The sequence below is a fragment of the Neovison vison genome, chromosome 7, assembly GCF_020171115.1.
Source record: "Neovison vison isolate M4711 chromosome 7, ASM_NN_V1, whole genome shotgun sequence".
In the NCBI taxonomy this organism is placed as follows: Eukaryota; Metazoa; Chordata; class Mammalia; order Carnivora; family Mustelidae; genus Neogale; species Neogale vison.
Genome location: NC_058097.1, coordinates 157,515,192 through 158,668,624, shown reverse-complemented (window position 1 = coordinate 158,668,624; position 1,153,433 = coordinate 157,515,192). Strand labels below are relative to the sequence as shown.

Here is a 1,153,433-nt window from a genome sequence, read left to right as displayed (position 1 = left end):
ATAGTAGCTAACTGATAATTTTTTTAAAAAGACTTCATAGATGATACTGTGTACTTTAGATCACTTCTCAACAAAAGTCACTTAATACCAGTATGTCCCATTACTAATGTGCTAACTTTGATCATTTCAATAAGATGCTAGACCTTTCTAAATGAACTCATAAAGATATGTTTTTCCCCCTTGCAATGAGTAGGCAATCTACACTGTGATATTTTGGCACCATGCAAATATTCTGACCCCAACCATCTTGTACCTATTAGTTCAAGCAGCCATTGGTAATTATTCCTGGAATCAGTTATTATATGTAGGGCCACAAGATGGTGACTTTCTAAATCTTCCTTCTGCATTTGTTAGCCAGCATTCTTTGATAAAGAAGAATTTCTCTCTCTCTCTCAATCTCTCTTACACACACACACACACACACACACACACACTTCCCTCCTCCTTATACTACTATGGACACATGACATTTTACTTATTTTGTGTGTTCAACATGTTATCAACTTTATAATTATTATCCCTCTATTCTTTCTGATGCTCAAATTGTCTCAAATTTGATGAGTAGGAGCCCCCCCCCAGTTGACCTTTGTGCCCTTTATTCCATTAGTATTGGAGCGATTTCTTTCTAACATAATAATAGCATGTCCCAGACTTACTTTGTACTTTCTCTGCCCCTGGTGGAATCAGCCATTTATTTCTCCAAGAAGCCCAGGTTCTTTGTAATGGAAAATGTTAAGTAGAAACCAAGATCTGAATTCAAGTAATTCTCATTACCGAAGGAGTTTTCATTGCTTCTCAGTATTTTTAGTGAATAGCTATCCATATATTTACACATACATACATATATCTAAAAATCATGAATTTCTATTGATATTTCCAACTTAAATTTAACAATTCAAATTTTTCTCAGTTTGTTTTACGCCTCCATCTTTTTTCTCTTACACAGAAGATCTTAGTTCCCAATAAATAACAGTAATATACTTTCTTGTCCTATAATAGTTTCAAAATTATAAAACAAATATTATTAGGAATAATGAACCTATTGAATGAAATTTGATATTTCTTTGCATTTCTTTCAGTCCCCAGAAAATAGCCCTCTAACAGTGTATTGTCAAAAAAACCATGTGCAAAAACAAAAACAAACACAAGCAAACAACTATGTGCAAATGTGACTAGAAAAATTCACAAATCTGTGTGGTTATATTATCATTTTCAAATAAATTGCTTCTGTTTGCTATCTTTGTGAGGGTCAGAGTTAACCTAACCCTTATCCAAACTCTACTCCTAAACTTACCCTATGTTTCTTTGTTTTTGTAACCTTTTTTTTTATAGCTATCTTATGAGGTCTGAGGATTAAAATAACCCTAAATCTGACCCTAACACCTTATCCTAATTGTCTTTTTTAATTGCTCTCTTTGTAAGCTTTGGGAGACCAGACTGAAGTGCCTTGACAGTTCGGCATGCACCATCTGCTTCATGCTGTTCCTCTGCCACAATGCCTATCTTCCTCCCCACTTAGCTAACTGCTACTCTACTCAATTTTCAAATGCCAGCCTCTTCAAGAAGCCTTCCCATACCCCTTATTCCTATCTTTCCTCTTGGAGTCCAACCACACTCTGTGTTTAATGTCAGAGTACTTGGCACATTTTAAAGAAATTATATTCATAGTTTGGAGGGGAAGGAGAGCTAGGTCCTAACACTTCTAGGTGTGCCCTCAACCCAGTAGGGATCACAGGATCAGACTGCTGTTGCTCCCTCACACTGTGGCTCTCTGGGCTACATTTAATAAACAGAGAGGCAAAGGAAACAAATTCTTAGATAGAGCCTATCTATCATGCCCATACATTATGCTAAGCCCCACACATTTATTATCTCATTAATCCTCAGTGAAATGACACAAATGTATCATTTATATTTCCCAGGAGAAATAACTGATCCTTAGCATGTATTTTGCTACGGTCATAGTCAATAAGGGAACCTGGAGTCATACTACTTCCGCATAGCTCCTTCCATGGTGATGTCTATACATCAACAACATACCAGGCCCAGGTTGGGTGTTCTGGGCATCAGTGTTTCTTAAAAGCTCCACAGATGATTCCAACGTGTAGCCAGAGTTCAAAATCACTCTTTCCTAGGAGATCTCTAAGATCTAAGTTTTAGGATTCCAGGTACTTCTAGATTCCTCTAGTTCTTTGCAATTGCAATAATCTCCTTTCTTGTTCCCGGACTGTACTCTCTCCCCACTGCATTTCATCCTCCCCATGCCTCCACTGATAATTACATTACTTCTCTGCTCCACAGCCCTTGGGTGACTTCTTATTTGAGAATATGATGTAAATTATGAAGCCTTTTACACATAAAAGTGAGCATGTATGAGAACTCCTATATATTAGTTGGCAGATTTGTGGACCCAGTTGAAAATTCCATCTCCTACAAAATACATTCCAAATGCTTTAACATGGCAATTATGAATCTCAAAACTCTGGCTCCAGCCTATCTTACCAGTCATCTCCTGCTTGCAGTCCTTCATGCTCCCAACCATACACACACCCTACTCTCCAACCACACTGTACTCCTTTGTCATTATTTGGTATGACTACATTTTCAAATTTCTGGATTCTTGCATCATGCTATTCCTTTGACTGGAATGTTCTACTCCCTCTTCCATACTAGAGGAGCTACTACTGTGTTCCAGTCATAGTGGTCTTTTATTCATCAAACACACTGAGTTCATTCAACTTTGGACTCTTGAACTTCCTGTTCTCTTTACTTGGAATGCTTTTGCCCTAGATCTTCAATGACTGACTACTTTTTAACATTTAGGTCTCAGCTTAAGTATCACCTCTCCACTTTCATCATCCTAGTCGAAGTATCCATCTCATATTCCCCACCCTTATTGGTTTAATCTTTATCTTATTTTAATTTCTTCTTAACATTTATCACCCTCTAAAATTCCTGACTTTTTTTTTTCTTTTTAGGAGAGATGAAGAGGGTCAGGGGATGGTGCAGAAGGAGAGGGAGAGAGAGAATCCAAGCAAGCTCCATGCCTGGCATGGAGCAATCTCAAAACTCTGAGATCATGACCTGAGCAGAAATCAAGAGTTAGACACTTAACTGAGCCACCTAGGCATCCTGGCTTTTTTTTTTAATATTTTATTTTATTTTATTTTATTTTATTTTGTTAATATATCCTTCCATTAGCATATAGGCCTCTTAAAAGTAAGGACTCTGTCTTCTTTGTACCATGACCTTAGCACTTAGAACAGTGTTTGGCACATAGTTGGGGCTCAACAAATATTTGTTGAACAAACATATTAACCCTCCATATCATCTCCTCTGTGAATCCCCAGTGATTTCCTCTCACCTTTATCAAAATACGTCTATCTTGGAAATTGAAACTATGAAAGTACTATGTCTCTGTACTTTCAGTTCCCAATGTGGTCTATTGTATCCAGTATATCTTTCCCCTGATATTAAAAATTTTCATTTTTTGAAGGAAAAACTTAGCATGTGCTCAAGAATAAAAAATGAAACTAAAAGTTCAAGGCAAAAGTCAAGGATGATATGTGTTTGAATACAGAGTTTTCAAAGTAAAAAAAAAATTATAAAATTCTGAATGTGTGCAGTCAAAATGTTTTATCAGTAGTATCCATGACCTTGATGGGTAATTTATTGTATTTTTCAAAAATGAATGGAATAACTTTTTCTTCTTAACTAACAGTCCAGCTGATGTTACCTACTGCCAGAAATAAGTAGGAATTTAAAATAGATGCAATCTCATACTATAATATGTTACATGGCTCTGTCATTTACCAGCTATGTGAATTTGGGCAAGTTATTCAGTTTCACTAAATTTCAGTCTCCTCCTATAAAATCATTAAATGAAGTGTCATGATCAACTCAGATATGAGGCTCAAAAAATGTTGTTTCCTCTCTATCACATTCAACAGATTGGAAAGCAAATCTATATCCCTCCTCTGCTCCCCTCCTTAAAACAATTTTTTATTTTGAAGAGTGCAGAGAAATCTGTTGTTGTTGTTTTTTTTTTTTTAAGATCTTTGTCCTGAAGTGTACATTGTCATGTGTGTATATTTGGTGTCCTCATTTACTCCTTCCATCCTGTTGCTTCTCCAGCCTTTCTTTATTCATTAATTATTGATTGAGCATGAACTCTGTGCTAGGCACAGAAGGCATACCATGATGACTAAGACAGGAGATCAGTCCAGTACAGAGCAGTGCAATGAGAACCAAGGGAAGTAGAAAGAGGTATATAAAAACATGCCTAGGGACACAATCTAGTCATCAAATCTGCCTAATAAAGAGACATTCAATCTGAGACTTGAAGGATAAGTAAGAGCTAAGTAAAGAAGGGGCAAAAAGACTTACAGGTAAAGAAAGCATCATGGTCAAAGCCTTGGATATGAAAGAAAGAGTATCAAAGAACAGAAAAAAAATCTGAGAAGGTAGGAAGAAAGACACACTGATCAGATAAGGCTAGCCATGTCAGCAGGGGACAGATCACAGGGGGCGTTATAGGTCATGCAATAGAGGCAGTCACTGAAGAATTTTAAGGAAGGAAATGATATGATTAGATCTGTATTTTTGTAAGATCATTCTGGCTGCACTGGAAGAAGATTAGAGAGGACTAAGACTAGAGGCAAGAATAAAAATTAGGAGACTGTTTTAATACTTACTTGTTACCTTATTTTTCCCTCCCCCAACAGATATTTGGATTAACTCATGCCTTCCAGAAATTATCACCACCAATGATCCCATATTCAATAGTGAAGAGGCGACATACACAACAGAAACCATCAGTGACAGTGCATACTCCGCTTCAGCTACTGATGTACCTTACTCTGTTACACCTACTCTTGCTCCTACTTCTGCTCGGGCTTCCACTTCTACTAAACGGAAAAGAAAATTGATTTGTGTAACAGAAGGTTTTGTGGAAACTAGCACCATAGCTACAGCAACAGAAACTGAGTCATATATCGAAAATAAAGCAGCATTCAAGAATGGGGCCACTGGGTTTGGAGGTAAAAGCTTTCTATGTTTGCATTGCATGTGTGTGTTTGTATGTTTATGTATAACAGACAGTACATAAAAACCATGTTGTCTCCAGAGTAGGCACTCAGGACCTGCCAGATACAAGTAAAACCTTAACGCAAACTCAATTTTCATAAAGTCGTAGAACTTGAGGGCTCTAAAAAACATTAATGATTAAACAAAAAATCATGAGTATAAAATAGCTTCACTTTTTTTTGTTCACATATAATGTATTATTTGCCCCAGGGGTACAGGTCTGTGAAACATCAGGCTTACACATTTCACACCACTCACCATAGCACATACCCTCCCCAGTGTCCATAACCCAGCCACCCTATCCCTAACCCCCCTAACCCCCACAGCAACCCTCAGTTTGCTTCCTGAGATTAAGAGTTTCTTATGGTTTGTCTCTCTCCTGATCCCTTCTTGTTCCACTTTTTCCTTCCCTACCCCCAACAACCCCCTCACCCTGCCTCTCTAATTCCTCATATCACAGAGATCATATGATAATTGTCTCTTTGATTGACTTATTTCACTCAGCATAATATCCTCTATCCTTAATATCCTTCCAACCACATCATTGCAAATGGCAAGATTTCATTTCTTTTGATGGCTGCATAGCATGAAATAGCTTCACTTTTAAAAACTCAAAGCCTTTTAAAAATAAATCACTCTCTATTAATACATCAAAGTTCTTTAAAAAATATATACCTTAAATGCCTATGATTTAAAGTTTGTCTTATTTAAAAGGAAGGGTTTACACTTAATTAGCTCCAACATATCATCTCAAGGTCACAGAGAGGAAATGGACTCCGCCATATTGCAATTTATAGGATATAGAGAGGATGAAAAGCAAGGCCAAGGATTTCTACAGGCAAGAAGCAAAGAAGCAGATGTGGGCCCAACATTCTAAGTAGCCCCTTTGTGGTCACAGAGAAGGATTTTCTCCTGCATTATCTGTTGTCTGGATCTGTATAAAGAATCATTAGAAGAGGGACGCCTGGGTGGCGCAGTTGGTTGGACGACTGCCTCCGGCTCAGGGCGTGATCCTGGAGTCCCGGGATCGAGTCCCACATCAGGCTCCCAGCTCCATGGGGAGTCGGCTTCGCTCTCTGACCTTCTCCTCGCTCATGCTCTCTCTCACTGTCTCTCTCTAATAAATAAAATAGAAAAAAAAAAAAAGAATCATTAGAAGAGCAACACAAAGAAATGGAAAAACATTCCATGCCCATGGACTGGAAGAACAGATATTGTGAAAATGTCTATGCTACCTAGAGCAATCTACACATTTAGAGCAATCCCTATCAAAATACCATCAACTTTATTCACAGAAATGGAACAAGTAATCCTAAAATTTGTATAGAACCAGAAAAGACCCCGAATAGCCAGAGGAATGTTGAAAAACAAAACCAAAGCTGGTGGCATCATAACCCTGGACTTCAAGCTCTATTACAAAGTGGTAATCATCAAGACAGTATGGTACTGGCACAAAAACAGACACATAGATCAATGAAACAGAACAGAAAGCCCAAAAATGGACCCTCAACCCTATGGTCAACCAATCTTGGACAAAGCAGGAAAGAATGTCCAATGGAAAAAAGACAGTCTCTTCAATAAATGGTATTGGGAAAATTGGACAACCACATGCAGAAGAATGAAACTGGATCATTTCCTTATACCACAAACAAAAATAGACTCAAAATGGATGAAAGACCTAAATGTGTGACAGGAATCCATCAAAATCCTCAAATCCTTGAGGAAGAGGCAGCAACCTCTTCGACCTCAGCCGCAGCAACATCTTCCTAGAAACATCACCAAAGGCAAGGGAAGCAAGGGCAAAAATGAACTATTGGAACTTCATCAAGATATAAATCTTTTTGCACAGCAAAAAAACCCAGAACAAAACCAAAAGACAACCGACAGAATGGGAGAAGATATTTGCAAATGACATAGCAGATAAAGGGCTAGTATCCAAAATCTATAAAGAACTTAACAAATTCAACATCCAAAGAACAAAAAATCCCATCAAAAAATGGGCAGAAGACATGAAAAGACACTTCTCCAAAGAAGACATCGAAATAGCCAACAGACGTATGTGAAAGTGCTCAATATCACTCAATATCAGGGAAATACAAATCAAAACCACAATGAGATACCACCTAACACCAGTCAGAATGGCTAAAATTATCTAGTCAGGAAACGACAGTTGTTGGCAAGGATGTGGAGAGAGGGGGACCCTCCTACACTGTTGGTGGGAATGCAAGCTGGTGCAGCCACTCTGGAAAACAGTGTAGAGGTTCCTAAAAAAGTTGAAAATAGAGCTACTCTATGACCCAGCAATTGCACTATTGGAGATACAAAGATACAAATGTAGGGATCCGAAGGGGCACATGCACCCGAATGTTTATAGCAGCAATGTCCACAATAGCCAAGCTTTGGAAAGAGCCTAGATGTCCATCAACAGATGAATGGATAAAGAAGATGTGGCATATATATACAATGAAATACTATGCAGCCATCAAAAAATTAAAATCTTGCCATTTGCAACAACATGAATGGAACTAGAGTGTATTATGCTAAGTGAAATAGGTCAATCTGAGAAAGACAATTATATGATCTCATTTTTATGTGGAATTTGAGAAGCAAGGCAGAGGATTATTGGGGAAAAGAGGGAAAAAATGAAACAAGATGAAAGCAGAGAGGGAGGCAAACCATAAGAGATCCTTAATCTCAGGAACAAACTGAGGGTTGCTGGAGGGGAAGGGTGGGGTGGCTGGATGATGGACATTGGGGAGGGTATGTGCTATGGTGAGCATTGTAAATTGTGTAAGACTGATAAATCACGGACCTGTACCCCTGAAACAAATGATATATTTTATGTAAATAAAAAATTTAAAAATTAAAAAAAAAGAAGAACAACAACACAAAACAATGCATAAGCGAAGGACCCAATAGGCCATGTGTCTGTTTCCTCCAGGTGTCCCCACGGCTCTGCTAGTGCTCGCACTCCTCTTCTTTGCAGCTGCAGCTGGTCTGGCAATTTGCTACGTCAAAAGGTGGGTTTATTGGCACCTTGTTGGCCTTATAATCTATGTCACATCCCTATCTTGTGTTTTTCTAAGGTTGTTGTTAGCATTTTCTTGGTCAAAACAGAAATGATAGTCTTCTTATATTGTAAATGTTCTCCCTCATCTCACCTTTCCTCCCACCGCCCAATCTTTCCTACTATTTCAGCTCACGCATGTCACCCAGCCTTTACAAACAGGTCAGTGCAACCCCTTTGAAAATCAAGAGATAAAAGGAACTGACTGACATCTAGAGGAAAAACATGGGTTTTGTTTTGATTCTCAATTCTTTGTTCTTGGTGGGAGGGTTATGAGGTCAGCCTCAAGTATGGCCTGCAAACTTACTGTCTCATGTAAATGAATCCACTAAAGTGGGGACGCATTAATGTATTTGAGTGTGCATGTGTTCGAATCTCTCTGAAATAAAGGTATCCAGTGTACTGTGCTAATACGGGCTATGACAGAGTGTTATCTATTGCCATATGTGTTACATATAAATCTCTCACTTTAATTTTATAATTATGCCTATAGGTATGTGAAGAACTTTCCTTTTACAAACAAGAATCAGCAGAAAGAAATGATTGAAACCAAAGTAGTAAAGGAGGAGAAGGCTGACGATAACAACTCTAATGAGGAATCAAAGAAAACTGATAAAAAGCCAGAAGAGCCCAAGAGTCTACCCAAAACTACAGTACGATGCCTGGAAGCTGAAGTTTAGAAGAGAAAGAAATGAGAGGACACACCAAGGCTGATTTCTTTCCTGATACATATCCTGGCCCCAGATGAGGAAACTTAAAGGGCTGTAGAACCAAACAAGAAAGTCCACCCTTGGTTCCTAAATGGAATCAACTCAGGGCTTACCTTTGGACTATGGAGTTCACCAAATGAAATTCCCTTTTTCTTACTGCAATCCTTTCTGGATCCTATCCTCCTACCTCCAAAGCTTCCGACAGCCTTTCTAGCCTGGCTATGTCCTAATAATATCTCTGTGGGAGAAAGGAGCTTCTCAAAGCACAGGGACCTAAAACAGCTAATCAGAACACATTTATAAAGAGGCTTCTTGGTTGGCTGAGAATAGGTGAGTTGAAAACCAAGAAACCACCTAGACCAAGGCTTTTTCTATTGATTCCACAGGCCAGATCCTTTCTTCACTCTGGAAACGTAATACACATCATCTGGCATGCCCTTCTGAGCCAGGCAAGAACAAAAGAAGGAAAGAAAAGTTCAGCAGCTAAAGGCCAGGGAGATTCCCATGACTTGAGACCTGATCTCTGTAAAGCCAAAATAAGTAGAGAAAAAAGAATGAGGCCAAGCATGTTGCCAGCGTATTGTCAGCAGGGACTATAACTACAGATAGGGTCAAAGTAGTCATCTTTAAATAATCTGAATTGGAATCACTTTTTAGAATACACACACACTTTTCTTTTCTTTTTCTTGCTGCTATTTCCTCTAGAAGCATACACTTTCATAAGGAACCAAAACAAATCTATTACAATTTTTTACTTTTATCGAGTTTTATCTGAGAAATTACTGAGGAAAATTACTGTGTTAAAAAGCAGTAAAATTTGACAAACATTTATTGAATATGTCAGGTGCTGGGTAAGGTATTACATTCTATAATTGAATGTTATTTATCAAAAACTTGTATACAGTAAAATGTATGAAGCTAATTTTTTCAGTTTTGATACCCCTAGCTTATCTTCTTGCAAAACTAATATTTTACTAAGACTAATCTATTCATTATTTTCTCTAACATGGCAGCCATTATAACCTTAATTTATTATTAACATACCTAAAAAGTACATTATTACCTCTATACACTGAAGCACATTTTTTAAATGTCATTAACAAATGTATCACCAACTCTCCTTTTTCAGCAAAAAAATCCCAAGAGATACGAGATATTTGTGTCAAAAAAATAAAAGTATTCAGAAAATTTCTTTGCTCTCTTATTTACATAGATACATTATACGTTTCACACAAAATTGAAGTAATCTATTTTTTGCAAAACAAAAGAGGGACAACGAACAAATGTTGAAAAACGAACATTTATAAACCACTTAGGACATATATCACCATATGGGGCTATTCTTGCTTATGATCTTATTTTAAGTCAGTCAAGTAACACACACATAAACAGTCCTTTACTTAGCATTTGGGTCCTACATTACAATCCATTTCAGCGTTCACAGGGAGCTGAGGATGCAGGATTGTTATTTGTCCTATTTCTCTAGCCTTCTCTTTCCCTCTCTCTGGTTTTCCCTTTTGGACCACTAACATCATCTTCCCCTCACCAGTGACACCACAGCTAGCTAGCCCCATGACCCTTTCAGCTCACAGGCCATGAACTGCTGGCATAGCCTTTCGCTGTTGGCCCACAGAGTATTATCTTAAATTTTGGCTTAGTTGCCAAGAATGAAAAATCAAAGGGTGCCTGCCTGGCTCAATCAATAGAGCATGTGACTCTTGATCTTGGGGTTGTGAGTTCAAGCCCCCCACTGGGTGTAGAGATTACTTAAAAATAAAATCTTTTTAAAAAGTCAAGAGTTTTCACATATTTATATTCCTGGTTCCCTTGAAAAAATGGGAAGATCTGGAGATAGAGAGCCCATATTCCCCCACAGCGATAATTATCTCAGACTACGCAGTGCTGTCCTCTTTAAAAGGGCTTTGCTTGCTTCAGTTTACCACAGTCTTCCATGCTCTATTGCATCTTCATGCCAAACCAAAGGTGCCCTGTGGATCTCAAATATATTCCCTTTTTCTTCACATCTAGCCCATTTCACTCATTCATAGTCTTCCTGGCACTGAGGTCTGTGAGTCTGAAATTCTGGTTTGTCATTCTTTAAGTTTTATCTAGTTCTTAGGGAGTGAAGAAAAAAAAGCAGAAAGAGCCTAAGTAATGGCTTTCCATCTATGTATGTTAGCTGAAAAATAATCAGATCTTCCACCCTAGATCTGCCATCTTGTGGACATCTACTATATGTCAGGATATTATCATCTACTATTAATTTAGACAGGTATATACCCTACTCAGGAGGAGGAAGAAGGAAGGAGAAAAACCTCACCTACCCACTAGATAGCCCAGGTGCCAATTGCAAACATACTGATGAAATGTAATTGTCATTATTATGGAAGAAAGGAAAGGAGGAAAGAAGGAGAGGAAGAGGGGCACCTGGGTGGCTCAGTGGGTTAAAGCCTCTGCCTTAGCCCCGCATCGGGCTCTCTGCTCAGCAGGGAGCCTGCTTCCCCTCTCTCTGTGCCTACTTGTGATCTCTGTCTGTCAAATAAAAAAATAAAATCTTCAAAAAAAAATGGGGGTGGGTGGAGAGGAAAAAAGAGAGGAAAAACGTTTACTGAGTACCTACTAAGTGGTAGTCATTTTCTTTTTTTTTTTTTTTTAAGATTTTATTTACTTATTTGACAGAGCAAGGGAGCACAAGCAGGGGGAACTGTAGAGGGGAAGGGAGAAACAGACTCCCCGTTGAGCAGGGAGACTGACGCAGCACTTGATCCCAGAACCCTGGGATCATGACCTGAGCCAAAGGCAGATGCCCAACCATCTGAGCCACCCAGACGCCCCATGATAGCCATTTTCACATATTGTCCTATTTAATCATTATGTTTCCCCTGAGAAGAATTATTACTGTCATTTTTTTTTATTAGTTAGAAATTGGACTTAGAGGAGTTAAATCACTTTTCTTTGGTCACAGGTCCATTTAAGCGCCAAAAGGTAGGATTTAATACCAAGTCAGAATGACCACAGAGCCCATACTCCTTTCCCTACACCACAACACTTCTCCTATAAATGACAATATAGAGATGTCAGCTATTCCAGTACATAAGCTTGAAATCAGTCACATGCCAAAAACAAATAAGAAAAATAACTCAGGACTCCCATCCCAACTTCAGGGAATTTTTCTTTTTCTTTTTTTTTTTTTTTTTAAAGATTTTATTTATTTATTTGTCAGAGACAGAGGGAGAGAAAGCGAGCGAGCACAGGCAGACAAAGAGGCAGGCAGAGGCAGAGGGAGAAGCAGGCTCCCTGCCGAGCAAGGAGCCCGATGTGGGACTCGATCCCAGGACCCTGGGATCATGACCTGAGCCGAAGGCAGCTGCTTAACCAACTGAGCCACCCAGGCGTCCCAGGGAATTTTTCTTAAATCCATTTGCAATAACAAGGAAAAAAGGAGAACCACTGAAAACCTTTAAGAACTGTTCACTCAGGGCACCTGGGTGGCTCAGTGGGTTAAAGCCTGCCTTCGGCTCAAGTCATGATCCTCAGGTCCTGGAATCAAGCCCCACACTGGGCTCTCTGCTCTGTGGGGAGCCTGCTTTCCCCTCTCTCTCTGCCTACCTCTCTGCCTACTTGTGATCTCTGTCTGTCAAATAAATAAATAAAAATCTTAAAAAAAAAAAAAAGAACTGTTCCCTCATTGATGTAGTCACCAACTTCAGCAAAGACTTACCTGGTCCAGCTCATATGGCCAGAAAATATGTGTCTCACAAGGGTCAAAGATAAGTTTCTCAAAATTCTTTACAAAGTTAAAAAAAAATGAAGCCAAATGTCATAGATAGCTAGAAGTACAGCCTGGTCTAAAAGGCTCTCCTTCTTCCTAATCAAATTCACTTTATTCTCCATTAAACAAAGAAAAATTGTTACTGGGCCCTCTCCCAGACACCAGGCAATAGCAGTCCCAGTAGTTTATAATTTCATAGACCATTGATTCTTTTTTAAAGTTAGGGGTCAAAATGGGCTTTTTAACTTCTTAATGTTTTCAGATAAAGACATTGAAAATTATACTTCCATTTCTATCATTTTACAAAAGATAGCAAAGAGCAAGGATATAAAAATCAGAATAAAGAAGTCACTAAGTAAGTCTAGTTTTTTAAAAAGCTGACTACATGGACCTTATTTTCCTCATTTTACCAGTGACGATTTACTCATTGAAAAATACCAATCAAAGGAGTGCCCTTTACCAATCAACTAGAGAAAATAATTCTCTGAGCTGTACTTAAGATAACCTTTTAGGATAAAGTAGACATGCTGAGAGCAAGTAAACAAGTCCTACAATTGGGATCTAAATCCTTCTACCCTCCCAATTGTCTCTCCTTCCACATTCCATCCCCCCTACCCCGGCCTTGCCCACTACATACTACATACCATTAAGCAAAGAAAGAGTTCCAAGTCTGGAAGGAAAGAGAGACAATTTGCAACTCACAGTACTTTGAACCTAACTATACTAAATGCCATAATTTAGGCCCAGATAACTAGTTATATATTATGGCTGCAGGCTAAGGTTTCATGGTAATAGGGAAGAGATGGGGGGAAAATGAAGCTGGGAAGATATGCGAGTGACCAGTACTGCAGTGTTTTCATTCCTAGGCTCCTGATGGGCAAAGGAAAATATCATGGCATTAAAGTCATCAGAGACATAATAAGATTTGGGGGATTCTGAAATGATTCTAGTAGTAGTGGTATAAAATATGGACTAAAGAAATTGTTTAGGCACACCTAGACCTAGCTGATCATCAAACAATGGAGATTTGTAAAAGCTCAAAATCATGGGCCCCAAACCCAGCCCAAAAGAATCAATGTTTTTTTGGGTTTGGTTTTTTTTTTTTTCATGTTTAGGACCTAGAGAGCTGTACTGAAGCAAACAAATAAAAGCTAAAAATCCCAGAGACTCTAATCTAGCTGGCCCCAGGATCAGTGAATGGGAATTGCTGAACTACAGAAAAGAGGGATTAGAGACAGTAAGACAAAGCATGCCAATGTGAAATGATAAGGGTTTGAACTATGGCAACACAAATAGGACAGAAAATGGATTCCAGAGATATTTCAGAGACTAGCCAGAAATACTGGCTCATTGATGATATACCAAAGTAACTCAAAAAGGACAGTGGAGTTTTCAACTTGGGCAACTACACGAATAGTTATTTCACTAGCCTAGTTAGGGTATGAGGAGAAAGAAAGTATATTTGAGATTGGAAGATAATAATCTTGGTTTGAGAATGTGTTGTTTCTGGTACAGAAACAGAATATCTGGGTGGAAGTATCTAGAAGACAGGTAAATTTTTAGATTTGGGGAAAGGCAGGACTAAAGATAAAGTTTTTTAAAGGCATTAACATGCAAGTGTTTTGGTAGGGAAAAAGGAGAAATTAGTTTGGAGGTTAAAAAAAATGATGAAAAATATCTAATAGTTGACAGTGAAAACTGTGGCAAGACAAACACTAACATGCAAACTTTACTTCTCCAATTGCCAGTCTAATTTTCCCTGCATCTCCCTCTCAAAAAAGGAAAGGCTTACTTTGCTGGAGAGAATCTAAGTTAACCTTAGGAATGAGAAAGAGGCAGGGATAAAAGGGAAATGAGGTAAAGAAAGAATCATAGGAGGGTAGATGTCAAGAGAGATTGGGGGGATTTATGGAAGGTAATGCCCCAGAGTCGTTGGGGGCGTGCTGGAAGTGGATAGTGTTGGAAGGAAATTATTACAAACTTTGCTGTGGCATATGTATGATCATAGTTTTTGAGAAACAGGAAAAACAGAATTATTTTAAAGTTAATTTTGGTTGTTGTGCTATATTTCTTTCACTTCAGCATCACTCCAAGCCTGAATCATGGAGACCTAAACTTAATAAAGGATAAAGAATTATTAAGTTTGATAATACAATAAGTAAGTATTATTCCTGGTGTACTATCATTACATTAAAAAAGAGAGAGAGAGACCCTAGAGTAGTATCACTCAGGGTACATGAATTAAGGGACAGAGTTTAAATGGTGGCATTAGATATTAACTGTATTGGAATGAATTCAATTTATTTTGTCTTACACATTCTTTGACCTCTCCTTGCTATTTCCCAAACCTGAGTTCAAGCTCTTGTCACTTTTCTTCTATACTCTTGCTCTGTTTCCAGTTTCAGCAAGCTCTCTGTCACACCTACCGTCCACCCTCTTATACTACATAAATGAATTTTCTCAGATGCAGAACTTATTATGCCATTCCTTAGACCTTTAGGGCTCCCCATTTTTTTCCAGAAGCAAATCCAAACACATTACTATACTAAGGAGATATGGTGAGTTGACATTCAGCATTCTTTTCAAGTGTGTGCCTTCCTAAACTGGAGAGGGTGAAAAACTGAAACTACTCTTCCCAGACTGTCTGTAGTTGGACTTCTGAAATCAAATAAGTTCTACCAAATATTGCATGACCACATGAGCAAGGAGACAGAAGAACCAACTTTATGCTACTTCAGCCATTGCTACAGGCAAGCATGATCATGGAGATACTGGGCTTTTCTGCAGCGAAGTTCCAGAATCGAGCCTCACAGAGTTGCAATCAAAATATTGGCCAGGGCTGTATTCATCTCAAGGATCTATTCAAAAGGAAACAATCCCAAGTTCACTCATATTATTGTTGGCAAGATTTAGTTCTTTTTTTACTGTTGGCCAGAGTTTGCCCTCAGTACTTTCCCATGTGGAACTCTCCATTGGGGCAGCTTAGGAAATGCCAATTTCCTTCATCAAAGCCAGCTAGAGAAAGAGCCAAAGATAGGGGGTAACAGCATGAGGGAAATCACATTTTAGACCTAATCTTGGATGTGACATCCCATTACTTTAGCAATTATTCTATTCATTACAAGCCGTACTACATCCAGACCACACTTAAGGGGAGGAGATTATGCAAGACCATAAATACCAGAAGACAGGGATCACTGGGAGCCAGTTTAGAAGGCTGCCTCCCACCACATTAATGAATCTTTCTCATTCCTTTTCTTTGCAATTTGTTTATATAATGCTACATTGTATTATTGTAAGTAATATACATATTTTATTTTTTCTTCTTATCTCTAGCACTTGTGTAGTACATGCTAAGCCAGCACTACTTAGTTGGCTCTCAGTGAAAGTTGCTAAATGAATGAATGCATATATTCTTTGGGATTTCATGAGTTCTGAGTCTTACTTTTATCCAGCTATCTATACTGAGTGTTAAGATCATTCACTATAGGGCCAACTGCTTCTGTCTACCTAAATATTTTTCATCTTGATGTTTTACCTTTAGTATAGAATGCAGCTGTGAACAAACCAGAAGAATACATAAAGGTGATTGTATTTGAACTTAACTCTTGAGGAGGCTACTGACTCACTGCTATGAGCAATCTCATTTAGTATTTAACAATTAAACTGCAATGTGTTTTGAACTGCGGTCAAGTCAAAGAAAGCTGAGGTGCCTCAGCAACCACAAAGCCAATAAGTATTGACAAAAAATTGGTTTCCTGATCTCTAGATTTTTATTTTAGTCTTTGAAATCTAGGATGTTTTCCTGAAGCCAATAAGTATTGACAAAAAATTGGTTTCCTGATCTCTAGATTTTTATTTTAGTCTTTGAAATCTAGGATGTTTTCCTGGCAATCTGGAGTTCTACATACTTAATACAATCATTTTCTAGGAGTTAGATCCCCTTTGGAATATTTCCACACTTTTATTTTTTACTACTCCAATTGTGTTCTTATTTTTTTGGATTTGGTCTTTAGCTAAGTTGAAGACATTCTGGTCAAATTTTTTTTATGATAAAAAAAGAAAAAATCAATTAAAAGTAAAAATCTCTATGAATATGAAAAGACCTAATAGAACACTCCATATACATATTCTTTTATCTATAAAGATCATCATTTCAGCAAAAGCCAACATCATAAATCATAATAATAATAGCAAAGACTTAGATATTACAAATTGCATAAAACTCCTGTGTCATAACAAAATATCTTAAAATCATATTATGTTAATCTCCATTAGTAGGTTTTTTAAAAGAATCTATTAAAAGGAAGCAAGATAAATATTTTAGAGAGAGAGTTGGGAGGGGCAAGGGAGAGGGAGAGAGAGAATCTTAAGCAGACTTGACGCCCAGTATGGAGCTCTACATGGGGCTTGATCTCACAGCCCTGAGATCATGACCTTAGCTAAAATCAAGAGTTAGATCCTTAACTACCTGAGCCACCCAGGCACCCCTAATTTGTGAATACTGAATCACCTTAAATCCCAGGAATAAATCCTACTTGATTGTGGTGAATGATTTTGTCAATGTATGGTTGGATTTGGTTTGCTAATATTTTGTCAAGGATTTTTGCATCTATATTTATCAGAGATATTGGCCTGCAGTTCTCTTTTTTGGTGATGTCTTTATTTGGTTTTTGTATCAGAGTAATGCAGACCTCATAGAATGATTTTGGAAGGTTTCCTTCCTCTTCTATTTTTTGGAATAGTTTGAGAAGAATTATTAACTCTTCTTTAAATGTGTTGTAAAATTTACCTGTGAAGCCGTTATGATTACTGATTCAGTTTCATTGCTGGTATTTGATCTGTTCAAATTTTCTATGTCTTCTTGCTTCAATTTTGGTAGGTTATATGTTTCTAGGAATTTATCCATTTCTTCTAGTTTGTCCAATTTTTTGGCATATAATTTTTCATAATATTCTCTTATAATTCTTTGTATTTCTGCGATGTTGATTATTTCTCCTCTTTTGTTTCTGATTTTGTTTATTTGGGTCCTCTCTCTCTCTTTTATGAGTCTGACTAGAGGTTTATTAGTTTTGTTGATCTTTTCAAAGAATCAATTTCTGGTTTCATTGATCTTTTATCTTTATTTATTTATTTATTTTAGTTTCTGTATAATTTATTTCTGCTCTAGTCTTTATCATTTCCTTTCTTCTGTTGTTTTTGGGTTTTGTTTATTTTTCTGATTCTAGATGTTTCAGGTGTAGAGTTAGTTAGATTGTTTATTTGAGATTTTTCTTTTTCTTTAAGTAGGCCTGTCTTGGTATAAACTTCCCTCTTAGAATGACTTTTGCTGTATGCCAAAGATTTTGGACTGCTGTGTTTTCATTTTCATTTGTCTGCATGTAATTTTTTTAAATTTCTTTTTTGGTTTCTTGGTTGACCAATTCATTGTTTAGTAAGTTGTATGTTATTTAACATGCATGTACTTGTGCTTCTTCCAGATTTTTTTCTTATGGTTGATATCTAGTTTCATGGTGTTGTGGTCAGAAAAGATGCATGGAATGACTTAATATTTTTTAATTTGTTGAAGTTTATTTTGTGGCCTAATATGTGATCTGTTCTGGAAAATGTTCCATTGATCTGCAAATATATACAGATATATATTTGCTATATATTTAACAAAGTACAACATACATTCATGATAAAAGCACTCAACAAAGCAGGTTTAGAGGAACTATACCTCAACATAATAAAGGTCTTATATGTAAACCCATAGCTAACATCTTATTCAACGGGGAAAAACTAAGAGCTTTTCCCATAAGTTCAGGAACAAGACAAGGACATCATTCTTATTCAACATAGTACTGGAATTCTAGCCACAGCAATCAGACAAGAAAAATAAATAAAATGCATCCAAATTAGTAATAAAGAGGTAAAACTTTCATTATTTACAGATGATATACTATATATAGAAAACCCTAAATACTCCACCAAAAGACTACTAAAACTGATAAGTGAATTCAGTGAAGTCACAGGATACAAAATCATTGTAGAGAAAACAGGTGCATTCTTATACACTAATAATGAAGCAGCAAAAAGTGCAATTAAAATAACAATCCCAGTTACAATTTCACCGAAACCAGTAAAATATCTAGGGATAAACTTAACTAAGGAGGTAAAAGCCCCGTACTCTGAAAACTGTAAAACTGATGATATTCGAGATGACACAAAGAAAGGGAAAGATATTCCATGCTCATGGGTTAGAAGAACAAATATTGTTAAGATATCTATATTACCCAAAGGAATCTACACATTTAATATAATCCCTATCAAAATACCAATAGCATTTTTCACAGATTTAGAACAAACAATCCTAAAATTTGTATGGAACCACAAAAGACCCTGAATAGCCAAAATAATCTTAGAAAAACAAAACCAGAGGTATCATAATTCCACTCTTCTTTAAATTATATTACAAAACTGTAATAATCAAGACAGTACAGTACTTGAATAAAAATAGACACATAGGGGTACCTGGGTGGCCCAGTGGATTAAAGCCTCTGCCTTTGGCTCAGGTCATGATCCCAGGGTCCTAGGATTGAGCCCCCATCGGGCTCTCTGTTCAGCAGGGAGACTGCTTCCTCCTCTATCTGCCTGCCTCTCTGCCTACTTGTGATCTCTGTCAAATAAATAAATAAAATCTTTTAAAAAAAGTAGACACATAGATCAATGGAGCAGAACAGAAAATTCAGAAATAATCCCACAGTTATATGGCCAATTAATCTTCAACAAAGGAGGAAAGAATATACAATGGGAAAAAGACAGTCTCTTCATCAAGTGGTATTGGGAAAACAGGAGAGCTACATGCAAAAGAGTGAAACTGGACCACTTTCTCACCATACACAAAAATAAGTGCAAAATGTATTAAAGACCTAAATGTGAGGGACGCCTAGGTGGCTCAGTCAGTTAAGTGTCTGCCTTCCACTCAGGTCATGATCCCAGGTTTCTGGGATCAAGTACCATGGGAATCCTCACCAGAAGCCTGTTTCTCCCTCTCCCTGCTTCTCCCTCTGCTTGTGCGCTCTCTCTCTCTCTTTTTTTTTTTCTCTTTGACAAACAAATAAGATCTTAAAAAAAAAAAAAAAAAAAAAGAAGACCTAAATGAGAACTGAAACCATAAAATCCTATGAGAGTACAGGCAGCACTTTCTCTAACATTGGCCATAGCAACAATTTTCTAGATATGTCTCCTGAGGCAAGGGGGGAAAAAAGCAAAAATAAATTATTGGGACTACATAAAAATAAAAAGTCTCTGTACAGAGAAGGAAGCAATCAATAAAACTAAAATGCAACCTACTAAATGGGAGAAGATATTTACAAATGACATATCAGTAAACAGTATTCAAAATACATAAAGAACTTACATAACTCAACACCAAAAAAAAACCCCCAAATAATCCAATTTAAAAATGGGCAGTGGGCGTCTGGGTGGCTCAGTGGGTTAAAGCCTCTAGCTTCAGCTCGGGTCATGATCTCAGGGTCCTGGGATTGATCCCACAGTGGGCTCTCTTCTCGGCAGGGAGCCTACTTCTTCTCCTCTCTCTGCCTGCCTCTCTGTCTACTTGTGATCTCTGTCTGTCAAATAAAGAAATAAAGTCTTTAATAAAATAAAATAAAAATGGGCAGAAGACACACACAGATATTTCTCTGAAAGAGACATACAGATGGCCAATAGACACATGAAAAGATGCTCAACAGCACTCATTATCAGGGAAATGTAAATCAAAACTACGATGAGGTATCACCTCACACCTGTCAGAATGGCTGAAATCAAAAACGCAAGAAATACAAGAATTGGCAAGGATGTGGATGAAAAGGAGCCCTTGGGCGCTGCTGGGTAGGGTCAAACATAATTACCCTTATTACAATGCCTATATTTCCTTTATTCTCTTTTACCAGAATGACAACTTGAGAAACACCAATGTAACCTGCATTTCTCTAGGTCTGTTAAAGCAGAATCCTGCTTCTTGAAAAAGAGTAACTCTCTGGGTTATTCCAGAAGTAGGACACTCAGATGTGCTCACAAGCAACTATGGTCACCTTTTACATGGCATTAAGTTTCTTCCCACTGCTCTTGGCCTAATTACACTCCAGTGAGTACTATCATATCTCCTACTAGATGCATTCACCACGTCTGCTTGTTACTTTCTTTCTGACCAAACATCATGACTTTCTCCTCTAGGTATCACCACAGCTACCAGATACCACTGCCTCTGCTAATCCCTGCTTCTATATCCTCTGGGAACTGCCACACTCACAAGGAACCACTGACTATGCCGAATTCTTCTGTTGTTTCCCTGGTTATATTCTAGTTCGCATCTACCAAGTAACAATGCTGCTTCACCAGATGATGACTTGTCTACTAGAGACTGCTGCCTTTCCCTTCAGTTACCACAAAAGCCTTCAGGCACTGCCATCTCTGCCAGGTATTACTGCAGTTACCATTGCCTAACACTAGTGCTGATGCACTGGAATCCCTGAGTTCCCAAAGTTAAGAAATGTGTCTAGATAGGTTTGTGGGATTTAGCAAAATAAATACCAGAAACATCCAATTAAGTCTGAATTTCAGTCAATAACAAATAATATTTAGTTGTAAGTATGTCCCATATACATGTGTGAAGTAGGCATACTTGAGGCATACTTACACTAAAAAATTATTTATTGCTTACCTGAAATTCAAATTTAACTGAATGTCATGTATTTTATCTACCAATCCTAGTGTATGACAAGATAAGAATTAGTACTTCTTGTTCCATTTGTACTTAACTCCATTAGAAATGGACACAGCAGGGGTGCCTGGGTGGCTCAGTTGGTTAAGTGGCTAATTCTTGGTTTTTGGCTCAGGTCATGACATCAGGGTCCTGGGATCCAGCCCTGCATTGGACTATAGCAGTACTTACCATAAGCTAATATACTGTCATTTTAGTGCAGACAGCTTTGCAGATTTTACGAGCATCCCTCGATAAATCTGTGACTTAGATTTAGTTTCACGGGAATTGGTTCATGGACAAAATTTAGTCAAAACTGCCTTGTTCCATCTAACTCAGCTAAGGATTTACTCCCCATCTAAGTCTTTATTACATGGTCATTCATAATGGCCTGACTTCTTTTTCCCTTCAGATGACCTCTCTTCCAAGGAGGAAAAAAGAAAAAAAAAAGAGAGCAATAGAGGGGGAAGTTATCCCTATGAGATATTAAAATGTATTATAAAATATCTATAATCAAAAACAAGTGCACTAGCACTAGTGCATGAAAAGACCAGTATACAGAATAGACATCTCACAAATAGACCTAAATTTGTATAAGAATTCAATAGATGGTTTTAATTTTATTTTTTAAAGATTTTATTTATTTGTCAGAGAAAGAGAGAGAGAGCACAAGCAGGGGGAGCGGTAGGCAGGGGGGAAAGTAGGCTCCCCGCTGAGCAAGGATCCTGACATGGGACTTGATCCCAGGACCCTGGGATCATGACCCGAGCCAAAGGAAGAAGACTAACCAACTGGGCCACCCAATATATGGTTTTTAAAAGGGGACAAATAAGATAGGAGGGGGAAAGATGGACTAAATTGTATTGGAACAAATGGAGAATTGCTTAGTAAAAAGGATAAAATCAGATCTACCTTTCACATAGTATGCCAGGATAAATCCCAGATGGGTCAAAGATTTAAATGTAATAAATGAGGGACACCTGGGGGGCTCAGTCAGTTAAGCTGCTGCCTTCAGCTTGGGTCATGGTCCTGGGGTCCTGGGATTGAGTCCCACATTGGGCTCCTTGCTCAGTGGGGAGTCTGCTTCTCTCTATGCCTCTCTCTGCCACTCTTCCTGCTTGTACTCTCTGTCTCTGTCTCTCTCTGACAAATAAATAAATAAATAAAATCTTTTAAAAAAATGTAATAAATGAAACCTTATAACTAGAAGAAAATATGGATGCGTTCCTTTATAATCTAGAAGAAAAGAAAATCTTCCTAACTATCATGCAAAATCCAGAAGCAATAAGGACATGATTGGTATCTTTATGAAGCCTAGACTATATATATATTTTGAAAAATCTGACCACATAAAAATAAAAAAGTTTGCATGGCCCCAAATCCCAAAGTCAAAAGACAAGTGATAAAGTGTGAAAAGGTACCTGTGATTTAAAACATAGTAAAGGGCTAATATATTTAATACATGAAGAGCTCTTAAACACACAAAAAAATTTAGCCCACTGTGGAAAATAGACAAAAGAATAGACAATTCACAATAAAAACGAAAATCGTTCTTAAATATAAGAAATCAGCTCACTATCACTCATAATAAGAGAAATGAAAATTAAAACTAATTCCTGCTATACCATTTTTACAGATTGGCACAAATTCAAAAATGTGACAGAATATTCTTCTGACCCAGGTACACAGAGCACTCTCATACATTGCTGCTGAGAATTCTTCCCCTAGAGAGAACTTTGATAATACCTGGCAAAAAAAAGTGAAATTACTTACATAAAAGATGATTCACTGTTCAACTCAATGGGTAAAATCAATCATGTCCATCAAAAGGGGTTTAGTCGAAGAAACTATGATAAATCCATATGTTGGAATTCTATGTAGTTGTCAAAAAATGAGGCAAATCTCTAAAATATCTATTCTTTAATTACTCTAATTACTAAGTGATCTTCAGGATATATCTCTAAGTTAAAAAAAAAAAGAAGTCACTGAACACTATACTTTCTGTAGGAATGGTGTGGAAAACACAAACATGTTTTTACTTCCATTTTTATTTGTGTGTGTATGCATTTGTTTATATTTGCAAAAATCTTGTAAAGAAAGACCAAAATGTTTAAATATAGGAAAATGAGGGACGCCTGGGTGGCGCAGTTGGTTGGATGACTGCCTTCGGCTCAGGGCGTGATCCTGGAGTCCCGGGATCGAGTCCCACATCGGGCTCCCAGCTCCATGGGGAGTCTGCTTCGCTCTCTGACCTTCTCCTCGCTCATGCTCTCTCTCACTGTCTCTCTCTCTCAAATAAATAAATAAAATCTTAAAAAAAAAAATAAATAAATATAGGAAAATGAGGTAACAGGGTAGAGGACTGGAAATAGGCATGATACTTCTCCAAATGTGCCTTATTATATAGTTATAACTTTGGAAACAGTGAAAACTTTAACATTTCAAAAGTGAAGTAAACTTAAGAAGCAATTTCTAAAAATAAAAAAACAAACTGCGGAACCACTAAAAAAAGAATTATTCCAAGGGTCTAGAACACAGCTATTTTGACTCTATATTTTAGCAATACATATTTTAAGGACAAATAGAGCAGTAAGTACATGTAAACTTTACTCAGTAACCAAATAGTCAGTAGTAATACTGTTATTTTTATTTTGAATCTATTTTCTACACCTTATAGTATAAATAATTACTTAATGTTATTAGGTAATAATATTTTCAATGTGAGATTAAAGAGATAAAACTATTTAAATTAGTGTTTTATTTAAAATCCTGTAATATTAAATTTAATTTAGGAATAATAGTATGAATTCTAAATTGTTATTTTCTTTTCAAACATATATATTCCCAAAAAACAAATAAAAAATATATATTCCCTATATTTTTATATATTTTTCCCTATATTTTTATATATATATAAAAAAATATATATTTCCCTATATTTTTTATATATATATATATTCCTGTCCTTTGAAAAGGACTAGAAGTAAGGACAATCTAATAACTATGAAATATATCTAGAAACCAGAGTGTAGTCTCTAAATATCATTCCTCATTGAAAGGATCCAGAACCTTGGAGGAATGGTTCATTCCAGGTCTAGAAGATAGAGGATAAGACAGGGAGGGACCAGAATGCAAGAAAGTTGTCTTGTCAAAAAGATACTATGATATGATTACAGTTGGCTAAAGATGGAACTATACAACAAAAGTAATACTAAATGCAATTGATCAAATATATAAAACCCACAAATTTGTAGTTATACTAAAACAAATTTAAATGCCACACATTGGACATGATTGCTAGTAATTAGGTACCAAGTCCTTAAAAGTAAAAAATTTGGCATTTTTCTTGACTTTCCTGTATGGACAGTATTTCAAGGTAACCAAATAGCCCTAGTTCATTGAAAAGTTGTGTTTTGGTTTTTTTTTACAGAAATGACACTGATAAATAATTAGAGAGTCACCATTTTGTAATTCCTAATAAAATGGATTCAGACTACCATCCTAATAGATACAATTATTAGATAAAATATTGATGAGAACCCCAATGATCAGTCTTAAAGTGGGACAAGCAGATATTGTGGGCTTCCTGATGTAACATGAAGCACACAGTAGCACCTATAAAGTATTCTTGCCAGAAGAGTCTGATGGAATCTGAATCTAATCAAACCTCTAAAGCCAAACTTCATTTCTAGAAAATGGGGTGGGGGGGAGACAAAGAAGATGGCACTACAAGGAAGAAAACACATAAATCCAGAATGTAGGAATAGTCTATACAACAACTGACCTAATGTGATAGTCTGTACATGTCAATGCGGCCAGACTTCAGTCCCTAGTTATTTCAAGCAAACACTAATCTAAGTGTTGCTGTAAGGGTATTTTGTCTATGCAATGAAGTCCATAGTCAAGTGACTTTAAGTAAGGGAGATTATCCTACATAATCTGGATGGGTCTGATTCATCAGTTGAAAGAATTTAAGAGCAGAACGGAGGCTGTTCAGAAAAATTCTGTGCATAGTGGTTTCAGCTCATGCCTACGAGTTCCATTTCTATCTTGTCTTACCAGCTCTCGAAACTGAGTAAGCCAATTCTTTGCAATAAATCTCTTAGTATGTATCTCCTACTTATTCTGTTTCTCTGGTGAACCCCAATACACCCAGTTTCTGCAATAAGGTATTAGTATGAAAAAAGGAGGGGGAGAAGGACTATTCTCAATTAAAAGAAATTTCAACTATAACAATCAAAAAGTAGTGAGAGTACAAATTATTTTTTTTAAGATTTTATTTATCTATTTGACAGACAGAAATCACAAGTAGGCAAGAGAGGCAGGCGGGGAGAGAGGAGGAGGAAGCAGGTTCTCCGAGAAGCAGAGAGCCCAATGTGGGACTCGATCCCAGGACAGAGGCAGCCGATTGATAGTATTACAACACTGATGTGACAGCTAGGGAAGAGAATGTTAACTTGTCTCCAAGCCAAAAATGGTTGTCAGAGAAGTAGATTCCTCTGATTTCAGTAAGGCAGAAAGTGTTCAAAGGAAAAGCAAGTAAGGACAGAGGAGTTGTAGGCAGGAGAATGGGAATTCCTGAGGTCAAACTGAGGTAGCTAAGGGAGAGAGGAAGCTAGTTTGGAGTAAGTGAAGATGAGGTATGCCAAAGCAGAGTGAACTATAAAGAGTTGCAGAGGTCAGTGACCGTAGGCCATAGCAATAAAGGATTGTGGGGGAGAGTGTTAGGAGGTGGTTTGAAATGACATGGTAATAATGGGAGTAGGCAGTATATAGAATGACTCTCCTCAAGATCCAGGTAGATCTTTGAGGCAATGAGATGGTAAAATCATCCATTTAAAATAAGTTCCCAAACACTGGGTTCCATTTTCTTGATATGCTCTGGCCTAATACTGAACACCAGCACCTTTATGGTATAGACTTAATAAAGACGATGTTTTAAGCTGCTTAGTTTGGCAGCAAGATACAAGATGGACCGAATAAATATGTTTCAGAATAAGTTGATTGGCTAAGATGTTGTTATATTAAGCTATCTGTCAGATACCAATGAACTTATATTGAGATGGTAATATGGAATGGGTTAAGCTCAATAGTAGAAATATAATGAAGTAAATAAAACTTGTGGTTCTGAAATCAGATAGTGGATTTGAATCCCTGCTCTACCATTTATGAGCTACATGCCTTTGGGCAATTTATTTAACCTTTGTAGGACTGTTTTCTATAAAATTGAGATGATATTGATATCTGTCTTTTAGGGCTATTGTGAGGCTTACGTGAGATAATACATATAGAATACTTTTGGTACCTGGTACACACTAAGAACTCAAAAAAAAAGGATAAAAAAATAAAACTAGAAGGCGCCTGGGTGGCTCGGTGGGTTAGGCCGCTGCCTTCGGCTCGGGTCGTGATCTCGGGGTCCTGGGATCGAGTCCCGCGTCGGGCTCTCTGCTCGGCGGGGAGCCTGCTTCCCTCTCTCTCTCTCTGCCTGCCTCTCTGCCTACTTGTGATTTCTCTCTGTCAAATAAATAAATAAAATCTTTAAAAAAAAAAAAAAAAAGAAATTTTAAAGAAAGTACAGAACAGCATGACAGAATGCTTTAGGAGACAGAAAGAAATCTCTTCATAAGTTTTAGCCTGGGAGACCAGAAGGTATACTGAAGCTCCTTTGATAAGGAGGTTGTTGAATTCAGGTGCCCATTACTGTAGTATATTTATTTCTCTGGGAGATACTCTATATAAATACAGAAATACAGGATTAGAACATGATGAAGGATAACAACAGACAATGTTGATTAGGAAATTATCTGAATACAGATGATTTGAGTTCCTCAAATTTTCAAAAATAAAAGCAGAAAACTGAGGACAGAGCTTGAGAAGAAACAACCAGAAAAGACATAAAAACCTTAAAAGGGGGTTACCTGGCTGGCTCAGTGGGTTAATCCTCTGCCTCCAACTCAGGTCATGATCTCAGGGTCCTGGGATAAAGCCCCGCATTGGGCTCTCTGCTCAGCAGGGAGACTGCTTCCCCCTGCCTCTCTGCCTGCCTCTCTGCTTACTTCTGATCGATCGATCTCTCTCTCTCTGTCAAATAAATAAGATCTTTAAAAAAATAATAAATTTTTTAAAAACCTCAAAATGCATCATCCTAGAATATGATGAAGCTCTAATCTTAATTATAGGTAGCCAGTTGTTCCTCTGTATTCTACACTAATATAATTAAAAGCAGTAATGTATTGAGGAAAAGCACTACACTGGTGGCCAGGAAATCTGGATTCTAATCCAGTTTAGTTATTTTGCTCTGTGCTCCTTAGGTGAATCACTTGTCATCTTTGGAGCTCAGTTTCCTCATCTACAAAGGAAGAATGCTGGACTAAATGATGTATTAGTTCTTTTAACTTCATGATTTTATGAATAAATATAGGAAGTTAAAAATGTTTATAATCCAGGGCGCCTGGGTGGCTCAGTGGGTTAAGCCACTGCCTTCGGCTCAGGTCATGATCTCAGGGTCCTGGGATCGAGGCCCGCATCGGGCTCTCTGCTCAGCAGGGAGCCTGCTTCCTCCTCTCTCTCTGCCTGCCTCTCTGCCTGCTTGTGATCTCTCTCTGTCAAATAAATAAATAAATAAAATCTTTAAAAAAAAATGTTTATAATCCAAAAATCACTCAGGGCCTTCCTCATATTTTCCCATGGTCCTGTCACAGATGTTTAATAACCTTACAAAAAGCAGGAAGCATTCAACATATTTTCCTAGAAAAAAAGTTTCAAAAGTCTCTCAGATTTTCCTGATCTTCACTACAGGGCTGTGTTTACTACAATTTTATTGAAGCCTCTATATATTTTTTAAAGGTTTTGTTTATTTATTTGACAGAGAAAGAGCACAAGCAGAGGGAGCAGCAGGCAGAGGAAGAGAGAGCAGCAGGCAGAGGAAGAGGGAGAAGCAGGCTTCCCACTGAGCAGAGAGCCTCATGCAGGACTCTATCCCAGAACCCTGGGATCATGATCTGAGCCGAAGGCAGCCACTTAGCAAACTGAACCAGCCAGGCGTGCTGAAGCCTCCGTATTTTAATGGGTAAATACCTGTGTAAAATATGAAAATCTGAATACATATTACAAATTATAATATTCATTGCAAAAGGATCCATTCCTCTTATAAAAGAATTAACTTAGTGGTTTCTTCTTCCATAACTCTTGCTATTTATATTTACAGTTCCCTACAAACACTTTCCTATACCTTTTTTATATGTAGGAAAAATAAAGGTTTCCTTAGCTTGCTACAAAATGACTTTGTAATTCCTATCTCAGAATTTCTAATCTCTTCTATTACAATGTGTAAGATAATCCTTATTACTGTCTTAAGGTTTTATTATTTTAGTTAAATCATTATGCTTTGGCAAATTCAGGGGAAAAAGCTCTTATGATGAGAAGAAATTATCTAGAGATGTTGATAATAATACTAATTTTAAAACATATTAATCTTGTAATCTCTCTTATAGTGCAATCTTCACTATACTCTCTATGAAATATAAAAAGGACTACTTGAATTTTAAAGCAATGCAAGGATATTCTGACTCCCAGGCTCAGATTAGGCTGTAATATAAAGCCTTTTAAAATTTAAATGGGTTGTTTTTCCCTCCCAAATTTATGAGGTATAATTTGCATATAATAAACTGCATATGATAAAAATATACAATTTGAGAAGTTCTGACATATGTATTCATCTGTGAAACCATCACTACAATCAAGAAAATTAACGTGTCCATCGTTACAAAATGTTTCCCCTTTGTGATTCCGCCCTCCCTCCCATCTCAACACCTCATTTTTCATCCCTCCCATCCCACTGGTCTCCTTTTATCACTATAAATTGGATTTTCTAGAATTTTAAATTAAAGGAATCACACAGTTTGTATTCTTCTTTGCCTGGCTTCTTTCACTCAGAAATCTATTCTGAGTCTATCATTTGTTCATTCCTTCTTATTGTCAAGTAGTATTCCATTGTATAGATATACCACAGTTTGTTTCCATTCACCAGTTGATGGGGATTTGGGTTGTTTCTAGTTTGGTCCTATCACAAATAATGCTGAAATGAGTATTTATAGTCTTTGTGGGTAAATACCTAGGAGTGGAATGGCTGTATCATATGGTAGGTGTTATGTTTATTTTAGCTTTTAAAGAAATGGCCAAATTTCCACTTTAAGAAATGGTCCGACTTTCCAAAATAGTTACATGATTTTATATTCTTAAAATGCAGTATATAAAAATTCCAATTGTTCCACATCCTTGTCAACAATTTGTATGATCAGCCTTTTTAATTTTAGCCATTCTGTGACCAGGGTGCATGGTGATACTTAATGGTACTTCTACTTTGCATTTCCCTGATGACTAATGATGCTAAGCATCTTCTCATGTGTTTGTCATCAATGTATCTTCATCAATGAGGTGTCTTTTTTTTTAAGATTTTATTTATCTATTTACAGACAGAAATCACAAATAGGCAGAGAGGCAGGCGGGGGGGGGGGAAAGAAGGCTCCTGGCCTAGCAGAGAGCCCAATGTGGGGTTCGATCCCAGGACCCCGAGACCACGACCCGAGCTGAAAGCAGAGGCTTTAACCCACTGAGTCATCCAGGTGCCCCAATGAAGTGTCTTGTTTTAAATTTGATGGCCAATTTTAAAAATTTGGTTCTTTGCTTACTGACTGGTAATTACAAGTTCTTTGTATATTCTGATAGAAGTCATCAAATATATGCCTTGCAAATACCTTCTCCCACTCTATGGCTTATCTTTTTACTTATGTTTTGAAAAGAAGTTTTAATTCTGATAAAGTAAAATTTGTTAATTTCTCCCTTCTACGATTTATGCTTTTTGTGTCATATTTAAGAAATCTTTGCCAAATCCAAAGTAACTGAGTTTTTTTTCTTATACTGTTGTCTATGAGTTTTAGAATTTGGAGAACTTAGATTTTCCTGTTTCTTCAACTGTAAAATGAAGGTATTAATAATACCTACCTCATAGGATTGCTATGAGGTTTAAACTAATACCTTTAAAGTACTTAGAATAGGTCTTGTTCTAATGATCAATAAATATTATCCATTATTAGAGGGCAGGATTAATTCTTCACAGGATAAATCTACAAATGACTGAAGGGCGGGTGCCCAAACATTAAGAATTATAAATAGTTTAAATTAGCTGCTAAGTAGCTTAATTTAGTTTAATCTACCATAAGTAGTTTAAATCTGAGTTTAAATCCTTGCTCTGCTGTTTACTGGCTATGTAACTTTGAGCAAACTACTTAAACAAGAGCATGCCTGGAAGGTGACCTAGTATATAGTGTGTGGCCCACAACACACTCTGTGTGTGTGTGTGTGTGTGTGTGTATACACACACATACTATACGTGTTTAACGGACTGCGACAGTATCACCAGCATGTGTTCATAACAATCGCTGCCACCTATGAGATGCCATCTGTGAGATGGGGACCCTGTGCTAATTACTTCCCATACAGTCTTCTACTGTATAAATTGGATTGTCTAAAATTTTAATTTTTTCTAGTCTTCTACGCTTCCTAACTGCAGCCAAGTGAGTATAATCGGCCCACTCCGGGTAAAGCAACAAACAAGATTACCTTTGTGTAGCTATGACCAGTGGGAGGTTGGAGGCCTAATAAGGCGGGGTTTGGACTCCAACCCCGGACCAAACCCGGGATTTACAGTGCGGCCTTTGTCAACAGCTGGGCCCTCGACAGCTGCTGGGGAGATGTCTCCAGGAGAGGCGGCAGCCGGCCAGGCTAGCGGCAAGTCCACCTCACAGGGCCGCGCCTCAAGGAGCCTGCCAGGCGAGGCTTCACCCGCCCCCTCCTGGGCCGCCACCCTCCCCACTCCGACGGCCTCAGGGAGCTCGGAGGTCGAAGGTTCTCAGACAAAGCGGCTCGAGAGAGCGGGAGCCAAGGACTGTCGGGAGAGGTTGGCCACCGTTTCCAGGCAACACGCTGGGGGGGGGGCGGGGGCAGAGCTGTGCGTCACTGAGGTGCGACCCGGTCGCAGGCCGAGGCGGTGTCGCCGCCGCCTGCGGGTCTGAGCGGCGGGCTGAGGCGGAGGTGCCACTGCCGGAAGCGCGATGCCTTGAACCTGGGGTGAGCTGCCCAGTGCCGTCCTTTCGCCATTTCCCTTCCTTGTTGCTCCAAGACCCTAGGGCTGGGAAGAGAGACACCCGCCGGTCCTCCGCTGCGGGGAGGCGCGTCACTGGGGAAACAGGCCTGGCCCCGCCACCCTTCGTAGGCCTCGGCTTAGGGCGCAGCGCTGGCTTGGGAGGCCCTTCCGTGGACGCTATGTCCCCAACCAGTTTCCAGTGACCGGGGCTGCAGATGTCTTGTCCGGTAGGAAGGGTGATTCGGGGGAACCAGGAGAGAGTGTGTCCTCCTCGAGCCGGGAACCGCTTTTGAATATTGCCGCCGGCGCAGTCAGTGGGCCAGCGGACGTAGCTGTTGGTTAAAAGTGCAGGTGCGCTCGAGGAGGGGCACAGGCGGCTAGGATGGCCAGAGGGTGGCGGGTGTACTTAGCAAACACACCGAGGCTGCAGAAACCTGTGTGCCCCTGCCGCACTCGACACCCCAGATTAGAAACCCTTGCCTCGGGCGATAGCTCAGAAATGGTCAGGTGGGTCTGTGTAGCCGGTCCCCGGTTGCTAAATTACCTTACACTGCCCGTCCTCCCAAAGGGCTTGCCTGATCGAACCGGCTGCCTTGGCCCGATCGGAGACAAAAAGTTATCTTGCTAATAATTGTAGTAACTATTCTTGGAAAGGAAGCCTTCTGTGTTAGCGTTTGCAGTGATTTATTCTTTTATGTGTATTGTGTTACCAAATGTGGATTTTCTGCTGTTATTCAAATTTATCCCTAGCCCTTTTATTAAATTACAGTCTACGTTCATATTCCAGCCCTGTCCTATTTCATGTTGCCAAATGATTTAGTTCTTTCCTCTGGTATATTTATAAAGCTACCTTAACACTTACTGTGGTTTGTAGGTCTTAGATCTTCTGCATAAAGTTATTTTTCTGCTCTTCTCTGTCCATTCAGAATTTCATCTGGGCTATGAGGTGCCATGGATCAACAATCCTAAATCAGTAACCTCTATACTGAAGTCACTTTTAAGAAATGATGCTTTCTGAATTGAAAACTCAAAAGTAGTATGGATTTTTGTCCTTCCCTTTTATTCTCCCTGACTGTGGTTTCTAAGTGGTTTCCTCCAGAATATGATCCTAGGTTTCAAAATGTGTTCTTTTTCATTTGGTGTAAGTGAACTGTGTAAACTGATCCTGATCCTTCTTACTTCATGTCTAAACACTTAACACACTTCTGTTCCCCTTCTTCCAAAAAGGCTGGGGAGGTCCAGAGAGAGTTCTTACAAGTCTAGTTAGTGTGTATTTCTAAATATGAAATGTATTTAGCAAGCACAGCAATGCTATCAAAAATCCATAGTCTTAATCTCAAGTACTCTCTTTTGGTAGTTTTTCTTTCTTTAATTTTTTTTTTTCTTCTTAAGATCTTTGAGGGGCACCTGGGTGGCTCAGTGGGTTAAGCCTCTGCCTTCGGCTTGGGTCATGATCTCGGGGTCCTGGGATGGAGCCCCGCATAGGGCTCTCTGCTCAGCCGGGGAGACTGTTTCCCCCTCTCTCTGCCTACTTGTGATCTCTCTCTCTCACACACACATAAATAAATAAAATCTTAAAAAAAAAAAACTTTGAGCCCAGAACAAGTATTCCAGCTCCTATAGTAACTGGTCTAATTGTTTCCTTATGAACCTGTTAATAGCTGCTATTAATTTCTTGTCTTGCAGACCAGCTGATATCTGGTTACAGATCTAGAATTTGATTAAGCAGTGAGTAGTAAAATAAATAGTACCCTTAAGGATCTAGTTTTTAGAACTTAGTTTTTACCACTGATGTTAAAGCTAACTTAACAATGAATGTAGTTGATGATTATTTCAATTATAAATATCATTTTTGTGAATAAAGAAGTAGATACAAAAATTCATGGAGAACAGGTTTCAGAGAGGTTTTCTAAATACTACAGTACTTGTCATCTAGTCATTTTTACTGTACTTTCAGGCTTCTTAGCTTTGCTTTAATCCTTTTATGAATGGATATGGTTTAAACATTCATGGAGCTTTTTGCTTTGTTTCATTTTTTTGTTTTGCCAGTTACCCATGATGTGATTTTTATATCTTTGTAATGAATATTTGAACTACAACAATTCATTTGTTAGAAAAAGAAATGATCAAGTGTATTTTACCACCCACTAGAGAATGTGGCATTTTTGGAATTTTTGATATTCTTATGAGTTTCAAAATAACATTTATTCTTTACTTGGAAAATCCTTCAATCCTGGTTTTTTGAAAGCACATTACAGGCATACCTTGGAGATATTGCAGGTTCAGTAACAGACCACCACACAAAAGCAAATATTGCAATAGAGCGAGTCAAATGAATTTTTTGGTTTCCCAGTGTGTATAAAAGTTACGTTTATGCTATACTGTAGTCTATTAAGTGCAACAGCATTATGTCTTTAAAAAAAAAAGTATATGCCTTAATTTAAAAAATACTTTATTGCTAAAAAACGCTAACCATCATCTGAGCTTCCAGCTAGTGATTTTTTTTTTTTTTTTTTTTTTTTTTTTTTGCTGGTGGAAGGTATTACATCAGTGTTGATGGCGGTTGATTGGTCAAGGTGATGGTTGAAGGTTGGAATGGCTATGGCAGTTTCTTAAAATAAGACAGTAATGGAGTTTGCTCATTGATTGACTCTTGTTTTCATGAATGATTTCTCTCTAGCTTGTAATGTTATCAAAATTGGAATCAGTTTTCAAATTGATTTCTCAAATCCTACCATTGCTTTACCAACTAAGTTTATGTAATATTCTAAATCCTTTGTTTTCATTTAAACAGTCTTCACAACATCTTCACCAGAAACAGATTCTATCTCAGGAAACCATTTTCTTTGCTCATTCATGAGAAGCAACTCCTCATCCATTGAAGTTTTGTCGTGAGATTGCAGCAATTCAGTCACATCTTCAGGCTCTACTTCTAATTCTTGTTCTCTTGCTCTTTTCACCACATCTGCATTATCTCCTCCACTAAAGGCTTGAACCCCTCAAAATCATCCATGACCTTTAGAATCAACTTCTTTTTTTTTTTTTTTTAATTTATTTATTTGACAGAGAGAGATCACAAGTTGGCAGAGAGGAGGAAGCAGGCTCCCTGCTGAGCAGAGAGCCCGATGCGGGACTTGATCCCAGGACCCTGAGATCATGACCTGAGCCGAAGGCAGTGGCTTAACCCACTGAGCCACCCAGGCGCCCCTAGAATCAACTTCTTGCAAACTGCTGTTCACATTGATTTTTTTTTTTTTTAAGATTTTATTTATTTATTTGAGAGAGAGAGACAGTGAGAGAGAGCATGAGTGAGGAGAAGGTCAGAGAGCGAAGCAGACTCCCCATGGAGCTGGGAGCCCGATGTGGGACTCGATCCCGGGACTCCAGGATCACGCCCTGAGCCGAAGGCAGTCGTCCAACCAACTGCGCCACCCAGGCGTCCCCACATTGATATTTTTATCTCTTCCTATATATCATGAATGTTCTTAATGGCATCTGGAATGGTGAATCGTTTCCAGAAGGTTTTCATTTGACTTTGCCCAGATCCATCAGAGGAATTGCTGTCTTGTGGTGGTTATAGCCTCACAAAATGTTAACAAATAAGACTTGAAATTACTAATTGATCCATGAGCTATAGAATGGATGTTGTGTCAGCAGGCATGAAAACAATATTAATCTCACTGTACATCTCCATCAGAGCTCTTGGGTGACCAGGTGCTTTGTTAGTGAGCAATAATTATTTGAAATGAATCTTTTTTTCTGAGCAGTACCTCTCTACAGTGGGCTTAAAATATTCAGTAAGCCATATTGTAAACAGATGTGCTGCCAACCAGACTTTATTGTTCCATTTTTAGAATATAGGCAGAGTAGATTGAGCATAATTCTTAAGGGCTGTAGGATGACTGAAATGGTAAATGAGCACTGGCTTCAATTTAAAGTCACCAACTACAGAGGCTCCTGGATGGCTCAGTTGGTTAACCATCTGCCTTCCACTCAGATCATGATACCAGGGTCCTGGGATTGACCTTCTCCCTCTCCCTCTGCCAGCTGCACCTGCTTGCACTCTTTCTCTCTCAAATAAATAAATAAAATCTTAAAAAAAAGTAAATAAAGTCACTAACTGCACTAGCCCCTAATAAGAGAGTCAGCCTGTCCTTTGAAGTTTTGAAGCCAGGCATGGACTTCTCTCTAGCTATGAAAGTCCTAGCTGACATCTTCTTCCAGGAGAAGGCTGTCTCATCTACACTGGACGTCTGTTGTTCAGTGCTGCCACCTTCATGACTTATCTGAGATCTTCTGGATAACTCCCTGTAGCTTCTGTATCAGCACTTGCTGCTTTATCTTGCACTTTAATGTTACAGAGATGACTTCTTTCCTTAAACCTCACAAACCAACTTCTGCTAACTTCAGACTTTTCTTCTGCAGCTTCCTCAGCACACACAGCCTTCTTCGTAGAATTGAAGGGGGTTAGGACTGTGCTCTGGATTAGGCTCTGGCTTAAGGGAATGGTGTGGCTGTTTCAATCCTCTGTCTAGACCACTTAAACTTTCTCTGTTTCAGCATTGAGGCTGTTTCACTTTCTTATCGTTTGTGTTTTCCCTGGAATAGCACTTTTAATTTCTTTCAAGAACATTTCTTTTGCATTCATAACTTGGTTAACTAGTACAAGAAGCCTAGCTTTTGGCCTATTTCAGCTTTTGGCATGCCTTCTTTGCTAAGCTTAATCAGTTCTAGCTTTTGACTTAAAATGAGACAAGTGACTCTTCTTTCACTTAAACACTTAGAGGCGGTTGTAGGGTTATTAACTGGCCTAATTTCAATATTGTGTCTCGGGGAATAGGGAGGCTAATATAGAAGGAAAGAGATGGGGGAACAGCTAGTCTGTGGAGCAGTCTGAATATACATAACATTTATCAATTAAGTTTGCTATCTTATATGGGTGCAGTTCATGGCACCCAAAAATAGTCACAATAGTAACTTCAAAGATCCCTGATCACAGATTATCATAACAAATATAATAATAATGAAAAAATTGGAAATATTACAAGAATTACTAAAATGTTACAAGAAATGAAGTGAGCAAATGCTTTTGCTCCAAATAGATTTGCCCAGTGCAGGGTTGCCACACACCTTCAACTTGAAGGTGGGGGGTAAGAGGCAATATTTATGAAACACAGTAAAGCCATGTGCAATAAAGCAAGGTGTGCTTTTATATCCTGCCAGAAAGTACAAAATTATAGGTGGCATAGTAGTATGAGACCTGCTAGTTCTTTGAATCTTTTTACTGGAGATTTATCTTTTGCTGAATTCTATGTCAGTAATTGGCAAATTATATTATCATGCTGTATAGCATGATCTACTGCATGATCTAGAGGTAATTATTTGATAATATCAAATAATGAATATTTCTCAACTTATATACATGTTAATTTAGTGATACATTTTTTCAATTTTATATTTTTCTTCTATTTTTAAAATTCCAACTTCTCTCCAACTGATTAATAGGTGAATGAACAAATTAGCAAGTCAAAAGAATACTAAGTGAACAATAATAAAAAACTGTCAACAATATTTATTGTATCTGTTCATAAACATTTATTGTATGTTTATGTATCTACCAGAAGAGCGAACACAGCTTCTGTCCTCAGGAAGCCCACAGAGAGGGATGGTCAAGTGACCTAACTGATGATATGTGCTGTTTTATAAAAGAATGTGCCGAGTCACCAAAGAGGGGCACTGAAAAACCTGTGGCGGGTGGCTAGAGGGTGGCCACAACAGACTGTTTTTGTGAACATGCCCCCTTGGTTTGTTATTATAATGCATATAGATCACAGAGCCATATTTTTATGCTAGTGATGTGTATTAAAATTAGTCATTATCATTATTCTATGATATTCAAAATGAATTGTAAATTCCAGATCCTGTCCACTGAAGCAGGTTAAGAACCACTGCCCAAAAAAAAAAAAGAACCACTGCCCAGGCTCTCTTAGTGTCTAAATAGTGTCACCTTTTAATCAAAGGAGTTAGTGATTAAGTTTCCAAGATACCAACGCAATTACAGATTAAAAAGTTAATATGCTGCCTCAGATTTTAAACCTTATTCAAAGTTAGACCATCAGATCAAAACAATGCAGAAACAAAGGGACCATTTTCTAACTCAATAAATAAGTGACCGTGGCTTCTTTTTAAATATCTGTCTGGTAGGCACATTGGTTAAATTATTACATGTTTTCTTAAATATTAAGATCATGTATTTCAAAAGTTTAATTTTTTTCTTTGTTAAGTGTGTAGGTGTAATTTAAAATTTTCAGTCTAGTTAGTTAGAATTTTTTACAGCATTTGGATTGGATTCGTACATGAAAGCTAGAGAGAATTTAAGTTTCACTTTGGGAATGAAATACTAGGTTAGAAGTCACCTACTCTATTTCTCACCCAAGCAAAAATCTTCTCTAAAACTTTCTTATTAGATGAACTTCTAATCTTTAAACACCTCCACACTTCCAATGAAAACAAACTGACATACAAGAGGGCCCTTAATACCTTTGGATAATTGTGGATGATAGGAACTTTTTATTTGACCTGAATTTGCCTAATTCACACTTGCCATTCTTTTCACTGTAACTATATAAAATAAATCTTTCTTCCTCTTCTACATGAAATATCTCCAAATGTTAGAACAAACCTGTTGGAGATGAACCATGAGAGACTATGGACTCTGAAAAACAATCTGAGGGGTTTGAAGTGGCGGGGGGGGTGGGAGGTTGGGGGTACCAGGTGGTGGGTATTATAGAGGGCACAGCTTGCATGGAGCACTGGGTGTGGTGAAAAAATAATGAATACTGTTTTTCTGAAAATAAATAAATTGGAAAAAAAAAAAAAAGAACAAACCTGTTGGTTGTTACTGAATTATTATCTAGAATAAGTCACTTTTTTTCCCCCTTTTCTAGATCCATAACATCTTGTATACTCTTCCAGTTATGTTAAAATGATTAATGTCCTTTAAAAATGTGACTGCCTGGGGTGCCTGGGGTGGCCCAGTCGGCCAACTCTTTATTTCAGCTCAGGTCATGATCTCAGGTTTGTGAGATCAAGCCCTGCATCAGGCTGTGGACTGGGCATGGAACCTGCTTAAGATTTCCCTCCTCTTCGGTCCCTCCCTCACCTGTCTCTGCCTTAAAAATAAAAATAAATAAATAAATAAATAAATAAGCTTTTAACTGCCTAGAGCTGATTACAGTACTTCACTGTAGTAGACCCATTACAGAGCACAATAGGACTAGGGTCTTGATCTGGACATCTGCTTCTAGCAAGAGTTTAGGGCTATTTTAACATCATCTTGTCCTTATTTTACTGCTGACTTACTTTAATTGAAACCTTCAGACTTTATATTTTAATTGCTTTTAAGCACATCTTATCTTGTGTGTTTTTGTGCAGTTGACTTTTCAAAACATTCAAGGTTTAACTTTTAGTCGTATAATACACAACTTATTCCATTTCAGAAAATCATTATCAGTTTCAATCTTGATCCTAGGACTCAGTGGACACTATTCATTCAGACCAATTTTAGCCGTCTACTTTGATGGGCAGGCTTGCAGGCTTGTTTCAGGTCTTCAGTAAAAAGGTAAACCATCTCTTGGTACCGGTCTCCCTCTCTCTCTGCTTTAGTCACTCTAGCCCTTTTTATTAACTCTCAGCCACCATGCTCCTTCATACATTAGACTTCTGCCTATAACCTCTGCCTAAAATGTCCTTTCCTCTCCATGCTTTAGCCCCTGTTTGGCTAATTGATCTCAAGTAAAAATGTTTGCCTAAGGATTTCCCTGACACAACACTAGGTCAGACCTCCCTTTTATAGGCTTTTGTAGCACCCTGTACTTGTTTGGCGTAGCTTTTTTCATCTTATAATGTATTTATTGGTGTGATTGTTGTCTCTTCCCTGCTTTATCATATGTTCCATGATGGCAAGAACCATGGTGTTTTTTTTTTCCCTCACTATTGTATCTCCATGGCCTTAAAAAGGCCATTTACCAACACCAGTTTACAACCCCAACTCCTAATGATGTTTTTACACATTTTATACATTTATATTTTATACATTTGAATTAGAACAAGAAAAATAAGGACAAAATGTACATGTATATGTGTGGTATATGTCAGTGTGAAGTTACTGCCTTCTTGGGAAAGACTTATTTTAACATTCTTCTACTTTCCAAATTATAAATAGTTCTTTTTAAGTTTTTTGTTAAGTTTTGGGGTATTTTGTCTATTTTTGGAAACTGTCTTTACTGAGAATAAAAATAAACGTGTAAACCATGGGACTTTGGTATTTTACTAGACTATGAAACCAGAAATTAATGTTGAATACCCTAGAGACCATCTCTAAACTAAGATCTTTCTCTTTGGATACAGTTGCTATGAATCCGTTTGGCTATATTTAAAATACATAATTTCGCCTTCAGAGATTTTTTTGGTGACATGGGTCTTCCTCAATGACTTCCTTTCATTTAACTCTGTAATGTAATATTTATTGTTGCCAAGTAGATTCAGATTCAAAACAGTAATTGTTGGGTTTTCTTTTTTAGGTATAATTTTATTTTTCCTTTATTTAATGTGACTGAAAGAATAAATCTCAAGAACAGTAACTTAAATTTTAATACCAAAAGCAAATTTACATACTTATGGTTACTGAAAACTCATATTGTAAATGGTTTTATATTTTAGAGTTTAAAACATTTCATAAATATGTATAAAAATATAAATAAATAAAATATATAAATAAATAAATTTTATTTACTTATTGTAACTAAATAAAATATAAATAAAAAATATATCAATAAAATATGAATAGGTATTAAAAAGAGTTAGACCTTTATTATTTTTTAATTAAATAATAACACAGATTTCCTGGTAAACTTTTCCTATAAAATTGTTACTATTTAACCAGCTTTATATGAGCATTAATATGTGTGCAATAAAAATGATAGTTTTTGGTGAGTAGATAAAATGGAATTTCTTGGGGAGGGGAATCAGATAATTTTAATTATAATTCTTTTTTCTTCTCTTTTTAAAAATATTTATTTATTTATTTTAGAGAGATAATGCACGTGCGAACATCGACCCTCACATGCAGGGGCGGGGGCAGAGGGAGAGAGAGTCTCAAGCAGAGTCCCCGCTGGGTAGCAGGGCTGATCTCACCACTCTGAGAAAATGACCCCAATTGAAATCCAGAGTCGCAGCTCAATCAACTGAGCCACCCAGGCACTCCTGCTTTTTCTTCTTCTGACTTTATATTACAAAAAAACCCTATCAGCTATGTGACTTTGTTATTTTAACCTCTCTGTGCTTGTTTCCTTAACTATCCTGTTTCTTCATCTATGAAATGGTAATTATGGGGATTTAAATGACTGTTCATGAATACATGTAAAGTGCTTAGAAGATTGTCTCTTTAGAAGATCCACAATGGGAGTGATCAAAAGTATTAGCTGCTTTTACTATTAGTAGTAGTATTTGTGATGAACAGGGATTTTCATATTAAGTTACAGAATAAGTCAGCATAAACAAAAATACTAAACTTCATTTTCTATTTTAACCATATTCTCAATACTTAATATTCTGATAGATCATTATTTACCAAAGGAAAAAACTTTGTGGAATAAACATATTCAGTTCTTCTCTAGCCACAATTCATAGACTTACATCTTTCAAGACTTCAGTTGTTCAATAAATGTTTTGTGACTACTTTTTTAAGTCAATTCAACAACTTATTGATCTATATTGATAGTAGATTATTAAAGTAGTAATCTAGCCTTTTAACTAGAATATCACCTTCATACTTAGAAAACAAATTTTATAAACTCGAAGTTTAAAGCACCTGGAAAAGTTGAAAAGCAAACATGCTGTCTTTTTTTCTATCCTAAGCAGAAAATGGGAGGTGGTTAAATTACCTAATATTTTAGGGGCACTAGGGTGGCTCAGTGGTTTAAGCCTCTGCCTTCGCCTCGGGTCATGATCTCAGGGCCATGGGATCGAGCCCCAAATCGGGCTCTCTGCTCGGTGGGGAGCCTGCTTCCCCCACTCTCTCTCTCTCTGCCTGCCTTTCTTCCTGCCTGTGAGCTCTGTCTGTCAAATAAATAAATAAAATCTTAAATAAATAAATTACCTAATATTTTAATTTTCTTAGGTTTTCAAACCAAAAACCTGTTTAATTTTATATATTTTAACAATCAAAAGTAAGCTGCACATTTACAAATAAAGTAATTCAACAATAAATGTTATCTGGCTGATGTAATTATATATGATTGTATATCTTCATATATCATAGTGGTCACGAATATGAACAGTATATCCTATGACCCAGCAATTGCACTACTGGGTATTTACCCCAAAGATACAAATGTAGTGATCTCAAAGGGCATGTGCACCCCAATATTTATAGCAGCATTGTCCACAATAGCCAAACTATGGAAAGAGCCTAGAGGTCGATCAACAGATTAATGGATAAAGAAGATGTGGTATATATACACAATGGAATACTATGCAGCCATCAAAAGAAACGAAATCTTGCCATTTGCAATGATGCGGATGAAACTAGAGGGTATTATGCTGAGCAAAATAAGTCAGTCAGAGAAAGACAGTTATGATCTCACAGATATGAGGAATTTGAGAAACAAGACAGAGGATCATAGATGAAGGGAGGGAGAAATGAAACAAGATGGGACCAGCAAGAGAGACAAATCATAAGAGGCTCTGACCCTCAGGAAACAAACTGAGGGTTGCTGGAGTGGAGGGGGGTGGGAAGGGTTGGGTGTCTGGGCGATGGACATTGGGGTGGGTATGTGCTGTGGTGAGGGCTGTGAAATGTGTAAGCCTGATGAATCACAGACCTGTACTTCTGAAACAAACAATACATTATATGTTAATTAAAATATATATATATGCATTTTAAAATACATATATATATAGTCATTTAGGGACACCTGGGTGGCTCAGTCCAATAAGCGTCTGCCTTCTGCTCAGGTCATAATCCCATGATCCTTGGATCAAGCCCCAGAGGAGGCCTGGGGCGAGGTGGGGGTGGAGGGGGTTTCTGGGGGTGATCTCTTTAAAACAACAATGGCTATGAGGTTAGACCTGGGGCACCTGCTTTCAGAGCTGCTTCTCCCTCTATCCCCAGGAGGCAGGAAGTCCCTGTGCCTGCAGGTATCTGAAGATACCTCCTTTATGCTTTTCTTGGAGTGGGGAAAAAGCCCCCCCCCACCCAAGCCAGTTCCCCTGCCAATGCAAGGTGCTCCCTAGTCTGGGTGGGAGTTCCTGCTGTGCCACTTCCTCTCTGCAGCTCTGGGTGGGTTTCCTACACTCTACACCCAGTTCTCCACATTTAGAGGGATAGCATCTACCTCTCAATGTGGCTGCGAGGGCTGCCTGGTACAAGGCAAGTGTTCAATAAACACTGGTTGTGGTCATTAGTGTTCAAGCCAAAAAAAAAAAAAAAGAGAGAGAAGCCTGCTTCTCCTTCTCCCCCTGCAGTTCCCCTGCTTGTGCTTGTACTCGCTCTCTCTCTTTCTCTGTCAAACAAGTAAATAAAATTTGTTTTAAAAATCATTAAAAAATAAAAATATAGTCATTTAAATAAATTCCACCTTAGACACATTTAAGTCTACTGAACTCTCACTTAAAGGTATTCCTAGTTTTTCTTATTTTCTTGAAGTGATGAGTATATTGCTGTTTTTATAGTGTATATAAAAGTAACTTTTGTATATATTTGACAGATAACTATGTGAAGCAACATTGTTTCTGGATTTCAAGACATCCTTTCATCATGGGACAGCAATTTTCAGATCAGACACAGTTGGTTCTTAACAAGTTACCAGAAAAAGTAGCAAAACATGTCATATTGGTTCGAGAAAGTGGCTCCTTAACTTATGAAGAATTTCTTGGGAGAGTAGCAGAACTTAATGATATGTAAGGCTTGCTCTTTTTCATTTTATTTTTTCTACCTGACATGCCCCACATGCTATGACTGTGTAAGAGGTAACCAGAAATATTGATTGGTAAGACTGAATGTTTTAGTAGCAACAGGCAATTATATATTGAGTACCTACTGTAAGACCTGCTATGTGGCTATTTTAAAACATATATAGGAACAATGAACCAAAAAAACTTCAAATTGAATTTTAAACACAGGCTTATAAATTGATTCTTATTTGAAAGCACTAAAGGTATGCAAAATAGAAGAGAATAAGCCAATTAGCCACTCTAGAAAAAGCTTCCAGGTATAGTCAAAGGGCTCTCAGGTTTCTATACATCAGCCAATTCATCTAGTTAATAAATAAATCTTCTGTGTTTGTTCACTGAGCATTATTTTTGCCAGAGAAACACATAAATAGTAATAATTCATTTGTCACCACCAAGGAATAAGGTGTTTTTAATTAATATTTTCTAATTAGCTATACCATCTTCAAATCTCTTTAACACTTAAATAGATTTCTAAGATGGAATTTAAATTTCTCTGCCTTCTAAAAGTACATATCTAATAGAACTGTGCCTTTTCTTTGTGAATTTCTCCTTTATTATATCGGCTTTTATACTGATCTCTATAGAAGCTATTAAAATAGAATCTACTGTTACTATCCAGTCATGAAGAATAAAGAATGTCTTAAAAGCTAGTTATCTTAGAAGATAGTTTCTTTTAGAAACATCAGATTTCCTCTGAAACTAATAATACATTAATGTTAATTAATTGAATTTAAATCTTTTTAAAAAGAATTTAAAAAATAAAAAGGAACAGTGGATATCATTCATTTAAAAAAAAAAAAAGGAGAAAGAAAGAAATCCTGTATGGATATATGGATGGATCCTGTATGAATATACATATAAATTCATAGAAAATGAACTGTTAAGTATACACACTAAGTTTCTGGGAAATTGGTGAAAAGGGAGGTAGGAAAGGGAGACTGTACATTTTACTGTGTATAATTATATATTGTCTGATCTTTTATAATAAAAATATAGTCATAAAACTCTGGCATTTTATTTATTTATTAAATTATCCAAATGGTAATATTTGAGGCATTACTTCTGGGACCATATTCTTAAGGAGTAAAAATGGATTAAGAGTTTAATAGTATTGTGATGGAATGCTTTTTTAATTTTATTGTTTTGATTCTGATGAAGAGTAGTCAATGACATTTGCCATCCCTTTAGAGTCTTGGAACTTATATACGTAAACCATCTGTTCTTTAAATTTTTGCCTTTTGGCTTTAAATGCCAGATAAGTATGTCATGTAAAAGGATACACAAGGTAAGCTTACTGTGTAGTACAAAAATGACAGTAAAGAATATCTTCCTTTTATTTATTTAGCGTAGGACCTTGACTGGATTTGGTTCTTAAAACTGATTTCCATGGGTCATATTTGGGCGTTTCACAAGGGCAGTGCTGCCTGAGAATTATAAAGCTAAATCTATACAGGAAAAGCATGGCTTGATAGCTAGAAATAGCTGGGTACTAGCGCAGATAAATTACTTCCCCTGGCAGACTTTGCTACCTAGGGCTAGTTGCTTCATTGTCAGTGGCCTCTAGTTAGCTGTACATCGTTTAATTCAAAGGTGATATCACCACTGGTGCTCAAAGAGAAATGTGACTAATGATAAAAGGGAGCCACAATACTTAAGTATATATTTGATCTAATTTAAATTGGCATTAATAAGAAGATACTGAATCATCTTCTAAAAGTTCTCTATTTTTATGCTAGAATCCTATGACTCTGTAAATTAAAATTACTCTGCTAGAGGAAAACAGCAAAGCTATATTTAAGGTGTCTCAAAATCATTTGCTTTGATCCAGTCCCAAATTGTAAAAAAAAATTTCAGAGTGGTGTGTGTTGTTTAAATTAGGACTCAACCAAGAGCAAGATTTTTTCACACTTTATACATCTAAGGCAATAGTCAAAATGTAGATAAGTGAAACTAGCTACATTTCTTCTTTAAGTACCTGATTCCTTGGACATGTTTTTTCTAGATGTCTTTGTTAAACATTTAAAAGCCGTTGAGAGAGATACCTGGGTGGCTCAGTTGGTTGAGCAACTGCCTATGGCTCAGGTTGTGATCCTGGAGTCCTGGGATCGAGTCCCACATTGGCCTCCTGCTCAATAGGGAGTCTGCTTCTCCCTCTGACCCTACCCGGTGTCATGCTGTCTTTCTCATTCTCTCTCTTTCAAATAAATAAAATCTTAAATAATAATAATTAATAATAAATAAAGTAAAAATCATTAAGAAAGGGCATAAAAAGATTTGTAAATATCCTGTCAGCTATGCTGTTGATGTTAAAAACTTAGTTGTATGTTTATAATCAAAACATTTCCATCCCAGTGTTTAAAAATCTACTAGGATCATTATTGTTACCTGTCTCTGTATTTTCTTCAAATTTTTTTTCTCTGGTTTCATAGCTCCATTGTTTTATAAGACTTTTCATAAAATTAGCGAATGTGTTTTCTCTTTGCAGAACTGCTAAAGTGGCTTCTGGCCAGGAAAAACATCTTCTCTTTGAGGTACAACCTGGGTCTGATTCCTCTGCCTTTTGGAAAGTCGTTGTACGTGTGGTCTGTACCAAGGTGAGAATGATAGAGACTTCCAACTCTGAACTTAAATTCTTTTGGTGATTAGAACCACATTTAATCGTGTAGTATAGTAGAAGTAAATGTTAATCATTTGCTAATGATTAACATTTATTTGTAAAACTCTATAAAACACAGTTTTGTTAGTGTTATTGCCTTCCCAGTTAACTGTTTGAATCTCATTGGTTATACAGTTGCCATGTAGCAGAGATTTTTATGATCAAAGGAGGTGGTAGTAACCTCTTTCCCTTCTACCTCTCTTTTCGGATTTTAGCTGGCTGTGGAATCCTAAGGTAATACCCTACTTAGCTCTAAGATGACTCCTTAAAAATTAAAGTTACCTTGGGAGATCATTTCTTTTAAGAAGAATAGCTTTATTCACTTAATAATTTAAAAATCCATTAGAAAGATTTGAGTATTTTAAGGTTTTGTGTTTTGTGATTTTTCATTTCTGTTTTTAGAAATATTTAAGTTACAGACTGGATTTTTCACCATCAGTGTACTGTCTTTTAGTTGGTTTTTAAATCTTAGGTGATTGAATATTGCTAAAAAACGTAATAGCAGCTGTCATAGAGTATGAGTAAGACTCATCCACCAATGGGTAGATTAGAGAGGTGGTAATTAATCTTTTTGAGGCCATAAACCTTTTGTTGAAAATGAAGCAATGCATTTTATTAAGCCTTCTCCTACCCCAACTCCTGCCCTAAAGCCAACAATAAAACCATCCATATGCATATAAATAATAAATTGAGCATTCATGAGTGCCCTGAATTCCATTCCTGAGTCTGTAAAGAACTACTGGGTAAGAACACTTTTTTTCTTTAGTGTCATGGACCCTGGAGGTTAACCAAATAATATGCCATGTTTTCCCAGTGGGTCGATTGCCAGTACTATGCTTTAAGTGTAGAAGGATTGATTATGGATATTTGATCAAATTAGATGTTCTAATCAACTTAAGTAGTAAAAGAACTTTAAAGAGTTTAGAGAAGCAAAGACAGAGAGATGTTAATTCCATACTTGGCTAAGTGCCTGAAGGTGAATGGCACTTGTTAAAGTTTACAGTTGATTTAGAGAGAATACACAACATAGTTTAATACCATTTAGCTCAGTCTATCCACACTAAACATTTACTTATGTTGATTATTTTTTTATAAACAAATAATGTATTATTAGCCCCAGGGGTACAGGTCTGTGAATCGCCAGGTTGACACACTTCACAGCACTCACCAAAGCACATACCCTCCCCAATGTCCATAACCCCCCCACCCTCTCCATACCTCCCTCCCCCCCCCGCAACCCTCAGTTTGTTTTGTGAGATTAAGAGTCTCCTGCAGTTTGTCTCCCTCCCAATCCCAGCTTTTTTCATTTATTCTTTTCCTATCCCCCAGACTCCACACATTGCATCTCTACTTCCTCATATCAGGGAGATCATATGATAGTTGTCTTTCTCTGATTGACTTATTTCGCTAACCTTAATACCCTCTAGTTCCATCCATGTCATCGCAAATGGCAAGATTTCATTTATTTTGATGGCTGCATAGTATTCCATTGTATATCTATACCACATCTTCTTTATCCTTTCATCTGTTGATGGATATCTAGGTTCTTTCCATAGTTTAGCTATTGTGGACATTCCTGCTATAAACATCCAGGTGCACGTGCCCCTTCGGATCACTACATTTGTATCTTTAGGGTAAATACCCAGTAGTGCAATTGCTGGGTTGTAGGGTAGCTCTGTTTTCAACTTTCTGAGGAACTGCCATGCTGTTTTCCTTATGTTGATTATTTTTAAAATCCAAATGTTAAAGAGCAATATGATAGCTGTCAGAGAACCATCATTAAAAATTTTTGTATTTATTACAGAGGTAGCTAATGTGGTACTAGTGTGGGCAGCAGTGTAACTTTATACAGTGTATAATATATTACAAATCATAGTAACAGAACTCACACTGAAATACCGACAACTTGATCCAACATCCTGTTTGCTATTTATACTTGGATTCCTGGACTCAAAACTAGTATACCAACCACATTTTATGTCCATTTTCTGGGGTTTTTTGCTTGTTTTTGTTATTGGGTTTATATTATATTTATGTTAAATTCATTAGGGTTTTTTCTTTTTACAGTGTTATTAATTCACATACTCTCTAAAGAACTCTGGGAATCCTCAGCTTTTGACTTTGCAAAGGAATAAAATAAAGAAGAAATGAAGAACTGAGCTAAAAACCTGTAAAATATATTCAGACAGGCTCAGTATCTTTCATACTCCCATCATCCCACAGCTGCAAATTTACATGGCACATAATGTTCAGGATTATATGAAAGTAAACTTCAAAGGACACAAGGGTGAATTTATAAGAACTCTAGCCGTAAAGGTTGTTTCTGAAAAACAAACACTCTGGCTCCTTTTCTTGCCTTATCCACAGTAATTAGGTCTCTGATCTGTCAATTTTCTCTCTACTAGGTTTCACTTTCAGATTATCCATAAGACAGATTCCATGCCCTGTAGGGGGCTGTAACTATAGTTAAGGCTTTTCTTCTCATCCAGATTACCTTAGATTCTGTGATTAATCACCAGACTTCCAGACTCTTCTCTTAATTCTAAGATAACCTTTCTAAAGCACAGCTCTCATCAGACCACTTTCCTGGCTAAAACTCAGCAACAGTTCTTCATTGGCAACAAAATAGTCCCAGCTTGTTGACCTGACGCACAAAGTCCTGAACAATCTACCAACCTATTTCTGTTTCAGGTACCACTATCACCTTTTGTACTCCAGTCTCACCAGGGTTAACTAATTGAAGGTTGTATAGCTGTTACTTTCCCACCCGGTGGGAAATGAGCCTCTGCCCATTGGTTCCTTCGGCTAGAAAGTCCATTCCTCTCTCATTTAAATTGCTATCAGTTACAAGTCAGAAAACTCCTGTTACACTAGTTTAAAGAAGAACACTATGTATTTTCTCACTTTTTAAGAAATCCTTATACAAAGTGGCTCCCAGATTGGTTAATTCAAAGACCTAGCAGATCCCTCTTCTCAGTTTATTGGATCACTATCAGCTCGTGTCCCCTTCTTACACATTGACCAAAGAGCTACGATTACCATGATTGGTTTAGGTTAGACTAACAAGGACTGACTTGAGTCATTTCAGGGAGTGAGAGACACAAAAACAAAATCAGGGCTCTGCTGGCAGTGAAAAGTGGGAATGGCTTGTGGGTAATCAGGTGATAGTTTCTCCCACATCTTTTTATTCCTGCATGGTTAGACTTAATGTCTCTAAAGGTCCGACTCAAATACCATCTCATCCATAAAGTCTTCCTTAATAGAAATTCTCTTGCCTCTTCCAAACTCCAATAGCATTTTATTTATACTTCATAAACTAAATTCTACATTAAGAATAAAATTATTTAGGTTCTAAGCTCCCCTAGTAAACAGTAAGTTCCCGAGGGCAGGAGCTCTGTCTAGATTTATCCTTTTATCTCTTATGGCCTGTACTGCTTTGCATCTGGTAGGAACTCAGTATATGTTGAGTGAACAAAAATCTGTAGAAGTAATCTCATTTTAAATGACTGGGATAGGCTAAAGTTTTCCTTATTGATTGATACAGTACAATACCTAAATTACATTCTCTCTCCATCTTTACCTCATAAAGTACTCAGTTCATGTTGAAGACGCAAGTATAAACTGTAGAGAACTGTGGGAATATGAATATCAGGCTTCCGAACCCTTGGTATTCTGTTACTCCGCTTTGGCAAACATAGAATTAATATTTAAGATGTTAATTTACTGTTAGTCAAATTCCGGTCACCCCAGTATCTCTAACCGTTACATCTGTATGCACTTAAACATCTTCCCTAATATTCTAAATAGAAAAGCACAAATATTAAAGACCTATACAGGGGTGCCTGGGTGCTCTGTCAGTTAAGCATCTGACTTTTGATTTAAGCTCAGGTTATGATCTCAGGGTCATGGGATCATGCCCGGCGTCAGGCTCCACGCTGACAGAGTCTACTTGAGGTTCTCTCTCCCTCAGAAGGCAGGCAGAGTTCTCATTTGTGTAATTTTTCTTGATTTTTAGATCTACTCCAAAGAAGTATTTTATTTGCATTCCCTAGGTTCTTAATGAAAGAATCTATGAGAAGTCAATGTTAACATTAGGAAAAAAATTGAAATCCTATAGGAAAACCTGATTGAGAGGAAATTTCTAATTTCTTAATCTTAAGCAACTAAACAATTGTACTATAACCTTCTGTATTTACAAAAAGACCTTTTCTTTACTGTCACTGGCTATCATTATCACCCTCAAACAATATTTAATTCATTATAAAAAATAATCTAAATGATGTTTGAATGAAGTATTTTGTGGGAATAATATTAGAAAAATTAATGGGTTAATTAAAATTATAGACTAAGATGGCTATTAAGAAATCATAAATTATACTATTTTCATCCATCTTGTTACTTAGACCAAAACCGTGGTGCCAGCCATCCTTGTCTTCTCTTTTTTTCTCCTATCCCACAGTCAATCAATAAATGAGTCCTGATGGGTTTCTCTTCAAAATATATTCAGAATCTGGCCAGTTGTCACTATCTCCACTACTATACCCTGTTCTTAGCGACCATCATCTCTCACAAGGCTTATGCTAATAACCCCCTAACTGGTCTCCCTGCTTCTGCCCTTGCCCCCATAATTCTGTCTAGTCTCAGCACAACAACCAGTCTGTTCCACGTATAATCTGAAATGAAATCAAATCACATTAGTCCTTGGCTCAGAACTTTCCAGTGACTTTCCATGCACTTATAATAAAAACCAAAGTTATTACTATGATTAGTGAAGTCCTATATGTTCTGTCTCACCTCATCCCCCCACCCTTATCTTCTACCACTCTCATTCCCTCTCTCATTCTAGTCCAGCCCCCCTGCCCTCCTGGCTGGACTCCTCGTGTTCCTCACCTAGTGCACTTCTGTGTCACAGCCTTCACACTTCGAAATATTCTTCCAACCTGGAATGATCTCTCCCCCGATACTCAAATGACTCATTCCTGCTCCTTTTCCAGTTCTTAAATATCACCTTCTCTGTGAGGCCTCCCCTACAACCCTTCAGTGTATCTTCTCCATTTAATTTCCTCCATAACACTTATTTCCATTTCATCTGATCTGTACTTTGTCTCTCCTGCCTATAGTGTAACCTCCGTTAGGGCAGGGATTTTGTTTATACACAGTAAGTCACCAGTGCCTAGAACAGTGCACACAGTACATAGTTATGTGCATAATATCCATATAATGGGTACTTAGTAAATATTCGTTGCATGAATCCTATGATTATAGTAGCTTAGTTTGATCAGTCTTGCTATTAAATACCAAGTTTATAGGAGTTATTCCCTTATTTCTTCCAAACTCTGCAGTTCCAAAGGAGGTCTCGTCTATTTTCCTCAGCTCTGAAAGTCAGTTGTAATGGCCTCTGTGATTTCCTGTCACCTTTGATTCTCTATTCTTGTCCTCTCTCTCACATATAATCTTTTATTACAAAGAATCATACATATTTGCATCTCCAGATAGATTTTACCTTCCCAAAATGTTATCAGTTTTAGAGATTGTTCCACTATCTTCACAGTACGGAATCTGACTCATAATTGATTCTTAGTTTTTTTCTCACTGCCTTCTCAAATAATAAACAGGTGATACATGTTAGTTACAACTATTATTATTTTCATTCCAAATTGAATTGTTGATATAATTTTTTTAAATGTAACCTATCTACTTCACCTTCCCATATGCCCAGTTCCATGAACACATTTCAAAACCTACTCTGCACAATTTTAAGGCCTTCTCTCCCTCTTCTTGCATTCATTTCTTTGTAAATTTTTTCTGATATTGTTTGTCCTGTTAACTTTGATATGTACTTAGTAGATTTCATTGCTTCTGTTCCTATAGTCTTCCTTACCATCCCCTGTGCTTAAAAAACAAAGTCTTTGCACCACACCCAGTATTCCATGCAATATGTGCCCTCTTAATACCCACCACCTGGAACAATGAATACTGTTAACGCTGCAAAGAAATTTAAAAAAAAAAGAAAGAAAGAAAGAAAAGAAAAGAAAGAAACACTTAAAAAAAATACAGAAAATATTTGAAGAAGAAATAACCAAAAATTTTCCAAATTTGACTAAATTTGGCATATAATAGGTGAAAGAACCCATAACCAGCTGACCCACATGCAAGAAATCTAAAAGGAGGTCCTTAAGGCAGAAGAAAAATCATGCTAGATGGAAATACATATCTACACAATGGACAATGAGTACTAGAAATGTTAGCTATGTCAAAAATTTAAGAATATTTTCTGTTATTAAAGTTTCTTTGATTTTTTTGGGGGGGTTTTTTAAGATTTTTTATTTAATAAAGTTTCTTTGAAAGATAATTGATTTTTAAACAAAAATAATATGAATGTAGTTCGGAGTTTATAACTTGCACAAAGGGAAAATGCATGCCAACAAATGCATAAAAGTAAAGGGGGGGAGAATGAAAGTGTACTGTTTAAGGTTATCATAGCTGAAGTGTCATACCATCACATCGATGTAAACTGATGAGATAAAGATGCATAGCTATAAAGCATAAAGCAATAAACATATAGCAGTTACTAAAATAACATAGTAGAGGATCATAAGTAGTGAGTTAACTAAGAAAATAAAATAACATGATGAATGGCTAAAATGAATAATAACAATAATAGATTAATAACAAAGTGTTGGTGAGAACATGAGGCAATACAAACTTTTAGACACTATTGCTGGGGGTATATTTTGTTACCACTTTCAAAAATACTTGAGAGTATCTAATAAAGCTGAACATATGCACACTGTATGATGAAATAATTTCACCCCTAATATTCCTATATGTATATAACTATACATATATATGAAATTGAATATTATGATGAGTAAAGTGAAGCATATTTACACAATGGAATATTGTAAAGCAAGGAGAATAAAGCATACTACATGTAATAATATAGATGAATTTTTAAAAAAAAAGTCTTTAACATCGCTAACCTGTCACTGATTACTTCAGGTTCTTCCAAGAACAGTACCCTTTCCACTCTATTTACTTTGATCACTTCAAAAGAAAATATATGACCCACTCTATGACTCCCGAAGTCTTATGAAAGCAATAGTTTCTCTCCTTACCTTGTACCTCACACTTGCCCCAAATATCTCCTCACATTAAGAATGTAAGCTCCAGGGATTTGTCTCGGTGGCTCAGTTGGTTAAGTGTCTGCTTTCGGTTCAGGTCATGATCCCAGGGGCCTGGGATTGAGTCCTGCATTGGGTTCCTTGCTCAGCGGGGAGCCTGCCTCTCCCTCTCCCTCTGCCATTCCCCCCAGTTTGTGCTCTCTGACTCTATCTCTCTGTCAAATAAAAACAATCTTTAAAAAAAAAAAAAGAATGTAAGCTCAAGTGAGGAGAGGTACAATCTGTAGGCCACTGGTTCCACTTCGTATTAAATGAATTTTTTGCCAAAACAAAGAGGGGTGCTTGCCAAAATGCAAAATATCCTCCTAGAAAGAATTCAACCACTTTTTGTTAACATTTACTTTAATGTAATTTTCTTGCTTTAGTTTGGAAATTCTGGCAAAAACTAGAACTTATGATATTCAAGAAAACTAGTAGTTGTTTCAAGTATAGTAGAATGGCATGTGAGTGTTGGATTCAAATAAATCTTTTAGTTAAATTCTTTAAGAAATAAAAAGAATTGTCAATACTGATCTCTAAAATTCATTTTTTAGGTCTGGGAGAGTTATTTGACCTCATCAACTCTAAACAGGGTGATGCCTAATCAACCCTACAGGGTTATTTTGAGTATCAAATGAGATAAATGTGTGCCAGTACTTTGAACTCCACTTCATTTGCTCAGACTCTTTCTCTTGTTAGGTAATTTGCAAACTTTGAAAACTTTTATTTCCTACGGTGTTTGACTAAATATTTGTTCCCCCTTTTTGGGAAAAATTGACCAGAGAAGAGGGATGGGTGAATTAGGTGGTGGAGATTAAGGAGGACACTTGCGATAAGCGCCAGGTGTTGCATGTAGTAAATTCTACACCGACACTAATATTTCACTGTATGCTCACTAACTGGAATTTAAAGAAAAACTTTTTTAAAATGGCCAGAGAAATTATGAACTTTTTTTCTTCTTTCCCTTTTTTTTTAAATTTTATTTTTAGATCAACAAAAGCACTGGCATTGTAGAAGCATCACGGATCATGAATTTGTACCAGTTTATTCAGCTTTATAAAGACATCACAAGTCAAGCATCAGGAGTATTGGCGCAAAGCTCCACTTCTGAAGACCAAGATGAAAACTCATCATCTGTAACATCTTGTCAGGCTAGTCTTTGGATGGGAAGGTATAGAATGCATAAGAACCATATTTCTCTTGTTTTCTAATACACAAGCTACTGAAATCGCAGTAATACGTTTGCTGGTCCCCTTGTGATTTCTGAATCACATTCCTTTTTATCTCAGTTGTACTGTATCCCAGATAAGCTTTTGGATTACTCTGTGCTTCAGGATGTTTTTAGAGTGCTAAATTAAAGAAAAATTAAAGTTACTCACACCAGCTAATGTTTCTTTCAACCCAGTTTCCATGAATGCACTCTCCACTCTACATGCTTGCATTTAATAACAGAGGATATTAATATCTCTCTTATAATAGGTATTTATGTTATTAGACAGTCAAAGCCCTTCAGGGAATTAGGTCTAAGAATCTGGCAAAATCATTCCAGTTTTCCTTTAAAATATCTGACTAATTGGAGCATTAAAAATTGTAAATATTGGCAGACCATTCAGGAATGAAAAAGTTGGTGTACGAACTGCATATACTGAATTACCAGAAGGAAATGAAATCAACTAGAGTTTTCTTTGATGGCACTTGTTTACTCAGGCCTAATGTATTATTGTTCTATCTAAACTTTCTTTTCCTTCTCTGTAATGCTCTTGGCATGTGAAAGCTTCCACCTGTTGCCATTTGACAACCATGACCATAATTTAAATTGTAAATGCCTCATTGGAAAAAGTCTTACGTGGGTCCAGACATGTTGACAGCCTGTCTTATTGTCATACTGAATGGACAGCAAAAATCTGTATTGACAGTATTTTTTACCTTAAAATTAAGAAGATGCTTAGCAAGAATTTCTCTTTTATTGCTTGATTTACAGTTGCATTTTCTGGTCCATTCTTAGCCAACTGGTTTCCAAAACTATATTGTGGTAAATCTGTATCTCCATTTGTCATTTTCTGTTTATCATTATAGGATTGTTTGGTTTTCTGGGTTTGGGCTGTACAAGTGGTACTGAAATGCCAAGTGAGTTTTAGAACATGATAGGCAGTGTTTAGGGTTTTCTTTTCTGTATTTTGTAAAGTTAATCTTTCACAGCCAGGTGTCTGATTTTCTGCTTTTCTTCCTCTCCCTGTTCAGAATGGCAGTTTTTGTTGTTGTTGTTGTTGTTGTTATTGTTTTGTTTTGTTTTAAGTATCTTGAAAGCTGAGAATAGGACTTACCAGGATATTTAAATTGTGTGGTAGCAAATGAAAGTAATACTTTTTTCTTGTTGTAGTCATCTCAATGAAAGAGGTAAGGGTGTTATCCCTGGAAATTCAGTGCCTCATTGGTAGATTGGGGCTGCTTCTTGCCTTTGTATGTTTTTTGGTTTTGAGTTCTACCCTGATACTCTAGTTCATAGAAAAACAGACTTTTCAAGTTGAAGGTGTTTTAAAGGATATTTATTTGGTTTAGTCTTCTATCTCATACATGTGTTTGTTAATGGTACATTTATTGAGTATTTACAGTGTATTGAGCGTTTTGATGAGTGCTTTACATATAAACTCATTAAATCCTGAAAACAACCCCATGGGGATACAATTACTGGCCCATTTCAGAGAATCTGAGGTTTAGACAAATAAATGACATGGCTAGAAATTAACCTAGCTGAGATTCACATTCAGATGAGGCTGGCAATACAACCATGCCCTTAACCTCTGCATTATTACTCTCTAATGAGTAAAGACTGTACCACAGAGCTTCTTAAACTTTGTAGTCAGTGGTTTCGAGGAGGAGCTGGAGAGTCCATCAAGCTCCCACATGGAGTCACTGCTGCTGATCCAGCAGTAAGACTTTGAGTAGTAGTCTTGTCACATTTTGTCCAGCTGTACTTGAACATCTGAAGGTATATGGGATTCAGTGCCACACAGACACAAGCCTTTTCTTACACAGTTGGCACTAATCACTGTGAAATGTTCCCTTTCACATTATATTCCTCAGGACAGCTAAAATCTGACTCTCTCGAGGCAGCATAGCACAGACTCTAGAACGAAATTGCCTGTGTTCAAATCCTGGCTCTACTCCTGTGTGACTTTGGACAAGTTATTAAACGATTTTTTCTCTTTTCCCTCATTTTTTTAAGAGAGGACGATAACAATAATACCTGCTTCATAGGATTCTTGAGAGAACTAAGTGAGTCAAGATATGTAAAATGCTTACAACAGGGCCTGGCATGTAATAATATGTAAGAGTTCACTGTTATTATTTTTTTCATTATTTTAAATTTACTACTATATTCTTATTTCAGTAGCAGTGCCCTCTGGATCCCACCAAACAAATCTGTTCTCTCTTCAGCCCTTCAAATATTTGAAAACATTAATCAAATTCTCACTGGTCCTCTGTTCTGTAGGATGAGCACCCCCACTTCTTTTGGCCTTTGTTCTCTGGGTTTCTTTCCTATCCCAGAAGCTTTCCTGGAAAATCCTTTATCTGTCAATATATCTTTCAGGGTAGAGGGCATAGAACTCAATATTCCATTCTACAAGCAGTGCAACTAGGACAACTAGAGCAAGACCCTTTCTCCTTCCTTCTTCTAGTTAGTGTACTGCTAGGAAGGTAGCAAGAAATCAAGTGAACATTGTACAGGTTCCGCTGGCTGCTTCTGTGTTTCCTGTGCTTTCTTTTACTTCTGTCCAGAGCAGTGCTCTTCTTCACAGCCTTCTAACCTTCAGAACTCTGTCCCTCTTTTTGGATTCAGTTAAGTCTCTGCTACTGACACATCCTTAGACAAATTGTAAGCGGCTCAAAAGCAGAGACCCCAGTTTATCTGGGCCTGGTCCAGAATGTAGCACCTAAGAGATGCGGAAACATTGAACTGAATATATCTAGAAGATGAGGTGCATGTCCATCTACATTTCATTCAGTTTCCCCACTTTGATTCAGGGGCTTCCTTCTTTTGCCTGGAAGTTTAACCTATTACCCACATCCTGACGATTTGTCTTTTGTAATGTCCCTTTACTGGTCCCGATCTCCCAAGTGAATTGCTGAAGTAAGGATCTGAATGATTTTCCTCCCTCTAGAATGTCCCATACTACATTCCCAATTAGTCTTCCTAAATACTATTTCAGTGGGGGTTCACTTTTCTTTTGATCAAACTCTGATTCTAGTTTGCCAATCAGAATAAGTTTAAACATATTTTGACATTCAGGGATCAGATTGTTATATATATACTCCAGAGGTATTTTTTTTCCTACCTCAACAACTTTATTTATTCACCCACAATGTCCTCTGACAAAGGTATGTCACTTTTCAACCTCATCTTTCCAACAGATTTGAAATACTTATTAATACTCATTTGTTCCTTCTTAGTTAGGACTTACTACTTGCATATTTGACATTTGCTTATATTCTTTCTTATGTTCAAATTGACAAATTTTAAAGTGGTATTTCGTGTGTGTGTGTGTGTATTCAGTTTGCCACTGTATAGTACGTCATTAGCTTTTGATGTAGTGTTAGTGATTTATCAGTTAAGTATAATACCCAGTGCTCATCATAGCACGTGCCCTCCTCAATACCCATCACCCTGTTATCCCCTCCCCCAACCCTCCTGTCCTCTGAAACTCTCAGATTGTTTCTCAGGATCAATAGTCTCTCATAGTTCATCTCCCTTTCTGATACCACCACCCCCCACCCCCGCTTTGGATTTCCCTCCCTTACCCTGTGGTCCTCTGTGCTATTGGTTATATTCCACATATGAGTGAAACCACACGATAATTGTCTTTCTCTGCTTGACTTACTTCACTTCACTTCACTTTGACATAATCCCATCCAGGTCCATCGATGTCGATGCAAATGGTGGATATTCATCCTTTCTGATGGCTGAATAATATTCCATTGTGTATATGGACTACCTCTTCTTTATCCATTCATCTGTTGAAGGGCATCTTGGCTCCTTCCACAGTTTGTCTATTGTGGACATTGCTGTATGAACATTGGGGTGCCTGTGCCCCTTCTTTAAACCACCTCTGTATCTTTGGGGTAAATACCTAGTAGTACAATTGCTGGGTCATAGAGTAGCTCCATTCTTAACATCTTGAGGAACCTCCATATTGTTTTCCAGAGTGGCTTTACCAGCATGCATTCCCACCAACTACAGTGGTATTTCAATGTCTTGTATATAGTAGTACAAGCACAGCAGGGAATAAAAACATGTCAGAGATACCTTCTGCCTTTAAGAAGTTTATAGTCTAGTGACTATACTTTGAAACATTTCATTTTTGCATAATAATGAAAGTGATACATGCTTGATAAAGAAAACCTGAAAACTGTAGAACAGCATGAAGGATAAAAGCAGATTAAAATCACTTTAAGAAACATTTATTGAGAACCTAAGACAAACTGTCTGTATTCAAAGAACTTTGAGTTTGTAGCTAGACCAATCAATTAGCAACCAATTAAAATGCAATATATTTTTTAATGCAACATTTTAAAGTCCTTTAATTTAGGCAAATATTGGTTTTGAGAGCGGAGAGAAGATATTCTGAGCTGAGTTCCTAGGGTTAGAGTTTACCAGACTTACAGGGATATTCGAGGAAAAGGAAATACCACATGCAAAGGCACTTTGCTGACTTGGGGGTGCCGTACACTGGGGCTGGAGTAGAAGGTTCAATATCTCTTCCCAAGATGAAAGAGCTCCGTAAGGACAGAGAAAGATAGGAAGCAAACCTCCTATCTTTTGTATTTCCTATAGCCCCAATTATTCAGACTAAGTTATTCTTTAATGTATATGCCCTTTATCAGCATCAGCATGGTAATGTCCAAGGGCAAGGTCCATATTTTAGAGAGCTTTGTATTCTGCATGGCAAATAAGTCTTCTGTCAGTTGAGTTCATTTATATAAATGTGATATGATTAAGATGGACTATATATTCAGAAAGACTTGAGTATTTCCAGTTTTCCTTTGTATATTCTTTTTGATCTTCACAGTATTTATCTATGACCCAGCCTTTCTTTATGAAATTTGTCCCTCTTAGTACTTCTTCCCTAAACATATTTGTTAACCCTAAAATTTAGTCTGATTTTGCATGAGTCATGTTTTGTTTTATATTGAGGGTTACGTTGGTTTTTGATAATGCTTTCTAAGGCAATGAAGACAAAGTTAAAGCATAATGACAACAGAGAAGATTTATGCTTTCACATTGCAGGGTGAAGCAGCTGACTGATGAGGAGGAGTGTTGTATCTGCATGGATGGTCGAGCTGACCTCATCCTGCCCTGTGCTCACAGCTTTTGTCAGAAATGCATTGATAAATGGTAAGTGATATATCTGCTGCTGTCATGGGATAGGCAAAGGTCAAACGAGAAAGTGTATATGAATAAGCTCCAAAAAACACAAAAATATTGTATTTAAGTATAAGAGATTTTGTTCTTTAGTACTTTGAATTGTATGACATGCTTCCTTCTCTGTTTAAAAATACTTTTATATTTAAAGTTTATAAAATGTGGCAATGTGTCTTAGCTTTGGCAGTTTACTATTGGTCTAAGATTTGTGCCTGACTTGAGTCTAGAATCACGAGTTTCCCTCTTTCTTCGTTTTTCTCTTCATTTCAGTATTTTTCCTCTATCTTTAATTAAAAGGAATAATATGAATCATTGAATACTGATTATTGGACCGGGAGGGAACTTTAGAAATCAGCTAGTCAAGTTCATTATTTTATAAATAAGAATGAAGCATTTAGATGACTTTATAATTGACATACCATAAACTACATACGTTTAAAGTACAATTTGATACGTTTTGACACATGTACACACCCCTAAAAAAAAATCACAATTATAAATGAACAAATTCATCACCCCAAAAGTGACGCTGTGCCTCACTGTAAAGTCTCCTTCCCAGCCCTTCCTTCCAGTCCCCAGATAAGGATTAATCTGCTTTCAGTCACTACAAAAATAATTTGGATTTTCTAGAATTTTTATAAATTAAATCATAAAGCATGTGCTCTTTTTTTTCATTCAGTGTAATTATTTTGAGATTTATCCACTTTGTAGCATGTTACCAGTCGTTTCCCCTTCTTTTAGGATTTTATTTATTTATTTTTGGAGAGAGATAAAGAGCATGAGTGGCAGGAGGGGCAGAGGGAGAGGGAAAATGAGAGAATCCCGATCTCATGATCCTGAGATCACAACCTGAGCCAAAATCAAAAGTTGGATGCTCAATGACTAAGCCACCCAGGTTCCCCACAGAAGCTCCCTTTTTTTGTTGCCGAGTAGTATTCATTGTATGATATACCACAGTTTATTTATCTAGTCACCTGTTAAGGACATTGGGTTGTTTCCGATTTTTGGCTATTACAAATGAAACTGCTATATACATTTGTAGGCAAGTCTTTTTACGGACATTTATTTTGGGGTTTTTGTTTTTGTTTTTTTGTTGTTGTTGTTGTTGTTAAATACTTAGTCTAGATCATGTGGTGTGTATATGTTTAACTTTTTAAGAAACTGCCAACTGTTTTCCAAAGTGGTTGTACCATTTTTGCACTCCCACCAGCAATGTCTGAGAGTTCTAATTGTTCTACAACTTTGCCTATACTTAATAGGGTCAATCTTTTTTTTTTCTTTCTTTTTATTTAATTTTAATTCCAGTATAGTTAACATCAGTGTTAGTTTCAGATGTGCAATATAGCAAATCAACAGTTTCATATACTACTCGGTACTCATCAACATAAGTGTGCTCTTAATCCCCTTCACCATTTCACCCATTCCCCACCCACACCTCTCTGGTAAGTATGGTCAGTCCTTTTAATTTTAGCCATTCTAATACATGTGTAGTGTTGTCTCATGATAGTTATAGTCTGTTTTTCCCTACTGACGGATGATGTTGAGCATCATCGTATATGCTAAATCTGTATGTCTTCTTTGGTGAAGTGTCCATTCACATCTTTTGCCCATTTCTTTATTGGATTGTTTTCATATTAAGTTTTAGAGGTCTTTCTGTATTGTGAATACATGTCCTTTATCGGATATTTGACTGGCAAATATATTCTCCCACTTTGTGGTTTGTCTTTTCATTCTCTTAAGAATAAAGTAAAGTATTTTAAAAAATAGAAATGAAAGGATTTAATTTGCTTGGTTCTTAGAAAAAAAAAGAATGAGTTATATCTTACATTCAGATAAAAGAAGGAATATATTAATAACATGATACATTTTTTGCAAGTCTTTTAAGTGCTTATTTGTAAAATTATCATTAGACTTTTTTTTGGTGAATTTTTTTTTTTTTAATTTTCTTTTAAAGATTTTATTTATTTATTTGACAGAGAGAGATCACAAGCAGGCAGAGAGGCAGGCAGAGAGAGAGAGGAGGAAGCAGGCTCCCTGCTGAGCAGAGAGCCCGATGTGGGCCTCGATCCCAGGACCCTGAGATCATGACCTGAGCCGAAGGCAGCGGCTTAACCCACTGAGCCACCCAGGCGCCCTTTTTTGGTGAATTTTAATGAACTTAAAATTTGTCAGTGATGGCCTGTCAGTAATTCAAATGCTTGTTTTTCTTACATACATAGTCATAATTTAAAATTATGTTTATATGGTAGTTTTCTTACTAAATAATTCATGTTTTTAAATGTAGAAATTTGGGTTCAATTTGGTCTTACTCTGGCTTTGCAATTCCATAATCATGCACTTCCTTTTGTCTGGGATTCTCCAGAACATTAGTTATTTCTGGTTTCCTTATTAACTGTGTGTCTTGATATAGGATAACAATTTTTAAGTCTAGATTTGAAGACAATGTGTGTTTACTCAAATATAAATCCACTTTTTGCCCTTTTCCAAGAACATTTTGTATTTGTCTGTATCAATATCACCCATACATACTTTGTGACTCATCTTGTGTATTTCTTTCACAGGTTAGTGGTCAGTGTATACTGTATCATGCCCACATGAGTTGTCATAATAGAAATAATTTCATCATCTAAAAAAAAAAAAAACTTTGAAAGAGTAAGAAAAAAAAACTTTTACTCTGAAAGAGTAAAAGTTTTTAATTTTGATGATGTCCAGTTTATCAGTTTGTGATTTATGCACAGTGATTTATCTAAGAAATCTGTCTAACCCGGGTCAATGGATTTTCTTCTGTTCTTGGGAAGTTTGATAGTTTTAGGTTTTACATTTAGGTCTATGATCCATTTTGAGTTACTTTTTTGTATATAGCTTTAGGTACCAATTAAATTTCTTTTTTTTTTTTTTTTTTGCCTATGGCTATCCAGTTGCTCTAGCACGTTTTGTTGGAAAGACTTTCTTTTCTTCCCTAAATTGCCCCTTCACCTTTATTGGAAGTCAGTTGTTGAAATACACATGGGTCTATTTCTGGACTCTGTTCTGTTCCATTGATCTGTTTATTTCATATCAATACCACACTACCTTGATTAATGTAGCTTTCTGGATCTAAGTCTTAAAATCAGGGACTGTGAGTTCTTCTTTAGTTTGTTCTTCTTTGTCATTTTATTCTGATTCTTTTGCATTCAGAATGAGTTTTAGAATCAATCTCAGTATCCACCAAAAAAACCTGTAAAGGTTTTGCATTAAGTAAATAGATCAGTTTGGAAAGTATTGACTTCTTAACAATATTGGGTCTTTCAGTCCGCAAACAGTATACATCTCCATTTATTTAGGTCTTCTTGCATTTCTCTTCATCAGTTTTTGTAGTTTTCAGTATTGCATATCTTTGACAGATTTATCCTTAATTATTTTGAATTTTATACTATTTTAAGTATATTTTTTATTTCAATTCCTGATCATTTGCTGCTAGTGTATAGAAATACATTAGACTTTTGTGTATCAATCTTGTATTCTACGTACTTTTACTAAATCCATTTACTAGTTCTGATAGCTTTTCTGTAGATTTCATAGGACTTTCTTGAATGTCTGAACATCCTTTTTCAAAGATATTTTTTTCTGGATGTAGAATTCTAGACTGATAATGTTTTTCTTTCAGTACTTTAATGATGTTGCTCCACCCTCATTTTTCTTGCCTTGTTTCCCATGAGAAATATGCTATCACACTAATCTTTTTTCCTCTGTAGGTAATGTTGTCTTTTTTTTTTTTTTTTAAGATTTTATTTATTTGGGAGAGAGAAATCATGGGGGGGCAGAGGGGAAGGAAGAGAGACAAGCAGGCTCCCTGCTGAGCACAGAGCCCAACGTAGGGCTCAATCCCAGGACCCTTAGATCATGACCTGAGCTGAAACTAAGAGTTGGAGGCTTAACTGACTGAGCCATCCTGGCACCCCTGTTAATATTGCCCTTTTTCCTGTGGCTGCTTTTAAAGGGTTTTTCTTTATCATTGATTTGAGCAGTTTAATTATGATATGCCTTTCAGTAGTTTTCTTCGTGTTCCTTGTGCATAGGGCTCATTGAGCTCCTTGGATTGGTGGGTTTACTGTAATACCAATTTTGAAAAATTTACAGCAATTATTTTCTTAAATATTTTTTTCTGTCCTCTCCCTTCTTCTTGGACTCCAGTTACACACATATATTAGACCATTTCTAGTTGTCCCACAGCTCACTCTTGCTATTTTCCTTTTTGAAGTCATTTTCTCTGTATTTCATTTTGAATAGTTACAATTGGTCTGTCTTTTCCAACTCACCAGTCTTTTTTTCTGCAGTGTCTAACTTGTCATTAGTTCCATTCAGTATATTTTTTACTTCAGACATAGTTTTCATGTCAAGAAGTTTGATTTGAGCTTTTAAAATATCTTCCATGTCTCTACTTCATATGTTGGGTCTTTCCTCCAGTGTTTTTAATACAGAGAATACAGTTATGATAACCATTAATTTTCTCGCCTGCTTGTTCTAACATCTGTGTCTGCTCTGGATTGGTTTTGATTGATTTTTTTCCTCTTTATTTGGGGTTGTATTTTTCTGTTTCTTTTTATGCCCGGTAGTTCTTCCCCATTGCCCCCACCCAATGCCTGGTAGTTCTTGACAGAGTGCCAGACATTGTGATTTTTACCTTTTTGGGTACTAGGTATTTTTGTATTCCTATAAATATCCTTGAGCTTTGTTCTGGAATATAGTAACTTGGAAACAGTTTGATCCTTTTGGATCTTGCTTTTGTGATTTATTAGGCAGGACCAGAATAGTGTTTAGTTGAGAGCTAATTATGTCCCACTAACGAGGCAAGACCCTTCAGAGTCACTGTGCTCAATGCTCCAGGAGTTAGGAGGCTTTCCAGTCTGTCTGGTGAGAGAAGGCAATAACCCAAACCCTATGTGAGTTTTGGGTACTCTTTCTTCAAGTCCTTTTGGATGATTCCTCAAGTAGTTTCCTTACATGCAAATATACTCTAGGGGGAACTTCAGTAGATTCCAGAATTCTCCCTTTGTTCAGCTTTCTGCACTTAAGTACTTCAGTACTCTGTCCTGTGAACTCTAGCTGCCTTGGCCTCCTGAGAGTCTTAGCTGTGTCTCTTCAACTCAGAGAGTCTGCGAGGCTTCATCTGGGCTTCTTCTGCTTGCTCCACAGCCTAAAAACTCTCAAGGCAATAAGCTAGTGATTGGGGCTCACCTTCTTGCTTCTCATCCTCAGGGATGTCTGTCCTGTGTTGTCGATGATGTCCAGTGTTGAAAGTCTTGTTTCATGTTTATTTCCAGTGTTTTAATTAAGTGGGAAGATAAATTTGGTTCCTTTTGGCCAGAAGCAGAAGTTAACAGAAGTTAACCATCAAAATTGTGACTTTTATGCACAGAGAAGAACATATAATTTATCTTAATAAAATATCTCTGAGGAACCAGAAATGAATCTGAATAATATATGCCAGCTCTAGCTTTCACATTTGGTTTTTGGAACAGATTTCTAAATTTTTGTACAAAAGCCAAAGCAATTGATATAATTTAATTACTTTGGTCTCAGATTTCACTGTGAAATGAGGAGAAAAACATTTTCCCTGCATGACATGTTTCTGGCTCAAATGTGGTATTTTTGAAATTTCCAAAATAATATTTGTCAAGACAAAAAGAAAATCCCTTCAGAAAACATAATCTCATTCAAGTGATCATGTATAAGTTCTTTCCCTATTGGAATAATTATTCTGCATTTAAGATTCATCTTCTATTTTAAACCTTGAATGCTTCCATTCCCTTATTTGTAGCTGCAAAAGATAGGGGAAAACTGAAATGTCCTCTGCAGGAGACTAATTAAATGAATTGTGGCTTGTCCATACAGTGTTATGTTTAAAAAGAACAGATAGCTCTAACATGTACTGCTACATAATGGCCTATAAGAGATATTGACAAGTTTAAAAAAAAAAAGCAGTTATATATATATATATGCTTAGTCTTTTCCTAGAAGAGTATGTAAGAAACTACTAACAGTAGTTGCGCCTGGGGATAAGAATTAAAGATCGGGGTGGAAAGAAGAGATTTATTTTTCACTGTATACTTTTATTGCTGTTCACTTTTTTTAAAACCACTTTTTTTTTAAACCATGTACATTGTACATGTATTACTTTTCAAACACACCGGTTTTTTTAAAAAGAAGAAAAAGAAAACAAACTGTTCTTTATTTGACTTCTCTGATAGGAGTGATCGACACAGGAATTGCCCTATTTGTCGCCTGCAGATGACTGGAGCCAATGAATCTTGGGTGGTATCAGATGCGCCCACTGAAGACGATATGGCTAACTATATTCTTAACATGGCCGATGAGGCAGGCCAGCCCCATAGGCCATGACCTTGGGGTGAAGGTCTTCTTTTGCTATTATGAGCTACAAATGTTTCGGTCATGGGAGAAGAATGCAGGGATATTGTGGTACAGACACAGAGAAATCAATTTTCCCTTCCCTCTTATTTTCGCTATTCTGACGATTTGTTCCATTTCTTTTGATAAACTTTCCATGTCTTCCATTTATAGTAAACTAAAATTTGCTACTGTTTTAGACCATATTTTTCTATTATTTATCTGTTCTAATATATATTAGAACTAATTGCTCTTGAATTCTTTGCTGAGGTAACAGCAACATTTCCAGAGACTTCTGAAACACTATTTTTCAGGGCAGGAGTATTCTGGAATCTATTTAGTTAGGTTTAAAATAAACCTTGAATGTCAAAAAGTTGTAGCCAACTGAGAGAAAATTTGAAGTGACTGAAAATGTAGACTACATCAAAGTGCATGTTACTACTTAAATTAGTCTTTCTGCTGGAATCTAAGGAGTGTGTGTGCCCCCTTGTGGTTAATTATTGCTCCTTTAATAATTTTTACTTGAAATGATCCACAGTTGTTTCATAACTTTAGCAGTGTGTTTGGAACTACATGTTTGTTAGTCAAATCTTTTTTGTTTGTTTGTTTTTCATGCTGTATAATTTGGGTGAGGCGTGATTTTGCCTTGTAAATGGATTTCTGCTGGGGAATCTTCTTGGCTATTCTGGAAATGCTTTCCCACAGCGGGGAAACTGTTCTAAGTAGCTTTTGATAATGCTCATGCACCTTGGAGTTTCAGAAGGAAATTTTTCTTCAGTTCAGATCCTGAATTTTGTATTTCCAAATTATGATAAATCATTCAATATTGGTTCATGGTGCTTTTATTTTCTTAACTTGAAGGCATCTTTCTGAGGTCTCCAAGTCTTCAAATTTCTAATATTATTAAGAGAGAAAATAGGGTGTAGGCTTTTAAACATATGTACCATAAACATGGAGAAAATGAGGAGATAAATTGGCTTTCTGCTGTTTCATGGTACTTTGAAATACTCAGAGAGAGTACAGTCATAATGGATTATGATTTTCAGTGACACTTCATTTTTTTTACTAAATTCTGCTTATAAGGTAAAATTTTTTTTATGTTAAGCATTAACATTTTAGCATATAATGAAACTAGAACCTGATGTCTCCTTTAAAAGGTGTGTTAAATTCCATGTAACTTTTCTGACTTATTATTGGTAAGTTGTGATACTGTTTTCCAAAATACCAAAGTATGCAATTTAAGTTGCTGCTTATTGATGGCAGAATTTTTGGATACTAGGGGTTTAATAGGCATGCAAATTAAATAATTCATTTATTTAACATCAGAATGTCTGACCAAAGGTAGCTTGATTTTACCCAAAAAATATTGGTAACTAATTGGTTGACATTTATGATGGGGACAGCTCAGTATCAAATAGCTGAACACTCACTATGGATGTTTATACAGGCAGCGTACCAGGGGTTCTAGCATACCAACCTGGCAATGCACTTGATAATTTGTGTGACCTTAAAAAAGTCCCTTCTGCTGGTTTGTAGGTTCCTTTAGAAACTGAGATTTCATCTGTAGTATTTTCTTATTTTCTTATTTTATTTCAGAAGTACAGCCTTTTTTTTTTTTCAGATAAAATCTTACTCAGAAGCCCTATACACACATGCTATACCAACACACACACACACACACACCACCCCTCTATATGAAAGTCATATTTTATTGATAAAAATTTCCTTATGTAAACTTTATATACCATAATAAATATTATAAAGTCAACCGATAAAAACATTTATGAATGCATTGGCAATATCCAGGATATTCAAATTTAGTGAGTTATGTAGTCATATGATAGTTGTTGTTTTATAAATTATTTTTTAATTGTTTTAATTAAATTCAAGTCATATTTGCAGAACTTTGACTCTCCTCAATGAAGTCTTAGTATTCCATGGGACATATTTTGAAAACCTTAGGGTAGATGTTGTCTGAGATCTTTTTCCAGCTCTAAGATTCTAAATTGTCCTTTTGGATTAGACTTGCTGAGTCTAACTCAGATTGCTTAATTAAAGAATGTTTCTGAAAATGAACAAAGTTGCTGTATATGTTTTTGGATCTTTCCAGGTATAGCCAATGATCTTATCCCCCAGAATCCTTCACCTTTCGAGGAATTATTTAGCACTAAGCCCAGTGACTTGATGTTGCCCAAACCTTTTTACTTTCCAATATGAGTTCCAGGATACTAACTGATCTACTGTGAAATAGAAAGTGTTTTTATTAGTCTTATTAAATAAATGAGCACAGTTTTTTGCTCACTCCATTAAACTGGGTGATAATTCTTTAGATGTGAATGTTAGGTAGGTTCTACTATTATAACTAATCATGAAAGTTGTAAATTTGTTTAATGGATGAAATGTACACTTTTTGTATTCTGTACAGCTTTGTCTTTTCCAAATATGAAGTACTTAAATGCACTTACTAAGATAGGAAATATGATGTGTGCCTTGTAGGATCTGTGAAATGTTTTCATGAACTGTAAGGAATTTGTTTTGTAAGTTTTGAAGTCTTCCCTATCCTAACTCAATAACAAGAAGTTTACTCATACTGTAATGCTATAGAACTTTAGTTTGAGAAAATTTAGTTTGACTAGGTACTGAATTTAGAAGTTGAGAATAATAGTATCTGCTTTATTCTTAGAACAAACTGATATATTGTGCAATAAATAGTCTTTAGCAAGTAAATTTTAGCTTACTGGAGAGACTTTTTTCTTACATAGTTTCACATTCTTATATACTAAATGTTTATATTTCTTAGAGGACCGTTTTGTATTGTGGTCTGGGGAGTTGTAATGTTTGTGTGCTGTTTTAAAATTCGTTTCAAATTGGATTCAATTTCCTTACACCTAATATATATCTGGGTTATAAGGTGGCTTGAAAATATCTTTTGGTTCCATGATTTTTTTTGGAAAGTTGGATTCATTAAAAGGCAGTCTGAAGAATTTGCGTTTTTAACTGTTTTTTTTCTTCATGAGAGAAAGTAAGACAGGCTTACTTTGTCTACCCAGGAATTAAAAAACTAGTTGGAGATGAGGGAAGTCAGCTGATCACCCACATTATGATGGGCAACATAATGACAATATAATATAAATAGTTGGCAACAGACTTTCATTTGTGCTCATACCTTTTTCCCTGTAGGACAGAAAAAATTATAGATAAAATACTCCACCGTGAATTAGTTTTAATGTTTACCTTGTAAAATCACTTTCAGAATGATTATAAAGAATATAATTAGAGAAGCAAGGTAGAATCTTAGTACTGAAAAGAGGAAAGCCTTTTATAAGAAGGAATGGTAGTTTATAATTGAATTTGCTGATGTACATCATCTTGAAGAAGTACACATTTTGGTATCAAGAGACATAAAAGCCTCCTCAGAAATATATTGATAATCTTGCAGCTCTGTATAGCCTTACTCTCTGGCATCCTTGATCTTTCTGATAAAATGCTCATTTAAAGGTTGAGGATTTTAAAATTTCCAAGAAACTGTGTTTTTTTGATTAGTGTTCCTTTCATTGCAGTTAGTTACACTTGTCCTTTATAACAGTCATAATCAGGCATCGAGTGCTTAGGTATATTACCAACATTCCACTTTCAGTCGTGTCTAAAACCCCAAAAAAGATGAATATTGTTTCACCAGTGCAAAACAAATAAAGAGGAAGCCAGAAGGATGTGCTTGCAACTCTGTTTTAATCCAGGGTAAGAGGAAGTAAAGGCCAGGACAGGCCTCGGTACATACCAACCCAGGAGCTGTGATTTGTTTTCATGTGGCAAAGAGCAGTATCCTCAATCATTTCAACAGTGCAGTCTGAAGTAACACATACATGAACCTGAGCCTGTTAGAGTAAGGGATACATGCCTCAAAATTTGTTCTTCTAGAAACGTGAGCTAGTGTACACTTGCCTTTGATTCCAACTGTGAACACAAAAGAAAGTAGGGATTTACCTCCCCCCCCAGCCCGCAAAAAGACCAATTAGGTATAAAGATGTGATAGCAAAGTGCTATTGAAAAAGGTATCTGAAAAGTTTGTAGGACAGGTAAAATCGAACAACTGTTAGCTGAATAGACTAAAGTAATATCCAGGGGAAAGGAACACATGTGGCTTTGCTCAGGAACTGTAAGAGGGCTGACGTTTGAGGAGAAAAATGGTAAAGGTTTACCTTCTGGGTCTAGTGAACTTCAGTTTAAAATTTTTATTTACTGTGAAAGTCATCCATGTCTGAGTCTTAGTGAAAGATAAATTAGTAGTTACTGGTAACTTTTCATGATGTCCCTTTTTTCTAATGTTTTACTCAATATAGTTGACACACAATGTTCATTAGTTCAGGTGTATCTGTACAAGGTAGTGATTCAGTTTCTCTTTACATTATGCTTTGTCACAAGTACAGTCAGTCACCATCTGTCACCATACAATGTTATTACAGTATCACTGCCCATATTCCTTATGCTGTGCCTTTTATTCCTGTGACTTACTCCGTAACTAGAAACCTCTATCTCCCACACTCCTTTCCTGTGTGTCCCACCCTCCCACCCCTTCCCTCTGGCAAGCATCTGTTTGTTCTCTGTATTTAATGGTCTGATTCTGCTTTTTGTTTGTTTATTCATTTGTTTTGTTTTGCTTTAAATAGTATTAACTTGAAATAGCTTTAAATTATTGAGCCACAGTCCTAACAGACTTTATTTAATAATTAAAAATAAATACTTGGTACAGATAAAATGACAATGAAAAACTGTACAATAATTGCTATGTTAGGACAAATGTATACAAATGGGGGTTTTTCAAAAATAATGTGTAAGATAAATGCTAGGTTTTCAGTCAATTTCATCATTAGCTGGAAGAGCACACATGTCTGCCTAATAAAAAGACTACATTTACTGTTCTGTATGCTAAGTTAACCAGTGGAAGGGTTGAGCATTATAAAGTCACAGGACAAGACAATCTAAAGTCAAAAAGCATCTTCACAAGCAAAAATAGAGTTCTTCTAAGTCTATAATAATTCAGAAGGGCTTCTCATAATCTGCATTTGCCCACAGAAATAGAAGAAAGGTCTTTGAGCAGCTTGTTGAATACTTGGAGCACATGTCCTTAAAAAGTTGCCAAAAGAGAAATTTATTCAATGTACATTTATTGAGCACCTACTATGTACCAGGCACTAGTAACACAGATGAAGAGTACATTGGTAAAGCTTAAATTCAGATTGGTCTTAAAAAATGCTTTCTGATGAATCACTAAATTCTATCTCTGAAACTAATAATACACTGTATGTTAATCAATTGATTTTAAATTTAAAAAGAAAAAAAAAAGAAATGCTTTCTACCTGGCCCCTGGGACCACCTATGTCTTCTGAAGAAGTCTGTATGTTAGAGAAGGGAGACATTTTACCTTTAAAAAAAAAAAAAATGCAGAGGTTATAGTGATTAAAAAAGTCTAACATCTGTGAGATCTAATGGAATAGTGGGGAAGGACTGGATAAGGAGTGGGGAAACTAGTTCTGCTCCTATTACTTATCTGTGTGACCTCAAACAGATTTCACCTCCCTGGCCCTCACTCTTCTTAAGTAAAATAGTAATTGGGCTACCATCAGAATACTGGAACCGAGATCATCTAATCCTATGTTTTCCACAGTCCTGAGTTCAAATGAAAATATGTAGAAGGCCCAGTGTAACAGTGATGACAGCAGAGTTGCTTTGAAGAAGGCAGCACCCAGAACCTCCCCCAGCCCTGGAGGGGATTCACATAACAACATTTGAAAACCACTCATCTAGTCCAAACCCTCACTCTTCAGATAAGAAAACCAAGACACAGAATAGGAGCAATTGGTTCGGTGTGCACATTTGGCTTCCTAAATAAAAAGGAGGGTGGAGGGCTAAAGAAAACAGTGTACGAAATTCATAAAAAATGCAAATTGTCAAGAAGGAAGTTTTCTATTTTCATTCTTTCAAAGTAGTTCCTTTATGAAAGGGAGCTTTGAAATTGGTTTTGTTTAAGGCAGCCAGCCAGCCAGAGGCTGAAATGAACAACTACTAACCAGCCTGCAGGGTCTATAGAGGATTTTGGCAGAAAACCACACAGACCTCATGTCAGTAGGCACTGGACCTTGGAAGATCCCGGCCCCAACAGTGCAAGCACTAGCGGTTTCAAGAGAAATATTTGGAAAATTTGGAATGAGTACAGACAAGTGTCCAGCTCCCAGATCCCCAAGGAGGAGTCACCATCTATTACTCAGAAATACTAACAGAAGTGGGCATGTTAGATCTTAAAGTGAACGGTGCAACCAAAATCACTAGTTTGAAAGTTCTTTAGAGGCCTCCTCTCCATGGAGGGCGGTCCTAGTTTGGTATGTTGACCACTGTTAATTGCAGCAGACTTGAAATTAAACCAAAAAGTTAAGATGCATGTCCACTGATGGACCTATTGGGTCAGAGCCGTGATCTCTTCTGATTTCATGGCATCAGACAGGAAGCTGAGCTCATTGCATAGGGTCTCATATCGGAACGCCATCCGGATCTGAGCAACATTCGTCTTTCGAATATCATTTCCTTCAGGTCCTTCTTTATAATAATTTTGCCCCAGAAACTTTTGCTTCTCCTGTGGAACCAAAAAAGTACAAATGAAACCATAAACCTTAGGTTTGATTTCTATAACCACATGGCAGCTTTGACATTGGCCACGCCAAATGAAACCAGTACCCCTGAAGCCAATCCTCTGCCAGGACATGGTTCCCCATGGGGTTCTTAAAAATTCTCCCGGCCTCTGTGTCCTCAAGGATGTCACCCTGACACCCACATTCATTCCCTTCATTTCTGACTGTGCTTTCCTTGATCAAGAGACAAAAATAAGACCCTCCCCCCAGTGCTGCTGGCAATTAAGAAGGCAAGATGAAGACTCAGTCCCTCCTGAGAGCTGATGGGGCCAAACAGGTGTTTCTGGGAAGGCCCGGTCTTAGGAAGCAGGTCTGCACAATTGAATCTTGAACCATTAGCTCTTCTCTGCATCAGCATCCGACCAAAGCAGCTTCTTCCTGTTCCAGTGATGTCACGCAGGGAAGGGCCCCGGAAGCCTGACACACCATGTTCTCAACCCTGGCTCCCTATCATATCCCCTCAGGAGCTGTAAAAATACTGATGTCCAGGTTCCATCCTTACAACTTTTTATTCACTAGGTACTACTATTCACTATCCAAGAAAGACCGAGTGTCTTCTGTGTGCACTATGTGCCTCTTCTAGGCCCTAAGGATATAATGCTGAACAAACAGTCCAATGGAACTACTATAACGGAACTCACCTTCTGGAAGGAAAGACAAAACACATAACTACATATTACGATGTCAGTAGTAATAAATGTTGAAGGAAACCAGATCAAAGGGATAGAGACTAATGGCAAATATGGGGCTACTGTAGAACGGTGGCCGGGGAGGGCCTCTCAGAGGAGGTCATGTTTGAGGAGAGGTCTGAAAGGGTCAAAGAGCTGCCCTGAAAATTCAGAAGTCTCCCCAGGTTTCTCTAGGACATGAATTTCAGTGTGACAGACACACTGCTTGTTGTCTTCATGGAATCTCAGCGCCAGAAAGTGCCAGCCCTGCCGCGGGCACCCACCAAATGGGTGTTGGACAGGAGGGATGGAGGACAGCACCGTCACTGCCCGTACCTGATGTGACAGTCCACTCTGCAGCACACTGTTCCTGGCGATTTCACACAGGTCACACGTGCTCAGCTTCCACACTTGAGCTGCAATCGCATATTCTTCCATAAGGGCTTCCTAGATACCCCCCGAAAGGAAATGTATTAGACAGTGGGATATTCCCTTTCAATCCTTCACACATCTCCAAAGCTAGAAACATCAGACAGACATTGCAGCTCTCCTTTTTCTTTAAAGTCTGGCACCTGGATAACCGAACAACGTTCCCACCCCACCGCCCCCTTAAATGATGACCTCCTAAGAGCATTTTTGGCAGATTCGCAGGTTTCCCAAGAGAGATGTCTTTAGAGAATGCCTCCATGTGGATTTGTTGACCAGCACATGCTTGAAGCCCTGGGGCAGGCCTGGGGATGCCTGCCTCTGCTCTCCTGCGACAGTCTCCCTGGTCACGCACATGTTAAGTACGTGCTCTGCAGCTTTGCTTTTTCACATCACTTTCTGAAGATTGTCCAAAAATCAAAGTTAATCTGAATAAAGTGTGACAAGCAGAGAATGAGAAATGATCAGGCGGTGAGACAGTAATCCAAGAGGATTTAGGTTTGAGTTGTGCTTTCACTTTATCCCCTAGGATTTGAGATGTCTGCCATTGGTCACAAGCTCTTGGAACACCCCACTGCCTCTGTAACCGAGAGCAGCGGTTCTCAAAGTGAGATCCAGGGTCCCCGAGGCCTTTTGAAAGGGCATCCCTCTTCCAACCATTATCTTTGTGAGGCAAGATTTTCATCATATGCTTTGATAAAAACAAAGCATCACAACAGATTGAATGCAGATGCAGATATGAGAATCCTGCTGTCTTCTATTAAGCCAGACATTAATGAGGGTTGCAAAAATGTGAAACAATGCCATTCCCAATGCCATTTTGTTTGTTTGTTTGTTTGTTTGTTTTGGGAAAATGTGACTAATTTTCGTAAAAATTGCTATTTATGTTACCATGTAATAGAGTTATTAAAGCTATTTTTAAATGTGTTAATATTTTTCAGTTTTGCATTAGTTTCTACAATACACTTAAATATCACTAGATATAAGTTATGTAATCAACAGCTTTCTGAAGATCTTTAAGGTCCTAAGAGTATAAAGGGGTCCTGAGCCCCAAAGCCTGGAGAGCCTGTCTTAGAAGACTGAGGCACTTCTATTTTCACTCGTCAATGGCTGGTCCCCAGGCATGGCCTCATCTCTCCCTTCCTCTTCCCTTGCCCTGCAGATCCCAAGTATTCTAATAATAATAGTGTTAACCAAATGTTAGCTTTTTTAGTATGTGCTATATTCAGACACTCTATTAAATAGACTATGGTTCGTTATCTTATGAATCCTCACAATAAAATAGAGGTAGACATAGAAACAATTGCATCCCTGTTCTACAGATGAAGAAGAATAAGATAGTGATCAAGTAACTTAACCAAGATCACAGAGATAGTGAATGCTAAAGAAAGGGAAAATTGAGAGGGCAAAAAATTAAACTGCCTTCAAGGGTCCAAGAACTCCAAAGACAGGGCTCCTGGAAGGAACACTTTTTGCTCACCAGGAGCTTACCTCTTGCCTTCACTGGGCACCAAGCCCCACCCCAAAAGCAGAACTGAGTTTGCGCTCCAGGGCCTGCAGTGTGGGGGACGGGCCAGGACTGGGGCCTGCTGGGGCGCCTGACATCCTCACCTTTGTGTAGTGGAACTGCATGGGGTCGTCGGTGGAGAGAGAAACATGCAGTCCCTTGTGCAGGAATTCCCTCAGAGGGTTTTTGGAATATTCAAGAAACAGACTGTTGTTGCTAAGAGGAGACATGGCAATGGGGATCTGAGCAAGGTAGTAGAGATACTGCAACACCGGACTCTGCAAAAGAACCACCAAACTCAGTGATGAGTGCCAGAGAGGGGAGGGAGGAAGGGCAGGCAGGAGCCTCGGGGTCTGGGTAGTGTCTGCAATTCCCTCACCAAGCCCAGAGTTCCCCAAAGGCGGGGCACCCAGACCCCACCCGCCCCTCCCTCCCTGCAAGTTCATCTCGTGCCCCTCTCTTCCTGGGCTGCCCTCTGCCCCGTCTTGGCTCCCAACAAGATCCAGCTCAGGGCAGGAAGGCAGCTGAAAGGCCCCAGGCTGCCCCCAGCCCACCCACACTCTGCTCCTCCTCCCCCAGGACTTCCCCCAGTGGGTCGGCCTGAGAGATCCCAACTTTGGTGGTTCTGCTGCTTTGACCACAAACATACAGGCTGAGTCTGTAAACACTCCAGCTCCTCAGAGATGGGAAGGGCAGGCCTAACGAGGCTAGAGTGGTTTTCTGATATACTACCTGCCCCTCACAGAACTGGGACACCCCCCTCCCCAGGATCAGGGCACAAGAAGAGTCTGAGCAAACATCCTTCTTATGGAAGTGATCCAAACTATGGAGAAGACCAAATGGGCAGAGTTCATAGCTGCATTATTTACACAAGCGGAAAATTGGATGGACTCTGTCCAACAACTGGAGACTAGTTGAATCAATTATAAACTGTCCAAGCGGTGGGCCATCCTTCTAACCGCCTTTAGAATGAACGAAAGTACTATGTTGCAGCACAGAAAAAAGCTTATTCAAAGAGCAGAAACAAACAAAAAACCTGTGCTCATAATAACAAGCATGTTAGAAATATGCTTTTGGAGGGCACCTGGGTGGCTCAGTGGATTAAGCCTCTGCCTTCAGCTCAGGTCACAGTCTCGGTCCTGGGATGGAGCCCTGCATGGGTCTCAAAGCCCAGCGGGGAGCCTGCTTCCCCCTCTCTGCCTGCCTCTCTGCCTACTTGGGATCTCTCTGTCAAATAAATAAATAAAATCTTAAAAAAAAAAAAAGAACTGCTTTAATTAAAAAAAAAAAAAAGAAAGAAAGAAATATGCTTTGGTAAAAAAAAGATGGGAATTCTAAATACCAAAAAGCTAATAATGGCTATTTCTTTTGAAGTAATAGCAGTAAGGATTTTTTTTCCCATTTCTCCATCTTTTGGAAAATCCAAATTGCAATGTGTTTGATTATATTCCTTTCATAATTAAATATGAAACCAAGATGACGATGGACAGCCCGACCCAGAAAAAAGCCCCAGCCTTTTAACGTCACTGGCCAGAGCCTCTCAGGGGCAGACAGGAACCCAGGTGATCCCACTCCTCCCCGGGGGAGGCCAGAGCAGGACCAGCCTTGCAGGGTCGGCTTCCGTGAGTCGCCTGGTTACCTTCTTGAGGAGCAGCCCGTGGGAAATGTTGTCAGCGGTCAGGAAAGCAGACACCAGGTGGGTGATGGAGCCAGCCTCCCCACAGTGAGGCCGGAACAGGAAAGTGCTCAGGCCCCGTTCCCTGCAGAAGTGAGGCACTTGGTCAGCAAGGACCCCCTGCTTCAACCTACCAGGGGCCCCTACTAGGAACCCACAGGCCTGGGGCCTGCACCCCTAGCTCAGGGCCTGCTCCAGGGGGAGAGACTTGCCCATGGCAGAGTCAACATAGCCGTCACAGGCACTCTGGAAATCACCTCTCCCAAAATATAGAGTGCCAGGACCAGGGATCTTCAGAACCAGGGGATGCCACCTCCCTCCCCCTGCCCCTGGGGAACAGATAAGGGACAGAATGGTGGAGAGAGACCCTGCTCTGTCCCCGTTCATTCCTCACCTTCTGCTCTTCACCAGGCCTTGGAGCCGAGGCTCTCACAGACCTTCAGAGCAGCAACGGCCATGAGAAACCGTCAAGTCCCACTTCTTGGTCATAAAACTGGTTAAACCCGGAGGGTGGAGTCAGGCATTAGGAACCCCTGGGCAGGTCAGCAGCAGAGCTAGAACTCAAGCCCCTACCTCCAGAAGCTCAGTCTGGACTGCCCCTCCCCCAAACCAAGCCATCTCCTTTCAATCCCGGTCCATCCAGAACCTCCCTACCCACAGACTACCCTGGGTTAGCCTGAGCCAGTGAGGCCCCATGGCCCGGCAGGGGGCAGGAGGGAGGCTAGACTTGCAAGGGGGGAATGAACAGGTCCGTGTGGGCTGCCCCGGGCTCCCGACTCCTGCCAGAGTCGCCCCGTGTGTGTGTGTGTGTGTGTGTGTGTGTGCGCACTGGTGGGAGACTGTGCATGTGAGGCTACTGGCCAGGAGCTCCATGTGGGCATGGGTTTAGTCCGTGTTGTTCCCTATTCCATGTCCTGTGCCTGGGACAGCGCCTGTCACATAGAAGGTAGACACTTGTTACACACATCATGCATGAACACCGACGGTATCGCGGAAAGAACGCAGGCGCGTGCTGGCACGTCCCGAGTCTGTGTCAGAGGCCAGAGACAGACAGGTACACACAGGAGCTGGGGGGCACACAGATGCACCCGTGTGTACAGGCACAGCCTGGCCACACTGTGTACGATCATGTTCGCAGTCCCGTGTCGTGTGCGGGGCCGGGCCGGGCCCACCCACCTGCGGAGGTTGTTGAGCACCATGATGTTGGCGTACATGTAGTACAGGTAGTAGCTGTACGGCGGGTTCTGCTCGCTGGTCCAGACGTCCGGGCTGGGGCTCTTGTCTGAGAACATGTGGTCGCTGTGCTTGGACTCGTCGTCCACGCTGTCAAACCCTGTCACCTGGGCGGGAGGAGCAGTCCTGTCTCAAGCTGAGGCCGATGAGCTGCCAGAGGCTTTGAAGTCCTGGCATCCCAGGCTCATACCTCAGCTGGGGACTGTGCAGCCTGAGGCCATGTCATCCCAGGATAGGGAGTGGGAACAAGCCCACAGTCCATCCCTCCGTGGCTTCTGAATGTACCCAGGAGGCCAGCCTGGAGAGTGCCAAGCCCTGGTGTGATCATGGTGATGGCAAGGGAAAACTCGGGCTGCACCAAGTGACCAGTGGAAGCCATACCCACCACCCACCTCTCTGCTGTGCCAAGGAGGAGCACCGCAGGGTAGCTAGCAGAAACGGCCATCAGCAGCATGGCTATGAGGGGAGTGGGACCGGTGTTTCCTATCAGCCTACTATATGCTAGGCCCTAAGCACCACACAACAGCTAACGTAACCGTCAGAGCCACCCTGTGAAGGAGGTCTTGCCTGTGAACAAACCAGGCCCAAAATGCTCAGGGATCTTGCCCTCACAAGACAACCGGACTCTGAGCCTAAATGGGCTCCAGGTCTAGACTCTGGGGCTGTTAAGTCGAGGACACCCCTGTGATGCACATTTGGGCCCACAGGAACCAGTCTAAATGCCTCACAGACAAGTCAAGGTGGGTCCCACCCTAGAGGGCCCCATGGAAGGCTGAGCTGTGGTCCCCAGGAGAGAGGCGCTCTGCCCTCTGAGCCCTCTGTCCTTCCACAGCAGCTGCTCCTCAGCTGGGGCCCAAACTTTGCCTTTCGTCACTGGCTTCCTGGTCACCTGGTCCCAGACCTTGACCATAGTGAACCCACAAAAGATGTAGCTTCTCAGCCACAGCGGCACTTTGAAGGGGCTTCTGGAAGACTGTCCACCTTATTCCACAGCTGGCCCAAACTGGGGAGCCCCAGCCAGGTCTGCCAGTCCCTCCCATTCCTATATGGGCAGTAGGGGCCTCGAGGAACAAGGGACCTATGAGGGCTTGGCAGAGACTTCTTTGTCATAGAAACAAGTGTCAAAGGCACTAAGAGGACTGCCACCACAGCTCCCAGCACAGCCTGAATGGGGCTGGGGGCCAGGGAGGCCGGGGGAGCCCCGCCTTGCCCTCACTAGCCCCATGCCCTATCTGGACTCTCCAGGACCAGGCATGGAGGTAACATCAGCCCCTCTCCCGAGCTCTGTATCCCACAGATGCAGTGTCCCCAAGCACAAGATATGTCCAACCCCCAACTCCTGCTCCATGAGCCTGCTCTTCCCCCACTTGTGGTAGTGACCCCCAAAGGCACCCTGGACTCCCCCCAGCCCACCTTCAGGCTTCGCCCAGGCCCTGTCAATACTAAAGCGATGCCCACCTCGTGCCCAGAGGCCCTAGCCTGCCATCCGCCCGTGCCTCACTTTTCCTACGTGGGAGGCCCTGTAGCACATGGACAATACCCCGCTCGGGATCGGACACCCGCCTGCGAATGCCCGCTCGGCCAGCTCCTAGCTTCGTGTCTTTTCCTCCTGCGTGAACGGGTGCTGGTAGCTTCACAGGACTGCTGTGCGAATTAAATGAGACAGTCCATGGAGAGCGCTTAACAGTGCTTAACACACAGCAAGCACGTGAGGATTCCGCTTAGCACTAAAAACAACAAAAGGACGTGACATAAGGTTGTCCTGAGACTGAAATGAGATCATGTTGTAGCGAGGACCCCGGGAGCAGGCACCAAACACTCAACAACCATGAGCTGTTATTGCGGCAAGAAGCCCCCAGCGTCTCTCTCCAGGGCTGGCGTGTGGCCCCTGACTCTGCTCTTGCCCCTTTCAGCCCATCGCCAGCCAGCTTCTGTTCCAGGCCTTTCTCCACACAACAACCAGAATGATGTTTGTCTAAAACATAAATTCAGTGATGTCCCCCGGCCTGTTTAAACCATTCCTGGCAGACTCAACACACAGACTCAACAGCCCTCCCCCATCCACCTAGCTCTCTGGAATCTTCTCTCCTTCTTCCCTGTCAGATGCCCAGAACCTCCATGGAACTCTGGGCTCACTTCTCACTGTGACAGCCACCTCCACTCTGGGAACCCAGAGGGAGGGATCAGCTCCTGCTCCACTCATACCTTTTCTGGGTATCCTCTCCATTCCGTCTTTCCCTCTCCCGTAACTAGGCAGAAAAACATACGTTGTCGGTCTCCGGTACTCAACCAACCAAGATGGGAGGACCATTATTTCAAGGTTAAAGCAGGAGCATTGAAATGTCTGCATTTCTAAAGACCGGGGGCAGCTGCTGGATGCTGCGGGGGACAGGAACCAGTCTTTCCAGCCCCACCGGGCCAGGAACTGACTCCACCCCAGTCTTTGCCTACTGCTGTCTCCCTGACACCCTACCCACACCCCAGGGCTGCCCCTGATGAGAAGGGGACTTCTGCTACCTGGAGCAAACTCATTATTTTAGAAATTCAGTTTCTTGCCCATTCCGGAGCACATGAGAGAGAGGATCTGAGAAGGGAGGCCTGACCCAGCCCCCTTGGAATCCTCTCTCCCACCCACCGCTGTGCACATCGCCTGCAGCACCACCCACACTTACATATTTGAGGAAAAGATGAAGCTCTTGGTGATCTTGGGGGTTGATTGTGGCCTCAAAGAGGGGAAGGAAGATATTCTCCAGCATCTTCCCAAAGCTTGGCAGCAGCTTCTTTGCCCTAAATATGTCACTGGGGGAAAACAGAGACTTGCTAATTAAAGTGAACCCCTTGGCCTATGGGAGGACAGCCCCATCCTTTGCTCAAGCAGCTTGTGTTCCCATAGAAACACCCAGAGCAGAGCCAGAGATGCAGCTTGAACACAGGTCCTTCCCCTCCTCTCTAGCTCCCAGCAAGGTCTGCAACACTAGGCACTGGTTTGAAGCTCAACATCCACCCCTGCCCATCCGAGAGCTTTCCCAAGCTACAGGCCATGCTGGGAGTGGGGTCTGGGGACTCAGGCTGACCCAATGTCTAAGAGATGAGTTCACCAATGTATCAGTGATCCAGACTCTCTGCCCCTCAGCTCACTTCCCCTACACTGCATATCCCAGCCCACTGAGGGACCATGAGCCCCACACTGGCCAGATGGGAGAAGCCAGTGGTCATCTGAATTATAGCCATGGAGAGAGCCAGCAGTGTAGGCTACCACTAAGTTTCACACCCAGGGTCTCAGGCAAAAGCATCACCCACCCTCAAACTCCATGAGAAGATGGGTAGTGGTTCCTACTAGGCCTTGCACAGGTTTGTTTGTCAACAAACAAGGGTTGAAGTGACACAAGGAGCTTTGCCGACTACCCCTTGCTATGGGACAATATCTAGGGAGGAGAGGCCCAAGCCGGTACCAGCACCAGCCCCACCAGAATAGTGCAGACCCAGCAGCTCACGAGCGATGGGCTGTGTCCCCAGAGGGCACAGCAGACAGCAGGCCGCCTCACTTACTAGATCCGGGGCACCTGGATGATCCAGCGCATGTTGGGCGAGTAGACCTTGTGCTGGATGAACCAGCGGGCCAGGTTGGGCCATTCCTCAGGACTGCGGCCGTAGATGGAAAGCCGTGGCTCTGAGTACTGGTACTTGCTCTCCTCCAGCTCCCTGGCCACCTCCTAGCACCAATAAGAGCTCGGGTCAGCCCAAGAGCATGCCAGCTGCTGGATCCAGCAGCTTCCTCCGTCACCAGCACCCAGGCTGGGGAGACCTGATCTGTATCCCCTAGCTGCCATGTAACTGCTCCTCCGCCCCAGGAGAGGCTCCTTCTTGGGGGAGGGAAGGCCTCTGCACAGTGCTGTGCATAACCAGGCCAGGCAGCAGAAGCATCTCCAGATGCCCCCAGCCAAAGCCAGGCTGCAGACAGACAGGGCGGTGAGCCTGGACACCATAAGCACTAGGATACCCTGCCCTCCTGCGGCCTGCGATGGGCACCTGCAGCACCAGCCCGCCTGTGCTCAGGAGCTGGTAGCCAGGGCACCCTAGGCACCTGGGCCTTGCCCGCACTGGATGGTGGACCCGCAGGGATTCGGGGAGGAGAAAACAGGAGGCCTGCAGCGCCCCCACCCTCCACAGGCAGGTGCTGTCCGGCATCTTGGGTCAGGGGGGAGGCTTGAAGAGGCCCAGGGCTCACTCGCCTTGACCATCCGAGCGAAGTACTCTCCTCCCAGGTAGTTCTCAGTTTTCAAATAGAGGTCGCGCAGCTCACTGGCCCCCACAGGGTTGTATTTGGAGTTGAACTTGTCAAAGCGATGGAAGGTCTGCCGGCCCTGGAGAGAGGAGACCACCAGGCAGGTCGCCATATTGCTCCTATTCACACACGTCTCCCCCTCCAGGCCTTCAAGAGGTGGCCTTATGTGTGGCTGCGCTGACCAATGTCTTCTTTGTCCGTTCTTGCGTGAGCCCGTGGGGAGTCCCGGAGCCAGGCCGTGAGTCCTCACTCAGCCAGCCTGTCCTCACTGAGCCAGTCCTCAAGTGGGGCCCTCTGTGGGGACCAAGGGACCTCGTGCTCCAAGGCACCATGGCTAGGAGCCCAGCTGGCTGAGTGAGCAGAAAACACCAGACGACTGAGCAGTCAGTAACACAGTGTGTCTGTTACTGCTTGGACTTCGGAAGGCACCTTCTCCACATCACCTCATTCCATGGTTTTTTTGTTTGTTTGTTTAACAAAGATTTTTTTTTTATTGTGGTAAAACAGACCTAACGCAAAATTATCATCTTAACCATTTTTAAGTGTACAGTTCAGTGGTATTAAATGCACTCATTACATCACCCAACCATCACCACCATGCGTCCTCAGAACTGTATCTCGTAAAACTGAAACCCTGTGCTCCTGTAACGATGACGGCCCATGACTCCTTCCTCCTGCCCATGGTAACCACCACTCTCCTTCCTGTCTCCATGAATTTGCCTACTCTGCGTGCCCCGTACAGGTGAATCATACATTAAGTGTCCTCTTCTGTCTGCCTTTTTTGACTTAGCGTCATGTTTTCAAGAACATATCCATATCCGAGTATCAGTACTTTATTCCTTTTCAGGGCTGAATCATATTCCATTGTACGCATTTACCACATCTTGTTTGCCCTTTCACCTACTGATGGGACACTGGGGTTGTTTCCCCCTTTCAGCCATTGGAGACAATGCTGCTGTCCACCTGGGTGTGCACGTATGTGTGTCCGTCCCTGCTTTCAGTTCTTTGAGGTATATTCCTGGGAATGGAATTGCTGCAATACATGGCAATTCTGTATTTAACTTTTTCCTAGGACACTCCATACTGTCTTCTGCACCATCATTCAGTCTTTTAATAACCGTCCCGTCAACAAGGCACACATGGCATTCCCCATTTTATAAGGAAGGCAATAAAAGCGTAAGCGAATTGCTTAAGGGCCTATAACTCCTAGCTGGCAGAAGGGGAGTTAGAAGTGGGACCTGTCTGACCCCAGGTCGCATACCCTTTTCCCCTGTCCCATGGCCCTGTGATTCCCTGAGGCCAAATTCCCTTTCACCTCTCCATGCCTGGAAGCCACAGAGCCGCAGCGTCTCCCAGGTACAGCCACTGGGCCGCTTTCCTGGGGGTGGGACACCCACCCAGGATGGTGGGAGGCTCACTCACCGCATGGACATCCAGGGAGTCCACGGTGAGGTCGTACGGGTCCATGTGCAGGCTGTCGAACACCTGCCGCAGGGTGATCTTGCGGCCCCGCTTCTCGGCCACGGTCCGGTCGGGCTCGGTCTGGTACGTGTGCTTGATGAAGCGTAGCAGGTGCTTCTGGTTCATGCAGGCCGCCGCGTGGATGTGCGTGTCCACCTGCAGCACAGCACCACCAGCCGTGAGCCAGCCCCACCCCCAAGCCCACTGGCAAGGAGACGGGGAGTCCCAGCCTCAGAGTCGTGTGCGAAACCTCAGCACCCATAGTCCCGCCGATACCTGGACCTGCACCCCTCCCCCCAGAGTCTCCTCTAGACTTTGAAACTTGTCCTCCCTCTAGCTTTGCTGCCCTCTCCACCTCGTTATGGCAGCCAGAGATCTTTCTAAAATGTAGACTGGATCTGGCCACTCCCCTGCTAACGAGTCATCAGCGGCCCCCAAGTCTCCCCAAGAGAAAGACCAAATGCCTTCGCCTGGGGCTGACTTCCAACCTTAATTCCCTCCTTCCTGCTCCCAGCCTGTGCTCCCGCCAGGACCCAGCACTAACAGGGGCCCGAGGCACCGTGCTCTTCTGCACGGTGTCACTTGGCCCACATGTCTCCTCTGCTGGGCAGGCCTTCTAGCCCCTCACCAGTCTCATCCACCTACGCGGGATTCCTTACAACCTCCTCCACTTGGAAGCCAGTCCTGATCACCCTGGCACACTGACCAGCTTTTCCCCCGCCCAGCCAGGAACAAGCACACACACTCCCATTACCGTACATGTCTTCCCAATTCAGTCTACAGACTAGTCGACTCTGCCACTAGGCCAGGAGCACAGGCCTCAAAGCACAGGGGCTTCAGCTGATGCATCTGAGTCTCCAACGCCTACCCCAGAGGCTAGTATGACTTATTTGTTGAATCGATGGATGGACAAATGAACAAATGATGATAGCCACATCCTCATGTAACCCCAAGGGCCCACAAAATGCCCCACAAAATGCCATCCTTCCCACTGACCCCTCTTGGAACATTCCCTTCAGCGGGTAGCCCTGATGCAGTGGTGCCCTGGCCAGGCTGAGGGATGGCCTACGGTCGAAGTGCGCATCCTGACTCCCCTGGCCTGAGCCCAGGGGGCCTCAGAGAGGTGCCCAGGGAGATGGCAACAGCCTCCCAGGCCAGGACTGTGCTATTCCTTCCTGCTGCAGCCAGCTGGGCACTCTGCCATGGCTGGGATAGGCAGGCAGCTGACCTGCGGCCAGAGAATGTGGTCCACAGCTGGCCAGCATCTCCAAGTCATGCCAAACCGGACATTTGATCTACTGAGTCTCTGTGAACATTATACAAGCCAGTCCATGTCACTGGCCACATCACTGACTCATCGGGGCCCTTCCTGCCATTCATCCTGCCCTTCCAACAAGAGAGACAGACCACTAGCCATTAAAGATATAAAACCACTCAAAGCACCAAAAGCCAGAACATCACCCAAAACACCATGTAGGGATTCAGTCACCTCAGGGACAGGTGGGGCTTTTGTGGGACGCCCAAGTAGCCAGCCAGGCTTAACTCAGCCAGACACAGCTGGACTCAACCACCTCGGCATGACATAGCACATTCTGGGTTTTCTGGTTCCGTCCTCTCGAATACCAGTGACACACAGCAGGGGGTGCAGGCTGTCCTTATCCCCACAGGTCACAAGATGAGGGAGAAAAACAACTGGACAATCCAGAAAGCATCCAACCCAAACTTTAGAAGGTCCAAGGTGATTATTTTAGGAACACGCAAAAGAACCCGTCATGGGATGTCCGTGTTTTCAATTCACCAGAAGATACCAGTGTGTTCCTGCTTTCACATCGGGTCCAGGCTTTCACAACAGGACAGTTTACAAACAGGGCTGCCCGGCCCCCGGTCCCTGAGCCAACACTGGCCATTCCCCCAGCCATGCCAGACATCGGTAACCAACTGCAGCATTTTCACTAAGCTATGGGAGTAGCCACGGCTGATTGGTCAAGTTTGGCACAGAAGATGAAGCCGGTTTGCTCTGCCTGATATGACACTTAAACCGACGTGGAGAAAACCCAATCTTACCCAAGTCCTCGGCAGTAAACACACTCAGCTCTGGTTCTTAGCTCTGAGCAAAAAACAAATGTCTCAGTTACACAGTCCCGCCGGCTGGGCCACGTGGTGTCCTAAGCCATGCGGTGTTGTGATGCTGCGATACTACAGACACATTCACAAAGACCAGCCCCACACACCCGTGGCCACTCAGAGCCTCCGCCTCCGAGCACGGCCCCAGCCTACCCTCCCAACACTGATAGCTACCTTGGAAATACAGAGCCACCCTCGCGGCCCACCCTGAGTTTCAGAACACCGGCTCTCTTCCCACCGAAGAAGCTTCCAGGGCCAGATAAAGCAGCCAGCAACCAGGATGCAGGGAAGGGCAGGCGGAGGCCTGACTTGGAGCAGATCCGGGCCCATGTTTATGGACTGCTGTGGTGCCAGAGAACAGGCCAATGAGTCACAGCACAGGGGTCAAGGTCATCCCTATCCAGAGAACACATTCACCCCCAGACTGACAGGGAACACCTAGGGGTTCATAACCAGGACTCGCTCCTGTATCACAGCCAGAGAGTAGCTAGTGGGCCTAGGAACACCCACGGGGGCCCCACCTCAGAAGCAAACAGTGTCTGAGCCAGTGCGGTTAGTAAGGAGCCCTTTAGCCCCAGAAAGCGGGAAGCTGCCAGGACCAGAGTGTTCATGCAGAGGGCGGGGTTGCACAGGCCAGGCAAGGAGCTTCCCCAGGCACCCACCTGGGCCTGTGGTGCATTTCAGCAGAGCTGAGAAGAGTTGGCATGGTGCCTGAAGCACCTACATGTCTGAGTACCTAAGCCTCACAGAGAAGGAGCAAACAGTGCTCGGGGGTGAGAATGCCAGGTGGCTGATTTCTAACACAGCCCCTCACTTCTACCTGGAATGCCTGAGACATTTCCATAAGCCTCACAGCCCATGAGCTGAAGCCACCTCCCCCTCTTAAGGTCCCTTCCAAGTGGGAGTCCATGCCAGACCCCATGATGCTTAACAGAAGTGACCCTAGGGCCTCCCTCGGGGAGGCTGTCTATTCATTACTGCTGAGTGTTCTCAATCAGGTCAGGGAGGCCTGGGTTCCACAGATGAGCCATATCCTCCCCTGACTAACACCCGCTTCTCAAAGCTGACCCTGGGGAGGGGCGGTCATCAAAGGGTCACATCTGCAACAGAGGCCCCTCTAGAGATGAGGAGCCCAGTGTGAGTCAGCTCAGGTTGGGCCATGAGGCAAAACCTAATCCCTACCCTTCACCCTGAGCTTCTCTGAGTATGACCATGGCCCCTCCCTGCTTCCTCTGAGAAACCCAGGGGCCCCCACATGGTCCAGAACCTCACATACCTGTCACCTCACTCTCCCCACAGCCCAGCACCACACTGTCACTCACACCTGAGCTCCTGTGACACCACTGGACATAGTCTGTCCTCTCCCATGGCACAGCACTCTCTCCCTCTCAGTCTCCGGCTGTGCCCTCTGCCTGGAACGCCATCCCTTCCATTCCCTTGCCCTCCACCCCTGCCCAGGCTGAGTCTTATGCACTCTTCAAGTTGGCTCAGTTCTAGGCTCTTCCTGGAAGCCACTCCTGCCACAATACTTCACACTGACAGGACTGGGCTGGGAACTTCTCAGGAACAGGCAGTGACTCCCATTCAACATCAAGCACCCTAGGCTTATCAGTGATATTAGTTAAGTGGAAGAAAATGGAAAAGCTGGAGGCCGGGACTATTTAACACACACACCCGAGCCCAGGCTACGGCTCACGCACCCTAGCAGAGGGGCAAGATAGGAGCACATGGGATCCTTCCCTACTCCTGATCCACAAGGAAGGAAACCACAAGTTCCCAAGTCCAAAGGTATTTTAACAGCCTTTTCTCTCCATGATGAATACATCCTCCACCTTAAAAGGAGCCTGGCCTCAAGTCTTACGATCAATTAACAGGCTGTACCGTATTTTTCAACTCACAGGGTACACTGCAACAGATACAGAACACGGACAAAAGTTCCCACCTAGAGTCATACCAAGTACGGTCTGAGGCATGGCCTGACAGCAGGCAGGCCACCCACCAGTCTAGCTTCCACACATATACGTCACACTCTTCTGGCCAAGGAAGGCCACATAGGGGACCAGCCCCGGACTGACTCAGGGCATCCCACTGGGTTGGGAGGGGGCCCGGGAGGGGTGGCTCTCCGTAGTGGGCTCCTGACGCACCTTTCTCACGTTATAGAAGTCTCGGTGTGGGTTACTCTTCAACTCTTTGAACTCAGACATTTCATTTAACATCTCATGCAGGCTGAACTTGGATTCCAGAAAGTTCAGTCGCCGGTGACAGTATGTTTTCCTGCGGGTGGGGAAGGGGGAGAAATCACAGCTGAGGAGAAGTCTCCCGGAGCTCTTCAGTTCGGAGACCTCCGGTGGCTGTGGGGACAGGCCCTCAGGTGGAAGGTCAGGGGGCAGCAGGGAGGGGTGTGGCCATTCCAACTTTCGGCAGACGCAGCTGGACTGTGCCCTGTGACAGGAGTGGACAGTCCATTTGGGGCATCGCAAAGCTGACCTTGCGACCTCGTGCAGGTTCTCTGACTTCCAGCTTCGGCAATTTATCCCAAACCTGTTTCCCATGAACACATGGAAATGGCAGTACCCAGGACTGAGCAGAGAGGATGCTCGATAAAGGTTTCCCTCCTTATCCAACTTCCTTCCTTCTGTCTTCCCACCAATCCTCAGCCACCTTTAAGTCCTTAAAAGGAATTCCACCTCTGCCAGAACCTCAGTAATACAGCCAAACTGTGAGGCAAGTCCCACCTTGGCATGGGGAGGAAGCATCCTGTGACCTAATGACCTTCCCCAAACCCGAGACCTGAAGACCCTTCAGCTCTGAGGTTTCAGGACAAGCGGAGGAGGTGTTTGTATCCTGAGCAGATGACGAATGTACAGATGTTTGTTACTAGGACGGAAACCTCTGCAGGGTCTAATGCTCCTGCCAGCCAGCAAAGGCCGTCAAAGGTGGGAAGGCTCACGGCTCCTGGCCAGCTCCAGGCCCACACCCAGCCCAGGGGCCTGGCCATGTGCCACAGCCCCACGGAACCTTCAACCACAAGTCACGTCACCCTCCTTCCTGTGACCCCCAAACAAACAGCAGCTCCCTTGGCATGAAATCACTCGGCCTTTCATAAGGAGCAGCTGCCCACCCTGGGACAGTGTCGTCATGGAGACCGAGCCAAGCCCCAGTGCAGAGCTCAGAGGAAGCAGGAAGAGGCAGTCAGAAGGGATTTCAAAGGCCATCTCACCTAGTCCCTTTCCCTGCTGGACTGGCCTGGACAACCTCCTGGATAGAACAACCCTTCCCCCCAACCACACACACACCAAACCTCCTGGAATAGCCGGGGTCCTGCCCCTCCTCTCCCTCCCCAGGCTTCCCAGCAAAGCTCCTCCTCACATGGCAGAGGTAAACCTCCAGAAAACTGTTCTTTCCTCCCTGGTTCTTAGCTCTGCCCTCAGATCAGTGAGGCCTGAGACCCACTCTGCCCACCCCCCCCCCCGGGACCCACTCTCCTCGCTTGGAAACTGGCATCACAGCTTTCCCAGCAAACCCTAAAGTCAGGGCAAGAGAGGTTCCTGGGCAGTGACCACACCCTTTCCCTGCCCCCTTCCCGCTCCTGGCCCAGCACTCAGCCCAGCACTCAGCACAGCCACACCCTGGCTCAGGGGTCAGGCCTGCCAAACCTCATTTACTGATGAGCTGAAGTGCTCACCAAGAAGGGAGGGGCCCAATGTAGAGAGACAACAGCCTGCCAGCTTAGCTCAAGCCGAGCCTGCAAGCATCCTGGGGGTCAAGGCACAAAGCTCCCAGGCTCCCTGCACTCTCCCCTCCAGAAACACGGAAAACCCAACAACCAAAGCAACAGTCTTCTCTCCTCCACCATCTATGATGCCCTGGGCTGGATCTTGGCAAGGCTGCCGCCCTGCCTGGGGAGAGGGAGAACCGCCACTGTAAGGTGCACAGGTTGGCCCCGATGAGCAGAAGCTCCAGCTCCAGGATGCAGAAGAGACAGGTAGTACCGACTCTAAGAACACGCCAGCCTATGATGGAAAACTGTTACAGGAACCCACAAAGCACGGGGGAAAGCGGGTGATTTAAGTGCAGGAAAGCCAGGAGTAAAAGGGGGATCTGATTGGCCTTTGACAGCCCCTTCCTACAGGACAGCTGCCATGCAGAGAGGTGGACTCAGGGAGAGCGGGCTTACGTGGGGCCATCCGTGATGAGAGCCAGGATGTGGCTCATGTCCACGGTGTAGGTCTCCAGGTCAGGGTAGGGCAGGCTGTGGGGCTCCTGGCGCTCCAGCATCTTCTTGTTATCATACACGAAGAGGATGCCCCCCCGCATGCGAACCAGGTAGCCCAGGTTGGGGGGAGCATTGTCCAGACAGTAAGGATCTTCCTGGGGCAGAGGGGGAGGGTGGAAATCTGCAAAACAGGATTGAGTGATGGCAACGTGCCCTTGACGTCGTGAGCTCACGTGAGCTCAGAAGTCACCTACTCGGGGAGGGCTATCCTCATCATCTCAGCTAAAACCTCGTCACCCCAGCCACATCTACCTGCCCTGACATCACCTGTATCCCTCCCTCCTCTGTATCGTCTCTGTGGCATTTGCCGCTATGGGCAAGAATTCCACTTACTTATCCTGGGACCTATCTGTTTGTCTTGTTTAGTACTGTATCCCCATTTCCTAGAACAGTCCCTGGCACATGGCTGGCATGGCAGGAAATGTTTTTAATTTAACTGAAATGAGCTTCAGCCTCCTGGGCATGAGAGGGACACCAGGCACATTAGAAAGGGCCGCTGTGTCTTGTAATAAAATAGTCCGAGGCAGCACCTGGGACTGCCCAGTGGGAATAATTGTCTCTGTCCTCCCACATCTTCCTGAGCCTGGGGCAGCCACGGGGCTAAATAGAAGGGGGGCCCCCTCCTCCCCAGATAAGCACAGACTAGGCAGCCCATCCCCCCCACAGAGCAAGGAATGGCAAGGACAGAGCTCTCAGTCCCCAGGGCTGTTAGCCCACAGGAAGCCGAAAATGCCTCTTGGCCATTTGCCAGCTATGAGACTCAACAAAGCACTTCACCTCTCTGGTCCCATGCCCCGCTCATCTGAGACTAACACCCCCTGCCTTCACCAGCTGTTGTGAAGTCTGCAAAAGTGGGTATAAGAGGGGCTTTGTAACAGTAATTCCTGAGCCATCAATTAGACAACATTATTCTCATCACTTTTCCCAGGACTTCTGCTGACTCTAGATGAGCTCTGCCTTTGGCCAAGGAACAGAGGTAATGCTAGATGGCAGTAGATCTGGGGGCTCCGACTCTGCACACCAGCCAACCCTCCACAGGGTCCAGCTGCTCAGCTGCCAGCCCAGGCAGGGGGAAGCCTGGGACTCTTCATCAAAGAAAGCAGCCAAGGCTGAGTGACCTGCTTGGGTACTGCTCGGAACAGACCACCCCGGAGCAGATGTGAGGCATCGCAGGAGCTAAAGCATGTGCCCACATTAGGCACAGCCCCCGGCCAGCTCAGGAGTCCCTAAAGTGAGCCAGGATCCTGCAGGAAGACACAGCCTCGGCCTCACCAGACTCATTCCCAGGCCCCCGGGTACTCTGTTGGCCCTTGCCAAGACTGAGGCAGGCGACATCGACTTGCCTCAGGGAAATGGAACCAGAAGGGCTGAGATTTAACCAGGGTCCCAGGCAGTCACAGATGCTCAACATCCAGGTCTCAGAGCTTCAAGGAAAACCCAGACAGAGACCCCTTGGCACCTATTACACCCAGAGGGCAGCCAGGGTCCTGGGTACAGGCACAGACCAGCAGGCCCTTGCCTGATCCTCCGGTGCCAAATTTGTAGATGGTGGCTTTTTGTTGTCTTCATTCATCTTACCCAACTTACAACCTCTACTGCTCCTAGATCCTTCTCAGGCCAGAGTCCCCCAGCAACCACCCTGCCTATCTCTGATCTCTTCTTTCTCCAAATTCTTCAGCATAAATGCAGCTACCACTGACTGAACACTCACTCAGAGTGTTCAGTCATGCCAGTACTGCACTAAGTACTTCACGTGCACTCTCTCAATCCATCCTCAGAACAGACCCAGGACAGAGATATTAGTCCCATTTTACAGACTGAGAAACTGAGGTTTGGAGAAATACCTTGCCCAAGAAAGTTGTGGAGCAGGGCGCCTGGGTGGCTCAGTGGTTTAAGCCTCTGCCTTCAGCTCAGGTCATGATCTTAGGGTCCTGGGATCGAGCCATATATCGGGCTCTCTGCTCGGCAGGGAGCCTGCTTCCCCCTCCCTCTCTGCCTGCCTCTCTGCCGACTTGTGATCTCTCTCTGTCTATCAAATAAATAAATAAAAATCTTTAAAAAAAAAAAAAGAAAAGAAAAGAAAGCTGTGGAGCTAAGACCAGAACGCAGGTGTGTTCGACTCCAGAGCCTACTTTCCCTGCTCCCAGAACATGCACTCTGCATCTACCCCCCACTCTATCCCACCCCGTCAGCAAATTCAGCATTTACTGTCTAATGGTGTTGTTGTAAATATCCAGGATGAGACTGCCTCTCTCTGGGGGACTATCAAGCTCAGGGACTGTCCTTCTCTCTCTGAACTTCTATAGCTCAGTTCTACCCAGAGCAGAGCACACAGTGCGTGCAGACGCAATGCTGAGGGAAACCAGCAAACATGGGTGTAGGAAGCCCAGGCCAGGGCCCTCTCCTTAAAACACCATCTGGGCCAAATACATCCAGCCAGTAAAAGTCCCGACCAACTCTTGAGCTGTGCCCCCCTTAGGACCCCCATGCCCCACACCCCCACAGTACCTGGGAGGCCCTCTTCCGGAGGCACAGTGTCTCCCCGCCGATGACCCAGGTAGCGGGCAGTGGTCCGTGGGAAGCGGTGGTAGGCAAGCCTGGCATACTTCTCCCGTATCATCAAGGCCTTGGCCAGGCTCTTGGCAGCCTGCTCATAGTCCTCCACAGTGATCTGCAGAAGGGGGTGGGCAGAGAAGAGTCCACATAGCAGGACTGAGACCACTGTCCACAGCAAGATCTCCTGCGAAGTTGGCTTTCAGCTGACGGCTGAGAACTTGCGTTGCAGGTGTATGCCCACCACTCGCTGACTAACAGGAGCGGCTCATCCAGCCTCAGTGGTTTGCACAAACACTACGGTTTATGACAAACACCTGGTTTTCTCTGGGAGTCTGGAAGACAAGGTTATTAACCTTGGGTACTGAGTCTCTGATGAGCTTCCAGGGTAGACGACACTTCGAACATGTCACACGTCGATGGTGAAGGAATGAAGTGTGTTCTGTTGACGCCACAGGGAGAGGCGCCTGGGCTCCTCCAGACTCTCCTGTCTGTACCTTTTCCCCGTGCTGACTTCACTCTGCATCCGATCACTGTAATAAATCCTAGTCCTGAGCACCTCTGGGCTGGGTCCGAGGTGTCCTCCCAGTGAATGACTGAGCCCGGGGACCCCCGGCCTAGGTGGAGAATGAGGGCTGCTGGAGACCCAGAAGTGCTCCGGCCTGCAACCCCAAGACCGGCCTCAAATGCAGCTGGTAAGCCACAGCCCCGCTGATGCACCCTGAGCGTGAAAAGGGCCTGGACCACATCCCTGATGAAGGTGAGGCTCACCACTTTCATCTGCAAAAAACCAGGGGTCCCCCAGAGGTGAAAATAAAAACTCTGCAGGTTCAGTCTGCTGCTTTGCCATCCCCTGGCCTCTGCTTTGTCTGTTAATCACCAATTCACCCAGTCCACAAGCACTTATGGACAAGTGTTGGATTTCGTTTGGGTCCTCACGGCAACCCATCCTACTGAGGGGGAAGCTGTGAGCCAGCAAGGATAAATCACTCGTCGCAAGTTACAAAGTCAGACTTCAGATTCTGATATGACTGGCTCCCAGCACCTAAGCATATTCTGTCTCCCTGGAGCTGCCTGTTTCTCAATGAGGGAAGAGAGAGATACATGCCCACCTTCCAGTGGGCTCCTTCGTCCCCGTCTGTCTGGGAAAGAGGTATGTGGCAGAAACCCAAACATGTCTGGGGAGATAAGAAGCTAAACAGACAGACATAACAGGACACAAGCGACCCACAGCAGAGGGAGATCCAAGATGCTGGTGGAGCACAGGGTAGGGGAGAGGGGTTCCTGGAAGTTTCCTCACTGCTTTAATTAAAAATCACTTTTAGTTTAAAAATATTTTAAATACACAGACAAGCACTGAAGATAATACAACAGACACCCATGTGTCTACCTTCCAGAGCTAAAACTTTTAATGTTTTTCATGACTGTTCCAGATCTCTTATATATTTGAATAAATAAATCATCACAGATACAGCTAAAACCCTCCCCTCCCCGCTCTTTCACCCCGCTCCAGGCTCAGAGGAAGGAAGTTGGTACATAGCTTTCCCATGCATGTTTTTATACTTTCACTCAGCATTGCTCCTAGCTTTTGTTAAGAAAGTAGGTTTTCCTGGGGTGCCTGGGTGGCTCAGTGGGTTAAAGCCTCTGCCTTTGGCTCAGGTCATGATCTTAGGGTCCTGGGATCAAGCCCCGCATCGGGCTCTCTGCTCAGCAGGGAGCCTGCTTCCTGCCCCCCCTCCACCTGCCTCTCTGTCCACCTGAGATCTCTATCAAATAAGTAAATAAATAAAATCTTTAAAGAAAAAAAAAGAAAGAAAGAAAGTAGCTTTTCCTTTCCTGTTTCCAAGTGTCCCCATGAGGGTGTACTAATTCCATTTTAGACCTTCCAGTGGATGGCTTCTGAGAGCAGCAGAAATAGGTGAATAGACACACACATCTTAGAACCTTAGACAGAAATATGTCCCTGCCGATGACAAAGCCAAACACTTGGCAGAGCCAATGGACTCAGCAGGGCAAGGGGCTCATACCATGGCTAAAGGCATCAGAAAGGGTGCTCAGGATCCCAGTGGACCAGCAGCCACCAGCCAGCTCACAGATACACAGGCCCCATGCCTGGGAGCAAGCCCACTGGGAGTCAAGGTGATCTGCAAGGTCAGCCTATCTCTCATTGCTCATAGCTCTCTGGGGACCAACTGTCCATTTCAGGGGCTCTGTGCCAGGGGACCGATGGAAAGAAGCTAGCTACTGCACCAGGCCAACATCATCCCATTCAGCAGGCTGCTAGCCTGCCTCTATTTCCCCCTTCTCCCATCCTGCCCACATGTCAGGGGCCAGACAGACACCAAGGACTCCTGGTCAGGAGGCTGTGACTTCAGAGAAGGCCTGCACTGTGTCCAATCCAACAAAATTCCCATCCATAGGAACTTCAAGTGTGGTATACCCACACAGTGGAATATTAGGCACTTGTAAAAAAAAAAAAAGGAAGAAAGAAAGAACAAGAACAAGGATGTTCTTTATCTATTGATAATGGCATTATCTCCCAGATGTACTGTTAAGTGAAAAAAGCTAGACTCAGTATGATGTGTATAGTAAACTACCATTTATGTAAAGATAAATAAATTATACATGCCCAATTAATTGTAGATACACATAAGAAAACCAAAACCAAGGGTAGCCTCAAACAATAAAATATTTCAGGGGCGCCTGAGTGGCATGGTCAGTTAAGTGTCCATCTCTTGACTTCAGCTCAGGTCATGATCTCAGGGATGTGAGATGGAGTCCTGCATCACGATGGGCTCCACGCTCAGCAGGGAGTCTGCTTGGAACTCTCTCTCCCTCTCCCTCTGCCCCTCTCCCCACCTTGCATGTGTGTGCACCCTCTCTGAAGAAGAAGAAGAAGGAAGAGGAGGAGGAGGAAGAGGAGGAGAAGAAGGGGAAGAGGAAGAAGGAGGAGGGGGGAGGGGGAGGTGCAGGTAGCAGGTTGAGGGCCAGGAAGAGAGAACCAAACTTACAACTGCACTAAGTGATACTTCTCTTCAAGAAGGAAGCAATAAAAATGCATCATCCAACCAGGAAAATTAGCACATTTTCAGTGACTGAGCTAACCGACTTGGTTACGTGTTCACTTTCTCATCAGGACCCCCTCTTCCTGGTTGGGAGGGTCTAGCCTGTATTTAAGGATACTGAGCCGAATCTCATGGAGGAGCTGAACCGGCAATGACTGATTCCACGCGAACAAGCCAACGCCTGGACGTGGAGCCCACTCAACATTTGGAAACACTCAAGGGTCCGAGCTGGCATCTTCCTCCATGGCTTGCAGGGACAGAGAGCAGCCTTCTGGACCCACAGAACACAAGGAACCTGCAGGCCACAGCCCTCAGCCCCCCTCACAGGGATGAGCAGTGCCCTAGCCACACCTGCACCTTACAAGCTCCACTAAGACCCTCCTTGTCTTCAGACTCCTGTGCCTCCTGCCCACTACCTCCCAGGCCCCCGCAGGCAGACCAGGCTTCAGCACAAGGGATGTCCCCGGTGGCCCAAGGACCCTGGCCTCTGCACAGGCACACTGGCCTTCATGCGCAGGGAGAGAGTGGGGAGCGGGAGATGCCTTACCCCGGCACAATAATCTCCACTGATGGTGACCCGCTGGAACTCGGGCATAGCATAGGGCGCTGGCGTGGGCTGGGAAGTGGCACCAGGGAACACAGGAGTCGTGGGAGACATGACCGGACTGGATGTCGGGGGGCCCTTCCAATCTTGCTGCGTCGGCATTTGCAGAGACAGGGACTGGGACCGAATCATCTTGAAACTTTTCTTTCTAAAAGCCAAGGACAAGGAAAAGTGGGAAACATCAGCCAGGAATTGGGGCAAGTTATAGTCTTTGTTATGTACATGGCAGGAGAATTTCCTCTGATTCGTCACTGGTGCTGGCCCTACCATGAAGAAGTTGCTAATTATGCCTTCTTCTCACACACACATCGCCGCCTGAGATACAGAACAGCCCTCCAGACACCCCTCCCTGGGATCACGGAGCATGGCCCTGGCCTGTTTGGACAGCACACAGAACCCTGGAGAAAGCAACTGTCTTGGGATACAGAGGACAGACCACACTGCCAGGGTCTCACACCAAACGACCAGGTCAAGTCACCCAAACTCTAAGTCCCGGCACGTGAACAGCCTCAGGAAGGACAGTGAATAGGGTCACAGGCGACACCCACCCTGTAGTTCACGAAGTTTGAAACTGGAACCAGGAGAGAGCATGACCACCCACCAGTCCCACCTCTTTTTTTCATGAAGGAGTTAGGTGCCCAGAAATAGAAGAGAGCTTGCTCAAGGTCACACGGCAAGGTGGCAGCGAGTCCTCAGCCTCCCGGGGACCTTGCTCCATCCTGTCACCCCTGTTGCTCCTTCCTCAAGCCTGACATGGGCCATCCTAGCCACTCCCACTGCAGGGCAGGCACAGACCTGTATCTCTATTATGGGAAAGAGAGTGGTCAGCATCAAGTTCAGGGCCCTCTGGACCCGTCACCTTAGCACAAAAAGACGATTTCACCAACTCTTGGGGAAGTGGGCACAGGTGGTTTACAAGGCCACAAGCTTATGCTTATTTGCAGTGATTCATGAAACTCACTTTCTTCATTAACTAAAGACATCACCCCAAGTCCTAGGATCCCCAGGAAGGGAATTAAAAGTGAAGGAATGAGGCGAAGCCATGAGCACTCCCTCTCCCTGTCCTTTTCTCTGTCTTTAATGACCCCGGTCCCCTAACACTGCCACCCAGGAGTATCCAATGCCAGGAATGAGCTAAGGGCCCAGCAGGAGAACCAGGGCCCATAGCCACCAGAAAAGGACCCAAAGACCCAGCAGAGCCCGTAGAACCGCTCTCTTCTCCAGACACCATGATTACCCAGAAGGGGTGGGGAAACTGCCTGATCTCCAAAGAGGCCTTATGAGTCACCTGGAAGCAGTTATCTTCCTCCTGACACTTGGCCAGTTCTCCTCACAGGCCCACTGCCAATTTTTCAGGAACCACATTGCCCTCCTCTGTCTACACACCTACCACTTGCCATGGCTCCCTGGTCCTTATATTCCCACCTGTTGTCATCCCTTGTTTGGGGCCAGGCTGTTTGTACCTGGAAAGTAGAGGCAGCCCCTTTTCCGGAGTTGTACTTTGCCCAGCCCATGGCCCTGCACAACAGAGGCACTGAGACATTCCAGAAACTCTGCCTGAACTCCAGGAGCCTCCAGCTCAGGCTCTCTCCAGCCTGCCATCCACGCATTCCACAGAGCTGAGCTAAGCATCCTGCCCCAAGGAAGATGTCCACTCTTGCCAGTCAATCATTCCTCAGTGGTTTCCTCAAGATTCACCTTGAGCAATAAAATTCTCATTTTGGCAACTTCTGGACGTTCGCACTACAGGAAGAGCTATTACTCTGGGCCCCCTCTAACATTCTGACCTGTTCAGCTGGATCCCATGAGACTCTGGCGTTTGTGTCACTCACATGCCTGCCAGCTCATGGTTTTTATCTCTTTGCCAACATTCCCCCACCTCCCACCCCCATGCCTCAGCCAACACCGCCCGAGGGCTGGTCTCAGCAAGCAGAAGCAAGAAGACGTCTGAGGTGAGTAACAGGTAAGAAAAGTAATAAAGCCTGCTGCGTTCAGGAAGTTGGAAGGCTGCCTAAGCCAGGAGCCCACCAGGCTTGTCCTAGGAATATCCGTATTTTTCTGCCACAGTGGGGAAGCCATTACCCCCTAGCTGCCCAAAGAACTCTTCTTGAAGACATCATTATGGCTCTGCTTGGCCTCCAAGTGGTACCAGATTATCACATGTGAACATCCCTGGGCTGAGAGCTCCGACTGTATAGGTGCAAGGGACAGGTTTGTCAATGGATGGGGCAAGGGCTTAGAGTAACCAGAGCCAAGCACAAAGCTTCTATCTCAGCAAACTGGAAAAGCTAAATGGAGACCAAGGAGAGGACCTGTATTTATTTCCTATTGTTGCATGACAAATCGCCACAAGCCTTAATTGGCTCACAGTTCTGTAGGTGAGAAGTCTGGGTGGGTTTGGCTGGGCTCCGTGCTTGGGGTATCAAAAGGCCAAAGTCAAGATTCTGGCTTCACTGAGCTCTTATCTGGAGACTCGAGGAAAGAAACCACTTCCCTGCTCACGCACGAGGTTGGCAGAAACCAGCTCTGTGCGGCTGTAAGGCTGCTGTGCTATATTCTGTTGCCTTATATTCTACAGTCTAATCGTGTTCAGAGGGTCTGAAGATTAGAGAAGACCATCTATGGCAGGGGCATTTCAGAAATTCTGTCTACCATAGGCCCATATGTAACATCCATTCCAGCGAACCAAGGCTCAGCCAACAAAGGTGGAGAGCAGCAACTGTGTATGACTGAATGTGTGTGCGTGTGTGTGTGTGTGTGTGTGTCCCCACACCTGTCTTTCTCTCCCTCTCAAGACCATCTGAAGCCCCACACGCATAACAATAATAAAAGAAGGAGGCATAAGCTTTATATGAAGTAGAGAACCATGGTCTTGGCTGAAAAGGATTTTAAAACTACACATCCCAGTCCTCTCACTGAGGCAGCCTCTGCTTAAACACCTCCACTGACAAACAGCTCATTACATTTCTGAACAAGACATCAGCCATCAATAATTTATTCAAAATATATTCACCAAGCACTTACTCTGGGTCAGGCCAGTGCTAAGCACGCAAACAAGGTGAACAAAACATGATCTGTTGTCACTGTTAGAAAGCACTTCCTTACGATGGGCCAAGATCTGTCTGTCCACAGTCCCACCTGTTGTACCTCGTGCTAGCCCTTGGGGCACCAGAATGAGCCAGCTCTCTCTGTCACAGCTGGCAGGCCCCCTCCTTCCCCCACCCACATATCCACCTGGCAGAGACTCAGTCCTACCAAAGAGCTGGCAGGGTGTGGGACTGGGAAGACACTAGCTCCAGGCCAGGCCTGAGGGCCCAAAGGGCCAGGAGCAGCTTTGTCCTCTTGGAAATGGATGATCCTCCTGGGCCACAGAGACCTTCTTGCCCAAACAGGCCCTCAACACAAGGACGTGAACTGGCCACGTGGGCTGTTATTACAGCACCTCTCAGCACCTAGCTGGTACCTTTCCTATCCCAGCTCTATGGCCCTTTGCTGCCCCTGCCATTCACTGTGTTCCCATCCCTATCCCTGCGCCACTCTCCAGCCCTCCTTAGCTCCGGGGCACCCCAAAACCTTTCTATAACAACATTTGGTTCATATGCTAAACCCAAGTTAAGACCTCAAGGCCCTCCTCAATCTTCTAGAGAACAGCCAGCATCTTTCCAGGGACCCTCTGAAGCACACTGCCCTGTGTGGTCCGTCCAGAGGGCTTCCGGGGAGAGCCAGTCAGCAGAACAAACCTTTCCCCGAAGGCTCTCAATTGTGTACAGTGAGTCAGGGGGCCACATGCAGACCTCACTTGACTCAATCAAGTACCAAGGGCCAGGCCCCAGGGGTAGACAGAGAGAAACTCTACCCTGGACTCCAGGGGCTGGCTGAGGATGGCATAGATGGCCAGACCACTCAACGGGCTGTCATCACACAACACGGTTGGTGTGTGAGATGCTCTGGAGATTTGGGGATCCCAGAGGAAACACCTGGTCAGACAGGTGGGAGCAGTAAAGCAGCAGGGACAGAGAAGTCTCCCTACCTCATTCTCAAAGGAGAGGAGAATACTCAGAATGGGCAGGCTTGTTTGAACCACCCCCCACCACCACACACACACACACACACACACTCATTTCACTCTGGCAGCCTCTACCCCTCCAGATGAGAATTACCCTTTTAAAGGTTTGGCCCCAAACCTTTAGTCCCAAACAACATGGAGATTTATTAACAGTGTGAATCTGAATGCCATTAGGTGGCCAGGCATCTCCCACTGTCCCCCATTGCTTCCACCATCACTGCACTGATTACTGGGGAAGTGGGGACCCATGGTCTAAAAAGGGGAGCAATGACTGGGACCTGAGGTCACAGTCTATCCAGAAGCTGATACAGTTGACTAGACTGGTGCATGCCCAGGAGGGGAAAGCGCTGTGAGAAGGGATGCCAGGCCCGTGGGCCCCGTGGACAGGTCTTTCTCTTTGCACACACCAAATGGCCAGTGGCCTGCCCAGGTGGCATAGCTTTGGTTTGCACACTTGAAGCCTGTCAGGCATAAAGACGGTCTCTCCCTTTACTTCCCTCTGATAACCTGCCCTCATCTGTCACTGTCTCCCTTGGCTCCCTCCTGACCAAATGTAGGTCTCCATTGCCTGCCTGCTCCCTTCTTCCCTCTCCCCAGTCCTTCCCAGCTGCCTTTCCTCCCAAAAGACCTCAGAGGTCAAAATGAAGTACAATCTTTACTATCTTTTAAAATAGGCCTAATACTCTCTATTCCTAACGTCAAAAACAAATGTATCAAGCTGTTTTAAATGAAGCTCCTTGGGGCACCTGGGTGGTTCTGTCATTTGAGCACTGGACTCTTGATTTCAGCTCAAGTCTTGATCTCAGGATCCTGAGATGGAGCCCCCATGTTGGGATCCATGCTGGGCATGAAGCCTGCTTAAGATTCTCTCTCTCTCAAATAAATAAATTTTTAGAAAGGTGAGTGCTGTGAAGTGTGTAAACCTGGTGATTCACATACCTGTACCCCGGGGGATAAAAATATATGTTTATAAAAAATAAAAAATTTAATTAAAAAAAAACTTTTTAAAAAAATAAATGAAGCTCCTTTGTTAACAGCCCTGAATTTAAAAAGTTACCTACCCCTGATTTTAGAAATTTCATTAAACTGAATGATTTAATAACACCATAACTGTACTACGCTCAATTCCTAACAAATACTGGTTTATCTATTTGACTTGGGAAAGTAGCTGTTCTAGAAAGCTATATTTTTCAGACAAAATCTAGTCCCCTTAAACTCAATTAAAAAAAAAAAAAAGCCAGTTATGGTGTGGGGTTTTTTTAAATGAAATTCATAATTCCTATATTTTAATCAGTGCATGCTAAACACAATTTAAAATTCTCTTGATGACTCATAGTCATCGTTGTATTACCCAGTCATGAGCTTAGAGGCATTTTGTCCCAAGACTGCTGTGCTTCGAATTCTTGTGTGGCTTTTCATGACTTCCTCCTTCACTGTTGACTGTCAGGTAATAACAATGACAAAACCAAACCAAGAACGCTGATGATGTTCCAAGCACTGTCCTAAGTAGTCAAGCGTATTAGCTCACTTAATTCTTGCCAAGTAGGTGCTTTATTATCCTCATTGTGCAGATCAGGAAACTGGGGCCTGGCAGTTAAGAGCCTCGCCCCGAGGCCACTCCGTAGACAGAGAAGGGCTGTCATCTGAACTCCCAGGCCTGACTGCCACGCCTGAGCCCACAATCCCCACATGCCCCTTCTGCGTCCCTGCCCATGGAGATCCCTCTCCCCACTTCTCATCTCCCCACTTAAATCTGTCACAAGATAAGAAACAAGACAACCAAGGTTATTAGAACTCTCTGTAAAGAACAAATAGGAGATGGGATGGGAGTATTGGGGCGATCACGGCTGAAAACGACAGGGTTTCTTTGGGGGCTGATAAAAATGATCTACAGTGGATTGTGGGGATGGTTGCCTAAGTCTGCAAATATAATAAAACGTGTGAATTGTACACGTTAAATGGGTAGATTGTATGGTATGGGAATTATATCTCAATAAAGCTGCGTAAAAGGAAGAAACAGGAGAGCTAAGGAGCACTCATGTACATTTTGGCTGCATATTCTTTGTGTGGCCATCAGTGTTGCCCTAAGTTGTAACTTTGTGCTTTCGCAGAGTAGGTGAGCTCTGACTAGGGAGATGACAGGATTCCGTGTGGACCAAGGGACAGCTTCCGGGTACCTCTCGCTTCTCCAGTCTGCTTTTCTCTGCCCCCCAACTTTGATTTCATAGATTGTCCGCCCCACCATCTCACCTTGACCTGCCCCCAAGACCCAACAGGGACCTGGGACTCCCAACAGTCCCAGTGTCATCTTCCTAAGGAGGCAGGGCCCTGTGGCAAGCTGTCCTCGTTGCTCTCCTCATCCGGTCTAGCCGGCAAAAGGAGAGCTTCTCTGAGCAGCCCAGAGCACTGGCTCCTGGAGTCGGCCCCCTCCTAGAAGGGAGATGCCTGAACCCAGCTCGGCTCTTAGAGCCTCCAGGCCTCCAGGCCACAGCACCTCATCTTTCCTACTCACCGTCCAGTTTTTCTTCTTTTACAAGAAGCTGGTTTACGTCTTGGTTTTAGTTTGTGCCCTTACATGAGACCTACAATTAGTCCTTTTCTTTTCTTCTCTTTTCTTTTCTTTTTTAAATAAGAGAGAAAAAGGCAATGGTTGTAAAGAAAGGCCTTCTCAAGTGCCAGAAATATTCAGGCTTGTCGGAGGAGCCAGGATGGGGAAGGGCTTCTTCCAAACTGGATGCCCTTTCTCATGCCGCAGTTCGAAACACAGAGCCACAGACTCCGGGTATCTGGAGATGTGCTGCTGGCTCCGGGCCTGTGGGCTCCTTGCAGGATGGCTCCATATGACCATTTATATCCCAGAATGTCAGGGAGGCAACAGAAAGAAAGAGGAAGCTGGGGAGAGAGTTCCTCCAGGGACGGCTCGCCTATGAGTATTTGCATAACGGTGCCTGTACTGAGCAGCCAAGCTGAAAGACGAATTAGGGCCATACAACTCTGAACACCACTGGGCTCTCCCACCACTAAGTGCAGGGACCAGTCCTTCCTTTGGGAGAAAAGCCAGTGGGCAGTGAAGAGCTTTGGCCCAGCTTCCCCTCCTTTCATTCAAAAGCCAGCAATTACACCCTGGCGAGGGGTACCCGGTCTCATTCCAGCACCTATAGGTGGAAACAAAAACCTCACCCCTGGCCAGGGATGGAAGAACCTCGTGATCGAAGTTGGGGTTCTAGATTCCAAAGACATGTGTTCTAGTCCCTGCTCTGTCACTTCCTTGCTACACATCCTCGTGCAGGTTAATTTCACCTCTCTGAGCCCTAGTTTCCTAATCTATAAAATGGAAGTCAGTAAGAACATCCAGCTAATCAGCTTGATGTGGGGGTTAAAGAAGGCAAAGCCCACTGAGCAGCCCAGGACCGAGCATCTACTGCCATCGTCTCCTCGGCAGGGAGTCGGGCAAGCCATGAACAGCGACATGGGGCTTGCTGTGTGTGACCCAGGCACTGTCCTAAGCCCCTTCCATGTCAATCCCCTCATTCCTCACAATACCCCACAGAAGTAGCTACTGTTAACATTCCCACTTTATAGGAGAGGAAGGGACTAGAGCACAGAGAGTTTTCCTAATTTTCCAAGGTCACAGAAAATTCTAGTGAGTGGCAGAACACAGCGGTTCAGAGAGCTGTAGCTGCTCTCATGTAGTATCTGCAGCAGCAGTGAAGGAATAGGACATCTTTTCTCTGCCACCCTCCACTGCTCACTACCATGGCTAAGTCCCGGGGTGGATCCTGGGGATACAGTGGGAGCCAGAGGCCAATCTCAAGGAGCTTCCAGAGAGATGCAAACTGAGACCACCGATCCTGGTAAGGAGGGACAGAACATGATTTCTGGAGAGGAGCCTACAGAAGAATTTTTGGAAACCTCGGAGCACCATGGGGACCGGAGTAAGAAGGTTTCCATTTTGCTGTTAGGCTGGGCCTCGATAAGAAGAGAACCACCTCATTTTGCAGATGTCACCCTGTAATGGAAAGCGGCCCCAGAAACCCACTATTCCTAATAACAAAAAAATGCCAGGACTTCTTCTCTTCTTATTATTAAGGGTCTAAAATGCACGATTCATAAAACACAGAGGGCCCGGCACACCATTCAGTTCCTAGAGCCAGCCCTCTGTCAAGCCAGCGCAGGGGGGAGGGGATCTCCACAGTCCTGCTCTTCTTGACCCTCCTGGGATGAGCACACTGCTGGGCCAACAGCCACCCCCCCTCACCCAGCACCGGCTGGCACTCACAGCTGCCAGATGGCACCCTCTACCCCTTCACTTTGGGGGCTCAGAGCCCCTCAGAGGAAGGAAAGCACTTCTTTGGCGTGGTGAAGCTCTGTTCTTGCCTTTATACCAGTACTCATTATTCCCAACACATTAAGGTAAGACTGAAATTCTCAACTACCAAGAAAGCAAGGGGCTTGCCTTTAAAAATAAGGAGGTATCTTAGGAAGGACCTGATTGCTATGAGGTCCCAGGTAGGGCTCAATATCCACTATGTTCGTTAGCTCTGGGGTCTGCCGTTGCTGGCTGGGCAAGCACCCAGCTAAAACCCCACCAGACGCTTTCTCAGAGCTCTTGTCTTCCTCAACCGCACTCTGCTGGGTGAGATAAACTGAAAGGAGGAGGACTTCACATCGCCCTTGAACTAAGATCCAAACTTGTTCTCAGGGAGCCCAAGGCCAGCCTGACCTGAGTCCTGACACTCCCTCCAGCCTGAGGCTCCTCCCTCCTTCTCTCTGTCTGTCTGTCTCTCTCCCTCTCTCTCTCTATCCTTAAACTCCTTATTCATCCACTTCATAGCACCCACACTAGGCCTGTTTGTCCTCAGATCCACTCCTCATCTTCCCCTGTGTTTCCAGCATTGTGTCAGCTGGCTTCTGGCTTGATCTGACTGATGGTAACCACTGGGAGAAACTGGAAAATGCCAAAAGGATTAAAGCCAGGTATCTCCTGCTTCCATCTTGGAAGCATCTCATGTCTTCGAGGCATCTGCGCAGCTGTGGCCTCTCCTTCTTAGCTCATTTTCCATGAAAAGGCCTCCACAGTTCCAACTTCTCCACCCCGGGCCCTGGGCACCAGCAACACCACCTCTTCCCATCATCCCTCCAGCCCAGACTGGAGCTGCTTCCTACCGTCTCTGGTCTCTGGCCCGCCTCTCTGTCCTCTGCTTGTCTTCTCGGTTCTCTACCACCTCCGTACCCATCCCCTGCATTAAAATCCTATTTCCAGTACTTCCATGGCTTCTGTTTTTTCTGGTTAGACCCTCACTGATACAGCCCTTATCAGAACTTGCTATATTTTATCTAATTTGTCCCCTTACTTAATTATGGTCTAGACCAACTAACTGTAAGCTCTACTGGGCAGGGACTGTATCTGTTTTGTTCTTTAGTGATCCCCAGTGCCCAGCACAGCACTTGGCAAGTAGCGAATGGACTCATTTAAAAACGCCAAGCACTTGTCAAGTGATGAAAAGAAGTAAAACTGGTGTTTCCCAAGAAATCCTCAAATTCCAGTAAGAATGTGGAAATAACATTTGCAAATGATGTGTGTTTAGGCACTTGATTTGTTATTCAAACAGCAGCAGAGAAAATGGCGGTTTTGACCCTTCCAACTTAACCCAGGCACTGAAACTTTCTTCAAGAAATGAGTGGTAAATTGAGTGGTCTTGGTTAAGAAACAAACTCAGCTCCCAGGGAGTGGCCAGCTCATCTCAGGACACACACCCACAGCCTGCAGGGGCCTGCACAACTGTGCACACGGGCACTGGGCCGTGGGGACCGACCTTTTCGCCGTCTCCACAGACTTCTGCTCCGCGAGCTCCTTCTGCAGCTCCCTCTCCTTGGCCTCCTTCTGCCCGATGGGGCAGTCCTCAGGGACGGTGAAAAGGGACAGGGCATCTTTGCTGTCCTCTTCCCGGAGCACTTTAGCAAACACCTTCTCCGCCAGGAGCCGGACCTGCTCATCCACCTCAGAGATGTTCAGCTTGGGAAACTGGCGCGGCATCTCGGCTAGCAGAAAGAGAAACAAGCGTTAACCTTCCTGAATTCCTGGGTGGCCTGAGTCAGTGGGGTGGGGAAGGAGAAGGTACTAAAATAAGGGCCTGGCCCTTGGGGTCAGTTGTCTTGCTCAGGAATTCCCCAGAACAAACTCAACAGCCCAATTTTAACAACTAGCTCCATAGGGCGCCTCGGTGGCACATCCCGTTAAACTTCTGAGCCTTGGTTTTGGCTCAGGTCTTGATCTCAGGGTCATGAGACTGAGCTCCGCATTGGGCTCTACACTTAGCAAGGAGTCTGCTTAAGATTCTCTCTCCCTGTCCCTCTGTTCCTCCACCCACTCTCTGTCTCTATCAAATAAATACATAAATCTAAAAAAAGAAAAAAAAAGCTAGCTTCATAAATCATTGGATGTGAAGAGGGTAGCACCACTCACATTTCATGAGAAAGCAAATTCAGAAGTCCAAGAATGAATTGTCTATGTGCGCTTCTTTTTTCCAGAACTCAAGGAACCCACAGCACCTGGGCAGTCCCACCTTTCCCGGCTTTGTTTCCACGATGGGGAAGGGAGAGGAGAGTTTAGGCTCCCTCCTGCAGACGGTCCAGAGGCCATCTGGGAACAGCAATGACCAAACCTCACTCCCTCCTGCACAGAGGGGAGGACTAAACCCAAAGGTCTAATGACTAGCCTAAGGTCCTACTAGATGACCACAGTGCTCAGGGGAATCCATAGCTTCATTCTTCCTCACATGCAAAAGGCCTTTTTTTTTAAAAGAAGCAGTTTACTGCCATGGGTCTACCATCTCCGAGACTTTGTGGAACTTGGAAGACAACACAGCAAATAAAAGAAAGGTCTAGAGTCAGGAATACTCTTCACCTTTCACAGTCCAGCCGAAAAGTCACTTCCTCAAAGCAGCTTGCCTTATCTGCCTACTACTTCCTTACTATCTGTAGGTGGCCTAAATTACCTGGGTGGTTCCTTTCTTTCGACGTGTACATAGGCCATATTAAGTACACACTGCCAAACCCTTTCTATTTATTCATTTGGTTAATCCTATTATTCACATTTTACAGATGAGAAAGTGAAGGCCCAGAGAGCTAATGTGCCCGGGTCCCACTTTCATTAAGCGGGCGGACCTGTGCTGTTCTCAGCCTTTGTAACGCCCCGCGCCCCCTTTCTTCTCTGAGCCTCTGCTCAGGGATTTGAACCCAGGCACCTGGTTCCCACGTCTGTCTTCTTAACCACTGCATCCTGGAGCTTCTCTTTGTCCACCTGGGCGTCACGGAGGTCTCCTCACTGTCCCCAGCATCACATTTATGGAATGGGTGAATACTGCATCTATCTATTACCACAGGACGGTTTAAAGAGAGGGGTGGCTTAATTAGGGAGAGAGGAAGCTGAGGGTAAGGCAGGACCCAGATGCTGTGTGGCCAGGAGGGGAAGCAATTACGGGGGAGGAGGGGCTCACTGAGCAACCTTAGGACAGTCACTCTCTGGGCCTCACAGTTTTCTCCACTGTGAGATAAAGACTAAGCAGTCTCCAAGGCCCTCTCAGTTCTAAGTGCTGTAATTTCTAGGTACCAGAGGGGTTTCCAAAGCTCAGGGAGGCTTGTGCTCTGATCTTCTCTGTGGCCACTGGGCCTCATTCATTACAAGACAGGAAGAAGAAAGCAGGCTAGCAACACCTGTCAAAGTACATCTGTGGTCCCCTTGATTGTGAAGCCAATTTCCTTCTTCCTTCCACCCACAGGGCCATGCCTTTCCTAGGCCTCTCTCCCCTTCAGCAGGTTCAGTGGGAGGGCACTGCTGAGGAGGAAGGAAGTTGGCACACAACTGTGTCGGTCTGTGGGGGCAGAAAGCAAAATAGCAAAGGCCTGACCTGCACGGAAGAAGGGGACCAGAGCTAACTGTGACGATGTCCACATCCTGATAGCAGACAGAAGGGGAAGCTGGAAACCATCAGAACGGGGCTTGGAGAGGAAGGTGACGGGAGAGAAATAGAGAGGAAGACAAAGAACTAGAGCCAGGAGGAACTGGTAGGTGAGAACAAAGCTGGACCCCTGTCCCCCCTACCCTAAGTCTGCGGGTCAACTACAGAATTCCAAAACCTCACAGGGCATCTCCGAAGTAGACATCAAACAGGCCCCAGGCAAGGGGCAGCGAAGGCCATCAAGCATCTACGCCATTTGATAGAGTAAACCCACTTCCAGAAATGGCTTCTAAGAAAAGAATCTGCAGGAAGGAAAGTGCAAAGACGTTTACCTGCACTATTCGTATGTAGCTTTAAAATGTCCAAATGAGAGCATGCTCACTTGAAAACAAAAAAAAAGTTAAACAACCAAAATTATAACTATGAGGAAAGTACAATCACATAAAAAATGCTGTGAAATGACAGTACATGAAAAAATTAATACATAAAACTGTACCCATGCTTTGGGTACAGTGATATGAAAATGCCTCCCCTTAAGGATAAAGGGCTGCAGGAGAGACACTCAAATGACCAGATGGCAGGATTGCCTGTGTGTGAGGCAATATCTGATTTTTATCACTAATGTTGTTATAATGCCATTTCTTAAAACATTTACTTATTTATTTTAGAGAGGGAGAGAGTGTGTGCATGAGAGGGGGCGGGGAGGGCTGGGGAGAGACAGAACCCCTGCTGAGCAGGGAGCCTGATGAGGGGGCTCCGTCTCAGGACCCTGAGATCTTGACCCGAGCCAAAATCAAGAGTCAGAGGCTTAACCGACTGAGCCACCCAGGTGCCCCTAACACTGTTATGTCATTTTAACGAACACAAAGAAGATAGAGAGAAAATAGCCTAAAGAGAAAGGAAAATAGGAAAAAAATTGTGAACTTCTACATCCCAGGTTTTGGTAATTAAGGTCTTCTCCCACTTAACCCACATCAGAAACAGGCCAGCTAAGGGAATTATACCACTGAGACCCATCTCTGCCCTGGACAGAACCTGCCCACCACCACCTCCCTACCCCCTAACCCTTACCCTACAAACACACCCAGGCATGAACCAGCCACAGCGTACCAGGCCTCCTCAGAAATGGGGTTAGGGTGGGGGGTGGTTCTTTGTGTCTGAGGACTCTTCTGCCAGATCCTGCCATGTCTTTCCACAAAGCATTTTTACCTTGCTGAAGTCAATTAAACATACTTTCCTGGAGGCATCTTTCTATAAAAGATCTTCTTTTTTCTTTAAATAGTTTAAATCAGCCTTTTCCAAAGTGGGTCCCATGAAAAGTCGACACTTGTTGCTGGTGAAACAGGTCTTGTGGTCAATTATCAGGGAGATGCTCCATCCCATAGTTCCTGACCCTGAATTCCCAAGACACATCAAAGGCCCGAGGACACTTCCCCATCTAGATCCCTTTTGTCGCAGAACCCATAACCATCTCCTGCAGAATTACTACCAGTGTCTTAAATAAGCGGGGGAGACTTCATTCCATACCACAGTATGGACCGAGGAACCCAGCTGGGGTGCCGGGCTAAGTCAGTGGGCCTCAGGAGCCAGTTATAACCCTGTCTTCTGGACATCCGGGCAGACAGCTCCCACCTGCTGACCCCTCCCTCCATGGCTCGTCTCTCTTCGCAGACCCAGAGACACCTGGCAGGGCAGACAAGCCCAGGAAAGCCAGCTCTGTTGATGCTAAGCAGAGGCTCAGCTACAGCTGCTTCTTCAAGCCTGGTTGTCAACCGTTTGTCAACCGTTTGTCAACCGTTTGTCAGCTGAAGCCACCGGCTTGGGAGGCTTAACTGTGAAGTCAATCAGCTAGGGTATAGCTTATCTCGTTGTTACAAATGACACCCTCTGATGGGCTTGGAGAAGTGGCCCAAGGTTAGAAAGCTATAGAATGCCACCAGTGTCAAGAAACAGCTTTTTCATGGCTCTACAACCCCTCCAGAAAGGAAGCACAGGACCCCTTAAGTCCCCTCCTGACAAAAGAAGCCGTCTCTTGCTCTTGCCACATTCCCACTGTCAGCACCCACGACACAGACCTGAGCCTGCTGCTGGAGTCTCCATGGCTGGCCCCAAGGATGCCACACAGGCGACACGCTCGGGCCATGGGCCGTGCGCACCCGGGAAGCTGAGCTGAGTCAGTGTGACAGCAGCTAGCCTATCCTGCCTGCTGCGGCTGGGGTGGGAGGTCTCTGCTTTGCATATCTGTGCGCAGCCTTGAGCAAGTGCAGGAAACGTCCGGGCTGGAAATTCTTCCATGAATACGAAATGTAAGTGGAAAATTTCCAAAGGTCCTAAAGGGCCCAAGTGATGCCAACTCTCCGCAGCGGCTGCGTGTGGCATCCTGGCCGGGTTCGTGGCCCTCTCCGGAGCCAGAAGCTAAAGCCGCTGCTGCCCGACCCAGCTGAGCATTTGGCCTTCCTGACAGAGCACAGAAGATAAGCCACAGCTTCCCTTTGCGGACCAGACCCCTGACAGCCCGGCAGGAACCGGCCGTACCGTCCCCTCGGCTGCTTCCATTCGAACCCCGCCGCAGGCCTGGCCTGGCCACCAGGTTCATTTTACCCAAGGGATGGCCTAGGCCACAACCTGCCCCGCCTTCCCTCAGAAGGCCCCCCCAGGCAACCTCCCAGGAGGCACCCCAGGACTGACAGGGAGGTGCTGAGCCTAGCCGCCAACAGAGTTCCTCCTTCCCCTGCTCCTCTAAAAGAGCCGAGGACTCTGACCTGCTCCCTGGTTCCCGGGAAAGGACAGGGACTCTGGGAGAGGAGACTCCTCAGTACAGGAGCAGGCTTAGGATGAAAGGCTGGCATGCCTTGTCCCTCTGCTTCCTTTCTTCCCTGAGAGGACCTGACGTCCCAGCTGACTGGGCAGCCTGACAGGCTCTACCAGAGCATGAGTGCAGCAGCGCACGCACGCACGCACACGCACACACACGCACACATACACACGCACATACACATACACACATACGCACGCACCAGAATGGAAGGCCATCCCTCCTGACCCACCTGACGTCCCCCACCCCATCCTCCTCCTCTTACTGCCACTCTTGACTCCCACGTGGGCCTCCAGCTCTGAGGAGCCTTCTGGGCACTGGCTGCCCTCGACCCCCTGGCCACCGCGGCTGCTACTCTCCCTGGGGACGGCGGTGTGGCCTCAGGCAAGCCACAGAAGCAGTCCTCTGAAAGCAAGGCTTAGAACGGTACCGTGCCTTAGACAAATGGTGTGGGTCTGAGAAGTAACCGTGAGCAAAACAGCTATTTCTGTGATGCTGTTGACATCCTGGGGACAAGAGCCCAGAAAGGATGGGTCAGTTGTTTACCAGGAGGCTAGTGCTAGCCCTGACTTGGACCTGAGTCACCTCCTCGTGTCCAATCGTGAGATTGCGCCTTCCCGAGCCCACATAATGATTCCTGTGTGTGCAGAGTGGGATTACAGGGTTGACACATGATCCTTGGGCTGCCACTAGGCTTTAGCTACCCAGAGATTACAACCCACCTGTCTTCACAGCTGTTTCACAAACAGTGAGATCAGCAAGCTACAAGCAACGTAGAGGGAGGGTAATATTTATTCATTAGATAATTAAACGAACTTAAAGCATATGGGAAAAACATCCAGGTCCTTAGTACGGTTCTGCCAGAAGGGAAGAAGGGCAAGTGAGTCCTTCTGCTGAAGTGTTTTGGGGAGGGGAAGGTACAACAGGGGTCTGCAGTGGGAGCATTCTAGCCCATGCATCTGAGAATCTACCTGGATTCAGTTCAGGGAATTCTATTCTGCACCTGTAACCAGACCATGGACAGCCTCAGTCTAAACAAGCACTTTCCAAAGTGTGGTGTGTAGAACATATAAGGTCAGAAGGCTTAGAAAATACTGCATACCATGATCCCTTATGGGGATTCATGCACAATTTCTACTAGCAGATTCTAAACATCAGAAGTCCTTTAGTAAAGCAAGCTGTCTGACTCTGTTGAGCCCAACATACTTACTTGAGCCTCTCACTACTGCCACCATAGGAAAAAAGACCTATTAATATCTGTGGCACAGACTTTGGAAAATGCCTTCCACCTGAGCCTTCATTTTCCAGCATAGAGAAAGCTGCCTTCCTGACACTCAGGTATGGATGTGAGATCCACACCATCAGGTCCGGACAGAGATGGGCAGCAGCTCAGTCAAGATAATAGAGGTTGGGGGGCGCCTGGGTGGCTCAGTGGGTTAAAGCCTCTGCCTTGGGCTCGGGTCATGATCCCAGAGTCCTGGGATCAAGCCCTGCATCGGGCTCTCTGCTCAGCAGGGAGCCTGCTTCCTTCTCTCTCTCTGCCTGCTTCTCTGCCTACTTGTGATCTCTGTCTGTCAAATAAATAGATAAAATCTTTAAAAAAAGAAAAAGATAATAGAGATTGGGACAATGGCCAAGGGTCCTGCTAGAGCCAAAGAGATAGAAGAGCTTCCAGAACTGTGGCAGTGTAGGAGCCAGAGGGCAAACTTCACTCATGACCTCACAAGTCCATCTTGAGCCCAACATGTCACTGCTCCTCGTGGCCTAGAAGTCTCCTTGGACTAAGGAGCACAGGTCCCAAGCTCAAAGGCTTATTTTCTTTTGAACAAAATTTAAGGCAAGATGTGATAACCAGGCCCAGGGCCTGTATCTCCTGCCCAGGAAACCAGACTGCATTCCCTTTTACCACTTACATACCCCTTACAAACACCAGGACAGGAAAGGCTGGAATCGAATTGTGTCTCACTGAGGAAGATAGTACTCTCCCTTCCTCTGAAAGGATGCTTTGGGCTTGCCTCTAAGGGTTCATTTTTCCTTCTCATCTTTCTGAGGTGTGCATGACTCTCATGGGAGTGGGACAAAGGGGCTTAACGGCTAAATACCAGCTTCATGGCAGACCTTGACCACCTCATTCACTATTATATCTCTCTGTTGCCTAGAAAGCAGTAGGTATCAATATAATCATTCAATGAATGAATGAGTGAACGAGTTAAGTGATTAATCTACCTATGGCAATCTCAAGAGTCAGTACAGTATATGGTTAAGTATATAGGCTCAAGCCAGACTACCCAGGTTTGAGTCCTGTTTTACGGCTTAGTTGCATGACCTTGAGCAAGTTACTCAGTTTCTCTGGCTCGGTTTTATTCCCTATAAAATGGGGATAATAACAGTACCAACCTTGTCGGTTGCCATGGCAATTAAGTTAGTTAGCATGTGCAAATATGCTAGAATAGGCTTAGAACAGTACCTGGCACGTAGTATATGTTTTATAAGTATCATTTATCAACGTCATCGTCATCATGGTTTTAGGTACAAGTAACCAAAAGTGAGGTTTCATCTAGGCACTGAATCCTTTTATTCATTATTACTTACAGAGCACTATTATGTGCCAGGCACTCTCTCAAGCTCCTATTTGGGAGCAAAGAGAAGGAAACCATGTTTAAATGTGAAACCAGATCAGGAGAAACAGTCTTCTCCTCCATGATTGATACTTCTTGCTGACTTTGCATGGCCATGAGCCCATCTTTCTACGCCCCAGGTCCCTTATGTATCAAAACCCAAAGACAAGGTCTCCTCTCCTCCATATGCAGCCAGCACACAGAAGATCTAAGGGATTAATATATTTGGGAGAAGAACCAGAAAGGCCAATGAGCTTTAGGGAAGAAAAGATATCTTCCTGCTTCACCCCACGGTTATATTTTATCTATATTTTATCTGCCCGTGATATTTTCACGATCTGGGTTTGACTTTGAGGCCATTTGAAGAGCTATGTATTTACCTAGTGTCAGGACAAGAAAAAGAGGCCTCACCTCTCAAAGAACTTTTTGACCTAGCTGAAAGCTACTCATCCATCATCTCAGATCTCAGAAGGACTAAGGGTGTGCTGAGGTTGAGGCCAAGAGATCCAAGAGGCTCCCAGGAACCCATTCATGCAAACTCCATGATTCTTAGACAGGGCAGCCCAGTTCCATCATCTTCACAGCAAGCCAGCCCTTCAGAGTTTCACCCAGGGTAGTAGCCAGCCCAGGCTTATGACTCCAAACCTGCTGCCAACACTCGGAGAGGTGAGAGCTAATAGGAGCTCTGTCTTTCTGACTCAGTAGCTCAACTACCACTCAGCCAAGATGCTTCACAGCCAGGGGAGGAATTTCTCCCATGAGGGCTTCAGCCACCATCAGCTTTTCCCTGAAGCTGGCCAAATGTTAGCCACCACCTCATAGGCTCAGGACCATGCTAAAATTCCTTCCTTCCAGCCTTCACCTGGCTCCTTTGCTAATTTGTCACCCCCAAGCTTCCAGACACATGCAAGGACCTAAAAGTCTGGGGTAATGACACTGTACTTAGCAAGCCTCTCCTACTCCAGGGTCTCTCAAAACTTCCCCCAGAGGCCTCTGCCAGGGGAGAGGAGCCATTAGGAACTCTGCTGGCAAAGCAACTACCAGGAAGTTCAAGGGCAGAAAGCAGACTTTCATAGGCCAGTACACCTCCCATGCTGGGAGGCAGCCAAAGAGGTAAGGATGAAGGCCTCAAATGAACCCACACCCTGTCATTCTGTCCATCCCCCTGCCTTTTAGGTGGAAAGCCGACCTCAACAGTGGGCATCTGGCTGGACGTCAAACACCTAGAAACTTGTACCGGACCTTAAGGAGCAGCTTGTCCCGGGTCCCTTAATTTCTATAAACCTCTCGAATCCAACGTAGGCCGCCAGGGAACTGAGATGAGGCTGGCTCACCTGAGGTGTCTGGAGCCCAGGCCACCGCAGAGACAGCAGCAGGAGCACAGAGAAGGGCCAAGGCAGGGCTGAGTCTGGGGTTGGCGCCGCCGCCAGGGTGGCCTGGGAAACCCAGAGCCAAGGTTCCGACCTCCGGGGGCTCGGGCTCTCGTCCTGGGCAGCAGGGGCCGCAGGCCGCTGGCCCAAGGTCAGCAATGCAGCATCGCGCGCACTCATGGGCTCCGGGGCCGGGGCCAGGGCCCAACCGTGGGCCTGAAGGAGGCGGCCCGCGGGGCTGGAGGGCAGTTGGCCACGCCGGGCAGGGCGCACCGCAAGCGCCGCGGAGGGGCTGCCCCGCACCGCAGCCTGTACGGGCCCGGCCGGGGCCAGGCCGCGCCCCCAGCCGGCTGAGCGGGCGCCGGGCGTGCAGCCCGCGGCGGGGGCGGGGACGGGGACCCAGTGTTCTGCGGGCTCAGCGCCGCGGCGCCGGAGCGCCCGCACTCCCGTACCCCTGAACCCCCGGCCGGCCCGCCGGGAAGAGGTGAGCCGCCTCCTCGCAGAAGCAGCCCGCCAGGCGCGCGCCGCCCGGGTCGGTGCCCTACCTGGGCGCGGAGCCGAGAGGCGACGAGCGGGCAGAAGAAGGGCGCGGGCCGGGCCGCCGCAGCCACGCAGGTCCGCCTGCCCGCCACCCACCAACCAGGCCTGCCAGCCGCTACCTGAGGCGCCCGGGCGGCGCTGCCAACAGGAAACTTGAGAGCGCCGGGGGCGCGGTGGCCGCCCTGTCCCCCCGCCGGCCGGAAGCGCGCCCGCCGCAGCCCGGGGTCAGCCTCCAGCCCGGCTCCTCGAACTCGCCTCCGCGGCCACACGCCGGGCCCAGAGAGCGCTCGCCGCGGTGGTTGGACCTGCCCGAGCCTCCTCCCTCGCCATGACATTTCCCAAGGTGAGAGTCTGGGGTCACGGCCCCCAAACAGGTGACTTACTCCCTGTAGCTGAACGAACCCGCAAGCATCAGCCGGGTGTCAGCCTAGTTCCTTGGATCACCTTCCTGCCCCTCCCAGCACGCGCGCGCCCGGGCGCGCGCGCGCGTACACACACACACACACACACACACACGAATACACACACGCGCTCACACTCCCATACTCACTCCTTCCCCCTGCTCTCCAGCTTGTACACCTGCCCCTCAGAGTCCCGACTGACCTCCTAGTTGCTAAATACAGGGGGTGCCTCAAACCTCTCTCCAGGGTTTGAGCCTGCTGACCACGCCTTCCTTTCTGGATCGCTTGAAGTACAAAAGTTTCCAGAGTTGGCGCCCGCCGCTTTCTCTCCAAATTTCCTACATACCTTGGTGACTACACCTTCTCGGCCTTGGAGGCCCAGCTTTTCATTGTGGTGTTCCGCCAGATACCTACACAGCCTGTCCCCTCGATCACTCTGCAGGCCTCCCCAGTCTCAAGGTTTCAGCACCCTCCTTCTGCCTAAAGACTTTTGAGCCTCACCTCCGACACAGAACGTCCTAGAGCTGCAGGTGGCAAATCCAGCTTCCTGGGGGCCATCTCCACTGGAGATTTGTAGTCCCAAACTCAAACTCCCAATTTCCACCCAGGAATGTGCCATAACCTGCTCCTGCTCCTGTGTTTCCAGTCTTAGTGAATGATAGCACCACCTTCCTCTCCAGGCCCTATCAGGGAGCCATCCTTGACTCCCTCCTTATCATCTCTCCCATCAAACTTGTCACCAAGGGAGGAGATGGAACCAGTCATTAGTGAGCACCCACTGTGTCTTCCCTGTGCCAACTGCTGTCACAAAGTGGCCTCCCTTAAGCACCCAGTTTTATTCCTTCTCCCCTACAGCCTGGTATTTACAGTTTACTTATTTATAAATGATATGCACATGCAATTGTATTAATATTACGCAGCATACCTAAAACGGATGTCAAAGAATGTGGTTAAGATAATACTTCATGTTTTAAAAAAAAATAAAAGATAATACTTCATGTTTAATGAATGGTACAATAGATCTTTTTCCTTTCACTTTAAAGTTATTTGCAAAAATCTGTTGAGGGAGAGCAACGTGATTAAAAATGGTCTTAATAAATCTTAGTTTAATATCTTGTGAATCTACAAAGTATGTTCTTAAGTTCAGTTAATGTCGGTACTTAGTCCTAATGCTGTTGTTGCCCCCTCCAAAAAAGATAGCTCAAAAGATAAGTAGACGCACTAAAATCACATGACAATGGGGGGCGCCTGGGTGGCTCAGTGGGTTAAAGCCTCTGCCTTCAGCTCAGGTCGTGATCCCAGAGTCCTGGGATCGAGCCCCACATCGGGCTCTCTGCTCAGTGGGGAGCCTGCTTTCTCCTCTCTCTCTCTGCCTGCCTCTCTGCCTACTTGTGATCTCTATCTGTCAAATAAATAAATAAAATCTTAAAAAAAAAAAATCACATGACAATGGAAACACTTCCAAACATCAGTTTTCAAAAGCCTTTCCCTATAACATGATTCCTTTAAAACACAATTATATTCACGGCAAAAATATCACCTTTATCTGAAACGATACACTCTGGGTGTGTATGTGTATGCATGTATCTGTGACAGTCACAAGCCAGCACACGTCAAAGGTCAGCACATTTGGAATCCTTGGTCCTTCTGTTAAGCTCATCTTAAATTCCACAGTGTTTAAGTTCTTCACATTGAGATAATCAGTAAACCTTTGAGTAATATGAAGGATTTCATAGTCTCATTCCATATTTCATTATGAAGTATTATAAAGATGCTACTGTACTTAGATTTTGTTCAGGGTGCCTGGGTGGCTCAGTGGGTTAGGCCGCTGCCTTCGGCTCGGGTCATGATCTCAGGGTCCTGGGATCGAGTCCCGCTTTGGGCTCTCTGCTCAGCAGGGAGTCTGCTTCCTTTCCTCTCTCTCTCTGCCTACTTGTGATCTCTCTCTGTCAAATAAATAAATAAAATCTTTTAAAAAAAAAGATTTTGTTCAAATTAACCATGTGATTGACATCATATAGTATTATGTGCCCTTCCAACTTCAGTTACAATCAAGAATTTATGAATGAGTAATGCAGTGGATGAGTTTCGTGTGTAGACCCTCACTGCTCCCAACTCCCAGTTTTGTGTTCCAGTCAGGGCAGCCACTCCCTCAGTTGTTCCTTTTACACATAAAACCCATAGCATGTTGGGGCGTCTGGGTGGCTCAGTCAGTTTAGCGTCTGACTCTTGATTTTGGCTCAGTCATGATCTCAGGGTCCTGGGATTGAGCCTCGCTTCTAGCTCTGGGCTCAGTGGGGAGCCTGCTTGAAGATTCTCGCCCTCTGGCCCTCCCCCTGCTGGTGCGCTCTCTCTCTCTCTCTCTCTCTCTCTCTCTCTCTCAAATGTAGAAATTATCTTTAAAAGAAAAAAAAACCCACAGCATGTTCTAAGCCATTCAGGTTGTAAACATCTTTCCTTTAGCAGGTTACAAAAGTATTTCTTTATGAATATCATCATTGAAAAGTATGGCAAAAGGGTAAGGGGAAACATGTCAGCAATGTTTACACACATCATGTGTTCTAAACCTTTTCTTCAAATATTCAATAGTGTTTCTTGTGTGTCTTTCAACAGAACACATTTTTTGGTATCACTTTCTTCTCTCTGTACTAATTCCATCCCCCTTAACAATGGCAAATACAACAGAGGTTTTTCCCAATGACACTGACTGAGATTTTGCCTTTTACTATTAAGTAAAAGGGATTTTGCTCAAAAGAGATTTTTAGACATGTTTATTGCATTTAATGATAGCTCACAAAATACACAACTAAGTGCTGCAGGACTTGGAATATTCCTCCTCAAAAAATTGTAGAGATTATGGTGCATCTGGGTGGCTCAGTGGGTTAAAAGGCCTCTGCCTTTGGCTCAGGTCGTGATCTCAGAGTCCTGGAATGGAGCCCCACATCGGGCTCTCTGCTCAGCAGGGAACCTGCTTCCTCCTCTCTCTCTGTCTGCCTCTCTGCCTACTTGTGATCTCTGTCTGTCAAACAAATAAATTTTTAAAAAATTGTTTTTAAATTGTAGAGATTTGTCTTCAAGCTCTGGTCACGTAGAATTCACACGTCTTGTTGATTATGAATGGAGCCTTTATATTATTAGCCGATACCTCAGGGCCCAATACACCCTTAGGTTAGTTAATCACAGTGATGTAGATCAGTATTCCAAGCAGTCTCTTTCGTAAATTTCAGCGTTTTCTGGTCTACTCCCTTCTCTGAGATATCATAATGGATCTCATAGGAGTAGTTGGAAACTGTTAGCCCTGCCATGTTTCTGAGTTTGATTTCGCTCACACCGTTCATGTTATTTTCAATCTGTGGATGTCTTTGCAGTACTCTTCTCAAGCCACTTGTTCCTTTTGTGAAAATTAACTTAGTTAAATGATAATTAGATGACATAATCTATCTTTCTACCACCTGGGATACAAATAATTCATCATACTTCAGGATTCACTTAAAAGCAACAGAACCAGTGAGAGCACCATAGTCACCTCTTCCCCTGGGGAATAGAACCCCCCTCTTCCCTGAGGACACCTTAACTACATGATGTGGACACCACCGGAAGCAAGGGATAAATTATGGCCCCCATGTCAATCCACATAGTAAGTATAAATGAACCTTTATTTCTTTATTTTGAGTCTCAAACATAAATATAAATAGAAGCTTTAATTTTTCTTTTACATGCCAGTGGATCATCCTAACACCCACTTTGAAGACCATTGATTTAATCCATCCCTGCCATTGCCTCGGTTCCATGTGAATCCCACGTAACTAGTCGCTGCCCATACAGCCCCCTCTCCCATCCCTAGCAGACCCACCACCAGTCTCTCTCCATGCTTCCGCCACCAGTGGCACATCCTGAGTCCTCTCCTGCTCTCTTCCCATCTGTTCCAGTCATTCAGACTTGAATGGCCTGGAGAGCACTGGGATCAGAGCTGTGGATTACCTCCAACAGTGCTCTGAGTCCTAATACCACTGGGGGTGGGTGTTATTCGAGCATTTTTGGCAACCCAGAGGTGTTTGGGATCTGGCTCCACCCTCCACCCCCACTAATGCTCTCCTCTGGGTGATTGTGACATAACGTACACCCACATCCAAGATGGCTGTAGCAGCCTCCAAATACCCAATTTCTCTGTCTCATTTTATAGTATCCTGGGTTATAGAAACCAAAATCTCCCCCCCAGGGGACAATGAGGAAGGGGCTTTGCTTCTGAGTGTGTTAACAGAGCCTCATCAAATACACCCAGTTTTCAAACCAAGTGCCTCACCCCTAGCTCATTCCTACTACTCATTCAGTGGACTGAAATCATGGCATATGGTCTAAAAACGGACAGAAATAGGTATATCAGGAGTACATGGAGGCTGGAAGAAGAGTGCCCAGGGCAGTTCTCCTGGCTCTGGGCACAGAAGGGGCTTGTGGCCCCTTGCCAGTGTCGTGCCAGTGCCTCTCGCTCCAATTTGAGGTTCATATCCTTCCCCCAGGAATTGAAGTCTCTGGACATCAATCAGCCCTGAGCAAGCTGGAGATGGACAGTTGGAAGGACAGTCCCCTTACAGTTAACAGCTGGTTCCTTCTTTCTGAAATGGGTTTCTAGAAAGGAGAGAGTCAAAACTGAGTACTTCAAAAAACTAGTGTGAATGAGAGCTGGGCCCTGGACCCAGAGCACATGTACTCAGTCTTGGAAATGGAGCTGTTGTGACAGGAAGCAGAGGGAGAGGGGAGAGCTCAGGGGTGGGACTGGTGTTAAGTCTGGGGGTGACTGGAGACCTTGGGCTTAGAGTCACTCCTGTTGGCACTGCAGTAAGGAGGGTCAGTTAGTGGATGTTTGAGGCGCGAGCCCCCAGCACATGGCCCAGAATGCTCTCGCTCTCTCTCTCAGTAGTCAGGGGGCTGACACTCCCCAGAACACACCTATGTGCTCATAGACACATGATCTCTGGCAATTAGCAGTTCCCTTCCCCATCTAAGAATGGCCTGTTGTCTCTGACTTCTCTCCAGGGCTCTGTACAAGATAATCCTAAGCTATTGCTCCAGCTCACCCCTAGCTCATTCCCATGTCTGTGTGTCTTTCATACTCTCCAAAACTCCCCCATCAGCCATAACACCATTCTGGTGAGACTCTGCTGTTGAACTTCTACAACGAAGTCACAGCCTCAGACAGTCTTTTAACCCATTGCACATTTAACCCATTGTCAGAACTCCCCAAATCATCTGCCCCCAACTCCCTTCATCTTTTACCTTATAATTTGAAAGTCAAATGTCAAATTCTAGCATGACCGTCGTCCTCTAGAATTATCTGGGAAGGGTGAGAGGGTGGTGGGCAGAATAGTCTCAGATGAGGCTGTGACCCTCTGTCTCCCAGAGATACAGACTTCCCCATTGCCCCCTGCACATGCATACACACACACACACACACACACACACACACCCTTTAGGTCATACTCATTCCCAAGATCCCTCCTGCCTGTAGCTTCTAGTATTCTGCTAACTCAGGCTGTCCCCTTCCCAATCCCTGGCTTGGAACTGCCCGCCCAACCATTCAGTGAGTGACAGAGTCAAAGGCTGAGCCGGGAGCATGAGTGTGCAGCTCTCCTCTCCCTCCGTGTCTGCTTACCAGCTGAGCATCAAACTCCAGACAGTACTCAACACCCAATCCACCCTCAGCTCCGTGCTACCAGGAACATCTGGAGGAATGGCAGTAGCTGAAATTTTATCAGAGGGAAGCATAGGGATTTTTCCAGTTCCTGAATTCCTGTCATTGGAATGAGCCTAACTATGATCTCACTAGGGATAATAACACCTTGGGTGAGAAAGGAGGATTCTGTATGAGAATTTGATTGGAGGGGCACCTAGGTGGCTCAGTTGGTTGAGCTACTGGCTCTTGATTTCAGCTCAGGTCATGAGATCAAGCCCCAAGTGGGACAAGAAGTCTGCTGAGATTCTCTCCCTCTGCCCCTCCTCCTGCTCGTCTGCGCTCGCTCTCTCTCTCTCTCTCTCTCAAATAAATAAATAAATCTTCCAAAGAAAAGAATTTGATTTGGGAAATCAATAACTTAAAAATTGTGATGGTTGGGATGCCTGGGTGGCTCCGTCATTAAGCTTCTGCCTTCAGCTCAGGTCTTGATCCCAGCGTCCTGTGACTGAGCCCTGTATCAGGCTCCCTGCTCAGCGGGAAGCCTGTTTCTCCCTCTCCCACTCCCCCTGCTTGTGTTCCCTCTCTCACTGTGTCTCTGTCAAATAAATAAATAAAATATTTTTAAAAATTGTGATGGTTGCACAACACTGTGAACCTAATTCATGCCACTGAATTATGCATGTCAAATTGTACATGTTAAAAATAGCAAATGTTATGTTCTATATGTTTTACTACAATAAAAAATAGTTGAAAAAATAGGTGAAAGAACAAAAAACTCAAAAATTGAATTTTAAAAAAACTGTTACTTCACAGCTTTGCATCATTAAGTGTGAACAAGGCAAAGGGCTCTTTGTCAGCTATCTGACTCCACAAACCTTGAGGCAAAGCTGCTTAAGAGGTTCTCTGAGGGAACAAAGAAGAAAGAGTTCTGTTCCACCCTGAAAGAACCCAGAAAACAAAAGAAGACAGTTGTCAGAAGGAAAAAGGCTTATCACATAACAAGGAAAGAGAATCCAAAGGTCATTATGATACAGAAGATCTTCCCAGAAACCTTCAGAAATCTTGGACAGATTACTGGACAAGCCCCTTACAGCTCAAGGTGGGCAGAAGTTCCCATCACTCGTGATTTTTCTCAAGATTGAGCCTTTGAGAAAGAAAAATAAATCATTTGGAAGTCACCAGTATCTATCATCTGTCAACTGTCCCTGAAAGAGAAGTCCTAGTCACTGGCCCATCTGCATATTTCATGTCTCCATCACATTCCAGAGAATCCCCCCAGTTTTGATTTGCATTTCCTTGATGATTAGTGATGTTGAGCAATTTTTTTTTCTTATTAATACAGTATTTATTTGTCTTCCCTCTGTCAAACCCTGAGCCAACCACTTTCCCCAGGCTGCCTGGGGAGGTATAGGAAAAGGATTATACAGGGCAGACGAGACACGGGAGAAAGACCTATGGGAGGTGGAGACGGCTCCTTCACATGGCGAAGAGGATGAGAAAGGCCACCATCAGGCAAAAGAGCCCCATGGCCTCCGAGAGGGCAAAGCCCAGAATGGCGTAGGAGAAGAGCTGTTGATTCAGAGAGGGATTCCTGGCATAACCAATGATGAGGCTCCCAAACACAGTCCCAATTCCAGCCCCAGAGCCAGCCACCCCTACCGTGGCAGCCCCAGCCCCAGTGAACTTGGCTGCTGTATCGATGTCCCTTGAAATGACGCTGGTTTGGAAGCTTCGGCTAGGAATAGTGAGGTCAGGGGACGTGGGGCTGCCAAGATGCTGAGGCCCTTATAAGGTGCCTCATCTGTCAGTGTCTCGGGTGGTTTTAGCACCACTGCAGACAGTGATCGGCTCAACAGCTGAGAGGTGCTCCTGACCAAGAACGGGGTGGAGACGAACTCTGCACAGGCGTACATTTTCAGGGAATGAGGGGGTGTGGCAGGAGAGCTGCTCCCAGGGCCGAGGAGACAGAGAGGGCAGATGTTGAGCAATTTTACCAGTTGGCCTTTTGGAGGTCTTTTTTGGAGAAATGTCTATTTAAGTCTTTAGCCCTTTTTAAAATCAGGTTATTGGTAGGGGGGAGGGGGTTGTTATTAAGTTTTTTACCATATGATCCAACAATCCCACTTCTACATATTTATCCAAAATAATTGAAATCAGGATCTCAAGAGATAATAGCACTCCCATGTTCACTGCAGCAATATTCACAATAGCCAAGATACAGATAAAATCTAAATGTCCATCAAGGGATGAATGGGTGAAGAACATGTGATATACACATCCACTGGAATATTACTCAGCCTTTAAAAGAAGGAAATTCTGAAATGGATAACAACATGGATGAACCTTAAGGACACAGTGCTGGGTGACATAAGCCAGACACAGATGGACAAATACTACATATATAAAATTTCAGTTATGTAAGTCAGAAGAATTCTAGAGACCTGCTGTTCAACATTGGGCCTATAGATAATAGTACTGTACACTTAAAAACCTGTCAAGACTGTAAATCTCATGGTAAGTGTTCTTGAAAGAAGGAAAGAGAGAGAGGGAGGGAGGGAGGGAGGAAAGGAGGGAGGGAGGAGGAAAGGAGATGGAAGGAAGGGAGAGTTAAAGTCAGAAGACATATGCCAAATGTCTTTTAATGAAGCCACCATATCACACGTCCACTTAACTCCCATGGGCCACACTGAGCAGCTTCGTAGCATCACTGACCAATGACCCTGGTGTTTCTTCTTTCACATACAACTCTGCCCAGGCGTAGCCTTCCTTTCCAAATATAACGGCCATAGACTTTCGTGATTAACTAGATGATAACAGGCCTAAAATCTCACATCAAAGAAAGCAGGAGAAGTACCAACACAGTGCAGTTTGATCTCCTCACCACCTCAGAACTTCTCCAGGTCAGTCAGGACTCCATGATGTTTGCATAGTTGTAGCAGCCATTCCAAGATCCAAGACCTCTGAGTCAAGTGAAAGCCTTTTGGCAATTTGGGGGAAATCAAAGGAGTTATTTGTGTTTCATGCTACAAGGGCAGGATTCTACCCTCACCTCATCAAGTCCCAGTGTAGGCAGTTACCATGCTGGTATAAAATGCTCCCATTTTACTAGTATGGTGTCAGAAGAATGTCTTTACATGGACAGATGCAGACAACATAGGCCCAGGTTACCAAAATTATGTTGTGTTTTACCTTCTCTTACTTGGGAAGCCCATCTTAACTTGGCATGCTTTAAAAGTTCTTCAGGCAGTCATCTGTGAAATACCTATTAAGCATCTGGCAGGTGTCAGGCCCTGGTTTTTAGAGCAACAATGGTGATCAGAACACAGCCCTTGCCTTCCTGGAGGTTATCGACTATGGAGTAAAAAATGCCACTGATCAAACAACCCCATGAAAGCATGACTTCCAGGCATCTGGGTGGCTCAGTCGGTTGAGCATCTGCCTTCAGCTTGGGTCGTGATCCTGGGGTCCTGGGTTCAAGTTCTGCATCAGGCTCCTTCCTCGGCACGGAGCCTGCTTCTCCCTCTGCCTGCTGCTCCTCCTGCTTGTGCTGTTTGTGTGTGTGTGTGTGTGTCGGCAAATAAATAAAATCCTTAAAAAAAAAAAAAGAAAAGAAAAAGCATGACTTCCAATAGTGCTAGTTCTGTAAAGGAAAAGTACAAGAATTATATCAGGGCATAACAAGAATCCCTGACTGAGGAATGAGAAGGTTCCAGACATTGGGAACAGCATGTGCAAAGGCCCTGGGAGAATTGAAGGGAATAATACTGCAGCCATTTGCCCCCATGTTATTTCTGTCATGTACTCATGATGGCATGTTCTAAGTTTACACAATAAAACCTCAATTTCCAATGTCTATAAATTCTTTAGTTTACTAAGGGAAGTACCACATGGCCTGGGTAAATAAAACCAGATTTAGTGCTCCAGGGTGGTGTTTTTTTAAATTAACTTTTCTAAATCCTGTCACTTTTCCAGCATTTATTAAATTTATAACAAAGCTGTCTTAAAATTCCTCGTGCCCACCCTCCCCAACCCCTTGGGTTTTCTGAGTATTTTCAGTAACTGTCTCAAACATTCTTCCATGAGAGTATATTCTGTAGTCAGTGGAGAAGAATGTCCTCCCTATGCTGTTTTGTCAATATCTTCATTTCTCTCTCTCTTTTTTAAGATTTCATCTGTTTATTTGTCAAAGAGAGAGAGAGCACGCACCAGAAGGGAGAGCAGCAGCCAGAGGGAAAACAGACCCCCTACTGAGCAGGGAGCCAGATGCAGGGCTCAATCCCAGGACCCTGGAACCGTGACCTGAGCCGAAGGCAGATGCTTAACCAACTGGGTCAACCAGGAGTCCCTAAGCATCTTCATTTCTTCTGCCAAATCTGCAGAGGGGCCCACTAGTGCCAGACCCCGTGCAGGACCTCCAGCGTCAGGGAGCAGCCATCCCACCATACTCCTTCCTCATGAGCTCTAACTTTAATCACTCATCCAACCCAAGTCTAGCCTTCTGCTCAGTTCTTCTCCAGAGAGCAAGTGGAATAAATTCTGGGTGACCAATGATCCTGGGCTGTGGTCTTGCTTCATTAGCTTTTCTGCCTTGCCACTTCCAGAAGGTGCTCGGGAGAAGAATGAGGCACAAACAAGTCAGCTGCAAGAGAAAGGGAGCAGGGGGCGACAGTAGAAAGGTCTGTCCCCCAAACAACTCCTCGGTCTCAAATTTATTAGAAAGTGGGTAACAACCAACAAAGAAGCCAGAGTTAATTAGACATTGACCATGAGTCTTGTAGATACGTAAGAAGAAAGGCAAAACATGTCTGGTCACATAGTACATGACCCACAGTGAGCAAGCCCAAATGGAAGGATTGTCTGACTAACTGCAGGTGCTCTCTGGGGAAGGGGAGATAACGGGAAAATAAAGCAGGCGGCATTCCACCCTGAGCGAGCCAGGCGTCCCCAGCTGCTTGGCTTCAAGGACATCTATCGTCCTCTCCCCCAGAGGCCTGTTGCCAGTACATGTTTTTCTTAAGGCTGAATCTAAGCATGCTTGATGGCTAGTATAGTTTCTCATGGGTCATATTTTAGGCAGTACGTTGTTCTGAGGGACGGTTACACTGCCTCCTAATAGCACCAACTCACCCTGCTTCCAACTGGATCTATCTAATCTCTACCTATCCCAATGTGTCCTGCCTAACTGCACTGCCAAATTCCATTCCTAACAGGGATCTCTGGAGTATGACAATGAAATCAGTCTCTCTCCTTACCCGCTGTGTCTTCCTCACACAACTCCCCTGCAGGGGTCCACCACTTAAACCTCGGCCTCATCCTGTCTCCAGAGCTGGTTGCTGAGAACCAGAGTCCCAGGGGGCCTTCCCAGTGCCATCAACAGAATAGCCCTGTATCAGTAGTGTCCTAGTAGCAAATGGATGGTACATTCATATTGGGATAATTGATTTAACAGATAATTTAATAGAGGGACTATTGACAAAGATGCAAGAAGGGTGGAGGAAACCATGAGTATTTGTACAACATTCAAGGACTAGTAACATCAGGGTGTTACCTTCCTGGGCCTGAAAGAACAAGTCTGAAGAGCAGTGGCACTAATTACATGGCAGGCTTCCAGGAAAGCCAGACTCCAAGCCAGATTCTCCTCCTCACAGCCTTGTCTATGTATGCAGACCCCTCGCTAAACCCCTACTCTTGTGCACGGGGTTTTCCTGCCTCTAACCTCAGGCCTTCCTATGAACCTGATGGCCGCAGGCACCTGGCTGAGCCCACCTTCCCCTCCCAGGTTCTCTCTCCTCCTCAGCTGAGGATCTGGGAATGGTGCTGAGTTACCACTTTGGTCCTCTGACCTTCCTTGCCTTTTGGTTAGCTGGTGACTGGTTCTCAATCAGACTGAACTTGGAAGTCATGGCCAGTTTGGTTAGTTGGTTTTTTGTTTTGGTTTTGGTTGGTTGATTTTTTTTTTAATATTTTATTTCTTTGAGAGACAGAACGAGAGAGGGAGAGCATGAGCTAGGGGGAAGGGGTAGAGGGAGAGAGAGAAGCAGACTCCCCCACTCAGTGGGGAACTCCATCCCAGGAACCTGAGATCATGACCTGAGCCAAAGGCAGATGCTTCACCAAATGAAACACCCAGGCACTCCTATCCTGCCAGTTCTTTTTTTTTTTTTTTTAAGATTTTATTTATTTATTTGACAGAGAGAAATCACAAGTAAATGGAGAGGCAGGCAGAGAGAGAGAGAGAGGGAAGCAGGCTCCCTGCCGAGCAGAGAGCCCGATGCGGGACTCCATCCCAGGACCCTGAGATCATGACCTGAGCCGAAGGCAGCGGCTTAACCCACTGAGCCACCCAGGCGCCCCTATCCTGCCAGTTCTTAAGGCAACTCTTCAGAGACCCAGCTTTTCCATAGGCTGGTTCCGTTGACAGCTTCAGCAGCTGTGTCCAATTTGTTTTCCAGGCTTATCCATCAAGGGGGTGGGGGTTGGGGGTGGAGGATCTTTCCACCATCCCTTCCTTCCTCTGTGGGTCACTATTGCAGAGAACGCCAAGGAAGAAGTTTTGATACCCCCACAGAAATTTCAGTGAAGTTGCCCTGCTTTTATTCACTCACCATTATAGAGCCCCTGCCTCTGAGGCAGGGTCAGGGCCATGCGAGCCACATTCACAGGCTGGACCCTTTCCCAGGTGTTCCTAGGGAAACCCTTCTGACAACAGACTGCTGCCTGGTCCCCACCCCACCCCCCACCCCCGCCAAAAAAAACTGCTCCAGACATACCCGGATGCATCTGAATCTGGCAATCCTGGTTCTCAGGACACCAGGCTGTCCCACCAGGAGCTGGATGGAGGGCTCAATCTCACAACTGCCAGATCATGACCTGAGATGGAACCAAGAGTCAGAGGCTTAGCTGACTGAGCCACTCAGGTGTCCTGTCCCACAGACTTTCTAATATTCTTTCTGATCAGCTGTCAGTGCCAAAGTCATACAGCCCAATTTGTTAAATGCTCTCTGTCCAGTGGTTGGGATTTCAGGAAGTTGCCAATTCCTGCCTATGCCTTTTAGGACTGATCATTGGGTTTTTAAATGGGAAAAAAATGTGAATGTAAAATAATGTTTACCAAGATCATATAGTAATATAGTAAATACTCATGATAGAAAATTAAGTCATAAAAGTAGGGTGCAGGGCAGGATTTCAACTAAGTGATTTCACTTAGTTGAAATCCTGCCTGAAAATAAAACAAATGAAATAAGTAAAAACTTGAGCATGTAAAAAAAGGTGGTAAGAAGACCTTTTTTTTTTTTAAAGATTTTATTTCTTTATTTGACAGACAGATCACAAGTAGGCAGAAAGGCAGGCAGAGAGAGAGAGAAGAGGAAGCAGGCTCCCTGCTGAGCAGAGAGCCCGATGCGGGACTCAATCCCAGGACCCTGAGATCATGACCTGAGCCAAAGGCAGAGGCTTAACCCACTGAGCCACCCAGACACCCCAAGAAAACCTTTTTAAATACAACTCTGGGTTCTGGGGGAAAGTCCTCTCAACTCAGAGTGCCTCCTCTGATTTTCTGTCAGGAGGCCCCCAGCCACACTTCTGTCCCAGACCTCTGGGTGTGCCTTGATCAGTAGAAAAGACACCATTACTAGGAATTTTATTTTATCCAAGGTAAGGAAAAGCTATATGTAAAAGTTGGAGAGTTTGGGGTGCTCTGGAATAGGAGGGATGGGAAGAGTCTAAACAGAAAAGGGAACCCCAAAACCTGACAACAGGGCAGGGTCAGACTGAAAAGACAATGAAAAAATCCCTAGAAAAGGGAGGGGGAGGCATGTTAAATTTATCAGTGTTTCCTATTATCTTCTGTACTGTATTAGTACAGTATTAGTATTAGTATTAGTACAGAAGATAATAGGAAACACTGATAAATTTAACATGCCTCCCCCTCCCTTTCCTAGGGATTTTTTCTGTATTAATACTTCTTCTTTTTCTGTATTAATTCTTTTTCTGTATTAATACTTCTTCACTACCCTCCCCCATCTTCAGTAAAATTGTGTGACAGCAAGAATCTCCTAATATTGATATTTGGGGATGTAAAAGAGAAAAGGTCTTGGAAAACTGTCATGTGGACCAACACAGGCGCTGATATAAGACAAGTCCTCTTGTATCAGGCAAGACAGGTCAAGCTACAGCAAACATAAAACAAACAAATAAACCAGATGGAAAACTCAGCAGCCAGATACATCAAAGTTGTTTCTTATATCACAAGCCAATGCAGGCCAGGTAGCTCTTCTGCATGGCTTTCCTCCAATGATTCAGAGATTCCTGCAGGTCCCATCCTACATTTCCACCATCATTAGGAGCCCCTGACTACTTGATGTGTGGCCAGTGACACTACTAACGCAGTGCCTAGAAGAAAGCATAAACCTTTAAATTTATATACTAAAAAACAAGAAGGGTTGAAAAACAATGATCTAAGATTCCAACTCAAAGGCTAGAAAAAGAACAGCAAATTAAACCCAAAAAAAGCAGAAGGGAAGCAAAAAGGTAAGAGCAGAAATCGATTTAAGAAAAAAAGACACAGTAGAGTAAATCAACAAAGCCAAAATCTTAATCTTTAAGTAGATTAATATAATTAATAACCCCTAGCAAGGAGCACCGAGGTGGTACAGTCGATTAAGCCTCCAACTCTTGGTTTCAGCTCAGGTCGGGATCTCTAGGCTTGTGAGATTGAGCCCCATGTGAGGCTCTGCACGCAGTGGTGAGTCTGCAGAATCTGCTTGGGATTCTTTCCTTCTCCTCTTCCTACCGCTCTGTTCCTCACCCCCTCCCCCAATCACATTCGTGCTCTCTCTCTCTCTCTCACTGTCTCCTTCTAAATTAAATAAAAAAATAAAATATTAAAAAAAAAAACCTTAGCAAGACAAATCTAGAGGGGAGAAAAAAGGGGGGGGAGAGAGACAACACAGATACCAAAATCAAATATTGAAAATGGGATATCACTATGAATCTTACATACATTAAAAGGACAATGAGAGGATATCATAAACAGCTTTATGTTAATAAATTGACTCTCTGCCCATATTTATGCCAATAAACTGGAAGATTAAGGTGAAATATACAAATTCCCTAGAAACCAATTTACCAAAATTACTGCAAGAAGAAATTTTAAATTGCCGAATGTCTTATATCTATCAAAGAAATTGAATCTGAAACTAAAACTCTTCCCACAAAGAAAACTGCAGATCCAAGTGGCTTTACAAAAATGTAGTCCAAATAATGCTGATCTAAACAAATACATCCAGAGAATAGAGGAAAAGAAATATCCAAACTCATTTTTATAAGGCTTGTCAAACTTGATACCTTGGTATCAGAAAGACAATTAAAGTAAAGACAAGTAAAGAAAATTATTGGCCAATATTGCAGGCCGGGAAGTGTAGAGGAGTCCATGGTGAGCCCATGTGGTAAGCGACAACAGTCTCCACCAGAGTATACTCTTCTGGTCTTTAAACACTTGTTTGTTCTCTTCTTCCTACAAGTAAAACGCCTTCAACTGGTCCTTGTGGAAGACAATGCAAAGTCCAATCTGCCATTGCCTCTCTTAGTCCTCTCCATCAAGATCAGATGCAGTTTCTCTTGGGCTGAAGCAAGTCGTCTTGCTTCAGGCAAGACTTGCTTTAGGCAAGTCGTCTGCTCAAACCCATGCCAACACACAAATGTACAATAATGGATCAGGAATAGGATAACTTCAGTAAACGCTCCCATTCAGAAAGGGGAAGACTGAGGGGCGCATGGGTGGCTCAGTAGGTTAGTAGATTTCAGCTCAGGTCATGATCTCGGGGTCATGAGATTGAGCCCCATGACCACAGGGCGCCCATCTGGGCATCGAGCCTGATTCTCTCTCTCTCTCTCCCTCTCCTTCTGCCCCTCCACGCCCACCCCCCAACTCATGCACACGTACTCTCACCCCACCCCATAAATAAATCTTGAAAAAAAAACGAAAAGGGCAGGGGGCGCCTGAGAGACCTACAGAGGTCACTGTTCCACAGACACACTGGTATTAAAATTCTGAAATACCAATGGGCACATATCAAAGCTGCCTAGCCTGGGGCACAAGCTGTCCTTGTGATCCTTGGCTCCTTCCTGGACCCTTATTCTCCTTGGCTACATCTAAAGAAAGAGATGGGGAGAATGCTGTCCCTAGGGACTGTGCAACATCCTGCCAGAGGTTGTTTTAAGGCTTAACTAACAAATTCAGGCTTTTTACACAAACTTGGGTTTCTTTAACAATACAGTTTTCTCAAAAACTTGTTAAGCTTCTAGTCTGTTGGCATCCAGACCATTCCATTTGCCCATATCCATACTCAGTGTTCTTTTGTAACACTCAGTCTTCGAATTTGCTTTATTCTTATGCCTTCTTGCCCCCAGGCTCTCTCTTTCAACATGATGGTGATTTTCTTGAAGCTAGCTAAAATAAAGAACACACGTTTAATCAGATATTTTCCATGATTCACTTTAATCAGCTGAAACATCTTCTTGGGCCTTTGTCACGCAAAGCCTTTTAAATTTCCATCTCTTACTATTTGGGACCTAGACACGGCCAGCTTTTCTAAGTTGACTGACCTCAGTATTCTGGACTTTGTCTATACCATTTAATTTCTGCTGACAAAACAGCCAAATACATTCTTTTTTCATTTTAAATTGAGATATGCTTCTCGAATCTTATACATATAGTAATGTTTCCCCATTTTAGAATGTATAATTCAGTGGTTTTTAGTACATTCACAGAGTTGTGCAACCATCACCACTATCTAATTTCAGAATATTTTCATCACCCCAAAAAGAAATATAACTGGGATGCATGGGTGGCTCAGTCACTTAAACATCTGCCTTCACCTCAGGTCAAGATCTCATGGTCCTGGGATCAAGCCCCACATCAAGCTTCCTGCTCAGCAGGGGGCCTGCTTCTCTCTCTTTCTATGCCCCTCTGCCCCATAGAGCTCTCTTGCTCACTCTCTATCTCTCAAATAAATAAAATCTTTAAAAAAAAAAAAAAAAAAGAGTTCAATGCTTAACCAACTAAAACCGCTCAGTTACCCCAGAATTGTTTTCTTAATTTCATTTTTCTTAACTTCATTTTTTCATTACTAGTATATAGAAATACAAACTAATTTTGTATATTGATCTTATACCCTATATTCTAGAGATTTTTTGTGGATTCCTTTGGACTTTCTATATTCAAGAATATGTCATCTGCAAACAGAGATCATTTTACCTTTGTTCAAATCTAAATGCTTTGCATTCATTTCATTTCATTTTCTTGACTAAGTCCCCTGGCTAGAGCCCACAGTACAGTGTTGAATAAAAGTTACAAGAGTGGACATTCTTTTTTAAATTCCTGATCTTAAGGATAAAGATTTTATTCTTTTACCATTAAGTACTGTGTTAGCAGTGGGGGGGGGTGGTTGTAGGTGCTTTTGAGCAGATTATGAAATTCCCTTCTAGTCTTAGTTTGTTGAGCATTTTTAATCATGAAAAAGTGTTGGATTTTGTCAAATGTTTTTCTTCATTTGTTGAGATGATTACATGGTTTTTGTCCTTTATTCTATTAATATGGTATATTATATTTATTGATTTGGTATGTTGAACCAATCTTGCACCCCTGAGATAAATCCCATTTGGTATATAATACTTTGTACATACTGCTGGATTCAGTTTGCTGGTATTTTGTTCAGGATATTTGCATCTATATTCATAAGTGATATTAGTCTGTAGTTTTCTTTGCTTGGAATACCTTACTCTACTCTGCCTTTGCCATAAGAATAATACTGGCCTCATCAAATGACTTTGAAAATATTCCCTCCTCTTATATTTTTTGGAAGAATTTGTGAAGTATTGAAGTTAACTCTTCTTTAAACATTTGGTAGAATTTACCAGTGAAGCCATCTGTCCACTGTTTTTCTATGTGGCAAGTTTTGTTTTGTTTTGTTTTTTAATTACTAATTCAATCTCTTTACTTGTTTGAAGTCTATTATGGTGTTCTATTTCTTTTTGGGACACCTGGGTGGCTCAGTTGGTTAAGACTCTTGATCTTGGCTCATGTCACAATCTCGGCTCAGCATTATGATCTCAGGGTCCTGGGATCAAGACCCTCATCAGGCTTTGTGTTAAATGGGGAGTCTGCTTGCAATTGTCTCCCTCTCCTTCTGCCCTTCCCCACAGCTAATGTGCTCTTTCTCTCTCAAATAAATAAATGAATCTTTTAAAATTGCTTTCTATTTCTTCTTGAGATGTTCTCAGTAATTTATGCCTTTCTAGAAATTTGTTCATTTCATCTAGGTAATTTAATTTGTTGCCATGTAAGTGTTCATGGTGTTCCTTTATATTCTTTTTTATTTTTGTAAGGTGGGCAGTAATGACCCCTCTTTCATTCCTGACTTTAGTAATTTGAGTTTTCTTTTTGATCATTCCAGGTAGAGGCTTGTCAATTTGTTGATTTTGTTGATCTTTAAAAAACAAAACAAAACAAACAAACAAACAAACAAAAAAAAACACAACTTTTTTTCTGTTAATTTTCTTTTTTTTTTTTAGATCCCAGGACCCTGGGATCATGACCTGAGCTGAAGGCAGAGACGCTTAATGACTGAGCACCCAGGAGCCCCTTTTTATTGTTTTTTTCTTATTTATATTTTATTTATTTATGATCCAATCTTTGTTATTTCCTTCCTTATGCTTGCTTTGAGTTTAGCTTGCTTTTCTTCTAATTCCTAAAGATGAAAGCTTAGGTTCTTGATTTGGCATCTTTTTTCTCTTTCAATAAAGGTGTTTATAGAAATAAATTTTCCTTGCGCTGTTTTCATTATATCCCATAAGACTTTAGTATGCTAAGCTTTCATTTTTACTCATCTCAAATCATTTTCTAATTTCCCTTTGATTTCTTCTTTGACCATTGACTATTCAGAAGAAATATGTTTCATTTCCACATATTTGCGAATTTCCTTCTGTTACTGATGTCTAATCTCATTCTATTGTGGACAGGGAATGTGCATTCTTCTAAACCTTTAAATTTATTGAGACTTGTTTTATGGCTTGACATATGGCCCATTATAGAGAATGTTCCATGTGCACTTTATAAGAATGTATATTCTGATGTTGTTGAGTGGAAGATATTTTTGCTATTATGTTAGGCTTAGTTTGTTTATGCTGTTGTTCAAGTCCCTATATCCTTCTCTTTTTTTAAAAAAGATTTTTATTTTTTTTTTTTAATTCATGAGAGACAGAGAGAGGCAGAGGCAGAGGGAGAAGCAGGCTCCCTGCTGAGCAGGTAGCCCAATGCAGGACTCAATCTCAGGACCCCGGGATCATGACCTGAGCCAAAGACAGATGCTTAACCACCTGAGCCACCCAGGTGCCCCTATCCTTCTTTTTTTTTAAGTAGTTTTTTTAGGGGTATCTGGGTGGCTTAGCCTGCTTCTCCCTCTCCCACTCCCCCTGTTTGTGTTCCCTCTCTTGCTGTCTCTCCTGTAAAATAGATAAATTATTTTTAATAAATAAATAAACCAAACTACTTTTATAAAAGTAGTTTTATACATATAGTAATGTTTCCCCATTTTAGAATGTATAATTCAGTGGTTTTTAGTAATTCACAGAGTTGTGCTTTTATAAAAGTAGTTTGATTTATTTATTGATTTATTTATTTATTAAGACAGGGCATGCATTGAGATATTTCCAGTCTCCAACATTAGTTTTCCTCTCAGACCAATAAGCTGTTACAGCAGTGGCCTTAGAGATACCACTTTGTGTATTCTTACAGATCTTCCTCAACTTACAATGAGTTCTGTCCCAATAAACCCATTGTAGGTTGAAAATATCAGTCAAAATGCATGTCCTATATGTAACCTACCAAACTTCGCAGCTTAGCCTAGCCTGCCTTAAATGTGCTCAGAACACTTACATGCTGCTGCCCCTCGGAACAATTAGTTGCTTAAACAGTAACCCCTGGAGGATTTTACTAGTTACCAAGCACATTTAGATATGGCCTTAAGAAATACATATACTGACGACAGGTCTTTGGGGAGAAGGACGATATACGACCGTGAAGCTGGGCAGCTGGGGATGTCTGGCTCGTTCAGGGCGGAACGCCGCCCCTTCACCGAAGCCGGGCAGCGGAGAACACCCGGCCCGCCCAGGGCCGAACACTGCCTGCTTCAGGGAAACCGAGCACCGGGGAATGGTGGGTCAGCTCAGGGTGGAACAAGAACCGCCTGCTTCCCTTATCCATTATCGCTCCTTTCTTTTCCCAGAAGCGCCTGTTGTGAGTTAGATGAGTCCTTTGAATGTGCTTGTTTAACTATAAACTTTATCCTCCTCCTGGCTTGTCTGCAAGACGGGATTAACGTTTGACCTTCATCAATCTTCTGTTGGTTATTGTTCTCTATCTAATAAAAGTGAGACTGTGGAGTTGCTCCTGGCAGCCGTCCTTTTCGACTGTTGTGTCCTGCTCCCAATCTCTCGCCACTGACTCGTTTGTGCCTAATTCTTCTCTCGTCCCCACTGGAAGCGGCACTTACATTAGCCTACAACTGGGCAAAATCATCTAACGCAAAGCCTATTTTGCCGTAAAGTGTTACATATCTCATATAACTTAATGAATACTGTACTGAAAGTGAATAACAGAATGGTTGTTGGTGTATCAGTTGTTCTCCCTTCTGACTGCGTGGCTGACTGGGAGCTATGATTCATTGCCACTGCCTAGCGTCACGAGAGAGTATTGTACTACATATTGCTAGCCTGGGAAAAGGTCAAAATTGAAAATCCAAAGTATGGTGGTATTTTTACACCATCATAAAGTCAAAAAATTCTAGGTCGAACCACCATAAGACAGGAACCTTCTGTAAAATAATTACATTATTTGGAGTATGATAAGATACAAGATAATAAACCTCAAAATTTAAGTGGTCCAACCTAACAAAAGTTTATTTCTCACTCATGTCACCATCCAATCAATGCAGGTCAGGGAACTGTCCAACATGCCTTTCTCCAAGGAGCAAGGAGCAACTTACAGGTGGCAATTTTACCATCTCATTATGACCCATTATGAGACACAGAGAGTGGCTGATAGTGCAGGGTTGGGGGGTTATTGCCAGGCTTGAAAATAACACACATCCCTTCAGGCCGGACATAGTCACATGTTCCCAACTCAGTTGCAACAGAGATGAAAACTTTATGGGAACCCATCGATACTTGACGATTGCCAGTAGTCTCTACCATACTCCTGTTCCCTAAATATACCAGAATTTCACCTTTGAAAGGAGAGAAGCATGATCAGAACCCACTATTTTATAAATTAGGCCATCCAGAACTGAAGTTGGTATCCTGGTTATGTGGTGTGGGCTCTGGAGTCAGGATAGGATGTCTGGGTTCAAATCTTAAATCTACTACTTAATATAATTATGTCACCAAAGACACCAAATTAACCCTTGTAAACTTCAGTTTGCCCATCTGTAAAGTGAGGATTAAGTAGTACCTACCTTTAAGATCTACTGTCAAGGTGAAATGAGACAAACTATGTAAAACAGCACTGTACCTTACACATGGTAAGTATGTAATAGATGTTACCGATTATTAGTTAAAAAGCTGGAAAATAATGAGACAGGAAATAAAACCTTACAGTGAATGTTATTGCTGTTCATATTTTCCTCTGTTTGCCTGATTGGGAATGTGTTTGTCTGGAGGCTCCAAGCAGTGGCAGGAAAGTACGTGGCCAGACAGAAGAGGCACTAATGGGCTTATTTATATGAGATGAACAGGCGTCTGATAATGGTATTAGCTCTTACAAGTGCATGGTCCAAGCTTGTGAATGCTCCCTGAGGACTTAGAGTGGAAAAGCTTAATTGGAGTACAATTTAAATCTCATCGCAACCCTCCCCGAAACAGAGCTGCCAGCACAGTGGCAAGAAACTTGGACTCCACTTCAACTACCTCTAATACTCCAAACCCCATGGCTCAGCCATCTCGGAATGAGGGACCAGAGGGAGCCCAGTGAGTGTGACTCTATCCACTTCCCTCTGAGGGGGCTGGATTACGGACTCTTGTTGCAGCTGCAGCAGAGGTGAATCCGCAAGGAGCCCAGAGAAATAAAGGACTGACCTAAGCCGGGTGTGGTCAATCCCATATCTGAATTCAGCGTCTTCATCTGCGAGGTGGTAGAGCCCCGTGGTTAAAAGCATAGGTTCGGGAGTCAGACTCCATCTTGGACCCTGCATTAGCTGTGTGAGCCTAAACTAGTCACTAACTCCTCTACACCTACAAGTTTTTATCCATAAGCGGGGATTTATGTTATTTTGTTGGTTGGCTTCTATTTGCCCCTGCACACCTTGACTTACGTCCTAGGAGGCTGGCCCGTAACAACTGAATCAAGGGACTCCATTGCTCTCTGGCTTCTGGTTGGGTCCAAGAAATGTGCAGGTGGGAGGAGAGTGAAATCTTGGTATTATTCCCCTACGTCCCACACGGCTGGGTTGCTGCAGGCTGGTTGTAACCCTCTCCCAAAGACCACAGCTACTTATCAGGAAGCCTTTTCCTTATAGCTGTTTCCACAGGTTCCAAAAACCACCATCTCCTCTTTCCTTTTCAGGCCTGGCATGGGAACACTTCCCCACTATCACTAGCCCCAGGATACTCTAACATCCCTTGTTGCTTTCCCTAAACTCTTCCTATTTAACCCCCTTATTAAGTGTTCTTCAATTACCCACTTTTGAGTGCTAGGACCTTGACTGCTACAACTACATGCTTACAGTAGATATACCTTTGGGCAGCTAACAGGTTCACAGTGAGTCTCTTTGTTTGAGAACTGCCCATACACAAATGTGGTCGACCTTGTACTACGTGTCCCCTTCAACCTGACTGGTTCAAGGCTAGACACCTAACTCAAGATGGGCCAATTAGATTCTCCCTCCAAAAAAAATGCGGCTTCTGAAACACAGCAGCAACTAGAAACCAATAATATTGCACTAGGTTTATCCCCAAATCCACCTTCTAAAGAGCCTACAAAACCACGCAAGAGTGGGATCCTATCCTTTCAAGTTTTGACCGTTCAACTCTTCCTCCTATCCCATGAGATATCCTATTATCCATCCTCTTTGTACATTTCTTCTTCTTTAACAAGCCAGAGTTGGTTTCTGCTGCTTATATTTCAAAGAACCTCAATAAACACAACACCTCATAGAATTTTTATGAGGTAATATATGTGGGGTGGTTAGCATAATGCTTAGTGTATGGCAAGCTCCCAGTAATTTGTAGCATTTATTATCTATAAAAGTGGAACTAATAAGAGAATGGGAAGACAAGTCACAGACTGGGAGAAAATATTTACAAAAGACGTATCTGATAAACCACTGTTATCCCAACAACAATAAGAAAATGAAGCCAATTTAAAAATGGGTAAAAGATGTTAACAAATACCTCACCAAACACAGATGGCAAAGAAGCATATAAAAAGGTGTTCAAAGTCACATTTCATCAGGGAATTGCAAATTAGAACAACAATGAGGGGTGCCTGGGTGGCTCAGTCAGTTAAGCATCTGACTTTTGATTTTGGTTTAGATCATGATCTCAGGATCCTGGGATCAAGTTCCCCATCAAGCTCCCTGCTTGACTGGAAGTATGCTTCTCACTCCGCTCTTGTGCTCCCCTCACCTCAAATAAATAGATAAAATATTTTAAAAACAAAGACAAGAACAGTAAGGTACAACTACACATGTGTAGAATGGCCAAAATCCAAACACTAAACACTGATAAAGACGTGGAGCAATCAGGGCTCTCATTCATTGCCAGTGAGAATGCCAAATGGTACAGCCACTTTGGAAGATGGTTTACAGATTTTTACAAAATTAAACATACTCATGTTATACAATCCAGTAGTTGTGGGTATTTTTCCATGTGAGCTGAAAACTTCTATCCATACAAAAACCTGCACACAAACATTTATAGCAGCTTTGTTCATAATTGCCAAACTAGAAAGCAACCAAGATGTCCTTCAGTAGATCAACGTATAAGTAAACTGTGATACATCCAGACAATGCAATATTATTCAGCTCTAAAAAGAAATGAGCTATTAAGCCATAAAAAGACATGGGAGGAATGCATTTTTAATTTTTTTTTAATTTTTATTTATTTGACAGAGATCACAAGTAGACAGAAAGGCAGCCAGAGAGAGAGGAAGGGATGCAGGCTCCCTGCCAAGCAGAGACCCCGATGCGGGCTGGGATCATGAACTGAGTCAAAGGCAGAGGCTTTAACCCACTAAGCCACCCAGGCGCCCTGGAAATGCATATTTTTTTCAAATGTATATTATTAACTGGAGGAGCCAACCTGAAAAAGCTGTATATATTATATAATACCAACTACATTCTGGAAAAGGCAAAACTATGGAGACAATGAAAAGATTAGTGGTTCCCAGGGCTTGGGCAGAGGGAGAACATAGAGGAATTTCAGGGCAGTGAAATTACTCTGCATGATATTATAATGGTGGATACCTATCTTTATACATTTGTCAAAACCCATAGAGTGGGGTTCACCAAGAGTGAACCCTAAACTGTGGGCCTTGGGTGATGATGATGCGTCAATGTAGGTTTATCAGTTGTAACAAATGAACCACTCTGATGGGGGGTGTTGATAGTGGGAGAAATGGGTGGCAGCAGGGGGTATATGGGAATTCTCTGCACTTTCCATTCATTTTTCTGTGGACCTAAAACCTCTAGAAAATGAAGCTTACTAATTTTTTTAAAGTGGAAAAAAAGTGGAATGAATAATCACCCCACAGAATTTATGAAAATTAAATGAATCCATGTGGTCTCTATGAAACCTGATGGGCTCCCATAGGACTCAGGTCTGGAAAGTTAACCTGGGTAAATCTCAGCCAGTTCTAATGTCCTAAAACAGAGATAATATTAACAATGCCACAGACTGGGGTGCTGGGTGGCTAAGTTGGTTAAGCATCCAACTCTTAATCTGAGTTTGGGTCTTGATCTTGGGGGCATGAATTCAAATTCTACATTGGGCTCCATGATGGGCATGGGGGCTACTTAAAAGTTAATTAATTAATTAATTAAAATAAATGACTAAAAATTAAAAACAACAACAGTAACAACAGTATCATAGACTGATACAATGCAGACATGGTCAAGATATTTTGTCTGAGTTTCCTCATTTGGAAACTGCTCTCTTCCTCTCCCAAAGGAGTCTTATGAGACTGTCAATCAAGTCATGGAAAGGCAACTGATTAAATGGGTCAAAGAGCCCTCCATTCCCTGGCCACAAGAAAACTCGAAACACCTAAGCAAGACCAATTAGAGGGGTGCCTGGATGGCTCAGTGAGTTGAGTCTCTGCTTTCAGCTCAGGTCATGATCTCAAGTTCCTGGGATTGAGCCCCGCATCGGGCTCTCTGCTCAGTGGGGAGCCCGCTTCCTCCTCTCTCTCTGCCTGCCTCTCTGCCTACTTGTGATCTCTGTCTGTCAAATAAAAAAATAAAATCTTAAAAAAAAAAAAAAGACCAATTAGAGTTTTCCTGTAGAATTAGTTGAGTTACTGGAATAATCTCTCTTCTTTTAAGGTCACAAACTTAAGGATAATTTAAGCCTAAAACCTCTGAGATTCTTTCAACATGTGAAGAAAATGTGCTAGGAAAGAAACCCAACATAGAAGGAAGCCAGCCCAAAAGACAGAGGAAAATAGAGAAATGGATTCCTGGTGAATTTGAAGGTTTCTTGATCTACCTGTGCCTAAAGCTGAAACTTGGAACCCATATGCTCTCTTTTTGCCTATGCTGATTTTCTTTTAATTTTTATTTATTTATTTGACAGAGATCACAAGTAGGCAGAGAGGCAGGCAGAGAGAGAGGAGGAAGCAGGCTCCCTGCTGAGCAGAGAGCCCTATGTGGGGTTCAATCCCAGGACTCTGGGATCATGACCTGAGCCGAAGGCAGAGGCTTTAACCCACTGAGCCACCCAGGCGCCCCGCCTATGCTCATTTGAGATGGATACTTGTTACTTGCAGCTGAGTTAGTCCTATCATTATATAAGCCTTTCTTTTAAAAAGTTTAGATACTTTCCCAGTTATATCCTTTGTCTTAATAAAAGCCCTGGAAAGTGATTAGCGGCAGAAAATTTTCTGTTCATTATTCTGGTAGGAAAAAGCTAATATGTTAAGAAACTTTTTCAAATTTACATAAGAAGTCAATGTTGGTGCCAAGTGTAGAACAGCAGTCCCATCAGGCCCACATTATGCCCTTATGAGTTCCAAACACTTCTGCCTTCATGAACAACTTCTTCTATAAGATGATATTTAAAATTGCATTTTATGAATGGATTGGTATAAGGTAAACATAATCCAGATTGGCTTCTTTGTTATATATTATTTTTATATTCTTTTTGTGTGTGTGTGTGTGTGTTTTTTTTAAGATATTATCTTTAAGTCTTCTCCACACCCAATGTGGGACTCAAACTTACAACCCCAAGATCAAGAGTGGCATGCTTCACTGACTGAGCCAGCCAGGTGTCCCTTTTTGTTTGTTTTAATAGAAACTAAAACAGGGCACCTGAGATCAAGTCCAACCTCTGGCTCTTGGCTCGGCAGGGACCCGGCTTCTCCCTCTCCCTCTGAGACTCTCTCACTGTGTCTATCTCTCAAATAAGTAAACAAAATCTTTCAAAAGAAAAGGAAAAAAAAAAACTTTTGACCCTAATAAGCCAGATGGGTGAGACGACCCTGAGTCATGTTTGCAAAAGAAAATAAAAAGTATGGAAATGAATATGTGAATATACTCGGTACCCTGCTGACCATAAGTCACTGAACAAATGTAAAGACTACTAACTACAAAAGGCTGCTCTCGGGAGGGTAATGTAAACGTGTGGCTCACGCACATAGTCATGAAATGGTTAAACACCAAAACCCCAAGTGGCTACAAAAAGGAGACCCTTAATGGGAGGAGAGCAGAGGATGGGGAATCAATGATTTTGGCAGTAAGAAGCCTTTTGCAAGTCAGCATACACCTCTGTCACTGGACCCTGTGCTCATGCCCTGGCCCAGCATGAGGCACTGGCAAGGGCAAGCAACCTTGGGCACAGCAGGAAGCTGACAGACACTCTGATGGGTGTAGGTCCTCCTCTTCCACTGGACAAGCCTGGCAGAAGCTGCCAAGAGGGATGTGGGCCAGTGAGGAGCTTTGGAAGCAAGGCTGGAAAGAAAGTTTATACCCAGGTGGCCACTGGCAGGGTGAGGCCCAAAAGCCGGGACCAAACGGCAGGGGCAAAGAGGTAAAATGAGGTCAAAGGTGAAAAAATGCCAAGTCAGGAATGAGAAGGATCAGGAGCGAGTCAGAACACAGTGCTGTCAGAAGAGGATGGTGTGCAAAGTCATGGACTAGAAAGCATGTTTTAGGGACCTGTTTTAACGTGGTGATGACTCCACGTCCCAGAGGCAGTAGCTGGTATCGTAAGGAGTTCACACAGAGTCAGCAGACTGGATGAAACACCAAAAACCTCAAAAACACAGTCACTGAAGATTTACCCCTTTACTGTGAACTCTGAGCAACTGTTGTTGGAGAGCCGGGGAATTCTCTGCTTGTGATACTGAACTTCAAGGAAGTAAGTGGTTTCAGTATGGGAATGCGGTATGCAGACAGCTTCAGATGCAGAAGAGGACTAAGAAAGAAAACCAGGCGAAGGTAAGACAACAAATGAAGGGGAGGACAGCAGATTCTGGACACAGATGTTGTCCTCTGCCCCATCTGGCTCTGGTTATCACAGTCCCCTAGCAAAGAGGGATTAGCATCAGGAAGCAAACAACGCTTCCATCTCCCTTGTGGTTTCTTGTGTGTGTGCATTTGCTTCAGTCCGACTGTGTGGGTTTCCTCCCCTCGTGTCAGCTCAACCAGCCTTTGTGTTCTCATTTCCCTGAAGAACTCTGAGGGCAAGGCCTTGCCGGGACACTGGTGGAACATAAGAGACACTGGTTATTATAGAAAGACAACTTGGACAAGGAGGTTCCAACAGGCAGTCGCCACTTCGATCCTAGTGCCCAGATGGAGGAGAAGGTAACCCCTCGCCCCCTCACCTCCTCAGAAACTGTAGAACAGGCCAGAACATTCGAGAGCAAGGCCTGAACAGGCCTCATTACTATGTGGGTGTGCCCCACATTACATAAGCACATGGATTAATTAAGAAGCAAGGTCAGGACTAAGAACTGGGTCAGACATGAAGGGGCCCAAGAAACAACAAGTACTCAGATAACTGAGAACATGCCCTGAGAACCTGCCAGGCAGCTGCGCTGTTAAGTCAATAAGAACGCGTTGCTGGGAGATGCCCCGTCTCTGGAGGATGACTGAGCCTTTTTCTCTCACTGCCTCTTCCTGTGCTGCTGAGGGAGGGATCGTCATGGCCCCAGGACAGCAGCCATGGTGGGAGGGAGGGCGTCCTCTGAGGAAGCCCACAGGGTGGGGTGGGGGGCGGCAGGGGCTCCACATGGGCTATGCTCTCCATGGCCCCTGCAGCTCCCTCAGTTCACCTTTGGGGAGAGCCTGGCCCAGGTTGAGAGCAGCAGGGGGCGGATGCCCAGGCTTCAAGAGCTTGGCCCACACACTCCGTGCTTCTTTTTTTTTTTTTTTTTTAAGATTTTATTTATTTATTTGACAGACAGAGATCACAGTAGACAGAGAGGCAGGCAGAGAGAGAGGAAGGGAAGCAGGCCCCCTGCTGAGCAGAGAGCCCGATGCGGGACTCGATTCCAGGACCCTGAGATCATGACCTGAGCCGAAGGCAGCAGCTCAACCCACTGAGCCACCCAGGCGCCCCCCACTCCGTGCTTCTGCAGAGACTCCGCAGGAGCACTCTTGGCCCTCTTGAGCCTCAATCACAGCCTCAATCACAAGCCTCAACTACTCGTAAAGGCAGCACGCTCGGGTGCCTGGCTTCTCTCTTTGCCGCCTTCAAACGGTTGAAGTTTTATCTCTCCATCTCTCTCTCTCTTTTTTTTTTTTTAATAAATATATTTGTTGCTATTTTTATTTTTGTTTTTCCCCAAACCAAAACTCCAAGGACCACTAGAAACACAAAGGAAAGGAAATCGTGATGAACAGTCACTTCCCAGACTACAGCCCAAACTCCTGGGAAGAGTTTGTGTCTTAACATCTGGCCCTGAGCTGCAGACCACAGATCTCAGTTTTGGGATTTTGGGGGTTTGTTTGTTTGTTTGTTTGTTTAAGATTTTATTTATTTATCAGAGATAGAGAGCACAAGCAAGGGGAGCAGTCAAGGGAGAGGAAGAAGGACACTCCCTGCCAAGTAAGGAGCCCAACGCGGGACTCGATTCCGGGACCCTGAGATCATGACCTGAGCCAAAGGCAGATACTTAACCGACTGACCCATTCTGCCTTCAGCTTAAAACTGCCCCCACAGATCTCAGTTTTAAGCTGAAGGCAGAATGGGCTTCTTTTAACCATTCTGTTGAAAAAGAGCCACAAAGGGACATCCTGCATGTCACCCTCCTGGACTCTTCTACACTGAGGAGAGCTGGGAGTCGGTACTAGGCATCAACAACACAGGCGCCAACAACACTAGGTGCCTCTGACAGTCTCAGTGCCTCCCGGCCATTCTCAGTCCCCCTCCGCACTGTTACCCTTGATAGAGCTGACTGACCTCATGGAAAATTACCCCCAAAAAAATCTGTGCAAGAAAGTTTCATGGAAAATTACAGAATGTCACAATGAAAAACTGCTGCTTGGCAGGGCAGAGGAACAGAACACAATCTTTGCCAGCGCCTCACTCCTCATCTTCACCTTTACCCTTCCACCTCTGCTCACTGACCATTCGTAATTGCCTGGTGTCATGTAAAACGCGGGCCTAGGATGAGGAAGGGAAGTACAAGTTCAAGAGACACGCTTCGAGGTGCCTATCTCTGGGAACTTTCCCTGCTCCTAGTCCCTTTAGTTTAGCTCGTTATTCATTCATTGATTGCACAGACATTTATTGAGCACTTACTATATTCGAAAGGTGTGGTAAGTAGAGATACAAAAATTGAACAAAACAGACAATGGCCCTTCCTTAGAGAGATAATTTTTTAGTGCAGAGAGTTAGATGACTTTGCAAGTAAAGAAAGAAAGAAGATAACTGTAGATAACAATATTTGCTATGAACTTTTAAAAAAGATTTTATTTATTTATTTGACAGAAAGAACGATCACAAGTAGGCAGAGAGGCAGGCGGGGGTTGGGGGGATGCCAGGAGCAGGCTCCCCGATGAGCAGACAGCCAGATGTGGGGCTTGATCCCAGGACCCTGAGACCATGCCCAGAGCCAAAGGCAGAGACTTAACCCACTGAGTCACCCGGGCGCCCCTGGGTAAATTTTTTTTTTTTAAGATTTTATTTATTTATTTGATAGAGAGAGATCACAAGTAGATGGAGAGGCAGGCAGAGAGAGAGAGAGAGATGGAAGCAGGCTCCCTGCTGAGCAGAGAGCCCGATTCGGGACTCGATCCCAGGACCCTGAGATCATGACCTGAGCCGAAGGCAGCAGCTTAACCCACTGAGCCACCCAGGCGCCCCCCTGGGTAAATTTTTAAAACACAAACAAAGTGATGTCCTAGAGAGTGACTTGGAGAAGGGCTGTCTACTCCAGCTACAATAGACTAGGAAAAGCTCTCTGAAGAGTTAAATATGAGCTTGTGCATGAATAAGGAAGAGTTGTGGCTACAATGACCATTGCGGGCAGGAGGAAGAACAGGTGGGTAGGTCCTGGGTGGAAACGGGAGAGCAACAGGAAGGTCAATGTGGCTAAAGCCTTTATAGGAAGGGAGGGTGAGGTGGGAAGTGTGGGGTCTTACCAAGACCACAGTCTTGGTGAGAAGCTCCAGTTTTATTTTAAAGGCAACGGGAAATCACTGCAGAATCCTAAACAAGGGAATGGCGTAACCTGATAGACATTTTTCTAATACAAACTCTCATATTTTATTTGCTAATGCGCACATATTTCTAAATTAAGAAGAAGCTTACAAGATGGGGTACCTGGGTGGCTCCACCAGTTAAGCATCCAACTCTTCATTTTGGTTCAGGTCATGATCTTGGGGTCTTGTGGTAGAGCCCCTCATCAGGCTCCAGGCTTCGCAGGACGTCTACCTGAGGATTTCCTCTCTCACTCTCCCTCTGCCCCTCCCCCCGCTTGTACTTACTATATATAATAAATAATTAATTAATTTAATAATTAATTATTTAATCTTTTTTAAAAGATGCTCACAAGAAAGGTTAGGGTTGGGGCGCCTGGGTGGCTCACAGGGTTAAGCCTCTGCTTTCGGTTCAGGGCATGATGTCCGGGTCCTGGGATCGAGCCCCGCATCGGGCTCTTTGCTCAGCAGGGAGCCTGCTTCCCCCTCTCTCTCTGCCTGCTGCTCTGACTACTTTTGATCTCTCTCTCTGTGTGTCAAATAAATAAATAAAATCTTTAAAAAAAAAAAAAGAAAGAAAGGTTAGAGTTACTCACCCTACTCCTTTAGTAAGACTGGGTTTGAACTTTTTTTTTTTTTTTAAAGATTTTGTTTATTTATTTGACAGAGAGAGATCACAAGTAGATGGAGAAACAGGCAGAGAGAGAGAGAGGGAAGCAGGCTCCCTGCTGAGCAGGGAGCCTGATGCGGGACTCGATCCCAGGATCCTGAGATCATGACCCAAGCCGAAGGCAGCGGCCCAACCCACTGAACCACCCAGGCACCCCTGGGTTTGAACTTTTAAGTTACCTTTTTTTTAAGATTTTATTTATTTATTTGACAGAGAGACACAGCGAGAGAGAGAACACAAGCAAGGGAAGTGGGAGAGGAAGAAGCAGGCTGCCCACTGAGCAAGGCAAGGAGTCGGATGCCAGACTCCATCCCAGGACCCTGGGGTCATGACCTGAGCCAAAGGCAACTGCTTAAAGACTGAGCCACCCAGGCGCCCCAAGCTATCTTTGATAAGTAGTACATCTTGGCGCTTAGATTTCAAAGGAGATATAAGAACCTGTTTGTCTGCCTTTTTTTTTTTTACTTAGAATTGTGGTAAATTTAGCCCAACTCTGGAGTTTCTCCCAATGAGACAAACACTTCAAGAATTTCTTTTTTTTTTTTTAAAGATTTTATTCATTTATTTGACAGAGAGAGATTACAAGTAGGCAGAGAGGCAGGCAGAGAGAGAGGAGGAAGCAGGCTCCCTGCTGAGCAGAGAGCCCGATGCGGGACTCGATCCCAGGACCCTGAGATCATGACCTGAGCCGAGGGCAGTGGCTTAACCCACTGAGCCACCCAGGCGCCCCACTTCAAGAATTTCTTAACTCTCCAGAGGAAAATACAAGCTGATCATATATTCCTAACACCCCATTTTAAATAATCTAAGTACTGAACAATATTTGTGATTAGGTCAGGGGTCAAAAAGGGTTTTCTGTAAAGATCCAGGTAGTAAATAGTTTAGGCTGTGAGGCCAGATGTTCTCTGTCACAAGCTCTTAAATCGGCCATTGCTGTGCAAAGCCGCCATGGACAACACACAAGCAACCGCTTACAGTTGTGTTCCAGCACTCCTTTATTTATATACACAGAAATTTTCAAGAGACAAGAAGTATTCTTCTCCTTTTTTTTTTTCCAAGGTGAAAGCACCATTCCTGGCTTGTGGTTAACATAAAAACAGGTAGCAGGCCAGATTAAGCCAAGGGGCTACAGTTTCTGGTCTCCTGTTTTAGATGAACTGGTAGATCGGTAAATGCCTGATAGACATTTTATTTATTTTTTATTTTTTTATTTTTTTATGTTTTTAAAGATTTTATTTATTTATTTGATAGAGATCACAAGTAGGCTGAGAGGCACACAGAGAGAGAGAGGAAGGGAAGCAGGCTCCCTGCCAAGCAGAGAGCCCGATGCAGGGCTCGACCCAGGACCCTGGGATCACGACCCGAGCCAAAGGCAGAGGCTTTAACCCACTGAGCTACCCAGGTGCCCCCCTGATAGACATTGTTAATGGGATCATTTGGGTTACCATGTGGATGGTGGATTATGGAATGTGGGGAGCAATGACAGAAGCAGGGAAATCAATCAGGAGGTAATTGGCATCACCTAAGCAAGACATGAGGGTAGCCTTGACTAGGATAATCAGCAGAGGAGTTGGAAAGAAGTGGACTGGATAGCACACTATGGAGACTCTGATGGGATTTTGCTGATATAGTAAATGGGAGCAGAGAAGGAAAGAGCAGAGGGAAGCAGATCTTGGGTTTGGTCTTGAACAACTGGATGTATGAACATGTCATTTACTTTGATGATGAAAACTAGGAAGGAAAACATTCAGGAGAAAATCAAGAGTTCTGATTTATCCATGTTAAGTTCAAGATGCCTGTTAGGTATCCAAATGGGGATACCCAGGAAGGTGGAATCCAGGGAAAATATCAGGGCTGAATATATGGGAGTGAGAGACCTTTAGGAGGTAATTAGGGCCCAGGACTAGTTCAGATCAATGGGGGTGTATGGAAAGAGAAGAGAGGGTCCAAGAAAGGAGCTCACAGGAATTCCCAGAGTGAGCAAAAGAGAATGAAGGTAGCCCACAGACAAAGTGGACCAATCAGAAGAAAGGGTTACCATAAAGGTGAGAGAAGCAAGTTATTGGTGAAGGCTGTGATCAAAGATGAGAAATCGGGCTGAGAGACAGTACTGTGAGGACAGCAAAGTGATCATTAGATTTGGTGACATGAAAATAATGTATCTTTGACAAGAAGAGTCTCAAAGAACTGAAGGAGATGAGAAGATGAGTTGAATGGTGACTGGGACTTCCTGTTGAGCATCAAGTTTAAACAGGTGTAACTGGGGTGCCTGGCTGGCTCAGTCAGTACGGCATGCGACTCTTGATCTTGGGTTTGCAAGTTTGAGTCCCCCATTGGATGTAAAGATTACTTAAAAAATAATAATAAAATCTTTAAAAATAATAATAAAATCTTTTAAAAAGTAGATTAATAAAAAATTTAAAAATAAACGCAGGTGTATCTCCATCCCCTCCCAACACTCACTAAAGTCAACATGATGAAATACAGAGGTACGAGCCCACAACAATGCGTGTGACCCAAAGGTGGCAGAGGTCCAGAGAAATTCATAAACCCCTGGAAGAGGTAAGAAGCTGGGTAATGGTAACTAACTTAGCAACACAGAAAAAGCCAGAACCAAGAGACTGCAAAGGGGGGGCGGGGACCAGCAGGAGGCAGGCTGATTCCCATCACAGAAGCCCAGAAAGGCTCATGACTTTGAGCAAAGGTGAGAACAGGAGGATAAGAAAGTCTTTGCCAGGAAGCACTGACTCCTCCAGAGCCCCGCCCCCCAATCCTGCGTTGCCCGGAAACTAACCTGATGGGAAATAAATGGTTTAGTGTCTGCAGAAATTAATCCAGAGATACTTGAGAATAAGAGACAGAGGGGAATGGGGGAGGTAAAGATGAGGTATTGTCCTGAAAGCCAGGGAGGTAGGTAAAATTCACATAGAAAGTGAATTTTCTATGTGAATTTTCAGGCTCCCTCCCTGGCTCATCAGCCAGCCGAACTCAGCTGGTGCTCTTGCTCTCGCTCGCGCTCTCTCTCTCTCCTCGGCCAGCTGAGCAGCGGTGGACTTCGCCCACGCCAGGCTGGCTGTGTGCAAGCAAAGGAAGGCGGTCAAGATGAGAGGAGGAGAAAGCAGCTGAGATGAAGGATGCTGCGCCCCCACCCCCGGAAATGGGGAGAGTTTGGGGTTTCATCCTGAGGCCAGGAGCAGGCAGTTCTTCCCATCCCCGGCTGTGACACTGCCCAGTGTGTCCTTCCCACAAACACCCTTCCAGCAACAGCCTGAGTAGCCCTGACCTCCCCCTTGTAACCAGATGCTCCTCCAACACGACGAGGGGCCACCTATATAAGGCTGCTTTTCCAGACCCTGTCTGAGCTCCATTTGTTGTCTTCCTTGGTTGGTCTCTGGCACGCAGAGGTGCCCATCTCCTGCCACCCCTTCCTCAGGGACTCGCGGCCAGGAGCTGCCCAGCTCAGCTCTGGATGTTCTGGGAAAGCAGGCAGTGACCCCACTCCTAAAAAGGCCAGCTTGTTGAAAATATTTGTGTAGCCAGCCATTTTACAGACAGTGGAAAGTAAAGCACAGGGGAGTTAAACAATTTGCCTAAAGCCCCAGAGCTTAATAATTGCAGGAAATGCTTGGGGATAAAATGTATAGGCTCCCGACTTTCAGTCCCTGACTCTTGGTCCGGCCCCACTTGCCCCTCCCACGGTGCTCAAAGATGACTGTAACAGGTGGGATTTGGTTATTCCCATGGCCTGACTGAAATCAAACCACTAAAACATGAAACTTTAGGGTCCCCATCGTGTAGAAGACAACACACCGCGTGCAAAGTCCAGCAACAAGTTCTAGTCCCACCCCCTCCTCTTGTTCTGTGGTATCACTTAGGCAGGTCACTAACCACCTCTCGGGACCTATTTCTTCACGTGTAAAATGTGGGGAGAGTGACAGTACTAGGAGTAGATTCCAAGGGCCCGGGAGGATAGTCTGACTACGCTTCTGACACTGGAGATTTCCGTCAGGGCTCCCCATTCATTTAAACACTTACGCTATTTGGAGGTTTTATTCCTATATGTATATTTGTTTTAACATTAACATGGGTAACAGCAGTATCCCCCACGGATAATTCACATCAAACCGATGCTTCAGGAAGATGATCCATATTGATTTCCACATTGCTTGTCCTTGGCATAGCATTACATATCCCGATTCGAGAAGCCTGGGACAAGAATGCTTAGGAAAATTGTTGACTTTTAAAGTTCTTTAAAATGGTGCAAACTTCAACAAGTGCCAACTCCATTTGGCCGATATGGGAGCCAACATCCCCCAAACCATCCATTCCTAGAACAGAAATCAACACCGAAGCTGTGGTCAAGATTCAGAGGGTCAATGCTGGTGAATACGCAGCCATTTTGAAGCTGTGAGACCAGACCAGTTAAGTGGGAGCCATTCCTTCAGACTGATCTGTTCCCAAGAGACAACGACGAGCAAAGACTGGTGACAGCCATTACCATGACGGTGCACCTGAGAACTTGTTTCAAGCTTCTCTCTCATACTCCAAGACTTATTCTAGGGGCTGCACTTAGGGTGAAGGAGTTGTGGGAGATGGGGAAGTGCAGAGGCCCCCTGGAATGGAATAGCAGGATGCATGTCTAGGGCATGACAGCCAGTGGCCTCCTTTCCTGGAGGCTCTAGTGGAAAGCCATAGTATTTAACAATTTCAACCCCCCCCCACCTCAGCAATGCTGACCATACCTCACATGGTGGGCTCCTTGGGAGTTCTAAGCAGAAGGGGTGTGTGTGTGTGTGTGTGTGTGTGTGTGTGTGTGTGTGTGTATTGGGAGGGAGTCCAGGCTGGGTAACCTTCCCAAGCACTAGTGTCAAAGCTTCCTGCCCAAAGGGAGGGACCAGAGCTCTCTGTCACCTCCATGCCTTTGCAAATGCTGTTCCCTCTACTTGAAATGACCATCTTCCTGCCTCCCCACCCTGCATGGACAAAAGCACCAGTTGCTCTAGGAAAGTGTCCTCCAGAGCCCCACCTCCAGGCAGAATCCGACAGCACCTCCCGTGCCTCCCCATCATTTTGTACAGTTCCCTCTTAAACTGTGTGTCACCGACACGTCAGCTGCTTTCTCACCTATCCCCGTCCACTTTCCAGGCTTTGAGCTTTCTGTCTGTGCCTGACACAGATCTGATGCTCAAAGATCTCTTTTTCATGTCCTCTGTGAAGGAAGGAACACACATGTTAAAGAGGAAAGCAGCGGCAACAACTGGGGCAGTGCGGCCACAGGGGGCCACGGTGTGCGGATCCACCACCAACTTTCCAAGGCCTCACAGGGCCTCACTCAATCCACAAGATACTGGGCCTTAGAGAAGTCCCATTCCTGCCACCCAAAATTGCCCTTTCCTACCACAGTTACCCTCTGGAGCCCACAGCAGAAGATAACTGGGGATTGAACTCTTTCTCTGCCCAGGCACCAGAGGAGGGGAAGCCTGGGTTTCTGGGCCCCCATAACTAGGCCCCCGGGAAACTGAAGGAGCTCCCACACCCCCACTGAGAAGCATGTTCTCCCAGGAGAGGCGGCTAGCTTCTCTCCCCCGCAGGACAGATCCCCAGCAGGAAACCCCGGGCTGGGGCCCAGATCACACTCCCCCTTCATTCTCCTTCCTGCTCGCTCTGTCCCTATCCCATGTCAACATTCCTGCCAAAGTCCCTTTCTGTAACTCTAACCTTGTTCCTGTTCCTGGCTCTATCCCTCTCCTCCTTGTGCTGTTCCAGGACTCCCTCCCGGATCCCCAGCCTCCCCACCCCTGAATGTCCTGTTGGTAAATACCACAGAGTGTTCTGGAATACAGTGACCCGCAGGCACCCTCAGTGGCCAAGGGCCCTTGAGGACATGGCAGCAGGGGCTGGCTAGAGCTCCCAGTCTCCAGCCAGACAGCTCGTCCCACTAGTGAGCTGCTGCTTCGATTCCAGCCAACAGACATCATCAAGGACCACTCTGAGTTGGGTCCTGTTCTAGGTCCTGGAGGGACACACACAGCCCAGCCAAGCCCCTGAAGGGAGGTAGGCCTAAGAACCCATAGTTACAATCTGTTGACCACACAGGGAAGACATCTAATGAGTAGGAAGGGCAGAAGAGGCAAGGGAAGGGAACAGAGAAGAAATCAGGGTAGCCACCCCACCCCAGGAGTAGGACCCTGAAGCCTGCCTTCCGAGAGGAGAGCTAGTGAAGGGAACCAGGGAGACTCTCCAGCTTCACTATTCCCCAAGCTCAACAGCCATATTCCCTGTTCAATTCACAAACAGTGGGTCCAGGAGAGTCCCCCAAGTGTCCAGGGTGGGAGGTCCAAAACCTCTCCACAACCCCATCCTGGGGTACCGATTCCAGATTTCAGCACAAAGCCCCAGGAGTAAAACCAACAAGACTGTGCATGGTGACAAGGAGGAAGAAGAGAGAGTCAGGAGAGGAGGCCGGGTGCAGAGGAGGGTGAGACACGGGTCTGGGGGAGGAGACAGGAAGCAAAGGCTGAGCTGCCGTGGATAACTGTGAACACAGCGTGAGCTACAGGTTTGCAGGGGCTGAGCATCACACGGGCCCTGAAAGAGGCCTCCTCAGCCCTTCCCGGTGGGGGTGGGGGGGATGCTGCTTACTCAGCCTCCCTCCCCTGGGGACCACCAGAGTGGCTGCAATGGTCTCTCCACCCAAGGTCGAGTGAGCACTCAACCAAGGTCAAGTGGGCTCTGAAGAGGCTCCCGCCCTAGACTTTGCTCAGGTACTCACTTCACACATACCTTTTTATAGACCTCAAAACACAGAATTTGATTACTCATAACCTTTGGTCCTTACTGCATTTTTATATCAGTGTATGGCCTTCATTCATTATTTTATCTGATGTCATGCTGAAGGATTTCAAAGTCAAACTCAAATGACTGAAAATCGAATAACAGGTTTGTATATTACGGATGGGGGTTGAACACAGGAAGTTAAAATATATTAGCCCCCTCAGGGACTGGGAGAACTTCTGGGTTCCGAGCAAAAAACAAATAGAGGGGCGCCTATGTGGCTCAGTGGATTAAGCCGTTGCCTTCGGCTCGGGTCATGATCTCAGGGTCTTGGGTCATGATCTCAGGGTCCTGGGATCGAGCCCTGCGTCGGGCTCTGTGCTCGGCAGGGAGCCTGCTTCCCCCCTCTCCCTGCCTGACTCTCTGGCTACTTATGATCTCTCTCTCTCTTTAAAAAAAAAAAAAAAATAGAAACGAATACCATCTCAGTAAAGCTGAAGGGTATGGCTTCTTTAATTACATTGAAACTCAGAAATCCAAAGGTCATCCTTTTCCAAAAGTCCTGCCCCGCCCCTAGGATCCCTAGAAAGTTGGCAAGCTATGCCCAGCCAGCCAAACCCAGCCCACTACCAGTTTTGTAACTGGGAGCCTGGGAGCTAAGAATGGTTTTTACATTTTTAAGTGGTTAGGGAAAAAAGCCGAAAGAAGAATTATATTTTGTGACACATGAAAATTACATGAATTCAAACTCCAGCATCCAAAAATGAATTTGTATTGGAATACAAGACCCTTCATTCCCCTGTATCGTCCACAGCTGCTTTCACACTAAGATGCAGAGTTAAGTAACTGTAAGAGAGAGGGAGTACCCAAAAGCCTAAAATATTCCCTCTCCAGCCCAAGAAGGTATGCCAACACCTGCTGTAGACCAAAGTCCAGAAAAGAAATTTACAACCCCTAGATCTGACTACTCTGTCTTCTTTCCCTCTTCCCCTTCCTCCCCACCTCATTTCCCCTCTCCCTCTCCTTATTCTTCCTGCAGTTGTTTGGGACCAAGGAGTGGGTGTTTATTCATTTCCTTTACGTAAGATCTTGCCCCTTTCTGACTCCAGCCTCACGAGTAAGCCGGAGGGACACGCACAAGAAGCCTCCCAAAGTCAGAGCTTTCTCACGGGCGTGCCTCCAATGGTCACGGGTTTGCAGCAAGGCTGTGTGGTGAGGCCCTCCCCTCCCCATTCCCCCAGGGGGCAACTGGAGCACGTGAGCTGCTGACTCCTGAGGGAAACCTCACCTACAGGTCCTTAGAAGGTGACCTCTCTGGCAGCCAGGACAATGATCTTCCCCCAAGCACTGAGGAAGGCCCCCACCCTGGGACTTGTCCTTCAGCAGCCGGCTGCAATGAGCTCCCTCCATCCCATTGTGGACAAGGAGGCATGTGTGTTCTGTGTTCTCCAGGTAGGGCAGAGCACGGACCCAGAGGGGTAAAGCAAGGCAGAGAGAGCCGGAAGGAGCTCCTGGGGTGGGGGGTGCGGGGGGAGGGCAGCATCAGACGGCAGTCCTAAAGCTCTCTCATCACACATATGTACAGAACCATACAATTTATTGTCCAAATTGGTGCAGTCTTTTCTGTCCAAATCAACTTGAATGAGATATTATTTACATAGAGTAGAATGTACCCATTTTAAATAAAGTGTACAATGAGTGAGTTATCTACCAGTATACCATGGCTACAACTAAGGTAAAAAGCATTGCCATGACCCCCCAAAGTTCCTGTGTACCCCTTTGTGGTCATCCCTCCAGCCCCCCCAACCGCCCCAGACAACTACTCATCTGCTTTCCATCACTACAAATTAGTTGTGTCTGTTCTAGAATTTCAAACAAATGAATCAATCATACAGCATGTACTTTTTGCATCTGGGTTCTTTCACTCCGGATAATGTTTTTAAGATTCATCCATGTTATGTGTCAACACCAAACTGATGTACTTTCTTTTTTTTTTTTTTTTGAGTGAAAGGTGCTATGAATAGTCATGTCAGGTCATAAGGCATAAGTCAGAACCTTCAGGACAGGTCAGGATAATGGCCACTCTATGCATGTGGGCAGTTTCTATCTTTTCTGCAAAAAGATGGAAACTTTTTGAGTCAAAATTAAGCTGGTTGTGGGGTGCTTGGGTGACTCAGTCGGTCAAGCATCCAACTCTTGATTTTGGCTGAGGTTATGATCCTCAGGGTCCTAGAGGTTGGGCCCCACATCTGGCTCCACGCTTGGCGCAGAGTCCACTTCTCTCTCTCCCTCTGCTCCTCCTCCCCACCTCATTCTCTCTCTCTCTGACTCAAATAAACAAGTAAAATCCTTTTTAAAAAAGGGGGGAGGGTGATGAATGCTAAAGCCAGTGTCTTATCACAAGAGACTTCAACACCGCATGTGTCAAAGGACAAATAAAGAAACTTATATTCTTTAAATGTATTATCTTCAACTACTATACATTTTTGAGTGGTTATAAAGAGTATTTTATTTTTTATCACCAACTTGTACTAATAAAATTTTCTGTCAGTGATGATTGCCCTCCAGCAATCATCTTGCAGCAGGTAGCAAGAATTTGAAGAAATCATTAAAAATCTTGATCAGAAGTTTTATGTTGCCATTTCAGTCTGAAATTCGTCTAGATGGCTCAGACTTAACCACTCAGTTAAGTGGTTGCCTTTGGCTGCGGTCATGATCCCAGGTTCCGGGGATCGAGTCCTGCATGGAGCTCCCTGTTCAGCAGGGAACCTGCTTTTCCTTCTGTCTGCCACTCCCCCTGATTGTGCACACACACACACTCTCTCTCTCTCTGGCAAATAAATAAATAAAAACTTTTAAAAAAAAATGCTATGTTAATGCAAGGAAGTTTATGTTGGCCAACAAAATATTTGAAATTATTTTATTTAGGATTTTACACAAATTCAATGTTAATATTTTCTTTTACTTTGTACCTTACTGTAATTACATAACATGAAGAAATGTCATGCATTCGCTAAGCCCCATATACGTGTCCCCGAGTCCCCTTCAGTTTACTCCAGGTTCCGTACACATACTCTCATCTTCCAGGAGAGCTGTGGCCTTAAAAAAACGATTAGGCAGCACAGCCCCGGACTCTGGTGGCCTGGGTTGGAAGCCTTTGTTTTGCTAAAGCAGTCTCTACTGCCCTCTAGTGATGATCTTTATGGCTGGGTCTCCACAGTAAAACAGTGACGTAAAGGGTTATTCAATATATGGCTTAATATTTGCAAAAATATCATCCCTATCATGCAGACAGTATGCCTGCCTTGGGTCCTGGTAGGTGAAAGCCTTCATGGCATTCCCCTGGTGCTGCATGGGGCCAGGAGAGGTCTCGTATTCCATGATTCTTCCATTCCCTCTGTCTTCATCTCCTCCACTACTACAGCATAAGGAATATCTCTACCTTCGCTGGCAAGAAGACCCCCTCTTACCATCACCTAGAACCACCAGCCTCGGAACCCCTTCCCATCCCCCAGATCCCCACTCCCACAGATAGCACCCACTCTGTCCAGCAGTCTGATAGCTACAAACAAGCTCCTGGGGTCAGGTAGCCAGAGGATTCATGGGTCCCCTCAGCACACTGAGGATAAAGGGGCCAGTTCCACCATAAAACTCCTGCATGCCCACCCCATCACCTAGGTGGAGACCTGGCCTTTTATGCCCTAGCAGCAGCAGGTAGCAAGTGGTCACCAAGAAAAAGCACAGAATCATCATCCATCAACTGATACATAAAGTACCAGTTTTAAGATATCAAAGTAAGTTACATAAAAGTTCTGTGAAAGTTGGAACATATAAAAGTTGAGGATAATTTTTGCAAGTAGCAAAAACTTTGTTGAGGACAGCAGAGCTCATCTGAATTGAGAACTACCAGGGCACCTGGGTGGCTCAGACTGCTAAGCATCTGCCTTCCGGGCTCGGGTCATGATACCAGGATCCTGGGATCAAGCCCCATTTCAGGCTCCCTGCTCTGTGGGGATGCTGCTTCTCCTTCTCCTCCTCACTCTTCCTCTCTCTTGCTAGTTCTATTGCTATCTCTGTCTCTCTATCTGAAATAATAAAATAACATAACATAAAATAAAAAATAAAGTAAGTTTTTTTTTTTTTAAGATTTTATTTATTTATTTGACAGACAGAGATCACAAGTAGACAGAGAAGCAGGCAGAAAGAGAAAGGAGAAAGCAGGCTCCCTGCCGAAGCAGAGAGCCCTGCAGAACTCGATCTTAGGATCTTGGGATCATGACTTGAGCCGAAGGCAGCGGCCCAACTCACTGAGCTACCCAGGCACCCAAAATAAAGTAAGTTTAAAAAAATAAAATGAGGGGCGCCTGGGTGGCTCAGTGGGTTAAGCCTCTGCCTTCGGCTCAGGTCATGATCTCAGGGTCCTGGGATCGAGCCCCACATCGGGCTGTCTGCTCAGCAGGGAGCCTGCTTCCTCCTCTCTCTCTGCCTGCCTCTCTGCCTACTTGTGATCTCTGTCTGTCAAATAAATAAATAAATAATCTTAAAAATAAATAAATAAATAAAATAAAATGAGAACTACCATTGACTGTTGGGGTTATTTCAGCTATACTGTGAATGCAAATCCAGCAAACTACAAATTCCACATAACACATACTGGTATTTGGTTCCAGCCCATCGCTGTCTTTGGAGCCATCTTTAGTCTCCGGTCCATTTGGAGACCTCTGAAGTTCAGAGGCCCTGGCTCCTTGTCTTCCCCACCCCCCCCCTTTTCCAGGCTGAGACCCAGAAGTCCATCTTGGGAAGTGTTGTCAGAAGAGGGAGTGTTGGGGCGCCTGGGTGGCTCAGTTGGTTAAGCCTCTGCCTTCGGTTCGGATCATGGTCCCAGGGATCTGGGATCGAGCCCCACATCGGGCTCTCTGTTCAGCGGGGAGCCTGCTTCCCCCTCTCTCTGCCTGCCTCTCTGCCTACTTGTGATCTCTCTCTGTGTCAAATAAACAAATAAAATCTATTTAAAAAAAAAAGAAGAAGAAGAAGAAGAGGGAGTGTTAATTTCACGACTGCTGTGAGGAAGAGCATCAGAAGGCCACAGGCTTTCTTGCCCAGCCTCTGCTTCTTAGTGGGACCTTCAGAAGCACACATTCCCTACCCAAGTGCTCTTGCCAGGAGATTAAATCCCAGTCTTGATGTCTAATAATTCCCTTTGCCCCAGACTTTGTGATCAGACTTGCCTTGGGCTGGGCAGGTGGACAGTAATCAGCCCCATCTCTTCCTAGTCACAAATACATATGGCACAACAAGGCAGGTACAACTGTGTCCAGGTGGGCTGGCTCTGGGCATAACTCACTTGAAGCCATAAAGCAGCTCTCCTGAGAACCCCACACACATACTGGCTGCCAGTCTGTGGATTAGCGGGGGCCCGCTAGGCCTACCCAAGACAGCAGTCCTCGGCAGATGGCTGCCACCAGTCACCATGGAACGGAGTTCTCATGATCTCTCGAGGAATCTTCCCTAATCACATTGTTCTTTCGGAAGACAGATTTTATCACAGGTTCTATTGGATAAGACTCTTTTGTTGCTAATAATTAAATACACACACACACACACACACACACACACACACACATTTCTAACTAGCTGAAAAGTCCAGGAATGGCTAACTTCAGGCAAAGCGTCTCATGGTGGGGCTCAAATGATGGCACTATCCAGTCTCCTCTGCCTCTGCTCGGCTCTCCTTGCTGACTTCAATCTCAGATTTCACATCCAAGGGAGAACGACTGCTAGCAACTTTAGCCCTTCATCTTCCCAGATCAAACGCCAGTGGGGAAAGAACAAGTCTCTTCCCCAAAGCTCCTGCTCCAGTCCTGGAATCCCACCTCGCTAGACAGCTGTTGAGCCCTCCTGAGCTGCACGCTGTTATCAGGTGATGGAACCAAACATGAGCTCAGGATGTCTAGGTTGTTTTCCCCCCTGAAATATGGATCCTAAGGCGGCAGCAAACTCAAGTCCCAAATTCTGGGTCAAGACAAACTGTCCATGACCACTTCCTGGGGTCAAGTCCCCATTTCTACAGAATTCTTTATCCTCTTATCTTTCCTTCTCTTTGCTGGGCTATCCACCCAGGGGCCTACCCCAGGAAGCCTGTCCAGGTCAGCTGACCCTCCTTGCTTTTCATAATCTACTTCTCTGTACCTGCTTCACCACCTCCAAATTTAGACTGGGGACTGGGAGCGCTTCTTTTAAAACACTTGGGTCTTTTAGCAGCAGGCAGCCAGAATTCCCAGGAAATTCTGGGAGAGACAGAGCTTCTCCATGCCCTGAGATGCCCCCTGGCCCAGGAGACCAGCTACAGCTCCAGGTGTGGTAGGTGAAGGACTGGGAATTCAGGGACAAATAAGAGCAGTACAGGAAGCACTCAGCTTCCTTCCAGATGGCTCAGACTATGGAGGGTCTCAAAGGCCATGCTGAAGGAGCTGAGACTTTATCCAACCATCCCAGCAGATAGATAATATTCAAAAGTTTTTGTTGAATGGATAATGGATAGATGAACAAACAAGTAACCTAGCCCAGAGATGGAAATTGACTTGCCCTACATCACACAGCAAACAAGTAGGAGGAAGAGAACCAAACTCCAGGCCTCCTTCTGTCCATCCTGGAGTCCAAGCTGCCTCCATCCCAGCAGGGCCGTTTGGGAAGCCTGAAGATTATCAGCCAACAGTTTCATGTCTCAGGGGCCCTAGACCTGTGCTCCTGACCTTTGGAACGAGAGCAGGAGCCTAGGGATTAGAAACTTGGACACAGTCAGCAGGAACCAGCAACTGGAAAACTTCAGGAAGGCACAAGCTGGCACTTAACGCTGAGGCTAGGGAATTTGAGTGAGTGAATTCTCTGGGTGTGAAATAGAGGACAGGCAGAGAACCAGCCCACAGCTTAGCTACATTTTGTTCTGAGTGAGTCCAGATTCTGAGAACAGCCCATGTCTGACAAAGCTCAGACCACACAACCCTTACAGGGGTACAATATCTGAAGAAGCTTTGGGAGAGATGAGGGGCAGGCGTTTCTCCTGCTGAGCCTGGCCTTTTCCACCAGGCACAGAGCTCCCCACAGACTGCCACTAAAGAGGCCAGGGACTGGGATTTCAGGTGGTGGGGAAGAGCCTACTGGCCCCTGGTGTAGAGGAGCCTGAAACTAATCTAAGGCAGGATAAATCTAGACTTCAAAGGTGAAAAGAGATCCAGAATTTCCGTAAGAGCAAGAACGTAGCATCTATCTCACCACCGTACTCCCTAGTGCCTGGAACAGAGCCTGACCACATAATAGATGCTCAATAAATATTTGTTGAGTAAATAATGGACTCAATAAGGTTTGGGGGAAGTAATTTTTCTCCCTTTTTGCTGCCTACAATCCCCTCTCTACCACACCCCCACCACCTGATACAAAGGCCTGGCAGGAGTCAAGTCCACGGCATTTACAGTGGTTCCTTGAGAACTTACCATCTGAGCGGTAGCCCGCCCCAAGTAGAACATGTCACCTTAGCTCCACCAAACACGTTGGATGGATGCAAAGGGTAACAGGCTGGAAATCAGGAAATTTAAGTCCTAGGACAGCTCAGGATCTCTCAGGGACAGATACGAAAAAGCACTTGCAGAGCATTTTTACATTTAATCATCTTACTATTATCCCCATTTTATGAATGTGACAAGTAAGATTGTGGGTGGCTGGATCACGCAGCCGAGGAGTGGCAGCGCAAGCCCACGGGGGCTCCTCTCATCCTGTGAACTGACCATAGGCAGCTTCTTTGTCCTCTGGGGTCCACTTCCCAACCGTGATGCTGAGGACTCTGAACACAGTCCTGGACCTCCTGGGGTGGAGGCATCCCATGTGGGCCCTTGGTGGCCACTGCCACCTCCTCGGGGATCCTCGGGTCCCCTCACTGCAGGCCTGTCCAGGCTTGAATGTGCCGGGGTGCTGGGCATCAGGGACTGCCTGGGCATGTCTGAGGCCACTATCCGGTCTAGATCTTTCTATCCCCTTTCCCTAGAACAGAGAGTGGAAAAGCCAGACCAGGAAGGCAGGAAAGAAAGAAAAGGGAAAGCAGGAGGCGGTGAAGAGACACCCAGCCCCACAGCACAGTCCCTCCCCTCCCCCTCAGTCAGTCCAGTCTGGGAGCCCCTCCATAAACCCATGGTCAGGGGAACCCCCTCAGAACACTGTTATTTAACACCCACAGAGGGCTGTGGGAGACAAGCTGTGCAGGTTCGGAAGCCCCACAGATGAGCAAGATTCACGCCTGTCCACCCAAAAAGTCACAGATCTCGAGGCTGGGGGCCATGAGGAATGGGGGTGGGTGGGTAGATAAGACAAGGTCACCTTCAACCCAGCTTGAGAAGTGCCATGAGGGGACAAGTCCAGGTGACTGGATGCACCTTGAGAGTTCAGGGAAGAAGGGGAGCATGACATCATTCCTGCCAGGATATGTCAGTGCCAGGGGTGTTTCAGCTTGGGAAAGAGCACAGACAGGGAGAGGGGACACAGTCACCATGAGGAAACCTGCCATGTCCACCGGCTCTGGAGTCCTCCTTCCAGAACACAGCCTCCAGCCCTACTTTTTATTTCTACCAGCCTGCCCCTGAGCGTCCCGGAGAACTCCAGGCTCTGGACCTCTCCCAGTTCTCCCAGGGCAGGTCAGTCATGCACCCTCTGGCTTGCCTGACTTTTAGTCCCCTCTTCCCTGATCTCAGACCCTTTGCCAGTGAGGACTGCAGGAAGGTCACTTACAGAAGTTCAGCCCCACTGTGGAGTCATGATCTCCATTTACCAGGGAGCCTTCCTGAAAACCCTCATTCAGCCCCCAAGGTCTCCTCAGTTTTCTAGCCAAATAGCAGCCCTTCACTTCTCCCCTCAAACCCCCAAATCATCCTTTCCCTATCTCAGTATTATGAATATCCTCTCCACCTCCTCCACGGATGGGGCGGTCAATCTACAGAACTCTGTCAATTTCATTTCCTTCAAATCTGTACCTCTCTCATCACCCATTCTTTCCCCTATAACTGATTCCCCCTGTCCAGTCTTAGCCAGGTCTTGTGCCTGCTTCACCCAGCTTTCTGATCCAGATGGATAGATAGACTCATAGAGGTATGTGTGTGTGTGTGTGTGTGTGTGTGTGTGTATCCTCTTGACTCTATGTTCTCTAGAAAACCCTGAATAATACAACCCTTCTCTCCAGTTCATCCAGGGAGGGACATGGCCCAGGCTTCCTTCCTGTGGAAATTCAAGTAAGTGTGAGATCATTGTGGAGATCCTGGCGGTGCTGTGGCCTTCTTCTCTGGCACCAAGGATCCAACTTGAGCATCGCCCTCCTGGCCTGGCCTGCTCCTTGCAATCCTTCCAGGAATAGACTGGCTCGTGACCCAACACTGAGGAGGTCTCTTGTACTGATGAGACAAGATTATGAGAAAATGGATCTAATTTAAAGAAAATGTTGATAAGTGTAACAAACATTCCCTCTGCAGATTACATATCAATGCTGAAGAGTCACCAAACCTCTGGTCTCATCAGATTTAGTCACTCATGCACTCACTCCACAAATATTTATTGAATTTCTACACATTCCAGACACTATTTTAGGCTTTGGGAATGCAGCAGTGAAAAAAAAAATTACATTCAAGGATAGAAAAACAGACAAGAAACAGATAGGTGTAATATTTTACAGGAAGATCAAGAGCTAGCAAGAAAAATGAAGCATGGTAAGAGGATGGATAGTGGAGAAACCCAGGAGGGAGGTGTCTGATTTATGTAGAAGGCTTGTAGAAAGTCTTTTCGTGAAGGTAGCATTTGAACAGAGGCCTGAAGGAAGTGAGGGAATGAGCCAGGCAGATCTTTGAAAGAAGAGCTTTCCAAGCAGAGGGAACAGCAAATGCAAAGACCTTGAGGCACGGCGTGCTGACATCCTTGAGCAGCAAGAAGGCCAGTCTGGCTCAGTAAAGTGAACGATAGAGAGTATAGTAGAAGTAGAGGGAGGCCAAGTCAGATAGGATCATAAGTCTGTGATAAGAACTTTAAACTTTACTCTGAGAAAGATGAAGAAGCCAGTGGAATGTTTGTTCAGAGTTGATAGTATTAACTCCATAAAATCCAGAAGAGGTGAACAATAAAGGAAAAGGGAGAGCTGGTTTTACTGTCCAGAGCTCTGTGCCAGCATTTCCTGGGCACCTCTGTGACTGAATTCTCGACGCCCCGTTGCTTTGCCTCCAGTGACTCAGAAATGGGACCTGGTTATTCTCAGAAATGGGACCTGGTTCCACCTTAGGGAGAACCACTTGGCAACTGGAGAAGGGTAATGAGGGAGAAGGACCACCAGGGGGCCACACTTTGACGATCATCTCTACAAGGTTACGCTACTGCTTTCAACATTGCTTCCACTAACTTTCTTCATTATAATCTTGTCGTGTCAACATCCCACCTTGAAAACTCTCTTCCAGGGGCACCTGGTTGGCTCAGTCAGTCAAGCATCTCCTTGGGCTCAGGTCGTGATCCTGGGGTCCTGGGATCGAGCCCCGCATCAGGCTCCCTGCTCAGCAAGAGTCTGCTCTCTCTCTCCACCCACACTCATGAGCTCTCTCTCTTTCTCTCTCTCTCTCTCTCTCAAATAAATAAGATCTTTAAAAACAAAAAACTGTCTTGTAGCAAATGTGGCCAAAAAGACAACTGTTCCCCTTCTCCCTGCTCACCAGAGTGTTCCTCTCCACCCTGCGTCTCCTCCTTGATGACTGAGTGTAGCGCAGCCTCTAGGCTTGAGTAAGTTCCTCCTCGGTCAGGGCACACAGAAGCTTCTCTCCTTCTTCCTCCCTTTCGGTTCCCACTGTCAATATTCTATTAGCTATGGTCATTCTATCACCCCCTACACACTACTTCATTCCATTAGGAGGTGAAGAGTCAGGAAACAATAAGAAGGGATAAGAAACAGAAAGAAAGGATGAAATAAATCAAAGAAATTAGGAGCAAGAGCAGGAGGGAGGAGTTAAAGACTTCACCCCGAAGAGGTCATTCAGGAACCTCTGCTTTCCCAAATGTGACCTCTAAAGTTAAGAAAGATGGCAGCAGGGGGCGCCTGGGTGGCTCCATTGATTAAGCATCTGCCTTCGGTTCGGGTCATGATCCCAGAGTCCTGGGATGGAATCCCACATCGGACTCCCTCTCCTGCTCTCTCTCTCTCTCTCTGTCAAATAAATAAATAAAATCTTTTTAAAAAAAAAAAAACAAAAAACAAAAAACGATGGCAGCAAGAACCTCTACTAGAGGTTCCCCGAGGTCCAGGCATAGTCTATCCCAGAGGGCTCAGCCATAGGGAGAGACGAGAGCCCCAGCCAGGAAACATTCCTCCTGGAGGCTAGAGAAGCACACCATGTCCTTCTGTCCCACAGAAAACATTTTCTCCTTCCTTTCCAATTCTTTCCTTCCTGCCTTGAATATCAGACATGTCCGAGTGCCCCCCACCCCCACCCCGCCATCCCTCCACATTGCGTGAAGCTATGCACGGGTTTCTCAGGGGTGAAGAATTTCGATGACTCAGCCCAGCCACCTGCATCCACTTCCCAGCTCTCTTGCCTGTGGCCCATCCTCGGGATGTCCTCCACACCACAGAGTGAGTTGTGCCATCTCTGCCTTGGCTGAATCCAAATTCAAGAGAATTTTTCCATGATTTGTCACTTTCTGAGAGGGCTTACATAAAAAGTGTTGTTTCCAGGGCAAAGCAAAAAAATAATCAATGGAATTTAGAACAATCCTAGGAAAGGCTTATCCCAGTGGAGAAGAGAAAATTCTTCTGCCCCAATTGAATCATCATTCTGCATAGTCCTGGCCCTGCAGGGACCCAGGAGCTCTTACTTCTATTAGAAGGGTCTTCTGGGACCCCCACCCCTGACCTCTTTCCTCAAGACAGCATGAAAGATATTTGCTCTGGGGCAAAGCTCCAAGGAAAGCAGATCAGAAAGTGTCCCTCCTGTCTTGTCTATTCTCCATATTCTGACAATTACAATTTATTTCTTGTTTATTCTCCATATTCTGACAATTACGATTTATTTAACTCTTGAGTGAGTGATGGTCTCATTTATCCAACTGCCTACTTGACCCATTGGAGATCTTAACTTAACATGCCCAAATCTTGAGCACCTGGGTCGTTCAGTCAGTTAAGCATCTGACTATTGATTTTGGCTCGGGGTCATGAGATCAAGCCCCACATCAAGGTCCTCATTGGGTTCTGCGCTCAGCAGGAAGTCAGCTTGAGATTCTCTCTCTCTCCTACTCCTCTGTCCCTCCTCCCATCAAATAATAAATAAATCTCAAAAATACATCTTAACATGCCCAGGTCTGAACTCTGGATTTCCTCCCCCAGTCTCTGAAGCTTCTCTCCTGTCTCCATATGCTGTCTCCATAACTCCCAGTTAATGGCACCACTATCCACCCAGTTTCGAAGCCAGAAACATAGGAGCCGTATGTGGAGTCTCCCTCACCTACCGCATCTGATCTTCTTATTCTGTATCCAAAATGCATCTTCAATGCAGGATATCAGATCAAGCCACCATCACCTCTCGGCTAAAAGACTATGGTTGTTCCTACTTAGTCTCTTGTTGTCACAGGATCCCTCTCCAATCTATTTTCCACATAGCAGTTAGAGTAATTCATGTATTAATTTATATTTTATATTCATATTTTGTAATTTACATTTTAAAAATGTAAACCAGATCATATCAATCCTCATTTAAGCCATTTCTCTCTCCAGCTTCCTCACCATAGCCAAAAAGATATGTCTCCTGCCTGGCCCCTTAGTTTCATTTCATGCCACTTTCTCATTTGTCAGGCACACTTGGACCACACTGCCTTTCCATTTCTGGAACACATTTTATTTCCCACCTCATGGCCCTGGCATTTTTTTATATCCTGCTGTATGTACATTTTTATCCCTCTACAATATCCTTCAGATCTCAGCTTAAAGGTCACTTCCTCAGGAGGCTTACTCTCTACATCCTTTCTAAATATGTCCTCCCTCTAGTTCTCTGTTATTTTCTTTGGCTGTCCCGTTTATTTCCTACACAATGCTTCCCCAATTAGCAGTTAATTCTCTGTGTACATGTTTATAATCCATCTCTCTGACCTTTGTCTCTCGTCCCCAGAAGAATGAGCCCAGGCCTAGAGGTAGACACATCAGTGACTCCAGCTGAGAGGCCCTGGGGAGACAGAGGCAGGGCACCAAGCTCCCTGAAGGAAGAAACAATGGCTTGTTTGTTGCTGTGTTCTCATTGTCTTGCACAGAATTCGCCAGAAGCAGTTATTGAAAGACTGGATGGATGGGTTGGTGGGTGGGTGGGTGGGTGGGTAGGTGAATGAAGGATTTTCAGCCGTGGGCAAAAGCTATAGAAACCATGTCTAAGAAAGGGGAAGTGATTACCCAGAACAGACCCTGCACCTGCAGGAAACTTAATTAGACCCAAGTTCAAAGATGTAAACAATGTCATTTCAGTACCTGCATTGAGAAAGAGGCTAGGAAAGGTCAATAGTGAGTGTGCTCAGGTGATACCTGCCCACATCATGGGAAGAATTAAAATCAAAAGAATGAAGAATATAGTCTGCTTTTCTCCTTCTTCTCCTTGAGCAGAGCTACTCATATTCAGGTTAATCCTGTTAGTCGATGAGCTGATGTAGGATGAGCCATAATACCCTGGGACATATTTATATGACAGTCTTGATCCTTGGTTCACTCGGAGATCTGTCTCCTGGGGAAGGTCTGCTGTCCACTGACTCCCAGCAACCCTTGCAACCAGCAGAAGAGAAATGAATGGAAAGGAGAGACGATCAGTGCAGGAACCAGTGGGACAGGAAGCACAGCCCGTGCCAAGCGTCACTAGAATGGACACACTGAAGTATGCATGGCCACGGGGAGGAACAGGAGAAAAGGGTAAGAGCCTCCTCATTAATGTTGAGGCGGGGGGTTCCAGCCCAGCTACGAAATGGGTGAGTGCACAGTTCAGAGGGCATTGCTACTTGGCCCTAGCATTAAAGACAGCCTGTCCAGTAGGCAGAGATGCCAGAGATGAGAGGAACATGGAACCAGGCAGAGCTACCTCATGGCTCACAGAAGTTCATTCATCAGTGGTCAGGGGAATGGACAGCAGGTTCTAAGTTTGTAAGTGAGTATACACCCCAGGCAGTTTGGGCTCAGGAAAGTACAACCAAGTGAACTAGGAAGAAGGGACCAAGGGAGCAGCCCAGTCTGTGGAGATACCAACACCGTAAGGCTGGAACAACCCAACCAGGGGCGCAGCCTGGTGCTCCCCACACCCAGGCCACTGGTAAGAAAATGATTTCAAGCCCCATGAATGAGAACCAAGGCTCCCATAAGTATTGGCTTGGGCCCTGGGATGGGCTCAGGCCTGGAAATGGTAACATCAATGGCTGCAATCATGAAGTTCTGGAGAGATCCAAGCAGGAGCAGCGAGGTGTACACGAAAACTGACAGCTTCCTTGAGAACCTTAGCATTACTTCCCACAGCAAGAGGTGAAATAAAAGAAAAATGTTGCCGGGAGGTTTGAAGGATGACGAGGAAACATCAAATTTCCTTCCCTTTGGGGTCCTTCAGGAGCTAGCTCTTGGGCCTAGCTTGAAGACTTTCTTCTGTAGCCTTAGGAAAAAGCTTGTCCACCAAAGGCCATGTTATGACTCTCTGATGCCCTAGTTTGAGCCAGGACTCAGGAGAAAGAGGCCCCTCCTCCATGTCTTGCCCTGGCCTTTCCTACATTCTGTCTGCAGAAGCAGTGTCCAGGTAAAGAAGATAAGAGCAAGGGGTCATCCTTCCCCCAGGATCCTCACACCCCTGTGTGAGGTCACCCTATCAGGAACCCATGACACACACCTTCTGGGTCACAACTAGCCATACCACTGGTGTTTGGCTCCAAGCTCACTCCAAGATCTGCCAACAACATTCTCTCTAATCAACACTGCTCATTCTGCAGATGTTCCCGAGGGGAAACTGCATAGGCAAAGTCTATTTCACAATTGCTGGCTTGACATCAGGACCGAAGGAACAGTGTGTAGTGGAAAAGAGCACTGGGCTGGGAGTTAGGAGCTATGGGTCCAGCCCTGTTGCTGACACTAACAGGCGAGCTTCCCTTTCCCTGCCCTGTCTCCCTCACGAAGGTAGAGTTGGGGTCAGAGGAGAAGCTCTTTGTGATTTGTTTCTTACTGTAAGGACTTTGCCACGATAAAGAGCCATGGGCGTGGGATCTCAGGTTGGGCTCCCCTTGGCAACATTTACAGATGTGACGCTGCTCTCTAGCCACAGCGGATTTTTACCAAGAGTGAGCCTCTCATAACCAGGGAATTTGAAATTGGGGAAGGAATAGAGAGCAAGAGAGGAGGAGGCTCATGGGAATCCAGGAGTGATGGAGAAACCGTGTTTCCTTGCCACACAGTCTGGAGAGCAGAGAAACTCAGTCTGCAGCGAGACAGGACAAGGAAGCAAATGGGCAAGCCTGCCGACAGGAGAGGCCGGGAGAGCCCGGGGACGTTCAGGGGTGGGTTCCAGGTCTCTCTGAAGCCTGGCTGTATCTCTTTCGAAGCTGGCTTTTAAAAACAGGTCCCTCTTTGAGCCCAAGCCTCCTGACAGCTTCCAAGTGGTGAGCGCTGACGGGGACTGTCGTCAGATCCTGCTCCTCGGTCAGCTCCGTCTGCTCCGTCTGCTCCGGCCTCTCCCCCACTGCTCTGTGCTCCAGCAGCCTAGAGTCAGGCTCAAGTTCACGTGGGCATCTCACCCCCACCGCAACACCCAGCCCAGTCCTTTGGCCCCAATAGGTGATCCGTCCACTTCTGTTGGGTTAGGACAGATAGAAGCCACAAACAGCCATTCCTGCACAAGGCGTGTTCCTCGGGGCCAGTCCAGGCAGCTCTCCCTCCCTGCGCAAGGTTGTCCAGGCAGCTCTCCCTCCCTGCGCAAGGTTGTCTCCGGTGCTGGCCTCACGGCCGACCCGCAGCAAATCCATGACCTGCCCGAGCCCTTCCGGCGCTGCAACCCGTGACCCTGCGTGAGCCCGGGACTCGGCCCCTGCTGCAGCCAGCCCACAACTTCCCAAGTTTTATTTTCATTAACCCAACTGGAAAGTTGGACCTCATTCAGGATTGTGCTGAAAACCAGATGCTGGAGCTGGGCTCTGGTTTCCTAGATAAACACATTGCAATAATATGCATCTACCCGTGAAATGCTCTCTCTGTGGCGGCACGTGGCAGCTCTCCAGAAGAAAGAAAAACAGTGTCAAAGCTACATTTGAGGCTTCTCACTCCCCTTCCTGGACTAGCCAAGTTTTTTGTTGGCCCCATTGCTGGCCAGCTCCCTCTCTGCTGACTCCCCTCGCCCTCCCCATCTCTGGCCAGGATCTTAGCTTCTAGAAAGAACGTCAAACCTTCCCCAATTCCCCCTGCCCCATCTGGATGGAGACCCTTCCTCTGAGCTCCCATCATGTCCTGTGTCAACCCCAGTCCTGAGAATAATAAAATAGCATCGGGATTGTTTGACTTTGGAACCTGGTTCCTGCCAGGGCAGCTCAGAAGCTCCTGGAGGTAAAGGATGGAGCCTTGTTCTCTCTGACCCTGAGCTGGTGAAGAGCGTTATTAATGTCGCTGAATGGGTGAAGAAAAAGGAGCCACCTCAGCCACATGTGGAGGAGGTGTGGGTTCCAGAATGCTGTTGGGGTCTGCTTCTCTCTAGCCATCCAATGTTCGTTGAATTTTTCACTTTGCAGCAGATTCCATGACTCGTGCAGAGTAGGAGAGATTGTGACACATCCCTGCCCTCAAGAAGCCCACCATCCGGCAGGGAGACCACCCCAAGGGATATAGTAGCAGCATGAGGTTTTCCTTCCCCCTCCTCCACTTCTTACGTACACATAACCCCACCATCTCTTGTGGGGAAAGCTGGTTATAGTCCAGTAGAGGAACAGAAACTCTGCTAGCATAAAAACCCCAGGTTAGGGACACCTGGGTGGCTCAGTGGGTTAATGCCTCTGCCTTTGGCTCAGGTCACGATCTCAGGTCCTGGGATCAAGCCCCGAATCGGGCTCTCTCCTCAGCGGGGAGCCTGCTTCCTCCTCTCTCTCTGCCTGCCTCTCTGCCTGCTTGTGATCTCTCTGTCTGTCAAATAAATAAATAAAATCTTAAAAAAAAAAAAAAAACAGGTTATGGGAGACAACGCAAGGAAGAGGATCATTTGTTTTATGGATGCTTCTATCTAATAATTTTGAAAGACATTAAAACCCAAAGATCTTGGGGTAGGATGCCAACAGTTCTAGAATGGAGTTCAGACCCTGGAGGAGGTCGAGAAGTGGAAAAAAGAATCAAGACCATAAGGGAAGGGAAGAGAGCAAAGGGAACGCCCATTTCCATATCTAAGGCTACTTCTGTTTGGACCCATGAATTCTTTGATGAGAAAATTAGCAAATATTTTGCTGCATGTTCTGGACTCTTCAGGTGTCCATGACCCCCTGACAGTAAGAGTTAAGCCTGGTGGTGGACTGTAACCAGCCCACATCCACCCATGTGCCACAGGAATAATCCAAGTGTTACAGCGACACTTCCGATCTGAAATTACCGGAAATGTACAAGGGCCTTTAGGAGCACAGAGGAAGGGAGGGCTTTTTAGGGGAGACGTGCCCTCCTTCAGGAATATGTGTAGTCTGACATTGGGGTTCAAGCCCTGCTATTGTCCCTCCTTGCTGAGATCCTTGGCCTTTCTGGACTTCAACTGCCTAAGGTGGGCAGTAAACATCCTATCACATTGCGAATGGGGGAGGCGATGTGGGAGGATGAGAACACGGATCCCAAGGGCAGCTAGAGGAATCACAATGACAACCCCAGCTGTTGTTGTTGTCAGGGACATTTCCCTCTGACCAACTCACATCACTGCAGTTCTGCTCCAGTCCCCAGGGTGCTGTTGTGTTCTGAGGACTGTCAGACCCCAGAGAAGCATTTGGCTGCCGCACACTCCTGGCCCTCAGGTACCCACATGTATGACAGCATGGTAGTAGCCCAGACGGGGGGTCAGATCTCTTGCCAAGAGAATAGGGAGGTAAATCTCCCAATCATCTCCCAATCATCTCACAGGCTGACATAAAAGCCAGCAGATACCAATATGGGGCTTCATTTAAGACAATAAAATGTAATCCACATAAATGTTAATTAGGTCATTCACATTTTTATTTGGGGAGAGAATTCAGTGTTTAAATTAAAAAGACGGAAGTTACATTTAGGAAATCGACAATGGTGGTGGCAGCTGTGAAGATCACTTTTATTTATAAATGACGAGCAATGACACCATGTTTCGTGTATGTCAGACTTCTGTGTCACTGCTGTCCTAGGAACCACAGAATGTCTTGTTGTTCCAAATACATGACAATTCCTGTAGGGGAACTCAGCTGAGAGCCACGAGGCGCCAAGAGTCCCAGAATCTGGGAGATGGGTGTCCTCCTCTGAAGGAGGGATAGGTGGTGCACCAGTGCAACCCCCAAGCTACTAACTTTTTAAGATCTTCGAATTACCTATGGAGATCCTTTCCTTTGTATCCTGATTTTCTAACACCTTAGCTTTTCTTATAGATTTATGGTTGCCATAGTACTTTGCAAATATTAATATTTTGTTATGTATTTACTGCAAATCTTTCCCCCACCCAACTTTTTTTTTTTTTTCTTATTGCTTTCTCAGTCTATGCTTTTACTGTTTGTCTGTCTGGGACCTGTTGGTGTTTCTCAAGGAAATGGACTAAGAGACAAACTCAGAGACAAGAAGTGGGGGAGGGTGCGGGGGGACCCAAGGAGGAAGAGGGAGAGCCTTGGAGAGGGAGAGCCAGGGACTCAGGAAGGTGGCCAGGGACTAGGAAGTATCTAAAGACAAGAACTCGAGAGAGGGGGTAGAATTCCAGAGAGTTTCTTTTGTGTTTGTAACTCATTAATGCTGTTTTGGCTTGCACAAAAATATTAGGCAATCAAATCTCCAAGCCTCTATCAGACTTTTAAATTTTTGCATCTTACTTAAAATGGCCTTCCCCCCCATGAGATTAAAAAAACTTTCATATATTTAGTTCCAAGTTGTTTTAGTTTGTTCTTCAGTATTAAATCCATTTGAATTTTATTTTCATATATGTGTGGGATAAAAATCTAACTCAATTCTTTTCCAAAGAATTATCTTTGGAATATCTAATAACATCATTTTATTTTTTTTTAAAAGATTTTATTTATTTATTTGTCAGAGAGAGAGGGAGAGAGAGCGAGCACAGGCAGACAGAGAGGCAGGCAGAGGCAGAGGGAGAAGCAGGCTCCCTGCCGAGCAAGGAGCCCGATGTGGGACTTGATCCCAGGACGCTGAGATCATGACCTGAGCCGAAGGCAGCTGCTTAACCAACTGAGCCACCCAGGCGTCCCAATAACATCATTTTATTATTCACACTTATTCCCTTCCCATTAGCTTCTCATTTGAAATACCATTTTCATCATATACTTACCAAACTACCACACAGAGATGACTCTATTTCTGGACTGTATTCTGTTCCACTGAATTGACTATTCTTGTGCCCAAACCACAATGTTTTAATCATTGTAGCTTTATAGTATATTTTGATATTTGATAGGACAAATTTTTCACCATTGTTTTTTCCAAAATGTTCTTGGCTAGGCTTGTGTTCTTTCTCTTCCAGATGAACTCAAGAGTTAGCGGTCAACTTCCATAAAAAGTTCAGAACACATCAAATAATCTGTTTCTAAATGTTCCTCTTTTTCTGATTGCTGATGCACTTCTCCTCGACCCCACCTCCACCTCCTGGAAGCAGTACATACGGTCATTAGCAAGGCACTCCCAAAATTCTAACCAAACTATTAGAACTCCCACATTCTAAATAAAAATAGAAACATATAAAAAGCAATACTCCTAGACTATTCCTGGGGTCAGAAGTAGGGAAAGCAAAATCTAATTTATTGGATTTAACAAACTTACTTTAAAGATAAAAAGAATGAAGCAGTCATAAAGGGTATTGGTCAGTGATGCAAGTACCGTCAAAAAGGATGAACATGAAAAGAAACAAAGATAGTATCCACAATATGAGGACAGACAGAGGGTGTATCATATGCTCCCTGGGACCCCAAATGCTGCTGCCCCTTGGAACAATTTGTTACTTAAACTGTAACCCCTGGAGGATTTTACTAGTTACCAAGCACATTTAGATATGGCCTTAAGAAATACATATACTGACAACAGGTCTTTGGAGAGAAGGACGATATATGACCGTGAAGCTGGGCAGCTGGGGATGCTCGGCTCGCTCAGGGCCGAACGCCGCCCCTTCACAGAAGCCGGGCAGCGCAGGAAACGCCTGGCCCGCCCAGGGCGGAACGCCGCCTGCTTCAGGGAAGCCCAGCACCTGAGAATGCCTGGTCAGCTCAGGGTAGAACGAGAACCGCCTGCTTCCCTTATCCATTATCGCTCCTTTCTCTTCCCAGAAGTGCCCGTTGTTAGTTAGATGAGTCCTTTGAATGTGCTTGTTTAACTATAAACTTTATCCTCCTCCTTGCTTGTCTGCAAGACGGGACTAACGTTTGACCTTCATCAATCCTTCTATTTGCTCTTGTTTTCTAACTAATAAAAGTGAGACTGTGGAGTTGCTCGTGGTAGCAGTCCTTTTCGACTGTTGTCCTCTGTTCCCAATCTCTTGCAGCTGACTTGTTTGTGGGTAATTCTTCTCTCATCGCCGACTGGAAGCGGCACCCAAATCTATCCCCTCAGCCCTATTCATTTTGGTGCCCACCAGACTGTCTTCTAACTGGTATACCTGTGTCTCTTGACCCAAGGACTTTTTCTGACCACTGGAGCCCACTCTGCCTACATAGGCAGTGGGATGGATATGTTGGCAAATTAACTACTCAACCCAACACTGTGGTCAGCATCAACACTCAGCCAGTGATTTATGATGTTTGGTAGATAAAGAGTCAAGATCTCTTGCCGGGGGTAAGTGCATTAGGTTAACACTGAGATGCATATTGTACACTGTGAGGTTAAGTTCCATTTGCCCATGATGATAACTTTCCAAAGAAAGACACTTGTATTGGCTTCCCTCCCTTCTCTGTTTCACCTCCCTACTCTGCCACCATTGTTTCCTGTAATCACTTCCCAAATAAACTACTTGCATGCAAATCCTTTTTTCAGGGTTTGCTTTCAGAGGCATCCAAAAGAGAGTCAGTTCCTTGACCCAAAGCCTAAACCTAACCAGCTCCAGTGGCCGGTTTTTCTCCTTCTTGAACATGAGAGGAATGGCTGATCAGACCTGTTGCCATCAAACCCCACCATCATAAATCAACCTCTCCTTCTTCTGATTCCAAGCTCACCAAGCAACCTCCTGATTACAACCTGGATTCCCTGATGGTTTTTCTAGAGAAAAAGAGGGGACACTGACTAGAAGCAAAGGTCCAGTCCCCAAGGAGGTCTATTTTCTCTTTGCCAATGAACAGCTGGCAAATAGCTTTCAAAACAAGCTGTTGCAAGTTTGGACATTGAAACCTCATTGTGAGTGAAATAAGGGCACTCTCAGCGTTGACAAAATCGCATTTTTAAGACCACTAGGCTGGGAACAAGGCTTTGTGCCAAGGTGACTTCCCAGGTAAAGGTGGATTTATAAGGAGCCTAATGGAAGCCAACCAGCCTCTCCTGCCAGCACCTGACATGGCCACATACACAAACCTTCCTACAGGCTTCAGTGGCCATCTTCTACCTCTGTTAAGTGAAGCAATAGATGGAATCACGCTTTTTCAAAGCTTTCTATCCACTCTTAGCAGAGAAATCTCTGTACACCATCAAGTTTTGCCCCCCAGGGTGTTCAAAATTCCAAGACCTCCTTTTCCAGTTAGACTTCTCTCTTCTACCTGAGTCATTCTAGACTGCTAGTTAAGGACATGATAATCATAACTCGGGGTTTTTTAAGACATCCCAGATTTCAAATATTATAAGCGCTAGCCATAAAATATTCAAAAATCCTTGAAATTCTAAGATTTCAGTGTCAAACTAACCTCTCCCATATTGCATTAACACTGGGAACTAGCCCAAAACAATTTTTGTAAGATGATGTGTCCTTGATGTTGGTTTGGATCTGAAAGTCCTATTACAAAAGATTCCTGAGCTATGACACACATATACACATGCCTGAGCTGTTTCTAGTTCAATCACTCAGGCTGTTATATTTAACCAAAGGAATCCTTTATTCAGAACAACTTGATATTCCTTTTTATACATTGTCTTGTGTATTTTAAAGAATAAAATCATTTGCACTGAAGTCCCCTTACAACAAAGTGAATTTTCTTAGGAAAGAAAGGAAAGATGACAAGGGAAAGATAAGCCGTCATTCAGAGAACATCAGTGGCCCAGTGGCCCCATGGAGAGGAGAGTCTGGTGGCAGCTATGGAGCTGTCCACCAAGGAGGTGCTGACAATATTCTGAAGTTGGACAGGGGCTGCCATCCTCAAGAATTGTGAAAGAACCCCCTCCACACCCTTACCACCACTCCCTCCCCCCAAAAATATAAAGCACTATGAGAACGTAAGTAAACATAGGCCAATGTGCTCTGGTTGAAATAGGGAAGACAATAATCAGTTGCCAGAGTCTTCTGAGTCTTCTCCACTCAAATACAGACATATCTGCCCAAGACACCTTTCCTCTGATTCTAAACATTCAGCGCAATAGCTGCTATAGATACCTCCAGGGGGTCTTGCAGTCCCTACGTGGCTAATTATGGAAAACCTAACAGAAAAACAGAACTAGTTGCTAGAAGGAGAGCTACCCATACCCTCCCTCTAAAACACCCGGAAATTCCCCTTCATTCTCCATTTTCCACTCCAAGAATAAGGACCTGAGGCCCTAACATCTCTTCTTCCTTGGAGGACTTGGAGAAAATAATTGATTGCCATTGACAGGGCAACTGATTGCCTTGGATGTATGTGACAGGCTGGCTGGCTCCAAACAAGTCACTCTTCTTCTCTAGGCTTGCTCTCATTATATGTAATATGAAGGGAATCAGAGCCCTTTTCCTGTCTCCTTGTCCTTGACCATCTTCCCTCAGTTATATGCCTCCCTACTAGGCTATTCACGGCCTTTTTGCAAAAGCTCTCTGCCACTCAAGTTCTCCAACACTAAAGACCCCTGACATAAACTCTGGGAATGAGGGCTTGGGGTGTCACCACCGTGGGTATTGTATGAGCCTAAAACTCCTTGTTCTGGAGTATAATGGGGGCGCAGTGAAAAGGGCAATAAATTCCAAATGTTGGGAAAACCTTAAAGCATTGTCTCCCTCTCTTTCTTAAAGATTAGACTTTATTCTTATAAAAATGATACATGCTTTTCAAGATGCTAACTAAAAACAAAAGCTAATTACATATACCATAATCCCATCTTTGTAACAAAAAAATGTGTATACACAAAATGTGTACCAATGTATATGAAAAAAGGTAGGAAAGAATGATAAGATTGTGGGTAATTTTTATTTTTCTTATTTAGCTATATTCTCTAACTTTTCTACATTGGAAATATATTGTTCTTATAATATGAAGGACTTTTTATTCATAAACTATTTTTTAGAGAAAAAATGATACACGCTTATTATAAAGAATACACACAATGTTAAAGAACACAAAAGAGATATTTAAGAATCGTCAAGATCCCACCACTTCAGAATAGTCGTGGCCAGTACAAGTGAACATCAGTGCAGCTAGTTCTGTCTTTCTACATACAGAGAGAGGCTAGATAGATAGTCAGGTAACCAATAAGAGAGAGTAGATGGATAGATGGATGGATGAATGGGTTGATGAATGGAAGGATAGACTGATGAATGAATATAAAGAAATAGTTGATTAAAAAGGGATCATACTTTATATACTATCTAATAAAAGAAGAGGCATCTCACTGGTGGGGCACCTGGGTGGCTCAGTCAATTAAGCATCTGCCTTTGGCTCAGGTCGTGATCTCAGTGTCCTGGGATTGAGCCCCATGTCAGGCTCCCTACTCAGCGGCAAGTCTGCCTCTCCTCTACCTCTGCAGCTCCCCTTCCTTGTTCTCTCTCTCTCTCAAATGAATAAATAAATCTTTAAAAAAAAAAAAAAGGAGAGAGAGACACCTGACCGACTCGGCCAGTAGAACATGTGACTTTTGATCACAGGGTCATGAGTTCAAACTCCATGTTGGCTGTAGTAATCACTTAAAAAATAAAAATTTAAAAAAGTACAAAATTGAATTTTCCTTGACTGTAACAAAAGACAATGAAACTAAAGAAAAACTAATAGAATTGTTTGACTTCCTTTATTCTCCACAAGAGATAGTATTTTTGAAAGATACCTCTAAGGTTAAAGAAATATATTATAAAGAATATTAGGAGCCTATGGGCGCCTGGGTGGCTCAGTGGGTTAAGCCGCTGCCTTCGGCTCAGGTCATGATCTCAGGGTTCTGGGATCGAGGCCCGCATCCGGCTCTCTGCTCAGCAGGAAGCCTGCTTCCTCCTCTCTCTCTGCCTGCCTCTCTGCCTGCTTGTGATCTCTGTCAAATAAATAAATAAAATCTTTAAAATTTAAAAAAAAAAAAGAATATTAAGAGCCTAGAATCATTATTTTCCTTTAAACATGCTTCAATTTTAGACAGTATCTATCAATTGACGGGCTGCTAGGAAAGATAGGGAAATTAACACCCTTACACTTCCTTGCATTTCCCCTCCCCCACTTCCCGAATATTATGAGTAATACCGTTTTTTTCTATCTTTGTCTCTTAATGTGAGTCATTGTCAGTGCATATAATCAGGATTAAATGGTGCGTGTAATGGAGAAATGTGTTGACATGGATGTCGATTATAGACTCCAAAGAATAACAAAAAAAGAAAAAATATCAAATTTTTTTGGCTACATAAACATAATAATTTCAACCATTTATGTGAACCTCTGACCTTGTGTGCCTCATTACTGTACATCACAAGAGTAATTTTATATGATTATCTTCAAATGTCAGGCTTTCAAATAATAATAAAATTAAATGAGTAAACAAACTGGATTATCGCTAAGGCTTTTTTGCAGCACTGTGACTTATGCCCATCTGAGCTCAGAGAAAACACGTCCTGTCTCACAGCAGAGCCAGACTTGACAATAACAACAATTTCTAGCATTACTCAGCACTTAGTGACTGCCTGGCAGGGGGTAAACACTTAACATATATTGGCTCATTTAATTCCCCCAACATTCCAATGAGAGCCATGCTTTCTCCTTTATTTTAAAAGTGAGGAAACAGGGGTCACTTAACCATAGATGGTTAAGTATCTGCCTTCGGCTCAGTCATAATCCCAGGGTCCTAGGATCAGGCCACACGTCAGAACCTGCTTCTCCCTCTCCTCCTGGCTTGCTATCTCTGTCTCTCTCAAATAAATAAATAAAGTCTTTTTTTTTTAAGTAAGTAAATAAATAAAAGCGAGGAAACTGAGGCAGAGTAGTTAAATAATGCTCAAGGTTCCACAATTTGGTGATCAGGGAGCCTAGATTCTGATGATCTTCCTAATAAATAGCAGAGCTAGAATTTTAGCATTACAGTTTTCCCCAGTCGGTAACCCACTGGCTGCGTGGCTGTGGGTTCATTATTCATCCTCTCTGGGCCATAATGTTGTCTACAGAGTAGGGACTAATAAGGATTTCCCTGCCTATTACCCAGGGATTCGCTGGGGACCAAGTGACCAGTGCCTGGCAAAGAGCCTTATTAAGCAGCAACAGCACCTTCTCCTCCTGGACTCAGTACGATACGCAGCCAGTGGCCTTGGGCAGGACTCAGGCAGGAATCAACCTCTGCTGATGAGAAAAACATGACCACAAGGTCGCAAAAACAAAACAGGCCTCCTGCCAGAGGACAGTTAGATGGGATAGGCGGGGAGTTACAACGGCTGTGAACGCTTTGCTAAGTTCACATTCGGGGTGAATTCGAGCAAGACACTATGTGTTCATTGGGTTTATTGTCAAACTACTTTTGACAGAAAGTCATTGCACAGAGAAAATGTCAAGAGAACCACTGGTTATCGTCTCCACTCCCTTGGGCCAGCTCTTTTCTCTCTGGCCCCAGAACAGACCTTCTTGGCCCGACCAAGCTATCAACCTGCCTCTTCAGATGTGATGCCTAAAAGGAGAAGATGAGAGAAAGGCCCCTTCACAACGTCAGGCGGTATGAAGAAGGAGGCCACCAGGCCAGCCTTCTGAGCCCTGGAGCTCCTAGGAGGCAGGAGAGCTGACTTCTGGTTGAAACTCAAAAATATGACCTTGAGCAAGTCCCTTTTCCCCTCCGGGTTCCCCACCCCCTTCTTTAAAACAGGGCTTCCTGGATGTTCTCCCACGGCTCTTCTAACTCTGCCCTCGTGCTAGATATTCTGGGAAGAGGTGCAGCATGGATATGACTGACTGTGATTGATCTGGGATATGGCCAGATGAGAGCAATCCGGCAAGAAATCTAGAGAACACAGACTAAAATAAAGTGCAGTTTAAGAATGCTGGCTGACTGTGTAAATTTATAAAGCCGCAGCACTTGGTTTGTAGGGCAACGAGGAAAAGACAGCACAGCCAGGAGGACCATATGGGGACAGGGGTTTTTAACCACTGGTCATTGGGATCCTCTATCTTATATTATATGGAAGGTATGAGAGAGACCGAGGGAAAGAGAAGTTCCAGGAGCTCCCAAGATGAATAAGATATGGTGTGTGCATTCATAGGAATTGTAATCTAGGGTAAGAGACAGCTGTGGTCTGAGTTGAGGAAGGAAGGGGGTGTGGAGCCATTCTCAAATCCTGAGCTAGATGTGGCATGGTCAAAGTGGAGATCCTCCCTGGTCTGGGGGGAGAAAAGCTAGCCAGGTAGGAGGGATACTCTAGAATACCATCCCAGAGCCTTGGCAAAAAAGAGAGAGCCCAGAAGCTTTAGGAATCAGACATCATTCCAGTTTCACGTCTCAGTCAAGCCCTGTCTCTCTAAAGGATGGCCGTTTCTCAGGGGAGCCAAATAAGAGCCACAGCTCCCCTCCCGACTGCCCAACGCCAGCACCAAGGCCTCACAACCTTTCAGGAGAAGCCAAGATTCACAGACCTATTCCTAGACTCAACACTTATCTCATTGCCCACAGGGCTTCTCTCTGAGAGCTGGGTCAGTGTCCCACGTGCTAGGGAACCTAAAGGAGTAGGAAAGAGGCTAGAACTTTCCCATTAGATTATCAGGAACAAGGCTGTTCCTGTCTTACTGGCTTTCTGTGCTTTTCTGTGGGTTTACTGTGTAGGCCTGACAGATAGGAACGGGGACAGCTCATCTGGGACTTGCCCCCTCTACCCTGGAATGTTGACTACATGCTGTGGATCTACCTGTGCAGGCCTCCCCCTGGAGCAGATCTGAAAGGCCTCTATGACCCAGGACTTTGTAAAGGTGACAAAAGGATCATTTGAAAGAACTGCACCCATCCTATGTTTATCGACCATATATTCCTGTTTATTAATTATATATGTATACGTATGTGTATATATAAATACATATGCATGTATATGTATTACATATATACATTATACTGCTTACATTATAATGTAAAACACATTACATTATAGTGTGTGTGTATGTTTTCATGTATTAATGTACAGCAGTCCCAGCCACATCGGGGGTTTAAGATTAACTACTCATACCTCCTCACCGGTATAGGATCTGGGTAGACTTTCTGGGCTCGTCTTACCTGGTCTTCCTGCCCACCTGACAGTGTATCACGTACTCACTCGCCTCTCCGCCTCTTGATCCACATCCCACACAGACTCACACTAAACCTCGAGAGGCCAGTCACTTCCTTCTAGCAGATTCCATTTACTAACTGATGACAATTCCCCATATCCCCCCTGACTTTTTTTTTTTAATTGTGGTTTAAAAAAAAAAACCCACATAACATAAAATTTACTATCTTCACCATTTTTCAGGATCCTTTCAGGAGTGGTGAGCATATCCAGATTGTTGATCCCCACCCCTCTTTTGGTCATTACCCAGAGCTCAGTCTTGAAGGGACAGAGGCCTCATTCATTGTAACTAGATTGCTTCCAGGGATTTGACTCCTATCAGCAGAGAATGCTGTGGGTGTAGAAAGGAAGTGCAGGAGGTTCCCGTTTCACCTCAAATGCATTCGGTCAATAGCTCTTGTAAGTTATCTGAACATTTTGCTGACTCCGTGGATAAAAGCAGGTCAGTTCCTGTCACCAGGAGCCTTAGGCCAAGCTGTGGCATGGGCTCTCTTCCAGGGGACCTGTCTCACGTGGAGAACAGATCTACATGTAGTGATAACACAACCGGAATTGGGTTCTCCAGTCAGATGGCGGCACCAGAGGACTCCGTCTTTTTTTTTTTTTTAAAGATTTTATTTATTTATTTGAGAGAGAGACAGTGAGAGAGAGCATGAGCAAGGACAAGGTCAGAGGGAGAAGCAGACTCTGCATGGAGCTGGGAGTCCGATGCGGGACCCGATCCCAGGACTCCGGGATCACGACCTGAGCCGAAGGCAGTCGTCCAACCAACTGAGCCACCCAGGCGAGGACTCCATCTTTAAGAATGGAAGGCGCCTGCCCGTGTGGTGCTTGCTTTGATTTTTGGAAAAAGTGCTTGTAGGAAACAAGTTATATAATGTGAGTTTCTTCATCTGTAAAACGGGAATAGTGTTCACCTTATAGATTACTGCAGAGCGCAGAAATGATCATGTACGTGAACCATTTACTTTGAAGTCAGACATAACAAGTGCTTCATGAGAGGAAGAACAGTTACAGTTGTTCCTATTGTTGAACCCCAGATTTTCCCAAGCCCTACAAGGCTACAAGCCTGAGTGAAGAAGCTTTAACAGTCATAGTTCTGATTTCACCAGCTTATTGCACCCCCTTGATAACTTGGGCCCTCAATCCTAAGGACTGTGTCCCCCAGGGGGTATCTCTGCTCACCCATCTCTGACTTCCATTACTCTGAAGAAGCACCATTACAGGTGTGCTTCTCACGGTGTCACACCAGCTCTCCCTCTCTCTCTCTCTCCTACTGTCTCCATGTGAACAAGGGTGTCCCAAAGCAATGGGGCTGGTACACCAATGTTTTACACTCTTCATCAAATGGCTTCCGTGTTTGCTTAAAACTCCCTGTTCATCACAAGACAGCTTGAGTGAGTCTCTTGGAATTGGGTTAAGAGATATTTCTAGGTGATAGACACCAAGAAGTGTTCATATGTCCTGCCCTCTCCTCCACTGGGTTGAGTACTGTCCTGAGAGGTTCCTCAGCAACAAAGCACAAAGACATGGGACAGATCCGTCCCAGAGCAAGGGACACAACCAGGCCAAGGAGAGATCTAGCATCATTCCCATACTGTACTTTGATATCCAAAAACACAACCTCCCTATCGTCTGGCCCAAATTAGTTATCTATTGCTGCATAATGAGTTATTCCAAACTTACTAGCTTAAAACAACAAATATTTATTATGGAATCAGGAATTTGGGAGAGGCTTAGCAAGGTGGTTCTAGATCAAGGTCTTTCCTAAGGTTGCAGGCAAGGTGTCAGCGAGGGCTGCAGTCGTTGAGGCTTGATTGGATCTGGAGCCTCAAGCTTACTCACAGGGCAGGAGGCTTTAGTTCCTTGCCACGTGGACCTCTCCATAGTATCTGAAGACAGGTCTTCCTCAGAGTGAATTATCAAAAGAGAGACAGAGAGAGTAACCAAGACAGAAACTGCAATTGTTTATAAGCTAATGTTGGAAGTGACATACCACTTCTGCCCCATTCTATCGATCGTGCAGACCTACCCTGGTACCAGGTGGAAGAAAGTGACACAAGGGTATGAATGCCAGGAAGTGGGCAACAGCAGAGGCATCTTGGAAGCTGGCTACCACACGCCCTCTGCCCACTTCTGCTCTAGCTCTACAATCTTGCCTGAGAACCCTTCTCTCTTCATGGTCAAAGAGGGGACTTTAGGGATCCTGAGGATGTAGCTAAGCAGTGACAAAGTAACACTGGGATCCACGGATACATTTGCAAAGAAAAGGAACCAGAAAAAGAGAGAGCAAGACAGAGGTGGACAGAAGTAAGTCAAGAGACGAAGAGTCTTGAAAAAAAAAGAAAGCAAGCAAGTCTTGAGATATTGTGGAACAGTAAGACCTAGGAATACACAGGACCATAGGTTAATCATTCACTGAGGTAAGACTGATAGAAAGAGGTGGTTTAAAACAACAAAGGTGTGGAGCACCTGGGTGGCTCAGTCGTTAAGCGTCTGCTTTCAGCTTAGGTCATGCTCCCGGGGTGGGATCAAGGCGCACATCGGGCTCCCTGCTCGGTGAGCCTGCTTCTCCCTCTCCCTCTCCCTCTCCCCCTACTTCTGTTCCCTCTCTCCCTGTGTCTCTCTCTGTCAAATAAATAAATAAAATCTTAAATAAAATAAAACAACAAAGGTATATTTCCCACTATGCTATCTGTCCATGGCTAGAAGCTCTTCTCCACATCTCCTCATTTGGGAACTTAAGCCAGTAGGTCAGTCATCTTCTTGAACATCGCCTAAACCATTGCCAGAAAGAGAGCTCTGAAGGGTCTTGTATTGGCAATGAGATGCTCTGGACCAGAAGTGATGTATATGCCTTTCATTCACAGCCCATTGGCCATAAATGGTCACTTGGGCTCCAGCCAGCCACAAGGGTGCCCGGAAGTGCAATCTTACCACATGCTTGGAATAGAGAACTGGAAATATTTGGCAAATGGCATTCTCAATGATTCTTCAAAGTCTAAGAGAGGAACAGACTTTCCAGAGAGTAAGTCAGGGAAGGGCTGTGGGCTGGGTCCTGGGACCTAGACTAGAGTATGGCAAAATGAGGCTTTTCTAGGGCTGTGTTCTGAAAGACTCTCTGCCGTTACTCCACCACCCCCACCCCCCACCCCTGGGCTCCACTCATCCTTTGCTGCCTCACACAGCAGTCCAAAGGAGCAAGCATCTCTTGAGTCCTCTGTGTCAGGCCTGGGTCATTCCCTGGCTTTCCCCATACACTGCAGCCCTCCCTCACCCAGCCCTTTGATCCCAGGGGAAGATGCCTAGAAACCAGGTCACACACCCACCAAATTTCGTGCTCCAAACCATGGGCACAGCCCTGGGATCCTGGGGGACCACTCTCAACACACTTGCTAGAGATGAGTATACCTCTAGCCCAAGCCTAACCACCTAACCATGGTTCCTGGCAGATAGATCTAGAACAAGTTCCCAACAGACCTGCGAGGTCTCTGGAGAAGTGAGGTCCTTTCCTGCCTAGGCCCCACTTCTCTGCCTTTTGATTAGAAGCTCAAGTTCTCACCCCCGCTAGCCAGCCCAAGCCCCCCAACCCAGGCAAAGGTCCCACGTCCCTAGCAGAACTTTCACAAAGGGACCTGGAGGTGGCTGGGGAACAAGACATTATAACACTCGGGCTTGTTTCCCTGACAGAAACAAGTGTTGTTTGTTTGTCTTTACATTCTCACTTCCAAAAACATCTTAGGTTTAAGCTGTTTAGTTATTGGCCAGGCTTACAGACTCCATTCCCTCATTCACAGATTAAGAAACATCCATGGTAGGTTGCTTGGGTGGCTCAGTTGGTTAAGCAACTGCCTTCAGCTCAGGTAATGATCCTAGAGTCCAAGGATCAAGTCCTGCATGGAGCTCCCTACTCAGTGGGGAGTCTGCTTCTCCCTCTGACCCTCTCCCCTCTCATACTATCTCTCCCTTTCTCTCATTCGCTCTCTCAAATAAATAAATAAAATCCTTAAAAAAAAAGAGAGAGAGAGAAGAGAAAAGAAAAAGAGAAACATCCATGGCACTCAACCCCAACCTCTTATCCCTCCCCTATGCCATCCCTGATAAGCATAGGATACAAGTGAAATCAGTGTCCTTGCCAGACAAACAAGATTTCTATCTTCCCCTTCCACCAGACTACCCCCTAGCCCTTCCAATGGAGAAAGTCTAGAGCCAACAGTGCCTCTAAGGCCCAAGGCATTCAGAGATCAACTGTCCAGGAAGGGGTTCAGCCACAGTAACTCAGGACAGGGGTGCCTGGGTGGCTCAGCGGGTTAAAGCCTCAGCCTTCAGCCCAGGTCATGATCCCAGGGTTTTGGGATCGAGCCCCGCATCGGGCTCTCTGCTCAGTGCAGAGACTGCTTCTCTCTCTCTCTCTCTCTCTCTCTCTCTCTCTCTCTCTTTCTCTCTCTGCCTACTTGTGTTCTCTGTCAAATAAATAAAATCTTTAAAAAAAAAAAAAGAAAAGAAATTCAGGACATTTGTCACATGAACTTTGTCATTAGATTTTATGCTGAGGTACCAATCTGTAACTGAAAACAGTTACAATGGTAATGATCCAGGAGGAGGCAGAGAAAACCTCTAAATGGTGCAGCCAGGAACTCATCTTGGTTTAGCTGGTATTTAAGTTGGGTCTTGATAGTTGGAAAGATTTTCAGCACATGGTGATCAGAAGGGAAGAGGTTGGACTCCTGGATGGCTCAGTGGGTTAAGCCGCTGCCTTCGGCTCAGGTCATGATCTCAGGGTCCTGGGATCGAGTCCCGCATCGGGCTCTCTGCTCTGCAGGGAGCCTGCTTCCCCCTCTCCCTCTCTCTGCCTGCCTCTCTGTCTGCTTGTGATTTCTGTCTGTCAAATAAATAAATAAAATCTTTAAAAAAAAAAAAAAAAGAAGGGAAGAGGTTAGTTTAAGGGAACAGCATGAACAAAAGCAAGGAGATGAAACTTTGGCTGATTGATAGACTAAGTGCAATGGAGCAGTGGAGGTAAGGCTGGAAAGCCAGCCTGAAAACCCATCATAGAGAGTCTTTCATGTCAGCTAAGAAGTTACCTTGATTCATAGGAGAGATACCATAATAATCAGAAAAGGAGCATCTGGCTGGCTCAGTCAGAACAGCATGTGACTCTTGATTTTGAGGTCATGAGTTCAAGCCCCACACTGGGTAAAGAGGTTATAAATAATTTTTTTTTTATTTTAAAGAATAAAGAAGTAGCTTAAGTAACATACATAGAATTTTTACGAGGTTAGGCATTAGGCCAAATGCTTTATATGCATTATTATCTCACAGCAACCTAACAAATATATATTTTACTCCTATTTTAAAGATGAGAAGCGATGGCTCAGGGTAGTCACATTACCTGCCCAAGATCACACAGCTAGCAAATGACATACCCAGGATTCAAACACAAGTCTGCCTGACTCTAGATGTCATACTCTGAACCACTAGATGAGATTAAATAGTGACAAACAACATACTTACAAAAGTGCCTCCCCATGGCCTTAGCCTTAGATGGCATCAGGGGCGACGGGCAAGAAAAGTGTCAACCTGAGCCAAACAATTCACTGCATAGTTGGGCCTCACCATCTGGTGTCATTCACAGCTGACAGCTGAACAGAAGTCTGGACATACAAATTGACTCAGGTGGCAGGAAAGGACAGGGAAGCAGTGGGGCGGGGGAGAGGGGGCCGGGAGCAGCAGGTGAGAGTGCAGAGGTGTAAGTCATAGACACTTCTTGGACCACATCTGTCTCTGGGGACACTATATTCATACTGGACAAAGGTCCAGACTAAATGTGACCCCTTCTTCACTCTGGGATTCATGTCCTGCCACACCACACCAGATCTCCTCAGAGGTGCCCTTTGGTATAAATGTGATTTGTTGGGGTGCCTGGGTGGCTCAGTGGGTTAAAGCCTCTCCCTTCAGCTCAGGTCATGATCTCAGGGTCCTGGGATGGAGCCCTGCATCTGGCTCTCTGCTCAGCAGGGAGCCTGCCTCCTCCTCTCTCTCTCTGCCTGCCTCTCTGCCTGCTTGTAATCTCTATCAAATAAATAAATAAAATCTTTTTTTAAAATGTGATTTGTTTTTCCCCCATAAGGGCTGAGCCATTTGGGTCTATTCTAGCATTTTCTCCAGAGGCAGCCAGAACAACTCATTGCCTCACTATAACACCCTCTTCAAACCAGTCACTCTGGAGAATTCCCAAGGATTTCAAGATATCTGTGAACATCAAACCTATGAAAGTGAGTCCCATTCTCCACACCGCTGGCTGCAGGAAGCCATGTCAGGGACAGACATGGTGCCCAGAGGGCAGGTGAGGGCAGCAGAGAGCTGGCAGCAGAAGCTCAGGAGAGAGCTAGGAGTGCAGCTGGGAGAGAGCTCCAGGAGGAAGTGGGAGGAGTCCATGGAGAACCACCATCTGCCAAGGAAATCCCCTCCTCTGAGTTCACACAGAGGGCAGCTCAGGTTGCAGCTCAGTGGTGAGGGGAGCTCACTGGGAAGTCAGCCTGAAGAAGAAAGGAAAGCAGGAAGATGCCAGAGACAACAGCACAGAGAGTCAAGAAGAGGGTCCAGAACATGCTGGAGGTCGCCAGGGTCCTGGAGTAGCTCTGAACACAGGCCAGCCCTGCTCTCGCCAGCCAGGAGAACAGAGAGGAATTCAGGCAAAAAAAGCAAAGAAAGGCTGCCTGGCTCATTTTATGAGGTCATCATAACCCTGATAACAAAACCTGTCAAGAACAGCATATACGCAAAAAGAAACAACAGTGCCCAATTTTAAATGTGGACAGAAAATTTTTTAGAAAACCTGAACAAACTGGATTAAAGGACATTAAAAAAATCAACCATGGTAGCCAAATAGGGTTTATGTTAGCAATGTAGAAATTGTTTGGCGTTAGGAAATGTATTAAAATTAAACAGTTCATCAGTAAGAAAAACAAATCACCCAAATCTTGATTCTGAAAAGCATCTGCTAAAATTCCACATCCATTTCTGGGTTTTTTTTTTTTAACCTTTAAACTTGTAGGAAGAGTGAGATAATCTCTTAACATAATGAAGAGCAGCAATAAAATTGAAATACTAGAGACTACTCCATTAAAATCAGTAACCAGAAAAAGATGCTCCATCTCACCATTATTATTTAATATTATTCTAGAAATTAAGTCTAATGCAATAAAGGAAGGCATAAAACAAAAACAAAAGGTGCTAAGGTGAAACTGTCTTTATTTATCAATGCTGTACCTTAGTTAGCAATACTGTGTACTAAAATTCCAAGATAACTTCCAGAAATGAAACAATAGTTTCAAAAAGAACTTTTTTTTTTTTTTTTTTAAGATTTTACTTACTTATTTGAGAGTGAGAAACAGCTCAAACAAGACAGGAGAGGGGGAGGCGAAGGCAGGAGCAGAAGGAGAGGGAGAAGCAACTCCCCACTGAGTGGGAAACCCAATGTGGGGCTCAATCCCAGAACCCTGGGATCATAACCTGAGCCAAAGGCAGACACTCAACTGACTGAGTCATCCAGGCATCCCTAAGTAGAGCTTTTTAAAAAGCACTGAGAATAAAAGAAATATGAGTTAAACCAATACACTATGTAAACTTTTTTAACCTCTAGAATGTTAACATTCAAAAAATTTGAAAATATGTCATAGACAAGTGTGTGGGTAAACAGATACTTTCATACATTGCTGATGGTGTATTATATACATTGCTACAGTCTCTATGGACAGCAATGTGGTAATACTTAAAAATTGTAAGTGCATATGCCTTTTAATCCCGAAATTCCTTTTCTTAGAATTTATCTTGCAGCTAGCCTTGTATATATGTTAAAAAAAAAAAAAAAGTGTTGCAATGTTATTCTTATTTATTATTATCACATAAGAAAGTGGAAAAATAAAAAGAAAGAAAGAAAGAAAGAAAATGGGGGCACCTGGATGGCTCAGTGGGTTAAAGCCTCTACCTTCAGCTCAGGTCATGATCTCAGGGTCCTGGGATCGAGCCCCCCATCAGGCTCTCTGCTCAGCAGGGAGCCTGCCTCCCCCTCTCTCTCTGCCTGCCTCTCCGCCTGCTTGTGATCTCTGTCTGTCAAATAAATAAATAAATTCCTGAAAAAAAGGAGAAAGATGGGGCGCCTGGGTTGCTCAGTGGGTTAAAGCCTCTGCCTTCAGCTCAGGTCATGATCTCAGGGTCCTGGGATTGAACCCCACATTGGGCTCTCTGCTCAGTGGGGAGCCTGCTTCCTCCCACCCCCACCCCCGCACCTGCCTCTCTGCCTACTTGTGATCTCTGTCAAATTTTAAAAAAAAAAAAGAAAGAAAGAAAATGGAAATAAATCTATCAATAGGAAACTGCTCTGTAAATTGTGGTAGTCAGTTAATCTTATAATATGCAGCCGTAAAAAATGATAGGGAAGCTTTCATGTCCTGAAATGGAATGAATGCAAGATACAATGTGGTTTTGTTTGTTTATTTTTAAAGATTTTATTTATTTATTTATTTATTTGAGAGAGAGCGTAAGCAGGGGAGGGGGGTTAGAAGGAAGAGAAGCAGACTCCCCACAAGCAAGAAACCCAATGCGAGTCTCAATCCTGTGACTCCCGGATCATGACCTAAGTCAAAGGCAGACCTTTAACTGACTGAGCCACCCAGGTGCCCCCACCAAGATGTAATAAGTGAAAATGCAAAGTACATAAGTCTGTGCATAGTTTACAACCAATTGTGTGTATATATTATTTTCTAAGCACAAAAATTTATATTTACATATTTACTAAACTATGTGTAAAAATATCCATGAATAAGTGCACAACAACAAAAACCTAGCAATGGCACGTGTGAGACGGCACAGTCAATTGAATGATGGCCTCTTGTTTTCTGCTGAGATCATGATCTCAGGTTCATGAGATCTAGTCAAGGGTAGGGCCCCCAGCTCAGCACAGAGTCTGCTTGGGTTTCTCTCTCCCACTCTCTCTGCCCCTCCCCCGGCTCTTTCTCTCTCTCTCTCAAATAAATAAACAAACCTTAAAAACAAAACAACAACAACAAAATAGGGGCACCTGGGTGGTTCAGTCTGTTAAGCACCAGGTCATGATCAGGTCATGATCCCAGAGATCAGGGATCAGGCCACACTGGGCTCCCCATCCATGGGGGAGCTTGCGTCTCCCTTTCCTCCTGCCCGCTGCTCTCTCTCTCTCTCTGTCACGTGAATAAATAAAATCTTTTTTAAAAAATTAAATAACAATATTTATTTTATTTGTATACCCTTTTCTATGATTTGAGTTTTAAGCCAAGTAAATATATTACCTCTCCATAAATACATTTAATATAAAGAAAGAAAAGCTGGGGGAAATGTTTCCAAGAAGACTGTTTAAGATTCTTTGTTTTGCCAGATAGAAAATATATTTAAACTACTATTATAAAGAGTTACATGGGGCGCCTGGGTGGCTCAGTGGGTTAGGCCTCTGCCTTCAGCTCAGGTCATGATCTCAGGGTCCTGGGATCGAGCCCCACATCGGGCTCTCTGCTCAGCAGGGAGCCTGCTTCCCCCCACCTCTGTCTGCCTCTCTGCCTACTTGTGATCTCTCTCCCTCTGTCAAATAAATAAATAAAATCTTTAAAAAAAAGAGAGAGAGTTACAAAACTTCATAATGGCGAGAAGTACTGACAAACATGCAAATTACTAATTTTGGATGTGATAAAGGACACATTGGAAATTAATGGGGAGCTTTTCCGCCCCACGCCCACCACCGCCCCACCCCCTCCAGTGTGGCTCTGGCTGCATCTCACTGGCTCAGATCTCCCAGCCCCCCACGAAGCTAGTGCCACCCTCCTCTCTCCAGCGCTGTCGCTGTCGTGACCCTCTACCCGGACCTCATCAGCCAGGACGACATGTTCTCAAGACACCTACAATATCTGGGAGATTGCCTCCCACCTTGCCTGGGGGTGAAGGGGAAAGTTGGTCAGTGGGACAGACAACTCTGATGACTCGTTCACTGGTGGAAGGGCCTCTGCTGAACGCCTGGAGGTTGAAAGTACCCCACCCACCACCACCACTGGTGTCAAGATCATCACCATCCATCACTTGCAGGAAACCAGATCCACAAAAGAAGCCCACAAGAACAACATCAAAGATGTAATCAAAGGCAAACTTGAAGAACAGAGGCTTCTATGACAGGCACTGCAGAACACATCAAGCACAACCTGGCTGATTTCGAGAACTCCCAGATTTTTATTGGAGAGAACATGAATCCAGATGGTGGGGTTGCTCTGCTGGACTGTCATCTGTGATTTTCTTTCTCTCTTTTTTTAAAGATGTATTTATTTATTTATTTTGAGGGAGGAAAGCAAGATGATGGGACAGAGGGAGGAGAGAGAGAATCTCAAGGGGACTCCCCACTGAGCTTAGAGCCTGAAGTGGGGCTTAATCCCACAATCCTGAGACCATGACCTGAGCCCAAATCAGGAGTCCCCCCCTTATTTCAAGGACTTAGCCATCCACACACCCCACCTATGACTTCCTTTAAGGATGGTTTAGAAATGGAAAAATGAATTTGGCTATTAGTTTGGATGTATCACCTATTGTCATAACTGGCTGGCTCCTCTTCATCCACACAACACCAGGACTTAGACAAATGGGACTGATGTCATCTTCAGCTCTTCATTTATTTTCACTGTGATTTATTTGGATCAGAGGCATTATTTTTTAACATTTTATTTATTTATTTGACAGAGAGAGGGAATACAAGCAGGGGGAGTGGGAGAGGGAGATGCAGACTTCCCGCTGAACAGGGAACACAACACGGAGCTCGATCTCATGACCCTGGGATCATGACCTGAGCCAAAGGCAGACGCCTAACAGACTGAGCCACACTGGCTCCCCTGGAACAGAGGCATTATTGTTAAGAAAAAACCATGTTGGGCGCCTGGGTGGCTCAGTCACTGGACGTCTGTCTTTGGCTCAGGTCATGATCCTGGGGTCCTGGGACTGAGACCAACATCGGGCTGCCTGCTCAGTGGGAAGCCTGCTTTTCCCTCTCCCACTCCCCCTGCTTGTGTTCCCTCTCTGTGTGTGTGTGTCTCTCTGTGAAATAAATAAAATCTAAAAAAAAAAAAAAAAAGTCATATGGGTTGTCTAAAATTAAAATGCATTTAAACTCATTTGAAAGAATGTCTCTTAGCTTCATACATTTTTAAGTCCACCCTCTATTGTGTCCTGGAGAAGCTAGAGCCTGGCTGGAGACTATTGCTAGAAAGCTTAAGGCCTGCAGACAAGTGTTGCAGGGAAAATTACTTCTGGGACTGGAATATAAAAAACAAGAACCAAATGTCTTAATTCTGAGTTCAAGTAAAGGGAAGGGCCATGCATGCAAATGTGCCAACATTTGAAGTAGATTCCTCACACAGTCCATCACCTAGAAAGGGGAAGTGGTTAATTCTGGAAGAGATTACCAAATGAATAAAAAGAGACTAATACAGTTGGAACAAAAAAGAAAGAAAGAGAGAAAGAGAGGGAGGAAGGGAGGGAGAGAGGGAAGGAGGAAGAGGGAAAGGGGAGAGGGGAGGGAGGGAGGGAAGGAAAGAAATTAATGGAAAATATCAAATTTTTCAACAAACGGGAAAAATAACTGGCAAAAAGTCATATTCTCACCTGCCGCCATACACCTAAATAAATTCCAGATTATTTAAATTTTTAATTTGAGAAATAAGACTACACAAATACTAGGTGAATTATGTGAATGGTTAACTGATCTTCAGCTACTGATGGATTTTCTGTTTCAAATGTTAAGTCAACCTCCCATTTCCTGGGATAAACCTCACTTGGTCATGACATACTATCATTTTCATATACTGTTGGTTGCAGTTTGCTGGGACACTAAGAATATTTTTTATCTCTGTTCAAGAGGGACATTATTCTTAAGTGTGTTTTGTATTATCTCTGCCTGCTTTTGGTACCAAGATAACACTGACTTCCTAACATGAGTTGGGAAGGTTTTTTTGTTTGGTTGGTTTGGCTTGGTTTTTTAAAGATTATTTATTTGTTTGTTTGCTTATTTGTTTGTTTTTTTATTTGCCAGAGAGAGAGAAAGAGAGAGACAGAGCACAAGCAGGGGGAGTGAGAAGGGGAGAAGCAGGCTCCAGGCTGAGCAGGGAGCCCAACACAAGGCTCAATCCTAGGACCCTGGGATCCTGACCTGAGCCAAAGGCAGATGCTCAACAGACTGAGCCACCCAGGTTACAAACTGGGTAGATTTCCTCCTCCATTTTTGTAAGTCAATTTATATACAATTAGTATTACTTCATTCTAAATATCTGATAGAGGGGCGCCTGGGTGGCTCAGTGGGTTAAGCCCCTGCCTTCGGCTCAGGTCATGATCCCGGGGTTCTGGGATGGAGTCCCACATCGGGCTCTCTGCTCAGCAGGGAGCCTGCTTCCCTTCCTCTCTCTCTGCCTGCCTCTGCCTACTTGTGATCTCTCTCTGTCAAATAAATAAAAATCTTTAAAAAAAAAAAAAATCTGATAGAATTCACTCATTAGCATAAAGCTGTTTATAAGACTCTCTTATTATTTTTTTTAAAGATTTTGTTTACTGGGTGCCTGGCTAGCTCAGTTGGTTAAGCAACTGCCTTCAGCTCAGGTCATAATCATGGAGTCCCAGAATCAAGTCCTGCATTGGGATCCTGCTCAGTGGGAGCCTGCTTCTCCCTCTGTCTCATGCTCCCTCTCATTCTCTCTCTCAAATAAATCAAATCTTTTTTTAAAAAGATTTGATATACTTATTTGACAGAAAGAGAGCACAAGCAAGGTGAGCAGGAGGGAGTGAGTGAAACAGACTCCCTACTGAGCAGGAAGCCTGATGCCAGGCTTGATCCCAAGACCCTGAGATCAGGACCCTAATAGAAGGCAGACGCTTAACCAACTGAGCCACCCAGGTGCCCTTATTATTATTATTTTTTTTAATCTATGGGATCTGGGGCACCTGGGTGGCTCCAAAAAAAAAGTGTTTGACACTTGATCTTAGCTTAGGTCTTGATCTCGGGGCTATGAGTTTAAATCGCCTTTGAGCAAAAATAAAATAAAATAAAAGGCCTGTTTTCACTTATTAAAAAATAAATAAATAAAATTTTAAGATCAGTCAATAAATCTGTAGGGCCCATAATGATGTCTCCTCTTTCATTCCTAATGCTGGTAATTTGTATCTCTCTCATTAGTCTTGTTAGAGGTTTATCAATTTTACTGATCTTTTGAAAAAACAACCTTTTTATTTTCTTTATTATTATTTTTCTGTGTTCTATTTCATGGGTTTCCACCAATTATTTAAATTATTTCCTTCTATTTATTTTGTGATTAATTTGCTTTTCATTTTCTAGGGTTTTTTTTTATGATGGAAGCTTAGATCATTGATTTTTGGACCATTATTCTCTAATATCAACATTTAAAGCTAAAATGTATTTAAAAGCACAACTGGGTGGCTCAGTTGGTTGGACGACTGCCTTCGGCTCAGGTCATGATCCCGGAGTACCGGGATCAAGTCCCGCATCGGGCTCCCAGCTCCACGGGGAGTCTGCTTCTCTCTCTGACCTTCTCCTCGCTCATGTTCTCTCTCACTGTCTCTCTCTCAAATAAATAAATAAAATCTTAAAAAAAAAAAAAGCACTACTTTAGCTACATACCACCAATTTTGATTTGTTGTATTTTTAATATCATTCAATTCAAAATATCTTATAATTTACCTTCTTCTATCTGTGGATTATTTAGAAGAGTGTCATTTAACTTCCAGATATTTGTGGATTTTCCAGTTATCTTTTTGTTACTGACTTCGAACTCAATTCATTTTTAGAGGATGTATTCTCTGTGATTTTTGTTCTTCTAAATTTATTGAGACTTATTTTATGACCCAGAATGTGTTCTATCTTGGTTAATGTTCTACCTGCACTTGCAAAGAATATGTGTCTGTTGCTGTGGGGTGTTAATGTTTTATAAATTTCAGATAAGTCCAATAGATGGATAGTACACAAATTTTTCTTTATTCTTACTGACCTGTCACATGAAAAACTGAGAATGGTGTTTCTCCTTTCATTTATGTCAGTTTCTACTTCATATATTTTGAAGCTCTCTTATTGGATATATATATATACTTAGAATTACGTCTTCATAATGAACTGACCATTTCATCATTAGGAAATGTCCCTTATTATCCACCATAATAGTTCTTTTTGGAAAGTCTACCTTCTTTGATATTAATATTGCTACTCCAGTTTTCTTTTTTTAAATTTTTTTTTTTAAGATTTTATTTATTTATTTGACAGAGAGAAATCACAAGTAGGCAGAGAGGCAGGCAGAGAGAGAGAGAGAGGGAAGCAGGCTCCCTGCTGAGCAGAGAGCCCGATGCGGGACTCGATCCCAGGACCCTGAGATCATGACCTGAGCCGAAGGCAGCGGCTTAACCCACTGAGCCACCCAGGCGCCCTACTCCAGTTTTCTTATAAGTGTTTGCAAGGTCTATCTTTTTCCATTTCTTACTCGAATGTCTAAATAATTTATGAGTACTTCTAAATGCATGGGCTTGGGGCCGCCTGGGTGGCTCAGTTGGTTAAGCAACTGCCTTCGGCTCAAGTCATGATCCCGGAGTCCCGGGATGGAGTTCCACATGGGGCTCCCAGTTCCATGGGGAGTCTGCTTCTCCCTCTGATCTTCTCCCCTCTCATTCTCTTTCTCACACGCTGTCTCTCAAATAAATAAATACAATCTTTAAAACAATAAATAAATAAATGCATGGGCTTAAGTTTATCGTCTTGTTTTCTACTTGTCCATTTGTTCTTTGTTGTCCCTTTTTAAATTTTCCTCACATCTTTTTGAACACTTAATAGCTTTTTCAGTATTCCACTTTATCTCCACTTCTTTGGAGTTTTTAAGCTACACTTATTTAGAGATTTGTTTGGTTTTTGCCTTTTGTTTTTATTTTTGCTTTGTTCTTTGCTTTTTTTGATTTTTCTGCTTTTAAGTGGTTGCTTAACATTTTATATATAAAATATCACAGTCTACCACAGTCTACCTTCAAATAATATACCACTTCATGGATAGCACTGATCTTACAATGGTATGCTTCTATTTCCCCATCCCATCCCTTGTGTTACTGTGGTCAGACATTTTATCCATACATATGTTATAAGCACCATGATATAGTGTTATTATTTTTAAACAGTGAATTATCTTTTAATAAATTGTTAAAATGAGGGAAAATTATTTTCTAAATATTGACATATTTATCATTGTTTCCACTCTGCTTTCTTTTATGTAGCTCCAAATTTCCATATGGTATATGTCTTTAATATATAATTATAGTATGTATACTTTAATATATAATTATAATATAATATACTTTAAAACCTTAATTTAACATTTTTGTAGTTAAGGTAATAGCCACAGATGCTCTCAGCTCTTATTTGTCTAAAAATACTTTACCTTCATTTTTAAAGGACATTGCTCATGGATAGAGAATTTTAGATTGGCAGATGTTCCTTTTAGTACTTTAAAGATGTTGTTAAAAACAACGGCTTGGGGTACCTGGGTGGCTCAGTTGATTAAGCCTCTTCCTTCAGCTCAGGTCATGAACTTGGAGTCCCAGAATAGAGCCCCACATCGGGCTCCCTGCTTGGTGTGGAGTCTGCTTATCCCTCTGCCCCTCCTCTCACTCATTCTCTCAATCTGTCTCTCAAATAAATAAATAAAATCCTCAAAAAATAAATAAATAGGGGTGCCCAGGTGGCTCAGTCGTTAAGTGTCTACTTTCGACTCAGGTCATGATCCCAGCGTCCTGGGAAGGAGCCTCCAGTCCGGTTCCCTGCTTGGTGGGAAGCCTGCTTCTCCCTCATTTCCGCTTGTATTCCCTCTCTCACTGTGTCTCTCTCTGTCAAATAAATTAATTAAAAATAAAAAATAGATAGATAGATAGATAAAAATAAATAAAATAATGTATGATTTAAAAAATAACTTTCTTTCTTAGAGTTCCTGATTCTTTTCCACCCTTCCCACTTTAGCTGAATGTTCTTTTTTTTAGGTTTTTGGTGTTGTCGTTTTTTTACCCTATCTTACCAGTTTTTATTCCTCTGATAGAAATTTTCCAAAATGTGGGGTCTTGTCTTTAAGTGGCACACAGGGTACCCAGTTCCAAGAGTTCACGTTCAAAAAGGCTAGAGTGCCCTGTAACTTTAGGCCTTTCCCTAAAACCCTTTGTTCTCATCCTTGATTGGAATGGGCTAAGTCCTTCCAGTTTTAGCAGCTACTCTCAAATTGACCTTATGTACCTCACATCACGTCTGATACTCTCTCATTACCGTTCCGGTCCACCAGATGCCCTGTGGCTTCCCTCTGCTCTCTCTTGCTCAGACACGCCTAACACATCATGGTTGTCAGTGTTTGTATTTTGCCACTTAGTTTTGTTGTAAATGTTGTCACTAGGTTTTTACTTTGGTTACCCAGTTGCTCTGTTTTATATGATGATTCAAGAAGGTTCAAATCTGCGCTGCCCCACTTGTGCCATATTCCCAGGATTCTAACATGTATCATTTTTTAAATCAGAGGAAAGGTGGGGAGCATTAGATATTCTGAAGTACCTTTTACATTCCTTTTGGAATCTAACCGTAGCAGGAAATGGGACAAAATTAACTACATGAGGAACAGTACCCAACACGTTTGCACTAATAATGTAAGAAGCATTTTGTATGCTTCTTTTTTATAAAGTTATTTATTATGTGTTTGGTACATAATCTTCACAGTGATCTTTTTAATGGTTTCAGAATATTCCATTGGGTAGCAGTATCAAAATTTACTCAGCCTTGTTGTTGGCCATGTGGGCTATTTCCATTTTTCTGCTATCTCAGATAATGTTGTCATAAATACCTTTGTGCACTTAGATTTTTGTTTTTGTTGAATTATTTCCTTATGATGGAATCCCAAGAGTAGGATTACTGGGTCAAGAGTAGGAACATCTCCCTGGGTCTGGCAATCTATAATCTGAAAATGTGTTTTGAGAATTATTTTTCTTGTTATAGGGGAAAGGTTAAGACTCGGTTGTTGAAAGGATCACATGAGGGCAATAGAACTATTTCCCAGGATCACTGTTATTCTGTCCTTTCTCCCAGCCATCAGTCTTTCTGTTCATTTTACTCAACTTTCCTCACATTTTTCATTCATTTAACCAACATATGTTGATGGCCTACTATGCATCAGACACTGTGACTTCTCTCCCCCACACTAGTGTGAACCCCACAAGGATGTGTAGTGTTCTGCTCATGGAATGATGCAACACACATGAAACAAAGGGCCCCGATCCAGGTATGCACTGGCTAGATTCACTGTGAACGTGAAGGGTGCTAGGGGCTGTCCTCATTTGACCCCCTCCTGAGACTCTTCAAAGAACCCTGGAATATCTGGCCTGGAGAGATCTGGTATCAGCAATCCATCTTCCTCCTAGGTAGGATTAGCCCTATTCTAGGACAGATTTGACCAGAAAAGGAAGATCCTGAGCAATTGCAATATGTTAGCTGATATAGTTGCCCAGAAAGAATCTCCTTATTTTTATCAAAACCAAAAACAAACAAACAAAAACTGGGAAGCTAGAAATAACCCCCATGATCTCCTAGTCTCAACCTGCCAATTATGTTGATTTAGTCCATACACCTGCCTTTCAACCTTAGTCCCCTTGACTGTCTTTCCACTGCCCCCTGCAAACTCAGTGTTGCCCTGACCCCAAGTCCTCTCAGCTCAGGCTCTGGCTGTGTTTGTAAGTCCCCATCTGCCCTGACCAGCACCCTACCACAGTGGGGCCAAACCCTGCCCTATGACCCCCAGCCCCTGGCTGAGTTTGTATATTCCACGGTCTGAGTATTGAAGACCAGCCTTCTGTGCCTGTCTCTACTTCATGCCCCACAGCTGTACCCTCACCCTGGAGGGAGCCCTGCAGTCACAATTCTTTGCCCCAACCTGGCTACAACTCACCACAGCTTTAGAGCCCCTGCCAAGACTGGTTAACCCCTGGGGCCCATCCCATCTGGCAATGGCTTGACCCGCTCGTGTGTAAATTTTAAGGAAGATTTCTATTGTTTTGCTATTTTGAGACTGAGATTTTGTGTATGCTCCTCCTGAGATGTCTCTTCTGCTTTTAAGAAATGCTGAAACCATATCTCAGCATGTCACAAGATAAATGGGAATTGGCCCTCCGGCAACCAGAGAGACTTCAGAATCATCATTTCCAAGAATGTGACTGACAATCTGAAACACAAGATTCTCTCCACTTAAGAATGACTCCTCGTGAATTACAACATTGCCCTGGCTGCATGTTCTGGAACAGTCCAGCATTGCCCCACACTCTGTGCAGGTTGAACAGAAACAGGACAGTAAGTAGAGGAGGATGTGGTGGGGAGAACCAATGGACAGTCAAGCCAGGCTGGACTCCACAGGGGCTTCTGGCATGCCTGAGACTTTCCAATGTCAGTATATGTGCTGCCGAAGTGAGCACTGGCATGCCTGAGACTTGCAGAATTTCTGAACAAGAAGACATCTCAGAGATCAACAAATCCCACTTGTACTAGTAATGACAGCGGCTACATTAAGTAAAACCTGGCTACGACCGCAAGTCCCTTACAGCTGAATGAAGATGGCATCACGTCCCACCACCAGGTTGTGAACGCAGGTTTCTACTTGATGCCCCAATCATTAGAGCTTGAGATCTCCCAAAATCCAGGCTTTTCCCAAGCTCCCCCGGGCATGTCTGTATGCCAACCACTTCTCCTGTGCTTTCCAGTACAGCAGGCCGCCTGGCTCCCCGGGCAGGACTCCCAGGTCTGAACATCTGCTTCCCATCGGGTACTACTTTCCTAAGACCACAGCTCGGCCCCAGCAGGAACAGTACAGACCCTTTCCCCATTTCCCATTGTGATAACCCAGACTTGGAGAGAAGAGAAAAGAATTACGACACAGGGAAACTTAAAACCCAGTATGATTGCTCCAATTTCCCAGGCCCTGGGTTTGACATGGATACTCCTCTCTATTGCTGCTGTGGGGCAAGGGCCAGACTGCCTCCCATAGTGGGAATAGTCTGGATTCCCCATGTAGGTCCAGATAAAGGAGGTTGTTATTTCCCCCACACTTCAATCTAAGGCCCATCTCCTTTGTCCTTATTTCCTGCTTTCAGATTGATCTTGTTCCAAAAGATTAGACAATTGAAGTGTCCATTCGGGGGAAGATTCCAGCTTTGCAATGCTGTCAGAACAGGCATTCTGACCATAGGATGGCATGTGAATGAGACTGCAGTCTAGCCCATCCTGAACCCTGTCAAGCCGGGTCACGTTCTTTTTCACATTCTCTCTTCTGACATGAGTTTATGACCAGCTGTACAGTCTTCCAGGCATCCTCAATGTCTCACCTCTGTGATTGACTAGTTGAAAAAATGGCTCATCTTGGGGTGCCTGGGTGGCTGGCTCAGTGGGTTAAGCCTCTGACTTCGGCTCAGGTCATGATCTCAGGGTCCTGGGATCAAGCCTCGCATTGGGTTCTCTGCTCAGGGGGAGCCTGCTTCCCCCTCTCTCTCTGCCTACTTGTGATCTCTCTCTCTCTCTGTCAAATAAACAAATAAAAGCTTTTAAAAAAAAGAAAAAGAAAAGAAAAATGACTCATCCATTTTCAAAAAACAATAATAAAGAGACAGATGGCAGTCCTAATGCATACTTAGGAAATAAACACTGCTCTAAAAGAAACCAGTCCGAGAGATTAAGTCCTCCTAATTAAGGACAACATTTTACACAATTTTGCCAACTATTTTCCTTTCTTGGAGCCACACAGTGTCAAACCCACCCCATTTCATTGACGCACATTTGCGTAAGACCCATAGGAAGCATTCTCCTAGATATTTCTTCTTTAGGAGGCACGACCCTTCTTGTGACTTTTAAATGACAGTTCTTTTGCACTCTTTACTCATCAAGAAATCAAAAAATCTTTGGGTTCAATCTCAGCCAAGCTCACCTTTTTTTTTTTAAGCTCACCTTCTTTTTTCTTTTCTTTTTTTTTTTAAGCTCACCTTCTTGTAACCACTTTATGGACAGAGGATACTGAGGTTCCATGAAATCCACTAATTTGCCAGAATTACACAATTACAAAGTGGGAAAGCTGAAATTGAGAACACTAACAACCCTGAGTGGTCTGGTTCTTGCCGCCATACCAGGCCACAGTAAGTCCCAAAGGAAATGTTACGTATCACAAAAACATGCTGTGTGAAGACCAGCCAAGCGTGCAACAAATTGGTCCCACTCAGTTTGGGATTACAAGAGGTACAAACAATAGCGCAACCTTCAAAATCAACTTCCGTTTCCAGGATGAAAAGGAAACGTAGGGACACAAGCTCTTAGGAGACACCTGCAGTAAGCGGGGACTCACGCCAAAGAAAGGACATAAAGAAGAGCCTGAAAATAGAAGACTCAAAGGAGGGCACTGCATCCATGTTTCATCAGATGTGTCCTTTGTGCCCAGCTTGACGCTAAGCAACAGGCATGGACCGGGGAACAAGTCGAGTTCCTGCCCTCTCAGCCATCAAGTCTGGCAGAAGAGGCAAATAAATCAATACTGAGCTCTCATTCCTCTGATTCAAATGAAAGCTTCATCCTGATTAAAATATCTATGGCCACCCTGGGGAGCATTTGTGCCCCAGGACAGCAGGAGCCCGAACTTGTCTTTTCCTTTCTTTAGCTGGAGTAGAATCCCCGACGGGGGTGGGGGGTGGGGGGCCGAACGGGATCCTTCCAGACCCCTGGAGTGGCTCACCTCCCTCGTAATCACGTTACCCTGGAATGTTTTGGCCTTTGAGGAACAATGTGTGACTACGACCATTGTCAACAGGCAATGACACAAAGCAACTGTCGTTTTTGGCAAAGGCCAGCTGAGCAAATGCTTAACTCAGAAGCCGGTTAGAGCTTTAGTGAAAACAAATGACATCAGTGCTTACCCAGGAGTCTCCCAACCGGGATAAGGAGTGTTTTCCTTTGTGAGTGTGCGTGTGTCAGCTGTGCTCTTGCCTTGTGGGCATGCAGGAACTCCGCACAGAGGAACTGGCACAAAAGTCTCCGTAGTAAAAAAAAAAAAAAAAAAAGTCTCCGTAGTTGAGTGCGTTGTCACGTTGTCCAGCAGAGCCCTCGGGAAACCTGCTTGGCAGGGAGGCTGACATTCTGAGAAGTCTCCGCATGCCAAGCCCTGCGCTGGGTGTTCGGGTAGATGCAGGTCAGCCAAGGTCATGGGCTCCCAGGAAACAACCACTGGGTGGCTTCCACGGGCCAGGTGCTGGGCCAGAGATTTCCCTTACCTTATCTCACTGAAGAGTAACCAATGTGTGCTCAGCCCCGTGTCTGTACCCCACCTCGAGGCCATCACTTGACAAATCCACCACTACAGCAACAGTGAGTAATACAGATGTTACCCCAGATCCCATGGGGACAGAGAGGAGACATTTAAATTGCAGACCACTAATAAATCTGAGTCCAAGGGGCGCCTGGGTGGCTCAGTGGGTTAAGCATCTGCCTTTGGCTCAGGTCATGCTCTCAGGGTCCTGGGATCAAGCCCTACATCAGGCTTCCTGCTCAGTGGAGAGCCTGCTTCTCTCTCTCCCTCTGCTGCTCCCCCCGCTTGTGCTCTCTCTCTCTCTCAAATAAACAAATAAAATCTTTTAAAAATCAAATGAAATTAAACTAATCTGAGTCCAACACTTTGTTGTCTTCTCTTTCCTCTACTCCACAACCCTTGCCTCTCTGACTCCCTGAAGGCAGAGTTCCTCTCCCTCTCTCTCCCTCTCCCTCCAGATAGAAACTGCTTTTTAAAAATCCCTTCCACATCTCTCCCTGTCACTTGCCTAAACCCATACACGAAAGTCTAATAGCCAAAAGACAAGAAATGTCCTAATATTCCTCAAACAGGACCCTTGTGGGTCTCATTTTGTCTCATTCATTCATTCATTTAACAAATAGTTATCAAGTGCGAGACACTATTTTGGGTGCAAGGTATAAGCGGTGAATGTAAAAGAAAAAATATTTGCCTTTGGGGCGCCTGGGTAGTGCAGTTGTTGAGCGTCTGCGTTCGGCTCAGGTCATGATCCCAGGGGCCGGGGATGGAGCCCTACATCAGGCTCCCTGATTATCCCTCTCCCTCTCTCACTGCTTGTGTTCACTCTCTCGTTGTGTCTTTCTCTGTCAAATAAATAAAATCTGTAAAAAAAGAAAAATTTGCCTTCGTGTAGCTTCCGTGATCCTATCATGACCCATTTTTACGCATAAGAAAGCCAAAGTTCAGGGTCAATTGATTCCACAGAATCAGACACATGGAGTCCAGAGACAAAATCCAGGCCAGAAAAAGTAACTAGCAAGACCTACACAGGGTTTCAAAGGCCCAGCCAGCATCTCTGGAGAATGAGGTGTGGGTGTCACACCACAAGAACGGCCCTTGGAAACAATTAAGTCTGGATTCAAATACCAGCTCAGTTATTTACGTGAACTAGGTACTTAACCCTGTAAGTCTCCTTTTTCTCATATGTAAAAAAGGAGATAAAAATTAAACTTACCTTATGGATTATGATGTAACTATAGATATAGATATATAGGTGTGTAAACACAGATATGCACACTCATGACATCCTCACAACAACCCAATGTTGTCCTAGATACCATATATGTATTTGGTGTCTAGCACATAGTAAGCTCAGTAAATATCAATTATTATTTATTTCTTCATTTACTTTTGCTATTATTAGTTGGCAGAAAAACTGGACTGCTTTGAAGTAGACACTCAGGGTGCCTGGGTGGCTCAGTGGGTCAAGCCTCTGCCTTCAGCTCAAATCATGATCTCAGGGTCCTGGGATAGAGCCCCACATCAGGCTCTCTGCCCAGCAGGGAGCCTGCTCCTCCCACTTGCTCTCTCTGTGTCTCTCTCTTTCTCTGAAATAAATAAATAAAGTCTTTAAAAAAAAATCAAAGAATGAAACTGATGTGCAGAGAGAAGCAGAAATGGGATATGGAAAGCTCTTGCCACCATTTGAGAGCCTGGTTCTACTTCATTCCTCAAGGCCAACTGCAGACTTGTCCTTGAGTTCCAGGACACAATTCTATGAGCAAATTCCTTGTTTTTCCCAAGCTGCTTTGATTTGGGATTCTATTCTTTGCAATTAGTAAGAATCCTAACTAAATACAGGTCCAATTCAGCAGGCCTGGCCTTGATACATAGAGCACAAAGGCCTCTAAAGGGCCCCTCTCTGAGGAAAAATCCAATTTTCCCTTAATAGTCATGATTAAGTATTCCCAATCAGGTTAATAACCCCTTCTTTTCCTGTTGATTTATTGGCATGAAGAGCTCAAAGTGGCCAACCTTGTAGTCTTTACTTAGCGTTTAGTAATACCATTGAGGTGTTCCCTAGTGGAAACCCTCCTCCCTTGTGGATTAAGACTTCTAGACTAGCAGAGCCTAAAATAGTGTAGATAGGAAGTGAAAATTTTGCTAGTGGACAACAGGAAGTAAGAGGAACCATTCCCATTTCCACTCCTTGGTTCCTGGACCCATTAAAAAATGGCTATTAGCAAAATAGGAGTTGGTCACTGATTTAGAGCACATATTATATCCCGGAAGAATTTGCCCTAGTTCCGCTAAATGTTTCCATCCAACTAGTAACATAACAAAGTTGAAAATGTTGTTACTATTACTAAAAGGTCATACCATGGCTTTATCAGGCAGTTGCTTTAAGGTAATGGGAAACATTACAAGATCAGTGAATTCCATGAACATGAGTCATTACCACACTTCATTTTCAGTGAATTCCCTGATCAGAAGCAATGTTCTATGAACTACCATGTGAATAAAACATCCTGTAAATCCTGGGATGGTGGTTTTGTTAGAAGTCAAATACGAAAGGTGAATTTGTATTCAGAGTATGCCTGTTTCATTGAGAACAAAGTTCTGTCCCTTCCATGACGGAGATGATCTTTTTTTTTTTTTTTTTAAAGATTTTATTTATTTATTTGACAGACAGAGATCACAAGTAGACAGAGAGGCAGGCAGAGAGAGAGGAGGAAGCAGGCTCCCTGTTGAGGAGAGAGCCCCATGCGGGGCTTGATCCCAGTACCCTGAGATCATGACCTGAGCCGAAGGCAGCGGCTTAACCCACTGAGCCACCCAGGCGCCCCCGGAGATGATCTTTTGTAATCAACCTTCTACTAGGTGGCTTTCTGGTGTTCCCCCAGAGAATGGGGCCATATTGAATGCTCACTGTTGGTCTCTGCTGTTGGCAGCTGGACCCTCAGCAGTGATAACTGGAAGTCCATGTTGCTGAGCCCATTAATAAATAACTCCCATGGGCAATTTCATTTGGTTTTCATTGGCCTAAGGGCTGGCTGAAAAAGAGATTAACAGATATCCACAAACAGGTCATTCTTCTACCTAATATCCTCTTCTGATGAGATGTCTGTTTGGTTGGTTTTCACATGGGACACAATATCTTAACACTCTGATCACATTCAGAGATTTCTACACACACTTATCACCAATTTTTCAGTCATGATCCTTCAAAGTCTGGACTACCTAACAAAATTATTAGCCGCTACTCATGTGTCAATATAGACCCACACTTCTGCTGACTGGGAGGATTTTCCTTCCCTCTCATCCTTCAAAGCCATCCCTATTGGCAGGCCTGCAATACTACAACCATCCACTTTGGGGTAGCACCAGCCTATTATACAAACCAGGCCTGGAATTTTTCCTTCTTAGCCAACTTGTCATGGGGAACTTCCCAAGAGGCCACAGATTCCCGCTGAGAGGAAAGAGGCAATGTGGTAGGAGCATGGACTGTAGGAACACATTCCATTCACTTCTACAACTTATTTGTGCCTTCAGCATTTACTTGAGTCTGATCTCATACATACCACTTCCGTCTAATGATTGAATGTTGCTGTGAAGGCCCGATTTTATGGCTTGGAGGATTAGACAACATCTAGTTCATGATGGAAAACTTATATTACACAGTAACTTGGTGACTCATGGTCAGTCTTTCAGTCTCTAAATAGACCCAGTTACAACCTAGAAACTGTTTCTTCAAAGAATATGTGTCTTCAAAGCATAGTAAATCTTTGCCCTCGAATCCTCAGTGTCTGGCCTGTGAAGCCACCTATAGGAGCCTGCTGAAGTTGGCCCAGTGTTCCTATCTGCCACAGGCACTCCAAGTATCATTGTGTATTATACAGACTGAGTGGTAGAGCAGTCTGTATGGCTTCCTGGACCTGACACAGAGCCTCCTCTTGTTGGGGGTCTCACTCAAAACTGGCAACTTCTCAGCGTTCTTAGTAAATGAGCGTTGCATGCCCATATGAGTTTTACGGTGCCTCGAAAACCTAAAGAAGCCCAATCAGTAATTGTATCTCTTTCTTAGTGGTAGGAGGGCCAGATGCAACAACTTTTTCTTCACTTTGGAAGAGATATTTCACCATGCTCCAGATCACTGGGCCTCTAGAAATTTTACCAAGATGACATGCCCCTGGATTTTTGTGCAATCTATTTCCCATCCTCTACATGTATCTATCTTTCTAATATATCTAGCATAGCTGCGGCTTCCTGCCTGCTTACCAGGAAGCGTGATAGCATCAGCATGATATCATCAACCTAATAAACCAGTGTGATTCAGAATGGAAGGGCAATTAAGGTCTCTTGGAACAAGATTATGACATAGGGTTGAAGAGCTGATATGCCCCTGAAGTAGGATAGTGAAGGTGTATTGCTGGCCCTACCAACTAAAAGCAATCAGCTCCTGACAATCTTTACTAACAAATGCAGTGGGGAAAAGCATTCAGATCAACAGCTGCATGCCAGGTGCTGATACTGATAAAACTACATCTGTAACCACCACCTGATTAGATTCACAATAATTCATGTCAATGCTTCAAGATGAATCTGCAACAAGGTAGGCATTATTTTACATATTTTACAGATGAAAAGCAAACCACAGGGATGCCTGGGTGGCTCACTTGGTTAAGTGTCTGCCTTTGCTTCAGGTCATTATGCCAGAGTCCTAAGATTGAACCCTGCATCAGGCTCCCTGCTATCAGGGAATCTGCTTCTCCCTTTGTCGGCTGCTCCCCATGCTTGTGTGCACTCTCTCTCTCTCTCTCTATGTCAAATAAATAAATAAAATATTTTTAAAAAGAAAGAAAAGAAAAGGCAAGCCACAGAAATGTTCACACACTATTAAAAGGAAAAGTCTGAATTTGAATCCAGCATTCATTATGCTTTATCATTATCCTACCACAGCCTTTATACCATGATTATTCTCATCTGGGCCTTTCATCTAAGTCATGTAAAAACCTACCAAACCCCCCAGAAACTACAAGAGAATGAGTTATCAGAAAAGGTATGCTGTTCCCAGAAGATACAGAGGAAGTACTTGATAGATACTGATTATACAGACTTAGTCTCTGTCAAGTTTTATCTGTTTCTCCTGTAGTAGGTGACACAGATAAATAAACAGGTAATTACAACACAGTGTGAATAAGTGCAACGATGAGACTGGGTCTTATAAGGGCAAATAGGTATCTTAACCCAAGCATGGAAGTCAAGGAAATTTTTCTCAGAGGAAGTGATACTTGAACTGAGATGTGAAGAGTCGGTAGGAGTTAGGCAGACAAGGTGGGGCAGGACAAAGATATTCGGGGGGTGGGGGGGTGGCAAGGAGTAGAGAAACTAGTTTAGAGAACAGCAAGTGCCAAAGCTCTGAGATGACAGACAGCACAGTGGATCCATTCAGTAAGTCTGGACCTCGGAGGGTGAAGAAGGGAAGAACAAGAGATGAGGCTGGGAGGCTAAGCATGGACCAGATCATGTATAAACTTACAAACTTCGTTAAGGAGTTTGTGGTTTACGCTGAAGACAATAGAGAGTCATTGAAGAAATTCAAGCAGGGGACAGCATGACAATTTTACAATTTAGAGATATTGCAATTTAGAGATATTAGAGTGAAGCCTGGAGTGGGAAGCTACTATTGTAGTTGAGAGGGAAGACAATGGCTCCAACTGGAGTTGTGACAAGAGGGTGAGAGAAGTGGATAATCCAGAGACACAAATGACAGGCTGTCTGAGAGATGTGAAAGGCCACAGGAACCTGGAATATATATGAAAAAAATTTAAACTGAGCTTCAGATGTGGGAGCCATGCAGTATATGGTGATAACTAGAGTTCGGAAAAAATGTGTAGAGCAAGAGGAGGAAAACAGGATATTAATATCAAATCCCAAAAAGGAATTCAATAGAAATTGAGGGGATGGTGGGGAAGAGGAATCCATGTTCACTGAAGGTCTAGGAGAAAAAAAAATCTCACAAAAAGGATTCACTTTTGAGCATAAGTATTCAGGATTAAGTTTTCAAGTTAATACAGCCAATCATAATGGTTAACATTTGTTGGACATTTAATATATACTAGGCACATTTCTAAATGTTTACATGTATCATTCCCTTTAACCATCACAATAATAGCCTTACTTTATGGATGAGGAAAGTGAAGCATAGAGATTTAGTCAAACATCCCAAGTTACATAGAGGCAAAAGAATTTTCAAATTTTTTTAAAGATTTTTTTTATTTATTTGAGAGAGAGAGAGAGCAGGAGCAAGAGGAAGGGCAGAGGGAGAGGGAGAAGCAGACTCCCCACTGAGCATGGAGCCCAATGTTGGGCTCAATCCCGGGATACTGGGATCATGACCTGAGCCATAGGCAGATGCTCAACCAAATGAACCACCCATACACCACCCCCTTTTTTTATTATTGAAATATAATGGTATATAACATTACATTAGTTTCAGGTATACAGCATAATGATTTGATGTTTGTATATATTACAAAATGATTTCCACAAAAATCTAGTTAATATGCATCATCATAATTATGAAAATCTTTTTCTTGTGATGAGAACTTTTAAGATCTACTCTCTTAGCAACTTTCAATGTATACAATAATAGTATTAGTAACTATAGCCACCATTTTGTACATTACATACCCATGACTCATTTATTTTATAGCTGGAAGTCTATACTTTTTAACCCTCTTCACCCATTTTGCCCACCCAACCAACCATACTTCTGCCTCTGGCAACCACCAATCTGTTCTCTGTATCTATGAGTTCTTTTTTATTCTTTATTACTATTACTATTATCATTCCACATATAAGTGAGAGCATACTCAATTTGTCTTTCTCTGAATTATTTCACTTAACATGATGATGATGCCCTCAAAGTCCATCTGTGTTGTTGCAAATGGCAAGATTTCATTCTTTTTTATGGCTGAATAATATTCCATTGTATATATATACCATATTTTCTTTATCTATTCATCCAACAGTGGCCCCTTAGGTTACTTTCATATCTGGGCTATGGTAAATAATGCTTCAATAAACCAGCGAATACATGCAGTTTTTAGAGTTAGTGTTTCATTTCTTTGGGATAAATACCCCAAAATGGAATTGCTGGATCATCTGGTATTTCTATTTTTTAATTTTTTGAGGAACCTCCATAGTGTTTTTCATAGTGGCTGCACCAACTTACATTCCCACCAACAGTGCACAAGAGTTCCCTTCTTTCCTCATCCTCACCATCACTTGCTATTTCTTATCTGCAGAGTTGGCACTCCAGCCCATGCCTTCTCATTCTAGAATTTGCCACGCAGTGCTGCTTCTCAGAAACAAATTAGCAAATATATTACATACTTTGTAAAGTCACAAAATTAATACTTGTTGCACAGGCATCCCCCCTCTGGAACTAGGTCTTTTCAACAGAGAAATATTTTTATACACATTTTTTAGAAATGCCATCAAGTGTAGCAGGGCTGCTAAAAATGTTATCAAGTTGCAACATCTCCTGAATATGCAACTTCAGATAAAACAAAAATGAACCAAAGAAGATAATGATTCTTCAAAAGAACGATCCCTCAAACACCTGAAACTTGAGGAAGGAGCTCAAAGAGGATTTTACTACACAGAAGGTTACTATCCATCGAGGGTTACGATCCTGTTGTAATTTGTATTAATTCCCATAACTCCCCTTAAAATAGCTGCTCCACAAAATGGAGTCACTTAGGCTTAGAGCCGCATCAGCTTTGTCACCATGCCAAAAGAAAAGGAGGCTTTTTGAACAGCTGCGTCATAAGATCAGCTGTCATGGAGCAGTTTTTCCATGCCACACCCCAATGGACTTGGAAACCCCTGGAAACAGCAGGTGTTCCACCTGATTCCACTAAGGTCAGATGCAGGCCTGGAGGGTCAGGTACGGGTTGACCTCCTCCCTCATAATGGACATGAAAATGGGACCAAGAAGGACTTCAGAGAGACCCTCCGCGTGCTGCGGATTTCCGCTCAGACACCGCGCTGCGGAAGTGAACTAGCACCCGCCCAGGTGAGCCACAGCGCACAATCAGCAAACAGTGCTCATCCCCCAGGGAGCAGGTGGACCAGAGCAGAATCCCGGATGGCTCCACCCACCGGTGATGCGTGTGCACCCCTCTTTCCCGTCTAACCCATTTACTCTGCGTCTCAGCCCGTGTGTACATAAGCAGTACACCGCTTGAGTTCGAAAAGAAAAGGAATTGCAATTGGCCTATTTGAGGTACAGGGAGTACTGTCCTCTGTGTCACTCCGGTAAATAAATCACACAGAGACAGAACCACCCGTACAGGGCGGCCGTGACAGAGTTACCCTACCTTCAAACCCAGTAACATAATTTTCGACTCTTCTGTGTCTCATGGTTAAGTAATTACTCATAGACAAAGAGTTGTATGCCACTTTTATAGCATCTGAAGGAGATAATGAGACTGTTATCTATGGAAGATCAATTTTCTGCTATTTGAGAATGCAAAAGGCAAACTGGGAGAGGGAGTTTGGGTGCTAAAAGATTGACATTCCCCAGGGAGTCTAGAAGCCAATGGAGATTACAAAAAAAAAAATTGCAATCAGCATTGTCCTGATTTTTCCAGGCCATATGGTGATGTCACTTCTCATACCCATTGAACAGGCTCTGGAAGGATTTTTGTAGTAGAAAAATAATTTAAATTTGCATATGCAGAGAGGAAATCTTGAAAGGCATAGTACAGGGGCGCCTGGGTGGCTCAGTGGGTTGAAGTCTCTGCCTTCAGCTCAGGTCATGATCCCAGGGTCCTGGGATTGAGCCCCACATCGGGCTCTCTGCTCAGGCAGGGAGCCTGCTTCCTCCTCTCTCTCTGCCTGCCTCTCTGCCTACTTGTGATCTGTGTCTGTCAAATAAATAAATAAAATCTTAAAAAAAAGAAAAAAAGAAAGGCACAGTACTCTGAGGATTGTGATTCTCCTGGGGATAGTAGTAGAGATGGAGCTGATTGGAGATGGGGGAATTTATAGGCTTCTATTGTTTAAATCTGGTTTGGACACATGTATTGTAACAATAGTGTCCACCTGGGAATAGCAACAACAACAACAAAACAAAAACAAAAAGCAGTAGTTTCTACCTTCAATTGCCAAGCGATCTTGAAAAAGAAAGAACTAGAGGTATCACAATTCCAGACTGCTGGTTATATTACAAAATGGTAGTAATTAAAGCAGTATGGTACTGGCATAAAAATAGACACATAGGAAAAAAAAAAAAATAGACACATAGGGATACCTGGGTGACTCAGTTGGTTAAGCATCTGACTTGATTTTTGGTTCAGATCATGATCTCAGGGGATTGAGCTCCATGGCAAGTTCCTAGCTCAGCAGGGAGTCTGCCTGTCTCCTTCTCCCTCTATCCCTCCCCCCAACCCCGCTCTCTCGTTCTCTCAAATACATAGATAAATCTTTTTTTTCTTTCTTTTTTTTTTTTTTTTTTTTTTTTTAAATAGGCACATAGCCTACATGGCTCAGTTGGTTAAGCAATTGCCTTTGGCTCCGGTCATGATCCTGGAGTCCCTGGGATCAAGTTCCACATCGGGCTCCTTGCTCAGCCAGGGGCCTGTTGCTTCTCTCTCAGCCTGCCACTCCCCCTGATTGTGCGCTCACTCTTTCTTTCTCCCTAGCAAATAAATAAAATCTTTTAAAAAATTAAATTAAAATAAAATAAAATATGCACATAGTTCAATGGTATAAAACATAAAACCCAGAAATAAACCCACAATTATATGATCAATTAATCTTCAACAAGGACTGAAAATACAATGGAGAAAACCTAAACTTAAAGCCTCCACAGGTGATTCTAATGGGCAGATGAGTTTGAAATCCAGGGTACTGGTTTAAAGAAATAAAGGCTTTTCTTCCACAGAACACAAAATCTAGACTTGGGCAGACCAGAACCAGTATAGTTGCTAAAGGATGTCATTAAGGAATCAGGTTCCTTCTATCTGTACTCCAAACTTCTTAGCTTACTGCTCATTCTCTTGGTAATAAGATGGCTGTTGCTTCTAGCCATTGGATCTAAGTTCCATGCTGGAAGAAGGCAGAAGGGCAAAAAGGCTTCGTGCCACAAATATTTGCCTTTCTTTCTTCCTCTCTTTCTTTCTTTTTAAATATTTTATTTATTTATTTGACAGAGAGAGACACAGCGAGAGAGGGAACACAAGCAGGTGGAGTGGGAGAGGGAGAAGCAGGCCTCCCGCCAAGCAGGGAGTCTGATGTGGGGCTCGATCCCACGACACTGAGTTCATGACCTGAGCCCAAGGCAGATGCTTAACGACTGAGCCATCAAGGCACCCCAAATCTTTGTCTTTCTATTCAGAAATGACAGCCTACCTCAGGGACTTCTCATTAACCCAAACTATATTTCATGGTCATCTCAGATTGTAATGAGGTCTTGGAATTTGTGGGTGTTGCTTTCCAGACTCTGTGGTAGAAGACAAGGTAGAAGGTGATTAAAATGATTATTAAGTGAGCCAACCTACAGTGTCTGCAAAACATGAATGTACTACTTTTATATTTTTAAAATGTAAATATTGTAGTATAAAGACTATAAGGAAATGTCATACCTGGTATAAATTTCTTGATAACCTGGCCAGTCCATCACACTCTTTTACACTCATGTAAGTCCAAAATTCTCTGCTGGTTTTTTTTTTTCCCTGAGGCTATATTAATTAGCTAATACAGCAGCCTTTTCAAACCCATAGTTTTATTCCAGTAGAAAAGAAGCAATCATTAGCCTAAGCCTGGTGAGTGGAATGACCACAAAAATCCTCCCAAAAGTCCTGGCCTCCTTTTGCCTGATAGTCTCCAAAATAAAGTTAATTTCTCTAGTGACCTGATGTTCACATTAAACTATTTGCTGCCAAGGGTTTGAATTACTGCAAATATGTCCCTTGGGTTTATCCCAGTTGAATTAATAATCAGAGCCCCCACCACAATCTCTTGTTTGGCAGTAATTCGTATTCCAACCTCCCTCCTGAATTTAAAACTCATGACTTCCAACTGCCTGCTGGATAAGAACATCTCAATGTCCCACAAGCAAACCAAACTTGGTGTGTCATCATGATCTCATGATGTTCCCCCCCCACCAACCTCCTGCTTTCCCCATCTCAGTGATTAGTTAAGTCCAGTGATCAAATTGTTCAAACTACAGATCTCAGAACTGTGCTCACATCTTCTCATTTCTTTATCTCATACTCCAATCAGTAGGATTCTGTTAATTCTACCATATACATGCTTTCCAATCTGCCTCTTCTCCTCCAATTTACGCCCAACAATTCTTCTACCTGGATTATAAAGCAAAAATCATTCAAATCATTCCCATGTCCCGAGGGTAGCAAATATTGTGCCTTCAAGAAACAGAAACAGAAGCCAATGGGGCTGAAGTATAAAGAGCAAGGAGAGTGTCAGGAGATGAGGTCAGAAAAGCAGGATAGGTCCAGATCCCATAAGGCTATAAAAGTCATATTTAAGAGTAAGACATGCCAATATATATAATCGTGATGGTAGCCATTGTAAGACTTGCTAAGAAAGTGTACCAACTCCTTGTCACTCACCATTTATGCTGGCTTCAAATCACTTTTGTAAAACATACATCAAATTAAACTGAAAATCCATTGTACCCATAATCCCAGTCTATTCTTGAGAAAAATATCGGACAAATTCCAATAAAAGGGCATCCTACAATATTCTTACCAAACTCCTCAAAACTGTCAAGGTTATCAAAGAGAGGAAAATCTGAGAAACTGTCACAGATAAGAGATGCATAAGGAAATGTCAATTAAATGTAATGTGAGATTCTGACAGAGAAAAGGGGCATTAAGGGGCGCGTGGGTGGCTCAGTGTGTTAAAGCCTCTGCCTTCAGCTCAGGTCATGATCTCAGGGTCCTGGGATCGAGCCCCGCATCAGGCTCTCTGCTCAGCAGGAAGTCGGCTTCCTCCTCTCTCTCTTCCTCTGTCTCTGCCTACTTGTGATCTCTGTCTATCCAATAAATAAATACAATCTTTAAAGAAAGAAAGAAAGAAAGAAAGAAAGAAAAGGGGCATTAAGTAAAAACTAAAGAAATCTGAATAAACCACGAACTTTAGTTAATAATAATATGTCAGTATGGGTTAGTTAATTGTAATAAATATATCACCCTGGCGTGCTTGGCTAACTTAGTCGGTAGAACGTGCAACTCTTGATTTTGGGGTCATGAGTTCAAGCTCCAGGTTGGGCTAGAGCCTACTTGAAAAATACACACACATGCACACATACATATATATCATGCTAATATAAGATGTTAATAATAGGGCAAATACTATGTGGGGCTATGTGGGAACTCTGTACTACCTGCTCAGTTTTGCTGTACATGTAAAATGTTCTAAAAAATAAAGTGTATTCATTTAAAAGGAAAAAATTCTACCAATAATTCCTTCATTCCTAAAGGACAAAGGTTAAACTCTGAAACACAACATGTGCTTAGGACATTTTTCCAAGCCAATTTCTATTACCCCATACACACCCAAATTACGCCACAGCTACAGTGAACATTTAACTTATCCACAGACATCCCAGGCCCTTTTGTGCCTCTGAGTCCTTGCATGTGCTGTTCCCTCCACCTGAAATGCCACAGTCTGCCCATTTCAGCTTAGCTAACTCTTCAATGATTCAACACAAATGCTTCCCCAAATTCTTCCAATTCACTTGTCCTGTGACGTTCCATAGTTCTTGAAACAAGACACATTCTCTGCCACGACAAACTCTAGAAGAACAAGCTGTCCAGATCAAGCACCCCCTCCTTCACTACCAAGGTCTGAGCAGCTCCCCAGGCTGTCTCCTTCTGCACTTTCCAAAGCAGACACCAGATAAAAGCCCAGTATGAACCCTGCCATGCCCACAAGAGAAGGAGACCCATATGAAGGTGTCAGGTGATTCTGTTGGTTTCCTTTCTTCTCCCTGAAGGGACTCAGTTCTGTTACTTATGGTAGGTGATCAAACTGCACAGCTTTCCCAAAGAAATCCTCTTTATAAGTCCTCTCTTTTCCATGCATTTTATACCACTGATATAAGCGAGCCACCCAGTGAATTCTGTTACCAGTTTCAGGTGTCTACTTTGAACACCTATAGACCGATTTGTCTTGGTAAACTTTCTTTGCTCTGGCATCTAGCATGTGGTGCTGGATATGTCTGCAGGCTTCCGCATTCCTTCCCACATCCTTCTCTGTGCCTTCCCATGCTAACAAGTTAAAGGCTAAAAAGTTAAAACAACTCCCCTGCAGCCAGGATACTAAATTCAATTAAGTGTCCTCATATGAAACTAGGAAGGCATAAGTAGGATAGAGAGCATCACCCCACTGCCATTTTCCCTTGACAGTCAAGGTCATGAGCACATGAGTGCAGAAAGCTGGAGGGGCAGCTGATCTCAGCTTTTCACTGTCTGCTCACCACCTTCCTGGATGTTACAAAGCAGCTGTGATGCTCATGGCAGGGTTAAGAGAAGAGGCATCAGTTCTGGGAGCCCCAGAACACAGCCACAGCAGTGCTTGCGACTGCTGTCTTGTCTTGTCCATGTCTTGAAAACATTAGTTCTGGCGGTAGTCCCTAACTTTAGGCACTCCAGCTCCTCCAACGATTTTGAAAGCACTTAACTCCTTATATTAAATCCTTCTATGCTTAAAATATCTACAGTGGTTTCTATATCTGTATTAGGCTGTTCTGGCTATCATAGCCAAATACCAGACTGGGGGACTTAAACAACAGAAATTTTATTTTCTCATAATTCTGGATGCTGGAACTCCAAGATCAAAGTGTTGGCAGAGGTCTCCTGAGACCTCTCTCTTTGGCTTGTAGGTGGCTGATATCTTGCTTCCTCTTCACATGTTCACACCTCTGTGCGTATACACCCTTGGTGTCTCTCTGTGTCCCCTAATTTCCTCTCCTTACAAGGACACCAGTCAGATTTGACTGGGACCCACTCTAACATCCTAATTTTAACTTAATTATCTCTTCAAAGGCCCTCTCTCCAAATGTAGTCACATTCTGAGGTAGTGGGGTTTAGAGCTTCCATATGTGAATTTGGGGGAGCTCCAATGGAGTCTATAACACTATCCTTCCCTGAAACCTGACTGAGGCATATATCTTGTGTCTGCCCATCTTCCAATTTAAGAGCCTTTATCAAATGAATGAACGAATAAACACAGCAGGGCTTTACAGAAAAAGTTCACCATTTAGTTATTTTCTTCTCTTCCTTAAGGTTGCTAAGTCTCTTTTCCAACCTCTCTAATCTCTCGCCATTTTTATCCTGCAGTTCTTATGGAAGGCAGAAGAGACCTTGATTAGCTGCCCGTTGCTGCTTAACTATATTACCACAGTGCCCGCCTCGGCAGCACACATACTAAGAAAACAGATTTAGCACACCCTTAACTGCTTAATACAACCCATGCGTATTATCTCACAGCTTCTATGGTTCAAAAGACCAGACATGACTTGACTGAACCCCCTGCTTAGGGTTTCTGAAGGCTGCAATTAAGCATCAGCCAGGGGGCGCCTGGGTGTCTCCGTCATTAAGCGCATTAAACACATTAAGCATCTGCCTTCGGCTCAGGTCATGATCCCAGGGTTCTGGGATCGAGCCCCGTGTTGGGTTCCCTGTTCAGCGGGAAGCCTGCTTCTCCCTCTCCCACTCCCCCTGCTTGTGTTCCCTCTTTCGCTGTCTCTCTATCTCTACCAAATAAATAAATAAATAAAATCTTTTAAAATAAATCCGTGTCAACGAGGGCTCTGGCCTCATCTGAGGCTAGGCTAGAGAAAAAGTTCCCTCAGAATTCAGTTCCATGTGGCTGCAGGACACTCCAGTCTTCATGTGCCTGTTGCCTGTCAGCCAGCGGCCACTCTCAGCCCTTAAAGGGTTCTTGGCACATGGAGCTCCCGCCATAGCCATTTGCTTCCTCAAAGACAACAGCGCAGTTCAGCAAGATGGCATTAAGATCATATGCATAATCAATGATCATTGTACATTGCATCCCTTTTGAGGTATTCTCTTGATCAGAAAGAAGTCACTCACAGTTCTGAGAGCTCATCTTAAAGGTCAGCCTGAGGCCATTGGCTACTGCTCTCTTGGCTTTGTTTTTTCTCTCTGTTGGGTCTCTGTGATCAGGACCCTGGGCCTATCTGATACACACAGATATAGGGAAGGGACATGGGGCCCTCACTCAGAGCAAGTACCTCTTTTAGTGCCCACTTCCCATGCAGGAGCTGTCCAAAAGCAGAGAGGCCCTTTGTGTTAGCTATCCCAGGTCTAAGAGTGGCAGGAGAATTCGGGCTCTGATGAGAGCCTCCGCTGCCTGCTTATCTCCTGGTTGCTACCCCAAGCTCCAAGAAGCCCCCACAGAGAGAGAGAATTACAGTCCTCTGTATTTAACCAAGGCCCCAGAATAGGGGGGACAATTCTCTGAAGGAATCCTTAATACGGGGCGGCTGTTCCTCTGAAGGGCCAGAGAGCTTTGCTTATTTTTCTCTTCTCTTTCTTTTTTTTTTTTTTTAATTTATTTGACACAGAGAGAGAGACAGTAAGAGAGGTAACACTAGCAGGGGGAGTGGGAGAGGGAGAAGAAGGCTTGGCAGAGCAGGGAGCCCGATGTGGGGCTTGATCCCAGGACCCTGGGATGGTGACCTGAGCCAAAGGCAGACACTTAATGACTGAGCCACCCAAGCGCCCCTCATTTTTCTTTTTAAGTCTTCACTGTTCTGATCCAGCATAAGGTAGGTATTTGGTATACTTTAGGAAGAAAGGATTAGCTCTATACTTTAAAGACAATTAACTGTAAAATCTGAACCTAAAGTTCTCAGGGAATGTGTTAAACACTAAAAAAAGAATGTAATCCAGGGATGCCTGGGTAGCTCAGTCAGTTGAAGCATCCGCTTTTGGCCCTGGTTGTGATTCCAACACAACCAGAGCCCTGCATTGGGCTCCTTGCTCAGCAGGGAGTCTGCTTCTCCTTCTGCCTGCTCTACCTGCTCTGCCTGCTGTTCCTCCTGCTTGTGCTCTCTCTGACAAATAAGTAAATAAAATCTTAAAATAGAAAAAAAAAATGCGATCCATATAATAGAACTCTGCTTCATCATAGAAAGGTGGCCAGAACAGGTTAAAGGAAAGATGAAGTTTCCTGTGATTATGTTCTTTTTTTTTTTTTATATAGTTTGTTTGGTTTTTAAAAAAAAACATTTTATTTATTTATTTGACGGAGAGAAAGAGATCACAAGTAGGCAGAGAGACAGGCAGAGAAAGAGAGGGAAGCAGACTCCCTGCTGAGCAGAGAGTGCGATGCGGGGCTCGATCCCAGCTCTCTAAGATCATGACCTGAGCCGAAGGCAGAGGCTTTAACTCACCCACTGAGCCACCCAGGCCCCCCAAATAAGTAAATAAAATATTTAAAAAAAAAAAAAGAAGAAGAAGAAGAAGAAGGGTGCCTGGGTGACTCAGTGGGTTAAAGCCTCTGCCTTCGGCTCAGGTCATGATCTCAGGGTCCTGGGATCGAGCCCCGCATCAGGCTCTCTGCTCAGCGGGGAGCCTGCTTCCCTCTCTTTCTCTGCCTGCCTCTCTGCTTACTTGTGATCTCCATCTCTCAAATAAATAAATAAAATCTTTAAAAAAGTATATTTTATTTACTTATTTAACAGAGAGAGAGACACTGTGAGAGAGGGAACACAAGCAGAGGGAGTGGGAGAGGGAGAAGCAGGCTTCCCACCAAGCAGGGAGCACAATGTGGGACTCGATCCCAGGACCCCAGGATCATGACCTAAGCCGAAGGCAGACACTTAACAACTGAGCCACCCAGGTGCCCCTGTGATTATGTTTTTTAAAGAAAAAATATATATACTAATGGGTATTTCTAATGATAGTAATTAGCGTAATGATTATTGTCCAGTGTAGTCTACATTTTAGTTTTCTATCATGTATGTGACATTTTTCTCTTTTGATTTAGAACAACGAAAAGGATTACATAGAATACTAGCATGCCAAGTGTCTCATCAATTAACCATACCTCTTTTCCCTGTATTTAAATATATGGTTATAAAGCTGATAATTCGCGGAATTCCATTTAATTCAACAAACATTTATGGAGAGCTTACCCGGAACAAGGTATTGGGAAGGGCCAGACTGCTAGGGGTCAGTATAACTTGATTTCAGTAAAGCATTAGACGAAGTGTCTCCTGATCCAGCAATGGATGAGGTCGGGAAGGTGAGTGGTACAACACTGTAGTGACCTGGGTTTGTGGCAGCCTGAACAGCCATATACACAGCTGATAAAGAGCTTCCATCATTGGGAAATTTCCCGTGCAAAGTCACAGTCACTCTTATACCCTGGCATATGTCGACCAGATGACTTCAGTGAAGAAGATAAGCACAAAGTTTGGAGTAATAGCTAATCGATGAAAGAAGCAAGATGCAAAAGAACCTGAACAGCGTGAAATCCAACAAGACTCATTGTTAAGTTTTGTACGGAGTTTCGGATGCGTGGGGATTCTTGCCTTGGCAGTAGTTCATGTAAAAAACAACTGGTTTGTTTTTTTTTTTACTGACCGCGGATTCATTGTGAGGCATTAATGGAATGTGGCTGATAAAAACAAAGGCCAGGGCAATTCCTGACCACAGTCATAAATCTAGTGTCCAGATAAGAGGCTGGCGGTTCAACCCTGTTCTAGTCGGATCGCACTGGAGTTCTATTTTCCCTTCTAGGCGTTCTTTTCACTATTGGAACAGGGCACCCTTAACCCATCTTTGGGAATAAGTATTTCCTTCCAGTCCTGCTCTGTCCTGTGTCCTCACATACTCAAAAGCAGTGTGCTAAAATGGGCCAGCGAGGTCTCCTCTTGTTACGTAGTGAGGTTATAAAGCAGCGAGGTCACATGACCCAGGGTTCTTACACACATGTCAGCCGTGCCAGTTTTGTGTTGACTTATTCTTTTATTGCAGCCTCCTCTCCCCAGGGACTCAGGTCTAAATCTGGGGATGATGAAATGACCAGAAATCTGACTTACAACACCGCTACGTGCACCCCAGATGACTCCTCCCTCCTACTACAGTCACAACACAACCTTTGTCCTTGAAACAGCTGCCCTGCCTAGAGTTCTTATTCTTCATGCAAAGACTTCAAGACACCAGCTCTGCCAAACTCCTATAGGAGTCTAAATCCACCATTTTGTCTGAAAACGGAGATCCCTGCTACTCTCAAATGCAAAGAAATCATCAGAGTTCAGTACTGGATGATCTCCTTTCCACCTCCTATAAATGCCTTCTTCCCTGCATTACCAGCAATTCCTCCCAACTCTGGCTTCCCTCATTCTCCAGGCCTGAGAGAATTGGGAACATACCACATGTAAGGAGGTAAGGAGGAAAAGGAGGAGAGAAAGAAGGAAAGAGATTTATCCTGATCCCAAAGATGGGTCCTTTTGCTATGATTCCAGCAAATCATGGTTCTCTCCTTTCTTCTCTCTTTGTCCCAAACCCTCTTCAGGGCACATACCTACCCAGGGGCTTGGGGAAACCACAGGTTTACAGAGCCTACACCCACCAAAAGAGTTGATCCTAAAGCTAAAACCAGTCCAGCAGGGCCACCTCCCAGTCCAGGCAAGATGCCCAAGGATCTGCTGAGCCAGAACTTCTTCCTTATCCTCAACAAAGGCCAGAGAAACTGTGGTCTGTTCAACTAATGCCCTTGGGCTGGAGGGGTGGAGGTCATATCTCTAAGTCAGGCTCTGTGCTCACACCATGAATGCTTTATCTCATTTAATATCCACAGTATGGGCACCTGGGTGGCTCAGTGGGTTAAGGCTCTGCCTTCGGCTCAGGTCAGGACCTCCGGGTCCTGGGATCTAGTACCGAGTCGGGCTCTCTGCTCTGTGGGGAGCCTGCTTCCTCCTCTCTCTCTCTCTCTCTTTCTCTCTCTGCCTCTCTGCCTACTTGTGATCTCTCTGTGTCAAATAAATAAATAAAATATTTTTAAAAAAATAATATCCACGGTAAATCTTGTGCTGTGATGTATTGATTAGCACCTTTTCCATCGCAAGAACAGAAAGCTCAACTCAAAAGGGTGTAAAATGATAGGGATTACTGGTTTACACACCTGAAACAACAGAAGTAGAAGAGGCTTCAGGGTGGGTTGATTTAGGAGTCCAGCAACATTTTCAGGTAGTCCTGCTTTCCACTTTCCAGCCTAACAGCCTCAGTGAGAGCTTCCATCTAGAGCTAGCCCCTGTTGCAGTCTTCAGAGTGGCTCTCTGATGCTACTGGGGCCACGTGTATCCCCTATTCTTATCTAGCAGGAGACAGGAACGTTTATTTTTTCCTGGAAGAACCAGGAAACTTCAAGCTCATTGACCTGAATTAGGCCACACCCACTATTACATCTACAGAATGGCCTAGAAATGGAAGTGTACTAGGCCTGAGCCTTCAACAGTGGAGTAGTCTGCTGGGCAGAGATGTGAATACCCTAACAAAAGCCATGGTAGTTACCAAGAGAAAAGAGCAGGTGTTGGGGAGGCAACCCCCAAGGCTGTCCTAGGTATACTCTACCCCAGTTTTGCTGAGGAGAAACTGAAGCTCAAGGAGCCCATGCATCTGTGTAAGTCGGGGAGCCAGGATTCTCAAGCAGGCCTGTCTGGCCCAACACCACCATATCTTGAGGAATGAAACTAAAGAAATTCTGGAGTAGTAATCAGCCTTAAGCTTGTAGGTGGGAAAGGGGAGCAGGGACTTCGTGAAACTGGAAAGATCTTGGCCACTGTGTTGGCACCCAGGAGTCACTGAATCAACCCAGCCCACAAATCTGAGGCCGCTCTGAATGTGCGGACATCAGCTGGTACCCTGTAGATCATCAAATGTCTATAAACTGAAAAGAGACTACAAATCTATTACCTATGATAGAGAGTTCTAGAACATTGTTTTCCAAGTCCATTCTGGGTTAAATCAATGCTGTGGTCTAGTCTAGAAACCCCGCTACAACGCATAACTTTGCTCCTCCTGGGAATGTCTTCCAAGTTCCAAAGGACAGATTTGCAAATAGACTTCTGGAGCAAGCCCCATCCTTGCTGGGAAGTGCCTTTCTTTGACTTGTTTATTCGGGAAGGCAGTTCTGGACTTTCACCCAGCAGTTGCCTGGAAGGAGGTGACCTGGCTTTGGCCAACAGGGTGGATCCAGCAGGAGGGTAAAGCTGATAGCTACCACTCAGTGCTAACTCGGCACCAAGCTCTACCAGGAAGGGAGAAGGACAGAGCATTCAGAGGCCATAGTACAGCTAGTCTCTGATGACGGACTTTAAGGAGCATGCATCTCCCCTTCCTACCCCTCTTCCCTTTGGTGGAAGAAGGAAAGACAAGGTTACAGGCACTCCTGTGGCCCAAAACTCTTTTGCAAGCTTTGAGGGTCACTGAGTATAAATTCTCCTTTAAGCAGCTGCCCTTGCTCCTTCACATTGAGGTCTCTCATGAGGCAGGGTCAGGTTTAGCGCTGGGGCCCGCGGCAGCTGCACAGCCCTCAAGGAGTTCTGTGGTCTATTTTGAGTGATTTTACGGTTCCTGATCCTGGCAAACATTATCCATTTTTCTGACAATATTTAGAGTCTGATGTAAGTGTGAACTAGATAATGACCTTTCAAGTCATTGCATGATGTTCTGTTTAAAGCTTTAATTTCTTCCTCAGAGCATCTACAAAGTCCTCTGACCCCTCTGCATGGCCTCTTGGTGATTTCCCCAAGTTTCTGTCCACTTGTTGGGGTGGGGAAAGCTGTTTGCTGGGCAGAGTGTTCACGTGTCTGGGGCCGTGAGGAGTTTCTGCGCCAGCTGAAACTCTCCCATAGGCTTCAGAAGCTCCTGCAGCCCATTCTGAGATGCAAAATACTGACCAGCTCATGTCAGGAACATCCTTCTGTCTGGATAGTTTAGGATCTTCCCTAAAACACATATGAGAGCATACAACTAGCTCCCCCCATTAGTAGTTACTAGAACTCGGAGAACATTTCAAGCCTGACATGGCTAAAACAATACCATATCTGCAGCTTAACTTTAGGTGACTCACCAGAAAAGCTATTTTAAACAAAATTTGTAGGGACTGAGATTATGTTTGTTCTAGGAAAAACAGACTGAAGGGACAAAAGGCTAATGTAATATTTTGAAATGCTCTTTTTAAGTTCATAGAAGTCCTGTTGTATTTTCTTGACAGCATCCTAGTTACCAAGCACAACAGGAGGGCCAAAACTGGTATCTAAAACACTCAAACAACCACGTCCTGACACCATCCAGCAGGAGCATGTGTTCATCGGAGAACAGGTTTGCAGAAATAGCAATGCTCTTGTTCATCTGATCACCAGGGAGCTTCGTAAATTCTCTTGCAAAATAATATTTGTCAAGGGGAGTCTGGGTGGCTCAGTTACTTTAGCTTTAGCGTCTGCCTTCAGCTCAGGTCGTGATCCCAGTGTCCTGGGATAGAGCCTTGTGTGGAATTCTTGCTCAGCTGGAAGTCTGCTTCTCCTTCTCCCCTTGCCCCTCCTCCCCCCAGCCCCTGCTCATGCGCATGCTCGCTAGCTCTCTCCCTCAAATAAATAAATAAAATCTTAAAAAAAAAAAAAATTGTCAGGAAAAAGCTCTGGTAGCTTCATGAAGGAAAGAATTTACTAAGCACCTGTCCTACCTTACAGTTGTCTTCAGTTCTCCTGGCAATTACTATGCTCTTTTCCCCACTCCAGAGAGTAGAACCAGACTACGGTTTCCAGCGGACCTTTGGTCTGGGACACAGTTTCTAGGGGGAGCAAGGGACCAACAGATGCACAAGGCAAGGGGCTCCCATAGTACTCAAATCGAGCACACAGGTAAGCAACAAACTCATGACTCTCCTGAGAAGTTGATTCCCTTCCTGGAAAAAATATTCGTGACCTGAGCACTATACCATGATAATCTCCAGAAGACAAATACTGTGTCCTACTGGATGATCCCACTCATATGTGAAAACTTAAAGAAAGAAAAAATATGAACTGAACTCATGGAAACAGAGAGCAGAACGGTCGTGGCCAGGGGCTATGGGAGGGCTAAGAAAATGGTAGATGCTGGTCAAAGGGTATAAACTTCCAATTATAAGATGACTAACTCTGGGGATTGAATGTACAGTTACGAGGACTGTAGTTACCGATACTGTGGTAAATACTGCAAACTCGCCCCAATGGTAAACCTGCCACACTCTCAGGGCATACACAGACCCGAACGGTGACTATGTGTGAGGTGATGGGTGTGTTCATGAACTGTTGTAATCGTGTCACAGTACACACATAAATTCCATCATCACGCTGTGTTCTTTCAGCATAAGCAATTTTGTCAGTTATACCTCAGTAAAGCTCGGGGAAAGGGAGAAGAAAAAAGAAAACCTACAAAATAAACAATCTCCGGGGCGCCTGGGTGGCTCAGTGGGTTAAAGCCTCTGCCTTTGGCTCAGGCCATGGTCCCAGGGTTCTGGGATCGAGCCCCGCATCGGGCTCTCTGCTCGGCGGGGAGCCTGCTTCTTCCTCTCTCTCTGCCTGCCTCTCTGCCTGCTTGTGATCTCTGTCTATCAAATAAATAAATAAATAAATATTAAACAACAACAACAACAATCTCCGGGGCATCTGGGTAGCTCAGTGGGTTAAAGCCTCTGCCTTTGGCTCAGGTCATGATCGCAGGGTCCTGGGATGGAGCCCCACATCCGGCTCTCTGCTCAGCATGGAGCCTGCTTCCCTCTCTCTCTCTCTCTCTTTGCCTGCCTCTCTGCCTACTTGTGATCTATCTCTGTCAAATGAATAAATGAAAATAAAATCTTAAAAAAATAAAAAATAATAATAAAAAAAAATTTAAAAAATAGACAATCTCCAGGAGGAGAGGGGAATTTGAAATCGCTACTTCAATCCCATTCTCTAGAGTTTTCCTTTCCACTTTGGGTCTCCACTGCACTTTCCAAGGACCATCAATCAGTACATTAGCCCCCTGTGGGAGTTTCTGCTATTTCTTTAGGAGTACGTAAGCCCCTTCCCTGGACTCTGCTTTACACAGAGAAGACAGGCCAGAGCTTTTCCAAAGCCTTTACGAGATCCTAAGAAAGACCAGTGGGGACATAAACAAGAAAATATGTGGAACGTAAACAGGCTTATGCAAAACAGGAACAGTGGTAACGTCTGGGAAATGAGACATGGAAGGAGGAATTTTGTACATTACAGCCTCCTTGTTTGGTTTTCTTCCCAAGAATTATATTTAATTTGTAAGTGATACACATATATTTTGAAGCTTATACGGTATTAGTTTTGCTCCTACCATAGCATTCTAGTTGCTATGATTTACTCTTCCTACTGACTTTGCACTTTATTAACTCTAAAAGCCTTCATTCTGCTCCTTGCTACTCCCATTCCTCCCCAGTAGATCTCACAGATGTACGGGCTAGAAAATGGGTGTTGAGTGGTAAGTGTGATCATTCATTCAACAAACGTGCTACCACATGCCAACTATCATGCCAGACACTGAGTAACAGATTATCACGGAGCTTCAATGCCTATTAGTAACACTGAGATGTCTTTTCTCTTTGATAGGAGAAAGATCAAGCGTCATTTCCCTCCATCTAGGTAGTCCCAGATTTTTTTTTTTTTTTGAGCCCAAAGAAGGTTTTGAACTCAGGACCCTGAGCTCAAAACTGAGCTGAGAAGAGGAGTCCATCACTTAACCAACTGAGCCACCCAGACATGCCAGAGCTCACCTTTTTTTTCTTTTCTTTTTTTTTTTTTTTAAAGATTTTTATTTATTTATTTGATAGAGAGAGATCACAAGAAGGCAGAGAGGCAGGCAGAGAGAGAGAGGGGAGGAAGCAGGCTCCCTGCTGAGCAGAGAGCCCGATGCGGGACTCGATCCCAGGACCCTGAGATCATGACCTGAGCCGAAGGCAGCGGCTTAACCCACTGAGCCACCCAGGCGCCCTTTTTTTTTTTCTTTTAAAGAAGAGGAATAGGCACTTAAAATTGTATGAAAAAAACACTTAATAGATTCATTAATCTCTGCCAATAAAAAGATCCCGGTTGAAGGAATTCTTAGAAGACAATGGAAAAGAACTCATTTACATACAAATGGATCTTCCTGGAGAATGCAAAAGGAAAATCCCACTTCCTGATTTGGAACAGAAGCAACTACTAATACAGTCAAGATTAGGACATCTCTGTGCGCTCGGTGCCTCTACTAAGATGACTAAAGGCCCTTCCCAGGCCCATGGAAGCTTATGACTACTAACTCTTCCTATGTTCTTTCCCTCTTCTGCTCACTCTGTTCATCTAACTTGAGCTCAAGAATTCTCCCCGAGAATGAATCAATCTGGACTACCTTCATTTTCCTGGGGTACCCACTTTCTTAATCAGCTTCTGTTTCCTCAAGGAAGACCAAGAAAACATTCTGAGACATCACAAAAGATGACCTCTCATCCCAAGGTTTACAGCCACCTCTGCTGAGGAAAGTGCTTCCCAAGGGATACCACCACTGGCACTCCCCTAGGAGAACAGTCTAGGCTTGGGGAATGTGCCTTCAGTTATGACTTCCATGACATTATGGCCCCCTGAGAAAAGGACTTCCACACCTAAGTCTCATTGCTCAGAGCCCTGTGTGGACTCCCTTGGAATGTTGTCCGGGGTCAGTCAGGGAATCTGCCCTTCCCTCCTGTCCCCTGCCTAGCTTATCCCGAGATGAGACAGATAAGACTTAATGGCCAAAAAGAAGGAAGCCACCCGTGTGGCCCAACAATCCATCCTAGGAAATGACAGGCCAGATGGTATCCAACTACACAAACATATATTCTGAAATCCCCCAAATTCTTCAAGGTATTTTGCTAAAATAAACCAAAGCGTAACCATCCTAGAGTCATTCAAGAATGTATTCTGAAGAAAACAGCAGGTGGCAGCAAAGTTTCATATTTTTTTATCCTTTGGCCTGGAATGAAAACAAAGTGTCATGGAATAATCCCCCCCATCTCGGAGTCAGCCAGCTGGCCCAGAAACTGGCACACTGCCGTCTTGTCCAATGGAGAATATAGAGCTTTCTTGAGTGGACTCTGTGCCTTTTGACAAAAGAATCCAAAAAGTTCTCCCAGCCTCAAGCCAGATGCCTGCCTGGGTCTGTAGGTCAGGCAGGACAGTGACTGCCGCAGAACCGCCCAATCACAGAGGCAGACTATGGCCCTGAGTCTCCTGTTCTCTAGCCCAACCATCGTCAAGGAGCCGCTCACACTCAATGGGGAAGGCTTCAGAGAAACCCAAGCATGATTATGTGACAATATGCCTGAGAATCGTGTATACACCTCACAGCATTTTCACCACCTCTTAGGATGTAATCCATGGGGTGAAACGTGCGGGTGGAGAAAGATGGGGGAGACAAGGGGCTTTCAAATCTGGTCTCTGGGGCACCTAGAGCTTTAGGGACCTCACCACCTTACAGCCGCTGTAGCTCTGGGCTCAAGAGCAGATGGTGCCAAAGTCACCATCTCATTGGGCCTCAAATGTCTTCCTTGCCTTAGTATTGTGCTTGGCTCCCGACTTCAAGCTGTGGCTGGAAAGTTTCCATTGCCACAGCACAGCACTGGAGTCAGGAGCCCGAATTTCTGCTGAACTGTTTTGCAGAGTAAATCCAGTTTTGTCTTTAAGAATTGACTGGCCAGTTTATTTCATCTCCAAACGGTGCTTTGTGTTCACGTAGACCTCCTTTATTTACTTACTTACTTATTTATTTTTAAGATTTTTATTTAAGAGCAAGCACATGCGGGGGCCGGCAGCAGAGAGGGAGGAAGCGGACTCCCCACCCAGCAGGGAGCCTGACAGCCAGTGCCGGGCTGATCCCAGGGCCCTGGGATCATGACCCCAGCTGAAGGCAGACGCTTAACCAACTGAGTCACCCAGGCGCCCCTCTCTCAGACTTACTTTATGAGCTGCCTAATTTCCATCCCGGAGGAAACTCTCTTACTGATCAAAAGAGAGGTGGAGGAGGGTGTACATGGGGCTGGAGGATTTTGTGTAGTCATTATTTTTAAAGTCACAAAATTTGCTACCAAAGGAAAAGACAAAAAGACAAAATTGAAGACCTCGTTCCAAGATCCTAAACAGATTTACAAACAAGATATATTTTTGGGTTTTCTTTTTGGAAGTGGAACTGACAGAAAAGTGAGTAGCTTTGGCCTTTTGTGAGTTACGTAATTACATCGGCAGCATTAGCAGCAACTAGTGATCAAAGAGAACACTCCTGAAAGGTGCAGGGGTAGGAGAAGTTCATTTATTTACATAACACAGGGTTTCAGCCCCGAGCACATGATTTTTTCTTTCCTGCAGAAAATATGCTCTTGTTCTGATGACTTAAGGACAAACTTCACAGCTCTCTGCATGGAAAGGGTCCTTTAAAATTATCTACTCAGGAAAACATTCTGTAATTCCTTTGAATGTAATAAACAATATCTTTGGGGGCAACTTGCGGCAAATGTTCCAGAATTCGTATCAACATTTAATTCCCTCTCTGCATGTATGTTTTACACTCCCCTAATATGATGTTAAATCATTTAATGCAGAGAATTGACAGCACCAGGAAAATATTTGGACAACTGTCTGGAGTTGCCATTATTGGCTTTAATTATGACCTACTGGCTCTTGGGTCCTGAAGCAGCCAGAAAATGAGATATGTATGCCAAAATATTCATTAGAATTCCCTTTTCAGTCATTGTTCAGAAAGAAAAAGTTTCCTTCTGGCTCTCCTCTTCAGTGCTTTTAAGTAGAGTCATTAATATGCCAAATTTTTTAAAAGGATTGGTCAGAAAACAAGATTATGTGCATACCTTGTATTCTGCATTAAAAAACATCTTGGAAAGGTCAAACGTCCCTTTGTTCTCATCTTATTACCCTGAAGAAAAAAGTGTTTTCACAGCCATGAAGCTGACTGGTACTCTCCACCCAGGCCTCCGCCTCCTCCAAGCTCTCTTGAAAAGACATAATCCTATAAGCTTCAGAACCGGATGTCCTAGTGAAACACGGCTTGGTCCTCCAGAGCAACTAGTCAGAAAGGATGTTTTAATTCCTTCTGCTCTTCACTGTTCCTTTCCCCCTGAATAGAAGATCTTAGAATGTTGGAGCTATAGGGGAGGATACTTAAGGTTATTGATTTCATCTCCTCATTTTAAAAATGATTAATCCAAAGTGAAGTAGTAAGGGCCACTGTTTCAGCCTGGGGTTCTGGCAACACAGAAAGAGCAGGGTGCTTTTTTTTTTTTTTTTTTTTTCCCTTTTCCCCCCCATCAGCACATCCTTGTTACTATTAAAAACAGCTGGCATTTAATGAGCATCTACTACACTGTCAGGCACGGGGCTGATGCTTTCATTCATATTGTCCTCACAACAAGCCTGTAAGGGAAATATTATTATCCCCACTTTATAGCTAATGAAACTGAGACTTGGGTTAAGGGATTTGCCCAAAATTACAGGGCGAGGAGGAGAAAGAATCCATTTGCAAACTCAAGGTGGCCTGACTTCAAAGCTTATGTCCTTTACTTTCCCCCATGCTGTCTGCTGAATAAAATGAGGCTAGAGTGCAAATCAGTGCGGGCTCTCCCATAACTCTAATTTTTCAAATAATGGGGTGAGTAATGAGTCCTCCACAGTGATAAAGTAGAAAAGGATGCCTATATCCAGGCAGTCCCCAGTTACCAGAGTCTGCAAAGGTATCAACAGGGACCCCACAGATGTCACTATTTCCCACTATCTCCTGGTCATGTTTAACAGGACAGTTTATTCTGAAAGTTTTTTGAAAGACTTCCCGGCTTTTAATAAAAGCTGGATGATTCAGTGTTGACAATTTTTCTCTCATTTAATAGAAAATTGGTGGGGGAAATTCAGGATGAATGCTTATTTTGGGAAAAAATAATTTGGAAGGTTGTTTTTTCTGTTCCAGGTCATAGAGAGCTGGGAGAGCAGATGTGGTATGAATTAGGGAAGTTTATCTGATGGTTGTCTACAGTGGCACAGATGATGGAGTTATTGCCTGGAAACGCTGGAGTTTTCCACTGAAACATGGGCTGGGAAAGAAACTTTGACGTTTTCGAAAAACTAGTAAAGTTAAGATAAAGTTGGAATGTCGTGTGTTAAATTAAAGAACATGAGATGGAGCCATTCAGGGGAAGTGTCCACATTTGTTGACCTCGGTGCCAGTGAAAACCTTGTATAAACTGAAACTTTCCTTTCTGCCAAGGAGACAAATCGTTTACCTGCATGAGTTAAGTAAGCCACCTGCACCCCGCTCCCACAATTCCTTCTCCCTGAAAACGAAGTCATTCAAACCCTTATGTAGATAGGTCCCTGCCAGGTCAGGGAGTCTTAAAGGAGTATCATCTCCCTGTTGGGTTGTTTTCGCATCTAATTACCTCATCCTTGGCTACCCTCCTCATCCAAGCCAACATCATCTCTCATCTGGACCACTGTAAGAGCTGTATATCTAATGCCTGGAACAGGGTTCATGACAGAGTAGGAGCTTAATAAAAGATTGTGGATGGATGGATGGATTGAATGACTGAATGAATGACATCGTGCTAACACTTATAATCAGTGACCCAGTGCTGGTTCCCTGACCCTTGTTGTATGTCTGGGGTGGAGCCCCAGGACACGATACCCTCTGGGACTACTGCCCTGCCCTGTTCTTGCCAGCTGTTTAACAGCAGTTATTCTTAGTCTACTAGGGTTGCCAGAACGAAATGCCATAAATTGGGTGGCTTAAACAATGGATTTTTTTTTTTTTCTCACAGTTCTGGAGGCAGAAAGTCCAACACCAGGGTGCCAACTGGTTTGGTTTCTTCCGAGGTCTTCCTCTTGGCTTGCAAATGGTTGCCTTCTCACTCCGGCCTCACATGATCATTCTTCCGTCTGCCCATTATCTATGTGCTAATCTCCTTTTGGCATAAAGACACCAGTCCTGTTGGATTAAGACTCACGCACAAGACCTCATTCTAGCTTAATTACCTCTTTAAAGGCCTTATCTCCAAAGACAGTCACATTGTGAGATTCTAAGGGTAAGACTTCAACATATGACATTGAAGGGGAGGGGAGACACAACTCAGCCCTTGACAAAGTGTGACGAGCAGCAGCGTCCCCTCTCTGCCTTCTACAGGTGGACTTCCCTGGGGCCTGCCTAGCATTTGCTTCTAGAATGCCCACTGCTGTGTTCTCTGCCATTCTTGATGCTCTGTTACTTCCTGCTATTCCTTCATGATGCCAATTCCTTACAGCAAAACCATCAGTTTTCTGTTACCTCACCCTGGGCTGGCCTTCTTCCCATCACCTGCAGCTGGTCTTCTCTCCAAACACCTGTCCCTGCTGGCTGCAGTTAACCCTTCTATTCCTGGCTGGGTTACTGGATACAACCCTAAATCTAAAACTAACAACTCAATAAATAAATAAATAAATAAATAAACTAACTTTTGGTCTCAGCCTGTTATGATCACTGGAGTACATTTTTTGAAATGGCTTGAGAGTGATAACTGTTGGGTCCCCCAATAATGGGTCCGTGATTAAAGGAGCGAGACTGATACAAAGCAAAGGTCAAGTAAAGCTTTATTTCGCGCCAAGTTTGTTCGGGCCACACCTGTTACAGAGAGGGCGACCTCTCTCTGCTTCACAGACAGACTAGCTTTTAAGGACAAAGGCCATGTGGTTGGGCCTGGCCACACACAGGTAGCCAATGAACTTGTAACACACAGAGAAAGCTGCATAGTCATATTAGGTCACACATAAATGACCAATTGAATTACAATTCACCCCAGTAGATATTTGAACCAGCCTATCACCTTGGTCAGAATGGGCACCCAAAAGGTGCCCAAAGGGCGGGGCCATACTCCTTGGTAACTAGGGAGACAGTGTGCGCCTCCCCACTGATTGGATGTCTCCACCTGGCCTGACCCACCCTTGTATTTGGGCTTTGTTACCTGGGACTGGTTTCTGGGACTTGTTTTTAAGTAAGTCCTCTGGGGTAAGGGAGGCAGGGACAGTTGAAATTTTAAACAACAAAATTATTGTTTAGCCAGATGGAAGCGCTCTGGCTAAATAGGTCCTTACAGTAACGTCTGGGCCAAATAAAGTTAAGTGGTCTCACACAGATAAAATTTTACCCACAATCACACAATGGCAATATGCCCCATTGAGATCTAGTTCAGTTGGTTTGGGATGGGGCCTAGTGTTTTATACATATATTAAAATATATATATATATATATATACATATATATATATTTTTTAAGCACTCCAATTGATTTGATTTGATTTTTTAAAAAACAGATTTTTTAAAAAGATTTATTTATTTATTTGAGAGACAGAGATCACAAGTAGGCAGAGAGGCAGGCAGAGAGAGGAGGAAGCAGGCTCCCCACTGAGCAGAAAGCCCCCTGTGGGGCTGGATACCAGGACCCTGGGATCATGACCTGAGCTGAAGGCAGAGGCCTTAACCCACTGAGCCATCCAGGCGCCCCTTAAGTAATCTCTACACCCAACTTGGGGCTCAAACTCACAGTCCAGAGACCAAGAGTCGCATGTTCCACGGACTGAGCCAGCCAGGCGCCCCTCCACGAAGTGATCCTAACAGGAAGAGGCTAAGGATCACTGCTTCGACTGGAGAAAGAAACCCAGCAAGTTGAGACAAAAACTAGAGCAGCAGGAAGTCGACTGGGAGATCCCGTCCCACATGGGACTTGTGAATATAACGCATTGAGTGTTCTGGTGTCCAGTCCCTCCCAAATACAGAGGCTCTCCGTTCAGCTCTTAACTGCCCCCTTTCGTGTAAAGTACCCATGTTTTGATCTAAGAACCTGGGGGTGACTTATTAACGTATTCTACTAAACAGAGTAAAGAAAATGGGGCTCAATACTAACCGGACAGAGGTAAGTGTCACCTCTCCTGGGTCCCTGAGTATGGCTGCTGCTGCTGAAAGATGCTCCCACCAACAGCAGTGGTAAAAAACAGAAATAAAAATAAATTAAAACCAAACCAAACCAAACCAAAACAAAAAAAACTAACATGGCTCTTTGGCTCAGCAAAGGGGGACTCGCTCAAAATGCAGATGAGTTCCTGGCACTGATCAGTCTCCCTCTACAGGACTCCTGGGGCTGATCGGCCAGCTGTCCCTGAAAGGTACTGTCCTGCGCTCTTCTCAGTGGGGCTCTTCTCCAGGCCTCCCTCCAACCTCCAAGGTCCCTGCCCTCCCCCCAATTAGGGAAGGCTTGGGTGAAGTCTGGCTCTCTTTCTAGACTCTTTCCAATGTGTCCTGAGGGCAAAACCCAATCCTTCCTGCTTCCGGGGCCTTTCGTTTTGATTCTCAAGGGCTTTTTCTTCTCTCAACAAAACCTGGTTCTCTGCAAATAAAAGGCTTTGGCTTTCAAAACTATTGTTTTTGATGTGGGCTTCAAGAGGCTATTTTAAAAGTCAGAAAACTGAACGTTGACTGTTTCATTCTCTTTGCATTCCTGGTGTACCAATCCTAATTCTCCTCCAGGCAATGCCTCGGATTTACTAGGGGAAAGGTCAAGTGGAAAGACTGTAGCAAAGAAAAGCACAGAGATTAACATTTCAAGATACTCTCTTCCCATAAGAAACACTGCAACATTGACCACTCTAGGGCCCCGCCCCACCCTTACAAGTGAACAGGCCAGGATGTTCTGGCTGAGTTTCCCCAAGCAGAGTGAAGTGGAGAATCAGGATTTATCTTGATAATAAAAGCTCTAAATGACAACTATTAAAACATTGTTTTCTTCAACAAGTCGATAGCGGGAAACAAAAGGGAGGGCAGTTGCTCTAGATTAAAAGAAACTTTAGAGATGGAACAATCTTGTTTGGAGCCTGTTTTGAACAAACCACTGTCAAAAGACATTTTTGAGGCAATAAGGCAAATTTGATTATGGACTGGGTATGAGATGATACCACAAAATTACTGTTAACGTTAAGTGTGACAATAGCATTTGGTTATGTAAGAAAATGTTTTTTTAAAAAAAACAGATGTATACATAAGTGTGTGTGAGAGTGAAATGATACAATGTCTGAGGAAAAGAGAAGGATGGATGGAAAGAAAAGAAAACCAGATTCTTTGGCAAGATACAAAACAAAAGGGGATAGATGAATTAAGCACCGCAAAATCTTGGTAAGTGTTAAGATTTTTTTTTTTAATTTAAATTTTATTTTTAAGTAAACTCAATACCTAATGTAGGGCAAGAATTTACAGCCCTGAGGTCAAGAGTTGTGTGTTTCGCCAACCAAGCCTGGTTAAGTGATTTTTTTTTTTTAAGATTTTATTTATTTATTTGACAGACAGAGATCACAAGTAGGCAGAGAGGCAGGCAGAGGGAGAGGAGGAAGCAGGCTCCCTGCTGAGCAGAGAGCCAGATGCGGGGCTCGATCCCAGGGCCCTGGGATCACGACCTGAGCCAAGGCAGAGGCTTTAACCCACTGAGCCACCCAGGCGCCCCCCCCCCCTTTTTTTTAAGGAGAGGAGAGGCAGGGGAAGAGCAGAAAGAGAGATAATCCCAAGCAGGCTCCATGCCCAGGGCACAGCCCAGCTGGGGGCTCCATCTCATGAGATCATGACCTAAGCCAAAAATGGATGCTTAACTGGCTGAGCTTCTCAGATGCCCCTAGATTTTAATGATAGGTACATGAGTGCTCATTATTATCTCTATTTTTTTGCATAAGTTTAAAAAGTTGAATAATGATTCTCTTAATTGTCAAACTGGTACAGAAAAAGATAGATTGAACAATAGAAGAGGAAAAAAGGACCAGAAACAGATTCGAATATTTACTGTTTAAGAATTTAGGGCTTGTGGGGAATGGGTGAAACAGGTGATGGGGATTAAGGAGTACACTTGTCCTGATGAGCATGGGTGTTGTATGGAAGTGTTGAATCACTAAATCCTACACCTGAAACTAATATAACACTGTACGTTAACTACGATCAAAATAGAAACTTAAAATTTTTGGTTGTTATATTACTGATTTGAAAACAGATGAACTCTTTCTTCAAATAAAATCTAAAATGGAGGAGCACCTGGATGGCCCAGTTGGCTGGGCATCTGCCTTCAGCTTAGGTCATGATCTCGGGGTCCTGGCATCGAGCCCCACATGGGGCTCCCTATTCAGCAGGAAGCCTGCTTCTAGCACCTCTGCCTGCCACTCCCCCTGCTTGTGCTCCCTCTCTGTCAAATAAATAAATAAATAAAATATATCTTTTAAAGATTATTTATTTATTTATTTCTCAGAGATCACAAGTAGGCAGAGATCCCAGGACCCTGAGATCATGACCAGAGCCGAAGGCAGAGGCTTCAACCCACTGAGCTACCCAGGCACCCCAAATAAAATATTTTTTAAAAATAATAAAAGCAAGAGCTTTTAAACAAATAAAAATGAAATATAAAATCTGAAATAGAGCCACAATGTATAAAACAAAAAAAAGAGTAGAACTGTTCCTTCTGGAAGCAGCAGCAAGAGTCTGGCTCTTTTGCTTCCTCTTTGTCTCCCCAGGAATCCACACAAATAACTCAGGAAAATCCTGTGGGTCTGTAGAACGCTGCTTGAAAACTTCTCTACTATATGATGAAGAAAGCCTCTCAAATCCTGCAGAAAATGTGTACTACTTGTATGTGTTAGATAACTGGCTAACAAATTGGGAGAAAAGAAATCGTTAAATCTCTACCTCACATTGTATACCAAAATAAATTCCAGTTGCATTAAAATGTTTAAAATACAAAATGAAATTATGAAAGTGTTAGAAGAAAAATAAACGATTATTCTAAAATAGTGAGACAGAGAAGGACTTCCTAAGCTAGCCAACAAAGGCAGAAATTGACAACTTTGATGATATAAATATCTGTAAGTTTTATATGGCAAAAAATAAAACACAAAAAGGAAAAAAAGGAATGTCTGTATATGACAGACTTTAAAATTCTTAATCACTAGGTAGTGTTTCAAATCAATAGGGAAAAAAAAAACCACCCCAATGGAATAAAAGGATCAAGAACAGGGGCGCCTGGTTGGCTCAGTGGGTTAAGGCCTCTGCCTTTGGCTCAGGTCATGATCCCAGAGTCCTGGGATCCAGCCCCACATCAGGCTCTCTGCTCAGCCGGGAGCCTGCTTCCTCCTCTCTCTCTGCCTGCCTCTCTGCCTACTGGTGTCTGTCAAATAAATAAATTAAAAAAAAAAAAAAAAGGATCAAGAACAGAGAAAAAGAGATAATAATATCACAAAGATATGTTACAGAGTGTTCCTCTGAAGGAGGTGGAATGGGGTATGGAAATTAAAGGAGGAAAAAATAAATAAATAATTAAAATAAAACAAGAGAGAAGCCCTGCATAGACTGGTAATGACAGTTTGCCTTAAACTGAGGAGTATGTTTAATTCAGCTCTGCGTACTTGAGTTCAATTTTCAAAAGTATGTGTATAAATGGGTCTATCCTAACATATTAATAGTGGCTATTTCTACGAGTGGTATGAAAGGTGAATCTTTTTTTCTGCACTGAATAAGTATTATGTAATAAGTATGCATTTTTTTGTGTTTTAAAAATTCATCTTAATAATCAGAAGTACTTTCTTGCTGTTGGATAAATGTACAATAACCTACTAAATTCATCTGCCTTTGTGGTCACAGTCATTTTATTGTTTTTCCAGAATGTTCCAAAATAGCTCTGAAACAAGACCAGTGGGACCACCAGAGAGCTATCTAGCCTCACCCTTCTTCCCATGCAAATGGAGACCAAGCCTCCAATCTGGCTTTGGTGGAAACCTCAGTGGGACCCAGGAAAACAAGGCCGTCTCCTTCTTTGCTGGGGAGAAGAGAAGGAAGCAAGCAGTCAACTTACAACAGTCAGTTTACAACAGCCTCTGAAAAGCTGTTTTGGGCAACAATTGCCAAAGACAAAAGGTTCCACCTCAAGGGTAGAAACTCTATTTGTAGCTTTGTAGACACAGGTGTTCTTACAGGCAACTCAAGACCTACAGAGTGGGACTGTGTTTGGCCAGGAATAGCTCAGAAAGCCTTCCCCCTCAGAAGCCAGTTCTTGAGGCCTTCAGTGTATGTTCTAACTATATTTGGCAATGAAAACCAAAGAGGTCAGTGGCTTCGTTCAGGGGGGAAAAAGCTATTCCTGATTTATAACCCCTGCTTCAAACGCGGACCAAGAATTTTAAAACTCACTTCATTTATTTATTTTGCACTCACTGAGCATACCACCATTATCCTTTCCAGTCCTACCAGTCTCCTGTAAATCTTCCAGAACCACAGGTGTAAATCACCTACCCAAGCCATCCTCATATTAGAGGACATTTGGGGACATCTGGCCTAAGAGTCCAAATGTTAAAATTATCCCACTTACTCTCCATGGCTTTATAGCATTAAAATAGCCCGTCGTGCTTGGGTGCAAAGCCAGACTCCAGTGCTTACTACTCACTGTGTGACCTTGGCGAAGTTGCTTTGTGTCTCTGAGGTTCAATTCTCTTATCTGCAGATAGAGATAACAACACCTACTTGAGAAAGCTGCCACAAGAATTAAATGAGATAACATGTACAAAGTGACTAAGAGGACGTCTGATACAAAACAGGTGCTAAAAAAAAGAACCAAGCTCCATCCTCTCCATAACCCCCTTCCACCCTTGGCTGTTTAGTCAAGGTATTGGCTTCTCAAGAAACTGCCCAGTACTCTCTGTCTGATTGCAAATGGATGGTACCCTTCCCACAGCCAGCTACAGTAGCTAAAGATAAAAGCTGTGACTACTCCTCAGCTGAGGACATGTCGAATCAGCTCACAAATGACTCATCACTGTTGATAAACGATGTGTTCTTGGCGTCAGGAGGCCTTATCCTGACAGGCTTCAACACCTTATTAAAAAAAAAAATCCAGAAGGTAGGTTGAATGGCTCACAGAGAAGGTCCCAGGGCTTGATGGTGACCTTCAGTCAATTCAGAACTTGTACTGCACTGGTCTTAGGAGGGTCCCTGATCTGTTCAGACAGGTCTCCAATCACAACATTTTCAGTTGGGAAGGATTCTAGCTGACCAGCTGCCTCTTTCAGAGCTGAACCATCCCCTTCACTTGCCTTGGATTCCCTGAAGGGAGTCATAAGACTCCCTGGGCTAAAGGCTAGATGCCTGCTCCCTGCTCAGAACAGCCTTAAGCTAGTGCCCAACCTGCCTTTGGCAGCTTTGTCTGCTGCCTGAAGTTCTGCCAGGATGAGGTTTGGCTAGAGGGCTCTGTGGCTGTAGGACAAACCTTGGTGCAAGGAAAAGGATATTTAATCCTGAACCACTGTCTGCAAGGCTGAAGTGTTTGCTCTTCTCTGCAGCTTCTGTCACCCCTTCAGACCACCCAGAACCACTCACTGGCATAGAAATTCCATGACTGGAGTTTTTGGTTGCTCTTTCATTCATACATGCCCTGTATCTTTAACAATGCCTGAAACAGAATTTTGAGTATTTATTAAAAGGCCCTTGAGGACGAGGATGGTCATTTGCTGCATTCGCAACCTCCTCAATTCTGATGATTCTCACAAAATCGTAGAGATCAAATAGGACAATGAACTGCATGAAGATGGACACTATCGAGGGCCAGGTGGGCAAAACTGAGGCTTTGTGTGATCTTGAGGAAATTCCAGGTGCTAGGATCTACTTTCTTCTGAATTGAAACTGCTTCAGAAGGTTGTCTCTGAACCCCAGACCTAAGACCTATCTCCTTTACTGCATATGCAAGCTTTTTCTGAAAGGAGTTATCTCTGGCCGTCAGAAGGCACTTGGTGCAAAAGGTCCTGGAGAAGGTTGGGCTTCCCTGGAAACATTTCCATTCCCCAAACTCAAATTTTCTCAGGCAGGTATCTGAGATCACCTATAAGCACCAACATTTCAGCCATGCTTTGAAGTAGAAAGGCCAGGGAAACTTTCTGAAAAGATCAAGCAGTTGGTTTCTAACCTGGGTCTTCAGGATATTGGATGACACAAATGGGACAGGAAAATCAAAATGGGGGGCGGGAGGGGGCGCCTCCTCTTAGCCTCCCCTTCTGTCCTGTTCCCGTGTACCCTGACCTTCTAGTCACTCACTGACGGGCTTAGTGTCCACCTTCTATGACCGGACCTGGGGTCACACTTCTAAGATGATAAGGCAGAAAGAAAGCAAGGAGGGGAAGGAAGGAGGGAGCAAAAGGCACGCTGGGGAGAAGTGAAGAAAAAATGAGAAGGCTTGGCGAGGAGGAAGGAAGAGGAGAACGGCAAGGGGAGGCGGAACAATGAAGGTCTCAGGCCGTCAGAGGCGCACGATTCCGGCTGCACGTCCGTCCGTCCCCGCCTCCGGCCAGCAGCTGCACGCTGCTCAGCGTGTGGGCGCTGAGTCACGGTCCCAGAGCAGGGAGCCGCCGTGCAGGTCTGGGGGGCCGGCCTTGGTTGGCATCTGCAAACTGTTTTTTTCTTTCCTCTCTCATTAAGGCTGTGTGCTGACTCCCACGTAGGAGGACTTATTAAACCGCACGTACTGCCTGACGGCCCTCGGGCGGCTCCCAGCCAGTCGGCTGAGGGCGCCACAGCCTCGCTGATGAGCCGGCTGGCTCGCTGGGGCACCCGGCAGGCAGAGGACAGGGGTTACTGGCGCCGCTGCCGAATTCCCGGAGCGGTGCGAACGTTTTGCTGGAGTAGCTTCTAACTTTAAGACCGCGGCAACTTGGAACAACTCCTCACTTAGAAGGCCTCGGAGACCACCCCAACTCTCGGAGGCGCGCTTTTGCGCGGGGTTCCGCAAGCAACTCTGTAAAATCTGGGACTCTGTTGCGCAACCCGTAGAGTCCAGGCTCGCTTCCCCACTAGGGCTCACCCCTACCCCGCCCGGACAGGCCCAGACGCCACGCGAGGATGCGACCTTAAGGGCCTCCGCGAAGCCCGGACCCGCTCGCAGAACAGGCGCGCTGCGTGCGTCTCAAAAGGAGAGCAGCGCTCGGGACAGCTCGGCCCGCGGGGGAACCCGCCAGCTAGCGCGCGCTGAGCCGTGCCACCGTCCCACGCGGGGCGGCGGGAGCCGGAGGCTCCCGGACGCACTGAGACCCTCCCAAGACTCATGAGCCCAAAATTTATCAGCATCGAGACACTTTATTGATTTGCTATTTCGCTAATCACCCATTTCATGTAAATAGATTATACAGAGACACGGTGTTTTTCCTTCTTCCAAAAGAGGTAATCAGTCTCTCACGCACACCCTCACACATTTCACGCAGCAAACGTTACACCTCGCTGAGACATTCACGTATTAAAATAAGTGGGGAGAGGGGAAATGCAATTGCTTTAAAATGCCCTTAATACAATATATAACGTACAAAAATATCTCTATATTTGAAGTTACCAAAAAAAATCTTGACAGCAACGAACTTAAATATTGATAGTTACCTCTGTATATACAACACACATTGCACTTTTCCTCTCTAGGTTTTGGAAAGTTCAAGTAATAGTGGGGCTTGTGCCCCGATGGGATGACACCCCATGAGAAATCAGTTTGTGGGAAGGCACGGCAGCGACTCCGACCCCTGTCCCTAGGGGTCTCACAAGCATTTAATTCTCAGTTTTTTTCTTCCGTGAGCCTGGCAGACACTCCCTCGCATTCCTCTGCCCCCACCGGGCATCCGGGGCGTAAGGGGCTCCTGCAAAGCCAGGGCTCGCCGCTGGACCGTGCCTCCCGGACTCCTGGTGTCTGCCCGGCTGTCTTAACCCGGTTTCCATCCGCTGAGGGGCTCGACCCTGGAAGACCTCCGCCCCGGGCGGGGTTCGGGGGAAGCCGGCGAGATGCATACGCGCGCCAGTTCGCTGCTGCCACAGGCGCTTATATCTTAATGAGGTTGGCGAGCACCTGATGCACCCGGGAGGCCGGAGCCCCGCGCGCCAGTGGCTCTGGGAGCAACGGAGTCCGGCTCGGGCCGGTCACAGGCAGCGAGCGCCGGCGCCGGCGGCCGTACCCCTGGGGGCTAATCTTGCTCCTGGGGGCGACGCCGTCCTTGTCCTTGTCCGTGAACTGGTAGATCTGGTGCGCCAGTTTCTGCACGGTGCATGTGCCGAAACGGCAACCGAAGCTCCGCAGGCCCTGGAAATTGTTCATACTCTGGCGGTAGCGTTTGACTCGGATGCGGGCAGCGTCCGGACTGCTGGGAAAGGGAAGGAAGGTAACATGAGACCCCTATCAAACAGGGCTTTGGCCCCAGCCACAAAGAATCCGAGCCATTCAAGGACCAGAGGGGACTGGAAACTGCTACCGCCGTCTGAACCGCCAGACAGCCCTGACGATCCCCTAGGGCCAGGGTAGTGGAGGAGATTTCCCCGTGCCCACCCAGCTTCAGTGCAGGGCATAGTTACCTGGCCTGGGGGTTGCGAGAGGCGCCCTTCACGTCCTGGGGCCGAATGAGATTCTGGGCAGGCCCGGCCTTCACGTCCGTGAGCCCGGTGGCATAGTTGCTGGACACCCGAAGTTCCCTCTTCCCGCGACTGAGAGCCCACTTATTCCACCTAGAAAACACAGACAGACTCGATTCGCATGCATCCAGGCGAGGTCCCGGTCCCGACCGACTCCTATCTACTTCCAACTCGGGGCAAATAGCCAGTTTCCCTCGTCTCCCAGGTGCAAGGATTGGAGACGGAGCTATCTGCGACTCACTTCTTTCGGAACTCTGACGCCACGTCGAGCCGTGCGGTGTCCGCGCCCAAGAAGGCGAGGGAGCCCAGGTACATGAGGGCGACGGGAACCAACTTCATGCTGGCGGCGATGCGCAGACCCTGGAAGGAGAGACAGGGACCGAGCGTGAGCACCCCACCAGCAGCAGGGCCCGGGCGGGGCACAGAGGGCGGGGGTGGGGGGCGCTGGCCGACTCAGCTTGCGCTCCGCCTGGCTCAGACGCTTATCTCGCCCGGGCGCAGAGAGGCGCCAGCGGCATTTGCACCCGCCGGGCGGGTGACGGCCCCGGAGGGGAGGCCTCTGCCCAGAGCCAGGCTCCCTCCCAGAGATTTCCTGCTCGACTTCTGGGAATTTGGGTGGCACAGTAGGAAGGACTGGGTCTCTGCAGTTCCAATGGTGTGCACGGCTGGGCCCAGTGTATGGGACGCAATCCACAGAGAACCTTACAAAATGGGTTGTAACCCTCACCCACTACACTCCTCGACTCCAGTACTCAAAAGTCCGTCCTCCCCGCGCCCCCCGCCACACAGCGTATCCGCCCAGCCTGCGGCGCCTACCTGCTGATGGGGTGATCTGCCAAGATCTGGGAGAATATAAAGTCTGAGACGTCGCTCTGGCACTGGGAAAACCCTAGCGTCCAAGCTGCGATGAGAAACCAGAGGTTGCAAGGCTCTCGAGTTGTTCCGCCTAATGTCACCAAGAAACCACTGACTGGCCGGCTCTGGTTCCTCGGCTTTATAGGAGCACAGGGGGCGGGGCCTGAGCTGCCCTTGCACCCTCCCATTCTTCGGGCGCGCGCGGGCTTCTGCTCTGTAGCGCGCGCATTGCTTGTCCCAAGGTTTGGGGGTGGAGGGGTGGGGGTCCCTCGTACCAGAAGACTCAGACCGGAGCTCCAAAGGTTGTTGTAGGAACTGTCACAACCCTAACTCCCAGGGCACAAACTTCAGAATATAAACCAGGGCGAAGTAGAGCCGATACCACCTCTTGGGGTCCTTACTCAGGACCTGTGCAACCCAGAGTGCGAGGCCTACTGGCACAGAACTGCGAGAGTCAGCGGGGGGTACCACGGGGATATCCGGAGCCCCGGCCCTCGGGAGCGGTGGCCTCGAGTGGACCGCGCCCCCTGCCGGCTAGGCTCCTGACCTGGACGCGACCCCAGACTCCCCCGGAGCCGCAGGGGCAGGACACCCAGCAGAGACTAGAGGAGTGGGGCTCGCCAGCACCCCCAGAGAGGCTGAGACTCCAAAGTTCTGGGATGGGCTAGTAAGATTTCGCAATAGGGGCAAGTCTCGGAAAGGCTGATTTGAGAATTGGGATTTGGAGGGGAGAATTATCTGAAGTTTCAGAATTGAATTGCCTATTTGGAAATAAGGGAATAACCAAAATTAGAATGGACAATGCTGTTTCGTTCCTCACCCTCCCCCCTTGTAATACAGTTATTCCTCACAAGGGTACAACCTGAGAGTTTGCCTTGATGCCCTCGGAGATTTCATTCACCCATTGTTTGTTGTTTTTAAAGATTTTATTTATTTATTTCACACAGCGATCACAAGTAGGCAGAGAGGCTGGCAGAAAGAGAGGAGGAAGCAGGCTCCCCGCTGAGCAAAGAGCCTGATGCCAGGCTCCATCCCAGGACACGGGGAGATCATGACCTGAACTTAAGGCAGAGGCTTTAACCCGCTGAGCCACCCAGGCACCCCTGTTGTTGTTTTTTTAAAAGTTTTTATTTATTTGACAGAGAAAGACATAGGGATAGAGGGAACACAAGCAGTGGGGAGTGGGAAAGGGAGAGGGAGAAGCAGGCTTCCCATTCAGCAGGGAGCCCAATGTGGAGCTGGATCCCAGGATCTTGGGATCATAACCAGAGCCAAAGGCAGACACCCAATGACTGAGCCATGGAGGCGCCCCTTCATTCACCCATTGAAAACGTGAGGATTTACTGCCCAGGAGCACACTAATGCTCCACGTATGTTAATCGCTGTAGAGTTTACAGAAAACAGCCACCTCCTGATCTTTGACCCTAACGCCTACCCTTGAGTTAGGGTCGGAAGGTTGACAGTACTGTTCTTATTTCACCAAGTAGGAAATTTAAGTTCAGAGAGGGAGGAATTTGACCAAAGTCACACCAAAGTAGGAAGCAGTAAAGTCCTAACTTGGCCTGGCAAGCAAGCACTGCAGATTTGGGCGAGGCGTGGATATTTCTAGGCTGGGGTCATCATTCCGTCAAGGGGGAAAGGGGAGTCCTAGCCCTCGCCCAGGGATTTATGCCTGTTCATGATGAATCACCCCAAGCACGTTTGTCACCCGTTTGGATTCTTCCATCACTGCCTTTTTTTTTTTTTTTAAATAATATTTTATTTATTTATTTGCCAGAGAGAGGGAGGGAGCCCACAAACAGCGGGGGCAGCAGGTTCCCTGCTGAGCAAGGAAGCTTGAGGTGGGACTCCATTCAAGGATTCTGGGATCATGACCTAAGCTGAAGGCAGATATTTAACCGACTGAGCTACCCCGGTGGCCCTCCATCACCCCTTCCTGACTTTACTTTCTTACTTCCTTTCTGAGGGCCAAACTGGGAGGGAACTCAGCCCCACCAAGCTCCCTAGTTCTTGTATTCGGGCCTCTGGTATCCTATCACCCCCTACCCTACTCTCAAGTCCTGAAGACTGGTGCCTAGACTAAGAGGCCGGTGGGGGGTGGCCCACAGGGCCACTGGGACTCTGTGGACTGGCTTCTAGTACCCACCCTGGGGCTATGTGAAGGTGGGTACAGCACATTTCCCCCCTAGTTTCCCCATCTGTCATGTGACCCCTGCAGACCTCTATGCTTCCTACCTGCCTTGCCAAATTTTTTCTGAGACCCAGTGCAAAGGAGGCTGGGCGCTGGTTGGCAGGGACCTTGCCTAGTCGGACCACACAGTGCTCGTTCAGTGGCTTTTCATTCTCAGGACTGAACCGTGGATACTGCACCCGGGGAAGGAATGGCTCAAGCTGAAGTTATTTATTCTGGGGACTTTTCCTTAAGGGAGTCAGTCACCTGAAGGGATCTGAGTTCCAGCTGAGGGTCGGGGACAGATTTCTGGCCCTGGTGCTGAGTCTGATTCTGGTAAGAGCTCAGAGTCCTACGGGTGCTCAGTAGTGTAGTGTCTGGGTTCCGCCGCCTGGCTGTCCGCAAGGCTGTCATTGCAGCACACCAGATCGGGTGGCTAGTCTCTTGCCACCTCCGACAGTAGGTATTACTGTGCGCCTGCTCGGTTTCCAGGAGCCGCCCTCAGCCAAACTAGTCTGCTTTTCTCCCACTTCCCATCTCTTCGTTTCAGTTTGTTCCCTGAGAGTTAGGCTCTTCGCACCAACCCGGTCCAAGACATTCTCTAAGGATGCGAGTTGTCGCCAGCTTCCAGTTGGATCCACGCCAAGACAGGTTTTACTTTCATTTCCCTGGCGCGCACGCCTCAACTGCTGTAGAGGTCAAGGACAGTTGGGCACCCGCCCACAGCCGGGGCAGGTCCCGTGGTCTGGACTCGTTCCTTCCAGTTCCCACCAGCCCGGGGGGGGGGCGGTGCAGGGGGCGGACTGCGGAGGTACTGTGGCTGTACCTCGTTTCCTCCTCTCTGTGTCTTTTGGAAAGCCCACGATTCCGTGGGAGCGGGTGGGGAGTGCGGAGAATTCGCTCTAGCTCCCCTGTAGGATCGCAAAGCGTGATCCAGATGCAAACTTCTCTTTGAGCTTGGGGCTGCTTCAACAAGCACAGCAAACCCAGGAGTGGACTCGGCTCCACTCCTCCTGGCTCCCGCGCCTGCTCCAGCGACATAGCAGCGACCCCGGGAATTCCCACCTGACAGCCTTGGCACACTTCTTATCAGCTCAGGTGCGCCGTGTCGCTCTAGCACTTAGAGGTCTGACGCTTGAAAACCCCGCCAATTTTTATTATTTATTTATTTATTTAATTTATTTATTTTAAGCAAAGTACTGGAATGGCAGCTCGGGATTTTGCTAGAACCCGCGTTGTCTTCGAAAGTGTGTGTGCGTGCGCGCGCGCGCGCTCTCGCGTGTGTCTGCGTGTACGTCGGTGGCCGACAGGAAACAAAGTGTTTCCCTTGGGGATCGTGGGGTATAAATTGGAAAAGTATATAAAATTTGCCAAATGTTGGCATGTGTTTTTCCCCCGTGTAACATAGTGTTCGCTTACTTATCGCTAAAGACACACGCACACACAGACATACACAGGACTGAGTTTTCAGTTAAACGGTCGGATCTAGAAGGAAACACCGCAGCGGGAGTTCTGCTTCTGGTGATTTGTTAACGTGGAGTTTCATCCAAGTTGCAGTGATTGTAGATTCACACTGAGTAGAAGGAAGGAAGGAAGGGAAGGAAGGGGGGGGGAAGAAACATCTTTAAAATCTCACTGTCAAGAGAAAGACAGAAAAAGAAATGCTGGTTAGTGAAGATCCACGTTTTTCTTTTTGTGCCCAAGAATTCTTAAAGGGTCAGATTTAAGTAAACCCCAGAGCAGGGTAATAAATGTATGTATCCCGAAATCATATATAAAGACACACAAATATGCTAAATATTTGTTGTATTGGTGTCTCATTTCTTCTTCACATTCCAGCTGCATTATTTTTAGGCCCTCAACCCAAGCCTTATTCTTAGTAATGTTTGGAGTTTAAAAAAAAAATAGTGGCGGTGGTTTCTCAGCTAAAGTCAGTGTGACCACACTCAGGTCATGAAGAGAAATAATGAGAAGCAATATATAATATTAATGATATAAGAATAAAAGCGAGTAGCTAAGTGCATTGCATAATTATCTCAGATGCCTCTTTTTTCTTTTCTTTCTTTTTTTTTTTTTTAAGATTTTATTTATCAGAGAGAGAGAGAGCAAGCACAGGCAGACAGAATGGCAGGCAGAGGCAGAGGGAAAAGCAGGCTCCCCGCTGAGCAAGGAGCCCGATATGGGACTCGATCCCAGGACGCTGGGATCGAGACCCAAGCCGAAGGCAGCTGCTTAACCAACTGAGCCACCCAGGCGTCCCAGATACCTCTTTTTTCAAACAAGTTTTATAATGCACTTATCATTCATATGTTTCAAAACAACACTGCTGAGCTGAGGGATTGTTTACAAAGTCCATTTGAAAACAAGGTTGTTGTTTTTTTTTTTTTTAAGATTTTATTTATTCACTTGACAGAGATCACAAGTAGGCAGAGAGGCAGACAGAGAGAGGAGGAAGCAGGCTCCCCGCCAAGCAGAGAGCCCATGCGGGCTCGATCCCAGGACCCTGGGATCATGACCTGAGCCGAAGGCAGAGGCTTTAACCCACTGAGCCACCCAGGCGCCCCTGAAAACAAGGTTTAAGAAACTTCCTGGAGTCATAACACAAAATAGTTTTTACAGAAAGGACACAATCAGCTTTGCAGATTTGGTCACTCACAGGGAGAGATAAACCAGGATTCAAAACTTGGCACTTTTTTGGGGATCTCTGACTTCTCCAAAGAGCTAATAAAATATAGATCCTTTACAGAAAAATTCATGTACATAATTCATGTACATAAACCAAACTGAGTGTAAAATACACATACAATTTGCTGCCTCATTTTTGTGCTTTTACGCAAAATAGATGGACAGAAGCAATCAGTTCTGGAGCACCTGGCTGAGTCTATAGAGCATGCGACTCTTGATCTTGGGGTGGTCAATTTGAACCACTGGAAGTAGAGTTTACTTAAAAAAAAATTATATATGTATTTTAAAAAAGAAAAAAGAAAAAAATCAGTCCTTGTGTGTGATAAAACCAGAAAACAAACCTCCCTGAAGCTTAACAGAATATAAATTGCTATAGGATAAATGAAAGAGAATATGGAGAAGGTAAACATATGAAAGTTTGTTATACTAACAGCTATAACAGAATAAGACAAGATGACTTCAAGAGAAATTTACTACTGATGACACAATGTGTATCATTAATAAATGGATTATAAAAGTGATGATTAGATCATTTGGGTTTCAGCTGTAGCCAAAGGTGTTAACAAGATCAACAATTATGCTACCTGCCTCCAGGTGGGATCCTATCCTAACAGATTAGAACCACCATACACGGTAATGAAGCAGTTTTTCTTTTCTTTTTTTAAAAGATTTTATTTATTTATTTGACAGAGAGAGACCAAGCAGGCAGAGAGGCTGGCAGAGAGAGAGAGAGGAGGAAGCAGGCTCCCTGCCAAGCAGAGAGCCCGATGCGGAACTTGATCCCAGGACCCTGAGATCATGACCTGAGAAGAAGGCAGAGGCTTAACCCACTGAGCCACCCAGGCACCCTGAAGCAGTTCTTATATATGGGCTTGCATAATTTGAAAGTGCATTTATTGGGGCGCCTGGGTGGCTCAGCGGGTTAAGCCGCTGCCTTCGGCTCAGGTCATGATCTCAGTGTCCTGGGATCGAGTCCCGCATCGGGCTCTCTGCTCAGCAGGGAGCCTGCTTCCTCCTCTCTCTCTCTCTCTGCCTGCCTCTCTGCCTACTTGTGATCTCTCTCTGTCAAATAAATAAATAAAATCTTTGAAAAAAAAAAAAAAGAAAGTGCATTTATTCCTTTAACAAATATTTACTGAACATGTATTACATGCCTAGCTCTGTACATACAGAAATCATCAGTGCAAACATCATTCTTGTCTTCAGTGAGCTTACAGCATAATGGGGTAGACTGATATAAATAAATCTTCAAAAGAATAAATACATGATTATAAACTATGGTAAGTGTTCTGAAGGAAAAGCAAAACTAGGGGGACCTGGTGTTCCAAATGGAGGAAACAGGACGAACAAAGCCTTAGGGCTAAGAAAGTGCTTGGTACATTAGGGAGAGGCCAGTATAATTGAAAAGGAGGAAGAGGGGCATGAAATGAGATTAACAAGGTCATCAGGATTAGAGCAAATAGGACCCTTTGGGACATGATGAAGATTTTGCACTTTATTCATGATGACATGGGAATCCATTGACAGGTTTAAAGTTGGGAGAGACGTGATCTGACACACACTTACTTAAAGGAACATTTTGGCTATTTACTTTTTTTTTTTTTTTTTTAAGATTTTTGTTTATTTACTTGACAGGGATCACAAGTAGGCAGAGAGGCAGGCAGAGAGAGGAGGAAGCACGCTCCCCGATAAGCAGAGAGCCCAATGCGGGGCTCAATCCCAGGACCCTGGGACCATGACCCGAGCTGAAGGCAGAGGCTTTAACACACTGAGCCACCCTGGCACCCCACTAGTTATTTACTTTTTAAAAGTAATCTATATTGCCAAGGTGGGGCTTGAAATGACCATGAGATCAAGAGTCACTCGCTTTACCCCCGAGCCACCCAGTGCCCCTGTTTTGGCTATTTAATGTGTTGAATGGATTAAAGAAGAACAAGAAGGTAAACAGTTGCGGGACGCCTGGGTGGCTCAGTGGGTTAAGCCGCTGCCTTCGGCTCGGGTCATGGTCTCAGGGTCCTGGGATCGAGTCCCGCATCGGGCTGGCTCTCTGCTCAGCAGAGAGCCTGCTTCCCTCTCTCTCTCTCTGCCTGCCTCTCTGACTACTTATGATTTCTCTCTGTCAAATAAATAAATAAAATCTTTAAAAAAAAAATAAATAAGAAGGTAAACAGTTGCAATGGTGGCACCCTGGAGAGACAGGTGAGGGCCTATTCCCCTTAAAATCTCTATTACTATACCCCTATACACACATACACACTCACACTCTGCCCTAAGTTTCACCAAAAGAGGCAGCTTCATGAACATGTACCATGTTCTGTCACACAGGGTCCTACACTCTGTTTAATGCTCTGTTTGTCACTGTTTTGAATTTTTTTTAAGATTTTGTTTATTTGACAGGGAGAGAGAGCACGCACAAGCAGGGGGCGTGACATACAGAGGGAGAGGGAGAAGCAGGAGCCCACCAAACAGAGAGCCCAACACAGGGCTGGATCCCAGAACCCTAGGGACCATGACATGAGCTGAAGGCAGATGCTTAATCAACTGAGCTGCCCAGGGGCCCTGTTTTGAATTTTTTTTTTTTGAAGATTTTATTTATTTACTATTTGACACAGAGATAGAGAGCACAAGTAGGCAGAGCAGCAGGCCAAGGGAGAGGAAGAAGCAGGCTCTCCGCTGAGCAGGAAGCTCAGCCCCGATGCGGGGCTCAATCCTTAGCCAAAGGCAGCCACTAATCAACTGAGCCACCCAGGTGCCCCTTGTTTTGAAATTCTTTTTTTTTTTTTTTTTTTTAAGATTTTATTCATTTACTTGACAGAGATCACAAGTAGGCAGAGAGGCAGGCAGAGAGAGAGGAGGAAGCAGGCTCCCCGCGGAGCAGAGAGCCCAACGTGGGGCTCGATCCCAGGACCCTGAGATCATGACCTGAGCTGAAGGCAGAGGCTTTAACCCACTGAGCCACCCAGGCGCCCCTTGTTTTGAAATTCTTAATTTTTGAACAGAGGTTCCTACATTTTCTTTTTTTTTTTTTTTTAGATTTTATTTATTTATTTATTTGACAGAGAGAAATCACAAGTAGATGGAGAGGCTGGCAGAGAGAGAGAGAGAGAGGGAAGCAGGCTCCCTGCCGAGCAGAGAGCCCAACGCGGGACTCAATCCCAGGACCCTGAGACCACGACCCGAGCCGAAGGCAGCGGCTCAACCCACTGAGCCACACAGGCGCCCCAGAGAGGTTCCTACATTTTCATTTTGCATTGGGTTCTACAAATTCTATAGCCAGTCCTGCTCACCAAATAAACATGCAAGCTAAGTAAAAGCAGCCTGCAAACTCTCACAGCACTTACATACACTCATATACTTATACTATAGCTGCTAATGTCAGGGATACTTAATATGTGTGTCAGGATTCAACTATTCATACAATCACACGTATGAAAAGCAACTGGTTGATTTCCATCAACCATTTCTGAAGACTCCTTCCTGTACTCCAAACATACACCCCACGTAGAAACTGTGTTTGCTATACAAATTTAATTTGAAGACAAGGTTCATAGCTCACTTATTGTCCTTAAGTTTTACCTACATGGAAACTCTGGAACCACCCATGAAACAGGGACATCAGTTAGGAAGTTACTGCAATAGTTAAGGTGGAAAGTAATAGTGGCTCACATAGTGGCTCAGATAGTGGGGTGGCAATGGGGGTAGAGAGCGGTATACACATTTAGGAAGTAAGATCAATAGGGCTAAGTGATGAATGTAGGGCTGAGAGAGGCGTTATGTCAAGGGTAAAGATTATTAAGTTTATTACTAGGCAGCTGAGTGGATGGAGATATGGGAATGGATCAGGCAATTTTCTAAGTGGTCTCCTTTGTTATTGGTTGTAGAGACCATTTGAAGAGGCCGCAGCCCCACCCATGGACATTTGGTTAAGTCTAACTCTCATACTGCCTTTCTGAACTGTAGTGGCTAACCACAGGAAGCACTTGAAATGACTGCAGAGATCAACCACTCACTCCGCAACAGCCAACTGTATAGGAGGAGAGGACTGATAATTCTTGCTTACTAGTAATTGGCCTTTTTTTCTTCTAAAGCATGAATGAAAGGCATCTGCTGTGTACGTATCATCATTGTGTTACATATTCTTCTTCCCTTCCTGCTCCTGCCAGACATCAGTAAAACAAATCTGGGATTGCTTTACTCCCACACTCTTTGGTGAAAGGTGATGGTGGTTATCTCAAGGGGATGGTCTGGCCTTCAGCCAACCTCAGTAATTAGTGGCCTCATCAGGGTTTATCAGTTTCAGCAGACTGGCAGCTGTTGGCCAAGAAACAAAGCACAGCTCCAGTGTATGCTAAATATGTTCACATGTGTATATAAACATATGGTCCTTTATACATACAACTAGGATATGTCAAAATCCTTTTGCTACAGAACATGCATTGGAAATGGAATGGCAGCCCACCCAGCAGAATGGAATATGCCTTATAGCACACAGCATTTAATTCTAGGCTTTGAAAACAACTAAGATTTGATTAAAAAAAAAAAAGGAGTTTAAATAACTCGAGCCAACACTTATTAATAAAATAAAACTCAACACATTTAGAAAGTAAAATGGGACTCCTATATCATGTGCAAAAAACTCAAAATGGCCTAAATACAAGAGCTTAAACTATGAAACTCTTAGAAAACGGGAGCAAATTTTTATGACCTTGGATTTGTCAATGGCATTAGATATGAAACCGAAAGCACAGAAAACAAAAAAAAAATTAGATACATTATATTTCATATGGTATATACATAAAATGGAATATTATTCAGCCATTAAAAAGTATGAAATACTGATACATGCTGCAACATGGATGAAATCTGAAAAAATGATACTAAATGAAAGAATCTACAAAGGTCACATATTATATGATTCTGGTTTTTTTATTAAGATTTTATTTATTTATTTGACAGAGATCACATGTAGGCAGAGAGGCAGGCAGAGAGAGAGGGGGAAGCAGGCTCCCCACTGAACAGAGAGCCCCATGTGGGGCTCTATCCCAGGATGCTGGGATCATGACCTGAGCTCAAGGCAGAGGCTTTTTTTTTTTTTTAATATTTTATTTATTTATTTGACAGACAGAGATCACAAGTAGGCAGAGAGGCAGGCAGAGAGAGAGAGAGAGGAGGAAGCAGGCTTCCCGCTGAGCAGAGAGCCCGATGTGGGGCTCGATCCCAGAACCCTGGGATCATGACCTGAGCCGAAGGCAGAGGCTTTAATCCTCTGAGCCACCCAGGCGCCCCAAGGCAGAGGCTTTAACCCACTGAGCCACCCAGGTGCCCCTGTATGATTCCATTTATATAAAATATCCATCATAGTCAAATCCACAGAGAAAAAAAATTGGTAGTTACAAGGAGCTGGGGGAGGGGAAATGGGGGTGACTGCTTACTGGGTATGATCAAAATTGTTTTGGAGCTAGATGAAGTGGTAGTTATACAACATTTTGAATCTACTAAATACCACCCAATTGTACACTTTAATGGGGTTAATTTTATGATATGTAAATGTCACATTTTAAAAAAAAGATTTTATTTATTTATTTGACAGAGATCACAAGTAGGCAGAGAGGCCTGCAGAGAGAGAGGTGGGGGGGGGGAAGCAGGCTTCCGGCTGAGCAGAGAGCCTAATGCGGGAATGGATCCGAAGATCCTGGGATCCTGATGCTGGGATCATGACCTGAGCTTAAGGCCAAGGCTTTAATCCACTGAGCCACCCAGGTGCCCCATAACATTATTTTTTTAAAAGTTTTTTTTATTTAGGTAATCTTTATACCCAACATGTGGTTGGAACTCAAGACCTTGAGACCAAAGTCACATACTCTTCCAACTGAGTCTGCCAGGTACCCCTTTGCCTTAATTTAAAGAAAAGTAAAATGGGGAAGGAACATGACAGCTGCCTTAAAAATGTGGAACTCGGGGCGCCTGGGTGGCTCAGTGGTTTAAGCCTCTGCCTTCAGCTCAGGTCATGATCTCAGGGTCCTGGGATTGAGCCCCACATCGGGCTCTCTGCTCAGCAGGGAGCCTGTTTCCCCCTCTCTCTCTGCCTGCCTCTCTGCCTACTTGTGATCTCTCTCTATCTATCAAATAAATAAATAAAAATCTTAAAAAAAAATGTGGAACTCTATCTGAAAGATAGATTGTTGTTGTTTTTTCTTTTCTGGGTAGTTCCAGAGAGCAAAATTAGGGGAAGTTACAGGACAACTCTAACATAAATGAGGAAGACCTTTCTAACAATAAGTCTTTTAAACAGTGGAATGGGGGGCTCCTGGTGGCTCAGTCAGTTAAGTGTCTGCCTTCAGCTCAGGTCATGATCTCAGGGTCCTTGGATTGAGTCCTGTATCAGTCTCCCTGCTCAGTGGGGAGTCTGCTTCTCTACCCTTCCTCCCAGTTTGTGATCTTTCTGAAATAAACAAATAAAATCTTAAAATAATAAATATAAACATAAACATAAATAATAAAAATAAAAATAAACTTCCTTGTCTTCCAAGGAAGTAAGGTTACTGGTTACTGAAAGTGATCAAGCTGGATGATGAGCTCTTCAGGGAAGTTATAGAGAGGATTCTTAACATGATGTGTGACTGAGGCTTTTTTTGGTTTAATTATTTTCAAGAGTAATCTGTTATCTTCCCTCCACCCCTGTAACTAGGGTGATTCAGTTTGACCGCAGGCAATTTGCAAACAAATTCCTAGAGTTAAGGTATTCCTTCCCGGGAATTTCAGTTCTAGCATAGCCCAGCCCTCTCAATTTATAGATGAAGAAAGTATAGCACAGAAAGAGGAAATGATCAATTGAACTTTCAGAAGTTGAAACTCCAACCCTCTGGACTTCCAGTTGAATTCAAGCTATTGCAACTTCCTGTTGGTAGTTGGGGTAAATCCTACCATCACCCATTAAAAATAGTTGAGCACCTACTGTATACCAGACACTGGTCAGAGTTCTTAGATATGAATGGTAAGGGTCAAGTCCTCAATTAATGAGTAGTGATAAGTAACCACGAAGATGATCATATTTGCAAATCATGGAGAGCCCAAAACTTCAGTCTACCACCTGTAACTTAACCAACTACTAAAACTTCCTCAGATACTAACAATTGACAAAACAAAGTCATCTGGGTGACTCACCAGCCAAATTCGAAATGATCAATACGAACAGCAAACAAGAAAATGACCTAGATAATTCCTAGATTGGATGATGAGACCCACTAATTCATTTTATTACGTTCTTGAGTAGGGGAGTTGAAGTCACCACCTGCTCTGGCTTTGAAAGCCCTGGGAACGTTGCAAGCAGAGAAAATGCAGAAGGGAGGGAGAGACAAAGCCTCTTCCCTTGTACTCCGTTGGATCCCGCCAGTTTAGGAGGATCCCGGTGATGCCCTGTTCTTTGGCGGAATCCAGCTCCCCCTCCTTCGCCCCCAACCCCTGCCCTCTCCCACTTCGGGCACTCCCGGGGAAGGCCAGACCAACCTCCCCCAGCCCACTCAGCACTAAAGCAAGAGGCGCCTCAAGATTGCGCAAAAGCCTCTCCCTCCCCCCGCCTGCTCGGTGGCATGTTCCTAAAATTCCCATCTGCACAACATAAACAGGAAACGTGCAGCAAAAGCCCTGGCAGTGCAAATTCCATGGTCCAGTCGAAGGCGGGAGAATCTCGTCTTTGAGGGGAGTAGAGCCGGGGAGGGGAGAAACCAAACTTTCCAGGAGACCCCTCAACCATCCCTGTCTCTTCTAACTAGATCCAGAAAGAAAGAATAGAGAAGGCGGAAGGAAGGACGCCTGCTTTTGAAAAAATAGGGGAGGGGGAGGCGGAGGCGGAGGTGGGCCACGAAGAGATAGCCAGGCTTCAAATGAACCGCCCGGAGTGGCTGAGGTGGCGGGAATACCCCTGGCCGCCTACTCCGCAAACCAGCAGTCCGCGTGGCCCTAGATGCAGCGGAGTCGGCTCACCGCCGGCAAGGGGTTCCCAAGTCAGCGGGGGTGGGGGCGGGGGAGGAGCGGGCGCTCCGCGCGGCGCAGGCGCAGACTGCGCCTCGGTTGTCAAACATGGCTGAAGTGCCGCCGCTGCCGCTACTGCGGCTGCAGGGAAAATGCTGAGCCCTCCCGGGCCGGGTGGGCGGCGGCGGCGAGGGCGGCTACGGGCACCTGCTTCTCCAGCGCGGCGGCGGCGGCCATGGCTCGGCTGGCTGACTACTTCATCGTAGTAGGCTACGACCACGAGAAGCCAGGTAAGGGTGTGGGGCGGGCGCCGCCCCCAGGCCTCCCCGCCCCCGTCCCCCCTAACCCCCACCCCCCGGCTGCTGTCCAGTGGGCTCTGCGGGGCAGGGCGTAGCAGTCGGGAGGCGGGGAGGGCCGGGCCGGGCGACGGCGGAGCTGCGGGTGGCTGTCCGGCCTTCTTGGCCCGGCTGAGCCTCGCGGTGGGCGTGGGGGACCGGCACGAGGAGGGGGGAGGGGAGAAGAGGGGGAGGAGGCCGCGTACACGGGGGCTCAGGGAGGCCCAGCTGGGCGAGCTCGAGGCAAGTCTGGGTGTCGCGATCCTCGCGCTGGAGGAGGCCGGGTACCAGGGGCAGCGCCCTGGTGCTGGCGAGATTGGGCAGGACTGCGGGGTTGGGAGGGCGGGAGCCAACTGTGTTAATTAAGTTCGTCGGGGATAAACTTCTGCCCAGCATCCTGAGTGAGTAACGAGTGACGCAGGGGGCTGTCCTCTCCAAAAGGAAATGCTGAGAGAGTCCAGTGCTACTTTACCCCTGCGTCGTTGGGGGCCTGTCTAGTCACCGCGCCAGTGAACGCGTGGTACCGGGGAGGGGGAGAGGATCCTTGCACTTTTAAACATTTCTAGGAAATGCTCCCTGTTCTTTCAGGACAGATATGACGGTCATTTCAGAGTGTCTGGACACTATCTTTAAGTAAGGACAGTCAGCCGACCGCTGAAAGTCTTGCTTCACGTTGATTTGCGGTTTAAAAAATTTTTTGGATTAAAAAGTTTTTTGTTTTTTTTTTTTAGTGTAGTTGACATGCAGTGTTTAATGTGTGTTTTAATTATTTTTATGATTCATCACAAACTTTCTTCATAAGGAGGAATTTGGCAAATGCTTTGTATTTCAGTTTCATGATGGACTTGTGCAACTTAAAGTTCAGGGTTCATGCACGTTTATTTTGTATTTGCATTTCATTGTATTACTGTATAGCTAAGCGTAATGTAATAAACTGAACTGGGAAGCACAGCTATTTCAGGGTATTTCCAGTTGCACGTTTGCAAGGAATTTTAGATAGCTGCAGACAAGGCCCTTCGTCTTTTGGAGGAGATGCTGAGATTGTGCTTTGCTGATAGTTACAGCCATTTGTAGTGGCAGAATGTCATTGTTCTACCCACTCTTGGTCAACTGCCCCTTTCACTTTTACTCTTCTAATAACTTCCTTTAGTGGGGTTTTATATTTTTAAAGCTTTCACTATTCACAACCTGATTAAGGTCAATTGTTAAGAGAAGGGGTTGGGCTGTATTTAAAGTGTCTTTTGGCTCCAACATTTGATTTCCTAGTAATTTTGCATAGTCTGGTGTCTAACCAAGATTAACAATATGAAGAATCACAGTTTATTTTTAATACTATTTCATTTTTATCAACATTATTTTTTTCCCTCACTTTAAACTGAAACAGTCAGGGGTGTCTGGGTGGCTCCCTGGGTTAAGCCTCTGCCTTTGGATCCAGTCATGGTCTCTCGGTCATGGTCTCGGAGTCCTAGGATGGAGCCCCGCATTGGGCTCTCTGCTCAACGGGGAGCCTGCTTCTCTGCCTACTTGTGATCTCTCTCTCTGTCAAATAAATAAATAAAATCTTAAAAAAAAACAACAAAAACCTGAAACAATCACGTACTTGAAGAAAACTTGCAAGTAAGGTACAAAGAACTTTTTCTTTGAACCATTTGAGAGGAAGCTGCTGACCTAATGCCCAATCACCGCAGAATGTGTAGTGTGCATTTTTTTTTTTTACAAACAAGAATATTCTCCTGCATAATCACAATGCAGTTATCAGAATCAGAAAATTTGTACTGATACAGTACTCCATTTAGTTTTCAGAATGGTTCAAGCTTTGTTGATTTTGCCGTTAATCTTTCTACTGGCAAAAGGATCCCATTCAGAATTATATGTTGCTTTTACTTGTTATATCTCTTTCGTCTTCATTCTGGAACAGTTCCTCCATCTTCTCTTGACTTTCATAACCTTGACATTTATGAAGATTAGAGGGCAGTTATTTTGTAGACTGCCCCTCAATTTGGGATTATCTGTTCTCTTATTAGATACATGCAGGTTATATACTTGGGTAGAAAAATCACAAAAGTGATGCTCATTGCAGTCTATCAGTTGGTACACAATTTCAGTTTATCCCATTACTGGTGATTGTTTACTTCGATTACTTACTTGATATAAGCAATGCCTGCTGGGCTTCCTCACTACAAAGTTAATATGTAATTGTTAATATATAGTTTTGTGTGGAGTACTTTGAAACTATGTAAATATGTTGTTCCTCATCTAATTTTTAAGAACTTTTTTTAAAAAATATTTTATTTATTTGACAGAGATCACAAGTAGCCAGAGAGGCAGGCAGAGAGACAGGAGGAAGCAGGCTCCCTGCTGAGCAGAGAGCCGGATATGGGGTTCGATCCCAGGACCCTGGGATCATGACCTGAGCTGAAGGCAGAGGCTTTAACCCACTGTGCCACCCAGGCGCCCCTCCTCATCTAACTTCTTTTTTTTTTTTTAAAGATTTTATTTATTTATTTATTTTGGAGAGATCACAAGGAGGCAGAGAGGCAGGCAGAGAAAGAGAGGGAAGCAGACTCCCTGCTGAGCAGAGAGCCTGATGTGGGACTCGATCCCAGGACCCTGAGATCATGACCTGAGCCGAAGGCAGCAGCTTAACCCACTGAGCCACCCAGGCGCCCCTCCTCATCTAACTTTTAATGTATTCCTGTATTCCTATCTGTATGAATATTTTTTAGTGGATTATATTCTATTACTATTTTTTTTTTTAAAGATTTTATTTATTTAACAGAGAGAGACACAGTGAGATAGGGAACACAAGCAGGGGCAGTGGGAAAGGGAGAAGCAGGCTTCCCGCTGAGCAGGGAGCGGGATGTGGATGCCAGGCTTGATACCAGGACCCTGTGATCATGACCTGAGCTGAAGGCAGATGCCCAATGACTGAGCCACCCAGGCACCCCTACTATTTATTTTGATGTTTAGATTTTTCCTCATTTGGCCAATAAGAGCTCATTCAGGCTGGCTTTTGTGTCCTTATAACATGTCACCATCATTCCTTGAGCATGTCTTTTTACTTTTTCGCACAGATTTATCCTATTGTACCTGCCTTAGTCCTGCAGTTGGCTGTTTCTTGGACATTTTGAAGCTACAATCTCAGTGCTAATATGCTTGTTGTTGTTGGGTTGTTAATATTCCCACACCCTCTTAATGGATGAAGCTGGGAATACATATACATATACATATTTATTTATCTGTATATATTGTAAATGAGGAGTTCACACTAATACTTCCCATTTCAGTACAAGTTCTAGTTCTTTTCTTTTTCATATTTGTAGTTGTCCCTCATAGTAAGAAATATATATATATTCATATATATGAGTGTGTATATATATATATATAGAGAGAGAGAGAGTAAGAAATCTGGCTTCCGTTCTCCTTAATATATTTACTTATTTGTTCATATCTTCCTGTATTTTTTTTTTTTAAAGATTTTATTTATTTCGGGACGCCTGGGTGGCGCAGTTGGTTAAACGACTGCCTCCGGCTCAGGGCGTGATCCTGGAGTCCCGGGATCGAGTCCCACATCAGGCTCCCAGCTCCATGGGGAGTCTGCTTCGCTCTCTGACCTTCTCCTCGCTCATTCTCTCTCTCACTGTCTCTCTCTCTCAAATAAATAAAATAAAATCTTTAAAAAAAAAAAAAGATTTTATTTATTTCTTTGACAGAGACAGATCAGAAGTAGGCAGAGAGGAGGGCAGAGAGAGAGGAGGAAGCAGGCTCTTTGCTGAGCAGGGAGTATGATGTGGGACTTGATCCCAGAACCCCGAGATCATGACCTGAGCTGAAGGCAGAGACTTTAATCCACTGAGCCACCCAGGTGCCCCTATCTTCCTGTATTTAAACAAACTTTCATATTTGCTACCACCCTCTCTTCTCCTGGATGCCTTTTTTCTCTGCTGATTCTTCCTTATATCCCTTCCATTCTGCTACCCCTCTAAGAAGCTAACAGCCCATACTAGGATGTCCCAATTTAGGGATACCTTCTTCAACCTGTTCTGATTCTCACGCCCCATGTTAGCTTCTCCACTGTTTCTGGATGTATTTCTCACCCCAATTAGGCTCTGATACCCTAAATTGGACTGCTTTCATGTGAAGACATCCTCTTCACTCTGTGAGACCTAGTGTCCCATGAAAGGTTGCCCTTCTGTGTTGACACCCTCTTCCAGTGCTTGGGTTGAACACATGTCTTCTTCCCATATGGACTCCTTTCTTGGTTCACTTGGGCTCTGACAACCCCCACCACACTCAGGGCTAACATGATTACTCACCATCCCACAGGAGGGAAAGGGAAGATTATTTTATTATTTTTATTATGTATTATTTTTTGGTGGGGATAGAGAGAAAGAGAGAATCCTAAGCCGGCTCAGGCCCAGCCACTTGAGCCATGCGGGGCTCGATCTCACAATGCTGAAATCATGACCAGAGCTGAAATCAAGAGTTCAGACATCTAACTGACTGAGCCACCAAGATGACCTATTTTTAATTTTTAATTATTTTTTATTATTTTTTTTTAAGATTTTATTTATTTATTTGATAGAGAGAGAGGCAGCGAGAGAGGGAACACAAGCAGGGGGAGTGGGAGAGGGAGAAGCAGGCTTCCTGCCAAGCAGGGAGCCCAGTGCCGGGCTCGATCCCAGAACCCTGGGATTATGACCTGAGCCGAAGGCAGTTGCTTAACCAACTAAGCCACCCAGGTGCCCCTATTTTTTATTTTTTAGTAAACTCTGCATCATACATGAAGCTCCAGCTCACAATTCCGAGGTCAAGAGTCGCACGCTGTACTGAGCCAGCCAGGCACCCCAGGGAAGATTATTTTTTAAGTAAAAAAATCCAGAAGCTTTTTTATATATATATATATATATATTTTGAGATTTATATATATATATATCTTTTGAGCTTATATATATATAAATATATATATATATTTTTTGAGATTTTATTTATTTATTTGACAGACAGAGATCACAAGTAGGCAGAGAGGCAGGCAGAGAGAGAGGAGGAAGTAGGCTCCCTGCTGAGCAGAGAGCCCGATGCGGGGCTCGATCCCAGGACCCTGAGATCATGACCTGAGCCGAAGGCAGCGGCTTAACCCACTGAGCCACCCAGGTGCCCCCAGAAGCTTTTATAAATTGTCCAATCTGGATAGTAGAATGTATGATTTTATTATATATCTTTTTTTACTTGTAATAATTTTTCTTTCGTCACGTTTTTTGAAGTATAATTTACGTGTAGTAAATTCACCTTTTTAACTGAACAATTCAGTGAGTTTTGACAGGTATGTACATAAATGTAGCCACTACCACAATTAAGGTTTAGGTATAGAACATTTCTGTCCCTACAAAATGTTCTTTTGGGACACCTGGGTGGCTTAATTGGTTAATAAGTTAAATGTCTGACTTTGGTTCAAGTCATGATCTCAGGGTCTTGGGATAGAGCTGGCCTCAGGCTCTGCACTTGGCAGGGAGTCTGTCTCTCTTCTCCCTCTACCCATCCTCTGCTTGTGCTCTGTTTCTCTTTGAAATAAATAAAATATCTTAAAAAAAAAAAAAAAAGGAGTTCTCTCTGACCCTGTGACGTCAGTTCCCTCCCTAGCCTGTGGCAATTACTGATCTGTCTTCTGTTCTTTTGTTTTTATTTTTATTTATTTATTTTTAGAATGTCATCTAAATGGAATTATATAGTTTTCTATGTCTGGCTTTTTTTTTCCTACTTAAAATATGTTTGAGGGGCGCCTGGGTGGCTCAGTGGGTTAAAGCCTCTGCCTTCGGCTTGGGTCATGGTCCCAGGGTCCTGGGATCAAGCCCCGCATCGCATTGGGCTCTCTGCTCAGCGGGGAGTCTGCTTCCCTTCCCCTCTCTCTGCCTGCCTCTCTGCCTATTAGTGATCTCTGTCAAATAAATAAATAAAATCTTAAAAAAAATATGTTTGAGATTTATCCATTTTATATGCATTGTCAGTTCCTTTTTGTTGTTGAATATAGTACAATTTATTTATCAATTCACCGGTTGGTAGAAATTTGAGTGTCCAGTTTTCAGCTATGAGAACAAAGTTATTCTGGACATTTACATACAGATCTCTGAGTGTTCATATGGATTCATTTCTCTTGGGTAAATACATGGGAGAAGAATTGCTGGGTCATATGATAAGTATCTGTTTAGCTTGCTGTGAAACTGCCACCAAACAATTTTCCAAACTGGCTGTGCCATTTTGCATACTTCAGCAATGCATAAAGATTCCAGTTAACCTTTTTATTCTATTTATTTATTTGTTAAAAAAAGATTTTATTTATATATTTATTTGTTAGAAAGAGAGAGCCCAAGCAGGCAGAGTGGCAGGCACAGGTAGAGAGAGAAGCAGGCTCCCCCGCTGAGCAAGGAGCCTGTTGCAGGACTATTCCAGGACCCTGGGACCATCACCCGAGCCGAAGGCAGCGGCTTACTCGCCTGAGCCACCTAGGCATCCCATTTTATTTATTTTTAATTATTTAAAATAAAAACAAAAAAGAACCAACTTATAGCCATTCTAGTGGATATGTAGTGGTATCTCATTGTGGGTTCAATTTATATTTTCCTGGTTACTAATGATGTTAGTCAGCTTTTCATGTATTTATTGCATTTGAATATTTTTTGCAAAGTTTCAAGATCAAATTTTCTTTTCTATTTGATTGCTTAGCTTCTTATTATTAAGGGTTTTTTTTTTTTTTAATTTCAAATACAAGGGTGCCTGGGTGGCTCCATCAGTTAAGCATCTGACTCTTTTTTTTTTTTTTTTTAAAGATTTTATTTATTTATTTGACAGAGAGAGATCACAAGTAGGCAGAGAGGCAGGCAGAGAGAGAGGAGGAAGCAGGCTCCTCGCCGAGCAGAGAGCCGGATGCGGGACTCGACCCCAGGATCCTGGGATCATGACCTGAGCCGAAGGCAGCGGCCCAACCCACTGAGCCACCCAGGCGCCCCAGCATCTGACTCTTTTTAAAAAAGATTTACTTAGGGGCATGTGGGTGGCTCAGTGGGTTAAAGTCTGCCTTGGGCTCAGATCATGATCCCAGGGTCCTGGGATCAAGCCCTGAATCGGGCTCTCTGCTCAGCAGTGAGCCTGCTTTCCCCTCTCTCTTTGCTTGCCTCTCTGTCTGCTTGTGATCTCTGTCTGTAAATAAATAAATAAATAAACTTTAAAAAACAAAAAAGGGATTTATTATTTATTTATTTATTTGAGAGACAGAGAGTGTGCAGGGGGAGGGCAGATGGAGGGGGAAGCAGATTCCCTGCTGAGTGGGTTTGATCCTATGACCCTGAGATCATGACCTGAGTGGAAACTAAGAGTTGGTTGCTCAACCAACAGAGCCATTCAGGCGCCCTAAGCACGGGACTCTTGATCTCAGCTCAGGTCTTGATCCCAGGGTTGTGAGTTCAAGCCCCATACTGGGCTCCATGCCAGGTGTGGAGCTTGCTTTAAAGATAGGTAAATTAATTTCAGATACAAGTCTTTATCAGGTATTTTGTAAATAATTTCTTTCAGTTTGTGGCTTGCCTTTTCGTTGTCATCTTTTTTTTTTATGATTTTATTTATTTATTTGACAGAGAGATCACAAGTAGGCAGAGAGAGGGAGAAACAGGCTCCCCGCTGAGCAGAGAGCCCGATGCGGGACTTGATCCCAGAACCCTGCGATCATGACCTGAGCCGAAGGCAGAGACTTTAACCCACTGAGCCACCCAGGCGTCCCAGCCTTTTCATCTTCTTAACAGTGTCTTTTGGGGGCACCTGTGTGGCTCAGTGGTTAAGCCTCTGCCTTTGGCTCGGGTCATAGTCTCAGGATCCTGGGATTGAGTCCTGCATCGGGCTCTCTGCTCAGCAGGGAGCCTGCTTCTCCCTCTCTCTGCCTGCCTCTCTGCCTACTTGTGATCTCTGTCTGTCAAATAAATAAATAAAATCTTTTTAAAAAAATGTCTTTTGAAGAGCACATTTTTTTTAAGTTGGTTGTTTCTTTTTTTTAAAATTTTTTTAAGATTTTATTTATTTATTGGACAGAGAGAGAGATCAGAAGTAGGCAGAGGCAGGCAGAGAGAGAGGGGGGAAGCAGGCTCCCTGCTGAGCAGAGAGCCTGATGTGGGGCTCGATCCCAGGACCCTGAGATCATGACCAGAGCTAAAGGCAGAGCCTTTAACCCATTGAGCCACCCAGGTGTCCCAAAGAACAGGTGTTTTAATTTGGGATAACTTTTTAGACATTTGAATACTTTTATATCTTTAATTTTATCCTTTGAGTTGTCTTTTTTATGTAAAGCTTGCTGTAAAAACTTATTGGAAGAAAATCTGCAAATTTGTGTACTTTGAATTGTAAATGAAGAAAGAATAAACCTAATTGATCCTGTAAATCTTTATTATAAAGCTTTCTTTGGAAGATAGTATGATTTTATTACCCAAATCTCTCTAAAGCTAATCAGATTATGATAGTATACTGAAATTTTGTGTGCTTATTACCACAATATTCCTGGAATTATTCAATCAATGCAGTCTATATTTGTTCCTAAAATGTCTTTTCCATTAGTAATACTTTTCAGTTGAATTTTTCCATATAGCTACATATCTATATTAAAATTGAATTGAAAGACAAAAAACCTTGTTTTTTTTGAAAAATTGCATTTACAAACTGGAAAAAATAATCCATGCTATTTGAATTGTATACAAAGAAGAGTGCTTGGCATATAGTAGTTATTTAATAAAGATGTTTGAATGAATACACAATTGCTGAAAATATAAAAAGCTATAAGGAAGGAATGTGGTTATGAAAGGATAACAAGAGGGATTTTTGTGGTGATAGAACTATTTTGTATCTTTACTAGGTGGCAGATACATGAGCCTTCATTTGCGATAAATTGCATAGAAGTAAATACAACAAATGTGAATAAATACAGTAAAACTGGGGGGCTCTGAATAAGGAAGTAGGTTGTATTAAAGTCAATATCTTGATGTTGATTATGTAGTATGATTTTACAAGATACTGCTATTGGGAGAAACTGGGTAAAGAGAAATGGCATTTCTATGTTAGTTTTCAAAGTGATCTCAAAAAAAAAAAAAAAAGTTGTAAGAGGGGCACCTGGTGGGCTCAGTGGGTAGGGTATGTGACTTGATATCAGAGTCATGAGTGCATGACTCTGGGTGTGGAACCTACTTAAAATAAGTAAAATAGAAAAGCTATAAGATAAAGCTATAAGGGCTCCTGGATGGTTCAGTGGGTTAAGCCTCTGCCTTAGGCTCAGGTTATGGTCTCAGGGTCTTGTGACTGAGCCCCGCATTGGGCTCTCTGCTCAGCAGGGAGTAATCCTCAGCAGGGAGTCAGTACTCCTGACACCCCCTCTCCCATTGCCTGCCTCTTTGCCTACTTGTGATCTCTCTCTCTCTGTGTCATATAAATAAATCTTTAAAAAAAAGAGATAAAGCTATAAGATAAAAAGATATTAGTAGTATTCTTACTTTTTCCCTAAATGTTGATGACATAAGGAAAGGTTATTCTGTAAAATTCCAGGGAAATTCCACATCATCTTCAGTGGCTGAATTATTACATCTTAGGGGTATATTAATTTAACTTTATCATTTGTTATTGGGTATTTAATGTATTTACAGTTTTGTATTCTTATAATATACTGTCATGCTGAGGAGAACATACCTTCAAAACCACTGATTTTGGGAGCCTGGGTGACTCAGTTGTTAAGCATCTGCCTTCAGCTCAGGTCATGATCCCAGGGTCCTGGGATCGGGCCCCACATGGGCTCCCTGATCATCGGGAAGCCTCTTTATCCCTCTCCCCCTGCTTGTGTTCCCTATCTCACTGTGTCTCTTTCTGTCAAATAAATAAAATTTTATTTATTTATTTATTTATTTATTTAATTTTTAAAAAAATAAATAAAATTTTAAAAAGAAACCCCAAACACTATTTTATGACAGTTTGATTTTGATAGTTTGAAATTAAGACTTTATTTTCCTGACTTTGCATATGAATATGCACAGTACTTAGGATGTTAGAAAATATCATTTGTTTCTTTTTTTTTAATTTTATAGATTTTATTTATTTATTAGAGAGATGGAGAGGGAACACAAGTAGGCAGAGCAGCAGGCAGAGGGAGAGGGAGAAGAAGGCTCTCTGCTGAGGAGGAAGCCTGCTTTAGGGCCCCATCCCAGGACCCTGGTACCATGACTCGAGCCCAAAGGCAACCGCTTAACCCACTGAGCCACCCAGGTGCCCCTATCATTTGTTTCTAAGAGGTGAAGTTATTTGGCGAACTCTCTCTCTCTCTCTTTTTAAGATTTTATTTATTTTTTTATTTGAGAGAGAGTGAGAGAGCACGAGCTGGAGGAGGGAGGAGGGAGAGGGAGAAGATGCAGGGGCTTGATTCCATGACCTGAGCTGAGGGCAGATGCTTAACCAGCTGAGCCACCCAGGTGCACCACGCCCCCCAACTCCAACGATTTTTATTTTTCTTTACTTTTTTTTAAAGGTTTGTTTTGTTTTGTTGTTTATTTATTTGTCAGAGAGAGAGAGAGAGAAAGACTACAGGCAGGGGGAGTGGCAGCCAGAGGGAGAAGCAGGCTCCGTGCTGAGCAGGGAGCCTGATGTGGGACTTAATCCCAGGACCCTGGGATCATGACCAGAGCCAAAGGCAGATGCTTAACCAACTGAGCTACTCAGGCATTCCTATCTTTATTTTTCTTTTTGTTCTTACTTTCTTTTACTTTTACTGTGATTTGTCCAAGAAAAATTGATAGTGACCATATGGGTTAAATCCTTTATATGGCTTTACTTCTTCCTTTTTATTTTACTTTTTTTTAACTTAAATATCTTTTTGAATTTTTATTTTTTAAAAACTAGACTCTGTAGCAAATGTGGAGCTTGATCTCAAGATCAAGATCAAAATCAAGAATTTTGTGTTCTACTGATTGAACCAGCCAGGCACCACTCTTTTTGTTTATTTTTGCTGTCCATTAATACATTTAGAATTTAATCCATTTATCTATATTGTATTTAACCTGGAGTCAAGTATCTTAATCATTTGACATTCTTGTATTCTTTCATATCAACCCACTTAAGTATACTAGAGAGAGGTTTTAAGTACTTCTTAGATATTTCATTAGTTTTATTTAGGGAGTATGAGTGAGTTAAGCTAAGAGATAAACTTTTGCACAGTATTTGAAATATAGCTTGAGATATTTTAAAGATCGATAATTGGTTATTATTAAACCATTGTAATTCATAGTCAGCCTGGGTGTGTTCCCCTTCCCCATTCTGTACTCAAGTACAGTGGTTGGGATTTCTTGGTTGGTTGTTGCCAGCTGTCAAGCACCATTTGGGATTCATTGACTTGACGAGTATTTATTGCTTTTCCAGGCATTGTGCTAAGTCCTAGAACAAAAACAAAGAATAAGCGTAAGATGCTATCCCTACCTTAGTTATTAATGGGGACGGTCTTGAAATAATGATATGGATCCACTTTACTGAGAGAAAGATAAAGCTTCTTATGAGAGGTGGTTTTTAAGCCAAGTTTTATAGGACGAATAAGCTCTGCCATGTGGAAAGGATGGTAAAGGAGATTAAAGGCAGAGAGAAAAACATGTAAATGTGTGAATGTCTTGTTCCAGGAATGGAGAGAAATATAGTGTAAATGGGAATTGAAGTGAACTTTACTAGAGTGGGCTCAGGTAAGATTATGAAAAGTTCTGGGTCAGGAGATAAGAGAAGTGAAAACTAGAGATTTAATTTGGCAATTACCAATATCCAAGTGGTTGTCGGATATAAAGAAAAAAATGAGATTTTTGAGGAATATGTATAGAAGGAAAAGAGGAGTGGCCCACGAATTGAACCCAGAGAAAACTCAATATTTAAGGGGTAGATAGAGCAGTAATAGTCAGGAATTGTCAGAGGTATTGCAGGAGAACTGGGATAATGTGATGTCATGGAAACCTTGGGTGTAGAGAATTTTGAGGAGGAGGAAATGATGAATGTCAAAGGTCTCAAGATGTCATGTATAATGAGGACTAACAATAGTGTCTTAGTCCATTTGTGTTGCTATAACAAACTGCCATAAACTGAGTAGCTTAAACAACAAACATGTATTTCTTACAGTTCTGGAGGCTGTGAAGTCCAAGATCAAGGCCCAGGCTGATTCAGGGTCTTGTGAGGACTGGCTTCCTGGCTCAACGATAGCATTCTTCCTATCATATCCTCACATGGTGGAGGTTGCAAGGGCAGTCTCTGGGGCCTATTTTATAAGGGCACTAATCTTACTCATGAAGGCAGAGCTTGTGTGACCTAGTCACCTCCAGATACTATCATTCTGACTCTACCTCCAAATGCTAGGACACTGGAGGTTAGGTCTCAACATATGAATTTTGGGGGGGACACAGTCTATGGCAAATAGGCTTATGGACTTGAAAATAAGGATAGTGACTTTAGAACATTACAGTAGAATTGTGGGAGGGCCATAGCCATTTTGAGAAATTGCATCCAAAGTCATAGGTTGTATAAGCTTCACAGAATCTAATTTATTATCTTTTTAGAAGCTCATGATGACCTGCCTCCCATGGCTTGTGGGAAGTGGAAAGAGGAGTCAGAGATGATGCCAAAATTCTAAACATGAAAGTCTGGGATATTTGTGATTCCATGACTTAAATAGATTGAAAATCTTTTTCCCTTGACATTTCTTTCTTTCTTTTTTTTTTTTTTAAGATTTTATTTATTCATTTGACAGACAGAGATCACAAGTAAGCGCCTAGAGAGGCAGGCAGAGAGAGAGGAAGGGACGCAGGCTCCCCGCTGAGCAGAGACCCCGATGCGGCTCGATCCCAGGACCCTGGGACTGTGACCTGAGCTGAAGGCAGAGGCTTTAACCCGCTGAGCCACCCAGGCACCCCTCTCTTGACATTTTTTATTTGTCTTTGTGGGCTTGGAAGATGATGGGGTTTTACTTTATAGCCATCCAAATGGAGACTTAAGAAAAGGGGACAGGTAGGGGCTGGACACAAAGACTTGAGAGTCATTATGATAGAGCTATGACACCGTGAATGCCCACAGAAAGTTGGTGTAGAGTGGAAGAATAGAGGACCAAAGACTGAGTTTTGGGTAATCTATTGCAAGGAAGATTGAAAGTAAAAGGAGCCATAGCAGGAGGATTGGAAAGTTTGGGAGAGACATTTGGAGAGTGATAGAACCTCTGATTTTTGGTTGGTCATGTGGCCATGCAGGGACAAATTTCAAATTTTGTTTCTTTTTGTTTCCCCACTGTTGTTTTTCCTGCTCACATTTTCATGTTTCTAAGAAATATAAATGTGAATAAGTTCTGGCCAGTTTGATATAAGTGGAAATGAGCTCAATATCCCAAAAATAGCCTTAAAGGGTGTACCTTCCTAGTTTTTCTCCTTCCTGACACTGGCCTGCTGATATAAAGACTGGAGCTCCAGAAGGCATCTTGGCCATGTAGAGGAGGGCCCACACCCTAGAAAGAACCTGGGCTTTAATGATATATAGTGGGATTGTCGTAACTGCCTTCTGAAATTTTTAAAAAGATTTTATTCATTTATTAGAGATAGAGAGCACAGGTAGAGGGAGAGGGAGAAGCAGGCTTCCCGTTGAGCAAGGAGTCCAAGGTGGAGCTCCATTCCAGACCTGAGCTGAAGGCAGATCCTTAACTGACTGAGCCACCTAGGCGTCCTGAGGGTTTTTTGTTTGTTTGTTTGTTTGTTTTCATGAAAGATTATAACCTTATATGGTTAAACTACTATAAATTAGAGTTTTCTGTGTTGGAAGTCCAGAGTCATAGAAAGTGAGTCATAGAAAGTGAAGGAACATTTCTCAGTGTCAGGTGTAGCAGAGAGATCACTGAATGTGGAGTTAATCAAGATCTTTGCATTTCGTAAAATCAGAGAGAGAGAGAGACCACAAGCAGGGGAAGAGGCAGAGGGAGAGGGAGAAGCAGACTCCCTGCTGAGCTGGGAGCCTGAGATGGGGCTTGATCCCAGGATCTCGAGATTATGACCTGAGCGAAAGGCAGACACTTAACCATCTGAGCCACCAGGCACCCCTAGAGGTGTTTCTTCTTCTTTTTTTTTAAACTATGTTTCATTATTGACTGGAAAAAAAAAATGAAAAAGTAATTTTGCCTATGTAAATATTTCATACAACTACTATCTAAGTTTAGATGAATTTCAGACAGGCTAGATTTAAAAAAAATGTTATGTATGGTTTTACAGACAATTGATTATTTTGGAATTAGGAACAAAAAGATTAAGAAAGTAAATACTTGTATTTTAAGGGAGCCTTGACACTTTTATAGGAAATATCAGAGAAGTAATCTTCACTTTTTAAAATGTTTTAATAAGGGGTGCCTGGGTGGCTCAGTCCTGAAGCATCTCCCTTCGGCTCAGGTCATGATCCTAGGGTCCTGGGATCGAGCCCCACGTTGGGGTCCCTATTCTGCAGGAGGCCTGCTTTCTTTCTCCCAGTCCCCTGCTTGTGTTCTTGCTCTCTCTCTCTCTGTCAAATAAATAAGTGGAATCTTTAAAAAAAATAAATAAATGTTTTAACAACATTTAACTGTAATAGTTACAGTTCATTTATTTATTTTTTAAAGATTTTATTTATTTATTTGACAGAGATCACAAGTAGGCAGAGGCAGGCAGAGAGAAAGGAGGGAGCAGGCTCCCTGCCAAGCAGAGCCCCTGATGCGGGGCTCAATCCCAGGACCCTAGGATCATGACCTGAGCCGAAGGCAGAGGCTTTAACCCACCGAGCCACCCAGGCACCCCTATAATAGCTACAGTTTATATCCCCAGCATTATGAGTTTCCTAAGGCTGCCATAACACATCTTGCAAATTTGGTGGCTTAAAACAACACTTACTCTTTCACAGTTCTGGAGACTGTAAGTCTGAAATCAAGGTGCTGGGAAGACAGTGCTCCCTCTGAAGACTCTAGGAAAGAATCCTTCCTTGTGTCTTCCAGGTTCTGGTGACTCTAGACTTTCTTGATTTATGACAGCATCACTCTGCTCTCTGCCTCACCTTTAGATGGCTTTTTTTTTGTGTGTCTGAGTCCACATCTCCTTTTCCTTTTTTTTTTTTTAAAATAGATTTTAATTGTTTATTTGACAGACAGAGATCACAAGTAGGCAGAGGGGCAGGCAGAGAGAGAGGAAGGGAAGCAGGCTCCCCACTGAGCAGAGAGCCTGATTGGGGTCTTGATCCCAGGACCTTGGGATCATGACCTGAGCCTAAGGCAGAGGCCCTAACCCACTGAGCCACCCAGGCGCCCCTAAATAAATAAAATCTTTAAAAAGACAGTAATCAGGGGCGCCTGGGTGGCTCAGTGGGTTAAAGCTTCTGCCTTCAGCTCAGGTCATGATCCCAGAGTGCTGGGATCGAGCCCCACATCGGGCTCTCTGCTCAGTGGGGAGCCTGCTTCCTCCTCTCTCTGCCTGCCTCTCTGCCTACTTGCCTACTACTGTCTGTCGAAAAAAAAAAAAAAAAAGACAGTAATTGAATTTAGGGTGCACCCTCAATCCAGCTTGATTTCATCATGAGATCCTTAAATAATTACATCAACAGAGACCCTATTTCCAAATAAGGTAACATTCTGGGGTTTGGATGGAATTTTGGGGGGACTGTATTCAGCCTTCTGTATACATGATGGTTCATGAAGTTTTTATAATGCTTGGTTTTGTAAGTATTGGGAAATGTGTCTGGATGGAGTAGTGCTAAATATAAGACAATTAAAAAGTAATTTTATAATATATTATGCTTTTTTTTTTTAAAAGATTTTATTTATTTATTTGACAGACAGAGATCACAAGTAGGCAGAGAGGCAGGTAGAGAGAGAGTGAGAGAGGGAAGTAGGCTCCCTGCTGAGCAGAGAGCCCGATGTGGGACTCGATCCCAGGACCCTGAGATCATGACCCGAGCTGAAGGCAGCGGCTTAACCCACTGAGCCACCCAGGCGCCCTATATTATGCTTTAAAAAAAAAAAAGATTTATTTATTTGAGAGAGATAGCACAAGAGCAGGGTGAAGGGCAGGGGAGAAGAAGGCTCCTTGCTAAGTAGGGACCCCAATGTGGGGCTCGATCCCAGGACCCTGGGTCCCTTAACCAATTGAGCCACTTAGGTGTCCCAATATATTATGCTTTTAGAAGCCAAATATAGTAAAAAAAATTCTCACAACATTACAGATTAAAACAATTCAATCTAAATATTTGGGGGAATAATATGCTATAGAAAGGTCAGAATTCTTTGGAATATGAATATATATGAATGAATATATATATAACATTATATATATGTTTTATACACACACACACACACACACACACACACTGCACATAGTTGTTATAAAAGGTTTAGATCGATATACGTTCTTCATTCTAAATTTTACTTGTGCGGGGATGCCTGGCTAGTTTAGTCAGTAGATTATGGGACCCTTGATCTCAGGGTTAGTTCAGTCCCCACGTTGGGCATGGAGCCTACTTTAAAATAAATAAATAAAATTTACTGCTTATTCTCTCCATGTTAGTGTCTTCGTAAAGTCATTCAGTATTTTCTTTAGATGTGTCACATAGCTTACATTTGTTACTTTAGGCATTTCCTTTATAAGCAGGCTGTCTGTTTGGATCTTCATTTCATTTGTTAAAAAATATTGAGCATTTTCACATACATTATCTCACGGACTCTTCACAGTAACATGGTGAGATGGACCCTGGGGTCCATCAAAGTTAAATAATTTGCTCACTTTCATACTGATTCTAAATTGAGGTAAATGGGATTAAGTGGGACTTGAAATTGATTTTCTGACTTTAAATAACAATTTTTCTTTGTAGATATATTGTAGGGACTGGGGAGTGAAGGAGAGTGAGGGAAAGGAATAGGCAAGGATTATCAGTTTAGGGACAGTAGTAGTGGCAAATGCACCGAAGTGATAAACTATGAGTAGATTCTCAATTTGGCTGAAATAGTGGGACTGGAAGAGGAGAACTGAAAAGTAATAATATTGGGGCCTGAACAGAACTGATAAGTATTAAATGAAAATTATATTAGAGCAGCTAAGACTTTTTTTTTCTCAGCTGTTTTCGTAGACCAATCACTTTTCATTGGATTTTTTTCTTGTCCTTCTGCATTTTATCTCTGGAGTTGAAATAGTTGATCCTTTGGAAAACAAAATTTGAAAACCTGTTACATAGAATGTTTAAAATTATATCTTTGGAAAAACTGGGGAAAAGTGCTTGCTTTCATAGGAAGCAGGTTAATTGCCTTTGATTTTAGACTTGTGGTCAGGTCTCCTTTGTAATTAGTCCATCTTGTTTTACTCATCTGGACTTTTCCTACTTGGAGACCTATTTCTACTGAGAAACAGAGTCAGTTTCTGATTGATCTTTTTCTGTTTGGCTCTTCAATTCTTTTGTCCAGATGATTAGAAACTCTCATCTATTTTTCTACTCAGGTTTTAACTCCTACTGTCATGGTTCTAATACTCAGCACTTTCATGCTTTTACTTACTTCTCTGTTGCTAAATTGTTTTATATTTGATTTACTGCAATAATACATACTTATTATAAATATTTTAAACATTATAGAAGGGTGCTGAATCTTGACTGTAGTACCTATCTCTTCAGATTTGTCACAGTTAATTTCATTCTAGGTATTTGTATAGAAATTTTCCAATTCTAGAGGGAATTATGCTGAGTGAAATAAGTCAATCAGAGAAAGACAATTATCATATGACCTCCCTGATACAAGGAATTTGAGAGACAGAGGTTTGGGGGTTAGGGAAGGAAAAAGTGAAACAAGATGGGATTGGGAGGAGACAAACCGTAAGAGACTTAATCTCACAAAAAAACTGAGGGTTGCTGGGAGGAGAGGGGTATGGGGAGGGTGGTTGGGTTGTGGACATTGGGGAGGGTATGTGATATGGTGAGTGCTGTGAAATGTGTAAGCCTGATGATTCACAGACCTGTACCCCTGGGGCTAATAATATATTATATGTTAATAAAAATAATTAAAAAAAAGTAAAAAACAACAACAACACAGAATTACCATATAAAAAAATTTTCTAGTTCTTTTTCATTTACTATTTTCTTACTGAAGTACAATTAACCAACAGTGTCATATCAGTTTCAGGTGTACAATATAATGATTCATCAATTCTGTACATTCGTGCTTATCATGGTAAGTGTACTCTTAATCTTCCTGGTCAGCAGTCTATGCCCCTTCCAAGTGGCAACCACCACTTTGTTCTTTTCATTTAGAAGTCTCTTTGTCTCTCTCTCTCTTTTTTTTTTATTAAAGATATTATTTATTTATTTGAGAGAGAGACAGTGAGAGAGAGCATGAGCGAGGAGAAGGTCAGAGGGAGAAGCAGACTCCCCATGGAGCTGGGAGCCCGATGTGGGACTCGATCCTGGGACTCCGGGATCATGACCTGAGCTGAAGGCAGTCGTCCAACCAACTGAGCCAATCAGATGTCCCTTTTTTTCTTTTTTCGTTTGTTTCTTAAATTCTACATATGAGTGAAATCATATTCGTCTTTCTCTGACTGACTTACTTCACTTACTTTACCTTTATACCCTCTACGTCCATCCATGTTGTTGCAAATGACAGGATCTCATTCCCTTTTTTATGGCTGAGTAATACTCCATTTTATTTGCATATATATTTCTTGTAATACAAGAAACTCCAGTCCTCTAAGGTTGGCAATGGAAAGAAAGCTACCACATGGTTGTTTCTTTAGTGTTCTTGTGGAATATCACTTTTTCTTAACATTCTGGACCTCTCCAGAATTTTTGTTTGCTCAGCCAGACACATCTGAAATGAGAGTTTTCTAAAGGCTAAAAACCAAACAGTAATAATGAAGTCAGAGAGTAACTTTCAAGTTGGTCTTCTGGTCTGCAAGGTATAGTTTAATTCTGTTTGGTCTGTGGTCTCCAAAAGAGATACTGTCCTAGCTGGTTTCTGGCCTGCCATCAGTTAATAGAGGTAGTTTTTTCTTTTAATATGTTTTCTTAAGGGGCGCCTGGGTGGCTCAGTTGGTAAAGCAACTGCCTTTGTCTCGGGTCATGATCCCAGGGTCCTGGGATCGAGTCCCCTGCTCAGCAGGAAGTCTGCTTCTCCCACTGACCTCTCTATTCTTATGCTCTCTCTCTTTCATTGTCTCTCTCTACCTCTCAAATAAATAAATAAAATATTAAAAAAAAATATGTTTCCTTAGGTCTAGGCCTTAGATGGGAGTCAAATATTCTATTCCTGTCAGATCTGTTTAAGGTACACTCTCCTGGTTCTAGTTTCCTGTCCAAGGATCTATCTCTTCTGGATGATTATGTCAGGACTGTGTTTTAGGAGACATTTCATTCTTTAACCACAGGCCTTAAACTACAGCACCAGCTGGTCTGCTCTATTAGAATTCAGCATAGGAAAAGAATAATATAGCGTATACAGAACTGTGGGAAGAAGGCATCTTTGTATTTGTACCTGTTTTCCACCCATGTTCTCAGCATTGACAAAACTTTGATGTTACCTAGAAACATGGTCATAACATTCACCCACAACTCAAAGTGCAGCTAAACAAGCGTCACACTTTCTGTTACTTTTAAAAGAAAAATAAGTTTTGTAGAACGATGTGTTCATATTTAATTAATGCTTTGTAATCTTTCCTGTTTGATTTTAATCTGAACAAATAATGATACCATTTTTATTACTCAGTAAGCATGAATGTTTGTTGAAGCAGTTTTTAAAAAACAGTTTTTAAAAATCTAAATCCTGGACTGGTTTAATTTGTACAGTTAAACTGAAATAATGTTTTCTAAAAGCTCTCCTATCACTTTTTTTTTTTTAAGATTTTATTTATTTATTTCACAGAGAGAGATCACAAGTAGGCAGAGAGGCAAGCAGAGAGAGAGGGGAGGAAGCAGGCTCCCTGCCGAGCAGAGAGCCTGATGTGGGGCTCGATCCCAGGACCCTGAGATCATGACCTGAGCTGAAGGCAGAGGCTTAACCCACTGAGCCACCCAGGCGCCCTCACTTTTTTTTTTAATAAAAACTTTTTTTTGTACAGTTACCCACCACTGGATTTGACTTAGGCCTGACAGAGAGTATCTCTGCTTTCCTGATTTTTCAGGTTATCATTATAGATTAACAGAACGGCTCCCAGGAAGGTGACATATTCTTGGAAGTTTACCATTTGGTCCTTGTTCTGGTCCAGGTCCTTCATCACATTGTGGACAATGCAGTGTCCACATTCTGCAGCTTCGGGCCAGTGGTGAGCTCTTTCTGGATTAGCTCCTTTGGCTCCTTCTTGGTCAGAGTGTTCTTGTCCCTTCACTGCCTGAGTACTTGTGGAAGATGGCCACAAGGAGGTCAATGGCTTGATCCAGTGACAAGCCGTGGCTGGGTGCTGGGCTCAACAGGCAGCTAGAAGAACATTGGGGTGCTACACAGCAAGAGAGGGAACACGAGCAGGGAGAGTGGGAGAGGGAGAAGCAGGCTTCCTGTGGAGCAGGGAGCCTGATATGGGGCTTGATCCCAGGACCTCGGGATTGTAACCTGAGCTGAAAGCATATGTGTAACAACTGAGCCATCCAGGTGCCCCTAAATAAAATCTTAAAAAAACAAAAAACAAGAAACCAAAGTTGTAATCATCAACACAATATAGTACTGGCACAAACACAGACACGTAGATCAAGGGACAGAACAGAGAGCCCAGAAGTAGACCCTGAACCCTATGGTCAAGAAATCTTCAACAAAGCAGGAAAGAATGTCCAATGGAAAAAAGACAGTCTGTACAACAATGGTGTTGGGAAACTTGGACAGCCACATGTGGAAGAATGTAAGTGGACTATTTCCTTACATCAAACACAAAAATGGACTAAAAATGGATGAAAGGCCTAAATGGGAGAGAGGAATCCATCAAAATCCTAGAGAACGCAGGCAGCAACCTCTTTGACCTCGGCTCTAGCAACTTCTTGCTAGACACATCAACGAAGGCAAGGGGAACAAAGGCAAAAATGAACTATTGGAACTTCATTAAGATGAAAAAGTTTCGCACAGCAAAGGAAGCAACAGTCAACAAAAACAAAAGACAACCGACAGGATGGGAGAAGAAATTTGCAAATGACATATTAGGTAAAAGGTTAGTAGTATTCAAAATCTGTAAAAAAACTTACCAATTCAACACCCAAAGAACAAATAATTCAATCAGTCAATGACAGAAGACATGTATAGGCACTTCTCCAAAGAAGACATACAGATGGACAACAGACACGAGAAAATTATAGATGCATCAGAATTTTGATGCACCAGTTTTATTTTTCTTTTTCAACATTCCTTTGACTATTCAAAGCCTTTTCTGGATCCATACCAGTTTTAGGATTATTTGTTCCAGCTGTGAAAAAAGTTGATGGCATTTTTTTTTTTTTAAATTTTTTTATTGATTTATTTGACAGAGAGAGATCACAAGTAGGCAGAGAGGCAGGCAGAGAGAGAGAGGAGGAAGCAGGCTCCCTGCTGAGCAGAGAGCCCGATGCGGGACTCGACCCCAGGATCCTGGGATCATGACCTGAGCCGAAGGCAGCGGCTTAACCCACTAAGCCTCCTAGGCGCCCAGTTGATGGCATTTTGATAGGGATTGTATTGAATGTGTGGATTGCTATAGGGAGCAAAGGCATTTTAACAATATTTGTTCTTCTAATCCATGAGCATGGAACGTTTTTCCATTTCTTTGTGTCTTCCTCAATTTTTTTTTTTTTAAAGATTTTATTTATTTATTTGACAGAGAGAGATCACAAGTAGGCAGAGAGGCAGGCAGAGAGAGGAGGAAGCAGGCTCCCTGCTGAGCAGAGAGCCCGATGCGGGACTAGATCCCAGGACCCTGAGATCATGACCTGAGCCGAAGGCAACGGCTTAACCCACTGAGCCACCCAGGTGCCCTTCCTCAATTTTTTTAATGAGTGTTCTGTAGTTTTCTGAGTACAGATCCTTTGCCTCTTTGGTTAGGTTTATTCCTAGGTCTCTTATGGCTTTGGAGAAATGGGACAGATGAAATAGAGGAAGGGAGGGAAAAATAAAATAAAATGAAATCAGAGAGGGAGACAAATTATAAGAGACTCTTAAGTATAGGAAATAAATTGAGGGTTGCTGAAGGGAAGGTGAGGGTGATGGGGTAACTGAGTGACTGGCATTAAGGAGGGCACTTGATGTAATGAGCACTGGGTGGTATATGCAATTGATAAATCATTAAACTGTCTCTGAAACTAGTAATACACCATGTTAATTTATTTTCTCTTATTATAATTTTTAAAAAGATTTAATTTATTTGACAGAGGGAGAAAGAGCACAAGTAAGCAGAGAGGCAGGCAGTGGGGGGAAGCAGGCTCCCCACTGAGTAGGGAGCCCAACGTGGGACTCAATCCCAGGACCCTGGGATCGAGACCTGAGCCGAAGGCAGTCGCTTAACCAACTGAGCCACCCAGGTGCCCCATGTTAATTGATTTTAAATAAAATAAAAAATAATAAAAATTGCAACACAATAATAGTGCAAGTTTTAATTTCTAGAAGTGGAATTGCTGGATCAAAGGATATGTTTATTTATATGGACATATGCTAATTTTTTTTTCCAACATCCTTTTTTTGGGAGGCATGTCTTCTCTTTCTTTTAGTCCCAGGGAAAATGCTAGTCCTAGTTACTCCCACCCCCTATTTTAAACTGGGCTAATAGGAGCCATCTCTGGATCTTTTCTTTTGGAAGGAACAAGACATTCTCTTTCGGCATGGGTGACTAAGGTTGGAGATTGTGACTTAGTTGGGGTTTCCGGTGTGTATTTTCCCTACTGTGTTTAGAGAGTCTGGCTGAATATGGAATAGAGTCAAAGATAGCCAAAGCATGAGAGAGAGAGAGACAGAGCTTGGAAACATCACTCAAATTTCTGGTTCCAGCCATTCTTGAATGCCAAAAGAACATTAAAAAAAAAAAAAAATAGTTGTGAGGTGTATTGCTCAGTTCTCTTCCAAAAAAAGACTGTGTTAATTCATACTCCCATTTTCTTCAGAGGGATTTTAATTAGAAAAAAAATCACTTAATAAGATTTATGGCTTAAGCAGCAACAGAGTAAACTGAATAGCTTCATGTGAATGACAATGCTAAGGAACTGGAGCAGAGATATCAGATATATGCCTAACTCAAATTATGTCTCTGAAAGTTAGAGATTGCTACTTGTCTTTGGCCTTTACATGTCCTAGGCCTTTATATGTCCTAAACATATTTAAAACCAGTAATTTGAGTTCTGAAAATTATAAGCTCTTCTCTTTTGTATTGGTCTGATTTATCTAGACTGAGAGTTCCTTGAGGGCGTGGCCCAAATAAATCCCAATATTCTTTGAATAGACAAATTTTTGAAACTGGAGAAAAAATCCTTTCAGCAGAGATACTTATATTGTTTTGTTTTTTCTTTTTAGAGATTTTTTTAAATAGGTGTACTTTTTTTTCCAAAAGATTTTATTTGATAGAAGACACAGCAAGAGAGAGAACACAAGCAGGGGGAGTGGGAGAGGGAGAAGCAGGCCTCCCGCTGAGCAGGGAGCCCAATGTAAGGCTCCATCCCAGGACCTTGAAATCATGACCTGAGCCGAAGTCAGAGGCTTAACCCACTGAGCCACCTAGGTGCCCCAGATACTTATGTTGTTTTAGCAGACTGCTTTACCTAATCAGAGGTGAATAATTATTTAGTTGGCATTTATCAAGTAGATAGATTTATAGAACTTTCTTTTTAGTGATTTCCCTAATAGACTGAGTTAGGAGTAAGAATTTGTATCTTCCCATTTTCCATTGATAAGACCATCAGAAGTAGATTACTTCTTTTCCCTTGATCCATTGTTTGTAGCTCTTTGTATATTTTATTAATTTACAAGGTCAACACTATGATTTGAAAAAACAATGTGTTTGGGAACTTGACATCTCAATTTATTTTCTTCTTTAAGCCAATATGCTATCAATTCACTTTATTTAAAATATAGGCTTAAAAACTTGAAGATTTTTGTTTAAAGAAAATAGTTTTTTTTTTTTTTTTTTTTTAAGGAAATAACTAGTTTTGGGGTGCCTGGGTGGCTCAGTGGATTAAGCCTTTGCCTTAGGCTCAGGTTATGATCGCAGGGTCCTGGGATTGAGCCCTGCATGTGGCTCTCTGCTCAGCTTGGAGCCTGCCCCCTCCCCACCGACCCGCCTGCCTCTCTGCCTACTTGTGATCTCTGTCAAATAAATAAATAAAATCTTTTTTAAAAAAAGAAAATAACTAGTTTTGAGGCAAGTTTTTTTTTTTTTTTTTTTTTTTTTTAAGAATTTATTTATTTAGGGGCACTTGGGTGGCTCAGTGGGTTAAGGCCTCTGCCTTCTGCTCGGGTCATGATCCCAGGGTCCTGGGATTGAGCCCCACATCGGGCTCTCTGCTCAGCAGGGAGCCTGCTTCCTCCTCTCTCTCTTTCTGCCTGCCTCTCAGCCTACTTGTGATCTCTGTCTGTCAAATAAATAAACAAAATCTTAAAAAAATATTTATTTATTTATTCGACAGACAGAGATCACAAGTAGGCAGAGAGGCAGGGAGAGAGAGAGGAGGAAGCAGGCTCTCTGCTAAGCAGAGAGTCCAATGCGGGGCTCCATCCCAGGACCCTGGGATCACGACTTGAGCCAAAGGCAGAGGCTTTAACCCACTGAGCCACCCAGGCACCCCGAGGCAAGTTTTTAAGTGAAAAAAATCTGTTTATACTTAGTGACATCTGCTTGTAGGTAAAAATACGTGCTTCGTTTTTTCCAGCTTAAGTTACGTCTAGTTAGATTTAGAGAAAGAAATCAAGTGTCAGAACAAGCTTGGAAAATAATAGTATGAAAATTAATTTGCAATGGAAAGTAGCAGTTGGGACTGGAGTGAATTTTACAAATGCTTTATATAATTGTCCCACGCGGTTGTATGGAATTTGAAAAGAATGCTACTTGTTTTTCTTTTGAGACAGATATTTTACCAAATAATTGTAGCCTGCGTAAATCAGGATCCACACAACTAGATTAACAAAACTCATTTTTTAAAAAAAGAGTTTATTTATTTATTTGACAGACAGAGATCACAAGTAGGCAGAGAGGCAGGGAGAGAGAGAGGAGGAAGTAGGCTCCCCGCTGAGCAGAGAGCCTGATGTGGGGCTCAATCCCATGGGATCACAACTTGAGCCGAAGGCAGAGGCTTTGACCCATTGAGCCATCCAGGCACACACCATTTTTTTTTTTTTTTTTAAGATTTTATTTATTTATTTGAGGGAGAGAGTGAGAGAGAGCACAAGAGAGGAGAAGGTCAGAGGGAGAAGCAGACTCCCCATGGAGCTGGGAATCTGATGTGGAACTCGGTCCTGGGACTCTGGGACCATAATCTGAGCTGAAGGCAGTCGCTTAAGCAACTGAGCCACCCAGGCGCCCCAAAACTCATTTATTTTTATTTTTAATTTTTTTTTTAGATTTTTTTAAATTTATTCATTTTACAGACAGAGGTCACAAGTAGGCAGAGAAGCAGGCAGAGGGAGAGGAGGAAGCAGGCTGAGCAGAGAGCCTGATATGGGGCTCGATCCCAGGACCCTGAGATCACAATCCGAGCCAAAGGCAGAAGCTTTAACCCACTGAGCCACCCAGGCGCCCTGAAACTCATTTTTTTTTCCAATTTATTTATTTTCAGAAAAACAGTATTCATTATTTTTTTCACCACACCCAGTGCTCCATGCAAGCCATACCCTCTTTAATACCCACCACCTGGTACCCCAACCTCCCACCCCCCCGAAACTCATTTTTTTTAAAGGAGGAACAAATTGAGAGGGAACAACAATAAAGATTGATTTAGATTGGTGAAAAACTGAAGGCTTTTAAAAACGCAAGTTAACTGTATTACTCTTCTTTGTCCCCCAAATTTTCTTTTACTGCTATTGTTCAGATTGTGTGTTTGAGAAATATGGTTGTAGAAGCATGAAGGTTATTTGAAAACACTGTAGCATTTCATAAAGTTACCACAATATAGTTCAGGAGCTTATATAACATTCTCTGGCCTTTTTAAATTGAAGGATGGGATAGATGGTTTCCGTTAATATGGCTGTCATTTATCAAATACCGTACGCCAAACTTTATTTATCATTAATTTCTCTCAACAAATACATAAGATAGGTGAAGTTACTGAGACTTGGAGACCTTAAGTAATTTGCTCAAGGTTATATAGCTGGGACTGGTGGCACCAGGTTCTAAATCCTGGTTTGTTTGTTTGTTTTTAAAGTCCATGGCTCATGTTCTTACATTGTGTGCAGTCCCCTGTTGAAGTTGGGGAATTCTCAGGTAAATATATTGTTTAGTTATTTGTTTATTTGAGGCTCTTATGGGCCAGGCATCATGCTACAGCAAAAAACAAGCCAGATACTGAAAGTTCTCTTTTACAAGTTCTTCCTTTTTTTTCTTTCTTTAAGAATTATGAGAAAGAGCACACAGGGAGGGGGAGAGGGAGAAGCACACTCTCCACTGAGCAGATAGCCCAATGCAAGTCTTGATTGCAGGACTCTGGGATCATGTCCTGAGCCAAAGACAGACACTTAACCCACTGAGCCACTCAGGCACCCTCTTTTACAGGTTCTATTAATAGGAGTAGAGCATTTAGGAAAAAAATCAGACCCTTCACCTTCAGAGAAAGATTAGCAGACTTTCATAAGTGAATTGTGAAATGGCTTCCTTTAAGCCAGTCAGTCAAATGTCTATTGAGTGATTGGTCGGGTTGGGGTGTAGATGTTGGCCTTGTTCTTGAGGAATTTGTAATTTTGTTATGCTTGATCAGTCTCACTAGCAGAGAAATGGAAAAATTACTTAAAAGACTCACATCTGTGGCATCTGGGTGGCTTAGTTGGTTAAGCATCTGCTTTTGGCTCAACTCATGATCCAAAGGTCCTGGGATCGAGTGAGCCCCATGTTGGGTTCCCTGCTCATCCAGGGAGTGTGTTTCTCCCTCTGCTCCTCCCCCTGCACCTTCTCTCACTCTCTCTCTCTCTCAAATAAGTTAAAAAAAAAAAAGGCTCACATCCTTATCTATGAAACCTACTAAATTTGTAATCATTAGGATTTTTGGACAGCCGTCAGACATCAAGAGGATACTAGCAAGGGTATGTAGGTGGGGACTAGGACGTGGAACTGCCTACAGAAAAAAAACATCCACCTAAGTCTTAGAGGAGTTGGAAATGCAGCATTGCTGAGTAAATATCCTTTGCTCTTCCAAACCTTTTCACCTTGGTCATTCACTCATATCAGAAACTTGCCACATTTTTCCTTTTTTCCTTCATTTTCACTTAAAAGTATTTTATTTTTCTTAAGTTTTTCTCACATTCCTCTTTTTCTTTCTGTTTCTACTGTCACTGCCATAGTTCAGGTCCTTTTCCAATGCTATAAAGAGCACTCTGTTTTGATAGAGGTTTGACTGCCTTTAGAAGAGATCTAACATAAATGTTCTCAACAATATAGAAATTTGGGACTCCTGGGTAGCTCAGTCATTAAGTGTCTGTCTTCGGCTCAGGTCATGATCCCAGGGTCCTGGGATCAAGCTTGCATTGGGCTCTTTGTAGGCAGGAAGCCTGTTTCTCCCTCTCCCACTCCCCCTGCTTGTGTTCCTGCTCTCAGCTCGCGCTCTCTCTCTCTCTCTCTCTCTGTCAAATAAAAAAATCTTAAAACAAACAAAAAAAACCCCAATATGGAAATTTATTTCTCTTTCACGTAAAGTCCTGGGTCTAGACTGTTTGGGGTTTGTATAGGCTGCTCCCAGCTTTATATTTAACATCTTTTTTTTTTTTTTAAAGATTTTATTTATTTATTTGACAGAGAGAGATCACAAGTAGGCAGAGAGGCAGGCAGAGAGAGAGAGAGGAGGAAGTAGGCTCCCTGCTGAGCAGAGAGCCCGATGCGGGACTCGATCCCAGGACCCTGAGATCATGACCTGAGCCGAAGGCAGCGGCTCAACCCCCTGAGCCACCCAGGCGCCCTATATTTAACATCTTAACCCTGTCACATCTGTGTGTTGAGTAAGAGGATGGACGAAGTGGAGAAGAGGGATGACTCCTTCCCTTTAGGCCCACATCACCTTGTTTGGTGCAAGTCTGACGGGATACTGAGTTAGCTCAGTTAGCTGACGGGATACTGAGAAATGTGATCCGTATCCCTACTTAAAACTGGGGCTTCTGTCAACCGCCACCATCACTATCATTGTAGCTATTAGGAGGCAGCTAGTGATCTGCTATAGGAATATACTTATTTCTCTTTTTTGGTTAAATTCTTCTCTGGCTAGTTCCATACTGCTACCAGAGTAATTTTTTTTTTTTTTGGGTACAAAAAGGTGCTTTTATTATAGCACGGGACACAAGACCCATGGGCAAAAATTGCCAAACTGTGATTACGAGAAGAGATTGATTATATACTTTTAAGTTGTTTATAGGGGTAGAGTAGAGATAAAGGAAGTTTCTAAAGGGATTTTCATATGTTAAAGAAGACTTACGATCCTGGAGATAGAACGAGAGTAATTTTTTTCTTCAATAAAATGGTCATGTCACTGTGTTTAATTTTTCAGTAGTTTGGCTTCAAATTCATACCTAGGATGCCTTATGGTATTTGAAGTGTCATTGGCAGAGGACATCTGAAATCTGCTTTACCTGTATCCTGCAGTCATGGTGTCCTGCATGACAGGTCTATACTCTCTACCAATGATTGGTGTCTCCTGGTCCTCTAAGGCCTCAGTGCTTTGTCCTTGACTGAGACATCCCTAGTTACCACTATCCCAGGCTTACAGAAGATAAATTGATTTGTACAGTCACACTTCAGTAGGTGGTTAAGAAATTCAAACTCAGGGGCGCCTGGGTGGCTCAGTGGGTTGAGCCGCTGCCTTCGGCTCGGGTCGTGATCTCAGGGTCCTGGGATCGAGTCCTGCATCAGGCTCTCTGCTCAGCAGGGAGCCTGCTTCCTCCTCTCTCTCTCTGCCTGCCTCTCTGCCTACTTGTGATCTCTCTCTGTCAAATAAATAAATAAAATCTTTAAAAAAAAAAAAAAAGAAATTCAAACTCAGGTTGTCTGACTCAAGAATTTATGCTCAGGTGTGACCAGCCAGTTACATTACCTCATGCATATCCTCACTGAAAAAGTACAAAACAGAAGAGGACACAATTTGAGAAATTAGAGATGAAATAACAGTAACAGTAATAGTAATGGTAGTCTCTGCTTCCTAAGATTGTTGAAGATTAAATGAACTCATAAATAGGGTCTTCTGCCTAGCAGAAAAAGTACCTTAAAGTGGCATTTGTTATTTTTACATTGATGTGTTTTACCTAGATGTATATAATATTTAGGCGTATTTCACAAAATTTCTGCTGGATATGGTTTTTATTGAGTTCCCTGGATCTTCTCATATTAATTGTCCTGGGATACGGGTAGTTTAACATATTTAAAAAACAGATACTTGGAGTGCCTGCCTGGCTCCATTGTTAAGCGTCTGCCTTCGGCTTAGGTCATGATCCTGGAGTCCAGGGATCGAGTCCCGCATCAGGCTCCCAGCTCCATGGGGAGTCTGCTTCGCTCTCTGACCTTCTCCTCGCTCATGCTCTCTCTCACTGTCTCTCAAATAAATAAATAAAATCTTAAAAAAAAAAAAATTCCTGGTCCCTAGTAAAATACCTGGCACATAAAAAACGCCCTATTAAATATTTGTGAAGTGCATTTTGAATGAACAATTTACTTACGTCAGATGGTAGCCAGGATGCCATCCTTTTCCTTCCCACACCCCCCGCAACAGGTACTTTCCCTAAAATGAGAACTCCTAGTATAAAGATCAGATCTTTAAACACTAAATCATTTATTCTTGGGGCACTTGGATGGCTCAGTGGGTCAAGCCTCTGCCTTCAGCTTGGGTCATGGTCTCGGGGTCCTGGGATGGAGCTCCATATCAGGCTCTCTGCTCAGTGGGGAGCCTGCTTCCCCCCACCTCTGCCTGCCTCTCTGCCTACTTGTGATCTCTCTCTCTGTCAAATAAATAAATAAAATCTTTAAAAGAAAAAAAAAATCATTTATTCTCATTTTTTTCCCTGATAAGCTTAGTTTTCCTGAAGTACTTTGATTATTAGGGTTAGAGATGAGGGAGACTGAGTCACTATATAAATTATCTTGATGGGAGTAGGGGGGGAGGATCATGGCTGCTGGCTGTTCCTTTCTCATTGTAAGTACCCTGGAGCCATGAAGAGGTTAGTATGGATGTAGAACCATCTTTGAATTTAACTATGTTAAGTGTTAAAGTCTCCAAGCTGTCTGCTATTTCCAAATGTCCCATAGTAGACTTTACCTAAGATGGAAGCACAGTCATATAAACATCTTGAATTATCTTACAGTGTTATTTTTTAATATTAACTTATAAATCATGAATTTTGGGGTAGTTATCAGGTTGTTTAAGACTTTTTTGGGTAACTTTTCTGAAGTAGTGGTTGAGTTGTATTATTTTTGAATGTTAAATACTTCCTTGTTTTTTAGGGATAATAGACGTTCAAGTATTCCCTTACTTTTCCCATGAGGATTTTTTAATATGTTGAATGTGTTCCAGATATTTTCATTTCAGCCAGGATAAATTTTCCATTTGATATGTCATATTCTTCTTTTTAATATCATCAATATAGTTTAACAAAATTAAAGCTAAAAATGATAGATCAATAGGTGCAAAAAAAAAAAGCATTTGACAAAACTCAACATCCATTTATGATAAAAACTCTCAACAAAGTGGGTATAGAGAAATTGTACTTCAGTATACTAAAGGCCATATATGACAAACCCAGAGCTAACATGCTCAACGGTGAAACCTTGGGGTGTCTGTCTGGCTCATTTGGTAGAGCATGTGACTCTTGATCTTGGGGTTGGGAGTTAAAGCCCCATGTTGGGAGTAGAACTTATATTAGAAAACAAAACAAAGCTGAAAGCTTTTCCTCTAAGATAAGGAACAAGACAAGGATGCCACTTTTATTCAGCATAATATTAGAAGCCCTAGCCACAGCAATAAGGCAAGCAAAAGAAATAAAAGGCATTGAAATGAGAAAGTAAGGAGTAAAACTTTCAGTATTTGTAGATAACATGATACTATTCATAGAAAATCCTAAAGTCTCTGTCAGAAATCTGTTAGAACTAATAAATGAATTTAGTGAAGTTGCAGGATGCAAAATCAATATACAGAAGTTTATTGCATTTCCATACACTAATGAACTATCAGAAAGGAAAAAATAAGAAAGCAGTCCCATTTACAATTGCATCAAAAAGAATAAAATACCTAGGAATAAATTTAACCAAGGAGGTAAAACACCTGTACACTGTAAGCTGTAATACATTGATGAAAGAAAATGAAGACACAAATAAATGGAAAGATATTTTGTACTCAGAGTTAATATTATTAAAACTGTCCATACTACCTAAAACTATAGGTTTTATAGTATAAATCTATAGATTCAGTACAAGTTTTTTTTTTTTTTTAAAGATTTTATTTATTTATTTGGCAGAGTACACAAGTGTCAGAGAGGCAGGCAAAGAGAGAGAGGGAGAGAGAGAGGGAGAAGCAGGCTCTGCACTGAGCAGAGAGCCCGATGCGGGGCTCGATCCCAGGCTCCTGGGATCATGACCTGGGCCGAAGGCAGAGGCTTTAACCCGCCGAGCCACCCAGGCGCCCCAGATTCAGTACAAGTTTTTAAAAAGATTTTATTTATTGGACAGAGAGAGAGAGAGAGCGCATGTGATCGAGCACATAAGCAGGGGGAGCAGCAGGCAGAGGGAGAGGGAGAAGCAGGTCCCCATCAGGGTGGGGAGGTTTGATCCCAGGACCCCAGGATCATGACCTGAGTCGAAGATAGAGACTTAACTGACTGAGCCACCCAGGGCCCCTCAATGACTTTTTATCAATATTTCGGTGGCATTTTTCACAGAACTAGAACAAATAATTCTAAAATTTGTACAGAACCACAAAAGATGCCAAATAGCCAACAAAGTCTTGAGAAAGAACAAAACCAGATGTATCACATTCCTTGATTTCAAACTCTGCTACAAAGCTGTTGTAATCAAACAGTATGGTATTGGCATTGTAAATAGACATGTAGATCATTGGAACAGAACTGAGAGCCCAGAAAGGAAACTCACACATAATTGATTTATAACAAGGGAACCAAGAATGCACACTCCCTCTGCCTGTTTTCCCTCTCTTCCTGTGTCTCCCTCTGTCAAATAAATAAATAAAATCCTTTAAAAAAAAAAAAAAAAAGAAAAGAAAGAAGTGCTTGAGAGGATATGGAAAAAAGGGAAGCTTGTACACTGTAGTGGGAAACAGTATGGAAATTCCTCAGAAAATTAAGAACAGTCTACCATATAATTCACCTATTACACTTCTGGCTATTTAAGAAATATGAAAAGACTAATTCAGAAAGACAAATGCACCCCTGTGTTCATTGCAGCCTTATCTACAATAGCCAAGATGTGGAAACAACCTAAGTGTCTATCAGTGGATGAATGGATAAAGAAAATGTGCTGTACCTAGAATGGAATATTATTCAGCCATAAAAAAGGAAATCTTGCCATTGTGACAAAATGGATGAACCTAAATGAAATAAGTTAGATAGAGAAAGACAAACATAATATGATTTCATTAGTATGTAGAATCTTAGAAAACAGAATGGACAAACAAAGCAATATAGAACCTCCTAGATACAGAGAATAGACTGACGGTTACTAGAGGGGAAGGGAGTTGGGAGTGCGCAAAATAGATGAAGAGGTCAGTTTTATGGTGGTGGTTGGTAATTAGATTTTTTTGTGGTGATCACTTTGTAGTATATATAGATGTAAAACTGTAGTAAAGTTAGGGTGCCTGGATGGCTTACTTGGTTAGGCATCCAACTCTTGATTTTGGCAAGGATTGTAAACTCAGGGTGTTGAGATTGAGCCCTGCGTTGGGTGTGGAGCTTGCTTGGGATTCCTACTCTCTTTGTCTGCTTCTACCCCACCCTGCCCCTCCCTCTCTGTCTGCCTGCTTGCCTGCCTGCCTGCCTGCCTTCCTCAGAGAGAAAGAACGCAAGCAAGGGGAGTGGCAGGCAGAGGGAGAAGCGGGCTCCCAACTGAGCAAGGAGCCTGATGTGGGACTTGATCCCAGGACTCCAGGATCATGGCTCAAGCCGAAGGCAGATGCTTAACCAACTGAGCCACTTAGGCGTCCCTCCTCTCCTTCTCTTAAAAAAAAAATAAAAAAAGAAATTTGTGTGTGTGTTATTTTGTACCCCTGAAACTTACATAGTGTTATATACTAGTGTTACTTCAATTAAAAAAAAAAAACTTTCATGAGAAAGAACATGCAGTGTTCTTTGGCCTAACTAATTTCTAGAGATAAGCTAATTTTTAAATTGTGTATTTTAGAAAACCTGAATTCTGTAGAAATTAAATGAATGAATAAAATGAACATTATTTGTTATTTATATAGAGCATGTAACCTGATAAACACACAGAGGCAGAGATATGTATGCTAAACTTTGCACACATGCCTGCATGTGTGTATATGTACCCTATTAAAGTATGAATCTGTGACATATGTATAAACAAAGTTCATAATTTACTCCATTAGAAGTTATTGCATTTCTTAATAGTAATTGACATTTTAGTAGTTTGAATTAATCATAAACATTACCATTAATGTTTTAAGAGTATAAGAATCAATGGATAAAGAAGACGTGATACACACACACACACACACACACGTATACAATGGAATATTATGCAACCATCAGAAAATGAAATCTTGCCATTTACAATGATGTGGATAGAACTAGAGGGTATTATGCTAAGCAAAATAAGTCAACCAGAGAAAGGCAATTATCATATGATCTCACAAACATGAGAGATTTGTGGAATAAGACAGAGGCTTATAGGGGAAGGGAGCAAAAAATGAAGCAAGATGAAACCATAGAGGGAGACAAAACTCTTAATATAGGAAACAGGGTTGCTGGGGATGGGAAGGGGGATGTGGTGGCTGGGTAATGGACATTGGGGAGGATATATGTGGTTGTGAGTTCTGGGTGTTGTGTAAGACTGATGAATCACAGACCTGTACCCTTGAAACAACTAATACATTATATGTTAATTAAAAAAAACAAAATATTACTGTTCAGTGTTACCAAGAAAAAGATTTTCTCCCTCTGTCCCTTCCGCCACCTTCCCCCCTCTGAAAAAAAATCTAGAATCATTAAAATCACTATAAAATATGAATGATATATGTGCTTATTTCCTTTTGTCCCTATCTAAATGTTGATTTTTTAAAAAAAGATTTTATGTATTTATTTGACAGAGATCACAAGTAGGCAGAGAGGCAGGCAGAGAGAGGGAGGGGGGAGGCAGGCTCCCCGCTGAGCAGAGAGCCTGCTGGGGGGGTGGTGCGCCTCGATCCCAGGAGCCAGAGTTCATGAACTGAGCTGAAGGCAGAGGCTTAACGCACTGAGCCACCCAGGTGCTCCTGAAACAAATAATACATTTATATGTTAATAAGAAAAAAGAGTATAAAAATCATTCTTTTATTCATTCATGCAGGACAGTGAGGGCAGCCCCTCTAAATAGAAATAAATAATAATTTCTTTCAGAGTTATGTGATGATAGGTCAGATAAATTTAAAAAAACATTCTTTTAGGGGCGCCTGGGTGGCTCAGTGGGTTAAGCCGCTGCCTTCGGCTCAGGTCATGATCTCAGGGTCCTGGGATCGAGTCCCGCATCGGGCTCTCTGCTCAGCGGGGAGCCTGCTTCCCTCTCTCTCTCTGCCTGCCTCCCTGTCTACTTGTAATCTCTCTCTGTCAAATAAATAAATAAAATCTTTAAAAAAAAAACATTCTTTTAACCTTTTTTCTTTTGATGTAAAATTTATGTATAATGAGATACACATCTTAAAGTTTACATTTTTAGAAATTTTATATACTGTATAACCCAATTCCTTATCAAGATACAGTATAGTACCATTTTCTTAAAGTTTTCCTTTATGCCTGTTTCCAGTCCATTCTTGCCTCTGTCCTCCTAGGGGCTGTCACTGTCACTCTTTTTTTTTTTTCTGAATAATCAATTTATTAATAAGTTATTATTATTAGAGTGAAAATATATTTACTGGGACACGGCTCAGTCGTTAAGCGGCTGCCTTCGACTCAGGTCATGATCCCAGTGTCCTGGGATCAAGTCCCGCAGCGGGCTTCTTGCTCAGCAGGGAGCCTGCTTCTCCCTCTGCCTTTGCCTGCCACTCTGTCTGCCTGTGCTCACTCTCTCTGACAAATAAATAAATAAAATCTTTAAAAAACAAAACAAAACAAAAAACCAAGCATATTTACCATTCTCAGAAATTTTAGTTCCTTATTTTAACCAAATGTTTTTGTTCTATATACAGTTCATCAGTGTTGGTGGTTAGCTTTATTTTTCTCAAGTCTTTCAAAGGATGTGGTAAAATAAACTTAACCAGTATAACTTTATTTTTTGCTCACTATAGCTATTACTTCCTTATGTAGTTGGTCTCCAGGAGTATTATTTTTAAAAAATCCATTACATTTGGTTAAAAATCATGATATGTTTGACTTTTATGTTACCTAGGTTAATACACTGGGAAAAATATTAAACAGTTATGCTAATATTATTTTGATCCCTTACTGTCACTCTTTTTATTTTTTTTTCCATCATGGATTAATTTTGTCCATTCCAGAACTTTATATAAGTGGAATCATATAGCATATACCCTTTTATGTAATTCTTTCACTCAGTATGTTTTTGAGATGTATCCAATTTGTTATTTCTACAATAAGTTTCTTCTATTTTTTGCTGTAATATACAACAGTTTAACCCTTTTGTTGATGGATACTTGGACTATTTCCAGTTCTTGGCTATAATGAATAAAACTGCTATGAATATTCTTGAGTCCTTTGTGAAAATATATTTTCGTTTCTCTTTGGTAGTAAGTATTTAGCAGTTGAATTCCAAGTCATAGGTGGGTATATGCTTAATCTTATAAGAAACTGCCACATCTTTTCCCAAAAGAATTGTAGCATTTTACTCCCCTACCAACACTGTATGAGAATTGCAGTGATTCTGCAATCTCATCAGTATTTGTAATTGTCAGTCTTTTTAGTTTTGCCATTCTGTGATATGTGTTTTTTCTTTTTTGAAGAGTTTTATTTACTTGTCAGAGGGAGAGCCCAAGGAGAGAGAGGGGCAGACAGAGGGAGAAGCAGGGTCTCTGCTGAGTAGGGAGCCTGATGTGGGGCTTGATCTCGTGACCCTGGGATCAGAACTGGAGCTGAAGGCAAGACACTTAACTGACTGAGCCACCCAGGTGTCCCTGTAATATGTGTTCTAATATATCACTGTGGTTTTAATTTCTAGATTTCTCCAGTGATAGAATAACATTGGTTATTCTTGTGCTTATTGGTAAAGTGTTTGTTCAAATCATTTGCCCATGTGAACATTGGATTGTCATTTTGTTATTGACTTGTTACTTTATATGTGGTGGTACTCTAATATTAGTTTTTTCTTCCCGTACCAGAGTGTGCCCTTAGTGGACACAGATTCAATTACCTGTAAAAGAGCATTAGTCTGGGGTGCCTGGGTGGCTCAGTGGTTTAAGCCGCTGCCTTCGGCTCAGGTCATGATCTCGGTGTCCTGGGATCGAGTCCCACATCGGGCTCTCTGCTCAGCGGGGAGCCTGCTTCCTCCTCTCTCTCTCTGCCTACTTGTGATCTCTCTCTCTGTCAAATAAATAAATTAAAAAAAAATCTTTAAAAAAAAAGATCATTAGTCTTATTAAAATAAAAATAATGTGGACTTTTAATGTTATTAACATATTGTGGGTAGAGAGGGTAAATTATGAAAGAAATTGTGGTCTTGCAATATTTTGATTTGATTATTATTTTAAAAAGATTATTTATTTATTCATTTTTAAAGTGTTTTTTAAAAATGTATTTGACAGAGAGAGACACAGCGAGAGAGGGAACACAACCAAGGGGAGTGGGAGAGGGAGAAGCCTAAGGCTTCCTGCTGACCAGGGAGCCTGAAGCAGGGCTCACTCCCAGGGCTCTGCGATCACAATCAGAGCCAAAGGCAGATGCTTAAAGACTGAGGCACCCAGGTGCCCTTGGTGTGATTTTTAAAGTGATCTAACTAATTTCTTTGCTATGGAACTTGAGAACCCAAACTATCCAAATCAGAGGAGAATGATACAGATATATCTTAAAATAAGTATGGACTGGGGTGCCTAGGTGGCACAGTGAACTGTCTGCCTTTTGGTTTCTGCTTAGGTTTTGATCTCAGGGTTGTGAGATTTCATATTACATCGGGCCCCTGTGCTCAGTGCAGAGTCTGCTTAAGATTTTCTCTCTCTTTCAGATGAATAATGATTTATTTAAATCTTTAAAAAAAAAACAACTATGAGTTATTCTTAGGAAGTAAATAACTATTTGAATATATGAAGTTTATCTAATATGGTCCAGGCATTATTGGGGTTAAAAACACAGTGAATGGTAATGAGATCACTTGTTTTTGGATTTGAAGTTGCTTGTTATTAAAAGTCCTCAGTAGAAGCTACTATGTATTTGTTCTCTTTGTATTTCTTGTTGTTTTAGTAGGTCTACAAATTGATTACAGTTATAATAATCTTAGAATAAAAAAAAACTTATTATTTTATAAAATGGGTTTATTTTGTTGTCCTTTAAAAGTTGTTATGTTTTGGACTCTTAAAATGTTGATGGTTTAGATAAGGTATATCTGGTATTGATATAACATTTTTACCCTGTTGTGGAAAAATCATTTCATTAGGATCAGAGATATTTTCTGAGTATTTGATATTATTATTTCTGCAAATTGTACAAAGGGTGAGAGATTCTCTGCAGTTAAGGCATTGTGGCTACAGTGTACTTGTAAATTTTTTATTTTTTAATTTATTTTAGTTATTTATTTTTGTACTAGTATTTTCTAAAAAACAATATTTATCAGATTTTTACATCCAGAAGTAAGATTTTCTTTTCTTCTTTCTCAGTTATGGTCTAAAGATAAGATTTTTTTTCCTTTTTTAAAAAAAATTTAAGTAATCTCTACACCCAGTGTGTGGCTTGAACTCACAACCAGATGAAGAGCTGCACCTTCTTCTCACTGAGCCAGCCAGGCACCCTTAAGGACAGCATATTTTGAGTGAGAGGAAAAGAAGTACATGCAAATTAATTGTAATAGCTAACATTTATTCAGTGCTTGCTAGATATATAAACACATTACAAACATTTAATCATAGTTTACTGATGTGGGGATACTCCAATTATTTTTATTTTACAGATGGAAATTAGAGGCTTTAGGTAACTTGTCTAGAGTTTTGCATCTTATAGTGCAGGACCTGGGATTCAATCCCAAGCATTTTTTTTTTTTTTTAAGATTTTACTTATTTATTGACAGAGAGAAATCACAAGTAGGCAGAGCAGCAGGCAGAGAGAGAGGAGGAAGCAGGTTCCCTGCTGAGCAGAGAGCCTGATGTGGGGTTGTATCCCACACCACAGGACTCTGGGATCATGACCTGAGCGGAAGGCAGATGCTTAACGACTGAGCCACCCAGGTGCCCCTGTATTCTTTTAACATCTGAGCTGTGTAGCTTCATTTTAGTGAAATGAATGAGATTTTCCTTTTTTGAAATTAAATGAGTTTGGTCCCAAGGAAAAGAGGGACGTTGTTATAAGAGGTATAGAAAAGATGGAGAAATCCAAGGACTTGGTTCATAGGAGCTAGGACTAGCTCCCAAATGCAGGTGCATAGCCTGTTTGTTGCTTATCTCTGCAGGTCTTCTCTGTTCAACTCCCCCACCCCTGCCTTTTTTTCCCCTGAAGATTTTATTTATTTATTTGACAGAGAGAGCACAAGTAGGCAGAGTGATAGGCAGAGGGAAAGAGAGAAGCAGGCTCTCCACTGAGCAGGGAGCCCCATGCGGAACTCGATCCCAGGAGCTTGGGATCATGACCTGAGCGGAAGGCAGTTCCTTAACTGACTGAGCCATGTAGGTGCCCCCAAGTCCCCTTTTTTTCCTGTTCGCCGATTCCTTTGTTCTCTAGGGTTTCCTGTTTCATTGTGACCTCCACTAGCTGTTCCACTGCCCCTGTATGGCTCTGCTGGCCTCTCTGCTCTCTTCCATTTCTTGGGATAAGTCATCTTGCCTTTTCTCACCTTTTTGAGGTAGACCACATAAGTGAATGGATTGCCCTTTGAGTATTTTTTGAACAGCGGGAAATCGACTTTATCCAAAACATGGCCATTGGCCCTCAGTGTGGCCATGACATTTTCACCAGAAGTGGGGTATGAGTCAGCAGGTGTCATAAGACTTACTGATTGACTAGTTTAGGTGAGTTATCAAAAAAAAAAAAAAAAAAAGTCATGTGAATTTTTTACCAGACAAATATTTTCTAAGGTGTGCTCCACAAAATAGTTCTAGGCAATGGCCTCTGAAGAGCAGTAACTTCGGTGAAATATGTATGGAAAATTCTGTCTAATGTGTTTACTTCTTGGAGATTTATAGTGTGGTCATGAGAATCCCTGCAATGTGAAAGTTTGATAAGCTCTTTTTAGAATGACATTTCCCACACTTATTTGATCACAGAACTCCTAATATATAATAGATAATATCTCACTGAGCAGTGTTTTGGGAACTATTGCCTTAGAGTAAGGTAGGAATTTTCTTTCTTTCTTTTTTTTGGTTAGTGTTACAGAATGCGCTTGGTAATTCTATTTAGCGGTCATTGACCGAAGACCAATGATTGTTGAAAATATGGGCTTTGGCCTACATAGATAGGATTTTAATTTCAGCACTACTATTTATCATATGTGATTTTACATAAGAACTTAATCTTGGGACACCTGGGTGATATATATGTAGGTCAGTGGATTAGTTGGTTAAGTCTCTCATTGGCTCAAGTTATGATCTCAGGGTCTTGGGATCACCGCTCTACATCTGGCTCCATGTTCACCCGGGAGTCTGCTTCTCCCTTTCTTTCTGCCCCTCTCCCTGCTCATGCTCTCTCTGTCTCTCAAATAAATAAATACAATCTTTAAAAAAAAAAAAAAACTTAATCCTTACAGGTCTCAGTTTGCTAATCTGTGATACTTCCTTTTGGGTGCTTAGTCCAGTATCTGACATAGTAACTACTTGGTAAGTTGCAACCTGTAAAACTACCTATGTTTCTATTAGAAGATGTTTGGGTGTACCAGTTAGGGCAATCATTTTTCTATAATAGGAAATTATCTTATACCTGAATAATTTTATCTAGCATAGTTCATGTGTTAGACTTAATATTAGTACAAATATGGAATTAATGTGGGTTCAAAGGAGAATCTCAATTCAGAGAAAAGGTATCAATGGGTATTAACATTTTGATTATTATCAAAATAATATATATTACATTGTTATACACATAATATACATATTATACACATATAATATACATATCACACACATGTGTATGCATATACATATATGTATGCACACACATACATATAATACACATAACAATATACATATTACACATATATTTATAATATATTAAATATATATTAAAATAAATTATTTTGATTATTATCAAACAGGCTGTTAACTCTTCTGCACTCAGGAGTAGAAAACACTGGGGTGGCAGAAGGTGGGTGTCGTTACCATTTGAGATCTGCTGTGTAAGAGTGTGTGTCTAGGGGGTGACAGTATAGTGAGAGACCATGCCCTGGAGAGGGTGGCTAGATTTTTAAGTCTGAATTTACCTAGGGACGCCTGGGTGGCGCAGTTGGTTGGACGACTGCCTTCGGCTCAGGGCGTGATCCTGGAGTCCCGGGATCGAGTCCCACATCAGGCTCCCAGCTCCATGGGGAGTCTGCTTCGCTCTCTGACCTTCTCCTCGCTCATTCTCTCTCACTGTCTCTCTCTCTCAAATAAATAAAATAAAAAATCTTAAAAAAAAAAAAATAAATAAGTCTGAATTTACCTAAAGAGGTTTTGCTTTGTAAATCAAATGTATATCAATACACATAATGCTCCAAGTGTGAGAGAAAGCTGCAGCCCCTTTCTGAAAACAACAAGAACAACAAAAAAGGGCTTGCATCAGTTGTTACATTTTGTATCATAAGTCCTTTCTACTCTGCCACAATTAATCAGACCACGGATTGTCATCAGAGATATATATGTAGGCCATTCGCTTATAAATGAGGCTGACCTAAAAACTGTAGAGTAGTTCTTACAGAATGGTGAATTCCCTCAATGTAATCCCTTCCCTTCGGAAATTTGAATATGAACCAGAGAAAACAGCAGAAGCTCAGGACAAGAGAAACCATGCAGTAGAAAGAATAGTCCTAGTGGAGAATAAAACATAGCCACTGTATAGTAGAGGCAGAATCAGGAAACAATTATGACAATGTTTAGAGTTCTTACTGGATACCAGTGGTTTCTTTTCTTACTTACTTTCTTTTCTTTTTTTTTTTTTTTTTTTAAGATTTTATTTATTTGAGAGGGAGCAAGCAAAGAGCACAAGCAGGAGGAGTAGCAGAGGGAGTGGGAGAATTAGCAGGGAGCCTGACCCAGGACCCTGAGGTCATGACCCAAGCAGAAGGTAGACACTTAACTGACTGAGCCACCTAGGCACCCCTGGATACCAGTTTTATTTTATTCTGATTAGTGTTCCAGTTTTCAGTGAGTCTAATTGTGGAGTCTTTTGAGCTATATTCTTGCACTAAACTATGGTTGTGAAGTAATTTAAATGAATCTGCATATAGTTCTAGCAATTGGAAAGAGCCCAAGTGGCTTAATACTACCACCTACATCCTTTAAGTAAAGCTTAATAATTCACTTAGTTGATGTAAATGGGATTAATTGATTAGCTGGGTGAGAAGAACAGGGACTTTGTGACATTATTCACCAGAGAATTTAATAGAGGTTGTGCATCCCTTATTTGACATAGTTGCCCCAGTATTAAAGTGAAGAGACCCAGGTTTATGGCTCTGTTACCTATTAGTTATGTATGATCTTAGATAATTCTCTTAATTTCATGGGCCAGTTTTCTTTCTGTAATTTGAATTAGTCAAACTGGTTCTCCCCCACCCCAGGAAAAGCAGCTTTTTTTCTTTTCTTTCTTTCTTTCTTTTTTTTTTTTTAAAGATTTTATTTATTTATTTGACAGAGAGAGACACAGCAAGAGAGGGAACACAGCAGGGGAGTGGGAGAGGAGAAACAGGCTTTCCACTGAGCAAGGAGCCTGATGTGGGCCTCGATCCCAGGACGCTGGGATCATGACCTGAGCTGAAGGCAAATGTTTAACTACTGAGCCACCCAGGTGCCCAGAAAAGCAGCTTTTTAACAAAATTGGTCATTGTTCACAGCATTTAGAAATGGTTACAGATAGCAATAAAATTGGAAAATGAGAGGAAATAATATCAATCTAACTAAACATTAAAATATTGATGCAGCTTAACTAGGAAAGTCTAATATTATTCAGCATTATTCTCTTTTGTTTATGAAAAAGGAGTGTGGGATAATATATTTTCGTAGATGTGACATTAACTTGTCTGCTTTTGCTACAGTGTGTTTGTTTTTTCCTCTCTTATTTATATTTCAAATATTTATAACCGTTTCCTCTAAGGAATTTGACGAACAAGTAGATTTGTATTTTTTTTTTTTAAGATTTTATTTATTTATTTGACAGAGAGAGATCACAAGTAGGCAGAGAGGCAGGCAGAGAGAGAGGAAGGGAAGCAGGACCCCTGCCGAGCGGGGAGCCCGATGCGGGACTCGATCCCAGGACCCTGAGATCATGACCTGAGCCGAAGGCAGCGGCTTAACCCACTGAGCCACCCAGGCGCCCTAGATTTGTATTTTTATGCAGTGCTTTTCTAGACTTTTCATCCAGAGTCTACCTGATAAGGGGGCAAAAGACCAAATGTGCTTTTTTGGTAGTTGTTGGAGAATCTGGATCTATGAATTATCTTAAAAGTATTGATAAACTAAATTATACTATGATTCACTATTAGTAATATCTTAGGTCAATAGTAATTCTTACCTCTTGTGAGAAAAGTGCTCTTTAGCAAAATCAGTTGCAGATTGTCCCCAAAGTAATCACTGTGCTCTTAATATTGATAGATTAATATTTAAGTATTGGTAGGTTCTGTGATTTAGAGATTTGTTATAACTTTTTGTTTCTCAATAGAATCAGGAACACAGAAACAAAAAGAAGCTTTATTTTTTTTTTAAGTTTTTTTTAAAGTTTTTTAAAAAAAAGATTTTATTTATTGATTTGACAGAGAAAGAGAGAGCAGGGACACAAGCAGGGGGAGTGGGAGAGGGAAAGCAGGCTTCCTTCTGAGCAGGGAGCCTGATGTGGGGCTCCATCCCAGGACCCTGGGATCATGACCTGAGCCGAAGGCAGATTCTTTTTTTTTTTTTTAAAAGAGAGATCACTAGTAGGCAGAGAGGCAGGCAGAGAGAGAGAAGGGGGAAGCAGGCTCCCTGCTGAGCAGAGAGCCCGACGTGGGGCTCTATCCCAGGACCCTGAGATCATGACCTTAGCTGAAGGCAGAGGCTTAAACCACTGAGCCACCCAGGCGCCCCCGGAAGGCAGATTCTTAATGACTGAGCCACTGAGGCGCCCCCAAACAGAAGCTTTAAAAAAAGAAAAAAAAAAATTTTTTTGACTATTTACCTTCTTTATTCCTCTGTGTATAATTACTTTGTAGAATCAGAAAACATCTGTTGCAAAGGTGTGTATAATCCAGTCTATATGGCAGGTCTCCATACCTAAATGTGAAGGTGTAGTCTGGATTCCTGTTAAAAAGTGAGAAGTTGGGACACCTGGGTGGTTCAGTTGGTTAAGTGGCTCCCTTGGGCTCAGGTCATGATCCCAAGGTCCTGGGATCAAGTCCCACATTGGGCTCCCATCTCAGCTGGGATCCTGCTTCAACCTTTGCCTGCTGCTCCCTCTGCTTGTGCTTGCTGGCTCTTACTCTCTCTGATAAATAAATAAATAAATAAATAAATAAATAAATAAATAAAATCTTTTAAAAAAGTGAGAAATTTGGGGTGCCTGGGTGGCTCGGTAAGTTAAGCATCTGCCTCCAGCTCAGGTCATGATCCTGGCATGCTGGGATGGAGTTCCCTGCTCAGCAAGGAGCCTACTTCTCCCTCTGTCTGCTACTCCCCCTGCTTGTGCACGCTTTCTCTCTCTCTCTCTCTGTGTCAAATAAATAATTAAAATCTTAAAAAAAAGAGGAAAAAAAAGAAAGAAAGAAACGGGAAGTTCTTAGGCATGGCAAGGATATGAGGAATCACTGACTTACCCCAAGACAAAATGGAATTGAGACCTGTTTGGAATCATCAACTGTGGTCCGACATAGATATCTCTTAACATCATGTCACTTTAATTCATTTCAGTTTCAAAGGTTTCTGCCAAGGAAATTCTAGAATCTGGAGTTTTCTTTGAGGTTTCCAGTAGTGCAAACCCTGTTTCCTCTGCAATCTGTTTTCCTACTTCAAATTTTCTGAAATCCTTTGGAAGTGAAGTAACTTTTTTTGGTGTTTTCAGTGATGCACATCAAATTCATAACATTTTAATTTGTCTTTAATGTTTGCTCCAATGTAAGCTTCAGAATCACCAATGTACATTTCAATGTAATAACCAAGCACTGCAACAGAAAATATTGTTTGAAACTAAGGGCTTTGTGGATATAACAGCATTTTCAAATTTGCTGGTCAGACTGTGGATATACCCCATCGCAGAGTAAGTGGATGAGTTCTGAAGAATTAACACCAGTGCCTGATGGTGATAATCCAGTGCCTTGGCATAATTTTTTTTTAAATTTTATTTATTTATTTTACACAGGGAGACACAGTGAGAGAGGGAACATAAACAGGGGGAGCAGGAGAGGGAGAAGCAGACTCCCTGCTGAGCAGGGAGCCTGATGCGGGGCTTGATCCCAGGACCCCAGGATCATGACCCAAGCTGAAGGCAGACGCTTAATGACTGAGCCACCCAGGCGCCCCCTTGGCATACTTTTTAAACTTCTTGTGGACATGTCCCAAGTTGTTCAACAAAGGTTTCCATTTGTCATCTGTTACCTTGCTCCCAGTTGCTTTAATTTTTTCCAGAGCATCAAGAAACCTTTGTTCTGTTTTCCATTATCCATTCTGAAATGCAAGCATACCAACCTTGTGCATAACAAAAGGATGTTCTGGTGCAATGCTTAGTTTGTGCAAAACTTAGCACTTGGCCAAAGAATCTTTCAGCCAATTTTGAGTTATTGGTCAATCCCATATTATAATCCAGTGTAGAGCATTGGCAAATGACCCTTTCATCACTTCCACTCCTATGAAGTAAGCAACCATGGCCTGGTCATGCTCACTCTCAGCTGAACACAAGTGCCTGTATGCTACCCACACTGGCCTGTACGTCTTCTCAACTGTTGTTATTTCGCTGAGATACATTCTGGCAAGTTCATGTTTATGACCAAGCATGAAATAATAGCATCCCCCACTGCAAAACAAGACACAGGATTGCACACCAATTAATGAGAAAGACAAAAAGTTCATTTGCTTTATTCAGTTCTACAAGTGTCCCTTGTATGTTCAGGTAAATAGTTTGCATGGAAAGAATCTTTCACCATTACTACAGAATTAAGCTTGTAGCACTATTCATTCATTCATTCATTCATCCATCCATCCATCCATCCAACCATTGAGCATGCTGACTGTGTGGTGGGGGGGGGGAGAGGGAGAGATACAATCTTTTTTTCTTTTCTTTTTTTTTTTTTTTTTAAAGAATTTATTTATTTGACAGAGATCACAAGTAGGCAGAGAGGCAGGCAGAGAGAGAGAGGAGGAAGCAGGCTCCCCGCCGAGCAGAGAGCCCGATGCAGGGCTCGATCCCAGGACCCTGGGATCATGACCCAAGCCGAAGGAAGCGGCTTAACCACTGAGCTACGCAGGCGCCCCGAGAGATACAATCTTAAACAGGTTCCTTGCCATGGGGGAGCCCTGCGTGGGGCTCCATCTCACAACACTGAGATCATGACCTAAATGGGAATCAAGTCAGATGTTTAACCGACTGAGCCACCCAGGTGTCCAGTTTGTAGCACATTAAAAAAAATTTTTTTTAAATATTTTATTTGTTTAGGGCGCCTGGGTGGCTCAGTGGGTTAATCCGCTGCCTTCGGCTCAGGTCGTGATCCCAGGGTGCTGGGATCGAGTCCATCATCGGGCTCTCTGCTTCGGCGGGGAGCCTGCTTCCCCCCAACTCTCTCTGCCTGCCTCTCTGCCTACTGGTGCTGTCTGTCAAATAAATAAATAAATTAAAAAAAAAAAAGATTGTATTTATTTGACAGAGATCACAAGCAGGCAGAGAGGCAGGCAGGGGGTGGGGAGGGGAAGCAGGCTCCCCGCCAAGCAGAGAGCCCTATGTGGGGCTCGATCCCAGGACCCTGGGATCATGACCCGAGCCGAAGGCAGAGGCTTTAACCCACTGAGCCACCCAGGTGCCCCTGTAGCACATTTTAAAAATCACAATTATAATAATGTCTTTTAGCTAAAGACACTATCACATCCACATTCTCTTGCAAACCATCTACATAATCAGGGAGTACAGTTTCACTAGGATTATTATACTTAAAATTTGTTCTCAAATAGGAAGCATAGCAATTCTTGTTCTTCAGTTCAGAGCATGTTAAGATGTAGTGACTCAGGCAGTTAATTTTTTCCTTGGGCTGTCAACATGTAGTGTGACAATAGAAGAGCAAATGCTTCAAAACAGTAGGCATGGAGTTTCAAAATGTCTTAGTAAGTATGGGTTGCTAGGGCAGGGTTATCCAGGGCATCTGAGATTTTCCCTGTTAGAGACAAATGGAACTTTTTTGAGGACTATGGCATTTTCCAGTCATTGGAGGGTCTTTACAGCCACTTTTATCAGGTATTTCTCAGATAACCTTTAGTTGATTGGCTTCTCCTTATCAAGAATATCAAGAGCCTGCTGATACAGTTTGTCTGGTTTTGTGACCAAAGTTTATGAGCTGCTCTGTGATACTGCGCTGTCAGATAAAGACATAGACAACCAATATATGTCTTGGAGTTCCTTGTGAGGAAGTGAAGCCTCTTTTCTGCACAGAATAGAGCACCTTGATGCTGTGGCTGGTCCACCTACTGGCCAGTACACTTCTGCAGCCGCTACAGATTCATGGCTGCACAGCTGTGGCGTCCAGCTAAGCACATTCCAACTTGCCTTCCTTTCTGCTGCCCACCAGGCCTGCCCTGAGCTTGTGTTGCCTAAAAAAAAAAAAAAAAATATTTTAAGCAGTTAAAATCACTGCCTTAAAGACTGGGCACTACTGTACTGACAGGGCTTACTTTTGATTTTATACAGTTCTTACCTCTATCTGTTGCGCTCCCCCCCAAAAGAAAGAAAAAAGACGTTTTCAGAAATAGAAGTTGTGGCTCTGTTCCTACTTACTTTTCCCATGATTCTTTAAACATTTTTTTTTTTTTAAGATTTTATTTATTTATTTGACAGAGAGAAATCACAAGTAGACAGAGAGGCAGGCAGAGAGAGAGAGAGGGAAGCAGGCTTCCCCCTGAGCAGAGAGCCCGATGCGGGACTCGATCCCAGCACCCTGAGATCATGACCTGAGCCGAAGGCAGCGGCCCAACCCGCTGAGCCACCCAGGCGCCCTCTTTAAACATTTAAAAAAATCAAGTTATATATTCATATAGCTTAAAATTGAATAGTTCTCTGAAGCATATTAAAAAAAGCCCAGTATTGGGGCGCCTGGGTGGCTCAGTGGGTTAAAGCCTCTGCCTTCGGCTCAGGTCATGATCTCGGGGTCCTGGGATCGAGCCCCGCGTCGGGCTCTCTGCTCTGCGGGGAGCCTGCTTCCCCTCCTTCTCTCTCTGCCTGCCTCTCTGCCTACTTGTGATCTCTGTCTGTCGAAATAAATAAATAAAAATCTTCTAAAAAAAAAAAAAAGCCCAGTATTGTTCTCCACTACTTTGTCATCACCCCCTTTTGATTTTCTCATCCCCAGAGGCAACTCTGGAAACTTTTAAAGCTGATTCTTTGGATATTTACTGCTCGTAGCAGAGGCTACTGGCTGTCCCCCGTCCTCAGAAATGGAACCTCTGGTTTTTAGCAGGGTAATTGCTACCTGGAATGTAGTAGACATGCTGCAGTCTTCTTGTAGCTAGTTGTGGCGGTATGGCTAAGTACTGAACAGTTAGTCACCTGTGAGTTCTGGGAGGTGTTTTTAAGAGTAAGGAGCAGAGCCTTCATTAACCTTCTTTCCTGCTGGTTAAAAGGTGGATGTTAGGGATACCTGGGTAGCTCAGTCAGTTAAAACACCTGCCTTCAGCTCAGGTCATGATCCCAGGGTCCTGGAATCGAGTCCTCTGTTCAGCTCCTTACTTAGGGGGAGCCTGCTTCACCTTCTGCCTGCCACAGCCCCTGGTTGTGCTTTCTGTCTCTCTTTGAGACAAATAAATGAATGAAATCTTTAAAAAAAAAAAAAAAATGGTGGATGTTTGGGCGCCTGGGTGGCTCAGTGGGTTGGGCCTCGGCCTTCGGCTTAGGTCGTGGTCTCAGGGTCCTGGGATCAAGCCCCGCACTGGGCTCTCTGCTCAACAGGGAGCCTGCTTACCCCCCTCTCTCTGCCTGCCTCTCTGCCTACTTGTGATCTCTCTCTCTGGCAAATAAATAAATGAAACTAAAAAAAAAAAAAGGTGGATGTTATAGTTGGAATTTGAGTTGCCATCTTGGACTGGGAAGTACAAACTATTATGTTAAAGATTTAGAATGAAAGGATAATCATGGATTCGCCATACCAGTCCTAAAATTACTTCATTTATGTGGAAGAGAAAAAAAAAATCCATTTTAAGCTCTTGAGGTTTTTGGTCTCCTGCAGCCCAACCTAACCCTAACGAATATGCCTCCATGTCTGTAAAGAAATCCTACTACTACTTTTTTTTTTTCCAAGATTTTATTTATTTATTTGACAGAGAGAGAGATCACAAGTAGGCAGAGAGGCAGGCAGAGAGAGAGAGAAAGGAAGAAGTAGGCTCCCTGTTGAGCAGAAAGCCCGATGCGGGGCTTGATCCCAGGACCCAAGCCGAAAGCAGAAGCTTTAACCACTGAGCCACCAAGGCGCCCCTACTACTATTTTTTTTTTATTAAAATATTTGACTATATTTCTTGATTTCTTGTTATGAAAATGGGGATTGACCTAATCTATTACATTTGCCTGCCTGCTCAGACACACTTCCCACTCACCGGGCATCTTCCTATTATCTTGTTACATTGTAGTTTTGGTGAAGTCAGTATTCAGTGCTTTCATTTTGACTGTGTAAATGAACTTAATAATATTTTAATAATAATAATCTTTTGTTGTTCATTTCAAACTCAACTAGTTCTGCCAGTTATCTAAAATCTCTCTCCTTGGGCCTTTTGAGATGCTTTAATCTGTATTGATTGCTTTGTATGATGCACCACTGATGTCCTGGAATTTATCTTCCTCCATCATTTTGAGAATTGCCTTTTTTTTCTCTTCTTTGTGTTAGATCTCTTTATTCTTGGATCTCCCCTCTTTTTTTTTTCTTTCCCTTAATTTTGTTGAACTATATCTTCTAGTGGCATCTTGACTAAGGGAGGATACAAAGGAAGTAATATTACTGAGGGCTTGCATGCCTGAAATGTTTTTATTCGTGATTGATAATTTGGATTAACTATAAATAATTTTTCCTCAGAAGTTTGAAGTTATTGATCCATTGTTTTTTTATATTTCAAGATTGCAGAGGATCTAGTGCTACTTGGATTCCCAGTCTTTTATGTGGTATTGTTTTCCCTCCCACAGAACTTTTGGGATCTGACCTGTGTTCCTGTTCTTGAAACTTCGTGGCTTTTAGTGGGTCTTTTTGTATTCATTATTCAAGACCTACAGTAGGCTCTTCCAGACTGGTAGTTTGTGATTATAAGTCCTTCCATTCCCACCATTTCTCTTCTTTTTCTGGAAGCCTTGTTTTAAACTCTTTGGTTTTTGTTTTTTAAGATTTTATTTATTTACTTGACAGAGAGGACAAGCAAGATAGAGAATACGAGCAGGGGGAGGGCAGAGGGAGACAGAGAAGCAGACTCCCGGCGAAGTAGGAAGCCCCATGCAGGACTTGATCCCAGAACACGCCCCCCCCCCATCATGACTTGATCCAAAGGCAGATGCTTCACCAGTTGAGCCATCTAGGTGTCCCTGGTTTATTGTTGTTGTTGTTTTGCTGTTCTTATTCTTTTTACTGTTCTGTTAGTTTCTTCTCTTTTTCTTCCATTTCCTATTCATTTCTACTGTCATTAAAACTATTTCAATAGCTCTTTTGTCTCTTAATATTCCTTTTCATAGCATTTGTTTTCTTTTTTTAATGGTTGCAGTATTTTCTCTTTTGTCTAAAGATATTACTGATGTTAAAAAATGCTTTTGTTTCCTTGAATAAGTCTTTTTTTTTTTCTAGCTTCTCCCCCCACTTTTGTTTTAATCTTTCATGTTAGAAGCTTTCTTTAGCTTTCTCCTAATATTGTAGTTAATTGGGAGGTTTTGGACTGTTGGGTTCACCATTGGTTAAAAATGGGTGATCATGCTGGGATCGGGTTTGATAACTTCCCTTGTTTTTTATATTTTTACCTTGGTTTGTCAGAGTTACTGGAGAAAGATTTTTTTTTTTAAAGATTTTACTTATTTGACAGAGAGAGACACAGAGAGAGAGGGAACACAAGCAGGGGGTATGGGAGAGGGAGAAGCAGGCTTTCCACTGAGCAGGGAGCCCGACCCGGGAGACCTCAGGATCACAACTGGAGCTGAAGGAAGACGCCCAATGACCAAGCCACCCAGGCGCCGCCGGAGAAAGATCTTTTAATTTTCTGCTGGGAGATACAGATTTAGTTGCCAGAATTTGGGGAGTGGGGTAGAGGAAGATTTGAGTTTGCAGAATTCACTATGTAAACTTTTATATAACTCCCTCTCTTTTCAGTTTTGATATCCCTGCTCTCAAATGCTAAGTATTCCCATAGGAATACTTAGGAGACTACTCTTTAAATTTTTTCCTGATAGTAAATCTCAACTCTTCTGGTGGGTTGGAGCAAGTACAGTCACTTACGTACATAGAGAGGGGAGAGTATCTGGGGATCTAAATGCTTCTTAACTAGGCGTTTAAACAGTTCTCACCTTTAGTTTCTAGAAGTATCTGGTACTGCCAACTGCAGAACTTCTTGAGAGTTCTGAAGTGTAAATCAGGTAGCTTCCTGTCGTCCCTCGTGATAGTTTAGGATTTAGTGTTCTGAGGTGAGCTGATTCAGCTAAATTTAAACAGCAGCCTTTCAACTTTGTGATTGCATTGCCAATCCTTGTTTCTTTGCTAGCAACTCTCCTTTATTTTAAAACCTTTGAAACAGAAAGAAATTCTAGTAATTTTGCTAGTAATTTTGCTTATTGACCACAACACCCAGTCAGGTTTCTGCAAAATCATTTTAAAATTTCAGGATTTCCTGGGTATTACTTATTTTGCAAGGTTTGTTTGCTTTGTTAAAATGAGATGTCAGGGGCACTTGGGTGGCTGAGTCGGTTAAGCATCTGCCTTTGGCTTAGGTCATGATCTCAGGGTCCTGGGATCCAGTCTTTCGTGGGGCTCTCTGCTAAGCAGGGAATCCGTTTCTTCCTCTCCCTCTGCCTGCTGCTTCTCCTGCTTGTGCTCTCTCTTTCTGTCAAATAAATAAATAAAATCTTAAAAAATAAATAAAATGAGACATCAACTCTTAAAAAGGTGCTTTTTTTTTCTTTCTTTGTTTACAGTGTGAGCTGCGATGGGGAGAGAGACAGAGGGAGAAGGAGGGAGAGAATCCCAAGCAAGCCCCATGGCCAGCTCAGAGCCTGACTTGGGACTTGATCTCATGATCTGAGTTCGTGACTTGAGCTGAAATCAGTAGTCAGATGCCCACCTGACTAAGCCACCCAGGCGTCCCTTAAAAAGGTTGTTTTTAAAAAATTAAGATAGTCTTTCTTGCAATAAGAAAACAACTGAAAAATGTGTATGTGTGTCTATTTTGCTTTATTGGCTAGGGCTGATACTATTTTTCTTCCTTTTCCATTATAGTCATAACAAAATGATGCTATGAATCTTTTCTCTGTAAGCTCTCAGCTCTACCTTTTGGTTAAGATAGGTAGATATTAAGCCAGAATAGAAAGGGGTTCTGGTAAAAATAAAAAATTTAGTAATAATTGTAAGGAAATGTGAGCCATTTTTTCCTTTCATCTGGCAAATAGTTATTGATATTATTTACTGGCTTGTTATGTGCCAGTAATGCACAAAATGAACATGGCCCCTGCTCTTAAGTATGGAGTTTATAGTCAGTTTGAGAGACATTAAAAAAAAGCTTTCAGGGGAAAAAAGAAAAAGCTTTCAGGGGTACCGGGGGTGACTCAGTAGGTATAGCATTCAATTCTTGATTTTGTCTCAGGTCGTGATCTCAGGGCTGTGAGATCAAGCCCAGTGTTGGGCATGGATCCTGCTTAACTCTCTCTCTCCCTCTTCATCTGTAAGCTCCTCCCCCTCCTCAGCTCCCTCTCTTTCTTTAAAAAAAAAAAAAAAGGCCTTGAGTTACGGTTGCCTACAATGTCAAACTATGTTAATATTTACAAATACTATAAAACATTGTGCATCTTGGGTTGGCTGGGTTGCTCGGTCGTTAAGTGTCTGCCTTCCGTTCAGGTCATGATCCTAGAGTCCTGAGTTGGAGTCCGGCATGGGGCCCCCTGCTGGTTGGGAAGCCTGCTTCTTCCTCTCCTACTCCCCCTGCTTGTGTTCTCTCACTGTGTCTCTCTCTGTTAAATAAATAAAATCTGTTGAGTTATGGACACCGGGGATGGTATGTGCTATGGTGAGTGCTGTGAAATGTATGAAGCTGGCGATTCACAGACTTATACCCCTGGGGCTAAAATACATTATATGTTAATTAAAACCAACCAACCAACCAACCAAATAAATAAATAAAATCTTAAAAAAACAAACAAACAAACCCCAAACAAAAAAAAAATGTGCATCTCAAATTTTAATGTGGATATGAACTGACTGGAGATTTGTTACAAATGTAGATTATGATTCAGTAAGTGAGAGGTGAGACCTGATGCTCTCCATTTCTTTCTTTAAAAAAAGTTATCTTTTTTAGGTATAATTTACATATGATAAAATTCACATATTTTAGGTATATAAGTCAACTTTCAACATGTATGTATGTATCTATATCTATCCAATTGTTATAACCACTGTAAAAACAGCATTTTTAACAAGTTCCAGGTAATGCTAATGCTGCTTGGTTTGAGGACCACACTTCTGAATGTCAAGGATATAATTATCAGTTCAGACTTTAATCACTCAAACTGAGGTAGTTTAATGTTAACAGGACTTTTGGGTTGATTTTTACTTTAAAAGTGGTCATGACTATATATATACATTTTTAAATTTTTTTTTTTAAGATTTTTTATTTATTTATCAGAGAGAAGGAGAGCGAGAAAGCGAGCACAGGCAGGCAGAGTCAGAGGGAGAAGCAGGCTCCCGGCTGCGCAAGGAGCCCGATGTGGGACTCGATCCCAGGACATTGGGATCATGACCTGAGCCGAAGGCAGCTGCTCTGCCAACTGAGCCACCCAGGCGTCCCCATTTTTAAATTGTTTTGAATTGAAAAGGAAGCCTCATGAATTAAAAAGATACCAAAGTTGGGGCGCCTGGGTGGCTCGGTGGGTTAAGCCGCTGCGTCGGCTCAGGTCGTGATCTCAGGGTCCTGGGATCGAGTCCCGCATCGGGCTCTCTGCTCAGCGGGGAGCCTGCTTCCTCCTCTCTCTCTCTGCCTGCCTTTCTGCCTACTTGTGATCTCTCTCTGTTAAATAAATAAATAAAATCTTAAAAAAAAAAAAAGATACCAAAGTTGAGATGAAAATTGTCCTATTCTTGCCTCCTAGCTACACAGTTTCCCTTGAAGAGCCATTTATTACATATCTGTCCTGAGTAAAGTAATTATGTATTTAAATTCTCCACTTACCTTCTCCCTATTTACACATATGGTTGCAGTTCCAAAGACCTTTTTCTTTGATGCTTTTTTATTTTTTAAATCAGATTTTATCTTTTATTTTGTAACTTTAAAAAAATTGAAGTAAAATTTGTATGAAAAAAATTCATAGATCATATATGTACTATTTAAGTTTTAACACACAAATACACTCTTGTAATGTAAATCTCAAGACTTTGATGCTTAACCTGGACGGCTTCTGGCATTCTTTTTTTTTTTTAAATATTATTTTATTTATTTATTTGACAGAGATCACAAGTAGATAGAGAGGCAGAGAGAGAGGAGGAAGCAGGCTCCCTGCCGAGCAGAGAGCCCAATGCGGGGCTTGATCCCAGGACCCTGAGATCATGACCTGAACTGAAGGCAGAGGCTTAACCCACTGAGCCACCCAGGCACCCCTAGCATTCTTGTTTTGATGTTTCTTTCTCTGTGATCACACTAGGATTTGATAATGCATTAAACGAAAAAAACCCAAAGCATCAATGAACCATTGTTTTATTGCATATAGGACTCATAGGTGCTTTTGAGATATCATCAACTACTTCAAAAGTAATAGACTTTACTTTTTAGAGCAGTTTGAGTTTCATAGCAAAATTGAAGGGAAAGTACAGAGTTCCCACGTACCCTATACTCTCGCATGCACAGTCTTCCCTATTATCAACATCTTGTACCAGAGCAGGACATCTGTTACAGCTGATGAACCTAAATTAACATACAATCATCCAAAGTCCAAACAAAATACAGAACAGTTTCACTACCGTAAAAATCCTCTGCATTCTGCCTGTTCATCTCTCCCTCTTTCTTAACCTCTGACAACCACTGTTCTTTTTTATTGTCTCCATATTTCTGCTTTTTCCATAATGTCATATAATTGATATTATGGTATATGTAGTATGTAGCCTTCTCAGATTGGTGTCTTTCACTTAGTAATATGTATTTAAGGTCCCTGTATGTCTCTTCATGGCTTGATAGCTCATTTCTTTTTAGCTGTGAATAGTATTTCATTGTCTGTATGTGCCATAGTTGTTTAATCCGTTTATCTACTGAAGGACCTCTTAATGGCTTCCAAATTTTGGCAATTATGAATCAAGCTACTCTAAACATCTGTATGCAGGTTTTTGTGTGGACATATATTTTCAACTCTTTCGAGTAAGTACCAAGGAGTACAGTTACTGGATTGTATAGGAAGAGTGTGTTTAGCTTTGTGAGAAACTGTCTAAGTGTCTTTCAAAGTGGCTGTACCATTTTGCATTCCTACCATCAACGAGTGAGAGTTCTTGTTGCTTCATATTCTTGTCAGCATTTGATGTCAGTGTTTGGATTTTGGCCATTCTAATAGATGTGTCATGGTATTTCATTGTTTTAATTTGCAGTGCCCTAATAAAATAACATGCTGAGCATTTTTTTATATGCTTATTTGCCCTTTCTGCATATCATCTTTGGTGAAGTGTCTCTTCAGATTTTTTGCTCATTTAAAAATTATTGGGTTGTCCATTTTCTCAGTTTTGAGTTTTAAGAATTCTTTGTATATTTTGGGTAAATCCTTTATCAGTCCTTTATCAGGTATGTTGCTTAAAGATATTTTTTCCCCCAGTCTATGGCTTGTCTTCTCATTCTCTTGAATTTGGCTCACTTTTTAGAAGGGGATTCTGAAAAGATTGGAAGTTAAAAGTTCTGATATAGAGGATATTTTATAATCTTACAGTTTAAGATAGGTCTCCATATAAAAATATGTCACAAGTACTATTTACACATTCAGAGTCACTTAAGATTTTTATTAGTTTTATGAAATAGCTATCAGTTACATTAACCTGTGCATTATTCAGATTAGAAAAACACTTCATATGCTCTCCATTGTCTCCTTTTTTTTTTAACCTCAAAAGATTTTATTTATTTACTTACTTGTTTATTTTTACTTATTTTTTTTTAAAAAGATTTTATTTATTTATTTATTTGACAGAGAGAGATCACAAGCAGGCAGAGAGAGAGAGAGAGAGAGAAGGAAGCAGGCTCCCGGCTGAGCAGAGAGCCCGATGCGGGGCTTGATCCCAGGACCCTGGGATCATGACCGGAGCCGAAGGCAGCGGCCCAACCCACTGAGCCACCCAGGCGCCCCTACTTACTTGTTTATTTAAAGTAGGCTTTATACCCAGTGAAGAGCCCAGTGTGGGGGCCGAACTCACAACCCTGAGATCAAGACGGGAGTTGAGATCAAGAGTTGGACTTTTAATTGACTGAGCCACCAAGGCACCACTCAAGGATTTTATTTATTTATGTATGTATGTATGTATGTATGTATAAGATTTTATTTATTTGAGAGAGAGTGAAAGCTAGAGAGATCACAGAGGGAGAGGGAGAAGCAGACTCCTGGCTGAGCAGAGAGCCCAATGCAGAGCCTGAAGTGAGGCTTGATCCCAGGACCCTGGCACCAGGACCTGAGCGAAGGCGAACTTGGCCACCCAGGCATCCCTCAGGGATTTTATTTTTAAGTAATCTGCACTCATTGCGGGACTTGAACTTCCAACCATGAGATGAAGAGTTGCATGCTCTACCAACTGAGCCAGCCAGGTGTCCCCTGGCTACTTAATAAAATTCCTTCATTATCTTGTTGCAACCCATTTCCAATTTTTATTCTTACTGTTTTCATTTATGGAGATATATAAAGCACCCAAACTGAGCCATTTTTAATTTTCCACAGAGCTCAGATTCAGGGTCTTGTATGTTCTTTCTCCTCTCTATTCAGAATCTTCTATACTGGGGTGCCTGGATAGCTCAGTTGGTTAAGCAAGCATCTGACTTTGGTCAGGTTGTGATCCTGGGATGGAGCCCTGCATTGGGCTCCCCTGCTTAGCAGGGAGCCTGTTTCTCCCTCTCCCTCTGTAGCCCCCCACCCCCCCGCTTGTATGCTCTCTCTTTCTCTGAAATAAATAAATAAAATCTTAAACAAACAAACAAACAAAAAAAGAACCACCAAGGATTGATGTTGAATGCCTCCTACCAGCAGCTAGGAAGAGGCAAGGAGAAATCAACAGCTTGGTTCCAGACTTTTAGTGTCCAGAATTGTGAGAGAATAAATGTCTGTTGTTTAATTTTTTTTTTTAATTTATTTGACAGAGATCACAAGTAGGCAGAGAGGCAGGCAGAGAGAGAGGAAGGAAAGCAGGCTCCCTGCTGAGCAGAGAGCCCCATGTGGGGCTCGATCCCAGGACCCTGGGATCATGACCCGAGCCAAAAGCAGAGGCTTTAACCCACTGAGCCACCCAGGTGCCCCTAAATTTCTGTTGTTTTAAAAAAAAAAACCAAAAACCCAAAAAACTAAAAACCAAAAATACACTTCAAGTTCCACCTTTTTCGTAATACCATAGGGAAGACTATGAATCTAACCTGAGAATATAATACGAAATATGCAAAACTTACTCTGTGACCATGTTTATTACAGCATTATTTATATTGAAATATTGAAGACAACCATAATCTTAAGCAACAGTGGAATCATTATAATGATCATTATAATGAAATCATTGATCATATATCATATCATAATGATCATTATAAAAAAAGTTATGTTGGAACATATAGACACATGGAAAGGTGATTATGGTATATTTGGGGAAAAAAAGCCAAATACCAAAATCATACATGCAAAGTAATTATAGTTCTGAAATAAAAGGAAATGAAAATAGATAAAGGGAGGAAGTATACCAAAATTAGTTGTGTTAGTGTGGTAGAATCACATGTGTTTTTTTCTCTCAGTGTATAAATTTTATATAATATCAGTAAAATTAAATAATTATAAATTTTTATGGTAAATATTTGTGCATTTTATTTTACTGTTTAAAGGTTTGGTCAAAGCAGTGTTGGGAAAACCCCAAAATGAAGCACATAAAATGTTGAATATTGGGTAACTGCATTGAAAGGGTTTGCAGTGTTTTATAGTTAACTATAAAAGAGTTATGTACTTTTAGTGAAAAAAAGAGCTGAGAGACATCTGAATGTAATGTTTTGATATGGTAGAATTGGTGAAATTTTAATCTTCTAGTGTCTCACTCTTTGAAGGAAAGAAACCATTTAAAAACATGAGGTATTTTCTGTGAGAAGAAGAGAGGGTAACATAAGGTGGGAGTGCTGATGAGCGCAGATATTCAAAGGACAGAGAAAAGGGAAGGACAGGTGTGCCTGGGTGGCTCAGGGAGTTTAGTGTCTGCCTTCAGAGTCCTGGGATTGAGCCCCATGTTGGGCTCCCTGCTCAGTAGGGAGTCTGCTTCTCCCTCTCCTCCCTGCTCATGCTCTCTCTCAAATAAATAAATAAAATCTTCAGGGGCAGGGGGAAAGGAAAGGGAGAAGGACAGCCGTATAAACAGAGATAACTATAAAAGCGAGACACCAGAGTGTAAAAATAGTGTGGAGAAGGCCAAAGCTTGGAATGAAGCTTGTGACAAACGTTTAAGTACATAAAAAGCTTTTAAAATTGTTTTAGTAGCAGTAACAACAAAGAAAAAGAATAGTCCTGCTGTTTGGACTGTGGTGTTATATTAGTAAATTGTCAGAGTGAAAATAGAACTTTTCTATTCCCATTTGGCTTTGATCTTTTATTTCAAGGATAATTATCTCTTATTTTTTATTTTTATTTGAGTGTAGTTGACATGTAGTGTTACATTAGTTTCAGGTGTACAACATAGTGATTCAGCAAGTTTGTAGGATATACTATGCTCACCACAAGTGTAGCTACCATCTGTTACCATGTAATACAATCACAATTGAGTATATTACCTAAGCTGTACTTTTATTCCAGTGACTTACTAATTCCATAACTGTATGCCTCTACCTTCCTCTCCCATTCACTCATTTTGTCCATAACCCTACCCCACTTTTCCTTTGGCAGCCATCACTTTGAAGGAGAATTATTTTCAGAATAGAGAGGATAAAAGGGCTATTGTTCTTCCACAATTACTCATCAAATATATTTATTATGTAAGATCTCCATGTTTGTTGTAAATTTAAAAAGCAGACCTGTATGGGGAGAAAAATGCCACCCTATTTATGCCAGTCAGATATAATAATATTGTTATTATTTTTAAAAAAGATTTTATTTATTTATTTGACAGAGAGATAGTGAGAGCAAGAACACAAGCAGGGGCATGTTCTAAGCAGGCTTCTCCCTGAACAGGGAGCCAGATGAAGGGCGGACCCTAGGATCATGACCTGAGCCTAAGGCAGATGCTCAATGACTGAGCCACCTAGGTGCCCCAGATAGAATTATTATTATTATTATTTTTAAAGATTTTATTTATTTATTTCACAGAGAGAGATCACAAGTAGACAGAGAGGCAGGCAGAGAGAGAGGTAGAGGGAAGCAGGCTCCCTGCTGAGCAAAGAGCCTGATGCGGGACTCGATCCCAGGACCCTGAGATCATGACCTGAGCCGAAGGCAGCGGCTTAACCCACTGAGCCACCCAGACGTCCCCCAGATAGAATTATTATTGATATTTTTGTTCTGTAGCCTCTCAGAATCCTCTTGAGCATGATGTATATATGCAAAATATTTTTATAAAAAGGAGGTAAAACTGCTGCTCAGTAGTTTTCTTTTTCTCAGAAGTTAATTTCCTTAGAAATATATTCTAAAGTTTTCCATGTCAGTAAATGTGGACTAAACTATCTTTTGATGAACTTTTATTAAATTATAGCATGCATACTACCCTCTATCCCTGAGTAGCCACTGATTTGCTTTCTGTTACTGCAGATCACTTGTATTTTTAGAAATTTATATGAATATACTGCATGTGCTTTTTGTGGGGCTTCTTTCACTTAGTATAATTATTTTGAGATTCATCCCTGTGGCTGTATGTATTAAATAGTTTCTTTTTATTGCTGAGTTGTGTTCTTTTTTTTTTTTTAATAAAGATTTTATTTATTTATTTATTTGACAGAGAGAGAGAGAGAGAGCACAAGTAGGCAGAGAGGCAGGTGAGGAGGCAGTAAGCAGGCTCCCTGCTGAGCAGAGAGCCTGATGCGGGACTCGATCTCAGGACCCTGAGACCATGACCTGAGCCTAAGGCAGAGGCTTAACCCACTGAGCCACCCAGGCACCTGCTGAATTGTGTTCAAATGCATGGATATATCTCAGGTTGTTGATCCATTGTTCTATTAAAGGACATTTAGGTTGTTTCCAGTTTTGGGTTGTTACAAATAAAGCTGCTGGGAACATTCTTGTATAAATGTATCATGGGCATAAGCCATGGGTATATCCTTTCTTCTTTCTTTTCTCTCTCTCTCTTTTTCTTTCTCTCTCTCTTTTTTCTTCTCCTCTCCTCTCTTTTTATTTTATTTTATTTCAGTAGGCTCCATGCCCAGCGTGGAGCTCAATGTGGGGCTTGAATTCACAATCTTGAAATTAAGACCTAAGCTGAGATCAAGATTCAGACCTTAACTGAGCTGCCCCGGCATTCCTTGCAGTCTATTTCTGATAACTCTGTTTTCTGGAAACCCGTGGAGGAATGTATGGTTACTTAAAAAAAAAAAAAAAAATCCTTCCTTTTATACCTACTCATATTTTTTAAAAAAAGATTTTATTTATTTATTTGACAGAGAGATCACAAGTAGGTAGAGAGGCAGGCAGAGAGAGAAGGGGAAGCAGGGTCCCTGTCAAGCAGAGAGCCTGATGTGGCGCTTGATCCCAGGACCCTGAGATCACGAACTGAGCTGAAGGCCGAGGCTTAACCCACTGAGTCACCCAGGTGCCCCTATGCCTACTCATATTTGGTTGAGTATTGGATATTATAAGTAGAAAAGTTATAGAAATAGCTTAAGGTTTAAGTATAAAGATTTATGCTTGCTTCTGGCAGGTGGCTAGGGGCATTAGTGATTCTGTATCACCATAATCCAGTTGTTTTTTTTTTTTAATTTTAAAGATTTTATTTATTTGTCAGAGATAGAGCACAAGCAGGGGAGGCAGCAAGCAGAGGGAGAAGCAAACGCCCTCCTGAGGAGACAGCCCAATGCCGGGCTTGATCCCAGGACCCTGGGATCTTGACCTGAGCTGAAGGCAGATGGTTTAACCGACCGAGCAACTCAGGTGCCCCTTAATCCAGTTTTGAGTACTGAGATGATTTGAAGCTAGGCTGTAATCCCAAAGATAGTTTATTTTAGGCTTTCTTGGGAGGAGCCCTTCAAGGTATGGATTCCAAACACATGGTATTTAACTATAAGCCTTTTCTTAGTGGACTCTGGACTCTAGTTTTTGTTCTTTATATTAGGTGCTTGTCAAAAACCTTGCTTATTTTCTAACTCTTCCGCTAGATTTGCATAGTTGCACTAGGGAAAGAGTGGCCCAAAATACAGCTCATTCTTGGTTTCCTCCTTCTTCTGAATCTGTTTCCAATAATTCTTTTTTTCTGTCTTGGTGATTCTTTAATGCCTATAATCAGATGATTTTCATGTTTTGTTAAACTTTTCTAATTGTTTGCATTAGAAAAGTTAGTCTGGGGGTGCCTGGGTGGCTCAGTGGGTTAAAGCCTCTGCCTTCAGCTCAGGTCATGATCGCAGGGTCCTGGGATCTAGACCCTGCATCGGGCTCTCTGCTCAGCAGGGAACCTGCTTTCCCCCCCGCCGCCCCCCTCCCCCCCCAACTCTCTGCCTGCCTTTCTGCCTACTTATGATCTTTGTCAAATAAAATCTTTAAAAAAAAAAAAGTTAGTCTGAATTACTAAATTCACATGACTAGGAATAAAAGTCACACTGCTTAATTTGAACATTTTTTCAAATGTTCATGGTTATTTTTATTTCTTTTTTTGTACCTTCCTGGTCATATGAGGACCATACTTCTTGAAAAGGTTATTGATACTCATGTTGGGTGGTGAATATCTAGATGTAGTTATGATTCGAGTTTCCTGTCATGGATTAATAAAATTTTAGGGTGTTGTCAATGATGGTTTTAGAGTGTGGTCAGTGATGGTCACCAAAGAATTGTGAAGAAATGTTAGAAAGATGGTTGATAGGTAAGTATTTTCTCAGTTTTCACAAAAGGCAAGAAGTTCATATAATTATATACTTGGTGTTAATGATGGTCAGGGTTCTCAATGGCTTTTAAAAAATATTTCAGGGGCATCTGGGTGGCTCATTTGCGGGGCATCTGGGTGTCTCATCTGTTAAGCATCTACCTTCGGCTCAGGTCATGATCCCAGGGTCCTGAGATTGAGCCCTGCGTTGGGCTCCCCACTCAGTGGGAAGCCTCCTTCTCCTTCTCCCTTTCCCAATCCCCCTGCTTGTGTTCCCTCTCTCACTGTGTCTCTCTCTGTCAAATAAATAAATAAAATCTTAAAAAAAAAACAAAAGCAAAAAACCATTTCAAGATTACCTGAAAAAGGACATAATTAGCATATATTCATAAAAAACAACAAAACATAAATTAATTGTCATTTATTGAATACTCACAAATGTTGGCAGTGAGCCAAGAACTCAATACTGTCTCCCTGTAATCTTTGTAGGTACTTTAAGATAGGTATTTGTAGTAGAAGCCACAAATCTTCACCTGTACATGTTTTGCCATCCTTGGCACGTGAAAATATTACCTTTGTAGCCTTCTTTGTATACAGCGAGGGCCATATGACTAACTTTAGTCAATGAAATATGAGCAGATTGGCTCATCACATCTGAACTGAGGCATTTAAGAGACACTGTACAACTTACTATTCTTTACCACGCTTCTACAGCCACAATGATTTTCTTTTTGTCCAACCAACCCACCAGACTTGTCCCCAGTGTTGTTTTCTGATTTGAATACTTGCATCCTTTTCATCACAGGGATAAAGGATAATTCATTTGAAAAGATGACATTTGACTTGTGACCTCAGTATAAAGAAAAATAGTTTGGAAATATGGGCTTTTGATTACAAAGAATTTTGTTCCAGTCATTTCATAGAGTAGAAGTAACACAAATAAAATCTACCAGCTATAACTGCACATGGAAGATGTTGTTACTGATTAATCTGGTAGTGACAAAATCGTCTTGCCCTGGACTAAATTCAGATTTTTAAATATGATCTGGGAAAAAAAGAATTGGTTAGGGAAAGGAAGCTCATTATGGCAGAAATTGAGCACCCCAAAATTCACAATGATAGATGCTAATATTTCAAAATATTTGATATGAATATTAAGTAAAAAATTGTTATTATAGAATGTACATGTTGAGAAGTTGCTCTAGCAATTCATCAAATAAACAGTTTTTTTTTTTTAAAGAAATGATTTGGGGTACCTGGCTCAGTTGATTTAGTGTTTGACTATTGACTCTTGTTCTCAGCTCAGATCTTGATCTCAGTGTTGTGAGTTCAAGCCCCACATTGTGGTCCACACTGGGCATGGATCCTACTTTAAAATTTTTTTTAGGGGTGCCTGGGTGGCTCAGTGGGTTAAGCCTCTGCCTTTGGCTCATGTCATGATCTCAGGATCCTGGGATTGAGCCCTGCATTGGGCTCTCTGCTCAGCGGGGAGCCTGCTTCTACTCTCTCGCTGTCTGCATCTCTGCCTACTTCTGATCTCTCTCTCTGTCAAATTAAAAAATTTAAAAAAAGGTCTTTAAATGTAAAAAATTTACATACAGAAAATTAATCAAGCTAGGACATTGGCTTGGTGGAATTGGCTCAGAAGAAAATACACCAGAATAAAACATATGCAGGATCAAAATGAGGGGTAAAAAGAACTATCAACCAACTTTCCAAATAAAACATTAAAATTCTTCTGTACATCTGTTTTTATAGCTTAATATCAATCTTTTTTCCCCCTGAAGGTCATTCTTTATTTTGATACAAAAATTAAACGCTTTAACTTATAAAGAGTGTCAGTTTTTATATTGTTCTGAAGTAGCATTTTCTTTCTTTCTTTCTTTTTTTTTTTAAGATATTATTTATTTATTTGACAGAGAGAGATCACAAGCAAGCAGAGAGGCAGGCAGAGAGAGATGGGGGGAGGGAAGCAGGCTCCCCACTGAGCAGAGAGCCCAACGTGGGGCTCGATCCCAGGACCCTGAGATCAGGGCCTGAGCCGAAGGCAGAGGCTTATTAACCCACTGAGCCACCCAGGCGCCCCCTAAGTTCTTTCTTAAAAGAAGACCTGGTTTATCTCCCTGGCTGCAATACTATTACAGTTCCTTCCTTCCTTCCTTCCTTCCTTTTTTTGGAGAAGTATCATAGGTTGTTTAAAATAATAAAGCAATTATAAATTATATAATGTTTTATAAAATAAAATAAAACAAAACAAAATAAAATAAACAAAATAAAATAAACTGCTTGGCAGGGAGCCTGCTTCCCTCTCTCTCTCTCTGCCTGCCTCTCCATCTACTTGTGATTTCTCTCTGTCAAATAAATAAATAAAATCTTTAAAAAAAAATAAACAAAACAAAATAAAAAATGTTTTCTTTTGTTCGCTAGGGGTTATACCAACAGGTTAAAGAAAAATAAATGGATACTTTTTAGTGTAGAGAATCTTAAGTATCAGCGGTATAAATAAGATTATGAAGTAGAGATTACTCAGAATACAGGGTGCCTGGGTGGCTTAGTGGGTTAAAGCCTCTGCCTTTGGCTCGGGTCATGATCTCAGGGTCCTGGGATCAAGCCCCGCATTGGGCTTTTTGCTCAAAAGGGATCCTGCTTCCCCCTTCCCTCTCTGCCTGCCTCTCTGCCTACTTGTGATCTCTGTCAAATAAATAAATAAATAATCTTAAAAAAAAAATTACTCAGAATAGGGGCATCTAGGTGGCTCAGTTGTTTAAACTCTGCCTTCAGCTCAGTCATGATCCCAGGGTCCTGGGATTGAGTTCTGCACTGGGCTCCCTGCTCAGTGGAAGGCTTGTTTCTCCCTCTCACTCTGCCTGTCACACCCCCTGCTTGTGTGAGCTATCTCTCCCTGTCAAATAAGATTTAAAAAAAAAAAGATTTTATTTATTTATTTGACAAAGAGATCTCTCTCTTTGTCACAAGTAGGCAGAGAGGCAGTCAGAGGGAGAAGGGGGAGCAGGCTCCCCACTGATTAGAGAGCCTGATGTGGAGCTTGATCCCAGGACCCTGAGATCATGGCCTGAGCTGAAGGCAGAGGCTTTAACCCACTGAGCCACCCAGGTGCCCCAGATGAAGCTTTTAAAGAGAAGACATAGTAAACAGATATGAAAATCAGTATTAAAAATAAGTTTATTTACTCCTTTATCTCCTTTAATTGAAAATATTGACTTGGGGCATCTGGGTGGCTCAGGTCATGAGCCCCATATCAGGCTCTCTGCTCAGCAGGGAGCCTGCTTCCCTCTCTCTCTGCCTGCTGCTCTGCATACTTGTGATCTCTCTTTCTCTGTCAAATAAATAAGATCTTAAAAAGATAAAAGAAAATATTGACTTAAAAATATTGTCTTAGGGGGCGCCTGGGTGGCTCAGTGGGTTAAAGCCTCTGCCTTCAGCTCGGGTCATGATCCCAGTGTCCTGGGATCGAGTCCTGCATCGGGCTCTCTGCTCGGCGGGGAGCCTGCTTCCTCCTCTCTCTCTGCCTGCCTCTCTGCCTACTTGTGATCTCTGTCAAATAAAAAAATAAAATCTTAAAAAAAAAGTACTGTCTTGGGGGGCACCTGGGTGGCTTAGTGGGTTAAGCCTCTGCCTTCGGCTCAGGTCATGATCTCAGGGTCCTGGGATCGAGTCCCACATCGGGCTCTCTGCTCGGCAGGGAGCCTTCCTCCTCTCTCTATGCCTGCCTCTCTACCTACTTGTGATCTCTCTCTCTCTGTCAAATAAATAAATAAAATATTTTTAAAAAATTGTCTTAGATTCAACATATGCAAATAAATGTGATGCATCACATTAATAAAATGAAAGATTAAAATCCTGTGATACTCTCAATAGGTGCAGAAAAGGTTTTTGACAATATATAACATCCTTTCATGATATAAAAGCCTTAAAAGGGCACCTGGCTGGCTCAGTCAGTAGACCATGTGACTCTTGAGCTCAGGGTTATGCATTAAAGCCACACATTGTGCAAAGAGGTTACTTAAAACAACAATAACAACAACCAAAACAAACAAAAAACTCCACCTCTGGACAGGTCGGGTATAGAAGGAGCATACCCCTAGCTGACATTATACTCAATGGAGAAAAATTAAACGTGCTTCCTCTAACATCAGGAAAAATACAAGTGTGCCCCTTTCACCACTGGTATTCAACATAATACTGAAAGTCCTAGCTAGAGTAGTCAGGGAAGGCAAAGAAATGAAAGGAACCCAGATTGGAAAGGAAGATATAAAATACCATTATTTGCAGATGATATGTCCAGTACATTGAAAATATCAGAGTCAACTAAAAAACTGTTAGATATAATCAATGAGTTCAGTAAAGTTGTAGGATACAAAGACAGAAATCAGTTACATTTCTATACAGTAACAACTAAAAATCTGAAAATTCCATTCACAACATCATAAAAAATAATGAAATATCTAGGAATAAACCAAGGAATTTGAAGATCTATGCAATGAAAACTACAAGACTTTGTTGGAAGAAATCAAAGAAGACACAAACAAATCGAAGAACATCTTGTGTTCATGGATTGGAAGAATTAATATTGTTAAAATAGTCACGCTACTCAAAGCTATCTATAGATTCAACATAATTCCTATTAAAATTCCAATGACATTTTTCAAGGAAATAGGAAAACAAAAAACAATCTTGAAAATTATATGGAACTACAAAGACCCCACATAATCAAATTAATCATGAGACAGAAAAACAAAAGTGGAGGTATCACACTTCCTTACCTCAAACTATACTACAAAACTATTGTAATGAAATATTATGGTACTGACATAAAAATAGACATATAGATTAATGGAACAGAATAGAGAGCCCAGAATTAAACTTCTGCAAATACAGTGAACTAAGATTTGGTAAGGGAGCCTAGAACATTCAGTTGTAAAAGAATAGTCTCTTCAACAAATAGTCTCTTCAGTGGTGCTGGGAAAACTGGATAACCACATGGGGGGAAAAAAGAGAAAGAAAAAAGAAAAAAAATGGACCTCTATCTTATACCACTTACAAGAGTTGACTTAAAATGGATAAAGACTTAAATATAAGGCCTGATACCATAAAACTGATAGAAGGAAAACCTAGAGAAGAAGCTCCTCAACATTGGTTTTGACAATGAGTTTTTTGGATATGATACCAAAAGCACAAACAACAAGAAGAAACCCCTCAACAAATTGAGACTGTATCCAACTTGAAAGCTTTTGCACATCAAAAGAAACAATAAAATGAAAAGGCAACCTATGAAGTGGGAGAAAATATTTGCAAACCGTGTACTGGATAAGTGGTTACTATCTGCAATTTACAAAGAACTCATACAACTTAATAACAGAAAACAAAACAGTCCAATTAAAAAATGGGCATAGGAGCCAACCCACCCTCCTTGGCAGGCATCCCTCCAGAGTGACACCTGCCCTGCCACACCTAACAAGCAGCCATGGCTGGGACTGTAGCTGACCCAAACTGACCCCTGGCAAGGGTTGGTTGGAAATCTCGCACAGCAGCATGTCTATACTAGGCTTAGCTGGCTGGACACAAAGCAAGCCCTTTCCTTCACTGTACTGGCAGCTGTGGCATAGAGGTTAATTGCCTCCAGCCAGGCTGAGTACTAGCACTGCCAGCAGTGAGCCCATAGTGGCCACATACATGCCTCTTAACAATGCAGGGAGCAAGCCCTGCCCAGTGCATCCACAGCAGGCAAAGAGCATTACTGTAGCCAGGCTGAAGGTAGTTGTGACTCAGCCGCAATAAGACGGTGCATGCAGCCCACACAGGGGACACTTCTAGAGTGCTTGGTTCTGGTTCAGGTACTGTAGGGCATCATAGGACCTCTTCTACACAAGGCTGCTACTTTCAAGATGAGGAGAGGCAGCTGGCCTACTAATATGTAGAAACAAACAGAGTTAGACAAAATGAGGAGACAGAGGAATATGTACCAAATGAAGAAGCAAGACAAAATCACAGTAAAAGAGCTGAATTACATGGAGATAAGCTATATGCATGGTAAAGAATTTAACTTGATAGTTATAAAGATACTCACTGGACTTGAGGAAGAAGTTGATGAACTCAGTGAGAACTTCAATAAAAAGAGAAAATAACCTGTCAGAACTGAAAAATTCATTAACTGAAATAAAAAGTACACTGGAAGGAGTCAATAGCAATTAGAGGATGTAGAAAAATGGACCAGAAATCTGGAAGAGTGTAATGGAAAACAATTAAGCTGAACAACAAAAGGAAAAAAAAATTAAAAATGAGAATCGGTTAAGGGAACTCTGTGACATCAAGTATAACAACATTGAAATTATAGGGATCCCATAAGGAAGAAAGAAAGGAAAGAGAGCAGAAAACTTATTTAAGGAAATAATAGCTTTAACCTTCTCTACTCTGGGGCAGGAAACAGGCAATCGGGTCTAGGAAGCATAGAAAGTCCCTATCAAGATGAATTTAAGAAGACCCACACCAAGACACATAAAAATTAAAATATGAACAAGAAATGATAAAGAGGAAAATTAAAACAACAACAGAACTTTAAAAGCAGCAAGAGAAAATAGTTACATGTAAGGGAACACCATAAGTCTATCAGTTGATTTTTCAGCAGAAACTTTTCAATACAGAAGGGAGCGGCACAAGAGTGTCGAAGTGCTGAATGGAAAAAACCTACAATGAAGAACATTCTACCTAGCAAGGTTATCATTCAGAATAGAAAGATAATGAGTTTCCCAAGTGAACAAAAGTTAAGTTAATCACCAATAAACCAGCCTTACATGCAATGTTAAAGGGAATTCTGTAAGTGAAAAGAAAAGGCCATAACTAGAAGTAATAAAATAATGAAAAAATTTTATAGGTCAAAGCAAGCATATATTAAAGGTAGATTGATCACTTATAAAGCCAATATGGGGGTTAAAACACAAAAATAGTAAAATAAATTATGTCTACAAAAATTAGCCAAGGGATACACAAAATAATAAGATGTAAAATATGATATCAGATACATAAAACATCGAGGAGAGACTAATTTAGTGCTTTAGTTGTGTTCATATATAGTGACCATCAACTTAATATAGACTGCTGTGCACAAAAGATGTTATATATGAACCAAATGGTAACCACAAATCAAAAATGTGTAATAGGTACATAAAAAACAAAGAGAATGGAGGGGTGCTTGGCTGGCTTAGTTGGTAGAGCATGTGACTCTTGATCTTAGGGTCATGAATTTGAGCCCCATGTTGGGGGGTAGAGTTTACTGAGAAAAATAAAATGGAACCCAAACATAACACTTAAAAAAGCCATCAAACCACATGTGGAGAGAACAAGAGAAGAAGGAATAGAGAAGAACTACAAACACAATCAGAGAACAATTAACTAAATGGCAATAAGTTCATGTCTATAAATATTTACTTTAAATGTAATTGGTTTAATGCTGTAGTCAAAATGGCAAGGTGACTGAATGGATTAAAAAAAACCAAGATATGTCTATATGCTGCCTATAAGAGACTAATTTCAGAGTGAAAGACAAATACAGACAGAAAGTGAAGGAATGGAAAAACATGTATCATGCAAATGGAAGTGAAAAAAGAAGCTGGGGCAGCAATACTTATATCAGACAAAATAGATTTTTTAAAAAAAGATTTTATTTATTTATTTGACAGATAGAGAGAGATCACAAGTAGGCAGAGAGGCAGGCAGAGAGAGGGGGGAGGCAGGCTCCCTGCTAAGCAGAGAGCCCGATGCAGGGCTTGATCCCAGGACCCCGAAATCATGACCCAAGCTGAAGGCAAGAGACGTAACCCGCTGAACCACCCAGATGCTCCGACAAAATAGATTTTAAAACAAATACTTTTAGCAAACGACAAAGACACTACATAGTGACAAAGGGATCAGTTGAACAAGAGGATGTAGCAGTTGTAAATGTCTATGCACCCAATAAAGGAACATGAAAATTCATAAAGCACTATTAACAGACATAAAGGAAGAAATTAACGATAATGCAGTGATAGGAGGGGACGTTAACACCCCACTTACATCAATAGATAGATCATACAGACAGAAAACTAAGGAAAAAAGTGCCTTTAAATAACACATTAGATCAGATCAACCTAACAGATATACATAAAACATTCTATTCCAGAACAGTAGAATATATTTTTTTCCAAATGCACATGTAGCATCCTCCAGGATAGACCATGTGTTAGCTACAAAACAAGTCTCAAAAATTTAGGAAGATCAAAATCATGTCAAGCATCCTTTTGACCACAGTGGTGTGGAACTAGAAATCAATTACAAAAAAAGAAACTATAAACACACAAACACATGGAGGCTGAATGATATACTATTAAACAGTGACTGGGTCAAGAAAGAAATCAAAGAGGAACAGCAGCCTGTGTGGCTTAGTCAGTTAAGTATCCAACTCTTGATATCAGCTTGGGTCATGATCTCAACAGTCCTTGGTTTGAGCCCCAGACAAATCTCTGCACTCAGAGCACTCTGATTCTCTCCTTTTGCCTCCCCTTCTCTCTCTCTACAATAAATAAATCTTTGGGGCGCCTGGGTGGCTTAGTGGGTTAAGCTTCTGCCTTCGACTCAGGTCATGATCTCAGGGTCCTGGGATCGAGCCCCGCATCGGGCTCTCTGCACAGTGGGGAGCCTAATTCCTTATCTCTCTCTGCCTGCCTCTCTGCCTGCTTGTGATCTCTGTCAAATAAATAATAAATAAACTCTTAAAAAAAAATCTTTAAAAAAAAGTCAAAGCGGAAATCAAATACATGGGGACAAATGAAAATGTAAACGAATGGTCCAAAATTTTTGGGTTGCAGCAAAAGCAGTTCTAAAAGGAAAGTTTATAGTGATACAGGCCTACCACAAGAATCAAGAAAAGAAATCTGAAACAACTTTAACTTCTACCTAAATGAACTAGAAAAAAGAACAAAAAAGCTAAAAACTAGTGTGGGGAGGTGGTGCCTGGTGACTCAGTGGGTTAAGCCTCTGCCTTCACCTCAGGTCATGATCCCAGGGTCCCAGGATCGAGTCTCACATCAGGCTTTCTGCTCAGCAGGGAGTCTGCTGCCCCCTCCCCCACCCCGCCTGCCTCTCTGTCTACTTGTGATCTCTGTCTGTCAAACAAATAAATAAAATCTTAAAAAACTAGTAGAGGGAAGTGGAAATCAATGAAATAGAGACCAAAAAGCATTAGAAAAGATCAACGAAACCAATCTTTTTTTTGAAAGGATAAGGTTGATAAAATTTAGATTCATGAGTATAGATGATCAGTAAAATTAGAAATGAAAGAGGAGGAATAACGACTAACATCACAGAAATACATAGAATTTTAAGAGAATATCATGAAAAATTATGTGCCCAACAAATTGGATATCCTAGAAGAAATGGATAAATCCCTACCATACAGTCTTCTAAAACTGAATTAAGAATAAGCAGAAAATCTGAACAGATTCATTACTAGTAATGAAATTGAATCAGTAATAAAAGAAATTTGAGAAAGTCTGGGATCAGATTTTTTTTTGTTGTTTTTAAGTTTTTAAGATTTTATTTATTTATTTGACAGACAGAGATCACAACTAGGCAGAGAAGCAGGCAGAGAGAGAGGAAGGGAAGCAGGCTCCTTGCTGAGCGGAGAGCCTGACTCGGGGCTTGATCCCAGGACTCTGGGACCATGACCTGAGCCGAAGGCAGAGGCTTTAACCCACTGAGCCACCCAGGTGCCCCTAGGATCAGATGGTTTTACAGGTGAACTCTACCTACCATTTAAACACTTTTAAAAAAAAATTTTTTTTTTTTTTTTTAAGGAAATCTCTATAGCCAATATGGGGATCAAACCCACAATTCTGAGACTGAGAGTTGCATGTTCCACCAACTGAGCCAACCAGGTGCCCCTAAAGAAGACTTAATACCTGTTGTCCTTAAACTAGTCCAAAAAATAGAGGAGGAAGGAAAACTTCCAAATTCATTCTATGAGGCCAACATTACCCTGATTTCAAAACCAGATAAAGATACTACAAGAAAAGAGAACTATAGGCCAATATTTCTGATGAACATAGTCCTCAAAAAATTATTAGAAACCAAATTCACGGGTACATTATAAAAGTCATTCACCAGGATGAAGTGGAATTTGTTCCAGAGGTGTAAGGAGTGGTATAGTATTCACAAATCAATTGATTCGATACATCATATTAACAAGAGGAAGGATAAAAATCACATGGGGCTGCTTGGGTGGTTCAGTCTGTTGAGTGTCTGACTCTTCGTTTTGGCTCAGGTCATGGAGCTCTGTGATTGGCTCTATGCTTGGCAGGTGTTTGCCTGAGGTGTCCTCTCCCTCTCTCTGCCCCTCCTCCGCCTTCTTGTTAGCTCTCTCTTTATTTCTATAATAAATCTTAAAAAAAATCCCATATGAGGGGCCCCTGGGTGGCTCAGTGGGTTAAAGCGTCTGCCTTTGGCTTGGGTCATGGTCCCAGGGTCCTGGGATTGAGCCCCGAATCGGGCCCTCTGCTCAGGGGATAGCCTGCTTCCTTCTCTCTCTCTGCCTGCTTCTCTGCCTACTTGTGGTCTCTGTCTGTCAAATAAATAAATAAATAAATAAATAAATAAAATCTTTTAAAAAATCCCATATGATTATCTCAATAGATGCAGAAAAAGCATTTGATGAAATATAACATTAGTTCATGATAAAAACCCACATGAGTTTTAGAGGGAACATACCTCAAGGGTGAAGAACTGAAAGCTTCTACTCTAAGATCAGGAACAAGACAAGGTGTCCTTTCTCACCACATTTATTCAGCCTAATACTGGGACTCCTTCCTGTAGCAGTTAGACATTAAAAAGTGAGAAAAGGCATCCAGATTGATAAGGAAGAAGTAAAACTGCCATTATTTGCAGATGACATGATACTCTATGTAGAAAACCCTAAAGACTTCATAAAAAAACTATTGGAATTGGTAAATGAATTCGGTAAAGTGGATACAAAAATAATGCAAGAAATTTGTTGCATTTCTGTACACTAATCATGAAATAATGAGAGACATTTAGAAAACAGCCCCATTTACAGTTTCACTAAAAATGCTAAATACATAGGAATAAATTTAATTAAAGAGCTGAGATGGGGCGCCTGGGTGGCTCAGTGGGTTAAAACCTCTGCCTTCAGCTCAGGTCGTGATCCCAGGATCCTGAGATGGAGCCCCACATGGGGCTCTCTGCTTGGCAGGGAGCCTGCTTCCTCCTCTCTCTCTCTCTGCCTGCCTCTCTGCCTACTTGTGATCTCTGTCTGTCGAATGAATAAATAAAATCTTTAAAAAAAAAAAAAAAGAGTTGGGGCGCCTGGGTGGCTCAGTGGGTTAAGCCTCTGCCTTCAGCTCAGGTCATGATCTCAGGGTCCTGGGATCGAGTTCCGCATCGGGCTCTCTGCTCGGCAGGGAGCCTGCTTCCCTCTCTCTCTCTCTCTCTGCCTGCCTCTCTGTCTACTGTGATCTCTCTCTGTCAAATAAATAAATAAAATCTTAAAAAAAAAAAAAAGAGCTGAGAAACGTATACTCTGAAAACTGAGACACCGGTAAAAGAAACTAAAGATAACACAAACTGATGGAAAGATATAGCATTCTCATGGTTATCTTTAAAATGTTTATACTACCCAAAACCATCTAGAAACTCAGTGCAATTTCTGTCATAATGCCAACAGTATTTTTGACAGAATGAGAACAAATAATAGTAAAATTTGCATGGAACCACCTAAAATATCAGATAGCCAAAGTGATCTTGAGAAAGAACAACAAAGCTACAGGTATCATTCCAAGTTTCAAGTTATAGTGCAAAGCTGTAGTAATCTAAACAGTGTGGTACTGGCACAAAAATACATATATAGATCATTAGAATAGGATAGAGAGGCCAGAAGTAAACCCATACCTATTTGATCATTTAATTTATAAAAATGAAGCAAGAATATACAATGGGAAAAAGACAGTCTCTTCAATGAATGGCATTAGGAAAGCTGGACAGCTACATCCAGAGTATCAAACTGGACTGCTTTCTTAGACCTTATATACAAATAGGGGCACCTGGGTGGCTCAGTTGGTTAAGCATCTGTCTTTGGCTCAGGTTATGATCCCAGGGTCCGGGGATCGAGCCCCACATCGGGCCCCTTACTCAGTAGGGAGCTTGCTTCTCCTTCTCCCTCTGCCTGCTCGTGCGCGCGCTTTCTCTCTCTCTGAAATAAGTACAAATCTTAAAAAAAAAAAAGCACCCCAAACTCAAGTGGATTAAAGAAATAAATGTGAGACCTGAGGGATGCCTGGGTGGCTTAGTCAGTTACGCATCTGCCTTCGGCTCATGGTCATGATCCTGGGATCCTGGAATCAAGCCCCACATTGGGCTCTCTGCTCAGCGGAGAGCCTGCTTCTCCCTCTCCCTATCCCTCTCCCTGCTGCTCTGCCTACTTGTGCTCTCTCTCTTTAAATAGGTAAATAAATTAAAAATAAATAAATAAAGGCCTGTACTTTAAAATTTTATTTTTAATTATTATTTTTAAAAATATTTAATTTTATTTTTAAAGTAATCTGTATTCCTAACATGGGGCTTGAACTTAAAACCCTGAGGTCCTGAGTCACATGCTCAACTAACTGAGCTAGCCAGGTACTCCAAAAGCCTGCATGTTTTTAAAACTTCTGAAACTTTACTAATTGATCTCTAAATTTTGCCAATTTATACTTATACCAGCAAGGTATATGAATGATGTTCTTTGTTTTTGTTTTTGTTTAAATCCCCTTATCAGCTCTGGGTCTTGTCAGTTTAACATTTGCCAACCTAATAGATAGTAAATTGTATCATATTTTAATTTACTACAAATGCTACAAATGTTTGAGTCTAGAATGATGAAATGTTCCCGGGTACTAGTAAAAATAGTTTCCCTTGGGATAGTTAGAAATAAACTGCACAGAATGTTTTTTAAGATCTTCCATTGCAGGATAGATGAATTGAAGATTGCTTTTAATAGAGTTAAAAAATGAAAGTAAAAAACCAAAAAAACCCCAGCTCTTTCTCTCTCTCTCTCTTTTTAAAAGATGTTGTAGTCATTGTCATGTGGTTATCCTGTAGAGATAATAAAAGAAATAAAGATAGAACAATTATTAGGAAATAAATTTCTATTTATAATAGCACAAATACAGCCTCTACAACTAGTTTTTAGGGACAGAGAGTACTTCTTGTCTCGAATTTGGATGTTTACTATTTTTTTTAAAAGAACATTCTTATACCACTTAGATAACTGCTTTCTTGATAGGAAATTGAGTTTTCAGAATGCTGCCAGAGAGCATGAGTGGGAGTGAGGGGCAGAGGGAGAGGGAGAAGCTCCTCCTTGAGCAGGGAGACCCATGTGGGGCTGGATCCCAGCACCCTGGGATCATGACCTGAACTAAAGGCAGATGCTTAAGCCACTGAGCCACCCAGACACCCCTATTAATTGAAACTGTTAAATATTATTGGTAATAATCTAAAGTTGTATTTTAAGATATGCTCCTGATGTGAATTAGTTTGGAAGATTGTCAGTGATTTTGTTTTTTTGATTTATATAAGCTTAATGATTTTTTTTTTTTTTAAAGGACTCAACTGACGAGTTTTATTTTTTTTTTTTAAGATTTTTATTTATTTATTTGAGAGAGAGAGACAGTGAGAGAGAGCATGAGCGAGGAGAAGGTCAGAGAGCGAAGCAGACTCCCCATGGAGCTGGGAGCCTGATGTGGGACTCGATCCCGGGACTCCAGGATCACGCCCTGAGCCGAAGGCAGTCGTCCAACCAACTGCGCCACCCAGGCGTCCCAAGCTTAATGATTTTTTTTTTTTTTTCCAAGCTTAATGATTTTTTAATCCTCATTCTGCATAATACAGATTCTCAGACAGTAAAGGAAATATTTTATATTCTCTTTATTTTTATTTTTTAAAGATTTATTTATTTGAGAGAAAGAGATTAAGTAAGCACTGGGAGGGGGAAAGGGTAGAGGGAGAGGAGAGAGAGAATTTTTTTTTTTTTTAAAGATTTTATTTATTTATTTGACAGAGAGAGATTACAAGTAGGCAGAGAGGCAGGCAGAGAGAGAAGGAGGAGGAAGCAGGCTCCATGCTGAGCAGAGAGCCCGATGCAGGACTCGATCCCAGGACCCCGAGATCATGACCTGAGCCGAAGGCAGCGGCTTAACCCACTATGCCACTCAGGCGCCCAGAATTTTTTTTTTTAAAAGATTTTATTTATTTATTTGACATACAGAGATCACAAGTAGACAGAGAGACAGGCAGAGAGAGAGGAGGAAGCAGGCTCCCTGCTGAGCAGAGAGCCCGATGCGGGGCTCGATCCCAGGACCCTGAGATCATGACCTGAGCCGAAGGCAGAGGCTTTAACCCACTGAGCCACCCAGGAGCCCGAGAGAGAACTTCAAGCAGATTCCCTGCTGAGTGTGGAGTCCCAACACAGGGCTTAATCTCACAACCCTGAGATCCTTACCTGAGCTGAAATCAAAAGCTGGACATTTAATCAGCTGAGCCATTCAGCTGCCCCTGTTCTCTTTATTTTATTTTAGATTTTATTTATTTGAGAGAGAATGAGAGAGAGAATGAGCTGCATGGGGGACACAGCGAGAGGGACAAGCAGACCCTGCTGAGCCAGGAGTCCAATGTGGGGCTCCATTCCTGGACCCCAAGATCATGACCTGAGCTGAAGTCAGATGCTAAACTGACTGAACCACCCAGGCACCCCTGTTCTCTTTATTTTTAATAAAATTTTTATATGAACATTTATTAAGTCAGTCTCCTCAAACCTTCTTTCCCCAGGATTGTAAACAGGGATGTTAAATAAACCTTTAAAATGGAACCATAAAATGGAACATTAAAATGGTATTTGAGATGTATGACTATTTTAGCCTATTTTTGACTTTCAGTTAATAAAATAAAAAAATTAGTAAGCACTTTCAATATTCTTGTTGTATTAGCTATTGGACATGGTCTCTCTTTTCATAGAGCTATAGTCTTATATGGGTCTCAAACAATAAAAAGCAAAGGAGAGGAAAGCAAAACAAAATAGCACCATAATTAGAATTTGTGACAAGTGTTATAAAGGGAAAAATAGTGTAATAGTGCAGTAGAGAGTAATGGGGATTCCTATTTTTTTATTTTTTGAGAACATTTGCCCTTTAATTTGCATTTAAAATAAATTTCTTTAAATATTTTAGGTACAAGTTCTGAATAGTGAAGACAGAGTAGATGCTGCAGGCACTCAGTATTGGCTCCCGACCCTTCCCTCCACCCCACTCTCCAGGCCTTGCTTCTCTGCTCAAGATCCAAACGGGCACGTGCACTAAGTCAGTGGCTCCTGGTGTCAGGGGCAGCAGCCTCAGGCCTGGATGCAGCTGGATACGAAGCAATGAAGCCCAGCAGCTTTCAGGACAAGATGTGTGTATTTAAACTTGCTCCAAGCAATTCCAATGATTGGGTCCAGACCCAAGGGGCAACACTACCTTGAGCGACACTGCCCGTTCTCTCTGCTGTGTGGTAGCATCTTGGGGCTGGTGTCCACCACAGTCCGTCCTCACCGAGACCCCGCTTCCCCAAGGGCCACGATGCACAGAGAAACAGAGCTGCCCCTTCAGTCCAAGTGCTGACGCCAATGGCAAGTAAAAGCTCAAATCAATCTGAGCCAGTCCACAGGAAGCCCCCTTACCCCAATCTCACCAGGTACCAGCCCTTGTGACCAGGCCCTGTCCCACTGCCATGACGTGCTAGAATCTGCTCTGACAGCAGTGTGCTAGAATGGTTCCAAGCAGCCTGCAAAGGTCGGGACAACCACAGCTGTGTGTTTCTGTGCCGAAACGGAGCCTGATGGAAAGGGTGGGCTCTGCTCCTGTCTTGTCTACAACATGCCACCTCAGGGAGGGGACTCTGGCCCCCTCCCCCAGACTACCTACCCCGCTCCTCCCCAGATCCCCTGGCCTGTGCTTCCTGGACGAGGTAGAAGAGGCATCCTGAAGCCCATGGCAGCAGAGAATGAAAGTGTCATTTAAGCAGCAAGCAGCACCTCTTGGTCTGTGGCCTGGGGATTCCTATTTTTGACAAGGTAGTCAGGATAAGCACTCCGAGGAGGTGACACACAAACAAACATGTAAAGGATTAGAGGGAGCTAACTGTGTAAAAAACTGGGTATCTTAGTTCAGCCACTTTAATAAAGTTCCATGGATTAGATGGCTTATAAACAACAGAAATTTCCAAAACTTCAAAAAAAAAAAAAAAAAGAAACAAAACAAAAAAAACCCAGAAATTTGTGTCTCCGTTCTGGGGGCAATAGTCCGAGAATAGGAAGCCAGCATTATTGGATTCTTATGTGAGGGCCTTTTAAGCAAGGAGCCTGACATCAGGACCCTGGAATCATGAACCTGAGCTGAAGGCAGATGCTTAACCGACTGAGCCACCCTGGTGCTCCTGTCAAAGAATTTTGAATTGTGTCCTGAATATTGTGAATATGATGTTGTGGAGTCTTTGAATTCTGTTATATTCCTTCAAATAGTGTTATGTATTTTTTAGTAGGCAAATAGTTACCTGATTGGACTCAAATTCTATGCTCTTCCTCTTGGGTGGTGGTCCTAATTCAGTTCTTTTATCCTTAACTAGGCTTCTTATAGTTTACTCCTTGCGTATGCTGTTCAGAGATCAGCCAGGAAATTAGTTTGTACCTAGATTTTATGTTTCTGTTTCTTTGGCTCTCTTCTTCTTCTTCTTCTTTTTTTTTGGAATTTTAAAAAAAGATTATATTTATTTATTTGACAGAGAAATCACAAGTAGGCAGAGAGTCAGGCAGAGAGAGAGAGAGAGAGAAGCAGGCTCCCCACTGAGCAGAGAGCCCAACGCGGGGCTCGATCCCAGGACCCCGAGATCATGACCTGAGCCAAAGGCAGCGGCTTAATCCACTGAGCCAGGCACCCCCTTTGGCTCTCTTCTTTCCGAGATTTCTCTTTATGCCATCTGTGGTATCCCTGAACTCTGTCCTCTGATTCTTCAAGATGGTAAGGTTGTGAGCTTTATATGGAGTTTTAGGTACCCCCATGGTGCTAACTGGACCTACCCTCAGGAAAAAGCTGTAAATGAGAAATTGACCCAGTAACACTCCTTTCCAAGTATTGACTCCCCTCTGATGTATGCCTTCTTTTGGTTACTCTTCATTTTTTTGTTTGTTTGTTTCTTTAGGTACTTGATTTTTGAATTTTGTTTTTAATTTATAGTTATCTGTGTGAGGATTGATCTGGAAGGTGCTTATTTAGCTGTACCAGAAGCAGAACTCTACCTTACTCCTTTTTGTGTGGGGAAAGTCCTTTCAATATTAAGTTCCCTACTGTAGATACCAGCTTTTAGACCTATCATGTGCTAATTTAATTAGTTAAGACATCGTCATTTTGAATATTGCTTTTGTAAATTGCCTTACCCAAAGAGAAAAGTCACACTTCCTGATCTTAAATGGTAATATTCTAATGGAGAAGATAATCAAGCAAACAGAAACTAATAAAGGAAAGGAGACAAGATAGAGGCATAAACAGGACACTAGGGAAAGCACAAAGAAAGGGAACCTTAACCTGATCTGGTTGTGAGGAGAGGAGACCAAGAAGACTTTCAAGAGGAAGTGATTTCTATATTGTATCTATAAGAAATAAGGGTATTAAAGTTAAAAAAATAGATTAGGGGGCTTCCTAGGAAGAAGAAAGAGCATAAATAAATATGTAGGATCTTAAGAATAAATAACCTTTTAGAAGAATTGTGGGTAGTTTTTATGTGGCCTGAATTATAGAATATATATGGAGATATGTGAAAATACAAAGCCAGCAAGATTGTGCTGGAGCCAGATCATGTCAAGGACTTTGGACTTTAAATTACAGGTAGTGGGAAGCCATTGACATGTTTTAAATGTGTATGTGACATAACCAGATTTATATGTTTTATAATGTTTATTTTAGTATTTGTGCACAGCAGGGGGAGAAATGGGAGGTATGGATACATTAAGGCAAGAAATTATGAGCCCAAGAGTGTGGTGGTAGAGGAGGGAATGAATTCAAGTGAGAAATTAGGAGAAGCTGTAGGTCTTGGTAATAGTTTTGTTGTATATACTGTGTTAAAGCACAAGAAGTCCAGTAATTGGTAGTTATCTTTCAGAAATTATTATAAAATATAATTATAAAATAATTATAAAATATGGTAACATCTCTCTAAAGCTTAGAGGTTTTTGCCTTCATAAATATCAAGAAGTAGCTGCATATATTGGCTTCTGGTAGCGGCATCACTGTCCCTGACTTGTAGCAGTGTGCATTTTGTGGTTTTACAGTGATGATACTTTCAAAGTAATAAATAAAAGAAACTATCTAATAAACTTGTCAGTGGTTGTTTCATTTGCTTTTTTTTCTTGAGTATTTAATAACAAGTTTAACTACTTATTTTTTTTCATGTTATATGTAATAATAACTTTTATTTTTAGTTGGTTGTTTTTGTTTTGTTTTTTAAACAAGACACTTAGTAATTTGAAGAGTTGGGCAATTTAGTAAACCTAATAACTACCTTGTCCCTCTGCTTCCTGATAGTTTGTTTGCTATGTTAATGTTGTTAGTCTAGAAGAATATTTATTTATTTATTTTTATTTTTATTTTTTATTTTTTTAAGATTTTTTATTTTATTTATTTGAGAGAGAGAGACAGTGAGAGAATGAGCGAGGAGAAGGTCAGAGAGCGAAGCAGACTCCCCATGGAGCTGGGAGCCTGATGTGGGACTCGATCCCGGGACTCCAGGATCACGCCCTGAGCCGGAGGCAGTCGTCCAACCAACTGCGCCACCCAGGCGTCCCTAGAAGAATATTTAAATTATATTATCTAAACTTCAGTTCCTTGAGTTACCAAGTGTAGTGTGTCTGCTGATTACTTAGTATGGAAAGGAAGGAAATTAGAATACCTCATGCTTATCTTTAGTTCCTAAATTATGTGCTGTGACTTTTTAGACTGCTTATTTAGACACTAATTTGTTTATAAATTAGATATTTGCTTTTTCCTAAGCTGAATTTTCTTTTTCTTTTCTTTTCTTTATTTATTTGACAGATAGAGATCACAAGTAGGCAGAGAGGCAGGCAGAGAGAGACGGGAAAGCAGGCTCCTTGCTGAGTAGAGAGCCTGATGCAGGGCTCGATCCCAGGACCCTGAAATATGACATGAGCCAAAGGCAGAGGCTTAACCCACTGAGCCACCCAGGCACCCCAGATGAATTTTCTTTGTCTCTTAGCTTTTTAATTCTTTTAAAAGTTCTTATTTTGATCCCATTTTTTCATATTCCTTAAGTTGTGTAACTCTAATTAGACACATGTAATAAGGATTAGAGCAACTTATAATGAGAAGATTTCTCAGTTCCATTAGAAGAAATGGGAGGGCAGGATGGTAGAATCATGATTATTGTCTTCATACAGCTTTGTATATGTTAAGGAAGGAATAGACATATTCTTTGTAATTACAGGGGATGTCAACTGGTGAGAAAATTGGGAGAAGATTTTGACTCTGTGTAAAGAGAAAGGAGGTTATAAGATAATTGGATATTTTCAACAATAGAGTGAAATAATCTCTCATCTCCCTTTTGGTATCATTTTTTCCCTTTCCTGGTGAGAATTCCATAGCTATTTAACTTTGTTCTCATCTACCCTCGCTTCCTTGTTCTCCCAATTTTTTCAATTTAATACTCCCAGCATTGAATGAGCCTAACAATTCATTTATTTCTCTTACGTTTTAAAGCAGCTAAGTCCTTCTGGAGATTACAGAACTTGGACTTTTCCTCCTTAAAGATTTGAAATAAGATATTATGGAAGTACAGAAAAGGAATACTTAGTCCTGAGACACAGGTGTCAGGAAACATTTCTAAAAAGATACGACACTTGAACTTAATCCTGATGGGGATGCCTGGGTGGCTCAGTCGGTTCAGTCACTGCCTTCGGCTCAGGTCATGGTCCTAGGGTCCTGGGATCAAGTCCCACATCGGGCTCCTTGCTTGGCGGGGAGCCTGCTTCTCTCTCTGCCTCTGCCTATCATTCTGCCTGCTTCTGCTCTCTCTCTGACAAGTAAATAAATAAATAAAATCTTTATTTAAAAAAAAAAAAAAGAGTTAACCTGATGATGGGAGAAAAGGAGATGAGATTGACGAGGTGAGTTTCTGGCAGAAGGGACAACATATTTAACGGCAGATGGATTAATTTGAACTGACCTATTTGGGGTGCTCTACAAAGGTTGTTGAAACTAGAGTGTGCATGAGGGTATGGATGAGAGATAAGATTCGGATTTTTAGGAAGTTAATCATTATCCTGAATGTGAGGAGAAGTCAGTTAAATAATTTGGAATGAAGGGGCGCCTGGGTGGCTTAGTGGGTTAAAGCCTCTGCTTTCGGCTCAGGTCATAATCCCAGGGTCCTGGGATCGAGCCCCACATTGGGCTCTCTGTTCAGCAGGGAGCCTGCTTCCCCCTCTCTCTCTGCCTCTCTGCCTAATTGTGATCTCTCTCTGTCAAATAAATAAATAAAATCTTAAAAAAAAAATTTGGAATGAAGTTAGGAAGAACAGTTAAGAAGTCATTGGTGAGAAATGAGGAGGACCCAAAGCAAAACCCATTGTGGTAGGTATGGGAGAATATTGAATTTCAAAATCGTACAAGATACATGCTTGTTATTGATGAAGGGGATTCTTTTTTATGGAAGGCCAGGTGATCACACAAAGAGGTTCCAGTAAGATGGTGTTTACCTTGCTTTGAAATTTCGTTTTCAGTAAGGTAGGCTAAGGAAATCGCATTATTTAGTTATTTAATTTTAAAAAAGATTTTATTTACTTATTTGAGAGAGAGAAAGAAAGAGCATGAGAGGGAAGAAGGGCAGAGGGAGAAACAGACTCCCCGTGGAGCTGGAGCCTGATGTGGGACTCGATCCTGGGAGTCTGGGATCATGACCTGAGCCAAAGGCAATGGCTTAACGAACTGTGCCACCCAGGTGCCCGGAAATTGCATTATTTATTTATTTTTTTAAAAAAGATTTTATTTATTTATTTGACAGACAGAGAGGCAGGCAGAGAGGAGGAAGCAGGCTCCCTGCTGAGCAGAGAGCCCCATGTGGGGCTCGATCCCAGCACACTGGGATCATGACCTGAGCCGAAGGCAGAGGCTTTAACCCACTGAGCCACCCAGGCGCCCCCGTAAATTGCATTATTTATAGGTCAAAACTCAATATATCTCTTGGAAAATACATTTTTTAATATAAATGCCAGTGAGAAATGTAACTTCAGAGTGAGAGTACTTAATAGTGTTCCTGACCAGTACATTCTTTCCTACCAGCTATTTTGTTTCTGGACATGATTTAGGTTCCACCCTCCAGGTATACATTGATTTGGAACTGAATCACAAGGAGAGAGAATTTGAATTTGAATTTTGTTGGTATAGACTGAGAGAGAGAGAGAGAGAGGTTCTGAGCTAGTAGTTTGTGCAGTAATTTCCTAATTAAATGGTTGGCTTTCTATTTCTGCAGCAGCTTCCTTGTTTGCCAACTTCCTGCAGTGATGGTGACAGTTTTCCTGATTATGGCTGAGGTAGGATGGTTCTATGGGTTAGGAGTTGATTCTGGGAGGTCATTCACTGTATAGATAGAGCCTGCCTCTCCATTTTTACAGTGATTTTGTGAACATCTGATTCTTGTATTAAATCCCTTTTTGCTTAAACTACCTAAAATGGATTCTGACCCTGGACCAATACAGTAATTGGTACCAAAAGTGTTAACAGGCAACAGATCCTCAAGAGATATGGGTCATTTGTAATCAGTCCAGGGTGCCTTGTGGTAAGAGTTACTTGTTTTCAAAGCAGTCACCTGGAATGGAGTACCTCTTGAAGGCAATGCGTGGACTGAGTGGTGATGTATTTTAGGAGACAAAGGAATAAAGATTATGGGAGGATTAGCTATTTTTAACTCCAGTACAGAGTTTAAAAAATTTGTTCTCAACCTGGGGTGATTTTGCCCTCTATGGGCTATTTGGCAATGTGTGGAGGTATTTTTGGTTGTCTTTACTGTGGGAGGAGGGTTCTGCTGGCATTTAGTGGGTGGAGGACAGGGATGCTGCTATACAGGGCCACCTAGGCTCTACCATACAACAAAGAGTTACCTGGCCACAGTGTCAGTAGTGCTGAGTTGGAGAATCTCTGATTTAAAGCATATGGCAGGGACATCACATTTAAAATTCTTGGCGAAATGATTTAGAGAAGTAAAGGGTTTTGCAATTGACTTTACATCTTTCACATCTTGTGACTCCAGGGCTGTCAGAACCAAATCAGGTGTAGAGTCTGATCCAACAAGTTGTTAAACCTACAATGTGGGTTGAGTTCACAGCTTAATCAGGTTTCTTTGGTATATGTTAAGGCATTGATTGGAAAAGAGTGAGATTCCAAGAATTGAAATGGTGACACTTGGAGTATTTGGATTGACTCCAGGTATTCTTCCCCAGCTTCAGGTATTCTTACTCTGTAATTTTTATTTTTATTTAAAAAATTTTTTAAAAGATTTTATTTTTTCATTTGACAGAGATCACAAGTAAGCAGAGAGGCAGGCAGAGAGAGAGGGGGAAGCAGGCTCCCTGCTGAGCAGAGAGCCCGATGTGGGACTCGATCCCAGCACCCTGAGATCATGACCTGAGCCGAAAGCAGAAGCTTTAACCCACTGAGCCACCTAGGCGCCCCACTCTGTAATTTTTAATGAGCCTCCCCTGTCAGCAGAAGCAGCCCCTCTTTCCTTGACCTCACCTTGTAGAGCCAGGGCTGTTCTCATTCCCATCCCTACCATCTCATGGTCTTTAGACCTATAGCTAAAGTCAGATCCCAGCAAGTCCAATGTGCCAGTTTCAAACTGAAAGACATATTTTATGGATCAAAAGAATTGCCAATATTTTACTCAATTATTTTAGCAAAAACCTGGGAAATAGATATGAAATTGGATTTTGAGGGTGCTAGACCAGGAAAGGAGGAATCTAATTTTAGTTTGGGCTGAATTGATTAATGTATCTTTACTTAATGAGAGGTTTCAGATTTGGTAATTGCTCAAGGAGCAAGGACTGGTTCTAATTGCTTGTTTGGTTGACTGAAACCTTGATTCACTGGTGATCTACATTGAATAAAGTTGAGATGCCCAGAACTGGGGAGTTAGGACTGTTGGGGTGAATTTATTATGTTTGGCTGGCTTCCTAGATCTCTAATTGTCCCCCCATGTCCCCCAAGATGGATGTTCTACTATCTTTAAGAAAATACAGTGATGAGGGGAATGCAACATCCTTAAAAAGTGCTGTAGTGGCTGTCTTGTCTAGCCTTGGTATGACTATGAGAGACACTATTATAAGACAGTCCTCCTGAATTCAGTGGGATCCTGCAATGGCAGAGGTAAGTAACAACTTAACCATCAGAGGCAAGGTGGGCATGGTTATCATGGTAGGCAAATTGATTAAGGTGTCCCTAATACTGTTATGTAGGGGCAGCTCACTAAAGTACCTTCGTTTGAGGCAGAACTTTCTCTTTTTCGGGAATATCACAAGTAGATTTACTTTTCTTCATACCCTTTGCTAAAGAAATTGATCTTTGGGGCACCTGGGTGGCTCAGTGGGTTAAGCCGCTGCCTTCGGCTCAGGTCATGATCTCAGGGTCCTGGGATCGAGTCCCGCATCGGGCTCTCTGCTCAGCAGGGAGCCTGCTTCCTCCTCTCTCTCTCTCTGCCTGCCTCTATGCCTACTTGCAATCTCTCTCTGTCAAATAAATAAATAAAATCTTAAAAAAAAAAAAGAAATTGATCTTTGGCCATTTATGAATATAATTGCATCAGGGAAAGGAAAATACTCAAACCTTTCAGGGGTTTTTGGGACCTGAGCTAATGCTAGTTCCTAATGAGTGACTCAGGATATGACCTTGTTTCACCAGGCAGAATGGTAGCTTTATAGAAATCAGGTACGGAATGAAACTTGGGCCTGAAACTATTTCATAGTGGGCCTATGAATTCATCCTGTGGTTATATCTTCTTTCTTAGTGCATATTTAGGATAAATGTGGGTTTTTAAAAAAATTTTATTTATTTATTTGAGGGGGAGAGAGAAAGGGAGAGAGCGAGTACAAGTGGGATGAGGGGCAGAGGGAGACTCAGACTCCTGGCTGAGCTGGGAACCCGATATGGGGCTTGATCCTGGGACTCCATGATCATGACCTGAGCTCTTCAGATGCTTAACCAAATGAGCCACTCAGACACCCCTGAAATAAATTTGTTTGACAGCTGGAGGAATCTCCCAATTGGTTTCTATATCCATGGATTAAGAGCCATTATGGTAGGAAGAGCTAAGTGTAACCCCCTGTAGCTCTCTCTTTCTACCGAGATAAGAAGAGGCAATCTCACATCCTGAATTACAGGGATTAGTGCCACCCTTAAAGACTTGAAAGGTTCAGGGTTGGAAAGGTTCAGGCTGCTTTTAACTCTTGTTTTGCCTGTATGGAAGGTTGATCATGGAGAATGATGGTGTATGATCATAAGCCGCTTTAAACACTCTAATTGTATTTGGTGCTCCGTGTGTCTTCTGTTTACTAGAAATAGACCGTGAAACCTGGTTATTAACTATTGATCTATCAAATGCCTTTCCTTAGACACACACACACATACACACACATTCTGTTTTAACAGAAATACTAGAAATAACCAACAATGTAGTATAGTGTCACCATATTGCCTCCCATAGTCACATCAGCTTTTAAGCTCTCTGCCATAGTTTAGTCTATTGGGATTTTGTTTATCTCATAATCTCAAAGTACATTCCACTGGTCTCATGCGGTGATGACATCATGCTGATTGGCAGTACTTTGTAATAGAAAACCAACAGGCGCCCCAGAACGTTTGTAAAGACCCAGATGATGGGTATGTGAAGCACAGAGATTTTTAGGATCTGACACCTTCATGAAGTTTCTGAGATCATGTTTTGGGGTATGTTGAGATGTCCCTTCTGAAGTAGAAGATAAACCACTGTGTCTTATGTCCCCTGCTCTCAAAAGGACATACAATAACTCATGGGCCTCTTTGACTTTGGGTTCAGAATATACTACATATAAGTGTACTGTTATGACCCCTTTATTGAGCTATCTGTAAAGCTGTCCTTAGGTTGCTATATGGAGCTTGTTGCAGGCTTAGAAACAAGAGTCATCATGAGGGCCCTATGATTTTGGAGCTAAACTGTCTCCTCTTTGGCAAACAAATATATTACTTTGGAAAAAGTCTTCAGGCATGCTGTTATATCTGACAGAGAATGAATATCCAAGTACTGGATACCAGTGATAAGAGCTACTTATGTAGGGCATGCCTAGTAAGCAGCATTCCATCATCAAAAGAAGTGGTATATCTAGGATTGGGACAAGTTGAAGGTACTGAAAGCACATGTGCATTGCACATGGAAAAGGCTCTTTCTCTAGAGGTACCTCTCATAACTCCACACCCATGTTTCATTCCTGGGGAGTTCCCCATGCGTCTGGGTAATGGATGGTCCTATACAATGTTTGGCACTTTGTCAGGCTAATGGAGAGACCTTGGTAGAAACTACCAGCTTCTTCCTAATACTAATTTTTTCTTCTCTTTCTTTTTTTTTTTTAAATTTTTTTTAAAAAATATTTTATTTATTTATTTGACAGAGAGATCACAAGTAGGCAGAGAGGCAGGCAGAGAGAGGAAGGAAAGCAGGCTCCCTGCTGAGCAGAGAGCCCGATGTGGGGCTTGATCCCAGGACCCTGAGATCATGAGCTGAGCTGAAGGCAGAGACTTTAACCCACTGAGCCATCCAGGCGCCCCTCTTCTCTTTCTTTAGAAACAAAACCGTGGTTTTTTTTTTTTTCCTTTTTTTTTTTCTTTTCGGCCTTTCAGTTGTCACTTAACTAAGGCTTTCATTCAGTTGGGTATGCTTATGTGACAAGGGTTTAGCCAGTGATATACAGGTGGTATTGTTCTTCTAGGAATTCCCCTTAAATAATCTGTGCTCTTCTTTCTTCTGAGTGTCTACTTGAAATGTGGATGTGTTATTTGGAGCTCTAATAGACCTATTAAACCAAGGCAATGAGGGCCAAACCCTGTAGATAGTCGAGTGGTGAACCCAAAGAAGCTGGATTCCTGAGCTCATAGATCTCATAGTCAATCCTGGACTCCTAATTATGGAGTTCTTTTATATGAAATGAAATAAGCCTCTATTTTGTTTAAGCTGCTAATACTTTATGTTTTCTGTCATATGCTGCTAAGCCTAATTCTAACAGAGACAATAAATGCTTAGATGGATAAAGTGCCACTCTCTGAGACAGGGAATGGAGGAGAGATACAGGTGTTACAGAAAAGATGGAAAATCCGTTTTGGTCTTAATTTGCTAGTCTGCAGAAGTGCTCAGTGAGGAGTATAGATGGATGACATGAGGAGCTTGAAAAAGATGCTGTTTTATCTGATAGGAGAAGACAATGTATGTTTTCAGGTGAGTTTCAAGGAAAACAGCCTGTTGTAAAGTATATTATAATCAGTCTAGAATTTGGTTTTTGTTTTGCGGAATAGGAAGTTTGATGTTTGAGAAGAGTTGAGCAGAAAATATATGGCTAAGATTAATCTGTGCTATAGTTCTGCTCAAAGGTGAACTTTGAGTTGGAAGTTAAGAGATGCAGAAGAACATGGATTTTTGAATGGGGGAACATTGTAGGTGGAGGACATGTTTAAAATATTTGAGAAGAAGAAATTTGGCATCTGTGTTTCGTTAAAAGCCTGACTGATTTTTAAGGCACAGGTTACTAGAGATTCTTTAAAACATGGAGATTTTTCTGCCTTCTCTACTGAATTAGGGTTAGGGAATCCATTGATAGGGACATGTTGAATGAGTTTTAATAAAAAAATTTATATATAGGGCACCTGGGTGGCTCAGTGGGTTAAGCTGCTGCCTTCGGCTCAGGTCGTGATCTCAGGGTCCTGGGATCGAGTACCACATTGGGCTCTCTGCTCAGCGGGGAGCCTGCTTCCTCCTCTCTCTCTGCCTGCCTCTCTGCGACTTGTGATCTCTCTCTCTGTCAATTAAGTAAATAAATAAATAAATAAAATCTTTAAAAAAAATTTATATGCATAATGCTAGGTTGCATTGTGCTACAAAAAGGAATCTCTTGTTTGAGAAAAATGAACATGGTAAACTTTGCTGTTCATTAATAAGTAACTTTTCTCCTTAGTTTAAAAAGTTTCCTCTTAGTTTAAAATTCTTTTTTTTTTTTTTTTAAGATTTTATTTATTTGTCAGACAGAGATCACAAGTAGGCAGAGAGGCAGGCAGAGAGAGAGGAGGAAGCAGGCTCCCCGCTGAGCATCATGCCCAGTGCGGGGGTTCTATCCCAGGATCCCAGGACCATGACCCGAGCTGAGCCCTGAGCCGAAGGCAGAGGTTTTAACCCACTGAGCCATCCAGGCATGCTTATTTTAAGATTCTTATGCTAAAACTAAGTACCTGTCACATAGTAACTATGTACCTAAAACTAAGTACCTGTCACATAGTGTCTTCAATAGGAGGGAAACTTAAAAAACATAGTTAAAGTGATAACAGCAAGTTGTAGTAGAAAGGAATTGTTTCAGGAATTGTTAGGAATTTGCTATTCTCTTTTCATTGTAAAAGGATGGATATATTATACTGCTAACTTATTAGTATTTTTAAACTGTTTCTAAGAAATTTATCTGAAATGTTCATGTGGGAATTTTTTTTTCTGTTGTATTATGAGCAGTGGTTAGATACTCTCTGATATAATGGTAATCCATTTCTAAAATGCTTTGAAAGGCACAGTATTATGCTGCAGAATTTTTTTTTTTTTTTAAAGCTGCTTTTTCGGGGCACCTGGGTGGCTCAGTGGGTTAAAGGCTCTGCCTTTAGCTCTGGTCATGATCCCAAGGTCGTGGGATCGAGCCCCGCATCGGGCTCTCTGCTCACCAGGGAGCCTGCTTCCCCCTCTCTCTCTGTCTGCCTCTCTGCCTACTTGTGATCTCTCTCTGTCAAATAGATAATAAAATCTTTAAAAAAAAGCTAAAAAAAAATAAAGCTGCTTTTTCTCTTCCCTTCTCTTTTTTTGGGGGAGGGTATTTAAATTCAAATTAGTGAGTCACCGGGGTGGCTTAGTGGGTTAAGCCTCTGCCTTCTGCTTGGGTCATGATCTCCGGGTCCTGGGAGCATGGGGCTCTCTGCTCATTGGGGAGCCTGCTTCCTCCTCTCTCTCTCTCTCTCTGCCTGCCTCTCTGCCTACTTGTGATCTCTGTCAAATAAATAAATAAATAAATTCTTAAAAAAAAAATCAAATTAGTTAACATACAATGTATTATTTAATTCAGGGGTTGAATTCAGTGATTCAGCATTTGCATGTAACACCCAGAGCTCATTACAAGTGCTTTCCTTAATGCCTGTCACCGTGTATTTACCCCTTGCCCCCACCAGCCTCCTCCTTCCTTCTCTTTTCTTTATACCTCCGTTCTTTCTTCTCTTCTTCTACCTCTCTTTCATTTGCAAGGTTTGCTGTTTTCTCAGTATTACAAAAGTACTGGTTTAAGATAAATTTAACCAGTGCAGAGAGAGGTCTTTTATTCTACATCATGTAAAATAACAATGTTTAGGCAGTAGCCTGGAGTTCTTTGCCAGCAGACAAATTATTGAGGCTTAGTTTAAATTCATATAGTTTAAATAGTATAGTTTTCCTAGCAAGGTAATTTACTTGGAAGAGGTTTTTGTCAACAATCATAGCTTTATGCCCTCTAGTGGTAAAATGTATACATTTTACATTTTCTGGTATTTGTTATATGTAGAGTTTTAGATCCAGAAGGGACCTAAGATCATTTTTCTGTGAGAGACCAAGACTGAGAGGCCTGAGAGCTCTTGATGTAGTGTTTTGTTTTTGTTTTTAATAAGACTTAATGGTGCATGTGTCTATCTGTGAGGAGTTTCTTAAACTAGTTTGAAGGTATTTACTGTGGGAAGATATTTACATTTTCATTTTTTTTTAAAAAGATTTTATTTATTTTATTTGACAGAGATCACAAGTAGGCAGAGAGGTAGGCAGAGAGAGAGGGAGGAGGAAGCAGGCTCCCTGCTGAGCAGAGAGCCTGATGCGGGGCTCGATCGCAGGACCTTGGGCCATCATGACCTGAGCCAAAGGCAGAGGCTTTAACCCACTGAGCCACCCAGGCGCCCCCATTTTCATTTTTTTTCTATTCGTAATTACTGTTGTGTCTTTACGATAGTAGTGTTTTGAGAAAAGAAAGTGTTTGGACTTAGGAGAATGAGTGACGTGAGAAGGGTAATGGAAAGCAAATTGAGAAGACACAGTATTGTCTTTAAGTAGTTGATTACTTGTAGGAGATGGTTGAGCTTATTTTTAGCTTGTTTACATTGAGTACAAAGAATGTTAATTATTATATCTCTGGGCTTGCCCTGGAATGGTCTAGTTTCTTTCAGTAGAACAGAAAGAACAGGAGAGAGCCAGACTAGACATATTTATTACTGTCATATACAGATTAAGTTCTATGTTAAAAGAAGAGTTGATTCTGGCAGCCCCCATTCATCCGCCCTGTCAGTAGGGCAGCTAAATGTTGCAAGTCAGGCAAGCAATAAGCTTCAAGGACAGAGAAATTTTAAGTGATCCTGAAGCCTATTGGAATAAGGATAGAGAGTGGATGATACTGCACTGGGAAGAGGTGTGGATTCAGTTGGTACTAGGGCACTAGCCATTGGTTGAGAAGCATTTGAATAGTAGATTTAGGATGACGTGAATTCACATTTGTGGTCTGCCACTTATTTATACAGTGTGACTTTGGGAGCATTATCTGATTTATTTATGTGTAAAATGGAGATTAATATTTTTATTTCATAGGTTGTTAGGAGTATATGCTTCATGTATAGTAGCTGTACTTATGGATAAATAAAATCTTTAAAAAAAAAAGGAGGGGGGTTGCCTGGATGGCTCAGTGGGTTAAGTCTCTGCCTTTGGTTCAGGTCCTGGTCTCGGGGTCCTGGGATCAAGCCCTGCATTAGGCTCTCTGCTCAGCGGGAAGCCTGCTTCCCCCTGCCCCCCCCCCACCTGCCTCTCTGCTTACTTGTGATTTCTCTCTTTGTCAAATAAATAAATAAAATCTTTAAAAAAGTGTTGGTTGGATCTTGATCTGAGGGTGACTGACCTGAGTGAAAATAAAAATTCCCAGTCCTAGGGAGACTTGGATTCTGAACAGCTATTTCAACAGAAGAAAGAACTTTCTAATAATTTGGGAGGTAATGATTTCATTTCACTTCGGATGTTAAGGCAGAGGATGAACAAGTATTGGGGAATGTTTTAGAAGATATTCAGACGTTGGATTAAATTGTTATAACTTTTATTTTAATCAAATATGATTGATAAAACTCATAACAATGACAGTTTACTCTATGTACTTAATATTTTTACTTTTTCCGTTGTTCTTTCAGCTTGATGCTTTAGTATTGCTTCTTGTAGCATTTCCTTTCTGTTTGAACAACTTCCTTTAACTGATCTTTAAGGGTAGGTTTGCTACCTTTTAGTTTTTTTCATCTGAAAACATTCATTTTCCCTTCACTCCTGAAGAATAGTTTTGTTGGAAACACAATTCATAGTTGACCATTATTTGTTTTAACACTTAAAAAGTGTTGTGCCACTTTCCTCTGACTTCCATGATTTCTTTTTTTTTTTTTTTTAAGGATTTTATTTATTTATTTATTTATTTTGAGAGCGAGAGAGAGAGAGAGAGAGAGAGAGAGAGATCACAAGCCGGCAGAGAGGCAGGCAGAGAGAGAGGGGGGAAGCAGGCTCCCCACCAAGCAGAGAGCCCTATGTGGGGCTCGCTCCCAGGACCCTGAGATCACGACCTAAGCGGAAGGCAGAGGCCTAACCCAGGCGCCCCCATGACTTCCATGATTTCTGATGAGCAGTTTGCTGTCATTTCAGTTGGTGTTATTCTGTTGTTAATGTGTTCTTTCTCTCTGGCTTCTTTCAAAGAGCTTTTTCTTCTTAGTTTCTAGAAATTTAATAATGAGGTGTCTTCGTGTAAATTTCTTTTGAGTTTATTCTGTTTGAAGTTTACTCAACTTCTTGAATTTTTTGGTTTCTTTGCCACATTTGGGAGTATTTTAGCCATTACTATCTCTAAATACTCTTTCAGTGCCACCTCTTGTCTTCTAATACTCCAGTGTTATGAACACTAGATGTTTTGTTATGGTCCCTTGAGTTTCCCAAGGCTCTGTTCTTCATATTTCTCTTAGTTCAATATCTTCTCTTCCTTATTTTCTCTTAGTTTAGATTGGGTACATTCTACTGACTTGTCCTCAAGTTTGCTAATTCTAACCTATACCATAACTAGTCTACTGTTGAACCTATTCATTGAGAATTTTATTTTTGTTATTTAATGCTCAAGAATTTTATTAATTTATTTGTTTAGGAGGTTATTTTGTATTTTTTGGTTTTAGAATTTCCTTTAATGACTCTATTTCCTGATATTTTTTGTTTTTCATCATTCAGGAGAATTTGTGATTGATTTGTGATGAATTTTTATGACAGCTGCTTTTTTGGTTTTGTTTTGTTTTAAGATTTTTATTTATTTATTTATTTTAGAGATAGTCTGTGTGCATGAGCAGAGCGGGGAGCTGCAGAGGAAGAGGGACAAGCGGACTCCATGCTGAGCACAAAGCCTGATACAGGGCTAGATCCCACCACCCTAAGATCATGACCTGAGCTGAAATCAGGAGTCAGGTGCCAAACTGACTGAGCCACCCAGGAACCCCTAACAGCTGCTTTAAAATCCTTGTCAGATGTTCCAATATCTGATTCATGTCTGTGTTGACATTAGTTGACTGTCTTTTCTCATTCAGGTTTGGTTCCTGGTATGATGGGTGATTTTTTATTATATCCTGGCCATTTTGGCCATTGTATTAGTCATCCTATTTAGATTTAGTACATGGAACATGGTCTAATTTTGTGAGTTGTTCTAGTGGCAGTTTAATTTTCAGAGCTTTTGCAGTGTTATTTTGGTCTTTTTGGTTTATGTGGTTCTCCTGCTGGTTCATGCTGGTGCTGCCTACTGTGGCAAAAGTGTTCCCCAGGCTGAGATGTATGATGTTTCTTGGCTGGAGAGATTAATCTCAGGCCCATAGGTCACAAAATGTTGATTTGATTTTTTTTTTCTTTCAGTATTTTATTTTATTTTTTACTTTCAGTATTTTTTTTAAAATTTTTTATTTATTTGACAGAGAGAGAAATCACAAGTAGGCAGAGAGGCAGGCAGAGTGAGAGAGGGGAGGAAGCAGGCTCCCTTTGGAGCAGAGAGCCGGACGCGGGGCTTTGATCCCAGGACCCTGGGATCATGACCTGAGCCGAAGGCAGAGGCTTTAACCCACTGAGCCACCCAGGCGCCCCATTCTTTCAGTATTTTAAAGATGTGATTCTACTATGTTCCAGCTTACATTGTTTGTGAGAAGTCTGCTGTCTTTCTTATTTTTGTTACTCTATATAGCATGTGCCTTTTTTCTTACGGTTTTCAACATTTTTGCTTTCTGTCTTTTTAAAATAATAATGTGGGGATGCCTGGTGGCTCAGTCAGTTAGGCTGCTGCCTTCGACTCAGCCCATGATCCTAGGGTCCTGGGATCAAGTCCCTAATTGGGCTCCTTGCTCAGCGGGGAGCCTACTGCTCTCTCTCTCTCTCTGACAAATAAATAAATAAACAAACAAAATCTTTAAAACACTATATGATATGCCTTGGTACAGTTTTCTTTATTATTATTATTGTATTTGGAGTTTGTTGTACTGCTTTAATCATGCATACTAGGCCATTGAAAATTATTCCACAGGTCATTGCTGCTTTGTTCTGTACTTTTTTGGTCTGTTTCTGTGTTTCATCTTGTAGTTCTTATTGATATAACTTAAAGTTTATGAATTTTTTTTCTGTAGTGTCTAATTTGTTAATTCTATTCAGTATATTTTTCCTGTCACTATTCCTTTTTTTTTTTTTTAAAGATTTTATTTATTTGAGAGAGAAAGAAAGAGAGTGCACATACATATACAAGCAGGGTGGGTAGCAGAGGGAGAGGGAGAGGCTGGCTCCCTGCTGAGCAGAACCTGATGTAGTGCTTGTTCCTAGGACCCTGTTATCATGACCTGTGCCAAAAGCAGGCGTTAATTGACTGAGCCACCTAGGTGCCCTCATGTCACTATTCCTGGAAATATGCATTATACTCATAATAATTTTGAATGTCCTTATCTACTAATTTCATCACCTGTATTGATTTGAAGTTTATTTTAGTTAGTTGGTTTTCTTTTCATTATGGCTCATATTTTTCTGCTTCTTTTCATGGCTGGTAGTCTTTAGCTAGACATTAGACATTGCGTATTTTACTCTGTTGAGTGCTGAATATTTTTATGTTCTTGAACTTTGTCCTCAAATGTAATTAAATCACTTGGAAATGGTTTGATATTTTTGAGTCTTGTTTTTCCTTTTTGTTAGGTGGGCCCACAGCAGCATTTAGTGTAAGGGCTGATTTTTCCACACTACTAAGGCAATATACCCTTCTGAAATTTCTTCGTGAGGCCCAAGGAATTAAAATAGTTTTTCCCCTTCCTCCCACTTCCTGGCTGTTGGGAACACAAACTATTCCTGCCTTTTGTGAGCTCTGGAGAGTCATTTTCTCTGTTTCTTTCATGTGGTTTATTCCCTGGCCTCTGAGTTGGTTTTCTCATACTCAAGTACTAATTGGTATTTAGCTGAAGACTCAGGAGACCATCTATGGATCTCTGGTCTCTCTTCCTATGACTCTCTCTTCTCTTTAGTATTCTGCACTGTGAACTCCAACCTTATTGGCTTTCCTGAACTCCTAACTCTATTGCTTCAGCTCAGGGATACTGTTGGACTCTGCTTGGATTTCCCTTTCCCCCTTCCTGCAGTCTGGAAATGCTCACCAGGGAGTAAGCTGGAGCAATTGTAGGGCCCACTTATTTGTTTACTTTCTCTCACGGTTCACTGTCCTCTACTGCCTGATGTCAGTGTCTGAAAACCATTGTTTCGCATATTTTTGCCTGGCTTTTAGTTGTTACAGGTTGGTGGATAAATTCAGTCATTGTTATTTCCATCTTGGGTGATGTGGAAGTTCCTAAAGTAATGACTTTAGACAATTTTATTATGTAGCTACTGGGAGAATCATTTAAGGATTTTGATCAAGAAAGTTAGCATGAGGGGCACCTGGGTGGCTCAGTGGGTTAAGCCGCTGCCTTTGGCTCAGGTCATGATCTCGGGGTCCTGGGATCGAGCCCCGCGTCGGGCTCTCTGCTCAGCAGGGAGCCTGCTTCCTCCTCTCTCTCTGCCTGCCTCTCTGCCTGCTTGTCATCTCTCTCTGTCAAATAAAAAAAAAAAAAAAAGAAAGTTACATGATATTGGGCACCTGGGTGGCTCAGTGGGTTAAGGCCTCTGCCTTCAGCTCAGGCCATGATCCCAGGGTCCTAGGATCAAGCCCCGTGACGGGTTCTTTGCTCTGCAGGGAGCCTGCTTCCTCCCCTCTCTCTCTCTGCCTGCCTTTCTGCCTACTTGTGATCTCTCTCTCTCTGTCAAATAAATAAAATCTTAAAAAAAAAAAAAAGTTAGCATGATAAATTTTGACTTTGCAGAGCTTATTTCCATACTGCCAGATGCTTGAACATGTTGGAGTGAAGAGAAGCAGGAATCTAAGGGAGTGAGGTGGTGAGGCTGCTGCTGTCTTCCAGGTGAAAGATGATGAGAGTGAACTGGGGTGATCATTAGTGGTGCTCGGTGTGAGGGCACATTTGGAAGGTATTTGGAGGTACAGACTTGAGAAGCCTTTCTTTTTAAAAATAATGATATGCAATTGTATAGTTTGTATTTGTATACAATAGCAATTGTATAGTCCCTGCAGAGCAGAGAGCCCGATGGGGACTGGATCCCAGGACCCTGGGATCATGACCCAAGCCGAAGGCAGAGGCTTTAATCCACTGAGCCACCCAGGCACCCCAACTGTATAGTTTTTATAGCATTTCAAACTGCCTATAGTTCTTTCTTTACTGCTATTAAAGAAAACATTTTATTAAGTAAGAAGATGCATTCTAAAGAGCTTCATAATATGCAGGTTTTTAAAAGATTTTGTTTATTTATTTAACAGACAGTGAGAGAGGGAACACAAGCTGGGGGAGTAGGAGAGGGAGAAGCAGGCTTCCTGCTTAAGAGGGAGCCCAACGTGGGGCTCAATCCCACGACCCTGGGATCATGACCTGAGCCCAAGGCAGACGCTTAATGACTGAGCCACCCAGGCGCCCCAATATGCAAAGTTATACATTTAGTTTTATTTTCAGTTTGTTTTCTTTTTTGTTTTTCCTTTTTTTTCTTTTTCTTTTTAAAGATTTTATTTCTTTGACAGAAAGAGACAATGAGAGAGGGAACACAAGCAGGGGGAGTACGAGAGGGAGGAACAGGCTTCCTGCTAAGTATGGAGCCCCATATGGGACCTGATTCCAGGACCCTGGGATCACTACCCGAGCCGAAGGCAGGCTCTTAACAACTGAGCATCCAGGTGCCCCTTTTTTCTGTTTTTCTTAATCCTGACACTTATTCTCTAAATCCTTGGATTTATGCATTATCAATGAATTTTCTGTTTACTAGAGACAAAAATTGGATAGCTATTGTTGATTTATTATTTTTAATGGTATACTTTGTTCTCTATTCTGTTCAGTTTTAAATGCATTCTTTTTCACTTCTGTAAAAGCCCGTGGGCTCTTTACTTAGTTTAACTCCAGAAAAAAATAGTTTGTGTGTTTTAAATAAACCTGTTGAATAATAGGAGATTATAATGGAAAATCAGAAAATCATATTACATTCCTACCTAAATTATTGAATAACCACAAAAGACTTGTTTCAGTTGAAATAAACAGACTTCTTTGATTAAATACTAAATGGATCAAATATGAAAGCCTTTTGTGGAATAATTTCCTGCATGCTTTTATTTCAGTGAATGAACAGTTTTTAATTTTCCTTATCCTTTGAAAATTGGTCTGCACTGACACAATCAGATCTGTTTATTTTGATGAGCTTCGATAACTTAAGTCTTCTGGTGAACAAGTAAACAACATTTAAACAATTATCTTTTGCTGAAAAGCAGAATTTATAAATTGAGGCTGGGAAGCTTAGGACTTTCAAGTTGAATATGATCCTCATTTAAATTTACCTATGAACATGTAAATTAAGTTTCTGTTGGTCAGCTTCTACCCCATTAAGATGAGTAAGTCAATTGTATGTACCTGAAACGTCAGAATTTCTGATTTTTCTAGCCTTGTGCTTTTGTTTTAATCATTTCCCCCCGAGATGACATTCTCTATGAAGTAGAGAACAGGTACTGGGCATATCACTGAAGTTCCAAGCAGATTGTTTTGATATAGAATGCAATAGGATTGGTACCAACATCAGTAATGTGTTTATTGCATGTTGGGAGAGGGAGAAGGAGTCTCCCCGCTGAGCATGGAGCCCCATGTGGAGCTTGATCCCAGGACACTGGGATCATGATCTGAGCTGAAGACAGGTGCCCCTTGAGCAGTTTTTTTAGTACAACACAGATCATGGCCATTTTTTTTTTCCAATTTTCGTTTTTTTTACTGAAATTGTTTTTACTGAGACTTTGTCAGTATTCATGAAACTGTTAACTTAAAGTGGTCCCATTTTCTGATACATATGTCCTAACTAAAAACCAAAACCAAACCAAACCAAACCAAAACAAACAACACCCAGTGATATAAATATGGTAGGTAACAGACATAGGATATAAAACGTGAATGTGCTGGGGCACCTGGGTGGCTCAGTGGGTTAAGCTTCTGCCTTCAGCTCAGGTCATGATCTCAGGGTCCTGGGATCAAGCCCTGTATCAGGGTCTCTGATCAGCAGGGAGCCTGCTTTGTCCTCTCTCTCTCTCTCTCTCTCTGCCTACTCGTGATCTCTCTCTCTGTCAAATAAATAAATAAATAAATAAATAAATAAAATCTTAAAAAAAAAAAAGTGAATGTGCTGGGCTGACTAAAAAAATTTCACAAAGATATAACTTGAGTCTGAAACCTTTATATAGATACCTGATAGAATCAAAATGTTAAAAAAAAATTTTACATACTTCATTCAAAACTAACTTCTGTAGGGGCGCCTGGGTGGCTCAGTGGGTTAAGCCTCTGCCTTCGGCTCAGGTCATGATCTCAGAGTCCTGGGATGGAGTCCCGTATCGGGCTCTCTGCTAATCAGGGAGCCTGCTTCCTCCCCCCTCTCTCTGCCTGCCTCTCTGCCTACTTGTGATCTATGCCAAATAAATAAATAAAATCTTAAAACCAAAAAACTAATTTCAATAAATCAAGAGTCCTGTGATCACCAAAAGACCTAATACAACGCTAGGCTTCACTGTTAGTGGTCCAATTATCGAGAGCAGCATTTCTCTACATTCTATCAGTTACATTAGCTCAGTAATGTCCGGTATTATATTCAGCTCTGAGTTGTGCTTAGACAAACCTGTACGTCCTCATTTTGTTGTAACATCATGGTTGTCATAATCATTATCATCATTAACATTTATATAGTGTTTACCATATGCCAAACATTTGTTGAAATATTTTACATGTATATTAACTTGAATGTTTTTCATAAGAACTCTACAAGGTAGGGGGCACCTGGGTGGCTCAGTCGTTAAGCGTCTGCCTTCAGCTCAGGTTGTGATCCCAGGGTCCTGGGATCAAGCCCTGCATGGGGCTCCCTGCTCAGCGGGAAGCCTGCTTCTCCCTCTCCCACTCCTCCTGATTGTATTCCCTCTCTTGCTGTCTCTCTCTGTGTCAAATAAATAAATAAAATCTTAGGGGAAAAAAAAAACTCTAAGAGGTAGGTAACAGTATCCCTTTTTAATTCTGTGGAAAAAATGAAGCACAGAGAGGTAATGTCATTTTCGCTGGGTCACATAGCAAATAGACATGGAACTGGGTTAGGATATAGGTAGTGTAGATCCTAAGTCCATGTTCTTAACCATGTAAAAAAAGAAAACTATATATATATATATATATATATATATATGGATCCATATATATATATATGGATCCATGGGACAAATTGAAAATATTTAGAGAAGATTGGGGCAGTGGGGAGAGGCATGGGGACAAGATTTTTGTTAGCTGTATTAAAATATTTGAAGGACTGTCAAGTAGAAATGGTACTAAATTTATCCTGTATCCCAAGAAGGTAGACTGTGACCAACAGGTAGATAGTATAGCAAAACAGATTTTTTTCTCAAGTTTTTTTCATGTAAACAAAATCAAAATAGCTATTAATGTAATGAAGTGATTATTACCAAAAATTTCAGTTTTCTAGGAGTGCTATAACAAAATACTGCAAATTGTTGGTAGCTTCAGAGAACAGAAATTTATTCTCACTGTTCTAGAAACCAGAAGACTGAAATGAGGGTGTTCGGCAAGGTTTTTTTTTTTCTGGAGTATTTTGAAAGTCGATACCATTGCCTCTCTCCTATTTTGGTGGTTGCCTGCAATCTTTGGCATTCTTTGACTTACAGTTACAACTCTACAGTCTCTGCTTTTTTTTTTTAAAGATTTTATTTATTTATTTGACAGAGAGAGAGATCACAAGTAGGCAGAGAGGCAGGCACAGAGAGAGAGGGGGAAGCAGGCTCCCCGCTGAGCAGAGAGCCCGATGTGGGGCTCCATCCCAGGACCCTGGGGTCACGACCCGAGCCGAAGGCAGAGGCTTTAACCCACTGAGCCACCCAGGCGCCCCTACAGTCTCTGCTTTTGTCTTCAAGTGATATTTTCCCTGAGTGTTTATCTTTGTCTCTATTTATTTTATTTTAAATATTTTATTTATTTGGTTGGGGAGAGCTCGAGTGGTAGGGAGGGGTAAAGGAAGAGGAAGAAGCAGATTCCCCAGAGTGGGGAGCCCAACATGGGGCTCTGGGGCTCTATCTCAGGACCCTGGGATCAGGACTTGAGCTGAAGGCAGATGCTTAATCAACTGAGCCACCCAGGTGCCTTGTGTCTGTTTTTTTTTTTTTTAAAAAGACTCTATTTATCTATTCGACAGACAGATCACATAGGCAGAGAGGCAGGCAGAGAGAGAGGAGGAAGCAGGCTCCCGGCTGAGCAGAGAGCCCGATGCGGGGCTCGATCCCAGGACCTGGGATCATGACCTGAGCCGAAGGCAGAGGCTCTAACCCACCGAGCCACTCAGGCGCCCCTTGTGTCTGTTTTTTTTACGGGGGCACCTGTCAGTGGATTAAGGCATACCCTAATGCACTATGACTTCAACTTAACTGATTATATCTTCTAAGACTATATTTCCAAATAAGGTTTCATTTTGAGGTTTTAGGTAGACACGAATCTTTGAGGTACACTATTCAACCTGGTGTATCTAAAAACTAAACACATGTCCTATCTTCTGGGGTTTTAAATTATTCAAATTTATTTAAAGATACCTATTTATATTGTGATGAAAAACCAAAAGGTATATAAAAAGAGAGCCAGAAAAGAGAGAAAAATAACTAATCTTAAATTTTAACAGATACACTTGTGTCATTTTTAAAATAAAAGAATTTGATAAATTGATTATGATAACATACATCCATAATTAAATATTTCATATATGTTTCTCAGAAAGATCTTCTGCTATAATAATAATCCAAAGGTAAGATAGGCTGCCTTGAGATACTACACTTTTGTTTCACAATACCTGTCCAAACACAGATTAGAAGAGCCTGGTGAAATACAGGAGGAATGTATACATTACAGATGAGTTGTGTCAGGACTCTCTTCTTCCTTCCACAGACAAAATCTATTTATTTATTTATTTATTATTTTAAAAAAGATTTTATTTATTTATCTTATAGAGATCACAAGTAGGCAGAGAGGCAGGCAGAGAGAGGGGGAAGCAGGCTCCCCGCTGAGCAGAGAGCCTGATGCAGGGCTCGATCCCAGGACCCTGGGATCATGACCTGAGCAGAAGGCAGAGACTTTAACCCACTGAGCCACCTAGCTGCCCTCCATAGGCAAAATTAAAGAAGACATGTGTCTCCCAGATTGTCTTCATTTTGGTAACAGAAGTATGTAAGCATCACTGCAATGAAAATAAGATTTTCATCACTCTAAAAAGGTCTCTTGCACCCTTTAAAATCAACCCTTGATAACCAGTCCTGGCCCTGGGCGAGCACTAATTTCCTTTCTATCAGTATAAATTAGTCTTTTCTTTAATTTCAGAGGAATGGAATCCTGTAGTATGCAGTTTTGTTGGCTTCCTTTGTTCAGCATAATTGAGATTTATCCACGTTATTGCATAGATAAGTGATTTTCTTTCCCATTTATTGCTGAATACTATTCCATTGTGTGGATACACTACAATTTTTTTTTCATTTACCTGTTAATGACCCTAACTATTCATAGATTTTGATGCTATGGCATATGGTATTTTTAAAAAAGATTTTACTTATTTATTTGACAGAGAGATATCACAAGTAAGCAAAGAGGTAGGCAGAGAGAGAGGGGATAGCAGGCTCCCCACTGAGCAGAGAGCCCGATGCGGGGCTCGATCCCAGGACCCTGGGATCACAACTGAGCCGAAGGCAGAGGCTTTAACCCATTGAGCCACCCAGGCATCCCTATTTATTTATTTATAAAAAGATTTTATTTATTTATTTATTTGACAGAGATCACAAGTAGACAGAGAGGCAGGCAGAGAGAGAGAGGGAAGTAGGCTCCTCACTGAGCAGAGAGCCTGATGTGGGGCCTGATCCCAGGACCCTGGGATCATGTCCCGAGCCGAAGGCAAAGGCTTTAACCCACTGAGCCACCTAGGCACCCCTGTTTGTTTGGTTTTTAAAGATTTTATTCATTGGGGCGCCTGGGTGGCTCAGTGGGTTAAAGCCTCTGTCTTTGGCTTAGGTCATGATCCCAGGGTCCTGCGATGGAGCCCCGAGTTGGGCTCTCTGCTCAGTGGGGAGCCTGCTTCGCTCCCTCTCTCTCTGCCTGCCTCTCTGCCTACTTGTGATCTCTCTCTGTCTAATAAATGAATAAAATCTTAAAAAAAAAGATTTTATTCATTTATTTGACAGAGATTACAAGTAGGCAGAGAGGCAGGCAGAGAGAGAGGGAGGGAAGCAGGCTCCCTGTAGAGAGCGAGATGTGGGGCTTGATCCCAGGACCCTGAGAATTTACAGGGACCTGAGCAGAAGGCAGAGGCTTAACCCACTGAGCCACTCAGGTGCCCCTAAAATGCTTTTTCTGCATTTATTGAGACAGTTCTAAGGTTTTCCTTTTATTGTCTATTAATATAATTTATTTATTGATTTTACTGGCAGTATGACATTTTCTTGATTTCTGTAGCTTTATTATAAAAGACTTTAAGTCAGGTAGTAAAGTCCTTTCCTGCTCAGTTTTGATTCCACTCCCTGTAGTTTCTTCAGTATGGGGGCCTTGATTACTCCAGCAATTTTAGTTCTTATTGCAGAAATGTTGTCTTTGCTCTTCCATGTTTAGTTGCTGTTTTTAAGTTGGCCTTTCAGGTTTCCAGTGAATGCTTGTTGGGTACTTGGAGTTCTCTTGTTTTCTTATCTGCTGAAGGAAGCCATTATGGTTGCTTCCTTCTTACTCTTTTTTTTTTTTTTTAAAGATTTTATTTATTTATCAGAGAGAGAGGGAGAGAGAGAAAGCACAGGCAGACAGAATGGCAGGCAGAGGCAGAGGGGAAAGTAGGCCCCTGCTGAGCAACGAGCTGGATGTGGGACTTGATTCCAGGACGCTGGGATCATGACCTGAGCGGAAGGCAGCTGCTTAACCAACTGAGCCACTCAGGCGTCCCTCCTTCTTACTCTTGTACAAAAGATGCTGATACTTTGTAGCCTCTGTGATTGTTAGTAGTTTTTCTCCAGTTGCAGTATTTTGGGGGATACCTTTTTACCAAGGTTTTTTTTTTTTTTCTTTAAAGATTTTATCTATTTATTTATGAGAGGCAGAGAGAGAGATTGGCAGTAGGAGAAGCAGGCAGAACAGGGAGGCTGATGGAGGACTCAGTCCCAGGATCCTGGCATCATGACCTGAAACAAAGGCAGGTCCTCAACCAACTGAGCGATCTAGGTGCCCACCTTTTCACCTAGTTTTGTTGGAAATGTTGTCCATGAGTTTTTGGTTTTGCCATCTTTTTTCTTTTTTTTTAATTGTGGTAAAAAACACATATAAAATATACCATCTTAAACATTTTTGAGTATATAATATAGTAGCATTAATTATTATACATATACTATAGCACATCGTTTTATAACATATCCCCAGAATTTTCTCATCTTGCAAAACGAAGTCTTTTTACTAACTGAACAACTCACCTTTCCACCCTGCTTGCAGCATCTGGCAAGTATTTTACTTTTTGTCTAAGAGCTTGACTACTTTACATACTGCATGTAAATGGAATTGGGTTTGTTTGTTTGTTTGGGTTTTCTTTTGGTAACAGATTTATATTATTTAGTCTAAAGTCCTCAAAACTCATGTATGACAAGATTTCCTTTTTTAAAAGGCTGAGTAATATTCCATTGTATGTATGTGCCACATTTTCTTTATCCATTCATTTGTTTTTGTTTTTGTTTTTTTAATAGAGGGGGGAAAAAGGGGGATGGGCAGAGAGAGCGAGAGAGAATCTTAAGTGGGCTCCCTACCCAGTGTGAGTGGAATGTGGGGCTGGATCTCAAAACCATGAGATCATGATTTCCACGCAATCAAGAGTCTGAGCCAAGCAGGCACCACTCTCCATTCATCTGGTTACTTCCACCTCTTGGCTAATGTCAGTAATGTTCCAGTGAACACAGATGTGCAAATATCTCTTTGAGATCCTATATTCAATTCATTTGGATGTATACTCAGGTGTAAAATTGCTGTATCATATGGTGATTCTTTTTTTTGCTGTTGTTGTTGGGGTTTTTTTCTTTTGGTTTTTGTTTTGTTTTGTTTTTGAGGAGCTTCCATACTGTTCTCCATAATGGCTGTAATTATTTTGCATTCTAGACAATAGTGCACAAGGGTTCCAGTTTCTTTGCATTCTCACCTACAGTTTTTATTTTCTGGATTTTTGGTAGTGGCCATCCTAATCTATGTGAGGTGATAGCTCATGGTTTTGATTTGCATTTTCCCAATGATTTAGTGATGTTGAGAATCTTTTTATTATTTATTTATTTATTTATTTATTTATTTTTGGAGAATCTTTTTATATGGTGTTAGCCATTTGTATCTCTTCTTTGTAGAAATGTCTTTTCATGTCCTTCCCTATATTTTTATTGGATCACTTGGTTTTTGTTAAATCGTAGTTCTTTAAAAAAACAAGAAGATTTATTTATTTATTTTAGCGGGAGAGAGCATGAGCTGGCTGGGGGGGTTGGGGAGGACAGAGGGAAATTGAGAGAGAAAATTTTGAGCCAACTCCCTGCTGAGCACAGCGCCCAATGCAGGGCTTCATCACACAACCCTGAGATCATGACCAATGCCAATACCATACTATCTTGATTACTATAACTTTGTAATATAGCTTGAAATCAAGGACTCTGTTGCCTCTAGTTTTGTTCTTTCTAATGATTGCTTTGTCTATTCGAGGTCTTTTGTGGTTTTATACAAATTTTAGGATTGCTTGTTCTATTTCTATAAAAAACACCATGGGAATTTTGTTAGGAATTTCATCAAATCGTTGGATTGCTTTGGGTAGTATGGACATTTTAGCAATATGGAAAAACTCTTCCATTAATGAGCATGGAAAACCTTTCTATTTATTCGTGTCTTAAATTTCTTTCATCAGTGTCTTGTAGTTTCCAGTATACAGGTCTTTTATCCCCCTGGTTAAATTCATTCCTAGGTATTTTATTCTTTTTGTTGTAATTGTAAATGGGATTATTTTCCTAGTTTCTCTTTCCAATAGTTTTTCTAATTAGCGTATTGAAATACAAGTTTTATGTATTGGTTTTGTATCCTGCAAGTTTTCTGAATTTGTTGATTAGTTTCAACTTTTTTTTGGTGGAGTCTTTAAGGTTTTCTGTATATGATATCATGTCATTTGCAAATAGTGATGATTTTAATTCCTCTTTACCAATTTAGATGCCTTTCATTTCTTTTTTTCTTGCCTAATTGCTCTGGCTAGGACTTACAATACTATGTTTTAAAAGTGGCAAGAGTGGGCATCTTCATTTTGTTTGTGACCTTGAAGGAAAAGCTTTCAGCTTTTTATTGCTGGGTATGATGTTAGCTGTGGAATTGTCATATATAGCCTTTATCATATTGAGTTACATTCCCTCTACACCCACCTATTAAGAATTTTTATCATAAACAGATGTTGAAAAGACCTTACTCAACTCATGCTTGAAGGTTTTTACCCTTTTTACTAATCTTTCCCTATTTTCCCCTACCCCCCAGTATAATGCTAAGTGAAAAAGCTACACATAAAAAGACAAATATACTTCATTATTAATAGAACTAAAGCAACTTTTATTTTTGCATGTAAATAATAATAAATTTAGCTTGAAATGTGTTAGTCAGAAAGTCTATACTTAAATTCCCACAGTTTTCCATGAATATCTTTGCAGTATTAAAGTATAATACTAGACTGAGTATAAAGTTTGCTAGGTATATAAATCATCTAAAAAAACAAAGTCATCGTGAGAAGAAGTCTTCATGTGAGCACCGTACACTTATAGACAATTTTCTATTGCTTTTTAAGCCATGAAAGGATGTCAGCTTTTAAGCTTTTTCTTTTTTTCTTTCTTTCTTTTTTTTTTTTAAAGATTTTTCTTTTGTATACTCCCTTAGTTATTTTTTATTTGGATTCTTGAAAATTTACATTTCTCATCTTTGGGTTAAATGATGCTGCTAGTACATCAAAATGGAAGTAAGAAATAGCTCTGTTCCAAAATGTGGATTTTTTAGTTTGGAGTTTTTTAGTCTGTCTCTGATTTCATTAGACTCATGACCTGATTTCTAAATAATACGGTTTTCTTTCCTAATCTTTTTTTTTTTTTTTAAAGATTTTATTTATTTATTTGTCAGAGAGAGAGGGAGAGAGAGCGAGCACAGGCAGACAGAGAGGCAGGCAGAGGCAGAGGGAGAAGCAGGCTCCCTGCCGAGCAAGGAGCCCGATGTGGGACTCGATCCCAGGATGCCGGGATCATGACCTGAGCCGAAGGCAGCTGCTTAACCAACTGAGCCACCCAGGCGTCCCTCTTTCCTAATCTTTATTGTCTTATACTGTGCCTACATCTGCCCTTTTACTTGCATTTCAAAAACCTCTATTCAAGTTCAAGTTCTAAATATTCTCACAGCAAGTTTTATCCTTGTCTTCTCAGCACCTAACACAAACCTGGCATAGGGTTATTGTATAAATAACAATAAATAAAATAAAAGAATTTATGTGATAGTTTGCTTGCCAGCTTTTCTGGATTTGTTCTCTTACCATCCTGTATGGTTTTCTAGACCAGAAAAATTGGTAGCTTGTTCTAAAACTTCAGGTATGATCATTGCTTTCTGTGGCAAATCATTCTTTTTTTTTTTTTTTAATAATTGTCATTCTTAGAAGGTTCTTTCTTTATGTTGACTCAAAAATAACTAAAAAATAATCAGAATTAGGGGCACCTGGGTGGCTCAGTGGGTTAAAGCCTCTGCCTTCGGCTCAGGTCATGATCCCAGAGTTCTGGGATCGAGCCCCGCATCTGGCTCTCTGCTCAGTGGGGAGCCTGCTTCCTGCTCTCTCTCTCTCTCTCTCTCTGCCTCTCCGCCTACTTGTGATTTCTGTCAAATAAATAAATAAAATCTTTAAAAAAATAAAAAAAAGAAAAAATAATCAGAATTAAATCTTTGGCTGTAGTCTGCTTCACTCTATCTTCTTTCATGTAATAGCTCTTCAGGTATTTAGAGCAGGATAGTCTCTTAGGCCCTATAACTTTTCTTTTTAAGTTTTCTGACTAAAGCTTTTAATGTAATTGTTTCCAGATCTTTTACCAGTTTGAAGGAGCTGATCTATCAGGGTGCTTGATACAGTGTATTCTAGTTTGGATTCTTTAGTGACAAGTAATACGGACCTATTCATTCTAACTTGAGGGAAGGGTATCATAAAAATACCTCTGGGGTCGCCTGGGTGGCTCAGTGGTTTGGGCCTCTGCCTTCGGCTCAGTCCCTGGTCTCAGGGTTCTGGGTTCGAGCCTTGTATCGGGCTGTCTGCTCAGCGGAGAGCCTGCTTCCTCCTCTTTCTCTGCCTGCCTCTCTGCCTGCTTGTGATCTTTCTCACTGTCTCTTAAAAAAACAAACAAACACCTCTAAAGTTTGGTGACAGACATTATAGTGCTGCCAGAGTTTACTGGAGGTAGAATTTAGCAGTACAACCTTTCTCCTGAGGCATCTCTGCTTCCTTCTATGTGTGTATACTCTTCACTTGTTTCTGCTAGCAGGTCTGCCTAGAATTTTTGTTGTTCTCTAACTTGGGTTTTACACATGACCATTTGTGGTGCCTGACCTTTTTCTACATCATAACAAGACTTTTTTTTTTCCTTTTTCTTTTTTTAAAAGATTTTATTCATTTATTTGACACAGAGAGAGTGAGTGAGCAAGTAAGAACAAGCAGGGGGTAGTGGCAGAGGGAGAGGGAGAAGCAGGCTCCTCACTAAGCAGAGATTCCCATGTGGGGCTCGATCCCAGGACCCTGGGATCATGACCTAAGCTGAAGACAGACCCTTAACTGACTGAACCACCCAGGCGCACCTATCATCACAAAATTTGATACATTTGTATGTTTGTTTTTTTATTGCTTTAGCCTCACTTTTCCTATTCAGAATTTCCTTGCAGTAGGATTTGATTTGTCTTGAATACCTTTTACAGCCAGGTCATTCCGGTCATAAGTTGCTTGCCAGTTTATAGATGGCCTTACCCACCTACAGTCCCATTTATTTATTCAACAAGTATTTTGTTGAGTATCTAATAAATACCAGGAATTATTCTAAGTGCCTAGGATACATCAGTAAACAAAGTAGGACAAAAATCATTGTTTTCATCCTAGTGAGATGAGACGGACAAGTAACAATAAATATAATAACCAAATAAAGGATTTAGTAATTTTTTTCTGGCTGGTGAGAGGAGTGGTAGGATTTTATGTTCTTGAATGTTACTGCTACCCTTTCTTGAACTGTGAGTGATGCCATTTTTTTTTTAAAGATTTTATTTATTTATTTGACAGAGAGAGATCACAGTAACAGAGAGGCAGCCAGAGAGAGAGAGAGGGAAGCAGGCCCCCCGCTGAGCAGAGAGCCTGATGTGGGACTCGATCCCAGGACCCCGAGATCATGACCCCAGCCGAAGGCAGCGGCTCAATCCACTGAGCCACCCAGGCGCCCGAGTGATGCCATTTTTGATAGAAAATGATGTGAACAGATGGACATCATATAGCCTCATCATATGTGACCTTTTTTCTAGGGTGGGTAACCCCTGATCTCGTTTTTTAGATAAACATATCACAGGAAGATTTAGTGAATCATATATTAGAGTAGAAACTATCAAAGTTCAGAGTCTATATTAAACCAAAAAGTATGTATTTTGTACATCTATACTCTAAACACACAGAGAAGGCACTCAAATAACTGATTTTTGTCAATTGGTACAAACAACAAATTATCAAGCATCCTGTTTTGTGCGGAGCAGAGTATTACATTTCACTGCCTAATCAATCCTTACTCAGTCAGTAGTTCTTCTGCATATATACTTCTTCCTTCTAACTTCTGGCAATGCCATACCTGTAGAATATTAGTTAGCAACCCCAGAGAATATGCTGGGCTCTTCTAGGGTCATTGGCCAAGTCACTTTGTCAGGGGGGGTGATGGATGGTTGGATCATCCTAGGTTACTTGCTAATCTTTGTGGCTGAGCTGGGTAGCCCGCAGCTCTAGTAGGACCCAGGGGATAGTGGGTTACCAAACATAAAGGAGGGAAAAGTGTGCCTGACCACACCAGTATTTCCTCACCCTTCCTAAATTTGTTTTGGACAGTTTGTCTAGAATATATACTTTTTTCAAAGAAAAGCATTTCCAAATGTGTTGGTATCCTGCTGAACATCCCCTTTTAATATATTAACTACATCAGTCATCCTATTTCTTAATTTTATGATGGGGTAGGAGACCAGGGACTGGAAAAAAAACATGAAGGCACTGATTACTAACTGGCCCTTCTTTTTCCAGTTTAGCTACATACAATGCATTGGACAATCACAATTTCGTCTGCCTAGCACCTCTCCTTTGTGGGAAGTGTCCCCTTTCTTTTAGGGAATTTCTTCCTCCCCAACTCAATAACTCAGCCCCATTTAATATGTGGTACAAATAAGAGCTGCTTCTGCAGCCACTCTGGTTGGCATGGTGTACTTTGCTTCTGGACATAGGGATCAGTCCACAGTGGACATCTGACTCTAGAACACTCTTCCCTCACTGCGGCTTGCTTCTCAATGTAAAATGCCATTTTCTTAGCATTCTTACATACAAACAGTATTGCCTATAAGAATAAGTGTCAGATAAAATATATAAACCAGGAAAATGAGTTTAAATATTCCGACTAAATGCTTAAAAAAATTAAGAAACAAGAAACAATGTTCATTTACTTTTTGTAAGATATCTTCATAAGTTCCTTAAAAGTTGGTAGCTGTAGCAATTTATATGCATTTTATTTGTGGTGAGATATTATTTTACCGTTTTTTGTTATTTTTTAACATAATTTCCATTTTCAGATAACTATCTGATTTCAGATAACATTATCTGATATAACTGAAAGTTATATCACTCATGAATCATATTTTTGTGTGCATTTATTTTATTTTATTTTATTTTTTTTAAAGATTTTATTTATTTACTTGATAGAGAGAGAGATCACAAGTAGATGGAGAGGCAGGCAGAGAGAGAGAGAGATGGAGGCAGGCTCCCTGCTGAGCAGAGAGCCCGACGCGGGACTCGATCCCAGGACCCTGAGATCATGACCTGAGCCGAAGGCAGTGGCTTAACCCACTGAGCCACCCAGGCGCCCTTTGTGTGCATTTAGAAATGTTATATCAGTATTTCAAACTGAGCTTTCATGTTATTGAAACATTACATATAATTTTAAAATCAGTAAATATGTTACTTCCGGAGAACTTTGGAAAGTTATGCTGCTGCCAAGGAAGAACTTTTAATCTCTCAAATTGACAGTAGTTAAAGCAAACGAATGTTTAGAATAGTTGATAAGAATGTGGTGAAAATGCTGATCTTATGCTTAAAGAATTTACAGAATGTAAAAAAACTGTTGAATGTCTTCTGATGGACCCTATGGGATTGTGCTAGTTGTAAAATTTTTCATTCTCTTTCACCCAGTAGTTATATATTGAAGAATTTTTCTGGGGAAACAGAGGTGAAGATAAAAGATTCATATAGAAAGATGCTTTTTGCAGTATTATTTATAATAGTAACTAGAAAATGTGTGTTTAAAATCAAAGACTTACTGTGAAATACCAGGTAATAAATGAATAGATATAGCTAGAGTTTAGTATGATCTTAGTTCTTTAGAAAAAAATACATGTGTACAAAAATACATGTGTTCACAAAAAAACTTGGGATAAAATAGGCTAAAATAATGACAGTGATTTTCTCTAGCTGTGGAATTATGGGTGATTCCTTCTTTATATTTTTATATATTAAAAAATTTTCTACAATTAACATTTATGATTTTTATAAATGTGTAAAAATTAATATAAAGTATTTCTTGAGCCTAAAATGTATTACATATCACTCTTAGAACTGAATAAGCAATATGTGGATACCTTTTTAAACATAAGTAACTTGCATTTATCTCTGAAAAGACAGGGAGATGGGAAATGAAAACAATTTATGTCAGTATTAACAAATTTATTAAAATTAACATTTAACTCAGTATGAATTAAATGCTAGGTATTTAGGATGCTCTGTGCTTGGGGATACAAAGATGGTACTAAAAGAAAGTAAAAGCATTGTCATTTTTTCTAGAATGTTTTCCATAGTATTCTCTGCTATGCTGGGTTAAATTCCCTTCTATCCTTGTACTTACCATAATATGCTGAAATTATCAGTTTATTTGTTTCTCCTAATAATTATGAGTTTTTTGAGGATAGGGCCATGTCTTTTTCATTTGTTTATCCCGAGTACTTAGCAATTTACTGACTTAGCTCTGCTTGCCATGTCAGAAGTGGTTATGTTTGAGGTAGATTTTGAAAAAGTAAGTGCCTGTGATAAACCATTTTTAATTTAGATTTACCTTGAATGAGATCCTTCATTCCCCTATAATGATGGATATACAAGGAGTTACTATACTGCAGAGTTAATTTAATTGAGAATGTTTTTATTTTGCCTTTTCAAATGTGACCTCATTTTTAGAACACAGTACTGAGTTGTTCAGTTAAATGAATTAAACTTTTTTTTATTTGTCCCTTAAAGATAAAATTTGTCTGTAAAGTGATTGAACTCTACATGAGGGCCAAAGGGGAAGTTGATTTCACAGGGAGAGGGTAATAGATGATGGTGGATAATTTTTTAAATTAGCAAATTGAATCAGGTGTTTAAGGATCCCTTAAGGTAGGTGTACAAATAACCAGAGTGTGGTGCTTTTGCTATGAAGTCAACTGGGACAACATGTAAAATATGCAAGGACCCGACGCTCTTTAAAAGGGATAGCAAAATGTAATTTAAATCTAACATGTACTTTCCATACCTAATTTACCCACAGATTATATCTCCAGTGTTCAATTATAAGTTGATCTGTTCTTTAGAATCACAGGATAATTAAGACAGTGAGACTATAGGCTGGTGGCTTTCAACCTGGGACAGTTTTGCCCCCTTTTCCCAGGACACAGCAATGTTTTTGATTGTAATGACTTGGTGGTGATAGTGGGTTGAAGCTAAAGATGCTGCTAAACTAAATATCCTAGACAGGACGAACCCAACCCTGACCCCCACCACACAACAAAGGATCATCTGGCCCAAAATGCCAGTAGTGCTGATGTTGAGAAACCCTGCTTACACAATTGTCAGGTTCTCAGACCACTCTAAAAATCCTTACTTTACCTGTAATAGTGCCCATGTACCCTATAACTAAAGCATAGTCCTAATAGTCCCGTTTCATTTGTCACTTTAAGATTACCTTGTCTCCCTAGAAGAGTTTTCTTTAGGTTTCAACTAGATATACTGAGAAGATGGCTTTCCTTATTTAGGAATAGGAGTAATTCTCTCATGGTATGGTAGAGGTTCTAAATATTAATGCCTCTGTTTATTTTTCTTAGCTTTTCATATGTGTCACTCTTTTGGGGTCTATAGGGTAGGGATTGCTTGGTATTTCAATATTATGTTTAGAAGGTAAATACTTTTATTAAGCCTCTTAAAACTTGAGAATATTTAATTAATATATTGATTTCTTCAACACATACACATTTATAAATAAGTATTAATATAACAAGTATTAAGACTTTTTTGTGCTGTGTAACTAATTCACTTTGATTTTAATAGGGTCAGGAGCAGGTCTGGGGAAAATAATCCAGAGATTTCCGCAGAAGGACTGGGATGATACACCTTTTCCACAGGGAATTGAATTGGTAAGTTGGTGTTGCTTCATTGTGCTTTTATGGTGATACTTTTCTTTTTATGCTACATTTATGGTTCTATTTATTTTATAGTTACTGTTAAATAATCTGGTGATTTAACTGTAACATGTTACTAGAAATAATCCTACTGTCCCCAAGTACAGTATCCTTTGAATATATTGATTCTGGAATGCCTGTTTTGCTATTCTTTTCTCTTTTGAACTTCTTTATAATATTAAAGAAGAAATCGATGATCTTTATGTAAGTGGAAGCTGAAAAATTCCTGACTCGTTAGTTAAAATCTTAGCCTAGTGGCTTCAGTGGTAGTATGTCACTAACAAATACTTAACAAAGGTATTTTGCAATGACTATAAAGTTTTGTTCTCAAACATAGTGGAGTGTGGATATGTGTATATGTGTGTGTCTATATGTATTTATATCATGTGAGTGTATACACACACACACACACACACACGAGAACTTTTCTCTAAAGCAGTTCTTGTTGAGAGAACATTTGGTATGATTTGATAGTGAAGAGTGTAGGCTCTGGAGGTGACTGGGTGGAAATCCCAGCTATATGGTATGACTTTAGTCGAGTTACTTAACTTCTTTGAGCAGCAGTGTCCTCATCTATAAAATGAGGATAACAACAGTACCGGTCTCATAGGGTCTTATAAAGATATAATGGGAAAAAATATACAGAATGCTGAGAACAACGGCTTCCATTAAGTAAGTGCTCAGCAAATGAGGTAGCTTGTTGATAATGATGATGATGATGATTGCTATCATTGTTGCTTGCTCGACATGTTGCAGCATCTCCCCTTCCTCCCCAGCCCCCGCAGCAGAATTGTTCATTCTCTTGTTATCATGGGTCTGAAATACCCAGTAGGAATAAAACTGATGTTGAAAACTGGGAATTTTCTCATTCTAGCTAATGACTGTACATTTCTGCTTATAGAGGATAAAAGATACATTGTCGAATGCTTAATTTGTTATAACCCAACTGTATAAAGAGGGCTCTGTGTCTGTAGAAACACAGAGAGGGCAAATCTTGAAGTTTGGTGTTAAAAATGGGGAAAGAGAGCGCCTGTGTGGCTCAGTTGGTTAAGCGACTGTCTTTGGCTCAGGTCATGATCCTGGAGTCCCACATCGGGCTTCCTGCTTGGCAGGGAGTCTGCTTCTCCCGCTGACCTCTCTCCTCTCATGCTCTCTCTCTCAAATAAATAAATAAAATCTTTTTTTAAAAAATAGGGAAAGAGCTTTGCGCAGTGGCAGTATCGTAGCCAATGAGGTTTATCCGAGGCGCGATTATTGCTAATTAAAAAATAGGGAAAGAATGTGAGGATCTCAGGAAAAGTAACTTTCTGGAGAGCTCCTTACTGTAGTCCTTTCTCTTCTCCCCCACATGCATACATATACTCGTAATTGGTCTTATGAATAAGCAGGTATTTGCGTTAATAAAGCTTTTAAGCCCTGCTTCAGCATCCTTTCTAGTGATGACTGAAAGGGGAAAATTTTGGTGCTGGGGACCATTGAAAAGTTTTTCGTGAGTTCTCACAGAGTGTGGAGGAATGTAAACTACATCATTTTGACAGTGTGAACAGTAAACCACTGTTTTAAGTTTCAAGAACAACATTATTGGGGCTATTTAGCTATGACTGGGAAGGGGTTATTCTTGTGTTTTGAAATGGATACCCTAATGTGTCTGGTGTTTTTCCTATACGGAGGGAGAGACACTTACTGATTTCACTACCTAGTAAATGTTATTTTTCCCTTGTGTGACAGACATGCCCATGTTCAGGTGCTCTCAGTGTATCTCCAGTAACAAGTAGAGTCATGTGCCACTGACTGGTGAGGTGGAGGAGCTAAGAGGTTGACAGAACTTTTCCTCACCTAAGATTTTCCTAGATGACCTCTTGACTGATTCTTAGCAAAGAATTTCAAGTTGGGTTTTTTTTTTTTTTTTTTTTGGTGCTGGGTTAATATTTAAAAAGTATTTGATCTGCTGGATTACGTTGGAAATTGTTTTTCTTTTTAATTTTTTCATCATTGAATAGCAATTTTGATACTCTTAATATCTGTTGTGCTTTGTCAAATACAAAATAAATCTGTTGATCTAACATGTATTAGCCCATTTTAAAAACATAATAGACTCTGGGCGCCTGGGTTGCTCAGTGGGTTAAGCCGCTGCCTTCGGCTCAGGTCATGATCTCAGGGTACTGCGATCGAGTCCTACATCGGGCTCTCTGCTCAGCAGGGAGCCGGCTTCCTCCTCTGTCTCTCTCTGCCTGCCTCTCTGCCTATTTGTGATCTCTCTCTGTCAAATTAAAAAAAAAAAAATCTTTAAAAAAAAAAACATAATAGACTCATTAACTGTTAAATTTTTGTTGTCTTTTTATTATTTATTGCTTTGTGCTATGCTTGATGCGTTAGGGGCATGTAGCTATTCTGCACTTGAATAATAATAACTTGAATAACTGCGAGATACTGTGTAACTTAAAGTAACTCCTGTCGTATCTAGACCAGATATAGGCCTGATAAAATTTTAGTCTAGTTGGAGGTGATCTGGCTCAGTCCCTAAGTGTTTTTTTATTTTATTTATTTTATTTATTTATTTTATTTTCACAGAGAGCGGGAGAGAGAGCAAGTAGGGGGAGCAGCAGGCAGAGGGGCAGGGAGAAGCTGGCTCCTCACTGAGCAGGGAGCCCTTTGCGGGGCTTGATCCGAGATTTCTGGGATCATGACCTGAGCTGAAGGCAGACACATAACTGACTAAGCCACCCAGGCACCCCCCAAAATGGTTCGTTGATTCCAGGGTGATTGTGACCCTATGCCAGTGATTTAAGGGGGGGAGGATCTTAGCCCTTCCAAAGTAGTGTGACAACTTTTAGCATATAATGTTAATATTAATATCTAAGAGTTGCATAAGATTGAAAGATTATGATGAACTCATATAAATTGGTTGAATAGTGGCAGTCTATCTAATTTACAATAGGTAAACTGAGGATTAGGAAGCTAAAACAAATTCACTAAGCTCTAACAGCTAAGATGTATCAGAGCTAGGTTTTAAACCCATTACCGCATGAAGTAGTGACTCTTAGTCTCAGCCACAATCTCAGAATATTCTGAGAGTGACACTTTAAACTATGGTTGGCATTTATATTTTAGTGTAAGGGCAGGATCTGAAAACAGGGTTCTATAATTTTGAAGACCTGAGGTTCAGAAATGTTAAGAGAATGCTGTGTTGTATAGAAACCAACTTTACACGTTTATTTTGCCTGAGGACAAATATGGATTCAGAGTATAATACTGAAATTATTTTCTATTGTCATCTCTCCTCAATCAGCATATATTTGTTGTATGTAAGTTCTGACACAAGTTATTGTGTTTAGCCTGAAGATTAAACTTTATGACTTGTGGGAAAGGACTTTAGGTATCCATTCACTAATAAGTCAAAACCCAAATTTAATTTAGAGGATGCTGAATTTGTTCCTTCTGTTTTTATGTAAAGAATTTGCTTTTTGGGCACCTGGATGTCTGAGTCAGTTAAGTGTCTGCCTTCGGCTGAGGTCACGATCCCAGAGTCCTGAGTCCCAGGTCAGGCTTCCTGCTCGGTGGGGAGTCTGCTTCTCTGCCCCTCCCCTGGCTCCTGCTCTCTCTCTCTCTCTTTCTCTCTTTCTCTTTCCCTTCCCCCTTCCCACCTCTTGTCTCTCTCTCTCTCTCAAACAAAATCTTTTGTAAAAAATTGCCCTTTTTTCCCTTTCATCTATTGAGAAATGCTGAACTTAATTTGGATGGATTTTAAAAATAAAAATATGAAAATAAGCTAAACCAAACATAATGACTACTTTTCCAATTCTGGGATATTTTTATCTTTTTCTCGTGCTTTTTAGGCACACATGAAAACCACAGACAGTCATATAAATAAAGTTACAGTTAATTTTAGTAACAATATTTCAAAGAAAATGTAAGAATTGTTTTGCAGAGGAATTCTATGGCTAACAATCTATTTCTGATTATGGGATGAAGTATTTTTATTGGCTAGGGTTTGGACATAAGCAAAATAGTATTGTTCTGTCACTAGCTCTTTTTAAAGATGCCCAGTCTCAGAAGTGAATCCTTTTATACTATTATTCAGAAAATTTTATGCCATATTCTTCACTGGAATGCCTGCACTGAGGCATTTGTAGAACTGTCTGATTTTTTTAGAAGACTAAAGTAGTATGATAAAAAAAAAAAGTGGCTTGAGTAAAAGAGTAATATTTTAAGTTTCATGTTTGTAAAAAAGTAGTTGAGTTATTTATAGACCAGGGATTTGACCACCATCAGTATGAATCCAGTTTTCTGTAACTGTGAGTATAGGTTGGAGAAAAGAGGAAAAAAATAGTGTATGCAACATTCTGCAGTTTTAACATGGAAGTAGTCTTAGTATGGGATATTATTTGTGCAGAGAAGTTGGTGTAAGTACCATGTAATGCTCTAATTCTTTAAGCCATTTAGAATGCATCAAGCATAACAAATGGGATAGCAGCTTTCCTTTCGACCAAGGTGTAAGTCCTGGGTGGTCAGGGAACTGAGTTAGAAAAGAATGAAGAGAATATTCGCCCTTTTTTGTAGAGTAGTATGCATGAAAGGAGAATGAGAAAGGTAGTGAGCATATTGGATGATAGGATCAAGATTCACAAAGATTTTAAAAGGCTGTAACTATAGGCTGTTAGTTAAGAAGATGAAATATATGGCAATAGGTAAAAATGTGGGTTTCTGCATGTGAGTATAAAAAGCCACCTGTATGAGCAATTATTTAGAATAAAGAAGGCAGGATAATTTGCCAGCCAGAGAGATTTAAGAAATACATGAAGACAGCTAAAAATAAAAAATATATAATCATAAAAGATACTTACAAAAGATATTATAGGTAGTGTCCAAAGCCTTTGTGCTGACATAGGGTACTTGGTGATGAATTCAGTTTTTATTTTATTTTATTTAAATAAAAAAAGATTTTATTTATTTATTAGATAGTGAAAAAGAGCATGAGAGGGGGGAGGGTCAGAGGGAGAAGCAGATACCATGCTGAGTGGGGTGCCCCATGTGGGACTCAATCCTGTGACTCTGGGATCATGACCTGAGCTGAAGGCAGACACTTAACATACTGAGCCACCCAGGAGCCCTCAGTTTCTTTCTTTCTGGTTTCTTTCTTTCTCTGTCTTTCTTCCTTTCTTTCTTTCTTTTTTAAGATTTATGTATCTTAGCACATGTGCTGTGAGTTGGGGGAAGGGCAGAGGGGGAGAATCTTTTTTTTTTTTCCCAATTTATTTATTTTCAGAAAAACAGTATTCATTATTTTTCACCACACCCAGTGCTCCATGCAATCCGTGCCCTCTATAATACCCACCACCTGGTACCCCAACCTCCCCCCCCCCCCCCCCCCCGCCACTTCAAACCAGAGGGGGAGAATCTTAAAGCAGACTTCCACTGAGCAGGGAGCCTATCGGGGGCTTGTTCCTCAGATGCATGAGATCAGGACCTGAGCCAAAACCAAGCCTAACTGACTGAGCCACCCAGGTGCTCCTGATGATCATTTTTAATGATGATATGAAAAATTTGTGGAAGGGCTTTCAGTTTTGCATGGCTTTTAAAACATGCTAGGGACTACAAAAAGGACTTTTAAAGTTCTGTTCATGACAAAGCAAGTAGATATAAATGGAGGTTAAGCTGGTAAGTGGTGGTTTGAACTCCCATTTTTGTTTTCTAGTAAAACCGGAACCTGATGTAGTCTAGAGCATGCATCTCTCTCAGCATCTCTGAAGTGGAGGATACTCAGTCTTAATTTTATTCTCACATTCCTCTATGCTCATTGAAGAGGCTTATTATCTTATACTAGACTTCCAGTTACTTATAATTCTCTTTATTTTACTGATGCATTGATAATCTCCATTATGCCATAGATCCTTCACCTACCCAGTCTCTGAGGTCTGCTGCTTCAGTACTGCTTTCAGAGCCACCGTAGGGCAAGGTTCACAGCCCTAGAGAATTTCCTGAGGAGGATGTAGGTCTACACAGGCCTAAACTACTACAAATTCCCGTTGTTTGCAAACAGCCTGGCCCTCATTACCTCAGGGAGTGCTGCTGCTCTTCGGTCCTATAATTGTTGTAGCACTGCTATGGATTCTTCTACTCTTCTTAACTTCCAGTTCCTTTTTTGAGTCTTCTCTTTCCATTGATCCCAAGTATATTGTTAAGACTAGCTAAAAAAATCTTTTCTTGACTTTATCTCTTTTAGCTATTATCCTATTTCTCTGTTATAATATGTTTCAAAAGATTCTCCTTGATTTGCTGTCTCCATTTCTCTGAGAGACAAGTGTGGTACATTGGAAAGAATATGGCATCAAGAATTAAAACTTTGAAAGTTCATTTACCCTTTCTGATAATATCAGTTCTTCTAAGAGCTATTATCAGGTGATTGTTAATAATTTAATATGCTGTAGTGTTATGATTTCTTGCCATCCACTGTCAGCTCATCACCCATCTTACTCACATCTCAAGGGTTTATTCTGAAGTGTAGTTTATGTCTTTCCCATTCTGAAATTACAAAGTTGAAGTTTTTAATATTTTCTTATTTCATGAAGGTAATAATAGCTGTTATGATAGATAAACCTTGAGATTTTTGTGGCTAGTATGATAGAAGTTTTTCTCTTCTTACACTCATGAAGTCTAATTAGTGGCATGGGATAGATGGGTGGGGGGTTTACCATCTTCATAGTGTTATTCTCAAGGTCATCTTGGGTATTGCCATTGACAGAGTGGTATGAGAAAGCATGGAGGATAGGGTTGACTTTCATGGGATAGGCCTGGGAGGGTGTGTGCGTCACTTCCTTCTATTTATCAGAAGTCAGTAAGGTAGCCCCCAACCCTCTTAACTATAATGGGAGTTTAATTGGCAAATAAAGCCTAGATATGTGCCTAGGAGAAAAGTGAAACAGATTTAGTGGACAGCTAGCTTTTCTCTACCACAGTGTTCTTGCTGAATTTGAATGTCTTTTTCCATATCGTAATTCTCCTTGACTGTTTTGTTTTGTGACATCGCTAATATTTAGTCTTTGTGTCAGTTCCTGGCTCTGAGCTTCTGAAACTCTTGTTGGAATTTACTATTCTGCCTTTTCTATGCTAATGAATAGCTGATTGGTTTAGTGGACCCTAGATTGCTTCAGGAACCAACCCTGTGAATAGAAGTTTGGAAATTTCAGCCCTCCCTAGGGAAGGATGAGAAGCTGGAGACCACCAGCAGCCAATGATTTAATCAGTCTTGACTACCTATTAAAATTTACCATAAAAACACCAAAATGAAAGGGTTCAGAGATCTTCTGTATTGGTGATATGGTGGGAAGGTAGTGTCTTTTGAGAAGGTATGGAGGCTCTGAAGGTCCCCCTTCTCCATACTTTGCCTAATACCTCTATTTGGTTGTTCCCCAGTTGTATTCTTTATAATAGATTGGTAAATACAAATACTATTTTCTTGAATTCTCTTTTTCTAACAGGTTATTGAACTTGAGGCAGAGGTGGTATTTTGGATTTGTATTCTGCATGCAGAAGTGGATAAGCTTAGGGACCCAGTTTGCAGCTATTATCTAAAGTGAGGGCATTCTTGTGGAACCTGAGTCCCGAGCCCTTGACCTGCAGAGTCTATGCTAACACTGGGAGATAGTGTCAGAATTCTTGAATTGTTGGACACCTAGTTGTTATTGGAAAAAAAAACCCATGCATTTGGTGTCAGACAATGTACAAGACAGTCTTCATCATGCTAATTTGATGTAAAAATTTCATAGGGTTTGTTTCATATATATATACATACATATTTGCGGCACATTTTCTTTATTTATCCATTGATGGATACTTAGGTTGCTTCCATATTTTGGCTATGGTAAATAATGCTGCAGTGAACACAAGGGTACATATAACTCACTGAATTTTTTTTTTTAAGATTTTATTTATTTATGGGGTGCCTGGGTGGCTCAGTGGGTTAAAGCCTTTGGCTCAGGTTGTGATCCCAGGGTCCTAGAATTGAGCCCTGCATTGGACTCTCTGCTCAGCGGGGAGCCTGCTCCCCCTCTCCCCCATTTGCCTCTCTGCCTACTTGTGATTTCTGTCTGTCAAATAAATAAAAATTGAAAAAAAAAAGATTTTATTTATTTATTTGTCAGAGAGAACACAAGCAGTGGAGTGGCAGGCAGAGGGAGAAGAAGGCTTCCCGCTGAGCAGGAAGCCGGATGTGGGACAATCCCAGGACCCTGGGATCATGACCTGAGCTAAAGGCAGATGCTTAATTGGCTAAGCCAGGCATCCCTTGAGTTGATGTTTTTGTTTTCTTTGGATAAAACCTGAAAGTGGAATTACTGGATCGTATGGTAGTTCTAGTTTTAATATTTTGAGGAACCTCCATACTGTTTTCGACAGTGGCTGCACCGCTTTGCATTCCCACCAGTAGTGCCCAAGGGTACCCATTTCTGTACAGCCTCACCAACACTTATTTTTTTCAGAGTAACTAATTTGACAGGTGTGAGGTAATATTACCCTGTGGTTTTGCATTTCCCTCATGATCAGTGATGTTGACCATCTTTTCATATGCCTGTTGGAAATCTGTACGTCTTCTTTGAAAAGGAATGTTCAAGTGCTCTGCCATTTTAAACATCAGGTTGGTTGTTTTTGGTATTAAGTTGTATAACTTTTTATGTATTTTGAATATTAATTTCTTATCAGATGTATGATTTGCAAATACCTTCTATTCATTAGGTTGCCTCTGAGTTTTTTTTTTTTTTAAAGATTTTATTTATTTATTTGAGAGAGAGACAGTGAGAGAGAGCATGAGCGAGGAGAAGGTCAGAGAGCGAAGCAGACTCCCCGTGGAGCTGGGATCCTGATGTGGGACTCGATCCTGGGACTCCGGGATCATGACCTGAGCCGAAGGCAGTCGTCCAACCAACTGAGCCACCTAGGCGTCCCTGCCTCTGAGTTTTGTTGGTGGTTTCTTTTATGTGTAAAAGCTTTTTTATTATTTTTTATTAACATATAATGTATTACTTGCTTCAGGGATACAGGTCTGTGAATCATCAGTCTTACACAATTCACAGCACTCACCACAGCACATACCTTCCCCAGTGTCCATAACCCAGCCATCCCATCCCTCCTCAACACCAGCAACCCTCAGTTTGTTTCCTGAGATTAAGAGTCTCTTATGTTTTGTCTTCCTCCCTGGTCCCATTGTTTCATTTTTTTCCTTCCCTACCCCCACAGCCCCCCACTCTGCCTCTCAAATTCCTCATATCAGAGATATCATATGATAATTGTCTTTCTCTGATTGACTTATTTTGCTTAGCATAATACCCTCTTTTTAGTTTGATGTAATCCCATTTGTTTCAACTTTTGTTGCCCTTCCCTGAGGAGACTGGTCCCTCCAAAATATTGCTAAGACAGTGTCCCAGAGCTTATGGCCTGTGTTATCTTATAGGAGTTTTATGGTTTCTGATCTTACATACAAATCTAATTCATTTTCAATTTATTTTTGTACATGGTGTAAGAAAATAGTCCAGTTTCATTCTTGTGCATGTGGCTGTCTAGTTTTCCAGCTCCATTTGTTGAAGAGAGTGGGTATTTTTGCCTCCTTTGTTATAGATTAATTGACCTTGTGAGCATTTATTTCTGAGCTCTCTATTCTGTCCCATTGATCTAAGTGTCAATCCTTGTGTTTTTTCTTGCTAGTACTATACTATTTTGATTACTATGTCAGTTTTCTTCGTGTGTGTGTGTGTGTGTGTGCCTATTTTATTTTCTCTGGAAAGTGGTAGTATCAGTATTCTGTCAGTCTTCTGTACTTGAATCTTAGTCATACCTCACACTACACAGAAAAATTAACCTGAAATAGATTATGGACTAACTGTAAAAGCTGGAACTAAAAGGTTTTAAAAGAGAACTTAAGAGAATGTCTTTGCAATGTTTACTTAAGGAAAGACTTTAGATAGAAACCCAAAAGCATGACTAAATAAAGTTTTTCTGGAGTACCTGGAAACCTTTGAAGTGGAATATATCATTGTACAAAAAAGGTGGATATTCAGATAGCAAGAATTCCCATTTTGTCTCAAAGATTTCACGTGGATCTACAGAATTTAGATGCTACTTGAGCCTTCTGTTCTTTTTTTTTCTATTTTCTTTTAGTGAGGAGGAAGACATTGGAAGAGATGAGGGGACATGTAACAGATTACCTAGAAACTCAGGGCAAAGTTTTTTCAGATATTCTCTACGATTCTGAGCCAGATTTTATTCTTCAAGTCAGAATTTTGGATTCAAATATGTGGGGTGACTTTGACAATAGAATTTCTTAGTTTTAATTGCTGTAGATGGTAGCCAACTTTAGATATGAAAACATTATTATATGTGAAAGACTTCCATACTTTGTGGTATGGAAGAAGAAATAGTGAATTTGGATTTTATTTATCTGTCTATATCAGTATCTATATACCTCTGTATAGATAAATAATATAATTATAAATGACAACAGCTATTTAGAGAGAGCATCCATTTCCTAGGTCATATAATCTATTTTCAAAGGTGTACAAGGAATGATGTTGTCATATTATCTATCTCCCCAACCCTCGGCTTTTGGTTTAATCAAGTTCTTCTGTAATTTAGACATCTTATTTTTTATATGGAATATGTTCAGATATTTTTGCTTGAGTTGGTATTATCTTTGAGTATTCATGTGGAACTTTGCAAGTTATAGATATTACTGTGCACGGTCATCTCCTTATGTTATAAATGAGCCAGTTTTAAAAAGTGAAGTATTTGGTGGCCTCTAGTGGTACTTATGTGTCTATAAAAAGTCACTAATATCACCAATATACAAAATTTTAGGGAGAAAGAGTTACTAAGGTGACAAAACACATGTATGTGATTTATCAAGGAAGAGTTTTTTTGATCATTGAGAAATTTTATTAATCAGTTATATATTTGTAAATTATGAATCTGTCAGTGATGTGGTTGTCTCTACTAATTTAGAGCAAATTTTATCATCACTAGACTTCCTTTATTTTTCAGAAATGCATTGAGGGCTGCTTGGTGGCTTAGTTGGTTAAACGTCTGCCTTTGGCTCAGATGATGATCCTGAGGTCCTGGCATAAAGGCCTTCGGATCAACTCCCACTGAGCATGTAGCCCACTTCTCCCCTTGCTGCTCTCAGTGCTTGTACTCTCTCTCCCTCTGTCAAATAAATAAATAAAATCTTAAAAAAAAAAAGAAAGAAATCCCTTGAAATGATATACATGTATCTTTACTGGAAATAATTTCTATGTAGCTTGTACTTAGGTAGCAATAGTGTACTATTGAATTGTTCTGAGATGTGTCCATGCAGGGGGATGGTAAGAATAATTTCTGATGTCTCCTTAAATATAATAAAAGATAAAAATAGGTATCAGTATTTCATAAATTAATAATAAAGATAATAAGTCCTTAAGGTTTATTTCTTTAAACAGCGAATTCTGGCTAACTGAAAGATAATTCAAGTTCAGCCAAGAATTGTCCGGAATCTTGGGGTGCCAGGGAGGCTCAGTTGTTAAGCATCTGCCTTTGACTCAGGTCATGATCTCAGGGTGCTGGGATCAAGCCCCGCAACGGGCTTCCTGCTGGTTGGGAAGTCTGCGCCTCACTCTCCTACTCCCCCTCCCCTGCTTGTGTTCCCTCTCTCTCTGTGTCTCTCTCTGTCAAATAAATAAATAAAATCTTAAAAAAAAAAAAAAAAAGGAATTCTCCAGAATCTGAAATATATGTAGAAGTTGGGAAAATTTATATGAATTCAAGATTTGGAAAACTAAAGAGAAAACTGATAGTTTTAGGTAAGTTAAAATTTTTTAAGTGCTGAAATTAATCTGCCTTCATACTAAAAACAAGATACTGAAATCTAGAGATTTAATAAGTTGTCCAAGATCATAAAGCTCCTAACTGTTGGCTGAGATGATAAAACCCTGGTCCTTTGAGTCTTTACTAAGGCCTTTTAGAAATTAAAATATTCTTTGTGTTAGTGGGGACAAACTCATTCTTTTAATAAGTTGTTTTTTTTCCTGCTACTTTAAAAAATGATTAAGTTAACAGGATAGGCCTTATTCTAATTAGGGTTAAGTGGTATGAGAAAGACTTGAAAAATGTTTCAACATTAAAATCAGGAAGGTCTAATGATACAAATCTGTGGTAACTAAGGAGTTGGTATTTTTTATTTCCTCCAAAAAGAGACTGTTTTTATAAGAAATGCCTATCATACATGTGAATTTGGGAATAACTTTGATTATGACAACCGTGGTATTCTAATGAAGAAGTTAGATTGCTCTATTGGTTTCATAACTGACAGAAAGATTTCATTAAGAGTATAGTAAGATCTTGGGGCACCTGGGTGGCTCAGTGGGTCAAGTCTCTGTCTTTGGCTCAGGTCATGAACTCAGGGTCCTGGGATTGAGCCCTGCTTTGGGCTCTCTGCTCAGTGGGGAGCCTGCTTCCCCCTCTCTCTGCCTCCCTCTCTGCCTACTTGTGATCTCTCTCTCTGTGTCAAATAAATAAAATCTTAAAAAAAAAGAGAGTATAGTAGGATCTTAAGTATTTTTCTCAAATTCAGTAGTATGTACTTTGGAGAGAAATAAACTAATATAAAACTTATATGAGATTGTTAGGTCCCCCCCAAAATGGGTCCGTAATTAAAGGAGCAAGACTGATAGAAAGCGAAGGTCAAGCAAAGCTTTATTTCGCACTAGGCATCAAGAATCAAACTGAGTGGCCAGGGCCATGCCTCTTAAAAGAGAGAGCGACTTTTCTCTGTTTCACAGACTAGCTTTTAAGGGCAAAGACCATGAGGTTGGGCCTGGCCACGCACAGGTGGCCAATGAAACTCTAACACACAGAGAAAGCTGCACCGTCATGCTAGGTGACCAATTGAATTACAATTTACCCCAGTAGACATTTGAACCAGCCTATCTATCACCTTGGTCAGAATTGGCGCCCAAAAGGTGCCCATACGCCTTGGTAGCTAGGGAGACAGTATGCATTCCCCCACTGATCAAATGTCTCCACCTGGCCTGACCCACCCTTGTATTTGAGCTTTGTTACCTGGGCTGGTTTCCAGGACTTGTTTTTAAGTAAGTCCCCTGGGGGACGGGGAACAGGGACAGTTTAAGGGTTAAACAACAAGATTATTGTTTTAACCTTGATAGAAGCCTCTACTAAATAGGTCCTTCCAGAGATGTGCCATCAGTTTGTGAATTAATTGCCATTTACATTGGTCCGATTTACATAGGCTTCCAGGCGGAAATAGCTTTTCCCGAGACTTCTGAGAGCTAATAAATAAGATGGAGTAGAGTCCTGGATTCTTGTTTTAAATGTTTTACTTTCTGAAAGGCCAGAGAAGTAGAGGAAGAAACACTTCCCTGATGCCAAGTGATGTTGATCATCTTTATATAGGTCTGTTGACCATCTGTATATCTTCTTTGGAAAAATGTCTATTCATGTTTTCTGTTCATTTCTTAACTAGATTATTTGTTTTTTGGGTGTTGAGTGTTATAAGTTTGAATAGATTTTATCAGATATGTCATTTGGAAATTTCTTATCCCATTCTGTAGGTTGCCTTTTCATTTTGTTGATTGTGTCCTTCATTGTGCAGAAGCTTTTTATTGTGATGAAGTCCCAGTAGTTTATTTTTTCTTTTGTTTCCTTTGCCGTGGAATGGTATCTAATAAGAAGTTGCTCTGGCCAGTCTCATAGAGGTTACTGCCTGTGTTCTCCTCTAGGATTTTGAGGGTTTCCTTTCTCACATTTAGGTTTTTTCATCCATTTTGAATTTATTTTTGTGTAAGAAAGCAGTTCAGTTTTCTGTTTTTTGCATCTTGCTGTTCAGTTTCCCAACAGTATTTGTTGAAGAGACTCCCTTTTTTCCCTTGGATAGTCTTTCCTGCTTTGTCAAAGATTGGTTGACCATAGAGTTGTGGGTTCATTTTTGGGTTCTCTATTCTGTTCCACTGGTCTGTGTGTCTGTTTTTGTGACAGTACCATACATCTTGATCAGTACAGCTTTGTAATATAATTACAAAACGCGGAATTGTGATACCTACATTTTTGCTTTTCAAGATTGCTTTGTTTATTCAGGGTATTTTGTGGTTCCATACATATTTTAGGACTGTTGTTCTAGCTCTGTGAAAAATGCTGTTGGTATTTTGAAAGGCATTGTGTTAAATGTGTAGATTGCTTTGGGTAATATAGACATTTTAACAACATTTGTTTTTTTAATCCATGAACATGGAATGTTTTCCTATTTCTTTGTGTCATCTTCAGTTTCTTTTTTAAGTGTTTTATCATTTTCAGAGTATAAATCTTTAACCTCTTTGGTTAGGTTTATTCCTAGTTATTTTTTTTATTGTTTTTTTTGGTAAATGGGATTGGTTTTTTTATTTTTCCTTCTGATGCTTCATTACTGGTGTATAGAAATACAAGGGATTTCTGTACATTGATTTGGTATCCTGTGACTTTACTGAATTTGTGTATCAGTTCTTATAACATTATTTTAAAGAGAAGATCATTAAAGTACAAGCTTGTGAGTAGTTACAAAAAACACAATTTCTTTTTTGGTAGTTTGCTCATTTGTCCAGAATTTTGCTTTAAAATTTATGGCCATTTTGAAATTTAGTTATGATTTAATGCCATTTTGTTTATTTAACAGTTGTTTATTGAGCACTTACTATATATCAGGCATAGTGTTGAAGATACAGCAGTGAACCAGATAAAATCCTGTCTTCTTAGAATTTAAGTATCTAGTGGAAAGAGACTGGGACTAACCATAATAAGTAAATTCTAAAATATGTGAGAAGTGATAAGCACTACTAAAAAATAATAAAGTAATTAAAAAAAAAAGAAGTGACACGAACAATGATGGCCCCTTCGTGTGTAAACCTATTGCTGCTTACCAAATAGTCTAAGGAAAGCAAATGAGCAGGGTTAAATAGCTTTTAGAAAATTGAATATTTCTGATATTACCAAGCAAAATTGTAACTATATGCCCTGTAGTTTATATATCCAAATATATATATGTAGTTTATATATACCAAATTATTGTTATTATTTTTAAAGATTTTATTTATTTTAGAGAGAAAGAGAGACAAAGAGCAAGTTATGGGGGGAGCAGAGGGAGAGGAATAAGCGGACTCCATGCAGAGTGCGGTGCCTGACATGGGGCTTGATCTCACAACCCTGAAATCATGACTCTAGCCAAAATCAAGAGTTGAATGCTTAACTGACTGAGCCACCCAGGCACCCTAGCCTTACTAAATTATTAACAAAAATATCTTTAATATGAAATTGTAATGGACGTTAGTTTGTTTACTTAAAGTAGCCAAGAATTATTCAGACACATGAGTGTACATGATCAGGATTATAATTTTCTGTGATCAAATAGGTTATACATTTAATGTGTAACCTATTTGTATATGATGCAATATTTTCTAAAATATTTGTGTTTCATACAAGTACAGGGGAAAGGGTAGAGAGATGAAGAGTCAAATTTATAGTTTATCATTAAAGCAAGGTAAGTACAAATATAAAAATCCTATATTTTTCTGAATTAATCCTGCAACTAAGCAATTGTTTAACTGATACAGGACTTTTCAGTTTGGGGCTTGTATGGAAGAAAGATGTTTCTATGTACTTTTGATACCAGGGACATATCCTCCATTAATTATTTGTTAATATATAGAATATAGCACATAAAGATTTATTCTTTTTTTTTTTCTTAATTATTCATTTATTTGAGGGGGGTTGTGGGGGAGGTGCAGAGGGAGAGTCTTAGGCGGACTCTGAACTAAGCATGGAGCCCGAGTCAGGGCTCTGTCTCAGGACCTTGAGATCAGGACCTGATCTGAAACCAAGAGTCAGGCACTTAACCTGCACCACCCAGCTGCCTAAAGGATCAATTCTTCTAATATGATTCATAGGCTTGGTCATTTTTTTAGATTAATATGATTATTTAGTTTCTAAATATAGAAATGTGTGTGTGTGTGTGTGTGTGTGTGTGTAGAGAGAGAGAGATAGGTAGATAGATATAGTTTGTCCTCTGAGACCACTAATGTTTAGTGATTCACTTTCCCTTCTTTCTTTTTTCTCCCACTTGACAAAGATTTGTATAAAGAGACTGGTAGATTATGATGTAGCCTCTAGTTATTGGCATTGCTCTAAAAGTTCTTCCTTTTAGAGTGTGACCCCCATTTAAAATCTGGGATGATGATGAAAATGTTACAGAATCCTTAAAGTTTTCCTGATCTAATTCCAACTTCTGTTTTGATGGTTAAATCAGTTTATTTCTCTTGCCACGTGATCATGTCTCTTTTGCCTGTATTGAATACTTCCAGTGATTTGAGTATTTTCTTAGTGCCTGTTATTTGCAGATAGTTTGTTTGGTGTTGGGAGTGCAATGGTAAATAAGACAGATGTGTCCTATGCCTTCATATTCAGTCTTGTAGCATTTTTATAGTGATGTTGAACTTCCTCACATATATGTATGTATGTATGTATGTATACATATATATATATATATATATATGAGGATCTATCCTCATATATAACTATCACCTTCATAGTTTTATACGTATCATCTTGCTTTTTTCCATAAATTTATAGCATTAACCTGACCTATTAGGGTTAATAGTCCATTTTTTCCCCCTGTACTTGGAAATACTATGTTTTTTCCTTATCAAATCCTGTTTACTAAATTTCTGTTAGGATACTTACATATTCATATTCCTTTTTTGAAAGTTGGACATTCTAAAATGTTTGGAAGCATTATTAAATTACAAATACGCCTGGGTGGCTCAGTTGGTTGGACGACTGCCTTCGGCTCAGGGCGTGATCCTGGAGTCCCGGGATCGAGTTCCGCATCAGGCTCCCAGCTCCATGGGGAGTCTGCTTCGCTCTCTGACCTTCTCCTCGCTCGTGCTCTCTCTCACTGTCTCTCTCTCTCAAATAAATAAATAAAACCTTTAAAAAAAAAATTACAAATACTATAGGACTCCGGACAGCCTGGCTGGCTCAGTTGGTGGAATGTGCAACTCTTAAGCTTAGAGTCATAGGTTCAGGCCCCTCATTGGGTATAGAGATTATTTTAAAACAAACAACAAAACAAAGAACAAATGGTATAGGATTTTTTTTTTTAAAGATTTTATTTTATTTATTTGAGAGAGAGACAGTGAGAGAGAACATGAGCGAGGAGAAGGTCAGAGAGAGAAGCAGACTCCCCATGGAGCTGGGAGCCCGATGTGGGACTCGATCCCGGGACTCCAGGATCATGACCTGAGCCGAAGGCAGTTGTCCAACCAACTGAGCCACCCAGGCGCCCCTGGTATAGGATTGTTAATGTAATAAAATTGGATTTTCTAGTACACACGCAGGGCAGAATGTTGAATCTTATCATCCTATTTAATTACATTATACTGAGAGTGGGATTTCAGACACATAATCTAGTTGAGATGACAAAAATGGGGAACTTGTTCCACATAGTGCTGGATGTTATACTGTGTCAGTGAATGTTTAGGATCTTAAGTTACCTTCTGCTTTTCTTTTTTCTTTTTTTTTTTTTTTTAAAAAGATTTTATTTATTTATTTGAGAGAGAGAGACAGTGAGAGAGAGCACGAGCGAGGAGAAGGTCAGAGAGCGAAGCAGACTCCCCATGGAGCTGGGAGCCTGATGCGGGACTCGATCCCGGGACTCCAGGATCACGCCCTGAGCCGAAGGCAGTCGTCCAACCAACTGAGCCACCCAGGCGTCCCACCTTCTGCTTTTCAAAAAGAAATTCCAACTCTGGCATATCTTTGGACATTATTTTTAGCTAGCTTTGCAATAGATCATATTGAGACTGCAGACTGGTATCAGCTACTGCTAGTAGAATTGTGAGCTCTTGTTACTGTGGGTGTCACTTTAGAGGTGTTAGCTGCAGTGCTGCAAGCATATTAAGACCTTACAAGGCCATAGAAAATGTGAAGTTAATCTGATCCATATCACACTGGATTAATATCTGAGGCAAGTTTCAGATGCCAATATTGATGTATTCTATAATCTCAGCTCACCTCAGCTTTTTGGTTCCAATCAGCTACTCTTTGTATATGAAGGTAAAAGATTACCATTTGACAATAGTCATTTAATGTGTCAGTTACCAAGCAGCTAGATGAGGCATTTCTTCCAGATTTAAAACAAGTGAAATAGGAGGATCCAAGGTATAGGCCAGGATTATGTATTATTTCATTCTGCCTCTCAAGTGGAAGAGCAGAAGATAGCACTTCCCACATACTGCCATGAAGGGAACTGGGAAACAAGGAATTCATATGAGGGACCTTCAAAGTTGTTTTAGGGCTTTGGATGATCCTTTGGCTTTGGAGTAGATTACATTTAAGAATGCTAAGAGCAAACAAGCTGTGGTAGCTGGGTGTGGAAATTGCCAAGTGAAGCCTTGTATCGCTTGGCTGGGTCATCTTTGTGTTGAGATATTGAGATTAGGGACTATGAACAGTCTTGTGACTAAAGGAACTGAAAAAGGTTAGAAACATTATGATTTATTATATGCTGTGGACTGTTTTTAAACTTGTAAGGCTCTATTTCTATTTGTTTCTATTTGGTGACGTCTTTTAACCTCTCCGAACGGTCTCATTAATACCGATTGGAGGTTTAAAGGAAGCGCTGTGCTTTCTTGAGGGTCATATCAATTATGATTATGGTAATTAAAGTGAGAACACCAGAAGTTAAAAGGTCACTATCCTACTGTCAGTACTGTCCTTTCCTATAGATTTTATTTCTAGTGCTGAAGTCTTTTTTCTCCCCCCTAGTGCTGAAGTTTTAAAGTCTCTGTGTTTTAATAGAATAGGAAATAAGATTGATACATTTTTATTTTAAAGTTTTGCTTTTCTAGTGTTTGGTATATATCTGGAAGGGAAAGTTAAGATATAGGCTAGAATGACAAACTAATGTAAGAGATGGTAGTTCACGTGAACAAGATGTTTTATCAGTAAGCTTGGCATGAGCTGTTGGCTTCTTGAAAAGTCGATGCAGTTTTTGGCTATGGAATCACCAGGACGATGGCAGTAGGAGTGGAAATGGAGTGGTATTCAATTGACAGGATTTTGTTATATGACTGACTGTGGAATGCCCCGAGAGACCAAAAGTCACCACACAGATTCAAATTTGGGTGCTTGGAGAATAGCAGTATCTTGACAAGATAGTGCAACAGAAGAAATAATTTCAGGGGTACCTGGGTGTCTCAGTCACTTAAGTGTCTGCCTTTGGCTCAGGTCATGATTGAGCCCCACATCAGGCTCCCTGCTGGGAGCCCACTTCTCCCTCTCCTTGTGCTGCTTCCTCTTCTTGTGCTCTCTCTCTCAGTCTCTGTCAAATATATAAATAAAATCTTAAAAAAGAAAAGAAATAACTTCATATCTGTCCAATTTGACTACAAACGAATTTAGGTGTTACAACACCTAGAAAGACAATTTGGTAGAATAATTAAGAGCATGGATTCTAGAACTGGAGTTTTTTTTTTTTTTTTTAAAGATTTTATTTATTTATTTGACAGACAGAGATCACAAGTAGGCAGAGAGGAAGGGAAGCAGGCTCCCTGCCGAGCAGAGAGCCTGACTTGGGGCTTGATCCCAGGACCCTGGGATCATGACCTGAGCTGCAGGCAGAGGCTTTAACCCACTGAGCCACCCAGGCACCCCTAGAACTTGAGTTTTAATTCCAGCTTAATGTCGTGACTTGAGCTGAGGGCAGTTGCTTAACCAGCTGAGCCACCCAGGCACCCAATTGTCCAGTTTTAATTATTAAATCATGTTAGTCTTACTGTGTATTTTATGGAAATCTGAGATGGAAAAGGTGTTTGGAAATATTTTATAACTGTAATTATAGTTCTTTTTGATTCTTTTAAAATGTCATATTGAAGATGTTTATTTCCTACTTTTGTCACCCTCGTCTGGACACTGTCTTATCTCAATTAAATCCACAGCTTGGATGTCAGATTTCATTTTTTCCTGCTAGACCTCACTGCAGAGCATTAGCTTTGTCCTTCAATGAATTTATCTAGTATTTTAGATTATCCTGCATAGTTTTTGCTTACTTCTACCTTCATATACTTCCTAGTGTTCTCATGGAACCTACAGGAAGCAAATTGCTTTCTCAGAGGAACTTAAACTAACTTAAAGATTTATCTGGAAAAGCCATTTTTCAGAAATTACAGATGAAAGGGATAGTCTAAGGAATGCTGTCAGACTAGAGGAAGCCCCACAAGTAAACAGGACTGTCCTTAGATATTCTTAGGCCTGTAGAATTCATACAGTTTTGATTTCCCTCTACTTTAAATAAGCTATGCTATACATACTGTTTTCTGTCCATTTCTTATAAATGTTTAATGAACCTGTTTAACTGCATGCAGATAAATGTTTGAATATGGAATGTGCATAGCAGTTTGATTCATCTATCAAAACCTGTGACTGTTCTATTTAATTTTTTTAAAGAGCATATTTAAGATCATTTAAAAAATAATGTTGTTCTCAGCTGCATTCTAATATCTTTGCTCAGAAGAGAAAGCAGTGCCATTGTTGTTAATGCTCTGTCTAGCTGCAAGGAAGAAACCTCTCAGATAGCTTTGTACCCTGAGTTCTTATTTCAGGCAACTCTGCTCTGAGTGTGCAGCATGAGGGTATGTCTTTCCACTCTTGGCTGTGTATGTTTTTGGGAATTATATTCTTCCATTGCTCCCAAGGACAGAGGTTTAATTTAGTTCCATTATTTATCATCAGCATTTATTAGGCTTAGATTCAACTACAAATAACAGAAAACCCACAAGAGGAGCTTCAGTGAGTTGGGGATGTATTTTTCTTCCCTGTAAAGTGTGGAGGTATGTGGTTTGATGCTGGTGTAGCAAGTTTGTGATTTCATTAAAGGCTCAGCTCTAACTTTCTTTTCTTCCCTTTATGGGATGTTACCCTTATTTTCATTTTCTTATTCTAGGCAGAAAGAAGGGAAAAAGGGGAGAGGATTAGAAATGTGGCTGAGTCTTCCTCCTTCTTTAGAAGAGCTTTCTCAGAAGTGTACCCAGTGACTTCTACTTACATCTCCTTGGCCAGAACTAGTATGTAACTATGCCTACTACAAGAAGGGCAGAAAAATTTGGTGGTTTTTTTTGTTTGTTGGTTTTAAAGCTGAGAGTATTGCCAGCCCCAGCAAAATCTCCTAATGGGGGGAAAAGGGAAAAATTGGAATTGAGTGGGCAGCTGGTTGTCTCTGTCATGTTTCTAGTACCTTCAGATACATTGTGATGGTAGTGTCCTCCAGTATAGAGTCCTTGTAAGGCATACTTCGCCAGACACTCCTGGACTAATTGTTTGTGGCAGGAAATTAAGATTGGTTTCTCTTGAAGTTTGCAAGTCATAAAGAACTGCTTTTTGTTGTTGTTGTTGTTTTGTTTTTGTTTTTTAAGTAAACTCTGTCCCCAACATGGGGCTCAAACTCACAATTTAAGATCAGGAGTTTCATGCTCTACCAACAAAGCCAGCCAGGCACCCCTGTTTTGGTTTTTCTTTTAAAGAAGGGATGGTAGGGACGCCTGGGTGGCTCAGTTGGTTGGACGACTGCCTTCGGCTCAGGGCGTGATCCTGGAGTCCCGGGATCGAGTCCCACATCAGGCTCCCAGCTCCATGGGGAGTCTGCTTCGCTCTCTGACCTTCTCCTCGCTCATGCTCTCTCTCACTGTCTCTCTCTCTCAAATAAATAAATAAAAAATCTTTAAAGAAGGGATGGTATAACTGGTAAGCACTATTAGGCTTCATGCCTTGTTTATTAGGAGTGTAGTTATTTAGTACATTGTAGAAAGAATGCATAACTCTGGGTATATTCATGTATGTGACAGTCCAAAAAAAAGGAAGAAAAATTAAAATTATTGTCTTCAAGTAACCAAATCTCATTTCGAATTCAGAATCTTTGCTCTTTCCAAATATGGTGATGTTCTTCGTTGTATGTTCTATTAGAAATGTACTTCTCAATTTTAGGGACAGTTCACTAGTGTTTATTTAGTAGCTTTTAGTGTTTAGCCATTATTTGTCTTCTCCTCTCCTCACCTCTAAGCATTATAAGAAAACTCATCATTTTAAATTATCCTTATGTCCCCAATATCAGGTATATATGAGGTAGTAAATAAATATTTGGCGAATCACTAACTGATCGAAAGGACAAGAATGGTAGTATTCTGTTTCACTTTGAGTACTCCCAGACTGGGAATCTGTTATTTTAGAAAGTCACCTTTTCAACTTTCATACAGCTCTAGAGAGACAACGTCATAAGATAGAAATAATATGACTTTGGAGTCATTAGCACAACAAACTTTTTGGTCCGTTACTGTGTGTCAGGTACTGCTTTAGATGTTAGAGTAGGAAAAGAAGTACGTGTGTTCCTTTATCTCAAGGAAAGAGGGAGACAAGCTTATAAAGAGTACTTATTAAACTTACTGAGATGTGTGCTCTATGTATGTACTAGGATTTTTTTTTTTAAGATTTTATTTGACAGAGATCACAAGTAGGCAGAGAGGCAGGCGGGGGGTGGGGCGGGGAAGTAGGCTTAAGGTATAGAAAGGAGCAAAGTTCTGTCTTAGATTTTCTGAAATAAATGTTATAAAAGAGGCATAATTTGGGGGGATGAGAGTTTGAATTTGTTTATTAGGTATGTTTTAAAATTTTTTCATAAACAACTATAGCAGTTAGTATGTGTCCAGTTCTATTTTAAGAGCTTTCAAAAATTATGTATTTAAATCTCAGGGACAACCTTATAAACTGTTAACTATTCCCATGTTATAGATGAGGAAGTTGAGGCATAAAGAGGTCACACAGTTTGTTCAAGGTTAGCTTGAACCTTAGCTGTAACTTAGCTGTAACTAAGTTAGCTGTAAATGTGAGACACCCTGGAATCCAGGTTCTGGATTTTAAGTCATGGCAGTCTGCCTCCAGTGTTCATGCTCTTTACACTGTACTGTCAGGTTGAGGCTGAAATGTGAGTGAAACAGTCAAGTAAATATATTCAGCAGGTATGTGGTTATGCATTTGAAACCTGGGGCAGGTCAGGATATAATTTGGAAGTCATCACACAGGAGGATATTAAAGTTAATGTTTCTAGTACTTCAGATATATTCTGTGCTGATAGTGAGTGTTCCTTGTTTTCTGGTTGCTTTTCTCTCAGAATCTCAACTTTGGCACTATTACTTTTAAAACTGTGCTGTACATGTGCTCGCTTCGGCAGCACATATACTAAAACTGTGCTGTACATAACTAGATGTAGAAGTTGTAATGCAGAGAAAATGAGTATATTTTCTCCTTTAGGATACATATTACATCTGTTAATGCTTTGGTTGTATTATTGCTTCCCCTACCCTTTCTTTATAATAACTATACTATATTGGCCGAACATATTGACCTTGTGGTCACAGTCGAACACCTGGTACTCCCCTTACTTAGGTTTTGTTTACACAAGAGCTTAGCAAGATAATCTTCCCCATAATATACTCATGCAGTTGATTTTTTTAAAAACCAAAATGAAAACCTTATTTGGTACCTATGATTTATTTGAAGTTCGTAATTTTGTTCTACCCATCCATTTTACCTTTCCTTGTCATTAGGGAAGGAGTCAGAGAGCAAAGGAAATTTCCAGAAAAAACAAAAATATATATAGCCTTTCCCTAGTGTTCCTGCTTCTGAGTGTTCTTGGACATTGGATATGTATCACATAATTGACTTATATACCTTGAAGGATGCCATGTATGAAAAAGGGAAAGTCAAAACAGAGGATGTGAGGTCATTTAAATCAGTTTTGCTTATAAGCAGCAGTTGATCAGATCAGATCAAAGATTTTTTTTTGGCTTTTTAAAAAAATTATCTTTAGAATAGTAGTATAGGGGTATAGTTGTGGATGGTTGGTGCTTTGCAGTCACACCTCAACAACCTGCTTTTATATTTGATAAAATTTAGACATTCTATGTCTAAAAATATTTAGATTAATATAAATAAATACTGATTTTTGTTTGTTTTGTGGGAAGCAGTTTTTTAACATTAAAAGAGCCTAGTTTTCAATCATTTAGGTTTGGCTTTTTTTTTTTTTTAATATCTTTAGTGAATTGAAAGGTGAACACTATATAGAAATGGGTTTTATCTAGCCACTTGTGATATTCAGTTACTTTCAGTAAAGTAAATGACCTGATAGCATGTCAGGTGGATTTTTTTTTTTTTTAACATATATACTGTATTATTTGCTTCAAGGGTACAGGTCTGTGCATCATCAGTCTTACACAATTCACAGTACTCACCATAGCACATATCTTCCCCATGTCCATAACCCAGCCACCCTGTCCCTCCCCCACAACACCCCAGCAACCCTCAGTTTGTTTCCTGAGATTAAGAGTCTCTTATGGTTTGTCTCCCTCCCCAGTCCTCTCTTGTTTCATTCCCCCCCAACCCCCCCAACCCCCCCACCTCTCAAATTCCTCATACCAGAGAGACCATATTGTAATTATCTTTCTCTGATTGACTTATTTCCCTTAGCATAATACCCTCTAGTTCCATCCATGTTGTTGCAAATGGCAAGATTTCAATGTTTTGTTTTGTTTTTGGATGGCTGCATAGTATTCCCGTGTGTGTGTGTGTGTGTGTGTGTGTGTGTGTGTGTTGTGTACCATATCTTCTTTATTCATTCATTTGTTGATGGACATCTAGATTCTTTCCATAGTTGGGCTATTGTGGGCATTGCTGCTATAAACATTTGGGGGCATGTGCCCTGTCAGATCAATATATTTGTATCTTTAGGGTAAATACCCAGTAGTAGTGCGATTGCTGGGTTGTAGGGTAGCTCTGTTTTCAACTTTTTGAGGATCCTCCATACTGTTTTCCAGAGTGGCTACCCCAGCTTGCATTCCCTTTCTCCACATCCTCGCCAACAGCTGTCGTTTCCTGACTTGTTAATTTTAGTCATTCTGACTGGTGTGAGGTGGTTTTGATTTGTATTTCCCTGATGCTGAGTGATGTCGGGCACCTTTTCATATGTCTGTTGGCCATTTGGATATCTTCTTTGCAGAAATGTCTGTTCATGTCTTCTGCTCATCTTTTTAAAGATATAAACAATTTAAAAAAAAAGATTTTATTTATTTGACAGGGACACACACAGCGAGAGAGGGAACACAAGCAGGGAGAGTGGGAGAGGGAGAAATGGGCTCCCTGCTGAGCAGGGAGCCCGATGCCGATGCTGGACCCTAGGATCATGACCTGAGCCGAAGGCAGATGCTTAATGAATAAGCTACCCAGGTGCCTCAGATATAAACTCTTTAAAGTGCTTGGCAGTTTTCCCCATTTCTAAGTGTTCTTATAATGTGAAAACACTGGTAGGACTAGAAAAATAAAATTAAGAAGACATTTTATTTTATTTTTTAAAAGATTTTATTTATTTATTTGACAGAGAGAGATCACAAGGCAGAGAGAGAGAGAGAGGAGGAAGTAGGCTCCCTGCTGAGCAGAGAGCCCGATGCAGGACTCGATCCCAGGATCCTGAGATCATGACCTGAGCCGAAGGCAGCGGCTTAACCCACTGAGCCACCCAGGCGCCCTAAGAAGACATTTTAAAAGATACTATATTTTAAGAGAGGAAGGGGGTGAAAATTGTCAGAAATATGAAGGGTATTTAGCAATTTAACTCTGTGTATGTATATATACGTATGTGTGTATGTATATATATATACACATACATATACACATATGAGCTTTTAAAATATATATCACCATTCTTCTGAAGTAGAAATAAAATAAAATTTTAACAAAAGAACATACAGAATTTTTAGATTATGAAGATGTATATATATATTTTTTGTCACTGCCCCAGAGTCTCAATTTTAGATCTTTTTTTTTTTTTTTAAGATTTTATTTATTTATTTGACAGAGAGAGATCACAAGTAGACAGAGAGGCAGGCAGAGAGAGAGAGGAGGAAGCAGGCTCCCTGCCGAGCAGAGAGCTCCATGTGGGGCTCGATCCCAGGACCCTAGGATCATGACCTGAGCCGAAGGCAGAGGCTTAACCCACTGAGCCACCCAGGCGCCCCTCAATTTTAGATCTTTGAAAAATTCAAATACCTGGGGAGTATATCTTTTAGCATGTTATTGCCCCTTTTCTTGAACCAAGAACACTTTACGCACTTTTAGACTAAGTTTATTTCACCTTTTTAAAATATTATCTGTCAGCAGAACATGCAATGGTGTTATAAAATTTAATGTCTCTATTAATGGCTTTTATATTTTCTTTTTTTTTTTTTTTTAAAGATTTTATTTATTTATTTGACAGAGAGAGATCACAAGCAGGCAGAGAGGCAGGCAGAGAGAGGAGGAAGCAGGCTCCCCGCTGAGCAGAGAGCCCGATGCGGGCCTCGATCACAGGACCCTGAGATCATGACCTGAGCCGAAGGCAGCGGCTTAACCCACTGAGCCACCCAGGCGCCCCTCAATTTTAGATCTTTGAAAAATTCAAATACATGGGGAGTATATCTTTTAGCATGATATTGCCCCTTTTCTTGAACCAAGAACACTTTACGCACTTTTAGACTAAGTTTATTTCACCTTTTTAAAATATTATCTGTCAGCAGAATATGCAATGGTGTTATAAAATTTAATGTCTCTATTAATGGCTTTTATATTTTCTAACAGTTGAATATATTCTGTTTTTATTTTGAGAGAGATAAAATTGTGGATTAAGTGTGACCAAGGTATAAGACAATTTTTTTCTGAGTGATAGTGAAACATTTACTAAATTGTAACTATTAGCAAAAATAAAGTTGACTAGCATTTATTTTCCATGTGAACAACAGTGTAGCTTACTGCTGTGTATTACAGTTAAAAAGTAAGTTTGGTTAGTTAAAGTTTAGCACCAAATCTGGCTTTAGAGAGAAAGAGTATTCAGTTATTCAGAGAGCTTTCAATAATAAAATAGGTAGTAAGAATTTTGTGATTTTGTTGGAGTCAAAAGGTGGGTAACTTCCATTTTTTTTTTTTTTAACTTAAATCAGTTTTTGGGTTTATAAGTGTTATAATAGGCTACATTGTAGATGTATGGGTGAATTAGAAAGAGATCAGCCCTCATAGAGGCTGCAACCGAGCTTTGAATTACTTGAACTCCTGATTGGGTTAAGGTTATCTGCTATTTCTAGAGCCTTTCAGCTACTTGCCTGCTAAAAGAAAACATAAATTTGTGTTGGAGGAAGATAATATCATGCAGAATCTCAAATTATTTCAACCTTTTTTTTTTTAAACATAAAATACTCAGCATCCAGTTGAAAGTAATCCGACCTCCGAGGAGACAAAACAACATCACAAAAAACCAAGATACAAGAAACAGACAGACTTACAAGGGATTTAGATAGTGGCACTCAGACAAACCTGTGCTTGATATGTTTAAAGAAAATAGAAGATTAGCATTTTGTCAGAGTGTTGGTAATGAATGAAAAAACTAAATTGAATTCAAGAACTGAAAAAATACAGTAAGTGAAGTAAGTAACCAGAAGATTGACCTAATAGCATATTAGGCATTGCTGCAGAGAGAATTAGTATACTAAAAGATAGGTCAGAAACTGCCTTACAAACTATATCATTGTAAAGGAGGGGAAAAAAAAAGGGATAAAAAGTACAGAAATGAGTAGATTAAATGAATTAATGTGTAAAATATTGTAAGGAATCACCAAACAATAGTAGAACTAATAAATGAATTCAGGGAGGTTGTAAAAGATCAATATAGATCAATATACAAAAATTGCTTTTGAATATTAACAATGAACTATTGGAATTCAAATACATATGGAAATGTGAAAGAACTAGAATAGGAAAACAACTTTCACAAAATTGGACGACTTAAACTAATTGACTCGAAGGCATATCATTAAGCTACAGTGATCAAAATAGTTTAATACTGGAGTCAAGATAGATAATGGAACAATATTAATTCATCAGTAGAACAGAAGAAAGATTCTAAACAAAGGTACAGACACAAATGCACATACATACACAACTGATTTAAAAAAAAAAAAAAAGATTTATTTATTTATTTATTTGACAGAAATCACAAGTAAGCAGAGAGGCAGGCAGAGAGAGAGAGAGGAAGAAGCAGGCTCCCTGCTAAGCAAAGAGCCCAATGCAGGTCTCGATCCCAGGACCCTGGGATCATGACCTGAGCCGAAGGCTGAGGCTTTAACCCACTGAGCGACCCAGGAGCCCCACAACTGATTTTTCAACAAAATTAGAAAGGTGGTTTAGTGGAAAATAAAATCAACAAATGATGCCAAAACAATTGCATAATTATTAACAAATGAACTTCCATTCACATCTTAGGAACTCCAAATAGATCATTAATGTAAAAGTAAAATCTAAAACTAGAACCTTTCTTCCCTGATTAGTCTACTAAACTTAATAATTTTGTTGATCTTTTTCTTGTTTTTTTCTTTGCTTTTCTATTATTAATTTCATTGATTGCTTCTTTATTATTTTCATTCTTCTGATTACTTTGGGCTTAATTTGCTCTTCTGTTTTTTTTTTCCCCATTTTCCAGACTTCTGTTTCAGTTTCTTATGGTGGAAGCTGAAGTCATTGATTTGAGACTTTAATTCTCTTCTAATAAAAGTTGCTTAGTACTATAAATTAATCTCCAAGTATTGCCTTAACTGCATCTCACAAACTTTAATAAATTGTGTTTTCATTTTCATTTAGTTCAAACTATTTTTTAACTTCCCTTTAAATTATTCTTTGACCCATAAGTTATTTAGAGTTGTGTTTCTTACTATTTGGGGATTTTGTAGATAATCTCTCTTTTATTAGTTTTTAATTTAATTCCATTGTGGTCAGAGAATTTGGTTTGTGTGATTCAAATAATTTCCAGTTTAGTGAATGACTTTTTCATGGCCCAGAATATGGTCTATCTTGACTTCTACTACTTATGTTTGAGGTTCTTAAATCTTTCTTCTTGGTAATTGTCACAATTTCCCATCCAGTTTTACTTCATTATCACTATTTATATTTCACTATTTCTAGAGTTATTATTCCTAAATACTAATCTCATTCTGACACTCTTTCCTATTTCCAAAAGCTCTGGTAGTAGCCCCATTATCTACAGAATGAAATTCATTTTCTTTATTGCAGGGGACAGGGTCTTTCATTGTTTGGCTACAAGTTATTTTAAGAAAGCCTCATCTAGTATTACCATCCTTTTCTGCCTCTTTTCATACATTCTGTATTCCAGCCATGTTAAACTGATTTTCTTTGCCAAAAATGCTTAATGGAGTACATTTCTTACATCGATATACCTTTGATCAAGCTGTTCTTTTCTCCTGGAATTATCTTTCTCTTCCCTTCTTACTTTATATTTAACATTCATGCCAGTTTTGCTCATCTGTGGAAATTTTCTTTGCTTTCTTCAGCCAGAGTCTACTATGTCCTTGGTTCATTGTTTATACATATCTTAGAGTATACTTTGATGTGGGATGCCATATTTATGTAGGCACTCAGTGTTTCTTTAGATCTCAGTAGTAAGGAAATTAAGACAATAATAAGAAGTTTTTTAAAACTAATATCCTTAATTCTGCACATGGATCAAGAAATCCACTAAAAGTGAAAATTTTTAAGTTGTGTTTTGGAATAGAATACATGGTTCTAGGCTTTCTGCATCATCTATAAGTTAATGTTAAAGATAGTGTTTACAAATGGAACAAAATCCCAGCTCAGTTTTCACTAAATATTAGATATGACCAGTGAGTGAGTTTGACAATGCTATAGAAATTAACGAATTGCAAAAAGAAAATGAAAATACTTTACCATTTAAAGAATTGTATGTTCCTAAGGTTTAGTGAAGGTGATATGTAGTAATTAATATTGATGATTAGTTGGAAAATGAAATTATGAATGATGTTGATATCATACACATTACAACACAGATAGATGGATCAAAATATGAACAGGAAGAGGAGGTGAAATTACCTCCAAAGGTAGAAATTCCTTCTGTGGTAGCCAGAGTTATTCAATCTATAATTTCATATTATACTCAAAATTTGGGGGCACCTGGATGGCTCAGTGGGTTAAGCCTCTGCCTTCGGCTTAGGTCATGATCTCAGGGTCATGGGATTGAGCCCCACATCGGGCTCTCTGCTCAGTGGGGAGCCTGCTTCCCCCCTCTCTCTGCCTGCCTCTCTGCCTACTTGTGATCTCTCTCTGTCAAATAAATAAATAAAATCTTTAAAAATTTTTTGGTTTAAGTTATGATAAAGCAACAGAAATAATATTTCTTCTAAACAACCTAAAAATTTCTCATATGATAAAATGACGTACATTTATGTTTTAAGTTAAAATAAAAATTCAGAGATGTTTTTCATTTTTTTCTGATTCCCTTCTTTCACTGATTTGTTCAATCAGCTAATTGCCTGCTGTATACTTTGTAATCTATAAAGAATTCTGTGAATGGGAGTTGTTCTTATAGCCAAGAAAATAAGCTCTGTGCAGTAATAACATTTGAGTAGCTCTTTACTGTTTTCAAAGCTGGTGTTCTGTTTCTTGGGAGGAAAGGAATCCTAGTGAAAGGTGTCATTGGGTGTATGGAATCTGTGTTTTTTCTTTCTAGTCAGTGGAAGGATGCAGAGGAAAGCGAGCCAGGTGAGCAAAGATATGCTAAGGTTTTTCTTGTCATCCTTATAGAACCTCTTTAAAACTGGATTACTTGGACTGTATCATAGACATTTTTAGTGGTATAAGTATAGTATGGTGTGTGTATGTATAATTGAATATAGACATTTTCAAATGTTATTGAGTCTTTAGAAGGTGAGATCATGTATAGCAGAATCTAAGATTTGGTGATATATAAATGCATTCTCCTCCAAGGAAGATGCATGGCAACCTTTAGTATAGAAAATTGGGAGGAACCCTTTAGTTATCTAGGAGTCTTGCAAGAAGTGCTGACTAGTGTTTCTATAATGATTTCATCCCAGTTCCAGAAGGTATAAGTCATGTGTGATTATGAATTTAATACATTAGGTAATTGCTCCAGTTCTGCCTTTATCCTTATTTGGTTATTTATCCTTCCATTCATGCCTGTTCTTGTTTTCACTTAGCAGTTGACCTTTTTACACAGACTTGGGGAAGAAACCCAGCAAGAACTAAATGCCTCCATTTTGTATTTACAAATGTTCTTTACAAATGTTCTTCTTTGGAGTGTTAAGTCTGAACTGTTTTATCCAGAAGCAAAATGTGGGAGATATGTTTTAAAATAGAATTAAAACATGATCAATTATTTTCAAGTTGAAGCATTTCCAGTTACATTGCTTAAAAGATTAGCTTTTGTAGTCTCGTTAGTTTTATTCAGTAAAATATATTCACTTATTGAGGCGCCTGGGTGGCTCAGTGGGTTAAACCGCTGCCTTCAGCTTGGGTCGTGATCCCAGGGTCCTGGGATCGAGCCCCGCATCGGGCTCTCTGCTCGGCGGGGAGCCTGCTTCCTCCTCTCTCTCTGCCTGCCTCTCTGCCTGCTTGTGATCTCTCTCTGTCAAATAAATAAGTAAAATCTTAAAAAAAAAATATATATATATATATATATATATTCACTTATTAACAAAACAGATCAATGTAGCTGAAACTTAAATTTATTTTTTGAAACATTTTAAACCATTTCAGTCAACTTAAAATAAATTTACATGTTAAATTGTTAAATTAACATTTAATACCCCTTCTTTCATCACTAATGCTCTTCTCCAGAAATAACTAATCATATTCTGTTGATTTTAATCCTCTATGCTGATATTTATTTGGAGAATGAGAATAGTGCTCTGCCCTTGCACTGTCTGAATTCCTGACCTCTAGATTCCATGAGCATAATAAAATGGTGCTTAATTTAAGCTACTGTGTTTTGGGATAGCTTATTATGCAGCAAGAGTAATTGAAAGATAAATGGAATTTGAATATGCTAGAGAAAAGGCTCCTTACTGCTTTAGTAAAAGTCCTGAGATAGGATGTTAAATTGCCTGAACCTTAGTATTTATTTTGGATTTGGAGGGATGTTAGTTCCTAACAGAAGAGAAAGTTGCAAAGTTAGTACGGGCCAATTGTTTGTGGCTTTTAACACTTCATTAGTGGGTTTAAAACTTTTTCTGTGTGCAAAGGGAGCATAAAGATTTTTTGAGTATAGAAGATCATAGAAGGGACACCTGGGTGGCTCAGTTGTTAAGTGTCCACCTTCTGCTCAGGTCATGATCCCAGGGTCCTGGGATGGACCCCTGCATTGGCCTCCTTGCTCAGCAGGAAGCCTGCTTCTCCCTCTTCCACTACCCCTGCTCGTATTCCTGCTCTTGCTGTCTCTTTTTCTGTCAAATAAATAAATAAAATCTTTAAACAAACAAACAAAAAGATCATAGAAAAACGTCAGTCCAGCATCTTGGAATGTGTCTCAGGTTTGTTTATCCTTATATGTGTTTACTCAGCAAACATTTGTCACACTTATACTTTTGACCAGGGGCATAGTTTTGATTTCAATACGAAGGCTCGTTTACTTATTTTTATGAAATTATATACAGTCAGAATAAGGGTCTAGTAAGAAAGCTAGCTATGTCTTTTTTTAATGTCTCTCAGTAGGGGACTAAAAATTATCCTGGCTATTTGTATATATTAGTTATAATGATAATGGAGACCATGACTATGGTAGAAAAGACTTGAAGTTGTTAAGTTCAGAAAATATTTAGTGGGCATACACATTTCTGTGAATTTGTTAACTCTCACTTACTGATATTTATGAAAAACCATGCTGGCAATTTGATTGGAACTGCATTGAATCTATGGTTCAGTTTCGGGGAGAATTGACCTCTTAACAATATCAATCTACTAATCCACGAACCCAGAATTACTTTCCATTTACTTAGGTCTTCTGTAATTTCCTTCATCAGTGATTTATAGTTATCTTACAAACCTGCTAAGATCGTTTATTAGTTCTGTGAGTTTATGTTAAACTTTTTGAGTGCTTTTATTTTGTATTATTTTTATTTAGAAAGTAGTCTTGAACTTTCACATCATGGTAACTTATTTGTGACTGTGTTATCTCAGTCAGTATGACCTTTTTAAAATTTTTTATCATAGTATTTTATTCACAAACTAAGAAAATGTTTTGTTTCTGAGCCTTTGTTTTTATCTATCTTTTATTTGTTTATTACTTATTATTTTCTACCAGTTTGGGTTCCAAAAGATTTTGTCAGTATCTTTCATTGCATATTGTTTCACATAGGACTGTATCATGGGAGTCAGCAAATTTCTACCTGTTATGCCTTTCTTTGATCTCTTTTTATAGGCAAAAATTCATATACAGTTGAATTTAACAACATGGGGTTTAGGGACACCCACATTTCCCCTTTCCCATTCAGTCAAAAATCTGTGTATGACTTGGTTCCCCCAAAACTTAACCACTAATAGCCTGTTGTTGACCTGAATCCTTACCAATAACAAACAGCCAATTAACACATATTTTGTATGTTCTGTGTATTATATACTGTATTCTTACAATAAAAAAGAGAAAATGTTATTAAGAAAATCATAAGGAAGGGAAATATACTTATTGTGCTGTACTGTATTTATTGAATAAAAAATCCACATATAAGCAGACTTGTGGAGTTCAAACTCCTGTTGTTCAAGGGTCAACTGTAATTTAATTTCTTAGTTTTCTCAATGCTTAAGCACAGTGCATGGCTTTTGTGTTTAATAAATAGCTATTGATTGTTATGAGGAGAAGAGAGAAGTTGCATGTAGGTAACATAAAACCACTTTTATCAAGGCTTATTACCACCAAGGAAATAATAGCAAAGTAGCAAGAAATAGTATTCCATGGGAAACATGACTCTCAGCTTGTTGTCAGCTTGTTTGAGTATTATCTGCATTGGTCCAGGTGAAGAGAAATTCCCGTGTTGATAGCTGAATTAAACTAGATAAGAAAACAAACAGAAAACACTTACATAAAATAATTAGGAAATACAGTTTGAAAGAGAACGCAGCTATTTCCCCTACCTGTTTTAAACTGATGAAAGACTTAAAACCCTATAAATTCACTATCTTTTATTTTGTTGAACATTTTTTCCTATAAATTGAGTTTATAAATAAAACTGACAAAATGTAGTTATTTCTCATTTTCAGTCCAAACAACAATAGTTTTTTTTTTTTTTTTTGAAGAATTGAAGCTCAGTAACTATACTTTCATCTAATTCCAAAGTTATCAAAGTCTTTAACCAATGTGCCACTACAGATTCTTTACCTGGCCATCTGTTCTTGGTATTAGAACATAGGTTGGTTCTTCTGTGGTGATCCTTTTCCAAAATATAACCTTTGCTTGCTTTTAGTTTTCAGGAAGTAAGAATCAATTTTTTTTTTTGAATGGAAGAGAGATTGTTGTTAATGATAGAAATATCTGTGTAAATTCTTTGGACTTTATAAAATATCAGCCATTTCATTAATCAATATTAATCAGCATTAATCATTGAATGCTAAATTGGTGTACAGTATGCTTCTTCCATATTGTTATAGATGCTTCAATGAAGTAATAAATTAGAAAGTCTATTACATGTTTATTCTAAAAAATTAAGTAATCCTTTGGTGGGCTTACTAAAACCGTGCTCCGGTATGACAATGAAAAGATATGCTACATATTCTCTTTTCATTTCCAAGTTTTGGATACATTTTTTTAGCACTGGATACCGTGGTAGACATTGTAAAATGAGTTAAAAGACAAAGAGTGTTGATATTCTTAATCGATGAGCACCTAGAAATGAATAATAAAACCCAATAGAAAAAAATAGGAAGAATACAAACTGTCTTTTCAATGAAGAAGAAATTCACTTTGCCAGTAACCATGAGAAGTTACCTCTAATCTCAGTTATAATTTTAAAAGGCAAATTAAAATAACAGTGAGTGAATAGTTTGGCAGTCAGACTGGCCAAATTATAAAGGCCTGTAAGTAAGTGTTGGTAACTGTCTAGGTATATTCACACACTGATGATGAGGTTTTAATTTGTTACAACAAGCATGTTCTTTGGTATTTCTTGTAACAGAACAGTACAGAAAAATTTCTCAGTAGGTTTGTAGTTAGGTAAAGAGACCAGGTTTCAGATTTACAGAAAAGAATTAGGTAGGTTTGCCTGGAAAGCTCTTCATGATACCATTAAGTGAGAAAAAGAAGATGTGGACAGATAAGAAATTTTTACTTGTAAAACTATTTTTTAAAAGATTTTGTTTATTTGAGAGAGGGAGCACAAGTAGGGAGGAGTTGTGGAGGGAGAGAGAGAAGCAGACTTTCCACTCGATGAGCAGGGAGCCCGATGAGGGACTCCATCTTAGGACCCTGGGATCATGACCCGAGCCAAAGGCAGATGCCCAAGCAACTGAGCCACCAGGTGCCCAAAAAACTGTTAGGTGTGTGTATTTATAGGTAGGTCTGAAGAAATGAAGGAATATTTGTTTATTATAGTGACATAAGAAGATATTTTACTTTATTTTTTCAAGTAGAAGTAGGTGATTTTAATAGTATTTTAAAAATAGTAAAAAACTGAAATAATAGCATTCTTTGGAAGATTTCCTATTGTGTGGGATTTTGTAAAATTATGCAGTTACTAGGGAAAGCCTTTGGTTCTTCTTACTGATATTAAATAGGACAAAAGCAAAATAAGTATTAATAGTGTGTAATACCCCAAAGTGTCTGTTAAAAATTAAAAAAAAAAGAGTGGAGGAATGGATATTTTTATTCAAATAAATCACAATTATTTGTGAGCTGGGCCTCATGTTTTACTTGTTATATCTACTTCTTTTCCTCAGTACTCTTTCTCCTTGCCTTTCTCTTTCAAAGGGTAACATTCTTTGATTCAGTTTTGTAGTATTTTGAGAACTTCTAATCCCAATGAATTCTTCACTTTCAGTATGTAAGCTAGAGGGAGGGTTTCCTCCAGTTGAGTCAAGTGGTTGGAATGGTGAGACTAGGTAGGGAGGGATAAACCAAAGTCATGAGTTACTTAAGTGGTGACTCATGAAGAAATCAAAGTTTGAGTAGCTCTTGGCCAAAGGAGAAGAAAGGAGTATGAGTGTGTGTGCATACACATGCATGCCTGCACATGTGTACACCACAGCTGCAGAGGTATATACCTTACAGCTGTGCACCTAAGCTTTTGTAATTAACTTAATCTGTAATGCATAAGGCTACTCAGTATGAGTATCAATTCTCGTAATATGCTGTAATAAGTGATGCTTGTAAGTAGAATGCCATATGTAAATAAGGGCCACCTAAATGAGTGTGTTTGTTCAGATTTCCATGTTTCCATCTTCATCCCCAGTGTAAATGCATTAGTTACTGATTGGAAAATAATATACATTACTAAAGTTATGTGTAAACTGTTAGTGTCCAGTAACTCTGAATCAAAGGACCCTTCTTATAAGGAAATCAAGTGCCTTTTAGCAAGGATTTTTGATGTCTAATTTTACTCTTTATTTGGTTGTTCAGCCTATTTTTAGGATCTTGGCCATATTCTGCATGATTGAGGGTGTTGAATAAATGAGATGTTGGAAAATTCTTATGATTCAAATTTCAAGCACATTTTCAGTACCTGCTTTGAGTTTCTGCTCCACATGCTAAGATACATAAGAAATGTACAGTTTATTCTACAGTGTTCAAATAAATGCTTGATGTATACCACTATATATTCTTATATTGACTGTGGTTGTTTTTTATTCTAAAAATCATTAGGGATGTCTGGCTGGCTCAGTTAGTGGAGCTGACTCTTGATCTCGGGGTTGTGAATTTGAGCCCCATGTTGAACATTGAGATTATGTTTTTTAAAAAAAAAAAAAAAAAAGTACTGTTGGAGCACCTGGCTAGCTCAGCTGGTGGAGCATGTGGCTCTTGATCTTGGGTTCATGAGAACATAGAGTTTACTTTAAAAAAAAAAAAAATCAGCCTTAGGAAAAATAGGTGACCAACTACTGGAGAGTCATCTTTATTTTTTTATTTTTTTATTTTTTTTAAATATTTTATTTATTTATTTGAGAGAGAGAGACAGTGAGAGAGAGCATGAGCGAGGAGAAGGCCAGAGAGCGAAGCAGACTCCCCATGGAGCTGGGAGCCTGATGTGGGACTTGATCCCGGGACTCCAGGATCACGCCCTGAGCCGAAGGCAGTCGTCCAACCAACTGAGCCACCCAGGCGTCCCTGGAGAGTCATCTTTAAAACTGGCTTGTGAGAGTACCAGCTCTGAGTTACTTCTGTTTTGAAGTTGTGGCTTAAAGCTTCTTTTTGCCATGCGGAAGAAAAAAAAAATCTTTCCCTGTCTAAACAATGTTAAGTCTTATATAAATTCTCTGGGGAGAAATGAGAAACATTCCCAAATTCATATTAAATTCTTCCTTAGAAACAGAATTAGATTAAAAGAGAGAATATGCTACAGGAAAAGGAGAGATGGAGAGAGGTTCAAGGAAGGAAGCAGGCTGAGTGGGATGGAAGACTTAAACCAGTCTTACCGAAGTTTTATCTATTATCTAAGTGTATTTCAACGATTATCTCTCTGTGCATGATTATTTTCTCTTCTGAATGTCAATTCCATTTCTTTGACTGGAGAATAACCTTCATTTATTGAATGTTGGCAATCATCACTAACAGGGAAATGTAAATAGAAACCACAGTGATATACCTCCTCACACTGACGAGGATGAGTACTGTTGAAAAAGCCCAGAAAATAGCAAGTGTTAGCAAGGATGTGTATGTGCACTGTTGATGGGAATGTAAAACGGTACAGCTGCCATATAGTGGTTCTTCAAAAAATTAAAAATAGAATTATCATCTGATCCAGCAGATCCACTTCTGGATATGTATTCAGAAGCATTGAAAGTAGTCTCAAAGAGATATTTGTACATCCATGTTGAAAGCAGCATCATTCATAATAGCTCAAATGTGGAAGCAACCCAAGTGTTAAATGACTCATGAATGGATAAAGAAAATGTGGCATATGTATACAATGGAATATTGGCCTTGAAAGAGAAGGAAATCCTATCCCATGATACAACATGGATGTACCTTGAGGTTCACTTAAATGAAATCTTTTTTTTTTTTATAAATTTTTTTTTTTTTTAAGATTTTATTTTATTTATTTGAGAGAGAGAGACAGTGAGAGAGAGCATGAGCGAGGAGAAGGTCAGAGGGAGAAGCAGACTCCCCATGGAGCTGGGAGCCTGATGTGGGACTTGATCCCGGGACTCCAGGATCACGCCCTGAGCCGGAGGCAGTCGTTTAACCAACTGCGCCACCCAGGCGTCCCTTAAATGAAATCTTTAAAGTAGTCAAACTCTTAGAAACAAAGAGTTGAATGGCATTTGCCAGGAACTGTAGGGTAGGTTAAATGTTGAGATGTTGTTCAGTGTGTATAGAGTTTTGGCCCTGCACGATAATAAAGTTCTAGAGTCTATTGCACATCAATGTGAATATAGTTAACACTTTTGAACTGCACAATTAAAAATGGTGTTTTAAGTTTTATGTGTTTTTACCATGATCAAAATTTAAAAAAAAAATATTGCTACTGAGGTCGAACTGCCAAGATATTCCAATTTATATGGTTTGGGATGGAGTCCTGGCAGTAAAAAATTTTAAAAGCCTCCTGGGTGATTCCACAGCATACTCAGGTTTAAGAATCACTGAAATAAGCATAAAAACATAAGGAATTAGGGACACATGAGTGGCTCAGCCGGTTAAGTGGCTGCCTTTGGCTCAGGTCATGATCTCAGGGTTCTGGGATTGAGCCCCAAATCGGGTTTACTGCTCAATGGGAAGTTTGCTTATCTCTCTCTTTCTGTCCCTCCCCCTGTTTGTGCATGCACTCTCCCTCCTTTGAATAAATAAACAAAATCTTTAAAACAAAAACAAAAACAAAAATACCCCCAAACATATAAGGAAGTGTAAGACAAGCTACTAGGTAGATGATCTCATGTGTTGTAAATACTTTCATTCCAGGAAATTAAATATTGTTTCATTCACATACTGTTAAATTTTGATTTACTAAGCAATTGTTTATTAATTCAGCCATCGGAGTTGAAATCAGAGAATCCTTTTAATAGTAATTTGAAGATATTTGTAAAAACAAATGAATCAAGTTCTCTCATGAACGATTTTCACCTATAATATAATAGCACATCATTTGGTTAAGAATTTTTAAATCTACTTAAAAAAAAAAAAAAGACTTTATTTGACAGAGAGAGAGACAGCAAGAGAGTGAACACAAACAGGGAGTAGGAGAGGGAGGAGAAGCAGGTTTCCTGCTGAGCAGGGAGTGTGATGCGGCTGGATCCCAGAACCCTGGGATCACAACCCGAGCCCAAGGACTGAGCTACCCAGGTGCCCCTAAATCTGCTTTTAACTTTGCAGTGGCATACATACAGTTAAATAACATTTAACCTAAACCTTTGCTGTATTTGAAAGATTTAGTGCAGTTCAGCTAGAATTATGCTTGTTGTTTATACCTTCAACATTTTTTTCCTGTACATATGTCTAAATCCTCACTTTTTGGGTTTTTATTTTATTTTTATTTTATTTTATTTTTTGAGGGCAGGGGAGAGATGAGGGAAAGGGAGAGAATCTCAAGCAGGTTCCATACCCAGTCTAGCGCCTGATGCAAGGCCCCATCCCATGACTCTGAGATCACAACCTGAGCCAAAGTTAAGAGTCTGGAGGCTTGAGTGATTGAACCATGCAGAAGCGCCTTCTTTTTTTTTAAAGATTTTATTTATTTATCAGAGAGAGAGAGAGAGAGGGAGAGAGAGCGAGCACAGGCAGACTGAATGGCAGGCAGAGGCAGAGGGAGAAGCAGGCTCCCTGCCGAGCAAGGAGCCTGATACGGTACTTGATCCCAGGACGCTGGGATCATGACTTGAGCCGAAGGCAGCTGCTTAACCAACTGAGCCACCCAGGCGTCCCTTCTTTTGGTTTTTTAAAAAGGAAATTTGTTTCTTGTTTGTTGCTGATAATAGTATTTACACATGAATTACAAGTGGTAAATATATTTGATGCAAAAGACAAAGGGGAACAGGGAATAAGACAATTTTTGTTCTTTAGAGTTTTAAAAAAAACTGGAGACTCGGACAAAAGTGACAGACTTATTTAGTAAAATATAATAATGAATAATACAACTACCATTTTAATTTTCTAATTCTAGAATTTCTACCTTAAGTATATGAGAATATGAAATTATTTCTTTGAAAACATTTTCTAGCCTTGAACATTGCAAAATATCTACTGGCAGGAAATTAACTTGGAACAGCAGACTGTTCTTTTTTTAGTAGCCTTTTTCCTGCAGATGTGACTTTAACAGAGGAAGATGTGTTGTTTTGTGTTTTTCTTTGTTTCTTGTTCTGGTTTTTTTTTTTTGTTTGTTTGTTTGGTTTTTTTTGTTTTGTTTTGTTTTTGTGCTCTAGCAGGTAATCAGCAGTACAAGTAAAGACAGTAGTCATTTGCTAAAAGAACTCTGATCAGTTTATGTATATTGTGTGTACAACTGTTTAAATGTTGGCGATTTCTAGTATTCTTATAAAATTGTTTTTTTGAAACTCCTCTAGGTAAATTTTAACTACTTTATTACTATGATCTGTAATTTTGGATGTGGGGGAAGAGCAAATTTATTTAGTTTCAATTCTAAAGTGGAAGATGAAAAATTGGTGGTAACAGTTCTTAAATTCGATTATCACGTGGCATTAGAAAAACAGGATGCATGGTGCAGTCAAATATTTATTACAAACTTTTAAAAATGCTTTGTTACTTTGCTTTGTTAATACTTTCCCCTTAACTATGTTAGAATGCTTCGTTATGCTTTGTTAATACTTTCCCCTTAACTATGTTAGAATACTCACTCTCTGGTCGCATTTTAAATTTGATAGTAAGGCAGAATTCTCTTTAGGCTAAATTAGGTAATATTTCTTTAAAATCTTTTATAAAGATTAATATCCTACTGAATAGGAATTTGACCCAGACTTACCTACATATGTGTATATGCTTCTAACTCTGGTCCTGACACTTGACTTTTTGCATTTTTCCTTTGTTGTTCTTCAGTCCCTTTCGTAATCTGGAATGTAAAAAGAACTTCCGGGAAGGACATAGTATTACTTTAAAAATGTGCAAATAGGAATAGAGTCATTAGTCAGTGACTAAGGATAGCTGAATTCAATTTCGCTGATGTTTAAAGTGTCTAATGTCCTGTCTTTCAGTGAGACCAATATTTGGCATTCAATATCTGGGATTGTGGGTGAGGTGAAAGGAAAGGTGAATTCTCATAATGAATCAAGGCAGGAACTGAAGGAGGCTTTGTTTGTTTCTTTAACTTGTTTTGTAATAAGATCAGTTGTTTCAGTGAATAACCAAATTGTAGTGACATGAGGAATTGCACGTTGCTTGTGAGATGTAGAATGACATAGGAACTGCCAAAATTCTTTTCATTTATCATGAATTCCAGAAACAGAACTTTTGACCAGAAGTATCACATTCCTTTTTTTTTTTCTTTTAAAAAAAACCAAACACTTTTCGTTCTTTAGGGAATAAAGCATTCCAGCTTTACTCGAAATCCCAAATGGAATCATATTGCATGATTGTAATCAGAAAAAAAAATTGTAAATAGCTCCCAAGAGAGACTCTTAAGGCTGCTTTACCAAGTTTTAAATACAGCTTTGTGTCTCTGAGCAAGTCTATAACTAATCCTTTCTCTCTCTCCTCCCCTCTGAATAATCACACTTAATTTGTATTGGAACTTTACTGAAAATCCATAAACTTTCAGTCTACTTGGGAAAGAGGAATGTCACCGGGTTAACATGGACGAAACCGAAGTATATAATGGGCCTGGTTTGTGATTTTTTTTAAAAAATGTGTTAAGCTGAAAAACAAAATAAGACCTGGGTATGAATGAATGTATGTATGTATGTATGTATGTATGTATTCATTTGGGGGAGGGGAATGGGTGATCTGGTAGAGGGGGAGAGAATCTCCCAGCATGGAGCTCCACATGGGGCTTAGATCTTGACCTGAGCCAAAATCAAGAGTTGGTCGCTTAACCAGCTGAGTCACCCATGTGCCACAGGACTTAGACTTAATACATATCTTTTGTTTTGCCCCTTATGTCACGTACATCAATCCTGTGTTGCAGGGAAAGAACACTAAACTGGCCTTTTGACTTGGTTGAATTATTCAGCCTCTTGGTTATGGGCACTTTTTCTCTGAGGTTTAGTTCTCTAAGTCTTAATTTTCTTCCTTCCTTCCTTCCTTTCTTTCTTTCTTTCTTTCTTTCTTTCTTTCTTTCTTTCCTCCCTCCCTTTCTTTCTTGCTTGCTTTCTTCCTTTTCTTTCTTAATTTGACAAATCTGTGTGTTACGAGTTCCATTTCTTTCTAATAGAATTTCTCTCCTCTAATGAAGAAGAGAAGGGATAAATGATATTTTTCCATATTCCCAAACCTCTTAAAATCTAAGTTAGGAAAAAGGCATAGTTAAGAAACAAATAAATAGATAAATGTCACTGGTGACTTATATAATAGCATCTGCAACAGAAGCTTAGAATTAAGTAGATTAAGACTTGAAATGTGATAAAATGGTGAGTATGGTTTTAGTCACTAGGAAGAAGAGGATGGTGGGAGGGGAGGGAGGAGGTAGTGAACAGATCAAGGCAGAGTTTTTTTTTTTTTTTAAGATTTTATTTATTTATCTGACGGACAGAGACCACAAGTAGGCAGAGAGACAGGGAGAGAGAGAGAGGAGGGGGGAAGCACGCCTCCCCACCAAGCAGAGAGCCCGATGCAGGGCTCGATCCCAGAACCCCGGGACCATGACCTGAGCCGAAGGCAGAGGCTTTAACCCACTGAGCCACCCAGGTGCCCCTCAAGGCAGAGTTTTAAGACAGGTGGAGATTTCCTGTAACAGACTGACCTGACTGAAACAGAGACTCAGGGAGATAGAAATGGGGAAAAAATGGAAATTAAAATGGCATAAATGTGTGAAGCCAAATAATGGAGGAAAGTTGTATAGAAATGTGTATTTAAATTAGAAGAGCAGTAAGAAGCCAATGTGGATTCTTGAACAGGAAAGTAACATGATAAAAGAATGTTTTAAAAAATTACTCCATCAGGGGTGCCTGGGTGGCTCAGTGGGTTAAAGCCTCTGCCTTTGGCTCAGGTCATAATCCCAGGGTCCTGGGATCGAGCCCCGCATTGGGCTCTCTGCTCAGCAGGGAGCCTGCTTCCTCCTCTCTCTGCATGCCTCTCTGCCTACTTGTAATCTCTGTCTGTCAAATAAAATAAATAAAATCTTTAAAAAAAAATTACTCTATCAGCAGTGTTTTATTGGAATGTTTGGAAGAGAATACCTCAGTTTTCCCTGATACAAGTATTCTGTCCTGGCATTGGAATTTGGCAATCAATTATTTTTTTTTTCTTTTTAAGATTTTATTTATTTATTTGAGAGAAAGAGACAGAGAAAGTAAGAGAGTACAAGGAGGGAGGAGAGGGAGAAGCAGGCTCCCTGAGGGGCTCTATCCCAGGACGTTGGGATCATGACCCAAGCTCAAGGCAGACATGCAACTAACTGAGCCACCCATCTGCCCCTGACAATTAATTCTTTTTTTTTTTTTTTTAAAGATTTTATTTATTTATTTGACAGAGAGAGATCACAAGCAGGCAGAGAGGCAGGCAGAGAGAGAGGAGGAAGCAGGCTCCCTGCTGAGCAGAGAGCCTGATGCGGGCCTCGATCCCAGGACCCTGAGATCATGACCTGAGCCGAAGGCAGCGGCTTAACCCACTGAGCCACCCAGGTGCCCTCTTTTTTTTTTTTTAAAGATTTTATTTATTTGTTTGACAGACAGAGATCACAAGTAGGCAGAGAGGCAGGTAGAGAGAGAGAGAGGTGGAAGTAGGCTCCCTACTAAGCAGAGAGCCCAATGCTGGGCTCAATCCCAGGACTCTGGGATCAAGACCTGAGCCGAAGGCAGAGGCTTTAACCCACTGAGCCACCCAGGTGCCCCATAATTCTTAAACACTTAACAGTTTTCTACTGTACTGAATTATCTTGGTAACTGAAATTTGGCATATGAAAATCAACTTTCTATGTATTTTTACATTCAGAGAAGCATCTCAGTATAATCTTGGGGAAAACAAAACAAAACAAAACACAAAACTTAACAGAGTAGCAGCTGGCTGGCTCACTAGGACTGGACTCTTGATCTTGGAGTTGTGAGTTCAAGCCCCACGTTGGGTATAGAGATTTTAAAAAACTTAGCAGACACCTTGGGATTCAAATTTGAATAAAAATTCAACCACGTTTGGGGCTGCAAATCCAAATATCTCAACCAGTGTGATGTTGAGATAAACAAATAGATATTTTATGTGCACAGTTGTGTTTGTAATGTGCACCTTGAGGGTCATAACTTGCTTTTCTGCATAATTACTAGCAGGTTTCTTTTGATATTAATTGGAAGTTTTGTCCTGACTGTAGAAACATTTAAGTGTGAAAGATATGTCTTAGAATTGAGATTATATGATGTTTTCATAATGCTCATAGCAGATATATATCTCTAGTAGATTTGGGGTCTCGATTAATATTATGTACTAATAATTGAAGCAATAAAATAGGTGGGGAATGTTGTAGGATTTAATATCCAAAATTAGCAGGAAACAAAAAGAATAGTTGCCAGTAATAGGAAATCAGATATGTGTACTGTGAATGAATGGTAAGTGAGAATACAGTATATTTCTGTGTTTATACATGAACCAACAACTTTGGATTTCTGATTTTAATTTCTAAAATGGAGGGTAGTAAATCCTGCCCTATCTTGCTGGGTTGGTTCTGAGGAACAAATGAAAGACACTGTGTTTTAAATGTGCTTAAAGGATCATGTAAACTCTTAACATACTGCCCAAATGTTTTTTTCCCCCTTTAAGATTTTATTTATTTAATAAAATAGAGACAGCGAGAGAGGGAATACAAGCAGGGGGACTGGGAGAGGGTGAGGGAGAAGCAGATTCAGTACTGTGCAGGAAGCCTGATTCAGGACTTGATCCCAGCACCCTGGGATCATGACCTGAGCTGAAGGCAGATGCTTAACAACTGAGCCACCCAGGCATCCCTGCCCAAATGGTTTTATTATTGTAAGGTTTTATAGGAGAGATAAACACGACAGCAGGCGAGGTAGGCGCAAGGCAAGATTTATTAAAGGCACTCTCTGGTGAAGTTTCAAGGCTCAGGAGAAGGGGAGCCAAGAAAGTTGCGCTGGGAGGAGGTGGGCATCCTCAGGTGAGGTTCCGCAACTCTGGAAAGTAGAATAGGGGAAGTCGTGCCAGAGGCAGGGAGAAGGGGGCTTTTAAGGGGTCTCGAGGGGATTTCAGGGGTCTTTTGGCAAGTTTCCCTTATTTGGATATTTCGCCTGCTCATGGGGTCCCATTGGTCCACTGGAGCCCGGAGCGGTCTCAGATTCCCACTTGTCAGGGTCCCATTGGTCCACGGGATCCCGGAGCGGGGGGGGGGGGGGGGGTGGGGGGTTGGTGTTTCAGATTCCTGCTTGGGTCTTTGTTCTCCTGTCTGAGCTCAGGTTTTGTGGCGGGAACTTGTGCCATCTTAAGTAGCCCTTTCTTTCTGCCAGCCCAACAATTATCATTATTATTTCTAAAAAGACACAACTGTGTAATACAGTTCTTTATTAAAAAGATGATTTATAGAAAAGATTAGAACTTCTAGTACTTGGGATAGGAATATACATTTCTGATATGATTTGAATGTATTATTATTTCAGAAAAAATATTCTAAGAGAATATTATACTTATTTGCTCATTGAAGTCAGGAATTTCTGTAATAGTGATGAAATCATCCATGTCATAATTAAAAGAATAATCTAAAATACACAAAAAGATATGCATATATAAATAATTCATACAAACTCAAGTGTGCAGATGAACTTCTTTACCATCTCCCTTGTCAGGGACCAGTGAAATTCCTTGCGGCTTGGCAAAAACAAATGAAGAAATGTACCTGTTCTTTGGGTGTGTTTTCACAGCTCAGGGCAAACCAGGTCCCATAGAATAATGCAACCTCTACTGAACGGTTGTAGACATTGTTTCCATAGGAGGAAACAAACTATCAGGCAGAGAGTAAGTAGATACAACAAATCAGAATAAATACAAGAACTGGAGATAATAGAAAAACCTTAAACAGACTATAAAGCAAGTTTGTTTTAAATGATTAGAGATTAAAAGAAGGAATAGGAACTATAACATTAAACTTGAGCAATATGCAAGAGGAAAAAGGACGATTTGAAAGAGACCAAATAATACTTAGAAATGAAAAAAATCTAGTACTTGAAATTAAAATGTCAGTGATTTTCAGTTAATAAACTTTTATGTTTTATGTGTTATAATGTGTTTCTTACTATAGTGTAATACTTATAAAAGAATTAGTTAATTTGAAGAGGACTTTGAGGATATCACCAGAAAATGGCATAGACATGCAAAGAAAAAAAATATATATATATTAGAAATGTTAAGAACATTGAAGACAGATTGTGTCCAATTTAAGTGTAATAGAAGTTTCAGAACCAGAGAATAGAGAAAATGAGTAAGAGATAATGTCTGAAAGGAAGATAAAGGCCATATGTTTTCCAAAATTAAAGAAAATCATGAGATTTTAGATCAAAGAAGTATCCTATATTCTGAACAAGATGCATAAAAAATAAATCCACACTTAGGAACACCTGGGTGGCTCAGTCAGTTAAGTGTCTGCCTTCAGCTCAGGTCATAATCCTAGGGTCTTGGGATAGAGTCCTTGCATCAGTCTCCTTGCTTATCAGGGAGCCAGCTTCTCTCTTTGCCTATCCTCCCCCTGCTTATGCTCTCTCTCTCTCTCTCTGACTAATAAATAAGATCTTGAAAATAAAATCCACATGTAGTATTTATTGAATACTTAATATTTGCCAAGCATCTTCTAATTACTTTACATATATTATTTTACTTAATTTCTTCAATAATCCTTTAGGAAAATTACTATTTTTATTCCTATTTAAATTTTGAGAAAACTGGGGCGCCTGGGTAGCTGAGTTGGTTAAGTGTCCGACTCTTAACTTTGGCTCAGGTCATAATCTCAGTTCGTGAGATCAAACCCTGTTTAGGGCTCTGCACTGAGCGTGGAGCCTCCTTAAGATTCTCCCTACCACCCCACACACTTGTGCACACTTGTACATACTCTTTCCCTCAAATAAGATAATATAACATAACATAACATAACATAACATAACATAACATAACATAACGTAACGTAACATAACATAAAATTTGAGGAAACTGAGCCCAGGGAAGTTAAAAGTAACATAACTTATAAATGATGAAGTCATATTTGAACAGGTTGAATCACCCTTGACAGGAATGATGGATAAATAATAGAAGTAGCCACTAATAATGTTAATAATATAGAGGGTATATATTGAGATTTTAAAAATTAAAATAACAACTTTAAGCAGGCCTGTAACTAAAAATACAAAAATATTGAATAAAATTTAGAATTTCTAGTTTTTGAGAAAAATGTAAATTATCTAAGTTGACTAAAGGAAATAGAAAACCTAAAAACTCTAATCATTAAAGAAATTGATTTAGTTCTTAAAAACTGCATGTATGAGAAATACCAGTCTCAGTTATTTCACTTGTGACTTTTACCAAAATTTATATTAGTAGGTATCCTTTGTCTTAAATGTTCCAAAAATGAAAAATTTAATAATTTTCCTGACTAGCGCTTATCACATCTCTAACTTATGTCTTACTGCCCTACAAGAGGATAACCTTTCTGAGGGCAGGGATCATTCCTTGTTTATTTGTTTACTGCACTTTTTGCATTTAGTAAACTACCTGTCATTTGGTAGGCTCTCATTTAATTCTTGACTGAAAATTATAGTAATATTGTAATGATTATTTTAAAAATATTTAGCAATCTGTCTGTTCTCCTTATTTGAACTATCATAATTCTTATAGAGAAATAGTTTATGAAACAAATTTTTGTATTTTGATATTTTAGGATTTATTCTTTACAAAATATATTTTTTGAGGTTTTAATAAAAATACATAAGAATTTTAAAGTACCATTTTAGAGTCATTAAATAATTTAATAGGGGAGTTTTTTAATGATGTATGCATATATCACATCACCGTGTTGTACCCTTAAGTACCTTACAGTTTTATTTGTCAGTTATATCTCAATAAAGCTGGGGGGGGATACCCCCCAAAAAGGATATAATTTTAAACATGTTTATTATTAGAGAATGACGTATGTGAGATATAACAATTCTTCGATACTTTAAAAAATAATTTAGTGGAAGATATAAAAAAAAATCCTCTTTCCTGTTCTCTGTCCTAAGTACACAGTTTTATGCATTTTTCCTTGTTTATACTGTTTTCAACATACTTAGTACATTTTTGTCTTAACAGGAACTTTTTCTTATGTTCTTTTCTTTCATTCACTTTACTATTTAAAGAGGTATGTCAGATTTAAATGATTTTGCTTTCCTTCCTCTTACCTCTTCTCTTTATTCATTTTGCTTCTATATTCTGTTTCTTGCGCTCTACAAATTTTATCTTCTCCCAAGATGTGTTAGCGGCCTTTTAAAGATTAATAAATCTTATTAAAGGTTTATCTGATGATAAATGCCAGACTTACTCAGGTTTTTTGTTTTTCTTTCATGAGTTATTTATTTATTTTTAACAATTTTACTTTTTTGAGAGAGAGAGAAAGAGAACATGAGAGGGGAGAAGGTCAGAGGGAGAAGCAGACTCCCCATGGAGCTGGGAACCCAATGCGGGACTTGATCCTGGAACTCCAGCAGGTCATGACCTGAGCCAAAGGCAGTGGCTTAACCAACTGAGTCACCCAGGCACCCCATTTCATGAATTTAAATAAAGGAAAAGCCAGATATATTTTAGAAATTAAGGGTTCATTCTTGCCATGTATGGAATGTGACATTTTATTCATGGCTAGTGTTGTTCTTTGAAATCAGTTTTTTCATCTTTCTGTGATTCAGACTAACTTCTGATATCATTTAAATTCAAATGTGAAAATTAAATAAAACTTGTAACTGGTTTCTTCTTAAATGAATGAGTTTTTGTGCTTGACAGATTTTTTTTTTTAAATAAAAGGAAACATCTGTAACAGAGCACTTAAGTTAAATTTTTGTTCTTAATTTATTTGTATTTAAAATCCAACCACAGTTACTTACTTCCAAAGAGGATATCTTAGTGAAGCTAAGAGTTATTGGCACAACACCAAAATTTTGTGTTAAATAAATATGTGTGGGTGTAAAAGGATTATTTCTGGTATTTTACAGTTTTGGAAAAGTAACATTGTTTCTCAGACTGAATTATTGCAGTTTTACTGACATCCTTAACATATATTCTTTTTCTTGTTATTAAATAGATTTAAAGTCTTTATTTTCTCTTTATATTCTCCAAAATTCACTGGAAAGTGGTTTATTCTGAAAAATGTCTGTGATTAAGTATTTCTTTTTTTGTTTTGCTTTGAAACTTTTTGAGTATAATTGACACACAGTGTCAGGTGTATAACTTAGGGATTAAGTTTCTCTCTACCTTACCACAGTGCCTTTTCTTGTCTATTACTTCCCACTTTTTTTTTTTTTAAAGTTTTGTTTATTTGAGAGAGAGAGAGGGAGTGTGTATGCCCATGAACAGTGGGGAGGGGCACAGGGAGAGGGAGAAACAGACTCCCTGCCGATTGGGGAGCCTGGCACAGGGTCCTGTGATCGTCACCTGAGCCGAAGGCAGATGCTTAACTGACTGAGCCACCCAGGTACTCTGCTTTGCACTTCTTTCTTTTCTTTTCTTTTCCTTTTTTAAAGATTTTATTTATTTATTTGACAGACAGAGATCACAAGTAGGCAAAGAGGCAGGCGGGGGGGCGGGGGATGGGAGCAGGCTCCCCACTAAGCAGAGATCCCGACTCAGGGCTCAATCCCAGGACCCTGAGACCACGACCCGAGCCAAAAGCAGAGGTTTCAACCCACCTGAGTCACCCAGGTACCCCTTGCACTTATTTCTGATGCATATGGGAAATCATTCCCCTCCCTTAGGTTAAAACCTATTTATTTATATAATATTTCCTACCTGGAAAAGTTTCTTCTTTTGGATTAGAATTAAAATTCTTGGAATAACCACAGAGTATTTCTGTGAAATCATGTAAAATTATATTACAGTATGTTAAAAATGGGCTACCACATTTAAAGTAGTCATTTTATGCCAGGGTAACATAACTTTAGCTTTCTTATTAAATCATTGAAAACACAAGGGGGACAGAAATTAAGTTAAGTTTAAAGTGCTTTGTGTGTTTATGTATGAATACTTCTGTAACATGCATTTATGCATGTTAGCTACTATTAGTGCATTAAATAATTTTCATATAAAAGAAGTCTTGGGACGCCTGGGTGGCTCAGTTGGTTAAGCACCTGCCTTCAGCTCAAGTCATGATCCCAGCATCCTGGGATCGAGTCCCACATCGGGCTCCTTGCTCAGCAAGGAGCCTGCTTCTCCCTCTGCCTCTGCCTGCCATTCTGTCTGCCTGTGCTCGCTCTCTCTCCCTCTCTCTCTCTGATAAATAAATAAAATCTTAAAAAAAAAAAAAGAAGAAGTCTTAACGTTATACCCATTCACAACTATTGTAACAAATTTAGTACGTGTACACATTCTTTGCTGGATAAAATTAAACATTCAATAAGATGACCCATTTTCCTGATTAGACATTTTTTTGGGGTAAGTATTTAAATAGAAGCTGTTAAGTACTTCAAGGATGTCTGGTAGAGGAAATGTATGTGTTAGAAGATCCATTCTTGTATGTGTGTTTCTGGTTAGCCAAGATCTTAATAGGATGGATGTTGGTTTTTGTGATATTAAATTTCTTGATTTTGGGATTTGTGTTTATTGGTATTCTAAAATGGTTTAAAACTTTGAGACCATGCAATTAGATTCAGGTATATTATTAATTTTATTAAATTTTGCTGTGATTCATTTTTTTTAATGTGTAGAAATTTATCTCAGATGTTGAAGTCATGACATTTTAGTTAAAGCTATAGGTATATTTTTCTCTTAAGTTCCATATATTGTCAAAACAAGAATTGTTTAAAACAGTTTATGTTAAAACTAGTATGGCTACTTAACACATAAAAATAGAAGTCTGTAGATGTTAAATTTATCCTGTGTTACAAGTTTATGTTCATTGATGATATAGTAACTATACCTGTAGTTTGGTAATTTCGTAATAATTCAATCAATTACTGCTTTAGAGTAGGGGAAGACTCAGGAGTTGTAGGATTTTCTTTTTTGCTGTCTCTACCTTGGTGTATTTTTGTATGCTCAGAAAAAACAGTGAAGAAATGTTTTATTTTTCCTCAAACATATAAAATACATCTGGAAAAATAAATTCACATCTGGTTCATGGAGATGATCCAAATTCAGTGTCAAGATTAGAGTTTGTACTCATGGGTTTGCAGAATCTTCTGTGGAATTTGAAATATTTTGTTTGGAAGAAGTTGGGGAAACAATTGATTCAGATGTTTGTGTTAAGTTCTAATTTTAGATATATTTCTCCCTTATTAAAAATAAAAATGTTTTGTGCTTCATAATATCAAGGTACTTGTAAACACTTACATTTAAAGAGATGTTTTGTGGGACCATTCTCAAACAATGTTTTATGAAAGAGAGGTCAATTAAATTGTTAAACCTACCAGGTCATGATCATCGGTGACCCTAACTATTTGTTGTAATGTACTTTCTTGTACATAGTATAGTGTAGCCTCAATTATACTGTCACACTTCATTGGCTCTGTTTAAAATAGAAGCAATAAGAATCACTTTTTAACTTCTAATCACTTCTAAATATCTGCCTAAATGCAGTCTATAAATTTGGAAATATAATGGTGTTATGTACTCAGTTCTTCCCTCAGTGTCACAATGGCTAATGAATGTATTTGTGTCTGAATGGAATCCCTGGAGTAGCATAAAGTAGAAGCATTTGTGAGCTCAATCAGTCCAAGAAGCATATGAACTAAAAATAACATTGTCAAACATTTATGAATTATTTGTATTATGCATTGAGGCTGCCAAACCAGGCTGCTAGTCATGTGAATTAAACTTGATAACACTAGAACAAATGGATGTTGTTCATTAAAGAGGATGTTTGATTTTTTTTAAGAATTCTTTTTTCACCCTTTAACATGTGATACATTTTCTATATAACATAATAAAGTTTATTTGTACATAAATCTATAGCTATTGGCTTATCTATATTTCTGTGGAATAGAAAAATGCATTTTGCATATGTGTCTAATTTAGTGATTCCTAAACAATAGGATAAGAATTTTTGTGTTTCAGCAGATTTTCCAGTGCATCATCAAATGGTAGGTATTATAAGTGTCTTGTACGTAGCCAGTCCTTAAGGGCTTCTACTTCTTTCCCCTTTAACTCCTACTTTTAGCCTTTCTTCCCACTTTAGTCATTGGCACATAAAATTTTGTTCTTGGCAAATGAGAATTAAGATGGAACATTAATTTTTTTTATCATATTTATACTGTTGTTACTGTTAGAAAATCTGGTTTGCTGTATTGTTACATACAGTCACCTTAAAAAGTTATCTATTAAAAAAAGGGGGGGGTCGCCTGGGTGACTCAGTAGATTAAAGCCTCTGCCTTTGGCTCAGGTCATGATCCCGGGGTCCTGGGATCGAGCCCCATGTCGGGCTCTCTGCTCAGCGGGGAGTCTGCTTCCCTCCACCCCTCTGCCTGCTTCTCTGCCTACTTGTGATCTCTCCCTGTCAAATAAATAAATAAAATCTTAAAAAAAAAAAAGTTACCTATTATCCTTTCCTTTTGTAACATTCTTTGATGTTCTGTGCTCCTTATTTTTTGCTCTATGGTTCTATGAATATTATCTTACCATCACCCCAGAGTACTCTGAACAAATGCTTCATTGATACATTGACTCTGTGTGTGTGTGTGTGTGTGTGTGTGTGTGTGTGTGTATGTTTTAAAAGTATTTCTTGAGGGTCTATATAGTGGGCAATTTACAGAGTACTAATTTTAAGCTGTCTGATTTGCCTTTCTTCGCTTTCAGGAAATGGAACTCCTTCCTTAGCCTCCGTTATTCATAATTTGTAGCTCAGTTTATTCTACTCATCTTTTTCAATTTCATATCCTTTCCAAATCATCTTCTCTTTTTGTACCGTTGATGGTTGTTATGTTTAGGCTCAGAAATGAGAAATAATGGTGTTATTATATAGGGTTCACTTTAATAACTTTTAACAAATGTGTATATCCATAAAGCCACTACCACAGTCAAGATAATGAACATATCCATTACCTTAAAAGCTTTTTCATGCTCCTTAGTAATCCTTTCTTCTCATCTCCAGACAACCACTAATTTGCTGTTTTGTCCTGTACATTTGTGGTGGGTTGATTTGTGGCCTCCTAAAAGATGTGTCCACTTGGAACCTGTGAATGTGACCTTATTTGGAAGGTGTAATTAAGGATCTGGAGATGATCTCATCCTGGATTAGGGTGGGCCCTAAATCCAATGACAACTGTCCTTATAAAAGGATGAAGATGGAAACAGGAGAAGGTGATGTAATGGAGGTAGAAACTGTGCAGTGATGCATCTACAGGCCAAGGACTGCAAAGTATTTCTGGCAGCCCCCGAAGCTAGGGAAGAGGCATAGAATACATACGTCCTCAGAAATTACTGAAGGAACTAACCCTAGCAACACCTTGACTTTTGGATTTCTGGCCTTTAGAACTGTGACAGAGTAAGTTTTTGTTGTCTTAAGGCACCAAGTTTATGTCAATTTGTTTTTATTTTCTAGAATTTTACATAGAGTTACAACAGCATGTAGTCTTTCTTATCTGGATTCTTCTGTTCAGCATATTTATTTTGAGATCCATCTTTGTTATTGCATGTAAAGAAACATTATATTGCTGAGTAATATTCCATGGGGGGGTGTGTGTGTGTATCACATTTTGCTTAACCTTTCACTAGTTGATGAACATTTGGTTATTTCCAGTTTTTGCTATTATAAATGAAGTTGCTATGAACATTTGTGTCAAGTTGTTGTGTGGACATATGATTTCATTTTCCTTGGATAAATTCCTAGAAGTTGAATGTCCGAGTATATTTAACTTTGTCAAGAAACTGCCAAATGGTTTTTTGAAAACACTGTGCCTTTTTACAGTCCTTAGAGTAGCATCTGAGAGTTTCAGTTCCCCATATGTTGGCCAATTCTTCCTATAGTCAGTCTTTTTAATTTTAGCTCTAGGACTGGTATACAGTGGCATCTCATTATAGTTGTAATTTTCATTTTCCTAATGAACTATAATATTGAAGTTTTTCATGTGCTCATTTGCCATGTGCAGATCTTATTTGTGAGGTATGTTTTCAAGTCCTCATCCCATTAAAAAGGATTTTTTTCTTATTGAAATTAGAGATTAAAAAATTCTTTCTAGGGGCGCCTGGGTGGCTCAGTGGGTTAAGCTGCTGCCTTCGGCTCAGGTCATGATCTCAGGGTCCTGGGATCGAGTCCCGCATCGGGCTCTCTGCTCAGCAGGGAGCCTGCTTCCTCCTCTCTCTCTCTGCCTGCCTCTCTGCCTACTTGTGATCTGTCTCTGTCAAATAAATAAATAAAATCTTTAAAAAAAAAATTCTTTCTAGATAGAAGTTCTTCACCAGGTATGTGATTTATAAATTTTTTCCTCCCTCTGTGTTGTGTCTTTTAGTTCTGTTATTAGTACCTTTCAAAGAACAGAAATTTTTTTTATTGTGTTATGTTAGTCACCATACAGTACATCATTAGTTTTTGATGTAGTGTTCCAAGATTCATTGTTTATGTATAACACTTAGAGCTCCATGCAATAAGTGGCCTCCTTAATACCCACCTTCAAGCTCCCCCAGCTCCCTTCCCTCTAAAACTCTTTGTTTCTCAGAATCCATAGTCTCTCATGGTTCATCTTCCCCTCCAATTTCCACATACACTTTTCCTTTCCTTCTCCTAATGTCCTCCATATTATTCCTTATGTTCCTCAAGTAAGTGAAACCTTATGATAGTTGCCTTTCTCTGCTTGACTTATTTCACTCAGCATAATCTCCTCCAGTCTCATCCATGTTGATGCAAAAGTTGGGTATTCACCCTTTCTGATGGCTGAGTAATATTCCATTGTATATATAGACCACATCTTCTTTATCCATTTGTCAGTGGAAGGACATCTTGCCTCTTTTCACAGTTTGGCTGTTGTGCACATTGCTGCTGTGAACATTGGGGTACATGGCCCTTCTCTTCACTACATCTGTATCTTTGGGGTAAATACCTAGTAATGCAATTGCCAGGTCATAGGGTAGCTCTATTTTTAATTTTTTGAGGAATCTCCACACTGTTTTCCAAAGTGGCTGCACCAACTTGCATTCCCACCAACAGAGTAAGAGGGTTCCCCTTTCTCCACAACATTTGTTGTTTCCTGCCTTGTTAGTTTTTGCCATTCTAACTGGTGTAAGGTTGTATCTCAGTGTGGTTTTGATTTGATTTTTCCTGATGGCTAATGATGATGAACATTTTTTCATGTGTCTGCTAGCCATTTTTATGTCTTTATTGGAGAAGTATCTATTTATGTCTTCTCTCCATTTTTTTGACTTCATGATCTGTTTCTTGGGTGCTGAGTTTGAGAAGTTCTTTATAGATCTTGGATATCAGCTCTTTGTCTATCATGTCATTTGCAAATATTGTCTCCCATTCCATGGGTTACCTCTTTGTTTTGTTGACTGTTTTTTTGCTGTGCAGAAACTTTTGATCTTGATAAAGTTCTCAAAGTTAATTTTCACTTTTGTTTCCCTTGCCTTCGGAGACGTGTCTTGAAAGAAGTTGCTGTGGCTGGTGTCAAAGAGGTTACTGCCTATGTTCTCCTCTAGGATTTTGATGGATTCCTATCTCACATTGAGGTCTTTCATCCATTTTGAGTTTATCTTTGTGTATGGTGTAAGAGAATGGTCGAGGTTCATTCTTCTGTACATAACTGTTCAATTTTCCCAGCACCATATATTGAAGAGGCTGTCTTTTTCCCACTGGATATTTTTTCCTGCTTTGTTGAAGATTATTTTGACCATAGAGTTGAGGGTCCATATCTGGGCTTTCTACTCTAAAGAACAGAAATTTTAAAAAAAGATTACTTATTTATTTGTCAGGGAGAGAGAGAGGGAATAAGTGCACACATATGCACATGTGTGGGATGGGAGGGGTAGAGAGTGTCCCAGGCAGACTCCATGCTGAATACAGAGCTGGGCGTGGGGCTTGATACTGTGACCTTGATATCATGACCAGAGCAGAAACCAAGAATCAGATATTCAACCCACTGCGCCACCCAGGTGCTCCAAAGAACAGAAATTCTTTAATTAAATCTAATTTTGTCAGTGTTTTAATCTTTTTTTTTTGCATGTTGTATCTCAGAGATTATTGTTTAGACAGTGTACACAATATGTTTTGTTGTCTTAATTTTTTTCATTTCAACAGGTTTACTGAGGTGTTGTTTACATAGACTAAACTATACGTATTAAAAGCAAACATACTTGAAAATTTTGACATGTATGAGCACCCAGAAAGATAATGAGTGTATTCATCATCTGTAATAATTCCTATTGCTTCTTTATAATCTCTCCCTTGAATTTTTCCCCATCTGCCTCCCTCGGCCAGACATTCGCTGTGCTTTCTGTCACCTTGGATTAGATTGCAATTTCTAGAGTTTTATATAAATTGGAATCCTATTATGTACTGTTTTCCATCTGGCTTATTTCAGTCAGCATAATATTTTGGCACTCATCCATGTTTTATCATGTATCAGAAGATCTTTTCCCCCCTTTTTTTCTTCTGAGTAATAGTCCATTGTATAGATACACCATGGTTTATTTAGCTATTTACCTGTTGCTGGATCTTTGGATTATTTCCAGTTTTGGCTATTACCAATAAAGCTGCTATGGACATTAATGTTATATATTCTCTGAACATATGCTATTTTTACTCTTGGATAAAAATTGAGTAATGGAACGGCTGGATCAGATAGTAGGTGTACGTCTAACTTAGTGATGAAATGTTTAAACCTTTTTTCAAAGTGGTTAAATCAGTTTACATTTTCACCGTCAGTGTACGTGGTTTCCAAAGTGGTTATATCATTTTACATTTTCACCATCAGTGTACGTGAACTCTAGTTCCTTCACATTCTCTCATTCTAGCCATCCTAACAGATATGTAGAAGTATCAAATGATTTTCCTGGGTATTTCTTTAATGACTAATGATGTTGAACATATTTTCATGCAGTTTGCCATCCAGATGTTTTCTTTGGTGAAGTGTCTGTTCACACATTTTGCAGTTTTCTAATTGTTTTCCTCTTTTTGAGTTTTGAGTCGTCTTTTATATAATGGATGTAAGTTCTTTATCATATGCTTTGCAAAAATAAATTTTAGGGGTTGGCTTATATTTTCATTTTCCTAACAGTAGGTTTTGTTTTTGATGAGTAGAATTTTTAAGTTTTAATAATGTCCATTTCATGAAACATTTTTCTTTTATGGATTATGGTTATTTTTTGGTTACATCTAAGAATCATTGCCTAATCCAAAGTGGTAATCAAGATTCTTCCAAGACTTTTTTATTTTTAGAATTTAAATGAAGTCTATGACCTATTTTTTTTTTAAAGATTTTATTTATTTATTTGACAGACAGAGATCACAAGTAGGCAGAGAGGCAGGCAGAGAGAGAGGAGGAAGCAGGCTCCCTGCACAGCAGAGAGGCTGATGCGGGGCTCGATCCCAGGACCCTGGGACCATGACCTGAGCCAAAGGCAGAGGCCTTACCCCACTGAGCCACCCAGGTACCCCGTCTATGACCTGTTTTTAGTTGTTTTCCGCATATATAATGCAAGCTATAGCTCGAAGTTCAGTTTTTGTCTATGGAAATCCAGTTATTCCAGACATTGAAAAGACTATTTTTGTTTTAGTGAATTTGCTGTTACACTTTTATTAGAAATCAGTTGTCTATATATGAGTGAATCTGTGTCTGCATTCTCTATTTTGTTCCAGATCTGTTTGTCTTGATGTCAGTAGTACACTATTTTGAATATTATTTCTTTCTAATGGGTCTTGAAATCTGGACTTTGCCCCCCCCCCTTTTTTCCCAGAGTTGTTTTGGCTGGTCTAAGTCCTCTGCATTTCTCTATATAATCTGCTATTCAGTTTTTAAAAATAAAATCCTGCTGGAATTATTTTTTAATTTTTAATTGATATATAATTAACATACAGTGTTATATTAGTTTCCTATAATAATAGGAAATATGTAAAATAATATATATTATTACATATATTCCTATAGTAATAGGAATAGTATGATTCAACAATTCTGTACATTACTGAGTGCTCGTTAATATAGGTGTACTCTTTTTTTTTAGGAATGTGTGTGCTCATGGGAAAAGGGGAGGGGCAGAGAGGGAGAGAGAGAGTCCCAAGCAGCCTCTACACCCAGCACAGAGCCTGCCCTAGGGCATGATCTTATCGCCCTGAGATCATGTTCTTAGCTGAAATCAAGAGTCTGAATGCTTAACCAGCTGAGCCACCCAGGAGCCCCGGGATTTATTATTTTAATTTTTATTACTTAAAATTACTAACTTTGCTTTTGCTCTCTTTTTCTATGTCATTTGAAAAGTTACATTCTTTAGATATTTTCTTCATATCATGTTTGATGTACTTTTTCAGTATAATTGAGTAGTCTTGAACTTTTAAATTTCTTTAAATTAGTTTAGGGTAACTAAGTTTTATAGTACAAATAAACAGAATTAAACTTTTCACTTTAGTATTTCAAATTAGGCTAATACTCTTTGGACCTCTTTCAAGAGAAACATGGAAGCAAAACCCAAAAACTCCCTAGAAACCTGTAACTGAACCTCTATCATAATTGACAGTTTTCTTGGTTTTAGGTCATTTCATTCTTCATTTAATATCTCTCTTACAACAAACCACAAAATATGCACTGGGTCACCTACAAAGTATAAAATTATCCTGAAATAAAAGCAGGTGTTGAACTTTTCCATATCCATACTGCTAATACTTTTTGAAGGGAGAAGGGATAAAATATAGGCCCTCTCCCCAGCCCATCCCCAAAGTTGCCTGTGTGGCAGACATTAAATAATAATTAATTTTTTGTATTTGTTTTATATACTGGGCAGTATTCCTAACTGTTTAAATCTTCATTGTAGTTCAAGCCTTTATAGAACATTTTCTTTATGTATAGAATTATGCTAAGCAATATGTATTGACACATAACTCTTGGTGTGGCAAACCTGCTTATAAGAAATTGAATACAGAAAATGGCATATAAACATAGTAAATGTTTTTTTTTTTTTTTTTAGATTTTATTTATTTATTTGACAGACAGAAATCACAAGTAGATGGAGAGGAAGGCAGAGAGAGAGAGAGAGGGAAGCCGGCTCCCTGCTGAGCAGAGAACCTGATGCGGGACTCGATCCCAGGACCCTGAGATCATGACCTGAGCCGAAGGCAGTGGCTTAACCAATGAGCCACCCAGGCGCCCCTAAACATAGTAAATGTTACAGAAAGGTTAAAATAATTAGGGAAGACTTCATCTAGACGAGGGTAGTAACCAAGTAGAGAACTGGCACTTCTTGAAAACCATGGACAAGTATATAGGAGAGTGTTATGTTTGGTCTGGAGATTTCTTCATAGCTCCTTCAGGATCTTTTGTTTGTCCACTCACTGTGTTTACCTTTTAATACTTACCTATCTACTCCCAAACTAGTTACATTATTATATTTCTGAAAAGTGAAGATACTGCTGTACTTCCTTATACTGTTTCATAGTTACATCATCTCTAGAAGGTATGTTGATGAATTTCCAGTAATTATTTCTCAGATACCACTTTCTTGCATTTTCCTGCAGGAGAACTGCAGTACCATAGAAGTTAGGTTTCTTTAATAGAAGCTCCTTTTTTGTAGCTTCCAGAGCTGGAAATTCAGGAAGTGGGGAGAAAAAAGGAGGTGAATGATTTAGGATGTCTGCCTAAAATTTGGGATTTAGGAAGTAGGAATTTTCTTTGCATTATTTAATTATATCAGATTCTGATTGTGTGTGTTTATTTTTCGTAGTAAATTTGTATCTATTAGATGGATGTCTCTTCTGCTTGAGTCAGTATTTGAATGATACCTGTCAGTTCATCTTCCACCCAATTTTTATATATGTAATTGAGGCAAAATATGTTTAACATAAAATTTACCATTCTATCCATTTGTAAGTATACAGTTCTGTGGCACTTAAATATATTCACATTGCTGTGCAGCTATTGCTACCGTCCATTTCTGCAACTTTGTCATCATCCCTTACAGAAACTCTGTACCTGTTCAATAATAACTCTTCCTTTTCCCCTTCCCCCAGCCCCTGGTAACCACTTTTCTACTTTCTCTCTATGAATTTAATTTTTTTTTTGATATCTCATATAAGTAGATCATGCAGTCTTTGTCCTTTTTTGTCTGGCTTGTTTCACTTAACATAATGTCTTCAAAGTTCATCCATGTTATAGCATGTATCAGATTCTTGTCCTTTTTGAAAGCTGAACAATATTCCATTGTATGTATATACTATATTTTGTTTATCCATTTGTCTGTTGATAGACATTTTGATTGTTTCTATTTTTTGGCTGTTGTGAATAATACTTCTATGAACATTGGTATAGTTACTAAGTTTTAATTTAGTGTTCATGTGTTTCACATTTTTCCCTACCTTCTTTCTAGTTAATACAATTCTTCTGAGATTATGTTTTTAAATAACTCAAAATGCCATTAGTTGGATCGTGGCCTGGCCTGTGGGCTAGAATCTCTTTAAAAGATGACTTTATTATATTAAAATGTATTGATTCTTTAAAATTTAACTTAGAAAACAATTTTATTTCTCTTACTTACAGATGTTTTGGGTACCTGACTGCCCTCTGTATACATAATATTTGCTTATAAGACATAAAGATAAATTACTCTGGTCATCCATAGAGACAATAGAGTTAATTTAATTAAAGTAAACCAGGGATGTGTTTACAGAGGAAGTGAGAGTGAGCTAAGGTTTGAAAGATTTGTAATATTTTGATGAACAGTTGGAGGATGAGATAGGCATTCAAAGAAGGAACATTTGAAAGATAGTCAAGGAAGTCCCAGGTATGTTTGAAAACAGTGGGAGTTTATTAGCACATGGGTTGTTTAGGAATAAGGAAGGAGTAAGGAGCAAGCAAAGAATAAGGAAGTCTGAGTATGGGGCAGCGGAATTTGTTTTCTTCTACTCAGTGACCTTGTTCCTTTGGGATTTAGGATGAGTAGAGGTTTATGAGACAAAGAGGTATTATGAATTGGTTTTTAGAGTTTTGGGGAATGTAATGGATTGTGAGAAGATGAGAATGTGGGGACTGGGAAAAAGAAAAGGTTCAAGTTTGAGGTTTTAGCAGTGGAATAATTACATATTATAATAAGGTTTTTTTTGGAGGGGGTGTTTCTCAACATCATTTTATTGTTTATACTAACATACAGGAAACATAAAATAGTTTCAGAAACATAGTAACCAATAAAACTGCCAGCAGTAAACCTAGTAAGTTAAGTTCAAAATATCTTTCTACTTCTTTTAAGATATGTTCTATTAAGAATATATAATCTTAGTATTTAAAAATTATTTGAATTAATATTAGCATGACCGTGTTACCTATCCAGTGTATAGTAAGAGTCATTTCTTTCTGTTTATAATGAGCCTTAACATTAGACCTTGCCAGTGAGTTATTGAGAAGGAGCAGGGGCAAAAAGTGATTTGAGCATATTAATTCATTAACTGAGTAAATAATTTACTCTGTTCTAGGTAGTGTCCTAGGCTCTGCTTATTAATGGATGAGTAAATTACAGTTTTGCTTTTAAGGGCCTTAATCTTGCAAGTAGATTCTCTTTCCTATAAATTTTTTGTAGCTTGATTTCTTAAAAGATTTATGTGTAAAACTTTTGGATGAACAGAAAATAGATCAGCTAGTTCATTTTTTTTCCAAAATAAGCTATTTTAATGATTTTGATAGAGTTTGGATTAAAGTTTAATAAAGGAAGCTATTAAAAATTGGTTAGGTATTTAATATATACAAAATCATGTGGCTATTTCATTTCACTCTTTAAGAGGATCAGATATTTTAAGTTCTCAGAGTTCTGGAATTATTTATTTACACATGTTTTTCATTGAGCTATAATAATGTATGTATATATATATTGAAAATATACAGTTTGGGTGACATGTGTGTACTTCCTTAAAATCTTTAACACAGTCAAGAAAATGAATGTATATGTATAATTTACCAAGTTTGCTTTTCCCCCGTCTTATATTCTGACTTCTGTCACTATAGATTAGTTTGTGTTTTCTAGAATATTTAATACAAATAGAATCATGCAGCATTTTTTGATTTAGCTCCTTTCACTCAGCATTATTATTTTGAGATAGGTGTTTGTTGTTGCATGTTTCAATAAATTGTCTTGTTATTTGCTGTAATTGTAATTGCTGTCTTGTAATTGCTGAGTCATAGTATTTCATATATATGTACCACAGTTTTATCCATTCACGTGTTAATGGACATTTGGTTATTTCGAGTTATTGATTATTATAAATAAAGTTGCTAAGAACATTCATACAAACTCTCTATGTTTATATATAATTTCATTTCTCTTGGGTTAATTCCTAAAAGTTAAATGAGTGGATTGTATGTTAGGTATATGCTTAACTTTTAAAGAAAACTACTAGACTGTTTTCCAAACACATTTTACCAATTTACATTCTTACAAGCAGGGCATAAGACTTCTAGCTCTTCTTGGTCTTAGACAATACTTGGTAGATTAAATCTTTTTAATGTTAGCCTTTCTATAGGTGTGTACTGGTTTCTTATTGTGGTTGTCATCTGAAATATGTTCTTTGTAAAAGGTCTATATGTTCACTCATTTTTCAGATTGAGTTGTTGCCTTATTATTGAAATACAAGAAAAAATTTTCATATATTCTCTACACATATATGTTTTATGAATATGTTTTTTATATATATGTATATATTTAAAGATTTTATTTATTTGAGAGGGAGTGTGAGAGAGAGAGAGCACAAGCAATAGTAGGGGTGAGGGAGCATGAAGACTCCCTGCTGAGCAGGGAGCCCAATGTGGAGCTTGATACCAGGATCCTGTAATCATGACCTGAGCTGAAGGCAGACATTTAACTAAGCCACCTAGGCACCCCTGTTTTGTATTTATGCTTTTCCCATTCTGTAGTTCATGTCTTCTTTTCACGACAGCGTCTTTTGTTTTGTTTTTTAAAATTTATTATTATTATTATTTTTAAAAAGATTTTATTTATTCATTTGACAGAGAGGGATCACAAGTAGGCAGAGAGGGAAGCAGGCTCCCCGCTGAGCAGAGAGCCCGATGTGGGGCTGGATCCCAGAACCCTGGGATCATGACCTGAGCTGAAGGCAGAGGCCCCAACCCACTGAACCACCCAGGCGCCCCTGTTTTGTTTTTTTAAAGATTTTGTTTATTTATTTGACAGACAGAGATCACAAGTAGGCAGAGAGGCAGGCAGAGAGAGAGGGGGAAGCAGGCTCCCTGCTGAGCAGAGAGCCCGATGTGGGGCTTGATCCCAGTACCCTGAGATCATGACCTGAGCCGAAGGCAGAGGCTTAACCCACTGAACCACCCAGGCACCCTGGGACAGGGTCTTTTGAAGTGCAGAAATTTTTTGTTTTGGTGAAGTCTACTTTATAACTTTTTCTTTTCTGTTTTTTGGCAACATTTCTAAGCTTTGCCTAACCTGAGGTCAACAAAGATTTTCTTCTATGTTTTCTTCTAGTAGTTTTGTAGTGTCCTTTCCATTTAGTTCTGTGATCCATTTTTTTTTTCCTAAAGATTTTATTTATTTATTGACAGATAGAGATCACAAGTAGGCAGAGAGGCAGGCAGAGAGAGAGAGAGGAGGAAGCAGGCTCCCTGCCGAGCAGAGAGCCCGATGCGGGACTCGATCCCAGGACCCCGAGATCATGACCTGAGCCGAAGGCAGCGGCTCAACCCACTGAGCCACCTAGGTGCCCCCTGTGATCCATTTTTTTAAAAAAATATTTATTTATTTATTTGAGAGTGAGAGAGAGAGAGAGTGGGAGAGGGGAAAAGGTGAGAGGGAGAAGCAGACCCCCTGCCCAGAAGGAAACTTGATGCAGGGCTCAATCCCAGGACCGTGGGATCATGATCTGAGTCGAAGGCAGAGGCTTTAACCTACTCAGCCACTCAGGACCCCCCCTATATGCCACATCTTTGTCCATTCATCTATTGATGGATACTTGGGCTGCTTCTATAATTTGGCTGTTGTAAATAATGTTTTAGTAAAGATAGGAGTGCATCTATCCCTTTGAATTAGGGTTTGAGAGATTTTTTTGTTTCCTTCATTATTGTTTTGTAGTTTTTTACATATAAATCCTATACATATTTTGTTATTTTCTAAATAATTCATGTTTTCTGATGCACTTGTAAATGATACTTTAATAAAAAATATTGTCTTTGTGTTTTGTTCATTGCTAATCTCACTTACTAGTTCTAGTAGCTTTTGTAGATTCTTTGAAAAAAATTTTTTTTTAAAGATTTTATTTTTATTTATTTGACAGAGAGAGATCACAAGTAGGCAGAGAGGCAGGCAGAGAGAGAAAGAGGAGGAAGCAGGCTCCCTGCCGAGCAGAGAACCCGATGCGGGACTCGATCCCAGGACCCTGAGATCCCGACCTGAGCCGAAGGCAGCGGCCCAACCCACTGAGCCACCCAGGCGCCCCGATTCTTTGAAATTTTTTATGTAGATAGTTGTGTCACAAATCGAGGGGACAGTTTTGTTTTTTGCCTTCTAATCTTTAGGCCTCTTTTCCTTTTCTTGTCTTGTCACACTTACTGTACATCCACCACAGTGTTAAGTAGGAGTGGTGATGGCAGGTATCCTTACCTGTTCCATGTTTGCAGGCAAAAACATGGAGTGTTGCTCCATTATATATGATACTAGCTTTAAGTTTCAGGTTGATAAACTTTTTCAGGTTGGGAAAGTTTGTTCTATTCCTCTTTTGCTAGCTTTAAATTATAAATGGATGTGCTGCTTCTCTGTTAAGTTGATCATATGGAAGTTTTCTTCAGGTCTTAGTCTGGTGAATTATAGCAGTCAATTTGCAAATACTGAATTAGCCTTGAATTCCCAGGATCAACTTCATGTAGTCAGATATAGCCTCTTTACACATCACTGGTTACAATTTGCTAATATTTTGTTGGGGGTTTTTCATTTGCATTCACAAGGGATGTTGTTCTATGTTTTTCTTGTTATTGTTCTTGTCTGGTTTGGGTCTCAGTATAATGCTTACCTTTGTCAAAAATAGGTTTGGAAATGTTTCTTCCTTTTCTATATTTAGTAAGTTATTATGGAAAATTAATATTGTACCTTGCTGAAATGTTTAATTGAATTTGCTCGTGAACCTGTAAGGCCTAGAACTTTTTTTTTTTTTTAAAATATTTTATTTATTTATTTGACAGACAGAGATCACAAGTAGGCAGAGAGGCAGGCAGAGAGAGAGGAGGAAGCAGGCTCCCTGCCTGAGCAGAGAGCCCGATGTGGGGCTCGATCTCAGGACCCTGGGATCATGACCTGAGCCGAAAGCAGAGGCTTTAACCCACTGAGCCACCCAGGCGCCCCAGGCCTAGAACTTTTTTTTATTGGAAGGTCTTAAACTAGAATTTAGAGACATAGGAGTATTCAGGACATCTGTTTCTTTTTTGTCTTTTTTTTTCTTTTCTTTTGTGTCTTTTTAAAAATTAACCAATTTCATATGAATTGTTCAGTTTATGAGCATGAAGTTATTTGAAAGTCTCCTTTATTATAATTCTAACGTTTGTTGAATCTGTGGTAATTTTTAAAAAAAATTCCTGATATAATTTATGTCTTCGTTTTTTCCTTTTGTCAACCTGGCTAGAGTTTTATAAATATTTTTGAACTTTTCAGAGAAACTGCTTTTGGTTTCATTGATTTTTCTCTGTTGTCTTTCTGTTTCCTTTTATAGGAAAGATCCCTCTGATCTTTATTATCTTCTTCTGCTTCTCACCCATACTCTTGGATATTTGAGAAGAATTATCTGCAAATCTCCGGAGTTTCCTTTCTGAGCATTTCTCTCTCCTGTGGTGCACTGCTCTGCAAACTCTAGGTCCTTGATTCTTCTGGGTTATCTGCCATGCCTTCTCAATTTAGGGAGTCTCTTGGATTCTCTGCCTCTCTGTGCTGTAATATGGAAGCTCAGTGTGGGAAGCTGAGACATTCATAAAAGTTTGCTCACCTCTCATAGATCACGCATTTTATTAATTGATGTCCAGTGTTTAGAAAACTGTTACTTGGGGTGCCTGGGTGGCTCAGTGGGTTAAGCCACTGCCTTCGGCTCAGGTCATGATCTCTGGGTCCTGGGATCGAGTCCCGCATCGGGCTCTCTGCTCAGCAGGGAGCCTGCTTCCTCCTCTCTCTCTCTGCCTGCCTCTCTGCCTATTTGTGATCTCTCTCTGTCAAATAAATAAATAAAATCTTTTAAAAAAAAGAAAACTGTTACTCATATATATTTTGTTCATTTTTTAAAAAGATTTTATTTATTTGAGAGAGAATATGAGAGAGAGAGAGAATGAGAGGGGAGAGGTCAGAGGGAGAAGCAGACTCCCTGTTGAGCAGGGAGCCACATGTGGGACTCGTTCCCAGGACTCCAGGATCATGACCTGAGTAGAAGTAGTTGCTTAACCAGCTGAGCCACCCAGGTGCCCCTTGTCCAGTTTTCTTTTTGTTTTGTTTTGTTTTGTTGTTGTTTTAATTTGTTTCCTCAGGACATTAAATATAGTTCCATGTTATTTCATCTTGGCCCATCTTTTACTTTTCAATTTTTTATCTTATCTAAATGGCAAACTCTTGATGACAGCTTTTGTGCCCTTCATGGTATGTAGTACAGGGCCTTGTACTCAGTAAGTGCTTATTGCAAATTTGACTTATTCCTTGAGTTTACTTGAGCTGGATGAAAGAGGGAGATAAGAAGCAGAAGAGTAAAGCCACTATCTTACTGCATTTCCCCTGCTTGTCAAATGAACTCTCTCTGGAGCCCTGATAACAGAATTTTTATATTCCACTCCCATCTGACAACTCTAGCTCTTATAGCTAGGTGACTGGAGCTATGCCCAAAACCCCACCAGACATCATCTGACCCAACTGGTCCACTTAACCTTAATTTCCATAAAAATGTGTAATTTGATAGACTGGTAGGAAGTTGAGTGGGGAGAAATCTATGGGAAAATCGTAGGTTAAATAATCTCAAAAAGTCTTTTCTGGATATTGACTCCAAATGTCCAATGTCATTATTTTTTTTTAAATTTTTTTTAAGATTTTGTATATTTATTTGACAGAGAGAAATCACAAGTAGATGGAGAGGCAGGCAGAGAGAGAGAGAGGGAAGCAGGCTCCCTGCTGAGCAGAGATCCCGATGCGGGACTCGATCCCAGGACCCTGAGATCATAACTTGAGCTGAAGGCAGCGGCTTAACCCACTGAGCCACCCAGATGCCCCTCCAATGTCATTATTAATCTGAAGATTGATTTTTTTCTTTTGTCCTCAAGAATTTTCAGCAGTTGTTGTTTCTTTTATTAAATTAAAAAAAAATTTAAAGAAGATTTTATTTATTTGACAGAGAGAGAGAGAGATCACAAGCAGGCAGAGCGGCAGGCAGAGGTAGAGGGGGAAGTAGGCTCCCTGCTGAGCAGAGAGCCTGAGGCAGGACTCAATCCCAGAACCCTGAGATCATGACCTGAGCTGAAGGCAGAGGCTTAACCCACCCACTGAGCCACCCAGGCGTACCAGCAGTTATTGTTTCTTTTCTTTTCTTTTCAAGATTTTTTATTTTTTATTTGACAGACAGAGATCACAAGTAGGCAGAGAGGCAGGCAGAGAGAGAGCGGGGGAAGCAGGCTCCCTACTGAGCAGAGAGCCCGATGCGGGGCTCGATTCCAGGACCCTAGATCATGACCTGAGCCGAAGGCAGAGGCTTTTAGCCCACTGAGCCATCCACACGCCCCATTTATTGTTTCTTGACCAGTTCTTTCCCCCTGCTGTTTGTTATTTATTTATTTAATTTTATTTTTTTCAGAGAGCCATAATTCATTGTTTATGCACCATACCCAGTACTTCACCAGTTCTTTCAGTCCCTTTTTCTTAAACTCATTACATGAATAGTGATTCTCTCAATGCACCTTATATGTCTTTTAGTTGTGTTTTCAGTAATTTTTTTTTTTCCTGACTCTGTGCTGCGTGCTCAGTGAATGCATCAGGACTATCTTCTAATTCAAGAATTCTGCCTTCAGGGGTGCCTGGGTGCTCAGTGGGTTAAGCCTCTGCCTTCAGCTCAGTCATGATCTTGGGGTCCTGGGATTGAGTCCTGCATTGGGCTCACTGCTCGGCGGGAAGCCTGATTCCCCCTCTCTCTCTGCCTGCCTCTCTGCCTACTTGTGATCTCTCTCTGTCAAATAAATAAATAAAATCTTTTTAAAAAAGAATTCTGCCTTCAGTCTATCTAGAGAAAAGTCTATTTCATCTATTGGTTTTTTATATCAATGACTATATTTTTTATTTTCAAATTTTCTTTTTTAAGATTTTATGTATTTATTTGATAGAGAGAGAGTGGGGAGGAGAGGGAAAAGCAGGCTCCCTCCCTGGGATCATGACCCAAGCTGAAGACAGATGCTTAACCAACTGACCCATCCAGGCACCCCTATTTTCAAATTTTCTAATTGGGTTCTTTTCTTACCTACATTTCCCCCCTTATTTTTGTTTTCATTATTTCTTATTTATTTTCAGTTGAAGTTTTGCCCTCATGTATGTCTATGAACATTCTGTATGCACTTTTTTTTAAGGTTTTAAAAACTTATTCCCTTAAAATTATTTTCATAGTGAATAAAGTCATGTTCTGATTATTGATTTTTCTGGCTTTAATTTTTAGCATTAGATTTCTCCATGTGATTTCTGAATATTGGTTTAATGGCTGATTTTGAGCAGGAGTTATGTTTTGCTGTTGATTTTCTCTCTCTTTCCTTCTGTCTACTCATACCTATCTGTCTCTAGGAATTCAGTTAACTTTCACCTTAACCCTCCTTGTCCCCAATCCAGACCCAAGTCTTATTCCAGAATTTCAGTGATTCTGTCATAAGTTACATACTGATGATATTATAGAAACATTTTGGTACTTTGCTTCAGTTTCTGATATTTGGTTAACAGGTTATGCCAACACCCTCTCCCTTAGGCAAGCATTTTTCTAAAAGCTCTAGGTGAAGATTGATGTGTGTATATGTTCGTGCTTTCTAGCCTTCTTTCTTGAACTAGCTCATTTTGGGGGGGGGTGGGTAGAGCTGGCATGGTACTGAATTCTCATTCATTTTTAAGGTCTTATAATCAACAGGTCTGAGCTTTTAGCCAACTTTACTTTTTTATTAACCATTTCTGTATTATTAGTGGGTGCTAGAAATCTTTATTTTGTTTTTGAATTTGGCTCTATCTTTTGTGTTATCTTTTCATGTATTTTATATGTCCTGGCCATGTTTTTGGTATGCAGTTAGTGATTAGAGATTTACCATTATGTTATTCTGATTTGAAGTCACATTCCCAGGTTAATGGATTTCAGAATAAATATACCTGGCCTTGTTCCTCCTGATTGTTAATTGTTAAGAGAAGGCAAAGAAAATTTAGAATTATAAATCAAATGTTATTCTTTTATTGGTCCTCTGCAATAGATAATATGTAAGTGGCTTCTTTATTGAGTATTGCTCACTTGTGATTGCTTAGTTTAATACTAAATTCTACAGTTATTTTCTCATGAATTTCTGCTAAAATTCTTCTGAACACCGTCATACAAAGAGATATTGTTAGCCTAGAAGTCTGAGGTCTTAGAGCTTATCTGGATTATTCTGGGAACATTATTTAATCTTTTGTATTTGTTTCCTCCTTTATAAAACAGGTATAATATCTGCTTTCACTGTCTGATGGGATATTTGAGAACATCATAGAAGATACTAGAGTTCAATTCAGCAAAGTTTTACTTAAGCACCTGTTTGGAGAAAGACATATCGCTAGGTTCTAGGGAAATTGAATAAAACACAGTTCTGTGGTTATTTATAATACAGGGGACAAACAGCCTGTTTTTGTTTTTGTTCTTTAAGGTTTATTTATTTATTTTGGAGGAGATGGAGAAGGAAAGAGGGGATCTTAAGCAGACTCCTTACTGAGTGGGGAGCCAGTGTGGGGCTGGATCTCACAACCCCAATCGTGACCTTAGCTGAAATCAAGAGTTGGACCCTTAACTGACTGAGCCATTCAGACATCCCTATATAGCCTGTTTTATAATCAGTTATAATACAGAGTAGTCTGTGATGAAAACTTAAATGTAGATATTAAACAACAAATTAAGACAACCTAAAAAAGAAGCAGTTTAGGCTTCAGGAATAAGCAGAAATTTCATGGAGGAACTGATCTTTGATTTAAAACCCTAGGGCTTTAAAAATTCCAAGGTGCTATGTAAATATATGATATGCTATTATTTTATATATTATATAATATACACATATTATTTTATATGCCAAATATTTTCCCTTGAGCTGACCTGATTGGAGAACATTTAGCCATTTCTTCTTCTTTTTGTTTATTTATTTTTAAAAGATTTTATTTTATTTTATTTATTTATTTGAGAGAGAGTGTGAGCACGGGGAGAGGGAGAGGGAGGAGCAGGCTCCCCTTTGAGCAGGGAGCCTGATGTGGGGCTGAATCCCAAGACCCTGACATCATGACCTGAGCCAAAGGCAGACATGTAACGAACAGAGCCACCCAGTCTCCCCCTTCTTCTTCATCTTCTTCTCCTTCTTTTTTTTTCTTTTTTTTTAAGATTTTATTTATTTGAGAGAGAGCGAGTGCGAGAGCACCAGTGGGGGTGGGGGAGAGGCAGAGGAAGAGGGAGAAGCAGACTCCTGCTAAGCCGGGAGCTCAATCCTAGGACTCTGAGATAGAGATCTGAGCAAGACCCTGAGTGGAAGGCAGTTGCTTAACTGATTGATACACTCAGGTGCCCCTAGCCATTTCTTCTTTACCTTTTTTGTTTGTTGCGTAAGTCTGTCCTTGCTATTAAATCTTCGTTCTTATTGGTCATGGTGGTTTGGACTAGGCGTATTCTTGTGGTGTTGTGGTCAATCTTTCTCTCTTCTGTGAATACTGATTTAGATGTTGCTTTTTCAAGAGAAAAATGTTCTCCTTGTGTGTTGTATTTTTTTGATAATGTAATAATTGAAAAGTAGATTTTCCCCTCCAGGCTACTATTCAGAGATTGTTACCTCTGAAGTTCTGAAGAAACACTATTTGCTATTATCCAGATACATTTAGACCAAACTTGTGCAGCAGAACATTTTGTTCTATTTGCTGTAATTTTTTTTCTTTAAAGGACAAAGATAAACAGCTTAAACAGATAACCATCTCTGGTTGCTGCTTCTAACAATAATATTTAGCAGCCAGTGAATATTCTGCAAGGCCTTTCTCAGAAAGGCTGCATTAAGTAAACAAGCAGTAAATACTGTTGGTGACTGATAGATGATAGAATTTAAAGCTAGCCAACTGCCCATATCAGGCTAAAACATTGCTTTTCTGTTTTGGTAAATAATACTCATCTTGTTTATACAGGTCTTATCAAAAACAGTGTTAGCATTTCATACCAAACATATTTTCATTAAGCTCATGAGAACTAAAACTAACAAATTTTGAATTGCTTGAATCCTATTTCATCAGTTTCTTTAGATGTATGTTTTGGTTTATTTCCAAATCACAAGTTATACTGTATCCTGTGTTTTGAAGAATGATAGCTTTTGTGCAGTGTTCCAGCAGTCACCATTTACAGTAGTTTGGTTTGTTTTTGTCATGGAAATCTCCGCCATGGATTGAATTGAGACTTGGGGAAATACTTTTATTTGATCCTTGGCTGCCAAAGGATTTCATTACAGGTGTTTTGTGAGGTTTATTTACTTGGTGGCTTCTACATCAGATATTGCTATAATTTGAAGTATCGTTCCTTTGCACACTTTATAGTACCAGTCTTGAAGGGCTATCACTGTTTCTAGCCCTCTTGACTGGGTCTACTTAGGAGATAGCTACTATATACATATACAGTAGGTTCAGATGTTTTCTTGAGTTACTTTATATTTAAGTAATACCATATCATCAGAATCACCAAGAACACTAGAAAGTAAACTCCCACATGGATTTTATCTTTTTTATTGTAATTTTAGTGCTTGGCAGAAAGTAGTTGTTCAGTAAATGAATTGAATTAATTATCCAGAGTAATTACTGAGAGTTACCATTACTGCTTCTATTGCTTATAGAAATTACTGACATAGAGGATCTGGATCCTATCCCCCAACACTGGCCTTCTCTTTCCTCTTTTATTCTACCATTAAAGTGGAAGGTTTACTCTGTTCCAGTCATGAGTCATGTATACTATTCATCCCCCCGCTTTTTTTCAAAGTTTTTTTTGTTTTCTTTTTTGACAGAAAAAGAGACAGTGAGAGCGGGAACACCTACAGAAGGTGAGAGGGAGAAAGCAGGCTTTCCTCTGAATAGGAGCCTGATGTTGGGCTTGATCTGAGGACCCTGGGAGCATGACCTGAGCCGAAGGCAGATATTTACTGACTGAGCCACCCAGATGCCGCTGTTCCCTTTTATAATTGTAGCAATAGCAATAATAATGAAAATTCTATCGATTGCTAGTATATCTGAGTATCAGCTTGTGACAGGCCACAGATTCTATAATAGGGTTTATTAATCATTTGCTATGGCATAATACCATTCTAAGTAATTAACAATGCATTTTATCACTTAATCTTATCAGCAAAATATGAGGTATTTTAGGTTCAAGAAAAACTGGGGTTCAGAGAGATTCACCAAAATCATGCCCTAAATTAGGCCCAGACTCAGGATTCAGTTCCTTTCTAGCTGGTGACAAAGGCTATGAGATTATCAAGTTAGCCTTCTTTATGAATCTGTTTTTCAGTATATCTTTTTTTTTTTTTTTAAAGATTTTATTTATTTGCTTGAGAGAGAGAGACAGTGAGAGAGAGCATGAGTGAGGAGAAGGTCAGAGGGAGAAGCAGACTCCCTGAGGAGCTGGGAGCCTGATGCGGAACTGGATCCCTGGACTCCGGGATCATGACCTGAGCCAAAGGCAGTTGTCCAACCAACTGAGCCACCGAGGCATCCCTGTTTTTCAGTATATCTAATAAGTTGCCATCTAGCTTCTGGTTTAATATGTCTGATAAGGGGCTCTTATTCTCTAGAAGATAATTTCATTGTTTAACAGCCATAATTCTTAAAAGGTTTTTCATAATATTAAAGAAACATTAATACATGTTTTTATAACTTTTAAACTTATAATGCCATTAAACTTTTCCAGAGATATCTAAGGTGGAATGAGTCTATTCTTACTCAAACTGTGTTTAAAATATATGTATGGGGCACCTGGCTGGGTCAGTTGGTAGAGCATATAACTCTTGAACTCCGGGTCATGAGTCTGAGCCCCCACTGGGTGTAGAGATTACTTAAATAAAAACTTAAAAAAGAATATATATATATGTAAAAAAGCAGGAAATCTCTTTCACATGGGTATGTGATTGTGTGTGTGTGATTTTAAAAAAAGAACTTAATGAACGTATTTAAATTGTTCTGTAACCTTTACCTGGGCTATACCTACATCCATATCTAATAAAGAGATAGGTAATAGAATTCAGAGCAGATGGTGTTTAATTAGCTAAATGAAACTATAAAATACTAGTTAAAAGTAGGTAAAAGAGGTTGTAATGTGAGGACTATATCATAATAAGTTTTATGAGAGTCTATCATAATAAGTTAGATGTGAGAGTTTGTTAACATTTAAAGAACATTTTTTTCCTAATTTTTGTTTTTCTGTTTTACCTTCCTTGGATAATCTCACTAGTTTGTTTATTTTGTTTTTAGTCCCCCTCTAGGTTGTCAATTACACAGTGTTTTTGTTAGCCCATCGTTTTTTTTACAGATGTGCCTCTTTGAGAAGAATATTTAGACATCATTTCAACATCTATGTTTTTTATATGTATTCTGTGTCCTATAGAGTGCTAATAACCATTGGGGAGGTCACAGTTATATAAGGTGGGGTTTTTGTCCTCAGTTTTTTATCATTCAGAATATGGAAAAATTAACACCTCAAAATAGAAAATAGTGAACACCCATACACTTGTCACTCAGCTACAACAATCATTAACAGTGGTCATTCTTTTTTCACCTGGAAGCCCTATCCATTTACCAGCCTCGGGCTTTTCCAGTTGGAGTATTTTGGAAAGAAAAAAAATAGATATCATATTAATTGGGCCATATGAAAGTATATATATCCATCCATTTTGACCTACAAAATAATTACATATGGTTCAACTTATATCCTTTCATTCATTAATATTTCATTCTGCCTTTCTAGAAGAGAGGACCTCTTTTTGTTTATTAACACAATCTCATTGTCATTATCATACTTAAAAAATTTAAGAGTAATTCCTCAATATCACCAAATATGCAACAGTCTTCATATTTCTTCACTTGTTTATGTATATGTATTACTCTTTCACTGTCTTTTTGCAGTTGATTTGCTTGAATCAACATCCAGACAAGATCCACATATTACTTTAATTTTCATTGCAAGTCATTTGTTAAAGAAATTGCTTTCTTGGGGCGCCTGGGTGGCTCAATGGGTTAAGCCTCTGCCTTCTGCTGAGCCCTGCATCATTGGACTCTCTGCTCAGCCTACTTCCCCCTCTTTCTCTGCCTGCCTCCTTGTGATCTCTCTCTCTGTCAAATAAATAATTAAAATCTAAAAAAAAAAAAAAGATAAAGAAATTGCTTTCTTAATTTCAATTTAATAAGGAATTTTAAAATGAAAGAAATGTTAATAATTTATAATTTCAAATAATCTTATTTCCGTTTCGTAAGGAATATAGGAAACAGAAATATAACTCATTATACCTAAGAGCCTACTTTATTTCTTTTTTTAATGTAACTTTTATTGGGTGCTTACATGGTAGGCACTGTTCTAACCCACTGCCACATTCACAACAACCCTTTGACAAAGGTACTATTGTTGACCACATTTTAAATACTGCGGTTGCTCAAACCACAAACCTAAATTTCATTCTAGGTTCTCATCTTTCACTAACATATGTCATTCATCCCATTAACTGCACTTTTGAAATAATTCATGAATTTTCACCATCCCTAATCCTATGAGCACAATTGTAGCTGCCATCATCTTTCCCTGAATGATTGCAGTAGCCTTGAACAGGTTGTATTTATGTTCATGATGAAAAATTTAAAAAGAATAAAAAGTGAAATGTCTTTCCTATTCTGACCTTCTAGAGGCAGTATCTTGGGTTTTATTTCAGAGATAATTCTGTTAATATCCAGCTACATATGTTTACTCATCTGGAGCAAATGTTGTCAGCATCCCGCACATTTTTCATCAGCACCTTCCATTTCTGTGTATGTTGTCTCCATTATCTGATTGCCAGCCTCCGTGATTTTTAGCTTGAGGGCATTCTTTATCTCCTGGAGCCTCCCCATGGGCAGGCTAGAAGTTCTGGGATATTCATGCCTGCCACCTCAGGAGCAGCCTTCAATTGTTGACTTACAGAAATTGAGAGAAAAGCCTCTAGGTCCCTTTCCCTTTGGGTGAGATAACTCAAATGCATGTCCTATACTGTCTCCGCAGCATGGTTGAGCTCCAGTTGCCCCCGGCGGTAGCCTGCTTGTTGATGTACCCCATGGCTGCCTTCTCTTTCCTACTCCTCTCCCAGGGTTTCCTGGGATTATCTCCCATATAAACTACTTGCACTTAAATTCTTATTTCAGGGTCTGCTTTTAGGGAAACTATCATCAGAGACCCCCTTGGAAAAAGAATCCTGTTTATTTGGCTTTAAACACTCCTAATTTGGCCAAGGTTTTTTTTTGTTTTGTTTTGTTTTTGTTTTTGTTTTTGTTTACTTCTCATAGGAAGCTGCTGGGATTAATAGAATTTTGTCTATTATTCTTTGAAAATTTTTTATTTTTTAAGTTATTACATTGTTAAATTGACCTTTTTATTTGTTTAGTATAGAGCCCTATTTTACTGCATTTTTAGAGCTGAGTAACCACCACTACCATCAGGATACAGGACAGTTCTATCACTCAGCAAACTTCTTAATGCTGTCCCTTTGTTGTCACATTCCTATCACTTATATCCCTTGACAACCATTGATATGTTTTTCATTATTGTGGCTTTATCTTTTCAGGAATGCCTTATAAGTGGAATCATACAGTATATAACCTTCAGGTCCTGGGTTCTTTCAATTAGCATAATATACTCAAGATGCATCCAAGTTGTTGCCAGTAGTTTGTTCCTTTTTTTACTTAGTATTCCATTATGTGGATATACCATATATTTATCTGTTCACTTACTGAAGGGCATTTGGTTTTTTTCCAGTTTGGGGCTATTATGAATAATGTGCTGTGAACATTCATGTACAAATTTTTGTGTGGACACGCATTTCCATTTCTCCTGAGTATGTACCTAGTACTGGAATTACTGGGTCATACGGCAGCTCTGTGTTTAACCTTGTCCTGAGCTGCCAGACTGCTTTACAAAGAGAGTGCTTTATTTTACATTCCCACCAGCAAGTGTATGAGGGTTCCAATTTCTCCACATCAACACTTTTATCAGTCTTTTTGATTATACGCACTCTAATGTGTGTGAAGTGCTATCTTATGTATTTTATTTGCATTTCCCTAATGACTAATGATGTTGAGCATCTTGTGTGTTCTGGCCATTCTTCTTTGGAGAAATATCTACTAAAATCTTGCACATTTTCTAATGGGGTTGTTTTTTATTACTGTGTTTTCAGAGTTCTTTATATGTTCTTGAGACTTGACTTTTCATTTTAACAGTATTTTTCTTAGACACAAAGTTTTAAAGTTTGATGTACTCTGATTAGTTTTTTTGATGGATCTTGCTTTTGATGTTAAGAACTTTTTTGCCTAACACCCAGTGATTTTCTCTTATATTTTCTTCTAAAAGGTTTATGGTTTCTTGTTTTATATTCAGCCCTGTGATTCATTTGGAGTTAATCTTTGTATAAGATAAGAGGTTTAGTTTGAGGTTAATTTTTCTTTTTGCATGCAGATAGATGACCCATTTTCTCAACATCACTTGTTGAAAAAAGACTACTCTTTCTTAGTTGAACTGTTTTTGCACCTTTGTCAAAGATCAGATGGCCATATTTGTATGAGTCTATTTCTGGATTATCTATTCTGTTCCATTGCTCTCTTTAGTATTTTTATTTATATTTCTTAGCTGGTATGATACTGTCTTTATTAGTGTAGCCTTATATTAAGTCATGGAATTCAGTAGTATGATTCCTCTAACTTAATTTTCTTTTGCAAAAATTCTTTTAGCTATTCTGGTACTTTTGTCCTACCACATAATATTTAAGAATGAACTTACCTATGTCTTTGCCTATGTCTCAAAAAAAAAAGGAAAAAAAGAAAAAAGCCCTGCTTGGATTTTGATTGATATTGCATTAAACCTATAGATCATTTTAGTGAAAATTGACACCTTTAATATGTTGAGGTATTCTTTGATTTCTTTCATCTCTGCCATGCTTTGTTAGATTTATGCCTAAGTAATTCCATTTTATTGGAGCTATTATAAACGGCACAATTTTTTTGTTGTTTCTTATTGTTTATTGCTGGTATATAAAAATTTAAGTGATTTTTGTGTGTTGACCTTATAACCTGCTATTTTATTCGTATTAGTTCTAAAAGTGTTTTTTGTAAATTCCCTGGGATTTTTTTATATAGACATTCTTGTTATCTGCAAATTGGGGCAGTTTTACTCCTTGCTGTATATATCTTTTCTTGTCAGAATGGTGAATATAGATATCCTTGTGTTCCTGCACATAAGTGGAAATAATCCCATCTTTTACCATTTACTATGATAGTTATAGATTTATTACACATATCCTTCATCTGGTTGAAGAAGTACCCTTCTGTTTATCCTTCTATTACTGGGTTGCTGAAACTTTTTATCCTGATGGGTATTGAAATTTTAGTAAATGCTTTTAATGTTCTATGGATGGTATCCTGTGATTTTTCTTACATGAGGTAATATTGATTTGTTTTTGAATATTGAACTAGCCTTAATTTGCCTGGATAAACTCCACTGTTCTGGGTTAGTATTCTAATATTCTGCAGGAATCCATTTGTTAATGTTTTATTGAGACTTTTTTTTTTTTTGCATGTACTTTATTTAGAAGCCAGTTTTTAGTATACTGAGCTTAATATACAGTATGCAATTTTTTTTATAAAAGGTTTCACTTTGGGCAATTTTCCCCTGTTCAGACCTGCTAATAAGTAAATCATTTTTTCTTGGGTAGGTAGTGTCTGCTTTTTCCTTTTGTTTTGCTAAACTTTCCCTTAAAGATGTGTCTGGCACCTTGCATTCTTTCTGTTCTTTATTTTTTTTTAATTTTTTTAAATTATTATTATTTTTTATTATTTTTTTCCCAATTTATTTATTTTCAGAAAAACAGTATTCATTATTTTTTCACCACACCCAGTGTTCCATGCAAGCTGTGCCCTCTATAATACCCACCACCTGGTACCCCAACCTCCCAACCCCCCGCCACTTCAAACCCCTCAGATTGTTTTTCAGAGTCCATAGTCTCTCATGGTTCACTTTCTGTTCTTTAGATGGGGCTATGTTAGGGGATTGCAGGCCTTTGAATTATTTTCTTGAAGAAGGCGGCCAGTAATTCTCAAGTTTATGTTCCTTGGGTTGTTATGAAGCACTTGAAAGGATAAGGATGCAAATGAATGTTTCACACGTGGTGTAATTTTATGTATGTTTAAATTTCAGTAATATCAGCCATGTTATGTATAAGTCTTTTGAAGGAGTCATTTGAAATCAAGATTCCAGTGGGTATTTGTGTTTTGAGATCATGATAATGGAATTATAAGTGGAAAAGCCCCAAATGAGAACATTCCTTCCATTTGTTATCCAGGAAATTAGTAAAATTCCAATGTTTATAAACAATGTTTATAAGCTGGAATGGAAGAAGAAACAGAACTCACCTTATTTCCTCTATTTAAGCACTGCATTTTGAGTTTATTCTAAAGAACCAAGGAATTCTCATTTGTTACCTTTGTTTTTCAATGAAAAATATATCTATTACTGTTTCCCTGGACCATTATATCTGAATATTTCTGACTTGTAAAGGACAATGAGGGGGCACCTGGGTGGCTAACCCCTTAAGTGTCTGCCTTCCATTTGAGTCATGATCCCCGAGTCCTGGAATTGAGCCCAACAACTAGCTCCCTACTCAGCGGGAAGCCTGCTTCTTCCTCTTCCACTCCCTGCCCCTGCTTGTGTTCCCTCTCTGGCTGTCTCTCTCTCTGTCAAATAAATAAATAAAATCTTTAACAAAAATAAAATAAAGGGTAATGAGTTTCTGTAAGTGAGCAAGCAGATTTGTTGGGCCTAAAGGGTTTTGAAATGTCAGCTTTCAGTACTGACTAGAATCTTATTTTCCATAAAATTTGTACAAAGTCTTGATGATATGATTCATCTTTTCTTAGAAGTGGTTTATAAAATTTCAACTTTAGTAACTATGGTCTTAATAAGTTCTACCTTGGAGGCTAAGATAAATGCCTATGTTAAAAAGCAAAAGTAAATATATGTGGTGTAAATATTAACAGTGAATCTAGATAGGGATGGATGAGTTTGATTGCATTATTTGAATTAAAACTGAATATTTGTATATTCACATAAATGTGTATATAAGTGGTTCAACAATATTGGGAAGGAAGCAGATAGAACCGTAGTAGCCTGTCCTTGCTTTTTCTGTGGGATTGGGTTCACAATCTCAGTTACCAGTGCTCCATTGTGTTCTGAAAGCAGAGGATCCTCCTTCTGACAGATAATCAGGTCAGTAGTAGCCTAAGGCTAGATCACAGTGCCTTTGCATTCTTCATTTTATCATATAGGCATTTTATCATCTCACATCTTCACTAGAAGAAGAGTGACTGCAGTGCAATACAGATAGACAGCAAGCACGAGGGGGTAGAGGAAGGGCAGAGGACAGGTAGACTCCGGGCTGAGTGCGCAGCACAGAGCCTGACAATGGGGCTCTCTCCCAGGACCCTGAGATCATGAACTGAGCCAAAGTTAGATGCTTAACCAAATGAGCCACCAAGGCGTCCCTGCTGGCATTTGGATTGCAATTGCATTGACTTTATAGATTTATTCACATAAAGATTAATTTGGAGAACGGACATCTTAATAATATTGAATGGACCAAAAGTTGAATAAGGTATATCTTTCTATTAATTTTGGTCTTTTTAGCTTTTCACCAATATTTTGTAGTTAAGCATACAGGTCTTTCCTATCTTTTGACATTTATCCCTATTTCTTATTTTTGATGCTATTGTAAATGATATTTTTATTTTTGATTTTTCACTACCAGTATGTAGAAATGCAGTTGATTTTTGTAGGTTGATCACATATCCTACAATCTTATTACTAAACTCACTTATTAGTTCTAGACATTTTTTGTAGATTCCATTAGTCTTTCTACCTCAACAGTCGTATTAGTGATAGGGACAATTTTATCTCTTTTCTGGGTGATACATCTACCATTTCTTCCCCTCTCCCTTTACCTGATTGCTCAGGCTAGTACCTATAGTACAAAGTAGAGTAGAAATTGTGATTTTAGACATATCTGTCTTATTCTTGATCTTAGCAATAAAGCATTCAGTTCTTCAGCATTAAGAATGATACAGATTTTGCATAGATATTTTTATCATGTTAAGGAAATTCACTTTTACTCCCAGCATACTCAAGATTTTTAACCCAAATGATGCTGAAATTTGTCACATGCTTTTTCCGCTTCTATTAAAATATCATTTTTCTTTTTTTAGTTTGTTATATTTTCTTATGTAAAGGTTTTTAAATGATGAATTATAGCAGTTGCTTTTCAAATGTAAACACACCCTGTATTCCTGGGATAAATCCCTCTTGGTCATGATGTATTATTAGCCTTTTATTATACTTTGGGATTCAGGTTGCTAAAAAACATTTTATAAAAGAATTTTTGTAGCTGTGTTCATGTGTACAATATCTTTGCCAGGTTTTGGTATCAGGGAAATACTAGCCTCATAGGATGAAGTTGGGAAGTATTTTGTCCTTTTCAATTTTTGGAAGCTTTTTTGTAGAATTGTTATTATTGATTCTGTAAGTGTTTAGTAGAATTCACTGGTGAAGTTATTTGGGACTGTGTTTTTCTTCATGGAAGGTTTTTAACTACAATCGCAATTTCTTTGATAATACAGTTATTTAAGTATTCTGTTTCTTCATGAGTGAGCTCAGGTAGTTTGCATTATTCAGAGAATTTGTCTATTTCATCTCATCAAGTTTATTTGTAAAAAGTTATTCATAATATTCTCTTATAATCCTTTTAATATCTGTAGTCTCTAATGATGTCATATCTCATTCCTGATATTGGCAATTTCTATCTTCTATTTTTTGATAAATCTGGCTAGATGTGTATCAGGTTTTTTTAATTTTTATTTTTTAAAAATTAACATATGATGTATTATTTGTTTCAGGGGTCCAAGTCTGTGGTTTATCAGTCTTAAACAACACCCAGTGCTCACCACAACACATACCCTCCCAGTGTCCATCACCTAGCCACACTATGCCCCTACCCACTCCCCTCTAGTAACCCTCAGTTTGTTTCCTAAGATCAAGAATCTTTTATGGTTCGTCTCCCTCTCTGGTTTCGTATTGTTTTATTTTGTTTATCCAGCTTTTTGATCATTATCTTTTTCTATTGTTTGTTCTCTATATTGTTGATTTTTGTTTTGATCCCTGTTATTTCCTTTATTGTTTACTTTGAATTAAACTTTCTCTTTTTTATCTAATTCTTAAATAGATGCTAAGATCATTGAGACCTTTCTTATTTTCTATTTTAAGTGTTTAGTGCTATAACTTTCTCCTTAACTCCTACTTTAGTAGCATCCTACAAATTCTGAAAGGTGGTCTTTTCGTTCTCATTTATTCCACATACCTTATAATTTCCTTTTGATTTCTCCTTCGACCCTTGAGTTGTTTAGAATTGTTAGTTTCCAAGTATTGTAGAATTTCCAAAGATCTGTTTTTGATTTCTAATTTAATTCCTTTGTGGTATAGGAACATACTTTTTATGATGTGAATCCTTTTGAATTTATTATAATTGTTTTATGGCCCAAGATATGCTCTATCTTGGTAAATGTTCCAAGTATGCTTGAAAAGAATGTATATTCTGCTGTTGTTTTATGAAGGATTTTTTTTTTAAGATTTTATTTATTTGACAGAGAGAGAGATCACAAGTAGGCAGAGAGAGCAGGGGAAGTAGGCTTCCCGCTGAGCAGAGAGCTTAATGTGGGGCTCCATCCCAGGACCCTGAGATCATGACCTAAGCTGAAGGAAGAGGCTCAGTCAACCCACTGAGCCACCCAGGTACCCCATGAAGTGTTGTATACACATCAATTAGGTCAGGTTGGTTGATAGTGTTACTTCAATCCACATCCTTAGTTTTTGTTTTGTTGTGTTTTGGTCCACTTGTTCTATCAATTATCAAGAGAGGGATTTTGAAATCTTTGACTAAAGTAGAGGAAATCCATTTATTGATTAACTGATTGCAGTTCTGTTAGATTTATGTATTTTCAAGGTATTTATTAGGAACACAGATATTTAAGATTTTATGTTCCCTTTGTGAATTGGCCATTTGTCATAAAATGCCATTTTTGTTTGTGTTAATATTCTTTGCTCTGCAATCTACATTGATACCCATGTAGCTATGTCAGCCCTGTTTTCATAAATGTTAGCATTAGATATGTTTTCTCAGTCCTTTTTCTTTTAACTTCTTTAGAACTTTGTAATTAAAGTGTTTTTTAGAGTTAGCACATAGTTGAGTCATTCATTCATTCATTCATTCATTTATGAGAGTGGAAGAGAGAGAGTAGGGAGGAGGAGCAGCGGGGCAGAGAGAGGAAGAGGGAGAGACTCTCTGGCAGGCTGTACCCTGAACATGGAGCCTAATACAGGGCTTGATCTCATGACTCTGAGATTATGACCAAGCTGAAATCAAGGGTTGGACACCCAACTGACTGACCCCATCCAGGTGCCCTGAGTTTTGTTTTTTTATCCAAGAACACTATCTCTGCCATTTAATGTAATTATTAGTATATTTAGCCATGAGTATTTTTCTTTTTGTGTTATATTCATTTCATTGGTCGTTTCCTCCCCTTTATTTTCTTCTTTCTTTTAGATTAATGATTTTTCTTGGTTATTCTGTTTTATTTATTTTGTTGAATTATTATTGTTTTTAACTTTTTGTTTTGTCATTTTGGGGGCTTATGCATCTTTAACTTATAGTGTATTTAACTTAATACACTCTACCTTCAAGTGATACTATGTCATTTTAACTTGATATATGAACCATATAGTACCACTGTACTGTTCCATTTTCCCTTCCTGACTTGTGCAGTTGTTGATATCATCTTATGATTTTTTAAAAGATTTTTTTGACATTTAAGATAATTTTTATTTTTGCATTTCTTTAATTTACATTTTATAAAAACACTTAAATTGCATTTATTTTAAATACAATTACATTTTGTATTTTATTTTTTAATATTTTAAGTTATCTCTATATCTATATCTTAGTGGGGGTTTTATTTTTAAGTAATCTCTAATCTGTAAGTGGGGCTCAGACTTACGATCCCAAGATCAAGAGTCACTTGCTCCACCAACTGAGCCAGCTAGATGCCCCCATTTTTTTAAAAAAAGATTTTATTTATTTATTTGACAGAGAGAGATCACAAGTAGGCAGAGAGGCAGGCAGAGAGGGGGGGAAGCAGGCTCCCTGCTGAGCATTGAGCTTAATGCAGGGCTCGATCCCAGGATCCTGAGATCATGACCTGAGCTGAAGGCAGAGGCTTAACCCACTGAGCCACCCAAGCGCCCCGATGCCCCCATTTTAATTTTATATATACTTTAAACCCCATGCTGCAGTGTTACTTTGTTAATAAGAGATTTAAATAATACAAAAAAATCTTTTTTATTTATTTACCCATATAGTTACCACTGCTGGAGCTTTTCATTGTTTTGTATAGATCCATAGTTTTATCTGGTATTATTATCTGCTATTATTAATTCAGATGAATTTTTTCTGTTCCTCCTCTTCATTGCCTTGATTTTTATTATTTGTATGTTAGGCTGCTTGAAGTTGTCCCAGAGCTCACTGATGTTCATTTCATTTTGAAGAATTCTTTTTTCTCCTTCCTTTCCTTCCTCCCTTCTTCCCTCTGTCCCTCCCTACCTCTCTTTCTTTCTTTCTCTTTTCTTTCTTTCTTTCTCTCATCTATCTATCTATCTATCTATTCCCAACATGGGGCTAAAACTCATGACCTTGAGATCAAGAGTTGCATGCTCTTCCAACTGAACCAGCCAGGAGTCTCTCTATATTTCACTTAAGATTTTTTTATTAATGTCAAATCACGTTTACTGTTCTTTCCTTCTGTGACATTTAATATGTTATGAATCCTACTCAGTGTGTTTTTTATCTCAAAAAATTGTAGTTTTCCTCTTTAGAAGTTTGATTCTTTTAGATTTTCCATGTCTCCATTTAACTTTTTTAACATATGAGAATCAGTTACAATAACTCTGTGTCTTTTCTGCTCATTCTAGTGTCTCTGTCAGTTCCAGGTCAGTTTTGTTTGATTATTTTCCTCCTTACAGGGTTTTGTTCCCTATCTCTTTGCATACTTCTTAATGTTTAATACGATATGGGACATCATGACTTTTATCTTGTTGGATGGTGGATATTTTGTATTCCTTTAAATTCTCTTAGCTCCTGAGATGCAGTTAAGTTACTTATAAACAGTTTGATCTTTTTAGGTCCTGCTTTTATGATTTGTTATGTGAGTTCTAAGCAGATCCAGTTTAGGACTAATTATTTCCACTACTGGGGCAAGACTTTTCTGTGTACTCTCTCCAAGCTCATGAGAGTTATGCATTTTTCCAGCCTAGATAATGGAAATGGGCACTTCTCCCAACCACGCTTAAGCAATGGCCACTGTTTTTCCTAAACTTTGTAGATGGCTCTCCTGCCAGCCTCAGGTGATTTCTTTACACACATGCACTGATCAGTGTCCTGCTGACTTCTCAGGAGTAGCTCTGCAGATCACCCACCTTTTTTCTCTGTGTGACTCTCTCCTCTATGGTATTTGATCTCTAAAGAGTCTCTGCTCTGTCTCCTCATCTAGAGAGTCCTGTCAGCTCTACTTTCATTTCCTCCTCCCTACACCATTGCCTGTAAACTCTCTCAAGACATAGAACAGGGCCAGTAGTAGGGCTCATGTTGTTTCCTCCTTTCAAGGATCTTTGTCCTTCATTGCCTTATATTCAGAGTCTCGCAAACCATTATTTCATATATTTTGTCCAACTTTTTAAGGTATTTCAGTCTGCATGGTAAATCTTGTCCGACAATGAGAGTCCTCTGTCTCTATTAATTTTATATTCAATTACCTTATTGTATTGTTATAGTCATAGTGGTTTTTTAGTTGGCCCTCTTCATTTTTCCAGGTTATACAGTCTTGTCATTGGGAAATAATAATTTTACCTTCCATTGTTTTTTAATTTCTTTCTTCTGTGTACTGCTTCAGCTAATGTGTCTAGTAAATGATATCAATGATAATGGAACTCATTATATAATTTATTTAAGAATGGATGTTATTTTGAATTATGTCCTATGTTTTAAATTCTGGAGTTGATTTTATTTCTTTTCTGGTTATATCTATTAATTTGATTAATTATATAATAGATTTCTGTTACTATTTTGATCTTTGATCTATTGTAAAATACACAAATCCATTTTTTTTTTCACTTTTACTTATTGGTTTCCCTTTAGGATCTTTTCTTTGCCTTTCATTTATTGAAACTTTGTGATGATCTGCTAAGATTAATGGGTTTTAAAAAATTACTTAGTTATGCTAGGTATATGGAAATGTAGTCCTTTCCCAAGATTCTGGACCTTTTGGTGGGGGAGAGGGTTGTATTTTTTGGGGAGGGGGGTTGTAAATTTTTCCTTTGGATGTATTCTTTTTGAATTTCCTATTACCTAAGAATTAGAACTCCTGCAGTGATCTAATTTCTTTCCCTCTCTTTTTCCATTTGTTTGTCCCTTTTGGACATCGACTGGGATGGTGTTCTAATTTCTTTATTTTAAAGTCCTATTATATTCCTCTTGCTTTGTAAATGTTCTCTGATATATGAGCTCCTCTTCTTAATGTTTTGATCCCTTTTTCATTCTCCTGTGTTTGAAATTTTCTGCATCTCCTTACATTGTCTTTAAGGTCATGGAGTTCCTTTTTTGTTTGTTTTGGTTTTGCCTCAGTATTTGGTGACATTCATACGCACCTAGTACCTCCCATTCATTATTTTTTCCAGGAATTTGTTGTGTAAACCAGTTTTCTAGCTTCTGAATTCTTTTAAAGATTTTTTTTTTTTTTTATTTGAGAGAGAGAGACAGTGAGAGAGAGAATGAGCGAGGAGAAGGTCAGAGAGCGAAGCAGACCCCCCATGGAGCTGGGAGCCTGATGTGGGACTTGATCCCGGGACTCCAGGATCACGCCAGAGCCGGAGGCAGTGGTCCAACCAACTGCGCCACCCAGGCGTCCCTAGCTTCTGAATTCTTGTTAACATCTTATACCTGTTATCTCCTTTCACATTATTTTACTGGTTTTTTTTTTTTTTTTTTTTTAAGATTTTATTTATTTGACAGAGAGCAAGAGAGGGAACACAAGCAGGGGGAGTGTGAGGGAGAAGTAGGTTCCCCACCAAGCAAGGAGCCTGACACGGGGCTTGATCCCAGGACCCTGGGATCATGACCTGAGCCAAAGGCAGAGACGCTTAACAACTGAGCCACCTAGGTGCCCCGTTTGTATTTTTTTATTACAATTTTAGAGGGTTTTCAGGAGGTCATAGAAGTAAACACATTTGTTTCCTCTGCTGTGCTGCTTAACCAGAAGTCATTAATAACATTTCTTTTGTGCTTTTCATCTTAAAATTTTTTTAAATTGGTAAATCATGTGGTTGTATTTTTTCAAAACTTGAAAGAATCTATTCTGAATGTTCATTTTTCTCTTTGGAGTTTGCTTCTTGAAATTTTTATATTTAAAGCATTGTGTAGGACTCTTTATGAGAATGATTTGCCAAAATATTTAAAACTTGAGAGGTTAGGTTAGCTCAACCTGTGGTTTTGATAACACATTAATTCATAATCTTAATTATGAATAGGCTCTGTTTTTTTAATTATTTATTGCTGCTATAAAAGAAAGCTATTGATTATGTGTTCTTATGTCTGCCTATATACCTAAACTCTTTTTTTTAAAAAGAGTTTATTTATTTATTTAACAGAGAGAGAGAGAGAACACAAGCAAGGGGAGTGGGAGAAGCAGGCTTCCGGCTGAGCCAGGAATGTAGGACTCCATCCCAGGACCCTGGGATCATGACCTGAGCCAAAGGCAGACACTTAACGACTAAGCCACCCAGGCTCCCTATAACTAAACTCTTAATTCCAGCAATGTTAAATCAGTTTGTTTGGATTCTGCAAGCAGACAATCTTATTATTTTATACAGACTGAAAGTTTTATTACACTGTTGAGGACAACGTAATGTTGTGTAGTAGTAATAAAACATCTGAACGTAATTATTTTTAAGATTTTATTTATTTGACACAGAGAGAGATCGCAAGTAGGCAGAGAGGCAGTCAGAGAGAGAGGGGGAAGCAGGCTCCCCACCAAGCAGAGAGCCCGATGTGGGACTCGATCCCAGGACCCCGAGATCATGACCCGAGCTGAAGGCAGAGAAACCCACTGAGCCACCCTGGCACCCCTGAATGTAAAATTTTACTCGAAGCAGTAGAAGTAACCTATTTTAAATTAAGCTTCATTTGAAACAAATAGCTTTGGATCATCTTTCTGAAAGTATATATCATAAAAAGTTGCCCAGTAAAATTAGGCACATATATGTGATAACCATTATTTTATGGCAACAAAACATTTAGAGAGTTTCCCAGCTCTTAAATTACTTTCTCATCCGAAATCTTACGACTACGGTGTTTTCTCTGAACTCTCAAAATATAATCCATCCAAAGGATCGAATATACACCTGATGCTTCCGTGTGTTGGCTTGGTAGCAGAGGTCAGTTTCCTAAAGTTTCTGTTATTTTATTTCTCAAACAGTCCTTCTTTGGTCAGGATATAGTTCATTATAACATTTCTTTGTTATCACTTCTTTTCTACCCTCTTTATAAAAGAAATCATTACAACAAAATAACTCTGGGGTTGCTTAACCTTTAAAAAGGAATTCAAGGATAATTAAACATTTTTGTGCCATTTTGGTTATGATTTACAAAACCAATTCTCCTTCCCTAAAAAAACAATAAAACATGCCTGGAAAAATTTATATAATACCATGCATATCCTAACATTAGTTATTAAGAAAAAATTGCCAACACCTGAAGCAACCAACAGTAGAGGATTAGCTAAGTTATGGTACTAGTATATATTTATATGATGGTGTCTACATGTTCCAGAAGATAAAAACAGGACTCATAATTTATTTAAAAAAAATAAAATCGAGAGATAAATGGTTGCAAGCAAAAGTTTGCATATTAAAGAACTTAATTCATTTTCATTATTTTCCTCATTTTTCTACTATGAATTTATATAAACATAAAATAATACCAATTAGGTGGTTTTTAAAGATAATTCAGCAGTGAGAAGACACAGTTCCTAAAGGTACTGAGACTTGAATTCTAGTCCTGCCTTTGTTGCATTCTATCTATATATGACCTTAACATTTAATAGCTTTGGTTTCATCATTCATAAGATGAATCTTACGGGATACAATTATGTATAGTGTTTAACAAATATGAGGAATTATTGGCACTTACCTTTTGTTTGCAGATAGATGGGCTATTTCCACACATTTGGGCAATTAGATAAGCAAGTAAGCAAAGTTTGCATTAATGTGTGGAATCCAGCAATGCCTGTCTGACCTTGCAGCATTGAGGTATGATTTGTTTCCAGAGTATGCTAAAGTCTTAAAGGAAACTGGAGCTGAACAAAGATAACATCCCAAAAAGGAATCCCCATATTGACTATTCCCAGATATGTTGTAAAATTTGTATGAGCATGATCTCTGTGTAATGATGAGGGTCAGGTGAAAGGGAATAGTCAAAAACATAAGCCGTTGCAAATATGCTCATTTATGTGTGAAAACAATATTGTCAACTTATATAGTATTTTCATTGATGATATTACTCTAAATAGATGTGTTTCCTCAGTGACTTAATAAAGAAGGGCAAAATGATGGCCGGTTATGACAGTCAATTCTAAACAGTTTAGGATTTGCACCTGTGATAGCCTTTTTTTTTTCTTGTTTGTCAGTAAAGACACTGGGGAGAGCAAAATCCTGATTTTATCCTGTTTCTTTAATGCTTATCATTTTGCTTACTATCTTTTAGTGACTATTCTGTTTCCAGCTGTCTAAACATTTTTTCACATTCCTATCAGAAATGTGACTTGAGCTCGGGTTCAAGAATTGTAGTGTCCACTCCCTCATTGTTTATGACTTCCTTAGCACACTTTCAGTTAGGATTTGAAGTGTGTGAACCAGTTAGCATTATTATATTTTAACCCAAATCCTATGAGGAATACTTTTTTTTTTCTTTAGATTTTTAAAATTTATTTGACAGAGACACAGCAAGAGAGGAAATGTAAGCAGAGGGAGTGGGAGAGGGAGAATCAGGCTTTCTGTTGATCAGGGAGCCTGATGCAGGGCTCAATTCTGGGACCCTGGGATCAGGACCTGAGCTGATGGCAGATGCTTAACGACTGAGCCACCCAGATGCCCCCAGAAATACTTCTCATTAAAAGTGGGATCAGGGGCGTCTGGGTGGCTCAGTGGGTTAAGCTTCTGCCTTCGGCTCAGGTCATGATCCCAAGGTGCTGGGATCGAGCCCCACATCAGGCTCTCTGCTCAGCGGGGAGTCTGTTTCCGCCTCTCTCTCTGCCTGCCTCTCTCTCTGCCTGCCTCTCTGCCTACTTGTGATCTCTCTGTCCAATAAATAAATAAAATCTTTTTTTTCTCCAATAAATAAATAAAATCTTAAAAAAAAGTGGGATCATCTCTTGATACCCCCAATTCTGTTATTACTTAATCGTATGATACAGTGAATTTGGAAAGTAGACATTTTAACTGGAGCATCTGGGTGGCTCAGTGGGTTAAAGCCTCTGCCTTCGGCTCAGGTCATGATCCCAGGGTCCTGGGATCAAGCCCCGAGTCGGGCACTCTGCTCAGCGGGGAGCCTGCTTCCCCTTCTCTCTGCCTACTGGTGATCTCTCTCTCTGTCAAATGAATAAATAAAGTCTTAAAAAAAAAAGAAAAATTGAAACCTTGAAAATCCTTTAAAATTCATAAAACGAATATAAATATATGAATATAATGAATTCATTATATATTCAATATATATTCATATATAAATATATGAATATAAAATGAAGTGTAATTTCATTTTTGAAATATACCATATGATATAGTGAATTTGGAAAGTAGACATTTTAACAAAGTTTAAATTTTTCTTTGAAAATTGAAACCTTGAAAATCCTTTAAAATTCTTGAAATTTGATATCCTTTGAAAAAACATTTTTGTAAACTAAATTGTGTGAGCTACTGTTTATTTTCTGACTGTTTGCATAGTCATTTCATTTGAATATTTAATTCAGTTGAAATTTCCTGTGAACTATAAGGAATTTTTTTCAGGGGGGGAGAGGACAGCAGGAGAGGGAGAGAGAGAATCATAAAAGCAGGCTCCATGCCCTGCTTAGAGCCCAAAATAGGGCTCCATCTTACAGCCCTGAGATAATGACCTGAGCTGAAATCAGGAGTCTGACGCTTAACTGACTGAGCCACCCAGGTGCCTCTATTTAAATTCATAATGTAAAATAATTCCTTTATTGCTGTAATTTAATATGCAATATAAGAGATCTCGTGTATAACCAGTACGTAGTTGACTATCTTGACTGCATCTTCTGCAAAATTTCATAAAATATATCTGACAGGCCTGCCGTGACTCATCATTACTATCCTAACTATGGTCACATTAAGCTTAGTTTTGCAGTACTTATTAAATCTGAAAAGCGATCTTTGGAATTTCCCAGAAGTTTTATTTCTAATACTTTTTTTCTTATCAGAATTTAACAGGATTCCCTTTATAATGTAAACAGTGAGGCCATTTAAATAACGAAGGAGATCTTAACTACCCAAACTTGCATATTTTCCTTTTGGATGTTTTATATTTATTATTTTCTGTTAGAAGAATAAATCTTCCTATAGGCTTCATTTTTTAAAAAGAGACACTTTTTATTTTTATTTTTTTAAAGATTTTATTTATTTATTTATTTGTCAGAGAGAGAGAGAGAGAGAGAGAACACAAGCAGGCAGGGCAGCAGGCAGAGGCAGAGAGACAGGCAGGCTCCCTCCTGAGCAAGAAGCCCTATGCCGGACTTGATCCCAGGACCTGAGCCGAAGGCAATGGCTTACCAACTGAGCCACCGAGGTGTCCCAAAAGAGACACTTTTTAAAAGAGACACTTAAAAAAAATTTTTTTTAAAGATTTTATTTATTTATTTGTCAGAATGAGAGAGAGAGAGAGAGAGAGAGTTAGAGACGGAGTACAAGGTGGGGCAGTAGAAGAGGGAGAAGCTGGTTTCCCACTGAGTAGGGAGCCCGATGGGGTGCTCAGTCAGGACCCTAGATTCATGATCTGAGCCAAAGGAAGACACTTAATGACTGAGCCACCCAGGCGTCCCCATTAATTTTTTAAATTAAAGTTCACAGTAAAATAAGTCTCAGTGAGTTGTAAATTTTTAGATGTGGATGAAGGTCTTGGAAATACTCAGGGTGACTCTTCTCCAAAGAATCTTTTATAATATTTCACTTTTGCGTGATTATTCAAATTAATCACAATAATAGTGTGGACATTTTTGGTTATTCTATAATATTTTTATTTTGTGTACATATAAAATATTTGAGACAAGTAGGCATAATAAGAGTTGCTTTTTCTGGTTTAAGCAGCAAAGTATTTGTTCATTTAAGTGATTGGTTATAAAAGTTATTTGTGAACTCTGCTCTGTGGCAGGTACTGTGGAATTGAGAAGTCAGTATATTTGATAACATAAAGAGATTTAGCTTAATACTCATTGGAAAGCTATAGTTTCATTTAAGTTTTGTGAAAATATGTAGTATTCTGTAGTGAATAGCTTTTAATGCCATTTCCCAAGCCCAGTGAGCAGCCAATAATGAATTACAGACCTCTAAGAGAATGGTATTGTTATTAATTCACAGAACATACTCACTTTGTATCAGAAGAGATGTTTGTTGAACAAATGGAATCCACGACTCAGGCTCTATCATGATATTTTATAGCTCAAGCTCAGGCGTTTCTTTCTTGTGAAACTCATCTTAGAAAATGAAGTGTACCTACTTCTGGAAAGAAGTTTGTTGAGAAAGAATAAGAAGGTTTTGAAAAACACCTCTGGGTTTTCTTGTAAACTGATAAAACTCCCTAGTCCTACGAAGGATTATACCTTTCTGCTATTCAAGTAGCTTAAGCCAAGATTAGTTATATCTTAATACCTATTTCACTAAAATAGCAGATCTCACACATTTGGGTCTCACACTTTATACTCTTACAAATTATTGAGCATCCCCAAAGACTTTTGTTTATGTCATTTATCTGTTCATTTATATATCATAAATTATAATTAGAAAGTTTAAAATGATTTACTCATTTAAAATAAGGATAAGCCATTACATATTAAATAACGTATTTTTTATAAAGAAATAACTATACTTTCCAAAGTAGAAAATAGGGAAAAGAGTGCTATTGTTTTATATTTTTGTAAATATCATTGATATTGACTTACTAAAAGGCAGCTGCATTCTCATACCTGCTTCTGCATTCAAACTCTTGCAATATGGTGTTTTGATTAAAGTATATTAAGAAAGTCCAGGTCTCACAAGTACGTAGTTGGAAAAAAGGAGGAGTACTTTAATAGCTTTTTAAGATAATTATGGAAACTCTTATTTGAATGATATACCAAAACTCAACAAGTAGTAATTTCTTAAAAATTAGATGCGGTGTGACATCTGTAAACACATCAATGAACTTTTCCTACTGTTACATTAAAATCTCAGATGCCTGGGCGGCTCACTCATTAGGGGTCTGCCTTCGAACTCAGGTCATGATCCCAGGGTCCTGGGATGAGTCCCATGTCAGACTCCCTGCTGGGCGGGAAGCTTGCTTCTCCCTCTCCCTCTCCCCGTGCTTGTGTTCCCTCTCTCACTGTGTCTCTCTCTGTCAAATAAATAAATAAAAATCTTAAAAAAAAAAAATCTCTTTGTATACTAGCACTTTGAATGGGTCTTTTATCATCCATGATTTTATAACATCATACATTGGTCATTTTGCAAATATGGAATCAATGAGTTATACAGATCTCTCCTATATCGACACATATTAATATATAATATTTTAAGTACTACATTAGTTAATGTTACTGTCACATTCATCAGAAATATAAAAGCTATGAGATTCATGATTGTGTTTGAAAGCTCATTTATCATTGGTAATGCATATCTCAGATCCTTATCTTAAAATGACAGGCCCACTTCATTATTTTGAGAAAATATCTGCCATATACATAAATCTGTATAAGCATATTTGTCTGTCATTTATTCTTTCCAGTAAAAAATGGTAGGGAAAAAAAAAAGAAATGCAGCTAGTTCAGCTTACAACTTAAACAATTAGAGTAGTATTTCTCTGAACAACTATCCTACTTCTATATGAAGTAAAAGTACTTTATATCTACTTACTATTTGAAACACAGAATATTTAAAAAGTTGTATACTTAGGGGTTGAGTAATAATGAAATTAAACTATTGCTTCATCAAGGACATTTTAAACTGAAATTGACTTTTTTTTAAACAGCACATGTGCAGCTATGAAGAATACAGTGACAACAAGTATAATTTGGGGATTGCTGCCTTCATTTCTGTTAAGGTGGTGGCAGTTTTACTTGCCATTACATTAGTACCATCAATGTAAATGTCAACAAAGTGAAAGAAACTACTAATTTTTATTATTATTATGAAAATAGTTTTTACCACTGGGATGCCTTTGAATCTCTGTACCCATTTTGATTCTGTTCAATGAATCAGAATAAAATATTCTTTTATTCTGTTTTAGAATAAAAAATCCTTATCATGGCCACAAGAACTTGGGTAGGTGGAGTGTTGAGAAATATACGCATAAAGAAAATGACAGGTCAACTTTTCTGTACCAAATTAGTAGAATAGACAATAAGTTCTAGGGAGATACATAAGAAGAAAAGGTTGTTGTTATTAAGATTACTTACTGTAATAAAAAGGTACAAAAATGGTGTTGGAACACAGGAGAGGAACTTGATTGTTGGGTCTGGAGGGTGCTGGAGATAACTGGGAATTACAGAGAAGTGTTCTCAGAACAATTGATACTCAAGTACTCAATAAATATTTGTTAATAGTTATTTCAAAATAGGGGCACCTGGGTGGCTCAGTGGGTTAAAGCCTCTGCCTTCGTCTCATGTCATGGTCCTGGAGTCCTGGGATTGAGCCCCGTGTCGGGCTCTCTGTTCAGTGGGGAGCCTGCTTCCTCCTCTCTATCTGCCTGTCTCTCTGCCTACTTGTGATCTCTGCCTGTCAAATAAATAAATAAAATATTTTAAAAAATAGTTATTTCAAAATAAAAACATAAAAAAATGTTTTCACTTATTTACTAATTAGTGATATTTTTAAGCTTTTCATGCTATTTCTTTATTCCTATGACATTTGCTTATAGAAATTGGCCTGATAGAATTTTTCTGCTGGTAGAAAAGTTCTGAACACGATTAATGTCTCTCTTCAAATGTAGGAAATCATCCAGATCTCCCTTTTCGATGTCTCATTAGACTCAGTCAAGGAGGCAATGAGGCAATGAAAGGAGGGGCAGGTTTTGGAAGAAACTGATACAGAAGGAGAAAGAAAGTGTTATATATATGATGACAGAAACTAAAGTTGGATCCAAGGGAGTAGTGTTTAGATCACTGGATTTTATCCCAGGGGCTATTCTTAGCACTTTCCATGTATTAACACATGTAGACTTCCCAAGAGTACTAGTAGGTATGTACTCAGAGACTACCTTTTACAGATGAGGAAATTGAGACACTGAGAGGTTAAATAAAATGCTCAAGATAACACAGTTGTTGAGCAGAATGACAGAAGGTAATCTGGCACAGAGAGCTACTGTATTGGTCAGTTCATTTCTGTCTTTGTTCCATCTCTTGAACAATACTGCTAATCAAGATACCTTGTTTTATTCAGGTTTTTGAAAATTGACTTTACTCCCCGCCCCCATATTTCTGGAGACTAGGAAAAGCAGTTTTAGATTCATAGCAAAATGGAACAGAAAGAAGTAAGAGTTCCTATATACTCTCTGTTCTCAAAGCACACAGCCTCCCACATTATCAATCTCCCCAACTACAGTGGTATGTTTATTACAATTGATGAACCTACATTGATTGACATCATTATCACCCAAAGTCCATAATGTACATTAGCATTCACTCTTGGTGTTACACAGTTCTATAGGTTTTGACAAATGTATAATAACATGTATCTACCATTATAGTATTACACAGTTTTATGTATATGGTATTATACAGTATTATAGTATTATACTATATTGTGCATATAGTATTATACAAGTTCCATACCCTGAAAATCCTCTGTATTCTGCCTATTCATGTCCCTGCAATGTCCTCAATTTCAGATAACCCTTAATATTATTTTGCTGACTCCGTAGTTTTGCATTTTTCAGAATGTCATGTAATTGGAATCATAACGTAGGTAGCCCTTTTGGATTGAGGTCTTTCATTTAGTAATATGCATATAAAGATCCTCCATGCCTTTTCATGGCTTCTTTTTAGCACTAAATAATATTCCATTGTCTCGAATGTGCCACAATTTATTTATCCATTCATCTACTGAAGGACATCTTGGTTGCTTCCAAGTTTTGGCAGTTATGAATAAAGCAGCTATAAACATCCATGTGCAAGTTTTTTTTTTGTGAACATGTTTTTGGGTAAATACCAAGGAACACAATTTCTGGATTGTCTACTAAGAATATGCTTAGTTTTATAAGAAACTGTCATACTATCTTCTATAGTAGTTGTCCATTTTGCATTCCTACCAGCAATGCATTAGAGTTCCTGTTGTTCTACATCCTGTCAGTATTTGGCATTGCCAGTACTTTGGATTTTGGCCATTCTAATAGATATGTAATGATAACTCATTGTTATTTTAATTTATAATTCTGTAATGACATAGGATGTTGAATGTCTTATCTTATGCTTTTTTTTTTCTCCTGTGTATCATCTTTAGTGAGGTATCTGTTCAGATCTTTTACCTATTTCTTTTTTTTTTTTTTAAAGATTTTATTTATTTATTTGACAGAGAGAGATCACAAGTAGGCAGAGAGGCAGGCAGAGAGAGAGGAAGGGAAGCAGGCTCCCTGCTGAGCAGAGAGCCCGATGCGGGACTCGATCCCAGGACCCTGAGATCATGACCTGAGCTGAAGGCAGTGGCTTAACCCACTGAGCCACCCAGGCGCCCTTGCCTATTTCTTAATTGAGTTGTTCATTTTCTTATTGTTGACTTTTAAGAATTCCTTATATATTTTGGATGACTATACATTATTTAGTATGTCTTTTGCAAACCTTTCCCAGTCTTTTCTTGGGTGGTTTTCTTTTTCATTTTCTTTTTTAATGTTCAGACTGCTGTTCAGCCAAGATGGCTTTTTTAAAAAAATATTTTATTTATTCATTAGAGAGAGGGGGAGAGCACAAAGGTTGAGTAAGAGGGAAAAACAGACTCCCTGCTGAGCAGAAAGCCCAACATGGGGCTCGATCCCGGGACCCTGGGATTATGACCTGAGCTGAAGGCAGACACTTAATCAACCACCCAGGTGCCCCGACTGTCTTCTCATTTGTTGATGGTATCTTTCACACAGCAAAAAATTTTAATTGTAATGAAGTCTAGCTTATCAATTATTTCTTCTTTGATCAATAACTTAGTGTTTTATCTAAAAGGTTATTGCCAAAACCAAAGGTCATCTAAATTTTTTCCTATATTCTGGGAATTTTAGAGTTTTGTGCTTTTAACATTTAGGTGTGTGATCCACTTTGAGCTAATTTTTATGAAGAGTGCAAGGTCTATCTGTGTCTAGATTCATTTTTTTTTTTATATGAATATCAGGTTATTTCAGCATCAGTTCTTGAAAAGACTATCTTTTTTTCCTCTGCATTGCCTTTACTTCTTTGTCAAAGTTGACTGTGTTTGGGTGTACTATTTCTGGTCTCTGTTCTATTTGATTGATCTGTATGTCTCTTCTTTTACCAATACTACACTGTCTTGATTACTCTAGCTTAATATTAGTCTTTAAGTCAAATAATGACTTTATTCTTTGACATTCTTCTTCTTCTTCAGTATTATGTTTGCTGTTCTGGATCTTTTACCTCTCTGTAAACTTTAAAAATGGGTCTAAAATCTGATTTTAAAAGATTTAAAACTTTAAAATCAGTTTGTCATTATCCACAAAATAACTTGCTGGGATGTTGATTGGGATTGCATTGAACTATAGATCAAGTTTGGAAGAACTGATACTTGGCAGTATTGAGTCTTCCTATCCATGAGCATGGAATATCTTTCTTTTTATATAGTACTTCTTTGATTACTTTCTTTAAAGTTTTATAGTTTTCCTCATGTAAATCTTGTATATATTTTGTCAACTTTAACCTAATTATTTAATTCGGGGAGGTTCTAATGTAAATGGTACTGTATTTTTAATTTCAAACACTTGTTCATTTCTTGGTACATAGGAAGGCAGTTAACTTTTGTATATGAACCTTGATATTTTGTATATGAACCTCTGATATTAGTAATTCATATCTTTTTTTTTTCTTAGTTAACTGGCTAAAGGCTTGTTGATTTTAATGATCTTTTTCAAGAACCAGCTATGTTTTGTTGATTTTCTCTGTTGATTTTTTTGTTTTCAATTTTATTGATTTCTGCTCTGATTTTTAAAATTTCTTTTTACCTGCTTACTTTGGGTTTAATTTACTCTCCTTTTTCTAGCTTTCTAAGATAGAAGCTTAGATTATTGATTTTAGATCTTTCTTCTTTTCTAATATATGCATTCAATGCTATAAATTTTCCTTTAAGCGCTGCTTTTGCTGAATCCCAAAAATGTTAATAGGTTGTATTTTCATTCAGGTATTTTTCAAATTTCTTTTGAGATTTTGTCTTTGACCCATGTATTATTTAGAAGTGTGTTGTTTAACGTCCAAGTAATTTGGGACTTTTTCAACTACTTTTCTGTTACTAGTCCAGTTCTGTTGGGGCATCTTAGAGCAGTTCACTGCCATGTTCCCATGCTCCCCTAAGAGCATACATTGTATATTTTCTATTCCTTACAATACATTAATATACATTACATAGCATATAACATGGTCTGTTTTAATGAACAAGATATCTTTTTCATTGTATTGAATTGAAGACTTAGATTAATGAAGCAATTTTTAAATAATTCTCCTTTCCATCAGTGATAGATACTTAGCACTTTGTCTTCAACTCATTTCATGATCTGTTCTAAATAGGGGAAAGTTTTTCATTTATGATGATTTGTATCTACATATGCCAATCTGTGTCTAAGAATGAGTGGCATCTGTGGAAAATCTAGGCTGTTTTCTTAAAATGTTTATGTGCATTGGAGAAAGTGTTCTATGTTGTAAATATGTACTTAATATATATAAAGTAGATTATATATTGGCTTTGGACACACACATATATATAGACTTAGGTAACATACCATATTAGCTGGATTTTTTTTTTTAACAATGGAGGGATATTTAACATTTCACAAAAATTTATAAGTAATAAATTTTCATTATACCTTTCAAATGTGACAATTTTTTCTATCCCATTTAGTTTTGTCAGCCTGGCGGGTGGCAGCTGTCCAGAGAAAGGAAGCAGCCAACATTTTTTGTGGTGGTCCTGACAGATATTGACTCAGATCGACATTACTGCTCGTGCCTGACCTTCTATGAGGCAGAAATCAATCTTCAGGTACAACAACTTTTCTAGCCAAAAGAACAATATTTAGCAATCTTTTTTTAAATGCCATTTTTCTTGTTGTTAGAACTATAAGTTTAAGTTCTTTGGGTTACTTTAGAAAGACTGAGGTACTCTGCTGTTGGAGAACAGAGGAAGAAGGTAAAATTTAATTGTTTTCTTTTAAAATACTGATCATAATCTGAGTATTTCCAAGAATAGCATATTCATGAATTGATTTATTCCCTGTCAGTCCTGTTCTTGAGAGATCTTTTATAGAATATAGAGGATAATCAGAATGTTTATAAATCACCAATCACAATGCTCGATATTATTTTTTAAGTACCCAACTAAATGTCAAGTCATTATTACTAGTGGTGGGAGTATCAATATGACAAACTGAAATTCATAGGCTAGAACCATAGAAATGAAAAATACTGGTTTCTCGGAGTATTTGTTGGGGCTCTTAGTTTCAGACAGCTGAATCTGCTTTCTCTAATTTATGCATAAAAGGATTTATGACAATGTATTGGGCAGCTTACGTAATTTCATGGATTATGGGTGAGCTGGGAACCAATTTTGGGTAGTAGGAATTGCCTAGCTTGGGTCTGTTTTAGTAACTTTTTCTGCCTTTGACCACTTGGCACTTATGATGTTGCATACTAGACAATATAACCTTTACATGTTGCCCTAAAAAATCTAACCTCTCATGTGCAGCCTGTTTAATCTTACACTGGTGACTTTTGCTTTAAATCTCACATGGTTTGTTTCCTTGTGAAAGTCAGAGTCCATGCAGATCCCACCCCCCCAGAAAGGAATCAGAAAAATTTTTTGTTGTTGTTATGCATTTGTTTGTTTGTTTTGCTTTCAAAGCTCTATGGTGCAAAAAAGAAACTATGAAAGAGTTTGGAGGATATTGAGTAAGCTGATCTGCATTATCTGCAGTACTTTCTGCTACACACAGGTGAATGAGTATCACCGCCAGAATAAAGGATTGGCTTGCTTTCTAAAATGGCCTCACAAAGAAGCATTTGTTGTTTGGGTTGTTCTAATTAAAACTCCAATATCTGAATGTTACCAGAGGCAGAAATCTGAATTTGTAGTACAAGAGAAGTTGTCACCTTTCTTGACACAGACTTATATTATTCACATTCATTAGACTGATGTGTTAAAACCAGCATGCTAGTTTATTAATTTACTGTGGTAAATTAAAAGTTAACATAGAGGGGCGCCTGGGTGGCTCAGTGGGTTAAGCCGCTGCCTTCGGCTCAGGTCATGATCCCAGAGTCCTGGGATCGAGTCCCGCATCGGGCTCTCTGCTGAGCGGAGAGCCTGCTTTCCTCTCTCTCTCTCTCTCTCTGCCTGCCTCTCTACCTACTTGTGATCTCTCTGTCAAATAAATAAATAAAATCTTAAAAAAAAAAAAAAAAGTTAACATAGAACAAAATATGCATCATCTGTATCATCAATAAATTCTCTCTTTGTTGTCAGATCTTTGTGGGAACCCATTTCAAAATCTGAAGCATTTTGGTTGTGGAATCAAACTAAGGAGTATTTTATGTCTAATATTAATGCCTATTAGACTAACATAGCCCATTGTTTCCATTTGAGATTAGAGATTGTGTTGTTAGTGTGGACAACAACTTAGAAGTCAGTGACAATAGCCATTTCTATTTTAGATAGTGTTTCAGTGGATGTTGCCAACAAATAATAATCAAATTCCCATTTTTTATCTATTTAGTCTAAAAGTGTTCTCTAGCCAAATCCTATCTCTTTTAGGTGACCTTTCATTTCTATGTTGATCTTCAGAATTTAAGTTAGTTCTGAAAATGCAATATTTTATTTTTCTATTCTTTTTTTAAGATTTTATTTATTTATTTGACAGAGAGTGCAAGTAGGCAGAGTGGTAGGGAGAGGCAGAGGGAGAAGGAGAAGCAGGCCCTCCACTGAGCAGGGAGCCTGAAGTGAGGCTCGATCCTAGGACCCCAGGATCATGACCTGAGTCAAAGGCAGACACTTACCCAACTGAGTCACCCAGGTGCCCCTTATTTCTCTATTGCTGATGGTATCTCTTCACAATTCCCTAGAATTGCCCAATGAAACCGTGATTTTTCACGTTCTTTTTTCTTTCTCCCGCACAGCCAACCCCTCTTGCCCCAAAATAACTGACAGAAAAGTAATACATTAAGATGATGTAGGGGGTTCCTTCATTGTCATTGGTGATATAGCAAACTCCTGAACTCAGTTCCTCCCACAGACACACCAGATCTGCTGCTGCCATTGAATGATTCCTTCTGAAAGAAATCGGAAGCTAGCTGAGCAACTCACACTGTGCAAAAATTCCCACACTGAAATGAGTAGGGAGGGCTAAGACAGACTCTTATCATAAATCTTACCCCTTGCACAGTGATTTTGGGAAGGAATTTATAACTTCCAGCTTTTCCCTGATGCGTAAGGCATTTGGACCCAACATCTAGCCTCAACTGGATAATGTTTAAGACTTGCACCTGAGGGATGGGCATCCAAAACACCTAACTTTGAAAGCCAGTGTCCATGAGACAAGTGGATCTCATGGACACATGGCTCATATCCATGAGACCCACCAGTCTATAGCAAGCTACTAGAGTTCTTAATAGGTTTACAAAAATTCTCTGTGGCTATCCCCCTAGGGCTCAGGATGAAGAGAACAGAACTCTCCATCTCCCAGTCTTTCCCTGAAAGAGTCCCATTTGCATACTTTTTTTTTTTTAATTTAAAATTTTTAAAAAAAGATTTTATTTATTTGTCAGAGAGAGAACACAAGCAGGGGGAGCAGCAGGCAGAGCAGGCAGAGGGAGAAGCAGGCTTCTTGCTGAGCAGGGAGCCCAGTGTGGGACTTGATCGCAGGACACTGGGATAATATCCTGAGCTGAAGGCATGCGCTGTACCAACTGAGCCACCCAGTTGTCCCTATTTGCATACTTTAAAAGCTCCTGCGTTAGGGTCAGGTTTCTAATTTAGCATATCTCTGGGGACCTCAGTGGAGACCAGGGAGGCTAACAGATGCATCTCTGTGTTCTCTCTGGCCCACTTCACTTCACCAGTTTTCTCCTGAAAAGATCTGTGCCCATGCCTGGAACTTCAGATTTGCAGTTGCAAAGGAATGCACCCTTTTAATATGTTGGCTCTGGTAGCTAGGAAGGCTTAAATTGTCAGCTCCCACAGGACTTAAGCAAAAAAAGAAAGTTCTTACCTGGCCATCCCCACCCACGACTCAGTGCAGAAACAGCAGACAGAAATACCCATCTCCAAGTCTTTCACTGAAAGACGTATATTTGCATACATTAAAAACTGCTTCCTCAGGACCTGGCTTTTAGTCAGTCAGAATGTGGTTGCTGAGATCCTTTTCTTTAGCACACTGACAAGTCTTGATACACCCTCAACTACAGGAAGCACTAAGAATAAGGTAGTCTGCTTGACAATCACAGAGGTTTGAGAGATAGCGAAGAACTGTGGAAGATTGAATTGATAAGGTTCGTCCTCCTAGGAGAGTCCACTCCTTCAAGATTAGGAATGCATAGAAACTAACAAAGAAAGTCAAGGAAAATGAAGAAACAGGAATATGTTCCAAATGAAAGGACAGAATAAAACCTCAGAAAAAGGAGAAATGGAGGTAAGAAATTTACCTGACAAAAGGTTCAAAATAATGATTATAAAGATGGTCCCTTAGCACGGGAGAAGAATGAATAAGGTCAGAAGTTTAACACAAAACATAAAAAAGTCCCAAATACAAGTCACAGAGCCAAAGCATAGAATAACCACACTGAAAAATACCGAAAGGGATTTAACAGCAGACAAGATGAAGGAGAAGAAAGAAGATGAGGACAGGACAGTGGAAATCACCCAATCAAAAGAACAAAAAGAAAAAAGAATGAAAAAGAGTGAAGATAGCTTTAAGGACATATATGACAGCATCCAGTAGACCAACATCCACAATTTAGGTATTCTAGAAGGAGAAAAGAGAAAAGGGCAGAAAACTTATTTGAAGAAGTAATGACTGAAATCTAACATGGGGAAGAAAACAGATATCAAAGTCCACAAAGCTGGTGGAGTTCCAGTAAAGGTGAACCCAAAGAGACCAACACCAAGACACATTAAAATTGAAGTGTCAAGAGTTAAGGACAAGGAGAGACTCTTGAAAGTAGAAATGAAAAACAGTTTGTTCATACAAGGCTCCCCCATGCCTATGAGCAGATTTTTTAGCAGAAACTTTGTGGGCTAGTAGGGAGTGGCAAGGTGCATTCAACCAAGAATATTCTACCTGGCAAAGTTGTTCTTCAGAATTGAAGAAGACATAAGCATGTTTCCAGACAAGCAAAAGCTAAAGAAGTTCATCACCACTAGACTGGCCTTATAAGGAATGTTAAAGGGAGTTCTTTAAGCTGAAATGAAAGGGTACTAATTAATAACAGGAAAACATATTAAAGTGTAAATCCTAGTTGTAAAAATCTAATGTTATAAAGATGGTGGTTTAATCACTTATAAAGCCTAGTATGAAGGGATTAAAAGACAAAAGTAGAGGACTACCTGGGTGGCTGGGTTGAGTGTCTATTGATTTCAGTTCAGATCATGAACTCAGGGTCATGAGATCGAGCCTCGGGTCAGGCTCCATGCTCAGTATAGAGCCTGCTTAAACCTCCACTGCTCTTCTTTCTCTCTCTCTCTTAAGTAAATAAAAAAATAAATAAATAAAACCTTAAAGAAAAGGTAGTAAAATAACTATATAAAAACATGTTAATGGATACATAAGATTAAAAAAAAAGATGTAAATTATAGCCTCAAAAAACATAAATTAGGGGAGGGGGGATTAAAAATGTAGTGCTTAGAATATGTTCTAATGTAAGTTGTTATCAACTTAAGTAAACTGTTAAAAATTGTTTTATGCTGGGGCACCTGGGTGGCTCAGTGGGATAAAGCCTCTGCTTTCAGCTCAGGTCATGATCTCAGGTCCTGGGATCAAGCCCCGCATTGGGCTCTCTGCTCAGCAGGGAGCCTGCTTCTCCCTCTCTCTGCCTGCTTCTCTGCCTACTTGTGATCTCTGTCTGTCAAATTAATTAATTAATTAATAATCTTAAAAAAATGTTATATGCAAACTTCGGTAACCACAAGTAAAAACCTCTGGTAGATACAGAAAAGATAAAGAGAATGGAATCCAAGCATAACACTAAAGAAAAACATCAAGTAACAAAGGAAGAAAGCAAGAGAGGAAGGAAGGAACAATGGAATTACAGAATATCCAGAAAACAAGGAATAAAATGGCATTAGTAAGTATAAACTGATCAGTAATTACTTTAATTGTAGACAGATTAAGTTCTCTAATCCAAAGACTTAGAATGGCTGAATGGATTAAAAAGAATAAGACCCAACTAAATGCTACCTACCAGAGACTCACTTAAGCTTTTAAAGATAGATACAGACTGAAAGTGAAGATAGAAGAAAATACGGCATGCAAATGAAAACCAGAAGAAAGCTATAGTAGCTATACTTGTCAGACAAAATAGACTTTTAAAAAAAGATTTACTTATTTGGGGCACCTGGGTGGCTCAGTGGGTTAAGCCTCTGCCTTCAGCTCGGGTCATGATCTCAGGGTCCTGGGATCGAGTCCCACATCGGGCTCTCTGCTCAGCAGGGAGCCTGCTTCCCTCTCTCTCTCTCTGCCTGCCTCTCCATCTACTTGTGATTTCTCTCTGTCAAATAAATAAATAAAATCTTTAAAAAAAAAAATGGTGGGGGTGCGCCTGGGTGGCTTAGCGGGTTAAGCCTCCTGCCTTTGGCTCAGGTCACAATCCCAGGGTCCTGGGATCGAGCCCTGCATCTGACTCTCTGCTCGGCAGGGAGTCTGTTTTCCCCCCGCTCTCTCTGCCTGCCTCTCTGCCTACTTATGATCTCTGTCTGTCAAATAAATAAATAAAATCTTTAAAAAAAAAGTTAAAAAAATTTACTTATTATATATATAGAGAGATGGCTGCTTGCAAATGAGGGGAGGGTTAGAGAGAGAGAATCTCAAGCTGACTCCTCACTGAATGCAGAACCCAGTGTGGGCTCGATCTCACAACCCTGAGATCATGACCTGAGCCAAAAAAAAAAAAAAAAACAAAGAGTGGGATGCATAACCAACTGAGCCACCTGGACACCCCCAAAATAGACTTAATCTAAAAGCTGTAATAATTGACAAAGAAGGTCATTTTATAGTGATAAAGTAGTCAACCCATCAAGAGGATTTAAGAATTGTAAATATTCATATTCCCATCTCCAAACATCTTCTACCTTTACTGGTCAGTAGTTGACATTTTACCATAAGCAGGGAAGACCTTTTCCTGTCTTGTCTCTCTGAGCTATAGACTCATTTATTCCACTTTGTGTTTTCTTTAATAGTATTTGATTAATGGTTTTCATGCACAAATTGTCCTAGACTTGTACCCTTCAAGTTGGTTCCTATTTTCTTGTGATAAGGCCTCATCATTTTTAAAAGCATTTTTAAAATTTTGTGTCATAATAAGCTGATCCAGAAACATCTTATTCCTTCCTTGCCCTCGGCCTTGAAATCAGCCATTTTTCCAAGGATCCTTGGCTCATTTGATTGGACAATAATACTAGAAACAAGATGTAGGTTCTTGTGTATTTGGGATAAATGTTTAAAAACCTTTTTTTCTTTTTAAGATTAGATATTTGCCCATTTTCCATTTTAAGTGGACCCAAAATTATAATTTACTTAGTTTTTATAAGCAACTTACAGAAGCTTATATTCTGCTTCTTAAGAGTTTTCCCAAGTTTCTGAAAATGAAAATAAGCTGTGAGAATTCTGGCTCCTATAGAATTGCAGTTAGGTAGTAAGGTACTCACTGGAATTGTATTATATGATAGCTTTTCTGTGCTCATAACAGAAAGTTAATGTTGTTTGGAATTGGTCCCCCAAAATGGCACAAACAACGAGGCAGAAATTCAGTAAATAGTATTAAAACTCTGATGATGTTCCTTTCTAGGTCATCATTAATGTTTTTCCCATTTTTGGTGTGAGTTAACTCTGTTCTTTTTTAAAAATGTGTTTTTCTTTTATTTCTGGAACATACCATCAGTTCAAAAATAGATCTTTTAATTCTCATTTGGTGTGAATTACTTCATACCAAATATACTATGACACATTATTTGGAAGCCTGAAGAGGAGGAACTTAGGGACACACACCATCCAAAGTATAATTGTACAACTTTAAGAATGTTGGCTCTTATCTTTCCAGGATACAGTAACACTGTCAATAATGACAAGCAAAATCTTTGCATTAAACTTTTGAAAGTGTGTTCCCAAAATTATTCAACTAGACAATATGATTGTAATTTTTTAAGGTAATCACTAAAAGAAGATAAATATAAGGTTGCTTTTTATGGGCTTATCTAAAAGATAGACCTCTCAATTTTTTATTTAGTTGTATCTTTTTAAAGTCTTTTTACTGTGTTTATAATTATGTTTATGAACCACTAGTAATGATGCAATTCACAGTAAAGACATTTGGTGTGTCAGCAAATAAATTGTCAAAGGATGGGGGGTGATGATTGAAGGTACATTGGAGAACTAAGATGAAGAATAAAGAGGTACATAGACGGAATAGGATATGTTTCTTTATCTCAGTTGGCTTAAAATCTGGTGTGTAAGGCAAAATCAAAATTTAAGTATGAAGATTCTCCTAAGTACCTATGCTAAGTACCAGTTCAGTGATGGAGTTAATAATTAAAGACATGCAGCTGAAATAAATCTTACAGATTTTAAAGGACCCAGTGGCCATTTAAAAAACAAGAGCTAATAAAATCTTAGAGTAGAGGAAATAGAAAGGGCAGTCCAGGCAAAAAGCTATGGATAGAAAAAAAAAAAGATTATCATGTTTATGATACATTGAAGGCCTGTCATGTTCCAGGCACTGTGCTGAAAGTTTTACAGAACCTTTATTCCATATTATTTAACTCACAGGTAATTTATTTTATTTTATTCTCTCAAGAACAGCACTTGGGGCGGGGCGTGCGTGGGTAGTTTAGCCAGTTAAGCATCTGTCTTTGGCTCAGGTCATAATCCCAGAGTCCTGGGATTGACTGCTCCCTGCTCAGTGGCAAGCCTGCTTCTCCCTCACCCTCTGCCCCACCCCCAGCTTGTTTTCCCTCTCTCTCAAATAAATAAAAAAAAATCTAAAAACAAACAAAAAAAAGAACAGCACTTGGTAAGTTTTAACCATCCATTTTATGGATGAGGCTAAAAGACACCCAGGGAGTTCTGGTACTAAATCAAAAAGCTTGAATTTGGGGCACCTGGGTGGCTCAGTGGGTTGAGCCGCTGCCTTCGGCTCAGGTCATGATCTCAGGGTCTGGGGATCGACTCCCGCATCTGGCTCTCTGCTCAGCGGGGAGCCTGCTTCCTCCTCTCTCTCTCTGCCTGCCTCTCTGCCTACTTGTGACCTCTCTCTGTCAAATAAATAAAAACCTTAAAAAAAAAAAAGAAACACGATTTGCAAATATTTAAAAAAAAAAAAAAAGCAAGCTTGAATTTGTCTGTCTCCAGAGATCAAATATCAATATCAAATACTAAAACATATATTACAAGGCTGCAAAATTATATCATTGTATATTATTTCAAGAATAATTGTCAAGAATATACCATAATTGGTCTTACTTATTAGTTATTATCAGTATCTGACAGTGGAAACATTACAAATCAATGGAATCTGTACATTTTAACAAGTGTTATTTAAATAATTATTGAACTTTGTGAGAAAAAAATAAATGCTCATAGTAAAATACAGCAATTCCAAATGATTGAGCAATTTATCTGGAAAAATGAAGTAATAAAAATGGATTTCTAAACTAATCTCTTGTTGGGAAAACTTGGAGCAGTGTAGGAAATCACATAAAACATTTGATTTATCTGAAGAATAACCTAATCATTTTTTCTTTATTTCTTTTTCCCTCACTTGGTTATCAAACACTTAAATTGTGCTCATTGTAGAAAATTTAGAATGTATTGGGGAAAAAAGAAAGAGAACAGAAAAAACAAAACAGTAATTAAATGTATTTTGTTTTTATAACAAGAATTTTTTTAAAAAACTAAAACTCTTTATAGATACAATTAATGTCTACACATTCATTGACCTTGGATATAATATACTTAAACCATCTCCTAATGGGCATCTCCTCTCTTATCAATATTATGAATAACACGGTTATGAATATCTCTTTGGAATAATCTTGATTCTATTAAGGAGGGTTTTGTCAATGATTATGTATCTCACCAAATTAGAAATTAGAGAAGACTGGGGTGCCTGGGTGGCTCAGTGGGTTAATCCTTTGTCTTTGGCTCAGGTCATGATCTCAGGGTCCTGGGATCAAGCCCTGCATCAGGATCTCTGCTCAGTAGGGAGCCTGCTTTTCCCCCTTTCTGCCTGCCTCTCTGCCTGCTTATGATCTCTCTATGTCAAATAAATAAAATCTTAAAAAAAATTAGAGAAGACTAACATTATACTTTTTTTCTTTTTTTAGGATTTTATTTTTAAAGTAATCTCTGTGCCCCATTTGGGGCTCAAACTCACAACCCCAAGATCAAGAGTCACACACTACTGAGCCAGCCAGGTACCCCTAGTCAGCATTATACTTGATGGTATCCTAGAGACTAAACCTCAGACTTCATTCAATGAAGAGAATCGAGCGAAAACTAGCATAAGTAACATAATTCAGACAGACATAAGAATTGGGGGGACATATATCTTGGGTTTATTCTGACGTTTGATAATTTGCAACATATACAAATATCCACATAGGATTCTCTTTGTAGTAGGAATGGAAGATTATGCTTTTTGTACAAGGGTTCTTTCTCCATCCTCTCCCTTTTCAAACTGAGAACTTCTTACTGCACAGAATGCTGTGTCTTAGCACTCCTCTTGACATCCATCACAGATGCATTCTGTAGGGAAAACATTTCATTGAATTAGTTATGACTGATTAGTATTATATGCTTAAAATGTATGAGACATTAAAACAAGAGGACAAACTTTTGAGAACAAGTTCTCCAAATCCTTCAATATTAAATGCCTTTGCTTAAATTTGGACAATTTTACAATAAGAAGGGCTGCAGCAAGAACTATGTATTGTTGTTACTATTTAATTTAAATACAAGAAGGATTATTACATGCAGCTATACTTAATGGAATAAAGTGTGGACATCTTCCCAGATTTATAGCTTGACTTTTTTCGTATGTCATGTCTTCTAAACAGTTCTTTGAACTAATACCTATTTCTTTTAAATGTTGTATATGAATACAAGATAGCTGAAAGAGAACTAACCCACGAGTTAGAAGACTTGACTTATTAATCCCCATTCTACACTGAATGAGCTATATGATCATAGCAAGTGATTTCATGTTTCTAGGCATGAGATTCCTTGTTTGTAAAATGAAGTGGTTACCTTCTAGTACTATATTGTTTTATTATTCTATCATATTAACTACCTCTGATTTTATACTTTTTTAAAGAAAAGATTTATTGGGACGCCTGGGTGGCTCAGTCATTTAAGCATTTGCCTTCAGCTCAGGTCATGATCCCAGGGTCCTGGGATTGAGTCCCGAGTGGGACTTCTTGCTCAGCGGGGAGCCTGCTTCTCCCTCTGCCTCTCCCTCTGCCTGCTGCTCCCTGCTGTTTGTGCTGTCTCTCTCTCTGACAAATAAGTAAATAAAATCTTAAAAAAAAAAAAAAGATTTATTTATTCATCTGAGAGAGAGAGAGAGGGACAACACTTGAGCAAGAGTGGGATGAGGGGCAGAGGGAAAGAATCGCAGTACAAAGTCCCCGCCAAGGAGGGAGCACAATGCAGGGCTCAGTCTCACAACCCTAAAATCTTGACCTGAGCTGAAATCAAGAGTTGGACACTTAACTGACTGAGCCACCCAGGCATCCCTAATTAAGTTTTATTTGTTTAAGTAATCTTTATACCCAATGCGGGGCTCAAACTCATTACCCTGAGGTCAAGATGTTCTTCTGACTGAGCCAGTCAGGCACCCCTAACTACTTCTGATTTTAGAGATATATATTAATTTTGCTCATAGTAAATATAGAGTTTCTACATAAATTATGATCCACAGAATATTTCATCATCTGAATAACGCCTGCTTTTTAGACCACTATATTTAATATGACCAAATGTCCTGTATTTTTATGGAATGTTTCACTATGCCATCTTACATAAGCAATAAAGTTTCAGCATGTGTTCTTTAAAAAAATAAAGCTAAAATCTTGGATCTTAGTGCCCACCATTATAAACTTCTAAATTAGGGATTCCAGGGAAGTAACTTTTATTTACATTATGCTTAAATTATGAATTTGTAAACTTAAGTCCTATGATCTTATAACTCACCAAATAATACAATTTTTCATCTAAAAGCTAATTTGATGTTTTGTCATTTCTAATCTTTTTTTACCAATTTTAACACATAATGGAAAAGAACTTTCAAAAGAGCCCATTGACTTTTGTATTTCACAAAATAATATTCTTGAATTTATGAGAACCTAATTTGGAGTTGGTTAACCTTGTTAGAAAGAAACAAGTTTATTTGCAGTTTTCCTACCTCATACAAAAGTTTGTGATAATTATTTCTTTTTCTCAGAGATAAGGATTAGCTTAATAGTATTTGTCATAATGTTGACATTTGAAGTCAGTCCTAGATGCTCTTAATAATCTTAAAAGATATACTAAAGAATTCTTGAATAATAGCTAACAATTGATTTGAATTAATTATGTCTTGGGGATAAAGGATAAGAAACATAGTAATAGTGATCATATTTTTCAGTTAATGATGATTAACTTATTAACTGCTTTATTCAGTGCATATTAACTGGAGGTTAAAGGGTGTTTAAAAAACGGTATGTAGTAAGAATTACTGAAATAAAAGATGTCAAAAATTAAAGCTTCAACAAATTATCATTAAAAAGTATATTACAGGGTGCCTGGGTGGCTCAGTGGGTTAAACCACTGCCTTCGGCTCAGGTCGTGATCTCAGGGTCCTGGGATCGAGTCCCGCATTGGGCTCTCTGCTCGGCAGGGAGCCTGCTTCCCTCTCTCTCTGCCTGCCTCTCTGCCTACTTGTGATCTCTGTCAAATAAATAAATAAAATCTTTTAAAAAAAAGTATATTACAAAATAATCTATTTTATCCACTAATAATGTGAACATAGGCAACACACTTTACTTAAATATGCCTAGCATAAAAATTTAGTGTTTAACTCATATTTTTAAAAGGTAAATAAGGGCTAAAATTAGGAAAATGTAATAAGTAGATTAGATACATATTAAAATTCAAGCTGGTCATGTACGTGGCATACTGCTTTTTTCTAAGTTTGACTCTTTGGATGCTTTGACTTGTCTCGTTGGATTTCTTCTTCTCCCTTTACCTTTATCTCTGACTTTTCTATTTATCCTTTAAATTCCAGCTCACTGCTGTGGGTCTCACTGATTTCCCTTCTCAGAGTTTCACAAGCACTTTAAATATGAACTTCAAAATGTTACAGTATTGTTTTGCACTTACTGCTGTTATTTCACCTGTGTTGGTTTTAGCGCTTAAGCTAGAATATAAATTTCCTGACACAGAAAACTACACCTTATCCTTCTGTGACACCTGCTATGTGTGGCCAACCATTCAATAAGTGTTAAATAAACCTACTGATAAACGTTACTGTTTACTTTTTAAAACTTTAAACTTTTTGTTAAAAAGATAGTACAAGAGTAAATATTTTAGCAGATTATTTTTCACTAGATATTTGTTTATTTTTATGTGGTATGTGTCAGCCATAATCCCATGACCAAAGACACATGCTAAGAAAAACGCTAATTTTTTGGAGTATAACCTTGCAGGCCTTTTCTCCTCCACATTAAAAATGTAAACATAGGGACACCTGGGTGATTCAGTTGTTAAGCATCTGCCTTCGGCTCAGGTCATGATCTCAGGGTCCTGGGATCAAGCCCCACATTGGGCTCCCTGCTCAGAAAGGAAACCTGCTTCTCCCTCTCCCACTCCTCCAGCTTGTGTTCCCTTTCTCGCTGTGTCTCTGTCAAATAAATAAAATGTTTATTAAAAAAGTAAAAATGATTAACCCTATATACTGTTTACTACTTTTTAAACTTGTTGCATTTAGTATATTCGTATGCATATTTTTGATTACCTTTAAGTTGTTTTTATAGCCATTTTTTGTTTTTTTTTTAAATTGAGATATAATTGACTTTATAGTCATTCTTTCTTTTTTTTTTTTTAAAGATTTTATTTATTTATTTGACAGAGAGAAATCACAAGTAGATGGAGAGGCAGGCAGAGAGAGAGAGGGAAGCAGGCTCCCCACTGGGCAGAGAGCCTGACGCGGGACTCGATCCCAGGACCCTGAGATCATGACCTGAGCCGAAGGCAGCGGCTTAACCCACTGAGCCACCCAGGCGCCCCTATAGTCATTATTTCTAAACAGAGCTTTAGCTTCTTGCTGTCCTGTTTTTATAATAATAGAAGAAAAAACTGAAAGAGGAATGGAACTCACATTTATTGAGCCTTTAAAATATGCAAGGCATATTGCCTCCTGATTACTCCCCATTCCTCTTTCCATCTCCAGCCCCTATCTGTGTCTTCTTTAGTTTTCTATCTTTAGTAAATGTCATTACTATCCAGCCATGTGTTCAAACATAAAACTTAGAATTACCACTTACCCTCCCTTTCTCCTGCACATTCTAGCCATTAGCAAATCCTGTCAATTCTACTTCCAGATTGAGTCCTTAATCACTACTTTTCTTCTATCTCCTATCTACTCTACTGTACATCTTGCCTTATCTAATAGACTTCTTTTTTTTAATTTTTTATTAACATATAATATATTATTAGCCCCAGGGGTACAGGTATGAATCACCAGGTTTAAACACTTCATAATACTTACCATATAGCACATACCCTTCCCAACATCCATAACCCAGCCACCTACCTGCCAGACTTCTAACAATGCCTTCCTATTTCTACTTTTGCAAGCTATTCTCCATTCAACATTAGAGTGTTTTTTTTTCAAAACAGAATTGAGATTACCCTCCTTGCTTAAAACTCTTCAAGAAACAGTTTTAATTAAAAATGCACAGAGGGGGCACCTGGGTTGCTGAGTTCGGTTAAGTGGCTATCTCTTGATTTCAGATCAGGTCATGATTTCTTGGTCCTGGGAATCAAGCCCTACACTGGGCTCTACGCTCAGCAGAGAGTCTGCTTCAGGATTCTCTCTCTCTCTACACCCTCCTCCCCTGCTTGTGCACTCTCTCTCTCTCAAATAAATAAATCTTTTTAAAAATATTGCACAGAGGACCTAAATAGACTTTTTCGCAAAGAAGACTTACAATTGGCCAACAGACATATGAAAAGATGTTCAGTATCGCTCATCATCAGGGAAATGCAAATAAAAACCACAATGAGAAGCACCTCTCAAATGGCTAAAATCAGAAACACCTCTCAAATGGCTAAAATCAGAAAGACAAGAAATAACGTGTTGGCAAGGATATGAAATCTCTGTGTAGTATTAGTAGGAATGTAAACTCGTATAGCCACTGTGGAAAATATTATGGAGGTCTCCCAAAAATAAAAAGAGAAATACCATATGATCCAATCATTCCACTACTGGGTATTTACCCAAAGAAAATGGAAACAGTAATTTGAGAAGATATATGCACCTTTCTTTTTACTGCAGTATTACTTACAATAGCCAAGATGTGGAAGCAACCTACGTGTACATCAGTAAACAAATAGAGTGCCTGGGTGGCTCAGTGGGTTAAGCCTCTGCCTTTGGCTCAGGTCGTGATACAAGGGTCCTGGGATCGAGCCCCACATCGCGCTCCCTGCTCAGCGGGAAGCTTGCTTCTCCCTCTCCAGCTCCCCCTGCTTGTGTTCTCTCTGTGTCTCTCTTTCTTTGCAAATAAATAAATAAATCTTAAAAAAAAAAAGGGCAAATAGATAAGGAAGGTGTGTATAATATTCCAGATATACGGTGGAATATCACAGTCATAACAAAGCATGAGATCATGCCATTTGCAGTAACATGGATGGACCTAGAGGGTATTAAGCTAAGTGAAATAAATCAGTCTAAGACAGGTATCAGATGATTTTACTCTTGTGGAATCTGAAAAATAAACGAATAAACAAACAAAAAACAGAATCAGGCCTATAAATACAGAAAACAAAGTGATGGTTGCCAGAGAAAGAGGGTGGGAGGATGGGCAAAAAGGGTGAAGGAGAGTGGAAGACACAGACTTCAAGTTATGGAATAAATAAATCACAGGAATAAATGTCACAGCGTAGGGAATACAGTTGATGATATTGTAATCGTGTTGTAGGGTGACATATGGTAGCTACACTTCTGGTGAGTCATAGTTTTCTTTATAATGACTTGGGTTTTATATATTCTTGCTGCTCTTGGGTTTCTTAAAATGTACCAAACTCCTTCTTACCTAAGGTCCTTTTCACTTGCCTGTGTCTCTGTCTGAATTGTGCTGCTTGAGATTTTCAAGAAACTAGTTGCTAGACTTGGAAACGTCAGCTCCAACTCACCTTCTCAGAGGAGCTTTCTCTGATCTCCCTTGCTCCCTTGACCAGTCACTCTCCATTGTTCAACTTTTGAAAAAATCTCCATAGGACCTAACACAAATGAATTATTTTGCTCATTTTTTAAATTCATCTTTTCATTTGGTCTCCCCTCCCAGAATGTGTGCTTCATAAAGGCAGGGGCTTTGTCTCTACTGCAGCCTTAGTGCTTGGCACTTGGCGGACACCCAGTAAAACACGTTAAATGGACAGACAAGTTTACATATCACTAATCATTTTTTATAGTTTATGTGTGAACATTGTAACCTCTCAATCTCAATCTCTATTTACTTATCCTTTGAGAAGTTTTAATTAGATGTTTTTCTAAGGTCCCTTTAAAAAATTTTCACAGACCAGTCTCTGGATTCAGACCTTAGTTCTCTAAATTTACTACACAAGTGTAACTTCCAGTAAATTACTTTACCTCACGCTATGTAAATTTTTCCATCATGGGTAAGTCATGATAATAGCACCTACTTCAGAGGATTGTTGGAAGGATTTAATGAGATAATATACTTAGATCTAGAAAAATAATAGATCTATGGAAAGAATATAGATCTTTGTCTCTTTGGTTGACTTCTGAATTCCCATCACTTGCAACCATGTCAACACATAGCAGGTGCTCAGTGAAGGTTTTATTTCCTTTAATTTTTATTATGGAATTTTTTTTTAAGATTTTATTTATTTGATAGAGATCACAAGTAGACGGAGAGGCAGGCAGAGAGAGCGAGGGGGAAGCAGGCTCCCTGCCGAGCAGAGAGCCCGGTGCAGGGCTCAATCCCAGGACCCTGAGATCATGACCTGAGCCAAAGGCAGAGGCCCAAACCACTGAGCTACCCAGGTGTCCCTATTATGGAAATTTTTAAACATATAGAAAATTAAAGTCAATAGTATAATGAACTCCATTGCACTGTATCCACCTTTAAAAATTTTTAAAAATAGGGGCTCCTGGCTGGCTCAGAAGGTTAAGCCTCTACCTTTGGCTCAGGTCATGATCCCACGGTCCTGAGATTGAGCCCCACATTGGGCTCTCTGCTCGGCAGGGAGCCTGCTTCCCCTTCTCACTCTGCCTGCTTCTCTGCCTACTTGTGATCTATATCAAATAAATAAATAAAATCTTAAAAAAATTTTTTAAAAATAAAGATTACTGGTATTTGTCAGTCTTTAAAAATCTAATTTTTTTTTTTGAGGGAGAGGCATTTTAATGAAAACTCCGTATTTCCCTTATAGATATTTTAGTATGTGTCTCTAACTGTAAGGGTTTTTTTTTTTTTTTACATCTCAATCTACCATTATAATATTTAACAAAATTAATTATAATTTTTGAATAGTTCTTAATATCATCTGATACCTAACTTATTGTCTCAGAAATGTCTTGGTTTATTTAAGTCAGACTCCAGATAAGTTTTACACATTGTAATGTTGATATTTCTTAAATTTTTTCTGTAACAGTCCCACTCTTGTGTGTGATGGAGAAACTGGGTCATTTCTCCTATGGAAGGCCCTACATTCTGGATTTGGCTGATTAATTCCCCATATTATTATTTAACTTGTACTTCTATTTGGCATATTTTCCATGAAGTGATAATTAGACTTAGAGGCTTAATTAGATCCACATTCAATTTTTAAAGCAAGACTATTCAAATAGTGTGCTGTACTTCCTATTTTATCATTATCAAGAGGAACTTAATTTCTGGTTGCTCTGGTTTTAGTAATGTTAAGATTGATTTGTGGGTTTGGGTAGTACTATCCTTCACTTGACAGTTTTAGTATCTATTGATGATCATTGCCTAAATACATTCTTTCTTTTTTTTTTTTTTTAAGATTTTATTTATTTATTTGACAGAGAGAGATTACAAGTAGGCAGAGAGGCAGGCAGAGAGAGAGGGGAGGAAGCAGGCTCCCTGCCGAGCAGAGAGCCCGATGCGGGACTCGGTCCCAGGACCCTGAGATCATGACCTGAGCCGAAGGCAGTGGCTTAACCCACTGAGCCACCCAGGCGCCCCTAAATACATTATTTCAATAGGAATTGCAAAAAGGTGATTTCCTCATTCTCTTACCCCTTCTGCACTTATTAACTGAATGAAATTCATCTATAAAATAGAACATTTATCAATTATACCTTGATATGAAAGTTTAGTAAATTTAGTTATTTTTTTTAAAAAAAGTCAGAATAGTAGATTAGTACCCTAGCAGTCATCACTAGTGACCACTTTAAAAAATTGTTATTATGGACTCATGCGTTTTTGTGTGTTTGAGGAGTTTCAATCAACTGCAATTTTTATTCCTTGACACAATAAGATGAATAGACTCATTGTATACATTTTTTCTGACCCAGATATAGAATGTCATTTCTCCAAGGAGTTCTGGTTTTCTTTACTGGGAAATAGTATTTAATAAAACTTTATTGTATAAATGAATTAACTAACAGTGATATGATGCTTAGTATAGTATAGAGTGTATGTTAGTTGTTGTTTTCATATTATTTAGTCTTGAGCAGTGATTCTGAAAGTGTGGTCCCTGAACCAGCAGTATCAGCATCACTGGGGAACCTGTTAGAGATGTAAATCCTGGGGCACCTGGGTGGCTCAATGGGTTAAAGCCTCTGCCTTCGGCTCAGGTCATGATCCCAGGGTTCTGGGATCAAGCCCCACATCGGGCTCTCCGCTCGGCGGGGAGCCTGCTTCTCTTCCTCTCTCTCTCTGTGTGCCTCTCTACCTACTTGTGATCTCTGTCTATCAAATAAATAAATAAAATCTTAAAAAAAAAAAAAAGGAAAAGAAATGTAAACCCCCACCTCGGATCTACTGAATCAGAAACACTAAGGATGGGACTTAGAAATCTGTTTTAACAAGCCCTGCATGGTTTGATGCACACTGAAGTTTGAGAACTGTTGATCAAGAGTAGAAGTTCGTAACTCATTTAGTGAGAAGAGACCACAGATATGCTAAATATATTCCAGCAGTAGCTGTGCCGTACCCTGGCTCCCAGCAGCATTGTTTTCTCATCTGAGCTTACCTTACTTTATGAAATAAATTAATGAAACAGATACCAACTAGAATAATCTGTTAATCTGTTTATCTGTTTAACTTTCTAAGGATATAGAACCTATGAACATCAACACACTTCAGTTTCACATATTTTGTATTTTAAAATAATTTATGATAGCCTTTCCCAGTGTGTATTCCATAGGGCACTAGATCCTCTAAATGTTCTGTAATAAAGAGGTTTCACTGGTCCAAAAAGTTTGAGAAATATTTTATATCTCCTTTGCTTGGCATTGTACAAACAGTATTTGCATGTCAAAGTCTGAGAAATTGTGCAGTAAAGAAAGCTGTTTTACTTGGCTTTAACTTACTGTTTGCAAAATTCTTTGATTTGAAAACCTTTTTGCTAAGTAATATTTATTAGTTTTCAGTAGAAAACACTTTGGAAAATGCTTCCTTAGTATATCTTAAAAGAAAAATAATTTATGGACTATGTGCCACTTAAAAATAGAAAGCTTTCTGGGTGAAAATATAGTAGCTCTACAAATAAATTTGTTCTACCTTCAGAACACTATAGAACCCAGGAACTGTTGAAGGGGGAAAATATCTGGATATTGTCTTTGCTAAAGGTAAATTTAATTCTGAACTCAAGACTATTGGCCTGATTTGTCTGAAGGCCTGTTATCCTGATATGTGTATTTCTCATTTAGTCATTGTTTTCTAGACTGATGCAAAGAAAAACCAGGTTTTATCATGTGGACGTGTCAACATGATTAACAAGAAACAGAGTAGCTTTTCGGGGAGAATTATAGACCTTACAGAACTTTGCAACTACTTATTCTCTTTTATTTCCAATATTGAAAAATTTTAAAGTCCTTAAACTGCATAACCAAGGCAGTTTTATATAGTAGTGCACTGTAAATAATTGCTTGTATTTCAAAAGGGAAAGGTAGAACTGATAATTTTTTATTTCTGTAATTCCTTTTATACTCTTTTAAAAAGACTTTATTTATTTATTTATTTGACAGAGGGAGGGAGAGTAGGAGCTGTGGGAGAGGGGCAGAGGGAGAGGGAGGTGCAGACTCCATCCCAGGACCCTGAGATCATGACCCGAGCGTAAGGTAGAGGCTTAATGACTGAGCCAACCAGGTGCCCTCCTTTTAACCTCCTTTCTAACCAGAATGTTTAAAGAAATATTCTAAGAGGAGGTTTAGTATGAAATAGCATTGTTGAAAGTGAGCTTGGCACAGAGATGATACTGTATTCAGCAAGAAGATAGAAGAGATAGGAATCAAGTATCAAGAATGCAACAAAGTTGAGGTTGATGGATCAAACCTAAGTGATAGGATGAACTTCCTGAATAATATGCCTATGGAGTCAGTCCATAAAATCTGTAATCTAATAATTCTTAACATTTTTGTTTCAAGATATGTTCAAAGGGCAATAGCATTTTTGAGGCAGATTGATACGGTGAATACTAACTTATCCCATATTATTGAAGCAAAGAGTCTGTGACCTATATAGAATGTAAACTACACAGAAGCTGAGAATTCCACTAGTATGTGTAGTCCATAGTAATAATAGGCAGAAAAAAAAAATCTGTAAATGGGCAAGCTGTGGCATGTGCTTGTGATAGGTACAAAGGATAAGGTGACTTTGTGAGATAATTCAGTGAAGAGTGTTGAAGATAAACTTATTATCTTAAAAAAAAAAGATGAATTTGTATCTTTAATCAGACCTACTAGAAATAGGAATAATTTTAGGATAGGAAAAGGGTTGCAGATGTTGTTCATGAGATAAAATATGTGAAAATGTTTTCTGCTACAAAGTATTAAATGTTGGGGCTCCTGGGTGGCTCAGTCCATAGGTGTCTGCCTTTGGCTTAGATCCTGATCCTGGGGTCCTGGGATCTAGCTCTGCATGGGTACCCTGCTCAGCAGGGAGCCTGCTTCTCCCTCTGCTGCTTGTGTTCTCTCACTTGCTCACTCCCTCTCTCTCTCTCAAATGAACAAATAAAATCTTCAAAAAAAATCAAATTTGAAATCATTATTATAAGGTCATAAGAATCATATCCTATGTTTTAAATTTACTGCTTATTTTTAAGTTTCCATATCTATTTGTTAATAACTGTTCAGTTAGTGAATGTTTAGTTAAAGAATAGCTTTAAGAAATGACCAATGCAGGGCGCCTGAATGGCTCAGTTTTGTGCTCTCTCTCAGTCAAATAAATAAATAAAATCTTAAAAAAAAAAAAAGATGACCAATGCATTCTATTTTATGTTTTGGTCAAAGTAGGTTAATAGTCATTTAATTGAAATGGTTATCTCCTTAGTCAAGCTGGCTTCTAATGGTACTCTAGGGGATTTATCACAGTCTCATAAAATGAATAGCTTTATCTCTTTGAGGAATTTTAGTCATTCTTTTGTCATTTCAGATTTGTTAGTAATCCACAAAGAATATGATTCATTATGTGTGGAAATCTTCGGCAAATTCATATTCATCACATTTTTATTATTTCTAAGGATTTCAGAAACCAACCTTTAACAAAGCTTTTGCTTTGTAACAAATGAAAATCATTCAAGAGCATAGGGACCTTATAACACATACAAAAAGTAAACAGATAGTTCCCTTTGGATATGTGCATTCCATAGACATCTAGTACTTGGTTATATTTCACAGTATTAGAAAATATACGGGCTCCAAAGGAGATAGAAAATATAGTTCTTGGCTTCTACGAGTGGGGAAGAATACTTCCCTTAGTAAAATATCCAGAAAACTATTCTAAGAAAATTCATTCCTGCAGTGAAGAAATACTCAGAAAGTATGTGCGCATGTGCCCAGCTTTTGTTTTAGGAACTGGGAAATTACCAGTAGGCAAGACAGAAATCCTCATTTTTATGGAGCATATTCTAATGGAAGAGACAGACAAAAAATAAGTGGAATGGGTAGTATGTTGGATGGTGACAAGTGCCATGGGAAAAAATAAAGCAAGGGAAGAAGACAGGGCATGGTAGAGAATTGCAATTTTATTTTATTTTATTTTTAAACTATTTATTTATTTATTTATTTGAGAGCAAGCTAGAGAGACAGAGAGCTTACAAGAGCTCAAGCATGAGCAGGGGCTGGGCAGAGGGAGTAGCAGATTCCCACAGAACAGGAACCCGATGGGGGACTTGACTTAACTGACTGAGCCACCCAGGCGCCCCAGAACTCCAGTTTTAAATAGGGTGCCAGCAAAGGCTCAACAGCAGAAGTCATTTGAATGAAGACCTAATGGAAATGAGGGAATTCATCATTAGAATATCTGTGAAAAGAGTATTCTAGGGAGAGGAAGAAAAACAGTATTAAGATCCTTGGCTGGGAGCATGTCCAGCACGTTTTAGAGCTACAACGAAGTAGAATGGGGCTAAAGTGGAATGGGAGAGATTGAAGGAGCCTGGTAAAATAATGCAGACAGGCAGTGATGGTGGCTTATAGTATTGTGGTAGCAGTGGACATGGTAAGCAGTCAGGATTTGCTGACAGTTTGGATATGAGATACAAAAGAGAGAGGAATCAGCAATTTTGATCTGCCAAATGGAAAGAGGATTTCTATGAACAGAGGCTGAAAATACTGTAGGAGGAATAGAGTTCAGGGAGAAACACTGGAGCTGTGTTTTAGACATGCTTAAGATACCTGTTAGTGGGGGCACCTGGGTGGCTCATTCGTTAAGCATCTGACCTCAGCTCGGGTCATGATCCCAGGGTCCTGGGATGGAGCCCTGCATCGGGCTTTCTGCTCGGCAGGAGGCCTGCTTCTCCCTCTCCCACTCCCCCTGCTTGTGTTCCCTTTCTCACTGTGTCTCTCTCTGTCAAATAAATAAAATCTTAAAAAAAAAAAAAAGATACCTGTTAGTCATCTAAGTAGAGCTGTAAAGCAGGCAGTTGGATGTGGCTTTTTGTGGCATTTTGGGGAGAGGTTTGGTGGGAGAAATGAGTTTGGAGATGTATGATATCTTGGTAAATTGTGCTGAGAAGTAAGACTAGGAGAAAAATGAATAAAGGAAAGGTTTCAGGAGGGAGATAGAATTTTGAGCTGGAACTTTGATTAATGGAAAAGAAAAGGAAGAGGATTCTAGTTAGGGAAAATGACCTGGCATCTTAGAATATCATTTAGAAATAAATCTGAATGCTTTACTCTCTTGTCTTTTTTTCTTTGAAATATTGTTTTGAAATATTGCTATGAAAGTTTTATAGTGTATCATAAAGTATTATGGAACAGTAGGTACATAGGAAATATTTGTTGACACATAAATGAGAATAATGTTTTCAAAGCTTATTTTACTAATTAGTACTTTTAGTCATTGAAATGTAGGATTTTTAAAATTATAGATGTTTTTATTGTGCTAAAAAATACATGACATAAGATTCAGCATTTTAACCATGATTAAGTGTACAGTTCACTGGTAGTAAGTATATTCCAAAACTTAGTTTTGTGTATAAAGATATTGTCTCTTCTCAAAAAATGTTGCTTACTAGCAAAAGGAATTTAGAGCCAGTTGGGCTTTACTTCTAAGCACACTGAGCATTCTGTAAGTCTTAGAATCCTAAATGATCATCACTTTTGTTTAAAAGATTGAAACAATTAGAAAAACAAGAATGAAAATTAGTGCCTTACTTCTAAAACAGATCTTTTCTTTCTTAAAAACTGACTTTCCATTTAAGTGAGTGTCATTTTTAGTTGTTTGGGTCACTGTTTAAATAATTTGAATGTGTTTTCTTTACCTTTGATTACTGGTACCTCCCTCAGAAACCAAATGCTCCTATAAAGCTGTGGTATGAATCTATAGCATAAGGAGCTTTTCAGAAGTGAAATAAGCGTGCTTTCCTTTATACTTGTTTTGCCTGCTTACTTGCTTCTTAGATTCCTGTCAAAGTCTGTGTCTTTTGAGTTTTGTAAATTATAAATTATATTTTATAATTAATTTTGGATTTTATAAATTACATGAAAATGTGTGATATGTCTGTTTTTTGTGTTATAAACCTAGGAAATTCTGTCTCTTGATTACAGTGCATCTTTTTCTAGGGAACAAAGAAGGAAGAGATTGAAGGTGAAGTGGAAGTGTCTGGTTTAATTCAGCCTGCAGAAGTGTTTGCTCCCAAAAGCCTGGTGTTGGTATCCAGATTAGATTATCCAGAAATTTTTAGGGTAAAGAACTCACAGTTGTCATTATTGATTTGTATTATTGTGTGAATCTATTTTGAGTGAACCATGGTAACATGATTTTTTATTTAAAATGTCTTTAAATTGATTTAGGGATCCATCAATAAAACAAATTTAGTGTGAACTGAAAAATATGTTTATGTTGGGTAAAATAAATTCCTGAGTTAATGTGACTATCTAAACTTATAAAGATGTAGTGTTTGCTTTAATATAGATCCCATGGCTACTGATTCCAAAATTTATGAATCTAAAAGAAATTATTTGATTGCTTGTAGCAAATTTAAAATGCATTAGTAATATAACAATTCTGTCTGTTTTTATTTATCTTCTTTTGAGGAATATCAGGCCCAAGTAAGTAGAATGGATATTTGCAATTTCAAAAAGTTCTGATTGCCAGGATGGCTTCCAGATATTTTCCTTTTTGAGACACTCAGAATTTTTCCAATGCAAAAAAATTTTTATTTAGTTATAAATACATTTAAGCTATGAAGGAAGAGGGCTATTCTTTTATTTCAGTTGCTACCTTTGGTAATAGTAATGTTGATTATTGTCCAAAATCACAGATCTTTTGAAGGGTATAAAATATACCTTAACATTTCCCAAGGACTTGGAATTTCTGGAAAACTTTGTATATTATTGAGATTATATATTGTATAAAAATTAGCTTCATTTCAAGATTTCAGTGATAATGGGTAACTTCTAACAAATTCTAATGTTTTAAAGTCACAAATTTTAATAAACTGAATCATTTGTAAAGGTTGTATTTTGTCTTCCATTTTACTATCTACCTTCTTCTGAGCTTAAAGTGTTTATAATATCTTATCTCTATTTTGCTAACCTCTGTAATAATTCACAAAATTTTTCTGTAAAGCAGATGTTCTGAATTTGTAAGAATCACAAAAATATAAAATTTCTTAATTTTTATCTTGAAATTGGGAGTTTTGCAAAGTAAGAGAAAAACAGTTTTAAAGCCCTACAAATTTGCTAAAGTGGTTATCTGAGCTCGAGCCCCTGTTTTACAAATTATAGATTTCTGTTTTTTATAAACTTACCTCAAAAGCTCATTTAGAGCTTCTGATTAAGGAAGAAAATTTAATAAACCTAATAACATTTGCTTCTAAAAATTTGTTCTGTGGTCATTGTAGGATATACTTTACTGACTTCAAAGGGAAATTTCCTAGCAGCAGATGTCGCAGCAATTTATTTTCAATGCTTACTTTTTCCATGAAAAAACTGCATGCATCTTCTCTTTGCAGGCTTGCCTAGGTTTGATCTACACTGTGTATGTGGATAGTCTGAATGTCTCCTTGGAAAGTCTCATTGCAAACCTGTGTGCATGCCTTGTCCCAGCGGCTGGAGGGTCTCAGGTAAATAGAATGAGAAGGGAAACGAAGAGGACCTATTCCTCTTTTTTTCTCCTCCAGTTAATTTAATTTATGAAGGAAAGGGGGGGAAAAAAAGGTCCTTGAATATTCTCATTTTAAAGAAGATCTTAGTTAACCATTATCCCTATGGTCTGCCTTCCAGAGAGACCCAAGATTCCATTCTTTTCTTAGGTCACAAGGTTAATTTTAACTCAGGGTTCACCTTTAACATAGCATAATTAGTAGTCATATTTTGTGTAACTTGAACTCTAGTTTACATTTTCTTGGAAACACACTTTTTTAAATATTTAAACATTTAAAAATACATTCTTTTTGCCTTTCTTCCTCCTCTATGTAGTTATGGCTCATTTTATTAACTTCTATAAAAAAATTTTTAAGTGATTAAAAATTAGGAGATAACATTAAGAAAACTCTCAAAACAATTTTTTTGTAGCACTTATAACTACTTCTGAATAGGTTTATTTATTTATTCATTTCCCTGGATAACAGCAATTATACATGACCCTAAAACCGTTTTTCTGTGTTTGTAATCTTTAACAGAGTAGCTCACATGTAAGCTTTGAAAGAAGGTGGCTTATTTTTCTTATTTCAGTTTGCTACCTTTAGCATTAATAATGTTGATGATCATCCGGAATCACAGATCTTTTCTAAAAAGTGTAATCTATTCCTTAAAATTTCCCAAGGATTTTGTCATATATTTAGCCTTAAGGGAGACCATTAAATTATTTTACTGAAACAAAACTTTGTTAGAGTGGTCATGGGTTTTTCATCTTGTTTGTCCAAAGATTTTTATTTTTGTCTCTGCAGTAGAACCTCAGCTTCTATGTCTCAGTGTTTCTAGAGGACCAAACTTAAAAAAAAAATTCTTCTCCTTAAGCCCTAAAACTGATTAGTTGATTGTGTATTTTGTTTATTCTTGTGTAATACTGTAGAAGAGGAAAGCCCTCTAAAACTTCCATTGTTTATCCTCCTCAGTCTGACAGAGATGATACTTGCAGTGAAATGGGCATCCATTTGCTTTGCCCTTTGCCTTTTAACTGTGTTTTGTCTTACCTGGTATCTTCTGTTTTTCTTTAATTTTTATTCCCTTTTTTTCCTCCTGTTCCCTATTCCCTCAGTCTTCTCCCCCTGCTCCAAGGGAAGAATATAAAATATGAGTTTGGTCACAAATGACCTAAATTTGATAGCAGTGGAATTGTTTCATGGACCTTTATCATGGTGGGATTTCTGCTAACTTTATTTTGTGAACTTATTTTTTAATTAAAAAAATTTTTTTGTTGGAGGATGCCAGGATGGCTCAGTTGGTTAAGCATTTGCCTTCAGCTCAGGTCATGATCCCAGGGTCCTGGGATCCAGTCCTGCGTCGGGCTCCCTGCTCTATGGGGAACATGGTTCTCCAGATTCTGCTTGTCACAACCCCTGCCTTTGTGCTCTTTCTGTCTTTCTCTCCATTTCTCTGACAAATAAGTAAAAAAATAATTTAAAAAGTAAAAAACTTTTTATTGTGGCTACTAAAAATTTTAAAATATTGCATATATGGTTCATATTATATAGTTTTATTTCTTTCTCCAAGTTTTATTGACATAAAATTGACATAAAAACGTTGACTTTAATGTTTTATTATTTTTTAGGTAACTGATTGTCAGTGATTTTTCTGTCTCATCATTTAATAAATTTCAGCTTTCTCCTTACTGAATTTTCTTATACCATGATCATTTGAGCACAGTGTAACTTGAATGTTATCAGTTACATTTTTATTCTTGGCATCTACTAATTGGGTCTTACAGGGTTATCACCAACTCAATATTCAAAAACATTTTAAAAGTTTGAACTTAAAGGGATTTTTTTTTGTCTTAAGAAAATGTCTGAAAAGAAATCATTTATGTTTCTGTGTGTGTTTTTCCATTCTGCAGAAGCTGTTTTCCTTGGGTGCAGGAGACAGACAGCTGATCCAGACTCCTTTGCATGATAGTCTTCCTGTCACAGGCACTAGCGTCGCTCTTCTGTTTCAGCAGTTGGGTATGTTTTTTCCCCCATTGTCAGTGTCCTCCTGTGGATTTATTTTAAGCACAATACCTGATACATAAAATAGATAATTATGTGGGTCCTAATCTTAAATGATGCTTATTCTTTTAAAAATTTTTTAACTCTGGCCTCTTTTGCTCTGGAGTCAGTTAGACATACAGAAAATAGGCAGATTTTCCTTATGTTTTAAAAGATGAATAGATGGTATATTTTGCTTTTCCTTTACTGAATTACTTTTGCAGAAACCTTGTCGAATGAAACAGAAAGTCCTGTCCTTCTAATCCATGATCTGGATCCGAACTTTATCACCATATTTTCTAGCAATGAAAAGGCTCAAGAATTGCAGGGAGGATACAATAAAGTGCACTCTGTCTATCGGACAGCTTGTACTTTCTTTAAGGAATCATACAACTTTAAGGTGAAGATGTTTCTGATTGGGGCTGCTAGAGATTCCTATTTACTTTACCTCTTACTTACCCTTTATATGTGCCTGCATATGAGTGTCCCATTCTCTTTGATTCAGTCTTTGTCAGTGTTCTCCATCTGTCTTTGTCTTTTTTAAGTTATATTGAAACCTTCCCTTCCCTAGGGTTCACGTTATTATCCATGGGATTATTATTACCTTACACAAAACTTCCAGCCTCTTGTTTCCCTTCTGTCTCATGCTGAATTTTGCTTCTAGCTCAGCTTTCTAATTTGTCACTCCTTTTTCATTAATGGCCCCATCCTTATTCTTCTGCTGTGACTTCAGTTGTCAAATTTAGAAAGCCTCAGAAGAAATTAATGTAAGTATACAGTTTTATAGTATCTTAATAAAGATTAATGATGATACCAATCCCAAAGTAGTAGTTTTTCCCCCATTACATCTGCTTCCCGTCAGGAGTTCAAACACTAAAAAATTACCTATCCCTTCATCTCTCCCCTCCCAAAATATTCTGCTTCTCACTAAGTCATTTCAACTAAGTCCTAATGTAATTAAAGCTATATTTTTTCTTAATAGGTGAAATAGGTAATTTCCCTGGTGGTACTTAGTTCTCTAAAGAGTATCTTGCTTTTGTTTTTGTTTTTTAAAGATGTTATTTATTTATTTGACAGAGAGAGAGAGATCACAAGAGGCAGGCAGAGAGAGGGGGGAAGCAGGCTCCCTGCTGAGCAGAGAGCCCAATACAGGGCTCAATCCCAGGATTCTGGGATCATGACCTGTGCCAAAGGCAGAGGCTTAACCCACTGAGCCACCCAGTGCCCCAAGAATATCTTATTGATTAAATACTCTTTCCATAATCTTCTAGAAATAATTTTCAGAAGTTCATGGGTTATCTGAACCCTGTCCATGGTCCCTACTAACCATTGACTTGGTTGATTTTAGCCAAGGATTATTCACATGACTTTTTTACTTTTAGAAGAGACTGTATACTTCATACAAGGGTTAGTAAAAACAAAGATTTACCATTAAGGGGAACAGAAAAATAGTGACACAAATAAAATAATCTGCCTTTTATCTTAATGAGTGCTTTATAAGCCTGTTATGTTTTTGAGTTTTTACAATGGCTTGACCAGGGGGAGGGGAGGGATGTTACTGGCATTTAGTGCCCAGGACCAGGGATATTAAACATCCCTCATGCATGATGTATGTGTACCAGAAGAGTTTTTACCTCAAAAAGACTGGTAGCACTCCCACTGAGAAAAACTACTGTAGATAAAGTATAATTTATAAAACCTGGACATGTCTTCAAGTAACGGTGGTCTATATAATTTAGACTAACCATCTTAACAATAACAACTAGAAAAACTATGTAAATATGAACATCATCTACTTGAAAGCATGAGAGGCAGTAAAGATACTAAAGGAAACCTAGAGAAGTGAGACATATATTTGGGACCAGTTTTTCCCAGAGTATCTGTTGATTTTGGAAGATGTAACTGAAAAGCTGATCACAGCAGTATTGATATCCCACAGGGAGCAGGAAAACTGAGGTCAAGTTTTATCAAGGGAGATTTCTTTATAAAGCTCTCATGCTTTGAGTTGAGACTACAAAGGACCACAACCTAGGAATGAGTAAATCACAAGTAAACAAGGTCCACACAAGGTCCCTTGAGAAAATGAAGTGGAACTTGAAATCATTTTAATTCCTTGAAATGATTATTATGATCCTTGATGCTATTGTCTCTAGCCATATAGTACAAGTAAAAGTAAATTCCTCTCTGGAACAAGGTAATTGCATTCTAGGTCTTCAGTATGTCTACAGAATTTGCCCAGCACTCAATAAAAAATGACCAGAAATATGAGGACTAATCCGATATGAAAGAAATACAGAGGAAACTATAGATAATATAAAAACCCACAGGGCACCAGAAAAATAGTTACCAAATTTACATATTTAAATAATTGTGCTTAAAATAGTGAAGGAGATAAACAGTCAAGACTTAGAATTTGGGGGGTGACATCAGCAAGATGGCAGCACAAGAAGTCCTAGTCCTTTTTCTTCCACAGGAGCATTGCTTTAATAGTGATATACTGACCAAAATACCTTTATGAGAATTCCAGAATCTAGCAAAGAATTTCCAATACCCCAGGTGATCACAAAGCTGAGAACAGACACATTAAAATGGGTAAGAAGAACAATTTCACTTTACCCTGTCAGCCTCTCCCCTAAGCCAGCACAGCTCAGCACTGGGAGAGGACACCTCAGCTTGCCACCTCTCCTTGGGGGAGGGGGAAGGAGAAGAATGGAGTATGTATGCAATTTTCCAGCTTTATGGAAGCTTTATGGCTGCCCGGTGAGACTGTCTCAACTCATTTGGAGCACTGACAGAATCAGCACTGTTTTGATGCCACTGAGAACAAAGAAGAGTGAAGGGTAGAGCTTGCTGTATCATCACTGCTTGTGGCAGTTGGCAGAAGGTGCACAACTTGGGGCATATCCCTTGGGAGGGAGGGAGAGGGAAAACAACATTCCAGCTTTTCAGAGTGCTGCCTGAATATTGGCAAAGGAATTGTGAATTTAATTCACTATTAATGAGAATGTGAATTAGAGCACAGTTTAAATCAAATAATCCAGCCATTCCACTCCTAAGGCTTTCACTCCATTTACCTAAAGAAAATGATAGCATTGTCCATAAAATACTGTATACGAATGTTCATATTCACATTTCTGTAATAGTAAATAGCTGGGAACAAGATCAGTGTTCATCAATGGCAGTGGATAATGGTGATGATAATGGGTAAATAATCTCTGATATATCCATACAGTGGAATGCTACTAAGCAATGCAAAGTAATGAATTATTAATATATGCTACAGCATGGATTAATCAGAAAATAATTATGCTGAATTTAAAAAGCCTTACAAAAAAGAATGCATACTGTATGATATGGTTTCTATAAAGCTCAAAGAAAATACAGTCTAATCTGTAGTAATAGAAACAGGTCACTGGTTGCCCTGGGAGTGGGAAGAGAGGGATGACAAAGAGTTATGAGGAAACTTTGGGATGTTTGTGTTCATTATCTTGATTGTGTGATGATTTATAGTATATGTGTGTGTGCATATGTTAAAGTATATTAAATTCTACAAATGAATTGAAAACCTATATTCATATAAAAACTTATAAATGAGTGTTCACAGCAGCATTATTCATAATAGCCAAAAAAATAAAACAACCCAAATGTCCATCATCTCATAAATGGATAAACAAATGGTGGTATATCCACATAATGGAATAATATTCAGCCATAAAAAGGAATGATTGTTGTTACATGCTACAAATGAAACAAATCTTGAAAACATTGTGTGAAAGTGAAAGAAGCAAGACTCAAAGGGCCATAATATTTTATGATTCCATTTATAGGAAATGTCTACAATAGGGAAGTCCATCAAGACAGAGAGATTAGTGGGTGCCAGGAGCTGGTGGGGAGAACAATGGAGTGACTGATGATGAGAATTGGGTTTCTCTTCAGGTCGTGAAATTGTTTTAGAGTTAGAGACTGGTGATGGTTTTACAACCTATGACTGTGCTAAACCCCACGGAACTGTATGCTATATAAGGGTGGGTTTTATGGTATATGAATTATAACTCAATAAAGAAAAAATTATTAGGGCCTTGTCAAAGGAATTCAGGAGCTATCTTGAAGAGACTTGCATGGATCTACAATGGTATAATTTGAGCTTCATAAATGGTGAAAATTGCAATTCGTTGAAACCCAGCAGATACTTTTAAAAATTTTTTAGTTAAAAATTTTTAAAAAATTATTTATATATTTCTGAGAGAAAGAGAGAAAGAGCACATGAATGTTGGAGCAGAGGGAGAGGAAGAGCATCTCAAGCAGACTCCCCACTGAGTGCAGAGTCCAACACAGGGCTCAACCTCATGACCCTGAGATCTTGACCTGAGCTGAAACCAAGCATTGATGCCTAACTGACTGAGCCATCCAGCTGCCCCCAGCAAACGTTTTTATGAATTTGTAATAATATTAAATGAAAAATTATCTTAGAATGTGACAGAGAAATGATTTGTTATCTTGAAAACTTATCAATAAAGGAAAAGAATGCAGCATTTATTCTGTCTTGACTATATGAATTGTAAATGTAGTACAGGATAACCCAGTAGTCGATTAGGGAAGTTATCTCTTTTTAAAAGTATTCTACCAATAAATGAAAAAAATATATAGTGCTAGAACTTCATCATTTTACATTCTTTAGTAAATGAAGTTCTCAGCATCAACAAGTATTATGTTAGGAAAGAAAACAGATCTAGCCTTGCTAAACAGTACCTGTAGTTTCACTGGAGGGATTAAATCTGATTACAGAAAATATAGAAGATAGGGGAACATAGTGAACTGCACTAGATTGCAGTTGTCAAAGTTAGGTTCTTAGACAATGCGGTTTATATATGTGATGAAATATTATTCATCCATGAAATAGAATTAAAATCTTGCTATTTGCAACAACATGGATGGAGCCAGAGGGTATAATGCTAAGCAAAATAAGTCAGAGAAAGAGAAATACCGTATGATTTCACTTATATGTGGAATTTAAGAAAAAAAAATAAGAAAGGAAAAAAGAGAGAGAAACCAAGAAACATATTCTTCACCAAAGAGAACAAACTGATGTTTACTAGAGGGGAGGTGGGGTGGGAGGATGGAGGAAATAGGTGAAGGGGATTAAGAGTACACTTATCATGATGAGAACTGAGTAATGTATAGAATTGTTGAATCACTGTACTATACACCTGAAACTAATACAACACTGTATGTTAACTCTACTGGAATTAGAATTAGAAACTTAAAAAATAATCTGTTTATAGAAACTCTATTGGTCAAATGTCCCAGGTTCTTTAATAAATAAATTATAAGGAAGGGAAAGGAGGAGTAATCTCTAGATTAAAAGAGTTGTAAAACATCCTATTTGGGGGGCTTCTGGGTGGCTCAGTCAGTTGAATGTCTGCCTTCAGCTCAGGTTGTGATCTCAGGTTCCTGGCTTCAAGCCAGACTCTGCTCAGTAGCGAGTCTGCTTCTTCTTCCTCTCCCTCTGTGCTTTCTCTCTCTCTTTCTCAAATAAATAAATATCTTTTTTTTTAAATCCCCTTTTTAATAGAGTGAGATTGAATTATAGTGTCTAGGAATGCACATTTGGGTGATAAAACTATAGAAAAAAATCAGGAAAATGGTTAATAGAAAAGTCAAGATAAAGGTTACTCGTGGCACTAGAGAGGTAGCTCTGATTGGTTGCATGTGGAAGGGGCCTTTAGGATTGCTGGCAAAGTTCTCTTTCTTAAGTAGTGTTTGTAAGATAATTCCTTAAGCCATCTTTTTTATTTGCATGATTTTCTATATTTGTTTTCTATATTTGTTTAATCTTCCAATGAAAATATTTTTTAAAAGACTTATATAACTAGGGGCACCTGGATGGCTCAGTCAGTTAAGCACCGGACTCTTGATTTCAGCTCATGTGATCTCAGGGGTCTTGGGATTAAGCCCTGCCTCAGGCTCTGTACTTAGGATAGAGTCTGCTTACTCCTCTCCCTCTGCTTCTCCTCCCTGATTGTGTTTTCTTTCTCTCTCTCTCTATCAGATAAATAAAATAAATAAATAAATAAATAAATAAAATCTTAAACTTATAAAACTATTTTAACTTTTATTTTTTTAAAAAGTAAAGTGCTTAAACAAATCAGAGATTTTATCCTCAGATAATAGAAAGTCTAGAAGTAGAAGTATAGAAGCAGTACAGGACAGATGTGTTGATTGCCAGATGGTATGGAAATTCTCCTCCGTGTTTTTTCCCTATTTATTAGTAAGGAGTTAATAAGACTGTGAGCTTTAAGAACTTCCTCATCTTAGTATTCTGTGTGTCCTCTATATTTGGTATAGTACCTTGGACTCAGAAGACATTAATATTTTTTGAATAAATGAGTGAATATATTAGCCATGAAGAAAATGGCAATCATTATTTCATCAGATGTTCTATCTATGGATGAAATGTGCCAGAATGTATGATTATTAGTAATTTGAAGATCACATTTCATTATTTCACCCTCTAGTATGTTTGAGCTGAATTATCTTTTGCTTACATATTCAAAATTTAATTTTCCAGGGAAAAAATAAGGAAAAGATAAGAAAGGGAAGGAAAAAGAAGGATGCCTCTAAAACAGCGCCATGTGCAGAGTTGTAGTTTCCAGAACATGTGGTACTGATAATTCTGACTAAAGGCATGTTCTTATCACCAGTCATTTTGGTTGGACTGTTGTTGAAGGCCAATATTAGACTATTATCAGAGTTCACTACCTAGGTTGGGGTGAGATCGTAGTGGTGGATTTTATAAAACACAGACAGGAAGCAGATTAAGTTGTAGCCTTGACCAGTTTTCCTGTGGAAGGTCTAAATGTAATGATACCATTTCCTTGGTTCTTCTCTCCAAGGATTGTTAGGATAATGAATTTGTTTTTCATAGTTTGAGATGTCTCTGTGTTTGCCTGAAATAATTATGTGGACTTTTACCATCAGCCCATAATTTCCTGTCAATCACCTTTATCTCTTACTTTCCATCTTGTTTATTTGTTTCTTTTAGCCTATGTGAACTGTTGTTGTTTACCTGAAGATTTGTGTTTTAAGTGTGGAAAACTAGTTTTGTTTTTGCTTTTGTTTTTTAATGTTAGTAAGATTGTATTCATAGGGCTGGTTTTATAGCCCATCTAATTTTATCATTTAATCCATAGTTATTTAACTCAGATGTCCCTCCTTAACCCAAATAATTTTGTGAAATATTCATGACATGTTGTGGGGCGCCTGGGTGGCTCAGTGGGTTAAGCCCCGGCCTTTAACTCAGGTCATGATCCTAGTGTCCTGGGATTGAGCCCCGCATCGGGCTCTCTGCTCAGTGGGGAAGCCTGCTTCCCCCTTTCCCTCTGCCTGCCTGTTTGCCTGCTTGTGCTCTCTCTCTCTGTGTCAAATAAATAAATAAAATCTTAAAAAAAAATAAAAGAAATATTCAGGACATGTTTTATTATATCCGCTTAGCTATAATTTGGATTTTACAGCAAGTACACTAGTTTCAGAATATTCCACAGTTTTTACAGTGTATTATTTATTAGACTTTTTTTATTTTAAGGATTTTATTTAATTATTTGACAGAGGGAGAAGCAGGGGGAACAGGAGAGGGAGAAGCAGGCTCCCCACTGAGCAGGGAGCCTGATGCAGGGATCAGTCCCAATACCCTGGGATCATGACTTGAGCTGAAGGCAGAGGCTTAACTGACTGAGCCTGTTTCCCTTATTAGACATTTTTATTTTATTATTATTTTTAAACATTCTATTTATTTATTTGACAGGTAGAGATCACAAGTAGGCAGAGAGGCAGGCAGAGAGAGAGAGAGAAGCAGGCTCCCTGCTGAGCAGAGAGCCCGATGTGGGGCTCGATCCCAGGACCTTGAGATCATGACCTGAGCTGAAGGCAGAGCCTTAACCCACTAAGCCACCCAGGTGCCCCTTATTAGACATTTTTAAAGTCTTTAAAGTCACAGACTAAAATGATCTTGGACCTTCAGCTATTATCACTCTATTTTCATAAACAGTAGTCTTGTATCATTTGTACTTAATACTTTTTTCCCTAGCTTTATTGAGGTATTATTGACATATAGCTTATTTAAGTTTAAGGTTTACAACGTGATGATTTGATTCAAATATATATTGTGAAATGTTTACTATAGTAAGGTTAATTAACACCTCTGTCACCTTACATAATTATCATTTTTATGTGTATGCTGATAATATTTAAGATCTACTCTCTTAACCACTTTTCAGTATATAATACAGTTTTGTTAATGATAATCACCATGCTGTACATTAGATCTCCAGAATTTATTCATTTTATATTTAGAATTTCTGCCCTTTGACCAGCATCTCCCATTTCTCACACCCCTGAGTCCCTGTTAACCACCATTCTACTTTCTATTTCTGTGAATTCAGCTTTTTTTTTTTTTTAATTCCACACATAAGTGAAAACATAGAGTATTTGTCTTTCTCTGTCTGATTTGTTTCACTTAACATAATGCCTTTAAGGTCTGTCTATGTTGTCACAAAAAAGGATTTCTTCCTTTTTGTGGTCAATAACATTCCATTGTATTATATGTATTTTCTTTATTCATTTATCCATTTACACTTAGATTGTTTCCTTATTTTAGCTGTTATGAATAATGTTGTAATGAACATGTAATGAGAATGTAGATATCTCTTTGAGATAGGGATTTCATTTCTTTTGGATATATAATCAGAAGTGGGATTCCTGGATCATATGGTAGTTCTATTTTTAATTTCTTCAGATACCTCCATACTACTTTACGAAATGGCTGCACTAATTTACATTTCTACCAAGAGTGCTTACAGGATGCCTTTTCTCTACTGCCTTGTCAACACTGTTACCTCTTGTCTTTTTGGTAATCATTCTAACAAATATAAGATGATAACTCACTGTGGTTTTGATTTGCATTTCCCTGATGATTAGTGATGCTAAGCATCTTTTCATGGCATTTATATGTCTTTGGAAAAATGTCCGTTCAGTCCTTTGCCCAGTTTTTAATCTGATAGGTGTTTGTTTTGCTATCGAGTTGTATGTGTTCCTAATATATTTTAGTTTTATTCCCTTCTCAGATAGATGGTTTGCATATATTTTCTCCTATTCTGTAGGTTGCCTTTTCATTTTGCTGATTTATTTCTTTAGCTGTGCAGAAACTTTTTTTTTTTAAGATTTTATTTATTTATTTGACAGAGGGAGATCACAGGTAGGCAGAGAGAGAGAGGAGGAAGCAGGCTCCCTGTGGAGCAGAGAGCCAGGTGCGGGGCTCGATCCCAGCACCCTGGGATCATGACCTGAGCCGAAAGCAGAGGCTTTAACCCACTGAGCCACCCAGTTGCCCCTGTGCAGAAACTTTTTAATTTGATATTGTTCCACTTCTTTATTTTTTTCTTTTTGGTGTCTTATTGAAAAAAATCATTGCCAAACCAATATGAAGAAGCTTATAGTTTGGGTTCTTATGTTTATGTATTTAATCCATTTTGAGTAATTTTTTGTGATAGACCAATTTCATTCTTTCACATATGAGTATCCAGTTTCCCAGCACCATTTTTTTTTTTTAAGATTTTATTTATTTACTTGGCAGAGATCACAAATAGGCAGAGAGGCAGGCAGAGAGAGAGAGAGAGAGAGAGAGAGAAGCAGGCTCCTTGCTGAGCAGAGAGCCCAAAGTGGGACTCGATCCCAGGACCCTGGGATCATGACCTGAGCCGAAGGCAGAGGCTTTAACCCACTGAGCCACCCAGGTGCCCCCCAGCACCATTTATTGAAGAGATTATCTTTCCCATTGAATATTCCTGGCTCAAATATTCATTGACCTTATATGTGTGAATTTATTTCTATGATATAATTTCTCTTCTTTTGATCTATGTGTTTGTTTTTATGACAATACCATACTATTTTTATTACTCTAGCTTTGTAATACAATTTTAAATCAAGAATTGTAATGCTTCCAGTTTTGTTGTTTTTCAGAATTGCTTTGGCTATTTTGGGTCTTTCATCATTCTATATAAATTTTAAGATTTTTTTTTCTGTTTCTGTGAAAAATGTCATTAGAATTTTGATAGAGATTGTATTGAATCTGTAGATGGTTTTGGGTAGTGTGAACATTTTAACAACATTAATTCTTCTGATTCATAAACACAGGCTATTGTTCCATTTATTTGTGTCTTCTTTAGGTTCTTTCATTAAAGTCTTACGGGTTTTAACATACAGATCTTTCATCTCCTTGGTTAAACTTATCCCTAAGGTGATGTTGTTGTTTTTTTTAATATTTAATTTAGATTTAATTTAGTTAACATATAGTGTATTATTTTCAAGGGTAGAATTTAGTAATTCATCAGTTGCATATCACACCCAGTGCTCATTACATCAAGTGCCTTAATGTCCATCAGCCAATTACCCCATATCCCAACCTGCCTCCCCTTCACCAACCCTCAGTTTGTTTCCTGTGATTAAGAGTCTCATAGTTTTCATCCCTCTCTATTTTTATCTTATTTTATTTTTCCTTTCCTTCTCATATGATCCTCTGTTTTGTTTATCATATTCCATGTATGAGTGAAATCATATGGTATTTGTCTTCTCTGACTGACTTATTTTGCTTAGCATAATACCCTCTAGTTCTATTAATGTCATTGCAAATGGCAAGATTTCATTCTTTTTGATGACTGAGTAATATTCCATTGTGTATATGTACCACATCTTCTTTTTTCATTCACGTGTCATTGGACATCTGGGCTCTTTTCCATATTTTGTCTGTCATGGACATTGATGCTATAAACATTGGGGTGCCCGTGCCCCTTTGAGTAGCTATTTTTTTTTAAGATTTTTATTTATTTATTTGACAGATCACAAGTAGGTAGAGAGGCAGAGAGAGAGAGAGAGGAGGAAGCAGGCTCCCCGCCGAGCAGAGAGCCCGATGCACAGCTCGATCCCAGGACCCTGAGATCATGACCTGAGCCAAAGGCAGAGGCTTTAACCCATGAGCCACCCGGGTGCCCCTGAATCACTATTTTTATATCCTTTCAGTAAATACCTAGTAATGCCATTGCTGGGTCATAGGGTAGTGTTATTTTTAACCTTTTTGAGGAATATCCACACTTTTTTTTTTTTTTAAAGATTTTATTTATTTATCAGAGAGAGAGAGGGAGAGCGAGCACAGGCAGACAGAATGGCAGGCAGAGGCAGAGGGAGAAGCAGGCTCCCTGCCGAGCAAGGAACCCGATGTGGGACTCGATCCCAGGACGCTGGGATCATGACCTGAGCCGAAGGCAGCTGCTTGACCAACTGAGCCACCCAGGCGTCCCATATCCACACTTTTTCAGAGTAGCTGAACTAGTTTACATTCCCACCAGCAGTGTAAGAGGGTTCCCCTTTTCCCACATCCTCGCCAACATCTCTTGTTTCCCGAGTTGCTAATTTTAGCCATTCTGACTGGTGTGAGTCAGGTATCACATTATAGTTTTGATTTGTATTTCCCTGATGCCTAGTGCTGTTGAGCATTTTTTCACGTGTCTATTAGACCTCTGTCCCAAGTTTTTAATTATATTTGATGCTATTATAAATGGGATTGTTTTATTTCCTTTTCAGATAGTTTTTTGTTAGTGTATAGAAATGCAACTGATTTTTGTATGTTGACTTTGTACCCTGAAACTTACTAAATTAGTTTATTAGTTGTAATAGCTTTTTGGTAGAGTCTTCAGGATTTTCTCTATATAAGATCATATCATCTACAGAGACAGTTTTACTTCTTCCTTCCTTATGTGGATGCTTTTTATTTTTTCTTTTGCCTAATTGCTCTAACTAGGATTTCTAGTACTGTGTTGAATTGAATGGTTTAAGAGAGGGCACCCTTGGGGTGCCCGAGTGTTTCAGTGGGTTAAAGCCTCTGCCTTCAGCTCAGGTCATGATCCCAAGGTTCTGGGATTGAGCCCTGCTGTAGGCTCTCTGCTCAACAGGGAGCCTGCTTCCTCTCCTCTCTCTTTCTGCCTCTCTGCCTACTTGTGATCTCTGTCTGTCAAATAAATAAATAAATAAATCTTTAAAAAAAAAAAAAAAGAAAAGAAAAAAAAGAATGGCACCCTTGTCTTATTCCTGATCTTAGCAGGAAATCTTTCAACCTTTTACCATTGAGTAAGATGTTAGCTGTGGACTTGCCATATATAGCATTTATTATGTTGAGGTAATTCCTTTTATGCCCAATTTGTTGAGAATTTTCACCATGAAAGGATGTTGAATTTTGTCAAATGCCTTTTCTGCTTTATTGAGATGACCATGTGATTTTTAAATCTTTTATTTTATTAATGTGTTATATCACATTGTTCGATTTGTGTATGTCAAACCATCCTTACATCCCAGATATAAATCCTGCTTGATGATTGTGTATGAGCCTTTTAATGTGATGCTGAATTCAGTTTACAGATACTTTAATGAGAATTTTTGCCTCTGTTCATGAGGGATATTAACCTTTAGTTTTCTTTTTTTATAGTGTCCTTATCTGGCTTTGTTATCAGGGTAATGCTGGCCTTGTAAAATTAGTTTGGGAGTGTTCACTCCTCTTCACTTTTTTTTGAAAATATGAGGAGCGTTAGTATTAATTCATCTCTAAATGTTTGGTAGGATTTACCAATCCATCCAGTCCTCAACTTTTCTTTGTTGGGAAGTTTTGATTACTGTTTCAATCTTCTTATGTATTATTGGTCTGCTCAAAATTTCTATTTCCTCATGATTGAGTCTTGGTATGAACTTTTTTATATGTATACTTCCTTTTTGCTTACTTAAATTAACTTTAGCCAGTTTTTCATTAACTATTATTAGATCAATATTTCTGTTGATTGTCTCTAATAGTAAATATAGATGCATTTTAAAAAATTACTAAAACAGCCAAAGTTTTTTCTTTAGTTTATCTTATTATCATTATTTTTACTTTTTACATGAACATCCTTAAAATGTTGAATATAGCTGTAACTTTCCATTTGGAAAGTTACTTTTATTCCTGAATATTCTAATGGAAAAAAATTGGTATTCTCTTTAGTCTTTCCCTGGAAAAGCTTTTGTCTGTAACACTATATAATTATTCCTGAAGTGACATTAATTTTACAAGAATATAAAAAATAATTTTGTTCCTGAAATAGAAAGATAAAAGATGCCAGAGGAAATAATGAAGGCTTAGGGGGTAGAAAATATTATTTTTACCTTAATACCTTTATGAAGAATATATTGATTGGTTAGTTTATGAATCATTTGATTAATGCATCAATTGTAGAATAGTTTTTGTCTTTTTACATTAAGTGATTGAAATCTGGTGGCTTGGATCGTGTTTCTGTTTTCAGTTTTTTCAGCTTATTCATATAGCATTCTTGTTTTAGTCTCATTCTCAATTATAACGGGAAAAATTAAGTAGTCATCTTCTTTCTCTATATATGTTGTTAAATAGTTGGAGAATTTGAGCATACAGGAGTTTAGATGATTACTATTAATGGTATATTGTGCTATTGGTGGAAAAAGAGGAAGTGGGAAATTTAATGTTTTACTGTAACTGTATATATGATTAATCATTTTTTGATAATTTGAATATCAAGTACTTTCTGTGGGGATTTGAAACAAATTAAACTTTTCACTAATCTGTTCTAGGACACTTTTCTGAAGGAACTGCTTACCATGTGTGTTCTACTCTGGGGACCTAAAGATCTCTTGGGGAAACTGTTCCAATTTAATTTTTTTGTAATAAATAGCAAAAAGAATGCAGTACCTCTAATGCCCACCTGTAGGAGCATTTTTTTAAAAAATCAGATGTTTACAAAGCTAGTACCATATGCCAGGTCTGTGCTAGTCACTAGTGGTATAAAGATGAGAAAAATCACAGGCCTTAACTAGATATACTTTTAACTAATAGAGAAATACACATATTTTTAAAATTATATTACAGTATGTAATAAATTCGATACTAGAAATACCAAGAGCTAAGAGAGATACCAGGAGATACATTACTAGCTAGAAAAGAGGACAAAGGGCATTACAGACAGAAGGAAGAACGTAAGCAATGATGTAGAGCATAAAAGGTCTTCATAAAATAATAAGAGTTTTGATGAAGCTTAAGTATAGGGTTGTAAGAAGTAGGCTGTGATCAGAAATTCATTGCTTTTCTTTTGAAAATTAAAGATTAAGTATTTATGCTAGTTTTGTAAAGGAAGCCATTTTTAAAATACCAAAGACTGACTGACAGTGACCAATTGAGTGCTTATTGACTAGTGTACTATCCTAGTTGGAATTACACATAAATAAAGCATATGGTTGCTGCATGATATAGTTTGAGAACAGTTCAGAAGTATCTTGGTTCAAAACTATCTTCTCCCTTTTGCTTTCCTGGTGCTTAAATGCTATTATTAAATAGTTATCTTTCTCTTTTTATTGAGTTATCTTTTAATGAATCCAAATGCTTTGAGGCAAGATAGCCATTAAGAGTTGTCCTCCATGGGGCGCCTGGTTGGCTCATTTGGGGTAAAGAGTCTGCCTTTGGCTTAGGTCATGATCTCAGGGTCCTGGGATCTAGCTGGCTTCAGGCTCTCTGCTCCATGGGGAATCTGCTTCTGCTGGTCCCTACTGCTTATGCTTTCCTCTCTGTCTCTGCCTCCCTCAAATGAATAAATGAAATCTTAAAAAAAAAAAAAAACCCAAGAATTGTCCTTTGTTCTTACAAAATTCTCTTGTCTAAAATTTCGTTTTGCTTTCAGCTCTTAGGGATTAATATTCTTACAAAATATGGCTACTCCATTATTGAAGTATGCAACTTACAAATGATGGCAGGATAAATTACCCTCTTTTTCTGTGCTCTGCAGCAGTTTGTATGTGTCTCTAGTCTGTTGTGTTTAATTATTTACTTACCAACCTGCCATCTTCACTGAACTGTGAACTCCTATGAGCCTGCCTCCCATTTCTTTATATCCATCTGTAGTTTTAGCAATTTCTTGTATATCTCAGCAGCTTGATAAAGGCCTATTAATGGAGGAAAGGAGGAAAGAGGAGAAGAAAGTGAAGAAGTTTTAACTAAATGTTATTTCTGCCAAGGTACTTCCCTCTTGTTTGATCCTTTAACTTTTCAGTTACTCAATATATTATCCTTATCCTTTATTTGCTCTTCTATTCCCAAGACCCCTTTTGCTTCCTGCTTAAATGTAGATGTTAAAAGAAATTTAAAAACCTGGTCTGTCAAAATAGGCACAGACTAGGAATCTGGGCCATTTGGGATTGGAATAATCTGATGTAATTACCCCAGACTCAGAATCAATTGTAGGGTTAAACAAGAAAAGAAATATGTTGTATCTTTTTTTTTTTTTTTAAGATTTTATTTATTTATTTGACAGAGAGATCACAAATAGGCAGAGAGGCAGGCAGAGAGAGAGGGGGAAGTAGGCTCCCTGCTAAGCAGAGAGCCTGATGCGGGGCTGGATCCCAGGTGAGATCATGACCTGAGCCAAAGGCAGAGGCTTAACCCACTGAGCCACCCAGGCGCCCCATGTTGTATCTGTTTTACACAGTTTTGGTTAAGTTGGGCTGTTAATGGATTGTTACTTGGGTTATACACAATTTTAGATTTGAATTATTTGTGGTCATGTTATTTTTTTAAGATTTTATTTATTTATTTGACAGAGAGAGATCACAAGTAGGCAGAGAGGAGAGGCAGGCCGGGTGGGGGGAGCAGGCTCTCTGCTGAGCAGAAAGCCCGACGCAGGGCTCTATCCCAGGACTCTGGGATCATGACCTGAGCTGAAGGCAGAGGCTTTAACTCATTGAGCCACCCAGGCGCCCTGGTTATATGTATTTGTTAATTGACTTCATATATTTAAAGATTACCACACATCACCTATTTATAGGTCCATAAAGTATGTTTAATTCATGTCACACTCAAGGGAATAAACCCATGTTCATAACCACTAAAATATACATGGTTGCCCAATTCAGTTACTGTTTTTTAAACTATTTTTTTTACTTGGAAGATTTCCATTTCTAACATCTATGGAAATGACATACTGAATTTGTAACATATTAAACATTGCCTCTCAGTGAAACAGTTCTAAAACTAAACTATATAAACCTATAGAAAGCTTTAATTTATGAAGGTAGAGATCTTATTTTTTCTTTATTTCTTGATTCCTAGTGCCTGAAACATGATAGATATTTGACAATATCTATTGATCAATAAATAATGATCAAATAAATGAGAAATTTCCTTTTCCTTGACTTGTGTTAAGTCATGACCATTATTATATTGTTTTCTCTGTTGTGGATTTATGTAAAAGAGGTATAATAAGTTGTTTAAGCCTTACTAACATATATATCCTATCTTGAAACCATGGCCTTCAGTTCCTCAATTTGCCCATTTGAACACTGGGCCATAGTGTTGTATCTGTGCAACGTATTGTTATTATTCAGAGAAGGGGAAAATTCTGGAGAAAATATTTTGGTGGTGTTTTTTCAAAACAGGAAATAAATACATTTGTTAATGTGTGATGCTATGAATTCTAGAACTTTAACCCCTAAAGAAAAGTTAAGATCAGGAAGTAATTTTTCAGAATGTTTTACTATTTGAATAATCAACAGGATGTGTGTGAACCATTGTGGTGAAATCAGTAGTAATTATCACTGGAATGTTTGTCTTCTCTACTGTTATTGTGCAGCTTTAGATGGACATTGACTACCAAAGACTAGGAAACAATTCAAGATTATGTAGAAAACTGATTATGACTTGTAGTTCAAAGAAATTGAATTTCTCAATGACTGTATAGCTATAAACACAGGAATAAAAAACAGTAGTTTCTTAAAATACTTGAGATTGTTTATCTGGAAATCAAGAAAGCATGTGATATTTATGAATATAAAATTTAAGTAATCTTCAGTTAGGCATGGGTAAATTATTTGTATGTATATACTATATTATTTTCTGGATAATGGAAAAGTTCCCCGTTAAGCATGAGAATATTATCCCCAACTCATTTCTATTATAAATCCTAACTTAAATCCTATCTTAGTAAGTATAATATAATAATATAAGTAAGTATAATATAATATTTTCCCATTGGTATCATGGACTAATTGTTTTTACTACTCTAAGTGGATAGAGTCCCTTAAAACTTCATGCCTGCCTTCTTCACAATTTATCTAATGCTAAATTATACTATGAATTTTATCTTCTGATGGATTATCAGAATGGATTCTTTTTTGTGGGAGATTACATAGGGTTCGGATATGAATGGAGAGGAAAAAGTTCTTCTCCAGAGTCTTAGAAAAGAAAGTCTGGATTCCTTTTCATGGTATTCAGATTCTTCTTGAACATTCCCTGATAGAACTATTTACAGGTTTTTCAGTGCTTTTTCATCCTAGTCATCTGTTTCTTTGCACTCGGTTTTCTGTCAGCTCTGAAAGCCTTTCTGCTCTTGTCTGCCTTACTAACTTGTGCTTATTCTTCAAAATCTAACTCAAAGGTCAATTCCTTTGGCGGGCCCAGTGTAAATCACAGGGGCCTTTAAAAGATGAGGGGGGGTGGTGCCTGGGTGGCTTAGTGGGTTAAGCCTCTGCCTTCAGCTTAGGTCATGATCTCAGGGTACTGGGTTCGAGCCCTGAATCGGGCTCTCTGCTCAGCATGGAGCCTGTTTCCGCCTCTTTCTGCCTGGCTCTCTGCCTACTTGTGATCTCTCTCTGTCAAATAAATAAATAAAAATCTTAAAAAAAAAAAAAAAAGAGATGAGAGAGGGAGACAGAAGAGTCAGTGTCAGAATGATGCCTTCTGACCTCACATAAATGAGAAACACTCAACTGGCTTTTGTCAGCTTTCAAGATAGAAGGGGGGCCGTGAGCTAAGGAATGTCGGCAGTTGCTAGAAGCTAGAAAACCCCAAAATAGGACTTCAGTCCTGCTGAACTTTAAGATAATGTGTTTTTGGTTCTTTAAGCAAATACTCACTTTAATCAGAATTCTAAATTACTTATTTTCACAGTTACATAGATATTTCCATAAACCAAGAAAAATTGAGCTTCTAAGTATTGTACATTTTTTAATGGTTAACATGTTTTGAAGAGTTTTTATTAAAAAGTGATCAGGAGCAGGTTGAAATTCTTCCCATAAAGTATCTGTTACTATTTATATTCATAACAAATTCAGATCCAAACTTCTAGAAAACCTATATTGCCTAATACCATAATAGGAATGACTAAGTACTTGACATACTCCCTCTTAAGCACTGGCTTAACCTAAAGTAATTATTTTAAGAAGCAGCCTCTCGCTACCCTATCCTCACCACCTATTATAATTATAACACAGGCACTAATTATTTTTTTGCAGAGCATTCATTTGATCATGAATTGTAGACAGTCAAAGATAGGTAGATGCAATAGTATCAAAGAAAAGAGCGTATCAAAACCTTTTCACTTTTATTAAAGTTTTTGATGAGAACTTCATAAAATGTCATGAAATTCTATTTGCTATACAGTAAACATCTACTGCTCAGTAGGAAACATATGCCATATCATAACAACCATTTTAATGTGTAAAATAATTCTGAATTCTTTTTTTTTAATATATAATATTTCAGGTATATGGGTCTGTGATTCTTACTGTAAAAATATTTGACTAAAATATGAAACATCTTTGCAGTAAAACTTACAACATAGCTTAAGTAAGATTTCAGAAGTGTCTCCTGGATAAAATGGGGATGTTTCCTTTCTCCAGATAAACTCTGAATAGTTATAGTTAAGGTGCCATAAACTAGACAAAGCTAGGAAGGAACATCTTGTTACTAGAAAAGAACAGCACGTAATGTGGACTTCCTCCATGTCAAAGTGACAACCACTTAATGACAATGACTTACTATATTAAAAAAAAGAGAATATAAAAGATAATATATTTGTGTTGTTTTAAGCCATCAAGTTTGTTGTAATTTATTATAGCAACCATTGGATACTAATACAACCACGAGTTTTTTTTACATAAATTTCTGTTTTTAAATACTTTGGCTCAAAAGAAGTAGCTAAATTGGTGCAGAAAATCCTCAAGTAAACAACAGTATTATAAATCAAGTATAAAACAATAATATTTAATGTAATTATAGTACATTATAACAACCAGAAAATTGATTCAACCTGCTTGAACCAGGGCACAGTGCTATTAATTCAAGGAAGAAGTAACACTTCTTTGAGTAGACCTTTTTATATAGATTTTTATATAGATTTGACTTCTGAAAGTATATGTTAAGTTTTACATACTCAGAAATATACTAGATGAGTCATGATGGGAAGAAACTAGAAACAAAAAAAAGAAAAAAAATTAAAACTGAAAGCACACATAAGCAAACTCTACTGTCTTTCAGATGATAAACCTAACCACACTGAAGAGGAAAAACTACTCAAAATAACCTATGTACATAGTATTTGACTAACCTCAGTTTTGGACAGATTTGAGGAGAGAATTTCTTTGTTTCTTTCTTTGTTTCTTTGTTTCTTTCTTTCTTTCTTTCTTTCTTTTTAAGATTTTTAATTTATTTACCAGAGAGAGAGAGAGAGAGAGAGCAAGCAAGTACACACAAGCAGGCAGAGAGGCAGGCAGAGGCAGAGAGAGAAGCAGGCTCCCCGCTGAGCAAGGAGCCCGATGCGGTACTCGATCCCAGGACCCTTGGATCATGACCTGAGCCGAATGCAGCAGCTTAACCCACTGAGCCACCCAGGCATCCCTAGGAGAGAATTTCAAACAAATTATGAGCTCCTTTTAGTTAGTATGGTGTTTTGAGTTAGAATGGCTGAAGAAATTTTTTAACAATTTTATATGTAATGTAAGATTTAGCAGATGAATAAATATACGTTTGTTACTGGTATCCAGGGTTCTCAGTGGAAGAAGGGACACACAAATATGTATTAGAGTCAGTGGGGAGACCCTGTACGAATAGATGGGAATTGTGTGGAGATGTGCCTGGTTGGCTCAGTTGGTTAAGTGGCTGACTCTTGATTTCAGGTCAGGTCATGAGCTGATCTCAGGGTTATGAGATCGAGCCCTGTGTCAGGCTCTGTGCTGAGCATGAAGCCTGCTTAAAATCGTCTCTCTCTGTCTTTCTCTCCCTCTTCCTCTTCCCCTCACTTAAAACCACCTCCCCATCCCTCTGGCACACACACACTCTCTCTCTCTCTAAAACAAACAAAAAAATTGGGAAATTAATGGTGTGAACCTAGGATTTCTCATATATGTGTGTATGTATACATCTAAACATGTCTGTTTATATGCATGTATATATGTTCATATATTTGTATATATATGTGTGTGTGTAGTTGTGTGTGCATGCCTATATTTCTTATGTCTATCTACAGAAGTGACCCAGGAACAAAGACTCCCAGTAAAAATGATCTAACATTACCTTAATACTCAGAATTTTGATCCTTTTTTTTTTTTAAGGGTTTTTTTTTTTTTTTAATTCTAGTCAGTTAACATACAGTGTAATACTAATTTCAGGTGTGCAGTATAGTGACTCAACCCTTCCATACAATACCAATCACAGCAAGTGCCCTCCTTAATCCCCATCACCTTTTTCACCCATCCCCCCTACCTACCTCCCCTCTGGTAACCATCAGTTTGTTCTCTGTAGTTAAGAGGGGTTTTTTTTGGTTTGCCTTTCTCTCTCTTCCACCCCTCCATTTGTTCATTTGTTTTGTTCTTACATTCCACATATGAATGAAACCATATAGTATTTGTCTTTCTCTGAATGACTTCTTTTGCTGAACATAATACTTTCTAGTGGAGTGCCTGGGGTGGATCAGTCGTTAAGCATCTGCCTTTGGTTCAGGTCATGATCCCAGGGTCCTAGGATTGAGCCCCACATTGGGCTCCCTGCTTAGCAGGAACCCTGCTTCTCCCACTCCCCCTGCTTGTGTTCCCTCTCTTGCTGTCTCTCTCTCTCTCTCTATCAAATAAATAAATAAAATCTTTAAAAAAAATACTCTCTAGCTTCATCTATGTCATCGCAAATGGCAAGATTTCAGTCTTTTGATGGCTGAGTAGTATTCCATTGTATATATATATATATATATACCACCTTTTCTTTATCCATTCATCAGTCAGTGAACATCTGGGCTCTTTCCATAATTTAGCTATTGTTGATAATGCTGCTATAAACATCAGGGTGCATGTATCCCTCAAATTAGTATTTTTTTTTATCCTTTGTGTAAATACTTAATAGTGAAATTGCTGGATCATAGGGTAGTTCTGTTTTTAACTTTATGAGGAACTTCCATGCTCTTTGGAATTCCAGAGTGACTCTACCAGTTTGCATTCCCACCAACAGTGCAAGATGTTTCCCCTTCTCTGTATCCTCACCAACACCTGTTATTTCCTGTGTTTATTTTAGCAATTCTGACTGGTGTGAGGTGATCTCATTGTAGGTTTGATTTGTATTTCCCTGATGATGAATGATGTTGAGTGTCTTTTCATGTGTCGGTTAGCCATCTGGACATCTTGTTTTTAAAAATGTCTATTGCTGTCTTCTGCCCATTTTGTAACTGGGTTATCCATTTTCTGGGTGTTGAGTTTGAGAAGTTCTTTGTAGATTTTGGATACTAACCCTTTATCAGACATGTCATTTGCAAATATCTTCTCCTATTTATAGGTTGCTGTTTAGTTTTTTGATTGTTTCCTCACCTGTGCAGAAGCTTTTTATCTTGATGAAGTCCCACTAGTTCATTTTTGTTTTTGCTTCCCTTGCCTCCAGAGACATATCTAGTAAAAAGTTGCTATGACCAATGTCAAAGAGGTTACTGCCTGTGTTCTCCTCTAGGATTTTGATGGTTTCCTATCTCACAGTTAGAACTTTCATCCATTTTGAATTTATTTTTGTGTATGTTGTAAGAAACTGGTCCAGTTTCAATCTTCTACATGAGGCTATCCTGTTTTCCCAACACCATTTGTTGAAGAGACTTTCTTTTTTCCATTGAAATCCTTTCAAAGAATATTCTGTCAAAGATTAGTTGACCATATACTTGTGGGTACAATTCTGGATTTTCTGTTTTGTTCTAATGATTTTCGTGTCTGTTTTCATGCCAGAACCATTCTGTCTTGATGATTATAGCTTTTTAATATAATTTAAAGTCCAAAATTATTATGTCTCCAGATTTGCTTTTCTTCTACAAGCTTGATTTGGCTATTTAGGGTCATCTGTGGTTCCATACATGTTTTGGAAGTGTTTATTTTAGGTCTGCAAAAAATGTTGTTGGTATTTTGATAAGGATTGCATTAAATGTGTAGGCTGCTTTCAGTCGCATAGGCATTTTAACAATATTTTTTCTGCCAGTCCATGAGCATGGAATGTCTTTCCATTTCTTTGTCTTCTCTTCAATTTACCTAATCAGTGTTCTATAGTTTTCAGATCGTTTACCTTTTTGGTTAGGTTTATTCCTAGGTATTTTATTGTTTTGGTGTAATTGTAAATGGGATTGATTCCTTAATTTCTCTTTGTGCTGCTTCATTATTGTTTTATAGAAATGCAGCAGACTTCTGTACATTGATTTTTGTATCCTGTGACTTTGTTGAATTCATATATCAGTTCTAGCAGATTTTTTTTGGTGGAGTCTAACGTTTTCTACACAGAGTATCATGTCATCTGCAAATAGTGAAAATTTGACTTCTTTTCTGCCAATTTATATGCCTTTTATTTTTTTATTGTCTGATTAATGTGGCTAGGCCTTCCAATACTGTGTTAAATAGTGTGGTTGGAAGTGGACATCCTTGTATTGTTCCTGACTATAGAGGAAAAGCTCTCAGTTTTTCACCATTGAGGATGATATTAGCTGTGGGTCTTTGGTATATGGGCTTTATGATGTTGTGGTATGTTCTCTCTATCCCTACTTTGTTGAGTGTTTTTATCAAAAGTGGATGCTGTATTTTGTCAAATGCTTTTTCTGTATTTATTGAGAGACTTGTATGGTTCTTACCCTTTCTTTTATTAGGGTTAGGGTATCACACTGATTGATTTATAAATACTGAACCACCCTCACAGCCCAGGAATAAATCCCATTTGATTGTGGTGAAGAATTGTTTTAATGTACTATTGGATTTGATTTGCTAGTATCTTGTTGAAAAATTTTGCAGCCATGTTCTTCAGCCATATTGGCCTGTAATTCTCCTTTTTATCGGGGCCTTCACCTCAGGTCATGATCTCAGGGTAATGGGATTGAGCCCAGTGTCAGGCTCTGCACAAGTCAGCTTGTCTCTCTCCGGTTCTGCCCCTCCCCCTGCTCTTGGATGTGCATGCTTGTGTGCTCTCTCTCTCTCTCAAATAACTAAATAAGTAAAATCTAAAAAAAAAAAAAAAAAAAAAAACCCAAAAAACAAAAAACCAACTCATCAACATGCTAAAAGGTTCATACACCATAGTCAAGTGAGATTTATTCCTGGGATGCGGTGATAGTTCAACATAAGTTGTTCTCTTTAACATGGTTAATTGATGGTAGGCAAGTTTTATCTCAGTAAAAAAATTTTTAAGGTTGTAAATGTTTCATATTGAATGAGACTAATGAAACATAACAACTACGTGGAGTATCTAATCCTAGAACAAATGCTAACCATAGGGAAAAATTTCTAAAGAACAATATTGTGGCCAAAGCAATCTTGAGAAAGAAGAAAGCTGGAGGCATCATGCTTTCTGATTTCAAACTATGCTACAGAGTTATCAAAATATGATACTGGCACAGAAGCATATACATCAGTGGAATAGTCTAGAGTCCAAAAGTAAATCCATCCTTGTTTGGTCAGTTAATCCACAAAAATGGAGGCAAGAATATACATGGGGAAAAGATAGTGTTTTCAATAAATGATGTTGGGAAAAGTGGACAACTTCATGCAAAGGAATGAAACTGGACCACTTTCTTACACCACATAGAAAAATAAATTCATGTGTATTAAACACTTAAATATAAAACTTGAAACCATAGAACTCCTAGAAGAAAAATTAGCAGTAAGCTCTTTCACTTTGGTCTTAGCTGTATTTTTTTTCTTTTATTCATTTCCTTAGCCAAGGGCAACATATTTTGGCTGATTATCCTTTTACATTTATTTGTATGTAGTTTCTCTCAGTCTGAGACGTGTCCTTATTTTTTAATGTTATTTTTTCACAGAAATTTTCAATTTAAAATAATGGAATTTATTCATCTTTTGATTTATGATCTGTGTATTTTACACTATTCCTATCTGAATTTTTAGAGATACTTTGTGACATCATTTAATGAAAGTTTTAATATTTCTTTATAGTGATTCATGTCAGCTTTCAGAGAGCTTGTCAGTTCACTGAAATGTTTTTGAGTCACCGCTATATAGTCAGTGCTTGGTGGGGGTATACAACAGTGTATAAGGCCCAGTGTTATCATTGAGGGACTCACATTTTAATGAAGAGGATATCAGGGACAATGAAGAACAGAAGAAGCAGTGTTATCAAAATGAAAGAAGTGTTCTAAGAGCTCAGGTAGTTTACTATTGATCATGCAAGTGTGAGAGATGGCAACTGGGTTGGAAATATGAATGTAAAACCATAAAGATATTTTGGCATTGTGCTCAGCCTTAATCTAGTAGTCTGGTGTCTTAAAACATTTTTAGCATCAAAACCCTGACTTCAAAGGAAATTAATGGTAGCAACTACAATAATTATAATAATAATCATAATATCAGCTAATGTAGTTTGATTATTTACCATGGTACCATGCTGAGAATTTCATGCATTATCTCATTTCTTCTTTATAACAACCATATTAGATAGGTCTTAAAATTATCCTCATTTTGGGGTACCTGGGTGGCTCAGTGGGTTAAAGCCTCTGCCTTCAGCTCTGGTCATGGTCTCAGGGTCCTGGGATCGAGCCCCGCATAGCGCTTTCTGCTCAGCAGGGAGCCTGCTTCCCTTCCTCTCTCTCTGTCTGCCTCTCTGCCTACTTGTGATCTCTGTCAAATGAATAAATAAAATCTTTAAAAAAAATTATCCTCATTTTACCAACTGAGGCTCACAACAATTAGTATATAAAACAGGTTGAAGCAAAGGTTCTCTTCATAAATTGCTTCTTTGGAACAGAATACATTTGAAAATACCCCAAAAATGGGAAGATACCGAAGCGTTTGAATCATGAAAGTGGCATAATCAGAATAAGGACTGGATTAGAGAAACCAGTTATGAAACTCTTACATTAATCCATATGAGGTAAAATTAAGAACATGAATTGTGAGTTCAGATGTATCATATGAGATAAGTTGGGAATGATAAAAGAGGAAAGCAGTTAATAATGGGCCAAGAACAAATTTGCATGCCTCATGTGAAGGGACAAACCATGGTAAAGGGAGTTAAAGTATTTTACCTTAGAAGACTAATAGTGACTTTTTTTTTATTAAAGATTTTATTTATTTATTTGACAGATAGATCACAAGTAGGCAGAGAGGCAGGCAGAGAGAGAGAGGAGGAAGCAGGTTCCCCACTGAGTGGAGAGCTCAATGCAGGGCTCAATCCCAGGACCCTGGGATCACAACCTGAGCTGAAGGCAGAGGCTTTAACCCACTGAGCCACCCAGGTGCCCCTAATAGTGACTCTTGATGTAGTGGGTCCATGTCATTAACGTCCAACTGATATTAAAAAGAAAAACGATTCAGTAGTAAATAGGAGAAGATAAGAAACTGTATTTATTTAACTTTATTTTATTTTATTATTTTTTAAAAGATTTTATTTATTTATTTGAGAGACAGTGAGAGAGAGCATGAACAAGGAGAAGGTCAGAGGGAGAAGCAGACTCCCCTTGGAGTCAGGAGCCCTATGCGGGACTCGATCCCGGAACTCCAGGATCATGACCCGAGCCAAAGGCAGTCGTCCAACCAACTGAGCCACCCACGCGTCCCTATTTAACTTTAATTCATTAAGTATGAATGCTGTATTTTCTAGTGTTTCCACTAGAAAAATAGAAACAGGACTTACAAAATCTGTACTAGGAGAGGGGATAAAAGAAGGTCCAGGATAATTATTAATCATTTAGAAAAGGGGGAAAAAGGTAGAACAAATAAAAAGTATTAAATAAGATACTGTATGTATGTATATATATTGAAACAATCACTGTAAGTCAATTAAATGATCTTAAAAGACAAAGGTTGTCAGACTGGATTTTTTTAAAATGTCAACTATATTTCCAAGAAGTAGAGAAAGGTTGAAGTGAAAAGATGGAAAAAGACATACCAGGAAAATTTCAACAACAAAATTGGCACGGTTATATTAACATCAGACAAATGGACTTTAAGGGGGAAAAAACTTATTTGAACATTGCCAGTATGTAAAACAGGAATTTAAGTACAGTCCATGAACATAAAGTTGAAAGGAAAGTAATAAGTGTATTTCCAGACAGCTGATATGTTCAATGAGTGTTACATTGATTTGAAGAATAAAGACAAACAAAATGAAAGTTTGGGAAAACAAATACTCATAGGTTATATGGAATTTATAGTTTAAATAGTTTTCTTTAGAGATTTCAGAAATACTGGCTTTTTCATTCCATGTCATTCTTTGTCTGTCTGAAATGCATTTGGTAAGCATTTGCTCTTGTGTTTTCAGGAATTCAAAATGTCCTCAGCCTCTTTTGTGCAGTTCTCACAGAAAATAAGGTTCTCTTCCATTCTGCAAGTTTCCAAAGACTTAGTGATGCTTGCAGAGCCCTGGAATCTTTAATGTTTCCTCTTAAATATAGGTGAGGTTTTTAACTTGATTCTTTAATTTGTTCCCAAATTCTGCATTATTTATTGGTGATTAGTTGCAATGTCATAGCACAATAGTTTTGAACCACAACGGCATATTTTACAAAGTTATTCTATACACATGATTCTGATGGAAATCTAACCTAGAATTTGGAAATTTTCCAAGTTGTTCATTACTGAGTGTTGATTAATTTAGTGAAAAAATAATTTGAATCGTATTGTCAGCAACATTTAATTCTCTTTGAATATAGTTAGTGATAAAGGTCTTAAGTTAGTTTTGTCTGATTATTTGATATTAAAGAGTTATTAATTTTTAGGAGTTATAATGGTACTATGGCTATATTAAAAAAGATCTCTTACCTTTTTTCAGATGCCTACTAAAATATTTAAGTATAAATGATATGATGTCAGGGATTTGCTTCAAATAATACAGTAGGGGAGAGAACAAAAATGGGTAGAAACATATATGAGACCTTGCACTGATAATTGTCAAATCTGCTTTGAATACATGAGGCTTACTTTTCCTTTTTCCTCTCTTTTCTGGGGGGGATGGTGGATGTTAAAATTTTCCATTGTAAAAAGTAAAAAACAAAACATTTAAACAGTGATGCCCTGATAGTGTTATGAATAAAATATTTTCTAACATCTGTTTTATGAATTTGATAGTCAAACCATTCTGGAATCTTAAGTTCATACAAACTAGAAAAAAATTTAGACTGTTTCCAGATTTTATTTAAAAAAAAAAATTTTTTTTTAAACTATGTGCCTTTCTTAACCCCTAGATAAGAGAATATTCTAGACCTTAAATCTTTGTACTCTGCCTTTTGGAGTGAATTCGAACATCAGGTATAGAAAATGGAATTTGAATGATTGTTTTATTTAGATAAATCATTATCAGTATTGAGGGAAAGGGCCCATCAGGGAGTCATTGTTAACTCCTAATATCAGATTTTCATGTAAGGAAAAAATGTTTTCAAGCAAGATTGACAAACCTAAGGAGACTTCTTACCTCATAGGGATAAGGGATAAAGAAGCTGCCCTGGGTTCCATTTCCTTTATTATCTTTTTCTATCTGATCATCTCTTTCACATGAAGGTTTTTTTAACCTTTCTTTTTAAAAATTTAATATGAACAGCCATGAGAACATTATTGATAATTTCTAAATGTAGGTATTCTGAAATTCATACCACATAAAAATGAAAGAAAATATGATTGTATTATGAGAAAACTAATATATCTCACATATGCTTTTATTATTTCCAGTTATCCTTATATTCCCATTCTCCCGGCTCAGCTACTGGAAGTTCTAAGTTCCCCAACACCTTTCATTATTGGAGTACATTCTATCTTTAAAACTGATATCCATGAACTTGTAAGTATTCATCTTTAAAGTACAGTTATTGAGGCCAAAACCTTATCATATTTTTTGAATCCTATAACATTTCTACTAATTACTATTTTCAGATCTGTTGCATTCCCAATAGGAAAGATTGGCTGAAAGAAAAACATCATTAAAAAAATACAAATATATTAGTTTCTTCTTATAGCAAGTATGGAAGATCTACAAAATGAACTTATTAAGAGTTTTATATGCTCTTTTGGCATATTATTTTTATCTTTCTGTATTCTCCATCTTGTATATGAGAAAGGAAGTTGAAGTAATCCGTTAACTTGTATTCTATTTATACTTTTGTTACAAGTGCAATTATATATTCATATTTTGAAATGAGACTGTCAGTCCTGAGTGGCTGGTAGCTAAAAAGCCAAAAGCATTTGCAAAAGAGTGAAGGGTTATAGTGGAATATGAACCCTTCAGTATGAGCTCCATCAAATTATTCTTTTCTTAATGCCATATGAATAGAAATGCCAAAGAAGAAAAGGAATGTTCTATATTTAAGCTGGTTCTAGAATAATGTGTTTACTTCTCTGTACTGAAATTATATAAGAGGGACTGTCACAAAAAATTGTGCTTCAGAGAAGGACATCCAGGATTGTCAAGACTTTAGGGACTATATACTGTGAGACCCTTACGGAAATTTTCTCAGGTAATAACCTGATACTGTTTGATAGCTAAAGAGAAATACTGAAGTGACTGTTGTAGGAAGGTTCATTTTTTGTAATTCTGAAAAGCTGAAAGAAAATTGGTGGATGTAGCGGCTGTAGAGACAAATTTCTCCTCAGTAGAAAAGCTTCCAACTATTAGAACTACCCAATGGTGAAGGATGGCTTGCCTTAGGTAAGGAATATACCCTCAAGTACTGTAAGTGGAGTGCAAGGAGCAAATTTCATGACACTTTCAGGGAGTTTGAGAAAAGTGCTTTGCTTAAAGGTTGGGCTATATGACATCTTCGATCCACAGAGTCTTCAGATTCTGAAATCCTACTTTTAGTTTTAGTTGCCAATGGAGATAGCTCTGTTGGTACTTATACATAATTATAATTGTAATCAAATCATAGGTGTCATTAAAACTGACAGTTCAACATTGTAATTATAAACAAGACCCTCATTCATATACTAATTATTTTCCTACCTTTATATGTTGATATCTAGTTCCTATTTAACTTTGATATCACCATATAAAAATATGCGTAAATCAATAAACATACGTAGTAAAACCTAGTTTGTACTAATTAGAAGCATACCCATCTGGTTGACAGGTAATTTTGTCCCTCTAAATATAAAGTTTCTGGAGGTAAGACAAGCAAATGTTTCAAAAAACAAGTTTCTTAATTTTTTTTTTCTTAATTAAACCAACAAACTTAACTTAGTTCCAATAGTGATTCATGTTCCACCTACGCCCACTCCACTTTGAATGTTTACCTGAGACACAAATGGGAAGATCTGGAGTGGGGTGCGTTAGGTCCAGGGGCTGCTCTTCTTGCTCCTTGACAGTGGAGAGAGAAGGAGCCGTGGTGCATGATCTAGAGGCTAGTCATGCAGGCTGCAAGCACATTGGTACAGAAACACAATAAGGGGGAAACAGAGGAAACAAAGTGCTGCCAGGAGGCAGAGAAAAGATTCCCGGTTTTAGAGCTCATAAACCCCAACAAAGGAGCAGACGCCAAGCTTGCCCACCAGCAAGGGGGGAGGGGTTAAGCAGTCCAAGTCAGGCCAGAGAACACAGAGAAACTTTCCCGAAACAAAGAGAGTTTCTGCAGCTGCTTGGGAATATTCCTTACGGTCTGTCTCGAGTTAGACTAACCCCAGTTGGCTCCAGTTACAGCCATTAACACGGGAAATGAGGGAGGGAGAAGCCCCCACATCTATTAGGAGAAACAGAGAGACAGTCAGAGTCCCCTTTTGCTAAGGATGCCCAACAACCTGGGTTTACTAACTGACTCATCTGGACAAACACATTCTGCAAAAGCCCCTTAGTCTGGGGTCCTGGTGCAGAGCAATGAAGGCCTAGGTATGAGCGGTGAAGGTATCCTAGGTCCATTTGCCCTGTTTCCTGCAGAGGAGATCTGACGGATAGATCCCACTGAGGCCATGCAGTGTTACAGTAGCTCAGTCCTTTCCTAAGTTTTGCAATCCAAATTATTTCCAGTGGGTTAAAAGGCACCCCAAGGTAGAGTCCTTGGGAACTGAAGAAGCCTACTGAGGCCATGCTTCCAGAAAAGTAATGAAGGTCCATTACCAAATCCCCCCCGACTCCTGGGTGGCGTCCCACGCAGGATATGTCAGAGGTTCCCGTGTGTCAAAAGCGACCAGAGGCGTCCCTCAAGATATCGCTATTGATTACCATCCTGCCTTAAAAAGCCCTGGAGGGGTGCCGGCGTCCCTCCACTTCCCCATCGCATCCTAGGCTACAGATGGGTGCCTGGTGAATGGGCTAGGAAACTGTGCTATGCCATGCCATTGTCTGTCCTGAAGACTGCATACTGTTTTGCCATATTAACCCATGGAAATACTAGAAAAGTTTGGCAAGGGGAAATTACCCAATTTCATAGCTATAAGTAGTCTAGAAGACATTGACAAGAAACCGTAAAGACTGAATGAAATCCATCATGGTCTATGCGACATTCCAACACATGTGGTCCTTGCAGCCAACTTCCCTAGGAAACGGTCCCTGGTTGCGTTTCAATTCCATCGGGTACTGGTTTCGGCCGGTTCTCAGTGGAGGTCTCGCGGCCAGAAGTGGCTAGGCCAAGGATGTGGAGGGGATCACATTAGATCAATCAGGAGTCTTAAAATTGGCAGCCGTCCTGGTGACTTAGGTGGCTGTCCCGTGCCCAAGAGAGACAACTCTCTATAAGAACAGGAATAAAGAGAGGCCATCAAGTTTCTGGGTCTTATTGCCATTCCGGCCAGGGTACTAACTTACAGCCAAAAGGCAGACGCTCTCCTCCCCGTAGAGTAGCCACGGGCTAGAGGATTACAGCCTGAGCAATTGACGTGCAAGTGTTCCAATAAGACCATACTCCTTGAAAAGCCCTGAAATGAGAGTAAAGGAGAAGGAGAGAAAGTACTTACCAATTTTGCACCGAAGCTCAGAGTCCAAATGTAAAGACTCACAAATCTCCTGGCTGGCTCACCAAAATGATGAAGTCCCAGAACCTAGGTCGGGTTCGGTGGGGTGAGGTTCGGAGCCGACAGCTAAAGAAAGAATTCTTAAGACATCTCTGGTGCAAAAAGGTGGTTTATTAGAGCACGGGGACAGGACCCGTGGGCAGGCAGAGATGCGGCTGCCAGTTTCTTAAGTTTTGATAAATAAATTAGAATGATTTTTAAACCTATTATCAACAAAATAACTTCAGCAGTTTTGGCTAGTTTCTCTGTTATATTTTTATGTAAGTTATTTTTAAGTAGACTCATAAAATGCTAAAAATCAGTTTCTTTCTCCAGCACCCAAACAGTACCATTTTGATTTATATCAGTTGCTTTGGTTGTTAACTCTTGTAATAAGTACTATATTATTTAGAATAGGGCTAAACTACTATACCAAAGCTTCCAAAATACAGTGTGGAATTTTATTTAACACTCATGCAGCAGTCCATAGTGGTGTTCCATTATACCAGACCGGCTTACTCCATGAACTCATTCATGGTCCAAGCTTCTTTCTTTCTTGGTTCTGCGCCAGAGTTGCCTAAGGCACTGGCATCATCTGAATGTTCAAGGTTGGGTTGTTGGGTACATTATAGTTTCAGCCTTAGGAAAGAAAAAGTATAGGAGAGCCTTCCATCCCCTCTATTTTGAATACCTGAAATTGTACACATCACTTCTGACATTCCATTGACAGAAACTTAGTCATGTGTCACACCTAATTTCAAAGGAAGCTAAGAAATACATGGTAGCTGGGAAGTCATGAACCCAGTATTCTATTGCTATGGATAGTCAAGAGTCTTTTCCACACCTGATTCTTCCCATTTTGAATTAATGAAGGTCAGATTAATTTGCTTAGCAATAAATACATTCTATTAATTATTGATTAATTTTTATCTCCTTTAGCTAGATGTAATCATAGCAGATTTGGATGGAGGCACTATAAAAATTCCTGAATGTATTCACCTCTCTTCCCTCCCGGAACCACTTCTACATCAGACTCAAGCAGCTCTTTCTTTGGTATGACATTTTTAATAATAATTTTCTTTTGATTTAAGTATAAACTCAGGCAATTGGAATTAGATATCATTGGTAGTAAAATTACTTTAAAAAGAGTTATATGTTCTTAAAACATGAATATATTCTTACAGAATATTTAGAATAATTCCTTACATATTATCTGAAGAATATACTTTAAATTTTGACTATGTATTTGTTCTACATTCACTGTTTCATTCAGAATATTTATTTAGTAGTTACTATATACTGAATACTGTGTTAGGTATTGAAAATGTACCAACACAGTTGTGAAAATAGACCAGACTGCCTCAAAATCCCTGCTTTCCCTAACATCCCTTATTAGAAGATAGTACCTACTCCTTTTCCTTCAGCCCTCTTGTTGACATCTCATTTCTTTTTGGTAGATGTGCTACTTGCAAACAGTATGATATTGTCTTGCCAATGTTTTCAAATTACTACAGAAATCTGCAACTTATTGATAAATTAAATATCCAGCATTCTTCGAAGTAAAGTTTTAATAAGTCCTATAGCTTGGCTGTTTCTCACTGACACATTTACTGTTTTTATAGCTATTTTATCTTAGTTGATTTTTTTCTTTTTTACAATTTTTTTTAAGGTAGGCTCAATACCCAGCATGGCATCACATGCCCTACCAACAGAGCCAGCCAGGCACCTCTTACCTTAGTTGATTTTTAAAATCAGAGCATTTTATTTTACTGACAAAATTTTAGGTGCCAATTTATTCATTATCAGAAAATTGAAACTTGGGGCGCCTGGGTGGCTCAGTGGGTTAAAGCCTCTGCCTTTGGTTCTGGTCATGATCCCTGGCCAGGGTCCTGGGATCAAGCCCTGCATCGGGCTCTCTGCTCAGTGGGGAGCCTGCTTCCCCTTCTCGCTCTCTCTGCCTACTTGTGATCTCTCTCTGTCAAATAAATAAATAAAATCCTAAAAAAAAAAAAGAAAAGAAAATGGAAACTTAGAAATTCTGAATTCTTGGGACACCTGGGTGGCTCAGTTGGTTAAGCAGCTGCCTTCGGCTCAGGTCATGATCCCAGCATCCTGGGATCTAGTCCCACATCGGGCTCCTTGCTCGGCAGGGAGCCTGCTTCTCCCTCTGCCTCTGCCTGCCATTCTGTCCGCCTGTGCTTGCTCTCTCTCCCTCTCTCTCTGACAAATAAATAAATAAAATCTTTAAAAAAAAAAAAAAAAGAAATTCTGAATTCTTTTTCAAGCCATGCTAGAACTAAAGCTTCATATTCTTTAAGTTTTGGTGGGCTTTGTTTTTGTTTTTGTTTTTGTTTTGTTTTGAGGGAAGGGGCAAAGGGAAAGGGAGAGAGAGAATCTTACACAGCCTTCAACATGGAACCTGACATGGTGCTCAATCTCAAAACCCTAGAGGTCATGACGTGAGACAAACTTAAGAGTTGGATGCTTAACCCACTGAGCCACCCAGGCGCCCCAAGATTTTAGTTCTTAATTCAGTGTCTCCTGGTAAGGATTCTGCTGCACGTTGGTATATCTTAACCTGAAGCAGCTGTGCCACTAAATTTGGTCATTGAGTTTGGTATGAGTATTCGTGTTTTTTGTAGTTGTCAAGCACAATGGTTGATTCTGTGGTACAGTGTAGTTTTGTAAATAAGATATGAAAACATAGTATATTACCAAACTAGAACCAAAAAGAAATATTCGATGAACTGAGTGGGAGCTTTGACACACAATTATAGGAGCTTCATTTGGTTACTAAATAATTGTGATCAAATGGCAACACAGTACTTGAACTGTATAATAACTGATAATTTTTTAGATATGAATTATACTGTATTATTATATTGTAGTAATGGTTGGGTAATTGGGTTATAAATACTGTCAGTATTTTAGTGTCGATTTTAAGTATTGTTATGAAGCCATGTAAATAAGGATTAATGTATAATAAGTCCCCTTTAAAATTTTGCCCAGTACATTTCCTACAGTTGAGCTTTGTGGCCATTCAGGAGCCTTAACAGAACTGGATACCTTTGATAAGTTATTTAAGCATTCTTGAGCATTCCCTCATCCGGGGTTGACCAAAGTATTTTCATCTATTTTAAGTATACTACCTAAACCTGAGTATTTGAAAATGATTCTGCAAAGATAAAAATTTGCTACTTACTGATGAAATTTCATCTTTTTCTCTGTGTTAAGTCTTGCATAGATCTTCTTTACCTACCTGTTCCCCAGCCTGCTCTTCTTCAAAGCCTAACTCAACTGTTACCGGTTTTTTTTCCCCAGCTTTCCCTAGTACTTGCACATTGTTTTGTACTTTTACTCCTCTAGACTCTGAGGCTCATAAGCTTATTCACTTGGTTGTCATATTTCAGTTAATTAATTAATAAATTTTAAATTACACTAATAAACATAAAAACGAATGCTTGGGGATGCCTGGGTGGCTCATTCGGTTAAGCCCTTGCCTTCGGCTCAGGTCATGATCCCCGGAGTCCTGGGATCGAATCCCACATCGGGCTTCTTCCTTGGCAGGGAGCCTGCTTCTCTCTCTGCCTCTGCCTGCCACTCTGCCTGCTTGTGTGCTCTCTCTCTCTCTCTCTCTCTCTCTGACAAATAAATAAATAAATAAAATCTTTAAAAACAAACAAATGGTTGCTTAACATTCCAGCAATATAGACAAATAACACTGCCCTAGACTGTTCCTGTTCCCATCCCAGAGGTAACTAATATTTTATAGTTTAGTGTATATTCTTCAGAACACTATATTTTCATTTATATATTTAGTGTGTGTGGAGAGATATATACATCAATAGACTAAGAGAGCAATTTAAGGTTTGTTTTACTTTTAAACAGATGAAACCATCTTTTTGTGTGTTTTTCTAGAAAATGTTCATTAAATATTTTATCTTGGAGATCTTTCCACAATAGTACAGAGTTGCCTCAGCTAACTGCATTGTTTCCTGAAAGAAATGTATTGTTGTTTATTTACTGACACTTTTTCATCTTAGTACTCCAAGTAGGTTAAATAATAGATTTTATTGATACCAAGATTTTGTATATAACCAAACTTCTTTGCTTTAGATTCTACATCCAGATTTGGAAGTAGCAGATCATGCTTTTCCCCCTCCACGAACAGCTTTATCCCACTCAAAAATGCTGGTAAGAAGTTTAATATTTAAATGTGATATTTTAAAATAGAACTGTACTGTCATCTGTAGGGTTGTTAAAGAGGCTGAGTGTAGCGAGAGTCAGATGTACAGCCTAGTAATAAATGTACCAGATTAGAAATTAGAACTCTCACTCACTGATCTTGTGACCTGCTCTCAGAGGGGCCAAGGAGCAGCACATTGACCGGAATGGGTACAGCTAAGACTTGCCCTAAGGAGGCAAGAGTAAGTGTGGGTCATAGCCTGGAAAACTATGCCAAGTATCAAATTGAAAGGGCCAAGCAAGGATAAGGGGGAAGCTTACAAAAAATGGAAACAGATATTGTTGACAACGAGAGAGTCGAGTTTGAGGGGTAAATGAAAATAGTTCCAATTAGAAGCCGTAAGTACGAATTAGTATATAATAAAGACCCCTTTAAAGTTTTGCCCAGTGCATTTCTCGGAGTTGAGTTTTGTGGCCAATCAGGAGCCTTACAGAACTGGATACCTTTGATAAGTTATTTAAGCATCCCTGAGCATTTCCTCATCTAAGGGTTGACCAGATAAATCTGTAAGTTTCCTTTAATTTCTAAAACTATGATTTTATTAAAATCTGAATTATCAATAATGAGTCATACCTTATTAATATAGAAATAGATTTTTATAAGTTGGATAAACTTTAGAATTTCATAATCTTTAACATACAGTTTTCTGAGATTTTTTCTATTTGTGACTTTTATATATTATGTATATATATGTATATGTGTATATATAAATTTTTTATATTGGATGGGTATAAAAATTAAATGGCTTGGGAAAGGTGTTCTTCTCTAACTTGGTAAAGAGGGAGACTCTGACTTTTTCTGAGAGGAAATTGGATATACTAGAGATAAGTTTTCTTTGGTTCACTTGAAAAAAGAACTATTTAACAGCTTACCCTGTTCAACAGTGGGACGGGCTAGATGCCCACCACTCAGGGCTGTCATAAGTAAGACTTATGTGTAGGAAGTGCAGACAGATGGATTGAAGAATCTCTCAAGTTCTTTTCAACGTTTTGTCTTTGTGATATTTCATTTTTTTAAAGAAATTCAGTTACCTAACTTGTTTCTTCTTATATTTTCAGGATAAAGAAGTACGTGCAGTTTTTCTTAGATTATTTGCACAACTTTTCCAAGGGTATAGATCATGCCTACAGCTTATAAGAATTCATGCAGAACCAGTAATACATTTTCACAAGGTAAGATGATACATTACCATCTTGTATGTGTCCAAAACATGGTCTCTAATTTATAAAACAACTTGGTTGTCTTTTTTCTGAGCCATGTATTTTGACCTTAGTTTATCAAATGTGGTTCTTTTTTAAGTCTCTGCTTTTAGATTAGGTGATGATTTTTAATGACACTATGGAACCGACATGTTTTTCTTTAGAGTTTGTTAATTTAATTTTAAGTTGTTTTTTCTCTTCCTTTTTTATGATTTATTTAGTTATTTTGGAGAAAGTTATTAAACGTACAAAAATTAAAATTCAACTCTAAATTGGTTTTCTTTTCTTTTCTTTTTTTTTTAAGATTTATTTAGTTATTTTTGAGAGAAAGAAAAGTGCATGGGGGGTGGTGCAGTGGGGCCAGAGGGAGAGAGAGAGAATCTCAAGCAGACTTCCCACCGGGTACGGAGCACAACTATGATCTCACCACCCTGAGAAAATGACCTGAGCTGAAAGCAAGTCAGCTGCTTAGCCACCTGGGCCTCCCATGCATGCCTAAATTGGTTTTTCTTTTAAAATTGTGTGTTAATTTTTTATTTCTTCTCCCCTCATTTATGGACAAACTCATTCTTATTCTTTCTAATACATGTACTATTTCAGATATCAAAAGAGAGCGAATGTATTTTATAACAACACATTTATGCATGAAGATATTTATTCAGGCTTTGATCTTTCTATTTTTGTTTTGACCATTCATCTATTACTAAGTGATAAATTATTCATTTCTCTTTTTCTTTCTTTACAGACAGCTTTTTTGGGGCAGCGTGGTTTGGTTGAGAATGATTTCCTCACCAAAGTTCTCAATGGAATGGCATTTGCAGGTTTTGTTTCAGAAAGAGGTCCTCCATTTAGATCCTGTGATCTCTTTGATGAGGTATAGTTTTTATCAAAGGAATGTATATTTACAGTCAAAATTAGACTAGGGGTTAAAAGTAAAGAAGTAGTTTTTTAAAAATTAAATTTAATTAGGCAACTTATAGTATATCATTAATTTCAGAAGTAGTGTTCAAGACCATTAGTTACATATAACACCCAGTGCTCAAAATCCTAAATATATTATAAATTGAATATCAAATAATCTAAATGTTATTTATTATTTTGCTTATTAGATCTTGGTATTTATAATGTGGATTTGAAAAATTAGGAAACTATAGGATGTCACAGAAGTACATAAACATCTTGAACAAATGAATTTAAATAGTTCATTAAAATCTTTTTGAAAAAGTGACAGTGATTATATAAATAAAACTCTTATTTTTGAAGGCAGTAATACAGGGAATCATTTATCAGTTTCACAGAGAGAAAGGTCTAGGTTTAATATATAGGTATGTGATTTCAAACTGCAGTTACATTTAGTCTGTTAGTGTCATAGAGCCATAGTTTGACTTAGTGGCATTCTTTTTTTTAAATTGTATTTTATTTAAATTCAATTAATTAACACATAATGTATTATTAATTTCAGAGGTAGAGTTCAGTTATTCATCAATTGCATGTACCAACCAGTGCTCAGTACATCACGTGCCCTCCTTAATGTCTTATCACCCAGTTATCCCTTTCTATCACCCACCTCTCCTCCAGTAATCCTGTTTGTTTCCTGTAGTTAAGAGTCTTTCATGGTTTGTCTTCCTCTCTGATTTCGTCTTATTTCCTTTTTTCCTCCACATCCCGTGAACCTCGCTCAGTGGCATTCATACTAATCAATAATCAACATTTGCCTGTATCCCTTAGGAGATCTTAAATGTATGGGAGGCAGATTTTGTTTCTGTCTTCAAGGAATTGGCCATATAAAGGGAAAATTTAGGACAAACATCACTCCAAATAAGGATACTATTTTGTGTTAGTTGTGATTTATTTTAACACATCTTTCCATTTATCATTTAACTGCATTTATAGCAGCTTATTCTGGTGGGTAGAACAATGAATATTATTCCCATTGCAATTTCTGAAAGGGTACTGTATTGGAACCAATAAATGTGAAAGTTCTGTAAAGTGTGTAAAAAGAAAATACTCTTAGCACCCAAGATAGTAGAGAATAGTAATAGTGATTATGTTTTCCTGCAGGTGGTTTTATTTTGGTTTTTGTTTGTTTGTTTTTATTTATTTATTTGACAGAGAGAGAGACAGCAAGAGAGGAAACACAAACAGGGAGAGTGGGAGTGGGAGAAGCAGGCTTCCTTTTGAGCAGGGAATCCAGTGTGGGGCTAGATACCAGGACCCCAAGAATCATGAGCTGACCCAAAAAGGCAGATGCTTAACCAACTGAGTGACCCAGGCACTTCTAGGTGGTTTTTATTTTGTATAGAGAAGATAGGAATCAAGGTCTTAAAGATCCTTAATTCAGAGAAGGATCTTTTATTTTCTGCAAAGATTGTTAAGTAATTACAGATAAGAATGAAAGAATGGGCACATGCTGTAGTTCTGAGTATGGAGACCTGCACCAAAAACTTTAGTTAATAACACCAAGCATATGAAAATATAGGAGAGATTGCCCCATGGTAAGCAGTTCTTTCTGTTCAATTACTAATCACTGATTCCCTAGTACCAACATTTAATATGATTGATCATTATCTGATGTTAGTATATGTCAGCTTTTATATCCTGAACTAAGTAATTGATACATAATGTTTTATGGAGTTATATGAGATGCCCTCCAAGGACCTTTCTAGCTCTCACATTTTATTAGTTTCTGAAGCGTTCTGAAAAGTAAAATTGGTTTATATATCCCCCATTTTTCCTATCTAAATTCTCTTAGTAACTCCTTCTGGCAGCTACATCACAACTATTAAGTCAGAGTGATTGCTTGCAGAAAACTTGCTTGCCCTAATCTCTGACTGTTTTTGTAAATCCTTCCTTGCCTGGAGTGTTGTCCCTCTACCTTTCAGGCTAACCATGGCTTCCTATTTTTCATGCTCTGCTCTTACCTCACCACTTCCTCCAAACTTTCCCAGAGTAAATGACTCTGAAAGCCACTTGGTCTGTATAAAGCTTTATGTTAGGTCTCTAGCTTTAGGTGGCAACTTATCATTTATTATCTACATTTATGTAGATAAGATACACATATAACCTCTTGATTGGAAATGACGATAAGGCAAGAGCTAAGTTCTACTAAGTCTCCCCTTAGCATTCATCCGGTTCTGTTTTCTGCCTACAGTTATGATTTTTGGTGTCTATTTGATGTTACTTAAAAGCCAGTGGTTCATATGTCTATTTGAGTCAAAAGGCCTAAAAGCAATGAGATGCCAGACCTAAGTAATTTCTCATGGGTCATTTAATTTGCCTGAAATACATTTTTAAAGAAAAATAGCATTTGCTCTTGGGGAAGGGATCCTTGTTTTCATCTAACCTAGGGCGGCCTACCACACTGAAGATTTAAGAGCCTTTAAGAGGCAGCCTGCATTGTGTGTTGTCTTGTCCCCACACTCCCATCACGTAGGCCTGTTAGAAGGAAAGATATATTTGCCTTTGTTTGACAGTCTCTGATTCCTAGCCTAGAGTAGGTGAAGTCAGAGTTTTATATGTTTGTCTGCTCCAGTGAATTTGTTTCTAGAAGGAAAAGTCCTATATTATACCCTTTATAAAAAAAAAATCCATCTTTTACTTTTCTTTCCCATACTCATTTTTTTCTGGTCATTATTCTTATCTCTGCTTGAAATGGATACACTCACACAGTTCTTCCAGTAAATTAGTTTAGTAGGGAAATGAATTAGAGTTATATAATTTGAGAACTGGAAGGAGGCCAAGGGTCATTTTGTTTTTCCATCTGATTGTAGAGATGAAGAGACTGAAGCTCAGTAGTTTTAGTGACTTGTTCCAAATCACAGTGTCAACAGAGCTAGGACTAAAGTCTGAGTCACCTGATTTAGTCACCTGAACATTTAGTTCATGTTTTATGAATTAGGGAAATGTTTGGAGACTTTCTGATCATCTGAAATTCTCTGAGTGAGAGAATTCCGAAAGTCCTCCGAATGAGGCCTTTCAACTTTAGTACATGTGCTGCCGAAGCGAGCACCGAATGAGGCCTTTCAAATGAGGTTCTCTCTCAGCTTCAGAAATGACTTTTTCTAAGAAGAAATAGGGCCCCGAATCATCAAGGATAGACCACCAGACCATCCAAGGATTCAACTGATTCTGTAACTCTAGAATAGAGATGAAACCCAGTAAAAATGTAAAATACTTTGTTTTAATAATAGCATATATTTTAGATGCTTTTTGAGTTGCAAATTGTAAGAAATTATCACATAGTTTTCTAATTTAGCATATTTTGGAGTTGATGTTTTGCCATTTCATTCTTTTTCCAAGTTGGTAGCTTTTGAAGTAGAGCGAATTAAAGTTGAAGAAAATAACCCATTGAAGATAATAAAGCATGTCAGAGAACTTGCCGAGCAACTATTCAAAAATGTAAGTAAGTATATTTTAGACAGTCATTAATTTTGTTTTATTTTACTTTTTGAAAAGATTTATTTATTTGAAAGAGAAAGAAAGCAGTGTGTGCGCAAGTTGGGGGAGAGACAGAGGGAGAGAATCTTTCAAGCAGATACCCCGATAAGCAGATTCCCCTACTGGGTGCCCAGTCCCAGGACCCATGGGATCATGAACTGAGCTGAAACCAGGAGCCAAATGCTTAACCAGCTGAGGTACCCAGGCACCGCAGACAGTCATTAATTTTAAAAGTATGTCATTATTTTGTTTAAAAAACTAAGAAGTTTCATCTTTCTAATAAGGATCTTTTTATTCTGACTTAAAACCTTTCGGATTATAAATTACAAGATATTACTGTTGGTACTGTGCATCAAAACAGAACTCATTTTTCAGAGTGATTTTCCTGTCAATCACCTATGTTATGAAAACATCTTAGTCACAGTTTTCCAGTTTGTTTTGTGCCCTCGTTGTGATTTTCATTTAGGATCCTGTGTTCTTAAGCGCATACTGTTCATTTTTAAGACATAAAGATTAGACTCACTGGAGACCAGAACTAGAACTGACCAATGTGTCCACTTCAGTATGGTGCAGTGACTGCCAGCTGAATCAGGAAAATTGTTTGAGTTTGTATTGTTTTGAGCAGACAGGGTAAAAAGCTGAAAGAAAGAGAGCAGATTGTGAAGTGACCACAGAGATTCAAGGGTGGAAATATTCCGTATATAAAGAAATGCAATAAGTTATAAAGATTGGGATGTGATAAAGTGTGAAGTAATCTTTTAGATGCCAAGACAGAAGAGAACCTAAGGTGACAGGGAGATTACGTGCATGTAGAAAAATGGATTTTGGCTAATGATTACTAGTCATACTCCTACCTGGAAGCTTTTCAGAGTTGAAACTCCTGCTGAGAAAAGGAAAGTAAATAGAAAGTATGATCTTCCAGAGGAAAGTTGAGGGAAGGTGCATTTTTCAGGAAATATATTTAAGAAAGATTCAGGGTCAGTATCACTGTGACTGTTTATCTTAATTATTTGAATAGATAGACCTTTTCAGACATTGGGTCATAAGTCAGTGTTTTGTCACATCCATTTGAAATCTGAGACCCAGTAAGATAAAAACAGGAATGCTACATTGTGTTTGTTTCATGTTATTCAATTATTTATGAATTTTATTTCTGAAGTTTTAAAAAAATTTATCCCTTTGACTAATACCCTACACTTCACGTATAACTGTGTCCAGTATAATCTATTTCTTAATTAGCTTGCTAACACTAAACAAAAAGAGTTCTGTCAGAAGGAAAATGTGTGTTCTGTGGTGGTTTATGATGACTGTGTAGAACTAATGGAGAGCATGACCACATGAGAAATTTCTGTTGACATATTGTATAGTAATAATAAATATTGAGTGTTCGGCACAATGTACCAGGCATAGGATTAAGCACTTTACAGGCATCATCTGTAATCTTCACAACCACAGTGTTAAGATAGGTGTCGTTATCCCTATTTTACTGAGGATAGTTGGCTCAGGATCATATGCCTATGAAGTGACTAAATCCAGATTTTAAATTCAGAAACTTTCATCTATCCAATTCCTAAGCCTATTTTCTTTCCCTCCATTAGGCTGGCTCATCTCCAACTGGAAAAATAGTGATATTTCCAATGACTGACTTTTATACTTTGTTCTTTATAAAGCACTTTAATGTACTTTCTCATTTGATCTTCTAAATGTCCCTGTGAGATAAACGGCAGATGTTGATATGTGAGGAAACTGAAGGTAGAAATTTTTTTTCTTGCCCACTGGGAGTGATTTACTGATGGATTTTTTTTTTAAAGTAGCAAAACATCAAATAGGAATTAGTGTTTGAGATTTTGGGACTGAGCCCTTGAATAACTGAATGTTTATTCTTAAATCTTTATAGGACTATTCCAAAACCGTAAAATTTTATAGCCATAAGTGACCAGAGCTGTGGTTCTCACACAGGTTTCTCTCTGTTACATCACTGAGTACCTAGTGTATGTAAGGAAGTGTGCCAAGCCACTTTGATGCAAAAATAATTTCCTCTCTTGCCATCCTAGAACTTAAGTTTTATGATAGTTTACACTACATATTCCATGCTATACTATATTACATAGCTTATACTAAGCTGACACAAAACTGAAAACTGCAATAAAATAAGTAATAATTATACATTTTTTTTCTCATTAAATAGGCACTTAATTATATCCATAGGTGATAAAATCCCAGAGCTACTGTTAGGCACATAAATACAGACCCTGCTAAATATTTTATGTTATCAAGCTTGTGCGATCCCAGTATGGTTTGAGGCCAGTGACCTTAGTGTCTGTCTTCCTGTTTGCTTGGGTGACAGCCCCGTCTTGCTGCGCATGCAGTGACACCATTTCTGTCCTCATATCCAGAAGCTTCCTTTCATTCAACAAATACAATTCTTCCCCTGTGTAGATTAAAGTCTAATTTGCTATCTGTTTGGACTTTGATTACTTCATTCATTTCTTGTTTTAACTGTTGTAGTTCAAGGTTTATTTTCTCTTTTTCTGCTCTGAGGGCTGAAAATTCACTCTTCCCCAAAATAATATCATTTTTCACATTAGCAGTCTAAGGCCTTCTTTGCTGAACAGCCATCTCCTGCTGCATCTTGGTTACCATATCCTTGTAGACAGTATCCAAGCTGATGTCCCTGATCTTGACCAACACACAGATGGTGATTTCTGCTTACTGGGTTGTGAACCCATTTTCTTCGAGTAAATGTACTAAGGTATGGGTCTTAAAGTAGAGCTTCTTGTTTTCTCCGCAAGAGGTGAAATCTCTCTTTTTGTGCTCCAGCTGCAGGCTCCCAATGGAAAGGCTTAGTTCTTTTCTGGAGGAAGCAAGGGCAACCACTTGGCTGTGGCACAGGTGGAGGGTGCCTGTGGCCAAGACATCTCCCTGCAGGCCCTAGCAGCCTGCCTGGATTTGGAGGGAAGTGTTGGAGGGTCCTGGGCACTAGCAGTCCTGGTGGGCAGGAGGCTGGCACAGGAAAGGCACAAGCAGCTAAAAATGATACTTTCTTAAAGGTAAATGTAAAACATGAACCACACCTATCCTTTAAAAACAAAGTTCTTTCTATCTATCTATCTATCAATCTATCTTTTGACAGAGAAGGGTCACAAGTAGGCAGAGAGAAAGGAGGAAGCAGACCCCACTGAGCAGAGAACCCGATGCGGGCTCGATCCCAGGACTCTGGGATCATGACCTGAGCTGAAGGCAGAGGCTTAACACACAGAGCCACCCAGGCGCCCCTAAAAACAATGCTTTTAAAGTGATCACCGTGAGAGACTGTATTACTAGGTAGGAGACCTAAATCTCTCTTCAAATGTACTCTACATTTTTTAACCCTTATTGGGCTTTTATCCCCCAGTCTAATTCTATTCTATTTAATTTGATCAAGTCCATTCTTTTTTTTTTTTTTTTAAAGATTTTATTTATTTGACAGAGAGAAATCACAAGTAGGCAGAGAGGCAGGCAGAGAGAGAGAGGGGAGGAAGCAGGCTCCCTGCAGAGCAGAGAGCCCGATGCGGGGCTCGATCCCAGGACCCTGGGATCATGACCCAAGCCGAAGGCAGAGGCTTTAACCCACTGAGCCACCCAGGCGCCCCTGATCAATTCCATTCTTTCAGTATGTATTTATTAGGTGTCTACTAGTGCGAAACATTTTCTAGGTACGATTCCCCTAATACCCTCCAAAAGAGGATACATGTACATGATGAGTGAGAATTTCAGAATATCCCCATGGATTGGCATCAGACTTTTTGAGATTCCTTCTAGTTGTAAGATTGTAAACTCCACATGGTCCCAACATTTCTGAAGTAAATACATTACAAAGTTAAAAAGCAGAGCATCATGGTAAAGTTACTTTCTTGGGGCATGCGGGAATTCTAGGGGAGGGAGGGAGGATGTCTCAATGCAAGAAAAATGATCCAAATGATTCTTTTTTTTTTTTAAGATTTTATTTATTTATTTGACAGACAGAGATCACAAGCAGGCAGAGAGGCAGGCAGAGAGAGAGAGAGAGAGAGGAGGAAGAAGCAGGCTCCCTGCTGAGCAGAGAGCCTGATGTGGGACTCGATCCCAGGCTCCTGGGATCATGACCTGAGCCGAAGGCAGTGGCTTTAACCCACTGAGCCACCCAGGCGCCCCAAATGATTCTATTTTTAACTAGTAAGGTTTTTTTTGTGATTTTTTTTTTTTTATCACATTCTAAAATTCCCTAATGGTAGGCAAGAACCAACCATGTAATTTGACTGTTTCCTTATTATTGGGTTAGAATTGAGACCTGGTGATTCCACTTAGATGTTTGTAAATACTGTGTTAAAGTGAAGTCTGGTATGGTACCTAGTCTCTCTGCTTCACTTATCTTTGATATACTCAAAAATGAACCTTAATTTCTCAGTTTCTTCTCACCACTCCTTTATATTGCTTTTTAGTGAGTCAGAATGTGAGGAAACATGAGTAGGGTGAATTATAACTGGGTTTAGGTGCTCTTTTAACTTTCTGGAGCTTCCTAAATAACTAAGGAAAGAACTTGGTGACGTAAGTAGAGGAGGGGAATGGTAAAGGGATATGAAGGAGGAGGAAGGGAATAACTCCATTTGAGACAAATTGTGTTCAGTGTTGGTAAGGTTTATACCATGAAGATTATCAGTCATTCATTATACAGCTTTTCTTTCATTCTCAGTTAATAATACTGGGTCTGAGTCTGCTCACTTTGGCTTTCAGAATCTTTATGTCTTTGTGACAGCACATTTATTTACTTAGTGGCTTTGTTTCTATGATTCTCATACACATTTATGTATTCTCATACACTAACTACACACAAAATGATATGTTAAGATAGGCCAAGATAAGAGCTTTATACAACCTTTATTCCAAGGCATCAAGAAATCAGTTGGACATGTGTTTTGCTATTTTACGTGGTACAGTTTTTCTAATTTGTTTTGTATATGCAATAGTATGTAAATATTTGCTAGACTGTGTAATTTGTCTGACAGCTTTCTTAAAAGTCGAAGGAAAAATGAAAAGACTTGGCCTTTCTTATAAATTAATATGAAATTTCTATTTATGCCTAAGAATATTTCATTGCCCAGGATTGCAGTGAGTAGATCTTAAAATCCTAATGGGATTTAAAGCCCACACACAGGAATAGCCTTTGTAAATCATATACGGTCTATACCCTTTACATTTCTGCATAAAGTTAATTTCACTACCAGGCAAATTTAATCTACACTGATATCTGTACTCTTTGCCAACTGTGAATTAAAGGATTTCATTGTTGTTATAGGAAGGAAGTAAAATACTGTGATCATCTTTAGTCTTAATCAAACCATAAACAACTTACTTAGATTATTGTGATGAAATGAAGCCCCTAACCCAAGCATAAAAGTCACACCTTCTTCCCCTATCTTACTTGATTTATTTGTTCATTTTTAGGTCAGGTTTACTGTGTATAGTAAGATTTACCTTTTTTAAATGTACTCTAGATTTTGACGAATGAAGCTATACAACCATCACCACTGCAATAAGGACATAGAACATTTTTGTCACCCTCCCCCACAGTTCCTTAATTTGTTATAATCACTTCCTGCTGCCCCCTCAAACTCTTAGTAACTGATCTGTTTTCTGTCTCTGAAGTTTTTGCCTTTTCTGTAATGTCAGTATTTAGCTTTTGAGTTTGGTTTCTTTCACTTAGTATAATGCATTCCAGATTCTCCTGTGTTGCTGCATGTATCAGTTGTTTATTCCTTTTCGTTGTTAAATTGTTTTCCATTATATGGATGAATCAAGCTTGTATTTATCTTTTAACTAACTGAAGGGCAATTTTGGCCATTATGAATAAAACCACTGGTTTTGCACTGGTTTTTGTGTGAACATAAATTTTCATTTCTTTTGGGTAATAAATACTCAGAAGTTAAGATGCTGGGATATATGGTAACAAAATACTAATTTTTTAAGAAACGGCGGACTGTTTTCCCAAATATCTATACTATTTTGCATTCCTACCAGCCACATATATGAGTTCCATTTGTCCTACATCTTTTTTTTTTTTTTTAAAGATTTTATTTATTTATTTGACAGACAGAGATCACAAGCAGGCAGAGAGGCAGGAAGAGAGAGGGGGAGGCAGGCTCCTCGCTGAGCAGAAAGCCCGATGTGGGGCTCGATCCCAGGACCCTGGGATCATGACCTGAACCGAAGGCAGAGGTTTTAACCCACTGAGCCACCCAGGCGCCCCTGTCCTACATCTTTAACAACGTTTGGTATCCTTGGTTGTTTTTTTGTTTTGTTTTGTTTTAAGCTATTCTCATAGGCGTGTGGTGGTATCTTATGGTTTTAACTTGCATGTCAGCAGGTGAGTGAAAGTATAGGTCTCCTACCTAGTCACTACATGCTCCCTTGGAACTTGTGAAAGGAGTACTTGTCTTAGAATATAAAGCCTCTATCTTGAATCATAAATTAGAGCAGTGATTCTCAACAGGGGCAAACCCTCCTCTCTAGAAATTTGGCAATGTCTGGAGACATTTCTGTTTGTCAGCTGGAGAGGGTGTGCTATTGGCATCTAGTACGTGGAAGCCAGGGTTGCTTCTAAACATTTTATGATACACAAGACACCCACTACCCCCCACCCACCCACCTACCCAAACTAGAATTATCTAAGTCAAAATGTTAATAGTGCCATGGTACAGAAACCCTGGTTTAGGACAACCAGCCCATTCGATATTAAAGTTATACACCAAATTTATTTGCATTAAGGATGCAACTTTAATTCAGTTGGGTGATCACTGAAAGTCCTGAGGATGAAAATTGAGAATGTTTCCTTCCATCAATATTGTATTCACAGATAGGCAACCTTCAAAAGTACAGTTACATTTTGTCAATGTTTAATGACTTAGTCTAGTGATAGTATTGGTTTCAGCAGTATTTGTAAAGATTTGTATAACTTGCTATCCCATAAAGCTCTATGAGTAATTTATACACATTAAATAATTACTAAATAACCTAAATTACTTTGGGAAATTTCATAGCTGCAAACAAGGTCTCATTGATTTGTCATTGACTGCTGAGACCAACATACAGTAAGAAATTTTTTTCCCCAGTGTTGCCTACTTTGGATTTCCAGAAGGGTTTGGGGCTTTTATTCTATTTTGTTTACTTTGCTTTTATTTCAAGTGCATTCTCAGCCTTGTTTTCCATAAGCCCTAGGCATATTCTCATTTGGCTTGCCAAAAAAAAAAGAAAAGAAAAGAAAATTCCACGTTTCCAGACCAGATGGTACGTGTGTCATTTTTTCAAGTCTGAGAAATTCACTGTACTTCCCAGTACTGTCATATATTCTCAAAGCAGGACAGAGCCCATTTCTTGAAAATCATCTAATTTTAAAATTCCCTCCAAACAATAGTGTGTTTTGCTGGCTTTTTTAGGGCAGTTTATCTTGGTTGCCTTGGACAAAATTGTTACCATGTTCACCCTAAGTGTTTAGCTGCCTGAATTCTTGGTTAGTAATTTATAATTGCATTTCTCTGCAGTCAAAGATGAAAATTTGGCAGCTTCTTTATTCTATTGAAAATAATGAATTTCCTTGTTTCCACAAGGATGTTCAACAACAAAATTGGGCTGTGGTTTTTAATGAGCTCAGTGATATTCAATGGACTTGCCCAAATGCAGTTGAAATTCCAAGTAAGAGCAGATGTTTCTAAGAATATGCAGAGTTCACTGAGCCTTAAACTTCTTCTCATTTCTTGTCTTTTCAAAAGTCCTTATGTGACCAAGTTTGGTGTAAGGTAGCAAATATATTTCTTTATATTTACCACACTGCCCGTTAGAGGGCAGCAGTATACAGACACAGTGGCCAGAAAACTCAATACTTGTATTTCAGGGGCATGAGCCCTTTTTGCATCTTCTAAACACAATTGAATATAATTCAGTAACTTTATCCCATAATCTGAATTTTTATGAGGAATATCTATCTATATAGCTCTAGGATAGCTTCATCTTTGAACTTTGTTTTAAAATGATTAAAAAATGCTTTTTAGTCTTAATTGTGTATAGATTTGGTTTGTAATATTTCAAATTGCTTATGAGAAGAAAAACACTATTAATGACTAATAGCAATATCTTTTCTTTAGTAAGTGATTTCTGTTTTAAGCCTTACTATAGTTATTATTGTTGTTGAAATGTAAGTAGCTGGTGATATGATGAAATTCTCAGAGTACAATATGGTTTAAGTTTTAGAGGCATGGTGTGATACCATAGTATGTGCAGTGAATAAATATTTTTTCAAATGAATGTACTCTAAATTTTTAGAAAATAGCTTTCATATTTATTCTGGGGGAGTTTGTGTATGTGAGTGTTCTGAAAGCCTTCCTATAACAACTCATTTTGTCCTCACAAGAACCTTATGAAGTAGGTACTATAGTATTATCTAGATTACAGATGAGGAAACTAAAACACAAGTGGTGAGTGAATTGACATAGCACCAGGTCATATGACCAGGAAGTGGCAAAGCTGGAATTTGACACAGAGGTCTGACATCAGAGACCAGGCACTAAAAATACTTCATTGTACTACTGTCTCATTGACTTGTGCCACCTGTCTCACATTCTTATAGAGTCCTGTTTTGGGGCTCTTTACTCCATTAGCCTTTTTAATCTTTCACCAATATCAAATGCCATACTATATTAATTATTACAGGTTTATATAAGTTTTGATATCTAGGAAGTTTGACTTTTCCACTTACTCTTCTTTGGAATTATCTTGACAATTTTGGTATCTTTAGTCTTCCTTATAAAGCTTAGGATGGACTTAACCACACTGCAGGATTTTAACTAGAAATAATATGTATATCCTTATTTTTCTAGATGACCTTAAGTCATTCTTGGAACAAGATAGAAGAATATACAGTAAGAGAGATAGATAAAATATAGTTAGAAAAGATACTAGCATCACTATGATTCATTTTCTATTTTTTTCCAAGTTTTAAAATTTGTTACAGTGAATATTATTTACATCATAGAAAATAAGTTTGAAGTTTTCATTTTTTTAATAAAGAAAATAAATGTGAATAGAAGCAGAAGTAATAAGAATGTACTTTAAATGATCTTGATTCAGACCTCAAAATCCACATGAATTACCTTTCCAGCCTGAAAAAAAAAAATCACCTATGAGTTTTAGAAAACTGATATTTGTGACTTTGAGAAGGTATCTTAGACATTGTGCCTAAAGAACAGGGAAAAACAAACATACTACTTCTGAAAGGACAGTTTCAGAAACTACAGACAAGTGTGTTAATGTTAATCCAGGCATAATTTTAGAACACTTTTTCAGCATATAGTTTAGAAAGTGGTGATCATGAAGACTTGGAGAGAAATTTATTTATTTATTTTCCCCTGCCTTTGCTAAAGATGAAAAGGGAACATACAAAGTAGTGAAGGATACTTTGGCAAGAACAAGTTTTATATCTGACTTCACCCTCTCAGGAACCTTGTAAGAGAAGCATAAGTATATCCTTTAGGCAAAGTTTTTTACCCAGTATCTCATAATGAGTAGAACAAAAACTTGAAACCAGGCTTTTTTTACATTTTTTAAAAGAGTATTAGTTCCATTGTGTTGTTGAGATATGCTACCTGTATCATCTGCCATGACCCAACTGTTTCTTTATCAGGGTCTGGGCCAAATAACCATAAAGAATTGTGGGGACCAGCTCTAGTAGAGGATGATGATGTCCATTTTAACTGTCTGAAGAGCATATGCAGTAGTATTGAGCTTAGTCTACAACATGAATAACAGGTTCAGAGGCAAAAGGGCATTTTCTGGTTGCAAAAGGTAATCGTGGTAAAAAAGCCTTCTCTGTAGAACATCATTGAAAAATGGATTCCATTCTGCCTGTAGTATTTGAAATATAATCCTGCTTAACTAGGTGACTAGATAAAAATTTAGCACAGCCTTCACAGCCTTCAAAGCCTTCACAGCCTTAAGGGTCTGTGAAAATACTAACTGACACATTTCATTCAATTATTACAAGCCTAACATGTGTTCAACATTGTGTCCCACTCATCAGGAAAGAGTAGGAAGTAGTTTAGACTACCTGCTATGTGCCAGGCAGTTTCTGGATGCAACAGGAATACAGCAGAGGACAAAAATATTTTTTTGATTGGCTGAAATGTTGGCCTTCATGTAGTTTCATTTTAGTAAGAGAAAGGTAGACAATAAACAAGTTAAATTAAATTTATTGTATGTGAAAAGGTGGTAAGTGTTAAGGAGAAAAGTATAAGAGGAATAGGGAGTGTGTTAGGGAGTATAATTTTAGACAGGGTGGCCAAGAAAGGTGGCACTTGAACAAAGAAATGCCGAAGGGATAGAGGATGCTGTTCAAATTGTAGGGGGATAGGCAGAAGGAACAGTTAAGTGCAAAGGCCTTGAGGTGAGAACAAGAAGGCCTCTGTGGTTAGAGCAGAATGAAGGAAAATAGTAGCAGGACACAGTCCTATAGGAAAGCCAGATCTTGTAAATTATTTTAGGAAGTTTGGATTTTACTCTCAGTGAGATGAAGAGCCATTTGAATGAGCAGATTAGCTGTTGGGTGATGGTTTGACATACTCTGTGCAGTGTTAAGAATAGAGTAAGGGAGGGAGTGAGGGCGTAAGCAGAGAGACCAGTCAGGAGACTGTTCTTCTGTGGTAATACAGAGATGTTGGCTTGAACCACAGGGTTGATGAAAAGTGGTCAGATTACGGACATGTTTGAAAGGCAAAGTCCAAAAGGTTTGTAGAAGAATGGATAATAGGATGTTAGAGAAAGGCATTAAAGATGACTCCATGCTTTTCACCTGAGTAGAAAAATAAATACGGCATTTACTAAAGTGGGGAGGACTGTAGAAAGCAGATTTGGAAGAGATGAAGAGTAAGTGTTCCATTTTGGACGTATATTTAAGATGTTACTTTAAATCCAAATGGAACTACTGTGTGTGGACAGTTGAATGTATAGGTATGGCATTTAGAAGAAAGCTCAGTGAGGGATAATAATTTATGAATCATTGGTGTTTTTATGGCTTAAATATTGAGAATGAAAGCTGTCACCAAGGAAATAAGTATAAATAAAAAGGAGACCCAAACTCTGAGCCCTGGGGTTTTCATATAATTGTGAGATTAGGAAGATGAAAATTAGACAAAGATGTAGCAAGAAGACCTAGAAACCTAATGAAGAGAGCCTTCATGGAAAAGGAGTAAGAGTGATCAGCTGTATCAGATGCTGCTGATAGATCACATAAGAAGTAAGATTCTGGTACTCTCCTTTATAGCATTTATCTGAGTTCTGTGTAATCATTCATCTAATTTCAGTCTGTGGCCCTCTGAGCTCCCACTCTGCCTGGCAATCTGCCATTGTTTTTTTAACTTTTGACTAATTTTACCATTTGATGTTGCAGGAGAATCCCAACCCTCATATGGCATTCCAGAAAGTTCCACGCCCGACAGAAGGATCCCACTTGCGAGTTCATATTCTTCCTTTCCCAAAGATTAATGAAACTCGGGTACAGGAATTAATACAAGAAAATCTTGCTAAGAACCAGAACGCACCTCCTGCTTCACGAGTGGAAAAGAAATGTGTTGTGCCAGCAGGTCCACCTGTTGGTATGTATTTGTTCTTTTGTTTTAAAGAAAACATTTCATCAAGATATAAGACACAGGGGTGCCTGGGTTTTTCAGTGGGTTAGGCCTCAGCCTTCTGCTCAGGTAATGATCCCAGGGTCCTGGGATCGAGCCCCACATTTTCTCCCTGCTCATCAGGGAGCCTGCTTCCTCCCCTCTCTCTGCCTGCCTCTCTGCCTGCTTGTGATCTCTCTCTCTCTGTCAGATAAATGAAATCTTTAAAAAATAAAAAAGATAGAAGACACAAAAATGAAAGTGTACCAGTTAACAAACTTGCCCAACCAGAATTGGAGCATTGTCAGCACTCAAAACACCGTTCCATTCACTGTCTCTCCCTAATGGTAACCATTAACCTATCTGCTACCACTACAGAATCTTTTCTTTTTAAAAAAATCAGCTATATTGAGATACAAGTCACACACAATAAGGATCACTCTTTAAAGTGCACAGTTCAGTGGTTTTTAACATATCCCAGAGCTGTGCACCCATTTTCACTATCTAATTTCAGGATGTTTTCTTTATGCCAAATAGAAATACTCATACTCAGTAGCAGGACTCCCCATTTTCCCCCAAAACCACTCCTTCCCTAGCATTAGACAATAATCTATTTTCTATCCTCATAGATTTGCCTGTCCTCTAACATTTTTTATACATAGAGTTATATTTTATAACTTTGTATACTTTGTAACTGGCTTCTTTCGTTTAGCATATTTTCTTTCTTTTCTTTTTTATTATTTACTATTCTTTAAATTCAGTTAACATATAAAAGTGTTATTAGTTTCAGAGGTAGAGGTCAGTGATTCACCAGGCTTAAACCCATTGCTCAGTACATCACCTGCCTTCCTTAATGTCTGTCACCCAGTTACCCCATTGTTCCACCCACCTCCCCTATAGCAACCCTCAGTTTGTTTATGATTAAGAGTCTCCTATGGTTTATCTCCCTCTCTGATTTTGTCTTATTTTTTTCCCTCTCTTCCCTTATGTTCCTCTGTTTTCTTAAGTTCCACATATGAGGGCACCTGGGTGGCTCAGTTGGTTAAGCAACTGCCTTCAGCTCAGGTCATGATCCTGGAGTCCCAGGATTGAGTCCCGAATCAGGCTTTCAGCTCTACAGAGAGTCTGCTTCTTCCTCTGACGTTCTCCCCTCTCGTGCTTGCTCTCAATTTCTCTCTCTCTCAAATAAATAATAAAATCTTAAAAAAAAATTCCATATATGAGTGAAATCATTTAATAATTGTCTTTATCCTACTGAGTTATTTCCCTTGGAATTATACCCTGTAGTTCCATCCACATCAATGTAAATGGCAAGATTTCATTTTTTTGATGGCTAAGTAGTATTCCATTGTGTATATATACCACATATTCTTTTCCCATTTGTGTGTCAGTGGATATCTGAACTCTTTCCATGGTTTGGCTGTTGTGGACCTTGCTGCTATAAACATTCAGGTGCATGTGCCCCTTTGGATCACTACATTTGTATCTTTGGGGTAAAAACCCAGTAGTGCAATTGCTAGGTCATAGGGTAACTCTATTTTCGACTTTTTGAGGGACTTCCATACTGCTTTCCGGAGTGGCTGCATCAGCTTGCATTCCCACCAACAGTGTAAGATGGTTCCCTTTTGTCCACATCCTCATTAACATCTGTCACATCCTGACTGGTTAATTTTAACCATTCTGACTGGTGTGAAGTGGTATCTCGTTGTTTTGATTTGTATTTCCTTGATGCCGACTGATGCTGAGCATTTTTTTCACGTGTCTTTTGGGTATTTGGATGTCTTCTTTGAAGAAATGTTTGTTCATGTCTTCTGTCCATTTCTTGATTGGATTATTTATTCTTTGGGTGTTGAGTTTGAGAAGTTCTTAATAGGTTTTGATACTAGCCCTTTATCTGATAAGACATTTGCAAATATCTTCTACCATTCTGTCAGTTGTCTTTTGATTTTGTTGACTGTTCCTTGGCTTTGCAAAAGCTTTTTATCTTGATGGGATCCCAATAGTTCATTTTTGCCTTTGGGGACATTTCTAGCAAGAGGTTGCTGCAGATGAGGTCCAAGAGGTTGCTGCTTATGTTCTCCCTTAGGATTTTGATGGTTTCCTGTCTCACATTGAGGTCTTTCATCCATTTTGAGTCTATTTTTGTATATGATGTAAGGAAACTGTCCAGTTTCATTCTTTTGCATGTGGCTGTCCTTTTCCCTATGCCGTTTGTTGAAAGGACTGTCTTTTTTCCATTGGATATTCTTTCTCGCTTTGTCAAAGATTGCTTGACCATAAAGTTGAGAGCCCATTTCTGGATTCTGGGTTCTCTTTTCTGTTCCCTTGATCTGTGTGTCTGGTTTTGTTCCAGTACCATACTGTCTTGATGATTACAGCTTTGTAATAATAGAGTGTGAAGTCTGGACTTGTGATGCCTCCAGCTTTGGTTTTATTTCTTGGATCTTCTCTGGTTCCATACGAATTTTAGGATTATTTTTTCCAGTTCTGTAAAAAAAATTGTTTGTATTTTGATAAGGATTGCATTGAATATATAGATAGCTCTTAGTAGCATAGACATTTTCACAATATTTGTTCTTCCATTCCATGATCATGGAGCGTTTTTCCATTTCTTTTTGTCTTTCTCAGTTTCTTTCATGAGTGTTCTATAGTTTTCTGAGTACAGATCCTTTACCTCTTTGGTTAGGTTTATTCCTAGGTATCTTGTGCATAGTTTTGGGTGCAATTGTAAATGGGATCAGCTCCTCATTTCTCTTTCTTCTGTCTTATTGTTAGTGTATAGAAATGCAGCTGACTTCTGGGCATTGATTTTATATACTAAAACTTTGCTGAATTTTTTTGTGAGTTCTGGCAGTTTTGGGGTGGAATCTTTTGGGTTTTCCACATAGAGTATCATGTCGTCTGCAGAGAGTGAGAGTTTAACTTTTTTCCTGCCATTCGAATTCCTTTTATTTCTTTTTGTTGAAAAGAAATCTTTGGGTGCCTGGGTAAGTCAGTCGTTGAGTGTCTGCCTTCAGCTCAGGTCATGGTCCCGAAGTCCTGGGATCGAGCCCTGTATTGGACTCCCTGCTCAGTGGGAAGCCTGCTTCTCCCTCTCCCACTCCCCCTGCTGTGTTCCCTCTCTTGCTGTCTCCTTCAAATAAATAAATAAAATCTTGAAAAAAAAATTTGAAGCTAGGACTTCTAGCAGTGGTAACAATGGACATCTCTGACATCCTCCTAATTTTAGGGGAAAAGCTCTCAGTTTTTTTCCCATTGTGAATAATATTCACTGTGGGTTTTTCATGGATGGCTTTTATGATATTGAGGTATGTTCCCTCTATCCCTGTACCTTGAATTTTAATCAAGAAAAGATGCTGTACTTTGTCAAGTGCTTTTTCTGCATCTGTTGAGAGTATCATATGGTTCCTGTCCTTTTATTAATGTAGTGTATTACATTGATTTGCAGATGGTGAACCACCCTTGCAACCCAGGAATAAATCCCATTTGATTGTGGTGAATAATCCTTTTAATGTACTGTTGGATCCTATTGGCTAGTATCTTGGTGAGAATTTCTGCATCCATGTTCATCATGGATATAGGTCTGTAATTCTCCTTTTTGATGGGGTCTTTCTCTGGGTCTGGGATCAAGGTAATGCTGGCCTCATAGAGTGAGGAAGTTTTCCTTCCATTTTTATTTTTCAAAATAGCTTCAGAAGAATATGAATTAATTCTTTTTTTTTTTAAAGATTTTATTTATTTATTTGACAGACAGATCACAAGTAGGCAGAGAGGCAGGCAGAGAGAGAGGGAAGCAGGCTCCCTGATGAGCAGAGAGCCCGATGCGGGGCTCGATCCCAGGACCCTGGGATCATGACCTGAGCCGAAGGCAGAGGCTTTAACCCACTGAGCCACCCAGGTGCCCCCTATGTATTAATTCTTATTTAAATGTTTGGTAGAATTCCCCTGGGAAGCCATCTGGCCCTGGGCTTTTGTTTGTTGGGAGATTTTTGACTGCTCTTTCAAATTCCTTGCTGCTTATGGGTCTGTTCAGGTTTTCTATTTCTTCTTGTTTCAGTTTTGGTCGTTTATATGTCTCTAGGAATGCATCCATTTCTTCCAGACTCCCTAATTTGTTGGCATATAGTTGCTCATAATATGTTCTTATACTTGTTTGTGTTTTTTCAGTATTGGTTATGATCTCTCCTCTTTCAGTCATGATTTTATTTATTTGGGTCCTTTCTGTATTCTTTTTGATAAGTCTGGCCAGGGATTTATCAATGTTACTAATTCAAGGAACCAATTCCTGGTTTCATTTATCTGTTCTCCTATTCTTTTGGTTTCTATTTCATTGATACCTGCTCTGATCTTTATTATTTCTGTTCTCCTGCTGGGTGTAGGCTTTATTTGCTGTTCTTCAGCTCCTTTAGGTGTAAGGTTAGGTTGTATATTTGAGACCTTCCTTGTTTTTTCAGAAAGGCTTGTATTGCTATATAGTTGCCTCTTAGGACTGCCTTTGCTGCATCCCAAAGATTTTGAATGGTTGTTTTCATTTTCATTTGTTTCCATGAATTTTTATATTCCTCTTTAATTTCCTGGTTGACCCATTTGTTCTTTAGTAGGCCTTTTAGTCTCCCTGTATGTGAGCTCTTTCCAAATTTCCTCTTTTGATTCAATTCCAGTTTCAAAGCATTGTGGTCCAAAAATACACAGGGAATAATCCCAGTCTCTTGGTGCCAGTTGAGATCTGAGTTGTGACCCAGTATATGATCTGTTCTGAAGAATGTTCCATGTGCACTTGAGAAGAATGTGTATTCTGTTGCTTTAGGATGGAATGTTCTGAATATATCTGTGAAATCCATCTAGTCCAATGTGTCATTCAAAGCCCTTGTTTCCCTGTTGATCTTCTACTTAGATGATCTCTTGATTGCAGTGAGTGGGGTGATAAACTCCCCTACTTTTGCTGTGTTATTATCAGTGTACTTCTTTGATTTTGTTATTCAATTAATAACAAAGCTTATATAACTGGCTGTTCCTGCATTAGCATAAATACTTAGAATTTTTAGATCTTGTTGGATAGACACTTTAGTTATAATATAGTGTCCTTCCTCATCTCTTATTACAGTCCTTTGTTTAAAATCTAATATTGCCACCTCAGCTTTCTTTTGATGTCCATTAGCATGAACCTGAAGGTGTTTTTGGACCTAAAATGAGTCCCTTGCAGACAGCATCTCAATGTGTCTTGCTTTTTTATCTAATCTGATACCATGTGTCTTTTGATTAGGGCCTTCAGCCCATTTACATTCAGAGTAACTCTTGAAAGATAATGAATTTAGTGCCATTATATTACCTGTAAAAAGTCACTGTTTCTGTATATTGTATGTATTCCTTTCTGATCTTTGTTATTTTGGGACTCTCTCTTCACTTAAAGGATCCCTTTTAATATTTCTTTCAGGGTTGGTTTAGTAATCAGAAATTCTTTTAGTTTCTGTTTGTTCTGGAATCTTTTTATCTCTACTATTCTGAATGACATCCTAGCTGGATAAAGTATTCTTGGCTACATATTTTACTCATTTAGCACTCTGAATATATCATGCCAGTCATTGACCTACCAGGTCTCTGTGGCTAGGTCTGATGCCAGTCTAATGTTTCTACTCCTGTAGGTTACGGACCTCTGGTCCCGAGCGTCTTTCAGGATTTTATCTTTGTCTCTGAGATTTACAACTTCCACTATTATATGTGAGGGTGTTGTCCTATTTTTATTGATTTTGAGGGGGGTTCTTGTACCTCTTGGACTTGAATGCCTGTTTCCTTCCCCAAATTAGGGAAGTTCTCTGCTGTAATTTGCTTCAATATATCTTCTGCCTGCCCCCACCCCTTTCTTTTTCCTCTTCTTCTGGGATCCCAGTTATTCTAATGTTGTTTTACTTCATGGTATCACTTATCTTTTTGAATTCTCCCTTCATGATCCAGTAGTTGTTTACCCCTCTTTTTCTCAGCTTCTTTATTCTCCATCATTATGTCTTCTATATCCCTAATTCTCTCCTCTTCCTCATTTTTCCTACACTTAGAGCCTCCATTTTTTATTGTACCTCATTAATAGCTTTTTAAATTTTGACTTCATTAGATTTTAGTTCTTTTATTTCTCCAGAAAGGAATTCTCTTGTGTCTTCTATGCTATTTCAAGCCCAGCTGTATCTTTTTAATTGTTATTCTGAACTATAGTTCTGACATCTTATTTATATCCATACTAATTAGGTCCCTGGCAATCTGTATGTATTGTACTCTAGTTCTTTTTTGAGGTGAGTTTTTCTGTCTTGTCATTCTGTCCAGAGGTGAATAGATAGATGAGAGAATAAAATACTAAAATGGCAATGATATACATTAAACAAATCAGAAGAGAGCTGAAACTGGAAAATAATTAAACTGGAAAAAAAGAGTTTAAAAAAAAGAAAAGAAATACAATCAGACAGGTGAACAGAACAGAGCAATACCCTGGATCCTATGTGTATTTTGGTGTGTTTGTTAGAAAACTAGATCCCAAAACCATAAAGAAAGAAAAACTTATATATGTATAAAAATATAATTAAATACCATTGTAAGGATAGAGTGTAACTGTAAAAATGAAAATTAAAAGACAAAAAACAAAAAGAAGAAATATGAACAGGTGAACAAAACAGAGAAATACATGATATCCTGATTGTATTTTGGTTAGTTTGTTAGAAGAAACTACATCTCAAAATTGTAAAGAAAGGAAAACATATATATGCAGAAATAAAATTAAATACATTGAAAAGATAAAATGTAACTGTAGAGACGAAAATTAAAAGAAGACTTTCCCCCCCAAAAAAAGAAGAAAAAAAAGAATATGATCCACAGGTGATCAGACAGATTCTGGGTGTATTTTGGTCTGTGAGAAGAAACTGCATCCCAAAATTATAAAGAACGGAAAAAAATGTGTGTGTGTGTGTGTGTGTGTGTGTGTGTGTGTATACACACACACACATATGTATATATGAAATTAATGTATATGATACATTTGTATATATACATATGTATGATATATAATATATATAACATATATATGAAATTAAATACAGTAGAAGGATAGAATGTAATTATAAAAATAAAAATTAAAAAAATTTTTTTAAAAATTTGATAAAACAAGAAATTGGTTGAAAAAGGAAAGAATAAAAATTAAAATTGAAAGACTAAAGAATCATGGGGGAAAAAAACCCATGAATTTTTATACTGTTTTCCACTATGCTAGAGTTTTGCAGTTCTCTGTGATTGGTAAACTTAGTCTTAGCTGTATGTTCTTGTGGATCTTCTTGGGGAGAGCCATGTTGTGTTGATTCTCAAGTGTCTTTGTCCCCAGTGGAATTGCTCTGGCCAGGTGGCCAGTCTAAGTAAGGGGCTCTTGTTGCTCTGTGTGGCTTTTGTTCCATGAAGGCTTTCTGTGCCACTTTAGAGGATGAGAATGAAAATGGCGACCTCCTAATCAGCAACCCTGGAGCCAAAAGCTTGGCGGCCCCACTCCTCAGTGCCCTCAGTGAAAAGCAGTCAGTCACTTCTCTCTCCCCGGCCTCCCTCTGTACTCCATGCTTACCCAGCCTGTAACCATGTGTTTCTAGCTCAGGCATGTGACCCCATTTTGCGCCTCAAAACCCTGTAGACTCCTGCAGCGTGCACCCATGCCACTCCTTCCAGGGGAAGAAATGGGGTCTTCGTGCCATTCTGCCATTCTCTGGGCCCCTTCTCAGAGAGCTGTTACCCAGCCATGCCATGATTCATGATATATGGCAACTCCAACCTGAGAGCCCACTCCTGGGCTCTCTAATTGCTGCCAGTTTACCTGCTTCAGTGCCTAGGAACTCCAGTGCATTCAGGCATTCCCAGTCTGCCTGTGATTCCGGGGATCCTGAGACCACACTGTCCCAGCAAGGATTACATCCCACTTCTGGTTCTGATGCTGTATCACTTTCTGGTGCTGGTTTATAGAGGCTTCTTCCCCCCACAGCTTATCTTCTGATGTATCCCCTCGGATTCACTTCTTTCCTCCTCCTACCTTGCAGAAAGTGGTTGCTTTTCTATTTGTAGAGTTGCAACTATTCTTTTCTTAGATCTCTGGTTGAGTGTTCACAGGGTTCAGAATGATATGATAGCTATCTAGCTGAATTCCTGGGACCAGAGGAAATTAAGGTCTCCTACTCCTCTGCCATCTTGGACTATCTCTAGGATAATATTTTCAGGGTACATTTATGTGGCATGAATTAGTCCTCCATTGCTTTTAATGGCTGAATAATATCCTATTGTATGGATGTGTGTGTGTGTGTGTGTGTGTGTGTATTTACGTTTTGTTACCCATTCACCAGTTGGTGGATCGTTAGGTTGTTTCTCCTTTTTGGCTGCTATTAAGAATGCTACTGTGAGCATTCATGTGTAAGTTTTTGTACGGATACATGTTTTTAATTTTCTCAGGTATATACCTAGGTGGAAATTGCTGGGTCATACGGTAAGACTATGTTTAATGTTTAGAGGAACTGCCAGACAGTTTTCCAAAATATGTGCACCAGTTTACATTCCCACCAGCAATGTTTGGGCATTCTGATTTCTCCATATGCATCTAATGTTCTAGAACAACCTTTCATGTACTTATTTATCATTTTTATATCTCCTTGGAGAAATGCGTATTTAGATCCTTTGTTCATTTTTAATTGGGCTACTTGTCTTTTTATTATTGATTCATAAGAGTTCTGTATATATTTTGTATACAAGTCTCTTATCAGAGAATATAATTTACAGTTATTTTTTCCCATTTTATGGGTTTTCTTTACTGATTTTTATCTTTTCTTCCTTCTTCAGCTATTGAGGGAGATGTATTCAAGTCTCCTGTGATAATAGTAGAATTGCCTATTTCTCATTTTCATTCAATCCGTATTTTTCTTCATATATTTTGAGGATGATATATTGGATGCAAATATATTTGTAAATATTATGGCATCCCAGTGATTGATCTTTTTGTCATTACGAAATATTCCTCTTTGTCTCTAGTAATGCTTCTTGCCTTAAAGTATACTTTGGTATTTATATAGCTATACCAGATTTCCTTTGCTTAGTGTTTGTATGGTTTATATTTTTTATCCTTTATTTTCAAACTTTCTAGGGCCTTATATTTTATGAATGCCTCTTATAAACAGCATATAGTATTTTTTTAACCAGTCTATCTTACTATACTTCTTATATTATTTAATAGCATTATGAATATTTACATGAATATAATTACTGGTATATTAATGACTTTAATGTTATTTACTGGGTGGTTTTTTTTTCTATTTAATCTTCCTGTTTTATGTTTCCCCCTGCTTTCTTGCTTTCTATTGGATTAATAAAGTATTTTTCTTATTCCATAACTTATCTCTGTTAACTTGTTTATACATTTGTTTATTGTTCTTTTAGTAGTTTACCTAGGGGCCATTCACACACATCTACTTTTGCCAGTTCAGCTTTCACCAGACTTTGCAGGTCAGCCTAGCCATCTGCTAGAATCAAGCCTGGATTCTCAGCCTTCTGTCTGTACCCAAAATTAGCAAATCTCCTAGGGAAAAAGTAGATGTGTGTGTGTTAACTCACGTCTGTAGCTTCTTTTTCCTTCTTTGAAATTTTAGGTCCTCCAATCCTTGTGCTTCTGTAGCAATCTAATATATTTAAGTAGATCCTTTTGCATTTTATCTGACTTCTGTAATTGTTTTTGGTAGGAATTTTAATTTGCTACAAACTGCCCCATCATACCTAGAAGTGAGTGTAATTTTATTATCAATGGATAATAGTATAGTCATTGTGTATTTACATAGTAATGTTAACTTGCCATTATTTTTCTAAGAATTAATAGCTTTTACTTAAGTGATGATTGGACTTTGACATAGAAAAAAGGATGGATAAGGTAGACATGTTAGGGTAAATAGCTATCTTTTGAAGGAGTTAGGTAATTTTAATACTCATAAGCTAGTTGAGTACTTTCTTTAAATACCCACATGAAAGTTTGTTTAAAATTCAATTTGCTTGAGTTGTACCTTAATGCTTAATATTATCTTTATATAATCTCTTTACTTTCCTCATTTTCAATCCACATCAGATTTTCTTTATTTTTTTTTCTGAATTCTTTCTTTAGACACGTGTAGATAGAGTATCTCACTGTAATCGGTGAGAGAGGTACACATGACAAAGTATTTAGCCCTGCATGTAAAACTTGAGTGAATGAATGAATGAATGAATGAATACAGGAACCTCTGTCCAACTTTCTGGCTCATTTTGGTTGATCAGAATCAGGATTTTCTTTGTATTAAAATTAAAAGGTATAAATGTTCCATTTTACATTTTACTCATTTAATATGAGTGTAAAATTGCTCTGTCACCTTATGAGGCGTTCACATTTTGAAAGTTTACTTAATTTCCACCCGTTCCTCAGAGGAGCCAGAGTAATGATGATTGGGTGGAACTAGCACTGGAAGGCTAAAACCTTAGAAGGGAAGCCCTGGGAAGTCAAGTACTCATAAAACAGAGTTGTCTTCAGATGTTAGAAAGTGAGTATTAAAATGCCACAGCTGGGGATTTGGCCAATCTGAAATATCAGTAACTCCAAGTGAAGAACTTTCTTCTGAGAGTGAACTAAGTCATAACTCTCAAATAACTCTCAAAAAAGTAAACAGACTTAGCGACGGGAAGATAGACCGCAGGGGGAGGGGCCGGCTCCCGGCAAGCGGCGGAGCAGCGGAGCACAAAATCAGGACTTTTAAAAGTCTGTTCCGCTGAGGGACATCGCTCCGGAGGCTAAACCGGGGCGAAGCCCACACGGGGTCGGCGTGACCTCAGGTCCCGTGGGGTCACAGAAGGATCGGGGGTGTCTGAGTGTCGCAGAGCTTGCGGATATTGGAACGGGAAAGCCGGCTGCAGAGACAGAGCCGACAGTAAGCTCGCAGCTCGGAGTTGCCTTGAACCGGCCGCAGGCTCGGTGAGCTCGGAGCGCGGCGGGAGGTTAGGCAGACGCGAGTTACTAGGAGCTGTTCGCTGAGGGCGCACAGGGGAGCGGGGCCCCGGGGTCTCGGCTCCTCCAGGCCGGAGACCAGGAGGCCGCCATTTGTGTTCCCGTCCTCCGGAACTCTACGGAAAGCGCTCAGGGAACAAAAGCTCCTGAAAGCAAAGCCGAGCAGATCACTCAGCCCGGCCCCTGGTAAGGGCGGTGTAATTCCGCCTGGGGCAAAGACACTTGAGAATCACTACAACAGGCCCCTCCCCCAGAAGATCAACAAGAAATCCAGGCAAGACCAAGTTCACCTACCAAGGAGTGCAGTTTCAATACCAAGGAGAGAGCAGCAGAATTCCAGAGGAGGAGAAAACAAACCACAGAACTCATGGCTTTCTGCCTGTGATTTTTTAGTCTTGCAGTTAATTTAATTTTTTTCGTTTTCATTTTTTTTTCACTTCTTCTGCTAAAAATTTTTATAACTTTTACCCTTTTCTTTTTTAACGTTTTTTAACTAGATTATCTAATATATATATATATATTTTTTTTCTTTTTTATACTTTTCTTTATTCATTTTCTTTTTTTTTAATTCTTTTTTTTTCTTTTTTTTCTTTCTTTCTTTTTGAACCTCTTTTTATCCCCAAATCAGAAGAGATCCTAATCTCTTCAATCTTTTTTTTTCTTAATTCTTTTTTAAATTCTTGATCGAATTTTTAATTCAATCTCTTTTTTTTAATTCTTTTTAAATTTTTTTTTCTTTCTTTCTTTTTTGAACCTCTTTTTATCCCCAAATCAGAAGAGATCCCAATCAGAAGAGATTGGGAGATCCCAATCAAAGGAGATCCCAATCAGAGGAGATCCCTCACCCAATCGTGAGGGAGGAGAAATCCCCCCTCACGATTTGGGATCTCTTCTGATTTGGTTAAAGCATATTTTCCTGGGATTGTTGCCACCCTTTTAGTATTTTACTTGCTCCTTCATATACTCTTAGCTGGACAAAATGACAAGGCGGAAAAATTCACAACAAAAAAAAGAACAAGAGGCAGTACCAAAGGCTAGGGACCTAATCAATACAGACATTGGTAATATGTCAGATCTAGAGTTCAAAATGACAGTTCTCAGGGTTGTAGCCGGGCTTGAAAAAGGCATGGAAGATATTAGAGAAACCCTCTCCAGAGATATAAAAGCCCTTTCTGGAGAAATAAAAGAACTAAAATCCAACCAAGTTGAAATCAAAAAAGCTATTAATGAAGTTCAATCAAAAATGGAGGCTCTCACTGCTAGGATAAATGAGGCAGAAGAAAGAATTAGCGATATAGAAGACCAAATGACAGAGAATAAAGAAGCTGAGCAAAAGAGGGACAAACAGCTACTGGACCATGAGGGGAGAATTCGAGAGATAAGTGACACCATAAGATGAAACAACATTAGAATAATTGGGATTCCAGAAGAAGAAGAAAGAGAGAGGGGAGCAGAAGGTATACTGGAGAGAATTATTGGGGAGAATTTCCCCAATATAGCAAAGGGAACGAGCATCAAAATTCAGGAGGTTCAGAGAACGCCCCTCAAAATCAATAAGAATAGGCCCACACCCCGTCACCTAATAGTAAAATTTACAAGCCTTAGTGACAAAGAGAAAATCCTGAAAGCAGCCCGGGAAAAGAAGTCTGTAACATACAATGGTAAAAGTATTAGATTGGCAGCTGACTTATCCACAGAGACCTGGCAGGCCAGAAAGAGCTGGCATGACATTTTCAGAGCACTAAACGAGAAAAACATGCAGCCAAGAATACTATATCCAGCTAGGCTATCATTGAAAATAGAAGGAGAGATTAAAAGCTTCCAGGACAAACAAAAACTGAAAGAATTTGCAAACACCAAACCAGCTCTACAGGAAATACTGAAAGGGGTCCTCTAAGCAAAGAGAGAGCCTACAAGTGGTAGATCAGAAAGGAACAGAGACAATATACAGTAACAGTCACCTTACAGGCAATACAATGGCACTAAAATCATATCTCTCAATAGTTACCCTGAATGTTAATGGGCTAAATGCCCCAATCAAAAGACACAGGGTATCAGAATGGATAAAAAAACAAAACCCATCTATATGTTGCCTCCAAGAAACCCATTTTAAACCCGAAGACACCTCCAGACTTAAAGTGAGGGGGTGGAAAAGAATTTACCATGCTAATGGACATCAGAAAAAAGCAGGAGTGGCAATCCTTATATCAGATCACTTAGATTTTAAGCCAAAGACTATAATAAGAGATGAGGAAGGACACTATATCATACTCAAAGGGTCTGTCCAACAAGAAGATCTAACAATTTTAAATATCTATGCCCCCAATGTGGGAGCAGCCAACTATATAAACCAATTAATAACAAAATCAAAGAAACACATCAACAATAATACAATAATAGTAGGGGACTTTAACACTCCCCTCACTGAAATGGACAGATCATCCAAGCAAAAGATCAACAGGGAAATAAAGGCCTTAAATGATACACTGGATGAGATGGACATCACAGATATATTCAGAACATTTCATCCCAAAGCAACAGAATACACATTCTTCTCTAGTGCACATGGAACATTCTCCAGAATAGATCACATCCTCGGTCCTAAATCAGGACTCAACCAGTATCAAAAGATTGGGATCATTCCCTGCATATTTTCAGACCACAATGCTCTGAAGCTAGAACTCAACCACAAAAGGAAGTCTGGAAAGAACACAAATACATGGAGACTAAACAGCATCCTTCTAAAGAATGAATGGGTCAACCGGGAAATTAAAGAAGAATTGAAAAAAATCATGGAAACAAATGATAATGAAAATACAACGGTTCAAAATCTGTGGGACACAACAAAGGCAGTCCTGAGAGGAAAATATATAGCGGTACAAGCTTTTCTCAAGAAACAAGAAAGGTCTCAGGTACACAACCTAACCCTACACCTAAAGGAGCTGGAGAAAGAACAAGAAAGAAACCCTAAGCCCAGCAGGAGAAGAGAAATCATAAAGATCAGTGCAGAAATCAATGAAATAGAAACCAAAAAAACAATAGAACAAATCAACCAAACTAGGAGCTGGTTCTTTGAAAGAATTAATAAAATTGATAAACCCTTGGCCAGACTTATCAAAAAGAAAAGAGAAAGGACCCAAATAAATAAAATCATGAATGAAAGAGGAGAGATCACAACTAACACCAAAGAAATACAAACTATTATAAGAACATACTATGAGCAACTCTACGCCAACAAATTTGACAATCTGGAAGAAATGGATGCATTCCTAGAAACATATAAACTACCAAAATTGAACCAGGAAGAAATAGAAAGCCTGAACAGACCCATAACCAGTAAGGAGATTGAAACAGTCATTAAAAATCTCCAAACAAACAAAAGCCCAGGGCCAGATGGCTTCCCGGGGGAATTCTACCAAACATTTAAAGAAGAACTAATTCCTATTCTCCTGAAACTGTTCCAAAAAATAGAAATGGAAGGAAAACTCCCAAACTTATTTTATGAGGCCAGCATCACCTTGATCCCAAAACCAGACAAGGATCCCATCAAAAAAGAGAGCTATAGACCAATATCCTTGATGAACACAGATGCAAAAATTCTCACCAAAGTACTAGCCAATAGGATTCAACAGTACATTAAAAGGATTATTCACCACGACCAAGTGGGATTTATCCCAGGGCTGCAAGGTTGGTTCAACATCCGCAAATCAGTCAATGTGATACAACACATCAATAAAAGAAAGAACAAGAACCATATGATACTCTCAATAGATGCTGAAAAAGCATTTGACAAAGTACAGCATCCCTTCCTGATCAAAACCCTTCAAAGTGTAGGGATAGAGGGCACATACCTCAATATCATCAAAGCCATCTATGAAAAACCAACTGCAAATATCATTCTCAATGGAGAAAAACTGAAAGCTTTTCCACTAAGGTCAGGAACACGGCAGGGATGCCCATTATCACCACTGCTATTCAACATAGTACTAGAAGTCCTAGCCTCAGCAATCAGACAACAAAAGGAAATTAAAGGCATCCAAATCGGCAAAGAAGAAGTCAAATTATCACTCTTCGCAGATGATATGATACTCTATGTGGAAAACCCAAAAGACTCCACTCCAAAACTGCTAGAACTTATACAGGAATTCAGTAAAGTGTCAGGATATAAGATCAATGCACAGAAATCAGTTGCATTTCTCTACACCAACAACAAGACAGAAGAAAGAGAAATTAAGGAGTCAATCCCATTTACAATTGCACCCCAAACCATAAGATACCTAGGAATAAACCTAACCAAAGAGGCTAAGAATCTATAGTCAGAAAACTATAAAGTACTCATGAAAGAAATTGAGGAAGACACAAAGAAATGGAAAAATGTTCCATGCTCCTGGATTGGAAGAATAAATATTGTGAAAATGTCTATGCTACCTAAAGCAATCTACACATTTAATGCAATTCCTATCAAAGTACCATCCATCTTTTTCAAAGAAATGGAACAAATAATTTTAAAATTTATATGGAACCAGAAAAGACCTCGAATAGCCAAAGGGATATTGAAAAAGAAAGCCAAAGTTGGTGGCATCACAATTCCAGACTTCAAGCTTTATTACAAAGCTGTCATCATCAAGACAGCATGGTACTGGCACAAAAACAGACACATAGACCAATGGAACAGAATAGAGAGCCCAGAAATAGACCCTCAACTCTATGGTCAACTAATCTTCGACAAAGCAGGAAAGAATGTCCAATGGAAAAAAGACAGCCTCTTCAATAAATGGTGTTGGGAAAATTGGACAGCCACGTGCAGAAAAATGAAGTTGGACCATTTCCTTACACCACACACAAAAATAGATTCAAAATGGATTAAGGACCTCAATGTGAGAAAGGAATCCATCAAAATCCTTGAGGAGAACACAGGCAGCAACCTCTTCGACCTCAGCCACAGCAACTTCTTCCTAGGAACATCGCCAAAGGCAAGGGAAGCAAGGGCAAAAATGAACTTTTGGGATTTCATCAAAATCAAAAGCTTTTGCACAGCAAAGGAAACAGTTAACAAAACCAAAAGACAACTGACAGAATGGGAGAAGATATTTGCAAATGACATATCAGATAAAGGACTAGTGTCCAAAATCTATAAAGAACTTAACAAACTCAACACCCAAAGAACAAATAATCCAATCAAGAAATGGGCAGAGGACATGAACAGACGTTTCTGCAAAGAAGACATCCAGATGGCCAATAGACACATGAAAAAGTGCTCCATATCACTCGGCATCAGGGAAATACAAATCAAAACCACAATGAGATATCACCTCACACCAGTCAGAATGGCTAAAATCAACAAGTCAGGAAATGACAGATGCTGGCGAGGATGCGGAGAAAGGGGAACCCTTCTACACTGTTGGTGGGAATGCAAGCTGGTGCAACCCCTCTGGAAAACAGCATGGAGGTTCCTCAAAATGTTGAAAATAGAACTGCCCTATGACCCAGCAATTGCACTACTGGGAATTTACCCTAAAGATACAAACGTAGTGATCCAAAGGGGCACGTGCACCCGAATGTTTATAGCAGCAATGTCCACAATAGCCAAACTATGGAAAGAGCCTAGATGTCCATCAACAGATGAATGGATCAAGAAGATGTGGTATATATACACAATGGAATACTATGCAGCCATCAAAAGAAACGAAATCTTGCCATTTGCGACAACATGGATGGAACTAGAGCGTATCATGCTTAGCGAAATAAGTCAAGCGGAGAAAGACAACTATCATATGATCTCCCTAATATGAGGGAGTGGTGATGCAACATGGGGGCTTAAGTGGGTAGGAGAAGAATCCATGAAACAAGATGGGATAGGGAGGGAGACAAACCATAAGGGACTCTTAATCTCACGAAACAAACTGTGGGTTGCTGGGGGGAGGGGGGTTGGGAGAAGGAGGGTAGGGTTATGGACATTGGGGAGGGTATGTGCTTTGGGGTAAATTGGAAGGGGAGATGAACCATGAGAGACTATGGACTCTGAAAAACAATCTGAGGGGTTTGAAGTGGTGGGGGGGTGGGAGGTTGGGGTACAGGTGGTGGGTATTATAGAGGGCACAGCTTGCATGGAGCACTGGGTGTGGTGAAAAAATAATGAATACTGTTTTTCTGAAAATAAATAAATTGGAAAAAAAAAAAAAAAGTAAACAGACTTATTACCAGAAAAGGTGTTTATTTTTTTTTAATAGCTTGCCCTAAAGAAAATTTAAAACGCTGCTGAACAGATTTTAGAATTAAAAGTTTATAAACACAGATTAGGGTGCCTGGGTGGCTCAGTCATTAGGCATCTGCCTTCGGCTCAGGTCATGATCCCAGGGTCCTGGGATCGAGCCCCATATCAGGCTCTGCTTCTCCCTCTCACATTCTGCCTGCTTGTGTTCTCTCTCTCATTCTCACTCTATCAAATGAATAAAATCTTTTTTTAAAAAGTTCATAAACACAGGTTAAAGATGTTGCTCAATAAAGTATGTGGTATTATTTGGAGACTCTAAGAAGTTTCCTACTCTAAATATAGATCGATTTCTATTTCAGTCTATTCCATTGACCTACCTGTGTGAGAAGCCCCAGAGCACACAATTAAAAATGAGCATTTCATATAGAAGGGTCATGTGAAATAATCTGTTAACTATCATGGTCATGCAGAATATCTGTGTTGCATGATTAAAAATGATTAAAAGAAAACTGGTAAAATTGGTATTCTGTTGTCTAGTTAATTATATGGTGCCAATTGATTTCTTGATTCTGATAAAGCACTATAGTTAGGTAAGATGTCACCATTGGGGGAAGCTAAAGTGATGAGGACATGAATCTTTACTATTTTGTAACTTTTTGTGAGCTTAAAATTGTTCAAAATTAGAAAGTTTTAAAAATGATTTGAAGTTTAAAAATGTTTAAAAATGATTTGTATTGATGAAGTGAAAAGGATGTTAATAAGTAAGATATGATACTCTTTCTTCTTAGGTATGAGGGGGAGTGAAGGGATTATGCCTTTAGATTCCAAGAGTAGCCATAAAATTATAAGGGGTCTTAAAAAGCAGAATCAGACCTATAAATATAGAGAACAAACTGATGGTTGCCAGGAGAGGGAGGGGTTTGGGCAAAATGGGCATGGGGAGTGGGAGATACAGGCTTCTAGTTATGGAATGAATAAGTTACAGAAATAAAAGACACAGCATGGGGGTGCCTGGGTGGCTCAGTTGGGTAAGCATCTGCCTTTGGCTCAGATCATGAGTCCTGTGTCCTGCAGTCAAGCCCCATGTCAGGCTCCTGAGCAGGGAGCCTGCTTCTCCCTCTCCCATACTTCTCCCTGTTTGTGCTCTCTTTCTCTCTTGCTCTCTCTCATTCTTTCGAATAAATAAATAAAATCTTAAAGAAAAGACAGCATAAGGAATACAGTCAATGATACTGTAATTACTATGTAACAGGACAGATGGTAGCTATACTTGTGGTGAACAAAGCACAAATCACCAAGTTGTACACCTGAAACTAATGTAGTATTGTACGTCAACTACACTCAAGTAGAAAGAAAATATATATATAAAGGGTCTTTCTTTTTGGCTTAAAAATTATTGATACTACATCTTTTGTACCAATGGTACAATAAAGGTTTTGGTGAAATTATACTTTTATTTAACTAATATTACTTTTATTTATATCCTTCTCATATTCTTTTAGTAAGGTGAATTTATTTTAAGTAGTTTTAGCCTGTGTATTAGACTAGAATTATTCGATCTTATGGTAAATGTGACTGGTACATAGTTCATAGGACTAAAAAAAATTCCCAAGTTTATATAGTAATTCTTCAGCCATAATCATTTCTCTTTTTGTATAGTGCTTTCTCAAACACTATTGAGTACCTGTAATCTAATTTGTAGTATGTGATTTTTTGTGATATGTGGTTTTTCTTTGGTAATGTTTTAGAAATACCAGTTTCTTTTTTTGTTAGTAGTCTTCTCACATATAAGTATTAGCAACTTTTGTCATGATACTATACCCCAAACAATTACTAGTTTGTTCACAATTAAAGTTAAAAGTGGATGTTTACTCTTGCTTAATACAATTTTACTGTGCGATACGAATTAATTTGCTGAAGAGTTCAGTTTATCTTTGGAATCTATCCATGCAATTATCCTCAATGAGCCATTGACTAGCCTGACATTTCAAAACCTAAATCTGTAATCAAAAGTAATGAAATGGAATACCTTCAGTGCCATGTAACCAGGGAAAAGAATAAATTCTAAATGTTGGTCATGCAGATAGTTACAACTATATAAACTGTAAACATTAATATTCCCTTTGCTTTTGTAATTGCCAAAGAAGTTTAACTTGTTTGTGTTGTCTTTATATTCCTCTGCTAGTTTCGATAATGGATAAGGTGACAACAGTTTTCAACAGTGCACAGAGATTGGAAGTTGTTAGAAACTGCATCTCATTCATATTTGAAAATAAAACATTGGAGACTGAAAAGGTAATAAAATGCTTTCTTTCCCAAGTAAGCATTCATCATTTCCCTTTCAGATTTACATGTTTAGCTTGACAAATAACCTGTCCTCTAATTCCATCTCTTTTCCTTATCAAGTGTCTTTTCATTGTTTTGATCATTTTAAATGAATCATGTCTGAGATTTAACACTTTGCCATGCCTAGTTATATGGCTACCAGAGAAATATTGTTAGTGATTTTTTTCCTTAAACTTTTAAACATTGTTCTTTAAATCTTATTTAGACATATTTCTTAGAAATTTAACATTTTGAATATAATTTTATTTATTGCTAAGAATCTAGTCAGAATAAGAAATGAATTATAAAAACAGTGATATTCAACTTAAATATGCCTTATTAAAGCACATTTTCTTGCCTTCTTTAAGAAACTGTGTTAAACAATCAGGGAAATACAAATCAAAACCACAGTGATATACAGCCTCACACCAGTCAGAATGGCTAAAATTAACAAGTCAGGAAAAAACTAGAGGGTATTATGCTAAGCGAAATAAGTCAACCAGAAATTGACAATTATCGTATGATCTCTCTGATAGGAGGAATTTGAGAGGCAGAGTCGGGGGTCGTGGGGAGTACAGAGGGAAAAAATGAAACAAGATGGGACTGGAGAGGGAGACAAACCATAAGCGACTCTTAATCTCAGGAAACAAACTGAGGGTTGCTGGTGTCGAGGAGGGATGGGATGGCTGGGTTATGGACACTGGGGAAGGTATGTGCTGTGGTGAGTGCTGTGAATTGTGTAAGACCGATGAATCACAGACCTGTATCCCTGAAGCAAATAATACATTATATGTTAATAAAATTTTTTTAAAAAGAAAGAAATGTATTAAACATAATGTAATCTTAGTGACTCATTATAGCTCTGAACAAGAGGCTAAAGCATGAAAAGAGTGACATTTTTTACCCTTATAATAAATGACCCAAGCCTTTTTAGGTTTTGACTTTTTTTTTGGTTTCCATTTTCTCTTGTGCTTGAAGTGTTGTAATAGATCCTTCTGCTTTTCTTGCTTTCAGGTTTTACATCTTGTTTCTTATACCTGCCTATAACAAATTTATACCCTCCTGCTGTCAGACTTCTTCCCTTCCTTCTTACTTTTTATTCTGTATTTTTTTAGGTTTTCAAAGTTAAATAAGCCTATTATTATTTTAAATAAAGTACATTAAGCGCTAAATGGTGAACTGGGAGAGACATTCTTCTGGGTGATCAAGTGAAAGAATTTTAATGCATAAATCTAGATATTTCTATTTGTTGATCTGAGTCCTTTTGTCTTCTTCACTATGATATTGAAAGGAGGAGAGGGGATGTAGAATTTTCTAATCGTAAATTAAAACTGACTAGTGATTAAATAACTTACCAGTTTAAAAGTATGAAATCACCTGTGTTTCTTGTCATTTTAATTTTTCCTTCTATTTTTGCCACATAGATGTGGCCAGTTATTGAAAGAAAGTATCTAAATGTCATGAGTGTTTTGGTAGCTGAAGTTTTGTTGAGTTTTTTTATTAAGTGAAGTTAATGTTTTTTAACTTATTACATAAATCAGTTCTACTTATTTTTCATACTGACTTACAAATAAAAATAACTATACACCCATCTATTATTTTATAATTGTTCTTAATAGCAAATCAACTCTTTTCTGGAAGTTTAATTCTAATATCTTTGTTACATGGTTTATAGGGTGCACTTGAATTTTTAGTGTGATTAAATGTTGTTTCTTTCCATTGATACCTTTTGTTCACTTCTGCTTCTCTTGCCTTAGACCCTTCCAGCTGCACTGAGAGCCCTTAAAGGAAAGGCAGCAAGACAGTGTCTCACCGATGAGTTGGGTTTACATGTCCAGCAAAACCGGGCTATATTAGACCATCAACAGTTTGACTATATAGTAAGGATGATGAACTGTACACTACAGGTAATTTTCAGTTCTTTCAGATTATTCCTAATATTTGAGAATACTTTTTATTTTTCCAGGAGATTCTGTGGTTACTGATATGTCACGTCCTTGAGTCTTCCACAGTGAATAGGATGAAGAAAATATCCATACCATTTCTGTCAGAAATACTTATTTATTAGTTGACATAAGTATTGAGTTTTTCATACTACCATTGTTTTCTCTTAAAATACTAGGGTAGGGAAGCCTGGGTGACTCAGTCAGTTAAGTGTCTGTTTTGGCTCAGGTCATGATCTCAGGGTCCTGGGCTTGAGCCCTGAGTCAGGCTCTCTACTTAACCAGGTGTCTGCTTTTCCCTCTCACTCTCCCTTTGTGCTCTCTCTCTCAAATAAAATAAGTAAAATCTTAAAAAAAAAAAAAAAAAAAAGCTGGGTTATTTTGTTCTCTAAGCAAACTTTCTGAAAATGAAAAGTGAAAGGTCATCTTCAAAACATTCAGTTTTATGTTACTTAATGTTAAATTATTTAATAATTAATTATTCATTTCAGTCAGTTTTTATTTGTACTGTTAAGATAGAGGATAATGAGTGATGGATAATTCAAGTTATAAATGAATTATTTGATTAAGTATTTGGTAAGCACCATGCATAAAAGGTCAAAAAATACTTCTACTTGGGATACACACACACACACAGTCTTACAGAAATAAACTTCCAACAAAATAGTGAAGGCAGTTTAGGAGAAGCAAATAATCTGATTTCCCCATCCTGTCTCACATGTTAGTTATTTTATGACATTGGCATCATGTTCTTACAGGTGATACAAATATTATTTCTCAAACTTTGTGCACAAGGAGAAGAATGTAATTAAATGTTAAGAATTCAAAGCCTAGGGGTGCCTGCGTGGCTCAGTGGGTTAAAGCCTCTGCCTTCAGCTCAGATCATGATCGCAGGCTCCTGGGATCGAGCCCTGCTTTGGGCTCTCTGCTTGGCAGGGAGCCTGCTTCCCCCTTCCCTCTCTCCTCCTGCATCTCTGCCTACTTGTGATCTCTGTCAAATAAATTTAAAAAAAAAAAAATTCAAAGCCTATCTGTGGGACTCTAGAGAAAGAAGCAAAATACATGTTAAATTCTGTTAGATAGAAAATGAGAATTACTAGGTATAATTAATAATAAAAAAGACCTAATTAAATGGAAAGATATACCATGTCCACGGGTTGGAAAACTCAATATTGTGAAGATATCAGTTCTCCCCAAAATAATCAATAGAGGCAATGCAATTTCTATCAAAATCCCAGCTAGAAGAGCAAAAGCCTAAGAATTACCAACACCCTCCTAAAACAACAACAACAAAGTTGGGGATTGGTCCTGTTAGATATAAAAAAATTAGTTTAAAAGAAGACAAATAAATAAATAAGACAAATGGCCAAAAGGTACCCGAAAATATATTCAGCATCACTAATCATCAGGGAAGTATGAATCAAAATCACCATGAGATACCACCTCACATTTGTTAGAATGACTGTTATCAAAAAGATTTAACATAAGTGTTGGGAAGGATGTGGAAGAAAGGGAACCCTTCTGCACTGTTTGTAGGAATGTAAATTGATACAACCACTATGAAAAAAACAGAATTAAATCCAGAACAAGCATATGATCCAACAATCCCACTTCTGAGCTTATACAAAGGAAAACAGGATATTGAAAAGGTATCTACACCCCTTGTTCACCACAGCATTTTTAACAATAGCCAACATATGAAAACAACCTAAGTGTTTACCAGCAGATGAATAGGAAAAGAAGATGTGTTATATATAAGAAGTGAAAGTATTCAACCTTGAGAAAGAAGGAAGTGTTGCCATTTGCAATAACATGGAGAGATGCTGAAGGCATCATGATAAGTGAAATAAGCCAGACAGAGAAAACTAAATAAATACTGCGTGATATAACAGATAAATAGAATCTTAAAAAAAAGTCAAACTCTTAGAAACAGGGAGTAAAGAAATGGTTGCCATGGCTTGAGGGGTGGGGGAAATAAGTAAAAGTTGGTAAAAGGAGCTCACTTTTAGCTATTTGGTGGCTAAGGCCTGAGGATCTAATTTAAAATGTGTGACTGTAGTTGATAAAGCTGTATTATGTACTAGAAATTTGCTAAGAGAGTAGAACTTAAATATTTGCAGCAACCAATAACAACAACAAAACAGATATATATGGGAATCCTTTCACAGGGTATGTGTATATGAAATCACCGCCATGTCTACTTAAACTATTTTATCATTTTATTTATCAATTATACCTCAGTAAAACTTAAAACAATTTTTAATTAGTTTAAGACTTTGGTAATTAAGACAGTGTGGTTTTGGCACAATCATAAAGAGATTGACCAAAAGAACAGAATATGTGACAGTTTATAAACAGATGATTATAAATAATACACAGAGGTACACATATATGAGAATGTGACTTATGACAGAATTGTCATTTCAGATCAATGACAAGAGGATAAAAAATTCAATGATTAGTGCTGGGACAATGAGGTGACCATGTACACAGAAAACGTACAGATACCTCACTGGTGTATGTATACCACACTATACACTAAAATACAGTTTCATGTGGAATAAAATCTTAAATATGAAAAGCCAACCTCTACAGTTTTTCAAACAATCTTTAAAGGAGATATCCTTGACTTTGCGGTAGGGATAGATTTGTTAAACAAATCACAAATAGTGCTCATCTTAAAAGAAAAGAGTGATAAATTTGACTGCATTTAAATTAAGAATATATTCAATGACCCAGTGATTGTACTCTTAGATGAGCTCTTACCCATATACCAGGGACATGCACAAAAATGTTCATAGGAGCATTGTTTAAAATAGCAGAAAACAAAACAACTAATATGTCAACCAGCAATAAAATGAATAAATTGTGGTATCTTTTTATTTTTTTTAAGATTTTATTTATTTATTTGACAGATATCACAAGTAGGCAGAGAGGCAGGCAGAGAGAGAGAGGGAAATAGGCTCCCCGCTGCGCAGAGAGCCTGATGCGGGACTTGATCCCAGGACCCTGGGATCATGACCCGAGCCAAAGGCAGAGGCCTTAACCCACTGAGTCACCCAGGTGCCCCTGTGGTATCTTGTTTTTTTTTAAGATTTTATTTATTTATTTATTTGATAGACAGAGATGACAAGTAGGCAGAGAGGCAGGCAGAGAAAGAGGAGGAAGCAGGCTCCCTGCTGAGCAGAGAGCCCGATGTGGGGCTCGATCCCAGGACCCTGGGATCATGACCTGAGCCGAAGGCAGAGGCTTTAACCCACTGAGCCACCCAGGTGCCCTGCCCTTGTGGTATCTTTTTATATTGGAATATTTTTTAGTAGAGAAAATGAATTGTAGCTATAAGGAACAATGAATCTTAAAGAAGATAGTTTTGCACAAAAATAAAAGAACAATCCAATTACAATATGGCTCCATTGGTATAAAATTTAAAGCATGTAATATATTATTTAGAAATATGTAATTTAGGAATATAATATATATGGTAAAACCATAAAGAAAAGTAAGGCAAGGGTGCCTCGGTAGCTCAGTTGTTGGGCATGTGCCTTTGACCTGAGTCATGATCCCAGGGTCCTAGAATGGAGCCCCACGTTGGGTTCCCTGCTTGGTAGGAAGCCTGCTTCTCCCAATCCCACTACCTCTGCTTATGTTCCCTCTCTCACTCTGTCTGTCAAATAAATAAATAAAATCTTGAAAAAGGAAAAGAAAAGCAAGGCTACATATATATATAAAATCATCACATTATACACTACAATTTTATTTCTCAATTGTACCTCAATAAAACTAGAAAAAAGGAAATCAAGGGAATAATAAAGAAAATATTGAAAAAAATTACCCTCAGTGGGACAGAGAGGAAGGGTCGATGAACGTAGAGATCTTCAGTGGTAATGCTATTACTGTATTTCTTAAACTAGGTGTATGAGTATTCATTGTGTTTTTGTTCTTTATAACCTTGCAACTTAGAAACCTTCAGGTCTTAGGGTACTGCTATTAGGGTGTTTTGCAGGGTATATTTTTCTCTTCAAATGCATTTTGAAGGATATCTTTCTCCGAAATTCTGACTTAAAATCTAGCATCAAAAATGCAGTCTTGTAACAAGCACTTTGTAGTTTGTTTAAGCATACTGACAAGATAGAGGATGATTCACCTTTATTGGAAGACATTTTTACTTTAAAGTATAATTTACTAGCTATAATAGTTTATAATAATAGCAACAATTAAAAGCAACCTAAATGTTCACCATTTAGATATTGATTAATTTAATTATGTACAACTATTTGGAGTACTGCTCAGCTACAACATAAAAAGTCATAGATCTATAGTATGTGCCCATATGGAAAAACTTACATATTACTAAGTAGGGAAAAAGGAAGTTACATAAAGTAGATATGATATGATTCTGTTGTTTACCTAAAATTACACGTGTGTATTTTAACGTACTAAAAATTTAGAAGGATATTTACAATAAATCCTCAACAGTAGTTACTTCTGGTAGATGGGTTAGGCACACACACACACGTAGTTAAATTGTATAAAACACACGCATACATTTTATACATTAAAAAAAGATCTTCTTTTTGTAGGAAGGAAATCATTGAGCACCTTTATAAGAAGAGTAAAACAATAAATTTGTCCTGAATAAAGCCTTGTCTTTTGTTACTTTGCTGCCATTACTTTGATACTATAATTATGGAGAACAAAGGAATTTGATTAACAGATGAAGGTTTCTAGAAGCCCTAAAGTTCGGTAATTTCTTGAAACCCTATGATTGCTGATAAAACTACAAAAATTATTCTAGGAAGCTTTTTTCCCCATTAATTTTTGTACTATTTATTAACTTAGGAATTAAGTTTTAAGGTTTCTTTAAACTTAGCCATAGCGTACACCAATTAGTCATTTATAGAAGAGCCAGGTACCCTCAGGCTACAAATATTTTCCTTTTTCATTTGAATAATCATATTTCTGGAGAGCAAAAGGCATGGATTTGTTTCTGCTTTCAAATACACCTTGGACAGGGCACTTAATAGTTTTTCATTCAGTATTTCATAAGTACATAAAAATGGATCCTGTCTTTATTCCAGCACACACTGTTGTTTAACATTATAGAGAGGCTCTTCTCAGTTATAAATGGGCTCACATGTGATATTTTTATTTTAATGGGTTATTTATTACTAACTTGGGATTTGTTAGTATTTACATTCTTGTTGCAACAATGTTACTTGTGGGGATTTAAGGTGACATTCTGAACATTTTTTACAAAAGCGTAGAGTTTCAAGGCAGGCCAAACATCTGTGCTGGTATTTTAAGAAAGAAACCTTAACTAAATGAACTAATTTTTAGCTAGCGATTCAAAAACTTTAGCAATTTTTGCTTTTCGTGATCTTAAAGTTATTCTGTCCTTCCCTGTCCTCAAGGGAAAATTAAGTGGAACATGAGTACTGTAGGAGACTATTTTATTTATTAGGTTCTTTCAATGCCAGGGTTATTTTTTAAAGGACTGGTTTGTAGAGGTTATAGAGTATTCCTATATATCATCTCATTTCAAATAATTAATCATATTTTGGGTGTTTTTATATCTGAGATTATTATAAATCTCTCCAAAAATATCATGGCCTTAACTCTTTTCATTTTTAGCAGAGACATGATTAGAACTTTAGCAGATACATGATGTCAGGATTGTAACTAAAATTTTGTAAAGATTTTTATTTTTTATCAGTCAGAAAGAGAGAGAGAGCACACAAGCAAGGCAACAGCAGGCAGAGGGAGAAGCAGGCTCCCCAGTGAGCAAGGAGCCCATTGCGGGGCTCAATTCCAGCACCCTGAGATCATGATCTGAGCCAAAAGCAGATGCTTAACCCACAGAGCCACCCAGGCATCCCACAGCTAAAAATTTCTTTAACAATAAATTATAATTGTAAAAACTAATGAAGGGGCGCCTGGGTGGCTCAGTGGGTTAAGCGACTGCCTTTGGCTCAGGTCATGATCCTGGAGTTCTGGGATCGAGTCCCGCATTGGGCTTCCTGCTCCATGGGGAGTCTGCTTTTCCCTCTGACCTTCCCCATTTCATGCTCTCTGTCTCTCTCTCATTCTCTCTCTCTCAAATCAATAAAATCTTTAAAAATAAAAAAACAAAAACTAGTGAAGTCCTCCATTTTCAGCATCATAAACAACTGCATGCTAGAAGAACCTTCTCACTAATATAGTAGAAATAGATCTAAGAAAAATAGTGATTTTGGCACATTGTTTTTTCTAAGAAGAAAAGGAAATGTCTAATAGACCCTTCGTCTACTCTCAGGAAAAGGACAAGTAGGGAAAACTAAAATTGTGAGCACAATTAAGCATTGTCCTCTATAAAGAGAGCTGTTTGAACCTGAGAGTTTTGTGTTAGGCTGGGACATTAAAAGAGGAAAAAAATAATCCCTATGCAATAGTGACATGCCCCTCACCCTTTCCTCTAAAAGAATCAATTGTAAATCCTTTCTGGAAGAATGCAGCTCCAGGTTAGGTAGTCAGGGTTCCCACAGATTAAATTTAATAAAATAAGCACTCACTATTTAAAAATGACCAAATACCAAGGAAGTGAGCCAGTATGAATTAATGTCAACAGAAACAAGCAACAACAGATTTGCATTCTCAAAAATATTTTGGAATTATCCAACTTGAATATATAATTAAAATATTTAAATAAATAAAAGATGGAGTACAAAATAAGCCAATAACCAGAAACTAACAAAAATGGCCAGCTGAGTTTGTATAATCACTTAAAATAAAAATTCAGAGGATGTGGAAGACAGTATTGTTAAGATGTCTGTTCTCAGCAAATTGATCTGTAGGTTGAATGCAATCCCAATCCGAATTGCAGTAGACTTTTCTATAGAGATTGACAGGTGGATTCTAGGATTTATATGGAAATGCAGAGGATTTAGAATGGTCAGAAATCTTGAAAAAGAATAAAATTGGATGACTTATACTACCTGATTTCAAGATTTATTATCAACCCACAATAATCAAGACAGTGTGGTACTGACATAAGCATCAGGAAATAAATTAGTGGAAAGAGCACCCAGAAATATACCCACATTTACAGGACTTTTGACAAAAGCACCAGAAAAACCCAATAGGGAAAGGGGAATTTTTCTAAAAATAGTATTGAAATAACTGAATATCCATATGGAGAAAAATGAATCTGAACCTCTATGTCACATAAAACCCAAGGATAACTTTGAGGTATAGAGTATAAATCTAAACATAAAATATGAAACCATAAAGCTTTTAGGGGAAAATATGAAATAGTTTCATGACTTAGGTAACAGTTTCTGCCTAAGAAACTGGGCAACAGTTTCTTAGATCACAGAAAGTGATAACCAAAAGGAAAAAAATGATCATTCTACTACATTAAGTAGTGGAAAGAACATGGTCACAGAAGGCATTTATTGGACAAGAAATGAAGGGAGAGTATTCCAGATAGAGGAATTTGTTAGCAGAAAAAAAGTACAGAAAGGGCCTGTGTTTTTGAAAATTAAAAAATATTTCTGTGTTGCCAGATGTAGGGTAGAAAGATGGTGGGAGATGAGAGAAGTAGGTAGAGTGACTTCTGGTTAAAGCGAACAGATTGTATATGGACATTGAACCTCAGCCACTACACAAAACCCCAGTAAAACAAAAGTAAGGATTTTTTTTTTTTTTTAAATGTAGAAACCCACAGGCAAAACAGGAGAAGAGACAAGGGCAACGACATTTTGGATACTGGAAAGCTGATGGTGAATGACTTTATTTAGCAGACTCAAGACTGCCTTTTCCTAACTGATGTTGTAAAAGCCTTGAAGCAGCCCAATTTGCGGAACTGCAAAAGACTCAGGGATTGGGGACATCAAGTAATCTCTGAAAACAGGAGATTTGGAGGGGAGAGTGTAAAACAATAAACGAGGATTGGTTGAAAGTCCCCTGAAGATGCAGTTGGATTGCCCTCCTAGATCATTTTTCAGTTCTGTGTAAACAGCCAGCTGCCCCTCCTTTACTCTGGTAGAAGATGAGAGGTTTGTTTGTTTGTTTGTGTATTTATTTTTAAGAGAGGCCATCACTACCCTGGGAGACACTAGGTCTGGCTGAGGGAAATTCTGTTTTCCTGCAAACAAGGGAGTTAAGTGAATGCCAAATATTGAGAATACTAGTAGACTTTCCGCCTTCAGCTCCTAGGACTCTGGCAACTTGTTCTCAGGTCAGGACTTTGGAAAACAGTCTTTGAGAAATGTCAACAGCCAGAGAGAAAAAGATTTTACTAAATATACTGAGATTAGGAGTTTCTCAACTAAATAGCTCAACGAGATCATGCTAAAATGGAGCTTGCAGTCAACAAGCTTCACCATGTACACATTGTTTTTATTTTGTCATTCTTTGCTTTACTCATGTGGGATATGACCTAAGCAGAAGGGTCCCCCAAACAAAGTTGTTACCATTGTTCCCCAACTCTGATTTCACTCCCCACTCGCCCTCGTGAGAGAACCTTCTAGTCATCACCCATAATTGTCCTGCCCTTTTTGGGTATGTATATCACTCTGATGGCCTCAGACAACCTCAGCTTTCTTTTGGCTCTGAAACTGGGTTAGCCACAATCACTACTACCCTCTGGAAATAGGCCCAAATAGTTTTCCCAAATCACAGAGCTCATAAATCAAAGAAGTGAGTTCAAAATCTAGTTTCTGTTTTTTGTTTTTATTCACTCTGTGTCTTTACCTCACCAGTGCTGTGTTCTTCAAAACACAATAGGTGGCAATTAGGTGCTCTTTAGCTAAATTTAAATTTAGATCTGAAGCCTGTATTCTGGAAACTTGGGGATTTTTTTTTTTTCATTTTTAAAAATAACAGTTGCTATTGAAAAACTCAACCCTAACCGAATTGAAATAGACTTTGTATTGTTCATTATTGTACCCCCAACATCCAGAATGGTACCTGGTACACAGAAAGTATTCAGATATATTTGAATATATAAATGATTATATAATTAATTTTTCCAAGTATAATTTTTTAATAAAGATAACTACAAAAGATGGAAAAATTGCTCAGGAAGGCCAAATACTTCTTTTTTTTTTAAGATTTTATTTATTTATTTGACAGAGAGAGATTACAAGTAGGCAGAGAGGCAGGCAGAGAAAGAGAGGAGGAAGCAGGCTCCCTGCTGAGAAGAGAGCCCGATGCGGGACTCGATCCCAGGACCCTGAGATCATGACCTGAGCCGAAGGCAGCGGCTTAACCCACTGAGCCACCCAGGCACCCAGGCCAAATACTTATTTAATGAGTTTTTTGACATAATAATTCACATTGATTTTAAATACTATCATATAAAGCCCGGTGAGAAAAAGAAATTTTGCTTCATAATTAGAAAGCTCACAATAAAACCTGCCAAGAAAATAAAAACAAAAAAAGCCATTTTGAAAATAAATACAACCCATGCCAAAGTAGTATAAAATGAAGCCAGAAGTCTTCAAAAAGAAAAAATTTTTTCTTCCCAATATTATGGTTCCTGAGGTTGGCGAGGGTTCAGGACTTAAGATTCAAGGATTGCTGAGCTGTTCTGAGTTAGCACCTTTGGTATCTATTTTTTCAGCACAACTGTCCTTGGACTTGGAAGCAGTAATTATTGAAATAAGATTCCACTTTTCTAAGTTACTTATTAAGGAACTAACTTGGTTGTTTACAATTTTGAGTTTCAGATTTAGGAGAGAATTCATTAAGAAGTTAATTATTCTAACAGCTGTAAGGTTTAGAACAAATCTTCGGCTACCACTAATCAACCAAGATCATTGAAGAGACCTTACAATAAATAAAGTGGAAACTTCAATTCTTGTCTTATTTGACACTTGGTAGCATTTCATGATGCTTTTTACAAAACCTTCTTCCATTATCTTTTTTTTTTTTAAGATTTTATTTATTTATTTGACAGAGAGAGATCACAAGTAGGCAGAGAGGCAGGCAGAGAGAGAGGAAGGGAAGCAGGCCCCCTGCTGAGCAGAGAGCCCGATGCGGGACTCAATCCCAGGACCCCGAGATCATGACCCGAGCCGAAGGCAGCAGCTTAACCCACTGAGCCACCCAGGTGCCCCCCATTATCTTTGATCATAGTATTTCTCCTGGTTTTCTTTTTCTGTAGAATTTCTTTTTCAGTCATTTTGATATGGCCTCTCTTCCCTCAGCCTTGCAAATAGTGATGTTCATTTGCATCTTTAGATCCACTTTTAGATTATCTGCCAGTCTAAGATTCCTCCCCGGCAATCTTAATCATCCCCATTACTATCTTTTACTTATGCCTCCAAATTTGGGTCTCAAGCTCAAATCTGCCTCTTAAGTTTCAGAGCAGAATATCTTGCCAGTTATTATCCATCTGTGCTTGAATGTCCCAAAGCTATTTAGATGTTATGTTCCAAACTGAAATAACAGTCTTTTACCCCACTTCCAGCTACTACCCTCAAACTCTTCCTGTTGAGTTTCCTACTTCAACAAATGGCACCAATAAGTCTAAAACATGGAATTAGACTTTCTCTTAGCTTTATCCTCCTATGTGGTCAGCCACTGAGTCCTGTATATTCTACTTTCTAAGTATCTCTCAATTCCACCTACTTTCTCTCTCCTTAAATTCCAATATCCTTTTTTTTTTTTAAGATTTTATTTATTTGACAGAGAGAGATTACAAGTAGGCAGAGAGGCAAGCAGAGAGAGAGAGAGAGAGAGAGGGAGGAGGAAGCAGGCTCCCTGCCTAGCAGAGAGCCCGATGCAGGACTCGATCCCAGGACCCTGAGATCATAACCTGAGCTAAAGGCAGAGGCTTAACCCACTGAGCCACCCAGGTAGCCCAAATTCCGATATCCTGATTTAAGTCACTGACATTGCTTACCTGTTAACTGCACTGACTTAACTGGTTTCCCTACAAGCATCCTGACCCTCTCCCCTACCATATCTATTTCCTTTCTTTACCAAAGTGATATTTCAATAATTTGACTTGGATTTTGTCACTTCCCAACTTAAAATCCTTCCCCTTTACATTCAGAGTAAATTCTAGTCGTATCTTGGCCTGGGCTTACCTCTATAGCTTCATCTTTCACTGCCTTCAGTCTTCGGGCCTTTGTACATCTTTTTGCCTTAGTTTAGAATACTATTTCTTTCTAATTCCCGCTCCCTCATTATCACTTTCACCTAGCTAACTCCTACTCACCCTTCATCTCAGTTTAGAAGTCACTTCCTCCTGAAAGCCTTCCTCAGTCCATTAATTATGGATTGGTAGCCACTTCTGTATGCTTACACTGTATCTTATACTGCCCCCATCCTATCCATCATGACCCTGCAACTGTGCTTATTACAAATAATGAAACTGCCTGCTTTGACTTCTCTTCCATTATGTCTGGCATGAGGTAGTTTCTCAATAAAAATTTAATGAATGGGTAAATGAATAAGTGAATGTAATATGAGTAGCAACTTACCTCAGCTAATTTTAGTTTCAGTTTTATACAGTTTCTATCCGTACACAGGTTTGTAGCTTTTACCCCTTCTTGGTTACCCAGGGTTGCCCTTATCCACAGTTTCACTTTCCCCAGTTTCAGTTACAAGTCGGAAGCCCATGGTCCTCTTCCTGGTTATTCATCGATAGGTCAGTAGGTCAACAGCAACCTAACTCTCTGTCATAATACCTATGTCATTCACCTCAATTCATCCCGTGTAGGCATTTTATCTTCTCACATCATCACCAGAAAAAGAGTGAGTACAGTATAATATTTTGAGAAAGACAACGTTAACATAATTGTTATTACAGTGTATTGTTATAGTTCTATTATATTATTGTTCTTCTCTTGCTGTACCTAACTTATAAATTAAACTTTATCATAGGTATGTATGTATAGGAAAAAACAATATATGTAGAGTTTGGTACTATTCAGTTCCAGGCATTTATTGGGGGCCTTGGAACACATCCCCTGTCGATAAGGGGGGTGACTACTAGTAATCTAATCTCCAACCAAAGCCAGGCTCTGTTCACCTTTTATGCCTTATGCACAGGAATATCTTGGTAAGAGAATGTAGATGGATAGTTTACTATTTCATACCTCTGTTTAAAAGTAAAACTTAAAAGTTCACATGCAGGTAGACAGTACTGTCATTAATATATTTAAATCTCAAGTGTTCATACCTGGTTTGTTAGGATCATCAGGGATGAAGCTTAAGATCTGTATTTTTTTAGAGTTCCACAGGTAAATTTGATAGGTAGCTAGAGTTGAATAATTAATGTCCTATTATTTAGTGTAGTCATTCTAAAACTTTTCTTAAATTTTTTAAATGTGTGTTTCTGGGCCCCATTATCAGAGATTCTGATCTGGTAAGTTTGGGAGGGGGTAGATTAGAGCTAACATTTAAAACTTAATGGTGATATGGATTGTTTTATAGATCTGTATTCCCCATTGATAGAGCATTACATCAAAATACTTTTTAGTCATTTTCAGGAAAGCTGACAAAGGATTCCTACATTGTCAGGGGGATTGGACTAGATGCTCCCAAGATTCCTCTTACCTCTGCTCTGAATTCCGTGATCTCAGGATCCTTTTTCTTTTTTTTATTACTTAATATTTTCTTAGTAAGTAATAGTTCTATTACTAAGACCAATCCTAGCCATCCTCAATTCATAACACATTAATCATCTTTGGTCTGTGCAAGATTCCTATCTTGTTTTATTTACTTGTTTGCTTATTTTTATAACCATTATTCCCCCCCATCACCACCATTTTAATGTGTTTAACATATTATTTTATGCAGATGTTCTTAAAAAAATGTATATTAGCACACATGTGTTTTTAATGTATGTAAGTGGTATGTTATATATTTCATTCTGTTTCTTTTGTCAGTCAACATTATGTTTTTAATACCATTTTATTAGCCTAGTGTAAAACTACCAAAAACAAAAAAATACAATAAAAGGAAAGGTAAAATTAGTTCCATTTTTTTCATATCAGTGTAAATGCAGAAAAAATTGGCTAATTAATTCTAGTAGTGCACTAGAAAATAAAACATGATATAGTGGAATTGATTACAGGATTCTTTTAGTGTAATTTACCCCAATAGTAGATTAAAGGAGAAAAATTAGGATGGTTTTATTTTATTTTATTTTTTAAAGATTTAATTTATATATTTGACAGAAATCACAAGTAGGTAGAGAGGCAGGCAGAGAGAGAGAGGGGGAAGCAGGCTCCCCATGAGGGAGAGCCCAATCCCAGAGAGCCCAATCCCAGGACCAAGTGATCATGACCCAAGCTGAAGGCAGAGGCTCAACCCTCTGAGCCACCCTGCCGCCCCAAATTAGGATTATTTTAATCAGTACTGAACAGGCTTTTGATAAATCCAGTGTGTGTTTATTTAAAAGTTCTTAGGAGGGGCACCTGGGTGGCTCAGTGAGTTAAGCCTGGGCCTTTGGCTCAGGTCATGATCTCCGGGTCCTGGGATTGAACCCCACATCAGGCTCTCTGCTCAGTGGGGAGCCTGCTTTCTCCCCGCCCCCTACCTGCCTCTCTGCCTACTTGTGATCTTTCTCTCTGTGTCAAATAAATAAATAAAATCTTTTAAAAAAGAAAAAAGTTCTTAGGAAATGATATTAAAGAAAAGCTTTCATTTAGTAAAACCTGCACAACAAAGACCTCCATTAAGCCTTACAGTTAATGAAGAAACTTTGTATGTGTTCCTCTAATGATGGTGGTGGTTGGTATTGAGCATCTTTTCCTATGCTTATTGACCATTTGTATATATTCTTTAAAGAAATGTCTCTTTAAGTCCTTTGGCCATTTTTAAATTAGTTTAGCTGGAATTTTTGAGGAACTTAGTAATACTCTAAAATTTATTTGAAAAAACATTAAGGGCAAAGAGGGAACTTTCTGTCAGATATCAGTACATAGTTTAAAATCATCATAATAAAATTAGTGTTGTATTAGAACACAAGTAGACTAATAAACCAATAAGATAGAGTATGTAGAGACATACTGGTATTTATGGGTATTTATCATGTATTCATGATATATCATTCACTTATTCATTTACTCATTTATTATTTATGGTATTTATGGGAACTTAATAGGTATCACAAATTAGTGGAGAAAGGAGAACTTATTTAATAAATGGTTTTGGGAGGAACGGATCACTATGTGAAGAGAAATAAAGCATTTCTAGATAGTGACACTTACAAAGTTGTTTTCAGATAGGTTAAACATCTATATGTAATGATGGAACTCCAAATTTAATAGAAATGAAGATGAGTATCTTGGTGACCTAAGCAAGGAGGAAATTCTTAAAATTTGAAACACAAATGCAATAATGCAAAGTAAATATAAATACAAGGAATAGAAAACCAGATGGATTTCTTAAGTTATAAAAACCTTTTTTAAAGATTTATATATTTGCGAGAGAGCATGTGTGCATGAGTTGGAGGAGGGGCAGGGGGAGAGACTCTCAAGAAGACTCCATGCTGAGCATGGAGTTCAGTCCACAACCCATGAGATCACAACCTGAGCAAAAATTACATGTTAGACGCTTAACCAACTGAGCTACTCAGGTGCCCATAAAACTTTTTAATCAATGAAGGACAGCATGAATGAAATTAATATACAGATGTTCATTAATAGACCAAAAATCTTACTTATTTTACTATCTAAAATCAACCAGGAAATAATATCTGGAATACACACACAAAAAATCCTCTAAACCACCAAACGTTAAACAACAACCTCAATGAAAATTGAAAAAGAGGGGGGCACCTGGGGGATTCAGTTGGTTGGGTGTCTGCCTTCAGCTCAGGTCATGATCCCAGGGTCCTGGAATCAGGCCCTGCACTGGACATCCCACTGAGCTTTTTCCTCTCCCTCTGCCCTTCCCGGCCCCTCGTGCTTCTCTCCTGCATACTTTCTGTCTCTCTCACTCAAATAAATGAAATCTTTAAAAAAGAAAAGACAAGAAAACTGAAAAAAAGATATTAATAGGCTCTTTATAAAAGAGAGAACTGGAAAAGCTATAAGGATATGTAAATTAAAATAACTTTTTTTCAGCTGTAATAAAATAACTTTTATTCTTAAGACTGGCAAAATTTAGAAAGTAGAATAATGCAAAGTGTTGGTAAGGATGTGGCATTATAGCGATCCTCATTCCTCATGCATTGCTGGTGAACAGAGATAGGTATAGTTACTTTGGAGAGCAATCAGGTGGTACTTAGTTAAAAGGAGACTATGTATATACCCTCTAACACAGCAATAGTCCTGGATAGATGATTAATAGAGAGAGGAGGGGAGAGGGATATTAAAGGCATTAAAGGAGTGAGGGGAAGGATATAGGGCACAGCAGGCAGGTAGACTAGGACCAGTAGTGGGCTGTTGTTGAGTTGGGGTGAAGAACACGTGTCTCTGGGCCCTACTGCTTCCCTCTGCCTTAGGTATATCAGGGTAGCTTTCCTGAAGATTCAGGTCAGGAAAACCTGTGCTCCCAATGGAGAGGCCATGGGGTCCTGCTGGTTCTCTAGACAGAAACTTAGAAAGAAACTGGTTTCCGTAGAGTGCTCAGCTCCTGTTTGCGTCAGCCGGAGTGCACCAGAACAGATGAAGCCTATTTTTCTCCCGCCTCCCCCCCCCCCGCCCCACTCTTCCTAGTACCACCACCTGCACAGCCAAAGTGCAGAGAACCGCAGCCAAAGAACCGCACCCCAGCGGGGCTGCAGCTGCCCTGTGGGTTTTAGAAGTCTACTCCACTCCCCCTACCGGCACACTAGCCACAGCCCAGACCAAGTAGGACTCAGACCTGGCCCTCTGGCCTGGGTTCCTCTCTATCCTCAGCCAGCCAACCCCTCGCTTAAGAGAACTACACTCCCGCTAAGGTTTGTGAGAATCCTTTGTGATAAAGTACAATGTTTAGATTTGTCCTTGCTTAATACATGAATTAAAATACAGGGTTTATTATACATCTGTAATTGATTGATGCTTGTAGATTATTTAGTCCATATATTTATCTGTTGTATTTTTTTTTTTAAGATTTTGTTTATTTATTTAACAGACAGAGATCACAAGTAGGCAGAGAGGCAGGCAGAGAGAGAGGGGAGAAGCAGGCTGCCCGCCAAGCAGAGAGCCCAATGCAGGGCTCCATCCCAGGACCCTGGGATCATGACCTGAGCCGAAGGCAGAGGCTTAACCCACTGAGCCACCCAGGTGCCTGTTTTTGAAGAGAGGGAAAGTAAGGACAAATTGGAGCCACTGCTCATCTGTTACTGCCTAAATTTAAGCCTTCTACTTTGATGATGCAATTGACTTACAGAAAAAGTTAATTCCATTTACTATAGAGCTGCACATTCTCTAGCTCAGAATGCAAAGAAGCTGAAAGGAAATGCAGCAAGAGCTCGGCAGAGCTGCAAGACCTGACAAGACAAGCTAGAAAATTGGTGACATTACACTGATCCCTAAACATAAACATGAGTGCTGTTCCACTTCTACCTTCTAGTCTCTGGCAACTCTAACTCAGAACCATCTAGAGAAGGGAATTCTAGAAAACACAGTTCCAGTTGATTAAATTGATACAGTACAAGTCACTACTTTGTTCTTCCCAGTCAGTACCCTAATTTAACATGAGATCCTTTGAGTCTGTGAAATTCCAGTCGTCCTAATTGCTTTTGTCTGATGTATAGAAATATAGTAAGTTTATTAATGTTGCAGACTTCATTGTATCTAATAATTTGCCTACATATTCTTTTTAGTTCTTATATTGGCATTCATATCATCCAGTATCATCCATATCATCTAATAGTGCTTTTTACCTTGTTTTCCAAACTGTATTCATTTTATTTCTTTTACTTACTGTGTAGCAAGAATTTGTAGTGTAACATTAAATAGAAATGATGGCACCTTTCTTTTAAAGTTTAATCATTGAGGGACGCCTGGGTGGCTCAGTGGGTTAAACTGCTGCCTTCAGCTCAGGTCATGATCTCAGGGTCCTGGCATCGAGTCCCGCATCGGGCTCTCTGCTCAGCGGGAAGCCTGCTTCTCTCTCTCTCTCTCTCTCTCTCTCTCTCTCTCTGCCTGCCTCTCCATCTACTTGTGATCTCTCTCTGTCAAATAAATAAATAAAATCTTTAAAAAAAAATAAAGTTTAATCATTGAGCTTTATATTTGCTAAAAGTTTCTTTTAACAGCATTTAATATTCAATCTTATTTTTAATTTATTATTATTTTTAACATAGTGTTATATTAGTTTCAGGTGTGCAATATAGTGATTCAACACTTACATACAACACCTGGTGCTCATCAAGTTTTGTTGAATGTCCTATATCAGGTTAAAAAGTCCTCTTCCAAAACAAAAACAAAAGAAACCTAATTAAATATCATACAGCGTGGGGGAAAAGTCCTCTTTTTAATGATAATCTTTTTAATGATAAAAAGTTTTTATCATTAATATGTGTTGAGTTTCATGAAATGCTCTCTCCAAATATCTGTTGTTTTCGTGAATTATTGAACTTGATATGTTAGGAATTTTCCCTTGATTGTTTCATTATTTGAGATTATTCTATTATTTCTCTTAATGTTTGTGACTGGTATTGGAGCATGCTTATACTTAGTGTCAGAAAATGAAGTAGAGGATCTCGTAGGTGGCTCAGTCTGTTAAGTATCTGACTTTGGCTCAGGTCATGATCTCAGGGTCCTGGGATTGACCTCCTCAGAGCAGGGAGTCTGATTCTCTCTTTCCCTCTGCCCCTCCCCTCCCTCATGTACTCTCTCTCTCTCTCTCAAATAAATAAATCTTTTAAAAAAGAAAGAAAGAAAATGTAGTAGAGATTATCCCACTGTATCTCCTATCTGGAAGAGTGAAGGTTAAATTGAAATAGCATGTTCCTTAAAAGTTTGTTAGAACTCAGCAGTAAAGCCATCTAAACCTATGTTCTCTTTGTAGGCATATTTTAAATTTCCAATTATAGACTATCCAGGTTAGTAATTTTTCCTTGAGTTTATTTGGTAATTTTTTCCTGGGAATTTGTCTGTTGTAGATTTCTTCTTTTTTAAAATTGGTTTTGCCAGTTTTATTACTCTACAAACCCTTTGCTTTTTTAAAATTTTAATTCCAGTATAGTTAACACATGGTTACATTAGTTGGACGTGTACAATATAATGATTCAGCAATTCTATAAATTACTCAGTATACTTCATGACAAATGTACTCTTAATCTCCATCACCTATTTCACCCTTTCCCCCACTCACCTCCCCTCTGATATGCTTTCTTTTTAAAAAGTACCCTCAGTTAGACTTATTGTTCTTTTCCAACAAGAACATTTTTTTACTGGAAGCATGTTCGGAATACATGGTTATAAGAGATACATATAAAACAATCCATCGAAGAAAAATAGAATACACATTTTCTTTTAGTACATACAGAATCCCCTGATTAAATTACATAGAAAGAGACATGACAAATATTACAAATTTAAGAAGATTGAAATCATACCACGTATATTTACCAACCACAATGGTATAAAACTGAAGATCAACAATAAAACAAAGCTGGAAAATCTACAACATAAATACTAAATATTTGATATGTAAATATTAAAGAACACAACTACTGCATAAGCAATGGGCCATTTAAGAGATCAAACAGCAAATCAAAATAATCTCAAATAAAGAAGAAAACACAGGGGCACCTGCGTGGCTCAGTGGATTAATCCTCTGCCTTCAGCTCAGGTCATGATCTCAGGGATCAAGCCCTGAGTCCATGGACTCTCTACTCAGCTGTGAGCCTGCTACCCTCCCTCTCTCTGCCTGTCTCTCTGCCTACTTGTGATCTCTCTCTCTCTCTGTCAAATGAATAAATAAAATCTTTAAAAAAAAAAAAGAAGAAGAAGAAGAAAATACAATATTCTAAAACCTGGGATGCAGCGAAAGCAGATGTTAGAGTGAAATTCATGCTATAAATTCTTGTACTAAGAATAAAAGTAAAAATAAAAAGCTTAACATTATACCACAAAGAACTAGAAAAAGAAGAAATTTAGCCAAAATTGAGTAAAGGAAGAAAATTTTAAAAATCAGAAATAAGTAAAATAGAGATGAGGATAAACAACAACATAACATTGAAAGTAGTGACAATTTTTCCTAAAAACTAAACAAAATTGGTAATGCCTTAACTAAATTAACTAAGAAAAAAGAGGGAGAGGACCCAAAAACCAAAATGAGAAATGGAAGAATAAATAATACAACAGATAATCACAGAAATACATCATGTGATAAAAGAGTACTATAAATAATTGTATACCAGCAAATCAGATAACTTAGAAAAAACCCCAGATAGTTCCTAAAAAGGCACAAGTTACCAAGATTAAATCATACATCTTGAATCTTCTAGGAAATCTTCTTAGACCAATAACTAGAATGAATGGTGAATTAGGAATCAAAAATCTCACAGCACAGAGAAGCCCAAGACCACATGGTTTCACTGGTAAATTCTACCAAACATTCAAAAAAATAATGACAATCTTTATCAAAATCTTACAAATATTAGAATAAAGGACATACACTCAAAGTCATTCCATCAGGCCAGTACTGCCTTGATATCACAGCAAGATAAAAACAATAGAAGAGCAAAAAAGTCTAGTTTATTTGATGTAAGTATTTCTCCTCTGGCCTCCATTTGACAGCCATTTGCATGATAAAAGTTTCTCCACCCCCTCGGTTTCTTTCTCTCTTTCTTTCTTTTTTCTTAAAAATTTTATTTATTTATTTGACAGAGATCACAAGCAGGCAGAGGCAGGCAGAGAGAAAGGGGGGGCAGGCCCCCTGCTGAGCAGAGAGCCCGATGTGGGGCTCCATCCCAGGACCCCGAGATCATGCCCTGAGCTGAAGGCAGAGGCTTAACCCACTGAGCCACCCAGGCGCCCCATCAAAAAAAAGCTGTTTTGATTCATGTTTCTGCCAGCAGTTATTGAAGCTTATGTTTCTTCCCCACATCTCTGCCAAAAATAGGTATAAGTTTCAGTAGTTCTTTTCAACATTTTCTGTTTTCCAGATGGTAAAGATGATATGGCAGAAAGTACATATAAAGGACTTGGTTTAGTTTACTTCTGAACTAGCACCTAAAACAGTGCTTGGACCATAGAAAGCTTCGATGACTATCTATGGAGTATATGAATGAATCAACTGAATGAATCAACCAGTCAAACTAGCCTCATTGTTTCTTTAATTTGCACTTCTTTGACTGTAAATGAATTTTATCATCAGTTTAGATGTTCATTTGACCTTTCCAGAGTTGTTCTTTGTGGCTCGCTTATGCATACCTCTTGCCCATTTTTCTTTTGTGTTGTTTGGCTTTTTCTAGCCATTTTGTAGAAGCACTTTTTAAGTATAGATACTGTTCTTTTCCATTTTTACCCCAAACACATTATTTATTGGCTCTGTATTTTATCTTTTGCCATAGCAAAACTATAATTTTTTGCTCAGATTTTAGCTGTTTTTTTAAATAACTTCTGTATATTTTCACTTTGCTTTCTTCATTCTCAAGATATATTTGTTGTCTAAATGTTCTTGTAAGATTTTTATTCCATCTGGAAACTTTTATAATTGCATAGTGTATTATAAGTGTCCAATTCTATTTTCTTCTTCTTTCTTTCTACTTCTAGCACATATAAAATAATTTATAGCTTTCCCTCTGAATTGAACTACCATCTTTATCATATAAGAAATTCTATACATACTATGATTTACTTCTAGATTTCTTATTCTGCTGCATGGATATTTATGTATATCTAAATTAATATTGATTTTTTTAAAAGATTTTATTTTTTGTCAAAGAGAGATCACAAGTAGGCAGAGGCAGGCAGAGAGAGAGGGGGAAGCAGGCTCCCCACTCCCCCCGATGTGCGGTTCTATCCCAGGACCCCAAGATAATGACCTGAGCTGAAGGCAGAGGCTTAACCCACTGAGCCACCCAGGTGCCCCTAAACTAATATTGATTGAAGTAAAGGACTTTATCATGTTCTGATACCCAATAAGGCAAATTATCCTACACTGATATTCTTCTTTGTTCCTTGTTAGCCAGTCCTGGCCATTGATTCTTTCATATAAATATTAAGATGATAATTTTCTGTTTCCAATAAAAATCTACTAGAATTGAGAATGCAAATCAATTAAAATTGCAAGTAACTTGTATGTTAATTTAAGGAGAATTAATATTTTGATATATTAACCCTTTCTGCCCCCAACAACTAGTACATTTTTCAATTTTTGTTTTTCCTTTTCATAAATTTTTAAAGCTTTCTTCTTATAAATACTTTGTTTTGTTAAATGTATTCCATAGTATTTATAGTTTATATTGCTGTGATGAATGAAATGTTTTTCCCATTTCCACTTCTAGTTGCTTTTTCAAAGATATTTGGGTGTCTGGATGGTTAATTCACCTAAGCATCCGACTCTTAATTTTAGCTTAGGTCTTGATCTCAAGGTCCTGATATTGAGCCCAGTGTCAGGCTCTTTGCTGGGCATGGAGCCTGCTTGAGATTCTCTCTCTCTCTCCCCTTTGCCCCTCCCTCCTGTACACGCTTTTTTGCTCACTCTCTCACAAAAATAAATAAATGAATAAATAGATAAAAATTTAAAAAATAAAGCTATTGATGTAAATTTATCCACTTTACCAACTTCTCTTACTAATTTTAGTATTCTATTAAATCTTGGGTTTTCCAGATGTACAGTAGTACCACTCCCCCCAAATTTTATTCATTCTTTGCCTGTGTTTATAACATTTATTTCATTCTCACATCTGATTGTATTTGCCAGAACTTCTAAGACAGCGTTAAATAAAAAATCTCATAGAAGTCATCTCTCATTCCTAATTGAGATGGTTAGTATTTTGTCATTTAAAATAACATTTGGTTGGGACGCCTGGGTGGCTCAGTTGGTTGGACGACTGCCTTCGGCTCAGGGCGTGATCCTGGAGTCCCGGGATCGAGTCCCGCATCGGGCTCCCAGCTCCATGGGGAGTCTGCTTCGCTCTCTGACCTTCTCCTCGCTCGTGCTTTCTCTCACTGTCTCTCTCTCTCTCAAATAAATAAATAAAATCTTTAAAATAACATTTGGCTTTATTAAATATTCTTTTTGTATATAATGCGCTTTTTTCTATTCCCCATTTTAATTAATTATTATGTGTTTTGGTTGATATTTTGATGGCTTTTCAGCATCTATTATAATACTATGTTTTTCTCTTCCTTTATGTGTTGATAAGATGCATTAAATTGATAAATTTCCTTCATTCAACCACACTTGCACTGTTTTACTCTCCACACAAAACTTGTGTTTTTCTCTGTAGAAATTTTTAGGGAAATTTGTCTCTTTGACTCCTGTCTTTTAAAATTTGACAATCCCTGATGTCATTGATCTGTTTGCATGCGTTGTGCTGGGTACTTGATAAGTCCTTTCAGTCTGTCTTTAAATGGTGGGTGATTCGTGAATTGTTTTCTTGAATTTCTTTTCCTTCATTTTCTCAATTTAATCCTCTGTGATTACTATTCAGATGTTGACCTCCCTGGAATAATCCTCTAATTTTATTTTATTTTCACTATTATTTTCAGTCTCTGCTTTGTTGCTTTACCTTTTGGGAGATTATCTCACATTATCTTCTAACCCTTCTATTGAATTTTCATCCCAACTATCATGTTTTCTATGCAGGAGCACTTTCTAGTCTCTGAATATTCCCTTTTTTAGTATTCTGATTTTGTTTCACATAATCATTTTGCATATCTCTCTGAGGATATTGACTGTGTGCATAATCATTTTGCATATCTCTGAGGATATTGATTGTGTGCACATGCACGTGTGTGTGTGTGTGTGTGAGTCTGTGGGGGGGGGGGGAGAAAGATCACAGTTTTCTTATTCTTGCATGGTTCTGTCTTTCCATAATTCTTTTGGCCATTTTTTTTCTTTTGGTCTTTGTCTTTTATATTAGAAGCTTTGTTCAGGTGTCTGGTAATCTTTAGTTGTCTACTTATTTGGGAACCCTCAATATCAATATTTTTAATTCTTTTTTGTTTTGGGGGGGCATGGGGATAGTGTTAGGGAGCTATTCAGATTTCCCAAAAAATAATCTTCTAGTGTCTTACTGGGAATGTAAAGACCTGGCTGCCATAATTCTAGAAGCCTAGTAGTTAAGAGGGCTGGGTGTCTTTAACACTCAATGTGTATTATTTTACTTAATTTTGCTTATTTTCAGTGTGGTACACCAACCTTCAACTGGGTCTGGTGTGCTTCAGTTCAGTGATGATCTATTGTACCTTGCGCAGGCGTCCACTGGGGTAGTTAAGGGGCAGTGTCCAGCTGTGTTGGGTAGATGAGACAGTCTGGTGGTCTACCTTCATTTAAAATGTCTATAAATAGCCCTCCTTTAAAGTCTTTCTTCACCCATTTTTAGAAGTAGCTAGTTATGCCAGTTCATGAGCCTTTGAAGATTTTCATGTATCAATTGGATTATTCTTGGTTTTCCCCATTCTTAGTTGAGGATTTAGTGTTTCCATTTCTACCATTTATTCATCTGCTTTTCAGCTTTCTTTTTCTTCCCGTTCTTATAAGTATATAAAGAAATAGTATCTTCATTGTAATTTAAGTGGGATCTTAGGAGAAAGCAAATTTGGAAGTGTTTAAAATTCAAAATCTACTATAAAGTCAAAATGACTTAAAACAACATACAAAGCCATGCCTTCCTTTCTAGTCTTATATTTATCACTACATCTCATCTTACTGGTTTAAATTCTACCCAGCCACCTTTTTTACAGTGTAGTAACCAAACCATGTTTTGATTTTGTACCTTTGTTCTTCCAGGATTCTTGCTCTGGAATGCCCATTACCCTCTAATTTCCAGATCTGGCAAAAATATTATTGAAGCCTCAGCTCAACTTTTATCTTTCATGCCATGCTCAGACAGAAATGGCTGCTGTCCTCATCTCCTTTAAACTCTTAACATAGCAGTGAAATTGTCTTTTGTAGCATTTTAAACATATAATAAACTGAACTCTTGATACATAATAATCAGAACATATTTCAAGCGTACAATTTGATAACCTTTTTTTTAAGATTTTTTATTTATTTGAAGAGAGAGATCACAATTCGTCAGAGAAAGAGGGAGAAGCAGACTCTGAACATTCATGTACAAATCTTTAATGGACATAAACATTCATTTATTTTGGGTGAAATTACAGTAGTGGAATGGCTGGATTTTGTAGTTGGTGTATGTTTAACTTTTTAAGAAATGGCCAAGCTGTTTTTCAAATGGCTACATTATTTTTCATTTCCACCACAAATGTGGGAGACGTCTACATTGTTTCTAACTCTTAAAATGGTCATTCTTTTTAATTTTAGCCAACCTAATAGGTGTGTAGTGATATCTCAATGTGGTTTTAATTTGTATTTCCCTAATAACTAATGGACCATCTTTACTTGTTATCTGTTATATCTTCTTTGTCAAGTGTGTATTCAAATTTTTTGTCCATTTTTAATTGGGTTGCTTGTTTTCTTATTGCTGCATTTGGGAAGATTTTTCTCTATTCTGGATACCAGTCCTTTATCAGATATATGATTTTAAATATTTTATTTCAGATACTGTCTTTTTATTCTCTGAGCAGTGTCCTTTGAAAATCAGAACTTTTTAGTTTGGATTTTTATTTTTCATGAAGTCCATTTTATCAGTTTCTTCTTTATAGATATATATGCTTGCAGTATTCCTAAGAAGTCTTTTCTAAACCCAAAGTAACAGAAGTTTTTTTTTTTCCTTTGTTTTTTTTTTTCTAAAAATAGATAGAGGTTTTATATTTAGGTCTGTGATCTGTTTTGAGTTTATTGTTTTATATGGTATAAGATGTGGAATCCAAGTTAAGTTTTTTTACAATTAAATATCTAATTGTTGTAGGATTATTTGTTGAAAACATTATCCTTTTTTCATTGAATTGGCTTTGCACTTTTGGGAAAGACCAGTTGTTCGTATTTGTATGAGTCTATTTCTGAACCCCCTCTTCTGTTTCATTGATGTGTTTTTCTACTTTAGTCAATATCATGCTGTTTTTAATCCCTGTAGTTCTATAATGCATCTTGGAATAAGGTATAGTTAGTTCTCCAACTTTGTCGTTTACAGAGTTGTTTCGGTTATACTAAGAAGTTTTTTGCATTTTCCTATGACTTTTGAAATGAGTTTTTCAATTTGGACAAAGAAAGCCTGCTGTGTAGGGGCGCCTGGGTGGCTCAGTTAAAGGCTCTGCCTTCAGCTCAGGTCATGATCCCAGGGCCCTGGGATAGAGCCCCGCATCGGGCTCTCTGCTCAGCAGGGAGCCTGCTTCCCCCTCTCTCTGCCTGCCTCTCTGCCTACTTGTGATCTCTCTCTGTCAAATAAATAAATAAAATCTTTAAAAAAAAAAAAAGAATCATGAGCTTTAAAAAAATAATACTTAAAACAAAAAAAGAAAGCCTGCTGTGATTCTGATTTGAGATTTATTGAATCCTTATATCAACTTCAGGAAAATTAATGTCTTAACATCTATTTCCAATTCTTTTATCAAATATATGATTTTTACAAGTCTTTTATCAAATGTATGAGTTTTGATGTTAAGTCCTTTATTGAATGTTTCATATATATAAGGATTTGTATATTGAATTGTCCCATGAACTATACCTATCTATTTAACTTTAATTTATTTTAGCAATATTTTGTAGTTTCATTGTACAAGTCTTTCACATCTTTATCATATTTGTTTCTAAGCATTTCATATTATTTTTACTCTATTGTAAATGGTATTTTAAATGTCAGTTTCTAATTGTTGATTATATGTAAAATTGCAGTTGTTTTTTTTGTTTTACTGGTTTTTTTTAAAGATTTTATTTATTGGGGCACCTGGGTGGCTCAGTGGGTTAAAGCCTCTGCCTTCAGCTCAGGTCATGATCCCAGGGTCCTGGGATCGAGCTCTCTGCTTAGCGGGGGCCTGCTTCCTCCTCTCTCTCTCTGCCTGCCTCTCTGCCTACTTGTGATCTCTTTATGTCAAATAAATAAATAAAAAATCTTTAAAGAAATTTTATTTATTTATTTGACAGAGAAAGATCACAAGTAGGCAGAGAGGCAGGCAGAGAAAGGGGGAAGCAGGCTCCCCGATGAGCAGAGAGCCCAATGTGGGGCTCAATCCCAGGACCCTGGGATCATGACCTGAGCCAAAAGCAGAGGCTTTAACCCACTGAGCCACCCAGGCACCCCTTACTGTTATTATTTTTTTAATTTTTTAATTTATTACCATATAATGTATTATTAGCCCCAGGGGTACAGGTCTGTGAATCGCCAGGTTTACACACTTTGCAGCACTCATGATATCACATGCCCTCTCCAATGTCCAAAACCCCACCACCCTCTCCCAACCTCCCTCCCACAGGTCACCCTCAGTTTATTTTGTGACAGTAAGAGTCTCTATGATTTGTCTCCCTCCTGATCCCATCTTGTTTCATTTATTCTTTTCCTACCCCCCAAACCCCCACGTTGCATCTCCACTTCCTCATATCAGGGAGATCGTATGATAGTTGTCTTATTTGCTTCTTATTTCGATTGACTTATTTTGCTAAACATAATACCCTCTAGTTCCATTCACATCATCGCAAATGGCAAGATTTCATTTCTTTTGATGGCTGCATAGTATTCCATTGTGTGTGTGTGTGTGTGTGTGTGTGTGTGTGTGTGTGTGTATCACATTTTCTTTATCCATTTGTCTGTTGATGGACATCTAGGTTCTTTCCATAGTTTGGCTATTGTGGACTGAAGTTGATTTTTTATAATCACTGTCTGTATATCGATCTTGTAATCTTGCAACCCTCCTAAACCGCTTTAGATCTGTAAGATCTGTAAGGATTTTTTTTATAGGTTTAAGTGGATTTTCTACATGGGTAATCATGTCTATGAATAAAAACAGTACTGCTTCTTCCTTTCCAATCCAAATGCTTTTTACTTCTTTTTCCTGCCTTATTGTACAGACTAGCTCTTCCATTAAAACACTGAATGAAAGTGGTAAAAGCAGATATGCATTTGTCTTTCCTGATCTTAGGAGGATGGCATTCAGTCTTATGCCATCAAGTGTAGATGTAATTGTATATGTTAGATAAAGGCTTTTTATTGATACTCTATCTGTTTTAGGAAATTCTTTGATTGCTACAATGGTAAGTTTTTATCAAGAATGGATGTTGCACTATGTCATATGTTTTTTAAAATATTTTTTAAGGTGATAATATTTTTTTTCTCTTTTAAGTTTTTTTTTCTTTTTTAAAGATTTTATTTATTTATTTGACAGATATCACAAGTAGGCAGAGGGGCAGGCTGGCAGAGAGAGAAGGGGAAGCAGGCTCCCCGCTGAGCAGAGAGCTCCATGCGGGTCTCAATCCCAGGACCCTGGGATCACAACCCAAGTGGAAGGCAGAAGCTTTAACCCATTGAGCCACCCAGGTGCCCCTCTTTTAAGTTAAGTTTTTTAACATGATGATTTGTATTGGTTTTCTAATGTGGAAACCCAATTATCCATTCTACTTGGTCATGATGTATTAACTTTAAAATACATTGTGAATTTGATTTGCTGAAATTGTGTTTAGAAGTTTTCTATTTATGTTTATGAGGGATATTAATCCAGTTTTCTTTTTATGTCTTTGTCTCATTTTGGAAACAGGGCATTGCCTATCTTAAAAAGTGAGTGGGCAAGTGTATCCTCCTATCAATTTTCTGGTAGAGGTTGTCCAGAATTGGTATTGTTTCTTCCTTAAATATCTAGTAGAATTTACTAATTAATCCTTCTAGCCCTGAATTTTTCTTTATGGGGAGGTTTTTTAAACTACCAGTTTAATTATTTCATAGATGTAGTACTGTTCAGTTTGTTTGATTTTTTAGGACTTTGGTATCTTTTTTCTTACAAGGAATTTGTCTTTTTCATCCAAGTTGTTGGATTTTTAAGCACAAAGTTGCTAATCACATTTTATTTTCTTTCTAATATTTGTAGAATCTATAGTTATGTTATTTCTCCTAGCAATAATATGTTGTCCTTTTTGTCTTTCATGTTTAGTCTGGCCAGAGATTTGTCTATTTTATTGAATTTCTCAAGGAATCAGTTTTGGATGTAGCAAAAACTATTCTAAGTGGGAAGTTTATAGCAATACAGGCCTATCTCATGAAGCAAGAAAAATCTTAAATAAACAACCTAACCTTACACCAAACAAGCTGGAAAAAGATAACAAGCAAACTGAAAGCTGGTAGAAGTAAGGAAATAATAAAAGATTAGAGGAGAAATTAATGAAAAAAAGACTATAAAAAAAAACAATTGAACAGATCACAAGCTGGTTCTTTGAAAAGATCAAGAAAATTGATAAACCTTTAACCAGATTCACCAAAACAAAAACAAAAACAAAAAAATGAGAGAGAGAGAGAACTCAGAAATGACAGAGGAAAAATAATAACCAACACCACAGAAATACAAAAGATTCTAACACAGTATTTTTAAAAACTACATGCCAACAAATTGGACAACTTAAAAGAAATAGATAAATTCCTAGAAACATACAACCTTCTAAAACTGAATCAGGAATAGAAAATTTGAATAGACTGATTACCAGCAATGAAATTGAATCAGTAATAATAATAGTAATTTTTTTTAAAAACCCACAAAAACTCCAAAGAACAAAGTCTATGACCAGATGGCTTCAGAGGCAAATTCTACCAAACTTTTAAAGAAGAGTTAGTACATGTTCTTCTCAAACTATTCCAAAAAACCGAAAAGGAAGGAAAACTTCCAAATTCATTCTATGAATCCAGCATTACCCTGATACTAAAACCAGATAAAGACACCACAAAAAAAGAAAACTACAGGCCAATATCTCTGATGCACATAGATGTAAAAATCCTCAATAAAATATTAGCAAATCAGTCAAAACATCTATTTTAAAAAATCACTCACCACAATCAAGTGAGATTTATTCTTGGGCTATGAGGGCAGTTGGGTATTTGCAAATCAGTCAGTGGTGATTGATAAGTGAAAGGATAAGAACCATGTGATCATTTCAGTATAAGGAGAAAAAGCATTTGACAAAGTACAGCGTCTACTCATGATAAAAACCTTCAGCAAAGTAGGCTTAGAAGGAACATATCTCAACATAATAAAGCCATATGTGAAAAACCCACAAGTAGCATCATAGTAAATGGTTAAAAAAAAGAACTTTTCCTCTCTGGTTAGGAACGAGACAAGGATGTCCTCTCTCATCACTTTTATTCAACATAGTACTGGAAGTTTTAGCCACAGCAATCAAACAAGGAAAAAGAATAAAAGACATACAAACTGGTAAGGAAGAAGTAAATCTTTCAGTATTTGCAGATGACATGATACTCTGTGTAGAAAGCCTGCAAGATTCCACCAAAAATCTATTAGAAACTTATAAATGAATTTAGTAAAGTCACAGCGTACAAAAACCAATGTATATAAATCAAGTGTATTTTTATACTCTAATAATGAAGCAGTAGAAAGAGAAATTAAGAGAATAATCCCATTTACAATTATACCAAAGATAATAAAATGCTTAGAAATACATCTAACCAAAGAGGTGAAAAACCTGTGTTTTGAAAACTATAATACATTGCTGAAAAAAATTGAAGATGGTACAAAGAAATGAAAGATATTTCATGTTCACAGACTGGAAGAACAAATATTGTTAAAATGTATTTACTGCCCAAAGAAATCTATACATTTACAGCAATCCCTATCAAAATGCTAACAGCATTTTCCACAATTATAAAAACCAATCTTAAAATTTGTATGGAACCACAAAAGACCTTGAATAGCCAAAGCCATCTTAAAAAAGAAAAACAAAGCTGGAGGCATCATAATTCCAGACTTCAAGTTATGTTATAGAGGTGTAGTAATCAAAACAGTATGGTACTGGCACAAAAGCAGGCACATAGATCAATGGAACAGAAGAATATAGAGCCCAGAAATAAACCTGCAATTATATGGTCAATTAATCTATAACAAATACAACAAAGGAGGCAAGAATATACAATGGGGGGGGGAAGTCTCTCCAACAAATGGTGTTGGGAAGACTGGACAGCTATATGCAAAAGAATGAAACCGGACCAGTGTCTTATACCATACACAAAATTTTAAATGGATTAAGGACCTAGGTGGCTTAATCAGTTAAGCGTCTGCCTTCAGCCCAGGCCATGATCCTAGGGTTCAGAGATCAAGCTCCGTATCAGGCTACCTGCTCAGCAGAAAGTCTGCTTCTCCCTCTTTTTTTTTTTTTTTTAAGATTTTATTTATTTATTTGACAGACAGAGATCACAAGTAGGCAGAGATGCAGGCAGAGAGAGAGAGGAGGAAGAAGGCTCCCTGCTGAGCAGAGAGCCCGATGTGGGGCTTGATCCCAGGACCCTGAGATCATGACCTGAGCTGAAGGCAGAGGCTTTAACCTACTGAGCCACCCAGGCAGCCCTGCTTCTCCCCCTTCATGCCCTCTGCACTACTAGTGTTCTCTCTCTCTCTCTCCCTCTCTAATAAATAAATAAGTAAATAAATACAATCTTTTTTTAAAAATGGATTGTGATATGAGGCCTGAAAATCTAAAAATCCTAGGAGAGAATAGAGGCATTAATTTCTATGCCATTGGCTGTAACAACATTTTTCTAGATATGTCTCCTGAGACAAAGGAAACAAAAGTAAACCATTGGGACTGTATCCAAAAAAAAAGCTTTTGCACAGCAGATGAAACAATCCACAAAATTAAAATTCAGCCTGCCTCTCTGCCTACTTGTGATCTCTCTCTGTCTATCAAATAAATAAATAAAAATCTTAAAAAAAAAAATTTAAAATTCAGCCTACTGAAGACAGGAGAAGATATTTTCAATGGAGAAGATATTTTCAAATGACATATCTGATAAAGTGTTAGTACCTAAAATATATAAATAACACAGCTCAACACCAAAAACCAAATAATTCAATTAAAAATAGACAGAAAAAAATGGGCAGAAGATATGAACAGACACTTCTCCAACGAAGACATACAAATGGCTATCAGACACATGAAAAAATGTTCATCATCACTAGCCCTCAGGGAGATTCAAATTAAAACCACATTGAGATACCGCCTTACACCAGTTAGAATGGCCAAATTAACAAGACAGGAAACAACATGTGTTGGAGAGGATGTGGAGAAAGGGGAAGCCTCCTATACTGTTGGTGGGAATGCAAGTTGGTACAGCCACTTTGGAGAACAGTGTGGAGATTCCTCAAGAAATTAAAAATAGAGCTTCCCGGGGCGCCTGGGTGGCTCAGTGGGTTAAAGCCTCTGCCTTCGGCTCAGGTCTTGATCCCAGGGTCCTGGGATCGAGCCCCGCATTGGGCTCTCTGCTCCGCAGGGAGTCTGCTTCCTCCCCTCTCTCTCTCTGCCTGCCTCTCTGCCTACTTGTGATTTCTCTCTCTCTGTCAAATCAAAAAAATCTTAAAAAAAAAAAAAATAGAGCTTCCCTATGACCCTGCAATTGCACTACTGGGTATTTACCCCAAAGATACAGATGTAGTGAAAAGAAGGGCCATCTGCACCCCAATGTTTATAGCAGCAATGGCCACAGTGGCCAAACAAAGAACCAAGATGCCCTTCAATGGACGAATGGATCAGGAAGATGTGGTCCATATACACTATGGAGTATTATGCCTCCATCAGAAAGGATGAATACCCAACTTTTGTAGCAACATGGACGGGACTGGAAGAGATTATGCTGAGTGAAATAAGTCAAGCAGAGAGAGTCAATTATCATATGGTTTCACTTACTTGTGGAGTATAACAAATAGCATGGAGGACAAGGGGAGTCAGAGAGGAGAAGGGAGTTGGGGGAAATTGGAAGGGGAGGTGAACCATGAGAGACTATGGACTCTGAAAAACAATCTGAGGGTTTTGAAGGGGCAGGGGGTGGGAGGTTGGGAGAACCAGGGTGGTGGGTATTATAGAGGGCACAGATTGCATGGAGCACTGGGTGTGGTGCAAAAACAATGAATACTGTTATGCTGAAAAAAATAAATAAATTTAAAAAAAGAGGCAGAAGACATGAACACACATTTCTCTACAGAAGACATACAGATGACCAACAGACACATGAAAAGGTGCTCAATATCACTCATCAGGAAAGTGCAAATCAAAAACTACTATTATCACCTCACACCTGTCAGAATGGCTAAAATCTAATACACAAGAAACAACAAGTGTTGGTGAGGATGTAGCAGAAAAGGAACCCTCTTTGAGTTTAAGACTGATCTCTTGTCTTTTCTCTATGACTCATTTTTTTAAAAAAAAAAACACTTTATTACCTAGTTCAAAATCTCCTGTTCTTTAGCTGCAGCGATTGATACTTTTGATTGTCTTAGAGGGAGTTTAATGCACTGGCTTAGTATCCTCTGCCATAAATTTTCCTTAATTATATTTCAAAAATTGCAGTGAAAACTCAGGGATGAAGTTATTGTGGGAAGAAAAAGGAGGGGAAAATCAGTTTCCATAACTTTGGATCTATAAGACCCAGATAGTAAATGTATTGCAGTCTAATGCAGCATTACTTCAGATGGTATATAAATCTAGGTACCAAGTACATGAAATGTAGCTAGTCAAAATGGAGAAGGGTTGGAACACCTGGGTGGCCCAGCCAGTTAAGCATTTGACTTTGGCTTAGGTCATGATCCTGGGGTCTAGGGATTGGGTCCCACATTGAACCTACTTCTCCCTCTCCCTCTACCTCTCTCTCTCTCTCAAACAAACAAACAAACAAATAAATAAATAAATAAAATCTTTTTAAAAAATTGAGATGGGCTGTGAGTGTGAAATACACATTGGAATTTGAAAACTTCATTTGAAAAAGCATAAAGTGCCTCATTAATGGTATTTATATTGATTACAAGTTGAAATGATTGTACTTTAGGTATATTGGGTTAGATAAAATATTACTACATTTAATTTTACCTATTTTTTACTTTTTAAAAATTAGACTACTAGGCAATTTTAAATTATTTGTATGGTTCATATTATATTTCTGTCAGTCATAGCTATAGAATCCCATACTCAGACCTCAGCCCAAGACATTATTCCTGCTTCACTCTACCTTTATTCATTTTAAAGACTGGTTTTTAAAAAGAATAATTGAGAAGAACAAAAGTCTTCTGGAGATTTGTCAATGATGCTTTTTAATAATGGAATTAGCACAGAACTCATCCCAAGCTATTAAACTTTCTGGTCTGTAACTCTGTGTTGCCTCACACTTCACACTTTAGTGAAATCCTTGTAGCTTGGATCTTACTGCAATATTTAGCTGAAATTTAGGCAGGCATTTGGGACCAGGAGTTAGAGATACACTCTTAATAGGGTGAGGAAAATCAAATAGTACAGACACTTGGCCAGTAAATTGGTACATTCCAAAAGGTCACTTCTACACCTTTCTTCCTACAGTTCATAGTGTGACCTCCATGTGCAAGGAGCCAGAATAAAAAATGGTAAAGATTTACAACCTATTTTATAGTTAGGAAGATATGCCCCTTTTTATAGTAACTTTTCATTCTTAAAGGTTACTGAACCTTTTTTTTTTTTTTAAAGATTTTATTTATTTATTTGACAGAGAGAAATCACAAGTAGATGGAGAGGCAGGCAGAGAGAGAGAGGGAAGCAGGCTCCCCGCTGAGCAGAGAGCCCGATGCGGGACATGATCCCAGGACCCTGAGATCATGACCTGAGCCGGAGGCAGTGGCTTAACCCACTGAGCCACCCAGGTGCCCCAAGGTTACTGAACCTTTGACAGGTTCAGAATTTCACAACCGTAGTATACAGTTGCTATTATATTCCTTGCATTAAGAATTATATTTGGTGGGATACCTGGATGGCTTAGTCAATTCATTGTCTGCATTCAGCTCAGGTGATGATCCCAGGGTCCTGAGATCAAGTTCTGTGTTCAGCTCCTTGCTTAGCCCGGAGCCTGCTTCTCCATCTTCCTGTAGCTCCTCCTGCTTGTGCACTCACTCTCTCTCTCTCTGTCTGACAAATAAAATCTTTTTAAAAAATTATATTTGGACTGAAATATCGTAGCCATATTTTCAGAGTGTCTAATCTCCATCTGTCTCACAGTTGCAAACCTTCTTCCACTTGATTTAAATTTCTCAGGCTCCCCATTGTGGATGCAACTCTGGCCTTATCTGTGTTGTTGTTTTCAGCTAGGGTATGTTTTAAAGCAAGTTTCTCAGTTTGAGGAATGACTCTTCTATCAGTAATGCATCAGAAAGTTGTTCAGCCAAGGTTTTGACCACTGCTTTAGCCTCATGAGGCACTTCTCGTTAGAGATGAAGTAATGTAATTTTTTTTGTATTCTTTTTTTTTTTAATTTAGTTTTATTTTTTCAGTGTTCCAAGATTCATTGTTTATGCACAACATCCAGTGTCCCATGAAATACCTGCCCACCACGAGGTTCACCCAACTCCCCCACCCCAGAGATGAAGTAATGTAATTTTAAGGATACTCTTTCCTAACGTAGTCTGTCATGAGCACATTTTGAGCCTAACATTGTGTTCTGTAAACTTCATGAGACTAGCTTCTGGAATCTACCCTTGTAGCTAAAGTATTTGCAGAAGATATTTGTCTAGATAGCCACAAAAAGAGGCATTCCCTTTCTTGATGAATATTTAAATAATTGAACCAGATGAAATCATAAATCGCACTTAGAAGGGTTTAGGTAAAAAATTAATAAATAAAAGTCATTAGAAATCAATGAATTCAAACTCTTTTCTAGGTGAAGAAAACTAAAGTTCAGAGAGGTAGCATGATCCCCATAAGTCCACAACAAAGATAGTGGCATACTGTGGATAAGAATGTGGTCTAATAATATCTTTAGTCATATCTCTGTGTAAATAATAAATGGTCTTATGGGGGGAATAAAAAAGAATGTGGTTTAATAATGTTCATCCCTGTTCTTTTTCTAGTATACTACACATGGTCTTTAAACAATAAACTAGTGTTTTGTCTATAACCATAATATTTTTTCAAATTTATTTAAGGAAATTTAAAAATTCATTTAAATAAACATAAACTTGCTCAATGTTGGAAATTTTTCTTGAGGCAAAACATAATGCTTTTCATAAAATCAAATCAGTGGACCTCATTTCATAAACACACACACACACACACACACACACATACACACCTACATACATATATATCTGTATCCAGCTTTATATTTAAAACACTACAACTAAAACTATATGCAAACTAATAGCCATTAACTAATGGTACATAGAAGGAAACAATTAGAGATGTGAAAGGAGAGAAATGAATCCAAAGAGCCTATTCATCTTCCCATTCAGCTTAAATGCCCTTCATTTATAAATCATTCTCTGATTGCTGTGGCAGAATCACTCCCTATTCTTTGCTCCCATAACACCTGGCGTGTTAAACACATTGATTTGCATTAGCTCATGTTAGGCCTACCTGTGTATTAGTTTTATTAGTTTGTAAGCCCCTTGAAGACAGACTAACTCTAATGATAGATACCATATGTAAGTTGTAGACCCATATTTATTGGTTGAAAAATGAAGACATAAGTATAAACAAAGATAAACTTTTTTAAAAAAACACTTAGATTCTAATTTTTTTTAATTGATTTATTTTAGAGACAGGGGGAAGGGCAGAGGAAGAAGGAGAGAGAGAATCTTAAGCAGACTCTGTGCTGAGTGTGATCCTGATGTAGAGCTCCATCCCAGGACCCTGAGATCATGACCAGACCTGAAATCAAGAGTTGGCCACTTAACCAACTGAGCCACCCAGGCTCCCCTAAAACACTTGGATTTTAGTCTAAGTAATTTGGTGCTGGTTACTTTAAGCAAATGTAGAGTAATTTGAATAACAATATATTTCACACATTCACATAAATCTAAGAATCAAGTCAGATACAGCCCTATTTTTCTGGAGTGGTTCAAGGTCATATCAGAAAGGACAATATTGATGGACATCTAGGTTCTTTCCATAGTTTGGCTATTGTGGACATTGCTGCTATAAACATTCGGGTGCACGTGCCCCTTTGGATCACTACATTGGGGAGGGTATGTGCTTTTGGGTAAATTGGAAGGGGAGATGAACCATGAGAGACTATGGACTCTGAAAAACAATCTGAGGGGTTTGAAGTGGCGGGGGAGTGGGAGGTTGGGGTACCAGGTGGTGGGTATTATGGAGGGCACAGCTTGCATGGAGCACTGGGTGTGGTAAAAAAATAATTACTGTTTTTCTGAAAATAAATAAATTGGAAAAAAAAAAAAAAAAAGAAAGGACAATATTGGTTCACTATAAACCAGTGATTCTCAAAGCTTGTAGGGGTGCCTGAGTGGCTCAGTGGTTTAGGCCTCTGCCTTCAGTGTGGGTCGTGATCTCAGGGTTCTGGGATCAAGCCCGGTATCAGCCTCTCTGCTCGGTGGGGGGCCTGCTTCACCCTCTCTCTCTGCCTGCCTCTCTGCCTACTTGTGATCTCTCTCTCTCTGTGTCAAATAAATAAAATCTTTAAAAAACAAACAAACAAACAAACAAACAAAAAAACACGAGAGCTTGTTAAAACACAGGTTGCTGGTCCCCACACCTGGATTTCTGACTTAGTAAATCTGGAATAGAGCCTGAAATTTTTCATATTTACCAAGTTGTAAGATCATACCTGCACTGCTGGTCCATTGGCCAACATTTTGTGAACTGCTATTACAGACAAATAGACTAAAAAAAGAATAGAGGCAAACTGAAGCAGGGAAAGAGAAAAGTAGGACCAATGTACACATTGAGTGAGAAGGTTAATGGTAGGAGAGTTGTGGAGTCCCGAACCAACACCAAAACATTAAGAAGACATGTCCTCTTTCCACTTCTTACCTCCCTGATTAGGATGCTACTGCCTTGACACCTGGATATTCGCAAAAGTACTAGACATTCTCAAAAGTACTCTTTGCCAGCCAATCAGTTTTGTTTCAGAAAATTGGCCTCTTTCTGTAGCTAGTCTTTTAAAACCAGTATTTTGAATGACTGCTTTGTACCCAGCACTAAAATCTTAAGGAGGAAAAAAATAGAATCATAAAGAGCTTTTAGATAATGTCTCTTTTCTTTCTTGGAAAAGAAAAAAATTTCATTACTCGAGAAGAAAAGATAGTCATCTTCATTCTGTTTACAAAATTTCTGTAGGTTTATGCTGTGAAAGACAGACCAGGCAGGGCTTTTGTTGTCTGTTTTTATTTTTTATTCAGATGTAATTGACATACAATATTTTATTAATTTCAGATATACAACAATTTGTATTTTATATTTATATAATAATTAATATTGTATATATTGCAGAATGAGTACCCCAGTAATTCTAGTTAACATCCATCACCACACACTGTTACAAATTTTATTTCTTGTGATAAAACATCTGACATCTGTTCTCTTAACAACTTTCAATTATATAATACATGATTAGATCCCATGACTTACTTATTTTATAACTAGAAGTTTATACCTTTCTACCTCCTTCACCCATTTTACCCACCTTCCTATACTTAACTCTGGTAGCCAACAATCTGTTCTCTTTGTGAGTTTGGTGTTTTGATTTTTTAAAATTCCGCCTGTAAGTGAGATCATACAGTATTTACATTTAAGTTATTTCACTTAGCATAATACCTTCTAGTTCCATCTGTGTTGTTATAAATGGCAAGACTTTCTTCCTTTTCTGTGGCTAAATAATATTCCATTGTGTATATATTTCACATTTTCTTTAACCATTCATCCATTGATGGATTCTTAGGTTGCTTTCCTATTTTAGCTATTGTAAATAATGCTGCAGTGAACATGGGGGTGCATATATCTTTTTGAGTTAGTGTTTTCATTTCCTTTGGATAAATACCCAGAAGTGACTTGCTGGATCATATAATACTGTTATTTTTAATTTTTTGAGGAACCTTCATACTGTTTTCTATAGTGGCTGCACCAATTCACATTCCTACTGAAGGGTTCCCTTTTTTTCACATCCTTGCCAATACCTGTTATTCCTTGTCTTTTTGGTAATAGGCTTTCTGACAGGTGTGAGATGATACCTCATTGTTTGAATTTGCATTTCCCTGATGATTAGTGATATTGAGCATGTTTTCAAGTGGCTATTGGCTATCTGTGTATATTCTTTGGAAAAATGTCTATTCCAATCCTCTGCCCATTTTTTAATGAGATTTTTGTTGTTGTTTTGCTACTGAACTGTATGAGTTTTTTATACTTTGGTTAGTAAGCCCTGATAGGATATATGATCTGTAACTACCTTCTCCCATTCAGTAGGTAGCTTTTTCATTTTGTTGATTTTCTTCCCTATATAGAAGCTTTTTAATTTGATATAGTCTCATTTGTTTATTTCGCTTTTGTTTCCTTTGCCTTTGAGTTGTTGTTTTGTTTTGTTTAATTTTTATGTTTTTATTTAAATTCCAGTTAGTGAACTTACAGTGTAATATTAGTTTTAGGTATATAATAAAGCAATTCAAGACTTCTGTACAACACCTGGTACTCATCACAGCAAGTGCACCCTTTACAGTCCATCATCTGTTTAACCCATCCTCCCACCCACCTCCTTTCCAGTAACCATCAGTTTGTTCTCTCTAGTTAAGAGTCTTTTCTTCTTCTGGGTTTGCCTTTCCCTCTCTTTGTTTCTCCCCTTTGTTCATTTGTTTTATTTCTTAAATTCCACGTACGAGTGGAATCATATGGTATTTGTCTTTCTCTGACTTATTTTGCTTAGGATAATGCTCTCAAGTTCCATCCATGTCCTTGCAAATGGCAAGGTTTCATTCTTTTTTTTTTTTAAAGATTTTATTTATTTATTTGACAGAGAGAGATCACAATTAAACAGAGAGGCAGGCAGAGAGAGAGGAAGCTGAGCAGGGAGCCCGATGCAGGACTCGATCCCAGGACCCTGAGATCATGACCTGAGCCGAAGGCAGCGGCTTAACCCACTGAGCCACCCAGGCGCCCGATTTCATTCTTTTTTATAGCTGAGCAATAACCTGGGGTGTGTGTGTTAGCACCACATATTCTTTATCTATTCATCAGTCAACAAACACTGTTGCCTTTGCCTTTGGAGTCAGGTCCTAAATGTCATAGAGCACACCATCTATGTTTTCTCTTAGGAGTTTTATGGTTTCAGCTCTTAAATTAAAGTATTTAATCCATTTTGAGTTGATTTTTGCATATGCTATAATGTAATGGTTCAGTTTCATTCTTTTGCATATGGCTGTCCAGTTTTCCTAGCATCATTTATTGAAGACACTGCTCTTTCCCCATAGTATATTCTTGACTCCTTTGTCATAAATTAATTGACCCTGTGTATTCACGTAAAGAAAAGGATTGAAGAAGAAATAAAGATAAAAACTTGTCTTTTTCTTAAAAAAAAAAAATTAATTGACCCTGTATGTGTAGGATTATTTCAGGGCTTTCTCATCTGTTCCACTGATCTCTGTTTATGTTTTTATGCCAGTACCATACTGTTTTGATTACTGTAGTTGTATAATATACTTTGAATTCAGGAAGAGTAATTAGTCCAACTTTATTCTTTCTCAAGATTACTTTGGCTACTTGGGGTCATTTATGGTTCCATACGAAGTTTAAGATTGTTTGTTCTATTTCCATTAAAAATATCTTTGGAATCTTGATAAGAATTTCATTGAATCTAGAGTATTTCGGGTTGTATGGACATAATAATACTAATTCATTCAATCAATGAACACAGAGTATCTTTCCATTTAGTTCTGTCTTTAATTTTTTTCATCATTATCTTATAGTTTTCAGTGTACAAGTCTTTCACCTCCTTCATTAAGTTCATTTTTAGGTATTTTATTCTTTTTTATATACCTGTAAATGGCATTGTTTTCTTACTTTTTTTTCTGGTAGTTTGTTACTACTGTAGAGAAACAATAGATTTTTCTATATTGATTTTACATCCTGCAACTTTATAGAATTTGTTGATTAGTTCTAACAGTTTGTAGTAGATTCTTAGGATTTTCTATGTGTAATATTATGTTGTCTATAAACAGTGAGAGATGTTCTTTTTTTTTTTTTTTAAAGATTTTTTCTTTTTATTTCTCTGACAGAGATCACAAGTAGGCAGAGAGGCAGACAGAGAGAGAGGAGGAAGCAGGCTCCCTGCAGAGCAGAGAGCCCGATGCGTGGCTCGATCCCAGGACCCTGGGATCATGACCTGAGCCAAAGGCAGAGGCTTAACCCACTGAGCCACCCAGGCGCCCCAATGAGAGATGTTCTGATGCCTTTTACTTATTTTCTTGTCTAATTATTCTGGCTAGGACTTCTAGTACTATGTTAAATAATCATGGCAAGAATGGGCATCCTTGTTTTGTTCCTGCTCTTAGAAGAAAAGCTTTTAGCTTTTCACCTTTGAGTATGATGTTAGCTCTGGGCTTGTCCTATATGACCTTTATTATATTAAGATACGTTCTCTCTATACCCACTTTGTTAAAAGTTTTTATCATGAACCAATGTTAAATTTTGTCAAATGCTTTTCTGCATCTATTGAGATGATAATGTGATTTTTAGCCTTCATTTTATTTATTTTTTAAAGACTTTATTTATTTATTTGACAGGGACCATAAGCAGGGGTAGTGGCAGGCAGAGGGAGAGGGAGAAGCAGGTTCCCTGCTGAGCAGTGAGCCCAAAAGGATGTGGGCTTGATCCTAGGGCTTGGGGATCATGACCTGAGCTGAAGGCAGTTGTTTAACTAACTGAGCCACCCAGGCATGCCTGTCCTTCATTTTATTAATGTGGAGTAACGCAATGATTTGCAAGTGTTGAGCCATCCTTTCATCCCTGAAATAAATCCAATCTGATCATGGTTATTTAATGTATTATTAAATACAGTTTGCTAATAATTTGTTCAGGATTTCTCATCTGTGTTCATCAGGGATATTGACCTGTTATTTTCTTTTCTTATGCTTCCTTATCCAGTTTTGTTAATCAGGATAATGCAGGCTTTGTAAAATGAGTTTGGAAATGTTCCTGTCCCTTCTATTTTTGGAATTAGCGTATGTCTGCTAATTGATCATATGTTTTCTTATGCTGGTTCTTATGGTATCCATATTAGGTCTTATAAACTACACTCAGAACTGATAGCTCCCTTATATACAGGAGGTTGGCCTGGCTCTTGCCTTTTCCTTCTATACCTTCAACCCCCTACTCCTGTCCAAAGCTTGATGACCTACTTAGAATAAATTCTTTCTCCTTCACAATTCTGCCTGTCTTTTCATGGGGAAAAAAAAAATCCTGATCTCCCTTCTCCAACAAGGATTCCTCTCTTTTTTCTAGTAAACTTGTGACTCCTTTTCTCATGTCCAGTACCTTTGCAATCCTTATAGTGCTTTTGTCTTTTCTGAAGTAGTTATAAGCTAGTCAAATACTATCTATTTTGTGTTTCTGTGTTATTTAGGAAAATTACACCCAGAAAGAATTAAGTATCTGGATGATTATTAGGTTCAAACTTACATACTTTTGAAAATACCATGACTCTGTGTGTGTATGTGCGTGCGTGTGTGTGTGTGTGTGTGTGTGTGTGTTCATTCCAGAAGTTTTATGGAAGAAACATACATAGTTCTCTAAAATGTTTAACTAAAATCAGAAAAAGAATTTAAGTGGCTGTCAGGACAGTCATTTGAAAAACTTTCATGTTCTAAAGTAAAAAACAGTTTACACCTGAGATTTAAGGCCCAAGATGTATGTCACTAATATTTACACAGTATCAAGCCTAAAGAGTTATCCATGATTGCTACACTCCCCTAATACACTTGCCTCCTTACTGAATATTATTTCTGATTTCCTCAGTGATTATAGGACTATATAAGACACTAATTATTGTTCTAAAAGGAATAAAGAAGAAGCTGTTTTAAATTTTGCTGGAAAACCATGTAGCTAGGAAATGTGAAGGAAAAGATACTAAAATATTCAAACAGTGATGGCCTAGGAAACTTCCAGAAATTGTCAATTCTACAATGTCCTGATGATGGGCTCCTGGTCACGTACCTCCTCCCATTTACTTCCACTCCCCTCCTAAAACACAACTAGAAGTAATAGTAGAGGGATTTTTTTAAAAGATAAACATAAATCCACAAAGACAATACAGGTAAAGAAATGTTAGCAAAAAAAATTCTAGAAGACAGAAAATACGTGGACAAGTGGTTCAGTGACTTAACAGACATGAGAAAGCTAAATTAGGAGCATGAGAAGAAAGCAGAAAAACATGCTGATTTCTATAGCAGAACTCCCCCCAAAACTCAGAAATTGGTAGGAGTAAAGAAATTATGGCGAAAGAAGTAAAGAAGAGTAAGGAAGTTTTGGTGAAAGACCAAATAAAGGTAGTGACTATGAAGATGAGGGAACATATGACAAATGTGTTCATTTGATTCAGCTTCAAGAGCGCAATGATTATATAACTGTTTAATTCACAACCCCCAGCACAATGCACCTAGTTCAACTAAAGATATGTTGGATGGATAGATGGAAGGAAGTTTGTGTTGGAAGCATCTGCTTGGTATCTGATTGAATGTGAGAGTATGATGTCATCAGTTTCTGGCTAGGTGCTGAATAGAGACTGGTCCTTTTTACCAAGACAGTATAGAAGAATATAAGGTTTGAAGATGAGGGCAAAGGGTAGGAGATAGTTCCATTTAAGATATGTTGAGTTTGAGGTTTTTATATTGTATTTTGTATTGTGTTGTCAACTGGAGCTGAAGAGGGTTGTCTAGGCTGGAAATAAAAATTTCAGTGGCACCTTATACCATAGAAATGGTCAAGCCACAGGTCGTGATCTCAGGGCCCTGGGATCCAGCCCCACATCAGGCTCTCTGCTCAGTGGGGAGCCTTCTTTCCCTTTTCTCCCTGCCTGCTGCTCTGCCTACTTGTGATGTCTCTTTCTCTGTCAAATAAATAAAATCTAAAAAAGAAAAGAAAAGAAAAAGAAATGGTCAAGATAGCCAGTGAAAAGTAGGTACTATAAGAGAGAAGATCCAAGGTTGAAAAAAGAGCTGAGAAATACATTTAGAGGGTTGGCAGAATAATAAAAACCTATAAAGGATATTGAGATGAAAGGATCATAGATACAAGAGAAGAAAAGATGTAAAAGGAAAAAGTAAGAGTCATGGAGGCCAAGGAAGGAAATTAGTTTAAGAATAAAATCACTACTTAAAGAAAACTTAAATTGTATGAATAAACATATACTTTGTGATTAGGGAAAATATGAAGTATAGACACCAAATGTTAACATTGGTTGTTTAAGGGTTGTGGGATTTATCACAAAGATGTTTTTCTTTCTTTTTACTTACCTGTATTTCAGACGTCTTTTGTAATGAAATGGAAGATTGTGCGTTTTGGTCATGGTGGTCGTGTTTAAGGGAAATCGTTTAAAAAAAAAAAAAAGCATGTGTTTAATTTTAACAAATGGTATAGAGGTTAAATTAAATGTCTAAACATAATCCATTTGGTTAACAAGTAAGAGGTTATTGTTGGTGACCTTTGCCAGTCAAAGTAGGGGTAGGGGTTCAGAAGGCCAAAACCAATCTGGTGGGGGGTTGATCTTCTAGTCAGGGTCTAGTTTTATGTTGTCATTAAGAAATAAGTGCAGAACATTGTTTTCTTAGGATTCCCAGGGCTGCTTTCATGTTACTGTCCTAACCTTATGTAACACTTCACATTTTACTTTTTGTCTTATCAGTGCTTTGGAAAAAAAATAATAATAACCACAGAGTTGACAGTTCCTTGCCTATTTATCTTTAAGTAAGGTTAGATGTGGTTAATTGAGTCTCACTTTCATGTATTTTATTCATTGTATGGAATCTGCTTTTGACTTTCAAAAAGATTTTCATAAATACCGCTGAGCAATTATAATTGTCTTACACATTTCAGAATATTCTTCTTGAAACTAAGAGCTAAGTAAGGTTTTTCTGATCTTTTTATTTTCACAATGTAGATCATGTAGAAAATTATCCCTATTTATGATAATTAGTTATACAAGTATTTTATCTTTTGTTAATATTATAAAGGCAGCATAATGGTAACTTACGGATTTAAAATACTAAAATAACTGTTGGTTTTTCTTTATAACCACATTTACATAATACATGAAGGCTTTTCTAATGTAGAAAGCTTTTTTCCAATAGGTTTTATTTCTTTATTGGCCATTCCAAATATGACAGATTAACCACTCTAAGTGTGACAGCTTTATAATTTACTTTTTTTTTTTTCCTCAAAGGAACTTACTTAAAATATGCTCTTTTGGAGGAAGGAGGGACAAAGGAAAGCAAACAAAAAATACAGTATAAAAGCTACCTTGAAACTATGTAAACTATATAAATTTTTAACGTTATCTCTTCATGGAGAAGTCCACCAGCTTTTCCTCACTTTGAAGATACAGGAAGTCGTTTATTACTTAGAATTTCTTCTTGAAGCATTCTCTTTCGTTGGCTTCCATGATGAAACATTTCCTACATATCCTCCTACTTCTCTGGCCATTCCTTTTCCATCTTGGAAAGCTTATCCTTCTCCACTTGGCTTTTAATTTGTAAAGCTTCATATTCCTCTTTTGTTTCATTCTATTTCCTCTTAAAAGTTGATCTCTTCCATACCCACAACTTAACTTGCAAACTTGTTTCTCTCCCTCAAACCTTGCCTCTGAGCTCTACACCCAGATATCCAGCTGACTACCTGATATCTCATTTTCATATCTCAGAGACACCTCAACTTTGGTTACAAACTGAACTTATGATACCTGTTTTCTCTACTCCTCAGTCCTAAAAACCTGATCCCTTTTTATTGTTCCCAGTCTTGGCAAATTTACCATTGTTGATTCAGTTACACAAATAAAATCCTGTGTCATCCTTGACACCTTCAGCCTCATCCCTGACATCAAGTAATCTTGATTATTACTTCATAAAAATCTTTTAACTCAATCCACTTCTCTCTGCCAAAATGATGACTCTTTTCTTATCTGCTGATCCTAGGGCATATATCAATGGAAAATGCAAATTCTCCAAGTGGGGCCCATACGTGTAATGAGAAGCAGTTAGGGCTTATGATTCCTGGATCTCCTACAGAGCCCTTTATTGCTCTGAACCCCATTCATAGCTGCAGCTTTATGCATCACGTGTTATGAGCTAGAACAGTAGTCCCAGATGTAGAATTTGCTGCCTCCATAGTCTGAAGAGGCCTACCAGAAATTGTGCTTCCTTCCTCATGGTGAGAGATACAAGATGCAACAAATTATCTATACTTTGAATGAAATGTCCCAGAATGCCAGAACCTTCATAAGGCTTATCTCCCATCCTCTGGTTACATATGCCTTATCAGAGTTCCAAATATGATAGCCACTTCTTTCTCATCCAGCCTGATTAGCATGATGTCATCAATGTAGTTCAACAAATATAATATTCTGTGTGATGTTCAAATGGTCCCAAAATCTTCACATAGAATTTGAATGGAAGGGGTTTTAGTTAACATAATCCTGCTAGCGATAATCCTGTTTACCATTGTCCTTTTCACATAAATGCAGACTGTTTCAGATTGTCCTCTCTGATAGGGATAGAAAAGAACTTTTTCCAAATCAATGGTTTCATGTAGCATACAGGAGGCTATGATAATCTGCTTTAGCAAAGACAACACATCTTTGTTACATAACTGCATTTGGTTCCTACAGACACCAGACTGGAGAATTAAACAGAGGTAAGACAGAGACCATTACTCCTGAATCCTTTAGATCCATGAGAGTGGAACTAAGTTTCATTATCATCCCAGTAAATCCATCTAAAATAGGGACTAAATAAAATAAATAATATTTAATATTTATATAAAATGTTTTATATTTTATAAATAAAATAGGGGTTTTAAATATATATATAAAATTTTATTTTAAAAATATTTAGGTTACAATTTTTACCATATGTTGATTATTTTAGAACCAAAGTATAAATCTGATTTTTATTTGGATGAGGGAAAGGTATTTAAAATATTTTTTCTAACAAAATCATATGATGGCTTACTTTGTGTTTGGCTATAAAGCACTCTCCTAAAGATCATTTTGCAAAAATATTTAAAGCCTTCGTTATTTTTCCCAAAGGACTCCCTTAATACTTTGACATCAAATTGTTTTCTTTTAATGCACATATAAAATTATCCTAACTCATTATCTTTTTTTTAACTTGATCTGACTTTGTTGGATTCTCCTTTGTCAGTATGATTTGATTTAAGCAATTCTTTGACATCACTGTAGTAGATTTCATGACATCCTATATTTTATTGGCACATGTTTACCATAATGCGATTTGATGGGATAAGTAGAGGTAGAAGCCAATGTTAATCAAGAAGGTATATTTCAGAAGTGACTAATTTGATGATGGTAATGATGATAGTGGTGATATATTCTTTTTGTCTTAATTCTTTGGATCAAAACTGTTTGGTAGACTCATCCATGATGTGGGTATACCTATAGTTCATTCATTTTCACTTTCACGTGGTATTCCTTTGTATCATTATACTACATTTTACTCATTTTGCTGAATATCTTTTTTCATCATATTCGACACTCACCAGTGCCTTTATTTTCTTTTCATTATTTATTTTACTTTCTCCTACCTACTTTCTCGGTTTTCTATTTGTAGCACTCCTGTTGGGTTTATTTTTGAAACTTAATCCCCTGTTTCTTAATTGTTTCAAATTCCTGAAGGTAGAGATGGAATAAAATGATACCATGAGAAAAAAAATTATCTTCCAGTCCTTCCTTTGTATTTTAATTTTAGCAAGTACATTTTAAATTTTCAATTGCTTTTTTATAGATATAATATAGTTTCAAACTCTCTTGATATTATTTATAATTACTGGAAGATTTTTACTTTAATCTAAATTATATATTTCCACAGATGCCATTTTTAGATTGCATTATCATACCTTATTGCATTTGAGAGACAAGAGGACAGAGGTTTAAAGTACAAGCCCTGGAGTAAGATTACCTGGGTTTGAATTCTAGCTCTGCCATTTGTAGCCTTCTAACTTCTGAGAGCCTCAGCTCCTTCATCAACAAAATGGACATAATTATAGTCTATCTTGTAGAGATGTGAAAATTAAATGAAATAATTTATGTAAATTCATACTTAAAACATGTCTGGTACTTTATAAACATTCATTACATGTTAGCTATTATTACTATAGCCAGGTGCTGTGTTCTTATTTCCAGGCATATAAAGTTGAAGCAGACTTGGAACATTCACTCAAAAACTATAACAAAGATTGATGCTATTTGTCTAGCCTAACCTTCTATTGCAGTAGGAGTCATGGTACTTATTAAATAACCACAGTGTTCAAAATTATGATACATTCTTTATGGTTGTGTAAATTAATTTAAAATATAAACTGAGGCTGAAGCTATAGTAAGAGTCCTTTTGTTTATTTTGTGCTTAGAACTGTATTTGGAAAGTACGGGAACATAAGGGGACATCATATGTAGGTGCCAAGGGGCAAGAGTGTAAATGACAAAGCAAGGCATGGATGGTATTACAATTAGTAATTAATTACAAATAGTAATTCCTACCATTATTAGATATGGTAGGAATTACTATGATGTGAAATAGGTGATAAATAAAGCAGACTGGCTAGAGCTGTGGCTTGTAGTACGAGGGCCAGTTTGGTCAGTTGGTTTTGGAGGTAGGTCCACACCATGGAGGGCTGACAAGACTGACACAAGAGTTTGGTCATTATTCTGTCATGGTCAGGGATTTTTGAACAGGAGAGTAATATGATCTAAAGAATATTTTTGGCTATGGTAGCTTTAATTTTTATCCCTGTGTAGAAAATATAAATAAATTTCTCAGTATTTTGGACAATTCCGTGGGGCGCCTGAGTGGCTCAGTGGGTTGAAGCCTCTGCCTTCGGCTCGGGTCATGAACCCGGGGTCCTGGGATCGATCCCGTCATCGAGCTCTCTGTTCAGTGGCGAGCTCTCTGCTCAGCAGGGAGCCTGCTTCCTCCTCTCTCTCTGCCTTCCTCTCTGCCTACTTGTGATCTCTGTCCAATAAATAAATGAAATCTTAAAAAAAAAAAAAAACAACTTTTTTCTGAGTTTATATCTGAACTCTAAAGAACAGTTCTGTAAGACTTTATGCCTTTTAGGTGCCTGGGTGGCTCAGACGTAAAGCATCTCCTTTGGCTGGGGTCATGGTCCCAGAGTCCTGGGATCGAGCCCCGCATCAGGCTCCCTGCTCAGCAGGAAGCCTGCTTCTCCCTCTTCCCTCTGCTGCTCCCCTGCTTGTATTCCCTCTCTCGCTGCGTCTCTCTCTGTCAAGGAAATAAATAAAAATCTTTATTTAAAAAAAAAAAACAGACATTATGCCTTTCTTTCTCATTTTTCTTTAATATTTAAATATTTCATTTTTGAGAAATTCCAAAGTTTTGTGAAATAGGAATGCTGAGCCATAACAGTTCAAAGGTATGCTGTTTAAAGTATGAAGTAACTGTGGGTATTGGGAAATTAAGATTGCAGGGCTCACTCTTCAGTTGTAGCAGGAAAATTAAAGGTAAACTACATAGCAAATTTCAGAATAAAACATGTATAAGTATTCAAGTCCTTGCAAGTTTATAAATTGCCTGTTACGTCTGCAACTACATTGCTATTATGTGGCCAAAGCACAGGGGACTTCAGGATGTGTGTTTATGGACTGATTGCCCAATAGATAACTGCACTATTCCGGAATGCTATTGCTATGTCAATAGTTTTAGGCTTATTGTTTTAAAATTTTTCCATTTTTCAACCTAATTAACTTAGAATGTCTCTAATGTGATTTGCAAAGAATTTTATATTTATATTTTGCAATCAGCATTTGACTGGCGCTCAGGTTTGAGACATTTACTACAATGTGTAAACATTTTGTACGATAATTAATAGCTCCTAAATGTTTTATGATTGCCTGTTCCCTGCTAATTGGTCATGGATTGAAAATCCCCATTGTTTAATTTTTTTTAATTTGTGGGAAATTTTTATAAATGAGTGTGTGGGGCTTCATATCACAGCTGTTGTCATTTAAAGTTTGGACAGCATCATTACAAATGAAGCCCTGCTGTGAAATCAAAGTCAAAAGGCATCTTGGCATCCCAACCATTTCCTTAGGAGAAGATTACAGCTCAAGTCTGTTGAATTTTATTGCCTTGGGCCTCATGACAGTCTTCACAAACATGCAAGGCATTTCTGTTAAAGAAACTCAGATGTGCTAGGACACAGGGGATGACATTCTTGTGCATAGCGTCGTTCTAAGCAAGGGAGTGAGGATAAAGGACGAAAAAGATGATTTACACTTTTTGCTTGTTCTGGGATTATTTTATAAAATCCATGGAAGTGATAGAGAACATACAGTGGGTGATAACATAAAGGAAAAAGGTGTGATATCTTCCTACATGGCCTGACTGTATATTTTTTCCCAGGTTTATTGAAGTAAAATTGACAAAACTGTAATATATCTAAAATGTGCAACATGACTATTTATAGATTGTGAGGATTGCTACAATTGAGTTAGTTAATATATCTGTCACTTCACATAGTCATATATTTACCTTTTGGGGGGTAAGAACACTTCAGTTCTATTCTATTCTACAGTACAGTATTATCAACTATAGGTCACCATGTTATACATTAGATCCTCAGACCTTATCATCTTACAATTAAGTTTTTACCCTTTTAGCAATCTTTACCCATTTCCCGCATACCACAACCCCAGGAAACCACACCATTCTACCCTGTTATTGAGTTCAACATTTTTTTTTTAAAGTTCCACCTATAAGTAATGTCATGCAGTATTTGTCCTTCTCTGCCCAGCTTATTTCACTTACCGTAATACCCTCTAGATTCATCCATGTTGTTGTAAATAGCAGGATTTCCTTCTTTTTATTTTTTTTAAAGATTTTATTTATTTATTTATTTGACAGACTGAGATCACAAGTAGGCAGAGAGGCAGGCAGAGAGAGAGGAGGAAGCAGGCTCCCCGCTGAGGAGAACCCGATGCGGGGCTCGATCCCAGGACCCTGGGATCATGACTTGAGCCGAAGGCAGAGGCTTTAACCCACAGAACCACCCAGGCGCCCCTCCTTCTTTTTAAAGCTAAACAGTATTCCATTGTAAATGTATACCGCATTTTCTTTACCTAGTCATCCATTGATGGAACTTAGGTTGTTTCCATACCTTGGTTATTGTGAATAATGCTGCAGTGAACATGGAAATACAGATATCGCCACAAGATAAGGATTTCCTTTCCTTTGAATATATATCCAGAATTAGGATTGCTGGATCATATGGTACTTATATTTTTAATTTCTTGAGGAACCTCCCTTTTGTTTTCATTGTCACTATACCAGTTTACTTTCCCACCGGCAGTATATTCCACACACTCACCAGCACCTGTAATTGCTTGTCTTTTGATAATAGCCATTCTCATAGGTATGAAGTGATATTTCATTGTGGCTTTGATATGCTTCTCCCTGATGATTAATGATGTTGAATACCTTCTCATGTAGTCATTGGCCATTGGTGTGTCTTCTTTAGAAAAATGTCTGTTCTGTTCCTTTACGCATTTTTTAAATTGGGTTATTTGGGGGGTTTTATTGTTTTCGTCCATTTGTTTTGCTATTGCATTTTGTGGGTTCCTTAAATAGCTTGGAAAATAACATCTTATCTATATGGGATTTGCATACATTTTCTCCCATTGCATAGGTTGCCTTTTCATTTTATTGATGGTCTCCTTTGCTGTGCAGAGCTTTTTATGTAGTCTACTAGTTTGTTTTTGCTTTTGTTATCTTTGCTTTTGGTAACAAATCCAAAAAATTGTTACCAAGATCAATATCACTTACGTTTTCTCCTAGGAGCTTTACAGTTTCAGGTCTTACATTCAAGTCTTTTATCCATTTTGAGTTGATTTTTGTGTGTAGTATAAGTAAGGGGTACAGTTTCATTCTTCCGCATATAGATACCTAGTTTTCCCAGCCTGACTATATCTTAAAATAAAAACCTAAATGTGACTCCAAGGTAATGCAGTCACTGCCTTCAAAATCATCTCTCAGTTGATTATATCATTGTCTTTGAAGTGAGTTCTAATTGATTCATATTCTTCCTCCTTCCCCTTTCCCTCCCTCCCTTACTCCTTTCTTCCTTCTCCCTTTCTCTCTCCCCCTTTCCCCCTCTCCTCCTTGCTTCTCTCCCCCCTCCTTTTCTTCCTCTCCTTCAAATACACACCCTTTTCTACTAGTATGACTGAAACACATTACTCAAATAGTTCTATTAGTCACTCTTTTTGTATCTAAAATTCATGTTCCTGAATTTAAAACCAAAGATCACTTGATCTAAGTTAAGATCTGTCCAACCCATAATCTGACTTCAGTCGTTTCCAAAGGCACTTCATGGATGAATATGGTTGTCCCTCGTATTTCAAGGATGTGTTCCAGTCAGCCACAGGTTTATCTTAGTCCTGTAAAGTGTGTTCTTATTTGTCATATGTTTTCATTCTTGGGATAGTTGCCTGAGTTCATTAAGATAATACTTGTTGAATGAATGAAAATTGTTTTCAAAGGAATATCCTGCAAACTACTCTCAACACTCATTCTGGAAATCTAAGGCTTAGCAAGATAATTTGTTTCTACAAGTATTTCTGCTTTGTAAAAGTCTGGAAAAGGGATAAATCATTCATCAGCTTTCCATAAACATTGATAATGCTTCTTATTCACTGCTTAAAAGTACCATCAAAGAGCTAATAGTTTAGTAAGGAGACAGAAAAATAAATAGGTAATTGCAATGTAGTGTGCTATGCTAAGTATTTCCTAACCTCTGTGATAATTAAAAAAAAACAATACATTGAGTTTTTGCTTTGTGCTAGGTACAATTTTAAGTATTTTACTTACATTAGTGATTATTAACTTTATTGTGTTGTGGTCTGATGACCATATCTATTAATCTTTTGAAATTTCCTGAGACTTACTTATTGGCCTAGTATAAAGTCAGGTTTTCTGAATGCATCTGAACAGTTACAGGTGCAGGTTTAGAATATAAATAGATCTAAGTAGGTTTTTGTATATAGTATTCTTTTTTTTAATTAACATATAATGTATTATTTGTTTCAGGGGTGCAGGTCTGTGATTCACCAGTCTTACACAATTCACAGTGCTCACCATAGCACATACCCTCCCCAGTGTCCATCACCCCCACCCAACTCCTGCCACCCCTCTCTAGTCCGGCAACCCTCAGTTTGTTTCCTGAGATTAAGAGTCTCTAATGGTTTGTCTCCCTTTCTGGTTTCATCCTGTTTCATTTTTCCTTCTCTTCCCCTATGATCCTCTGTCTTACTTCTCAAGTTCCTCGTATCAGTGAGATCATATAATTGTCTTTCTCTGATTGACTTATTTCCCCAGCCATAATACCCTCTAGTTCCATCCACGTCATTGCAAATGGCAAGATTTCTAATTTTTTATGGCTGCATAATATTCATATATATATATATATATATATATATATATATATATATATACCAAATCTTCTTTATCCCTTCGTCTGTTGATAGACATCTAGGCTCTTTTCATCATTTGGCTATTATGGACATTGCTGCTATAAACATTGGTGTGCATTTGCCCCTTCGGATGACTACGTTTGTATCTTTTGGGTAAATACCCAGTAGAGCAATTGCTGGGTCGTAGGGTAGATCTATTTTCAACTTTTTGAGGAACCTCCATACCGTTTTCCAGAGTGGTTGCACCAGCTTACATTCCCACCAACAGTGGAGGAGGGTTCCCCTTTCTCCTCATCCTTGCCAACATCTGTCATTTCCTGACTTGTTAATGATCTGTATTTCCCTGATGCCGAGTGATGTTGAGCACTTTCTCATATGTCTTTTGACCATTTGGGTATCTGCTTTGCACAAATTTCTGTTCATGTCTTCTGCCCATTTCTTTTTTTTTTTTTTAAGATTTTATTTATATATTTGATAGACAGAGATTACAAGTAGTCAGAGAGGTGGGCAGGGAGAGAGGCGGAACTAGGCTCCCCGCTGAGCAGAGAGCCCGATGCGGGGCTCGAACCCAGGACCCTGAGACCACAACCTGAGCCGAAGGCAGAGGCTTTAACCCACTGAGCCACCCAGGTGCCCCCTTCTGCCCATTTCTTGATTGGATTATTTATTCTTTGGTTGTTGAGTTTGATAAGTTCCTCATAGATTTTGGATACTAGCCCTTTACCTGATATGTCATTTGCCAATATTTTCTCCTATTCTCTCAGTTGTCTTTTTGGTTTTATTGACTATTTCCTTTGCTGTGCAAAAGCTTTTTCTCTTAATGAAGTCCCAGTAGTTCATTTTTGCCCTTGCTTCCCTTGCCGTTGGCAATGTGTCTAGGAAGAAGCTGCTATAGCTGAGACTGAAGAGGTTGCTGCCTAGGTTCTCTTCAAGGATTTTGATGAATTCCTTTCTCACATTTAGGTCTTTCATCCATTTTGAGTCTATTTTTGTGTGTGGTGTAAGGAAATGGAAGGAAATGGTCTACTTTCATTCTTCTGCATGTGGCTGTCCAATTTTCCCAACATCATTTGTTGAAGAGACTGTCTTTTCCATTGAACATTCCTTCCTGCTTTGTCGAAAATTAGTTGACTATAGAGTTGAGGGTCCATTTCTGGACTCTATTCTGTTCCAATGATCTATGTGTCTATTTTTGTGCCAGTACCATACTGTCTTGATGATTACAGCTTTGTAATAATAGAGTGTGAAGTTTGGAATTGTGATGCCACCAGCTTTGGTTTTGTTTTTCAACATTCCTTTGGCTATTCAGGGTCTTTTCTAGTTCCATATAAATTTTAGGATTATTTGTTCATTTCTTTGAAAAAAGTTGATGGTATTTTGATAGGGATTGCATTAAATGTGTAGACTGTTCTAGGTAGCATAGACATTTTCACACTATTTGTTCTTCCAATCCATGAGCATGGAACGTTTTTCCATTTCTTTGTTTCTTCCTCAGTTTCTTTCATGAGTACTTTATAGTTTTCTGAGTACAGATTCTTTGCCTCTTTGGTTAGATTTATTCCTAGGTATCTTATGGTTTTGGGTGCAGTTGTAAATGGGATTGACTCCTTAATTTTACTTTCTTCTGTTTTGTTCTTGGTATATAGAAATGCAACTGATTTCTGTGCATTAATTTTATATCCTGACACTACTGAATTCCTATATGGGTTCTAGCAGTCTTGGGGTGGGGTCTTTGGGTTTTCCACATAAAGTATCATATCATCTGCTAAAGAGTGAGATTGATGACTTCTTTGCCAACTTGGATGCCTTTTATTTCTTTTTGTTGTCTGATTGCTACATTTAAGAATTCTAGTACTATGTTGAATAGCAGTGGTGATAGTGGATATCCCTGCCTTGTTTCTGACCTCAGGGGAAAGCTCTCAGTTGCTTCCCATTGAAAATGATATTCACTGTGGGTTTTTCATAGATAGCTTTTATGATAGTGAGGTATGTACCCTGTATCCCTACATTATGAAGAGTTTTGATCAAGAAAGGATGCTGTACTTTATCAAATGCTCTTCTGCATCTATTGAGAGTATCATATGGTTCTTGTTCTTTCTTTTATTAACATATTTTATCACACTGATTGATTTGTGAATGTTGAACCAGCCCTGAACCCAGGAACAAATCCCACTTGGTCGTGAGGAGTAATCCTTTTAATGTACTGAGAATTTTTGCATCCATGTTCATCAGGCATGTTGGTCTGTAATTCTACTATTTGATGGGGTCTTTCTCTGGTTCTGGGATCAAGGTACTGCTGGCCTCATAAAATGAGTTTGGAAGTTTACCTTCCATTTCTATTTTTTGGAAAAGTTTCAGGAGAATAGGTATAAATTCTTCTTTAAATGTTGGGTAGGAAAAAAGTGTTTGGTAGAATTCCTCTGGGAAGCCGTCTGACCTTGGGTTCTTGTTTGTTGGGAGACTTTTGATGACTGCTTCAATCTCCTTACTGATTATGGGTCTGTTCAGGTTTTCTTTTTCTTCCTGTTTTGGTTTTGGTAGTATATTTGTCTCTAGGAATGCATCCATTTCTTCCAGATTGTTAAATTTGTTGTGTATAGTTGCTCATAATATGTTCTTATAATTGTTTGTATTTCTTTGGTATTGGTTGTGATCTCTCCTCTTTCATTCACGATTTTATTAATTTGGGTCCTTTCTCTATTCTTTTTGATATGTCTGGCCAGGGGTTTATCAATCTTAATAATTCAAAGAACCATCTCCTAGTTTTGTTGATCTGTTCTACTATTTTTTTTGTTTCTATTTCATTGATTTCTGCTCTGATCTTTATGATTTCTCTTCTTCTGCTAGGTTTAGGCTTTCTTTGCTATTCTTTCTCCAGCTCCTGTAGGTGTAGGGTTAAGTTGTGTATTTCAGACCTTTCTTGTTTCTTAAGACTTGTAGTGCTATATACTTTCCTCTTAGTACTACCTTTGCTGAGTAATTTTGAACAGTTGTGGTTTTTTAAAAATTTGTTTTTCAGTGTTCCAAGATTGTTTATGCACCACAGCCAGTGCTCACTCCATGCAGTACGTCTGGGACTCTGAGGAACAAACTGAGGGTTTTAGAGGGAAGGTGGATGGGGGTGTTAGGTGAACAGTTGTGTATTTATTTTTGTTTCCATGCATTTTTTAAAATTCTTCTTTAATTTCCTGGTTGACCCATTCATTCTTTACTAGGATGTTCTTTAGCCTCCATGTATTTCCTCTTGTGATTGAATGCTAGTTTCAAAGCATTGTGGTCCAAAAATTTGCAGGGAATGATCCCAGTCTTTTGGTACCAGTTGAGACCCGATTTGTGAATCAGGAGGTGATCTATTCTAGAGAATGTTCCATGTGTACTAGAAAAGAATGTGTACTCTGTTGCTTTGGAATGGAATGTTCTGAATATATCCATAAAGTCCATCTGGTCCAGTGTGTTATTTAAAACCTTTATTTCCTTGTTGATCTTTTGCTTAGATGATCCGTCCATTTCAGTGAGGGGGTTGTTAAAGTCCCCTACTATTATTGTATTACTGTTGATATGTTTCTTTGATTTTGTTTCTAATTGGTTTATATAATTGGCTGCTCCTGTGTTAGGGGCATAGATAATTTAAACTATTAGATCTTCATATTGAATAGACTCTTTAAGTATGAAATAGTGTCCTTCCTCATCTCTTATTATAATCTTTCATTTAAAATCTAATTTGTTTTATATAAGGATTGCCAACCCGGCTTTCTTTTGATTTCCATTAGCATGGCAAATGGTTTTCCACCCCCTCACTTTAAATCTGGATGTGTCTTTGGGTCTAAAATGAGTCTCCTGCACACAGCATATCGATGGGTCTTATTTTTTATCCAGTCTGATACCCTGTGTTTTTTGATTGGGGCATTTAGCCCATTTACATTCAGGGTAACTATTGAAAGATAATAAGCTAGTGCCATTGTATTGTCTATAAGGTGACTGTTACTGTACGTTGTCTCTGTTTCTTTCTGGTCTATGTTACTTTTAGGCTCTCTCTTTGCTTAGAGGATAATATTTCAATATTTCAGATATTCAAATATTCAAATATTTCAATATTTCCTATAGGGCTGGCTTGGTGTTTGTGAATTCTTTTAGTTTTTGTTTGTCTTGAAAACTTTTTATCTTTCCTTCTGTTTTCAACAGCAGCCTAGCTAGCTATAGTATTCTTGGCTGCATATTTTTCTCATTTAGTGCTCTGAATATATCATGGCAGTCCTTTCTGGCCTGCTAGGTCTCTGTATAGATCTGCTGCCAATCTAATGTTTCTACCACTGTAGGTTACAGACTTCTTGTCACAAGCTGCTGTCAGGATTTTCTTTTTGTCTCTGAGGCTTGTGAGTTTTGCTATTAGATGATGGGGTGTTGACCTATTTTTATTGATTTGGGGGGGTTCCCTGTGCCTCCTGTTTTTTGATGCCTGTTTCCTTCCCTAAATTAGGGAACTTCTCTGCTATAATTTGCTCCATTTTACCGTCTGCCCCTCCCTCTCTTTCTTCTTCTGGGATCCCAATTATCCTAATACTGTTTTATCTTATGATATCACTTGTCTCTCGAATTCTACCCTCATGATTTTTCTCTCTTTTTCTCAGATTCTTTATTCTCCTTTATTTGGTCTTCTATATCACTAATTCTCTCTTCTGCCTCATTTATCCTAGCAGTTAGAGCCTCCATTTTTTTATTACACCTCACTAATATCCTTTTTTATTTTGACTTCGTTAGATTTTAGAAAGGGATTCTCTAGTATCTTCTATGCTTTTATCAAGCCCGTCTAGTATCTTTAAATTCATCATTCTAAACTCTAGTTCTGACATCTTACTAATGTTTGTATTCATTAGGTCACTGGCAATTGGTACTGCCTCTTGTTCTTTTTTTTTGAGGTAAGTTTTTGCATTTTCTCATTTTGTCCAGAGAAGAATAGATGAATGATAGAACCAAATACTAAAAGAGTAACAACAACCCCAGAGAAATATACACTAAACAAATCAGAAGAGACCCAAAACTGGGGAAAAAGAAAGGGGAAAAAAAATATATGACTAGGCTGGTGAATAAAACAGAGCCATACACTAAATTTTGGGTGTATTTTGGTCTCTTAGAAGAAACTGCCTCCCAAAATTTTAAAGAAAGAGAAACATATTTACAAAAATAAGGGTAAATACAATAAAGAGATGGAATATGACTATAAAGATGAAAATTAAAAATGATTTTAAAAAAGAGTTGATAAGAAGTTGTTTGAAGGGTGCCTGGGTGGCTCAGTGGGTTAAGCTGCTGCCTTCGGCTCAGGTCATGATCTCAGGGTCCTGGGATCGAGTCCCGCATCAGGCTCTCTGCTCAGCAGGGAGCCTGCTTCCCTTCCTCTCTCTCTGCCTACTTGTGATCTCTCTCTGTCAAATAAATAAATAAAATCTTAAAAAAAAAAAAAAAAGAAGTTGGTTGAAAAAAGAAAGAAAATAAATGAAAAAAGAAAAGTGAATGTGATCAGGTGGGAAACTAGAACAAAGCCATACACTAGATTCAGGGTATATTTTGGTCTGTTAGAAGTAAGTGTAAGAAGAAGCCTACTACATCTGATTGTTTAAGTAATGTTATTCAGCAAATGTAATTGCATCACCCACATGTCTTAAATTAAAAATCTTGGTCTAAAAAAAAAAAGAAGTAAGTGTATCCCAAAATTTAAAAAAAGAAAAACTTATATATATACAAAAAAATAAGATTAAATACAATAAAGGGATTGAATATGAGTGTAAAAATGAAAATTAAAAAAGATTTTTAAAAAGGAATTGAGCATATGAGGTGTTGTTGAAAAAGGAATGAAGAAAATTTCAGAAAAAAATAGAAAAAGAAAAAAATTAAGAAAAATTTAAAAATTAACTTAGAAAGACTAACAAATCATGGGGGAAAAAAGCCATGAATTCTATGTGTGTATTCCCCTAGCACTGGAGTTTTGCATTTCTCATTGATCAGTAAACTTGGTCTTAGCTGGATGTTCTTGCTGATCTTCTGGGGGAGGAACCATTGCTGTGATTCTTAAATGTCTTTGCCTGAGTTGGAATTGCACCTCCCTTGCCAGGGGCCAGGCTAAGTAATCCACTCTGGTTTGCTCTCAACTGCTTTTGTTCTGTGAAGGCTTTCCACACAGTTTTAGAGGATGAAAATGAAGATGGTGGCCTCCCAATCTCTGGCCCCAGAGAAACCAAGAATTTGGGGCCCCACTCCTCAGTGTGTCCTCAGAGAAAAGCAGTCACTTTTGTCTCCCTGGTCTCTGGCCACACTCCGTGCTCACCCAGCCTATAACCAAGTGTTTCTGTCTCTGGCACACAACCTCAGTTGGAGTTTAAAAACCCAGCAGAATCCTGCGGCCTGCACCACTCCTCCCAGTGGAGGAAAGGGGGGCATCTCCCTGGATCAGTGGCTTGTTGGGTCCCTGCTCAAAGAGTAGTAGCCCAACTGTACTGCAGATCACAGTTTATGGCAACCCCAATCTGACAGCCCACTCCTCATCTCTGTCTTTGCAGCCAGCTTCCCCACTCTGATACCTGCGAGCTCCACCAAACTCAGGCACGCCTGGTCTTTCTGTGACCCCGAGGGTCCTGAGACCACACTGTGCCAGCGACAATTCTACCTCACTCCCTCCTCCCCTTTAGCCACTGGAGCGACATCCCTCATAAGAGCAGACTTCTAAAAGTTTTGATCTTATACTCTGCTGCTCTGTCACTTGCTGGGAGCCAGCTAACGGAGGCTCCCTCCCCACTGTGGTCTATCTTCTGATACTGCCTCAGATTCACTTCTCCACACATCCTACCTTCCAGAAAGTGGTCATTTTTTTTTTAAGATTTTATTTATTTACTTGACAGACATAGATCACAAGCAGGCAGAGGCAGGCAGAGGGTGGGGGTGGGGGGACAGGCTCCCCTCTGAGCAGAGAGCCTGTCGCGGGGCTTTATCCCAGGACCCTGAGATCGTGACCTGAGCTGAAGGCAGAGGCTTAAACCACTGAGCCACCCAGGCGCCCAAGTGGTCACTTTTATGTTCATAGAATTGCTGCTATTCTTTTCTTCGATCTCCTGTTGAGTTTGTAGATGTTCAGAATGGTTTGATAACAATCTAGCTGAATTCCTGGGACCAGATTAGGTCTCCTACTCCTCTGCCATCTTGCTCCTCCCCCTCTGTATATAGTATTCAGTGTATACCCATTAGCTCTGACTTCTTAAAAAATCTTTGGTACTGATTTTTCTACTTGCTTGAGATGTTAAGTACTGGCAGTGGTATATTAAAATCTTTCAATGTGATTGTGAATTTTTATTTTTATATGTCAGTTTTTGTTTTATGTGTTTTTAGATGAAGGCTATGTTAATTAAGTGTATACACATTTAAAATTGTTACATCTTTCTGATAAGTTGAGCTATTTTATGTAATGCTTCTTTTTATTTCTTGTAATGCCTTTTTCCTAAAGATTATTTTGTATGATTGTTAATATAGCTATCTCAACTCCTTTTGGTATTTGCTTGGTACATCTTTTTCCAGCCTTTTACCTTTTGTGTATTCTTAAGTTTTAAACAACAAATATTTAGACTGTAGCTTTTTATTCAATGACAATCTTTGCTTTTTAGCCAGAATATTTGGTTTATTTTGGCTATCACAATTTTATTTATTTTTACCATCTTGTTTTGTTATTTTCTGATTGTTTCTCCTTGGGAGTTTCTTTTCCTCTTTCTGCTTTCCTTTGGGTTATAAGTTTTGTGTTTGTTTTCCTCTCCATTTTTTTTCTCCTTTAGATTAGAAGTTATAACCCATTCTATATTCCTTTGGTAATAATACAGAAAACTTTAAATGCTCACTTAATTTATCAATATCCAGTTCTAGACTACCACCTCACAATTTCTGTGCTACTGTGGTTGTACATGTTACTTGTATTATTAATTTTCTTTAATACCAAAAGACATAATTATCATTGTTTTATATCCCTGTGTGTTCAGATTTACCCACATATTTATGAGTTTCCTTGTGTAATTGCCTTTTTTATACCCCAGCCTTCTTATCTGGTGTTCTAGGTGGCTCTAGGGGTTCGAGGTTTATGGTAGCTCTCCTAAAGGAGTTCCTACCTTTAGCAAGCACTGGGCTTTGTTTCCTGTCCCTTGTGTCCTTTCATTGTTCAAAATTAATAGTCAGATTTACTTTGCTCACAAGCTGCTTCTGAGGTAAAATTTTACTTCAATGCTCTGTTTACCACTCCAGGTTCCACTTAACTTACATTTTGGTCTGTATTCATTAGGTCCTTGCCGGTTTATTGCTTTGCATTAAAATTTTTTAAACATTTTATCTAGCATCTTTTAATTGTTCAACAAAAGTGTCTGTCAAATATGAAATTAACAGAAGTCAAGAAAAAAGTCCGAGAACAACAAGTGTTGGAAGGGATATAGAGAAGAGGAAACCCTCTTATACTGTTGTTGGGAAATGCAACCATTATGGAGAACAGTATGGAGGTTCCTAAAAAAATTAAATGTAGAACTACTATATGAGCCAGGCGTTCTGCTGCTGGGCATTTATCCAAAGAAGGAGAAAACACCAATCTGAAGAGATAAATGCACTCCTCTGTTGATAGCAACATTATTTACAATAGCCAGGAGATGGAAGCAGCCTAAGTGTCCTTCTGTAGATGAACAAAGATGTGGTGTGTGTGTGAGAGAGAAAAGACTGAGGTCTTGCCATTTGTGACAGCAAGGATGGACTTAGAGCATATTATGCTAAATGAAATAAATCAGGCAGAGAAAGACAAATCCTGTATGACTTCACTTATGTGTAGAATCTAAAAAACAATGTAAATGAACAAACAAAACAGAAATAGACTCAGATACAAGAAACAAATTGTTGCTTACCAGAGGGGAGAGTGGTTGTGTTGTAGGCAAAATAGGTGAAGGAGATTAAGAGGTAGCAGCATCCAGTTATAAAATAACTCATGGGGATATAATATACGGCATGGGGAATTTAGTCAATATTGTAATAACTTATTTGGTGACACTAACTAGCCTTATCATGGGAATCATTTGGTAATACAGAAAAAATATTGAATCACTCTGATTCCCCTGAAAGTGATAGGATATTATACATTAGTTATACTTCAATTTAAAAAAAAAAACTAAAAGTCCATAACAAGTTTTAAGGTGATCCTTTGGTTGGAATTCTCTCAGATTTTTGATGATACTGAATCATCGTTTTTCCAAAATATATTTTTAACTACTTTCTTAAAAAATGTTCTTATTCAAATTCAGTTTGGAGATGCTGCCGACCAGCTTGTCTCCATACAGTCACAGTTTAAAAACCCTGAGAAGTCCTACAGTTTAAAAAGAAAGAAAAGAAAAGAAAAAGAAAAACAAAACAAGAGGGTACCTGGGTGACTCAGTTGGTTAAGTGTCTGCCTTTGGCCCAAGTCATGATCCCAGGTTCCTGGGATCAAGTCCCGCATCAGGCTCCTTGCTCAGTGGGGAACCTGCTCATGCCTTCTCTCTTTTTCTCTCTCAAATAAATAAATAAAGTCTTTTTAAAAAAATTAAAAAACAAGCAAGGGCACTTCATTTAATTTTGTTTACCCAGCATTTTCCCAACTCCCAGCTGCCCACAAATAATAGCTATCAATACTCTGTAAAACTAGTGTTTGTGCAAGTTTGAGTACATTCCCCTTGGATTCCTATGGAAACCTTTTAGATATGTTTCCTTGGAAAACCAAGGAGTCTTCCTTGCAGAGCTAAGGATTGGGTTACTTTCACCTCTTGCTATTGTGAATAATACCTCTGTGAACATAAATGTACCAATATCTGTTCAATTTACTGTTGTTTTGGATATATACCCAGAAGTAGAACTGTTGGAACATATGGTAATTCTGTTTTTCAATTTTTGAGGAACTGCCATACTGTTTTCCTAGCAGCTGTACCATTTTACATTCCCACTGAGCTCTTTTGACTGTTCCATTCCCCAGCATTTCACCCAGTGAATTTTGGCATAAATAACATCTCTTTTGCCTGATCAATAACAAAACACCCTTTGTATTCAACACTAAGACAGAAAAAACATTTCCAGTTAGTTATAAGAGAGATTCAAGTCTTGGAGAAGTTAAAGTATGAAAAAACATGTGTATCTTAGAGGCAGTGAAACATAATAAATATACTGAAATCCCTTCCAAAAGTTTTTTTAAATATAAATTACACAGCTTTTAATACAATTTTATAAAACAGGAAAGTAAAGGTAGCTGCTCACCTGATAAGGACGAAGTAAAACTGTCATGAGTTGCAGATGATATGATACTCTATTTAGGAAACCTAAAAGACTTCACCAAAAACTGCTAGATCTGATACACAAATTCAGTAAAGCCACAAGATACAAAATCAACGTAAAGGTATCAGTTGTATTTCTATAAACCAAGGATGAAGCAACAGAAAAAGAAATTAAGGCATCAGTCTCATTTGCAATTGTACCGAAAGCAATAAGATACTTAGAAATAAACTTAACAAAAGAGGTGAAAGATATGTACTCTGAAAACTATAGAGCACAGATGAAACAAATTGAAGAGAACACAAATGGAAAGACTTTCCATGCTCATGGATTAGAAGAACAAATATTGTTAAAATGTTTATGCTACCCAAAGCAATCTACATATTTAATTGCAGTCCCTGTAAAATACCATCAGCATTTTTCACAGAGCTAGAGTAAACAATCCTAAAATTTGTATGGAACCACAAAAGACCCCAAATAGCCAAAGCAACCTTGAAGAAGAAGAAAAGAAAAGAAGAAAAGCAAAGCAGAGGCATCGTGATTTCTAACTTCAAGCTATATTACAAAGCTGTAGTCATCAAGACAGTATGGTACTGGTACAAAAATAGCCACCTAAATCAATAGAACAGAATAGAAAACCCAGAAATGAGCCCGCAACTATATATGGTCAATCTTCCACAAAACAGGAAAAAATATTCAATGGGGAAAAGATAGTCTCTTCAACAAATAGTGTTGGGACAGCTGGACAGCTACATGCAAAAGAATGAAACTGGACGATTTTCTTATACCATACACAAAAATAAGTTCAAAATTGATTAAAGACCTAAATGTGAGACTTGAAACCATAAAAATCGTAGAGGACAGCAGAGGCAGCTACCTTTTTGATGTCGGTTGTAGCAACTTCTTACTAGTTATGTCTACAGAGGCAAGGGAAACAAAAGCAAACATTAACTATTAGGAGGGACTTCATCAAAATAAAACACTTCTGCAGAGTGAAGGAAACAATCAACAAAACTAAAAGGCAAACTTCAGAATGGGAGAAGATATTTGCAAATGCATATCTGATAAAGGGTAAGTACCCAAAATATACAAAGAACTTGTCAAACTCAACCCCTAAAAAATGAATAAATCAATTTAAAAATGGTCAAAAGACATAAACAGAGATTTCCCCAGAGAAGACATACAAGTGCCCAACAGCCACATGAACAGATAGATGCTCAACATCACTCATCATCAGGGAAATGCAAATCAAAACTACCTCACACCAGTCAGAAGGGCTAACATAAAAATCTCAAAACAGGTGTTAGCAAGGATGTGGAGAAAGGAGAACCCACTCGCGCTGTTGGTGGGAATGCAAACTGATGCAGTCACTCCAGAAGACAGTATGGAGGTTCTTCAGAAAGTTAAAAATAGAGCTACCCTGTGACCAGCAATTGCACTACTTAGGTATTTATCCAAAGAATATAAAAATACTAATTCAAAGGGATACATGTACCCAATGTTTATTGCAGCATTATTTATAACCAAATTATGGAAGGAACCCAAATGTCCATTGGCTGATGAATGGATAAAGAAGTGGGATGTGTGTATCTGTGTCTCTGTGTCTGTGTGTGTCTGTGTCTACATGCATGTGCACGTGCATTGGAATATTACTTAGCCATAAAAAGAAAATGAAATCTTGCCATTAAGAATAACATGGATGGGGCAAGACAGTATTATGCTAAGTGAAATAAGTCAGAGAAAAACAAATACCATGTGATTTCATTCATGGGGAACTGACGAAATAAAACAAGCAACCAAACAAAGGGAAAAGACAGAGAGGAAGGGAAACCAAGAAACAGACTCTTATTTAACTTTAGAGAACAAACGAATGGTTCCCAGAGGGGAGGTGGGTGAGGAGATGGGTGAAACAGGTGATGGGGATTAAGGAGGGCACTTGCTGTGATGAGCACTGGGTATTGTATGGAAGTGGTGAGTCACTATATTGCACATCTGAAATTAATATTGCTCTATATGTTAGCTCATTGGAATTTACATAAAAATTTTTAAAAAGTCTATCTCAAATGTATTTTCATCTCTTTTCTAAAATAATGTGTTTCAAGGACAGTTTTTAGTTTTGTTTTTCAAATTTACTTAAGTAAGACTTAGTGACAATTTGGAATAAAAGTAAAAACCCCATAAGACAGTAAACAGTAGGTCCTAGATTTTTGTGTCCATATATTTGTGATTTCTGGTAAATGTCCTAATTATGCTCATTTCTCTTTTTCTTAAGGATTGTTCAAGTTTAGAAGAATATAACATTGCTGCAGCATTGCTCCCTTTGACCAGTGCTTTCTACAGGGTAAGTTTCACTGGTTGATATGTAAGCTCCGCATGATTTATATAAATATCTGAAGTTTGGTTTATCATGGAACAACATGAATCTTTTCCACTTGTATATCAAAGATATATCTGTGGTTATATTTATTATAATATTTATTGCATACAGTTGACCATTGAACAACACAGATTCTAACTGTACGGGTCCATTTATTTGTGGCTTTTTTCTGGAACAGTACTGCAAATGTATTTTCTCGTCCTTATGATTTTCTCAATAGCATTTTCTGTAGTTTATTGTAAAAATACAGTTTATGTACATACAACATATAAAATATGTGTTAATCAACTGTTGATGTTATCAGTAAGGCTTCCAGTCACTCTAAGCCATGAATAGTGAAGTTTTAGGGAAGTAACAGTTATACATTGATTATTAACTGCATAAGGGGTCAGTGCCCCCAACCATGCATTGTTCAAGAGCCAAATGTACTGTGTGTAGAAAAATCTAATACATAATATTAAATCATCTCCTAAGATAGAACTCCACCCATTCCATCCCTGCTTTTTTTTTTTTTTTTTGCTTTATTTTTCTTTTTAAGATTTTATTTATTTGACAGAGGGAGACACACAGCGAGAGAGGGAACACAAGCAGGGGGAGTGGGAGAGGGAGAAGCAGGCTTCCCACTGAGCAGGGAGCACAAAGCAGGGCTCGATCCCAGGACCCTGGGATCATGACCTGAGCCAAAGGCAGATTCATAACGACTGAGCCACCCAGGTGCCCCTACTTTATTTTTCTTTATAGCATTTTGTAACACCTGCAATTGTATATTCATTTATTTATGTTTGAGTATTTTCCCCTACCACAGAAAATAAATTCCATGAGTCTAGGGTATTTTCTTAGAGATATTAATTGATAAGGCCAGTTTGGGGTTGTTGTTTTTTTAACTTTATTTCAAACAGCCTGTCCACAGTTAAAGATCTTAACCCAAAGGTTCTGCGTAATCAGAAGTTCTTTCTGTAAGTCACTGCATATCCCTCTTTCTTCTTAGTTACCCTCCCTCCCTCCCTCCTTTAAAACAGAAAGTGGAATTCTTGACATTCACACTTCTGAGAACTGGCAAGTCATCTGAACATGCTCAGGAAACAGGACAAATCTCAAGTCAAACAAATGAATTTTAGGTTTAGAAGCTAATGACGACTAACTGGAGCTTGTACATCATCTTTTGGCCTTCCCTCCCCGGCTTAGCCCTAGCTCCAGGCCTACTCCATTTTTCCTTCAGTGCATGCATACTAATCTTCTGTGAACTCCCTGATCCCTTCATCTCATTCCCCTGCTAGCATGGAGAACACTGTTAGAAAAATTAGCCAGGCTGTCCTGAATCCTAAGCCACCTAGGAAATTTGTTTCTGTATCTCAGAGCAGCTAGAAAACTTAGTCCACTGTCTAACTTGTCTTCATAGAGGCCCTCACTTGGCATTTGTTAAAGAAAATGGGCATTTAAAATCTTTCCCACTTTCAATGTCTAAAATATTTTTTAAACTTAAATACTATGTAGAAATAAATAAGAATCATAGGGAAAATAAGAATTGACAATAGAAACTCAACTGCTTGAGTGACTCATTGCTTATGATTCTTTTTTAAGGAGAATCATTCAACCATTTTACAGTATATATTAGTGAGGGTTTGATCATGATAGCAGAAGTACCATGAGTGATATAATTAAGTAACTTATTATAAGGGACCAGCCCTTATACTGTTATAGAAATTGGGGGGAAAGTTTATAGAAAGCTTTGAATTAGGCTCTACTTGTGGGCCTTAAGTCCCTGTCAGTCATGACACAGGGAAGACCAAGGACAAACTGCAGTCTGTGTGTATCTCTTACTTTTTCTAACCTCCACAATGCAAATGACCTGCAAAAGAAGGAGCACTGTTAGCCACAGAGCTACAGATGCACCTGGCACTGGGCTGGGAGAAGCTGAAGGAGATGCGGCTGGAACTGGAGGAACTGTGAGCTGAGTCCCTTCCCCATATCAACATGAGCCAGCAGATCAGTGACAAGGCATATGAGCTGTAGCAGTGCATCCTATATTGCCTTCAGAGTGTAATGACTGCTGCTTCATTTTTGTCCAAATCTTAGAGAAATTTCTCTTGTGGCCAATCCGAACCCTAGAATCATAGTGGAAAGAAAGTTCTGGGAAGTGTTGTCCTAGCTTAGATTAGTTTACTCAGTGCAAAACCATCATACTGGTTAGTTTTGTGGGAGTTTTTAAATAGTTAATAAGTTAATTAATAAGTTGGGCTAAATGCCATACTGTTTCTCTGTGTTATCAAACAATAATTCAAACTTATGTTGTAGGGGTGGGCTTATGAATTTAATTCTTTCTTGTTGGCTTGGTTTGATTTGATTTGGTTTGCACATGAATTAGGAGCCAGAAACCATACCAGTAATATGAGCAGGAAATTTTTATTAAGTTATTAAGTAGTAACAGGGGATTAACTGCTAAGAAGTAAAGAGAAGTAAAAAGTAAAGATAATTCTAAGGAATAGAGCAGTATTAGAAACAGAACAGATCAGTATTAGAAACAGTAATACAGAAACAGTATTAGAAACAGCTACTACCTCTTGGGCTTAGGCAGAGTACCCACCAGGTTTAAATTGCTAAGGATAACTGGTGCACCTGGTTGGCTCATTCAGTTAAGCATCTGCCTTTGGCTCTTGTCCTGATTCCAGGTCCTGGGATCGAGCACCTTGCGGAGTCTGCTTGTCCTTGTCCTTCTCCCTCTGCCTCTCCTGCTCCCACCTATGCTCTCTCTCTCAAATAAAATCTTAAAAAAAAAATTGTTAAGGATTACTTTAATGGTGAAAAACAGTGTAATCATTTACATTTATATTATGCTTATCATTTATATGATGCTTTCATTCTTAGTTCAGCAAACAGTAATTAGGAATGGCAAGCCCTGTGCTAACTTTGTTGTAGAGTTGCAGGTGAATAGCATCTGGGTCCTTACCCTGAAGAAACAAACCATCTAATGGCCTTTCATGTTCGTTAATCAGCTGTTGACAGAGGAACATTTCATAGTTACCAAATAATAACATTGGGTTACCGTTTGTTTACTTAGGTCCTTTTTATTCAAAAATCATGTTTGTTAAATTAAGAACTGAAGTATATACTCAAAGTTTAAAGCAGGGGTTCTTGTGTAAATGTCACTCTTTTGGAGTAAAAAGAATTAAAAGATTAAGCTAAAACTCAATAGTCAGAGCAGAAATAGAAACAAAATAGGATACCTTTGGGCAACAGTGAAGGCCGTGGGTCCCTTCATCATGAGGCACTGTGTAATGCCCTCTCTTCCATGACCTATATCTCTTAGAGTCACCCTCTTATAGTTCTTAATCACCCAGGTAATCCAGAGAGTATCCTAGAATCTATCAAAATAGGAGTGATTCCTTCTTTTACTTCTTTGAGACACACTGGTTGGTTACTGATGCTTAAAATGATCCCCAGAAGAACTGAAGTTTTCTCTCCTAGTACTCATTGTAGTTCATGTGTACCCTGGGAAAAAATAGAAATAACCTGTTTATCTTAAATTCAAGCACCCTAAAGTGGTACATTCCCTTCCCAGATTCCAAAGATCCCCCATATGCAGGTGGCACTTTGCAGATGATTTACTGTTCAGGATAGGTCTTTCTTCATAAGAGCATTATTCAGGCTCTCATTCTCAATAGAAGTAGATTTAGTTCCTCTTTAAAATTTTCATTTCATTAAACATGTAAAAAAATCTCTGGTGTCCAGACACACAGAGGATTCATTCTTATTAACAGGTTTGTTGAGGTATAACATATACCATAAATTTCACTCATTTTAAGTATATATTTTAGCAATTTTTAGTATATTACGGATTTGCACAACTATCACACTGTCTAATCTTAGAACATTTCCATCACTCCAAAAAGAAACCTCACGTACATTTGCAGTCACTTCTCATTCCCAGGCAAACACTAATATACTTTCTGTCCCTATAAGTTTGCCTTTTCTGGATGTTTCATATAAATGGGATCATATGATATATGTTTTTTTATGTCTGGCTTCTTCAGGAAAGGCTTCATAAGTTAAAGCATGAGTAACATATGACTCATTAAAAGTAGAGAAATGTGAGCAAATTGTAAGGAAAAATCAGAATATGCTGATTAATTGAATGTTCAGTTAATAATTATCACATATCGTTATATGTAAATCTCTAACTTCCATATATTTCTAATAGAAAACATACTAAGTACTCAGAATCAGAGCAGATGCAGTTTTGTACTTCTCTGATGATTTAGAAGTTCCTTGAATAACTAACTGGTTTTGCCCGTTAGTCATTAATATGGACCCTGCTTGTCCTACTACAGATATGACAGCTTATAGGTAATTCTAGCCAATGGAATCCAGATGAGCCCACATTCATGTTATTAAGATTGTTACTGGAAGAAAAATCTTAAAATAATATAAAAAATGGTATTTCATCAGTCCTCCCCCCCCCCATTGATAAGTGATAAGAGAGGTTCTTAGAAGTCAACAAAATAGGAAAAGAATTTTGTTTTTCTTAAACTTCATGATCTGGATACATTGCATTTCCTACAGCCAATCTCAAAGGATTACATTTTTGGGAAAAATTGGCAGGAGGTAGTGATGAAGGGTGTTTTTTCATCTTTTTTTGTTTTTTGTTTTGTTTTTTTGCTATAAAATAAAATACTAAACTTGAAAATAAATTAGCAGAAAAACATTTGAGAGTGAAGACAGGCATCAACAGTGGGCTGAATCCAAATTTGGCCTGGGAAAGATATGAATGTGCTTATTACAGCAGATGCCTCCAGCATAGCAGAATTTTAGAATGGCCGGAGATAGTGCCTTGCTTTTATTTCCTCCCTTCATTTTCTTGTTCTTTCAGACAACTTAGCATTCCTTCCTCCTCCCCTGTCAGCACAGCCTCTTCTTGCTTCTCCCAGCATTTCTTTGCAGCGGCTACACCTTTCCTCCTAGTCCTGGAAGACCTCTGCTTCTGAGAAACTCAATTATTATAATACTTTAGAATTACCATTCTTTATTAATATTAGTTTATCTTCACTGTTTCACCTAGTACTATAAGGCAACTATGGAGTTTGAAGATCTGAAGGAACATGTGCAAAGTTATACTAGTCACCTGGTAGAAGATTATATTTTCCCAAGGTTGCTGAATGTCTCCTTTGTGTAAAAGTCTACTAGGCCTTGGATGCCCTGCAGTGATACAGAAGACATGGTTTCTGCTCTCCAGTACTTGATTATCTTATAGGGCAAACAGGCATGAAAATCATTAGTAGTAAGCAAAAAGGAGGAAACAAAGTGACCTGTGGTACTGAAGAATGTGCCAATGACGGAGACTACCCTATTTTATTTAAATACCTCATACCCTGGTAGTCTCCCTTACATAATGACACTGTGATTTACGGTGACTGTTTCCACTTCTTCCCTTTCCCTCTGGGTTCAGGCCTTGGTATGTGTGAGTTTTGTTCCCTCCCTCACGTGAGGGCCTTCTCAGTCAGACTTTCTAATCAACTCTCCATACTTTCCTGGACTTGTTCCTCACTTTCTCCTCTTTTCCTTCTCAGAATCCTCTTTCTGTTATTGCTTCTGTTGCAGCAAGTCTTAGAGCTTCCTTCAACATTAATATACATGAAAGCTGGGGCATCTGGGTGGCTCAGTCGGTTTAGCATCTGCCTTCAGCTCAGAGCAGGGTCCTGAGATCAAGCCAGGCTCCCTGCTTGGTGGGGAGTCTGCTTCTCCCTCTCCTTCTAACCCCTTCCCCCATCTCGTGTGTTCTCTCCTTCTCTCTCTCTCAAATAAATAAATAAAATCTTTAAAATACATACGTAATATACATGAAAGCCACACTAATTGAGACACTTATTAATGTTGTAAAGAAATTTATTCACAAAGGATAATTTGTTACCAATAGTAAACCTCAACCTCAGCAGTTGTTGTATCTTCTTGTTGGATTATCCCTTTTGTAATTCCTTTGTTATTATACAGTGCCCTTCTCCATCTCTTGTTACAGTCTTTGTTTTTAAAGTCTAGTCTGTCTGATTTAAGTATTGCTATTCTGGCTTTCTTTTGATATCCATTTGCATGATAAAATGTTTGTCCACCCCTCACTTTGAATCTGCAGGTGTCTTTACAACTAAAATGCATCTCCGTAGGGATGCCTGAGTGGCTCAGTTGGTTAAGTGTCAACTCCTGATTTTGGCTTAGGTGATGGTCTCAGGTTTGTGAGATCGAGTCCCATCTTAGGGCTCTGCACTCTTTGGGGGGTGGGGGTGTGCTTGAGATTCTTTCCCTCTCCTTCTGCCCCTCCCCTTCTTGCAGTTTCTCTCTCTCTCTCTCTCAAATAAATCTTTTAAAGTAAATAAGTAAAGTAAGCAACATATATATGAGTCATCTTATTTTATCTGTCACCCTCTATCTTTTGATTGGAGCGTTTAGTCCATTTACATTCAAAGTAATTATTGACAGATATCTATTTTTTGCCATTTTATTGCTGGGTTTTTTGTTGTTTCTGGAGATTTTCTCTGATCCTTCTCTTTCTTTCATGGTTTGCTAGTTTTCTTTATTGATTTATTTGGATTTCTTTCTCTTTATTCTTTGTATATTTATTAGTGGTTTTTGATATGTGGTTACCATTAGGTTTATATATAACCTCTTCTGCATGCACATAGCAGTCTATATTAAGTTGATGGGTCATTTAAGTTTGAACCCATTCTTTATTCTTATTCTCCCCATGTTTTAAGTATATGTATCATATTTTACATTCTTTTATTTTGTAAGTTCCTTGAACAATATTTTTAGAAATATTCGTTTTAAGTTTTTTTGCAATTCCTACTTTCATACTGTTGCTTTCGGTTTTTCTCTTCCACTCACAGAATCCCCTTCAGTATTTCTTTTCTTTTTTTTTTTTAAAGATTTTATTTATTTGACAGATAGAAATCACAAGTAGGCAGAGAGGCAGGCAGAGAGAGAGGAGGAAGCAGGCTCCCCGCAGAGAGCCCGATGTGGGGCTCGATCCCAGGACCCTGTGGATCATGACCTGAGCCAAAGGCAGAGGCTTTAACCCACTGAGCCACCCAGGCACCCCCCCTTCAGTATTTCTTTCAGGGCTGGTTTAGTGGTCATGAACTCCTTTAATTACTGTTTGTCTACAAATCTCTTTATTTCTCCTTCTATTTTGAATATTACTAGCCTTGCCGGTTAGAGTATTCTCAGCTACAGATTTTGTTTTTCCCACTCAGCACTTTGAATATATCATGCCACTCCTTTCTGGCTTGGAAAGTGTCCAGTCTACTGAGGACCTTATGGAGTTTTGTTTTTATGTAACTGTCCTCTTTTGTCTTGCACCTTTTAATATTTTCCTTTTTCTCTGTATTTTGCCATTTTAATGACAAGATGTCTTGGTGTGTGGCTCTTTTTTTCTGCTTTTCTAAAATTTTTTCGGGGCCCCTTGCCTCCTGGACCTGGATATCTATTTCCTTCCCCAGATTAGGGAAGTTTCCAGCTGTTGTTTCTTGCGGTAAATTTTCTATCCCCTTTTCTCTCTCTTCTTCTGGAACTCCTATAATAATGAATGTTACTACACTTGATGGAGTCACTGAGTTCTCTAAGTCTATCCATGTTTGTGTGGCTCTTCTTTCTCTGTTGTCTTCTAGGTCACTAATTCATTCCTCTGCCTCCTCCCTCCTGCTGTTCATTCCACCAAGTATGTTTCTCATTTCATTTATTGAGCCCTTTATCTCTGCTATATTATTCTCTATCTCTGTGTTAAAGGTCTCACTAATGTCCTCCACTCTTTTCTCAAGTCCAGTGAATATCCTTATGATCATTGATTTAAATCAGGCATGTTTTGCTTAGATCTGTGGCTGTGGCCTTATCTTGTTCTTTCATATGGGACTAAATTCCTTTCTTTTCATTTTGTCTAAGTCTCTCCCTGCTTCTCTGTCTTAGAAAGGCCAGTTATGTCTCTTACTCATGAAAATAATGGCCTTGTGGTGTGCCTGAGTGGCTCAGTCAGTTAAGCATCTGCCTTCAGCTCAGGTCATGATCCCAGGGTCCTGGGATGGGGCCCCGTGTTGGGCCCCTTGCTCATCAGGGAGTCTGCTTATCCCTCTCCCTCTGCTCTTCCCTCCTGCCCTGCTTATGCTTTCTCTTTCACTCTTGCTCTCTCACTCTAGCTTTCTCTCTTTCATACTCACTCTCTCTCTCAAATAAATAAAATCTTTTGGAAAAAAAAAAAATGGCCTTTTGAAGAAGAGGTCATGTAGTTCCCGGGGCCTAGAGCTTTAGGGAGCATCTCCAGAGTGTGCTGTATACACTGTGCTGTTGTGTTCTGGATGCTCTATCCTTAAGGCCAGTCAGCTGCAGAGGCTCTACTTGCCTGCTGTGGGCAGTGTTTGGTCCCTGACCTGAATTTGCCAAGTTTTAATAGGTGTGCTTTGGTCTGCTTTTAAAATAAGACCTCACTTCAGTGAGACATGAGTCCCTACCCTGCTTTGTTCCTGGAGCAGTCTCAGTGAATGCTGCCTCTCAGGGACATGCTCCATTAAGAGCAAATAATCTCCCCATTGTGTCCTAGGTGCTCTTCAGCTCACTATTTTCATACCATCTGTCCCCGGGTTGTTTTCCTACCTTCTTTCCAGGAGCAGCCTGATGTCTCTGGACTTGCCCAGAGTCCAACCCACTGACAGCATAAAACTTCAGGCTTTTAAAGCCTCTGTTGTTGCAAGAATTCACAAAATTCAACCCTGTCACTTTCCAAACCAATGGCCATGGGGAAATGTTCTCCTTGCATATTCCCCTGTGTACCCCTCTCTTTTGCCCTTCTCCATGACCACAGCTTCATCCCTCCCCTCTATAGCAGCCAGAATCTGTTTCTCCCCTAAACAATATCTCCACACTTCCTACAGTCTTTGATGTGGCCTCTTCTCTGCCTTTACTTGTGGCATTTGTTCTGCAGGTTTTCAGGCAATTTCTGTGGTATTTAGGATGATTTGATAGTTACCTAGTTGTATGTATAGGACAAGGTGAGCATAGAGCCCTAACCTGCAGGGAGTTACTGTGCGTCTGAACCCACCTCCTTGGGTTCCATTAGTCTGTTTGAGCAGCTAAAAGAACTCAGAGAAACATGTTATTTGCTGGACCACCAGCTTATTATGAAAGGCTATAACTCAGAAACAGCCGGAAGGAAAAGATGCAAAGGACCAGATGTGGGGAAAGAGTGGATAGCTTCTTTTTTTTTTTTTTTTTTTTTAAGATTTTATTTATTTATTTGACAGAGAGAGATTACAAGTAGACAGAGAGGCAGGCAGAGAGAGAGAGAGGAGGAAGCAGGCTCCCTGCCGAGCAGAGAGCCCGATGCGGGACTCGATCCCAGGACCCTGAGATCATGACCTGAGCCGAAGGCAGCGGCTTAACCCACTGAGCCACCCAGGCGCCCAGAGTGGATAGCTTCTGTGCCCTCTCTAGGTGTGCCTCTCTCCCCAAATCTCTCTATGTTCACCAACACAGAAGCTCTCCAAATCCCCACTATTCCATGTTTAAGGTATAATTGTGTTACTTTTTTTTTTTAAGTAGGCTCCACACCCAATGTGGAACCCAATGTGGGGCTTACACTCATGACCCTGAGATCAAGACCTGAGCTGAAATCAAGAGTTGAGCACTAAACCAACTGAGCCAGCCAGGTGCTGCAATTGTCTACTTTTAAATTCTTCCTTAAGACATTGTCTGACTTCCTGTCATCTATAGTCTAGGCTTATCTAAAGCTCAGTTATCTAGGTTTTAGAAAACAGAGTGTAAGCTCATGAAATAATTTTTCTGGATTTTCTAATACTTGATAGTTCTGGTTTATATACAGAATTCACCATGAAATAAAAAATATGTGCCCACAAAGATGTTATCAGAGTCAAAAATAAGCCATATTCAAAGCCATTTTAACTTCTTAAACCTCAGAACTATATTTTTATTATTTTAACAATATATTAATACTATATATTATGTGTAAAATATATGATGTAATATTTAATCATCTGTTGTATTATTAGTATGTGCTGGGCTAGTCCTTTGTAGGAAATGGTGGGACAGTGGATAATACCCAGCCACCAAATATCAAGGACTGAGAGCTGATTTCAGGAGAAGAATTGAGTTAGCTCTGAGCCATGTGTTTTTATGCTAGATTCCCTTCATGATTAGTTCGGTTATTAAATAAAATTTTCCTTTTAGTGGAAAGCCAGTGTTCTTAGTGAAATCAAATTTTCACCCACTTCTCTAGAAATACTTACATTTACCAGTAAGGTTGTTCGTGATTTACAATTCAAATAACATTGATTTATACTTAAAAAACACATATTTTATGGAAAAAATTTAATTATACTCACTTTAAGGTAAAGTTCAATTAAACTTTTGTCTGATAATAATTTATTTAATAGCTAGTGAGTGTAATAGTCTCATGGGAAGAGGAAGCCCACCTCCACCAGTCAACTGCAGACCTCCTGAGAAAACACTGCCTGGAAGGAAGAAAAAAAAAACCAGTATCTCAGTAGGATCCACAAGTTACAGAGGAGAGATTCAACCTTCTTTCCCTCTGTTTGCATTAATTGACTATTTGTGGAGGCATGAAATGGTTAGATCTGATATTTGACCGGTTACCTCCCCCTTTGCTCTGGTCCTGAAGTAGTGGGAGGTGACAATAAACATAGCATGGGTGTTTAACTGAAGACATTTAATGAATCACAGCTGTGTGAGTACAGCCCCTATCCATTTTCTTTCCAATGGGAAAGACGAACCTCTTTCCCATCAAGCACACTGCCCATTTGTAATTCATTTTCAGTAGGTCACTTTAGTAATTACTGAGTACTTAGTATGTATGAGATGCTGCAAAGATGGTGATGATGATGGTGATGATGATGATAGGATAGTTAAAGATATTAAGCCTTTTCTTATGTGCCATGCTTGTGGATAAGTACTTTATGTACATTAATTAGATCATAATCTTTCCAACAACCCCATGGTTTAAGTATTACTCTGTCAGTTTTGTCTTTGAGGAAACTGGGTCTAGGTAAATGTAAAGACCTTGCCACGGTCATACAACTAGTAAATAGAAAAGGATGGAATTCAAACCTAGCAACTTCCGGTCTAGCAATATGGCATACTAAATATTCTGAAATACCCCTTCCCCCAATACCACCACCACCACCAGCAAAAAGACACTAATAATGCAGGGTAAAATACAGATATCTTATTAAGTGATAACTAAGCACAGGAAAGTAAGGGAAATCTTCAAGAGTGTAAGATGAAAAGGTGGCAGGAATCTGAGGTGATCTGCTGCCACAGATTAAGCTATCTAAAGACAGCTAGTAATGTGTGGAACCTAGAGCTTTCAGTTTTGGGTAAGGAGACTGAAATTTGTAAACGTGTTTATAATTTAAGGAAACAATTTCTAATCCATGTTAATCTCTCACCTGAATTATTATCCTTACTGGTTTCCCTGCTTTCACCTTCGCCTCTTATATTCCATCAACAGGGCTGCCAGAGTTACCCTTTTAAAGCATAAGTCAAATCATGTCATTCTTCTGCTCAGAATCTGCCAGTGACTTTGCATCCTACTCAGTACCACTTTCCTAAATTAACTCCATGATTTTGTCCCTCAGTTTCCTCATGTCTTTGCCTAAGTGTTACTTTCTCAGTGAGGTCTATCCTGACAACCCTATTTAAAATTCTGCCCATCCCTCTCCAACGCTCTTATTCTCCCTTCCCTGCTCTTATGTGTGTGTGTGCGCATCACATATATTTATTATATTTGTTTTATGTTTTTTTAGATGTCTTGCCATGTGAACATAGGCTCCAGGAAAGCAGGAAGTTTCATTTGTTCATTGGTATATCCTCATCTCCTGGATTGTATCTGGTACATAATTGATCTTCCATAATGACTAAAGGAAATTAATGAAATGTGGAAACAAAAATATAGTAAGGAAGATCAACACAGCTCAGAGGTTTTTTTTGAAGAATAAACTAGACTTCAGATTCCATTTTGTCTAATTCCAGAATCCATCCCTTTAACCATTACACAGTACACAGCTTCCAAAATACAGCTTCCTTCCACCTTCACAAAATTTGCTATCTAGTAATTGGATATCAGAGTTCCACTGACAAGGCCTTAGTCGTTCTGTAATCTTGGACATGTTATTTTATTTCTCTGCTCCACAGTGTCATTAACTACAAATAAGGATGATAATAGTATCTACTTTGTAGGGTTAGTATGAGCATTAGATGCAATAGCACATATAAAATGCTTCCCTCCCAGCAAATGATAAGGCCTTCATAAATGTCAATGACTGCGTCTGATTTTTTTGTTGTTACTGTACCTTTGCTCCTCTTTTTCCTCTTTCCCTTCCTCTTGTCGAGTTAACTCAGTTCTCCCAAGAGGTCTTATGAATGTGGTAAAAGCCAGTGGAAAGTCCTATAGGTGGACACCCTGGGTGTCCTAACACAAGAATCAACATTCAGACCAACTGTGCAATTACTTCTTATTGGCTCTGTCTGTGCTGAGTTTTGATGGCAAGAACATATCAATCATGTGGGGAAAGGGTGGAGTTGAAGAATGGAGCACATGGTTTGTATATTGCTCTTAGATCAAGAGAACTTTGGGATAAACCTCCAAGAGCTCCATAACAACCCTCCCCCCATACACACATACATACTTTATCAGCCTATACAGTCCCTACTAAAAGGTCATATGCTGATTACTTGAACTGAAAACATACAAGATATCTGACTAACTTCCCAATTGTATCATGTCATATATATGTGTTTAGAAGCAGTCTGTCACTAAACATTTGATACTTTGGGTTGGATAAACCAACCCTGCAATCTGTTCTTCCTATCCTCTCTTTCAAGATTACAAACTCAAATGCTTGAAGAAACCAGCCAAGTGATGTAAATGATTGAAGGGGAAATTGTACAGAACTGGGAAATGTTTGTTTCATGTTAGAGGAGCATCTATTTAGTTCCAGTCATTTCTTGTCAGGCAAAAATCGGCATAGTGTTACCAGGTCCCACATTTTTCAAAGAGGAAATCCACTTCTACAATTTTTCCTAATTATTAATGATAAAATTCAAAGCAAAAGAAGTACAAGCTGCCAGTCTGTAGCCTCTGCTATAGAACTTCTGTGTGGAGCTATGTAGGAAACAATGAGAATTGCAGCACTTTAACTTGAAAGATAGTTCTGGCTAAAAATACAAATTTGAGAGTCTTGTAAAGAGAGATGGCTACCAAGCCCAGTTGGGAGGAGAAAGAAGAGAAAATAAGAGAGGTCAGAAACTTGGAAAAAATCTGTGGAATGAGAAGGGGAAGAATAGCCAAAGAATGAGACAGCACAAGAGGTTCACATACAGGAGATCAAAAGAAATTGCTGAATTCCTACTTCAGAACAGAAGTTAAAAGCAAGTTGCTAATTTGAGCGGTCTTTTAGTAGGTTATGTAGTGCTGTTAAAATCAACTAATCATTTATTTCATGAGGAAACAATGAGAAAGGAAATGTAATTATGAGCTGAAGCTAGGCTCTAATATATTCCACAGGAACATGGAATTTGATGTATTCTATTAGCCCCTCCAAGTATATTTCTTTTTAGAGAGAATATACTGAAAATGCACTGAAGGGAGGCAGCATCCCATCTGCTGAAGAGTCACACAAGATGGTGGCAGGGCTGCAGAGGTGGGTCCTCTTTAGCTATGTTTCTGATTCTGCCTCAGACTCAGTACTATCTAGCATCCTGGATCCTATTGCAGGATTCCAGGGCAGTCAAATAATTCCTGATGTATTGATTTACAAATAAAAGTTTAGGGCCACCTGGGTGGCTTACAGTTAAGCATCTGCCTTTGGCTCAGTTTATGATCCCAGGGCCCTGGGACGGGGTCCCACGTCGGGCTCCCTGCTCAGCGAGGAGCCTGCTTCTCCTTCCTCTGCCTGCTGTTCCCACTGCTTGTGCTTGTGCTCACTCTAGCTCTCTATCTCAAATAAATACACAAAATCTTTTTTAAAAAATTAAAAAATTTTACAGAATAACTTAATCAAAACATGAAAATTTGAATGTTTCTATCTTCTAGAGAAAATGAACTTCTCTCAAAAGTGTATCTCTTCTTACTTTGCTATCATCATGTATAGAATATAGTATAAAATGGTTATGTCCATGCCAAGCAAAATAAGTCAGTCAGAGAAAGACAATTACTGTATGATCTCACTCATATGTGGAATTTAAAAAACAGAACAGAGGATCATAGGGGAAGAGAGGAAAAAATAAAACAGGATGAAATCAGAGAGGGAGACAAACCATAAGAGACCCTTAATCAAAGGAAACAAATTGAGGGTTGCTAGAGGGGAGGGAGTGGAAGGATGGAGTAACTGGGTGATGGACATTAAGGAGGGCACGTGATATAATGTGCAGTGGGTATTATATAAGACGGATGAATCACTGACTTCTATCTTTGAAACCAATAATATAATATATGTTACTTAATTGGATTTAAATAAAAATAAATTTTTTAAAAATAAAATTTTTGTGTCCCCCAAATTGAGAAAGGAACTAGCCAGCTTTAATGTACACTCTGGTTTTTCTTAGAACCAGTAAAATCTCTGCTATTTCTACCCACTGTCCCACATATTGCAAAACTGGATGAGAAGGGATACTGTGGTAGGTGAGATGATTATGAATTATACAGGCCTAGACTAGATAGGATTTTATTCATGGGCAACATGAGGGTTGGAAGAAAATACTAGACTGTAGATATTAAATTATTTAGAGAATATTTCTAATTTTTTAAATAATGAAATTAGAAGTACATGAGCCACTTGGGAGTGTTGACAAGATGTGTAGCAATGGGAAAATGTTATACTATTTGAATATCTAGATACCACAAAGCTTTGGTTTTTTTATTTACTGCCTTAGGGTGTTTCACTGGAAAGTTGATTGAATGAATCAGTCATTCAACATGATTGAATACATAGCTTATTTTGTTAGGTTTTATTTTAATATTACAGAGAATAATTGGAGAAAAGTGTCTAATTCTTAATTCAGTTCAGAAGATACATGTGACCATCTTAGGTTAGAAGTCAGAAGCTGGACACATAGTATAGTGCCTTCCACAGGCCTTGAGTAGATAGAAACCCTCCTGGGCCAGGATTCTTGTGAGCGCAAGTATTTTGTCCACCCCCAGCTCTGTGACAGTTGCTAATCCTCATTTCAGTTGTGTCACAGGAAAAATAAAATTCCCAGCCTTGACGTAAGAAGCAAGTGTGCTACCAAAACTATAAGAGGAAAAGGCAGAGTTAGAGTCAACTTCCTACATAGAAGAGCAATGGGAAGGCTAATGCAATATAGTAGAGTTTCCTAACCCCAACTCATGTATCTTGCGTGTCTTTTACACTCATTGAACTTACAAATAAGATTTCATTTGAAGCTCAAACTCCACTTTCAAAAAAGGTCTGAAACCCACCTCCATCTTTAAATGGTCAAGAGAATGTAACCAAAAATTTTGTTGAATTGATTATCCAAGTTTAGTACAAGAGCCCAAGTCCCCCTTGATTGATTCCAGATCAGTTCTTTGCTTTAATCCTTTGGCCTGGATCCATGACTCTCATCCATGTTGCACATTACTCACCTGAGTGATTGTAAAAACAGCGGTGCAAAACTCCCATCAAAAGCCAAAAATCTTGGGGCTAAAGTCTGGACATCAGTGTCTTAAGAGTTGCTCAGTTGGACTCAGAAGTCCTAAAGGGTCCTAAAACCCAGAGAGTCTGTCATTACCTTTTGTGAAAATGCTGATGCTATCTCATATAGCTTATTAACATACTTTGCCAATAGACATTGTTGTAAAGATAGTACTCTCCAGAGTTGATGGGGAGATGGAATGGTACTTTTAGGGCCCAAAAAATAACTCCATGCCTTTTTTCAGATCTGTAAGTTAAAAATTCTGAAAGACAGGCCAATGAGAAATGAAAGATTCTTGTTTTAATTAATTGTACCTATTGATTTAAATCAAAATATGTATTCAGCTGAACCCTTTGGTAAGCTAAACGAGGAATCTTAACATAAAAGATCTAGCCTCTCTCTTTGAGGAACTTGTGATTTATTATAGTTGAGTTGGAGAAAAAGAACTTGTAGGGGTGCTTGGGTGGCTCAGTTGGTTAAGCCACTGGCTTCAGCTCAGGTTATGATCCCAGGGTCTTGGGATCGAGTCCCACATTGGGGTCCTTGCTCAGCAGGGAACCTGCTTCTCTCTCTGCCTCTGCCTGCTTGTGCTCTCTCTCTCTCTCTCTCTCTCTTTGACAAATACATAAACAAATAAAATCTTTAAAAAAAAAAGAACTTGTAAATGCAGTAATAATAATAATACCTAGCATTGATTGAACATTTCCTAGCTACCAGACACTGTATGAAGCACCTTACATGTGCCATGCTATTTAATCCTCACAGTCATAACCTTGAGAAGTGTGAAATTAAAAACCCTACTTTTATCTTTATTTAACAGATGAGGAAAATAAAGCACAGAAAAATTAACTTATCCAAAGTTATTGAAACGCACGTAGTCTGAGTTCAGAACCCATACTCCTTAATCATCCATCAGCCAATTAAGTAGTAAGATACAATAAAATGGTTGTTTTTAAGCCACTAACTTTTGGGCTGTTATTTTTACACAGCAATAGATAACAGATATACTGGTCCATAGTAAGTTCTCGCCTATTATCAATGTTATTATTATTCTGTAGATCTTTGATGCCAAGTTCTGACATCCAGATAGGATCGATGAGGGGCTGTTATAGGTGCTCAAGTGAGGGGAACAACATTAATTAAATAATATTTTATTAACTTTATAGTGGACTGTGGCTTAAAAGGAATATTGACTAGTGCAAGAGAAGATTTTTTGAAGATTATTTATTTATATATCTATTTGAGAGGAGAGTACAAGCAGGAGGGACAAAGGGAGAGGAGAGAGAATCTTTTTTTTTTTTAAGATTTTCTATAGAATAGCAATGAAAGTACTAATTCATAATTCTGAGTTTAACAAATAATGAGGAGATTTTTTTTGTTCAAGCAAACCTCAGAATGCTGTTTCTGAAAAGCTCTCTGGCTGCCGTTTGCATTTTTGCTATGTCTCAAGTTAAGAAGGCATTTGTATTAGACCAGAATTTTTATCTATTTACCAAATAATTGATTTCCCAATTGCGTGTTTGATGGCTTGACTCATTATGTTATAAAGATCTATGGTATCACAAGGGAAGCTGTGGAAAAACAACGCATTTTGCTTTACTGTTTTTCCTTACAAAATAAATTCATTTATTTAATTGGGGGTGGAGGGGACTGCAGAGACTATACTTGGCCAACACTAAAATCTGTTGTTTTCTCCATCCAAGAAAATTAACTAAAGTTGATATGACTTCTGGGAAGTGCATTGTAGCTGACATCTGGGTGTGCCCCATACCAAAGTGTTATCATGAGAGGTTGGTCCACCAGGAATGGAACTGAATGCTCTCAAAGGATTGAGTAAAAAATAAATTATCTGGACTGTATCACCTTTTTTGGAATTTATCAATGTTACATTTTTACAGAACAATTCACTCTGTTAGTGGGGTGCTATGTCACAATTGTCAGTTACTTGTTCTTCCTAACGGAACTGTATACCATGCCAGTGGCTTCATCCCAATGTTTTAAACTTTGTACATGACAGTACATTTTAGAATTACCATCATAGCCCCCAGCAGAGTGCATGTCACGTCTTTGGTGCTCTGAAAAATGTTCGTAGTTATAATTTATCCTTAGGTACCTGTGGTTGTGCAGAGTCTTCTAGCCAAATATAGATCTTATTTTTTTAATCATTGCTTAATTCTTTTGTCTGTCATCATGTTTTTCTTTTGGGTCTTGAAAAAATGAGATTTTAATCCAAAAATGCTTTAGGAATGCTTACTGTGCTATAAAAGGCAAAGGAATATTAGTATCTTTACATTTATGATTGACATGTATGTAATCTTAAAATACCATTGACTCCAGATCTTTTTGTTTCCTATGATGAGCACTTGCCAAAGGCAGCAAAAGGATCAAGGCATGCATCTCATAGGATTGATGTAAATAATTATAAATACTTCCCATTCCTTCTCCTACTTAAATTTGAAAATCATACTTCATGTTATCTCAGTCATTGCTAAAAATGTTGGAAAGAGCAGAATTTCATAGCAGACTACTTGACACTTCCTTTTGGAATAGTGTCACTCTACTTAATCATTAGATGTAGAAAATGTGATGGGTAAAATAACTTGGAATCAAATCACAGATTGCTTAGAGTTTTCAAAAACCAGACTTTGCTCTGGAGCCAAAACACAACACAACACAAAGACAAAGTTTTGAGATAAGGAAGAATGGTAGTTTTATTATTTCGCCAGGCAAAGGAGGTTGCAGCAGGCTAATGCCTTCAAAACTGCAGACCCTCCCAGGGTAAAAGACTGAGGGGTGTTAGAGGAGAATACAGGATCTGGGTATTTTCCATAGGAACCTGGTACATGCTGCCAGTCACATTCATTATGTCATCAAGGTGGTCGCATGACTAGCGCTGGCTCTGACCATCCGAATCTTGAATCTCATTACTAAGTATGCATAGAGGTAAGCGAGATGTCAGTTTTAATATGTGTTCCTGGAACAAAAAATTCTACAGAAAAACAAGGGAAGGGGAGGCTTTGAGAATGAGGGGAAAGTTTTGTTGAATTAAAGTCAAGTCTTGCTGAAGCATTTATGTGTCCCATTTTAATTTCCATCCATCTTTACTTTTCTCTAGCAGTTTCAGAATGTCATATTAAGGAGTTTAGACTAATATTTTTTTCTAGTCACCAAGAAGTATCCAATAGCATACTCTTGAACAAGGCAGTGACAGGGTTGTGATTCAGAAACTTAACGGTGTGGAAGAGATTCAGGAGGATTTAGAGGTTGGAGGAACAGAGGTCCCAGGCCATGGAGTGGGCTAGTATGACAGACAAATGTTGATTATATTACTTAGGGAGAAATCCACAGGGAAAGTTATCTGGACCATGGTTTGCTTTTAGCGGGGGGTTACAAACCAAAGAGGCCAACAAATAATGCAAATGAGTTAAGCAGGTCAAAGGAGGAACAAGTCTAATAAGGGCAGCTACCACTGAGCTCCATCAGTTGTCACCATGTAGGAATGCAGAAACAATTGTTACCACGTTTTTCAAATTTTGAAGAGAAGCTGAAAATCTAGCCTTTAAATGAAATCTCTTCATTTGTAAATGTTGGCTTAATTAAAAAAAAAAAAACACTTCTAGACAGCTAAAAGAAACAAAAATGAAAACAAAAACAGCCCACATCTGCAGCTAGTAGGATGCCAGCTTTTATAACCTGTAGCTTTTAGCTTCCCTGGCTGTGAATTCTTATTGTGTAGTATAGTAGGGAAAAAACCTAAGGAGAGGAATTAGAAAATTTCTGGTAAAGTACAGCCTGATAACATAATTGAGAAAAGAATGGAAAATGCAGAACTCATGACTCTCTTTATGGGTAGCAAAAGCCAGAATTTTATTAACAACTTGTCCCTAAAGAGCATTTTATAAATAGATTGCTCATTTAGCTTAATTTTGCTTAGGTAGCATTGTTTCCTTCTTATTAGTCAGCATTGTTGGCATTTTTGAGAAATCATAGATTTGATGGGGACTTGTGGAGGAGCTGCTGAATTGCAGAAGTTATTACAGCAGAAAATAAATTATGTAGTGCTATAAATACTTGACTCAGTGACTCAGCAAATTCCCTTTATGTCCAAAGGGAAACATGTTGTACCTAACTTATGAGGTCTGTTTTTAATTTCTTCAGCTTTGCAGTCGTCCCTTTTTGTCACTGACAGAATTTTACATGATGTGAGAGACATAAAGACAGACCACGTTTAGATGGAGATTTAAGTATTGGGGAAATGAAAGCACTGGGGGAACCCTCAGTCACTGGGGTGCTTTCATACTGATGGCAGGGGATTACCAGGAAAAAAATCAGAGAACCATCTGGAATGGCTATGAGAAACTAGATAGTTTTATTTTACTCTTAGGTGATATTTCCAACTAATAAAATTAGAACAAAAGTTGTAATGTTAGAAGCAAACCCCTGGAAAATATGTAATTAACTTCTTTAGAATTCAGCAAGCATTCTATATATCTCTAATACTCAATTTAAGATACTTTAACCAGACATTTGAGTAGATGTCAAGATGTGCCAGAGATGGTTTCTGCTTTCAAAGGCTATTAGGAGAGAGATTGTATATATACAAAATTTTTTAATTATTTATGTTTAATTGATTAATAGTTCAGTACTTTGTTTATAAAACCTAGTAAATTGTTGGTTTTTTAATAAGTATTTATAATCCTCTTAATGAGCATGCAAAAACAGAACACTGTAGGAACTGATTTCATATAGTATATCTTCTTATAAAACAGCAAAGAATTATTTTTAAAAACCCTCTGTATCTTGATTTTTTTATAATAAAAATACCAATACTACTTCTTGCTACTAAATAAAGCATAATGGTAATTAAAATCTGTCTAAAACTATTCCATCTTGTATAATTCTGAGATTCTAACCTATCATTTCAGCACATGCTTGAGCAAAAATGTCCTAAATGTAGAAATAGAATGAAATAATTATTAGAGAAGTATAAACAAAGTTCTGTATAAGACAGTCTCTTAGTCTGCTTGGGTTGCTATAACAAAATAGCATGGACTGTGGTTTAAACAGCAGACACTTATTTTCTTGTGCTTTTGGAGACTAGGTATTCAAGATCATGATTCCAGCCAATTCAGTTTCTGGTTAAAGACTCATTCCTTTTTTGTTTTTTGTTTTTGTTTTTGTTTTTTGTTTTTGTTTTTTTAAGATTTTATGTATTTATTTGACAGAGAAACAGCAAAATAAGGAAGAATGGCAGGCAGAGGGAGAAGCAGGCTCCCTACTGAACAAGGAGCCTAATACAGGACTTGATTCCAGGACCCTGGGATCATGACCTGAGCTGAAGGCAGACACTTAACTGACTGAGCCACACAGGCATCCCAAGGATACTCTTGCTGACTTGCAGTTGCCTTCTTGCTGAGTCGTTACATGACATTTCCTCAGTGCATGTATGCACCAAGAAAGGGAAGGAGAAGAGAGAGAGAGAGAACACTCTGGTATCTTTTCTTAGACACTAATCCTATCAGATTAGGGCCCCACCCTTTGGACCCCATTTAATCTCAATTCTTTCAAAATACACCTTACTGAGGGCTAGGGTTTCAACATATGAATTTTAGGAGACATAAATAGTTTATAACAGATCGGAAACAGGAAACAATCAGGGAAGGCATTTTGGAAAAGGTAGCATATGAATAGGCTCTTGGAGAATGGGTAGGATTTTAACCATTAGAGATTGGAAGGAGAGACTCCAAGAGGAGGAAATAGCTTAATTGTGTCACAGCAGTGAGAAAGCAAAGAGTAAATTTAGCACACAGGGAGTCAGCTCTTTCACCTGCAGGATGACATCTACACAAGTGAATAATACTCGGGAAGTCAAAGAGGATGTGGAAAGGATGTGGCCAAATTATTTTGTACCTTATAAAACATCATTTTCTGGTTTCAGCACTGCTATAACTAGCTCTGTGACCTTGGTTATGCCCCACTACTTCTGTATGTCTCAACATTCCATGTGTCATTGAAAAAATTCTCTCTGGGGTTTCATTTACTTTAATGAGTCTGTACTTCAAAAAAGTAAGTGATTTAAGTTCACAAGTATTATGTGTTTCTGTGTGCCCATATACTTTCACATTTGTGCTCTCATAGCAGTAGATATACACACTTCTGCAAGTGTTTGATGATAGGCAGAAAAATCTGCTGCCACTTACCAACCTGAATTACACTCCTCCCACCTCTGTGTGAATTGGGAACTTCTTTCTGCATATTGCCATGATTCTACTGGACTTCCCAGAGAGAGTTGACCAGGCACATTGGGGAAATACCCAACCTCCATGCCCTTTTCCAACTTCATTGGCTCTTTTATTTTCTCCTGTTTTAGGCTTCTGATTCTTTCATGACTGTTTTTGGTTTTTTTGTTTGTTTGTTTGTTTTGGTTTTTTTTTTTTTTTTTTTGCCCTGTTAAAGAAACTTAATCTCAAAGCCTTTTTTCATAGTCAGTGGTAGGCACCTGGGTAAGGAATTCATTGATTCAAAGCAGTATTTCCTTTTTAACAGGAACTAGGCCTTAAGCTACAGGAATGAAATATAAACAGTAAAATTCTAGACAATAAATGGACATAGAGTGTAGGGATGGGGTGAGGAGGTGAATTTTATGGTCTTCCTAAAAACCTTAGAAGTGAAAAATGATCCCCTGGAGTTTAAAAACCATCTTCGGTCCTAGAGCACTCTAATATACAACTATTTATTCTTAACCTTGGAGCTGTCTTGGTTATTTTTTTAGCAAAATAATTACAACTATTTACTTATTTTGTAGAATTCTAGGTATCCTTGTGGGCTTACCTAAGCAAACACTTATGGATAACTTTGACTCATTCTATATGATTGAGTAGATAATTCTTCTTCCTATAAAATGGCTACTGGGTTAAGAACTTCTTCCTCATTTTAGAGGCTTAGTTTTAATGAATCTTTCCAACTTAAATAAGAAGGAGTAGAACCAAAGTTGAAGAAGGATTGTTTTCCTCAAAAACAGGCATATTTCTTTTTAAGAAATAAATTTTCTTTCCCCACTATATTTAGTCAGCTTATAATACTAAGTTTTTCTTCTCAAGAATAGGTTAGCTTACCTCTTTCAGATACACATCCAGGTCAGGAAAGTGTTATCTTCATAATGAACATAAGCTACAGCTTAGGTGACTCATCTGAGAATATTCTATCAGTCAGAAATTGTTCAAGGTCCAACCCCAGTATTTACTGCTCTGTGACCTCCACTTTGCGTAGGCACCACCTTAGTGAATCACACTGGCTATCCGTCACTCATTCTCTGAAGACCACAGTTTCAAAATAAAACCCTTAGAAAATGTAGGCACTGAAGTAACAGTTGCAGTTACTTCACCCACAGTTGAGTGTACCATGGACGCAACCTACAATTTAAGTCTTTATTTGGTCATTGACAAAGGCCTTAAATTTTTGAGTCAAAACTTCAGTGAAGTTCAGAAATGTAGGCCCCAAGATGTTGATTCTGTTGTTTATAGGAAATGCCTTCAAGACTTACTTAGCTTTTCATAGTTCTAACAAAATAATTTAATGTTTTGGGTTTTTTTTTTCCCTTTGTCTCTGGAAAAGTTGAGTAGATGGAAACTATGAAAGGAAAAGATGTACTACAGAATTGTAATTCAATAATACTGTGGTTTCTGCTTTCATCTAATAAAAAGCAGAAAATAGTATAAGGAAGAAGTTCATTTTTCTTAGATTATTGGTAATATAATTCAAGTTCAAAATCAGAGCTTGCTAATTGTTTTTTTCCTCTGGATTCTTTTCGTCATCAGAATAGTCTCTCAAGTAGTGATGGTACCCAAATTTAATCACAAGATTTAACTTTAAAGTTTAATCACACAAAGAATGAAATGTGTGCTTCCAGGGGATACGCCTTTGTCTTTTTATCCTAATATAGTAGTGACCAATCACATGCAAGTTATTTAAAGGTGAACAGCCATAGGCAACTTTCTTGGTGCCTGGCCTGCCTTGCTGCCTCTGCAGACCTCTAAAACTGCCTATTGTCTACCTAGGCAGTTGCTTGTATTTTTCCAAGATATCCATGCCTTCCCACATGGGCTTTCACCTGTTGTACTATGACCTGTACAACTATGCTATTGCCCATACTATCTCCATGATTGCCCAGCTATTGCTACTGTTTACTAAATATATATCAAGTGCCAGGTACTGTGATGAGTATTTTTACATCTTCCCACTTCCATGGGGCAGAGCTACCCGAAAATGAAGTTAGCATAGTATAATATAATCTTGGTAGCTTTACTTCCATAATGTATCTTCTGAATTATCAGACTGTGATGAATGACTTCAACTACTGTTTATGACTGTGAGATAATTTTTTTCTTTTTTATTGTTAAAATTTACTACCTTGACCATTTTTTATCAAGATTTGTTTAATTATTTTAGGGAGAGAGGGCATGTGTGAGTGGGAAGAGGGGCAAAGGGAGAGGGAGAGAGATCTCAAGTAGACTCTCCACTGAGCTCAGAGCCTGATCCAGGGCTCGATACCATGACCCTGAGATCATGACCTGAGCCAAAATCAAGAGTTGGACGCTTAACCAACCAAGCCACCCACGTGCCCCTTGATCGTTTTTAAGTGTACAGTTCAGTGGTATTGAATACATTCTGCATATCACTATGGAGTCACTGCCACCATACATCCCATAGCTTTTTTCAACTTGTAAAACTGAAACTCTGTACCTATTAAACAATAATTCCCCACTCTTCTAACCTCCAGCCCCTGGCAACCACCATTACACTTTCTGTCTGTATGAGTTGACTACCCTAAGTACCTCATGTAAGTGAAATCATACAGTATTTGTCTTTCAGTAACTGGCTTAATCACACAGTAACGTAGCATAGTATCTTCAAAATTCATCCATGTTATAGCATATTGCAGAATTTCCTGCCTTTTCAAGACTGAGTAATATTCCATTAGTATGTGTATATCACATTTTGCTTATGCATTTATCAGTTGATGGATACTTGGGTTGCTTCCACATTTTAGCCATTTTGAATAATGATGCTATGAACATGGGTATACAGATACCTTTTTGAGACTCTGTTTTAATTCTTTTGAAGTGGAGGTGCTGGATCATATGGAAATTCTTTTCCTGATTTTTTTAAGAACCACAATACTGTTTTCCACAGCAGCTGTACCTTTTTACATTCCCAGCAGCAGTGCACAAGTCTTCCCTCTTCTTCACATCCTCACTAGCCCTTGTTTTTTTGGCGGGGGGCTTTTTTCCAGGTCATTGAGAAATAATTGACATGCTTAACTATGTAACTTTAAGGTATCTGGCATGATTTTTTAAATATAATTTTTTTACTTTTTAATTAACATATAATGTATTATTAACCCCAGGGGTACAGGTATGTGAATAGCCAGGTTTGCACACTTCACAGCACTCACCATAGCACACACCCTCCCCAATGTCCATAACCCAACCACCCTCTCCCTACCCCCTACCCCCAGCAACCCTCAGTGGTTTTTTTGTGATATTAAGAGTCTCTTATGGTTTCTCTCCTCCCAATCCCATCTTGTTTGATTTATTCTTTTCCTACCCCCAAATCCCCCACGTTGCCTCTCAACTTCCTCATATCAGGGAGATCATATGATAATTGTCTTTCTCCGATTGACTTATTTCACTAAGCATAATACCCTCTAGTTCCGTCCATGTCGTCGCAAATGGCAAGATTTCATCTCTTTTAATGGCTGCATTAAAAGTATTCGTGTGTGTGTGTGTATGTATCACGTCTTCTTTATCCATTCATCTGTTTATGGACATCTAGGTTCTTTCCATAGTTTGGCTATTGTGGACATTGCTGCTATAAACATTTGGGTGCACATGTCCCTTTGGATCACTACATTTGTATCTTTAGGGTTAATACCCAGTAGTGCAATTGCTGGGTCATAGGGCAGTTCTATTTTCAACATTTTGAGGAACCTCCATGCTGTTTTCCAGAGGGGTTGCACCAGCTTGCATTCCCACCAACAGTGTAGAAGGGTTCCCCTTTCTCCGCATCCTCGCCAGCATCTGTCATTTCCTGACTTGTTGATTTTAGCCATTCTGACTGGTGTGAGGTGGTATCTCATTGTGGTTTTGATTTGTATTTCCCTGATGCCGAGTGATGTGGAGCACTTTCATGGCATGATTTTTTTTTTTAATTTGTGCATTTTTAAAGTATTTTTTAATTGAAGTATGGCCAACACACAGTGTTGCATTTGTTTCAGTGTATGACATAGTGATTCAACAAGTCTATACACTATGCTGTGCTCACCACGAATGTAACCACCATCTGTCACCAGACAATGCTATTAGAATACTGTTGACTGTATTCCCTGTGCTGTATGTTTTATCCCGGTGACCTATTCACTCCATAACTGGAAGCCTGTATCTCCCACTCCCATTCACCCATTTTACCCATTCCCCCCATTCTATTTTCTGGGTTGGTTAGTTGGTTGGTTGGTTTTTTGGACAGTACCTATCCTAATGGGTATGAAGTGATATTTCACTATAGTTTTAATTTGCGCTTCCCTTATGGTTAGTGATGTTGAGCATCTTTTCATGTGCTTATTGGCCATTTTTTATCTTCTTTGGAGAAATGTCCATTCAAGTCATTTAACCATTCTTTTAATCAGTGGTGTTTTTCTTGTCACTCTCGTTTTTGAGTTTTAGAAGTTCTCTGTATATTCTGAATATTTATCAGATACATGGTTTGTATTATTTATCAGAGTGTGGCTCTCGTATGTGCAAATATTTTCTCCCATTTTGTGGATTGCCTTTTTACTCTGCAGATAGAATCTTGATACACAAAATTTTTAATTTTCATGAAGTGCCTTTTATCTTTGTTTCTTTTGTTTTGATGCCTTTAATATCATATTCAAGAAATCATTTCCAAATCCAATGTCATAATATTTTTATACTGTTGTAATTCTCACCTCTTTAGACCTCTGTGACACACTGTAAAAATTGCTTTAGAGTGATTGCTTCAGGTTACTGAAAACATTGCATTAAGTTCAAAACATTGCATTAAGTTCCCTTAATCTCTGATAAATTGGAATCTAAGAAATATTAGCTATTTTTAGAGTGGCTAATCTATTAGTTTTATCTAGAAACAATATTCATTTTCATCAATGGATGAATTAAAGTTATTTGAGAACATGTGCTATTTGGGGTAAATATGTAGCTTCTTTTTATTTGTCGCTTCATCTCTGGAATCTGCCAAGCATAAGGGCCTGGGCTTTGGAACCATTAGTTCGTCATTGCCTCTTCCACCCTCACTCATTAGGCCATTGCCTTGTTTTGAATTTGCAGGTGTCCTATTTGCTTGGTTAAAATGTATTATCCTTTTAATATATGCTAGATTTGATTTGCTAAAATAGTGTTTAGAATTTTTACATCTGTATTGATGAAGCACATTGGTATAATTTTGTAATGGCTTCTGGTTTTATAATCACAATCTGGTTATATAATACAATCATAGATTGAGTTGAGAAGTATTCTGTTGTTAATTATTTGGAAGAGTTTGTCTTGAATTGGTATAAGTTATTTCTTAAATGTTTAAGAGAATTTTTAATGAATCCATTTCTTTTGGGGGCTTTCTTTGTGAGAAGACTTTTTACTACAATTTCAATTTCTCTAATAGATGCGTATTCAAGTTATGTTTCCTCCTGAGTGTGGTTTAGTTGTTTTTTCTTTTAAAGAATTTGTCCATTTCATCCAAGTAGTCAATATTGTTGACATAAAGTTGTTCATATTTCTTTATGGTTTTATAAATATCTGTAGAATCTTCAGTAATGGTACCTCTCATTTGTGATATTTGTAATTTTGTCTTTTTATTTCTAATTAGTCTGACTAAAGATTTATTAGTTAATCTCAAAGAACCAGCTTTTCATTTTACTGATTTTTTTTTATTTTTCTGTTTTATTAATGATTGCTTTAATCTTAATTCCCTTCTTTTGCTTGCTTTGACTTTAATTTGCTGTTTGTTTGTTTGTTTGTTTTTTCCTAATTTTTTTATGTGTAAGCTGAGGTCATTGATTTGAAACCATTCTTCTTTCCTAACACAGGCATTGAGTGCTATAAATCTCCCCTGGAGAAATGGGTTAGTAGCATCTCACAAAATCTGATATATTTTTACTTGCATTTAGTGCAAAGTACTTCCTAATTTCCTCTTTTATTTATTCTTTGATCCATGAGTTAGTTAGCTTCCAAATTTGGAGATTTTCCAGGTAATTTTCTGTTATTGATTTCTAATTTAATTCCATTCTGGTCAGAGAATATATTTGTATAGTTTGAATCCCTTTAAAGTCTATTAAGACTGGGGCACCTGGGTGGCTCAGTCACTTAAGCATCTGCCTTTGGCTCAGGTCATGATGCCAATGTCTGTAGGATTGAGCCGAGTGTCAGGATCCCTGCTCAGTAGAAGTCTGCTTCTCCCTCTCTCTCTGTCCCTCCCCCAACTTGTGCAAGTGTACTATCTTTCTCTCCGGCTCTCAAATAAAAATAAAATTAAAAAAATAATAAAATATATCAAGACTTATTTTATCACCTGCAATTCAGGTTTTCTTGGTAAATATTTTGTATGCAATTGAAAAGCATGGGTATTTTGTTGCTGTGCTGTTCAAGTCAAGCAGAGTACTTTCTGCCACTATGTATTTGCCTGTTCTGGACATTTCATTCACATGAATGAAATTTTACAACATATAATCTTTCATGACTGACTTCTTTCATTCAGCATAATGTTTTCAGTGTTTATCCATGATGTAATATGTATCAGTACTTCATATCTTTTTATTGCCACATAATATTGCATTGCATGTATGTGCCACATTTTATCAGCTGATGAACATTTGAGTTGTTTCCATTTTTTTACTGAGATTTCATTCATATACCATAAAATTCACTTTTTTTCAGTGTGTAAAGGGCTTTTCCTTCTCTAAGTAGTATGGAGTTTCAGCTTTATCTGATCTTCAAAATTTGCTACTGCTTATAAGTCTACTTTATGACTTCTAAAATTATATTAACATCACTGATGGTGTTGTCTTTTTTCTCATTCTCTTTACTCTTATACGTTTTACCATTTTTCTCTTTTGCTGTCATTTCACTGGGGTTCAGGGGCAAAAGAATATTCAGTCTACCACATTTAATAAAAATATCCCTTAAAATTATTTTGGAAGAAGGAAAACAAATTGTCAAAATTCTGTTACTTTTACTTCATTTTCATTTTGCCTTTTTCTCCTAGTCTTTGTGTACTTATGAATGTAATCATAGCATATTTGGCCGATTTTCTTAAATGTAGTGTAATTACTTCATTCATAAACACGTCCTCATATTAACCATTTTAATGGTAGCATAATATTCTTTTGTGTTAATAATGTTCTATCATTTGCCTAATCTTTCTATGCTTAGACATTAAAATTGCTAACTTTGGAGGGGGGTATAGTTATTAAAGATAATGCCATAATAAACATTTTTGTAGAGCTTTGGCGCCATTTGCAAGTACACATAGTGAGAGCTATGACTCACCAAATTTCCTCTGCAAGGACCTGCTGATGCCTCTTTTTCTTTGGTTCCTTTTGAAGTTATATCTCAGAGAAAACACCTTGTTATATATCTACTAGCCTCTTTGCTGAGGATGTTCTCCATTCAGGCCCTCAGTCGTACCACTTTACAGTGCTATCATACGCAATATCATTAGGCTCATCAGTTATCACATGTGGAGTCTTGTCTCTCCATAGAGATTATAAACACTTTGTAGACAGAAGTCCCATAGGACTTGCTATTAAGGTAATGAAAAGTGCAAGTTTCCAGTAAACACTTATGGATAGATTTTTTTTGTTTGTTTCATCCTAAACAGGTTTAAGAATAGTTAAATATGGAGGTGCCCGGGTGGCTCAGTGGGTTAAAGCCTCTGCCTTCGGCTCAGGTTATGATCCCAGGGTTCTGGGATTGAGCCCCACATCGGGCTCTTTGCTCAGCGGGGGGCCTGCTTCCCTCTCTCCTCTCTCTCTGCCTGCCTCTCTGCCTACTTGTGATCTCTCTCTGTCAAATAAATTAATTTTTAAAAAATCTAAAAAAAAGAATAGTTAAATATGTTTTAAAATCCATGAACTCGGGCACCTGAGTGGCTCAGTTGGTAAAGACTCTCCCTTTGGCTTAGGTCATGATTTCAGGGTCCTGGGATCGAGCCCCGCATCAGGCTCTTTGCTCAGCAAGGAGCCTGCTTCGCCCCCGCTCTCTCTGCCTGCCTCTCTGCCTACTTGTGATCTCTCTCTCTCTGTCAAATAAATAAATAAAATCTTTAAAAAAAAAATCCATGAGCTCATAAAAATATGAATTTTAAAAAAGTGGTCATTTCTAATGTATGTTAGAAAACAATGTGTTGTTTTTAAAACTGATAAATGAAGGGATAATCTCATGTATTTATCCAGTACAGGCTATGTGTTTGGTCACCAAATGGTTGATGAGGGGAAGTTTCTCTTTTAGAGAAACTCACTAATTAGAAACTCACTAGTAAGTCAGGAAATAATGCTAAAATGAGAATATAACTATTTTATTATTCCTAATAATTAATGAATATAAGCATTGATGGTCAATAGCCTTTAACATCACAAAAAGAGAGACAACCATATATAACAGTAGTACCATCCATGAAGTATTCTTGCCAAACAGTCAAGCCTGAAAATGATCAAGCTTCTAGATCCAATTGTCAATTTGCTGGAAATACAGAGGACAAAAGAATATGTCATGTGGTACCACTGGGATGCAGTCAGCAACCACCAGACTAACGAAAATTATTGGATAAATGATCCAGTTTCTCAACAAATAGATCAAAGTGGGAGTGAAAATAAGAGAGACAGAAAGAGACAGACAGATGGTGGAGGAACCTGTTGATCCATATGGATCATATATGGGTCCTTCCTGAATCAGACAAACTGTGCAACAAAACAAAAACAAAAAACAAAGAAAAACATTTAACATTTTATAAGATAATTAAAAACTCAAATACTGACTAGATATTTGATATTAAAGAATGATTAATTTATTTAAATAGTGGATTTTTTAAAAATCTGCGTGAAACCATTTCTTTTTGACAATATGGCCAGTCTATCAATAACCCAAAAATGTTTATTGGTAAAGGAAGCAATGGGAATTATCTTTTTTTTAGGCCCCTCTCAGGCATTTCCAGGCACTATTAAATGGTGCTGAAACCAATAATCAGAGTTGACAGTTGACATTGTTGATAATGTTTATACACCACTGTTTATAATAGGAAAAATTTGAAAATAATAAAAATGTCCATTAGCAGGAATAAGGAAATGCTATATATTCATGTAATGGGATTCCATACACTTTAGTTAAATTATGCAGTAATTAAGAAACTAGATTTCTTAGCTAAACTACTAGAGTTTGATTCCAACTCTAGTTCTACCACTGCAGTTTTCTCTAGGACGAGTTACTTAACTTCTCTGTACCTCAGTTCCTTTACGTTTAAACCACGACTAAATGATAGTATTTATCTCAGTGGATCACAGGTTGTGTAAAGACTATGTTGATAAATATACATAGTGAAAGCTCAGGTTAGTTTTAATAATTATTATCATTTGTTATTATGAACTAAATAAGTCTAGCATCATAATATATGAAAAACCAAGTTCTAGAAGAAAACACAATATGGTATCATTTATATAAAGTTTAAAAACCTGTAGAAAGTGGGGGAGGGAAGAAATTTAGGTCCTGTTTTGTAGTTTTAAGAATGCCAAACCCAGGGAGTCACCTGGGTGGCTCAGCCAGTGGGGCGACTAACTCTTGGTTTTGGTCCAGGTCATGGTCTCAGGGACATGGAATCAATCCGTTGGTCCTGCACTCAATCCCTCTGGCCTCTGCACTCAGTGGGGAGGCTGCTTTCCCTCTCCCTCTGCTCCTCCCCTGACTTACTCATTCTCTCACCCTCTCTTACTAAAATAAATAAAATCTTTTAAAATAAATAAATAAAATCTTAAAAAAAAAAAAAAAAACCACTGACAAAGGACTTGACAACAAGCTTGTATTTGATTCCTTCTAATTTTTGGACCACAAAGGAAAAAAGTCTGATTTGTCATCTGATCTCTTAATATTTACTAAGCAACTTAATACAAAGAATCATTAGCAGGATAAGTCATTTAAAGACTTCAACCCTGTCATTCCAGCTACTGAAATGGCACATCAAATGAATACCGGGCAGTGCTAGTGAATGAATACTTCTTGTGTAGGAATTGTGTGCCAAGATTTTCTAAGTAACTCAGGAGAGGTTTAGACCATTATGAATTTGAGGTTACTTTCATTGTTCAAACGTAGAGTATCAGGTAGTAGAAAAGAAAAAACTATAGTAGATTCTCACAGTTACCTTTTTTTTTTAATTTTTTTTTTTAGATTTTATTTATTTATTTTTTTTTCTTCCAATTTATTTATTTTCAGAAAAACAGTATTCATTATTTTTTCACCACACCCAGTGCTCCATGCAAGCCGTGCCCTCTATAATACCCACCACCTGGTATCCCAACCTCCCACCCCCCCCGCCACTTCAAACCCCTCAGACTGTTTTTCAGAGTCCATAGTCTCTCATGGTTCACCTCCCCTTCCAATTTACCCAAATTCCCTACTCCTCTCTAACGCCCCTTGTCCTCCATGCTATTTGTTATGCTCCACAAATAAGTGAAACCATATGATAATTGACTCTCTCTGCTTGACTTATTTCACTCAGCATAATCTCTTCCAGTCCCGTCCATGTTGCTACAAAAGTTGGGTATTCATCCTTTCTGATGGAGGCATAATACTCCATAGTGTATATGGACCACATCTTCCTTATCCATTCATCCGTTGAAGGGCATCTTGGTTCTTTCCACAGTTTGGCGACTGTGGCCATTGCTCCTATAAACATTGGGGTACAGATGGCCCTTCTTTTCACGACATCTGTATCTTTGGGGTAAATACCCAGGAGTGCAATGGCAGGGTCATAGGGAAGCTCTATTTTTAATTTCTTGAGGAATCTCCACACTGTTCTCCAAAGAGGCTGCACCAACTTGCATTCCCACCAACAGTGTAAGAGGGTTCCCCTTTCTCCACATCCTCTCCAACACATGTTGTTTCCTGTTTTGTTAATTTTGGCCATTCTAACTGGTGTAAGGTGATATCTCAATGTGGTTTTAATTTGAATCTCCCTGAGGGCTAATGATGATGAGCATTTTTTCATGTGTCTGATAGCCATTTGTATGTCTTGATTGGAGAAGTGTCTGTTCATATCTTCTGCCCATTTTTTGATGTGTTTGTCTGTTTCGTGTGGGTTGAGTTTGAGGAGTTCATTATAGATCCTGGATATCAACCTTTTGTCTGTACTTTCATTTGCAAATATCTTCTCCCATTCCGTGGGTTGCCTCTTTGTTTTTTTGACTGTTTCCTTTGCTGTGCAGAAGCTTTTGATTTTGATGAAGTCCCAGAAGTTTATTTTCGCTTTTGTTTCCTTTGCTTTTGGAGACGTATCTTTTTTTTTTTTTTTTTTTTTTTTAAAGATTTTATTTATTTATTTATTTGAGAGAGAGAGAGATAGTGAGAGAGAGCATGAGCGAGGAGAAGGTCAGAGAGCGAAGCAGACTCCCCATGGAGCTGGGAGCCTGATGTGGGACTCGATCCCGGGACTCCGGGATCACGCCCTGAGCCGAAGGCAGTCGTCCAACCAACTGAGCCACCCAGGCGTCCCTTGGAGACGTATCTTGAAAGAAGTTGCTGTGGCTGATATCAGTTACCTTTTTTTAACTATTAGGATTATTTGCCATTTTGTAAATTACACTGACTAATGCACACAGTATCCTATATACTCCTTGCTTATAGGCCGCTTGCTTTCTGCTCCTTTTGATTGTATGTTTACATAGTTTGTTGTGTTTTGCTTCAATTAATTACATAGTTTAATTAAATGTAACATAAATCAATGAAAAAGTTGTATACTTTGAGAAGTATCACCAATAAGAGATAAAATGAAATTGCAATATAATCCTAAATATTCTTCGTGGACATACACAGGTATAAAAGCCATATAAATGGGAATGAAAAGTACCTAATTCAGGATCATTGTTACCTCTGAATTCAAAGGCAGATGGGGTCAAAAGGGGTACGTGGTGGGCTTCAATCATATCTATAATGTTGAATATTCTTTGTTTTAGAAAATGCATGAAGCCAATATGTTTAAGGTTTGATTAAGATTTGATAAATACAGGTTTTTGACTCACATTTTTCCTATTCCTGTCTTCCTTTTGTTTGTCTCTCAAGACTAAGCATTTGAGGGTGAGAAAAGAGAGGCAAACCGTAAGACAGACTTTTAACTACAGAGAACAGAGTTGCTGGAGGAAGATGGGGGGCAGTGATGGGTGTTAAGGAGGGCATTTGTGGTGAGCACTGGGTGTTGATGTAAGTGATAAATTACTGAATTCTACTTCTGAAACTAATATGACACTGTATGTTAACTAACTGGAATTTAAATAAAAACTTGAAACAAAAAAATACTCAAATTTTTAAAGTGACTTAATATCTGGACTTGGTCAGGCTGGTATAGAATCATAAAAGGACTGGCTGGCATTATCCCCAAACTGTGCAAAGAGGTATATTTATATTCTGGTATCCAGAGCTGGATAGGAAATACCCAGCAACTTAAACAATGAACCTTTTTATTCTACATTATTCCTTAAGACCATTATGTATTTATGGAATTGGTCCTACCAGCTAACTTTTTTTCCTGAAATCTGGTTTCCCTCTAAGCTCCCTAACTGGGGCCTTAGGCCTGGAGACCAAACATGTCTAGCCAGGCAGACCTTAGGACAGGCCCCACATACTGGTATTTTGACCTTTCCCTTGACCAACTTGTCTCTGAGATGATTTGTGTCCATTTATTTGGATTTGAATCTGGCCTGCTTATCAGTGACCTCATTAAGTTATTCTCCATATCCTATCTCATGCTGAGGTTGCCTTTGAATGCTTTGTGTAAAATGAATAGCATTGCTTAATCTAGTACCATCAGGGCTATTTTTTTCTAGATAAGGAAGGCAGTCAACATATTTTTTAATATCTCATGAAATTGCATGCCAAAATATCACTTGTTTCTATAGGGAAGAATAATAAGAATTATTAGGAAGTGTAAAATAAATAGTGTTGCAAAATTGGGGAGAAAGGAAGAGATGTCATTTGACAACAACATTCCCTACCACCACCACCACCACCACCACCACCACCCTTAGACCTTCTGTGGGGATTGAGTCTCACCTTTGAGCAAAATAAAAGGTCGTGAAGTTGGCATATGGGCCAGTTTGATTTTAAAAAAGGCTTTTCTTCAAACCAAAGAAGTGATTAGAATCAGGAGATAGTTTTATAGACAGGTGCTTATTTTCCTTGTTTATGACTGAAACTATTAGCGTATGATACAGCGCATTAGAAACCCTAAACAAGCAGGGTCGGGCCTGGTTAGTACTTGGATGGGAGAAACCCTAAACAGTCTCATCACATCTTTCTCTAGATAATTATAATATAGTTTTCTTTTGTGGAATATCTCATTTTTTTTTAACTTACAGAAATGATGTTAAATAATAGAACACCTTATTTCTGTTCCTTTCTCTTCTGCCCATCTTGCTGGATGACCTTAGGTAAATCCATTTTCTTTGTAAGGTCTCTCAAATATACAGTGAAGACATGAAGTATTCACCTTACCACCTACTTTCAAGACCAGCCAGACCACAATGCTCCATTTTTGTAATTCCCATCATTAAGTCCTGATGGGATGTAGGCAGAATAATGTGCTACTGCCCTCTGCTGGTCCTAAGAACACACCTGTCCATCAGTGCAGTGGCCCTGCCCATCCCAACACTGTCTCTTGCTTATGCTTGGACACAGTGTCTTGCTTATGCTTGGGAAGACGTAGCAGGAAACCACAAAGAAAGGAGGTGAATTTCATGTTTGGAAAAATAATTGTATTTGAGTATTTGGAAATTAATGATTTCTTATGCATATAACAGATGCCATAACCATGTGCAACTGTCTTGTCACCAAAAAGTATTTATCCTATAGTTACTTGTCCTACTGCTACAGTTTCTCACTTGGTAAACACGTTGTGGGTTCTGACTCTTTGAGCTGCTTTCATTGTTTTATACCATCTTCCTGCCTTGGAACATATATAGTCCACTTTTGTTTGGAAGATTTGGGGGAGTGAGTTTTTGCATATTCATTTTTAGTTTGTCAATAAATAGGAAGATAATAATTGGTAAGTAACTGCCAAGGAGAATGAATATGCAACATCAGTAAGAAAAATGCTGAAAAACAAAGAAAGGACTTCATTATACTTTCAGATCCCTGGGGAGCTCTGACAATTTGTAATAAAAGATCTGTAATTAATAATAGTTTTTTTGGTGTGTCAGCGATCCTAAAAGTAGGTTTCTTTATTTGAGAAACTGATAAGGATTTGTTAAAAGCTCTGGTTTTCTGAGCCCATCTGTATTAATTTCAGAACTCCAAAATTTTAAGAGCAGGTATTTATTACATCACATTTGTAGGAAATAGTGCTGCCTCTGACTACACCTACGGGAAAGGCAACTGAGAATTATTTTTGTCTTGTTTGACTTTCATGTCTTTAAAATCCCTTTCAAAATGAACATTGTTAGTCCTTAGATTGCTGTGGGGCACACACACACACACGCAACCAGCATCCTACGTATCTGCAAGCAGAGTATAGGAGGAACATGTGATTCACTTTGTCTGTGGCTTCTGCTTACGTACTCACAGAACCACATTTTGCCCATAATTTCCCATTGGGAGGTAGGAACTGTATTTTTAAACAAGTATATAGGCATATACTATATGAAGTATGAAGATCAACAGCGATCCTTATGCAGCTTGCTGTTGGGGAACTCTTGATTTTTGTATCACAGTCAATCTCAACTTATAGCCACCTGATTGGAGTTATAGTCAATCACCTCAGCAGCAGTACATAGTCCTGTCTTGAAAGGGACTTACACATGGGATGCAGAAATATGTAGACGCTCATAGGCAAAATAACAGCCATCCCACTTGCATTAGTACATGTAAGTACTACATAAGTACTACATTTCATGGTATGTGTGGTGCCTATTTTCAGTTCTAGGTTTAGTCTGCTCTAGGCCAAAAGAAAATTAGCATGTATTAAGGATATCATTTTTACCAAATGTCTTATTCATCTGTTAAGCATCCATAAGAAATGAACCAACTTTTGGTACATAACAGTTTGGTACATTACCTTAATGTAATCTTCAGTGTCTGATATTCTAAGAGAGAAGTCAGTTTACTTGCTTCTCAGCCTTTTGGCTAAGATCAAGTGGAAAGAAGTCAGTTTATTAAATTGCTTTAAAAGAAAACATATCAGAAACTTTAGTTCTACTCAATTCCAAAAAAAATAAAATGGACAAAAAGGATGTTCTTTGAGAATGTTACCTGCTGTTTCCTGAGAAATGATGGATTAAAAAAGTTTTGAAACATCTTTAATCTTTAGAGATGAAAGTAAGAGCTGTGGAAAGATGGTTTAAATCATTAACTGAAACTTGACAATATGAATCATATGTAAAAGCAAAAATACAATGTTAATTAAAATCATATCAGATCTTCGGGGCGCCTGGGTGGCTCAGTGGGTTAAGCCGCTGCCTTCGGCTCAGGTCATGATCTCAGGGTCCTGGGATCGAGTCCCGCATCGGGCTCTCTGCTCAGCAGGGAGCCTGCTTCCTCCTCTCTCTCTCTCTCTGCCTGCCTTGCTGCCTACTTGTGATCTCTCTCTGTCAAATAAATAAATAAAATCTTTAAAAAAAAAATCATATCAGATCTTCAGTGCAGAATATTACTTTGAGAAACAAAATCCTAAAATGCAGAAAAAAACAGCAGTGCTAATTAGTATTTATTTTATGATGCTCTTTTGCAAGACAATTCGGTATAGAAAAAAGAGCAGGGGTTTTGGAACCAAGCAAACTTTAGGCTTAAAAACCAGCTTTACTACTTATGTAACTTGGTATCTGACTTGAGACAATTCCTTAAACCTCCCTGAACTTCCGTTTCCTGTTCTGTAAATTGGCAATAATAATGTGCATCTTATATTTAGTATTAAATGAGGTGTGTAAATATTTATGAAGTGCCCTAAATGCCTGCAGTTAGTTTTCCTTCTCTCTACTGTAAATCACAGAGTAAGGTTTGCTCTTAATTTGAAGCCCAACAGAAGTCCTGGAAAGGAAGGTATGGTTTGAGATTACCATTTGGTGAGCAGAAAATGCCCTCAAAGCCCAGGACAGTCTGCTAGGGAGTATGTGAGGCAGGCAGTAGCCTTGGTGGGAGGTAAAGAGCTAGAGTAGGGAGGGTGTGACACTTCTGGAGTTTCAGATGCGTGATATGCCCTCATTCTGTGTGTAAGGCCGAGCTGCAGGCTCTCTCACATTTCAGTCAGTGCCCCCCAAAAATGTACTGTAGAAAAAAAAAATTTTAATTGTCTGAAGTTTAATGTTTAGGTTATGATGAATTTCATTTACATATCCCAGTTGTACTAAGAGCTATCAGCTCTACTGTGTGCACAGTACAGTGCCAGGTACTTTTCATACATTCTCTAATTCATATGGTAACTTCGATTTCTAGCTATTGCTAAAATGTCCATAGAAAGACTGAGACCCTGAAGGATTCAATAGCAAGCCCAAAGTTGCCAGTTAAAAATGAATAAGTTTCTGATTGCTAAGCTTGTACTGCCCTAAGATTATTGTTTAGATAAACCCTTTAATGATATCTGTGGTTAACCATGACCCCTGTAATTTTTTGAATTGTCATGACTCTGTCGGCCCTGTGGTGATGCATATTGTGTGTTCTCACAGAAACTGGCCCCTGGAGTCAGCCAGTTTGCTTACACCTGTGTTCAGGACCACCCCATTTGGACAAATCAGCAATTTTGGGAGACAACCTTCTACAATGCAGTGCAGGAACAGGTGCGCTCCCTTTATCTCTCAGCCACAGAAGACAATCATGCCCCACATCTGAAGCGAAAGGTAAGAGAAGAAAGATACTAGTGTGGGTGCTCCTGGGTGACTCAGTGGGTTGAGGCCTCTGCCTTCAGCTCAGGTCATGATCCCAGAGTCCTGGGATCAGGCCGTCTGGGCTCTCTGCTCAGCGGGGAGCCTGCTTCCTCCTCTCTCTCTGCCTGCTTCTCTGCCTACTTATAATCTCCGTCTCTCAAATAAATAAATAAAATCTTTAAATTTAAAAAAAAAGATACTAGTGTGAAACTGGTGTCGTGGCTTCAAGGAAAGCTTATTCAAGTATTCCCAGAGCAAAAGGAAATCTAGCCACTTTCTGCCAGTGTATTTAAGGTTCATCTTAGGGAGTCCTGTGGTGATCATCTTTCTTCTGTTGATTTCTGGTATTATATTTTTCCATAATAGCTTCTTAATACAGTCTTTAGCAGTGGAATTGTTTTATTACATGCTAATAAATAGGAATTCTTTGGAAATGATTATAGTAAGTTGAACAGAAAAAAGAAAATGAAAATACCTGAGCAGATGTCTTTGTGCAGTTAACTTTTTGAAGACGTGTCGAATTAAAATTAAATTACTCTAATAAAAAGCTTTTGCACAGCAAAGGAAACAGTTGACAAAACCAGAAGGCAGCCAATGGAATGGAAGAAGATATTTATACAAATGTCTAACCAGATAAAGGGCTAGTATCCAGTCTATAAAGAACTTCTCAAACTCAACACCAAAAAACAAATAATCCCAGCAAGAAATGGGCAGAAGACATCAACTGACATTTCTGCAAAGAAGACGTACAAGTGACCAACAGACACATCAAAAGTGCTCCACATCACTAACATTGTGGTAATACAAATGAAAACCACAATAAGATACCACCTCACACCAGTCAGAAAGGCTAAGCTTAACAAGTCAGAAAACAACAGATGTTAGCAAGGATGCGAAGAAAGGGGAACTGCTGCTGGTGGGAATGCAGGCTGGTACAGCCACTCTGGAAAATAGTATGGAGCTTCCTTAAAAAGTTAAAAACAGTTACCCCATGACCTAGCAATTGCAGTACTAGGTATTTGCCCAAAGAATACAAACATAGTGATCCAAAGGGGCACCTGCACCCCAATGTTTTTAGCAGCAGTGGCCACAAATATGGAAGGAGCCCAAATGTCCATCAACAGATGAATGGATAAAGGAGATATGAGATATATATATATATATATATATATATATATATATATATTTCCCTTCGACAGTTTATTACAACTGGCTGTTTGAAAGGAGCAGGGCCATAGAGATAAATAAATGCAATGAAATGTTCGAAGTAAAAGGCTTTGCTGCTACTTCCTTGGATTTAGCACATTGTTCCACTCAAGTCCGGCTGGAGCTGGCAGGAAAAAGAAGAGTTGATTTTGTTTTGTTGTTATTGTTATGTTTTATTTATATATTTTCTTTCTTTCTTTTTTTTTTTTTTTTTTTTTTTTTTGGTGACATGGGTATTTAATAGATAGATAATTGAAACATGTTCCATGATTTGTGAAACCTGGGTCATGGATTTACATTGTTTTGCTTCATTTTTTTTAGGAGAAGCTTCCAGATGACCGGAATCAGGAGAAGACAGCAATGGACCTGGCAGCTGAGCAGCTACGCCTTTGGCCTTCTCTGAGCAAAGTAACTCAGCAGGAGCTGGTGCAGCGTGAGGAAAGCACTGTCTTCAGTCAGGCCATTCATTTTGCAAACCTCATGGTCAACCTGCTAGTTCCACTGGATACGAGTAAAAACAAGCTCCTGAGAACGTCGGCACCAGGAGACTGGGAGAGTGGAAGCAACAGCATTGTCACGAACAGGTACCAAAAAGCGCGCATCCAGAGACCCTCCTGTTCTTCGCTTAACAGACTAAATAAAGTATTTGGGGCAAATACTGCTGTACATATTTCAAAATTTTAAGCATTTGCCTTACCTGCAGAGCTGCTCGACTCTTTTTTTTCCAACTTCATATAAAAGACCTTCACTTCATCTGATTGTTCGTAACCACCTCCCACAGTCTCTCTTCTTTCATGACCTAATTTTTTCGGCTGTCTCACCCACTACTGATCAAGCCCTTCAGTTACTTTCTGCCATAGCAATTTACAGAGAGCACTCTGGAAAATTACTAATGAACTTCTTGTTCATTAGTTACTTTTTGTTTCTGGGCCCTCCTTTTTTCAGTGTGTGCATTGCATTTGTCTATAATCATGTCCACAACCATACCTTGCTCCTGACCCGACATGGACTTCCAGTGCCATTTAGAATGATGGACTACAAGACCTAACAGGATTTGGCTCTTGACGACTGCTCTGACTTTATTTCCTGTCATTCTTCTGTCAAGAAAACTGATCTCCCTGCTAATGTTAATCCTCAAACACTCTAAACATAATACCGCCTCAGGGTCTTGGTATTTGTTCCCACAATTTGGAATAGACTCCTGAAACAGTCACAAGAATCACTCCCTCACTTCACTTAATTCTCTGCTCAAGTGCCGTCTACCTAGAGAGGTCTTCCTGACTTCCCTATCTTAAGTAGCACAAGCATCATTCTTTGTCCTACCTTGCATTTTTTTTCTTTCATGGCACTTTCCACAATCTGATTTGTTTTCGTATATTTGCTTATTGTATGACTCATTCATTGCTGTACCCCCAGCTCTTTGTATGTAGTACATACCCAATAAGTAGTTGGTTGAACATATGATGAAATGAATGAATTCATGAACTGCTTACCCAACAGAAGTGATGTTCTTTTTTTTTTTTTTTTAAAGATTTATTTATTTGACAGAGAGAGAGAGAGAGAACACAAGAAGGCAGAGAGGCAGGCAGAGAGAGTCCCTGCTGAGCAGAAAGCCTGATGTGGGACTCGATCGCAGGACCCTGAGATCATGACCTGAGCCGAAGGCAGCGGCTTAACCCACTGAGCCACCCAGGCGTCCCAGAAGTGATGTTCTAACCTCTTAGGTCTTCAGTGATACTCTTAACATGCTGGTAGTTCTTCTAACTCTTATAAATCCTTCTCAGGCTCTTTCAGGCAGCTTCTCTTCTCCCCCATTCTCAGTCCTCTTTCCACACACGTCATACTCTCTTAGAAACTCATCCACAGGGACGCCTGGGTGGCTCAGTTGGTTAAGCAGCTGCCTTCGGCTCAGGTCATGATCCCAGCGTCCTGGGATCGAGTCCCACATCGGGCTCCTTGCTCTGCAGGAAGCCTGCTTCTCTCTCTGACTCTGCCTTCCACTCTGTCTGCCTGTGCTCGCTCTCGCTCGCTCTCTCTCTGACAAATAAATAAATAAAATCTTTAAAAAAAAGAAAGAAAGAAACTCATCCACAGCCCACATCTCTGACCCCAACCTCTCAATCTCTCTATCCCAGATGCTTTATTTTTGTCAAGAATATCCAAGAGCTTTTAGTCTCCCAGGCTAAACAATTTTTTGTTGTTTTAAAATCAGCCTTTTACACTATGCAGTCAACTGCACAGGTCTCTTATTTCCTCCTGCAGAGAAGTTATTTTATGTGAACAATATAGCCTAGGCCTTCATTGCTTCAAACTATAGATGACCAAGCTCCTTGAAAGTCTATGTAGTGAATGGCTAAGACACTTAAGTCCTTTAATGCTCTGGGATGGTGTGAGGCCATATTCACAGTTTAGCTTTACCTTAAGACTGATTCAGCTAATGTAGTTGGATTTGGAGGAAAGAGAACTAAGTAGTTTAGAACAAACAAAGGAGTCTTTTCCATGATGAGCAGTCTAAAAGAAGGCATAGGAGGCCAGAGTGTTTGTCAAACAGTGGAAACTGAATAAGCAGCAAAGACAGGGATTGAGCTTTCATATGCATTATTTCAAATTCATTCCCTTCTGTTGCATGATTTTATCATGTACAGAAGACTGATGGCTTCAAAGTGTCTAGAAGTGCTGTGGTTCACTCAAAGAGACAAATATTGGCAACAGAAAGGCTCGCAGGACAGTTTGGTTCTTCCATTTGAAACAATATGCTATTTTCTGGGAAAAGTTCTTTCACTTCGCCTACCAGGGAACATGTCTCCTAGTTGTCAAAGGCCAAAGATAGCAATATTACTTTGTCTGGTTCTGTGTGGTAATTAACTTGAGAGAACAGGTTTTTGGTTTTGTTTTTTTTTTTTTTAGAAGTTTCAAGTATCAGATAATAAATGAAAGAGTCTGTTTTTGCTTTAGTTTCTGTGGTTCCTGAGTTCCTTTTTAGGAGAATGACAGAGGTATTTCTTACAAAAATAAGTCTGGATCCAAAGGACAGTGCCCGACAGTAGCTTTCAAATGTAGGCAAATAGAATCTCCTAATGTAGGCAGATTTAAATTTCTGTCAGAATTAACGGTGATAGAATAGTCATTTGTTACATTTGATTACTAACCATGATTTCTTTCCTTGATTTTCTCAGTATTGCAGGAAGCGTAGCTGAGAGCTATGATACAGAAAGTGGGTTTGAAGATTCAGAGAATAATGACATCGCCAATTCTGTTGTGCGATTCATTACCCGATTTATTGACAAGGTTTGCACAGAGAGTGGAGTTACTCAGGATCACATCAAGAGCCTTCATTGCATGATACCAGGTAACCAACTTACAGATACTAGAGAAAAAGAATATTGGAGATAATTGAGTAAGAATTGTTTTTAGGGATCTATTTTTTTCAGCATAACACCTACAGTACTTGTCTTTTATGTAGTTTAGTGTGCCATTTTATGTTCTGATTAATTTTTTTAATATTTCTAAATTATGGTAAAATATATATAATGTAAAATTTGCCACTTGAAGCTATTTTAAGTGTAGAATTCACTGATGTTAATCACATTCACAGTGTTGTGCAGTCATTACCACTATCCTTTACCAAAAACTTTTTTATCACTGAAATACACACTCTACCCATTAAGCCCTAACTCCCTGTTCTCCATTTCTGTAGTCCCTGGTAAGCTCTATATCTCTATGAATTTGCCTATTCTAGATATTTCTTATAAGTTAAATCATACAATATATGTTCCTGTGTGTCTGGCTTCTTTCACTTAGCATAATGTTTTCTAAGTTCTTCCATGTTGTAGCAGGTATCAGAATGCCATTCATTTTTATGGCCAGATACTATTCCATTGTATGGATATACCACATTTTGTTTATCCGTTCAACTGTTGGTGGACATCTGGATTGTTTCTGACTTCTAGCTACTATGAATATCCACATACAACTATTTGTTTGAGTGCTTATTTTTTATTTTTTACGTATGTACCTAGGAGTGGAATTGCTACATCATATGGTAATTCTGTGTTTAACTTTCTGAGGAACCACTAAACTGTGATTAGTTTTTAATTCTAAAACATTCAGAATTTATATTAATTCTGCTTATTTTGTTCTCTTTTATTTTGAATACACTGACTTATCCTAGGAATTGTAGCTATGCACATTGAGACCCTAGAAGCAGTACATCGAGAGAGCAGAAGACTCCCACCTATACAGAAGGTAATTATTCCAACTGTATGCTTTCGGGTTATAACATCTCTTCTTAAAAACAGCAACAATACACTTTTGTGCCCCAGAAAGCACCTTCTCCTAACCTTTTACAGAGACTCCACTTTTAATGATACATTAAACTTTCAGAGGAGTTTACCAGGTAGATCCTTATAAAACAGACACTGAAAGAGAATAATAGATTCAACAAAGGAGCCATAATAGCCTCTTGTTGAGTCTATTTTTATAGGCAGGGCATAAATTTTGAACATTCTAACTTCCAAGCCCAAGACAAGATTTTATGCCCTGCCCACTTCCAGAAAAAAAGGACTTAAGGCAATTACCATAAAAATACCAGGTTCCTGAATCTGTTTACGTTGTAAGCATACCTCCCAAGCATCTGGGAATCTGGGAAGTCTATTAAAAATTGAGAGTCCTGAACCCCACCCCAGCCTCCTGAATTAGAGTTCCCTGAGACTTGGTCTGGGAATCTATACTTTCAAATACAAGCCTCCCAGATGATTATTTTGCAGCTAATCTGGCACCAGTCTGTGGACTAGTGTCAGGACTTACCTCTATAACAGAACTATTAAAAATAAATTCAAAAGAAAAATCAGAAGGCAGATGGATAGGAAAGATATTTCTATGAGAAATTGAATATCATTATAACTTTGGCTTTACATTTAGCTCTGAGCTTCCTAGAGCCAACAAAAAGAATAGTACTGATTTATATAATTTTTATTGCTTAGTAAAAAGTAAGCGTATTAGATCTTCAGGAGAGGTGATTTTTTTTTTCCTAGCACTGTTATTTCCAGAGGAGTGTATCATGTGGTTGTACATTTCCCAAGATGTGTAAATGTTCATTACTTGGCCAGTTTTTGTGTTAATCTTCAATAAAGGCCAAGAAGGGCAGATCCTTTCAAAGATGCATCTGTTTTTCTAATTATTTGTTTTTTAAGTTTATAGAAGTAACAGTGTTCCTTGTATAAAATTAAACTATTAAAGAAATACACATTAAACAGGGTAAAAGTCCTCCTTGGTCTTTCCAACTCCACCTCACCTCTGCCTTTAACCATGATAGTACCACCTTTAACAGTTTAGTCCATATTCTCACCATTTTTCCTTTTTCCAAAAAGAGGGAATTATAATATACATACTGGTTTACAGCTTCCTTTTTTTACTTGACAGTGTACCCTTGATATCTTTGTATGTTCACACATACAGATCTAGGTCATTTTTTTCAATGGTTGCAAAATGTTCCATTGAACAGATATTTTAAACATCTTAGTAATTTCCAATGATTTTACTGTTAATAATAAAGAATCTTAAAAAATTAAATAAATGAACAAAGAATCTTTTCACATTTGGATACAAAAACGTCATTTCTGCCTCTTCCCTAATCTGTTTTCTCGTTTTGGCTACTTAAGCAGTCTGACTTAGGTTTTTTAGATCTGCAACTGAAAAGATAACTTTGGTCTAAGTGTTAGAAACCCCACAAGATTTGTGTTTGAAATACTTTCTCTGTTATTAGCCCAAGATTCTCAGGCCTGCTCTCCTGCCAGGAGAAGAAATCGTCTGTGAAGGTCTTCGAGTCCTGCTAGACCCTGATGGAAGAGAAGAAGCTACTGGAGGCCTTCTTGGAGGCCCTCAGCTCCTGCCAGCAGAAGGAGCCTTGTTCCTTACCACATATAGAATTCTTTTCAGGGGGACTCCCCATGATCAGCTAGGTATGACTCATATTATGCCATCAGAATATGGATATCCATGTGCTGCTTGAGGTTTTGATTCCATTTGTGTGCAGTAATTTGCAGATCATTTCAGATTCAAAGAAAGCCTTTTGTCACCAAGTAGTTTTTAGAATCCTTTGTCTGTCAAAGCTAATGATTATTTGGATTTTAAAGTCTTATTTAAAGAACCAAGGGTATCTTCTAAACAGTACATCAAGGGTTCATTCACTGAAACAATCATAATTTCATGAGGTTTATTCACTGAAACAATCAGAATTTTATGAGATTTATTCACTGAAACAATCAGAATTTCATGAGGCAGTATATTGTGACTTAGGGATATTCACGGTATAAAGCTGATAACGAGGTCTCCTGCCGATTTGCCCCACCTTTCTGAGTTGCATAGTTAACTGCAAGGTTCAGGTCTTCCAGACACACGATTCCTTTTGTGGAAAGATATGCTAAGCATCACAGGGTTGTACAGCACTAACTAACCCCACTTCCTCTTGTCACATTTCAACTAACCTCATTTCCCTTTTGGCAGACAACTTCCATTCACTAAACTCCCTCAACTTCTATTTCCATATTCTACTACTCTGTGTACTCTTCCATATTAGAAAGGAATAGCATGCCCTATCAAGTCTGATTTATCTTTTTTAAATCACTGTAATCTCTAAACTCTTTTGGTTGATGGGAAAAGCATAAAACATTTGGGCTAGAGCTGTTGCTCTCTAAATAAGAAGCTAAGATTCAGACTGCTGTTGGCTAATTGTGATATCTTAAGTCCCCTGACCTCTCTTCCAAGTTTTAGTTTCCCCTTTTATAAAACTAGGGTATTGGGCTTAATTGGTGATAATTCGGTGGTTCTCAGCCTTGACTACATATTTGAATTGTCAGAAAGCTTAAAAAAAAAACTACCAATCTGGGCCCAACCCTCACACAGTTAAATTAATACCTGGAATAGGATTCTAGGAATGGAAAGACCCAGGCATCTGTGCGTTTTTAAGCCCCAGAAGTGGTTCTTATACATAGTAAGGATTGAGAACCATTGAGATAAATGGTCACTAAAGTTCCTTCCTCATCTGCAATTTTTCAATCAGTAACATTTGATGAGATGTACTATATGTGCTGTACATTTTTTTAGACAGTGGACTTTAGGTGTATAAAATGTAGTATCCAGGGCACCTGGGTGGCTCAGTGGGTTGAGCCGCTGCCTTCGGCTCAGGTCATGATCTCAGGGTCCTGGGATCGAGTCCCGCATCGGGCTCTCTGCTTCCTCCTCTCTCTCTCTCTCTGCCTGCCTCTATGCCTACTTGCAATCTCTCTCTGTCAAATAAATAAATAAAATCTTTTAAAAAAAAATGTAGTATCCTTAAAATCTCACAATTGCGTAATTCCTCTGTTGGATAGAATCAAGATGGTTTATTGTCTTATTCATAAAAGAGTGCTTACCATGTAATTTTTAAAAATCTCATAAATTCAATAAACAAAATGAATCTATGGACATAGTTGTATTCATTTGGAAAAGAGAGAAAATGGAGCAAAATTTTTCAGCCCTTTCCTGCCATATCACCACACATAAATTATATTTGTATTTGAAAGCAAATGTAATTTTAAAAGAAACTAAATATCTAGTACTTAAAATTTCTTTTGTACTGTGGCTTGTGAGCTTAGTGGCCACAAACATATATTCTGGGGATATAAATATATAAGATATTTGGTCACTTAAGTTGTTCTTGTTTATTTCCTTTTAAAAAAAATCAAAACCATACTTAGTATAAAGGCTTATATTGTTCTCTCGTTTTTTCCTGTCAATTTTGGGGTTAATTTTGCATTTTAGGGAACCTATTTTTATCAGAGAAAGCCTTCTTATTGCCTCTTTCATTTCTCTTTTTAAATTTCTAATTTAAAATATCTCCTTTAATGACACCTAGAAATATGATAATTTTATGTGTATTGTATAAGTATAGGTTGTTTGATACATCCTAGGACTAAATTCTGTATAAATTCTATATACATCCTAATTTAGTTTAGCCTCTGGATATGAGCTCAGCATAAGAGGATAATCAGAATTTTCTAGGTTAGGAGTTGATAGATCCAGGAAATGAGAAATTCTGATGATGATAAGTAGATGTATGGGTGAACTCATAAACCTAGTTCAGTTCTCACCCATCTGCCTTACTAGCCAAGGCGCCTTGCTCATTGCTGTTCCTGGTCTTTCACTTGTACCACTGCCTGAATTTCCCTCCTCTCCCTCTCTGCAGATCTAAGCCTACGCTCTCTTCAAACCTCACCTTCCCTCTCACTTCCTCCAGGAATCATTCTCTAGCCATCTAGCTCGCAGAAATCTTCTCCCTTTCTGAAATATTTAAATCTCCGTTCCCTCAAACTTAGGAGCTAATGACATGTTATATTCAGCATGTGACTCTCCTCTCCCAGGGGGATCTTTGAACTTTCCAAGTGAGGCTTTGCGTGTACTACTTATTTTCTAGGCTTGCATCTTCACAACCTCTAGTAGTTGATAATTATTTACATTTTCCCTTCCTTGCTTTAATATTTAAATTTTTAAAACTCTTCAGCCTACACTTAGTCTTGTATCTTCTGAAGGCACAAATACATGATATGGCACCTTTTATCATATATGGAAACACATTTTAAAAATCTTTTCTTTTTTGCTTTATACTTACAATAAATGTCATGGATGCCTTTAAGATTAAAAATGTTTAAGATTGCCTTAAACCAGGTGATCTGGTGTGGCACACAGCCGTTCGGAGAAGTAGAAAGAATGAAGGCAAGCAGACTGGGACGGTTCATTCACTCCAGGAAAGGATCATGTCTCAGGAGTGAATTGCCATGCAATAAAATCAATGAATGTGATTCTGGAATCATGGCATTTTCTCACTGCATTCTTGGGCATCAGCCTCTCCTGATATATTTTGTTAGCAGAGGCTGATAAAATGAGAAGCAGGGATTCTATAAATAACCAATAAAGTGCTGTTGCTGAGTCTGTGTCCTTCTTTCCTGTAGTTGGTGAGCAGACAGTTGTGCGGAGTTTTCCTATTGCCTCCATCACCAAGGAGAAGAAGATTACCATGCAGAACCAGCTGCAGCAGAACATGCAAGAGGGACTACAGATTACATCAGCATCTTTTCAGGTATTAAGAAAGGGAGCCAGGGACACCTGGATGGCTCAGTGGGTTAAAGCCTCTGCCTTCGGCTCAGGTCATGATCCCAGGGTCCTGGGATCCAGCCCTGTGTGGGGCTCTCTGCTCAGCAAGGAGCCTGCTTTTCCCCTCCCTCTGCCTGCCTCTCTGCCACTTGTGATCTCTGTCTGTCAAATAAATAAAATCTTTCAAAAAAATTTTTTTAAAAAGGGAGCCACCATTTCTCTACTATTTAAGAGTTTTCTACAAATGATGTGGCTACTTTCTGTGGTAATGGACTCAGACGTTAGAGGATGAGGATTAGAGGGTGTGAGAGGGTAATCTTCAACTGAGTAAACCCGAATCGTTCTGTATTTAATCCCTCACTTCCTGAACCCCTTGGCCAACTGAGTACCAACAGATATCTGTCAATAATTAGTGATCTTAGAAATTCAGACACATACAGTTGGCTCTTGTTCTCTGCCAAGTCATACCTTTGTGTTTGATAAAGGCTTTAGAGAGAAAACAATTCTCTTGGCACCTGTTTCAGAAGGAAATGCCCTATGGCACTTCTGTGGAAGAGATAAAACTCTAAGAATTATAGTCAGGGCTAAAGTACTATTGGTACTAACTAAATAGCTTTTAATTAAGCAGAGGATTTTCTAGCGAGCTTTAAACATATCAGAACTTGTGGAATTACTGATAAAAGCAGACATGGGAAGAGTGATCTTCTTTTAGATTTTCCTTTTTATAGTTCTTAGTCTATAAAATTTTGCTCTTCCTATTTTTATGCCTTGTCTCTGACTTCTCAGATTTTTGAGGGCGCCAGTTCTTGCTGCATTTCTTCCAGCCACCCCTAGGACCTCCATGTGCTCATTGTGTGAAATGCGAGGCTACTGATCTCTAGGCTCCAGACCTAGTCCCATCACCTGGGGGCAGGGACCTCCCGGGGATTTCTTCACTGGTCCACCTGCCAGAGGACTCTAAACTGGAATATTGCCTGGCTATCTTGCTTAGGATTCTAGTCACGCAGACTTTTTCTTACTAGATTTATGGTAATTCTGGGTAAGAAGAAGCTTCCTTAGGCCAAATTCTCCATCTAGAGCCAATAGTTGAAAAAAAAGAAAGACATGTTTCCTAATTCAGACACTGTAAGTTAATTTCTCTATCCCATCATAGAAAAGGTAGTCTTAAAGAAACCCAACTTCAAGATACATGATTTTCAAAAAAAAAAAAAAAAAAAAAAGATACATGATTTTCCTTGCCAGTGAACCATCTATGACAAGTATACCTTTCCAAGCCCTTTTTAAAAAAAAAATTTTTGAGCCCTTTTTTTAAATAAAAAATTGTATTACATGATATCCAAGGTCCCCTCAACCTCTGGACTTCTGCCATTTAGTATTAACTTTCTGGTATTTCAATAACTTGGGAGGATGTTATCTGGAAATCCTTAATTAATCCTAAAGCATTTTCTCTCTTTTCCTTCTAGTTGATTAAAGTAGCGTTTGATGAAGAAGTGAGTCCAGAGGTAGTAGAGATCTTTAAGAAACAGCTAATGAAGTTCCGTTATCCTCAGTCCATTTTCACCACCTTTGCTTTTGCTGCTGGACAAACTACCCCACAAATAATTTTACCCAAACAGAAGGAAAAGAACACATCCTTCCGGTAAGAAGACAGTCAAGTTTCTTCATTTCAGCCTTTTCATAACTCCCCGATGGGGGAAGTGACCTCTCTTTGTGTCAGTGTATACGTGACTGCTGTTTTTGTTTGTCCTCCTGTGAAGCCCATTGGACATAGCTCGGAAAGTTATGGAGCAGTAGCACTGATGTGTGGAGCAAGTTTCAATAACTAAATGCTATAAAAGGTTTTGACCAATATGTCCATTGCTCATGATACATTTTTTGGAATGTGAAACTCTGTTCCCCCTTTTTCCCATATTGATTCCTTTCTAACTGGCTTTGAGCAGGCCCTTCAGTTTTCTTTGATATCCAGACCTAGTAGACAGTTTTGCTTTGATCTAGAGATGGTAGCCTTTGTTTTTTCTTTTTCTGTAACTTTTTGTTTTGGTTTAGTTTCAAATTTACAGAAAAGTTGCAACATAACACAAAGAATTCCTATATACCATTTACCTAGATACAACAATTGTTTATGTTTTGCTCCATTTTTTTTATCATTTTCTCTCACATATGTATTTTTTTAAACCATTTGAATTATATACATAATACTCCTTTATCCTTAAATATATTGATACGTATTTTCTAAGAACAAACCATGGTATATAACCAGGAAATTGAATTGGTATATAACTTATATCTAATCCAGCGTCCTTGTTCAAATTGCTGATAATCCTTTATAGCTTTTTTTTTTTTTCTGCCTAGTACAGGATCCATTCCAGGATCAGACATTGCATTTAGTTGTCTTATTTCTTTGTGGGACCCCTTGTTTTCTGAAAATTTTTAGTAATTTATGTCGAAACTTTTACATTTCGGTTATTACAAAATAACAATTGCTTAAAATTTATCTTCAATTAGTAATAAAATATAGGAGCCAAAAGCTCAGTTCATTCATTATTAATCACTTAGAATTTGGGCATCTGTCAGTACAAATTACGTATAAGGGAGTACTCTGCAGACTTTGGAGAAGAGCCCTTTTCTTTGCCCAGAAGTGGGGTATGCTGGAGGTTATAGAAGAGTTGAGGTTCCAGACAGTGTGTCATTACTATCTTGCATAGCTGACCACCTGTACCACAGTTCCCTGGTGAGTAAAGGGGCCCATGGAAATCCAGAAATGATACACTGAAACATGAGCAGCTTCCTAGGCATTTACAGCAGCGAGCCAGACATCTTGTCTTTGCAGTATGGAGTCACAGGGGAGCCTGTGACATCTCTTATTCCAACCCTCTATGGAAGATATGAAGCTTTGTATGGCATTTTATGTTTAGAATCTATGGACTGTGGGAGGGAATACACACACACACACACACACACACACACATCAACGTTTTCTGTATTGAGCTTAATCTATCCAGCTACAAGATAGATACAGCAATTTTAAGATTTAAAACAACTCAGAATTGTCTTGAGTATGTAAAGGTTTACAGTGTCAGAAGGCAGGACACCACACATACTTAGACATGGTGCTAAATATAATTCTTACATGATCTCAAAGAAAAGCCTATGAGTTAGTAGAAAGAGTTTGAATTAGTAGAGAGTGGAGCAGACAGGCTTCCATGAAGGAGGACTTCTACCAGCATAGTTTGTGAGAGCTGGTGGAGGAGGTGGCATGGGTAACCAGAGTGCATTAAGGGGCATGTTCGACCCAAAGTCCAACTGAGTTTAGATTTGGAATAAGTAGCTTATGTGCTACTCTGGGTTCTTGCACTTTTTGCCTTCAGCTGTCCTGATGATAACAGTGTTTTATAGGAAATTAGTCTCTGCCATATACAAAATGATCTAAAAAGGAGAGACTTACTGAAGGGCTCCATAATCCTAGTAGCTATGGGTATAGAAAAGGAATAAGTTGAGCTGTGTAGGTGTCAAAAAATGTAAATGTTGTCCTCATATTAAATTGATGGCCTCTTTGGTTTTATGACTTACAGCACCTTCTCAAAAACAATTGTGAAAGGTGCCAAAAGGGCAGGGAAAATGACAATTGGGCGGCAGTATTTATTGAAGAGGAGGACAGGGACAATTGTGGAAGAGAGAGTGAATCGTCCTGGATGGAATGAAGAAGATGATATATCAGGTATGTGAGAACTCCTTTTTTCCTTCATGAATTGGTTTTATTCTTTCTTCTTATGAGTAAGAATAAGAATCTCGGATGTAGTTGTCCTTAAACTTTGACTCACAAGAACCTAGATCTCATAAGAAGAGTGGAGGGCACTTAGCAGCTTCTCAAAATAGGTGGGGGGGAGTTATTTTCCCAAGATTCCATTGTTCAGAAAAGGTTTTGCTAAATTATGCTTCTCTCTTACTAAATCCACAGAGCTCGTTGGCCACTGTTACATGGGTCTCATCAAAGGGAGAAAGAAAGAAACCCAGTGCATGGGAAATTTAGGTAGAAAGTAATCCCCTGTACCTTATTGTTACACAGTAAGAATAAGGAAACAAGGACATTGGACATTCAAAATTAAAGATTTGGGTTTGGGGTAAGAACATTGTGGGTACTCTGAATCAAAATGAGGGACCAAAGATGAAGAGATTCTTAGATGGTAAGAAAAAAAAGGGCAGAATCTGAGAAGCTGAGATACCTCTTGGTTGGGAAAATAGAGGCAGGAAACCAGTCACAAAATTTCTTATTGACTGTTTTCTGTTCCTTAAACCACTATGGACTATGTTTATGGAATTAACACTAGGGAGAAATCTGATCTAACAGGAGGCAGGATGCCTTTGTACCTCTTTTCTTTTCAGGATCTTAGAGTCAATCACCAGTAACTATAATACTACTACTTCTAATAATAATAAGGACGTTTTGAAGAAAGAAACCTCATATTTAGAAAGATCACTGGCTAAAGTTCTCCTTTTCAATATGTGTACCTACATACTCTGAGAGCAACGAAAAGACCCACGATTGCATTACCGGAATGACCATTTTTTGGAACCCTGGCCTCCTTACAGTCACATAGAAAGCCAAAAAAAAAACATTACCCATGGGTATTTGACTCCTCTAATTTGAAGTTTTTATGATTACATGGACGAAAAACTATTATTTGACATTTATTCCACCAAAAGACCAAATTATATAATGCTCTTCGCTCCTTTGAAAATAAAAAGCCAACACAAAACCTTTAGTTGATGGCGTATTTGCATTGTGAAGTTCACAAAAAAAACACAAAGTCTTTTATATTTGTAGGTATAAACTGTTAAATGGTTTATTTTTTTCTTTAAATGGAAGAGAGCCATATAATTCCCTTTGACATTAGAACTTTGAGTACATATCCAAAAATTCTGAAACCTTAATTAGACTTCTCTCACTGTAGATATAAATAAGAAAGTAAATTAGGCAATTTTTAACATGGATTTTTTTTTTTTTAACTTAGAACATTCAGTTCCAATTAGGAATGTTGGGGGTTTTTTTTCTTAAATCCTCCCTAAAATGCTTGATTATTGGGAAAATTCTTCCACATCTAAAATCTTAAGGGATTCTGTAACCTGTGATTGCAAAATTATGAGGGAGTTTCCCATGTATACCACATCCTCTGACAAAAATATTTTCCATAAAAAAAGTATAACCTCTTGATATCTCTCTAAGACAGGTCTTTTCCCATGAGTGAACTTCTGCCTAATTAGAAATTTCTAGTAAAAGTTTATGTTCTGAAAAGTTAACTGAAACCTGGGTGATAAAGTTTTATAGTGATCATATTAAAGATAAATTTTACTATGGGTTAACCTCTAACAAAATTTGAATGTTTATTTTATAGAGTCCTAAATAGAAATCACTATACTTTGGCATTAATAAGCAAGCCTGATTGAAACAGAAAAATATGGCTAATGAATTTAAAATTGTATTATTTTTAGAAATTTTGAGTTAATTGCCCTAGCATTTTTACAAGTTATTTATTTATTTATTTAAGTAATCTCTGCGCCCAGTGTCGGGCTCAAACCCACAATCCCAAGATCAAGAGTTGCTTCATCTTCCAGCTGAACCAGCCAGGCATGCCCCTGGCATTTTGAGTTAATTTTCCCTGACATTTTGAGCTCCTGATATTTTATTTCCTGACTGTCCATTACTGTTTTAATTTATGTTTGAACATAATGATTCTTCAAAGAATTAACTGGATTTAATTTATGATATACATAGTGCCTGTAACCCTAATACAAACCTCTCTTGGTTTAAGAATCCTCTTCAAAAGGAAGCTTCTAATCCTCTACTTTGAGCCATATCATTTTTTCAAAATCTGTTTCTGCCTTCACAGTTTCAGATGATAGTGAACTCCCCACAAGTACCACTCTGAAGGCATCAGAGAAGTCTACAATGGAACAGTTAGTGGAAAAAGCATGTTTCAGAGACTATCAGCGTTTAGGTCTGGGAACCATAAGTGGCACCTCTTCTCGCTCAAAACCAGAGTATTTTCGAATCACTGCCTCCAATAGGATGTATTCACTCTGCCGAAGGTAAGTCTGTTAGTGGGCTCCAAAAAGACACCTTAATTTTCTTCTATTTTGTCTTGAATGGGCTATTTGTCACCGTAACCCAGACAGAGAAAAATACCAGAAAATCAGGAGCAAGATCTCCAGGGGTAGGTGTGTTTAAGGGACACTTTTTAACAGCATGAGCAAGCATCTCCTTGGCATTCTCAGAAGTGTAATTACATCGATGAATAGTGCCTAGATTAGAGTGAAAGGTGAAAGGTACAAAGTTTTTGTCCCCTTTATGATTTTGTCTTTCTCCTCGCATTTGCATCTTTTCTACCATGCCTGAAGATAAATGAACTTGACATAAAAACAGGACTTTCCCTCTCTTTAAAGGGCCAGATAGTACACATTTTCAGTTTTGCACACCATATGGTCTCATTGCCCCTACTCTGCCACAAAAGCAGCCATAGATGGGAAATAAATGAATGGGTGGGGCCTGTTTTGGCACACACTGTATTTGTTGACCCAAGTGTAGGCAGGGTGTTCTTATGCTGTCTAATTAGAATATTTTCAACAGGTATTAGAGAATGTAAGTGAACATGTTTTCTTCTGTTCTTGCCATCTCTCACTGTTTCCTGTATCAGTTAAGTTCTGTTCCATGCTTTATATTTATATTTATTAAAACTACATTTCCACCATCCACAAGTTTAATCATTTTCATTTTCATCTCTGGATAAGTTGTTTTCTTTGCATTCATAAATTCCCAGTTTGTTTGAATAGAATAATGCTATGAGAGTACTTTGTATATTGCTTGTATATGTATAAGCCTTGTACACATTTTAAAAAGTTGGTTTAATGTTACTATTTGTTTCAACTCCTCTGATCCTGGAGAGCTGTAGATCTCTCTTTCTCTCTCTCTCTTTTTAAGAAGCTGTAGATCTCTTATTTAATTTTTTTAAACAATTTTTTTAAAAGATTTTATTTATCCATATGACACAACAGAGATCACAAGCAGGCAGAGAGGCAGACACAGAGAGAGGGGGCAAAGCAGGCTCCCCACCGAGCAGAGAGCCCGACGCGGGGCTCCATTCCAGGACTCCGAGATCATGACCCGAGCTGAAGGCAGAGGCTTAACCCACTGAGCCACCCAGGCGCCCCATAAACATTTTTTTTTTTTAAGATTTTATTTATTTCTTTGGCAGAGACAGATCACAAGTAGGCAGAGAGGCAGGCAGAGAGAGAGGAGGAAGCAGGCTCCCTGCGGAGCAGAGAGCCCGATGCGGGCTTGATCCCAGGACCCTGATATCATGACCTGAGCCAAAGGCAGAGGCTTCAACCCACTGAGCCACCCAGGTGCCCCTAGTTCTTTTATTTTAAATAACAGTTTAAATTTACAAATACCACCCACCAGACACATGAAAAGATGCTCAACGTCAGTCATCATTAGGGAAATGTAAATCAAAACCACAGTGATACGTTCAGAAGGCATCCGAGGTGGCCTCCCTGTTAGCGGCAGCAGCCCAGCCTGACTCGGTGGCCTCGCCCCCCTCAGGGACCTTCTTCTCTGCGGGGCTGGCCAGGCTTGGAGCAGCGGCAGCTGTGCTCTTTCTGGGCCGTGGGGGGACACTGACCCACTCCAGGCGGCCCTGGGATCCTCCTGGTCCAGGCCGCGGCGGGTCCAGGAGAGCTTAAACACCTTCTTCTTCCTTGGTTCTCTTTTCTTTTTATTTTTTGCATCAGTATTAATGTTTTTTGCATACCTTGCATCTTTATTCAAAAATGGAAACTTTTTTTGTCAGTCTATATACATGCCTATATATGAAGAGTTGGGTTGGTCCAAAGAGATGAGATTATTTTTTTAACACAAATTTTGCCCAGCTGTACTGCTTTCTGTGTTTAACTGTGCCATTAAAAAAAAAAAAAAAATGTCTTTAGGGCACCTGTGTGGGTAAGTCAGGTAAACTTCTGCCTTAGGCTAAGGTCAAGATCCCAGAGTCTTGATAGTGAGCCCTTCCTCTGGCTCCCTGATTGGTAGGATGCTTGCTTATCCCTATCCTGCTCCCCTTGTTTGTGCTCTCTGTCAAATAAACAAATACAGTATTTTTTTAAAGAAATGTTAACTTAAAAAATAAATAAAAATAAAAAATTAAATTAAAAAGAAAAACACAATGATATATCACCTCATACCTGTCAGAATGGCTAAAGTCAAAAACACAAGAAAAAATATTGGTGAGAATGTGGAGAAAAAGGAACTGTCAGTCACTGTTGGTGGGAAGGCAAACTGATGCAGCCACTCTGGAAAACAGTATGGAGACTCCTCAAAAAGTTAAAAATGCCCTGTGATCCAATTATCACACTATTGGATATATACCCAAAGAATAGGAAAATACTAATTCAAAAGAATATGTGCATCCCTGTGTTTATAGCAGCATTATTTACATTAACCAAAGTTTGAAAACAACCTAATTGATGAATGGATAAAGAAGATGTGGTGTGTGTGTGTTTAAATATATATATAATGGAATATTACGCAACCATAAAAAGGAATGAAATCTTGCCAGTTGCAACAACATAGATGGATCTAGAGTGTAAGGTGGATGAAGCGAAGCAAAATAAGTCAGTCAGAGAAAGACAAATACTATATGATTTCACTCATATGTGGAATTTAAGAAACAAAACAAATGAACAAAGGAAAAAAAAGGAGAGAAACAAACCAAAAAACCAGACTCTTAACTATAAAGAATGGACAGATTGTTACCAGAGGAAGGTAGATGGAGAGATGGATGAAATAGGTGATAGGGATTAAGATTAAGTTATCTTGGAGCGCCTGGATAGCTCAGTGGTTTGAGCATCCACCTCTTGATCTCAGCTCAAGTCTTGATCTCAGGGTCATGAGTTCAAGCTCCACACTGGTCTCCACACGGGACATGGAGCCTACATTAAAAAAAAAAAAAGAGGAAGAACAGGAAATGTACTCACATGTAAATATATGGGATTAGAGGTTGGGAGGTTACTAATATGAAATCTCTTTAGTATAATATTTCTAAATAAACGAAAGGAAGTGACTCTGAAACCTGCCTATCTTCTTGTGTTTCCTAGTCTATAAAAACAAAGTACTCCTGTCTGTTTTGTATTTCCCCAGCGTCATATCCTATAACTTTATGAGCTAATCTTTTTAAATTATCAACATGTAGTGTTAATATTTAAACTTATTTTGACATTTGAACGTACTGTTCTCATACCAGAAATCATTTGGTTTTGATTTTTAGTTCTTTCAACATGTCAGGCAGGCTAATATTAGTGTACTCTATGCTCAGTTGTCGTTTCAGCAGACTAATGAGTTGACAATTTGACTTGTCATCCTCATAAAGTTGGTATTAATCCAGTAATCTTACAATCTTTATTTTAAGTTGACAGAAAGTAGTCTATAAGGCAAAGAGAATCATCAGTTTAACAGAGGCCTTTTTAGTAATGCTACATAGCATTTTTATTTTCTAAGTTTAGGTTATTATACATGAGTCTGCAGTTATTACTAAAGGGGGCTTATTTCAAAAAAGACTACAGATTAATGGATTTATTTAATTGTTTTCACCATCTCGGCTGTTTCTTCTCAACCCCTAAAGAACTGAGCTGAAACTAAGTTCCATGTTTAAAAAAATATCTTACCCCCCAAAGAATAATTTAATTAAAAATAAAAAATATCTTACCCCTCAACCAGTGTCTTTCTGAGCCTTAGAAAATTACAGGATATGATGATGTTGATGTTCTCATATTCTCTCTCTCTCTCTCTCTCTCCCCATTTCTTTCCCATTCTTCCTCCCCTCTGTCCCCCTGCAACCCAAATCATTCACTTTCTCTTTTCCATGTCCCTGAAGCTATCCTGGCCTTTTAGTTGTACCTCAAGCTATACAAGACAGTAGTTTACCAAGAGTTGCCCGCTGCTATCGACACAATCGCCTGCCTGTTGTATGTTGGAAGAACTCAAGAAGTAGTACCCTGCTTCTCCGGTCTGGAGGATTCCATGGGAAGGGAGTAGTTGGTCTTTTCAAATCTCAGAACTCCCCTCAGGCAGGTAAGCATCTCTCCATAGCACAGTTATGATCATTTCACTTCAGAGAATTCCTAAAAATAAAGGAGGTAATATCTTGGAATGCCAACCATACCCTTATATTGAGCCTTCTCTCATAGGCTTTCTGCAATGCAATATAAAACATGTACTACTTGACAATGTGGGGTTACACCTTGAATTTGACATTTTGCTTAATATATCTGTCTGTATCATAATAAAGTCTGTGGTTCTAGGCTGTTTTCATTCCAGCAAACCAAAGTATCCACAGATGAAAACTAGATTATGCTGATCTTTCTCTTTCCTTCTGGGAAGCATCCAAGAATACTTAACAGCTTTCGAAGCAAGTAGGAATCCTCTGTCCCACGTAATTTGAGATATTTTATCTCATTCCTATAAATCACATGCACACACACAAACAAGTTAGCAAACTACTGACCAAAATGCTGCCTTTAAAGAAGCTCTCAAGCAAAGGATATTTTTGGAAGCTAGAGGGACACCAGCTTAAGAAAGCAGGCAGTACTGCTGTCCTTTTATTCTGAGGATATTTTTAAGCGCTGTGTTTGAGGTCTTGAAGTCAGTCAGGAGCTGTATTTTGCTGACCTTTCTCATAATTTCTAGCTTATAGTAGATGCTCAGTAAAATTAAACAATAGACCACCAAGATATCAGATCCAATTTAGGCTTGGCTATGTTCTTAACCCTTTGGAAGTGAGTTAAGTCAAGTTCTGTGGTTCAGTAGGTAAAACTATGTGCTTTTGATATCTCCTTTTTATTCTCATCCACTTCCTCCTTTTCTCCTAAAAGTTGACCATTGTGTCCTTAACTATTCACTTGACTAAGGGTACCACATACACAATACATCAGCAGCAGCAGCAGCATTGTCATTATTATCGAACCTGTCTTAGAGTCTCAGCATTGGTATAATTAAAGGCAGTTGGCTTTGAACTATTTTGACACTGGGGAATCCTCCCAAGCCACAAAGTAGATATAATAGAACATGGCATATGGAAGTTACATAAAGTGAGGGAGTCATTTCAGGAGCCCTGATAAATATATCACTGAGCTTTTCATTGGAAAAAAATTGAAATTATTTTATTCCACTGGTTTCTGATTTTTTTAATATAATGTAAAAACATTTCACACAGACCTGTACCCCTGGGGCAAATAATACATTATATGTTAATAAAAATAATTTTAAAAAATAAACAAAATAAATAAAAAATTTCATATTTTTGAGCTCACACATATGCCTGCATTTTAATATCTTTGAAATTGGGATGCATCTTGAAATATATGTGATCAGAAAGAATTGTTGTTGTTTAAATGGAAGAGTTTTTAATTCTTAGTACATAAAATAATTAGATCTTATAATTGATGACATCTTAGAGTTTATAAAATATAATAATGGCATCTTAAAAGTTCATAAAATACAATTTTTCTAACTTCTTAAATTCAAGATGTAAAAAATTTGTTAATATCTCTTGTCCTTCTAATGAGTCCAGAATGCTGCCTCTTTAAAGTGCCCAGGCCAATTTCAATGATTCTTTGCTCCACACAAACCAGACTCAGACTATTGAGTCTGAGAACTGCTCAGAATTGCTCTCACATTTGTTTCCCTCTGTGCATATCCTCTGCCCCTCTCTTAGAAGGACCAGGGAATCTGGCAGTGGCTGTTGCGGCCTTCTCCCCATCTTCCTCTACTCTTCCTTCAATGAACCCCTACAAGTTTGTGTGCCACATTAGACCTTGTGTGGCAGAATTAGAAGAAAGCTACCAGTATGGGAATTCTCACCTCTGCCCATTCCAGGTTGCCAAAGGAACCCACTCCATCCTCTGCTCCCAGACAGTAGCATGGACAGCATAATTTAGGGGACATCATCAAGCAGATGTTGCCTTTTGTGACTCTTCATTCTAAGTTGCTTGTATAATGAGAAGCTACACCTATGCTTGGAAGGTCAGCCCTGTGCTGGTTTCCAGACCTGGGCTCTTTCTGGGAGGATGATGAGGCAACAAAGAAATAGGTGTGGTGAAACCAATAATAAAGGAGAAGAGCCATCTAATAGTTTACAGCTTAAAGTGGGTCTGGTTTCTGTATTTGGGTGTGGTAACTTGAAGATTATATACAGAAAGAATAAGATACATCAGTAAATATCTCTTTTATTAACTTAGAGACAGTTTGTTCTATTCGCTTATTCTTTTACAGCTCCTACCTCCTCCTTAGAATCTTCCAGTAGCATAGAACAAGAAAAATACCTGCAAGCCTTACTGAATGCAGTTTCTATCCATCAGAAACTCAGTGGCAATAACACCCTTACTGTCAGGCCAGCACTTGCTCTGTCTCCAGGTAAGATCTGATAATATTTTTCTTCTTGACAACCACGAGAGGTCAGATTCATTCCCAGGGTTAGTCTCTTTAGTTATTTATACTGCTCTTTCTGTATGACCCCTTAAAGCTTTGCCCTGTGGGGCTATAACTTTAGCTCCTTTTACTTAAAAATCAGCATGCCACTGTTAATGTCTAGTAACCAAATGTGGGGGTTCAGTTTTTTCCTTTTTAAAAGAATAATAGGAGTGGGGAACATAAAGTCATCTTTTTTCCTAGAATCTGTTTTACATAGACTTTAACATATTATTACAAAGTTGAATGTTTAAGTTGAACACCTGATTGTGAAATGTGTATGTAGTAAATTGCCATGTATAAGTTTGAAATTCCTGAAATTTCTGTAGCCTTTTATGATTTGTAGTACAGTTTGTTTTCACTAGATTTGGATGAAACCATTAAGACTTGTACTAATATTCTGTTTCAGTTATCATGTGATGGAACCCCAAAGGGTTCATGTAGAGGTAACCCTAATGTGTTAGACACAGGAGCATGTGACTTGAAAAGTTGGTCTCCTTGGCTTAATCAGCTATTTGAATTAGCTCAACATAAGCAGAAAGTGGCTTTTCTTGTAAAGTAACACCATGCATGCCTTGCTTCATTTATCATTAAATTCTCTGATTGCACTTGCCAAACCTAACTCTCTATAATCTTGCAAATGTGTGTATCTCTGAGGAAATAGTAACGGTGCCTTGTTATCTCTATTAAAGCGATGGGTACTTAAAAAGTACAGTGTTTGGCAGCAATTAGACATGCTACACATGAAGATAACTTTTTGTCATTTGAGTAATGTTAACCTGAACGACATGGTCTTTGTTCTTCTTTTTGGCTGACTTTCAGGGACTGAAAGGAGGACTTCAAGAATGTCCACTGTGCTTAAGCAGGTAGTGCCAGGACATTTGGATGTAAACCCATCCAATAGCTTTGCTCGAGGAGGTTAGTAAGATTGATTTTATAACTGAGCACTGATACGACCTTAAAATTAAAAAAATTTACTCTAGATAGTCATATTTGAAATCAACTAATTATGGTTCCGATTGTTCTTAATTACCCTTTTCTAAATAAATTAGCGAATTTGTTACTGGTGTCACTGACAGATAAGTTTAGCCTCCTGGAACAAGAGGCATAATAATTGCTTAAATCTTAGGTATTGATGAGTTTGGAAATCGCGGGAGGTAAGGGGGATGTGTCTAAATGGTCAGCCCTGCAAATACCTACAGTGCTTCAGGTTTGCAGGGTAGAAAAGCTGATCATGGAGCAGAAACAGCTAGAGAGAAGTAATACGAGACTCAGAGAGTTGTGCCTCCCCGTGCCTGTAATTTTTACTCCTGTTCTCTGAAATACTAGGTTAGGGAACAAGAGAGAATGATATTCAGGGTTACTCTTTTCTTCCTCCGGGCTTTCACTGCTGGCATAAGGAAGTAGAGAAAGGACTGTATTTGCTCTTTTAGCTCCAGAGGTGGTCCACTTTGGTCTCTGGAGATTATGTGAGATTCTTTTACTTTTAAGAGGAAATTCCAAAGCACGTATCTTGATTGTAAAAGTCTACTTCCCACTGGATTCACAGAATCTTGGGCTTTTCTTCTCACTCCCATGCAGTGCTGAATCCCCTTGAAAACGTACCAAGTGAATGATCCAAGTTACTTGAACATCATCAGTAATGGGAAACTTCGTTTCTTCCTAAAAAGTAGTCCCTTGCATTTGTAAGCAACTCTATATATTGTTAGAAAGTTCTTTCTCATATTGATCTAAAAATCTGCCACTATGTAACTTTTACATATTGGCTTTAGTTCTGTGCCCTCTAAAGTTAGAAAATTCTAAATCTTACTCTCCATACCACAGCCCTTTGGATTTAAAAGCTGATATCATCTTTTCGCTCTGAGAGCTTTAACTCCAAATACCCCCAGTTCGAATGTTTGCCTTCTTTTCACCATCTTTGTCACCCAGTGAGCTCCATTGATTTGAACTCCTGCAGCCTCAGATTACGTTAGGTATGGGGATGGCCCCATCACTAGGTTGACCCATACTGACATTAATATCACTTGAAATACCTTCCGTGTGCTGTTGTTCTTTTTTTTTCTATTCAAAAAATATTCACTGAGTATCTAGTATGTAACAATATGCACTGCCTTCACTCTCGTTTGAGAAATTTTCCCACCTCAACGAAAGTGCCACCCTTCTTATGTAGCAATTTTTAGTATATCAGACAAAGAAACAGTCTGGCAGCCAGCTCCCCCTCCATTAAACCAGGGCTCTACATGTAGACCGGGACGGAGGTATAGTAAGATCAGCCCTCTCGTTTGCAGTCTACAGGGGCCCACTTCAGTACATGATTAGAGAAGTGAGTCCCTTCCCTAGCCTGTGCTATTGTTCTTAACAGTATATAGTACTAGCCTTGAGGGTTGATTTTTGAACCTAAATATACTATGGGCTGTACCTACAAAATTCCATCTTTTTTTTACATGGGCTATTATTTTAGACTTTGGATCCTGATTTTGTCTACCTGTATATTAGCCTCTTATCAATGCATCAGTTTGATCTCTGTTGTGGTGTAATTTTTGTTTAAAAAATATTGAACAACCCAGACCTAAGGGCAGAAGTCTTCATCAAAATAATTTAGAAGCCTCCCTGAAGAAAGAGATTGTCTTTAATATATACTAGTTAAAAGTCCTACTTAAGCCATCCTGACCCATATTTCTAAATCTCTGTCAATCTTTTTAATTCGATATTTTCCACTCTTCCCAGCTGTTAACTATATCACAAAAGATTATATGGTTAGTTTACCATGACTCATTATAGGGATTAGTGCTTTTTCCTAAGTAATCATAAATTATCCATTAGCAATCCATTCTATAATTTGGTTCAGAATCAACATAAAGGAAGGTTCTATTTCACAAAAATCTCTTTTTCCCCTTATGAAGACCAAGATTACTATGCACATCTCCTGGCAGTCATATACTTTTTTTTCCTACCTCATCAGAACATCATGCAAATGCAGGATTTCCTAATAGCTTTCAACCTTCTTCAGTCATTTTCTGAATTAGTGTTTCAGGCCTGAAGGTCACTGTATTAGTTCACTATGGCTACTGTAACAAAGTGCCACAAACTGATTGTCTTAAACAATGATTGTCTGACAGTTTTCTGGAGGCTAGAAGCTCAAAATCAAGCTGTTTTCAGGATTGGTTCTTTCTGAGGGCCATGAGGCAGAATCTGTTCCATGCCTCTCCCCTAGCTTCTGGTGGTTTGCTAGCCTTCTTTGGCATTCCTTGGGTTGTAGAAGTGTCACCCAGATATCTGCCTTCATCTTTATATGATGTTCTCCCTGGGTGTTTGTCTCCAAATTTTCCCTTTTTATAAGGACACCAATCATATAAAATCAGGGGCCCACTCCCCTCTAGTATGACCTCATCTTAACTGATTATATCTGCAATAACCCTATTTCTAAATAAGATAACATTCTAAGGTACTGGGGGTTAGGACTTCAACATAGAAGTTGGAGCAGAGGCATATAGTTTAACCCATAACAGTCATAAAAAGCTTTCTTCTGGGTTTTTAAAATACCACTGTTTTAAAGTTTAAGATACATACTTCATTCTTACCATTTCTTGGTAAATTTGAACTAAAAAATAGTACAGTGACTCTCTCCTAAGTTTCCTGCCTGCTATTTCTGTTGCCAAGAGCTCCTGTCAGGATTTGGCTCAAGGTTGCAGTTCCCCCTATTGTTCTGTTTACCATCTGAAAGTTTATATTGTCAGCAAGGCATGTCAGCAGTTATTCCACACTCTGCTCTTGAGTTCTGCCTTTGTAAACTTCATCAAGAACACATTATTTGTTACTCCACTTGGCCAGATGACTTGCAATATAAATTTCAGGTACAAAATTATCTCTTCTATCTTAGTACCTAAGGCTCATGGATATTCCCCATGTTTTACCTATATTATCTTCTCTTTTTTAATGTTGGCCTCAGACTCAGCTTTTTTTATGCGAGGGGATCCGCATTTATAGTTGCAGTCTAGTCATGAGTTCATTCTTCACTATTCTCAAAGGTACCTAAAAGGCTATCTTTACCTCTTAGGGTCAAAATCTCCTCTTTAATTTGTTTCTGACACATTCTATGCATAGTGAGGCCATAATTATTATTTCTGACACCCTTAACTGGTTCTTGTGTAATAATTTGAAAATTATTTTCTTCTGAAAATTACTGTGAACTTAGTGTGTTCCCTTACGACAGTTTTTTTGCCCATCATTCTGGCATCTTAAACTAGGATCCAAAAACGCAAATCTTATATTTTTATTCCATCTCTTCATTCTTTTCTCCCAAGGCCTCCCAAATCTTCCAGGGTCCCAGTGGTTAACTGGAAAATAAGATAGTGCTGTTTCCTGGCACCTTCAACTTCTTCTCTGATCCCTAGAGCTGCTTCCTTTGTCTCTTCCAACAGTATCATTCCTCCTCACACAGAGTAGCAGGAATGGCCTGGGGCAAGCAAGTTTGGGAGTCTTAGAAGATTCCCTGTTAACATGACCATGACAGGCAGACACACACTCCGATGCGCCAGGGCAAGATGAAGTATAGACACTTGCACAACCTGTAAATAGTTCATTTCCTTGTACCTACGTTCAGTGATAGTCTCTTCATTTTTCCAGATAGCTAGGCACCACTTCTTCACAAGTTCCTTATCTATCCTGTGTGGGAAGAGCCTCCTAGCTCTAAATCTTCCTTCTGAACTTCTCCTTTTTTTCCTCTTCTCTGCATTTTTGCTATCTTTGCATTCCTTTCATTGTCATGGTCTTGGGTCCTGGTTTTTTTCTTAGGTTATTTTCACCATATGTCTTTCTCACTCATGACGAACAAGAGTTTAGATTGACCTCCACCTTCTCCATCACCCTTTTTTCAGTCAGGGCGATTTGCATTCTGTGTGCCTGTTGACGAGTTCCTAAGGCAGGGAAGCAACCTCTCTTACACAAGAACCAGTTAAGAAACAGGGAAGATGTGAATAAAGCACATTGCTTTTTGTTTAAAATTAAAATCACGTGTGAGCCCTGTGGAGAAAGCACATATAACTTAGATAAATTATTTGGTTGACTAGAAAAATGTCATGAAAGGGGCATCTGGTTGGCTCAGTCAGTTCAGTGTCCAGTTCTCGGTTTCAGCTTGGGTCTCCATCTCAGGGTCATCAGTTCAAACCCCACCTAGTGTGGACCCCATTTTAAATTGATGAATTAATTTTAAAAATAAAATTGCTACTGCCTCTTAAATACAAAAATATAACAGTTCAGTGTATTTAAGAAGTAGTCACATGGAGGCAGCCTTTTAATTTTTCATCCTTTTTTATTCCACGGCCCTTTGAGTTTCACTACATGTGATAGTTTATCCTTATAGTAATGTCTAGGATACATATTTTAAGAGGCTCTGAGAAATGAAGTGACTTGGCCAAGAGCACTTAGCAAATAGCATAGCTGGTACTGGCAATGGTTCAGTCCATTTCAGTGCAGCATTCACTAAATATAGCGTGTACCTCATGCACATGTAAGGCCACCTTGATAAATTCAGAGCCGTCCCCACATCCAACCCAAGCATCTCTTTCGTCTTCTTTGGCCTGAACAGAGTGGAGGGAATAGTACCAGTGCTTAGGAGACACTCATATTGAACACGGGTGCATTCCCATGGGTGGGATGGGCTGTACCACTTCTTCCCTGAAGCAGTGTGCTTAGCCAAACCCTGCTGGACAATTCCAGGTCACATGGCTGCCTACATGACAAGATACTGAGAGTTCAGACCACAGTGCTACCACTTAATGTGTGATCGTTAAGCAATTTAGGAAACCTCTTAATGCTCAATGTCCTCATCTGTAAAGCACAGATAATAAATAGTATCTAGCTTTAGAGTTGTTATGAGGAACAAATGAAATAATATATGTAAAGCAATTAGCTTAGTAACTGGTTCATAATAGGAACTCAGTCAATGTTAGTTACATGATCGTTGGTGGTTATTAGTCATAGTTGCCTAATACTCCACTGAAATGGTAAGAAAGTCTACATTTGCATTTAAATTACCTTAAACCAGGTTGCTCCTTACAGGCCTCACACAAGAGGATAGAAGGCATCTGCTCTAGGTCTAGGCCAACAACTTACAAACTTTTTTGATCATGATTCATAGTTAAAAATATATTTAATATTATATTACAATATAGAAGTATCAGGTAACACTAAGCACAATGCAAAATGTGTATATACTAAAGCAGAAGTTTCACAAAATAATTTTCATCTGTACCACATGCAGCGTACATAGTATTTTCAAATTCTAATCTATTTCACTTCTTTAAAAATACTGACTTGACCTAGTAAAGTGACTACAAAGACCACGAAGGCGGGGTGTGATGCCTTTGGTTAACATGGCTGCCAGATGGGATTATAGTTCTCAAAGCCCTCTGCTGACCCCATATCAGCACAGGCCATTTGCTCCTTGTTGATTTTCTGCTACGTGATGAACACTTGGCAGTTTTTCATTAATGAGCCTCTATTTGGGGAAGTTCTTAATTTTTTTTATTAGTAATACCCCTTTTTTCATTCTCTGGGGGCAAGTAATCAGAGTTGAAGGTACAGTAGAAGGACCACAGCAACTCCAAATGTATCAATTTTCAAAAAGAAAATAATCAACAACTGTTTTTAGTGCCTATATGTTAGGCTCTCAGCATGGATGTAAGAATAAGTACATTAGGTCCCTACCCTTTGGAGCATAAAATCTAGGAGCATATAGTGTGCAAAATAATCATAGTGCAGTGTGATCACAGTTCAGACAGAGCTCTCTGCAACCATGGGGACAGTGAGGAATGCTTTTCAAAGGAGTTCACATTGTTCCTGGATTTTGAGGGGTAAGGAGCTTGTCAGGTAAAGAAGTGTGAGAATCAGTTCCAGGCAAAGGGACTAACATACGAAGGTGGTAGATGTTCAGGAAACAATATCTCAGAATCAGGAACCAACCAGTCAAACTTCCCCCTAACACTTAGGGTCCCATATTCCTTTAGGAAAGCTCAAAATCTTAGCAGAAAGGACAGGAGCTGGCCAGCACACAGGAGGCCTTGTGCCTTTACCATGTTGTCCCATGGTCTTTGTTCTGTCTTGCAATAGAATTCCTTGTGTGCAGTCAGCCAGGGCCTCCACAACCCTTAGCTTTCTGAATTCCTTTGGCCACTAAAGCCATTAATGCCCTTCATTTTCTGCTCCAAAAGGAGTGAGGCAGAAATGAAAAATCACTGCTAATGATTTTCCTTTTATCAAATTACATCATGTGCAGTTTTGCAATATATAGCTTACTACTGCTGTTAACATTTTCAATCCCGAATAAATACAGAATCATTTTCCTTAAGTTATTTGAGCAGTTCCTTTGCTTGGGAAATAACAGAACTGTTACTACCAGCTGAATTTTGCCACAGTCACGGAGCACTTTTTTTCTGTCAGGGAAAAAACAATATTACTCAAATTACAAAAGTATTATCTCCAATACTGCCTATCATTTTGGTGCAAGTAGGGATTTTAGGAGAAGTCATTATTTCAGTCATCCCAAGCTGTATTTTTAGTGGCATTGGGGATTGTCACAGGATCGTGAATTTTTGCTGCTCATACCGTCTATTAAAAATAAACATAATTTCAAAAGGAAAAGGAAAAAAAGAAGCTAGTGTGGCAATGCTTGATGCTCTACTGCAAAAATATGCCCTTAGTTATTCCAAATGGTGACTAGAGCTTCATTCCTGATGTGATGACGTTGCTCGAAGAATGAACGTGTTATACAACACGTAGCATTTGCCAATCAGCCTCCTTAAATACTAGGGCCAATGCATTCCTAATGTTTATGCCCCACCCCCAATTACTTAATTTTATTATATAAATTTGTTTCTCACCAAATGACAATCTTCAAAAGCTTATTCCATTTGGTATAATTTGTTTGTGGCACTCTGCTGTGCTGTCCATTTCATTGTGCTTATAATATTTATAATCAGGTGCTGACATTTCATTTAACAGGCGCTCAGTTCATCCTTTTTGTGTGACTGTGCAGCTTTTTGTTAATCATATTTTTTACTCTTATTATATTTACATTTTCCCCCTATGTTAACTTAATTTCAAAAATTAAATAACCAATTCTTCTCTTGCTCAATTTGCTCTGTTTGCTGCTATCTACATTTCATTCCTCCTTCTGTCTTTAATCTCACTTACCAGTGCATGAGTACAGAGATAAATGTTTTACTCAGTCAAATCCCAAATCTTCAACTAAGGGAAGAGTCCATAATCAAGGTACTGTATTATCTGTCCTGATGTGTCACTCTTTTTAACCATCTTCATATGAAAGCATATTTGTTACAAGTCACTTTTTCACATTTGCCAAACTTTGTCCTTTACTTTCATACACATTCTGAATTTGCTCTGTGATTCCATTTATAAACACTTGCCATAATATCTAAGATGAACTCATAGGTTACATAGAAAGATTCATCCGTGTTAAGCAGAAATCACCTAAAAAACCTTTTCTTGGAAACAGGTCTCCTAACCCTATAAATGTTTATAAAGAGAGAAGCAGATGAGACAAACATTATTATGGTGACTTCCAGTCACCCGGAAACATGGATTAATTTAATAATTGACAAATATTAAAGCCTCTCAAAGAGCCTTTCTACATCTAGAGAAGAAATCTCACTTCAGGGAAGCAGTGGCAGTGTCCTATACCCCAATGACCCCATCACTGGCATGAATACCATATGGACATTTCTAAGGATCTGTTGTTTTGGAAGGTACTACAGTGTTAGTCAAATTTTGAGGCTTAGTATTTGCCTCTGTATTTGGATATGGAATATTTACTATTCACTTGCATGTAGAAATTCTTGATTTTTCTAATTAATGTAAGTAAGGTCAGATTATAACACAAGATTCTTCTAGCAGCTTAGCTTTGGCCTTTCCCTTAGAAGACATCTGCTTTTGACTGAAATTTTAAATAAAGCCTCCTAAGTATCAGTGAAATGCAAATTACTAAATTTATAACTTCTTACCATTTTTCATGGATACTGGGACAAAAAGATAATAATATAATATTTGCTGGTTTAAAATTATGTCATTTTGGCATGACACACAAATATTAATTCTAAACCCAGCCTCAGATTTTAGTAGGTGTAGTAAAGTTCTAATTTATTACTTAATGTACATTTCTTGTTGTGCTGATTGCCTAAAGCAGAGGAGTGTTCCTTACATCTTTCATGAAACCCTGAGAAACTGAGTCATTCTGTGTTATCTCATTGTTGCCTTCTCCCCACATTTTTTGTTTCCCTGTGTCATGCATTCTCTCTATTTATGATCTCAGCATTCATTTATAAATACTGACTTTATATCAAAATGCAAAAGTAGGAATGACTTGGTGATTTCTTAGGTCCCTTCAATCCTAAAATTGTGTGATTTGAAAATGCTGTATTGAATAATGCTTATGTGTTGCAAACATAAGCTACAAATGACCAATATGATCCCTGATTACTTAGATGAATTAACTTGCTATTACCTCTAAAACTGTACCTACAGAGCATGCATCTTTTTCCCTATTCAGTGGCATTCCCACATCAGATTATCTCACTCAATTATTTTGGCTTTTGTGAAGGTGTATGGGCAAGTCTTCGCTCTAGCACTCGCCTGATCAGCTCTCCAACCTCTTTCATTGATGTTGGTGCCCGGCTGGCAGGCAGGGACCACTCGGCCTCCTTTAGTAACAGCACCTACTTGCAAAACCAGCTCTCAAAACGCCAAGCAGCCCTTTATATATTTGGTGAAAAGTCGCAACTAAGGGTAAGATTTCTTTTTCTCACTTGGAAGCTTTATAGGTAGATGAAGGCAGTTATAAAACTTATCTCAAACGTGTTTTTCTAGAAATTTTGTTTTACAGCATAGATTCTTAACCTGGAGTTAATACTCAGACTCAAACAAATTTTGGCTCATATGTATGTATATATGTCTAAATATACTTACTCATAATTGCTTAAAAAATCAAACATCAGGAATATTAGGAAGTATACATACAAAAAATAAATGAGGCTCTTTCAGGTTGTGTTTTTCCTTTGTCTTAGTTCAGCTTCCATAGGAATCTGTGCCCCAGGCAAAATAGATCGTATTGATTAAAAAAATTAAAAAGCCACAGGAAGGTAGGAGAGTGAAAAGAAAGCTATGGCACCGCATATGGAGACAAGGGAGGGCCAAGACTGTTTTGTAAGCTAAAATTTTTGTAAAAAGCTCTGCAAGGCTATAGAAACAGAGATACATGTCCTAAAGCAAGTCAGAAATTGCAAAATATTAGATGCTAATCAACTTTTTTCTTACTTTTAAATGATTATGCTGAAGAGCTGAGGACTATGCTCGGGTCCTATCAATTGTAAAGATAGTCTCTACCTCCAAAAGTAGCTATTCCTCGGGTTTGTTTTAGCAATGCCTACATTACAAAATAATTTCACTACCACTGATAGGTTTGTGGGAAATAAGAGTATTTGTTAATTCAGAAATCCCCTCATGGTTTTTAGCCCGGTGCTTCAGTCAGCACTGGGCAATCTAGACAGACCTTCAGTTGAACTGTGGAGCTGGGGCTCTGAGCAGGATCCCACACGCTTGCTTCTCAAGATGCCAGGGACTGAGTCATCTCTTCTCCGGCAAGCTGGCTTTGCTTGCTCTCCTCCCAATGCCAGGCCTGCTGCAATCACTTAGTCACAACCTTTAGGGGAGAGGGCATGAAACTGCTGGGTAATGCTCAATTTTTAAGTGTACACACGTGTCTTCTGATACAGCAGGAAACTTTATAACCAGAAAATAGTTGGAACACTTTCCAGCAGTAACCCAGGATTGCCTGGCCAGCCTCTTTGGCACCAGTGTCTTTCCCAGAGCACAGACTTTCCACACTTCAGCACTCCACTTATTCATGATCTAAATCACTCTCCAAGCTTTCTCTCCTAAATTCTCTCCTCTGCCCTTGCCTTTGCACTCAGTCCTCAGATGAGCTGTGTGCTCGTGCATATCTGAGTAAGAAGGACTGACTCCTTGCGACTCTTCCTCCTTTTTGTTCCTTCCTCCCTCCCTCCCTTTCCCCCATCTCTCTTCTTCCTTCTTGCTTTTTCTTCCTTTTATCCATAAAGTATTATATTTTAAAAACATAATTTTACCGTCTTAGCACAGTAATTATTAGGACTCCTATATATTCCATTCAAGCTTTCCTTTTTTATTTACTCAGTTGTATCTGTACAGTGTACAGATACACTGTCTGATGTGTGCCCCATTCTGTCTAGCTGCAGCCCAACACTTTCCTCTCTCCACAAAGGAGACATATGGGAAAGCAAGTAGAGAAAGGCCTTTTCTAATTAATCCTGAATTGCCCTTATTTACCTTTTTCAGTTTACATACTCTAATACCTTATACTTAGAAACAAATTCCTCATAATGTAGTTTATGTCAACACTGTGATTGATAATTCCTGGTCCATAAGATAAGCATACCTAGTTCATGTACAGTTGAGAAATAGAAAGGAACCTGGTTTTCCTGGAAAGTAAACTATCTTTTATCTATTATAAATTTTTAAAAAGACTAACAGATAAGAACTCATGTATATTTCTAAGTTCTTATCTCAAGAACATGTTTCCATGTTGTATAATAGTCTTCATAATTAGTTTAATCACTACACGGCACCCCATATTGTTGGATTTTTACGTTTATCTTCTATATATGAAATTGCAGTCACATTTACAAGCATATAGTTTTTTATTTTTTTATTCAGATACGATTCAGTTGGGTTTTATTTCTACGTTTTAGATTATTTCTTTAGGGTAGCTTCCTTTTTAAAGGAGGAATTATTAAGACAAAGGAACTTTTTTTCTTAAAACTTCTTTTCCTTAATACATATTAGAAATGCTATTTTTAAAAAAAAGAATTAGAAGTTTTTGCTTTTTAGTTTAAAACTTTAATATACCTTTTTAAAAATACTCTAAAATAACCAGTATAAAACATTAAACAGACCCTATGCATAAGTCCTTGGCAACAGTTTTTTTAATGTGATAAAATACAAATAACATAAATTTACCATATTAATGTGCACAGTTCAATAGTGGTATCTACATTCACTCTGTTATACACCCAGTCTCCAGAAAGCAGTTTTACTCATAAAAGCAAATAATCCAGTAGAGTAATTTTGGCAGAATGTGAAGAAAGCACAGAGAATGTGAGAAAACTAATTCATTCTTAGGCATTAAAAAGTTGAGAACTTTTAAATCTTCAGAAGCAGAACTAGATTATCAAAACAAAGTAGATCAAAGGGCCATCAGTTTAGCATTTTTAAATAGTAGATACAACCTCATGTGGAATAAATTTCATATGGATTAAAGTTATAAATAATAAAAATATTCAAATAAATAGATTGATACATGTGTCATATTGAGTGGAAAAAATATTGTCCCAAGCTAGAAATTACAAAATCTTTCAGATTTTACTCTATGTAAAATTTTGTATTATTAACTTTAAAAGAGTAACTACAATGTCAATAGTCTTATGGCAGTGAGGTAGTGATTTTTATTTCCTTCTCAATGTTTATCTCTACTTTCTTTTTCATTTTACAATGACTTTGTTTTACTTGCGTAATAAGAGACAAATATGTGTATGTCTACAAACTTTAATTTGTAGAGTTCTGGAACTCAACAGCATATTACCTTTTTATTACAGTATATATCTTGGGGAGATTTAGTTGACAGTTTTGGATTAATCATGCTGTCCACGGGTATTGGTTCCTCTTTAGACTTCCAGGTTCATGGCCTTATAATTGGCTTATATATGGTGTTATAAATTTCATCAGGTTCCAGCCTACCAGTAGTCTCTCCAAATTCTCAGAATGACAGCAAGCCAAGTCAAACCACAAGACCTTACCGAATGGCTCTTTCCAGTAATACTGACACATTAGCCACACAAAACTGACTTTCTTCACCTCTACAACCTCTGTAGCTACTTGGCCTCAACTGACTATACATTATTAAGTATTGCCCCGTTAAAAACTGTTCTTTTACATATAGCACTTCATCTGCCTAATTCTCTGCATCTTTACCCACAGAACTTCAAGTTAGAATTTGCTTTAAATTGTGAGTTTGTTCCTGTTGAATTTCATGACATCCGACAAGTTAAAGCCAGTTTTAAAAAACTGATGAGGGCTTGTGTCCCAAGCACCATCCCTACCGACTCAGAAGTGACCTTCCTGAAAGCCCTGGGAGACTCTGAGTGGTTCCCACAGGTAATGTCTGGAACAGCTTATCTTATAACTCAAGGAAAGAGAAGTCCAATTGTATATACAGAATTGAATTTGAGGGGAAAAGATATTGTGTTCCCCTACTATCTGACCCCTACTATGGAGGGCCTTACTGTATGCCCTCCATAAAGGCTTTTCAGTTCCAGGAAACCATGTGATCTGGAAGACGGGTCTAGAATTCTTCATCCCAGGGCTCTCTTCTCTCTATCATTGGAAACTTGGTCTTCATAGGACGCTAAAGAGGAGGTCTTTATTGTTAGATGGAAATTTTTTGTATGTAATAAATTTAATCAACAAATATTTATAGGAATCCTCTGTTGTCAGCAGAGTAAGGATCCAGGACAGAATGTGATTTCTAGATGACTCCAAGAACCTTTTCCTTTTACTTTCTCATGTCCCGTGTGTGTCTGCCATTTCCATGTGTCTAGATTTTAGAGTCTCCCTCAGAGCAGCCACCAAGGTCATATTGGAAGCCCTAAAGCCTCCCTAGGGTTTAGGAAAAACTGCATATCCTTTCTTCAGCTCAGTCAAGCTTGGGATGTTTTTAATTAAACTCTTATTGAGAAATTAAGGAGAAATAGGTATGCCAGCAACATAACCCTCCTTTCTTCCAAACCACAGAAGAGAGGTATTTATGACATGCATGTTTTAGACACTGATGCAGACATTTGGCTAAGAGCATCTCTGCGGTATACCCTTCAGCCTTGTCTTTAGGCCACTAATGCTATGCCCATTATTCCTTTGCCCCCTGTAGGACTTCTCAGTCCCTCTAATCCCCTGTTCCTATCGCCCTCAAGCTTCCTACCTCTCTTAAGGAGGAAAAAGAGTTGTTTTCCATAAGTCAGCAAATAATGGGAGTACCCAGGGCAGTGACTGTTTTCGAGATACTCTAACTATTGAGGAAAAAAAAAATCCAACCACATAAACAGTTAGCTATAAATCTAGATCAGGATGTGTTAATGCCTATTATGACAGTTTAAGATACTTTTGAATGCCCATGGAAGAGCTGATCAAAACTCTATTCTGTCCCTCAGCTATGAGCCCTGGCCCCAAACTGTTCCCACCACCCAACCTGTCTCTTTCTGGTACATTCTCTGTCCTGCTTCTTCTTCTTTTTTTTTTTTTAAGATTTTTATTTATTTATTTGACAGAGAGAGATCATAAGTAGGCAGAGAGGCAGGCAGAGAGAGAGGAGGAAGCGGGCTCCCTGCTGAGCAGAGAGCCGGATACGGGCTCAATCCCAGGACCCTGGGATCATGACTAGAGCCGAAGGCAGAGGCTTTAACCCACTGAGCCACCCAGGCACCCCTCTGTTCTGCTTCTTACTCCAAAGTGAATCCATACCAGAAGTTGGTGACAAAAAATAGCAGAAAATATCGCCCTGCTCAGGATATTGGCATTTACAAAGTTAACTCAGGGCAAATGGTAAGCCCAAGGCAATAGCTATGTTATAGGAACAGTGAGTGAGGAGCTTCCCAATGCTGGAGAGCACATGTGCCTTGTTCCTGGGTTTAAAGTAGCCCAACTCTGTTTAAAATATGGGATGTGGGGGGAGGTATTTTGTTTTATATTAGTTGACAATTGGATTTATTCTACAAATTATATCAAATGATACTTAAAATATAGTCTTAAACTATAATACACAATCGGTTTTGAATCTATATGCTTTGCTCACAACCTAGTTGTACATTAGGGACTTGAATCTGTCGACGCCTTAAAAAGCTAAGCACAAATACAAGTTTTCTTCCCATTGACTACACAGTACAAATAAGTGTCTTTTATATTTTTTTTAATTTTATTAAAGGTTTTATTTATTTTTTAGACAGAGAGAGACACAGCGAGAGAAGGAACACAAGCAGGGGGAGTGAGAGAGGAAGAAGCAGGCTTCCTGCAGAGCCTGATGCAGGGCTTAATCCCAGAAGCCCAGGATCACAACCTGAGCGGAAGCCGGACCCTTAATAATTGGGCCACTCAGGCGCCCCAAGAGTATCCTTTTTTTTTTTTTTTAAAGATTTTATTTATTTATTTGACAGACAGAGATCCCAAGTAGGCAGAGAGGCAGGCAGAGACAGAGGAGGAAGCAGGCTCCCCGCTGAGCAGAGAGCCCAACGCAGGGCTCGATCCCAGGACCCGGGGATCATGACCTGAACTGAAGGCAGAGGCTTTAACCCACTGAGCCACCCAGGCGCCCCAAGAGTATCCTTTTAAAAAAATAAAACTCAGGGAGCCTGGGTGGCTCAATCATGAAGTGGCTGCCTTCAGCTCAGGTCATGATCCCAGGGTCCTGGGATCAAGCCCCCCATTGGGCTCTCTGCTCAGCGGGAAGCCTGCTTCTCTCTTTCCCATTCCCCCTACTTGTGTTCCCTCTCTCGCTGTGTCTCCTTCTGTCAAATAAAAAAATAAAATCTTAAATAAATAAAATTCATTTGTCATAAAATTTAGCCCTTTAAGGTATACAGTTCAGTGCTTTGTAGTATATTCACAGACTTATGCAACCGTCCTTCTGTCTAATTACAGGAAAATAAGAGTATCTGAACTAGAACTGACTACATCATAGGAAAACACATTTTAAGTCCAATAACTGTTGGTAGAGTCACTTAGACTCTTTTCCATTGTATGGAATTCTCTAGCTCTTCTCCTGGGGGGGATCATGTACGGTCAGTTTATTTCATTGTCTATCATTTGAACACATTGTTTTAAATCATGTCTACTTTTAAAGTCATTGTTTCATCTTGATTTTGACAAAGAACTTTAAGCATTTTTTTTCCCCACAGAGGTAAATATATAAGTATATTTTTTAATGTGTTTTTTTTCCAATTTATTTATTTTCAGAAAAACATTATTCATTATTTTTTCACCACACCCAGTGCTCCATGCAAGCCGTGCCCTCTATAATACTCACCACCTGGTACCCCAACCTCCCCCGCCACTTCAAACCCCTCAGATTGTTTAAGCATTTAAAACTTAACGTGGTTCTTTTGTCCATGTACATTATTCTGACTTGTTTCATTATCTAAGGTTGATAATGGGTCTGTTTGTGGTGCTCAGAAAGTGACTGGTCTAATTGTGTCCTCCTTTCTTATCTCTTAGCTTCACAGGATAATGCAGCTCGCTGTGGTTGTATCAGAAGTACTTGAGAATGGTTCCTCAGTTTTGGTCTGTTTGGAGGAAGGCTGGGACATCACTGCACAAGTAAACTATTAAAACATAGTTTTATATACTTAGTTTTAGATTTATATTTAAATTCAGTTGTTTTTAAATTCTGCAGATGAATCTTTTGTATAATGACTAATGTGTTTATAGATAGAGAAAGCCTGTGTTAAAAACCACTTAGTGTCCATCAGAAAGCTCTGTGCCCTGAGCTTCTAGGTGCTACACAGCCTGGAGCTGTGGCCCAGGACCGCAGGTGCCCACATGACAGACACACCGTGTAAGCACACAAATGGAGCCCTTGATCAGAGGATAGGACATGGGTCATCCTTCCTGGGTTTTGTCAATCCTTTCCCTGGCTTTCAATAAGCTCCTCCTTTAACCACTCCAGAGTGGGAAAAAAAAAGTATAAAGATAAACTAGGTAAGACGTTAATCTATACCTGCCAGAAAGTAGATAATAGGTTTGAACTGATCCTCTAGCCTTATTAATTGACCTCTAAGAGAGGGCTACAGTCAGCAAACTGTTCAGATAAAGATTAAAATCATAATTCTCTGAAAGAAAACATGTAGCCAAAATGAATTTGAGTTTTCAATTTTACTGGAAAGTTAGTAGAATTAATTTGATTGCTTCTCCTGAGGTGATTAGTGAACAAATCTGCTGTTCAGGTGACTTTATCTGTCTTAGTAACAAAATTTTTTCAGGACTGAAAGTAATGAAATATCCATCCTGCTTGTGCCCTAGGTGACATCCCTGGTTCAGTTACTCAGTGATCCCTTTTATAGGACACTTGAAGGCTTCCGGATGTTGGTCGAAAAAGAATGGCTTTCTTTTGGTCATAAATTCAGTCAGCGGAGCAGCTTGACCCTCAACTGTCAGGGTAGTGGTTTTACTCCAGTCTTCCTGCAGTTCTTAGACTGCGTACACCAGGTAAGTAGAGCAAACTTAAATTGATCTTGATACGAAGGAAAGAGAAGAACTAGCATTTATCGCGCATTGCAGTGCTGTGCTGGGTATCTTCATGTCATGACTCTGATGGACTCAGCCATAAGACTTGTTGAAATCTTAGCAGTGGATTCCTGGGAATAGAGAAGGAAAAGAACTTGTTGGTTTCTGAAACTCGGATAGCCGAGTTGTCTTTTGGGCTGCCCCCATGTGAAGTGGCCAGCACTCTAAATTGTCATCTCCCAAGAAGAGGAGCACGCTTGGGTTTGTTGTCCAGGAAGGATTGCTCTATGGTAGAACAGCTGGAATCTCTAGGTAGTGGCAGGGCCTGGAATCCAGCAGGTGGTCTTCCCAGTGTGGGAGGACCTTATCTTGTGCCTAGGAATATAGAAAGTAGAGCCTAACCCTTGAGAAAGAATCAGGGCCCAATCAAGCAAGCCTGTGAGGTTGAGAACACTGGCTTGGTTCTACTGAGTGACTTAATCAGGGCTAATCAAGAGACCAGACAGAAACCCAGGTATATAATCCACTCAGATCCAGCGCGAGCAGAGGTTGGGGGAGATGCGAATGCTCTAGGCTCCCTCCGACCCTCCTCTCGGGCACATCAGGTAAAAACTTCCTAATGCGGCCTGAATCAGAATTGGGCTTGAGAATTGCAGGGCACTGGGTTTGCTAAATTGGCCTAAGAAAAGCTAGGTTGACATTTCCAGCTTTGTTTCATCTGCACCACAACAATGAATGGGTTCTGGCATGTCAAGCATATTTGTCAGAACAGTGAGCCTCTTTGAAATAGATTGGCCTCAGGTATATTGGCATGAGAGGTGGAAATGTTTTCAGGAACCAGAACTGAAACTGGGTCTTCTAAAGAGGCCAGCTTGGTGTATGGGTTTATTTTGTTTCACTTTTTTAGTCTATTAATTATTTGATCAGCTTTATTAATTCACTACATAATTTTTCATTTATTTAAAGTATATACATTTCAGTAGTTTTTAGTATATTCACAGAGTTGTATAATTGCCATAATCAATTTTAGAACATGTTACCGCTCCAAAGAGAAACTCTATACCCATTAGCAGTGACTTTCCGTCCCCTCCCACCCCATCCCCACATTCACACACTCTGGTGATTGTTTTTGATTATTCTAGTGAGCTTCTTAAATAAAAAATCTATTGAGTAATTTCACTTAATTCTGTCTGAACAGCATCTGGAGAAGCTGGTCACAAGGTTGAGCTTACATTTTAAGTCTTTGCATCAAAGGGTGTATTTGTTTACTATTTGAATATAAGCCTTTTTATTTCATACTCCTTTTGGCAGATAGATGAGGGAGACATTTGGAGTCCATTGTCTCTGAAACAGAAAATTTAACTGAGACCAAAGGAGAGGAACAAGCATCTTTTTCTCATGTCTAGATGGGTGAAAGCGTAGGAGTTCTTCATGAAAGCACTTCTTACTGTCTTGCTTATTACCTAGGCTGTCTGCGTTAAACTTACACAGTGATGTATGTCAGTTATTTCTCTTTATTACTGGCAGAGGTATGGGGAGGCATGTTAAAAACAACTACACAGTATATGATTTCATTTATAGAAAATTCTACAAAAGGCAAAACTGTAGTGACAGAAAACAGATCAATAGTCGCTTGGGACCAGTGGTTAGGTACCATGAAGGGGCATGACCAAACTTTTTAAGATGAGGTAACTAATCAGTCCTAATTGTGGTGGTGATGACACAAATGACCAAAGCTAATCAATCAGCCTGTATGCTGTAAGTAGGGAAATTTTATTATTTGTAAATTGGATATCAATGAATCTGAAAAATAAAACTTTAATTATTAAGTCCAACATTTCAGTTAACTAGAGTTACAGAAAAAGAAAAGAGCAGCTATCTAGTTTCTCCAGAAAAAATGTGTCAGTCTGGTGCCCAGAGAATACTTACAAGCCTGGCTGTCTGCTCTTTAGAAACAGTGCAGGAAATGGGTCCAGGGAGATCCCTCCTAAGTGTGTGGATTTGTTCTTTATCTGTGCTATTTTCAGTTTCAAGCCTCATCACTAACCCAGCTGTACATGCTGTTCCCAAGTCCAGAGCTCAATCAAGTTTGGTTTTTCCAGAGGACAGACTTCTAATCCCTTGCTTTCAAGGAGGCAGTTACATTACTACATGGAGTAGGAAAGTACCCTAGAGATCTCACCACTTCTTCTATAGACCTATACCTAGTCCGCATTTTTCGCTCCCATTTCTCCCCTATATATGTTTCTCTGCTCTTGGGCCTCTGAGTCCTGAGCCTTTCTGGGTTTACAGGGCAAGCTGTTACCTTCTCAAATCATTTTCATCCTATAAGCATCCTGTAGCTTCTCATCTTCTATCATTTATTGCTATTCTTCCTCCTATTTTCCATTGTTCATAAATGTACTGAACTTTCTCGACATGCTACTTTCTCCCTTCCCATTCTCCCCACCTCCTTTTAGGTTTTTTTGTCTTACAGAAATTCCTTTCCTTTAATTAAGGGAGAGTTGCAGGGGGCTAAGTATATATGGCCTAATTTGGCTTAAGTTAAATGCACTATTAAATATGTTAAATGGGGCTCCTGGGTGGTTCAGTCATTAAGCGTCTTCCTTCAGCTCAGGTCATGATCCCAGGTCCTGGGATCAAGCCTGCATCAGGTTCCCTGCTTCTTCCTCTCCCTCTGCCCTGTCCCCCTGTTTGTGTTTCCTCTCTCCCTGTATCTCCCTGTCAAATAAATAAATAAAATCTTTAAAAGTAATAAATAAATAGATAGATAGATATGTTAAATATCCACGTTCAACTTGCAGAGTTCTGCATGCCTTAACATGAGAGTCGGGAAAAGAATCCACTCACCATCAGTAAGAGATGGGAGGTTATCATAGAAGACATATTGTTCTTGAAAATGAGAACATCATTCTACCCCAAGTATAATAATAATTACTGGATAGTGAATACTTGTATTTTACTGTTGGGGGTAGGTAGGAGTGTGAGTAGTCTAGAACTGGAAAGTACCCTGTATTTCGTGAGTACCCCTTAAGTGGTATAAACAAAGTAACTTAATATAAACAAAAGTGAAGTATAAATTATTTTCCTGTTGTCTTTAGAATACATTACAATAGATGCTCAAACCATATAATGTTATCTAAAACATCTTAGGATGTATGTTTAATTTCTAGTAACTTCTTATTTAAATAATGAGTTAAAATTCAAAAGTTCTATATAAATTGAGCTTTAGTGACAGCTCAGTGGTTTGTAGATGAATGCTTGACAAACTGTAGAAAATAATATTGTTCAGGGCCTAAAGACCCCTTTAGTGTGTATTTAAATCTGGTTGTACCACATTAAAAATTTTTAGAGAATTTTTTAAAGACTTATTTATTTATTTTGGAGAGAGATCGAGAGAGCCCGCGAGCCTGGGTGAGAGGCAGAGGTGGGGAGAGAGAGAAAGCAGACTCCCCACTGAGCATGGAGCCTGCCACAGGGCTCGATCTCACAACCCTGAGATCATGACCTGAGCTGAAATCAGGAGTTGGACACCTAACTTACTGAGTCACCAGGTGCCCTTACATTAAAATTTTTTAAATTAAAGTATGAATTTTTATTTTTTTCCAATTTATTTATTTTCAGAAAAACAGTATTTATTATTTTTTCACCACACCCAGTGCTCCATGCAAGCCGTGCCCTCTAAAGTATGAATTTTTAAAAATTTGCCTGAACCCTCTTTTGCCTTAGTACCCTCACACATAAAACCTGAGTGGAGGCAAGTCATGGCAAAGCAAGCATATGACCTTAATTGCAGTATTTAAAGGATGCTTGGCTATGATAGGTATCAGCTTTGGTGAAGCAAATTACTTTGTGCTGAATAGGGATTGTTTATTCATTCAAAAACAGAGGACTATAGAAGACTGTAGTTAACAAATAGTGCTTCTGACTCTTGCTGACTTAATTATAAGGTAGTATTTCATCATCTCCTACTTACTAGTTTTAGGCATTAGAAAACGCCTTCTTTGAATACCTTTCAAGTGAATACTAGTGCTTTACATGTCTCCAACTTTTGCCAGACAATTTGAATTACTGCTGTCCTCAGTCTCTCAGGGACACAAAACAGAGCCAGGTCCAACAACATTTAAAAAAAAAAAATGTGAAATTACGCAGCAGCAAACGAAACTCCCAGGTGGAATGTGTTCACTGCTTATTAACCATTTCTAACATGCTGCATGCCAAAAGGCAGTCTATGGAAATTTGCCTAGACTTGTCCATTAGTACTAATAGAGTTACAAAGAAAACAGATGAAGCACTGATCTTAAATTAGAACTGCCTCATCATATAAAAAGCCATTGTTTATGCCAGTATGTCCAGGTGTCAGATGAATTATAAATGCTAGATCACTGTTTCATAATAACAACATCTGGCAAATTTTTTGTTGCTTCTAAAAGAAATTGGCATAGTTCAAATGATATCATTACAGGATGCTTCCTTTTCTTAAAATAGTTGAACCAAATTCAAAAAGAAATACATCCAAAATACAAAATGAAATTTTTACCTAAAATTTATTTTTAAAGTATAATACCAGGGGACCAGACATGTATAATATGAACGAAAACATGAAGTATAAGAAAGCATCTCCTCTATGTCAACTTAGAGTAAATCTTTGAGTGTTTCTTAGAACTTTTTCATTATTTCCTACCTTGAGAAAAACAAGTAACAGTTATAACTTTGCTTTGAAGCTTATTGAAGTTGTAAATTTACTCTCTCTGGTCTGGCTGTGTGATACAGTCCTCCTCATGGTTACCACATGCCAGCACTGTGCCAGGTCCTATTCCAAAAAGAAAAACTATTCATCTCTTGAAGATAGGAACTTTCCTTGTGAGCATATGTGTGAGAAGCTAAGCTGCCCTCACACGGTTTGGTTACTCCAAAATTTATCCATTAATACTAGCAAAATAACTGCAGTTAATGGATTAATGGTATATTCAAAGTTTCTGTGTCTGCCTGCTTCCCATTCACTTGAAAACTGGCAGAAATTGACATAACCCAACATGTTTAATATCAAAGCAATTTTACATTTAAGTTTTTGAGCCCATAAAATAAATTTGTGTCTACATATCAGTCTTACTTACTAATTTTTGATCTTTAATAAATTATATAACCTCTCTTTGCTTTGGTTTCTAGATAGATACGTGGATAGATAGCTATCAGAAGGATCACAAATTTTATGTAAAGCGATCGGCACAGTTAATGTTTGTTAAATCTTTATCTTGAAATAATAAAAACTAACATTAGTTACCTGTTTTCTAGGCTGTGTCTGTCACATGCACAGTTTTTCCAATGTTGATACCATTCTATATAGGGTCTTTTGTAGCTTAACGTTTCTAGTTCTTGAAAGCAAAATCCAATGTTAACTTACTATATTTTATTCCCAAAATGTTGATCTTTCCTGGGATTTGAGTCATAGCTTATTTTATGGGCCTTTAAATTTTGTAAAGTACTTAGTGACACATGGGCAAAAAATAAAGACACTATAAATTCATGTTTCTCCAAATTCCATTTTAGAGCCTTTTCTTATAAATAAGTAAAAGTGGCAGGTTTCACTCCATAATGGAAAACAAAACTAAAATAACCTCACATAGCTTTGTCTTTTAAATCTGTATATTTAAATTTCCTCAAACTCTAAATAGTATCTATTTCTTAAGAACCTACACCTAACATCATCTATTTTAACAGTGAAAGACTAAATGCTTTTCCTCTAAGATCAGGAACAAGATGTGGATGTCTACTTCACCCCTCTATTCAACATTGTACTAAATTAAGGTCCTAGCCATGCAATAAGACAAGAAAATAATGATAATAAAGACATCCACATTAGAAAAGAAGTGAAATTATCTTTATTCACACACAACATGGTTGTCTGTGGAATCTATAAAAAACTACTAGAATAAGTGGATTTAGCAAAGCTATAGGATACCTGATCAGTATTCAAAAATCACTAGTATTTCTACATACTAGCAATGAATTATTGGAAAATTGAAATGTAAAAATTATTATCTTTACAACAGTATCAAGAAACATGAAAGAAATCTAATCTAACAAAATATGTTAAAAGCCTAGACACTGAAAACTACAAAACATTACTGAAAGTAAAGCCCTAAATAAATCAAGAAATACCTCTTGTTTATGGGTCAGAGGATTCAATATTGTTGAAATGTCAGTCTCCCCAGATAGATGGAAAGATTCAGAGCAATCACAATCAAACTCCCAGGGGCTATTTTGTAGAAATTGGCAAGCTCATTCTAAAATCCATATGGAAATGCAAAGTATCTAGAATAGCCAAAACAGCTTTGAGGGGCACCTGGGTGGCTCAGTGGGTTAAGCCTCTGCCTTTGACTCAGGTCATGATCTCAGGGTCCTGGGATCGAGCCCTGCATCGGGCTCTTTGCTTGGTGGGGAGTCTCCTTCCCCCAGTCTCTCTGCCTGCCTCTCTGCCTACTTGTGATCTCTGTCTGTCAAATAAAATTTTAAAATCTTTTTAAAAATTTTAAAAAAAAGCTTTGAAAAAGAACAAAAATTGGAAGACTAGCACTATCTGATTTTATTATAAAGCTACAGTAATCAAGATTGTGTGATAATTGGTGTAAAGATAGGTCAGTGCAAAAGAATAGAGTCCAGAAATAGTCCCACACTATATGTAATATGTGGAAAACTGATTTTCAATGAAGGTGAAAAAGCAATCAATAGAGAAAGGGTAGTCTTTTCTACAAATAGTTGAAAGACAGTTGGATTTCCAGATGCAAAAACAAACAAATAAAAAACCAACTTCAGTCCAGATATAGCACCAATACAAAAGTTAATTCCAAAGGGATCACAGACCTAAATATAAGACCTAACATTATACGATTTCTAAAAGGAAACATAGGAAGATGGGGCACCTGGGTGACTCAGTTGTTAAGCATCTGCCTTCAGCTCAGGTCATGATCCCAGGGTCCCGGGGTTGAGCCCCGCATTGCACTCCCTGCTCACAGTGGAATCTACTTCTCCCTCTCCCTCTGTCCCTCCCCTACAACCCTCACTACCTTTGCTTCTGTGCATGCATACTCACTTGTTTTCTTTCTCTCTCTCTCTCTCTCATGCATGTGCATGCAAAAACAAATAAAATCTTCAAAAAAATAAAATTAAAATTAAAATTAAAACTCAAAAAATAAAAATACTGAAACGATAAAACAGTACTTAACAGAAGGGGAAGGAAGCATGTGGATTGTGCTCTTTTGGAAACTGCTGTGGTATTTTATAGCAGAAGAATCTAGGTGTCTCATTGACAAGGAAGAAAAAATGCCAATGAAGTAGACAAACTGAGTCCTTGGGAGATAGGACTAAGTGGAGAAAGTATAATTTTTCTTTTTTACTGGAAATATAAGCAGCATATTTTGTCATGCAAATACAGTCAGGTCTTTGTCTCTCATTATGGTAAGAAGACATTTCAGAAAACAGAATTGAGAGTCCAGAAGTAAACCCACACATATATGGACAATTAATTTACAACAAAGGAGCCAAGAACATAAAATGGAGAAAGGACAATCTTTAATAAATGGAAAAACTGGGCAGCTACATGCAAAAGAATGAAACTAGACTAGACCACTATCTTACACCATACACAAAAATTAACTCAAAATGGATTAAAGACTTGAATGTAAGACCCAAAACTATAAAATTCCTAGAAGATTCCAAAGGCAAAGGAAGCAAAAGCAAAAATAAACAAATGGGACTACATCAAACCAAAAAGCTTCTGAACAATGAAGGAAACATCAAAATGAGAGGGCAATCTACTGAATGGGAGATGATACTTGCGAATCATCTATCTGTAAAGGGGTTAGTATCCATAATATATAAAGAACTCCTACAACTTAGTGATTAAAAATATATATATATGGGCAGAGGATCTAAATAGGTATTTTTCCCATGTTTCTTAATGTCAGATTCCAAATGTGGCTTTCTACATATTAATCAACCCAGCTTTCAGGTCAGTCTGATTTTTTTTTTCATGGAAGAAAATCCTCACATGCTTGTTTCTTAAACTGTGACTAAAGAATTAAAAAAAAAAAATGCTTATATCTTCTTTTCTACTTCCAGTAGACCTGATAATTAACCCCAGTTTAGGGGCAGATTGTTTTTCGACCTCAAGCAGTTAACGCCAGCAGGTGCCCTTATGGCATGCAGACACACAGACACACACACACACAGTGCCCCCAAGTACTGACACTGTGATGCTATCTAAGCACCAATTACAGTTCAAGCAGGGTGAGGGCCAGTGGCCTTAGAAGTGTCTAACCTTTTTAACATAATTGTATGCTCCAGGATTTGTGGTGAGGCCCAGTCACTCAGTACAGTGGGCTATGAAAGTATTTTTCCACTTGTAGAGGAGTTTTGCTTCTAGTCCTAGCATATGATCTCCCTGAAATGCCTGTAAGTTCAACTTAAGGTCATATTCATTATCATTTCCATTCTACTTTACCACATAAGTGAGTCTTCAAAATCATATACTTAAGCACATAAAGTGTCAGAATAATCAAGGAAAGATACAGATATGTATGAGGCAGTGGTTTCTATGGAGAGTGGTCATTGAGAGAACGGTTTTGTTATTTGGAACTTTGTTTAATAAAAGTTTTTTTAAAAGTTTTTAGAACCTGTTATGGACTGGGTCCTTAGAAATATCCCTAGACTTTTCTTCCCCTGTGACTAACAAGGTTTATTCCAATGTCTGTTGGGGCAAAATTGTTCTTGGAGCTCACTCTCCTTGAGCACATTGCAGATTCCTCCTCCCTGAGACTCTCAGATGGAAAGGAACCGAGTTCCATCCTGGGTCTGTCTCCTTCTGTCCTACCAGCCACAATCTGAGTCACACCTCTCTATCAACACTGGCTGTTGGAGTGGTGCCATTGATTCCAAACCAGGAGCTTGGGCTAGAGTGCGTACAGTTCTGAAACCCTGAGATAGGGCACACCACCTGGCTATTCAGGGCCATGTCACAGTTGTCCCATGGAAAGCTGTCCCATCTTATGGGAAGCAGCTCTGCAATATACAAGCCCACTGAATGAAAGTCATACTCTCTCTTAATATGTTTTCCTAAAATCCATTTTTTTATTTTAATTACTTATGAGCTAAAATTTTAGTTCATTTTAAAAGTCAATAAGAAGGGGCGCCTGGGTGGCTCAGTGGGTTAAGCCGCTGCCTTTGGCTCAGGTCATGATCTCAGGGTCCTGGAATCAAGCCCCGCATCGGGCTCTCTGCTCAGCGGGGAGCCTGCTTCCTTCTCTCTCTCTCTCTGCCTGCCTCTCTGCCTGCTTGTGATCTCTCTGTCAAATAAATAAATAAAATCTTTAATAAAAAAAAAGTCAATAAGAAAATGTTGTAGGGAGAAAAAAACCTTTAATCACAGAAAACTAGGTTTCTAACCAGATGATAAACTCTGATAAATCAATGATACCCAGTTCATGACTTTAAATTCTCACTGATCTATTAGGCAGTAACATCAACATATTACACACATGCCTGCTCACTTTGGCTGACCAAATGTAGGCCTACATTGCCAAATTAAACATGGAGAGAAAAGCTGACTTCTAGAGAGCCTGCCTTAACATGTTCATTTGAAACAGCTTTTAAGCAAATATAATTGTGATTGGAACTTATCTCAACCAAACAGAATTCTCTAATGGTCATGAGAGATTGAGCAATATGGAGGTGGGATTGCAAGGTGGAATGGAGTGTCACAAGGTCATCAGCCTACCTTCTGTGAACATAAGAAGGCTCCACGGAGTCTGCATACAGCTTATCTAAAGTACGCTGTAGTTCAGTGACCGTTCCAAGCTCTGCCTTGCTCTTGCTCTCCCATATCATGCCTTCATCCTTATTCCTACGTCCAGTGACCTCACTGCCCAATTTAATGATCACCAATTAAGTTAAGAGGCATAAGCTCTTCCCCTTTCTTTTGGCACTTGAACATCTCTTTCTTCTAATCTACTCTTATCCCTTCTCATTTCCAAGCTATTCCCTATATCTGAGCCCTTAGCCTCATTCATTCTTGCTTTCCCAGGCCTTGCTCTCTTAGTTCTCAGATCTTTTGCCACAATTTGTTCTCTCTCTACTGGCTTCTCCTGCATTGTCTTCAGACAGCCATATATTTCTTTTGTCCTGAAAAGATCTCTTGCTGTATTCTAAACTACCATCTCCTCTTCTCATTCCTTTCACTACCAAACTTCTCTGTACAACTTTCGTTTTATTACACACTACTATATACCACAAGTACCTGAAAAGCAAGTTATGACTTATGGTAATGTATGTCTGTCAAGAACCTAGCAGAGTATAAAGCAGTGAATGAGGCCCAAACCTTGGGTTCAAATTTGGTCTCACTGGTTACTGTCAAATGACCTTGGGAAATTACTTAATCTTAATCATCCTCAGCTTCTTTGTTTCTAAATGAGGAGGGGTGTGGGAATTATAATGCTTATCTTCAGAGGCTCTAGATAGGGATTTTTCCAAAGAAGACATACAGCCAGCCAGTGAGTATTATGAGAAAGTGTTCAACGTCACTAATATCAGGAAAATGCATAATCAAAACCACAATGAGATATCACCACACATCTATTAGGATGGCTAGTATCATGAAGACAAGAGGTAACAAGTATTGGCAAGATACAGAGAAAAGGGAGCCCTTGTGTATAGTTGGTGGGAATGTAGATTAGTGTAGCCACTGGAAAAGTAGTTCCTCAAAAAATTGAAAACGGAATCACCTTATGATCCAGCAATCCCACTTCTGGGTATGCATCCAAGGGAGTGAATTTGGTATCTCAAGGAGATAGCTATACTCCTGTATTCACTGCAACATTCTTCACACTAGCCAACATATAGAAACAACCTAAGTGACCATCTATAGATGGACAAAGAAAATGTTTTATACACACACGCACACACACACACAATAGAATATTATTCCGCCATGAGAGAAAAAAAAAAGGAAGTCTTGCCATTTGCAACAATGTGGCTGGACCTTGAGGGCATTATGCTAAGTGAAATAATTCAGAGAAGAATAAATTCATTATGATCTCATTTATATGTGGAATCTAAAAAAGCCAAACTCATAGAGACAGTAAAATGGTGGTTGCCAGAGGCTGGGGATTGGAGGAAATATGGAGATACTGGTCAAGGGATACAAACTTCTACTTGTAAGAAGAGTAAGTTCTGGACACCCAATGTACAGCCTGATGACTGTAGTTAACAGTTCTGTATTATTTACTTGAAAGTTGCTAAGAGACGGGATGTTAAATGTTCTCACTAAGAAAGATGCTTATGAATTTATGTGACGGGATAGAGGTGTTAACTAATCCTATTGTGGTAATCATTTCGTAATAGATAATGTGTATCAAGTCATCACATTGTGTACCGAAAATTGACCATGTCATATGTCAGTCATATCTCAATAAAGCCAGGAAAGAGTAATGCCTATTTTATAATGTTGTTATGGAGATTAAATGAAATTATGTTTATAAAAATCCCTAGCATGGTGTCTAGCATGTAGTAGGCACTGAGAATGCCTGGTTCCCTTCCCACCTCCACTCATGGTAGGCGCTCAGTTGATTGATCATACGGTCTCCCACAGATTTCAGGTCACTATCAGTGGCATAGCGTCCAGTTTTTGTGAAGTTTGATTTTTACTCTTTTCTTTGTCGTGTATGTTTCAGGTTCACAACCAATATCCAACAGAGTTTGAATTCAATCTCTATTACTTAAAGTTCTTGGCTTTCCACTATGTGTCTAATCGCTTTAAAACATTTCTCCTGGATTCGGACTATGAAAGATTAGAGCATGGTATGTGTTTGCACTCCCTTATTCCATCTTTTTTGTTAGTTTTGTGTGTTTTTAATTAAAATTTCTAGTAACATACTACCCCCAAGTGTGGCAAGGTCATTTTAGGGTTTTACCCTGAATTATAAAAGTAAAATAGATATGAGTGAGTGCCTAAATTCTCAGGTTATGTGCTGTGCTAACTCTTAGGCTAACTCTTAGACAAGTGGTCATCCCTATAGCAAAGGTGAAATCTGCTTACTATTTTAACATCTCAAAGTGGTATCACTGTTTAAAGAGAACATTTTACTTAGTTTTTCCATCCCTGGTATACTCACTGTAGTAGGGAAAGCTCCTGCTTTTGGAGGCACTGTGTATAGCAGGAAAGGCCATGGGCTCCGGAGAAATAGATCAGGGTTCAGTTCCAGTATTTCCAGTCCCAACTGAGCACTTTGGACAAGTTAGGTGCCTTTCTGAGTTTCCTCGGTGTCCTCATCTCTAAAAATGATGACAATAATAGCAGCTACCCCTTTGGCCATAATGATCACATAAGGAAATAGTTATAAATTTCTTAGCACAGTTTTTAGCTTTTAATAATCATTCATTGAATTTTAGATATCCCCATCGTTATTATAATTTTTAATAGTAGTAATACTTGTAAAGAGTAGATTTTGAAAGTTAGCCTCTATGAAAACATTCCCCACAGGGATTTTACATTCTTACATTCATTGTTGTTTTAGGGAGAAGGGAAGGGATGATATACAGGATGTTGTTAAGAAAACAGTAAAGGAAAAAAAATAGCTATTTACAATATATGTACCTGGATATTCATAAAGAGAACTCTTCTACTGGCTAAAAATATTTACTGATGTCCTCAATTTAAAAAATGAAATCTGGAAATGTTACAGTTCCAGTGATGCTATTAGGTGGTCTAGTAGGGTGTTTCATACTTTTGGTAAAGGAGACAGCACTGGTTCTTATTTATACTCCAGACCTTTTTTGACTCGTCATAATCAGAAACTAATTTCTTAAGCACTGTGTGTTGGAAAGACAGTAAGGAGAACTGATTACATTGGACGTTGGAGTCCCTTAGAGAGCTGTTAAAATGACTAGTACCTGGGACCCATCCTCAGAGATTCCGATTTAAGTGGTCCGAAGCAAGACCTAATAAGCACTGGGATTTTTTAAAGCCCTTGATTTTTCTGATGTGTGGCCAGGGTTGAGAGCTACCACACTGGGCTCTGCGGGTAAAAGTTAGACAAGAAACAATAATTAGTCTTGGAGGCCTCTTGTAGGATTTTGTGCAGCCTTGGGCTTGAAACATCTTTTCCGATCAACTGGTAAAATGCTTGTTGACTTTTGACTGTGTCATTTCATTCAAAGCAAGACAGCACTGCTAAGAGAGGCACCCTTCCTGGCCCTTTGAAGAAGTACCCTCCTTCCTCACCCTTACACATCTTCTCCGTTAAAACCAAAGTGAGCTTATGTGAGTGGCAGATTGAGGGTTTGATAGGTATAGAATAAGATCAGAAAAAGCCTGAAGCACCCCCGCCCCTACCTTTGGCTTTTGTTAAGTCACCCAAAGATACAGACCACACCCTTCTATCATCCAAAGTCTCCATGACCACGATTTGCAGTATACATAAACTATTTAAACAAGAAGAAACTTTAAACAGCTTCATAATGAACAGCTGACAACTGGAAAAAGAAACCTAAAATTATGTTTTTAACCGAACTTCATCACATCAACTTGAAGTCCTTCCCTTTTCTCCTGAAAAATGTGTAGAATGACGCCTGGCGTGGAGCTCTTTGAATCTAGATATAGACGTAGGATGTGGATTAAAAGAAGGTCATGATGTGCTGCTAAATACTTGGGAAAACCTTATCAGATGTTTTCCTTCCATTTGGGTTTTTTTCCCTATAGCAGTAAGTTCATTCCTGTCCTTAGCTTTAAGTGACCTCCTAAGGTTTCTGCACATACATTGCTGTTTTGAGAGCCATAAGAAAGAGTTCACTTTTCATCTGCTACATGCATCATAGTTTTAGGCAAACTGTTGATTTATTTGACTTTTGTTTTTTGGGTTGTCTTTGTTTGTTTGTTTTTTTATTTACAGGAACTTTGTTTGATGATAAAGGAGACAAGCATGCCAAAAAAGGAATTTGTATTTGGGAGTGTATCGATAGAATGCACAAGAGGAGTCCCATTTTCTTTAATTATTTATATTCACCAGTAGAAATAGAGGTATTGTAAGAAAGTATTTATTTTTCATTTTCTGAATGTTTAGTGTTAAAGTTTTCCTTACTTTTTTTAAAAATTTAATTTCTTTTCAGTGTAACAGAATTCATTGTTTATGCACCACACCCAGTGCTCCATGCAATCCGTGCCCTCTCCAATACCCACCACCTGGATCCCTCAACCTCCCACCCTCCACCCCTTCAAAACCCTCAGATTGTTTTTCAGAGTCCATGGTCTCTCATGGTTCATCTCCGCCTCCAGTTTCTCTCAACTCCCTTCTCCTCTCCATCTCCCTACGTCCTCCATGTTGTTACTTTTAAGTATATATAAGCTGTTAAAGTTTTTTCTAAACATTGGACTAGGAAACTATTGAAAATACCAGAAGCTATTTAAAAGTTTGATACACCATGGGTTTGGGTTATGATGGAATGGAAACTGTTCTTCATATTCTTGACCATAGAAATTATGAGCTGGACCCCCAAATCTAGAAAGGGTAACTTAAATAAAGTCAAAGCAAGGCAACTTTCCACAGGATGAAAGACTTGAAACTGCAGCTGGTTATCTAAGCTGAAAAAAAAGGTCTAAAATACTTTGGGAAAGATTTCTTTAAAGTCCACTTATACCAAAGCCATGGGAAGCAGGGATGTTTGGAGCCCAGCCCAAGAAGCAGGACATCTCAGGGGCAACCATGCTGTGTGATGCATGTCTGTACGAAGTAAGCTCTGGGATGGGACAGACTGGTGTGATGAGCAGGACCACCTTCCTCAGGAACAAGAAGGCCCTTGTCCTTGGCTCCATTCTTAGGACCCCTCCCTGGCCCTTCTCCAGCAACCCCTTCCTCATAAGATGCAGAACACAAAAAAACCAAGTGTTTGTGCTTAGATACTCCTTCTTTATCTAAACCATGCTCTGTTACCCCAAAATTTCTTACCCAAATCTAAGTTACTAACGAGGCTACTTCCGGTCTGTCTCCTGAGCCAGTACATGTGCCCTTCATTCAGCGCCAAGCGTGCCTAAGAAGTAGCTGTTTGGCAGAGAATAAACAGGGGTTAGCCTTGTGTGTTGGAGTATATATACACATTCATGAAAGACCCTCACAATATAGGACCGAGCCAGAGTGAGAGGAGCAGGGACTTAGGCCAAGGAGTCTCGTTGCTGGGCCCAGCTTCTCCAGTGCTACCACTGTCTGGTGTAGAGTTTTAAAGAGTCCAAGCTCTCTCATTTTGAGCGTGGTCTTGCGGGTCATTAGGAAGTTTTATTTATCAAGCTAGGAGGAGAGACATATTTTATTTAATAGTTTATCTTGATGTATAACGTTTAAATATTTAGAATATGGTATTGAACATCCATTCATGCTCTTGCCCTAGACCCTGCAGATGTTAGGGGCCAGCCTGCCTGGCACTTGAGGTACTTTGAGGTCAAGATGAAACTATATTTCAGAATTCTCTTTGAACAGGCCCTGAAGCCCAATGTAAATGTCTCCAGCCTCAAGAAGTGGGATTACTACATAGAGGAAACCCTTTCCACAGGGCCTTCATATGACTGGATGATGCTAACTCCCAAGCAGTTCCCCTGTGAGGACTCTGAAGCAGCCGGCGGAGCTGGGCCCCAGAGCCAAAGGAGAACGGTGTGGCCATGCTATGACGATGTCGGCTGTGCTCAGCCTGATGCACTCACCAGCCTCTTCGGTGTAAGTCAGGCCCACAGAGACATGCATGTAGGGCACCTGAGGCCTCAGGAACCAGGTTCAGTTAAAACTGGCTCTCAGACTTCTAGACATGGCTCTCCTCCCTCTGGGCTAGTATTCTACGTGGCACCCCAGGAGGGTGAGGAAACCGAATTTGCTCCCCAGCAACTGCAGGGGATTAGACTCAACTACTGGAAAAGAGTAAAAACAGTAAGTTTTCCAGCATTATGAGGAAGCAATCAAGCCAATGGAGCAATTTGCAGCTTCCCAGCTGTTTTAGCTGCCCAGCAGCCTGAGTCAGTCCTGGGTTATGGCTTTTGTGGGTGCTTTGCTTCCTCTGGTCAGAAGTGTGGGTAGTTGATGGCCTGATGGGCGTGCTGCCAACCATCTTCTCCAGGGAATATTCTGGAGTGAAACAGTCCCAGCAGTAGCCACCCTGATGAGAGCAGCAGCCCGGAGGAAAGGGTTTGAGCCCTGATCTGGGCCAAACAGTTCCTGAAGAGTCTTCTTCCCTTCTTGTGACCAGCAGGGCATAGGTGTGCTGCAGGGAAGGCGCTGTCACAGGCAGCTGCTCTGCTCACTGGCATCCCTCTCCAAAGGAAATTCCGTTCTTGGGCAGTTCTTGGCTCATTTTTTCTACATCTGGTTTTAAATCATCAGAGGTGGGGGTTCCTCTGTCAAGAACAGACCTCCACCTTGCTGTTAGGGTTTGGACACCAGCCCAGTGCTTGACCTTTTGCTGTGGCCATCAGATTTCCTGCGGGGTGGCCAGAGGTGAAGGTGTACCTTTGCCACAGTACGTCACACCAGCTAGAGCTCCCACCCCTGTTCCTGCCTTGAGAGACCTCTGAGGCCACCAGCTTTCTCTGCCTTCTGGCCGTGGTATTCATCGGGCCCAGTACAGAGGAGATTTGGCTCTGGGGACACTTTCTGATTTCTGTGAAATTCTTAGTGTCAGAAAAAACTCCTTTTAATTACTTCACAGGAAATTGAAAAATTGGAGCATAAATTGAACCAAACCCCTGAGAAGTGGCAGCAGCTGTGGGAAAGAGTAACAGTGGACCTTAAGGAAGAACCCAGAGCAGACCGTGTGAGTTGCTAAAATCCTGTGAGGAGCTACTTCTGAGCTTTCTGAGCTTGCTCGGTCAGGTGGGGCCTGCTGCCGCAGGTAACCCAGGTGGGCTTATGGCCAGAGGGTGGGGTCATGCCCTGGAGGTCCAGGGCAGAAGGTTCCAAGTGACTGAATACTTCCTGAGTGTCTCACTTTACCACAGTGACATAAGACTTGTGTTTCAGGGCCCCGTACCCAGGGAAAATTACGGGGTTCTTTTCTATCTGCGCCTCTGTGGTTTCAGCTGATTTTCTACCACATGAGTGGGGAGGGGAACACCAGGACCATCTTTCCTTCAGAGAAATAGCCAGAGAAAAGAAAATATTTTTAAAAGACAAATTATGCTACTTTCTCTTGCTCACACCCCCTTTTCTGTTTCTGAATTAAGAAACAGTTATCATAACAATATTTTAAAAACACACACTGTTTTCTGTCTTTCACAGTCCCTCTTCAGTTTTTGACTTCAACTTCTATCAGGCATGAAATAGGTGCAAGAGCCGGTGCTGAGCCCCGCCCACACTTTAGTGTCCTCTGCAGCCCACAGGGAGGGGGTCGCGTCCCTGCTCACATGCGAGGGGACAGGCACAGAGATCACACACCTCATATTGGATACAGCCACCATCAAACCCACTTCAGACTGGCTCCAGATGGAACGGAAGGGAGGTCAGGACAGCCGTGGGTGTTCTAAAGGGACTTCACATGTCACGGAGGGACAGGGAGAGTGGGGCACAGAAGAAAGCCTCTAGCATGCTGAGAAGAGGTCCTCCAGGCACTCACTCTTGCCTTCAGATGGCAATTCAGGGAACTATTGTCAGGCCACGGGCAGGTGGTGTCTGACTTTAATTCTCAAAGCTTTATTCTTTAATTCTCAGAAGAATAAAACCACTTCTTGATATTTTTTCTGATTATGAGAGATATATTTATTCTTTTAAGTAAGATAATACACAGATAGTTATAAGCAGAGGATAAAAATCACCTACAATTTATAGCCTGGAAATTAACTGCGAGCTGTCAAACTTACTGTATCATTCTAAACACACATAGAAAGGGATTTACTATGCATACTGTTTTAAAACCAGCTTTCTGGAGCGCCTGGGTTGCTCAGTAGGTAAGCATCTGCCTTCAGCTCAGGTCATGATCCCGGCATCCTCGGCTGTAGTCCTGCATTGGGCTCCCTGCTTAGCAGGGAATCTGCTTCTCCCTCTCCCTCTGACGTTCCCCCTGCTTGTGCCCGCTCTCTCTCTCTCTCTCTGATAAATAAATAAATGAGATCTTTTAAAAAAATATATGAGGCATACATGACCTTCCATTTGTCACTACATATGTCAGCGCAGCAGTTCTATTGGCTGTCTAGAATTACACTCTACAGAAATACCTTTTTTTTTTTTAAAGATTTTATTTATTTATTTATTTGACAGCGAGAAATCAAAAGCAGGCAGAGAGGCAGGCAGAGAGAGAGGAGGAAGCAGGCTCCCTGCTGAGCAGAGAGCCCAACTCGGGGCTTGATCCCAGGACTCTGAGATCATGACCCGAGCGGAAGGCAGCGGCTTAACCCACTGAGCCACCCACGCGCCCCCCGGAAATACCATTTTTTTAACCAGTCCCCTAATGATAGACATTTACATTGTTTCTGGTTTTTTATTATCATAAACAACTCCAGGATAAACATCTTTGTATGTGTATTTTTTTAATTGCTCCTTGAGTTACTCAGTTTTCTCCTTGAGATAAATTTTTTAAAATGAAATTATTGGATAAGTTGCTCAATAAAATCTTTATAAGGCTTTCCTAACTCTTTTTTTTTTCTTTAAATTAAAATGCAAATTTATCATCTTACAGTTTGGGGTTTTTTTTTTGTTTTTTTTTTTTTAATCAAAGTATGGTTCTTTTTCAGCTGCAGAGACACCCTTCAGGCTCCCCAGGAATTGTGTCTACCAACCTGACCTCCTGTCAGAAGAGGTCTCTGCTGCACCTCCCAGACAGCAGCGTGGGCCAGGAGCACAGTGCCAGCGTCTCCCCGTCCAATGGCGTGGACCGCAGAGCAGCCACGCTGTACAGCCAGTACGCGTCCAGGAATGACGAGAACAGGTGGGCGTGCCGAGCTGCTGGGCCTGGGCAGGACAGCCTTCTGTAACCCCGAGATGGATTTGCTTTCATTCTTCATTTCTGTTGTAAATGTGTCAGATGGCTCTTTGAAGAGGAGAAGTCAAAATTACGACTAAAATAACGCCAAGAGGTTATGGTGATTTGTGGTTGAGTCCTGGTTATTATTATCTCATGCCTGTCAGATCGTTTGAGAGAGTATGTGTTAGCACTTTTTTAGTGGTGGACATCAGAAGTTCAGCTCGCGCTAGCTTGAGCAAAAAGGAATTTACTGGCGCACCTGGGTGGCTCAGTGAGTTAAAGCCTCTGCCTTCGGCTCAGGTCATGATCCAGGGTCCTGGGATCAAGCCCCGCATGGGACTCCCTGCTCAGCGGGGAGCCTGCTTCCCTTCCCCACCCCACCCCACCCCTGCCTGCCTCTCTGCCTACTTGTGATCTCTGTCAAATAAATAAATAATTTTTTTTTTTAAGGCATTTAGTCACAGACACTGGGAAGGCCAAGTATGTGCCAGTTTCTCACAGTTTTCTTCAGGCTTCTGTTCATTTGCTGGCTTTGCTTTCCTCTAGTGGTTGCATCATTCCCAACATGGCACAAAAGATGGCTATTGAGAGCTCCAAACCTTACAAGTTTGGTAATTCCAGCAGAAAGAAGCAGTCTTTCCCCCAAAGGTCTAGTGAAAAAGATTCTGGAAAGAATTCTGATTGGCTTTTTTTTTTTGGACTATCAAGGGAAAGAGAGGCTTGGCAAAAACAACAGACATCCCCTTCATAGCACTTTTTAAATGAAAAACCAAAATTAACTGCCTGTTATCATTTCTTCTAGGTCCTTCGAGGGAACGCTTTACAAAAGAGGGGCTCTGCTGAAAGGTTGGAAACCCCGTTGGTTTGTGTTGGATGTAACAAAACATCAGGTAATAATACTGTCAAAGCCTACAGAGAATCACTTCTCTCTAGGCTAGACTGTGGCCTCATTCTACCTCAGAACTGACCAGTCAGCCTGGAGGCAGAGAACCCTTTTGTTTCTCAATACATTCATCTCTAAAATGAAGTCTGTTGAGGGGCACTTGGGTGACTTAGTTAAGCATCAGCTCTTGATCTCACTCAGGTCTTATCTCAGGGTTGTGAGTTTAAGCCCCACATTGAGCTCTATGCTGGACATGGGGTCTACTTTAAGATAAGATAAGATATATAAAATAAAAAATAAAGGCTGTTGAGAAAGATACAAACTGGTACCCCTATACAGTGTTCTGTAGGACCTGTACCTAGAAGACCATTTTCACATAAAGATCTTAAGTGGGGACCACATTTCCCTCTGCTCAGGGCATTTCATAAAAGTTACAGAATCTTTGTGGAAGAATATAGAGAATTTATTTACAAATATGCAATGGAAGCCCTTTAGGGGAGGTTGTACTTTAACATAACAATGTCTCTGAAATCATAAAGAATACGCTGTGGAGACAAGTTCCATTAAACCACTAAATATAACACAGGACAATCTCATAATTTTTCTATTATTTATAATTACACCAAATTATACTTGCATTCTTACCAACTTTTGGATTTCTTGAACACAAAACTTACAGTTTTCCATTTTCGACCTATTTCTACCCATGCCTGACTGGAGAAACAGAGGTAAGTATGAGGCCAGGCTGTAGTGACTGAGGCACTAGACACTTCTCTGCTGTATAAGTTACAGAGTGATACCCAGTCCTGCACATAATAACCGCTCAATCAAATGTTGAGCTACTTTTTCAAAAATCATTTTATATCTACATGCTTTCTGGCAACTTATATTTTTATATACTATAATTGAACATATTTTCCTACCAGTTCATAAAGATCTTCCTTATCATTTTTGAAAAGTTACGGTATTCCATATTACTGATATAATTAACCAACCATAATTTAATTAACAAACACCCCCATTGAAAGACAGATACATCTCTTCCGTTTTTAGCTAATAAAAATAGTACTGAAGGAAACCTCTTTCTCTGTGTCTCTGCATGCTTGTGGGAGTGTTTCTGCAGAGGTGAGAAGGACATATCAATAGGCATAAACATTTTAAATTTGAGCTGCTGTTGCCAAATTTAGTCCAAAAGCTTTCTAACAAATTATATACCCACTAACAGTGTTTGAGAATACTTAGTGCCTTACAATCAACCTGAATATTATCAGCCATTTTTAATATTTCTTAATCTAAGTGAAAAGTGAAATCTTACTGATTACATTACCCTTCTTCCATCCCCGAGGTTGCGCATCTTTTCAGATGTTTATAGGTCATTTGTATTTCCTCTGTGACTTGCCCATTGAGCTTTTTTAAATCATTTTTCTATTAGATTATCTTTTTCTTACCAATTTCTAGGAATTCTGTACATATTCTAAAGAACCTCTTTTTTATATGTTACATATATTTTTTATAATTGTTAGTTGACATTTAATTTTATTTTTAATATGTAGTATTTTTATGAATTCAAATTTCAAAAAAAAAATCTTTTTCCTCTTTTCTGTCAGCCACCAAGAAGCAAGCAGTGTTTTTATTTTCTTATTTATTCTTTTAGGCATAGGTTAGCAAGATACAGAGGAAGGTATTCAAATACATTTTGAAAAGCCACACCATTTTCCCTTTCTGTGTGTCTTATATCCCATCTGTATCCTTTTGGTTCCAGCTGCGATACTATGACTCAGGTGAGGACACAAACTGTAAAGGCCACATTGATCTGGCTGAAGTAGAAATGGTCATCCCTGCTGGCCCCAGCATGGGAGCCCCAAAGCACACGAGTGACAAGGCTTTCTTTGATGTAAGTTGATCTTACTTGTCTTTTTCTCACTCTATCTGTACATGACTCCTTACAATCCATCCATCTATAAGAATTATGGGGCCTCAGAGAAATTGATGGAGACAGCAGATAGGTTGCAGACCCCCTGGCTATGGGAATTGCTACAGAATTTGAATTCAGCACTCAATGCCCAAATCTGACTTTTCCTGACTGTTCAGATGTCTCAAAAAGGCTGCATATTACTTTGCACAAAGGACTTCTTCAGCGGGTATCCAGCCACATATGGAGGAAGATGAATTCCCTGTTAAATATTGTTAGTTATTTTACTTACCACCTACTGTCAAGAACAGATGCTACTTCCCTTTGGATCCAGCAGTCTTCATGCTTGACCGTCCATAAAAATTGTCCATAGTAATTAATACATGCTGACTGTTTGCCCTAACATCTTAAGCAGCCCTTAGGTGAGCCTTGGGGCATTTTATGGGCCACACGATGGGGTTCTTACCTAGTTCCATAGCCAAGCAGGGCTTCATAAAGAGCACAGTCATAGTTGAGGGCTCTGTTCTGGCTATGAAGCCATTTCCCTGAATCTGGGCTTCCAGGGTGGCCCCAGCTGAAGCCTTTAGAGAAAGGGATGGAAAGAGGACAGGAAAGGCGACTTGCTCATGGTGTGGACGATTCTCAGGCTTCACAGAGGATCACAGGAAGCTCCCGTGGCACCTTTGCTGCATCTGTGCAGTGCATGCGAGAGGCCAGGGACTCCACAGCTCTTCTTGACCTGCCTTCTTAGTCAAGGAAGGCCCCAGGAAAATGCGAAGTCAGACTCTCCTAGCATGTCTCCTTTTCTGCCAGTGCCCTTCTGTTAACATCTTCAGTGACTCTGGGGACCAAAAACACGAAGTGACCATCAAGGCAATGACAGTATGGTAGTGGAGGGGAGAGAGAACATAGAGGCTCTGGGATGGCATGGGAAGGGAAGTTCACTGGGATTGATTCGCACACTTGCCCAAAGCCATAGAGCAGGCCTGCCCTTCATCTGTGTTTCTTGTCTTTCGGTTTTGTAGCTCAAGACCAGCAAACGTGTGTATAACTTCTGTGCCCAGGATGGACAGAGTGCCCAGCAGTGGATGGACAGGATTCAGAGCTGTATCTCTGATGCCTGATGTCCCTGGTCAACCCAAGCAGAAGAGGGAGGAAGGACTCAAGCTGTCAGATAGAACAAAGTGCATGAATCCTTGAGGAGCTGACAGCTTCCTGTTTGGTTCTAAAGAGTCATCCCAGGCCTGAAGTTCTCCTGCCCAGTCTTACCCAGTGCCCTCTTTGAGCAGTTGCTATGTCTGCTTAGCCTGATTGAATGCATCCCAGAGGGCTGGCCAAGAGCCCCAGGCACTCCCTGTGTCTTGCACTAGGTTGTTCTAACAGGGTCTTAGTGGTTAGGGACCAGAAGAATGCTTCCTGAGCCAACTGTCATCCATCCCCTAGGCAAAATGGCTACCACTTACTTGACTTCTTCTTGATGAAACTAGATCCTTTTTGTTACCAAGGTCATAATTTCCTTGGAGAACTTTCTGACAAGCAAAAATCAAAACTGTCCCAGTTGATCTTACATTCTGTCTGGAACAGGTTTCTCAGCAGAATAGTTCCTACTCTTACTGTCTGACCTTAGAGATGCTCAGTTCTCTGGTGCTGCCTAAAGGTGCTTCCATAACCCCTGCTTGGCCACTGGGGATCATACAAGTACCTCAGTGGCAGGCAAAGGGGGCGCACACAGGATTCTCCTGAAGGAAAAAGATGGCAGGGAATGATGCAACAATGACCAGGCCGATGCAGGAAAATATTGCTTCCAAAACACTGAATTTTCTAGGCCAAAGGTGCCCTGAGGATCCAGGACTTTGTGTTCCTATGTATTCTTCTGCTCCCTGACAGCTTCTTACACGAAATAACATGCAAAAAGCCGAATGCACTAACTCACAAAATAAACCCTTGCACTGAACTCTTAATGAAGGGAAGATGTCGGAAAGACAGAAGCCGGCTGTCCATGAGCAGCACACCTGTGACAGGCTGTGTAGACAGCAGTCACACGGTGGCATGATCAGATGTCCAGACAGCACTTCTGCACATGAAGAGTAAGCACGGTCGGTAGATTTTCTTTACTTTTGATAATATTGTCTTTGTTCAGCTGAAGATCTGAGGAAAGCTGTGTGTTCCCCGCCAGCGGCCGCAGCGAGATCCCTGCTCACAGGCGCTGTGGCCGGCTGGAGTCAGAGGTAGCTAGAGCGTCATTTTGAAATGTTAATATGTTAAATACCAAACTAATATTTCAAAAATATGTATATATGATTTCTATATCCTTGTTTTTCAGATAGCCTACTTATAATTTAATATAAAATTAACTGATTCATGCATAAGATTTCAGTCATGAAAATAGTTCCCTTTTTAAAAGATGAAAAACCACTTTGTCTTTGTAGATTACAAATAAATCAGATTTTCAAATTTAAAATTATCTACACACTAGGAAATAGAACTGTGTTAATATATAAGAAATTGGGGAAAAATAAGAATGAAGGATTTTTCTATCATTTTCATTTTATAAATTGCCACCTGTGAAAATGATTTTTGCACATTATTTGTACTTTTTCTTTGTATATGAAATAATTTTTGTACTTTGTAAAATATGGAGCCCATTGTACCTTCAGCTATTTGAGACTGTGCACAGTGCTTCTTTTATAACTGGATTCTTTTAACTTTCGTAAAGGTGTTCCATGCCTTACAGTCACTAACCACCTTGAATTAAATTTATTTCTTAAGAAAAAGCATCCTCATTTGCTGTGAAATAAAACTCACTGTGTAGTGCATACCGCTCAGAAGGCAACATCCAGGATTTATGTATGAGACTAAAAATTCAAAGGTGGAACAGCCCATTTCGTGCCTTGCTTAGGTGGTCACTAGACACTGGACATGCTGGCTTGAGCTTCTGGGCTCTAGACACACAGCCGCCGAGTTTAAGTAAGAGACCGGAAGCCACTCTTCCTACCCTGTGCCTCTCCTGGCTGTGTGAAATTGTTGGAGTCCTTTTCGTCTTCTGGGTCACAGGTTTACCACCTATGTATTACGGTATGTGGCAGTTAGTGAGAATTTTAGGCAGGAACAACTGAACTCTAGTCAGGCGGCTGGCTTTTCTGTTTCAGGAAATCATTAAAACAGCACAAATGAAGGATCAGTGATTTCCGTTCTGGGCAACGTTTCTTCTGGTTGAACCCTTCAGTTTACTTTGGGGACCTTAGCTACATCTCAACATGGAGCCGACAGAATTGGGATTCTCACCCCAGAGCTGAACCTCTCAGTCTTTTGATATCCAGGATCCCACTCTGAGCCAGGCAGAATGGGCCCTTGAAGCCTTCAGGTTGCCTCAGTCTAGAGGGCTCAGGTGATCCCGGCAGGGGCTCTCAGGCTTCACTGGTCCCAGGATTCTGCCCTGCTTCATTCACAAGAGAAACTACTGAGATTGGGGGTTGAGTACGAGAATATCCGGATGCCCTTCGTTCTTCAGGTCTTAGCTATGGGGCGGGGGTTGGGGGGGGGGGAACACTGGATTCCAAGGAAGAAAGATTAAGGCCTTGCACCTTGTAAGGAGCTTAGCTGCCGCCACTCCTCCCCTGTGGCGCTTGTGACAAACCTTTCTATGGCTGGGCTCTGGAAAGATGCAGATCCTGAAAGGAGCACATTGTACAGGTCCGGCTTCCCAAGCCCTTTGGCCCAGGTTCGTTCTTCTCACTTCCCAAAGCCCTCTGCCCAGTGGCCTCTGTTCCAGGGCTAGAGCTTAGACTGCTAATGGCACAGCATGTTTGCTTCTCAACAGAAATAGACATTTCTAGATACTTCATTGGGAGTTCTCTTAAGAGTTATTAAATAACCCCATCATCCCATAAAGAATTTCTGAACCATCTCAGGGTGATAACTGGGACATGCCTTCAGCACCAGCCACTGGAGCTATGGGTTAAGCAAAGAATAAGGCAGTATTGATGCAGACAGAGGGCTTTGAGCAGCACTGTCAGATACATAAAGCAAGCCATATAATGTATATTTTTTAACGTAAAAAAGCAGATGTAGCGTCTCCCACTCCAATTCCTCCCCCTTCATTTTTCCCTTCGAAATAAACGGAGGGTTTTAGAAAGGGGGTGTGGGGAGATGGGTGAGCCCGGTGATGGGTATTAACGAGGGTACGTACTGCGTGGAGCACTGGGTGTTTTACGCAAATGATGAATCATGGAACACTACGTCAAAAACTAATGGTGTACTGTATGGTGACTAGCATAACACAGTAAAAAATAATAAAATTTTAAAAAACAAATGGAACTGATTTTAATAACATTTCATCTTATTTTTAATATATTTTTACTTAACCCGGTATAACAAAAATATTATTTCAACATGTAATCATTCCAAAAAATTATTAATGCTGTATTCCCCTGCAGTTTACCCATTGCCCTTTGCCCTACTCAGGCTCAATCCCAGAGGTAGTTATTTCCATTTTACCGACTGCCTCCAGGCCCATCCATTTTTATGACTTGATGCATCTAATAGAACCCAAGTCATAATGGACAGTTTCAGATGTCCCTCTTGGTGTACTTTGGTCAAGTGTTCTGTCTCTAGTAACATGCTAGAAACTGTTCCTCAAAATGGTGTGTAATTCGCTGTTGCTATTAACATGGCCCTGCTGGGGCATCCGAGGGGCCTGCTTTGGGACTTTCCCACTGAGCCGTGCCGTAAGCACCATACTACCTCTTTCCCCTTTCCCACTGCCAACATTCCCAACACCTCCAGCTTCCAAGCACGGTGGCCTGGCCCTGTTGCAGAGCCTTCCCCTGCTATGGGACCCCCCTGCAGCCGACAGCCCTACACATCATCCAGAACACTTGTGTTGTCCCTAAACCCAGAGATAGCTGCCATCCACCATGCTTCCTTTACAGTGGCAAGGGATAGAAGATACAATAATTTCTCTTACTCTTGACTTTCTTTCACTGGCCACTGAACCCCTTAAAACCTCATTAAAGTGGCAGGTCCTTAAATCTTTACTGGTTTTATATGCTACACTCTGGAGTGCATGTGACTGAGCCGTGGCCGCCAGCACAGGACACCTCTTACTCATCCTGCCTGATCAGCACAAGGTCATTGATGTAATGGATCAGTGTGGTGTTCTGTGGGATGTCCACATGGCCCTGATCTCTTGACATGACATTAAGACAGAGGGCAAGGCAGTTTACACAACCCTGAGGCAAACTGTAAATGAATATTGTTGTCCATCCCATGTGAATATGAACTGTTCCCAATACTCTTTTCCAATTGGAATGGAAAAGAACACATTGACCAAATGACTGCAGACCACATACCTACGGCCTTATTAATCTGCTCTAGCAATGACCCATGTCTGGCACAGCATCTGCGAGCAGGGCTCCTCCTTGGTTCAGCCAGAGGCAGTCTAGCTAGTCTTCCTCCGGAATCCATCAGATTCATGCAGAAGTCAGACAGGTGAATTAAAAGGAGAAATGGCAGGGACCACCACCCCTTTGCCCTTTAAGTTGTTAACGGTGGCATTACTTTCTGCCATATCCCCTGGTATGAGATGAGATGTTTTCATTTACTACTTTGGGCAAGGCGAGGGAGCCAGGAGAAGGCAGCACGTTCAGAAGTCTGCACATGGCATTCTCTGCTATGACTGCTCCGACCCAGTAAGCCAGTGGCCTGATGTGGGGGTCACTCCAGCTGTCAGAGCACATGAGTTCTGATGGAGCACCTCAGTGCAAGGGACTGCTGGGCAACTTCGTGGACCCAGCGAGCCCACTGCAAGTCACACCTTAGCTGTGACTCCCCTTTTCCCTGACCTCCAGGGGCCCCACTCTAAAAAAGGGCCCATGATGATGCTTTGAGTCTCATAGGTTCATGTGAACCAGAACTCCAGTATCCACTAGTCCTTTGTCTCTAGTGAACAGTCACCCAAATAAATGGCCATAGACCTTTGGGAGAAAACTTCAGGAATCACCATATATACTTGATGCAGTTTTGCAGGGTCCTTCCTCCTACTCCCCTGGCCCCTCTTTAGACTATGGGTTCCGGATGCTCAGACTGGCTCAGGTCTGGGAACTGAGCAAGGGACCAAGACTTTACATTGAGCCTGCCTCCTGCACCTCCATTCCTGTGGGCTTTTTTCATTGTACTTACGAAGCAGAACCTTATTGGCTGCCTGTTTTGTGCCTAGGGACACCAAACCTTCTCCACAACTTTCTGTGGGTTGAGCTGTCTTGCCTACCCTCCATCCTTACTGGCCTTACATAATACATCCATTCCAGCACCCCCACTCTGGCCCAGCTTCTTTTATTTCTTCTTTACTATCTGCCAGGAAAACTCGGGTATTTCCACTGCTTTTTCCAGACTTCTAAGAGCCACCCCAGCAGAATCTGCCCTATCGCCTCATGTCCCATCCAGGGTATTAAATCTGTGTCTCAGGAAAGTGCCCCCAAATCCATGACTTCTTGCTTATCCAGTCTTCCTTTCTAGCACCCTTAATCAAGCATTCCCTAAATCCAAGCCCAGAACCATTCCTCTGGCTCCTGCTAGTGTCTGTGATAGTTAACTATTCTTTCATGTCACTCTCTTTCCTTCACCATCGGGCTCAGTATGTCCCCAGCTGGATTATTCTGGAATTCAACCCTAATCACAATCCGTGGCCAGTAGGGGAAGAAGTGGGGGCAACTCCCTAGAAGGTACCCGTTGCCCAGCAGGGGTGAGGCCTCTGTGGCATCCTTCAGCACAGCAGAAATGGTAGCTCTTAGGAGGAGGGGAGGCCGTCTCTGTAAGTAAGCCTGGAGGCTCAGGAAGGCTGCAGCCCCCACATCCTCGGGGCATCCACGCTGATGTCTTTATCTCATGTCGCAGGGTTCCAGACTTTCCCCACCAGGGCCTGAGCTTCACAGAAGTAGCTTGGCTGAGCGTTCAGACTTATCTGTGCAACTCTGATCTTCAGCCTGCCGCTCCGCTGCATCTGTTCTCCACGGCCGGAGAGAAGTGCTGCTTTGTAAGCTTCCATGGAGGCTTGCTGGCTCGCACGCTGCCCCAGTAACTGCTTGTCAGTGGCCCGCGGTCCCTCTTCAGTTCTCCGCAGAATATCAGCTTGCGCTCACAGTAACCAGTCAGTTCTTGGCGGGCATTCTTCCGTCCCCACCCGCCCACCCCTACCCCCGCCTTAGTTTTTAAATGCTTGGATGATCGCACCTACCACAACATTCCCCTCCCCTAGGAAATTTTCCCAGGTCTTTACCCGTGAAATCTTTAGCATTTGAGCTGCTACCTTACTCAAGCGACTATCTGGGGCCCCCATCAACCAGGACGGCTTCCTCTTCCCCATCCGCTCTCAAACAGGCCCAAATCCCTATGTTGCCACTGTTTCCGCAGACCACTTAGGTTAGTTCTGGTCGTTCCACAAAGACAGGACTCTCTGTGTGCAAGAGACTTACAGGGGAACACGTGTGAGGGAAGATGAGCAGGGCACAGGTCGGGGAGGTTGGGAGGAACGTGAGGCCGTGACGTAGATTTGACCCTGTGAACGAGAGACGGAAGCGGGGTGGAAGGGTTGGAGGCTGCAGTTGGGATCTAAAAGGAGCAAGGCCAATGGGGAGCCCTTGTGTCGTTAAAACCGCCTGTCAGAGAAATCTTGTATCTCGCAAGAAAGAACCCATCTTAGTCACTGGCTGAGAGCAGCCTGTGGGCCTCAGCACAAACCCTGAGGATATGAGAACGCAGCCACAAGGGCCAGTCTGAAATCTGAGAGGTGCATTTTCATGGCCACCACCCAAGTTCTAGGGGTTTCTCTCCATTGGAGCGCTGGACCCAAAGGAGCAAAGGTGTCTGCATTTTCCACCTGAGGGAGTATATACGGAAGCTCCTTGTTTCTGTCACATACAGCTTCTTTGGCCCAACTTCTCTGAGCCTTATTTTCCTCACCTGTAGAATGGGAACAAAAGTCATGATAATACATATGAAAGTACCCAGCACAAATGAGTTCTCAGTATATCACTTGACTGAATCAGATTTATTGAAATATGTAATAAACCCGGTACAGGCTGGGTTCTGAGGATTCTGTGGATGAGTCAGAGGCCCAAAGAGTTGGAAAGAGGCCATCTGTGGTATGCAGAATAATGCCCACTGCCCCTGAAGACATCTACGGCCACATCCCCCAGAATTTGTGAACGTGCTACCTGCTGCCGCAAAGGAGCATTAAGGTTGCAGATGAAATTAAGGCTGTGCATCAGCTGATCTCAAGAGATCATCCTGACGCACCAGTGCCATCACAAGGGTCCTTGTAAGCTGAGGAAGGAGGCGGAAGCGAGTGGCAGAGAGGGGCGACATGAGAGACATGGCCAGTCACTGCAGGCTTAGAAGATGGAAAGGGCCAGAGGTCGGGGGCCAAGGACCGTGGGCAGCCTCTGGAAGCTGGGAAAGACAAGAAAACCTCCTCCCCTCACGCCTCCCGCAGGAACGTAGCCCTGCCAACACCGGGAGTTTTGCCCAGTGAGACCCGTTTGGACTTCAGACCTTCAGAACTGTAAGATAATAAATCTGGGTTTTGTTTGTTGTTGTTGTTACATAAATTAACCCATTTATTACAGACTAGCAATGTTTCAAATGGTGAAGCTTCTACTGGTCTTTCAGCTCCTCAGTCTTCGGGTGGCGGGCTATACTGTGATGGCAGAAGTGGTTCTGTGGGTCCAGGTGGCCCGCGTTCCACGTCTTCAGGCAGGATCCCCAACGCCAGATCCCCACAGCTCGTCTCTTCATCTTGGCTTTGCCACAGGAGGAGCAGGTGCACTTGGCATGCTGGCTTATTTCCATTTTCTTCACCATTTTCCTGAGGGAGGCAGCACCACCACAGATCCCACACTTAGCAACAACCTTGCCCTCCTTGGTGCACGTAGCCCTGTCACCAGATGAAGTCTGAGCCCGGAGAGCAATCAGTAGCCGTTTGAAGCCTCTACGTTGGCAGTAATGTGTCACAACAGTACCAGAAAACAAATACAGGTTGATACAAATGACCTGCAGTGACAGAAGCGTGTGCAGGGCACAGGAGCCCAGGACGGGGATGCTGGCTGCGGGGTGGCCCAGGGAGAGGGGAGAGGGAGGTAGAGGGCCTGAATGCCACGAGAGGTGTGGGCTTGGGGGGTTGCGCCAGCAGGGGCTTCCTGCCAGGCCCTGATTTGCATGTGCCCACCCTGGTGACACAGGCACGTTGCATGCAGACACTGTCAGACACAGGCCCACCTGTCGCCGACAGTCCACCTGTTTCTGGTCACCTCTCTCAACATCCACGTTTCCCAGGGGCAGCTGAGTTTGACAGGTGGGATTGGGGATCCCCGCTGTGACCCCATCACTTGAAGCCTCACAGTGGGAGGCGGCTAGAAGTCATTTCTCTGTAGGGACGTCAGTAGGCAAGGTGCCAGGGAAGCCTGATGGGGTGTGTGTGCCCCCCAAACCTCCGACCGTGAGATGGAGCCTACCACAAACGGTGCAGTCACTCAAAACCACAGAGGCCCATCTTTCCATGCATTTGCTCATTGTTCAGTCAGTCAGTACATTTATGGGTACTTGCTGTGTGCCGGTGCCTGTTGAGGCTACTTTGGATCCCAAGTAAAATAAGCCATTAGCCACACCTGCAAGGTCCTATCTAGCGCAATCAGAACTGGGACAGTTATGGGACAGTTATGGGAGGAGACCCCAGCCCAGCCCCTGGCATCAGAGAAGACCTCCCAGAGTGAAAAACTGACGTGACTGGAGTCATTTTCAAATGAGTCAGCGGGCGGGGGGAGGAGGTCACTACAGAGAAACCGCCTTACCTGCCCGTGTTTGAACCGGGCAACATCGTCCACAGACTCAACAGTCTGGACAGCAGGCTTCTTGGCCATAAAACTGCTGGCTGTGGGCTTTGGAAAGACAGAGCAGGTCTCTAGCGCATACCAGGAATAGTTCCGTTTGTTAACCCGAGAGTCAATCAGTGTGCACCCCACAGCAGGGCGGCCTGTTAGCCCCAAGTCACGAAAATGCCCCCCTTCCTCTCTCTTGTGAAACGCCTCGCTCTTGCCCGAAGGCAGGATGCTTTTCCCAGTTACTGCCAGAGTCTGTGCTCTGCGCACCGCAATTCCTAGATCCCAAATACACCCTCGTTTTCCTCTTGTTGTGGCTCCTTATTTTTGGGTTAACACCCGAATACATGACATGGAGGCTAAGTCTTAGGACAAGAGGGAGCCAGCTGGGCAAATGGGAAGGGCAGGAGGGCAAGGAAAGGCAGATAAGCCAGGATGGGACATGTGTTTAGAAAGATCTCCCTGGTGAAGACGCACAGGGGGACTGGGAAGTGGGGGGCGGCTGGGGGCTGTTGTGGTCGTTCAGATCTGAGAGGGCAGGCAGCAGGGCTGGAGAGACGTTCCAAGGTGACCTACCTGCTGGGGTCAGTGGGGAGAGAGGGGAGAGGGACAAGACTATCAGGTTGGTGCCCGAGAGACCTGAAAATGGCCGCAGCCTCTGAGTAGTCCAGTGGAGGAAAGAAGGCCAGGCAGGCCCTGCTGGAGAGAGGGGTGGGCAGCCCTGCCAGGCTCTGGGAGGGCTTGTGTCCCACAGCATCAGGCAGGTGGCCCCCCTGCCCAAGTCACAGACACACCATGCAACTTGAGAGAACTGGAGTGGCCACCCTCTGCTCTGCAGCTGAGGGCTCCCTGCTTTGGAGAGAGAGGTCAGATGCCCAGGTCAGACGGTAGTGTCTGATGGAAACAGGCTTGAACCCAGGCTTGAGTGACTGACTGTGTCCCGATCTCGCCCTCCCTAATCATCCATACTTCAACCAGGCCAGTCTTGGCACCAGAGAAAGGAGATTACTAGGGATCGCTGACCTCCACCTCCCAACCAGCCAAGCCAGGCCACTTAGAGGGCCATTCAAGGCCAGGAGCACACTGCCATGACCTTGCCCCCCTGGGGACTTGACCAGGACATCAAGTTTCTTCTGCGGGTGGAATGAGCTAGGGCCTCCAGGAGAAGACAGAGGGGCCCACAACTGACTCAGCTCCCTTACACTCTCTCCACACGGGCCACGCACCCCACAGACCACTTGAGAAGCATATATCCCTGTCTGGAAGCAAGGGTTCCTGCCTCCCTGCCAAGAAGAGCACAGGCCTAGCCCAGCTCATCCCCCACTGTCACACAGCTCAGCAAAGCTCGGCCTTCCAGGAAATGCACACCCGGCCAGAAGAAACCGAGTTCAGGCCTTAGAACAAGGACGCTCATGTGATCCTGGTGAGATCTGGTCCTGTCTGAGCCTGTTTCCTCATCTGCAATGTAAGGCTGGGCTCATTTACCCTAAAGCTTCAGCAGCTGAGACGCTCTTTTGTGTCTGCTGTACAGTCTCTGGCCCCATTCCAGCTGAAGGGTTGCACACCAGATGCCTGGTCCCTGCAGAGAACCCCCGACTCTGGCCTCAGAGATCCACCTCCTCACTCCCCGCAGTTCCCCCGGGGTTCGAGGTTCAGTGCAGCCCCAGCCAGAGGAATGTGAGCCATTCCCGGCATCTCCTCCCCTGTGGCCAGCCCAGAGAGGGGCTGGGGCCTCTGGGCCTTTCTGACAGGAAATTAGCTGGGCCTGGCCTTCCCCACTACCAGCTGCTCTGCTGACCCTGACCCCGTGTTTTCTGAAACCCGATACTGCTAAGTTCAGAGCCTCCTCTCCATTCCCAAGGAGGCCTGGGTGAGCTCTGTGTCTAACCTCCAGCCTGCATGCGGGTTCGCCTTCCTGCCCTGGAAACTCCAACCCTGCTGTGACCCTAAGCAGGCCCTACTCTCTCTAGGAGACTGGTGTCCCCATGTCTGAGGCTTGAGGCAGAGCCCGTGTGCAGAGTGGCTACAACATGGAAAATGGCTTGGAGGGAGGCAAGCGAGAAGCGCTGTGGAGAGACCATGTAAGAGGCTGTTCTGATCCAGGGGAAGAGTGCAGGTGGTTAGGATTAGGAAGGGGCAGTGAGGCTGTGAAGAACTGGAGTTCAGAGCTATGGAGGCAATAGCATGAAACGGGTGGTAGTCTGGCCACGGAGGCTGCAGGGTGAGGTGTGTGAGGCCCCCTAGCTTCCTGAGTTGCAAAGACTCTTGGGGAGCAGCAGGGGCTGAGCAGGGCTGTGGGGGAGGACCCCAGTTTGCCTTGGATCATCCAGGCTAAGGTGCCTTTCAGATGCCCTAGTGAATATTTGGAATCAGACAGGAATGAGCTGGAAGTGCACACTAGGGAGGCAGGACAGCAGATGGTAACCCAAGCTGAGAGGCGGACAGAGGGCCCCAGGCGAGAGTTCAGAGAAGAGGAGAGAGCCAGCCTGCGCCCAAGGACAGTAATGCTGAGTGGCCGGCCTGGGCAGGGTGGACCCGGAAGGAGCCACGAGGAGCGGCCGGAGATACAGGAACAACCCAGAATGCTGCGCCCCACAAGGAAGGGAGAAGGGCAGTTCGAGAGGCCAGCGCTGAAGGCTGCTGGACAACTGGGAAGAGCAAGACTGGACAGTGTCCTGGGGTCACTGACGACTTCAAGGAGCACATTCTAGGTGAGGGAAGGGCCGATGAGGCAGGCTGCAGTGGGCCAGGAGGCCATGAGAGGGAAGCAGCGGAGCTGCCTGGGGAGGAACTGCCCTGTGCAGCGGCAGGGGGACTGTGGGGTCAAAGACAGGATCTGGCTTGTTCGTGTTTAGGGCGAGTGAGAAGCGAGCGTGTTTACGCACAGCCGCCGAGGTTTGTCACCGAGGGGTTGATAATAGCCTCGAGAGCAGGGATGACCCTCAGAAAGATGGCCCGGAGCCTGCAGGGACCCCGCCAGGGCCACTCCGCACCTCAGGGGCGGAGCTCGAGGGAGGTACGCATGCGACCACGACGGGGCGCTGTCCTCCGCGGCCACGCGGCCTGGGCTCCCCGCCTCCGCCCAGCGCACGGGAACGCGCACACGAACGCACGTGCCTGAAAGTCTAGGGAGCCCGGGGTAGACCTCGGCCGCTATGAGGTCGTGTGTCCGGGAGGTGACAGACGTACACGGTCACACACACTTCTCATCCGAGTGTGGGGCATCCCTGAGAAGTCGAGTCGCGCCCAGTGCCAGGCTCCATCCTGAACGACGGCAAGCTGCTGTTGCGCTGTTTTCCACTCACGGGTTTTCCACGAAGCTGCCGTTTGCCTCTGCCTGGAAAGAGCCAGGAGCCAGCGCCTCGCCAGCACACCTGCGTCCCCGCGCTAGGCCTCTGGGGGCCCCGGGAGACACAGGCGGGCGCCCGTGCCGAAAGGCGGAGCTGGGATGGCCACGTCGTACCCCGGCCCTCCCTGTGCGCCGCGGAGCTGAGTGAGGCACGTCACCCTGGGGCACCGAGACACCAGTCGTAAGCGGGAGCCTCGCCTTTCCCGAGCTCTCCGCGGCTCTTGCCAGCACCCCCTCTGGCTTCAGACATGCTCTCACCCAGTGTCTCGTGGTTTCCCTCCAGCCTCTCGTCCACTCCGTCCACTCCGTCCACTCCGCACGGACCGACAGTGCTGCCTGTTGTCCCCAACCGCCCGGGATCCTGTCTCTGCTTGCCCCCTCCCTGGAGAGCTGGCGCTGCCGCTTCATCGTTGTCGCAACTCAGGCCTAAACCTCCTCGCGAGCCCTGGCTGCCTCTGGACGCCTCCACCCGAGCACCCAAAGGCACCCTGACCTTGTGACAGGTGCACCTCCTCTCCCTGCACTCCCTGCCCGCCGAAAAAGAAACCTTGCTTCACTTCCTCTGAACTGGGAACTCCTTACACTTGCCCTGAGCTCCAGGCTGAGTCGTCCTCCACCGAATGTTCCTTGCTCTCACACCCACAGCTGACACTACCTTCAAAATACACCCTCAGCCTCACCACTTAGCACCTCCGCCAGCCTGCCCCGCCTCCCACCTCGGCTTGTGCAGGAGCGCCCTCGGCAGTCTCCCTGCTCCCACCCTACAGTACCAAGGGCGCCCTTATAAATGTAAGTTCAGGGTATCCTCTGTCCAACATCCCCCAGTGCTGTTCCCTCTTCCTTGGACTGGAAGTCTCTAAGACCTTACAACACCTACAAAACCTGTGGCGACCCCTCCCTCTGCTGCCAGCCAGGCCTCGTCTCTGCCCAAGGGCCCCACACTCACCTGCACCAGCAGCGACACACTTGGCCTGCCCTCTTCCTGGGACTCTCCTCCCGAAGACTTCCCTGAGCTCGCCCTTCACTTTCCTCCCCTCTCTGCCCCCAGCATGTCCTGGGTGTGTCCAGAGCCTCACCATTCCGGTGCAGCCGCCTGTCCCTCCCCTCAGAAAGCAGGCTTTGTGAAGGCCGTGATTCCTGTTCAGAGTCTCTCAACACATGCAAGCATGGTTAGGCACAAACATGCACGTAAATAAACACTTGGTAGGAACGTGTTGGAGGAAGGAGCAGAAGTAGCTGAGAGAGGATAGTCACCGGGCATCAGGGAGGATGCCCAGCCAGCTGAGGGAGGATCAGAAAGGACAGACTGAGAGATCCACAAAAGATGGAGAGAAGGGCGCCCTTCTGAACCTGCCAGGTCCAATCTGCATGTGACTTGAGTGTTGGTGAGGGCTGCGAGGTGGCTCATTTTATCCTCCACTGTCTCCCACCTCTTTCCTGATGATGCGGGTTTCTGCTCCTTGGAAGCAATACAGTCTTGACTCCAGCACTGTCCTTCCACCCACCCTCTACATCGCCACCCTAGATCCAGCCTTCCAGCCATCTAGCCATCTGGTCATCTAGATGACTAGTCCAACAGCCCACTGGGCCCTTCATCCCCAAGAGCACCTGCCTGCCCAGAGTCCACCCAGCCACCTACCAGATAGAACAAACAACTGTCCCTCTCCACATCAGCCCCTCAAAACCACATGGTTGCATAGGGCCAGATCATGAAGGGTCTTGAATGCCAGCGGAGCTATGGAAAAGAGAAAAGTTACATAATCTGATTTGTATTTTAGAAATAGAACACTGGCGGTTGTGAAGAAGATGGATGAGAGGAGGTAATCTAAAGCAGGAAGACCGGTTGGGGTAATAATCCAATACTTCAGATGATGCAGTAGGGCAGAAGCTGAGTGACTAGGGAAAGGAAGCTTCGAGAAGACGGAGCAGCCTGGGAGCAGGCCTGTCCAGGTGTGGGACCGTCTAATGGGCCTCAGCTTGGCAGCCCCGAGGTAGGCCTGGGCACCATGCTTGCCCCAGCTCTCAGGTAGGGCTGTGCCTCCTGCACATGTGGCCCCAGAAGTTCAGGACAGGCAGTCCTCAGGGGCTCAGCCCAGAACCAGTCCTTTCTGGGCCCATCTACAGAGCCCTCTGCCCTATAGCTCAAGCCCCTGAGCAAGTGACATTTCCAGAGTACACTGTCACCACTAACTCCAGTGTCACAGCTCAGCCTGGGCTGCAGAAAGCTGGGGCCTCTTCTCTGTTAATTTTCTCCAGCTCCTCAGAGGCTGGGCCTGAGGCCCAGTGAAGTCACAGTTTGGGAGGCAGCCCTGGCTCCCTGCCGCCCACGGAGGCTATATTTGGAGCAAGACAACTCCCTACAGACATAGACTAGGGACCCACCCTGCTGCGCTGCCCCAACCAATTTTACCTATCCAAGCAGTGTGAGCGTCACTCACATTCGCACGTACCTGCTTATTCATTCTTTCGGTCCCTCACTGATTCATTCCCCATAGAGTTACTGATCCCCTCGTATGACGGGCCAGGCACAGCAGGATGTGTGGTGGGCATGTGTGTGTGTGTGCAAGTATATGTGGGTATCTATGTAGAAATGGGGACGGCAGAACATACTCTCAGCACCCTCCTCAGGGTTCCACGCTGCCTGTGACTCAGGATCGGGGCTCAGCGGCATCTGCGGGCACCTGTGAGCCTGTGCGTGCAGGCACGTGCTCTCCAAGGAGGCAGCTGTGACTCAGCCATACGCGGCGTCTGTACCGTACCTGTGCGGATAGGACTGTGTGTGCCACTCGAGCCCTTGCCCCCAGGGGGTGCGGGAAGCAGTTGTGACTGACTCAGCTGCATTCCAGGACTGGGTGCCCCCAGGCCAGCTGTGAGTTTACACCTTGCTCACTTGCCAAGCCAAACAGCCAGTGCTGGGTGCACATATTCTGCACAGAGTGTGCAGGGACAAAGTCCCAAGTCAGCGGCCTCCAGTAAGGGATCCGGGCCCCACTGCTTCCGCCCCTCCCCTGGCAAAGGGCCCTCATCCCAACCTCTCCGGCCTGGCCTCCTGGAGCCTAGAGACTGTGCCCCATGCGGACTCCTCCGTCTCCCCCACCCACGAGTGCCAGGTCTGCGTACATTAGGAACCAGGCTGAGGGGTACAGAGCGGCCAGCCCAATCCATTTTCTTCCCATACCCCAACCTCTCCCGTTTCAGCCATGATCCCATCTTTCTCCACCTCCCAGTTGCAGCCTTAGCAGGCACAACCCCGGCAGCATTTCCAGCCTCTGGGGCTCCAGATCCCCAGCCTCAGTTATGGCACCGCCTGGTCCCTCCCTGGTCTTCTTCCTCTGTGCTCCTTGACCCGTCTATCCCCGGCGGTCTCTCTCCTTATCTGCCCAAGGGTCTATCTTTGTCTCTTTCCGAGGCAGACTGTCTGCAGCAGAGGCTTCACAGGAGTGGAGGTGCTGACAGGGTGGGGGTGTGGGGAGGCCACTTGGTGTCGCTTCTTGAGCCTTATCAGCAAAACCGAAGTTCCTGCTCAGGGCTCAGGCTGGAATTTCGCCCTGGATGACCTTGCTCCGTTTGCTGGGGCCTCCGCAGGGACAGCCAGGGTCAGACCAGTCAGGAAACAGGCCCCTGCTTGTTGGCTGCTCCCCCTCCCTCCTCACCCACTCTCATCCCGGTCCTGGGGGCCCCCCAGCCAAGCCTGTCCACAGACGACACAGAGGGGAGAGGACTGTCCCTTCCTAGGCTCTTACAGGAACAGGGCCCGGGCTGGGTGTGCTGGGGGCAGCAGGGAGGGGTGAGCCATGACCTGAATGCCTCAAACTATCAGCAGGGCACTTCCCAGGTTCCCCAAGCAGGCAGGCACTGCAGGCCTGTGGTACATGCCCAAGGGCTGGGAGAGGCTCTGAGTCCGGACACCTGGGTTTTGTCCCCCATCCACCACTGCCTGCCCTTGGGCAATTACCACATTCCCCTCATCGGTAAAGCAGGGAAAAAACAACACCTTTTTGGGCTGTTGATGACACAGTGGTACTGCCCACGGCCGCCTCCGGTAGGCTCAGTGCCCATGGGTTTCCTCAGTCCTTGGCAGACACGGCCACCACCCACTGGCGCTCCCACCCGCCCCAATGGGACCGCCCTACTGCGGGTGCGACAAGGGACGGCAGCGCGGCCGGGAACGTGGCCGCGGCGCACGCCTGCCACCTGGCGGCCCCCAGCGGCATCGCCCAGGCCGGCATCCTGCATCCCCGTCTCTTCCTCGCCACGCGCTGCAGGGACACAGGGTCATTCCCCCAAAAGGCACCAACAGCTCACTGCTCCTGAGTCTGGGCTGCTTCAGGACCTGCCAGGAAGACTCTGGATAGGGGGCTCGTCTCTTATGGGGGCGGTCGTGTCCCTCCTTCCAGCGGAAAGTAGGCCTGAGACCCCGGGCAACCATGGTCCATTGTCCCTGGAGGGTGGGATTAGAGCGGTATTTTATTCTCTCTGCATACTTCCTTTGTCTCCATTTTCCACATTTGGTATGTACTACTTTGTGATGAGAAAAAACTACAAACATTTTTTTAAAGATTTTATTTATTTTGGGGAGTGGTCAAAGGGAAAGAGAGAGAATCCCAAGCAGATGCTGCACCCAGCTTGAAACCGGGTTCAAGGATGCGGGGATGCGGGGCTAGATTCCACTACCCTGAGATCATGAGCTGAGCTGAAATCAAGTCGGTTGCTTAACTGACTGGGCCACCCGAGAGCCCCCAAACGTTATTTAAAAAAAAAAAAAAAAAATCAGGGAGGGGGCCTAATTGACTTGTCCATCAGGGAATTTTGAAAGACTTTCTAGTATCTCTATTAGGAGAAATAGAGACTAGGACTTGAGACCCTAGGACTGATGGTCCATCCTTCACATAAACTGGCATTAACTCTCTTAGGAAAGGCAAGAAAAAGTAGCCCCAGCCTCAGCACAGGGTGGCGTAAATGCTCTAAACAGACCAGAAATTGTGTAGAAGAGAGTTACTTGCAGGTCAGTCACTGTTGTCTCCTGTGAGCTCTGATCAGGCCCAGGGGACTATATCCAGGACATATTTGAGGACAAGGGTGTCGTGCCAAAGGGGCCATTAAAAAGCCAGCCTCTACTAAGGACCTACTCGGTGTCAATAAAGCCATGAGGAGGATCTCCTGCCCTTAAGGAGCCTTGGGCTTGGGCAGCTCAGTCAGCTAAGCGGCAGCCTTCAGCTCAGGTCATGTTCTCAGGGTCCTGGGATCGAGCCCCGAATCGGGCTCCCTGCTCAGCAAGTCTGCTTCTCCCTCTCCCTCAGTGATCTCGCTCGCTCTCACTCTCTCTCAAATAAAATCTTAAAAGAAAAGGAGGAGCCTTGGGCTCACCGCTGAGAAAGCACATCAGGGCTAGAGAGCAGTGGGGAGCCTCACCCCACAGGTGCTGAGACAGAATCAGCAAGAACATCAGAATTGGCAGCAGGAACAGTAGCTGGCTGAGGCCCTGGGAGGTGGTAGTCCCAGACCCTTGAGATCCACTTCAGAGCCTGGCTGCGGCCCCCCCAAAGGGCCTGTGTGACTGGGAAGTGGGAGTCTCACTGGACAGGAGCCATCACCTTTAGGACCTCTGCCATGCAAACGTTTGCCAAATACAGGCCTTTGCAGGACACCTGCTATGGAAATGCAAAGAGAGCACGCTCCAGTGGCTTTGCATGATCACCTACTTCAGTCACCTACAGAATTTTCTCAGAGCCTGCCAGTTCACTAGCAATTTCTCTGTTGTGTCCTGGCCCAGCCAAGATGGAAAGACCCTTCACCACCTGACTTTCTAAAGAAAATGCACCCGGATGAAGCAAGGCGGCCAAGGAGAGGCTGCGGGGAGAGCATGTCTCTGCAGTGTGGAGAAACCTGAACAGGTTGATATTCCCTCATCAGTGATGGACAGATGAACATCATGTGCTTCTAGGTGTGACACCCCCAGAAGGACACATCACCTGTGCAGGACCCCTCTGGGAATACAGAATCTAACTCAGGTGACACAGTAAGGTAGAACCATGAGTAGAACCCAGGTCTGTGTCACTCTGAAATCCAGCCTCCTCCAGCTCAGCACTTTTTTTTTTTTAAAAGATTTTATTCATTTACTTGACAGAGACAGAGACAGAGAGATCACAAGTAGTCAGAGAGGCAGGCAGAGAGAGGGGGGGGAAGTAGGCTCCCACTGAGCAGAGAGCCCGATGTGGGGCTCGATCCCAGGACCCTGAGATCATGACCTGAGCTGAAGGCAGAGGCTTTAACCCACTGAGCCACCCAGGTGCCCCCAGCTCAGCACTTTTGAAGGACATTGACTCCTTGTGATCTCCTTGTGGGCTGAGAGGGCAGCCATGCTGGAAAGAAGACATTCTCCCTGTCCCTTTAGCCATCTTACAGCTCACCGTGCTGTGGGCAGTACAGGGCCTCGGGACTCAGGGGTGAAATCTTCTGCACACCTTTTTGGATTCCCTGTGTGTTCCTGCTAAGCGAGTATTTCGGAGGCAAATGGCCTCCAAATGGGAACAGAGAGCCCAGTTTGGCATCACCAACAGCAGCGCTGATTCCTCTTCTCATCCCGGGCACCCTCCCCCACCCCGAAACCAGCCCGTGGGCTCACAGGGCGTCTTCCCCAGGGAGCTGGCCCACGATGGCCCATCAGGAGGGCAGGGGGCCTGAGATCAGAGCGGGGAGAATATACAAAATGGGGCCCAGGGAGGCCTGCTCCCAGACACCCCGTGTGGCTGCAGGTCAGAGCAAAGCATTAGCTGAGGGGAAGAAACAGGGTAGCAGGGACAGGAAATGAGGGGTTCGGATGGGGAGGGAGCGTCAGCTGCTAGCCTCAGGGACTGAACGGAAAGGGGGCTGCCTGCCTCTCCCCCCTCCTCACGCCTTGCTGGCTCTCAGCGAGGCACCGTGGACTGCTGTTGAGGAGATGGACCCAAACGGGTGGAAGGCTTGCATTCCTGTGGTACACACCGGAAGAAACCGTGTGCTATGTCTGCGTAGAGGAGGAGGGATCTGAGGCTAGCTCGGGCTGGCATTCCCTGTCCACCGCAGCTTAGCCACGGCGTGGGGCCGAAGACGCAGCAGCCTCAGGCCAGCAGAAGCTGAGCATAGGACTGGAGCGGTCACGGCCTTTCCTCCACAGCAAGGTGAGGCATGGACATGCAACTGGCTGGTGATGGGGACAGAAACGCATGGAGACGAACACGTTTGATGTCCAAACTTAAAGGGGAGCCAGGGCAGGTACTGAACCACATCCTAGGAGAGGCATTCCCGTGTGGACTTGGCTCCTCCCCTTCCAGGTCCTTCTCTGCAAAGGGAGGGGTTTGGACGCCCTGACCTCTAGGGACTAGCCAGTTCTAGCATTCTAGATGCACTACAGTTACCAACAGTCAACAGTACAAATCTGTGTCGAGTGGATGCATTTTACTTACAGAACAGCCGCCCATTTCCAGCTTCCCAGAAGGTTCACTTCCGCTCTTTTGCAATCAACCACCCCGCCTACCCCAAGGTCACTCTACTTCTGATTTGGAAATCCACAGATTAGCTTTGCTGGTTCTGGAAATTACTATAATCACGCAGAAAGTTCTCCGGTTTCTTTGCTCTACGTGATGTCTGTGAGATTCATTCATGTTCTCCCATCCTTCAGTGATGTGTTCTCATTACTATGTAGTGTCCTTTGGATCCACCAGTTCGTCAGTCTCCCCGCCGGTGGGCGCTGAGTGGTTTCTGCTTTGGGGCCATCCCGGCAAAGCTGCTGTGAACGACCCCCCCGCAGGGTCTTGGTGGGGACACAGACCTCAGTTCTCCTGGGGGTGGAACTGCTGACTGCTGGACACATGTTGTTTTTAGCTCTAGTAGATATTACCAAATAGCTTCCCCAAGCAGGGACGTGACTTTTATGGGCCTCAAAATGAGTATAAATAAACAAGGAAATAGAGGGGAAGGGAAAGAAACATATTCCTTAAACAATTCCCAGGACTGATCCTTTTGATACATTTTGAGTTCCTGCGGTGACCTGGGGACAGCTGGGTGGCGCGTCTGCCGCACGTGCTCAAGGCCTCAGGTTAGCCTGATCCCGGCTCCTCGGGCCGCCGAGCCTTGCGGGCCTCGGCTGAGGGGACAAGGCTCTGCCAAGCACAGCAGGCGCCAGTACAAGGCCCAGCAATGCTGGGCAGTGACTCTGAACGCTCGTTCCTTACCAGCTGCTCAACGGTTGCGAGAGACCCTCTCTCTCGTGGAAAGAAAATCAAGCTCATGGTAACTTTCATATTTCAAACCTCAGCAACCTGCAACACAGAAAGACTTTAAAACATACCCAAGCAATTCCCTCCGGATCTTCGTGGAAAAGGCAAACTCAGGGCACCTGGGTGGCTCAGTGGTTAAGCGTCCGCCTTCGGCTCAGGTGCAGGAGGCCTGCTTCTCCCTCTCCCACTCCCCCGCTTGTGTTCCCTCTCTTGCTATCTCTTTCTCTGTCAAATAAATAAAATGTTTAAAAAAAAAAAAAAAGGCAAAATGACGAGAGTTTCTGAAGCATAGCACCCCACGCCGGCTGTGCCAGGCCTCCTGCCCTAGGCTCTCTGCCAGCTACCCAAGCAGGCGGCCTCTCTCCCTCCCGTTTCTACCAAATAGGACAACTCCTGGGACTCCTTTTTTTTTTTAAAGATTGTATTTATTTATTTGACAGACACATTGAGAGAGTGAGCACAAGCAGGGAGAGTGGGAGAGAGAGAAGCAGGCTCTCCACTGAGCAGGAAGCCCAATGTGGGGCTCCATCCCAGGACCCTGGGATCATGGCCTGAGCCGAAGGCAGACGCTTAATGAGTGAGCCACCCAGGCATCCCAACTCTTGGGACTCTTTGAGGGAAAACCCTGACTGTGTTCTGGGCACTAGAACTTGCCTTTCTGTAGAGCAGGTCTTCTCAATCTTGGGACCATCGACAGCTCAGGCCAGAGGACTCTTGGCTACAGGGAAGTGTCCCATGATTGTAGGAAGTTCGGCAGCATCTCTGGCCTCTACCCAACTACACTGCCAGTAACAGTACCAGCTGAGACAACCGCAAATGTCCCCACACAAATGTCCCCGCAAATATCCCCTGGGGTGGGGGGGGGCGCAAAAGTGTCCCCTGTTGAGAACCACTACAGTAGAGAAAGATGTTTAAGAAAACACTAGCGAGTGTGTTCTCTCCTTCTAGAAGGGAAAGATCAGCTTTCCAAGACACGATCAAGCTGGCCTGAGTGAGTGGGCTGGCTTAGCCCACAGTAGGCATTTCAGTCTTGGCAACCACGTGAGACCAAAACAAAAAACACACTATTTACTCTGGTAAAACTGAAAGAAAAACCAAAAGTCATAAAAAGAAAATTCAGGAAAGCAGAGGTTAAGCGGATTTGGAGGTAAGAGCAACAATGAGGGAGGTATCTTAAAAGTTCCCGTTTGTGAGCGCACACGTCTGCCATGGTTTCCCACAGGAGTGACTCAAACACCAAACATGAAGACTTAGTTCACCTTGTGACCGCACTCGTCTGGGGGTCCAAGCTCCAAACTCAGGGTTTTCAGGGAGTATCCCTCAACTCAAGTCCATCTCATTATGTGAAAATATACAGATATCCACAAAACCTCACCCTGTTCTAGTAAATCAGGCAGTTTAAAATGCATGCTGTTCTTGTGTTTTTAATTTTCTAAGTCCCCTTTACTAAAAAAAAACCACACACAAAAAAACACCAAAAAAACCCACAAAAAAACCCAAACATACAAAACATTTTTAATATATCTTAGAAAATTAGCAAAAAATTAAGAAAGTTCAGCATATTACATTGTACAATATTTAGGTAAGAATGTTTGCAAATGATAAATATTTGTTCTCTCTCAACATAGGACATCATAAAAATACATTTTTAAAACTTTCTTCATGTGTAATTCCTATAAATGATCATATCCCTATTTATTAAGGAAAAGGCCTGATTATAACAAGCATTCACACACTCCTGAAATTTTCTGTACAGTAACTACAAAAGAAAAAGCAAGGGGGTCTGGCAGCAGGTTGACCCTCCAGACCATTTTAAATATTAGAAAGAATTCAGTTAGTATCAAATCACCACTCCAATGGGGCTTAGTTCATCTCTGTGCTGTCTTTCATTCCTCAGGATCTATCAGCCAAAGCACTTTCTCCCTTGAGTTGGGGCCACCGGGGCCAGGACGTGGATCAGCAGCAACGCATTGGGTAGAAAGCCCCACACAACTGCCTCGGGGACCGCGAGTGGGGACAAGGGTCACATGCTGCCAGGACGGCCAGAGCAGCGGTCGCAAGCCTCCTGGCCACTGGCACCCGCAGCAGATCAGCGGGCTGGTTTAGAAGGCTGTGCTCGGAGACAGGGAACTGCTACCACAGAGGGAGAGCGGGCCACGGCCTGACCGCGTCCCCCAGGGCGGCTGACGGCGCCCCCCGCACGGTGTGTGCGCGGCTCACGTCCCACGAGCACCTGAGGGAGCTAAAGGGAATTTTCAGAAGCTGAAGTTTTCAAGGAAAGAGTAGATAAAGAGCTTGATAGTGTCGAATTTTTTTTCTTTTCAGGTGAGCCCTGATTTTCAGGCAGAGAAATCAGATGGCTTCCTTAGTATATTGACCTGATAGGAGGCACAGAAGGAAGATCAGAAGCGGCAAAGCCAGTTCCTGTGTCTTTAGCATCGAGCTTTCCAGCTCCATGGGGCTGCGCCCCCGACGGGCCCTGCCCCTCGCCCCCCCTCACTCCGTGCTCCTCTTCCCCTTCCAGCTCTTCTCTCTCTCTTCCAGTTCTGCCTGGGTGAAAGCCGCAGGGCCCCAGTTAGTGATCAGGTGAGGGTTTTTGGGACCTAAGGGACAAACACACATTAAATACAGGAAGTACCATACCCTTCAGTTAACATAACCATTTCCCCACAGATAAAACAGTCACTTTCTCCTTTATTTCTCCTCTGAGGAATATCCGTCAATGCCATACCCCCCAAAACCACCAGAAGACGAATGCAAAGGGAATTCCTGGGCCTTCTTCTCTATTACAGGGCAAGTTACTCAAGAGCAATTGACCCCAAACAGTTTGGTTTCTATGTATTTGGACTAATTAAGACTTTTAGCACAATTCAAACACACAAATAAAAGAGAGGAAAAAATTGGGAGAATATCTGATTACTCCAAGGAGTGTGTTACCTGGCTCTATCAATCGAATTAATCCTTCATGCTGAGCCACTTTGTCTTTCCAGCTCTTGGTCTTACTAGTTGCCATCTCCAGCTTCTTCTTAACTCCCTGGAACACAAGGAGATTTTGGATGATGCAAACACAACGGGAGCTCAAGAGCCAAATAAAAAATGACTGGGTGCTTACTCTATGATGGCGGGTTATTCCAGGAAATCCTCCCAGCCACTCTCAAGAGGAGCAACTCTTATTGCATCTGGAAACCAGATGCAGAGAGCTTGAATAACCTGCCTGAGGTCAGCTAGGGGACCTACTCACACTGCTACACATGAACGGGTAAGACCCCTGTGTGAGCATCACGGCTCGCCACTCCTCGGCTCCAAATGCCACCTCTCCTGTCCTGCATGTGACAGCAGGTAACTCTCCTTACCAGTGGGCACCATTAAGGTTGGTCAGTAAAGGGCACCGAAGGGACACTGGAGGAAGGGCCTCTGCTTCCAGGTTCCACTGGACCCTTCTCAGTTGCTGAGAACCTGCCGCTCTTCTCAGCAGCTACTATGGCAGGGGGCACCCCAGGGGCTCACCCCAGTGACCAGAGGAGAGCCTCCCAGTCATAGCTCTTTTGCCATCCAGGGGGCCAAGGCCATGCTCTCTCCAAGGAGGTCGGGATCACAGTCATGGGCATAAGGGGCCAGAATCAAAGGGGGACCCTCTTCCAGCTGGGTCCCCTCTCTGGGTGCCCTGCTTCAGGCGCAGAGGCATGGGCTGCTTCCTGTACCTGCCATTGCTGCCTCCTTAGAGTCTTCACTGCCTAGCAGGCAATCCCCTCATTGTGGCTAATAACTGCTTATATTAGACCTCCCCTGTTCAAATTACTGTGTGCCTTTTGGCTGGACTTGACCTGATCCCCCTCACCACCTATAAAAACTACCACTACTCACAGCTAGGCAAAATTCTCACTACAGCTTCTTACAGCTAAGCAACTGTTGTTCTTTCTAAATGTTTAAGTTTTTACTTTAAGTCCAGTTAGTTAAGCCAGAGGGCTAGATTAGTTTCGGGTGCTTAAACGTTTGTTTTGGAAACCTGAAATCCAGGCATCACCTCGTACTGCTCCAGCGCCTGCTTCCGCTCGAGCTCCAGCTGCGCCAGCTGCTCCATGGCTTCCTGCAGGGCCCGCTCTTTCATGACGCGCTGATTCTCCAGCTCCTGCTTCTCTGCCTCAGTCGTCTGAATGGCCTGCTGCTGCTCCAAGTGCCACTTTTCCAGTTCAGCCCTCTTGGAAGACTCTTCCTCGAGCAACCTGTGACACAGAGCGCTCAGGATCTAACCTGCCCGGGCGCCCACACCCCGGCAGATGCCAAAGTCCCCGAGGCCATCTCAGCCAACCCCCCCTTCTTTCACCAGGAAGAAACGAGCCACAGAGGCCCACATTCCTAAAGCAGGTAAGGCGACCCTTGCCGCCTGTCCTGCTCCTCTCTGTTGCACTCTGGTTTGAAAACAAATGAACATTTATGAGAGGTTTACTGTGCCACAAACTGGGCCAAGAACTAAGTGTATTTTCCTAATGAATCCCCACAATAAACTTAAGTGCTCTCAGCATTCATAGTTCAATGATGAAGAAAGGGAGGCACAAAAGCTAAGTGACCTGTACCACGTCATTCACCCGGCAGGTGGGAGGGCCAAGTTGTGAAATGTGCCTGGACTGCTGTAACAGCAAAACATTTCTCATCTCCTACAGACCTACGACCAAGGACAACGCTAACAAACTCATGAAGTGAGGGAAGAAGGAGCCAACAGAAGGCAGACTAAATCAGCTCCCACTTGGCTGAACAATCACTCCATGTATGTCACTCCCTTGACTTCTCGACTGCTAACCATCAGTTCTGCAAGGTACTGTCATCCCTCCAGATGAAGCAATAAAAAGTCAGGGTGTTTGTAAGTACATTACACAGCTAGTAGTGGATTTTTCACCAAGGTTTGTGTGACTCCAAAAGGTTATCTTTGAATCACAGGCTGCCTATCTAAAATATCGAGCTACAGAGGCTTTTAAATAAACTGAGGTACAGCCCAAACCCGTACCAAGTACAGGCGGTGTGGTTAGATGCCGGCCCAGGACCAACACACCTCCAGTGGCCCGAACATCAGCACATTCTTCCAAAGCCAGCGAAAGGAGGAGTAAAGTGACGGACCAGACGGCCTCATGTCGCCACCCCCAGCCGCCCCCGCCCCCCCCCACCCCCACCTGCTGTGAGAATTTCCTCTGCGACACCCTGCAGGGTGCTTATCCGACTCCGCTCAAACTGTCTGAGGGATGGCCTGCCCACTGCTTCACGAATCCAGCAAGTTTATTTATGGGCAGCCGTGGAAAGTTCTTCCTGGACTAGGAACAGCTCTCCTATCCACTGCTCCTAGTTCTACACAGGACCGGCCACTCCTCCTTAGATGTCTTCCGGAGTGTAAGACCCACAGCTGAACACAACACTGCAAATGTGCTGTGACCAGTGTTCGTCCACCCACTCAACGTGTGCATGTATGATGCACCTTCTGTGTGCTTTTCTAGGCGCTGGTGAAACAACATAGAACAGGAAAGGCCTATTTCTTCATCCTAGTGGTAAGAGTATAGAAGCGGATGCCCGTTTGCAGGTGTTCAGGTGGCCCGGTCTGAATCCCCTTTACGTGTCCAAGGAATCTGCACAATGGGCATCTTGATGGGAAGCAGGGCCCATCTCCCACTACGGAAGCCAAGGCCAGACCCCTGCCCTCCTGCCCTTTGGCAGCCAGGGCACAGTGGAAGCCCGAGCTGGGCCTGCCTTAGCAGATGCATTAGGAAGAAACGAGACTCTGGAACTTGGACTCTGAAGCAACCGACACAAAAGAGCAGAGACAGTGGAGACTTTATCTTGCTGGAGCATCCCGTGTTGAGTGACAGCAGAAGGCATGGGGACCAACACATGGTGCCAGTGCTGACGTCAGTGACATACTCAGTGTGCTCTCCCCCCAGCCTGGCTGTGCTGTGGCTGGGCTGCTCAGCCTTGGTTCATGCCTGTGTTCACTCCTGGCCACCTGCCTGCTCTACACAGATGGAAAGCCTGTCTAGGGCCCTAGAAGCCAGGGTCTTCCAGGGCCCTAGACCAAGAGTAAACAAGTTGGCCAGCCAGCCAGGCCTCCAAGGTCTCTCCCGTCTGGCAGACACTCCTCCCTCTTCACCAGAACGTTAGTCATTCCTAGAAACGACATTCGCCCAGCGAAACACATAAAGACACAGGAGACAAACAGATCTGGCACCTGGCCTGAAGTTTCCGCACGGTCTCCTCGTCTTGCCGGGCCTGTCTCTCATCCTCCAGGGCCTCCTGCAGCTTTAGGTACATGTCTTCCAGCTCCCGGACTCTCTGCAAATACTGTTCCAGTTCAGAGGACTTCTGGGCAACTTGTTCTTCCATCTGCTGTCTGATCTGATGGGATAAAAGGGTCATGTTACACTCAGGCTGACTTTATCCCCAGGGAACATCTCCCGATGCTCGCATGGGGCTGTTCCTGATGGCCAGCCCTTGCCGCAGCCCAGCAGGGTGGGCAGGGCCCCGTCCCCCACTCCCAGACTGAAGATGGAGCAAGGAGAACACCGCAGCCAATACCAACACTGAGACGGCATGCACAGTCGGGGCCACAGGCTACAGCCCTCATGCTGTCTTTCTGCCCAGGGAACATTCCATCTCTTCCACTCCACACTTTAAGATTCAAGTCAAGAAAAATTGTTTCCCTGAATAATTTCTCTTTAAATTCCTTTCTATTATACAACCACAACCTCTTTACCCACAGTCTTCTCTAAAAGGAATGAACCTCTGCCCAGTTAGAACAGCCAGAGGGAGGGTTAAAGGGGAAAGGGACGACTGACCAGCAGCCAGCGACTCCTCTTACCTGGCTGCCTCCAGGCCCCTCTTCTTCCTCCCTGGGGCACATCCAGCCTTGGGGGGGACTCAAGCACCCAAGTTAGCACCCTAACAAGTATATGGGTTCTCCTTTCTGTATTAAACAGTTTTGAATCTCAAAAATTGGAAGATAAGGATATCTGAATGTAACAGCACACACATCAGCATATGTGTTCGTGGTTTATAAAATATTCTCACTGCTCACTTCCTCGTCCTAAGAGTCATGAGAGATCACATGACAACACCTCCAATGTAAAGAGAAAACTTATGCTCAAAAGCAGGAGCAGAGAAGAAAGAACCCAGCTCTTCTGGCTGTGAGTACAGCGCTCCTTCCCCAAACAGCTGCTTGCCTATGAACTTTTCTCTCCTAACACGAATATATCTATCTCAACTCCAAGCAACAAAAACTTAATAAATGTCACCAGCATCTATTTGATGGGCACTGGGCTCAGTACTCTCCCATACATTACAACTCCACGTAAGACCTGTGTTCCAATGAACTAGCTAACCACCTCCAGCAGCCTGGCTCTCGGGTGTCTTGGGGGATGAATCAGAGCTGCTAGGGGAAGCAGACCAGAATTCATATGTTCTCATGATTTCAGAACCTCCCACTTTGCTCATGACAGAAGAGGAATGTCATGGAACCCGTGCTTACTTTTTCCATAGCTACTTATTTTCCAAGCCAGGACTCTTTGAGAAGGAAAAAGAATGCTGTTAATAATTATATCAGGATGGCAAGGACTAGCCCAGCAAACCAAGACATACAGTCACCCTAACCACAGTACTTATCACCCCATTCCATGAATTTCTATTCTGGGGTACTAAAAGCAAGGCTTACATCTTTTACCTTTATATCCTTGGCCTGGTGCCTGGCACATAGGTGCTCAATAAGCCCATACTGAATGAAGAAACACAGAACTTCCCCTTAAGCCCCCCGCAGGTCAGAAGCATAGCCCAGCTGACAAGCTGGCCTCCCTCCAGCCTCCCAGGCCTTGGTCCCTCCCCCTTCACCCAAACTGGCTCTGTGAACGAAGGCAGCAGGTCCCAGGTTCCCAGCTGTGTGGCACTCACAAGCTTCTCTCGCTCCAGCTCTGTGCTGAACCTGGCCTGTAGTTCCACTTGAGTCTGAAGACGTTTCTTTTCTTCTTCTGCGGCACGAGATGCTGCTTCTTCCAGTTTCTACCCAATCAAAAACCCACCCCCAGAAAAGCAATAAATATTAGAGTGGAGGTGCATTAGGAAAGAAAAATGGTGGCACATGGGTGGCTCAGTCAGTTTCGGCTCAGGTCATATTATCAAGGTCATGGGATAAAGCCCCACATTGGGCTCCAATCGGCACAGTCTGCTTGGGATTCTCTCTCCCCGCTCCCTCTATCCCTCCCTGCTGCTCGCTCTTGCACGTTCTCTCTCACTAATAAATGAATAAATCTTAAAAGCAAAGTCTCAAAAGACCTAACTTTACACTTCAAGGAACCAGAAAAAGAAAAAAATGAAGCCCAAAGTTAATAGAAGGAAAGTAACAAGGACTAGAGCAGAAATAAATAAAAGAGACCAAAAAGATAAGAGATCAGTGAAACTAAGCTTGTTCTTAAAAAAGATAAACAAGGGCGCCTGGGTGGCTCAGTGGGTTAAGCCGCTGCCTTCGGCTCAGGTCATGATCTCAGGGTCCTGGGATCGAGTCCCGCATCGGGCTCTCTGCTCAGCGGGGAGCCTGCTTCCTCCTCTCTCTCTCTGCCTGCCTCTCTGCCTGCTTGTGATCTCTCTGTCAAATAAATAAATAAAATCTTTAAAAAAAAAAAAAGATAAACAAATTGACAAGTCTTTAGTTAGACTCACCAAGGAAAAAAGAGGATACCACAAACTACAAAGGATCATAAGAGATTAGGAATAATTATACACTAACAAATCAGACAACCCAGAAGAAATTTACAGATTCCTAAAAACATACAACCAATTTGATTACTAGAAGGAGATTCAATCAGTGATCAGAAACCTCTCAAAAAAACAAGCTGTCCCAGGACCAGACTGTTTCACTAGTGAATTCTACCACACATCCAAAGAAGAAGTAATGTCTATTCTTCTCAAACTTTCCCTCCAAACTCATTTTAGGAGGCCAGTGTTACCCTTATATCAAAAGCAGATACAAGAAAAGAAAATCAGGGGTTACTATCCCTGATGAACACAGATGCAAAAATCCTCAATAAAATATTAGCAAACCAAATTCAACAATACATTCAAAGGATCATATACCATGATCAAGTGGGATTTATTTTTTGTATAATTTAAATTTTTGAACCATATGATTATATTATCTATACAAAAGATTATATATTTTCTAAAGAAACCAAGTAGAAATAAAAGTTATTTGGCAGAGGAGCGGGATGAATAAGGAGAGCACAGAGGATTTTTAGGGAAGTGAAAAGAAGCCTGAATGATATTGTAATGGTAAATACATGGCATTATACATTTGTCCAAACCCACAGAATGCAGAACACCAGCATGAACATGAGAAACTACGGACTTTGGGTGCTATGAGTATCAGTGCAGATTCATCAATTTTAACCAGTGTACCACTCTGGAATGGGAGAGGCTGTGCGTGTGTTGACACCGGAGGTACATGGGAAATCTCTGTATCTTCCTTTCAAATTTTATTGTGAACCTAAAAGTGCCCTACAAAAATAAAGTATTTTTTCAAAAACAAACAAACAAAAAAAGTGGGCAACCCCCTTAAAGAAATGTATTAATTTATAAAAACTACATGATTTCTTGTTCTTTCTTCCAAATTAAGTGAGGCCAATCAAGTCTTACAAAACCCACAAACATTACTGAATTCCAGGTGATTAAAATATTCATCTAAGCAGTTTTTTCCATAAATATGTTTCAATGAAAACTTGATGAATTTTATTTCTGTATGAGAAAAGGAAAACTAAAGATTATTAAGGGATCTATAATAACTTCTCAACACTTAACAAATCCCAAATCAGTTTCTTAAATAATTCTGTAAATCGAGGTAGGAGGAGAGCTGTCTAGTTTGGCCTAGGCCTTGCCAGCTCTGGGCATACATTCACATAAAGCAGAGCAGGGCACCTACATCCTCATGGGAGGCAGAGTTTAAAAGAGTCTAAAGATTCAAAAAGATGCCAGATGGGTGAATCTCAAATGCATGATGCCAAGTCAAAGAACACAGTCTTGAAAACTTACATACTGTGCAGTTCCATTTATATCACAATTTGGAAAAGGCAAAAATACAGGAACAGAGAAAAGATCAGTAGTTGCGGGGGTTAGGAATTAGTGGACAATCTGAGTACAGCGGGCAGTGTGAGGAAATTCTGTGGGGCAGTAGAATTGTTCTGCATTCTGCCTGTGCTGGTTACAAGAATCCAGACACATGTAAAAACTCACACAACTATATATAAACCATGAATCTTACTGTTTGTAAACTGCCAAAAAATTAAAACGAAAGAAAAAAGGACACCAGAACTTTCAAATTTTGGCAATACTCTATCCTAACTTGGGTAATAGTTTCAGGGGTATTCACTTTGTGATGTTTTCGTACACACTCTTTCGTACTCTCTTCTGTAGGACCTATTGCATAATTTTTAAAAAATTATGAAAGAAGGACAACAAGCCCAGATTTCCACCCCACTCTTCTAACATCCACTACTGCCATATGTACAGTGGATGAAGGAAGCAGTGATCACATACTACAGATGCTCATCCTAGCGGGATGTTTTAAAAACTTACGGGAGTTTTTAAAGAAAACATATTACAGCAGAAAGGCAAGATGCAAGAGTGATTCAGGAGGAAGAGCAACAAGACCTAAGAAGCTGCTTTTAGAAAGTAGGTATGTCGGGGCACCTGGGTGGCTCAGCTGTTAAGAGCCTGCCTTCGGCTTGGGTTATGATCCTGAAGTCCTGGGACAGAGCCCCACATTGGGTTCCCTGCTCAGCAGGGAGTCCGCTTCTCCCTCTGCCCTTCATCCTGCTCGTGCTATCTCTCTCTCAAATAAATAAATAAAATCTTAAAAAAAGAAAGAAAGAAAAAAAGTAGGAAAGCTCTCTAGAAAATAGTATGAAGAGTCCTCAAAAAGTTAAAAGTAGGGCTACCCTATGACCCAGCAAAGGATGCAAACATAGTGATTCTGCACCCCAAAGTTTACAGCAGCAATGTCCACAATAGCTAAAATATGGAAAGAGCCCAGATGTCCATCAACAGATGAATGGATAAAGATGTGGCGTATATATACTCGACAATCAAAAAGAATGAAATCTTGCCATTTGCAACAACATGGATGGAACCAGAAGGTATTATGCTACGCAAAATAAGTCAGAGAAGGACAAATACCATATGATTTCACTCGTACAGGGAATTTAAGAAACAAAACAGATGAACATAGAGGAAGAGAAGGAAAAATAAAATAGATGAAAACAAAGAGCAAATCATAAGAGACTCTTAACTACAGGAAACAAAGAGGGTTATTGGAAGGGAGGTGAGTGGGGATGGGGTAACTGTGATGGGCATTAAGGAGGGCACATGATATAATGAGCACTAAGTGTTGTATGCAACTGATGAATCATTAATAATATACTATATGTTAACTAAATTGGATTTAAATTAAAAATTTAAAAAGAGGGGCGCCTGGGTGGCTCAGTGGGTTAAGCCTCTGCCTTTAGCTCAGGTCATGATCTCAGGGTCCTGGGATCAAGCCCCACATCCGGCTCTCTGCTCAGCGGGGAGCCTGCCTCCCCCCTCCCCCACTCTCTCTCTGCCTGCTTCTCCACCTACTTGTGATTTCTGTCTGTCAAATAAATAAATAAAATTTTTTAAAAAATTTAAAAAGAAAGGTATGATGGATAGGAGCAACTTTCTAGCTTCATACACCCACATTAATTCCTAAGGTTACAAAAGTACTAGAAAATTCTTTGTGAATCTACTCAGAGGATGTCAACACAAAGTGTGGCATCTCCATGGACTAGAAAGGGAGAACTCCACCAGGAATGTGGGGGCTTATACTGTGAGTATCTCCCATACTCCACAGCAAAGGTGCTACAAAAGAGGTAGGAGACACAAAAGGGTCTTTGATCTTGTAGACAGCAGGTGCTCACTGATTCAAGGCAGAAATAAGGAGAGTGTCCATACAATGAGGACCGTCACCTCCAGAACCATGATACAGCTGAGCAACAAGGTTTTCCAATGAATGTCAATTATCCTATACAATCAATAGTACTTGATCTCCTAGCCCAGAGGTGAAAGGAGAAATTGACCCAGACTGTATCTTTGATTCCAAACGGTAAGTGAGACGCACAGTTCTATACTAAGAGTATTCATAAGTAAAGCTAAGGTAGGGGGGACTAAAAAAGCAACACACCACGCCCAGGTCACCAAAAGTGACCTTGACATCGAGGAAATAAAATTTCTCATCTTTCTCTGACAAAATTCAACTGTGCTCACTATTCTTATAAATGTTCTTGTCTGGTCAATGAAATGGCTTGCTGACCTGAGGCCCTCATATTTTCAAGGCTGGGAAAACCAGGATGTCTCACTCAGCAATCTAGATACACTTCCTGAGAAAATAATTTACCAAAGAAGCTGTCTAAAGCTGCACGCACCTGGTCTTGGTAGACCCAAAGCTTGTCAGGAAGGTAGCTGTGGCCCCTACAGGAAGAGAGAGCCCCCCGAGCCCGGCATCCACACCCACCTTCCTCACGGTCTCCAGCTCCTGCTGCTTGTTTTCGTTGGCAGCCTGGAGCTCCTTCATCTGTCGCTCCAGCTCCTCCTGCTCAGCCAGCAGCTTCTTCCGCAGTTCTTTCCGACGCTGGCGGGCTTCTTTATGTGGTGGGGGACTGCCCAACTTCAACAGATGGATAGTAGAATGAATGGCTATAAAAGGTGTAGGACAGAAAAAGGGAATGACTGTTTATTCTTCATAAGCCTAAAATGCGGATGGCATAGTGGGAAGAAATCCAGAGGCCCAGTGGACATTCTGCCTCTGCCACTGAGTGCTGGTCCGCCCTTTCGTAGGTCATAACCTGCAGCATCGGTCTCCTCATCTCTGAAATGAAAGATGTGATCTCCAGAGTCCCTTCTAATTCCAAAATTCCATAACTGCGTATTTATTCTTAAACAGATACTTGATACGGGAATAGTGCACACATTTGAAGAACTTACAACACTTTCAATTCCCTTCTCTGTATTTCCCAAAAGGCCAAATAAGAACAAGAAGTAGTAAGAGCTGAGATTCAAACTTCCTGATACTTGATTTGCTACATGCTGGGTTTAGTCTGCCTTATCTATGCCTTATGAAACCATATCCTTATACACTCCCTTCCTGAGATGGTAAGAGTAGCTAGCATTTATTGAATACTTGCTGTATGTGTATCTTTACATGCATCATCTCATTTTTATGTATTTTCCTGGTTATTTTAATTAATTTTTTGAACAGCTATTACTTTCACATTGCTCAAATTCAAAAGCATGGAAAGACATATAGGAAAAATCTCCCTCCTGCTCCTATCCCAAGTTCTGGCTTCCCCTCTCCATTACCAACTAATGTTAACAGTTTCTTGTGCATCTTTTCTAGAGATATTTTAAGCATATACAAATAAATATGCATATGCATCCTCCATCTTCTTTTGACATAATACACTCTTCTGAGCCTTGGTTATTTTCACTTAATTTATCTTAGATAGCTTTCTGTATAAAGCATTATACTGGGCACTTGGGTAGCTCAGTCGGTTGAGTGTCTGCCGTCAGCTGGAGTCATGAGCCCAACGTCCGGGATTGACATCAGACTCCCCATTCAGCGGGGAATTTTCTTCTCTCTTTCTCCCTCTCCCCCTCCCCCTGCTCATGCTCTCTCTCATTCACACACACACACACACACACACACACACTCTTTCTCTCTCTCTCTAATAAAATCTTTTAAAATAAGTAAAACAAATAAATAAAACATTATACATACTGTACAGAACTGTTTCTTCTATCATTTATTCAACCATTTTGCAATTAATGGACATTTAGGTTATCTACAATCTACCACATTTCTGCAATGATGTGCCATTTTTTAAATGTGCAAGGGTATCTTCATTATCTGTTAACCCTCACAAAAACCTTAAGAGGTAGGTACTATTTTTTTTAAAGATTTTATTGATTCAGATGAACCACGAGAGACTGGGGACTCTGAGGAACTGAGGGATTGGGAGGGGAGGGGGGGAGGGGTTGGGTGGGCCTGGTGGTGGGTATTGTGGAGGGCACGTATTGCATGGAGCACTGGGTGTGGTGCATAAACAATGACTTCTGGAACATTGAAAAGAAATTTAAAAATAAAAATTTTAAAGAATTATGCATAACTTCACTTGAAACAACAAAGAAAACTTCTGTCAGTTAAAAAAAGAAAGATTTATTCATTTGAGAAAGAGAGAGGTAGTGAGAGCATGAGCAGGGAGGAGAGGGGGAAGCAGGCTCCCCACTGAGCAAGGAGCCTGATGTGGGGCTCAATCCCAGGACCCTGAGATCATGACCTGAGCCAAAGACAGACGCTTAACCAACTGAGTCACCCAGCTGCCCCAAGATGTAGGTACTATTATTATCCCCATTCTATGGAAAAGGAAAAACAGCTACAAAATTCATAATTCCAGTGACCTAGGAAAGAGGATTTAAACCTAGGTGCACTTGCCTCAAAATCTTAAGTCACATCAAAATGACCAAAATTTTCAGTATAATTGTACTTGTGTCCAAGAATATCATATTCAGCAGCTCCTTTCATGACTAAAAAAGAAAATCTCATATGTAGTGTTTCAATCTTTACTAATTTTAGAATACTTTATAAGTTATTAAATCAAAAGTTTGTGTTGTTAAAATAATTATTTAAAACTAGTGATTTCTTATGAAAATAACAGATTTTTTTTTTTAAATAACAGATCTTAAAAATTACTGGAAATATTCAAAAGTGATTGCATTATTCTTCTTTTGTTTTCTGTTTATTAAAAATTCAAGATGGTCACTTCAAAATCCTTCTAGTCCTTAAAAGTAGAAGTTCCATTCTCTTTAAACAATAAAAGTTAATAAAACCTAAAATACCCAGTCTATAATTTTTCCCATAAGCTTATTGTGCAAATGAAACTGATGAAAACTTTGGGAACTCTTCTCAATTTGTTTTTCTTTCAGCTACTATGCTGCAGGCAGAAAAGAAAACAATGAGAGAACAATGCCTTTAGCATCTTTAATGAGATTAAAATACAAAGTCAGAGCTCTCAAATTATATCATGACAAATAATAAAAACTGTCTTACCCTGAATCCACTCCTGTTTCTTCTTCTTATCTGAGGCACTGATTTCAAAGGTCTTATCAAAACATTTTATGAGAAAAAGACATTTCTTCCCATCTTTGTCAGGCAAGGACTAACACAGAAAGCAAAATCAGTTTTTTTTAATTTTATTTTTAAGCATTTAAATTTAATATCAATTATTTATACAAATCCAGCTGAAATTCAACATCAAGAGCATATTTCTGATTTACAAAATGCTACTCTCTAGGCAACATTACCTATGGTAACAATGACCCCTGATTAGGATACTTCATCTGGACTGCAAGAACCACCCAACACCTGATGGGGACACCATGCTTTGGCTCTCCTGAGCACAGAAACTCTTGCATGTGAGCACACCCCTTACAGGAACCCTGGAAGGTATATCCACATTGTTACAACAGGTACTGACCCAGTGCATTACTAGACTACTAAGCCAGGGTGATTCCCACGTCTGTCTGATGCAGATCCACTCTCTTTGCACTTGGGCTGTTATTAAGAGCAAGCTGTAGCTCCTGTCCTATATCCGTAAGCAGACTGGTATGGCCTATGGTAAATCTTGTGAGTCTCCATGTTTAGCCGAATCTAAGAAGACCCCTTCGTGGACACCCTGGGGTATTAATATAGCTACACTATTTCATCCATCAAAATACACTGTCATTTATGAGCAAGATTTTAGGTAATTTAAATGTTCTTCATCAAATACAGATGTGATGATAGTTCAGATATAAATTAAAAACTCAAAATTTATGTTTCTTGAAGGCTTCACTTCTTTACAGAATTAACAGCAGTGAATAAGGTATCCTGACTGAAAGTCACCTAAAATATTCAAAGATAGTGCTTGTATTTTCTTTAATTTTATTTACTGTACTCAATATGGCCCATATTTCCTCATATATTCATGATTTCAAACACTGTCTTACTGAATATTTTTGCGTTTTCTTTTTTATAACTCCATTTTATTCAATAAATGTTTCTTTAAATGTTCAAATAAATCTGACGTAATCCCTATACTTTATTCATGAGACAAAAAATAAATTCACATCACAAAAAATTTTTGTCAGTTTATATTGGTTTTGGTTCAGAAAATCTGCAGCTGCCTATACTATTTTCTAAGTATTAATTTTAAGATTATTTTAAGGTTCTATAATCTAGAAGCAAGATAAAAGACTTCAGCAGCAGGGGGCAGCATCAGAAAGAGGTAACAAGAGACTCTTACCTCCACACAGCAGTTTTCATCCAAGAGAATGTCTCCTTTCTTATCTTTCAGATCCTCACTCACATAGTAAGAAATTATGTTGGGTTTTAGTACAAACCAGCGTTCAGTCCAGTTTTTCCGTTTATGGCCTTTTTTCATCATGTAACCCTACGAAGGATTAAATCTGGTATAAATGCCTGGCCTTTTATCTATTGGAGCCAATATCAGTGGTTCTTGACCTTTGTGGATCTGAACCCACTAAGAATCTATGAAGGCTGAGGGCACTAAATCCAGTCAAATACATGCATATGGAAGTTTACACAGAATTCTGGACATGCAGAGACAACAATCTGCCCCACACCCCATCTCCCAGTGCTATATACCTATAGCCTTAGAACTCCCAGTGCTAAAAGCATTGTCATTTTTTTAATTCTTTTTTTTTTTTAAAGACAGGGAGAGATAATCTTAAGCAGGCTCCACACCCACTATGGAGCCTGACATGGGGCTCAATCTCATGACCCTGAGATCATGATCCGTGCCAAAATCAAGAGTTGGATGCTTAACTAACTAAGCCATCCAGGTGCCCCTGGATAATAAAAAATTATATATAAACTTTTTTATAGTGATTCTCAGTAAATTAAAATCTCAATTAATGAAAAGGGTAAACTTGGCCAAATATATCTTTCAATCAAAGGCACTAACCTAGCCTTCTACTGACCTCTCTCTCTCACTACTCTGGAAGAACTCTGCTCCAGATGAACAGAAAAGGAATAAGCAGTTAGGATTCTGGCTTCAAAATGTAGCTTCTACACTCACACTTCGTCTAGGCCTATACTTCCTTCCCAGACAGCAGTCACGAAGGTGCATAATTCATATTTTTACTTAAACAAAATGACACATTATTACAGGTCAAGCCCTTTGGGGTTGTTTGAGAATAGCTGACCTTTTTTCTTTTTTTAAAGATTTATTTATTTATTTATTTAAGTGCTCATGTGCTCAAGGGGGCAGGCAGAGGGAGAGAGAATCCCAAGCAGACTGCCACGGAGCACAGAGCCTAGTGTACGGCTCAATCTCACCACCTCAAGATCATGACCTGAGCCAAAACCAAGAGCAAAACACTTAACTGACTGAGCCACTCAAGAGCCCCAAAAATAGCTAACATTTAAGTATTAAATGTACAAGGGCTGATGGCCTATAGCAGACTATATGTTATCATTAAATATTTATTACCTTGCTGTATCATTTGATTATTATGCCAAGTTCTAATCATATACTTGTTCAGTTTCTTAATCCTTGGACATTTAAGTAAAAGCTACCTCATACTGAAATTCACCTGTAGTCTGATTATCCTGCCATCCTGGTGGGCCTAGAACTCTTTGGACAGAGACCATGTCTCACACTTCTTTTTAGCACTAAAAACCTAGACAAATGAAACCTCAATTAATGTTTATTGATGGGAATCAATTAGGGAAAAAGAGGAAAGACAACAATATCACCTGCTGAATAAATAAAAGACCAAGGTAAGGAAATCCCAACTTGGAGTTATTATTCAGTATAATAATTAAGAAATCTGAAAGAGCCACTAAAAATATATATAATTATATAAATTCTATCAAACATTAAGCTTCCCGGGACGCCTGGGTGGCGCAGTTGGTTGGACGACTGCCTTCGGCTCAGGGCGTGATCCTGGAGTCCCGGGATCGAGTCCCACATCGGGCTCCCAGCTCCATGGGGAGTCTGCTTCGCTCTCTGACCTTCTCCTCGCTCATGCTCTCTCTCACTGTCTCTCTCTCTCAAATAAATAAATAAAATCTTTAAAAAAAAATAAAAAAAAAAAAAACATTAAGCTTCCCATATGTGTATCAGATGCTATGTAGGTCATAATCTATAAAATAAATGCAATTTTGCTATATAAAGGTATTTCTCCCCAAAATAAGGGTATTTTTCCGATTTTATAAAATACACAATCAGGGAGGCGCCTGGGTGGCTCAGTGGGTTAAGCCTCTGCCTTCGGCTCAGGTCATGATCCCAGGGTCCTGGGATCGAGCCCCGCATCGGGCTCTCTGCTCAGCGGGGAGCCTGCTTCCTCCTCTCTCTCTGCCTGCCTCTCTGCCTGCTTGTGATCTCTCTCTGTCAAATAAATAAATAAAATCTTAAAAAAAAAAATACACAATCAGGGGCACCTGGGGGCTCATTGGGTTAACCCTCTGCCTTCAGCTCAGGTCATGATCTCAGGGTCCTGGGATCGAGCCCCGCAGCGGGCTCTCTGTTCAGCAGGGATCCTGCTCCCCCACCTCTCTGCCTGCCTCTCTGCCTACTTGTGATCTCTAACAAATAAATAAATAAAATCTTTAAAAATATATATATATATATAAAATCATATACATACGTTCATGTATAGACTCATATGAAGTAGTAAGTTCAATAACAAGGAAGGAATAAAGAAGAAAATAAAATTTACAGAAATCCCACAATCCAGATCACTTTTAACATTTTGGTGACCATCCAAGGGGTTGTAAGATACTTCCTGTTCAACAACCTGCTTTTTTTCTGAACAATATGCCATAAGGATCTTTCAGATCAACAAATATGGCTGTACACATAACATTAAAGTACTTCAAAAATAGTAAGAAATGTGTTCACTTAACCAGTCCTTTCAAAATAATAATTTCCCAATGCTTAAGTGTAATTTAAAATTGTATCAGTAATTTTTTTTAATTAAAGCCTTATATAAGACTAGGAAAATAAGAAACTTTATTCCTGTTCTAATCAGTGTAAAAGTATAAATGACTTGTACTCAATGAAAATATCTTTTTTTTTTTTAAAGATTTTATTTATTTACTTGAGAGAGAGACAGTGAGAGAGAACATGAGCGAGGAGAAGGTCAGAGAGAGAAGCAGACTCCCCGCGGAGCTGGGAGCCCGATGCGGGACTCGATCCCAGGACTCTGGGATCATGACCTGAGCCGAAGGCAGTCGTCCAACCAACTGAGCCACCTAGGCGTCCCTCAATGAAAATACCTTATTTCAAACATACATTCTAAAGGTAAGGAGACAGGACTCTTACCTGTTTCAACACATCTAATATAAGCTCATTAAAGACTTCATTAATCGCCATGGACACTGTCTGCCGGTCCATGCCTTTGCTGAACTGTCCATTTCCAATAAGCTCAATCAGTTCCCACACAGAAAGGCCATCTTTACTGTCATCAAAGTTGATTTTATAATGTTCAAATTGTTCTTGCTGCCAACCTCCTCCCATAGCTTCTGTAAGTTTCTTAAGCAGGTATTCAATCTGTACAAAGAAAAATATAAAAGTATTAATTCCTAGTTAAAAAAAAACTTTTTAAAACTTAGATATATATCTATGTTACTTACACTGATACGGTCAACTTAGGAAATGTTTTTTTCCAGTTACAAAAGCATATCTTTAAATAATCATGATACTATCATGGGGAAAGGTATGGATACACTGGTCTTATACTAACCTTATAGAACAAGTAAAGGTTTCAAAAACTGATAACCCTCTAAAAGTACAGTGTATCAGTACGCAAACTGCATACATACAGTACCATACACAAACTAACTGATGTGATTTCATTACTCTCTGTTGGATGAGTATTTCAATAGACCAGAATACTGATTTTACTGAACTAATATGCAAGTACTAAATTAAATAAGTATTTCAAAGTAGAATGTACAAGTTAGTCCTCAATTTACACATTTCCCACATAACCAATTATTTGAAAGTTATAATGCTTCCTCCCATTATAATGTTGACAATGTCGACAACAATGGCTGAACTTTTAGCCCATGCTGGAAAAGCTTATGAAATCCTGAAACGCATACCTTTGTGTAGAAATACAGTAGAAAATATTGTTATTGAAGTAGCAGCAGATGAATAAAAGAGTGAGGCAGTAATACTCACTGAATGAAAAATTGGTATCTTATCTTCCAGAAAGTCTAGGTTTCCTACAGTGCTCTTGAATTCAACAGGTCCAAAAATAAATGAATGAATCGCTTCTACCTTCCAAATGGCTTCCCCTTCTATTACTGATTTCAGCTGGGAACACCATCATTCGTCCATGCCAATCCTTGTTCCCCACTCCTTTATACCAAAAATCAGTGATAATAACCTACTGCTTTTACTTCCCTAGATCAGTGTTTTTCAAACTGTACATTATAACCCAATATAAAATCGACTTATTAGGTAATAACCACCATTTTCCTTAATGGAATGAAAATATTTGAGTTCACCTATAATAAAGATAAATGTTTTGTGATAAGTTTGGCTTTGTGGTGTGTCTATGCTGGGTCATGAAATAAAATACTTATCTTCCTACGGATTACAGTCAAAAGAGAATGAAAAACGTTGTCCCAGCAGTTCTCAAATCCATCCCTTCCTACTCCATCTGCCTTGGTTCAGCATCCCAGTTGGTATCCTTGACTCCAGCATTGCTCCCTTGCATCTATACTGTTAGAGATAGTCTTCTAAAACACAAGCTGAGCCTGTCACCTCCCTCTTTAAATCCTGTCTTGGCTCTGTGTCACCTCAAAGATGAAGGCCAAGCTCTTCTGCATCCCTTGGTGAGCACGACCCTCCCAGGCCCACCCCGGCTTACTATCTGTCTCCAACATGTCTTCCCCCATGCCCACTCAGACTTTACACTTCACCATACACAGATCAGAAGTCTCAAGCTTATTCTGTAAAGGGTTAGGTAGAAAACATTTTAGGCTTTGTGCATCTCTATTATAATTTACTCTTTGTTTTCGTTGGTGTTTTTTTTTTTACACTTTAAAAATGTAAAAACTATTCTTAGCACATGGGCTATACAAAAATAGTATATGGGCTAGATTTGGCAATGAGCCATAGATTGCCAACACCTGCCATAGAAAGAGTTTACCAACTTAACACACTTTTTTATGCTTCTACGCCTTTCCCCATGCTGTCCTCTCTGTTTTGAATACCTCTCCTCATTTCTATATCCAGCTAACTGGTATTTGTTCAAAATCTGTATCACGTAGGATATTCCTACCTAAAGTGAGGTATGTGGAACAGCACCACTTAGAAGCCTGATAGAAGTGAAGAATCTTGAACCCTACCAAAGATGCAAAAATCAAAATCTGCATTATAACAAGAACCCCAGGTACTTCCTCATGCACACTGATGTTGGAGAAGCACTGTTCTAGCAAAACTGCTCTGACCAACCCTAATCCAGGTCAGGTGGTCTTCTATGTCACTGAACTTAGCATACTATACTGAAATCATCTCTTTACTCATTTTCCTCATTATTTTCTGAATTCCTCATTATTTTCTGAATTCCTTATACAAGGGACCATGTCCCACCCATCTTTGAATCTCTAGAAATCAGCATCATACCTAGAATGTGGAAGAGCTCAATTAACGTTTATTAAACTGAAATAAACTAAGCTAAGCCTCAATTTTTTCATCTATGAAATGGGCATAGTAACACTTGTCATAAAGAACTACTATGGAGATAAAATGAGACAATTACTAATTATTTTGTATAGTGTCTGACACAGTACGTACCCCATCAACATTACTTCCATTTGCATTGAGTGAGTGGTGTATTATTCAAACATTTAAAATTACATTTTAGGGGACACCTGGGTGGCTCAGTCAGTTAAGCGGCTGCCTTCGGCTCAGGTCATGATCCCAGGGTCCTGGGATCAAGTCCCGCATCAGGCTCCTTGTTCAGAGACGAGCCTGCTTCTCCCTCTGCCTCTGCCTGCCACTCTGCCTGCTTGTGCTCTCTCTCTGACAAATAAATAAATAAAATATTTTTTAAAAAATAAAACAAAATAAAATTACATTTTAGAAAGCATTTATGAAATAAAATAAAGAAGAATGCAAAATTAAATTTACTTATAGTTTCTACTGCATAAAGAGTACACAAATATTTTGATAAATACTAGAGGAAAACATAGAAACAGTAAGTCTAATTTGTTACAGATAAGATTGTGAGTTAATTTTTCTTTCTTTCCTTTGCACTTGCGCTAATTTGGTTGTAATGATGTCTGTGAAATAATGTATTTTAGCAGAAAAAGAAGGTCAACAATAGGAAAAATGTGCTTGCAAAGAGATGTATAATCCACAAAATATCACAGAGTCAAAAATATCAAGAGTTCTATGGATTTAATTTGATAGAATACTGTAAATAAGTCCTCTGGTGTGGAAATGATCTTCTCTTCTAAATCTAGCATATGGTAGGCAATCAACAATGTTTACTTGTTGGAGAAAAAACACAGTTAGATCCTTCCTTTCTCTTGTTGGAAACAGATCATGTACTGTTAAGCTTATCAGATGTTATTACTCCCTTGGCTTTTAAATAGAAGTATAGGGATAGGAGAGGAGGGCTGGCTATCTCAGTCCATAGAGCATGTGACTCCTGATTTCAGGTCGTGAGTTCAAGACCCACATTGAGTAAAGCTTACTTTAAAAGAAAAGAAAAAAAAAAAAAAAGTTCATTTGTACCCGGCTGGCACAGTTGGTGGAGCATACAACCCTTGATCTTGGGGTTTTTAGTTCAAGCCCCACATTGGGTGTAGAGATTTCTTAAAAATACAATCTTTTTTAAAAAAGAAGAAGTAGTGACAGGGATAGTCAGTGGAGGAGAGAGAAAAAAATGGTCAACAAGACAGAGAAAGAAGAGAGGAGGAGAGCATGGGGCAGAAAAGAAAAGGAAGAAAGACTATAGACAAAAGATTAAAGAGACACGAGTGAAAAAGTCAAAAAGGACATTAAGATAAATAAATGCCCAAAGTAAAATATCTTAGAGACATTAAATTAACATGCACAGAAGTTCAGTCCCACTAACTTAGCAGCACAAAGAAGGGCCCAGGCTGTCTGATCACAAGTTTTAGTAGTAAAGCCAACAGAAGGTACGTACATGCATATGGTCACGTGTACACGCATGACCAAAAAATGGTGCATCCGAATGACCATTCATACTACAGTCAGGAAACAGTCTCAGCTTTTTCTCACATATCACTGTGAATACACCCAAGTCTCTCCCACTCCAAGCTTCAGTTCCTCTTGTATATGGAATGGTCTTTTATAATGTTAGTAACTCAGAGTGCCTATTAGTAGCAAACTCAGCTCTAGAGGCAGCCTCCCAGGTTCCTCCTGAACCTTTCTGAAGGCGCATTCCCAAAGCCTTCTGCGTTTGTCATCAGCATGAGCATCTGCCTGGACTGTCCCAGACAAATTATCTAGATTCATTTCCTGCTGACTTCCAACACAATCATACACTTATCATTAGAAAATAATTGAAGGACCTCTTAATTCATTATATTGGGCCAGGGAGACAAACATTACCATTCTCAACTACTCAATTGTACTAAATAATAAATCACGTGCCACCGTGTTAGTCTCAAGTGGCCTGCATCAATTCTAAGAGCTCATTCAGTTTCAGGAAGCAGCTTACTTCCTCCTTCCAAGCAAGTTTCACCAAAAATAACAAAGAATAAACTTTCAGGCTGCATGTGATTTTTGAGGCCTTTGGCTCCAAAAATTATTTTGTTAAAAGGTCTTTCCCTGTCATCATTAAAAACGGCCTCCATTGGCTTAACAACAATTCAGGTTTTATTTCACTAAGGGTCTCTAAAAACTATTTTAGGTTTGATATTTAATTACATCAAGACAATTCTTCCAAATAAGCCCATAACAGACACATCCTGTTTTGTTCTTGGCTCTGTGGAAAATGAATACTAATGAAAAAACTACCGACACACATTTCCAAGAATATCATTTGACAAAAGTTACAGAACCATCTTAAACAGGAACATACTGTATCTTGACTTCTACATGATTAACTCACTTAAATAGTTAATATTTGACTATTTTATATATATATATTTTAATATATATATAAATATATATATTTAATATTTTTGACTATTTTAACACTACTTTCTAGGTATTGGGAAACAGAGTCAAAAGCAAACATTTATACAACTTATGTCATTCATATAACTACCACTGTTATTTATATCTTTTATAGCATTAATCGAAGCTAGAGAATAAAATCTTAATTAAAAACATTCTACACTTGAGGCACCTGGGTGTGTCAGTGGGTTGGTGCCTCTGCCTTCGGCTCAGGTCATGGTCTCAGGGTCCTGGGATCGAGCCCTGCGTCGGGCTCTCTGATCAGTAGGGAGCCTGCTTCCCTCTCTCTCTGCCTGCCTCTCTGCCTACTTGTGATCTCTGTCTGTTATAAATAAATAACATCTTTTAAAAAAAAATTCTAGACTTAAACAAAATACAAATAATCATTATGATAGATGGATGAATAACTAAAAACATAAAAATTACCTTAAATGTATAAAGCCTAAAAACTGTTGGTAAGATTACAAATTAAATTCATACATATACTTGTGACAAATTAAGACATTATATTCCAAATTTTGTTTTTAAAATATGCCTGTCTTTACATTAGATTTTATTAATGTAATAAAATCTAATCATTTTTATTAATTAAAATTAATAAATTTATTAACTAGTCTAAAAACTAGTTCAAATCATGTTTTTAAAAAATGTACTAAAGTATTTAGGAAGGAAGCAAAACATAACAGACAATAGCCACCTTTTTTACTTATTTATCTGTCAGAGAGAGAGAGAGAGAGAGCGAGCATGCACAAACAGGGGAGTGATAGGCAGAAGGAGAACCAGACTCCCCACTGAGCAAGAAGCCTGATGTGGAACTCGATCCCACCACCCTGGGATCATGACCCCAGCAGAAGGCAGACGTTTTAACTAACCTAGCCACCCAGACATCCCCAGACAATGGCCACCGTAAGAAATATTATGATTCAGTATTTTCCACAAAATAGTGTGACCTTGAGTTTAGAGTGCTTGGTCCAAGGACAAGAGATGTGCTAAGAGCTTAATAAATACAAAGCTGTATTTTAAACTTCAGGAGGCTGGTTCAGCAACCAGACAAAGCAAGTCCACATAAATCTCTCCCAATGATTCCTTCTTTCCCCACACAAGTACTCCAGGCCACAGAGAAATTCTACATCTGGGCAGAAATGCTGAGAGAGTTAAGGATGTCAAAACAGAGTAAGTCCAAATAGTATCACTGACAAGGTATGCTGCCTGCCTATTCTAAACAAGTCAAAGAGAGGTTATTCCCTTTTCAACTGAGATTAATTTAGAAAGAGGACCAGAGGGGGAAAAAAATCTAAACATTCTAACAGCGTGGTTTTTTCCCTAAATGAATAAAATAATATATAAATCTAATTTAAACAAATAAAAAATATTTTATATAAATAAATACTAGATAGCATCTGGTAAAAATAAGAAAAGAAGAAAAGACAAAAGAAAAGAAAGGAAAAGGAGCAAAGACGTTACTATCAGCCCGCAAAGATAAAGTAAGAGACCCACACCACCTCCAGTGCCAAAGAAAACACAAACAAATTTAGAATACAGAGTAACTATAAAATGTCTTAAAAGGTAATACTGGAAGTTTTATTAGCATAATTCTTTCAAGCAACAGCTAGGTTTTTAAAATGCCATCAGTACACCTTTTTCAACACCTATCAATATTCCATCCCCTTCTATATGTCTCTGTATTAAGCTAGACAATTTTGGTGTGCAAGACTCTACAGCACATTTTATTCCCTATATCTCCTTTACCATACGTGCAATATTACATCATTATTGTTACTAGCCCTAAGAAACTGTTCCCACCACTACAGTAAAACTGTGTTCTACCTGATTACCAGTGACCACCTAATTAGTAAATCCAAAGGCAACTTCTTACTCATCACCCTCTTAATTTTTCTATTAACATCTAATGCCAGTAACTACTTTCCTGCTTCTTAGAACTTTTTCTTTCTTTGGCATCCATGACTCAACACTCTCCCAGTTCTCCTCCCACCTCATAGACTATTCAATTCAGCTTCCTGTATCAAATCTACTTCCTCTTCCTGCTACAGAAACAGTCCCAAAGTTCTGTACTGAGCCCTCACTTCTCCCACAACAGTTTCTTCTTCCCTGATATAATCTACTTCCATGGCTCCCCAATCTCTGTCTAAAGTCTGGGCCTCTCACAAGCCCTAGAAGTCCACTTCCAGTTGAATACAGGACAGCTCCACAAATATGTTCCACCTAAAACACCAATATACCCAACCCATCATCAGACACCATATCCCCAACTTATTCATCATCCAGTCATTCATTCATATACACACACATGTGCACACATTTAGTGAGTACTTATCATGGGGCTAGACACTATGCTAAATGCTTCACATCATCAAATATTTTAGTCCTCACAAGAGTCCAATAAATGGAATAGTTTTCCCCATTTTACAGATGGGGAAACCCAAAGAGCTTAAGTAATCTCTTCAAGGTCACATAGTTAAAAAGTGGTAGAATTGGGGGACGCCTGGGTGGCTCAGTTGGTTAAGCAGCTGCCTTCAGCTCAGGTCATGATCCCAGGGTCCTGGGATCGAGTCCCACATCGGGCTCCTTGCTCGGCAGGGAGCCTGCTTCTCCCTCTGCCTCTGCCTGCCTCTTTGTCTGCCTGTGCTCGCTCGCTTTCTCTCCCTCTGTCTCTGACAAATAAATAAATAAAATCTTTAAAAAAAAAAAAAGTGGTAGAATTGGGATTTAAACCAGGCAATCTGATTTCAAAGATCGTGTTTTTTGTTTGGGGTTTTTTTTGTTTGCTTGTTTTTTGTTGTTGTTGTTTTTTAACAGACAGAGATCACAAGTAGACAGAGAAGCAGGCAGAGAGAGAAGAGGAAGCAGGCTTCCTGCTGAGCGGAGAGCCCAATGCGGGTTCAATCCCAGGACCCTGGGATCATGACCTGAGCTGGAGGCAGAGGCTTTAACCCACTGAGCCACCCAGGCGCCCCTCAAAGATCATGCTTTAAACAACCACACTATATTACCTTCTGATTGGCCTGAAATTTATCCATAGTCCTACACAGTCAGGCACTATGAACTTCATCCTGTCACCTCCAGATCTCTCCCATCTGACCTTTTCCACTCCCACTGACATTACCATACTTCAGTCCTCAAATACCAGTTACCTTCTCTCAACTTCCCATCTCCTTTCTCTCTGTATTTCATTTATTTACTCGTCACTCTCTTGGTTAAAAATCATCAGTGGCTCAGAGTTCCCCACTGCCTACAGGATAAAGTTAGAACTCTTCCTAGCCTCATCTAGTACCACTCCTCTTCATAGCCATCATGTTCGAGTTAGAAACGGCATGTGTCATTCTTTTTGACTGCCTACCATCTCATCCCCTTCTTATGTCTAGGCAATTCCCTACCATCCAATATAGAAGCTAAAAATCCAAATGGATCTTTTACAGGCCTGCTTTGCAGCTACCTCATGGTACCTGACACAGGCCGTAACCAGTCAGATGTGTTATCTCGACTGAACTGGAAAGTGGACACAGGGAATTCTCTCTGGTAGCAAGAACAACTGCAGGAAGACTGGAGTCCTGGGCCCCAAAAAGTGTGCAGGGCCAGAGCTGTCCCACAGCACAAGTACAGTCCCCACCCTCTGGAGGCAGCAGCATTTTGCTCGTGATTCCTCACTGGAGTGACAAGTATGGATCCAGACTGATAGCATTCAAACCTGGTTTCTCCGCCATCATGACCACTCTGTGAGCTACCCAATATCCTTTCTGGCATCACTCAGTCCGTCAGCTGTTTCTAAGTAAGCTTCCTGACTAGCTCTTCAGACAAGTGGAATACCTCACTCACCTCAAAACATGCCCTTTGCTTTCCTGACTCACATGACCTTGCCCCCTGTTTCTTCCACCCAGAATTCTTCTCCATGAGTCAAAATTCTTCCTATCTTTTAAGGCCCAGCACAAGTGCTACTTTCCCCATAAACATAAAAGCAAATATTTAATGACCACTTTCCAAAGGCCAGGCATTCTCCTTGTCCAATGTTCACAAAAACAGTAGGAGACAGATACTAGCATTAGCCCTATTTTATAGCTGAAACTACAGCAAAAACAAACAATGCACTTCACCCAAAGTCACATGGCTAGTGAACAGTGATAGAGCTACAATTCACATCCAGGAAATCTGACTGCAGACCCCTGCCCTTAACCAGGGAACAGCAAATGACAGCCACGGATCAACTCTAGTCCATCAGCCAAACCTGGCTTATGGCATGTCTGTATACATCCAAGACCTAAGAACAGTTTCTGCATTTTCAAGTGGTTGGAGGGGGGGAGAATAATGTTTCATGATCCATGAATATTATATAAAATTCACAAATTCACATTTCAAAGTCCATATTACTAAAGCACAGCAACATATGGTCTATGCTGCTTTCTTACCATAACAGCAGATTTAAGTAGCTGCAACAGAGACAGTATGGCCCAAAAGGGCACAAAGCCTCAAATACTTATTGTCTGGTCCTTTATGGAAAAAAGTTTAAGACGCTACTTTTGCCCATTAGATTACATTGCCTCTTACAAAGCTTTCCTTCCTTACTTCCCCACGCTGGAATAAATCCTTCCCTTCTTAGTATTCCCATGGCCTTTGCACCTCTCTTCTAACAGACAGCCTATTTTGCTTCGAATTACACTTGACTTACTTTTTTCCTTGAACAGACTACAAATTCCTTGAAGGCAGGCAGTAATCTTTTTCACTCTGCACTCCTCTTGGCACCTTGCTTATTGCTGGCAGTCAACAAACGCTTGCTGACTTTAAATAAAGTACTGCAGTATGAACTTTTAAACAGATTTTCCTAACACAAATATGAATAACTCTGAATTGACAGGATGGGTAACAACAGGCCCCCTCAATCACTGCTGGTAGGTGTATAAATTAGTACAGCCTTTCTGACAGGCAATACTGCCTGTTCAGCAAATATCTTGAAAGTGTGTTTTTTAGAAGTCATAATTCCACTGCTGGAAATTTGTCCTAAGGAAATAAGCAGCCTAGTGTGCAAACATGCAACAACGGTAGTCCCAACAGCTAACGCATTTACTGAGTACATCCTACATGCCACGTACTGAGCTAAGTCCTTTAAATGTAGAAGCTCCTAACCCTTAAACACTGTGATGAGCCCTGTTTTATAGGTGAGTAAATTAAAACTCAAGAGGTGAAATAATTTGTCAAAAGTTAAGGAATGGGGCGTCTGAGTGGCTCAATGGTTTAAAGCCTCTGCCATCGGCTCAGGTCATGATCCCGGGTCCTGGGATTGAGCCCCACATCGGGCTCTCTGCTCAGCAGAGACCTTGCTTCCCCTTCTCTCTCTCTCTGCCTACCTCTCTGCCTACTTGTGATCTCTGTCAAACAAATAACTAAAAAGTTTAAAAAAAAAAAAAAAGTTAAGGAATGACAGATTTCTTTTAAGGGGAGCACTACAGCTGATCGTAATTCTGTGAATTAGTCTTTTCTATACTTACTACTATAATAAGCATGCATTACATATGTAATTTTTTAAGGCAGTAAGATAGCACAGAAACCCTCCTCCTGTCTTCTTTTTTACTTTGGAAGCTCAGGGAAAGTAAGTCAAAACAGAATAAGAAAATGCACTTTTTCATTTACTTTGGAAAGCACAATAAAAAGTCACCATTTTGTACTTTGAAATGAGGATACTATTTTCTCAAATGAAACAGCTTTGAGAATAACACTGTGGAGTTTATGCTTTCCATATAGCAACACTCAGCCAATTTTGCCCGGCTCTCCTAAAATGCCATACTGGTTTTGCCAATATGTAAGTAGACAGAAAATTATGTTGTGACTTGTACTGAATAAAGACTCTGGATATGAAGACGGAGTCATCCATAATTATAGCAATTTAGAGAGGAAAAGTCCCACCCTGTCTGCAAATCTCCAGGGATATGACATGACCCCAAATCACTGAGTTTTGGACTTTTTTGGACTCAGGCTGTTTTGCCTCTGATCCAAAAACACTAGTCCCGGATCTTCTTCTATATCTACACTGAAATAGCACAATACTTCCATGCTAGATCTATTAAGTTCTATGATGACCACATAAGAATTTCCCAGAGCCACACCTTACCTCTTCTGGCACAATAATTAATGGATACTTGTCCTCAGATAAAAAGTTGAAAATGACCCATATTTTAAATGCATCTTCTTCTGTAATGAGCAAGGGACTCTTGGTGAGGTTCTTTTTGACACAGAGGGTCCAACACATCCTATTGAATTCAATCTTGTCAAAGTTGTCTTGGACCTAAAAAAGAATGAGTTAAAATTTCAGTGAAAAAATTCCAAAGAATGAGGAAATATTCTAAAATATGCAGGATATAAGCCAAGTAGAACAGATACAGGTTTCCGTTTTAACCAATCCAATTAACCAATAAGCATTTTCTAAGTACTTGCTTGTGTACCACACTTTCAAAAGCCCAGTTAAGAATGTTATATTTAGCAGGACAGTAAAGTAACATCTACCTGTCCAAATCACTCACTTGGCACATAAAATACTAGCTTGTTGAATAGTTATTTTTTCACACATACACATTCTCTTCTAAATAAAACTACCAATCCTGGTACAGAGGAGTGGATAATGTCAATTACTCAGTATGAGCCATATGCAAATATCTCATCTCTACCTGTACAGTCAAAGAAGACATTTTCTTTTTGCGGGGAAGGGAAGCTTTAATTTAATTTCTAAAATGATAGCCCCGACATACAGTCATTCAATCATGCATTCGATATTGCCTCAGCATCTACCATGAGCCAAGTACTATGCTACAAATTAAGAATGTAAAGATTAAGAACTGGTCTCTGCTCACAAAATATTCAGTTTATTAGGGAAAATAGACAAATTCTAATATAATACCATGTATAATGCAATAGTTTTTCACTCATTTAACAGGTAAGATTTAGATAGTAATTATTATCTGCTAGGGATAATGCAAAGATACTTAATATAATACTAGCCCATGTCTCCAAGTAATGTCAAGACAATTAAAATATAGTATGGTAAGTACTATAATAGAGGTAAGCAGAGGGTTCTGTGGGAACACTGAGAAACTAATCTAATCTTAAGAACTGGGGGACGATTTGCAGAAAAAGTGACATGACAACAGAGTAGGTTCATTAAATATCAAACAGTTTATAGTCACTATGGAAAACAGAATGGAGGATCCTCAAAATAATTTTTTTAAAAATCCCATATGATCCAGCAATTCCACTTTGGGAATGTATCCAAAGGTAACAAAAATGCTAACTCAAAAAAATATCTGCATCCCCATGTTCCTAGCAGCATTATTTACAATAGCTAAGACCTGGTAACAACCTAAGTGTTCATTGATAGATGAATGGATAAAGAAGTTGTGCTGTATCTCAATCCCAGGACCCAATCAGGAACTGAACTGAAATCAAAAATCACTTAACTGAGCCACCCAAGCACCCCTTACAACCTGTATTTAAAAATCCATATTCTGGGACAATAAGGAAAATGCACTAGAGAAGGCAGAATGGGTGGCAGGACAATATGAACAAAGCATTTCTTTTTGGAAAGAGAGAAACAAAGTACTATGTGTACCATAAGGAAGAAGTCACTAACAGACAGCAGTGAGAAATTTCTCTTGATCTCTACCTAGAATTTGTGGTGGGCACACCAGTTCCCTAGAAGTACGAAGATCTCCTTTGTGCTCTGTTTTCAGTACCCTGTCTCAGTCTGGCACCATTTCCCACACCCCAATTGTACACAATTGATCCCACAAAGGGAAAGCAGTAGATGCTGATGCAGCTTCTTTTTCTTTTCTTTTTTTCTTTAGCACCATTTATGAAGACTTTTAGTGTGTATGTTTGGCATTTTATATGCAGTTTCTTTTTTTTTTTTTAAAGATTTTATTTATTTATTTGACAGAGTGAGATCACAAGCAGGCAGAGAGGCAGGCAGAGAGAGAGGAGGAAGCAGGCTCCCTGCTGAGCAGAGAGCCCGATGTGGGCCTCGATCCCAGGACCCTGAGATCATGACCTGAGCCGAAGGCAGCGGCTTAACCCACTGAGCCACCCAGGCGCCCTTTATATGCAGTTTCTGACTTAAACTTTATAGTAGCCATGTAAGGCCAAATATTGCCCCTATTTTACATATCAGGAAATAGAGGTTAAGAAAAATTGAGTACTTTTATCAAGTTCACATGGCTTGTAAATCTGAGGAAACAAAAGTTCAGAAAAACTGAATACCAAGTTCACATGGCTGGTAAATATAAAAACTAGAGCTTAAATCAAAGCTCAAATGCTGTATCTTTCCACTATGCTAAACTGCTTACAGAACTCAGTAGATGGAGGACCTCTATGCGATAGAAGACACCTCTACAGGACTCGTTTCACAGGCCACCACCATCAACTCTATCCACCTACACCCCTAAAAAAACACTTTGGGGAAATCACATGTATACAAAAGCATGTAGGGGCGCCTGGTTGGCTCAGTGGGTTAGGCCTCTGCCTTCAGCTCAGGTCATGATCTCAGGGTCCTGAGATGGAGCCCCAAGTCAGGCTCTCTGCTCAGTGTGGAGCCTGCTTCCCCTCTCTCTCTGACTGCCCCTCTGCCTACTGATCTCTCTCTCTGTCAAATAAGTAAATAAAATTTAAAAAAAAAAAAAAAAGTATGTAGCCTTACCCTGAAGAACAAGAAGTGATCTACATGTATTATCTGATGAATTATAGGGTTTCTGAGGGGGAGTGGCTAGACTTATAGCTAGAAAAAGCAAACAAACCAAATCACAAACAGCTTTGTAATTTTAAGAAACACAATAAGAAACCCCCAATTGAAGGGGTTTAGAGCAGAGAATGAGAACAGGTCGTCAGCAGCCCTGATTACTACTTTGCAGAAAGATGGTATTTGAGGCAGACCTTGAAGTATATGAAGAGTGCAAGGGAAAATATTACAAAAGACAGAAAAGGAAATGACATGAGCAAAAGTATGGCAGAAACATCACACCATCACATCATACCAACCAAAGGTATGGCAGTTTAGGGAATAGTCACAGGATGGAAGGAAAGATAAAGTTTTCAATTATGAGCATCTTCAACCTGAAGGTCTGGTAAGATATTTAGATGGAGGTGTCCAAAGACAAACAAAGTGGAATGTAGCCTAAGAGGAGAAGCAGATCTGTGAATCAACTGTATGCTATTGACAACAGAAGCCATGATAGTCAATGAGATCACTGACACAATATGTAAATCTAGAAAAGAGATGGGATCAAAAAACAAAACCTCAGGGCATATAGACATTTACGAAGCAAGAGGAGGAAGAGGAATTATGATGACCAAAAGAACAATCAAAGTGGTAGAAGAATCACAAAGATATGAAAATTGAGTGAGGAAAACAGTTAAGAAAGTTTGATCAATAGTGCCAAATACTACAGAGATTAAAAAGGAGTTGAGAAAAGACCACTGGTTTAGAAACTTAGTGGTTACTAGTTACCTTCAAGATAGCTGACAAGTTTGGGTAAAAATCAGATTGCAATGACATCAGAAACCAAGCAAATTCTCCATAAATTTTCCCAGGAAATAAATAGTGGCTTTTTACATACTTATGATAATGCAATCATGCCTATTTTTCTATAGTTCTCTTTCTCTTCTGGTAAGTTTCCCATCAAGGGCAAGTCACATTCTATTCATCCAGGTGTTTTAAGAGCCTGGTTGAGGGGTTGGCACATAGTAGGTGTTCCATAAATGTTTAGGAAGAATAAAATATTGACAAACAACAACAACAACAAAAAAAAATAGTGGCTTTTTGATCCAAATCCACCATATAACTTAATTTTAACAAATTGTCTGTTTGGCTCATTCCTTTCTCTAAAATTTAATGCACTATTCTTCAGTTTAATCATGCTCAAGAATAAAAACATACTAAATGAAGGCATTTACGTATTTTTAAAAAGTACAAAATAAGATCATGTATGAAAAGTCCACGCTAACATTGTACACAACAGTGGAAAACTGAGTTTTTCCTCTAGGATCAGGAACAAGGCAAGGATGCCCACTCTCACCACTTGTATTCAACACAATACTGAAAGTCCTAGCCAGAACAATTAGGCAGGCAATCAGGCAGGCAAAAAGGGAAAGAAACGGGAAAAAAGAAAAAGAAAAAGGAAAGACAAGACAAGACATAACAAGACAGAGGGAGGGAGGGAGGAATGAAGGAAGAGAGGAAGGAAGGGCATCCAAATGAGAAAGGAAGAAGTAAAATTACCTGTTTGCAGATAACGTGCTCTTTCTTTTATGTAGAAAACTCTAAAGATTCCACAAAGAAAACTTGTTAGAACTAATAAATCTGGCAAAGATGCAGGATACAAATCAACACTTAAAAATCAGTTCTGTTTCTAGACACTAACAATAAACAATCTAAAAAAGAAATTTTTAGAAAAATCCCATTTAGCATAGTATCAAAAAGAATACAATACTTAGGAATAAACTTAACCAAGGAGGCAGAAGATTTGTACATTGAAAACTACAAAATGTTACTGAAAGAAATTAAGGATGACATAAATAAATGGAAAGACCTCCCATGTTCATGGATTGGAAGACTTGCTATTGCTAAAATGTTCACACTACCCAAAGCAATTTACAGATTCAATGTAATCCCTATCAAAATCCCATTTTTTTCCCCAGAAACAGAAAACATCATGCTGAAATTCACACAGAATATCAAAGGACCATGAATAGCCAAAATAATCTTAAGAAGAACAAAAGTAGAGACCTTATACTTATACAAAATATATCACAGCTACAGTAATCAAAATAGTATGGTACTAGCATTAAGGAGAGACATATAGACCAGTAAAACAGAGCCCAGAAATAAATCCTCACGTACGTAGTCAAATGATCTTTAACAAGGATGCCAAGACTATATAACGAGGAAAAGAAAGTCTCTTCAACAACTGGTGCTAGGAAAACTAACTATCCATATGCAGCAGAATAAAATGGGCCCTTATCTTACACCATATACAAAAATTAATGCAAAATGGAGTAAAAATCTAAATGTAAGACCTGAAACTAGAAAACTCCTACAAGAAAACAGAGGGGAAGAGCTTCATGACACTGAAATGGGCAATGATTTCTTGGATATGACAATTATAGCAAAGGCAACAAAAGCAAAAAGAACAACTAAGACTACATCAAACTTTAAAACTTCTGCACAAAATTAAAGTAAAAAATAGATTACTTTAATTGGCTCTATTGTTGCCCAATGGTGAACCAGTCCTTGCCCATCACAGAAGTTACACTCCAGGAGGAGGGTTACCAGTATCGAACAATACAGCAATAACCTAACCATCTACATGATGAAAACTCTGGTAAATGCTACAAAGGGAAAACACAGGAGAGTGTAAGAACACTTTATAAGACAGCAAATTAGCTCTGGGAAGGGCAGTGTGCTCCCTGGAGAAACCTCCCTGAGGAAGTAACAATCAAGCTGAGACCTACAGGATGAACAGGAATTAGATGCATTTTAAGGGTGGAGGAAGCCTTACAACAGAGGAAGCGACATGTCTGAAGGCTCTGTGGCAGGAAGGGTCTTGGTAATATGAGGAACAGAGAGAAGACCAACATAATTGCACTGAAGTGAAGTGAACGAGAAGGGGAGAGGAAGAAAAGGAGGCTGGAGAAGGCGGCAGAGGCCAAACCAAACAGGCTCTGCATGCCATGATAAGGATGTTGGGCTTCACCTAAAAAACACAAGCCATTGAAGGATACGGGCTCAATACTTAATGCTTGCTAGATTAAAATAAATCTATACACTGAGAAGATTTCAAGGTCTATTCTAACTATAAAAGATCTAGAAATCTATGATTCCATACTCCATCTCATCTAAGATTACAAACTGCTCCAAAATCCCAGTTTGCATCACACATAATCAATCGAAAGTCTCATATCTTTTAAAAAACTGATAATGGCTGCCAGTGGTTTCAAGGTATCCAAATGGAAGACAATACACTAGAAAGAAGTGTATAGAGTTGTTCTCATTTTCAACATATTTCCTTCTCACTAAAATCCATACAAGATAGTGATATTATTTATAGACCTCAATTCTAACTAAAGGACTTAAAGTATTTACAAAACTAAACACACATGTTCTCTAAACTAGAATTTTCATCCAAACCAGCTCAAGACTAAAGTTCCTGTGCCACAGACACAGTCCTCAGAAGATAGGGAAATTGGCCAGTTTGATGCTTTGGAAATTGATTGTAGAAATTGTTTTCTCAGAAAGTATTCATACTCTCCCGGGGCACCTGGGTGGTTCAGTGGGTTAAAGCCTCTGCCTTTGGCTCTAGTCATGATCCCAGGGTCCTGGGATCAAGCCCCACACTGGGCTCTCTGCTCAGCAGGAAGCCTGCATCACCCTCTCTCTGCTGCCTCTCTGCCTACTTGTAATCTCTCTCTCTCTCTGTCAAATAAATAAATAAAATCTTAAAAACAAAGTATTCATACTCTCCTATCAATGATTATACTTCAAATAATCTATCCTAGAAAGAGAATCAGAGTCAGATAATGATTTACTTAGAATAGTCACTATTGTTTATAAGAGTAGTGGAAAAAAATAAAATATAAGCCCACCAAAAATGGCATAGTTATAAAGCCACAGGACAAAATTATCATACAGTCATTGAATACCACTTAGCGGCTGGGTGACCTGAGGCAAGTAATATAACCCAAAGCCCAGTTTCTTTGTCTTTAAAATGGTAGTGATGATGGTACTTAACCCATGGAGCTGATATAAAGAATTAATCAGAACACTTGTTTAAAATATTTAGCAGAGGGGCGCCTGGATGGCTCAGTCAGTTAAGCGTCCATTTTTTAAATTTTTTTTTTAGTTTCTTTTCTGTGTTCCAGAATTCATTGTTTATGCACCGCACCCAGTACTCCATGCAATACGTGCCCTTCACAACACCCACCACCAGGCTTACCCAACCTCCCACCCCCGCCCCCGGCCCCTCCAAAACCCTCAGTTAGCTCCTCAGAGTCCACAGTCTCTCATGGCTCGTCTCCCCCTCCGATTTCTCCCAACTCCCTTCTCTCCAACTCCCCATGTCCTCTGTGTTATTCCTTATGCTCCACAAGTTAAGTGAAATCATATGATAATTGACTCTCTCTGCTTGACTCATTTCATTCAGCATAATCTCCTCCAGTCCCATCCATGTTGATACAAAAGTTGGGTATTCACCCTTTCTGATGGAGGCATAATATTCCATTGTATATATGGACCATATCTTCTTTATCCATTTGTTCGTTGAAGGGCATCTCGGTTCTTTCCACAGTTTGGTGACTGTGGCCATTGCTGCTATGAACATTGGGGTACAGATGGCCCTTCTTTTCACTACATCTGTATCTTTGGGGTAAATACCCCGTAGGCAATTGCAAGGTCATAGGGAAGCTCTTGATCCTTGATTTCAGCTCAGGTCATGAGATTGAGCTCCACCTGCAGGGAGTAGGCTTAAGACTCTCTCTCTATCTCTCCTGCCCCTCCCCACACCTCATGCACTCTCTCTAAAATAAATATATCTTTTTAAAAAATTTAATGAAATATTCAGCCATCAAAAGGAATGAGGTACCATTAAATGCTACAATGTAGATGAATTTTGAAGACATGCCAAATGAAAGAAGGCAGACACAAAAGGCCTCACATTTATGAGTCCACAATAGGCAAATCTATAGAAATAGAAAATAGATTGGTGGTTTCTTTGGAGTGTGGGGAAGGAGAGAGTGAGTCCTAATGGATACAGTTTTTTTTGAAGGAAGGTAGAGAAAATATTCTAAAATTGACTATGGTGGTGTCTGCACAAAAGAAGTGACTACACTACACTACACTACACTACACTGGGTGGTTCAGTATGTTAAGCATCAGACTCTTGGCTTGAGCTCAGGCCATGATCTCAGGGTCCTGGGATTGAGCCATGTCAAGCTCCCCACTCAGCAGGAGTCTACCTGTCTACCTCTCTCCCTCCCCCTGCTCACACTCGTGTTTCTCCCTAAAATAAACAAATAAATGGTTTTTTGTTTTTTGTTTTAAAGTCCCTAGGATGCCTGAGTGGCTCAGTCAGTGAAACATCTGCCTTTGGCTCAGGTCATGATTCCAGGGTCCTGGGATCAAGTCCCACATCAGACTCATTGCTTGGCGGGAAGCCTGCCTCTCCCTCTGCCTGTCACTCCCCCTGTTTGTGCGCTCACTCTCTCTCTGACAAATAAATAAAATCTTAAAAAAGAAGTGGTTATACCAAGAACCACTGAAGTATACACTTTAAATAGAGCTTTTATTTTAAAAAACAGTATTTCTTTAAACAATGTCACTCTTATATTGCTGGCCACAGTACTCAGTAGCATAAAGTCGTCCACAATTTTCAGCATTTAACCTCTTTTTTCACCAGAAATTTTTAGTGCTGGGCACCACCTGGGTGGCTCAGTCAATTAAATGTCCAACTCTTGATTTCTGCTCAGGTCATGATCTCAGTGTCATGAGATCAGGCCGCACCCATCAGGCTCTGTGCTGGGCATGGAGCCTGTTTAAGATTCTCTCCCTCTCTCTGTCTGTCCCTCTCCAACCACCTCCCCACCTCAAACACATGCTCTCCCCCTCTCAAAAAATTAAAATTTAAAAAAAAAAAAGTCCTTAGTGCTGTATAACTTCACAAATGTGATGAAAATATAGAGTCTGACTTGGCCATTATGCCAAAATAATACTACGTAACTCTTAAGCAACAATGAAAGAAAAAAATAACACAGGCTAATAAATTTAAAAAACTGTACAAAAACATGGTTTTGGGTAGTTGAGAGCAGTAGGACTTCCTACTGAATGACAGTTGTTAGGCACCCATTTGAAGATATTTTGATTGCTGATGATATACGGATTCAAGCAACAGAAATCTGAAACCTCATTTTATGGAAGAACTAGAACTGACATGAACAGCAAGCATTTGGTATGTCAGCCTAGGAAACAGAATGCAGATGCTACTAGCCTTTAGAGAAAGGACATTATATTGAAACGAAACATTTCTTTTTGCTTTTCTTCCATGTGTATGTATGTTTCCAAAAAGCCAAAAGCAAAAAAGAAAAGGATTCTTTTTTTTTTTAAGACTCTATTTATTTATTTGACAGAGAGAGATCACAAGTAGGCAGAGAGGCAGGCAGAGGGAGGGGGGAAGCAGGTCCCCTGCTGAGCAGAGAGCCTGATGCGGGACTCGATCCCAAGACCCTGAGCAGAAGGCAGCGGCTTAAACCACTGAGCCACCCAGGTGCCCAAGAAAAGGATTCTTCTAGGAAAGCAGCAAATTCCCCAATGAGACTAGGCATCTTGCTAACAGATTACTATTGGTTTTAGTCATAAATAGCTCAGAACAACCCTTAAAATGTGGAATCAGGAAAAAGAACTGAAAATGATTCAGACCCAAAAGCCTAACAAGTTATTAAATCTCATAAGAGAATTAGATTGCTACATAAATATGCTGAAGCAGAATTACCTTTTGATGTAATCTATCGGGGCTCTGTAGTAAAAAGGTTACAAATATATTGCTTTCTTCAATTATTTACTGTCAGATAATCCAGATATAACGTCTCTTTGCAAAAAAAGAAAGGGGAGGCTCACAAAAACATTCTTCCTAAATGTTCACAGAATCCCATTTTTTACTAAAGAAGAAATTTAACAAAAAGGCAAAAAAATAAAAGTTAACACTTGGGGAAGGCAAAATATTTGATACAAGAACACAGGCATATTAATCATTTGACGTCTCAGGAAAGCTGAAAATAAATCCTGTCATCATGAAGAACAACAGGAATATGATTATCTCTGAAAGCAAATACAAAAATCAATTGGAAAAATTAGTTTTTAGAAAGTGAATTTCAACATAATTTATCTCTCAGTCCCAGCCCCTTCAGAATAATTAACCTAGGCAAAGGCAAAAAACCTCTAAAACCACCTGGGGAAAATGTGATGAGAATGAACACTAAAGAACACAAGATACTAATTATGAGAAAAGACTCATGTTAAAACTTTTGAGAAAAAAACCTAAGAAACTAGAGGCTGACAGGGTTTGAGATTTGTCAGAATAGTTTTTAAGCCTCTCCCCCTTCCCCTATATACCCCATAATAGGAAAAATAATAATTCTTAAAGGAAGTAATTAATCCCTCAACAGTACAGTTAAAAGAACACTGATCTAGAAATTAAATGGCTTAGGTTTAAAATCTCTCTAACCCTTATTAGTTAGGCAACCTTATGCTCAGCTTCCTCCTAGGTTAAATGGGAGTAAGAATTCCAGTTATGCATTACAGGATTAACATGAGGATCAAATGAGATAGTGTGATATGTGTGTGTGTGTGTGTGTGTGTGTGTATGTTTATGTATATGTATATGTATGACACACACAGATATGTTATCACATCTTGCATATTTAATCATTATTTTCTATTTCTTTTGCATAACCAATTAGAATCTCTAAACTTTATGTTAACGTTCTCCAGTCACTATTGGCACTTTTTCAACCAAGTTTCAAAACAAGGCATTAATCTTTTTCAATTTACACCCACACCATGGAAACCTTGGCTGCTTTATTTGGATTGAAGGACTGGCAAAATTCCACTCCAGGTGGCTAAGCAATAATAAACAAGAACTTACTGTTTCATCATATCCTCATTCATTTTGAGTACGTTTTTCTCCAAACTTAGTAGCTAATTTTGAACTTTTTAAATACTGCTATATTTGCTCCCCCAATTACAAAACTTTAAAACACCTAAATACGAAAGGAAAAAAAAACATTTTAAAGCTTAAAATTCAAGGTATTTAATGAAAGTTACACCAACGAGAACAAAATACAGTATTAGGGTACAGTACTTTGAGACATGAAACCATGTTTCTCTATCCACTGGCCCACCCCACACAAATTCTAGCACTGAAAAGGCAATTTTCAGATTTCTGAGTATTTCCCAGTACATTCTACATTTTAATAACAGACACAATTCTGCTGATTGTTTTTTAATTTGGGGGGAGGGTAGAGAGCAGAAGGAGAGGGAGGAAGAGAATCTTAAGCAGGCTCCACACCCAGTGCAGACCCCAAGGGAAAGCTCGATCTCAGAACCATGAGATCACAACCTAAGCCAAAATCAAGAGTTGGGATGCTTAACCAACGAGCCACCCAGGTGCCACTGACTATCATTAATTTTTAAGATTAAACACACTCACACAGCAGGGCATCAAATATTTGTGGAATTTAAGACATATTTACTTATAATACAACTACAGAGCATAAATGAACTACCTCATCAACGAACAGAACAGCACCCAGGAAAAGCTCCAGAAAATAGTACAGCATCATATGAAATTTTGAGACCTCACAAATCAGTTTCCATATAATCTGATTTAAAACATTTCTAAAGATTTATTTATTTATTTATTTCAGAGAGAGAGAGAGAGAGAGAAAGTTCACAGGCAGGGGGTAAAGCAGAGGGAGAGGGAGAAGCAGACTGCCCACAGACCAGGGAGCTTCCTGCAGGGCTCATTCCCAGGACTCCTGGATCATGACTGGAGCCAGAGGCAGACACTTAACTGACTGAGCCACCCAGGCAACCCTAGACATTTTTTTTATTGAAACATAATTCACATACCATAAAACTTGCATTTTAAAGTATACAATTCAATAGATTTTAATATATTCACAAAGTTTTGCAACTACCATCACTATCTAATTCTAGAATATTTTCATCATTCCAAAAAGAAATCCCAAGCCCATTGGTAGTTACTCACCATTCCAACCTCCCCTCAACCTCTGTCAACCACTAATCTATTTTTTATCTCTATTTGTTTGCCTATTTTAGGCATTTCATATAAGTGGAATCACATAATTTGTGGCTTCTGTGAGCCTTATTAAATCTTGTATTTCATTATGGTAGATTTCTCTTATTTTCCTAATAATTAGGCATGATCAAAGCAATGTTATCATCTCTACAAGGAATACTTAAAACACACATAAGCACATATACACATAAAACAAACACAAATAAAGAGCAGAAAATTGTATTGTGGGGTGCCTGTGTGGCTCAGTGGCTTAAGCCTCTGCTTTCTGCTCAGGTCATGATCTCAGGGTCCTGGGATCGAGCCCCATATTGGGCTCTCTGCTCAATGGGGAGCCTGTTTTCCCCTCTCTCTCTCTGCCTGCCTCTCTGCCTACTTGCGATCTCTCTCTCTCTCTCTCTCTCTCTGTGTCAAATAAATAAATAAAATCTTAAAAAAAAAAGAAGAAAGAAAATTGTATTGTGAGGCTGATACAGAATAATAGACACAGGTACAAAGAATCCTACATAAATGAAAACATTGTAATCTTGACAACCTTTGCAATAAAGTTTCTGAAAAATGTGATTTTTTAGGGACGCCTGGGTGGCGCAGTTGGTTGGACGACTGCCTTCGGCTCAGGGCGTGATCCTGGAGTCCCAGGATCGAGTCCCACATCAGGCTCCCAGCTCCATGTGGAGTCTGCTTCGCTCTCTGACCTTCTCCTCGCTCGTGCTCTCTCTCACTGTCTCTCTCTCTCAAATAAATAAATAAAATCTTTAAAAAAAAAAAAAATGTGATTTTTTATATTTTAAATTTTTATTTATTTATTTGACAAAGAGAGAGAGCACAAGCAGGGGGAGTGGCAGGCAGAGAGAGAGGGAGAAGCAGGCTCCCTGCTCAGCAGGGAGCCGAACACAGGGCTCAATCCCAGGACCCGGGGATCATGATCTGAGCTGAAGGCAGATGCTCAACCGTCTGAGCCACCCAGGCACACTAAAACATGAGACTTTTTAAAAGAACCTTGACCAATATCTTGACATTTTCCAAACTACTAACTTAACTTATTATCATAAATTTTAATTACTGTACTTTGCTATTATAAAAAGATATTGAATATAAAAAATGTATACAAATACAGCAATAAAAAAATCCAAAGAAACCATAGGAAGAAATACATAAATAGTTGTGGTATTTAGGTAATGGGAAAATATAGTTTTTAAAATTTTTTTAAGTTCATTTATTTAAGTCCTCTCTACACCCAATGTGGGGCTCATACTCACAACCTCAAGATCAAGAGTCACATGCTCCTCTGACTTAGCCAGCCAGGTGTCCCTAAATGTATTTTCTTTTTAATTTAAAAGTATTACCACTGTCACTTTTTGAAAGGCATTTTTAAGATATATCCAAAAATTTCATGCTTGGTGTTATAAATAGCCAAAGCAGGAATTTCCCAGCCATTCATGTGAATATATAATTAATTTCATACCTAAACAAATTTAGACAATATGGAAAAATGACACTAATATATCATTCAGTTAAAAAAAAAACAATTTGGGGGGAGGGGGGGTGGGCTTATGGACATTGGGGAGGGTATGTGCTTTGGTGAGTGCTGTGAAGTGTGTAAACCTGGCGATTCACAGACCTGTACCCCTGGGGATAAAAATATATGTTTATAAAAAATTTAAAATTTAAAAAAAAAACAATTTGAAGAAGTTTAGGTATAGCATGATCCAAGCCCTATGGAAACGAACACTACGTATTATGTACAGGGATATTTACATGCATATATTTAAAAAGACTGGCAAAGATATTCACCAAACTGTTAAGGGTGGTTACTCCTGGAGAGTGAGACTAGAAAGAGTAAAGAGACATTCACTTTTTATTTCATATATTTTTGTATTAACTGCCTATTTAATAAGCATACGAAACCTTTCATAATTTTTAATCACCGATTTTTTTTAATTATTTGAAGGTGCCATCAGTTTATTTTCTTCTAAATAGAAACAGAAGTACATTAAATTCAACACCTTCTTCTGTCAATTTTTAATTATCCAAACCAGAAGAGAAATTGAACATGGTAGCAATGCCAATAGGTTATATTTGGCTTCCAAACACATAACAGGTTTTTGCAGCATCTTTATTCATTATATACCCCAGAGGGAGCATCTGAGCAGTACCCTGAAAAGTCTATGATGAAAACTTTGCTGTACAATAGCTATTTAGTAAAGATAATTAATATCACCTTTGGTATTCATGTTTTACCCTAACACACCCATGCTTTAACAATCATTGCCAGTACATGTGGAACCAGAATTTAAAAAGGAGTGGGGGGTGGGACGCCTGGGTGGCTCAGTTGGTTAAGTGGCTGCCTTCGGCTCAGGTCATGATCCCAGCGTCCTGGGATCGAGTCCCACATCGGGCTCCTTGCTCGGCAGGGAGCCTGCTTCTCTCTCTGCCTCTGCCTGCCTCTCTGTCTGCCTGTGCTCACTCTCTCTCCCTCTCTCCCTGACAAATAAATAAATAAAATCTTAAAAAAAAAAAAAGGAGTGGGGGGGAGCACTCTAAGAAGACATTACAGACTAATACAAAATACAGTTCTTAATTTCAAAAAATGAACCAAACTGCAAAATACCAAACCAACTTTAAGAAGACAGTGAAGAGGAAGAAATAGGAAATGTCAGTCTCCCATTCTTTCTTTAGTTTCTGACTGACTTATCCTCCTGATGCATCACACCTAAACTCCTTACTGAACGAACTCACCAGCAAGAGGCTCTGGGGCCCACTTGAAATGTGCAAATCAAACCACTCTGAAAGCAAGAAGACATCAGAAGCATACCTTTTCCAGAATGAACTTGTTTAAATATGGCATGTAGCCCTGATTGGAAACAGGCCCCTCATCGTCATCCCGGAAGTGCTCTTCAAGGGCAACAGGGTCATGTGGAACGTTCAGCACCGTGCACAGGTTATGGGAAAGGACCTAAGGGGGAAAGAAAGTCATTTAAAGGCATCCACAAACCAACACATGGCAGCTTCACTGTCTGAACACTACTGGCTGCTCCCTGCCCTAGGGAAAGAAAGATGGAGAAATGAGCTAACAAATGCTGGGTGAGTACTGCTCGCCTGCCTGCTCCTCACTTGGTTGTTACATCATTCCCTCCCCAGTTCTGGCTCACTTCAAAAAGTCTCTTTTACGTGCCTACAATGAGCCGGCTCCACGCCAGATCTGTGACTCTATACAGGAATAAAGGGAACAGCAACGGGAATGCAGTCAATAGGACTGTGACAGTGCTGGGCGGTGACAGATGGAGCTACGCTTGTGGTGGGCACAGCATCAAGTATAGAGAAGGTGAATCACGACGCTGTATACCTGAAACTACTAGACACTGTGTGTCAACTCTACTAAAAGAAATATGTTTACATATCCATGACTATAATATTCCTTAGAGTTTTCTATTACTTGGCCCACATTAGAAAGAAAAAGGGGGGGCGCCTGGGTGACTCAGTGGGTTAAAGCCTCTGCCTTCGGCTCAGGTCATGATCCCAGAGTCCTGGGATCAAGCCCCGCATCGGGCTCTCTGCTTGGCAGGAAGCCTGCTTCCTCCTCTCTCTTTCTGCCTGCCTCTCTGCCTACTTGTGATCTCTGTCTGCCAAATAAATAAATAAAATAATAAAATCTTAAAAAAAAAAGAAAAAAGGGGTGGGAAGGGCCAAAAGAATGTTTTCAAAATTAAATTCCCCAGGTAGAGCAGTGTCAGTCAGAGCTGTCTGAGAAAGAACGTGGAACCGGGCAGCTGCAGCCGGGGGTTCTGGACCAAGTGACTGACCAGGGCCAATCATACCTTTCTAGGCTCCAGTGTTCTCTCACTTGTTACAACACAAAGGGCCAAGTTAATATACAAAGGTACCAAACATTATTTAGCAATCTCTAAGTGTCTAAATATCTCTAAAATCCTAGGATACTAGACTGTTTTCAGCATGAGTATTAAAAAAATAAATAAATATTAAATAAATAAATAAATATAAAAAGAAAAAAGAAACCAAGGGCCCGGTTTAGAAGAAATAGGAGAAAATTTATTGAAAAAATATCTCAGAAGTCACCAAAATGGTTGAAAGTCTTTTGTAGAAAATTCGCATTCCATATACAAAGCATTACTGGTTTTGGCATAACCTGAGCTCATAATTAATACTCAGGCAGTTCAAGTAGAAGTTTGGGCTCTCTGAGTACTAACCTCATTTTGCATTAAATGAAAGTTTTACAGTAAAACTTAAATCCCTCCCATTTTCATTTGTGCATTCTGAACAAGTCAATTATAGAGCTCTGGCTGTACTTTAACAGAGAATCTTACCAAATGTTAAATCCCAGGTTAAAATACTACCTACTTTTCTCAGCCTTACACATTTAATCACTTGAAGAACCACATTCGTCTTAATGCCATTAAGCAAGTCACTTTTTTCTGCATACACATGTTTGTTAGGATTTTTTAAGATTAAAAAAAGTAACCTATAAAAAGAATATTTGCATATCTTCTCTCTATATTTGTTTTGTTTCTCAAAGCTTCCTTTATCTGGAGATCCTTTTCAACATGCTCTACTGGTTTTAAGGAAGTAAGTAAAGGAAAGGAAGTAAATTCACAAATGGTTATAAATGAAGTAATGAAGACTTTTATCAGCCCCTACAAAGCAGGCTGTGTTTCTCAAGCAAAATCTCTATTTGCCAATAGTAGAGCACATGAAAAGAGCACGGTAGAGCTTTTGCTGAAGAATCTTGTACCGCAGGCAGCAGAAACCTAAATAGATACTTCCTTTCTCTATTTACCTAGTAAAACTTACAGAGTAAACTACCTACTTCCAAAGAGGTTTTGTGAGGATCAACTTCAAGTACATAAAGTGCTTAAAACATGTAAAGCACCATAGAAATAGGAGTTTAGAGAAATGAGGAGTGATTTTCTCAGATAAGGCTCAAAGGTCATTCAAATCCAAAATCATTTGGGACTTAAGTAAAAATTCCCAACCACTGGTTAAATTATGATGCATTCATAAAACATTAAGAACAATAAGGAAGCTCACTATCTAGTGATATGAAAAGATCTCCAAGATAAGTTAAGTGAAAAAAGTAATATGCTTAAGATTATGTTTAGTGTGCCATCTTTTATGTAAAAGAAAAAGAAAGAAAAAATAAGAAACTCTAGCAGAGTGGCACCTCAGTGGCTCAGTCGGTTGAGTGTCTGCCTTCAGCTCAGGTCATGATCCCAAGGCCCTGGAATCCCATGCCAGAGAGCCACATCAGGTTCCTTGCTCAGCAGGGAGCCTGCCTCTCCCTCTGTCTGCTGCTCCCCCTCGTTGGGCTCTCTCTCTGACAAATAAATAAATCTTAAAAATAGATAAATAAAGGTTCTATTTCTTTAAAAAATTAAAAACTCTAGCAGAATATATAAAAAACTAGTAACAGTCAGGGAAAGACTAGCTTGGTGGTAGACCTGAGGAAGAAGACTTTTCACTGCACCTCCTCTTTTTCTTAAGCTTGAAAAAAATTTTATCTAATCAAAAATGTTCTATTAAAAAACATTAAACTTGTATTTTTAGAAAGTGGCTGACATAAGATCAATACAGCTAGATCTATTTAACTTCGAAGTCTATATTTTTTCTTTCACATTAATCCACTCTCTAGAGATAGGTATAAAAGGAAGGCATTTTTCACAGCAATTACCATGATTAACAGATGAGTGTGATGTAAGGACAATCAATGAGTTCAGAAAAGAAAAACAATGTGTGTTAAAGTGACTTCACAGAGGAAGTGATACATAATCTAGGCCTTAAAATAGGGAGAGCTTTTTGGACAAAAAAGGGCAATTAGCAGGCTTTTAGATAGGGGAGTAACACGAGAAAAGTAGTTGATCAATGCAAACTCCCAAAGGTACAAAAAAGATACACCAATCTCTCCCACACCCCTCTATCTCTGCCTTCGGGTTTTATAGATCTTCCAACTAAAGTCCTGGCAGGGGCTTTAGGTGCCATATTGTCATCTTCCTCATCCTATAGTTGATAAGTACTGGCTTAAAGAGATAAAATTTCTCTTGTTTTGTTTTTAACTAAGGTTACTTAGCAGAACAGAGACTAGAATTCAGGTTTTGTAATCCCTGGTCCAACACTCTCTAGTAATAAGGGACATCATAGTTTTAGGTCTCTAAAGTAAACAATGCTCTTTGTATGTGTAGGTGCTTAGTTCAATTCAGTGATCCCACCAAAGAAGATTTAGATTTGAACTCTAGACTTCTCTCGAATTTTCTTAACTGCCTTTCTTTATTTTGTTTAGTTAAACAAACTGAGGGAGACAACACTTAATAGTAACAATTACCCTAGAGAAGATCTGAGTGCTGGCCCTGCTCATGCAGTCTGTTCCTGCTCAGTGGTTTGCCACTTACCATTTTATAATGGTTTAATGTTTTGCTACCTATTTGCTCATACTGAGCACACTCACTGCAGAATAAGGTGTTAAACCTGCTTCTAAAAAAAAATTTTTTTAAAGACCAATCCTTAACTGTCAACTCAAACTTGCTTTATGAATTCAGCAAAAGCACTACAATTTGATCATAAACTGGCTTTTTTCATTGTTAATATGGCCTAGAATAGGGAAGTCTTCATCAAACAAAATAACAAACTGAATAATAGATAACTGAAAAGGTTTTGTTACTAAAACAGAAAAAAAAAGTGTGCTATCTTTAAAACTTTTCAAAAAATTTTATCAGGATAAATAAATAAAATATTTTAAAAAGGTAGGGGGTGGCATGCCTGGGTGGCTCAGTCAGTTAAGCATCTGCCTTCAGCTCAGGTTATGATCCCAGGGTCCTGAGGTAGAGTCCCACATTGGGGTCCCTGCTCAGTGAGGAGTCTGCTTCTCCTTCTCCTCCTGTTCTTGTGTTCTTTCTTTCTCAAATAAATAAATAAATAAAATCTTTTTTTTTTTTAATTATCAGCAATTTTTTTAAAACCCTGAATGGTATCTCAAGTTTTTTAATTAAAAAAATGTATAAAGTAATCAAAATCTTAAAGGCCAGAATACAAACTACTAGTAAGAAGTAAACACTCCGTAAGCTTGTATAGTACTTTATGCTTTTTAGAGTAGACTGGCATTATCCATTGGTGGTTTTAGTCTCACCCCGGGGAAAGGTAGGTATTATTGCTATTTTACAGATGAAGAGTCTGAGTCAGAGGTTTGGAGATATCCCCAAATCACAGAATTTTATGTGTAGTGAAACTGGGCCAGAACCCAAACCTCCTGTTCTGATGCCCCTTCCACATTTGCCACTTGCCCTCTGTTTCTGGAAGAACAGAGAGCCCAATACCCTGTGGCCACGTATGCATGTTGTAGATAAGGTGCACTGATGGACTGGTATTCGCCTAGCCCTACCTAGTCAGTTCTCCAGGACCCAATAAGATGTCTGGCACTATTCTGTGGAGTCAAGTTAAATCCAGTGGCAAAGAACTACACATGCCTAGAACTCTGATACCATTCTCTCTCAGGAAGCCCCTCTCCTAGCAGCCATCTTTGGGGGAACCAGTTCCAAGAAGTGCTAGCCTCTCCAGATGAGGAAGCTGGAAAATAGATCAGGACAAAAGCAATCAGGACAAGAGGGCTGCAAGTTCTCGATTTGCATGAGGACTGCCCATGAATCACTCTAATCAGACTGTTTGCAAGTTTCTCAAAAAAGTTGAATTGATCCCACTTCAAATTCCTGCTTCCAAAGGCCATTCTTCTAGCGCCCACATGATTGCTAAGCAACTTTGCTCTCATTCCTTTGATTTGAAGAATAAACTATTGTTACTATAATAAAAGATCCATATCCATGCCAACAACCCATCTCTCCAGTCCTTTCATATCTACTATTGCCTCTGCAGGGCCTTTGCTGAAGAGAGATGACTAATTAGCTGCATGAGCCCTGTTCGTTGGTCTGTTCCTATTCAGTGGTTTGCCATTTACCCTTTTTAAGCACTTTACTCCAACTACCATGAAAACAAAACCAAGGATGAGGAACGACTAAGCAGTGTTTTAACACATGAGTGCATAATCTTTACCCTCCTCCCTCCCAAAGATGTAGAGATTATAAAGGTTCTCTGAAATGTGCCCCCCCACAAGTCACACAGTTTCCCTTTACAGGATGTGCGTAATGGGCAAACTTCAACACTGAAGAAAAGGGGGGTGGGGATCTCTATTCCAATAAGCTTATCTGAACCAACACAATTATAGAATTATAGTTCATAATAAGCAATCTTTAGGAAAAAAAAAACATGAAAATTCCTGTCTGATTTATAAAATTTCAAGCTAATGGCAAATTACCAGAAAACTCTTCCTAACAATGAAGCAGAATGACCAATTTCCTACCAGTATTATGCCCTGCCTTAGGAGCATTGTCTTAATAGAAGTCCTGCCCCTTACCACATAGAGTCATTTTCCCTTTCCTGACAATATCCTTTCATCCTGCTTATCACTGTTTCAATCTTGCTTGCTTTCTCTTAAATTATCTTTACTGTATTCAGCCTCAGAAATCTCCAACTCAATGTTGATTCAGCCCTAAATGCAATTCCTAGACACTTTTACCAAATTAATCTTTTTTTTTTTTTTTGAAGATTTTATTTATTTATTTGACAGAGAGAGAGCACGAGCTAGAGAGCACAATCGGGGAGCAGCAGAGGCAGAGGGAGAAGGAGCCTCCCGCTGAGCAGGGAGCCCAAAGCAGACTCCATCCCAGGATTTTGGGATTATGACCTAAGCCAAAGACAGATGTTTAAAGGACTGAGCCACCCAGGCGCCCCTTAGTAAGTTAATCTTTAAGTGCTGCTTATACCACATTATTCCCTCATCTAAAATTCAAAAAAAGCCTACAGAAGTAAAAAACCAAGTAAGTATCTCATCCGTGTATTTAAGTCCACTTGACAAATCAGGCCCTTGTTAGCTTTCTAGCATTTCTTCCTACCCCTCTGTACCAACAATACAAATCCCACCAAACAAGTTTACTGGTTGAAAGCATCTAAACACCTCAAATATCTAAGAATAGGAAAGTGGTTAAATAAAACATGGTGCATCAACACAGTGAAATAGTTTATAGCCATTATTAAGAATGCTGTCTGTAGGGCGCCTGGGTGGCTCAGTGGGTTAAGCCGCTGCCTTCGGCTCAGGTCATGATCTCAGGGTCCTGGGATCAAGGCCCGCATCGGGCTCTCTGCTCAGCAGGAAGCCTGCTTCCCTCTCTCTCTCTGCCTGCCTCTCCATCTACTTGTGATTTCTCTCTGTCAAATAAATAAATAAAATCTTAAAAAAAAAAAAAAAAAAGAATGCTGTCTGTATCTATGAGGAGTGATATGCAAAGATAACCCTAACATCTCTTTAAGAAAATAGGTTACAGAGGTGCCTAGGTGGCTCTGTCTGTTAAGCGTCTACCTTCGGCTCAGGTCATGATCCCAGGGTCCTATGATCAAGCCCCGCATCGGGCTCCCTACTCGCGGGAAGCCTGCTTCTCTCTTCCCCCACTCTCCCTGCCTGTGTTCCTGCTCTCGCTGTCTCTCTCTTTCTCTCTCTCTGTCAAGGAAACAAAAGAAACCTTAAAAAAAAAAAAAGAATAAAAAGAAAATAGGTTTAAAAAGTATATGAAATACAGTCCCATTTATATAAAAGTATGAGTATGTTTGTGTATATGCAACTGTGTGCATGCATGTGTATACGCGTAAAGAGCAAGGAGAGGGAGGAAAAAGCGGTGGAAGAAAAGATGTTAGAAAGATATTCACTGAAAAGTTAATTGCATCTGCCCTTGGTGGTGGAATTTTGGGTACTTTTACCTTTGCCTCTATACTTCAATGCATTGTTTGAATATTCTACATATTATCTTTATAATCAGAAAAAGTGAAGTTCTTATATTATGGAAAACTTAAAAATTAAGTATGTCTGGAGGTTCCAGGGAACACCAATAAAATTACAAAAAATTACAAAATATGAAGAGATCACTCTAGGAATATAGAATTGATGAAACTAACTCAGTTCAGTCATCACAAAGAACTAGGCTTTGCCATGCCTCTTAAAGAAGCCACATGATGGGCAACAAAGTCTCCCAATCTGGGACAACTTCCTTAGATTCCAGTCTCCCTCCTGCTGGATTACAGCATAAGCAAATGTTTTAAGATAAATCATGTATAAAAATATTTAACTCCAATAAGTGTATCTATCTCTCCCACTACTCTGTAAATTCTGTAAAGGGAAGATCTATATTTTATCCAACTGTACAATACCAAAGCCTAATAAAGTACCTGATGTTCAACAAATGTGTGCTAAATGAGCCCTATTTAAGAATTTTCTTATGTCTCTCTCTCTCTCTCTTTAATTTAGTTTGCTTCTCCATCATTTTTATCTATATCTAGGTCTTTGAATTTACTTCATTGTACTACCACTATATTCTACTGGAGAGCATTTTTGTTTAATTGGAATCTCTAATTCAGATCATTTTTAGAGTAAAAACCAATGCCCCCACTAGTTATTCACGCCACCAGAACTAGCAGGCGTAATTCATTTGACCTGCAGTCTAGTAAAGCAATCCATTTCCTCAAAATTCAAGTTGAGATTTTTGAGGAAGGGACTCAGTAAGAATTAAACAACTGTGAGAGAGAACACTGTAACAGAAGAGAGAAAAATTAGGTCATTCAATTTAGTACACTCTACTCCAAAAGAAAATCTGAAGACACAGTATACACCCAAAGTGATGATAAACATCACAAATCTGAGGTTTATCGTTGCTGTCCCCTCTTCTGATCACTGTCTCCTTATGGCCCCCATAATATGGCTCCCATCCTTATCAATCTCATGAAATTGCTTTTTCAAAAGGATTCTGTGGCAGACACGTTTAGGCTCCTCAGCCAGTGATCAAGCAAGATGGTGATATCATTTGCTCCTAGTTTTGCCAGGTCCGTATCACAGTTTGATAACCTCCTTTTCCCAATTCTGCTTCCTCTTTCTCTCTTTTTTCCCCCCATAGGTGCTTCTTCTCAGTAGCCCTTTTGCAATCCCAACTCTGTCTCACCATCTGCTTCCTGGAGAACCTATCGTAGGACAGACACCTTCTGAACAAGTCATTCTCCCAAGTTGCTAGCACTTGGCAATCTGGATCACCCCCATCCTCTTAGACTTATGTTGGTTCTTCTTCTTAGGAAAATGAGGGGTGAGGGAGTTGAACCCATAAAGGCACCTCTACCAAAGCTCAATTTTCAGCCCTGAGTTCTTTCTCCCTATTCTCTTCTTCAAAAGTGCTTTTATTCTGACAATGTTAAGTTTCCTCTATTTTAATAACTCTCACATCTCCTTTTGGTCTTTCCCTCTGATTTACATCCCTCCATCTAGAGATTTCTACACTAAATTTACCTCACATCCAAAAAAACCCAAAGAATTCATCACCTTTTTCCCCAAAAAACAGGCTTCCACCCTGATGCTAACTTTGGTACTATCATTCCTTTCACAACAAATCATGGACTCTACTCTTCTTGTACCTCCTTAACTTAAAGATTGTCCTATTGCTAAATCTAATTCAGCACCCCCCAAGGCCAACTCCTCTTTCCACTGAATGAGCTGCTCTATCAACTTATGGCTAACCAGAGAATGTAATGCTGGCGAAACAGGGGCTCCCCGTCCTCAGCAGCAGGTTCCATTCTCCCTTCTGAGACTCCAACAAAGAGCTGCTGCAGAGCAAACACTCAACAGGATATGACTGTGGTAAACACATCAAGCTAACATAGTTAAATTAGAAGGCTAACCCTCAAAGACCTCATCAGGTACTCTACATTTTACAAATGAGGAAGCTGAAGCCCAGCAAGAAGTGACTTCCCATGGCTACACAAGTATCAGAGCAAAGACAGATCTCCTGACTCCCCAACAAAGTGCTCTTTCCTGAGACTTTTTCCTGTTTTTCCAGAGGATTTATTTTCTGTATCTTTCATCATAGATGTTCTTACAGACAAGTCTGACGCATCATCCCTTAAGGTCCACGACAAATGCCTCTTCCTCTAGAAGTATTCTCTGACCTAACTCCTCCAATCCTCCCCTTAAGCTAGGTAAGTTCCCCTCCTCTGTGCATCCAGCACTTTTTTTCTGGTGAAAGTTTAATTTAAAAATAGTTAGAAAATGAATGCTTGTCTTTAAACAAGAATGACAATTAATAAATGGACAAAAATGATAAAACTAATCTTAAAATTCACTATATTGGGGCACCTGGGTGGTTCAGCGGGTTAAAACCTCTGCCTTCGGTTCAGGTCATGATCCCAGGGTCCTGGGATCGAGCCCCACATCGGGCTCTCTGCTCAGCGGGGAGCCTGCTTCCCCCACTCTCTCTCTGCCTGCCTCTCTGCCTACTTATGATCTCTGTCTGCCAAATAAATAAAAATCTTTTTTAAAAAATCACTATATTGCACCCAACAATAAAATAATTCATTACAGGCAAGTGTTAATGAATAGATTCCACAAGGCTTAGTGAAATGTGTACTTTATCTCACTATATTTGAATTGACAGTTTGCTGGGTCTCCATCATTCCCAGGACTAAAGCTCTATAAGGGTAAGGAACAAACCTGTTTTGATTCCCACAGCCACCATCCCAGTCCAGCACTCATCAACTGATTCATCAACTTTCACAGATGCTCCCCAATTGGTCTTCCCATCTCCAGCCTCTCACCTCTAATTACCACACCCACATCATCACAATAATCTCAAAACTCTACCTTTGTCATAAATACTAAAAAATTTTCGTAATTTCCCCTTTATAGGATCAGTTCTGAAGTACTGGCACTAATGTAGTCAGTCAACAAATATATGTTAACCATCTATTCTGTACAGGAACGAAAACATCGAAAATGTAACCCCACATCCATCACCCTATGAGCTGAAAGAACTGATGGGGATGTGCTGCCTGGCAAGGTAACACTCCATCCTCCCACAGCTACTTACGCAATGAAAATAGAATACCTTCCACACTGTTCAGCATGTGTCGGAGTCCGGCTGGTACACCGTGCTCACATACACACCACTCTCCATGCTTGATTACCAAACAAAGGTAATTATTCCTAAGGAAGCAAAAGGTATAGGAAGCAGAGAGGGATCCCAAGATGAAAAAATTAGTTTTTCCAATATTGCAGAAATCTCTCCCTAACCACAAGATCTCTTCATTTATAAAATTCAGCTACATGCAGATTTACTACTAAACACCTTTCTACAGTTAATTAGTTGCTGAGAATTGCAGTTTCAAGGAATCACAGATTTTGAATTTGAAAAAAAGAAGGAATCTGAAGGTTCAATGAAAAGGAAATAAAGCAGAAAGCAGAGCAGAAAAATAGATTCATGAAATGAATCCCTGGGGAAGATAAAGGAAGCGGAGACAAAGGGCTACCTTAGACTTATGTAGTAGGACGGGAACAGGGACACACATAAGAGAAACTGTGGAGGCAAGCTGGAATACCTCGAGGTCCAATGTGCTAATTAGCCACTGAGGAGATTACATAATAAGCCTCTTGTCGGGAGGGAATGAGAACATAGCTACTCTGTGATGGCAAATGGAGTAAGTGAGAAAAGGTCACGCAAAGTCTCTTCTGTCTCTAGCTTCTAGGTACTATGTACCTCAGGATTATAGTGAGACCCAAAAGGAAGTATGAAATGGAGATCAAGGTTAAGAACTCTGAGTCATAAGATTAGAAATGCACGCTGGCTCTTAAGATGGAGGTGCGCGCGCGCACACACACAGCGCCTCACAGTTTACCTTCAATAAAGCAGAAGTTTACATATTATTTCAAAAAAAACCCCCAAAACTTCCAACTCACCTCACTGAAAAGCTGTTAGCAAATAAGGAATGAGGAATGGAAATAACCCAGAATCCATTATTACCATTTTAAGATTTTTAAATGTCTCTTACATGTAATTTATTTGGAGAGCTGTCTTTACTATTTTGTTTTGGTGAAATATAAAAAATATTTACAAAGACTTTTATAGGCATATTCATGATTCCAATTCCTGAATCCCATTTTTTAATTAGAGTTTTTAGTTCTTCAACAGAAAGAACTTTTACCACAGAGGTTAACAGAAACTTAATACTAAAGATTAAGGAAAAAGGGGCATCTGGGTTGATCAGGCAGTTAAGCGTCTGCCATCAGCTAAGATCATGAACCCAGGGTCCTGAGATCAAGCCCCACACAGGGCTCCCTGCTCAGCAGAGAGCTTGCTTCTCCCTCGCCCTCTGCTGCTCCCTCTGCTGCTCCCCCTGCTTGTGCTCTCTTTCTGTCAAATAAATAAATAAAATATTAAAAAAATAAAGTTCAACACCTTAAAAAATTAGGGAAAAATATTATAATGCCAAGTTCACAAAAATTAGACATATTTTTACATTGTGTTTCACACAATAAAAGCCCTTTACAACTTGCTTCCTGTACAGTTGTCCTGCTTATGCAGTGGACATATTCCAAGTGGAATCCTGAAACCCTATCGGATAGTACTGAACCCTAGATATATGTTTTTTTAGATACATATATACCTATGATCAAGTTTAATTTATAAATTAGGCACAGGAAAAAGATTAACAACAATAACAAATACTAAAATAGAATAATTATAGGATGCCTGGGTGGCTCAGTGGGTTAAGCCTCTGTCTTCGGCTCACGTCATGATCTCAGGGTCCTGGGATTCAGCCCCACACCAGGCTCTCTGCTCAGTGGAGAGCCTGCTTCCCCCTCTCTCTCTGCCTGCCTCTCTGCTTACTTGTAATCTCTCTCTCTCTGTTAAATAAATAAATAAAATCCTTAAAAAATATATAGAATAATTATAACAACACACTGTAACAAAAGTTATGTGAATGTCATATCTCTCTCAAAATGTTATCCTATACTTACCCTTCCTATAATTATAAGAGATGATAAAAGGCCTACGTGATGAGATAAGTGAATGATGGAGGCACTGTGACATACTGTTATGCTATTAAAGAACTTCTGAAAAATGTCAGAATAGGGATCCTCTGCTTCCAGACCACAGATGACTGCAAGTAAATGAAACTGTGAAATCGAAAATGCAGATAAGTAGGGACTACTGTATTTTCAACTGACACACTGCCCAGGCTCAATTACTTTTGTAACTAATAAGATTCAAAAATTTTAAGGCTAATTGCCTACATGGGAATAGAACATATAATGTTCTATTCATAAGATACAAAAACTGCAAAGCAAAGAATAAAAATATTTTGCTAAAAATGATCATTGAGAAATGAATAAAGATTCAAACTACCCATATTCCCAAGAAATTTTTTCCACTTAGATTCTGTTTTACTTCAAAAGGGCACAATTTTTTTTTCCAATTTATTTATTTTCAGAAAAACATCATTCATTATTTTTTCACCACACCCAGTGCTCCATGCAAGCCGTGCCCTCTATAATACCCACCACCTGGTACCCCAACCTCCCACCCCCACCCGCCACTTCAAACCCCTCAGACTGTTTTTCAGAGTCCATAGTCTCTCATGGTTCACCTCCCCTTCCAATTTAAAAAGGGCACAATTTGAAACAAACAAACAAAACAAAACAAAAAAAAAAAACCCTGTGTTTCTAAAAACAACAGGATAAAAGTTTACAACCAAAAAGCCTATTTCAAGACATTTCCAGGACTGACATGTAATTCACACTTCAACCATAATTGCAAAGTAAAGTTATAATAAAGACTGCAAAAAATATCACTAGACTTTGCTCTATTTAAAAGGACAACACTTGGGGCACCTGGGTGGCTCAGTCATTAGGCATCTGCCTTCGGCTCAGGTCATGATCCCAGTGTCCTGGGATTGAGCCCCACATCGGGCTCCCTGCTCAGTGGGAAGCCTGCTTCTCCTACTCCCACTCCCCCTGCTTGTGTTCCCTCTCTCACTGTCTCTGTCTCTGTCAGATTAAATAAATAAAATCTTTAAAAAATAATAACAATAAATAAAAAATAAAAGGACAACACTTACTAAAACAATAAGAGTATTAATCTTAAAGTACATTTTGATCTCTGGAAGGAACATAATAAACTAGTAATAATGGTTACCTCCAGAGCAGGAAAATAGTGTAGGACAAGGGTTGAAGAAAACTTACTTTTCACTTCTGTAGATGCCCTTTTGAACTTTATGAATTCTTTTTTTTTTTTTTTAATTTATTTGAGCAAGAGAGAGAGCAGGAGAACATAAGTGGGGGTGAGGAGCAGAGGGATATGGAGAGCAGACTCCCCACAGAGCACGGAGCCCAACACAGGGCTTGAGCCCAGGACCCTGGTATTATGACCTGAGCCAAAGGCAGACGCCCAACTGACTGAGCCATCCAGGCACACAGAACTTTATGAATCCTATACCATGTGTTTATATGAATTATTCAAAAGTTTCTCTTTGATGTACAAGAGTTCACATAATAGCTTTCATTATCTTCTTAAATTACATGCATTTTTTTTCTTTTTTAAATTTTTATGTTATTTTAAGCCAGTATAATTAATACACAGTGCTATATTAGTTTCAGATATACAATATAGTGATTCAAGAATACATTACTCTGGGGCACCTGGGTGGCTCAGTCAGTTAGGCCTCTGCCTTTGGGTCAGGTCATGATTCCAGAGACCTGAGACTGAGCTCTGCTTGGGCTCCCTGCTCATTGGGGAAGTCTGCCTCTCTGCCTCCCTGTGTCCCTCCTGCCCGCCCCCATTCATTTTCTCTCTCTCAAATAAATAAATTCTTAAAAAAGAAAAAAATACTCAGTGCCCATCACAATACATGTACTCTTAATCACCCTTCCTGCACTCTCGCCCTCCCCTTGAGTAACCACCAATTTGTCTACGGCCATACCACCCTGAACGCGCCCGATCTCGTCTGATCTCGGAAGCTAAGCAGGGTCGGGCCTGGTTAGTACTTGGATGGGAGTAACCACCAATTTGTTCTCTATATATAAGTCTTTTCTCTTCTCTTTTTTAATCTGTTTTTTTCTTAAATCTGCATGCGTGAAATCATATGGTATTTGTCTTTCTTTGCCTAACTTACTTCACTTAGCATCATGCCCTTTAGATCCATCCATGTTGTTGCAAATGATATTTTTCACTCTTTTTCATGGTTGAGTAATTTTCCATTGTATGCATACACCACATCTTCTTTATCCATTCTTCTATCCACGGACACTTGGGTTGCTTCTATATCTTATTATAAATAATGCTTCAATAAACAGAGGGGTGAATATATCTTTCAAATTAATGTTTTCATATTTCATAAATACCCAGTCATGGAGCTACTAGATCACACAGTAATTCTCTATTTTTTGAGAAACCTCCATAACCATCTTCCAGAGTGGCTGCACTAGTTTGCATTTCCACCAACAGCGAAGGAGGATTCCTTTTTTCCACATCTTCACCAACACTTGCTGTTTCTGGCGTTTTTTATTTTAGTCATTCTGACAGCTGTGAGGTGTTATCTCATTGTGGTTTTGATTTGCATTTCCCTAATGGTAAGTGATGCTGAGCATCTTTTCATGTGTCTGTTGGCTATCTGGATGTCCTCTTTGCAGAAATGTCTGTGCACGGATGCCTAGGTGGCTCAGTAGGTTAAGCATGTGCCTTTGCCTCAGGTCATGATCCCAGATTCCTGGGACCAAGCCCACTTTGGGCTCTCTGCTCAGCAGGGAGTCTGCTTCTCCCTTCACCCCTCCCTCCTGCTCATGATCTCTCTCTCTAATAAATAAATAAAGTCTTTACTTTTAACTAATTATTAAAAGATTTTATTTTATTTATTTGTCCGAGAGAGAGAGTGAGCATGCACACAAGCAGGGGGAGCAGCAGTCAGAGAGAAAAGCAGACTCCCCACTGAGCAAGAAGCCCCATGTAGAACTCAATCCTAGGACCCTGGGATCATGACCTGAGCCAAAGGCAGATGCTTAATAACCCAGCTGAGCCACTTAACCCAACTGAGCCACCCAGGCATCTGAGTAAAGAAAATCTTAAAAAAAAAAAAAAAAGGCTGGGGTGCCTGGGTGGCTCAGTCGGTTAAGTGACTGCCTTTGGCTCAGGTCATGATTCTGGGCTCCTGGGATCCAGTCCCACATTGGACTCCTTACTCAGCAGGAAGCCTGCTTCTCCCTCTGCCTGCCGCTCCCTCTGCTTGTGTGCACTCTCGCTCTCTCGCTCTCCCTGACAAATAAATAAAATCTTAAAAAAAAAAAAAACCTTTTAAAAAAATTGCATTCAAAACAAGTAATAGTCTTATAGTTTGTTCTAAGGAAAGACTATAAATACAAGTTTAAAAGCAAGTAGAGAGGGGCACCTGGGTGGCTCAGTGGGTTAAAGCCTCTGCCTTCGGCTCAGGTCATGATCCCAGGGTCCTGGGATCGAGCCCCGCATCAGGCTCTCTGCTTGGCAGGTAGCCTGCTTTCTCCTCTCTCTCTGCCTGCCCCTCTGCCTACTTGTGATCTCTGCCTGTCAAATAAATAAATAAAATCTTTAAAAAAATAAAATAAAATAAATAAAATAAAAGCAAGTAGAGAATGTGTTTTTGAAGATTTCCTTCCCCACTGTATCTACTTCAGCCATCAACAACTAAATCACTACACAATTAGGAAAAGCTTAATTTAAAATAATAATTCAGGGGTACCTGGCTGGCTCAGTAATTTAAGTGTCTCCCTTCAGCTCAGATCCTGATCACAGAGTTCTGGGATGGAGAGCCCTTCATCTGGCTCCCTGCTCAACAGGGAACCTGATTCTCCCCCTCAGCCTGCCCCTCCCCCACAACTAGTGTTCCCTCTGGTTTGCTCTGCGTTTTCTCTCTCAAATAAAAATCTTTAAAATAATAAAATAATAATTCAGTTTAATGTCCCTCTGTATCCAGCCTGAAAAACAGAATAATACCAAATCAATATGACAATTTAAAAAAACAAGCTGCCTTCTAACAATCCCACTACAAATTACACTAATACAGCTGATGACTTCTATGGGAGTACACAGTCTGAGTGTGGTGGGGAATGAAGACTTGTACATCTGCAGCTCAGGTGGGGAGCCAGAAACACAACTGGGGCCAAAGAGAAGGCTACTGCAGAGGATGTACGGATTCCAAGAAAGAAGCCGGAGAGATCACAAGGAATGTGGAAGGAACAGGGGAAAGAATGAAGGGTAAGAAAAGTGAGGCAGAGGTGGTTCCCCCTTTTTTGGAGGGTACAGAAAACAGGGTCTGGGGGGGAGGAGAAGGGTTCATTAATGAAGATCACGAAGATATTGACCTACATTGACCTCATGCCTAATTGTCTTAACAAGGAAGCATCACAGTGACTAAACAACCTCATCAACTTGCCTCTATAGTAGCTTATACAAGTCCCAAGTGGTGTTCCAATTTTGTGTTCCATATTTTTATCTTACTGATAAATTTAATGAAAGTCTATGGCTGCAAAACAAAATAATATGTTGTTTATTCTTTGGATTTCAAGTTTCAAGTTTTTGAGGTAGTAATTTTTGTTTTCTCAAAAAGAGACCATTAATTAATAAAAATTATGTATAAAACAAGTTTTTGTACTAAACCGGAGACCCTGAAGGAAAATATTCACTAATTTTTTAAAAAAGATTTTATTTCTTTTAGAGAGAGTGTTCCTGCATGCAGGGTGGGGCGGGGGCAGGGAGGGGGTTGGAGCGCAGAGGGAGAGGGAGAAGTAGTCTCTTCACTGAGCAGGGAATCCAATGCAGGGCTGGATCCCAGGACCCCAAGATGATGACATGAACTGAAGGCAGTCACTTAACCGACTAAGCCAGCTGGGTGGCCCAATATTTACTAATTATAGCAATGACTCAAACACATCTACCTAAATGAGTACTATACTATAAAGTAATCTCCTAAAAGTAAAAAAATGAATTTACTCCCAAAACGATGCCAAAACTTCAAACTTTTCACAACTTCACTTTAGAGAAGAAATATGTAGTTTATAAGCTATAGCAGGGAAGAGACACTTTCATTACTTTACAATCTCCAAAATATATAGAGAGAGAACAATAATAATAATAACTCAACTCTCAAAGATAAGAGACCATGTGGTCCTTGAAATCTCTTCTCCCTCAGTTCCAGTGTTGCTTCAAAGTGGTTCTTGCTCTCCTTTTCCGACCCTTCGCTTCTATTCTTCCTTTTACCACATACTCTAGCCTTTCCCCAAGGCCGTTAATTAATCTCGCCTCTCTTTTTTCCAAGTTTCAACTAATCAGATCCTGTACTGACAGCCCCACCCTTGCCAAGGATATCATCTCCAACAAGGACTTCAAAAACAAAACAAAGTAAACCAAACCCTATACATGTTAAAATCTAACTTTCCTTTCTTTTCTAAACAGTTCCTTTTCATAGCTTTCCTGTTTCTGTTAAAAACCACTACAATCCATTGATCATCCACAGCTGAAATTTGAAACTTTTCTGACTGTCCCTTTCATTTCTCACACCCAATCATGAGCCGGCTACAAGAGAGCAAAATTCCTTCACCCACCATCCCACACTTGTCCATCCTCACCACCTCCAGCCCTATAACCTCTCGGTAAGGCTACTACAATAGTTTCTTAATTCCAATATATATCCAATCCACTCTAACCCAGGTCACATGGTACAGTCCAAGTAACTTCCTAAAGTGCACTTCTAACCATGGCCCATCACCTCTCAGAAAACTTGGAGGCTCTATGGCACCTACCCCACTAACCCAGTACTCAAAGTCTTCCATGCATTAACCACAATCTATTTCTGTTGCTTTATCACCAGCAATAACTCTCTCTTAAATATTCTGTATTTAAGAGAATATTCTATACTGCAATCAAAACAAATTAAAAGGAAGTCCCCATAAATGACTGATTAATTCCTGACTGCTGCAATAGTCCACAGGGATGCCCTGGAGCTAACAGCAGTCAACAAATATCCAATGAATATCCAATGAATGAATGAATGAATCACTAGAATGGGCTTACCCCTCCCTCCTGCGTTTGTTTGTTTCTATATAATCACATACCCTCTTCGGAGTTTATTTCAAAGAAGTTTTTTTCATGAAATAATCTCACCAGTAGGGGTGCCTGGGTGGCTCAGTGGGTTAAGCCACTGCCTTCGGCTCAGGTCATGAGCCCAGGGTCCTGGGATCAAGTCCCGAATCGGGCTCTCTGCTGAGCAGAGAGCCTGCTTCCTCCTCTCTCTCTCTGCCTGCCTCTCTGCCTACTTGTGATCTCTCTCTGTCAAATAAATAAATAAATTCTTTTAAAAAAAATTAAAATATAATCTCACCAGTAAAAAGTAATCACCTCTTCCTTTAAAGTCTAATGGTGCCTTCTTCTAACCCACTCAACATCCTCTATCCAATAATACTTATTTCTGAACTCAACCACCAGACTTTATATTTCTTTTTTTTTAAGATTTTAATTATTGGGGTACCTCGGTGGCTCAGTGGGTTAAGCCTCTGCCTTTGACCAAGGTCATGATCTCAGGGTCCTGGGATGGAGCCCCACATCGGGCTCTCTGCTCAGCAGGGAGCCTGCTTCCCCCTCTCTCTCTGCCTGCCTCTCTGCCTACTTATGATCTCTGTGTGTGTGTGTGTGTGTGTGTGTGTGTCAAATAAATAAATAAATAAAACTTTTTTTAAAAGATTTTATTTATTTGAGATAAGGAGCAGAGAGCAAGCACACGAGTGGTGAGGGAGGGCAGAGGAAGAGGGAGAAGCAGACTTTACATTTCTTAAGGATAAGGTACCTGAGTAATGTAATTGAGAGAGAGAACCAACCATCTCTAATGGTTGATTAATTTCTTAATTTGCCTACCAAAATTTAATCTCTTTGAAGGCAAAAATTTGTATTTGTTTCTCCCCTCTCCCCCAACTCTACTACCATCCCTAGCATTGGGCACAGTATCTAACACATGAAGTATCTATTAAATAGTTAGTGAATATCCATTTCAAAAATATTTTAGAATGCCCGAACAATTTTACAAAGTGATCAATTATAACACTTGTTTTGGATATTTAGTCTGGTATTTAATAAAGCAATTATGATATTAACTCTTAAGAACCTAAAAATAGCAAAAATGAGCTACTTGGACTTCATCAAGACAAAAAGCTTTTGCACAGCAAAAAAAGGTCGACAAAACCAAAGACAACCAGCAGAATGGGAGAAGATATTTACAAATGACATATCAGATAAAGGGCTAGTATCCAAAATCTATAAAGAACTTATCAAACTCAACACCCAAGGAACAAATAATCCAATCAAGAAATGGGTGGAAGACATCCAAATGGCCAACAGACACATGAAAGTGAAGAAAAAGTGTTCAACATCACTCAGCATCAGGGAAATATAAATTAAACCCACAATGAGATACCACCTCACATGAGTCAGAATGGCTAAAATCAAGTCAGGAAATGAAAGGTGTTGGCGAGGATGCAGAGAAAGGGGAACTCTCCTATACTGTTGGTGGGAATGCAAGCTGGTGCAGGCACTCTGGAAAACAGTATGGAGGTTCCTCAAAAAGTTGAAAATAGAACTACCCTACAACCCAGCAAATTGCACTACTGGGTTATTTACCCCAAGGAAACAAATGTAGTAGGGCGCCTGGGTGGCTCAGTTGTTAGGTATCTGCCTTTGGCTCAAGTCATAATCCCAGGGTCCTGGGATAGAGGTCCATATTAGCTCTCTACTTGGCAGGAAGCCTGTTTCCCCTCTCCTGCTCCCTCTGCTTGTGTTCCCTCTCTCTGACAAATGAATAAACTTTAAAAAAAAAAAAAAAAACTTAAAAAAAAAGATACAAATGTAGTAATCCAAAGGGGCACGTACATCCCGATGTTATAGCAGCAATGTCCACAATAGCCGAACTAAGGAAAATGCTAAGATGTCATGTCCATTGACAGATGAATGGATAGAGAAGACATGGGGTATATATATATACAATGGAATATAATGCAGCCATCAAAAAAATGAATTCTTGCCATTTGCAACAACATGGATGGAACTAGAGGGTATTATGCTAAGCGAAATAAATCAGAGAAAAACAATTATCATATGATCTCACTGATATGAGGCATCTGAGAAACAAATTCCAGAGGATCATAGGGGAAGAGAGGAAAAAATTAAACAAGATGAAACCAGAGAGGGAGATAAACCATAAGAGACTCTTAATCTCAATAAACAAACTGAGGGTTGCTGGAGTAGAGAGGGGTAGGAAGGATAGGGTGGCTGGCTGATGGACACTGGGGAGAGTATGTGTTATGGTGAACACTGTGAATTGTGTAAGACTGATGAATCAGACCCGAACCCCTGAAACAAATAATACATTATACATAATAAAAAGTAAAGAAAGAAAATAAAGAAAAAAGAGCTTAAAAATACTAATCTTGATATGAAATTAACATGGTATCTTACACAGAAGAGACACACAAAAGGTTATTGTATGAACAAATGAATGAACATATGAAGGCAAAAACTCTACTCCTAGACAATAAAATCAGTGGACTTCAAATTTCAGAGTCAAAACAAAAAGGAAAGATCTAAACAGAAATTTTTTCTTAATATTTTCCATTCCAGGAAGACTGGCAAGATAAACAGAACTAAATCAATCCCAAAGTCTCTCAGTTAAGCAGACAAGGGACAGACAAAATACAATTGCATAGCAGCATTATCAACATCTTGTGGATGAACACTTGTACTGGGATTTACTATTTCTTGCCAAGCCTTTCAGTCAAGAATCCCCTTTCTCTATAAGCAGTTGCAAGGACAATTTTGAAGGGAGTGCAACAAAAGTAATAGAAACATCTCATTTATGTCATCAACCAAATGAGAAAAAATGAAAAAAATTGGCTCAAAGGTTTAAAAATCTTGGTACAAGATTCAGCTACTACTTACAACTGGGAGCCTGGGCAAGCCATCAAACATCTCATAAGCTTAATCCACCTCACCTATAAAATTAAAGAGTTATCAGGGTACCTGGGTGGTTCAGTCAGTGAAGCGTCTGCCTTCAGTCCAGGCTCAGGTCATGATCCCAGGGTCCTGGAATTGAGCCCCAATTTGGGCTTCCTATTCAGCGGGGAGTCTACTTCTCCCCTTCCCTCTGCCTGCCACTCCTCCTGTTTGTACGCACTTCTCTCTCAAATAAATAAATAAAATCTTTTTTTAAAAAAAGGTTAAAGAGTGGGGCGCCTGGGTGGCTCAGTCATTGGGCATCTGCCTTTGGCTCAGGTCATGGTCCCAGAGTCCTGGGATCAAGCCCCGCATCAGGCTCCCTGCTCCACGGGAAGCCTGCTTCTCCTTCTCCCACTCCCCAGCTTGTATTCTTGTGTTCCCTCTCTCACTGTGTCTCTTTTTGTCAAATAAATCTTTAAAAATCTTTTAAAAATAATAATAATAATAAATAAAATACATAAATTAAAAAGTTAAAAGAGTTATCTGAGGAAAAAAAATTATTCTTAAGAGATCTTTAAAATAAAAATGGTGTTTGAAAAAAATTTTAACATTGTCTGGTAAAGTTTTCAATGTGTGTAAATTAATAAATATGACAATTATAAAGTGGGGAGGTTAAAAGGACTTAAATGGTCATAAGTTTTCCACATTTCTCCTAAAGTGGTAAAATATTAATTCTAAGTAGACTGAAAATTTAAGTATATATTATAATCTCTAGAGCAGACATTAAGGAAACGATACAAAAAAATAAAGTAAAAAAACTCAGTATCAAGGCAGCTGGGTGGCTCAGTCGGTTAAGCATCTGCCTTCAGCTCAGGTCATGGTCCCAGGGTCCTGGGTCAAGCCCCATTTCGGGCTCCCTGCTCAGCGGGGAGCCTGCTTCTCCCTCTCCCTCTGCCTGCAGCATCCCCTGCTTGTGCTCACTCTCTCTGTGTCAAATAAACAAATAAAATCTTTAAAAAAAAAAAAACTCAGTATTAAAATGAAATACTGAAGTATATTCAAGTAACCTAAAAGAAGGAAGGAAAGGAGAAACAGTGGAACAAAAAAATTGGAAAACAGAAACCAAATAGTAAAATTAGTGGCCTTAAATCTAACCATATCAATAATTACATTAAATGTAAATGGCCTAAACACAACAATTAAAAGACAGAGATTGTCAGAATGGATTAAAGAACAAGACCCAACTACATGCTCTCTAGAAGAAATCCACTTTAAATATAGTGGTATAATTAAATTAAAAGTAAAAACAGTAAGGGCGCCTGGGTGGTTCAGTCACTTACGTGTCTGCCTTTGGCTCAGGTCACGCATGATTCCAGGGTCCTAGGACTGAGTCCAGCACGGGGCTCCCTGCTCAATGGGAAGCCTGCTTCTCCATCTGCCTGCTGCTCCCCCACTTGTGTGCACTCTCTCACTCTTAAGTAAATAAATAAAATCTTTTAAAAAAGGTAAAAAGTAGGGGTGCCTGGGTGGCTGGAGGATTAAGTCTCTGCCTTCAGCTCAGGTCATGATCTCAGGGTCCTGATCTCAGGGTCCTGGGATCGAGGCCCGCAATGGGCTCTCTGTTCGGCAGGGAGCCTGTTTCTCCCTCTCTCTGCCTGCTTGTCTGCCTACTTGTGATCTCCCGTCTGTTGAATAAATAAATAAAATCTTTAAAAAAAAAAAAAAGGTAAAAAGTAAAACACAGCTCTATTCATAATCATCAAAAAGGGGAAATAACACAAATGTTCAAGGATTAATGGATTAACTTGGGTATATCCAGACAATGGATTAGTTAATAAAAATAAGTATGCATACTGGGGCACCTGGGTGGCTCAGTCGGTTAAGCATCTGCCTTTGGCTCAGGTCATGATCCCAGGATCCTGGGATAGAGATCCACATCAGGTTCCTTGCTCAGCAGGAAACCTGCTTCTGCCCCTGCCTGCTGCTCTCCCTGCTTGTACTTGCTCTCTCTCTGATAAATAAATAAATAAAATCTTTTTTAAAAAAATAAGTATTAATACATACACACAATAACATGGATGAATGTCTAAGGCATTACCCTGAATAAAAGAAGCCAGTGTCAAAAGGCTACATACCAAATGGTTTCATTTGCATGACACTGTGGAAAACACAAAACTATAGCAATTAAGAATAGAACACACCATTGGCTGACCACAGCTGGAGGTGCAATAGCAATATGAAACTTTCTGGCATGACAGAACTGATGGAAACCTGATTTAAATTCCATAGAGATTTGTACATGTGTTTAAACTCATAGAACTGTACATCAAAAAGTCAATTTTACTGGAGGTTAAAAGTAAAATAAAGATTAAGAGAATGATCTCTGTGAACCCTTCCAGACTATGATTTTATGAATGAGAAGAAGAAAGGAGTGTGAAAGGAAGATCAAGGGAGGAGAGTGAATGCTAAATCCTACTGACATAAAAGCCACCACTCATAAAACCCTCCTGATTACTGCACAAAATAAACAAAGCAAATCCAATCTTCAGAAACTCATTCCCAGAAGAGGCTAAGAAAACCAGACATTCAGATCCAAAATGTGGATATTAGAAAATGCCTGTGAATGACTCTTCTTGTCTGTTTCTATATTTTATACTTTCAAGAAGCTGCCAATTTCTCCTGGCTAAGTGCCACTTTCCCTGCTTGGGGTTACTCAGTTTACAAGCATTCCTTTATTTATATCCTATACTCTCAATGATGGGGTCTTTGGCAGTCACAATAAAGACTCTGCCAGAAAGATCAGGGCTCCTCACCGGAACGAAGGTCCCTGAGGGACGCAGCACACGAGTGACCGACCTAAAGCCCGCTAGGCGGTGAGGTGTTTCTAACAAGTGCCCCATCACCAAAGCCCCCAAAGGAGGAAGCCGCTGGAGACCAGGCGCCGGGCACTTCTCCCTCCTCTGAATAGCCAGACTGCCTCGGGTGCAGCTGGCCGTTTTGAGGGCTGCCGGGGTGTGGAGCGTGCGCTCTGCAGAAGGTTCTGCCCAGCGACCTTGGGTAAGTCCCTTCCTCTTCCAGAGTACAGCGGTAACCTGGGTATTCTGTCTAAAGAGGAGCTCCCCATCGCCCTCTTCGAGTCTGAGACTTTCTGGGCGTCCCCCCAACCGCCCCCCACCGTACCTTGCCGAAAGGAGCCCGCCAGGCCCCTCAGACCCCATCCCCGCCTAACCCTCCCGCCACCGCTCACGGGAAGCCCTGAGGGGACTAACTACCCGCCCCAGGGCACCGCCCGAAGGCAGGAACGAGGCAGAACGCCAAACCCCTGTCTCTGGCCCCAGTGCGCGGAACAGGCCGCCCGGCCGCATTCCTGCTCACCGCGCCCCCACCCCCAGCCGGACTCACCGCCCTCCCGGGCCGGTTTCCACCACCGGGGGGTGGTGGAGCGCGCGCCGGGGAGAGTCGGGCTTGGGGACTGGGACGTCGGGGGTTGGGGGGGGCGCCCACCTTAAGCTGGGATTTAGAGACCTTGCCGCTGTGGTCCAGGTCGAGTGCGGTGAAGGCGTGCCAGATGGCCTTGAGCAGCTCGTCCTTCAAGCCCCCCATGGCCGCGGCGTGGCTATCCTGACTGCCAGCCTGCCTCGCAGACCCCAGGGCGAGTCTGACACCCCTCCGTCACCGAAGCCACAGCCGCCTGCCTTTCAGTCACCTGACCGTGGCAGGCCCCGCCTCTTCTAAGCCCCGCCCCGTCGGCTCCTGCTGGGAGCCCGGCGCGCTGGGGTGGGAGTGCAGGCTGGACTCGGCAGTGCACCGGGCTTCCCACCCGTGCTGGCCTTCCCTCCCGACTTGGACGCTGAGCACAACCCCGCAGGTGCTCGTGTACCCCAGACCTACTCGGGCTACCTTTGGGACTTGCGACCCCCATTCCTAGGAAAAATGAGAGGCAGCTTCCAGCCCGCGCACCGCAGTGGGGAAAAAAAGAGCCCCGCAACTGTCCCGCAGACGCGCCACTGTCTTTGGGAGAACTAAGAAGAGCCGGAAAAGCCCCTGAGCGGGGGGTCCAATGTTAGCGCAGCTCCTAGCCAGAGAGGATGTTGGGGGGAGGGGGGAGGCAGGGAAGGGCTTCTGAGAGAAGGTTTATATTAACTTCTCAAACGTTCCTTGATGCCCACTATGTCGTGGGCCGTGGGGGCACAGAGACGAGGTTTAAGGTTGGTTGGGAAGCCACAGAGTCAGGCAACCCTTTCTTCCTAAACCTCAGCTGTTGAGGGTCAGTTCACAATTTAGGAAAGGGTTTGATCCCGGTTATTGTGCTGTTCTTGGTATTTCTGTGCTTGCACAATAGGAGTTATGAGAGAATCACAGCAAATCACTCCACCTATTTTACTAGTTAGAATGGGCGGACCATTTAAACGGACACAGCCAAGCCTATAACAGCAACCTCTTCATCATAGATGTTTAATTAGTATCTGTTAACGACGGTCACCTCAGCTCTCTGGGCTTCAGATCCTCCACATACAAATGAGCATGTTGCACCAGCTGTTCTGGAGGGGTTCCTCTTATGTTCACATCCTGGGATAATAAAGATTGCTGGCTGACTCCAACCTGATGATGTCACCAGGCACAGTTAGTGCCTTGCCTCTCCAATCCAAAACTAAACCTGGGCAATATGGACAGAAGAACAAATACCAAGAGTTTTCAAAAGAAGGTCATTCTCAGATCAAGTTTGGTTTTTGTTTTCCTCTTTTATGTTCCTAAATACACACGTATGTACCTTATAAAAAAGGGAAAAAGCATCATAAGGAAGGGGATTGGGAAAAAGCAGAAAAGGAAGGAACTGCTCAATGAGTTAGAGACCAAAGGGAACTTGATAGGCCAGAGGAAAGGATCACCTAGGTGAAGGGAGGGGGCATAAGCAGAGGGACTGCTGGTCCCTCACTCTGACCTTGAGGCCCTACCTCACTCTATCACCATTTGCCAGGACTTATGTTGACATGCCAGTATCATTTCTATCATTTATCTTTCCAGCTCCAGTCTAAATCTGCCAGTCAGGAAAAACACATGATTCAACCTTTAATTTCTGAAGGCCAACTCAGCTTTCCCTAGGCAGTGACAAAAAAGAAACTCTCCTTATTCTCAGGGTTCAGTTTAACCAGTAGGTGGTTCTCTCAGTATCTGTTAGCACCAAACAGGTATTTCAAAGCTTTTTACATATATATAATCACATGACTAGGATATTCTGAACTTCCAAATTCCCATTTCTCCCACAATCCCAATTCTCATAATCCAAACAAGTTTTAAAGCAGATAGATGTCATGAAAAGAGCTGTGCTTTGGAACCTAACAAATTATATTAGTTCTCTAGTACTGTGTAACCAATTAAACCAAATTTAGCTTAAAACAATAATAAACATTATCTCAAAAAAGAAAAAAAAATCTCATATTTTCCAGTGGGAGGAATGGGACACATAACCTGTCTCTTTAATTCACAGTTCTTCAGATGAAATAGAGCTTCAGTCAAGGAGCCTCATACACCTGGTCGTGACTTAGGCAATCCTGGACTTTCAAGGCAATTCCATGAAAGGTACATGAATTATAGTGGCTGGGATGTGGTAGGGACTATGGTGGATGGTCTCCAAGATGGCAGCAATTAACTCTGTTCCTCTCTATGGATCCATACTGATCTAAAGATCAAGAAGTAAGGGTGCCTGGGTGGCTCAGCCTGTTAAGAGGCTGCTTTCAGCTTAGATCATGATCCCAGGGTCCTGGGATCGAGCCCCACATCGGGCTCCCTGCTCAGCAGAGAGCCTGCTTCTCCCTCTCCTTCTGCCTGCCTGCTCTGCCTACTTGTTCTGTGTGTGTGTGTGTGTGTGTGTGTGTGTGTCAAATGAATAAATAAAATCTTAAATAAATAAATATCAAGAGGTAAATCTAATTCTCCTCCCCTTGGATATGAGCTGGATTGAGTGGCTTATTTGACCAACAGAATGTGGCGAAGTAACAGCTTCGGACTTTTTTTTTTTTTTTTTTAATTTTTTATTTCTTTCCAGAGTAACAGTATTCACTGTTTTTGCACCACACCCAGTGCTCCATGCAATCCGTGCCCTCCCTAATACCCACCACCTGGTTCCCCCAACCTCCCACCCCCCCTTCAAAACCCTCAGATTGTTTTTCAGAGTCCATAGTCTCTCATGGTTCACCTCCCCTTCCAATTTCCCTCAACTCCCTTCTCCTCTCCATCTCCCCTTGTCCTCCATGTTATTTGTTATGCTCCACAAATAAGTGAAACCATATGATAATTGACTCTCTCTGCTTGACTTATTTCACTCAGCATAATCAAAAATACAGAATGCTTCACGAATTTGCATGTCATTCTTGCGCAGGGGCCATGCTAATCTTCTCTGTATCATTCCAATTTTAGAATATGTGCTGCCGAAGCGAGCACCCGCTTGGGACTTCAGTTTGGGAATCAGATGACAAAACGCCTTTCAGCTTTCACCTGGATTTCTTGGAATTCTTTCTTTGGAATGTTCCTTCTTGGAAACTCACCACCATGCTGTGAGAAGCTAAGGTCACATGGAAAAGCCACATGAAGAGAGAAAACAATGCTGGCCATATCCTAGCTGTTTCAAACATACAGCCCGGACATAAATGAAGGAACCATCTTGGACGGTCTAGCCCCAGCAGACACTGTATAGAAAAGAACCCAAATCCCAGACATATGACCCCAGTCAAGCTGTCCCTACCATCTCCAGCCATTTTTGAGCCATCACCACTGAGGCCCCCAGACCTGGGAAGCAAAGACAAACCATCCTTTTTGTGCCCCGCCCAAACTTCTGACCCCCTGAATGAGTATAATGAAATGGTAGTTGTTTCATGCCACTAAGTTTTGAGTGGTTTGTTATGTAGGATTAGATAACTGAACAACAGTGAAAAGATAATGTTCCCAAGATAAAGTTTCCTTCCCCTGCCCACCAAAGAAGATTCTGGTCTGGCCTACTCATTCTTCCCTTCCCCTGATTTCCAGGAGAGTTCTACCTTCCCAGACTAGTTCTTAAGCTGTTCTTTGTCATGGAGAACGAAGAAGAAAAGAAGAAGGAAAGAAGACCACAATGCAGAAATCTGGGATGTGGGGGGAAGAGGTGAAGGGACAGTTGTTGAGAAGAAAAGAAAAGCAGCTCTAGCATGTGAAGGCAATGGGTAGGAAAGGGGGGATTCTAACAAGTCTCATGGAAGACTCCATGAGCTTCACAGCCTTTGAAAGGTATAGATAAAGGATTTGAAATCTTTTCAAATAGTTTTGCCTAGATAGACTTTGTTCTTTCATTCAGGACCAGATTAATTATGGCTAATACTTGTGGCCTCTAAGTGTTACAAAGGGCACTCCCTCCCCTTGGACCCCATTCCAGACCATCCTGTGTTTTTCTGCTAAGTGCTACAGAGGAAAAGTATGGGTTGATATGAGTGTGTACAGGTGAACATGTTACACTCTCTGGAACAGGGAAAGCTGCAAATAGGGAGGGACAGTGAAGCTGAGTCCTGAAGGATGAGTTGTAGCTAACTGGGCCAACGTGAGAGAAGAAACTTCCAGACAAATAAGAGCCTACACAGAGTATGGTTTAATCAAGAAACCCAAGTGAAGGCCAGTGTAGAGTGTGGAGAACAACAGAGAGAGCAGAGATGTGAGAAGAAACTGGAGAGGTTGGCATCTGAGGCCAAATAAACCAGGAGCGCCAGGCCTTTCAGTTAGGTCTATAGAGCTCTTATCTTCCCCAGGGGTCTGAAATACCACGTAATCAGTGGCACGATCTGGCAGCAAGGAGCAGAAATGCCGCCTGAAGTTGCAAATGTGGGAGTGGTGTCCAGCCCCTGGCCTCTCGGCTGCTGATAGCATCTCCATTACGGCCATTCCGCAACTTTCCTAAGGACAAGTGGAAGCTTCTGGTTCCATGGGAAATTTCACAAATTGGGTTATGGGAGTCAGGCCAGCTCCACATCCTCAAAGCCAGGTGAAATCGCAGTCCCCTCCACTGGGAAAAACAATAGTCCTCTCTGCCTCACAGGGGTGGGTTATTGTGAGAAACAAATAAGATACCATCTGTGAAAGCACCCATAATCACTAAAGCCTATCTAAATGGGAGGGGCAATAGTGACGAACAAGAAGAAGGAGAATAATAGAGTTCTGATGCCAACAAGGACAAAAACCTCTGAGGCTTTAGGGTTGGGTGGTTTGCTCAAGGTGCAAAAGGAGCAAAATTTGAGCTTTTGAGCTTTTAATGATGAGAACCATGTGACAGGGCTAATTCTTAAAGCCTTCTCAGACAACAGTAGCTGGAGTTTAGGCTGAGCCCAGTGTTCTGTGGAATATCCTGACTTAATGATCTTCTGTTGAGACCAAAGTCAGATCTACTGACCCACTGAATGCATGAAAGTCAATGTCAACATTACCCACTGAGGATAGGGATAAGGGTAGGCTTCACAAAGGTGGAGATTGAGTCTTGAAAATTAATTAAAGGTTACAGACAGCTGGAGACTAGAAGGAAGGACATTTCAGAAAGAGGTAGGTGAATGTGCAGAAGTATGAAAGCCAAAAAATAAAATAAAAAATAACTTGAGGGAGATAAAAAAAGAAGGAAGAATGTAGAATGGTATTTTAGCTAAGGGCTCCTGGGTGGCTTAGCTGGTTAAGCATCTGCCTTGGGCTCAGGTCATGATCCCAGAGTCCCTGGATCAAGCCAAGTAAGGGTCCCTGCTCAGCAGGGAGTCTGCTTCCCCCTCTCCCTCTACTCCTCTTCCTCCTCCCCGTTTGTTCTCTCTCTCAAATAAATAAAATCTTTTTTAAAATGGCATTTTGGCTACATGATATTGTGATTTATAATAAGAAACATATATAGTTGACCCTTGAACAGTGTGGAGATTAGGGGCACTAACCACCTCACAGCTGAAAATCCGTGTATAATTTTTGACTTCTTCAAAACTTAACTGCTGATAGCCCACTGTTGTCTGGAAGCCTTACTGATAACATAAACAGTCAATATATATTTTGTATATGTATTATGTACTGAATTCTTACAATAAAGTAAGCTAGAAAAAAGAAAATGTTATTAAGAAAATCACAAGGAAGAGAAAATACATTTATTGTACCCACTGTTTCGAAAAAATCCACATGTAAGTGGACCCATGCAGTCCAAACCTGTGTTGTTCAAGGGTCAACTATATTTGGCCTTCTTCCAATCCCTGGCACAGAATTCCTAAAGCCCATGAATTTCCTAGGTGATGAGAATGACTAAATTGTCTTTTTTATGTTCATGAGCTTTTGGAAAGCACCTGAGGATGAGGGCTGGTTGCCAGTGTAGCCAACCATATCATTAGAAGGTTGGAACTTCCAGTTCCACTCTGACCACCAAGGGAGGGCAGAGGGGTTGAAGGTTTAATCAATCACCAATGGCCAATGATTTAATCATTCATGTCTGTGATGTGATGAAGCCTCCCTAAAAGCCCAAAAAGACAAGGTTTGAAGAGTTTCTGGGCTGGTGAGCCAGCCCACACCCATGTGCAAGGCCCCACACTCCGCAGAAGTCAGCTTCCATGTGCAAGACCTCACCCTATGTATCCCTTCATATGGCTGTTCATTCATTCTTTAAAATCTTTTGTAATATGTCAGTAATCTTGTAATTGAACTGGTCTCCTGAGTTCTGTGAGGCACTCTAACAAACCAGTTGGACACAGGTAAGAGGGGTGTAGGAACCTCTGATTTCTAGCTAGTCTATCAGAAGCCCTGGTAATAACCCATGCTTGGGCTCGTGGTTAACATCTGCCCAGTGGGACTGAGCCCTTAAACTGTAGCATCTGATGCTATCTCCAGGTAGATCATGTCAGAATTGACACCAGCTGGTGAATTGCTTGGTGTGGGAAAAACCCACACATCATAGCTGGTTTCAGAATTATAGGTTAAGATACCTTGGTCTTTGCAGTCAGAAAGATGACCCAAGAAAGGGTTTTGTAACGGGGCGCCTGGGTGGCTCAGTGGGTTGAAGCCTCTGCCTTCGGCTCAGGTCATGATCTTGGCGTCCTGGGATGGAGCCCCGAGACAGGCTCTCTGCTCAGCAGGGAACCTGCTTCCCTTCCTCTCTCTGCCTGCCTCTCTGCCTACTTGTGATCCCTGTCTGTCAAATAAATAAATAAAATCTTTAAAAAAAAAAAAGAGTTTTGTGTGGTGTGTGTGTGTGTGTGTGTGTGTGTGTGTGTGTTTAAGGTGAAACTGAATGCAAAAGCCAGACAGGGCCTCCAAATCAGTAGTAAAATCTACTAGACTTCACTTCTGGAAAAAGGACTACACAGAGAGGAGGGGAATTGGGTAGAAAAGCAGTGGTGCAGAAATCAGGGAGAGCAGCCAAACCAAAGCTCCAAACCCAGGGGTGGGAGGCAGAGCCTGAAGAAGTGCTTGATTTGTACATGGTTCCTGTGGTCAAAGGCAAGAGGTTGACCTGAGGGCTTACGGGTTAATGTCTAGCCCAGATGGGACATAAAAGTAGATGAGTGGAGGAGACCAGCTAGAGAAAGCAGAAGATGAAACAAGGGTCTAGAGTCCAGGAACACCAAAATTTAAGGGATGGTTTGAAGAGGAGTCCTTCAAAAGGACTAAAATAATGTAGCCAGAGAGGTCATGCCCCTCATTCTTGAATTAATTCTTGATTCTTCCCCCTCCACCCTCTCCATCAAAACTCCTCTTCTGAGTGTGAGAAAGCAACCTGAGTCAAAGTGATCCACATTTAGATTTGAATGACCAATTCTTCTCTACCTTCATCCTTGAGCGTAAATCTCCAAGTATAAATTCATCTCCAGTGGATAAACGTTCAGCCTACTTGGGAGTGGTAAAGAAAACTTCAGTTGTGGCCACCCTGGCTATTTACTTCAGCTTGGGGAAGAGAAGCAGAAGAGAGAGTTGAAAGCAGCTATGAAGTCCCTCTGAAGTCCTAATTTAGTGACACTCACGTGGTTCCCTCCTTCCCACCTCCCATTTTTATTTTTAATTTTTTTTAAAGATTTTATTTATTTATTTGACAGAGAGAGATCACAAGCAGGCAGAGAGGCAGGCAGAGAGAGAGAGAAGGAAGCAGGCTCCCGGCTGAGCAGAGAGCCCGATGCGGGGCTCGATCCCAGGACCCTGCGATCATGACCTGAGCCGAAAGCAGCGGCTTAACCCACTGAGCCACCCAGGCGCCCCTTTTATTTTTAATTTAATTTAATTTTTAAGTAGTCTCCACACTGAGTGTGGAGCCCAGTGCAGGGCTTGAACTCATGACCCTGAGATCAAGACCTGAACTGAGATTAAGAGTCAGACACTTAACCAAGTGAGCCACCCAGGAGCCCCTACTCTCCATTTTTAATGGGGGGTATTCATGATTTGAATCTGCTGGGAACGTCTAACTGATGGCCATGCATACCTAGAAACTCTGGGAACTAGAACAAGCCAAACAGTAGTGTCCTGGGTGTAGTTCAGTTTCAGGCTGAATAACCTTCTTTCTTCTTTCCCTTCATTGACTCTCAGCAAGGACAGAACAATTAACGTCCTCAGACTCCATAGAGGAAACTGATGGAGAGAGTAGTAGAGAAGAGAACATCTCTTTCCATCCATTCTCTTTCTGGGAGAGGCATCAAACATCTTTTCTTCTGGTATAACCATTATGAAAAACAGTTTGGAGTTTCCTCAAAAAATTAACAATAGAATAATCTTTTTTTTTTTTTAAAGATTTTATTTATTTATTTGACAGAGAGAGATCACAAGTAGGCAGAGAGGCAGGCAGAGAGAGAGAGAGGAGGAAGCAGGCTCCCTGCTGAGCAGAGAGCCCGATGCGGGACTCGATCCCAGGATTCTGAGATCATGACCTGAGCCGAAGGCAGCGGCTTAACCCACTGAGCCACCCAGGTGCCCCAACAATAGAATAATCTTATAATCAGCTTCAGGTCATGATCTCATGATCTTAGGGTCATGGAACTGAGCTCTAAATGGAGCTCCATGGTGGGCTTCACACTTAGGAGTCTGCTTGGGGGTTCTCTCCCACTCCCTCTGCCCCTCCCCCCACTCACACGTGCACTTTCTTGCACACACTCGAACCCTCTCTCTCTCTCTCACATAAATAATTCTTTTAAAAAAAAAAGATTTTATCTATTTATTTGACAGACAGAAAGCACAAGTAGGCAGAGAAGCAGGCAGAGAGAGAGAGGAAGAAGTGGACTCCCCGCCGAGCAGAGAGCCGGATGCGGGCTCGATCCCAAGACTCTGGGATCATGACCTGAGCCAAAAGCAAAGGCTTTAACCCACTGAGCCACCCAGGCACCCCACACATAAATAATTCTTTAAAAGAAAGAAAACTTTCCATTTTTATCCAACTAGAAATTCCTTTTGTTCTAACAAAAATATACTTCCTTAACATACCATATACTTCCTTTTTTAACCTCTCACCAAATCTATATTATAACCTCTTCTCTTTTATAATCTTTATTTGAATCACCATTCAGAAGTCTCTTGACTGATGCAAATTTGTTTGCATTCTTTTTTGGTCCAAAATAAATTTAGTACTCAACTGTAAGAAAGATTTTCCAGTTAACTCTTACTGTCTATACCATGGTTATTTATAGATGACCTGTGTTCTGCTTCAATTCAAATACTTTTTTCATAAGAATCTCGGTATAAATATAAAATAAATGAATAGAATAGCCTAGTGTTGTAATCAAGTGAAACCTGATAACCAAGCAACTCATATATATTTCATGATTTGTTGTTGTAATAAGATAATTCAGCATGATGGAAAAGTTTATATATTTTTTTTAAGATTTTTTTTATTTATTTGACAGAGAGAGAGAGAGAGCACACAAGCAGAGGGAGAAGCAGGCTCCCCACTGAGCTGGAAGCCAATGTGGAACTGGATCCCACGATCCTGGGATCATGACCTGAGCCAAAGGCAGACCCTTACCCAACTGAGCTACCCAGCCACCACTGGAAAAGTTTATATAAATGATGATAATTACATAGAAGGATGGTATGTCAAGGGTTAGATGGTAGGAGAGAAGGAAGGAAGGAAGGCAGGCAAGCAGGCAGGCAGGCATGGAGAAAGAGAAGAAGGGAGTGAATGACTAATACATATGGCATGTTTGTATTTCTCTTTATTTCCAGTTATTCCAAATAACTGGGTCAATACATAACAAAAGACAATACAACCAATCATACAATACCAAGTTAAACTTTCAAAATACATAATTTCAGGGTCGCCTGGGTGGTTCAGTCATTAAGCATTTTTTGGCTCAGGTCATGATCCCAGAGTCCCGTGATCGTGCCCAGCATGGGGCTCCCTGCTCAGTAGGGAGCTTGCTTCTCCTTCTCCCACTCCCCCTGCTTGTGTTCCCTCTCTCACTGTGTTTCTGTCAAATAAATAAATAAAATCTTTTTTAAAAAAATCAACAACATAATTTCAGGACCCCCCCCCATGAAAGGTGTAGGCCTGACAAATAACACCGATGGAGCAAGTACAGTTTAATAACTTTTTTAAAAGATTTTATTTATTTATTTGTTTATTTGACAGACAGAGATCACAAGTAGGCAGAGCGGCAGGTGGGGGGGGTAGGCTCCCCACCGAGCAGGGAGCCCAGTGCAGGGCTTGATCCCAGGACCTCGGGATCATGACCTGAGCAGAAGGCAGAGGCTTTAACCCATCGAGCCACCCAGGTGCCCCACGTTTAATGATTTAAAGGAGTCAAGTTTCTATATAGTGTATGATTCCATTTGTATGAAATGTCCAGAGTAGACAAAGCCATACAGACAAAAAGTAGTTTGGTGGTTGTTCAGGGCTTGGAGGAGGGAAGAAATGGAGTGTGAATACTAACCAGTTTCTTATTGGAGCAATGGAAATATTCTTTTTCCTTTCTTTCTTCCTTCCTTTCTTTCTTTTCTTTTCTCTTTCTCTCTTTCTCTCCTTTCTTTCTTTCTTTCCTTCTTTCTCTTTCTATCTTAAGTAGGCTCCATGCCCAATGTGGAGCTTGAACTTATGATCCTGAGATCACCAGTCACATGCTCTACTGACTGAGCCAACCAGGAACCCCTCCATGAAAATGTTCTAACAGTGATTGTGGTAATGGTGGCACAGCTCTGAAGATACTAAAAACCATTGAATTGTATACTTTAAATAGTCAATTGCATGGTATGTGAATTTTATCTCAATAAAGCTGTTATGAAAGTAAGGTCAGCCTGATGTCTGACAGTTCAGGCTTAGAAGTTCCCACCACCCCCCTGCTGCCAGCCAATTACAAATAATTACAAATAACAAATCAATTACAAATAACTCCAACCTACACAAACAACCAAACATAAGTAACCTACAACTGTGGCCAGTATGAAATGGTATTATTTTAATTGGGGATTACTAAAATTACTGTAACCCTAGAAGAGTATCAAAATAAATATTACTTATAGAGATGAATAAAATCTGTGGTTTTAATATTTTAAAATTAGATTTAAGCGTAGTTCTAGCCTGTGATTATTTTATTTTCGCGTTTCTGCCTGCCATTTTGTGTGTTAGGATGTTTGAAATGTTCAAAGGATTGATTGGTTGGTGCATCTAATTTGGATTGTTTAAGTGAATTTAACTAAGTGTATGCAGTAATCGTTAAGGCGGATTGCCCTACACTCATTCACTCTGGGATAATTAGTAAAAAGGCAATTGGCAATCCCATGGTCCTAGCCAGTGATTGGTCTAGGAATAGACATGTGACACAACTCTGACCAATGAGATGTAAGCAAAAGTCCACTCGTGGGGCTTCTGGGAAAGGTTTCCATGGTCTCCACTCCACAACAAGGAAATAAAAGTCCACTTCCTGATCTGAAATGTTGTGTCTGCATAGGATAATGTCATTGCAGCAGCCCCGTCATGAAGAGCTTGAGGGTGTTGCCAAAACACAGAGAAGGGTAGAACCAAGAGAATCCCAGCAAAGTGGAGCTGGAACCCAGAGGTTCTGCATCCACAGCCCACCCTACCATGGGGCTTCACCTTATTATAATAAAGCTATTTTCTTACTATTTAAGCCACTTTGAGTTAGGGTTTTCTGTTATTGTCACCCCCAAAGAAATAGAAGTTATAATCAGGATTTAAATGTAAAAATGTTTAAGAAATTTTTATTTTCTAAGTTTTACTAAGCACGTAAGTTTGATAAATTGAGCATCAGTTGTCTTGATACTGGGAGTTGCAGAGAGAATTCCTCTGCACGCACAGAAGCCCCTTGGACTTTGAAAAACCTAGAAGCAGCGCCAACAGACAATTTTCAAAGAGGGATTCATTCCCTTGATCCTTGTATGAAAACCTACTGGTAACTTGACACATCTTCAACTGTGGCATTAAATATAAACTCCGAGAAGACATATCTGCCCGAATCACAAACACTGACTTCAGGTATCGTTTCTGGTGGAGGAAGAGAAGTTAGAGAACCCAAAGGAACAAAACACAAGTCATCATGCTCTCCGTCAGTGACTAAAGGAGACTTCACAGGCCAAGAGTCCCCAACTCAAATGCCTTTACGGTTCAGGCAATTTCTGTGACTGAAATTGAGTGGAAGTGAGGCAGCAGGAAATGGTGGTCCCACCTAGAGGATCCCAGCCCCAGATGATGTTACTATGAGGAAAAGCTACAGCTTCAGTGTTGCCAGACTGTCCCCTTTTAAGAAAAGCCAGAAACCTGGATCATATGAATTTTTGGATCAAGCCAACCGATTCAACTTCAAAAATAAAAACAAAACATTGGGTGGCCAAATAAAATACATCTATAGGCTGTCCACAGGCTACCAGCTTGCAACCTCACCCCACTGATTTGCAGCATTCCCATAGAGCAGATGTGTACGGCTGTGACATCTGTCCTGTGCTGCCAGCTAGGGCCACCATTTCCCTCCCACAGGTGCTTCTTAGACACTTAAATTCAGGGCCACCAAGCCCAAAAGAGGTGATTCATACCAATAGCCCAGCCAGAAGGATTAGCTGCAAAATGCACCTGCAGAGTTGAATGAATGATTTGTCATGTGGGGCTGCTTAAATGTTGTCCTCTGGGGATCCTGGGTGGCTCAGTCAGTTAAGCAGCTGCCTTGGGCTTGGGGTCATGCTCCCATGGTCCTGGAATTAAGCCCCACATTGTGTCAGGCTCCCTGTTCAGCAAGGAATCTGCTTCTCCCTCTTCCTCTCCCTCTACCCCTCACCCTGCTCATGCTCTCTCTCTTTTGCTCTCTCTCTCTCTTTCACTCTCTCTCTCAAATGAATAAACAAAATCTTTTTTTAAAAAATGTTGTCCTCTGCTTCAAAGCAGAGTGACACATAATTTGCATTTCCATCCTTGCCAGATCCAAGTTGCATAATGGTGATTAGCCACAAATGTGATCAGTCCTGCTGAACTCCTTTTTTGTGTTCCTAGGCTTTCTAAATTAGGATCAACCATTCACTCACAGATGAGAGAAACTAGACACACACACACACACACACACACACAGACTGATTTTTCTAGTCACTGGAACCTCATCACGCATCTCCAGACCTTCCCAGTTTTGCCCAGCACAGTCCGCAGTCTGCAGGGGTCACATGACAAATAGTCCCTGGTTTCTCCAAGATTTAAGAGTAAACCCAAGGTCTGTGAATGCCTCTGACTCATAGAAAAATCTGCTCATTTTCATGGGTCTATTTGTGTGTTATTTTAAAATATGTGTGCTATGACACATTGTAACAGGAGGAACTTAGGTTAGATATTAAGAACAGTTTCCTGACGAACAGATTGTGAAACATGAGAGCAGGTTATGAATGAGGAAGTAGAGGCTACGTCTGTGCTGGACTTTTCCGCGAGGGTAAACGCCTGATTCTGCCAGTCAGATGCTATCACTGAAGTCAGCAGCGCTGGTGTGAGATGTCTCCACCAGCCTGCTCCTCACTTAGTACGAGCTGTCATTGATAACATGCTCCCTGTTGTAGGTCCTTACCAAGTCCTCCCAGAAACCCCTGTAAGACCAATTATCCCAATTTTACAGATGAGGAAGCTGAACTTCATTTCAGAGAGATGAAAATAACTTGCTTCACCCTGGCAGGGTTAGGGTTAGAACCTACCTCTGTGGGACTTCCAAGACTAGGCTCCTTCTATAAGACCATGTTGCTGCAGGTCCCTTGGCAGAGCCCCCATAACTACCTGGGGGAAGAGCAACCAAAGGGCAGGTTCCAGCAAAGAAAATACGCCCCAAAACAGTTGTGAGAGCGCTCCTGAGACCCAAAAAAGGAAACCAGCGTCAGGAAGAGAGATAAGATGCCAACCGGGGAGGAGAAAGAGACACAAAGGGGAGGCGAGGTCAGAACCTGGAAGTCAAGGGATATCCTTTTAGAATATGAATCTACACAGACATGGACAGTCCAGGAAATGAAGATAGTGACCAGGGACTTCCTTTGAAACAACACCCCTCTTGCGCTGCCGAGCCTGCCAAGCACCAGGCTGGATGCCGCTGACCCTCCCAGCTCAGATTTTCCTTTGGTGACTCCTGACTTGCTAACAACGCCCTTGGACAACTCCCATTCCCACTGTCCACCCGCCAGCAGTTGTCTTTGATGTACAGGAACTGGAACACTTTCCAGCAATGGCTTTGCAATGTGGTCAGGGGTTTACGCTTGTGTTCAGAATACCTGTAAATGGTATAACCTCCCTTCTCTAAAATATTGGCCCTGGTGCTTCCGCCCTGCTAGGGCCCAGGCTCCTGGAATAGCATCATTGCTATTACATAAGAGAGGGCAGGTTGGAAACCAATGGGTCCCTAGAGCCCCAGTATATGGTATGTTAAGCCACACTGACTTTCCTACTTGACCCTTGTGGCTGAAAAGAGTTAGTATCTGTATTGTGAAATCAGCCAAAGAGCAGCTCCAAGACAACTCCGGTTGCGGGGGGTGGGGGGGTGGGGGATGGGGGAACTCTCTATACATTATTTTAAGAGGTAATCTGGGTCCCTCTTCTGTTTTATTGAAGTATCATTGGGGCACCTGGGTGGCTCAGTCATTAAGCATCTGCCTTCAGCTCGGGTCATGATCCTGGGGTCCTGAGATTGAGCCCCACATTGGGCTTCCTGCTCATCAGGAAGCCTGCTTCTCTCTCCCCCACTGCTTGTGTTCCCTCTTTTGCTGTCTCTCTCTGCCAGATAAATAAAATCTTTTTTAAAAAAATACAGTTAACATACCGTGTTACCATAGTTTCAGGTGTACAACCTAATGAGTTGACAATTCTATACATTACCCAACGCTCCCCACAAATGCTGTCACCAGCTGTCACCAAACAATGTTATTACCATCTTACTGGCCATATTTCCCTCTGCTGTCCTTTTCATCTCCGTGACTTATTTATTTTATAACTGGAAGTTTGTGCTCTTAACAGCTTGGTTTCCCAAACTCCAGAGGGCTGTAGGGACTCCAGACTCTGTGCTCAAATAGGAAATCTAAAGAAATGAGCACAACCACAGAGACACAGAACAACAGACTCACTGGCTTGAGTTCCCAGCTGTTCGACTAGAACTGACACCCAGTTTCTTCCACTAAACTCAAAACTTCCTAGGAGCTTAGGCCTCGAGGAGCAGAAGGCAGGCCCAACTCTGACCCACTGCTTTTTTGGGGGAAGATTTTTCATTCAGTCTGTACTTTCCTGATGCACACTGCTCTACAATAAGGACGGAGAGAGAAAAAGTAAAGCAGAAACTTAAAAAAATAAGTCAGGTCTTTTCTTTTTTCCTGACTGGTCATAGCTTGGCCAGGTCAATAAATCAGTGCAAGGACACATCCGCCTGAAATTGTTTATCTCACCCCACCCTCCACTCAGTACAAAAAAAAAGCCAGAGCTGACTCATCTATGACTCCAGCAGAACGTTAAAGCTCTTCAAAGCCTTCTGAGAGTTTGGCCTAGGGAAAAACAGAATTCTGGGGAATGCTTTGGATTTTAGGTTCATTCAGTCATCCCACAATCATTTATTGGGAATTAACTGACTTTCTAGGTGCTGAGCTAGGAGTGGGGGAGTACTCCAGAATGATGAGAGCACAGATCCTGCTCTCCAGCTGCTCAGGGCGTAGAGGGGAGACAAAGCATGAATTAGAAGGCTGTAGATAGAAGGAAGAAAATGCTAAGTACCACGAGAGAGAGAAAGAGAGAGAGAATGAGAACCACATAATACTCATTTATATTTAAATGGGACTTTCTAAAATCAGTCTCCTTATATTATCTCAATCGCTTCTCAGCACACCTGTGGCAGACACCTGCTGTGATTCTTCTCTAGCATCATCTCACCGTTCTGATCAATGTACCCTAACTTCTCACTGGAGAAGCTCCACCAACCCACTCTCATCCCATGTGCTGTTGCCAAGACTACACCCCAGCGTCTGAGGTCGGACAAGTCTCCTGTGTTCCAGCTGATCCAAGCAGCCAATTCTCTGGCCATAGGGACCACCTCCTCAGGGACGGGAACATGACCCAGTTAGAGCAATGAAAATTTGGTTGGGACTCCTACAAAAGTTCTCGAGTTTGTCTGCAGGAGTTGAAGCAGGGCTTGGGTTCTGGGACTGCTGCCAGCCATCTTGTCACTCTTTGAATCTGAGCCTGAAGGTGTCAGTAAAATGCAGCGCTGAGAGTCTTGATAATATCATTAGAGCTCTGAATTCACCAATGCCCGAAGCCATCTCTCCCCCTAGACTTTTCAACTGTGTAAACCATTAAGTGCCCTTTTGTCAGAAGCTGATTTGGGTTGGGTTTTCTGTTACTTGAATCAAGAAGAGTCACAAAAAAGGCTCTAACTCTATGAGATAAATATGTCCATCTCTGTGTCACAAAAGAAACATTGAAGGTCACGTAGGGGAAAAAAAAAAAAAAAAACCCCAGCTAAGGAGTAGCAGAGCCCCATCCAGAACCCACAAGCCCTGATATCAATTTGTCGGTTCAGTCCTTCACATCACAGCTGCTTCCCTCAGTCACAGAAATCCTGAGGAAGCACAAATAACTAGGCTGGAGAGATTAGCCAGGCTTCATAAGAGTACCAGCTGAGCTGGACTGTGAAAGACAGGCTGGATTCCGCCCAAGCTGATGGCAAAACAACTATGGGTAAAGGAAACATCATACACAAGGTCATGGATATGAGAAACTCAGGGGTAGCTGGACAATAGCAAGTACTTCGGTTTGTCCAATGCTTTGGGGGGACAAGAGAAGATAATAGAAAGCTTATTTATGATTAGCATGTTTGGGGAACTTGAAATTTATTCTGAAGGTCAGAAATTTCCAAACCCCACTATATTGAAGAATTGGTTTCAAGTGACTGGAACTCAGTTTTGGCTAAGCTTGGTTGTACAAGGTCTTGGGGATGAGGTTCTGGAAAGAAGATTCAAAAGAACCCAGTGAGGAGAAAGAGTCACATTCTTGGTTCTAAGTTCCAAAATGGTATCATGAAACTAGGACAAGATGATGGATCTGAAGCAAGATTCACCTCTTTGAGACTGAAATCAAGAAAGGGAAGTTCTCAGGAGCCAGAAATCAAAGCCAAAGCTAGCACAGTGAACAGAATCTGAAGCTGGGACAGGATGGCCTTAGAGATTAAGGACATTTTAACATCAATGTGGCAACAAAAGATGAGGTATTGTGCCCTGACGAGATCTGGATTGGTAAAAGAGGTCCTACCTGCTCCCCATAGGAGGATAGAAAAACCCTGTTAACCAAAGGGGGGAAGGAGCAAGAGAACTTGCCATTAGCCCAGATTACAAGAAGAACAATCGTCTGTGATAAACTGGAGCCCCAAACCTGTTTTTGACCAGCATGGGACCTGAACTCACAGGTATATTAGGTCCTGTGCCTTATCCATTAGGGGTAGGTCCCAAGATATTGAGTAATATAGAAGCAAATTCATACCTAGGTAGCATAATAAGATTGAAAAACATCAATTATAAAAAACAAAAAACTTAGGGGCGCCTGGGTGGCTCAGTGGGTTAAGCCTCTGCCTTCAGCTCAGGTCATGATCTCAGGGTCCTGGGATCGAGTCCCGCATCGGGCTCTCTGCTCAGCGGGGAGCCTGCTTCTCTCTCTCTCTCTCTGCCTGCCTCTCCATCTACTTGTGATTTCTCTCTGTCAAATAAGTAAATAAAATCCTTAAAAAAAAAAAAAGACAAAAAACTTAAAAGCAATCTATTAAAAAGAGTACCTGCAAAAGACTAACAAACTGTAGGAAGCTACTCAACATCAGCAACGATAAATGCCAGAAGACAAAGAGATATCTTAAAACTGCTAATCTATGGAGCTTCAAAAGACAACAAAAATGAGAATCAGGAGAGTATCAAGGAATCACGCAGAGAGTGATATTTTAAGAACCAGGCAGTAAGGGATGCCTGGGTAGCTCAGTTGGTTAAGCCACTGCTTTCAGCCCAGGTCATGATCCTGGAGTTCTGGGATCGAGTCCCACATCAGGCTCCCAGCTCCTTGGGGAGTCTGCTTCTCCCTTCTCATGCTCTCTCTCCCTCTCTCAAATAAATAAATAAAATCTTAAAAAAAAAAAAAAAAGAACCAGGCAGTAATACAGCATTCTTTACAATAGCCAAACAACCTAACTGTCCATCAATGAATAAATAGATAATAAAATGTAATACACACACACACAAAAACACACTGGAATATTATATAGCCATAAAAAAGGAAATCCTACCTTTGGTAACAACATGGATGGATCTTAAGGATATTATGCTAAGTGAGATAAGTCAGAGAAAGACTAATACTGTCTGATCTCACTTATTTATATGGGTGTCTAAAAAAATAAATAACTCAAACTCAAACAGATTGGTGGCTACCAAAGCTGGGGGTTGGAGGAGTGGGCAAAATGGGTGAAGGTAGTCAATGTATGAACTTTCAGTTATAAGATAAATAAATCATGGGGCTATAACATACCTCAGTCAGTTAAGCGTCTTCCTTTGGCTCAGGTCATGATCCCAAGGTCCTGGGAGCAAGTCCCGCATCAGGCTCCCCTGCTCAGTGGAGAGCCTACTTCTCCCTCTGCCTGCTGCTCCCCTTGCTTGTGCTCACTCTCTCTAACAAATAAATAAAACCATTAAAGAAAAAAAGTTCTCATCACAAGAAAAATATTGTAAATATGTATGGTAATGGTTGTTAACTAAACCTATTGTGGTAATCATATATATATATATATATATATATATACCTCAAATTATTACATTGTACACCTAAAAAAATATGATGTTATATGTCAGTTATATCACCATTAGAAGAAAAAAACGAAACAGGTGGTAGTTATGTCAAAAGCTGCCAAATAGGGGCACCTGGATGGCTCAGGTGGTTAAACATCTGCCTTTGGCTTGGGTCATGATCCCAGGGTTCTGAGATTGAGCCCCGAATTGGGCTCCTTGCTCAGTAGGGAGCCTACTTCTTCCTCTCCCTCTGACTGCTGCTCCCCTGCTTGGGCGCTCGCTCTCTCTCTCTCTGTCAAATAAATAAATAAATAATCATTAAAAGCTGCCAAATAGTCCAGAACAATTAGGGCAGAGAAACGTCCATTGGATTTGGTAACCTAGAAATCACAAGCGAACCTGATTTCAAGGTTTCAGTAGTTGTGGGGGTGGGGGTGGAGGACAGAAAGCAGGTGCCAGAACTCTGAAGTCAGCACAAGGAAGTAAATTTATATCTCCAAAAACCCCTTTGCTTCAAACATATAGCCATGGCATTTAAAAATGTAAAAGTGAAAAAAAATTAAAAATAAAAATGATTTTTTAAAAAGACATAGCTGAACTCTTAGTATCCCAATGAACCAAAAATGGAATAGAACACAGTATGAAGTCTTAGGTTTAGGGGCTCTAAGTCTAGAAGTTGTAGAGCAGTAGCTGGTCAAGAGTTCAGCTTCTTTGGGAATAAAGTGCTCCCCTCATTGTGGGAGACTGATGCTCACAGCTCCATACCAGAGGATGATGTGGGCTCCACAGCTTATTAAAAAAAAAAGATGAAGAAAATAGCTGTCAGTCTGTGGGCTCTGTCTTTATTAGAGCCCGAGAGGTGAGGAACAAAGAGAAATTGTCAAGTCATCTGCTGGCCCCATGACTAGATCCGCCATTTCCCTGATATCTGGGGGTGGAGAACCCTGGGCAGAGGGCCCGGCTCTAGGTTGACACCCAGAAGGCCAGATGGAGGCATCCTAGGAAGGGATGAGGGGAAAGTAAGAGAGAGAGAAAAATCAAACAAAAACAAATACTTCCTCATTCAAAAGCTTATGAATAGTAATAATTCCAAATACTAATTCATAATAATTCCAAAACATATGAAAGGACCTCCTTGTGGGAAAGCTAGCCTTTAAAATAAACAACCAGATCAGAAATTTTCTGAAATTTCCTCTGGAAATTTGTATAAGAGCATAAGGAAGCTTTAAAATAGCATGTTGAACATGTTCAGAGATGAATGTACACCTTCCATTTCAAAAGGAAAGTGTGAAGCAAAAATACGCAGAAATGAAACAACGTGCACCATAACCAATAGAAATCCTTGAAATGAAAAATACCCTATGGGCACCTGGCTGGGCTCAGTCAGTAGAGCATGAGACTCTTGATCTCGGGGTCTTGAGTTCAAGCCCTGCCTTGGGGGCTGAGATTCTTTTAAAAAAGAAAAGAAAAATACTCTAGTTGAAATCTAAGGGCCATAAAAGGGAGAAATTCTAGAGCAAGTTACTCTCAAAGAGTGTATTAGAAAATTGGAAGAGGGAACAGAGGAATTCACTCAGAACACAGCATGAGATTAAAAAAAAAAAAAAAACAGCAAAAAAAAAAGAAATTAATTAAAAAAAAAAAAACCTATTCCTTTTTTGTAGTTCTTTGGAGCTCCTTTCTGTTTGCTAGGTGTGATGTATTCATGAATCACTGAATAAAGTCAATTAGGTTTTCAAAAAAAAAAAAACAGCAATTAAAAACATGCAGAATATATGAGGTTTTAATATGTATATAATAGGAGTTCCAGAGAAAGACAATTGAAAGAAATAACAGAAAAAGCAATATTTGAAAAGAAAATTACTGAGTTTTTTTATTCCCAGAATTTAAGAAAAGATCCTACAAATGAAAGAAATTTATACTTGGGCAAATTATTATTCACATGTTGGGGCAGGGAGGAGCTCAGCATATAAAAACTGAGAAATGTTTGCTACAGGTCCTTGCTAAATTACAGGATTTTGATTCTAACACATGTGTCTGTTTATATGTTCACGTCTCAAAAATCATTGCATTACAATCAATCAGAAACTTTTTTTAGAAATATTTTTTTAATTTATTTTTTATTTATTTTCGGCATAACAGTATTCATTATTTTTTCACCACACCCAGTGCTCCATGCAATCCGTGCCCTCTATAGTACCCACCACCTGGTACCCAGCCACCCACCCACCCGCCAATTCAAACCCCTCAGATTGTTTTTCAGAGTCCATAGTCTCTCATGGTTCACCTCCCCTTCCAATTTCCCCCACCTCCCTTCTCCTCTCTAACTCCCCATGTCCTCCATGCTATTTGTTATTTATTTATTTGACAGAGAGAGATCACAAGTAGGCAGGGAAGCAGGCAGAGATGGGGGTGCGGGAAGCAGGCTCCCTGCTGAGCAGAAAGCCTGATGAGGGGCTCAATCCCAGGACCCTGGGATCATGACCAGAGCCGAAGGCAGAGGCCTTAACTCACTGAGCCACCCACGCTCCCCCAATCAGAAACTTTTATTTTTAGTTTTATTTGCTCTTAAAAGAAAGGTCTAGACTTTTATTTGCTTAGTTTTCTAGGTACTTATCCTAATGTGCCATTGAATGTTCCAACAGCTATGCAAATGTGCTCTCCAGGATCATTCCCATTAGGCACTCTGTCTGTTCCAGCTACTCTTGAAGAGCTCTTCCTGGAGCCTTCGGACTTGCTCCAGAATGAACTGGCTGTTCTCAAAGCCTAAGGCATCATCCCTACCTTAGAATTTCTATTCAGCATTATTTTGGTGATTTCCTTCACCTCTGTCCTGTGATGAAGACCTAATTTCCTGGTTCCCATTATTCTTCCCTCTTGGTTTGTTCCCCTTTTAAATTTTATTTTATTTAAGATTTTATTTATTTATTTGACAGAGAGAGACACAGTGAGAGAGAGAATACAAGCAGGGGGAGTGGGAGAGGAAGAAGCAGGCTTCCCGCCGAGCAGGGAGCCCAATGCGGGCTCCATCCCAGGACTCTGGGATCATGACCTGAGCCGAAGGCAGATGCTTAACAACTGAGCCACTCAGGTGCTCCTTTCCCCCTTTTTTCGTGGAGCAAATTCTCCTGTTGTATCCCAACAGTGCACTGGAAGGAACATTTTTTGAGACTTTGCACTTCTGAAAATATTTTCTTACTCTCACTTGGTATCTTGTTAGGGTTAGAGTTCTAAGTTGGAAATTATTTCTTCCTCAGTATTTTGAAGGCATTTTCCCCTTGTCTCACAGTTTTCCATGAGAAAACTGAGAATTCAGATGCACCTTGATCCTTGAGCCTTGTGGAAAACTGTTCTTCCTTTCTAAAAGGTTTTAGGAATGTCTCCTTGCCCACCTGTTTTGGAATTTCTCCATAGAGTACCTATTTTCATTCACTCTGCTAGACTTTTTTTTTGGACAGAGAATGAGAGATCACAAGTAGGCAGAGAGGCAGGCAGAGAGAGAGGAAAGGAAGCAGGCACCCTGATGAGCAGAGAGCCTGATGCGGGGCTCAATCCCAGGACCCTGGGATCATGACCTGAGCTGAAGTCAGAGGCTTCAACCCACTGAGCCACCCAAGCGCGCCCCCCCACCTTTTTTTTTTACTCTCTGCTAGACTTTTTTTTTTTTTTTTAAGATTTTATTTATTCATTTGACAGAGAGAAATCACAAGTAGATGGAGAGGCAGGCAGAGAGAGAGAGAGGGAAGCAGGCTCCCTGCTGAGCAGAGAGCCCAACGCAGGACTCGATCCCAGGACCCCGAGATCATGACCTGAGCCGAAGGCAGTGGCTCAACCCACTGAGCCACCCAGGCGCCCCTCTGCTAGACTTTTAATGGGCTCTTTCATACTTCATGATGAAGCCTTCATTCCAGCTTCAAGTTTTTTAGGGTGAAGGCCTCATCTCCATGTCAACATTAAAATCCCATCCTCAGTGCCTTACACCTATTTTGTTCCAGCTTCAGATTCTGCTCACCATATGAGTTTTGAGCTCCTCTTTAATTTCTGGCACCTGGGGATTTCCCTTTCTTGCTCCCAAGCTGCCTTGGTGATATCACCCCAGCTCATGGCTTTTAACGCCATCTATAATGACAACTAGCAAATTACTTATCCACACCAGACCTCTCCAAACCTGTAGTCAGCTGCTCCTTGATACCTCCATGTGTATGTCCAATAGAAACCTCAAACCTAACATTTCAAATCCAAACTCCTGATATTCCTGTAAACCTGCCTCTTCCTCCATCTTCTGCTCCTCAGTAAATGGCCTTCTTCCATGTGCTCAATCAGAGTCACCCTTGACTCTTCCCTGTGCCACAACCGTATTTAATGCTGTCAGGAAATCCCCTCAACCCTGACTTTGAAACATACCCAGAAACCAGTGAATTCTTACCATCTCTAGTGCTAACACCTTGGTCTACACCACATCAAGTCTGGCCTCAATTATTAGCCTTCAGGTCAGTGGTGTTGAACTATCACTGTTGTCCCTTGTCACTGAATGCCACCAATAAACTACAGCTCCTATATTCATATTCGTTTTTCTTTCTCTTCTTTTTTTTAAGTAGGCTCCATGCCTAATGTAGGACTTGAACTCATGACCCTGAGATCAAGAGTTGCATGCTCTAGCCACTGAGCCAGCCACACACCCCTTTTTTCTTTCTTCTTTCCTTTTTTTAAAGTCTTCATGTTCTTGAGGGGCCCACTCCCTCAAATCCACACTGGCCCTGTACCCTGCTTTAAATAAGAGAAAGTGGCAAAACTGATGCTTGCCAGTGATGAGCCAAAGCCTTAAAAAGACCCCATAGCCCTGGGGTAACTGGATGGCTCAGTTAAGCACCCAATCCTTGGTTTCAGCTGGGGTCATGATCTTGGGTCCTGAGATCGAACCCCACGCTGAGCCCTGTGCTCGGCACAGTCTGCTGGAGATTCTTTGTCTCCCTCTGCCCTTCCCCCTTGTTCATGCTCTCTCTCAAATAAATATAATCTTTAAAATAAAACAAAAATCCAAGAAGGCCCTGTAGCCCTGCACAGCCATTTAAGTAGCTACCCTGGGTGGCTCAGTTGGTTAAGCAGCTGCCTTCGGCTCAGGTCATGATCCCAGCATCCTGGGATCGAGTCCCACATCGGGCTCCTTGCTCGGCAGGGAGCCTGCTTCTCCCTCTGACTCTGTCTGCCTGTGCTCGCTCTCACTCGCTCTCTCTCTGACAAATAAATAAATAAAATCTTTAAAAAATAAAATTTTTTTAAAAAAGAAGCTACCCTGTTGGAGAGGCCACATGAAGAGGGAGAGTATATGAGACCACCTAGAGGTAAACCGGGGAGTCCAAGCAACGGCAAAGAGCCCAGACATCTGATGCGCATGCGGATCTCGCAGCCAGCCCCCAGCTATAGATGAACACACGTGAATGAAGAAGCTGTAGTGGATATTCCAGGTCCAGGAGGAATTGCTAGCCAGGCTGTGCTTGGTCCCAATTCCTCATCCACAGAACCATGAGTAATAATAAGAGTTTGTTTGTTTAAGCCTTTAAGTTATAGGGGAGCTTATTTTGCCACAAAATATTACATAAACTCTACTGTCTCTGCTTCCTCCTTCACTACCACCCTCATACCCCGCCATCTGCAGTCTATTCTCTCTGTAATAGCTGGACTGATTCTTTTAAAATATAAGAGATTAGGGACACCTGGGTGGCTCAGTCGGTTCAGCTTCTACCTTCAGCTCAGGTCATGATCCCAGGGTTCTGGAATTGAGCCCCATATTGGGCTCCCTGCTCAGTGGGAAGCCTGCTTCTCCCTCTCTGTCTGCCTGCCCCTCCTCCTGGCTTGTGTGCACTCTCTCTGTCAATAAATAAAATCTTTAAAAAATATATATATATATATATATATATGAGATCACATCACTTCTCTGCTCACAATACTCCAATGCTTCTCATCTCACTCAGAGGAACACCAAAATCTTTACAACAACAGCCTACAAATCTTTGTACTGCCAGACTTATTTTTTAACAGGCTATTAAAAAAAATTAAAAAGAGAGGAAGAACGCATGACAGAGACCATATGTGACCTTCAAAACTGAAAATATTTACTATCTGGTATTTTACAGAAAAATTTGCCAACCTCTGCCCTGCATAGCTGGCCCCTTGGTGACTCTGTTCATCTCCTCCCCTGGTCATCTACCCTTTGGCTCACATAACTCCAGGCAGACTGGCCACCTGCTCATTCCTTGCATTTTCTTACAGTTTCTCCTACCAGCCACGCTCGCCCTTGCCCTGAGGTCTTTGCTCCTGCTGTTTTCTCTGAGTAATATGTTCTTCCCCAAGTTAGCCATCCAGAGTCCTATTCTCTCAGGGCTTTACCCAAATGCACCTTTTCAGTGAGCCTTATCTGACCACCTTATTGAAAATTACTATCCAGGGCACCTGGGTGGCTCAGTCGTTAAGCATGTGCCTTCTGTTTGGATCTCAGAGTTTCAGGATCAAGACCTTCATGAGCTCTCTGCTCAGCGGGAAACCTGTTCTCCCTCTCCCACTCCCCCCTGCTTGTGTTGTCTCTCTCTGTCAAATAAATAAATAATCTTTTCTTTTTTTAAAAAAAAGAAAGAAAATTATCTCCCTGCATCTCTCTCTCTCTGCTTTATTTTTCTCTATATCTCACGTCACTGACATTTATTTTTTACCTTTTGTTGTCACTGCTTTTCTTCTATATCCTCCCACTAGAATGCAAATGTGTGGACCAGAATCTTTGCTTTCTTCACTGATGCATTCTCAGAGCCTAGAGCTCCTGGTGCATTGTGGGTGCTCCGTGTGTATTCCTTGTGTGTCCTTTTGGGTTGTGAAAACCATCACATCCCTCTGTTTTCAGCATAACACTTGTCACCAGCTGTAAATGCCATATTTAGTGGTCTGTCCATGAACTCCACGAAAGCGGGAGTAGAGCAGTGCTCAACAAATATCAAATATCCAGTGTAATATCTATCCCAGAAATAAATCCACTTCCCACACATCTTTTAAAAGAGTGAATGGGAAATGGGGATATAAAAACACCATCAACAACTTTTTCAAGAATTTGGCTATGGAATGGGAGCAGAGAAATGGAATGGTGGCCAGAAAAGGTTATATGGTCAATGGAGGGTTACCAATGAAGATACAAGGAATAATCCAGATCGACACATATATTAATAGCATAGGAAAAAGGAGAAACTGAAGAAGCCAAGTTCTTGGAGAGGTGAAAACAACAGGGGCCAGAGCCCAGGAGGAGAGATTGACTGTGATGGGCGGAGATCTACCCTTCCCTTGAACAGGAGGAAAGAACAACATCCAACGGTTAAGGCCTCGTTGATGGCAAGATGAGGGAGTTCCCTTCTGGCTTCTAGTACCTCACTCAAGTGTGGGAGGTGAAGTTACCAGCCGAAATTAAGCCATGGGCAGGGGATTGGAGGTTTGAGAAGAGGAGACAGAAGAGTGTGCAGACAGATAGAGACCGTCCTAGAGAACTGTGAAAGGATAGTCAGGAAGTTAATGAGGACTCATTTGGGATCAATAATCATGAATTTCAACAAAACCAGTCACCCTGCTCAGTAGTTTCTCTTGAGAAGACAGAAGCGAATTCAGTCAGGGGGTTGTAGCAAAGCAGTGATTCTCAGTGCATGGTCTCCAGACCGTGCAAATTCTCAGGCCTTACCCCAGAACTCTTGAATCAGCAACTCTGCAAGAGGGCCCAGCAATCTATGCTTTAACAAGCCCTTCAGATGATTCTGATGCTATGCCCAGTCAAGGTGATCAGCACTGAAATAAAAGGAAAGAACGAGAGAGCTAAGGATCCTTATAAGGAAATAATTGTAATGGCAGGCTAGAAGAGTTTAAGTTGGAAAAGAAAGGAAGTAAAGGCATGAGGGGGCTGATCAGTAATGATAGTGTGGTGGCATCAGTGTCTTATATAATAGGGTCAAATAATTACCGTATGGTGGATTCATGTTCTGTTGCTGCCATAGCAAATTACCAGAAATGAGGTGGTTTAAAACAACACCCGTGGATTACCCCCTTGTTCTGTGTAGGTCAGAAATGCAGGTTCAGCATGGCTCAACTGGGTCCTCTGTTCAGAGTCTCAGAAAGGCAATGAGATATGGGATTGCATTCGTCTCTGGAGATTCTGGGAATAAAACTTCTTCCAAGTTCACTCAGGTTGTTGACAGAATTTAGTTCCTTGGGGCGCTTGGGTGGCTCAGTCGGTTAGGCATCTCCCTTCAGCTCAGGTCATGATCTTGGGGTCCTGGAATGGAGTCCTACACCGAGACCCATGACGGGCTCCCTCCTGCTTCTCCCTCTCCCTCTGCCTGCCAAGTCCCCCTATTTGTGCTCTCTTTCTTGCTCTCTCTGCCAAATAAATAAATAAAATCTTAAAAAAAAAAAAAAAAAAGAATTCCATTCCTCAGAGTTGTAAGGCTCAGGTGCCCACTTCCTGGCTGGCTGTGAGCCTGGAGCCTTTATCATCTTCTCCAAACTGCCCATATCCCTGTCACGTTGCCCCCTCCATCTTCCAGCCAGCAAGTTGGTGATCAGAACAGCGCTTGAAGATAGTGGTCTTAAAACTGGGGTTTCAAAGGGGATGCAGCACGGAGTGTTCGAGACCCCCTGTTCAGGGAGGGTCTTTGACTTCCATATGTACTTTTGCTGAAAAATGATCTTCTGGGTGTACCATTATGCCTCTTGTCCTTCCCCTCTACCCTGTTCACAATCCTCCTTCTCTTAATGGAAGAGAGGTTTATCTCTCACCCATCCTAAAGCTTGTATTATTAATTGACCCAGAATATAAAAAATTCATCTCTTTAAACAGGAAACCTATGGTAGGCTTTGTGTCTTCCCCTATCCTATACACATTTCTGTTAAGTTTGAAGTACCATGTTGGAAACAGGGTAACTTGGCACATGTTGAAATGTTCCAGTTTAGGTATATGGTCAAATGGGTCCAAGGAATAATGACAAGCTTTATTACTTCTTCCTGCCTCACAGTGCTGTAAAAGAAAGCGCTGCTGCAGAGAGAGAATTCTGTGAGAGCAAAGTGAACAGAAGTCAGGTAGGAAATACTGGGAGTGGCAACATCTTTTATCATCCAGACACAAACTCATGGCCAGGCTCTCTTGCCTTCTCTAGCCAGTCAGTTTAGAACTAGAATTCTGGGAGCACCTGGGTGGCTCAGTCAGCTAAGCATCTGCCTTTTGCCTAGGTCATGATCCCAGGGTCCAGGATAGAGCCCCACATTGGGCTCTCTGCTTAGCGAGGAGCTCACTTTGCCCTCTCCCCCCGGCTCCTGCTCTCTCTTTCCCTCTCTCTCTCATGAGTGCATGCACGCTTTCTCTCTCTAATAAATAAATAAAATCTTTTAAAAAAAAAAAAGTACTTGGGTGGTTCAGTTGATTGGACGACTGCCTTCGGCTCAGGTCATGATCCTGGAGTCCCGAGATCGAGTCCCGCATTGGGCTCCCAGCTCCACGGGGAGTCTGCTTCTCTCTCTGACCTTCTCCTCACTCATGCTCTCTCTCACTGTCTCTCTCTCAAATAAATAAATAAAATCTTTAAAAAAAAAAAAACTAGAATTCAGTTGAGATGTGTTTGATGGAAACACAACATGCTCATCACACTCAAAAAATAAAGCCTGGTTGGCTGATTAATTTGATAATACACTGGTTTTGCCAATTTTTCTTTTCTTTCTTTTCCTTTTTTTTTGAGATTTTATTTACTTAAGAGACAGAGTAAGAGAGAGCATGAGAGAGGAGAGGGTCGGAGGGGGAAGCAAACTCTCCGCTGAGCTGGGAGCCCAATGCAGGACTTGATCCTAGAACTCCACGCAAGATCAGGACCTGAGTCAAAGACAGTCGTTTAACCAACTGAGCCACTGAGGTGCCCACCAATTTTTCATAATGGTAGACATTTCTCTTAAATTGAATGAGTCACATATGCAGCTCCAAGGTTTTGACAAAATATACATAAAACCTACAATAAGATTAAAGCATTTCATCTGTAAAAATTATATTGACTAGGCATATTAAAATTAATATTTTTATGTTTCCAATTCTGAATAGATGGGGTTAAAGAAAGAGTCTCTATATGAAAGAATAAAAGATACAAGTAACATTAATTTGTTAAATCTTGGTAAAGCCCTTCTTGGTATATTTCCCAGACACTGAAAAGTGAATGAGTCTAACTGGGCAACAAATCCTTTTGAAAGTCAGGTGATTTCCAGTGCCTTTGCTTTTAACAAAACTGAAAATCAAGTTACCAGCCAGTCAATTATTAAAAGTAATTTTTGATAATAGATTACTATGTGATTTTTGGCACATAACTCAGAAGGGGCTCAAGTAAGAAAGACTGAAATAACAAAACTCCTTCCATTCTCATTTACTGATTTCTGTAAGCAGGATAACATTTAACCACCAATTCATGGACTAATAGAAACACAGGCCCAAGAGAGACAGTGTCGCTAAAATTTTGTTTTGATGTTTAATAATTATTTATAACTTATAATATACTTGTATTTTTTTGACCAACGATTACTAATAATCGTTGCAATGCTCTTCAATCCAGAAGAAATACAGCACCTATAAACCTAATGATGGCAGGAAATCCTTTAAAATTTCAATTCCTATATATTTTGTTATTACAGAAAAGAATAATAAGGTAATCAATAAAAGACTTTCAAGGATAAGAATATGTTACATCAGGATAAAATATTGTGGGGAGAAGGGCAGTGGATTTTATAAATTTGAAAAGAGAATGGCACAAGATAAAATTCCAACTTTAAGGGGGCGCCTGGGTGGCTCAGTGGGTTAAAGCCTCTGCCTTCGGCTCGGGTCATGATCCCAGGGTCCTGGGATCGAGCCCCGCATCGAGCCCTGCATCGGGCTCTCTGCTCTGCGGGGAGCCTGCTTCCTCCCCTCTCTCTCTCTGCCTGCCTCTCTGCCCACTTGTGATTTCTCTCTGTCAAATAAATAAAATTAAAAAAAAAAAATTCCAACTTTAAGAAGACTTTGTCTATTTTTAGAAAAATGGATAATGGTGGGCATTGAACTGCCATGGTATTCAGATTATTTTTTTCTCTCATTCTTTCTCTTTCTCTCTCTCTTTTTTAAAATTTTAAGATTTTTTATTTATTTATTTGACAGAGAGAGATCACAAGTAGGCAGAGAGGCAGGCAGAGAGAGAGAGAGAGAGAGAGGAGGAAGCAGGCTCCCTGCTGAGCAGAGAGCCCGATGCGGGACTCGATCCCAGGACCCTGAGATCATGACCTGAGCCGAAGGCAGCGGCTTAACCCACTGACCCACCCAGGCGCCCTCTTTTTTAAAATTTTAATTATTTATTTGAGAGAGAGAGAAAAAAGCTAGTGGAGGGGCAGAGAACAAAGCAGACTCCCCCGTGAACAAGGAGCCTGACACAGGACTCAGTCCCAGGACCCTGCGATCAAGACCTGAGAGGGAGGCAGACACTTAACCGACTGAGCCACCCAGGTGACCCCTCTCTCTCCTTTTTTTAAGTAGGCTCCACGCTCACTACAGGGTCCAACTAATGGGCCTGAGATCAAGCATTGCATGTTCTACCAACTAAATCAGCCTCTACTCTGGTATGTAGATTCCATTAGATACATTTTCTAAAAGATGTTTTAACAGTTTTAAATGTCAATATATACAATAAGCCAGAAATTATTTTGTCCTTTGAAATCATTCAAACTTATAATACAAATTCCAAAACTGATTTCAGAGAACACAGAGAAACTGGACAGTTCAAAGACTGCTGGCTGAGGACGACAGCAGGGAACATGTGGCCTGGAGGAGCATCAGGTGTATGCCTGCTGAATTTAATTAGCAGCACATGTAAGAGGCAGGGAGACCAATAGGCGATCATTGCCAAAGCCCATTCACCATTAATATTTATTAATGGACAGACTGGCCACTCGGCTGGGAGCTGTACTGTGCTCTGGACGCCCAATAGGAACCCTGGCCTTGCCTTCCTGGCGTTCACGAGCCTGGAGAAAGAGAATGAGGGCTAAATCAAGGCAGGACCATGGAGGGTAGAGGTGAGGGGAAAGAGGTCAGGAATACTGACACTCACTGGCTTATCTGTGTGTCCGTGTTTTTATCCCAATTGTTTTTTTAAGATTTTATTTACTTATTTATTTGACAGAGAGAGATCACAACGAGAGAGAGAGGTAGGCAGAGAGAGAGAGGAGGAAGCAGGCTCCCCGCCGAGCAGAGAGCCCGATGTGGGGCTCAATCCCAGGACCCTGAGATCATGACCTGAGTCAAAAGCAGAGGCTTAACCCATTAAGCCACCCAGGCGCCCCTTTCTTTTCTTTTCTTTTTCTTAAGATGTTTTATTTATTATTTGAGAGACAGAGAGAGAGCAAGAGAGAGATCAAGCAGGGTGCGAGGCAGAGGGAGAAACAGACTCCCCACTGAGCTCCTGATGCAGGGCTTGATCCAGTACCCTGAGATCATGACCCGAGCCCAAGGCAGACGCCTAAAGACTGAGCCACCCAGGCGCTTCCCCCGCCCTCCTATTTTCCTTTTAAAAGTATCAGAATAACTTGCTGTAAATTTATTCAATCTACTGAGGACTCCAGTGCAGGGCCACCCTTGAGACCGAGTGATCTTGTTATATGGGCCCTATCCACCATCGATTTTTTAAATAACAAAAATTAACTCCTGCTCATTTTAAGAATTCAAATAACACCAGAGTATAAAAAGTGAGAGTTTCACCTTGTCCTGCACCATCTTATTTCTGCAACCATACTTACAAAATGAGATGCTTTTTATGATACCACCACCCAAGTGGGAAATGATGTGGAGTAAGTGATACACAAATGTAGACACTCAGGGTGGTTAAGGATAAAACTGCGACACCCTTCGTGTGTCCAGTGCCTTTTGGATCCCGGGGGGCCGAGGACCTTTGTCTGTGCGTAACCCCTAGGTTCCTTTCCTGGGGGACTGCTAACCCTAATTCCAAATCATCTCACTCCTTTCAGAAACCTGCACGATTGAAACCCCTGCTGGTTAGCTCAGATGAGTTTCTAATTGATAGGTCTTCCCAGCACCCCCTCCATGGGCCAACATACCCTACCCCAGGACTTGACTGGCCTCAGGCGGTTCACAGGAGGTGGGGAGAGAAGGGAAGGCTCTCAGTGTACACAGCAGCCCTACAGAGCTGTTTGGGAAAGTGGGAAACTCTGATCCCAGATATGCTGCCCTGGGATCAAGCCATCCTGCTCAGTGGGGAGCCTACTTTCTCCCTCTTCCTCTGCCTGCACACACACACTCTCTGTCAAATAAAAAAATAACTTCTTAAAAAAAAAAAAAAGGTTTATTTTGAAGCAATCTCTATACAGAGCGTGGGGCTCGAACTCACAACCCAGAGAGCGAGAGTCGCAGGCTCCAGCAACTGAGTCAGCCAGCTGCCACAAGAACAGTTTTTAATATATAATAATGATATGCTATAATCACATAATCCTATGTGTACATAGGAGAGCTGATATTAAAAACAAAATTAGTTATTGTTGTTAGGCCTATTAGTGGGTTTATGGGTGGTTTTGTAACTTTTTTTTCTTCACATAGGCACAAAAATCTTGCATTCTTTTTTTCCTTAAAAGGAACACGTTTTAACTCCCTGGTCACATTGGCTGAGGAAAACCCAGCCCAGTGAAGTCAGCACCTAAGTTCCCCCAAGAGACTCCTACGCCTGGAGGGAGGGGTCCTGGGCTGGGCTTATGCAGAGGGCTGCCCCAGGGGCTGAAACCAAGCGTAGGGCATTTGCATGACTAACCCAGGGAAAAAACCCACCAGAGAGTTCTTTCTATTTAAGCTTAGAGAAATGCAGAAGTAAATCAACTTGAACCTAACTTGCCTTTAAAAGGAAACCAAAGTTGCCCCTTAAGTTTTAGTGGGGGGAAGGGGAGTACCTTCCGTAAGGAGCGAGAGTAAATTCAGGCTGCCGCGACCCTCAGCAGAGAACCATATTCTTCCACAGCGGTCCAGATAAGTGGCCGTCGGACCCTCAGTGTTAGCGCAAACGGTTCGGAGTCCCTAAACCCACTAGGCTTAACTTCAGACTGGCCCTGCTTAACCAAACTAAGGTTGTAAGCTCTTTGGCAAGCATAAAAGCTACAGAACCCCTTCCAGAAAAACGCACATCAGCCCAAAAACTTGAAACAATTTCATGCTTTTCATGGATGTCTCCTCCCCGCCCCCACCAAATTCGACTAAACAATCCTACTTGTCCCCCAGATTAAGAACCCCCGCTGGGCCATAATAAATACAATGTCTTACCTACAGGTATACAACGTGAACGCTATTTTCCAAGCCTGTTGAGAGGACTGTGATGAATAAATACAAATTCATGTAAAAGAAATACTTGGTTCAGAGACTTGGGTATGTTCTCCAGAGACAGTAAGTGCCTCTGGAGGACGAAAGCCGCCTCTTAGCCCAGGTGTCCCTCATCCCTGCAGCAAGGCTGTCTCCTGCTGGCCGCTCCCCTACCCCAGGTCCCAGGCAACTGGAGGGTGTAGGGCTCCAGATCGCGACCTTGGAGAATTTGCTGAAGCCTACCCCAGCTTTTCGCGGGGGGGTGGGGTGTTTCACGTAAATGCCGCAGAGGCTGGTCGGTTCGCATGTATTTACGATTTACTCTCCAATTACGCCTGGGTTTTCCGGACGCCGACTGTCAGCCCGTGTCCAGACTTACGGGCGTGGGCCCCCCAGCGCGAGAGGCCGCAGCTGAGGTCGCTGCGGATGAGCGCCCTTGGGTGGAGCCGCGAGAGGCCCAGGCGTGGGCGGAATGTCCCGCCCGCTAGCTCCCTCCGCTGGAAGCGCCCATGGGCCGGGCCCTGACCCGGGGAGCCCACCGCCTTCGCGCTGCGCGGCGGCGGACGCGGGGGGCGCTGGGAGCCCCCAGACGAGCAGTGGTCTTGTGCCGGCCGGCACCGCGCCAGGACTGTGCGGTCCCTGGACACCCCCACCCCATCTCGGCGGCTGGCGGATTCATGGGTAGAGAGCGAGTAGAAGGGTGCAGAGCCCAGCCCATACCCCGTTGATGCCCGCTGCAAGACCATCGCCCCAAACAGTATTTGGCACACAGTAGTTATGTGTGCATGTGTTGAATATAGCAAATACTTTCTTTATCCTGTTTGAACTGCGTGTGCCTCAACACTTCCAACAGCTAGCCCCCTGTTAAGAGTGGTACAGTCAGTAATGTGCGAAGGAGAGTGAGGAAATGGAGGGAAATGTGCCGGCCCAGAGGCAGCTTCTTGGTACGCAGGAAAGGCTGCGCCCAGAATCTGTCCGAGCGCTGCGCCTCGAGGCCGCGGAATTCAGCGCCCGCTGTGGGAACCGCAGGCCGAGTGCCCCGGGGCCAGCGGGGTGGAAAGATACAAATAAAAGAGCCCAGGGGCGACAGTCCTCACTCGACGGTAGGGCTCAGGTCCGGCTCCACTGGGTACCAGAGATACAGGATCAGGGAAACTTAAAGGCCCCAGGAGTCCTGCAGGCCCCATATCTTCCTGCGAGGGGCAGAGCGACACCTCTCCGGGGCCCCGAGGGCAGGTTCCAGAGCTGTGAGCGCCCTTGCTGCTGGGTCGCAGACTTCCTTGATTCTGGGGAACCACTGCCGCCTGCAGGGGGCGAAATGTTCCTTCGGTTCTTCTGAGCCCGGGGCTGGGGACTGCGGTCTGCGGACCTGAGATCTGAGCTAAAAATAGAAGCTGAGCTCAACGCAAAGGAACGAGACTGAATAAACAGAACGTGTGTATGCATGGGAAAGTAGTATTCCCAAATACGCTGTAAGGAAGGGTTACTTAGTTAGGAATGAAAATTTGGAGAGAAGAAAAATCCAAGTTCCACATTATTCATCAAAATAAACTCTGAAAGGACTGAAATACTAAATAGAGACACTATATTAAGTAGGATAAAACAGTTATTTTGTGGATAATTGTCAACATTCTGGAGGCTTTCAAACAATAGAAGAAACAAAGATTAACATTTAAAGATTTCAGGGCGCCTGGGTGACTCAGTTGGTTAAGCGTGAGACTCTTGATTTTGCCTTTGGTCATGATCTCAGGGTCCCAAAATGGAGCAGGAGATCTGCTCTGGGCTTAAAATTCTCTATGCCTCTGCCCCTCCTCCGCCCCCTCTCAAAAAAAATAAAAATAAAAAAATAAACTGGATTTTGAAAAGACAAAATCTTGAGAAAAAAGAATATTTGCATCAGGAAATGCCAAAAATGTATAAAAGCTTATTTAAACATGTAAAGATAATCAAGATAACAATAACTAAATAGACAAAGAAGGTAATAAATAATATAATTCACCAAGAGAAATAAAATTAGTACACAAATGCATGGGGAAATGTTGGCTGTCCTTGACAATCAAAAATTTTAAACTCAAAACAACCTTGACACAGTACCTTACACCTACTAAAGTAACAAAAATATTGTAAGATTGCAATGTATAACATTAGCAAATTGGTAAAATAATAAAGTCACCATAGTTCATACATTTCTTTTGAACAGCAATGTACTGATCTACATCCGTGTAGCAAATAGCTGTTGAGAAGTTCATTGTCATGGAGGAGAACAGACAAGAAACAGATGTGCACCACAGGAGAAAAATAGAACAACTAGTGATGGGATGTGCTATTTGAATCTGGCCAGGGTAGGCTCTGGGATAAGATAACATCTGAACAGAGACATCAACAAAGCAAGGGAACAAATCTTGTTCATATTTGTGGGAAGAGTGCGGAACAGAAAGGACAATGACCCTGAGACAAGGGCATGTGACTAGTAGAACACCATCTGATTCCTTTTTTTTTTTTAAGATTTTATTTATTTATTTGACAGACAGAGATCACAAGCAGGCAGAGAGGCAGACAGAGAGAGAGGAGGAAGCAGGCTCCCTGCTGAGCAGAGACCCCCCCCCGCCCCCATGCGGGGCTCGATCCCAGGACCCTGAGACCATGACCTGAGCCGAAAGCAGCGGCTTAACCCACTGAGCCACCGAGGCGCCCCCATTTGATTCCTTTTTAATCATGCAATAGTACTTGAAATATTTTAGGGGGAGGGTATGGGCTAACTGGGTGACAGACATTAAGGAGGGCACTTGGTGTAATGAACACTGGGTGTTATACACAACTGATGAATCACTAACTCTAAACTCTACCTCTGAAACTAAAAAATAAAATAAAATGCTTGGAAAAAAATTAAATAAAATACTTGGGATATTTTAAAAATTTGTTTACTTTGTATACATATTACAACAATGATGAATTCATTAAGCTGAACTGATACAGTATTGTCAATGATTTGTTATTTTATCTTCACTAAACTAACAAAACCTTAGCCCCATGGTAGGTGACATTACAAAAAGATTGTTTTAGCCCCATCATCTTCCATAAAATGTTACTTATTCATTTCCAGCACACTCAGCCCTTCTCTAAATGAAGCATACAAAGATATGAGTTAAAGTATTGCCACAATTTAGAGAAAGGGTGTTCAAAGTAAAGACAAAAATGTGGTTGTTTTTTAGTAGGTTTATCCAGTTTGGGGGATCAACGAGCCTAACCATTCTCAAACAGATCCCTAACCTTGAACTTCCTCAGCCTTGAACTTCATCCAGATTCAAACATCCATTTGTCCACTTGACCTCACCAAATGGATGCCAGACTTAAATGTCCAAAAGTGACCACCTGTTCTCCATCCCTCCATCACACATACCCCCCACCAACACACACCACAAAGAAGACTCCAACGGTCTCCTCTCAGTTAATAGCAAGTTAGTTCTTTCATTTGCTCAAACCAATTACACGGAGTCATCCTTGACTTCTCTTGCCTATTTTTTTTTTTTAGGATTTTATTTATTTATTTGACAGACAGAGATCACAAGCAGGCAGAGAAGCGGGGTGGGGGGTGAAGCAGGCTCCCCGCTGAGCAGAGAGCCTGATGCGGGGCTCGATCCCAAGACCCCGGGATCATGACCTGAGCCTAAGGCAGAGGCTTTAACCCACTGAGCCACCCAGGTATTCTGACTTCTCTTTCCTTTAAAATTAAGTCAAGCCATGTCAGTCCTCTATTTAAACCTGTTCTTATCTCCCCACTTATCAGATGTAAAAGCTGAAGAGTTCACTATGCCCTAACGGCCCAACCTTTCTGACCTCTTCACTTACTCCTCTGGCCTTTCCTTCACTCCTGTCTGTCAGACCAGCCTCCTTGCTGCTCCTCAAACACAACAGGCACCAGCCCACTTAGAGGACTTTGGACTTGTTGCCTCTGTTCGGAATGCTTTTTCCCTCCAGAGTCTCATATGATCAATGCCTCCCTTCCTTCAGATCTTTACTCAGAAGCCAAAGCAACAAAACAACTTTTTCAGTGAGGCAAGCATCCACAAAACTCCCGGCTTTGAAACACCTGGTTGGCTCAGCCGCTTAAAAGTTGGACTCCTGGGGCGCCTGGGTGGCTCAGTGGGTTAAGCCTCTGCCTTCAGCTCGGGTCGTGATCCCAGGGTCCTGGGATCGAGCCCGGCATCGGGCTCTCTGCTCTGCGGGGAGCCTGCTTCCTCCTCTCTCTCTGCCTGCCTCTCTGCCTACTTGTGATCTCTGTCAGATAAATAAAGAAAAAAATCTTTAAAAAAAAAAAAAAAGTTGGACTCTTGGTTTCAGCTCAGGTCATGATGTCAGGGTTGTGAGATGGATCCTTGAGTTGGGCTCAGTGCAGAGAGTCTGCTAGAGATTCTTTCCTTCTCCCTTTCTCCCTCCCCCCTCTGCTCCTTCTTGCAATTGCGCGCTCTCTCTCTCTCTCTCTCAAGTAAATAAATAAATAAATCAAATCTTTTTTAAAAAGTCTCCCTACTTTGGATTTTCCACTTTATCTGAATCTACATATACAGACATATATCTGTTTTGTTCCCTGATGTACCCCCAGTGCCCAGAACAGTGCCTGCCACCTGTTTGGCATTGGAAAAATACTCATTGATTGAATGAGAGGGGGTAGGGAAAGCAGATAGTAACAATGTGGTAAAGATAAGAGATGAGGAGAAACATTAACAGAGTAGTCACTTAGGGAGATTGCTAAGAATGCAGGTTAATAGTGCAGAAGACTCTGCAAAACAGAAATAAGCGTCTGGGTCACCAAGATAGAGGCTGGAGGCCAGCTCTTCTCTGGCAGAGACTGGCTCCCTCCCTGACTCCTAGTTTATATACCTCCAGCTCTGTCTTCAGAATCACAGTCCTCTGAGGGGTAAGAACACCGGAATTCATGCCATGCCCCACAGACATACGTTGGCCCTGAAGTGGGATGTGGCAGAGTCAATGGGAGAAAGCGGTGCCTAAGACAGTAACAGAAAACTCAACTCAGATTAGTTTAAACACTAAAGGACCTTTATTGTGTCAGAAGCAATGAGAACTTGACTAGTGGTACTAATGGTTCGATCCAGAAATTCCCAAGGTCTTCAGTGTCTTGGCCTCTTTCAGGACTCCCTCAACTCTGCCCTGCTCTGTATGTTGGCCTTGGCCTTATTCTGTTTCTCCGAATGGGTACAGAAACAGCATTGGTTTTTTCAGGCGTACATCCTTACACCGCAGCATCCTTACGGATGACTGGGCTTCAATCTGTTGGGGCCAATGTCCATCATGTGTCCACCCCCAAGCAACCGCTGTGGCCAGAGGAAAGCCAGCATGCAGAGGAGGACGAGAGGGCTGAGGTCCCTCCCTGAACAAGTTACCGGCCAGGAGGCTGGGGTTTCGCTAACTGGCTGAAGACACACCACTAGGTCTGGAGGTGAAGTCAATCCTACCTAAAGAGCAGGGCCCCTCCATCTAGAGGAAAGGGTAGCATGGATGAGGGACCCACCACAGGATCCACAACAAAAGCATATCCCCTCCTCCCCAACCAGGGCTGGAGATGCTGGAGGACCACTGTCTACTCCTTTTCTTACTCAGGTCTAGTTACCCATCCCTTCATCAGGGCCAGACCCTGCAGAGGCTCCCACAAAATGTCACCAAGTTTCTGTTGGGAACCTGGTACAGATCCCTAAACAGCACAGCATGAAGGCCATTTCAATCATGGTCTCCTTTGGCTTCGGGTCAACCAGTCCCACCGTACTCCCTCCCCACCATCATCTCAGGCGAACTCCTAAATGCAAGTGAGTCCAGTAACCTGACTTCTCCTGCACTCTTAGGCTGATGCTGCTTTCTGCCCTGCCTGCCAGTACACCCAGACTCCTGAGCCTATCGCCTGGAACCTTTGTTCACCTATAGAAAGAAGCTTCCTCCATTTTCTGCCTTAACTAAAATTTCGCTGAGGACACGTCTCCTGTTGCTGCCATTCTGAGAGAGGCTAACTCATTCCCATAGCCCGCCCACCATGGCACAAGGAGGAGGGTGGTCAGCATCCTTCCATCCCTCACTGTCGCTCTTGGACCATCACCTTTCTTTGAGATTCCCTTTCTTGGCACTACCATCTGCCTACCTCCCAATGTTCACCAGGACTTGGGCCCCTGGTTCTCAGGGTTCCCAGGGGGAAATACTGCCACCATCTTGGATGACTTAGTGTTTCTGTGGGTGACACATTCTCTGTCTTAATTTTATTTTATTTTATTTTTTTTTTTTTCCAATTTATTTATTTTCAGAAAAACAGTATTCATTATTTTTTCACCACACCCAGTGCTCCATGCAAGCTGTGCCCTCTATAATACCCACCACCTGGTACCCCAACCTCCCACCCCCCCTCTCTGTCTTAATTTTAAAGTCTCTGATTCTGTCATCTGCAACCACCCTTCTTTCCACTTGGGCCACTTACCCCTTGTCCACACTCTGAGCTTTGTCATTGTTTAGCAGAGCTCCACTCTCTGACAAAATCCCATTCTCCAAATGTAGCAGTTGACCCAAGTTGAAGGGCCTAGGTTTCTGGGTTTCCTCTCTTCTCCCAGAGTTAGGGATCAGCTCTTTTCTAAGTGAAGTTTCCTAGAAAGGCAAATCTAGCTCTGGTACCAGAACATTCCAAAAATGGCCTATTGACAGTTTCTCTGACAGATGCAGAGTAATCTGATGTCTGAGGATAAGCAAAGTTGTTGTGTGTGTGTTTTTAAAAGATTTTTATTTTTTTATTTGAGAGAAGAGAGAGAGAGAGAACGAGTGGGGTTGGGAAGGGGCAGAGGGAGAGGGAGAAGCAGACTCTCTGCTGAGTAGGGAGCCTGATGCAGCGCTTGATTGCAGGACCCTGAGATCAGGACCTGAGCTGAAGGCAGACGCTTAACCGACTGAGCCACCCAGGGGTCCCAAGCAAAGTTTTAGATAGCATTAATTTCATCTACCTAGTTTGTCATCTGTGTGAGAATTCCTGGTGTGTGATGCATGAAACTAAAAGGGAACCCGCTGCTTTAAGAAAGAAAAGTACAGAGTGGGGCTTCCTGGAGGGATAATTGAGTGTTTCAAGTATCAACTAAACTGGAGGATGGGGGAGGAAACCCTGAGTTTGACCTTAGATCCGACTGACATGAAGATTCAATGTCTGGTTCAGTGCTGGCTCAACTGTCCCTGCTACAGACTGGACTCCTTGGAGTGGCTGAGTGCCAATAGCTCTGGCCTCTCTCACATCCCACCTATCCCACAGGAGAGGGGGACTGGCCTGTTCTCTGCTGTGAGGAGGGATTCTGGCCTGGCTGGGGTTGGGGCTGGCTCCCACACTATTTATGGCTGGACTGTGAAGAGCCCTCTAGATTTGAGTGTTTACCACTGGACCAATCAGTTATGCTACGAGGATAGGGTCTAATAGTATAGCCTGGCTGTTAGGCACCGGCCTGAGGTAACAAAGATACTTTCCAGGGTAGAAGGAAGTGTTAGAATGTTGGAATTAGAATTAGAATAGAGGCATCTAGGCTAGGGTCGTGATCCCAGGGTTCTGGGATCCAGCCCAGCATAGGGCTCTCTGCTCAGTGGGAAGCCTGCTTCTCCCTCTCCCACTCCCCCTGCTTGTGTTCCCTCTCTCGCTAGGTCTCTCTCTGTCAAATAAATAAATTTAAAACCCCTAAAAAAAAAAGAAGAATTAGAATATTGGAACTGGGGGGCGCCTGGGTGGCTCAGTGGGTTAAAGCCTCTGCCTTTGGCTCAGGTGGTGATCCCAGAGTCCTGGGATCAAGCCCTGCATCGGACTCCCTGCTTGGTGGGGGGGCCTACTTCCTCTTCTCTTTCTCTCTGCCTGCCCCTCTGCCTACTTGTGATCTCTGTTAAATAAATAAATCTTAAAAAAAAAAATATTGGAACTGGAATGCGGCAGCCATCCCTAGTAGGGATTACTACATCACTACTAAATAAGTGTTTCTTTTCTTTTTTTTTAAGATTTGATTTATTTGACAGCAGGGAGCCCGATGCCTATGCTGACACCGGGCTGCATCCCAGGATCCTGGGATCATGATCTGAGCCAGAGTCTCCTTGCTCTGTCCTCCTCCCTCTTAGGTCCCTCGGTCACCCTCCCTTTTAAGGTTGTAGCCCAGGGCCCCTCTCCCAAGCTTCCTGAGCCTCCACACCTGCCCAGGCCGCCCTCTGTTTTTTCCTCCCTCTCACCGGCAGCCTCCGAGTTGCTTTCTTTACTATGCCGAAAGGGAGAGACTTGACATCTTCCTGAGAAGGAAAAATGCATACAGATGTAAGTCTGCACATGTTCCCATTTCACAGATGGAGACTGGTGGTCCAGGAAGGATTTCCTTCCAAGCCAGGTGCAGAAAGAAGAGTCAAGGAAGGAGCATTCGTGTTGCAGATGCCCCCAAACAGGTCTGGGTCCCTCCCTGGGCGAAACCAAGGTATGCCCTGGCCCCCCAGATGTGAGCCAATGTGTGTGAACAAGTGTGTGAGCCAGTAGGCCACATTAGCTGGACACGGCTGACAACCTAAGAGAGAGCAGATGGGATCGTGCCGCCCCCCACCCCACTTACTCCGGGTCCTGCTAGGATCCGAGCCTTCTGCCTGGACTTGGAGTTGAATTTGGTTTTCTGCACTGGCTCTTGTTGCCCCTGAAGATTTTAGCTCTTATTCAGTCTCTGGTGAATAACTTTGATTAGGATCTGTCTCTCTAATTTCAGCCTTGACCCAGAAAGCCCCAACCCAGCCGACTTGGCAAGCACTCCAGCCAAGCTCACAATGGCAACAGCGTGGAGACTCACCAGCAGATATGTTGTCTTTAGATGAGAGAGGCAACTATTTTCTTGGTTCTTTCTGGGCACTGAGGAAGAAGAAAGGAGAGGCAGCTGCCCCTACCAACGGGGAAGAGATGTTCAACTCCAAAGCAGAGCCCTTCGTCACCACCACCAGCCGCCAGTCCTATCTCTTTGCTGGGGCTGCTCAGTATTCAGAGACCAGGAGATAGGAAGGGGAACAGAGGTGGCAACACCCAAGGCTCAGGCACAGGGCCTAGGCCCAGGGAAGACAGCACCAGGAACACAGGCAACAGGAGGGACAGTGCCCAGGGTTGACCTGCTGAAGGAGCAGAGAGTGGGGCCAAAGTTGTGGTAGGACCAGATTCTCTGGGCCCGGCTCAGGAGAGAATGGAGCTTGGAAAAGGCGAAAGTTTCCATGGTGGTGGAAGCTCTTCTCTCCTTTTCCTCTTAGAACTGTTAGGACTCATATTCCTTGATTGCAAGGCCTCGGACCTCTTACATATTTTTCTTTCACTTGCTCCATTCATCATTTATTTTCAACTCTTCTCTGAATAAGAATAGACAGAAATCTGTTTTTCTCAGCAGTTTATCACAGAACTGGCACCTAGAAATGAAAATCACAAACCTGGCAAAAATGAAATTGGGTTCCCAATATCACTGTGCACAATCAGTTTACTTCTCCTCTAACACACACAATGTGCCCTCACCTTCCTCATACCCCGTGGCTTCACTCTTTGTACCTTGTTCATGCAAATCCCTTTGCCTAGGAAACCCTTCACTCTATCCACTTTGCAAACTTTTACTCATCTTTTAAGACCTAGATGAAGTGTTACCACTCCTGGGAACAGCAATATCCATCCCTTTGTCCACTGGATTAATTGCTTATCATTTTGTTCCAAAGTGATCTCGGCGAACCCTCGAAGAGCCTTGTTTTACTGTATATAATTAGTTGTTTCTGCCTAATATCTCCAAAGTCCCTTTAACTATTAATGAGATCGTGTGATGTCTCATCCTGTTCAGCAGAGATCAACTTCCACCCGCGGAGTTCTTTCTGGAACTGCAGTGGTGGTGCTTTACACAAAGTATTCATTAGAACATTTATGTTCCTGGGGCTCCTGTGTGGCTCAGTCAGTTGGGCGTCTGCCTTCAGCCTCGGTCATGGTCCTGGAGGCCCCGGGATCGAGCCCCACATTGGACTTCTGCTCAGTGGGGGGATCTTCTTCTCCCTCTGCCCTTCACCCCATTCTTATGCCCTCTCTCACTCTCTCTCTCAAGGAAATAAATTAAAAGAAAAGAAAATTTATGTTCTCACCATATGCAACCAGAAAAATGAGGTAGGCCAGGAGGAGATGCTGGGGAGTCTGTGATGTCCCACGCCAGTCTTGACACAGCAGGAGGCTCAACAAAGGAGTAATCCAGGAAGCTTAGGATCTGTGGCATACATTTCTCAGTCATACAACATCTAGACTATGGCTGCCAGTTTAGAAAAATATGTTGCACCAGTTAAACTGTTAATTGCAAGCTACACCTCAGACTCATCTCAAAATAGCGTAGTTTTGTGAAACTGTAAACTCACCTCAAAATAATTCAGGCCAAAAAGAGGAATATACAAAGCTATGGAATCAAACCAAGATTGGCTTCAGGGACTGATCACTGTCAGATCTTACTTTCTTCCTTTCTCAAGTCAGCTTCTGTGTTTACTCCTTCTCCTGTGGATAGGCCTTTTCCAGGCAGTGGAAATCTTGGCCCACATAGCAATTGGGACATCTACAAGGTTTCAGGAGAAACTCCATTTGGCTCAGGCGAGATCATGTAAGTGCCCCTGTATTCAAGGGAGTGGTTTCCATTACCAGAAATCTGGGGGAGTACAAGCATAATCACTGGACAAATCTTTGCCAATTAGGTGACTTGATAATTTGTATTGATTGCTATTAATAATGTCAGATACCTTCTCATTTTTTAAAAGTTTTATTTATTTGAGAAAGAGAAAGACTAAACACAGGGTGGCGGTGGGGGTGTGCTGGGGGGGGGCGGTGTGGGCAGCAGAAGGTTAAGGAGAGGGAAACAGACTCTGCACTAAGCCCAGAACCCCACATGGAGCTCGATCCCAGGATCCTGAAACATAACCTGAGACGAAGGCAGTCACTTAACCGACTGAGCCACCGAGGCACCTCTCATTGTTCAAAATATAGAAAGTTCAGGGATACCAGCCTGGCTCAGTAGGGAGAGCATGTGACTCTTGATCTCAGGGTTGTGAGTTCAAGTCCCATGTTAGGTGTAGAGATTCCATAAAAATAAAATCTCAGGGGCACCTGGGTGGCTCAGTGGGTTAAAGCCTCTGCCTTCGGCACAGGTCATGATCTCAGGGTCCTGGCATTGGCTCTCTGCTTAGCAGGGAGCCTACTTCTCCCTCTCCCTCTGCTCGCCTCTCTGTCTACTTGGGATCTCTCTCTCTGTCAAATAAATAAATAAAATCTTTTTAAAAAATAATAAAATAAAATCTTAAAAAAATAAATAAAAAATAAAATATAAAAAGTTTGGAATGGAAAAAGGAGTGGGAAATATCCCATAATTCTACCACTCAAACGACAGCCATGTTAGCCTTCTGTTTTAATTTTTTTTTTAATCTCATATATGGAACTTTCTTCCTGATTCTTACTTCAGTATAACACATGCATTTCCCCATAAAACTTTTTTTCCCCCCATAAAACTTCTTAAAACATTGCTTTAAATAGCTATTTTGTGTGTGTGTGTGTGTGTGTGGCTTTTTATTTCAACACAAAGTTGAAAACTTTTAACCACCTCATTCGGAAGGAAAAAGATGGTGGAGTGAGTCAGCATTCCTCCCATACAGGTGCACTGTCCTCAGGCACTATACAGTTCATGGGACTCAATTCCAGCTATAGAAAAGGGGCCATCATACTGGAGTTCTCCTCCCCCATTTCCTTCATTCCTCTAAACACTTCCAAACTTGTCTCATCTTCACTCATCCTTCCCCTGTTCCAGGCTCAGAGGATTTGCTATGAATTTGGATAGTGGTGCAAACAGTTCAGGTTTAAATCCCAATACTTTGTAGTGATATAATCTGGGAAGTTCCTTTTTTTTTTTTTTTTTTTAAGATTTTATTTATTTATTTCACAGACAGAGATCACAAGCAGACAGAAAGGCAGGCAGAGAGAGCGGGGAGCAGGCTTCCTGCTGATTCCAGGACTCTGGGATCATGACCTGAGTCAAAGGCAGAGGCTTTAACCCACTGAGCCAAAAGGGGCCCCTGGGAAATTCCTTTTGCCTCTCTTCCAAATACTATATGTAAAACAGGGATTTTTGCTATGGAGCTCTTATGAAGATTATATTATGTACGTAAAACACTTAGCACATACTAGGTGATCAATAAGTGGTATAAGTGGTAGTGAAAACAGAAAAACCCAGATTCCCATCTAGCTATAGTCCTCTTCTCTCTTGCCTTTCTCTTTCAGCCATGTTTCTTTTCTTTTCTCTTTCTTTCTTTTCTTTTTTTTTTTTTTTTTTTTTTTACAGATTATTTATTTGACTGAGAGAGAGGGTGCACAAGCAGGGGGAGCAGGAGGTAGAAGCAGACTCCTAGCCAAGCAGGGAGCCTGACACTGGACTCAATCCCAGGATCCTGGGATCATGACCTGAGCCGAAGGCAGACACTTAACCGACTGAGCCACCTAGGCGCCTCTCAGCCATGTTTCTTGAAAACGATTTATACATGCTATTTCTATTTGCTCATCTCCCATTTATACCCCAACTCACTACAATCTAGCTTTTGTTCCCCACGCCCCTCTTCACCCACTAAAACTGCTCACCAAAGATCTCCACCCTAGATGCCTTCACGGACCTTTGAGTCACTTCTTAATCTTTTCCGTATACAGTCGTACCTAATTTCTCTTTAAAATTCTCTCTTGGTTACCATGACATCAGTCTTCCCAGTTTTCCTAATATTCAGACAGCATCTTCTTAACTCTCCTTTGTCGCCTGCACTTTTTCCCTTAATTAGTATTTGTCCTCAACTTTCACGTGTCTAGAAAAAGCAGGATTCTTTGCCATAACATCTGAGTTGGAATTCTCACTTTCCCACTTAGCAATCTGAGCTCCTAAGCTATTTAACTGATCTTGGCCTCTATAGTCTCATCAGCGAAAAGGGACCTCTCTCTGGATAACCATCGGAAATGGAGTCATTGTACATTAAACCCATACTTCCCATTGGCATTATGGATTAGTAGGCATAAGCTGGAATTCCAGGCCTGGAAATCCAGTTCTTATCATAAGAATGTCAAAACTCAAATAAGGTGCTCTTCAAAATATTTATTAACATATAAAACTAAACAATATGAACTATGATATAAATGTTCCTTGAGGTATTTTTCTTCATGGGCTGGACTGGCCGAGGTTTCTTAGACTCTTAGTTTAATGAAGTTTGGACAGAACATGTCATCTTTTCCTGGTAAATCTTCCTAGAGCATACATAGATATTTTTCCTTATTCCAGAGACCTTTGAACTGCATTGAAAATTAGGGTCATCTGCCACAAAGAAAAAAAAAGTTCAATGATGTTCAGATGAATGCTTCTCAAAGTTTTAAAAAGCTAATTGCTGGGAAAGGGGCAGTTTCAATGATGTCTTACTCCTCCATTTTTATAAAAATCTACCTTGCTGAGCTTCTGAGAAGTTTCTAACAACATAACCAAGTTTGCAGGAGAAACTTCTAGATCCACTCACTCTGCAGGGTCAAATCAGTTATGTTTTTTACAGTTATACAAATGCCTCAAAATACTGAATGAGAGTTTCCTCCAAATTCCTAGTTCCAGGCTTCACTTACAATTTTCACAATATGCAAAACACGTTCAAAAATTCTTTTTTGATCCATCCTTTGTTGCTTTAATTGGTCTTTAAAAATTTCACACATAAAAATATCTTACGGATGCAATCACTTATTTGATCTGTTGGCTAAAGTTAAGGAGATGCTTTGTGGAGATGAATTGGGGAGGAAGAAAACTACTCTAATGTCAGGATGCTGCTGCTTTTAAGGATTAGGAGACAACTGAAAGCAGTACCCAAATCCAGGTGTTAACAATATTTAAGTACCATTATTTTTTCACCTCTGGAACAGAGTGAAAACCAAAGCTTCAGAACTGGCTCTTCAAGACATTAGCTCCCTAGTTAAAGGGGGAAGCCTTGGATTCATGTCAAGTTAAAGGTAAGGCAACTTAATTTGCAGTCAACTGCAATGTATGATTCCTCCTACCTACCTAGTTAATATTTTAAAATTTTTCTTCTTTACTAAAGTCAGTTTTCCAAAACAGTAGTTAGAGATCTGTCTCAAATAGTAGCAGGCCCTTGCATTTTGGTTAACTTTTCTGGAAAATTCTTCAATGCTTCCATATTAGCACTTGTAGTTTCCTCCCGATGTTATGCTATCAAGTTCTCATTCTATTATATAAAAACAAAAACTGTTTAGTGTACAGTGCTCCCATCTAATGAAATCCCTCTTCTCGTGTGTCTGTCCACAGGGGTCCTAGTTCAGGCCCTTTACTCTTACCGAGTCAGTACAATGGCTTTGAAATCAGTCTAAATGTCATTCCCTGGATCTACTCACTGCTCTACCACCACCAGCATCTTTGCAAGCTAAGTAATTGTCCTTTAAGCTATCACTCTACCTGCAGAATCCCTCCAACATAGCACTTATCACATTTTATTGTCATTTTATGTTTACATGGGTCTCCTCGGTACTGAGGGGCAAAGACTATTTCTTACAAGTCTTTGGTTTACCAGTTAGTACACAAAAGGCATCCAACCTAAGTATCCTGTGGTGAATATGAGCCCAACTCTATCAGCTTTTAGATGGCTTAAGAATTCTTTCCTAAAAAAACCAGACTTTTTTCTACTTAACCTAATATTCTTAAACAATATGAAAAATTTACTGCAAATATCAACTTGGAAAACACCTGATTTTTTTCTTTGAAGCTAGTGCACTAGAAAAATGCACCTTAGTGACTTTGAGTGACCCTAATGTACACTGATTATACTTTTTATAGTTTTGTCTTCAGTGACTACTGAAATGTTACCTACTCCAGTCTCTGCAGTATGTTTTCCTCAACCCCACCTATCAGAGTTTTTATCTCATTTACCTGTCTGCACTAATTCCTCTCACACCTCTAAAATGTGCTTTTTAACATGCCATAAGCTTCAAAGCTAAAGTAATTAAGCTTATTAGAAATGTTTATAGTGGGAAGAAAGGGACCTTAATCAACAGAAATTATGTACCCATGATCAAAAAGCACAAGGATCTTGCAAAATCCTTTTTGGTTTTTTTGTTTGTTTTGTTTCATTTTTTTTGGTGGGGGTGGGGGAAATCCACTCTAAGCTCTAAGGCCTTTGCTGCTTACTCTGCTTCTAATCTGTATCAGAAAAAGATGTCACATGGAATTAGCACTGTTTATCACTTAAATTTGCACTCTCAGTTCTTAAAAAATCTAGCCTAGTTGAGTTACAGCCTTACTTTGAAGCTCTTGTGTGACTCAGCTTAAATTAGAAAGCTGAGTCATTATATCCACTTAATATCTAAAGCTATTTTAAACTACATTATCTTACATTTTTAGCAGATCAAATGCCTAATATGCAATGTGATACACAAATATTAAATATTTACAGTGACAAAAAGTTTGTGGTTGATGGACAAATTTTCTTTCAATTACCAAATATAACTAATATAGCCTAAAACTCATCATTAAATAATGTTCCATATTCTATCAAAAACTGTGCCCTTTTAGTACTTTATATACATTATACTCTAAACGTTAAAATGTAGTGATACTAGAGACAAAATGTAGTGATACTAGAGAAAACAGGCATCACAAGGAATTAGACAAGGTAAGCTCAGAGTGACTTTTAATATGCCAATCAATGTTAATAAAACACAAGTCAAATAGACAAGTGCAAACAAATTGTAAACCAAAATTAATAGGAAAACAAACAATAGACAAATTCTATGTTTTTGTTTTTTGCAATGTCTGGTTAGCCAGTATTATTAGTCAAATGGCTTATCATTGATAAAATATATTTTGTGTAAAGCTTGGAATAGTCAGAAGTCATTCTGGCATTTCAAATAGCTATATACACTATCACCAAGATTAGTTTATATACACAAATATTGAAAAGAAACTGGGCAAAACATTTAAAAACAGACTAACAATACAATCAAGTACAAAACTTGGGTAGAGGGAGGGAACATTTTAAAAAAGAGTCAGGGAAGGGCATTATCAGGAAAAATTACAAAACCAGTAATAATTATACTACATTAATACAGCAATCCAAAAGGGAAAAAAAGGTGCATTACTCCAATGCACTAGCTTCAAAGTTCAAAGAAAAAAAGGCAAATAGCTGCTTGTCATCAAGAGCAGCTATGTATTTCACATAATTGTTTTCCAAAAAAGCCTATTAACAATGATTGTTTAATGCTACAATTTTACAGCAAAGACAAAACTAAAATAGCAGCAAATTCACAAGGCAATACTTCCACAGAATTACCATTCCATGGTTCATGCAATGCCTACAAAGTGCTCCCAGTTGGATATACAAGTATAATTCACAATTAAAAAAAAAAAAGAAATATAAGATTGACACACAGGTACATTGAAGGCTGAGTAGTACTGAGTCTCTTAGCATTCCCCTTCTCAAAGGGAGAATATGTTTGTAATAAAGCCCCTGCATCCCTTTTACAGGTCACTACAGGGAAAGACACATTTTATTACAATGCAACAGCAAACTATAAGCAGCACACCACCACAGTGGTTAACCCTGGAAAGGCTGGTGTAACATCCAAAAGTCACTGATATCCTACAGAAGACAGACTAGTAAGACTAGACGAAAGCCTGATATACCACTGGTCAAGATACAGCTTTCAACTGTAATTCACAAATAAAAGTTCTAAAAGGTATTTCAGTAAAACTACTGACACCGATTGAGAAAGTAATTGCAAACTGGATTCTAGCAGTGATTTCAACCTAGCTTCCTCTTGTCACAGTTTTTTGGGGGAGGTGGGAATTGAGTAGTTCAGTATATGGTAAGGCTGACAGAGCGGTTCATTTTCTTTCCAATAAGTCGAGATGTTCTATTACTCTGGGTGGTGGACCTAGTGGTCATCCGATCAGTGAAGAGTGCTCTTTCCTCAGCTGCAGCTTTTGCCATCTGAGCTTTCTTTAGTTCTCTAAGAACATAAAAATAGGAAACAAGACTTTTCACCTTTTGTATTAATCCTAGGAAGGATCCTAAGAGGCCAAACACAAACTATATTATCAGCTGGGAGATCTTATTAGCATGCTATGATTATTCTAAGATACAATGAGGAAAAAAATTACAGTATGAAACTTTAGCTTGTGCTCAAACAACTTAAATTTATGAAATGATTTTATTTTGTGCTCTCAGAATTAAAATATCATATATACTTGGACCTAAGTAATAAAGATGTTAGTAATGACCGAGTTGTAATACAAAATAATTTCAACCAGAACTCTAATTCATATTGTGAAAATATTGCATAATAGAGATGAAAGGAAACTTCTACTTCCCGTTTGTATAAACTGTGATGGCTATCAAACTAGTGGCAAATAAACCTTTTATATTTCAAGTCAGTTTTTATTAGGTTAAAATCAGCAATAAAGCAAATGAATTAGAATTATCATTCCCATCAATTTTCTGAAATGTCAAAAGTCATTCAAAATATGAGACTCATCTACTAACTTAACTGATACTCATTTAATCCCTCCATAAAAAATAAATAGAACAAATGAAGGAAACTTAATCTACGGTGAGACTTTAAAGGGGGAAAAAAAAGCCTGTCTATTGTACAGGCTCACTTAGCTTTTGCTTAAGTTAAGGATTGGGGATTAATACCACTTGCAAATACATGCTAGTCTTAAAAATTTTTTAAGTCCATAATTTCCAAGTTTAGGAACAATACCAAGTCATATGTCACAAATAATTTAAGGCAGAAATCCCCAAAATTTAACTGTAAAACATACCAAACCACTACAGCCTTCACTGACAGAAAACCTAAATCATTGCTCATTAAAATTTGAAAATGAAAATGAGAAAGTTAAAACAAAACATTCCATAAAACTCTCACTTACTTCTGTAAAAGTGAATTTTTGAATTTTTCAGCATTCAATTCTATTCGTAATTGTTCTGCACTTTTTCTAGAAGCAGACAGCAATACTGAGTGCTTTACCAGTGCCATTGCTGAAGGTCTTTTCTCAGGATCTGGATGAATCATAACCTTAGAAAGAGAAGTAAAAATAAGGCAAAGACATGCAATTTAACAAATATAAAACCATGTCAATAAAAAGTGCATTATATACCAAAAATGCTCACTTTTAGCAACTCTGTAAACTCTTGGGAAAGCACTTGAGGAATCCGAGGTAATCTACCCTGTCTGATTTCATGCCATTGGTCTCCATTTCTGGGAAGAGGTTCAGCTCCAGCAGCACATACCACTGTGAGGGCAAGGGCAAAAATATCCGCTTTTGGTAGATGAGTATAATTCTGTAAAATTATAAAAAAAAAAATTTTTAAGGGAATATAAAAATGGCCAAAATAAAGTAGAATTACACTTCAGTGATGACTTAGGTGAGAAATAAGACTAAATTAAAATATCCAATACCACATTTAACCTTTAAAACCTATTCAAATAGAGAAGTAGTTAAATTTGAGGAGATTTTTAATATCACAAATACATACATAATCAGGGAGATGAGTAAAAGTAAATGCCTTCTCTCTTTCACTAGTCCAATTAATCTCTCAGAATAAACTCCTATCCTGGAGCACTCATATATGAATACAGGAGACATACATACATTGACAAGTTACAAATGCATATATAATTATGGAAAAACAAAGGGATCATGCAATTTATTTGTTCTGCTTGTTCTACTTTCATTCTAAACTCTTATCAAGAAATAGTTTGTCATACTTTTTTTTAGGTCACACTTTTTCAAACAGTACTATTAACTATATGCTATAATTTCTTTAACCATTTCTCTATTGCTAAACATTTACATTGTTCTCAATTTATTTGTATATGAACATTTCTGTGGATAAGACTCCTAGAAAGGAAATTCTGGGTAAAAGGGTACAGCATTTTAAAATGCTGATAGATACAAATACTTTGATCTCCTAAAAGGCTATGCCATTTTACAGTTGCACCAGTAGTGTATGAGAACTTCTTTTACAACTCCATCATTGTTGAACACTATAAATCTTTGCCTTTACTGAATTTTGCTAGATTAAATATCCCTGGCTGATGGTTTAGGCTTTCTTTAAGATTTTACTAGTTATTAGAGCTTAAAATTTTAATATGTTTGCATTATTATAAAACAAATAGCATTATTAAAGAAAAAAACTACCTCCTGCAAAACTTCATTTGCAAGAAACCGGCTATCACCCTCTTCAACTTGTGGACTAGAGATCCTTGTTACATGTCCAAGATCACCTATAAGTATTGAAAAAAATAGAGTCAAGAGTTAAATAGGCTCTTTCTTTATTTTAAGGCAATAATCTGGTTATCTTTCTTTCTTACCTATTTTAAACATAACTTTGTTGGAAGTCCAGTCATCTTCATCTCCTTCTTCAGAGGCAGCATTGGGGATTGAGGTTCGAGATATGAAAATATTACCTGTCAAACAGTTATTTATGTCAGCTGCACTAAGAATTAATAGTGTAACCAAAACTCATAAACAAGGCCATACATCAGAATCATCCCAAAAGCTTTCAAACATATAGATTTTCATATGTTCTACCCTAAAGCCCAATGAGAATAAGAATCTCAGGGGAGAGGAAATGGGTTGTATTTTCTAAGGAACATATTTTCTGGCCTAGTACTGATCTTTGAACACCTGGAAACCACTTCCTTAGACTCTTGTCATCTACACATTGATCTTTAGTTTTAACTACATAGAAACAATACAAAAAAGGCAATAATGTAGTAATCAGTGGTGCTTCCAAATCATAAATTTTAACCTAATGCTAGGGGCTGGTAAGAAAAATACAAGTAATATAACTTTTGAGTTTGGCTGTATCTACATCCCAATGTGGCTCTGTGGTTCCTCTGCTATACACACACTTTTCTTCTTCAAATTCAGGTAAGTTCATGATTAACATTAAGTTTCAGTCACAGATTTCATTTTAATAGTTTTACCAATGTAAATAAATAAGTAATGTAAATGTAAAGTAAATGTAAAATGTAAATAAACTACTGAGTTTATAAATGTTACACTCATTTAAGTCATCTTTCCAATTTCACTTTATTTATGAATTATTTATTTTTCAATGGTATTTATAAATTTGAAATTTTAAAACTCCACATCTTAATATTTTCAACTTTTGTACTTATAAGGATCTACTATGTTTGTCTGACACTTAAAACAAGGTATGAGTGAGTATAGGCAAACCTTACTAATTTCTATTTACTGCCATCAATTCAAATGTTATTTTTTCCCCATTTGAAAAATAAAAATTTTAGTGAGTTATTAACATACAGATAAATTCTTCACGTAATTGTGTAAAATGATTTAAATTCTCATGAATCACACATTTCCATAGACAAAAACAAAACAAAAAAACCTTCATTAAGTTCAACTTAGAAACACCTAGCCTAGGGGCACCTGGGTGGCTCAGTGGGTTAAGCTGCTGCCTTCTGCTCAGGTCATGATCTCAGGGTCCTGGGATCGAGTCCCGCATCGGGCTCTCTGCTCAGCAGGGAGCCTGCTTCCCTTTCTCTCTCTCTCTGCCTGCCTCTCTGTCTACTTGTGATCTCTCTCTGTCAAATAAATAAATAAAATCTTAAAAAAAAAAAAAAAAGAAATACCTAGCCTAAAATTCATACTTGAATTCATCACTCTGTTAGTTTTAACTTCCAATTTATAGGAAACATAGGGGAAAAAGGAGTAAGATAAATGATGCAAGGGAGCAACCAATCAAATCCAGAAGAAAGGACATCTTATATGACAAAGTCCATATCAGTATTATTTTTTTAAGGTAGAGGAAGGGCAAAACCTGAAGGGCGGGGGGTGGGGGGAAGGCGGGAAATAGAAGCAGATGGAATGCATGGTCCTGAAAATGGATACTAGTTTGGACAAGTAAACCAAAAAGACTTGGGTCACCTGGAAAAAATTTTAATATGATCTAGCTATTAGAAAAGATGAAAATTTACTGAAACAAAAAGGTAGAGTTGACTTACAACTTTTAAAAGTACACATTATGAGATTATTTTAATAAAATGAGAGGGATGTGCACGTTGTTATAGCTGCATTCACTTGCACCCTTTTTAAATGCAAGATAATCATACTGCATATGCCATTTGTTTTCTGAATAATGCAGTAACACTTTCATGGTATACAGGCTAGAAATATCACCATGTTTACATAGCACTTAAGTTTCCAAAAATATGTTCATATATCTCATTTTATTCTAACAACCCTGTTAGCAGCACCAGCACTATTTTGTAACTATAGTTCTATAACCTAGAAGAGAGGGGCTTTAAACAATAGTTCTTTAACCTAGAAGAGAGGGACTTTAAACAATAGGACTTTAAACACTAGGAAGTTGGGGCACCTGGGTGGCTCAGTGGGTTAAGCCGCTGCCTTCTGCTCAGGTCATGATCTCAGGGTCCTGGGATCGAGTCCCGCATCGGGCTCTCTGCTCAGCAGGGAGCCTGCTTCCCTCTCTCTCTCTGCCTGCCTCTCCATCTACTTGTGATTTCTCTCTGTCAAATAAATAAATAAAATCTTAAAAACAAAAAAACAAAAAACACTAGGAAGTCTTCTTAGTCTTCCCATCAGAGTCCCACTTCATGACTATGGGGTTTCCATAAGATATAGCAAATTTATCCAACTTTTATTAAAAATGAATTGCCTCAAATACTTTGGAATACAGAAGAAGTGAATGGAAATCATAAAACAGTATGCGGCTCAAAGGTCTTTTTTTTTTTTAAAGATTGTATTTGTTTATTTGACAGAAATCACAAGTAGACAGAGAGGCAGGAAGAGAGAGAGAGAGAGGGAAGCAGGCTCCCCGCCGAGCAGAGAGCCCGATGCGGGACTCGATCCCAGGACCCTGAGATCATGACCCGAGCCGAAGGCAGCGGCTTAACCCACTGAGCCACCCAGGCGCCCCGCAAAGGTCTTTTAAAACAACAACGAAAAAACGTAGTAAGATGTATATGTTTTCATATTGTTTTAATGAAATAATTTATTCTCTATAACACTAAAGAACACAGGGCAGAGAATTTGTAATACTTACTAGGCTTTATATCCATATGAACCAAAGACATTGAATGAATATACCTCAAGCCCCGGCCAACTTGCAAAAGGAGATCCTTCAACTCTGCTTCTGTAAAGTAACTCATGCTTCTATAGTTTTCACTTATGGCATCAGCTAAACTTCCACCTAACAAACACAGGAAAAATTAGCAATTTCCTCTTCATGAGATCTTACTTCTCTTCCCTCCATCTTTATTGAGTGTCCACAAACTCAAGAAAGAAAGTAGCATTTTATACAACCTATTCTTTTTCCTGCTTGTGAAATCTAAATTTTATTTATTCTTTCAATAAGTAATATATTCACATGAGTACAAAATAAAATGTAAAGTTTTTTCATCCATATACCCCAGCGTCCTACCTGGTTCTTTTTCCCAGAATAAACCAATGTTATTGGTTTCTTATATATTTTTCTCAACTCCTTTTCACATAAATGACAACATATTTTCATTATCTTGAAGATCATTCTTTACTAACATACAAAGGCTATCCTGTTCTCTCTTGTGTCTCTACAGGATTTCATAGTGTAAATGAATGGCAATGTATCAGCTGGTCTCTTAATTGATGAATATTTTAAAGTAATTTCCAAGCTTTTACTACTATATACTATAGTCTAAGGAATAACTTTGTACATTGGTCATTTCACACACATATTTAACATATCTTATAGAAACAAATTGCTGGTTTAAAGGGTATATACGGGGTGCCTAGGTGGCACTTGGTTGAACATCTGACTCTTGGTTTTGGCTCAGGTCATGATCTTAGGGTCGTGGGATCGAGCCCTCCCTCGGGCTGGCTGCTTATCCCTCTCTGTTCCTCTCCGCACCCCACCCTCATGCTCATGCACATACTCTACTAAATAAATAAAATCTTTTTTTAAGAATTAAAGGATATGCTTAGTCACAGAACAATGGTAATATGTGGCTCAAGTATGTGTGTGAAATACTATCTTATATATAGAATATGTTTTTATAGCTGAGAGAGACGTTTCTCTGTTTATCCTGCTACAAAAAAGGGTTGGTATTCACACCATCCTTGCCAAAACTACAGGGCCTGTGAAAATTCACATAAAAGAAGTAACAACGTATTCGGTTTCTGATTTCAAAAAGGCCAGTACTCTGCTAACATGTGCCTTATGTGAATTTGAGGCTTTGGAAGACAAATATGGGGCAATTTTACTTATACTTACACACACACACACACACACACAGTTCCCATAGAGAAGCCTGTACCAATTTACACTCCCATCATTAACGTATGAGAAAAATGGTTTTCCCCACACCCTTGACAACAGTCTATAAATTTTATAGTTAAAAACCAGTATTTTAATAGTTTTAACTTATACTACTATTACTATGAATGAGAATAAAACCTGCTTTTGTAGGATAGGTCAAACCAACCAGTTCATTAGTTTATACTTTAAAAAAGCTTTTAAGTTTATACTCTTAAGTTTTATTAAAAACATTTTTAAGTTTATAACTTATCTTAGGAAAAGAGGAGTTACGTAAAACAAAACAAAAATCAAAAACCAAAACAAACCACTTCTGTTTAAAGCTTAGTTAGGAATTATAAAATCAGAACCAGGGTAATAAAATCAGGAAGGTATATTAGTATACATTAGTCAGGAAAGGAAGTCCTACAATTTGAATAAGACTAGGTAGCAAAATGTCCAATGAATTTTAAAAATAAAAGTAAATCAGACACCTCAGTATTTTAGACTTAAGTATGTTCTCTATACTCATTACACATATTGAGCTGCAGGAAAAAGGGCTCTAGAAGGGAGGTCTATAAAAGGGCTTGAAGTCCTAGTCTAAGTTTAATAAGCATTTTAGTGGATCTACCAGCTATAGCTAGGTCAGTTCCTTCTATTTCACTGCTGAAAGGCAAAGAGAAGTAAGAAGAGCAAGACACTCATCTGATATTTCATATTCTCTTCCCCTACCCATCAACATTTTCCCACACTTGTTTACGGGGTAAAAATTTCAGTCTATCACCAAACCAAGACAAAAGGCTTAAAATGTAAATGACTATTTGAGATAATAAGGAAACTTAGTCACGATAAAGGACATCAGCTAATCACCGTGTATAAATGAAATAGTAGAATGATTTCCCCGTAGAACTGTGGAAAATGATCTGAAGATCAGGCCTATTATTAGGACATTCAAAGCTTTATGTGGAGAGAACAATAATGGCAGAAGGAAATAGAGGAGTTTAGTAATGCATATAGGTAGCTTCATTTCCTTTCATCTAAACAGAAAAGACAACTATTCTAAGAGGCAACCCTATTTCACACAGGTCTATTTATTTTTAAAGATCTCTGTATTCTTTAAGTGTTTTATACTGTTCCAAATTAATAAACTGTTACAAAATATTATTTTATAATCTAACTGTATTACAAGACAGGGTTTTGTTTTATTTTGTTTTTTAGGACAAGGTCTTTATAATCTGAGAGGGCAGGACATCAACTCACCCCTCCCTATCCCCCCAGGCCCAAAGTTTTCTAAAAATCATCTGAATTATACAACCACATATTTATTTGGTGGACTGTTACAAATGTGTGATCCCTGGACTGCTACTGAAATACTTGTTAAGAGGACCAACTACATCAACAAAGTGAAAGGGAGAAAGAAACCAGAAGATGGCATCTAGCAAACATCTAGTGGAAAAGACATGGTCAAACTGCCCTATATTAAGTGCAGTAACTGAAAACTGAAGGTTAAGAAACAGATTGGTCCACAAGGTCATGATAGCTACATAAATATTCTGGTGATATGAATAGAAACATTTCAAGAGATGTGTGAAACAAATTAGCGCCAATGCTATATACTGAGCACTTAGTTTTTTTCAAGTACAGAGAATTAATATAATGACAACTCAACAAAAAGCTAGGTGTGAGAAATGGATCTTTTACTTCCTTTTTGTTCAATATTTTTAAATACTGAAAACCTGAATCCACTACCTACACCACTTATTTATTAACAAGCTATGAGAAGGCTGGTCTTGTTGAAGAAAAAAATAACAAGAATAAAAAAAAAAGTAACAAACAAACCTTTGCTATCACCTCCCAACTGCTCACTAAATTCCAAATTCTCTAATATTCACAGAAGATAGAGAGAAATGGAAACCCAGCATATATAAAGATTTACCTATTTAATAATAGGTATTTACAAGAATCAGAATTGAGACTAGGGTTTTGATAAAGATTTAATTAAGACGGGGGGAAACAAAGTTGGTCCTTGAGGGACTTTTTGAAAATTGAAAGCTCTCCAGAGGTCCAAAGTTGACCCTCTACAGATGCTTTTTTTCTTGTTTTGGGGGTGAAATGAGGGAGAGAGGCACAGCTAGAGAACTAAAGGCATAACTTAATAGAAAATTGTGAGAGGATTCTAATGGTAAACTAGGTTGGAAAAAATGGGAATGGGGGCAAGATTATAGAACACTTTAACAAATGGCTGAAGTTGGAACAATGGAGAGTTATAGTCACTTTATGATTAACCAGCATCAGTTTTAACTTCATTTCATAAAATGAAATGGATAGGGAAGGCTAAAATGAATTGAACCTATTATTATGTACTACCATACCCTACGTACACTATGCTACATGCTAGGGATGCCAAAATATGTATGGCAAGACCACTGTCCTCTCAAGATCAGTTTGACTAACAGGCACACTACCATGCACAATTCTACTACTGAAGTAACTGGGACAAGGTTTTCAATCTTTCCTTAATATCCAGGTAAGCAATGAACTTCATTGCAACTCAGGTTAGGCTTCTTCAATTTATAAAAGATAGGCTCTCTTTGAATTTATAAGAGATAAAAGAGGCATAGAATTAGAGCAGGATTTCAAATAAAAACTATTTCCTCAGTGTTCATTTTTTTGAGCTCACAAATCTGTAACAGAACCAACATATTACTCACCATTACAATATTCATTCTGTATAAGCATATGATCATCTTCTGCCCATGCAGAGAAATATCGAACTACATGAGAATGTTGTCCAAGCACTGCATGAGCATATACTTCCCTCAAAGCGTTCTGCCTAGGAGAAATTTGAGATTGATAGAATGGTAAATCATTTTTGTTCAAGCCTAAACTGAACAAAGTTATCTGACTTCATAAGAGAAACTTAACTTCTGTCATCTATCATTATGCTGAAGGATAACTTGCTTAAGAGAGAGGGGGTGAGAGCCTCTGTACCAGATTTTTCTAAAGGATTCCATTAAAGAAGAATGTTACAAATAAGGAACCTTGCTGGTCCTAGAACTTGGGAAAAATGAAACTCCATTTTACTCTGAATTCATGGATGCTATCAGAACAAAGAAATTTAAGTTAGGTTTCAAGGGGCGGTTGGGTGGCTCAGTGGGTTGGGGCCTCTGCCTTCGGCTCGGGTCATGATCCAGGGTCCTGGGATCCAGCCTGGCAATGGGCTCTCTGCTCAGCAGGGAGCCTGCTTCCCTCTCTCTCTCTCTCTCTGCCTGCCTGTCTACTTGTGATCTCTGTCTGTCAAATAAATAAATAAAATCTTAAAAAAAAAAAGTTAGGTTTCAAAATCAGACTACTCATATAATTCTCCCAAGTCCAATAAGAATTAATGGCAAAAAATTGGGGCGCCTGGGTGGCTCAGTGGGTTAAGCCGCTGCCTTCGGCTCAGGTCATGATCTCAGAGTCCTGGGATCGAGTCCCGCATCGGGCTCTCTGCTCAGCAGGGAGCCTGCTTCCCTCTCTCTCTCTCTCTCTCTCTGCCTGCCTCTCTGTCTACTTGTGATTTCTCTCTGTCAAATAAATAAATAAAATCTTAAAAAAAAAAAAAGAATTAATGGCAAAAAATGAAAAGGATATGATTAAATTATTATAGCTTCTCAAAAGTGAAAGAATCTTAGTGCTTGATTATGTAAAACCTTAAGGTTTGTTAACACCATAGGGAATAAAAAAGCAAAAGACAAAATTTTTAATACATACTCATCAACAGAGCCAGCCAATGGCTTTTTCGATCGTTTAATGGCATAAATGCATCCATCCAGCCTCTTCACACACTTAAACACTGAACCAAATTCTCCAGAGCCAATTTTCTCTAGCTCATGAAATTCTGTTGTATACCGAGACTTCATATTGCTTTCAGTAATTGTAATTCTCTGTAATAAAAAAGCGTATCCATATATGTAATACAAAAATATAAAAATGATTTTTTGCTATGATGATAGCACTGTATGTGAAACTTGAAAGTCATTATATCTTATGTTTTAATGGATATTTAAATGTATATATGGAAACTTGTTAAGAAGTAGAAAATGAAATCTCAGAAACAATAAAAAGAAAATGAAAAGATATTTACTTTAGCAGGTCTTGTTTCATCTTCAAACTCATAATCACTGGCCTCCATGTCTTCACCACAAGAACTGAAAAATATTACGTATTTTTCCATCAAGAGATCTAACAGACACATCAACTAGAAATCCAAAACTTAATCTGATAGGTGTACAGTGAAATTATATTTTAATGAATAGAAACAGACAAGAAAGAGCGTCTGGGTGGCTCAGTCAGTTAAGCATGCCTTCAGCTTGGGTCATGATCCCAGGGTTCTGTGTCCAGCTCCCTGCTCAGCGGGGAGTCTGCTTCTCCTTCTGCCCCTCTCCACAGCCTGTGTTTATGTGCATGCTCTCTCTCTCCACCAAATAAATAAAATCTTAAATAAAAAAAGATAAGCACTTAATTTTATAATCACAAGATATGGCTCAGCTGATGAAAATGCTGCCCCTGCTGAAATATACTTATTAACCACAAGCCAACACCACTACACATATCAAAATTAAAGTCTAAATCAACTCTCTCTGCCTGCCTCATTTTTGACACCAGCAGATTTTCTACAAGCTATCTAGGCTTTTTATTCCTTCCTTTTTCACACCACTACTTTTCCACAGCTGATTACTTTCCACCTACCTCTCCTGGAAAGTGGGTGCTAGCAACAGAAAAATTTCAGAGCACAAACTTCCATGTAATTCAGATGAAACTGAATTTTGATAAGTACCACAAACCAATCGTGAGTGGTTGGGGACCACATTGTGGAATACTAAATAACTTACTCATTCCAATGTGTTCGCTTTCTTCTACGACATTGTCCTGAGGAATGAAGTAACACAGAATCTGGGGTAAAAGGATTAATATTCACTTGAGGAGTCTGTCGCATGTCAAATTCCCTTTTTCCTGATTTTTCTGTATCCATGAATAGAGAACCACCTCGGAGTTTAACAGAGCTGGAATCGATTCCTCGCGCTTTGGAGAGCAAACTCTAGGACAGGAAAAATGAAATTTTTAGTTTCCAAGTCCTACAGACAGCCTTCTCAACCCAACCTTCAACAAGCCTTTCACAGGTCTGATAGTGTAGATCAAAGCAACACACAAGCCTCTGTCACATCTCCAGCAAAACAAACCGTGGATAACTACAGCAGTCTGAAAGGTAGATACCAACCACCCTTTCTAAAACAGATAGCCACATAAAATAGGTCTCTGACCCTAAAAACAGTAGAAATGCAGACTGAAATTAAGTTTATTCTAGAGTCCAGGAGTTAACAAAAACTTTCATTCCATCTAAAAATAGAAAGCAGTCAGGGAGCACCATAAAAGCTCCCTTCCCCCCATCCAAATAGGGCTTTGAAAACCACCTCCGTCGGACTCCTCCCCTCACTTCCAGAGGGATCATGTTTTGGGCAAGTCCCTAATAAACAGTAACGCTCCAAAAACACACTTCTTCGTTAAGGTTACGACCCACGGTACTGAAAGGGACTCAAAAAGGTACATTTTCCATATGAGTCTTATAAACGCGATACTTGTCTCAATTTCGTGATGGGTCCGCTTTTAAAATCTGCCGCTACATCTAAAGTTTCAGAAGTACTTATCTGCATACTCACTTGCTACTCAACAAACAGGTCCTCCTTCATTGTGATATATTATCAGCAATATGAGAGCACAAGGGTCCAAGAAACTCCACCGATGCTGGCTTTTAACAGCTGGATGTCCCTAATCGTTACAGTTAGGGGGACCACACATGGGCACTGCAAACCCAAGGGTGTAAACAAACGCTCACCCAATAAATACCATGTACGGACAGTAGCTTAAATGCTACTCTGGGTTAAGGAGTCTTTTAAGACTGGAAATGCTTGGAAGGCCAGCCTTTTCTCCGGAGTCGAAGCGCAGTCCCCCTCCATACCTCAAACTTAACCCCTTAAGGCCACATGACACGAAACGATAAGCGCATGAAATTTTTTAACCGAACTCCTACGTGCGCCGCCCAAATTACAGGGCCCATCACTGCGTTTAAAAGGCACCATATGGCTGCGGCGCTCGGAAGTGTCAGGTGGCCGGGCCAGCAGCACTCCAACATCCTTCCAAACCACGTTATCAGGGCCACACTCCGGGCTGACACTGTCGGAAAGGCCCCCACTCGACGGGCGTGAAATCATCAGCCACCTGGACGGCGCCGATCAACCCCTTTGAAAGATGAAGAAGTTCCAGAAGAGGCCCATTGTTCAGTTACATAATCTTAACGGACAACTTCTGGGCAGGGCCAAAAAGAGGGGCTGCCAACTTTTTGTTGCGGCTCAGGGGAACGAGTGGGGGTGCGGCCGGGCGGTTATGTAACCGAACCCGGGCAGCGCCGCGCTCAGCTCCCGGCGCCGCGGCCTTTTTAAAAGGCTGGGCGGGCGCGGACTCCGGGGGCTCGGGGCGCCCGGGGCCCCGCGTCCTCTCACCTTGGGCGTGTGCGGCGTGTCGAAGAGCCGCAGCTTGCGGAAGGTCTTGTGCGGCGGGGTGCCTGGGTGGTCCGGCAGCGGCGAGCAGGGGCCGCCGCTAGCCCGGCGCGCCCCGCAGCGGCGCGGGGACGCGTCCCCCGCGCCGCCGCAGCACACCGGCGAGAACGAGCTGCCCAGGAAGTAGGCGGCTGCCGGCGACTTGACCGGCGACGAGGAGCCGAAACCCTCCTCCTCCCACGAGTCGCCCTCGGCCCCGCCGCCCGGCGCTTCCGCGCCGGGACAGGCGCCCCGCAGCAACATGTCCTCCTCCAGCTCCCCGGGGCTGCCGGGGGCCGGGCCGGGCGAGCGGCGGCGCTCGGGCCCGGGCTCTGTAGGGCTACGAGCGGGCGGCAGCGGCGAGTCGGGCTCTTGAAAGGCGGAATCCTCCCCGGTGCTGTGGCCGCTGCCCTCCTCCTCTTCCTCCTCTTCCTCCTCCTCACAGTCGCTGCAGGGCGAGAAGATCAGCTTCTGCCTCAAAGTGCAGGTAGCCCCTGGGCGGCGGGGCGGCGGCGGCTGCTGCCGGCTCAGGAAGCTCATCGCGACCCTGGGACCGGGGCCGAGGACCGGAGAGCCGGAGCCGGAGCCGGAGGAGTCCAGGACGCGGACGGCCCAGGGGGCGGGTCCGCCACGTGCGACTGGGCGCGCCTAGTCGCCGCGGCGGCGGACCTGCGCGGTGGCGGGCTGCGGCTTCTGGGCGCTCGGGGCTGCAGCCGGCGGTGGTGGTAGCGGCGGCGGCGGCGTGGATTGCCCAGCAGAGGCGGGGCGGCCTGAGCACCGAGGCTGGGGTCTCCGCAGGTCCAGCCGCAGGTTCGGGCTCCGCTGCTTCCCGCGACCGTTAACCACGTGAGTGCCCGACGGACCAATCCCCGCCCAGCCCTGGGTTTGAAAAAAAAGGAGGGCGCGACGTAGCCCGCGGGGGAGGGATCAACTACGCGATTTTGGCGCGAACCCGCTGGTTCCGCCTCCCTGCCCCTCCTTCAGGCGGGCCTGGCCGCGGGCCTATGAGGAAGCCGGACTTCTGGGAGCGGTGCCGGGAGCCGCCCGGTAGGGGCCGGGCGGGAGAGCCGAGGCGGCCCTCTGGGAGGGGCGAAGGGTGCCCGCCCAGCCGAACGCCAGCCTGGAGGCGACTTGCTCGCGCTCCCTCAGGCGCTCTGGGATCTGAGGTGGGGGATGGGGAATATTTCTGGTTCCCGCGGGGTCGGAGCGTTCGCGGAACCACCGTGGCCCTTGGGCTCAGCCCAGGGAGTCCGGCCTCGGGGTCCCGCGTCCCTTTGGTGAGGACCTGGGGCGTTGTGGGCGTTGCTGTGGGCAGTCACGTTCCCCCATAGTTTTGAGCCAGAAATGGTGACTGGGGCCTCAGGAGCTTTGCGAACTGAGCGGGTTGCTTAGGGTGGGCACCATAATCAACAAGGAAGCCAGCATACGAGAACTTGCGGCGGAGGCACCGGCTGTGGGGAAGGCCTCAGTTCCCCCCCGATGGCTGTTAGGGTCGGGTGTGTCCCCTGCGGGGTGAGCTTCCCCTAGGTCGTGGCCCCCTTTGCAGTCTCCCCACCCCCACCCCAACACACACACTTGTCCAGAGTAAACAGCAGCAGCACGGTAGTCCGCTCCAGCCCCAGCCCGAAACCCAGCGCCCACCATGCAGCCACGGTGTTTATATTGGTTTGCCAGCACGTGGGCAAGTGTTGGCAAAAAAGATTGGCACACCCCTCTGCAAACTTAAACGCAACTTGAGAAAAAAAATTCCCCCAGGACTCCGTCAAATAGTGATTTTAAATGCCCTTTATCGTTGCACAGACAAGTTTCTTGTAATTTTTCAGTTGCAAATAACCCCGTGATGAATATTCTAACTTCTCATGCGGTATTTTTTCTCTGTGTTCTTTGAGGGTTTGGGTTTTTTTTTTTTTTTTTTTAAAGAAATTCACTGAAGTGAGAATTACTGGGTCAAAGGATATAAACTGCCAAACTAACCTCCAGAAAAAAACAATTTACATTGTCATTGGCAGTGGATTAGAGTACACTGCTCATGAATTCTGGACGTAAGTGGATATTTAATGTTTGCTAATGTAATTTTGTTGTTTTGATACATATCGTTGGACAGCTTTCCTGTGCCAGTGGCCATTTATACTTTTCTATTGTCTTTTTCTTATTGTAGCACTTTATGAATACTAACACTTTGCCATATATGTTGTTCTAACACTTTTCAGAGGCTAAACTCAAACTGGATTTTTAATAATGGGAACATACTTTAATACTTATCACATGGGAAATTCCCTGAGATCACATAACTGAAGATGCAGTGAAGGGTAGACAGCTGTCTTCTCCAGACATTTGCTACCTGATATATGTGTGTTGTTTTTTTTTTTTTCATGTTAATCCAAATTCAGTGTTAAGCTCCTGCAAGACAGGAACTCTGTCTACCCTTTTGTGTGTTTCTAGGAGAGGCATTCTCTGATGCCTGCAGGCCAAAGCCAAGGAATGGTTTTTAGCACTCTCCCTCCAACACCTCCTCTCCTTCACTCCTAATGGCAAATATGATTCTTTGATATGCTTAGTTGACTATATTGAGTTGATTTTCTCAAGTTCATGTGAGTGTAAATAAAAATAATTTGAGAAAATGACTTTTTACTGATCTTTAACATGAGTTGTATGTAAAAATAGTGTTTCAGAAGTAAACTTTAAAGCCCTGTAGATAACCTCTTCTGCAACTAGAATGTTGTTCCTAACCCCCTCCTATGTAGGAATTCTGTATCCTCTGCTGCTGTCCCTGCAAACTCACATCCCCTCCCTCTTCACTCTTCCACAACGCCTTGCTTTATTCCCTTGACATACTTATATCTATCTCAAAATATGTTGATTCTTGGGCGCCTGGGTGGCTCAGTGGGTTAAGCCGCTGCCTTCGGCTCAGGTCATGATCTCAGGGTCCTCGGATCGAGTCCCGCATCAGGCTCTCTGCTCTGCAGGGAGCCTGCTTCCTCCTCTCTCTCTCTCTGCCTGCCTCTCTGGCTACTTGTAATCTCTCTCTGTCAAATAAATAAATAAATAAAATCTTTAAAAAAAAAAAAATGTTGATTCTTTGTTTACTACTATCTCCTTCTAGAAAATGAGTTCTCTGAGTGTAGGGACCTTTTCTATTTTGTTTATTGCAGTGTTCTAGCATGGCTTAGGCTTTCAATATCTTCTAAATGATAACAGAGCCCTTATTTAAATATTTGTTGATTGGTTTATTTTTTTTTTTTTAATTTTATTTGTTTGTCATAGAGAGTGAAGTGAGAGCGAGCACAGGCAGACAGAGTGGCAGGCAGAGGGAGAAGCAGGCTCCCTGCCAAGCAAGGAGCCCAATGTGGGACTCGATCCCAGGACGCTGGGATCATGACCTGAGCCGAAGGCAGCTGCTTAACCAACTGAGCCACCCAGGCGTCCCTGATTGGTTTATTTTTATATCTCAGTATAAATTCAACTGCTACAGAAGTCTCCCAGGTACCCCAGTATAGCCTGTTCTTGGAGGTAAACTGTCCCTTAACGTTTTTTTTTTTGTTGTTTTTTGTTTTTCAATTCTTAACTATGCCACCTGTCTGCTTTTCTAAACTGGGAGGTCCTTTAAGTAGGCTGGAGCAAAACGGCCTGGCTTCTGAACGGGAAGGGAAGAGTTCTTGGTACATAGCCCCATACTTTGAATACTTGGCACCCAAGCCCACCCACAGAATGGGGAGGTAAATTTCCACTGAATGTATAGAATGACTGGAGGAAAGAAGGAGTGTCTTTAAAAGTTGGGAAAAAGGCTCAGTTGGAAAACCATTTCTTCTCTAAAGCCTTTCCTTAACTTTCTCCACTTCTAGGTAAAAGAGACACTGTGCACCAGGTTTTCCACCATACCTGTAATGGACAATGTAAACACTCTTTGTTTACTTGTCTGGCTGCCCTTGCATCCAGAGCTCAGATCAAGTTTTATTTGTCTTCAGAGCTCCAGGAGCCAGCAGTGTGCCTTGGCCCCTGGGAAGGTACTTAAATAAATGTTTCTGGAATAAAAATCTCCGTGTTCTTTAAAACAAAAGTACCAAAATGAGTAGGAAACCCAGGCCTTACCCCCTCCAGCTGACAACATGGCATAGTGTTATGGCTTAACTGTAGCAGTGTCCTAACTGAAATTCTAAATGCTCAGATTTTTTCAATTTCACGCTCCTCCAAGTCAGGACTCACTGTACCGAAAGAATGGGGTTACGCCCACCTGCCCCAGGGCATATCTAATTCAAATTTCCTGTTCTTTCTCCACCCAGTGTTGTACCTAACTGTAATGTTGCTAGGCAACTTTTGCAGAATCCACAAGTTTGTGGTAATGTTGTAATAACGGAGTAAAAATTCTTGCCTCTAAGTGTTGGGAGAACAAACTTAACCAGTTTATCCCTTTAGACAGATGACTTAGCAAGTATAAGGCTTTAATACCACCATTGTTGGCACATTCGCCTACCTTAGCAGCAAAATAAACAATATTCCTGCCCTGAAGATTTATAATTGAGAGTCCTAAATCACCCTCCCAAATACTTTTAATACATACAAGCACATAAATATGTATGCATATTCTTATTAACATAAGCCTGTACTTTTGAATAAAAGATCCTACAGAACTAGTAACTAATTTTCAGTCTGTAGGAGTGTTTCGTAAGAATAGCTAGGCTTTACCCAAAGCTGAATCTTTTCTAGTTTATGCTTTCGATTCTGGCAAACAATAACTCTCTCTAAACAAGAGCCTGCTCTGATAGATTTTTAATTTTTTTTTAAGATTGTATTTATTTATTCTAGTGTGAGAGAGAGAGTATGTGGGCGCTGGGAGGAGGGGCACATGGGGGTAGAGAGAATCTCAAGCCGACTCCCAAGTGCTGAGCGCAGAGCCCAGCCTGAGGCTCAGTTTCATAACCTGAGATCATGACCTGAGCCAAAACTAAGAATCAGACACTCAACTAACAGCCATCCAGGCATGCCTAGATTCCTAATTTTAAAAAAAAGAAGCAGCAGAAGCAGCCAGGGGCTAGTGGTTGATTCAGTTGGGTAAGTGTCTGTTCTGCCTCTGCCTTCAGCTCAGGTCATGATCCTGGGGTCCTGGGATCAAGCCCCACACCAGGTTCCTTGCTCGGCAGGGAGTATGCTTCTCCTCCCTCTGCCTGCTGCTCCCCCTGCTTATGCTCTCTCTGTCAAATAAATAAATAAAACCTTAAAAAAATTGTAAGGAAAAAATGCATTTCCAGTAGTGTACTGTATTAATAGAAAAAAAATCCATGTACTAGTGGACCTGCCCAATTCAAACCTATGTGGTTCAAGAGTCAACTGTATTGCTATAATAAGAAATTGAAAAATATAGTTCAGGAAAAGTGGCCAGCTGAAAGTTTGTATTTTAATGAAATAAATATTATTTCTTGTCCTGCCTAATTAATCTTTAAAGACTACTACTACCATTTCTCTTTATCCTTTTAACATTTATATCAGGTAGATCAAGGGCACATTTCATTACATCCTTTAACTACGGATTATATCAATGATATGGTCTGCATACAAAAAGTTTGAGGACCTAAGATTCTCATTCAGTTCTTCCTTTAGTGTCTTCAGCTATGAGAGGTCCTGCTGGGGTACTCAAAAGTTGTATCCACACATGTCCAAAACCGTGACTGTAACAGGACTTATTTGTGAAAGAAGCCTTCAGGCCTGCTCCCAGTTATCTTAGCCCTAACACAGGCCTCAGAATCTTGAAAGACTTGATAGTCCATGGCAATCAGCCAGGCCTCTGGCAATGATACTAACTTCAAGACTTTTCCCAAGAAAAAATACTGACCACTGACCTTATCAGTCCTAGATGAGAAAGGAGTTCTCAGTTAACATATTTAAAACTAGAGCTCTGTAAAGCAGTTAGCCAGAACACCATGCTTCCTCTTCGCTATTTTAAAAATCCTTTCTACTGGGATGGAACCGAGTAGCCCCATTTTCTCCAATAATACTTTTTTTTTTCCCTTTGCAGAAGCACAAAGGGTTGTTTTTCCCTACATTGTCAGTGAGTTTCAATAACTGAAAAGATCACTTCACAAAAATGTTATAAACAGGAGGAATCATGAGTGCACAACAGAAAGCTGGTGCTCAATACACATTTGAGTAACTGATTAATTGCCTCTCCTCTTGGGTCAGTGACATGCTCAGGAAATGACCTGGATAACCACAAGGACTACTGTTGTTTGCTGACCACACTGTGATTATTTAAGCTAGCTTTGTTCTTATTACTGCAGCACAAAAGATGTGATGACTCTTCTTCAGTGAGTCAAGGGGTTCAGTCCCATTAGGAGAGGGAAAGGAGATAAGGCAGACGTCCCATGCTGCTCTTTTGTGTAGCAACAGGAGTGTGTTTGGGTATTGCTATTTTGATGACTCAGTAGTGAGTCAGTTTTAAAGTTCTGTAAAAGGCCTTGTTCAGCTCAGACAGGACTACGATGAGCTCATTTGATAGCTCATTGGGTAGAGAAGATTGGGTAGTGTGTGATCCAATCAGCTGATTGGTGGTCTAAATATGTGTGTGGAAAAAAACATATCAGCAAGGATGAAACTAGTTCTGAATGCAGAAATCAACTGTCCTTGGCAGTCACCTGTTGAGTGCCTGCTGTGTTCAAGCACCATCCATGTTCTACCCATTCCCCATTAACTTTATGAAGATTAGAATATGAGAAATGTGGGGGCGCCTGGGTGGCTCAGCAGGTTAAAGCCTCTGCCTTTGGCTCAGGTCATGATCCCAGGGTCCTGGGATCCAGCCCCGCATCTCATCAGGCTCTCTGCTCAGCAGGGAGCCTGCTTCCTCCTTTCTCTCTGCCTGCCTCTCTGCCTACTTGTGATCTCTGTCTGTCAAATAAATAAATAAAATCTTAAAAAAAAAATATGAGAGGGGCGCCTGGGTGGCTCAGTGGGTTAAGCCGCTGCCTTCGGCTCAGGTCATGATCTCAGGGTCCTGGGATCGAGTCCCACATCGGGCTCTGTGCACACCAGGGAGCCTGCTTCCTCCTCTCTCTCTGCCTGCCTCTCTGCCTACTTGTAATCTCTCTCTGTCAAATAAATAAATAAAATCTTTAAAAAAAAAAATATGAGAAATGTGTTAAGTGCTACAAAGATCTGGGGTGCTTGAAGGAGCTGGGAAAGGTAGGTATACTGCCTGCTATATGGTAGGTGCTGAGTCAGACGCTTTACATATTTATCTTATTCACTCCATTTATTTCTTTTTAAAGATTTTATTTACTTATTTGACAGAGAGAGAGACACAGCAAGACAGGGAACACAAGCAGGGGGAGTGGGAGAGGGAGAAGCAGGCTGAGCACCCAGGTGCCCCTTATTTACTCTCTAAAGTACTAATGAAAGAAGTACTTTATTCACACTTGACAGAAGGAAATGAAAGCCAGATAGGTTCGATGCCTACCTACACCATAGCGCTAAGACTACTGAGACTATATTCTGGAGACTGTATTACTACTGGCTTTCAGACTAGCTCTTTCTACTACAGCAGGAGTGGGGTAAGGTGAGGGTGAGAATTAACTGTAAGACATGATGAAGGTGGGCGCCTGGGTGGCTCAGTTGTTAAGCGTCTGCCTTTGGCTCAGGTCATAATCTCAGAGTCCTGGGATCGAGCCCCACATCAGGCTCACTGTTCAGCAGGAAGCCTGCTTCTCCCTCTCCCGCTCCCACTGCTTGTGTTCCTTCTCTGTCTCTCTCTCTCTGTCAAATAAATAAAATCTTAAAAAAAAAAAAAAAAAAAAAAGACATGATGAAGGTAAGGTTGCTGGCCCCAGCCGGTGAGTCAGTCATGCAGTGTGATACTAGAATTCTGTTAGCAGGCCACACGCCTCATCTGGTGTGAGTGAGGGGAAGTGTGATCCAGAGAGTTAGACTTGCACCTTTTACTTTGTTGTTTTACATAAAACCCGCATGTATTTTACATTTTAAACTCAAGAGGAAATGTTACAAAGATTTATGTTATGTTATGTTATGTTATGTTATGTTATGTTATGTAGGGTGTAGGGAAATGCATTCTTGTCTACTATGTGGGGGGTGGGTATAAATTGGCACCATTGGGGCACCTGGGTGGCTCAGTGGGTTAAAGCCTCTGCCCTCGGCTCAGGTCATGGTCCCAGGGTCCTGGGATCGAGCCCCGCATGGGCAGAGAGCCTGCTTCCTCCTCTCTCTCTGCCTGCCTCTCTGCCTGCTTGTGATCTCTGTCTGTCAAATAAATAAATAAAATCTTTAAAAAAATTTTTTTAAATAAATAAATAAATTGGCACCGTTTTTAAAAAAGATTGTTTTGGGGGTGACTAGGTGGCTCAGTTAAGCATTCAGCTTTTTTTCTTTTAAAGATTTTATTTATTTATGAGAGAGAGAGAGTGCATGCATTAGCAAGGTGAGAGGGACAGAGGGGGGACAGGGAGGGGGTGAGCAAGAGGAGGGGAACTTGGAGGGACATGGGGATGGGGACGGAGGCTCCCTGCAGGGAGCCTGATGTGGGTCTCCATCCCAGGACCCTGAGATCTTGATCTGAGCTGAAGGCAGACGCTTAATGACTAAGCTACCCAGGGGCTCCTAAGCAGCCAACTCCTGATTTCAGCTCAGGGTTGTGAGATGGAGCCCCGCCTCCAGCTCCACACTCAGTGGAGAGTCTGCTAGAAATTCTTTCCCTCTGGTTCCCTCTTACTCTGCCCCTCCCCACCTTTTCTCTCAATCAATAAATCAATCTTTTAAAAAAAGATTGTTTTGATGGTTTCTGTTATAATTTAAGTATGTATACTCTTTGGCCTAGCAATTCTACTGAAATGTTTGCACAGATTTGCAAAAAATGTGTAAAAGTATGTTTATTGTTCTATTAGTTCATTCAGGGAATACTTAGGGAGATTCTCCTCTGAGCCTGGCACATCTTTGGGCACATCCCTGGGCACACATGAATGAAATAAAACTAAGTCCTTATTTTCATGAAAATTGTGAGGCCTCTGGTGGAGAAACACAATGCATAAGTGAGCAAATGTACAAAAAAAAAAATCAAATAGTGATAAGTGCCATCAAAAAGGGAAATAGATTAAGAAGTGGTAGAGGGTTGGATGGAAATGCTATTTCATATTGTGTCATCTAGGAAGGTTTTTCTGAGAAGGCAGCATTGAGCAGGAACCTGCATGAAGTGAGGGAATCAGCCAAATGACATCTGGAGGACGTATATTCTAGGCATTATTTCTAATACCCAAAACTGCAGACCACCCAAATGTCTGTCAAGTACTCAGTAACCACACTCTGCAAAATAATGAGAGAGCTGTATGTACTGAATGAAAAGATAGCTAAGATAAGATGAAAAAAATGTTACAAAAACTGCAGAATGATTCAATTTTTAAAAAAAATATCCTGAACAAATATATTTATCCCACGGAAGACATCTATGGAAATACACAAAAAAGTGTATAAAAAGAAAAAAACCACAACCACCTGTTAAAGAGTTGTTGTATGGATTGGATGAGAGAACAGGTCGAAGTGCCTAGGTGCCAACTAAAGAAAGAGCCTAAATAAAGAGTAAGGTAGGCCTTACTGCAGTCTCTAAAAACAGCATGGGGCAGACAGGATTAGGACACAAGTCCTGGGCCGCCTGGGTGGCTCAGTGGGTTAAACCTCTGCCTTCAGCTCAGGTCATGGTCTCAGGGTCCTGGGACCGAACCCTGCATCAGGCTCTCTGCTCAGCAGGGAGCCTGCTTCCCTTCCTCTCTCTTTCTCTCTCTCTCTTTCTCTCTCTCTCTCTCTCTCTCTGCCTACTTGTGATCTCTGTCTGTCAAATAAATAAAATCTTAAAAAAAAAAAAAAAAGAAAGACACAAGTCCTAAAGAACCATACCTTTGTCTTTTTTTTTTTTTCCAATCAGGGGAGAGCACAAATGCAGTTGCCCATGACCACAAATTATGCAGTGGAATTTCCCACATCTGGGGGAATCACAAGGGTGCAAAAGATAAGCCTCGCCCTGGGAAAACCACCTTCATGATCATGGTCTCTCCACTGCCAGGGAAGTATACCCTTGCCTTTTCTGATGTACTTGGAGCTCTCTTCTCAGGTCGCTGATGTCTGAGCCCTCCTCCCCTCTCCTCGCTTCCCCACATCCCTATGCCCCCCTCTCGTTTTGCTCTTGAGAAAGGGTCCTGAGCTTCTGTTTTCTTAGCCCAGTTACTCCATCTGGACTGGTCTTCCTTCTCTTCTCACACAAGCAACCTTGTGCTCTGGCTGCAGTCTGTGGTGAGATGCTGATAAGGAAGAGGGCTTCCAGGACCCCTCTGATTTATTACAGGCTCACTTCTTTTTTTTTTTTTTTTTTTTTTTAAGATTATTTATTTATTTATTTGACAGAGAGAAATCACAAGTAGGCAGAGAGGCAGGCAGAGGGAGAGGAGGAAGCAGGCTCCCTGCTGAGCAGAGAGCCTGATGCAGGACTCGATCCCAGGACCCTGAGATCATGACCTGAGCCAAAGGCAGCGGCTTAACCCACTGAGCCACCCAGGCGCCCTACAGGCTCACTTCTAAGGGCAGAATAAAAAGGCTTCATCCATGGTTCCCAGCTCCAGAATATACCCGAGCCAGGAGCTCAGTTTGGGGAATGGGGTTGCTCACAGGGGTTCCTGCCAGTGTTGACCAAACCACCTGCATGGCCATCAAGGTTTCTGAAGTAGTTAACCCTTAAGTGTTTGGTGCCCACCCTTACTCCCCACTACTACTAACAAACTCCTCTGACTTCCCCTGGCCCTGTGTATCCATATGCTTGTCAACCAGTTGTTAGAAACAACATACAGCACAGAAAAATGGCCAGTATAAAATAAATACTCAAAAAAATGTTCTGGGGCACCTGGGTGGCTCAGTTGTTAAGCGTCTGTCTCGACTCATGTCATGATCCTAGGGTCCTGGGATCGAGCCCCACATCGGGCTCCCTGTTCAGCGGGAAGCATGCTTCTCCCTCTCCCGCTCCTCCTGCTTGTGTTCCCTCTGTGTGTGTGTGTGTCTCTCTCTGTCAAATAAATAAAATCTTAAAAAAAAATGTTTTGTGGCCTTACACAGTTTCTAATAATTCTTCAGTCAATTATTCTGATTTCTAGGTAGACAATCATATAATTAATAATAATTCTTCTGGTGTTTATGACTTCTTTGGTTGTATTGTCTAATTGTATTAACTAGCACTTGCAGAACATTAAATAATAGGAGAGGTGTTCAATGGCTGGTTAGCTCAGTTGGTTAGAGCACGGTGCTAATAATAGGAGAGGTGGTGAGGAGCCTTGTCTTCCTCCTGACTTTAATGGTAATATTAAGAGTAATAATGGGGCGTCTGGGTGGCTCAGTGGGCTAAAGCCTCTGCTTTCGGCTCAGGTCATGGTCCCAGGGTCCTGGGATCGAGCCCCACATCGGGCTCTCTGCTTAGCAGAGAGCCTGCTTCCCTCTCTGCCTGCCTCTCTGCCTACTTGTGATCTGTCAAATAAATAAAATCTTAAAAAAAAAAAAAAAGTAATACTGCTCGGGGCGTCTGGCTCTTTCAGTCAGTAAAGCATGCAACCCTTGATCACAGGGTTGTGAGTTCAAGTCCCATGCTGGGCATAGAGCTTACCTTAAATACATACATACATACATATATACACACCCAAAAAGTAATACTGGTTGATGGATGTATACACGTGTGTGAGTACACAGGCACAGGATTTCTACCTGTGTTATGTTAAAGAAGTCTTCTTTTCCTTTCATCAGAATATTTGTTAGGAATGAATATTAAATATTACATTTTTAGCATTTCTCTTAATTATTTTGCTTTTTCCTATTTTGATTTATCTCTATTGTGAATTGGATTAATGGATTTCCTTATACTACTCTATCATTCCTGAAACAAATAAATGTGTTTAGTCAAGTCATTTTCAAAATACCCTGGAAAATTATATTCATATATTTCATTTAGGCATTTTGCATCTGTATTTATAAATAGGACTGCTCCCTATTCTGTTGTACAATCTTTTTTTTTTTTAAGATTTTATTTATTTATTTGACAGACAGAGATCACAAGTAGGCAGAGAGAGAGAGGGGGAAGCAGGCTCCCTGCTGAGCAGAGAGCCTGATGTGGGGCTCAATTATAAGATTTTATAAGATTTATGAGATTTTTTATAAGATAATTTATAAAATTTTGGCTTCATGAAACACTGGGCTATTTACTTCTTTCTCTATGCTTTGGAGTAGCTTTAATAGTAAGAATGATTAATTTCCTGAAAGTTTGAAAGAAGTTGTTCATGAACATATCTAGGTTCTGTTTTTTTTTTTTTTTTTGGAGGTGTATAGCTTTTGACAGCTTTTGCCCATGATTATTTGTGTTTAGATTTTCTCTTTTCTTTGAGTCTCTATTGGTAATTTATATTTCCTGAGCATTACCCATTTCATTCAGATTTTATATTTTATTTTTTAAAGATTTTATTTATTCATTTGAGACAGCGTGATACAGAGAGAGAGCACATATGAGCACGGGGAGAGGGAGCAGCACACTCCCTGCTGAGCTGGAAGCCTTATGCAAGGCTTGATCCCAGCACCTGGAGATCAGGACCTGAGCCCGAGGCAGGACCCAACCACCGGAGCCACCCAGGCGCCCCTCATTCAGATTTTAAATTACATTAGCATAGGTAGAATCGGACAAATGCTGACTGAACCCTCTCCCTTGTATTTCCCATTTTTTCTATACCCATCTGTAAATGCTTCCTCATTCCTAATTTGTGCATTTCTGTTTTGTCTTTCTTTTTTATTATGTTAGCTGGTGGCTTATCAGTTTTGTTGTTTGCTTCCTCCCAACCCAAAGAACTAGATCTTAGATTTATTCATCAGTCAAGTCTTTTCTCTGATTTTGAAATCATTCACGTTTCTTGTGTCTTTGTTAACTCCTTTCACTGTCTTTGCGTTTCGCTTTCTGCTGTGGCTTTTTTTCCCCCTTCTAATTTCCTGTGTTGTCTGCTTTCTTTTTTTTTTTTTTTAAAGATTTTATTTATTTGTCAGAGAGAGAGAGGGAGAGAGAGCGAGCACAGGCAGACAGAATGGCAGGCAGAGGCAGAGGGAGAAGCAGGCTCCCTGCCGAGCAAGGAGCCCGATGTTGGACTCGATCTCAGGACGCTGGGATCATGACCTGAGCCGAAGGCAGCTGCTTAACCAACTGAGCCACCCAGGCGCCCCTGTTGTCTGCTTTCTTAATAAACTTTTCTATTTTCTTATTTAGCAATTAAAGTGTTTAGAGCCATCCATTTTCTTGTGAATACAACTGTGGCAGCATTCCATAAACAGTGTTTCATTAAGTTATTTTTAAAATAGCCTATAATTCAGTTTTTAAAATTTTATGCTGAAGTATGATACACAAACAGAAAGGCAAACACACCAACATATGTACAGTTTAGTGAATATTCACAAATTCAACACCTAGATTAACAAACTGGGGCACCTGGGTAGCTCATTTGTTTAAGCATCTGCCTTTGGTTCAAGTCATGATCGCGGGGTCCTGAGATAGAGCCCTGGATCCCCTGGATTGGGCTTCCTGCTCAGCAGGGAGCTTGCTTCTCCCTCTACCTCTCCCCCTACTTGTGCTCTCTCTGTCAAGTAAATGAATAAAATCTAAAGAAAGAAAGAAAGAGAGAGAGAGTGAGAGAGAGAAGAAAGGAAGAAAGAAAAGATATTACCAATACCCAGGACTACTACATAATTTATAGAGCCTGGTGAGAAATGGAAATATAATGTTCACATTTATTAAGACCTATAAGATGCGTGACAGCAGATCATTAAAGCCAGTGTGGGATCTTTCTTTTCTTTCTTTCTTTTTTTTTTTTTTTTTTTTTTTAAGATTTTGTTAAAATCTCAGAGAGAGAGGGAGCCAGAGTGCACAAGCAGTGGAAGCGGCAGGCCGAGGGAGAAGCAGGCTCCCTGCTGGGAGATCAACACTGGGGACCTACCCCAGGACCCTGGGATCAGGACCTGAGCCAAGGGCAGCCACTTAACCGATTGAGCTGCCCAGTCATCCCTCACTATGGGATCTTTCTAAACACAGGGTCCTGTGTGCTCACTAACGAAACTGGCCTGGCCGGCATGCCTCTGGGCTCTCCACCCATCCCTCACCCACCTCCTTGCCAGGGGTGTCCACTCTCCTGACTTCAGATGACAAGAATAGCTTTGCCTGAGCTCTTCTGTGTCTAGTTCCCACTGCTCAGCATTATATTTGTGGACATCATCTATACTTTCACATGTAGTTGAAGTTCATACCTTCTCATTGCTACATAGTTAAAATGAGTCTGTAATTCAGTTTTGGTTTGTTGCTGATCGAAGGGTTGTTTAAGAGAACTTGAAAATTTTCCTAGTTTGAGTGCATCAGGCTGACTAAGGACCAATTACCTAGTTTCAGGCTCTTTTTCCTCTGAATGAGTGAGTCCTTACTCATAGCACATACCCTATGAGTAAGAGAGGTGCCTGGGCAGCTCAGTCAGTTAAATGTGGGACTCTTGATGTCAGCTCAGGTCGTGATCTCAGGGGTCTGGGATCGAGCCCCGCATCCACGCCCAGTCTGCTTGAGATTCTCTCCCTCTCCCTATGCTCCTCTCCTTGCTCATACTCTCTCTCAAAATAAATTAGTTAATTAATTTAAAGAATATAGTAAGAAACAGTGAGCTTTATTCCTTCATCATGTTCTCCTGATACACAATGAAGAAGAAAGAAGTTAGCCAAAGTTAAAGGCAGCATCTTTTTTAACCTCTCCAGGCAGAGGTTTTTTTTGAACTTTGCCAGAGTAGTAGCACACACAGATGGTAGACAAAGGGACCGAGGTCGTACTGTCAGCCTGTGAGTTGCCAAGGAAACTGGAAAGAAATTGGGTCCTTTGTCAGGTCAAGGAAAGCACAGGACTTCTCTCATGGATCCAAACAGCAATGTCCCCTGCATGTCCATTACCTCAGGCTGTCCTGGAGCAGTGACCAGTGGGCCCTTTCTATGTATGGGGACAACTGGCTACAGTCCTGGCATTGCAAATGGCTGGATATTCAGGGATGAGACCAGATAAGTAGTCCACTGGTCTTAAAAGATGTTATCACTAGGGGTACCTGGGTGGCACCCCAGCTCTTGGTTTTAGCTCAGGATTATGAGATGGAGCCCTGGGTCGGGCTCTGCACTGAGCAGGGAGTCTGCTTAAGACTGCCTCCCTCCCGCTTTGCCCCTCCCTCCTACCACTCTCTCTCTCAACTAAGTAAATCTTAAAAAAAAAAAAAAGTATTGCTAAAAGCCAGTCACACTTTTACACTTCCAACCTAATGCTGAAGGCAAAATTCAAACTATTTTACTAAAATCATCTTGCACCAGCCAACCTTATATTTAATGAAGGCCTAGAGCACAAATTTGGTGACCAAACATAGACAATCCTTTCAACGAAGTGCTACAGGTAGAGGTGAAAGGTCTATCATTGAGAACTGAGATTTATCCATTTTTAGGTAATAAAAAGCTCATAATACAAAATTCAAAACGTACAAAAAGGTATATAGTCAAAGGTGAGCCTCCCTTTCAACTCCAGCTTCTAGCCTGTTCCTCGGGGGCAACAAGCATTATTATATTCTTGTCTATCCTTTCAGAAATGGTCTATGCGGGCGCCTGGGTGGCTCAGTGGGTTAAGCTGCTGCCTTTGGCTCAGGTCATGATCCCAGAGTCCTGGGATCGAGTCCCACATCGGGCTCTCTGCTCAGCGGGGAACCTGCTTCCTCCTCTCTCTCTGCCTGCCTCTCTGCCTACATGTAATCTCTCTCTGTCAAATAAATAAATAAAATCTTTAAAAAAAAAAGAAATGGTCTATGCAAATATATGAAATCTTTTAAATATTTGTATAAGAACTTGTAGCATATTATGCATACTGCTCTGCACCTTGCTTTGTCATTTACTGTTTCTTGGATGTTGCTGCATGTTAATATATATAGGGCTAGTCCGTTCATTCTTTTTATTTTGTTTGAAGTTTATTATTATTTTTTTTAGTAATTGCTACACCCATAGGAGGCTCAAGCTCATGACCCTCAAAAGTCACATATTCCACCAACTGAGCTAGCTAGATGCCCCCATTCTTTTTAAAGGCTGCATAGTATTCCATTGTCTAGATGAACCATAATTTTTAAAAAAGTTTTTTAACATCTTTATTGAGGTAAATTTGCATGCTATAAGATTCACCTATGAAAGTGTACAATTCAGTGATTTTTAGTGAATTTATAGTTATGTGCCCTCACCACAATCCAGTTTAGAACGTTTCTGTCAACCCAAAATTTTCCTTATGCCTATAATTTATCTTTTAACCATTTAATTAAACTCTGTTTTTCCTTCTCAGTAATTCATTTTAACATATACTGGGGTCACAGTCTTTTGTTTTACAACACTGGAGAGGATTTGGAACGGTGACCATGTGTTAAGAGAACGTTTCAAACCTTATATAGTATTGCTCCTCTCTTTCGAAGAGTCACAATTCTCCGTTTCATTCAAGGCTGCTGTGAATTTGGAAAGTGAGATGGAGGAGATCTTGAACGCTCTGCCAGTGAGCTGTTTGCTTTTACTCTTTCCTGAGTAATCTTTTTTTAAAATTTTTCAAGTTTATGTATTTTTAAGTTTATGTATTTTATTTTATTTATTTATTTTTAAGATTTTATTTATTTATTTGACAGAGAGAGATCACAAGTAGGCAGAGAGAGAGAGAGGAGGAAGCAGGCTCCCTGCTGAGCAGAGAGCCCGATGCGGGACTCAATCCCAGGACCCTGAGATCATGACTTGAGCTGAAAGCAGCGGCTTAACCCACTGAGCCACCCAGGCGCCCTAAGTTTATGTATTTTAATCTCTACACCCAACATGGGGCTTGAACTCACAACCCTGAGATCAAGAGTCATAAGCTCTTCCAGCTGAGCCAGCCAGGCGTCCCCAAAATAAGTAGTTGGAATGGGCAAGCATCACTCCCTCCAGAAGGTTGCTGGTCATGATGATCAGTAGCTAAGTTACAATGACTACAGATTGCCCTGGGAGAGAGCACAGAGAGAGCACAGAGCTCCTCATATTTACTAACACACTGTCTTGGGCAGTTACCCTGCATGTAGTTGAGGGTCACCAGGCTGATCAGTGAGTGTGTGTGTCTTGTTCCACTCACAGCCCATGGTCGGCAGACATAGAGCGCAATGACAGGTGATGGCAGGAGAACACAGACTTGCAGAAGAGCCTGCGGTAGCCCTGTCGTCCTGTGGTCCAGAGCATGAAGCTAGCATCAGATGGCTGTAGTTCTGCCTCTTTCCTCAGCTCTAGTCAGTCAGCACTCTCTTGCCTCCAATGTACAGCCGTCCATAGCTCATGCTCCAGAAGGGGAAATGTCACACTGGAATATACAATGCAAATAAAACTTCTATTTTCTGAATCTGCTCTTCCAAAATTAGAGCATTTTTTGTTTTTCTCTGGCCCTTTTTTCCTCCTTGGTGTTAAAACTAGAGTTATGTACCTTTCTGTTCCTGTTAAGATATAGCCTCATTTAGATTTGTATTTTCAAAATCCATAATTCTCCAGTCAAAAACTAAGCAGGTGGATCCTGTTCTCTTTATCTCTCACAGGGAGGAGAGAAGGGCAGATACACAGCATGATCAAAACAGAGCCCTAGTGGAGCACAGAGGAAGGGCTTCTAGGCCTTTCCTGCTGTGCTAGCTCTGACCAGGGCATTGGCACTCCTGGACTGTCACGGAGGGAAGTGATTCTCCAGGAGGAAGTCATTACCTGGCCATCCTCAGGGTCCTCCTTGAGAGCATGCCCTCCCTCTTGCTGGGAAGGACTCTCATGACTCAACTTGCAAGTACGGGAAGACCATCAAGCCAGAGCATCTGTGTGCTTCAAAAATCCAAACTCAGGGGCCAGAAAGAACAGGAGTCTGAGGACATCTCTGTAGAAGGTGCAAATGCCAATGGGCCAGTCAATACAGTTGCCCTTGTGAGAGCTGCCAGTGCGGGTGGAGGCCTTTCCGTGCCTTTTTCATGAACTAATCTCTGAGAGAAGATCCAGGTTGCTCTTTCCTCATGGCCTGGACAAGTGGTGGTTTGACTTCTCTGTCAACTCCATTGGGCTCCAACTCCAATGCCAATGCATGGATGGGGACACCGAGAACCAGCAAAGGACGGGTTTCACCTTCAGTGGACACTTCGCTTAGATGCTGTCCTTGGTCCCTGGGTCAGATGGGCTGGACCAGTGACCACAGTTTAGCAAGTAAGGAGACCAGGAGAGGTGACCAAGACAGAGTCAATCCTGTCTTGGATTGATCAAGAACAAGGTCAGAGCCCACTTACTAGACTTGGAGCCAAGTGCAGGGCAGCAAAGGGCATTTATCCCAAGAGCTGCTGTCTAAAAACATGGAATAGGATTTATGGACATCCTGTTGCCTCCAGTCATGATAGACACTGGGGCCCTGGGCTGTGCTCTGTCTTTGGGTGAGCAAGTGACTCTGGAGATAGAGGACAGTGTCCCTATAGACCTTCCACTTCCCCCTGAGACTGTGATGTGATGCAGAATGCCAAATACTGCCAGCAACCTGCCCATCCATTAGGACTGGCCTTAGGAGTGTTGAGTGTTGCTAGGAATAAGTGACTGGGACTTGGGACTCCTCAGGTCTGGCAGAGATTTGCCCTGTCAGTGTTCCTGTAAGAGTGATACTCAGTCCTCTGCACATCCAAGTCACAAAGATTGCCACTGGCATCTCAGGACTGAATCTGAGATACCCTTAAAAAAATCTTTAGTCAATTTGATTATAAATCCAAAAGTGACTGTCAGGCAAGGAGACAATCTCCTGTTGGGCAAGGAGACAAAGCTAGTCTCCCAGGTCTGGTGTGGGCACATCCTCCTTAGTATCATCTCAGCAACCTGAGGAGGCATTTGGGGTCCTTTTCCCATCACTCAACCTGTTTTCTCCCAGCATTAAATAATTTCCTTCCACGTAGAGAAAAGACCACCTCCCCCCACCCCACTCTGGCCCAGGCACAGCAGGTGGATTTGTTCAAGAAGGAGGTGGTGAAGCCAGCCGCTCAATGAGCTACCCAGGTGCCCCAGCTAAGATCACTTGGGCAGAAAAAAATGGTCCAGTTTTCTACTGTTCCTGATTTTCTGTTGAAAGGAACATAAAGCAATTTCAGGATTGCTTTATGTTGGAAACTAGCCCTAAGACTGCAGAGAAGCTCCTTGCCTGATCAACTGTATCTGGGTAAAAGATCTGGTGAGTGTGAAGAGCTGCTCCCAGGGCCCTCATCAGCTTAAAAGCCTGTGGCTGGCTTGGAGAAAAACTTCCCCACTGAGAAAGATAAGACAACCCCCTTGCGGCAAAAGAGATTTCACCTCTTTGCTTTTTCCATAGAAATTGCAGAATTTGGGTGGCTCAGTGGGTTAAAGCCTCTGCCTTTGGCTCTGCTCATGATCCCAGGTTCCTCTGTGCTTGGCTGGGAGCCTGCTTCCCCCTCTCTGTCTCTGCCTGCCTCTCTGCCTACTTGTGATCTCTGTCTGTCAAATAAATAAATAAATAAATAAGTAAAATCTTAAAAAAAAAAAAAAAAAAGAAATTGCAGAATTTGGAGGCCACTAGAACTGAATCTGTAACCAAGATTAGAGCTGTTTTCCACAACCCTTTCTTAGGCAGGTGCGGCTTTGGGACAGATTACCAAAAGTGTTTTGTGGATGCTTCCAGTGGGCCCAGAGAAACCCTGTGGAGGCGAGGCAAACCAGGGAGACATTTGGGATTGACATTAGAGCAGGAATCCCATCCTCCTTCATAAGAATGCAGAAAAGTAACAAGAAAAAGCTTTCCCTGGGTAATTTTCATTTTAACTATTTCTGCAATTTTCCCAGAACTTGAGCATTGTTTGCTCTCAGCGTGACCTTCCGCCCTTCAATTTTAGATGTGCTTTGGAAGCCAAATGAAACCCCTGCATGGGGACTGGAGGATTCTCTGTACTTCTCAAGCCAGGTGAGCTTAGAGCTGGGGGCAGCAGCTAGAGGAGACCCGCTGCTCTGAGAGGCCTCTGGGAGTTATGGGGAAGCTGCAGTCCCCAGTTACTCTAAGGGAGCCCATGCTCTAAAAGGAGAAGCAGATAATGTATTTCCAAAACACAAGTCATACCTCTTGTGTGGCAAGAAAAGAGAAGGGCTAAGAGAAGCGCTTTCCTCAGCTGGGCAGGCTACAGACTCTGTGGGACTCAGTGCAAAAAGAAAAATGCCAGCCTCTTGGTCAAAAAACAGGAAAAAAGTTCTGTTAAAGGTACATGTAAAGCCAGACACAGGAGGTCAAATAGTGGGCACCTGGGTGGCTCCGGGGTCAAGCATCTGCCTTTAGCTCAGGTCATGATCTTGGAGTCCTGAGATCCAATTCCACATCGGGCTCCCTGCTCACCAGTGAGTCTGCTTCTCCCTCTGGCCAACGCCCCCCATGTCCGCCCGCTCATGCTGGAGGGCTCTTACTCTCTCACACAAAAATAAGTAAAATCTTAAAAAAAAAAAAGAAGAAGAAGAAGGACAACTAGTGATTCTACTTATGTGAGGTCCTGAGAGTAGTCAAATTTATAGAAAGTGAAAGAAGGGTGGTTGCCAGGGGCTGGGAGGATGGGGGAATGGGAGGTATCATTAAATGGGTAGAGTTTCAGTTTGGGAAGATGAAAAAATTCTGGAGTTGAATGGTGGGAATAGTTGCACAATGATTTGAAGGTTCTTAATGATACTGAACTGTACACTCAAAAATGGTTAAAATGGCATATGAGTTCTTTTCCTTCTTTCAAGATCTCTCTCTCGACTTGTCTTGAGTTTTTTAAATTTGCTATCTAATATTGTTCTAAGTAAAGAAAAATTAATTTCAAATTTTTAGTGTGAATTTTACCCTTTATCTTTTTATTGCACAATGCTAGTATTTTTAAAGATTTTGTTTATGTATTTGGGACGCCTGGGTGGCTCAGTTGGTTAAGCCACTGCCTTCGGCTCAGGTCATGATCCAGGATTCTGGGATTGAGTCCCACATTGGGCTCCTTGCTCGGCAGGGAGCCTGCTTCTCTTGTTGCCTCTGCCTGCCACTCTCTTGCCTATGTGTACCGCCCCCCTCAGAAATAAATGAATAAATAAAATCTTAAAAAAAAGATTTGATTCGTGTATTTTGATAGAGAGAGGGAGGCAGAAAGCAAAAACAGGCAGAGTGGTAGGCAGAGGGAGAGCGAGAAGCAGACTCCCTGCTGAGCAAGGAGCCTGATGTGGGGCTTGATTCCAGGGCCTTGGGATCATGACCGAAGCTAAAGGCAGACACTCAACCGACTGAGCCACCCAGGTGCCCCAAGTGCAATGCTAGTTTTAAATGAAAATATCATAGTATTTAACTTGTATTTGAAATCACTGAAATCCCAGGACCCTGAGATCATGACCTGAGCCAAAGGCAAAGGCTTAACCCACTGAGCCACCCAGGTGCCCCAGATCTCCTCCTCCTTAAGGAAACCCTTAGAGTGCTTACAGCAGAGGGGGCTGGGCTCCCTTTCCTTGCTCACCAACAGACCTCAGCTGTGCCCTGTCATTTTCACCCTCTCACTCCCTGCTCACTGTTGGGATCTGCCGATTGTCTGGTCTACAGTCTTACCTGAGCTAGGAAATACTGGACTGTAAGTCCCTGAATCCAGTCCATTTCAGCGCTAAGTGTGGGGTTTCCCAAGTTAATTCCGTAGTCCCAGAGGTGCCATTCATGATGGGTAGCATGGGAGACCCTCCAAAGTTGGTTTGCCCCAGCCAGCCTGGGGGCATAGGGTGGGGTGGGGGTGGGGGCACAGGGCTCCCCTGGCCGTCTGGGCAGCTGCTGTGTTTGGAGGGTTGAGGAAGCCAAGCCTTTCTCTCATTCTATTCCCTGAATTCTTACAACTGCAGACCGTAGGCAGTACTCTTTCTTTTTGTAGTGGCCTCCAGTTTGTAGTGTCTGCGAGAGTGGGGGTTTTCCTTGGACAAAGTTTTGCCTTGAGGCCTGTCCAGCTCATGTTGCTGAGTTATGCTCCAAGCAGCTCCATTGGTCAAGTACTCTTGTTTCATCAAGTGTCTTTGGGGAATTTTCAACTTCGGAGGACTCCTCTCTGCATCCTACACTGGGAAGAAACTGCACACCGGCTTTACTATTACCTCTCTGCACATCAGCTGGAGTCTTCCCTTGGCGGAAATGTGCCCCTTCCTTAGGCGCCCGAGGTCCTGTTCCCAGGCAGGCAGCCAGGCGGCCAGGCAGGGGACACACCCGCAGCCTCCCTCTGCCCTCTTCTCTGGTGCCAGTAGGAAGGCATTTTCTTCCAAGCTGAGGGATAATCGGGCCTGCCAGTGCAGTCCAGCTCTGCCCTGTCCAGTCCAGCTAGCAAAGGAGCTAGGGGGAGGGAGAAAGCCTGGGATCTGAGCAAAGGCCGCTGTCAGCGGGGCAGGGAGGCTGCAAGCCTGGGTTTGGTTCTGGGCAGCACAGCAGGCCTGGATGGGCCCAGTGGAGGAGCTCCCGGTCAGTGGCCATGACCCTGGGACTTTGCAGTTGCTCTTCTTCCTCGGTCTTCCCATGTCAGCCCCTATCTGAGCCTCAGCAGGCCTCAGCTGGCAGTTCTTCTATGTGTGTTCCAGTCTAAGACTGAAGACTGGATCCATGTGGGACTAAGACCTTTTCTAATGTTGACTAGCTGTGAGGAGCTTTGAAGGGAAAGCAACCAGTCCCGGCCCAACCCCCATTTCAGATGACTGAGTCATGACCCTTTTTAACAAGACTTCAAAGAAACCTCATCAAAGATAACATTTATATTGAAGAAAACAGTACAACAGTTTTCCCTTTTTTACTGTAAAGCTTGGAATGAAACACGAGAGCCCCATATCAGCTCTCTGGCAAACAAAGCACAGTGAACCACAGTGAAGGAGTGGTTATTGCAAGACAAACCTTCCCTCCCTCGACCCCCTTTTTTTGGGACCTTGGTGGCCCCTAAGCTGAATCTCTCACATCAGACCTGGTTTTTCAAGTGCTCAGGTCATTAGGCAATCAGAAAACACCAGAGCTCATCTTGATCATCTCTGCCACAAATTCTCATCTGAGAAGGCACAGTTTCGGTGTGGTGAAGGCTTGTGGGATGAGGGGTCGCAAAGTCTGGGTTTTGCCCTGTCTTTGCCCTCCTTCTGCACAGCCAGAGGCCCCAAAAGACATTTAGCTTCTTTGGAAACTGTTTCTGCTTGTACAAAGGGGGATAATAAATCCTTTGTTTCTCACAAAATTGCTTTAAGTACATTAAAATGTATGAAAAATACTTATTCTGTGCTTGATCAACAATATACTCCCAATATATGTGTGTTGGGTTATAATCGATGCCATTGGTGGTGTTTTCTGCAACACTTTCCCCCACCCCCATACCAGTTTAATAAAACAAAGGTAAAGGTAACAATTTAAAAATCGCTGTATTCAAAATTAATAATAAACTTTAGGGTAAATAAGCTTTAAAACAAAAGTACATAAGCAAAAATAAATAATTTACACCGACCCACTAACCTAATTTTCAGAGTAAAGCCATTTTCAATTACAGCACTGTTATCCCGGGCTCCAGCCTGTGGTCAAACTTTGATAGTTCATTATTTTTAAAAAACAGTAACAAAAAATTGAACGCTAAGTAAAATCGTTAACAAAACCAAAGCACTGGATTTAACTTTTTAATTTTAAATAACCAAACTTTGTCATTTCATACATAATCCAATGTAATGGATCCAATTCAATATAATTAGCATTTCAGCTTGAAGAGGTGGTATTTTAACAGGGATGGAAAACTGTAATGAATAGTCTTCAAACCGTGAGGTACAAATAAAAACATACAAGTATACAGTAGAACAAAAACTGCAGACACTCTATTAACTTGGGGAAATATCCGAAGGCTTTACATCCTTTATTATCCATGATGGCTTTTGGAATTGATTGTTTGAAGTATAGAACCTTTGACGTTTTAGATACAGCCTTTATTTTATTTTTTCACAGTAAGTTAAAAATCCATCGTAAGACTCCGAAAGACTCCACTGATCTTGCACGTAGACTCTAGGAGTTTGCAAAGTGATAAAACAGTAACGTGAAAATTTACCATATTGCCCTAATTTCATACATCCTTGTACACAATGAATCAGTTTGGGAATCTATTCCAAGAGTTATATACACAAAAGCATCAAGAATAAAATGTTCTCCACTCTTGCATAAAAATGTGTACAGTATGTCAGGAATGGAAAAACTCTAATTTTCCTGGGCCCGGGCTCTTGGATGTCTGCTGCCTGAAGATGAAAGGCTCCTCCCGATGTAGTGCTCCACTGTTTCGAGGACTAATCATCCAACCCTGGCGTTTCTCCTTGTTGGATCCTAGATGCTATTCTGATGGCTTCTTCCAGAGATGGCTGTTCTCCAAGCTGGAACAGGAACAAACCCACGGGCATAGTTAAGATAATACCAAAGAAATAGTATATGCCAGAAGTTTAAAAAAAAAAAAAATCAAGACTTTTATTTATTTCACAGAGAGAGAGAGAAAGAGAAAGAGACAGCACAAGAAGGGGGAGCTGCAGGTAGAGGGAGAGGCAGAAGCAGGCGGGATCATGGACCCAGGGATCACGACCTGAGCTGAAGGCAAATGCTTAATCGACGGAGACACCCAGGTGCCCCCAGAAGTAAAATTTCTTTCTGTAATTCTGACAGCTGGACTTAAGACACTACTGCTGATCCAATCATTAAGAGCTTAAAAAAAAAATCCTTGCAGGAGAATGATGTAGCTTCTTTCTGTAGGATTTTGATAAACATTCACTCGTACAACAGAAAAAAGGTGCTCATCTTTTCCAATGGGGGCACTGAGAACACCCTGCGCCTTTGGCTTCTGTGCCCATAAACTAAATTAAAATGGTCAGCATTTTCCTGAATGTGTTCTCTTTTCCAAGTAAATACATGAGAAACAACTCTTCCCCAGGAAAGGTAATCTGCGCCTAGCATTCTAGACTCTCAGCTCCAATCCAGTGACTTCCCCAAGAAGAGTTTTTTCTGTCTTCTGATTTCCCCCCAGTGTAAAATACAGCTGTGCAGGGACTCTCAGGGGATTAACTTAGGGGTTCATTTGCAAGGAGGAGCTCTTAAGTGCTTTACAGAATCGGCCTAATGAGACTTATTTGGAAAGTAAAGATGGCTGGGTGGGGGCATGCTGGGATGTTTACCAGCAGCTTTTCTTTTTTCTTGCTATAAACCCCTAAAACACGCAGAGATACTAGAGAACAAAGTGCCGGTCTTTTCGAGTGCACCGCAAACAGCAGTTCTCTTCAAGGAGCTAAGTGCCATACATTATTCTGTGTCCTGCCTCCTGTGAAGGTTATGAATGAAAGGCAGCGTAAGAGGCTGAGAGCTATGAAGGAGTCCGGCTGTCACCATACTCACCTGAACTGCAATCTGGGTGCCGTTGGATGTGGCCACTAAGGTCAGAGGCCTGGTTTCTGTGGTGACTAAGTGATGGCTGTGCTGTTGGTGCCCCATTTCTGATGAGGCAGTATGGAACGCTGCCAAGTCCTGAGCCACAATTGCAACCTTTATCAAAAAGGACACAGAAGGAAAGCTTATGATTAAGTACATTAAACTCCGCTTAATGCAAGGGACTGTCTTTGGATCTGAAAGGAAAAACTCCCTTCTGACCACAGACTTGTAGAAGCCTAAAGCTGGAAGAGAACTTACATATTGTCTATTCTAGACTCTTTTTTTTTTTTTTTTTAAGATTTGTTTATTTTATATAGAGACAGCAGAGCAGGGGGAGGGGCAGGAGGAGAGGGAAAGAGAGAATCTCCAGTAGACTCCCTCCCTGCTGAGCACACAGCCCCACACAGGGCTCAGTCCCAGATCGGCCCCGCATCGGGCTCTCTCTACTCAGTGGGGAGTCTGCTTCCCCATCCCCCTCCCCACCTCTCTGCCTAGTTGTGATCTCTGTCAAGTAAATAAATAAAATCTTAAAAAAAAAAAAAAAAGATCTGTATGTTTCATTGTATGTAAATTGTACCGCAATTAAGAAAAAACATTGTAGGCTGATATGAAAAACCTCGTTAATGGTCAGACAAATGAGAATAAAAACAGAATTCAACTTTTGCTTGTGAATTATGCAAATATAAAAAAAATCCTCAATACTAGCAAGAAGAGTACAGAAGAACCAGGAAGCGTTTAGTATATGTGCTGCCGAAGCGAGCACTCAGGAAGCGTTTAGACCTATGACATAATTGTTCAAACTTTTTGGAAAACAATTTGGCAGTATGTAGCAAACAGCTTAAAATACTTTATACCATTAATTCAATAATTCTATGTCTAGAATTTATTCCTATGAGTATAACCAAAGTCTTATACAATAATTTCTGTATATGGCATGAGTTAATAAGGTCCATTTGATGGATTACTTTACAAATGATAAAAATCCTTTTAAAAGACCATTTAATTGGTATGAGAAAGTGCTCAGAACACAGTGTTAGATGGACGACAAGCACAAAATTATAATCCTAACTCTGTACACACACACACACATACACAAAGTAAGTAGTTCTAAATGTTGAGACTAGTTATTTTAACATCAAAAGAGTATAGTAGATTTTTTAAAAAATACGTTATTTTTAAGTAATCTCTAAGCCCACTGTGGGGCTCGAACAGCAGATTTTTAGTTTGAGTCTCTATTTTTAATTACTTTGAATATATTGCTACAAGTGGAATTTACAGGATCACATGTAATTCTATGTCCATTAAGTAGGCTCTATGCCCAATAGGGAGCTTGAACTCAATGACCCAAGATCAAGAGTCACACACTCTACCAACTGAGCCAGCCAGGCACCCCCTTATGTTCAATTTTTTGTTTAAGATTTTATTTATTTATTTATTTATTTATAAGATTTTATTTATTTATTTGACAGACAGATACTACAAGTAGGCAGAGGCAGGTGTTGGGGGTCAGGCTCCCCGCTAAGCTGAGAGCCCAATGCGGGGCTTGATCCCAGGACTCCAGGACCATGACCTGAGCCGAAGGCAGAGGCCCCAACCCACTGAGCCACCCAGGTGCCCCTATTCATTTATTTTAGAGAAAGAGAGAGAGAGTGTGAACAGGGCAGAGGAAGAGAGAGAATTCCAAGCAGACTCCATGCTCAGCACAGAGCCTGACGCGGGGCTCGATCTCACAACCCTGAGATCACGACTTGAGCTGAAACCAAGAGTCAGACACTTAATCAACTGAGCCATTCAGGCACCCAGAACTGCTATACTGCTTTCCATAGTATTGCATCATTTTACATTCCCAGGAGCAATGCACCAGAGTTCCAATTTTTGAGTTGGATCCTCAGCAACACTTGTTACTGATTTTTGAATAATAGCCCAACCTAATGGGAGCAAAGTGGTACGTCAGTGTGGTTTTGATTCATATTTCCCTGATGACTATTGTTGCGGAACATCTTTTCATGAGTTAATTGGCCATCTCTAAATCTTTTTTTTTTTTTTTTTAAAGATTTTATTTATTTATTTGACAGAGAGAGATCACAAGTAGGCAGAGAGGCAGGCAGAGAGAGAGAGAGGAGGAAGCAGGCTCCCTGCTAAGCAGAGAGCCCGATGCGGGACTCGATCCCAGGATCCTGAGATCATGACCTGAGCCGAAGGCAGCGGCTTAACCCACTGAGCCACCCAGGTGCCCCGGCCATCTCTAAATCTTGATGGAGAAATGTCTGTTCAAGTAATTTGTTCTGGCTTAAATTGGGTGGCTTAGTTTTTTGAGTTTTTTGTTGTTGAGTTATAAAAAGTCTTTATTCTAAATATTGATCCCTTATCACATATATAATTTGCAAATACCTTCCTCTCATTAAGTAGATTGTCTTTTCACTCTCCTGGTCCTGGCCTCTGATGCACAAAGTCTTTAATTTTTTATTTTATTTTATATATATATATTTTTTTTCTTTTTCAAATTTTTCTTTAAATTCTAATTAGTGAGTGAAGTTTTTCACTTTGAACAAGTTTGATTATCTGTTTCTTTCATTGCCTCTGTTTTTGGTATCATACATAAGAAATAATTCACTAATCCAGGTCATGAAGATTCTCACCTATATTTTCTTCTAAGCATTATGTAGTTTTAGCTCTTAAATTTAGGACTTTAGAATATTTTGAGTTATTTTTTATATATGCTATAACATAAGGGTTGAACTTCACTCCTTCTCATGTGGATATAATTTTCCCAGCACCATTTGTTTAAATGACCATCCTTTCCCACTGAATGGTCAAATTTTAATTGTTGAAATTTAACTGACTGTATGTGTGAGAGTTTGTTTCCTGACTTTCTATTCTATTACACTGAGAATATTTATTACTTTCGTAATCTCAAACTAAAACAGATGGAGAGCATGGACTCTTCTCTCTCTACCTGCTAACTAGGATTCCAGAGGCATCTACAAAACTGAGTCGAAGAATGGATGACAAGCACAAAATTATAACACACACACACACACACACACACACACAGAAAAGCCAGTGAAGGACCATTTGCTTTCTTCTCATGCATGTGAAGAACTAGGCAATTTAAGCGTTACAGATAATTCACAGGTGGTGTCTGGACACCCCAAGTGGAGAGCCGACGTTTGCCCAATGGCCTACGGTTGCAGCAGCAGAAGCAGTGGGGGCATCTGGTCCTCCAAAGAAACCCCCACTCCTGTTGTAATATTCCTGGTTGCTGGAAGCTGCCTGGCTTCATTCCAGCCCTCAAAGCTGCCTCTCCTGAAAATTTTCCTACTCCCCAGGCTACAGATAAACTACAAAAGAATGTTTGCTTTGGGGTCACTACCCTTCCAGACCTGCAACTCTAACTGGCATAAGGTATATGTACCCATGCTGTACCGTGCAGCCATCCAGGGATCCTACACTCATGGAAATGACCAGGACCACTCCGTAAGACAGCCTGAAAGCTAGTGGCTGGGTTTTGCTTTTGTTTCTGTGTTTGCAGAGACTATAATTGACAAGCAATAAAAATGCACAAATCTTTAGGTGTTCTGTTGAGTTCTGGCAGTTAGATACATCTGTAGAACCATCACCTAAAACAAAAGAGATGACAGTTCCTTCATATTCCATCCCCTCAGTTTCCTTCCCCTGGGCAAGCAGCATGTTCTGATTTCCATCACCATGGATTTGTTTTGTCTGTTCCTGGATTCCATGTAAGTGAAATCATATGATACGTATTCTAGTGGAACTGCTGGGTGGTGGGGTGTAAGAAACCACCGAACAGTTCTTCAAAGCAGCTATATCATTTTACACTCCCACTAGCATATACAAATGTTCTAGTTGCTTCGCATCTTTACCATTTTCTTAGTCTTTTCACAGTTTTAGTAATCTTCCTGTGTCTGAAATGGTGGTATCTCATTGCGATTTTAATTTGCATTTCTTTGATAACTACAGATTTGAACACTTTTTTGTTACTGGCCATTTTTTTTTTTTTTAAGATTTTTATTTATTTGACAGAGATCACAAGTAGGCAGAGAGGCAGGCAGAGAGAGAGGGGGAAGCAGGCTCCCTGCTGAGCAGAGAGCCCAATGCGGGGCTCCATCCCAGGACCCCGGGGGATCACGACCTGAGCCAAAGGCAGAGGCTTTAACCCACTGAGCCACCGAGGTGCCCTTGTTACTGGCCATTCTTTTATCTTCTTTTGTGAGAGGTATGTTCAAATGAACAGTCAAATGATTTGCTCATTAAAAAAAAATATTATAAGGGTGCCTGGGTGGCTCAGATGGTTAAGCGTCTGCCTTGGGCTCAGGTCATGATCCCATGATCCCAGGATCCAGATCCTGCTCTGCGAGTAATCTGCCTCTCCCTTTCCCTCTGCCTGCTTTTCCCCCTGCTGGTATTCTGTGTCAGATAAATAAATAAAATCTTTAAATAAAATAAAATACAATATTGTATTTATTGTGCTCACTTTTAATAGGCTATTCATCTTTTTACTGTTGATATGTAGAAGTTTGTTATATATTCTCAATATAAATCCAGTGTCAGATATATAGTGTGAATATATTTTTCCCAATCTGAAATTTTCCCAATCTCATTCTTAATGAGGTCTTTTGGTGAACAGAATTAATTCTGATGAAGTCCAATTTATCTTTTTTTTTTTTAATTGGTAGTACATTTTTTTATCCTAAGAAATCTTTATCCTAGGGTTACAAAAATATTCACTTTTCTTCCAGAAGCTTTATGATTCTGAGTTTTGTATTTCAAGGTGTAAAGACCTTCAACTTCATTCTTTTTTCTAGGTTGTTTTATTTATCAAAGGTCCTTTCATTTTCATGTAAATTTTAAAATGAGATTATTTAATATCTTCAAAGGAGCATGCTGGAATTTTGATTGTGAGGCTATGGAATTTATAAATGAATTTATGAAGAATGAGAGCTACTAATTTTGACAGACTCTTTCACTGAACATGGGAAGGCAGCTGCAGCAATTCTTAGCACTGCTTTCAACATAGCTTAAGAACAACTGTAAAATGTATTAACAGCCTGTATTTTGAAGGAAATGAAAAATTAAAACTACAAAGAGATACATCAGATTGGCAAAAATGCAAAAATCTGATACCACTGTGTTGACTCTACAGAAGGGAAAGAGGCTGTCTCAAATGCTGCTGGTGGTCATGTGGCTGGGCACCGTCATGTGGAAGGGAAGCTTGGCACTACTTATCACAATTATAAATGCACTCCAGGATTTGCCTAGCAGACTTACACACGTGCCAAGTCACACGAGCATGAGGTGATATGTTGTTTGAAACAGCACAAGTTTTTAACCATGGTGTTCATATAATGAAACATGGTACAGTTTTAAAAAATGAGGAAGTGGTCTGTATAACGAAACAGAAATATTACCTAGATGTATAATTAAGTTAAACAGAAAAACAAACAAGGTGAAGAACAGTATAGTTTACCATAAGAAAGAAAGGAAGGGGAGAAGATGACCGTATTTGTTCGTATACACTTCATGAATTGCTGGAAGGCTGCACAAGAAGCTAGTAAGAGTGGATTACCTCTGTGGGGGCAAGAACTAGGTTGATGGAGGCAGGGCTAGGAGGAAGACTTTCCACTGCATACTTGTGTATACTTTTTGATTTCTGAACTATGTGACTAGATTACATATTCAAAATATTAAATAAAGTAAATTTTGCAAATCAACTTTTCCTAACTATCTGATGATGATCACTGGAGGGGTTACGATTAACGAACACCTTAATATACACCGGGGCTTTGTATTAACTACTTAATACGCACTTTCTCACTCAGTCCTTATCTCAGCCTTTGGTGTGAGATACAACAATCACTCCTCTTTTACAGAGGATGAAAAACTGAGACTCAGAGCTGTGTGGCTAACGAGCTGTAAAGCTGGGATTCAATCCAAGTCTGTGTGCTTCACAACACCATATCACACTGCATATCTACATAATGGTTATGATATTGACACGTGTACTGACTCATATCCAAAGAAAATAGCATTACCTGCTGTCCTTCTGTGCCCTCGGCTGTAACCATAGCAACAGAGTGTGTTCCTGCTGAGGAGATGACTGCGTCATGAGCAGGGACTGTAATGGGCGTGCCATCCTGCGTTACCATTGTGATGGTATTGCCAATGGCTTGCATGTCAGCTTGAGATATGTTGACCTGCAATACAATGCATTTTACAAATCAGTCTCTCTCTTTTTTTCCCCCAGTTTTTAAAATAAGCTCTACACCCAATGTAGGGCTTGAACTCATGACCCTGAGATCAAGAATTGCACGTTGTACTGACAAAGCCAAACAGGTGCTCCAAATATTTGGCAATACTTATTGAGCACTAGGCCCGATCCTTGTATAAATCTACTCTGAGGGAGCAGATAATAATAATAAACTCTTTTAGAAAGAGATAGTCAGAAAAACTAGATCTTTTTTAAAGGTTTTATTTTTATTTATTTTTTTTTTTAATTTTTTTTCCAATTTATTTATTTTCAGAAAAACAGTATTCATTATTTTTTCACCACACCCAGTGCTCCATGCAAGCTGTGCCCTCTATAATACCCACCACCTGGTACCCCAACCTCCCACCCCTCCGCCACTTCAAACCCCTCAGATTGTTTTTCAGAGTCCATAGTCTCTCATGGTTCATCTCCCCTTCCAATTTACCCAAAAGCACATACCCTCCCCAATGTCCATAAGCCTACCCCCCTTCTCCCAACCCCTCTCCCCCCCGCAACCCACAGTTTGTTTCGTGAGATTAAGAGTCACTTATGGTTTGTCTCCCTCCCTATCCCATCTTGTTTCATGGATTCTTCTCCTACCCACTTAGGCCCCCATGTTGCATCACCACTCCCTCATATCAGGGAGATCATATGATAGTTGTCTTTCTCCGCTTGACTTATTTCGCTAAGCATGATACGCTCTAGTTCCATCCATGTTGTCGCAAATGGCAAGATTTCGTTTCTTTTGATGGCTGCATAGTATTCCATTGTGTATATATACCACATCTTCTTGATCCATTCATCTGTTGATGGACATCTAGGTTCTTTCCATAGTTTGGCTATTGTGGACATTGCTGCTATAAACATTCGGGTGCACGTGCCCCTTTGGATCACTACGTTTGTATCTTTAGGGTAAATACCCAGTAGTGCAATTGCTGGGTCATAGGGCAGTTCTATTTTCAACATTTTGAGGAACCTCCATGCCGTTTTCCAGAGTGGTTGCACCAGCTTGCATTCCCACCAACAGTGTAGGAGGGTTCCCCTTAAAGGTTTTATTTTTAAGTAATCTCTACACTCAATGTGGGGCTTGAACTCACAACCCTGAGATCAAGAGTCACATGTTCTACCGACTGAGCCAGCCAGGCAGCCCAAAACTGACTATTTCTATTTCTGAAGTACATTTCCTCCTCTCCATCTCTACTGCCCATTTAGACCTTTATTTTCCTCTTGTCTGACCTCCTGCAATAATATAACTTCTTCCTAGGGATCCAGTCTAACCTTACCTAAACCATCCTCTACCTTGACACCTTTTTAAGAAAACAAATTTCGGGGCACCTGGGTGTCTCAGTAGTTAAGTGTTTGCTGCTCTTGGCTCAGGTAGTGATCCCAGGATCCTGGGATGAAGCCCCGCATCTGGCTCCCTGCTAAGTGGAAAGCCGGCTTCTCTCTCCCACTCCCCCTCCTTGTGTTTCCTTTCTCACTGTGTCTCTTTCTCTGTCAAATAAATAAATAAATAAATAAAATCTCAAAAAAAAAAAAAAAAAAGAAAAGAAAACAAATTTCATTATGCTCCCTCCTTATATCCCCAGTGACCTCCCATCACTAGAGTTCAGACTTCTTTTTTATTTTTTTATTTTTTATTTTTTAAAAGATTTTATTTATTTATTTGACAGAGAGATATCACAAGCAGATGGAGAGGCAGGCAGAGAGAGAGAGAGAGAGAAAGAGAAGCAGGCTCCCTGCTGAGCAGAGAGCCCGATACGGGACTCGATCCCAGACTTCTTTTTTAAAGATTTTTATTTATATTTATTTATTTGACAGACAGAGATCACAAGTAGGCAGAGAGGCAGGCAGAGAGAGAGAGAGAAGCAGGCTCCCCACTGAGCAGAGAGAGCCCGATGCAGGCTCGATCCTAGGACCCTGGGATCATGACCCAAGCCAAAGGCAGAGGCTTTAACCTATTGAGCCACCCAGGCGCCCCAGGATTCAGACTTCTTACATGGCATTTGTGACCTTTTGCAATCTGGCCTTTAACAGCTTCTCCAGACACATCTTCTACTACTTCGAAACCAGCATCTGGCATTCCTAGCCACAACTAACCATCTGCAGTTCCTGAGTGTCATATTCTGTTTTATCTTCGTAACTTTTCCCATCCCTTCATTCTGCCTGCCAAACTATGAAAATTCTTCAAGATCCAACTAAATGGCCACTCTTGGGGTACCTGGGTGGCTCTGTTGGTTAAGTGTCTGACTTCAGTTCAAGTTGTGATCTCAGAATCCTGGGATGAGCCCCACTCTGGGCTCCCTGTTCATCAGGGAGTCTGCTTCTCTCTTTTCCTCTGCCCCTGGCCCCGCACTCATGCTTGCTTGCTTTCTAATAAATCAATCAATCTTAAAAAAAAAAATGCCCATTCTCCATAAGGGTTTCCAACATTCCTTCAGGAAGAATTATTTACTCCTGGGGCACCTGGGTGGCTCAGTCATTAAGTGTCTGCCTTTGGCTCGGGTCATGATTCCGGGGTTCTGGAATCGAGCCCCACATCAGGCTCCCTGCTCAGCAGGAAGCCTGCTTCTCCCTCTCCCACCCACCCTACTTGTGTTCCCTCTCTCGCTGTGTCTGTGTCAAATAAATAAGTAAAATCTTAAAAAAAAAATTATTTACTTCTTCCTCCAGGATGACACTGTGCTTTACACATCCCTCAACCATATAACCATCATTATAAGAAGTTATTGGTCATTTAGGAATAGCTCTCTCCTACTAGACTAGGATACCCACCCCTACTTTCTGTACTCCCCACATTAAGTCTATCAAAATATCTGGCACTGGGTAGAATTCAGTAACTGTTTACTATTTAATTGACTAAAGGAATGGAAGAAAATATCTAATCCCTGAAGGAAATGGGAAGGCTACGTGTGGAGAAAATACCTAACGATAAGGAAAATAGCTGTTCTGGAACACATGAAGGGGGATGAGACTCATTTTATCTGGTCAGAGAGGAGCCAAGAGTGGTTGACAACAGTAGGTTCCAGTCTGATAAACAACAGAATTATCCAACAATGGAACAGGGTGCCTCTTACGAAAGAAACTGCCTTATCTATTTGGGGGCTGCTGTAGCGGGAAATTCTCCTGTATCCGGAGGGAGGAAGGTTACCTAGCATGACTTCAAGAGGGTCTCTGTCTGTTTGATCTAGTTCAAGAAAGTCTTGGGTTTGATGCTAAATTAAAACTGCATTAGTAAATATATTTAATCTTTCATGGCAACGAGCGGACAAAGAATATGGTGAGGAAGTAGTGTTGTGATGAGGGAGGGAATGAATGGGATGGTAAAAACACCTTGGACTTGCCAATCCTGAACATGTTCTGTCTCCTAATTAACATCAGCATAGTAACAGTTACCAACACAAAGGCAGATTCATCATGGGGTAGGGAGGTAAGCTCTGAGAAAGACAGGGAAAGAGAGAGTTCTCCATGGAAGACAGTTATAGGTGGATAAAGAGCCCCATATGCCTATTTCTATCAGGTACTAAGACAACCTTAATTGGAGATTAAAAATGAAATCAATGGGGTGCCTGGGTGGCTCAGTGGGTTAAGCCTCCACCTTCAGCTCAGGTCATGATCTCAGGGTCCTGGGATGGAGCCCTGCTTCAGGCTCTCTGCTCAGCCGGGAGCCTGCTTCTTCCTCTTTCTCTGCCTACCTCTCTGCTTACTTGTGATCTCTCTGTGAAATAAATAAATAAAATCTTAAAAAAAAAAAAGAAATCAAATCTGGATTAATTTAGGCTAGTGGCATCTAGAAACCAATTGTTTGGAGAGTAACAATTACATTGCTTTACCCCGGGGAATCAAGATACTTGGTCCATTAATTCTGGGAGGTAAGTTAAGTGAACTCCCATTAACTCCAGGTAGGGAGAAAATCACATGCTGGAAATTTTACAGTTTTGCCCATTGCTAACTTTCCAGGATTTTTTTTTTTTTTTAAAGATTTTATTTTTAAGTCATTCCTACACTGAATGTGGGGCTTGAACTCACAACACCAAGATTAAGAGTCACATGCCTCACTGACTGAGCCCGTCGGGCACCCCCTCCCAGGATCTTTCAATGCTGCTTCCCTATCCTCATCTCCTCAGACAAGGCTCTACTGGTTTCTCAATCTTACCTCCTGGATTTAATCAGCTTCTAAATAATCCTAGCCCTTCTCTGATTTATATTTCTCATGAACCCTTTACTTTTCAAGCCTTCAATTTCACTGTGGTTCTGACCTTCATCACGTTACCTTTGAACTATACCAGTAACTATACCAATATCACTCCAAGAGTACCAACGCTGGAGTCACAGGCATCCTCCCTCTCCTAATGCCCCTGTACGGAGCCTCTCTCAGTGGCCTACAGGAACACCTTTAGCTCTCACACTGCCTAGGAGTTGATATTCAAGGCTTTCCTCAGTTGGGGCTGAACCTGCCTTCCATGTCCATGTTCAAAGAAATATTATTTAACTAGTTTGGCTTTTGGTGGATACTCACATGCTGAGTCCCATCCTGGGATATAAGTGTAACTTGTTGACTCAACCCGGACTGTGTCACCGTGGCTACTTGTGTAGACACAACATCATCCCCTTCCACGCCTGTAACATACGTGATCTGGGACCCTTTAAGAACATCTTCACTTTGACCTATTTAAAACAAATGAATCATTTGTTTGACCAACCAACCAAGCTGTTTAGAAAACAGAGGATATATTTTCTTTTTTAAATCACTTTGAATATTTCTTATTTATCTTTTCCTAAATTTTTGTTTTAATTCCTGTTCATTAACACACAGTGCGATATTGGTTTCAGACATACAATACAGTGATTCATCACTTCCATACATCACCCGGTGCTCATCACAATACTCCTTAACCCCCGTCCCCTATTTCACCCACCCCCTCCCTGCCTACCTTCCATCTGGTAACCATCAGTTTGCTTGGCATAGTTAAGAGTCTATTTCTTGTTTTGTCTCTCCTTTATTCCCCTTGCTCATTTGTTTTGTTTCTTATATTCCATATGAGTGAAATCACATGGTATTTCTCTTTTTCTGACTTACTCCACTTAGCGTAATACTCTTTGCCTCCATCTATGTCATTGTAAATGGCAAGATTTCATTCCTTTTTATAGCTGAATAACATTTTGTCGCGCGCGCGCGTGTGTGTGTGTATACACATCTTTATCCACTCATCAATTGACGGACAGACACTTGGGCTGCTTCCATACCTTGGCTATTGTAAATAATGCTGCTATAAACACAGGGTGAATAAGAGCATGAGTAGGAGGGACAGAGGGAGAGAGAGGGTAAGAATCTCAAGCAGACTCCACACTGAGCTGGAGCCCGACTCAGAGCTCAGTCTCACAAGCCTGAGATCATGACCTGAGCTGAAACCAAAAGTTGATACCCAACCAACAGAGCCGCCCAGGTGCCCCTTGTGTTTTTGTATTCTTCAGGTAAATACCCAGTAATTTGATTACTGAATCATAGGGTAATTCTATTTTTAACATTTTTGATGAACCTTCATACTGTTTTCCACAGTGTCTGCACCAGTTTGCATTCCCACCAGCAGTGTACAAGGGTTCTCTTCTCACCAACACCTGTGTGATTTTAGTCATTCTGACAGGTGTGAGGTGATGTTGCAGTGTAGTTCTGATTTGCATTTCAAAAACAGACAATATTTGGGGCGCCTGGATGGCTCAGTGGTTGAGCGTCTGCCTTAGGCTCGGGCCATGATCTCGCTCGGGGTCCTGGGACTGAGCCCTGCATCGGGAATCTCTGCTCAGCGGGGAACCTGCTTCCTTCTCTCTCTGCCTGCCTCTGCCTGCTTGTGATCTCTCTCTCTGTCAAATAAATAAATAAAATCTTAAAAAAAAAAAGACAATATTTTAAACATGACAGAAATACTTGTATAAAGTGTGTATGTATTATATTCCAAATCATAAAAATGGCTTCCAGCACCTCTTTCCAATTCTTCCACCTCCACTTTTGTAGAGCCAAACCGAATCAAAGCAGACCAAACCGAAGCTTTCCAAATCAAATTTTTTTTTTAAAAGATTTTATTTATTTATTTGTCAGAGAGAGAGGGAGAGAGAGCGAGCACAGGCAGACAGAGTGGCAGGCAGAGGCAGAGGGAGAAGCAGGCTCCCCGCCGAGCAAGGAGCCCGATGTGGGACTCGATCCCAGGACGCTGGGATCATGACCTGAGCCGAAGGCAGCCGCTTAACCAACTGAGCCACCCAGGCGTCCCTCCAAATCAAATTTAAATGTTCAATTTCGAGGGCGTCTGGGTGGCTCAGTTGGATAAGCATCAGACTTCCGCTGAAGTCTTGATCAGTCCTGGGATGGAGCCCCACATCAGGATCCCTGCTCAGCGGGGAGCCTGCTCCTCTCTCTCCCTTTGTCCCTCCCCCTGCTCAGGATACCTCTTTCTCCCTCTCTCAAATAAATAAATAGTCTTTAAAAAAAACTCCTAATTTTGGGAGACCCCTTTTATTCTTACTTGGAGTCATTCAGTGATACCATGCATGTGTGCCAGGGCATGGGGGGTACAGGACAGGAAGACTGCCTGGCAAACAACCCTTCCAACAGGGCAAGTATGCATGAAGTTCTTGCAGTCACTTAAGAAGCTGTTAAAAATGATAAGACAATCTTCATAAACATTAACCACAAAACCAGAATGTGGTGTCAACAGAAACTACTATAATACTAAATTACTTACTCTTTAACACAAGTGACTGATTGCAAGTCATCAGTACACAATGACCACATTGTGTAAAGACAAGGTAATGACATATTATCTGGGGTAAGGTTAATCATTTAATGAGGGACAGAACAGGAACCCCCATCCACTTCTTTATTTCATAAAGAACCAGTAAGTAAACAGCAATTTCAACAGTCCATTACTGCTATACTTGGCAACCAGGAAGCCTGCTGATCCTTCTCTTCTATGGCTTTCTACCTCCCACGAAGCCAGAAAAAGGGCAAATATGGGATATTTTTTTTCCTTCAAGGAAGGACTTATGCTAATTTAAGAGTACTTCTCCACGGTAGTGGCTGCATATGGCTCTGATCCCGGGCGTGTAATCTCCACGGCAGTCATTACTTCACGCCTGTCTGTTCTGTGTCACAGCCATTCAGATACTATTCTCTGAATGGGCTACAAAACCTCAAGAATCATATGAGAGGAATGGAATGCAAACACATCGGTATTCTTGGAAAAACAATCTTTGTTGATTATTTTTTTAACAAAATGTGCGCCAGTATTTCACAGACTATTTCCAGAATACAAGAAATTCAGACCATCTGCAAGATCAACTTTGAAGGAAGAGATTGAAGAAGCTTAAAAAAAGAATTTTCAGGGCACCTGGCTGGCTCAGTGGGTTGAGCGTCTGCCTTTGGCTCAGGTCATGATCTCAGGGTCCTGGGATCAAGCCCCGAATCTGGCTCCTTGCCCAGTGGGAGGCCTGCTTGTCCCTCTCCCTCTGCCCATTCCCCTTATTTGTGCTCTTTCTGTCTGACAAATAAATAAAATCTTAAAAAAAAAAAAAAAAGAATTTTAAAACCCGAGCTTGTCATCATTAAAGACTGTTTTTAAAAAAACAAACAAACAAAGCCTGCTTTCTAACTGCAAGGACCCAGCATTTGGGGGGCTACTGGACCGTGTGCGCTCACAGTGCTTTGCCAAAAACACAGCACCCAGGACTGAAGGAGCTGTTACTTCGACACATGACAGACGACTGAAAAGACAAACAAGAACTACAGGGAACCACCGCAGCAGGGAGCAAATGATGTGCTCTTCCCCTCATTCTCCAACCAGCATTTTTCACCTAAAAATTTTTCAACACTTCACTCTAAGAACAGGAAAATATGATTTCTTTTCATTTTCAAATCTATCTTGTTTAGGAGGTATGCGGTGACCAGCAGGACAACCCAGGTTTTGTTTTGTTTTTTTAAGAAAACCTTCATTTACTCTACTTCCTCACCTATGAAATTACAGAATGTAATCAATCCTCTAACATTTTTTCCCAAGAGTTTATTCTTATCGAAATGAATGATTCTGTCTCCTACAACACTGCTGAATAGCACATGAATCAATGAAGTTATTTGGCAGTGCTACACTGCTCTAATGCTTAAGACCAACATTGTTAGGGCACCCAAATAGCCTAGCTGCTCCTCCCTTCCCTTCTAGGGCAGAAGCACCCCACTGGCCAGACGACTTCTTCTTCTTCTTCTTTTTTTTTTTTTTTAAAGATTTTATTTATTTATTTGAGAGAGAGACAGTGAGAGAGAGCATGAGCGAGGAGAAGGTCAGAGAACGAAGCAGACTCCCCATGGAGCTGGGAGCCTGATGCGGGACTCGACCCCGGGACTCCAGGATCATGACTTAAGATTGTATTTATTTATTTGATAGAGAGATAGACAGCACAAGCAGGCAGAACGGTAGGCAGAGGGAGAGGAAGAAGCAGACTCCCCGCCGAGCAGGAATCCCGATGCGGGGCTCAATCCCAGCAAGACCTGAGCTGAAGGCAGCTACCCAACTGACTGAGCCACCCAGGCACCCCTGGCCAGACTTCTTTTAGTCTCTCCAATTTACTTTGCTCCCTTCACCCTGAGGTCTTTCTGTATGTGCCCTTCCCTCTATTGGAATGTCCTCTTGACTTTGCTCCTTATTTCCCCTTCTTGCCAAATCCCTGCCTCTCCACCACATTTACCTCCATCCACCCTCTCCCATCTCTCCTAGTAGCTGTCACTTTAACCTATTTAAGAACTGTGCCTAGCTAACCTGTAATGAACTTTACAAAACTAGGAAGCTCACATGGCCTTTGCAAGTGATTTACTGCAACTCTTTGCCTTCACAGTCTATTATACCTAGCGGTCACTTAATAAGCAGCAAAAGAAGTCACTCAAACTCAGCTCGAAGCAAGGCGAAACTGTTCTAGACATCGGGGAGGCAGTGGGTCCTTCCTCTGCTTCCCGGCGTGGCAGACCCCTCTGCTCCTACCACTCAGGCCACTGTCACTTGAAATAAGCTTAATCTCCAAGCTGCCAGGTTCCAGGACTTCTTTAGTGACAATACAGCTTTTCTTGCTGAACAGAAGCCACAGTCTAGAGCTAAAACCCTCCGTCCTATATGCAAATGGAACCAGGTCTGACAAAAGAAAAACTGCCATTTGAGCTAAGCTGTGGGTCCTAAACCCACTCTATTGCGATCCTTCTGTTTAACAAGAGGAGAACCAAACAGGGAACAAAACAAAACAAAACAAAAACACCTTCCAGACTAGGTCAACTTCCCTTAGATGTCCCAGAGCACCAAGCCCATTTCTTTGACAGCACTTACTACAGTTGTAAATTCTATGTCTGTGTGATTATTTGAATAAAACTCTGTGATCTGAGGAAATGCTATGAATCACAAATTATGATAGCTGTTAATTCCCTAACATAGACAGAGCTTTACTGGAAAGTACACTCACCTGGGGGAGGCTCAAAGAAGGCTTCCTGCTCCTCCTCGATGGGCTCAGTGTCATTGTGGGCTGTCCGTTTGTGCATGGCCAGCGTGGAGATCTGCTTGTAGGTCTTCCCACAGTGGTTACAGTTGTATGGTTTGGAATGAGTGTGAACAACATGATGTTTGTATAAACTGGAATATTCTGTAAACCTTTTGTCACACCCAGGGACTGTACAAACATATGGCTTTTCACCTAAGTAAAGAACACACACACAAAAAATCAGCTTTGCATATGAAGGCATAATCATTCCATTTCTCCCACGGGGGGTGGGGAGGCAACTAATAGCAAAAATAGATAGTTCTCAGATCTCTTTCTATACCGCCATAAGACAAAACACAAGAAAAGACTCCCTTAACTATGGTTTTTGTCTTGGCTCAAAAGGTAGTCTGATTTCTGAGTCTTATCTCGTGCCTGAATACCATTTTCCCCTTAATTTCAAGGGATGAGAAAAGGACGGAGATGTTGCCAAGTTTAATGTTAAGCTTTGATAAAACTCATTGATTGTTAAGTACAACTAGACAAGCTAGATATTAATACTATACTAAAAAAATAATGCAGTTATTTTTAAAACAAATACATCTTTCCCTAAGGGTTTTATAAGGACAATAAAAAATGATTGCCTAAAAAGTCTACTAGACATGGTCTAGACACTTAGAAATCTAAAAGGAGATACCCATATAATTTCTAAAATGTGCACACGCACGTGTGTATACACGCGCATGTCTTATTTCATTCTCATTTGTACCATTCCTTGGGTAATCACATTTTCTTGCATGGTTCTAAACACAGTAGAACCACCCACAAACAGTAAAATCTCACCCTGATGTAATCTGTAACATAAGTTTGAGCATAAAGTAATTGGAAATTGCTTCCTTCCTCTGCCCAGTCTATGTTCCCAAAGCTGGGTAGGTTAATGTTCTTATCTTGGTAAACGTCTGTGGGACAGACGTGGTAAGTAAGGGCAAGGCCAGGAAGGGAAATGGCAGGCAATTCCAAACAGAAAAGCTGCTCCATTGATATTCAGGCTGGAGCAGAAACCGCCCCTAGGTGGCACCAAACCACAGTCAAGGCAGAAGTGGATTTGAATTGGGCTTTGGCGCTCCCTACTGGCTATCTGCGCAGCCTCAACTGGGTCCTCTAACCAAACCTGAAAGAATGGGTTGCATTTTACATAGCTGAATATTTGCACTCCACTTATAGCATAATGTGGGCATTTACTGTATTATCTACCTGATATCATTAGCTAATATTTTCTTCCACTCCAGACATCCTCTGGGTCAGACCAAAAATTATAGCTCTGTACTGCATCTCTCTAATTCACTGCTTCTCAATCACATAAAAGACCAGGTAGGTGGTAATTTCTTTATGTATTTTTACACACACACATACACACACACACACACACACACACACACACACACCTGGAGCTTGCTAAATATATACCGATGCCTGGATTTCATTCCATAAAATTATGTCAGATTTGTGCAGACAGAATATGGTGAATAAGTCTATTTTTAGAAAAGTGAATCCAATGTACGGTCACATTCAAGAGCACGACTTTATTTAAATGTTCCAAACCTCTAAACTTAATGTAGGCATCCCTCTTACTGGAATCTAATTTGCACATTAAACATGTGGAATAGTAAACTCTTAGGTAATGCATCTATATTCCACTTGCTTTACATCAGAAAAATAATGTTTTCCCAGCCCATCTAAAAATTCCAGCCAATGGGCACTTGGGTGCTCAGTTGGTTAAGCATCTGCCTTCGGCTCAGGTCATGATCCCAGGGTCCCTGCTCATCAGGGAGTCTGCTTCTCCCTCTCCCTAGGCCCATCTCCCCTGTCTTGTGCATTCTCTCTTTGAGAAATAAATAAAATCTTTTAAAGATTAAAAAAAAAAACCCAAAACAGCCAATTTCCCCAAATATCATACAAAGGCTCTTAAGCACCTGTGTTATAATCCACCAAGAACATCTACCTAATATGAAGTACTTCAAACACCAGTTATCTAATTATTTAACATTCAGTGAACTCAGTAGTAGGTATATGATGATTTGTAATACACAATGATACAGTACAGAATCAGGAATTCTGTTTTCCTTTTACAACACAAACATACTATAATCTAAAAATCAAGTATCTTAAAGATATAAAAGAAATATACATTATAGTAGGAAAATATAATTTTTCCTTCTAATCTATGGTGTTCTTTTCCATTTTTTAAGAGAACAGTGTAATCACGGAGGGAACACGATGGCAACAACGCATACTACAAAATGTAAGCACAAGACATGACCGTACAGAAATATGACTTCAGTGTGTCCTATGTTTTCACAATAGACTCACTTAAAATATTTTTCTTTCACAGAAAAATGCATCACAAGTAGATTCATTACAGTGGGCTTTCCGTTTGGATCATAAATTTTGGGTAAAAATTTTGAAAATCCTTACAGCAAACATACAGATGGTTAGAGTTCAAAAGGGGAGAGAGACCCAGAGACTATAGATTCCAAACTGACAATGTTATCTTCCCTTTCTAACCTGCTCTCCCCCTTTTTGTGATTCACACAACCCAGATTGATAGGTTCTTCTTTACACCTCGAGACTAACCAAGTCCTGTGCCAATACCTCTTCAATGTCTTTTCATCTGTATCCTTCCCCATCTCATACTCACTTTGAATATTCTAACAGCCCTCAGTTTACTTGCCATTGGTCTCATTTCCCTTTAACATCTCTCTGTAGGGGTGTCTGGGTGGCTCAGTGGGTTAAGCCTCTGCCTTTGACTCAGGTCATGATCCTGGGGTCCAGGGATTGAGCCCCACATCAGGCTCTCTGCTTAGCAGTGAGCCTGCTCCCCTCTCTCTCTGCCTCTCTGCCTACCTGTGATCTCTGTCAAATAAATAGATAAAAAATTTTTTTTTAAATCTCTCAATAATATGGACTGAGTGATTTTTTTTTCCCTAAGAAAAAGCAAATGTTTGGGTGTCTGGTGGCTCAATCTGTTAAGCGTCTGCCTTCAGCTCAGGTCATGATCCCATCGTCCTGGGATTGAGTCCTGCATCAAGCTTCCTGCTCAGGAGGGAGCCTGCTTCTCCTTCTTCTCCCTGTGTGCTCTCTCTCTCTCAAATATAAATAAAATCTTAAAAAAATAAAAGGCAAACCTTCTTTAAATCCTCTTAAGGTTTCCTCTCTGACCATGGTGATATTCAAATTTGTTAATGTACTCTCTTCAAAGGGAAGGGATTGTTGTGGATCCCTGAAAAGATTTCTAGAGATACTCAGGGATCCGGGGAATACAGCTAGAGAAACACTGCAACTTCTGTAAAAATGTCTTTTAATTTTAAATTAATGCAAAGTTACTCTTTTTTTTTCCCCATTTATTTATTTATTTGTCAGAGAGAGTGAGCACAGGCAGACAGAGTGGCAGGCAGAGGCAGAGGGAGAAGCAGGCTCCCCTCTGAGCTAGGAGCCCGATGTGGGACTCGATCCCAGGATGCTGGGATCATGACCTGAACCGAAGGCAGCTGCTCAACCAACTGAGCCACCCAGGCGTCCCCAAAGTTACTCTTAATAGCAGTAATCAAGACAATGTATTAAACAACTTCTTGAAAAACTAATGTACATTCTGCCTTACCTCCCTTTTGCCTTTCCCTTTCCAACCACTAAAAATACATTTGCAAAGTGCGGCATCAAAATTAAAAACCTTTGTACTGCAAATGGTACCATCAAGAAAGGGAAAAGAAGGGCGCCTGGGTGGCTCAGTGGGTTAAGCCGCTGCCTTCGGCTCAGGTCGTATCTCAGGGTCCTGGGATCGAGTCCCATGTCAGGCTCTCTGCTCAGCAGGGAGCCTGCTTCCTTTCCTCTCTCTGCCTGCCTCTCTGCCTACTTGTGATCTCTCTCTCTGTCAAATAAATAAATAAATAAAAGACCCTGATTCTTCGGAAAAAAAAAAAAAGAAAAAGAAAAGAAAGGGAAAAGAAAACCCACAAAATGGGAGAAAATATCTGTAAATCATGTATCTGATAAGGGACTTGTATCCAGAATATAATAAAGTATTTTTACAACTCAACAATTAAAAGAACCAAATTTGAAAAATGGGCAAAGGATCTGAGTAGACAGTTCCCCAAAGACCTGCATATGGTTAATAAGCACAGGAAAAGATGCTCAACATCTCTCGGATACAGGAAAATGCAAATCAAAAGCACAATGAGATAGATACCATTTCACACCTGCTAGGATGGCTACAAGCAGAAAGATAATAATTGATAGCTGCATTGTGGAGCACTGGAAACCTCACATGTCACTAGAGAAAAAGCAGTTTGGAAGTTCCTCAAAATGTTAAACACAGAGTTGCCATGTGAACCAGCAATTCCAGTCCTAAGTATACATCCAAGAGAAATGAAAATAGAATTCCACGCAAACACTTGTACATGAATGCCCAGAGCAGCATTATTCATAACAGCCAAAGTGAAAGCCACTGGTCAATGGAGAAATAAAATGTGACACATTCATATAATGGAATAATATTCAGTAATTAACAGGAAAGAACTACGGATACATGCTGTGACATGGCTGAGCCTCAAAACCCCTGCTAAGTGAAAGAAGTCAAATGCAAAACCCCCTAGGTTATAGGATTCCATGTGGCTAAAATGTCCAGAATGGGCAAATCCATAAGGACAGAACGAAGACTGCTTACAGCTAGTGGGTGGCGGTGGGAGGAGACTGCTAAGTACGGAGTTTCTTTTAGGTGGAATGAAAATGCTCTAAAATTGGGTCGTGCTGATGGTACAACCCTGTGACTATGCTAAGTAACAGTGAATTATATACTTCAGTTAATGAATTTATTCATTTTTACTGAGGAAGAGTTGGCACACAATGAATCATATTTTTAAGTGATTATACATTATGTGAATTATATAAAGCTGTTTTTTAAAGAAGAATATAGCCACAGACTGCCCCTTTCCCTCTGCCCCATAAACACCACAAAGGCCAGTTTAAGAAACACCCTCACCATGACAGCACATACACAAGGCTCCTGCCTGTCCCTCCAACCTCACTTCACGCTTGTCTTCTATGTGTGCCCTAGGCCTGCCATATTCTCCAAATAAATCATGCTTTTAGTACCTTTGTGCCTTTAACTGTGACATTTCCCCTGTCAGGAATCATGGTCCCCCTTCCTTCTACCTAGGAAATTTTAGGACTCCGTCTAAAAGTCAATTTCCGGGGCGCCTGGGTGGCTCAGTGGGTTAAAGCCTCTGCCTTCAGCTGAGGTCATAATCCCAGGGTCCTGGGATCGAGTCCTTGGGCTCGCTTCCCTTCCTCTCTCTCTGCCTGCCTCTCTGCTTCCTTGTGATCTCTGTCTGTCAAATAAATAAATAAAAGCTTAAAAAAAAATAATAAAATAATAAAAGTCAATTTCCCCTGGAAAGCCTTCCCTGAATGCTTCTCCCTTCTCACAGAGATGGCTGCTCCCCTCTCTACTCCCAAAACATCTTGTTCAAGGAATGGGAGACACTCTGCACTCCATAGCAATTAGAGGTCTATCATCTCTCCCCAGTTTAATTGCCCTTGACCATGTCGTATCTGTCTCTGTATCTCTGATGCTCGGCAGGGGAACACACAACAGATGTTCAGTGTCTGTTAAATAAATCAATGTATAAAAGCTAATGGGAAGGTTTTTTTGAAGTTGCTTAATCCCCCTCCACCACGCCAAGTGTTAGGAGGAGGGAAGGAATGACTGGAAAATGGTTTATGGAAGAAAGACAGAGACAAAAAAAATTGGAGACAGTTACCTGTGTGTATTCTCACGTGATTTTTATAATTGGTTGCACTGGCAAATGCCCTCCCACATCCTGGTTCTGTGCAGTAATACGGTCTTTCTCCTGTATGTGTCCTAATGTGCACTTTTCTGATATTTGATGTTGTAAAAGACCGACCGCAGCCTTCAAAAGGACATTTAAAAGGCCTTTCACCTGAAAACACACACACAAAAAAATTACATGGTGCAAAAAAAAAAATTTTTTTTTAAAGCTTTTATTTTTTTGAGAGAGAGAGAATGAGAGAGTGAGTATAAGCAGGGGTAGGGGGAGAGGGAGAAACAGACTCCCCACTGAGCAGAGAGCTTGATTTGGGTCTCGATCCCAGGACTCTGGGATCACGACCTGAACTGAAGGCAGATGCTTAACCAACTGAGCTACCCAGGCACTCCAAAAATTGAAATGTCTTATCCTTCAATTCTGCCTAGGATTATACTCAAGACTCTAGTCTTCCGGTTCAGGGCTTCCCTTTCAGGGTTTTTTCCTTTTTTTCCCTGTAAATAGTATCTTCAACTCCAAATTTAAATTTCTTTTCTTTTCTTTTTTTTTTTTTAAAGATTTTACTTATTTGACAGAGAGAAAGATCACAAGTAGGCAGAGAGGCAGGCAGAGAGGGAGGAGGAAGCAGGCTCCTTGCTGAGCAGAGAGCCCGATGTGGGGCTCGATCCCCGGTCCCTGAGATCATGACCTGAGCTGAAGGCAGAGACTTAACCCACTGAGCCACCCAGGTGCTCCCAAATTTAAATTTCTATAGGAAATCAGAATATTGTTCAAAACTTGTCACTGATTGCATGACCTTCCAAGATGGGAGTCATCCAGATGGGCATATTAAGAAAATGAGCTAAGAAAAAAAATCAGAAAGAAATACAAAAGAAAAATAGAGTCAAGAATAAGAATTATAGGGAAACCTGGGGGGCTCAGTTGGTTAAGCGTCTGCCTTTGGCTCAGGTCATGATCCGAAGGTCCTGGGATCGAGCCTCACACTGGGCTCCTTGCTCAGCGGGGATCCTGCTTCTCCCTCTCCCTCTGCCTGCTGCTCTCCCTGCTTGCATGAGCGCTCTTGCTCTTTCTCTCTCTTGCTCTTTCTCTGACAAATAAATAAATAAAATCATTAAAAAAAATTTTTTTTAAAGAGTAAGAATAGTATTTGAACAATAAAAAATAAAAATAAATTAAAAAATCAATTAACTAGAAAAAAAAGTCTGAACCCTAGAATCCCCCAAAAGCTTATATCCTAACTCAATTTATAATATTTTGAAAAAATTTTTGTTTTTCTAAAAATCTAGTGTCTAGCATATAATACATATCAATATACTTGCTGAATATATTATTGTGCTCATAATCCAAGCTTATGAAAAAGTCTATTCTGCCAATTACATTCCTTTTCTTCATACTTGCTTTATACAACCTCAGAACTTAAAGGGCCTTTAAACTGTTAGGCAGGAAGCAGTCTTTGGTTTTGATTCCCATGTGCCCTATTTAGAATAAGCTCAAATTCAGCAAACAACTTTTGTGGTTAAAAAAAATAATCTGTGTGTATGTAGATAAACAAATATTTACCTATATATAAAAGTTGGTTATTTTATTTTGGCCAAGTGAAATTATGATTTACCTGCTGCTAAAAATCATTCCAAAATAAATCATTTAAAAAGGAGCAGGAACCTCTGATCCTTTCTTTAAAGAAAGTTTTTTTTTTTTCCCCCTCAATATGTTAACCTAAGGAAAAGAGTCTGTCTTGGGTAAGTTCCTTCTCTCTGACTCTAGATGACCTTAACATTTTCCTAGCTCTGACCTGCTGTGATAAGGAATCTAGCATTCCAGCAATTCCCATGGTGTTACATACACTACTCCTCTGACCCTGTAGCACCTTGCTTTGTTTTTGCTGAAATCATTTGTGTTTGTAACAGACATCCCTGAAGCCTGCTTACTCAATCCAACATCTTACCAATGAAAATACTCACAATTTAAAAACTGATGCATGACTATATGGTTTGCTAAGTGAGTACTATCAAAGGAATCACAATCCCAATGTTTTGACCAAATATTAATGGAACTAGATTATGTTTTTATGTAACTTTTAAATAACAGGTTGGCATTATACAGCAAATCCAAATAGAATTTGCAGGAATTTGGAAACACTTGCATCTGATAACAATGAATAAAAATAAATACATGAATAAAATAGAAGCAGAGATCTATAGCTTTGTTCCTGAACACCGTAAAGCAAAGCGTATCTGGGATCATATATGAATTATAAGCTAAATTTCAATGACTAGCAAGTCCTCAATGGAAATTTGCTGAACTATTTTGGAATACTTAGAAGTATCTGGGGACAAAGTTATCAGACTATGTTTAAAACATCTGTGGTAAAATTTTAAACTAAATTATTAAGCTATAAATAAGCTTAATCAATAGATTGTAACAGCATCTCTTATCAACAGTTTCTGAGATTCCTCCAGCTCTCATCCAAAGCAAATAATTACCTTTATAATCGGTATTCCAATTCTACAAATAATTAAGAACAAGAAAGAGAGGGGAGGGGAGATAAAAACAAAGTACCCTTTAGGAAAAGGAGAGGAGGAAATTAAAGGGGGTGAGAGATGATCACAAGGAAGTAATAAGCCTTTCTTTCTGTAGGGCTGTTAGGAGTTCATTTTCTTTAGCAGCAACTTGACAAGGAGAAGCAATGCTGAATTGAGAAGGAACTGGGTGCCTTAGGTTCTAGTCTGAGCGGGGCTACGAAGTAGATGTGCAATCCTCGGTAAATAAGCCTATTGCTCAGATAATACCTACAAACTGTATCTATGACTATAGTCTATTGACTATGACTATAATACCTACAAACTGTATCTATGACTATTGTTCATCTTTTTGGGACATGGACCCCTTTGAGAATCTAACAAAATTATGGGCCTTCATCCTGGAAAGATATAAACAGCAAGGAGTTTAAGAGAAACCCTTGAAGCTAACTCTGAAATTTCCAGAGACTCCTTCCCAAGTCCCCTCCCTGCAGATTAAGAATACCTGGCCTCGGGGCACCTGGGTGGCTCAGTCGGTTAAGCACCTGCCTTGGGCTGGGGTCATGACCCCAGAGTCCTGGAATGGGCCCCCGGCATCCAGCTCCCTGCTCAGCAGGGGCTCTGCTTGTCCCTCTCCCACTCCTCCCGCTTATGTTCCCTCTCTTGCTGTCTCTTTATCAAATAAATAAATAATATCTTTAAAAAAATTTTTTTTAAGAATTCCTGGCCTCAGGGTGCCTGGGTGGCTCAGTCAGTAAGCTTCTGACTTCAGTTTGGGTCCTGATCTTGGAGTCCTAGGATTAAGCCCCACATCGGGCTCTGCACTCAGAGGGGAGTCTGCTTAGTTTGCTTGTCCCTCATTCTCTCCCTCTGCCCCTCCCCGCAGCTCATGGGCACACATGTTCTCTCTCTCTCTCACATACATGAATAAAATTAAAAAAAAAAAAAAAATCCTGGTCTTAAATCAGTCAGTCAAATCCCAGCCTACATATGGTATTTCTTCATACCAGTACCTGTATGAGTTCTGATATGTTTCTGTAGATCTCCTGAAGTTTTGAAAGACTTAGTACAATTATCTTCTGAACACCGATATGGCTTTTCTCCTGTATGAGTTCTGACATGACTTTTTAATCCATAACCTTTAAGAAAAATAGAAAAGAAATTTCATTATTTGAGATCCCTCTAAGCACGCCAACTGAGATTAAACAATTGAAAAATATGATATAATACTGGCAAACACAACAGAGCAGCTATCAACAATCGACAAGAATATGACAGCTAAGGGTCATCATGCTGGAAATTCCATAGTTTCAACTCTGTCTAGAAGAGGTTGTATATGTTTCTCTTTTTAAAGTGCCCAAATCTTATTAGATGTTCACAACTCCTACCCCGAAAGCTTGAGGTGGAATTCAGATTAAATGAGGAATAGGGTGGAAGTCAGGAGGCCTGGTCCCAGTGCTGGCCCTGCTGGATGTCTCCCCAGGCAGGCCCCAACCCCTACTAAGTCCCTGTTGCCCATGGTTCCCTCAGGTCTATCCTAATGTTAAATTCTGTGTCTGCTTCTAATGCTTGGCCTTTATTTTTCTGCTAAAAGAAAGCAGAGTATGGAGTGAAACACCACCGCAGGCAGAGGTAGGCCTGAGGAGAAAAATGGAAGCAGAAAGAAAAAGAGAGAGAATAGAGCAAGCAGGACAGGAGAAAGTTAAAGGAGAGACCGAAACCCTGGTTATTGAGCATCTACTAATTCACACAAAGGCAAGCGGTCAATTCCTGCTCCTGGCCAGTCCCTGCCCCTGGCCAGTCCCTGCTTGCCCCCTAAGTGGAACTATGAAATGAAGAAAATTAATGTTTTTACCTGTTGCAAATGCCTTCCCACAGCCTAGATGCTCACACTGATAAGGCCGGTCTCCCGTGTGTGATCGCTCATGGACCTGTCATTAAAATGCAGGCATGAGTCTATTTTCTTCAGGCATCCCTCAGGTAGACAGTCTCAAGAGAGACCTATTTATTCCCCCCCTCCGCCCCGTTGAATTACAGTTGACCTTTGAACCACACAGGGGTTAGGAGTGCTGACCCCCGCCTCTATGCAGTCGAAAATCTGTCTATAACTTCCTGACCCCCCAAAAATGTAAACTACTAATAGCCTACTGATGAACAGAACCCTTACCAAGAGCATAAAGCATAATGAAAGTTTATCATGTTATCACATTATTTCCCATACTATATTCTTCCCAAACAGGAAGCCACAGAAAAGAAAATGTTATTAAAATACATTTACAGTACTATACCGTATTTGAAAAAATTCACATGTAAGAGGACCGCACAGTTCAAACCTGTGTTGTTCGAGGCTGAACTTCAGTCTGTTATTTGTATGTGCTTTTTTTTAAAAAACAAAAGACAGCTTTTCTCAAAAATTATAGCCCACCAATTCTCAATATAGACCTAAATGCTGTATGTTAAGAAGTACTTATTTTAATTACAGAACAGGAGTACTGGAGGTGGTCAGAGGTGTCCGTATGGACACAGACATGGTGAGTGCTAGGAGCAGACCATAGGGAAGCTACACAACGTAAGGTTAAGAGCGTGGAGGCTGCTGAGAGAGGAGCCCTGCCCTGAGGCAAGGCTTCACCGTGGACTAGTGGGATGGCCATGGCAGGTGCCTTCTCTAAGCCTCAACTCCTCTCTGTAAAGCCAAGACATAACCGTATCTACTGTAGAGGGCTGCTGTGGCAAATGAAGAATCACGACAGTGGCCAACATTTACTGAATCTCTACCACGCCATTCTTTTCACTATTTTACGTATATAATATCTATCTATTTATTTCTCATAACCGCTCTGTGAGGGAGGTGCTTTTACCATAAGGAAAATGAGGCCCTAAGACACCAAGTAACAACATGTCAAGGTTACACACCCATGAGTAATGGGGACTGCTATTCTAAACAGGCTAAGTGACCGCCTCCTGACACATTGTAAGTTATTCAGTGAGTGTTAGCTACTGAGTCGTGGTATGTTGTGTGTAGCCCATGTGGCCCATATATTTGAAAGACAAGGCACATGAACAGCAACTTCTGCTAGATTTCAGCAAATCACTGATAACAGAATTACACCACCAGCTCTCCTAAACTTACATAAATTTACATCTGACAAATATATTCAAATACACAGAGTATCTACCACGTGCCAGGTAGAACGACAGACAGAAAGAAAGGAACAGCTCAAGCTCTCGGAGAGTTGACAGTTTCTAAAATCTTCATAGGGTTTTGCATGGCCTGTTCGAGTGTGAGCGTGTGTCTGTATCCTGGTAAGTGAGGGAAAATAACAGCTTTTTAATGCTATTAATATATCGTGTTGGCATTTAATGTCCTCATTATTGTCATACCCAGATAGAGCATTTCCTTTAAACATACCTTAAGGTGATGAGCTGTTGTATACAATTTCCCACATCCATCATATTCACAGCGAAATGCCTTCTCTCCACTCTGCTGGGATTTAGCAGTTACTCTTGTAGCGTGTCCTTGTAAGACAATCTAGATGAAACCAAAAAGGACGGTTTATTCATTCAAAAATAAGGTAGATGAAATTACTATGTGTAGAATAAAAAAGATAAAAAACTGTAATGTGGGTTTCCAGATTCAGATTATTATTTTATAAAGATTCTGTCATGTTGAACCAGTTAGATTATTTCTGTTCCAGAGCTAAAGTCAGCAGCTGGGGAAGAAGTCAAAAGACGAGCTCCATGAGGGGGCAGAGCTAGAGCTCACAGATCTATTCCTGTTCTAGAGAATTCTACCCAGGAAGCATCACCATTGTATGCAAGTATTCTATGACAGGCTCAAGGAGTGTGTGTGTGTATATATATATATATATAGGACATCTGTTCTAAAAACAACGTAAAGAGCATTTTCAACTTCAAGAGCCTTTCAAAGCACTGAAAAACGAGGGGTTTATGTTGCTGTTACCATCACGTGCAGGAGACAGTACAGTGCATCTGATTCTAGTCTATACTTATATTCAGGAGATTTTTCTGGGACTCAACACCACAAGACTTCAAACAATTTTCCTGATTTCAGAAGTTTTTAAAGATGACCACCTATTTTAGAGATTAAGATACCATAAAAATGGAAGAACAACTTTCTACTCTGTGGGCCCTGGGGTGACAGAGCTGTAGGTTAGAGTGCCTTGTTTCACAGTGAAATTTAAAGGCTGAAAATGAGAAGTGAGGCAAGCAGTCCAGACAGAAGTAGAGTATGACCAAAAATATGGAAGTGTGCCTGGAAGAACTAGAAACTTAGTATGAGAGGATTAGGTCTATATGGCAGTTGAGTAACATGAAAAAGAAGGGGAAGCTGAAGATCACATTTGGGAAGAGCTTTAGAAGCCATTCTTCTTTCCTTCTTTCTTTCTTTTTTTAAAGATTTTATTTATTCATTTTGTCAGAGAGGGAGAGCACAAGCAGGGAGAGTGGCAGGCAGAGGGAGAAGCAGGCTCCCCGCTGATCAAGAAGCCCCATGTGTGACTTGATCACAGGAGTGTGGGATCATGGCTTGAGCCAAAGGCGGACACCCAACAGACTGAGCCACCCAGGTGTCCCCAGAAGCCATTCTGAAGAGTAAACCTAGATAATGAATGCAAAGGCAGATATTAACTTTTTTTTTTAAATTTTATTTATTTATTTAACCAAGCCCTACACCCAATGTGGGGCTTGAACTCACAACTCCAAGATCAAGAGTCACATGCTCTTCTGGGGCCCCAACATTTTTAAAGTAAGGGACTGACTGAGATCAGTTCTGTGTTTTATAAAGAGAACTCTGGTAATGGCATGCAACAGTGAAAGACAAAAGGAAACTAAAGTCTGGGTAATCAGGAATATGCAGGGAAGTGGTGAAATCCAGCCTAGGCCAATGACCAAGGAATAGAAAGCAATAGATGATTCTGCAGATATTTTAAGGATGAAGGTGGACAGAGTCCAAATTTCAAAAGCTAAATGAAGAGGCAGGGCTGTATCGGTTATTTCAGTATAGGACAGTCTTTGTGGAAAGAAAAGCCTGATGTATTATCATAAGGGAAATGTCTCAAGGGCAATAGAGAAGCTAATACCAGTGAAATGCTAATCAGCTTCTAAAACCATCTTCAGAAAATGACTTCATTACTACCTTGCTTAATGTATGTTCTGGGAATTAAGAGAGAACCTCAGCTCTGCCATAAATTCACTGTGTGACATTCTGCAAGTCAGTAGGGCTTGCTTGTCTGTATGAAGAACACACTGTCCTAAATCAGTGATTTTTTTTCTTTTTTAAACTTTTTTTAAGGAGTTAAATTCCTTTGCTAGATGAGATCTTACACAGCATTCTACTGCGTAAAACAGATAAAAGCATTCCTGCCTCTGCTGGCCCAGGCAGGTATGGGTGGCTCAAAGCTCTGCTAGTCCTGGAGGGACGGCAAAGAAACCCTAGGACCAGCCCCCACCGAAAAATCAAGAGTTTGAAAACCACCATAGGTAGGAGAAGATAATGCTAATTCCTTTCTAGCTTTAACATTCCAGGGTTCTCGAGGAGGTGCAAATCCCACTGGTAAATAAAGGGCGGAGCCTAAGACTGAATTCCAAAGTGACTTCAATACTAAAGAGGTTCACTGCCCTTTCCTGAGGGGGTGCACTTATGTGCTGCGTGGTGGGGGGTGCTTTGCCTGTGTGCTGCCTTGGTGGTCCTCCGTGACTATCCAATGAATTAACTATTTCCTATGATTTACAAATAAGAAAAACGAGGCTCAGGGTAGTTAAGTAATGTCACTTGCCCAAGGTCAAAGGCTGGGAAGTAGGACTTGAAGCAGATGAGCTCCAGAGTTCACGCTAGTGAGCCACCGGGCTTCAGGCTGCAGCAGCTCAGAGGTAACTGAATGGCAGAGTTTCTGTAGCTGCAGTGACTGAGCTGACAGGGCTGTGGAAAACTGGTGCTTTTACTGCCTAGCTCAGTGCTTGAAATTCCATTTACTGTAAAGGTCTGATACACACGGAAAATAGGACTTTTGTTATCTGACTTATGTAAACCTGTATATATTAGGATGTCAATAATTTATACGCTTGGGAAAGGATAAAATTCAAGCAACCTGAAGAATTTTCAAAAGTATGTTCTCTTTCAAGAGAGGAATTAATTGAAGAAGAAGTGTGGCAACAGAGGGACCTTTAGGGAACATGGGACACATCAAAACTGTCAGGAAGATTTAAGAAAACAAAGGTGTGCCTGGCTGACTCAGTCGGTAGAGTATGTGACTCTTGATCTCAGGGTCATGAGTTTGAGTCCCACACTGGGTGTAGAGCCTACTTAAAGAAACAAACAAAAATCATAGTCATTCTAATAATGGTTATTATTGGGTAGCGGTCCTTCACTTTTTATTTTTATCTCTCTGTACCACTTGGATTTTTTTTTTTTTTTTTGACTTAGAGAGATACAGTGAGAGAGGGAACACAAGCAGGGGAAGTGGGAGAGGGAGAAGCAGGCTCCCCGCCGAGCAGGGAGCCCGACAAGGGGCTCAATCCCTGGACCTTGGGATCATGACCTGAGCGGAAGGCAGACGCCCAACTGACTAAGCCACCTAGGCGCTCCCCATTTGGATTTTTTTTAAGGGTACAATGAGATAAGATTTTTTTTTTAATCTAATTTTTTTTACTTGAGTATAGTTGACACACAACGTTGTATTAGCTATGGGTATAGAGCATAGTGGTTCAATGTCTCTATGTGACATGCCTTACAACAATATAGCTACTGCCTGTCATCATGCAACACTGACTAGTTTCCCTGTGCTGCGCTTTTTATTCCCTCACTGTACTCATTCCATAATTGGAAGCTTGTATCTCCCTCTCCCCTTCACCCATTTTGCCCATCCCCCCCAAACCCCTTCTCTTCTGGCAGGTATCGTTTTGTTCTCTGAATTTAGAGGTCTGATTCTGCTTTTTTGTTAATTTATTTGTCTTGTTTTTTTAGATTCCACACATAAATGAAACCATATGGTATTTGTCTTTCTCCTACTTATTTCATTTGGCATACCCTCTGGGTCCATCTAAGTTGTCACAAATGCAAGATCTCATTTTTTTCATTTTATGCTGCAAAATATTCCATTTTATATATACCATAATTTATTTTATTCATCAGTCAATAGACACTTGGGCTGCTTCCATATCTTCACTATTGTATGTAATGCTGTAATAAAAATAGGAGTGCATATATCTTTTTGAATTAGTATTTTCAGGTCCTCTGCCCATTTTAATCCAATTATTTGTTTTTTTGGTGTTGAATTAAGTTTTTTTTTCTCTCTCTTTTTTTAAAGATTTTATTTATTTATTTGACAGAGATCACAAGTAAGCCGAGACGCAGGCAGAGGGAGAGGAGGGAAGGAGGCTCCCCGCTGAGCAGACAGCCCTATGCGGGACTCGATCCCAGGACCGGAAGATCATGACCTGAGCTGAAGGCAGCGGCTTAACCCACTGAGCCACCCAGGCGCCCGAACTGTTTAAGTTTTTTTTTTTTAATATATAACCTGGATAATAACCCCTTATTGAATATATCATTTGCAAATATCTTCTCCCATTCAGTAGGCTGTTTTGTTTTATTGATGGTTTCCTTTACTGTGCAAAAGCTTTTTATATTAACATAGTCCCAATAGTTAATTTTTGCTTTTGCTTCCCTTGCCTTAGGAGATCTGGCTGCAAAAAATGTTGCCATAGCCAATGTCAAGAAAAATTACTGCCTTTGTTCTTCTTTAAGAGTTTTATGGTTTCAGGTCTCACATTTAGGTATTTTTTTTTTTTTTAGATTTTATTTATTTATTTGACAGAGAGAGAGAAAGAGATCACAAGTAGGCAGAGAGGCAGACAGAGATAGAGAGGGAAGCAGGCTCCCTGCTGAGCAGAGAGCCTGATGCAGGGCTGGATCCCAGGACTCTGATATCATGACCTGAGCCAAAGGCAGAGGCTTAACCCACTGAGCCATCCAGGTGCCCCTCACATTTAGGGCTTTAATCCATTTTGAGTTTATTTTTGTGTATGGTATAAGAAAGTGGTCCAGCCACAGCAGTCAGACAAGCAAAGAAATAAAAGGCATCTATATTAGGAAGAAAGAAGTTAAACTGTTACTACTTGCAGATGACATGATACATATATATAAAAAATCCTGAAGATTCCACCAAAAGAAACTATTAGAATAAATTAATTCAGTAAAGTAGCAGGATATAAAATTAAAACACAGAAATTAGTTGTATTTCTATACTCTAATAATAAAACAGCAAAAAGAGAAGTTAAGAAAATTGGTACATTCCCATTGTACCAAGAAGAATAACATACCTAGGAATAAACTTAACCAAGGAGATGAAGATCTATACTCTGAAAATTATAAAACACTGATGAGAGAAATGGAAGATAAGACAACAAATGGATTTTCTAAAAGTAAACACGCTGATCCTTAAAAAAAAAAAAAAAAGTATGCAGTAGCTACCTACATAGTAAGGTAATTGGTCATTTTGGTTTTTGCCAATGTACTTCTTTGAAATAATTTAAAAAAAAACCTACTAAACGTATTTTTTGAAAAAATCCTGGGTTCTATCTCAGACCTACTGACCAAATCTCTGGAAAATGATCTTAGTCATGGGTTTTTTTTTTGTTGGTTTGTTTTTTTAAGATTTATTTATTTATTTTAACAAAAGAGGGAGAGTGTGAGTGGGGGGTTGGGGCAGAGGGAGGGGAAGCAGACTCCCCACTGAGTGTGGAGCCCAACTCGGGGCTCAATCCCATGACCCTCAGATCATAACCTGAGCCAAAACCAAGATATGGAGGCTTAACCGACAGAGCCACATGCCCCAGTCAGGGGTTATTTTTAAAAGTTCTGTAACTCAATCTTATGTTTGCCCCTGATTAATAACGACTGATCAAATACCTTCCTTTTAGAGATGAAAAGAAAAGGCTTAGAAAAGCAAGGTTTGTTTACTCAAGATCACATAGCTAGATAAAAGTACAGAAAATATGCATGGAATAGGATCCACACTAAAACCGCCACACTAAAGGGCGCCTGGGTGGCTCAGTGAGTTAAGCCGCTGCTTTCGGCTCAGGTCATGATCTCAGGGTCTTGGGATCGAGTCCCGCATCGGGCTCAGCGGGGAGCCTGCTTCCCTCTCTCTCTCTCTGCCTGCCTCTCCGTCTATTTGTGATTTCTCTCTGTCAAATAAATAAATAAAATCTTTAAAAAAAATAAAATAAAATAAAACTGCCTATATATTCAGGCAGGTTTGGGGGGAATCACCCAACCCATGTTCTGGGAGATCTGCCACACCAGCCACAGAGCCTGATAACCAGAACAGATGGTGTATATAAGGCTGACCAGTAACCTATGCCTTACACGGCTCAACTTAAAAATCAAGCTAAGTCCAACTTTCCTTCCCTGGAATATGATCTGAGAAATAAGGAAAATGTTGAGTTAATAGTTGCAGGCGGTAAACCTAAAAAAGCATGACTGTGATGAGCCATATTCAAATACAATGAAAACTGGACACCTGTCTTAAAGAAAGCAGAGATGCCATGGAAGAGGGGAGGAGGAAGAAAAAGGAGTGAGATCAACCTCTAGTCCTGACTTCTTTGCAATTCTGGTTCCTGTGAAGTCTGGCTATCCATCAGTTCATGCTCTTGGCTTCTTATAAGCTCTGCTGTATCCTTACAAGATCTCTTTTTTCCTAAGCTGGCTTTATTGGCTTTCTGTACTTTCTATTAGATTAAAAGTAATATCTGGGGCACCTGGGTGGCTCAGTGGGTTAAAGACTCTGCCTTTGGCTCAGGTCATGATCCCAGGGTCCTGGGATCGAGCCCCACATCGGGCTCTCTGCTCAGCAGGGAGCCTGCTTCCTCCTCTCTCTCTCTGCCTGCCTCTCTGCCTACTTGTGATCTCTGTCTGTCAAATAAATAAATAAAATCTTTAAAAAAAAAAAAGTAATATCTGATTAAACCAGATCTGATCTGATTAAATATCTATCTGATTAATATCTATCTGATTAAAAGTACCAAGCCAAAGCACTTTGATCTCCACTATTTACAATTAGTTTCAAATGAAGTTAAAATAAACTAATGGCTACCATGAAAAAAAGCCTTAGTATTCTAGTATTCTAAGTATTCATGTTAAAGCATGAACAATGTCATATAATACTTACATAGTTACAAATAATGTTCTCATGAGTTACCTAAAATGTCAACCAAATGAAAATCTCATTTGGTTTTCATAACCTCATGAGATGGGTAAGGCAAGTTATTCTCATTTGCCAGATGAGAAAACTCAGATCCAGAGAAGTCAAATGATTTGCTCAGTCACACAGCTATTACATGGTAGAATAGAAACTACATGGACTTTTTATTACACAGGTGTGCTACTTTATACCATGCTGTTTTCTACTTAACTAAGGGTGGTACAGCATGAGGGCAATGATAGCAGTCAGAGTCTCCCCCAAATACCTACCCCATTAGCCTTATAGTTCCCACAAATGAACACTTGGGCATTCTTAAATCGAGTACTTTAGACCACGGTTTTCAAAAATTCGGCACTACTGATATTTTGAACAGGATAATTCTTTGTTGTGGGGGCTGTCCCATGCCTTGCAGGACATCTACCCACTACATGCCAGTAATATTCCTCCAACTGTGACAACCAAAATTGTCTCCAGACATTGCTAACTGTCTTCTGGTGGTGGTGGGGCAGGGGGGAGTTCTGCCCACCCCCATGAGCACAGCTGCTTTAGATCCTCTAGCTATTTCTTGTCTTATGAAATCTGGTTTCATGCAAGGGCAACTCAGCAGCACAATTAGTATGTTTATGTCATAGATGAAAGAAAGAGTTCTAAACTGTAAGCATCAGAATGAAAAAAAAAAATCTACAGCTTTGAAACAAGACTACTTAGAAAAAAATCTACTGTATTAGCTACAGATCTCTTTATTTAAAGTTCAGCCAGGCATGGAGTTAAAAGTTCTTAAGCATTCTGGCAGAAGTAGGAGTACCAAGAGGAGGTGCTGCTTATTTGCAGTGGTTCTTTTGCGGTATCTGACCTTTTAATACTTTGTACTGGACTCTCAACATCAACTATGGTACTAAATTGTATGAAAGGATGGAGGATTCATGAACTTCTGGTCCAGCATTAATGAAGAGAAACAGAAGTCACAGGTGCAAGCCATGTATATAGTTAAAAATGTTCTAGGGGCACTGGCACAGCTAAGTCGGTTAAGCTCCGACTTTCGATCTCAGCTCAGGTCTTGATCTCAGGATTGTGAGTTCAAGCCTGGTGTTGGGCTCCACACTGGGCCTGGACTCCATTCTAAAAAAATATGTTCTACTAATGATGAATTATATGTTGGCTAACTGAAAAAAAAAAAAAAATATATATATATATAGTCTAGTAACCACATTCAAAATGTAAAAAGAAACAGGTAAAACTAACTTTAGTAATTCTTTTATGTAACTCAATGTCTAAAATATTATTTCAACATATAATCAACATGAGAAATTATTGAGATATTTTACATTCTTTTTCTCATAATAAGTTTTCAAAATTCTATATGTATTTTACACTCATAGCACATCTTAATTCTGAGTGGCCACATTTCAAGTGCTCAACATGGCTACCATATCAGATACTTGTAAAGGGAAGGCACAAAAGGCAAAGGAGAAAAAGCTACAGCTACAAAAAAGAAATCCTATTCAAATTCAGTGTTTCCTTGTCTATTGGCACCAACACCAAATGGTTATATGTCTGCAGTAATAGGGCTTTTTACAACATTTTCCTTTAGCAGTACTGAATTTCTAGTTATGTTTCTGGATTCATAAATAATTATTAATGATAATAGAACTTTTTTAAAAAAAGACTTTATTTATTTGACAGCGAAAGAGAGAGTGAGTGAGTGAGAGAGAGAGAGCATGAGCAGGGTGAGAGGCAGAGGGAGAAGCAGACTCCCCTGTGAGCAGAAAGCCCGATGTGGGGCTCCATACCAGGACCCTGGGATCATGACCCGAGCTGAAGGCAGATGCTTAACTGACTGAACCACCCAAGCGCCCCTGTAATAGACTTTTATGAGAGACTTTTATGGTAACAGTATAATGTTATACAGTCCAGTGGTAAATTCACTCAATTTTTTAAGACCCATTCTATGTTAGTTTATTACAAGTGTAGCTACAACTGTAACTGTCTCTCTTTAAAAATATTCCATTATTGGAGACGCCTGGGTGGCTCAGTTGGTTAAGTGGCTGCCTTCGACTCAGGTCATGATCCCAGCGTCCTGGGATTGAGTCCCACATGGGGCTCCTTGCTCGGCAGGGAGCCTGCTTCTCCCTCTGCCTCTGCCTGCCACTCTGTCTGCCTGTGCTCGCTCGCTTGCTCTCCTTCTCTCTGACAAATAAATAAATAAAATCTTAAATAAATAAATAATTCCATTATTTAAAAACTTAATTGTTAGTTACTAATAAGGGACAGACTCCAAGGCACTGACCTACCTCTCTTGAATATATTCATACCTCATTTGCATTTTAGTAGAACTTGACTCGGTGGATTTGACATACTGCAGTACAAAAAATATTTCTCATTTTATGACTTCAAAGACTTGAAAATTTCACCAAGAATCACACAGTATCAAAAGCTGATGGGCTTGGTGAATTGCCAACTACTGTTCATACTACCGCCCCTTCGTGATACCACTTGAGAAAAGAAACAGAAATCCTGGCTCTTCACCAATGTTCAGAAGTATTACATTTCTGGGGTGCTTAGGTGGCTCAGTTGGTTAAGCCACTGACTTTGGCTCGGGTCATGATCCTGGGGTCCGGGGATAGAGCCCCACATCGGTCTCCCTGCTCTCCGGGAAGCCTGCTTCTCCCTCTCCCACTCACCCAGCTTGTGTTCCCTCTCTCGTCCTGTGTCTCTCTGACAAATAAATAAAATAAAATAAAAGAAGTATCACATTTCTACCAGCGATTTCAGTGATTCCTGTCATTTGATCATTTACTATTATTATAAACTTAAAATCTTCTCTGAAACTTCTAATAGTATCACTCTGTGGTAAGTGGTGATACTAACGTTCAAGTTAAAATTGTGGCCCGGAAGGAATCACTTTGGAACAGGAGTTAAGTATGACAAAACTATCAAAGAATATGAACAAATGCCACGAGGGAACAATTGGCAAACTATTAGAGGTAGCTGCTAAGAAAATAAGGCACAGCATTAAAGCAAGAATATTCTACAATGATTATATAACTCCCAAATACCTACCAAACTCCCCAAACAAACAGGTAATTCAAAGCAGAATCCTGAATTATGCCAGTTTGGGATTTTTGACTTGTATATCTCCCAGAAAGCATCTGTGACTACTTCGCACTTAGTATAAAACTTTTAGAGACACTGCTGCTGTGGGCTGTTGTTTGGGTAATGGATGCCCAATGACTGGACCCAGGGTGAGCATCTGAATTAAGGATAGCCAACCCGTGGCCATGCGCAGTAGCCAACCCGTGGCCATGAGCAGCCTGGGAAGCAGTCTGGTACAAAAAGCATAAACGTCTTTGCCCAGTATGAACAAGGATGATTAGCAAGGCTGGACCTTCTCTATGGAAGTTGAAAAGGAAAGTATATGAGGAACCAGGTGGAAGCAAAAGAAACAAAAAGACACAACGAGCAAAGCAGGGAGGGTGAGTTAGTCACAGTAATGGTGGGGCCCCAGAGGAAGGATCCATAACCTGCCATGCCAGCCTCCAAAACTGCCTTGGATTCCAGAACATAAACTTCATTGGGATTTCTGGGATACTTCTATTTCTTTAGTGCCACTGTAGATCCATAATAAATCCTGAGAGCGGAGGTAGTTCGAGAAAGCTACTGCCTAATACGTACCTGGTAAGATCTTTCTATAGAGGTAGTAAGTTCTCTACTCTTGCTTTCACTCACACAAGGGCCTTCAAATGCTAAGGGAAAGAAATTCTTCTGTAAAAAAGTAGCTCTACATACCTGCATTTTTTTCTCTTGTTCATTTTCTCCAATCATCCCAGTACCTGTTACACTTTCACTGCCATCAATGGACACCTAGAAGAATAAAATAAAGCTTTAAAAAGTTTCACCTTTTGGGCCGCCTGGGTGGCTCAGTGGGTTAAACCTCTGCCTTTGGCTCGGGTCATGATCCCAGGGTGCTGGGATCGAGCTCCACGTCGGGCTCTCTGCTCAGCGGGGAGCCTGCTTCCCCCTCTCTCTCTGCCTGCCTCTCTCTGCCTGCTGCTCTGCCTACTTGTGATCTCTGTCAAATAAATAAATAAAATATTTAAAAAAAAAAAGTTTCACCCTTTGACACTTCTTTGGGTGATAAGTACATAGGGATTCATTATCATTTATTCTTGTGTGTGTTTGAAATTTTCTACTATAAAAAAAAGTGGGGAAAAGAAACCTTTTAAATTGTATGAAAGATACATGTTCCATGCAAGGAAAAAACCCAGTATTTTTTTTTTTTTTAAGATTTTATTTATTTATTTGACAGAGAGAGATCACAAGCAGGCAGAGAGAGAGGAGGAAGCAGGCTTCCTGCTGAGCAGAGAGCCCGATGCGGGGCTCGATCCCAGGACCCTGAGATCATGACCTGAGCCGAAGGCAGCGGCTTAACCACTGAGCCACCCAGGCGCCCCAAAACCCAGTATTTTTGATGTAAAACTTCACTGAGACTTTCCTTCACTTTTTCCAATCTCTAATTTCTGCTTCTTAATTCATAAACTGTTCCATCTATACTTTATTATTTATTTTACGGCACTCATCCTTGAATATATCTTTCTGTGACTTATCAGTCCCCATTTCTTTTCTATAAGCTCTTATTCCATTCCTGTTATCTGTACTTAACTATATTTTCCTACACTTCACTTCTTTTAAGATAAATGCTGATCTCCTTAAGGCAGTCTGATTTTGACTTTGAATTGCTAGTTTCTTCTTCGATAAAGTAGACTTTTTTTTGTTTTATTTTAATGAAAAGTAAAGAAGCTATATCTGGGACGTTCTTGACACTGTAAAATGCTGTACCTTTGCTGCATACTGTTCCAGAGCACTGATGGTATCGGGGTCAATCGTGGCATCTCCAGTGTGCAGACCTGCCACCGTCCCATCAGCCTGAATTGCCAAGATGGTGTCAGACTGCGGGACCTGCACCGCATGGTGGATGTACGCAGTGGTGCCGTCTTCCAGCTGCACTGCCTGTAAGGCGCTCTGGTCATAACTGTCTGGGGGAGAGGAAGAGAAGGGCATGAAATTATAGGTAGTCTGACAGAGTTACAGATTTAAAGGAAGAAGGGAAGGAACTTTGGCTGAGTAGGTCCATGTGCTTCACATGTGTGCTCTCCTTCAGTTCCTCACAATTCTGTGAGGTAGGTGTATGTACCACCCTCATTCAGGAAAAGGGAAACTGAGTTCTGGGGGAAGTAAAGTCACTTTCCTTAGGAACCAGAAAATGGAAAAAACTAACAATTAACAGTCAAAATCAGTATGTGGAGGAACCAGGATCTAAACTCATGCCAGGATGACTCCAAAGTCCATGGGCTTTTTTTTCCCCTTCTAAATAAGCATGTTCAGATATATAGAGCTTTGTAAAATCATAAATCTAGACAATCACAATGAATCTGTGATTAAGTTCCCCTGCCAAAGAAAAAAATTCAGTTTACATCTTCTTAACTTAAATTAAATTACTTACAAATTTAAGTATTCCAAATTTTAAAAAATTTCCCCCTTTGGTTTCACAACTAAAGTCTTTCTAAAACATGTAATGTCATTCTATAATATATTCTATAAGGTAATAATAGCTCACATTTTTCAAGCCTTTACTAGGGGACAAATAGTATGGTTTACATATGTTTGCACATTTTGTCCTCAAAACTACCCTATGATGAGGATACTTACTGTAACACTCATTTTACCGAGGATGAAACTGAAGCATAGGTTAAATAATTTGAACAAGGTCACACAGCTAAAAGACAGCAGACCCAGATTCGAACCCAGATAGTCTGGCTTCAGAGCTATCTCATTACTCCTATGCATTCCACCTCAAACCCCTGGGCCTCCCTACATGAAGTTAAAAAGCGTTAACATTTTTGCCACACTGGCTTCAAATAAATTTAAAATTTTTATTTTGTCTTAAAGACCAACATAATAGGCAAAGGATCTTGCTTAAAAATTATACTCGATGGGGCGCCGGGGTGGTTCAGTGGGTTAAAGCCTCTGCCTTCGGCTCAGGTCATGATCCCAGGGTCCTGAGATGGAGCCCCGCATCGGGCTCTCTGCTCAGCAGGAAGCCTGCTTCCTCCTCTCTCTCTGCCTGCCTCTCTGCCTACTTGTGATCTCTCTCTGTCAAATAAATAAATAAAATCTTAAAAAAAAAAGTTATATTCGAGGAGTGCCCGGATGGCTCGGTCAGTTGAGCATCTGCCTTCAGCTCGGGTCATGATCTCGGGGCCCTGGATTAAGCCCCACATTGGGCTCCCTGCTCAGCCTAGAGCCTGCTTCTCCCTCTCCCCCGCAGCTCATATTCTCTCTCTCAAATAAATAAAATCTTAAAATATATATATTTAAGAGGGAAAAAATCAATAATTTAAATTTTAAATGTTTAATTTTATATTCAAATAGTAGCCTCTACTTGAAGTCTTTCAGAGACCAGGGGTTTGCCCTTCCAACTGGTACTGGGCAGCTCAAATGATCACAAAGTTTTTCCTTAGACTGTGCCCAAATCCACCATCTTGTATTTTGGACAAGTACAAATCTTTTACGTGACAGCATTTCAGCAAATACAGCCAGGTCTTCCTTTTCTCGCACTCCTCCCTTATTCCTATTTCCAAAGTCAGTTTACCTTTGGAGGTGTGGTGAATAAACGCTGTCGTTCCATCTTCTAGTTGCACTGCTTGACCATCCTCTAAACGCAAACTGTCCCCTGCTCAAGAACAATGATTACATTTAGATCCCACGTTTCCTAACGATCGGATAACTCGGCGATAAGAGTCAATAAACCATTAAACACATTATAAAAACCTACACGTGCTTTAGGAGTCCTTGAACACTACAGTATTTTCAGTAAAGCTACTGTAAGTAAGTGTTAGTAAAAAAAAATAGCAGAATACTTGTTTTAGGAATATCTACTAGTAAGTAAGGAGAGTTGAAAAAAGAGGGGGATAAAAGAAAATGAGAGACATGTGCGAGTGAGCTCAAGTGATAGAAACATTCACGTAGGACTACTGTCCATTTATCTCCAGAGTACAGTCCAATAATTTCTTTTCTGTGATTTTTAAGACAAAGTCTCAATGGAGTCCAAATGGTCTTTAGATCCTCTCTTTGCCACCTACTGATCTCCCCTTTCAAAAGAAGGACGAGAGACCTGAACCAAGTTTACACCAGTAAGAGTTTACACTCCAAGTTTACACCTGGAGGCAGCAAATACCGAAGGATGAGAATCAGGAGCATAAGTATCAAATACTTACTACTTTTAGGTATGGGTACATGTTGAACGTAGGCAGCAGAACCATCTTCCAGCTGAATGACCTGGCCATCTATGAGTTTTCCATCTGGAACAAAAGATTTAAGCCAATAAATTAGCCCAAGCAAACATTTTAAACTTTATACAATTTCAAAATGGTATCAACTATAAAAACATACACTACTTAAGATCATGTTCATCTTGATTCTTCCCTCAATGTTCTGAGGCAATTCAAAAACACATCCAGTGATCCTACAGAAAGCAGAAAATCCTCCCTCAGCCATTCTTCCTCCCCTCCAATTTTCAGTTAATTAAGTTCAAGAGGAAGAGTGGCCCATCACGGCAAGCTATGGGAGCTGAATCTCTTTACCTTTCAGAGCCACTTAGAGCAGTGACCCTGACTGCAGGGAAGCTGAAACTGAGAAGACTGATCAGTGTATCTGAGGCCAGATGTCCTTCTCACTCCTAGGTGCTATTCGTCCCTCAACTATGTATACATACATTCAGTAGGTTCCCAGAAAAACAAGGAGTTGGGAGCACTGAGCTATTTCTTGGCAAAAGTAAACGCTGATTTACAGATAATGTTATATAAGCAAACCAAACGTTTATACTTCCATGTGTATTTTGTAAAGACATTACATGATAACTCGGAAGTAAAAAAGCAAGAGGGGTCTTACTAGAAAGTGGTTGGGGACAACCCCCCATTAATTTTGACACCCCAGAGTATATTCTAAATGTCTCAAAGGTTGTCCCCAAATTATCAAAACACACTCAAGTGAACCTGAAACTACTGAAAATTACCATATACAATACAGACGCTTAATGGGGAAGGGGGGCGGGTAATTGCTAGACACTCCAACTCTGAGGTTACAAATTGCCGGTATTAACCAATGGGCTGTGTATGTGGCACATACCTTTAGAATTATGTTGTATATAAGCAGTGGAACCATCTGCAAGTGTTACAGCTTGCAAGCTTACACCTTCCATATTCTCTAAATTGTCACCATCTATTATTAAAAAAAAAGTTATTTTCTTTAGATAACTGTCAAAACTACGTGCTGTCTAAATTTTTTAAATGAAAATCAGGCATAAGGCAGACTGCTTTAGACTCAAATGGGATTTCTTCTAGCATTTACAAAAAATATTTCCCTACCCTACTGTACCCAGTGTCCACGGCAGGAGAATCCCCCATGATCCCATCAAATGAAACTGCTCACCTGCCACCGTTACTGCCTCTGTCAGGCACAGGGTAACGTGTTGAGCCTCCATTCCTCCTCCAGGAAACTCTGTCATTCCCTGAGAATCTCGATTTATTTGGGCTAACAACATTTTCTACCTTGAGGAAAAATACAAGCACTTGAGAACAAAGAACAATGCAAATAAAACAAAAACGACAAAGAATATTTAGGAACCACAGAAATGTGCTACAGAAATAAACAGTGTTTGAAATAAGCTGAAATTCACTTAATATGCAGGGTAAGAGTATCCATCCACAGTCCAAAGCATGCTTTCATAATCCATCAGTAAACTATTGAGCACACTGACAACTCTGGCCTATCGGTTTTGTCCTATGTCTAGTTTTCACAACTTTGGTTTTAACATAAGATTCCCACTTATTCCCACAATCCTGTTGCCTCAATCTGCAGAAAGCTGCCCTGCTTCTGGCCACTTCTCACTTCGCCATCACTGCCCTAATTCAAGCGACTGCCACCTTTTGCCCACATAACTGCCACACTACAGCATCCTAACGGGTCTCCCTGCTGGCCCTGTGACCTCCCCATGGTCTCTTACCAACGCAACAGTCACTGTGCCCTTTAGAAGGGAAAAGTTAGATCATGTCCCTCTGCTGCTCAAAAACTTCTGATCACTTACCAGAGTAAAGCCAAAAGTCTTCACCCTGGCCGATGAGCCCGATGATCTTGCCCCTCACTTCCTACTGCTTTCCATCTCATTCATTTCATTTCAGCCACACTGGTGTCCCTCCTTTTGCTCAAACATACAGGGTGATGTTGCCTCGCAACCTTTACATTTCATGTTCCTTCTGCCCGAAACGTGCTTTACAGTCTCTTCACTGTTATTCCCTCATTTTCTCCAAGTCTTTGTTTACTGTTGTCGTCCCAATGAGAGCTTCCTTGTTCACTTCATTTCAAGCTGCCCTCCCAATCATGATATACCCTAGCCCTCTTCCTTCCTTTATATTTCTACATAGCACTTAATATTTGACATATGACATATATTTAGCTTGTTTCTTTTTGTTTGTTTTAGAGGGAGAAGGGGTGGGAGTGAAGAGAGGCAGAGGGAGAAGAGGAGAGAGAATCTTAAGCAGGCTCCACACCCAGTGCTGAGGCCAATATGGGGCTCAATCTCATGACTCTAAGATCATAACCCGAGCCAAAATCAAGAGTCAATGCTTAACTGACTGAGCCACCCAGGTACTCCTATTTAGTTCCTTTCTTATCTATTTTTCCCTCAAGAGAACACACTGGGATTTTTATCTGCTTGCTAACCGCTGACTCACACATAACAGACATACAACAGGTGCTAAATAAATGGATGAATGGCTCTTTTACCAGTCACCATCACAACCTCTTTCCTCTCTTTTCCAACTTCCAGGTCCCGTTATTATCTCCTTGGGCCATGAGTTGCTTCAAACAGGAGATGGTATAACTTAGCTGCCTTGTGCCAAGGAATTGGTCCAGAGGATCTCCTGAGGACTTTCCAGGTCTAAAGATCTGATTTTAGTGCCAATATTTAAAACAACAATGTTCAGGGGCACCTGGGTGGCTCAGTGGGTTAAGCCACTGCCTTCGGCTCAGGTCATGATCTCAGGGTCCTGGGATCGAGCCCCGCATCGGGCTCTCTGCTCAGCAGGGAGCCTGCTTCCTCCTCTCTTTCTGCCTGCCTCTCTGCCTACTTGTCATCTCTCTCTGTCAAATAAATAAATAAAATCTTTAAAAAAAAAAAAAAAACCAACAATGTTCAGAAGGTAATAATTTACAGTTGTATTTATGAATACTTGAAGATTTTGTTTTAGAAACCCTCTGGATTAAAGCCAGAAACAGTAGTTTAGGCTCATAAAAAAGAATCACCACTGTGATAAAAGTCAATCAAGGACTGACTTTTCAGGGAGTCCTGAAAGATTCACACCCACAACTGTTCACGGAGCAGTCTGAAACCTCAACACTTCCTTGCTGCCTCTAAGGGCTAACAGAGAAGTCTCAGAGTAATACTAGTATTCTGCAGTGAAGACGCCTGATGAGAATAGGATTGGGAGAGGTTTATTTTCGAAGAAATTCTCTCACTCTGTAATGCAAATAAATTAAGATAAGGAAATGGAAGGGAAACACCTATAAAGATGTAGTAAGTAAGCATTGTGATTTCTGGAGTATTCTAGGAGATAAATTTTTTAAAAGGCAGATTACAAGATAATTTGGGTCATGATATTAAGAAATGTCTAAGGTTTGTTATTTTCGTTCAATTACCTACAATCTCCAAATAACTACAATAGGTAACTAACACATCTGCAATAAATAAAAGTTCTCCCTTGCCTGAAAGCTGGTCAACTGTTAAATTTCTTTTTTTTTTTTTTTTTAAGATTTTATTTATTTATTTGGGAGAGAGAGAGAGCATGAGAGGAGAGAGGTCAGAGGGAGAAGGAGACTCCCGGCTGAGCAGGGATGTGGGACTCCATCCCGGGACTGCAGGATCATGACCTGGGCCAAAGGCAGTCGCTTAACCAACTGAGCCACCCAGGTGCCCTGTTAAATTTCTTTAGGAAGGCTTCAGCACCTACAGTTTCAACCTAATGGGGGGAAGAAAAGCTACATTAGCTGAAGGAAGAAAAGACAACTGTTTCCTGGACACAAACTGGTGGCAAATACATGAAGGAGTGATGGGAGAAAGGGCTTAGAGGAGTTCAAATGGCACAATTACCAGAGATAATAAGTGATGGCAGTGCATTTTTTTTTTTTTTTTAAAGAAAAGACTAGGATATAAAGGACTTTGTTAGAAAACGATCACATGGGGGGAATAGGACAGTGAAGAAAAGGCATAAATGGGCCACAGACCCAACACTCTGCTGTTGCTCATATCCTATCCATCATGTCTTCTTGATGATTTCTGTCACTGACATTTTTGGGATGTGTGGAAATGAACATGTGAGATATATATAACATCTTAGAAAGGGCCACCTTATGAAATGTAGTCAATTTCATGTGCTTTAATAATGAATCATGAGCCAAAATCAGACACAGAAGAGGCTATCCTGAAGCACCACAGGAAACTCCAAGAAGACACAGTATGTAATAAACAAACTCCCTGCCTTTCTGGAAGATAATAATGCAGGTCAGCCTAAGAAAAACAAACATACCATTGGGCTCCTGGGTGGCTCAGTCAGTTAAGCATCTGCCCTTACCTCAGGTCATGATCCCAGGATCCTGGGTTGGTGCCCCACATCAGGCTCCCTGCTCAACAGGGAGTCTGCTTCTACCTCTTCCCCCTGCTTGTGCTCTCTTGTGCTCTCTCTCTAATAAATAAAATCTTAAAAAAAAAAAAAAAGACAAATACTGCATGATTCCACTAATATGAGGTATCTAACGTAGTCAAACTCTTAGAAAGTAGAACGGTGGTTGCCAGAGACTAGGGGATGGGGAAAAAGGGACTTGTTCCTCCCCAGAGACGCATTTTTGCAAGATGAAAACTTTCTAGAGGTCTGTAGCACAACACTGTGTATAAACACTACTGTATTGTACTTAAAAATGGTTAAAATGTAAATTTTATGTTCTGCTTTTTTACCATAATTTTTTTTAAAAAGAACTAGGTGGCTCAGTTAAGTGTCCTGGGATGGAGCTCTGAGTTTAAAAAAATAAAATAAAAAACAAAATAAAAATGACTTTACTGATGTATAATCCATATACCACAATATTTACCCATCTAAGGTATACAATTCAATGGCTTTAGTATATTCAAAGTTGTGCAAACACCACAACCTATATTCAGAATATTTTTATCACTTTCAAAAAGAAAACCTCATTCCCACCCTACCCCCTAAAGCTCTAGGCAATCAATCACTAAGCTACTTTCTATCTCCATAGATCTTCTTCTGGATATTTCACATGACTGGAATTCCACAGTATGGGATCTTTTGTGACTGGCTTCTTTCACTTAAAATGTCTTCTAGGTTTGTCCATGTTGTAGCATAGATCAGTATTTCATTCTTTTATTGCTGAATAATGGTCCATTGTGTGAATGTACATTTTATTTATCCAATCATTTGAGTTGTTTGTATCTAGATATTTGAGCCATTTTACACTGTTTGGCCATCATGAATAATGCTACAAACACTGGTGTACAAGTTTTTGTGTGGACATAGGTTTCACATCTCTTGGGGATATGTATGTAAGTAATTGCTGGGTCATATGGTAACTCTATGCTTAAATTTTGAGGAACTGTCAAACTTTTCCAAAGCAGTTGCAATGTAATATTACATTCCCACTAGCAATGTATCAGCTTCCAAATTCTCAATTTCTCATCTTAGCTAACAGTTTAACAGTCTTTGATTATAGCCATTCTTGTGTTTATGAAGTTGTATTTCATTGTGGTTTTGATTTACATTTCCCTTATGGCTAATAATGTTGACCATATTTTCATATGCTTACTGACCTTTGGTATATCTTCTCTGGAGAAATAGCTACTCAGATCCTATGTCTATTTTTGCCTGTTTTTTAAGTTTTTAAATTTTTTTTTTTTTTTTTTAATTTTAAGTAGGCTCCAAGCCCTATGTGGAGCTTGAATGCAAGACCTCAAGATGAGGGCGCCTGGGTGGCTCAGTGGATTAAGCCGCTGCCTTCCGCTCAGGTCGTGATCTCAGGGTCCTGGGATCGAGTCCCACGTCGGGGGTCTCTGCTCAGCGGGGAGCCTGCTTCCCTCTCTCTCTCTCTACCTGCCTCTCTGCCTACTTGTGATCTCTGTCAAATAAATAAATAAAATCTTTAAAAAAAAAAAAAAAGACCTCAAGATGAAGAGTGCACGCTCTACCAATTGAGCCAACCAGGTGCCCCTGCTTTCTCTATTTTTTAAAATGGGTTGTCTTTTTATCATGGAATTGTAAGAGTTCTTTATATATTCTGGATATTAATACTTTATCAGATGGGAGGATTTGCAAATATTTTCTCCCATTCTGTGGGTTGTCCTCCTATTCAGCCTCATGGAATACAGTTTCAACAAGGGATAAAATAAAAGATGCTCACCTTAAAGAATCTTCAGATTTTTAGTTTTGATACTTCTATTCTTGGTATACTTCATTTTCCAAACCACCAATTCAGTCTGGGAAATGGACACCATTTTCAAATTCAGTGCATATTATGGAAGATTTAAAATCTTTATTAGCAGTTAGGGTCCTTTTTTCAAACTAAATATTATCTCGAACCCAAATACAAGAAACAGCTAAAAGTAGCATTTTACTATAAATGTATTTTTAAAAAAAGATTTTATTTATTTATTTGACAGAGAGAGACAGAGCAAGAGAGCGAACCCAAGCAGGGGAAATGGGAGAGAGAGAAGCAGGCTTCTTGATGAGCAGGGAGCCCTACACAGGGCTCGATCCCAGAACCCCAAGATCATGACCTGAGCAGACACTTAAGGCAGACACTTAACGACTGAGCCACCCAGGCACCCCCATAAATGTATTTTTTAAAAAGACTATTTAATTAGACAGAGAGGGAGAGAGCAGGAGCCAGAGAAGAGGCAGAGGAAGAAGCTGACTCCCACTGAACCGAGAGCCTGACAGGGGTCTGGATCCAGAAAGCCTGCAATCATGACTGAAGCCAAAAGCAGACTCTTAACAGACTGAGCCACCCAGGCACCCCATAAATGCATTTTTAAGTGCAACCCTTCGACTTTACTCACTCATTGAGAATTAGACTGCTTAAATTGAAAATTTCAAATCAATATATCAAAAATACATATGCCGGGCGCCTGGGTGGCTCAGTGGTTTAAGCCGCTGACTTCGGCTCAGGTCATGATCTCAGGGTCCTGGGATCGAGTCCCACATCGGGCTCTTTGCTCAGCAGGGAGCCTGCTTCCCTCTACCTCTCTCTCTGCCTGCCTCTCTGTCTACTTGTGATCTCTCTCTGTCAAATAAATAAATAAAATCTTTAAAAAAAAAATATATATATATATGCCAATAGCAGGTTTATGCACCCAGTATACTGAATAACCAAAAGAAACAAAAAGACAATCATAATTTACACAAGATTAGTTCAGAGGATAACCAGGTTTTTAAAATTCTCATAGTATGCTTCAGTTAAACAGATCAGCATTAAAGAACTGTATAATTTTGGGGGGCGCCTGGATGGTTCAGTGAGTTAAAGCCTCTGCCTTTGGCTCAGGTCATGATCCCAGGGTCCTGGGATCCAGCAGCACATCGGGCTCTCTGCTCAGCGGAGAGCTGCTTCCTCTTCTCTCTCTCTTCCTGCCTCTCTGCCTACTTGTGATCTCTGTTGAATAAATAAATAAAATCGTAAAAAAAATATATATATATAATTTTTACTATACGCATTCTGTAGGTTAAAAAAAAATTTTCACCATATATGACTTTCATACAGTTAATGTTTCAAGTTGAATCACCAGTTGTAAAAGACTGAGGGCGGGAGTACCTGGGTGCTTAAGTGGTCAGGCATCTGCCTTCAGCTGGGGTCATGATTCCAGGGTACTGGGATCAGAGTCCCACATCTGACTCCTTGCTCAGGGAGGCTGCTTCTTCCCTTGCCTGTAGCCCCCCCTGCTTGTGCTCTCTCTCTTTAATAAATAAATAAAATCTTTTTCAAAAAGAATTTAAAAAAGATTTTATTTATTTATCTGACAGAGAGAGCAAGAACACAAGCACGGGGAAAAGGGAGAGGGAGAAGCAGGCCTCCTGCTGAGCAGGGAGCCCAGTGGCTGGGGTGTCAATCTCAGAACCCTGTGATCATGACCTGAGCCCAAAGCAGATGCTTAACGACTGAGCCATCCAGGTAGCCTCAAAAATAAAATCTTAAAAAAAAAAAAAAAAAAAAAAAAAAAAGCCAACATAAGGAAACTACAATTAGTTCTCACAAAATAATTATGTACATATTTCAATCTCTTGTTTAAAAGTAGTTTAAAGAAAAACAGCAACCATCACCACACCTTATGTTAAAAAAAATAGAAATCTAAGTAGATTTTGGAAGAAGGGATTGCTTTTTTTTTTTTTTTTTTTAAGATTTTATTTGTTTTACAGAGAGACAGACAGAGTGTATGCACACAAGCAGGGGTAGGGAGAGGGACCAAAAGGCTCTGTGCTGAGCATGGAGCCCAACATGGGGCTGAATCTCAAGGCCCTGAGATCATGACCCTGAGAACATGATGTGAGCTGAAATCAAGAGTCGGTTCCTCACTGACTGAGCCACCCAGGTGCCCCTAAACCCAGTCTTAAATTCATAACAGAGCAACTGCCAACTTCATGACTTTTTATACTTCAAAACCTTTCTTTTCCACCTTCTCACACATTAACTATTGCAACAACATCTTTACCACTCTCTTTGCTCCAATCTCATCCTTCCAGTTAATAACACTGCCAACTGTCTTATATTGTTTTCATACACCATTAAAATTTTCATCGCATATAACACTGTAATATAAATGTAAAAGTTAAAAAGAATCATTTCCAATAGCTTAAAGAAATCAAATCTTCCTTTTTTCTGGTTTTCTACTCTAACTCTTGCTATTGTATGCATACATAATTTTCACAGCATTGTCATTATAGTATATATAATGTTTTGTATTGTTTTTATTTCTATAAAGTGTTCCAAGTTGCCAAATAATCTTCACAATGATTGCTTTTAATTCACATTTAACAAACTAATTTCCCTCTCAAGACATTTAGCATTTTTCTTATTACATGCCAGGCACATGTCATTTTCTCATAAAAAGCACTCTTTTAATTGACATGTTTAAATAAAGACTAGTTTTTTTTGGGGCCAGGAGTATGAAGTAGATTACATCCTTAAATTCCCAGGTTTAAGATTATTGGATCAAAAAATATGAGCATTTTTATGACTATTACAATTTGCTACCATTACTTTATTTATTTATTTTTTCCATTACTTTTAAAAAAGTGGTAAACTGGGGGTGTCTGGGTGTCTCAGTGGGTTAAAGCCTCTGCCTTAGGCTCAGGTCATGATCTCAGGGTCCTGGGATGGAGCCCCACATCTGGCTCCCTGCTCAGCAGGGAGCCTGCTCCCCCCGCCCCCCCCTCGGCCCCACTTGTCTCTCTGCCTACTTGTGATCTCTCACGGTCAAATAAATAAATAAAATCTTTTTTAAAAAATAAAAAAATAAAAAATAAAAGTGGTACACTGACTGCACTGTCACCAGTAACATAATTACTATGCTCATTTTACCACATCTTTACTGGCCCTGGCTATTATACTAGAAGCTCTAAGAACAGATGGATAATTACTCAAAAAGACTAAAGGGAAGCATGAAAATGATACATAATTTAAGTATTTTAAATATTTGGACATATTCATCAATTTTTGGCAGGTCAAGGCCCTTTCTCTGAGAATTGGATGTGTGGATCTACTCAACATCAACTTTTTTACAAAAATCACTAGCATGATGCATTCTAGTTTGGGTTGTTTATTTTTTTTAAAGGGTTTTGTTTTGTTTTTAGATTTTATTTATTTATTTTAGAGAGTGAGAGGAGCAAGGAGAGGGGAAGAGGGAGAGGGAGAAACAGACAGACTTCCCGCTGAGCGGGGAGCCAGAAGTGGGGCTTGATCCCAGGATCCTGGGATTATGACATGAGCTGAAGGCAGACACTTAACTGAGCCACCCAGGTGCCCCAAGTTCAGGTTACTCTAAAGTAGAGCAAGGACTTAAGATCCTTGCAAATGAATGATGAGATAGAATCCTCCAGATTTGAACATTTTCCCCTATGATCGCTCATAGTTGTACCATTTAGAGGTCTAAGTCCAATTCGTTGGTCTGACATTCAGGCTACTTTCCAATCTGGTTCTCATTTATTTTTTGAACTTCATCTCCTATTATTTTTTAGGTCTTTAAATTTACCATGATCAACTATTGAAAAAAAAATATGTTTGTTAGATAAATATCTAGGACTGATATTTTGAGTAGTATGTATACATAATATATACGTGTATGTGTATATACATACATGTGAATATGTGTATACACACATGTATATGTATTAAGTATGTGTGTGCGCACACACAAGATTTAGAGAGGTAAAAAAGAAGTCTTTGCCTTTAAGAAACTTATTCCATGGTGGGACACAAGTGAAAACAGATCATTAGGGGCACCTAGGTGGCTCGGTCTGTTAAGGTTTGCTAAGTCTGCCTTTGGCTCCGGTCACAGCTCAGGTCAGGATCTGAGTCTGTGTCAGGCTCCTTGCTCAGCAGGAAGTCGGTTTCTCCCTCTGTCCCTCCCCTCGGTCATGCTCTCCCTCTCTCAAATAAATAATAAAAATAAGATCTTAGGGGCGCCTGGGTGGCTCAGTGGGTTAAGCTGCTGCCTTTGGCTCAGGTCATGATCTCGGGGTCCTGGGATCGAGTCCCACATCGGGTTCTCTGCTCAGCGGAAAGCCTGCTTCTCTCTCTCTCTCTCTCTCTGCCTGCCTCTCCACCTACTTGTGATCTCTCTCTGTCAAATAAATAAATAAATAAATCTTTAAAAAAAAACAAGATCTTAAAAAAAAAAAAAGAAAAAGAAAACAGATCATTAAAACACAATGTGGGGGCGCCTGCGTGGCTCAGTGGGTTAAGCCGCTGCCTTCAGCTCAGGTCATGATCTCAGGGTCCTGGGATCGAGTCCCGCATCGGGCTCTCTGCTCAGCGGGGAGCCTGCTTCCCTCTCTCTCTCTCTGCCTGCCTCTCTGTCTACTTGTGATCTCTCTCTGTCAAATAAATAAATAAAATCTTTAAAAAAAAAAAACACAATGTGTGGTGGCAGGGGAGGGACCCCACAACAATTAGAACTATCAATATTTTAAATGTAAATCTTCAACCAAGTAATTCTTCTTGGGACTTATTAGACACTCTCAAGTGTGCAAAGTTCATTGTAGTATTATTTAGAGTAGTAAAAAATAGTCAACAATCTAAAAGTGCACCCAAAAGAATAAATTACATGACATTCATAAATGAAACATGCAAACATGAAAAAGAATGGGATTGAGGCGCCTGGGTGGCTCGGTCGGCTGGGTCGGCTCGGTCGTTAAGCCTCTGCCTTCAGCTCAGGTCGTGATCCCAGAGTCCTGGGATGGAGCCCTGCATCATTCCCTGATCAGTATTCCCTGATCAGCGGGAAGCCTGCTTCTCCCTCATCACTCCCCCTGCTTTTGTTCCCTCTTTCGCTGTGTCTCTGTCAAATGAAGAAATAAAATCTTAAAAAAAAAAAAAAAAGAAAGAAAGAAAGAACAAGTGAAAAGAAAAAGAACGGGATAGTTATTAAATGGTAGGAAACAGATCCAAGATATATTACAAGCAGAGGAGAAGCAAATTGCTCCTATGAAGGAGCCCAGTATGGAACCTGATCCCAGGACTCTGGGATCATGACCTGAGCCAAAGGCAGACGCTCAACTGACTGAGGCATCTAGGCGTCCCTCAGTCATCACCTAAATTCCACAGTATTTGCAGCTATTTGGCTTGTAGTCTAGATCACTGGGAATTACCAATCACATTTTTATTATCATAGGTTTCATCTGTATATGGCTTCCTAATTTGCTGGTATGCTCTGTATTTGAATCTTGCTCAGTTCCTGGCAATTAACCTGCTGCTGAGCTTCCGTTTTTTCTTTTGAAAGATCGAGTGAGGGATGCCTGGGTGGCTCAGTTGGTTGGACGACTGCCTTCGGCTCAGGGCGTGATCCTGGAGTCCCGGGATCGAGTCCCGCATCAGGCTCCCAGCTCCATGGGGAGTCTGCTTCGCTCTCTGACCTTCTCCTCGCTCGTGCTCTCTCTCACTGTCTCTCTCTCTCTCAAATAAATAAATAAAATCTTTAATAAAAAAAAAAAAAAAAAAAAAAAGAAAGATCGAGTGAATATCCACCTGATAGGTCTATTGTGAGAAAGGAAGTAAGTAGATAAAGACCTCAGCACTCAAGATGTACTCAAAACCTGCCAGTTTTCTTTCTACAGGTGAGGAAAAATGAGGTTTACGAACCTCGTTTGTGGCTGAAGTCTTGATTCCTGATATCTACTGCTCCTCTCTCCTCTTACCAGTCCTTAAAATCCCATGTCCAGTCTGCCTAATTAGACTATCAGCCTTCTAAGGCAGGTACTGTGTTCTGTGAGTCTTTAAAATTTTTGATACCTAAGATTATATATTCAATAAATATCTAATGAGTTTAACATAACTCATGTTGCAGAGTGCTTTACAAATGTCCTCCGTTGTATACATCCAGCCATGCTGACCTTCCTGCTTTAGCATGTACTGTTCCATGTCACTTATCTAAAATACCCATTCTACCACCGTCCCCTTATTCTTTACCACAGAACTCCATCTCCTTCATAGTACTTATCAGAACTTCTAAGTGAACTCTAAGTTCCATCATGGCTGGGCCCCCATCTGTTGTTCACCCCTGAATTCTCAGGGCTCACAAGAATGCCTGGCACATGGTGTATCCTTACTAAATATTTGTTCAACAAATGAATACAATTTGTATAGAGACGTGGCAAATTAACTGCCTGAGAAAGGTCTAAGACTAGGTCTTCTTTTATTCCGGTGCTCTTTTCATTATGCCTCACCTTTTATATGTTATGTACTGTGTATATATAGCATATGTAAACCGCCATTCATTTAAAGGATTCCAACTTCTTGTGACCATTACATCTGTACTATATTTTAAAAAACTCTATTTTTCAATACAAGGCCAAAGGCATTATTTAAAGATGTGCATAAATAACAGAAAACATCCCTCATAAGCCCTATTATGTACAGTACTTAATTGTATCTTTCTAGGAACTACAGACATCTTACATTTTAGAAGTTAAAGAAGTTGGTACATTACTGAATAATAACTCTGGTATTTGACTTAGGTTCATAATGAAGGTAATAGTTTTATGTATAGGGGCACCTGGGTGGCTCAGTGGGTTAAGCCTCTGCCTTCGTCTCAGGTCATGATCTTGGGGTCCTGGGATGGAGCCCCGCATCAGGCTCTCTGCTCAGTGGGGAACCTGCTTCCTCCTCTCTCTCTGCCTGCCTCTCTATTTGTGATCTCTCTCTCTGTCTCAAATAAATAAACAAAATCTTTTTTTTTAATGCAATGGGTTTTTTGTTTTTTTAGATTTTATTTATTTGACAGGCAGAGATCACAAGCAGGCAGAGAGGCAGGTAGAGAGAGAGGGGGAAGCAGGGTCCCCCCTGAGCAAAGAGCCCAATGCGGGACTCCATTCCAGGACCCCGGGATCATGACCTGAGACAAAGGCAGAGGCTTAACCCACTGAGCCATCCAGGCGCCCCAATAAATAAAATCTTAAAAAAAAAAGTTTTATGTATAAACGTAAACCACTCAATCATTTAATTCAGTGCCTAGTGGAATTAAATGCTAAGTAAAGTGGTATTTTAAGTACAAAAAAAATGTAGTTTGTGGTTAAATTCCTGTGTCTACACATTAATGAACAAGTTATCTCCACAGGGTGCAGATTTCCCACTGCAGCATAGTTTTAATATCATTTATTTCATGAAATAATAGTTGATAGTAGCATTTTAAAGTTATTTATTTATAATCTCTACACCTAATGTGGGGCTCAAACTCATGACCCTGAGATCAAGAGTTGCACGCTCTACTGACAGCCAGCCGGGTGCCCCTGCAGCATAGTTTTAAACTGGGATTCTATTTATGGGAAAGTGTAGACAAAAGTGTATCACTGTTTTTAATTTTTCTTTTCTACGAGGGGAGGGAGATTTCTCAGTCTAAATCCATCTTACAAACAAAATCATTTTGATTGACAGTAAAATTTAAAACACTGTCCTATAAAGGCCACCCCTTAAAATGAATGCAAACTAAGCACAGTAAGGAGAAACACCACAACACAACTCTAAGAATTATGTCCTAAAATCAAGCCAGGAGCAAAAAGACTCAGAACTAGGTAAAACCTCAGCTTTAAAACAAAACAAAACAAAACAAAACTTCAAAATTAAATAATCACAAAAACCTCGGGACTCAAAGTTCTCCTGGGGCTCCTAGATGGCTTAGTCGGTTAAGCATATGCCTTTGGCTCGGGTCATGATCTCAGGGTCCTGCTCTCTCTCAAATAAATTAATCTTTATTTTCTTTTTTAAGATTTAATTTATTCTCTTAATTAATTTATTAAGATTTAATTTAATTCTCTCTTAATTTAAGAGAGACAGAGCACAAGCAGGGGGAGAGGGAGAGGGAGAAGCAGACTCTTGCTGAGCTGGGAGGCTAACACGGGGCTTGATCCCAGGCCCTGGAGATCATGACCTAAGCCAAAGGCTGACACTTAACCATCTGAGCGAACCAGGCACTCCTCAAATAAATAAATAAACAAATAAAAAGAAAGAAAGAAAGAAAGTTGGTTAGTTCTCCTAACATGATCATAAACTCCATATGTATTGGGGCACCTGGGTGGCTCAGTGGGTTAAAGCCTCTGCCTTCAGCTCAGGTCACGATCCGGGTCCTAGTGATGAAGTCCCTGAACCTAGGTCGGGTTCGGTTGGGTGAGGTTCAGAGCCGACGGCTAAAGAAAGAATTCTTAAGATGTCTCTGGTGCAAAAAGGTGGTTTATTAGAGCACGGGGACAGGACCCGTGGGCAGGCAGAGATGAGGCTGCCCAGGGCCTGTGAGGAGTGTCTGGTTATATATACAGGAGCTGGGTAGGTGAGGACAAAGGGGGTGATTCTCTAAGGAATTTTGGAAGCAAGGTCTGCAGGACCTTGAGGGGCCAGCTATTGTTGGGAGAAAGGTTATTTATTACTAGTAATAAAAATCTTCTTGTGAGTCCCTTTAGATGTGTATCAATGGAGCATATGCTTGGGAATGATTCTCAACACTATCTTGGAGATCTAGAGATAAAGCTTCACATTTCTCCTATCAATTGTCCTTGTTAGTGAGATTTGGGTTTAGAAGAAATTTAACTTAATTTACTTTTATTTTTACCTCCACCTCCTTTGGTTTCTTATGGAGGGGAGGGTGGCATTAGGGCTTGAGGAACTGAGTTATGTGTCCTTGGAAATTGGGCTATTGATAAGGTAACTTCTTTGTTTGTAAATCTCAAGGACATTTGCAAACAAAGGGAGACTCCTGCCTTACAGGACTGTGATCTCTGCAATATAACCATTTGTTCTTCTTTTAGGGCAGTCAGGGGTGCCTGAGGAATGTCGTACATATTACTAAGGGGAGTGAGTGGAGAGGGGGTGCAAGGCGCCAGCCCCTGCTCCCTCCTCAGCCAGCCTCCTGCTCCCTCATCACTAGGATCAAGCCCTGCATCCGGCTCTCTCCTCGGTGGGGAGCTGCTTGCCCCCCCTCTCTACCTGCCTCTCTGCCTACTTGTGATCTGTGTCAAATAAATAAATAAAATCTTAAAAAAAAGTAATAAACTGCATATGCATAAAAAATAATAATAGCTAAAAGTAATGATGGGGGTATAATTCCCCAACCTAGCTAGGTCATCATTCCGTGAAGAACATGATGAATGCTTATTCACTGCAATATCCCAGCTTGCAGCAAAGGGCTCTGGACATTTTACAAATCATCTATTTGGTAAAGACTTTTACACAAAGAAGTCTTACAACTCAATAACAGACAATCCAATTTCAAAATAGGGGAAAAGATCCATTCTCCAAAGGATTATGCAAATGGCCAATAATCACATGAAAAGCACACTTAACACCATTGGGAAACAAAATCACAAGAGATACCACTTCATATCCATTAGGATGGCTACCACCAGAAAGACTGATAATAACAAGTGTTGGCAAGGATGAGGAGAAATGGGAACTCATACACACTGCTGAGATGAATGCAAAATGGTGCAACCCCTTTGGAAAAATTTGAGTTCCTCAAAAGACTGAGTATAGGGCGCCTGGGTGGCTCAGTGGGTTAAGCCGCTGCCTTCGGCTCAGGTCATGATCTCAGAGTCCTGGGATCGAGTCCCGCATCCGGCTCTCTGCTCAGCAGGGAGCTTGCTTCCCTCTCTCTCTCTCTCTCTGCCTGCCTCTCTGCCTACTTGTGATTTCTCTCTGTCAAATAAATAAATAAAATCTTAAAAAAAAAAAAAAAAGACTGAGTATACAGTAATCGTATGATCAAGAAATTCTACTCCTAAGTATATATACATATCTCAGAGAGAAGAAAACATACGTCCACACAAAAACTTGCACACAAATATTCACAGCAGAATAGACCAAAAAACTCCAGATGTCCATCAACAGATGAATATTTAAATAAAATTTAGGTCCATACAATGAAGTATTATTTGGCAATAAAAAGAAATGAGGTACTAACACAAGTTGTAACATTAATGAACTCTGCCAATATTATGCTGTGAAAAAAGTCAGTCACAAAGCCCACATACTGTGTGATTCCATTTACATAAAATGTTCAGAATAGGCAAATCTGTAGATTAGTGGTTGGGGAAGGAGGCAGGCTTAAGGGTAAACGAGTATTTAACTGGCAGTTTCTTTTGGGGTGATGGACATGTTTTAAAATGGACTGTGATGATGGGGACACAACAATTTATGAAACCTAACTAATTATGTACTTCAAATGGGTGAATTGTAAGGTACATAAATTTTATCAATACAGATATTATTTTAAAAAATAAAAGGGTGGTATTGAAAAAATAGCCTCTCAAGTACTTGTAAACTGCCAAATAATTACTTTCCAAAGTAATCAAAATCTGCCTGGATAAAATTAGTTACACATCTTATCTTAGTGATGTCCTTATTACCTGTTCTCTTACTAAACACTTTTAACAATAAACTAGGAATCCGGTAAGAGCATTAAATACTGCACAGATTTTTAACTCAGCAAACATTTATCTTCTACTAACACTCAGGAAAAAGACGACCACAACCTTGAACCTACAATTTTTCATCACACCACTACCAGATCATACCAGCTGATTAGACACTTCCAAAGCAAAAGCTTTAGCTGATTTTAAACAAACAATGGGTTTAGCAATGGTGTTCTTCCTATTTTTGCTTAACTTCGTTAATGCGGAAAGAAAACTTAAAATGTTTTTTAAAAAGCAACAGGGGAGGGAATAAAAATGGATTCACGTTCCACAATAATACAGTACAAAGCAACTGAAAGATTCGTTAGCTCTGGCCAAAACCGAGAAAAAAGGCAATGGTAAAACTGACAACTTCTAATACTCGATGTTAGAGGACCCAGTCACCTAAAAATTAAGAAAAAAAAAAAAAGAGAAACAAGAAATTTGTGCACGATATAGGTAGAAGGAAAATTCTGGGTGCGATGTGCAAACGGGATCCCGAGCGGGCCCTGGGCCAGTTCTGCTGCCGGCGTCGGGCTGGGGCCTGGTGCGGACCGTGGCCCAGCGTCCCAGCCGGAGAAGCTTTGCCTCGGCGGCGTCTGGGGACTCGCCCCGCGCGGAGGTCAAGCAGAGAAGCGCCGCCAGGCTCCCGAGGGCTCCACCCTCCCCTCTTTCACTCCCTCCCCTCGGCGGTCCCCTGAGGGGAACAGGCGGGGCGCAACGCGCAGAGACAAGGGGGGGGGGTGCGTCCTCAGCGAGAAAAGCTCCGCCGCCCCAGAGTGGCGGCCGCGGGTTATTAATAAACTCCGCTTCTGCCCAGGCGCGGCTACCGAGGCCTGTCGTAGGATCGGCAAGGCCTGCGGCGAAGGCTGAGCAGCCGGAGTCAGCGCCCGGGCCCAAGCGGGCCCGCGCCGCCGCGCTGAGGGCGGCGGCCGGGCGGAGAATAATGCACACTGGGTAAAAACACATTTATATACGAACCTCCGAGAAAATTTTCCAACAATTCCTCCGTCCGACCACCATGCACCAGGACAGGAAACAGCCGCCCGGCCCCCTGGCCCCGCAACCCGCATAGCGAGTCTGAGGCCCGCCCCCAGCCTCCATTGGGCGGTCATTACGTCACTCAGGAGACGCTTCCTGGTTTCCATTGGTTCAAATTTAGGCGACGCGAAAGGAGACCGCCTCATTCACGCCCCCTTTTCGTGACGTTAGCCTCGTCTGGCCTTGCAGCCAGCGCCTGAATGGCTTGTGCAAAGTGCGGAATCAAAGTTCCTGTGTCTGACTGGTTGGCAGAACCGCTCATCCTAGACAGATACCGCCTCGCTGACAAGTGATTTATGCCGATTCTGGGGCCCCAGCGGGAGGCGCCATTTTGTAGCGAGGGAGGGAGGTTGGTCCTTGTGACTAGCCGGGAGGGAGATGGGGTGACAGGCGCCATTTTCCCCACAGGGGCTAGGAGGTGGCCTTGACTCTCCCGGTGGGCTTCCTGGAGCGCGTTCCGGTGAATGGTTGGGCTTTGCTTAGAGATTGTCGAGTGTCGCCCCGTTGGGAGGACAGTGGTAGGGAGGCCTAGGACAGGAAAAGACGCTTGACCGCTCCCTGGGGGCTCTCGGTGCCTGCCGAGGCCTTTGGTTTGTAGAGAGGGCTCTGCTTTCCCAGGAACTGCTGTATGCCGGTCACTGGCTGCCAAGCCTGCCCGGGCTTTTCAAGTCGCCGGGGCATCATTTGGTGGGAGAGTGGGCCTCCTGCCCCTGCCGAAGCTCCGATGGAGCTTGGCAACCGTGCGGTCGTCTTGGTCTCTGCTGGGAGACACTGCGGGTGCTTTTGTGCTTTCATGTTGCTTAGGTTGTAAGTTTGAAGTGGGCTGAAATGGTGTCGTCACCCTCGTTTTTAACTTTCCCTTTTCTTTGTGTTGAGAATTAAAAGAAGGTAAGGAGGGTGGGGAAAGCGTTGTCTTGGTTGGCCTCCGCAAAACTCTCAGCTCAAGAGTTTTTCTAAACTATTGGAAATACTAGTCTTTTCAGGAATATTCATTAAGGGTTCATTTGCTTTGACAACAAGGCTTAGTAAAGGTGAGAGAGTGTGGAGACAAGATTTGTTCAGTCGTGTATTCCGGGCGTAGAATTAGGTAGTTAATAAGAGAATGAGGTGGCTGATCGCTTCAACACATTTGTGACCTGCCTACAAAAACTGAAGAGCTGGATGGCGTTTGATTTAGTGACTCGGATTTCAGGTGATTATGGAATTGCCAAATTATTAAGGCAAAGAGGTGTTAAAGATACCCAGCCAACTAATGGAGTCTGGTTTGAGATTTTTAATGTTACCTTCTTTTTGGTGGGGAATGGGGGTCGACTAACTATAACCAAAGCATAGTTGAATAATTGGTGCCCAAACTCCATTAGAAGGCATATAGGACTTTGAGTTTCTTTTGAATAATACTCTTTAGCAGCTTAAAGTAGTTTCTATTTTTTATGTCCTTATAAAGATGGAAAATGTGACACAAAACTGGATTAGGTTAATTAAAGCTGGAGGAATTGGCTTACAAAACAGACCATGTACCCAATGGATACATTCTCTTTGAGAAATGGAGTTCAGATGAAAAAACAAGGTGTTTTAATTACTTTCAGTACCTTCCAGCTGTTATATCTTTATTTTATAAGCAGATATGTCATTAATCAGAATACTTTCATGTAGTTTAGCCAGTTGTTATTGAGTCCCATGCCTTTAGTCTACTTATTAAAGCACTATAAATATAAAATCTCATAAAGATTTTAAAAATCATCCTGTAGTTATAGATTGCAATTACAGGACATCTTCATGTCCCCAGAACCTTCTGAGTGGTTGTAAAAATTGAATGGTGGTGGATAGGGGGGGGTTATAATTCCAATAATTCAGAGGGAAACCTTAATTCAGATTTTCTTACAGGTAATGGAACTTTATGTTAACAGTATTTACCAGTGACTATAGAACAGAGATCAAGTGTACATAGTATTCAAGGCCATTCATAATCTTCAGATTTTCCCCACATCACCTCCTGTCTCATCAGTACATTTTGTCAAATTAAGGGCTTGTTGAGAATACTTCCAGTCAGTGCTAGTCCAGGCTGGCTTTTTTTTTTTTTGGTAAAGATTTTTATTTATTTATTTGACAGACAGAGATCACAAGTAGGCAGAGAGAAAGGAAGGGAAGCAGGCTCCCTGGTGAGCAGAGAGCCCGATGTGGGACTCGATCCCAGGATTCTGGGATCATGACCTGAGCCGAAGGCAGAGGCTTTAACCCACTGAGACACCCAGGCGCCCTAGTCCAGGCTTTTAAAGCTGAACCATTTCCTCAATTTTAGAAATAAGCAAACATTTCTAGCCCCCTTTAAAAACTGTTACCATCATGTTTTTGTTTTTTTTTTTAACTTCCTTTCAGTACCTCAAAACTTTTTTCTAGAGAATGATTGTTTCTGGCATGTTCGTATAGTGACATGACCATTAAAGTAATACATGCACAGAAGAAAGAGAAAGGATACATTAAACTATTTTAAGTATCTCTAGGAGAGGGTTTATTTTTTCTGTAATAAATATGGATCTTTTCATCATGAATTTGAAGATTTTTTTTTTTTCCCAGCACTAAAGAATTTAAAACCAGGGCACTTGGGTGGCTCAGTTTGTTAAGTGACTGCCTTTGGCGTGGGTCGTGGTCCTGGAGCCCTCTGATCAAGTTCCGCATTTGGCTCCCTGCTCGGCGGAGAGTCTGCTTCTCCGATGACCTCCCTCTCCTCTCATGCTCTCTCCCTCTCTCTCTCTCTCAAATAAATAAAATATTTAAAAAAAAAAAATAAGACCAAACTAGTAGCTTGCTCTCCGTTAGGAGTTGTAGAATTGTCTTGTTTCAGAACCTGGTAAAACCGCTTAATTTCACAATGTAATTGGGAGGATATATGATAATGTAGATAAATGTAGCACTCTACTTACCAGAGATGCTTCTCATATACTTCTGTTAGCCTGTCTTGGTTCTTAAGCACCTTGATAACATCTTTGAGATTCAGATGAAAGCTACGTAAGATGTACTAAAAAGCTTGAAGTTCTGGGACACCTTGGTGGCTTGGTTAAGTGTCTGCCTTCAGCTTAGGTCATGATTCCCAGCTGGGATCGAGTTCTGCATTGGGCTCCTTGTTCAGCAGGGGAGCTCTCTCTCTGACAGAATCCTAATAAGAAAATAAAAAGAAATGAAGTTCTGGGGCACCTGGATGGCTTAGTTGGTTAAGGGGTTAAGTGTCAAGACTCTTGGTTTCACCTCAGGTTATGATCTCAGGGTTCTCTGATACAGTCCCTCCTTGGACTCTGCTCAGTGGGGAGTCTGCTCGAAATTTTTCTCTTCCGCTGACCCTCCCCATTCTCTTGCTCACACTAAAATAAATAAAGTAAATCTCCTTAAGAAAAGGGGGGGGGGCTGAAATTCCATAGGGCTTATGGAGTTTTGGTCTGTAATAAACTTAGTGAATTAACCTCATTCAGCGTCCACGTTAATCAAGGTTTAATTAGAACATACTTTAGGAAGTGTATGATTAGGTTATTTAAAACATTCCCATCTCAGTTCTCAGTATATATGCTGATAAAGCATAGGTATCATAAAACTGGTAATGTTGTGGTAATGTTGGGGCCCCTGGGTGGCTCATTCGTTAAGCGTCTACCTTCAGCTCAGGTCATGATCCTGGGGTCCTGGGATCCAGCCCTGCATCAGGGTCCCTGCTCTGCTGGAAGCCTGCTTCTCCCTCTCCCACTCACCCTGCTTGTGTTCCCTCTCTCGCTAAGTCTCTGTTAAACAAATCTTAAAAGAAAAACTGGTAATGTTGTTAGTGACTAATTGCATGATTTCCTTACTTCAAACTGATAATGCCCATATGAATGTAATTTTTTCTTTTTGCCAACTCTGTGCTTGGACTAATTTGTTAACCCCATTTGAAAAAAATCACCCAAGTAGTGAGCTTCAGTTGTGGTTAATGTGTATTGTTTATTTTAGGGGCAAGCTAAAACTACTCAATCCACAAATTTGTAAAGCTCCTTAAGATTTCAGGTGTTCCTTTGAAACTGGCTACCTTGGGCGCCTGGGTGGCTCAGTGGGTTAAAGCCTTTGCCTTCGGCTCAGGTCATGATCCCAGAGTCCTGGGATCGAGCCCCACACCAGGCTCTCTGCTCAGCAGGAAGCCTGCTTCCTGCCCCCCCCCACCTGCTGTCTGCCTACTCATGGTCTCTGTTGGTCAAATAAATAAATAAAATCTTAAAAACAAAAACTGGCTACCTTGATGATGTTCTAGCTATCGTTTTGGCTTCTAATTAACATTTACTTAAAGTAGAGCATTACAGACAGTAAAACCAGTTTCATTAATATGCATAGTAAATCTGCAGCATTTCAGCAGAATACGTTGTTAGTCCAGGAATGAAACGACTGGTTTTAACATGATTTTATTTTTCTGGGGAAACAATATTTTTTTTTTTTTGACACAGAGAAATCACAAGTAGATGGAGAGGCAGGCAGAGAGAGAGAGAGGGAAGCAGGCTCCCCGCCGAGCAGAGAGCCCGATGCGGGACTCGATCCCAGGACCCTGAGATCATGACCTGAGCCAAAGGCAGCGGCCTAACCCACTGAGCCACCCAGGCACCCCTTAAATACGTATTTTTAAATTTGACAGCAAGAGAGGGTACACAAGATAGGGGAATGGGAGAGGGAGAAACAGGCTTCCTGCTGAGCAGGGAGCCTGATACCGGGCTCGATCCCAGGAGCCTGGGATCACGACCTGACCCACTCAGATGCCCCAACAATCTTAAAAAAAAAAAAAAAAGAATAGATTTCTTTTTTTTTTTTAAAGATTTTATTTATTTATTTGACAGAAATCACAAGTAGACGGAGGCAGGCAGAGAAAGAGAGAGGGAAGCAGGCTCCCTGCTGAGCAGAGAGCCTGATGCGGGACTCGATCCGAGGACCCTGAGATCATGACCTGAGCCGAAAGCAGCGGCTTAACCCACTGAGCCACCCAGGCGCCCTAGATTTCATTTTTTTTAAGACTTTTTTTTATAAGCTTATGATTTTTTAAAAAAGATTTTGTTTACTTATTTGACAGATCACAAGTAGAAGGAGAGGCAGGCTCCCTGCTGAGCAGAGAGCCCTACACGGGGCATGATCCTAGGTCCTCCTGAGATCATGACCTGAGCCAAAGGCAGAGACTTAACCCACCCAGGCACCCCACAGATTTCATTTATTCGAGACAGACAACATGCAAGCAGAGGGAGGGACAGAGATAAGCAGAATTCCGTACAGAGCCTGACTTGGGGCTTGATCTAAAACCAAGAATCAGATCCTCAACTGACTGAGCCACCCAGGCACTCCAGGGAAAACATAATCTTGAGATAAAGTGAGAATTTTTTTAAAGATTCATTTTTTAGGGGCGTTTGCGTGGCTGAGTCGTTAGGCATCTGCCTTCAGCTCAGGTCATGATCCCAGGGTCCTGGATCAAGCCCCACATTGGGTTCCAGGCTCTGTGGGAATCTTCTTCTCCCTGTCCCACCGGGGCTTGTGCTCCCTCTCTAGCTGTGTCTCTGTCAAAAAAATAAAATCTTGGGGCACCTGGGTGGCTCAGTGGGTTAAAGCCTCTGCCTTCTGCTCAGGTCATGATCCCGGGGTCCGGGGATTGAGCCCCGCATTGGGCTTTCTGCTCAGCAGGGAGCCTTCCTTTCCCCTCTCTCTGCCTCTCTGCCTACCTGTGATTTCTGTCTGTCAAAATAAATAAAATCTTTAAAAAAATAAAAAAATAAAATCTTTTAAAAAAATTATTTTTTTAGAGAGTGAGTGAGGGTGCACACATGGGCCCCGGGGGAGGGGCAAAGGGGGAGAAAGAAAAAATCACAAGCAGACTCCCCAGTGAGTGCAGAGCCTGACCAGGGTCTCAATCTCATGACCCTGTGGTCATGACCTAAGCCAAAATCAAGAGTCAGATGCTTAACTGAAGCATCAGGTATCCCAATAATTTTTTTAAAATACAACTCACATCTCCAAATAAGCATTAAGATTGGTATTATTTTATAGAAGACACTAACTGCTGTAATTTTTTTGAGAAGAAAGTTTGGTTCAGTCTTAAATTCCTAATACTAGGGACACCTGAGTGGCTCAGTCGGTTAAGTGTCTACCCTCAGCTCAAGTCATGATCCCAGAGGCCTTGGATCCAGTCCTGCAGCCAGCTCCTTGCTCAAAGGGGAGCCTGCTTCTCCTTGTGCCTGCCCCTTCCCCTGGTTGTGCTCTGACAAATAAAATCTTAAAAAAAAAAATAAATAAAAAATAAAAGAGATGTAACATTTACAGTAAAAAAAAGAGAATTTTAAGGATCTGGTATTAGGGGTCCCTGGGTGGCTCAGTCTTTAAGCCTCTGCCTTTGGCTCAGGTCCTGATCCCAAGGTTCTGGGATTGTGCCCTGCATCGGGCTTCCTTCTCCACAGGAAGCCTGCTTCTCCCTCTCCCACTTTCCTCCTGCTTGTGTTCCCTCTCTTGCTGAGTCTGTGTCAAATATTTTTTTAAAAAAGTATCTGCCTCCAAAATTTTGGCACCAGTTACAGTAATAGGACTGTTTGATAGGGTGATGGAATTTAAAACATGAATGAGGCACCTGGCCAGATCAGTTGGTGGAGCTTGCGACTCTTGATCTTGGGGTCATGGGTTTGAGCCCCACGATGAGCCTAGAGTTACTTAATAAATAACAAAAATTAAAAAATGAGCTAGTAGCAAATGAAATATGGGGAAATATAATCAAACTATTTACTCCTAATCTCTAAGATTTTATTTATTTGACAGAGAGAGAGATGGCAAGAGAGGGAACACAAGCAGGGGGAGTGGGAGAAGCAGGCTTCCCGCTGAATAGGGAGCTTCATGCGGAGCTTGATCCCAGGACTCTGGGATCATGACCTGAGCTAAAGGCAGCCACTTAACTACTAAGCCACCCAGGCAACCCTACTCCTAATCTCTAAACTATTTACAACTGAATAACCATGAGTAAAACTTTTTAATTTGGAAATATTTCAGTTTACTTTTTAGAGAACTTTAACCAAATTTGACTTTAATAAAACTGAAAATGGAGATATTTAAATAAAATTCAGCATTTTAAAGTGTTCCACTTTAGTGGTTTTTAGTATATTCACAAGGCTGTACAAACCATCACCACTGTCTAATCCAAATAATCATCCCCAGAAGAAACCCTGTATCACCCATTAGCTCTATTTCTTCATTCCTTCTCCACCCCTACAGCTACGACTGTCTCTGCACTTGACAATTCTAGACGTTTCATGTAAGTGGAATGTTTTGTCTGACTTCTTTCACTGTTTCAAGGTTCATCCACATTGTAGCATGTAACAGTACTTTGTTACTTTTAATTGCCTAATATCTAACTGACTGTATGGCCACAAATTATATTTATCTGTCCATCAGCTAATGGTTATATAGCATGGCTGTAATGCTGCTATGAACAATTCTGTGCATGTTTTTGTGCAGATGTGTTTCATTTCTCTTCGTTATGTTTATCTAGAATTTCTGGGTTACACTATTTTCAATCTTCTGAAGAACTGCCAAACTTTTCTACAATAAGCATTTTCTTATTACCAGCAATATATGAGGGTTCCAATTTCTCCACATCCTTACCAAACTTGTGAGGTTCACCTTCTTGATTAAAGACGTTAGTTATTAAAGTATGAAATATCTATTTGGAATTTCCCTAATGACTAGGGATGTTCAACATCTTTGGAGTTCTTTTTTCAGTAGGCTCTATGCCCAACATGGGCCCAGAACTCACCACCAAGAATGTCACAGGCTCTACTGACTGAGCCAGCCAGGTACCCCTTTACTTTTTAAATTGGGGTTTCCTCTATATATACAGGATTTCCAAATATTTTCTCACATTCTCTGAGCTATCTTTTCACTTTCTGGAAAGGGTCCTCTGAAGCAGTTTAAAACTTTGATGAAATTCAAGCTACCTGTTTAACCTTTTGTTGGTTGTGTTTTGGTGTTAGAGCCAAGAAACTGTTGCCTAATTCAGTCAAAATATTTATGCCAATATTTTTTCTTAAGAGTTTTGTTGGAGGGGCGCCTGGGTGGCTCAGTGGGTTAAAGCCTCTGCCTTCAGCAGGGAGCCTGCTTCCTCCTCTCTCTTTGATTGCTTTTCTGCCTACTTGTGATATCTGTCTGTAAAATAAAATCTTTAAAAAAAAAAGTTTTATTGGAGTTTGAATGTTTACATCTTTGAACCACTTTGAGTTTGTTTGTGCATATGGTGTGAGGGTAGATATCCAACTGTCTCAGAACCATTTGTTGAAAGATTTTTCTTATATTGAATGGTCTTGGCACCCTTGTCAAAAATCAGTTGACCATAAGGGTTTATTTCTGGACTCTCAATCTTATTCCATCTCTCAGCATGTCTATCCTTATACCTAAGACCACTGCCATGATTATAAAATCATGTTCGCTTTCAAGATTGTTTTGACCAGTTTTGAGTCCCCTTGAATATCCATACAAATTGTTATTTCCTGAAAAAAATTATGTTTTTATAGGGATTACATAGAACCCATAGATAAATTTGGGGAGGACTGGCATTTCATAATACTGTCTTCCAATTCATGCATATAGGACATCTTCCCATCTATTTAGTTCTTCTCTCAAGTGTTCATAGTTTTCACAGGTTTTTCAGTTTTGCTAAAATTTTTGATGGGTCATAAAAATTTCCTTAATTCCACTGGTGTTTCAGTACAATTGATTTTTTAAAAAAGATTTTATTTATTCATTTGACACAGATCACAAGTTGGCAGAGAGGCAGGCAGAGAGAGAGGAGGAAGCAGGCTCTCCGCGGAGCAGAGAACCCGATGTGGGGCTCGATCCCAGGACCCCGAGATCATGACCAGAGCTGAAAGCAGAATCTTTAACCCACTGAGCCACCCAGGCACCACTACAATTGATTTTTTAATATTAATCTTGTGTCTTGCAACCATGATGAAGTCAGCATTTTTTGTGAGAGGATTCCTATAAGCTTTCTACAAGATCATGTCAAATAGTTTCTCACTTCTTGCTTTCTAATCTAGTAGGAAGCTTTTTATTTTTTCTTGTCTAATTGCCCTGGCTAGTCTTATATGTACAATGCTGTATATAAGTGGCAACAGGGAACCTGCTTGTCTGGTTCTTGATCGCAGCACCAGGTTTTTAGTTTCTCATTACAGCCATTAGCTTTTAGGCTTTTGGTAATGCCATTTTTCAGTTTGAGGAGTTCCCTTGTACTTCTAGTTTGAGTTTATTAAAGGATTTTTTTTTTTTTTTTTAATCTTTAAGACTCAGATGGAAGCATTTAAATACAGGATCCAAACTGAGTATAACTGACAAAATTTCAATCTATACATGAAAGCAGAATCCAGACATACATAAAAGGTCACCTATGCTTTAAAAAACCTGGAAGGGTGCCTGGGAGGCTCAGTGGGTTAAGCCTCTGCCTACCGCTCAGGGCATGATCTTGGTTGGTGTCCTAGGATAAAGCTCTGCATCAGGCTCTGCTCAGCAGAGAGCCTGCTTACCCCCCTCTCTCTCTGCCTGCCTCTCTGCCTACTTGAGATCTCTGTCAAAATAAATAAAATTGAAAACAAACAAACAAACATGGAAGGGTATGTGTCTGTTACTTCACAAAAAAGTTATTTAAAAGACACTTTTTCCTTACATATTAATAAAATCCTGGAATTCTAGCTAAACACCTAGTTTCCCTTTTTAAGAACCACATTCAGCAAAGTGCTATTACAAGAGTGGCCAACCTCATCAAAGGTAAAATGCAGAATTCAGGAATACTTAAAAAAAAAAGAAAGTCACAGAGATCTTCACCAAAATTTAAATGATATAAAACAGAACTGGACATTCATGTGATGGATGTTTTAATGTAATTTTAGGCCATTCATTTCACAAACACTTATGGAGCGCCTACTATGCTTAAGGCATTGTGTTAGATCTTCCCAAAGACATGGTTGTATTAATACAGTTCTTAATGACTTTTTCTTCATGCTTGCTTCAGGGCCTACATCTAGGGCTGAACAGAAGCATACAATCGTGTAAGGCTGTAGTCTAGCCAGCCCAGCTCTACACTCTGGTCTCTTCCAGAGGAGAGCACAGCAGTCACTATCTTGATAAGGTGTGTAGCTTAGCAATCATCATTTTATTACCTGGAGAGAAACAGATTAATAACTTCCTTTAATAGTGATCAACGAATAGCTTTTGGGAAAAAAAAAAGACGGCTTAAGTTTAACAAAAAGTGAAGATTCTACGCTGTCAGTCATTTGACAAAACAAAAATTGAAACCCAAACAAAATCAGAACTTCCATAAATTAAATAAGTTACAGGTTAGTGAAACTGTGGGAAAGACTGTATATTAAATAATATCTACATGCAACCCATTACAAGTCTGTAAATACTCATCCAAAGTCCTACACCCTTATTCAGAAGCACTGACAAATATCAAGGTGCATAATCTGTAAGAAACTATAATTTGATGTTCAATTTAAGGGAATACTGTAAATAAATGATATATATATTTGATACATTAGAAACTAACACTTGAAAACTAATATAATTTAAAGGTCTTTAATTTCAATTACAATCTATAAATGGAGATTAGTTTGGATTGTATGACAGAGGAGACAATAAAACTTTTCTCAAAGACATACCAGTACATTTTCTTAGAATAAAAGCTCAGCAAATGAGAATTTTCATACTGTGCATGGGAATAACTAAAACCTTTATTAGATATGGTTTTCCAATAACAATGTGAAAATTGGAATTATCAATTCAAAGAGCATTGAAGTCTGAAGTTTTTTAAAAAAGTAGACTAGATATTAAGGGATAAAAGGTAAAGGAAGACAAAAATGTTTAATACTATTCAATATATCCCCTCTGTACACAATGTTGCATATATACAACTACTCCATTTTAATTTTATTGATTTTATATAATAGTGAAATCCCCTTAAGCAACCTAGGGTATACAGATGGTGTCCAACTTGGGGGAAAAAAAAGTAGAAACACACTTGATTAACAGTTTTCACCCACACATTTTAGACAGACAATTTTTTTGTTTGTTTTTTGCCAAGATTTTCATAGTAAATTCATAAATATAGTAAATACTTTCACTCCTTCAGTGTTAAAATAGAAAACCAAACAGTGCCAACAGTAGTGGCTTAATTATTGGCATACAAGAAAAACACAACACCAATGGGTTTTCTTCATTATGCATTTTAAATATCAATATGTGCATTTGTTTCATTTTTACAGTTATAAATTTCCTAGTCTGTTATAGACAACAGCATTTAATAGTTTTGAATCCATTGAGATGTTGCTTTCAATTTGAAATATTGTGTGTGTACATGTATATAAAAAAATAACCCAATGTATGACTCATCTGACAGATGTTTAAGATCAATAAAGGCTTATTTTTCAACATGCAGTTAGGAGAGAGGGAAGCAAGCCAACCTCTCCACATTGTCTTTGTTGCTGGCTTGTTTCTGCAGTGGTATCAATAGTGGTTTCTGGAGGGAACCGTGTGCCTTCAGCCTAGCTATTTAAGAGAAGATACCACAATCAAGAGGGGTAAGGAAGAAGGGGGGAGGAGAATATGAGCAGGTGTTAAATTTTAAAAGTGTGCATTTTGCACTCTTCTAGGTACAGAATAAAAACAGGCCAATGAGGGAAAAGTTTTATAATTAGGAAAAAACTGCAATCAAATCAAGACGTAATAGCCGAATTAAGTTCTTTTAATAGATTGCATATATAGATGTTTAGCCATACTCTTTGATCAACTCTTTAAGAGTAAAACTTTATATCCAATTTACATGCTTCAAATATCACCTTTCTTATTTGATACAGTAAGGTCTTGTATCCAAGTCTCCACTTGTACACTGAGAGCTTTAAGAAAAAACAGGACACAGAGGGAGTTGCCATTTTTAGCAGCAATGAAATATCACTAACCCCTTTTAACATACCGAATTCAAGTCACTATCAGAGGTGAGTGCACCACAAAGTCACCAGGTACAAAATTGCTATTTCATTTTTAAATTAATAACTTGAAATTACCCTGCCCCCCACCCCATTACATCCCTTCCTTTTATAAACAGCAAACATTTTGCTATTTTATACATAGGCTAGCAGGCTTGTTTCAATATGAAAGTGCTAATTCATTTACAGATTTTTTTTTTTAATCAGTTATGTAGTGCTACAATAAATGTCCAATAATCTACATAGGAACAATCTTTGATGAATGAAAATGATGAAGTTTGAATAAGGCTATCGATTACCTTATCTTATTTACATATAAAGAATAGATAACCCAATGGTGAGGAAGAGACAGAAATCGGACAAATACTCATAGGTGTAAAAATTACATCTACCTTTGAGCTTATACTGTAAATGAGACATTTTAAGTAGTCCTGTAGCCCATGCCTATTTTTTCCTCAGAAAAAGAAAAGCTGCCTTCATGACATCCCCTCGTTTCAGATTTCCACAGTGTCACGTGAACTTTCAGTCAGAATCTTACTTTCTTCAAAAAATAAAGAAAATACCACCCCCAAATTACCACCCTCCCCCCCAAAATCCCTCTGGTTTCTTTTTCAGTGCCAAGTTGCATGATCAGGTCCCACCTCCTGGGTTTTTTTGTCCATCTATTGATCAATTAGTTTAGAGTAGATAACATGAACCAGTTCTGGAACCGCTACTAGGAGGAACACAAGCTCTTCACTACAATCACACAGCAGGAAAGAAAGTGATAACTCAATTCATCCCTGGTGCCGGGCCTCCAAAATTGAAAGAACTTGGCACAACTGGAGCACTGAATTTGTATCCTCCATGCTTCTCAATCATTTTGGATTCTAAAAAAACAAGTAAGTGAAAGTTTAAAAGAATATTTAATCATCTTTACTACTTTGGAGAACAGAAGGAATTGACAGACATTAACAAAAGCTTAACCCACTTAATAAACAGAAAGTTCCAAAGTTGTCCTCTCCCTCCTTCTCTTGTATAGGAGTAAGAGAAGGGAAGATGTACATTATAGAGAGAAGATAAACCCTCATGTTATATGCAGTAGACCTCTTAGCCAACTTTCACTTCCTGATGGTAAAAAGAAATCTTTAAATACACCCTTCTGAGTCCAATACTGAGTTAGAACTCAGTCTTCAACAAAGGGAAGAACAGCTAATGAATCTAAATCTAAATATAAAATACCTTAGAAATTTGTGCCTTCCTTGTAAGGAGGATACTTTTTTTGAATATTAATATAACTAATAGTATTAAGACCTACAGAAAATTGTTAGGCTGTGTATTATCTAAAATGTCCTTTCCTGAAATGCATATAATACTTCTAAGAAAATGCACAGTTTTCATAACCTAAATTTTTTTTATACTTTTAATAGAATTTTCTACTATCAAGCCATCACCAGGAGCTTGAGCAACTTTATCAAAGCTATTTAGCACACTGAAACTACACTTAAAGTCAGTTAACTATGGCCAAAAATAAAACTCATTTCTACATTTCATTCTTCCATAATTCCAATAACCTGCAACTGTAGATTTATACAATTTTAAATCATTTAATATAAAATGTTAAAGCTGTATTAAGTCATCAATTGCATTAAAGAGAGTTTGTGGTCAATTGACATACCATGGGCTGCTCTTCTTTGATCAGCCAGAGTTGCTATATCCTGTAACTGTTTTCTTTGTTCTTCATTAAGACCGTGAGTCAAAGCCTGATACCACACAGGATTACGATTTTGTATAGCTATCAAAAAAAAAAAAAAAAAAACAAGGGGGAAAAGGGCAATAATATGAAAGGCCTGGCAGTTCCTTATAATATGTTCCTTCTACTTCACCTCCAGTTCTGAAATTCTGATGTACTTTATATTTTCCCAGAAGTAATTTAAGTTACTTTAAGTTATTTGTGAAACAAAAGATAAAGGGGAAAAAAAAAATTCCGGTTTGGCTATATGCTACAAAAAAATCTAATCATTATCATACTTCATATTTCCAGCAAATAAGAAATCAGCTTGGGGCGCCTGGGTGGCTCAATTGTTGAGTGTCTGCCTTTGGATCGGGTCATGATCCCTGGAATAGAGTCCTGCAGAGCAGAGAGCCTGCTTCTCCCTCTCCCACTCGCCCTGCTTGTGTTCCTCTTTCACTGTGTCTCTGTCAAATAAATAAAAAAATAAAATCTTAAAAAAAAAGAAAGAAAGAAAGAAAGAAATCAGAGCTGAATCCAGCTCTTTTCTTTTCTTTCTTTCTTTTTAAAGATTTTATTTATTTGACAGATAGAGATCACAAGTAGGCAGAGAGGCAGGGAGAGAGAGAGGAGGAAGCAGGTCCCTGCTGAGCAGAGAGCCAGATGCAGGGCTCCATCCCAGGACCCCGGGATCATAGCCTGAGCAGAAGGCAGAGGCTTTAACCCACTGAGCTACCCAGGCACCCCGAACCAGTTCTTATATTATTAAGTAACAAAGTAGGGAAACTTTAAAAGTAAACCAACCTGTATAAAAGACTCAGAGTTAAAAGCAACTGATCAAGGCTACCTTGGTTAGAATTCTCAAATTCCAAAATTAAAAAACAAAAATCAGAAGCATTAAGTACATCAAGAAAGGAGTGAATGGTTACAAAATAAATGCCTTATTTTGTTCTGTGCTGCCTTGTCAAAAACTTTCCTTAAATACATCTACTGTCTTTTTCCAATGGTAGTTCTGCAGTATTGAAATGCTCACCATTTTATATTATAGCCTAAATGGTTAACAAATTTTGCCAGCATGTGACAAGATCAGGTATTAAAATCTCAGTGTTTCATAAAAATTATGCACTAATAAATTGACATATAAGTGTATCAAGTCCGACCATGTATTTCTCTATTTCAATTAAGCAGCTATATAAAGGGGTAGGTGTCTGCTGAGTCAGAGAAAAAAGTTCTCTAGAAAGACTTTCCACAAAAGAAGTTTTTAATACAGTAATTCCATGACTGAAAACTGATTTCCCCATGTACCAGATGGCAGGGTTTTTTGGGGGGCGGGTGGGAAATTAAGGGGATTAAAGGACATCTAATCACATGCTTTTCTATTTCTACTTCACTGCACTTACTATTCACAGGCCCTCTACTATAAGCCATCCTTTGGGATTAACATGTATATAAGTCTATAAAATACAAAGTCACAGACAAAACCAAGTCAGTAATTCATGGCACCCAATCAATTCTTGATGCCTGCCATGTAGCTCAGAAACCATTCCTTTGTGTTTCTGTACCTTGCATCATAATTGGTTTGTCATGGGTTTGGAAGACTAATGCCTTGGTTATCAGAGAATTTATTCCACATCAAAGTTCTCATAATACATAGGAATGATAGAAGAGTTATAACTCTGTGGAGAAAGGGTGTTTCAAATATAATGCCAATTTTAATTTCTTAAGTTGGGCAGAACAGAGATGTTATATTTTGTTGAAGTCCAAGTAAAGGATGGCAAAGGCACATACAATGTATTACAGGAAAAAAAGGGATTCTAAGACCATTAATATTAAAAATGGTCAACTTCTCAGAAAGTTAACTGTGGTTTTAGCTGGAGGGGAAAAGAAAGATACACATACATAAACACACAACAAACAGATACAAAAGTGCATACTTCTGGAGAAAGCTGAAAGAGAAATCAGAAGTGGGAAAGGGGAATTGTCATTGTATAAATTTTGAAATATACTACTTTCCTATATGTGCATGTTTCAATATGATAACTTAAATAGAAGTAAAGTAATAAAATGAGGAAATGCTCTACAACTCTATGGCAACAATAGTAACTTTGGATACTTCAGCTACCAATCCCCTCAATCAATCAAGTTTGTGTTTGATATACCTAAAATCCCTTCTTTAAGTGACAGACACAAATAAGAACAGACAAGTACAGAGAAATGGATCATACAGAGCTATCTGAATTACACATCTTGCATAAGTCAACTTACTTTGAAATATAGCTTTAAATATCTGATACTCATCAACAGGGTTATCTTCATCATCGATGATTGTGGAATAGCCTTCCAGAGCAGTCTCCTCAGCATCATCCTCTTCCCAATCTTCATCATCTCCATCCTCACCTGCTTGCTTAGCCAAAATCTCCAAATATTCTTGCCCGTCTTCATCAATATCATCTTCATCACTCCCCAGTTCCTCTGTAAGTCATAAATAGGTACATTTGTTAACAATGAAGTATTCTCTTACTCAACAAACACAGTGATCACATTTAGTAAATTACAAATCACAACTAAATAAATTCAAGTTCCAGAAACTGGTGTTTAAATACAATATTCTGTGGCGCCCCTAGTTGGTGCAGTTAGTTAACCATCTGACTCTTGGTTTCGGCTCAGGTCACGAGATCAAAATCTAAGCTGGGGTTCGCTGAGAGTAAAATCTGTTTGAGATTCTTTCTGCCCTACCTTTTACCCCACCTACTCCTGCTCTGGTGCTCTCTTTCAAATAAACAGTTAAGTAAATACAATATTTGGGAATAAGTAGTATAAAAAAAAATCACAGAAATCCAAGAAACCCAACCACAATTCCTAATACCAGAGGTTTGAAAAAGGATTACATAATATGAGATTCAGCACTTGTGCTCTGGGCCTTATGGTATATACCAAACCAAACACCAAGAGTAAAATAATATAGCTTTTTTTTTTTTTTAAGATTTTATTTATTCATTTGACACAGAGAGAGATCAGAAGTAGGCAGAGAGGCAGGCAGAGAGACAGGGGGAAGCAGGCTCCCTGCTGAGCAGAGAGCCTGACATGAGGCTCAATCACAGGACCCTGAGATCATGACCTGAGCTGAAGGCAGTGGCTTAAACCACTAAGCCACCCAGATGCCCCTAAAATAATATAGTTTATCTTATACCCACAGAACATTTTTTGTGAGTTTTTATTTAAAAGGCCAAGTTGGTGAATGATAAAAGGCAAAAATGGCAATACCTATCTTATTCTGAAACCATTATAATAATTTCTCTTAACCAACATTCTATCAATTTATACTCTTGTAGACTGGTGTCTAGAGGAAGGAATATATTAGCCAATGTCTAATCAAATTAATTTTATGGTACAGGTATACTCAGGTTTTAGCACTAATAAATGATAGATGTTTCAACAGCAAAAACTATAAATGGCTAGAAATGCTTTACATGTCATGAGACCTAGCCCAAGTTCTGCCTTCACAGACCTTATCTTCTAGCAGGAAGATAAGGTAGTCTCTCTATGAATGAACAAACATGAAAGCATTTGCATATGATTCCACATTTCTTTAGAAGGTTTAAAAAAAAAAAAAAAAAAAAGTCCAAACTAGGTAAGTTTGGCTTCTTCCACCACCAATCCCTTACCAGTTTCATCATCATCTTCAGCTTCATCATCATCATCACTGTCATTCTCGTGTTCTGCATGGCAGGCATATGCTCTTTTTAATCCATTAAATAAAAGGATAAAAGCTGGCAAAATCTGTCCAGAAACCTGATTTAAAACTTGTGGTATTTGTTCCATATCAATAAGAGCACAAAGACCCAGAACACACATCTTTCTGTCATGAAGCCTAAAAAATAAAATAAAGATTTTCTTCTTTTTTTTTTAATAAGCAGAGTTTCTCACAAAGTTAAATAAACAAAGATCCAACATGTGTCACTTACCCTAAGAAACAATCTACATCATTAAGCCACTGTGTAATAAAATGATTTGTAACTGGTTCAACATTATTAGGGAAGCGAAGATTTTCTAAGGTGTTGAGAAGCAGGTGTGGATTATAATACAAAGCCGCAATGGCAACTTGCAGGCACATTGTCCGAAGTTCACTCGTCTTCACCTCTCTTGTCAGTCTCTCTAAAGCTGCTTCCACAAATAAGGGAATGCACTATAAAGAAAGACAGCAAAATATTCCAAAACCTTAAGTGACAGCAGTCTAACCATCCTACCATATTAACTGTTGCCTCAACTAACCTCTTTTTGTCTTCATTAGATAACCTAATAGTTTTTACTATTGAGGCATTTACTGAGAAATCTAACTTTAGAGAAGACAAGTCTTCACCAGGCTATCAGAGCCTCATCACGATAGCTAGCTGGATTCACACTATTCTTACTGACTAATCTTACTGTAATAATCACTTCACACTATATGTATCTGTATCAATTCATATCATACACCTTCAGCTTATATGATGTTGTATTTCAAATGTATCAGTAAAGCTGGAAACTGACCATGGAAATTTAACAACTAAATCTATCTTACTGTAAAGTGATAATGTGGCAAACAATAAGCTCACAGCCAACTATAAATCTTACCATGCATGATAACAAACAGCCATAAAACTTGTCAGTCATATTTTCATACATATTTAAAAACATGATCATTATATATTGGTTAAATTGTAGACCAATAATTAGAAAGTGTTATCTAGTGTCGTAATAAACAATAATAAACAAAATACACAACTGTCCCAAAAGAAAGAAAAGTGGAGACAAAGATTCTATGAAGCCTCAAATGGGAATCATAAATACTTAGCCTCACTGACCTGGTCAATGCCACGCCCTTTGCATTGTAGAATAATGACCTCTAACAATTTTGCTGCATGACACTCTGCATCTTCTCCTGCAACTCCTGTAAGAACCTGATCAACAGAGAAACAAAAAACTGCAATAAGGCATCATGAAACCTTTAAATCAGAGAATACCTGTCCTCCGTCTATAGTCTCTGGAGTTTTTAAGATACTCTAATTAATATAAATCATTTTACAATATTCATTGTACAGACACAGATCTAAAGCAACTGTGAGGATTTGGAGTTACTGGTTGGCTGTATCTCAGCAATCCCACACCTTAGTCTACATAATCAAATCACATCCCTTGTAGTGCCATTCTGGACTACAGCATGTTGAAAAACACTATCTTCTCATACAACCATCATAGCTAAAGCACGCTACCTTTCTCAGGGATATTAGGCTCCTATGTAAAGAAGTACAAAAAAATAAGTAATAATAATAAGCTGACATTGCTAGGAAAGACATTTTTTTAAAAAAAGATTTTATTTATTTGACAGACAGAGATCACAAGTAGGCAGAGAGGCAGGCAAAGAGAGAGGAGGAAGCAGGCTCCCTGCTAAGCAGAGAGCCCGACGTGGGGCTCGATCCCAGGATCCTGGCTTTAACCCACTGAGCCACCCAGGTGCCCCAGAAAGACATTTCTTTACACAAGTCTCATAAAATAAAAAACAGTGTCACTGGACTGGGAGAGGAGGAAGCAGCAGCAGCTTATTGATGACAAATGCTATCCCCAAACAAGAAATAAAAAACATGGACTTGACTTGCTACTTAGAGAACTCTCAAGTGTTATAAGTAACTTCTGGAAAAGAAAGGATTTGGTACAGACAGATATCACTGTTACCAGAGTATTAACATTAACTGTATAATTGACAATAAATAATGAATAGTACACCAGATGATTATTTTGTGACTAGGTGTCCAGAAAGAAAAGGTATCAATGAAGACAAACCCCTCTAAAAATTCCATGGAGCAAATCATTTCTTTCTTTCTTTCTTTCTTTTTTTTTTTTTTAAGATTTTATTTATTTATTTGACAGAGACAGTGAGAGAGGGACCACAAACAGGGGGAGTGGGAGAGGGAGAAGCAGGCCTCCTGCTGAGCAGGGAGCCTGATGTGGGGCTCAATCCCATGATCTGAGCTAAAGGCAGACACTTAATGACTGAGCCACCCAGGCACCCCCAAAATCATTTTTAAAATGCCTGGTGTTTTTGCTTTGTTTTTACGATTTTATTTATTTATTTGAGATAGAGAGCAAGTGAGCACACGAGAGAGAGCACAAGTGGGGAGCAGAGGGAAAAGCAGGCTCCTTACTGAGCAGGGAGCCTGACGACTTGGGCCTCAATCCCAGGACCCTGGGATCATGACCTGAACTGAAGGCAGACACTTAACTGACTGAGCCACCCAAGTGCCCCTAAAATGCCTGTTGTTAAACAGCTAGCTGTCTCTTAGCACTGTTAGAAATGCAAACCCAATTTACTGATTTTGATACTGAAGGACCACAATTCAACAACTATATCCCCTATCTCTTGTGTAAGAAAATCATTAATAAACAAAATAAAACAACACACTAAACACTCGGCATGCATTTACTTGTAGTTTTCCAAGAAACGGCACAGTATTTTTGACTTTTTTTTTTTTAAGATTTTTATTTATTTGACAGAGAGATCACAAGCAGGCAGAGAGAGAGAGGAAGCAGGCTCCCCACTGAGCGGAGAGCCCAATGTGGGGGCTCCATCCCAGGACCCTGGGATCATGACCTGAGCCGACGGCAGAGGCTTTAACCCACTGAGCCACCCAGGTGCCCCAGTACTTTTGCCTTTAAGTAAACCCTTGGTTTTTACAATTTTGCTATTTACTAAATAATCACTGTAAAGCCTTCATAAACCTGTATCTTCCAAGAATTTTCTTTATAAAACATCTTTTGGGGGGAGGGGCCTGGGTGACTCAGTCTTCAAGTGTCTGTCTTTGGTTCAGGTCATGATCCCAGGGTCCTGGGATGAAGCGCCATATTGGTCTCCCTGCTTGGCAGGAAGCCTGCTTCTCCCTCTCCTGCTTCTCCTGCTTGTATTCCCTCTCTCACTGTTTCTCTCTGTCATATAAATAAATAAAATCTTAAAACAAAACATCTTTATTTCTGATCCTTTCAAATATCTCTCAAATAAATTCTTGTTCTTTCCTTCTTCTGATTCAAAGGCTAGCAAAGAACTAGGCCAAGGTAAGCTCCAGGCACTCTAAACATAAAAACATTTATAACTCCAATAAAATGTCAGGCCAGACAGGGGAACCTGGGTGGTTCAGTGGGTTAAGTGTCTGCCTGCAGCTCAGGCCATGATCCCAGGGTCCTGAGACTGAGTCCCATGTCAGGCACCCTGCTCTGCGGGGAGTATGCTGCTCCCTCTGCCCCTCTCGTGCCCGCCCTCTCTGAAGTAAATAAAGTCTTAAAAAAAAAAAAAAAAAAAAAACCAACAAAAAAACCCGGGCAGACAGAAGACAAATACTCGTCAAAGCCATTATTGTGGCATGTAGGAATCAGTCTTCTAGTTTATAACTTTTAAAGCCCTTATTCTGTCAGACCCATATAGTGTTCACTATAATGTGTCATGTGACTCTTCACAATTTCATACTTATCACAGCACCAGCCTCATGACATATATTCTTATATTAACTAAAAAATAACCTACCTTCTTACACATACTATATATCATTTCAAGATACTTGGTATCAGAGAGAAGTGTGTCTGTATCAACTGTTACATAATTATGGAGCAGAGGCATCATATCTGTATTAAAAAAAGCATAAAAATATTAAAAATGAGTTAAAAACATAAAAAGTAATATAAGTCAAATATCTTTACTAATACAAATGCTGTTTCTGAAAAATATCCTTAGAAAAAGAAAGCAAATATGCGATTGTTTGGTCTATAACAGAGAGCGAGAGAAAGTGTGTGTGTGTGTGTGTGTGTGTGTGTGTGTGTGTAATGCAAGGAGTATTATTATATATTGTACAAAAAGACGGAAAGGAGCAGGATGCTGAGAAAATGTGTTAAAGGAAACAAACCTAAAAGGATAACTAAATCAAAATATATAATGGAAATCAATGTTATCATCTTTGGGCATTAACTACAAATGAAGACTTGTAAATAAAGAAGCCTTAGAATATTCTAAAGCGTATGTTCAAGTGATATACTAAAAATAAATCAAAACGGGGAAATCATCAGTATTTCTATGTTTACTTGTCTTACCTGTAAAGTAATCAAAGCCATCTTGCTGAAAAACCTCAAATACTAGAGGTAGCAACTGCCACATTTGTGGAGACACCTGTTGACACGTCAAACTATGTGCTAAAGAGAAGATCTCTTCATAGAATTCTGAAAGAGAATATGGAGTCATTCGGACAATGCTTGCTGATATGAAAAAGCAGGAAATTCTAAGCATAAGTAAAGGTATATACCTAAGACATGCTGCTGTAAAACAGTTCCAATGACCTGTAAGCAGATTCCCTCAAGCTGCTGGGTTATCTAAAAGAGAAGAAAAAAGTATATGTAACTGTGTAGCACAGCAGTGAATTAATTAATAAATAATGTATACTGCAATTCACTGCTTATTAAAATACAAAGTCAATATCTTAAATCATTTTAAATCTTTGTTTGAAGTGACTCATTATAAAATTGTGGGTCAATGTGGAATTGAAATTCAGTAAAATACCATTATAATGAAACACACAAAAAAATCACTTGCACAGTTTACCTAAAAAATAAAGGAAAAACCAGTATCTTGGGAAAATGTAAGTAATTATGAAAATACAGGAGCCAAATCATTCTGCGGATAGATTACAGACCTTATTGTGTTTAAATATAGATCAACTCAGCCCTGATGTAACTGAAGAGTCACTCTCAATAGCTTACAGAAAAATTATTTGAAAGAAGGCATTATTTTTACCACTTTCACTAATTCTTAAGTCACCTCTATTCACACAATTGTTAGCTACAGTGAAGCACACCCCAAGACCAAAAACACAAATTCCTCTTTAACTGTCAGTACGATCCTCAATCAGATCCCAAATCTCTGGAAGCCATGAGAATGTTTAAAAAGTGAACAGGGGAGACAAAATAAAATTTACTAACTGGATACAGAACCAGGACATTCATTTCAATTACATATACTTAAAATATTTTCAACTCTTCAAATATAGTAACATCTGTCTTGTTAACCAGACACAGCTACAGAATTCCTCATAGCTTCTTCCTATCTTCAATTATAATGCAGAATATAAATAGTTTACCAAAAATCTCTGGTTGCAAAAGGCAATTTGCAGATAACATAGAATTATGATTTATGGATATAAATATCTGCACTGGAATTATAAACACCAAATTCAGGACACTAGTTACTTCTAAGGGAAAGAAGCAGGGAAATGAGATTAGGAAGAGGTCCTCCAAAGGCTTCAATTACATCTATCTGAAACTGTTGTTCTTAATGGAAATAAAGTCTAAAGGATATACTATAAAATGTTAAAATCTAATAAATTTAGGTGGTAGCTAAAGGGTATTGGTTATAGTTTTCTGTTCTTTATCCTTTTTGAACATCTTAAATTATTCCATTTTTTAAAATTCATGATTACAATTCTCTTTAAAGACAACTGTAAGATGGGGCACCTGGGTGGCTCAGTGGGTTAAGGCCTCTGCCTTCGGCTCAGGTCATGATCCTAGGGTCTTGGGATCGAGCCCCACACCGGGCTGTCTGCATCAAGGGGAGCCTGCTTCCTCCTCTCTCTCTGCCTGCCTCTCTGCCTACTTATGATCTCTGTCTGTCAAATAAATAAAATATTAAAAAAAAATAGACAACTATAAGAGAAAACTGTAAAGATAATAGTAATGGTAGCACAACAATGTATACTTAATGCCACTCAACTGTACTTTGAAAATGGTTAAGATGGTAAATTTTATGTTATGTGTAGTTTACCATCATTAAGAAAATTTTATTTTAATTAAAAAATAAAAACTAGGAGCGCCTGGGTGGCTTGGTGGGTTAAGCCTCTGCCTTTGACTCAGGTCATGTCGAGCCCCGCATCGGGCTCTCTGCTCAGCAGCGAGCCTGTTTCCTCCTCTTTCTGCCTGTCTCTCTGCCTATTTATGATCTGTCTGTCAAATAAATAAATAAAATCTTTTTAAAAAATTTTAAAACTAAATAAATAAATAAATAATAATAAAAACGAGAAAGACGCCTGGGTGGCTCAATCAGTTAAATATTTGCTTAGGCTCAGGTCATAATCCTGGACTCCTGAGACCAAGGCCCGTATGCTTCTCCCTCTACCCCTTCCCTCCACTTGTAATTTCTCTCAAATAAATAAACAGAATCTTAAAAAAAAAAAAAAAATCTCAGGGTTTTGAGATTGAGCCCTGCAATGGGCTCTGTGCTGGACATAGGAAAATTCTCTTCCTCTGACCTCCCCTTTCAAAAGAAAAAAACAGGGCGCCTGGGTGGCTCAGTGGGTTAGGCCTCTGCCTACCTCTACTCAGGTCATGATCCCAGGGCTCTGGGATGGGGCCCTGTGCTCAGCGGCGAGCCTGCTTCCCACTCCCCCACCCCTGCCTGCCTCTCTGCCTACTTGTGATCTCTCTCTGTCAAACAAATAAGTAAAAATCCTAAAAAAATAAAATAAAATGGGAAAACTAGGAACTAGGAAGGTTTTCCTAGGAATTACCACACTACTGGATCTGGATCTGAGAGGTAACCTAAGAGGCTGCCAAAATCCAAAGCCTTGAAGTAAAGATACGGTAATACAAATACCTCCTTCCTATTCCTTCTAATACTAAAGAACCTAAAATATTTGTAAGATACCAATCTTTTCCTTATAAAAGGGAACTAGTTAAAAGATGGAACAGTCAGGATGCATGTCAAAGATAACCAGAGAATTTACATAAGCCAGAGCCTTCCAAAAATGCATTAAAACTATTGCTGAAAAATGGCTTTAAATTCCCTAAAACTTGGATCATTACCTGGATCAAAACCTTATAACACTGAATCATTTTACCTCTTTATGATCTTCAACTACACTAAGAAGTGTGTCGATGGTATTCAGAATTCCCATAGCAGTAACTGCTTTGTCATCACTTCCTTCTTCATCTGGCCCAGTCTGGATTACCTGATTAAATGTCATTGCCTAGAATCAAGAGAATATAATTTAGACTTGCTGTTATAGAGGTATAAACACATTTTGGTCTAAAACTTAATTTTTAAAATGTTCTCACAGAGACAGCAAAACCAATCAATGTTATCACTGATTAATATTAAGAGTCTGGGCTCTACAATCAGAAGGTACTACCACTTACTAGCTGACCTTAAGTTACTTGACCTGTCTCCTGGCATTTCATTTGAGAACTTTATCACAGAGATACTTTAAGGCTTAAATGAGGTAAGGCACAGAAACTGCCTAATATTACCAATATTCTTATTAATATTATTGGCTAACATTTGACAATGCCCAAATATAGGTATATTAATCAAGGCTTTTTGTCAAAATTGTTTTCAAACTTCTGAGGAGTAAAGGATGGAGTCCTAATTAATAACCAGCTTATTATAAATGCAATATACATATTTAATGAACGTTGCTAGTTATTCAAATATCCTTCCCCATATCAAAATCAGGTTTTCACAAAACTCTGCTTTTGCTTAAATCCACAGCAGATACCAAGACCTAGATTCCTGAAACCTCAATACTCAGCAAAAATATAAACTGCATCAAATAAATCACTGTACTGGGATTATGAATGGTAATTGTTAGGGCATGTTCAGGCTTTCTATTACCCTTAAACAATTTACATTGTTAATTCTCAAAAGTTTGGGGCTATGTACAGTAAACAAAGGCCAACTATTGAGTAGCTACTGTTTATAAATTTCATTAAAAAACAACAACAACAACAGGGGTGCCTGGGTGGCTCAGTTGTTAAGCATCTGTCTTCGGGTGGGGTCATGATCCCAGAGTCCTTGGACTGAGGCCCAGATTGGGCTCCCTGCTTGGCAGGAGGTCTGCTTCTCCCTCTCCCTCTCCCCCTACTTGTGCTCTCTCTCTGTCAAATAAATAAAATCTTAAAAAAAAAAAAAACAAAAAACACTACCTGGGGTACCTGAATGGCTCTTTTTAGAGCTCACATTTTCTCTCAGTATATGAATATATTAAAAACATATAAATATATTTTATATATAAATATATAAAAATATATTCTTTATATAGAATTAAATGAGCTAAATGTATGAATTAAATACAGATGTAAGGCTTAAAACTACCTGATATACAGTAAGCTCTATGAAAATACTTAATAAAAGATTAAGTACTGAATAAATGATTGGTTCAAATAACATACCAAATGCTGTGTCATTTCTACTGCAATAGGAGTAACTTCTTCACTATACTCGCAGATCATTTTCTGAATTACATTGGTAAGATCATCATTTTCTGTTTCTCTTATTATATGAAGAAGAGCTTGCATTACAGGTCTGATGAATGGTGTAATATACTCTTTAGCTGTAAGAGAAAAAAAAATTGGCCAAAACCTCCTAAAACCTGATATAACATATATCAAATAACAGATACTTTCCCATAAAGGGGAAGAAAATGTGTCAAGTTTTATGCCTTTTAAAATTATTTGTAAAAACACTGCACTATTTTTGAGATATAAATCCTTTACCTTTTTCTTGATTGCTGATCAACACCTGAAGTGCAATGGCAGCTTCCACTTTCACGGGCATTTCCCTATCATCAATCAGACATCTTCTTGTCAGCTCTAAGGCCGTTTGCAGGTTCTGGTCACTTTTAAACTTTACTTCACAAAAATAGTGAAGGACCCAGCAAGCCTTTTATTAAAAAATGCAGTGAGTTACTATAGATATCCTATCCTTAAACTGCCCCAAGCTACAGTATGTCTATTCCAAAAGTTCTGTGTGGGAATCTGGAGGCTGGCCAGTGGTAGATATGCCCAGAGACACAACACTAGACCAGTACTATGATCCCAAATTATTCTTTGGCTGCATGACATTTGTGTGGATAGCAAGGTCTGAATGCAAAACACAGACAGACACTGCTATCAGACACAGATGAAAACTATGCACACATTACAGCAGCCATTTAATATTTACATGAAACAGAGGTCTAAAAGGAAATAAGGCTTTTATTAAGGTGAACATTAAAGACGCTCCACATAAAAGTCCATATAAGCAGTCATTCATTACAAAACATAAATATATAAGTGAATAAGGATGAAAACATACCCTTGCTCTCATATAGCCTAGTTCACTACTGAAGAGAGGGAATACATGATTCTGCAACATGTATTCCATCTGATCTTTGTAGATCTTTTTCTGTAAATATAAACAACAATTATTTTTCAAAGAATTCCAAATATAATCAACTCAAATGCCAAATAAATACACAAATGTTAAAAATAACTATGTCAAAACACTTTTATTCTGATTCTTTGTACCTCAGGATCCGTATCTAATTTTCTCATTCTCAAACTTCACCATCAAAAAACACTGAATACCTTTTCTTTAATCTTTTTACCTCATTTGCTTAGAAAGTTTTTCCACTAAATCTTAACAGCAATCATGTTTGAGTAATGGGAGTGTGGTTAATTTTATTCCTTACCTTATAAAACTATTATAATGAAAAAAGCCTCACTGAAAAAGTTCTAAATGAATACAACACAGTTTGAGAAAAGACCCTGCTTACAAAGTAATTATCTAGTTATCTAAAAAGATATTCTCAGGGTACCTCAGTGGCTCACTTGGTTAAGCATCTGCCTTCAGCTCAGGTCATGATCTCAGGGTCTAGAGATCGTGCCCCATGTTGGGTATCCTGCTGGGGGAGGGGAGTTTGCTTCTCCCTCTCTTATTCCCCCTCCCCACCTGTGTTTCTGCACTCTCACTCTCTCTCAAATAAATAAATAAAATCTTTTAAAAAAAATTTTTTTTCTGGGGCGCCTGGATGGCTCAGTGGGTTGAAGCCCCTGCCTGTGGCTCAGGTCATGATCCTGGGGTCCTGGGATTGAGCCCCGAATCAGGCTCTCTGCTCAGCAGGGAGCCTGCTTCCCTTCCTCTCTCTCTGCCTGCCTCTCTGCCTACTTTTGATCTCTGTCTGTCAAATAAATAAATAAAATCTTTTAAAAAAAAATTAAATAAACAAACAAAATCTTAAATTTTTAAAAATGCATGGTTAAGGAAAGAAAAAAGATATTCTCATGAATCTTTAATCTTTTCTAAGTGGTAACAAGCTTTTAAGAAGAAATCCTGGGGGCACCTGGGTGGCTCAGTGGGTGAAGCCTCTGCCTTCAGCTCAGGTCACAATCTCAGGATCCTGGGATCGAACCCCGCATCGGGTTCTCTGCTCAGCGGGGAGCCTGGTTCCCCTCCTCTCTCTCTGCCTGCCTCTCTGCCTACTTGTGATCTCTCTCTTTGTGTCAAATAAATAAATAAATAAATAAATATCTTAAAAAAGAAAAAAAAAAAGAAATCCTGGAATTGCATATTATATCAAATCTAAAAATATATGCTTGAAAAACTGAAGACTGAGACATAGGGACTAAATACAATGTGGAATCCTGGACTGAATCATGGCCCATAAAGAAGGACATAGTGGGAAATCTTGCACAATGTGAAAGGGGTCTGTAAGATTAGTGACTAGTAGGCTATCAACATTAATTTCCTGATTTTGAGAATTGCAACATGGCTATCTTAGATGCTAACATTAAGGGAAGGTGGATGAAGAGTAATGAGAAACTATTTTTGCCATTTTTCTGTAAGTCTAAAATTACTTAAAAATTGAAAGTTAAAACAGAAAAATCTGAACTTGCCAAGAGAACTCACTAAAGAGTCCCAGCCTGCCATGTAACAAATAAACACTGTCTTTAACTTATAAGCTAACAGAAGGATGGGTGGACAGGTATAAAAAAACTAAAATATAAACAAAATATACCTACAAACTCAAGGTGATATGGAACAAGGTTCCTGGGAGTTAAATGATTCTGTGACTAAATATCCACTTACACTTTGGTTACCATTTATTAACTTTGTAGCAAAATAACTTTCAGATCGCATTTATGAAGTCAGACACAATGTGTACAATTAGGTTGAGATTCCTAAATATAAATCTAATCCAGGGTCATTCTTTATAGAAATTTATGTCACAAAAGCATGACGTTCCTAGGCTATGAATGGATTCATTCATGTTTATAAATTTCTTTAGAGATAAATTTTTTGAAGGCAAAAACACTATTTCATAATTATCTTACAACATAAATATAAAACAACTCATCCAAAAGGAGTACCTTAAGCACAAGCAACAAAAGAAAACATATACTGGACGTAATTTCAGAATCTTATCAAAACTTGTACTTCAAAAAACATCAAGAATGTGAAATGATAACCCACAAATTACTTGCAAATGATATATATGAAAAAGGTCTAATATTTAGAATATACAAAGAACTCTTAACAATTAAACAATGAAAGGACAAATACCCAGTTAAAAAATAGACAAAGGATTTGAATATACATTTCTCCAAAGAAGATATACAATAGCCAATATGCACATAAAAAGATTCACTGTATCATTATTCATCAGTGAAATGTAAATCAAAACCACAATGAGGTATTGTTTGACACCAACTAGGACGGCTACAATAAAAAGGTATTAATTGTTGGTGAGGACAATTGGAACCCTCATACACTGCTGGTAAAAAATATAAAATGATACAGCCACTTTGGAAAACAGTCTTTCAGTTTCTCAAAATATGACAGCAATTTGACTCCTAGGTATGTGACCCAAGGGAAGTGAAAATATTATGTCCACACAAAGATGTGTGCATAAATGATCAGCTTTAGTATTCAAAACAGCCAAAAAATGGAAATAGTGCAAGTGTACACCAACTGATGAATGCATAAATAAAATGTGGTATATGATACAATGGACTATCACTTGGCAACAAAAAGGAATGAAGTACTGACATATGCCACAACATGGATGAACTTTGAAAATATTGTGCCAAGTGAAAAAAGCCATTTCTCACGGAGCACATGTTACATAGCATTCCCTTTACGTGAAATGTCCAAAATGGACAAATCCATAGAGATGAGAAGTAGATTGGGGGTAGCCCAGGGCTGAGAAGTTTGGAAGAAAATGGAAATTAACTGCTAATAGTTTCTTTCGGGGTTGATGGTTGTACAACTCTGTGACTATAATAAAAACCACTGAATTACTCACTTTAACGGGCAAACAGTATGGTATGTGAACTGTATCTCAATAAAACTGTTATTAAACTGCCTGCACACAAAAGAAGAAATACCTTCAGAAGTATTTCAGCTAAAGAGCCAATCATATGCAGGGCTCCATCTTTTTTTCGCGGATCAGCATTTGGTTCTGTAAGAATCTGGTAGCAAAATCCCATTGTCTTTTGCAGTACCTAGATTAAAAAAGAAAGTTAATGCTTTATTCAATTTCCTAACAATCCTTAACAACAATAAAAAAAAGACAAAATGACTTACATGGCTAACGTTAAAAGCTTAGTGTATATCTGAACAGATTTTAAATATTAAAGCAAAACTTCTCTATATTAAATAACCCACCTCTTTCCTCTTGCTACAAGCTGTAAACAAGAGTGTCTGGGCAGCAGTGGTAGGAGAAATGAAATCTTCAAACACATCTGGAGAATAAATTTAAAATTAATATGAAAACCAGTAATTTCAATTTCTTCAACATTTTCAAGTAATTTACAAATGATGCTCTGTAAAAGTATGACCTTAAAATTATGCTGAATGTTCATGCTAGGTATAAAGAGGAAACCAGATTCCTATATAATTTTGCAATAGCCTAATTTCATGTCTCTTCAGTACAAATTAAATTTTAATCCATTAATTTCTCTTAAGGATCATTATCTTTCATATAAAACCCAACTACCGTGAGAATTTTCACAATATGGTCACAATAGTACAATTTACTACAAATACAAAAGATTTTGGTACGAAGGACTAATATTCAACATTAGTCAAATTATAATCCTTTAGTTCCATGCAGAGATTCCACCTTCCAATATATGTCTTCTTGATTCCCATACATATGATGACTGACACGGGATCCAAAAGTATAGTTTTGACACTTAGTGTTAAGGTGTAATCTTGAATTTCTAAGTTCTAACATGTGCCAAAAGCACATCCAATAATTGTAACTTATTAACACTAGTATCAGTGTCTGCTAAAAATGAAGACTGTCATTATTAAATGCCATAACTAGTGAACACACCCCCAAGAGTCTAAAAAATGGATAAATTACATTAAAACAACAAAGATTTTTCAGTACCAAAGGAGAGGCCTTAAGATACCACTATGAATACTATATACAAACTTAGCTACTGACATATTTTGTTTCTAAGAAGGTGAAAATTTACCAAACTTCATGCGTATATATTCATAAGGGTCTTCTTGCCAAAGTTCTTCATCAGCATCTGTATAGCACATCAATGGAAAAATAACATCTTGGATAATGCCCTGAAATTTAAAAGTTAAGAAAGTAACCTTAGGTCAGTCTTTAAATTTAAACCTTCAATTTTGGTTAAGTGCTGAAACAAAAGCAATCCAATAATGTATCCATATATTTTTTTAAAATTTTCCCCAATAATATATATTTTAAAACTTAATACTAAACTTTAGTAATGATTCTCAGATCAACTATTAAGGTACATAGTATTTTCTGTAACAAATAATTATAAAGTAAGACATTTGTGCATATAGGTAGCAATTAAGTATTCTGAGAAAATACATTATGACATTTTGGTCCATCAACTCCTATAGTTCTAAATAAAGCAAATAAATCACTCACAGAAATAATACATAAGCTAATTACCCTCAAAACCAATCTGATGAAAGTCCTTAGTTTATTCCAAATTACAGGACTAAAATGTTATCATCATAAGCCAGCACTAAGAATTTAAATGCAAATTTTAAGATAATAGCTTTAGATTAAAAGGAATCTGAATATTTACAAAATACCTCTTATAAGTTTATGTCAAGGTATTTTCTCATTTTCCTACTATACCTTCAAAACAATTAACAGAACTAGAATAACACAAGTAAAAAATAAGCATTTTTCAACCTTTACGTTATTTCAATTATATTTTCCAGAAAAACATGATAGAAAATTACTAAAAAAAAAAACCCCAAAAAACAAAAAAACAAAACAAAACAATGACAACAAAAACAACAAAAAAAAAACCACAAACAAAAAAAAGAAAATTATTACTTGTATATGAGGCTTCAGATTCTTCCAGGTGAGGGCATGAGAAACTCCTTGATTAATATAATTTAATGTCTGTTGTAAAACTCGAGGAGCCATATATTGTTTCTCCTTGTACTGATATAATACCTTCAATAAGACCTTTGAAAAAAATATTTGATCAGAAACCAAAACTTAAATAGAAATTTTAACCACTTTATAAGTCATCAAAAGCATCTGACCCATATCTTAATACCCAGATCATCATCCTAAAATAAAAACCATATTCTCTTAAAAAGAAAGTAATTTTGAAAATTTTGTGTCAGAGAACCGTATTTATTTCCAAGGTGGTCAAATAAACAAACTGAATTAATACTATGTCAAAGGACTAGTTTCTGATTAAGTATAAAAAGAAAACCACAGGTTACTCACTGAACATGCCATAACTTCGAGATAGCCCTGCATTGTTGTTTACCTCCCAGAAAAACCTTATGCAAACCACTTACCAATTTAATGTCTGCCGTTCTGGAAGGAGTTCTAATTCTATGTATTTGAGAATAGAAATTGTCAAGATTTGGCCCACAGACCTCCTGAAGGGTCTGTGAGGTCAAAACTATTTTCATAATAAGGCTGAGACAGTATCTGCCCTTTTCACTACGTAACATCTGCATCGATGGTACAAAAGCAATGGTGGCAAATCCTCTAGTGCCTAACATGAATCAAGGAGTGGCACCCAAGTGTACCAGCAGTCATCATATTCTTCACAGCCACATTAGATTCAAAACATTCATTCCTTAAGAATACTCTTAATGAATCAGAAATATAAATATTAAACGGGGAGTATACAACATATAGCACTTCTTCTACATACCAAAGTACAATGGTTGGAAGAAAAGCTGAAATAGCTTTCCTATCAAATGCTATCATATGCTTGAAAGAAAAACTGACAGACAAATTATGGTTGTTTAGACTTGTGTGTATGGCATATTTTTCCTCAACAATGAATAAAATGAGCCTGTCACCTCAAGGAAAATAATTGAGAGTATGTTACTGATGTTAAAATCTGAGCTTTTAAACAAAATTAGAATTCTCAAAAATCTTAGATGCAAAGACTTAGATCTGCTTAATTAGTTTCCAGTATTTAAAGATATTTCTGATAACATCAGTGGTAATATTCGCAAATATGATTTATTTATTTGACACAGAGAGAGAGATCATAAGTAGGCAGAGAGGAAGGCAGAGAGTGAGGGGAAGCAGGCTTCCTGCTGAGCAGAGAGGCCCCTGCTGAGCAAAGAGGCCCCTGCTGAGCAGAGAGGCCGACCCTGAGATCATGACCTGAGCTGAAGGCAAAGGCTTAACCCACTAAGCCACCCAGGCGCCCCGATTTCTTTTTTAAAACTGCATAATGAAGGGCGCCTGGGTGGCTCAGTAGGTTGAATCTCCAACTCTTGATTTCCACTCAGGTCATGATCTCAGGATTGTGAGATCAAGCCCCATGGTAAGTAAGCTCAGCGCTCAGTGGGTAGCTTGCTTTTCCTCCCTCTCCCTCTGCTCCTCCCCCTGTTCATGCATGCTATCCTTGCTCTCTCTCGAAAATAAATAAACCTTTTAAAAAATAAAATAGGGGCTCCTGGGTGGCTCAGTGGGTTAAAGCCTCTGCCTTACGCTCAGGTCATGATCCCAGGGTGCTGGGATCGAGCCCCGCATCGGGCTCTCTGCTCATTAGGGAGCCTGCTTCCCTCTCTCTCTGCCTGCCTCTCTGCCTACTTGTGATCTCTCTCTCTCTGTGTCAAATAAATTTAAATAAATAAATAAATAAATAAAATTGCATAATGAAGTATATTAACATTTGGAAAGTGTTCATTAACTATGTTTTCCAAATGTTCAGCTGTTACAAAATCATGTACGGATAAATGATCCATTCAAAGTACAATATAGATCAACAGGTGATAATGTAAAAGAATATAAAATGCTGTTGTTAACAAACTTTACACCGCAATTAACTTTTAAGAAACTACCACTATTGAGTGGCTCAGTTGGTACAGCATGTCACTTGATCTTGGGGTCATGAGTTAGAGTTCCACATTGGGTACAGAGTTCATTTAAAAACAAAAACAAAACTATCATTATCATATTTTGATGTGATATCAAAGAATTTCCACAATTTTGTGAAAAGTTTACAAGTCTTTCCTTTTCCAACTCATCTGGGCCACAGTGTCTGCAGTTATGTCCATCAAAATAAATTTTAAAAGACTAAATACACAGGTAGATGAGCATATAACTGCCTTTTATTAAGCCATACATTAAAAATTTAGTAACAATGTTTAACAATACCATTTCCTTTTGTTAAAAACTTTTCATTTTGGGAAACAGTTTTAAAAAAAAAATACATATTCTGGGGGCACCTGGGTGGCTCAGTGGGTTAAAGCCTCTGCCTTCGGCTCGGTTCATGATCCCAGAGTTCTGGGATCAAGCCCCACATCCGGCTCTCTCCTCAGTGGAGAGCCTGCTTCTTCCTCTCTCTCTCTGCCTGCCTCTCTTGCCTACTTGTGATCTCTATCTGTCAAGTAAATAAATAAAATCTTAAAAAAAAATACACATTCTGTGTTAATATACGTTAGGTTTGTTATTATTTTTAAATAAATTAATACTCTTAAATTTTAATTTCTAGTATGATAAGTAGCATAGGTATAAATCACATAAATGGAAGCTTGCTGAGGCTCTCAAAAATTTAGGGAATAAGGAAAACCTAAGACCAAAAAATGAGAACTGATACAGGGTTCAAAATATTAAAGACTGCTACATGCAATCTTTGGGTACCAATAAACCAGGAAAAAGGGCAGAAATTAACCTAATAATAATGTTTCAATTTAGAAAAGTTCTTAGACTTACTTGCTGGACACCAACAGCAAATGCCTTCAGAAATACTTCAGCAAATTCATTATACTCCTTGGAAACATTGCCAGGGCTTCCGTACCTAAAAGAACATTAAAATGCCCACTGTTTCTTTATAATGCTTTATATATTGACACTTATAAAACTAAGAGCTTGAAAAAATAAACTTAAGTCATCAACACTGAGAGAAGCTTACCTTTCAAAAAGCCTTGCTAAGATATGTAAAGCCCACTTCTTACATTTCCACCATGGTAACTCTGGTCTGTCATCTTCTTCAACCTGAAGTGTTTCCTTCAAAGAGATTTATTTAATGATAGTAAGAGATGATACAATCTAAGAAGAGCATGAGGTGAGAAGAGACTCACAAAAACCATTTATGTTGGCCTTTAGAAATAAAAGGCTAGATTTGGAAAAATACTAACTCTTATTTAAATATAGGAGGCACTTTGATCTGCTTCACTACTTGGCTACGTAGCAAACTCAAACACAAACATTTTAGTCAAAATCCAATTAACATAAAGCCAAGGCCATGAAAAGTAGTTTCATCAAAACCAGTATAGTTCAGGGTGCCTGGGTGGCTCAGTGGGTTAAGTCTCTGCCTTCAGCTCAGATCATGGTCTCAGGGTCCTGGGATCGAGACCCACATTGGGCTCTCTGCCTAGCAGGGAGCCTGCTTCCCTATCTTTCTCTGCCTGCCTCTCTCCCTACTTGTGATTTCTCTATCAAATAAATAAATAAATCTTTAAAAAAACAAAACAAAACAGTATAGTTCAAATTAAAAGGACATGAGAAACACCATCTCAAAAATCTAATTTCAGAAATATTGGTATAAACACAAAAGGATAAACAGATGAAGACATTAATTTAAAAACAATAGTGAAAAACTACCACGGTAAACATTCACAAATAAGGGGATGATTACTTATGGAACACTATAAAATACTACTATACAACCACTAAAAGAATGGACTGGATCCTGGGGCGCCTGGGTGGCTGAGTCATTACAAGTCTGCCTTCTGCCAAAGTCATGATCCCAGAGTCCTGGGATTGAGTCCCTCCTCAGACTCCCTGCTCTGTTGGAAACCTGCTTCTCCCTCTCCCACTCCCCTTGCTTGTGTTCCCTCTCTTGCTGTGTCTCTGTCAAATAAATACATAAAATCTTAAAAAAAAGAAAAAGAAAAAAGACTGGATCCTTACATACTGACCTACAATATCCCGACATATTTTTAATTTACAATGGAAAGTAAGACTTGGAGCAACCAAGTCTTAGTTTAACAAACTAAAACTAAAAGTGAGAGCAATGATACAGCCACTTTGAAAATCAGTTTAGAAGTTACTGATAAAGTTAAACATATACCTATCTTATGACCCCATTCTATTCTTTGGTAATCTGCTCAAGAAAAATGAAAACATGTGATCACAAAAAGATTTGTGTAAGGACATCCATAGCAGCTCTATTAGTACTACTAAAATCCTGAAACCACCTAGCTGTCCATCAACTTGTGAATGGATAAATAAATTGTAGTATATCCACACAATAAAATACTACCTGGTAATAAAAAGGAACAAGCTACTATAACACAACATAAATACATAAGAAACAGACTAACACAACATGATATATCTCATAAATATACCATGCAAAAGAAGGTAAATACCAGAAATTAGCTTTAAGTTCTAATACAGGCAAAATTAATCTATGGTGGGAGAAATGAGAATGGTGATGATAGGAAAGACTAAAACTAGCCACCAGCAAATATTCTAGGTGATGATTACATGGATATATGCAAATGATAACTCACTGGACTGTTTATTTATAATATGTGTGTTTATAAATTATACCCAAAAAGTACAGAGTGGTTGTAAATGAAAACTTAACATTTTATTTTGAACCTATTAAATGTGTTCAGGAAAAAAAAAAAAAAATGTGTTCAGAAAAATATACAACAAACTAGTTTCCTACAGAGAGGAAGAAATGTTCTTTCACTTCTTCTACACTGTTGTTTTGTTTTTTTAAAGTAGGCTCCACACCCACTGCAGAGCCAGACACACTGGGCTCGAATTCACAACCCCGTGAGATCAAGAACTAAGCCAACTGAGATCAAGAGTCAGACACTCAACCGAGTCATCCAGGCGCCCCTACACTGTTTTTCCTTTAAAATAGGAATTTAAGCAATAAACCATAAAACAAGGGGGTCTCACTAATGCCACTAATAAAATTGTTTTGGATAAATTATATAATCATTCAATGTCTCCATTCAAAATAAATTCAGAGGGGATAGGGGAGAAAAATTAATTCAGAGACATTTTTTTGAGGATTAAATAAGTAAGGAATATTAAAGCACTTAAAGCGTATTTTGTATTTCGGACTTATAAATTCCCTTACCTCTCTAGAAAACTAGATTATAAAAAAAAATTGCATTTACTTTAAAAATTGTGACTAAATTGGGCTCCTCAGTGGCTCAGCTGGTTGAGTGTCTTCCTGGGATTGAGTCCTGCATCAGGGTCCTTGCTCAGACAGGGGTCTGGTTCTCCCTTTGCCTCTCACCCCCAACTCATGTGCGCGTGCGCTCTCTCTCTCTCTCTCTCTCGCAAAAATAGATCTTTTTTAAAAAAGTGACTAAATAAAACAATTCCTATGTACTAAATTCTGTATGTACAATTCTGTATGTACTAAAACCCACTGAACTGTATACTTTGAAAAGGTTAAATTTATGGAATATGTGTTATCTCTCTATAAAACGGTTTTTTAAAAAAACAAGTAATATAACTAACTACAAAGTCTTCTGGTTCATGAGTAGCTGACAAATTATTAGGCTAAACTCCAGATGCAAGCACTTTTTTAAAAATACATAATTAATATATAAAATTGTATTAGTTTAAGGTATATAACACAACGATATGATATTAGGTATACACTGAAATGATTATCACAGTAAATTTAAGAAGGTGGTCAAAACTTTTAGTTGTATGATAAATAAGTTCTGGAGATGTAATGTTCAGCATAGTGACTATACAGTTAACAGTACTGTACTATATACTTGAAGGATGCTAAGAGAGTAGATCTTAAAAATTCTCATCATGGGGCTGCCTGGGCAGCTCAGTTTGTTAAGAATCTGCCTTCAGCTCAGGTCATGATCCCACGGTCCTGAGACTGAGCCCCAGGTCAGGCTCTCTGCTCACCAGGGAACCTGCTTCTCACTCTCCCTGCCATTCCCCCTGCTTATGCATCCTCTCTAATAAACAAATACAATCTTGGGTCACCTGGGTGGCTCAGTGGGTTAAAGCCTCTGCCTTCGGCTCAGGTCATGATCTCAGGGTCCTGGGATCGAACCCCGCATTGGGCTCTTTGCTCTGTGGAGAGCCTGCTTCCTCCTCTCTCTGCCTGCCTCCCTGCCTGCTTGTGATCTCTCTCTCTGTTAAATAAATAAATAAATAAATAAAAATACAATCTTAAAAAAAAAAAAAATTTCTCATCATAGGGCACCTAGGTGACTCTGTCGATTAAGCTTCCGACTCTTGGTTTCAGCTCAGGTCATGATCTCAGGATCCTGGGACTGAGCACCGCGTGGACCTCCACGCTCAGGGGGCAGTCTGAGGATACTCTCTTCCTCTGCCCCTCCCCCTGCTCACCCATGTACGCTTTCCCTTTCTCTAAATTAATCTTTAAAAACATTTCTCATAAGAAAAGGATTTTGTGGGGCGCCTGGGTGGCTTAGTCAGTTAAAGCCTCTGCCTTCAGCTTGGGTCATGGTCCCAGGGTCCTGGGATCAAGCCCTACATCGGGCTCTCTGCTCAGCAGGGAGCCTGCTTCCTCTTCTCTCTCTGCCTGCCTCTCCACCTACTTGTGGTCTCTGTAAAAAAAAAAATAAATAAAATCTTGAAAAAGAAAGAAAAGGATTTTGTAGCTATGTGAGGTGATTATATTATGAACTCTTAACTAAAACCTGAGAAGATAAGATGGGGTGCCTGGCTGGCTCAGTTGCATGTGACTTCTGATCTCGGGGTTGTGAGTATGAGCCCCATGTTAGGTGTAGCGATTACTTAAAAAAAACGTAAAAAAAAAAAATTTTTTTTAATGAAGGGGCTCCTGGGTGGCTCTTAGCTGAATGTCTACCTTTCGCTTAGGTTATGATCTCAGGCCCTACATTGGGCTCCTTGCTCCCTGGGGAGTCTGCTTCTTAGTCCCCACGCCCCCACCCCCAATCACGTGCTCGCTCTCTCACTCTCTCTCTCTCACATTATAAAAACTTTATATATAGATAAATACGTAAATAAATAAAATTAAAAACTGAGAAGAAACAGAAGCATTAGGATATAAGTACCTAAACAACAGTATATGAAATAACACTGCGCACAATTTTTAATTAGTATTGCACATATGTAAACACACAAAATGGTCTCTTTATCTAGAATAATTTGCATCATGAATTATATAAACTCATAAAAATGTTACAGAAAGTATCAGTTAAAATTCCCAAAAGATAATTAGATATTTCAGTAATACAAGAACACATAGAGACTTACATTCGGTACATCTCTGTTCACAACAGTCTTTAAAATTTCTATCCATTCTGTCAGGTTCTGTTGGTTTATCAGCTCCAATGGTAGTGTATACTAAATGAAAATCAAGAATCAATACTTTAAAATCATTACAAAAGAAAATCCCACTTCCTTTAACTCTTCACGAAACCTATAAAAAGTATTTCATTCAATCAACATTTCCCATTTTTAGTACACAAGCAAATTTCTTATCTGGCTGATTTGATCAGTTATCCAAAACCGAGAATTGTGGCACTACAGTGACCATCCTTATCTTAGTCCCAAATTACTGGGAATACATCTTATTTTTACCCTAAGAGTGATATTGTGGATTTCTAGAGAATGTCTTTTATCAAGTAAAGAAAATTTCTATTCCAGGACTCTTATCATCTTGTTTTTTGTTTCTTTAAAGTGGGAATGGTTATTAAATGTTATCAAATGCATTATCTGGCAATCTTAGATATGGTTATAGGTCTTCTTCTATGAGTTAGTCATAGGGGCGCCGGGGTGGCTCAGTGGGTTGAGCCTCTGCCTTTGACTCAGGTCATGATCTCAGGGTCCTGGGACTGGGCCATGCATTGGGCTCTCTGCTCGGAGGGGAGCCTGCTTCCCCCACTCTCTCTGCCTGCCTCTCTGCCCACTTGTGATCTCTCTCTCTGTCAAGTAAATAAATAAAATCTTCAAAAAAAAAAAAAAAGAGTTAATCATAGCAACTGATCTCTTAACCACTGATCCACTCTCTTGCATTCTTTGGATAAATCCTCTCAACAGGCTCATAAAATCAATACTCTATTTGGGACATTAGAATATCTATTTTCACAAGTGAGAAAGGGCTATACTGAGTATCAGGGTATGCTAGCGTCAAAAATTAGTTGGGAAGATAAATATCTTGCCCTATTCCCTACAACAATTTACAAAAATAACTTATTCTTAATCTAAAAGTTATAATCTTACCAACTAAAAAACAAACAAAAACAGTGTATTATATACCCAAATCACTTGTAAAAATTCTATAAGAAGCAGCCAGTGGAATGGCATCAAAGTGTCCTCTGATTAAGACCGGGAGATAACAGACTATCTTTACTAATCTAGCAAAGACACACAAAATCCAACCAAACAATATGGTGAGTCAGTTACAATCTTAGTGGAAGTCACAGGTCTATTTAAATGAGATTTTGAAGTTAAGTAAGTGTATAAATGAAACCAAAGGTTCTAGTAGATGAGATGAATCCTTCTATGGCTATATGGCACAAAAAAAACTGAAATTTTAATCTTGATCTAAACCGGTTTCATTTAAGTAATTATATCCCACTGAGAAAATACACAAAATCATTTCCTCAGTGGATATCTTTTATCCCAGGAAGATATAGAATATGTAAAAATGATGAAGCCCATCACTGTGTGCCAGCCAAGCCACAGTACTAGTATTTTTGTTAAACTTAGGAATAGGTTTTGTAATCACTGGGACAATCTATGTATATTTGGCACATCAGGTTCATGCTAGATATAAATTGTAATTTCAGTAATTTATTTTAAGACTTGTGAGCTTTGCTCAGTGGCAGTATCATAGCCAATGGGGTTCACCCGAGGTGCGATTATTGCTAATTGATTTTCAGACTTGTTAATTCTTAACGTGAAAGGCATAAAAATTTTTTACTAAAATTCTGTAAATAGTGTCAGATGATTTAAGAGAACTTAAGATTGACCAGTTAAAATTTAAGATCTATTGGACTTGTTTAAGTATTTAGGGAAGTGTGCTTCGTTAGACTTTTTTTTTTTTTTTAAAGATTTTATTCATTTATTTGACAGAGAGAGATCACAAGTAGGCAGAGAGGCAGGCAGAGAGAGAGGAGGAAGCAGGCTCCCTGCTGAGCAGAGAGCCCGATGTGGACTTGATCCCAGGACCCTGAGATCATGACCTGAGCCGGAGGCAGCGGCTTAACCCACTGAGCCACCCAGGCGCCCCTTCGTTAGACTTTTAATGCACACATAATTTTGGCAATTTATATATGACTAGCAAATCATCCATTTGTAATCCATTTGTAATCTAGATTTTCAAGTGAAATTATTTTTAAGACATGGAAATTATTTGTTATCTTTTAATGTAGCAAAAGACAGACTTTTATATATAAAAATTACCTGAACAAGAGCATAGAAGATCTTGAAAATCTGTTTCTGGATGAGGACAGATTGATCAGACTGATCAGAAAGAAGCTGGATAAAACGGTCCTTTAGAACTGGCAGGAAATGCTGCATTGCTGCTACCAGTGGACTCCGTTCCTCTGGTTTCTTGTACCTTTGGGTAGGAATACAAACTAATTCTGTAAGAATTTGCATCACAATTTCATTTATATGAATGAGATACAAAATTAAACTGCTTGTTTGTCCACACAAATATAAGCAAATACTTCCTAAGCAACTTTAGATTCCTAGGAAAAAAAAGGAAAAACCAACAATGGAACTATATCACAAGCAAAAGCAACCTAAGAAAAACCTCAAATAATAACAAAGTATCTAAAATTTTCTGAGTATTCATTATGAAGTCAATAATCCTCAAGGATCCAGGTCACCTGGGTAGCTCAGTGGGTTAAAGCCTCTGCCTTCAGCTCAGGTCACAATCTCAGAGTCCTGGGATCGAGCCCTGCATTGGGCTCTCTGTTCAGCAGGGAGCCTGCTTCCTCCTCTCTTTCTGCCTGCCTCTCTGCCTACACTCTGTCAAATAAATAAAATCTTAAAAAAAAAAAAAACAACCCTCAAGGCTCCATTAGTATCCTCACTTCAACAGTTTGAGGAAACTGAAGCACAGAGCAGTATCCTCCTCAACATACTCCTCTAGGTATGAACTTCAGCAGTCAAGATCCAAGGTCTGCCCTCACTTCAGTCTCTAACTGTGAATACTTATACAATTGAGGAGCTACAATGACTTGGCTTTTAATAGCAGGCAACTGATATAAAATTGATTATTACCCTCCTGAAGTTATTTACATACCAAAAGCATTAAGGCAGAAGTGGCATCCAGAAAGCAGAAAATAAGCACTTTATAAACAGGAAGTTCTTTTGTAACCTATTTGGCAACAAAACCTGACTTCAACAGGCTATTTATGGTCTTCATTTATCCCATCTGGAGTGGATATTCATGTATTTTATAGCAGATATGATAATATGCATCTGACTACTGGGTGTTGGTCCAATTTCAACAGGAGTGTTTAACATGTATTATTATGTGAACCTTCTTATCTTTCTAAAATCCAAAAACTTCTGAATTCTGAATCACATTTGCTCCAAGGATGTGGGTAAAGAACTGCTGCCCTAAGTGAGAAATTTCCATATATAGATTTCTTAGCATTTTAACAGTATTATTTAAAAAGGTCTGTTATTTATTTTTAATTAAACTGTACTTCAATTTAAAAAACAATGTCAACTATGCTTCAATGAAAAAAAAAAAAAAAAAAAAACCGTAAACAAGTAAATTAACAGATTATCACTATAGGGGGACACCTGGATGGTTCAGTTGGTTAAGCATCTGCCCTTGGGTCAGGTCATGATCTCCAAGTCCTGGGAGAGGCCAGAGCCCAGCTTCTTACTCAGCAGGGAGTCTGCTTCTCACTCTCTCTCCCCATTCCCATCACTGATTTTCTAATAAATAAATAAAATCTTAAAGAAAAAGAACTATAGGAATGACACCCCACCTTTTATTATTAAGGAGTGGATAGGCAGAATAGCTTTACAAAAGCTTACTAGTGGTTAAGTCATTATTCTAAAAAACTGAATTTATCTTTTTAGATTAAACTTCTTTTTAATTGGTTTTTCCTACCAGATTCCAGTTTTATCTATTGGTAGCTTTCTTGAAGAACAAAATATATTTAAGAATTGAGTATCTGAGCGCATTTTTAAAAGGTAAAGGTAAGGGTCACCTGGATGGCTCAGTTGGTTAGGCACCTGACTCTTGATTTCAGCTTGGGTCATGATCTCAAGAGTTCTAAGATCAGGCCCCAAGACAGGCTCTGCACTCAGCAGGCGTCCACTGAAGATTCTCTCATTCTCCCTCTGCCCTTACCCCCCACTCACACACACTCTCTCTCCAAAATAAATAAATAAAATCTTTTTTTAAAAAGGTAAAGGTAAAAAAGCTAGATTATTTCCCCCTACTAGATGGAAATAGAACCAAAATAAATTGCCAAGAATAAAACACATCACAGGGGCGTCTGGATGGCTCAGTGGATTAAAGCCTCTGCCTTCAGCTCAGGTCATCATCTCAGGGTCCTGGATCAAGCCCCACATCGGGGTCCCTGCTTGGCGGTAGCCTGCTTCCCCACCGCACCCACCGCCCCCCGCACCTGCCTCTCTGCCTACTTGTGATCTCTGTCAAATAAATAAGTAAAAATCTAAAAAAAACCAAAAAACAAAAAACCACCACAACCAATGTTCTAATAATGATTGAGACTATTGAACAATTAACTCACAGATTATTTAAAATACTGTTTTAACCTGCTGAGAAATTACACCTAGCATACATTTTAAAACATCTGTATAGTTCTTTCAGTCAATAAAAACAATTAACAATTTATGAAAGGAAGCCATTTGCAGTCTCCAATCTGATTACACAAACTACAGTGATTTAAGACAGTACTTCCTTTTAAGGTAGAACTGTATTATGCACTTCTCTCCATTTACCCAACCCAGATGATCACCCACATTAAGAGGGTTTGAGTATCCAGTCCATATTACACATTCTTCTTTCCTACCTCCCTCTCTACATTCAGGAGAGGACTTGAAATTAGGTGGTACTAGCTGCTAATCTACACTAATTGGTATATGAAGGTAATTATGGTAGGAAACAAATTACTAACCCTTAAGACCTGAGAGTTCCTGACAGCACGAAAATGTGACACTAATAAAAGCGGACTACCACAAGGCTACAATGTGCCAATCTGGTGAGCCATGCTCACAGGAAATCCTAAGTACTAGCCCATCACTTTACTGTTTAAAAAAAAATTTTTTTTTCAATGGTACATTAGTATCTAAAAGGTTACATCCAAATTCTCCATCACAGCATTCAAAACTGTCTTTAACATGGTCCCAATTTACCAGCTCCAAATTTATCCCCCGCCTCTAAACAGAAATTATCCATACCATTGGTGGTCTACTCACTACCCACTGAAGATAATATCTCATTTCTACCTCTGTACCTTTCTTTGTTCATACTACTCCGTATGGTGTGACATGCCTTCCTCTTCAAATGCTCCTACTGTGCTCTTTCAACTGACAAGCATTTCCTGAGGATCTATGATCCTGAAGACCACCACAACTTCCAATTTCTCCATGAATTTTCTTAGAACTGCTTCAGTCCACACAGATCCCTTGTGAACACCTTGTGCTCCACAATCGAACACTGGCTGAAAATGAACTGGAATTCCAATATTGTAGCAGCCTCCTACGTCTCCCATTTAAAAAAATCTGTCACACTCTCTCCTGCTAAGATTATAGGACAGGAGAGACTTAACCTCCTCAATGACAATAACAGCTTATTATTGTTATTCTCTCTCATTTTAGTCACTCACTTACCAGAACTACAACAACTGGCACTCTGATAGAAGTTGGAGCAACAGCTGGAACATTCCTTAGCAGGAAGATGGGTAGCTGGTGGGAACACAAGAAAACACCAGTACCAATGCTGTAAATGGTATACTTCTCTCCTGCTCAGAAGAAAAGCAGCAGTTCATCAGCTACTTTAGTTGGGACCCAAAAAGGGTATCGGAGGCTAACTACAGGCCCCAGAATTAGCGGGCTCACAATGGCATCTGTGCAGCTGTCAGGACTGGAAATAAGGCCACCATCATGGTGTAAGTGTTCCTCATGCCTTCCTCAAAATTTTCTGTTACCAAAACTTTCAAATGCCTACAAATTTCATTACTTCCACTACACGACTGAGATAATCCCTTCAATGTATAGCTTACCACTCTTAATGCTATACCTCAGCTTCCAAAGTTAGATCTTTTTTCTCATCCCTAAACCCAGATCTAAAATGATCCCTTGGCCTAAAATCTTTCTTACTGATACTAATTACTTATATGAACTATAATTTGCTCAAATATGCAAACACTGAAACAGGTGACTGAATCCCTAAAACACAATGATTAAAAATGATCATGTAAAATTCCAACATATCCTTCTTAAAGAATTACAGGTAGGTTCTTGAAACTTATCAAGACCCCAAATTAAGATAAAAAATTCACAGAAAGCCAGAAGTTAAATAAGCTCTAATGCTCAAAGTACTCTGATACCCTTCACATTTTAAAAAAGCTTATGTTTAGGCCTTTTATCAGCACAATCTGAGGTGCCCATATTGAGGAATTAGAGATAACCCAGTTTTTGAATAGGGAAACAGATAATATGAAAAAAGGGCACAACAAGTTTCTAAGCTGAATCAACAGAAGTGACTTAAAGAATTAAAATAAGAGTGCTACTTTAAAAAGAAAATACTGCATTAAAATCAACATATAATTCACTAATTTTTATATACCAAATGTAATTTTAAATGTTCAAACAAAATACCTTAAAATTTCCAAATTTTTCCTACTTCTCAAATCTCTGTAGGAATTGAGAGACACTTACTCATAATTTTTCACAAGCTGATAAAGGCAAAGAAGAATTCCTAGCCAACAAGCACTGTTATCAGACTGAAGATAATAGCCAATTTTGTCCACAATGGCAGTCCAGCGGCTTGGATAATCATGTTTGATGATATGGTGAATACATGTAGTAAGTTGTACCCTGAAAGTCAAAAATAAACAAAACAATAAGGAGAAAGAAATGGTACCTAGATAAAATTCTGCTCACACACAAAAAAATGGCTGGTTAGGTAAAAATAAATAAGTCACTGAGAAAAAACTACTCATTACTACTGATTTAAAAGAAACCCAACAAATGTTACAAATGTAGGTGATTTTATTTTTCCTTATTTTTCATCCCTATCAACTGATGTGTTTCATTTAAAACACAGCTATTTTCATTAAAAATTCTGCAAAATCGGGGTGTCTGGATGGCTCAGTCAGTTATGCATCTGACCCTTGATTTGGGGTCAGGTCGTAACCTCAGGGTTGTGAGATCGAGCCTTGCATCAGGCTCATGTTCAGTGCAGAGTCTGCTTGTCCCTCTCCTCCCTCTGCCCCTCTGTTCTCTATCTAAAATAAATAAATACAATTCTTTAAAAAAAATTCTATAAAATCATATAAAAATAAGAACTTTTAGTGATCAAGACCATATAATCTATAGGTCAGCATTCTACAGTTTTCTTTAACCCCTCTCACCTGATCACAGTTTCATAAATTCCACATGAAGAAGTTTAGATGTTCTTGGTTTAAAAATAAAAGAAGTTGTTCTTGGTTTTTATAAATATAAAAACTACAGTAAGAAAATACAAAAGGAATTTGCCTGTTATTAAGTTTACCACTATAAAAACGACAGGTTTTTATGTTCTGAAAGAACCCACTGTGCTGTCTCCTCCCAAACTCCACAAATTATGTACCTGAAACAATGGGTAAGTTTTAAAATATACATATACCTGATGAGCTCAGGAGAGTGGATAATAGCTTCTACAATATTTTCTCGAATACAATGTCGATCTTCTTCTGGAATGGTATAAGGGGATATATCCCCTGGTGCTGTTTCCCGATCAGGCCAATACTGTGTTATCATATTTTTCAAATAGATAACACCTAAAATGTAGATGAATTTGACAAGAGAGTGTTTACTGTGAAAGTACTGTGAATATCCCTTTTAAGTGTCCACACCTCCATTTAAAATACTGCATGTATTTTATTATTTTCAAAGTTGATAATCAAAACAGTTTAATTCTTAGCTACAGTAATCACCCCTGGAGTTAGTATTAAACATACAGGCTAAGAAACTCTACAAATAAACACACTATACAAACAAAACTATTAAGACTTTTTACATCACATTTATACTTTTTAATGCTGCTTTCTGTAGGAAAGCTATTTGGATTGATTTAACCATATTAATTTTCCAAATGAAGCCTCTAAAGACAAAACTACATATACATACTATACTGTTCCCACAATTAATAACACTGCTATAGACTGAGTATTTGTGGCCCTCTCAAATTCATACTGAAATCCAAACCCCCGAGTTTGATGGTATTAGGGGTGGGGTCTTTTGTGATTAATGCCTTTATAGGAGAAACACCAGAGAGGTTCCTCTCCACTCAACATGTTGGGCTCTAAGAACCAGAAAGTGGGTCCTCATCAGACACCAAATTTGCTTGCTCCTTGATTTTGGACATCTCCGCCTCCAGAACTTTGAGGAATATATCTATCATCCAGCCTGTGATATTCTGTTACAGGAGCCCAAACTAAGACACACAAAGGCTGTTATTTTTATCATAGGAAAATCACAGCATAAAAATTTTTAGTCTATAAATTTAAGCATTTCATAAATATACCACAATCAACCACTTCAAATTCATATTATTTTATGGGAAAATGTGCTGTGTTCAAAAATTACAGATTACTTTTTCTGTTAACTATCATACCACTATCTTCAATACTGCTGGTCAACACAAGATGAACTAGATTGCTAACAGTGCTTTTTATCCAGTCCTCTACCCCCAAATGAGAGCTACATTGTATAGCTCACTGTATAGCTCAACCACAAATGTATATGATGTATAGGAAATGGAAATTATTCAAAATTAATCAATTACTAAATTCTACAAAACACCAGCCCTTCTCTGATTAGTAATTAACTCTTACCTGGAGTATTACACCTATTTGAATAGCATAACTCATATATCTATGACTTTTATATTCTACTTGGCTCTACCTTGGGAATTAAAATACTACTCCACCTTACAGTATCTCAAAAAAGATTGACTGCACATTAAAATCCCTTCAACAAAAGTTTTAAGACAAACTACCTCTACAGTAAAGAACACTGACTCAGTGTATGTAATATGTTTTAGGTTAGTACTATTTCCAGAATTTTGATTCTTTAGCTCCAAAACAGAACAGATTAAAATTAAGATGTGACACAGTGCTAGGTCTTCTGCACAGAGTCTCTGAGTATTTCTTTCTATCATAATACATAAAAGAATGGGTATATAGGAGCGCCTGGGTGGCTCAGTCTTTAAGGGTCTGCCTTCAGCTCAGGTCATTATCCCAGGGTCCTGGGATCAAGCCCCACATTCCAGCTCCCTGCTCAGCAGGAAGCCTGCATCTCCCTCTTCCTCTCCCCCTGCTTGTGTTCCCTCTCTCGCTGTGTCTCTGTCAAATAAATAAATAAAATCTGAAAAAAAAAGAATGGGTATATATATTTATTTGTATAATTAGGATTCAGTATTTTAAGGTTTTTGGTCTCCAAAACACATAAACAAGTGAGAACTGCACTGTAAGAATACCGTGATTCAAAGTCTATTCCATCCAGGATGCTTGGACTCTGCTACAAAGACCAAATGCATCTCTCAAGTCTAGCAGACAGAATCACCATTATGCCCTACACTAAAGAGTATCATTCAATTATTAAAAGAATGTAATTTGTAAAGTAATGATTAGATTTTAAAATTCTTGACTAATTCCAGAGTTTGGCTGCTTCTGGTTTTGTACATAGTAACTACACAACTTTCTAGTATAATTTAATTTTGCTAATGCACATAATCAAGTCTCAAAATGTTAATTAAGGTTGTCCCTCCTCCTTTCAACATCTTAGCAAAAATCCAAGATTTAAAGGCAATTATTTTATTCATTTCAGAAGTAGAATTTAGTGACTCATCAGGTGTATATAACACCCAGTGCTCATTACATCAAGGGCCCTCCTTAATGCCCATCACCCAATTATCCCTTCCCTCCATGCACCACCCTCCAACAACCCTAAGTTTATTCCTAGTGTTCAGTGTCTCTTATGGTTTGCCTCCCTCTCAATTTTAACCTTGTTTTTTCTTCCCTTCCTCAAATGTTCACCTATCTTGTTTTTTAAATTCCACATATGTGGGGCGCCTGGGTGGCTCAGTGGGTTAAATTCCACATATGAGTGAAATCATATGGTATTTTTCTGAGGCAAAGATTCTTATCTACAAAATAACCAAATAGGAAAATGCCAACTTCATTAGCAGAAGAGAAATGACAGTTAAAATGCATAAAAGCAACTTTTCCGATGTAGTGAAAAGAAGGGCCATATGTACCCCAATGTTCATGGCAGCAACAGCCACAATTGCTAAAACTGTGGGAAGAGCCAAGATGGCCTTCAACAGACGAATGGATAAAGAAGATATGGTCCATATATACAATGGAATATTACGCCTCCATCAGAAAGGATGAATACCCAAATTCTGTATCAATATGGATGGACTGAAGAAGATTACGCTGAGTGAAGTCACTCAAGCTGAGAGAGTCAATTATATGGTTTCACTTACTTGTAGAGCGTAAGTAATAATATGGAGGACATTAGGAGAAGAAAAGGAAAAGTGAATTGGGGGATACTGGAGGGGGAAAGGAAGCACGAGAGACTGTGGACTCTGAAAAACAAACTGAGGGTTTTGAGCGGGGGCGGGGGTGAGGGGATAGGTGAGGCTGGTGGTGGGTATTTAGGAGGGCACATATTGCATGGAGCACTGGGTGTGGCGCATAAACAATGAATCTTGGAATACTGAAAAAATAAATTAAAAAATATATATAAAGGCAACTTTTTTCTATTAATTAGAAATTTTTAAAAAAGACTTACAGCTGACCAGGGCCTAATGAAATTACTAGATTTCATAGGCCCCCAAAAATGTTCCATTGTTGTGCTACTTATATAATACCAATATTTTAAAAAATAATAAACTTTTATGCATTCACTTATTTACTGAGTATTTTTGGTGTGTCAGGCAATATTTTAGGTACTGTGAATACAACTGTTAATGAAACAAATCTAAGATTAAATGATTGAAAAATGGTTCACTTGAAAAATGGTTCAGGGACTAACACTATGTAAAGAAAAGGGATGAGCTTACTCTACATTAAATGAAGCAAAAAAAATTTTTAACAAAACTGATGTACAGAAAAAGAACAGCAAGAAATAGTATCATAACATAACTGGTTTTTCTAGAATGGTGAAATTATTAGTAACTTTATATTTCCTATAACAAAATTAATACACTTGCAAATAAATTAACAGGACACTGAAGATGTGAATTCCATTATTTTGCAGACCAACAGATAATATGAGAAGTAACCCACCACATTTTCACAGACCATTTGGTACTGAGAGAACTGTTCAATATCTTATTGAAACTGGAACTAAGAAATACAATAGTCCTCCCCTTAAGCACTGATTCACTTCCCGTGGTTTCGTTACCCATGGTCACCCAGTCAAGAAGAATATGACCTTTTCTGACATATTATCAGAATAGATTTTGACCATGTCAAAATGCCTACATCATTAATCTCACCTCATCTCATTACACAGGGATTTGATCTTTACACATCATCACAAGAGTATGTACAGTAAAATAAGATATTTTGAGAGAGAGACCACATTCACATACCTTTTATTATAGTGTCCTGTTATAACTATTCTAATTTATTATTAATTATTGTGGCTAAACTCTTACTTGCCTAATTTACAAATTAAATTTTATAAGTATATACATATAGGAAAATACGTAGTACATATAGCATCAGTTCTATACAGTTTCAGGCACCCACTGTGGATTTAAAAATGTAACAGTCATGGATGGGGCGGCTACTGTAGTACTTTTTAAATGGTTAAAAACAGTAAATGCACAAGCTCTAGGGAGCAAGTGCATAAACAAAGGGGTTTGTATCTTAGAATCACCCACTGGGCTACAAGGAATCTTTTAATAAACCCTATCAATTTCTCTTTCCAGCTTCTCTTTTAATTCAACGAAATACCACATTCCTTTAACTCTGCCACCAATAACAAGGCACTAGCTGTTATAGTAAACACATGAGGGCAAACAGCTTTTCAGGGAAGAAAATCACTGAATGGCCACCCCAATATACCTCTGCTATTCAACTCTGAACCTTTTCAATAATGATTTACAAAACCCCCCCAAAATAATTCAGTAACTTGCCTGCCTGTCTCACAGGTAAATCCAGTTGTTCCGACATAGTAATCTGAAGCAGTGTTGAAACAAAATTCAGAGACTTGTGTGCCTACAAACAAAAAAAAAATAGGTTTTAAATTTCTGCAAATAAATATTCCCAGTACTCTGTTCTACTGTTTGACTGGCACAAAAGGCTAACCACCCACAAGTTGGTCCAAGCCTCATTTCCCATCACCCACCAACAATGAACTAAAAAAAAAAAAAAAAAAAAATTAAATAACCTAACTCCTAAAATATTTTGGATGTTTGCATTTGCCTTCATTTCATGCTGCTCCACTTCCTGTTTATCCTAACCGGTACTCTTAACCTACCTACACTTAACTTACATGAACAGCTCAAGAACAATATCCTCTTTAATACCTACTTCCCCAATTCAGTAATAATTTCTCCATAGAGATGTTCTACTGAGTGACCAGACAAACTGAATCAGTAAAAATTAATAGTCTGGGAAGTGGTTTCCAAGGTGCTAATAATGTTTTATTTTGGAATGTGGCTATTTTACCGAAGTGTTCAGTTTGTAAAAATTAATCAACAGTACCCTTCCAATTACTATCCCGTATGCATGTTACATTCAAACAGAAATTTAAAAATCAATAGCTCTGAACATATAATAAAAGTAGGATACAAATCATATGTTGATAATTTAATAAATACATTTATATGAAATTCCAATGTAGCATATACAGAAAATAAAGAAATACACCCAAAATGTCAATATAGTTATCTCTTGGGTGGTGGGATTATAAAGGGACTACTCTTCACATATTTTCTATTTTCCAGTTTATACTACAGACCCTGGACACTTTCATTAACAGTATAAAAAAGTTATTTAATGATTCCTAAACTTGTCATATTTGCTTCAGTTTTTAAAAAAAAAAACAAACACTCAAGTTATATCCCTTCTTAAATGTTTTCACAGTTGCATTCTTTCTCCCCCAATATAACTACCACCTATGTCATCTCTTCCTTTCTACCCAAGTTTTAGTATTTTTTCTGCACATGTTCACATAAACAATAGTAATTTTTATTTCAGTTTCTTCTTTACAGACTTTCCCCCACAAAAATATTCCATACATTCTTAGAAACAAAAATTTCCCTTTGGATATAAAAAATTTCTTCCACATTAGAAGCTGGAATTCAGTCACTCCAAAAATTGTTTATTTAAATGTTCCTGGTGCATGACCCCATGGCAGGAGCTGAGAATACAAAGCTGAAACAAAAAAGTAAGGTTCCATGACCTCATGGAAAAGTGTTTAATGTGAAGGACAGTGAAGATAATCAAACAAGTAATTACAGTAAAGTACAGTAGAAGAGGTAGACACAGTATGGGAGAATCAAAAGGAGAATCTTCCAACCTAGAAGTAACGGGTAAAGACTCAAATGGGAGTAGTTAAGTGGATGAATGATAGGTATTTGTCCTTTCTGGTACTCTAAACACCATTAACCACATAACTTTCCTGAAACACCCTTCTAACTATGCAATTCACACACTGTTCCTTCTCAGATTGCTTTGCTGGTTCCTTATCCTATTTAAACTGTAACTGCTTAGTCATAGGCCATCTTTTACACTTCCCAGCTGATTTCATCCAACCACTGTCTTTAAATACTATGTCAGATACATTATTTCCAGTCTACTTCACTCTTAAGAGATTTAACATTCCTACCTTCACAGGCTTCTCAAATTTATTATGTTCAAAGCATATTCTCCCCTAAAAGCTATGTTTCTACTTTCCTGTACCATTTCTTCCCACCTTTTTCATCACCAACCTCAGTTACTTATGTCTAATACCTGAATGACATCTTTAATATTTCCCTCTTTTTTATTCCAATTCAGTATTTCAGGACCTGTCAATTCTATATCCAAAATACTTCTATAATTAATATACCCACTTTCTCCATTCCCACTAACATCAACCTCATCCAAACGACTATCATTTTCCTTTATGTAAGTAAGTACTCCTCACCTCCACCATTCCTCTTTTAACAGCCAAAGGTTTTTAAAATTGTAAACCAACCCCCTTAAAAAAAGAAAAAAAAAAAAAAGCCTTTTAATAATTTTTTTTTTAAATTTTATTCGTTAGGGGCTCCTGGGTGGCTCAATTGTTAAGCAGCTGCCTTTTGCTCAGGTCATGATCCCAGGGACCTGGGATAGAGCCCTTCATCAGGCTCTCTGCTCAGCAGGGGCCTGCTTCTCTCTCTCCCACTCCCCTTGCTTGTGTTTCCTATCTCGCTCAGCCTCTCTGTGTCATATAAATAAATCTTTTTTTTTTTAAATTTATTTGTCAGAGAGAGAGAGAGCACACCAAGCAGGGAGAGCAGCAGGCAGAGAGAAGCAGGCTCCCTGCTGAGCAAAGAGCCTGATGTGGGAATTGGCCCCAGGACCATGGGATCATGACCTGAGCTGAACAGAGACGCTTGACTAACTGAGCCACCTAGGCGTCCCAATGGCTTTCTACTCTACTTCCCAAAGACTGTATAAGGATCTGTATTATCTTGCCCCTACCTATTTTGTCTCATTGAAAGAAACTCTCACCTCCCACTGTCCCACCCTACCAGCCGCCTTTAGGTTCTTTCAACAACAAACATAATTACTCCACTGTCCATGCTGTGACTTTCTACCTATAACACTCTTCTGTCCACTGCTCCACTGGAGTTAACTGATCCACAGCTTCACATTCTTTGAGTTTCTCTAAACATTTAGAGAAGGCTTTGCTGACTGATCATTCAAGTTAAAGAAGGGCTCCCATTACTCTCATAATCTCCAGGGTTTTTTTTCTTTTCCTGTAACATTTATTACATATTTGTAGACTGATTTATGTCCATCTCTTCTGTTAGTTAGATTTTAAGCTTCATTGACAGTAACTATTACTATTTTTATTCCCAGTTCTTCATAATGGTTGGTATTTAAGACAAAAAAATGTCTTGGAGGCGGCGCCTGGGTGGCTCAGTGGGCTAAGCCACTGCCTTCGGCTCAGGTCATGATCTCAGGGTCCTGGGATCCAGCCCCGCATCGGGCTCTCTGCTCAGCAGGGAGCCTGCTTCCTCCTCTCTCTCTGCCTGCCTCTCTGCCTGCTTGTCATCTCTCTCTGTCAAATAAATAAATAAAATCTTAAAAAAAAAAAAATGTCTTGGAAGCAGCAGTGTAGTATAAAAGAGAACTTATATTCAAGAGATAGATGAAACCACAAAGGACACTACTATCTACACTAACACTGTGGCTCTTTTTAGGACATTTATATTATAGTATATATCTTATCTCCTGCATCAAATTATGAATCCCTGGAAAGGACAGCTAGATTCAGACAGTCTGATTATAAATATAAGTGATGCTACTTCCAACATTTTTAAATCTTGAGCAAGTTGCTTCAGTAAATCTAAGACTTAATTACAAAATTAGTTTAGCAAAATCTGCTTCACAGGATGGCTGTAAGAAGTAAGTGAACAAGGTGCCTGGATGGCTCAGTTGGTTTAGTGTCTGCCTTCAGTTCAGGTCATGATCCCGAGGTCCTGATATGGAGCCCAACGTGGGGCTCCCTGCTTCTCCCTCTCCTTCTGCCCCTCACCCCAGCTTGTGCTCTCTAGCTCTCACTCATTCTCTCTCAAATAAATAAACAAAATTTTTGAAAAAAGGTGCAATATGTAAAATATTATAGTAAATGTCAAGACATAACAAATTGTTATGCTGTTTTTAATCTCCATACACAGTAGAATCTCATCTTTCTTAGAGTATGTTCTGGCATAAACTTAGCATTGCCAAATGGTTCTTAGTTCTTTAAATCACTTAAAAAGGGCGCCTGGGTGGCTCAGTGGGGTAAGCCTCTGCCTTGGGCTCGGGTCACGATCTCAGGCTCCTGGGATCAAGCCCCGCATAGGGCTCTCTGCTTGGCAGGGAGCCTGCTTCCCTCTCTCTCTGCCTGCCTCTCTGCCTACTTGTGATCCCTCTCTCTCTGTCAAATAAATAAAATCTTAAAAAAATATATTAGCAAACATATGCAGGCAAATTACGAAAAATCAGTACAAGCAGACAATACTACCCGAAAACAATGTATGCAATACATGAAAGCACTAGTGAGGATGTGAAAAATATCGAACTCATACACACGGTGCTGGTAGATGCATAAAACAGTACAACCTTATTGGAAAACTGGCATTTTGAAACATGCATCTACCTTATAACCTAGCAATCTCACCTTTACATATCCAAGAAAAGTGCTTCTGTCCACAATACCTGTCCACTGACAAGTGAACACAAAAACAAACTTTAGTAGAAGTCATACACTGAAATACTATACAATAACTTAAAAAAAAAAAAAGTTTACCTATGGAATCAATATGGATCTCAAAAAACATGTTAAGAAGCTAGACTACTTGGGTACATACCAGGTGATCCTATTTATATGAAGTTCAAAGACAGACAAATCTAGTCTTACAGTTAACAGAAGTCAGAACAACAGAAGTCAGAATAATGGCAACCTGAAGGAGGAAAGGTATTAATTGGGAAGTGTCTCAAAGGAACATTCTAAGCCAATAGAGATGTTATATAAATTTTGATTTGGGAAGCCTAGGGGGCTCAGTCAGTTAAGCATCTGCCTCTGGCTCAGGTCACGATCCCAGGGTTCTGGGACTGAGTCCCACGTTGGGCTCCCTGTTCAGCAGGGACTCTGCTTCTCCCTCTGTCCCTACCCCAGCTTGTGCACCCAGGCTCTCATGCTCTCTCTCAAATAAATACCTGAGATATAAATAAATAATTTATTTGACAGAGAGCAAGAGAGAGAGAACATAAGCAGGAAGTGGTAGGCAGAGGGAGAAGCAGGCTCCCTGCTGAGCAAGGACCCAAACTAGGGCTTGAACTTAACAGGTGCCCCCAATAAAATCTTGAAGAACAGCAACAACCACCACCACCACTGAACTGGATATATTATGAAGTGGTTGAATTCAATAAATTATTAAAAAAAAAAATCAAAACTGAACTATGAAAGTAAGTACTGATTTTACTACTCTTCAAAGTCATTTGCCTTCACAAATACACAAGTACAAATCTAAAAAGTCCAACTGAGAAAAAGTTACTTTCAGACAGCTGAGCTGGGCCAAGAGGTAAGAAAGAATGAGAAAGAATGTTTCTGACAGCAGAAATCACAGAAGCAAATTCAACCTGGCGCATCTATCTACTTGACCGTACAAATTTCCATCCAGCTGGAATCTCTAATGCCTTCTATTCTCCCAAAGTAACAAATGGACATAAAGTAATAATATCAGACATGAGATTCTTAAAATTCTGAGAGAAAGTAGATTAGCAATCACCAGGCCTGGGATATGAGATTAAACTGGAAGGAAGGATTAGTGCTCCTGGGTGCCTCTGTCGGTGAAGTGTCTGTCTTTAGCTCAGGTCAAGATTCCAGGGTCCTAGGATCAAGACCTGAGTTGGACTCCCTGTTCAGTGGGGAGCCTGTTTCTCCTTCTTCCTCTGCCACCCCGCCCCCCGCCCCCAGCTCATGCTCTCACTCTCGCTCTATCTCAAATAAATAAAATAATAAAAATAAAAAATCAACTGGAAGGAGGGATCTTACTGGGATAATGAAAATATTCCAAAATTAGATTGTGGGGACACATGGGTGGCTCAGTTGGTCTGCCTTCAGCTCAGGTCATGACCCAGGTTCCTGGGATTGTCCTGCACCCAGCTTCTTGCTCAGCAGGGAACCTGCCCTATCCCTCTGTCTGGTGAGGCACCCAGGCATCCCAAAGTAGGGTTATATTAAAGAGATTATTAAGAGGGGCGCCTAGGTGGCTCAGTAGGTTAAGCCTCTGCCTTCCGCTCAGGTCATGATCTCAGGGTCCTGGGATTGGGCCCAGCATTGGGCTCTCTACTCAGCAGGGAGCCTGCTTTCCCCCTCTCTCTGCCTGCTGCTCTGCATACTTGTAATCTCTCTCTCTCTCTGTCAAATAAATAAATAAAAATCTTAAAAAAAAAAGATTATTAAGAGAATGAAAGACAACAATGAAAGACAAAAATAGGTAAATTATGACCACATCACAATCTAGTAACTGGTATTTTTTTTTGAAATTTTTATACAGCTGCACCTGGGTGGCTCAGTCAGTTAAGTGTCTGCCTTCAGCTCAGGTCAAGATCCCAGGGTGCTGGGATCCCATCCCGCATCAGACTCCCTGCTAGATGGGAACTGTGCTTCTCCCTCTCCCTCTGCCACTCCCCATTGCTTGTGGTCTCTCGCTCCAGCTCTCTCGAATAATTAATTAATTAATTAAAACTTTTTACACAATCAGTTAAGGAAGATAAGGTCTTTTTAAAAAAAAAATTTATATTTATTTGTTTAATTGACAGAGAGACAGTGAGAGAAGGAATACAAGCAGGGAGAGTGGAAGAGGGAGAAGCAGGCTTCACCCTAAGCAGGAAGCCCGATGTGGGGCTTGATCACAGGACCCTGGGATCATGACCAAGCCAAAGGCAGATGCTTAAGGACTGAGCTACACGGGCATCCTGGAAGATAAGGTCTTAAAGCAGTATCAAGGATGTAATTCTGGGTATATGACTATAAAACATTACAGGTAGAAAGCTATTACCACATAGTAATAGGCCTGAAAAACTACTCCATGGGTAGCCTTTCCCCACTCCCCCAAATATGTCTAACTTTACAAAAGAAAAAGATGAAAAATACACATACATAAACAAATTTCCCTTGACCCTACTATGCCTTTAACCTACAGTCTTATTCCCATTCCCTTTCCAGCATTCTAACACTGTATTCAGAAAATTGCTTTCTCCAAGGTTACCAATATTTTAAAAGCTTTCCCCCCAAAGTCTTCATTCTGCTTTAACCCCCCTCATTTGGAGATATCAATAACCCTTTCTTTTTCTAATAGCTTTTTACTTATTACATAAGTAATTCATGTTTACTAGTAGAAAAATCTATGAAATTCATTTAAGTAAAAAGAAAACTAAATTACCCACAACCAACCTTCTTACTTAAAATTCCTTTTCTGGGACGCCTGGGTGGCTCAGTTGGTTGGACGACTGCCTTCAGCTCAGGGCGTGATCCTGGAGTTTCCCATCAGGCTCCCAGCTCCATGGGGAGTCTGCTTCGCTCTCTGACCTTCTCCTCGCTCATGCTCCCTCTCACTGTCTCTCTCTCCCAAATAAATAAATAAAATATTTTAAAAAAAAATTCCTTTTCTTGTTTCCTACTTTTTAAAATATTTTATTTATTTACTTGACGTAGAGAGCAACAGCACATATGCAGGGGGAGCAGCAGAGGGAGAGGGAAAAGCAGGCTCCCCACTAAGCAGGGTGTCTTTTGTGGGGCTTGATCCCAGGACCCTGGGATCATGACCTGAGCTTGAAGGCTTAACCAACTGAGCCACCCAGGCGCCCTTGTTCCTCCTACTTGTATGCACAATTCTCCTTTTTCCTGCTTCTCAAAGTTCCAAAAAATGGACATGGCCAACGGTGAAGCCCTCCAGTCCATCCTACACCTCTAGATCATACTCCCTTCCTCTTAATTTACTGAGAAAAATAACTTTTCCATTGTTGGTTTCCCTCCTAACCTTCAATTCCATATTCCCTATTGCCTGCTATACATTTTCTATCTGATGTTTACCAGCTTCTCAAATCCGACCTAATACTCAAGTCATGTTTTTCTCCAATGTTTCCCCTCTGGACCCACATTTTTCAATGTAATTATCTTTTTTTTTTTTAAAGATTTTATTTATTTATTTGAGAGAGAGAGACAGTGAGAGAGAGCATGAGCGAGGAGAAGGTCAGAGAGCGAAGCAGACTCCCCATGGAGCTGGGAGCCTGATGCGGGACTCGATCCCGGGACTCCAGGATCACGCCCTGAGCCGAAGGCAGTCGTCCAACCAACTGCGCCACCCAGGCGTCCCTCAATGTAATTATCTAATGTCAGTATCTTTTATAGCTACTCTTTAAGAAGTAACTTTTTATTATTTCTCTCCATTGGAATGCAACTGAAGAGAGCTTCAATTGCTACTGTACTTTACACTATTTATAAGGAAAAACAGAGGCATAAGGGCACTGTGACATCAAAGTACATCAATGAATATAACCAGATAATTCAAGAGCAAAGTGATTTCTAACTTTTCTGTTGTACTAAAGAATTTGACAAAGACGGGGGCGCCTTCGTGGGGCAGTTGGTTAAACATCTGCCTCTTGGTTTCAGCTCAGATGGTGATCTTAGTGTGATTATTGAGCTGACACAGTCTGCTTAAGATTCTCCTTCTGGGGACGCCTGGGTGGCTCAGTTGGTTGGACGACTGCCTTCGGCTCAGGGCGTGATCCTGGAGTCCCGGGATCGAGTCCCGCATCAGGCTCCCACCTCCATGGGGAGTCTGCTTCGCTCTCTGACCTTCTCCTCGCTCGTGCTCTCTCTCACTGTCTCTCTCTCTCAAATAAATAAATAAAATCTTTAAAAAAAAAAAAAAAAAAAAAAGATTCTCCTTCTGTCTCCCCCAACCTCTAGTGTGCTGCCTCTCTCAAATAAATAAATCTTTAAAAATAAATAAATAAATAAAAATAATATGACAAAGACAATACTATCCCTATTTTATCTACACAAAATATTAGACATAGTGAGGTTAAATCATCACAGTGGTAGAATCAGGGCCAGGCTTGAGGCTCTTCATTATGTCTCCCAGCTTTTCATTAAATAGTGGTAATACTTAAATGCTTTTCAACCAAGGAGTTTAAAATAACTTCTTAATTACAAATTACTTTAGTTAAAAACAAAAAAACAGGGATGCTTGGGTGGCTCAGTCGGTTAAGCCACTGCCTTTGGCTCCGGTTATGATCCCAGGGTTCTGGGATAGAGTCCCATCGGGCTCCTTGCTCAGCAGGGAGCCTGCTTCTCTCTCTGCCTCTGCCTGCCATGCCTGCTTGTGCACTCCCTCGCTCTCTCTGACAAATAAATAAATAAATAAAATCTTTAAAAAACAAAAACAAAAGCAAATTACTTTAGTAACCAAAAGAAAAAACACACTTTAAATCAAACTCATTAATGTGCCACTGACAGAAACAAACAATAAGTAAAATAGTATATACATCTACTGTATCTGAAAAAGAAATTTTCTTATAAATATATTAATACAGTGATTATCTTTCTTTCAGATCTTTCACATGCTATGTCACTGAATAACTTCTGTGTAACAGCCAAAGTATCCAGGGACTTTCCCTCTCCCAAATTCAAAAGAGTATCTACTTAGGGATATTCTTAATTAAGGAATGTTAAATATACATTATATTCTCATAAATATTTTGCCAAATTTCTAGACATGCCAAATTGTACTATTAACATGCCATCATTTTGCACTTCTCCAGACCTAACATTTTTATTAACTGAACATTTCATAGGTCCATTAATAAAAGAAAAATCAACTTTATCACTTATAAGTAAAATGTATCACTTACAGTAGTAATTGTAATCATCTGTGAAAATCCTAGAAGTGACTTAGTTTATGAATTTAAAAGGTAAACGCAAAGTATCAAGAAACTTAGCAAAGCTAAGACCACTTACTTTGTCACATAAAGCATGTGAGCAGCTTTTCCACCTACATAACCATTTTATAGCACATTAAGCTTAGGAACTGAAGGTTTAAAAGGCTCCTAGGTAAGCCTCCTAATTCTACTTAGAGCATTTTTCTTGCTGCAAGTGTAAGAGGGGAAGGAATACTGATGCTGAGATCAAAGCTGCTTTAAGCAAAGTCAAATTTAAGAATCTCATCTAAAACTTACACACAGCTCTATTATAAGTCCCAACTACATGCATCTGTGAAGGTTATGTTGACTATGAAACTCCAGAAAGGCAGGAAATCATGAATACTTTCTATTAACCACTTAGCTCAGTATCTATCAAAAAGACATTTGCTATTAAATGAACCAAGGGAACCTGGGTGGTACAGTCGGTGAAGTGCCCCGACTCTTGGTTTCAGATCAGGTCCGAATCTCAGGGTCATTAGATTGAACCCTGTGTCAGGCTCTGCAGTGAGCACCAGTTAGCTTAAGATTCTCTCTCCTTCTCTCTCTGCCCTCTCTCTGTCTCCCTCTCTGAAATTTAAAAAAAAAAAAAAAAAAAAAGGGCTTTGGGGAGAGCACCTGGGTGGCTTAGTCGTTTAGGGTCTGCCTTTGGCTCAGGTCATGATCCCAAGATTCTGGGATTGAGCACCACGTAAGGCTCCCTGCTCAGTGGGAAAACCTGCTTCTCCCTCTCCCATCCCCACTGCTTTGTGTTCCCTCTGGCTGTATCTCTCTCTGTCAAATAAATAAATAAAATCTTTAAAAATAAATTAATTAATCAAATTTAATTAAGTCTTTTTTAAAAAGTACCAGATTGGGATCTGTTATTCAGAATAAACATTTCAAAAAAATTTTCCTGACATTACTTTTTTTTTTTTTAAAGATTATTTATTTATTTGACAGAGCGAGATCACAAGCAGGCAGAGAGGCAGGCAGAGAGAGAGGAGGAAGCAGGCTCCCCGCTGAGCAGAGAGCCCGACGCGGGCCTCGACGCGGGCCTCGATCCCATATCTTATTTGCGAGTAAGAGAGAGCGAGAGCACACACAAATGAGGGTAGAGGGGCCAGAGGAGAGGAGAAGCCGACTCCCCGCTGAGCAGGAGTCTGAGGGATGGCTCCATCCCAGGGTCCTGGGTTCATGACTTGAGTGGTAGGCAGACGCTAACTGACTGAGCCACCCAGGCCCCTCTCCTGACATTACATTTAAAACTTCAGTTCAAATGTAAGCTTGTTGAGAAAGAGGACTCTGTCTTGTATACAGTATCAGATCCCCGGCATAAAGACAGAATCTGCCACATGATAGGCAAATACTTTTAAAATATTTGAAAGTAATCAGAAACAATTAGTTGTTAGTGTCCATTCTCAGTTAATTAAAAAAAAAAAAAACTTCATCTACTGATTTTATTCCTATTAGAGATAAGTTCAAAGTCCATGAACTTTTAGAGTAGAAAAGAGAGCAATCATTTAGTTCAAATAAAAATAGTTAAAATTTAAGAAACACATAAAACTAGGTGTTAAAATAGTATGAACTTTCAGTTTACAAGTATCATGGAAGGTCAAATAGGAAAAGATAGTATTTAAGATGGGAATAATGAGATTTGTGAATAGGAACCCCCCCCTTTTTAGATTTTATTTATTTATTTCACAGAGAGAGAGAGAGTACACAAACGGGGAATGAGAGAGGGAGAAGCTGGCTTCCCACGAAGCAGGGAGCCCAATGCGAGACTCGATCCCGGGATCCTGACCTAAGCCGAAGGCAGATACTTAACCACTGAGCCACCCAGGTCCCCCCGAATAGGAAAACTTTAGTTTTAGGTGCTAAGAGCTTAACAGGCAGGGTGGGCAGCAGGAGCAAAGGTTTGTATAGAAGGTTTCCACTGAGAACACGGGTAGTGAAAGCAGGAAAAACGCAGAGACTATGTCTGTTATAATAACCTCCCAAAATCTTCAGAGATGTCTTAACTTCATCTTATAAATGAAGAAACAAGTATTTCTGAGTGAGAACAGGAAGTAGCAAACAGTCTCTGAAAACATGATAAACAATTAATGTTGAATAAATGAATACCAAATGCCATAGATTTTAGATTTCCTTAAAAAAAAAAAAAAAAACCACTTTTTTTTTTTTTTAAGATTTTATTTATTAAGAAAGATAATGACCAAGAGAAAGAGCACAAGCGGGGGCAGGTGCAGAGGGAAAGGGAGAAACAGATTCTCTTGCTGAGCAGAGAGCAACATGTGGGGTTCAATCCCAGAACCCTGCCTTAAGCAGTCAGGATTCTGGGATCATGACACAAGCCGAAGGCAGACACTTAACTAAGCCACCCAGGAGCCCCAAAAACCAAATTTTTAAAACTGTACTTCAAGATATACAGAAGTCAATTAATCTCAAAGTATATAATTTAAGTGACAAATGAGATTCCTGTACACAACTCTAAAGACTGGAAGACATTTCTAGTGTTATACAAGTTCTTACTTCTCTTTGCACACAACAAATATTTACTGAGAGTCCACAGTGTGCCAGGCATTGTGCTTATAATTGTGCCAACTTTCAAGTTACAATAAGCTACTTACTAATGATCTCACTGTTTAAATAGGCACTTATGTTCTTTCTCCATTAGTGCTGATTGTTTTCTACAGAAATATACAACTACTACAGTTAGACTGAGACAGGAAATAAAATGTATGGCATGATAGATGGGTTAATCAATGGGCACTTATGCACGATTCAAATAATCTGGAGAGAACTTAGTAGGTGCCAAATACTTTGCTGAATTTTTTACATGCATCTCACTTAACCCACATGACACTATGACATATATACTATTACTATTTTTATTTTGTACGTAAGGAAAATGATGCTTAGAAGTTAAGTAACTTTCCTAACATCCCCCAGCTAGTACAGAATGCTTCATAATTAAAAAAAAAAAAAAAAAATCAAATAACTAAAGGGTTTTCAGTTTTATTTCCAAGAAAGCTTGTACTTCTTATTGGTTTTCTCCAGTGTTTGAGGCAAAGCTTGTTACATAAAGATATTTCAAATTGGGAAATGACAATGCAATCAAAAATTGTTAACAGCATTAGGGAAAAAAAAGGACCAAAATTCATGCTATGCTACAGAGTAGTCAGTGGGGAATATTAAAATTCAGCTCTTTTAAAAAAAGATTATATTTCCTAAGAAGAGGCAAAGTAGGAAGAGCAGCAGGCAGAGTGAGAGGGAGAAGCAGGCTCCTCCCTGCTGAGCAGGGAGCCCAATGCAAGGCTTGATCCAGGACCCTGGGACCATGACTGGAACTAAAGGCAGACACTCCAATGAATGAGCCACCAAGGTGCCCTAATACTAAAATATATCTCAAAAATATCTGCCAAAAAGAGAGTCCTTACTGTGGTCTCCAGCAGTCTAATGGAACTTTCTTAATTTTATCTATATGTAATATTAAAAAATATATAAATAATCTAAAAATCCTTGATTTGGGGGGTGGTATAACAGTGCTAAAGCCTATATTATTATCTGCTATAATTAAGTAAGGCTTAATACTGACAAATCAAAGAATTACAGTAACAAGACAAAAATTCCTCATCTCATAAAACTCTAAAATTACACTAGTGAGAATAAAATATGTATGATAAACTAGTGCTACAGAGAAAAATAAATGAAGAGAGAAGTAGAATGTCTAGCATGTTGTAGTCAGTGGAACTCCTCAGTGATATGAAGGAATTTAAATGATGATAGATCAAGTCTGGGAGATAACTGACTAAAAGCGGATCCAAACAGATGGAACACTTAAGTGCAATCACTGTGAGGCAAGAGCAGAGCACTTTGTTTTTAACTATCTGCACTAGAATACTTTGATAACATTTATAATTTTTACAGCTAGTGATTACTTCACTTAGCTGAAGAGATTTACTCAAATTCAGTAATCTTTTTCTTTTAACTAAGTGAACCAAAATATAATTTCAATCGAATAAAAACAGTATGGAATGATTGCTTCATCTGTCTTATACAAAGCGAGAAGAGCCTGAAGGAAATAAAAATGTTACTTCCTCATTCTTACTTCAGTCAAGCTTCTTCAAGATTTATCTGGGATCTATTTCTTAAATCAAGGTTCTGCCACAAAATAAGTCAAAGCAAGTTAAGTGTCCAAATGGAAGCACTTCATTAAAATAGAATGAAGACTAGAGCTGAGGATATTCTAATTAAAAGAAAAGTTACCTTAGGAAAATTACTAATAAGTTAAGGTGGAATAATTTAAAGAAATTTGCAAAATGTAAACCGCTAACAATCACAGAAATTCAGGTTAGACCACAAATTTTCTTTGACAGAAAAGCAGTGTTCACTATTCCAGAGTATTCCAAAACCCTAACAGAAGCTTAAGAGTTAAGCAAAAAAAATGCAATGAATACTATTTTGATTATTCATCTTCTAAAGATCAGCTTGTGAAGTATTTATTCCAGGTCTCAATTACAAGATATCAGTGCTTATAACTGAATGCTTATAACTGAGGAATGAATGATTTCAGATTTTTCTACAAGGGAACCAACTCTTTTTCAAATAATTTTTAAAATTATTACACACACCATGTTTAGTCAGAATAATAAAATCATGGTAGAAATCACTGCAACTAAACTTTTAGGGTGCCTTAACTTACACATCTATAAATACTTCATGAACAAAATAATGTTCATCTTATCATCTTAACCTGTATCACAAAACAAATCAAAATAAAAAGTGATCCATAACTCCCTCCGTATTTTCATAATGGTTCTAAAGAGAAATTTGTTTCAGCACATTATTTTATATAAAAGAAAATCTTAACTCCTCCCAAGGTGACTTTGAGCCTAAAAATCTGAGTATGGGGGGTGAGGCCTCCGGCCTGGCTGGCTCAGTGGGTGGAGCATGGGACTCACCAGCCTGGAGTTGTAAATTGGAGCCCCATGTTGGGTGAAGGTTACTTAATCGTAAAATCTTTAAAAATTTTTTTTGAATATCATTCTTGGTTGAGCTAAAGACAGTCGCATTTATGTATTTATTAAGACTTAACTTTTTTATTTTAAAACAACTTTACACTTGATTTGTCTAAACTCTGTAGGTAGTCTTAAAATATAAGTTCCTTGAGGGCAGAGATCTCTAAAAAGAGCACTGTACATTTAAGATGTCCAATTAGGAATACTCCTGTGGGGGCGTCTGGGTGGCTCAGTGGGTTAAGCCGCTGCCTTCGGCTCAGGTCATGATCTCGGGGTCCTGGGATCGAGTCCCGCGTCAGCCTCTCTGCTCAGCGGGGAGCCTGCTTCCTCCTCTCTCTCTGCCTGCCTCTCTGCCTACTTGTTATCTCTCTCTGTCAAATAAATAAATAAAATCTTTAAAAAAAAAAAAAAAAAGGAATACTCCTGTGGCTTCTGTAAAGTCAATATAATGTTTTTAAGGGAGTTTCCTACTAAGAGGAGCATTAAATAGGAGCATTAAATTAGATAAGAAGAGCATTAAAATAACTGAATTTCTACCTTAAAGAGGGGCTTCTTTTTCCATTTAAAAATAAATGTACACTGAACTTCACTAAAGCTTGCAGACTCAGTGGGATACCAAAAGACAATTATTAACTGGCATAGGAAATTACAGGGGTCCTTTTAAGATGCCTTTAAAATATTCATTGAAATATAAAAAGTTGCAGAAATTTAGAAACAAACAATGAAACTGAAGATAGTACAATAATATACCCCACATATTACGGCTGTTTTCCAAAGGGTGGTCCCCCAAAAATAAAGGGGAAAAAGGGAACCAATCCTCCGCAAGCTGATAAGGAGCTTGGCACGTTTCAAGGCACCCTGCTTTTACATTGTCTCACTTTGACCGTCACAGCAACCCTGTGGCCTAATTTTATGAATGGGAGAAATTCAGCATCAAGAGGTTAAGTGACTTGTCCAAGGTCAGTCAAGAAAATCAGTGGTTCAGCTCTACCTAAAGGGTGCACTTCACCTGACACTTTCTACTACATCGCCCTGCCTCCCCGACTGAGGCATTAGCAGAGTAGAACAGTGAATCAGACTGATACAGGTAGCGCGCACTACCCTCGCCCTGCCCAAGAGGCGGGGGCTTGCCTCTGAAAGCTTTCCCTGGCCGCTCAGTCGCAGAGAAGAAAGTTGTGCAGATCACGGATCAGCCCACTGAAGTGACAAGCTGACAGGCGAAACCCCCAAAGGACGGGCTCTGCATTCTCAAGAGCCCCTCCGACCCCGGCGCCAGCGAGACTGCTCCCGGAAACGTCTGAAAAACCTCCCAGTGAGTTTCGCCCCCTCCTGGGCGCGAGGAACGAGCTGGGAATGAGCCAGAGGGCGGCCGGCCACCCAAGCCAGCCATGTGTCCAGCCCGTCACGCCCGCCTCGCCTCAGCCGGCTCCTCATGCCTTGACCGCAGCCAGAGGCCCAGCTCAGGATCCGACGCAAAGGCTGCCTTGGCCGCCACCACCACCGCAGCAGCCTCAGGCGCCCTGGCGTGGCACTCGTAGTCAGGTCCCCGCCCCACCCCTCCAGTTGGGCCCCTCAGCGACGCCGTCCGCGCCTCTGGCCAGGCCCAGAGGGCTCGGCCTGCCACAGTCAGCCGCCCGCCCGGCGTCCTTACTTCATTGAGCTGGCGCTCCGCGGCCTCACGCAGGGCTGGGTCCATGGTGCCCCTCAGGGCCTCGATAATGGTGTTGGGGTCCATCGCAGCGCGGACTCGGTCAAACCCGGGGCTCGGGTGCTACTGGGTCAGGAATAGCGCCGCTCACTGCGCACATGGACCCGCCGCGCTCCGCAGCGGCAACCGGCGCGAAAGGAAAGAGAAGCGCCAAGGCCCCGGATAGAACCTCTTCGCCTCGGCGTGGAGGCGGGAGATGCTCCAGCCACTTCCTGTCGGCGCGAACGCGGGGCTCCTTGGGAGATGTAGTCCACGAGAGCTTTACGCAGCCCACGTGGCCCTGAACTGTCTCTCCTAGAGACTAGTCTTGTTTTTCAAAAAGGAAAAATGTTCAAACTGCAAGAAGAAAATTAAAGCAATCAAACGCAAAAAAATTTCCCAGAATAATATACCTATAGTGACCGTGAAGTAAATCTGATGCAGTGTGTGATGCGATCCTTTGCTAGTAGCTTCGTAATTGAAGGTAATCTTCTGGAAAGCAGTTGAGCTGTGTTTCTAAATGCCATAAAAATGCTCATAATCTTTGCCCCAAGAATTATCATTCATGAGACTTTATCCTAAGAAAATAACACAAAAGATTAAATGAGCTTTATGTGTGAAAGGTATTATAACACTACATATTTATGATTACCAAATACTAAGAGGGGTTTTATTGAGTATCCAGATTTTGGTTAGGAACCTTATATAAATCACCTGTAAATGCAGAATAAGACATAATCCCTATTCGAATCCCACCTTCTTTAAAACAGTTAAACAGTTTCAGAAAGATTAAATAACTTGCCCAAGTTCACTTCCTAAGAAACTGACCTAGGATTTCAAATCCTAGGATGTTTCTGTTTCGAAAGTTTTCATTCTCTTCACTGAATCACTCTGCCTTTCAAGAAAAATGTCAATATGGGGATTGTCAAGCAAACTGAAAGAATTCAATCAATTAAATATTTCACAGCCATTAAAAATTACAAATATTATATACATTGTAACAACACAAAAAGTTATGTGATGCTATGGCTTTGTAACATGGACAAAAACTGGGAAGCAAAGCTGGCAAATAAAATCAATTGATTTTTCTAGGATGGTGAGATTTTGAGTAATTCCCTTTTATATTTGTCATCATTGTAATAAGATTATATAAACATAGTTATGTAAAATTAATCATAAATCTTCAAATGCAACTTGTTAAAAAGTCACTTATTGTTTTCAGTTTGCAGAAAGGAGAAAGGGGTGCAAGAAAGCTTTTCCCTGGAATAATGGACTTTGCAATATTAATATCTCTTATATGCCAACCATTGTGCCTGGAAGTGAGGTTTATGTAATTATTCCTAGTTTATGAATGAAGAATCAAAGGCTCATATAAGCTACTTAAATTGTGAAAGATCATAAAATTTCCATAATATAACCTGTTGTTAGCTCTGTCAGTGTACTGATACAATCTGTTTAAGAGTTTCCTCTCCCTGGGGCTTCTGACTGGCTCAGTAGGAAGAGCATGTGACTCCTGATCTTGGGGTCATGAGCTATTGATCTTGAAGTCCTGAATTTGAGCCCCACATTGGGTCTACACCTAGAGATTGCTTAAAAATAAATAAACTTAGAAAAAAACCAATTTCCTCTCCCTACACATTCCTTGATTGTGAGAGCCTTAAAAATAAGGATTATGTTTTATTCACTTTTGTATCCTTATCTCCTATCATGAAGCTTAAATGTCTGCTAAGAGTTCAATAAATATTTTAGTGAATAAATGAAGAAAGGAATAAATGAACTAGTGATGACTTGGTCGCTGAGCCAGAATTGAAACCTAAATCTTCATGATTCCAAAGTCAGTCCTCTTTACACTACTGCATATCTATTTTAGATCCCAGAATTGACTTGTACATTATGAAATTGTGACAATTATAGCATAGCACAATGTATAAAAGTGCTCCAAAAATGTTATTTCCCTGGGCACCTGGGTGGCTCAGTGGTTTAAAGCCTCTGCCTTCGGCTGGGGTCATGATCCCGGGTCCTGGGATTGAGCTCCTCATCAGGGCTCTCTGCTCAGCAAGGAGCCTGCTTCCTCCTGTCTCTCTCTGCCTGCCTCTCAGCCTACTTGTGATCTCTGCCTGTCAAATAAATAAATAAAATCTTTATAAAAAAATGTTATTTCCCTTTCCCTGAAACTGAAAGGGAAAAGAAGTAGTAGTGGAAAATGGGGTTTTTAAGCTATAGTACTGGGAACTGGGAACCAGCAAGTTTTGCAGATCTAAAGCTGAAGTGGGGCCTGTGTCTCGTGCTTCCGATAGAGCCCATAGGATGCTAGATACCGTCTGGGGAGCCAGAGCTCCTTTATCCACACAAGGAACTTGGCTTCGGGACCCTCCAAAAGGTTAGCTGCAGGGTGATTAGTATACCCAACTTATTTGTAGGTTTATTATTTTTTTGTTAAGCAAGTGACAGAGAGGATGTTACTTATATGACTGGAAATACAGATGTGAGCTCCTCCAGGGCAGAGACCATGTCTATCTCTTTGTGGCAAACATAGAAATGAACATGTGCTCAACAAGTAAATGTGTGAAGATTAAAGAAAAAACTGCCACATTAGGTCAGTATAAACATCAGTAGATAAACTTTTTATCTCATTGTTCAATCCCAATTCCTAGTACCACAATAGCCAATATAGATAAAATACCTTCTCGGGCAAGATTAGTCTGAGGAATTCAGAAAAGTATAAAATAATTTTAAGCTGGAATGCAATTGGACAAAAACAGAGGTAAGGAACAACGTAGGGGTGACTTGGTTAACTAATCTTATAAATGATGGTTCTGTTGTTCACACAGAAAAAAGGCATATCTTCTGCAATTATGAAAGGAAAGGAGGGTTCAGGGCGTGACCATACAACTATAATATAAGGAAACAAAAAGAATCAATTTTCTCTTTACAAACTTCCATTGGAGGCTTTTGTGGATGAACACCAGTGATAAGGCCTTGAGGATAAATATCTAGCACCCAAAGGTATCTTAAGACCTAGACAGATGTGTCTGAGATGACTGGATTTTATAAAGACATTCCACAATTACTGAAGCTTCACATCCTATATATCTTTTGTTAGGCCTATTTCAGACATCCCAAATATTTCAGACAAAATTTTTCATGAAATTTAATTTTTTCAATAATGGTTATCATTATACTTGTAACTAAAGGAAATTCATTTTTACACCTTGGTAAGATTTTTACTCTAAACAATTCAAAATGTAGGGGTTAGGGTGGCTGTCTGGCTCAATCAGTAGAGCTTGGTACTCTTGATCTTGGGGTAGTGAGTTCAAGCCTGACCTTGGGGGTAGAGTTTACTTTAAAAATAAACAAATAAAATAAGTTTTCCTGTGCAATACCCTTTCCCAGTGTCTGCTAACTCCTGGGACCACAGTGGAAGAAAAAAAAAAGGTGGGAGTTAAAAAAAAAAAGACAAGGAAGCTAAAAAAAAGAATGATTGATTATGTTCTGAGCCATGTACCAACTGTGTTGCCTTGAGTAAAGCTTTTATCCCACTGGCCCTCTTTTTTGTTGTTGTTGTTGTTCCTGTGAAGTGTTAAATAATTCTACCTAGGCTCCCAAAATTATTCTGAGAATCAAATGAAGTTGGGGAGTGCTTTGTAATTAAAAAGCTCAGAACGAAAGTAAATTGTTATTGGTATCTTAAGGCAAGGACTGAGGAGAAAGGAAAGTAAGAGGGCAAGGAAGGAGAGTTATAGAAGGTGACGAAAGGAGGACTTTCTTCAGAGCATCCTTCCTGGCAGCTGTGGTTCTGCACGTTCGGCAGCTTGATAGGTTCGTGTGTAAAGCTTAGTATGTGCAAGAAAAAGTAAAAGACAATGTTGTACAGAAATTGTTGAATGAAGACCATTCTTTATTGCATTTCTTTTAAATACACTGACTTGCACAAATTTGGAGTTCATGCCCTAAATCACATAAACAATTTTAAAGATCAACTTCATCAAAGTATTATTTACTTAAAATTCAATGAGGGTTCACAAAGTTATACATTCATGTCACTCTACCACAATCAACATATAGATTGTCTCCATCAGCCCTTCCCGATTAATCCTTATGTGTTCAGCTCTGTGCCTCATATGCCCAACCAATGTGCTTTCTATTACTATCAATTAGATTTGCCTTTCCTACTTTTTCATATAAATGGAATCATGCAGAGAGTGCTTTTTGTGTCCAGTTTTTCCTTCCATGATGTTGAGGGTATCAGCAGTTCCCACCTTGCTAAATGACAGTCCGTTACCTGATATACAACAATTATTCATTCATCCGTTGCTGGACATTTGGGTCATTTATAGTTTTTTGCTATTGTGAATTAAGCTGATATGTACATTCATGTACAAATCTGAATGTGGATATATGTTTTCATTTCTCTGGTAAATAGCAAAGAATGGAATGGTTGATTTGTATTTTAAGTGTATATGTAACTTTACAAGAAACTGCTGAGGGCGCCTGAGTGGCTCAGTCGGTAAAGTATCTGCCTTTGGTTTAGGTCTTAATTTCAGGTTTTGGGGATTGAGCCCCATATCCAGCTTTCCTGGCTTCCTGCTCCTCAGGGAGCCTGCTTCTACATCTCTCTCTGGCTGCTACTCCCCCTGCTTGTGTGTGCGTGTTCTCAAGTGAGAGTTCTCGCTGTCTCTCTCTGTCAAATAAATAAACAAAATCTTTAAAAAAAAGAAAGAAGGAAAGAAAAAGATTTTCTCCTATATTTTCTTCTAGAAATCTTGTAGTTTTAGCATTTATGTTTTGATCTATGGTCCAGTTTGAGAGGGGTGTGTGTGTGTGTGTGTGTGTGTGTGTGTGTGATGGAGGTAGGGTTGAAGTTATTTGTTTCTGCATATGGATATCCAGTTAGTTAGTACAGCAGAGTTCTTTAAAAAGTTTATCCTTGACCATTGAATTACCTTGGCCCCTTTGTAGAAAATTAATTGACCAAATACGTGTAGTTCTATGTTTGAATTCTCTACTCTGTTCCATTGATCTATTTATCTGTCTATGTCAATATCACAGTGTCTTGATTAATGTAGCTTTATAGTAAGTTTTACAGTCAAGTAGTGTAAATTTTCCAACTTTGTTACTCTTTTCAAATTGTTTAAACTATTCTAGGTTATTTGCATTTCAAAATACATTTGGAAAATTCAGCTTGTTATTTTCCAGTTTTAAAAAATTCTATTGAGGTGCGCCTGGGTGGCTCAGTCCGTTGAGCAGTTGCCTTCCGCTGGGGTCACGATCCCAGCATCCTGGAATCGAGTCCCGCATCAGGCTTCCTGATCAGGGAGGAGCCTGCTTCTCCCTTTCTCTCAACCTGCCGCTCTGCATACTTGCACTCTATCTCTCCGTCAAATAAATAAATAAAATATTTTTTAAAATAAATTAAATTAAAATTTTTAAAAAGTTTGTTGAGGGGCGCCTGGGTGGCTCAGTTTAAGTGTCTGCCTTAGGCTCAGTTCATGATCCCGCAGTCCTGGGATAGAACCACCGCTTCCCTGTTCACCAAGGAGTCTGCCTCTCTCTCTCCTCTGCCCTACCCGTCCCCCAACCCCACTGTTCATGTGCACCCGCACAATCTCTCCCTCTTAATAAATCTCTCCCTACTTAATAAATAAGTAAAATCTTTTTTAAAAAGTCTGTTGAGATTTTGATAGATATTGCATTTAATCTACACACCAGGGGGACCTGACTGGCTCTGTTGGTGGAAGGTGCAACTCTTGACCTTGGGGTTGTGGATTTGAGCCCCACATTGGGTGTGTAGACTACTTAAAAATAAGATCTTAAAAAGAATCTGCACATCAGCTTGGGTAAAATTAACATCTTAACTATATTGAGTGGGTTTTTTTTTTAAGATTTTATTTATTTATTTGACAGAGAGAGATCACAAGTAGGCAGAGAGGCAGGCAGAGAGAGAGAGAGAGAGGGAAGCATGCTCTCTGCTGAGCAGAGAGCCCGATGCGGGACTCGATCTCAGGACCCTGAGACCATGACCTGAGCCAAAGATAGCGGCTTAACCCACTGAGCCACCCAGGTGCCCCCTATATTGAGTGTTTTGATCCTTGAACATAGTATATCTCTCCATTTATTTGGATATTTAAAAAATTTCTCCCAGCAATATTTTTAGTTTGCAGTACATAGATTTCACACATATTTCCTTAAATGTATCCTTGAATATTTCATGTTATATATAATATATGTATAATTTCAAATTGTTTTTAAATATATTATTTCATTACTCATTATTTTTAACTGGTTTTGCTTATATCTAGAAAGACAATTGATTTTTTGTATTTTGACAGTATCCTACAGTCTTGCTAAGTTAACTTACTGATTTTAGTATTTTTTTCTAAATTCTTTAGAATTTTCTGTGCATATAATTAGATCTTCTGCATTTCAAAATGGCTTTAGTTTCTCCCCATACTTTAGCCATAGAGTTTTCATAGATTCTCTCTATCAAGTTGAAAAGTTTCCCTTTCATTTCTAGTTTTCTTAGAGTTTTTGAAATGAACAGGATGTTGAATTCTGTCACATGTTTTTTCTAGAACTATTGATACCATCGTATTCATTTTCTTCTTTATTCTGTTCATGTGGGGAATTATATTAATTGACTTTTTACATGTTGCTTTCCTAAAATAATCCTCACTTGGTCATAATATATTAACATTAAAAAACATTTTTATATATTGCTGGATTCAATTAGCTAATTTTTTGGAGACCATTTTTACCCATCTTCATGAGGGGTATTTGTCAGTAGTTTTCTTTTCCTAAATGGCTTTACCTAGTTTTAATATTAAGGTAAAGCTAGTCTCCTAAAACACTCTTCTTCCATCTTTGTTTTCTGAAAGAATTTGTGTAGAACTGGCATTTGATTTCTTCTTTAAATATTTGGTAGAAATCAGCAGTGAAACTATCTGATCCCTGGAGTTTTCTTTCTGGAAAAATTTTTGAATTATGAATATAAGTTTTAATAGAATAGGACTATTTAGACCTTGGGGGGGCGTACACTAAATTTTTACTTTGTTATTATTATTTTTAGTTCTCTCCTTAATGTTTTCTCCTTTTCAGATAGAATTCTAAAAATTTAAGTACAGTTGACACAATATTGTATTAGTTTCAGTTGTACAACATAGTGATTTGATAATTATATACATTACAAAATGCTTACCATGATAAAGTGTGGCTACCATCTGTAACCGAAGTTTTTACAATATTATCAACTATTTCCCCTATGCTGTACTTTTTATCCCCATGACTTATTTATTTTATAACTGAAAGTTTGTATCTCTTAATCCTCTTCACTTATTTAACTCATTCCCCCACTCCTACCCCTCTGGTAACCCCTAGCTTGTTCTCAGTATTTATGAGAATGTTTCTACTTTGTTCCATATATAAGTAAAATTCCATATATAAGTAAAATCATGTGGTATTTGTCTTTCTCTTTCTGACTTACTTTACTTAGCCTAGTCCCCTATGTCCATCCATGTTATCACAAATGGCAAGATTTCATTTTTTTTAATGGCTTAGTTATACCCTATTATATACATTGACAGAGAGAGATAGAGACTCTTTAACTTCTTAGCTTTGACATGACTGAAGTCCTCAATTTTCTATTCTGTAAAATAGAACAATAGTATTTCTATCATTAGATTGTTGTAAGATCATATATACCAAGTAGTTAGCACAAGCCATGAACACAGAGTACAGGAAACTCAACAAGTGGTAATTTGAACAGACATCTCACCAAAGAAGATATGCAGATGGCAAATAAGTATATGAAAAGATGCTCAACATCATACATCATTAGAGAACTGCAAATGGAAACAATGAGATATCACAATACACCTATCAGAACAACTAAAGTCAAAAACACCAACAACACCAAAACCTGGTGAGACTGTGAAGCAGCAGAAACTCTCTTTCATTGCTAGTGGAAATGCAAAATGGTACAGACACATTGGAAGTTTGGCAGTTTCTTACAAAACTAAACATATTATTTTTTAAGATTTTGTTTAGGGGCACCTGGGTGGCTCAGTGGGTTAAAGCCTCTGCCTTTAGCTCAGGTCATGATGGCAGGGTCCTGGGATCATCAAGCCCCGCATCGGGATCTCTGCTGGGGGGGAGCCTGCTTCCTCCTCTCTCTCTCTGCCTGCCTCTCCACCTACTTGTGATCTCTGTCAAATAAATAAATAAAATCTTTTTTTAAAAAAAATTTTATTTATTTGAGAGAGAACAAGAGCGAGAGAGAGCACAAATGGGGAGGGGGAGCAGCAGAGGGAGAGAAAGTAGGTTCCTCGCTGAGCAGGGTGCCCAAAGAAAGGTTCCATCTCAGGACCCTGGGATCATGACCTGAGCCAAAGGCAAATACTTAAGTGACTGAGCCACCTAAATGCCCCAAAACTAAACATATTCTTATCACACAATCTAGCAATTGTTTTCCTTAATACTTACCCAAATGAGTTGAAAACATATTTCCAGGGGCGCCTGGGTGGCTCAGTGGGTTAAAGCCTCTGCCTTCAGCTCAGGTCGTGATCCCAGGGTCCTAGGATCGAGCCCCACATCGGGCTCTCTGCTCAGCAGTAAGCCTGCTTCCTCCTCTCTCTGCCTGCCTCTCTGTCTACTTGTGATCTCTCTCCCTCTCTCTGTCAAATAAATAAATAAAATCTTTTAAGAAAAATAAAAAAAAAGAAAACATATTTCCATACAAAAATCTGTACATGAATATTTATGGTAGCTTTATTCATAATTGCCAGACTTGGAGGCAACCAAGATATTGTTCAATAGGTGAATGGATAAATAAACCACGATGTTCATGCAACGGTATATTACTCAGCAATGGAAAGAAATGAGCTATCAAACCACAAAAAAATAGAGGAACCTTAAGTGTATGTTGCTAAGTGAAAGAAGCCAACATGAAAAGATTGCATACTTTATGATTCTAACTAAATGACATTTTGGAAAAGGCAAAACCATGGAAAAAGTGAAAATATTAGTGTTTGGCAGGGACTCAAGGGATGGAGAGAGAGATGAATAGGAGGAGCATAGAGGATTTCTAGGTAGTAAAACTACTCTCCATGATACTGTAACAGTGGGTACTATATGGTCTTATGTATTTATCAAAACCCATAGAATGTACAACACAAAGAGTGAATCCTAATGTAGATGATAGACTTTTGTTACTAATATATCAATATCAGTATCAGTTCATGAATTATAATAGAAGTACCACATCAATGAAAGATATTAATAATAGGGGAAACTATCTAGGGAGAGGTGAAGGGACAAGTGGAATCCATTGTATGTTCTGTTCACTTTTTCTAAAGTGCTCTAAATACATAAAATCAATTCAAAAATCAATAGTGGTAAAATGATAAAATTATATAAGGGGAGAACAAATTAGTGGTTATCAAGGGTTAGAGATGGAGAAGGGGGAAAAAAAGTTGTGTACGAAGGGAGTAGCACAATGGCGATGTGGTGATAACATTATCTTGATTGCAGCAGTAGCTACACAAATCTATGTGTGTTATAGTATGCTATAGAACTATGCACATTCATTGCACCAATGTCACTTTCCTGGTTTTAAAATTGTGCTACTTAAGATATAATGGGGAAACTGGGTGAACTGGGTACTATTTTTTAAAATTAATGTACAGTGTTACATTAGTCTCAGGTGTACAATACAGTGATGTAACAGTTCTGTAGGTTATTAAGTGCTCATCACAATAAGTGTACTCTTAATCCCCTTCACCTATTTCACCCATTCCTCCCTCCCACCTCCCATCTGGTAACCACCAGCTTGTTCTCTAAATTTAAGAGTCTGGTTTTTTTCTCTCGTTTTTCCCTTTGTTCATTTGTTTTGGTTCTTAAATTCCACATATGAATGAAATAGTTTTATTTCTCTTTCTCTGACTGACTTATTTCACTTAGCATTACACCCTTTAGATCCATCCATTTTGTTGCAAATGGCAATAGTACTCACCTCTTTTTTATGTTATTATTCTTCTGAGATATCTATCTATCTATCTATCTGTCATCTTCTTTATCCACTCATCTATCAGTGGACACTTGTGTTGCTTCCATATTTTGGCTATTGTAAATGATGCTGCAATAAACATAGGGGTACAGGGACACCTGGGTGGCTTAGTTGGTTAAGCATCTGACTTGAGTTCAGGTTATGATCCCAGGGTCCTGGTCAAGTCCGCGTTGGGCTCCCTGCTCAAGTGGGAGTCTGCTTCTCCCTCTCCTCCTCCCTCTGCTTGTGCTTACTTGCTCTCTCGCTCTCTCTCTGACAAATAAATAAATAAAACTTAAAAAAAAATAAAACAAAACAAAAAACATAGGGGTGCATATATCTTTTAAAATTACTGTTCTCAAGATGCCTGGGTGGCTCAGTTGGTTATGTGTCTGTCTTTGGCTCAGGTCATGATCCCAGGGTCCTGGGATCCAGCTCTGCTTTGGGCTCTGTGCTCAATGGGGAGTCAGCTTAAGGATTCTCTCCTTCTCCCTTTGCCCCTCCCCCAGGTTTATGCATGCTCTTTCTCTCTCTCTCAATTTCTCTCTCTTTTTCAAATAAACAAATCTTTAAAAAAATAATAAGGGAAACTAGGTGTGAGGTATAGGAGAACTTTTTGTACTATCTTTACAGTAATCCTGCAAATTCAAAGCTATTTAAAAATAAAAGTGTTATTTAAAAATAACAAATAGGGATGCCTGGGTGGCTCAGTCAGTTAAAGCGTCTGCCTTTGGCTCAGGTCATGATCCCAGGGTTTTGGGATCGAGTCCCAGATCGGCTCCCTGCTCAGTGGGGAGCCTGTTTCTCCCTCTGTCTGCTGCTCCCCCTGCTTGTGCACACACGTTCTTTCTAACTGACAAATAAATAAATAAAATCTTAAAAAAATAACAAATAGCAAATAACTTGGGGCACCTGGCTGGCTCAGTTGGTGGAGTATGTGACTCTTGATCTCCAGGTTGTGAGTTTGAGCCCCATGTCGGGTATAGAGATTACTTGAAAAAAAATTTTTTTAAAAAACACAAATGAATAAATAAATAGTGGCAAGCTAATAAGATACACAAAACTAGGTAAGGGCTTATATCCAGAATATATAAAGAATTCCTACAAATCAGTTGGTGGTTTTTTTTAAAGATTTTACTTACTTATTTGACAGACAGAGATCACAAGTAGGCAGAGAGGCAGGCAGAGAGAGAGAGAGAGAGATGGGGAAGCAGGCTCCCTGCTGTGTAGGGAGCTTGATGTGGGGCTCGATCCCAGGACCCTGGGATCATGACCTGAACCGAAGGCAGAGGCTCACCCACTGAGTCATCCAGGCACCCCAAATCATTTTTTTAAATAAAGAATTTATTTACTTATTTGACAGAGAGAGAGATCACAAGGAGGCAGAGAGGCAAGCGGAGAGAGGGGAGGAAGCAGACTCCCTGTTGAGCACAGAGTCCTATTCAGGGGTTCGATCCCAGGAACCTGAGACCATGACCTGAGCCCCAGGCAGAGGCTTAACCCACTGAGCCACCCACATGCCCCTCTTCTTCTTCTTCTTTTTTTTAAAGACAGACAACTCAATTTTAAAATATACAAAAGACTGTGGTGCCTGGCTGGCTCAGTCAGTGGAAGGTTTGACTCTTGATCTTAGGGTTGCAAGTTGAAGTTCCATGTTGGGTGTAAAGATTACTTACAAATAAAATCTTAGGGGCACCTGGGTGGCTCAGTCAGTTGAGCATTTGCCTTTGGCTCAGGTCATGATCCCAGGGCCCTGGGATCGAACCCCACATTGAGCTCCCTGCTCAGCGGGGAACCTGTTTCTCCCTCCCTCTCCCCACCCACTGCTCATGCTCTCTCTCTCTCTCTCTCTCTCTCAAAAATAAAATAAAATAATATCTTTAAAAATGTACAAAAGACTTAAATAGACATCTCACTAAAGAGAAAAACAAAATGCACAATAAACATATAAAAAGGTGTTCAACATCATTAACCATCAAAGAAATGCAAATTAAAACCACCATTAGGTAGCATTACTCACCAAAGAACATCTAAAATTTAATGATTCATGGGGCGCCTGGGTGGCTCAGTCGGTTAAGCATCTGCCTTCGGCTCAGGTTGCGATCCCAGGGTCCCGGAATTGAGCCCTGCATTGGGTTCTCTGTTCAGCAGGGAATCTGCTTCTCCCTCTGCCCCTCCCCCTGCTCATGCTCACTCTGTCTCTCTCCAATAAATAAATAAATCTAAAATAAAAATAAAAGATTCCCTTAAAAAATTTAAAAAAATAAAATGTAATGATTCACAATATAAAGCAACTAGAATTCTTTGTGCGTGGAGTGCTTTGCAGGTGGAGTATAATTTAATTTGGTGCAATCACTTTGGAAAAATGTTTGGCAGTGCTGACTAAAACTAAGCATACATATGACCCTGGATATATACCATAAAGAAATTAGTGCTTATGTCCATTGGAAGACAGGTATGACAATGCTTATGGTAGTTTTCTTTGTAATTGTTCAGAACTGGAAATGACCCAAATATCTACTAAAAGAATGAACAAATAAATTCATACAATGGAATGCTACATTGCAATGAAAAAGGACAGACCACTGATATGCACACAACATGGATGAGTCTCCCTGACAATGCTGAATGAAAGAAGTCACACACAAAACGTATGTATTATATGACTCCACTTACATTAAATTAAAAAACATGCAAATCTAATCATTGGTGTCAGAATAGCATCTACCCCTAGAGGAGACACTAACAGAAATAGGACACAAGGAACGTTCTGGGATAATGGAGGTGTTTTCTATTTGTCTGGATAGTGGTTACAAGTGTTAAATACACACATGCAAAAATCACCTAGCTCTTCACTTCAGATTTGTGTACTCTATTATACATGTTATATCTCAATAAAAATTTTTAAAAGAAACAATCTTGCCTACATCAACCATAACCAACTAGAAAAGATAATAGGAAATAAGATATGATTCACTATAATACTATATTGATATACCATAAAATCACAGTAATTTAAAACATGCAACAATTACTTGCTCAGAAATAGGCAAAAAGAAACAGAACAGAACTGAAAGCTATAAGCTGGATCCTTATATATATGGGGATTTCATATATGACAAAGTGGACACCCCAAAGTAATCTGGAGAGTACAGGTTGTGTAGTGAGTAGTTTCAGAAAAACTGGCCTTTTATAAGGAAAGAAATTAAACGGGTTCCCTACCTCACACCATATACATAAGTGGCTCCCAGAAAGATCAAAGACATCATTTTGAAAAGCATAATTCTGGGGCACCTGTGTGGCTCAGCCATTAAGCAGCTACCTTTGGCTCAGGTCATGATCCCAGGGTCCTGGGATGGAAGCCCACACCCGGCTCCCTGCTCAGCGGGAAGCCTGCTTCTCCTTCTCCCACTCCCCCTGCTTGTGTTCCCTCTCTTGCTATGTCTCTCTGTCAAATAAGTATAATCTCAAAAATAAATAAATAAGTAAAAGGCACTCTTGTGCACTGCTCATGAGAGTATAAACTGGTTTAGCTATTTTGGAAAGTAATCTGTTGGCACTTAGCAAAATTAAATAATGCTTACATACTATAAGGCTAAACTCCTAGTCCAAAGGTTTATATTTCAGAGTTTATTCTTCATATAGGGGTAAGTAGGCAGTAACCCAGATATCTATCACTAGAGCACGACAAAAGATAAAAGTAGTAAATTCACACCTTGGAACACTATGCTGCAGGTAAAAGCAACAAACTCTATGTACCTACCCACAACAATATGAACAGATCTTTGAAAACACACTGTTGTGCGAAGAAGGAAGCAACTCAATGAAATTTACAGCATAATGACATTGATGTAAATTACAAGTCCATACACATGCCACTTTTTAGAAAATATTTTATTTATTTATTTGATGGAAAGAGAGAGATCACAAGTAGGCAGAGAAGCAGGCAGAGGGAGAGGGGGGAAAAGGTTCCCTGATGAGCAGAGCCCCATAGGGGGCTTGATCCCAGGACCCTGGGATCATGACCTGAGCTGAAGGCAGAGGCTTAACCCACTGAGCCACACAGTTGCCCCACACATGCCACTTCTGATCATAATGGAGTAATTACAGGAATAGACCTCTCATTGTAAACAATGATAAAATTAGAGAGAATATATGAGGTATTGATTTTGGGGTAAAGGGAAAGAAAAAGACAGTGTAAGACTGTGATCCCTTGGAGAAAAGGAACCTAGAAAGTAAGTCCCGTGATTGTCCATTTACCTGTCTTAGAATAATTCTTACCTAGAATTCACAGAACCCGGTTCTGGCAGAACCCAAGGATCCTGCCGATGTGAGGAGGCAGAATCAGAATTCAAGACAGGTGAAATTACTAGGATCTTTGGAGTACAATTTTGTGGAAGAGGGAGTTTTATAGAGATGATCCCTGGAAGTCTGGGTAGTGGTTTCCGTACACACACACCATGAGACCACTGAAGTTTTGCCAGATAGAAGCTCCTAGAAGCTTGAGAATGGAACAGAGATACTACAGACTAAGCAGTCTGGGGGTCACTGGAGTTTTTGTCCTGATAAAGGGGAGAAATCTCATGAATATCCCTGGACTTCAGCAGAATCACTAGAAAGACTATAGCTTAGGTGTAAGGACCATGTCTCTCTTTTTTTTTTTAAGATTTTATTAATTTATTTTCAGAAAAAGAGAGCATAAGCAGGGAGACTGGCAGGCAGAGAGAGAAGTGGGTTCTCTGCTGAGCAAGGAACCCAATGTAGGACTGGATCCTAGGACCCCAGGATCATGACCTGAGCTGAAGGCAGGAGATTAACTGACTAAGCCACCCAGGTGTCCCAAGGATCATGTCTTAAAGAAAAACCGACACTAGGTTCACCTTAAAATTTAAAACAAACCCTCAAAAAAAAAATAAATAAAAACAAACCCTCAAAGATGTCTAATGTGCTTTCAGGAAATATACATGGAAGAATTTAGCAGTAAAGGTGTATCATGTCTGCCAACTTAATCTCAAACTTTTTTGAAATATATATGCAAAGAGAATGATAAAGCAAATGTGGTAAAATGTTAACATTTGGAAAATCAGGGTAAAAGGGTATATGAGAATTCTTGGACTCTTCCTGTAAAGTTTGCCATTCTTTTAAAGTAAAAAGTTAAATAATAATAATAATAATGAGGGGCGCGTGGGTGGCTCACTGGGTTGAGCGTCTGACTCTTGATTTCAGCTCACATCTTGATCTCAGGGTCGTGGGTTCAAGCTCTGCATTGGGCTCCACACCTGTGGAGCCTACTTAAAAATATATATAATATATATAAAATAATATAATATATACCACATATTATATTAATATATAATTATTTTAAAGTATCCATTAATATATAAAATAATAAATATATTTATATATACCATAAAATAACACTATTTTATATATTAATTTTAATTTTTAATAAATTTAAATAATATAATAACAATAATAAAAATATAACATATTGTCACTCTTTTTTTTAAATAATAGAAATGTATTCTCTCACAGTTCTGGAGTCTAGAAGTTCAAGATCAAGATGTCAGCAGGGTGGGCGTCTGGCTCACTGTGTCAGGAGGAACACACAACTCTTGATCTCTGGTTGAGTGTGGAGGTTATTTAAAGAAAAAAAAAAAGATGTCAGCAGAGTTAGTTTGTCCCAAGGATTCTCTCCTTGGCTTGCAGATGGCTGTCTCCTCACTGTGTCCCCACATACTATTTCTTCTGTGTATGTGCTTCCCTGGCATCTCTTTTTGTAGAGTTATTCTCCTTTCTAATAAGCACACCAGTCAGATTGGATGAGGGCCCACTCTAATGGTTTCATTTTAACTTAGCCTCTTTTAAGGCCCTAACTCCAAATATAGTGACATTCTGAGGTACCCATACAGCTTCAACATAGGAATATTGGGGGGACACAATATAATATCCCTTGTTCTTTTCCTCTTTCTTTTCTTTTTTTTTTTTTTAAAGATTTTATTTATTTATTTGAGAGACAGAGATCACAAGTAGGCAGAGAGGCAGGCAGAGAGAGAGGAGGAAGCAGGCTCCCTGCTGAGCACAGAGCCCAATGTTGGGCTCAATTCTCAATCCCAGGACTTTGGGATCATGACCTGAGCTGAAGACAGAGGCTTTAACCCATTGAGCCACCCAGGCACCCATCTTCTCCTCTAAGTCCTCTTTGTTTCTTGAAAATTTTTTAAAAATAAAAAATCAACTATGATTGTGGATTTCTAAATTTATTATTATAATTCTATCAATAGGTTTTTTACATTCCATATTTGGAGCTATGTTATTTCCTGGTGAACTGAAACTTTTGTCATTATGAAATAATTCTTCTTATCTCAATAATTTTTTTCATTAAAGTCTGTTGTACTTAACATTTAAAGATGAGGGGCACCTGGATGGCTCAGTCCGTTAAGCGTCTACATTTGGCTCCAGTCATGATCCTGAACCCAGGATCAAGCCCCACATCAGGCTATCTGCTTGGTGGGGAGTCTGTTCCTCCCTTTGCTCCTCATTGCACTCATACTCTCTTTTGCTCTCTCTCAAATAAATAAATAAATAAATAGATCTCTTTTCAAAAGATTTTATGTATTTATTTCACAGAGAGAGACACAGTGAGAGAAATCCCAGAACCCTGGGATCATGACCTGAGCCAAAGACAGACAATTAACGACTGAGTCACCCAGGTGCCCCAACAAATAAATTTTTTTAAAAAATTTTTTTAAATGCATCCTCACACAGGATAATATTATATATTCTACAAAGATTATAATTATTCAGGGATACATATCAAACATATTAAAGTATTGCCTGTGGAAGGGAAGGAGATGCTAATGAGAGTCTCAGATGAAAGGAGGAAAAGTAAAGGAGTCTCACATAGGCTGATGATGATAATGTGTTAAGAACTGAGATTATATATAATTAACTCAACTTTTCACATCTGCCACCCAGAAAGTAAAGTATGAAAGAGAGAAAGACAGAGAGGTAGGAAGAATAGAAGGACAAATATAAGGCTAAAAAGATGGAAGAACCGACTATAGTTCAAAACTTCTAAGGTGTCCAGACAGATTTTCAGATGACTATTTTGAACTCAAAGGATGAGAAAGGGACACTTCTGCAAATGGAGTTAAGATGAGCATTTCAGGAAGAACACATAGTAGGTGTATGGACATAGAGTAATGAGAGCACGGAGTCTGTTGGAGAGGAAAAGGGAGGACAGTTATGAGAGATGAGTCCAGAAAGGTCAGTTAGTGCTGAACCGTTCAAGTGTTATGTTAAACTTTCTGCTATAGGTAAAGGAATTTAAGACGGTACTGTAGTGTGTTTGAAAAGCTCAGATTTAAATAAAAAAGAGTTGGACTTGAATTTGAACTGTCCCACATGGCAGGTAAATGACCTTGAGCAAGATATTTAATCTCAGTGAGACTCAGTTTCTCATGAACATTTAAGTAATAATAATATTTATCTCAGTGAATTGTGAGAAATGCATAAATGCAAGTAAAGCTCTAAACACTGTACCTGGGGACATTTGGGTGGCTCAGTTAAGGGTCTGCCTTCAGCTCAGGTCATGATCCCAGGGTTCTGGGATGGAGTCCTGGCATCAGTGTCCTTGCTCAGCAGGACTCTCTTTGCCTCCCGCTCCCCCTGCTTGTGCTTGCTCTCTCTATATGACAAATAAATAAAATCTCTCTCTTTTTTTTAAACCCAAGCTCATTTTTTTTTTTTTTTACTGATTTGACAGAGAGAGGGTTAGAGAGCACAAGCAGGGGGAACAGCGGCAGATGGAGAGGGAGAAGCAGACTCCCCGCTGAGCAGGAAGCCCAATGTGGGGCTCAACCCCAGAACCCTGAGATCATGGCAAATACCTACCATGAAGAACCCAGAGCTGAAGGCAGACACTGACTGAGCCACCCAGGCACCCCCAAATCAATAAAATCTTTAAAAATATAAACACTGTAACTGTAAATATTCAGGACTTGAATTATTATTAGTACTTGTATTATTATTATTTTTATCTTTGTCATCATCATCATCATTGTTCTCATCATGCCCATTATTTGAATCAGAAAATTACCTGTGTTTTAGAAAGATTGTTCTAGGGGCGCCTGGGTAGCTCAGTGGATTAAAGCCTCTGCCTTCGGCTCGGGTCATGTTCCCAAGGTCCTGGGATCGAGCCGGGATCGAGCCCATATCGGGCTCTCCGCTCAGCGGGGGGCATGCTTCCCTTCCTCTCTCTCTCAGCCTGCCCCTCTGCCTACTTGTGATCTCTGTCTGACAAATAAATAGATAAATAACTAAATCTTAAAAAAAAAAAAAAAGAATGATTGCTCTGGTAATAATACGAAGGTTGACTTGGAAGGACTGAGACTAAGAATAGATAACAGATAAAAGTGAGCTGTAGCCATCTAGGTAGGGGACAATAAAGATCTAAGTGTTGCTAGAGAGTAATATTTCAGGAAGTAAAGTTCAAGGGTCTTTTATATACTCCATATACACCACTTCAAATCCTCATAACTACAGCAATAGTGAACAGTTCTGTGCAGGTTTCATCTACCCTCATGTCAAGGTACAACATGACAGCACTTCACTTTTTTTTTTTTTTTAAGATTTATTTACTTATTTTAGAGAGAGAGAATGTGCAGGTGGGGAGAGTCTTAAGCAGTTGCCACGCTGAGCACAGGGCCCAGCTTGAAGCTCAACCTGAGATCATGACCTGATCTGAAACCAAGAGTGGGACACTTCATCTTAACCAACTGCGCCACTCAGTCTCCCTGTCAGCATTTCATTTCAAGCCTGCAATTTACCTCTCACTTCCTGCCCTAGGACTTGTCTAATTCCCATCTTGGGATCTGAGGGCACCTGCTTGGTTATTTGCACATGAGTAACCCTGAAGTGCCCAGGCAGGTTTCAGCCTTGTGGGGCAACGCTTAGCCAGTGAAAACAGGAATGGACGGATGGCTCCCCTTCTCTTCCCTTAGGTGGACAGTCCCAAGATACATTTCAAATAATTCCTCAGATCGTCTCCCAGGACCTAGCGTTCTGCAGTCCAGAACAGTGGCTAACTCATAGCCCGTCTCTATCTTGATTTCTGCCTCTTTCCTTGTTATAACTCATACTGTCCCTTACTTCTGCCCTCTGAAATCACACTCTAAAATGAATACATAAGCCTTTGTCTCAGAGTCTGCTACCAGGGCAACCCAGGCTAAGAGCACTGATACAGAAAATGGTCTTAGAAAGCAGACCCTCAGGAGGGAATTTTATCACCCAATGAGGACGTCATTGCTATTGGTAACAGGCTTAGTTAGATGGGTTAGAAGACCTCTGATCTGCCCTGGAATCCCATTTACTAAGAATCTTACCTGTGGTTGATTGGGATGAAGTGCAGGTAAAAGGAAATATTGGCTACATATATAGTGGTTGTGGCACTTGAACAACATAGGGCAGTGATAACTCTGAAATTATGGATGGAGTTCACTTTTGTTAGCATTGGTAGACTGGAATTAAAAAGGAAAAGGACAAACTCCTGTAAACCAATTAACCACTCTAAGCTATGAAAGAGAGGGCTTCTACAACAGCATTTCAGGAGACCCCCAAGGCTGGTAAAAAAAAATTGTAGCCTGTGTTGAAAATCATGCATATGTTCTAATCATAAGGACAGTATTGCTTCAAAGTCTCAATGGATCTCTTAGGTCAAAGTCAATCCCTGATAAAAAGTGGAACTCTGAGATCTAGGATAAAGATAATTAGATGGATAAGCATGAGAATTTTGAACCACTGAATTCTCTTAAATCCTTCAAGCTCGCAGAAGTCAGAAAAAAGTTCAGCTAGAAGCAGTCCTTCCCTTCACTTGAGGATCTGTCATCTGAAGATGTAATCTGAAGCAGATTTCTCATAAGATGACACTTGTCCTTCTTAAGATCTACTCCTGCCACCCTTCATTGTTCCAGGCTAATACTGGTACGTAGGATTTGGTCTCGGTACAGCCCTGGAAGGGAAAGATCATTGCTGCTCCAAGAGAAAATCAATTATATACCAAAAGAATTCTAGAAATTGGCTAATATGCCCCAACAGAAACCAAAGGAGTCTTTCTTGAGCGTGTTAAAGAGTCAGGGTAAGACAGAAAGCTAAGTAGGTGAGAATTTATTAGCATGGAGGCATTCGCCCAAAACTCAAATTCAGTGTTCTGGCAAGAGCAACCCTGGAGCTAGTTCTAGCACCCTGCCAGGAATGGCTCTTTTGAAGCTTGAACATAAGGAATGTATATCAACACATGAACACAGCTTCTAGTAATTAGTAAGTGGCTATGGCTCTGTAGAAAGTAAAGACCAAAACCAGTTTGCCTTTAGTGGAAAAGACATTCATACCTATTTACTGCCTTGCCCCATGACTGTTTTATTTAAGTCTCCTGCTCTGTCCTTATATAGTCTGTAGTGATCTTGATCTCTTAAGAATATTCTTAAGAATATTCTTAAGAGATCAAGATCACTACAGAGCATAACACTGGCCCAATATACATCATATTAATTGGACTTGGTGAGCAGAAGTGTTAAATATCCCCCAAATACCTTAGTCTTACAAATGCAGACCAGAGAGTGAGAGATAAAACACATGAAGGCTTAAGGGACTACCACATTGGTGAAGTGTTTAGGGATCCTATGGTCTGTGACATCCCTTAAAAGTTAAAGGACAAATTGCTTCCCCTTACACAAAGAAAGACAGCATTCTTTTGTTCTTGGTGGACTTCTTTCAGTTATGAAAGCAGTCTATCCCACATTCGGGGATATTGCTTTATCCATTTATCAGCTATAAAGCTCCCAATTTTGAGACAGACCAAGAGCAAGAGGGAGACCCTGCTGCAGAAAAGGTTCAAGCAACAGAGAAAAGCTGTCTTGTCACATGGATCATATGACTCAGTAGATGGGATACATCAGAGGGATCCATGCTGGGTAAAACCACTCTTGCAAGCTCTAAAGGAGAGTTGCCACATATTTTTAGGCTTTTAGACCAGAGGTTGGAAAACTATAGCTTGGGGGGGGTCAATTCATCCTGTCGGTTGTTTGGTTTTTATTTCAGTTTGTTTGGGTTTGTTTTTTACAACTCACAAGCTAAAAGCGGTTTTCACGTTTTTTTAAACAGAATATTATAAAACAGAACATGCAACAGAAATTATATGTTGTCTACAAAGTATAAAATATTGGGGTACCTGGGTGGCTCAGTGGGTTAAGCCTCTGCCTTTGGCTCAGGTCATGATCTCAGGATCCTGGGATTGAGCCCCACATGGGGCTCTCTGCCCGACTGGAAGCTTGCTTCCCCCTCCCCCTCTGCCTGCCTGTCTCCCTACTTGTGATTTCTCTCTCTGTGTCAAATAAATAAATAAAATCTTAAAAAAAAAAACAAAGTATAAAATATTTACTATTTGATCCTTTAAATACTTGTTTGAGAAACAATTTCTTGTGTCTAACTGGGATCCAGTGGAGCCCAAGTGCTATTCCATGGGACACTGGTGACCATGCAATCAGAGGTCCCAATGATGTGCCAGGTGTTACAAGATCTACCATGTCCTAAGGTCAAGTATTCCAAGGGCACCTGGCTGGCTCAAGTCAGTAGAACGTGCGACTCTTGATCTTGGGGTTGTGAGTTTGAGCCTCACTTAGATATGGAGATTACTTTAAAATAAAATCCTTAAAAAAAGAGAAAGGTCTAGCATTCCGTAGTCCAGTAGAAATGCTGGATTTGGGATTGGTTCTAGGCAAGGTGGGAAGGCATAAGTGAATTACAGTAACATGTGACCCCAACTCCTGGGTCACTTACCTCTGTAGCACTGAAGCCTCTCTTTCAATTCACTTCAATGATGGGAACAGGAAAGGTAGGCCTGGTTCACAGAAAGATCAGCTAATATGCTGGTCCTAATGAAAAATGGACTATGCTGAACCACAGCTCTACTCAGAGGGTGGCTCTAAAGAGCCCATTGGTGGTGAAGAAAAATTCTCCCAGCAGGTGGAGTTGATAACAGTACACTTGCTCATCACTTTATATGGCAGGGTAAGTGGTTGAGATATGGATATATTTGGACTCTAGGGTGAATGTTTTATCTGGTCTAGAAAAAAGGTGCTAGAAAAAGAAACACTGGAAGATGGGGACAAAGAGAACTCGGGAACGTAAACAGCTGGACTTAAAGAAATAGGCACAAAGTGTGTAGATCTTTGTGCCTCCTTATAATGTCCACCAGAGACTAAACATCACAAAAAATGCACTCAGAAACTAGGCAGGCAGGATGACTTGTCTTGTGGATGGCAGCCAGACTCTCTCCGTGGCCATCCCAGTACTTAAACAATGGGTCTACAAATGGAGTGGCCGTAATAGCAGGGATGGAGGCTCTGCATGGGTCCAACATTATGGGTTCCTTCTAATCAGAGTTGATCTGGCTGTTGTTGTTACCTAATGTCTGCCCAACCCGCCAGCAGAAGGTAAATGCTGAGCACACAATATCACTCCATTCCTTGAGGAAACTAGTTGGACACTAGGTAGCAGACTGATTACATCAGATCCCCTCGTCCCTGGAGGGACAGCATTTGGCTCTTACTGAGACTGACCATGACTCCAGAAATAGAGTACTGATGTGAACATAAAACTGCTGCTTCCTGCTATGTAGTGAATAATAAAGTCTTTTGCCTCTGACCTAGGAGTCTTTTAACTTCTGTCAGCATCCCTATAACTGTGGCCTGCAAATACCGTACTTTTTTTTTTTTAAGAAATATTTGTTTGTTTATTTACTTATTTTTGCAAGAGAGAGAGATTGTGAGCACAAGCAGGGGGAGGGGCAGAGGGAGAAGCAAACTCTCCGCTGAGCAGGGAGTCCCATGAGGAACTTGATCCCAGGACCCTGGGATCATGACCTGAGCCAAAGGCAGACACTTAACCGACTGAGCCACCCCAGAGCCTGCAAATACAGTTCTTGACATATACATATACAACCTGTCTGGGTGACTGGGCCTTGCCTTGTGCCTGAACCTCAGGCCTCTCACTTCCTACCCCAAGGCTTCTGTGATGTTATCCTACAGTATGTCCACAGAAACATGCTTGGCTCTTCTGCATGTGCAACCTAGAAGTACTAGAAAGTTAATAGTCTGTGAGGCAAATCCTATACCAATGAGAATATAAGAGCTGATTCTTCTCTCTTTTTCCTCTTGGTCAGATGGTCCCAAGATACCTTTCATAAATCTCACAATCCCACAGGCCATCTCCCTTAGTAGCAGACAACTGAAACCTTTCTTTGTGTTGGCTCTTTCTCCTTCCTAGTTTTATTCCTCACTCCTGCCATCTGGAATTATACATCCAAATAAACTACTGGCATTATGGCCCAGGTTCTACTTCGGGGGAAACCCAGACTATGGCAATGCAACTTTATTATTTTTTTTTTTTAAGATTTTATTTATTTACTTGACAGAGACATATCACAAGTAGGCAGAGAGGCAGGCAGAGAGAGAGAGGAGGAAACAGGCTCCCTGCTGAGCAGAGAGCCCAATGCGGGACTCAATCCCAGGACCCTGAGATCACGACCTGAGCCGAAGGCAGCGGCTTAACCCACTGAGCCACCCAGGCGCCCCGGCAATGCAACTTTAGATGAACTGGAAAGACAACATAAAATTTTTAAGTCTGAGTGATTGGAGGGTCTAACACTATTAGAATAAACATGCAGGGGCCCTGGGTGGCTCAGTAGGTTTAGCGTCTGTCTTCAGCTCAGGTCATGATCCTGAGGTCCTGGGATCCGGCCCCATATCGGGCTCCCGGGGAGCCTGCCTCTCTCACTCCCTCTGCTGCTCCCCCTTGTGTTCTCTCTATGTCAAGTAAATAAATAAAATCTTTTTAAAAAATAGAATAAATGTGCAATGCAGTAAGAGGAACATGTTCGTTACGCAAAACGTTAATTTCAAATATTGGGTATATCTTTTTGATGCCTGCTACATAGGATGTGATGCTGAGCTAGTCTCAAGTAAAACACAGAGCTTCCATTCAGCTAACACATATTGAAAATCTACTATGTGTCCACTAGTTTTGGTTCAATGCCATGTTCCTAAGGATAGTGACACCATGAAAGGATTGAGATCTGAGAAATGGGGAGAAGATAAGCAACATATCAGTTGAAGGAAGAGTGAATAATTAAGCACCCATTCTGTGCATGTGTAGCCCTGCTAAAAAGGAAACGTACGTGACAGTCTTTGTATTTACTTCAAGGAGCTCCTAAAATCTAATAAAGATGGTATTTTTATATAATACATATAATATAGAGTTGGGAGGGGAAAATGTTTTTAAAGGCAGTAGAAAAGGGAGCTCTGAGGAGAGAGGGAAGCATCCCTTGCTGCTGAGACTTTGGGCTGGGTAGATGAAGGAGGTGGCATCTGAGCTGGGCTCCACTTGCGTGGCACAGTAACAAGACCGAGGGCAGAACAATGCAAGCAGAGGACATGACAAAGGCCCAGCAATGGGAGAGCGTGGTTTGTGAGAATGTGGTAGTCAGGATCTTTGGTTGCAAAAATTGTATTGCTTTAAGTGATGTGATAATACTTTAAGTGATAAAGATTACTTTCAAGGGATGCCTGGATGGCTCAGTGAGTTAAGCCTCTGCCTTCCGCTCAGGTCATGATCTCAGGGTCCTGGAATTGAGTCTTGCATCGGGCTCTCTCCTCAGTGGGGAGGCTGCTTCCTCCACTCTCTGCCTGTTTCTCTGCCTACTTGCGATCTCTCTCTCTCGTCAAATAAATTTAAAAAAATTTTTTAAAAAGTTTACTTTCAAGGCTATGCAGGGAAATAAAGAACACAGGAATTTCAACCACGTGGGACTGAGGCCTCATGGGGGATTAAATTCTATCTGGGAACTGGGAAGTTATACTGGATCCAAGGCAGCTGAAAGGATCAGGTGTTTTGCCTGGATCCCTTTCTGTGGTCTGTCACTATGTAGGGATGCTCTTCCAGCATCTACTACCACTTAACGTCTTGTTTTGTTTCTGCACACTCAAGATTCTGTCTACTCCTGGCTTCTGCTGTGTCCGAACTTCCAGTTACACTTTTTCCTCTGTATATCTTTCATCTTATGACCCTGCTATTAACCACTTTACGTTCTAGGTCTCAAATTCAATCTTTGCAAGAGAAAACTTAATTGATCTGGTTAATTATTATCATTCTCATTGAGCAACTCCCTTGGGCATTTGAACAGGCTATGAATAGAATGGTCAATTAGATGTGTCAAAGGTGAGAGAGTCCTGTGGCATAGAACAAGGTGACCTCACAGCTGTGGGGGTGAAGGCACTGCGACAATGTTAGACATATTAAGTAGAGCAACTTGCCTGATCTTAGGTATAACAAATAGGAATAAACCTGGGACAAGACAATGATGACCATAAGTGCCAGGATAAGTCATCTAGATTTAATTAACTAGGCCAGAGTTCTCAACCCTATCAGACCCCTTTTTGTAATGTTCTATTATTTTTTCTTTTTTCCTTTTTTGTTTTTGTTTAAAACTCTCTACTCTTCTTGAATGGGGTACATAGATACTGTAGTCTAACTACACAAATACATATATATTTTTAAAATTAACAAAGTGCTCTAACTGTATTACCAAAAAAAAAACAAAAAGAAAGTTACTTATAATAAAATAATATGTACTTCAATATGTAATTGCTCATGCATAGCTATACCAGAAGTCATAAAGCAGTAGTCAGATGCTTGCAACTATACATAGCAAAACTATAAATGTTACAGTTGCAATTTGGACTGATACAAGCTTGTTGTGTTGGTGACTCAGATGTCATCAGCAACACTGCAATCAGCAATGTAACTTTTTGAAATGGTATCATCAGCCCCAACCATAGTGTCTAGTTAAATTTAGTATTTTTTGAGATTTAAAAAAAAATCTGAAAGCAAAAGATACCCATTAAAGATTTTAAAAGGACAAGTGTCTGGATCAGAATGAACTTCAGGAAGATTTAAGACTCTTTTTTTTTTTTTTTTTTTAAGATTTAAGACTCTTAAATGATGACGAGCTTCAAGGTCTGGGTTGTTTTCATCTTTGGCTGATCTCCCACTCCTATCCCAGGGCTTCTAAGTAGTAGGCACTCAATATATGATTTTGAATTGAATTGATTTGAATCAAACAATATCTCCAGCAAAGTACCCACAGGGCCTTTGGTATAACATTATCTTAGGGCAGAGTTCCAGAAAGGCAGTAATAGTGGAAGCAACTCTCTCACCATAGGACCCAAAGTCAGTCATGTCTCCATTTCTCATGCGCAAGACCCTGGAGTCTGAAGCAGAATTTCTAGATCCAGCTCTGTTGGGGGAAAAAAAAGGCAAAATAAAAGAAAAAGAAAAAGCTACATTCTATTAGATCATCTCAAGATTTTCTAGCAACAAATCCAAGGAACCACGATAACAGAAGTCTTTTTTTTTTTTTTTAAGATTTTATTTATTTATTTGACAGGGAGAGAGAGAGAGATCGATCAATCTAGAGAACAAGCAAGGGGAGCAGCAGCAGAGGGAGAGGGAGAAGCAGTCTCCCCGCTAATCAAGGAGCCTAATGTGGGGCTCATCCCAGGACCTCGGATCATGATCCAAGCCAAAGGCTGATGCTTAATCGTCTGAGCCCCCCAGGCGTCCCTACAATAACAGAAGTCTTGAATAAAAATCCATTATAGGTAGCTGGCACACATGTTCCAAATTTTGGTTGATTATTTAAAGAAACATCTTCAGCACATAGTGTAGTGCCTGGCCCATTATAGCCACTTACTAAATATGTGTTGAATGGAGGAATGAATAACAGTAGATTAAAAAGTACCTAAAACAGAAAAATGAAAAAAGAGAATTCTAGTGTATGTTACACCAGAACCAAATCTAGGACTCAGATGGAAGTAATGAGCTCCTGGCTGGCTCAGTCGGTTAAGCCTTCAGCTCAGGTTGTGATCCCAGGGTCTTGGGATTGAGTCCTGCATCTGGCTCCCTTCTCTGCCGGGAATCTGCTTCTCCCTCTGCCCCTCCTCCCATTAGATCTCTTAATCTTTCTCCCTCAGATAAATAAATAATCTTAAAAAAAAAAAAAAGAAGTAATATATTTGCATAGTTATAATGTAGTACTGGAGAGTTTAAGATAAAAAGTAACAGCTTCTTGATCTCCCTCTTCCCCCATCTTCAATACCAATGCCTCTAAATAGGTACAAGTTTCTATACACAAACTTTGTTCCAAAGATCTTGTGACATTATACCTCTTTTCAGCTTTATCCATTTTCTCTAACTATGAAATTACTGATCTGATGGTGAAGACTTACACATTGAGTTGATTTTCAAATGATGCAGAAAGTTTGCAAGGAACTACTTCTACAATTTCAGCCTTGGTAGCCATGATAGATGTGCCTGCCATTGCTCAATACATAGCTATTGTTGTCTTTAGTAGCAAAAAGACAATATTTGTAAGAAAACATCTATGCAGCACTCTGTGCAGGCATCATTCTAAGCACTGTACAAATATGATTTCATCTAGCACTCACAACAGTTTTCAAGGTATATACTAGGTCTAGTCTTTTTACACGTATACCTCATAGGGGCACCTGCGTGGCTCAGTCTCTTAAGCTTCTCACTTCAGCTCAGGTCCTATTCTCAGGGTCCTGGGATGGAGCTCCTCACAGAGCATCCAGTGACCACCCCCCCCTCCAGCTCAGCAGGAAGTGTGTTTTTCCTCCTCCCTGTGCCCCTCCCCATACTCGTGCTCTCTCTCATATAAATAAATAAATAGAGAGATAGATAGATAAGCTTTTATTTATTTTTTAAAAAGATTTTATTTATTTATTTGACAGAGAGAGATCACAGGTAGACGGAGAGGTAAGCAGAGAGAGCGAGAGAGAGAAGCAGGTTCCCTGCTGAGCAGAGAGCCCCATGCGGGACTCGATCCCAGGACCCTGAGATCATGACCTGAGTTGAAGGCAGCGGCTTAACCCACTGAGCCACCCAGGCGCCCCTAGATAAGCTTTTTAAAGTAAATAAATAGATGTAAGAAAAGCTATGAATATCCGAGTGGGATAAAATATCAAAAGAATAATTGGAGAAATTATGCCAGGTCTTAAAAAGAAAAGAAAAGAAAAAAAGCTTTCCTATAATGCAAGGGTTGGCAGCCACTTTCCCACATGAGGTTCTACCATTTTGCCCAGTGAGGTTTCCTGATGGAAGACAAACATGGACAATCAGAAGCAAGAAAAGAGAGATTCCAGTCAACAATCTCTAAGTACACCACAGGAGGATAATTTATTAGTTTATGTGGTGAACTTAAGGCAGTTATTTAAAAAAATAATCTTGAAGATCTGTGAGACATGGGCAAATGTTTATATAACATTACCTGAAGACAGTAAAATAGAAAATGATAGCTCTGATGCAGCTATGGAAAAACCTCTTATTGTGAACAGAAATGTAAGGGGAGAAGCAAAAGTAATTGTGGTTTCCACTTTTAGGGACTGTAATTAGGTATGATTTTTCCCCCCCAGAAATTTCTGTAGTACCGTTTTGACCAAAAAAAAAAGGAACTTGACTAAAAACAATAAAATATACAAAAATGGGTTTCTGGCCTCAGTAGTATAGTAGTGGGGAGAAACTGGAGAAAAAACTACCGATCCAGTTTACCGGGGACCTCTAGAAAGTTTCCTGTGCAATGCTCTCATCCAGGCAGAACTCTATTTTAGGTAAACTTTTATTCCAAGGTTTATTTTCTCCTGGAATTCTTGAAGTTTTGCTTTTGCTTTAAAAAAATAATAATAATATTGAGTGTGAGTGTTTTGTTTTAATTATTATTCACGGCATTTTGGAACTAAGACAAATAATTTTTTGGTCCTGGGCAAGTCCCTTCCATCTTCAAAATCTGTCCTGTCTTTGACACAAAGCTTGTCGCTTTTCCAAGGTCAGTAGCTGAAACCTGCTGCTTCGGGCCACCTGAAGATTCGGTCTCCGCTCCCAGTCCCCACCGGGCGCCACCGCCGGAGCCTGCGCCTAATCGCGTCCAAGAGGAGCGGTGCAGACGGATGGCCGGGATCCGCGCGCAGCCCCGGCGCCCCCGAGGTGCGGCGCCGGGACCCGCTGACTCAGCTCTTCCTGCCGCGGTTTGCGGCCTGAAGCCCTGAGTGTGCCGACGCCGGGCGTCAGCTCTCCCCCGGCGCAGGAGCTGCCGGGCGCCTGGCCCTCGCCTCGCGCGCGGCGGTCCTGCCCCGCGGTGACTCAGCCGCTTCCGCCTCGGGGCGCGCTGACCAGCCGCCGCCGCGACGCGCCTTCTTCCGTCCTTAGGTGGAGGGCCTCGAAGGTCCTGAAAGGGACTGACAGCTCCTTAAGGCGTCCCTGAACTGCAGGTTCTGGGCCCTGCAAAGCCCTTCCCGGTGGAGGAGTTGAGATCTCAGCTCAGGAAAATATTCCTCAGCCCATAGTGCGGAGTGAATAATCTTGATCTGGGCTATTGAGGTCTAGGTCTTTGAGGCCGAGGATAGACATACGTTGCCAGCTCAGCTCCACCACTGGGCAGAAGTGGAACCCCCCAGAAAGTTACTTAATCTAGCCAAATCTCACTTTGCATATGGGTAAAATGGGGGGCGGGGGGGGCGGTACCCACCTTGGTGGTGGTGTCACAGCCTTGGCAAATCTCAGGGTTGTTTTTTTTTTTAATTTCCTTTGAAATACCTAGTAGTTGTAGTTGTTCCTCTCACCATGGCACCCCAACCATCTGGCACTTCTTACATCCCAGGGCCACGGCAGTGACTTCCTAACTGGTTTTGCTGCATTCCCATCCAGTTCTCACACAATGACCTGGTACATTCTTTTTTTTTTTTTTTTTTTAAAGATTTTATGTATTTATTTGACAGAGAGAAATCACAAGTAGATGGAGAGGCAGGCAGAGAGAGAGAGGGAAGCAGGCTCCCTGCTGAGCAGAGAGCTGGATGCGGGACTCAATTCCAGGACCCCGAGATCATGACCCGAGCCGAAGGCAGCGGCTTAACCCACTGAGCCACCCAGGCGCCCCGACCTGGTACATTCTTAAGGCACGGCTAGGTTCATCAAGAAATTGCCTTGCTCAAGAAAATGTAACACTTCCATGTTGTCTTTTGGTTTGAGTAGAAAGTCCTTTTCCTAGTATTTAAAGCACTGAAGCCTGGCTCATCCACACCCCGAATCCGTCCCATAAATATTTTATGCTCACTTTTCATCCTGCATTGTGGCACCCCTGCAGGAGCTGGGGGTTGGGGAAATTAACACATAAGCGCATACTTATAAAACCATATAGTAAGTGCTTTGAGGTAAGTATGAGCAGGATAGGGAGCAACTAAGTAAATAGAGGCAAAAGGGGAAAGGTTGGAAAGGGTGAGCGTGCTTGCATGCTGTCTCTCTCTAAAATAAATAATCTTTTTTTAAAAAGGCCAAAATGTATGATTTCACTACTGTGAGAGGATGGGGAAGAAGAAGTGGGATTGTGTAGCTGGTGTATTTGTGAGGGTGCTACATCCTTACCTACCACGCCGTGAGGCCATAAAGCATGTTTAACACAGACCAAGAAATAGCAACATAAACACATTATTTCAAATATGGAGGTAAATAGCCAAAACAACAGGGAAGGTAGAAAATGGTTGTCCTTGGGCTATGAAGAAGACCAAGCAAGGCAGAAGACAACTGTTTCTCCACTATACATTTTTAAAATTTTTTATTTTTATCTTTTAAAAGATTTTATTTATTTGACACGGAGTACAAGCAGGCAGAGCAGCAAGCAGGGAGAAGCAGGCTCCCCGCCAAGCAGGGAGCCCAATTTGGGACTCCATTCTAGAACTCTGGGATCATGACCTAAACTGAAGGCAGACACTTAACCCACTGAGGCACCCAAGCACCTCTATACATTTTTTTTTTAAAGATTTTATTTATTTATTTGAGAGAGAAAGAGAGCATGCGAGAGAAAGAGAGAGAGAGAGAGAGAGAGAGAACGGAAAGGTGGAGGAACAGAAGGAGAAGCAGATTCCCTGCTGTGTAGGGAGCTCAAGGCTGGGCTCCCAGGGCCCTGGGTTCATGATCTGAAACAAAGACAGATGCTTAATGGACTGAGCCACCCAGGTACCCCTCACTATACATTTTTTAGTAGTATTGTACTATTGAAATATTTTTTGATATTTTAGTGAACATTTTCAATGAAAAAAATTTTAAATTAATTTTACATGAATAAAAATAAAAGCATGCAAACTCACCCTTCTATAATTTCATTTCTTTTTAAAAAGAAGATAATTGTTTATTTTAAAGAGGGAGAGAAAGAGAGCAAGAGGAGGGGCAGAGGGAGACAGAGAGAGAGAGACTCCTCAAGCAGGTTCCATACTGAGCATAGAGCCCTATGTGGGACTCTTATCTCCCCACCCTGAGATTGTTACTTGAGTTGAAGCTAAGGTTCAGCCACTCAACCCACTGAGACACATAGGAGCCCCTCCCATACTTTCATTTCTATGTATATACTGAGATAATAATTACAGATAAGGGCAACAAGTTATATACAATAGTCATTGTAGGATAATTTAGTTAGGAGCAAAAAAATGGCAGCAATGTAAATGTCTAATAGTGCAAAAATGTATAAAATCATGATGCCTCTTGAGAATTATTTAATTTCAGAGTAAAATACTAATTTAAAAATGAGGGGAGGAGTGCCTGGGTGGCTCAGTAAGTTAAAGCCTCTGCCTTCGGCTCAGGTCATCCTCTCTCTCTGCCTGCCTCTCTGACTACTTGTGATCTGTCTGTCAAATAAATATATAAAATCTTTAAAAAAATGAAAATGAGGGGAAAAAAGCAATGCAAAAGTACATAAATTCTTAGAAAACAGACACTTGATGGTAGTCCTTCAGAATGCTTATGCTGTGTGTCTCTGGGAATTAGGATTATGAAATTAAGATCATGTCAATTGGGTTCTATAGGAAGCAAATGCTGAGTTGGAATTAGTAAAAGTTTGTCAGGGAGTTAAACCAATAAAAAAAGGGGGAGAAAGTAGAATTGGGCTGATGTGATATAAAATCTTTCCCAGCACAGCAGGGAACTTTGGAGGAGAAATGGCCTATTGGAGGTGTTCTGTGATGGCTAGAAATAAACAGGCCTTTGTACCGCTACCTACCATCCTCATTGGTTGGGCCACTCTGAGAACGGATTGACCTTGGCTGGACAGCTGAGGATGACCAAGAGGTTAACAGCTGAATGCTGTCACTCTCTGCAACTGGGAAGTAAGTTCTTTCTTGAGGGGAACTCTGACCAGTACATCTCTCTATGTGCAACAAAGTCAGATTTTTTTTAAACCTATTTTTATACATTTTCTTGTGATCTCCTAATTTTGGCACCAAATGTGCCATTTTAAAAAATAATACTAATATTAAATTAGTAAGTAGACTCCAAATAAATAAGTGTTCAGAAGGGATTCTCTTATAGTAAAGTACATGTGCTTTTAGAGCATTGATTTTTTTTTTCTTTTTTGGTCAGAGGTCATTGCTGTCCCTTTCTGGCTTGCAGCGTATGCTCCAAATATGTAAGATTGCCAGAGCTGAGTGCTGAGTTCCAGGATCTCACCTGTGTGAGATGTTTATCTCACTAAAATTCCACTAAAACTGTGAAAATAATATTAGTTCTTTCACTCACTCAACAAATACTTGCTATATGTTTACCTATTAAATTACTGTACTAGGCGGGACGCCTGGGTGGCTCAGTAGGTTAAGCAGCTGCCTTTGGCTCAGGTCATGATCCCAGCGTCTTGGGATCAAGTCCCACATCGGGCTCCTTGCTTGGCAGGGAGTCTGCTTCTCCCTCTGCCTCTGCCTGCCATTCTGTCTGCCTGTGCTCGCTCTCTCTCCCTCTCTTTCTCTGACAAATAAATAAAATCTTTTTAAAAAATAAAATAAATTACTGTACTAGGCTCTTTGATATAAAATTAATAAGATGTTAATCATGCGCTTATAAAGCTTGCAGTTTAGTAGGTGAAATAAATCATAAGTCATGTACTTAATGTGTTAAAAATGTACATACTCTTAGAGTTTCAGTTTTGCAAGAAGAAAAAGGGTTCTGGAGATTAGTTGCACAGCAGTGTAAATATATGTAACACTACTGAACTATATACTTAAAATAGTTAAGGTAGTAAATTTTATGTTATGTGTATTTAACCACAATTAATTTTTCTTTTTTTTTTTTAGCAGAAAGAGATAGAGAGGATGGAAACTGTTAAAAAATTGGTAGTTCTGGGTGGTAAGAGTATGTACAATTTTTATTTTATTACACTGTTTTGTATTTTAAATTTTGATTTCTTAAAAATAAATGACTGGGGCGCCTGGGTGGCTCAGTTGGTTAAGTCTTCAATTCAGGTCAGGATGCCAGAGTCCTGGGATCAAGGCCTGTATTGGGCTCCCTGCTCGTGCAGGGAAACTGCTTCTCCCTCTGCCTCTGCTGCTCCCCATGCTTGTGCTCTCTCTCACATGCTCTCTCTCTAATAAATAAATAAAATCTATTAAAAAATAAATTACTACAATCATTTGTTTTGGTTTGGTTTGATTTTGGTTTGAAGCAAAAGGCCTGTGAATTGAGCCTTCCGGGATGGAGAAGATGAAGAAAGATGAGAAGGGGACTGTGGAGCAGTATTCCAGGCAGGAGGAATGGCACAAAAGAGGCATGGAGACAGGAAATCAAGGGACTCTTGATAGGTTGGCTGGACCAGAAGATACCTGACAACAAATAGCAGGAAGTTGGGGTGTCGGTTAAGTGTCTACTCTTGATTTAGGCTCAGGTCATGGTCTCAAGGTCGTGAGATGGAGCCCACATAGAGCCCCTGAGGGAGCCCCTTGGTGGGCTCCACACTCAGCGGGGAGTCTACCTCTCTCCATTTCTCCCTCTGCCCCTTCCCCTGTTCCTACTCTCTCTCTCTCCATCGGATACATAAATAAATCTTTAAAACAAACAAATAGTAGGAAGTGAGGTCTATAAAGTAGTTTCTGCCTCATCTAAAAGGACCCTTCTATGGGAAACCAAAGAATTTCAGTCTGTTCTGTAGATCTTTAAGAGTTTGGAGTTGGGATGACAGGATCAGAACAGGAAGATTAGTCTGATAGTGAAATATAAAATACTTAGAAATACAGAAGGCCCAGAGGCAGAAAGAGCAGCTAGGAGGAAATGCTTGTAGGAGTCCAAGGGACAGACAAATACAGGTCCTCTCCTATATGCCCCCAACTTTTTTTCCTACAGCTTACTGATCCCTTTTGAGTGCACACAACAGTCTCTGAAATAGTGTGTCTGCTTTTGGGTGGATGTTTCCCAGTCATTTTTCATGTTCCTGCACGTGGCTGAGGATTATAACATGCTTTCTCCTTAGGGGGCCCTGGGTAGCTCAGTGGGTTAAGCCTCTGCCTTTGGCTTAGGTCATGATTTCAGGATCCTGGGATCAAGCCCCACATTGGGCTCTCTGCTCAGCTTCCCCCTCTCTCTCTCCCTGCCTCTCTGCCTACTTGTGATCTCTGTCAAATAAATACATAAAATCTTTTTAAAAAATGCTCTCCTTAGTTACTTTGGTTCACTGAGGCAGGGTTTCTAGCGACAACTGATAGAAAAGGGCAATTTGAAAGAAGATCCAAGTGGTTTTTCTGATCCATCAGAACTTTCATCCTGTACAAAGGTTGTCCAAAAATGTTTAAAGTTTCCCATCACCTGATTCTATTCAAAGACTCTAGTCCCTGAGAAGAGGACAAAAACTGCATTCCTCAGCACACCCCACCCCTGGATTGGCAGTAGCTTACTTCTCCAGCTTCAGCAACCTCTCCTATACGGATTCTACAATGCAGCCATGTTGACATGTCCTGTAATCCTGCAGATAGAGCCATTTTCTCACTGCTGTCTTTTATTTAACTGGAATTCTCTTTCTCCCAATCTCTGCTGATCAAAAACTCTGTTCGTTGTAGGGGCGCCTAGGTGGCTCAGTCAGTTAAATGTCTGACTTTGGCTCAGGTCATGATTTCAGGGTACTGGGATCAAACCCCTAATAGGGCTCTGCAATCAGTGGGGAGTCTGCTTATTTCTCTACTCCTCCCCCTCCCTTCTCCTCCCCTCCCCTTCCCCTCCTCCTCCTTTTCCCCCTGCTCATGTCCCCCCAATAAATAAATTAAAAATCTTTTAAAAATTCTGTTCATTCTAGGGCCCAGATTTGACTTCTTCCATGAAGCCTTTATTTCATCACACCGGAGGGAATTATCTTCCTTCCTTCAAGTTATCGAGTCTTCTGCCAGCCACAAGACAGCTTATACTGCCTGTCTCTCTTTAACATTGTGTTTTTCCCTTACTTAGATTTTTTCTTATTTATTTATTTTTATTATTTTTAAAAATATTTTATTTACTCGAGAGAAAGTGAGCAAAAGAGAGAGACCACAGCAGGGGGGAGGGGCAGAGGGAGAGGAAGAAACTGGCTCTCCACTGAGCAGGGAGCCTGACATGGAGCTCCATCGCAGGACCCTGACATCATGACCTGAGCCAAAGGCAGAGGCTTAACTGACTGAGCCACCCAGACGCTCCTACTTTTTTTTTTAATAACTTTTTTTTTTTTTTAAGTAGGCACCACACCTAATTTGGGTTTGAACTCATGACCCTGAGATCAAGAGTCACATACTTTACCAACAAGCAACTAGGTACACATTGTTTTTGTTTTTTAAATGCCCTAGCCCAAAGTCCTTGCAGCTCAAGATATTTGATGATTAAAATAAGCATCATCTATTGAAAGCCTTTTATTGCCAGGCACCATATACATTATTTCTATTCCTCATAATAATCCTATGACATATTATTTCCATTTTACAAAAGAGGAAACAAAGCCTCAGAAGTATTAATTAACATGCCCCATATATACAGCTAGACTACAGAAGGTTTAGGATTGGAACAGGGCTCTGATAGGCTCTGAAGCTTGTGTTGTTTTCATTGCACAATGCTGCTGTTCTCATGCAATAGTTGAACGAATGAAAGAATATCTTTTTGAGCACATTTTTCTTTAACTTGCTTTTCTTTGCTGTATTTCCAACCTGGAGGATTAACCAGCTGGTAAAACAGGAGGAAATAAGCCAGTCTTGTCAGTCAGCCTTGTCAGCTGTATTAATTTAATTTACTTATTTGTTTCTTTGTTTTAAAGATTTTATTTATTTATTTGAGAGTGGGAGAATGAGAGAGAGAGAGCATGAGAGTGGGGAAGACCAGAGGAAGAAGCAGACTCCCTGCTGAGCAGGGAGCCCGATGTGGAACAACATCCTGGGACTCCAGGATCATGACCTGAGCCAAAGGCAGTGGCTTAATCAACTGTGCCACCGAGGTGCCCCTGTTTGTTTGTTTGTTTGTTTGTTTTAAAAAGACTCCACACCTATGGTGGGGCTTGAACTCATGATCTGAGATCCAGAGTTGCGTGCTCTATTGACTGAGCCAGCCAGGTGCCCCACTTGTATTAATTTCAAAGTAATAGAAACAGAACTCCTACTGACTTAAACAATAAAAGTAAATATGTCAGTTAATAAACTAAGGAGTCCATTGGTGGATTGTTGGCTCTAGGATTGGATAAGTGTTGTAAGAAACTTGCTTCTCTAAGTTTTGCTTTCCTTTGAGCTGACTTCATTCCCAGGGAGGCTTCCTTATGTGGGAACAAAGATGGCCACCAGCAGCTCCAGCTTACATTCTACCAACTTAGTAACCCTGGCAGAAAGCATCTCTATCCTCCTCAGGTAAGACTGTCACTGGTCCAGCTTGGGTCATGGGCACATCCCTACACCAATCACTGATTCTGGGTGTGTTGTGTTGCTCTGGTTGACCAGGGCTAATGCTGGAGTAAGTATGGGTCAACTCTGCCAGAACTTTATGGCTTGAGAATAAGGGAAAATCATGGTATCAGACCAGAAGGGGTGATGGGCAGGCAAAATGGATGTCCACCGAACTGGGACTCAGCAATCCCTGATCCAGGTTGACTGTGCCTGAATAGAGACAACAGGAGATTCTATGATCCTTCCTCAAAGGGCTCATTGACACAAGGCTGTGCTTTTCCTGGTTTGGTCCCAAGGGTTGCACTGCTCTTCCGACCAGCTGTATAAGAAAACATCCTGCTCAGGGAAATGGTTCATGCCTGGCTTGAGGTCTTTGGTGGTCTAGGACCAGCTGAGAGGGGACACAGTGTCAGCTGCAGAAGCACTGGGCAGGTCAAATCTGCCATTGGGAGGGCACACTTGCCAATAGCAAGCAGTGCCATAGGCAAGTCGGTGGTATCTGAAGCCAAATAGAAAATGGCATGTTGTCTTATTGAGAGACAGAGGATTCTATGATAGTAGATAATACTCCATTTCAGACAAACAGGTAAGTCTGGTCAGCAGGTAGTAGGACTCCCCTCACTTAGCTAAAGTTCAGGGACATTCCAATCCCAAGGAGTGGGTGATAGAAAGGAGCTGGACTGCCCCAGGGACAGGACTATCGGGATAGGATATGAGGCCCAAGGCTGGAATCCATGGACTGAGTCTGGAGTCCAAAGCAGAGCTGTCTTAAGAATGAGACTGAAGGTCAGCTATCTGATAGAACTTGGGCATAAGTTCAGCCTAGCAACAGCCTCCATAGGAAACCCTAGAGTGAGTGCCATAAATTCCTCCTGCCTCAGTGTAGGATCCAGTGACTGATCAAGACTGAGGCTGCAGGTGCTTGATGGTCTCAGCTAAAGGAAAGGAGGGAGACAGAGCTTGGTCCCATCACAGAGGCAAACGAATTACAAAATGTAAGAGGCATGTGTTCCCTCATTGAAATGCATAACATAATAAAAAATTAAATTGAAAAATTTCAGCTGGAATGTGTTAAGAAACAGAGAGACCTGGGAAAGAACTTGATGCCCTTGTAGCAGGATGTTAAATGAGATTTCCCTATTTCCTTCATTTCAGAGCTTAGAATAATAGGTGACAAGTGTCCCAATATTATAAGGAGATGTGTCAGATCATTTATGCATGACTTGTTCAGGGAGCAGCGCCCTAATTGGTTCTGAAACCTGTCGCTTGTCACCCAATTTGGGCCTGAGCAAAGACAAAGAGAAGAGGCTAAAAAAGTGAGGACTTCTCTAAAGAGAACTATCAGAGTGCTCTGTTTCCCTCACTCTCCAGTCAAGGGATGGTGAAAAGTGGGGATCTACCAGGAGGGGAGACTGACTGACATTTTATGGCCATGTGTGCTGAATGGAAGCAATGCCCTGAGGTGACTGGAAGAGAGTGCTTGGGACAGTCTGACCTGAGCCCCGGGAGTTGGGGAGTTGCAGGCTAGAGAGAGTGATGTTTTATCCCACCTGAGAATGGGTCAGAGGCTGGAGGACCAAAGACGGTAAGTTAAGGTGATAGGAAGGGAGAGTTAACAGAGTTTGAGAGGCAGTAGTAAGAAAGAATAAAATTGTTCTTTCCTTTGGATACAAGAGAAGAAGCCTGAGTTGTCTTTTCAGGTTTTCCACTTATTAGCTGGGCTAGTGTGGAAAGAAGCAACTTGCTCTGCCTGGGTCTCAGCTTTCTTTTCTATGAAAAGCAAGAACTGGACTAGACTTTCTTTAAGTCACCTTCTGTGACTTTCTAATTCCATGGGTGTATTCGGCTGAACTCTACAGTGACTCCTGGAGTAGAATGGGTTATTACGGTATAACACATTCCATTACTCTGGATGCTAGAAATTCAGGTCACAAAGGTGCAACACTATTCCCTTCCCCACTCCCTCTTCTCTTAGCAGGTATTTAAAAGGCGAACTGTTTTAAACATTTTAAAAGAAAAAGTCACCCATTATACCACTAACCTGACACAGTACCAATTATATTTTTGACATATTCCTTTCCAGATCTTGACCACTTATATGCGTATTTGCCCTGGATGTAATCACTAGCACCTACTTCCTGTGTTCTTAGAGCGTACCAGTTCAATAATAAATTGTGCTTGAAAAAGAGGAAAGCTTGGGGTGCTTCCAATTATTGCACAATAAGAGCAGGCAAGAAGCAAGCTGGTCTTTGATAACACAGTCTTTTGGGGCACAGGACTATTCTGGTGTGGCCTCTCTTCCTCCTTAAGTCCCCTTCCCCCGCTCCCCACTTCCTGATCCTTTAACAACAACAGGAACACAAGAGGCCCAGTAGAGGTAAGCCACAGCAGCTTGTGATCTACATGACATTCACTTTGAGGTTGTTTCTGAGTTAGAAATACCTGGTGATCCCTTTAGCAGACATTGCAACAGCCCCCAGAGAGTTATATCAAGACGCTAAAATCACAGAGAAAACCATTGCTAAGGGGACATAGAGATGCACTAGTGTTTCTGCTGTTGTTAAGGTAGGAATGAGGAGATGTTTGCAGATGGTCACCAACGTGATGACACTCCACATATTTCAGTGCCAACTCAGTCTCCATCCCTATGGCTTCAGTCCTGCTCACAGGAGCACACCTGAGTCCAACCCCAACAAAGTCAAGTGTTTGGAGAAGTTTTTGTCCTTCCTCACCTAGGCAGAGAAAGAGATGGTTTAGTTTGGACCTTGAGATGCTGTGTCTTATAACTTAGTCTGGTAATTTAAGGAGCAAGGTGAGAGGTAAAGGGCAATGGGGCTAGAGAATCAGGTGGGTAACTAGTTCATGGAGTCTCTGGAGCTTGCAGGGGGAGAAGAGCTCTCAGATAATTTGAAGCAGGGATGGGACATGCTCAGATCTATGCTTTAAAAAGATCACTCTGGTAACAGTACGGGTAATGATTTGAAAAGGGCAAGGCTGGAGGCAGAGACCTGAGGTTATAATTCTGTTAGGACATTAACATTTCTAGAAAAGCACAGGATTTCATCATTAGAAGAGAAAAAGGACAGCATATGCAAGATACTAGACAAAATACTACTCTCCTTGGAGAGCTCCACAGTTGAAAGTTATTTTCTGTAGGTTGCCTTTTATTAGGCATTGAATATGTTAAAGAAATATATGTTCACATTATTTTCTGATTACAAAAGCAATACATGATCATTGTAAAAATTTCAAACAAGTCAGAAATATTTAATTTAGGATGTAAAGGCCTGCACAACCCCCACCCCCCCAACTTCAAGGTAACAGCTATTATAAGCAAAATACTTTTCTCACAGTGGGAAATCCTACTCTTACCACAAAGGACTTGAAATACCTCACGACCAGATCTCAAAAGGCAATGCAATGCTCAGATTCCCTGAAGAGTAAATGATGAAAGATTATTCAGAGAAGGAAAGCTGTAATAAATAACTGGGTGAAAAAGATTAAATGCTAAAGGAGCTAATTCCCAATCATATCTTCTGCTCAAGGGATCATTTGCCTGACTCTACCTAGGGTGTTTGACTAAGGGAGGGGCCAGTGTTTACTTAAGGTGGAATAAATGAGCTCAAGAAGTTTACCTTCCTTCTTGTTAACTGCTGATCTGTAGCAGTTTACTCTTGAAAAGGAAAAAATGTAGTCCTGAGGCTAAAAAGGGGTTTTCCACTCTTAGCAGGCCTATTGACAGGTGGATGAAAACAAAATAATTCAGTATCTTTGGGTCAGATGATGAAGCAATTTGTTCTTGGTCACTTGCTTTTGAAATGATAGGGAAAAAATCTGGACTTGAGAGGCCTTTTTAAGAAAAGAATTGTCTATTGTAGACAATTCTTGGAGAGTTTCTTTAGAATGAAAGCTTTTCTCTGAAACCATCCTGGGGTTTAACAACTTTTATCATCAGAAATTCTGAATTCTTTCAATTTCATATAACTCAATTTAAAAAATTTTCAGTGAGGGGCACCTGGATATCTCATTCCGCGAAGCTTCTGACTCTTGATCTCAGCTGAGGTCTTGATCTCAGAATGGTGAGTTCAAGCCCAGTGTGGAGTCCCTTAAAAAGCAAACAAACAAACAAACAAAGGAACCTGGGTGGCTAAGTCTGTTAAGTGTCTGCCTTCTGCTTGGGTCATAATCCCAGAGTCCTGGGATCGAGACACGAGTCAGGCTCCCTGTTCAGGGGAAAGCATGCTTCAACCTCTACCACTCCACCTGCTTGTGTTTCGTCTCTCTCTGTGTCTGTCAGGTAAATAAATAAATAAATAAATAACTTTAAAAAAAAAAAAAAAAGCCACTCTACCAAATGTACCAGTCAGGTGCCCCTCAATTTCCCTTCTTTGCCATATTGACTAAGCAATTTGCCTTCTTGAATTTCTTCTCCCTCAGTCTCTGTGATTTCCCCCATGCATGGATTCTCCTTTTACTTTTCTGACAGCTCTTTCTCTGTATCCTTCACTGTTTTCTTTTCTCCACTTGCCCTATAGAGACCTCTGAGATTCTGTTCTTAGACATCTTGCCCTCTTGCTCTACCCTCTTTGCTGAATAATTTTATCCACTACTACAGTTTTCTGTCTCACTCATAAGCTAATTCCTATGAATCATTTCCTCATTTATTATTCATAGCCTTGAAGTTTGCTGAGCTTTAGGTCTTAATTTTTACTTTCCTGATGAATATCTTCACCTACACAATAAGCAAACACTGTAAACATGTCCCAAGCTGAATTTCTCCTTTTCCTAATCTAGTACCAAATTACTTTTCTAGCCAGCAGTACTCTTATACAGAACCTCTCTGGCAAGCCACACTCTCTTCCAGGTTCCTGCCCAGTCTTGCAGGCTTCCTTTCTCAACACCTCTTCTCTCCCCTAGGTTCCCTTTCTCAATACCCATTTCAATTCTCACTTTCTTGTCTAAATGCCGCCTCGTCCCAACATTTATCCTCCTTCTTTTACTTTGTTGGGTACCACTTTCCCAGAACATGTCATGCATTTTATGCCTCCGTGCCTCCTTTTAATGCTGTTTCCCCACCTTTTCCTAACTAAATCCCACTCGTCTTTCAAAATCCAACTCAAATGCTGATTTCTTCCATGGAGCCTCCTGACATACCCTGTCGGGACCCATCATTCTCTTCTTTGGGTTCCCACAGAACTGCTAGAACAAATACTATAACCCAATTGGAGTTATTGCTAGTTATGTGTTTTCCTTTCTCTCCTGGTAGAGTGTGATTTTTCCTGAGGGAAGAAACTATCATAATAGTGCACTGTACAGGGCACCTGGGGGGCTCAGTTGGTTAATGACCAACTCTTGATTTTGGCTCAGGTCCTGATCTCAGTGCTGTGAGATCAGCTCCGCGTTGGACTCAGGCCTGGGTGTGGGGCCTGCTTGAGGTTCTCTCTCTCTTCCTCTCCAAAAAGTAAAAAAAACGACAGTGTACTATACAATCCAGACACGCAACAGCATTTATCAAATTGAATCATAAAAGAAACTAACTTAAAAAACTGAAGAGATCTTTGACAAGAGGCAATGTAGCTTAAGAAAGACATTAATCCTTTGGGGAGATGTTCTCTTATATAAATTCTTTGCTGTTAAAAAATGGAATAAGAGGGGCACCAGGCTGGATCAGTCAGGTAGATAAAGCATGCAACTCTTGATCTTGGGGTGGTAAGTTCAAGCCCCACATTGGTTGTAGAACTTACTTAAAAAAAAAATGGAGTAGAGACAGACAATAGCAGAAAGGGCAGACACCCTCTTAACTCTTCTTGGTAGGTGACAGCGTTTGGCCTTGAACCTACAACTCAGGTGGGCCTTACCTTTAAAACCTCTGCTTTGTAGAAGCCGAGATTTCTTGAAATTCATATCATGAGAGATTTTATTCTTTAAGGAAGTGGAAGAGAGAACTCTGAACTCACACATTATATGGTGTGGATATGGGGTGAGCTGCACATACATGAGTAATTGGCTTATGAGGAAATCTAAACCTATCAGGGGCATAAGAAGCAGTAGAGCATATTAGATGGAAGGTTGGCTGTGGAGCAGGACTGTTGGGGCTGAAATTAGGCAAATTAACTTCTCCGTGCTTCAGTTCCCTCTTGTGTCCGGTGGCGATTGTCATGGACCTAACTCACAAGGTTATTATGAAGGTTAAACAAGTTAATATATGTAAAGTTCTTGAACAGGCTAGGCACCTGGTAAGCATTCGGTAATTATTAGGTGTTATTATTATTTTCAATCACCACTTTCTTTTTTTTTTTAAGATTTTTTTTTTAATCTGAGAGAGTGAACTAGAGAGAGCAAGCACGAGCAGGGAGAAGGGTAGAGGGAGAGGGAGAAGCAGACTCCTCGCTGAAGAGAGAGCCCCATGTGGGCCTTGATCTCAGGACTCCAGGATCATGACCTGAGCCAAAGGCAGACAATTAACCAACTGAGCCACCCTGGTGCCCTTCAATCACCACTTTTTTTTTTAAAGATTTTATTTATTTATTTGACAGAAATCACAAGTAGATAGAGAGGCAGGCAGAGAGAGAGAGAGAGAAGCAGGCTCCCCGCTGAGCAGAGAGGCCGATGCGGGACTCGATCCCAGGACCCCGAGATCATGACCTGAGCCAAAGGCAGCAGCTTAACCCACTGAGCCACCCAGGTGCCCCAATCACCACTTTCAACTGAGATGTCAAAGCCCCCTCTTTTGTACCTTAATGACACCCCTGGCAGATTCTATGACTTGACTACCTACAGTGCAGTTCAATCTGGCTTAAAACATCAGCCTCCTGTTTGGTTCAAAACGTTCTGCCTTGCCCAATACAAGCTAGACATACTCAGGAGGAGACTTTTGACTTTTTCAATCATTTTCCCACTCTAGAGCCCTGGAGGGCAGGTACATCTAGGTCATGCACTTGGGCCAGTTCTTGGGAAGGGATTAGGAAGAGGGATGAGTCAGTCAGAGCTCTCCTCACACAGTTAGCTGCTACTTGTTAGGGAGGTATCCCTGAAATTCACTGCTGGGGTTCAGTTTTGTTCTGCTCCTGATGTGGTCTCTGATAAAGTCCAAATGGGTGCATAGGCTCCTAATGCACACTGTTCAGTCATACCCCAGATACCTTGTTAGTGTTACATTCCTTTTTTTTTTTTTTAAGATTTTATTTATTTATTTGACAGAGATCACAAGTAGGCAGAGAGGCAGGCAGAGAGAGAGAGAGAGCAGAGAGCCTGACACGGGGCTCCATCCCAGGACCCCGGGATACTGACTTGAGCCGAAGGCAGAGGCTTTAACCCGCTGAGCCACCCAAGCTCCCCTAGTGTTAAATTCCATCATAGGGCTCAATGTGGCTGAAGCAGATAACAGACCAGAAGGCCAGATGCTACTCAAGTACTTTAGACTCAAGTATTGGACCTCAAGTACTTTAGAGAGAGAGACAATCCAAAATAACATTTACTAAATATCTTCTAAAGCAAGGTGCTTATACCTAAAGCTAGGTATACGTCTCTATTGTATGTGATAAAGATTATTAGTTCCATATAACAGATGAGGAAAGTGAAGGTAAAAGGAACGAAATCAATTGTCATTTTTTCTGAGGGCCCTGCTTCTTAAAGACAAGTTTCTATACCAACCCAGAAATCTAGTTAAGATTTCAGAGAGGCAATATTACCAAAGTTATATATATATATTTTTTTAAATGATTTTTTATAGATTATTTATTTGATAGAGATCACAAGTAGGCAGAGAGGCAGGCAGAGAGAGAGAAGGGGGAAGCAGGCTCCCTGCTGAGCAGAGAGCCCAACGTGGGGCTCGATCCCAGGACCCTGAGATCATGACCCGAGCCGAAGGCAGAGGCTTAAACCACTGAGCCACCCAGGCGCCCCCCAAAGTTATATTTTGAACATTTAGAATAAATCTGTGTTTGGTAATATGAATTATTTGTGGTGCAAACATAGAGCTTTACTTGGTATCAATTCACCACAAATACAAAGGCCATACAATATCCTTTTTTTTTTTTTAAAGATTTATTTGAGAGAGAGAGTGAGCAGGGGAAAGGGGAGAGGCAGAAGGAGCGACAGAATCTCAAGCAGATTCCCCACTGAGTGTGGAGCCTGACGTGAGATCATGACCTGAGCTGAAACCAACAGTCTGATATTCAACTGAGTGATCCCTCAAGTGCCCCAAGGGCATAAAATATCTTAATTTTTCCATCCTGGTAGTCTTTTTCTCCCCAGCTTTTCTTTCTTTCTTTTAAATTCTAGTATAATAAACATGCAGTATTGTATTAGTTTCAGGTGTACAATATAATGATCCAGGAATCCTATACATTGCTCTGTGCTCTTCGCAATAGGTATACTCTTAATCCCCTTCATCTATATTACCTAACCGCCCCCCTCAGTAACCACTAGTTTGTTCTCTAAATTTGAGAGTCTGTTTTTTGCTTGTCTCTTCCTTCCTTTGTTCATTTGTTTTGTTTCTTAAATTCCACATATGAGTGAAATCATATGATATTTGTCTTTCTCTGACTTTTCTTATTTCACTTAGATTATACCACCTAGGTCTATCCATGCTGTTGCAAATGTCAAGATTTCATTCCTTTTTAATGACTGAATAGTAGTTTATTATATACATCTTTATATATTTTTACTTTTATATATTTTTATATTTATATATAATACATAATATGATATATTATATATAATATAAAATATATTATACATTTTATAACATCTGTATCACTTCTTTTTTTTTCTTTTTTAAAGATTTTATTTATTTATTTGACAGAGAGAAATCACAAGCAGATGGAGAGGCAGGCAGAGAGAGAGAGGGAAGCAGGCTCCCTGCTGAGCAGAGAGCCCGATGCGGGACTCGATCCCAGGACCCTGAGACCATGACCCGAGCCGAAGGCAGCGGCCTAACCCACTGAGCCACTCAGGCGCCCTCTGTATCACTTCTTCTTCTTTTTTTTTTTTTTTTATTTAAAGATTTTATTTTATTTATTTGAGAGAGAGAGACAGTGAGAGAGAGCACGAGCAAGGAGAAGGTCAGAGAGCGAAGCAGACTCCCCATGGAGCTGGGAGCCTGATGTGGGACTCGATCCCGGGACTCCAGGATCACGCCCTGAGCTGAAGGCAGTCGTCCAACCAACTGCGCCACCCAGGCATCCCTGTATCACTTCTTTACCCATTCATTTATGGGTGGACACTTGAGTAGCTTCCATGTCTTGACTATTATGTAATGCTGCTATAAACAGCATTTCCCTAGGTCTTACCTAGGGAAACAGACAATAAGCAGGTCAATAATATAATTTCAGATGATGTGGTGTGAGAAAAGTAAAACTAAGTGACATGAAACAGAGAGATGGGAAGAGGGCATTTGTTATTAAATAGGACAGTCAGGGAAGACTGACATTTGACTGAAACCTGAATGATGAGGAGGGAGCCACTCGAAGATTTGGGAAAAGAGTCTCTCAAAACAAGGGACTAGCAGATGCAAGTGCCTGGGAATTACTTGGCGATTTTAATGTTTTGGATACTGAGAGTATGAGTCCTCTCTCCATTCCTCCCAACCCTCACTGACAAGAACCTGGTGACAAGTACAGAGGAAGATGGGAAGATTTTGTTTAACTTCTGGAAGTTAAAAGACCTGATACGAAGATCAGCAGGAGTCAGGAAGAAAGTAAAAGTGAATTGAATCCCATCGTATAGCTTATCCCACTGAGAAGCTTTTCTTTAAAGAAGATGAATTCTAAGATTTGATTTAGTTTTGTTGATTCAATGATGTTATTAACTAGCAAGGAATCTACCCTAAGTCATTCTTCTGTGCTTAGTGCATTATTTTATTTCATTTTATTTATAACTAAATGTTTCCTGAAGTAGAAAACAGCTACTTTGCTCTCTGTATTTATGCTCAACAGAGATCTTATAGTATATGACTTTCTTACATTTGTGGTAAACTGCTTCTAACCATGCATCAAGGCAATAAAAATAGTTTTCATGTGATTATGTCCTTGGAAATCTGGCACAAAATGTGATTTCACTTAGTGAGTGTGGTGTGACAGCTGTAAATTGCCACATTACAGCATAATGCTTCAATATTGTATTTTCAGTGTGGCTGAGTTGCTGTTTTTTTCTGGCTTTGACTGCATTTTCCACAGAGAAGCTGGCATTCGGACAAATCCCCTGAGACATCCTCACAAAGAGATGCTGACAGATCTCTGTCTCTGAGGATCTGACTGGGCAGTGTTCCATCCAGACAGGCTGGGCATGAGGACGGGTGTCTGTGTTTGCTGGCCTGTGGGAGGGGCTTCTCATTTTGTCTTGCCAACGGTCAAGAGACATAGCGAGCCCTTGGGATGGGAGTTCTGCCCTGGGGCCAACATGCTCTGATATGAAGGCACTGGACCAATTTAATGGGGCAGAGTCCTATGCAAGAAAGCCCAAAGTAGTGTTGCAGGCCAGAGAATCAAATTTCTTTCCACAGTATATGGGTGGGTCATTGAGTAAGTACTTAATAAATAATTGGTAGAGTGTTTAGGCACGCCCCTCAATGCTTGTGATGTATGAAGGAACTCACTCTAACTTGGTTGGGGAAATAGCCTATAGCTGCCAACCCTTTTTTTCCCTCCACCCTTAATCTAAGACCGCTTATAACTCATTCAGTGGATTCTCAGCTAGTTTTTGACCAGTACTTCAGTGCCAGGCACTGTGTTCTGCCTAAGAGGTGCAGAAATGAACAAGACAGATTTTTCTAGGATTAGTATCATACAGAAGTGTTATTAAGGTTATCTTCGGGAGCTAGAATTAGATTGAGATATGGACAAGGCCCCTTAATTTTTTCCTTTTGAACTGTATTATTTGAACTTTCTGTGACAAGCTTTCGGCCATGATGCTTTTTGTATCTCAACAAAAATCTTCTGAGCCACTGTTTTTGCCACCCTCCTGAGCTTTGAGAACACAGCAATGAATGAGGCAGAATAAGTCCCCTGTCCTCGTGAAACTTCCATTCCAACTGGGGAAGCAACACAAAACAGAACAAAGCAAAATCCATACAGGTATGCCATACAATATAGTAATGATTGATGTCCTATGGGAAAAAATACTTTTTAAAAATAAATAATTAGGGGCGCCTGGGTGGCTCAGTAGATTAAAGACTATGCCTTCGGCTCATGTCATGATCCCAGGGTCCTGGAATAGAGCCCCGGCGTCGGCAGGCATCGGGGCCTCTGCTCAGCAGGGAGCCTGCTTCCCCCTCTCTCTCTGCCTGCCTCTCTGCCTACTTGTGATTTCTGTCAAGTAAATAAATAAAATCTTTAAAAAAAATTATTCTGATCTGTTCAGATACTCTTGATTCCTTAGAGGCCTGGATTCTTTACTGGGCTAAGCAGATGGCATTGAGGGAAATGGACCAGAGGGCCAAGCAAGCCTTGAAGCCTGGAACCATTTGAACTCATTCTGCACTCTCTCCACCCAGTACAAATGAAAAGGCAGTCTGAGCTGCCTACATTCTTTGGGCAGAAGAGTGATGTCAGTCCAGAGAGTCTGACCCGGCTGGCTGCTCTTGACCAGAGCCCAGGCCTTTCTCTACCCAGTCTGGGGACAGAACTCACTGCTATGCCAGTATCTGAAGGTGCTGACCCTCCCCACCCCACATTCATTGCCTGCTTCTTCTTTCCAGCTTCACCAACTGGTTTCCAGCTTCACCAATCAGGGACCTGATCCTGCTGGCTTCTGGCCTGCCCTGTCTGACAGCTGCCTGAACACTGGAACTTAAAAATTAGTTCTAAATGCCCGAGTCCAGTCACCACATTCCAGTCTATTTTTAGGACAATCCTCCTTCTTTTCCCTGAGAAACTACTCTTCTTTTTGTTTCTAAACTGCTTCCATGCCCAGTTCAGACTGAGGTCTCCTCACCTGGGAATGCAAAGCTTGGGGGTTCCAGTTCCTACTCACAGCTAAGCAGAAGATGCTGTTTTCACTAAATTCCTCTACTCAAAGTGGTAAGAATTGATATGATAGTAAGTTAAAGAAACAGACAAAATTGTATGCACACTGACATTACAAACATCTAAAAATCGTTTTCATTTCAATCATGAAGGTAACACAAGTTTATTTCAAAATGCTAGAAAAATACAGTACAAGTAATTTATGCTTTATTTTTTTAATTTTTTAAAAAGATTTTATTTATTTATTTGACAGAGACACAGCAAGAGGGGAACCCAAGCAGAGGGAGTGGGAGAGGGAGAAGCAGATTTTCCGCTGAGCAGGGATCCCGATGTGGGGCTCAATTCCAGGACCCCGTGATCATGACCTGAGCTGAAGGCAGACAATCAACGACTGAGCCACCCAGGAACTCATAATTTATGCTTTAATATATTATTTTCTTTTTGACCTGTTCTCGTGCTCAGAAGTTTGTTATTAGTTAAATATATTATTCATGCACATAGGACAAATTTCAAATAGTAAAATTTCACTTTTCCCTGCCATCCAGTTCTTTTCCTTGAAGGGAACTGTTCATAATATTCTTTTATAATCCTTTTTATTTCTGTAAAATCTGTAGTAATGTTCTACTTTCTTTCCTGATTTTAGTAATTTGATTTTTCTCACTTTACACTTTAGTAGATCTAGGTAAAGTTGGTCAATTTTGTTGGTCTCTTTAAAGAACCAGCTTTTGTTTTTGTGGATTTTCCTTTTATTGTTTTTCTGTTCTCTATTGTTTCTGTCCCCACTTCTTTATTCTCTTCCTAGCTGTGGATTCAGTTTGCTCCTCTTTTTCTAGTTCCTTAAGGTGTATAATTAGGTTATTAATTTACTCTGCCACTCTTTCTAATATATATGTGTATATACATATTTTAAAAAATATTTTATGTATTTATTTGACAGAGAGACAGCGAGAGAGGGAACACAAGCAGCGGTAGAGGGAGAGGGAGAAGCAGGCTTCCCACAGAGCAGGGAGCCTGATGCAGGGCTCGATCCCAGGACCCCAGGATCATGACATGAGCTGAAGGCAAATGCTTAACAACTGAGCCACCCAGATACCTGTGAATATATTATTTTTATTTTATCTAAAAAATTATCCTACAGTGGGGTGCCTGGCTGTCTCCGTCAGTAGAGTGTGTGACTCTTTTTTTTTTTTTTAAAGATATTATTTATTTATTCAACAGAGAGAGAGAGATCACAAGTAGGCAGAGAGGCAGGCAGAGAGAGGAGGAAGCAGGCTCCCCACTGTGCAGAGAGCGCGATGTGGGGCTCAATCCCAGGACCCTGAGATCATGACCTGAGCCGAAGGCAGAGGCTTAACCCACTGAGCCACCCAGGCGCCCCAAGTGTGTGACTCTTGATTTCTGGGTTGCGAGTTTGAGCCCCCATATTGAGCATGGAGCCTACTTAAAATTAAAAAAAAAATTATCCTACAGTTTAATTGAGTTTTTGCAGTGTTGTTCTATGAATTTTAGCAAAGATACAGACTCACATAACCGATGTCACAATCAGGATCTCCTTGTTTTGTTAACTACTGAGAGACGAGTAATGAAATCGTCAACTATAGCTGTGATTTGTGTATTTATTTCTTTCAAAATTTTTACCAGCAGTTGTTGATATGATAGGTGAAGTTACTTTTTCCTTTTGTAGTTAATCATATTTTATTATTTTTGAAACTATTATTATATTTTCATCAGAATTTTAGTTTATTCATTGATTTTATTGATATAAATTCATAATTTCATGTTTTATCTAATGAGCCGCTGTCTGTTAATATTTAATATCATTATTTATTTTGCAGCTCACATTATACCTGATTTCATCATTGGAACCTCTTCAAGCTTGTTCTTGAATCCTTTTGATATGTCCTTGTCATTCTTTGGCCATTAGTTCTTTTTTTTTTTTTTTTTAAATTTATGTGACAGAGATCACAAGTAGGCAGACAGGCAGGCAGAGAGAGAGGGGGAAGCAGGCTCCCTGCTGAGCAGAGAGCCTGATATGGGGATCGATCCCAGGACCCTGGGATCATGACCTGAGCTGAAGGCAGAGGCCTTAACCCACTGAGCCACCCAGGTACGCCCCGGGCATTAGTTCTTAAAGAACTTCAGGTACCTTGTTTTTTTCTTCTTTCTGAAGTTCTGATTAGGCTTATGTTAGACTCAGCCTTTTTCTCTCTATGCTATAGTTTGAAGAGATTCTTTTGCCCTGTCTTCAAGGTCACTGTTTTTTTCTTATATGGTGTCTGATCTGATGTTAAATCAATCTAACGAGTTTTTCTTATCAGATAATACATTTTTAGTTCCAGGATTTTTATTTTGTTCTGTTTTATGGGTTACATTTCTTAATTGACATTTCTCATTTGTTTCCTTATTATGCTCATGGTTTCCTTTAAGTCCTTGAACATTTAATGACAGATTTTTTAAAATATTTTATTTATTTATTTGACAGAGCAAGAGATCACAAGTAGGCAGAGGGGCAGAGAGAGAGAGGGAAGCAGGCTCCCCGCTGAACAGAGAGCCCGATGTGGGGCTTGATCCCAGGACCCTGGGATCATGACCCGAGCTGAAGGCAGAGGCTCAACCCACTGAGCCACCAGGCTCCCCTAATTTTTAAAAAGTCATTTTTTAAAAAGTCATTTTTGGGTCTTTATTTTTTGGGGGGTCTCTCTCTATTGATTAATTTTTCTTCTGATTATGGATCATCTTTTCCTGCTTCTTTGAGAATGTCTAGTAATTTTATTTATTAAACAATTTTAAAAATACATATATTTATTTATTTGAGAGAGAAACAGTATGAATATGAGAAGGGACAGAAGAGGGAGAATCACAAGCATATGGTGATTCTCCCTGCTGAGTGTGGGACCCAATGTGGTGCTCCATCTCATGACTCTGAGATCATGACCTGAGCTGAAATTAAGAGGTGGAAACTTAACCGACTGAGTCACCCAGGCACCTGAATGTCTAGTAATGTTAGATTACAGGTTGAACATGATGGATTCCATGCTATAGAATTTGATTTTATTTTTATTTAGTAAATTTTTTTTTCAAGATTTATTTATCTTAGAGAGGGAGAGAGAAATTGGAGGGAGGAGCAGTGGAAGAGAGAGAGAGAGAACCTTCAAGCAGATTCCATGTTGAATGTGGGGCCAGACTTGGGGCTCTATCCTAGGACACTGAGATCATGACATGAGCTGAAACTGAGAGTCAGTGGCTTAATGGATTGAGCCAGCCAGGCACTCCTATTTTCTTTTTAAATTATTTTATTTATTTATTTGTCATAGTGAGAGCAAGCAAGCACAAGCAGGGGGAGCAGAAGGCAGAGGGAGAAGTAGGGAGAGGGAGAAGGAGATTCCCTGATGAACAAGGACCCCCATGTGGGACTTGATCCCAGAACCCTGGGATCACGACCTGAGTTGAAGATTTATTCTTAACTGACTGAGCCACCCAGATGTCTCCCTGTTTTCTCTTTTTAAAAAATTGTACTTTGAGCAATGTTGAGGCTTCTTCTGGTAGGCAATTAATTTATTTGTGCAGCTGGGGTGCCTGGGTGGCTCAGTTGTTAAGTGTCTGCCTTTGGCTCAGGTCATGATCCCAGGGTCCTGAGATTGAGCCCTGCACTGAACACCCTGGTCAGCAGGAGGCTGCTTCTCTCTTTCCCACTCCCCCTGTTTGTGTTCTTGCTCTCTCTCTGTCAGATAAATACATAAAATCTTTAAAAAAAACTTTACTGTGCATCAAATTAATCCTTTGATTCTTGTTTTTAAACTTTATTAGGGTGTGTCTAAAATAATCCTTTCTCTAGGGTTAGATTATCCCTAATGCCTAGGCTTTGCCTCCTTTGGGGTCTTTTCTGAATGCCCAATATGGTTTAGAAATTTTCTCCACTTTGGTGCTTTTTGTTTTTATGGGGTTGTTTTGTTTGTTTTTGGTGGGCAGCAAAGCAATGTTTATTGAATGATAGTAAAAGGATAGTACAAAGCTCTTGAGGAGGGAGGGACCCAAAAGGGTTGCCCTTCTCCACTTTGGTTGGTTGATTGGAACTTTAATATCTTCGAGCCCCATGAAAGCTCTGGTATCTCCATTCAGCTCATAGTTCAGCACTTGTAATTTCAGCACTTGTAATTTCCCCAGCATTTGTTCTTTGCTCTACCTCATATAGTCATTTGTTCTTTGCTCTACCTCATATAACTCTACACCCTGGCTTGTGTAGATTTTTAACAAAAGATCCAAACAGAGGGTGCCTGTGTGGCTCAATTGGTTAAGTGGCTGCCTTCAGTTCAGGTCATGATCCCAGTGTCCTGGGATGAAGCCCTGTATTGGGATTCCTGCTCAGTGGGGAGTCTGCTCCTCCCTCTGCCCCTCCTTTCCTCCCCCTCAACTCCTGCACACAGTGGGCTCTCTCTCCCTCTCGTAAAAATAAATAAATAAAATCTTAAAAAAAAAAAAACCCAAACAGACTCCTATGCAGCTATCTAAACCTTATTCTTTACCCCTCTCTTGTATCCTGCCTTGCAAATTCCAGCCATACTGATAGCCTTGAACGCCAATCCTTTTCTCCTTGGTTCAGTAACACCACTGTGCTCTCTTTAGATTACCTCTCCTTGTATAGTGGTCCAGAAAGTGCTTCTAGGCAGAAAGCCATGGTGATCATGAGACTTGTCTTATTTGTTTCCATTATCCCAAGGACTATAGTTCCTGACTACTGTTTGGTACCTAAAACCAGTATTTCAGAGTTCATATTCTAGTTGTTTGCAGTGGGAAGACTGGTCTGGTACAATTACTTTGTCATAGCTAGACGTGGAAATCTCAAATTGGCTTTACATTATAAATTGGTTTTACATTATATTTTTAAGAGGCCTTTGTAATTTTTTTTATCATGGGGAGCATGCATAGTGACTGGAAGGAAATATGGGGTCTTCTGTTATCGGTAATGTTCTATTTATTGATTTAGGGGCTCCCATGTTGAGTTAGTGAATATTCAGCAAGCTGTAAACTTATGTCAATTTTTCTTTATGTATAATACACTTAAATGTTTTTCCTAGTCCAATATTAGTTTTAGATTCTCAAAAAGGAAATTTCAACTTTATTAGATAAAGACTTTTTTTTTTTTTAAAGATTTTATTTATTTATTTGAGAGAGACAGTGAGAGAGAGCATGAGCCAGGAGAAGGTCAGAGAGCGAAGCAGACTCCCCATGGAGCTGGGAGCCTGATGTGGGACTCGATCCCGGGACTCCAGGATCACGCCCTGAGCCGAAGGCAGTCGTCCAACCAACTGCGCCACCCAGGCATCCCGATTAGATAAAGACTTTTTAAACTTGCAATAAAGCTAGGCCTTCCTGGTCTGTGAGTCAAGATTAAAAGCAGAAAAAGATGGTTTGTTCTAGAGATTAGGAGGGAAGAAAAAAGAGGGAGGAGCTGATAATAAAAGAGAAGAAGAAGAGAAATGTCTAAAGGAATTTAGTAACTGTTTCTCTGTCTTTCTTCAAACAATTCCATAAATTCTTCGGGTGCCTGGCTGGCTCAGTTGGTAGAGCATGCGACTCTTTTTTTTTTTTTTTTAAGATTTTATTTATTTATTTGTCAGAAAGAGAGAGAGAGCACAAGCAGGGAGAGCAGCAGTGAGAGGGAGAAGCGGACTCCCCACAAAGCAAGGAGCCTGATGTGGGACTAGATGCAAGGACCCTGAGACTATGCCCTGAAGCCAAAAGCACATGCTTAATGACTGAGCCACCCATGTGTCCAAGAGCATGTGACTCTTGACCTCAAGGTCATGATTTCAAGCCCCACTTTGGGCATTGAGCCTACTTAATTAAAAAAACAAAAACAAACAACTCAGTAAACTCTATGCTGCTTATTATTGTTTATATAGAGTAGATTTTCTTTTGGGTGTGTGACGAAGTGTTATATTCTGTTTTTAACGGTTGCAAGAGGGTAAAATCAGAGGCTTCCCTATTGGATTTACTAAGCAAGGTCTTTTTGCTCAAGGTAACAAAAGCATTCTTTTTTTTTCCCCAGTAATTTCATAGTTTTGTTTCTTAAATTCAAAGCTTTAAAATCATTTGATAGGGGCACCTGTGTGGCTCAGTCAGTTGATTATCGGATTCTTGGTTTTGGTTCAGGTCATGATCTCAGGGTCGTGAGATCTAGCTCCCTGTAAGGCTCTGCACTCACTGAGGAGTCTGCTTGGGATTCTCTCCCTTTGCGGCTCCCCCACCCTGTTCGTGCACACACACACACTCTCTCTAAAATAAATAAATAAATCTTAGAAAAATAAAACTTTTTGATAATTAATTTTGTATATAGTATGACAGGCATCTGACTTTTTAAAAATTGGTTAAATATCCCACACCACTTACTCATTTATTGAATAATTTCTTTTTTAAGATTTTATTTTTAAGTAATCTCCACACCCACTGCAGGGATCAAACTCACAACCCTAAGATCAAGAGTCTTGTGCTCCACTGAGTGAGCCAGCCAGGTGCCCCTGAGTAATTTTTTTCCCCTGATTTAAAATGCTTCCTTTATCATATACTAATCCTTGTAATTATGTAAGCTTATTCGATCTCACTTACTTACTTTTTTTTCCTGCCCCAGTATACCCTTGTTTTTTTTTTTATTTTTTTTATTATTTTTTAATCTTTTTTTTTTATTTTTAAAGATTTTATTTATTTATTTGACAGAGAGAAATCACAAGTAGATGGAGAGGCAGGCAGAGAGAGAGATAGGGAAGCAGGCTCCCCGCTGAGCAGAGAGCCCGATGTGGGGCTCGATCCCAGGACCCTGAGATCATGACCTGTGCCGAAGGCAGAGGCTTAACCCACTGAGCCACCCAGGCGCCCCCTACCCTTGTTTTAATTACTGTAGCTTTATAGTGTTTTTTTATATCTGCTGATGCAGGTCTACCATCCTCAGTCTTCCTTTTTTCAAAAAGTATCAATATTTGACTTTGTTTTAATCTCTGCTGAGCAACAGACTTGTACATTTAATTATCTAGTGATAACTGGAGAGTTTTCATGCATCTCAAAATTCTTACATTCATTGTGTAAAAACATACTGAGAAAGACACTGTGGTGATTACCAAAGGGTGCTCACAGTCTGGTGGCAGATAAGTAAACAATTAGAAAATAATTAGATAATTGCTAAAATACAGGAAATTCAGGAAAGAAAGTACCTCTCAGGACTGGTATCCTAAGACAAACTCTTCCAAGATAAGCAGTAATTGATCATACAGAAACACTGGGGAGAAGACATTTATGGGAGAGAGATAACTTATGCAGAAGCACAGTAGCACAAATGAGTAAGGTATGTTCAGGGCACATGTGGTTCAGAATGGCTTATTCACTGATATGTTTATTCATGTTGGATTCAGAGTCAACTAGAACCATTGAGTTTATTTCAGATTATGAGTGGCTTCAAGATTATCTCTTACAGACCACTCTACTGGTAATATGGAAGATGGCTTAGAGGCAAATGAGAAGAGGTATCATAGGATTTGAATGAAGTGAGTAAGGAAACGGATATCTGACTAGACCCAAGATTTGACTGGATGTGAGTATGAAAGGAAAAATTCATTCATTCATTCATTCATTCATTCAACAAGTTGAGGGGTGCCTGGGTGGCTCAATCAGTTAAGTGTCTGACTCTTGATCTTGATTTCGGCTCCTGTCACGATCTCAGGGTTGTAAGATTGCACCTCTTGTTAGGATGGGTTTGGAGTCTGCTTAAGATTCTTTCTTCCTCTCCCTCTGCCCCTGCCCTGCTCCCTTCCTTCCTCTCTCTCAAAAACAAAACAAAGCAAAAACCAAAAACCAAGTTGAATTTAATGAATATGAAATGAGAATTCTTGCGTTTCTGGCTTGAGCAAAAGGGGAATGGATGGTATCATCTCCCAAGGTTGTGAATATAGGGAGTGGAAAAAGTTTGGGAGGTAAGATATTGATTTCAGATTTGGATGTTCTGAGTTTGCAGTGTTTGTGTGTAGTACACCCTGGTATAAATAAACTTTCTAGGTCTCATTCTGGTTTTAGAGATAAATATTTATTTGTCTTCTATGTATGTGTTAGCAGTTGCAGAAATCATGGTCAAGATTGCCTAGAAAAAATTTGTAGACTGTGAAGAGAGTGACTATCTTGGGGGAAATAACTAGCATTTAACAGGTGGGGAAAGAATGACCTTCAAGAGTCTACGAAGGAGTCAGAGTTGTCACGGAAACCATGAAGAAGGAAGCAGTTAATGTGTTAACAACGCAGAAAGGTGGCAAATGACTAAAAACTGACCACTGAATCCTGTGATGACCATTAATGAGAGCAGTTTTAACTGAGAAAAGGTGGAAGAAGTCAGGAAGTAAGGAAATTTAGATTGAGAGTATCCAAAACAAAATTCAGCACCTTTCCTTCCAATCTGACTCCTCTTCTTATCTCTTAGGCACAAGTATTTCCCCCAACCTCCTAAATCAGAAACTCTCTAGTCTCTTCCCTTTCACTTAGTAGGCTTGTCTAATTAGGGCATTAGTACCCTAGGTTCTACTTCCTTAACGTTTCTAATATTCCAGAAGGATAAACTCCAAATATCATGATCATCTATGGATGACAGGATATGATCTTTGTTTTCCTGATAGCTTGCTTTTTTGACTTTTCCGGAATGACTATGTATTTACTCATGTAATTAAAATAATAAAAGGTTAAATGTAGTTTTTCTCATATATCATCTTATATCTGATGTCAGATCTTTGTTTCCAGCCCATTACCCTGGGTCAGGCCAGGATTATAATAATTTCTTACCTTCTTTCTGCTACAAAAGCATTCCTCAAATCTATCACCGAGAAGTCAGAATAAGTTTTGTAAATACAAATCCTAGTCTGTTCCTCTCCAGTTAATGACCAGATATCTTTGAGGATTAAGTTCAAACTTCTAGCATTTAGTGACAAGTCCCTTGTCTTATCTCCCTCATTTCTTTCCATTCTCGTACTCTGCTTCTACTTATTTTTCAAAGATTACCAGTAGCTTCTAGCCTTTGCAAATGTTTCCTTCCCCTTTGTTAATTCCTATTCATCCTTTAAATCACTTTAAGAATCACTCTTTGTAGGAGGCCTTCACTGCAACCTGCTCGAATTTAGATACCCCTCTCTATTGCTATTGGATTCTATGAGCCTGTCAGTAAGTGTTATCATACTGTATTAATGAGTTGTTCATCTATTCCTAATTTGTTGGCTATTTAATTCTTTTAAAAGATTTTATTTATTTATTTGACGGAGAGAGATCACAAGTAGGCAGAGCAGCAGGCAGAGAGGAGGGGAAGCAGGCTCCCCGATGGGCAGAGAGTCCAATGCAGGGCTAGATCCCAGGACCCTGAGATCATGACCTGAGCTGAAGACGCAGGCACCCCGGTGTATTTAATTTTTTTTCAGTGAACTGACTATTTATATCCTTTGTTCGTTTTTCCTGTTGAGTTGTGCTTTTCTTAATGATTTGTAATAATTCTTTTAAAAAATTTTTTAAATTAGTTAATCTCTGCGCCCAGTGTGGGGCTCAAACTCATGATCCCAAGATCAAGAGTCACATACTCCACTGAGCCAGCCAGAAGCCCCAGTTTGCAGTAATTCTTATTTACGTGGCAATATCTTTTCAGTCTGTTCCTAGGTTTGGAAGGGTTTTTTAGGGTTTTTTTTTGGTGTTTTGTTATAGTTACTTTTAATTTATTAATGTAGTAAAATATGTCAAATGTTTAACAATAGTTTTATTTTTAAAAAATAAGTAATATAAAATTAAAATAATTAAAATAGTTGTGTTTTCCTGAAGACTTTATCCTGGGGGTGCCTGACTAGCTCAGTTGGTGGAGTATGTGATTTTTCATCTTGGGGTGATGAGTATGAGCCCCAAGTTGGGTATAGAGATTCCATTAAAAAAAGGCTTTATCCTAAAAATATAAATTTACTTTCTTATGTATTTAATATTTGTTTTTTATACTCTTTGATTTTAATTTTGAATAAGCATTGTCCACATTATTAGTCTCTTCGTAAATATAATTATCTATGGTTGAAAATTTAGTCAGTGAATTTATTGAATGTCCACTTAAGGTGTTGGCATTCTGGGTGCTGGGGGTTACAATGGTGAACAAAAAGATCCTTAACTGAGGGGTGCCTAGGTGGCTCAGTGGGTTAAAGTCTCTACCTTCAGTTGAGGTCATGATCCCAGGGTCCTGGGATCCAGCCCCGCATTGGGCTCTTTGCTCAGCGGAGAGCCTGCTCCCTGCATCCCCACCCTGCCTGCCACTCTGCCTACTTGTGATCTGTCAAATAAACAAATAAAATCTTTAAAAATTAAAAAAAAAAATCCTTAGTTAAGATCACATTGTAGAGATGGCAGACAATGAACAAGTAAAGAATCCAAATAATTACTGCTTTTAATGGCGACAATGAAGGAAATAAAATAGGGAGCTACTTCTTAGAGCGGCCACTGAAGGTCTTAATATAAGTAGGCAGAGGTTGTGTACATAAAACAGTTCCCTTGAATAATCTCATAATTTACTCAACTATTCTTTAATGTTATGTTTTTAGATTTCTTCCACATTTACCATTATACTAATAAACAATGCTGTTAGGAATAACTCCCTCTGTATTCTCATTTATTTCCATGGAATAGTTTCCTAGAAATGTAATTACTGGAGAGGAACAGAGTATTTTTATACAGACTGCCAGGTTGCTTTCATGAGGGAATCCAATACATACTCGCCAATGAGGAAGCTAAATACTGCTCTGAGATTTCAGAGTGGAAAAAGCTAAGGAAAAAATGGCACGTTTGGGCTGAGCAAAGGTAAAGCTACGTAAGCTGACCTGGCTTTACTAGTGAGGGGCGGCAGGGTGATGATGAACAGGGAAAGCTTCTAGACCCATTTCTGCCATCCTGTGACCTTCACAGGTTATAGCTCCTGTCTGGGCCTTCACTGTCCTTTAACTCGGTAGGTTCGGCTCAGGCTGTATATTTTCCAGCGTCTTCAGATCAAACATCACCTACATCATCCAAAGCGAAGACAGCAACTTGGGGAATTGTTTTAGTCAGTAAGCTGAATCAGCATTCGCCAGGAAACGCCAACTAATCACTCCAGAGCACTTCCGGCGGCCGGGACAAAGGGTTTGAAGTCTCAGGGACGGCACTTCCGGATAATTAAGGCTGCGCATTAGGTGCTCGAGTCCTCCAGCCACACCAAGGGCCTCCGGCACCCCGACTGCGCATGCTCCCTGCAATCGCGAGGCGGGGCGGGGCAGTGACTGGGGACCTTGACTTGTCTCGCGGTTACTGGGCGAGCGTGAGCGCGCGAGGCTCGGGGGTGATGCGGGGCGGAGCCTAGTCCGAGTGGGCGCTGTAGGTTTCAGTCGAGCGTCACTGTGCTCGCGGGGCTGAGGTCGGCTCAGGTGAGGTGGTCGCCCCGGAAGTGGCTGTGGCCGTAGCCTCTGGGTGTTGTAAGGAGCCTGCGGCAGAGTTGTTGTTAAGGGGGGCGGCATCATCTCTCTTCCTCCACCTTCCCTGCAGCAGCCATGGCGAAAGGCAGAGTCTCTGAACGGTCGCAGACGGCGGCACTCCACACGACCCCAGTGGGGGACAGGTCAGCGGGGACACGGGGTCTCACGGCGCAGAGCGGCGGAGACCACCTGAAGGGTGAGTAAAACCGGAACCAGAGCTGGGGCTGGCCCAGAGGCGAGAGTGTGCCGGGGGGTGATTTGGGGTGGAAAGGACCTCAGTTGGCCCCGCGGATTTGCGAGGGGAAGGAGGCCTGCTGGCACCCAGGGACGCTGGAGCAGAGAGTATGGGGGACCTGGGCTTGGGCCGCTGCCCACCGCAAGGCCGGACACCTAGGAGGTGCGTCGTAAATGCTGTTGTAGTTGAATCCAATAAAAGAACTAATGACACTGGCTTGTTTGAAGCTCAGGCAGGACGTAAGGTTGACAGTATTGAAGCTAGACAGAACGGAAAGGAACTTCAGCACTCCTGCTTTATTTTTACCGATGAAGAAACTGAGGCCCACAATAGATGTGGAACTTGCATAAAGTCACAAAGCCAGATTAGTCAAGTAGTTAAGAGCAAGGTTGTAACTGTATACAGGTGCCTCTTCCAGGTGGCAGGAACACTTGGGTGTGAGTCCCTGCTCTACCACTTATGACTTTGGACTTGTTATCTTTCAAAACTCAGTGTCTAAACTGTACAGTGAGGATGACAATGATTATAGTAAGAGTAGTCTCTGCTTAGCTTGCTATGTGCATTACACAAAATAATTGATGTAAAGCATTTGTTGTAATGGCTTTTGTGAAGTGGAGGCTAAATAAATATTAGCGATTACTATTGTAACTGAGATCGCTCATTCTTAAGCTTTTTTGCATTACACCATTCTGCCATTTTTCAGGACTTTAAATATTATTTTGAAAGAAAGTATACTTAGAAACTAAATCCTTTTATTCCATCTTGGCATAGAGTTTTTCATTGCTTTTCAACAGTTGAAATGACTAAACTTTTTAAATGCTTTTTATTTTAAATGCTTTTTTATTTTATTTTATTTTATTTTTTAAGATTTTATTTATTTGGCAGAGATCACAAGTAGGCAGAGAGGCAGGCAGGGGGTGGGGGCAGCAGGCTCCCTGCTGAGCAGAGAGCCCCGGTGCAGGGCTCGATCCTAGGACCCGGAGATTATGACCGGAGCCTGAAGGCAGAGGCTTAACCCACTGAACCACCCAGGCGCCCAATATTTTATGTTATTTTTTTAATATATTTAATTGACAGAGAGAGAGGCAGCAAGAGAAGGAATACAAGCAGGGGGAGTAGGAGAGGGAGAAGCAGGCTTCCCACTGAAGAGCGAGTCCAGTGTGGGGCTCAGTACCAGGAATCTGGGATCACAACCCCAGCCAAAGGCAGATGCCTAACTACCGAGCCACCAAGGCGCCCCTTAAATGCTTTTTAAAAATCCCATAAACTTGAAGAAATCCTAACAAATGTCCATCCAGTTGTTTTCAGCTTAGAGTGATGTGTTCCACTACCAGTGATGGGTAAGGAGAGGGTCTTTTAAGATTGTCTGGCAACATTATAAGTACAGTCAACAATCAAGTATTGCACACTTAAAAATACATATTTATATATATAAAGATCATATGTTTAACGTACAGCTGAAGTTTAAAAGAGAATAAATTTTTTAAAAAGTATCCTGCAGAAAATGGTATTTTCTTTTCAAATAATTTAAAATGTCCCCAGTGTAATTTGACTTTTTAAGCTTTATGTATTTGGATATTTCTCCATCTTATAGACATAGGGCCACATAACTTCAAAAACTCAGAAATGAATTGTCTAAGGATAAATCCACTCTAAATTAAAGGAACATTGTTTTGAAGATGCTGCTGTGGAGAGTAATCCAAGGGTTTTCAGAAAAGTATTTTCCAGATGCGGCATCCCTAAAGATTGTTATTTGGTTTGTGGTAGCAGTCACTTGTGTATTTCTGATTTTTGTTGTTGTTTTAACCTAAAGCTATTTAGAAAATAAAACCTTGAAACTTCTGAAGTGCTTTTATAATTGTTTATCTTATTTTATCATTAAGATGACACATTCAGCACATTTTTTTTTTTTAAGATTATTTACTTTAGAGAGAGAGGAAGCATGGCAGGATGGGGCAGAGGGAGATAAAGAGAGCCCGGACATGGGGCTTGATTGCATGACCTGAGATCAGAGTCTGATGCTTAACCTACTGTGCCATTTTTTTTTAAATTAAAAAACATATATATATTTTAAAGAATTTTATTTATTTATTTGACAGAGAGAGGGACAGGGGGAGTACAAGCACACAGAGTGGCAGGGGGAGAGGGAGAAGCATGCTTCCCGCTGAGCAGGGAGCCAAATGTGGGACTTGATCCCAGGACCCTGGAATCATGACCTGAGCTGAAGGCAGATGCTTAACTGACTGAGCCACTCAGGTGCTCCCCTTTTTTCTTTTTTTTTTTTAAGAAAATTATTTATGAGAGAGAGAGAGAGAGAGAAAGAAATAGAGTGCCTGGGAGCGGGGGTGGAGAGCAGAGGGAGAGAGAGAATCCCAAGCAGATTCATTGCTGAGGATGGAGCCCCACATGAGGCTCAATCCCACCAACCTGAGACCATGACCTGAGCTGAAACCAAGAGTCAGATGCTCAGTGGACTGAGCCACCCAGTCACCCCTATCATACCACTTCTGTGGACTACAAATCTATAGGAAGATAGAGGGAGATGTGAAGGCGTGCCTTCATGGAGCAGTGGGTTTTGGATTGTTAGATAGTAAGGGGATTCTGGCTGGGGGAAACATTAAGCTGGGAGGTTAGTGTGAATCTTTATGTCAGTATAGAGATTAATTTGTTGGGAGTGGAGGATTTCTGTTTTTGTGGGAGATAAGATTGGCCATGATCAAAATGGTGTTGGTACAGAAGGATTTAAGTGCTATGCTGAGGAACTTTTTTGATCCATCTTGTTAATTAGTGATTCCCAGTGTTGTCTTTTTCTTCTCTGCCTCTCTGTTTTTGTCTCTGTCTCTCTTTAATTAGTGTTAGGAATTCATTTTCTGGGCAAACGATTTTGTAGATCCCTTACATGATAGGGTTTGCTTACTTGTGATGTGATGCCATTAGTAACTACTTAGCAACCAATATTCCAGATTATGATAAACAGTTTTTGTTAATTGCAGGTGTTATTTAGTTTGGCATTCAGAAAAATTACATGTTTTGGAGTAGAGATAAAAATTTAGTAACTCCAGGGACGCCTGGGTGGCTCAGTTGGTTAAACATCTGCCTTTGGCTCAGGTTATTATCCCATGGTTCTGGGATCTTGCGCAGTGGGGGGTCTGCTTCTCTTCCTGCCTGCTGTTCCCCCTGCTTGTGCAAGCAGGCTCTCTCTTTGACAAATAAATAAAATATTTTTAAAAATGTAGTAACTCTTGATTGAGAAATACATAGTAATAGAATGTTCCTGTAAATTCCAAGACTCTTTAAATGAATTTGTATTTTTTTAACTGACATACCTACCCAACTTTGATAAATAGTTGTCATTGTGTGTATGTTTGAAATATTTTACATGCTATATGCAGTGTTTGGTACGTTTAGTGGGTCTCTTACCATGACTGTGGTCTCTGTTCTTACATCTTAGCCTTACAGACTGTGAAAACTTGAGCAAGGACACTGAAAGTCTAATTTTTTTTTTAAGATTTTATTTATTTATTTGACAGACAGAGATCACACATAGGCAGAGAGGCAGGCAGAGAGAGAGGAAGGCAAGCAGTCTCCCTGCTGAGCAGAGAGCCCAACGTGGGGCTCGATCCCAGGACGCTGGGATCATGACCTGAGCCAAAGACAGAGGCTTTAACCCACTGAGCCACCCAGGTGCCCCTGAAAGTCTCATTCTTGAATGATGAGGAAGGACAAGAAACAAGATAAGAGGTAGAAGTACTTAAGAGGCTCATGATCTAATCTATCTGCAAGGGTGCCTGGACCAGGGTATTTATTTTCTTCTGTGTTATTTGTCCTGGCTGATCTATTTACTAACAAGTCATAGAAGTTTCCCATTTTGATTTAAGAAAACTCTGGGATGCCTTGCTGGCTCGGAGAGCTTGCGACTCTTGATGATCTTGATGATCTTGGTGATAATGGTCGTGAGTTCAAACCCTACATTGCGTATAGAGATTACTGAAAAAGAATAAATAAACTTAAAAAAAGAAAAGAGCTCATAGGGCTGTGTATTTTCAGTATATAGAAGTCATCATCCTTGTGAGCAGTGTGAAATCAATTTGAGGAAGAAGGAAGCTCTTACTGGGCGCCTGGGTGGCTCAGTGGGTTAAGCCGCTGCCTTCGGCTCAGGTCATGATCTCAGAGTCCTGGGATCGAGTCCCGCATTGGGCTCTCTGCTCAGCAGGGAGCCTGCTTCCCTCTCTCTCTCTCTGCCTGCCTCTCCATCTACTTCTGATTTCTCTCTGTCAAATAAATAAATAAAATCTTAAAAAAAAAAAAAAAAGAAGGAAGCTCTTACTGATAACTGGAAACTAAGACTAAAATTGACAACTAGGCATCAGCCAAGCTATTAGTATAATTTGTTGATGCCAGTCCCAACCCAAATATGAATGTATCAGGCTTCTTGTGCTTGTCATCAATAGAAAATACAATTGAAACTCTTGCTGAGGGGCGCCTGGGTGGTTCAGTGGGTTAAAGCCTCTGCCTTCAGCCCAGTTCATGGTCTCAGGGTCCTGGGATCAAGCCCCGCATCGGGCTCTTTGCTCAGTGGGGAGACTGCTTCCCCCTCTCTCTGCCTGCCTCTCTGCCTACTTGTGATCTCTCTCTCTGTCAAAATAAATAAATAAAATCTTAAAAAAAAAGAAAAAAAAGAAAGAAACTTGCTGAAAAGAAGTTGATTGACTTACATAACTAAAAAATTGAGAGATTCAGTGGGATTCACTGACTTCAGTCTGGAACAGTGGCCTAATGATATCATCAGGATCTGATTTCTTTCATATCTTTAATGTAAGCTTTTTAAAAAAATTAACATATAATGTATTTTTTTGCCCTAGGGTACAGGTTTGTGAATCATCAGGTTTACACATTTTCACAGCATTCACCAAAGCACATGTACTCCTCAGTGTCCATAACCCAGTTTAATGTCAGCTTTACCTTAAGCTTGATTTCTCTTGATGGTCCAGATAAGCTAAATCCTCCCATAACTTTGAGAATCTTTTTCCAAGCATTACCAATAGAAGTTTGGATATTGATTCTGATTAGATTGTCTCAGTAACGCTTGTCTTTGAACCTATCACTATTACCCAATTAGCTCAACCTGATTCATGTTTGACACCTAAAAAAATGGGAGTAGGAATGAGGCCAAGTCAGTTTTCCCAAAGACATAGATCGCTGTGATGGATCACTCATGATTTTTCTCTATTTGTGCTCAACCATCTTAGTGAAGAAGGATTCCAATCAAAGGTGCTGCTTCAGATACACAGTGAAATTGAGGCTGGGCATGGAAGGAAGAAAAGTGAGCGGCCCAACGGAAGGGAGAAAATGGAGGGAGTAAGCTCAGGAAAGAATAAAGGTGATCGAAGAATGGCATATTGGGATTTAAAATGTTCAAGGTAGAGCAGTCTCGGGATGTGAGAACTTAGTTTATCATTGGAAGTAGGTGGTTAAAGTTGAATAGAAATGAAGGTCTAGGGGCGCCTGGGTGGCTCAGTGGGTTAAGGCCTCTGCCTTCGGCTCAGGTCATAATCCCAGGATCCTGGGATCGAGCCCCACATCAGGCTGTCTGCACAGCAGGGAGCCTGCTTCCTCCTCTCTCTGCCTCCTTCTCTGCCTACTTGTGATCTCTGTCTGTCAAATAAGTAAATAAATAAAATCTTAAAAAAAAAATGAAGGTCTAAGAATTTTAAGATCCATTTGATCATCTAAATGGATGATGGATATTTTAGGATTATGAAGTTTACTATAAGCTTGATCTCAGTCTTTAGTGAATGGGGGGGAAACATGTGAAAGTGGTTAGATGAGAGTGAGGGTGTGTGGATTGAGTGGCAGCACAGTTGTAGGGCATAAGCCTTAGAGAATGAGCCTTTATACAAAATTGGTAGTCTTATTTCTTCTACCTACAAACAGGCTTTCTCTCTGTGTGTGTTCTTAATAGTTAATTATTTGTATTTTATATTTATCTTAGTTGTTTGAATTTATACTTGATGATACTGCTACCATTTTTAATTTTTTTAAAAGATTTTATTTATTTATTTGACAGACAGAGATTATAAGTAGGCACAGAGACAGAGAGGCAGAGAGAGAGGAGGAAGCAGGCTCCCTGCTGAGCAGAGAGCCCAATGTGGGGCTCCATCCCAGGACCCTGGGATCATGACCTGAGCCGAAGGCAGATGCTTAACAACTGAGCCACCCAGGCACCCCACAACCTCTGCTTTTTTTTTTTGAGATTTTATTTATTTGTCAGAGAGAGCAAGCATAAGCAGGAGAGTGGCAGGCAGAGGGAGAAGTGGACTCCTCCATGATCTCCTCGCTCAGCGAGGAGCCCAATGTGGGACTTGATCCCAGGACCCTGGGATCATGATCTGAGCTGAAGGCAGACGGTTAACTAACTGAGCCACCCAGTCGCCCCAGATTTTGCTTTTCAAAAGGTGTTGATATGAAAATAATAAGAAATAGGGAGGTATTATAGGGCCATTAAGGTTATGATTTTTCAGAAAGGATAAATGCATATTAGGAGTTAGAGAAAAGGTGCTCTTAAGAGGAAGAATTGGAGATACAGGGTGAATGGAGAAGAGAGAGTTCTTGGAGCAAAATCTGAAAGGAAATGTGTTAGCATTTAATGCAAAGATAAGGGGCAAGGGAAGATAATTTGGGGGGGGAACAGATCTTGAGGTAGAGATTGGGGAGCTTACTGAACTGTGGAAGCAGTGTCATTGTTTGAGAAAAGACGAAGATAGAATTAAAAGCTTGAGGAGACTTGAAATAGCCTTTTTAGAGAATGCTGTGAAAAGATTATTGTCTGCCTGTGATAACTGTAATTGAAGATAGAAAAGCATGTGGCCTTGGAGGCCAAGAGAACATAATCTTGACTCTTTCTAACAGTATCTTTGGCCTGGAGGAGGTTGGAAAGCAGATAATGGGATAATTCAGATTGGGAATTACTATGATGGAAGATTTGAAGGTTAATGAATATTTAAAGTACTATTGTGGTTAACTTCAAATGCTAAATGACATACATCTAATGCAACCAAGAGGAGATGCATTATAAATTATACATGCTATACATTTCAATGTAGAATTATCATTAAAGCAAGATTTTCAAATTTTTTTTATTTATTTATTTTTTTAATGTATTTGACAGACAGAGGTCACAAGCAGGCAGAGAGGCAGGCAGAGAGAGAGAGGAGGAATCTGGCTCCTTATGGAGCAGGGCTCGATCCCAGGATCCTGGAATCATGACCTGAGCCGAAAGCAGAGGCTTTAACCCACTGAGCCAGCCAGGTGCCCCAAGATTTTCAACTTTTATCTGTTTAGAACTCTAAATCAATTACATGCTAGTCTCTGGACTTGATAGAATTCTACTCAAGAAGAATTGTTGAGTCATAGTAACTAACAAACCCCTAGGTACCAGTTAGTGTCAAAGAAAGGAGAGCTTCAATTTTTTTTTTTTTTTAAAGATTTTATTTATTTATTTGACAGAGAGAAATCAGAAGTAGATGGAGAGGCAGGCAGAGAGAGAGAGAGGGAAGCAGGCTTCCTGCTGAGCAGAGAGCTCGATCCCAGGACCCTGAGATCATGACCTGAGCCGAAGGCAGCAGCTTAACCCACTGAGCCACCCAGGCGCCCAGGAGAGCTTCAGTTTTGAATGTCACTTTGTTTTTTACATTCTTGTTTTCTGTGTAACTGTTGAACACAGTGCTTGAAAAAGTTTTCCTTATTTTAAAGAGTGCAGAAAATTGGTATCAGGTTAAATGTGACAGTTAATTTTATTCAGTTGTCTATATATTTCATCAATCAACTGTAAGACAACAAGCAGGAGTCAGAGAAGTGTGTACTCAGGGAACACTCAGGTGGTGTTCTGTAGTCCAGCTAAATGTTCCCTGACACCTTTCTTCCCTGTGACCCCTTACTTAGGACTGGTAAATTAATAATGGGAAGAAAAATATTATAGTTTAATTTTAGAGCTAACACGCTAAATGACTTTTTAAATTCTTTTCAAAGACTTTTTTTTTTTAAGATTTTATTTATTTATTAGAGAGAGAGGGAGAGAGAGCAAGCACAGGCAGACAGAATGGCAGGCAAAGGCAGAGGGAGAAGCAGACTCCCTGCCAAGCAAGGAGCCCGATGTGGGACTCGATCCCAGGACGCTGAGATCATGACCTGAGCCAAAGGCAGCTGCTTAACCAACTGAGCCACCCAGGCATCCCTCAAAGACTTTATTTTTAAGTAATCTCTATGCCCAGTATGGGTCTCAAACTCACAACCCTGAGATCAAGAGTTGCACGTTGAATGAACTGAGCCAGCCAGGTGCCCCTAATTGTTAATTTAAGAGAATGATATAATCTGTTGAAATCTTTAAAAATGTATTTAGCTACAGGTTATAGTTTATAAGGCTGGAAGCTCTTCTCATCTTTCAGTCTTCAACCAAATTTCTACCAGCTCTGGGAATCTTGTCTCCATTACTCTAGCCCAGTAATCTTGCTTCTCTGTATACTCAAAACCTCTTTCTGCCATTCTTTGGGAAATTAGCTAATGGTGGTATCTACTTCTTAAAAGCAGAGGCTGAGCAGAACATTTTGTACCTAGTAGATGTTCAGCAGATAGTCCTGAGTAACTCTGCATTTGAGTGCATACTTTGCAGAGTAGAAATCCTAAAGAAAAGTACAAAGAAAGGGGTGGGGTGGTGGTGGTGGGGAATGATCCGTTTATTTTTAGAAGTAATTCTGGGTCTGCAAATATCTTCTGGATGAAAAACAAAAAAGCAGTGGTTTTGAAGAATTTAAAAGATGCCCACGATATTAAACTATTTGTATCAATCCTTTTTGTACTCTGGACTTCAAGTAGGGAAGTAAGTGAAAAATGAAGGCTGAGCAAGGTAATTCCAGGTAGATTTAAAAGGAACACGCCTTTAAGAAGTAGCAGATCTGGGATCAGCCCTGCATCGGACTCTGCTCGGCAGGGAGCCTGCTTCCTCCTTTCTCTCTGCCTGCCTCTCTGCCTGCTTGTGATCTCTCTCTGTCAAATAAATAAATAAAATCTTAAAAAAACAAAAAAAGTAGCAGACCTTTGAAAAAGTTGTACAGACTATATATATGTTAATATGTCTTTGTTTTGTTATCAGCACATAGAAAACTATGCCCAAAACCTCAATGTTTATATATTACTCTAATTCCTTTCCAGTAGATCACTTCTTTATTTAATAAAGTAGGAAAATAACATTTTAGCCTTAATGAGAAGTTTGTGTTTCAATGGATTTTCTATTTAAAACTACATTTTTGGCTGAATTAGTTTTAGTGCACACTGATATTTTTGTAACTTTTGGCTGATTCCTCATTTCTTTTTAGGGTGAATAGATATGATATCTTAAATTCTCAAGACATGCATTGAGTTAGATATCATAACCACGGCAAAGATATGAACAATTAGGCATTTGTTATTATAAGATTCTGGAGAAACCTTTTCACATTTGACCCACCTCAGATGTTTAAAGTCTCTGTTTAATTTTCTGTGCTGCAAAAAAGCATGTATATAAATACGTTAGTGGGTTAATTAACTGGAGTATTCAGTGGCAGGCATGCCTGGTTTATTACTGCATTGAAGGCATATTTTATATTATTTTATGATCCTATTCCTTCCTGCAGTAAATTTTAGAAGTATGAAATGAAAAAGTAAGTTTCTATTTGTGATTTGGTTTTTGAAGTAAAGTCCCTTTTTTAGAGTCAGATGATAACAAAGTAAATTAATGTTTAGATTACAGAAAATTGGAAAAGATAAAATTTTTTGTCTTTAGTGTTCACAAAATACTAGAACTTGATAAACCTAGTATTGTCTTTTAGGAAATCTGCTTTAATGACCTGCTAAGAATAATTTATATCTAGTATATCAAAGCACTAACCTAAGCAACTTGTATTTCCACAGAAATTATGAGTTGATTATAAATGGATATTAAAAGGCTTTAGAGATATACTTTACGCTATTTGGTTGCTTATGATTTATTTATTTATTTATTTATTTATATTTTATTTATTTACTTGGCAGAGAGAGACAACTAGGCAGAGGAGCAGGCAGAGACAGGGGGCGGGAAGCAGGCTCCCCGCTGAGCAGAGAGCCTGATGTAGGGCTCCATCCCAGGACCCTGGGATCATGACCTGAGCCGAAGGCAGAGGCTTTAACCCACTGAGCCACCCAGGTGCCCCTGATTTTTTTTTTTTTTTTAAAGATTTTATTTATTTATTTGACAGACAGAGATCACAGGTAGGCAGAGAGGCAGGCAGAGAGAGGAGGAAGCAGGCCCCCTGCTAAGCAGAAAAGCCCCATGCGGGGCTCGATCCCAGGACCATGGGATCATGACCTGAGCCGAAGGCAGAGGCTTAACCCACTGAGCCACCCAGGCGCCCCGCCCCTGATTTTTTTTTAATTTTTAAAAATTTTTAAGGATTTAGTTTTTTTTTAATAGTACAACCTCCTTAGGGCTTCTGTTTACTTACTTATGATAAGTACTTAACCATATTGTTTCTTCTTAAGCTTTAAAGTAAATGGTTACCATATTGTTTCCTCTTAAGCTTTAATGTACATGCAGATCACCTGGGTATCTTGTTAAAATACAGATTCTTTTTTAGTAATTCTGGGATGTTGACCTGAGAATCTGCATTTCCAGCAAGCTTTCTGGTGATGCTGATTCATGTGGCCCATGCAGTACGTCTTGGGTAGCACTGAGCTAGATGGTTTCTCTTGCTCCATGTTCAATATAGAATTGAGCAAAATCTTACTAATTCAGTTGTAAAATATATAAAGCTGCCATAATGAGATAGGGAATAATATGAAATTTATTTTTTAATTAATTAAGGCTTTTTGGTTGAAAGGAACAGAAATAAGTTTAAACCAGCACCAATAAGAAGGAGAATATAGGAAAAAGAATATAAGAGACAATCTCACTGGCATTTATGAACAAGAAATGAAATATAGCCAGGCTTCAAGGAGAGTGAGAAAGTTAGAAATCAATCAGTTTCTCTGGATTTATGTTTCAGTCTCCTCTCTTATATTTTCTGGTACATGTTTTTGGCTTGCCACAGTTGTTATCTGTAGCTTTTACTGCTTGACCTTTCAGCCCAAGGCCTACCACCTCTTGGGACACCTGACTTATGGCTCAGATAGTTAAGCATCTGCCTTCTGGTCATGATCTCCAGGTCCTGTGATCAAGCCCCATGTCAGGCTCCCAGCTCAGTGGGGAGTCTGCTTCTCCCTCTCCCTGTTCGTGCTCTCTCTCTCTCTCTCACCCCGTCTCTGTCACTGTATCTCTCTCAAATGAATAAATAAAATCTTAATAACAAAAATGAAAACAAAAACCTAGCACCTCTTGACAAGAGCATCTCTCTGTTTTAGTCCAACTTTTCATCAGCCATTAATGAAGTGTTTCTACTTGACTCAGGTGTCCAATCTTGGGCAACTTAGCCTTCTGTGTTTGGGCAGGAAGAGGGTTGGAATCACACTGTAATAGGGCCAGTGAGATTAGTCTCTTTGGAGGGAAGGGGAACATGGGAAAGTTTCCTAGAGAAAGAGGGTGTTCTACTATGTTCTACTATGCATATTTGTGAAATTAATGAATAGAGTGCAGGCATTTGATTAGGATACTTCATAAAAGTGTGCATAAAAGTTACATAGACAGTAGTTAGGGAAGGGGCATTGTAGATCCATCCATTTAGTTCTCAGAGAACTAAAAATAATCCTTATCATAGCATACATATATTTTTTTTAAAATCTGAGTATTATCCGTATATACACGGGATAATGGCAAACGTAGGCAGTAAAACTTGAGCCCCCACCCACTTCTGCCTTTTCCCAGTAAGCACTACTAAGGTACCTTAACCTCTCCACTATTGACCATTTCCTGGTAGAAATAGCCTTGTCCATTCTTCTTCTTGCTGTCTCCTGGATCTCTTTCAATACTTTTATTTTGCATATAATTTTTTAGATAACACTAAGATTACCTTGTGAGGGAATATAAACAAATTCTGCCATTCTTTGGGTCTCAGAGAGCCACTGAAAACATGCAAGACTCAGCTATATTCTGAAGCCCTCAGTGTAAAAAAGGAACTATAACATTTACCAGATGTATTAGTCAATCTCTGGGTTCTTATGACAGTTGAAGTAATTGCCAAATTACTTCATTTTTCCTAAGAGGCCATTCTGTCTGTGCTGTCAGTCCCAATATAGATAAATAAATTTGAAAGTCAGTATTTAGAGCAATGCCCCCTTTCCTCTTTGGCTTATCAACAAATCAAGGCTACAAATTCTGTGGTTCTGTTTTTTATGCTTCTGAAATGGATATATCCCCCCCCCCAAAGTAGTATGCCTGATTAATAAATGTCAAATACAATAGTAATAAAACTTTTATGTTAAAACAGTGTTTTGGACAAAAGTGTGAACAGTTTTTGGGGGAAGGAAATTCTTTAAGGAAATTATTTGTTGATTTGGAATACTTATCTTTTTAAAATATTTATCTTAATTACAGCCTCTTTTTTTTCCCCCTTTCAGAAAAAGCCTGTGCAGAAGCTGGGTCAGCAAGAATGTCACTTCTTATATTGGTGTCCATTTTCTTATCTGCAGCTTTTGTTATGTTTCTGGTATATAAAAATTTTCCTCAGCTTAGTGAGTAAGTATACAGAAAGAAACTGAAAATGCTAGACATTTATAGATGGATTAAAAGTTAAACTAATCTTAAGCAACAGAATGTCATGGTGATTGTATATCAACTCTCACGGTTTGTAGCAAGTCCATATTGACACTGTTATTTAAACACTCCTTTCCAAATTTGCCTCTTGCTTTTCTGTGCAGGGGTTTCCTAGCACTGCTCCTCTAGTTAGTCTCATTTTTCTAATGGCTTTCAAATGTTTTAAAAAAATACAACTATATTAAGAAATATGTTTTTATATCATGATCCTGCATGCATGTGCCTGTCCATTTTCTCTTGCTCACTTGCATACATGTACATATAAAATTAACTTAAAGTTTCATGAAACAGGTCATGTTCTCTTATATTTTCTAAATTATTCGATTTATTTTTTAATGCCATAAGTGAGGAAGCAAACTTATTTTAAAATCCATGAAAGATACTGACCTGCAGTTTGAAAAATATTGATGCTCTTCTTCTCTGCCTCCTCCCATCCCTCACCCGTCCATCCATGTCTTCTCCCTTCCTTCTTGTGATCAATTTCTGTCTGCTTCTATTCATCCGTTTCCAATCCCGCCACATCTCTCTCTCCTCGCTCTTTTTCTTTTCTGCATTTTATGAAAATGATATGGTCTGGAAAGGTAGTTTTCACAGTGAAATGGACTTTGTGTAAACCTTGTATACCTTATCTAGTATACGTCCAAAATTTCTTAGCCAAAACCTTGGAGGTGAAATGTGTTTCAGAATTTAGAATTTTTCCATTTGGGGAAGACTACATGGAATGCATACTGTATATTACGTAGTACCTCCAGTGGGATCTGGGGCAGCATCCCATAATCAAATACATTAATATTTTTGCACAGAAAAGGGCATCATAAAAGACTATATGAATAATTACGTAAGTGTGGGTCAATTCTTGCTGACAAGGTATGAAGAACTTTTGGTTTTTAGAGGTTTTTGAATTTTAGGGAAGAGATTATGGACCTGAAACATACTTTAAGAAGGCAAAATACCCCAGAGCTGTGTGTGGGTTTTTTTTGTCATCCCCCACCTCAGGGCTGTTTAAACAGTAATACCACCCTTGTATAATCATAGATTACATAAAGGACTATTAAAATGTAGTTAGACTTTCAGCCAGGGTCAGACTGGTGTAGTAATGGATGACTATGAAATATTTCAAGGTGTTCGGAAGTTCCTGTTTTGCCCTACATTCCTTTCATTAACAATTCTTTATGCTTGAAATTTTATAGTTAAACTTATCTTTATTTTAGTACTTTGATTTCTTACATCAGTATAAGTGCCTTTGGGAGGCTAACATTCCTATTGATAGTTAACATTAGCATGATTGAATTTTAGATCCTTTCTGGTTTTGATCAAGGAGAGGAAGTAAAGAACTGACTGAAGAGGGCAAGAATATATAGAGTATAAAATTGAGGTTGTCTTTGCTCTCAGTCTGCTGTGAGAATGATAACAAGACTTGTATATAAGTATGCTATTATAAATCTGTTATGTTCTGCTTATTTCTGTGTGTGTGCATGCGGATACAGATGCATGCGCACACCCCTATAATGAGTTTTTAAAGTTTTTAAATTTATAAATGAGAAAACACAGTTTACCTGCTATTTTTATAGAATTTAAGCAGCAGCCTGTCATTGTTACGCAAGATCAGTTAAATTGTATCATGTAAACAAATGGGCACAATATGCATTAAACACAAAGGTAATTATTTGAGGCTTTTATAATCAAGAAATCATTCAGTTCCAAATAAGGCACCAAATAGAAAGTAAAATGAATGGAAAAAGAAAAATGTTTCCGTTTTTATCTGAACTTTGGGCTGGGGTATTCCAGAAAAGATGTGAACTGTAATTTCACCAAAAATTTTACTTAATTTTAGTTGTAATTAATTATTGACCTTTGTTTATCATGAGGATTACCCAAAATGATGCTGAATATGTTTTAAATATGCTAATATCAGTAGTTCACTAACTAATTCAAAATTTGTACCAGTGTTGGAGTAAATGCTTTTAACCTAATTGAGTTTGGATCATCCTTACTTTCATATATAGATTACAGGTCTCATGAAATCATAATAAAGCATGAAAAATAATTTATAGGCTTTTAAACTTAAAACTTACAAATTTATGGTTACTATATTACAGATCAAGGTATCAAATAATTTTGGATAAAATTTCATGTTTTGAACTTTGATAAAATTATCTTGGCAAATTTTCTGCTTTAAAATTTTTCACTTTAATTTTATTTCTTTAGAGAAGAAAGAGTGAATATGAAGGTTCCCAGAGATATGGATGATGCCAAGGCTCTAGGAAAAGTTTTATCCAAATATAAGGACACCTTTTATGTACAAGTACTTGTAGCTTATTTTGCTACATATATTTTGTATCCTTTTTACTGAAAAAAAGTTTTCTAGTTTTATTCAAGAAAGAAGTTTTAAAAGTTCTGTTTAGTTATGCATAACTTTTTTCTTTTAAAAATTGTTAATTTAGTGTAATTTAATAAAATATAGAAAAGTTAAAATGGGAAAAATTCTCACTTTAAAACTATCACAACTCAGTTATTATTTCTGAATATTTGTTGCCAGTTCTTTTGTTTTCTGCTTATTTCACTTATCATAAACATCTTCCTTTCCTCTGTAATATTAAAGATAATTATTTTATTTATCTAATTTATGATTATATTAGTTAATTGATTAATTTAGTTTAGTTATGTTGAATTAATAACCACCACAGCATAATTTTAAAAAATATTCCCTTGGGTTTGGAGATATAATTTGTATTTAATTTTTTTTCTACTTGTCCAGTTAGAAATCTTTTTGTTCATGATTTTTCCCTTCCATTTAATGGTTTCTTTGTAAAAAGATCTTAAGAGGTTAATTAGTCAGTTCAAAGAATATGAATTTTTAAAATAATGACTGGTATGTATTTCATTTTATAGAAACATGTATTAACTAGTCAGGAAAATATCTTTATTCTTCCTACATATTTTCAAATGGCTTATGCTACTGGTCAATAATCTTCTAATTTATGGACTTTAATGTCAATCTGATTTTTTGTATTTTTTATTTTAATCCAACCTATTTTCAGATCTTCTCCATTAATGAAAGACATTATTGGGGTGCCTGGGTGGCTCACTCGGTTAAGTATCTGCCTTCGGCTCAGGTCATGATCCTAGGGTTCTGGTGTTGAACGCCATGTCAGGTTCCCTGCTCAGCAGGGAGCTTGCTTCTCCCACTCCCTCTGCCACTCCCCCCTGCTTGTGCTTCCTTGCTCTCTCTGTGCCAAATAAATAAATGAAATCTTAAAAAAAAAAAAAAAAAAGACATTATCTCTTGATTTTGGAAAGGTAATCATTATCCAGTGCTCATGATGGAGCGGGGAGGGGGTGGGGATGGGGGAGGCAGGCAGAAGGAGAGGGGTAGAGTCTTAAGCAGACAACCTGGAGCGCAGAGCTAGGTGCAGGGCTTGATCTCATGACTCCAAGATCATGACCTGGGCTGAAATCAAGAGTCAGAGGCTTAACTGAGCTACCCAGGCATCCTCCCAACCAGCATTTATTTTTAAAATTTAAATTAGTGGGGTGCCTGGGTGGCTCAGCAGGCTAAAGCCTCTGCCTTCGGCTCAGGTTATGATCCCAGGGTTCTGGGATCGAGCCCCGCATTGGGCTCTCTGCTCAGCAGGGTGCCTGCTTACTCCTCTCTCTCTGTCTGCCTCTCTGCCTACTTGTGATCTCTGTCAAATAAATAAATAAAATCTTTAAAAATAAATAAAATTTAAATTAGTTACTTTGTTAATTCTCTCAAACTTTTTTTTCCTTTCAAACTATTTCTGTTTGGCATCTTTTATTTCCTGAATTTTTGGTTATTGGACTTGTCAATGTAAACTTTTTCCTCCTAAAATTCAGTAACATTTTCTTTTCTTGGATTTGTATTAGATTAGATGCTATATATTTAACAAATTTGGGTGTATACTTAAGCACACTGCACCAGTTATTCCTAGCATAAGCAGTTTGTTACAGGTACATGTACAAAATCTGATGATGATGATATAAACATGACTTATCCATCTAGTGAGAATACATTTTTATTTAGGTAGTGTGCTGTATGTAGGAACTTTGTCATTATTTATTTACTGTGAGAAAAAATCAAAGGGAAAATTTAGAGAATTACTATTATGCACTTATCTTTCAACAAGTTATTTGGCAGCTATTTGTAAAGTTAATTTAATAGTAATAAACTGTTTTAAGAAACCCATAACTGCTGCCTTTACCTACTAATTCTATTTTAGAGCCTATCTGGGAAAACCATAGTGTTAGACTTAAGGATTATTTTGCCTTTATACACTTTAACCATAAATTAAAATATTTTCCCTGGGTAAGATAAAAACTTGGTTCATTTTTTTCATTTGACTTTTATAAGGTTTTTGGGAACAAGACCTATAATTTCTGTTTACTTTGGATAGTCATCTTGTTTTGCCCTATTTTGCCTCTCAGCTTTTGGGTTATTAATTATATGCTGTTTACAGATCTAGTGTTTTGGGCATTCAAAAGTAGAACAATTACTGGAGCAATGAGGAATCATGGTTAGAGGCGTGGCACAGTCTCATTCTAGTTGGAGCAAGTCTAGAGCAGAGTTTGCAAGCCCCTTAGGGCATTTGTAAGAAGTGATCGGCCATCCAGTTTAGTTGGAGTTTAGGGTATGAAAAAGGGAGGATAGAGAAATAAGCTAGTAAGATAGGCTAGATATTGCACTGAGTCTGTAGAGGACTAAGGAATTTAGAATATTCAGTTGGAATTGGGTACTCATTGAGGACTTTTGAGCTGTGGATGACGTTAAAAGTGTCACCATCATCCCTTTTTGTTTATTTCCCTAAGACTAAAATCTTTGAGTAACTTAAAAAGTTTATTTTATTATGGAAAATTTGAAATATACACAAAAGTAGAGAAAATCATATAATGAACTCCTATGGACCCATCACCTAGTTTCAGCAGTTATCAATATTATGCCAGTTTTGTTCTTGCTGGTTACCTTTCTTTAACTTTTTGAGAAAAAGAGAATAGGTTGGGAAAGGAAGGTAATATTTACTTTAGATGATTTAGGTAATGCAGAATTTTAAATATTCAAATATGAATTAAATATTTAAATAATATTTAAATATCCATACCCAGTGTTAGTCCACAGGGGACTGGTTGAATAAGCCATAGTAAATGTAAACACTGGAGTGAACTCTATTAAAAAGAATGAGAAATGTCTTTCTATGCTGTTACTGTGTTACTTCCAGGCTATCTTGTTAAATGAAAAGAGCAAGGGGCAGAATACTAAGTCAGTATGCTGTGTTTTATCTATGTGAGTACACACATACAGATGCAGATATTTTGTTAGCTTTTTTTGAAAAGAAAGGATATCTTTAAAAACCAACAACAGTGTTTACCTATGGGGAGCGAATGTGATACAGGGATGGAGGTGAAACTTCTAGATGTACTTCATTGCGTAGATTTGACTTTAGAACCAGGTAAATATTTTACATAATTTTAAAACCAATTAAGTCAGAATGAAAAAAGAAACAGGAAAAAAATAATTTTTTAAAAGATTTTATTTATTTATTTTACAGAGATCACAAGTAGGCCGAGAGGGAGGCAGAGAGAGAGGGGGGAAACAGGCTCCCCATTGAGCAGAGAGCCCGATGTGGGGCTCAATCCCAGGACCCTGAGATCATGACCTGAGCCACCCAGGTGCCCCCAAAATCATTATTTTTGGCCAGGAGGAAGTGTCAGTAGAGTGGTAGATGGATAAGTCAGGTTGCAAGGGGACAAGGAAGGAATCTTCTATGGGGAAGTAAAGATGAGATGCAGTGGCTGGGGAGAAGACCCCAGTCAAGGAAAGCCTAGGTTTTCTTGAGTTCATAGGCATCTGAGCGGTTTTCCACAGGAGGGATCCTGTGGAAGAGCAAGAAGCTGAAGATGAAAGAAGCCAGGAAGAAGAGGAGAGTGAGATGAAAACATGAATAAAGTGGGAAATAGAGGAAAAGAAGAATGGGAGAATGAGGGAAGATAGAAATTTTGAGATAGTGTGCGCCCACAGGGAGAAGCAGACTCCCCGCTGAGCAGAGAGCCCTGCATAGGGCTTGATCCCAAGACCCTGAGACCTTGACCTGAGTGAAAGGCAGATGCTTAACCGACTGAGCCACCGTGGTGCGCTTGAAGATAGAAATTTCAAAGAAAAGGTAGATATTGAGGGAATCCACTCAATTCTGACTGACTTATAAGTAAATCATGTTAGGGATTTTTAAAAAGGTGCTGGGGTCGGGGGGTGGGGGGTGCCTCCACACCAAAACTGGGAACAAGAGGGAAGTAGTAAAAAAGCATAATTCTGTTTTTAAAATATGGTTTGTGATTTTTACTATATTTGCTAATCCCTATCCTTTTTTAAATGAGTAGTGAATTGAAGTAAATGTTTATAAGTTAAGTTAAAAACAAGTAATTATTATACCCTATATGTACCTAGACTTCCACGGAAATCCTGTTTCCTGTACACATTTTAGGAGTATATGCAGTGCATTAGAGAAACATACTGAAGGCCTTCTTTCTTCTTTTTTTTTTTTTTGTTCTTTTGTTCTTTTCTTTTGCCAAAGGGTTCTTTCCAAAGTTCAAAGTTCTTTTCTTTTGCCAAAGTTCTTTATCTGGTACATGTTGGATATTTGTCCTGGTTTTTCTTTTAATAACACACTCTTATTAGCATTGTATTTATGATAATGCTAGCAAGTGGTCAGTTTAGAGTTAAAGGCATTATAACTGAATTGTAGGTTTTTTAAACTTCTAGATATAATTTTGCTTTACTAATACTGAAATATGGATATAATCTTAAAATATAACTTCTTTATTGATACTTTTTCCTAAGATGTTTGACTTGTCTTTTAAAAATTCCATTTTATTATGTTTTAGTCCTTAACTTAAAAGTTAACAGCTTGCAAACATTCGCTATCCCGGGCTCTATATTTCTCAGTATACTCTCAGGGTTTCTTTATCCTTTTCCGCTAGCCTTATTTCTTGTTTGTTTGGTAAGTATATAAAATGAATTTGGGAGACTAGGGAAAAAAAGTAGCTTTTGATAGAATGATGAGGGAGAAGGATGGCGTCTAGTCTCACCAGTCTATGTAAGCATAAACTCATTAGTTTTAAGAGGTGATTAATGTTAAAGTAATATCTTTTAAGTCTTCCCATAAGCAGATGTTATAGTTTGTTTTTTTTCCTGGAACAGGGACATCACAGACTTAATTGCATAGGCTGTTTTAGCCTTTCCTTCTTATTGTGTTTTGTAATTCAAACAGTCCAAGAGTGTTGGTGCGCACAGTGAGTTAAGTCCAGGACGGCGGGGCGAGGGGGTAGTATTTTCAAGCATAGCAACTGAAGAAAGAATTGGCTCTTTAAGTCTTATTCTTAGGCTAGATGCTATCCTTAACTATTTGGATATAGTCCCTAAGTTTAATCACAAGTGCCAGTTAGTTTCAGCTGGTCTCATTTTAGTCCTGATTTGGACTGAGAAAGGACTAGATCAAATGGGTTCTTGTTCTCTGCACAAAGAGGAGTCATGCAGAGTATCCTCCCCTAACCCCGAAAGAAGCATACTAGTTGAACTTTTCCTTTAGTGAGTATATCTATATGACTAAGATGGAAAGGTACATAATGCTTATGGCTTCTTGTTATTTCCTAGTGTTCGGGACTCGGTGCCTCATTCTGCTATATGCTCTCCTATTTAGTTGGGAGGCCAGTTGTATACAAATACCTAACAGAGAAAGCAGTAAAATGGTCACAGCAGGTAAGCATGTATTTTTAAGTTATTTAATGTAATTCTTTGGCTAATTGGGAGGTCATTGTATCAGTGTATGGTCTCTCTAAGAATTAAGCCAGACCCTGGGCTTTAATAAAAATGATCTTTCCACCTAAGTAAATTAAAGTGGGGGGTAAATAATGAATGTTAATCCTTTCAAATATGAAGTTTCTGTTGCTGTAACAATAGTTTTATTTTTTTTAAAAGATTTTATTTATTTATTTGACAGAGAGAGAAATCACAAGTAAGCAGAGAGGAGGCAGGCAGAAAGAGAGGGGGAAGCAGGCTCCTTGCTGAACCGAGAGCCCGATGCGGGGCTCGATCCCAGGACCCTGAGATCATTACCTGAGCCAAAGGCAGAGGCTTAACCTACTGAGCCACCCAGGCACCCCTGTAACTGTAGTTTTATTTGATACAGACACAGCGAGAGAGGAACACAAGCAGGGGGAGTGGGAGAGGGAGAAGCAGGCTTCCTGCTGAGCAAGGAGCCTGATGTAGGGCTCGATCCCAAGACCCTGGGATCATGACCCGAGCTGAAGCAGACACTTAATGACTGAGCCACCTGGGTGTCCCTATAACAGGAGTTTTAGTTCTTCATTCCTAGTAAGGTCAGTCAGAGCAGAGAAATCAATGTGTGAAGGCATTCAGTTTTGGGTACCTCACCTGTTTTGGGTTGATGCAGACCACTGTAGTGGGTCACTGAAAAACTTTCATCAGCCAACTCCTTGAATGCATTTCATCAGTAGAAATGACTGTTCTCTTAGGCAGGATCTTTACAAAGACAAGTGATGATAAATAATAGCAGCACTACACAGTAAGGTCTAATACAGTGTTGCTAAGAAAATCTTATTTTTATAAAGAATTAGAAGAAACAACCTGTTAAATCCCAGCGGAATTGTAGAAATCATTCTGCCTTACCCTTTTGCTTTACAGACTACGAAATGACAAAGTAAGCATTTTGCTGCAAATCACCATCATTATTTGTAAAGCAAGATCTAGAAGTATAAACAAATCAGTGCTTTTATTTAACTGGCTAAATATCTCCATATACTTATGCAATCTCATTTATCTAATGAATGAATCACTCATGTAATACATATCAAAATAACAGAAAAATAAAGATTAAATTGGAGGCTAGGTTTAGTGACATGCTGCTGTACTAGCCCTTTACATTGTAGGAAGTTAAATGCATTAAAATATTAGTCACCTGATGTATATCTTGTATATAGTTTTAAGTTCAATTTTGCTTTTTTTTTTTTTTTAAAGATTTTATTTATTTATTTGTCAGAGAGAGAGGGAGAGAGAGTGAGTGAGCACGGGCAGATAGAGTGGCAGGCAGAGGCAGAGGGAGAAACAGGCTCCCAGCCAAGCAAGGAGCCCGATGTGGGACTCGATCCCAGGGATGCCGGGATTATGACCTGAGCTGAAGGCAGCCACTTAACCAACTGAGCCACCCAGGTGTCCCCAATTTTGCTTTTTGAGGTGTAAAATGTCATTGTTGAGCCATATTAGGTAGGCTGATACAGAACCGTCTTTAGTAGTACAACATTAAGCTATAAGTACAATTTTAAAAAAAGTCTCATTTAGCTCTGGTAAAGAGCATGTGTTAAGTAGTTCATTGTCATTTTCAAGCTCCTTTTTTGATCAGTTCTATTAGATAGATTCTGAACTATCGGGGAATGAGAATTCAAAATAAATATTTTATATAAAGCAACTTATTTTCAATATTGGCCTTATCTTCATCCTAACTGATTTCTTTCTTATGACAGGTTGAACGTCATAGAGAACATCTCATTAACTACATTATATTTTTGAGAATAACACCATTTCTGCCTAATTGGTTTATTAATATTACATCCCCTGTGATAAATGTGCCACTGAAAGTTTTTTTTATTGGCACTTTTCTAGGTAAGGCTTCTGGTTCACAGTGTCTTAGAACTCGTTGTGTATGTACCTAACAGTGTCCAGCTGGGCTAGGTTTCGTGTTCTTTGCACACATGCCAGCACCATATATAACTCTTGGGCACAGAGCCTATCATACATAAATAGAAATGTTTGTTGAATTGTGTTTAAGTATTTCTGTTTTCCTTCTTTTAAAGAAGAGCAATTTCTATTGGATATTTTTATAATCACACAGGTTTGAGCAGGACTTTAACTAACTCTGTTATCTCCTTGGTGGAGAGAAAAGAAAATCAAGGTGCCCTTTTTGAATAATTTACTCCCTTGTCTTAATCACATATTGAAATATTGAACTTGAATGTTCAGTAGAAAGTTGATATATTTTTCTTTTTTATTGACATAAGTATTTACTATGGGCATTACCAGAAGTATGGGGCAAGCAGTATTAATAAAATGTTCCTGCTTTCAAGGAGCTGGCACTTAATTTTGAAATTAATTAGTGGACATAAAAATTCATTTATACATTTTGTGAATTCTGATGGTTCTTTAGTAAGAGTATTCTGCTTTTCTTTCAAATTTAATTTGAATTGTTTAGATACCAATGAAATGAACAGATTTCTCTTGTACTGTGTGTTGAAGTTTAAGTTAGTATTTATAGATCTTGAAAAGAATAATCAATTTTTTGTTGCTGCTTTAAAAAAACTCATGACAAACTTGAAAATCTTAGCAGGGATAATTTTGGATTTTGTAAAACGATGTTACGTTCATGGAATCAGAATAGAGAATTTATCCCTATCTTCTTATTTTACATGTGGAATGCCTAGAGATTTAATTAACTTCAACTTGGTCTAAAATTATTTTTCCATTTTGTTCTGTTTTTTATTTTTTTTTTTTAAGATTTTATTTATTTGACAGACAGAGTTCACAAGTAGGCAGAGAGGCAGTCAGAGAGAGGAGGAAGCAGGGTTCCTGCTGAGCAGAAAGCCTGATGCGGGGCTCGATCTCAGGACCCTGGGATCATGACCCGAGCCGAAGGCAGAGGTTTTAACCCGCTGAGCCACCCAGGCGCCCCTGTTCTGGTTTTTAATAAAACATTGTTCCACCTATGCTGTTGTATAAACTGCTCTTACTCATATTTTGAGTATCTTTCTATTTCTGAACATCTCCTACCACTTCATTTTTAAGTATGTTCTGTCAAGAATGAATGACAAATCCACTCAATCTTATTTTTGAACATCTAGATTATTTCCAGATTTTTTTGTTACTTACAATGCATTGATGAAAATCCTTGAGACTAGATCTTTGCTTATATAAATTAGTATTCCCCCCCCCCAAGATTTTATTTATTTATTTATTTGACAGAGAGAGAAGCAGTGAGAGAAGGAACACAAGCAGGGGGCAGTGGGAGTGGGAGAGGGATAAGGAGGCTTCCTCCCACCAAGCAGAGACCCTGATGCGGAACTCCATCCCAGGACCCTGGGATCATGACCTGAGCTGAAGCCAGATGCTTAACGACTGAACCACCCAGGCACCACCCCTACATTAGTATTTCCTAAAGCTGAAATTTCTGAATCAAAGTACATTCTCTTTTTTAAAGCTATTGATAAATGTTGTCAATTATTTTACAGAAATTTTTCTTGAGCTTATAAGTTCATTGTTCTTCAGAGGTTGTTATGAAAGATTTAGTTCTTTATATGGAAATAAATGTGAGGGGCTTTAAATTAAGTTACATTTTTCCAAAATGGAGATCAGTATATTCTTTTTTTTTTTTTTTAAGATTTTTTTTTTTTAATTTATTTGACAGAGATCACAAGTAGGCAGAGAGACAGGCAGAGAGAGAGGAGGAAGCAGGCTCCCCGCCGAGCAGAGAGCCTGATGTGGGGCTCGATCCCAGGACCCTGGGATCATGACCTGAGCTGAAGACAGAGGCTTTAACCCGCTGAGCCACCCAGGTGCCCCTGGAGATCAGTATATTCTTATAAGAAATTTTATACAGAGAATATTTTAATTTTTAAAAATTTGAATATGGATTGATTTGAATCTATTTAAAATATTACATAACAAAGTGTTAGAATAATGTTAGTGCTGTTATGAGTTATGAATAATTTTGTGAATGTAAAGTATATTACAAAATCTTATTTTAAAAAATTACTGCTTATGTTTTTATTTTTTATTTTAGGTGTTGCACCTCCCTCTTTTGTCGCAATTAAAGCTGGAACAACACTTTACCAGCTTACGACAGCCGGGGAGGCTGTTTCCTGGAACTCAGTATTCGTTCTAATGATTTTGGCTTTTCTATCCATTCTGCCAGCCATCTTCCAAAAGAAACTAAAGCAGAAATTTGAGTGAGAAATTATCTGGGTTTTAGTTTTCCTATCATCATCATCATTGTCATCATCGTCATCATCATCATCATCTCAGGATTGGCAGGTTTATGTGTTAAAATCACCTGTTCAGTAATTTGAAATGAGTTTGTAAAATATAATTTCCGATCACACAGTTAAAGTAATGCATGTAAGTGGCAAGGGAGGGAAGAAAGTAAAAATAGAAATTGATGTACGATGAAAAGTACTGTCAATAGTTATGATAGACACCTTCTAAATCACTACTTCAGGGTAGCTATAGATAATTAGTAGCAGCACAGTAGGAAATTCTTGATCCAACTGATTCAACTTAACATATTTCATGAACTGGCTCCACATACTTACCCTTGACTGGATAATTTAGTGTTTTTCCCTCTTAATCCCTTAATAATAACTAAAATAGGGAAAGCAAACACAAAATAAAAAAAATAGATTCTAGATTTTTAAAAAGTAGTATTATAGTTCTTGCTAATGTTAGTCTTTGTTAAGAGCATAAACTTGAAAACTAAAGCTCAAAAAGAGATTTACATTTTCTTTTTTTAACTTTGAGGTAATAGATATGTTTAGAAGCTGCATGTTGGTAGATTATTGAATTTGGAAAGGATATCAAGTTATATCTGTTTTCTAAATTTATTTTGTTTTTCCTGTTCTAGATTATCATGGGTTAGTCTGAAATTTAAAATTCTGGCCAGTCTATTTTCACCTTTTTTCTAGCTTTCACAGTATTTCCACTGTGCAAATGAAAATGGCGATTACATGATAATTGTATTATATTGGTGTTGATAATTTATATTTGGATAATATTTTGTTACACAATTCCCTTTACTGTCTCAGAGGGGGATCAAAGTAAACATTCAAAGTATGCAGTTTTTAGGTGATAGATTAATTATATTACTTTATATTTTGAAACTGAAGCAGCGGCAGCATAACACTTACGTGGTTAAATACAGTTTATTTCAATAACTGAAAAATTTACCTCATTTATTTATTAGTCTGGTCATTAAAGTATATATTATGTAATTATCCTTTTTATGCATGATACACTTATAAGAATGCCTTGTTTCATTTTTATTGATGGGTTTTTTGGTTGGGGATTGCTTTAGATTAATGTAGTTACCCAACTTAGTGTTTTTACTTTTTATAACTCAAAGTAAAATTAAATTCTCACATGGTAACTATTATATTTAAATGGTCCTAGAAAAACTAAACAGCTTTTTGCTGCTTAATGGTAATACCCTTGAAGTCTTGATTCTAGGACATAGCTGATCTATAAGGTAAAGTACTCTGTCAGTTTTACCTTCACCCAAGACTGTCACATTGAAAAGTACTTTAGCTGTGGGAGAAATCCTTGTATGTTTTTATTGTGAGAGGAATGGTCATCCTCAAAGCTTGTTTGTACTACATAATGTGGACTGATTATTTTTTCTATCACAGTATTAACAAATGGATTTATTGTAAATACAAAGAAAATATATTAATTAATATACTCTTCTTATGTCACCTGGCCTTTTGTGTGTAATTATTTATTGTCATTTCTAGCAAGGTTTTTCTTCCTTCTTTATTGACCAGAGATTGAGTGATACAGCTTTTGTTATTTTTACAAATGAACTTAAAACATAAGTCTTTTTGGACAAAGTTCGCTAAATATTACTGTGTAAAATGTAGTTGAGTACATTTTTATCAGACTTTTAAAAATAAAAGTAAGAGCTTGGACTCAGGAGAAGCCTACTTACTTCAGTGTGTATATATTGTATTTACTCTATTTTCAGAGTATTATCTCTATCCTTATCATTGATTCTTTCCCTTTGCTGATGATTCTTTTCAGAGTTTCTTAGAAAACTGAGCTGCCATTTAGGTGGGGTGTATTTTCTTCTTCCAAAAGAATAGCCAGTCTTTTTCAGATTAATCATCATTGACTCTACCCTAAACGCAGTCAGTGACCTGTATTCATGGATTTACAGACATGGCCTGATCCCAGATGTAGATTCAAGCTTCAGCTGCATCTTGAAGACAATTACATAGTAATAACCACCAGAGAGCAAGTATGTATAAAAAGAGGCAAGCATGCTAACTAGGAAGCTGACATGCTGAGACTGTTCACCTTAGTTAGTGGCCTTTCTCTGGAGTTCTGTTACTTTGAATATAATATTTCTAAGCTACTTAATAAATGCAAATTAAAATGTAATAATAAATTGTACTGAAAAAACTTTAATGTAGTACTTGGGATTTATTTCATGGAAGTATTTATGTTAAAAAAACATTTTATTCATTGAACAAAAATATATTCTAAAATTCTGATGCACATTTTCCCATCTAAGAACAAAAAAAATTTTTTTTTAAGATTGTATTTATTTAGGGAATTTGGGTAAATTGGAAGGGGAGGTGAACCATGAGAGACTATGGACTCTGAAAAACAATCTGAGGGGTTTGAAGTGGCAGGGGGGTGGGAGGTTGGGGTACCAGGTGGTGGGTATTATAGAGGGCACGGATTGCATGGAGCACTGGGTGTGGTGAAAAAATAATGAATACTGTTTTTCTGAAAATAAATAAATTGAAAAAAAATTAAAAAGGTTGTATTTATTTGATAGAGAATAAGTGAGTGGAAGCAGGGAGAGTGGCAGAGGGAGAGGGAGAAGCAGGCTCCCAGCAGAGCAGGGGGCCTGATCCCAGATCCCTGGGATCATGACCTGAGCCTAAGGCAGATGCTTAACCAACTGAGCCACCCAGGCACCCCCAAAGAAATTTTTAAAGACCTTTAATTTTTATACTTGGCTTTTGATAATCTTATATCAATTTTTAAAGTTGTAGAGGTCAAAAAAAATTATAGAGGTAAGTAATACAAGTAAAAGTCTTAAGTTTCTGGGGCGCCTGGGTGGCTCAGCTATTAAGCGGTCTGCCTTTGGCTCAGGTCATGATTCCAGGATCCTGGGATCTAGCCCCCCATTGGGCTCCCTGGAGCCGGCTTCTCCCTCTTCCACTCCCCCTGCTTGTGTTCCCTCTCACTGTTTCTCTATATCAAATAATTAAATAAAATCTTTAAAAAAAAATCTAAGTTCTAGTTCATTATGATTTCTCTATAAAAATTCTCTTTGATTTTTAAAATTTTATTTGAGAGAGAGCATGAGCGGGGAGAGGGAGGGGAGTAGAGAAAGGGAGAAGCAGACTCCCCACTGAGCAGGGAGTACAACCCATGGCTGTCCCAGGATCCTGGGATCATAGCCTGAGCCGGAGGCAGATGCTTAACCAACTGAGCCACCCAGGACCCCTCTGGTTTTTTTGAAAATGGGTAGAATAAATCAAAAGGGCTGAAGCTTTCCTGGTGTGTAAATGATAATTCAGGGCTTGTAGTTCAGATGTTTAGAAAGTGAATCGTAGTGCAATTTCATTTCTTTTCTTTTTTTCCTTATCTAGGAAAACTTTCTAGGCTGGCTGAATTTAGGAGGAATTTGTTTAAGCTCGGCCTCATTTTTCTCATCTGGTACAAGTGAGTTCTAACGTTCAGGTTCCTTATAGCTCAGATATGATAGAATTCTCTGAAATTGATAAAAGAGATTAATAAGTCCTTCTTTGTTTATGGTTTATTTATTTATTAGAGAAGGCGTGCACAAGTTGCCGGGAGGGAGAGGGAAAAGCAGACTCCTTACTGAACCAGGAGCCTAACTTGGCACTCATCTTGGGACTCATCGTGGGGCTGGATCCCAGGACTCTGGAATCAGGGTCTGAGCTGAAGGCAGATGCATAACCGAGTGAGCCATCCAGTTGCTCCAATTAATAAGCCCTTGTTATTATGTGTCAATCTCAGCTGGGCTTTGGGACATCCAAATAGCTGGTTAAACATTATTTTTAGGTGCGTTTGTGATGGTGTTTTTCAGAAGATATTAGCGCTTGAATTGGTGGTTGCAATAAAGCAGATAGCTTTATCCACTGAAGGCCAAAACAAAATGGTTGAATTCACTCCGCCTGACTGGTAAGCTGAGACCTTGATCATCTGCACCTTGCATTTCTGTTTCTCAGGCCTTTAGACCTGGACTAGAATTGACATTGTTGTCTATCAAACTTTCCAACTATGCCACTGGCTTTCCTGGGTCTCTAGCTTGCAGACAACAGATGGCAGGCACTCTCAACCTCCATAATCATGAACCACTACCTTCTAACAAATCTCATACACACACGCATGCACACACACACGTTGGTTCTGTTTCTCTGGAGAAACCTAATTCAAGGTTTTAGGCAACTGTTACCTGGAGACGTGACATAGCAATAGATACAGCAGAGGAAAATTGGAACTTCTGGTTAGAACATATGCCAAAACATTACAGAAGGAGAGGCTTAGGAAATAATGAAGGAATAGTGATAGATACAGAACATTAGACTTTGTCATCAAGAATTATATAATGTGGTGTCAAAGGTGCCGGTGCTCATGTAACTAGTGGTATGTGTGACTCCTCATAAAATGTATTTGGGAACATGTAGAATTGTCATAATTTATATATATAGCTAGCCCCTGGCTACACAAAAGTAGGAAGGAAGAATAATCTTTATATGTAAGGCTTGGGAGATTTTTCATTAAGTCATGTGATAAGGGCGCTAGGGGATGCACCTTGGAACAGTAGTCTTAGCTAGATTTAAACGCTTATAGGAGTGATTTTTAGTGAAGTATAAAAACTAAAATTCCCAAAGACCTGAGAGGCTCTCTGATCTTTCTTAGGGGTCTAATTTGGGTGGAGAAGATGCAGGATGAGACACTGGTCATCTTCAGATAACAATTCTAACCAGCCTTGTTGGGAAGGGAGGCCTCAGTTCAGACTTGAGCTGGAATAGAGTTCCGAGGCTTAATGAGTAAGATTCTGGACAATGGAAATAAACACATTCTCTTTTGGTCAAAATGCTGTCTGAAAGCATAATTTACTTCAGCTGTGAATGTATGGGAAGTCTTGATTACAAACTAAACAGAATCCTAGCAGGCCTCAGTATATGGGGACAGTTATGAGAAAACAAAGGGATGCTTGGGAGTGGGAGGGTGAGGGTGTGTTAGGGTCAACACTAACCCATTTTTACTGTTACGGTGAAGCTGGGCATTGGGGCTAGGCTGCACTCGTGTCCTAGAACCTAATAAAGTATGTTTATTATTAAGGCTCATTGATTGCAATCAACAAGAACTCACTCTGGCTTAAGCACAAGGACATTTATTAGCACCTCTGGAGGCCCAGACCCAGAAACACTGGAATGCCCTCAGGAATTCCATCCTGCAGGACGGAAGTCAGGCTACGGTGATGGAATGAATAAAGTACAGTTGTCTTCACCTTGTCACTTGCTCAGCATTTACATTCCAGGGGTCATATGCCCCCCACTCAGCCAGGGGAGAGCAGAGCACCTGATTGCAGTTCCACCAGGCTAAGGCAGAAAGAAATTGGGATGCTGACAGGAAGAGGAAATGGACTCAAGTTAACTAAAAAGCAACAAGTGGGAAATTGGAAATGAGATACTGCAGTGATTGATCCCAGTGAGAAGAAAGCTTTGATTTTATACATGCCATTTCCTTTCCCCTACACGTGACAGAGACTCTGAAATGAAACCCTGAGACCATCAGGAAGCTTATCTATGACGGGCCTTGGCATGGGACAGAGATAAAAGGAAGATGTGGTTCTGAGAGGGGAGAGTGGCAGAAGACCCTACCAACTCACCCAATTTAGGGGTTCTGCTGTTTGTTTATCCAATAAGAATATACAATACAGATCTCTGAAATCAAAAGTCCCCTAATTTTGCCCGTCAGTCTTTATCCTAAAAGTGACTCCATTTATAGTCCAGTTTTATGCCAAATGGCAGCCATTATTCTTTCTTCAGCTGAAAACAGTTCATGAGCAAGACTGATTGTACCTCCAGAACTCTTGAATCTAATTTCTTTTATCTTCACTGCTAGCACCCTAGTCCATCCAAGTCCATCATTACCTTTGCCTTGAAGAACCTCAGTAACCTAATTTGTCTGCCTTGTCCCAAGGTCATCCTCCTAAAATCCATTTTCTCCATGGCAGCCAGCACTATCTCTTAAAAACTCGTCTCCTATCAAAATGGTGAACTAACATAACCTACTAGCTTCCTCCCCAAAATCAACCGTAGGGAAACAATGGAAGCAAGAGAGAAGCACAGATCTGAGAAGTCAGCAACAAACACCAAGAGAAACCCCTGGGGAGGAAAAAAGCTTTAGTTAGCTTTGCCTGCGTGTGTGTGTGTGTATGTGTTAACTAGTATTAGCAGCTATAGCCATGGTGGAGGACTAGAAGACAATGAGATGATGGGGATTTGAAGTTCTGTTTTACCCCTTCCTGTGTTAAAATTATAGCCCAGACTCACTGTGTCACCAGAATGACAACATAGTGCAAAAGTCCTGTTGGGGTGAAGAATTGGTGAGTATCACTTCTCTCTCCCTGTTCCATCTAGGACCAAGTAATCATAAACTAAGGAGACTATCTCTTACACTGGAGTTTCTTCCCAAGAGAAGAAGACTTCCCAGGTGAAGTTCCTGGCCAGAGGAGTGGCCTAGTAGAGTGGCAGTAAAAAAGAATCTTTACTGATGTGCTTTAAATTCACAGAGAAAGACACTATAGCTTTGCCTTCAGCCCCTCCTCAACACGTATAAACAGAGTAATCAGGGATGGCTGGGTAGCTCAGCTGTTAAGCATCTGCCTTTGACTGGGGTCATGATCCTGGGTTCCTGACCCCCATCAGGCTCCCTGCTCAGCAGGAAGCCTGCTTCTCCTTCTCCCTCTCCCACTCCCCCTGCTTGTGTCTCTTTCTGTGTCTCTGTCAAGTAAATAAAATCTTTTTTAAAGATTTTATTTATTTATTTGACAGAGAGAGATCACAAGTAGGCAGAGAGGCAGGCAGAGAGAGGGGGGAAAGCAGGCTCCCTGCTGAGCAGAGAGCCCGATTCAGGGCTCGATCCCAGGACCCTAAGATCATGACCCGAGCTGAAGGCAGAGGCTTAACCCCCTGAGCCACCCCGGTGCCCCAAAATAAATACAATCTTAAATAAAATAAAATAAACAGAGTAACTAGTACTAGAACATGAAGTCTTAAAGCAAGATAACATATAAGAACAATCACTATGAAAGAAAGACAATAAATTGAACAATGTATAATACTTAAAGCAGAATTATTGGATCAGATACATTTAAAAATAACATATTCAAGAAGATAAAGATAATAATATGCAAGAACAAGAAATCATAAAGAACTAGGTAAAAACACTAAGTATGATATATGTAATAATTGAAATAAACAATATAGGGGGTGTGCCTGGGTGGCTCAGTCAGTTAAGTGTCCGCTTCAGCTCAGGTCATGATCCCAGGGTACTGGGCTCCTGCCCCATGTCTGGGCTCCCTGCTCAGTGGGGAGTCTGCTTCTCCCTCTCCCTTTTCCCCTCCCTCCTCCCTACCTCATCTTGTGCTCTCTCTCTCTCTCCCTCTCAAATAAATAAAATCTTTAAAAGAAAAAAAAAATACAGGTGCACCCGGCTGGCTCATCAGAGGAGCATGCGACTCTCAATCTCGGGGTTGTGAGTTTGAGCCCCACGTTGGGTGTAGAGATTACTTAAATAATTTTAAAACGGAATACAATAAATGCATACTTAAACAAAAATTTAAAAATGAAAGGACTGGAGAATATACCAGGAAATCTTTTTAAAAGAATTTTATGTTGCTTCTTAGATCCTGGAAGAAAGATCCTGCTACTTATGCTACTAAAACTCTGTCATATCACCAGCAAGGCTGGAGATGGACCATGGACATCTCTGCAATCCTTCCTGCCCATGGAACACTGCCAAAAGTAGCAGGAAGATAACATCTGTTTCTCTTTTCCATTCAAATTTCTTGCAAGGGCTTCTAATTTGGAAACTATTTTGCATGCAGAATTCCAGTATTGAAAGTTTGTAGTTTTCCAGCCGCTGCAATTCAGAGAATAATAATTAGGGCCAGCTATATAATTTGTAGGGGTCAGTGCAAAATGCAGAGCCCTTTATTCAAAAGGCAGGGAGAATAAAGGTGCCATTAAAGACAGAAAAATAAAGAGATTTTTTTCCTTTCTTCCAGAGTCTCCTTCTTGACTTGTTATGGTATTTCATTTTCTGTTTAACATTGTTCTAAGTAAAGAAAAAGTTAAAATTGTACATTATTAGTTTACATTATATTGCGCTGTGCGAGTTTTAAATGCAAATACAAGAGTATTTACCCGCGTGTGGACTCTCTGAAATAATACAGTTCTACTCTGAAGCTCATACATGCATATATATTCAATTCTTACATGAATAGCAGAAATGCTGCCAAAAGTAACTCAACTGTTTTTATTTCACTTCTTGATATATGCACATTCTACCAACAGTCTCTGCCTTCTTCTGACTGATGAGTAGGGAAGGACTGAAAGAAGAAGGGACTATAGGTTGCCCTAATTTTCCCTTTTCCTTCTATTTCATCATTTTTAGCCAGTGATTGCTACAAGGAAGTCACATATGTAAGAATGTGATAGGATTCCTTGGTCACTTGTGTTTCTTAGAATTCCAATGACGCCTTTCTGTGTTGGAAGCAAGTTCTGGTTTGAAGGGAAAGCATACTCTGTCAGGACAGTCAGCACCCCCGCTGATGCGGTTGTAGACAGATCATGCTAGCTTTGCTGAGCTCCCAGTTATCAAGGGCCCACCAGAATTGTCTGCTCACGGAATATGCAAGTGTTCCCTGGGAATGAGGCAGCAAGGAACCCCAGATGTGCAGATTGCTCAAACAGTGTCTGCTCGTGTGCATGCACCTTTGTCCCATAAGACTTCACTTACAAAATACAAGTATCCAACATAAAATTATGAAGGATTTTTAAATGGCAAGAGCTGAGCATTAAACTGACTTCTTAGCCCTTCTGAACACAGAGCCCAGGGCATAGGTGAAATACCAGAAAGCTGGCCCTGGGTGTAACAGAAGGAGGTAGGGATGGGTGTTGACTGTCACCTACTTTTTAGTTTTGTGAGGCTGAGTCCTACTTCCTGTGTCCTGCTATTTCCTGGCACCACTTTGGGCAACGCAGAGAAAATGCAGCCCTGTGGTTAGCTCATACCATGATTTTGAGTGAACTAGAAAAAGGTGCCCCTTTCTTAAGATGCTTTACTGCCATCTGTTGGAAAACATCATAATCACTTTATAAATTAATGGTGACTACAGTGAATGGTGTCTCTTGGGCAATGGTGAGTCTGTAAAAACGTGAGTGGCAGCCCTGCCTGTTCCCTTCAGGGCCCTGGGGGCCAGAAGCACACACACAGACGACTCACAACCTGAGCTTGGCAATCTTAGTGGGAAGCTGGCAGGGGGCCAGGTGGCAGGCCTACGGGTGGCCCAGGCATACCTCCAAATCCCAGCCTCAGAGGCATTCATTTGAAAATCAAAACCAGTTGTTTCTCTTTTTTACATTGCCTTGTCCCAAGGCAGCCCATGAAGATTGTCATGGTGGGGATTTTTGGCCAGTTCCAACATCTGACAAAGCTGAGTAGATGGAAATAGTGTTTTTATCTAAAGGAAACCTCTACAGGCAAAAATAAATACAAAATACAAACCCCCAGCTTTTTTTTTTTTTGCTTTTGGTTGGAGTTACGTTAACTCTTCATGATCCGCATTTTTTATACCAATTAGAAAATCTTGGGGTGCCTGGGTAGCTCAGTCGGTTGGGCATCTGTCTTCGGCTTGGGTCATGGTCCCAGGGCCCTGGAATCAAGCCCCGTGTCAGGTACCAAGCTCAGTGGGAAACCTGCTTCTCCCTCTCCCTCTGACCAACCTTCCTCCCCAACCTGCAGTGATCTTGTTCATACACACACACACTTTCTCTCTCAAATGAATAAATAAAAAATCTTTTTTTAAAAAAAGATTTATTTATTTATTTGACAGAGAGAGACACAGCGGAAGAGGGAACACAAGCAGGGGGTGTGGGAGAGAGAGAAGCAGATCTCCCACAATAATAGGGAGCCAGATGCAGGTCTCAATCCCAGGACCTTGGGATCATGACCTGAGCCGAAGGCAGATGCTTAATGACTGAACCACCCAGGTGCCCCTAAATAAAACATTTTTTTAAAAAAGTTCTTGGGGGCGCCTGGGTGGCTCAGTGGGTTAAAGCCTCTGCCTTCAGCTCAGGTCATGATCCCAGGGTCCTGGGATCTAGCCCCGCATTGGGTTCTCTGCTCAGCAGGGAGCCTGCTTCCCTTCCTCCCTCTCTCTGCCTGCCTTTCTATGTACTTGTGATCTCTGTCTGTCCAAAAAAAAAAAATCTTAAAAAAAAAAAAAAAGTTCTTAACATCAGGGGTGCCTGGGTGGCTCAGTCCCTTGATCATCCAACTCTTGGTTTCGGCTCAGGTCACCATCTCCTGGGTGGTGGGGTTGAGCCCAGCAACCCGGCTCCCGCTCAGCGGGGATTCTGCTTGAAGATTCTTTCCTCCTGCTCCTCCTCCACTTGCCTCCTCTGTCTCTCTCACTCTCTGTCTCTCAAAAACAAACCTTTTTAAAAAGTCTTAACATCAGATGAATGTATCTTTTATTCATAAAAAATGGGAAAACTGACTACAGATGCAATTTGTTTCAGAGATATCTTTAAAGATTTTACTTATTTATTTGTCAGAGAGAGAGAGAGCACAAGCAGGGGTGGAGGACAGCCGGCAGAGGGAGAAGCAGGCTCCCTACTGAGCAGGGTGCCCAATGTGGTCCTCAATTTCAGGATTCTGGGATCGTGACCTGAGCCGAAGGCAGATGCTTCATCGACCGAGCCACCCAGGGGTCCCAGAGACCTCTTTCTGATTATAGGGTCCCTGGGGTGGGAAAACAATAAAAGGATTCTCAAAGATGCAGCTACTGGAAACCCTGCTCATGGCCAGGTCCTTCTTCACAGAAGTGGGTAAGCCAAAGACTTGAGAGAGCTAGGGGGTCTGCCCGAGGTCACATGATCTGGGTGAATCGCAGAATTAGGATTCTAGCTTGGGTTTCCTGGCCCCTGGGTCAAGCGGCTCCCAATCCCCATGAATGAGCATCTGCTTCTCTCTTCATCCTCCTCTTCTTCCTGAAATTTTATGAACCTTTGATCAGACTCAGAAAGGGCCCAAACCACTTCATTAACATTTGCCAAAAGATTATTGGATACTGTGAATACATTGTATTTAATAACAATGGCTAATAAATCTTTTGTGAGCCCCACACTGACTAGTGACCCAGTTATATCTCTTCTTTGTTCACAGAATACATTAAACTGTCCTCTTAAAAGTGGAGCATCCCTTTATGCATGAATAAAGACAAAGTGTTCTCCAAATATGTTCTAGGACATAATGCTCTGAACTTTAGAAATTCAGTTTATTTTGATTACAGTTAATTCTTGATGTGCTGTTTGAATTCTATCAGTATCATTATTATAAATTTAATCATCTAATAATTAAACACCATTCATTTTCTCTACAATAATTCTGGTATGATTTTTCTGTCTGTCACACTAAAGGCAGATTGATAGAACTTGGAGATTGATAGTATGACTCTATGTTTTTGTTTACAATCAGTAGGACAAAATGCTAAAATATTCAATTATCAATTCTATAGACGTTTTCTCGTTTTTTATTATGGTATAATCTACAGATAGTAAAATTCACTCTTTTTAGTGTGTGGTTCTGTGAGATACGAAATACAAACAATTGTGTAACCACCACCACAATCAAGATACATTACAGTTCCATCACCCCAAAGAAATTTTTGAGAGTTAAGCCACGGTTAAATATATCTTCCTTTTGGGATCTTGTCCAAGCGCCTTTCATGTCCCTTATTGGGCCATCTGGCCTTTCCCAGGAAGTTCTTGGCCCTCAAGTTGATGGGAATAGTGAGGCCACTACGTTCACAGTCTAAAAGAGAGGGCTGGCAGCAGCACAAATAAGGCCATCCACCCAAACTCTCAAAAGTCTCCTCAACCTAGGAGGATAGAAAGGAAGAGCAGACCATCAGTGAGACACTCCTGGGTTTGTCAAGAGGCAAATGTATCTCTCTGCTTATTTGGTCTTGGCAGTCTGCCCTGTCTTGGCCTCCTCAGGTACACACAACACACACACACACACACACACACACACACACACACACACACACACCATGCAGTTATTTGCATATGCAATTACACATACATCTAATATACATGAATGCACACATACACATGATCAACCCTATACACAAATGCTCCCTCACATATAAACTCCAACACACAGGTACACAGATACACACACGCATGCGCTCATGAACCACTTCTGGGAAAGTTGCATCACTTATGGACCTTATCTGCAATTTGCTTCTCTTGTTGCTCAACTTCATATTTCCCCATGCCACGAGGCATGAGATGCTTCTTGATACTGACTCTTCTTTGGGGCTTCTTTGTTACTCTGGGATGGTGTCTGATTTTATTTATCTATTTACTTACTTACTTATTTATATTAATGTGTAATGTATTATTTGCCCCAGGGGTACAGGTCTGTGAATCATCAGGCTTACACAATTCACAGCACTCACAATAGAACATACGCTCCCCAGTGTCCATAACCCAGCCGCCCTATCCCTCCCTGCTCACCCCTCAGCAACCCTCAGTTTCTTTCATGAGATTAAGAGTCTCTAATGGTTTGCCTGGGTGGTATCTAATTTTTAACCAATTTTTAACCTCCCTTGTGTCATTGAGAGACATGAGGAGCCTGATGCCTGTTATGAATGAGGTACTGGGGGTAATGGGACAGTTGGGCATGGGAAAGTGAAGCCTGTGTGACTTTTGTGGAGATGGAGTGCTGTCCGGAAGGAGCTGGCTGCCAGAGATGGCTGTGGGTAGATTAGTCTATATCCAGCTGAATCTGTGTTTCTAGTCTTAAGAAAGCCCATATTGTAAAGCATCCGTTTCTCTGTGTCATCAGTGAGATTCATTTAGTTTTGCACATGGTGAACTCGTCACTGAGCATTGGAGAGTAAGGGTTTTGAGCACCTGCAGGGGTTCATCAGCTTTTTCTCGAATGCTGTGCTGTGAACTGGGGACTGGGTGGGTTCTGCCTGGGTGGAGTCAAGTTGATTCCGATCTTGCTGGAGGAAGTACCCCTGTTAGTATAGGTAGAGACTATCTCTGACATGATAAACAAGGCATTGCTAACATTGATTGCTTTGCGGGAAGGAAACAGAGCCACTGGTATCAAAGTCCTTTGTGGTAAGATGAAGAGGGCTCTAGGAGTTTTCAGCAGAGGGCCCTTAAAAGAGGAGGGGCGGGCGCCTGGGTGGCTCAGTGGGTTAAGCCGCTGCCTTCCCCTCGGGTCATGATCTCAGGCTCCTGGGATCGAGTGCCGCATCGGGCTCTTTGCTCAGCGGGGAGCCTGCTTCCCTCTATCTCTGCCTGCCTCTCCATCTACTTGTGATTTCTCTCTGTCAAATAAATAAATAAAATCTTTAAAAAAAAAAAAAAAAGAGGAGGGGCATGAGCTCAGCCCTGAACGGGGTCAACAGGTGAAGGAGGACAATTAATCTGGCAGTAGCTTGGAATGAGCCTTCACTTGGCCCTATCCTCTCTTCAGAGGCTCTATATGGAGTCAAGGTAAGAATGTACAGATGGGAAGTTTAGTGGGAGGGGTATTCTAACCTTCTTGCATATATAGTATGCCAGGTCAGGTGAGGGTCCTCATAGTTGCCTAATAGTGTCTCACCACTTGCTTGTCCCTCTGGGTCCAAGGCAGGCTTCGCTCAGAAGGACAAGGTGGGACTGCTCCTGCTTCCTGAGTTTTTTAGTGGACACAGGCCATTGTCCTAGGGATTTTTGGACCCACATAATTCTTCCTTTTGGAATCACAAGTCTGAGTTGGGGCAGCGAGGCCCTATTCTAAGGCACAAGTGAGATGAGGGGCAGAGGGAAAAGACTCCGGGCTGAGCAGGGAGCCGGACGGACATGGGCTGAATTCCAGGAGTCTGGGAACATGACCCAAGCCAAAAGAAAATGCCAACTGACTGAACCACCCAGGTGCTCCTAAAAAGTTTGAATATTATTTATTTATTTAAAAATTTTTCTTTATTTTGCACTTAAATTCAATTAATTAACAAATAATCTACTATTGGCTTAAGAGATAGAGGTCAGTAATTCATTGTCTTATAGACCATCCAGTGCTCATTACCTCATGCACCTTCCTTAATGTCCATCACTCAGTTACCCCATCTCCCTACCTCTCTCCCCTCCCACAACCCTCAGTTTGTTATTATTTATTTTTGAGGAGATAATACATCATTATGGTTCAAAAAGCACAAGATAACATACAATGAAATATTTCCCTTCCATTTCTTAGCCCAGACATTGTTTCCTTTCCTAGACTTAATAAGTTTTAACAATGTCTTATTTTTTCCAAAAATAGTATATACTTTTGTATATGTTTTATAATTTTGTATATATACTACACAAAAATAGTATATACACTTTATATACAATAAAGAAAGTACATAGTTCGGGGGCCTGGATGGATCAGTTGGTTAAGTGACTACCTTTGGCTCCAGTCATGATCCAGGGTCCTGGGAGCAAGTCCCAGATCGGGCTTCCCCTGCTCTGTGGTGAGCCTGCTTTTCCCTCTCCCTCTGCCTACCCCTCCCCCTGCTTTTGCTCTCTCTTTCCCTGTCAAGTAAATAAATAAAATATTTTTTACGAAAGTACATAGTTTTTATTTTCTTTTTACACAGATAATAACATATTTCATACCCTTGTTTTTCTTCTTACATGTATCATCTAACTCATACAGCAAACATGTGAGACAGGTAATATTATCTCCATTTAGAGAGGTTAAGAAATTTACCTAACATTACAGGTTTTGTAAATGGTAAATTTGAGATTTGAACCTGGGGAATCTGATTTCAGAGACCCGTATCATTACGGGAATGTCATAATGCCAATCTTTTATTCCACTAAAAATCCCAACAGTAAAATTTATAAATCAGGAAACTGGTGCATTTCACATTAAGTAAGAAGGGCTATCTTTTTTTTTATATATATATATATTTTATTTATTTGGCAGAGAGAGAGAGAGAGATTACAAGTAGGCAGAGAGGCAGGCAGAGGGAGAGGGGAAAGCAGACTCCCTGTTGAGCAGAAAGCCTGATGTGGGGCTTAATCTTAATCCTAGGACCCTGGGACCATGAACTGAGCCAAAGGCAGACACATTACCAACTGAGCCACCCAGGAACCTCTACCCTTTCCTTTTTAAAATCTATTATCCAGGGGCACCTAGGTTGCTCAGTTGGTTAGTTATCCAACTCTTGATTTTGGCTCAAGTCATGATTCAGGGTCCTAAGATCGAGCCCTGCATGGAGCCCTGTGTGGGGCTTCACCCTCGGTGGGGCCCCATGCTGGGCTGAGAGACAGTTTAAGATTCTCTCCCTCTGTCCCCTCCTTCTCTCTCTCTGATTAAAAAAAAAAAAAAAAGCTAGTGTCCAAGAAGTAAGCTCAGAACAACTAAAGATTGATGAGTTACCTTGAAATTCAATTATTTTCCTAACTGTGGGTTTTTCCCTCAATTTAAAAATTTGTGGTAAAATAAATGTATATAACATAAAAGTTACTATATTAATCTTATTTAAGTGTACAGTTCAGGGGCACCTGGGTGGCTCAGTGGGTTAAAGTCTCTCCCAGTGTCATGGGATCAAGCCCCACATCAGGCTCTCTGCTCAGCGGAGAGCCTGCTTCCTCCTCTCTGTCTGCCTCTCTGCCTACTTGTGATATCTGTCAAATAAATGAATAAAATCTTTTAAAAAAAAGTATACAGTTCAGTGCTATTAAGTACATTGATAATGTTATGCAATTCTTTTCATCTTGCAAAATGGAAAGTTTATACCCATCAAATAATGACTCCCCATTCTTCTCTCCCCAACAACCCCTGACAACCACCACTCTCCTTTTAGTCACTAGGATTTTGACTAGTCTAGGCAACTCGTGTAGGTGGAATCATATACTATTTGTCTTTTTGTGACTGGTTTATTTTTTAGCATAATGTCCTCAAGTTTCTTCCATGTTGTAGCATGTGTCTGACCTTCCTTTTTTTTTTTTTTTTTAAAGATTTTATTTATTTATTTGACAGAGACAGTGAGAGAGGCAACATAAGCCAGGGGAGAAGGAAAGGGAAAGGGACAAGCAGGCTTCCGGATGAGCAGGGAGCCTGATGCCGGGCTGGATCCCAGGACGCTGGAATTATGACCTGAGCCAAAGGCAGACACTTAACGACTGAGCCACACAGGTACCTCTGATTGTCCTTCCTTTTTAAGTCTAAATAATATTCGAAGGCTAAATAATATTCCAAGATTCCATTCCATATTACATTTTGCTTATTCATTCATTCATGGATGGACACTTGGGTCGCTTCCACATTTTAACTCTTAACACACACTGTCTTGCCCCTTGTTTTTGTTTGTTTGGTTGTTTTTTTTTTCCCCCTTGTTTTTTACATTAACAATATATCTTGGATATTTTCCCATGTCAGTACACAATGAGTCTCCTTTTTGTCTTACAATCTTTCTCTTGCTTGTTTTGTTTTACAAATGCATATTATTTCAAGTCTTGCACAAAATGTAGTTTCTTTGACTTGTCTCCTATAGCTGGATATTTGAATTGTTACCACTTAGCTTTTCTGTTGATCTTTGCTGTTACATACTACAAAGGATATATGTATATGTATGTATGTGTATACACACACACACACACACACACACACACACACTTTTCCAGTTAGTTTTGCTCCAAGATACACCAATGACCTTTTCCCATCTTCCAAAGCAGGTTTGGCTCTGCTCTTGGGCAATCTTTTATGATCATATCCTCCTTCCCCTTTACTTCGGTGTTGCTTTTCCAGGGTAGAGACTTGCAAGGTATAGATAGCCCTGCTATTCCTACATTCCTCCAGGGCAGCACTGACATTCCAGAGAGAAATAAAAGGGCAAATAATCTAGTGTCCCTTCCAACCGGTTTTTTAAAAAGTACTTGTTAAGGGGTGCCTGGCTGGCTCAGTCAGTAGAGCATGTGACTCTTGATTTTGGGTTATGAGTTCAAGCCCCACACTGGGCATAGAGCTTACTTAAAAAAACTGAACTTACTGAATATATATCAAGCAAAAGGAAGCTGATTTGCTAATAGAAATTGTATATTTATATTAAAATGAGGGGTTTATTATATGCATTGTATGTATCATTATGTTTTACACACTATGAAATTGTTTTTATTTCCCAGTTTTTCCATTATTGATATCATTATCCAGCAACCCTCACTAAAAGTAGAGGAAACTTACAAAGTTCCAAAATATTTTTCAAACTATGCTTGGTGATTTTCTGGATTTCATACAACCAAAATGTTTCATGCTTTCAGTAGCTTGTTCTTTTTTCAGTTTTCTTATAACTTTAGAGCCAGGTGATTTTAAAGGGATTAAAAGCTGGACAATACTGTGCTATGCTTTGTTCACTGTTTTTCAGAACTAATAGAATTTTTTTAAAGATTTAATTTATTTATTTGAGAGAGAAAGTGAGTAAGAACAGAGGGGAGAGGGAGAAGGTAGAAGCAGAGGGAGAGGGAGGCTCCGCTGAGCAGGGAGTCAGTCCTACATAGGCTTGATCCTAGGACCCCCGGATCCCAACCTGAGCTGAAGGCAAACACTTAACTGACTGAGTCACCCAGGTACCCCACTAATAGAATTTTTTTTAAAGAATATTTTTATTTATTCATTTAACAGACAGAAATCACAAGTAGGCAGAGAGGCAGGCAGAGAGAGGAAGGGAAGCAGGCTCCCTGCTGAGCAGAGAGCCCGATGCAGCTAGATCCCAGGACCCTAGGATCATGACCTGAGCTGAAGGCAGAGGCTTTAACCCACTGAGCCAGCCAGGTGCCCCACTAATAGAATTTTCTAATGTGTGTGTGTTTGATAAAGGGAGAGAGAGAGATGAAGAGGAGAGAAATCAAGAATGAATGCAAGGTTTTTTGCGTGAGTTGAAAGAATGGGGTTGCCATTTATTGAGATGGGGAAGAATGTGGAAGGGCAGCATTATGGGGGCAAATCAGAAATCTGATTTGGAACATATTAACCTGGAGATGCCTTTTAGACCTCTAAACTGAGATGATAAGAAGTCAGCTAGATAAATAAATCTTGAGTGCAGGGACAGGTTCTAGGCAGAGTTAATATACATAAAGTACTTAAAACAGTGCCTTGGATGTCCTTTTAAGCTAAGTCATGACTCTCTTTTATTCAAAACTCTCTAATACTCTTTAATTTATTCAGAGACAAAGGCCAAATCTTTACAGTGTGCCTACAGAGCTTCCTGTAATCGGCTTCGCCTCAACACCAACATCTTCTACTTTGGTGATAGTAACACTAGCTGCTGTAACAAATAAACTCCACAGCACTGGGGGCTTAACATAATCGAAGTTTACTTCTTGGTCACAAAACAGTCCAGTGTGGGTATTTTTGGTCAGCTGGAGTCTTTCCTCTATGTGCTTGATTCAGAGATCCAGGCTCCTTCTACCATTCTTTAGAACCTCAGAATCCTCTACTTCTAGCTAGTGGTCAGCATGAAAGAGAGAAAAAAGCCTCATTCGCTTCTTTTTTTTTTTTTTTTTTTTTTTTTACACAAAACACAGTGAATTTTAATATCCCACCCATGTTTTGGGGAAGGGAGGTTACATGACACACTTTTGAAGATGCCCTGAAGGTTGTCTAACACTTTGGTCCAGAAAGTGGATCTCTTACTGGCTTAGGATTCTAAAAGGCACGTAAAGTTGGTTGCTCAACCCCTCTGGGCTGGGGTGGGGCAGAAGGTAGACTGGAAGGTGTTCTGGGGCCAACCGGCAAACCACGGTGTGCGCTCAAGTCTGGGACGACAGAGGTAGCTGATCTTGGGCGGCTGCTGGGGTGGCTGCTGGCAGCCTGAGTGCTCATGGTGGGTAGGGCTCTGGTGGCCTTCGTCTGCCCAGTCCACCAGCTCGCTGCTCTGAAACCACAGCTGGATCTCCCTCTGGGCCCCCTCCACGGAGTCGCTGGCATGGATGATGTTCCTGCTGATGTGGATGCTGAAGTCCCCCCTGATGGTGCCAGGGGCAGCCTCAGCGGAGTCCGTGTGTTCTTTTTTTTTTTTTTTTTTGAGAGTCCGTGTGTTCTATCATGGCCCTTGAGGAGCCGACCACGTTGGGACCTTCCCAGACCATGGCCACCACAGGGCCGGAGGTCATGTAGCTGATGAGGGCTGGGTAGAAAGGCTTCCTCTGCAGGTCATGGTAGTGCTCAGCAAGGACTCTCTCTGGTGCCTGCAGCATCTTCATCCCCACCAGCTTGAAGCCCCTCCTCTCAAAGCGCTGGATCACGTCCCCAACAAGCCGCCGCTGCACCCCATCTGGCTTCACGGCAACCAGGGTCCGCTCCCGTGTCCAGGAGGCCCCTCCCGAGCTGGGGCGTACGAACAGTCTCGGGCCAGGGGCCCGCGGACCGCTCAGCAGCCCGGGCAGCGCGGCGCGCCCCAAGAGGCCGCCCATAACCCCCTCCCGCCGGCCTCTGGCTGAGCGCAGAAAGAGCGCGGGCGACTGCCTCATTCGCTTCTTAAATACCCTGACTCAGCAATGACACACATAAATTCCTACACACATTTCATTGGTGAGAACTAGTCACATGGCCACATCTAGATGCAAGTGGGACTGGGAAAAGTTGCCATGTTCAGACAGCTGTTTCCTAGGGACAACTCCACACACTGTGGAAGGAGAATATTTTTTGGTGAACTATAAGCCAAATCCACACACCTTCTACCGTCTTCTACCAGTCCTCCCACCTCAACACTTTCTAGCTGCCTTACCCTTCTTATAACTCCCTTGAACACTCTCTAGGCACACTTTGGTCTCATGCCCTTTCCTGAAATTGCCTTCCTTCAGATGTCCACTTGTTTTTTCTCATGTCCTTCATCGTGAAAGTGGGTGCCCTAATATGCTACTTGGAGTATATAATGTCCCAGATATTTGAAAGTCCTTTTTTCATTGATTTTTAAAAATTAATTTAACAGGGATGCCTGGGGTGGCTCAGTTGGTTAAGCATCTGCCTTTGGCTCAGTTCATGATCCTACGATCCTGGGATTGAGTCCAGCATTGGGCTCCCTGCTTAGTAGGAAACCTGCTTCTCCCTCTGCCTGCCATTCCCCCCTGCTCCTGCTACTTCTCTCTAAGAAATAAATACATAAAATTAAAAAAAAATTTTCAAAGCAATCTTGGGAAAGGTAGAATGATTATTCTTATATTCCAGAGAGGTTAACTGATGTGCCTCAGCTCACACAGCTAGTAAAGGCAGGAATGGGGATTTAAACACTAAATCTAAAGAGCATCCAGTTCTGTTTTCTCTCCGACTCTCAAAAGAAGCAATCATGTTGCCAAACATATTTCCTACTGGGAAGGTGATCACTTTACAGTTGAGTATTCTGGGCCTCTGAGCAGTTACATTTCCCAGGACAAATTAATACAGTTGGGCTTTTGTTTTGAACTTGTGTTTTATGAGTTGAGTTAGTTTGAGAGATCTCCCAGCACCTGGTTGCCCTGGATGCATTGGATAAAAAGTCTCTGGACTTTCAAATTGAGGAGATTTAAGTCTTTTTCAAGTCTCTTCTTCCATATCACCCCCAAGCGATCATTTTAAGATGTCAGTCAGATCTTATCATTCCCCAGCTCAAATTCTTCTACGTTACCACCCCTGACACACTCTACAGGATAGTCTCTGGCATATGAAACCTTTCCTGCTCTGTCCCTCTCCTCTTTCCCTGGTTTCATCCCCTTTTAATTCTTCATTTCGCATAGAAATGAATTATTTGCTGTTGCCTGAATGTATCACTTTATTTTATTTTAAAGATTTTATTTACTTATTTGACAGAGAGATCACAAGCAGGCAGAGAGGCAGGCAGAGAGAGAGGAGGAAGCAGGCTCCCTGCTGAGCAGAGAGCCCGATGTGGGGCTCGATCCCAGGACCCTGTGGTCATGACCTGAGCTGAAGGCAGAGGCTTAACCCACTGAGCCACCCAGGTGCCTCTGAATGTGCCATTTTAATCTGTCACTCCTGGTGATTACCCATGCTTCCTGAAACCTCTTTTTTTCCTCTCTTTTTACTTGAGAAATTTCTTTTGATCCTTAGAACTCAGGTCAGATTGTACTGTCTTCTGGAAGCATTCCCTGACCATCTCCCAACCTGGGGAGATGCCCCAGATGCTGTATAATTATTTAGCTTTCTGAGCCCCCTCTACTGTCTCTGTGTCCCCAACATACAGGATGGGGTGGGGCATCACTCTGAATAGGCTCTGTTAAGCTACCTTCTCCTCCCCATTTTTTTTTTTTTTTTGAGCCCAATACAGGGCTTAAACTCATGACCCTGAGATCAAGACTTGAACTGATATCAAGAACTGAGCTGAGATCAAGTCGGATATTTAACCATCTGAACTACCCAGGCGCCCCTACTCCTCCCCGTTTTGTCCCATGAGTTCAGGCAGGTTACATACAGGGAAGGGCAGGTGCTATGGTTCCCAGTGATGTCAGCTGTGACCGCCAGGCCACCCTCCCCAAGGGAACCAATGCTTGAGAGAAGTACCCAGGAGAGAACCCAGGCAAGAACCCATGGTTTGCCCTTGGGGAAACCAGGTACTTTCTGGAGTCCTTAGTAGCAGCCTGCCAAAGCAAACCTCTTGCTGGAATAGTAATAATTTATAATAATAATTTATAGTAATATGGTATGTCATCTATGTTCCAGGCACTATTATAACCATTTAACCAGTCTGCAAATTTATCTTATGTAACTCACAAAAACATGACTGCTGGCACCTGGAGCGTGCCCAAGGTCACATAGTAAATGACAAAGTCAGGATTCAAATCTGGGCATTCTGTTTCTAGAGCCCATGGTAATAACCTCCATACTATATTATCTTCCTGGCTTCTGATCTCCAGTTTCCTGCCTACCCTCTGTGGGAAACCAAATCAGAGAGTCCCAAGGCAAGGGCTAGGAGGCAAATTTCTCTCCTCCTCATTTCCTACTTTCTCTCAGGACGACGGGCTTAGAGATGGATTTGAGAATTCTCATAAGTGGAAGGGGAGCTCCTAAGTGGCCTGAGCTCTGGAGGCTCCAGGAGAAGAAAGAGGACACTCTGGTGCATGGGAAAAGGCCTGCCCTGGGGTGGTGGGTGAGGGAGCTGGGAGCTGACCGGGAGCCCAATATTCTAGACCGGGTTTTGTCTCTTAGACTCTGTATAGCCTTGGAGGAAGAAGTCCTTGCTTTTTTCTAAGCCTTAGTTTCCTCATTTGTAAAAAAGGGTAAATATGGGACTGGCTTATCCACCTCCACCAAAAGAGGGGGCATCTTCAGCTCTCCTGAGGAAAGAGCAGGGCACGGAAGCCAAGCTGCAGGGCTAGTGGAAAGAGCTATCTGAGGTCTCGGTCTAGCCTGGATATGGGACGAGGTGGGCTGCCAAGCTCAGTCCCGCGACCC

General features: G+C 40.2%; 11 protein-coding genes, 3 non-coding genes and 7 pseudogenes across 36 annotated transcripts in view; 6 read left to right on the top strand and 15 right to left on the bottom strand.

Annotated features, from left to right (window-relative positions):
• LYVE1 (lymphatic vessel endothelial hyaluronan receptor 1) overlaps positions 1 to 10,050 on the top strand; it is a 16,707-nt gene extending 6,657 nt beyond the window's left edge. For both annotated transcript variants that reach the window (XM_044258829.1, XM_044258828.1), the window contains 3 exons: positions 4,725 to 5,039; positions 8,027 to 8,105; positions 8,646 to 10,050. In XM_044258829.1, coding sequence (XP_044114764.1) covers positions 4,725 to 5,039; positions 8,027 to 8,105; positions 8,646 to 8,832 — 581 coding nt within the window. In that variant the 3' untranslated portion in view covers positions 8,833 to 10,050. The remainder of the gene's footprint in view (positions 1 to 4,724; positions 5,040 to 8,026; positions 8,106 to 8,645) is intronic.
• A 21,365-nt stretch (positions 10,051 to 31,415) lies between these two features.
• Positions 31,416 to 69,150, top strand: RNF141 (ring finger protein 141). Of its 2 annotated transcripts, none has more exons than XM_044258826.1 (6): positions 31,416 to 31,508; positions 43,293 to 43,485; positions 46,025 to 46,133; positions 54,348 to 54,529; positions 59,645 to 59,752; positions 66,010 to 69,150. In XM_044258826.1, exons 2-6 carry the CDS (start codon positions 43,343 to 43,345, stop codon positions 66,158 to 66,160), a joined length of 693 nt encoding a protein of 230 aa, XP_044114761.1. In that variant the 5' UTR covers positions 31,416 to 31,508; positions 43,293 to 43,342; the 3' UTR covers positions 66,161 to 69,150. The 2 variants fall into 2 exon arrangements, with proteins under 2 accessions (XP_044114761.1, XP_044114762.1); XM_044258827.1 differs by lacking the exon at positions 31,416 to 31,508 and adding an exon at positions 31,561 to 31,751.
• Positions 34,067 to 38,224, bottom strand: LOC122913569 (annotated as a pseudogene).
• Positions 69,151 to 70,856: 1,706 nt separating the features above from the next.
• AMPD3 (adenosine monophosphate deaminase 3) lies at positions 70,857 to 116,667 on the bottom strand. Of its 9 annotated transcripts, none has more exons than XM_044258816.1 (15): positions 110,829 to 110,922; positions 106,609 to 106,834; positions 96,670 to 96,874; positions 93,013 to 93,175; positions 90,406 to 90,625; positions 88,373 to 88,502; positions 84,066 to 84,260; positions 82,591 to 82,722; positions 81,908 to 82,071; positions 81,031 to 81,157; positions 78,302 to 78,465; positions 77,090 to 77,210; positions 75,555 to 75,728; positions 73,854 to 73,964; positions 70,857 to 72,794 (listed from the first exon to the last, which is right to left on the bottom strand). In XM_044258816.1, exons 1-15 carry the CDS (start codon positions 110,851 to 110,853, stop codon positions 72,618 to 72,620), a joined length of 2,334 nt encoding a protein of 777 aa, XP_044114751.1. In that variant the 5' UTR covers positions 110,854 to 110,922; the 3' UTR covers positions 70,857 to 72,617. The 9 variants fall into 9 exon arrangements, with proteins under 9 accessions (XP_044114751.1, XP_044114752.1, XP_044114753.1 ...); XM_044258817.1 differs by lacking the exon at positions 70,857 to 72,794 and adding an exon at positions 108,040 to 108,165 and having other exon boundaries at positions 72,805 to 73,964; positions 110,829 to 110,906; XM_044258818.1 differs by lacking the exons at positions 70,857 to 72,794; positions 110,829 to 110,922 and adding exons at positions 108,040 to 108,165; positions 109,963 to 110,586 and having other exon boundaries at positions 72,805 to 73,964.
• A 6,821-nt stretch (positions 116,668 to 123,488) lies between these two features.
• LOC122914265 lies at positions 123,489 to 124,135 on the bottom strand (annotated as a pseudogene).
• A 117,844-nt stretch (positions 124,136 to 241,979) lies between these two features.
• ADM (adrenomedullin) lies at positions 241,980 to 244,272 on the bottom strand. 2 transcript variants are annotated; one of them, XM_044258814.1, is made up of 4 exons: positions 244,124 to 244,272; positions 243,549 to 243,667; positions 243,251 to 243,400; positions 241,980 to 243,042 (listed from the first exon to the last, which is right to left on the bottom strand). In XM_044258814.1, exons 2-4 carry the CDS (start codon positions 243,644 to 243,646, stop codon positions 242,724 to 242,726), a joined length of 567 nt encoding a protein of 188 aa, XP_044114749.1. In that variant the 5' UTR covers positions 243,647 to 243,667; positions 244,124 to 244,272; the 3' UTR covers positions 241,980 to 242,723. The 2 variants fall into 2 exon arrangements, with proteins under 2 accessions (XP_044114749.1, XP_044114750.1); XM_044258815.1 differs by having other exon boundaries at positions 241,980 to 243,039.
• A 12,810-nt stretch (positions 244,273 to 257,082) lies between these two features.
• On the top strand, positions 257,083 to 741,575 carry SBF2 (SET binding factor 2). 4 transcript variants are annotated; one of them, XM_044258810.1, is made up of 41 exons: positions 257,083 to 257,278; positions 371,285 to 371,370; positions 470,937 to 471,074; positions 494,765 to 494,887; positions 496,159 to 496,269; positions 498,201 to 498,306; positions 524,972 to 525,104; positions 526,375 to 526,483; positions 530,560 to 530,673; positions 533,737 to 533,814; positions 534,925 to 535,038; positions 535,811 to 535,939; positions 539,365 to 539,463; positions 550,955 to 551,159; positions 570,594 to 570,703; positions 572,491 to 572,640; positions 637,854 to 637,922; positions 676,600 to 676,770; positions 678,325 to 678,587; positions 681,180 to 681,352; positions 682,175 to 682,248; positions 683,768 to 683,963; positions 686,991 to 687,118; positions 688,596 to 688,771; positions 690,705 to 690,850; positions 693,021 to 693,219; positions 697,056 to 697,252; positions 699,452 to 699,592; positions 700,469 to 700,564; positions 709,263 to 709,447; positions 712,733 to 712,909; positions 716,015 to 716,116; positions 716,819 to 717,004; positions 728,749 to 728,875; positions 730,966 to 731,093; positions 732,544 to 732,777; positions 733,760 to 733,864; positions 735,777 to 735,970; positions 736,809 to 736,896; positions 738,652 to 738,783; positions 739,827 to 741,575. In XM_044258810.1, the coding sequence occupies exons 1-41, from the start codon at positions 257,224 to 257,226 to the stop codon at positions 739,923 to 739,925; spliced, it is 5,646 nt and encodes a 1,881-aa protein (XP_044114745.1). In that variant the 5' UTR covers positions 257,083 to 257,223; the 3' UTR covers positions 739,926 to 741,575. The 4 variants fall into 4 exon arrangements, with proteins under 4 accessions (XP_044114745.1, XP_044114748.1, XP_044114747.1 ...); XM_044258813.1 differs by lacking the exons at positions 470,937 to 471,074; positions 700,469 to 700,564 and adding an exon at positions 707,843 to 707,917 and having other exon boundaries at positions 257,190 to 257,278; XM_044258812.1 differs by lacking the exon at positions 470,937 to 471,074 and having other exon boundaries at positions 257,190 to 257,278.
• On the bottom strand, positions 277,426 to 286,108 carry LOC122914636 (annotated as a pseudogene).
• LOC122912719 lies at positions 301,829 to 304,678 on the bottom strand (annotated as a pseudogene).
• LOC122914698 lies at positions 372,616 to 372,741 on the top strand (annotated as a pseudogene).
• On the bottom strand, positions 541,699 to 549,171 carry LOC122914635 (annotated as a pseudogene).
• A 20,199-nt stretch (positions 741,576 to 761,774) lies between the features above and the next one.
• SWAP70 (switching B cell complex subunit SWAP70) lies at positions 761,775 to 829,955 on the bottom strand. Of its 2 annotated transcripts, none has more exons than XM_044258808.1 (12): positions 829,767 to 829,955; positions 805,211 to 805,351; positions 790,659 to 790,832; positions 779,699 to 779,926; positions 776,654 to 776,800; positions 775,420 to 775,528; positions 772,828 to 773,009; positions 768,201 to 768,308; positions 766,489 to 766,655; positions 764,305 to 764,503; positions 763,218 to 763,314; positions 761,775 to 762,883 (listed from the first exon to the last, which is right to left on the bottom strand). In XM_044258808.1, the coding sequence occupies exons 1-12, from the start codon at positions 829,863 to 829,865 to the stop codon at positions 762,777 to 762,779; spliced, it is 1,758 nt and encodes a 585-aa protein (XP_044114743.1). In that variant the 5' UTR covers positions 829,866 to 829,955; the 3' UTR covers positions 761,775 to 762,776. The 2 variants fall into 2 exon arrangements, with proteins under 2 accessions (XP_044114743.1, XP_044114744.1); XM_044258809.1 differs by lacking the exon at positions 829,767 to 829,955 and adding an exon at positions 815,367 to 815,455.
• A 2,641-nt stretch (positions 829,956 to 832,596) lies between these two features.
• LOC122914767 lies at positions 832,597 to 832,703 on the bottom strand. Its single transcript, XR_006385847.1, has one exon. It is a non-coding gene; the product is annotated as a U6 spliceosomal RNA (small nuclear RNA).
• A 45,865-nt stretch (positions 832,704 to 878,568) lies between these two features.
• On the bottom strand, positions 878,569 to 893,554 carry WEE1 (WEE1 G2 checkpoint kinase). Its single transcript, XM_044258807.1, has 11 exons — positions 892,767 to 893,554; positions 891,102 to 891,307; positions 890,354 to 890,417; positions 889,981 to 890,153; positions 888,939 to 889,060; positions 885,001 to 885,147; positions 882,281 to 882,376; positions 882,108 to 882,193; positions 881,077 to 881,247; positions 880,836 to 880,981; positions 878,569 to 879,913 (listed from the first exon to the last, which is right to left on the bottom strand). Exons 1-11 carry the CDS (start codon positions 893,340 to 893,342, stop codon positions 879,760 to 879,762), a joined length of 1,941 nt encoding a protein of 646 aa, XP_044114742.1. The 5' UTR covers positions 893,343 to 893,554; the 3' UTR covers positions 878,569 to 879,759.
• A 9,158-nt stretch (positions 893,555 to 902,712) lies between these two features.
• Positions 902,713 to 902,861, bottom strand: LOC122914655 (annotated as a pseudogene).
• A 13,667-nt stretch (positions 902,862 to 916,528) lies between these two features.
• On the bottom strand, positions 916,529 to 977,972 carry ZNF143 (zinc finger protein 143). Of its 6 annotated transcripts, XM_044258803.1 has the most exons (17): positions 977,911 to 977,966; positions 966,185 to 966,260; positions 961,154 to 961,272; positions 960,851 to 960,943; positions 959,941 to 960,024; positions 959,316 to 959,399; positions 957,503 to 957,699; positions 956,453 to 956,527; positions 945,856 to 945,975; positions 944,302 to 944,377; positions 943,460 to 943,585; positions 939,904 to 940,083; positions 934,076 to 934,303; positions 929,103 to 929,251; positions 924,369 to 924,530; positions 918,283 to 918,429; positions 916,529 to 917,276 (listed from the first exon to the last, which is right to left on the bottom strand). In XM_044258803.1, exons 3-17 carry the CDS (start codon positions 961,263 to 961,265, stop codon positions 917,193 to 917,195), a joined length of 1,917 nt encoding a protein of 638 aa, XP_044114738.1. In that variant the 5' UTR covers positions 961,266 to 961,272; positions 966,185 to 966,260; positions 977,911 to 977,966; the 3' UTR covers positions 916,529 to 917,192. The 6 variants fall into 6 exon arrangements, with proteins under 6 accessions (XP_044114738.1, XP_044114737.1, XP_044114735.1 ...); XM_044258802.1 differs by lacking the exon at positions 966,185 to 966,260 and having other exon boundaries at positions 977,911 to 977,972; XM_044258800.1 differs by lacking the exon at positions 966,185 to 966,260 and having other exon boundaries at positions 961,154 to 961,268.
• A 10,577-nt stretch (positions 977,973 to 988,549) lies between these two features.
• IPO7 (importin 7) lies at positions 988,550 to 1,045,756 on the bottom strand. Its single transcript, XM_044258799.1, has 25 exons — positions 1,045,523 to 1,045,756; positions 1,029,340 to 1,029,421; positions 1,024,813 to 1,024,966; positions 1,023,864 to 1,024,022; positions 1,019,388 to 1,019,544; positions 1,017,234 to 1,017,323; positions 1,012,903 to 1,012,997; positions 1,012,704 to 1,012,788; positions 1,009,839 to 1,009,973; positions 1,008,988 to 1,009,087; positions 1,008,170 to 1,008,246; positions 1,007,890 to 1,008,006; positions 1,004,819 to 1,004,908; positions 1,004,239 to 1,004,404; positions 1,003,915 to 1,004,075; positions 1,002,585 to 1,002,713; positions 1,000,002 to 1,000,068; positions 999,793 to 999,918; positions 999,233 to 999,330; positions 996,525 to 996,620; positions 995,646 to 995,866; positions 995,346 to 995,551; positions 993,946 to 994,152; positions 991,627 to 991,743; positions 988,550 to 990,838 (listed from the first exon to the last, which is right to left on the bottom strand). Exons 1-25 carry the CDS (start codon positions 1,045,604 to 1,045,606, stop codon positions 990,741 to 990,743), a joined length of 3,117 nt encoding a protein of 1,038 aa, XP_044114734.1. The 5' UTR covers positions 1,045,607 to 1,045,756; the 3' UTR covers positions 988,550 to 990,740.
• LOC122914867 lies at positions 1,004,486 to 1,004,669 on the bottom strand. The gene has a single exon (XR_006385931.1). It is a non-coding gene; the product is annotated as a small nucleolar RNA SNORA23 (small nucleolar RNA).
• Positions 1,018,793 to 1,018,931, top strand: LOC122914755. The gene has a single exon (XR_006385836.1). It is a non-coding gene; the product is annotated as a U4 spliceosomal RNA (small nuclear RNA).
• Positions 1,045,757 to 1,105,680: 59,924 nt separating the features above from the next.
• On the top strand, positions 1,105,681 to 1,133,121 carry TMEM41B (transmembrane protein 41B). 3 transcript variants are annotated; one of them, XM_044258798.1, is made up of 8 exons: positions 1,105,681 to 1,105,832; positions 1,105,954 to 1,106,076; positions 1,118,677 to 1,118,794; positions 1,121,081 to 1,121,209; positions 1,125,789 to 1,125,882; positions 1,126,536 to 1,126,640; positions 1,128,422 to 1,128,560; positions 1,130,731 to 1,133,121. In XM_044258798.1, exons 2-8 carry the CDS (start codon positions 1,105,956 to 1,105,958, stop codon positions 1,130,898 to 1,130,900), a joined length of 876 nt encoding a protein of 291 aa, XP_044114733.1. In that variant the 5' UTR covers positions 1,105,681 to 1,105,832; positions 1,105,954 to 1,105,955; the 3' UTR covers positions 1,130,901 to 1,133,121. The 3 variants fall into 3 exon arrangements, with proteins under 3 accessions (XP_044114733.1, XP_044114732.1, XP_044114731.1); XM_044258797.1 differs by having other exon boundaries at positions 1,105,682 to 1,105,832; positions 1,105,951 to 1,106,076; XM_044258796.1 differs by lacking the exon at positions 1,105,681 to 1,105,832 and having other exon boundaries at positions 1,105,844 to 1,106,076.
• Positions 1,133,122 to 1,150,036: 16,915 nt separating this feature from the next.
• On the bottom strand, positions 1,150,037 to 1,150,462 carry LOC122913568 (nucleoside diphosphate kinase, mitochondrial-like). Its single transcript, XM_044260251.1, has one exon. The coding sequence runs from the start codon at positions 1,150,460 to 1,150,462 to the stop codon at positions 1,150,037 to 1,150,039; it is 426 nt and encodes a 141-aa protein (XP_044116186.1).
• Positions 1,150,463 to 1,153,433: the final 2,971 nt, after the last annotated feature.

What these genes read in the sequence shown, in the direction of transcription:
- RNF141 (XM_044258826.1), top strand. Translation starts at nt 43,343, where the DNA reads ATGGGACAGCAATTTTCAGATCAGACACAGTTGGTTCTTAACAAGTTA. An exon ending in GCTAGTCTTTGGATGGGAAG is followed by an intron (nt 54,530 to 59,644) that starts GTATAGAATGCA and finishes TTCACATTGCAG; the next exon opens with GGTGAAGCAGCTGACTGATG. An exon ending in CAGAAATGCATTGATAAATG is followed by an intron (nt 59,753 to 66,009) that starts GTAAGTGATATA and finishes CTTCTCTGATAG; the next exon opens with GAGTGATCGACACAGGAATT.
- AMPD3 (XM_044258817.1), bottom strand. Translation starts at nt 110,853, where the DNA reads ATGGAGACTCCAGCAGCAGGCTCAG. An exon ending in GACTCCAGCAGCAGGCTCAG is followed by an intron (nt 108,166 to 110,828) that starts GTCTGTGTCGTG and finishes CTGTGGTAATAG; the next exon opens with ATAGATGCAGTATTCACCCA. An exon ending in TCCGGAAGAGGGCCTCCCAG is followed by an intron (nt 90,626 to 93,012) that starts GTACTGTGGGGG and finishes CCTGTTTTGCAG; the next exon opens with ATTTCCACCCTCCCCCTCTG.
- ADM (XM_044258814.1), bottom strand. Translation starts at nt 243,646, where the DNA reads ATGAAGTTGGTTCCCGTCGCCCTCATGTACCTGGGCTCCCTCGCCTTC. An exon ending in GCGTCAGAGTTCCGAAAGAA is followed by an intron (nt 243,401 to 243,548) that starts GTGAGTCGCAGA and finishes TGTGTTTTCTAG; the next exon opens with GTGGAATAAGTGGGCTCTCA. An exon ending in TCTCGCAACCCCCAGGCCAG is followed by an intron (nt 243,043 to 243,250) that starts GTAACTATGCCC and finishes TCCCTTTCCCAG; the next exon opens with CAGTCCGGACGCTGCCCGCA.
- SBF2 (XM_044258810.1), top strand. Translation starts at nt 257,224, where the DNA reads ATGGCTCGGCTGGCTGACTACTTCATCGTAGTAGGCTACGACCACGAG. An exon ending in GAAAAGAACACATCCTTCCG is followed by an intron (nt 688,772 to 690,704) that starts GTAAGAAGACAG and finishes TATGACTTACAG; the next exon opens with CACCTTCTCAAAAACAATTG. An exon ending in ACTCTGAGTGGTTCCCACAG is followed by an intron (nt 712,910 to 716,014) that starts GTAATGTCTGGA and finishes CTTATCTCTTAG; the next exon opens with CTTCACAGGATAATGCAGCT.
- SWAP70 (XM_044258808.1), bottom strand. Translation starts at nt 829,865, where the DNA reads ATGGGGGGCTTGAAGGACGAGCTGCTCAAGGCCATCTGGCACGCCTTC. An exon ending in ACAAGTTCATTCTGGAAAAG is followed by an intron (nt 790,833 to 805,210) that starts GTATGCTTCTGA and finishes ATTCTTTTTTAG; the next exon opens with GTCCAAGACAACTTTGACAA. An exon ending in ATGAAAACTGCTGTGTGGAG is followed by an intron (nt 775,529 to 776,653) that starts GTAAGAGTCTCT and finishes TTTCTGTGTTAG; the next exon opens with TCCTTGCCTGACAAAGATGG.
- WEE1 (XM_044258807.1), bottom strand. Translation starts at nt 893,342, where the DNA reads ATGAGCTTCCTGAGCCGGCAGCAGCCGCCGCCGCCCCGCCGCCCAGGG. An exon ending in ATGAAACAAGACCTGCTAAA is followed by an intron (nt 890,154 to 890,353) that starts GTAAATATCTTT and finishes TTTTTATTACAG; the next exon opens with AGAATTACAATTACTGAAAG. An exon ending in AAAAATTCACTTTTACAGAA is followed by an intron (nt 879,914 to 880,835) that starts GTAAGTGAGAGT and finishes TTATGTTCTTAG; the next exon opens with AGAACTAAAGAAAGCTCAGA.
- ZNF143 (XM_044258800.1), bottom strand. Translation starts at nt 977,952, where the DNA reads ATGGTGGTCGGACGGAGGAATTGTTGGAAAATTTTCTCGGAG. An exon ending in TGGGAAGGCATTTGCAACAG is followed by an intron (nt 943,586 to 944,301) that starts GTAAAAACATTA and finishes TTTTTCTTAAAG; the next exon opens with GTTATGGATTAAAAAGTCAT. An exon ending in CTTCTTTGAGCCTCCCCCAG is followed by an intron (nt 929,252 to 934,075) that starts GTGAGTGTACTT and finishes TGTTTTAAATAG; the next exon opens with GTCAAAGTGAAGATGTTCTT.
- IPO7 (XM_044258799.1), bottom strand. Translation starts at nt 1,045,606, where the DNA reads ATGGACCCCAACACCATTATCGAGGCCCTGAGGGGCACCATGGACCCA. An exon ending in ATATATACGCATGAAGTTTG is followed by an intron (nt 1,008,247 to 1,008,987) that starts GTAAATTTTCAC and finishes TTTATTCTCCAG; the next exon opens with ATGTGTTTGAAGATTTCATT. An exon ending in TAGTTGAAGATCATAAAGAG is followed by an intron (nt 1,000,069 to 1,002,584) that starts GTAAAATGATTC and finishes CTTCTCTTTTAG; the next exon opens with ATAACCCAGCAGCTTGAGGG.
- TMEM41B (XM_044258798.1), top strand. Translation starts at nt 1,105,956, where the DNA reads ATGGCGAAAGGCAGAGTCTCTGAACGGTCGCAGACGGCGGCACTCCAC. An exon ending in AATTTTCCTCAGCTTAGTGA is followed by an intron (nt 1,118,795 to 1,121,080) that starts GTAAGTATACAG and finishes TTATTTCTTTAG; the next exon opens with AGAAGAAAGAGTGAATATGA. An exon ending in CAGTAAAATGGTCACAGCAG is followed by an intron (nt 1,126,641 to 1,128,421) that starts GTAAGCATGTAT and finishes TTCTTATGACAG; the next exon opens with GTTGAACGTCATAGAGAACA.
- LOC122913568 (XM_044260251.1), bottom strand. Translation starts at nt 1,150,462, where the DNA reads ATGGGCGGCCTCTTGGGGCGCGCCGCGCTGCCCGGGCTGCTGAGCGGT.